We start from the raw sequence: 1153433 nt of genomic DNA, 5'->3' as shown, positions 1-1153433 counted from the left end.
TGCAAACTCAAACTTATTAGGTGCAGCGTTTTAAATGTTTCAAGAAAACATTTCTGGAATTCGTTTTAGATACTTACTTGTATTTCGACAAATAATGCTTCTTAAATGGATTCGGGTCTTATCTCGGTGAAGAGGTCAGAGGGTCAGCTTTTGGCGTCTGGTCACTCTGGGAGTTGATAATCAACTGATTTTAAGATGGTGTGTTGGTCGTATTTATAAGTTTTAGCAAGTGTCATTGTTAATTTTCAGAAATACAGCGTTCGTTATATTTTTTAAAAATCTTTTAATTACTGTGGAAACGTATAATTTTAAAAAGCATGTTAAGATGTGTTGTTTTCACTTTTTAGTTCCGTTTTGGCATCCATTTTGCAAGTAGTGTTGTGGTATTAATTTCATGGAAAGTGTTGTAGGACAATTTTTGGAACTACAATGTTTTAAATGGCGACTATGTGTATGTGAAATGTTTGTTTTTACGAATACTTATTTAGTGAATTAGTAATATATTGAAGGTTTATTATATTTAATAATTCGTTGCATGTGTAAAATTTTCACAAAAGAAAAATTAGTGAGTATTTTTTTAATGCTCGAGTATTAATTTTAATACTCGAGTATTAATTTTAATAAATGCTTTGCATTTCATTAAATTAACGTTCAGTTTTTCTGTACTTTTTAAAACACTTCCCCACCCAAAACCCCTAATTTCCCTGCATCCCGTGCCAGGTTTCATTTTACAAAATAAAAAAAATAAAAAACATCACTATATTTATGCATTGTAAAGGTATGCGTTATATTTGAATTCGTTGTCATAGCACTTTACAACTAATAACACTATATCGCGTTGTAACAGTATTCGTTGTAACAACATGCGTTGTAAAGGTATTTGCGTTGTAAAAAATGCGTTGTAAAGGCATGCGTTGTAATAGTATGCGTTGTAACGTCATACATCCCTTACAAATTACCGTGCTACTTACACATTTTTTAAAAAGATGCACAGTTTCCCCAAACTGCTGTCAAAATATATAGAAAATTATAAATACATTTCTCAACCTATTACCACTTTAATAAACAACAAAACATATTATTTGTTTATATCTAAGATTCAAACCCAGAATGCAGCAAAACACAGAATGCAGCTAAACTGTGCTGAAAATGACATGGCTGCCTTTTATGTTTGGTAAACACAGTCATCAGGCGATCACATACTGCCTTATCATCTGCAAGTACAGTGGTATTCTACAGCACAATATATTACCAAGTATTTAAAAACATAACTTTAACACTACTTACCCTACTCACACATACTCCCCAAAATTACCATTTACACCTCATAATGTATATTACTGCCACATTACATATATATCCGTTCACACACTTTCATGCTGTGTTTCAATTACCACACTTCACTTTACACCAATCCACTATACTCTACGCTACTCCACTCTATGCCACTCCACTCCACATCACTCCACTTCTCACCACTCCACACTACATTAATCCACTGAATGGCACTCCACCCGACCCCACTTCACCCTACACCACTCCACTGCACGCTATTACACTCTACACCACTCCATTTTATGACAATCCAGTGTATGCCCCTTCACTCTATGCTACTTCACTGCATGCTATTCCACTGTACGTAACTCCACTCTACGACACTACACTCTATGCTATTCGACTCTGGGCCACTCCACTGTACGCAACTTCAGTGTACACCACTGCACCATATGCTATTCCACTGTATGCCACTCCACTATACGACAATCCACTGAACGCTATTACATTGTAATCTGTTACTGTCTACCCCACTTCACACCACACTGTACATCACTTCATTCTAGGCCACTCCACTCTACACTACTACATTCTACGCAACTACACTGTACAACACTCCACTTTACTCTATGGTATTCCACTACATGTCACTCCACTATATGTCTCTACATGGTACACCAGTAACAATCAACGTTATTCTACTCTACACCACTCCACTATACTCTACTCCACTGTATGCAACTCCACTCTATGCTACACCAATCTATGCTATTCCATCGTACACCACACTACTGTATGCCACTCTGCAGTACGCTATTACATTGTACTTCATTACAGTCTATCCCACTACAACCAACCCCACTACACTCTACCCTGCTTCACTCTACGGTGTTCTACTGTATGCCACTCCACTCTGTGCCACTTGAGTCCAGCTATTCCACTGTATGCCATTACACTGTACCTCACTCCAGTGTAGGCCACTCCACTGTATACCACTCTACTCTGCGGCACTTCACTCTACCCCACTCCAGTGTACGCTATTCCACTGTATGCCACTCCATTGTATGTCACTCCACTGTACACCACTCTACTCTGCGGCACTTCACTCTACCCCACTCCAGTGTACGCTATTCCACTGTATGCCACTCCAGTGTATGCCACTCCACTCTACTACACGCTACACCACTACATTGTACCTCACTCCACTGTACCCCACTCCACTCTATGCCACTCCACCCAATGCCACTCCACTATACGCTATCCAATCTATGCCACTACACACTATGCCATTCAACTGTATGCTTTTCCACTCTACTCTATTCTACTGTCTGCCACTACACTGTACCTCACTCCACTGTGTGCTGCTCCATTCTATGTCACAAAGTACAAAGGTAGGGGAGTGATTCGATTCAGTAATACAGAGGCTGGAATCAATTACATAATGACAAAACAGGAAGTACCTCTGAAACCATAAATAAAACGTTACTGATGCCACAATAGTCCTTTTTATTAACTCTGGGCTTCATTCATTTGAATTCTTTTTTTGTTTTTAAGCAAAGGTTCTTTTCACATGGTAAATTTAAACATACACCTCTAAGTTTTTCGCAACATTTCACTTAAACAGTGTCAGGAAAACAATATTTAAATGACGCACATACATTTAGACACTAACTGCGACTTTTTACAAACATAAAGATGAAATCAAACATTCCTGTACATTTAGTTCCATTTTCAGCATCACAATATTTGCATTGAAGCTTATTGTCCTACAAACTTGTTTCTAATATCCGGACCTTTTATGTGTGTGTCCTCAATACTTTCTATTTCAGGGGTCCTGAAGAGGTCAGAGGCCTATTTTAAAACTCTATTTCTGAGCTTGTTCAATCAAGCTTAGAGAATCTTTTGTTTGATATGTTATTCTTCTTGGTTGCTCTTGGCCTCATGAACATAAAAGCCAACGCGTTTCGACCTTCCTTTTGGGACCAGACCGATGTATTAAAAGAAGGTCTTCATCAGGGCAGGGCAGTGATCGGGTACAACGTTGAACACTATCGTACTCTCCCCCCATAAGCAGTGAATACCTGGTGGTGCATCTGACATTCAGGACGTGGGGGTGCCGGTTACGTCTGTACCGCACATTACTTTTGGTGAAGCCTTGTGACATGCACGCTAAGCTTGTCAGCGCTTAAGGTTTGTGTGCGCCAACATTACAGGCGGTGCATCTTGCGTACCTCGTTCTTCCTTCTGGGTAAATGCGTGTGCCAGTCCCTCAACGCTCCTGTGTATACTCTTTGGGTTCCCGCTCCTCATTACTACAAGCGTTTTGCTGTTCTTGGCTGTCGGGCATTGTGTTTAAATGCTGGTTTCATTCTTCCTTCTGCCTGTGTGTGACTGCCTATGTCGTACGCATATCCTTTGGTGGACGCGTTGCCTGACATAGCCTGGCTTCCTGTTTTCGCTTCGTCATGGCAATGCGTAGTTCATTGATTACAGTGCGGCGTGTTGTCCTGGGATGCTAATTCTTATGTATAATAATTGCACTCTAAGTGCCTCTGCCTCACGTGATCTTGCGCGCATTTCAGTTATCCACAGTGTGTGATTTCATCCATTTCACTCCACTCTACCCCACTGCAGTCAATGCTACTCCACTATATGCCACTCCACTCTATTCTATTCCGCTCTATGCCTCTTCACTTAACGCAACTTTCACTCTACAGCACTCTACTGCATGCTATTACACTGTACCCCACTCCCCCCTCACTGTATGTTACTTCATTCTTCATCACTCCACCCTACCCAACTACACTCCATGCCGCTCCACTGTGATATGCTCTACTCTATGCCACTCCACTATATGCTATTCAAGTTTACAAAACTACACTATGCCACTCAACTGTGCATTATTTGACTCTATGCCACTCCACTCTACTCCAGGCCACTGTACACCACTCCACTGTATGCTAGTCTATTGTACACTACTCCACTGTACACCACTGCACTCTACGCTATTTGAATCTATGCCACTCTGCTCTTTGGCACTCCAGTGTATGCCACTCTACTGTGTACTCTCCACTCTGCGCTACTCCACTATACGCTATTTCAGTGTATGCTACTTCCCTGTATGCTATTCCACTGTATGCCACTCCACTCTATGCCAAACCAGTGAATGCTTTTTCACTGTATGCCACTCCACTCTATGCTACTGTACACAAGTCTACTCTACTTCACCCCACTGTACACCACTACACTGGATGGTAATCCACAGTATACTACTCTTCTGTATCTAGCAACACTTCACTGCATACCCTCCAGTCTACGCTACTCCACTGCATACTATTTCAGTGAATGCTACTCTACTGTATGCTATTCCACTGTATACCATTCCACGCCACTTCCCTCTAGGCCACTCCACTGTACACTATTCCACTGGATGCCAGTCCACTCTACCCCACACATCGCCACTTCCCTGTATGCCTCTCCACTGTAACCTATTCCACTGTATGCCACTCCACTCTATGCAACTCCTCTCTACTACAACACTCCCCGTACGCTATTGGGAAACAGCCTTTGGATTGCATGCTTTACATCGCATGCTATTACAACATGGTCATTACAACGACCGCGTTGTTACAACGTGAACCATTACATCGCAATTCATTATAACGACTTGCTGTAGGGGCAGAAGGTGTTGGATTTACAATCCAACACCTTCCCTGCTGTTGCAAAAACTGCAGTAGGAATAGTATATCATACTATTCCTAAGTCCAGCGCGCCGCCTACATCAAGTCACTGAAATGACTTGCGATGTAATGGTTTGCGTTGTAACAATGCGGTCATTGTAACGACCGCGTTGTAATAGCATGCGATGTAAAGGATTCGTAGTAAACGCATATATTTATGCTATTCCACTGTACATCATTCCACTGTACGCCACTCCATGACACTGTACTCTACACTATTCCACTGTATGAACCTCCACTCTACCCCACTACAATCTATGCTATTCCACTCTATGTCACTCACTATATCCAACTCTGTGCCACTCTACTGTATGCTACTCCATTCTATAACACTTCACTCTACCCACCTACATTCCACACCACTCCTCTGTGCTCCACTCAGCGACACTGTACTCCACTCAATAACAGTCTATGCACCTCCACTGTATCACACTATACTCCACTGTATAGAGCTACAATGCACAATAAAGAACTCCTGTCAATGCAAGTGTACAGCACTTTACTCTATAGCAGCTTACAACATCATACACAATTCCACGCAACCCCCTCTACTCAATAAGACACTACTCCACTGTACTCTAGTACTGCTCTCTACACCACTCCAGTGTATGCTACTCTATGCCACTCAATTGTATGACAGTCTATCCCACTTCTCTCTGTCATAGTGTACCATACTTTACTTTAAGCCATACCACTTTACTGTACAACACTTTAATCCACCCTCTGACACTCTACTTTATGATTATTTCCAACAGCTTACAACACACCACTCTACAACACTTTACTCCATTGTACCCTACACCATTCCACTCTACTTGACTCCACACCACTGTACTGTAGAACATCCTACTCCACTCTATGCTACACCACTCCACTGGACTCCACTACACTCTACTCCACTACACAACACTTTACCCCACTCTATGGCACTGTACAACACTCCACTCTACACTGCCCCACAGTACCACACTGTACTCCACTCTATGCAACTATACTTTACTACACTTTGTGAAACTATACAACACTGTACTCCACTCTTTGCCCCTATGCTACATTTCACAAACCTCTACTCCACTCTATGCACCTACACCCCAGTGTATGTTATAACAGTTTATATATCGCACTAATACCCTTGGGTGTCTAGGCGCCTTTGGTCCGATGCAGTAAGAGGGAAGCCAATTTTTAAAAAGCCAAGTTTGAAGGTGTTTCCTAATATTCAAACAGGGATGAAATCTTCCTGAGAGAAAGTGGAAGAGAGTTCCATATCCTGATATGGACTATGTCTGAAACTCCTCCCCCCCAATTCATCTTTTTGACTCTGGAGGTGGGCATTGGGAAAGCATTGGCCGACCGTAGTGCTCTGCTAGGAGAGTACCAGCTAAAAGCGTGCCAAAGAAATTGTGGGCCTTCTCTGTAAAGTGCCTTGTGTGCGATACAAAGTGCCTTGAATTTCACGCGCTGGGTGACTGGAAGCCAATGTAACTCTTGAATCCCAGCCCTAATGGACTGGTGTTTGGGAACGTTTAACACTAATCTGGCGGCAGCATTTTGTACCGATTGTAGTCTTCTGAGCTGATTGGACTGCACGTTAATAAATAAGGCGTTACAATAGTCCATCTTTGATAAAACCAGGGAAGTTAAAACTGTTTTTCTGGTCTTTTTAGGGATAAACTGAAGAATTATATGCACGGTTTTGATGGTAAAAACTGCAGAAGACACCATCTTTGAAATCTGAGATCTAAAATTAAGCTTTTCATCTAGTATGACCCTCAAATTTTTAGCCTTTGCTACCGGTGTAGGAAGGGGGCCCAGAGTACTTGGCAACCAAACTGGTGATCATAGAGGAAAAAGTTTTCCAAATAGCACCACCACGGTTTTACTTGAATTTAACTTCAAGCAATGCCTACTCATCCAATTGCTTAGGGAGATCATACAATCATGAAGTTTGATGGAGTCGTTAACATCCTTGTCTATTGTTGAAATAACCAATTGGGTGTCGTCGGCATACGAGGTTGGGATTAGATCGAATCTTCTAATCAAAGGTGCTAGTTCAGACACATAAATATTAAAAAGTGTAGGGCTCAATGAAGAGCCCTGTGGTACCCCACAAGGCAGGGTAAAAGGTGCAGATTTAAAATCGCCTAATTGCACTGTCTGAGTTCTATCTGCTAAAAACTATGTTAAAAGCGAAAGGGCCTTACCTCCCAAACCTATGGTCTTTAGACTTTCTATCAACAAGGTGTGGTCCACGGTATCAAATGCCACGGACAGGTCAAGGAGGATGAGAGCTGACGACTCTCCGCCATCTAATGCTGTACGTATTGCCTCCGTGGTCTTTATCAGAGCTGTCTCAGTGCTGTGACATGACCTGAATCCAAACTGACTGTGGTCTAAAATGTTGTTTTCTAATATGTAAGTAGAAAGTTCCACATTTACAATTTTCTCCAAAATGTTTGCAGGATATGTACAATACTCTACTCCACTCTATGATACTTTCCAAAACTCTACAACACAGCACTCCTCTTTACTATACAAGACTCCACTCCAATTTGTAATACTTTACTAAGCTCTACACTATGCCTGCCCACTTTAGTGCACTCCATCCCACTGTACTATATAAAACACCACTGTAATATATAACAGTTTACCACATTGCATGCTACACCATTCCACTCTACTCCACTGTACCATACTCCACTCTGCGACAATACACCATACAACATTCTCCTCCACTCTGCTGTACCACACTCCACCTAGTGACACTCCACTCAATGACAGTAAACTCTACGATTTGGAACACATTTTTGTTAAAAATAAAACACATTCAAATTCAAAAGGGTAACCCTTTGTTATTACAAGCCAAAGTTACACCACATACACATTTTAAATTGTAACCTTATACTTATACCTTTAATTTATAATTTATGCAACATCTTCAATTTATTATAACTCTTGCACCTCCATAAAGAGTCTATTCAACTTGATAGCCTCAATATATAAACTATAACTTATGATTACTCCATGCACTGCTTATATCCTTTTATATTATATCACTTATACCACATAGAAATATATTATTTTGAATAATAGTAATGACATCGCAAATCATATCTTTTGTGAGACCACAGTGCATGGCAGAGTGGAGAGTTATAGTTAATGAAGTGTGGCTACTGAGTTGCGCGAGTTATGAATGTGTTGCGTAAATCATAAATTAAAGGTATAAGTTTACAATTTAACATTTTTGTTTAGTTTAGGTTTGGTTTGTAGTTAAAGAATACATAAAGTTATAATAACTTAAATGTGGTGTGTAAATTATCAATATAAGGCATGACTGTAATTTTAGAATGTGGCATGGTTCTGTATTTTAATTTTCGTTTATATTCCTACTACTATAACAAAGGTTTAACATTTATCTTTTTCGCTGAACACACACAAATATATATATATATATATATATATTATATATATATATATATATATATATTCACTGAAAAAACCATAGGTTTCAGGGGTGTTATAGTTAGCTGGACTTTTCACTTGTACAAAACCATTGAAATTCCCCCGTTATAGTTAGTTCAGCTAACTATAACTCGCGCGCCCGCAATGCACTGCTGATGACGTCACATATTACATCACTCTTGACATGGTCAGTGACATCACTCATGACATCACTGATGACATCTCAAATGACATCACTGATGACATCACTGATGACATCATCCAGTGAATGTGTGTTATTCTGAAAATTAAATATGTTTTATATATGTATATCTCAAGGTCGATGGAAGAATAAATGGGTATATAAGTGTCTAAATGGATGATTTGTTTATGAAAAATTGATTGTGTAACTGACTGATTAAGTGTATCATAGTGAATACATGGCTTAGTGAGTAATGTTTAAATATGTAAATATCTGTATCAGTCTCTCACTTTGTGTATAAGTGGCTGCATGGGTTGGTGAGTAGCTACATGGGTGTCTATATAGGTTATTAGTTGGTTTTTTGAGTATCAGTCTGAGTGTCTGCATGGTTCGGTGGGGGTATTACGTAGTGCATAGGTGCATGAATGAGTGACTCACTGTTTGTATGTGTTGAACACAGTATGTGTGCAGGACTGTATGGGTGGATGAGTGTGTGTATGGGTGTGTTAGTGAGTGAATGACTGTCTCAATAGTGTCTTTATGAGTAACTACATATGTTTTAAACTAGTATATGTGACTATTGGTGTATATATGTGAGTATATGTGAGAGTGAGAGATTGAAAGAGTTCCTGTATGAATAAGTATGTGTTTCTATAAGTGATTGTTTAAAAGACTAAGTATGTGTAAGTTTCCGTAGAAGTAAGTGTGGTGGTGTGTGTATAACTGTATATGCAAGTAAATGTATGTTTGATTCTTTATTAGCATGAGTGACTATGTGTGTGAGTAACTATGGATGAGTGGCATTGTGTAACAGGATGTATAGGTGTATGAGTACATATGATGAGTGAGTACATGTATGAGTGACTGTATTGGACTGTTGGTGAATGAGTGGATGTGTATGTGGATCTTAGAATTACTGAAGAGGTTGTTGTAACTGGTATTGGTATGTCCATTGTTTTGAAAATTTTAGTCTCTATTTTTGAATGTGTGTATCAAAGGTTATATTAGGGTGAGAGGAGGTCTGCCACTCTATCACAAGGATGATGTCATCAGTGATGTCATCAGTGATGTCATTTGAGATGTCATCAGTGATGTCATGAGTGATGTCACTGACCATGTCATGAGTGATGTAATATGTGACGTCATCAGCAGTGCATTGCGGGCGCGCGAGTTATAGTTAGCTGAACTAACTATAACGGGGGAATTTCAATGGTTTTGTACAAGTGAAAAGTCCAGCTAACTATAACACCCCTGAAACCTATGGTTTTTTCAGTGAATTTCTGAGGTTTTTTAAATGCTAATTCCTAACTATAACGTGCCTGAAACCTATGGTTTTTTCTGTTAATTTCAAAGGTTTTTTAAATGCTAATTTCTAACTATGCCTACAGAGATAGGACATGTGAAGAAAGAAGAAAAAATGCACAGAAAGAAACAAAAGAAGTGCAGAAAGAAGCAACAGAAGTCCTCAAATACGAAGATAAGTGCAGGAAGAAGGATAACGTGCAGAAAGAACAAAAAGAAGAGCAGAAAGAAGCCTTGTTGCAAAATCATCCTGTACCCTCAACTTTTTCAGACGGATACTGGTGGTAACTGAGTCTGACTAACCAGTCTTAGAGCCAGTGCTATGTTAAAAGACACTTAGAATACAGTGAAAACACCTACATACACTAGGGAACATTATGCGTTGGGGTCCCCCTGTGATTAGCCTTATCTCCTCTATAAGCCCCTAGTATATAATAGGGCATGGGGATTAAAACTACCTCTTAAAACAGGCCACAGGGCGTTTTTGCACACGTTAACTCAGGCCCCGTCCCCTCCTTTCACCATTGTGTAAACACGCCCTGTGTCCGTTTTTAGTTGGGAGATTAAGTTCATTTGAGTCCTGAGGGTCCCTAGGGTCCAACTAGCCCACTAGGTACCTCCAGTAAGTGCCACAGAGCTGCGTTGCAGAGAGGTGTAAAAAGTGGCACGGCCTGGACCACCTCTCTGCAATGCAGCTCAGTGGCGCTTACTGGAAGCACTTGGTGGGCTAGTTAGCCCCCAGGGGCCCTCAGTATTGAAGGGAAATTATATCCCCAATTTAAAACGTGCCATGGTGCGTGTTTGCACACGTCACCTCAGGCCCCGTCCCCTCCCTTCACCACTGTGTAAACGCGCCCTGTGGCTGTTCTAAGTTGAGAGATTAAGTCCCCTTGAATCCTAAGGGTCCCTAGGGTCACACTAGACCACTAGGTACCTCCAGTAAGCGCCACAGAGCTGCGTTGCAGAGAGGTGTAAAAAGGGGCTTGGCCTCAGAACACCTGTCTGCAGCGCAGCTCCCTGGCGCATACTGGAGATGCCTGTTGGGGGCGCGTTTGCAGAGTGCTGCATGGAGGGGGCATGGCCTCCGGCACGATGCCAGTCTTTTATTTATTTTATTTTTTTAAGAAGGGGGGCTGTGTGGTTCCCCTTCTTATTCTAATTTATTGGCCCTGATGACCCCATCCCCCAGGGCCTGTCTCCTAATTATATTTTTTTGACCCCAATCCCCAGGGCCGGCCACTGTTTTTTATTATTTTTAAAAAATATATATTTATAGACACACCTAGGACATGCTGGACAAACCGTACGTACCTATCACCATGACGATTTGCGTGATATTCATTAAAAGGCGACTATGCATGCAATTAATCCACGTGGAATGTATTTACACCACTAGTGAAGCTCTGACATGTCTGATGCTCTACCGTGCCTAATCCCGGTAGACACCCTTGTCGTTTATTTATACAAACATGGGTAGCTATTGATGGGCACATTTAATACACATGCACACCAAGCCATTCAAAGGGGATTCGACAAAAATTCGACCAAAACTATGCAAGAAACCCCCCTCACAGTTAATAAAACACACATCCACTGCCGGATGTGTAATACTTTTTATTTTACTCTCTGGAAAGGGGACGAACATCACTTGCGAGTCACAGCGCGCTCCTGACAGAGCCCAATGCTGTGTTACACCCACCATTGCCTGCCGAGTGCCACACACCTCTGTATTGTATTCCACTAGCTAGTGCATATGCTATGACACTCTCTAGCCCATGTGCACTGTAACACCACCCCGTGAAAATGTCATGCCACACTTGTCTTCGCACGGGTTATTTTGCCCCATCTAACGTGCCTTCCTCGATGCCTATGTTATAACGCACAGTGCTATGCCATACATATTACAATTTGGGATCCATATCTTTGTCACAGTGCATATGCAACGTTACACTCCCCAGCACATATTTTATATTACAACTTTAGAGACTAGTTAGGTTACACAACACTGCCCTGTGCATATTACACTCCAAGGCGCTTATCGCATAGCACACGCTAGTGCCTGTGCTATCTCGCGCTCTCCAATGAATCTGTCATTGCGCACAATGTATTGCATATTATATTTCACGCCTGGTTCATCTTATATCACACTTTTTGGTGCATAGTTTATACCATACACTATATCTAGTTTTCATTTTCAATCGTGCTCTCAGGACTATGTTCTATATAACACTGTGTTCACCTACCCTTTTCACGGGCATTACATTTTGCGATAGGGGGTGGAGGGTCAGGGGGTGTTTTTGCCAAGTGAGCCCGGAGTCACAGTCACTAACGTCTTCTTCTTCCTGAATAAAAGTGAGATTATGCTGCATACTTGTTCATATTTTAAGTAGTTTGCACAGACAAAATGTTTTAAAAACAATAAAGTTTCTAATACCGGCCTTCTCTGAACAGTTAGCTTGCTGCCCCATCCCCCTCCTCCCTATCCTCTGTTGTGTGAATCCATGGACTAGCCTCCTCCCTCCTGCCATGCATGGTCTGATGTGCTGCCACTGCCCTCAATTTAGTATGATGTACCAGTCCACTCCTCCTGCCCTCCATTGCCCAATTCTATGCCCCATCATTGACCTCCTGCTTAAACTCTGTACTTAGCTTGCTGCCCCTATTCTCCTTCCCCCTGCCCTCCGATGTCTTTGTGCATGCCCCTGCTCCATCCTTTTTGCCCACCATGTCCCATGGACCTGCCACTCCTATCTACTCTGAGTGTTCTGTTGAGCTGCCACTCCCCTCCCACCTGCCTAGCATTGTCAGATGACTGTAACCTGTCCCTGCCACCTCCACCCTGCCTGTCCACATGCCATGCCTCTATCCTCTTCCTCCTGTCCTACATGGTCCATTGTACTGCCACACCCTTCTGCCCTCCCTGGTCTGTTGTGCTGCAACTGCTCCTCCTGCCTGCCCCGTGTGGTCTGTTGTGAGGCCCCTTCCCCTGAACTTTCTTGTCTGTGCACAGGTCCTGACCCTCCCTTCTATCCTCCATCGTCCTTTGTGCATGCCCCTGCACCCTCCTTCTTGCCCATCATAGCCATTGTGCTGCCACTAACCCTCCCACTTGCCATGCATGGTCTTCTGTGCTGCCATGGCCCCTCCCACCTTCCCTGTGTGGTCAGTTAGCTGCCCCTGACCCCCTCCCACCTTCCCTCCATGGTCTGTGTGTATGCCATCACAGTCTCACTGTTGCTCTTCATGTTGTGTCTTGCTTCTAGTGCCCATCCTGCCTGACCTCCATGGCCATCTTGCTGCTCCTGCCCTGCCCCCTTGCCCCCAGCCCTCTGTTTACATGTGCAGACCCCTACTCCCTCCCTCCTGGCTTGTCTGTTCCATTGTAATGCCCCTGATCCGTCCCTCCTGCCCTTTATGGTCTGTTATGCTGCAGCCTTCTCTCCTGTCTGTCCATTATGGTCAGCTAGCTACCATTGCCTCTTGCCCCTCTGTTCTCTGTTGTCCATGTGCATGGTCCTGTCCCCTCCCTCTTGCTTTCTATGGATTGTTGTGCTGCACTCCCGTCCTGCATGCCCTGTGTGGTGTATTGTGCTGCTGCAAACCCTGATGCCTGCCCTGCAGGGTCAGTTTGGTGCACCTCTCCATGTCTCTCCTGTCCTCTGTTATCCAAGTCCATGTCCCTATCCCATTTCCTTCCATGATCCAATGTACCATACTTGCGAACATTTTGAACTTGGTAAGAGGGAGATTTTGAAAAAAAACTGGGGTATTGATTTTCCCCTTTGAGTTACATTGAAAAAGAGGATATTGTAGACAGGAGACAGATCAAATAAAGCCCATTTGAGCTTAAAAACATTGGACGTTTCCTGGCTGAATCAGGTCTGTTGGCATGTATGGTTGTACTACCATTGCCTCTTCCTTCTGCCCACAATGGTCTATTACATTGCCACAGCCTTGAAGGAGGGTAGATTTTGTATCACAGGGGGCCCCTGGCCCGTTCTGTCCACACCTGAAGTATGAGACCCTTGTCCTTGCCCTGCCAGCCGCATTTGTAGGCCGTATTAAATTGACCAGCGGGTCCTGTGTTGCTATATAATTATCCTGAGACATCCTTACCACTCAGCCAGCATAAAACCCCTGTGTAGGCCCTTCTGTTCAATATGTAGGCCTCTTTGTTAAATTGACCATAGCTCTGCAATTTTAGTGTATAGCAGTCTGAAGGCAGGTCTGCGAGGCCTTCTGCTCCAAACTAGTAGCCCCCACCCTACCCGAGTGCTCCGTGCTCGGTATCAAAGTTCAACATCCCCCTGAAGCTGTCGACATACAGTAGGCTGCATCCTGGACTGGTACTTGCTTCCTGGGCAGGTTTCCCGCTTTTAAGGAAGTGGCAACCGCAGAGCGTCAAGTTAGGAGAACTGAGGAGATTTTATACATGAATATATTGAATTCCTGTACAATACCCATTATTTTCTGCTTGCTCTATGGAACTTACGATAAGCGATTGGCCTGAGAGACTGACCTTTTCACCCAGTCCATTGTCAGCATTAAGTGGGTAAATGACGAAATGTCTGGTAAAATCTGCAGACGAAGCTTTTGGGTAGCATACGTAGGTAGATGTAGCGTGCAAAGGAGCCCACAAAATGATATAAAAAGGGAGCACCCACAGATATCGACGGACAACCTCGCCGTCTGTATGTAGGTTAACAGGCTGTGCAGGTTTTCCCCAAGAACTGGGAGCTCTTGTCTTCCTTTGCTTAAAATGTCTTGCTCGGCTTTGCTTGAAGTATCTTATTCTATTTTACCTATATGAAATGTCATGTTATGTTTAACCATTGTTCTCTTTACTTTTGCATTTAAAAGATGTTGTATTGTAATTGCAGGAATGCTTGCTCTAAGAGTAAATGTGAGTGTCCCTAGGTAACATTTTCCTTGGTGTAACTTGTTTCTCATGATGCATTTATAGATGTGTTTTCTCTCTCTCTCTGTCAGTCCATTAATTGAGATACAGAGAATATCATGATAGCTGTATGATTATCTGGATTCTGTATTTTGTACTTTAGGTCTCTATTCTGCGGTTTCTTTGAAGTTGCATCTTCTCATTAAACTGCCATTGTATTCTGCCTCCAATTCCATGTCTCATATGTCTGTTTTCTTCATTTTTGGAGCAAGCGTTCCTAGGCACCCCGGCTCAAATTAAGGTGCCCCTTTTGTCCCTGACTCACTCTCCTGCTCAGTTCTGTGGTGGCTCCCGGGGCTCTGGGGACCGCCCCTAGCTTCCTTGACCCGTAATAGATCTTCCCTCCAACAGCCTCTCTTGCAAGTCCTGTATTGTTGGTTTGTTGCCCCTGCCCCCCTTTCCACTGCCCTCCATAGTCTGTTGTGCTTCCACGGCCCTTCCTGCCTGCTCAGTGTGGTTAAATTGTTGCCTTTGCACCCTCCTACCTGCCTTCAATTTTCAGAGTCCGTGCCCCTGGCCTCTGCCTCTCAACAGTATCCTAATGAACAACTAGATTGCTAACATTCTATATTTATTACAAAAGTGTGGAGCGCCTGACATCATCTTGATGTAATCAAAACTGTAATACCTAGAGCATTCCTTTAGAAATTACATATATGAGAGGGTCTTATTGGCATCAAAATTATGGTTAGTGCTCTAAAAGACTAAAATAAGGACATATTTTCTGAGTTTTCAAATAGCGACAAAGCACTTTTAAATTATTTGTTATCTTTATGTTTTTTTATCTAGTTGACAACTTGATTAAATGTTGCACTTAGGGGAGAGGATGTGGTGTTACTTCCAGAACTGCAAACTTTGCAACTGGGGAACCAGGTTGAAGTTTCTGCTTCAGCTCGACATTCTGTGATTCTGGTCAAATCACTTAGTCTCCCCATGTCTACAACCAAAATGAATTTGTTCTTGTGTGATGAAACCAATGCTCATGTAAAGCACTCCAATACCTGACAAGTCTGCACTATATAACACTGCAAAAACACAAAATAATAAGTGTTTTGCACACTTCTGTCATTGGGCTATATTTGGGCTATATCTGGGTGATTTTGGGCTACATTTGGGCTCTTTTGTCTCCGGTGGCCATCTTGGGAGATTTATTTGTTATGAAGTTTCCTAATTTCCTCATGTACTGCAGTCTCCTCAGTCGGAAATGCTTTCAGTTTTTTACTTTGATTCCATCATGAAGGTATTCAGATATGTCACACATTTGCCATGAATTCTGAATGTTAGCACTCTAGTTGCTCATTAGATCACTGTAGTAAAACTACTGCTCACCATGGAAGTCTGCTCCTGGTATTAAAAGTGCATGTTTCAGTCTGCATGTCAGAATTTTTTAATGAAATAGAAGAGGATTTGAGAAGTCACTCAAAATGTGCCCTCATTTTCTTTCTTCAGCATTAATCATAATTTCTATGGCAAAATGAACCCCCTCATTGTGTTCCTTTTTAAATTAAATGTTTTAAGTGTTACCAGTTTATTCCAATCAAGATGGCTTCAGGTGTGCCATACTTTTGTCATGATGAAGACAGTAAGTGCTCTAGTTGTTTTTAAGAACATTCTTGGACATTCTGTCATTGGGCTATACTTGGGCTACATCTGGGTGATATTTGGGCTACATTTGGGCTCTTTTGTCTCTGGTGGCCATCTTGGGAGACTTATTTGTTATGAAGTTTCCTAATTTCCTCATTTACTGCAGTCTCCTCAGTAGGAAATACTTTCAGTTTTTTACTTTGATTCCATCAAGAAGGCATTCAAATGTGTCACACATTTGCCATCAAATCAGAATGTTAGCACTCTTTTTGCTCATTAGATCACTGTAGTAAAGCTACTGCTCACCAGGGAAAACTGCTGCTGGTATTGAAAGTGCATGTTTCAGTCTGCATGCCAGGATTTGAGAAGTCACTCAAAATGTGCCCTAATTTTTCTTTATGCAGCACTAATCATACTTTTTATGGAAAAATGAACCACCTCATTTTGTTCCTTTTTAAATTAAATGTTTTAAGAGTTACCACTTTAATCCAAGCAAGATGGCTTCAGGTGTGCCATACATTTATCATAAGTAGGACGGTTAGCGCTCTAGTAGTTCTTTGGAACACTCTGGAAAGCTGCAGTAGAACACAAAGGAATCAACTGACAGTCTCTGCCCTTGTTGGATGTACATGTTTTACTGAGAATGTCAGACTTCATTCTCACATGACTGAGAAAGATAATGTGAATTTACAGAAAATAAGCTCTCAGTTTAGCTTATAGATCACCTTCCAAACCTCTGTGGTAAAAGCATGAGAAAATATTTTTCTCTCAATCATGATATCCCAGCAGAAGGCTTTTTCACATGGTGAAATCACCTTAGAACATACCACAATTCCTAAAATGAGTATGGTACCATCAACAAATGATTTATAATGTAACTAAAGTCTTAAAATCTTCTATTAACTGCAATGCTTTTTAATGAGGTGCTATCATGTATATTGGTCCCAAGATGGCTGCCAACATTTCTTGGATGAAGTGCTGACAGCCAATCAGATCTCAGGATGAGATGTGTGGTTAGGCTCCGCCCACATATATATATTGATTTAAATGCTATTTTCTCAGGAACTACTGAACAGATTTACACCAGACCTACAAAAGGCACTTCCTTGACCTGAGGACTACCTCTCTGCCAAATTTCAAGTAACTCTGTTCAGCCGTTCGGGCTGTAGCTGTGTCTAAAGGTCCTATGGAAAAATGCATGGGAAAAACGCGTTTTGGGACCCCCCTTTTTTCTCAGCCCCCGCTTGACGAATCCCCCCGAGACTTTCAGGGTAGGAGCGGAGCGTAGCGCCCCACCTATTTTGAAAATTTCGCGAGGATTCATCGACCGGCGCCAAAGTTATTCCAAATAGAATGTTGCGGATTTCCTATGGAAACAGGGTCCTAACTATAACTATCTACTGGCGACCGCCAGTAGATAATATATATATATCCAACATCGCAGGTTAGCCCCAAGGAGTGAACCGCCAGAAGATCGTAGTTCACAGCATTTATTGAAAACTTGTAAGCAGGCAGTCAACAGCACACAGGCAAATTACCTGTCCCAGTGGGCGTGGCTTAAATCTAAGCCTTCTGGTAACTGTAGTGCGCTGAGGTTGCCCAGCCGTGGAGTTGAACCCACCGCTTCCGATGTGGCTTAAAACTGACTCTATGCCTACCAATGCAGGGTGTTTGCCCAAGATCCAGCAGTGGCCCACTGCTTAGGTTGAACACGCTGTGTGAAGGAGGGGTCGGGGAAGATGCACTGAGCCATCAAATGCAAAGTGGCCAGCCCTCAGTCCTAGAATTAATCACTGGACCACCTGGATGCATGGCAGTATGTGCTGGACTACTTAGTTATTTCTGTGTTTTGATTGGGGGACTTTGGGGTACTTATTCCTGCCCTTGTATTTGTTTCTTATATGTTTTTTTGGTTGGGAGAAGTTTTCTGTTTGGTAGTACTCAATCCACTATAGATATCACTTGCAAGGCGCTCACATCCACTGCAGACTCTAGCCATGGTATTCTGCCCCCTGAGAAGGAAGAAATGTGCACTTACACCTGCCCTCCTCACGCTGACCTAAAGATCATTAGCCTGAATGTGCGAGGCCTCAATAACCCAGTTAATTGGAAGGTGGTATTGCCCTATGTGGCATGTAGTATGGGATATCTCCTCCTGGAGACCCATCTGCTATCCCGGGACTGTGGTAGCCTGAAAACACATCTCTATCCGCAGCAATACTTTTCCTCTCACTCTATCAAGTCTGGGGGGAGCCATGCTTTTTGCACATTCCTTCAAGGGGACTGTTGGGAGTAAGGTAGCCGAGATATGTGGGAGACTATTAGCATACTGGGTAGAGATAGGATGGGTTTGAATTTACTGTTGAATCTTTTTGTGCCCCTAATGAGAACCAGGAGCAACTTTTGAAACCCCGGTGCGGGAAACGATCAATACCCCAGACCATGCAGTGCTGATGGGAAGGGTCCAAATCTAGTTATGGACAACTATCTTGATAGGTCGGGGCAACAGTTTGGCCAGAATGGAGCTCTTTCTAGGGGAGGTGTGGAGTGACTGAGGGAGACAGGTTTTAGAGACTTATGGAGGATATCCCACTCCCACGTCAGGGACTAAACCTACTATTCCCCATCCCACAAAACATATGCACAGATTGATTACCTTTTAGCACGCAAAGCTTGCTACCAGCAATTAAGGAAGTCGATATTGAAAAACGAGATCTGTCTGACCATGCACCCCTGAGTCTTATGATGCAGATAGATTTGTTACATTGAGCACGTAACTCCTGGAGACTTCAGGACAGCCACGTGCATTGTCTGCATGTGGTCAAAAGGATGACGTCCTATCTCTGATTTCTTTGTGACCAATGACACAGAAGATGTCTCCATCTCAATCCTCTTGGAAACACTAAAATCTAAGGTACAGGGTAATTCATCTCCCGCTCTGATGCCTGAAAATAGACTACATGTAGACAAGAGGAAGGGGTTAGAAATACAGGTACAGGACCTAAAAACTATTCCTAAGAGACCAGGGGCTGCTGTGTTTGGAAACAGCTTGAAGCCGCACAAACCCAGATTCAAGGCTTTGACATAGATAGGGCAGAATATACTCTCTTACATTTAAAGCACACATTCTATGTAGCAAGGTGATAGATACGTTAGCCTTTTGGGCCATAGGCTTAGGGCTATGCAACAGGTTAAGAGGGTAGAGACCCTTCTCGCGCGAGAAGGGGTTAAGGTCTTGAACGATGAGCACATAGCCATGGCATTTAGGGACTTTTATATATCTCTGTATGAGGCACATAACCTAGCTGAGGCAGACATCTAGGCCTACTTACAGGGGCCCAGCATGTCCCGATTGACTCCCCAGCAAGCAGGCTCTCTCGCTAAGCCCATAAAGATCGATGAAGTAGTCTCGGTGATAGCACTGCTGAAGATGAATAAGGCTCCGGGACCCAACGTTTTCTCCACCTCAATGTAAAAGCTCTTCTGTCAGGTCCTTGCTGCAATCCTCAAAAGACTGTTTAATTAATTTGCAGATACTGGTACTCTCCCCCAATCGATGCTGGAGGCTTCCATCTCGGGCAACCTCAAACCCGGTAAGGATAAGCACCTCTGCAGCTCGTACCAGCTAATCTCGCTAATCAATGTGAATGCTAAACGTTTAACTGGCATTCTGGAAGCCCAACTCGGCCCTTTGCTGCCTGGACTGGTAGACCCCGACCAGTCCAGGTTTATTCCTCACAGGCAGTGTGGCGACAATACTAAACTTATCTTGCACATAGTTGACAAAGCCAAGAAGTCACATAGGGAAGTGATGGTTTTGGCCAATGATGCTGAGAAGGCGTTTAACAGAGTGCAGTGCCAGAGGAGATGGGTACAAGAACTTGTACGCATAAAGAATGGGAAGAAATCTATAACAGCCCGCGGCACAGCACATCACATGACCAGTGTAGAAACGGCTACTAAGATTGTGACATATTTGTACTTTACCCCAGGCAGACTGTAAAGAGGCAAACCTGCATGTTCAGAATGCTGCTGGTGGTGCTGCTCAGCAAAAAGCACACTCTTACACTTATTGTGAGATTGACCAAAACTGGCTAGATACTGGGATGCAGTTTTGAAGGAAATTGACACTCACCTGGACACACATCTCCCACACTTCCCAACCTATGTTTTAATCAGGCTTCCCAACCCATTGACCTTTCCCCTGAAATCTAGACATTGCACCCTATCAGTCTGGAGCTAGGGGCAGTATTACAGACATTACTCTCTCACTGGGGGTGAGACGCAGCCCATTATATCGGAATATCTGGGCCCAGTATATATAGTTACCCTCCACAGAGTTTAACAAATTGACATGTCCTAAGTGGCTTGACTGCCCTTGAGGTCAACGCACCAAGGCAGGAGGGGCTATCTAGACCGCAGTCAGAGGTGGGCTGGGAGAGACCCGACCTAGTTAATGTTGGGGGATGTTGAGTACTATTGTGGGGGGAGGAGATGGGTTGGGTTTGAACCTACCATTGTGTTCTTGACATATATATCTGCATGGTCACCTCTCTAGGAGAGAGGCTGTATTGGCTTTGACTCATTTGTTCACTTTCATATTTCATAAACTAATGAAACACATTTAAACAATAAAATGCACAACCTGGTGTGTGTTGGGGAGGAAGAGGTTTGTGAGAAATTTAGAAGCTACAGTAGTTTGTCAGGGCACTGAAGAACTTTGATCAGCTGCTGCCCTGCCCCAGTCTCCCATGTAAATACTAGTTTGGGACAGTGTTTGATTCTGGATGGAGCATTCCATCAGTTGCTCAATGAAATTAGTTGTGAGTTTAGGTGGACAGTAGATTACAGAGATGTATGTGGAGTTAGATTATATCAATCATATCAGTGCAATGCCAACTTTGTTATGAAGATTTGCAGCATGCACTATCATCAGGGACGGTATCCTGGCTGTGAGCAGGTATGAGTCTAGCCAAACCTAGGAGAATGGTCTTATCTGTAGTGACAGGTCGTTCCACACTTTAGGGGCGATATAGGAGGAAACTCAACTGCTAGATCTGGAATTCTGTAGGCATGGGATGAGTGCAAGTAGGAATTCGGATGCACAGAGGTGTCTCAAAGGTTTGCTAAAGAAGATGCAATTTTTTAGGTATGCTGGGCTAGTGTTGAGTAGTGCCATAAATGTGCAGGTAAGGAGTTTGAATTGTGCTTGTTTGGGCATGGGGAGCTAGCATAGTTCTTTTTGGTGTGGTGTGGTGTGGTGTGAGTGGGGAATGGGAGGTTGACAGTGATTCTGGTCAACACGTTCTGAATTGTCTGCAGACTTCTGGTGAGTTTTTTGTTGATCCCTGCATAGAGAATTTTCCTGTAGTCCAGCTTCCTTGTGTCTAGGGCTTGCATGACTGTTTTCCCGGGGCTGATTGGGAGCCATTTGAATTTTCCTCAGGATCTTCTAGGTATGGAAACAAGAGGTAGTGACAACATTGACTTCGGTGGTCATGTCGAGTATGCTGTTGATGACAATCCTGAGGATTTTAGCATGGGTGGTGAGGGTGATTGTCGGTCTTAGATCAGTTGGCCACCAGGTGGAGTCCCACATTGAAGGGCTCTTCCTGAAGATCATGATCTAGTTCTTGTTGGTGTTCAGCTTCAGACAGTTGGCCTTAATCCAGTGGGCAATTTCAGTCATGCAGGTATTGAACTTGATCAGGGTACTGGATGTCTTGTGCGTGTCAGAGAGAATGAGTTGGATGTTGGTATTGTGAAAGCGTATGATGCTGGATTGAGGGAATCACGTATGCATTGAAGAAGGTTAGGTTCAGGGAGGATCGTTGAGGAGCTCCACAGATAAGGTTGTAGGCATCCAAGGTGAACAGTGCCAAGCTGACTAACTGATTCCTTCCAGTCAGGAAGGAACAGAACCATCAGAGTGTGTGTGTCCTTGAATTCCAATGTTCTGGAGACATTGGTTGAGGATTGGGTGAGGTGAGAGACCATGTCAAACTCTGAGGAGTGGCCCAGGGATATGAGGGCTGCCGTCTTTCCTCCATCCAGAATCATGGGGGATGTCAGCTAGTCACTCAATTAACTTTATTTTGGAAAAGTACCATAAAAGTTACATTAAAAGCATAACATTTCAAAATGAAAACACATTCAGCTTATAAATGCAAAAACAATTCATCCAATACTAATAGCACAGACAAAATATTTAATATCGAATCATTTCACATACCAAATCCGGTGATATCCAGATAAATAAATAAATCATGCAAATATTAGTCATAGCACTAATTGAGCAGGGATGGTAAGTTTGGCCTATCGACACAAATGTGTGTCAATCAAGATTCAGGGATATCACCGAAGGGTTTAATATCCAAAGGCCTGACCACCGCTATGTACAGCGAGAACATCCGGGGGTGGTGACATCCTTCGGTGTTGGGAAGTTACGCCTAAATTGACTAAGAACCTCAGATTTGCTATTTTTATCAATTATCTCAGGATTACAGAAATATTCTGGGAAACCAAGCTCTAACATGGACTGTTCACTTGGATCCAGTGAGAAGGTATCAAAATTGATGAAGAAGCCAGATGCTGTTCGGTCTATCTTTGGAAGCTCAGCAATTTTTGTTGAACTGGTAGATGACTCGTTGTGAGAAATATTCACATAGATGTCAGTATTAGGCCGAATTGAAATCTGTGTTTCATTTGTATTTTGTTGTTGTTCAATTTCAATAGGCACAAGTTCCGTTCCATTGCTGGGAACTCTGTTACTTCGTAGAGTAGAATCTTCAAATGTTATAAGTCTTTCTGTGTGAACTTTCTGTATGGTAGCGAGAGGAGATTGGTGGCTATTCAGGAGCCCACGTGGCCTGCTATTCAGTATCAGCCACATAGTGTGATTTGATCAGATAAATGGAGACAAATCTCTTTTCTTTCTTGCCGGCATGGGGCGGAACAAGTACTGTTCCTGTTCCTTCGACAGCCAGGACAGGCCAGGTAAGATGGCCCAAATTCTTTTTTGTCCACAATCTTTTCACTGACCAGGTCCCTAATCTTTGGGACCCAGGCATGTCTTGCTGAAATGTTTTAACTTCCCCAGTGGCAGTGCGTTTTACTTGGATGATGCTTTGTAATGCCCGGAATTCAGTGCGTTTTTCTTGAATGATGCTTTGTAATGCCCGGAATTCATTGAGTTCCTGTGAAACAGCCAAACAATCATTGATGTCAAATGCTTTTTCATCCGCCACTGTGCTGCCACCATCGAGGTCGTGTTCCCACAATCCCGTCCCAAACAGCACCTTGTATGAAGTATGGCTTCCCAGGGAGCTTCCTGGCATGTTATTAAGTGCCCTCTGGACCCATATAGGTGATTGACCCAACTGCCACCCTAGCCTAATACCCTTGCTGTTAAGGATTGCTTTAAGTCCTGGTTTTTCCTTTCCACAATCGAATTCCCCTTGGGATGATAGAGAGACGAGTACCGCAATGCCACACCCAAACTTCCCATGGCTTCTTTGTATGCCCGAGAGCTGAACGTGGGGCCACAGTCAGAATGTAATGTGAAAATTGCGTATGTCCCTAGGAAGACTCGTAAATCCTTTATAACAGTTCGGGCATCAGCCAAGCGTTTAGGCCAAACCCAGAGGAATCTAGAGCATGAATCCACTGGCACCAAGATATACTTGTAAGCTCCATCAGATTGTAAGGGGCCACAGTGGTCCAAATACACACATTACACAAGGTCTGTCTGAAATCAGTAGTGGTGTTTGTGGTGGACGCATTACAGTGGAATCCTTCATCTGCTGACAGATGTCGCACTTAAGGACAAAGCCCTTGGTCTGCTTCATAAAATCTGCCCACCAATAACATTGTTTCAACAATGAAACTGTTGCAGTGATATCTGCGTGTATTGAGCCCAGACCCTCATGTGCAGCTAGTATTAAATCTAATCTGCGGTCCATGTTTGGTATTACTCTATCCCCCACTCTGGAATTTGAGCATACAGTATATTTTGTGCATCTAACTTGTAGGAGTACTAGAGTAGAAAACCTTTTGGCAAGGCTTTGCTGTTTTTGCACAAAGCGATGACAGCTACCATTATCTGTCCATCTACTCTCATGCGAGAACGAGTGATTGCAGCTTCGGCAGCAGTTCTCACTTTTGCCTTCATCAGCCAATGAATTCCCTTCAACGTGCACGCCAACACGTTGATGACTCAGCATATGAATCAAGTATGCCCACAGCAAGCCTTTTTTCAGCTCTGCCACTTGTCCCCAAAGCAGTTTATGCTTTATTTTGCAACCTTTTGAGTCTTTGAATCCATTCTGGCCCCAGTAGTGAAGAAATTCATTGTATGACAGGACACAATAAAATGAATCGCACACTATAAGTTTGGGGAATTCTCGATCCATATTCTTTAGTGCCAGTACAAAGGCTTTTAGTTCTGCCAGCTGAGCCGTTCAACCTCCTAGAGACTGCCTCTGCATATTGCTAGGATGGAACTTACCATCCCGCATACGACCCTTTACAATCGCTCATGCTGCGCTGTATTACTGTTTACTTTCTATGGCTGACTAAGCTGAACCGTCATTGTAAGTTATATATTCATAATGAGCTAGAGGCATTATTTCATTCAGGAGAGGATATTCATGTTTGTATTACAGAAATGCTTGAGTTTTTAATGAAGAATCAAATTTATAGTATACATCTGTTGCAGTGAGAGAATTAGCCCATTATCCATCGTGGATGTAGTGCTTTAGCGTTAGGAATGCTTGCTTTTGCAACAGCCTCTAAGGTTGGTACCGGAGTTCCGACAATTATTCGTTTTCCCTGAGCCAGTGCTCTTTCTCTCACTACAGCAGTCTGTACTGCTGTCAGTATTTTTCAGTTGATGCAAAAAGCATTTCAGCGTTTGTGTACAAATGTGATTTGTATGCAATTAGTACAGTTTCACCAATAATTGGCATAGGGATAGAAAGTCTCCTCACTTAAAGCAGGGATAATCAAATAAAATCACTGTTAGCAATAGCTTAGGGTTAATCGAGCTAGGACCATAAAGTGCTAAGGGGCATGGCTGGGTAGGAGTCCATAGAATGCCTTGACTTTCAAAGCTAGGAACACGTACTACATAGAAGAGCCACTAAACATGTAGCAAAAACAGGCGAATATATCATCAATGTCCAATGGGGGAAGATCTTCCAAGGGTCTGTTGTCTTCGTCCTTGATTCCCGCAGTAAATTAACATGTCATCATGAAGTTACTCTGCTGTGGCTACAGTTCATTACAAAAAGATATATCTACTAAGGTTCTCATGCGAACCTTTTTGCAAGCCTACTCTATTATCTGCTTAGTGTCGTATTGTGTAACATTGAGCTGTTCTATAAAATTAAACATTTAAATCTGGTATGTCCTGGTTGGATCACAAAATTTAAGCTACAGCAAGCATTTTCTTTCATTAATACGCTTGTAAATTATGAGTTTGTGGCAGAGGAACCAATCTAAATATACAGTGAAATCATATGCTATGAAGAATATGAAAAATTAAATTTTCAGCAAACAGCACATTTCACGAAGAAGTCAGGTACTATAGTTCAGTTTTAACGTTAGATCATTTTTGCGAAAGCATTTTTATCCTTTAATATATGCTATTCCACTCTATGTCACTCACTATATGCAACTCTGTGCCACTCCACTGTATGCTATTCCATTCTATACCACTTCACTCTACCCACCTACATTCCACACCACTCCTCTGTGCTCCACTCAACGACACTATACTCCACTCAATAACAGTCTATGCACCTCCACTGTTTCACACTATACTCCACTGTATAGAGCTACAATGCGCAATAAAGTACTCCTGTCAATGCAAGTGTACAGCACTCTACTTTACTCCATAGCAGCTTACAACACCATACACAATTCCACGCAACCCCCTCTACTCCGCTCTACCCCATTTAATATACTCTACTCAATGAGACACTACTCCACTGTACTCTAGTACTGCTCTCTACACCACTCCAGTGCATTCTACTCTATGCCACTCAATTGTATGACAGTCTATCCCACTTCATTCTGTCATATTGTACCATAATTTATTTTAAGCCATGCCACTTTACTGTGCAACACTTTAATCCACCCTCTGACACTCTACTCTATGATTATTTCCAACAGTTTACAACGCACCACTCTACAACACTTTATTCCATTGTACCCTACACCATTCCACTCTACTTGACTCCACACCACTGTACTGTAGAACATGCTACTCCACTCTATGCTACACCACTCCACTGGACTCCCCTACACTCTACTCCACTACACAACACTTTACCCCACTCTATGGCACTGTACAACACTCCACTCTACACTGCCCCCACAGTACCATACTGTACTCCAATCTATGCAACTATACTCTACTACACTTTGTGAAACTATACAACACTGTACTCCACTCTATGCCCCTATGCTACATTTCACAAACCTCTACTCCACTCTATGCACCTACACCCCAGTGTATGTTATAACAGTTTATATATCGCACTAATACCCTTGGGTGTCTAGGCGCCTTTGGTCCGATGCAGTAAGAGGGAAGCCAATTTTTAAAAAGCCAAGTTTGAAGGTGTTTCCTAATACTCAAACAGGGATGAAATCTTCCTGAGAGAAAGTGGAAGAGAGTTCCATATCCTGATAGTACTATGTCTGAAACTCCTTCCCCGCAATTCATCTTTTTGACTCTGGAGGTGGGCATTGGGAAAGCATTGGCCGACCGTAGTGCTCTGCTAGGAGAGTACCAGCTAAAAGCGTGCCAAAGAAATTGTGGGCCTTCTCTGTAAAGTGCCTTGTGTGCGATACAAAGTGCCTTGAATTTCACTCGCTGGGCGACTGGAAGCCAATGTAACTCTTGAATCCCAGCCCTAATGGACTGGTGTTTGGGAACGTCTAACACTAATCTGGCGGCGGTGTTTTGTTCCGATTGTAGTCTTCTGAGCTGATTGGACTGCACGTTAATTTATAAGGTGTTACAATAGTCCAACTTTGATAAAACCAGGGAAGTTAAAACTGTTTTTCTGGTCTTTTTAGGGATAAACGGAAGAATTTTATGCACGGTTTTGACGGTAAAAAATGCAGAAGACACCATCTTTGAAATCTGAGATCTAAAATTAAGCTTTTCATCTATTATGACCCTCAAATTTTTAGCCTTTGCTACCGGTGTAGGAAGGGGGCCCAGAGTACTTGGCCACCAAACTGGTGACCATAGAGGAAAAAGCTTTCCAAATAGCACCACCTCGGTTTAACTGAACTTAACTTCAAGCAATGCCTACTCATCCAATTGCTTAGGGAGACCATACAATCATGAAGTTTGATGGAGTTGTTAACATCCTTGTCTATTATGGAAATAACCAATTGGGTGTCATCGGCACACAAGGCTGGGATTAGATCGAAACTTCTAATCAAAGGTGCTAGTTCAGACACATAAATATTAAAAAGCGTAGGGCTCAATGAAGAGCCCTGTGGTACCCCACAAGGCAGGATAAAAGGTGCAGATTTAAAATCGCCTAATCGCACTGTCTGAGTTCTATCTGCTAAAAACTATGTTAAAAGTAAACAGGCCTTTCCTCCCAAACCTACGGTCTTTAGACTTTCTATCAACAAGGTGTGGTCCATGGTATGAAATGTCACGGACAGGTCAAGGAGGATGAGAGCCGCCGACCCTCCGCCATCTAATGCGGTACGTATTGCCTCCGTGGTCTTTATCAGAGCTGTCTCAGTGCTGTGACATGACCTAAATCCAAACTGACTGCGATCTAAAATTTTGTTTTCTAAGATGTCAGTAGAAAGTTCCACATTTACAATTTTCTCCCAAATTTTTGCAGGATGTGTACAATACTCTACTCCACTCTATGATACTTTCCAAAACTCTACAACACAGCACTCCACTGTACTATACAAGACACCACTCCAATTTGTAACACTACTTAGCTCTACACTTTGCCTGTCCACTTTAGTGCATTCCATCCCACTGTACTATATAAAACACCACTGCAATATAACAGTATACCACATTGCATGCTACACCATTCCACTCTACTCCTCTATACGCCACTCCACTGTACCATACTCCACTCTACGACAATACACCGTACAACATTCGCCTCCACTCTGCTGTACCACACTCAACCTAGTGACACTCCACTCAATGACAGTAAACTCTACGATTTGGAACACAGTTTTGTTAAAAATAAAACACCATTCAAATTCAAAAGGGTAACCCTTTGTTTTTACAAGACAAAGTTACACCACATACACATTTTAAATTGTAACCTTATACTTATACCTTTAATTTATAATTTGTGCAACATCTTCAAGTTATTATAACTCTTGCACCTCCATAAAGAGTTTATTCAACTTGATAGCCTCAATATATAAACTATTACTTATGACTACTCCTCCTTTTATATTATATCACTTATACCATATTGAAAAATATTATTTTGAATAATAGTAATGACATCGCAAATCAAATCTTTTGTGAGACCACAGTGCATGGCAGAGTGGAGAGTTATAGTTAATGTAGTGTGGCTACTGAGTTGCGCGAGTTATGAATGTGGTGCGTAAATCATAAATTAAAGGTATAAGTTTACAATAAAACTTTTTTGTTTAGTTTAGGTTTGGTTTGTAGTTAAAGAATAAATAAAGCTATAAAAACTTAAATGTGGTGTGTAAATTATCAATATAAGGCATGACTGTAATTTTAGAATGTAGCATGGTTCTGTGTTTTAATTTTGGTTTCTATTCCTACTACTATAACAAAGGTTTAACCTTTATCTTTTTCATTGAACACACACAAACATATATATATATATATATATATATATATATATATATATATATATATATATATATATTCACTGAAAATACCATAGGTTTCAGGGGCGTTATAGTTAGCTGGACTTTTCACTCGTACAAAACCATTGAAATTCCCCCGTTATAGTTAGTTCAGCTAACTATAACTTGCGCGCCCGCAATGCACTGCTGATGACGTCACGTATTACATCACTCATGACATGGTCAGTGACATCACTGATGACATCTCAAATGACATCACTGATGACATCACTGATGACAGCCAGTGAATGTGTGTTTTTCTGAAAATTACATATGTTTTATATATGTATATCTCAAGGTCGATGGAAGAATAAATGGGTATATGAGTGTCTAAATGGATGATTTGTTTTTGAAAAATTGATTGTATAACTGACTGATTAAGTGTATCTTAGTGAATACATGGCTTAGTGAGTAATGTTTAAATATGTAAATATCTGTATCAGTCTCTCACTTTGTGTATAAGTGGCTGCGTGGGTTGGTGAGTAGCTACATGAGTGTCTATATAGGTTATTAGTTGGTTTTTTGAGTATCAGTATGAGTGTCTGTATGGTTCGGTGGGGGTATTATGTAGTGCATAGGTGCATGAATGAGTGACTCACTGTTTGTATGTGTTGAAGACAGCATGTGTGAAGGACTGTATGGGTGGATGAGTGTGTGCATGGGTGTGTTAGTGAGTGAATGACTGTCTCAATAGTGTCTTTATGAGTAACTACATATGTTTTAAACTAGTATATGTGACTATTGGTGCATATAAGTGAGTATATATGAGAGTGAGAGATTGAAAGAGTTCCTGTATGAATAATTATGTGTTTCTATAAGTGATTGTTTAAAAGACTAAGTATGTGTAAGTTTCTGTAGAAGTAAATGTGGTGGTGTGTGTATAACTGTATATGCAAGTAAATGGATGTTTGATTCTTTATTAGCATGAGTGACTATGTGTGTGATTAACTCTATGGATGAGTGGTGTTGTGTAACAGGATGTATAGGTGTATGAGTACATAAGATGAGTGAGTACATGTATGAGTGACTGTATAGGACTGTTGGTGAATGAGTGGATGTGTATGTGGATCTTAGAATTACTGAATAGGTTGTTGTAACTGATATTGGTATGTCCATTGTTTTGAAAATTTTAGTTTCTATTTTTGAATGTGTGTATCAAAGGTTATATTAGGGGGAGAGGAGGTCTGCCACTCTATCACAAGGATGATGTCATCAGTGATGTCATTTGAGATGTCATGAGTGATGTCACTGACCATGTCATGAGTGATGTAATATGTGACGTCATCAGGAGTGCATTGCGGGTGCGCGAGTTATATTTAGCTGAACTAACTATAACGGGGGAATTTCAATGGTTTTGTACGAGTGAAAAGTCCAGCTAACTATAACGCCCCTGAAACCTATGGTTTTTTCAGTGAATTTCTAAGGTTTTTTAAATGCTAATTCCTAACTATAACGTGCCTGAAACCTATGGTTTTTTCAGTGAATTTCAAAGGTTTTTTAAATGCTAATTTCTAACTATGCCTACAGAGATAAGACATGTGAACACAGAAGAAAAAGGCACAGAAAGAAAAAAAAGAAATGCAGAAAGAAGCAACAGAAGTCCTCAAAGACGAAGAAAAGAGCAGGAAGAAGGATAACGTGCAGAAAGAACACACAGAAGAGCAGAAAGAAGCCTTGTTGTAAAATCATCCTGTACCCTCAACTTTTTCAGACGGATACTGGTGGTAACTGAGTCTGACTAACCAGTCCTAGAGCCAGTGCTATGTTAAAAGACACTCAGAATACAGTGAAAACACCTACATACACTAGGGAACACTCTGTGTTGGGGTCCCCCTGTGATCAGCATGACCACCTCTGTAAGCCCCTAGTATATAATAGGGCAGGGGATTTAAAATACCTCTTAAAACGCGCCACAGGGCGTGTTTGCACACACCACCTCAGACCCCGTCCCCTCACTTCCCCACTGTGTAAACAAGCCCTGTGGCCGTTTTAAGTTGGGAGATTAAGTCCCCTTGAATCCTGAGGGTCCCTAGGGTCCAACTAGACCACTAGGTACCTCCAGTAAGCGCCACAGAGCTGCGTTGCAGAGAGATGTAAAAAGGGGTACGGCCTAGACCACCTCTCTGCAACGCAGCGCAGTGGCGCTTACTGGAAGCACCTGGTGGGCTAGTTGGCCCCCAGGGTCCCTCAGGATTGAAGGGGAATTATTTCCCAAACTTAAAACGCGCCACAGGGCTTGTTTGCACACGTTAACTCAGGCCCGGTCCCCTCCCTTCACCATTGTGTAAACACGCCCTGTGGCCGTTTTTAGTTGGGAGATTAAGTTCATTTGAATCCTGAGGGCCCCTAGGGTCCAACTAGCCCACTAGGTACCTCCAGTCAGCGCCACAGAGCTGCGTTGCAGAGAGGTGTAAAAAGTGGCACGGCCTGGACCAGCTCTCTGCAACGCAGCTCAGTGGCGCTTACTGGAAGCACCTGGTGGGCTAGTTAGCCCCCAGGGGCCCTCAGGATTGTAGGGGAATTATTTCCCCAACTTAAAAGGCACCATACGGCGTTTTTGCACACGTCACCTCAGGCCCCGTCCCCTCCCTTCCCCACTGTGTAAACACGCCCTGTGGCCATTTTTTAAGTTGGGAGATTAAGTCCCCTTGAATCCCGAGGATCCCTAGGGGCAAAATAGCCCACTATGTACGTCCAGTAAGCGCCATTGCAGAGAGGTGTAAAAAGGGGCACGGCCTGCACCACCGCTCTGCAACGCAGAGCAGTGGCGCTTACTGGAAGCACCTGGTGGGCTAGTTGGCCCCCAGGGTCCCTCAGGATTGAAAGGGAATTATTTCCCCAACTTAAAACGCGCCACAGAGCGTGTTTGCACACATCACCTCAGGCCCCGTCCCCTCCCTTCACCACTGTGTAAACGCGCCCTGTGGCCATTCTAAGTTGAGAGATTAAGTCCCCTTGAATCCTAAGGGTCCCTAGGGTCAAACTAGCCCACTAGGTACCTCCAGTAAGCGCCACAGAGCTGCGTTGTATAAAGGTGTAAAAAGGGGCGTGGCCTCAGAACACCTGTCTGCAACGCAGCTCCCTGGCGCATACTGGAGATACCTGTTGGGCTAGTTGGCCCTCAGGGACCCTCAGTATTGAAGGGGAATTAATTCCCCAACTTACAACTGGCCAGGGGGCGCGTTTGCAGAGTGCTGCAAGGAGGGGGCGTGGCCTCCGGCGCGATGCCGGTCTTTTATTTATTTTATTTTTTTAAGAAGGAGGGCTGTGTGGCCCTCCTTCTTTTTCTAATTTACTGGCCCTGGGGACCCCATCCCCCAGGGCCTGCACCCTAATTTGTTATGTTGAAAAAAATTAATTTGGTCCTCCCAAGGCCTTAATCGGCCCCGGGGACCCCAACCCCCGGGTCATGGCTTTTTTTTTTATTCTTTAGGAGGGGGCTGCGTTGCCCCCCTCCTCAGGCCACTTATGGCCCCGGGGACCCCATCCCCCGGGGCCGGCCTATGTTTTTTATTATTTTAAAAAAAATATATATTTATAGAAACACCTAGGACATGCTGGACAAACCGTATGTACCTATCACCATGACGATTTGCGTGATATTCTTTAAAAGGCGACTATGCATAGAATGAATCCACATGGAATGTATTTACACCGCTAGTGAAGCTCTGACGTGTCTGACGCCCTACCGTGCATAATCCCGGCGCCCACGCCGGTGGGTACTCTCCAAGTAGACACCCTTGTCGTTTATTTATACAAACATGGGTAGCTATTGACGGGCACATTTAATATACACGCACACCAAGCAATTCAAAGGGGATTCGACAAAAATTCGACCAAACTATGCAAGAAACCCCCCTGACAGTTAATAAAATACACATCCACCGCCGGATGTGTAATACTTTTTATTTTACTCTCTGGAAAGGAGACGAACCTCACTTGAGAGTCACAGCGTGCTCCTGGCTGAGCCCAATGCTGTGTTACACCCACCAGTGCCCGCCGAGTGCCTCACACCTCTGTGTTGTATTCCACCAGCTAGTGCGTATGCTATGACACTCTCTAGCCCATGTGCACTGTAACACCACCCCGTGAATATGTCATGCCACACTTGCCTTCGCACGGGTTATATTGCCCCATCTAACGTGCCTTCCTCGATGCCTATGTTATAACGCACAGCGCTATGCCATACATATTACAATCTGGGATCCATATCTTTGTCACAGTGCATATGCAATGTTACACTCCCCAGCACATAATTTATATTACAACTTTAGAGACTAGTTAGGTTACACAACACTGCCCTGTGCACATTACACTCCAAGGCGCATATCGCATAGCACGCGCTAGTGCCTGTGCTATCTCGCGCTCTCCAATGAATCTGTCATTGCGCACAATGTATTGCATATTATATTTCACGCCCCGGTTCATCTTATATCACACTTTTTGGTGCATAGTTTATACCATATACTATATCTAGTTTTAATTTTCAATCGTGCTCTCAGGACTATGTTCTATATAACACTGCGTCCACCTACCCTTTTCACAGGCACTACATTTCGCGATGGGGGGTGGAGAGTCAGGGGGTGTTTCTGCCAAGTGAGCCCGGATTCACAGTCACAAACGTCCTCTTCTTCCTGAATAAAAGTGAGATTATGCTGCATACTTGTTCATATTTTAAGTAGTTCACACAGACACACATTTCAAAAACAATAAAGTTCCTAATACCCACCTTCTCTGAACAGTTAGCTTGCTGCCCCATCCACCTCCTCCCTATCCTCTGTTGTCTGAATCCATGGACTAGCCTCCTCCCTCCTGCCATGCATGGTCTGATGTGCTGCCACTGCCCTCCATTTAGCATGATGTACCAGTCCACTCCTCCTGCCCTCCATTGCCCAATTCTATGACTCATCATTGACCTCCTGCTTAGCCTCTGTGCCTAGCTTGCTGCCCCTATTCTCCTTCCCCCTGCCCTCCGATGTCTTTGTGCATGCCCCTGCTCCATCCTTTTTGCCCACCATGTTCCATGGACCTGCCACTCCTATCTACTCTGAGTGTTCTGTTGAGCTGCCCCTCCCCTCCCACCTGCCTAGCATTGTCAGATGACTGTAACCTGTCCCTGCCACCTCCACCCTGCCTGTCCACATGCCATGCCCCTATACCCTTCCTCCTGTCCTCCATGATCCATTTTACTGCCACACCCTTCTGCCCTCCCTGGTCTGTTGTGCTGCAACTGCTCCTCCTGCCTGCCCCGCGCGGTCTGTTGTGAGGCCCCTTCCCCTGAACTCTCTTGTCGGTGCCCCGGTCCTGACCCTCCCTTCCATCCTCCATGGTCCTTTGTGCATGCCCCTGCACCCTCCTTCTTGCCCATCATAGCCATTGTGCTGCCACTAACCCTCCCGCTTGCCATTCATGGTCTTCTGTGCTGTCATGGCCCCTCCCACCTTCCCTGTGTGGTCAGCTAGCTGCCCCTGACCCCCTCCCACCTTCCCTCCATGGTCTGTGTGTATGCCATCATAATCTCATTGTTGCTCTCCATGGTGTGTCTTGTTTCTAGTGCCCATCCTGCCTGACCTCCATGGTCATCTTGCTGCTCCTGCCCTGCCCCCTTGCCCCCAGCCCTCTGTTTCCATGTGCAGACCCCTATTCCCTCCCTCCTGGCTAGTCTGTTCCATTGTAATGCCCCTGATCCATCCCTCCTGCACTTTATGGTTCGTTATGCTGCAGCTTTCTCTCCTGTTTGTCCATTATGGTCAGCTAGCTACCATTGCCTCTTTCCCCTCTGTTCTCTGTTGTCCATGTGCATGGTCCTGTCCCCTCCCTATTGCTTTCTATGGATTGTTGTGCTGCACTCCCGTCCCGCATGTGCTGTGTGGTGTATTGTGCTGCTGCAAACCCTGATGCCTGCCCTGAAGGGTCAGTTTGGTGCACCTCTCCATGTCCCTCCTGTCCTCTGTTATCCGAGTCCATGTCCCTACCCCAATTCCTCCTGCCTACCATGATCTAATCCCATACTTGCAAACATTTTGAACTTGGTAAGAGGGAGATTTTGAAAAAAAAACTGGGGTATTGATTTTCCCCTTTGAGTTACATTGAAAAAGAGGAGATTGTAGACAGGAGACAGATCAAATAAAGCTCATTTGAGCTTAAAAAGATTGGATGTTTCCTGGCTGAAACGGGTCTGTTGGCATGTATGGGTGTACTAACACTGCCTCTTCCTTCTGCCCACAATGGTCTATTCTATTGCCACAGCCTCTCTTGCCAGTCCTGTATTGTTGGTTTATTGCCCCTGCCCCCCTTTCCACTGCCCTCCGTAGTCTGTTGTGCTGCCACTGCCCTTACTGCCTTCCCAGTGTGGTCAAATTGTTGCCTATGCACTCTCCTACCTGCCTTCAATTTTCAGAGTCCGTGCCCCTGGCCTCTGCCTATCAACAGTATCCCAATGAACAACTAGATTGCTATCATTCTATATTTATTACAAAAGTGTGGAACACCTGACGTCATCTTGATGTAATCAAAACTGTAATACCTAGAGTATTTCCTTTAGAAATTACATATATGAGAGGGTCTTATTTGCATCAAAAGTATGGTTAGTGCTCTAAAAATTAAAATGAGGACATATTTTCTGAGTTTTCAAATAGCGACAAAGAACTTTTAAATTATTTGTAATCTTTATGTTTTTTTATCCAGTTGACCACTTGATTAAATGTTGCACCTAGGGGAGAGGATGTGGTGTTACTTCCAGAGCTGCAGACTTTGCAACTGGGGAACCAGGTTGGAGTTTCTGCTTCAGCTCAACATTCTGTGATTCTGATCAAATCACTTAATCTCCCCATGTCTACAACCAAAATGAATTTGATCTTGTGTGATGTAACCAATGCTCATGTAAAGCACTCCAATACCTGACAAAACTGCACTATATAAAACTGCAAATACACATAAATAAGTGTTTTGCACACTTCTGTCATTGGGCTACATGTGGGCTACATCTGGGTGATATTTGTGCTGCATTTGGGCTCTTTTGTCTCTGGTGGCCATCTTGGGAGATTTATTTGTTATGAAGTTTCCCAAAATCCTCATTTACTGCAGTCTCCTCAGTAGGAAATGCTTTCAGTTTTTTACTTTGATTCCATCAAGAAGGTATTCAGATATCTCACACATTTGCCATAAATTCTGAATGTTAGCACTCTAGTTGCTCATTAGATCACTGTAGTAAAGCTACTGCTCACCACGGAAGTCTGCTGCTGGTATTAAAAGTGCATGTTTCAGTCTGCATATCAGAATTTTTTTATGAAATAGAAGAGGATTTGAGAAGTCACTCAAAACGTGCCCTAATTTTTCTTTCTTCAACACTAATCATAATTTCTATGGCAAAATGAACCCCCTCATTGTGTTCCTTTTTAAATTAAATGTTTTAAGTGTTACCACTTTATTCCAATCAAGATGGCTTCAGGTGTGCCATACGTTTGTCATAAGTAAGACAGAAAGCACTCTAGTTGTTCTTAAGAACACTCTGGGACATTCTGTCATTGGGCTATACTTGGGCTACATCTGGGTGATAGTTGGGCTACATTTGGGCTCTTTTGTCTCTGGTGGCCATCTTGGGAGATTATTTGTTATGAAGTTTCCTAATTTCCTCCTTTACTGCAGTCTCCTCAGTGGGAATACTTTCAGTTTTTTATTTTGGTTCCATCAAGAAGGCATTCAGATGTGTCACACATTTGCCATAAATTCTGAATGTTAGCAATCTAGTTGCTCATTAGATCACTGTAGTAAAACTACTGCTCACCAGGGAAGTCTCCTGCTGGTATTCAAAGTGCATGTTTCAGTCTGCATGTCTCAGAATTTGTTTATGAAATAGAAGAGGATTTGAGTAGTCAAAATGTGCCCTAATTTTTCTTTCTGCAGAACTAATCATAATTTCTATGGCAAAATGAACCCCCTCATTTTGTTCCTTTGTAAATTAAATGTTTTAAGTGTTACCACTTTATTCCAATCAAGATGGCTTCAGGTGTGCCATACTTTTGTCATAAGTAAGACTGTTAGCGCTCTAGTTGTTCGTTAGAACACTCTGGAACATTCTGTCATTGGGCTATACTTGGGCTACATCTGGGTGATATTTGGGCTACATTTGGGCTCTTTTGTCTCTGGTGGCCATCTTGGGAGATTTATTTGTTATGAAGTTTCCTAATTTCCTCATTTACTGCAGTCTCCTCAGTAGGAAATACTTTCAGTTTTTTACTTTGGTTCCATCAAGAAGGCATTCAGATGTGTCACACATTTGCCATAAATTCTGAATGTTAGCACTCTAGTTGCTCATTAGATCACTGTAGTAAAGCTACTGCTCACCAGGGAAGTCTGCTGCTGGTATTCAAAGTGCATATTTCAGTCTGCTTGTCAGAATTTTTTTATGAAATAGGAGAGGATTTGAGAAGTCAAAATATGCCCTAATTTTTATTTCTGCAGCACTAATCATACTTTCTATGGCAAAATGAACCCCCTCATTTTGTTCCTTTTTAAATTAAATGTTTTAAGAGTTACCACTTTATTCCAACCAAGATGGCTTCAGGTGTGCCATACGTTTGTCATAAGTAGGACTTTTAGCGCTCTAGTTGTTCTTTAGAACACTCTGGGAAGCAGCAGTAGAACACAAAGGAATCAACTGACAGTCTCTGCCCTTGTTGGATGTACATGTTTTACTGAGAATGTCAGACTTAATTCTCACATGGCTGAGAAAGATAATGTGGATTTAGAGAAAATATGCTCTCAGTTTAGCTTATAGATCACCTTCCAAACCTCTGTGGGAAAAGCATGAGAAAATAGTTTTCTCTCAAATATGATTCATGATATCACAGCAGAAGTCTTTTTCACATGGTAAAATCACCTTAGAACACACCACAATTCCTAAAATGAGTATGGTACCATCAACAAATGATTTATAATGTAACTAAAGTCTTAAAACCTTCTATTAACTGCAATGTTTTTAATGAGGTGCTATCATGTATATTGGTCCCAAGATGGCTGCCAACACTTCTTGGATGAAGTGCTGACAGCCAATAAGATCTCACGATGAGATGTGTGGTTAGGCTCCGCCCAGATATATATGTGATTTTACTTTTGATTTTCTCAGGAACTACCGAACGGATTTACACCATTTAAGCAAAAGACATGAGTCTGAACTGAGGACTACCTCTTTGCCAAATTTGGTGTGAATCCGTTCAGCACTTCGGGCTGTAGCTGCGTCAACAGGTCCTATGGGAAAATGCATGAGGAAAACGCGTTTTGGGACCCCCCTTTTTTCTCGTCCCCTGCTTGACGAATCACCGTGAAATTTTCAGGATAGGAGCGGAACGGAGCTGGCCAAAAGTTTGGAAACTTTCACGAAGATTCATCAATCGACGCCAACGTTATTCCAAATAGAATGTTGCTGATTTCCTATGGAAAATAGGTCTTAACTAAAACTACCTACTGGCGACTGCCAGTAGGTATATATATATATATATATCTATATATATTCCTAGTCGTTGATCCTGTCTCGGATCATGAATGAGGCGCACTCCATGGGAATATCTTCGTTAAGGTTTATTCGGCAACAGAACACAAAACACCCGACAGACGCGTTTCGGCTACACGCCTTTGTCAATGTCGGTAAGGTTTACATTTCTTCGTCATTTTAAATAAAACAATAAAGTTTCATCGACATCGAGAGAGGGGATCACTCTTTGCATATCATAGAAATAGAGGAGGGAATCTCATTCTACAAGATCTCTTTAAGGGCAGACATCTTGTAACGTGTTATGATATCATATAAAATTCGATGTATTTACATAGTTTGTGATACATATATACATTAGATGTTCATTGTAATTCATGAAATACATCTTAAATATACTTAGAATTTCAGCCCTGAATGGGCATACGCAAACAGAGGTTACTATCATGGCTACTAAATATTCTTTATCTATAACCACTGTAGTCTAAGCACCTCTCTCTGTTAATTAATGTCTCCCCTATTCCATCCCCTTAGTTCCCTGCCAAACCTTTCACAGAGAAGAAGTTAGGGTGATACCGATATGGTAATTGTTTACTGCTTTCTGATTACTTATGTAATGTGTACCCAGAGCTCTTCCTCGTTATTCAAACCAGAGGGGCTTTTAGTTTGCATCTCCAATATGTATCTCGATTCGAGTCTTCTAAGTTTCTTAATTCTGTCCCCACCCCTCTCATCTTTTGGGATATGGTCCAGGCAAAAGAACCTCAAAAGGTTCGGATTGGACTTGTGAAACTCCTTAAAGTGGCGTGCCACAGGATAGTTAACATCATGATTTTTTATAGCACGCATGTGCTCCAAAATTCTCTTTTTGGCGGGATGAATAGTACTCCCTACATACTTTAGTTCACAGGGACAGGACAGGCAGTATACAGCAAATTCGGTGTTACAATTCATTAATTTGTTAATTTTTCTTTTTGTGGTTCTGCCTGGAATCGAGAACTCTTTCACCTTCGTTCCATTTTTGCACGCCTTACAGTTCATGCATGGGAAAAACCCTGTTATTTGATCCTTTCTCTTGGGGTTTTTGGGGAAATGGCTCCTTACGAGGTGATCTTTCAGGGCAGGTCCTTTCCTATAAGTTATCTGTGGGGTCTTCGGGATATGTGTCCCTATAACTACATCTGTTTTTAATATTTTCCAATTTCTCCGGAAAATCTGTACGACTTCTGATGACTGAGCCGAATATTCGGTTATCATCATCACTACATTGCTGTTATCTATGTTCCGGGACTTACGTTCTCCCATTACCAACTCCTGTCTTATCAGATGTTCCCCTTTCTTCTCCGCCCTGTTCAGTATTCTTTCCTTGTACCCTCTTTTCCTCAACCTACTGAATGCTTCGTTTTTAGCTTTGATAAAGTCCTTGTCAATGGTACAATTCCTCCTTATTCTGACAAGTTCCCCATACGGGACCCCCTCTATAACACTACTCGGATGGAAACTCTTTGCATGCAGTGTACTGTTTCCAGCTGTAGGTTTCCGATATAATGTTGTCTGGATCTTATTATCTTCAATATAGACTGTTAAGTCTAGATAGGGTACCTGGGTCTTACTGATGCATTCAGTGAACTTTAAGTTGCAATCATTTTTGTTTAGGGCCGCCACATAGAGATTCACCTCCTCATGTGTCCCCTTCCATACAATGAAGAGGTCATCTATGTAACGGACCCATAATGCAATTTTGTCTAGCCATTTCTCATTCTCCCCTGCCCAGGCCACGTGCTTCTCCCACCAGCCTACGAATAAATTCGCATAGCTGGGGGCGAAGCACGTGCCCATCGCAGTCCCCTGCTGTTGATGGTACAATTCTCCTGCAAACATGAAAATATTATTTTTCAAACAAAATTCTGCAAATTCCATGATCATTGCATTATGCTCATAATACTTTGCATGTCGTTTTTTTAGAAAGAACTCAATTGCCTTCAGTCCCTTATGATGTTCAATACTTGTATACAAGCTAGTGACGTCTAAGGTCACAAGCCACATGTCCTGTTCCCATTGAATGCTCGAGATTGCACGTAGAAAATCCTTTGTATCTTTGATATAAGAACTCAAGTCCCGGACTAGTGGATTTAGAAAGCAGTCAATATAAATGGATACATTTTCCAATAGGCTATTCAGAGAGGATACTATCGGTCTCCCTGGTGGATTCCTGTGACACTTGTGCACCTTTGGCAAGTGATAAAAGGTGGGAATTTCCGGTGCTTCGCACAAAATAAATTTATAATCTGTGTCTCTTAAAATCCCTTTGTCATGCCATTTCTTCAAAATCATATGGAAGTTGGTTATACTCTGCTCATATGTTGACCGAGTCACAATGTTGTAACATTCTTTATCTGAGAGTTGTCGCCATGCTTCCTTTTGATATAGCTTCCTATCCATTAGTACGATGTTGCCTCCCTTATCCGAGGGTTTAATGATTAAATTCTCATCGTTTTTCAAGTCCATGATTATCTTCCATTGGGCTTTCGTGATGTTCTCTTTGCTCAGATTTGGTCCCTTTGTTTGTAGTTTTTTAAGGTCACTGATCATTGAGTCATGGAAGGCATCTATTGTGTCATATGCCATTTGTGGAATAAATCTCGATTTTATTTCTAGATTACTGGAAGCACCTACTTGCGTGATTCCTGCTTCCTGTAATGTCTTCGCAATATCATGCTGACTCAACATTGTGCTTTCACATTCAAGTTCATGTAGGGCTTGTTCCAGATCTATTTCCATACTCGTAATGATCTCTTCTCCTTCCAATTCTCCCTTATCGGCTGCAGGTTGTGGTTTCACTGGGTGTAGGAGATGCATTTTCATCAACTTTAATTTTCTTACATACTTATACAAGTCAATGCGCACATTTGCGTAATCAAATTGGGTCGTGGGGCAGAATGAAAGTCCCAATTCTAATACTTTTTCTTCCTCCATTTTTAGTTTTTTTGATGATAAATGAATGATTGTTTGCTTGTTCATTGTTACTTCCTTTTCCCCCCACGTCTGCTCCTGGTCACCATATATCCTGACGTTCCGGCTTTTCCCTTTCCCACTTCTTCTTGTTCTCCGTCTCCTTTTTCTTTTTGTGGTGGGTGTGTCCTTGCAGCCGGTCTCTGCTTCGCCTGTCTTAGTAATTGATATTCTTGAAAAAAAGAAGGGATTATTTCTTTTTCTTTGCGTATTGGTTGCTCGCCTTCAGATAGCTCAGATTCCGAAGTTTCTCTGGAGGAGGTTATCTGTGATCCTTGTTGCATTAGCAATTTTCTTTGGCCTTCAAATTTCCTTGCAAAGGTCAACACCCTCCCTGATGCATAATCTTCCTCATCCCGGAGGTATTTGGTTTGCTTTCGATGTTTGATTATACTCTCATAGTCAATTAAATGCTTTTTCATCCGTTGTTGCAGCTCTTCCTTTAATTTTTCATCTGTTTCCGCTGCTATCTCGCCTTCAATGTTTTTTATTTCTTCCTGTATTTTCAGCCGATCGCTCCACGCATATTTTATCAGTATTTTAACCATTCCACTAGATGATGCATGTGTATATTCAGACCATTCTTGTAGTAACTGTGGATCAGGGTTTTCGTATGCTGGGGTTGTATAAATTCGTAATCCCCTTGGGATCCGATCGACGTCCAAATATCGCTGCAGGGAGGTGGCCTCCCACCACTTTCTCGTTTCTCGTTCGTAAGCTTTTTCTAGTCTGCCATACAAAGCTCGTAGGTTGCTTGTTTTCGTCGGAACACCCGTGTTCACCTCTGTGTCGGTGTTCGTTTTGTGGGTATTTTTTGCAAATATACTTTCCGCAGCTTCCTCCCTCTCTCTGTCCAAAAACATATTCCGGCACCTTGAATTCTTTGATCCTGTTGCCTTTAATTTATTTTGATTCGCCCCAAACGTGCTTATCACTCTCTAGATAATGAATTGGAAAACGGTTGCAACGCTTACCGGAAAGGTTCCCGTCGATCACCACACGCCCTCCGACCCGCGGCGACCGTTGGTTTTCCTCCCACGGCTCCTCGTTGTTTTCCCGCTCTCCTCCACTTGATTCCAATCTTACTCGCCGTTCAATCGGCGTCTGCTCTTTCCCGCAGAATCATAGAGTGACGGAGCCAGCAGCAAACAGAATTTTCCTATGCGATCACCAGCTGCTTCTCTCACAGCACGGGTGCTCCAACCTCCGCGTTGGTGAGACGCGAAAATTATTCCTAGTCGTTGATCCTGTCTCGGATCATGAATGAGGCGCACTCCATGGGAATATCTTCGTTAAGGTTTATTCGGCAACAGAACACAAAACACCCGACAGACGCGTTTCGGCTACACGCCTTTGTCAATGTCGGTAAGGTTTACATTTCTTCGTCATTTTAAATAAAACAATAAAGTTTCATCGACATCGAGAGAGGGGATCACTCTTTGCATATCATAGAAATAGAGGAGGGAATCTCATTCTACAAGATCTCTTTAAGGGCAGACATCTTGTAACGTGTTATGATATCATATAAAATTCGATGTATTTACATAGTTTGTGATACATATATACATTAGATGTTCATTGTAATTCATGAAATATATCTATATATATATATATATATATATATATATATATATATTTCTCCAAGCGTTTCTTTGTCAGGGACATAAAACGTGGCGCGCACACTTCGATAATCTTTTAAAAAAAAATATATATATATATATATATATATATATATATATATATATATATATATATTTTTTTTTTTTCTTCCAAATGAAGTCCTCCGTTATGGTAGCAATAGACCCTGAATAGCAGCCTTCAGCATGGAACCAGAGCACCAGTGATGGAAACAGAGCACCAGTGATTACATCAAATTAAAGCAAGAAATGCTAGAGGCAAAATCCTTGGTCTTTTTGCTTTATCAGCAATCAAAACGTGGCAGAATTCCATCTCATTGTTCCTGACGTGTTTCAACTCCTTCATGAGCCTTATTCACAGGTAAGATGATCACACCAACTGTAATCACATGCTGTTTCTGCACATTACCAATGCACATACTTTTGTAGAACTACAACATTCAGCATACTGTTTGAATTGCCAAATAAAACTTGTGCCGGCAGCAATTCAACATTAAGGAAAAATGCCACCATCATGTTGCAGTACAATGTTCCCATATTAGCATGCCAACAATAAAGTGCAACGTGCATAAAACAATATGAATATATATATATATATATATTCACTGAAAAAACCATAGGTTTCACACATGTTATAGTTAGCGGAAATTTTACTGATAAAAAACCAATGAAATTCCCCCGTTATAGTTAGTGCAGGCAACTATAACTCACGCGACCGCAATCCTGTAGGTAATATATATATATATATATATATATATATATATATATATATATATGTTTCTTTCAACAAAAATGGAGCACTGACCACAATTAGATGCACAGAATCTAGTTTATTGCCTCCAAACTCTATCGGCCATTACGCATTTCCGCTCCAGGGAGCCTTGATCACATGACACGTAGGTAAGTCACCTGACTGGTTTTATACCACGATTTTTCCAATTTTTTTCTAAACAGTGTTAAAGTGACAGTGCATTTTGTAAACCATACCCCCTTTGAAATACAAAGAAGTATAGGACACCAATATAGTTATAATGGTTGGTTACATGATATGTACAATTTATACAGCCATCAGACACTTGTCCTTTGTCTAAATCATGATATTAATACATCTTGACAATCTGTAAAAATTTGATCTGTGGCATGAGATGTCCATAATCCTGGTATAAATACCGGTTTATATACGCCCGATGCAATACAATATGTTTTTACAAAAATAGACCTTAAAATGCCACAAAATATATCTGAGATAATTAAATATAATCTGTGCAAACTGGCTTTAAATAGCCATATATCCATTTTGAATTAAATACTATTCATCCTTTAGGATATATTGTGCAAATTGATGTTCAATAAATAAATAAATATGTGAACATGCAAATAAATCATTGTTAGACACCAAATTTGATTTAAGAAAATATCTTTGCACTCTAAAAAATAATTCTTTAAAATGCCAATCAACATAAATATTAATTCATCTCATATATTAAATGTAAAATTGTATTGCTAAGCCTGGGTCATTTGCACAAGTTTGTACCTGTTGAAATATAACTGTATATCATAACCATCCTGGTTTGCCCCAAATGCTAGTGCAGTAACCCATACTAAATCGACAGAAGCCTCTGTCGTTAGTGGTGTGTATTAGAGTGAAACAAAAATTTGTAAAAAATAAGTAAGGGGAAATTTAAAACAAGATAAAAGCCTTTATCTTGAAGTGAACTTTTGGGTTTACCATGAGGTGAAACTGTATTATATCAATGCAATATCTATCTTGTGGAATTTATAATGTTGTTTTCATTTCCAATACTACATACATCGTATTGTATATCCAGGAGCCAAGATAAAACATCCCAGATAAAAACAAGGATATGTGAGCGAACAGATATATGAATATATAGAAAACCAGAGCAGACTAAAATGTACTTTTAAGATGATATATTTTTACAGGCATGTGTACAGATCTTCAGTTATATTAAGACCATTGGGGCTCTTGGAATCCAATTCTAGGATGTATTTGTTTTCCATCTTCCGTAGGGTTTTCTCTCTGTTGCCCCCTCTTCTGTTAAAAGGTACACTGTCAATTATATAGTACTTCAAATATTTCGGGTCTCCCTGGTGAAATTCATTAAAATGTCGAGCGACCGGGTTCACTGGGTCTTGATTTTTAATTGCTCTGCTATGTTGAAGAATCCTCTTATGCCCCTGCAGCTTGGTACTTCCCACATACCGAAGCCCACAGGGGCACTCGAGGATATACTCAGTTTTACATGACAGAGAGTTATTGATTTTATGTTCACCACCCCCAAATGCAGTTTTAAAGGCTGTGGTGTTGATGCCATATTGGCAGGCCTTACAGGTTTTACATCTGTAAAAACCCTTCCTTTGGCTTAGCCAGTTTCCCTTTGATTGATCCACTGGGTTGTTTACCACTAACCTGTCTTTCATATTGGGGGCCCGTCTGTTGGTGATCGAAAGTCTAGGTGGCAAAGTATGACCTAATACCGGATAATTTTTTACCATAGGCCAGTTTTTTGGAATGATACGATTAATTTCCTTATGTTGTTTACTATATCCCACAATCATTCTAAAATCATTACTGGATTGATCTGTGGGTCTTACTAGCTGTACAGGAGTATCAGTACTGGTGTCTGGTGCTAACCCTGGTGACCTAGTTTTAACAGTTTCTCTCTGTTGGCTGCATTGCTTTTGGAAATTGCAGCATCTATGCATTTGGCAGTGTACCCCCGTGCAAGAAACCTGCGTTTACGTTCTAGTTGGGCTCTCTGTAATTCACTATCAGTGCTGCAGATACGTTTTAATCTTATCATCTCCCCGTACGGGATGCTCTGGATGAGGTGTTTTGGATGTAGGCTTGTAGCGTGTAGAACTGAATTTACAGCAGTTGGTTTTTATGTGTAGTCTGGTTCCAATCCTGCCCCTTTCTATATACACCTCAACGTCTAAAAAGAAAACCTTTTCTGCGCTGATATCTGAAGTGAACTGTAAATTAATATCATTATGATTTAATTCATCAATAAATGATATAGCTTCTATTTTCGAGCCCTGCCAAATTAAAAACAAATCATCTATACATCTCCACCAACATTTCACATTTTGCCAGAGGGTATTAGCATATTTCCTATGCAGGACCAGTTCCTCCCACCAACCCATGTGGAGACAGGCATAGCTGGGGGAGAAACTGGCTCCCATAGCGGCTCCCCTTAACTGTTGATACAAAACATGTTGGAATAGGAAGATATTTTTGGGAAGGCAGAAATCTATCATATCAATGATAATTTTTTTGTGATTTTTATGTACAGTCGGTCTTTGTCCCAAATAGTATTCAACTGCCCTCAGACCGTCTTTGTGGCTTATGCTCTTATAAAGAGCAGTAATATCCATTGTTATTAATAAATAATTACTTTGCCATTCAAAGTTACGTATCTTGGCAAAAAAATCACTGGTGTCCTTTAGGTATGAGGGGAGTTTCTGGACAAAATCCTGCAAGAAATTGTCTATATATTGCGACGTGTGTTCAGTTAAGCTGTTATTAGCGGAAATGATGGGACGTCCTGGAGGTGTTATGGGGTCCTTGTGTAGCTTGGGTATAAAGTATAGAACAGGTGTCGTCGGCGTGTTGTTCCTCAGAAACAGATATTCATCTTTATTTATCAAGCCCAGACCCTTCCAGGCTATCAATTTCGTGTAATAATTCTCATACGTCGTCTTCAGCACCGATTGATCACATCTACGGTAACATTCATTGTCTGATAACTGATTCAATGCCTCTTTGATGGAGTCGGCTTTGCCCCAAATTACCAGATTACCACTTTTGTCGGCATTCCGTATGATTATGTCCTTGTTATTCGATAGCTTATTCATTAGCTGGTAGTATTTTATTTCCTGCTTGTTTTTCATACCTTTTTTCTTTTTGTTAATCTTGTGATTTAATTGTTTTAATCCTGCAATGACCTGTTCATGATATATATCGATAACATCTCTGGGCATAATTGGGACAAAAGTTGAAAGAGGTTTAAATATCTTTTTTTGCGTGGTACTGTCAGTCTCATTGTTGTTTTGCCATTCTTGGCTCCCACATAGTATTTCCGTTTGTGCCAGTGATTGCAGGTCTCTGAAAAGTGGCATATCTTGGCTTGTGAGATTAAATTGAGGTAGTGAGTCTTCAAGAGGAGGTGAGTTTATAGTGTCTGTATTCACAGGAGGCCCAGCTATATCTATATATTTACTGAAAAAACCAAAGGATGTGTGTGTGTGGCTGTATCAGTGAGTACATGGGTATGTGAGTAGCTGTTTGGGGAGTGAGTGGGTGTGTAAGTGGTATATGGATGAGTGAGAGGGTATGTGAGACACTGTATAGATGAGTGAATGGCTGTGTGAGTTTTTGGGTGAGCGATTGGCTGTCAGTGACTTCTGAGTAAGTGAGTGACTATGTGAGTGGCTGTGTGGGCGAGTGAGTGGGTGTGTAAGTGGCAGTAAATGGTGAATGACAGAGTGCATGTGTGGCTGTATGGGTGAGTGAGTGGCTAAGTGAGTGGCAGTAAATGGTTAATGAGAGGGTACATAAAAGGCTACATGAGTGAGTGAACAGGTTCTTGCATGTCTGTATGGGTAAGTGAAGAGTACATGAGTAACTGTATGGGTGTACAAATGGGTGTGTAAGTGGGTGAATGAGTGGGCATGTGAGTGGCTGTATGGATGAGTGACAGGGTACATGAGTGGCTGTATGGATGAATGAGTATGAGAGAGTATAAGGGAGACTATGTGATTGTCTCAGTGACTGTTTAGGTGACTGAGTATGTGTTAGTATCTATATGAGTAAGTGAGTGGGTTGTGAGTTCTGTATGGGTGAGTGAGTGGTTGTGTGAGTGGCTGTATGAGTAAGTGAGTAGGTGTGTAAGCGGCTATAAATGGAGAATGACAGGGTGCATGAGTGGCTGTATGGGTGGGTGAGCAGATGCATGAGTGTCTGTATGGATAAATGAGAGGGTACATGAGTAGCTGAATGGGTGTGTAAGTGGGTGTGATGGTGAGTGTGTGGGTGTGTGAGTAGCTGTATGAGTGAGTGAGGGGGTATGTGAGTGGCTGTATGGGTGAGTAAGTGAGTATGAGAGAGGCTCTATGGGACACTCTCTGGTTGGCTTAGTGACTGTTTAGGTAACGGAGTACATGCGTTAGTATCTATATGAGTAAGTGAGTGGGTATATGAGTATCTGTATGGGTGCATGAGTGGTTGTGTGAGTGGCTGCATGAGTGAATGTGTGGGTATGTAAAAGGCTATAAATGATGAATGACATGGTGCATGAGTGGTTGTATGGGTGAGTGAGTGGGTGTGTGAGTGGCTGTAAATGGTAAATTAGAGGGTGCATGAGTATCTGTATGGATAAGTGAGTGGGTACATGAGTGGCTGTATGGGTACATGAATTGGTATATAAGTGGATGCATGGGTGAGTGAGTAGATGTATGAGTGGCTGTTTGGCTGAGTGGGTGGGTGTGTGAGTAAAAGTATGGGTGAGTGAGTATCAAAGAGTATAAGGGAGACTATGTGGTTGTCTCAGTGACTATTTAGGTAACTGAGTTCATGTGTTAGTATCTATATGAGTGGGTGTGTGAGTATCTGTATGGGGAGAGTGGTTGAGTGAGTGGCTGTATGAGTGAGTGAGTGGTTGTGTGTGTGACTGTAAATGTAGAATGACAGGATGTATGAGTGGCTGTATGGGTGGGTGAGTAGGTGTATGAGTGGCTGTAAATAGTATAGGAGAGGGTGCATGAGTGGCTGTATGGGTGAGTGAGCAGGTCCATGAGTGTCTGTATGGGTAAGTCAGAGGGTACATGAGTGGCTGAATGGGTATGTAAGTGGGTGTATAGGTGAGTGAGCAGATGTGTGATTAGCTGTATGGGTGAGTGAGTGGGTATATGAGTGAATGTATGGGTGAATCAGTAAGTATGAGAAAGGCTGTATGGGAGACTATGTGATTGTCTTAGTGACTGTATAGGTGACTAGGTACATGTGTTAGTATCTGTATGAGTAAGTGAGTGGGTGTGTGAGTATCTGTATGGGTGAATGAGTGGTTGTGTGAATGGCTGTATGAGTGAGTGAGTGGGTGGGTACAAGAACTTGTACGCATAAAGAATGGGAAGATGTCTATAACAGAGCCCACGGCACAGCACATCACATGCCCAGTGTAGAAACGGCTACTAAGATTGTGACATATTAGTACTTTACCCCAGGCAGACTGTAAAGAGGCAAACCTGCATGTTCAGAATGCTGCTGGCGGTGCTGCTCAGCAAAAGGCACACTCTTACACTTATTGTGAGATTGACCAAAACTGGCTAGATACTGGGATGCAGTTTTGAAGGAAATTGACACTCACCTGAACACACATCTCCCACACTTCCCAACCTATGTTTTAATCAGGCTGCCCAACCCATTGACCCATTGACCTTTCCCCTGAAATCTAGACATGGCACCCTATCAGTCTGGAGCTAGGGGCAGTATTACAGACAATACTCTCTCACAGGGGGTGAGACGCAGCCCATTATACCGGAATATCTGGGCCCAGTATATATAGTTACCCTCCACAGAGTTTAACAAATTTACATGTCCTAAGTGGCCTGACTGCCCCAGAGGTCAGCGCACGAAGGCAAGAGAGGCTATCTAGACCGCAGTCAGAGGTGTGCTGGGAGAGACCCGACCTAGTTAATGTTGGGGGATGTTGAGTACTATTGTGGGGGGAGGAGATCGGTTGGGTTTGAACCTACCATTGTGTTCTTGACATATATATCTGCATGGTCACCTCTCTAGGAGAGAGGTTGTATTGGAGATTTGACTCATTTGTTCACTTTCATATTTCATAACCTAATGAAACACATTTAAACCATAAAAAGCACAACCTGGTGTGTGTTGGGGAGGAAGAGGTTTGTGAGAAATTTAGAAGCTGCAGTAGTTTGTCATGACACTGAAGAACTTTGATCAGCTGCTGCCCTGCCCCAGTCTCCCATGTAAATACTAGTTTGGGACACTGTTTGATTCTGGATGGAGCATTCCATCAGTTGCTCAATGAAATTAGTTGTGAGTTTAGGTGGACAGTAGATTACAGAGATGTATGTGGAGTTAGATTATATCAATCATATCAGTGGAATGCCAACTGCTTGGGCACATGAGTTCCTTGGTGCATGAGGACCAGGCTGGCTTTATCCCCAGGCGTAACACGACCATGAACATTCGCAGGTTGTGCCGCCTGCTTGGGGAACCGCTTGTAGACGCCCCGTGCCCGGTGGTCCTATCAGTGGATTTAGAGAAGGCTTTTGATAGCCTGGAATGGGACTACCTTTGCACTGTGTTGCGGAGGTTCGGCCTCGGGGAGGGTTTCGTCAGATGGACCAGGGTGCTGTACGCCTCGGCGTCGGCCAGGGTCCGGGCGGGACCGCTGATTTCCTCACGATACCCGGTGGAACGGGGCACGAGGCAGGGCTGCTCGCTGTCCCCACTGCTCTTTGCGCTGGCGGTGGAGCCTCTTGCGTTGCATCTCCGGTCGGGGGCCCATTACGCGGGCCTATGGACCCTGTCGGGCCCGCACTACGTCTCACTATACGCAGACGACCTGTTGCTCTTCCTAGAAGACCCGCTTGCTGCTCTACAGGGAGCTGCGACGGCGCTCACGGAGTTTGGGGAGGTCTCGGGCCTCCGAGTGAATTGGACTAAGACTTGTCTTTTCCCGATTCGCAGGGGCACCCCTACACCTGCTTTAAGTAGGGAGATTAGATGGGAACCCGACTGCTTCAAATATCTAGGGGTGTATGTTTATCATGAACCCTCTGGCCTCCTCGATGGGAACATTGCCCGGGGCATCCGGGCACTTCGAGGCAGTATGGGCTTTTGGGCCACGCTGCCGCTCTCGTGGCAGGGCGGATTGCTCTGCTTAAAATGGTGGCGCTCCCCCGGATGTTATATTATTTCCGGACACTACCGATCTGGATCCCACCGACCACGTTTCGACTATTACGGTCACTGATAGTCGGATTCCTTTGGGGCTCGGGCCGCCGGCGGGTGGCCCTCAAGACCCTGATGAGGCCGAAGGAGGAGGGTGGGCTCGCGGTGCCGGACTTCGAAAAGTATTACTTAGCGGCGCAGCTCCAGACCTTCACCCAGGAGATCGCTCGGGAGTTCCGGGGCCCCGAGGATAGGAGGGGTACGGGTATGGCCAGGCATGTTCTCTCCTTCATAGTGATGAGGCAACGATTGGCCTTGCAGGACTTGTCAATGGAGGAGCGGACCGTTCGCCTGTGCTGGAACCGAGCTCACGCCCGGGGACACCAGCGAACACCGTATGCACCCGAAATACCGCTGGGGATGCTAACGGCTTTGCCCCATGGGGGTGATTGGTCGCGCTTGGCGACCTGGGAGGACGCAGGTCTGCAGCTCATCGGTGATCTATATGAGGACGGGACGATCCTGCCATTCCAGGAGCTCATTGATCGCTTCGGGATTCCCCGCGGCGACTTTTTGCTGCACTCGGCCCTTGTTCGAGCGATCCAGGCGCACTGGCGGTCCGGACAGGCGGAACCCCCTTTATCCCAGGTGTGCCAATACGTGATGATGTCCGCGGGCACGGTAAGGGCGGTCACTTGCCTTTACGGTAGACTGCTCAACGAGGGGCTGGCTCCCCTCACCACCCTGAGAAACCGATGGGAGGAGGACATTGGCAGGGAGATCCCAGAGACGACCTGGGCTCAGTTGGTGCGGCGAGCCTGGAAGGGCACACGCCACGCCCGCTTTCAATTAGTCCATTATTATGTGCTCCATAGAGCATATTTGACCCCGGTGAAAATCAGGTGATATTTTGCTACGGCATCGGCGGAGTGCCCCAGGTGCCCGGCCCAGGAGGCGGACCTTCTCCACATGCTGTGGGCCTGCCCGGGACTGTCGGCCTATTGGGAGGAAGTGGGGAAGACCCTGGAGGAGACGACGGGGCGATCCCTTTCGTTGGATGCGGCGGTGGGTCTCCTGCACTGGTTCCCTCATACCCCCAAGAATAAAATATCTAGTAAATTCATTGATTTGGGGCTGCTCCTTGCTAAACGGGAGGTGACCAGGAACTGGAAGGCACGGGCCGGCCCGACAGGGAGCCGGTGGCACAGCGAATTTTTGAAGTGGGCAGCAGGGGAGAGCACGCTTAGATACCAGCTAGCTTGGAGGCAGCGTAACGAGAAGGCCGAGGAGACAGCGCTGGAGTGGGAGATGCTAGTGCAGGCCCTTAGGGATTATTGCGCCCCCGGCGACGCCGAACGTGAGGAAGCGGCGCGCCCCGAGTCCCATTAGATGGTTGCACTTCTCAGCTTTATTGGTTTTCCCTATGGGTCCTCTAGAAGATCCGGTTGCGGTTGATACCGCGCGCTGATGGCGGGGGGGGGAGGGGTTTTCCTGGGATTGGGGTGTTTGGAGGGTGGGGGGTTCTTTTGGAGTTATAGGCTTGTTTAGAAAAGCAGATGAAGGACAATGGATCTTCCGGGCCAACCTCGACATCCTCCGGAGCCCCCATTGAATTTCGCCGCCCGACCCCAGGGTTGTGGGCTGAATGGCTGTGTAAGCAACACCCGGAGGGGGATGGGGGGCTGTGTTTCAATGCTTTGGTTTGAGATATAATGTTGGCCGATCATGTAACGATTTACTGATTCCTGCAATAAAAATAATTAAAAAAAAAAAAAAAAAAAAAAAAAAAAAAATCAGTGGAATGCCAACTTTGTTATGAAGATTTGTAGCATGCACTATTATCAGGGACGGTATCCTGGCTCTGAGCAGGTGTGAGTCTAGCCAAACCTAGGAAGATGGTCTTATCTGTAGTGACAGGTCGTTCCGCACTTTAGGGGCGATATAGGAGAAAACTTAACTGCTAGATCTGGAATTCTGTAGGCATGGGATGAGTGCAAATAGGAATTCGGATGCACAGAGGTGTCTCAAAGGTTTGCTAAAGAAAATGCAATTTTTTAGGTATGCTGGGCTAGTGTTGAGTAGTGCCATAAAAGTGCAGGTAAGGAGTTAGCATGGGGAGCTAGCAGAGTTCTTTTTGGTGTAGTGTGGTGTGGTGTGGTGTGGTGTGATGTGAGTGGGGAATAGGAGGTTGCGAGTGATTCTGGTCAACAAGTTCTGAATTGTCTGCAGACTTCTGGTGAGCTTTTTGTTGATCCCTGCATAGAGAATTTCCCTGTAGTCCAGCTTGCTTGTGTCTAGGGCGTGCATGACTGTTTTCCCGGTGCTGATTGGGAGCCATTTGAATTTTCCTCAGGATCTTCTAGGTATGGAAACAAGAGGTAGTGACAACATTGACTTGGGTGGTCATGTCGAGTATGCTGTTGATGACAATCCTGAGGTTTTTGGCATGGGTGGTGGGGGTGATTGTCGGTCTTAGATCAGTTGGCCACCAGGTGGAGTCCCACATTGAAGGACTCTTCCTGAAGATCATGATTTAGCTCTTGTTGGTGTTCAGCTTCAGACAGTTGGCCTTAATCCAGTGGGCAATTTCAGTCATGCAGGTATTGAACTTGGTCAGGGTATTGGATGTGTTGTGCGTGACAGAGAGAATGAGTTGCATGTTGTTGGACGTTGATATTGTGAAAGCTTATGATGCTGGATTGAGGGAATCACGTATGCATTGAAGAAGATTAGGTTCAGGGAGGATCATTGAGGAGCTCCACAGGTAAGGTTGTAGGCATCCAAGGTGAACAGTGCCAGGCTGACTAACTGATTCCTTCCAGTTAGGAAGGAGCAGAACCATCAGAGTGTGTGTGTCCTTGGATTCCAATGTTCTGGAGACATTGGTTGAGGATGGGGTGAGGTGAGAGACCATGTCAAACTCTGAGGAGTGGCACAGGGGGATGAGGGCTGCCGTCTTTCCTCCATCCATAATCATGGGGATGTCAGCTAGTCACTCAATTAGCTTTATTTTGGAAAAGTACCATAAAAGTTACATTAAAAGCATAACACTTCAAAATCAAAACACATTCAGCTTATAAATGCAAAAACAGTTAATCCAATACTAATAGCACAGACAAAATATTTAAAATCGAATCATTTCACATACCAAATCCGGTGACTTCCAGATAAATAAATAAATCATGCAAATATTAGTCATGGCACTAATTGAGCAGGGATGGTAAGTTTGGCCTATCGACACAAATGTGTGTCAATCAAGATTCAGGGATATCACTGAAGGGTTTAATATCCAAAGGCCTGACCAACGCTATGTACAGCGAGAACATCCGGGGGTGGTGACATCCTATAGTGTTGGGAAGTTACGCCTAAAGTGACTAAGAACCTCAGATTTGCTATTTTTATCAATTATCTCAGGATTACAGAAATATTCTGAGACACCAAGCTCTAACATGGACTGTTCACTTGGATCCAGTGAGAAGGTATCAAAATTGGTGAAGTAGCCAGATGCTGTTCGGTCTATCTTTGGTAGCTCAGCAATTTTTGTTGAACTAGTAGATGACTTGTTGTGAGACATATTCACATAGATGTCAGTATTAGGCCGAATTGAAATCTGTGTTTCATTTGTATTTTGTTGTTGTTCAATTTCAATAGGCACAAGTTCCGTTCCATTGCTGGGAACTCTGTTACTTCGTAGAGTAGAATCTTCAAATGTTATAAGTCTTTCTGTCTGAACTTCTTGTATGGTAGCGAGAGGAGATTGGTGGCTATTCAGGAGCCCACGTGGCCTGCTATTCAGTATCAGCCACATAGTGTGGTTTGATCAGATAAATGAAGACAAATCTCTTTTCTTTCTTGCCGGCTTGGGGCAGAACAAGTACTGTTCTTGTTCCTTTGACAGCCAGGACAGGCCAGGTAAGATGACCCAAATTCTTTTTTGTCCACAATCTTTTCTCTGACCAGGTCCCCGATCTTTGGGACCCAGGCATGTCTTGCTGAAATGTTTTAACTTCCCCAGTGGCAGTGAGTTTTACTTGGATGATGCTTTGTAATGCCCGGAATTCATTTAGTTCCTGTGAAACAGCCAAACAATCATTGATGTCAAATGCTTTTTCATCCGCCACCGTGCTGCCACCATCGAGGTCGGGTACCCACATTCTCGTCCCAAACAAGACCTCGTATGGAGTATGGCCTCCCAGGGAGCTTCCTGGCATGTTATTAAGTGCCCTCTCTACCCATATAGGTGATTGATCCAACTGCCACCCGAGCCTAATACCCTTGCTGTTAAGGATTGCTTTAAGTCCTAGTTTTTCCTTTCCACAATCGAATTCCCCTTGGGATGATAGGGAGAGGAGTACCGCAATGCCACACCCAAACTTCCCATGGCTTCCTTGTATGTCCGGCAGCTGAACGTGGGGCCACAGTCAGAATGTAATGTGAAAATTGCGTATGTCCCTAGGAAGACTCGTAAATCCTTTATAACAGTTCGGGCGTCAGCCGAGCATTGAGGCCAAACCCACAGGGCTTTGGAGCATGAATTCACTGCCACCAAGATATACTTGTAAGCCCCATCAGATTGTAAGGGGCCACAGTGGTCCAAATACACACATGCGAGAGGTCTGTCTGAAATCAGTAGTGGTGTTTGTGGTGGATGCATTACAGTGGAATCCTTCATCTGCTGACAGATGTCACACTTAAGGACAAAGCCCTTGGTCTGCTTCATAAAATCTGCCCACTAATAACATTATTTCAACAATGAAACTGTTGCAGTCATATCTGCGTGTATTGAGCCCAGACCCTCATGTGCAGCTAGTATTAAATCTAATCTGCGATCCATGTTTGTTATTACTCTATCCCCCACTCCTGGAATTTGAGCATACAGTATATTTTGTGCATCTAACTTGTAGGAGTACTAGAGTGGAAAACCTTTTGGCAAGGCTGTTCTGTTTTTGCGCGATGCGATGACAGCTACCATTATCTGTCCATCTACTCTCATGCGAGAACGAGAGATTGCAGCTTCAGCAGCAGTTCTCACTTTTGCCTTCATCAGCCAATGAATTCCCTTCAACGTGAATGCCAACACATTGATGACTCAGCATATGAATCAAGTGCGCCCACAGCAAGCCTTTTTTCAGCTCTGCCACTTGTCCCCAAAGCAGTTTATGCTTTATTTTGCAACCTTTTGAGTCTTTGAATCCATTCTGGCCCCAGTAGTTATAATTCACTGTATGACAGGACACAATAAAATGAATCGCACAATATAAGTATGGGGAATTCTCGATCCATATTCTTTAGTGCCAGTACTAAGGCTTTTAGTTCTGCCAGCTGAGCCATTCAATCTTCTAGAGACTGCATCTGCATATTGCTAGGATGGAACTTACCATCCCGCATATGACCCTTTACAATCCCTCATGCTGCGCTGTATTACTGTTTACTTTCTATGGCTGACTAAGGTGAACCGTCATTGTAAATTATATATTCATAATTAGCTAGAGGCATTATTTCATTCAGGAGAGGATATTCTTGTTTGTATTACAGAAATGCTTGAGTTTTTAATGAAGAATCAAATTTATAGTATACATCTGTTGCAGCGAGAGAATTAGCCCATTGTATCCATCGTGGATGTAGTGCTTTAGCGTTAGGAATGCTTGCTTTTGCAACAGTCTCTAAGGTTGGTACCGGAGTTACGACAATTATTAGTTTTCCCTGAGCCAGTGCTCCTTCTCTCACTACAGCTGTCTGTACTGCTGTCAGTATTTTTTCAGTTGATTCAAAAATCATTTCAGCATTTGTGTACAAATGTGATTTGTATGCAATTGGTACAGTTTCACCAGTGATTGACATAGGGATAGAAAGTCTCCTCACTTAGAGCAGGGATAATCGAAGAAAATCACTGTTAGCAATAGCTTAGTGTTAATCGAGCTAGCACCATAAAGTGCTAAGGGGCATGGCTGGGTAGGAGTGCATAGAACGCCTTGACTCTCAAAGCTAGGAATCCGTACTACATAGAAAAGCCACTAAACATGTTGCAAAAACAGGCGAATATATCATCAATGTCCAATGGGGGAAGATCTTCCAAGGGTCTGTCATCTTCGTCCTTGATTCCCGCGGTAAATTACCATGTCATCATGAAGTCACTCTGCTGTGGCTACAGTTCATTACAAAAAGATATATCTACTAAGGTTCTCATGAGAACCTTTTTGCAAGCCTACTCTATTAGCTGCTTAGTGTCCTATTGTGTAACATTGATCTGTTCTATAAAATTAAACATTTAAATCTGGTATGTCATGGTTGGATCACAAAATTTAAGCTACAGCAAGCATTTTCTTTCATTAATACGCTTGAACATTTTGAGTATGTGGCAGAGAAACCAATCTAAATATACAGTGAAATCATATGCTATTAAGAATATGAAAAATAAAATTTTCAGCAAACAGCACATTTCACGAAGAAGTCCGGTTCTATAGTTCATTTTTAACGTAAGATCATATTTGCGAAAAGCATTTTTATTCTTTAAGAGATAGGGGAGAATAAAAGAACAGTGAGGCCTAGCAGTTTTAAAACAATAGAACTGAGAGCTTTCCTCATAAATAAGCATCATTTTCACTTTTGCAAGTTTAATAAAGGCATATTTTCTTAACGTCTATTTTATTATGCATTTTCATATCAACATTAAGGCACATTTATATATTAATGGGTGGTACATTTTCGTAAAATATTTCAACTTTCTCAACCATGTGGCACCAGATACCGGAGGAGGAAACCTGATTTATATCTTGATTAAAAGAGAACTTAAATAGATGGGGCAGGTTAATTCTACATTACAAGGACTTAATAGTGTGTAAGACAGGTACGTGCTCATCTGATGGACTCTTATTGGCTTCTCTTCACATTTATGTAACTCCTATTATTTGAAGAATTGTTGCCACTATTATTCTTTTAAATATCAATGTGACCAATAGACATGAGCTTAGAAGGGCCTTAGTTGAGGACTATTTGAATAAGATTGCATACTGTGTCCCCCTAATGCATCATCATTCACATTACTCTCCATGAACGGAGCTGGATTCTGATTGGATTGTGGCATCTATCATCCATATGATGTAGTCTTTTCCATTTATTTTGCAATTTATTCACACACATTTACCACCTTTTAGGTCTCGTCTGAGCTATCGCGTAAGCGATGCTCTGCGAGACTTATTGAGAGGGCTCCAAAAAGTGCTACCAGGCCAGCCTAGCGATACAGTGCATGTGCGCGCGCGCGCGCGCTTGACCCGATTACTTTCACTTTGGCGGCCGCACGCGCTTGACCCGATTACTTTCACTTTGGCGGCCGCACGGCCGCTTTGATGTTTGATCGCGATCACTTTCGCGGGCGCACGGCCGAGTGTTTCAATGCCTGCTCCCATTTCCTGTCCCAGTTCGCGGCCCTCATGATAACATTGACTATTTAGTTAGTTTCATTTTTATTTTGTACACTTTGAATATAGACCACATCTTCACAATGTTTTACAAACTCGTGAATTATAAATATTTATGACACTAATAGCATGTCCGATATGTTGTTTTACATTTGAATTTTCTTCGAGTGGCAGTTACGAGGCCTACTCAATAACATCATTCTGGGATGGCCGCCGCTTCTGTTTTTTTATTGAAGGACTTGTGTAATATAGTCCTCCTTTAGTTTCCGCAGCAGTCAAAACATTCTGCCCCCTCCCCGCAGTCCATATAGATAAACAGGGACCGGGGAACTATGGACGGAACATCTGGACTATCGCTTCCGGTTCGGGAAGAATTTTTCTTCCGGGTAGTAAGACTGTCTCGCTCATGGGCGTCACACAATTTGAAGTGACCTATGAAGATACTGGCCTTAGATACCATCTTTTGGGTTGTGAGGATTTCTATATGTTTTTTCCACCTGGGTTGTTAGTTGACAGTGAGTTTACATTTAGACTGCGACGGCAGAGCCTGCTTCCCTCGGGCTGTGTGCAAAAGTGTGTCAGCCAAAGGACATCTTTCAGGTTTGCCCGCCCTCCTCCTCTCCACCCAGCAGGAGCCCTCCTCAGTCAGCTCCCATTTTTGAACTGAGCAAAAAGTAGTTATCGTTGAGCTGTGAATTCTTGACATTCCTGACCCTCCCCCGCCGTCTGCCCGAACCCTCTCTGTATGAGCAGTGCACACACAGAGCAAAAGACCCTTTTAAAATCGAAACTCTGTGCAAATATCCCAAATTCACTACGTTGTTCTCCATGTTTACATCTCAGTCTGCTTACAACTTGAAAGCTGCTTGCTGTACATTGAGCGAGGCCATGATTAGCGTGTGTCTGGGCGGGGTTCGCACAAACTCTACCCTGAAAACATGCTCTAAGGTACATGTTTGCTTCTTTTAGGAAAGGGGTCTGTTGACAAACGTTTAATTGCCAGCTGCATTCACAGCGCATGGCATGACGCTCCTCGCACCACAGAGGGCTCTGTGCATCTCAAGAAAGTGAAACACTTATCAACTTGGTTAACTTGTGAAGTGTTACAAGTTCTATCTTTGTTTACCCCAATGGTCTGCTGAGTCTGTAAAGAGATGTGGCTGTATCCAGCTGGGTTTCCGTTTATTGCTGACACAGGCAGGTCACAACTAGCAAACCAGCATTTGCATTGCAATAGATGGTGCATTACTGAAAATTTGAGCTTACATCATTATATGCAACGCCTATAGCTCAAGCTTTTAGCAATGCAAGACCTATTGCATTGCAACTGCGTGTTTAATTTGGTTTATTTATTGGTGTACAGGACAAGGACAAATGCTTGTAACTAAGACAAATTCCAAACATAGACATGCATGAGTGAATCGAAAATGGAAATATTTCCAAGTGCACGCCACATGCAAGCTGTTTTTTTTTGCTTGTATTCAGATAAAAGTCCAAGGTTATATCAGCAGTGTGCTCCCACTTTGGATTCAAAGCCTTCCACAACAATAGCACTCGCCATAATCACAGCATTACTCAGCACCACAACAGCAACATTCTGCGCGACCACAGCATCACTCAGCGCCACAACAGCATCACTCAGCGCCACCACAGCATCACTCAGCGCCACCACAGCATCACTCAGGGCCACAACAAAATTACTCAGTGACACCACAGCATCACTAAAGGCCAAAAACAGCATCACTCAGGGCCAAAAACAGCATCACTCAGGGCCAATAACTGCACTGACTCACTCTCACTAACTCACTCTCACTGACTCACTCACTCTGACAAACTCTCACTGCGAGACTATCATTTGCCCTGACCACCTGACTAAATGTTCCACTATCTCTCACTAAGTGACTGACTCTCCCACTCTCTTGCACAAACGAATTCACTCACTCTCACTGACTTAGTCTGCCACTCTCTCTCAATAACCAACTGACTCACTCTCACAAACTTACTATCAGTAAATCGCTCTCGCTGACAAACTCTCATTGGCAAACTCACCCACTCAATCTCAATAACTAACTAACTCACTCTCAATGACTGGCTCAATCACTCACTCTCACTGACAGAATCGCACTAACAAACTCTTTCAATCTATCACTAACTGACTGTCCCACTCTCAATCACTAACTGACTGAGTCACTCTCACTGACTAATTAACTCTCTCTGACTAATTCACTAACTCTCAATAAATAACTCTCTCTCACTGGCTCTCTCTCTCTCACTAACTCTCTCTCACTGATTCTCTCTTACTAACTGACTCTCTCACTGACTAAGTGACTATTCTTAAAACACTGACTAACTCTCACTAAAACACTGACTCACTCTCACTAACTTAATATCCCACTAACTCACTCTATTACGCTTAGTAGCTAACTAACTCACTCTCTCACTCTCATTCACTATCACTGACTAACTCTCACTCTCACTAACTGACTCTAACTGACTGACTGAATCTCTCAATAACAATAACTAAATAACGCTCTCAGTCTCACTGAATAACTATCTCACTTTCTTACTGACCCTCACTCTCTCACTAGCGCTCACTCTCTCACTAACTAACTCTCAGTCTCTCACTGACTAACTGACTCTCTCACTCTAACTATCTCACTCTCTCACTAACTGACTCTCTCTCACTGACCTACTCTCGAAAATCACTCTCACTAACTACCTAAAAAACTGACTGAACAACCTTCAGCCTCCTGTTATTTATGCCAGCCCCATAACAGAAAAAACATTGGCATAGCCAATAGGTCTAGCATTTGGGGCCTTATAAGTGGTTGGCCATGCAACAGTTAATGTTGTTACACAAAGGATATTATGCTGCATAACTAAATACTTATAAGGTCCCAAAAGCGAGACCTATTGGCTATGCCAATGCTTGTTTTATCTATGGGCCACCACTTTTTTGGGAAGAAATTAAGCATTCGATCAAGCAATATTTTTTGCTCTGATGAATGCCAATGTATTTATTTTTCACACATCCCTTTATTGGTTTATAAAAGTAGCTGAACCTGCAGGCTGCTTTATCATCCAGCTACATTTAAAGAAGCTTCAGCTCATGCTTCAGTGCATGCGTGTTAGAACTGCTCAGTTGTTGATGTCCTCTGGATGCTCCAAGGCAGTGTGAGTGCCAACTGAGCCACTTGAAAGTAATCTGTTGCTAATATTTCACACACGGTCAAACCATTTATGTTGTTATCTTTGTACTTGTCTTTTAGGTATCATATACCAGTTCATTAGAGATCTCACTCAGCGGGTAAGTCGAGAATCTTTGGTAATTGTTTTATAATTTTACCACCAAACTGAGGTTGTAATGGACTTAATGGCATTAATACTTGTGCTTTCAATTTATGTTTTCAATACATGGTCTCTATAAACAGTTTTTTGTTTCGTTGCCAGCAGCAGTGAATCCATTACTTTGTGGTTAGGTTTTTTATACCCATTCTCACTTACCAATAATGGTGTTATTTCGTATGGAGAGCATCACATGGAAGCAAAAATTAGTTGGATTGCATCTGATCGATCAATTTTAAATGACACCTTTAGGAGGCGTATTCCCTCCTGTATAAGTAGCTGTTTCCTAACTGCGAAGTCATTGGGCCATTGTATTGACATTACCATAAAAGATAAGGATCAGAAAATACCATTGAATATTCAAAAGCGAATTCAAGACCCAGCTTATCCCAAACACTGGCCCCTAAGTGAACCCTATCATAACTGTTGATCCTCACGCTTGCTTGCGATCTTATCCTCTCACACTTTTGCTTACAACACAAGAGTAAATCCCCATGTTGATGCTGCTGCACCAAGTCTGGATCACACCCGGGAAACAGCGTTTACAACGCATTCTTTAGATCGCATGCCATTACAACGCAGTTGTTACAGCGACTGTGTTGTTACAATGTGAACCATTACTTCACAAGTCGTTACAACGACTTGCTGTAGGGGGCAGAATGTGTTGGATTTACAATCCAACACCTTCCCTGCTGTTGCCAAAACTGGAGTAGGTATAGTAAATTATACTATTCCTAAGTCCAGCGCACCCCTACAGCAAGTCGCTGTAACTACTTGTGATGTAATGGTTCGTGTTGTAACAACGCAGTTGTGGTAACAACACTATTGTAATGGCATGCGATCTAAAGCATGCTTTGTAAAGAGATATATTCTCACACGCTCCTGGTCTCACTCACGGCACCAAAACTCAGCACTAGTTGATGTGACTTCTGCCAAAATCCTTCTTCCATCCATCCACCACAGATGTAGTGAATACTCACCCGACTGCCGAAAAACGCTTTGAGGCTGCGTCAAAAGGTAGAAAAGAGCCACAGAAATGCTACAATACAACACAATATCTTGACTCTGAACTGTATATCACACTATGATGCAGTATGGTAACCCTTAAATAGCATTCCTATATTTTTCACTTAATATGAACAGGTCTCTTGGTGCCAAGAGGCCTTTCAAGTGGTGTGAGTCTGATAGGTGCCATTATAGTATTTATTCATTCATTCACCAGGCCGCCACTGCACATTGCTGAGGACTGACACCTATTCCAAACTCATCTGTAATCTTCAAGATCAGCATGACAGCACTTTCAAGTGATGAAAATGAGGAGTCACTGATGCAGGGGTGACTTCTGTGACATAAGCAAAGCTTTCACTCATCACTATAGAGTATCATTCCTGTCTGGCCTGGTCAGTTCTCTAGGCATGACAAGTCACAAGGTCAGCGAGAACAAAAGCAGCTCAAAAGCAGGTGAAAGAAGCGCATTTCACTGCACACATCTTTATGTCTTGCAGCTTTTAAAAGGCTGTTTCTCAGGAAGTGCCATTACAGAGAATGAAGTGCACTAAAGGTTTTCTTATTCTACGTGATGTAGTAAAAAGGGTGAAACCTTTTGTTCTTTGATATAGCTAAATTGCTACTAGACACGATCAATGTAAGGGTCTGTGCCTCCCTTAATAGTGACCCCTTGCTAACATTGGTTTTAGTGGGGAGCTGAACGGTTAGTGCCTGCTGGTTTGTAGGAGCAATCAAAGTGCTTTTAGTGGGCTGCTGAGGAGACTTTCCAGTGACAGCAATGAAAACCCTAAGTACCCTCCTTAACCTTGTCCATGTCATTGTGTCTATTATCACCATTTGTGTAACCTGTAAATAAAGCAAACTCCTTTTGAAGGGTTAAAAGTGATTAAAAATCCCTACTTTTCACTACTTTCCAACGTGTTTTGCCTTACCACCCTGAGAAGGCAAATGGATGTGCAAATTAATGGGAATCAGTGGATGGGTTGTCTTTATCCGCTGGTAAAGAGCACATGCGAAACTGCTCCTTTAGGGAAACCACTTAGATGTCATGGACAATAATGGAAATGGAGAAACGCCTCTATAGCAGTATATAGAATTTACATTAAGATTTCCATGGTGTCAGAGGAACTTTGCACCAATTTCTGCACCACTCCATATACACATAACACAACGGGGAACATTTACTAACATTTTGTTCTGGGTTTGCCCAAAATGTTTCTTTTTAATTCACTTTCCAGCGGAAAATGTGTCTAGGCATAGTATTTTGTTCTGGAAAGGGTACCCTTCGCTGCAAGCCGATAAAGCTCAGTTCAGCAATAACCTAGCACAGCTCTTCATGAAACTGCTCTTGATAGGTTTCAGGACATTTAATAAGTTCAAGTTGATGCATCATTTCATAGGCAACACGATAGACAGGCCATTCAAAAAGTTCTAAGTAAGATATTCTTGGCATGGAATGGAATGGATGAATATGGATTATGAGGAATAAGTGACAAGAGGCACCCACAAAGTAGAGTGACACAAACCCAGATGTGGGGAGTGCATTACGGAACATTTGGCCACTCTGCCATTTTATCGCCGGCCGTCAGGCTAGTAGGCTGCTCCCGGAGGAGGGTGGGTGCTATACCCTACAAAGCCCCAAGTGCACCATTCTAGTCACAGCTTCCTTCAGTGTAAGGCTGGATTTCACTTTATTTTGCCTGGTACGATTTTGGTGTCCAGTGAGACCCTGAATAGAAGCTCTGCCAAGTTGCTTGTTGTCTCATTTACAATTTCCTCAAGTTGGATGTTTCCAATCTTCCGTCATTGATATTTATATTATAAATTAAATATCAATAAGTAGAAAGGAAGCACCGTCTTTCATTTCAACAGATCCATTCAAAACATAAACTTCACCACGCGCATTTATGAAACGTGACTGACGTATTTTCAACCGACGCCGAGAACATTCCAATCGCCATTTGGTTTTGTGACGCGTAAATACTTGCAAACACACCCACTATTGAGTTTTACAGTGTGAAACGCCATCAATAAAACGACCAGCTTTCTGGCAGCAGTCGGTCGCGACCTCTGGTGGAGCCGCTGACCTCTCAGAACAGGGTCTGGACAATGAGCTTCCGGAAGTGCTTCCACGACGCCCCCTGAAGCCTTCTCCGGCTCTTATCCAGGTGGAACGAGGGGATGAGGTGAAGTTTGTTTTGAACACGCACGTCATTTTCAGTCTCGGTTTGTTTGAAGGCAGCGACAGGGATGTTATCGCAGGAGATGTTGTCATGCGCGCCAGCGATGCCGGCTAGACCGGCCCGACGTCTGTCAGCAGTCCGGGCAGGCACCAGCCGACCGGCTGCTTAGCAGATGAATACAGCGCGCGGCGCGGGCAATAAAAACACGCCATCGAACTCCGCGTTAACCTGCTGTCCTCGTGAACTCCTGGTCGCTGGGTGACCTGATCGTATCTGCCCCTTTCCCACTCGACGGGCCGCTGGTTGTAATTACCCCACTTAGGGAGCAGCGTCCCCTGAAAGGGGCCTCAGTGGACGGGATCCCTTCGAGTCTCAGCCGGACAATTATAGAACAGGCGTTTCTACAAAGGGCAAAGCCGAAATCTAGACAGTAATTTAGTAAGTTCGCCAGGAGCCTTCAGATGTGGCACATTGTGCGGCAGGGCCTGCGCCTTCAGTTGTGCGCCCTCTCCCTTGTTACAAAACATAGCGCCAAAAGAAAACACCTGAGAAAAATCCTACCTTTTGGTTTGGTGCTCAAAAGTCATATTTATCAAATAGTAGGGCCTCAAGTCTGCCACTGAAATATTTTCTCACAGCTGTAAAGAAGGCACCCATAACGGAAAGTAGTCACCATGAGGTGACAGGTGTGAATTATCTGTCTGTATTCATTTATTCGATTTGTACCATAATGTACTGAATTAGACTCATGTTAGTCCCCTCAGAACTAATATTGGAGTAAAGATGATAATCTTAAACTCCTGTTATCAGGTGTCAGCTGGTAGAACTGTGATGGATTGGTTTCACGGCGTGAGTGAAGGGGACCAGTCCCTAACAGAAGTGCTGAAGTGGGGGTGGGGGGGGACGTGCTGTTGTGTGGAGTATTTTTTTTGTTTTGTTTTGCAGGTGAGAACAACCAGCACTAACTTTTGGGGATTGGGGCTTACTTTTCATCATCTGACATTGACTCAGAGCAAGATGGAGAAAGGGAGGAAGGAAAAGGTGGCATGAGCAGTGCTTAATTTGTAAAAGAACCAGTGCTGGTGCCCAAAATTTAACTCAGAAGCCCACTGCCAGCACTATCAGATGTCGGGGTGCCGTATACCAAGACTGCATAGTCTTGATTCCACCTAATTTATCTTTAATCCACAACAGGCTCTCCCTACCTCTGTATCCCACTCTTTCAGGATCTTTCTCTCCTTGTCACTGTTTATCCTTCTTTCTCTTCCTCCTTCTTTGCCCTTTTGTGTTTTTCTCTCTTGCTCTGGATCAAAGTATGTTGGAAAAAAATAAGTACAGGTCCACAAAAATAAGTGACCTTTGGCCCCACCTGGGTACCACAAGCTCAAATTAAGCACTGGAGATAGGAAAACATTAAGTTTTTTAATACCCCAAATTGTTAGGCTGTTAGGCTGGAAGTCCTGCTTACCATCATGCTGGGGTTGTGTGAGAGGAAGCAGTAGCCTGAAGTCATCTACACATAGGGCCTTTCAGCTTGAGGTCATTACAGAGTGTGAACTGACTGCATTCAAGCTGCACATGCTTTGGAAATGCGTTGTGCAGCAGAGTAATTGCCATTGTTAGAAATTAGGTTGTTGGTTGACTGGGGTGTGCACCCTGGTCAAGCGGCAACCACATTCCTAGTCAGAGTAAGGCACAAATAAACCCCAAATTAGCCTGTGCTCGATCCCTTAGTAGCTTGGTACAGATCAGTCAGGCTCAACTTATAGGCAATGTGTAAAAACGTGTGCAACACTTTAAACAGTAATACAGTGAAAACACCACACAAAAAGATCACACTAGGTTTGAAAATTAGAGCTTAATTTAATAGATAAAACAAGACCAAAATGACAAAATTCCAATTAGTAGAACCGGAGTCATTGAATTTTAAAGATTTTCGAGTAAATAGCTCCAAAAGGCGTAAAGCGCCAACTGTGGACATCTGGTGGCGCCGGACCAGGAGAAAGTCACAAGTTCAGGCCGACTGTGATGGAGCGTGCCTGGTTACTGGGACCCAATTTTGCTCACTGAACAGAGTGCCTTAAATCCTGGTTTGCAGAGCATTGCGTGGATCCGCATTGAAGATGCATTGCACAGCTGAGGCGATGCATCGGTTCTGAGATGCGGCGAGGCTGTGGTGCAAGGTCCTGTTGTTTTGACATCGACGATCCTGTCGACGGGGCTTGCGATGTGAAGTCCGGCGTTGAGGATGAGGTATGCAGTCAGGGTGATGCGGCTGTTCCAAAGAGCTATAAGGCTGCGATGCAGAGTCAGGCGTCGTTCTCGAGGCTGCCGTACGCGAGGGCCTACACCGAGGATGCTTTGTGCAATGGCAATTCAGAAGGCAATGCGGGCTTCGGTGGTGATGCAAGTCTTTGCGACGAGTCCAATAACTGCTGTAGTGGAGATGCGTTGGTTCTGATCGGGTTTTGCCGCTCAGCAGAGATGATGCATCAGTTTAGCTGGATTCACAGAGGCTGGCAAAGCACCTTAACCCCTTCGATGCGCATGACGGAGCGGTTCCATCATGCGCATCGGTTGCGCTGTGCGGATGACGGAACCGCTCCATCATGGCCCCGCCCGCGCACGAACCCTTCAGCACAGCGCGGTAATCCACGCCACACTGAAGGGGTTAAGCCCACTTCCAAGGGTCCAGGACTGGGATGTTACCACTTGTCAGGGTAGACTCACAGATGGCAGAGTCCAGGTGCATGGTTGTTCGGAGCCTTTATGTACTGAGACTAAAGATCAGGAGACCAGCCAACTAGCCCTTGGAGCCCCTCTGGGTTCTGGGTTCAAGTGATTCAGGTCCAGTCCTTCTCACCCAGGCAAGAAGGCAGCAGGTCAGCACAGAAGGGCAGCAGTTCATTCAGAGCAGCATACCAGCAGTGGCACTCCTTGTAGCAACACAGCAGTCCTTCTTCCTGGTAGAGGATCCACAGGTCCAGAAGCGTACTGAAGTGGTGGTGTCTGAGGTCCTTCTTTTATACACAGTTTGTGCCTTTGAAGTGGAGAGAAGCATTTGAAGTGCACAGATGCCCTGCCTTCCCTACCCTGGCTCCAATTTAACTACAGGGGATATGCAGCCCTGTAGGAAGGTGGAATCTGACTGCATGTTTGCCCCCACTTTTTGCCTGCTGTTTGGATGGTTTTTTACTAGTCTGGCTAGGATCCTGCTATCCAGGGCCCCAGCCTATCTGCTTACTCCCTTAAACAACTTGGAGTGCATATTAGATGCACTAGTGATTGGATACTGTGGTACCTTATGAGCCCCTAGTATATGGTACCTTAGGTACCAAGGGCATAGGTACTTCACAGGCCTACCAGGGGCTGAAGCATGTATTATGCCACCCCTGGGAAGAAGACTAAATCTGACACCACAGGCCTGCTTCTGCAGCCTGGGTGAGGTAGTGTTAGCACTCCTCACTGAGGTATAGGTTCCCTATATCTCACCTTACACACACATATAAACCTATCAGTCACCCCTAAGGCAGTCCCTATCAATCCTGAGGGCAGGGTGCTTGGTTTCCATGTGAGGGGGTGCCTCTGCCTGAGCAGGGCCCCTCTGCAGCTGGCAGAGTCTATTCTCTGTGGCTGTTTGTGGCTGCGGTTAAACCATATACTCTTAAGTGCATTATAACCTAGCGGTAAATGCTAACTTTGGGATGGCTGCATCAAAACATGTCGTGTTTGGTGTCAAACGCCTTGGAATCATACCCTCACACCAGTAACTGGTGTGGAAGTATGATCCCACCCTTCTAGAGGGATAGACATGTATCTACTATGGAAACACAGTAGAATCCTGAAAGAGCCCTGGCATCACAAAATGGATGCCACCAGCACAGACACTGGGCTGCCCTCCTGCTGCTGAACGAAACTCACAGTGGAGGAGGCCCAACAATAGGCATCCTGTCACAGGGAGGTGTACCCACCTTCCAGACAGGATTTAGTGTATTGGGGCTGGGTGGGTGCACTCCTAGGGTGCTTTGAAGTCCTGCACTGGGGGAGCAGTAGGCTCCTCTGTGCATATGCCAGCTCAAACCCACTTCAGGGGCTACCAGCCCCTGCTCTGGAGTGAAACTGGACAAAGGGAAGTGGGTGTAAACACCCACTCCCCTGACCCTCCCATAGGAGTGGTCATAGAGCTAGTCCCTCCCTTTCCTTTATTATAAGATAGGGAACCCTTGCCATTGCAAACTAGATATCCCTGGATGACGCTCTACAAGAAGAATCCTGGACCTTCGATGTTCTACTACCTTTGGAAGACTGAAGAATCTTCCTTGGAGTCAAGGAGTGACTCCCCTGCTTGGCAGGCACCAAAACTTTGAATCAACGGTCGCAAACTTTCCCGCTCCTGCCGGAGTCCGAAGTCCCTGCAGCCACAGAAGTGGATTTCCCGACTTCTCGATGGCCATCATGAGTCCCCAGCAGAGCTGAGGTGAGTGGACCTCACGAGTGATGAGGAACAGCAATACCCGGGTACTGTGCACTATTGTCGAGTGCAACCCCTTCACGATGGTCTATGAACTTGTGCATTGGACCATATATGGTCCAAGCCTCCAGCAGGATTTCCACCAAAAATCAGAGGCCTACCTCGTCCCGAGTGACCGTGGGCTCCTGTGAAGTGAATCCTCCTGAGGAGTCGTTGTGATCCCTTGCTGGTTGGCTTGTGGGTCCCCTGAAGACTTTTTCATCAAACCAATGGGCTTCCCTGGTTGCTCCAGGCCTGCCCTGACTTACCCTTGCTGGGTGAGTCCCTCAGACCTTGCTGGTCTGCACCGCTGACTTTCTTCACATTCCATGAGGCTTGTTGGCTCCAATCCAGTTGCAGACACCTCAGTAAGCTGCAGACTTTGTGGGACACTCTGAATCCAGCTCTTGGTTGTCGTCGATGCCTCCTGGACCTCGTGGCTGAAGAGTCAAAACACCCATGATCACCTGAAATCACCCGACGACTGTGGGCATCCATCTTCCTGGGCCCGGGTCACTGGCAAGTGACTTTGAACACTGTCTCCACTGCTTTTAGGTCTTCTTTCTTCAGAATCCAGTCTTGGATTCCACCGGACACTTCTCCTGTCTTCACAAGCAGCAAGTCTTCTTTGGCTCCCATTGAAAACGATGCCGCGACCCGACACCAAAAGACACCTATGCACCCGGCTTCCCTCGGTGAGGTAACTCGTGCACTCCGGTGCTCCTGTATGTGTTGGCCCTCGAACTACTTACCCTGTAAGTGACTTGCTTGTAGACTCTCCCGAAGTACCCTAAAACTTTAGAATTCCAACCGCGACTTGCTCCATTGAAGTCTATTGGGATCTGCGGCTGTGTTCTCACACTGCATGTGTCTCCCGTGGCTCCTTTACTTACCTGCCTTGGGTGGATTAGTGAGGCCCCAGCGCTTCTGAAGACCTTAGGCCTTCTCCCTTCTCAAGTCGTTCTTCTTATACCTCTTTTTTAGTATATGGTCTGGTACGCCCCTAGGGCCCCAGCCATATAAGTGCTTAATTGGTTGTGAAACACTGATTTGTGCATATGTTCCTGACTTCTAATCTCATAAAGAGATTAGTAGAGTGTGTCTAGAAATAAATACATATATATTTTATATATATACCTGTGTGGTGTCCTTTCATTTGGTAATTCAAGAGATTATAAGGTAAAACAAGCTGCTTTACATTCCTCTGAGACTTAGCCTGAAGGCTGCTCTCCACAGCTACCACTAGGATAGCTTTCTTTAAAAGGTTATCTTAAATCTATCTACCATAAGAGTCAAATTGGACTGGTGCAAGGTGGCCACTTTAACTAGTGACCAGCATATGCCAGGCCAACTTCTCACATTGGTGGCAGCGGTGGGATTACAGCTTGCCATTGTTTTACCAGAAAATCTCTATTTGAATTACTAACTGAAAACCACTAAAGGTACTCAAGGTACATATAAAGTCAAGCTTAGTATCAACAAGTTCTCCTGAACTTAGAGCTGTGTGTGAAGGGATAGCACACCCTTGCTACAGCTCAAGCTAGGATCAGTAGGCCACAAACTAGTGTAGGTAGTACAGCACTACACAACACTAGAATGTCCTTAAGGGTTGGAGCCAGTGGGTCAACCCAGCCTCAGTATAACGACATGACTTTCTTTGACTTGAAAGTCATGTGTGCTGCAAGGCACCTGAGGATAGGACAGAGTCCCTCCACACTACATCTGATAGATCTGCTGACAGCAGATGATCTGAAATTAGCTCTAGGAGCTAAGAAGTCTGAATCAGGGGGCGGGTCAGCTATAGTCTCTGGGTCAGATGATGAAAATCAAGATGACCTGGAATCTGTAGTTGAAGGGCCAGACCCACAAGGGTCTGGAAAGGACAGAGGAATTCTCCCTAAGAGAACTGACAGAGTGGAGGAGAGGCCTAGGTCCCTTTCTAGGGAATCTGACCACTCATATCACTCTGGCAGAGAATCTGTCCAGCAGAGGAATTTATACCTTCCTAGAAGGGAAACCTCCTCTGACAATGTACAAACTGCTGCAGTATGAGGAAGCAAGATTTGCCCTCAAGACTAAGCAGTTGGCATTAGATAGAGAAGCCTTTGAGCTCCAGAGAGCTTCTAGAAAAGAGGGGTTAGAACCCCCTGGTGGCAGCAACAGTGTCCCTAGAGTCAGAGATTACATTCCAGACCATAGGAACCTGTCCAAGGTTGTTCCTTCCTACCAGAGTGGGGATGATATCCACAAATGGATAACTGCTATGGAGAGGGCCTGTAGAGTACAACAGGTCCCCCAAAAGCAGTGGGCAGCAATCTTGTGGCTCTCCTTTTCTGATAAAGGTAGAGACAAGCTCCTCACTGTTAGAGAAGAGGATGCTGATGATTATGAAGTCCTGAAGAGTGCATTGATAGATGGGTTTGGCTTAACCACTGAACAGTACAGGTTGAAGTTTAGAGACACCCAGAAAGCACAGACTCAGGACTGGACTGACTTTGTTGATTGTGCAACCGAGGCTTTGGAGGGTTGGCTGGTTGGTAGTAAAGTTACTGATTTTAAGGGATTGTATAATCTTATGACGAGAGAACAGATCCTTAATAATTGCCAAAACCAGTTGTTGCATTAATACTTGGTGGACTCTGATCTGACCTCTCCCCAAGAATTGGGAAAGAAGGCAGGACCAGGGTGAGGCAGAAAACCCAGACCCAAGGGGGTGACACTAAGAAGCAAGATCATAAAGGCTCTGAGAAAGGTGGGGATAAGTCAAAAGACCAGAAGTCTTCACAAGGGCCACACAAATCTGCATCTGGTGGGGATTCACAGTCTAACAAAGGGAAAGGCCAAAAGAAGCCCTGGTGCAAATTCTGTAAACAGAAAGGGCACTGGACTTCTGACTGTAACAAGTCCAAAGACCAACCCACCACCACCTCTGCCCCTAAGGCAACTGTTCCCCCTAGTACAGCTACTGGTGGAGGTGGTAATCAGAATAAGGGTATAGTAGGGTTGACCCTGGGTTCTGAAGTGGACTCTGGCCTAGTCAGAGCACCCACACAGGTATTGCTGATTTGTGATGGAGACATTGATATGTCCTTCCTAGTGAGCCCCAGTAATCTGGGCAAATACAAACAGCAGCCTGTAATAAATGGCAAACAGGCTTTGGCATTCCGGGACACAGGTGCTAGTATCACCATGGTGGCAGAGGATCTTGTGGACCCTGGGCAGATCATCCTGGGTGAAATGTAACAGGTTACCAATGCAAGCAATGTCAGGACCAACCATAGTCTGGCAGTTGTGAATTTCTCCTGGGGAGGGGTAACTGGCCTCAAGAAGGTAGTAGTCAGTGCAGACCTCTCTGTTGAATATCTATTGGGCAATGATCTAGAGACTTCAGCCTGGTCTGAAGTAGAGTTATGGACTCATGCTGAGATGTTGGGTATACCTGTAGAGGTATTTGCTGTGACCAGGTCACAGACAAAATGCATAAAGCTGAACCAGCTCTGGATTCTGAAACTATGGACCAGATGCTACCCAAGAAGAGGAGCAGTAGGGTTAAGGCAGTGCCTTCCCCTCTGCCTCAGATCACAGATTCCCCTCCTGAGGGAGGAGAAGTAGATCCTGAAGAAAGAACTGCCCCAGAGGGACTTGAGCCTGATCAGGTTGAGTTCTTGGGGGCAGGGGTCCCTTCTAGGGAACATCTGAGCAAAGAGCAACAGTGCTGCCCCTCTCTTGAACCCCTCAGACAGCAGGCTGCTGCTGAGGCTGCTGGGAGTGCTAGTGGGTCCCATAAAGTTTATTGGGATGAGGGACTCCTCTATTCTGAGGCTATAGATCCTACCCCTGGAGCCACCAGGAGGTTGGTAATACCTCAGAAGTTTAGGGGGTTCCTCTTGACCCTAGCACATGACATCCCTTTAGCAGGACACTTGGGCCAAAACAAGACCTGGGATAGTCTTGTTCTACTCTACTACTCTCTACTACTCACTATACTACTCTCTATTACTCTTTACCACTCACTCTCTACTACTCTACTACTCACTCTACTACTCACTCTCTACTACTCTCTCTCTACTACTCACTCTCTACTACTCACTCTACTACTCTCTACTACTCACTCTCTACTACTATCTCTCTACTACTCACTCTCTACTACTCACTCTCTACTACTCGCTCTCTACTACTCTCTACTTCTCACTCTCCACTACTCACTCTCCACTACTCACTCTCTACTACTCGCTCTCAACTACTCTCTACTACTTACTCTATGACTCACTCTCTACTACTCTACTACTCTCTCTACTTCTCACTCTCTACTACTCTCTCTACTACTCACTCTCTACTACTCTCTACTACTCACTATCTACTACACACTCTCTACTACTTGCTCTCTACTACTCGTTCTCTACGACTCTCTACTACTCACTCTACTACTCTCTAATACTCACTCTACTACTCACTCTCCACTACTCTATACTACTCACTCTATACTACTCACTCTCTACTACTCACTCTCTACTACTCTACTACTCTCTACTACTCTCTCTACTACTCACTCTCTACTACTCACTCTCTACTACTCTCTCTCTACTACTCACTCTCTACTACTCACTCACTACTACTCTCTCTACTAATCTCTACTACTCCCTCTCTACTACTCACTCTACTGCTCACTCTACTACTCACTCTCTACTACTCACTCTCTACTACTCTCTTTCTACTACTCTCTACTACTCACTCTCTACTACTCTCTCTCTGCTACTCACTCTCTACTACTCACTCTCTACTACTCACTCTCTACTACTCTCTACTACTCACCCTACAACTCTTTACTACTCACTCTCTACTACTCTCTAAAACTCACTCTCTACTCTCTATTACTCACTCTCCACTCTCTACCTCACTCTACCTCTCTCTCTACTACTCTCTACCTCTCTACCTCTCTACCTCTACACCTCTGCCTCTACACCTGTACCTCTCTCTACCTCTCTCTACACGCACACATATGCACATATATATATGCATATATATGCATATGCATTTATATATATGTATGTGTATATATATATACATACATATATAAACATATATAATCTGCATATCTATATAAATACAAATATAAATGCATGCATACATATACATATATGCATGCATATGCATGTTATGTACATGAAAGTTTGAAAAACACTAATACAAGCAAAGCTAAAAAGCCACCTAATTACAAACAGAATTGCTTTCACTTAAATGAGGGAGAGACCTATTGCATTTTCATAGCTTGTTTACTTTGGTTCCATCAAGAAGGCATTAAAATGTATCACACATTTGCCATCAATTCTGAATGGTAGCACTCTAGTTGCTCATTAGATCGCTGTAGTAAAGCTACTGCTCACCAGGGAAGTCTGCTGCTGGTATTCAAAGTGCATGTTTCAGTCTGCATGTCAGAATTATTTAATGAAATAGAAGAGGATTTGAGAAGTCAAAATGTGCCCTAATTTTTCTTTCTGCAGCATTAATCATAATTTCTATGGCAAAATGAACCCCCTCATTTTGTTCCTTTGCAAATTAAATGTTTTAAGTGTTACCACTTTATTCCAATCAAGATGGCTTCAGGTGTGACATACTTTTGCCATAAGTTAGACTGTTAGCGCTCTAGTTGTTATTTAGAACACTCTGGGACATTTTGTCATTGGGCTATACTTGGGCTACATCTGGGTGATATTTGTGCTACATTTGGGCTCTTTTATCTCTGGTGGCTATTTTGGGAGACTTATTTGTTATGAAGTTTCCTAATTTCCTCATTTACTACAGTCTCCTCAGTAGGAATACTTTCAGTTTTTTACTTTGATTCCATCAAGAAGGCATTCAGATGTGTAACACATTTGCCATAAATTCTGAATGTTAGCACCCTAGTTGCTCATTAGATCACTGTAGTAAAGCTACTGCTCACCAGCGAAGTCTGCTGCTGGTATTCAAAGTGCATGTTTCAGTCTGCATGTCAGAATTTGTTAATGAAATAGAAGAGGATTTGAGAAGTCACTCAAAATGTGCCCTAATTTTTCTTTCTGCAGCACTAATCATAATTTCTATGGCAAAATGAACCCCCTCATTTTGTTCCTTTTTAAATTACATGCTTTAAGAGTTACCACTTTATTCCAATCAAGATGGCTTCAGGTGTGCCATACGTTTGTCATAAGTAGGACTGTTATTGCTCTAGTTGTTCTTTAGAACACTCTGGGAAGCTGCAGTAGAACACAAAGGAATCAACTGACAGTCTCTGCCCTTGTTGGATGTACATATTTTACTGAGAATGTCAGACTTCATTCTCACATGACTGAGAAAGATAATGTGAATTTACAGAAAATGTGCTCTCAGGTTAGCTTATAGATCCCCTTCCAAACCTCTGTGGGAAAAGCATGAGAAAATATTTTTCTCTCAAACATGATTCATGATATCCCAGCAGAAGGCTTTTTCACATGGTAAAATCACCTTAGAACACACCAGAATTCCTAAAATGAGTATGATACCATCAACAATTGATTTATAATGTAACTAAAGTCTTAAAACCTTATATTAACTGCAATGCTTTTTAATGAGGTGCTATCATGTATATCGGTCCCAAGATGGCTGCCAACACTTCTTGGATGAAGTGCTGACAGCCAATCACATCTCACGATGAGATGTGTGGTTAGGCTCCGCCCCTGATATATATGTGATTTTGATTTTGATTTTCTCAGGAACTTCTGAACAGATTGACCCCATTTAAGCAAAAGGCACGAGTCTGAACTGAGGACTACCTCTTTGCCAAATTTGGTGTAATTCCGTTCAGCAGTTCGGGCTGTAGCTGCGGCTAAAGGTCCTATGGGAAATTGCATTGGGAAAACACGTTTTGGGACCCCCCTTTTTTCTCGGCCCCGCTACACAAATCATCCCGAGACTTTCAGGATAGGAGCTGACTGGAGCTGGCCAAAAGTTTTGAAAATTTCGCAAAGATTCGTCATTCGGCGCCAAAGTTATTGGGAATAGAATGTTGCGGATTTCCTATGGAAAATAGGTCCTAACTATAACTACCTACTGGCGACTGCCAGTAGGTAATTCATTCAGAAGATTTACATTGTATTTTCTGGTAGCAGAAAGCGTCGAGGCGATGCTGTACATTCATTTTAGATCAGACAATGTTGAAGTCACAGTGCTGTTTGCTCGGGAGCACAGAGTGCTGAGGTGACCCTCTATATTTGCCTCATCGAAGCCGTTTTGTGCGGTAGCAGAAGGCACCGGGGTGACCTTGCATATTTGGGTCATACAAAGTCATTTGTTCGACAGCAGAGAGCGCTGAGGTGACCCTGTATATTTGTATTGAATCAGATAATGCTAAATTAACAATGCTGGTGATGAGGCGACCCTATATATTAGCCTCATACAAGACATTTTGCCCAGTAGCAGCTCTCTACTACTCTCTACTGCTCTCTACTCACTACTCACTCTCTACTCTCAACTACTCACTCGCTACTACTCACTCTCTACTGCTCACTCTACTACTCACTCTCTACTGCTCTCTACTACTCACTCTCTGCTACTCACTCTCTGCTACTCACTCTCTGCTACTCTCTACTCACTCTCTACTACTCCATACTATTCACTCTCTACTACTCACTCTCTACTACTCTCTATTACTCTCTACTACTCACTCTCTAATACTCTATACTACTCACTCTCTACTACTCACTCTGCTGCTCACTCTCTACTACTCTCTACTCTCTACTCACTCTCTACTACTCTCTACTACGCACTTTCTACTACTCTCTACTACTCTCTATGACTCACTCTCTACTACTCTCTACTACATGATGAAATGACAGTGTAGTTTATTCAAAGAACGTTGAGGTCGCCTGTGTTTTGTGCGTGGTAGTGGCTGAAGGAAAGCCCTATTTTTATTTTGTATCATACAAAGTCGAAATTACAACGTGTACCTTATTAGTCAAAGTAAGCGCGCGCCACAAATGCACGCAAGATAACATAAAAAATTAAATAAATAACGCACCGTGGCAGAGAGTGTTGAGGACATCCCATATTTTCAGTTCGGTAGTAGAGCTCGTTGAAGTGACACTATTTAGATCTGGACAACATACTTCTGAAGTTACAATGTATTTTGCTTGATTGAGAGACCGGCATTAGAAAGCATTCTGCTCTATTTCAGATAATGTTATAATCTATTTTACTTGATAGCCGAGGATGTCGAAGTGGCCCTGTATATCTATTTGGTATCAGAAACTGTTGACGCTGCATTATATTTTGATCAATAGCAGAGCGTGTTGTGTGTATATATGTATATATATATATATATATATATACATATATATATGTATATATATATATATATACATATATATATATATATATATATATATATATATATATATATATATTCATTCAGAAGATTTACATTGTAATTTCTGGTAGCAGAAAGAGTCGAGGCGACGCTGTACATTTCTTTTAGATCAGACAAAGTTGAAGTCACAGTGCTGTTTGCACAGAGTGCTGAGGTGACCCCATATATTTGCCTTATAGAAGCCGTTTTGTGCGATAGCAGAACGCACCGGGGTGACCTTGCTTATTTGTGTCAGGTTCTACAGAGCTCCTCGGAATCCGGGTGGCGAAGAATAGAGTTCCACCTCCAGATCGCCTCGAGCTCCAACCAGTAGGTTACAGAGCCCAGAGGGGATCAGGCGAGGGACAGGGAAAGGGGAAGGGTCAGCAGGGAATAGGTCCTGAAACGAGAAAACAATATAACAACCAAACAATATATAAACCAACAGTCTACTCTCCGTTTGTCTCGCTAATGTCAGTGCTACCAACCAGGTACTTCACAGCCTTCTCTCTGTGAGCATCGACATAAAATAAGCACCAAAATACAAGTAAATCATACAGTCTACTCTCTGTGAGTCTCGCTGAATCGATATGAACTCTGCTGCCTGAACTCGAATCCCTACATAAGGTCTCTCTCCTCCTCCCTCGATGGGTTATGTCCTGGGTGACTTCCCGCACTGAATCGGCTTCCGCGGTGAAAACACCGTCGCCTGGGATTTCTACGTTGTAGCGCTCCTTCCCTGGGGATATCAACGCGCTAATGCTCACTCCTAATGTGCCTGTTTCCCTGTCTAAGTTCAGGCCAAGTCTCGAGCTAGTTTCCAAATCCTGCTATCATTCGCACACTTGTGCGTGTTAATCAAACGTGGTTGCCTAATTCCACACCGCCCTGCTGGGATAGTTTACCATACGCAGCAGTGATTTTACTATGGGTTCTAGGAAAAAGACGAGTCAATGAGATCCGCCCTGAGGGCCGTCCGCGGTATCTCAGCCGAGATACGGGTCTCTCACCTTCCTCCCTTCTTCCCGTTGTAGGCCTGTAAATACTCTCCCCGCCTGGTCGCCAAGCTCCGAGGGACGGGGAAGAGTACTCCGCTGTTCCTCCTTCGGTCGCGCTGTTCCGTACCTGCTTCGCCGTGGACGCCGAGCTCCAACCAACGAACAGGGTGATTACTGGAATTCAAAATAACGCACGCCTCCGTACGTGCGTGCCGGCCTTATGTAGCCGCCCACTTCCTGGTTCTAGGGTGGTTGGGACTTGTAGTCCCGAGACGCTAGGTAGGCGCCTCGGAACCTGAAACCTCACAGTAGGTCCTCTCCCCAAGCGCCTCCTAGAGCCAGGTTTCTCCGGATGTCTGCCGTAAAACCTCCGAACCGCTGCAGGGGCGTGCACCGCGTCAGCAGGTTCCCAGGAATCCTCCTCCTCGGTGTACCCTTTCCAGGAAACTAAAAACCACACCCGACCTTTCCTGTACTTGGCGTCTCTGATGCAAGCCACTTCGTACTCCAGACCCCCATCCACCCACACCGGGGGGGCGGTCTTCTGGCGGTCGTCAAGGCTGGTTTCAGTAAACTGCAATGGAATACCGGGTAAATCCGTAGAGATCCCGGCAACTTAAGCCTGTAGGCCACCGGATTAATCTTTTTCACCACCCGGTAAGGGCCTATGAACCTCGGGTGGAACACACTCCGCAGTTTAAATCGTATATAACGGGTTGAAAGCCACACATGGTCGCCCACTTGATACTCCGGACCCGCTCTCCTCTTCCGGTCTTCCCATGTTTTGTACTGCAGTTTCGCTTTCTTCAACGCCCCCTGCGTGTGCTTGTGAATCCTGCGCAATGCTTGTAGCCTGGAATGAACCGCCGGTTGATCCCTCAGATTCTCCGGCCATGACACAGGTAGGATTTTAGCCTCATAACCGAAATTGGCCTTAAATGGGGACCTTTTTATCGAACTATGCCATGCTCCATTATAAGCTAGTTCGGCCATCCACAGCTTGGATACCCACGAATCCTGGGCGTGAGCCACGTAGCATCGTAAATACTGCTTTAGTGTTTGGTTCAGACGTTCCGTCTGCCCGTCCGACTGAGGGTGAAAGCTAGTAGACGTAGCTGATTCGATCATCAGGGCCTTACACCACGTCTTCCAAAAACTGGCCACGAATTGGGGGCCCCGGTCTGACACAATCACACCTGGTAACCCATGAAGGCGGACCACATGGGACAATAACAGTTGTGCCGTTTGAGCCGCCGTGGGTAGGTTGTGGCAGGGAATGAAATGCCCCATATTTGTCAAGCTGTCTATTACCACTAAGATGGCTGAATGCCCGTCATCCTCCGGTAGTCCAGTGACGAAGTCAACGCTGATTGCTTGCCATGGTTGGTGAGGAGTGGGTAACGGGAGTAATAGTCCTTTTCTCTTCCCTCTTTCACTCTTATTCCTGGCGCACACTTCACATGCAGCCACCCACAGCCGGAGGTCCTTTTGCATGTTGTTCCACCAGAAATGTCTGGCGACTGTCACCCTTGTCTTTTGCAACCCGGGGTGACCTGCCAGTGGGGAATCATGGCACCATTGAAAGGCCTGGCGTCTTAATATCTTCGTCGGGAGGAACAACTGTTGCCCTTGAAAAGGAAGCCCGTCCTTGAGGCTTCGGTTCGGTGCTCCTAGCCTCCAAGCCTCCCACCTTTCCACTGATCTGCTGGCTCTTAGGTTCGTCAAAAAGTCCTCTGCCCTCACCACACAGATGACCTTGTCCGGGTGGATGATCGGCATAGGCGCTGGGGTGATGCATCCCTCCGTTAGGTTCTGGCGGGATAAGGCGTCTGCCTTCCGATTTTCGGTGCCTGGGCGATAGGTGATGATAAAATCGTACTCGGCAAAAAAGAGGGTCCACCTCATTTGCCGTGGAGTTAAGTGGCGTGCTGTCTTCAAATACAGTAGATTCCGATGATCGGAGTAGACCACTACCTGATGTTGTGCCCCCCACAGGTAATGGCGCCATTCTTGAAACGCCCGTTTTATTGCCAAAAGTTCCTTTTCGGCGATCGTATAGTTGCGTTCTGCTTTGTCCAGTTTCTTCGACAGGTACGCCACCGGATGTAGCCGGCCTGTCTCCCGGTCCCTTTGGGACAGAACCGCCCCTAGTGCTTCCTCCGATGCATCCGCCTCAACGACGAACTGTCCATCCGCTTGTGGGTGTCGAAGGATGGGAGCTGTCATGAAGCTGGTCTTTAGTGCCTCAAACGCCTCCGTCGCCTCAGTCGTCCACCGGAAAGGTACTCCTTTCCTTAACAGTCGAGTAATGGGTACCGCTGTTAGGGAAAATTCATGTATGAATCTGCGATAATAGTTCGCAAATCCGAGAAAACACTGGACTTCCCGCACTGAACGGGTAATAGGCCAGTCTCGTATGGCTTGTACCTTCCTCTCCGACATGCTCAGCCCTTCTGGTGTTAGGATGACGCCCAAAAACTCCACTGTGGTGACACCGAACTCGCATTTACTGAGTTTGCAGTATAAGCCATTGGTCCTTAGTTTTTCCAAGACCAGTTTAACATGCGTGGTATGGTCCCGCTTGTCTGCAGAGTATATCAAAATGTCGTCGATATAGACCACTACTATGATATCCATGTACTCTCTCAGTACCTCGTTTAAGAAATACTGGAATGCCGCCGGGGCATTACACAGCCCAAACGGCATAACCAGATATTCGTACAAACCAAACCTGGTTTTAAAAGCGGTCTTCCACTCGTCCCCCTGCCGAACTCTTACCAAATGGTAGGCCCCTCGGAGATCCAAACGTGTGTACACCACTGCACCTCTTACTTGATCTAGCAGGACACTGATCAGTGGCAACGGGTATCTGTTTCTTACGGTGTTTTTGTTTAGGTTTCGATAATCGCAACAGGCTCTCAATTCCCCGTTAGCTTTCGCTATGAAAAAGAGTGGCGAGGCAGCAGGGGAACGAGAAGGCCTGATGAACCCCAAGGACAAATACTTGTCCAGATACTCTCTTAAGTGGCGGGTTTCGGGATCGGACAAGGCATACACCCTACAAGACGGGACCACTGCTTCGTCTATCAGATCTATCCTGCAGTCAAAGGGTCTATGCGGTGGCAACTGTTCCGCCTGTCTTTTATTAAACACTTCAGCATACTCTTCATACGCTGCAGGCAACTCTACATCCTTTTCAGCCGCTGTAGCCAAGCGAAAAGGACCCGCTAGCGCCAGGGCCTGAGAATGTGGCTCCTTTAAACAACTGTCGATACACTTGTGTGAGTCAAAGCGTACGGTTCGTTCCCTCCAGTTAACGGAGGGGTTGTGGCTAACAAACCAAGGCATCCCCAATATCACTTCGTATTGTGGCGCAGCTATGATGTTGAATTCTATGAATTCCTGATGTTGTTGATCTCCTTCATTCATGGTCATTTTTAAATCCCCGGTATGCATGGTGATGTTACCCGACTTGAGAGGTTCGCCATCTACCGCTAAAACCTCCTCCGGGGATTCCCTAGGTACCGCCTTAATGGATAGCAGATCAACCAGTCCTCTATCTATGAAGTTCCCTGTGGCCCCCGAGTCTAACATGACTAGTACCTGGTGCTCCTGCCCCCCTACCTCCAGTCCTGCGGTCAACACTATGTGTGCTTCCGTGGCAGTGGACTTGGTATTGGCTAAGGACGGAATCCTCCATACTGTGGTCTCTGGTGGAGAAGAGGAAACCCGCTCTGGGGTGCTGTCTGCTGTTAGCTGCGAGGACACTGCCGCTTTCTTCCCTCGAAACGGTATCCCCGTATTTTTTGGTTTAGTAGGGCATTCTCGAACAAAGTGCCCTCTTTTACCGCAGTACATGCAGAGCCCTAATGCCCTCCTGCTTTCTCTTTCCGCCTTGGTCAGTGCCGGTCTCAAGGCCCCCACCTCCATAGGTTCCGTATTAGGGGACACGGGGTTCATCTCTCTCCGCGGGGTTTTATTAACCATCCCACTCCCCTTGTACCTGTCACCCCCTCGTTCCGTCAATCGGCCATCTAGTCTTAAAACCAAATTCATCAAGGCCAGGCAGGTTACGGGTTGGGGGTCTATCTGTGCCACTATGTCCTTTAACTCCTCGCTCAGCCCTTGATAAAATAACGACATGCGTTTTTCCTCCGGCCACGCAGCCTCGGCCACCAATCTATTAAAGGTAGTAAGATAGGATACCAAATCGGTCTTCCCCTGTCTTAACGTCAACAGCTCTTTGTCAGCGCTGAACGTCGTCGTGCGTCTATCGAACACCCCTTCAAACGCCAACCTAAAGGCGTCCCAGTCGGAGAGTACTGCGTCATTATTCCTGACTAAGGGAACCGCCCATGATGCGGCGTCCCCTATTAGATAAGAGATGGCGAACGCCACCCTAGAATGGTTGGTGGGAAAAGACGAGGGTCTGCAAGAGAAATGTAATAACACCTGTGTGAGGAAGATCTGTACCTTTTGTGGGTCACCCGCATACCGTTCCGGACTGGCCAAAGGAATGGGAGGGGGTACGGACACATGTATCTGTTGCCCAACAGGCGCGGCTACGTCAAACGGATTGCGCGACAGCCTGTCTACCTTGTCCCGTAATGCCGTTGCCTCTACCCGTGAAGCCACCAGTTCTTGTTGAACCAATGTCAATGCCTGCAACACATCTTCTAATGAGGTCATACTCTATTCTGCCTCCCCCCCGGACCGGGAGGAGCACCGAACTTGGGTGCGTTATTCTGTCAGGTTCTACAGAGCTCCTCGGAATCCGGGTGGCGAAGAATAGAGTTCCACCTCCAGATCGCCTCGAGCTCCAACCAGTAGGTTACAGAGCCCAGAGGGGATCAGGCGAGGGACAGGGAAAGGGGAAGGGTCAGCAGGGAATAGGTCCTGAAACGAGAAAACAATATAACAACCAAACAATATATAAACCAACAGTCTACTCTCCGTTTGTCTCGCTAATGTCAGTGCTACCAACCAGGTACTTCACAGCCTTCTCTCTGTGAGCATCGACATAAAATAAGCACCAAAATACAAGTAAATCATACAGTCTACTCTCTGTGAGTCTCGCTGAATCGATATGAACTCTGCTGCCTGAACTCGAATCCCTACATAAGGTCTCTCTCCTCCTCCCTCGATGGGTTATGTCCTGGGTGACTTCCCGCACTGAATCGGCTTCCGCGGTGAAAACACCGTCGCCTGGGATTTCTACGTTGTAGCGCTCCTTCCCTGGGGATATCAACGCGCTAATGCTCACTCCTAATGTGCCTGTTTCCCTGTCTAAGTTCAGGCCAAGTCTCGAGCTAGTTTCCAAATCCTGCTATCATTCGCACACTTGTGCGTGTTAATCAAACGTGGTTGCCTAATTCCACACCGCCCTGCTGGGATAGTTTACCATACGCAGCAGTGATTTTACTATGGGTTCTAGGAAAAAGACGAGTCAATGAGATCCGCCCTGAGGGCCGTCCGCGGTATCTCAGCCGAGATACGGGTCTCTCACCTTCCTCCCTTCTTCCCGTTGTAGGCCTGTAAATACTCTCCCCGCCTGGTCGCCAAGCTCCGAGGGACGGGGAAGAGTACTCCGCTGTTCCTCCTTCGGTCGCGCTGTTCCGTACCTGCTTCGCCGTGGACGCCGAGCTCCAACCAACGAACAGGGTGATTACTGGAATTCAAAATAACGCACGCCTCCGTACGTGCGTGCCGGCCCTATGTAGCCGCCCACTTCCTGGTTCTAGGGTGGTTGGGACTTGTAGTCCCGAGACGCTAGGTAGGCACCTCGGAACCTGAAACCTCACAATTTGGGTCATACAAAGTCATTTGTTCGACAGCAGAGAGCGCTGAGGTGACCCTGTATATTTGTTTTGAATCAGATAATGCAAAATTGACAATGCTGGTGCTGAGGCGACCCTATATATTAGCCTCATACAAGACATTTTGCCTGGTAGCAGCTCTCTACTACTCTCTATTCACTACTCATGCTCTACTCTCAACTACTTACTCTCTACTACTCACTCTCTACTACTCACTCTACTATTCACTCTCTACTACTCTCTACTACTCACTCTCTGCTACTCACTCTCTGCTACTCTCTACTTACTCTCTACTACTCCGTACTACTCACTCTCTACTACTCTCTATTACTCACTCTCTACTACTCACTCTCTACTACTCACTCTCTACTCACTCTTTACTACTCTCCTCTACTACTCACTCACTACTACTCACTCTCTATTGCTCTATACTACTCACTCTCCACTACTCATTCTCTGCTTCTCACTCTCTACTACTCACTCTCTACTACTCTCTACTACTCACTTTATACTACTCTCTACACTCTACTACTCACTCTCTACTACTCACTCTATACCACTCAATCTACTACAATCTAGTACGCACTCTCTACTACTCACTCTCCACTACTCTCTCTCTGCTACTCACTTTCTGCTACTCTCTACTCACTCTCTACTACTCGCTTCTACTCACTGTCTACTACTCACTCTGTACTACTCTCTATTACTCACTCTCTACTACTCACTCTCGACTCACTCTCTACTACTCACTCTACTACTCATGCTTTACTACTCTCCTCTACTACTCACTCTCTACTACTCACTCTACTACTCTCTACTACTCACTCTACTGCAATCTACTACTCACTCTCTACTACCCTCTACTATTCACTCTACTACAATCTACTACTCACTCTCTACTACTCCCTGCCTATCACTCTATACTACTCACTCTCTACTACTCACTCTCTGCTACTCACTCTCTACTACTCACTCTCTACTACTCACTCTACTACTACTCTCTACTACTCACTCTCTACTAACCACTCTACTACTCTCTACTACTCAGACTCTACTACTCACAACTACTCACTCTCTACTACTCACTCTCTACTGCTCACTCTATACTACTCTCTACTACTCACTCTCTACTAACCACTCTACTACTCTCTACTACTCAGACTCTACTACTCACAACTACTCACTCTCTACTACTCACTCTCTACTGCTCACTATACTACTCACTCTCTTCTCTCTACTCCTCTACCTCTCTCTACTACTCTCTACTCTCTACCTCTACCTCTCATAAACACAAATATATGCAAGCATACATATACATGTATGCATACATATGCATGTTATGTAGGTGAAAGTTTGAAAAACACTAATAAATGCGAAGCTAAAAAGCCGCCTAATTACAAACAGGACTGCTTTAACTTAAACGAGGGCGAGACCTATTGCATTTTCAATGCTTGTTCTATGGAGCATCTGGTAAAGGATTTGTCCAGGAATCTCTTTATTTCATCTCCGGCATGGTCACGGCCGTCGGCTCCTGCAATCGTGTTGGCCTATCTATTGTATAGTATGTCTCTTTTGTCCTAATGTATATAACGTTGAGCATGTCCACTGTGTATAATGTATCATTGAATTGTTCTGTGAGATTTTTATTTGTGTTTTGTCTTGATTAATGTTTTGATTTTGTCCTAACTGTAGTTATGCATGTTGTTTCATTTTGTCGTTTCATCCAAAAGATAAATGTTTGATACAGTCAACCTACCTGTTTTATGAGTAATGATTCTGTTTCAAATATGTGAGCTTTACATATCAATGTGAGGCAGGCCCACTAGTGGCATTTAATTTACAGGCCCTGGGTAAATGTAGTGCACTTTATTAGGGACTTATAAGTACGTTACATATGCCAACTGGGTATAGCCAATGTTACCATGTTTTAGGGAAAGAGAACAAGTGGTTAGCAGTGGTAAAGTGTGCAGAATAACACACCACTGCTAACTACTACTAAGGTCAGTGAAAACGAAGTCAGCAAAAACAAGACGTATAAAGGCAAAAAGTTAGGGGTAAACCAGGCTAAGGATGCCAGGTCTAACAGTTCTTAACAACGTTTTCCTGTGGTCCACTGCCCACAGATGTGTCTAAAGAGGCAGAAACCATCTTGGATTTGCAGTTATAACTTTCCTTGTGGTGCTTCATGTCTTTGCTATGCAATTTGTGCTACAGTGCTTCTCCGCCTCTAGTTCCATAATGATTAGTATGTGGATGCTATGATTCTCAAAAAAGTATCCTGAAGAGTTGTGTGATTTGCAGACAAATTTTGAGCCATTTTATGCCCATGTTTGAACACGTCTACAAATTTCTGTAATGGGACAGGACTGAAACACAAATATTAATGCACACAGTGAATAAGGCATTCAAATTATAGTAAACAAGTTCATTGCTAAATGTAGTGAATCACAGAATGTTAATGAGGTTTTTTATGTTTTTAGTTTACATCATATAAGTAAAAACTATGGGGCTTATTTTGATGTTGGGTGGACTTGCATCATGGAAACAGGACTGACCGACCCCCGGTTCTGTGGTCCCGACCACTTAATCACAATGTAACAGCACATGGTGTGGTCGCATATTCCCATTCCTCCATGGGAGCTCGTGTTATGGCCGTAAATCGACCATAACACAAGCTCCCACAGAGGAATGGGAGTCATTGTTCATCCCTGCATCCCATGGCAACCACCTCAAGGTGCCTGCTGCAAGGTGCAGGGATCAAGAAGGGGGCACTCCCAACCAGAGGCCAAAAACAGAAAGGGGCCCTGCTAGGGGCCCCCAAACACGCTTTCCGACAAGGTCAGTATAGAAACCCTGCTGGAAACCGTACATCATAATCCGGGCGGAAAATTCTTCCATTTGGATTACAGGCCAGTGTCCGACTGGCAGACGGGCTCCTGGAGCCTGTCGGAAGCCAACCGGAATGACCGACTGCCTGTAACATAATCAGCCGGTCGGAAATGAAATCGATGATGAGTGTCTGAAAGCCTCCGACATGAGGTTGGAGGCTATCCAACACTCTTCGTAATCGGCCCCTATATCTTTCAGATGACTGTGACATAGCTTGAGGTAGTTATTTCAACAGAGATGTGCAACTGTATATACGTTCAGCAAGATATTAATGTGTCCTTCGGTTTGGCTTTAAGGAATTCTTAGTAGAATGTCAAAGTATAGAGAGTAGGTACAACAGAGATATCATTAAGGTGTATCATTTCCCAATTACAGTTATGTTCAACATTTAGGTGACAAGTTACTTAAGTTATCTCTCATCTTTGTCCTGACCAGCCTCTGTGGTTATTTCAAAGCGGTACAAAAGGGGGTGGTGATGGACGGAGCATCAGAACCAATCAAACACTCACACCCAGTCAATAGATCTGGGTTTGATGCATCACCGTTCTTTAGCCCACTCTGCCACCCCAGTTCAGACATGGCCATATGCAAATCAGTCTGACCCTGTGCCTCATGGGAACAGTCCAGCCCGAACTGCCAAGCCATGCCTTCCCAGGACCGGAAACAAGCTTCCTAGGACCGGTTTCTGGCATTTCAGCCGTCTTCAGCCAGGCTTGCTTGAATCCAGTGGCAAAGTGAGCAAAGGACTCACGTCTGAGCATACCCTGCCAACTTATGGTGAACAAAGCGGTACAAAAGGGGGTGGTGATGGACGGAGCATCAGAACCAATCAAACACTCACACCCAGTCAACAGATCTGGGTTTGATGCATCACCGTTCTTTAGCCCACTCTGCCACCCCAGTTCAGACATGGCCATATGCAAATCAGTCTGACCCTGTGCCTCATGGGAACAGTCCAGCCCGAACTGCCAAGCCATGTCTTTCCTGGACCGGAAACAAGCTTCCTAGGACCGGTTTCTGGCATTTCAGCCGTCTTTAGCCAGGCTTGCTTGAATCCAGTGGCAAAGTGAGCAAGGGACTCACATCTGAGCATACCCTGCCAACTTATGGCGAACAAAGCGGTACAAAAGGGATAGGACCCAACTGTAGGAGTAAAAGGTGGTAAGGAGAGGGAGAAAGAGAAACACACTCTTGCACACTGGTTGTTGTTAAACTTAGACTGGATGGTTATGGCAGCTTGCTTCTCCACATGGTAGGTATTAATACCATCCCTGTCTCTAATGACCCACAGATGCTAGTATTCGAGGTGCTTCTCATATGGCGGGTGCAGCACAACTGACCTACCAAACTCTTGAAGAACCGACTGTTACTATGTGGGTCTGTATTCTCCAACTTTTACAAGTTTGTAGTCTTTAGGGTTTCCCTCATGTTACCACGCCTGGGGTCCAGACACTCTTGTAGAGATGCACTCTGCCGCCATCCTAGACCCAGAAGTGACAAGGCAGAGTGTGCAGCCCTGTGTCTCTGTCAGTAGTGGCCGACTAGTTAACAGAGTGGTGGGGTGGGGAGGTGTGGAAAGGGGGTGAGGGGAAGCAAATAAAAAAATACACTTATCTGCTCGCCGCATTGGGCTCCTCACTTCTCCAGGCACAGGCTCCCAGAGTGCACTACCTCCAATCTTGATGCTGCTTTTATGCTGCTGAAAGCAGCATCAGGACTGGCCTGAGCGCCAATGATTTGCACTCCCACACAGATTGGGAACCTGTGCCTGCTTTCTCCAACCCAGCAATGCAACTGGGGTTGGAGAGAGCTTCACTGCGCATGTGGGTTTTGCCGGCCTGAGACGGCCGGCCAAACCCATATGTGCAGTGAAGGAAGTGCCCAATACTCCCCCTCCGGCCTGCAACCACCCTGGGCCCGCACACTAGCCGCTGCTCCGAGAGAAAATGAAGCAATAATAAACCAGAGTTTATTATGGTTTTATTTTTCATTTCTTCAGCTGCTGGCAGGTGGGGCGATGCTCCTCTGCCATAGTGGAGGAGCCGCTGCTGGTCTCTGTTTTCTCTCATCACATTTCGCCTTTCCCCCTCTTTTACCATGGGATTTAATGTTCTATATATGTGGTCACTGATGGGAAGGTGAGACACAGAAATGAAAATTTCTTCTGTTGGATACTGCAGGCAAGGTTAGTGCAAACCTGACAGCAATATAGTCAAATTTTAGAGTTCAATTCCCTTTAACAGGCCCAACACACTTTTAGCCTACTCACCAATACCCTTGGTATACCTTGTTTGTAGATCATATGGGAAAATGTTACACTCTTTTGAGGATTGGGTCAATGACTCCTTCCAATAGGCTGAGTTTTACAAAATAGAGTGTGTGTTTCCCAGCATGTGTATTATCCTAATGGGTACATTTATAACAGAACAATTTTAAGTAATTGAGCAAAAAATGTAAAGACATATATGTTAAATATAAGATATAGTAAGGTTTTCATTTTGAATAATATATTTTAAAGTGCCATGGTGGTGCTTTACACAGTTTCCCAGGATGTCAAATTTGGACAGTTCACAAGTATGTTTATGTCAATTCTTGTTAAATCACAGTCATATATCTTGCAACAGATTTCTGAAGTATTGTACACATTGATACTGATGCAGCCAACATGTTTCGCCCCTTTCTTTGGCATGCAAGCTTGGGGCTTTATCGTGGCTAAAATGCTTAGATATGTTATGATAAATTGCCAAATGTTCGATATTTTTTTTATGTTGTACCTTTGTCTAAGGTGCCACTCTCTAGGTGGATCCACAGCACTCATTTGAAAACACTGCATGCGTGCTCCTTAAATTTATCTTTGTGCAGGTGAAACGGAAATTATTGTCTAATTGATAACATTTGAGGATGTCATTAGTGGGTCTTTGTGCTATCATTGGGGTTCTAGTTCTTAAAGAAAATGATCTTGCACTGGCATTTAAAATTGGTATTTAGTTCTATGTACTTTAAAGTTTCTTGATGCTTTAGTTGAATTTTTTATTAGTCGTTTTCAGAAATCCTAAAATTAAGGCATACAATTCTGTTGCGACAATATCAAAAATATCTTTATCAGGACAAATAACGTGTGATCATGCTAATGGTACATTAACTCTTTCTTTCTTTATATGCACTTCGTATTATATGTCTGGAGTGAGATAAAATCAAAGAATGTATGTCTTCATTGATACAGGGCTTTTGAATTAGCTATGAAATATGATAAGAAATGTCCCGATGTGGACATCGCATCTTTTAACATCGTACAGTGAAGCCATATAGATTCCCATATTTCAGAATATTAATATTATTGGTAGTTTGATATTAACAAAAGATAGAATTCGGGTGAGTGTCTTGGTATCTACAGTTTCCGATTTTAGTTAGTTCAGAATAAAAAAAACTTCAAAAGAAGCAAGTTTCGATGGCAATATTAATTATAACTGTCCCGGGAAATGGGACTAATTACTCAACCTCTGTAAAGTGACTTACCAGTTAGTTCATTTAGCCATTGAGCCTTAATTGGTGGTTGTGATTTTTAGACATTAGCACAGTTTGGATTCTTGCTATCATAGCAGCATAAACACAGGTAAAGGTCTCACTCTTGAGCCAAATCACTTACACAAATCAGGCAACCCAGCACTCTCTTTTATACTTCTCAACCAGTCACAAGAGACCCCTTTGGGTGAATGTTGGGGGAAAGGCTGTCCTGGTCCTGTTAGACTTATCAGCAGCCTTTGACACGGTGCCCCATCCCAGGCTGCTTTCTCGCTTACAGGATATAGGGATCAGGGGTGTGACACTGAAGGAGCTGAAGTCCTTTCTAGATGATAGGGGCTAGGAAGTATGGATGCCTACAGATTTCTCAGGCACAAGGAAAGTCACAGAAAAAGTTTCTCAGGGCTCAGCCTTTAGCCCTACGATGTTCAATATCTATATGGCACTGATGACCTCCTTAGTGGAGACTTTTGGGGTCAAAATTATCTCCTACACTGATAATAGTGAGTGAGTGGGTATGTGAGTGGCTATATGGGTGATTGAGTGGGTGTGTGAGTGACTATGGATGAGTGAGTAGGTGTGTGAGTGGTGCTATGGATGTGGGTGTGTGAGTGATTGTGTGGGTGTGTGAGTGGGTGTATGAGAGGTCATATAGGGGTGCAAGTGGGTGGGTGAGTGGCTCTGTGGATGATGTAATCAGTGATGTCAGTTTGAGGGACTGATCAATACCAGTCCTGCCCACTAAATCTGTGGACATAATTCATTTGACCACTTCCATTTCTGCCTTTGGCAGATTTTGGAGAACATATGCAAAAGAAACAATTGATGGACGGAATGCAGGACAATGCAATCATTCTTTTGCTCACCACACCACCCAGTTTGGCCCCAGCAATATGCAAATCAGTCTTGACCCTGTTCCTTGTGAGAACAGTCCAGCCCGAACTGCCAAGCCAGGTCCTCCCTGGACCAGAAACAAGCATCCTGGGACCAGTTTCAGGGCATCACCCTTCATCCGCCAGGTTTGCTTGAATCCAGTGGTGTCGTGAGCACGGGACCCACGTCTGGGCATACCCTTCCCACTTAGGGTGACATATGCAAAAGAAACAATCGATGGACGGAATGCTGGACAATGCAAACATTCACCCCCAGTCACAACTATCTGGGTTACATCCATCATTCTTTTGCTCCCCACACCACCCCAGTTTGGACCCAGCCATATGCAAATAAGTCTTGACCCTGTTCCTTCTGGGAACAGTCCAGCCCGAACTGCCAAGCCAGGTCCTTGCTGAGGCACAGGGTCAAGACTGATTTGTATATAACTGGGTCTGAACTAAGGTGGCGTAGTGAGCTAAAGAACGATGATGGATTCAACCCAGATCTGTGACTGGGGGTGAGTGTCTGAAAAGTGTTAGCGCTCCATCTATCATTTCCTTGTGTTTGCTTGTTCTCCCTAAGTTGGCAGGGTATGCCCAGATGTGGTTCCCTTGCTCAACTTTGCCACTGGATTCAAGCTAGCCTGGCTGAAGAGGGGTGTTACCCCGAAACCAGTCCCAGGATGCTTGTTTCCGGGTTCAGGGAAGACCTGGCTTGGCAGTTCTGGCTGGACTGTTCCCATGAGGCACAGGGTCAAGACTGATTTGCATGTAGCTGGGTGTGAACTGAGGTGGCGAAGTGACCTAATGAACGATGATGGATTCAACCCAGATCTGTGACTGGGGGTGAGTGTCTGAAATGTTTCAGCATTCCGTTCATCATCTCCTTGGGTTTGCTTGTTCACCCTAAGTTGGCAGGGTATGCCCAGACGTGGGTCCCTTGCTCACTTTGCCACTGGATTCAAGCTAGCCTGGCTGAAGAGGAGTGTTACCCCAAAACCGGTCCCAGGATGTTTGTTTCAGTTCAGGAAAGACCTGGCTTGGTAGTTCGGGCTGGACTGTTCCCATGAGGCACAGGGTACAGACTGATTTGCATATAGGTGGGTCTTTGACTGGGGGTGAGTTTCTGAAAAGTTTCAGCGCTCCGTCCATCATCTCCTTGTGTTTGGATGTTGGAGAACACCAAGACAGTATGAGGGAATGATGCCATTAATTGACTAATGATATCCCTTATTAGGATTTCCAGTCCTACCCCAGTAGGTGTGCCTAGGTCAATACCACCACAGTGCACAATCATGAGGTCAAGATGTTGGCAGCTTTTAATCAATTGCAGCAATTGATCCCACTTTAACCCTCTGTGGCCAACCCAACCAAAATTAGCAGAGCAAGCATGAAAAATCTACCACCTTCTGTCTTGTATTTAGGGAAAAACTTCAGTCTTTTAGTGGAACTTTCTTTTTATTATGTGTTACCAAAATGAGGGCGGCAGGTAACGATATATCCGCTTCTCATCTTTAGTTAAGTTCAGATATACAAAGAGAGCAACAACTCTTCGTGGTTAGAGTAGTGAAAGCGTAAAATGTACGTGATAAAAAATAATTTAAAGAATGTGGAGGAGACACAGCCCTAAACAGTTAAATGAAGCTGCAAGAAGCACATACAGGGGTTACTGCAACTAATGAACGTTAAGATAGATATGGAAGTGCACTACACTTACTAAGAAATATGAACAACTGGACAAGCAAGATTCAAAGGTAGAACCTCCAAAAAACAGTACTTAAGGTCACAAGTTTCCTGTTCTTACCAAGGTGTCAATGAAAAGTCAGGATTATCGGTGAGTCCTGGGAAACAGTGCAGCAAAACAAGCTTATGCAAAGCGAAGAGAGGGGGGCAAGATGAGACTCAGGGATGCTCCCATATGATTAAAAATAAGGCATTATCTGTTTAGCTATTAGCTGGCCGATGTGTGCAGGAGCTATATCTGTGAGCCTTAAGTCAGAACCTGTTTGTGATTAGCTTGAGTGCAGTACCTCTTAAAAGTTTATGCTCAAGGGAAAGCAGCTAATAAACAAGCGCGCACAACTTGCGCTGAAACTTTAAAAAAAAACAAGGAATGCGCGTGAGAGAGGGGGGAGCAGGAGGTGTGCCCGGGAGTGGCGCGCGCGCAGTCTGCTCTTTTTTGAAGCACATACTCATGCTTGTGGCGCACCTCTGCGTGCTCCCGCAAGGTGTATGCCACCACAAGCATGAGTATGTGCTTCGAAAAAGAGCAGAACAACAGCTAAAGGTCCTCCCCATGCAGCGCATGTGCGCTACGTAGGCGAGACCTAAAAAGAGCCCAAATGCAGTACAAATATCACCCAAATGTAGCCCAAGTATATCCCAATGACACAGTGTGCAAAACACTTAATTGGTTTGGTTTGTTGCAGTTTTATTTAGCACAGACTTGGCACGAAGGTATTGGAGTGCCTTACATGAACATCAATTAAATTACACAAGGACACATTCATTTGGGTTTTAGGCATGGGGAGAGTAAATGATTTGCCAGAATCACAGGATGTTGAGCTGACGCTGAAACTCAAACCTAGTTCCCCAGTTGTTAAGTCTGCAGCTCTGTCCTTAACGCCACATCCTCTCTACTAAGTGTAACATATAATCAAGTGATTAACTGGATAAATAAAACATAAAGATAGCAAATAATTTAAAGTGCTTTGTAACTATTTGGGAATTCAGAAAATATGTCCTCATTTTAGTTTTTTAGAGTACTAACCATAATTTCTATGGAAATAAGACCCTCTGATTTTTAGGTCTCGGCTAACGTTGCTGCGCACATGCGCAGTTCGCTCTGCGAGATTTAATGATTTTGAGGAGGTTTGGTAAAGGGCTTTAAGCACCGACCCTCTTTTCCATTATCTGGCGTCCCCGTTTATGCTAAACGGTGGACAGCCATTGAAAAAGAGCTTTTTATGACGTGTACTTTTGACTTTTTCAGACGGCCGACTTGGAGGGGCTTGCCTGCTTTCCTTCTGCCGTGAAAGGTTTCTTATCTTTATGGGGCCATGTGTTTAAACACATGGCCCCATAAAGACAAGAGATTGAGGCTTGGTGCACTTCTTTTCTGTATCTGACTGCTTTCGGAACAAACGCCTTGCTCATTATCTCTTAGCCGCACATTTAATTTAACCCGCGTTTAATAAAAAAAAAATGCTTAACCATCATCAGCACGGCACCCACGTAGCGCTTGCATTTTCAAACAAATGGCGCGTGTAACCAAACTTTCTTTTGTGGTACAGCGCCCGCTTCTCGGACCCGTGCCGCGTTTAATGTTTATTTTATTTTTATGATTTACCATCATGAGCACGGCGCCTGCTTAGTGCACTTGCATTTTTAAACAAATAGCATGTGTAATCAATTTGTTTGCGTCCCGTGCCACATTTTGTTAGCTTCTCCTATAGCAGCAGAGTATGAGAGTGTGCCATGCGGGTGCAGAGGGCAGTCAGGTCAAAGCAATCTATCCTAGGATCACACCGTTTGTCACAAGTGCCAGTGTTTGAATTGGTTACCCTCAGCCCTCTGCTTTTTGCTTTTCTATTAGCAACTTCAAGCTACAGTTATTTTTAGGGTAGGGGGCATTTTAAAGTTCCCCTGTGAGTTATGGGATGCTATTTTGGCACATAGAAAAATGTTGCAATCACTCACTGCAAAATGCATTCCCAAGCTGCCCTATGCAGCGAGTAAAGGAAACCACTGTGGGGAATGGGACGGAATTCCACTAACACTCAGCGATGCTCACCATGCAAAGATCAGCAATAAATAAAGTGTAAATTCTTAATTAGCAGCGCCAAAACATTGTGCTTCCTCTTCCAGCACCCCAAAGTGCCTTAACAGACCGCCTCACAGCACTGTACTTGATACCAATAGCCCTGTGGCCTTGTTTGTAGAGGCCCGAAGTTCTATGAGTTTTCTCATGGAAAGCAACCCTCGGTGGCACCCTTTGTCAGATTGGAGCAGTCTGGGTACATTGTACTTTTTCATAACAAACAGCCCTGCAACATCGAGCTTCATCATTGTAAAACCTGGTATTTGCAGTGCCTAGAAAGGGCAATAAACTGTTGCATTAGGCGCAGTATAGACACAAGTTATTATCATTCTGCTAAACTGCCACGGAGCATCAAGTCTGCACGAACTTTCTGACAGTGAAATTTCAAACCGTCAGGCTTCATTGTTTCATAGTACTGAAGATTAAACTCGTTTTATAAATAAATAATAGAGGAAAAAAGACCCGTTAGAAAGGCTCTATCCTGCCAAGTTTCAGCATGGCTCCAGAAATGAACATAAGCAGATAACGTCATGATGACTCAATAGCTACAGTGACGTCCCTCCTGATTTGAGAAATAGTGTTACATTCCCAGCGTTGAATTTAATGTACATTTTGTTTCCTTCTTTTAACATGTTCCTCTTCCATCACTCCACTTTTTTTCCTCTTTGGTACAAGCCACAGTTTCCTTGACTGTCTGTGCCTTTTACATAATAGACTTTTCTGTCTCATTGCACCTGAACCCTGCCCTAAGATCATTTGCGGCAGGTCAGTAACTGCAAGGGCTGGTTGCGGGGGCATTTCTAGGTTCACGCTCACGGGTTTCACACCAGAGCTCACCCCACATGGCCTCTCCATGCACACATCCTTTCAGGCGAGTGCACCACATCCAAACCACAATATACCACTCACATGCACCCAAGCAACACAGACTACCCACATGCATCCCACCAGCACACACCATATAACAGCACACTACTGCAGTCCACACCATGCCACTGCGCCCATATCACTGCACTAAGCACAACTTAGGCACCAAGTTTGCAGTACGCAGCACAGCAGCCACACTGCTTTACAACATAGCTTAACAAGCATTGAAAATGCAATAGGTCTCGCCTTTGATTAAGTTAAAGCCATTTGCTTTGCTAATGGTATTGTATTCTAGCTTTGCATTATTTAGTGTATATTTGTGACATGTGCATATATGTGCTCTCCCCTTGCCCCTTCCATCTGCCTTATGTAATCCTCACTATACGAAATTAACACACATACTATTCTTCTGTTCATTCACCTCCCAAATCTGAAACACTGCTCTTTTCCTACTAACGCTAAGCTTTAAACTACTACAGCGCTAACAAAACAATTCTAACTAGATACAACTACATTTCACAAATATAGAGTAAATAATGCAAAGCTAGAATACAATACCATTATCAAAGCAAATGGCTTTAACTTAATCAAAGGCGAGAACTATTGCATTTTCATTTTTTTTTTTTTTTTTTTTTAAAGACCTTTATTTAAACTTTACGGTACACAGCAGAGAGCCTACAACCCTGCGGGCCGGCCGCGGAGGATACCTTTGCAATTGTCTCAGATCACACAGCCCTGTGCCGTCAACCTGGAGGTACGGCGGCGTTGAAGGATGCAAGCAACTATTGCATTTTCAATGCTTGTTATAATTTCCAAAGGAAATGCTTTAGAATATTACAGTTTTGAGTACATCAAGATGAAGTCATGCATGCCACACTTTTGTAATAAATATAGAATGTTAGCAATCTAGTCAGGGGCACAGACTCAGATTATTGAGGGCAGGTAGGAGGGTGCTGAGGCAACAAGTTGACTACGCTGGGCAGGCAGATGGGGCAGTGGCAGCACAGCCTACGATGGAGGGCAAGGGGAAGGGGGGGCAGGGGCAACAAACTAAGAATGCAGGACAGGCAAGAGAGGCTGTGGCAATATAACTGACCATTGAGTGAAGAAAGAAGAGGCAGTGGCAGTACAACCATACATGTCAACAGACCCAATTCAGGCAGGAGACTCTGGATGTTTTAAAGCCCAAAAGGGCTTTATTTTATCTGTCTTCAGCCTAGTAAAATCTCCTCTTTTTCATATCAAGTTTTTTACATTGGATCATGGGATGGCAGGAGGAATGGGGCAGGGACATGGACTTGGATAACTGAGAGCAGGAGGGAGATGGGCAGGAGCACCAAACTGACCTTACAGGGCAGCCGTCAGGGGTTGCAGCAACACAATAGTCCACATAGGGCACGAGGGATGGCAGTGCAGCACAACGGACCATGGAAAGCAATGGGGGGAAAGAGGCAAGGTCAGCAAGCTGACCATACTGGTCACACAGGAGAAAAAGTCACAGCATAATGGACCACGAAGGGCAGGAGCACGCCAATGGACCTGACAAAGCAGGAGGGAGGAGATAGGGGTCTGCACATGGAAAACAGATGACAGGTGGCAAGGGGGAAGGGCAGGAGCAGCAAGCAAACCACGGAGGGCAGGGAGGATGGGCACTGAAAGCATAACACACCATGGAGGGCAACAGTGATACTATAATGGCATATACACAGACAACAGAGGGAAGGTGGGAGGTGGTCAGTGGCAGCAAGCTGACTACACAGTGCAGGTGGGAGGGGTTGTGACATCACAGAAGACCGTGGATGGCAAACAGGAGGGTTAGTGACAGCACAGTGGCCATAGTGGGTTAGAGGGAGGGGGCAGGGGCATGCACTAAGAACCAAGGAAGACAGAAGGGAGGGGTAAGGGCTATACACAGACAATATATGGCACGGGAATAGGCTTCACAACAGACCACGCAGGGCAGGCAGGAGGAGCAGAAGGAAATGGCAGCAAAATGGACTATGGATGACAGGAGGGAAGAGATAAGAGCATGGAACTCAGACAGGCAGGGTGGAGGTGGCAGGGACAGGTGGCAGCCATCTAATCATGCTAGGCAGCTGGGAGGGGCAGTGGCAGATCAACTGAACACTCAAAGTAGATAGGAGGAGCAGTTACCGGTCCATGGAACATGGTGGGCAAAAAGGAGGGAGCAGGGCATGCAGACAGACATGGGATGGCAGGGGGGAGGAGAGTAGGAGCAGCAAGCTAAGCAAAGAGGCTAAGTAGGCGGCCAATGATGTGGAATAGAATTAGGGCACGAGGAGTGGGCAGGGACATCAAACTAAATGGAGGGCAGTGGGGGTACATCAGATCATGCAGATCATGCAGGGTAGGAGGGAGGGGGCTGGTGCATGGACTCAGACAACAGAGGATACAGAGGAGGTAGATGGGGCAGCAAGCTAACTGTTCAGGGCAGACTGGAAAGGCCGTGTCAGAACAATGGTCACAGAGGGCTGTAATGAGGGAGCTGGGGAATGGACTTGGAAAATGGATCGCAAGGAGGAGGTCAGGCCCTGCATCCTCCACCCCCCCCCCACTGTGCATTGTGATGGGCACCCTACTTAATGTAAAAAAAAAACTAGAAATTTACTGAAAAAAGCAAAGGTTACAGGAACGTTATAGTTCAGAAATAGAATTTAAAAAAACTTCAAAATTCACTGAAGAAGCCAAAGGTTACAGTGATGTTACAGTTGGGCTCAGATTTTACTCAAACAATACCAGTGAAATTCAGCAGTTATAGTTACCTGAGCTAACTATGACTTATGCCCCTGCAATGCACTGCTATGACCTCACATATTACATCACTTGTGACATGGTCAGTGACATCACTGATGACATCTCATATTACATCACAGATAAGTGATTGTTTTTAAACACATATACTAAGGTACTACAAATGTTACATGACTATAATTTGTACTACTAATGCGTGATACTATTTCTATCATATATTAAGTGAGTGGCTGTGTGTTTCCATGTGTGAATGGATGTGTGAGTGGCTGTATTGGTGTGTGAGTGGGTGTGCGAGTGGCTGTATGGGTGAATAAGTGGGTGTGTGAGTAACTGGATGGGTGAATAAGTGGGTGAGTAACTGAATGGGTGTGGGAGTGACTGTGTGACTGGTTGTATTGGTGAGTGAGTGGGTGTGTGAGTGGCTGTATGAGTAAATGAGTAGCTGTATGGTTGCGTGAGTGGGTGTATAAGGGTTTGTATTGGTGAGTGAGTGGGTATATGAGTGGCTGTAGAGGAGAGTGAGTGGCTGTGTAAGTGGTTGTAAGGGTATGTGAGTGGACATGTGTGTGGCTGTATCTAAGTAGATGTATGAGTGACTGTATGGGTGAGTGACTGAGTGGCTGTTTGAGTGGGTGTCAACGGCTATGCAAATGTTGTTCTCAATGTTCTCTTTTATTTACCACACCTTATGAATACAATTCAACAGAAATCACTGAAGAGATTATGTTCTGCACTGTGTGGTTTGCTGCATCATTAACATAGTGATAGGACTGTAATGCATTGTTCTTCAGCCATTCGACAACTAGTAAAACATATGTAGTGGAGCAGTACAATTTACCCAGAACAGTCAAGAAGATGTACAGACACCTCCGGTTACATGTAGCGCTATATAAATTCCTCATTTCATTTAATTTCATGAGTTTATAAGGGTTTCCTTTGGAGGTTAAGAAGAAGAAGAAATAAGTATGGATGATTTATTCGGACTGAGTTACACATTGAACAATGAGTGTGACGATTGCTCTTTCATATCAACTAATCAAATAGATTTAAAGCGATTTCTTTACTTAACACTACCGGATTCCAAAACTGTAACTTTTGACAGACTGATCAAAAAAGCTAAGCAAAATAATACTTGCCTAAATTGTCGATCAGATGTTATGTCAACATTACATATATGAAGAAGTGGAAAATACCTTATATTAAAGCTACAACGATGCAGATAAGATAGAAGTAGATTGGGAACAGCACTTGCAAACTTCAAAGCTGGACAAATATCTCTTATTCTTCCATGGATATCATCTTTTATCAAAGACTTAGTGTAACATCTGGACACTATGTTCTCTATATAAAGAGTGAAACTGGATGGACAGAATGTAATGACAACAACCTTAGATTCAAACAAAAACTGCCTTTCAAGCTTGAAAATTCTTATCTTTTGTTTTTTAAACCAAAGCTCTAAGGAAGATTAATGTTAAAAAAGCGGTATACAGTATTTGTTCTGCGTGGATCATCGCTGTTTATGAAGCCATTTGGCCTAACAGGGGTCTCCGTATCCCAGTGTCCTTTACATCTATTAGTAGTATAATACCACTTTTAATAACAAAGGAGTTATTTTTAAAATATGTTTGTTTAGATTAGTTCAGTAACTATAGGTAAAAGAATTGATTAAATAATTGTAGTGAGTGCAATGTATAATGTCACTTATTTGTAGTGTCATACTGTGTAGTTCTGCTTTTTTTTCTAATATCTATATGTTTGTTTTTTCCCCACTGTCAATGATGAATTTTTATACAGTACATCATTTATGGTGTACAAGTATAAAGGCAGAGAACAGTAAAAAAGGGAAAATAAAATGCTTTAATATAATGTGAAATGCTATTACAGTATAAGAAATGTCTACTGTTTTGTTTATAATATGAACTTATGCATTGCAGAAATTAAACATTTTTTGTATAATTTTGTAAAATGTTATACTAATGTATATTTATGTTCCTTTTCTTTTTATGCAGATGAACGACACCATCTATCGGAGTAAAGTAATTTCCTAAATACTTCTTTCTGTGTAGTTCAATAAACTTACATTGTCAAGGTATATACCAAGGGAAAGTCTCATACAGCCACTGTGACATACAGACAAACACTGATACAGCCACTCGGACACCCACTCACTTACCTGTACAGTCAGTAACACACTGACTCACTTACCAATACAGGTACAACCACAATCACTCCCTTACCCACACAGATACTCACACTCCTAGTCACTTACTCATTCATATACCAACACAGGAACTCATTCACCTATACAGTCACTGACACATGCACTTACTTAACCATACAACCACTCATACACCTATTAATTCAGCTATACAATCACTAACACACTATCTTCTATTTAATCACCGATACACCCAAGCCACTAATGTACCCTCTCATTTACCATTTACAGCCACTCACAGACCCATTCACTCACTCATAACACCACTTGCACACCCATTAGTGGACCCATACACCCACTTCACACAACCAGTCACTCACCCATACAATCACTCAGACAGCCACTCACTCACCCATACAGCCACTCACACAACTACTCACTCATCCAAACAGGCACTCACACACCCACTCACTCACCCATGCCCACTATCACTCAACCATATAAACACTCACACACTCATTCACAAACCCATACAGCCACTGGCACACCCACTCATTCACCCATACATTCTCTTACTCAACCACTTACACGTCCACTTACTCACTCATGCACCAACTCACTTACTAACACAGGAACTTACTCACTCATACTCTTTCTTATACAAACAGACACATACATACATGTTTTTTTAAACCAAGAAAGCTGGCTCCAATGAGAACCTTTGTTGTTTTTAAGTGTCATTAAAAAAAAACACTTGTGGACTTCTGTTGCACCCAGAACTACAGCAACAGATTGTTCCCCTATAGTGAGGAGTTTGTTGCAGTCCAACCACAATTTCCCAAATCATTGCAGTGCTGATGACATCTCAGGGAGATGTTGCTGGACCTCAGTCGGTATAGAGTTCTGTGGTGCAATAGGTGTTGCACTTGAGGTGGATGCATCTTCTTCACTTTTCTCCCTCTTTGCTCTGGCCAAGTGCTTAGAGTGGTACATCTTTAGATGTTTTAGCATGCTTGTTGTGCCACACAAATATTTCTTTGACATACCCATAGAGTAGGTCTTCTCCCATAAGGAGCACTTGACGAACTTTGCCACCCCTTTCTTTTCCCCAGAGATGATGGTGAAAAACTCCCATCCAGTAGATTGCCGTTTTGCCTGGGGTTCCTCCTCCAAAGAACTGTCTACAACGGGGTGTGACTGCTGATCTCCACTGCCACCAGTTGCCATTTTATTTCTAAAATGTTTTCCATAAAAAGTCCAAAATGATTTTGGAACAAGAAAAGAGCAGGTGCTGGAATGACAACGTCCAATCTCAGCATGGGAAGCCTAAAGAAAAGATAACTGGGTGTGGTCTTCCTTTGTAGAATAATGAAAAGTGTTTTATCCAATGAAATCCCTTAATCCCGTAGTCATGTGATATTCGCGAACACCGGTGTATTTGCGAACGCTGACATATTTGCGATTATAGAAAATGGAATAAAACAGTGTTGGAACACAAAATTACTTATGAAAATCTAGGTTTATATGTTACATTAGAAAACTACTGATCACAAACAATAATTGCAATATGTGTACATATGTTTTTTACACTTAGTCAAAATCACGCCGATTTTGTGAATAACTGCTGTACCGGGATACATGTATCGCAACTTTTCACAATAAATTTGCGAATAATAAACAAATTAGAAGAAAAAGCCTTCTGGGCACATCTGTTTCTTCCAAGATAGAAAATGTCAATACAATTTAAATGATTCAAAGTAATTGGTCTTGGCAGTGACAAAGTAAGAAAGTAAGTGTGTTTTCGGTTTTCTGCGACAATGCCACATTAACAATTGTACACAATTGGTAAACAGGAGGTGAATACATCATTCATCTATCACAGTGCAAATTGTAGTGACTGTGACAAGTAGGTTCTTTCTTGTCCTCTTCTGGTGAGAGGAGAATGAGTGGTTCACCTTTTATATGTTTACAAGCATGTAAATATGGAAAATCACCAGAAGGCATTGGCTGTTTGGCCCTGCCCCATTTACCTTACTAGTATTGAAAGTTCTTCCCACTTTTTGCCTTTAGATATTTGTATGCATGTTTGATGCCACCAAACAAACATGCACTTACTTTATGTAGTTATGGGGAATATGGGGAAGTACCCTTTTTTTTAGGACAAAGCACGTCTTTCACATTGTCTCCTTTATAGGAAAATTCATGTTATCACACTGTTATGATCATATGATCAATGTATCCTCAGAGTTGGTTCGATGCTTATTAGGTCCACCTCTTGACCGCGTCAATTCAGAAGTGCTATGAAAGCACAGAAGTTTAAGATGATCAAGCAAGGGAAGGATAGGGAAGGTACAGCATGGAGGGAGATCTGTAAGAAACAAAACAACATGTAACACCATTTAACATATCAATCTCTAGCTGAGTTTTTTTCATTACCTGTAAAGGAAAATAACACCACCCTAGAACAACTTCAAGATATTAACAGGCATATCTGTAAATTAGAAAGCTATGGTGTCTCTCTTTTGGGCTAGGTAAAGCTGAAAAGATGCAAAGGACATATATTATAGTACAACACTTTCCTGGTTACTAACTTCATATATGACTAATCTCTGGAATACCTACTGAAGGATATCATGTGTCCAACCTCACAGGGTATGAAACAATTTTCAGGACTCATGATCCTTGTTAGAAAACATGATTACACATTATGAGTATACAAGAGGAATTGTCTTGTTATGCAAATAAAGACCTTCCCCATCAAAATCAAGGTTATAATTCACTGAAGGGTTTGTTATGATTCATAGACCTCATCAATTTTCCTTGAATTATATAGATTCCAATGTGGTTTTGTACATTGCCACGAAGGCCAACGGATGTCCCCAGAACCAATTGGCAGCCCTAAATGTCACGTAATTACTGTGATTTACCAGCATGAGTAATCCTGTGAAAATCAACTTCGATCAGATGCAAAACATCGGGTGATCCCAGGCTCTACCAGGCTAGGACTTGTACCACCATAGATGCAAGTACTCCAAACACGCATTGTCATAAGAAATGGCCATGCACAGAATAGAGCAAGACACAAGGCAGTAACTCAAAGAAGTAGGCAGAACAACCACCTGCACAAGAAACCAAATAGAACACTGGACATAGAATCAGTGCGTCTGACCCCTACCAAGCTACCTGCTCCGGCCTCCTCCGACGTGAAAACAACAGCTTCATGAAGACGAATAATCTGCCCCTCATTCAACCCTAGCGTTAGTTTTAATCCTTTCCACTTCCTTCGACAAACCCAACGTCAATTAACGAAGGACTCATGGGAATTGTAGTTCCCTGTCCTTCGTTAATTCCACCAACCTTGCAAGGCTTGGAACAGAGCCACCAATGTGTTCTGCACACCAGATCACTGGAGACGTTTCATCCTGGTCCATTGCACAGCTGTACTGTAGAATATGCACTACACATTTACGCAACCAGGTAGCACTTACTAATTAACCAGTAGAAAGTACTCCAGTTAGGTAGAAATGTTGTGCAAAACTGTGGAGCCTTGTTGGATAAAGGAACAGGTATGGTTTTATTCTAGCCCAGTAACTCACACAGCTACTGATACACCCACACAAACACTGAGACAACCACATATACACTCATTCTGCAGCTACCACATCTACTCACAGATCTACACAGATACTCACAAATTCACTCAACCAACTATGCAGCCATTCACACACTCACTCTCAAAAGTTACAGGTTATTGTTAGGAAGTAAAACTTAACTGTCAAAAACACTAAAAAAACAAAGGTTAAAGGGATGTTATAGTTTGTAAATAAAATTTACGAAACCATAGAAATTCACTGACAAAAAAACCTAAGGTTAGAGGGACATTATAGTTAGTACATGGAATTTTAAAAAGCTTAAAAATACCTTGAAAAAACTAAAGGTTAGAGGGACGTTATAGTTAAGAAATAGAATTAAAAAAACATAGAAAATCACTGAAAAACCCAAAGGTAATAGGGACATTATAGCTAGGCTCAGATTTCACTTGTGCAAAACAAGTGAATTCAGCAGTTAGCAGTTACAGCTTCCTGAGCTAACTATAACTTACTCACCCACAATGCACTACCTAAGGCCTCACATATTACATAACTCATGACATGATCAGTGACATCACTGATGACATCATTCACAGAACCACTCACATACCCATTCACACACCATATAACTCTCATGCACCCACTCACACAACCACTCACACATCCATTCCTCAAACCCATGCTCGTACTAACACACACCCATGCACTCACTCATATAGCCAGTCATACAGCCACTCACTCACCTATACAGGTACTCATACAGCCACTCACCCATACAGCTCCTAACTGAGCTACTCACTCACCCATGCAGTCATTCACACATCCATTCACTCATCCACAAAACCACTTACATACCCGTTCACACATCCATCAAGCATTCACACGCCCTTTCATTCACCTATACAGCCACTAACACAGACACTAACTGTGCAATACAGCCACTCACACACCCACTCACTCACCAATACAGCCACTCATACAGCCACTCAATCACTCATACAGCCACTCAATCACCCATACAGCCACTCACACACCCACTTATTCACCCATACAGCCACTCATGCTCCCACTCACTCACCCATACACCCACTCACACACAAATACAGCCATTCACACAGCAACTCAGTCATACAGCTACTCACACACCCACTTATTCACCCAAACGGCCACTCACACACCCACTCACAAACCCATACAGCCACTTAAATAGCCACTCGCACACAGATTCAAACAGTCACTCAGATGACATGTGTTACGAATAGTATCACTCATTAATAATACAGAAAGAATAGTAATGTAACGTAGGCAGTAGCTTACTATATACCTTTAACTCTTAAGAAACATCACTGGATGATGTCATCTGTGATGTCTCCGACCATGTCTTGAGTGATGTAATATGTGAGGTCATAAGCTGTGCATTGTGGGGCGTAAGTTATAGTTAACTCAGGTAACTATAACTGCTGAACTTCACTGGTTTTGTATGAGTTAAATTTGAGGCAAGATATAACGTCCCTGTAACCTTAGGTTTTTTCAGTGAATATATATATATATATATATATACGGTCGCCAGTAGATAGTTATAGTTAGGACCGTGTTTCCATAGGAAATCTGAAAATTCTATTTTGAATAACTTTGGCGCCGGTTGACGAATCTTCGCGAAATTTTCAAAACTAATGGGGCGCTCCGCTCAGCTCCTACCCTGAAAGTCTCGGGGGGATTCGTCAAGGGGAGGCCGAGAAAAAAGGGGGGTCCCAAAACGCATTTTCCCCATGCATTTTCCCATAGGACCTTTAGTCGAAGGTACAGCCCGAACGGCTGAACAGAATTGCTTGAAATTTGGCAGAGAGGTAGTCCTCAGGTCAGGGGTGTGCCTTTTGCATATATGGAGTCAATCTGTTCAGTAGCTCCTGAGAAAATTGCAGTAAAAAGCACATACATATCTATAGCCGCGCACCGTGCGCGCACCTTGCGTGCACCGTGCGCGCACCCTAACGTGCGCGAGCGTAATTCTGATTGGTTGTTACATGTCAGTCAACGTTCGAATCGGTCGAAATCAGGAAGTGTCGCCATTTTGTTTGTTTTCAGTGCGAGAGTGGAAAAGGAAGGTGGCGAACGTTAAAAGGGGGCAGGGTAGAGAGTTCCTGACCCCCTAGCCTTGGTCAGGGGGTCCCTGAAGGACCCCGAAGGCAGAAAAAAATATTAAAATTTGTTTTTTTTTAAACTCGCGGTGAAAAACCATTAAAAAAAAATTATCTCAACTAACTATAACGGGGGAATTTCATTGGTTTTTTATATATAGTTTCAGACTAAGGTGGATACATTGCCATCGCATTGGCTTAATAATATCCTTTTAAAATACCAGCATTGGCAAACGAATATATGAAAACGATTAAAACCAAACCATCTATCTGGATCAGCCTACACTCAGTATAAACACTAATATAGTGAATGAAAAGAGCATTTTAGGCAGATGGAATGATTAGGGATTTATCCTTCATATATAATTTTTGTGCATGCATTTATTTATTTATAATAACATTTTATCATGTAATGCAATGTATTTAAACATCATATAATATTGCTTTTACTGATTTTATGGATGTATTTTAAGCAAAAAAATTGTGTTTCATTTGTATATTATTAAGTATTTAACTATTTATTTATTTTTTATCTATTTATTCAACTGCACATTTGCACACAATGACTTGCACTTTATTGTTATCCACAAAACAAAGTCTGAATCGTAAATTTAAATGATTTAAATCTTGATGACAACAAACAAGTAATTTATGTTGATGTCTTTTACTTGCTTTTAAATGTTGTTATCAACAACTTTAAGATATAAGCACAACCACAACACATAAAGTTAATGTATTAGAGGAAAAAAAACGAAATAGAAAAAAACAAGCTTTGGAAAAAAAGTGTGTATCCTATAAAAAGCATTCCTATTGGCAAATGCGCGTCATGTGATCAAGTCCCCAGGGAGGGACGAAACGCGTAATGGCTGCCGTTCCTGTTGTGTAACTATGAAAATAAACTGAGCGGTATTACGAAAGGATTTTGTGGTCCATGCTCTTTGTATCCAGTATCCAGTATCCAGATGGAAGGAAATGTGGTGAAAGAGTATTAAAGCGATATATATATATATATATATATATATGTATATATATATATATATATAATTTTTCATTGAAACATATATGGTTGTTTTTCACCTTAGGGTTTAAAAAGAAAGAGAACCTAAGCTTATATCTCATTGTCTACAACGTCACTAGAACTCCTCAATAGAAAGCATCCCAATTGTCAATACTTGCCCCCAAAAAGGGCCACACTGGAAAACAAAATCAGCCCTGAAAACATTTTCAAAGCAGTTGCTCGCTGCATGAGACCGAGACTAAACTAGGGTAATTGGGACATAGTTCAGCAATGGCATCTCAACCTGTTTTGAAAGAAATACCTCTCCATAAGCCCATTAGGTAAAAAACAGATAGGCCAGTCTCTCCTTGCTTGCTCACATATCTTCTAAACACTACCTTTGTGGTTGTTGTTCTCATCCTATTCTACAATCCATATTTTGCTGTTGTTGCTTTTGTGGCACAATTGTTCTATTGTTTCGCCTGATGACTCTTGTTGTTGCCTTTGTGAAGAAGTTACTCCTCCCATTCTTCCTGCAATCTCTTCTTGTTCCCTAATTTCCATGGTGTTCGCAGTAGCTGCTGGTGTCAGAGAAAAGTGGAGGGACAGCGTGGGGGAGGAGAGGAATCGTACAATGACAATAACACAAAATTAAACAAACAAAAAAGAACTTACCTACTACCCGTCGCTCTTCTGCTCCTCTGGCTGCACTGCAGCACAGATTGAGGCTCCCAGACTCCCTTATGGTTAATCCAAATGCTGCTTTCATGCTGCTGGCAGCCTGGATGAAGGGCTGAGATTGGTCTGAACGGCATGGATTTGCACTCCCAGAGAGACTGGGAGCCTGTGCCTACTGTCTCCAACCCAACAGTGCAGCTCGGGTTGGAGACATCTTAATTAAGGCTCCCTGTTTTCCGTTTTTACTGATTTGTACAGATAAATACGGACAGTAAACCATTTATTTCCATGTCTTTATTTATTTTTAAAAAACAGAAATTGGGTAGTTTCTGAGTGATTCTAAATGCTGTCAATCATGACTGCCAGACCATTAGCTGTGTGGATTGACAGGCAAGGGGGTTAAAAAAATATAGGGATTTAAGTAAAGAGTCTTAAACAGCAATAGATCTGCACAATTTTGATTCTTAAATGTACATATTTTCTTACAAGTGCATATTTTACCACCTGAGTGTGTGTATATATCATTGAAACTTGTCTGCCGTTCAGGCATGAGTGCACTTTAACTGGTTAAATAAATGCAGAAATATACACATTTCAGCTTTATTTTTTCACAAAACCTAAAATAAATATGGATAAATACAGGTAAAATTAGAAAAAAAGAAATATGGATACCCACCTAACCTCCTCCATGAGTCATCACGATGGTCCCACGTCCAAGACTGTGCCCTGCGAAGAACAATAAAATGATAATAACCCTGCTTTATTATCATTTTATTTTTCAAGTTTTGCATCTGTTGGCAAAGGGGTTGACGCTCCTCCGCCATAACATAACGGAGGAGCCGCTGCTGGGTGTTCTGTCAGCCTTCTTGCACAGCCCCTATTTCTGGTGTCTCATTGCTCCACTCACAAACAGTTCCTGGCAGGTGTAAGCCCATTGAAGAGTAAGGAGATCTCTTTCATAAGTGCAGAGCTTTCCAAACCTGTAAATCCCACTCAAGGGGTGGGAAGATGGGTGAGCCATGGTGCTCCAAGGCATGGTTAGCCTTGGAAGTTTAAAAACACCAAACTGGATGTTTGTGGGCATTAACAAACTCCTCATATTCTCATTTCAGTCCTGAAAACAGTAGGACCTTATCTCCTACACAGTGCTGGCATTAATGTCTATTCAGTGTGGAAAGGAAAATTGATCACCACCAGATTTTAAGGGGTTCCAGGGGAAGGGCTTTCTCCACCGGAAAAAATATTTTCACCTCAGACAAAAAAAGTGTATGTTTGAACAGGGGATTCTATTATGGTTGTCCTCTACCGAAAACTCCATACAAGGAGAATTGGTTAGCACCAACATATCTCCTAGCCCTTTTCATACGACTGCTTTCCACATTTCTGTTCTACTCTACCAATTCCCTCTTTCTAAAGGTGGTATAAGAAAATATATTGATGATACTAACCAAAGCACTGAACTGACCAGATGGGAGGTAAGTAGCACTTTGTAAAGCATCGCAATGGGTTTATAAATTCTGAAAATAAAAAGAAACTGAGCACCTTAAGTTCGATATTCAATATAAGACAAATTCTACTAAAGTACATTTCTGACAAAAGAAGAAACACCACTTTATATTTTACAAACAATTCCAAGCTGGAAAAGAGTGACATTAATTTCAGAATTCAACAATTACTTTTTGTTTTCTGCAGAGTTAGCAGGCTGGATGGTTTCTGAAAAGGGGTCGTTTTAGGGTTTCCTGTTATTCATTGCCTCATGCTTGGTGTGTCAGAAGTTGCTAGACCACGGCCAAAGAGTACAGTGACTTTCCTGGTCAGATTTTAACCTAATTAGGATTTCTACTTATTACCACCTCATTGCTTTAAGAACTTGAGTAAAACAGAGGAAGTTTTTCTCTTACATTTGGGGTCAGCCAGTAATGAACTATGGTCTCAAAGGCAAGGACAGTTGTTTTTTTTATAGCAAAACAGGTTCACTCACAGTTCAGAGCTGCACAGTAATAATTTAAGCAACAAGGAAACTTCTATCCCTGTGCTGTATTCTGCATAAGTATTTCTAACATTTTGACACTTAAGTGCCTCTAGCTAACTCATCTAGAAAAAATATGATATTCTTAAACTGTAAGACGAAACCAACCCAGGGCCAGGAACGCTTGAACAAAGCCAGAAATGCAGTACAGCTTGAGCTATCTATCACTCATCAGAGTAATGCTTTCTCACGGATGTCATAATTTCAGTTCAAATGAAAGTATAATGTTAGTTGTATCTATATTGCGGCAGCACAAACGAAGCTGTCATGTGAAATGTGAATAACAACTAACGCCAGGACACTGGGGCTGGTCGTTCTTAGAGCATAGATTGATGAGGTCACCACAGGCCTTAGTTCATGTGGGTCTTAAAAGGGTGTGTGAAAAGGCTTCGGGATAATTGTTAAAGGCTTTTTTGTACTTATGGCTTATTTTTACTGGTTTATGGGAGTGGTTACACTTCTGCATGAGCTACTCCATAGTTACAATAGTTCAGAAACTATATAGATATATTAATCAGTAAAATATGAGTGAGTAAATTACATGTGTGTAATGTATGCAATGTTAAAATTGCTCTTGGGTGTCCCTTGCGCTTATCCCCAAGGCATTGTCAGTAAGTGATTAGGGAAAATCCATTGAAATGTTGTGCTCAAGTGTAAAAATATTTTTTACAAATAAAACATTTTAAGGACATTTCCCACAGGTATCTGCGGAGTTAAATTACATTTGGAAGGTCCAAATATAACTGCTGGAGAGACTGTGGACCCGAATCTGGTGTATTTTAGTCATGTTTATGAAATACACAGACTTTGGCTTGGTAAACTGTTATAGGTGTTACTTTTTATGGAATTCCATACACGTAGGACTGTGCACTAAAACAGTCAAGTCAAGCTTAATTTGAGACGAAAGATTAATAAAGAACTCCAACCAACCGTAACGTATAACATTGCAACCAAATTATTGGGTTTTCATTTGTATGTTTAAGCCATGAAGAGCCCCATACCTCTTCAGTTGATTGGAATAAAACTTGTGCACCCCTAAACAAAACTCATCCTTTAAATGTTATGTAGTCTACTTATGAAGTTTACATTTATTTTGGGATTAACTAGGAGTAATATTTCTAAATTAGTGGGTCTACATGGATAGATCTCTACATCAAAACCTTTGCATCAAAATTATTACTACAGGGAATGCCACATCAAATTAGGCAAGAAGTATTTAGTGCAATTAGAGAATAAGGCTTAATTTAATATATTTTATATAACATAACAGTTAGGGTTACTTATTCTATTTAGTTTAATTTGTGTTAATTTCAATGTGTTAACCACGGCCAGAAACCACAGTCCTTCATCCACAGGCAGGCGTCAGGACAGGGTAGATTTACTGGAGCCGACACCCAAACATAGACGTGAGTACAACAACGATGGTGATGGCGAAACTCCTCTTGAAGTAAGTGAATGTAACTAGCTGTCCCCATGTTTTACTGGCGTTTCCCCACGCTTTCCAATTACCTGTCTCCTCCCAGTAAGTTGTGGGCACCCTACGCCTCTAGCCTATGGAGTACTGCTAGCTCCACTTTGGGTAAGCACAGCATTTATCATTTAAGGCGCGCACCAAGTTGTAATATCCTGGGCTTTGTGGTTATGCATTGCATCTCTTGCTTTGCCAATGGAATGTTCATCCTATGATGTAGTACAGAATGTTGTGAGCCAGAGATGTCAGTTGAGAAGGGCTGAGCACTACACTGGCTGCTCCTGGTGGGGTCTATGATTGGTCTTGACTATCTTGTATTGGATTGAACTGGATTACCTGTAACTTACTACTAATAAACATCTAAAGATCCTCTACACGTCTGGACTAAGTCACTACAGAATTTTGGCGACGATTTTCTAAAGAACCTGCTACTTCCACCTCTTCAAACTTCAATCAACTTCTGTCACAGACTTATCAGTAACTCAAGCTGGCACCTATCTCAACTCGCACCCTTGACCCCACCAGTGACCTCCCATCGGTCGCCCTCAACACAAAGTGCCAGTTCCAGTCTACGCAGTAGTCTGTTCAACTTAAAGAGCTGATCATCTTCTAAAGGCTGTCTACTCTCCTGACTGCTTCTCTAAGTTTCAGACAAAGCCTTCTTCTAGACACTGTCTGGTGAAGAAGTGTGTTTTCTCATGCGTGTGCCAGTATGAACTGTTCTTCAATCCTGTCTACCAGTTACTGCATCCACTGATTACAGTCTTTTCAGCTACAATTCTCACAGAGACACAGCTGTCTTGATCACCCTGCTGTGTTTTTTTTTGGTATTATTTGTGCCTTAGTGTCATAATTTTTCTACCGACGTATGTGGACAGAAATATTATTTCTGCACCTTTTTATTGTCGTGTGGTACGCAATTACCAACTTTTACACTGTCTTCAAATATACAAAGGAAATAGAGCGCTCACTCTAGGATTTCGGCGGTCACCCTTTGTTTGCCCTTCGTTTACCGGGTGAACATATGCCTGCAATCGGAAGACTATTGCCAGCGTTTTGGGCATTCATGCAAGTACTTTCCATTTTTTTTAACTTTTGCCCATTGCCCCTTTGTGTGTCTTCCCTGTGGCAGTTAAACCGCTTTCTCTCTTTTTAAACCTGGCTTGAGCTGGCACACAGAGCGCGCGCAGCCTTACCTTCATCGTAGTCTTCTCCGATGACTCCATTGTTTCCTGCATGTTCTTTTCTCTCCGATGCCTATGGCTGCTCCTGCACCTCTGCATGCCAAGACATGCCGGGAGCCACCCAGCACAACGTCACCATGCGTGCCGCCATCTTGCGGTTGGCACCGCCGATGTAATATGCCTTGATCTTCTCTGCGCTTCCATTTGCCAACCACGTTTCTGTTTGTGGATTCAAGACTTTCTTAACGAACTTGCCTGTAATTTGAAGCATTACTGGAACGTTTTGCTGAGAGGAGCAGCAACATAAATTAATGGTACTTTCTCCATTTTCTGTTTTCAAACTCAAAATTCATTTCAATTTTTTTTTCCTACATTTCGCATCCTGGCTTTGAACACTGCTCTGCAGTCACCATGACTTTCTTAGTTTCTTTGGATCTACTACCCGGGTGAGTCATTGCTCACAAGTGATAAGAGATGATGATGAGAGCGGAAGAACTTCATGTTTGTTCATGTGGAACTATTTCTGCGTTTTCTTCCACATCCTCGTCAACTAAACATACAGGTACTGTATGTGTGGTTTCGTGCATCTTTTGGACGAAGAACTACACGCACGCAGACTCTATGTGTCTCCCTTCATTCAAATGACTACGGTGACTACTTTATTTATTTTAATTTATTGCTTTTATTCTTTGCAGTGTGTAGCCTATAGTACATTATCTTGTGCTTGCGATGTTTTGGATGGTGGTTAGCTCTTTCGCGCACTGTATAATACTTGACCTTTGAGGTGTCTGTCCAAAGGGTATGTTTTTGCCTTACATAGGGTGTCTTTGGGGTTTTCTCCCATTCTGTGCACAACTCCAGTCTCCAGGTTTTTGGGTTTCGGTCCCACCTCTATGATGCACAACATGTTGCCTCTACGCGAGGTGTGTCATGGGTTACAGTCCCATCTTTACGGTGCATAACATTTTTTTATCCCTCGTTTTCGCACTTGGGTTATTTGGGTTTCAGTCCTGTCTTCTACAGTGCACATTTTACCCTACACAGGGTGTCTAAGTTTTTTGATTCACGCAGTGCACAATCTGTTCCTCATCACGAGGTATCTTGCAGGGGTTTTGAGTCCCGTCATTACAGTGCACAGGGGTTTTTAGTCCCATCATTACTGTACACATTGTTACCTCCACACGGGGTGTCATACAAGGGTTGAGTCCCGTCATTATCGTGCACATTTTCCTTACTTTCACACGTGGTGTTACGTAAGGGTTTTTGCTCTTCTACTGGTGCACAACTATGACCTCTACATGAGGTGTCTCATATGGGTTACATTCCCATTTTTACGGTGCACATCATGTTTGCCTCTTCATGAGGTGTCTCATATGGGTCATATTCCCATCTGCTCAGTGCACAAGAATTTACCTCCAGGGTATTTCTTTCCTTTCAGTGTACACTGTCACGGGTTCCTACCCATGTACTCGGGTTCCTACCTGATAAGCTAACTTTTATGTTGCTTTTGTGCACAGTGTGGAAGCTCCACACTAGTTGTCCATACACGGACACCTCTCGTCTCATTTGGTTACACTACACAAGTTGTATTTGATATTTTATTGAAATTTTCATGTAATGGGAATTTTGTGTGATTTATCTTAATTTGACTCATCATTTCCCTTTACAGCTCAGTTTTCCTCTTGTTATCTTTTAATGATTTCATCTGTGAATTCTGGATTCTATTTTTCTTTGTTTTTCTCTCACTGTGGTGTTTTTATTTGTTCGTTGGAGGTTTTCTTCTCCCACACTTTGTTAGTGTCTTGTATGACTTGTCTCTTTTTATGCTTGCCTGGCCAGTAGGTATATCTGGAGGTAGTAGTTTGGTACTTTCTCTTTTTGTTGTTGTTGTGAGGAAAAAGGGATGGTATTGTCACTTTTTGTCATTCTTATGGCATTCTCACCTTTTCCCTTTCTTCTCTGTTTTCTTCACTTATGTTTTCGTTTCTTCTTTTGGTTGTTCTGTTTTCTCAATGGTTTGCGATGTTTCTGATTTACTTTGTGTTTCTTCTATCTTTTTGTTCTCTTATCTTTCTTCATTGTTTTATATGGAAGAAAAGGGGATATGTAATATCCTGGCTTTGTGGTTATGCATTGCATCTCTTGCTTTGCCAGTGGAATGTTCATCCGATGATGTAGTACAGAATGTTGGGAGCCAGAGATGTCAGTTGAGAAGGGCTGAGCACTACACTGGCTGCTCCTGGTGGGGTCTATGATTGGTCTTGACTATCTTGTATTGGATTGAACTGGATTACCTGTAATTTACTACTAATAAACATCTAAAGATCCTCTACACGTCTGGACTAAGTCACTACACAAGTGTTTGACAAAAATGACAATAGCTGTGCAGGGGCATACATGAGGAGCATTGGTTGGGCCTCTACCTGGCCACCTATTGTACAATGGTACAGAGGCACAGTGGGGTCCAGTATGAGCACGTGAGCTAGCTCCTCTGTACAAACTTGTTTTAACTGTGTATAGCCCCATACTCCAGGCAGGCACCCCGGTGGCATCATGGGGGGGTCTGTGATGGGAAACCGTTTGGTCCGACTGCGTGTTCAATGCTGTTGGCCTACTGCTCTCCTCCTTCCTCTCTTTTGGTGGCAACACCCAGAGCTTGACGCAGATGAAGGGCGTTCTACTACACTAGTCATGTCTCGCGCAGCACTTTCTTCCGCAAGGGATGCCTCCAGGACACACACCGTTTGGTGACGTCATTGCAAGCTTGATACAATTAACTGAGACTTCCGTGTTCTTTCTCTTCTTTTTTGTGGTTTTCTCTCCTTTCAACCCATTCTAGGTCACGATCAAGAGGGCATATGTGGACTATTTAGCCGCAGCGGTCACCTATAGTACTTAAGGGTATGACCCCCTCGGATCGCTTTGAGGGCTAATGTTACCCCTCTACTTTTATACTTTCGTGCACAACATCACTTTCACAGTTTTTTCTGGTCCTGATGAAATGCCAGGGATCTTTTTGACCAAAGAGGTGTGAAACATGTCGACCTTATAGTTACCTGGGCACATTACGCTTCCATTGGTAACCCTTAACCTACGGGTTGTTTTACTCTGCCAAGGGTACCTCTCCATTAAAATTTCTCTTGGTAACCCTTAGGCAGTTTTAACTCATTGCACGCCCGATATCACCCTTCACTTAGGATTTCATCCACACACCCACATGCACCCAACGGCAGTTCTCTAAAAAGGTCCCCGCTAAAGTGACCCTTCGGGGACCCGTAGGGCATTGCACCGCCGGCCCGACGAGGAGCAACTGCCCAATAATGAAGCATGACATCCTTCGGGGTGTGTGAGGGCAACAAGAGACAAGATTTGTCTTTCCACTGAGTCCTAGACCTAGCACCTCACCCTCTCTCTTTCTCCTTTTCTTTCCCCTTCAGCGAGTGCTTGACTTCCGGCATTACTCGCTCTGGAACAGTACCCCCCCTTGTGTTGACACAACAAACATGACTGAGGGGGATAGAACAGCATTATTACACCAAACACAATCATTTGAAACAGATCCTCTTCTTAACAGGGAGCAGGTGTGGTACAGCCAGGGCCAGAGAAATATGATCTCTAGGACAGAGGATCAGAGCCAATCGGCAGCTAACTTCTGTATTAATAACAATAGAAATAATAATACACGTTTTATAGAGTGCATAGCTACTCCTGTGAGGAGTGTCCCAGCTCGGAGCAGTCGGAAACAAGCTGAGGTGATAAACAGTATTAATTGCAATATGTGAATCTGGTAAGCTGGTAATTCAAGATATACATAATTGCAGAATTAAGGATCTTAATTTTATGTGGCAATGAAAATAACTGAAGAACACAATGCAAAAAGCAAAGCAGTAAAAAACGGTATTCAACCACAAAATAAATCTGATCCACCAGAGTCAAAGGTGAACCAAAGGCCAAAAAGAATGATCCCAAAGAGAAGACCCAGATGGGCACAGAATCTTGGTTTTGGCACCATTAAGTTTCATGCTATTCGAATACATCCATTGTTAGTCTCTCAGAAGACAGTCATGAAGTCTCGAGGCAGAGTGGTGAACGTCATCTATAAGTCTGAAGATGATTTGTATTGTTTGCTTAAGAGCACACGCTAAACCCAAAACACTGGATAAGGTGTGCCAATGGAATCATGTACAAATTAAACAGCAACAGTGATAGAATAGAGGCTTGCGGAACCGCACAAAGACAGGGTTTAAAAGATGATTCAAAAGGTGGCACAGAGATTTGAAATTCTCTGTCCAACAAAGTCTGAAAGCCATGTCAGGGCTTGATCTTGAGTCACTAACTCAGACGTTCTGGACAGAAGAATTTTATGGCTCACCACATCAAACACCGACGTGAGGTCTAATAAAATCAAAGCTACTGGAAAATTAGAGCCTACTGAATGACAGAGGTCATTTAAGACAGAAATCCAGCTCTCTACTGCACCCAGGACGCAAACCATCTGAGCAAGGTGCAGAACATTCTTAGCCTCTACAAATTTAGAACTTTTTTTAATTTTTAGTAGGTTTTTATTGAACATATGCAATGACAAAGATAGCAGCACATGTAAGAAACAAAAACAGTTAAAAACCCGTGGCAGTTATGCATATATCAAACAGCAGTAAGGAAGTCACATTCTGTATATTATAGGAAGGTACCATACATGCAAGCAAAGGAGCAGTATACTCAACATTCTGCAATAGTTGGGGGATTCATTATGTTCAACAGATCGTAAGTATTGTAGAAGGGGCTCCCAGATATCATTAGGCCGAGAGGAGATGGGGAGTTCCTCAGCATATAATACTAGATTGTCCCAGCAGTACCCCAAGTCTCTGAGCCATTGTTCGGCTAAGGGCGCAGCTGTGTCGTCCCATGTCATTGCCACTCGTCTCTTAGCCACGAGTAAAGCCACTCTCACCAGTCTATCTGCAGCTCCCTTCAGAGACGGAACCAAGCCTAGCACAAATTTAGAAAGTTGCTGAGAAAAGCCTTCTCCAACAATTTAGCCAAATATGGAAAATGGGAAATAGGCTGATAGTTGATCATATCAACCAGGTTGTTGGAGAGTGTTTTTTAATAGTGGTATAACACTTGCTATCTTTAAGGGTTCGGTAAACCTTGCCAATCGAGAAGAAGCCCTTAATAATAGATATTGTACAACTAGGATCTAATAATACATAGTTCTTGTGTAACATAGGAGTAGTTTATTATTGTGATTAACAGCACCTTAAATAAGAACAGCTTCAACCGTGTGCAGACAGTTTGCTTTACAAAATTACAATTTCATAGTGAGAAATAAAAGCCTTACATTAGTGAACTTTTTCTAGTTACATGGTAAAGATTGACGTCTACATGATTGTACAGAGTTAAAGGATCATCCACAAGTGACCCTGTTCATACTAATTCTTTATTCTCAGCTTCCAAATAGAGTTAATTAAGTTGGTTCCCACCTAACATAGACAAGTGGTTTTCTTGGAAGATAATAATGATTAAGGCATGAGAGGGTTTATCTCATCAGGATTTCTTCGAGGTCATCAATGAAAGATAAGTGCATTCTGCGGATATGATTTATGGCCTCTTTCATCATCATACATGCCATTTCAAATTTTTATGTGGGCCCTGGGTTGGAAGAGATAGGAAGAGAGAAGTGGAGCAGGCTGCAGTATGGAAAAGTGTGGATCTGCTTACTGTCAAATGTATTTCTACTGAGGATCAATGTAATGGTGCCAAATATTTGTAAGCTACAATTAAAACTTGAATAAATATTTTAACTGCTGAGATAGTAGCATTGATGAAGAGGCACCAAGAGGTAGTGAATAATAATAAGGTAGTGAAATGCAACCAACATAGTGCCTAACTGGCACTCTTTCTTCAAGAAGAAATTTAGGGCCTCATTATGAGTTTGGCGGATGGGATACACCATCACAAACATAACAGATATCCCGTTCCGCATTATTACATGTTCCTTAGGATAAAATGGAATTGTAATTTGGCGGCTGGAATATCCGTCACGTTTGTGACGAAGTAACCCTGTCCACCAAACTCGTAATCAGGCCCTTAGTGTTTTAGTGTATCTTGGAAAACTTTCTCCTGAGTGCCATTTGACTTAACTTTAGAGCAGCAGCATTGTAATAGTCAAGTAAATGTTGTTTGTAATGATCACTTACAGTTATAGTGAGGTTCAATTGATCTGCATATGAAGTCCCCTTTCCATTATTGTGATACGTACAGCTTAAACTAATGTCCCTTTTCCTTTTTTCTTGTTTTTGGGAACGTGTTCTTTTTTGGGGCTTGTAACAAAGGAAGTCTTGTGACAACCTGATTGATTCTGGTTGCCTTTGCAAATTTCTTACCAACTCCAGAGGAAACCCTACTTTTACTGAGAATACTTTTGCCCTGGCTGCTAGGGCTTCAGAGATCGCTCCCATTTTATACATGTATTATGAGAGTCTTTACAAAAATTATACAGGGACAAGTGGACCTAGGTAGCATCCCATCATAACTTGCAGAAGGGCCGCTGACCCTTATTTCAGCCATCTAGGCTCACAACCACGTTTGAAAGCCAGTTGAGCTCAAAATCTTCGCTGTTCCACATTTGGACCCATCATTGACCGGGACTGAAGCAAAAAATCCATATCCGCCTCTGTAAAACTTGTATTATAACAACCTGTGTCATATGTATTTTGAAATTGTTCACTGAGAAGCTGTTTTCAATGTAGATCTTACTCTTCCATTGTGTAGGGAGGTTTGCTGTTTCGTAATTCAAAGAATCATGTGTTGATCAATGTAAAGCATGACCTAGTTTAAATCACAGGCCATTTGCAAGTGTTCAGAGAACATGAGTGCTTCAAATCCCAAGTGCGTGCAGTCCAGTTTCCCTATTACATTTAAAAATTCTGGAGCTGCATAAAATGAAGCTTTTTGTGTTTTGAGTGCCAGCGGCTGTGTGGGGAACACAGGGTACTGTGAGATTAATCTGACTAGTCACCAGGACCCGCGCCGTACCTAGCTAAAGGTGGGCTATACCGTGTTATTTAGTGTGCCTAGAAGGGCCTGGAACTCCCTGTTGTAGGAAAATACAGCATGGCTGACTTTATACCAATATTTGGGGGTAATGCATCCCAAATGGCAGTAAACTGGTGTTCAGTGCAGTTCATATCAAGGCAATCTGTGTTCTGGGTGTAGGCCAATATTGCATCCCATTGGAGTTCAGTCCTTCTCCTATAATACTACTGTACTGATGGCCTCTGGCGCTGGGCTGCATCCTTCTGTAGTTGACACTTTAGAGTTTCCAGGTCCTAAAATTGAATTCCATCCAGTACCAAATATGGGTCAGTCAGTCAAAATACTTTATTCGGTATATACATAGCAGTAAAAGACACACAAAAAACATACACATTTGTAAGAGAAAGGGCTAATAAAAAAAATGCAAAATAAAATGTCATTTGTCAAATAGCAGCAATCCCCACCCTGCAAGTAACCCATGCCAATATGCAAATAAAAACATAATCTAGCAGCCAATACTCACTATGAGAGGGTATAGTGCATCCTGTTACCCCTCCATAGGTCTCCTCGATCTTACAGCAGGTTTTAAAATGACACAGACCCTTTGAAACACTTCAGAAGCATTTAACAAAAGTAGGTGAAACAATACATCCTTAATCTTCCTTAAACCTAAATACTTTAAAAGCGGTTTTAAAAATGCTTTAAAGTACAATCTAAAAAAAGGTACAGAAAAACATAAAATGCATCAAGGATTGCCTTGAAGGATCATCACAGGGCAGACCATTCCCGAGAGCGCCACTTGTGTGCCCAACCCCGGGAAACTCAAAAGCTGCACCACAGTGCCAGCCTTAAAACAGAAAAGGAGACAGAAGTAAAGTGAGATACAAGACATCATTCTCACCTTAGTGGAAGTCAAAATACAGTTTAACAGTCCTTGTTCATTTCACTTACAAATCTCTGAGAATGATAGTGGTCGTCTAAAAATAGCTATTTGGTCTTTTCCATCTCCAATTTCATGATTTTGTCTGGTGAGATAAACAGAGTTGATAAATTCAACATGTCACACATTTGACGCACATAGGAGGCTAACCATAATAATCTCCCTGTTTACTTTTGCTTTGCTGTTGGCACAAATACTAATCCAAAGTAAAAGTGGGGCCAGCTTGCCCAGGACACTGATAAATAAGAGTTTGAGTTCTTGTGCAGGATAAAATTTGAACTTGAGGGCAGTAAGTGTATTATCCGCCATCAGATATGGTTCTCCTAAAACTGTAGGGCATCTGTATTGCAAAATCCCCAGATCCTGGCCCCATATAGAGCAGTGGAGACACACTGAACATTATAGTTCTTAAGGATTGGGGAGACTATGCCCCTTCCATCTCCCAAGGGTAGATTTAAAACTGCTCGTTCTTCTCTGCTAAGCTTTAAGCATGCAATTCTGATATATGTATGCCATGTCCTTGCACTACTAAAAGTAACCCCTAAATAGTTAAAACTCTTTATCCCACCCAGGGGATATCCCTTTACCTGTATCTTTGCCAGTGATTTCTTTCCTCGTCCACAGGCCATTATGTGCAACTTGCTGTAATTTGTAACCAGAATCAATTCACTCATAAAGGAGACAAAGGCTTCTACAAGTAAACGAACTGCCCGCGGGGTCCGTTCCATTTCAACTTTATCATCTGCGAAGAGCAATGCAGGAACAAAAGCGGTCTTGATTTTTGATGGTATTGCTGGTAGCTGTACTCAAAGTGGAACACAGATTGTTAATGTAGATCACAAAGAGCAATGGTGACAGGATGCAACCCTGGCGCCCCACCTAACAAGCAGGAATGAGTCTGATAATTCCCCTGCTTTGCCAAACCAAACCCTGGCAGCCAGATTCTTATGAAAGTAATGTAAAAAGTTAACTAGCTCCACCTCTATCACCAAATCCAGCAACATTTGCCAGAGTTTGGTCTTGTTGACACAATCAAAGGCAGTTGACAGGTCCATAAAGGACAGGTACAGTGGACAGTGCTTGCCGATGGTATATTTGCCAATTATCAAATTCAGATTTAAGCACGGTTCAACTGTATCTAAGCCCTTACAGAAACCACATTGATAGAGCTTAAGATGTTATTGTCATTCACCCAGGACTTAAGTTGGTTAATGATCGCCCTCCCAATGATTTTTGCTGAGCTATCGATTAAGGAGATGGGGCGGTAAAGCTTAGGTGAATTCCTATCCCCCTTCTCAAAAATCAGCACAATAGTGGAAAAGTACCAGGATTCGGGTAATATGCCTAACCAGAGAGTTATTAAAGGTGTTCGTTTACAGGGGCCCCCTCAGCTCCATGTTACTCTTGATCAGGTACATAGGTACTCCATCCCGGCCTGGGGCTTTACCACTGGGACTTTGTCTTATTGGCAGATTACTTCCTCCAAAGTGATATGCAAAATTGGTACATCAGCTAATTTGGCTCTTAGCTGCCCCATAGAGCTCCCATCATCATCAAGGTGATAAATACTCCTAAAATGAGAGACCCATTCGGGTCTAGCGACATTGCCACAAAGGAAAGGATTAGATGGAGCATCTCTGAATCGAATCCTATTCACCAGCTCCCAAAAAATCTTAATGTTTTTGGACTGGGAAGCTAGCTAGTCTTTCGGAAGAAGCTCCTTTTTCCTGCTCCTAATGGCACATTTATACGAATGTATGATGTTACAACGCATACATTTACAACGAATGCCTTTACAATACAGTTTTTACATCGCAACATCCTTTACAGCGCATTCTTTTACATCGCATGCCATTACATCGCATTTTTTTAAACCACCTTTACAATGCATTCCATTACATCGCATTATACCATTACAATGCATACCATTACAACGCATACCATTACATCACATTTAAGGTAAGTGTTGGATAGTGTAGGGGTAATAATTACTATTCTATCTCCAGTGAGTGCAACAGTAGGGTAAGTGTTGGATAGTGTAGGGGTAATAATTACTATTCTAACTCCAGTGAGTGCAACAGTATGGTAAGTGTTGGATAGTGTAGGGGTAAAAATTACTATTCTAACTCCAGTGAGTGCAACAGTAGGCTAAGTGTCGGATAGTGTAAGGGTACTATGTGTTGTAATGGTATGCGTTGTAATGACTTGCGATGTAATGCCTGCGTTGTAGTGACATGCGTTGTAATGACATGCGTTGTAGTGACATGCGATATAATGGCTGTGTTGTAATGACTTGCGATGTAAAGGATGTTGCGACGTAATGACTGCGTTGTAAAGGTAGTGCGATGTAATGACTGCATTGTAAAGGTCGTTTCCCCATTTATACACCCTGCAGGCCTCACATACCTCTATGGAGTCCTTGGGTTTCTCAGGTAGGGTTTTCCTGAGCCTCCGGTTGGCTACAGAGTGATTGTCAAACCACCTGTGTCCTTCTGGCCTGTCCTTAACAGGTTGCAACAAGCACTGCCTGATGAACTGATTTAAAGAATGAAATTAACCAGCCATCACATTATCTTGCACATCAGACAAACATAACAAAAAATTCATCAAATGAGATTTCAGAAGCGACCTTAGTGAATCCCTTGGATCTTTCAGGTGCCTCACCAACCTTAGGCCATCCCTTGTGTGTTGATTAATAGGGATTGAGGCCTTGGAGGTACCACCCTATGCGCTGGAAAAAGGCTTTCCAGGTCTAGGGTATTATGGCCACTCTGTTACATTTGCACTTTACAATGCTTGTTATTGTATCTCACTTTACTGTTTCATTGCTTTACTGTGCATTTTACAAAGTGTGTTCCAATTCCACCTGGAACTTTGTGGCTGTTGCCAGCTAGGAGGGTTCAGTTACGCTGGTCCTTCTTGCCGGTCAGTTGTCTCATGTTGCTGTACTGCATCAAGAAATAAATACTTTGAAAACCATCTGTATCATTTATTTTAACAAGTGGCGACAAGCTGAGGAGAGGAACACCCCTGTCAACAGGTTGTGCAGCACAGGAGCGGTGTGTTCCTGAACCCTGCTGGAGCTGTTCATGCTACCTTGAAGATGTATCTAACCGGAAAAGAAACGTACGCACTATCTGGAGTCACCCTGTCGAAACTGCAAGTGCGGGTGAGTTTTATGCTAAAAGTTGGAGAATTTTGGAGTTTGTAAGTGTTTGTGAACATTGATGAAAACGTCAGTGAGGCCACCGAGGAGTGAACGTTGCGCAATTCAAAAGTAAATACCTTACATTGTTGAGCGAGGCACTGAACCGCAGGAGTCTGTGAATGCACAGAACTGATGGAGGATTCCAGTTCGGTTCCTGGTCGCGTTGTTCTATTTACTGTGATCCTGAAGGTACGTACATCACGCACATTACGCGATGACATAATACATAACATTGAGGCTATTTTGATAACACTGTGTGCTTCGGTAACCATAGTAACGAAAATGTACGAAGCAAAAGGTAATTTTCAGCAAAGTTTTACACGCTTGTGGATGAATTAGCATTCAGCTGAGTATCTGTATGGATTCCTGAGTGTCTGTTGAGCCGACAGAAAGTATGCTTGAAATGACGGAGCTCCCAGTCCTCCCTGGCTTGTGGGCAAGTATAGTGTGGTTAAGGCCACCCTATGTCTTCCTCCTCCCCAGATCCATGTGGTCAGGAGCGTGTCTAATTCCCGAAAGAAAGGGCGCGGCGGTATCACAGGCAGGTTGGTGAAATGATAAAGGAGCCTGGGGACCATGATCATTTTTGCAAGGGCTACTCGTCCGATGGGGGCGAGAGGTAGTGTCTTCCAGAAGCCCACCGCTGTGCGTATTCCCACTAGTACCTTGCAGTGGTTCCCTTCATACAAGTCTGTGGGGGAATGAAACAGTCTCACCCCCAGATATCTAGGTAAAGGAGTGCTCCAGGCAAGTGTGTGGGCTCCTACAGATATGTCGAGCAGGGCCAAGTACGGGCTCAGTGGGTAAATCATGGATTTGGCCCAATTGACTTTGAGGCTGGAGACCGCCGCAAAGTCATGCAGCGTCATCCATATTGGAGTGAGATCACTTGTGACATCTCTGACATATACCAGGAGATCATCTGCGTATAATGGTACACAGTGCACCGTATCTGCTATCGGATTACCCCAAGCGTCGCCCTCCTGTCGTAACCTTATTGCTAAGGGTTCCACTGCCAGGGCGAATGAGAGGGGGGGAACAGGGGCATCTTTGTCTAGTTCCTCTTTCGACCGGGAAGGGAGCGGAAATATATTTACCTTACTTGTGACGTTAGGCCTTTGTAGAGGAGCTGTGTGTACTTCATCAGGGTAGGTCCTACATTTAGTCTATGAAGGACGGCGAATAAGTACGGCCACAGCAAGGTATCGAAGGCTTTTTCGAGATCTAGTATCAGACACGCCGTGTTAGGTAAGTGCGTCCTCGCCCTCTCTCGGACATGAAACAATCTGCGTAGGTTCTGTGAGGTGTTACGCCTCGGAATGGATCCACATTGGTCGGGGTGGGCCAACGGCGTAAGAATCTGGGTGTACCGGTCCGCTAGGATTTTCCCTAATATTTTACAGTCTGCCTTTAGCAGCGTTATTGGTCTGTACGAGGCGGGACGAGTTGGGTCCCTGTGGGGTTTGGGAAATGTAACCAGAATGGATTCCCTGAGTGAACCTGGGAGTTCACCTCTGTCTAGCGCTTCCTCGTACATGGCTACCACCCGGGGAATCAGGTGAGCAGAGAAGGAGGTACTGTAATATTCAAGCGGGAAGCCGTCCATTCCTGGAGCTTTGTTTCGTGCTAGCATTTTAATGGCGTGGGTGATGTCTGGGGCTTTGATCTTTGTCTCTAGCTCTTTTTTGTCTACGGGTGGTATGCGGGGGATAGGCAATGGGCGAAGGAACTGGGTGATCGCGTGTTGATTAGTTTGTGCAGGGGCCCGATACACACTTGAATAATAGTCGTGGAAAATGTGCAGAATATCTACTTGCGAATGTCGAGCAGTCCCGGTTTTGTCGAGTAGTTCCCTAATCGGTTTGACGTCTGCGTCTTGCTTGGCTAGCCAAGCCAGAAGTGTCCCCACTCTATTGCCCTCTTTAGTGTACTCTAGAGGCGTAGCCCGGAAATTGTATTTGCGTAGGTCCTTCATTGCTTCCGCGTGGGATGTTTTGGCCGTTGCTATTTGGCTCCAGTAGCACCTGTTTGTTTCATGAGAGCCGCTAGCGACATCTCCGCACTATGTAATGTTCTTTCGAGTGCCCTATGTACTCCCACTATTTGTTATATGCAATGCCCCCTAGCCGCGACTTTGAATGCATCCCATTCTATTAGTCTAGATGTGACCATACCAGAGTTGAGGGTGAAATGCTCCTGAATGTAATCCCTGTGTTCGTGATGAAACACCTGGTCTGTGAGACAGTCAAGTGGCAGTTTCCAGGTGGGCACCCGGGGGTGCGGAGGCCTCCACCTGAGGGTCATTATGTGTACATCATGGTTTAATAGCACACTACCCAGATAGTCTGTATGTTGTACTCCTGGGAGCAATGTTGCGGAGCATAGGAATCTGTCAAGTCGCATTCATAGGTTGTGTGGGGTGGAGTGGAAGGAGTAAATTCTAGTGTCCGGATTCCGCTCCCACCACAGGTCCACCAATGCCCAGTGTTTCACCCATGTTTGATATTGGTTCGTCTGCTTGTGTGCTGGTGAGTGCACCGGAGGGGGATGGGATCTATCGAGAGGGATGTCCAGAGCACAGTTGTAATCACCCCCTAAGAGCCACAGGACCGAGGAGTATTGGGTGAGTGCTCCTGTGAGGCGCCTCCAAAACTGGTCCTGGCCTACATTGGGAGCGTATATGCTCCCCAACAGAATGGACTGGCCCTCTAACATTCCTTCTATTAGGGAATATCGACCTTCTTTATCTACGGTTCGTGACTGTTCTTTAAAGGGGGTCCCAGTCCGAATCCAGACTAGGGGGCCACTCGCAAATGCGGAGTATGTGGTGGTACAGACAATACCCCGCCATTTCTTACGCAGGCGATCCACTTCAATCGCAGACAGGTGTGTCTCCTGTAGGAGAGCTATCTGTGCTTGTTGCCTTTTTATATATGCGTAGACGGCATAGCGCTTGTTTGCTGTGTGCATGCGCCTAACATTTATCGTAATGATTTTTATATCCGTGTTGGGGACTTTAGCAGTCTTGTCGTTCAGTGACTATGATCAGATCGTGATTTTGTGTTGCCCATACGTCCCCTTCCGATCTCCCCCAACCAAATGTCAACTGCCCACTTTCATCTTACAATTTCACTAGTTTGCTCCTCTGAGGGTATTTGGAAAACCTGAAACAAGAGGGAACTAAACCTAAACAACAGGGAGCATTCGCAACTGAGAGGACATGTCGTTGGGGACGATATGTCCACACTGTACTTCATTTACTGTCTTTAGTTTGTTCTTTGTGGGGGGTGGCTGTGCGGCACCTCCAGTCGCTGGCGTCTCAGCCGCCTGCCTTGTGACGCTGAATCAGAGTTGCCTAAAGATTCTCCTTCACCGTTGTCCATTCACAGCGTCCCCGCCTGGCATGTCGTGTTTTGCCATTCTGGATCTCTGGGCGCAGTGTCCTGTGCACTCGTGGCAGTGTCCCTTGTTCGGGAGCTGATGCCGTCATGTATAGTGTACCTTGTGGTCACTTCGCCGTCAATTGAGCCCTATATAATCGTATCCGGCGTTTGATGAGTGACTATTGGAGGTGTGACTGAGCCATCTCGGGAGGTGTGTGCATCGCCGACTTCTTCTTCTGATGTGAACAGGTGGGGGGCTTTCTCTCCATCTGAGCTGTCCCCTGTCGATCGCACCACTGCTGCCGCTTGCAGTGCTCTCCTGTGCTCTGCTATAATTTGCTCCAGGTCAGGAGATCGTTGCGTGAGGGAATCAGAGCGCGGTCTCAGCTGCGTAAGAGTGATTATTTTATGTTGACGTCTTTGGCGGCCAGTGGGCCGATGGCTTTGTGTGTTTCTGTGATCGTCCGGTCCTGATAATCGTTGCTCCACCCAGTCACTTGCCTCCGCTGGGTCGGTGAAGAAGTGTGCAGTTCCGTCATACAAGATTTTCAAACGGGCAGGGAAAAGGGGAGCATATTGTATGTTCTTTTGGCGTAGTGTTCGTTTGACTGCCAGAAAGGTGGCCCTTTGTTGCTGGATGGCGTGGGAGTAATCTGGGAACAGCATTACTTGCTTATCTTCCACTCGGAGCGGCCCTTTCTGTCTAGCAGCTCTAAGAATAGTGGAGCAGTTTCAGGAGGAACAGTCGATGCGGTGATCCCGGCGGTGGTCTACGGGCCGGTACTCAATGTGCCCTCTCTATGGAGAAATACAGGGTCAGGTCTGTTGTTTGAGTGAATGTCTTGATCCACGTCTCGATGTATCGGAGAGGGTTGGATCCTTCTGACCCCTGCGGCAGATTCAGAATGCGGATATTACTTCTGCGAGAGTGGCCTTCCAAATCATCCATCTTGCTTTCCAGGGACTTTACTCTTAATTGGGCGTCTTGGTGTGTCTGTACTTTTGGCTCTATGGTATGGAGTGTCTTCTCGCCCTGTTTAACTTTGTCCGCCGGTTTCCTATGATCATCCCGAAGGAGATTCAGGTCCGTGTCTATTTCCCCGAATTTGTTTTCCATGGTCACCCAGGAATGTTCAATTGCCGCGAGAACCTTGTTTAATTTGTCGGACATGGACTCTGCTCGGGAGGACTCCCCCTCTGGGTGAGTGATCGCGGGGACTGGGGAGGTCTGCCACCGATTCGCCAGCACCTGTGATGTCCCCCTTATGCGTTGGCTTCCCATAGTGCTAGGATATCAGTCAGTCAAAGTTGGCTTTATTTCGATATAAAACATATCTTTAAAAGCAATACAATACATCTATTTTAAAAAAGAAAATAAAAGGCCAATTCATAAGAAAACAATTAAGCAGGTTCAAAATACGAATGGCATAGATAAATTACATAAAAATTCCAATTTTTAAAACCATAATTAAACAACATACAAAAGCCTTTTTGATCTGATCGACCATGCCCAATTTAAGAACTTCGCCATACCACAGGCGAATAAAGGGCGTGTGTCGGATTTTAAAATACGGAGAGCCTCACTACATTGTCTTGTGCCTAGCTCTTTACATAGGGGTTTCTGCCACCTGAGGCGAGGAGCTTTATATGCAGGACATTCAAATAAAAGGTGGGAAACCCACTCAATCCTGGTCTCACAGAAAGGGCAGAAAGGAGTAGTCTGTGCTGGTACCTTCCATCCTGCGGTCAACTCACACACAGGCAGCACACCTATCCTAAATTTAAAATATAAAGCCCTATCTCTAAATTTTGAAATGATATCGAGATAAGGCTCAAGTAGTGCCACCTCCTTTACTAATAGGAATTCAGCAGAACATCTACATAGATTGGGATTAGAGTTTCTGGAATCCATTACCCATTTCCAGTACAGTTTTTTCAGGACAGACTTGGATGGTGCGGTCCTGGACTGCCAGGCCTCTCCAAGACCCAACTCGCCCAGCAACCGCTTAACATCCCTCAACCATCCTATTTTATGCCAACCAGGCATTGATAAAACCTCATTTAGCCCCTAGGATATCTATAGTTGCTGTTCGCGGGGAGTTCAGTGCATTGCGCTCGATCAGCGTGTGGTTGACTGACAATGGATACCTATACGCCATCTTCTCGGAATCTGTTGGCGTCCGCGGCGGTCGGCGGGGGCCCACGTGTCCGAGGCGGTCTTGCTGGTGTGGGCGCACCGTTAGGGCTTGTTCGGCTCAGGACGGTGCTAAGGGGTCTGGGCGCTGCTATGTGGTTCTCTCCATATGGCTCGACTCCACTGGCCTCTGACCGCTGCTCCTTTGTATTTGGTCCCGGCTTCGTATCGCTGGGCTGTTGTGGTGTGGGTTCCAAGTGATCCCCCCGACTCTCTCTTGAGTGGCGGGGTAGTCCGTCCGTAGAGCGCCCACCCCGGTTCACCCGCTACGCACCTTGTAGCCTGGTGCCGTGTAGATAGGGCCAGTTGGGGGGGGCCCCAGGGCACCCGGGAGGGTCAGCTTCTCTCTATATTGGCATGCCCTGTGGATGCGTGGCCGCCTGATCTTCTGTAGTTGGCGAAGCTGTGTGGGTCCTGGCGTCTCAGGGCTATCCCTCTTTATTTAATCGTCTCGGTCACCACGCGCCTCAGGACTGACGCCGTGTGGTCGGGGCCCAGAGGTTCTGGGGGGAAAAGGCGAGAGTACCCAATTCAACTAAAGGGGGAGCCCGTAAGCATATGGCCAGCAGTCGACTTCCGATATTGGAGTTGGATGTGACCTTCGGTTGCGGTGAGCAGTCAACTAATCTTACTGCATCTGCTGGGACAGGCCAGGGAGCCCCGGACTGAGGAGCGTTCTATCGGGGTGCCTTCCATTGTCCCTGACCCCCTGGCCTCACGCCTCGAGTCCTAGCGCCATGAGGGGGGGGAAAGGGTCTCTGTTTCCCGGGTGTGCCGGAAGTATTTTCCCAGTGTTATCCGCCCTGGCCGCCGTCGTCGTGCGCCTCGGGCCTGGTGCCGTGCAGGCGGGGTCTCAGGCCCCTGAGAGAGAATTGGAGCCTATCAACTCCTTCCAGGGTGGCAGACCACTGTCGAGAGGGTTCTCGGTGGCCGCTGAAATGCCTACGGCCGTTCATAGTGTTGCGGTGTTAGGAACACGGTGGGCACCATCTCGTGATCGCAGAGCTCCGATGTAGTCGGCCGCTCCGCAGATGCCCCTGGCGTGTTTGGGCCTCCCACCGCGCACCTCGAGACCTTGCTTCGAGCGGGGGGTGGTCACTGTGTTCGGGTGCAGGCAGGTGGCGAATGCAGTACCTCACGGTGGGGGGTTGGTAACCAGCTGCTAGCCGGATTTCACGCTTCGGGTTGACTCTGGCGTTTGTCACTGTGGCCTTCTGGGGTTGCGCTGTCCCTGAGTCACACTCTCACCTGTTGTCCCCGGGACTGCAGGGGCACCTGGATGGGCACTCGTGATCGCCTTCCCCGCTATCAGGCCAGGAAACGCAAGGAAACGCCATGGGACCCCACAGCGGGTCTCATTATCCCCCTCGTCCCCGCCGCGGGCACCCAGCGCTCGATGAGCACCGCCATTTTGGCCTCGCTGCTGGGTTGTCAGAGAGGCCGCCTACAGGTCGGGGAGCACTGTTCAGTCCCCAATTTCGACATCAGCCGGGGCTAAGGAGGGTGTTGTCAACATGAGCATAGGGTCCAGTGGGTTTGGAGGGGGTTATGGCATTGATGATCGCGGATTGCACGGGCCGCCGGACGGAGCTCTAGAGTGGCACGTCTGCCATCTTAGCCGGCCAGGCCACGCCCCCATGACACCATACCTTTTAAACAAAAACTTAGAGGTGTACCTATTAATGTCAGAGAAGAATTGAAAAACATGCTCAATGAATTGGTTAATGAGGGCATCATTGAACCTATTGACTCAGCGGAATGGGTTTCTCCCATTGTTCTAGTTCGGAAACCAGCCAAACAATTGAGTCTGTGTTGATCTTAGAGCATTGGATGCTGGGATTGTGGTGGATTGTCACCCTCTCCCAAACATTAATGAAGTTGTTTCAATGTTAGAAAGTGCAAAAGTTTTCTCAACTTTGGATTTAAGATCAGCCTATCATCAAATCGCTTTGGCTGAGGAGTCTAAGATGCTAACGGCATTTATTACACCGCAGGGGTTATATCAATATACAAGGATGCCGTTTGGGTTAGCATCAGCTGCCTCCGTTTTTCAAGGAGTCATGTTCAATATTTTTAGAGATGCAGACATGTTTGTGAGATGCTTTCAAGATGACATCTTAATTTTTTCGAACAATGAGGTGGAACATTTGAAACATTTAATGGAGGTATGCGAAAGGTTAAGGAAAAGAGGTTTAACTCGCAAAGCTAATAAGTGTAAAATGTTCAAAAACACGGTAAAATATTTGGGACATACGTTAACAGGTAATGGTGTGGTGCCTAAAAAATCCAATGTAGATGGTATTTTAAATGCACCTGCCCCCACCAACAAGGAACAATTGTCTTTTACAGGTTGTGCGAATACTACAGTAAGTTTGTTAGTAATTTTGCATCAAAAATGGAACCTTTAAGGAAGTGATTGAGACTTAAAACAGCATTTGAATGGAAAGAGGAAGAACAACATCCTTTTGAATCTATCAAACAAGATATTGTTAAGGCTCCCACTCTTAAACCGTTCTGCATGAGCAAAGAGTGTGTGATTACAGTGGATGCAAGTTTGTATGGAATTGGAGGGGTTTTGACGCAGAGGTGTGAAAAATAGGAGTGGAATGTGTGTTTTGCCTTCCCGCACTTTGAATGAAACAGAACGCAGATATGCTGTAATTGAAAAGGAACTATTAGCTTGTGAGTGGGCGATAGAACATTATCGTTAAGTCTGGGGAAGTACATTTATTTTAAGAACGGACCACAAACCTCTTGTCAATATTATATCCACAGGAGGTGGATGGAATTCCACATCACGCATTGTAAGGCTTATTTCCAGGTTGCAGGAGTATTGTTTCAAGAGTTTATCCCTGGACAAAATAATGTCATGGCCGATTTCATGTCACGCCTTCCTTGTCAGTAAAATTTTGTGAGGATTTTGATGATGCTGATGTTGTTACCACCATTCAGGATGTGGTTTCTGGTGAGTTCGAAGGTATTTCTGAAGATTTGTGGAGACTGAGTGAAAAAGAGGACTCCTTATGGCAGACCATCAGGGAGTGCATTCTGAAATGATGGCCGAAGAAAAATTATTTGAGTGCTGAAGTCAAGCCTATGTTTAAGGTTGCTGATGAGTTGCAATTAAAGGGTGAACTCATGTACAAAGATGGTAAATGTGTGCCACCCGCTGGTGTGCAGAAGTTGATTTTGGAATTGGCACATAAATCTCATCCTGGTATGTCTGCCATGAAACGTCTTGTAAGAAATTATTGTTTGGTGGCCAGGTTTGGATCGCATGGTTGATCGCACTGTCAGGGAATGTGAGAAAATTTGGAAACTGAATGCACCTTCTTTAAAAAATTCTAAGTTGCCTGATGAACCGTGAAATTGCCTTTTGACATTTCTGGTCCCTTCATGCATTTACCATACGATTCACCATATGCATTGGTACTTGTGGATTACCATTCTAAGTGGCCAGAAGTGAAATTTGTGTCACATTCTACTACTAACATTGTTATGGAATTTTTAAAAGAAGTTTTTTGCCAAAGGAAGGTTGTCCTTCGCTTCTTGTTACAGATAATGGTGTGCAGCTTACTTCTTTAGAGTTGGAAAATTTTCTTAAATTCCATAATATTAAACATGTAACAACCTCATTATATGAACCACATGAGAATAGTCTGGTTGAATGTTTTAACAGAGTCTTAAAGGGTTATGTTTCTGATGTCATCAAGTTGGGAGGTGATTGGGAAAATTTAATAAGAGAAAGATTGAGGTTATATCGCATCACGCCACATACCATCACTGAGATTAGTCCTTTTCACCTTCTAAAAGGAAGAGATCCTGCTTCTAAGATTTGTCCTTAGTGGTTCAAGGAGAAGTGCAAAAAAATGTTTTTTCTGATAAAATGGTAAATGGTGCTGCAAAAATTTGGTATGACAATAAGTGGAAAACGAAATCCCATGATCTTAAAATTGGTGACTGGGTTAAAATTAGAAAACCAGGTTTACTAGTAAAGATTTTTCAAGGCCATGAAGAATATTAAAGTTTTTGATAATAGTGTTATCACACAGGATGGCAAGTTGTGGAATGTTAAGCGTGTTGCCAAAGGTCCTATTGGATCAAATTTTGTAAATGTTGAGGATGATTCGCCAGAGCATTCCTTAATTAGAATTGGCGATTCTGGTCATAGATTCAATCAAGAATGTATTTCAAGCTCACGCTCTGAAGCACATAATGGTTCTGAAGACACAGTTGCTTCTAGGGTTAAAGATTCAGATCGTATTAGTCGATTTCTCAGAAGGCTGTCTGATTTCGCTTATCAATCACTTGATTTTGGCTATAGATTTGCCTGTAGTGTTCAGGTAGTATTTCATTCAACATGCCCTGTTCCATACAGCGAACACCCGAGACTGGGCACTTCAAAACATGGATCATGTTTCTCTGGTGTTTTTACTTATGAAAATGGTTTAATTTTTGTATTTGATTTTATATGAGCAGGTGGACCTTTCCAGTGGTATGTCCCCCTAATGAAGTACTTTAGCTGTAACTTAACATGGATGTTAAGGCACAGACAATTCTATCCTGTAATAAGAACGTTCAGATCTACAGGGTGCGGTAAAACATATATACCTGATGATGGTGGTGGTTATTTTTTATTATAGAAGGCAGGCAAACTATTTCAGGTCATAGTTAATAAGGACATAACCTGCGTCAACGTTTCCAAAAAGGAATTTCTGCTGGATGATATATGATGAATCGCCACTTGCAGATAGAATATGGACCCTACGGCTCCTGATAAATACAGGGCAAGCAACATAAATAAAACAGAAAGTTGCAATTAAACAATTGCAGAAATACTGCAATGACAATGATAATCGGGCAAAAAGCAAGACAGAAGAATATCTTTGACATGACAGATGATTGACCCATCCTAAAAAGCGCAATTTTTCTGAGCTATGTGGCAACTTAGGTGTTTTCTTTGGCAAAAGTTTTTCAATCACAACATTGGTATCTCAAATTTGGAGGAACACTTTTCAGGAATTAGTTTGAGTCACTCACTAAAAGTCCTTACATTTGCATCCCTCTAGGACTTGTGCCCTGTGAGAGTTTCAGTAAAAATAAATAAATTGATTGTTTCTGGGTGTGTAGTCATGCTTCAGTGGATTCTAGTCATCTCCCAAGCATATTTCAACATGCTGCAGTGATTCCTTAGATAACAATGTCAACTACATATTCAACCATCCCAGTATTTTTTGGCTGACCTTTTATGTGGCAGCAAACATATGACCTGATTCAGAGTTTGTCAGACGGGTTATTCAATCACAAATGTGTCGACAATCCTGTCCACTGTATTACAAGTGGCATTAAATATAATGCACTTGTAATACGGCGGATGGGCTATCTGTCACACTTGTAACAGAGCAACCCGTCCGCCAAATTCTAAATCAGGCTGTTAGATTTTATTTATTGGACAATGACATCTGCATGATTAACAGGTACACTTTTGGTACCAAATAGGTATTGAATGTATTCTGATAGCCATACCGGAAAACGAAAGGCAACAGTACCAGTGCTCTGATTTCCTTAGGTTCTTCTGCAGCGTTTTACCCCGATCACCATGGGATACTGTTGAACAGCATCCGGGCTATCAAAATTAAGGGTGTTGTGTTCTAGTGGTTTATACCAAAGATAGAACTCTGGAAATCTCCATTCCTACCTTCAGTTCTAAAGTGGAAAACATGAACTGTGGAGTGCATCAAGGCTTGTCATTTTATACTAGTAATTTTTGTTTTCAATTGAGCCCTTGCCTGGACTCTTTCAGTCGTATAGTCTGTCATTCTACATGTATGCAGATGATACCACAATTATCTTTCGGTTAGATGGTGGTCATGGAACAATGGTGGAGAAATTTAGAAGCTGGAGGGGAGTCCATAGGATGAAATTAAATTCTGGACACAACTTCTGTTGGTGGTTGGGACAGAAGGATCAATAGACGACACCTTTTTAGCAAACGGAAAAATAATTATGCCCAAAGATGTCTGCAATTAGGGATAACATGTTGACTTCCACCTCTCATTTGCACCTCAGATGTTGGTTCATATATAATCCTACTGTTTCCAGCTCCAAATCTTGAAAGATATCTTGCATTGCCTCACTCTGCAAGGCTATACCAGGGCAATAAAGCACAGCACTCAACCAGTTCAGCTCTGCTTCCAGTTTCCCACTGTCACTGGACTGGGAAAGTGGGACATGCTGTTTCTGTTCTTGCCCTTAAACAGTGGAATTGTCTTTCACTTTGAGTCCAATTCTTTACCTCTCAGTTTCAAAAAAGAAAACTCATGAGACAATTATATGTACATTCTAAACTGTACCAAACATCACTTTGCTCTTATTGATCCTGAACGGCTTCATGCAATATTTTAATGTTGATGTTTGTTGAAAAATGCTTATAAACTGTTCATTCAAAAACGGAAGACTTTTATTATTACTTTAATATCCCCAAATATTTATCTTATGACCAAAGGGGTTTGCAAAATCTAGTACCAGGCAGCCCCAGCGATGTAGAAGCGCTTTATATAAATAATATTAAATAACTGATCTAAGTCCAGAGAAACTGCTACAAAGTGTGTGAAACTGCAACCCAAATCCCCTCAAACCACATTGAATTAACTGGAAGGTGCAATGCCCTGAGACCCTGCTAATCCTCCTCTCATTTCGTTTATCTTGCATCACAATCCTTCTTTTTCTCTTATTACTGTTTTACAAGCTCAATTTTCCTAAAAATATACTTATATTAAAAAGATTAACCCCTCTGCCAAGTCAGTTCAGCTTGCCTCCTCCTTTCAATAGACAATTATTGAAGTAGGCTGCATTTACAGACCTGCCAGTCTTTCTGTTGCCACTGCTTTATCAAGCAAGTTGGATTTTGGACTAAACCGCACTTAACTACATGGCAGAGCAAAGTAAACAACAGCTGTGAGCTATTTCATTGTAAATGTCAAGTTAAACAGTCTGTAGCACCCATGGATTTCAAGTTATTAACGCAGGCTGAGACAAGGACTGCTCAGATATGTGCTATAAATACCTGTGACTGCTTCCTAGGTATGCACTGTTGACAGCCATCACCAGATGTTTATGCACACTTACCAATAAAATCAAACGAGGAGCTGGAAGTGTTTTTACTCCTATTTTATCACGTTGCCCACAATCATGCACACGTTTTATTCGTGTGTAAATAACTGGGATAGACACAGATGGTTTGTAAACATGCTTTACTCATAAACACGATATCAGTTGCTATACCTTGAAATCCACAAACCTCCATGTAAATTTACAATCTTTTCAACTTGCAATTTTGTAGTCTTGATTGACGGGTAACATGAGAGATGCTGAGTTTTTTTCATGTGGTAAAATGTGTTTGGAATTCTATCCAACGCCCTGACGGGAATCTGTGGCATTTTGCAAAATATTACTCCATAGGCAATGTTCTTTTTCGGCAGAGTTTTACAGGAAAGAAATGCCGGAATACATTGTAGAAGAATATTGATTCAGGTTGCTTCTTGTAAGAATGTTTGTAAAGTTATCTCCCACTCAATTTCATTTGTATGTGTTTAGATTCTATTGTGAGTGAAAATTGAGGGGTTTTACAGCTTCTGCTAATTCTTTGTTTGGGCTTCATGGTTTACATGACCCCGGATTTGAGGGTCTTTTGGATCTAGGCTGTGCAATCTATAATTACTATGTGCAGACATAGTTTATAATATGCATTAATTTAAGTTTACAGCAATAACATGTGGCGTTGCACATTCTGTTACCATACAGCTCTTTACCTGAATGGTTCATATCTTAGAGCGTTGAATTTCCCATTTTTGCTTACAAGGCGGATCATTGTCGATGGCAAAGGGAGTAGCCAGAAAATTAAAATACCCCCTACATTGAACCAAACCTCAAATGGCACTGAGCGAGAGTAGAAAGAAAGCCTGTCCATTCCTATATTAGATTGTTTCACCCTTGTTTCCACTCATCTGTCCGTCCATCTTTCCACCCATCCAGCAGCCTTTCACCATGCCATCCACTATTTCGTTATTCTAATCAGCTACTGAAATTACATCCATCTGTTCACATATTCACCAGTCCTTTTACTCATCCACCTTTTGACCTTTTCATCTAATCCATCCAATCCAATGATCATTCACTTAAAACGTAGATCTGTCATCCTTTCACTCTTCCAGCCATTCAACCTTTCACTCTTCTGTCCATCTTTTCATCTCTCATCAATCCTTTCTTACATCCTTTCACCAGCTGATCCTTTCACCCTTCTGTCCAGCGATTCTTCTTTCAATCATCCATCCTTGCACTCAGTCTTCTTTTTTTCTTTTCAACCGCTATTTCTTTCACTTTGCTATCACCTTCCTACTTTGCATCTTTCGTTGCTTTCCCCTTCTCCCGTTGGTCCTTTCCAGTTTCTAACTACCACAACATTTTCTTTTTCTCATATTAATTGTGTCTTATAGGCCTTTCTAAAACACCATTTTCTGCTCTCTTTGTGACTTTTTTCTTTCTTTGTATCATCTATTTTCCTCTCCTAATGCTGGCTAGGTCTAATATAGCAGCATTTAACCCCCCTTAGCTGCTTACGTGGGGGGGGGGGTAGGTTCACAACGCCACTGGTCGATGGATGGCGATGTATGTTGTGATATCACAGACTTTGAGAGCTCCAACAAGACACTGGATAGGCATTCTGTTTGTCACAGAGATATTGCTAATGTCGCTGTCTGTTTCTGCAATGAAACCTCACCCACAAAAGCTAGGCCTTTCTGGCCAACCTCCACAGAAACACAATGCCCTTCTGGACAAACACATCAACATGTGTCACATCGCGCACACTCCTTACCTCACAACTCCCGCCACAAACACTCAACCTTCACCTTTTCTCCAATCCCACAGACCACAACAATTCCTTCACTTAAACATAATATTGAAATGCAGGTAACCTCAAATAGGGAACCATAAAGGAAGCCTACATAGAGCAATCTATACTACTCTTCACTAATTCTCACACTTCACATTAAGAAATACATTCACATTAGAGGCAGCACATGAGACGTCAAGATCTTCCTGTTTTTCCTCTGAACCTTATCTCTAGATTAGTCTGGCCACAATAGAGTCTCCCTTTACATCACTTAATCAAAGATATACAGAGAGATCAACCAAATTCCCAAAAATCTCAATGACGTTCTTCAATAGCATCCCCATAGAATCGCCATAACATGTGCTGAAGGCTTTCCAAAGCTAGGAACCTGAAAATATTGACTCTGCCTCAGACACCATTAGCAAATCACTTCTCATCTGCACCAAAACACTCACCATAGTCAATCGCAATACAATCAAACCCAATCCATCAGTTCCACAAGCCACCAGCGAGCTAAAGGATACTGTAAGAAATCACATTAGCCAATACTCAATGGCACTGATCAAAAAGAGCCCCTCATCCCACAAACCTGAAAACACTACAAAGCAAGTTCAAGCAAGACAAATTCAAGGAGAGCCATTTACCTGAACACCTTGAAACCTTTCAAATGCAAAGTGCTAATCAAGGCAGAACTTTACTACATGAACTTTTTTTAACGCAATTCCAATTCCACAATCCATTGGAACATCATCGTGTATAAATATTTTATCACCAACTAAATTAACTCCATTAGAAAAAACATTTACCTCACCAATAATTCCTTATATTCCATACAGACCATAATCTTTTTTTTTTTTTAATTAGACTTAATCGTCCCATAACTAAACAATATCATATTTAAAGCACCCAGAATATTCAAAGAGTTTCTTGTCATACAGGCATTTAAAGAAAAGAGAGATACAGAGTGCCTGTGAATTACGTGTGCCAGATTATAGGCTGTTGGATTTGCAATTTTTTTTTTTTTTTTTTGCATTTTATGGTTTTGACTTTTACTCAAATTCTCTTGTATTTGAATTTAGGGACAGCATTTCTTCTCTGTGCTGCGATTGACTCCGTAATTGTGTATGTATGAATCATCATAGAGGCATGGCAGCAGCCAACAGACAAATTGTGTCTTTCAGAGAGGGGCATTTGAAGTGTTAATGGGGAAGTTCGAACCAAGAATTAGTCTGACCAGTCTATCTTTCCAAGATCGGTTGAGAGATTATGTAATAAAAACACAGATAAACTGTTATAACTCCTTTAGGTATCTCAGAAGTGGAGTTACAATGCTGACAGCTTGCTGACACATGAGACAGACTGAATGACATGGTGACCAGAGAGTCTAAATCAGCCAAGAAAGGAAGGGAGTAAAAAACATAAGTTTTTAATATGAGATTGCCATTACTGCCACCGGTACCATCAGTTGCTCTTCTATCACTAGGTCAGTAACACCAATATATTTCATGGGGAAAGCCTGTTTGCGCCTCAACGTTCGTTGATTAGTATTAGAGCTGCATCAGCAATTCACCATGAAATCCCTCGAAAACTAGAAAGACACGGGCAGGACTGCTATTCTCTTAAGTCCATCGTTATGGGCATATTGTATTTTCTATCATGGGGCATTCATTGTGTTTTGCCTAATATAAAATGAGGTCCTCTCAGTCTCTCACCTCCTGCTACTTTTAAGTAGGGGTGAGCGGAACTTGTGGAGTTTCCGTAGAGTTCCGCTAAGAGGCAAAAATCGGCATATCGCTCTTCTCGTGCTGATTTTTAGTGCTGAGAGCTTGATCCGTGCTACAAAATCAGCGTGAATGGAACCATGTGGCGTACCAGAGGCCACCGCTTATCTGCTGCAGCTTGTATAGATTTTCTATTTGAGCAGCAGCTTTCTCGCACCCAACGGTCGCGACCACCTGTGTTGAGACTTACCTAAATGTAAGAATTTTCCCAGAACAAGGGGGCATGAAAACAGATAAGCATCAAAAACCATCCAAAAAGAACAATCTTTTAAAATTTGACAGTTTTCACCCAAGAACTTTGAGGGAGAATCCCCCATACAGATAGTATCTGAGACTCAGAAGAATTGTGAAAGCAACAAAGACTTTAAGAGACCAGCGGAAACACTTTCCACAAAACTCAGAGCATTAGACTACCCTAAAGAATAATTTAAAAAACTAAAAGAAAAGAGCAAGCCATACCAATAGGGAAGCCCTCATGGAAACCATACTAAAGGAATCAAATGACAGCAGATTAATTTGTGTGACAACCTTCAACTTTGTATCCAAACAGATCAAAAGATAATTAATAAAAGCTGGAGTTTGTTGAATATAGGAAAACTCTCCCTAGAAAAACCATTGTTTTCACACAAAAGCGGACCGAGTCTCAGGGGTACTTTGGGACACTTGAGAGAGAGAGAGAGAGAGAAAGGAAAGTATGAGCACAGCATCTCTAACCACCTTATGGGGTCTTCAGAAATGATAGACACCACCACTGTGGCAGCTGCAGTTTGTGCCATTTGACAGAGCCACGGAAGACACTAGAGCTGAACTTACCAAAACTATGATTCTTACATAAACATACAATTGCAACTTCGCCCGCGTAGTGTACATGATCACCCGCCCATGTAAACTCGGATATATAGGGATGACCTGTAGAAAGTCTGCATGTGCGAGTATAGCAGTAATGTACGAAGAAACCACAACACTATGAAAATGTCAAAGTATTATATAACTGTGGGTCACACAGCAAATGACTTCAAGTGGATTATAATAGAATAACTGGACGATACAGGCAAAAACCCGGAACAGACATTATATTATAAGGAGCAGCCGTGGACATACAGGTTATCAACCTTTACTGAGAGCATAAATGACAACATACCATGGGTACACATGAATAGATCATGGTAACAGAATGTCAATAACACCAGAGTTATAATGGGGAGTCAGGATCAATAATAATGTGAGTGGGTATTAACATACATACTCCGTACAGAGTGTCATCTATCGATACATCTCCCCTAAAAAATAAAAAAAGAAAGTAATATCCAACCTCTGAGCTTGTAATCTTTTACACATCATCTTATGTTGCCCCATATCAAAATACACCTTTGATTTCATTATATTGCATGCACCTAAGATGTCAATAGTCTAATAATATAGTTTCAATAACAAACACTAGCATTCTACACATAAGGAGCCCAATTCACGTTCTATTGTATGCACTTAGGATGTCAATAGTCTAATAATATAGTTTCAATAACTAATACTAGCATTATAAACATAAGATTCATTCATAAGCATACAAATTGCAATTTTGCACCAGTCCATGTAAACTCAGATATATAGGGATGACATGTAGAACGATCAAAACCCGCATGTTAGAAATGGGGGTCTCTAGTTGACAGAGGTAAGTACCTTTGTCCAAATAGGGACCCTTGCTTCTAGTCAGGGTAGGGGGAAAACACTTCTAAAATAACCCCTGCTCACCCCCTTGGTAGCTTGGCACAAGCAGACAGGCTTATCTCAGAGGCAGTATGTAAAGCATTTGTGAACGCATACAGTAATGCAGTGAAAACACTACAAATGGACAGCACACCAGTTTAGAAAAATAAGTAATCTTTATCTAAACCAACACCAAACGATAAAAATCTACAATACAGTATTAAAAATAAGGCTTTCAAATGGTAGAAATAGTTCAGCTCAATGCAAGTTGTAAATGAAACACTTCTCACAAAGTACCTTAGATGTGTCACAGAAAACAAACAAAATGGCCGCAGGGAAGGTGATGCGTTGGTTCCTTACACACAGGGAAGGTGATGCGTTGGTTCCTTGCTTTGGGAGAGGTGATGCGTCGGTTCCTTACTGCAGCGCAGGGGAGGTGATGCTTCGGTTCCGTACCGGAGTGAGGAGGTGATGCGTCGCTTTCTTACTGCGAGGGGAGTTGATGCGTCTGTTTCTTACTGCATCCCCCAATGATGCGACAGTCTTGGCGCCTCGATGCGACGTGTCGATCCGGTACAATGCAAGGCTTCATGCAGCCGCACAGCATACTTGCGTCAGGACCGGTGCAGTGATCTCGGACTTTGGAGATCGTTGCACCTGATGCGTCGTGCGGCAATTTCTCGAGCCGCAGCAGGCACTGCAATGGTTTCTTCGGCGATGCATCGGAAACAGGGGGAATGCGTCACGCTTCTTTGATGTTGCATTCATTTTTCAGCTCCCAGTCAGAAACAGTCTATAGAGGTCCTACACAGCAGCAGGCACCTCTTTGCAGGTTAAATTCCCAGCAGGGGAGCTGGTGGTGAAGTCTTGTGTCCCTGAGACTTCAGAACAGGAGGCAAGCTCAGTTTCAAGCCCCTGGAGGTCTTTTCTTCAAGCAGGTGACAAAGCAAACAGCAAAGTCCATTTCCTCATTTCCTTGGCAGCAAGCAGCCACTGCAGGCCATCCCCAGACAGCAAATGGCACAGGGGCAGTATTCCCCCTCAGCTTCTCCTTGGCAAAGGTTCCTCTTGATTTCCCAGAAGTGACCTAAAAGTCTGGGGTCTAGGCCCCTCGTTTTATATCCAAAATCCTTTGTTCGCTGAAGGCAGAGAGTGTCTGTACCCAGCCAAAACCAGATCTGTGGGACACTTTGCAAGTGCACAACAACCTACATTGTCAGTGTGAGCCCTGGCTCCAGACACACCACAGGGGGGCGGAGCTGTCATTATGGAAGGCAGGCACAGCCCTATTCAGGTGCAGGTGCTACTCCTCCCACCACTCCAAATGCAGACCATGCCTTTCAGCCCTGCCCTGACTCATCAGACTTCTGGAGCCACTGCCCCTCTCCAACCCCTGTGATCCAAAAGTCAGACATGCAATACACAAACCTAACAGAGGCACACTGGATGGTTAGGCAAGAAACTACCTACTTTCTAGAAGTGGTATTTTCAAACACAGAATGAAAAAATCACCCTCACTAAAAGATGCACTTTAACATTCCGAGTTTAGGCACACTAAACATTACTTTTCATACTATCTTGTTCCCAGGGTCAGTTATGTTTATAAGATGTTATAAACAAACTCCCCATTCTGTCCAATTGGAACAGATAGCCTTGCAATAGTGAAAAAAGAAATTGGCAGTATTTCACTATCTGGACATGCCACACACATCAGGGCATGTCCTACCTTTCACATACAATGCACCCTGCCCACAGGGGTAACTTGGGCCTACCTTAGGGGTGACTAATATGTAGAAAAAGGAAGGTTTAGGGACTGGCAAGTGTGTGCACTTGCCAAGTCGACATGGCAGTCCCAGACTGCACACAGGCTCTGCAATGGCAGGCCTGAGTCACATTTTACAAGCTGCTTCTGTGGGTGGCACAATCAGTGTTGCAAGCCCGCCAGCAGCATTTGATTTACAGGCCCTGGGCACACATAGTGCACTGTACTAGGGTCTGACAAGTAAATAAAATAGCCAATCATGGAAATACAAATACATAACACAATTTACAAAAGACAGCATATGCACTTTAGTACTGATCAGCAGTGGTAAAGTGCCCAGAGTCATAAAACCACCACCAACAGGTCAGAAAAATACAGGAGGAAGGCAAAAAGTTCTGGGATAACCCTGCAAAAAGGGACAAGTCCAACACAACCCCCTTCCAGTCTAAAGCCAGGGTAGACTAATTAATACCTTGATAGGCTTCCCTGCTTGGGGTGATAGAACAGGGACCCTGGCCTGCAACTGGAGGGGCATACACCAGTTCTACGCCAATCTGAACCCATTTGGATCCCTCTGTCCATACTCTCAGGGCCCACTAAGCTAACCCATGGGGAACCCTTCTTCTCACCTGTGGACACCATCTGTGCAGCACCTAACCTTAGCTTGCTCACAGGTGTGTCCCGACAGACAGTACCCACATGGCCAACAAAGTGGTGTGGCCCAGTCCACCCCCGTGGAGTGACTCCTGTCCCCCTCCCAGAGGCAACTCTGTCCACCAGGACAGCAAGCCACAGTGTCCACTGGCAGCTGTCAGTGATGAGAGCCAGGCCCCAGGCCTTTCATGGTTCTCCAACCTCTGTGGCATCAGAGAGTGGGGGCAGTATCTTGTCCACTCTCCCACTGGTCAGGTCAGGGAAGACATCCTGACTCTGACCCTCCAGCTTATGGTCTGTACCCTGAGACTGGGCAGGGGACAGGTGTCCTGCACAATTCGCCCACCAGATCAGGGGTTCTATCCCGCAGCTGGGATCCTGGCCTAGGGTCTGTACCCTTAGACTGGGCAGAGGTCAGGGGTGAGGCTGCCCTCTCCCAGCCCCCCTACTGGGGTCTGGCACCCTCCCACCTGGAGCAGTGCCCCCAGAAGACAAACCAGTAGAGTACTGTTAGCAGTCGCCCCTTCCTCCAGGTCAGGGGGGGACACCCTGAACCTGGCCCTCTAACCCAGGGTCTGTACCATTAGGATGGACCTGTGCCTGGCAACCCAGGACTTCTGGGGGGGGGGGTACAACAACCACCCCAAGGGAAACACACTCCTCTGGAGTTGTGTAAGGGTCTGCCTGGTGTAGGTCTCCAGACTCCTGTCCACCTGACAGAGCATGAAGAACCCCCAGGCCAGAAGTGGCCTCAGCAGGGTCAGTCTGGGGTGCTCTGACCTCAGAGCTGGCAACCCCTGACCCACTGATCCTTCCACTGGGGACTGCATCCCCCTCTCACCCCTCTCTCTGGACTCATGCTCCCTTCCCACTGGAGCGGTGCGGCCAGACACCAGAGCTGGTGGAATGCTAGTCACAGCAGTCTCCCCCAGCTCAACTGACACCTTGGGATCTCCCCCAGGGGGTGCCCTCCCGGTAAAGACTAGGCCCTCCTCCTGGTGTTCACTCATGGAACCAACCAGGCCTTGGGACTGGGTTTCAGGCACCCCGGGACACCGTCCACTCCCACTCCTTCTCCTTTGAGACAGGACATGGGACCCTACACCCTTCCCACTACTCTGGGACCTTTCTGGGCCACCACCACCCTCCCCTACCTCACTTGGTTGGGGAAAACCTGAGCCACCTCCTTTAGGATCACCCTCAGATGCCTCTTCAGACCCTCTGGAATCCACCAAAAGGTCTGCCTCCAGTGTGAGCTCCCTGGGGTCAGAGAACTCACACTAAACCAGGCATTGGCATAGCTCTGGAAAACAGGGACTTAAAATATGCTCTTCACGAATTGAATCGTACAATCCCACACAGGTGTTAACCAAGCTATCCTTTGCCTTACCATCCAGTGCCTCGCACACGTACCCTACACCACTCTCCTGAGATTGGCAAGACAGTGTCTGACCATCTCTGTCACTCAACCCACACTCTGCCGGGGTGGTCTCCAACATCACACACCAGGACTTCTACCATGGGGGAACCGGTCTCCCTGCACCTCCCATCTAGGGTCAGTAGAGTGTCCGGCCCACCACTAGGACTATGAACCCCTGTGCCAATTCCCCAATCCACCTCAAGGACACTGCGCACCACTGGAGCTACCTCATATCCTTGAACACCCTGGTGTATGCTAACCCCCTCCTTCAAGTCAGGCGCCACATCTCTGGTTGTGTGTACTGCTCCCTCAGCACTAGTTAACTCAATTTTGGTTTCACCATCTGAGCTGGACTCCACCTCAAACCCAGCCAAGCTCACTTCCTGACCTACACACATTTCTTTTTCAGCTCGTTCTATATCCTCGCACTCCCGGTCTAGCTATCTCCTCGCACTCCCGGTCTAGCAGCCTCAGCCTCCGGTCACGAGCACGAATCTGATTCCTTTCTTCACGAGCCAATCTTTCCTAAACTGTTTCCTCCTCAGGGCCACTGCTCTCTTGGTATTCCGGCTGGGGATCCTCCCCCTCAGATTTCTCCTCAGAGTCATCTGCTAGTGTTGCTTCCCAGCGTAGCACCTCATAGCTATGCAGGGCTGCCTCAAGATCCTGCCTTGTGGATCTCCTCTTCACAGGTAGCTCCCTCTCCTTGCAAAATACTTTTAGTTCCCTTATCCTGTAGATGTGCAGGTGCCTAAAGTTGACTTCCATTTTGACAAGGCCAAACAGGTGCAACAACTAATCAGAGTTCCAACAACCAAATTCCAAAGGCAAACAGGGAAAAATAGTATGTGGTTCCATAATGGTCTGTACTCTACTAGCAGTGCACACCAATCACTGTATGTAAATCACAAATGCAAGTCCAGGATCCTCACCGCTGACCACCAATGTTAGAAATGGGGGTCTCTAGTTGGCAGAGGTAGGTACCTTTGTCCAAATAGGGACCCTTGCTTCTAGTCATGGAAAGGGGGATACACTTCTAAAATAACCCCTGCCTACCCCCTTGGTAGCTTGGCACGAGCAGACAGGCTTATCTCAGAGGCAGTGTGTAAAGCATTTGTGAACACATACAGTAATACAGTGAAAACACTAGAAATGGACACCACACCAGTTTAGGAAAATATGTAATCTTTATCTAAACCAAAACAAGACCAAACGACAAAAATCCACAATACAGTATTAAAAATAAGGCGTTCAAATGGTAGAAATAGGTCAGTTCAATGCAAGTTGTAAATGCGACACTTTCTCACAAAGTACCTTAGATGCGTCACGCAAAACAAATAAAATGGCCACAGGAAAGGTGATGCATTGGTTTCTTACACACAGGGAAGGTGATGTGTTGGTTCCTTGCTTCGGGGGAGGTGATGCGTCAGTTCTTTACTGCAGCGCAGGGGAGGTGGTGCGTCCTCTCCTTACCGGAGAGGAGGTGATGCGTCGTTTTCTTACTGCGTGGGGAGTTGATGCATCTGTTTCTTACTGTATACCCCAACGATGCGACAGTCTTGGTGCCTCGATGCGATGCGTCGATCCGGTACGATGCGTGGCTTTGTACAGCCACACAGCAGGCTTGTGTCGGGATTGGTGGGGTGATCTCAGACTTCGGAGATCATTGCACCCGATGCATCGTGCGGTGATTTCTCGAGCTGCGGCGGGAGCTGCGATGGTTTCTTCGGCGATGCGTTGGAAACAGGGGCAGATGCGTCACGCTTCTTCGATGTTGCATTGATTTTCCAGCTCCCAACAGTCTCTAGCGGTCCTAAACAGCAGCAGGCACCTCTTTCCAGGTTGCAATTCCCAGCAAGAGAGTTCAGGGGAGCTGGTGGTGAAGTCTTTGTGTCCCTGAGACTTCAGAACAGGAGGCAAGCTCAGTTTCCAGCCCTTGGAGATCTTTTCTTCCAGCAGATGACAAAGCAAACAGCAAAGTCCTTTTCCTCCTTTCCTTGGTAACAAGCAGCCACCGCAGGCCAAGCCCAAACAGCAAACAGCTCAGGGGCAGTATTCCTCCTCAGCTTATCCGGATCTTCTCCTTGGCAAAGGTTCCTTCCTCTTGATTTCCCAGAAGTGATGTAAAAGTCTGGGGTCTGGGTCCCTCTTTTTATACCCCAAAATCCTTTTTTTTCTGAAGACAGAGAGTGTCTGTACCCATCCAAAACCAGTTCTGTGGGGCACTTTGCAAGTGCACAACAACCTCCATTGTCAGTGTGAGCCCTGGCTCCAGACACACCACAGGGGGGCGGAGCCGTCATTGTGAAAGGCAGGCACAGCCCTATTCAGGTACAGGTGCTACTCCTCCCCCCACTCCAAATGCAGACCAGGCCTTTCAGCCCTGCCCTGACTCATCAGACTTCTGGAGCCACTGCCCCTCTCCAGCCCCTGTCATCCAAAAGCCAGACATGCAATACACAAACCTAGCAGAGGCACACTAGATGGTTAGGCAAGAAACAACCTACTTTCTAAAAGTGGTATTTTCAAACACAGAATGTAGAAAACACCCTCACTAAAAGATACACTTTAACATTCTGAGTTCAGGCATGCTAAACATTACTTTTCTATCTTGTTACCAGGGTCAGTTATGTTTATAAGATGGTATAAACAAACTCTCCATTCTGTCCTATGGGAACAGATAGCCTTGCAATAGTGAAAAACAAAACTGGCAGTATTTCACTATCAGGACATGCCACACACATCAGGGCATGTCCTACCTTTCACATACAATGCACCCTGCCCACAGGGGTACCTTGGACCTACCTTAGGGGTGACTAATATGCAGAAATGGCAAGGTTTAGGGACTGGCAAGTGTGTGCACTTGCCAAGTGACATGGCAGTCCCAGACTGCACACAGGCTCTGCCATGGCAGGCCTGAGTCACATTTTGCAAGCTGCTTCTGTGGGTGGCACAATCAGTGCTGCAAGCCCACCAGCAGCATTTGATTTACAGGCCCTGGGCACACATAGTGCACTGTACTAGGGTCTGACAAGTAAATGAAATAGCCAATCAAGGCACATTAATCCATAACACAATTTACAAAGAGAGCAGATGCACTTTAGCACTGATCAGCAGTGGTAAAGTGTCTAGAGTCATAAAACCACCACCAACAGGTCAGAAAAATACAGGAGGACGGCAAAAAGTTCTGGGATGACCCTGCAAAAAGGGCCAAGTCCAACACTGCATATGTGAGTATAGCAGTAATTTGCGAAGAAAACACAAGACTACAAAAATGTTAAACTATTATAGAACTGTGGGTCACACAGCAAATGACTTCAAGTGGGCTATAATAGTACAACTGGACGATGCAGGAAAAACCCAGAACAGAAATGATATTAGAAGGAGCAGCGGTGGATATACAGGTTATCAACCTTCACTGAGGGCATGAGTGGCAACATCCCATGGGTACACATGAATAGATCATGCTACCAGAATGTCACTAACACCAGAGTCATAATAGGGAGTCAGGATCAATGGTGATGTGAGTAGGTATTAAGGTGTATACTCTATACAGTGTCATCTATCGATATATCTCCCCTCCAAAAAAAAATGTGATATCCAACCTCTGATCTTGTAATCTTTTACACATCATCTTATGTGTGCCCCATAACAAAATACACCTCGGATTTCATTCTATTGTATGCACTTAACATGTCAATAGTCTAATAATATAGTTTCAATAACAAACACTAGCATTCTAAACATAAGGGGCCCAATTCACAAATGTAAAATGAGACGAAAGTATAACTTTACAACTTTTGGTATTCACAAAGGGCATTTACTACTCTATGACATGTAGAAAGATCAAAACCTGCATATGCGAGTATAGTAGTAATTTACGAAGAAAACGCAATACTATGAAAATGTCAAGGTATTATATAACTGTGGGTCACTTAGCAAATGACTTCAAGGCACATGCATCAAGCAGTTAACCAGTCGCAAACGGGCAGATTTGCAGAATCGTCCCGTTTTCGACTGGTAAAATGCTATTTACGATGCATCGAGCCCAAAGGCATTCGGAAAACAGGTAATCACAATGTTTGGAATTAACTATTTTGCGAATGCAGTTAGGGAATAATTGCGATGCATTATGCATTTGCAAATTGCGTTTTCGCAAATTGGATTCGCAAATTACCATCAACTTAAAGTTGATGGTAAGTTGTGATTCCTTTGAAAAATGCACAAACATGCATTTTTCAAAGTGCAATGTGGTGCATACACATGCCCTTAGGGCATGTGTGTGCACCACATGTGCATACGTACCTTTGTTGGGGGTGCATCAGGGTGGCCTATTGGCCCCCTTGCACCCTTGAGACTGCATGCGCAATTTGCGATTACCAATTAGGTAATCGCAAATTGCGAATGCAATCCCATTCATTCCTATGGGCCTCTTGGCCAATAGGAATGAATAGGAAGCCATTCCTTAATTGTGAATCACAATTTGTGATTTGCAATTAAGGAATGTGTAGGAATCGCTAATATTTCAGCGAAGCCTACATGCATAGGCAATTGCGATTCCTTAAAAGCGATTGCTTAATAATCGCTAATAAGGAATCACAATTGCCAAGCTTGATGCATGCACCCCCTAAAGTGGGTTATAATAGAACAACTAGACGATACAGACAAAAACCCAGAACAGACATTATATTTGAAGGAGCAGTAGTGGATATACAGGTAATCAACCTTCAATGAGGGCATGAATGGCAACATCCCATGGGTACACCTGAATAGATCATGATACCAGAATGTCACTAACACCAGTGTCATAATAGGGAGTCATGATCAGTGGTGATTTGAGTGGGTATTAACATGCATACTCCATACAGACTGTCATCTATTTATACATCTCCCCTCAAAAATAAAAAAATAAAGTTATATCCAACCTCTGATCTTGTAATCTTTCACACATCATCTTATGTTGCCCCATAGCAAAATACACCTCAGATTTCATTCTATTCTATGCACATAAGATGTCAATAGTCTAAAAATATAGAATCAATAACAAACACTGACATTCTAAACATGATTCATACAGGCATTTTTAGCCATCTGTGTGGTGCGAACCAGCATAATCAGTTGCTTTCACACAGAATGACCATGAGTGAACACACAACATGCGGACAGAGTGCTGCTCCATCATCTGAAGTAATTACGGTGATGCCCACGTATCACATGATGCAGAAATGGTCAGTGAAGCACATACGTAGCACATACGTAGCATCTCCACTCAAAAATCAGGAGCTGAAGTCCATAAGCAGGTGACGTATGGGCAGAATACTTTAATGAAGTAAGTAAAGGGATTAGGGGGACATTCTACATAAACAGGAACATTATAGAAGAGCAAATTATAGAAGAGCAATTCCTAATCACCCTCTGTTTTTTTAATCCTCAGAGTGTGACTGCAAAGTCCGCCTGACTCGTGTGCCCTATGGGGCATAGGTTTTCCAACTGCAATGTATGTCAGCAACATAGAACCCACTGAAATGCATGCATGAAAAATTACTACATTAAAAAATCACAAAGAAAATTAAGTTGCTTTGAATGCAACTCTTATGACCATGTAGTGCGTTTCAACATGTGGCATATTTAAGTTTGCTTTTATGTTTCTAGTGATTATGTGAGGGGTGCAACAGTGTAGATTGCGGCACAAAATGGAGTATGCTACAATCATCATTAATGCTCTACTTTTCTACCCACAGAGAAATCCCAGACTGGTCTGTATGTATGGCATGAGTGTGAAATTCACAATACAATACAAAAGTGAATTGGAGTTAATATAATTTACAGAATGGTGACAAAACATTGATCTAAGGTTGGTCCTGAAGAAAGCCACACAACTCATACAAGCAGTTGTCCTGGCTGAAACAAGTAGACCTGCAGATTCTGGAGTTATTAACTCTTTCCAGAAGCATTGAATGCTGTTTTAGCCTTGCGAGCGGACCTCTCAACTGACAGGCAATAATACAGTTATCCCCTTTCACTAGATTTGCTCCCTTTATGATCAAGGTAGAGCCCGCTCAGATATGGATGATATCTGGTCAAGGATTCGATGATGAGGCTCACCACTAAGAATCTTAATGAGTGGGAGTTCTTTTAAAAAAGCAACAAAAAAAGCCCATCCGAGTTAGGATACAAAGGCATAAAAAAATCATGAGAGGGGGTTTCTTCTTGCCTTGATAATAATGATGCATTAACTGTGACATATATGCAACTTAGTGGCAACAGGCACTCTCTATTGCTGTGCCCTCACACTGCCGAACAATCAAGAGGCAGTTGCTTTTGTACCTTACAGATTGAGTGACTTAGTAAAATCAGTTGCTAAGATGGTAGTTTACTTTTGAGGCACTGTAATGGCACTGCAGGACAGTGCAATACCCAACCTCCCATTCTTTCACAACTTGCGCTTCAATAAAAAGACCTAGAGAGGGTTTCTCACTCTCTTGGCAATGATGTGAATAGTGGATTGTGCTGGTGTATGTCAATTTAGGTTGGCCCATGCTCTGCCAAGCGAGGTTCTTATACCTGTGACTCAACTTGCGCTTTATTCCGAAGCGAGACAGTACAACTACATGGATTGACCTCCATAACAGTGACGGTTGACGGAACACAATTTGCCTTTATTTTGGGAGAACCTTCTGAAACAAACTGGATATTCCTCTGGCTGACATCCTCACATGGACAGCTGGATCTAACCTGTTAATTAATTCTTGGAACAGTTCCAGTCCTTTTAGGTGTAGGACCATTCTTCAAAGTGGTCTGATCTACATTGGTTAGCAGAGTTTGCCTCAAATAATGAGTTGCATTCTTCATTGGGCACATTCTACTTGTATATGTTTGAATGCTCTCCCAAGAAAGTTCCCTTAGCAGTGGATTGTGGAACATGCATTTCAGGTCTTTTGGTTCATTGTTACAATAGTATCCTGTAAAATATATGGACAGGCTCTAAACTACTGTCTCTACTCATTACAAAGGTGTCTGGGTATAGTTGTCAATGTGGAACCTTCTCTTCCATGTCCTCCCCAAATAAAAAGCCTCATTCCATCAGGCTTTAAGCCATTGTAGCTGCAAATCCTGTGGATATGCCACTGGTGTGGAGGCTAAACCTGTGCCTCTATTCAGTGTTTCTTATTTTCATGATGAAGCCAGCTCTGAAGGTTTACAGACTTACAGGACCCTACCTTTGTTGCTCCAGAGTTTTACCGAGTTTGAAATCATCCGCATTCTGGACTCTCTGCATTGTCATAGCAAGATAGAGCACTTGTTGTTCTGGCAGAGTTACACTCCTCAGGAAAAGTGTGGAAAACAGTGGAGTATTGCCTCCTTCAACATCTACTTTGTGCCTTTCAAGGTAGTTATTCTGCTTAATCGTCCAGTGTGTTTTCCCTTAAGAGGGTATGCAACTTATCGTCCTCTACTCAAGTTCTGCTTATTCCAACTCTTATCAAATCTCTTTCCTGTATTACTTACTTATGCATACTGCTCCGCCCCCCCGGGTATAGGCCATCAACCAGAAGTTTCCAGCCATCTCGGTCATTGGCTTTTCTTTCAATCTGACACCAATTGTAATCCATTTCCTTGCAGTCAGCCTTGAGGCATCTGCACTAGGTGTTTCTTATCCTTCCTCTTTTCCTTTTCCCTTGACGGTTCCAGGTCATGGCTAGCCTGGTGGTGTTTGTCGTGGGCTTGAGGAGGATGTGACCTATCCAGCCCCAACGTCTTTTCATGATTTCTTCACAAGTAGGGAGTTAGGAAGTCTGCTGCCATAGGTTGTTGTTGTTGATAGTGTTTTGCCAGTGAATTTGGAAGATTTTCCTCAGACAGGTGTTGATGAAGGTCTGGACTTTGATGGTGGTGGTCACTGTTGTCCTCTAAGTCTCCGCTCCATAAGAGTGGCTGATTTTATGTTGCTGTTAATAAGCCTGAATTTGTATTTTTGCATTAGTTCCTTGGAGCTCCAGAGATTCTTTAGCTGAATAAAGACAGCCCTTGCTTTGCTGATTCTTGCCTTGACGTCAGCATCTGTGCCGCCCTGCTTGTCTATGACACTGCCCAGGTAGGTGAAGGCCTCATCCTCTTTCAGTGCATTGCCTGCAAGAGTGACTGTAACTGTGTTGGCCATGTTAGCCTTCAGGATCTTGGGTTTTCCCCTGTGGATGTTGAGGCCAAGTTGTGCTGATGTATCTGCCACAATGTCGGTCTTCTCTTGCACCTGCTGTATTGTATGGGAGAGTAGGGCCAGGTTGTCTACAAAGCCTAGGTCAGCAAGATGCATCCAAGGTGTCCACTGGATCTCATTTCTTCTCAAGGTTGTAGATGTCTTCATAATCTGGTCCTCAATTCGAAGGGTTCTGTGTGTTGTCCTCCATGGACTATCTTCCAGGACATTCCCTTGTTAGAATTCCTCATGATTCTTAAAAAGTTTATCTGGCGGAGGAGTTTCCAAAAAGTCTCCCTGTCAATGCTGTTGAATACCTGCTCATAATTGATTAAATTGACATAGGGGAGAATTACATTCCATCGACTGCTCAATGATGATGCGCAGTGTTGCAATCTGATATATGCAGGATCTATCTCCGAGGAAGCTAGGTTTCTGGTCTCACAACTGAGTGTCAATGTGTTCCTTTATTCTGTTCAGAATGACTCTGTTGAACGTTTTGCCTGAGGTTGTCAGAAGAGTTAGCTAGGGCTGGCTCCTCCATGTGGGCTGAGGAGCGTCGCCCCACTGCTTTCGCACAGTGCGAGAAGCAGAAACATAAAATTGTGTTATGAATACACTGTGAGAAAGCAGAGCAGAAGGGTTTGGTTGGGGGTGGGAGGTCCTGCTCCAGGCAGGGGAGGAGTGGCTTGCCCACTGTTGTGGGCGCTGACTGTTTGGTCGGCCCCAGAGCTGACCAAACCAGTCATGCACACTTTCCGTTTTCTCTATGTAGGCTGCATGCAGCCTGCATGGAGAAAACGGCATCCCCATAGACACCTGTGCAGTCGGCATCCCAGCCAATCACAACGCTGTCATTGAAGCGTTGTGATTGGCTTAGGGGAGGGGAGGGAGGCTGTCTGCTTCCTGTTCCGCGGGACCCAGCCGGAGCTGAGACGGCGTTGGACCCAGGAAGGTAAGTTTAATTGGTTTTTTTTTTTAAATTAACCTCAGTCCCCCCATGCGAACCCCCGGGAGACCCACGCCACCCGCGAGGCTTGCCGGCCCCTACTGCAACCATGGGCAAGCCAAAAACCACTCCTGCCACCTTCTGAAGGGTGGGGCACCCATGCACCACAAAGGTACTATTGTAATTTTCACATCATTTGGATAGCTCTTCATACTGAGCCCCTGAAGCATTTTCTAGATGGTCAGGTGAAATGGTGCCATGCTAGTTGTGCTTGGCTGTGTGGGGTTATAGTGTGTGTGGCCTCGTTGGAAAGCACTGTGTGCCGCACAAGAGGTTCAGAAGGGTACTCCGATCTTGTTGCATAGCACCCAGCAGTTGGCCAAGCAATTGCAGTTCTTAAAGGCTGCATAATAAATCTCTTACACTGCTTGAAACTTGCACTCTCATCAGCTAAAACTACTATGGATCATGTGCATCACCCAGTATTGTGTCAGCCCGCAGCAATGTATCCACCCATCACCAAGTGAACAAGCATGGAATAACTCAAGAGATCTGCCACATGCCGCTGGCCAATGGAAGACATTAATTTAAACCAGCAGTGCAGGTCCCATCAAGCTACACACTAAACCTGCTTCCTAACACCTCACAATGACAATTAGATCTGGGATGATATTAAAGTCCATCACATCCCTCCAACATTTCTCCCTCCAATCTATCCCTGCTCAGGACCAAAACCTTAAGCAAAATATCTTGGAATGGACAACCCAGTGCAGTGACAAGCTCAGTGGGCTACGATCATAATAAATACCCTAAATTGACCTGCAGAGCTGTCCAAAACTGCCAAATTACTGAAAACATAACCTGCCTGCCCCTCTCTCTCACACTTCTTCATCCATGACACTGCTAAGAGCTGTGCCCTATAACACGATAACCAGTGGTGGTCGCTAGCTGGGAAAATCGGTGAGGGGGTGTGAGAGTATAAAAAAAAAGCGTACCTGCAGCCTGACGTCTGCCGCCTCGCAGCCTCTTCAGACAATGCTCACGCAGACTCCCAGAGTTCCCTGCGCCAATCCAGATGCTACTCTTATGCTGGTATAGCCCAGCATGAGAGAAGCGTAGGGATTGGGAGGAGGGCTGGTTCCACACTCTAACAGGGACTGGAAGCCTGTGCTCCTGAGCCCTGCCGATATCTCAAAGCAATAGCCTTGAAATGTTCAAGTGTGCATGTCGCTTTGGCAGTCCTGAGACGGCCGGCCAAACCGGCCGGCCGGCAGTTTCCTGAGCCCACCACCCCTCTTGATCCTGATGACGCCACCCTCAAGACTCAGCAGCGGCTCTGGAGTAAAATAAAATGATAACAAAGCAGTTTTATTAACTGCTTTATTATTATTTTATTTTACATGCATCTAGCTACTGGTTTTAGCAGTGGGGCGACGTTCCTCCGCCATAACGGAGGAGCCGCCCCTGAATAACCACACCTCGGTGGTCATGTGCGAAATAGAAACACTTCCCACACAGGATCAAAACAAAGACAACACATTCCAGGCATACACCTTCCAAAGTGTAGCAAGTTACCCTTGAAGGCAGATGCTTCCACGTCGCACATAAGAGGAGCAACTGCTATATAAAAGCTACACTGCACTTTAATACAATACAAATCCGTGGTGTGCGTTACAACAGTACCTGTTACATCATCTTGCACAGTGATTTTTCATTGATACCTGAAATTCTTTCGATATTTAACCTCGATAACTAGAGCTAAACGTGGTTTAAATGCGAAGACGTGGGCCAGAGACTCAAAATGGAGGGGCGTCCATGCGGACCATGGGCTCTGTCAAGAACAAGGCCCCCAGGAGAGCCCAGGGATTGACAGCGCCGCTCCATGAAGCAGCGAGGGGGGCATTGACGCCGAATTCACAGCAGTTCGGGGGCTAATTAAGTGCTGATAACTTTCTGGGCCGCCTCAGTTTACGTTTGCGACGGCTTAAAAGCATTCACAGATGTCGGGTAAACGGGCAATTCTCGCTCCCCGTGCGCGAGGATAAGCCATATTTGCATGAAAAAAGTTGCCCTTCAGAGTGACCTCTACAGCTGGAAATAAGCTTTTCGGGCCCCGTTTCTCCATTGTGATGCATTGTTGTATCAGATCAGCGGGGGAGGCCCCCATTCAAATGCAGTCAAGAGGTTTAAGCAGGTAACATTTCAGGATTAGGTGGGACTGCTCGAGTGTGGCGGGTGGGATTACAAAACAAGGGGGGCCACGCTCTGGAAGGAGCGGCAGTGGCAGGGACGCTCGCCCGGTGGGATGAAAGCTGACCAGCACATCTGCTGATTTACAGTTGCAACCATTTTCGAGATCAAAATGAATTTAGGAGGAAAGATTCTAAAAATACATGTGCCACAGCCTTCATATGGCACCTGATATTGATCTAAAGACTCCTTTGGGGAGTAGAACTGGTAATGTTTCTTTAGCCAAAAACATATACTTGTTATATTTAACACAATTAATGTTATTCTAGATTCGAACAGCACTACAGAGAAGGCTTAGCCGTTTTAGGTCTATAACATACAATTTCCTGCAATTCTCGAAACTGGATAGTGCAGACTGAACCTCTCGCATTTTCTTCTCTGATGACGCTGTGCTAAGAGCAGGCTCTTTCAAAAGAATAATAGGTTCACATCTTAAAGTTTTGGAAACGCGATATGACAAATCAATGTAATGACTTTTCAAACCAGCACTGATCAGCTGAGAAAAGAGCAAAGGAAAAATCCGCTCCTTCTCTGAGCTTGCATACAGCTCTTATTACACGAAACTGCACCCCCCCCCCCCCCCCAGCGCCCCCCATTTCATACAGCGGGACTCGACCCGAAGGTACTAGAGTGCTTTACATGAGCACCAGTCGCATTACACAAGGACACAACCATTTTTGTAGGCACGGGGAAATGAGGTGATTTGCCCAGAATCACAGAACGTTGAACCTACGCCGAGACACGTCACCAACCGGGTTCCCCTGTTCCAAAGTAGGCACTAGGCAGCTGTTACGCCACATCCTCTATCGCGACTCAAGGGGAACGCCCTTCTTTCAAATTCCTGTTTTTAAATGATCGCTGTAGAAATAAACGTGGCGCATTTTAAATATGGGTGGGTGGAGGGGTTCTTGGACTGTCGTTGGCAGTAGCATCATGGCCGCGGTCGGGAGACAGGTGAACAGCCTCACTGGGAGTGACAAACCCAGGAAGGTCTTACTTACTGGGTATGGATGGGGCACCCAATAGAATCATGGCTATTTTGACAGGTTTGCTGACAGCATAAGGAAACCACAGAGGAGGCAAAACGCTGCTTTCATTTAGCGCGTTTGGATCGGTAACTCCTAGCTGTAGTGCGAATTAAAGGCTCTCAGTCTTGTCTTGTTTTACAAAAAAACGACAAATCATATTGTCGAACAAGATGTAGTGGCATAATAGTAAAATACACTTAAACACCGAACTGATAAATACAAACATTGAACAGATCTTACAACCACAAATAATGTACACCATTTTTTTTAAAAAAACTCAACACACAAAACTAGCTTCGTAATCTTTATAATTTTTACACCATAAAATACTTCCTTATTTTTAGTAAGTTCGGGGGAAAACAGTCAAAATTGTGAGGTTTCATCACTTAATAAATTATTGTCACATTTCATTAAAAGACATTGTGCATGGTCTGGGGTAGATACTGTTTTTTATAGGACAAATGTATTCGCTTAAAAATATTAATCTTTTTTCCAAACAATTAGAGTATGAAAATAACATGTTTTATTATTTTCGCAGCCATGGACTACAAGGGGGGACCCAGGGGGTGCAGGGCGCGAGCCAGGTCTCCCCCTGGGTGGCTTCGCACAATGGAGCGGCCACCCAGGTGCAGGGTAGGGGGTCTGATTAGGGGCGCGAGGCGCGCCGGAGGTGATAAGTAGAGGGAGGTAGGGGCGGGAAAATCACTGGGCCCTCGGGAGCGGGGAGGAGGGGCTGGTTTACTCTTTTTGTCACATCGCGCTTCCCGTAGTTTGTGCGCAGGCGTCATGGCGTCACAGGAGGCGGTGCGGGAGGCGTTACGGGTGCTGCACGAAGCTGGCAGGAGTGACCTGTTGAAGCCCGGCGTTGCTGGCCAGGCATGGGTGGGCCTGGACCTCGCACCCCGTAAGGCCAGGAGGGGCGTCGCTCGAGCGGTGGCGGCCTGTTTGTCCCCGGGGCCCGACGCGGTGGAGAAGGTCGCAATGTGTCCGGTGGTGGCGCCGGAACCGGCCCAGTTCGTGGACCATGAGGCGCAGGCAGGCCCGTCGGAGGAGGCAGCCGAAGAGGCGCAGGTATGTGCTCCTGCCCGGCTGGTTGTGGGCCCTAGGCGGACTACAGTGGGGGGAAGGAGGGGGCGGTCCCTCTCGAAGGCCGGGCTGCGTGGGAGGAGAGCCGGCTGCAGGGCCGGTTGTCAGGCTGGGCGTGCCAGGAGTGAGGGACGTGGGAGGAGTATGGAGGTTTTGCAGGTCCCCGGGCCGGTTCAGAGGCAAGCCACCACCCCAGTTACAGGGTCCGTTGATTTGTCTTGGCATAACAGCCCACAGCTGGTGCAGTTGAACGGGCAGACGTTTCTGTTGAGCCCCGCGACGGCATTGCCTGATGTTTTTCCCCCGGAGGTGCCTAAAGAATGCCCCTTAAGGGGGAGTTCAGTGGTTGTGACTCCCAGGAGGGTGTCGGGGGCCCTGGGCACAGAGGTGACGGGTCCAGTTCATGTGAGTAAAGGCGCTTTGGGGCGGCAGAGTGCGACGGAGGGGCCGGTTTTTGCGTCATCGACTGCCAGTTCCCCTGAGCTAATTGGCGCTTCCCCCCTTGTTCCCACTGGTGAATCTACTGGCCAGGCAGCTTTTCAGGGCACGAGCTCCACGTTAGGGCGCGCAGCACAGTTTTCCAGCTTAGAAGGGTTTCCCGATAGAGGGTTACAGGCGCCACGGGATGGACGGTGGATCTGGGTGCACGGGGCAGAAGCTTCGGGCGTTGGGAGGGGTGGCAGTTTGGAGGGTCAGGGGTTTGCGTCGCTTGGAAAGGAACGTATTGGTTTGAGCGGCTTCCAGGAAGATATGCCGGTTTTAGCCACACGGTTTGCGGCCGGCAAGCGCACACGGCGGATGGAGCACGCTGTGGCTCTGTCTGGGGGGCCTACTGAGGGGGGGCGATCTGGAGCGGATTGCCTTTCCCAGCGGGGTCACCCCTCCACTAGGGGGACTGATCAGCAGCGTTTGGGGTTTGGGAGAGGGGGTTTATTGGAGGGGATGGGGGACAATGGGGCACCTGTTGGTGATTTTGGTGTCTTGGGACAATTGGATTTGGACAGTGATGAATTGGAGGAAGGGGAATTGAGGGACGGGGATGGGGCTTGTGGGGAACACCGGGGGAAACCTGTGAGGGGGAAGAGGGGTTTTGTGGGGCAACCAAATGTGCTTAGTTTTTTGCAGACGTCTAGTGCGGACAATGCAACGGACCAGGCTCTGGAAGCTACCAGTCGCAAGCAAGCAGCATGGCCCGTCAACACTCTTCGACCAGCTCCTTTGCCTTCAGGTACTACGGGGTGGTGGTCGGTTTGGCAACAAGGGGGTCAACCACCAAAAGCGACCAGGTCTATTGGTACTGGGGGAGATACTTTGGGGGACAAGACAGTGTCTGAGCAGCAAGGTTCCTCCTTGGGTGTGGGGAGGGGGGGGGGTTGCCCCCGTCCCTGGGTCTCAGCCTCTTCTGGATCAAGGTAAAGGGGCCCCGGAGGTAGTGGAGGAAGATAAAAATATACACAAAAAATTGCCTTATATGGGGATTGCCATGCCGTTGGGCTCACATCTATCTGACAAGACAAAAAGCAGGATTTGGCGCCATGAGTTTGTGGATGTTTTCAAATTATTGCACCGTGACATTCAGGCAAAGGAGGGCTCCAAGGAGGAGGAGTGGGAGCTGGCGAGGCGTCCCAGGGTGCCTAAGAATATTGAGAACTGGTCGTCTGCTTTCCTGATATACGCCAGTGTATATTGTGAAAAATACCCAGATAGGGCGGTAGCGATTTTCAAATACATGGATATTATTCGGAAGGCTCAGAGTTACTTTGGGGGTTTTGCGTGGCTGTCATATGACGAGGAGTTTAGAGCCCGTCTGAGTGTGTCTCAGGACAGGCCTTGGGGTGATGTGGATTCCGAACTGTGGCTTCAATGGATGGCGTCTTCTCAGCCGCCTGCTACTACGCACACGGCTAGTGGTTTACCTATATCCTATCGGCCCTTTCCCGCTCGTCCCGCCCAGCCTGGGGCGGGGTTTGGAGGCAGAGGTCAGACCCCTATTTTTGGAGCCTGTTGGAATTTCAACAGGGGTTTCTGCAATAGGCAGTTTTGCCGATATAAGCATGAGTGTTCCCAGTGTGGTGGAAGGCATCCCCTCACGCAATGCTTCGCCGGCCAGCGGTTCGGTGACATGGGTAGGGGACAGAGGGGAAGGGGCAATGCTTTCCAGTTTGCAGGAAAGGGGTCCTACTCCGGTTAATTTGGAGGTTCTGGGGCAATGGTTGCAGGAGTATCCTGATGTTGAGGCCGCCAGTAGGCTTTTTTGGGGTTTCAAAGAAGGCTTCAAGATAGGTTACCAGGGGCCTAGACTGGGTAGGTGGTCCGATAATTTGAAGTCAGCTAAGGAGTTGCCACAGGTGGTTCAGCTTAAGTTGCAGGGTGAAGTAGAAGCCGGAAGAGTTGTTGGTCCTTTTTCCAGCTGTCCCATGCCCAATTTGATTGTATCTCCACTGGGGGTGGTCCCTAAAAAGAAAGCAGGGGAATTTCGGATGATACACCACCTGTCATGGCCTGAGGGCTCCTCCATTAATGATTTCATCTCGCCCGACGATGCCTGTGTGTCCTACGCTTCTGTGGATGATGCCTTGCGTTTGGTTAGATCGGCAGGGAGGGAGGCTCAATTGGCCAAGAGTGATATCCAATCTGCTTTTAGGCTGTTACCCATTCATCCTTCTGACTTTGAACTTTTGGGAATGCAGATGCAGGGAGCTTTTTATGTAGATCGAATGCTTCCTATGGGCTGCTCTATCTCTTGTGCCCTCTTTGAACTTTTCAGCTCATTTCTGCAGTGGCGATTCACTCAGGTTACTGGACATGCCCTCATTTGTCATTATTTAGATGATTTTCTTTTCATTGGAGTTCAGGGTACAGGTCAGTGCCAGGAAGCTCTGCGGGCTTTTCAGACGTTGGCGCAGGAGCTGGGTGTGCCATTGGCCCCGGATAAGACAGAGGGTCCCAACACGACGATGGTGTTTTTGGGTATTGAAATAGACACCATTGCAATGGTAGCAAGGTTGCCAGCGGGGAAAGTTCAGGAAATCACTGCATTTTTGTCCTCTGTGATTGACGAGCGCAAGTTGGAGCTCAAGAAGGTGCAGAAGCTGTTGGGTTATCTTAACTTTGCATGCAGGGTGGTCCGGGCTGGGAGAACATTTTGCAGGAGGTTGGGCATGGCCATGTCTGGGGCTTTTCTTCCTCACCACAGAGTGCGTATTTCAGCGGCTACGCGGGCTGATTTGGCTATATGGTTGACATTTCTAGCAGAGTTTAATGGGGTGTCTTTGTTTTTTGCGGACAAAGACATGATTTGGCAAGTGCAGATCTACTCGGATGCCTCTGGTGCGCATGGATTTGGTGTATTTTGGGAGGGCCGCTGGTGCGCTGAGAGTTGGCCACGTCATTGGATGTCGCAAGGGCGCAGTATTGCTTTTCTTGAGTTTTTTCCACTTTTGGTTGCCCTATATGTCTGGGGCGATGAGTTTCAGAATCGTTCAGTGCTTTTCCACGTTGACAATTTAACGGTGGTTCAGTTGATTAACCAGCAGAAAGCCAGGGATTTGAGAGTTTTACGCTTGCTGCGCGCTTTTATGCTCAAATGTTTACAGCTCAATGTTGTGTTTAAGGCGCGTCATATCCCGGGAGTGCATAACAGTATAGCAGACTCTCTGTCTCGTTTACAGTGGGCGAGATTTCGCAGGCTGGCTCCTGGGGCGGAACACACCAAGACGCCAATCCCGCAGTGTGTCTGGGAGTGGGGGGATTGAGACTTGCCGCTTTTGTGGAAAACTCCATAGCGGCTTCTACACGACGGAGCTATCAGCAGGCGTGGAGAGAGTTCTTGAGCTATGGTAAACTGTGTGCTGAGAATAGGGGGAGTTGGACCGATGCTCATCTGGTGCTAGGTTTTGTGTTACACTTGATTGACAAAGGCCTCTCGCATACTACTATTTCTGGCAAGTTGGCGGGGCTTTCTTTTTACGGGCAATTGTGGTGGGGGAGGGATTTGGTTCAGGGGGTTTTGGTGAAAAGGGTCCTCAAAGGCTTAAGCAGGGTGCAGGCGAGGACGAAACAGTTACGCAGGGCGGTAACTTATGATTTGCTGCAAGGAATGCTGCGGCAGTTACCTTTGGTATGTTATGATGAGTCTGAGTGCAGGCTGTTTAGATTATGTTTCTTATGGTTGTTTTTTGGGGCCTTCAGAGCCTCTGAACTGCTTGGGCTGCGTCATAGGCCAGGTATCCGCAGTGATGAGGTATTTATTGAGGGGCACAGGTTGAGCCTGTGGTTGAGAATGTCAAAGACGGATCAGCTGGGCAGGGGTAAATGGGTTTTCTTAAACAGAAGTGAGGACGGTTTGTGCTGCCCGGTAGGGGAATGGGAAAGTTTCAAGGCTTCTAGTGGTTTTGCTCTGGGTCTTGTGTTTTGCCACGCCTCGGGGCAGCCTATTTTGGTGGCTCAGTTGCTGGCGGTCATGAGGAAGGTACTTCTTCTTTTGGGGGAAAACCCTTTATGTTTTGGGACACACTCTTTCCGGATCGGGGCAGCTACAGAGGCGGCCAGGTTGGGGTGGTCCTGGGCAGACATACGCCGTATTGGGAGATGGAAGTCCAAATGTTGTGAGAAATATGTTCGGAAAGTCTCTGCATAGCTCCTCTTTTTTCTTTGGTTAATCATTGTTTTTCTGTCTAGGTCTGGCACCAGGGCCCGTAAGTTTGAAAAAATCGACATGGATAGTAGGACACTCCTTCGTTAAATGGGCTGCAGTCTATGCCGAACAACAGATGTGTGGGCGTTCCCTTGGACTGCGCAGTGCCAGCCACGAGGTGGTATGGAAAGGAAAAGGGGGAATGCGTTGTGAGGGTTTGTTTCCGGTGCTGGCCACGATGTGCTCTGGAAGGGGACCGCCACATTTGCTCATTATTCATTTGGGTGAAAATGACCTCGTTGATTTGTCAGGGCTGTCGTTAATAAAGTTGATGAAACATGATTTGGAGGTCCTCCAGGCTACCTGGGAGAGCACCCAGTTGATCTGGACAGAGTTCATTACAAGGTTGCACTGGAGAGGAGCACGGCATCATGCAGCAATGGAAAAAGCGAGACGAAAGGTTAACCGCACTATGAGACATTTTTGTGAGGGTCATGGGGTGCGAGTCCTAGCTCATCCCAACATTAAATGCACCGAAGGGTATATGTTTCGTGAGGATGGGGTACATTTATCTGCAATGGGGCAAGCATATTACCTGCTGGAGTTGCGGGATTTGATTGGGCAAATTTGGAAGGAACAAATATGGTGCGCTTGAAAAAGGGGTTTGTGCACTACCACCAAGTTGAGGGGTGGGGCAGGAAAACTCTGTGGGTTTTCCTGGGTGGCGGGGTTTTGCTGGGGGGGTGGGCAGCCTTGAGCGGGTTAGCCTATCCTCCAACGGGGGAGGGGGGGAGCAGTCACGTGATCAGGAAATGAGAAGTAGGGGAAAATGCACACAGGGGTCGGGATTCTGTTTAGGGGTGGGGTTTTACATTGGGGGTTAGGTTTGGGGTGATTTGAAGACAAACTTTGGAAAGTTATTGCATTGCAAAAATTATGATTTGGCACCTGTCTTAATAAAGTGGCCTTTTTTGCTAACAAGTAAGTGGTGGTTGGTGATTTATTGTGCGAGGGGGGACCCAGGGGGTGCAGGGCGCGAGCCAGGTCTCCCCCTGGGTGGCTTCGCACAATGGAGCGGCCACCCAGGTGCAGGGTAGGGGGTCTGATTAGGGGCGCGAGGCGCGCCGGAGGTGATAAGTAGAGGGAGGTAGGGGCGGGAAAATCACTGGGCCCTCGGGAGCGGGGAGGAGGGGCTGGTTTACTCTTTTTGTCCCACCCACCCACCCTCTGTTTCATAGCATTGTTTCTTACCCGTTTTTACTGGTGTTGGCATTACACCGACGTTCTTTTTCCTTTTGCCACGATAAGACAGGTTTTTCTTGTGTTTGTTTTTACGGCTGGATAGTGTCCTGGGTAGGCGGGGTTTTGCTGGGGGGGGTGGGCAGCCTTGAGCGGGTTAGCCTATCCTCCAACGGGGGAGGGGGGGGAGCAGTCACGTGATCAGGAAATGAGAAGTAGGGGAAAATGCACACAGGGGTCGGGATTCTGTTTAGGGGTGGGGTTTTACATTGGGGGTTAGGTTTGGGGTGATTTGAAGACAAACTTTGGAAAGTTATTGCATTGCAAAAATTATGATTTGGCACCTGTCTTAATAAAGTGGCCTTTTTTGCTAACAAGTAAGTGGTGGTTGGTGATTTATTGTGCGAACTCTGCTTATTGACTATATTAAACTCAGAGCAGTTTCAAGCCAGGCTTTGAAGCCAGTGCTTGCACACATCGAGCAACCATCAGGGCCTAAGTGGGGCGGGTCCGTCCGGTTCGGCAGTATTTAAAACTGACTATCCAGCCCTTAACTTTATTTGTAAAGACACTGATCATTTCTGATAAATGAATGTAAAGAAGCTTTAAGGTAATCCATGTCAGCGATGTAGTTCCTGTTTACGTGTTACGTATTACGTAATCTTGCATTCTCTGAGAGTATTATCTATAAATTTAGTTTCCTAAAGTTCGCATAGATCAGTGGTCACATATGCAATCGATCAATCAATCAAATAACTTTATCCGCATTTAGGAAATGCATAAAAGTGCAAGTAATTATCACAGTACAAATTGATCGTGGAATAATTCAAAACAGTTAAAGATTAATTTGATATATTTTCCTTTTAAAATATCAAAGTTCACATATGCGAATTGTAATAGGGATTCTATGCGAGGTTCATAGCTGTTGAAATATTGACAGAGAAAATAAAGTATGAAGTGCTTACAGGTGAGTAGGTGCACTTTGTGTGGGCAGGGAAATGGTAAAGTGAGGGAGATGAAAGAAAGTGAATGTAGGAGAGAGTGAAAAGAGGGTGCTGAAGAGGAAAGAGATGAGGTATGAGAGTGGTAGATGGAGAATTTAAGAAAGATGCGGGAAGAAAAAGATTGTAAATGTCGAACAGCGAGACTGCAGAGGAAAGTGGTGTCAACAGTAGAACAGGTTTCTCTACACACTCCGAAGACTACTATCCCTTGCACAGACCTTAGTAATGTTTAATTCACAGTCTCATAACTTCAGAATTGAAACATTTTCAATTATTCAGAACAGAACCAATTGGTCTGTCATATCTGGCATGGCATGTCTGGATGCAATAACAAAAAGCTCACAGAGAGGCACCAAAATACTGGTCAGGTGGTATGCTATGTGCAGGCAGGATTTTAGTTGGTATGTTTTCAGCCACACCCTTAATTATATAGTAAGTGAGTTTATTCTGCATGATTAATAACAAACATTTCATATACATAACATTATGCACATTCATTAACATAGTTTATAAACATAAAAAAAAAGTAAAAGTCACGTTTTGGTGCAAATCACCAAAAATACAACTATGATCTTCCAAATCATAGGTGAGGATTTCTAATAGTTATTTTCAAATGATTAGACCTTGATGGATTCAGCCACTAATGTCATTGTAGTACCGGGAGAAAGAACATTTAAAAAACATGTATATACAAATTAAGATTTACTCCTGGTGTGTTTAGTTCTGAAAAGGGGGTAATCGGTCAATATGCTGAAATAGATCTTGTTCCCTTATTTATATAGGCCACACCTCTTGGACAGTATTTTTAAATATGCATCTTGGGCCATGCCTCTTTTAGAGAACCTCCAGTTTTTTCATCTCACTTCAAGCGCTGGCTACCGTTTACTATGGGCCTCCAGAGATGGCCTTCCTCTGCGCCTCTTGGGTATCCTCATCCCCATGGGGAAGTTGTGAACTGTGGATGGTACTCTGGTGCTGCGAACCGTTGCCTTGGGTGCCTGCCCACAGGCCTGTGCAGAAGGTGAGGAAAGGATCAGAGAGGGCTGGAGAAATGCAGCAGATATTGAGCAAATTATTTTAGTTATTATTTAGGAAGGGTGTGGAGAAGCTGTTGACTACAGGTAGTTGGGAAGGATAGCAGGATGCCAGGCATTGTTTTAAGGTGTGGCGTTAGCCAAGACCTTTTGATTTTACTAAAATTGTATGTAGAATATACATAGGTATTAGGGCTTTCAGCCAGCCCTCTTCATTCATTGATCTGTTACTATGTCACTCACCCTTTTCTTCCATCTACTACAGCATGGAGCAGTGGTTCAGCCTACTTCAACCATTGGCTAACTTCTTTCTGACTGACAACATTCTTCTGGTTTCTCAAAGGGCACATCCACACCCACATCAGCACTCTCAAGTACTAGGGACTCTCATGAAATGCAATCTTTTTAAGATAAAAAAAAAAGTCAGCTTAGGATCAAAGTTTTTTGGGATTGATGACGACTCAGTAGCTTCCCAAACAATAAAGTTTTGCAAAAACCATGACAATATAAGCATTTATAAAGTCAAAAGGCTGGTGGTCAATCCAGACTAATTAGCTTTGCCAACGCTAGTTTAAAATTTGAGTTAGATCTCAGTAGGGTACTGCCAAGGTTGGTGGTGGAGAATGGCAGGACACTAGGTATTGCTTTTTCTGAAAAGGGAGAAGGGGCAGTGACAGGACATCAACTTCATATATATTTTTTTATTTTGAAGGCCAAATGTGGGTAACTGAGGGACCTAGTAGAGGATAAGGAAGACCATGTTGTGCAGTGCTTCTATCCTTTGACATGCCAGACTTTGAGAGAACATGCTTCAGCTACTCTGAGAGGAACATATTTGGACTGTGTTCTGCAGAATGTGGTCACCTTGATTTCAAAACTATTTCAGCCATTGCCTGAGGTTATGACTTTGGAAATATTGTAGTTTAAAGGGACGGTAAGACTCTTATTCAGTGCCCTCACCACTAGAAAAAACTGAAAGTGACACGAAATTTATAAGATAAAGGCTTGCAAAGGTTGGAACCCCAGGGGAGCCTACCTACAGTTTCAAGTCTGTTCCCAACACCAGTAATTTAAGTCAACAAATTGAGATGTGGCACAAGCTGGAGTTGTGACTTTGCCCTCATAAACAGCATCTTATGACCCCGTCACAGGCCATCACCTTGGCCTCTTTGAATATGTATTGGAATGTTGACTTCTGATCATTTTCTGCGGGCCAACTGGAAATTCTCCTTTTGTGGTTTGGTAATCCCTGATCACGTTTTGGGCAATATCTCAGTAGTCTGGGCCAAAACCCTCCAAGCTTACCCGCGTCACTCAAAATATTGTGTTACCAATTTTAGCTCACATATTTATTTCTTTATTTATACAGTTTTATAAAGCGCAAACATGACCCGAAACGGGTATCAAAGAGCTGTACATCAGAACAGTGTCACTAAGCATGTAAACATCCTAAACATTTATAGAGAAATCAACCCAATACAATAAAAACGAAAACAAAAAAGAAGAAAATATGTAGCGAGAACATAAGTTTCATCCCGCAAGTGTCTCAAACAAAGGAGATAGCCATGATTTCTCTAGGGATAAAAAGATTAGTTATATTGACTTCGGGAGGATTGTTCTAGCTGGTTATTCAAGAGAAGATCTTTGACTTGTTTTTTGAAAGAGGAGGTTGAAGGGTTCGAACAGATATCAGGAGGAAGAGTGTTCCAAATTCTTGGGGCCAGACCCGAGAAGGCGCGGTTGTATGTTCTTTTCTTTTTGAATTTGTGTGGTTTCAGCAGGAGAGTGCTGGAGCTTCTTAGGGACCTAGACATACCAGAGAGTTTGAGCTTATTTGCCAAGGAAGCGGGAGTATTATGGTGAAGCGCTCTGTGCATCAGGGAAGCAATCTTGAACCTAATCTGATCATCGAGTGGTAGCCAGTTGAGCTGAATTAAGTCGGGTGTGATGTGATCATGTTTACGCGAGCATGTGACCAGTCTGGTAGCAGAGTTCAGAGTGGCTCTTAGGGGGGGTCAGACAAGCTTTGGGCAGCCCGGCCAAGGTCACAATTCCATATTCAACACAAGAGATCACTAGTGACTGAACTGCAAGTTGCAGGTCCACCGGAGGTAGGAACGGCTTGATTTTTCTAAGAGTGTTGACATGGTAGTTGGCTTCCGTAGCTGTTGCGCTATGATCTTGCATATTTAGGTGTTTATCTAACGTGATGCCTAAGGATCTAGTGGAATCCTCCACATGAGGATTGCAGTTGAGGGCCGTAAGATGTTTGAGCCAGTCTTGAATGGGTATGGAGTGGGTGGGCGGGGCGATCAGGAGGAATTCAGTCTTGAGAGTATTAAGCAGAAGGTGATTGAGAGTTAGCCATTGTTGAGTGTTCAGAAGAACACAGTTCAGCCTTTTGATGTCTTCCAGAGAGGCCACTTTCATACAGAGTGGCGTATCATCCACGTACATGTGGTATTGTATATTTGAACATTTCAGGAATTCAGTGAGGGGTTCCATGAACAAGTTGAAGAGTGTTGGAGAGAGTGTGGAACCTTGGGGCACTCCAATTGAAACTGATGTACTCTTAGCGAGGGAACGATTCACTGTTATTCTTTAGGGAATTTTGCTTGCACCCAGTCAATACTGCTGGATGTATTTACCCCAAACTTGGCATGAAAGTGAAACTCTACTTAGAAAGTGTGTTTTTATTGGTGTACATCTGTTCACTAGCTTTAAGGAAATAAGGGGACTATTTAAAAGGCCCTATCGCCACAGGAACGTCACTTTTAGCGACGTTCCTGTGGCGATAGGGGCTTTGCTTAATTAAGAAGGCGGCGTTAAGTCACTTACATGGCTTAACGCCACCTTGTAAATAAGGCACCCTTTCACGCTTTACTTAGTGTGAAAGGGGTGGGCCATAGGTGTTGTGGTTCACGTTTCGCCGCGACACCCATTGATTTAAATGTTGCCCCCTATTTACAAGGGTGGCGTAAAACGGAGGCAGCGCCAAAATTAAGACCATGGTAAACCTGGTCTTAACATGGTGAAACAAGGAGAAATGCTTTATTTGTCCTTGTTTTTGCTGTTTCTGTAGAAACAGCAAAACACCATGAATGATTGTTTATGTGCAGGAAGGTGTCTCTTCCTGCACATAAACAATCATTACAAAAATGACGATTTGCAACTTCTATGTGTGCTGTACAATGCAGCACACATAGAAGTTACAAATCGCCATTTGTGATTGTTTATGTGCAGGAAGGTATAAACAATCATTCCCTGAATGCAGGCACCCTTGCACTATTATACAAGGGTGCCTGCGTTGGCACTAGGCAGCTTACTTTAGTGCCAGCGCTAGAGAAAATGCAAGGATGTGCCGTATGTTTGAAAATACGGCTCATCCCTGCGTTTTCGATATGGTGAAGCGTTGTAGCATTTTGTGCTTAATCCCACGCTCCACCATTCCCTTGTACTTATGCCCCTAAGTATTTAAAAAAGTCGCTGAGCGGCATAAAAATGTTAAGAATTTTGGTAATCTATGTTATTTAAAACCACAATTCAGAAAATTGCGATTCCTTTGAATCTTATCTGAATTTTTTTTATTATTTGGCTGATGAAGGGGATTTTTTTTCAGCAGTCTTGAAATTCTTGATTTTAATATTGCAGTGTGGAAAAAAATCCACAGCCATGGGGGGGGGGATACCATAAGAGTTACTAAAGAAAGCGCAGCAAGCTCCCATAGTCATGGAAACATGCACCAAATGCCCCTTACCCCCAAAAATGGGGTTGGGGCTAAAATACACTTTTTTTTTTAAAATGAAAAATATGACCTCACAGCTGCATTTTCATTTGTAAAAAAAAGTATAATTTTATGATAAAAATTGTGATTTGCATTAAACAGTTGGAAATATGGGAAAAAAAAAATTCTCGTCAGGCAGGTCCAGTGACGAACCCCAAAAGGACATGTGCAGTGGAGAGCTGCCCGCAGAGCCTAGATGAAATCTAGGCCCTTGACCAAATAGTGATTTTCGCTGCCCAAAGGCCACTTGCAGGAAGGTTGGCTACCCTCGGTAGGTTGGGCCAGAGCCTGGCCCTGAGCCAAGCTACAATGTGCAAGGCCATAGGCCCTCTGCATGGTGGTAAGTAGCCCATGGTGAGCTGATCATACCAGCCTGAGGCCAGGCCTTGTAACCAGTAACCCATTGTACATGACCGAAGGGCATGCACGACAGGATTTGGAAATAAAATATGCCATTTAAAAAACATGAAATTCTCTGAAAAAACACAAACCGTTAAAAAAGAGTTAGGATTCTGGCTCTGATGCACACAACCATGGCCAGTTATGGTTAGCAATGTAAAACGCACATAATCATAATTGTAGTTGTCCGCCATGTTCTTAATATCAATTTGCCAATGAAGAAACAAAAAATAGAGCGACCTGGTCAACACCATAGAGGGCAGCTAGAGATATGGTGTGTGTTATGTGCATTGCTACCCAAACTAGCTCATTTCAGTGGTTTTGTGTGTTTCAGCCAGAATCATCACTTAATTTTTAATTGTGTCTTTTGCCTGTATATATGTATATGTATTGACTGAAAAAGTTACCTTCTGGCTCAAATGCATAAAACCATTGGAATTCACCAGTTAGGTTTATGAACACTCATGACATAACTCAGGTCATCCGGCATTATGTTCTTCTGTTAACCTTGTTTAGGTATATGTGCTGCTGCTAAATAAGTGTTTTGTGCATGGAGGAAGACCTTTACTTATGTTATATATGTTGTGTATGTTCATAAACAAAACTAGTGAATTTCAATGGTAATACACGTTTGAGCCAGAAACATACCTCTCTTTTAACTATATTTTTTCTGTGAATTTTATTATTTCTTTGTGACGGTCTTAATTTCAAACATCCGTTGCACATGCCCAGGCTTCATGCCCAACCCTTTCTGCACACAGCCATACGAGCATCCAAGCAAAGCCATACACTCACCATAGTGTTAGGCTGTGCTTGTGCCTTTTTTTAAACATTATTTGAAACTTTGACTTATGAGTCTGACACAAAATGGAGTCCAAACCATCATCTAATATGACCCCTGATGAAATTATGTGTTGGGCACTGTGAAATATGCAAATTGAAGCTGGCTTGCGAGTTTTAAGGTGATTGGGAAAAAACATTTCAGCCCTGTTATACAGTCAATCACATTCTATGTCATGATTTGAGAGTTAAAACAGCAGAGGTTATGGAAGTGTTAAACTTTAAAATATTGCTCAGCACTTTCTTTAATGCTCAATATTCTTATACATATATTTTTCTCTAAATACACACTACAAAATTCATTTTTCACTTTTCTTAAACTATAGAATCTATAGTATTGTTAAGAGAAATTTCAAGATCGTACCAAGTTTCTACACATTATTGCACCAACTTTTCTAAATGGGTCATTCTAATAGAAGGCAATAGAAACACAAGGCCACTTAATTAATTGCAACATTTTCATCAGTAAATGTTAATAAACAACATGTTCATAAGAAATTCACTAGTGCAACTCATTTATATGTATTACTTTGTATGCATGTTTTCTTCATCTTGCGTTTTAAAGCACGCTTTTACGGTGCTTCCATTACACTTGTCTTAGTTTCATGTGTTGCTGTGTCCAACGTGTGCAAAGTGCACTTTCAGCTTTTCGCGTCTTTAATCTGTAAATGTGTCATATTTTCTGATTTTTAAAATCTTGCATCATCAGGCCTCAATCTAATAGCGAATCAAGCCATCACCGTATCTACCACATCAGATCTCTTTACAGATTATGGGTGTGTGGTCTTTAACCTTTTCCTTCTACTCTCATCTAAAGTTTTTATTTTATCATAATAGTTACATTGTTCATCCTCCATTTCAAGATAAACTCTTGCTTCTTTTCACTCCATAAAATGTATTATTTCTGTATCTGCAAAATTTGATTGACAATATCATCAACATTATGTTCAAAGAGACTGCCACTAATGGTCTCAAGATGCAAACCACTGATCCATTTCCTAAGTTTCCCAACCAGCTGCTATCATTTGACAATCCCTTACTTATTGGTTACCAGATACCATCTGCGTTTAAGTCTTTCAAGTTCTTGTTTAAGTCAGTAATGTTTTAAATGTAACCTTCTAAGTCTCTACTCCTGTCTGGTATATAAATGCAACAAGGTTGGACTTTTAACAATCCGCAGACTCCGCCCTCCTTCACGAGAACAATATCAAGGGAAAGTTGATTTTAAATCACAATTGATCTTATTGATATAATTTCTTCATCTACAAGAGAAAACCCCCAGTTGTACTGGTGGCAAGTTTGTCAACAATAGTAGATGGCTTTCTAATTTTCTGCGAGTTTAATGCTACTCCTACTGAAGGGATTATACCTCTAAATATATCACCTACTATTTCATTTGCACTCACACTTCTTTTCATGGTCATATTTGGATCCACAAATTCTTCTTTAATTCGCTTAACATGAAACAATTTTTGAGAAACTATTCCCAAATTACAACTTCCAGTAATAAGTACTCTTCCCACAAATATAACACATCCCAGGGAAAATAAGTTCTACACCCTTTAAATAACTTACCCAGTTTTCATACATTTCAAGTTCTACAAAAACAGCATTAGTATTGAATTTCTTTCTATAGATACACAAAGCTTGCCTTTGTGTTGCTAGTCTAAACCTCATGAAACTATTACTTCTATGATTTTATTTTATTCTTGCGTTAAGCTCCAAGGAATTCATTTAGGAAGTGCATTATTATTATTTGCTTCATTATCTCGTCTACTTTCCACAAAATTTATAAAATTCAGCATAATCTATATACAAAGATTGAGTTGGTCTAAATACGTAACCAATAGTTTCAACTGTTAAAGCTTCAGAATGGCGATTTAAATGTTTAAGCACAGGAAGTTCAGAAAATATTTGATCTTGATTCAAGTAATAATAGTGCAATTAATCAGTACCATAAAATAAGCTAGCTAACACACTGCAAAACAATTCCATATGTTAAAGGTAAGTTACACCCTCAGCAACTGGTAATGGTTTTTGCTTACAAACGTAGCAATCACCAACATCCATAGTATTTACATACTCACTAAGCTGAATAGTAAAAACATTTGAGCTAAAATCTATTCCCAAAGCATTGCTGTGTAAAAAGTTGTCATTCAAGTCAATAGAATCGGAATAACTTCATTTAGTAGATCTCGAAGGGCTAGTGAGCTTAGAATCGTTCACAGAAACATAATGTGTCAGGTTTAAGAAAATAAGCATTGTAATTAATATCAAAATGATAATAGAAAGAATCACAGTATATACACATTTGCATTTGGAAGAGGTCACAGACAGTGTCAGATCGCATGGCTTCTCAAATTTCAGACCTTTTACCTAAAGAAAAATCAAAGATAGCAGCAGTGGTTTGAACAAAGTCTTGGCACTAAAAGTTACGGAAAAACTTGAAATTTTCCCAGATAGGTAAAGACTCCGCTGCCTTGATGAGTATGTTCAGGAAAAACTGTCTGTCCATAGATCGGTACATCCAGATTAAAATTCAAATCAACAACAAAGTTTGTTTCAAGGAGGTTCAGGTGGACTCGCATTGTTAAGGCAATGATTGTAGAACTCTCTCTCCCACTCATTGGCAGCCAAATAAGTCCATTCAGGAGATGCGTACCTTTGCCTTGGTACCTTTGTCTTTTTGATCTCCTCACAGCTCTTTGCTCGTCATCTTTATCACTTTGATCTAATTGTTCAAAACTTTCAGAAATAGTTGGTGGTACTTGCCCTGTTATCAGACAACTTCTCAGAATCTCACCTCTTCTGGGGCAATGGTATCCGGGTACAACTCGCTTTCTTACTGCACTAGGCCGTTCATTAGGATCTGTACCTCTCGTAATCAACTTTCTTGGCTGTGACCCTTCTGTACCTACAGTTGACTCTCTCTGACCCCCTCAGGCCAAACGAGTGCTGTCCCAGCAGCTGCTGATCCCCAACAGCTTGACTAACCTGATCCCTCTGTCTCACTGTTACCACCGGCATATTAGGAACAGGTGCTGTTGTATCATCAAGGGGGAATGTGACTCGGCAAGTGTGGCTTGCGTGTACCCAATTTAGGAGACCTCAGCACTTCACAGCAGTATGGGTGACTAGGATCACCTGAAATGGCTCCCTTCAACAAGGTTCCAAATATGTTTTGCGGACGTGTTTCTTCACAATTACCCTGCCACCCGGACTGAGGTCATGACACTGATTCTGTTGGACGACATGGACAGCTTCTCCAACCTGTTCAGAGTATGAACATACCACATCAGTGAGGCCCTTGCAGAAGTCCAAAATCATGTCATCTCTTATGTCGTCTAGATCATTTGCAGGAACAGCTGGCAGCCTCATCACACATCCAATGAAAACCTTGTGGGGCGACAATCTTGTCCTCTTATCTGGAGCACTTCTCAAACTTATCAACACAAAAGGCAATGCACGTGGCCACTTTAGAGATGTAAAAGAGCATATTTTCACCCATATGGATTTCAATGTACCGGTGATCTGCTCCACCAACCCAGAAGCCTCTGGTCAGTAACTGCAATGAATCTTCTGCTTACCCTGTAGAGTTGCACATAACATTTTTAGGACCTCATTATTAAAATGAGTTCCGTGGTCTGACTCAAGGGAAGCTAGAAATCTGAACCTTGGAATCAATTCCCTTAACAGTAATTTTGCCGCTGTCATTCCTAGGAGTAGGATAAGCTTCAACCCAGTTTGAAAACATGCATACAATGACCTAAACATATCTCAATAAAGTCAATATGCATCCTGTTGAAGGAACCTGCAGAAATCTACCAATGTGACTCATGACAACCTGTGTTTTCCTTCCTGGGTTTTGCTGCCGACACACCACATGATGATAACTTATCGTTTATGCAGTTACTCTGAATCCAGGATTTAGCCACACCTGCTGGAAAAGTGCACCATTGCATCTCTTCCAACATGTGCAGGACCATGGTAGTGTCTTGCCATTGGTGACAGTAAGCTGTCAGGTAACACTAGTCTGCCATCAATGTAAACCCACACATCATCTTCTTGTTTGCTGCAACCTGCTCACACCCAGCCCTGCTGTTTCGCTTCTGTCACCTCATCCTACAATTTCTTCACTTCCTCCCAGGGATCTAAAGTTGACAACAACAAATTACAATCTGTGACATCAGATGTGTTAGACCTGTCAGCCCTTTGGGTGGTCCCTCCTCATCATTATTTATTTTGTCCCACTTTTGCCTCAAACCCTGTTGGTAATTTTTCCTTTTTGGGAACCACCAGACCTTTTCGTGTTGCTGCAGATTCAGGGAGCCATTTTAGCTACCCCTGAAACTTCTGTCTGAGGGCCTGGAGCACAAAATGGTGGCCACCTGTGACATCACCAGCATCCACTGGAACCTGCTAGCACCTTCCAGAACATTCCAGAACCCTGTGACAGTTGGAGGCGGTTTAGAATGTTGGGAAGCCAAGACAGAGAGTTGGCAGTTGGAGCTGGCAGTTGGCACCTGACTGGTGAGGAGTGAGCAGCAAAAACTTGAAGGAGGAAGGAGTGAGGCAGCAGGGGTGGAAACTTGTGCCTGGAGTGGGGTCCATAAACCCACCCTTGATACTAGTCCCTGCTGACTGAGCCCAGCCTGGAGCCCTGTGTGGGGAAAAAGCAGGAAAAACCATCCTAAGGACCTGGACAGCAGGAACAGGCCTTAGAAACAGAGAACAGTAAGATCCTGACCTGGAAACTGGTTTCCCTGGAGTCCGGCGTCGAGTAGCCTGAGACCTGGAGCCCGAGGTGGAGAAGCGGCGCTGACTGAAGAAGCAGACGTCGTACCCGGAGCCGCCTGAGGTCGAGAGAGGGCACTGACGGAGGTCGTGAGGAATACCAGAGGTCGAGGAGGAAGTTAACCGAGGTCGAGTGAGCGGCGTCGACGGGGGAGTGAAGTCCGCCCTCCGGAGTCGCCGGAGACCGAGGTGAAGTGTGCCGGAGGTCGGGAGTGGAGATCGCACTCCGGAGTCGCCGGAACCTGAGGAGAAGTGTGCCGGAGGTCGGGAGTGGAGGTCGCACTCCGGAGTCGCCGGAACCCGAGAAGGGGAGCACCGGAGGTCGGGAGTGGAGATCGCACTCCGGAGCCGACGGAAGTCGACATCGAGCCAAGGCCGCCCGACGTCATCGAACCGGAGCCGCCCGAGGTCGACATCGAGCCAAGACTGCCGCCGACATCGAGCCGAGGCCGACGTCGTCGAATCGGAGGTCGACATCGAACCGAGGCACCCGACATCGATCCGGAACCGCCTACCGGCGTCGTCAAGAACTGACATTGTGCCGAGGCCGCCGACACCGATCCGGAACCGCCTGACGGCGTCGACACGACTCCAGCGGCGTCGAAGCTCCATAAAAAGGGCAGTAAGTGGAGTAGAGGGCGCCTAAGGCCCTGTGGAATCCTAAGAGACTACTCTAGGGGTTAGAGAGGTGCTGGAACCAGCTGGACTGTGCCAGGGGTGAGCTGAGACTACTTTAGAGGGGTTGTGTAGAGTGAGAGAGCCAGGTCTCTGGTATCCCCCCCTTGAACTACCTCAGTTTAGGCCTCAGCCTTGTCCTAGCCAGGGAGTAGACACCCTCAAGCCTTCCACATCCCCACAAGCTGTGCCTGGGCCAATTCAGCCCATAGTAATCTCAAATGTGATCTGATTATATGAGTGTCACTGTCAGCTTTTAATTATTTATTGGGGGCACTGTATTTATTGTATTTAACCTATTTATTGCTTCACTGTACTTATTGGTCCACAGTATTTATTGATGCACAATATTTATTGGTTTACAGTATTTATTGCCTCAGAATATTTAATTGCCTGTATTAACTGCACTTATATTTATGTCTTTAATATTTATGATCACCCCTATTTATTGAATCATTAAGCCAGTATTTAGTTGACCTGCACTATTTAAAAAGTTTGTATATTGTGATTGTTATTTATTTTATCCAATCAGCAACTAAGAGAAAAAGAAGATAAAGAAAGATATTTTCATAATTTTTACGGTGTAGAGTCGTTTTTGGAACGGATGCACGCATGGTTATTGTATGGGTATGTCGTATGCTTAGCACGGAGCCTGATTCCTGACCACTCGAGCCAAGCTACCACAGTGTGTCCGGAAGACCACCACCACCCTTTCAGAGTGGGAGTGGGGTTTTTCTAACAAGATGTTTCTTTTATTATATCATCATTAAAAGTATGTGCATTCAAGGCCCATTATCTTGCCTTCTCATAAGCATAAGGGTTGCCAATTGTTACATAGTTGGTTCCTTGCTGATGAGGGACACATTTCAGAACAGCAATTTGGGCAGGGAATTGTAGGGACTGCAAACGGCTCCTCACGCACTCTCCAGTTCTAATGGGACATCCAGAGGACATCATGAGCCCACGCTGTGACTCCAATTGCCCAAAGTCACATACGACTTCAAACCCATGCTGACTATCGGTATAAATTGTAACGCGGAACAGTTCTGAAATTGTACATGCATGTGCCAAAGCTATGAGCTCTGCAACTTGCACAGAAAACACTCCTTACAACCATGACGGTTCCACAACACCTCTAACTGTATACACAGAATAATCAGCTTTCAGATTTCCTTTATTGTTTCTCAAGCATGAACTATCCACAAACAACACATGATCAGATTCAGGCAGTGGAAGTATTAGGTCGGTGCTTGGTACATAATTCAGTCACATTCGAGCAATCATGCAATAGAAAAACTAGGCCACTTTCTTAATAGCAACATTTTCATCAGTAAACATTAATAAGCAACATGTTTATAAGAAATTTATCAGGGCAGTTTTCTTCATCTTGTATTTTAAAGCGCGCTTTTACAGTGCTTCTACTACACTTGTCTCAGTTTCATGTGTCACTGTGCCTAAAGTGAACAAAGTGCACTTTCAGCTTTTCGTATCTTTAAACAGTAAATGTGTAGTGTATAATGATTTTTTAAATCTTGCGTCATCACTATAGGTTTGTGAATCAATGGCATTCTGAATGGTTGGCCATCACAGAAATAATTCTGTTACTCAACACATTGCGTCAAGCTCTGTGTTAGGATTAAAAAAACAAAAAGGGCATAAGAGGCAGGATGAGCCTACCCTGGCCTCTAGACCATGTGACAGGATGCCAACGGGACAACACTTGTAGTTAAAGGAAATGTAAAAAATATATATTTTTGTCACAGGATTTATTAATTCTGGGCTGGATTTGAAAACGCTGGACCATGTCTAGATTCCACAGCCCTACTGGGATCTGAGTTTTTGCGAATCCTGAAAAAAAGTGAATTAGTTCACTCCAACAGCGCTTGGCACAGATCCTTGCCATGAGGCTGCGCACAGCAGGATTTGAATACCTGAAGTTCATTGGTATACTTCGGCCAACCTTGCTGCATATGGTGGGTTGGATGCTGAGTTTGGCTACAAGCCAGGAACTGTGGCCAACTCCCGCTGCACACAGATGGTGATGCTAGGCAGGTGTTAGCTGCATGCGAAAGTTGCATATGATTTAAAAAAAAAAAGGAAAAGTTCACTGATATTTTCTGATGCTTAAAAGCCATGAATGTAGGTAGGGGTGAACAGGTTGGCTGTCCATGCTAGGGGAATGTATGACGGTATTCTACATGCGTTTAGCACGCATGCCTTCTGAACGCCATCATCAGAATGAACGCGCCTTTAGCACACATCCATTCAGCACACAAGTCGTTATAACGACTTGCCTTAGGACGAGCGCTGTATTTTGGAATAGTTTTATTTACTATTCCAACTACAGTCTGCGCAACAGTAGGGTGGGTGTTGGACATTAAAATCCAACACCATTCCACCAATGTGCCCCCCTAAAGCTAGTCGTTGTAATGAACGAATGCATGCTAAAGACACGCTCATTCTATTGCCGGCACTGTGAAGGCCCAGTGTGATTCTTGTGAAGTCCTAAGGACGTTTCCCATGCTGTGCATCGCGAAGGGCATGGTCACAAGTCTGGCCCTGTAGCCAATGCTCAGGGTATTAGATGAAAGGTCACAAACAAGGTGGGTTCAATGCAGGAAACTGTTGCATGTGGTTTATGATCAAAATCCATTAACATATGTTCAAGACCTCAGATACGCCCTGGAAAAAAACACAGTTAGGAATGTTATGATTACTAAATAAAACATATACATGACTGACATTGCCAGTTATGGTTATCTGTACAGATCATTATTCATTCCCAGGGCACTACTCCTGACCGCACACGTCACAGATGACTTCATAAATGTCTTTAATATCATCACATATCAACTTACCATAGACATCATTAATTACTTCACTATAAATTTTCAATTGTTTTTCACGTCTTCCGATTCACCGGTGTTGTTTTATGTCCTGTTTTTTTTTTTGTTATCCTATATTACCTAACCTTTGGCTAAATACTTCAACAGGCCCTATATCTACATAAATTACCGAACATGACATGATCGATGTGTGCATTGTTTGTCTGGATCAATGCTGTATTAAGCCCTTGTGGGAATTATCCATGGTGCACAGCCTTCAGGTGTACACAAGGTAATAACAAATTCAGTTGTCTTGTTACAAATGGTTTCTACAGGATATATGACTGCTATTGAGAGCCGGCCATTTGTGTTTTGTAACTGGTTAATGGCTCCTCGCTGTATTTATCTTCTCATTTTAGGAAGTATCATTTTAACCAGTATATGATTTCCCCTTGTTTCTTTCCTCTGGGCATACTGAGGCCAGTGTCCAAAGCTTCAGAAGCCACAACTGGATTCAGCACAGCTCTGTATTGTGTTTTGGATCAACACAATGCCCTCAACCTCTGCTGCCTACCAGGAAGCTGAATCTTACCTACAATTGCTTCTATGAGATCAAACACCCCTTACTCACGTGTTAGAGTTCTTGCAGTCTTTTCTCAAAAGAAGAAAAACAAACTGCATAAGCTTTTAATGAATACAAAACAGTAAAGTTATTAACACATTCCAATGTCAACCCTGTGCAGTAACAGTCTGCATACTCCAATTTCCTGCAAGACACTATCCTACCTTGAATTAATTTTACTTGTTGATTAGCTGTATTGGGTCCTCAGTCATCTACAGAGAACCATGCTTTTCCACAAGTACATAGTATTATGAAGGCCAACCAACAAAGACATTAGTTTCCCAAATATTAATTCCTCCCTACATTGGATTGTGCCAACACTCACCATGCCCAGACAGTTTCTGATCTATATTTAGGCACCATGAGTACCCCTTACTGCGATGGCTCTCTGGCACAGAATACCACCTTTGGCCAAACATGCCAATTCTTTACTCAATGAAATCTTATTGCTTTCCATCTCAGTAAAAAATTCCTTTTCACATGCAACAATAGAATACATCGAATAAAGTCTTTAAGTTTCACAACACTGTACCATGACGTACACCATTTGTGTGTATTTATGCAATAAACCCCTCAAACATTTTCTAAATACGTTGCGCATTATTAGTAACCTGAAAGCAGACGATAGCCCTACGGGGTAGATCCTTTTTGAGAATTCAGAGGTCAAGATTTGATATTATTGAGTTATTTCAGTGGGTCTCGTCTTAGGCCTCCCAGCCTAAGGTAAGCTTACAGGTGTGGCTGTTCTGGAGGATCACCAGACAAATTGAAGGAGAAATGTTTCTTTCAGTGATCATCAATAAATCCCTGGAACATATATCCAAGGAAGATACGTTAAGACTAAAGGAGACACTAAAAAAGTTACATCGATTTTTGGAAGTTTGACAGAAGCTACCTTGATGTTTATTTACTTCAAAACTTAATACCAACGAAGTTTACATGGTGAGAAAAATTATGTTCTCCAAGATTGGGTTCTAAAGATGCAGTTCTGGTTTCACCGCTCCTGGGAGATTTTCTACATCCGGTATCTAAATCAATAGGTGGCCTTTTGGATAATACATAAGCTTCATTCTACATTTTGTCAGTTAATACAGTCAGGCTACGGGCAGGGGAGTTGCCCTCATGGTCATCAGCAGTGATGGTACCAGTCTTTGAGAAGGGGGATTAGGGATAATCCTTAATGTTCCCATCCCATTTCATTAATAGATGCGGAGGTAAAGGTCATTGGGAGTGCAATTCTTAATAGGTTACTGGAGTGGTCCAATGCCAATTACATCCTTAGTGACATCCACTATGGCTTCAGACCAGGTAGGTCAACATCGGTTCAATGTTTGAACCTCCATATTATAATTATTAAATACACCATTGCCTGACCTTACGTCCGCATTCAACAGGGTCAATGATACTAAACTTTGGGCCCTGTTGTCCGTGTTAGGAGTGGTTTCAAGCATTGTGGCCCTTTTGGCTGATCTGCACTTTGATACCACTGCTTTGGTGTGCTTCTCGCAGGGAATGGCCTGCACAGAGTTGTTCACTATGGGGAGTGTCCTCCGCTAAGCGTGCATTCTCGCGCCATTCGTCTCTCAGCCCAGGCGGACCACAAGTTCTACTCAAGGTATACCAGGCTAAATGTGTGTACCAGATTAGATATGAGAGTGAGGTTTTGGGGTTTATGAATATTGATAAAATTCAGATCGGTGAAAGCAAAGGTCCCGCAATGCATTCCTGCCTTTTTTAGTGGCTGTGGAGTTAGGAATAGGCAACGTAACAAATTTAGGGGACTCAGCCCCTAGTTGTATTGGATCAAGATCTGGACCACAGATGGTTAAAGCTTAATCATTTGATCCTCTCCGACTGCTTGTCTCTTGACTTTGCACGCAGAATCCCCAGGAAAGCGTGTGTAAAGGCAGCTTTTGCCTCCGTTAACAGAGCAAATATCTTCTCTGATCCCTACTTACTGCCTTCCCAAGAATGGAAAAACATCAAGAATCTGTTCCTCAAGCGAGCTTTATCATCTAGGAAAGAGCTTGAGTTGCTGAAACCTTCATTGAGGGGACATAAGCTTTTAAAGACCACTCAGGGCATGGAGCCCTATCTAGCACAGGTATGCAATATGCAAACCAGGTTACTATTGGCCAGGTTTAGATTCAACCAGCTACATCATCTTTTAGTTGTACCTAATGGCTGGTTCAAGGTTGCCCTGTGGCTGCGACAATAGGTCTCCGCAATCTTACACTTTGCTATGCTCTGTGAATATTTTAGCAGGTCCAGGAAGCAATTTTTAGTCCCTCTGTTGGAATCTCTTAATTTTACCCAAGTACTCCCGCTCTTGTTTATCCGCAGATGCTCCCAAATGACCTTGTTTGATTTGTGGTATCCTGTTTCTTACGAACTGCACTAATATCCAGTGGGTCAAGACCTGATTGATTTTGGGAATGTTATTTATGTACTGTACTTGTTTTTCATTAGGTTTGCAAATCTGTTTTTAAACTGCTCTGTAATCTTGTTTGCTAATGTGTTATAAGGGGTACTCTTTTATGGATGTTGTTGTCAACTAAATAAAGATTTTAAAGTGAAGTAAGGGTACCAAAATGAGATGGCATTTTTTAAAGATTTCTTTCAAAGCCTGAACTTCAGAAACGTCATTTAGTTTATTGACATTTCAAGTATATAGTGCTTTTTAGTAAAAGCAGAAACAAAAGGGAGGTGCAGGAGTCAAGACATTGCTGCAATAAAAGGCGGTATTAAGTTAAATGAGTAAGGCATGAGCACATATGCAGTAGGATATTCATACAAACCTATCTTACTTTAGAGCTATTACACCAATGTCGGACTTAATACTTCTTTTGCGAGGCTCTTATTAAAATAAACACAGGTTTCCTGCCAGCATTTGTCTGTTTACTGCTTTCCAAATGGTTCTTTGACAGTGATCCTATATCTGGGAGTAAATACTTCTTACTGTGAGCTAAAGGGGCTTATGTGTACCAATGGTAAAATGGCATCGACCCTACGTGCCTTTGTAGGACTTCGAACTTATTTCAAGCTGGTCTAGATTCTTGCCCATAAACTCTACTCGCAAGAGAGAGAGTTGACGTTAATTGCTCTGTTGCATTAAACTCCAGAAGTTAAGAGGACATTTGGGCTTTGTCACAAAACAGTTCTTTCAGTGTCTGATTACATTTATTACTGCGGCTTTGCGGAGGGAAGGTACAAGTGTTTGCTTGAACTACTGGTGGTGGAGGCTCTGGCGATGCCTTCAAGCTCTTCTGGGGATGGGGAATTAAATGTGGTACTTGTAGAGGCCTGGCTAGGCAATACTGGTGTTCTGGCTAGTGCGCAGTGCGGAGCATTACATATTAGACATGCACACATAAGATGTACTTATAGCGAAGGCATCGAGCAACCTCATACCGGTCTATTTTTCTCCTCGGGCTGCTCCCGACCCAAGGAGTGAAGGTGTAGGTGTGTCATATGGTAGCAACTGAGTGGTTCTCTACATCCCTCCCATTCGTTATAAAGCTTCAGAACAACACATTGTTTAGTGAGGCTGTGCATAGCACAGGTAGTCTCTTAGTCTTTGGCTTGGGCATGGTTTGGCCGGAGCCCATACTTCTAGCTCTGGCAGATATTCCTGGATCCCCACTCCCTGGCTCTCCACCGGATGCCCCCAACAGAGGTGTCCATCATGTTTAGACTATTTTCTGACGAGCAGTGGTGGCTGGCATGGTTTGCGGGTGGCGGGGCAGGCGGTTGGGGGCCATTGTGATTGGTTTTGAGAATCCTGGTTTGACACTCAACCAGGGAATGGGGGTCTGGGCTTGTTCCCATGCAGGCTGAAATGCAGCCTGCATGGAGAACAGGGAAAGTACATGACTGGATTGGGCGGCCCGCGAGGGCCGACCAAACAGTCATTGCGCACTTAGGAGTGGGCAAACCACTCCTACCCTGTCCCGAGCGCAGAGCAGCCCCGCCCACCCACAAAGCAGCAGGAAACATAAAATGATTATTAGTCAAAGTTATAATCATTTTATGTTTCATTTACTTTGCACTGCAATGCTTAAAAATAATGGGGTGACACTCCTCTGGAATAGTGGAGGAGCCACCCCTATAGATGAGTGCCTGTTCTCAGGTGATAGGTCATGTTCTTGACCTCCTCTGAAGGGGGAACTTAGAAGTGAAATGTTTGTTGCACCTGTCATTTCTTCTGCTTCACTGCGTACATCACCAGGCCCCTCGCTTACCTCTTTGAACCATGAGATGTTTCTGGTGACAGTGCAGTGACCCCTCTGTGCCATCACCATGGTGCTTTTCACCCCAGGCACAGTCCAGACCTCAGGTTCATACGGGGTCCGGAACTTCCAGCCAGGATATCTGTCCTTGATGATGACCCAGGACCCCACCGGCTGGTGGGGCTGCGCCCTCACCTATGGAGGCTACCTTTGTGGTTAGTCACCTCACGCTTGGTCTGAGTAGCATCAATATCAACGTCCTCCGATTGCCATGCTGGATCCACTGGGATGCAGTCCCAGGAAGGTCTCTGGAATGAAAAGATGAGTCGGTCACAGTTGGTTGTACTGTGTGGTGTCTGCGGGTAGGCCTTCATGAATTGGTGCATACACATCTATGAATCTTCACCACTCTCCACCCCAATTCAGAGGGCTCGGTTCAGAGTCCTCATGAATCTCTCTACCTCCCCGTTGGCTTGTGGCCACTGCGGGGTGATCTTTCGGGATCTGATGGCAAAGTAGGCAATCTAGTCCTAAAATTCATGCCCCTGGAAGAGGGGACCATTGTTCGACTTCACCTCATCAGGTAACCCCAACATCATGAAGGATTTGTCTAACACAGGCCTGAACATCTGTGAATGCTGTGGATGACACCACCTTGACTATTGAGAACTTGGTGTAGGAGTCAATCATAACCTCGGTGCTCCGGCCATCAGGAAAACTCCCAAAGTCAATGCTAATTTTGGACCAGGGCTACCGACTTGAATCCTCAGTTAGTACTGGTGCAGAGTGTGGATCTCCACTGGTGATGGAACAAGAGTGGAAAGCTCTTACTGCCTCATCCACTAGGGTATCAATTCCTGGAAACCACACCTTGCTGCCCATATGAGCCTTTGTCTTTGCCATTCCCTCGTGTCCTGTGTGTACCAGATCAACGACTCAGCTCCAAAGATTTTTTGGGACGACGATGAGTTGGCACCACAATACGAGGTCTTTCTGACTTTCGCTAAGCTCATTTCTGACTCTCCATAGCAGCTGCCTGGCTGATTGGTCTTCGAAGGTCAGGGACTGAGACTAACCAAGGAAAGGCTGCCACTGTCGCTGAGCTAGAGCTTCTTTGGCTCTCACCAGGCTCGCATCTCGTTCCGTCACTTCATGGATCTCCTGGATAGTCCGTGCCCGGTGACACGCATCTTGGACACACATGCATATGAATGGTTCTATTTTCTCCTCGTCCCTGATGTTCAGGGTGTCTTCAGTGGTGATCCGCCGGGTTGTGCTTGCCTGGGTGGTAGGCCAATTAAAAAGTATATGCTTGCAATTGCACCACCAATCTTTCGATCCTAAGAGGTGCTAGGTGGGTCATGCCATTGAAGAGAAAAGGAGGGGCTTATGATCTGTGATTACCTTGAACCTCTGGCGGCACAGATAAAGGTGGAAATGCTAGCAGACCAATCTGATTGCCAGAGCTTCCCGTTCTAGCTGCGCATAGCACATCTCCGTGCTCTGCTGGCATAGGCCAATGGTACCCACTCTTGGTAGTGCATTCCTGCATGAGCACAACACCTAAACCCATGGGGCTTGCATCTACGCCTTGAAAGCTTTGTCTGCCACCAATGTTCCAGTTCCATGGCACTCCCAATTTGGTGAGGAGACGCAGAGTCTCGGATAGCATGGCCAAGTGAGGAATGAATCTCCCACAGTATGTCTCAATGTCAAGGAAACTGCGGAGCGGCGTGGGATTCTATGGGACTGACGCCTTCCTTATTGCTGTATGTTTCCATGGATCAACACATAGGCCTTCACAGGAAAATGAGTGCCCAAAAAGGTCTATGGAGTCTTTACAGAAAGCAAATTTTTCTTTGTGGTGTGTTAAACCACTGTCGGCCAAGCGCTGTAGGGTGCTTCACAGGTGAACATGGTGTTCTTCCAGGATGTTTGAATAGATCAGTATATCGTCAGTCCAGTTGATAACCCTCAGAAGCCCCAAAAGCACTTCTCTTATCAAGTTCTGGAATACTTCTGCAGTGGAGGAGACACTGAAGCTGAGCCTCTTGTAGTGATGGAGACCAATGTGAGTCGAAAACGTTGGTATTGGCTCTCCGGGTCAAGCTCTAACTGGTGATACCCAGCATTGAGATACAGTTTTGAGAACCACTTGGCTCCATTAAAATCAGCTATTATCTTGTCCATTGTTGGAGTTGTGTGGCATTTTTGTCCGATTGCCTGGTTGGGGAGCCTCATATCCACAGAAAGTCTTAAAGCCCCCGGTTACTTCGGTTTGGGTGCGATCATTAGCGGCGACACCACAAGGTCAGTGACCTTTTTCAATTACCCAGAGATTCTGCAGCTTCCACTCTACTTGAGGTCTCAGGTGAAATAGGAACCTCCGATGTCTCAAGGCAGTTGCCTTGACAGAGCGGTCTATGTGTAGTCTTACTTGTTGATCTTTGAGCTTCCCCAGGCCCTGAAATAGTTGTGGGAATTCCGCCAAGATGGAGTTGGCATGAGAGGTGTGCACCTGGTTAGCAAAGAACACCAGCTCTAGGTCTTCTGCAGTATAGCAGCTCAGCAGCGTGCCTTTCTTTTCCTCCGTGATGTGAAATTTTGGCTTTGTAGTGCGTCCCTCATGAGAGACCATGACTTCTATGACACCACGAAGCGGTACCGGACTAGTGCCCCCATAGGTATAGATTTTTGCCATGGTAGGTTCCAGTTGTGGTCACGGTGGCAGGTTCTCATATTGTTGAGTCTATTACGTTGACAGACACCCCAATGTTAATGAGCGCTTTTACAGTGGTATCGACTATCCGCACGTGCACATTGGGAGTGGTCTCCTTTTATGATCAGCTCTCCCTGTGAATCATGCAACGAAAACTTTTGCAGTTCCTCAGAGTGGGATGGAGGAGGAAAGAGTAATAGCTCCTATAAGGATCAAGGGCCCTCACACAACGCAAGGGGTGTCATGCTGTATCATAGTGTTACAGCAAACAAATGATGGACGGAATGCTGACAATGTAAACATTCTCCCCCAGTCAAAAGATCTGAGTTAAATCTATCGTTCTTTTGCCCAGTACACCACCCCAGTTTGGACCCAGCCATATGCAAATCAATCTTGACCCTGTGCCTCATGGGAACAGTCCAGACCGAACTGCCAGGCCAGGTCCTCCCTGAACCGAAAACAAGCATCCTGGGACCGGTTTCAGGGTATGTCACCATTTTTCAGCCAGGTTAGCTTGAATCCAGTGGCACAGTATTTTATTTATTTATTCAAGCAACTTGTAAAGCACGCAAATACCCTTGAGTGTCTCGGCGCTGCGGACTAAAAGGAAAGGCCATGGGGCGGGTGACTTATTGGTTGAAGAGCCAGGTTTTTACTCATTTCCTGAAGGTTAGCAGGGTAGGACTAGTCTTAATATGAAGGGGAAGCGTGTTCCACAATCTGGCAGTGGCGACTGTGAATCTTCTATTGCCCCATGAGGTTTTCTTGGTTCGAGGGACAGTCAGAAGGTTGACTGCTGATGAGCGCAAGGGTCTACTGGGTGTGTATGAGCTGAGAGCTTTCTTCAGAAACTCAGGTCCTGTGTTGTGGGTTGCCTTGTAGCGATGCATAACACCTGCATTTGGTTCTGAATCTTATGGGCAGCCAGTGGAGCTGTCGCACCACCTTGGATATCGGCTTATACTTGGGGTGCCGGACAGAATCCTGGCGGCTGCGTTCTGCACCAGTTGTAGCTTACTCGGGACCTTTTGCTGGGCATTGATAAGGAGAATGTTACAGTAGTCAATTTTCAACATTACCAGTGTGCTGATAAGAGTTCTACCAGCACTGATTGGGAGAAACGGTAGAAGTTTTTTTATCATCCTGAGGATGTAGAAGGATGAGGAGACAACTGCGTTGATGTGGTGTGTGAAAGACAGCTTGTCATCAAACATAACACCCAGGTTTCTGACCTTTGTGATGGGGGACGGAGGTGATCCCAGCTTGGCTGGCCACCATGTGGGGGACCAGCCAGGGGAGAGATTACCAAAGATCATCACCTCCATCTTGTCTGAGTTTAATTTGAGGCAACTGTTAACCATACAAGCACTGATGGCCATCATTCCTTCTTGAAAGCTTGCTGCAACTGCCCCTCCCTCATTGTGTACTGCTAGCACCAATTGCGTAACATCAGCGTACGATGTTAGACCCATCCTGTAGGATTTGTTTACCCTCGCCAGGTCCGACACATATATGTTAAATGAGGTCGGACTCCTTGTGGCACACCACACGGAGTGCAAATGGTGGGGAGTTGAAATCGCCGAGACTTACTAGCTGAGTCCGATTGGATAGGTAGGAGGACAGGAGGGCTTTGGCCCTGTGTCTGATGCCGATGGCTGAGACACGGTCGATCAGGGTGGCGTGATCGACCATGTCAAAGGCTGCTGATAAATCCAACATCACAGGTACCGCGGCACCACCGTGATCTAGTACCATCCTGATTTCATCAGATGCTTTGATGAGGGCTGTCTCCGTAACATGGCCCTTTCTGAAGCCAAATTGTGTGTCATCCAGTAGGTTGTTATTATCAATGAACTGGGCCAGCTGTGTGTTCATGATTTTTTCAATTGTTTTTGCTGGAAGTGGGAGACATGTAATTGGCCTATAGTTTTTGGTCTCTGTGGGGTCAAGATTCTTCTTCTTTAGCAGAGGCTTGATGATAGCCTTTCTCAAAATGGAAGGATAAGTGCCTGTGCGGAACATCGAGTTACAGAGGTTTCCTAGGTTGGGGCCTATCAGGTCAGGGATCGATTTCAAAATAGATGGAGGGCAAGGGTCGTTAGGGGATCCAGATTTGACAGTGGAAATTAGGTCCATGATCTGTTCCAGTGAGACCTGGCTAAATTCCGAGAAATTAAGAGTGATTTCATTGTCACTGGGGTCATCAGTCTGATTGCCAGCCTTCGTTCGGGCTGAGAAGTTGGCGTAATTATGGCTAACCTTTTCTTGAAAGTGACTGGCCAATGAATTGCAGAGATCTTGGGTGGTCTCTTTGGAGGAATTTGTCGCCAGCCCTGATAGCTTGGCCACTACCTGGAACAAATGCTTAGCAGAATTTTGGGCAGTTTCAATTTGTCTAAGGTAGTAGTTACTTTTCTCAGAGATTATGAGATGTTTGTACTTGGTCATTGCCTCCTTGTAGCGGATTGTTTCTGTGTTATCATAATCTAGACGCCAGCGTCTTTCTTGATTCCTGCATCGTTGTTTCTCGAGTCTCAGCGCATCTGAGAACCAAGGAGCGGAAGGGGCATTCCTATTTTTGGAAGCAGTTTTAAGTGGTACTAGTGCACTGAATGAGTTATGGAGCCATTCTGAGTAATTAGTGGAAGCCAATTCAGGATCTAGCGTGGTATCATGCTGGGTGGATAGCAAGTGTGTTTTGAGGAGAGGATGGTCAATGCTACTCCATGCCTTGAACTCCTTAGGGGGGAAGGAACGACTGTGCAGAGGGGTGTTTCTCCCCGTCTGAATGTCACACAGAACTGCGCAGTGGTCTGTCCAGGTTAAAGGAAGGACTTTCCTTAGAGAAATTTGCTGGATGTTAGAGAACAGACCATCCAGCATGTGGCCGGCTGAGTGTGTGGGGCTCGTCACTAATTGTGAAAGGCCTACCGCCTCTAGTTCTGCTGTTAGGGATGAAGTGTCCTTATCTTCGTGAGCCTCTAAGTGAAAATTGAAGTCTCCCAGGATGGTGAAATTGGGTTCTCCCGCTAAGGGTTCTAATAAACTGCCCATAGCTGAAAGGAATTCAGCCCGAGAACCCGGTGGGCGGTAAAGGAGGGTTCCCTTGAAGGATTGGGATTGAGTGAGCATTATCGAAAAGGTAAGTGCTTTGCAGACCATAGATGGAATTGTCTGTCCTGACTGAGTACTTGTCTCGATAGATGAGCGCCAAGCCTCCTCCTGTTTTAAAAGGTTCTGTTGTGTCTGCGTGCGCAGAAGCCGTCAGGGGTCGCGGTACAGAAGTCTGGTCCAGAAGAGGGGTCACCCCAGGTTTCTGTGATACATAGAAGATCGATTATAGTCCTCTAAGAGATCAGATATTTCGTATTTGTGTTTAGGGAGGGAGTGAGCAAGGGACCCACGTCTGGGCATACCCATCCCACTTAGGGTGAAAAGTGTTACAACAAACAAATGATGGACGGAATGCTGACAATGCAAACATTCTGGGGGTGAATGTTTTGATTTGTTCAGCATTCCGTCCATCAATTGTGTGTCTTTTGCTTTCTCTCCCTAAGTGCGCCAGGTATGCCCAGACCTGGGTCCTGGGCTCACACTGGGGTGGCATGGTGAGCAAAAGAATGATGGATTTAACCCAGATCTCTTGACTGGGGGTTAATGTTTTGATTTGTTCTGCATTCCGTCCATCACTTGTGTGTCTTATGCTTTATCATAGGGCAGCTCCTCGTTTGGCCGGCGCTGCAATGCCCAACGGGTCCCGCAGAGGGGCTCTTTACCGGAGTCTCTTTTTAGAGACTGAGTGGCTCTCCACAGTACTGAGAAGGAAGGGCCATGGAACACATTCTTTCATCATCGCATTTACAGGTATAGGCTAATATGCCAACATTTGGTAAACAATAAGATTTCGACACAAATATGGGGGCAGTTTCCACACTGTCCTGCAGTGAAGGGGATTGTTTTTAAAGGAGTCTGCTAATTAAACCGAAACCTTGACACACATGAGCTAGGCGGCACATGGCTCTCAGACAACCAACAGCATCAGTACATAGAAGAAGCAAGGGTGGGCAAAAGGCTATAAAGCCGCACTGTTTTGGGGAGCCACAATTTTACCACTACTCCACCAAAAATGTTCCATTAAGGAAGGGAAACAAAAATCTGTATAAATAGGCCATAGGTAAGGTTCTACAGTAACATTATTACAGAACAAAAAAGAGCAGGCGGGGTGCTTAAGAAAATAAAAACTCATCAGTGTACAGTATTTTTTTTTTCTTTAAAGGGAAAATATTTGCGTTTCATATTTGATAATTGGATATCCTTTTTTACTCAAAATTAATTTTAAAAAAATTAAAGGAAGCGCCATAACCCATATCAGTTGGGCTTCTGTATGTATAGAAACTAACATCACCAAAAATGTAACTGCTCCACGTTACTCACCTTTGAGTACTTTCTTGCGTTCACATAAAGCTGGGGACTGGCACAACATGAATGCAAAACTAAAGCAGTCTGTACTGACACCTGGTGGAATCCACAGGCAAACTTGACTGATATGTGACGAGAACTTTCAGCGTTGTAATGTTCACAGCGGCTCTGGTTATTAAATATTAACACCTCTCGAGGTGTCTGAGCCTTTTCGTAGTGTTAAAGCGCCAGAAAGTGTAGGGCCACGTTAAAAACCGGATCTATTGGGAAGATGAACCCGGTGAAATATATCCGATTTAGCACTCCTTGACCAGGATGCATGTATTTTCTAGCTTGTGTTCCAAGAAGTCCTACTTCTATTTTAAGTTCGGAGTAGTCCTACTTCTAGCTTATGCTCCCAGTAGTCTTACATCTATTTTATGTTCCGAGTAGACCTACTTTTAGCTAATGCTCCTAGAAGGCCTACCTCAATTTGATGATCTCAGCAGCCTTACTTCCAGATGTTGTTCCAAATAGCCCCACTTCACTTTGATAATCTCTGTTGTCCTGCTTCTCTCTGATGCTCCAAGTTGTGCAATTTATGCCTGGTGAGTAGATTTACGAAGGTTTGCTTACACCTGTGCCGCACACGTTTCTAGTCTAGCAGAAATGCGCGCATGTGTTGGGTGGCTTGTGCTCCTAAATAATGCACATGGAGTAATTTATTCAATGTGCATAAAGAAGATATGGGCGGTACAAAGTTCCAGCATAAAGCACTGGTCACTATGCAGCTGGAATTGTAGAGAACAATTTAATGACAATATAGAGAACTTGTTTGATATATAGAGTTATGTAACTTTGAAGCTGCTAATAACCGGGTTAGAAAAACTCACAAGAGATATGTTGCGAAATGTTAATTTTACCTTTCCGGAAGTCAATCCTGTGATGTCCAATTTGCACACAGAGCTCAACAGCAGCTACATTACACCACTGGACTATCTTGCAGCTTAGAAAGACGATCCTTAAGATATGTTTAAAAGGGGTATGTCTTCAAGTTATTCTGAACATAAAAAAGTAATTAAAAATACAAATCAGAAAGGGTGGGGCCTAGTCTCCAATATGGCCCTGGTAAGAGTGGCATCACAGTTCCGGCTTCATGATGAACACACACTAGTTGCTCTAGATGGCGGTCTCCATTATGGTTTGCTATACTCTAGGTATTGATTTGAGCCTATTTTCGATGCACTATAGTACCACTGTTAGTTCAGTCGGTTACCTGAGGACTGAAAGGCTTAAGTCAAAATGTTGGCCAACTATGCAACTGCATACCGGAAGAGAGGACTTGGTTTCTAATCTCTGCTTTGGCACCTAACCACAAATGGTTTAAAATGTGGGCACATCACTACATCTCACCATAGCTGAAATCATATATGTAAAATAACTCGTCAATGTTTATTGTTGCGATATATTTATTATACTGGTATATTTACTGTTGAATGTACTGTTCCTTTCATCACTAATCACAACGCATTTATCTTGTCTTGTTTTCATCCCAAAACCGTGTGAGACTGCTGATTTTAGCTCTGGGCTTAGCCAATACCTTTTCATTTGATTAAAATTAGATGTATAATATTTGTAATAGAGGATTTTCAGCCACCCCTCTTAAAGCATTTGTCTGGTGTGTCATTCACATTTTTCTTCCACCCACTACAGCATGGGGCAGTGGGTCAGCCCACTTCCCCATTGGCTGGTTTCACTGTGAGTGACCGAGTGCTGCTCTTTCACAAGAACATTCTCACATAAAATAGTTCCCTTCAGTACCAGGAACTACTGTAGCCCAGTGTGCTTTTTGTGACTAAAACTATTTTTGCTTTTAGCAATGTTCCTTTTTGTATCGGTGAGGGCTAGACAGCCAATACAGTTTTACAAAAATCAAAACAAAATAGACTTTGCCAATGCTTATTTGTATCATCTAAGCTGGTTGCTGGTGCCATGCAGCATCACATGCTTGGAGAGAAAACTAGTAGGGCCAAGGCGCAGGATGCACGGAATGACAGATTTGTCTTTGCTCATTTATGCACAGCCTGTGTTTGCACGCGTTGGCACACTAAAGCCAGATCTACTCACTTTGGCAATTTTTTTATGGCTGTCGTTTGTTGTTCTAGAATCCTCAGCTTCTATTAATTAGCCGCCAATGCCAGAATCTTCCTTCTTGAAACACGTTTAGAAGCTTTAAATGTGGCTGATGCTCCTGCATCGGAAAATGTATTTCAAAATACACTTCTCTGGTCCGTATACAAACGACTGGTGGATATGCTGTAGGATCTGCACATCAATATATCAGTTAATCATGTTATTGGCATTCAATTGGTATCTTATCACATTTAAAGGGTGCTCCCATGGTGCTGAAATACCCACCCACCTTGGGTATAAATCCACTAGTCCTACTACGTAGTCTAGATGTAAATATCTACGATATGCACCGAAGCACACCAGAACAATGTCACTTTTATTCTCAATTGATAATTTTTGGCGAAATGCAGTTCTGAAGTCCAGACGGAATTCGGGAACATAATGTTGCGCGGACTTATCATGGTCAAAGCGCCTCTGAACTAACTTTACTCGCGTGTTTGATCATCTTTGGAAACCTTTCGAAAGTTGATCACAGGCAGTGAATTTAACTGTGGCTCATTGAGATCTAACTTCATCGAATAAAGGCAGTTAATTATAGAATCAACCTAGAGTGACATACCGGTCTCTTTAACGTTCTGCTTCCTACATTTGAAATAAACAGCCTGCATACTCTTGAGAGAAGCCTTGAGAAAGTCCGGGAGGACGAAACGCGCGTTGGCTGCCTTTTGCTGTTCTTCAGTGGCATAAAAGTGAATGACTGGACACTTCAACAGCTGTGGCTCACTTATTGGAATTCCATCTTTTAAACTGTATTGTTTTGACTGTGCCTTTTCTTTCGCTACATGATCAATTAAGGATAAAAGTGACATTGTTCTGGTGTGCTTCGGTGCATATGGTAGATACACTTCTCTGGTCCTCCATCTCTGCCATAAGCACTGGATCGGAGAGTATGTTTTCCTCTATTCTACATTTCCAAGATATTTGATCTTTTGAAGTTAGCACATATTCAATGCTTACTGGTGCATGCAATGACTGAACGAGATTTCCAGTTCCAGCCCACAGAACAAATGATCAATTCTTCTACAGGTTTCATGGCCATGGGACGGAAGACTTTTCATTCCTGCCTAATGACCCCTTGAATATCAACCTCTTACATCCACAGGTTATATCTTGGAGATCATCTAGCCCTATTCGATGTTGGTGATGGAGGATGAGGTACACTCCTTACAGCTAGATTGAAGTAATTTCTACATATTGGGCACATAGCCGCTCCCCTTCCTCACTCTGCCTCCGACCCCAGCAATTAAATTCAGTAATTCTGGGGATCCAACCAAGAGGTTATGAATTGCCCTTGGCCCGCGTTAGGTAATGCATTTAAATACCAGTCGTGGGAGGGATTTCATTTTCTTGTATAACCACAATTCTTCCCCTCCCATAACCTTTCTTTTTTTTAACGAAAAAGTGGTTTTAGGAATTGTGCTTCCAGATTTCCTTCGAATCTCTTATGAAATTTCTTAACTATTTAAGATAGTTATTTACTTTAACAACTTTCAGAATTAGCTACTTTTCCTGCAAACATAGTAAAGGTTTACTCACTAGGTCACGTCTACAAATTTGATTTTGGGGTTTTGTACAGCGCCATTTCAAAGAATTAGGCTGTGTAGTAGAGGACATTCAGAGGGGGAGGAAAGTCACAGGAAGTGTAAATCCAGTTGGATTTGAGGATTGATCTTCCATCTGTCACTCCTAACTTAAGGCCATTCACATAAGATCTACTCAGTTGATCTATCTAATATCTTACTGACATGTTGCCCTGCAATATCACAGCTACTGATGCTTGATACAACTGGCTCACTGCTTCATGGTAGCAACAGGAAAGCAGATCCACTCTAGGACTATCCGACAATGCTTGCGGCGGCCCAAAATCTAAGGCATAGTAACACCTCTTGACATTTCACCTCAAGAGCAGCCAGTCCACAACAAACAACATGAGTGGGTTGCTACATAAGCAGTTTGTGATGGGCTGCTAGACTGAACACTTCAGTTTTACGGAGTCACTTGATGGTTCTTAGTGGATCGTGTGAAAACAGGTGAACACGTTTCATCACTGGAAGGTAGTGGGTTGCTAGTTTATGAAGATAGCCTTGGCGGAGTGTTATGCATTTGATATTTGTCTCCCCCAGAAGCCAATAGAGAGCTTTTGTTGCCAGATATTACACAACTGTTTATTTACATGCTCAGGCCTTTTAAGACCACCTTTAACATCTGTTTATAGTATACCTTGCACACAAAAAAGTACAGCTAGGATTAATTGATCACAATTTTAATAATTATAACAGATTGTGGGGAGTGCATAGTATAGAAACATATTGTTGGAAAGTCGATTATTGGTAGGGTAAAGGTAGGTCTGCCACTGGCAATAAGGCCACTAACAGTATAGGGCTCAGAATAGGTCTTAGAAAATTATTCCCATGCTCAATCCTTGGTAGCTTGGCTGCGAGCAGGCAGGCTTAACTTCAAAGGCAGGTATGTAAAGCATTTAAAAACACCAATTCAGTAAATAATTAAGACACAACACATAATAAAAATCCAATACCAATATATAAAAATAGGAAATATTTTTATCTTTAAAATGACATCAAAACGACAAAATCCAATGTAGGGAATCTGAGATAGGAATTTTCAAAGATTTAGCATTATATAGCTCTTAGAAACCTATAGCACCATATGGGGATATTTGGTCGCGATAGACCGGCTCAAAGTCAAAGTTTCAGGCTGACCGCGATGGAACCCTGAGCGACTACCTCTCGAGGTAGGTCCTGGTCACAGATTTTACCTTCGGACTTAGAAACTTTTCTGGTGCTTTTTCTTGCGGGTCCCTCGATGCTCTTCACCAGGCCGAATTTGGTGAGGGTTCACCGGCCTCGGACTTCTGCTACTCCGGTCAAACTCTGGAAGTCGGACCTACGGAGCTTTTAGCGGGATGAACCTGGATGGCTTTGATGGTTCGCGGTTGAAGGCAGGCGGCTTGGCTGGCCAGGTTGAGTCGGTCCCCCAATTGAGCTTTTTTCCCCAAGTAGTTCAAAGTTCTCCAAACTTCTGGAACTTCTTCCTGAAGTTCCCCACAGTGTCTCAAACTCAGTCCAAGGGCCTGGAAGCTCCAAGATGGTACTTGAAAGTTGAGGACTTCAGTTCCCACTTTGACAAAAACCTTACAAATCCACTGGTAGTTTTCCAGATCGAGGATCCTTGGTGGTTATGTACCAGGAGAACTCTGTTAACCTGTAGCTTGCAGGGAGTCCACTCTTTAGTTCTTTTTCAGCAAGGTAATCAATAGGGCTGTAGTTTCAGCTGGCGCAGTCTTCAGAGGGCAGGTCTTAGAATTTCTCAGCATGGCAACGTCTTGCTTTCTTAAGTTTCAAGTAGCAGATCTGAGAGATTTTGCCCCTCTCAGATACTTATTTCAAGTTCTATGGGTCAAGCAGGAGGTCACTCCTGTCCAATGGGAGGAGGGCAACTCCCCAAGGATATGACCACATCCTGTAGAGTGTGGCATTATTTTGTCCCAGAGTGCACCAAATCCTCCAAATTCATAATGGCTGATTTTCCAGCAGGGAGGTAAGAGCTGGCTAAACACACCCCTAGGATGGCTACTTTCCATAGACTCTCCCCTTTGCATCTGTGCTTTCCCTCCATAAGCCTAGCTCTGGCTTTGGGGTCATAAAAGTGAAGCTGTGAATGACACTGGAGGCCTCCCCTTCTCTTTGTATGCCATGGTTTACGACTCCTCCCCCTGCTCTGGCATTCCTGTGTAGCAGCACACTGCCCTCCCAGCAGAGCTGGTTAACCCCAGGGGCTCTTTATCACCTCTTCAAGGCAGCCTGGCTAATCCACTTAACTCTGACCAATCAGGACAGACCACTGGAAGGCTGAATCTGGATTTACAAACAATTAAGTCTTATAACTTCTTGTATGTACATTTTAGGAAAAATTCAACAATATCATATTGTTGGATTTATCACGTCCAATCTGGGAAGTCTTTGAATGGAAATTCTATCATTCTCCTATCAGGAGTTATAAGTTAATAGCCTATTGCCATGTTAACCTATGTGGCATGGGATTTGCAATGGGAAAAACTTACCTGGGCAATTTTTCCAGCAGCAGGACTTACAAAAACATATTTTCTAAGTACTTCACTTAAATCTACGGGACCCCCACCCCATGGAACAACTAGGGGAGACTTTGGGGGTTCAAGATCTGTAGAAATATTGCAGATCCTCCCTCCACAGTGCTCCTAGCATTAAAGTCAGATTTGAGCAGCACTTTATCACAATGTGGTGAGTGAAATGTGAAATTTCACTTAACCCAGGACATATAAAACTCATTTTTATAAGGGGCCTCCTTATAAATACCTGGCCCCCCCACCCCTGGGACACCTAGGAGAGGCCCTGGGGGTTCCTAATATGCCAAAACATTGTAGGTTATCTATTTTTAAGTGCCCCAAACACCAAAGTCGAGTTTGGGCACAATTTACTTTTCAAAAGCAGTCCTGCCACCCAGGGCTACTTTTAAACTGCCCTCAGGCTTCAGCAGTGCACACATGCAAGTGCAGGAAAAGCTTCTGGCCTCTAAACTGCCATTCCCTATTGTAGACTAGGGACTTCTATGTAGTTTTAATCCCCCTGTCCTATTATTTAATGGGGTCTGATAGGGTAGGCCATGCCAATCACATGGGTACCCCTACTATAGTGTACTCTAGTGTATGTAGGTGTTTTCACTGTACTCTAAATGTGCATCTTTCAGCATAGCACTGGGCCTGGTTAGGCAGAGCCCTGGGCCAGTCAGGGTCAGTTATCAGCAGTACCATTCAGCAAAAAGTCGGGGGGTGCCCAGGGCACAGGATGACTTTGCAACACATATACATTGATTAAGCTACTCACAGTTTGTGTACACATTATTGGTGTATAAAATCCATGTTGATTGGAAACTACAATTTGTGTGACCAATTATATTTTTAGCACAGTAATACTTTTGGGTGGGTGTCACAGACTAGCAAGTCTGTCAAGCAGAATTTTGTTAGCTCACCTTTGAAAATAAGAATTCAGTATTTATTCCATATTCATTCAGAGGAAAACTCCTTCCTCCAGCGATAGGTCTGCTGCAGGTTCTTAGCAAAGCCTATTCACTTTTCTGGGACATTCTCTAGTTCAACATCAATTTAAATGTCATTGAAGTACACACCTGGTACTGCTTGAAAACCGGTCTGGGGAAGCATGTTCGTAATGTAGAGCAGAGAGGTGAAGGCGGCCCCTGTGATGCTCCAGATGACAATGTGAGGGACTGATACATCGATTCAATGCATATCTTTATAGTTCCAGGTGAGGATGATCGAATCATCTTTAGGGCTGTAGTTGGTACCGAGCTCAGTTCTCCACTGACTCATAGGCTTCTGAGAGGTCAACCAGAACCAAGCAGCTTGGTGTCCTTTATCATGCAACTAAAAAGTCCCCTCTGATGTTTAACAACGCAAGTTTGGTGGCTCTTATATGTCCGAGCCACACTGTAGGCTCTGTAAGAGAGGTTTTGCTCCAAGTACTGTAGTCGCAGTCTAGCTACCAGTGACATTTCAAGTGGCTATTTGTTGGAGAAATGCAGGTTGATTAAGCCAATTTTTAGAATGGTATTGGGCCTAGGTTTAGATCTTTAATTGCAGAGGACAGATAACTTGACCAGGGATTACTCTTTTGATTAAAGATAGCTTGAATCACCCACTTCTAGAACTCATCAATTGAATCTGAATAAAGCTAGATCTAGCTTTATTTCAGGACAAATAAAAAATAGATGCAATATTAATTGATTTTGCTCCCCAAATGCGGCAACATGTACAAGCAAAAGGCGTTTCATTTCTCCTTCTTAGCCCTTATGTCGACTATTGGCAGCAATAACTCTTGAGTTTCTGCTTCACGAATATTTCATTTGGATTCAATTGATAAAAATGCGGATACAGAGTTCTAGAAGTCTCTGTAACAAAGTGAGCTTGTTCATAAGAAAAAAAACTTATATAGAGCTCATTGAAATGAACATTCTCGGATTCTCTCCTTTACTTAAATCTTTGAATTTTGTTCCTTCCACACGAACCTTCTCCCATTGTTGCACTGTCCTATTTAAATACACAGACCAACTCCTTACATTCCATTTATTTGACATGCATTTCCACAATGTTTTTTTATGGATTATGGCTGACATTGCACCATGCACATTAAATATGGCACCAGGCAAATTTGACTTTAGATACATGGTTAGGTAACCCAATAATGTATTTGAGACTATTGCTAAAAAAACGTATTAGTAAAGTTATTGTCTTTGACCCCAATGAGGCTGTCAAAGAGCTCTCAAAGGGTCTTAGGCTTCTGCCACTGGCATAATTCATAGCTGTGCTGTTGGTACAATTGATTATTCTCTCCGCTGCCGGACAAAATCCAGAGAACGACTTACAGGCGCATTTTTTGCTTACCACAATATTCTGTACGGTTCTTCTAAAACAGGACTTGGAATGTGAGACATTTCTCATTAAATATTCCCATCAAATTATGAATGCGCAACCAGATACACTCAAGTGGGTAATTCAAGCTATCTTTAATCAAGAGAGTAACCCCTGGTCAAGTTATCTGTCCTCTGCAATTAGAGATCTAAATCTTGTGTCGGATTCCTGTTTCTGCACTATACCATAAGTGGCATTGAAAACTATGCTAAACAAACCAGGGTGCCGCCTATCTGGGGAAGCAGATTTAATTAAATTACAAACTATGGCAGGATTTGAACCGATCTGTAAATCGTGAAAATTGATCAAATGCAGCCATTCCTAAAAAAAGACATTGAACAGAAAATGTAGAAGTCAATTGTGCGCGCAAGGCTTATGGTCTTGCCCAATAAGGAGTACAGCTTGACATGGGAAAAAAAAACACAAATGGGCAACCGGGGTTTCAGGTTTAGCAACTACAGGAGAGAATCAATTGCACATATACTTTGTTGCTGTCCAGAATTCATAACTGCATGCCGCACTTAGGCAAATTATTATTATTATTTTTAATTGTATTACAACCTTCAGAAGTGCATTAGCATTTAGTTTTACTACTATCGATCTTGCTGAACTTGCATGGTTCAGAAAATGTATTAATGTTGTAAACAATAAAATAAAGACCGAAACACTTTATTCAGTTCTAAAACTATGGCATAGTAACACAATGCCATATTTAATTACCGGATGGTCATTACCAAGATAAAAAACTGAGGCAGATTATTGGCACACTGTTTTTGTAACTAATGAGAAATGTTAGTTTTTAAATTTAATGTTAATTGTTTTGGCAGTGGACAAACTATATGGTATGTATTTATTTTAACGATTTTAAATAATAGAAAAAATAAAATGTATTCATTCAAATTAATTTAGTTGTTTATGTTCTGAGTTTTGTCAAAGGCATGTCTGTTAAGATTTGGGAGCATGAACGATAAACTATTACAGTTTATTGTGGTTATATATGCATGTATGCTTGTTTATTATCCGACTTGATGGTCTCAGGGATTCTCTTCCATGAGTCAAAATGTAATCTTTTATTTGAATTCTTAGATCAGATACAAATAAGTATTCAGTCTCTCCATTAAAATGAGCTTTTCCTGGGCCTTCTCTGCATACTAATAGATTAGGGCAGGGTCTGAGGAATCAAGGTCATCGCTGTTTGTCATAGATCTGCGATTGACCAGCTGGGATGAACACTGTGTACTTTCACCAAGTGTAGCATGATCTAATACACTGGTTTTGTGACCTGGAGATCAGATTGTGTTTGGTGGGAGTAGATGTCTGAGAGTTGGGTGTCAGGAACGGTGAAGGGAGCAAGCAGACAGCCTGTGGTTTGTGATGGTAAGGCTTTGCCAGATCACCAGGACCCTGCTGTGCATAGCACACCAACTATGGATGTGCACAAAGGGATGATCCTGTGACATTCCTTTGTCTGAGGCAGGAATTCAGGGACTAGGGGTGCATTTGGGTCCCTGCACAACACAAGTGTGCACAGGGATCAGAATTGAGATCTTTCTTCAAAAGCCACTTCACCAGATAAATGTCATCAGGTCAAACCTAATTAAATGTATTGAGGGAGAAATGTGCAGGAAAACTCCTTTCCATACAGAAATCTGTGCAGCAAGAACAGAGTCTACATTCAATGCTCCATTTTTGTATAAAAACTAAGATTATGAAGTATTATAGCAACTTGTTAATATCTCATGCTGGGGTATCGGAATCTACTGGGTGTGGCAGATCTCACCTGTTAACAGCCCACTCATAATCAGGGACTTGAGAACTCACTTCCAGCTTTACTCACGCTTTTCAAATATTATCTTACTAGGCCTGAAATTATCTCCATAAATCTTCAGATGATTAAGCACTAGGTTTCTTGGAGATTTACTAACTCAGTTCTGAATTTAATTTAGGGTCTGATTGTTCAAATGTTTCTCACATCAGGGCTCACTAGTTTACTCGTATCAAGGGCCATCATAAAAGGAAAATGCTGCTTACAAGTATGCATCTGTTCTTTGCATGTATATTGTATACTTGTGCATAGATCGCCATCTGGTGCTGGGCTTGGATGTTTGCACTTTGTTTTTGTCTTGGAAGAAGTCTTTGTATTCACGAGGTAGGTGACTCCTCCTTAGGACGATAGTGTGCATGGGCATGGACTCCATCTCCAGATTGTTTTTGCCATGAAGGGTTATGATGGAGTTAGTAAGAAATAGAAAGATGTTCATATGTAATGTAGCTAAGTAAGATAGTACTGGAACAGATAGAGGTATCCGGGGAAGCGGGTGGGCGTATATGGATCTACAGCTCTACATGCCAAGAACAGATGCATACTGGTAAGTAGCATTTTCTGTTCGAGGCATATGAGCTGTAGATCGTATACTTGTGCATAGACTACACAGCAGTTACCTCCTTAGCGGTGGCTCCCTGTATCTGTTACAGTGTTTGAAAAAGTGTTCTTAATACAGCCTGGCCCACACTAGCTTGTTGTTTTGCTTGCACATCTACACAAGTGTTTTGTGAAAGTGTGCGGTGTAGACCAAGTTGCTGCCTTGCAGATATCATCTAGGGTAATGTTCCCTAACAATGCCATAGAAGCCCCTAGTTTGCGTGTGGAATGAGCTCTAGGGGGAATGGTTAATGTGAGTTTGGCTTTAAGATAGCATATCTGGATGCGTTTAACAATCCACCTTGCAATCCCCGCTTTTGAAATGGGATTGCCCTTATGAGGTGGGGAGAAAGCCACAAAGTTGTTTAGTTTTTCTAAAGGATTTTGTCCTTTCAATGTAATAAAGTATTGCTCTTTTAACGTCTTGCGTGTGACGAGCCCGTTCAGCCACATGGTCTGGTTGAGGGAAAAAACTGGGCGTGCAACCAACTGGTTAAGATGGAAGGCAGAAAGGACTTTAGGTAAAAGGTTTGGGTTAGGTCTAAGAACCACTTTGTTATGATGGATTTGCAAACATGGTTCTTGTATGGTTAATGCCTGGCCTTCACTAACTCTTCTAAGAGATGGGATAGCGACTAGGAAGGTGACTTTCCAAGTTAGGAACTGTAGTTCACATTTGTGCTGAGGTTGGAAGACCCATGAGTCTGGTAAAAACAATATTTAAATTCCATACCGGAGAGGGTGGAGCTCTGGGTGGAATTATTCTTTTAAGTCCTTCGATAAATGCTTTGATGGCAGGTACTCTAAACAAAGACAAGCGTTGTCTGTTTTGGAGGTTAGCTGCTATTGCAGCGAGATGTAGTCTTATGGATGTATATGCTAGGTTACATTGTTGTAGGTGTAAGAGATAACATACAATGTTTTGAATAGAAGCATCTAGTGAATTGATTTTATTTGTACAGTAGATTACAAGTCGTTTCCACTTTGTGGCGTAATATGCTCTGGTGGTAGGACATCTAGCCTCTTTAATGATGCTCATGCAGTCTGGCGCGAGATCGAGGTAGCCAAACTAAGACTTCAGGAGCCAGATCCCAAGGTTGAGTTGATTGGGATCTGGAATTCTTATCTCTCCATGGTCCTGAGTGAGAAGCTTGGGTGAGAGGAGTAGCTTTTGATGAGGAACAACTGATCGTTCCAAGAGGGTTGTGAACCATGGTTGTCAGGCCCATGTTGGAGCAACCAGGATCATTGTGAGCGAATGCTGTTTGAGCTTCTGAATCACTAACCGAATTAGTGGGAGAGGCGGAAAAGTGTAAGCAAATTTGCCTGACCACTTGATCCATAGCACATTGCCTTTGGACAATGGGTGTGGATACCTGGACGCAAAGCTTGGGCATGTTGTGTTTTGATGTGTGGCAAACAGATCTATTTCTGGGTGGCCCCACATATGAAAAAATGGAAGAACTTGAGGATGAAGTTCCCATTAGTGAATCTGCTGTGTTTGACGACTGAGCAGATCTGCAATCGGATTGTGTACCCCTGGGAGGTGTTCCGCAAGAAGATATATGTTTTGCGGAATGGCCCATTTCTATATGCTTTGAGCTTGGTCTGAAAGCTGTAGAGTGTGTGTCCCCCCCTGTTCCTGTATGCAGTACATTGCTGTCATGTTGTCTGTACGGACCAGGACAGCTTTGCCTACCAGATGGAGTTGAAAAGATTTTAATGCCAGAAAAATTGCCCGTATTTCTAGGTAATGTATGTGGTGGTGTCTTTGCTGAGGGGTCCATATGCCCTGAATGGTATGGTTTTGAAGATAAGCTCCCCAGCCGGTGAGCGATGCGTTTGCTGTTAGCACAATCTGTGGAACCGGGTTGAGGAACGGCCGCCCTTTGGAAAGGTTTTGTGTGTTCCACCACTGCAGAGAGCAATGTGTGCGGCTGTAAACCAACACCAGATCTGTTAGCTGACCTTGAGCCTGGTTCCTCAGACGTGCCAAACACTCCTGTAAGGGACGCATTTGGAGTCTTGCATAAGGGACGATGAAAATGCAAGATGCCTTCATCATGATCAACTGCATGAACACTCGAGCTGGTAATGAGTGTGGAGGCTGAAATTTGGATATTAAAGCTTGCATAGTGCTTTTCTGAGAGGGTTGTGGTATGCTAACGCTTTTGAAGTGTTTATTGTATCTCCTAGATATTGTTGTATGTTGGACGGTTGGAGGTGGGATTTGGTGAGATTCACCACGAATCCTAAACCGTGAAGCAGCTGGATTATTTTGTGTGCGTGTGTGTGTGTGTTGCACACAGCTGCGGTGGGATTTGGCTTTTATGAGCCAGTCGTCCAGATAAGGGAACACGTGAATGTGTTGTCTTCGTAAGTGGGCCGCCACTACTGCGAAGCACTTGGTGAAAACTCTGCTTGCTGTAGTCACCCCGAATGGGAGGGCTTTGAATTGGTAGTGTTGACCGTCCACCATGAACCTGAGATATTTCCTGTGAGCAGGGTGAATGGGAATATGAAAGTAGGTGTCCCTTAGATCTAGCGTGGAGAGAGTCGCCTTGTTGAAGCAGTGGGAGCACCTGCTGGAAAGTCACCATGTGGAAGTGGTCTGACTGAATGTAGAGGTTTAACGGTCTGAGGTCAAGTATTGGCCTGATAGAACCGTCCTTTTTTGGGATTAGAAAGTAAAGCGAGTAAACCCCTGTGCCTTGATGAGGTAAGGGGACTGGTTCTATTTCATGTTTTTGTAATAGAGAAAAGAAGAATCAGATGTTCTGAGGACATTGGACGTTGTCTGGGAGGGATATTTGGGGGAGTGGAGGCGAGTTCCAGGCAATAACCATACTGGATAATTTATCTTACCCACGTGTCTGTTGTGATGGAATTCCAGACAGGTAGGAAATGTGAGAGGCATCCCCCAACAGGAGTGGGATGATCGGGGGGAAGTGAAGGGAAGTCACTGGTGGTAGGGGAGTTGCGGGTATTGTTACCGCGACCTCTTCCCTTACCATGGTTGCCTCTGTATTCTCCACATAAGTATCCTCTGGAGAAATTATTTTGATTGGGGCTCTTATAGGAAGAAAAGGGGTGCTCTGAGCTGATAGTTTTGGAGCCAGCCCAGTAAAAAGAGCGACAAAATGAACCTCTAGGGGAAGATAATTGAAAGGCCCCTATAGACTTGGCAGTTTCTGTATCCTTTTTCATCTTCTCTGAAGATGTATTGACTGTGGGCCCAAAAAGATGCTCCTGATCAAAAGGCTGATTAGGAATAGCGGACTGCACTTCCTGTTTGAATCCGGAGATTCAGAGCCAAGCGTGCCTGCGTAGCAAAACACTGGTATTCATAACCCGAGATGCCGTATCAGCTGCATAAAGCGCACATTTACTAGATGTATTTGTAATTAATTTTCCCTCCTGTATTTGGTCATTAGCTTTGTCTTTATATTGCTCAGGAAGATGTTGCATAAGCTTTTCAAGCTCATCATAGTGAGCTCTGTCATATCTGGCCAACAAAGCTTGGGCATTTAAATCTGCCAATGATTTGCAGCCTGTGACGCGATACATTTTCCAGATGCATCTATAAGCTTGGATTCCTTATCAGGAGGAGGGGTGTCGCCTGTGCTTTGTGAATTTGCCCTCTTGCGTGCATTAGACACCACAAGAGAATCTAAAGGGACCTGACCCTTAATGTACACTGGGTCATTGGGAGCTGCTTTATATTTTTTGTCTACCCTGGTGTTAAGAATCCTGGCTCTGACGGGGTCCTTAAAAACTTCTGGTGCATGTTTTTGCATGCCTTTTAACATTGGCAGGGCGTGTGTAGACTTTTGTGCAGGTGCAAAAGTTTCCAATAAAAAGTCTTCCTCTAAAGGATCAGTGTGTAACTGTCCCCCGTGGTATTGAGCAGCTCTATTTATTAGTTGCGCAAACCCAATATTGTCATCTGGTGGTGATGGCCTAGAGGGACAGCGGTCCAGGTCATTGTGTGGGTCGGGATCTGTGTTATAATCATCCCAAGGATATGTATTGTGTGGGATGGTATGTGCATCGCAAAACCAAAGGGGATGATGGACGGAGTGTTGAACATTGCAAGCACTCACCCCCAGTCAACTGATCTGGGTTTAATCCATTATTTTTTAGGTCACTCCGCCACACCAGTTCAGACATGGCCATATGCAAATCAGTCTGACCCTGTGCCTCATGGGAACAGTCCAGCCCGAACTGCCAAGCCATGTCTTCCCTGGACCGGAAACAAGCATCCTGGGACCAGTTTCTGGCTAATCAGCCGTCATCAGCCAGGCTAGCTTGAATCCAGGGGCACAGTGAGCAAGGGACCCACGTCTGGGCATACCCTGCCAACTTAGGGCAAACAAAGTAAAACCAAAGGGGATGATGGACGGAGTGTTGAACATTGCAAGCACTCACCCCCAGTCAACTGATCTGGGTTTAATCCATCATTCTTTAGCTCACTCCGCCACCCCAGTTCAGACATGGCCATATGCAAATCAGTCTGACCCTGTGCCTCATGGGAACAGTCCAGCCCGAACTGCCAAGCCATGTCTTCCCTGGACCGGAAACAAGCATCTTGGGACCGGTTTCTGGCTAATCAGCAGTCATCAGCCAGGCTAGCTTGAATCCAGTGGCAAAGTGAGCAAGGGACCCACGTCTGGGCATACCCTGCCAACTAAGAGCGGACAAAGCAAAACCAAAAGGGGATGATGGTCACTCCGCCACCCCATTTATGGCCATATCCTTTGTTTGTTTCGACACCGAGGGTTTCGGCATCGATGCGGTTTTCAGTGCCAACGAAGAAGGGCGTGGCACCTTTTTGGTTTTGGACTTCGTTCCCAAAGATGATTTTTCGGGACCGGAATGGAATTGGCTCGATCCCGAGCCGGAAAGCTTTGCTTTTGGGTTCAAGGCGGGCCAGAGGGTGGGCCATCTGAAATTTGTTGCCGTGTCGACCTGAGCCAGAGGGCGAAGGTGTTGCCGAAGCCTTAGGTGTGGTTTTAGTTGGGAGATGGGTTTCATTACTCACGGACCGCTGAGCCGGGATGACTTTCTCTTCTTCGACATCGGAGTCGGCTTCGGAGAAGAGATCTCCTTCATCAGCTTGTTGTTCCGGCTGGAGATGTGAATCTGCTCCGAAGATGTCTGGAATCTAGCTGCTTCCGCGAGACATTTTGTGACGAGGAGCCCGACGGTCACGGATAGTTTTCTTCGACCTGAAAGATGAACAGGCCTCGCAGTTCTTGTCTTCATGCTCCGGGGAGAGGCAGAGGTTACAAACCTTGTGTAAGTCCATGTGTGGGAACTTAGCACAACACCCGGGGCATTTTTTGAACGGAGTCCTTTCCATTGACTGCTGGCGTGGTAGACCCGAATAGGCCCAACGGTCTGCATCGAAGATTGAGGATTTTATATTTCCTGAAGATATGTGCAGAAAAGGAAATGCGATCAAGACAATACTGTCGAGTGGTGAGGGATTGTGCGTCACAGGGGGTTCGAAAACGACACCGACCCGCAGCAAATCACATCCGAAACCAATGGCGGAAAAAAACTATTCGGAGATGGAGTCGATGCCCATGCGCACTATCGTACTAAGGAAGAGTCACCTACCTCGTGACTACAAAGACTTCTTCCAAGTCAAAAACAAAGTGCAAACATCTGAGCCCAAAACCAGACGGCGATCTATGCACAAGTATACGATCTACAGCTCATATGCTTCGAACATGTATTTTTTGTTTGATGCTTTTAATGCTTCCCTCCTGTTATTACATGACTTGCTACTAAGTTTGCCGCAGGGCCACATATGTGGCTCAGGTGTAGCAGTGCTTCCTTTTAGGTATTTCTTCTGAGGCTGTGCTTGCAGGATTTTCTTTTGACGTAGCATGGTTTTATGGCTCCTTCTTCCAGTGGCTCTCAGTAGCATCTTTTTTTGCATTAGTGATTGAAAAAAATAATAAAATAAGAAACTCTACCTACTTGTTTCTGGTGTCAATCTCTCTTAGCTTCGAAAAGAGACTTGAATGGCTCTATATTTTCTACTATATGGAAATCTACAAGTCTCTTGTTTTATGCTTTCTCAGTTTCTTCTTTGAACTTGTATGTACTGGTGGGTCTATCATTTTTTAAAAATTATTTCTCGAATTTCTTCATTTCACAGTATTTCTTATATCTATTTATCCCCTTGCACTGTTTGCGTGCACTGACTGAGCAGCCACTGAAGGGAGTGCGAGCAGATCAGTATAGGGAGGCGCAGTTTGTGGTCTGGAATAAGGAGGAAAGTTGACTTTTTTTGTAGGCCTTGATGGAGAAAGCTTGAACGAAGTAAAATGCAAAGCCTGAAGCACGGCAAAAGCTGCCAGGTACTAGCTGAAGGTCTAGAAACTTGGGAGTATAGGGGGTTTGATGAGGTCAATAAAGCTTACCACACTATTTAAGCAATTTTTGTTCTTTGCATTCAGAGAATTGGTTGATCACTTAGCAAATATATGGGACACAGTGCACCCGACTGTTAACCCCCGGTCACTTGGCAAGGAGAAGCCGGCAATGGATATTTTTTTATGTGACTGGAACAAATAATCAAAGTCCACATTCAGCCCTGGGTTCCCTCTCATGGCCTTAGTTACAATAAAAGCACTCGTCAGAGGTATTAACACTATATAAATGCAATTGCAAAACAATGCATGTGCAAACTATACTACATACACATACATAATAAATATTTGTGTGTCCCAGCATCTACACTCTAATTCACACAGACGCTCCTGTGCAGCGGGCTAGTTCAATCAAGGGCTTGGACATGCATCCCTTCACAAATGTGTATTGTTGGATCCTCGCCATCCTGAGTGGAACCAAGAACCTCAGCCAAACACTATTCAGCTTGACATTCACCAGCAGATTAATCAGTTTTCTTTCTTCCCTTGAAATAAACACATTTTTGGAATGTTCAGTGATACATCCCCTCACCTTTCACCTTTAGATATTGTTTATAAGTTGATGATTTCCTAGACTTCAGACAGACAAAAACGACAATGGTCGTGTTTTCCATCAGCGCCCAAATTTCATGCAGTTGGCACTCATGCAATGACCAGGCCTCTAGGGTCATAAAGATGCACGCTTGTCCAAGTACAGGTTTGAGTGGACTGAGGCAGGAAAGTAACTGTGTAGTGCTTATGAAAGTTGTGGTGGTTTCCTATTATTTTTCCATTGTGTTTGTGACCGGTTGTAGGTTACGGTTCCTTTACCATAAGCATGCAGTTGGTGGGACTCAATAAAACAATACAGTCCGATTAAAACACCCTTTGGTGAACACAGGTCTCTAACTTCTAGATCCTCGCCTGCAAACTGATCCATCACTCATCAGAAAGGAGGTCTCTCCTAGTATTCTCACAAAAAGCCCTTTCAACACATACTTTTTACAAATGCATAATCTCAACAACCCTCAGTTTTCAAAACGTAATGCCTGACAGGGCAGCTGCAGTTTTTTGTGAGGTCATGTGATTTAATCCTAAACAAACAAAAATCAAAAACAGCCTTTGAACTGAAGAAAACAATGATAATATTCAAGAAATTCCAAGGAGATTCTCGCCTCCACTGAGAAACTAACCCGATTGATACATAAATAAAATGTGCAGTAATATGTGGAACTTTACCCAGTAATTAAAAGTACTTTTACTAATTATTTACCCGTTTAGAAAAGCACCCACAACTCACACCTGCTGGCGGCTTCTTGTCGCTTTGATTTAGGAGACGACAGAATGGATGGACAAAATTCCACAAAGGTCCCCTATTGTATGATTGGTCATTTGGGGATCAATAAACATCAGATTTAGAATGGAGTACAGGTTTGCAAACAGCATTGAACAAATGTCCAAGGCATAGCTTACTTAACAACATTTCTTGCATTTTTATCAAAAAATACTTTAAGCAATCATGCAATGCGTGTCTATTAATAAGCTAATGCAAATCTGGCAGAAAGATCACAAAATTAACTGAAAAGTTAATGGGCCCTTTTTCTTTGGTTCCACTCTACCCCATTTATTTTCCATACCTGTCATGTGCAAAATGGCACCTTTGGAAATGCACTTCTAGACAAACCCCAGCTCCAGTTATTAGAACAACTGGAGGAAACACATTGGCTAGCATCAACATGAAAAAATAAGTCAGCCACTGTGTTCAGAGCCTGTCAGGCCTGCTCGTATATTATTAAACATGTCTACATCAGTGCCACAAACATTAACTCCTGGGCAGGCTAATTGATTCTAAGTGTTATTTTGTCAATACTGAAGTGACACCCCATCTGGATAGGGATTAGTTCCAGCTTTGGGCTATCATTTATGGGTCAGTGGGCTACATGGCTGCACACACAGGAAAACTATTAACTTTGACATAATGATGGCCAGTGGAAGGTCGAGCTGTGTCTTGGCGCACTGGGCCCGGCCTCCAAAGATCTCATTGAAGACATTTGTGCTCTTGGCTAACGGGAGCCCCAGTGAGGCGGGTGCTGTGTACCAGTAATTACGGTACCCAAGATTGCAAACACGCGGAGTTCCCAGTGACGAAGGCGAGGCATTTGTCCAAAATTTAAGGCTAAGCACAAAAAAAAATATTTATTGAGATATAACAAAAGTGCAAAATGTAGGTTCAGTTTTATTTTGTAATTGGCAATAATAATACGAAACTGCTTTGAAAATAGTGCTTTTTTTATTTTTAGTGACCGTGCTGAAGAGCTTTAACATATACTATAAAACGTACAAAGAGTAACAAATATTCAAGACAATATAATATTTACCAGCACCTGAGTGAACACGTTGCTGTTTTTTTCTTTCTTGTATTGCACATTTAGAGAAATTACAAAAATAGCAATTTTTCAGGAAGCATTGATATATGGCGTCTCTGCATTTTGTGCACACCATGATTTAAAAATGTAAAAAATTCTGAAAAGTGTACATTAAGTAGAAAGGGAAAAGGGGACTGTGCAAAGGCTGATCTCCCGTAACAGACACGGTTCATAGGGCAATGTTTGATACATGAATGGAGGACGTACAGCATACAGGATCGGAAGACATTACTAATGGCAGAAGTATTATGCAGCTGATGTCATCCACCAGTCACGACCCCGTGAACCCTGGCTAACCTTGGATAAAGTCTTAATCCTTGGCGACTGCCCCGGCAGTGCTCAAGGGAGCAAGGTTAAAACCGTCCCGTGAACCTTGCGGCTCCGGCCCGCAGCTGAGGGAGGGTTTCTTCCGTTTGTGGCGGGAACGCTGGGCTGGGAGCTCAGTTCTATCTTGCAGCCGGCCTCACTATCTTCATCGCCACGTAGTTCTGAAAATAAATTAAAATGATAAAAGGTTGGAAAACGTACAGACTTACTTTTTGGTGACGTGGTGCATTCTAACAGATTTCAATCCACATCTCGTGTCAGTTAAGAACAATGACTATTTTAGCAGCAAGGCTCGAACCAGGCGGCTAAAGGCAACTGCGGACCCAATACTTTTTTGGCAGAAATTAATTTAAAAAAGGAGGTCGAGAGAAAGATACTAAAATGAGATGACACGTGTAAAATATAGAGGCAGAAGTACAGCATGACACCTTTGAAGGGAGAATGCCCAAGTCCTGCGATTTACTGCAAATGATTTCAAATGTGCAAATTTATCATAATTCAGAAACATCCAATAATTATATAAGAACTGAAAAAATCACACGTTAAAAAAAGCAGCAAAAGAAGAATGTGACAGAGAGGAAACGCAAAATGTAACAAAACTTGGTTAGGAGTTAGGCCAGCGGAATCTTTACTGGGACGCACTCCATTCCAGAGAGCAGATGCTAGCGGTACCCAAGTATGTAGCAAATAAACCGCCGTGTTACTAATTCATCTAAATGGGGGAAGCAACAGCCAATATGTAACAGGAGGTGGATAATGGTGAATAGTATTTAAAAAAATACTTACGGGCAGCGAGTAAAAGAGTACTGCGAGGAACAACAGGACGAATATGAGCACGATGACACCAATGAAAATCCACTTGAACCGGCGCCACACGATAAATTTGCAGGTCTTGCATGGATTTGTGAACCAAAAGAAGGAGGTTTCTGGGCGGCTGCGTTGGAAAAGGCGCAATATTAATCACACTGACAAACAGTAATGGCGCTCAGGCTATCCTCGCTGGATATAATGCAGTTGAGTTAATAATTAACTGGACATAAGAACCAATGCTGAGAGACTCTCGCCTGCTGCTACAGACATGCACACAAGCGGAAAGAGGACACACTGGGCGAGAATGTAGAGAAAGGAAGTTTGCCATTATATTTTGTGTAGGACAATGGCAGTGCACGCCGGAGATCAGATTACAGAGCTTGCACTAACTTTCTGCTTTACACAACTTTGGAATGAGATATTGACCAAATAACTGGCGCAAAATGCCATTTGTGCCCCAGTCACTAAGTGGAAATCTAGTCTTTTCATCGATATGGGGGTTCAAATGTCAAACCAAAATCGCATCAATAATATTAAAGTGTTGCACTATGGAAATATTAGAGCAAAAATACATCAGAACTGGTTAGTGTTTTTGTGGCATCTCGAGCGCAGGGGCATACTCAGGCAGGAAGAAAAATGTCTTACTTTGGAGGGTCCAACTTGGGGTTCATGTTGGGTTCATCGCGTCCCTTGCCAGCTGGCCTCTCTTCAACGTCTTTTTCATTCAAAACTTCCAGCGTCATCTCAATTTTACCCTTTAGAAAAGTAAGGCCGAGCCATCATTTTACATCACATCATACAGAACACACTTCGCTGCAACCAGATCAGCTTTTGAACAACGAAGTCATATTTGAATAAAGAAAGAAAAATGAGTGCTTTGTTGGAGTTTGCAAAATACTTTCTATGGCAATATCTGACAAATCAGGATACCACGTCAGGACCTAAGAACACTGCTCACATAAATCACTTGGAATTTATATGATCCACCATGATGTCCCCCTTAAAACCTTCAGGTACTTGAACTTTTTTCTTAGGTATTTTCTAAATACGAGGTCTATTTTCTACACACTTATCTATTGTTGTGCAGTTTTGATTACAAAACCATTTTAAAGCTTCATGTGAACATGAAAAAATGACTGCACAAAGTTAAATTACTCCCCTCACCCCAACACTATTTACACTCACATAGTACTCCCTGCGCCTTCTATGGTAATTACATTTTACTGCTCCCTCTAAAGTAATGTAACGTCACTGATCCCTCTCTGTTAATAAGTCAAAGATCATGTGACACACCTAAACCCCTTGTGTTTAATGTGACGTCATGTCTCCTCTGCGGTAATGTGACGTCACTACATCCACCATAGTAATACGACTTCACTTCAACAGTGGACAACTTAACGGACGTGTCAGGGAAAAAGGGTCAAAGTTACATGATGCAATGAGCAGTCACAGTACAACTGTAACTCAGGGTGTCCACTCCTAGGCAATTGGGTACTCACATGCCAGGAGATGACCAGTGCTTACGTGTCCCATCATTCCCTTTCTAACTCTGCCCTCCACCTTCCAATTGCAATAGAACAATAAAAATAACTTAAAGAAAGGGACAGCTGAATCAACTCTTCAAATTAATGTGGAAATAATGTCGACCTCTGGCAATCAACACTTTATAATTTTGCTCGCTCTCAAACATGTAACTCAAACAGTGCGCTACTGCTAAAATGGAGTATGAAAATATGGTTTGGGTCTTTAACGCATTGTATTTCTGCAGTCTCCCTTACAGCATCACCTTTTAAATGGCCAACTTTCTCAGAACTTGGAACGCCCCCACCTGGAGTCCCACCCCGCATCTGCACGAGTCCTTCCTCCTGAATCATTCTGTTCCTTCCTCGCAATAGCCCCCTTCACACGCCACTCACTAGCATCACTATAATCTCACCTTAGCAAAGTATAACGTTCGTGGGCAACCCAGGCACAGTCTGCTGTTGTAGGTGAGAAAAATACATCTAGGGCTGCTTTGAAAACATCAGCATTAATGGCTGGCGGAAATGTGGGTGGTTGCTTTAAAGTGTGAAGACAGCTACTACTACCCTTCAAGTTCCTCCTGCTCATTGTGCCCACTAAATGCCAGTGAGAGATTCTTTGGCAGCTTTCGAAAAATATTGTATCTCTGCTTGGTTAACTAGTTGCAGAAACTGCTTCGCCTCCGACACTGCAAATTCAAGATGCAGATTCCTGCCATATATTCGCATACACGTCAACCCACGTGCACTAGGCAGGTGTTACTCCTTTTACCTCTATTCCCCACCAAACAAAAAGCCTCCATAGCCTTCAATGGGGTTGCATGTTTTTCAATCCTATATTGCCCTCCAAACAAGTGTTCATTTATCATTCACTTCAATGGGATCACTCTCTTAAACACCCGACTTCGGCATTTTTTAATCAACAAGCTGACATAGATGTATTCATGGTACATATGGTGGAAGTGGTGGGGAGTTGCGAATGGTTTTTGCTGACAAAGATCTGGAGCACGCAATATAATTGGCTAATATGAAAATCTGGAACAACTTGAAAAAAGGCCATGCATATATTACTTGACCAGGGTTTTAATGGGATGTATGTATACATTAATATTAATATATGTAAAGACAATATTCAATTGAAGAGTTTTCATGCTACCATACAGATCAAAGAGTGGACGGCTTTTGTTCCAGAAGCCCTGTCTTTTGTCCTTAAGGTATGACTTTAAATGGTCATTCTTCAAGATAATGAAGAACATACTTTGTTCCGACCACTGGCGTAGGCAAATGGGAGTTCTCGTAAGGAAGTATAAAATAGCAAATGCAGGATTTTAATACCTGTGCTTCATAGAAAACCAGTTACAATCTGATGTAGTGCTTCTGCTAAACACCAAAAGCTAGCAGAACCTCCCCCAGGTCTGGTTAGGGCTTAAGTTCTAAAGACGGATGTTCGGAATCCAACTTCAAGTCACAAGGTCAGGATACAACTGTTGCAAAGTGAAATGGAAACTACACAGATTTAAATATTCATAGAACCTCATTGAAAGTCTTGGAAATGGCAGTGCTAAACATCTGGGCAACCGTCTGGAAGGTCATGGTTTTCTTCATGCCGGCTAACAATGTAGTTTTAAACGTTGACGCACTCTGCGTCATGAGGTTTGGAAGACCCACTTTCTCCATCAGATTAATCGTACATGCTTGAGTCAAAACGCCAAACCATGGTTATGGATCGGGCAAAAATGAGAGCGCGCAAATGCCTTGAATAGTGTGTGAAGTGGTTTCCTAAAAAAGGAACTCAAATCTGCAGGCTACTATATTTGTCAGTGGGCATCCTGAAGTGGAACAGTGCATAGGAGAAGCACGTCCGTTTTACCACTCGCATGTTCGTATTCACTGGAAGTAATTGAAGCACGATCGGTGTGGTGGGCTCTTTTTTGAAGCATTCCTTCCTCGAGGAATGAATCGAGGCCCAGCTTGACAAAATATTACACTTTTGTTTTTACCAGATCGGAACTCGAAATCGACTTCCTTGCCTTGGATGTAAGCAAACATCACCTGCTTCCACTCTTTGGCCTTGTGGTAGACCAGGGGTGCCATGTTCATCCCTCACACTTCATAAGATTACTTTGTCCATTGCGATTTAAAATAAGATATTAGTGACAAGAAAATGTAAACTAAATATTGCTATAAAGGAGTTGGTCAAATATGGGTGAAAGGCAATCAAATCAGCTATAAAAAAAGTGCAGCGAACTGCTGACAATGTTAGACACCATGGGCCCAATGTGCCCAGATTTCCGATTTTAGAAAAAAAGAAGCCTGTGAATAAAGTGTACTTAATTTTTTTTACTTATATTTTTATAGAGCATAATTCAGAAAACATAGCAAAAATACCTATAAACCAAAATAACCCAACTTCATCGCTTGGGAAGAAACTGCATGACAGACTGCATTAAAAGGCTTGTATATGAAAGAAAATACATCAAACTAAAAGGACATCAGATAATTCTATATATGTTCGCAAGATTCTTGATCAAAAGCCCAAAAGGACTGTATCACGTCAAGCAAGCACTGGGAGTGCGAAGTTAAAACTCAGCCGCTCCCACAGTGAGGCCGGATCATGAAACAGTTTTGACTGGCACGATCATAGCTGCAGTGAACATGAGGATCACCGGGGACCTCGGGTAAGGACATGTACAAGAAACACTGATCCCACAAGTGAGAACAATACAAATGAACCAATTGGGTCAAGTTGAAAATCCAGAATTGATATTGGGATCACTGAAGGGGTCCATAATGAAGGTGCTGATCGTCGCACACCGTGGATTGCTCAAATCAAATCGGTCCATTCTCCCTGCTGGTGCAGGCTGATCCTCATTGCGTCCATCCTGAGGATCCAATTTATTTGCTCTTTATTGAATAGCTGCTCCCATTGCCCCCTCCTTCAGGTGATTTTACAACAGATCACCTGCCAACAATACATATTCTGATCTTTTGCCCAATTGATAGTTTACTGCTCAGCACTTTATACTGTAGATCACATTAAAGGTATTGCAATCGGAGTGCCCACGCAAGGGCATCTTACTGTTGGCATGCTGGATTGATTTAGAATCTATACAGAGCTGACACACACTACACTGGCCACATGTAAAGTGTCCAGTGACCGGGTGCTATATTATGTCCTTGACGCAAAGTAAGGCTGTGCTTGCTATAAACACATTTTACCACAGAATTTGGAAAACACGATTCTAGTTGTTGCAATGTGTGAGAACAATATTTGAGCATCTTTGAGCTGGGGTATTCTGTGGTGGTGGTGTGTTCTGACTTTTACACTGCTGTGTTTTTGTGCTACAATATTGCAGTGTGAATTTGTTGTATTGTACTTTGTTTATAGTGCTCTGTTATTGTTGAGATGTGTCCCGTTATACTTTGGGTTATATTGCTTACGTCATGTCCAGTTGTTTACTTTGATATGTTGATATGTATAACGCACTAATCACCCCGGCGGGTATCCAGGCGCATAGGCAGGTGTATGGTCCACAAGGTGCTTATATGAAGAGCCAGGAATTCAGCTTTTTGTGGAACTCAAGAAGTGAGGAGGAGGCTCTGATGTGTTGAGAGGTCGTTCCATGTCTAGATAAGTCAACACATGCTGCTATATTTCCAGCCAAAAGCAGCACCTTCAAAAGCGGTAAATGGCTGCCTGTCACAGAAACTGTAAAGGCATGTGCTGCTTTTAGTTGGAAATGTAGCAGCATCTGGTGACAGATCTAAAGCAAAGAACATAACACAGTAACATACAACAAGCAACATAAAGCATAACAGAGCCTAACAAAACAGCCAAAAGAGAACGCAACACAGCATCAAGCACAATCACCACCACAAGAACATGTCAACAACACACATGCACAAATGTTACGACGTCCAGAATCTGTTTCCCACTACTACGTTGACAGGTGTCCTTCCTTGCATAGAACACTGCCTTAACTTACCAAAGGCCGTGCAATAGAACCAGTTATAAATATTTGTGATCTGGTCCTGAATGTCTCGATTAGGCCTGCTCGCTTAGAAGCATCTATTTGCTATAGACGAGCGCCATCTGGTGGTTCCAAAAGTACCAGGATGCATTAACCGTGTTTGCTCTTCAGGAGTTTTCAAAATGATCTTTAAAAGGTATAACGCATATAATGTATAAATACAATTACAGGATATGAAAGCTAGCCGTAACTTGCGTCAGAAGGCAAGTACCAGCATACATTTTAGGAGTGTAATGTCTATCAATTGTGTCAACAGGTGACAAATTACTGAAGTGACTGCTGCTGGGTTAGAAAAACATAGTAATTATCAGGGTTGAATGGGCCCCTCAGGTATCTGGACCCCGGTGCCACTACACCTGCTGCACCAATGGTAGCTAGGTACCTGAGCGAATTTCGAGTTTCCGGTTTACCATTTTCCAATTAATAGGCTCCACAGTGACTAAAAATTAGCGTTTCCAGGCTTTGGCGCAACTTCAATCATTTATTGCTTGTGCTGGTCTGATATTTGGATCTAGAGACCTATTAAGGCAATTTTACTTTGACACAACTCTGCTCACGTACCAGTATTGGAAAAAGGGCATAAAGAGCCGTTTTCTTACGGTTGTGCATAATTGTGCGCGGTATCATCGGCTGTTGGCAATCCCAAAGGGGCGCCAGATAAGAACACCAAGAAACGAGCCTGAGATTTAAGCGTCCGTCCCTGGCTGAATTCCAATCAGTTAAAACCAGCTGTCCGGTGCATTAGATGTCAACCGTTTACGGAAGCAAAAGTTATACTGCTCTGAAGGAACAGTGGTACTACAAGTCTTAGTAGGGCAATGCAGCACCTTCGGCTCATTGAAGTGGCAGGTGGAGAGTTGACATTTGCGTGCCATCCTATTATTAGTGACATTTTGCTGTTCCCAATCTTGTGTAGGCGTCACCTCGCGATTAAAGCTTGGTGCTAGCTAAGCGCTATATCGAGAAGCAGTCAGATTTTAAACCCCCTACGCTTGTTCTGTTTTCATATATACCTTTCAATATTAAAAGTATGATTGAGATAAAAGCTTTTGAATTGGCGATATTTTGTATCATGATTTCTATTACATGTAAGAAATGTTTTTTGATCAGTTGAATTGCTGATGATATAAGGAGAGTGTATAAAATCCAAATAAAAGGCCGATTTAAAAGTTCATCAAAAATTGCATGCAAATTATACACAGTAGTGTAAAAAGCAGGGCTGAGGGTAAATTGTCTTCTACGTTCCGAAATTATTCCATTTAATAAATAAATAAAAATAAGCTTTTACAAATCCCTAAAATCTGGGCAATGGCAAGGACATTTATCTTGGGTTTTTTTGCAGAGTTTTATATAGCGCGAACTAGACCCGAATCCAATCAGGTATCAGAGCGCTTTACATGGCACTAGTTACGTTACATGAGGTCACATTCATTTTTGTTCGGCACGGGGAGATTAAGTGATTTGCCCAGAATCACAGGATGTTCGGCGTTATTACCGAGATTCGAACCCAGTTCCCCAGGTCCGAGGTATAGACTTCTACTCAGACATATGCGTACACGGCCAAGCACACATACATACACACACTTACAGACTTGTACTCAGACATATGCGTTCACAGCCAAGCACACGTACACAGCCAAGCACACATACATACACGCACTTACAGACTTGTACTCAGACATATGCGTTCACAGCCAAGCACACGTACACAGCCAAGCACACATACATACACGCACTTACAGACTTGTACTCAGACATATGCGTACACAGCCAAGCAAAAATACAAACACGCACATCACAGACCAAAGTCGGACAAGGCTATAGGGCAATCTGGCAGTGCCCGAAGGGCCTGCATATTTTAGGGTGGTCTTCCAGTGCTGCCAAGGTGGACAGTGTATGAGGGAACGGTCAGAGCAGTACATTTCCCTAAACAATGCTTGGACAACTCCACAACTGGTCTGATGAAGAAGATAGAGGATTATAAAGGTAATGCTTAATGCTGCTGTGAGTCAGTGTAACAAGGAAGCACATTGCAGCCCCTTTTGAACTTGGCTGGATGTGGTGGAGAGGACTGCAGCAGCCTTGCAGTGAATCATCTGAAAGGGGCAAGCCGTTTAGCTCCAACACTAACACTTAAGGAGTTCCAGTAACAGACCTTAGCACTCATAACTCTTGTCACACGGTGGCGGTCACAGGGACGTTTTAAGGCCTGGACAAAGTGGGCAATCACCAGGGCCCCACCTTCCAATGACCCCCTTGGGAAAGTGAACTTTCTATTTTAGTTCTGCTCATATTTGCATCTTAAATCTCGAAGTATAATTCAATATGATTATGCATCCTAGGGCTTAAATGTGCAAAAAACATAGGTAATGAAATTCAAAGTTGTTCCAAATAGGCCCACAAAATCCGTAAGAGGATGCTGGGTGGACACTTGATTGTCAAAAAGGGTTGGGCCAACTTGCACGGATTTGGAGTACACATTCATGAGTTGCAGGCAGAGATGGATATTAGGAAGCTCAAAGCGTGCACCATGTTTTTCAGCTCAAATGTGAAGATAAACCCATAAATCCAGATGTTGCTGCAGTGAACCAGGGAATTCATTTTGACAGAGTTTTGAGGTTCCATGAGAATCGGAACGACACTTTTTGGGTGTGTTCGAATATGGACGAGTCTGGGGTCTATGAACCGCAAATGACGAGTTTAGTGGGTGTACGCGTTTTCGCTACGCTACTATGTACGGATCGTCTCATTTCTAGGTATGTCCATCCGAACCCTCGGGTTCCATTTTAGATGCGGCATCCATTTTGTTTCTTGCCCTCAAGTAGCCAGCGAACGGACCTTGTCCGCTCTGTGACCCTGGGATTCCCAAGCTTTCACGAAGGACACGTGTTTCTTTGAGGGTGTCTTTTATGATAGGGGAAATGACACGGCGGAGGCAGATGGCCCCGCTCAAGGCTCATCTTGCCGTCCCTGCTTATTGTTTCAGTCATACATGCATTAGGCACGAGGTCTTTGATCCTGCAATCAAGTTTCCGTTATTACTCTCTACACTCTTTTTCAATCTGTTGTGCATCCTTGTTCTTCCTTTGCATCTGTTTCTGTCCCTTCTCCTAATGTGTTTACAGTCAGAATGGAATGTGCTTAATGTGGGGATAATATGTTTTTACAGTTGGGAACCGGCAATGTCGCTGTCATTATGTTCCGGGCTTCTGAAACATGAATGCGACCCTTTTGAAGTTTATTGTGGGAACTGAGTCGTAACCTTTGTCTGCCATGTTGTGCAATGACCAAAATGTGTATAAAAGGAGCGATCCACTTTTGCAATTCGAAGCAGTCTCTCAGAACCTACACGTTGTGTACTTCTTGCGATTTCTGTATCCCTGCAGTAAATAAACGCTGATCTTTGATGCCGCCGGAAGTGTCCCGTGTCTCTGTGTTTTGTACGCCGGAACAGGTAACCCACGAAGGTTTCAGGTGTTGTCCCCTGGCACCGCTGGGCCTTAGAATAGCCCAGTTCTTCAGTTTAGATTTTGCTCCGACCCGAAAATACAGATGACGGAGGACTAACAACGAAATATAGAGCCGTTGAAAATAAGAAGAGAACTTTAAGCCTTATGGTGCAGAAATCCCTAACTAGCACCGAAGGAAGAAACAGATTCAAGAAAACAAGTCCCCTAAACAAATGAATTGATAAGGTGTAACATGCAATTTTAAAAAAACAACGCAAATAACGAAGAAAGTTAAATGAAAGCGGGTCAAATCGAGCATACTATTCAGTGAGCCAGGAGCAAGTATAAAACGCCACCACATTTGAAGGAAAACATTAATTGTGGTGGGAGACAGAATTATGTGGTCTTGACAAAGATGGTAATATCAGTTTAAGCCATCGAAACGCGTCGACGCTGTGGATATGCACGATCAAAGGACCAATACAGATAATAATATACCGATTTATCAATGTATATCAAACTGTTGTTGAGTTCATTTTGATGTGCACGTGTAAAGAAGAGAAATTGGGCTTTACGTTTTTTTGTCTGTCTCCATATTATGCTGGTCTTAATTGTGCTATATTGTTGAATGTAAATGAGAATTGAATTGACATGTATTGTATGATGTTTTTTTTAATAACTTCATTTGAAGTATCATGAAATGTTTTGTGATTTTTATTTGTTTACACAATGAGAAATATGGTTTTCAATAAAAAATAATTTTTCACAAAAAAAACTTTAAGACATAATACCTTATGCTGTTTAAATTGTAGAATCAAGGGAATCCTCTCTCTTTTCAGAGTTTAGACTCAAGCAGCTTCACTCTTTCACCGCTTTGCATTTCAGATGCAGTCTTAGAGTGCAGCGAGTGATCTCCAGCACACCTACAGAAGCTCAGTGTGTTGCTGACTAAGGGAACCCATGGTGGCCAGTCGGATAGTGATTTAAGAGCATTTTAAGAGAAGTGATCAAGGCCCTCAAAATCTTGGGGCATTACACGCAGAGTCAATTACATAATGTCTGATGCATTCTTGGCTCATTCGCAGTGACCTAGGCAGCAGCAAGGATTACGACCACGCTAAGCACTGCCATATTCCTCGGTCTAGAGAAGAGGATGATATGATAAAGGGCATGGAACCTATGGCCCAAAATAACATGCACACATTTGTTCTTAATGGAGGATTTAGGGAGAACACAACACTTAGGATTAAGGGTTTCTACAAATAACACTAAGAAAACGTGGTGTGGTTCCTCACCAGAAATGGGGAATCGGGCTTATGTCTAATGGTTAATTTTTTAAACATTTACTTAATTCACCTTTTCTGAACGTACTTTAAATTTTAACCTGTCCCACTCACCGATTTTTCTCATTTTTCTGTTTTATGTGAAGAACAGTGTTGCTCCTGTGCTACACAAATACCCTAAATAAATTCATAAAATAAATATGGAGAAGTATGGAAAAGAGAACAGTATTTCAGAGCCTTAACTAAAAAGCTATGAGTAGCACCCAGTCTATATATCTCCTTAAATGAATGCCCGAGCTTATAAACAGGGAAAGATGGGCAAGCCGGTCTCTTCAGAGGATGTATCCAAACGGAGCAGGCCCTTCCACAAGGCCTGGCCCAACAGCAGCCATAAGGCACGACCTAGTTACGCCCCAAAAAACACAACCCAAAACGAAAATTGGCCTTTTTGTGTTTAGAGGTGTGCCAGCGGGCAAAATGCTATTTGTTTGTGGTACTGAAAATCCTTGCACTGGTCCATTATCCATCCTTCCAGCCTCCTCGAAATTCCTCATCTGTTGAACTGTAACAGATTACAGACCAATGGTTTAATCCAAGACAGAACATGGAAGAGCCCAGAGTCATCAGATCTCAGGCTCTACTGGGCAAGGGAAGGAAACCATGCAATGCCATTGAACATGCTACTTATTTAAAAGAAGTAATCTACTTAAGAATTGGTAATCGCCATGAGTTCACCATTGAACTTCTATGACACATTGAGGGAACCAGATGCCCAAGGCCGAGGACGTGAACAGGGCAATATTGCTCCTGAATGAAATGAAAAGCGGTATTTGTAAAGCGCTGTCACTCCGAAAGGAGCATCCTGGCGCTGGAGAAAAGGAAACTTTTTCACCAGGTTTGTGAAAGTCTACAAGGTTGAGTTGATTTTCACGTTATACAGAGACTTTGAAGAATATAAAAATAAATTTAAAAGGTAGAAAATATTAGGTTATATTTTTTATTTTTTATTATGGCGACTATGCAGTGTAATAGTCACATGCCAGCAAAAAGAATTTAACAAGCCTGGCCCCAGCCAGATCGTGGAATATTTGAAATGGTCCGCCTTTCTTATCTTTACCAGCTTTTTAATTGTGCTTGAAAAAATGGGGGGGGGGAAAGACATGCTCAAGCACTACAGTTCATATGTACATATCCATAGCAGGATGGCAAAGCATGAAAAAAATCTTCCTTAATTTCTACAAGTAGCCACCACTGGGAGCTGTACAGCTTCAAACAATAACACTCGCTGATCAAGAGGGCTAGGGAAGAAATACTGTTTTTCTGAGACAATCGCCCCTGTAATTGTTGCACAAACAGTTATTTAATTTTCTTTAAATGTTGGGGTCACACACAAAAAAAGAACTAATGTGAACCACTTCTCTCAGCTACAAAAAAAGAATATGGGTCTGTAGACTCAACAACTAAAAGTGAGATAGCAATTATAAGGGAGGACGACTCTGGGATTGATGCCCAGATAGGACGGAGAATGCATAAACTCTTACCGCTAAAATACGTTTGCCATCTTGTTCTGCAAAACACGGCCACCATCCTCTCATTGATTTCTGTTCAAAGAGCGAGGCTGTTTTAGGTGCTTTGGAGTGGTCTGCTGCCTTGTAATCCGGAATCATGTCCAGGGAACACTTCTCTGGAGTTTTTGACGGAATAATAGTGCGATGCAAATCGAGTTCAACAAAACCTAAGGAAAAAAAGAGGAGCAAACAAATCTATATTAAGTACATCGTTTGACTTGAAAGCAATATATCCTGCATCATGTTTTCCCCTAGTTGAACGACCTCAGTAAAGAAGACCTCACTGGTTGACTGCAGCGTAAACTCACCGCAGCAATGTAGAGAGATGACCATCTTTGACTGAATTAAGTGTTGTCTTCTACTTACAAGAATAATGTGTTGACCTAGTTTTCCCACCACGAATAATGTTACCAGTTTCGCTCACAATCTGAGGAACCTGCCCATTGAGAGGACTCGCAGAAGAAAAGCTGAAAGACATTTTTAGCATCCATGAGCACATACGCAACTCTTTGATAAGCCGCAGTAAAGAAGGAGCCACCAAATGTTGGTGCCAAACTAGGAAAAAAGTCCCACAAAACTGACTTTAGGACTTTGTGAGAGCTCCAAAAGGCAAATCACCATTTTACTTTACTGATCTCTCCCCACACCCTTTCTGATTAACCACTCCTCTGCTCACAGGTGGAAAATGTGCAGTTCTTGCATTTTCTGAGAGTACATAAACCTATTGTGGAGTGTATCAGAGCATGAAAACAGTCACTGGAACAGGCAAGCTCCTAGGGCATGACAAAAGAGATCGAGGTGTTAAAAGTATCAGCAGCATGGTGAAGTGGGGATTCTTATCGCTTTCATTTTGTAATGGTCTTCCATACTAGACCTCATATAGCCTGCTGGACCATGTAGTATACAGTTGTTCCTGTTTTGTTATTTTTGTGTTCCCTCGGTACCGCAGTACGTAGCAGCACTTACGTCAGTTGAGCCTCATTATGAAGGGCTGTAGCAGTCGAATGTTTACCTTACTCCCTATGCACCTGCCAGCATCCATGCTTGCGTATTTGTGACGCGACATATTAGAATTTGCACACAATGCTGTAATGGTGATACCTATATGTCAAAACGCAATAAAAACTATTTAAAAAAAAAAAAAAAAAACTGTCTCGAACTGCATTCAGCCCGATGAGCAATTTACTTCGCTTCACAAACTTTTTCTGGCGGGTGTTCTATCTTACTGCGGAATCACCGTGCTTTGAGATATCCTCAGGCACCAGACTGAGTCCATAAGTTCTGCATTTCAGAAATGGGGGCTAGGTGGTACCAGTACCAGTCAGTAGAGAGGACCAGAAGGCTCTACAAAGGCACCGCCTGACACCCATGGAAGCACTTGTATCTTATTTTCCTACAGGACAGGTAGAGAAAGAGCCAGATAATCAAACATGTACCAAAAAAAAAAAAACAAGAACAAAAATCCCATCAGCTCTCAGACTGGAAGGTAATCAGGTGATGAGGAATAGGTCTGTTGGAATATAGGCATGCATCCGAAAAACATGATCAAAGATCAGGAACATGGATTTTTCTTTTTTTACTGCAGATTCCGCGTCTTCTGAAAGACTCATTCAGCAGCTAACCACAGACATGAGACTTGAGTGTCCAATGCACAGATTCGCAGAGACTGCCTATGGTATAAACTGATGCATCACTATTACTCAAATCTGGTATTTATGTGAACACACATATTCAGAAAGTTGTGTTTACTGAAGGAACGGATGGAGGCCAAGGAGGCTGCAAGGCAGATATCCGAGATCACGATTACTGTGAACATGGTGAAAGTAGCTGCTCTTCAACTAGTGGAATCAGGACTCTCATAGCAAGGCTGTTAAAACTGAAATTAGCTTATGATGTTTTACCAATAAAACTTCAAACCGCTAGTTATATAAATAGTCTTTGATTGAGTAGTTCTTAGAGAAACTGAGGACCATATGACAGTTCAAATTGTGGACATGCCCCTCCTCCTTGCAATGGCGAGGGAGAAATCAGAGCAGCACCACCATTTGAGATATATGCTCTAAAATCACTTCAGAAGAAAGGGCAGCTTAACACACCTCAACTATATATACCAAGTGCAATGCAATCTGAATACACACAGTGAGTGTGCAGTATGGACGCTTTGCAAACAAAGATCGAAGGAGCCAAAAATACTATTTTCAGTGTTAAGAGTTTTCAGTCAAAAGAATGCAGGGGCTCAAATGGAGACCTCCACCAGGGTTGACATAGCAAATTAAATGTATAAAGGTATAGGAGATGAAACACTTTGTGGCATTTTGCAGATCTTTTAAGACAAGTGGAACTAGATGTACTTTGAAGAGTGAATCTTGTTCTGAGAAACACTGAAAGGCTGAAATCACAGGCATGTATAATCTTTCACTGAACCTCACTCGAGCCCATCTGAACACAAGGAAAGGGAAAAAAGAAACATAACAAATCCTAATCCTCTTGAGAAGTGGTCATTGTCATTGTCATTCTGCATTAGGCAGAGACAGATTTCTTAGCTGGATGCCTAGCTCCCAGGACTATGTCAACCACTTATCCGAACAAGTATTGGCAAAGCAAATTGACCTAGCTTTTCGTTAGGGGAAGTATTTCTTAGTAGTTGGGTGACTGTGTGAGTTTGGTCCCCTTGGATGTCCCAGAAAGAAAATCCGATAGTGAAGCAACATACTGAGCTACAACAATGTGTAAGCTGCATGCTGGACCCCTTTGCTGAACACAGCACATTTGTAGAGTTAAGTCATTCACTTAAACAAGTGTGCTATGGAAAACAGTTTGATGATTACATTTGCTTTATAAAAGTTATGAACTCAAATGGTATACACAGCTAAGCATCCATTTTTAAGGAAGTCTACTTATGCACACGTCTTTAGTTTGTGAATGAAAGCACTGAAAAAAACTGAAAAGAGCAATACATGAATACAAATGTGGCAAAGGTAACCAAACAGAGGCACCTTCCAACCAAAAATAACAAACCAGCACATAAAAAGGAACTGTATTTGCAAAGTAAATGCATCACAGAGCGCACACTTACTTTAATCTAGTAAAAGAACTACTTTATGCCTGTCACCAAAACATGATGGAAAAATGAGTGAGACAATTTGACCATGCACAAATGACCATGGCCTTAAAAGACAGTATAAGCAAGCACTTGCAAACCATGAAGAACACATGAAAGCCAATGACTGAAGGGGATGAACCCAAATCCCACTGTCACTGTACTTCTTATTGCAGCCAGACCTAAAAATACCACTTTACTAGAGTATGTCTGAACATTCCTGCAAGCACTTCTAAGGTGTCTATGTAAGAATACAGCATTCTCCTCGGCACCACCGGTACAGATGGTCCAGCCTCAATGGATGACGAAACTGTGATGAGAAGCTAAGATCCAAGAGATTTAGGTACCAGGTATTCTTCACTCAATTTGGAACTACTAAGACCATGTCCATATTTGAAACCTTAACTTCCCTGGAAAAGAAATGGAAACTGGTCTGCACAAATAGATAAGGGGGTGAATTCCCAATCCCACAGAAATGGATCCGCTATATACTGAGTGAGCAGAAATTCCTGAGGACAAAACTGCAACTGTTGAAATGCAAGGAAAAAGGCTTGATTGCTGGCGTGCGCCACTGAGAGAAGACATATTCCACTAACTTTTGTTTGGGCTTCCACGGATGAGAAAGCTGGTTAGCTAGCTCATGCAAGAATGTTATAGCTAGCAAAGTTGGCAACAGCCAATGAGCTGTAGTGAGCATGTATCCAGTTCCTCAAGTTTGACTGTTGCAGTAATGCTGAAAGAAGCCTAACTATCCAATCTTGTGGACACATCATTTTTTAGGACCTGCACTTCAAATTATTGCATCAAGGGAAGAAATCACCCAAATCCCAGGGAACTGTTGATCATCTGCTCATCCCAAAAAACGGCAACTCACAATGGCACTGTTTGGGACAAAGGTGATGTGAACAATTCTAGAGGCACTGAACTCAAATCCTGAAGCTCACTCCACACAATTAGCTAGTGAGAAGGTCTATTTGAGGAAACACCCACTTTTGAAAGTAGGGAAGGAGGACTTGCGGGTGGAGTTCCCACTCATGGATCAGTTGCTGCATCCCGCTGAGCAGGTCTGCAAAATCATTGTCGGCTCCCAGCAGATATATCACCAAGAGATGAATGTGGTGGTGAAAAGTCCAGTTGCATATGGTCTGAGACAGTTCTGACAGTTGAGAAGATTGTGTCCCCCGCCCAACCCCACTGTTATTGTAGATAATTCATGGCTGTCATAGTGTCCGTCCAGACTAGGCAACCTAGTGAGATAGGTGAGGAAGGAAAGCCTTTAGTGCTAAAAGATTCTCTGAAACTCCAAGTAGTTGATGTGTAGGGATTGAAGTTTGGCATCTGACAGACCTTGTACTGTGAGGTGTTGCAGATGGGCACCTTAACCCGTCTCGGATGAATCTATGGTAAGCAAAAGTTGAAGAACAGGGTCTAGAAAATGTTGCCCCTGTAGCAGGTCATTAGTGCTCCAGTCTATCAACACTAGTCCTTCGAGGTGACCCTGTGATTGAGACCACTGGCAAGCTAGGCATTGCTGTAGGGGAAGCATGTGAAACCTTGTGTGGGGAACCAATGCAAGAGGCCATCATTCCTGGCAGACACATCACAGTCTGAACTGAGAGAGGTGTGTTCGGTTAGAACGGTGGTCGAGTTACCTGAAAGTTCTGAACTAGAGTGGGATTGGGGTAGGCTAATCCTAACTGTGTGTTGAGGATTGTCCTAAGTAAAGGTTAAATTTGGAAAGGTTGAAAGTGAGACCTGGGGACATTTATTGAAACCCCAGTCTGTGAAGTAAATCCACTGTCAATTGTGTGCACTGTTGACACTCTAGTTAGGTACTGGCTTTGATGAGTCAATTATCCAGGTATGGGAATACATGAATGTTTTTTCTTCTCAGATATGCTGCAACTACTGCAAAACATTTTTGCGAACAATTGAGGTGCTGTGGTCACCCAAGCAGTAGAACTTCAAATTGGTAATGTTTGCCTGCTATGACAAATCTGAGGTATTTGCTGGGTGTATTGTATATGGAAAAAGGCATCTTTTAGGTCTGGTGTTGCCATAAAGTCCCTCTGTTGGAGAAGTGGAATTACATCCTGTAGAGTAACCATATGGAAATGTTCTGATAGGATGGATTGGTTGAAGGGTCGGAGATCCAAGATTGGTGTAAGTGACCCGTCTTTTTTGGGAATCAAAGTAAACCAAATAATCCCCCGAACCCTGCTGTTGAAGTGAGACATGTTCTATAGCCCCTGTGAGAAGGGCTTTGACTTCTTGTTTGAGAAGTGTTAGATGATCCTATGACAACCTGTGAGTGTGAGGTGGGATGTTGGGTGGTGTGGTAATGAGCTCCAGACAATAGTGTTGGATTATGGCTAGTACCCATTGGTCTGAGGGAATAGATTCCTAGACTGGGTGGAAAGATTGTAGTCTGCCCCCAACAGATGTGGAGTGGTCTGTGGGGAGGATTGGGTAGTCGCTGCTTTGCTGTGGGTGTTGCCCCGTGTGTGGACGCACCCTAACCCTTACCTTGTTGTTGCTGCTTCTAAAGGAACCTCTCAAAAAGGTCTTACTGTTGGCAGACTGGCCTTGTTTTTGTTGAGGCGGGATGGAGGTGTCTGTGGTGGTAGATTTATATGCACCCCTGTAGCCTGTGCGATGCAAAGACCCTCTATAAGTTGTGGTCTGTAATGATTACCTTACCTGTGTCCATATCCTTTTTAATTTTTATCAAGGGTAGTGTCTACTTGTGGGCCAGAAAGGTGTTCTTCGTCAAAAGGCATTTTCAGTACTGCCTGCTGGACTTCCGATTTAAACCCAGAATACCTAAGCCATTCATGTTGTGTAAATATCACACTGGTATTGACACCACTAGCAGCTGTATCCACCGCATCTAGTGCATATCGGATGGAGTTTTTGGTAATGTCTTGACCTGTGACTATTTGTTGTCCCCTTTTGCAGTGTTCTTCAGGGAGGTAATGTAAGAGTTCCTCCATCTCATCCCAATGGGCTCTGTCACAGCGGGCCAGAAGACCTTGGGAATTGGCAACTCGCCAACGATTAGCTGACTGTGCTGTGACTCTCTTTCCAGCTGCATCCATTTGCTTACTCTTCTTTTCAGGAGGTGGGGTAGCCCCAGTAGCCTGGCTGTTAGCTCTTACGAGGCATAGTAGCAACTATAGCGTTCAGTGGAACTTGACAGCTGATAAAGAGTGGGCGATAACTCTGGCATGGACTGACTCTAAAAATTCCTCAGCATGTCTCATCATGCCGGGAAGCTTGGGTAAATACTGGGTGTCTCTATGTGTGGAAGAGTGGGTGTCAAACAAAAAGTCCTGTTCTAGGGGCTCTGTGTAGCTCAACATTGTGAAAAGCTGCTGCTCTAGCAATTACTTATTGAAAAGAAGTGGCATCTTCTGGAGGAGTTGGACGTATGCAGAAGCAAGTCGTGTGAAAATACTGATGCCAAATACTTGTTCTTTTGCACTAAAGTACCATTCTATCTATGCGTGTTGTTTTAACTGGGTGTAAATTTTATCTGGTTTTAACTTTAAACTAAATTCTCCAACCCTGTGGCATTGTTGGGTGAGCATTCTTAGCTCGCTCCTACCTTTCTCTCTGCTCTTCGGTCTGCCGCAAGGTCTTTCCTCGATTGTGCGGAAAGAGCTCTATATTGCCTCGCTCTTTTTTTTCCAATCGGGCCACCATCCTAGCAGTTGACGGTCCAGCTCTTCCAAGCATTTCTGGTTCCTCACTCCGGTGCCGGGGGCATATCTCCACAATGCAGTCCCAAGCGCGCAACTGATGCGCCAGTGGGGGCACCAAAGGCGCGCAAATGGCAAGCCCATCTGTGCCCGGAATGCACCATGCCCCAGGACCCCTGCTCGTTTTTTACGTATTGGCTACTTTTCATTATAGTTACAAGCACTTAATAATGGTAAACGTTGTAACCTAGCCAGGTGGCCTGGGGGAAATGATAATCCCAGCTATCAGGGTAATATGTGCTGTTTTTCATTCAATGACATCACACATACCTCCCCCCCAAACCTTGGCGAGTTGACAAGAAACGAGAATTTACCAGTCTCTGGGAAGGATAGTACTAAGGCTACCTCAGCTCAGCACTCCCCGCACAAGTTAGAAAATAAGAAGAAGATTATCCACGGTTTCAAGGTGGGCGGTCTAAATGCCATACTGCTGAATGCAAGATCGGCTATTAAGCACAAATATGAACTAGAACTTTTACTACAGGCCTCAGACCCCGATTTGGTCTTCCTTACCAAAACCCAGGCTACGAACACCTCAGGGCCTGACTGGGCTATTATAATTCCAGCAGGCTACTCCCTGGCAAGTGTAGAAAGATCAGGGAAAAAGGGGGTGGCATAGCAATTATCTATCGATCCACCTTCAAGGCCACTTTCGCGTCCTGTCAGTTACCTGGAGCAGAAGCTATAGACTTCAATATTAAATTCTCTAATACTGCATCCGTCCCAGGCTTGCTCCTATTCCGGCCCCCTTTTTAGAGGGTTTGCAGACATTTATGGAATCACATCTTGACTTTCCAACATTCACTATATTGAGGGATTTTAATTTTCACTTAGAAGCTGAAAACTATTTAGACTCAGCCATACTGGTTGACAACTTAGAAGGTTTTGGGCTTACACAGTTAGTCTCGGAACCCACACAAGGCTCAACACTCTCTTGATGGTATTTTTACCAACAACCCAAATATCTCAGTCGAAAAAGTACTTCCAGTAACCTGGTCGGATTACAAGGCCATATTCAAATTTACCTATAGGGAGAGCGATAGGCTCCAGACAAAGATCCTGCCCCCTGTCAAATCCAGGCCTTGGCATAAAATTAGGAAAGAAGAGTTAACAGAGCTGTTGGATACAAGTCCACCGTCTCTAGGGGCGAATGTTAATGAGGCAGCTGATAATATAGATGGATGGATCCAATCAGCAATTGATCAGTTAACCCCGTTAACATTAAATAAATAACAGCGAAAAAGAGCATCTGCCCCATGGTACGATCCAGACCTTAAAGCCATAAAAATCAGATGTAGGCACTTGGAGAGGGTATGGAGAGCTGACTACAGCGAACAGAGTAAACTGCCTTACAAACTTGCTTTAGAGGAGTATAAGCGAGCCATCATAAATGCGAAAAAGATTTACTTCACTAGTAAAATCGATGGGGCAAAAAACTCCTCAAGAAAGCTTTTTAAGACAGTCACAGCACTATCTAAACTAAACCAAGAAAATCAATTTGTCCTGGACCAGAGTTTGCGGCAAGATGGCTAGCTTCTTCCAGACAAAAATACAACTCATTTATGATGAATTGGTAGGAAAACATCGGAGCCCTTGCAGTACTAGCACGCCGGAGTCAACCAGTCTAGCTAGTCCTGCCACGTCAAATCAGCTGAGTATGTTCACCCCCCTATCCATGGAGAGAAGAAATGATCTGTTACTAGCAGCAAAATCCGGGTCCCCAACAGACCCTTGCCTGCCAGCTATCATACATATGGTCTCGAATAAAATTAGTAACCAACTCGCCCCACTCAAACAATATCATGAGTTCAGGAACCTTCCCTACTTCCTGGAAGAAGGCATGTATCAGGCCAATCTTAAAAAAGCCATTGAAAACTATCGACCCATTTCTTTTCAACCGCTGGCGGCAAAATACTGGAAAAATCTATGAATCTAGACTTAATGGGCTATCTAGACCTTAATAACATCTTAGACCACTCTCAACATGGTTTTAGACAACACCATTCCACCGAATCCTCCTTAATTATGGCCACGGAGGAAATACGCAGACAACTAGATAGTGGAGGAAAGTCCATCCTAATTCTACTTGACCTTTCAGCCGCATTCGATACCGTGAACCATCATATACTGATTCAAAGGCTGAAGGCAATAGGTATTAATGAGATGGCCCTTAGCCTTCTGGCCTCATTCCTTATGGATAGGAAACAAAAGGTGTATTGGGACAACCATCAATCAGATAGGTTTTCCCTCCCCTGTGGAGTTCCCCAGGAATAAGCTCTGTCCCCAACACTTTTCAACATCTATGTGGCACCCCTGCCTAAGCTTGCCAGCGGACATGGGTTTTCTTTGGTGTCATACGCTGATGACACCCGACTGGTCATTTCCATCTCCTCAAATGCGGACACCATCACTGGGAAATTCCATGGCTGTTTAAAACATATCATGGACTGGATGCACCAGAACTATCTCAAGCTAAATATAGGAAAAACTGAAGTGATGGGAGTTTGGGGCTGGGGCACCGCTCTGTAACCAGGTATGGTGGCTGGCATAGGCAGGGAACTGTCCTGTACCCACAGGAAAAGTAAGGAACTTGGGAATCTTGCTGGACGACCAACTTAGTTTCCTAGCCCAAATTAACCAGGTCACATCTGCTTGCTTCTTCCAGCTAAAAGTAATATGGAAAACCTTTCCTTTTATTCCCCCAGAACTACGGATATCGGTTGTGGTCACTGATTCTCTCAAGGACTGACTATTGTAATGCCCTTTATATGGGCATAAACAAACGCCAAATGTCCAAACTACAATCCATACATAATGCAGCAGCGAGAATGTTGTTAAACATTCCAAAGTTTTATCATATGTCTGGCAGCATTAAAACTCTTCACTGGTTGCAGGTGCAACAGCGAATCGAGTTTAAAGCTTTGTGTTTGGTACATAAAACCCAGTTTGGTGGAGGAGCAACTGATTTACAGGAACTATTTCAGCAGTACACTCATAGGCGCCATCTTAGGTCAGCTAACAAAGACCAAGTCCAGGTACCTAGAATACAAAGAGCAAGATGGGGGGGTAGGAGCCCATCATATTGTGCGTCCAGATTATGGAATGAATTACCAGACGAGCTCAGACTTCAACCGTCCAGACCACGATTCAGGAAGCTGCTGAAGATGTGGCTCTTTATTAGGCAGAAGTAAGGTACTACCCCTGTGCTAAACCGGTGTCCTGCTATAGCGCCAAGACGCCTCGGCATTTGTGCGCTCTATAATCATTTTACTTATTTACTTACTTTACTTACGAGCAGGATACAGACCTGGATCGTTGGGGTAAAGGGATCAGTGCCATGCATCCCATGGGTCAGGATCTCCTAATGGCCTGATTAATCACCAATCATCTGTATCTGGTAACCCTGGATGAGTATCATCAAGTGGATCAGGTGGTGGAGATGTAGGCGGGGTGGTGATGAGGCTGGAGGAGGGGAGTCGATGGTGGAGGAGGAGGCTATTGTGTAGGACTGGCAGCTTTGTCCTTCATCTTCCTCTTCTGGGGGACAAGGCTGTCTAATGTCTCCTGGGAAGACAGTTTCCTCTTTGGGGGCGGAGAAACAATTCTAGATGCTGTACCTTTCTGGATCAGAATTTTCCATTGTCGAATGTCCATTTTCTCGAGAATAGGCTCAACCAGAGACATAGAAGCTGATGAATATTCAGAGGCTGTCAGATACGTAATTTTCGGTATGGAGGCTTTTGGTGTAGAACCAAGGTTTGGCTCGGCACAGAGGTAAATGTGGTCGGTTGACGGCTCAATTCCGGAGGTCAGTCTCGGTCTGAAGAGGTCGATGCCAAAGGCCTGTCCTTGGTTTTAGTTTTCGGTGGTGGGCATCTGAAACAGTCTTTCGGATCTGACCATGGCCAGAATGCCTGCTTGGGTAATAGAGCAGGGACCATAGTACTCATGCGCTGACCAGATGGAAGGCTACCCCTCTCCATATCAATCTCTAGGCAAGGGCCCGAGCTTTCATCAGGGGAGAAACCCCCTTGTTCTTCCTCCGAAGTAGACTACTCACCGAAAAAGTTGGGTGTCATATCCGGGAGACATTTCCAATGGACATTCCCTTTGATCCCTAAGGGTTTTTTTGGACCGAAAGGCCTTACACGTGTCGCAGTCAGCTTTCCGATGGTCCGGAAAAAGAGACAAGTTGCACACGAGGTGTTCATCGGTGTGCGGATATTTTGCATAGCAGCGCCGGCAAAATTTGAAGGGTGCGAGTGCCATCAGCAGGCATTTCAGATGGAAATGGGTGCATACAAGAGAAGGCCCGAGATGGGTGGTGCAATGAAGGGTGATCAGTCGAATCCCAAACCAACAAAATTTGAGAGCAGCGTATAAGTGAGAAGCGTGATCAAAATAATACTGTTGAAGACAGTAAAAGAACAGAAGAATCGCACCAAATGGAGTCAAAACAGAGCAGAGGCCACACATCCAAACCCGACAGTGGAGAGAAAACAATCTAACAAAGGAGCCTATGCCCATACCCAGTATCTCCAAGAGGAGGAGTCACTCGGTCTCCTGACTTGAAAGACTTCCAAGAAAAAAAACTTGCACAACGCAGACCCAACACTACATGGCATGAGTATGCAGAACATGTGCATCTACAGCCACCCATGCAATCGAACATACATTTATATGAATGTAGTTTATTAGTGTATAAGAATAATGCATACTCATTGCAAGTTACTTTAGCTGTAGAAAGTAGTAACAGATTCAACAGTCCTCCCTATAAATCGAGGCAGTATCTATATTGTACATTTCTTTTGACAGAAAAAACAACGGATATAGATGACTGCCAATTTATATATGTGAAATTAAATCTAAAATTGTGCAGAATAAAGCAGCTTTCCAAAATATGATTCGATTTATAAGGTGGAGAGCTGAATCCACTTAAACTTTCCCCAATTATTTATTTCATGGGGGTAGCAGGTAATCCCCTGAGGCACCTTGCAGCCCCAAGCAGAAATTGTTTGAGCGCAATAACTTCACGAAGCAGTTGCAGCGCAAGACATGTTCAGAAGCTCTCCTAATTTCTTATTGTTCTTGTTTTAAAATACAGAAAGACACTTAAGATACTTCATTAGATCTAAACACAAAAATCAAATTGTAATTTTAGGTTGTTTCAAAGAAAAGTTAAGAACTTACAACAAATTCACAAGACGCCCAATTCTCAAGACAAAAGTTATTTTGTGTAGGCAAACTTTTAAACAACATTGCTTTTATATGAAAGAAAACTACTCGAATACAAACAAAGGCCCAAAGTTAGCTTTACAAACATGGTTTGGCAACTTATTTAATAAGGTTAAAGTTCATACCCAAGTAGTCATCCAGAGAAAATTTGTCATTGTCCCATATTTGAACTATTAATTTCGGGGGTACTCTAAATTCTGTGTTATCAAGGCTCCAAAAATGCTCCTGTAAAAATAACACATTTGGTTAAATGTTTAACAACCATGTTTTTACAGTCCAAAGAAACTTTACAGTTGCACTTTACATAATTATTACATGCTTACTCAATTCAAAAAATATAAAAACTTTATTCCTGTAACGTCCCTGCGTTATACACCTGCATCCATACAAACACCTTTAAAGGGACAAGAGGAGGAGGTGTAGTGGAAGCAGAGTCATCATACTTAATTCTTTGCATGCACTGTTACAATTAAATAGATGCAAATAAGAGCCTGAATGGGGCGCAAATTGATTTTGTGAATTAGCCTGTGCAATAGGAGTGCAAAGTTTCCGATGGTGAGCTTTTCTCTTATTGTTAAAGTTGGATTTAGAGCATGATGAACTGCTGAGAACCAATAACAAAGATGAGAATTTGGGAGGTAGCAATAGCGTTGACCCAACCAAGGCTCTAAGCGATCAGGTTGTGAGGGCATAATTTCTGAAGAGGGATCCAGACAGCCATGCTTCTCAAGAGTAGGATGGACTGCCCTTCTGACCAGCAGAGGGCAATGGGATTGCTAGAAAACTTTCTGCAGTTTGGAATGTCTACTTGATAAATGTCAGACATTTTATCTAGACAGTGAAGTTAGGAAACCAAGGAGGACAACCTCATGGCTAATATGGGCATTTCACATAAGCAGAATTATAAATTAGGGGCTAATAGTGTGTTTCCTATGGTGATTGTCTCAAGGCTTGAACATCATGTTTATCTGCTCTTTAAAGTGTATCAGCCATTCTAAGAATAAGCTACTGTTAGCAGCCTGTGCTGCTGGGGTAGGTGGGAGGCCTAAGGAGACTGAACAAAATAATTTTCATCATATGCTTTCTCACCAATTTGGGTATGTAAAATAGATAAATCCACAAGTTAGAGTTTCAATTGATGTGCCTCCAGGTGCGACCTGATTAACATATGCGCTGGAGCATTGGTGCTTGTGAATGTGGCAGGTAGAGCGCCCTAAAGGCTTATGTCCTGCATCAGACTCTACTTTAACTCGTATGACCAGTGTGCCTCAAGCCAGCTCAGCTGAGTGAAAAGTTACTGTAATGGGGTGCCCAAGAAAGCTTTAATGGAAGTCCTTATAAACCTCCCTCTGTCCATACTGCCGCCAAGAACATGTTTTTCAAAACAAATTAACGAGAGTGAACTGAAAACTCTTGCATGATGCCAGTCCACAGTTTAAGGCCTAGTTCAAAAGAAACTGAACCAGAGCACCCAACAAGTCCTGCAGGAAGCCCCTATGGATGGATGGACTACTTGGCATCATGTCTCTCCAAGGTTGCCGCTCCACTCATATAAATCACTTGAATAGTCCAGACCTCACTTCCCTCTTCCATGTATTATTTTTTCCTGTATTATTTTTCTGCTAAAATTTGGTCACAGGTGGAACGCAACATAGAAAAGGCTTTTAAATCAGCATACTACGATGACTGCTCTACACAGGACCATCATGAGGATCTGCAAAAATACAAAGAAATCAATAAGAAAAAAAGAAATTCTTCCCCCAGTGATCTGAATAGAATCTTGGTGCATGGAAGATTTCATGCACAACACGCACGACAAACTGAAAATAAACTATTGTCTAAACTCTTCCACATCCATGCATGAAGCTCTGGGTTAAGCTGCACTGCAGTTCGACATGGCTAAAAACCATTGACAAAGCCAAATAGTAAAGCTATTTGGCTTTGTCAATGTTTTAATTTTGCTATGTCATGCATTATCGCAGTTGCTATACAGTAGGACTGAAAGTTAAAAAAAGATTTTATAAAAAAACAAAGCGCTATGACATGGTCAGCATTTACCATGTCATATCGCTTTTTTATTTATTTTCAGCCGCTGTACAACCAAGCTAAAAATACATTTATAGACTCAAAAGATCCAATATGTCTCATTTGTGAGCTTTGCCGATGCTTGCTTTTCTGGTGGGAAGCAACAAGGCAAGAAACAAAGAAGGGGGGTGGGTAAAAAAAGAACACAGGAGGGGAGTGGAGTGAGGGAGGGCCAAGCAAGAAACTAGGAGCAGTGTAACAACGCAGGAGGAGTGAGGGTGTTACAGTGCAAGCAACAATGTGAGGTGGTGTATAGGACAATAATGATGGGGAGACAATGGGACAAGAAGTGACAGAGCTAGCAACAGCAATGGCAAAGTCAGAGCAAGTAAAAATAGAGCAAGCAACTTGGACTATGCTCCAGTGGAGCGACAAACACATGAAGAAAAAGTGAAACTGGAACATGCGGACCAAAAAGAATCAAGGAAATCAGTGACATTGAACCCAACCAATGGTAAGCAATGGGCAGGCTCTAAGCCCTCTGTAGTCTAACAAAATGTCTTGAAAGCTACAGCGCTTGCACTGTCTGAGGCAAGACTTAAAAATGAAGTCGAAGAACACAGTGTACTACTCGACATGAAGAGAATTGACACATGCAACTGAAAAAAAGATGCTTGGCAATGAATGGATAGTCCGGACACTGGAATAAATATAATATGGTGAATAGATCGATGTAGCAGACTTAAGATCATAAGAAAAGCATCATGTAAAAGAAGTCCCAAAGCAGCATACATCCCATGGTGCTAATTCAGAGACAAAGTTTCAGACAAGGAGGGAGGGAAATGGAGACGGTTTTGAAACTCAATCAGAATGGTCAAAATTGAGAGAAACTGGCCCCATGAGAAGAAATGAGGAATGCAAGCAAAGGTGCTACAGCACATGATCAGTCAGATACATATGTTGTGCAAGGCATGAAACAGATTGAGAAGAAACTGTTTTAGTTCCTTTTTGATGGAGGGCAGAGAGAAGGTGGTGCGAATGACAGGTAGGAGTGAGTTCCAAGCCTTGGGCGCACATACAGAGAAACATTGGTTGTTGGTGCATTGCGTGTTGACAACCAGAGTTTCCTGTACTAGTGAGTCAGAACTGTGGAGTTGTCTGGTGCCACTGGATATCTTTAATTTCTTGGCCAGATACCGAGACTGGTCAGAATGGACAATGCACACAATTTTATAGGTAACGTACATTCCATAGGAAGCAACTAAGCAAATGAAGGACTGGGTTAATATGTGCCATACTCCGAGATGAGGCAGGCAGACAGGGCTACTTTCCCTTACTTTGTGGTAATAATGCCTCATCTGGGAGATTCCTCTTCTTATAGATCCCCTAGAGTCTGAAGTAGCCATAGGTGTCAACAAAGCCCAAAAACTATTCTATTACCACAACGAGCACAAGGTAGCACTGACAAAAAAGGGATACCAGTTTGACGGACTTAAATCCTTAATGGGATCTTGCAGGGAAACAGGGTGAAAAGGCTGCTATATAGGACCCACTAGAAAACAAAAGAAGTGACAACAGAAGAAACGCAAAAAATTCCAACTGAGTGTTTCACAACATCAGAACTGCCACAGGGAAACGGACGCTATAATACTCAGAACATAACAAAGGTTGTGATTAAGTTGGATAGCCATATTGGACTCACTGGGACCATGTCAACAAACTATTTATGGAATGCAAATATGCTGCCATGCCCGTTAGCACTCCAATCACACATGGTACCACCTGTTCCTAAATTTAAGATTAATGGCATTTATTCTGTGTTTTCTCTTATTATTTGCAATGCGTTTATTTACATTGCTTGTTTTTAATACCCATGCCTATATAAAGGTCAAGAAGATTACAAATGCAGTAAGGGTTTGAGCATGTGCTCCTCTTTATTAGTTGGCTCCTTGTGTGTTTATACACATTATTTACATGTGTGCTCTGAAGGTGCAACAGCCGACACATGTTTTGCCCCAGGTGGTCAATGAGACCAGGGCTTTCTCAAGGCTTATTGATTTTTCTGAAAACAGAACATTTCTCATATATTGCAGAACATGAATCTTCAATAGTACATATTAAATGCTGATTTTTTGACAGCGGAGTAGCGGTACCTGGTCAATCCCTCATGGAAGTCATCTGGCGAGCTAAACACACAAGGATCAAACTAATAAAGAGGTTCTTGAAGATGACAAATGGCATTGGTTTCTCTCTAAAAAACAACAGATCTAAAAGGAAACCCTTTGCATGTTTGAAACTACTATTACTATCCAAAGAGAAGCACATGCTCAAACCCTTACTGCACAGTTACAGATATAAGGCTGGAAAGGTCCAGCGTCTCGAGCAAAGTTCCTCTAAAAATAATTATTAATTGATGAAGGCAATCTCATCCAGTTCTCGGATTCCTGGACCTTCTTCACACCTTTAAACAAGAAGATTCCAAATACTCATGTAGTACACAAGAGGGTAACAAAATGCAGGAAGAAAATCACAATTTGATACCGGGGGGAAATACTACGGAGGTACCCTGAGGGCAAGTTTTATTCCTGGGTCCCCCTGGTAACCTGTAACTAAACTGTCAATCCCCAGCAATGAGGAAACACAATTTAGTTGTGAGTGCAAGTGGTGTGCACTCACAACTAAATTGTGTTTCCTCATTGCTGGGGATTGACAGTTTAGCTTTTGCTTCTAACCTTACCAGAGGGGCCAGGAATAAAACTCACCCTCAGGGTACCTCTGTGGTATTTTTAACCCACGTTTCACTTATTCCACACACTTGCACTCACCTTTACGGTGCTTTACTTTAAAAGATCCCGCTAAAGAGCCCTCTCGAGGGTCCCATGGGGTATTGCAGCGCCAATCCCATGAAGAACAAAAAGGTCCAATGATGAAACATGACATCTTCGCAGGAATGTGAGGGCATCACTTCATAAGGAAGCCCCCCCCCCCCAAAAGTATCAAGTTGTAATTTCTTTCCTGTATTTTCTTATTTCTTTAGGAACAGCTACCCTCTTGTGTGCTACATGCTTGTACTTGGGAGCAAGGGTACTGGACCTGTTTCGGCTCCCCTTCCCCCTCTTTAGTGGTTTGGATTACAAATACTCACCTTTTTAGAAATAACACAGAGTTGCTCTGCTGGAAGATATTCAAGAGGGAAAACAAATCTCCAGTTGAAATTTCCTTCACCGTCCAGAGACCTATAGTGCACATCAGTTTTTTGCTTGTTTTCCTCATTTCCAGGAATCCACCTAGAGAAAACATATAGCATATTTAGAATTCGACTGCATTGGAGTAGGAAAATGGTTGTTGCATATCTAATTTTTAACCCATGGTTGTCTGATTTGGCGACATCCCAGTAAAATGCGCTCCAGTATAGTTAGAATGAAATTTAGGAGTCATTAATACTGCAAGTAGGCATCAATAGCAAGATCAAGTTCAACAACCACCATATTTGTCATCAAATTAATAAGAAAACAGTAGAAGAAATGTACATTTACAAAGATAATTTGTATTTTGACAATCAAAAACGGCGGTTCGAATAGGTTTTAAAATGATCCACTTTTTCTCATCCACTGAACAGCACTCACCGCAAAGTTTTACAATTATGATGGCTTAAGTTATATGCTCACACACTTGGTATCCGTATTTTGTAAAAAATAGTGTTTAAAATGCAACATAAATTTCATGACCTTCAGTATTTATGGAAATAGAGAAGATGCTACAGATGTTTTATTCCCCTGTGTAAACATAAGCATCCCATAAAAACGTTACAATTTTGCATGCAAGTAGAAACATTTTTGAAGAAATTACTTAAATTAACAATGTTTCAGATACATGTCCAGGTGTGCAGAGTTAAACACATCAATGCTGTATGGATCTCTTCTCTAGGATCAGTACACCTCAAAAACAGATTTGAAGTACCTACTCAACCTTATGTAAAAGGTCCAATCAGTTCTGTGAGAACTGGCGAGAGGGCTAGTTCATAAAACACAAGCAAAACAGGACTGTTAAGAGAGCACGCTCAATAGAGTGTGAATCCTTCCCTTAATAAGCCAAACATACCCACTGTGGACCTAGCGGTCAGCCCTATCTTATTGAAATGTCTGCTATTACTAAGTGTGAATCATGGAATTGAGCATTGAACATTTTCTTTCACTTTGGATTGACAAGTTGGAGAAAAATTCTGTCTTGCAGTTGAATGAGCTAACTTTAGCCGATGCGCAGGTGTAACTTGATCAAATATCTTTTCTTTCAAGAAAGTGTTGTACGAATTTCTAGCTAAAGCATGAAGCTCACTTATCATGTAAAGCAATGCATTACCTGCTATGTAGGCTATAAACTAAACAAAATGTGATAATGTGTGCTTAAAGGATCCAATTCTACAGTAATCAAAACAAGATTACGGTCTCACTGTACGGGAAAGTGATGGGCAATAGGAAACCTTTTCCTCCGGCTCTGTAGGAATGGATTAATTTACAAAACAATGAAATTACACTTATTAGGAAGATGCTTGAAGATAATCCATGAAAAGGAGATCTCTCTCCAATGTGGACAAGCTCTGACTTGGCTGGTTTGGACCCACGCACGAGGATATCTTCACAGGTGGTGGGGGGGGCCGTAGCAGAATCAGGTGCTGTCATTCTTTGCAGAAGGAGTGTGAGAACGCCCACCAATCAGAGCAGATTGCCTGCCACAGCCGCTGAACCCCATGAAGGTAGCGGCCAAATTCATAAAGACACAGCTAGCATTGGAAGTTGTCAGAGTGACCACTACCTTAATAGACAACAAAGTATCCCAAATTATAACGGAGACAAATTAGGTATTCCCAGTTCATGCACAGTTTTGTAGAGTTGGAAGGAAGTAAAAGGAGACTGTACCTCGCCAGATCTTGGCTGCACTTGGATGCGTTTGTCGTGAGCTCCCTTAAGGGTCCACTTAGTTTTCCCTTATTTTAGCCTAATTGCAAGTTGTAGGCTGCTTTGCACACATTAAACACCACATTGTGTTTGTGCAATGATATTATTTTAGAAATACTTTGCACATGTTTTTGTTATTAGGTTCTTTTCTCTGGGACTCTGTCTGAACACTTTGCACAATGTCGAACAACACCGGGGCCCTGTTTTTCAGGGATCAATTAGCAACATAGCTTGGCATTTAGACACAACACAGAAGAACATCTGCTGTTTTCAATGATGGCACTACTTAACATATACACTGAGACTTGCCTTTTGCAACAGAGAGGGGAATTCTTACTGAGGGAAAGCTCCTGAGATGAACGCACCAGTTTGAGATGCAGATTACCTAATTAAAAATGCAAGGTATGGGGGCCAGTTCTAATCCCAGAGATCTAGGATATATCACTAGGCCTACGTAGTGAGGATAGGCTAGGGCAGATGTATCATTCATCATGACAGGGCTTCTCATTTTATATAGTTTACTTGTAATGCTAATTACTTTGCTAGCATGCATGTGTTTTCTACTTGCAGCACAGTTGTTTAGTTGTTTCATAGCATAATCATTTCAACAAATATTCTAAACTTTCCCTCATGTCTTTCTGGTTACTATGAACATTCATGAGTAATGAAATGAAAGGTGACGATCTGTTTCCACGGTCCCTTCTGGGGGAGGAAGAGTTGTGTTCTGGGGTGGTTATTTACCTGTTACTCTGGGAAGGGTAGGAGGGCAGGTAAGGCACTATGAGTTAGTTGGATTTGGGCCCACAGCTACTGATGTGGTATGGTGACTCAGTACCTACATCCTGATGTCTTCTGCTTCCAGGCATAGTTCTGTTTTTAGACAGAATCCCTGCCACACGTTTTTGCTTATAATGTTTGTGTTCCATGTAAAATCCGCATAGAACCATGCAGTAGTACTGACTCTCCTTGTTAATTTTGTCTTTGCCTTCTGCCTTCCCCTTTTTAAATACAGAATTCAGTTGTAGCTTGTGATTAAAATACTTCAGTAAAAATACTAGCTAGCTGGATGATTTCTTAACTATTATATGTCTCATTGAGTTTGGAGCTTCTACCCCAAGCTACCTCCCAAAGTAAGACCTCGACTTCTTAACTTTATTATCCTGAGTGTTATGCGCTATAGGTTTGTACCCTGTGGGTTCTAGAGCATCGTAGTAAAAGGTTCTTTATTTTTGCAGGCACAGCCCAGTAAACCCTGTTGTCCTGGGAAAACATTTCTACAAGTAAACTCAAGAGTCCATGGCTCTACAAATGACAGTTGATTATAAATCTGACAGTATTCTGATTCTTGTTTTGCTTTCTTCATTTTGCCACTAATATAGTTCTAGAAATAACCAAGACACTTTGTTCAGCCCTTGTAAGAAACTGGCTCTATATATACTACACCAAAATGAGGTATAGTGTGTATAGAGTCCAAGAGTCCCCAGAGGTAAGCAGAGGTTATAGTTAGATAGAACCTTACTCTCGGATTGTGGTAGCTTGGTCGAGCAGTAAGGCAGTATCAGAGGACAGTGTTAAGCATTTGATGTACACACTCAGTCAGCAAATGAATTCACACACTCAAGAACTGAACTCTAGGCCAAATGTTTTTGTATAAAAAATTATGCTGTTTTATTTCTATAACCAAGTGAGCCTGACACAGGTAAACATAAAATACGTTGCAGTAATAAGTTACTTGATTGAAATACAGTTCGAAAATGCGGTTGAAATTGTACTTGCTTTGATTTACAGATAATGTAGTAGATTGCAACACTCAGCAAATATAGTACATTGGAATGAATAGACTTTTACAACAAATTGCAGGTAAGTTGCTTTTTCGTTACTTTTTCCAACTCAGTGCTGGATGCCTAGATTCAGCACTTGGACATTTCCTGAAAACAGGTGAGTAAATGCGTTTTAGTTATTTGCACGATTTGCAAGAATATTGTCAGTTTTCAAAATTCCACACTTAAAAACTTTTTGGAGCAAAAGTGTCAATGTTATCCTATGGAAGGTAAACAGGTTAACGGTTCACAGGTAAGTAAACAACTGTGGGAGTTTAGGTTCTGGGGTTAGACTCCGGCATCAGCCAGGGTCAGTGATGCACTGTTGTTGCACCCTCAGCGGCGCTAGGGCGGCTGGGTGCAGTGTGTTGAAGCCCAATGTTATCCTGTGGAGGATAGGGGGTCTCTGGTTGGTGGCTGCTGGCAAGCAGGCCACTAAGTTGTGGGCGTAAAGCTCCTAGGGTTAAGGTCAGGGCAAAAGGGGAAACTAAGCAGAAGAAAAGGTGCACCCTCAGCAGCACTGGGGCAGCCGGGTGCAGAGTGCTGTTTCGACGTTGGGCTCCCTGTTTTCAATGGAGAGCCTCCGGTTTGCAAAAACACTGCAGGCAGGGAGACGAAGAACTTGGAGAGGTAAGTTGGGAAGTTAAGGGTTGGCTAGACACCGTCAGTTTGGGCAAACAAGGCTGTGGAGCGTCGGGTGCAGGGGTGTCTTTTGGGGTCAGATCTTCTTACCAGCTCCTGGTCGCGGTTAAGGGGGCCTTCTGGATTTAGGCTGCAGGCGTCGGCTGGAGGCTTGAGGCAGGTCAGGGGTCGCCAGCTCTCGAGTCAGGGTCACGGGGGGGACCTCCTCGTGGTGTTTGTCCACTCTAGCTCGGGCCGGGTTTGGCAGGTGAAGAGTGCGCTGGATTTGAGGTCTCTGGCTGGCACCAGAAGCTGCGGTTTGAACAAGTCCGGTGTTCATGGGAGATTCAGTCTTTGAAGTGACGGTAGGCAGGTCCTCCTTGGTTTTTGGGGTGGCTGGCAGCCGGACACACCAGGATTTCGCAGGAGCAGGTTCGAGGGGAGACAGGCCTGTAGGGCTGGGGAAAAATCAGTGGGCGTCGTCCTCTTGTTAGCTCTGCACGGCTCTTCACCCTTATCTTCTTTTCTTGTTTCTGGATCTGAGGAAGCAAGGTTCATGGTGCACCCTAAATACTAAATTTAGGGGTGTTACAGGTAGGTAAAGGGCAGAGACCAATGGGTCCCTTCCCTGGGGTGGGTACACCCCCTATTCTGCCACTCTCCAGTGGGAGGGGGGCATCTTCAAGATGGCGGGGACTCGAGGTTGTGCTTCACCTCGCCTCCCCCACCTGAGGGGTGGAGTTGGCAGAGGTGGGCACACCCCTCTTCCTCACTTGTTTTTCCCACCGGTTCTCCCACCCAAATTGTGGGGTAGCACCAGTGGGAACCAGTGGCTGAAAGCAGCAACTGGACTGGAGGGGCTCACAAAGGCGGCATGCCTTTGAAGCTTCCCCTTCGTGAACCCTGCCCATTCTGGGGGAGGAAGCTTGGCACCTCGTCCCAGGATATGCATTGTTTCAGGCCCCCGAGAGCAGCAGCTCTAGGCCCAGGGGTCCAGAAACATGTCTGGTGGTGGCAGCCTAGGCAGCCACTCAGTCAGGTCACTAGAAGTTGGTAGAGTTTCAGGGGGCACCTCTAAGATGCCCTCTGTTGTGCATTTTACATTAAATACCACACTGGCATCAGTGTGGGTTTAACGTGCTGAGAAGTTTGATACCAAACTTCCCAGTCTTTAGTGTAGCCATTATGGTGTTGTGGAGTTCATAATGACAAACTCCCAGCACCATATACTCTTAATGGCAGCACTGCACTTACAGTGCCCAGGAATGGGCTTGGGCACGGTAGGGGTACAGGACTCATGCACCTGTACCCTCACCACTGGCATAGGGCATCCAGCTAGAGGGGTGACTGATGTATGCCAGGGCAAAGGTTTGGGGGCATAGCACACAGAGATGTGTGCCATGTCGACTCTTCACTTTGTTCTGCACCAAGACACGCAGCCTGCAAAGGCACTGTGTGAGTGTCAATGTACAGGGCCTCTAAGGGTGGCACAATAAGTGATGCAGCCCTTAGTGACCTTCTCTGGTCACAGTGCCCTGGGTACCTGTGGTACCATTTACCAGGGGCTGACATGTGGCCAGAGATGCCAATTGGGTTTAGGCTTCAATGCAATGCCAATCAAGGGCACGCTCAGTCAAAGACCATCAGCAATTCAGTAAAAAGTGGGGGCATACCATGCAAGAAAGAGGGCACTTTCTCACAGCCCTTCACAATTATCCCTTTGGTTCGTCTTCTCCTAAGCTGTATAATGATTGATAATTTTGCAGGTAGTTAACGTGGTTACGTTTTAAAACATGAAGTAGGTTAAAAATCATGCAAAAACCTACTCCAGTCAGCGATTCACCTACAGAGGAAACTTTTTCTAAGGAAAATATCCTTGAAAAAATGTATATTGGAATTTCACCCATGGTCAAAGGCAACAAATCTCTGAACTTGATACAGCTGTGAACTTCGCACAAATTTTATAACAGAAATTAAAGTGCATCAGCCATATAGGATTGCCGAAAGCCTTCATAATGTCCACCATGGTGTATTTCCTTGTTCAACACTGCATAACCAAAAACCAAGAGCAGATAATTCTTTCTAGTGTGTCAAACCCCACGTGCCAAATGTTTACACCTTTCGGACAAGAATGTTTTCGCATTGCTAGATAAATTCCAATAGCATAAAATTCTATCCAACAGGCGTGCACATGCACATTTTGTAATAAATTCAATAAGTTTGCATAATTGATATCGGACTTCAAGGACGTCACAAAATCTAGCTTAAGTACAGTTCCTTCCACGAAAGAAAGACCACTGAGGCTTCACATTCGAACTGACATATAGCAAGTGATTTTTTCTAAAAAGAAATTGTGTGTCTGACTTATTGTAATAGTCATTATCCAAAAGCAAATATTGACTCACTCTAGATGGCTTCAAAACATCTGCTGTAGAAATGTCAGGCTTCTAAAGGATATCAGAACCACTATTTTAGCAACTTCTCTTTAGAATATTAAACCTTTACTCACCCTTTCACGTAAATATCACTCATTTCTTCTCCTGTGATACTTTTCTCATCAAGAATAACGTCTTTAGTGTTCCAAATAATGACTCGAAGTTGGTAGCTGTAAGACAAGTGAAATCTCAGTGAGTGTTATCAGTGTTGATAGAATGTTGCTGCCATTTTCCCTGCAAAGCTGTATTCTGAATGCTCACTTTTTAGCTTTGCGGGGTGCAATGTTGAAAGGTGGCCCAGGGGGTCCTTGGCTTTTAGGGAAAATGTCAACCCACATCTGAATCTTTCCCTACAAGAAAAGAATAAACAAACATTACACTTGGACGTTAAAGTGTGGCAGATACAAAATATTTTTCAGCACAGTGTTGTAAGAGCCATTACTAAAACCCACTAACCACTTGATCAGATGTCTTCCATGGGACAAATTGTTATATAGGAAGGGTGGGAACCAACACATTTTAATCATGATACACTGTTTAGGCACCAACTTCCTAAATGACAATTATAAAAACAAGCATTGGCATAGCCATTAGGTCTCGCCTTTGGGACCTTATAAGTATTTAGTTATGCAGCACAATATCATTGGTACAACAGCATCAACTGTTGCATGTCTAAACACTTATAAGGTCCCAAAGGCGAGACCTATTGACTATGCCAATGCTTGTTTATTTAGGGGTGCAAGAGGTATTTACATTCTATACCCCTGGTAGTGTGGCAATTTAAAATAGTCGACATTTATGAGGCCAGCTTTTTCAATTCATTCAGCTCTTGCAATCTTAAGGTCCATGCCATTAGATGGCCCTTCACTTAGCTGTGCTAACATTACTAAGCACATTGGGTCATATAGCGCCATAATCAAACTAAGAAACATAGTCCCAGAATGCTGCAGTGGAGAGTTTAGATCACCATCCTGCCACGAGACAGTTGACAGCTGTGGGTTCTGGGAGAAGATATTGACAAGTAATCATTTGCTGCAAGTTCTAACCACAGTATGGGCCGTTTAAAATCCAAAAGTATAATAATCAAAACAATGAATAAAAGTTTGATTCATAAATACCGGAACATGCCGCCTTCTCTTGCCACCTAAATTCGTTCAAGCCCAGTACCAGTCGCCTAACAGCAGAATACATTAAAACCAAGAATCGCCTCTATACTTGGAAAATGTATCAGCCTATTAATACCCTTCAAAAATATATTGCAACCAGAGCCCAGCACTTTATAACAGACTAATTAGAAAAGGTTCTAAGATCCGCCTCATAAAGATGAAATGCTGAACTACCGTGGGCTGGAACTGAACCGGTGACCTACTGCCTACACAAACAGCGCAGCAGAGCACTCACAGTCAGACTCTTGCCCGGTGCACTATCTCCACAGCCTTTTAAACCAACAACGGCTGAGTGCTTTCTAAAAGTTCACTTCTGGAATGCCCCCACGCTACCCCGCCCCCACTCCCACCCCAGGTTACAAAGAACAGTTTATCTGTGAATTATTAATCGGCCCTGCCAGGTTCTGGCTGTCGCAGATTATTTTGGGGCCTTTCCTTGGAGAGTAGACCCTGTCTTGCAGTAGCTAAAGATGCCCGCATGGGGTAAAAGAGCCGTCCAGACTGCTTGGAGTACAGGTGAAAGGAGGAGCGAGAAAGAAGCCAGAGAAGGCATGTAAAACACGTACATCTGTCCCAATTGGAAACAGGAGCTCGGGAATACAAAGGTAGATGAAAGTCTGCAGCATTTGAATGAAGGCCCGTATTACACCAAAACTCCCTGTCCAGGAAAAGAGGAGGCCAAGTAGGTAAGACAAGCGCGCGCGCCTCATGCTAAAAATGGGAGGGGTGGGGGGGGGGGGTGTGGCTGTACAGCACACCAAGCATTTCCCTTGCGGGAGCGAGCCAGAGGCACCATGTATTTGTAAGTTAATTACAAACATATGGTGTCAAGGGAATCGTCAGACGTGCACGCGTTGCCATTGAAGGCACTGGAACGCGTGACGATTTATATATACCTTTTAATTCTATCAACTTAGGAGTGTTTTGGGTCAAATTATGTATAAAGGAAGACCGTTTTATAATAGAATATCCAACTGTGCTGATATGCAGTATCGATCTGTGTTGTTTTCAGGTAGCTCATCTTCTCTAGGCACAGAACGGATCCACAAAGCTTTGCATACCTGTAGGAAGCTGGCTCTTTCTATAGTATATCAAAAAGAGTTATACTGTGCAAAGAGTCCAGGTATCCCTTATAAGTGGACAGGGGCATGCTCTTGCAATCCCAAGGTGCTTTCTTAGGGGTAGTGAGTTCTACCAGCTTTAGGTTCATCAGTGAGGAGTGTTAGACATTTGTTGCATATACACCTTCGATAAATGATACACACGGCTCAATGAGGAGATCCACACCAATTTATAAGAAGCATTTCCAATAAATTAGGTCTCGCCTTTGGGACCGTATACATTTTTAGCTATGAAGCAGATTATCCTGGGTAACGTTTTTCTGGTATTTTACTGACCTCTGCTGGTCGTTTTCTATCAAGACTGTTAAATAGAGGCAGTTGCAAGTAAAAAAGTAGTCCTGGGGCAATGCTCCAAAGCCCACACAAAGTACATACAACAGATCTTCTATACAGCGCATGCGCTGCTTAGGCTCAACCTAAAAACAACACTTATCTTTATATAACTTTAGGCGCCAAGATCCTCACAATTGGGTAAGCACATTCAAGAATTAGGAATTTTTACAGTTCTTTAAAATCGACAACAATTTCTGGAGCAGTAATGTTATCCTATGGTGAAAGACATACTGCATACAGGTGCTTTACAGCAACTTAACGGACCAATCTTCTGGACTTAAGGTGAGTATGGGGCAAGGTCCAAGGCAGCACCAACAGATCACCCCAGGCAGCACTGGGGCGGCAGGGTACAGAGGTGCTTTTCCGCATCAGGTGCCCTGTGTAAGTCAATGGAGATCGGTGTAGTCACAAAGACGCTGAACCAACAAGAGGGCTCAGGTCTCACGATGCTCGGGGTCGCAGGGACACCTTTAGTCCTCTTCTCCTCGGGCCGGGGCGGCCAGGTGCAGAGGTGTCCTGAGGCAACGAGTTTTGAACACCAGAGACACTTGCTGTACAGGGGGCCTGCACAAAGAGGCTGCAGGCGACGTCGGAGAGTCCACTGTTAGCAAACCCAGGGTAGGCTTTGTCTCTGTAGGGTGTGGGGGCCATGATGGCACTGTTAGCCCACTTCTACTCAAGCTAGGAATCACAGGTGCAGTGACACTTTCTGGTGTCTGGTTTTTAGTTGTCCGGAGTCCTTGCAGTTCTCCTGGGGTGCCTGCAGGGTGTGAGGGAGCAGCTCTGCTATTTCACAGGTGTTCCTGGATCTTGGGTGAAGGGCTGGTTGCCCTCCCAGGCTTTTGGAAACATAGCAGCTGCAGGACAAGTCGTCTTTGGTGCAATTGTGGAAGACAGCAGGCAGGCTAGCAGAGGTGCTGCCAAGTCAGTTGCTACTCCTGTGTTCTTACTTTTGTGGCTCTTCAGTGTTCGTCATCTTTCATATCAGCAGGATCTTATTTCCTGGTGCCAGGGGTTCCACTAAATACTAGATTAAGGAGTGTTAGGCGAGTGTAGGGCAGAGGCCAATGGGATACTTACCCCTGGGGTTACTACACCCCCATATCACCACTTACTGTGGGAAGTGGCATACACCTGTTCCAGAGTTCCTAATTCTGCCATCAGCAAGATTATAAGACTTCATTTTACGATTTCACATCTGGTTGCCCACCTTTGGGATGGAACTAGCTTGAGGTTGAACATGCCTTTGAGTATTAATTTTCCTGCCAGTCCAGGTGGGCTCTTTGAAGCTCCCTGCCTAGGAATGCTAGTTTACAGGTCATCCTGCAGGATGGGGTGTATAACACCCTCTGCCAGAGCAGACTGTTACTGAGCTCCTGAGAGTGTGGGTTTTCACCACTGGGTGTCAGAAACATGTCTGTGGCGGCAGGTTTGTTAGAACCAGTCAGCCAGGACACTAGTAGTTGGTAGGTTTTCAGGGAGCACCTCTAATGTGCTCTCTGGGTGTATGCATTAATACATTAATCACTGGAAAGAGTGTGGGTTCATTAATATAGGCTGTTTGATAACAAAGATCTTTGGTTTCAGTGAAGCCATCATGTATCTTTGAAACTCGTTTTTTGCCAAGTATATATACTTAAAATGGCTTCCCTGGTCATTTGTACTGGCAGTAATTGCACTGCCCAGCACATGGGCATATATGCAACCTGCCTTAGGGCTATAAGGCCTGCTGGAAGGGTGACTTACTTACACTGTATGCAGTGTCTACAGGCATGGCGCACGGCTGTGTGCCATGTTGTGTTTTCACTTTGGTCTGCACTAGGACATGCAGCCTACAATGGCAGTCTGTGCAAGTTAGGTGAGGGGTTCCTGGGGATTGCACAATAAATGCTGCAGCCCTTAGGGACCGTTCTTTAGCCTCCTTGCCCTAGGTACCAGGGGTACCACTTACTAGGGAATTGCAGGGGATGTCAAACATATCACCAATTGGGGAAACAATTGTACAGTGTAGGGAAAGAGATCTGGCACGGAGGACCTGGTTAGCAGGATCCCAGTGCCCTATGAAAATCACCTCAATTACCAGGCAAAAAGTGGGGGTGGTCATTATCAAAAAGGGGCACTTTCCTACAATACACATCCAAGGTGCACGCGCAGCTCCAGTGACCTCACTCCATCGCAATGACAACACCAGAAAGGTAGCCCTCATCTAATACTTGGGACTGTCCATGCCCCCTTTCCTTCTTTTGCTTTTACCCAATTTCTTTGCATCATGAGATTGGTCAAACTTCACAATCTAACAGGAATTTAAGCAAGAAGAATGTTTATCTACATGCAAGAAGGAATTGCCAAATGCTAGTAACTTGCTCTTCTAATTGATACCTTCCTTCTACAAGTTCTCATCATCAGAAAGACTCCTAATACAGTGGTAATGTGCAAAGTTGTGGGAAGATTAGAAAAAAGTAAAAGCTCTAAACCACAGCAGGATTGTTCAACCAAAACAAACCTGAAGTACCAGGTGCATTATGAATGCTCCTTACGAGTGGGGCAAGGTGACACCATTCAGCCCTAGATCCATGAATATATGTGAGATAGGAAAGTGGGAGGGGCCCCACGCCACCTCCTTCAGGTGGGGTCCCTTCATTATGTGTTATACCACTGTGTCGTGCCATGACAAGCCACTGGAACAGGTTTGTTAGGTTGTGCTGTGCAATTCACCTGGTTTTGTCTTGAACCACAGTTCTCGTGTTCCTGTCTCTGGCCTATGATGGCCTAAGTATTTGGATGCGTAGTTTTAGAACACTAACATGATTTCTATTTTTTATATTAATGTGTTTGATAGTTACTGAATGTTTACTGAATGTTTTGATGAATAATGCCCAAAACTGTGTTTGGGCACATTTTAGGATTTGAATTTGGTATTCACATACTGATTGTGCCTCTTTTTGAGCCCATGCACTCATGTGCCTTAGGACCCTTTCCTGCTCTTCCTTCTCACCTTCACGAACAGAGTGACTCGGCGCTGAAGGCATCACTAAATTAAATGTGTTGCTAAATTTAATCTGCATGTCTTCTCTTCCTTCGAAGACAGAAGACTCTTATGAGCATACTGCATTGTTTCAGAGAGAGCTCCGAGCCTTCATGACTCTAGGATGGAGGAGTTCAAAGTGATCAACTCTTGAATTTGGAGGAAGTAGAGTGGGGTAATTTGTAAGCAAGAAAACTGAGATAGATTATGTACATCAACAAGTACAAAATAGCCATTGGAAATTGAGATTCTTCAGTTGTGGAAAAGGCACCCACTAACTCCCAATGATGCCTGTTCTTGCGGAAAACTTCTGAGTTACCATACAAATGATTTACCCCTCTGCCACATGGGTTAGGATAATGGAGATGCTGTAGTTCAGTGCTGCGTGGCCTGAATGAAAGGGAAAAGTTTAGTACACCATTGTATTTGGTAGCAATTGGTATAGGGTAAAGGGTAGAGGCCTTTATCTATGCACTCCTAAAGAGGAGCCTATGGGCCCTCCGTGTAAAATCAGATTAGTCTCCTATCTTTCCTTCCGAGTATTTTTGTGTTTTGTGTGTGTGAAGCACTTAGTAACAGCATCACTAGTGCTATTTTAGGAGGGAAAGTGAACGAACAAAAATGAAGACCTCAAAAAAGTTGGCTTGATTTGCACTACAATATGTCCCAGTCTGGAGCTCTCCCATCTGCATTCGAAGAGATCCTGAGTTTAGGCGTCTAATTGGCAACATCTAAATCAATAACAGCACATGTCCCTCCACTTTATGAACACATAAGCAGACCTTGTGTCTGGTTTTCCTTCCAGCACCCTGTAGGTATATACTGGTACTCATGAGCCAGTACATAAACTCCCCTTTAACTTGTGAATCACATTGCCCTTGCATTGAGAAATATGTGGATCAGTTGCAGGACACTGTTGTGATGCCCCTCAACACCAGAACAACCCCAATATGGTAGTGTTGCTCTGCTATGAGACGTCAAAACAGAGATGGACTACCCTAAGCAGAGAAGAACTGCCTCTGACATAATGGACAGATGACTGAGACCTGTGTTGAGGACAAGCCTGAGGAGAAAAAACCCCCACTCAAGATCAAAGTTGTCTCTGAAGCTGCTCAATGCAACCCAGAAGCAGGAACACTAACAATCAGGGCACAGGTCTGTGGAAGAGACCCCAGCATACAGTATTTGCTATATGAGCTTGCTCCTTGCCTGGTCTTAGGTGTGTACACATGCCTCTCATAGTCTGTTATTTGGAAACTTGTCCCTATTGTATGAAGACATGGATGAAGTGTTCCTTCATAAGGATCCACCCCATTTCGTAGGAGGAGCATAGTTCCATAGACCTAAGTTTCTCAGTGGCCTTGTTGGTTTACAAATTTCAAGATAAAAACCACTATAGTTTTTTTTTTTATTTAACATATGGAAAGGACTATCGAACCCTAATTTTTGACTTCAGATACATTTTATCACACACAACCATAACTCATTAGCAATAATAAAGGAAGACAGTACAGCGATTGCTTTGGTTGGCAGGTTTGTCAGCGGGATATAGGATTTTTTTAATACGTATGGTGCAAAAGTGACCAGGACTGATGTACTACCTAACTAACTTTGTTGGGAACTCCAACAGACACTGTCTAGCAATTCTCTGCTGAAGTTAAAGATTGTTAAGAAGCCCTTTATCTGTGTTTTGAGACCTACCCAGACTTAGGAGACTTCCTAAGGCCTGCCAGTGATGAGCTGAGAGTCAGATACTCTTGTAGTAAATCTCAATACATTCCCATCCCCAGGGTCACAACATAGAAAACACGGGTTATGATCAGAATGTCACCAATAATCAACCTAGGGCATGAGCTCAGTGTTACTGCATTAGCTCAGCACGCAGTTGGTAGAGCTATAATTATATGCAGAACTAACGCTACCCCAGAAAGTGGTGCTTTCTGATTTGCTTACCTGATATTCCATTCATCTGTCGTGTAGATAAAGACCTATGTTCTTAACTATAGCTCTAGATTGAGAGTTACCCCTACTGAATGCCCAGCTGTGGTTCTGACCACAATATGGCACTAATATAGGTCTCTAACATTCTAGAGAATCTGCTGACAATCACACAAGAGGCGATTCAAACACTTCATACTTCCGTATTAGTATTGCAGTGTATGAAGTACCACCAGGTACTAATTCTCCTCATACCTGGAAGGGTAGGTGCAAACTGAAAAGCGAAGGGCTTTCCCCATTTGTTCAGCCTGTCCATGTGGTGCTTTACCATGCATAGTTTATGGGGCACATAAAGCATTTCCCGGATCTGAATCAGGAACACCACCTTTTCTTTCTTTTGTATACCAACAACTTTGAGTTGTTAATAACATTTAATGGAAGTTGGTATGTATGATGGGTATTGAAAATTAGATGGAGCACTGGCTGTACATTGATCTCTAGAAAATGAAAGTGAAAATGTTTCGGACATGCCAAGCAAAAAGGATTTCATAGCACATATCCCTACCTATTTGGGAAGGGAAAGTTAATATATCTCATACTGTTAAACTGGCAATGCTTTTGTTAATGAAACACTATTCTTCTGTGTCCAGGACAAGCAAGAGATCAAAATGATTACACTCCAGTCAAATCCCTTTTTCGTGGACAACAGACTACCTGGGCCTGGTAAAGTAGCATCTCAAGTTATTACAAAATGCACAGAACGCAACGGAGAGCTTAGCAGCAGGGCTATAAAAATGGGGCCATGTCTTCTCTGGTAAGAAATCTCTGAATTGGTTTCTGGTGAATGCCTGAAAGAAATACAGATGTTAAATTGTAACTAACCAAAGTTGTAACATAATGGGACCACAGGACTTGGAGGATAAAATTGGACTATATGCGTTCCCTGTATTTCTTAACCCAACATCTTTGTGTTTGAAATCTGAGCTGACTAGCAGCCTTTGGCTGCTGCCATATGGCCACCATGGAAATCAATTGCTGGAGCAATTTCCTAGTGGCAAGAGAATGGATTCTTCTCCTTTCCAATTCAGATCCTATCTGAACATGTTTCTTTTCCTGTGAACTTTGCTTCACCCCAGTGTCCCACTTACTTATTACAAAAGTGACACTTGTTTTAAGTATTAGCAGTATTAGAAAGCAATGCCATTACTTTCATATGAAACTAGTTTCTTATCTGAAATAATAGTTTTCGGCTTGAAAATGTACTGGAATCACACGCTGTATATAATGCTTTCTGGAATTCGAGTCAGGAAACATTCTTAGAACTAATTAAAAAATGTTTTTTTTGCTTTGGGTGTTAACCATAGTTCAGTATTGGGACAAAATATTAAATTGCAAATATCGAGAGCCAAGTATTGGAAAAAAAAATATTGTGATAAAAAAAATATTGTGATGCAGCAATGTCAAGAATATCGCATTTTTCAGGTAATATAGTTTAAGAATGTCGTTAATATTGATTTCAAAAATATAGTTGTAAAAATAGTTTATTATTTTAATGTGTTTTAGTTCATATATTAATTATGTGTTGCTATTTGTAGAATTGTTATCAATTTTTTAAATAAAGTTTGCCATTTTAAGTGATTGAGAATTTGTAATTTAATTGCTAATAGCAATTTATAGTGTCGTAGCGGGTTGTTGGGTTCGAAGGGAGATAGGGTGGGAAGTTAAATAATTATTATTTCATAATTTTATGTGTTTGATATTAATGAAGTAATACAGATTTATTGTGCTTATATTTTAGGTGTGGGTTGCTACATTTGTAGGGGTATAGAGTGGGAAGTTAATTAGATAATTAACAAATATTTAATTGATTTTTAATTATGTAAATTGAGTAATCATGTTAGTTATATTTTAGGTGCTGGCTGCCGGGTTTGTAGGTGTGTGGAGTGGGAAGTTAAGAAATTAACCATTATTCATTTAGCATTAATTATTGAATTGATTATGTAATACTGATTTATTTTAGTTATATTTTAGTTGAAGGTTGCTAGGTTTGTGGGGGTATAGGGTACGAAGTTAATTAAGTTATAATTAAATAATGTTATTAATGTATAATTCAATATTTAACTGATTAATAAATAAATTGTGAAATAAGTATATATTTTAGTTATATGGGTTTGTAGGGTTATAGGGAGGTCATTCAAATAATTATACATTGTTAATTATGCAGTTGATTATCAATTGTGTAAATTGTTTTATACTTCTTTTTTTAAGAACATTTAGATGTGGGTTGCTAGTTAAGTAACAAATAACCATTTTTTAATTGAAAAATATTACATTTTTTATGAATTGTGTAAATTGGTTGTATTAAGAATTTGTCAATATATGTATCATAAGTATTGTTTATATTAAGAGTTATTTTTTTTCTAAATTAATAGGGTTATTCAAAAATGCAATGATTTCAATGTGAAATAGTTTACTTAGTTGCTTAGACTGAGTGGAAATAGTAAATCTAACCCCTCTGAAGTACAATGCTTTCCCTACTGTTGCACACACTAGAGTGAGAATAGTAAATCTTACTCCTCCGAAGTACAACACTTTCTCAACTGTTGAACAGACGAGTGGGGAATAGTAAATCTTACCCCTCCCAAGTCAAACACTGTTCCGGATATTGTGTTTTGAGAGTGAAAAGTAAATTTAACCCCTCTGAAGTCTAACACTTTCCCTATTGTTGTGCTGTTTGGTGGAGGGGATAGATGTACTATTCCCACTTCAAAGTCCAATGCTTTCTCTTTTGTTGCACTGACTGGAGCGGTAATAGTAAATGTAACCTCTCTAAAATCTCATGCTTTCTCTAATGTTGCTTAAACTGGAGTGGGAATAGTATATCTATTATTCCCATATGCCAATACTTTTCCTAATGTTGGTTAAATATATTTATTATTAATAATTTTTTATAATTTTATATAATTTGTTTACATTTTTATTTGTTTTTACATTAGTATAATATTTTTGGGGGACAAAAATGGGTTTTTTAAATTTGTCATTTTATTTGCTTAGTAAATGATTTAATGTTTTGGATTGAATTAAAAATATATATGCGCTTACTATAGTAAATTTAAAGAATTAAACAAAATTAATTCAATGTAAATTATATATTTTTAACAATTGTGTTATACATGTATATATAAACACAGACATGTGCTTATAGAAGTATATATTTATGAATGCTATTAAATAGTGATATATAATTAACATGATATGGTTGGTATATATAAAAATTTGTAAGATTTACTATATATATATATATATATATATATATATATATACATATACACACATATATATATATATATATACACACACACAAATGAATATAAAACTTACATATAAAACTTTTTTTTAACAATATTAGAGTAAAACTGGATTTTCGTTAGATATTTTTATACTTTCCATTTTAAGGATATGGACACGATATCACTTCACTATAGTACCTTTAGTAACTGGCAATCCTTGCACTTGTTTGCATTTGCAACAAAAAAATAAGTATGCATCTTTTCAGTCTGCTTCATGTAATAAATTATTGCTCTTCTAACATCCAAGGTAGATAAATCCCTACTACTGGTGTAGTGAGCCGCTGAAAGAAAGAACACAACTGTATTTACTGATTAGTTTTATACCATCTCAGTACACATCTAGGATTTGTTCTCCTAGCCACTTTGTCCTTATGAATCTGTAGAAATAGTTCCTAGCTGACTATACAATAATGGGATGGAAATGAAGAAAATAGTCCTTAAAGTTATTCGCTTTAGACTTGTTTTAAAAGTGGCTCGCTAATAGAATATTAAGGTGAACATGGAGGATATATTCCCTCTGTCCCCATTTGACAGTCTCTTAATGGCTGGAATTGAATAAGTGGTTTGTTTTGAGTTATACCCTTTGTCAGTGCTTAATCTAGAATAATAACAACAACAAAATAAATGGGCACCTGCACTTTATTATTCTTCTTCTTAGGAGGCCCACTGCCCACTTCTGTTGTGGTCCACTTCCACCAATGGTGCGGGTCATTAATTCATAAGAACCTTCACATACTTTGATTGTGGATCACTTCAGAAAGTTTAATACAATTAACAACATGCCATTCTGGCCACGTTATAAGAAGTTTCTTTTTTTTTTATTTCAAAGTGTTTTATTAGTTTTTTATAAACAAGTACATTAGCATTTCCGTTACGGGGTACCCGCCAAAACGTGGTTGGTTTTGCAGTAGTTACAGGCATTTGGTATCTGTGTTTAGCTGTGCCCCTTTCCATTGATTTGCTAGGAAGTTAAGGACCGAATGAAAGAAAGAGAGGATTGAAAGGAAAGGGTGGAGATAGACTACAAGAAGTGTTCTATAGCAATGAGCCTATTCTGGGTTTGTAGCCTTTTGTGCCAATCCGACACCCCCGAAGTGGCCTCACAGGGGTTCATAGGTGTCCTGAAATGTGTCGAGCGACTTCCACATCCCCCTAGTGGCTGGTTTCCAGGGTGAGTTTTGCAGGGCCATGCTGTCTGCGCCACTGAGGTACGTCACCCAGTTAAACCAGCCTCTGTATGATGTCTTAGCGGTATCCTTCCAGTTGGACAGGACCATTTTCACTGCCGCGGTCAGCAGGAGGTCTAGCAGGTCCCTGTCATGTTAGTCCTGTGGTCAAAAATGCGGTGGTGAGGGAAGAGAATTCTGGGTTTAGAGTACATCCAAGCGCCTTTTTTTATGAAATCAAAGATTTTTTTCCCCAGAACATTTTGAGTTATGGGCAGAAGAAAAGATGTGCTAGATCCCCCTTTTCGTTGCAGCAGTTCCAGCATAGGTCGTTTTCTCTGAGGCCTAGTGAGGCTAACCGAGCAGGGGTCCAGTATGTCTTGTGGAGTAGCCAACATTTTGTTTGGGATAATACTGGGGAGAAGTTTCATTTGACAGCTGAATGGGCAATGCAGTGCTTCTTCTCTGGCACTACTGGTTGCAGTTAGCAAGTATGCCACAAGATGATGACAGTGGAATAAGAGCCTTATTGTCCAGGCCTGTTTTACCGTAATCTTTTAATCATGGCACGCAGGGAAAATCTGAACTGTTTCGGGACCCTAAAATAAATCCTAATGGTGGCCACTGACTCAAATTAAGGACTAGCCTTAGAGTACGCTTCTATCGCTGACAGATTCCCTAACCGGGGTACATACGAGAGATTGCTATCTAATAAGTACCTTAAATAATGTAGAATGTTTGCTTCATGAGTCAGATGTAATTTTCAACCAATGAGTGCACGTACAGCAGTTGAGAAAACAAAGCATTTAATCCCATAACACCTCCATGTTGCTGGCTTCTTTAATTACATTCATTTTGTTAAGTATATTTAAATGTCTGAATTGTTTGATGTCAAGGGGCATGCTGCCACGTTTAGGTTTCTTTGAGGCCAAATCTTTCCCTTTTCCATTTTAAGCATAATTGCAATATTTGGGAGATGCATTACCTGGGGTTTGGATCTTTTCATGAGATGTTATTGCTATGGCTGCCTGGCCCACTGTGGTGCAGTGAGTAAATATTATTTCTAAAGCTCTGAATTTACCAATGATCACTGATATCAGTGGTACAAGAGGAAAAGTGTCGGCAAATATCCTGTAACAACTGAGTCACGGCTCATTTCCTTGAGACTGGAGTATAAAAATAACGGATGCAAACATATTGTGTTTTGACAGATTGCAAACCGATCTTCAACTGGTGCTCCTTTTCTCTTTAATTTGTTGAGCAACCCTGGTTCTAGTTACCATTCATGAGATAGGCCTGGTTGTTCTTAACACATCAGCTTTTGTATTTTGGTTTCCTCGCAAATGTACTGCCTTAGGAGACCTCCATGAGTGAAAAGTCTTAAGTTCCAACACATTTATGTGTTTGGTGACTTAAATTGCCCAGTGTCTCCTGATATGCAAGTTATGCAAACAGGGCCGGACTGGAAACCAAAACCGGCCCAGGCAAAGTGCCCCCCCCCCCATGCTGCTATGCTGCAAAAACGGCCCTGTAACAAAAGCGGCCCCTGGGGCCAAAACCAGCCCCCACCCGCGCGGCCCACTGGGGGATTGCCCAGTGCCCGCTGCCGCCAGTCCATGTGCACTCCAACCTATGTGTGACGTGACTGCATTCACCGTAGTCACACAGTCACAGTGCTGACTGGCTATTGAATGTTTTACCCTTTGTCTTTTCTTCAGTCCACTTATTGAGATTGTTGTGCAGTTTGTTGTGACAACCACAACATTATCACAGTCCCCCACTGTGGGTAACCACTGGTTTGTTAACTGTTCCTGTAATAGTCTTATGACTATGTGCAGAAAGCATGATTGGAATGCATGATGCCATCATCTCCGTTATTCTCATCACAGTTCACACGGTCAAAGAGGGACCCGTCTCCCAAAGGTGAACTTATTACTGTAAAGCCAATGCTCTCTTTTCTCTTGGGACTGAAGTGGCCATCTTAGTATCTAGACTCACTAAAGAACACATTCTGTTGGTAAGGTATGAGATAAGATTTCTTGATGTAAATTGTGAATCCTAGTGTGTATAGAAGGTGGATGTCCCAATTTATACTAGGCTGATTGTTGGAATGAGTTCCCCTCGACCAGTCAATCATTTAAGTACAGATATAGGGACGGACTGGAAACAGCAATCAGCCCTGGCAGATTGCTGCTCCACCGGCTTGTGAGGAGGATGCTAGTCAAAAGCACTTCCCCCGCTTTTGTTACAGGGGTCCGATATTGCAGCTCTGCTGCATAACCGGCCCCCTGTGACAACAAGCATTTGCAATGCAATAGGTCTCGCATTTGCTAGAGTTTAAGCTATTGGCATTGTAAATGAAAATGCTTTTTATTTATCGGTTTTAAAAACCAACACATAAAAGGCATCATCATATATAATACCTATAGCTCAAACTCTCGCAAATGCTAGACCTACTGCATTGCAAATGCTTGTTGAAATAGGGTTTGTGATTTGCACATGCAAGGTTATTCAGCCTTCTGTGATAACAATATTGTTTCAGTAATTCGCAAAATTGGTTTATCATGTATGAAATGCTAATGGTGTTTGCATTTTAAACAAGACTCAAGAGACTCATTTGGGAGACGAGTGCCAACCTCGATCTCATTACGCACACGCCCGAGGAAGCCAGCAAAAACAAATAGCCTGCAAGAGTTTGAAAACACTCCTTTCTCAAAAAGCACCACTGACCGCACCGAGATTCAGCCACCTTCCCAAAATGACCAGTCTTACACAATACAAATAAGTTAAAATCATGTCAGTAGGGTCATTCTCACTTTAAATTAGGACGAACCTAATAGCAGCGACATACTGGTGCCAAAAATAGTCATCGAGTGAGGAGTTTGGATAGCATATTCTGTTTCAGAGATGGACGCAAGTTTAAAACAAGCTAACGAAAATCGTGTGCGCCATCACCGCCTTCATGCAATAACGCAAATGCGATGTTCTCGAAAGGCGAACCGACAGGACGGATAGCGATCATGACGGAGGACACTTCGGTTCTTCAATACTGTCAATAATTTGGGTTTGGAAAGCGAGCCAAGACCGGTCAAAACAAAGTTGGGCCTTCGGTCTAAAACACACAAGCTTATGCCCCAACACAAATGTTCAGACCCAGATGAAGCATGGAGTTAGGGTGAACAGAGGTCGCGGATTTCATGGGACATTCATGTTTTTTTTCTCTCATCATCGGTCTCAGCAGATTTCACTTTATTCTGCACGTCCCGTTTTTAGAGAGTTGCATAGATGGAAACCAACTGTGTTGAGATACAGGACTATTATGCAGAGGCATTTTCAGCCAATCACTTCCATTAACAGAGATTATACTCTGTAAGAGACACGTTTATGGTATCCCCTTAGTGCTTTGCTGACTGTTCAAAATATTGGCGAGCGTCGTCTTAAATCATTCTGTCTCCTTCGGTAGATGTTATAGTCCTACTTTTATGTCTGCAAAATGTTTAGTTTTTTAAAAACATTCTCTTCAGTTTTATATAGCGCGAACTCGACGTGAATGTGTTAAGCGCTTTAGACGAATTCTAGTTACATTACACAAGGCCCCCCACCCCTCCGGCCCAACGTGGAAAATCCCGCTGCGGCCAGTCCGGCCCTGTACAGATAGACTTGAATGGACAATCTGTGTAGGTGTACAGCCACCACAGCATAATGCTCTGTACATACTCTTGTGACACATTCTCTTGCTAAAGCCAACACCTTGAAGTTTAATGCATGCTTCAGTTACAAACCTTCAATTTTTGTGATGTTTTTAGTTAAGACAAATGGGGAAGTATATATCTTTGACGTCTTGTCACAATAATTCTTCTAATAATGCTATTACATCTTGTAGTGTTGTCATTTGGAATTTATCTATCTTCACAAACTTGTTTGGAAAATGCAAATAGCAGACTGGTCTTAGGGTTAAATCCTGCATTGGGATCAGGAAATACACAGCAGCAACTCGTTCAACTCTTGATGAAGTGACAAGTCTGGTTCTTTGTTAAAATTCGTCTTTTTTACCTTTCTAGTAGGTGGAAGCTTTCCCCAGGCTGATACAGTAACCATTCTGGATCACAATTAGCTTCCAGTTTACAGAGATCACATACTCCTAGTCTGTAACAATATGCAATCATTTACTGGACTAGGAAGTCACTCCAGAGACCTGCCCTTTCCCTCTTCCCAAAAAATGATTCTCTTGCTGGACTTCTTTGTTGCCACTGTGAAATACCATTGGTGTGGTTGCACCTTGGCCTGCCTGGTACGGAGTCATCTGAAACTCGGGGAAACCTTTTCTTCTCTTATAGCTTGGAGAACCAAGTGCTTCATTTGAACCGGTGCAGGGGGTGCCCAGTGGCACTCCTTTTAAAGGTCTGCCACTTATTTGTCCTCATCAGACTTTGATCCAGAGCAAGAGAGAAAATACAAAATGGGGAAAGGAGATTGAGCAAATGGAAAACAGTGACAAAGGCAGAAAGCAGGAACATGCAAGAATGAGATAAAGGAACAGGGACTCTCTTTTAGTGGATCAAAGTTCAAGATGGAATCAAAATTAGTCAGCCGCGGTATGACATACAGTAGCTCCAGCCATGGGTTGTTGGTCAACACCTTGGGCCCGGCACTTTTTTTTTTTTTTTAACAAATTAAGCTCTGGGAGAAGCCAATCAAAACCTACTGCCCCAGCCACCTTATTTGGCTTTTTCATTGTCTCTATGGCTACTACATCCATTGCGGTCCCAATGAAAGGGTTTCCAATGAATGGAGCAGCCGCTTGGCCACCATGCATGTCTGTAAGGCTGTGCCAGTGCATAACTGATATGGGCTAGGTCCGAAGGATCGACGGAGAATAGAAGACATGTATTCTCAACAGTCTTTCCTAAATGAATGACACTTTTGGAGCTCTTCTTCTGCATTATTTCCTCCATTTCATCCCATTTCTGTTGGCTGTGTCTATTAAACGCACTCAATCAATCAATCAGTAACATTTATAGAGCGCGCTACTCACCCGCGAGGGTCTCAAGCGGCTGGGAGGGGGGGGGGGGGTGCCGCTACTGCTCGAAGAGCCAGGTCTTGAGGTGCTTCCTGAAGGAGAGATGGTCCTGGGTCAGTCGTAGGGGTGTGGGGAGGGAGTTCCATGTCTTGGCCGCCAGGTAGGAGAAGGATCTTCCTCCGGCGGTGGATCTGCGAATCCGTGGGACGGTGGCGAGGGCGAGGCTGGCGGAGCGGAGCTGGCGGGTAGGTGTGTAGAACGTAAGGCGGGTGTTGAGGTATTGTCGTGGAGAGCCTTGTGTGCGTGGGTGAGGAGTCTGAAGGTGATCCTCTTGCTGACGGGGAGCCAGTGCAGGTCTCTCAGGTGTGCAGAGATGTGGCTGTGTCTGGGCTCCGTTGGTGAGCTACCTTTCGGAGGGGCTTCCCTTGATGGCCTGCGCCCCACCGCTGAGAGCTCTCAACCGGTTTCATATCTAACCACACCGCATCTATGGGGGCACTGCGCAGTGCAAAAGTCTCCTGAGTAGAAGATCCCGTGCTCACCTTTTTGTTCAATTGCACCATGACTTCACAGTTTTGTTTGTTTTTTAGATGTATTTAAGTTTCCTTTCCATGTTATTCTCTAGGGAGGGTAGATTGACGCTCATAAGTGGTGGACTGATTGCAACATGTTATGATTATGATGCTTTCTTAAGTTTATTCACCACAGACCTCGTAACTAAGCTGTAACCTTCATGTGAGATCTGCAACTCTGGGCTGATTTTTTTTTTTTTTTTTTTTAACACTGTTGCATATGTAATGGTTAATGTTTCAATCTCTAAGGAACATTCTAATAAAAAGAATTGGAAATATAACCACACAATGTTCATTTGTATGATCAGAAATTAGTATATCACCACTGTATCCCTTCCTTAACAATGGTTTTTACTCACAAATTACTGTTAACAGGGTGATCTGTCAAAATCCATAAAGAAAAAATCATTAAAAAGTGTGACTAGAAGTCTCACTTGTGTAATTACTCAAATGCTGTTTATATCACACATGCATGGTGCGATGTGTGACTGACTGCATGTTAAAATGTCTCTATTCGCATAGTCACTTGGAATAAAGAGTTATTTGCACCAGCAGTTCTGGGGTGGGGGGGTTGTATGGGTGGGATTTTTGTGTTTCTGGGCACTTTCTCCATGGAGATGAAGTGTTTTGAACCTGTGTAAAACCCAGTAATTCACAGTCACAAATGTTTTTAAAGGGAATAACCTTTACAGAAGCAATGTAAGCAAAATCAGTAAAATTTACCAATGATCTAAAAGCCTTGACTGAAGTCTGCTTACCTTTTTCAAAATAAGTATGTTTCTCCTTGCTTTCTGCTGGGTTGAAACCCGAAAAGATAATCTAGCTCCACCTGTATTGCCCTATCCACAATACCTGGAAATTCAGCAAAACACTGCATTTTTATATAGTGGTACATTTTATATAGCGCTTAATACTAGGTGGTACTCTGCTTCTAAGGACTAATTTTAAGCACTGAGGATTCGACAAGTTGGTTAAGCAAGGAAATTGGACAAGACTTTAAGTGACTTGTGTGCAAGGCGGATTTATTTATGCTGAAGTCCACATCTCCCAAGATTGACAGAGTTTGCTTGGCATTAAAAGAGTCTAAAATCTTGAGTATGCTTCTCTTAACAGCTCACCATCCTGGGACAGTGCAATAGAACTGGAACATACAATAACCATCTAGGGTCTAAGATGTTATTTCTTTTCTGTGTATAGTTTATCAATGATATCAGCAGACTAGAACAAAGAGCTAAGAACGCTGTTCAGAGACCGTCCTTCAAAACCTTGAGGTAATATGATGTTAGAATAATAAGATATAGAAATTATGCATTTAGTTCTAAGATGTAAAGTGATCATTAGGTCCATAGACTATTCCCACAGGAGTGAAAACGTGAAAGTCCTCCACTTATGAGAAATAGATTGTGCACCTGGATGCACATTACACACCATAGGCATGGGTGCTTTTCTTCAGCAGATTGGGGCCAAATTAACTTTAAAAGTGTCAGGGAATTTTCTGAACCGTTCATTGTCATAGGGTAATACCGATTAAAAAACGTGTTTTACAATTGTTTTTGTTGATGTGTGCAGTAAAAACCAGATAACATTTAACAGAGCTAAATAGACAGCCTGGGCATGTTCAGATTAGCATGCCCAGGATGACGAATCATGTTCACAATACCTGCGAGATGTTGGGCTGGAACGTGCTGTACAACGTCCTGGTCTCCACATGTTCTGGACACAATGCCTGGGTCCTCAAGACATGTAGGGCGAGGCGCTCGTCATCTGGTCCAAGGTGCTGGTGCATTTTTTTGTTAGCCTCTAATGGGTTAAACAAATGACAGCAACATCAGAATAGTTTTTTCAATGCTTTTTGACTCCGACATAACATGTAAGTGATGATCAGACACAATAACAGCAATGGCGTGATTACAATTCTAGTGCCTTACTAGAGCTAGGACCAACTTACTGTCAAAATGTGTTCAACGTCCAAAATTGTAAGGGACCAAAGAGAAATAGATTTTACAATTCTATCATGACAAGATACACTTAATCAAGAAATAGTGATTGGCTTTGAAAGAATAAAATGAAAAATACATTCAGCAAAGGAGGACATTTTCTGCCTCCTTCTGAGCTCCATGTAAATCTCGATGCGGAAGCATACAGGAGTCCGCATTAGAATCAAGAGACTGAGTTTTGCAGTAATTAGCACATACCCACAAATTTCTCCTCAAAATATGGCGAAATGTATCAGAAGATAAAGCAGGTAAAGCATACATTCAATGGGGCAGAACTTGTAATAGTGCCAGTTTCTGTATTTAGCTGGAGCAGTATTCCAGCACCAACAATTAGGGGTGGGCGGAATTTGCGGAATTGCGTTACGCAAATCTCCGCGAAACGGTAAAAAATCTCCGCGAACACGCAGAAATTCCGCGAACACGCGGAATTGCTTGTTCGCGGTGCTTTTTTCCTGTTCACAATTGCTGTTTGCGTGCTCGGGGAGAAATATCTCGCGAACACGCATTTTGAGATCGCGAACAAGCAAAAATTTTGCGAAATCGCGGAAAGCAGACTTGGTAGCAATTTCGCGTTCTCCGCGGAGCGCGAAATTACGCAAATTACGCAAATTCCGCGAGCGGAACGGAATTTACCGCCCAGGCCTACCAACAATCTTTCAGACTGAGCCGCTGCATGCAGCCAAAAAGGCTGAAACAGCAGGGAAACTCAGCAAGTGGGACATTTTTAGGAACAAAATGCATACAAAATGCAGTGTAGGGCTAAGGCATTGTGTCTGTATAAAAACAGGTTAATGTAAAGAAGTTACTAACTGAACATACACATTTTTTCAACAGTACACCATTTTCCTGAAACAACTTCTTAGAAATATTCATATGCACCACATCCAGAAGCTGCAGCAGCAGAACCTATTCAGCGTTGCTTTGCAAATGTGGGAAGGGTCTCACTCTCAACATCATCTCTCTGCAAATCACTTGTACAGACACTGCTTGTAAGAGGGCGATGGAAGGCACACCATTTTTGGTGGAGTGAGCAGTTCGATATTCCGGGATGGGCCTTTGAGCCTTCTTGTTACTCAGGGCAACAGAAGACAATCCACCAAAATATGGGACTTTTCGTGAAAACCTCACGGGTTGAGTTCCAAAGCAACTATTTGCCCAGAATCACAGGATGTTGACCTGAAGGCAGGAATCAAACCTGGGTCCCCATGTTCAACGTCGACAACTCTATCCACTAGGCCACACCTCCTTCCCTGACTGGTCTGGAGAGTAAGAAATCTGCACCTGTGAGCTAATTGGCTCTTATCCACAGGTTCAGAGAAGCAGCACATGTTCCCCCAACTGAATCTTTGCCTTTCCGAAAACTTCACTTGATTGAAACCTATTGTCAAGAGCTATGAAGCACTGGCTGCGCTTCAAGACTCAAGTGACTACAACACACAATGTAAGGACTACCTTACACTACATTTGCCAGAGCTGGTGAGCTTTCTTATGGATGCAAAGAATCCTTAAAAGCATATCAATTTGGAAGAGTTGGCTCCAAAAGAGCCCGGATGTTTGCCAACACATCCATCTTCTTGTAGACTATTCTGGTCTTACAGGGTCTGTTTAGACGAAAAGTATAAGCTCTTAAGAGAAGCTCGCCAAGGGTGTAGAAACAGAAATAATTTGCGTTCAGGCAAGTTCAGATTTCTTGAAACCTGTCAGTTCTGTGTGCGATCTACACACTTTGAGGGCACTCTCCTTCACTGGTATTCAGTCTGCCGTATGATGTGACAAAACATACATATTTTCAATGTATTTCTAAAGAAAAGCACTAAAATGCCACATGGCATGGGAGGCTACTAACAACTCCACGAAGCCCTTGGCAAAAAGCAGCAGTACTGAATGAAAGTGCATCGTGGTGGGGAGGGGGGGAATGAACCAGGATCATAGGGTCAGAGCAGCATTCAAGGAAGTTATTCAGCGATATCCAGGAAGGTCTAGGATACAGAAGTCTCTGGTGCAGGGTGATGCTATTATAGCATTAGTAGAATCTCCATTTCCACTTTTTGTTGCGTGGTGAGAGTATGGATAGCTTAAGCGATAGTAGTGGAGCGGACATTGATGAAAATATTTATTTTTCGTTTATTTTGGTCAGTGCTGGCAAATCGCCTTTTGGCCCCATTATAGTGCCTGTCTCCATACTGGCAGAACACTGGGATGTACTCCAGCTAAGGTGGAAGGGGTGCGGGTCACCGATTCACTGGTGTGTCATGTCTTGTCTCAATCTGTGTGCCATACCATGTTTGATGAGGGCCACATGTTGGCCTGATCCCTAAATTGAAGCTGCAAAGGCTGAAGGGCCTGAGATGCTTGAAAAAACAATACCCCTAAGTGAGCCCTGAGCGAAACCCACAAGGAGAGATCAGTGGATGAAACCCCATGGGTTCACGTAAGTGCCTTTGAAACAAGAAATTAAATAACAATTTCATTTATTGACTAGGTCTTTTAGAAGAATTATTGTATATCCTCCTAGTCAATCAGTTTGTTCAATCTTTGTGTGCGGTGTTATGCCGTTTAAGTTGTGATCTGAAGTGCTGTCCCATCACATTACTGCTTCCCTTAAAACCCTCATTGATTTCAGCTGCTTGCATTTAACACTTTCCTTCATTGGTACATGCTGTTTTATCAAGCAACCAGTAACCAAACATTTTGACTTTCTCAGTTCAACGAAGACACAAGACACCTGCATACATTGTCATTGCATCATTGATCCTAACAGTAACACCAGGCAGGTGAGATATCTATGCTTATGGGGTAAGGTAACCGTGAGCACCTTGCTTAATCCAGAGAAAAAATAATTCTGCCACCAATCCAACTAATAATCCCCAATTTGAAGAAAATGGCAAAGTTGTCATTGACATTTGTATAAATAATAAGTCTACTTTACTAAGAGAGAGACATTTAGCAATGGCTTTGATACACTATGCCATACATTTGTTCATCTATTAATATATCTACAGTTAAGAAGATGCTAACTGAATGCCATGATTTGCATAGATAAACAGACAGGCATATTTATTATATAAATAATACAGCATAAAGACCCAATTAAAATGTTAAACAACTTACCAAATTCATCCAGAGTGTATTCTCGTCCAGCAAATCGGAGTTTGTGTCCATTCTCCGAGATTACAGGGGGCGGAGACCCTTTCAACCGTGCAATGTTTTGTAACAATTGAGTGGGTCGCAGTTGATCCCGCCATTGATTAATGCCTGATCTGTTAAGCAAAATATGCAATTTATTTAAATGAGTTTTAAAACTGAAACAACCATAAGACAAGCTCTGCTGCTGGATTTGCCATGCTATTTCAAGTTGTACAAGAAATGTAATCATCTCAATAAAATTATTTAAAGACAGAATAAATTAATTCAGGAAGGTAAATTGAAATAAAACACCCATGTGAAATTAAGGTCATACAATTCCAAAAGTGAGGTTAACACTTAAAGTGAGTTTAGAACCAGTTTCATTGCTTGCCCTCTTCCTTTCAAATAAGCCAAAGTGCATGTCCCAACCACACTGGGGTGGGGGTTGGATACGATAAACCAAGTAAGAGCCTAAGTGGAGGACCATTCTGTCGGTAGGTAGAATCGAATATGGTGGGGCAATGGCAGCAGAAGCCCCATATTCCTCAGTTACTAATAACTGGCTTTAGTTTGTATCTAGTGGAGTATACGATTTAGTATTGTAGTTGCCATTTTCCCATGCTTGTACTGGACAGGTTCAAGGTTGGTTGAAGTGATCAGGACTTGTTTGGATGAAGAAAGCTAAGGTTTCAGAAGAGGTTGATTATAGATTGGTGGTCCACAGCTCTAGGGCACTGGTGAAGAGGGGATATGTTTTCCTGAAATGTAAAAGAGTAAGTATGGGGTGGTCGTGCAGACTGGGTAGGAATGTAGGTTCAGCTGTTTGGGCAAGGTACAATTGATGCGTTTAGTTACCGCACTTGATAGAAATGCATTAGAATATGTGATTCGGATGAAGATGTTAACTTATTTAAAGGGATGTGTGTGATGATCTGCACTGTGGAATATTCAGTGAGTTATCCCATACGGAATGTTGCATGAGCACTTTGTTGATGACCAGCAAGAAATGTTAGTGTAGGAGCAGCTGCTGGTTCCCCATTCAATCACAAGTGGGATAAAACTTCCCATCTATCCCAAAGTGAGGCGTCCTCCATTACTTCAAGACTCTTCGACAAGAGAGTTGCAAGGATTCTGAGTAGCCGAGTTTCTCACACATCCTATATTTCTCCCCATTAAATAGCACAAACTCCTCACCTACTAGGTGTCCCTCCTCTTTCTAATGAATATATTCTGTATTGATCACGTTAACTGGCAATGAACGGGTGGTTGGCATAGAAAATGTTCCTTATTTGTGAGCAGAGAGAGATCAGCTAGGAGACTGGGTTTTCTGGAATAGGCTCTTCTAATGGAGCCGAGGAAACAAGGGGGAATGGCTTGAAGAGATTTTTCGTATACGCAATAGCAATAGCTCTACAGAGCAAAGACAGTAGAAAATATTACGATATTCTTTTTAACAATCACTCAGAATGATAAAAAAGGCTGACTTACTGGGCAAAAGTGAACTGGTTACATTTGTAAAATAAATAAATGAATAAAAAAAAGGTTAATTAGCAACACTGCTCAGCATCCCCATATTTAGTTGGTGTTATGAATGGGTTAATAAGTACATACTAAAGTAACACAGCAATTCAGCTTATACTCCATTGGTATCAGCACAGTAATACATTTAAATAAGCAAGACAGTGGTAAGGCAGCAGAGAGACATGCAGGGGGATAACCTTATGGCTCGCTCAGAGAACAGTCACACAATCTGTTCATCTTCTCTTTATGTTGTCTGTCTGCATAACCTGTGTTTTTTTGGGAGTCTTTTAAACTTACATGCAATACGACTGTGGTATCCCACAGTAGGCTCCGAAGCGGGAAAGGAAGCGGTTTTCCAGGTCAATAATGGTCTCTCCGACTTTTTCGTCACGGGTCAATGCATCGTAATCATAGACTGCAATTTTGAGATCTTTTTCTTGGGGCAAGAAACAGTTTAGTTCGTACATCCTAAAATAAGAAAGAGATTTAATGGATATGGTCAGTAAAAGTAATAAAATGTCTACATTGATTATTGGCTGATCAAAGGTGGAAAGGAAAGAAGGGTGATATATTGAAACCATGTTCATCCTGTACCACATTTCCATTCTAAAGAAACTATCACAGACAACAGAATCTGTTTTGTGGTTTTCCCATTTATAAAGCACATTACATTGCAGATGTAGAAAATAGCTTGCATTAGATGTGAGTGCTGATTACACTTCAACACAAAATATTAAATACAAATAAGGATACTTTAACATTAAGCTTCATGACAAAATATTCTCAATAAAACACGCTAATAAATTGATCATTTATTTCCTAACAAAGAATTACAGTACATTAAAACTTTGCTGCTTCTAGGTTTATTATGCAGTGTTTCAAAGTGATTGCTTTTCTGCAAAAAAAAGTTATTCCGAATGCCCCTGGTCTATCCATTCTGACTAAGCCGACAAACAACAAGCTTGCTTCTCCTTCTCCCTCTGAAAGTCAATCTTTCCTTCGATTGGCAAACTTCCATTGAGAAAGTTATTTTTCAGCTTGCCCAAGTTTCAATATTGTACTTTTAGGTCAGTATGATGAGAGATATCATTTGAAGTTACATAGCTAGGTTAATACAATCCAAAATGTATTTTAACATTCTCAAAATTCTAATCAATTTAATTTCACTCTTATGCTGCTTTTAAAGTTTTCATAAAAAGATTTATGTTCATATTGAGCATCATGGAGACTTTTAATCAATGAAAGAGATCCTCTCCACATTAGATTTAGGCTATGTGAGATTTAGTTCCGAATTTGAAAATGACCACCATAGTATATTATCTAAAACCTAAAAAGGTTAATCGGTTGTATTTTGACTCAGAACTTCTACCTGATAACAGTTGGAGGACTAAATGGTGTAGGATAATTCAACTGCTGTTTAAGGACATTCATTCACTAAATGTACTGCGTGTGATATATTGCTTTTTCATTTTGCGGTATGCCTGACTTTATTGACTATTTAATGGTCACTCACGATGACCCCAGTCCAGCTTGTATTGCTCTTGGATACACTTTAAAGTTGTTTAAAGTTAGCTTTACAGCGATGGCTTTCACTTAACAATCAAACACATATCTAATCTCAAATCAGTGCTTAATTTGAGCTGGTAATTCCCAGTGTGCGGCACCAGCACTTAATTGTCAACACTTGCACTTCCGATAGCTGCCACAATGTGGCGCAGTTTGTGTAATCTAGAGATAAGCAGAACAAAAGTAGTTTATTAATTCAATATACATTAAAAACAACTAATTCCTGTTGCCCAGGCCATTCTTATCACTTTGGGCGGCTTGAATTGTCACACTTGTAGCAGTGTGATGGTTAGTAGTTGTTTAGGTCCGTTCATTGGCAGCACTCCTAGTGGCAATGGGTAGTGCAAGCTGCGGTGGCCTCCTGACGTGGGCACTGGCATGTATTTTATTTTCAAACTAAGAACTGTAGACTCAAGCCATGGCCCAGGATTGAGCCTATGTGGTTTGACTCAATTGTGACTCACTGTGGTGACTCAGTTGTCCTCTTTCATCAAAGCTCCCGGTTGGATCCCTGACCTCAAAGAAATACCTTTGAAGTGCAGCTCAGAAACTACTCCTAGTTTAGACAATTCAGCCCTAATTTTAGTGATGCGTGTGACTTTTTTTTTTAGCATTACTCACAAGCCTGCAGCCTCTCAGTGGGGTTTGGGAATGACATTTCCCCGTAGGAAGTGGCATTTCCATCCCTAAAATCCCTCAAAAAAAGAGCTCCCTCCTTGAAAGGGATGTTAAAGGTATGGAAGCAGTAGCGGCAGATGTAACCGACTTATAACAGGCAGCAGTAACGTGAAAGGCTTTTCTGAATTGAGTATTCTGCACAAGTATTTTCAATAATTTTGTTCAAAGAGGGGGTAGCTTCTTCTGCACCCATTTTCAACTTGGTGCAAATTGACCATTTCAAAACTCTAAGATCTTCGAAAGAGGTTACACACCTGTTTTAAAGGTTTAATGCAATAACGTCTGTACTGGGACTGCGTCCCAACTGGAACTTTGGTTTGTTAAGTCAAAAGAAGAAGCACGGAAAATGTTGACCGGGTGCACAGCTTCAGATTTACCCCTTGCCGATAAACACTTTTGGCAAGTTCTGCATCTCCTCACGTTGGGGTGTCTTGTTATAAATATGATTTGAATTGACTATTTTGGAGAATCAGCTTAAACACTGAAGCTTTTGGTGTGTTTGGCTGCCTTCACAGCAACTTTCATGTCCTTACCTTTGTGCAGCAAAATGAATAGAGTTGATTTTTACAAGTGAGTAGAGACTAGTGGAAGAGAAAAAAATTACCTTCCAAAAACTGGATTGAGGGTGTTGGGAATATAGTAATCACGGTCTTCAACCACCTTCTTACTCAATGAAATTTTGATGTAAGGGTCACACTGAAAGTACAAAAGTAAGAGTTAAAAGGCATTGTACAGTAACCGGAACATCAGCAGGCGAGAGATCAGAACATTTACTTTAAACAATATTGAATCCAGTGGATGTGGTCAGCTGGGCCTCTTCCAAACATGCCCCAAAAGGCAGGACTGGTGTTACTGTATTAAACTCTCATCTTAAGGGCATCAGTGCTGTTAGTCCCTTAAATATCTTCTCCTTCGACCCTTGTTGAGACCAAGTCCGGGCCAGATAAACTTGCAACAGGAACACATAGGCCATGTTGGATCAACATTTAAACAAAAGAACAGGAGTGGCCAATATGGTGTCAATATTCAGTACAAAGACACTCCAGAAGGGGGTATGTAGGATTAATGATCCATTTGAGAAAATGTTTTGTTAGTCTCAGCTATAAAAATTGTTAAATCGATGAGTTAAGTTTCTTATGGCCCACTTCAATAAATTCTGCAGGTATATTCTCTAAGCGTACGAGGGATGCTAGATGGCTTCTAGTCCTGGACAGAGATCTTCGAGGGCTGGATCTTAAATGTCCGGTTTTAAAACGTCAATTCACAAATTATTTTACACAGAGTGTTGTATAAGATCACAGACAAAATTCGGCCTTGTGAGTCATATGCACAATTTAGTTGTCGAAATTAGGACTCATACCGTATTGCTACTAGTTCTCATGACGCAAACATGTATCCCAAACATATCTAGTTAAAGCAAATGCATAGACTACATATTTGTGGCCACAGACTCATCTGCCATACCAGCCCGTTGCTGTCTTTGGGTTGCAAGTCGAAGCCTCGGACAACATAGATGCGCACGATGCATTCCTGGGGGCCACTGTCTGGAAGCTCCCGGAACTGACGTGGAGGGGCAGGAACCGCAGGATCATCAGACAGTGGATAGATCCGAAAGGAACCCTGAAAAATATGACGAATTACGTAAAACAGCGGGAACTAAAACAACATACCTCGTTCCAACGCATTAAACCGTCAACAGGCCAGTCGATTGTCCGGTTCATTAATATTTTATATTTGCCCAAAACATAAGAGTACATCAACGCATTCCAGAATCAAAGGGGCTGAAAACGGTAAATATATGTAGACGCTCGCGCTCTACAACGCAAAACTATTATTGACAGTCTTAGCTGACGCTTGAGTTTGCAATTCAGAAGCGAAGTGAATAAGGGTGCAGTTTACTATTTTCTTGAGTGCGGGAAGCTTGCTACCTTGTGGTTGATCATGGATATTGTTACCCAATCTAAGAAAAACAGTAGTTCAACTAACGCTAGGTGTCGAGTGGCATAGCAATAATATATAGACAGGGCCGTAAGGCAGGCACCTGCGACGCATGGGGGCCCCCAACCATCCAGGCTTCCCATCCAATCTCTCAGTGGGGCTCCATTCAACCCAAGGCCAATGAATATCAGAGACATGGAGACTCGGGAGCCCTCATCACATTCTGCAGGGGGCCCCATCATTTTGCATTACGCCACTGAGTACTAGTATAGCTGGGTTTTATTACAGAGCCACAAAAAAAACAGTGCTGCAAGTGTCCGCAGTCCTTGTAACAACAAATTACTGTGATGTTACTGTCAGGCAGTGAATACAATTGTAATCTTGAGTTATTCATTATTTTTTATTCTTTCGGTTGTATATAGAGCAAATTTCACCCAAGGGCATTAGAACGCTTTACATGAGAACCAGGCTGTTTACATGAGAGGCAGAAGATCCACTTTTTTTTATTTTTTATAATGAGGCAGGGAGCCTGGCGGTTAAGGGATTTTCCCAAAGCACAGCATTGTGAGCTGAGGCTTGCGCTTTGTTGTGTCCTGCTGGACAGTCTAGTGTTCTACCAGCCTCTCCCACGAGGGCTGGCCCATACACGCACCCATTACCAACCAGGTGACCCTGCCAATAAAAAGGCACAAATGCAAGTGTTCGTGGCGTGTTCTAAGTATAAAGTATGTGGGCTTAGGGCCCACGACATTACATTGACGATGAGGGGGTCTGACCCACATGCTGTGCTGCCTAGCGCCTGAACTACCGTTAAGGAAGGGAAGGTACAAGCACAGGCTCGACTACTATCGCCTGCCCTGAGGAAGAGGTCGCATCGTCCAAGGAAGAGGGTAAACCTTATCCTGCATAGGGAGAAACTGAGACCGTCCAGGACCTCACTGCAGCTACAGCTATCCGCCCAAGGTGAGACCAGGCCATCACCAAAACTGTGGAGCTGCACGTAGCTGAAGCCGTGCGGGCAGGAGAATTACACTCCCCACCCCTTACACAGACTCACCAGCAGCAGCGCAGGAAGCACAGCACTGGCATATGCAGCAACTGTCAAGGCCTGCAGTCGGAGGAAACCACTGCTGTGGATTGTAAATAACAGTGCTTCAGTGCCACCTAGTGGCTAGGTACGGAATTGCACCAAAATCTAACACCATCTGCAAGCAAAGGGCTAATAAGGGAACACTGGTTAATATGTGCAAGCGGTCCCTGTATTATGTAAAACCCTGCACTGCACCCAAGTTTCTAGGCTGTAGCCTACAACATCAGGGAGGCTGTTGCATGAGGAGTGTGGCTCTTGCACCACATGGCAGTCGCTTAAGGCACTGGGAGATAATATTTTGACTTAAAAGACAAGTAGCCCTGCTACACATGAGCCTGCACTGCTTCCGCGACCTCACTCAAGCATCTGGCACCGTAAAAAAGCAAGTGCATTCCCACTGCTCCTCCCCACACTATATACAATGCTGCGAGCAACTATCCAAGGATTTTAGACAGTCATGGGTGAGCAGGGTTTTGTGCGCCCCCTGGTGGCAAGTGGCCACCACTGCAAGAGCAGGAGACACCATACAGCCATAGTCCCATCCTCCTTTCCCCAATGGCTTACTTGGCCTAGGGTGGCTTTGTGGAGCTGATGGACGAACTTGCAGTAATAAGGATTTGGCCGAGTAAGGTATCAGCAAAGTAAGGTATCATGAGACTGTAGTCATCTCATGAAGACTATTAAACCCGGTTCCAACTTTACATTCCTAGCTTAGTGAGAGGAGAAGGAATCCTGCTTGTGTTGTTTAGTACTAGGTGTCTGCCTATGGTAGGTTTTGGAAAGAGTTCGGCAGGGTCTAAGACTCTCAGCCTTGAGAGAACTTGATGTACCGTTTGCATGCTGCCTGGGTCTTATATGTAGCCGATATCTCATTCTTTCACAAGTTCACCTTTGAGCTCAACAGGACATTAAACCGCACACATCTCATATAAAACACAGCCGGAAGTCCCACCTCCGCTGATCAAACATGGCATTTAAGTACAAGGACATCAGGCTTAATAAGAATGGGTTTAACCCTGAGACAGCCAACTCACTGGGCTTTAGTCTACTGACATTTGTTTGGTTAAATTTACTCAATATTTTTGAGGAGGGAGCTTTTCGTCATTTGTGGGGGGAAATTCTCCAAAATGGAGTATTAATAGCCTGGTTTATCCACATTGGTGTTGTCCATTCTAGTGTTATGATGACATTAGAGACACATCTAAGAATCCTAAATACTGAAGGTGTAACAGTAGTGCAGAGATGAAAACTAACATTTTTAGGATCCAGCACAGCTCCCTCTCCAAGGCGGTCTTAGGTGGCAAGAGGTATGAAAAGGGCTGGTGATATGAACCCTCAGGTGGTTGAACCAGTAGGTACAATTTGGTGTCTCAAACCATATCAGCAGCCCTGATTACCTGACTTTCCATATTCCCTAATCTCCCAGGTGATCTAAAGCTCAAGATGCTGCCCACTGTGTCAAGGAGTACAATCATGTAGTTCCACAAGTCGTATTTCACAGTAAACAAGATGTATACACTCTAGAAATAGTGTGTGTTAAGTGTGAATGACTGGCAAGAAACTTCAGACTTCCTTGTATGGTGATGGTGAGTACTTGGAGTGCACTGCTTTGTCCAAAGAATACATTCACATGATCCAGAAAAACAACAAGTTTTACTCCCAAGGTCTATGCCTCAAGCTTCCTTATGAAAAAGTGGAGAAGGGATAGGATCATCAACAGACCAATCCGAGTTAAGGTCAGAATCTACTTCTGGGTTTGCAGAATGAGATTTATTTGTTTATTTATAGAGTTTTATATAGCGCGAACTTGATCCCAAGGGATATCAGAGCGCTTTATAATTTGAGGGAAAGGAAGGTAACAGTTCAGTACATGGGTCAAATGGGAATATAAAACAGACAGTGAATCAAATAGGGCTCACATAACAAGGCCAGTTACAAATCCTAGGGGTCAGCAAAGAATGGGCTAGTAACTAATACATAGTGACATAATAATAATGATCCACATTTGTAAAGCACGAACAATCACCCATAAGGGTCTCTAGGCGCTGGGGGCCGTCGGGAAGATTAAGCAAGCTATTGCCAAGAGTAACATGGTGCTGGGCTAATCTGCCGCCGGCGATCGAACTGTGATCCCCAGATTCCGGCGTCAGTCACCCTGGCCGCGGCGCCACACACACATAGGAGGGGAGCAAATGATTCAACAAGAGAAGAAGAAGAGAAAAGAAAAGAAAAAAAATACACGATTAGCATCCAGTTCTGAGCTTAAAGGAGTAAATCCAATGCATTAGAGCAGACAATCGCACATCCTATTAAGGTAAGAATTTGTTCATGAGGAATCTTTTTACTTCCAATTTGAAAGCAACCTTGGAAGAGATTCTACAAATTTCCGGTGGAAGAGTTCCAGATATTCTGGGCAGAGCCGGAGAAAGTTCGTTGGCATGTTCTCTTTTTGGGAAAGATCTGAGGTTTCAGGAAGAGAGCGTTACCACTCCTAGACGGTCTACCCCCTCCAGATAGTTCTAGATTTTTCACTAGATAGTTGGGGGTTTTGAAGTGGAGGGCTTTGAGAGATAGGCAGGCAATCTTTAGCTGTATTCTTGCTTCGTAGGGCAGCCAGTTTAGGGATTTTAAGACTGGGGAGATGTGGGCATTTCACTTGGTGCCCGTAACCAATCTGGCTGCCACATTCAATGATGCCCTTAGTGGGGCCAAGGTATATTTGGGGTGGCCACAGAGCATAGCACTGCCATAGTCAAGCCTTGGCAAAATAGGTGCTTGGACCACTTGCTTGAAGTCAGCTTGTGATAGGAAAGGTTTGAGATTCCGGAGTATCCTCAGAAGGTGGTTAGCCCCCTTGCACACATTGCTGATATGAGTCTTCATGTTCAAGTCCTTATCCAGGGTGATTCCGAGAGATTTAGCAGAGTCAATAATGCCTGGGGAGCAGTTGAAGACGGCGAGTTGGAGATCTGAAACGCAATACCAATGAGGCAACTTAAATGCAGGGGTGCATTAAAAAGCTGGAATCTGAGATCAAGCACAAAGAACAGTAGGCCCAGTGGTCGTGAGGTAGGTGACAGTGGTGAATCTGAAGGCCAAACTTCAAAGTCAGGGAGAGGATCGGCAGAAAGAGAGCGTCCCCCAAGATTGTGCCTTATCCTCCATATGTTTTACAAGATCACAAAGAGGAAGAGCTTGAGAATGCTGCTAGGGCAGCCAGAATAGGGATCCTTTCAGTTACCCCTATAAAAGATGGATAAGATAGCAAGACACAGCTTCCAGAGGGTTTCAAAAATGACCCTTCAACATGTTTGGAAATTGAAAAAGTCATCAGTGCCCCCCCCCCCCCCCCCCAGGAGTTTGAAATGAATCTTTGAGAAGAAGTTATAATCCTTGTTGAAGCCCCAGTCAACATGAGGTGGTGATACATGCAGTGGTCAGGAAGAGAGATGTACGCTTTTGATAGCGGAAGAGGTTTTTCCTAACCTGAGCTGCACTACGCAGAATTGAACAGGCACTAATGGTATTAATGATTACTCACAGGGAAGACTGAAGCATCACTCTGGTTTCCAGCCTAAGTATCAATTTCAGACAAAGTCCAAGTCTCATGCAAGTCGAACCAGCTTGTGAATTCCTGGCTCTAAAGAGGAGGAAGAACTCTGTGATCCAGACGCTAGCGGCTAGGGACTCCAGATTATCAACTTTCCACAGCGTAAGGCAGTCTTTACCCAGCACGGTCCCCTGCCTGCTTAATGTCAGTGCATGTCTGCCTGGAGTAGGCGATCTGTGGTGTTTTATATTTTATTATCCTTAATGAGTGCATGAAACCTTTTGAGTAGACAAAATAGTGTTGATTATAGACTGGTGATGTTTCTTTAAAACAGCCTTTTATCCTCATTGCCAATATTTTTGTAGCTTTCCATGAAGAAGTGCGCAGTAACAATTACAATGGGGTACATTATTTTCTGGGTGTGAAATTACCAGATTACTATGAGTTTTAATCCATGGAATGTGGGAAAATGTGGATTTCTGTATTTGTGGACATATTAATTCATGTTTTTCCCAATTTTCAGGGCTCTCTTCTCTGCGCCTATTCACCGTATTTGTCCCCAGGCAAAATCTTTTCATGGAAATGCACTCAAACGTATGGTGTTCAACCACTACTAGTAACGGATTCCAATCCAGGAGGAAACGTGGGTGTCGAACTGGATCTAACTTTCAGTTGTAACATGGGTCTAAACCACCAATCCCAACAAATATAGGCTATAGGCGGGTATCTTTCGCTCACCCCAACTGGTTACCAACAACTTGAAACAAAAACTCAAAAGCCTATAGAAATAACTGCTAAAGACCATATTTATTCAATTGGAACCAAGATGCTTGACTACAAACATCATGTTGACCTAGAAACCAAACCCTCCTAGAAATGTTGGCTTGTGCACTCCTACATCATGTTGCTAGTACCGTGATCAACTTCTGATTTAATATAATCAAGTCCAATTCAAACTACGGTTTATGAAATACACATGCACAGTTCCTGGACACTATCCAAGCAAAAGACCCAACAACACTAAACTGGTGGAACAATATCTGTTAGAAATATCAGAAATTGTTCAATAAAGAGAGATATACGTTTCCTGCGAACTAGAAGAAAACAAGATCAGAAAGAAAATTATTAGTTAGTGAATCTACAACTCTGAAAGCTCTGTCCCCAAATCGGTCATTGTGGATATTGGAGTCAGTTTAAAAAAGGCACACAGAGGCGGAGATGGCCAAACATATGTGCCATCATCAACTAAGGAAACTGATAGGTTTTAGTCTATTGGTAGATCGCTCAATGCACATTGCATGTACAATGCCTATGGATTTAAAAAAAATATTTGGAACTGGAAGCCAGTATAGCTTTGCAAGAGCTGGAAAAATTGTCATTTTTTCTAAACTGAGCACAAGACGTGCTTTAGGCACTGAAGTTGCAAAAACATAACCGATTCCATAAACTGGGTGGGCTTGAATGAATGCATTAGTTGCCAATGTCTGATGTGCTGTGTCAAGTTAAAAGATAATAAGCTTTAAACGGTACAGTTGAGGAAAATGCTTCTTGACTACCACATTGTTCTGGTTTTCCATTTAAGGCTGCAATTTCTCCAACTGCCATAACATTTCAACATCTTCCCAAGTTGGTCCAGCTTTTTGGATTCCCTATCTGGTGGAGCGTTAGGGAATGCACCTTTGCAGGTGGAGGCTTGGACCACCAAGCTCTCAGGGATGAGGTGTTGGGAGAGGAAAGTGGAGTCGCAGGGGGGGGCGGTGGCGTTGGGCAATCAACCTATCCACAGGAGCCCCTGGGTTGGGCCTGGACCAGGTGCCCAAAAGGATGTGTGTTGGGGCTTCATTGAACGGCAGCAGGGGCTCTGAAGAGCTAGCTGCCGGTCGAAGCACCTCTGTCAGGAGGTTAGTCGCTTACCGCTTGAGGCTGAGAGTCTCAGCTACCATACGCAACACCACTGCATAAGACGCTCCCTCCTCCGTAGCCATGGTAGGATGAGACAACATGCCAAGGTCTGGTGAGATATCTACACCACTGGCTTTCCCCAGTTCCTCTCTCCAGTCCTGTTCATAACCTAACTGGTCTGTCAAAGGTCTTCAGACCCCTACCAGTCCTCGACATCCTCCTCTGGCAGCCAATCTGGTCTCAAAGAGCCAGTGTAGAACAGGGGCACAGAAGTACCCGTCGGCGCGGATCCAGCTCAGTGTCTACCTCGAGGTGGAGGCCGGTGTCGACGTTGGCTGGGGACACAGCTTACTGGTGCGGAAAAAGAAAGAACTGACGTCAGCGCATGAGGATGGTGTCTAAGTTGCTACCACTACGTCATCCCAGCGACCACAACGCCAAAACGGGAGTCGACCGACACAACCATTTGACACGCAGGGGTACTGCTGATGAAAATTCTCTGGATCCTGTCTGACACCTGGGGATAATTCTAAGGTAAGGAATCTATAAATAACTGTTTATTTCAGATTGGTGGCCTAATTAAAATCATTGTTAATTACAGCTAATCCATTAGCTAGCTATCTTTCAAGTATAAACGAATAGGGTATGCTCCGAAAATGTGAATTTTTCCTACTTTAGCAGAGAACGAATGGGAATAGGCTCTACTCATGAAAAATGAGGTTTTAGAAAAACAGCCACAATACATCTGGACTATGAAATTAAAGAGGTTATATTTTGGAAATATTAACCAGCGTGGCAAAACTTAACTTCTATTCCCAATTTCTTCATAATCAACCAAATTAATTTCTATAAAGTATGAAAAGGAAAAAATACTGTACTGCCCGAGATGCTGAGGCTTGAAAACTCCCAATACATTTTAAAAATGTATATTTTTCTTGACGTGTTTCAATTTTCAACAGTACACATCCTCATGAATGCCACGAGGTATACAGGTGGGCCCATATATACAAGTCCAGGAACTAAGGTAAACCAACGTAACATTGTGTCATGTTTCCATGAATGAGCAATACAGTCTGTGCCAGAAAAGCAAGGGCGCCACCCAAGTAAATGGTAACCTATTGTAGCGACAATAAATTAGGGCTCACAACCCCCACACCCCTATTAAACCAGCTGCAGAAAATGCTGAGTGACATTAGTAATACTGAAACAATATAGGGCTCCTACTAAATAAAATAGGGTGGTAATGATGTAGCTCCTTAGAATTATGAAAGCAAATGTGTATTAATCACCAACCAATGCATAAATTCACATACCACATCCTCTCACTAAAGAACACACCTAACTCCCATTAATTTGATCTACCGCATGAAAACTGCAGTAAAAGTGTAACATGCTTTCCTTAAGAGTGCAAGACTAATTCCAAAAGCCAACTAACCCTGGGATCCGGAGCAGCATGCTGTGTGGTGTAAAGTGTTACAAAACCACTTTATGGGGTAGTAAGTGCAATATAAATGCATTACAATACACATACAATCTATAGCTCACACTAATAGTAATATAATGCTCAGCACTGGGGCAATTGATTGTAGTTCATACAAGTTGCATCATAATCCCCTTTTACTTCTTGACACTCTTACATCCACATAAGAAACTGCTAAGGTGCATGTTCATCACATAGTACTGTACCAGTGTACAGCAAATAAATCACCCATCACCAACTAAACAGGCATTGCATAATTCAAGAGGCCTACCACTGTCCACTTCTGCAGGTCCCAACTAGCTACATACTAGGACTGCCTTTTGACATCTCACAATGACCATAACATTGCGTCACATTTCACGATAATGGCACCTCAGTGGTCATCACAGACCACAAAAAAACACTTTCTACATAGGACCCAAACACAAAGATCACATCTTTCAACTCACACACCTTACACAGTGTAGCATGTTGCCCATGTAGGTAAGCGCTTCAGTGCTGCACATAGGGTAAGCTATATATATATATTACCTACTGGCAGTCGCCAGTAGGTAGTTATAGTTAGGACCAAGTTTCCATAGGAAGAACATTTTATGTTTTGCTTATAACTTTAGCGTCGTTTGATAAATCTTCCTGAAATTTTCCAAACAAATTCTTTGTTCATATCAGCTCCTATGTGGGAAGTTTGGAGGCGATTCGTCAAGGGGGGGCCGAGAAGAAAAAAGGGGGGTCCCAAAACGGGGTTTCTCCATGTTAATTTCCATAGGAAACTTTAGACAAGACTACAGGTCGAACGGGTGAACGGAATTACCCCAAATTTGGCAGGGAGAAGGGTCTTGGTCTAGAAAGCATGCTTTTGTTTATTTGGTGTAAATCCGTTCAGTAGTTTGAGAAATATTGAAATTTACAGATAAATATTTGGGAATTCTGCCATCTGATTGGCTGAGGCATTACGAGCACGAGCTTGCTGATTATTGGTTGTGAGCACTGCGAGCGGTTGCAACTAGGAAGTGTTGTCCGCCATTTTGTGATTCCGTTGAAGCGAGTAAGGGGAAAAAAGGGTGAAAAGAGTAGGAAAGAGGAGGGTTGGAGTGCTGTGAGGTCTGTGGGGTGGTTAGGGTGTGCTACACAGGGAGTGTGAAGTGAAGTATTCACCCCTAGCGGTGTTAAAGTGCTGTTTTGCCCAGAGCGAGATGGTGCTGAGGTGAGGTGCCGGTACACTCTGGGATGAAACCGTGAACTGATTGCTGTAAACTGATGTGCTCTGGGCGCTGTAGCATACTGGCCGCTGTAGCATAGCTGTGCAAGTGGTGTTAGTATGGGTTTAGACTACAGCGGGAGTGGGAAGCAAACTACTCACCCCTACCGGTCTGAAGACTCGAATGGAGTGTTTTAGCAAGCAGGAATGAAGAATATAATGCAGAATGTTGCAATGCCACAGAAGACAAATGGTGAAATCAGGTGCGTTTAAAAAAGTGGTTGTGTGGGATAAAGTGATGGAGTCTGCAAGTTATATAAAAAGTGTCTTTATGTAAGTGCCATGAATGGAACTACTGGTGCAAGAGCTAAGGCATCCAGCTGAGGCAAACTCCAACCGCTTCTGTTGTACTCAAACGTAAGCTCCTACATCAGTCAATTCCACATTATATGTTACAGTTCCATGTGACAAACAATACCTATTAGACATGAATGACTGTAAATTGTGGAATGAAAATAAAGGTAGGATACGATTACCACACTGTGCCAACCAGTTCCTAAACAATGCCGTGTTTTTTTATCTTGATCGCCAGTTCGTGAGCAGAGGCTGAGCTAATTTGTGTGAAAGCGCTTCGTGGATAAGAGGCAGGCAGAGAGATGTGTGTTCAAAGAATAGCTATGGTTTCAAAATGGATGTCGCGTTTAGGCTAATTTAGCAAGTAAATAGCGTATTTGCATAGGCCATACATCATCCATTCCTGGTTAGTGTGGAGAGGTAAGGGCCAATAATGAAAACCGAGTTCAAATGGCTAAGCATACTTAGAAAGTTATATGAAAATAGTTTAATTGAAGTGTATTAAAAAATGTAATAGGAAAAAGTAAAAAAACATTTGAAAAAAAAAAAATCAATCCAAGAATAAAGTGAAGTTCTTACAAGTCTTGGAGATTGAAATCCGGAAGTTCTTCAGCGGCTTGAGATGCCTAATGTTCCAAGAGGCGATTTGTTCCATCGTGTGAGAAGAGCGAAGCGATCCAATTCATATCCTCGAAGGGACAGTAATGTTCCTCGAATGTTGGAGCAGCAATTTGAATTGGCAGGCAATCTGCGATGTTGTCAAAGGTCACACGTTGCAGGAGATCTTTCGCGGCTGCGCAGAAATTCCATTCCGCCAGGATACCTTTTTGTATTGCATCCGTCATTGCTCCACTGCCCGAACAATCAAGTTTCAAGATACTCCATTACCTGCTGGATATTGGGAGCGTTTGCTGGGATGTTGGCAAGGAATAGATCCATTCGCCAGTCGATTGGGCAAGTTTCGCAATAAAAAGATGGTTGCACGCAGATTGTATATGTGTAAATAAATGTCATGTTGTAGCTGGCTCCGATAATAGATAGACGCAGGCAGCCGAAAAGTTGTTCCATTTTTTCACGGTATTGATGTAGTTTTGCGTAGAGGCGCATTCTGTCGGACATGCTTGTTACCACAGGGAGCGTAGCCATTTTTAACAAGCTAAAGTAGTAGTAGGTTGGCCGCAAACAGAGCGAGAATTATGGGCACGGTTGCTGTTATTCCAGGGATGATAGAATGAATGAAGTCTGGTATTAGACTCAAAACAGTTTGAAAGCCTGTGAGAAGGCCGGAGGAGACCATGATTGTGTCAGACCTTAAATGTCAGATGTGTTGAAAATTGTGTAACAATTCACAAAGTGTAATGGGAGGTTCGTATTTAAAAGGGAGTGTATTTTACTTGAAGTTTGTGCTATCTGCAGTCGATAAATTACTTTTGGAGAAGTGAGGGACACTTCTGTTTGAAACAGAAGTGCTTTCAGTTTGCTCCGTTTAATAAAATCTGTTTTCAAAGTAGGTATTGAAGGCCAAGTTGAACTTCGGCAGTTACTTTGTGTGGGTGGGAATAGAGATTGCCAGAGGACGTTATCCGGTTTGAAATAGTAAGGACATACTAGAGCAACTCTAGGTCCCAACGGTGCCTTGATCCCACAATGGACGATGTCCGATATTAGCTGCTGCTTGTGAATTTTAACAGAAGTCCCTGCGTTGACGTGCATCAGACAGTGCTTCTGTAGCTATGTGCTGCACATGATTATTGTGCTTGGTTGACACCAGTCGGTGGAGTACACCGCGGTACAACAGGTCCGAACAGTGGAACGGGGTCTTGATCCGGAAATGGACGATGTTAGAACTGTATCTGAGAGTGGAAATGAAGGTACTTCCTTTGACCAGGTGCAAGCAACTCTAGGTCCCAACAGTGGAGCGGTGTCTTGATCCCAAAATGGACGATGTCTGATATTACTTGCTGCTTGGTTTTGACAGAACTCCCTCCGTTGAGGTGCATCAGACTCTGTGCTTCTGTACCTAACTGCTGCACATGATTATTGGGCTTGGTTGACTGCAGTCGGTGGAGTACACCATGGTACAGCAGGTGGGAACAGTGAAACAGGGTGTTGATTCTGTGATTGAGGATGTCAGAAGTTAAAGTTTGTGATGATTTGTGTGTACCCCCTCCGATCAGGTGCAACCAACTGCGTGCTTCCGAATCCAATGGCACGTGGATGTGAGGCGTTAATGACAACTGCCTCTGGCCTACAGTGCGGTCAGCAGGGCTCACAATTCAGATGGAGTGGCAATTGTTTAATTACAGAATCCAGTAGGCAACTAACTACAACGTCTATTGAAATATACACAATAGCCTTTTAGTATACTTGCTTGAAGAAGTTTTTTAAGATGACTTTTAGGTCTAGTACAATGACCAAATTCTTCTTGGTAGTGTTAAAGAACACTGAATAACAGTGTACACAGTGGACAGCAGAGATCGCAATTGGAATGGTTTTGATTTATTGCAGAGTTTTGTGTAATTTATATTGTTGTATTTTGTGAAGAGGAAGTGAGGAAAAAGTATTCATGGAAGACTGTGCTCACTACTGCCTTCAATTTACACTGCAGAGAGCAGTGTTCACAATTCAGATAGAGTCGCTATTGTAGATGACGCAGTCCTGTAGGCAAAAGACATTGCTCTGGTGTGCTCTGTGCGTACCATGCATACGCATCACCACAGGGTTCGCACATGGTTTGTTGCTTCGCATACGGCAAACAGGACAGCTCAAGTCAACGCCACATGGCTGTGGGCCCTTGCTGACTGCTCTCTGGCCTACACTGCAGACAGCAGTGTTTACAATTCAGATCAAGTCGCTATTGCAGATGATGTAGTGTTGTAGGCAACAGACATTGCTCCTAGTACGGCCTGCCCGCAGCATGCATCACCGCTGGCTGTACACATGCTGAATGGTTTTGATGTGGCTATCTAAGTGCACTAGACCTGATGGACCCTTTATGATACAATCTTTTTGTGTATTAGTTCAGATCTACTGCCTGTATCTTAGTATACCACAAGTTATGGTTGTTTTATGATAGAATCTTTTCTGTATTATTTTACATCTAGTGTCCCTACCTTACTGCAGCACAAACTATTGACCCTTTTATTATTGAATCTGTGTGATCCAATGATTATTGTTGTAGTTGATGCTAGCAGCAACCATTCCCTGAGGGCTTCTTTACACTCACCCCACACGCATCCAGCACAGACGTCACTGGATATGTAACCCTGGTAATAAAAAGGATTTGAGCGCACATGCCCATACCCACTATCTATCTGTGTCTGTGTGTTCATTATGTATGCATGATACTACCTCTGGGCCGTACCACATTACATTGTGCTGTGGACAGCGTATGCAACCATGTTATTCTGGCAGTGGGGAAAAGTTTTGTTATGTAGCTTTTAGATGCATGGCTATCACAGGTGGAAGGCTACTTTACAGAGCATGAATATTGAAGAAGATGATGGTTGCATGTTGTGTGTACTGTCAGATATGTGTACATATCAAAAAGTTTTCAAAAAAGCTCTGTAAGGAGAAGAGGAGTCTCTCAAACGCTGTAGAGAGAATGGCGAAAATGGGTGGGGTCCTCCAACTGTTAAATTGGGAAATGTTATGAACCAATCAAATGCTTTTCTTTAAGGTCACATGGCAATCGTGCAGTGAGCGTGCAAGGAGGCCGCACCCGACGCGATTTTGAGAAAATATTACCATAATGTAAGCTTATTACAGTTAGAATAAATGTTTAAAATATTTTAGATTATCGCTTTTTCTCATATACACTTTAAACTTATTTAGATATAGTTTTGAGACGAAAAAAAAATGAGGGAATTGCATTCCCGGCGCGACACCATAGGTCTATGATGTAACACAGGGCCTGGCAGCGTGCACTCATCGCATACGCAATGCGCAGCGGACTTGACCCCATAGGTACATGACGTAAGGCGCGGCTTGGTAATGGGTACCCGTCGCATACCAAAGTAGCAGCCTGTGCGACCACATACGTATACGATGTTACGCGGGACGCGGTGCCACGAACCCGTCGGATACGAAATGCGCATCCTTTACGAGTTTAGCAATATGGCGGATGGGATTGGTGTGCTGATGGAGCTTGGTACACTACTGGTACGGGACTTCAGTTTTCTTTTTTAAAAAAAAAACGATATGCATACTTTTTTTTGAAGATCTAAAACATTTCATACTTTTCAAATTAAAAACAAAAAAGGTTTATAGAGTCACAAAACATTACAAAAAAAATAGAATATAGGTTTTTTAAAATATTAAAATATGAAATTAACATTTAAAAAACCTTCGAAATTCACTGAAAAAACCATAGGTTTTAAAGATGTCATTGTTTGGAATTAGCATTTAAAAAACCATAGAAATTCATTGAAAAAACCATAGGTTTCAGTGACGGTATAGTTAGTTGGACATTTGACTCATATAAAACCAGAGAAATTCGCCCGTTATAGTTAGTTGAGCTAACTATAAATCGCACGCCCACAATGCACTGGTGATGACGTCACATATTACATCACTCATGACATGGCCAGTGACATCACTGATGACATCACTGATGACATCTCCAATGACATCACTGATGACATCATCCACCTGATAATCTGATGCACATAGTGATGGCCTAATATAAACTTTGATACATGGACTCTAAAATACAGAGTACTATTTTTGAAACCATACACACAATGCCTGATACTACATACCACCCACTATTTCCTAGGTCTACACTCACATCCACTCACTTACACATGCAGTTACCCATCAATACAGTACTATAATATGCACTCATACACCTATACATACAGTCACAGTCCGCCACTCATCCATAGTTACTCACACACCTAGTCAGTCATGCAAAGAATCAATCGCATACCCATTTACTCATGTATACAGTTATACACACCAACTCCGTTATTTATACACACACACCACATCACTTATTTATGCAGATACTAACACATACTTACTGTCTTATACAATCACTGATGCAGACACTTTAATACACCCACTCCTTCAAATAACTTACTCTCACGTATAGTCCTTTATATACTCCAACACTCACATATACTGCCTTAAAACATATGTAGTTACTCACACACATACCAGTGAGACATTCATTCACTCACCAACACACCCATACACACACTAACTCACCCATACAGCCCTTCCCAGATGTACTTTTGAATCAATACAACCAGTGAATCACCCACTTAGACATGTATGCAGAGAGTCAGACACCCCCCCCCACCCACCCACATAGATCGATACTCTGGCACTCATACAGATACTCAGACAACAAATCAATAACCCATATAGACACTCATGTAGCTACTCACCAACCCATGCAGCCGCTTATGCATCAACTGAGACACTAATACAGACTTTCACACAGTTTAGTCACTAACCCATACATTCAGTAACACATGTTCAATCACTCAGTTATACAGTCAGTCACGGACCTACTAAATAATCCCTTCAGGGACTTGTAAATTCACTCTTTCTTCAATACACCTTGGCATAGGTATATATGAAAAATATTTAAACTTTACAGAAATACACATTCACTGGATGATGTCATCCGTGATGTCACCAACCATGTCATGAGTGATGTAATATGGGACATCATCACCAGTGCATAGCGGGCGCGCGAGTTATAGTTAGCTCAACTAACTATAATGGGCGAATTTCTCTGGTTTAATGCGAGTCAAATGTCCAACTAACTATAACGTCCCTGAAACCTATGTTTTTTTCAGTGAATTTCTAAGATTTTTTAAATGCTAATTCCTAACTATAATGTCTGTAAAACCTATGTTTTTTTCAGTGACTATATATATGGGGACCGTTTTGTTGGTTCATTTAAACGTGCACGCCACTTGCAAGTAGGAAGCACCCATCAAAGAAAGAGTTCGGCAAGACTGTGTGGCATTTGTGGGAACCTTAAATTTTCTCTTGCCTGAACCGCCGCAGTCAAGCGTATCAAGTACCTGCCAGCAGAAAGCTGGTTCATGACAACATGGAGGAGCGGAGATTACTATAATTGGCGCTTTCAGGCACAAGATTACCGTCATGGCAGAAAAGCGGCTGACGAAGGGTTGCCAATATGGACATTGAGGCGCCAGAAATCAAAAATCATGCAGAGCATAACAGTGCCATCAGCGAGGTATGATCCCTTTTCCCATTATTAACTGGAAGGTTATGCCAAACTAAGAACATTGTGAATGACTTACTACGAGAGTATATTTATATACAAGAGATGTACACTCTAAGATGGCGGCCAAAATAATTAGGAAGGACTATGGAGAGAGTGTAGTCCTTCCTTGCTGAACGCTGTGCAGGAGGAGCCTAATGAGGTTTTTAAAGACACTAGAATACCTGTATCCACTTTGTTCTCCTAAAGCATTTGAGAAAGTCGATAGACGAAACGCGTCATGCTGGGTGAAATAAAGGATTGTGTAACCCGTGAGTGCTCCGTGTGTGTTCCTGGAAGTGGGGACCGTTGTGTGTGTGTGTGTGTGTGTGTGTGTGTGTGTGTGTGTGTGTGTGTGTGTGTGTGTGTGTGTGTGTGTGTGTGTGTGTGTATATATATATATAATATATAATATATATATATATATATATAAAATATATATATATATATATATATATATATATATATATATATATATATATATATATATATATATATATATATATATATATATATATATATATATATATATATATATATATATATATATATATATATATATATATATATATATATATATATATATATATATATATATATATATATATATATATATATATATATATATATATATATATATATATACTTGAAGATGAAGGATCACAAGAAAACAACAGCCAGCCAGGGCAAAAATCTGGATCCCAAAGGATAGAATGAGTCACAAAGAAATAAAATATCCAAGAAAGAAGTGACTCAAACAGATAGATTCACCAAAGAACAAAAATATATTTCCACTACAACGTTTCAGCTTCCGCCTTCCTCAGGTAGTACAAGATGGTTTGCTCTGTGGCTGCACAGATGACAGCTGAATTTTCAAAAAGCATCATGAGTGAAGATTCCATTTGGAATGTGGAATCAATGCAGTCCAGAGAGCTCTTGAGATATGCAGTAATCAGGTTGTGTTGTCAGTAATGTTCAGCAATACTAAACAGAATCCTCATCTCCCTTTTCTGGATGTGCTACTCACCATTCATGAACACAAAATTACAACTGATCTGTACCACAAGCCTACAGATGCTCATTTGTATCTAAACTGGACTTCATGTCACCCACACCACACTAAACTGAGCATCATCTACAGCCAAGCACTCAGAATAAGACGCATCTGCAGCAATGAGGAAACCTGTAAAGACCATCTACAGGAGCTTGCTACATTATTTAAAAGGCGAGGCTATCCTCTGCATATCATACAGCAACAAATTGACAAGTCTTTGCAGATACCCAGAGAAGCACTTATTTCGAATACCAACGGCAGAAACAAAAGTGACAGAACTCCATTTGTAGTGGACTATCATCCATCAGCTCCTAACTACAGAAATATAATGCAAAAAACATTTCCCTTACTGTCCACTTGTGAAAAATTGCAAAAGGTTTTTCCAAAACCACCAGTCATTGCTTACCGCAGAGCTCCAAATTTACGATCTCTTATTGTGAGAGCTGAACTCAAGCAAGCTGTAACAAATGCAGGGGTTCATTGCTGTGACTCTAAAAGGTGCATCACGTGTGAATATCTTTTACAAACATCATCTGCAACTAGTTCTGTTACGAGAAGGACCTATGCAATAAGGCAGCATCTTACATGTCGCTCAACATGCATTATTTATGTGATTCAGTGCCAACGACAAAGCTGTAAAAAGCAATATGTAGGCCAAACAGTGAATGACCTCCGTACACGATTCAGGAACCACAAATCTGCAATAATTAATAAGAAAATTGACCAGCCTGTAGCCAATCATTTTAACCTTGTGGATCATTCACTATCAGATTTGAAGATTTTCCCCGTGGAACATGTTTCAAAGGAAGAACTACTGGACTCCAGGGAAAACTTCTGGATGTACCGTTTAAAATCACTGCATCCAGATGGACTGAACATTACTGACAACACAACCTGATTACTGCATATCTCAAGAGCTCTCTGGACTGCATTGATTCCACATTCCAAATGGAATCTTCACTCATGATGCTTTTTGAAAATTCAGCTGTCATCTGTGCAGCCACAGAGCAAACCATCTTGTACTACCTGAGGAAGGCGGAAGCTGAAACGTTGTAGTGGAAATATATTTTTGTTCTTTGGTGAATCTATCTGTTTGAGTCACTTCTTTCTTGGATATATATATATATATATATATATATATATATCTTACAATACAAGGTTGAGCGTGAAGATCGAATCTCTAGTTAGTATCACATCCAACAGGCACGAGTATGAAGAAAATATCTTGAAAAATAGAAATTTAATGGAGGATGCTGCAGAGGTGAATATCCCTGTTACTGTTGGGAGTAATATGTTGCAGAGAGACCCTCCTGTAAACTTTAAAGGGTTCTAATGATAGACCCCCCCCCCCCTCTAGCCCATAGTCTGCTGTTTTATCGGTCAAGTTGAATGATATTTCATGTCTTCTATTGTTCTACTAATAAAACACTATTAGATTAAGATGCCTCACCTCAAATGTGGCAAGTCACCTTAGGAACTTTGTACATGAAATGAAAATACTGCACTGTACACGGTTTTGTTCCTTTCAAGTCGAATACTGCATAATTAGCAGAAATAGTTATGTTTGAAGAGTTATCTGCATGTTACACACCAAGTTTAGGAATGCTCATATGTACTTTAAAATATTGTGAAGATACGTAGGGGTTGTGTAGAGACTTTACTACACAAAGCAGCAGCCGTTACTGATATAAAAGAACAAATCACTTGCAGTCTGCCACAGTTCAGTGCGGTCAATTCATGTGTATCCCGCGGTTTTTGGATGGGGGGGGTTTAGAGTGTGGCTTGATCCAAAGGGGTGTGAACAATGGAGACAGTAGCCTACATTACTTTGTGTCCCATTCAGTCTTGGAAAGTGAGGGTTAACTGCTGACGTCAGTTCGAGGACAGCGAATCTGGTTCCCAGTTGTAAGAGTATGCTGCTTGTACGACTCCTAATATAGCATGGTTTCTATCACATTATGCCAGTCCCAGGCACTTTTGCCTGTGATGGAAGTTTTTAATTTACTGTCATAATTGCTATTAAAACTCTGAATAGTCAGAAATAGACACATTCTTCTTGTACTATGGGTTCAATACTTTTCTTAAGAAAATATTGGAAGCAATAAATACACATGGAAATAAAATCTGTTAGTATTAAATGTAATCCTTTCAGTGAAGTCACTGGGAATCGTGCGTTTCAGAATAGTGGGAAGAAAGAACACAGACAAAGTAATCAATTTAACAAAAGTCACCAAGGCTTCAAAAACAACTCTATGCTTCTCAACTAGAGCAGTCCACAACAGTTTGCTACTATGCCTCAAACAACAAAAGGATAACAGGATTCATTGTTGCATTAGGCTTTAAAAACACTCCCTATTCCCTCCCATCTATATCGATTTTGAGAATAAAAATTGTAATTTACCTTAAACTCTCCTACAATGGAGGGGTCTTCACTTTCATCAGCTTTGCCTCTAAAAAGTTTGAAGGTATCACAGAAGTCAGTCAGTCCATCAAAATCTGGGACATTCTCCAGTTCGGTTTCATACACCTGCAAAAAAAATGGTAGATCACTCAGGATCTCCAGAATTAACCCTCATGTATCCCTACGACCCACACATGTATGGCACAGTTCCTCTGCACAACTTCTAAACATACAAGACAGCAATCATGACATCACTCCGTCAATAAAGAAGTACCTTAATCAAAAACTAAGACAGTCTGATTGGTAGAAGAGGAGATTTTTAAAGTTATTACAGTAAGGTTTTTAAAAAATATTATTTATTTATAAAGTTTTATATAGTGCGAACTTAATCCCAAGGGATATCAGAGCACTTTACAATTTGAGGGAAAGGAAGGCAACCATTCAGTACATGAGTCAAATGGGAACATAAAACAGACAGTGAATCAAATAGGGCTCACATAACAAGATCAGTTACAAATCCTAGGGTTCAGCAAAGAGTGGACTAGTAACTGATACATAGCGACATAGGAGAGGAGCAAATGCTTCAACAAGAGAAGAAGAAAAAATAAAATTAAAATAAAATAAAATACATGATTAGCATCCAGCTCTAGGCTTGAAGGAGTAAGTCCAATGCATTAGAGCAGACGATCGCGCATTAAGGTAAAAACTTTTAAACAAGGATTTTTTTTTACTTCCAATTTGAAAGCAATCCGGGAAGAGATTCTACGAATTTCCGGTGGAAGAGAGTTCCAGATTTTCGGTGCAGAGCCAGAGAAAGCTCGTTGGCATGTTCTCTTTTTGTGAAAGATCTGAGGTTTCAGGAGGAGAGAGTTACCACTCCTAGACGGTCTACCCCCTCCGGATAGTTCTAGTTTTTGCGCTAAATAGTGGGGGGTTTTGAAGTGGAGGGCTTTGTGAGATAGGCAGGCAATCTTTAGCTGTATTCTTGCTTCGTAGGGAAGCCAGTTTAGGGATTTTAAGACTGGGGAGATGTGTGCATTTCGCTTGGTGCCCGTAACCAATCTGGCCGCCGCATTCAATGATCTCTTAGTGGGGCCAAGGTATATTTGGGGAGGCCACATAGCGTAGCACAGTCATAGTCAAGCCTCGGAAAAACAAGCGCTTTGACCACTTGCTTGAAGTCAGCTTGTGGTAGGAAAGGTTTGAGATTCCTGAGTATCCTCAGAAGGTGGCTTGCTCCCTTGCACACATTGCTGATATGAGTCTTCATGTTCAAGTCCTTATCCAGGGTGATTGAGAGATTTAGCAGAGTCAATAATGCGGGGGGAGCAGTTGAAGGCGGTGAGTTGGTTCATCCAGAGGTCGAATTTAGGAGTGTCTTTTGGGGGAGAAATGAGGAGGAATTCTGTTTTGGAGGCGTTTAGAAGGAGGTGGTTCTCAGTTAACCAGTTTTGAGTAGTCAATAGGGTGGAGTTGAGTGAAGTGATGTTATCCGGGGAGGAGATTTTCAGATAGAGTTGGGTGTCATCTGCGTACATATGGAAGAGAATGTCCATGGAATTTAGTTCATTAGCTAATGGTTCCAGGAACGGGTTGAAGAGTATGGGAGATAGTGTGGACCCTCGGGGAACCCCCATGGATACTGGTGATGGCTGGAAGAGAGAGTGGTTCGCCTTCACTCTTTGGGATCTGTGCTGGAGGAAGGATGAGAACCATTGCAGCATCTGACCAGAGAGGCCCATCCTGTGCTCCAGAATGGCTATGAGGTTGTCGTGATTGACAGTGTCAAACGCAGAGGAAAGGTCAAGGAGGATAAGGAGGCAAGATTCATTTCGGTCAAGCATTTTTAAAATGTCATCCATCACCTGAGAGAGAGCAGATTCAGTGCTGTGCCCACTATGAAAGCCAGATTGATGTTGGTCCAGGAGATGGACATTTTCCATGTGCACACAGAGTTGCGACTGGATGCATTTTTCTAGGAGCTTGGCTAGTGTGGGGATGCTAGAGATAGGGCGGAAGTTGTTAAGATCAGCGATGTCTGCAGTCGTATATTTTTTAGTATAGGTGTTACCTGTGCAGCTTTTAGGCATTCTGGGATCGTGCCTTGTGACAAAGATGCATTGACGATCTTGGTCCAGAGGGAAGAGATGGCATCCTTAATTTCTTTGAAGATGGAAGGTGGTAACAGGTCGCTGAAGTGATTAGATGGGTTGATATTCCGAAGAACCTTTTTGATGTCACTTTCATTGAGGGGGGGTAAAGATGTCCCAGGATACATCCAGATCCATGTTGAGGAGTCTTGGTTTCTCAAAAAAAAAAAAGCAGCCAGATGACCACATGAAGGAGGGCTGACTTCAGTGTCAGATCGGTTAGGGGCTTCTACCGATTATTGTTTAACCAGTTCAAAAAGTTTCTAGGGGTGATTTGCAGCTTGGTTAAGTTGGGATCTGAAATAGTCTGACTTAGCTCTCTTGATTTGTTTGTTATAAGAGCTTCTTGCCGATCTAAGGATTTTTAGCTGGTAAGCGGATGGAGTGGATCTCCAGGAGCGTTCGATTGCCCTTCGGTTGCGACATACCGAGTTTAGGTTGCCATTGAATCATGGTTTGGATATTTTGTAGATGCATTTTTTGTTGGAGTGGAGCCATGGAATCCATGATGCTAGAGATAGTGGAGTTGTAAAAGTCTGAGTGCATGGACCTCGTACACGTCCACTTGGGAAGAGAGGGCAAATTTACAGTGGGTTGCTAGATCGGCTGTGTTGATATCTCTGAGGTCCCTTTTCCAAATCTTCGGTTTCATTGGTTGAGCCTTCCTCAGACACCCCTCCATGTTGATATGGAAGAAAATGCTGTGACGGTCAGACCAATCACAGGGGATGATGGAATCCATTGTGATGGTGTCCTTTGGTGATGATGAGGTCTAGAGTTTCCCCTTTAATATGGGTTGGCTGGTCACAATGTTGAATCAACTCGTGATCACTCAAGAAAGAATTGAGGCATGTTACTGCTTGGTCATTAGGGTTTGACCAGTGAAGGTTGAAATCACCAAGGTAGATGTGGGAAAGCGCGGAATCCACATTGCCAGAGAGGATTTCCATTAATTGTTCGATGAAGGGGAGGTTGTCCCCAGGGGGGTGATAGAATGTGTGTAGTTTGCACACCAGGTGATTGTGACTAGAGATGTTGAGAGAAAGGTATTTGCATGTTGATGGTGTAGAGGACTCCGAGGGAGACCGTGAGCGTGCTCCGTGGTATATAAGCTAGGCCACCTCCAAGCTTCTAAGCTCGGTCTAGACAAATTATGTCATGGGTAGAGGGCACTAGGAGGTCTAGGATAGGAGTGGACAAGGGATTGAGCCAAGTTTCAGTGAGGATGATGATGTTTATCTCATTGTGTTTACCTTGATGCAACACATCCAAATAGCCCTGTTTGGTAAGAAGTTTCAGTGAGGCACAAAGAACACTGTTTCCTATGATTATCACAAACCCAATCAAGCCATTTCATCTTCCAGACCCGCTACTCATAAAATAGCCAGTAAATTTACAACTTAGCCAAGTCTAGGTCCCCTATTCGGGTTAAGTGACAAACTGCAACAGGTTGAACGGGAGCAATCTAAACCTGGTAGAAAACATCTGAGAAAATGTCAAACTCTATTTTGTTCTCGTTTGGCCACATCACCAATAATCTACTTTTCATGATCAACTTTGCTCTTCTAAATATTACCTTTATTGTGTCATATCCTTTCTGAAGATACTGTCCACATTTCTCATGGTCTCCAGTTGAAGCATAATATTTACTCCACCAGTCCACAATTTCTTCTTCCTACAACAAAGTACATACATCCTTAGCACAGTACCATTGAAATGAAACAGTTCATCCGAAGAGGCTTAGCAAAGATTTATGAAGTAGGATAAGCGAAAACAGCGATTCATCTAAGCAGTTACACTAAAATATGGACAATAATCTGGTAGTGGGACAAGCCAACAAAACCTAGTTAGGCTTTCCAATGGTTTTTCTACCTTAAAATGGTTTCAATGCATTCAAAAGAACATTCAAATTTTCAAGTGTCACTAAAAACATTGGCAAGGCAGTGAGCTTTTACTGATGCTAAAATCCTTCAGCCTGAACTTTCACATGTTCATTACAGGTTGCCGGAGCTGAATGCAGGCATTCCAACTCAGGAGAAGGCAGTGGGGCAAGATGCTTCAGGGGTGTTTTAAATCCATGCTGACCTCCATTGTTGCCATGCAGATTTCCACTCGGCCTCTTCCATCTCCTGCTGTCACACTCTAGCAGTTTGACCTGCATCAATGCATGCCGCAAGGTGTAGGTTCTGCTCAAACGCACGTCACTGTAACTGACCAAGGCAACATGCGAGGGGGAAAGAACACATGAGGCTCATAGGACTGGCCAGGCTGCCTCTCCTCTTTCCTGCAGCGTCAGGTGTTATGTACAGGAAGGGTGAGCTGAAGCAGCACACCCCACCACCTAAACTTCGATCCGTCAGTGTGCCACAACTAGTGCTGTGGGTGGGGCAATTGCAATCATGGTCCTGCCACAAGCATAGTCTAAAAGCATTAGTCAACTACCGCTATGCTGAAGCTAACTGTCCTTCATTAGGGGTATTCGTCCTAGGACCCCTAACTTCGGTGGTAGGAAATCATCTAATGATAGCGCCCACTGCATTGTGGCATTTCTTTCTTAATCACAAAGCTGTCTTCAGAAAGAATTCTCTTTTGTACAAACTATAACATCTTTATTTTATTTTTTTAAGTCCGGGTGAACCAGGCAGGCGTCTACGAATTCCCATTAACAGCAGACAGATAGATAGGTCCAAGGCCAATGTATTTAGGATACTTGTAAAATATATTTTTTTTAAATAATTTAATCAAGTAAAAGTTAAATCTTATTTACATGATAATTGGATGTGGTCATGTCAGGGCGCATACTACAGGTATTTTAGCTAACATTTAAAGACCAAATGAGCAACAAATTAAAATCTAGAGGCTAGATGGCAAATTGTGCCAGTAAAACCAATTCCACCCAGGCGCTGCCTTCAGAACCTTATTACATCTTATAAGAATATAATATTTTGTTAGTTCTGCCCTGCACTGTGGTGTTTTGCCATAGCCTCAATTATTTTGTACCTGTTCCACACGGCCAGTCTAGATGAATCACTCCTAAATGGCCACGGATGCCTGTGGCACAATGCATTTCAGAGTAAAAGTTCAGTCTGTTGTAACATTATTTCATTTCAACGTTAACTACAAAATACACGAAGCAAACTGCTTAAGGATACCAACATTCAATGTATAAAATGTTTACAATATTTAAGGTTTAACCCAGTGATGTTTGACCTAACTCAAGGGCATTCTGGAACACAAGAAGAAGCTCAATGGCCCAGCCTGCTAGAGGCAGCAAACCCTCGCTGTGTAAGACCTTCAGAGCGTGCAGGCGGTGTTGGCCAAAGGACCTGCCGTATAGTCGGGCTCTGCACCAAACACCCGCTGTGTGGATCTTCCGCCACATTCAGCAGGGGTTGACTGAAGGGTCTGGCCTCTGCTGTGTGGGGCCAAAAACTCTGCAGCAAGAGTTGGCTGCACCCCAGCCACCTCCTGATGGCCCTTCGCCATGTGTGGTGGGGGTTGGCTGCAGGGCCTGATCTATTAGTGATTTCCTTTTTTTCAAAGATGTTTAAGAGTTTGCGGATCCCAGAATTAGATTTAAGTCACTAAGATGCCTAACCAGGAACTACCAACCCAGAGCAAGCTTGAGAGCAGATACCACCAACACAGGGCAAACTTTGTGAACGCATGCAGTATCTGCAGTTCTGGTCCACGAGTCCCACAATAGGTTAGAGCAGGAGCCCGATGGGATTAGATTTAAAAACAATCTTTGATACACTGAGCTATGCAAAAACGGGTTCATGGAACGCTTCTTAATTTCTAAAAATGTAACTTCTTCATGCCCAAACAGAGACACTTAGAAATGCTAATTTATTAAAAGCTACCAAAACTGAAACACCAAACCAAGGCACTTTGAGAAAAGTTCTCCCTTTATGCTACATTTGGTTAAATTTCATTCAACCAGTTTTTCCTTTGTTGTGAAGCAAATAATCCTATTGAAATTAAAACAGGAAATTGCATTTTTAGATCCCCCCTCATTTGGCTCCCACTTGATGCATCTGCTCATCACTTGCCATAAAGAACCCAAACTTGATGTACTTTTTTAAAAGAGAATTTCAATTCAGATTCGTCAAAAGACCCCAAAATTATTAGCACAACAAATAATGGCTTTAGGTTTAAAACATTTTTATTGAGACAAAACAAAACATGGGGGAGGGGGATAGGAGGTTAGGGTTACATACAATACAATAAAAGAAAAAGGTGCAACTCAGGAGCGTTGGCGAAGGGTAGTTCGGTGGTCCAGAGGAAAAGCACAGTAAATGAAAGGCAAAAAATGCAATCTGTTGAACCCCTGCGTGCAGATCCAACACCCCAAATCTGAGCAATGAAAGCCATTAGCAACTCAACAAAGCACAATCCAACCCCCCCCATCCCCCATCCCCCCAGTAAAGGAAAAAGGAAAGAAACAATACCCCAACTCCCCCGTCCAGTGGCTCCGCACTAGGTTTATCCGCCCCAAAAAGCCCGCACCCCCCCCCCCCCCCCCCCCAAGGATCCCGTCTCACATTTAGTCTAGTCCGCCGGGATCACCGGTGGCGTCAGCCTAAGAAGCCTAAGATACCTCGGGCAGGTGAGCTCCCGGAATTCGGTGGACAGCAGCGCTAGGAAGGGTTGCCACAGCTCTTCAAATTGGTCTATCTCCCCCGCCACCGTAAGCGACAACTTCTCCATTCCCAGCACATGCCAGAGCCTATGCAACCAACCCGCAATGGAGGGAACAGTGGTGGTGCGCCAGTGGATAAGGATGTTCTGGACCGCAGACCCCAGCGCAATCGCGATCTGCCTACCCCTGCGGGACTTCAGTGGGTACATTAGGTCATTGGGGAGGCCCAGCAAGACATACGCCGGAAAGCGCGGCAGCTCTATCTCAAAGTGCTTATCCACCTCGTCCAAAACTTCCTTCCAGTAAGCGGTCAGCACGGGGCAATCCCAAAGAATGTGTGAGAGGGTACCCTCCTGCCCGCAGCCCCGCCAGCACCCCTTGTCAGTGTGTCTATGCATTTCATACAGTCTCTCCGGGGTGTAGTACCAATAAGTGGACACCTTAGTAAAGGTCTCCGTAAGGCCCGTATGATATGCAGAGTGCCGCGCCCGATACGCAATTTTGTCCCATTCCTTGTGGCCAAGTGTCCTACCCAATTCTCTGTGCCAGCGCTCCCTCCCTGGATTATAATAGTGAAACGGCGGGGGTTGTAGGTACTTGTACAAATCGGTAATTAGCTTAGCATCGGAGGTCCGGGTAACCAACCACCTCTCATACGGTGTAATTTGACGAGCAGCGGCGTCACGCACCTGGGGCTGGAGGGCCCAATGCCGAACCTGCATGTAGCGCAATCTGTCCAGCTCCGTCAGGCCGAATTCCCGCCGAAGTTGCTGAAAAGGAATCACGCCCTCCGGTCCATAGATCTGGAAGAGCACCCTGCAGCCCGCATGCACCCAATGGGAAAAAGCTCCCGGCTCCATCCCCGGGGAGAAGTCCGGGTTACCTACTATGGGTGTGAACGGCGAAGGGAAGGTGGTAAGGCCCCGAACCTCGCAGACTGCATCCCACACCCTCAAGGGGACCCGCGTAACAAAAGAGGCGTAAAGGTTAGGGGGGCGATGCGCGCGGCGCAAGAATGGAACCTCTTGTAAGGTGCGGCCCGCCACTGCCTGGTCTTGAAAAAGCCAGTGCTTGTCGGACTCCCACCTGCTCCACTCCACCAGATATCGCAGCTGCGCCGCCTGAAAGTACTTACGGAGGTCCGGGATACCGAGACCCCCTGCCTCCGGAGCAAGCGTGGAGAGGACCCTCTTCATCCGCGACTTGCGGCCCTGCCAGACAAAGCGGGAGACGTCAGCCTGCGTTTGTCGTATCCAGCCCACCGGGGGCTGGAGAGGTAGGGCCCGAAAAAGATACAGTATCTGGGGCAACACCGTCATCTTAACCGCCGCGATTCGCCCCAGCCAGGACAGTAGGCCCTTGCTCCAGCGGCCAAGCTCCTCCATGATCTTCCTGCTGAGGGAGGTATAATTGGCCGCAACCATCTCCGGTAATGTGGGTGCCAGCAGAATCCCCAGGTATGGCACCGTGGACGAGGACCACTGCATGGGGAAGAGTCGCTGAAGGTCCCTCCTGGTATCCGCAGCCAGGGACCCATCTAACGCCACCGACTTGCTCATATTCATTTTGAAGCCGGCCACACGTGCAAAGGTGTCCAGTTCCTGGATGCAAGCAGGTAGCGACCTCCTAGGGTCGTCCAAGGTCAACAGGGCATCGTCCGCATAAAGGCTAACCGTGTGGACATACTGGCCCATCTGGACCCCAATAGCATCCGGGTTGTTGCGAATCCTCTGAGCAAACGGCTCCATGTAGAGGGCAAACAGAAGCGGCGAGAGGGGGCAGCCCTGCCTCGTGCCGCGTTCGATAGCAAATCCACCGGAGCTACACCCATTGACCCGCACCGACGCTGAAGGATGCTTATAACAGTTGAATACCATGGTGCGGAACTTATCACCGATTCCCAGTTTCCTGAGAACCAGCTCGAGATACGGCCAATGAACTCTGTCGAAGGCCTTCTCCGCATCAACTGACAGCAGCATCCGCTCCCCCGGGATCCGCGAGGCCTTCTCCAGAACATGCGTCACCCGCTTGGTATTGTCAACCGTCTGTCTGCCGGGTACAAAGCCAGCCTGGTCCGCCTCCACCAGTCGGGGGAGGTGCGGGCCCAGCCTGGACGCTAGAATCCCCGTATACAACTTGAGGTCGACATTTAAAAGCGAAATGGGTCGATACGAACCGCAGAGGGCCCGGTCTTTCCCAGGTTTCGGGATTACCGAGACCGTCGCACTCAGGAGATCCGGTGGGATGGCTCCCGGTTCGGAGAAGGAATTAAATAGCCGAGCAAGGACAGGGGCCACAGCCGTGCAAAAAGTCTTATAAAACAGAGCCGTGTACCCGTCTGGGCCCGGGGCCTTACCATGCTTCAGCCGCGCTATAGCGGAAATCACTTCCTCAACATGGATATCCCGCTCCAGATGGTCCGCCTGAGCAGGAGCCAGCACCGGAAGGGCCACTGACTCCAAATAGTCTTCAGCATCCCGCGGCGAGGAGGGCTCCTCAGCATACAGCGCCTCGTAGAAGCTGCGGAAGGAGTCCGCTACCTCTGCGTCCCCAGAAACGACCACCCCGTCCGTACCCACCAGTTCCTTCACGACGCTACGCTGCTGCGTGACCCGGAGCCGGTGTGCCAGGAGCTTACCACATTTGTCCCCCCCAGTGTAGAAGGCATGCTTCAAGCGCAAGGCGGCATACTCCGCCCTATCAAGATCCAGTGCCGACAGGAGTTTCCTCGCAGCCTTCAACTGCCTCCACACCCTTGGAGCCCCCGTGCGGCGGTGGACCTGCTCAAGCTCCCGGACCTGAACGGTCAGCTCGTCCCTTTTCCGTTGCCGCTCCCTATTTTCGGCTGAGGAGATGGAAATAAATTCCCCCCGGAGGACTGCCTTCAATGCCGCCCACTGTGTCGCTTGTGAAGTGTCGGTGTTGCTATTGTGAGTGAAGTAATCCTGTATGACCTCCCCAATGCGTTCCACTACAGACTTTTTGTGTAAAAGGATATCTCGAAGGCGCCACACCCCCCTAGAGGGAGAGGCCGCCGGCCACTTGAAAACGCCGGCAACTGGTGCATGGTCAGACAGGGTCAGGACCCCAATGTCCGCCGCTGTGGCGGCGGCGCGCATCGGTCCACTCACCAGAAGATAGTCCAGCCGTGAGTAGGTGCGGTGTGCGTGTGAAAAGTAAGAGTAGTCCCGATCAGTGGGGTGCATGGAGCGCCAAAGGTCGTGTAAGTCCATTTCCGCAATCCGGGCCTTCACAGCCTGGGACAGTTCCCCCGTCTGCGGGGAGCGCTGCGCCGACCTGTCCATCACGGAATCGAAGACAATATTAAGGTCTCCCCCCAAGATGACATGGCGGTCGGGAGAAGCAGTGACGTCCACCAACACGGAGTCCAAGAAACGCTCTTGGTGGTCATTTGGGCTATAAACGGAGCAGACCGTGAACGCTATGCCTCCTAAGCGCATGCGATACACAAGAAGCCTCCCCTTCTGTTCAGCATACTTATACAAAACCTCCCCCCTAAAGGAGCTCGCTAGAAGAATGGCTACCCCCGCAGTCTTGTTCGCTGCAGAGGAGAAGAACTGGGTGGGGAACCTAGCAGAGCGCAGCCTATGGCAATCCCAGGACAATAAGTGGGTCTCCTGCAAGAGGCAAATGTCCGCCTGCGTCCCCTCCAGCAAAGATAAGATCGCTCTGCGCTTCACAGGGTTATTCAGACCCTTAACATTAAGGGTCACTACCTTTAGGGCCGACATTCCTCCCGGGGATCAGGAACGCTGTGCAATGGGCAAGGGATCAGCGGGTGGGGCGCGCGGGGCAGTTGCGCGGGACAAGCCAAAACAGACCAAGCGTGGGCACGGACGACATCGGACGGGACTTCCCCAACCCCAGAACAACCCCTACACCCACCCAAAACGCAACCATGGCAACTAGCCAAATGCAAACTTAAGCACCCCATTGTCCCAGGCAAGCCCCAAAACGGGCAAGTCCGTAGAAAAAAGCAAAGTGGACGTTCAGCCACTCACCTCCATCCGCTCCCTCCCGACCCCCCCCGCCCCATACCCAGCATTAAAGAAGCTGAGAGCATCTCCCCCCGGAGTGAGTGTTAGGCCGTCATGGCCACGCCGGTGGAGCCGGCCGAGTCCCTGGCCGCCGCCCTCAAAGCGTCGGCCATGTTCGCCCTGATAGTAGGGGAATCAGGACGCCCTGCGCTGGCCGCCGAGTGTCTCCTCGTCGACCTCCGCCGGCTCCGTCTCTGAGCGCCTCCACGACGGTGTAGCTCCTTCCTCCTCCGCCGCCGTAAGCCCCAGGACCCCACAAATGTCCTGCAAGGAGCGTAGCTGATGCAACACCCCATTCCACCGGAAGATCAGGCGGAAGGGATGTCCCCAAGAGTACGGCGTCTCATGTTCGCGCAGAAAGTCAGTGGCAATCCTGAAGGACCTGCGTTTCTGCAGCGTGATGGCGGATCGGTCCTGATAAAGCACTACAGGCTGCTCCCGGAAAGTCAGAGGCTGTTTCCTGCGGGCCTCAGTCATGATGCGTTCCTTCAGCGGGAAGTCGGGCAGGAAAGCCAAAATGTCCGATGGGGGTGCCGATGACTGGCGCTGCCGGCCAACCCTGTGTGCCCTATCAATGCGAAGAGGGAAGTCTGCAGCTTCCCCCAGGATCTCCCAGAATAGGTCTTGCAGATAGCCCACCAAGTCGGTCCCTTCGTCCGTGGACGGCACACCACGCACTCGGATGTTGTTCCTCCGTGACCTGTTCTCAAGGTCCTCAGAGTGGGCCTGGAGCTCAACACACTGCTCCCGGAGGCGGAGAACGTCCTGTTGAAGATGGACCAGCTCCTCGTCCCGGCGATGGGCCGCCGTCTCCACCGTCTCAACTCGCTCGCCAAGGCCCTCCACGTCCCTACGCACTTCCCGGACCTTGCTGGCCACTTCCCGCTTCAGCGTCTGGAAGTCCTCTTTGAGGGAGCTAAACAGTTCTTCCATAAAGGACCTCGTGACCGGTGGCTCCCCCCCGTCACATCCGCCGAGGCCCGGGAAGACCCCGGCGAGGGCTGTGTTCTGTCCCGTAGTTGCTGGGCCCTGCCAAGCATGTCCAGCAGGGTGCGGTCCCCCTTCCTCGAACCGCCTCTTCCAGTCATCGCAAACGCTGCAGTCGATGAGTGGGCACAGGTCCAGCCGCCTCAGAAATGCCCAGCCGCTGGCAAGCGCTCGACGTGGGGATCCCCCTGCAAGCAGAGTCGCTGCGTCACAGGCGACAAGATGGCGGTTCAGTCCGGGCACCGCCAGCCGCAGGCGCCCATCCGAGACAGCAATTGAAAGCTATAGTAGGGGGCTCCTCCTCAGCACGTCCCTCAGAGAGTTAGCCCGGCAGCGGTGGCGGGCACATACATCCGCCAGCAAGGGCTCCAGTGGAGGCCAACAACACCGATCCCTCGGGGACAAAATGGCGGCAGGGCGGGGCAGGGCAGAACGGCCAGGCCCGGCGACACCACCGGGGCCCCCTAGGAACACAGCAATCTGAGAAGTTCCACAGCCGGTTTCACTCTGTCACACACAAGGGCCCAGATGGTCCGACCCCAACAGTGAGTCCGCCGTACTTCGGCCAAGGGACCGGGGCCCACACAGTGCGGGGAGTCGCCGACACAAGTCTGAGGGCCAAAGCGCACGTCCAAAGTCCTCCGCGCCGACGGGTCCCAGCCCGCAAAGCTCCTTTATCCTCCGTCGAGCGACGGGTCAGACTTCCTCCAGATCATCAGCTTTCCGCACCAGGCCCAGCCGAGGCGCCCGGACAGCACTCCGATTCGCTCTGCCTCCCAGGCTCTCCGCCGCTCCTCGAACTTTGATCGGACATTTGGGGTACTTTCCCCGAGGCGATCAGGGCCAAAGCGACATCAACGTGCGCGCCAGGTGCTCCGCCGCACTCCTCTCACACGCTGAGCATCAGCGGGGGGAGAAAAGCGTAAGAAAAGGGCTCGAGCTTAGTCGGGCCGGAGGAGCTGCGGGAGGAAGCGTCCGCTCACCCCGCCATCTTGGCCACGCCCCCAAATAATGGCTTTAAAGGAAAGTCTGGCCTGACCAGAACTACACAGAGTTCATATATATAAAAATCTCTTGATATATCTCAACTGGATTTATTCGTCCATGTCAAAAAGACGACGGCACTCTGGGGCCGATAGAGTGGGAGCATAAAAACATGGCCATACGTGTTTCCGCAAGATGTCTTCTACATGACCGCATTAAATGCAGATCCGGTTTCCTTATAAAAAAAGTATGCAATGGGAATAAAGTAGTCACCATTTTCTGTAGGAATCATTGAGCATACAATACACGGATGACAAAACTAGTTGGCAGCACTCAAAGTATAAAGCATTTGGTCACCATAATTACTTTTCAATAATTTATCAGCTTTATCTTAGTTATACCAAAGAACTAGTACCATATTTTCAAAATTCATCAGTGTCTGCTTCATTTTGGATCACCTTTTCTAAAAACATTAGCACAAAAAACATATACAGTAGCCGACCACCAGTTCTCCGCCAGAACTGCTAATAATCAGGACCTTTCTGGGCATGTATACAATTTGACAACAATTCAAGACAATGAGGTACTTATTCAAATGTGAAATGTGCAACCCCATTTCCCTGGTACACGATAAACTGCCAAACGTCTGTTTATAAAAGGGACATGTGTATCATTCTTAAAGTCTTCTTTTGAAGCACTTTTGTTATACTTGCATTCATATTAGGGAATAATGTCTCGAATATAATATTCAAATACTGTTGCCAGGTGGCATACATATTGGTAAACCACAACCTCAATTTCAGATTCTATAATATGATCCTTTTAATTATGATTAACATATGAATAATCAAACAATAATCCAGAGCGAGGAAGTACCTGTACAAAGTGTTAAATGAAGACATTTTCCAGCTCTCTCAGTTATTAAAGTTTGATTTTAATAACACTCATCACTGAACAACAATAATTCACATTCAACATAATGTGGTTTGAATCCTAATTCAAAGTGATATGTGTGTCAATATTCATCTCCGTTTATTTATTCAAAATGGCGTATATATGGATTCTTCTACTACCAGGTCTCTGAACTATTCAATTATCGACATGCATTTAAATCCTTTTCTCAAAATTGGCATTTGCATCATTACTTCAGAGTTGCAATTCGTATCATTTTGTTGGGGCCATATCTAAAAGTGCACGTGTTTCATTATCAACAGTTATTCTCAATTCATACTACAAACTGCCATGTGCAAAGATACTCCCCCTTTGGGGGTGATAGAGAGCCCAGTCGTAAGTTGGCCTCCCAACTGTGAGGCTCAGCTGACCTGAGCCACTGACCCAGCTTTTATCTTGAGTACACAGGGGCATTGGGACACAAAAAAACCTGGCGGTGCATTCCTGACACCCTGCTGCTTTGGGGACCAAGTTTCCTCCTGGATTGGCCCAGAAAAGACCCTTTTGCAGTGTTGGGTTGCTAGGCCTGGGCGCATGGCCGCACTGCTGACTCTGGGCCATTGAGTGGAGTCAGGGCGCTATGGTGAGAGATGGAAAAATTGCCAACTTTAGGCCGTTGTGGCTGTGGAGCCGCAATCTGGATGGGCCAGCGTGGATTGCTCTGAGGTCTGTTTGCGGTTGCCTCCCCACCACCGCACAGTGCAGTGAATCCTTGCCGCTGGGGGTGGCCAGCAGGACAACCGAGCCAGAGGCTGCTGATTGGGGGCGTGCGGCTACAGTTAGGTCCGGGAGCAGCATTAGCGGCGTGGCAGAGGTCCTGGGCGATCCTCTCAGCTCCGGGGCATGGAGGCATGGACCCTTGTCACCTGCCATTGAAGAGATCCTTGGGTAATGCTTTGGTGAAGCGGGTGGCCTGCCGGCCTTACAAGACACTGCTGTGCAGGCAACCGCATTGTAAACTGGAGCCAGCCAGCAAAGTGAGGCAGCACGTCGGGAGTAAGAGACGCTCCTTGGCTGCAAATGAAATGCCCTGAGGTGGCAGAGGCCCAAATATAGACAAACAAATTGGAGTTGCAGTGCTGCATTAACAGATCATGCAAACCAGGACCGGCCCACTGACAGAGCACTACTAGGTGTGGCAGTGGTGGTTGGTGGGGGCCCCGGTTTCATCTCCCTACAGCTGCCGGCCCATAGGAACCCCATACACAAGTCCTCTCTGCACAATTAGGGGTGGGCGGAATTTGCGAAAGCGACTTTCGCAAATTATCGCGAAAATGTTTAAAATATCCGCAAACACGCGGAAATATCGCGAAGATGCGGAAGTTGTTTTCCCGCCCGTTCGCGGTATTTTCTGCGTGTTCGCGGCTCGCCAACTTACCCATGCGGTTGCTTGCGGGCGCGGCCATCTTGTTTTCACTCTTCTCGCGGTGCATGATCGCGAAAAGAAAGACGTGATCGCGCGACGCATGACGTTACTGCGGGCGCGAACTGTGGCGAGACAGCGCAAATGGCTACCAACAATCCAACATCTCGTGGAGAACGTGACCGGATCGGGAAAACTTGTCGGCGAACGCGGGGATTCAGGTACGGCGATCGCGCGCGCGCGAGAATGTATTATTTTACAGCGCGAGCAAGAACCAAATTATCGCTAAGCTGCGGAATGCGGAAATTGACATTGTCGCGCTCTCCGCGGAACGCGAAAATGTCAAATTATCGCAATTTCCACGAGCGGAACGGAAATTTAGCCCAGGCCTATGCACAATGATGTTACTGGCAGAATTGGCATGTTCTCTGACCCCCATGGCATCTGTTGTCATCCCCAGGCTAAACCCCACACGTTGGCACTGCAGGTGTTAAGAGTGTGTGGCACCTTGGGGCCCATTCGGTGCCCAGGAAAATTTACACCACCGATGTGAGGAGCCTTGGCCTGCTCGTGCCCCCCAAGGAAGTCAGGGTGACGTGGGGCTGTGTGCGTGGGAAGGTGGCTACTCATAGGGTCTTGCAGTTGCAGCTCCAACACACATGCATGCAGGCTCTGCTGAATGGAGGTTGTGTTGAGAGGAAGCAACAGTGGTCTACTCATGCACCCTGCAGACTCAATTGAGGAGAGGCAGGACCTTGGTGGGCACTGGGGCCTAGAAGCTGATCGCAATAGTCATTGGCTTGGCAAAAGCAGACACTGCCTTCACTGCTATGCTGAATGGAAGATGGGCAAAGTGGATGCAAAGCAAGCAAAACTTTCTTTTGAGAACAGATGACAGACCCACATAATGGAACCCCCAGCTAAAGATACCCTGCAAGGTCAGGGAGGCAAGACTGCCCTGGCACCCAAACCAGATATCGGAGCCATGTTCCTGGACTTGAAACAAAGTCTCACAGCCATAGATATGAAAATGGACCTGCTAGCAGACAGGTTGGACCGCCTTAAAGAAAAAGTGGGCAAGCATGATGACCAGATTGATCAGCTTGAATGTTGCACCTCCGATGTGGAGGATGGACAGGTCATGGATAAAGAAAAGCAATTGCACATGGAGAAACTGGGGTGGCATGGTGAGCAAAAGAAAGATGGATTTAACCCAGATCTCTTGACTGGGGGGTGAATGTTTTGATTTGTTCTGCATTCTGTCCATCAATTGTGTCTCTTTTGCTTCCTCGCCCTAAGTGCACCAGGTATGCCCAGACGTGGGTCCCGGGCTCACTGTGCCACTGGATTCAAGCTATCCTGGCTGAGGAGGGGTGAAACCCCGAAACCGGTCCTAGGATGCTTGTTTCCGGTCCAGGGAGGACCTGGCTTGGCAGTTCGGGCTGGACTGTTACCATGAGGCACACATTGAAGACGGATTTGCATATAACCAGGTCCAAACTGGGGTGACATGGTGAGCAAAAGAAAGATGGATTTAACCCAAATCTCTTAACTGGGGTGAATGTTTTGATTTGTTCTTCATTACGTCAATCCGTGTATCTAAAGAAAAAGAGGGCAAGCATGATGACCGGATTGATCAGCTTGAATGTTCCACCTCCGATGTGGATGAAGGACAGACTATGGATAAAGAAAAGCAATTGCGCATGGCGAAAGTACTAGCGGTGAAACTTAATAAAAATGAAGATCTAGGAGAGCGCTCGAGAAGGAACAACCTTCGGAATCCAAGAGTGCCTGAGGCAATAGCCATGAGCAGGATGGAGGATTATGTTTAGGGCATGCTTCCATCGCTCTTTGAGGAGGTGCTTTCTGCTATGCTTTACATGGAGGGAGCCCACAGGGCCCTTGGTCAGAAGCTCCCACCGGAGACACCAGCCTGGCTTATAATAGCTTGCTTTGTTAAATGTAGTGACCGCAATGTGAACTTGCGCCTGGCGAGAGAGACGACAGCTACAATACTAGGGAATGAAGTGTCCATATATCCAGACTTCACAATGGCAGTACAGGCCGGCAGAAGAGTCTTCCTGCCAGTTGAGCGTGCCCTCCAGTGCACAGATGCTAAATACTCTTTAATGTACGCTGCTAAGCTATGGATACTACACCAGGGGAAGACCCACTTCTTCATTGAACCTAAGACTGCATCCTAGGTCTCCAGGTAAATCCAGGCAAAGACAGATGACTCCTTCCCGGCTACTCATGGAGCTGGCGTGGAGCATCTCAGTTACAATGAGTAGCTCTGAAACACCTTTGCTAGATGCAACCGGTCGGAGGCTCGGGATCTGGTCTTGCCCTGTCTATGGCTTTTTCCAATTAAGTTGTGCTGATTGTTTATCATCTGCAGTACGAACAGGAGACACACATTTATAATTTGACCTCCTCACCATGAGGATTGTCGTAAGGGGGAGAAAACTTGGGCAAGTGGTGTAGGAAGCTGGCTCTGTATATACTATACCATAGTAAGGTATAGTGTGCACAGAGTCCAGTGGATCCCCAAAGGCTTACAGAGGTAAAAGTAGATAAAAACTTTCACTATTTGTGGTAGTGTGAGCGAGCATTAAGCCTTTATCAGAGGGAAGCATATATTGTACACACTCAGGCATGAAAATATATCAAACACTCAAAGACTGAACTGAGAGCAATTGTTAGTATCCAAAATATTTATTTGTTTCATTTTATTTATAGAACCAAACAGGACTTGGTACAGGTAACTAGGACTGTACTTCTCAAGACAGATTGTTAAAAACCAAGATGGATGAAGAATTAATTTTGTACAGGTTTGTAAAAATATACAAATACAGTAGTAATTACTTTATATTACTTTCAGGATTACTTTTTCAACTTGGTGTGATATGCCTAGATTTCACACTGGGTCGTTTCCTGGATAAAAGGTAAGTTAGTCAGTTTTTCTCAAAACACAGTTTTAGATCTTCATAGATGTTTCAGCTCCACACTTAGAACTTTTTCCACAGAAAGAGTGTCAATGCAGTCCTACAGGCAAAAATCAGGTTATCGGTTTAAAAGGTGAGTAATCGGTCTTGGGAGTTGATTTTCTGGGGTTAGAACCAGGGTTTCCCCCAGGGTCAAGGATGCACCGTAAGAACACCCTCAGCGACACTAGGGCGGCCGGGTGCAGTGTGCTGAGGCCCAATGTTATTTTTAACAGGGGATGGGGGCCTCCGGTTGGGGAGCAAAGCTCCTAGGGTTTAGCTCAGGGCAAAGAGGGATCCAATTTAGCACACAAGGTGCACCCACAGCATCACAGGGGCACCGGGTGCAGGGTGCTGATTTGGCATCGAGGCCATGTTTTCAAAGGGAGTTGCAGGTTTTTGCTGCAGGCTCGGTCCAGGAAATATTTCAGGAGGAATTAACAGCTTGGCAGGTAAGTTGGGGGGCTCAGGGACATAGGTGCACCCCTGGTCCTCTTCTCCATGGTGCAGGGTATCTGCATGCAAGGGTGCCTTTTGAGGTCGGATTTTACCTTACCGGGCCCATTCGCAGTTTGGGGGGGGGGGGTGTCTGTGCAGAGGCTGCAGAAGACGTCGGGGAGTTCTGCAGGGGTCAACCCACGGTGGACTCAAACTCTGGAGTGATGTGGGACCTCGCTGGGACTGTTGGGCCACTCTGACTCAGGCCGTAGGCGGCATGTGTAGTGGTGGTTCCAGGCATCAGGTTTCTTTGTCTTCAGCAGGCTCAGAGTCTTGCTTTGGAGATTCTTTTGAACAGAGCTGCTGTTCACAGGATATCCGTCTTTGTTAAAGGCAATTAGTCCTCCCAGGGGTTCAGAGGTCGCTGGCTGCAGGCAAGGCAACATTTGGCACAGGACCTCTGGAAACTGCAGACGGGCCAGTAGGGCTGGGGCCAAGTCAGCTCTTCTATGCAGTCTCCTCTGCTGCACATCTTCTTTCGTCCTTCTTCATAGGTTGCAGGAATCTGCCTTCTGGGTTCAGGGCTGTCCCCTAAATACTGTATTTAGGGGGCTTTTTAGGGGTCTCGAGGTCAGTAGCCAATGGGCTACTGATCTTAAGGTACCTACACCCTTGGTGTGCTCACCCCACGTGGGGGAGTGGGCTCAATCCTTAACACTGATTGAAGAGTGCCTGCCATTTGCATGATGGTGGGCACTGCCTCCCCCACCTGAGGGGTGGGGTTGGTAGAGGTGAGCACACCTTCTGGGCTTGTTTACTTTTTCCCACCTGTGCTCCCGCCAAAAGGGGGTGAGACATGAAGGAGCCCTGCTCCTGATAGCAGGAGAGGCTGGAGGTTGCTTTACAAAGGCGGCAAGGCCTTTGAAGCTCCCTTGCCACAAATGGCTCTTCCTAACCTGGGAGAGGTGTGACCACCTCCACACAGGAAGGGCTTTGTTTCTGGGTCCATAGAGCAAAGGCTCCCACCGCAGGGGTCTAGAAACAGGTCTTGTGGTAGCAGGCTGGTGTTTACCATACACCATCAGAGGCTGGTAGTTTTTCAGGGGGCATCTACAAGATGCCCTTTGAGTGCATGGTATAATAAAACCCCCACTGGCATCAGTGTGGGTTTAAAATGCTGAGAAGATTGCTACCTAACTTCCCAGAATTCAGTAAAGCCATTATGGTGCTCTCGAGCTCATAATGACAAACTCCCACACCATATACTCTTTATGGCTTCACTGCACTTACAATGTCTAAGAAAGAAATTAGACACTGTAAGGGTACAGTGCTCATACAACTGTACCCTCACCAGTTGTATAGTGCACCCAGGTAGAGGGGTCTCTTACCTGAGTTGCATGTCAACTCTTCACTTTTCTTTGCACCAAAACACGCAGCCTGCAATGGGGGGGGGGGAGGGGTGTGTGTGTGTGTGTATATATATTATATACATATATATATATATTGGTGTGATCAAGGCCTCCGTGTTGAGGCCGAAACGCGTCATGGTGGTACGAGGTGCACAAATTAAATAAAAATTACACCCTGCACTTTATTTCATTGGGTCTGTGGTCGTCTTTCCTCGTGGATGGGAATTTGAAGACGAAGTTGTCTGTATATTACCTACTGGCGGTCGCCAGTAGGTAGTTATAGTTAGGACCACGTTTCCATAGGAAATCCGCAACATTCTATTTTGAATAACTTTGGCGCCGGTCGACGAATCCTCGCGAATTTTTCAAAATAGGTGGGGCGCTACGCTCCGCTCCTACCCTGAAAGTCTCGGGGGGATTCGTCAAGCGGGGGCTGAGATAAAAGGGGGGTCCCAAAACGCGTTTTTCCCATGCATTTTTCCATAGGACCTTTAGACAGGGCTACAGCCCGAACGGCTGAACAGAATTACTAGAAATTTGGCAGAGAGGTAGTCCTCAGGTCAAGGAAGTGCCTTTTGTAGGTTTGGTGTAAATCTGTTCAGTAGATTCTGAGAAAATAGCCTTTAAATCAATATATATATCTGAGCCAGCTTACGGTGCGCTTACGGTACGCTTACCGTACGCGTACGGTGGCGTGCGCGAGCGCGATTCTAGATCCTAGTAAACATTCGAATCGGCCGAAACCAGGAAGCGGCGGCCGCCATTTTCTCTCTCGCACTGACAGTGATGTTTAAAATATAAAGCCCAAAAACATGTAAAGGGGCTGTTTAGACAGCTCCCACACACATAGCCATGTTGAGGTAGTCCCCAAAGATCCCCCAAGGGCAAAAACGGAATTTTTATTTTTTCGCTAATTTCGCCGATTACGCTTACCGTACGCGTACGGTAAAAAATCATATAAAAAAAAAAATTATCCACACTCTCCCCACCCCGTGTGCAATTGGTGGCCGAAGGCCACCAATAGTGCATGGATTATTACAGCTGAGAAAAACTATAATATTTAAAAAAAAAATAATAAAAAAAAAAAAAATTATCCACACTCTCTCCTCCCCGTGTGCAAATGGTGCCCGAAGGGCACCATTTGTGCATGGCTTATAAAAATTACGAAAAATTAAAATATTACCTTTCAAAACGAAGTGCATCATATGTCCTCCATGTGCGCACGGTGCGCGAAGCGCATCGTGCGTACATGGCCCATCTAGCGTAACGTGGGCACGCGGTGCGCATAGCGCACCGCGTGCCCACCGTGCGTGCACGGCACTAACTGCGTAAAGTGGGCGCGCGGTGCGCGAAGCGCACCGCGTGCTTACTGTGCGCGCACGGTGCGCGAAGCGTGCTTACCGTGCGCGCACGGAACGAACTACGTTAAGTGGGCGCGCACGCCATAAATGGCGTAAAGTAACTTAGCATTTAAAAAACCGTACAAATTCACTGAAAAAACCATAGGTTTCACACACGTTATAGTTAGGAATTAGCATTTAAAAAACCTTGCTAATTCACTGAAAAAACCATAGGTTTCACACATGTTATAGTTAGCTGGACATTTTACTGATAAAAAACCAATGAAATTCCCCCGTTATAGTTACTGTAGGCAACTATAACTCACGCGACCGTAATCCTCTGCTGATTACATATGTGTCTTTATGAAAAAAAAATATTTGTAATATATGTATAGCTAAAATTTAATGGAAGAAGACATGGGCAAATAAGTGTCTAAATACAGTATTAGCATCAGCAGAGGATTACGGTCGCGTGAGTTATAGTTGCCTACAGTAACTATAACGGGGGAATGTCTTTGTTTTTTTATCAGTAAAATGTCCAGCTAACTATAACATGTGTGAAACCTATGGTTTTTTCAGTGAATGTATATATATATATATATATATATATATATATATATATATATATATATATTTCCAACAAACTGCCCTCAGCATCGAGAGGTCACTCTGCCATCCGGCTTTGATATGCAGGCAGCCTTTCACAAACATTATTCTTTCCTTATTTTTGCCGACGCGTTTCAAGGCTAAAAGCCTCTTCTTCTGGGCATGCAATACAGCACATTAGAAGCTCGCATTTTTTCATTCCTGACTTTATTTGTTTCCATGACCCCCACTGGGCGTGAGCTTAGTGCAAAGTCCATAGAGCATTATGGGGCATGGAGTCACAAATGCGAGTTTAATTTTTCACTTTAGTAAGTTCCAATGTGGTGTTTAAAATAAAGCATCTTTTTTCCTTTAGTAGGTAATGTTCGTGAGGTAGGCTCATTGCGCATTTGAATGTTGCACTTTTAAGGTCCCAAACAGTTCAGAACCAGCTTCTCCCAGCCAGCAAGAAATTCCTACCCCAGCTGGTGACGGTGCTCCTCTCCACGGCCGGGCCGGCCGTGTGTAAGTATTTCCAACAAACTGCCCTCAGCATCGAGAGGTCACTCAGCAACACTCTGCCATGCGGCTTTGATATGCAGGCAGCCTTTCACAAACATTATTCTTTCCTTATTTTTGCCGACGCGTTTCAAGGCTAAAAGCCTCTTCTTCTGGGCATGCAATACAGCACATTAGAAGCTCGCATTTTTTCATTCACTGACTTTATTTGTTTCCATGACCCCCACTGGGCGTGAGCTTAGTGCAAAGTCCATAGAGCATTATGGGGCATGGAGTCACAAATGCGAGTTTAATTTTTCACTTTAGTAAGTTCCAACATTCAAATGCGCAATGAGCCTACCTCACGAACATTACCTACTAAAGGAAAAAGATGCTTTATTTTAAACACCACATTGGAACTTACTAAAGTGAAAAATTAAACTCGCATTTGTGACTCCATGCCCCATAATGCTCTATGGACTTTGCACTAAGCTCACGGTCAGGAGCAGCTAGCTGACCCCACAGGGAAGGTGGGAGGGGCCATGGCAGCACAGAAGACCATGCATGGCAAGCGGGAGGGTTAGTGGCAGCACAATGGCTATGATGGGCAAGAAGGAGGGTGCAGGGGCATGCACAAAGGACCATGGAGGATAGAAGGGAGGGTCAGGACCTGGGCACAGACAAGAGAGTTCAGGGGAAGGGGCCTCACAACAGACCGCGCGAGGCAGGCAGGAGGAGCAGTTGCAGCACAACAGACCAGGGAGGGCAGAAGGGTGTGGCAGTAAAATGGACCATGGAGGACAGTAGGAAGGGGATAGGGGCATGGCATGTGGACAGGCAGGGTGGAGGTGGCAGGGACAGGTTACAGTCATCTGACAATGCTAGGCAGGTGGAAGGGGAGTGGCAGCTCAACAGAACACTCAGAGTAGATAGGAGTGGCAGGTCCATGGAACATGGTGGTCAAAAAGGATGGAGCAGGGGCATGCACAAAGACATCGGAGGGCAGGGGGAAGGAGAATAGGGGCAGCAAGCAAAGCACAGAGGCTAAGCAGGAGGTCAATGATGGGCCATAGAATTGGGCAATGGAGGGCAGGATGAGTGGACTGGTACATCATGCTAAATGCAGGGCAGTGGCAGCACATCAGACCATGCATGGCAGGAGGGAGGAGGCTAGTCCATGGATTCAGGCAACAGAGGATAGGGAGGAGGTGGATGGGGCAGCAAGCTAACTGTTCATAGAAGGTGGGTATTAGGAACTTTATTGTTTTTGAAATGTGTGTGTGCGAACTACTTAAAACATGAACAAGTATGCAGCATAATCTCACTTTTATTCAGGAAGAAGAGGACGTTTGGGACTGTGACTCCGGGCTCACTTGGCAGAAACATCCCCTGACCCTCCACCCCCCATCGCAAAATGTAATGCCCGTGAAAAGGGTAGGTGGACGCAGTGTTATATAGAACATAGTCCTGAGAGCACGATTGAAAATGAAAACTAGATATAGTATATGGTATAAACTATGCACCAAAAAGTGTGATACAAGATGAACCGTGGCGTGAAATATAATATGCAATACATTGTGCGCAATGACAGATTCATTGGAGAGCGCGAGATAGCACAGGCACTAGCGCTTGCTATGTGATATGCGCCTTGGAGTGTAATATGCACAGGGCAGTGTTGTGTAACCTAAATAGTCTCTAAAGTTGTAATATAAAATATGTGCTGGGTAGTGTAACATTGCATATGCACTGTGACAAAGATATGGATCCCAGATTGTAATATGTATGGCATAGCGCTGTGCTTTATAACATAGGCATCGAGGAAGGCACGTTAGATGGGGCAATATAACCCGTGCGAAGGCAAGTGTGGCATGACATATTAACGGGTTGGTGTTACAGTGCACATGGGCTAGAGAGTGTCATAGCATACGCACTAGCTGGTGGAATACAACACAGAGGTGTGGCACTCGGCGGGCACTGGTGGGTCTAACACAGCATTGGGCTCAGCCAGGAGCACGCTGTGACTCTCAAGTGAGGTTTGTCTCCTTTCCAGAGTAAAATAAAAAGTATTACACATCCGGCGGTGGATGTGTGTTTTATTAACCGTGAGGGGGTTTCTTGCATAGTTTGGTCGAATTTTTGTCGAATCCCCTTTGAATGGCTTGGTGTGCATGTGTATTAAATGTGCCCGTCAATAGCTACCCATGTTTGTATAAATAAACGACAAGGGTGTCTACTTGGAGAGTACCCACCAGCGGGGGCGCCGGGATTAGGCACGGTAGGGTGTCAGACATGTCAGAGCTTCACTAGCGGTGTGAATACATTCTACGTGGATTCATTGTATGCATAGTCGCCTTTTAATGAATATCACGCAAATCGTCATGGTGATAGGTACATACGGTTTGTCCAGCATGTCCTAGGCGTTTCTATAAATATATTTTTTTAAAACGTGGTGTGCGTGCTGGCTCCTCCAAAAATTCATCCTCAGATGTATGAGGAGATGCAGGTGATGCCTGCTGCCCTGAAGCCATTTTTAGTAGAAAAAAGTTAGAGCTAAGTGTAAACTTAGTCTAAAAAATCTTCTTCTCTGCAAAGAGATGCTCCTCCAAGGAAGGTCAAAGAAGAATGATTGAATTGGGTGGAGTCTTTAAATAGTTAGAACAGGAAGTGTAATGAACCGATCAAATCTCTTTTTTTGCAGGTCACATAAGATCTGCGCACCTTGCGCTTACGCAGCACGCACCCAGAGCGAATCCTCGAAATTGAATTAAAAAGAAATATAGGATTAGATGTAAAAATATATTACTTTTAAGACTAGTTTAGAGTTTGTCTTCAATTAATATTCAAATGAAATACATATATATGTTTTTTTAAATGTTAAATATTTCGCGGGATCTGCGCACCTACCGCGTCATAGACGCAGATGACGCATCGCGGAAGCGCGTAAACGTCGCGTAACGTACATCGAATGTGTCGCGTATAGGCTGGGAGTCGCGAACTAAACACGTACCCAACGCATACCATGCGCGGATGCTATCGCGTAGGGATCGAGAACGGTGCGCATAGGGTGCGCGGATACAAAAACATGGAAAAAATATATAAAATAAAGTTTTGAAAACAGTTAAAAAAATATTTTTAAAAATATAAAAAACTATGTTTGTAAAACCCAATAAAAACAAATATTTTTTAATTTTGAAAAGATTTAAATGAAAAAATAGGTTAAAAATATAGTGTTAAAAAGAATTTCAAAAAAACAATTAATGAAAATGACACTGAATTTGAAAAATATAGAAATCCAATGAAAATCATTAAACATGATATCTTTAGAGACAAGTTATAGATGGGAATTAGCATTTAAAAAACCTTTGAAATTCACTGAAAAAACCATAGGTTTCATGCACGTTATAGTTAGGAATTGGCATTTAAAAAACCTTTGAATTTCACTGAAAAAACCATAGGTTTCAGGGGCGTTATAGTTAGCTGGACATTTTCCTCGTACAAAACCATAGAAATTCCCCCGTTATAGTTAGTTCAGCTAACTATAACTCGCGCCCCCGCAATGCACTGCTGATGACGTCACATATTACATCACTCATGACATGGTCAGTGACATCACTGATGACATCTGAAATGACATCACTGATGACATCACTGATGACATCATCCAGTGAATGTGGTTTAGTATTCAATTTAAATATGTATTATATATATATATATATATATATATATATCAATCTGTATTGAAGATTGAGTGGATATATAACTGTATGGATGGAGGATATAGTAGCTGTCTGTTTAAGTGAGTAATTAAAAGTGTCTCACTTAATACATGGTTTAGTAACTAAACTATGTGAATGTGTGCAGCACTGTCTGTTGTATAACATGCTGCATCAGTTGGTCACTAACTATATGAGTGTGTATATTAGTTATTGATTAGTTGGGTGAGTATTTGTATGGGACACTGAGTTTGTGTGTGGTTGGATGGGATGTGTGTAACGCTATGCATAGATGTGTGAATGGTTGATTGACTAGGTGTATAGGTTTAAGAGTGCATGTGGAAACAGTTGTTTGGGTGACTGAGGATATTTATTTGTGTGTTGGTGAGCGAATATATGTTTTAGTTGTACATCTTCAACAAAGTAAAAAAATAAAAGGCATTGTATGTGAGAGTTGGTGTATATAAATAAGTATTTGTAAGAGTCCGTGATTGTGAGAGTAACTATATGAATGAGTGTATAATTGTAATGGTGATTTTTTAACATATTAACTATGTGTTACCATGTGTTTGAATAAATGAGGCATTGTTGGATAATTGTGTAAGTGAGTAAATGTAAGTGTGAATACATTTTTTCATGAGTGAGTAGGATGACTGCATAACCGACTAAGATGACTGCTGATGTGTCAATGTCTATATATGTGTATAAGTGCATTTTATAGTGTTCTGTTAATTAGTGACTGCATGTATAAATGATTGTTGAATGGGTAGTTTGTGTGTAGACTTAGGAATCAGTGAGTGGGTATGTAGTAACTGGTATTGGTGTGTCAATGTTTTCAAATATGGTACTCTGTATTTTACAGTGAGTGATGAAAGGTTATACTAGTGTATGATGAGGTGTATCAGATTGTCACGTGGATGATGTCATCAGTGATGTCATTTGAGATATCAGTGATGTCACTGACCATGTCATGAATGATGCAATATGTGACATCAGCAGTGCATTGCGGGCGCGCGAGTTATAGTTACCAGAACTAACTATAATGGAGGAATTTCTATGGTTTTGTATGAGTGAAATGGCCAGCTAACTATAACACCCCTGAATTTCTAAGGTTTTATAAATGCTAATTTCTAACTATAACGTCTCTGAAACCTATGTTTTTCTCCAGTGAATTTCATAGGTTTTTTAAAAGCTCATTTTTAAGTGTAATAGTAGTTCTACCTATTTTTTGTACTGATTTTCTACAGTTTAACTGTTTATTTATAAATATTTTATTCATTAAATAACATTTTGAAATATTGATTAATTTTCTTGTTTTCATTTTAATATATTTATATTATTTTCTTAAATAAAATTAATTCCACATCACGGTGGGTGCACGCATTCTAGCTGCCATTTTAGAAAAGTCGTGAAGGATCCGCGTACTGTGTGTGACGGCTGCGTGTTTTTCAGTTACATCATATACATTTAATATTACGTGATGTGCGCGATTGGTATGCCACCAGTCCGCGACTCCTGCTCCTGCATATTCACGAAACTTGCGCATTACGGTAGGAGGTGCTTGCGCGGTTGCGGGTCCCGCAATATGTCATATACGTGCTGGGGCGGCTAGGTGAACGACTCTTGCAAAAAAAAAATATGTTCCAAAATGATATGTATGTTTCTTTAATATATAGATTAGGGCAAAAGATTAGCTAAGATATTCATAAAAATAATATATTTGTACTTATAATAAAGTCGGGTGCGTGCATCGTGAGTGCAGAGAACCAGGTCAGCAGAGCTGCTGTAGAGCCAGAGAAACCAGGTCAGCAGAGCTGTTCTAGAGCCTAAGAAGCAGGTCAGCAGAGCTGCTCTAGAACCAGAGACCCAGGTCACTGACTGACTGACACTGACTGACTGACAGACAGACACACACAGACAGACAGACAGACAGACAGACACAGTCAGTCTGTGTGTGTGTGTGTGTGTCTGTCAGTCTGTGTGTGTGTGTCAGACAGACACACACACACAGAGACACAGATACTCTGCTACACACACTCTGCTACCTGCTCTCTACTACTCATCCTCTGCGCTCTACTACTCATCCTCTGCTCTCTACTACTCACCCTCTACACCTCTACCTCTCTACCTGCACACATATATAAATATATATGTATATATATATATATATATATGTATATATATATATATATACATACATACATACATACATACATATATATATATACACACACATACATATATAAACATATATATAATCTGATTATCTATATAAATACAAATATAAATGCATGCATGCATATACTTATACATATATGCATGCAAATGCATGTTATGTACATGAAAGTTTGAAAAACACTAATAAAAGCAAAGCTAAAAAGCCACCTAATTACAAACAGAATTGCTTTATCTTAAACGAGGGCGAGACCTATTGCATTTTCAGTGCTTGTTTACTTTGGTTCCATCAAGAAGGCATTCAGATGAGTCACACATTTGCCATAAATTCTGAATGGTAGCACTCTAGCGGCTCATTAGATCACTGTAGTAAAGCTACTGCTCACCAGGGAAGTCTGCTGCTGGTATTGAAAGTGCATGTTTCAGCCTGCATGTCAGAATTGTTTTTAATGGAATAGGATTTGAGAAGTCACTCAAAATGTGCCCTAAGTTTTCTTTCTGCAGCACTAATCATACTTTCTATGGCAAAATGAACCCCCTAATTTTGTTCCTTTTTAAATTAAATGTGTTAAGAGTTACCACTTTATTCCAATCAAGATGGCTTCAGGTGCGACATATGTTTGTCATAAGTAGGACTGTTAGCGGTCTAGTTGTTCTTTGGAACACTCTGGGAAGCTGCAGTAGAACACAAAGGAATCAATTGACAGTCTCTGCCCTTGTTGGATGTACATGTTTTACTGAGAATGTCAGACTTCATTCTCACATGACTGAGAAAGATAATGTGAATTTACAGAAAATATGCTCTCAGTTTAGCTTTTGGATCACCTTCCAAACCTCTGTAGGAAAAGCATGAGAAAACTGTTTGCTATCAAACATGATTCATGATATCCCAGCAGAAGGCTTTTTCACATGGGAAAATCACCTTAGAACACACCACAATTCCTAAAATGTGTATGGTACCATCAACAAATGATTTATAATGTAACTAAAATCTTAAAACCTTCCATTAACTGCAATGCTTTTTAATGAGGTACTCTTGACGGGATTTTTACTTCTAATCCCAACATTAAACTCCTAGACATCCTACCGGTTCCCTGGTCGGACCACAAGGTCATAACATTCACTATCAATGTAAGAAAACCCCAAAACACAGCCGCCATTCCTCCTAGAAGTGTATCTTATTTTGACTGGGCCAGACTAGACTCCATTAAACTAAAGGAGCAGCTAACTCTTACCATCCCTGAATTGGTACCCGACAGTAACATCGCCACAAATCAAATCTCAAGCTGGATAAAGGCAGCCATTAATGAACTATTCCCTAAAAAAAAAGTCACTTTTAGGAGAAAAACCCCTTCTCAACCTTGGTTCTCGGACTCACTAAAATCACAAAAGCAATATTGTAGAAGGGCGGAGAGGAGATGGAGGACCAATTATGATCCTCAGCTGAAAGGCGAATACAAAACCTCCTTGGCCTTTTACAAAAAATTAATATTAGAAGAAAAAAGCAAATACTTTGTTCGAAAAATTGACGAGGCAAAGAATTCTAGTAAAGAACTCTTTGCTACTGTTAAAAAATTGACAAAAATTGATCGCGACAAACATAGATAAAGTGACCACAGTTTAAGAATCCTTCAAACTGTCTGATAAGGTCTCTTCCACACAGCCACACACAGTTCCCAAAGACGTTTTACACCTACTAGAGCATAACCCCTGTTTTCATTTTGTGCCACCTTCAGTGGAACAAATTCTCCAAACAGTTAAGACAACTAAGTCCAGGAGCCAACGGACCCTTGCCCTCCGAAGGTTAGGCATCTTTTTACTGAGCTAGTGAGTGAACAACTAGGCTGTCTATTCTCTCATATAGTAAATTCCTGCCACTTCCCAGATATATGGAAAACCACCTCTGTACTGCCACTCTTAAAAAAACCAAATCTGGATCCACAGATTCCGGCGAACTACAGACCCATTGCAAGAATTCCTTTCGCCGCAAAGGTTCTTGAGAAATTACTGAATAAGCAACTGTCCTTGTTTCTCTCTGACACTCATGCCCTAGACCACTCGCAATTTGGCTTCCGAGAGGGACATGGGACGGAAACAGCACTAATCACGGCAGTCGAGGAACTTAGGAATATCTTACATGCCGGAGGAAAGGCCGCCTTGATTCTATTAGATCTCTCGGCGGCCTTCGACACTGTCAACCATGACCCACTTCTTACCCGTCTAGCCGAAGCCGGAGTGCATTCGTCGGCCCGATCACTGTGTGCCTCCTATCTGTCCAACAGAACGTTTACAGTAGAGCCCTCCATGTGGTGTACCTCAGGGGTCATCTCTGAGCCCCACTCTTTTTAATTTGTATGTTGAGCCCCTAGCTGCTGGAATTGTGGGTTTCTGCCAGTCTCTTACGCTGACTACACCGAAATAGTGGTGTCAATTAAAAATAATGTCAGTGAAACGGCTGAAAAATTTCAAAACTCCATGATACAAGTTAATCAATGGATGCAGAGTAACTGTTTAAAGTTAAATGGAGATAAAAGTGAAGTTATGTTGCTAGGTACTGACATGGAAACCTGGTCCCCGGAGTGGTGGCCGCATAGCTTAGGCCATTGCCCACTGCCAGTAAACAAACTGAAAAATCTTGGTTTCATACTAGACAACAAACTGACTTTTGACTAGGCCTGGGCGGTAAATTCCGTTCCGCTCACGGAATTTGCGTAATTTCGCGTTCCAAGGAGAACGCGAAATTGCTCTAAAGTCTGCTTTGCGCGATTTCGCGAAATTTTTGCTTGTTCGCGTTCTCAAAATGCGTGTTCGCGAGATATTTCTCCCCGAGCACTCAAACAGCAATTGTGAACAGGAAAAAAGCATCGCGAACAAGCAATTCCGCGTGTTCGCGGAATTTCTGCGTGTTCGCGGAGATTTTTTACCGTTTCGCGGAGATTTGCGTAACGCAATTACGCAAATTCCGCCCACCCCTACTTTTGACGCCCAGTCCAACAAACTTGCATCAACCATGTAGTCCATTCTGAAAGTAATAAGGAAGCTCCTGCCTTTTATCCCCTTAGATTCTCGTAAAACGGTGGTAACAGCCCTGGCCTTATCAAGGCTTGACTACGGGAATGCTCTGTATGCTGGGATACAGGCTCAGCACCTAGCAAAACTACAACGCCTGCAAAATGCAGCAGCAAGATTGATTCTTGACATTCCCAGGTCTGAGCCGATTACATACAAACTGAGATCCTTACACTGGCTACCAATAGACAAAAGAATAAAGTTTAAATCCGTATGCTTGGCCTATAAGGCCTTGCATGGGAATGGATCCCAGTTTTTAAAAACTCATTTACGACTGTATGAGCCATCCAGGAATCTCCGCTCTAGCCAAGCAAAACTGATCCAGATCCCAAGATACAAGCAGGTCAGGTGGGGGGGGGGGGGGAGAAGCTTTCTGCTGCATGCAGCAAGGGCCTGGAATCTCCTCCCAATCACAATCAAAAACAGTCCCTCTATCCTGTCATTCAGGAAAGAGGTAAAAACCTGGCTGTTCTCCTCCATTTAGACCAAGCCGCGACATTTCTCCGGTAGTTTCTGTTAATGCACAGCGCCAAGACGCCCATGGGCATACGTGCGCTCTATAAATTTTTAATCAAATCATGTATATTGGTCCCAACATGGCTGCCAACACTTCTTGGATGAAGTGCTGACAGCCAATCAGATCTCACGATGAGATGTGTGGTTAGGCTCCACCCAGATATATCTGATTTTACTTTTGATTTTCTCAGGAACTACTGAACGGATTTACACAATTTAAGAAAAAAGGCACGACTCTGAACCAAGGTCTACCTTTCTTTGGTGTAACTCCGTTCAGCAGTTCGGGCTGTAGCTGCGACTAAAGGTCCCTATGGAAAATTGCATGGGGAAAACATGTTTTGGGACCCCCTTTTTTCTCGGCCCCCACTTGACAAATCACCCCGAGACTTCCAGGATAGGAGCAGACCGGAGCGGGCCACGAGTTTTAAAAATTTCGCGAAGATTCGTCAACCGGCGCCAAAGTTATTCTAAATAGAATGTTGCGGCTTTGCTATGGATAATAGATCCTAACTATAACTACCTACTGGCGACCGCCAGTAGGTAAAATATATATTGTATATATATATATATATATATATATACACACACATGTATGGAAAACGAAAGTTGCCGCTTAGTTGCGTCACACTCACTGGGGGTTGCAGCCACAGCAGGGAGGCAGCACTTGATACATTTCCCCACTCTAGAGCTGCTCTGCTGACCTAGTGCTTAGGCTACAGAGCAGCTCTGCTGATCTGGTTCTCTGGCTCTAATGCAGTTCTGCTGACCTGGTCCCTTGGCTCTAAAGCAGCTCTGCTGACCTGGTTCTCTCCCTCTAAAGCAGCTCTACTGACCTGGTTTCTCTAGCTCTAGAGCAGCTCTGTTGACCTGGTTCTCTGGCTCTAGGGCAGCTCTGCTGACCTGGTTCTCTGGCTCTAGGGCAGCTCTGCTGACCTGGTTCTCTGGCTCTAGGGCAGCTCTGCTGACCTGGTTCTCTGGCTCTAGAGCAGCTCTGCTGACCTGGTTCTCTGGCTCTAGAGCAGCTCTGCTGACCTGGTTCTCTGGCTCTAAAGCAGTTCTGCTGACCTGGTTCTCTGCCTCTAGAGCAGCTCTGCTGACCTGGTTCTATGGCTCTAAAGCAGCTCTGCTGACCTGGTTCTATGGCTCTAAAGCAGCTCTGCTGACCTGGTTCTATGGCTCTAAAGCAGCTCTGCTGACCTGGTTCTATGGCTCTAAAGCAGCTCTGCTGACCTGGTTCTATGGCTCTAAAGCAGCTCTGCTGACCTGGTTCTATGGCTCTAAAGCAGCTCTGCTGACCTGGTTCTATGGCTCTAAAGCAGCTCTGCTGACCTGGTTCTATGGCTCTAAAGCAGTTCTGCTGACCTGGTTTCTCTGGCTCTACAGCAGCTCTGCTGACCTGGTTCTCTGCACTCACGATGCACGCACCCGACTTCGCGAAAATATATTTAAAAATATTATAAGTTTATTATAAGTACAAATATATTATTTTTATGAATATCTTAGATAATCTCTTGCCCTAATATGTATATTAAAGGCACATACATATCATTTTGGAACATACATTTTTTTGGGCGGGAGTCGCGCACCTAGCACGCCCCATTATGTATAAGACATCACGCTGGACCCGCAACCGCGCAAGCATCTCGTACCGTAATACGCATGTGTCGCGAATGCGCGGGAGCAGGAGTCACGGACTGGTGGCATACCAATCGCGCACATCACGTGATATTAAATGTATATAATGTAACTGAAAAACACGCAGCCGGCGCACAAAGTACGCGGATCCTTCATGACTTTTCTAAAACGGCGGCTAAAATGCAGGGACCCACCGTGATGTGTACGCTTTGAGTGCGTGACTCCTTTTAAAAGAAAATATAAATATATTAAAATTAAATATGAAAAGAAAATTAATTATTTCAGTTTGATTTTTTTTTGCAATTTCCACAAACATATATGTTATTTAATGAATAAGATATTTATAAATAAACAGTTAAAAAACTGTAGAAAATCAGTACAAAAAAATAGGTATAACTACTATCACACTTAAAAATTAGCATTTAAAAAACCTTTGAAATTCACTGGAAAAAAACATAGGTTTCAGAGAGGTTATAGTTCGAAATTAGCATTTAAAAAAGCTTTGAAATTCACTGAAAAAACCATAGGTTTCAGAGACGTTATAGTAAGAAATTAGCATTTAAAAAAGCTTTGAAATTCACAGAAAAAATCCATAGGTTTCAGGGGTGCTATAGTTAGCTGCCATTTCACTCATACAAAACCATAGAAATTCCTCCGTTCTAGTTAGCTCTGCTAACTATAACTAACGCGCCCGCAATGCACTGCTGATGTCACATATTGCATCATTCATGACATAGTCAGTGACATCACTGATGACATCACTGATATCTCAAATGACATCACTGATGACATCATCCACGTGACAATCTAATACACCTCATCATACACTAGTATAACCTTTCATCACTCACTGTAAAATACAGAGTACCATATTTGAAACCATTGACACACCAATACCAGTTACTACATACCCACTCACTGATTCCTAAGTCTAAACAACAACCCATTCAACAACAGAATCACTTATACATGCAGTCACTAATTAATAGAACACTATCAAATGCACTTCTACACATATATAGACAGTGACACATCAGCAGTCATCTTAGTCGGTTATGCAATCATGCTACTCACTCATGAAAAAAATTAATCACACTTACATTTACTCACTTACACAATTATCCAACAACACCTCATTTATTCAAACACATAGTAACTCATAGTTAATATGTTAAAAAATCACCATTACAATTATACACTCATTCATATAGTTACTCACAATCACAGACTCTTACACATACTTATTTATATACACCAACTCTCACATACGATGCCTTTTATTTTTTTACTTTGTTGAAGATGTACAACTAAAACATATATTCGCTCACCAACACACAAATAAATATACTCAGTCACCCAAACAACTGTTTCCACATGCACTCTTAAACCTATACACCTTGTCAATCAACCATTCACACATCTATGCAGAGTTACACACCCCATCCAACCACACACAAACTCAGTGTCCCATACAAATACTCACCCAACTAATCAATAACTAATATACACACTCATGTAGCTAGTGACCAACTGATGCAGCATGTTATACAACAGAGACAGTGCTGCACCCATTCACATAGTTTAGTTACTAATCCATGTATTAAGTGAGACACTTAATTACTCACTTACACAGACAGCTACTAAATCCTCCATCCAGTTATATATCCACTAAATCTTCAATACAGATTGGTATATATATATATATATAATACATATTTAAATTTAAAACTAAACCACATTCACTGGATGATGTCATTAGTGATGTCATTAGTGATGTCATTTGAGATGTCATCAGTGATGTCACTGACCATGTCATGAATGATGCAGTATGCGACATCATCAGCAGTGCATTGCGGATGCGCGAGTTATAGTTAGCAGAACCAACTATAACAGAGGAATTTCTATGGTTTTGTATAAGTGAAATGGCCAGCTAACTATAACACCCCTGATACCTATTTTTTCTGTAAATTTCTAAGGTTTTTTAAATGCTAATTTCCAACTACAACGTCTCTGAAACCTGTGGTTTTTTCAGTGACATATATATATATATATATATATATATATATATATATATATTATATATATATTCAAGCTCCAGGTCTACCCCTTCGGCAAGAAGCACTCTGACACCCACACTGAGCTGGGAGCTCTTTATTAGGTACAGATGCAATCAGCCTGCCGAAGAAACACTTCTTTTTTTAAAGGCTGGTGGTTGTGAATAGAGAAGCACAGTCCATTTCAAAGCCACTCCTAAATACACGTCATAGCACACCACCTGATGGGTTGTTCTGCATGAGACTGCGCAGAGTGTTCTAGGAGTGGAAGTCCCGGCTGGAAATGTGTTCCATCTTTAAGTGCAAATATCCTGCTGGTGAAATTAAAAGCCAGTGAATCAACCTCGGCAGGCGGGCGCATCTTTATCCTGTGTAGGTGCCCCACAAAGCGTTTGCTGCAGTATCGCAACTCCCGTGGCCCCCCTTTGAGGAAGGTGTGGTGCACTCTTGGCGGCAGGGCCGCCGCCAATATCTTCAAGCTCCAGTTCTACCCCTTCGGTAAGGAGCACTCTCATTCAGAGCAACCCATCAGGTGGTGCGCAATGACGTGTATTTAGGAGTGTCTTTGAAACGGACTGTGCTTCTCTGTTCACAACCACCAGCCTTTGAAAAATAAGTGTATCTTCGAAACGCATCAGGAATTTCGGCAGAGACGCCTTAATCGATGTTTATCGGACAGGCTTTGGCCACCATATTTTAAATAGTCAATGTGGTCTACAATCGTAACACAAACAAGGGAACACCATAGCCCTCACAAATGTGAAAACAAATAGCGAGGCCATTTTAACACCGTGTGGATACAGTTCACCAATGTCCCTTTTTTTCGAGTGGTACATGTTATGTCCTTCCATCATCACGTGCAGTTCATCATGTTAATACATTTAATCAATTTCATAAATCTGCATGATTCTTATTTTTCACATGATTACATCTACAATTTTGAAACGCGTGCAATATTTTTACGTAAATTTGTTTACAGCATTTACATATTATTAATATATCCAGTAATTGCACTTCCTTGTGTGGACAAATTTTAACAATTCATTTTGTTAAATTATACAATATCTCACCCTGTATGCATAACCTCCCCACATATTATGTAACATGTCTTGAACACTACTTCCTCACAGATGGGGAGTGCCTCATTTTATAATGCCCTGAATAGGCCATTGCCAAACTATGAATTGCAGATATTCACATATTGCTATACTCAAATTCCTCCCTCAGGTGGCCAACCTTAGCGACTATCTGAACTTTTGTCCTGTATCTCATGGCTTTCAAAATTAATCACCTCAAAAAAGTGATCACCACAGAAAAAAGAAGAAAGGAGAATAAAGAGAAAGGGAAAGAGAGGAGGTGGGTGGGCACGAAGGAAATGAAGGAAGGGATCTCAAGAAGAGAAAGTGACCATAGGGTCAAACGAGGGTCATACTTCCAAGATGGAAGACCTGTTGAAGGATCCTACTTCCATATTGGAAGATGTGTCAGTATAATTATAGAATGTACACTAGTATGATCTACATCTGTCTGAATGTCTACATACTTATAAGACTCAGTCTCCTAAATGGACTGCCACTTTCTCACTGCTATTCACCCCCAAGGGTGTTTTAAACTGTAATTCTATGATATAACGAGTTTCTAAACGTGGGAGGCGTAAAATTCTGTCCCCTCCCCTGGGGTTTACTGAAACATGATCAATGCAGTAAAAAGTAAGCAGATCTCTGTTGCGTTGGTGTAGTTTGTTAAAGTGTTTTGCTACAGGGTATGTCGCATCCCATTAGTTATAGCCCTCATGTGTTCTAGTATGCGTACCTTAGTTGGGTGGATTGTACTCCCAATATACCTAAGGCTGCACAGCAGTTTAAGCAGTACACTGTATAGGGTGTTGTACAGGTTAAGAATTTCTTGATGTTTTTCGGTTTTTTCACCCCTGGCACGCTGTATGATCGTACCCTTTAGCTTTTGTTACAGGCCTTGCATTTTCCACATGGGAAAAACCCATTCAGAGTTGTCAATCCTGAATCAGGTCATTCCTGAGGGACCTAGCCTTTCTTAAAGTGACTAGGGGATTGGGGGGGGGGGAGGGGGGGGGTAGATCACTCCCGATAACTGTCAGACAACAAAGTATGCCAGTTTTTCCGCAGAATTTTCTTGAGGTGCCCTGCATTCTCGGAAAATGTAGCAATCATCCTAAACATCCCACTTGCTATCCCCCGTGCCAGGGGTGAGAAACCCGAAAAACATCAAGAAATTCTAACTGCATTGATCATATTCCAGTAAACCCCAGGGGAGGGGAAAGAATTTTACGTCTGAGGTTTAGAATCTCATTATATCAAAGATTTACAGACAAAAATGCCGTTGGGGATGAATAGTAGTGAGGAACTGGCAGTCCATTTAGGAGACTGAATCCTATGAGTCTGTAGACATCCAGACAAATGTAGATCATACTAGTGTACATCCTGCCATTATACTGATACGTCTTCCAATATGGAAGTAGGATCCTTCGACATGTCTTCCATCTTGGAAGTAGGACAATTGTTTGACCATATGGTCACTTCTTGAGATTCCCCCGCTTTTTCTTTCTTTTCCTTCTTGCCCACCCACCTCCTCTCTTTCCCTTTCTCTTTCTTCTCTTTTCTGTGGGGATCACTTTTTTTAGGTGATTACTTTTGAAAGTAATGAGATACAGGACAAAAGTTTAGATAGTCTCTACGGTTGGCCACCTGAGGGAGGAATTTGAGTATAGCAATACGTGAATATCTGCAACGCATAGAGTTTGGTCATGGCCCATTCAGGGCATTATAAAAGGAGGCACTCACCATCTGTGAGGAAGTAGTGTTCAAGATATGTTACATAATATGTGGGGATGATACCCATACAGGGTGAGATATTGTATAATTTAACAATATGAATTGTAAGAATTTGCCCACACAAGGAAGTGCAATTACTGGATATATTAATATGTAAATGTTGCAAACGTATTTATGTGAAAAATTGCACGAGTTTCAAAATTGTAGACCATAATCATGTGAAAAATAGGAATCATGCAGATTTATGAAATTGAAGAAATGTATTAACATGATTAACTACACGCGATGGATGGACACAACATGTACCACTCAAAAAGAGGGACATTGGTGAACTGTATCCACACAGTGTTAAAATGGCCTCACTATTTCTTTTCACATTTGGAAGGGCTATGGTGGTCCCTTGTTTGTGTTGCCGATTGTAGACCGCATTGAGTATTTGATAAATGGGGGCCAAAGCGTACCCGACAAACATCGAAAAAGGCATCTGCTGAAATGCGCCTGTTTGGCAGAGTCCGTGCAACAAATCACGGTGAAGTCACTTCGCGAGTGCTGGGTCTCATTATTGAGTACGATTACTCTAGAGATTTGGGAGCTGAAATGTACATGCAGGAGCACCCCCGAACGAGCGCACCCGTCCGAGAGTGCACCGTCTTGGTGATTTGGAAGAGGATATATATATATATATATATATATATATATATATATATATATATATATATATATACACACCCCACACACACACACACACACACACACAATGTGTGGAATCTTCCATTTTGGGAGTTAGCGATTGGAATATGTTGCGGCCATCCCGGGTCGCAAAGATACCCCCGTGCGGGAGAGCGGGTCCTACGCTGCCACGAGTGCGACGTGAATGGAATGGAGTGCATTTTGGCAGGGAACTAAACAGCAGGAGAAACGACTCCGTGAGTTACACAGTGCTCAATTGAGATTTTGAAGCGAATGAAGGAGTGCATACAGCGGCTTGGGACTCTTAATACCACAATGCACTAAGCATAGACACGCCTACGGGCGGGACTTTAAATTCAACATTGCAAGAACATCATCTGAGCTGCTGTTACCCCTCGTGAGCCATTCCCGTGAGAAAGGGCGAGAGGACGCCCGAAACGCGTAGGGAACTGTTGGCAGACTACAACTGTGTCCGCGAAGGTGTTTGAGAATGCTGCCATGCCAATAAAGAAATTGAACACTCCATGTGTGGAATCTTCACTTTTGGGAGTTAGCGATTGCAATATATATATACATAAATATATCAATCATTACCTACATACAGACGCCAGTGGGTAGTTCTAGTTTGGACAATGTTTCCATAGGAAAAGCGTTTTTGACTTGCCTTTATCCTTGGCACCGTTTGACGAATATTTGTGAAATTTTCCAAAAAAATGCCCCTCCGATTCCAATTGTGCTTGAAACGTTTTGGAGTGATCCGTGAATTGTGGGCAAAGAAAGGGGGGGGGGGTTGTCAAAAAGTGTGCTTTGCTTGTTAATTCCCATAAAGATATTAGACACAACTACAGCCTGAACTGCTGGATGGAATTACACCAAATTTGGCAGAATGGTAGCTCTTGGTCCAGAAAGCGTTCATTTTGGTATTTAGAGTAAATACATTCAGTAGTTTTCAAGATAAGGACAGATCTTATGTTGGAATCTGATTGGATGCCAACTCTAATTGCAGGAAGTGTCGGCAGCCATTTTGGGACCAATATACATGATAGCACCTCATTAAAATGCATTGTAGTGAATGGCAGGTTTTGTGGGTCGCGAAAAGGAGAACGTATAAAGGATAATAACAGATTTTATTTACAATATAACTCATCTGTTGATGGTACCATAGTAATTTGTGGTATTTTGGTGTGTTCTAAGGTGATTTTACCCTGTGGAAAAGCCTTCTGCTGGGATTTCATCAATCATGTTTGAAAAAAAACTGTTCTCATGATTTTCTCATAGAGGCTATGGAAGGTGCTTCAGAAGATGAAATGAGAGCATATTTTCTATAAATTCATACTACCTTTCTCAGTCATAGGAGAATGAAGTCCGACATTCTTAGTAAATCATGTACTTCCAACAGGAGCAGCATATCAGTGGATTCCCTTGTTTTCTACTGTATCTTCTAAGAGTGTTCTAACGAACACCTAGAGCGCTGACAGTCTTATGGCACACATGAAGCCATCTTGATTTAATCAAACTAGTAAAACTTAAAACATTTAATTTTGAAAGGAACAAAATGAAGGGTTCAGTTTGTCATAGAAATGGTTAGTGCTGCAGAAAGTAAAATTAGGACACATTTTAATAAGAGTTCTCTAATATCTTCGATTTCATTAAAACCTTCTGACATGCAGACTGAAACATGCACTTTCAACACCAGCAGCAGTCTGCCAGTTAACTCACTGGTGATCAGCAGCTTTACTACAGTCTACTAATAAACAACTAGTGGGCTAACATTCTGAATTTATGCCATAAATGGGGCACATCTGAACACCATCTTAATAGAATCAAAGTGGAGAACTGAAAGCATTTTCTACTAAAGATACTGCAGTAAATGAGAAAATTAGGGCGCTTCATAACAAATAAGTCTCCCAAGATGGTCACCAGAGAAAAAAAAGAGCTCAAATATAGCACAAATACATCCCAAATGTGGCCCAAGTATAACCTAATTACAGACGGGTGTGAAACACTAAATTATTTTGTTTTTTGGGAGATTTATATAGTGCAGACTTGACCCAAAGGTATTGGAGTGCTTTACATGAGCATGAGTTACATTACAAAAGGACACATCATTTTGGTTTTAAGCATGGGGAGATTAAGTGATTTGCCCAGAATAGTAGAATGTTGAGCTGATGCCAAAACTTGAACCAGGTTCCCCAGTTGCAAAGTCTGTAGCTCTGGCCATAACACCACATCTTCTCCCTTAAGTATAAAATACAATCAAGTGATCCACTGGATGAAAAAAAACAGACAATTATTTAAAAGTGATTTGTCGCTATTCGGTATCTCAGAAAATATGTCCTCATTTTAGTTGTTTAGAACACTAACCATAACTTCTATTGGAATAAGACCCTCTCATGGAGGAGGGTGCATAGGCAACAAGTTGACCATGCTAGGCAAGTGGGAGGGGCAGTGGCACCAGAATGGAGGACCATGGAGAGCAGGAGATGGGGTGCAGTGGCAACAAACCAGCCATGAAGGACAGGCAAGAGAGACTGTGGCAATATAAAAGATCACTGAGGGCAGACAAACGAGGCAGTGGCAATACAATCGTACATGCCAACAGACTCCATTCAGGTATGAGACTTTCAATGTTTTTAAGGCCAAAGGGGTTTTCTTTTGTCTGCCACCTGTCTAAAATCTCCTCTTTTCCAATGAAAGTCAATGGGGAAAATCAATTCCCCAGGTTCTTTTTCAAAATCTCCCCGTTTAAAAGTTCAAGATGCTGGCAAGTAAGGTACTTTAGATCACTGAGGGAAGGAATAATGGGGTAGAGACATGGATTCGGATAACAGAGGTCAAGAGGGAGTTATTAGGTGCACCAAAGTGACCTTACAGGGCAGGTGTCAGAGGTTGCAGCAGCACAATACACCACACTGGGCAGTGGGACGGCAATGCAGAACAACAGGCCATGGAAGGCAATAGGGAGGGGACAGGGCCATGCACATCAGAGAGCAGAGGGGAAAGAAGCAAGGGCAGCAAGCTGACCATAGGGGACAGGCAGGAGGGAAAGCTGAAGCATAATGGATCATGAAGGGCATGAGGGAGGGGGCAGGGACACGACAATGGACCAGAAAGGAGGAGATAGGGTTCTGCAAATGGAAAAAGGAAAAAGGAGGGCAAGGGGGCAGGGCGGCAGGAGCAGCAAGCTGACCATTAGTGGCAGGCGGGATGGGCACTGGAAGCACAGCACACCATGGAGGCAACAGTAAGACTGTAATAGCATACACAGAGAAAATGGAAGGAAGGTGGGAGGGGGTCAGGGGCAGCACAGCAGACCATGCATGGCAAGCGGGGGGGTTAGTGGCAGCACAATATCCATGGTGGGCAAGCGGGAGGGGGCATGGACATGCACAAAGGACCATGGAGGACAGAAGAGAGGGGTAGGGGCTGGACACATAAAAAAGAGGGCAGGGGAAGGGACTTCACAACATAACTAACATGGCAGGCAGGAGAGCAGTTGCCATACAACAAAGCATGGAGGGCAGCAAAATGGACCACTGGGGACAGGAGGGATGGGATAGTAGCCTGAAACTTGACCAGGCAGGGTAGAGGTGGCAGGGACAGGCGGCAGCAGTCTGATCATTCCAGGTAGGTGGGAGGGGCAGTGGCGGCTCAACAGAACATGCAAGAGTAGATAGGAGGGGCAGTGGCATGTCCATGGAACATGGTGGGCACACATATATTGGAGGACCGAGCAAAGGTGAGTAGGGGCAGCCAGCAAAGCACAGAGACTAAGCAGGAGGGCAATGATGGGGGCACAGAATTGGGCAACGGAAGTCAGGAGGATATAAAGCTAAAGATGGAGGGCACTGGCAGCACGCTGGACCATGCAAGGTAGGAGGAAGGGGGATGGTGCATGGACTCGAGCAACAGAGGATAAGGATGAGGGGGATGGGGAAGAAAGCTAACTGTTTAGGGCATGCAGGAAGGGCAGTGGCAAAACAATGGCAACACAGAGCTGTAATGAGGAAGCAGGAGCTTTGACTTGGACAATGGATGGCAGGAACAAGAAGCTTGGGTAAGGGTAGCAGAATGCCAGGCCATGTGTCCAACCCCTCCCCACCATGCGTTGCAATGGACATCATACTGGACGTTAAACAAAACCTAGAAATTCACTGAAAAAAATCAAAGGTTGCAAGGACTTATAGTTAGGCTCAGATTTCACTCATACAAAAACAGTGAAATTCAGCAGTTATAGTTAATTGAGCTTACTATAACTTACGACCCCGCAATGCATTGCTTATGACCTCACATATTACATCACTCATGACATGGTCAGTGACATCACTGATGACATCACTGATGGCATCTCAAATGACATGACTGATTTAATCATCCAGCGATTTTGAACATTTTCTAAAGGTTTCGGAGTGTTAAACATATATACTAAGGTACTACAAAAGTTAAATTATACTTTGTGTACTACTGAGTGAAACGTTTTCCAACATTTATTATGTGAGTGGCTCCGTCACTGTGCATTTGTGTGTGAGGTGATGTCTGAGTGGCTGTATAGGTGTGTGAGTGGGGGGTGTATGAGTGCCTGTATAAGTACCTCTATAGGTGGATACATGAGTGTGTGAGGAACGGTGTGGGAGTGGCTGTGTGACTGGCTATATTGGTGAGTGAATGATTGTGAGTGTGGCTGTATGGGCGTATGAGTGGCTGTATGGGCGTATGAGTGGCTGTATGGGTGCACGAGTGGCTGTATGGGTGCACGAGTGGCTGTATGGGTGCACGAGTGGCTGTATGGGTGCACGAGTGGCTGTATGGGTGCACGAGTGGCTGTATGGGTGCACGAGTGGCTGTATGGGTGCACGAGTGGCTGTATGGGTGCACGAGTGGCTGTATGGGTGCACGAGTGGCTGTATGGGTGCACGAGTGGCTGTATGGGTGCACGAGTGGCTGTATGGGTGCACGAGTGGCTGTATGGGTGCACGAGTGGCTGTATGGGTGCACGAGTGGCTGTATGGGTGCACGAGTGGCTGTATGGGTGCACGAGTGGCTGTATGGGTGCACGAGTGGCTGTATGGGTGCACGAGTGGCTGTATGGGTGCACGAGTGGCTGTATGGGTGCACGAGTGGCTGTATGGGTGCACGAGTGGCTGTATGGGTGCACGAGTGGCTGTATGGGTGCACGAGTGGCTGTATGGGTGCACGAGTGGCTGTATGGGTGCACGAGTGGCTGTATGGGTGCACGAGTGGCTGTATGGGTGCACGAGTGGCTGTATGGGTGCACGAGTGGCTGTATGGGTGCACGAGTGGCTGTATGGGTGCACGAGTGGCTGTATGGGTGCACGAGTGGCTGTATGGGTGCACGAGTGGCTGTATGGGTGCACGAGTGGCTGTATGGGTGCACGAGTGGCTGTATGGGTGCACGAGTGGCTGTATGGGTGCACGAGTGGCTGTATGGGTGCACGAGTGGCTGTATGGGTGCACGAGTGGCTGTATGGGTGCACGAGTGGCTGTATGGGTGCACGAGTGGCTGTATGGGTGGCTGCTTGAGTGGCTATATGGGTGAGTGTGTGTTTAAGTGGCTGTATAGGTGTCTGAGTGGCTGTTCGAGTGGGTGTTTGGTTACCTGACTGGTTGTGTGTGAGAAAGTGCCCTCTTTCTGCATGGTAGCCCATACATTTTGCTGAACTGCTGATGTGCTTTGCCCGAGAGTGCCCTGGGCTCCTGCCAATCAGGTAACCGGGGCCTATGTTCTTTCTTTACAACTGCATTGAAAACAAAATCCAATTGGCATCTCTGGCCACAGGTCAGTCCCTGGTAAATGGTACCAAAGGTACCCAGGGCACTGTTACCAGAGAAGACCGCTAAGGGCTGCAGCCCTTATTGTGCCACCCTTAGAGGCCATGTACCACTACACTCACACACTGCCTTTGTAGGCCGCGTGTTTTGGTGCAGAACAAAGTGAAGAGTCAACATGGCACACATCCCTGTGTGCCATGCCTACAACCCACTGCCCTGGCATAGATCAGTCTCCCCTCTAGCTGGGTGCACTATACCAGTGCTGAGGGTACAGGTGCATGAGCCCTGTACCCCTACAGTGTCTAAGTCCATTCCGAGACATTGTAAGTGCAGTGCTCCCATTAAGAGTATATGGTGCTGGAAGTGTGTCATTACGAACTCCACAGCACCATAATGGCTACACTGAAAACTGAGAAGTTTGGTATCAAATTTCTCAGCACATTAAACCCACACTGATGCCAGTGTACGATATAATGAAAAATGCACACAGAGGGCATCTTAGAGATGCCCTCTGAAAAGCGACCTACCACTAGTGTCCAGGCTGAGTGGCTGCTTTCAGCTGCCACCGCCACACATGTTTCTGGACCCCTGGGTCAAGAGTCTGCTGCTCTTGGGGGCCTGAAACAATGCCTGAAACAATGCACATCCTGGGACGAGGTGCCAAGCCTCCTCCCCCAGGATGGGCAGGGTTAACGAAGTGGAAGCTTTAAAGGCCTGTCGCCTTTGTGAGCTTCCCCAGGCCACTTTCTGCTTTCAGCAACTGGTCCCCACTGGTTCTGCCCCCCGCTTTGGGCAGAGAACCGGTGGGAAAATAAGTGAGGAAGAGAGGTGACAATTCTACCCCTCAGGTGGGGGAGGCGAGGTGAACCATATCTCTCGCGCAACGCCATCCTGCAGATGGGGGGACCCAGCCAACCAGAGAAAAGGCTTATGCCCCCTCCCACTGGAGGGTGGCATAATAGGGGGTGTACACACCCTAGGGAAGGGACAAATTAGTCCCAACCTTTTTACCTACCTGTAACACTCCTGAATCTAGTATTTAGGGGCACCCTGAACCTTGCAACCTCAGACAAGAACCTGCAAGAAGAAAAGAAGGACCAAACAGCCGTGCTGAAGCTAACAAGAGGAGGATGCCCACTGACTTGGCCCCAGCCCTACTGGCCGGTCCCCACTTTGAACCTGCTCCAGCGAAATCTCGTTGTGTATGTCAGGCTACAGGTTTCATGATGAACCTATATCCTGACAGATTACACAGGAACAAAGATTTGTTCCCCACACTCCCCGAGAACAGTGTATGGAGGGTTAATGAAAGACTCCTTCCCAGGTAACTGTCTCCGAAGAGTTAGGGGAATGATTCCTAGAGTGACCACCACTCTTCCCCAGCTTGAAGAACTGGTAATGCTTGTGAACGGCAGGACAGAATGAGGGCTGTAAAGAAATAGGAAGTCCTATTAGAACTGACTATAATGTGGCTAATATCCCATAAGGCTGTGATATTGCATGTCAGGTTAAAGAAAGTAAATCCACTTACCAGCCAACATGGCCATGAAGACTTTCTTATAGAAGAAATGGAGGAGTTACCGTCACTCCTCTTGAAGCTGCAAGAGCAGGAGGCTTGGGTCAAACCTCAGCAGTACAAAAGAAATAATAGAAAGGTTGTCCGTTCTCGGACTAACAGGCGGCAGCACCAGTGGATGAAGAAGCAAAAACAGTCTGTCACAAGAAATGATTCATCAGCATTAAACGGGGTTCCTCCAAACATAAGGAAAAGTTCCAGGAATTCGCAGGAGCGAGGAGGGAGTGCTCTTTATTAACAGGGGAGACCCAGCACAAGAGGGGCTAGAGCACAGGAATGTTCTGGAGCTGCAAAAAAACTAAACCGGATTGCTCAGCTGCTGCAAAAAAATGCGGTAGAGAAATGGGTTGTGGACAGCAAAAGCAGAACGGGGCTTTAGGGGAAAAAAACACGTAAACTTGTCAGCATCAGGATCCAGCTGAGCGGAAGTGCGGGTGTAAAGGCGCACACAGAGTACAGGCTAGAAATCCTGGTCGGCAGTCACGGGGATAGTATGTACCTAATGTGCACCATAAACGCGGATAGGATTCTAAAGCAGAAGACAAGCAGGAAACAAAGTATCAAGTTCCTCGGCAGAGGGCCCACAAAGGGAGTGTGGTTAAGGGAACGGAACAGTAAGCCAAATGCTTGTTCCGGACACGTCACTTTAATGCCTGCCTCCGGTCCCAGGATATGAAACAAGAAGCCTGAGACCTGACAGTGTACTGCCGCCAGCAACCTCGTCAAGCCTGGAGGACCTGCCTGCCTTCAATTCCCAAAGGCTCTGTCTCCTGTGACCATCGAATGTGTTTGAACAGACTCCAGTTCCGCGGGTCTGCACCACTCTGTAACCAACGCCCACGGACTGAGTTTGAGTGGCCAACACCAAGAGTAGGTCCCCCTCGGCGATCCTGACCTGAGAACTGGCGACCCCTGATCTGCCTCAAGCCTCAAACCAGAAGGTCCCCCCAAACGCGTCCTGGAGCGGTTAAAAAGATCAGACCCTAAAAAGCACCCCATGCACCCGACGCCCCACGGCCTTGGGTGACCCAACCGACAGTACCTAACCAACCCCCAAGATCCCAATTTACCTCTCCAAGTGGTGGTTGCACCCAGAAGACCTTCGTCCCCAAGCCTGCAGTGCTTTTGCAGACCGGAGACTCCCCTTTGAAAACTACAGGGCTTCAGTTGCCAAAACAGCACTCTGCACCCGGACGCCCCAGTGCCGCTGAGGGTGCATCTTTTGTGCTGGCCTAAACCCCCATTTGCCCTGAGCTTAAGTCCAGGAGCTTAGTTCCCACAACCCAGTGGCCTGCTCATCAGCAGCCACAAACCGAAGGCCCACTATCCCCCATTGGATAACATTGAGCCTCAGCACTCTGCACCCGGCCACCCTGGTGCCACTGAGGGTGTAACAAGAGTGCATCCTTAACCCCGAGGGACCCCGGAGTCTAACCCCAGAGCACCAACTCCTACAACAAAGTACTTAACTTTAAACCAATAACACTATTTTCCTCCATAGATAACATTGACTGTTTTTCTATGAAAAGTTTCTAAGTGTGGAGTTGGAAAACCTAAAGAAATTTTTTAAAATTGGACTAACAAAAACACTGATACTTACCTGTTTACAAGAAATGCCCCAGTGTAGTTTCCAGGTATAATACACTGCGTAAGAAAAGTAATCTGAAAGTAATGTACTGGTCATTTTACTAAAAAGCCCATTCAAAGTATATGTTACAAAGCATTGCATTTCTCAGTAACAATACTGTAAGTAAAAATAAAGTGCATATACAATTACAATCCAAACTGTATTACAACTGTATATTTATTGCAAAGTATTTATCACTTACCTGTGCCAGGCTTGCTTGGTTCTAGGAAATAAATTAACTAAAAGAATATTTTTATACAAAAACAATTGGTCTGAAGTTCAGTCTTTGAGTGTGTGAATTCATTTGCTGACTGAGTGTGTACAACAAATGCTTAACACTGTCCTCTGATAAAGCCTTACTGCTCCACCGCACTACCACAAATAGAGAGTGAAGTGCTATTTACTTTACCTCTGCCTACCTTTTGGGTTCAACTGGACTCTGTGCACACTATACCTCACTTTGGTATAGTATATACAGAGCCAGCTTCCTACATTGTGCGAGCGGCTGTATTGGAGAGTGAGTGTCTATGAGAGCGGCTGTTTGGATGCGTGAGTACTGGCGTGGGTGCTTGGGTCGTTATATGGGTGAGTGAATGGCTCTGTTGAGAAGCTATATGGGTGAGAGGCTGTGTGAGTGGTTGTATGGGTGAATAAGTGGGTGTGTGAGTGGTTGTAGGGGTGTGTCAGTGGATGTATGAGTGGATGTGCAGGTGTGTGTGATTGTGCAGGTGTGTGAGAGTTTGTGTGGAATATGTCATTTGAGAGGTCATGAGTAATGTCACTGATATGTTATGAGTGATGTAACATGTGAGGTCATAAGCAGCGCATTGTGGAGCCAAAAGTTATAGTTCGCTCAGGTAACTGCTGAATTCCAATGCTTTTGTGCATGTAAATCTGAACCTCACTATAACGTCCCTGTAACCTTTGTTTTTTCTAATGAAAAAATAAAATTATATATATATATATATATGTATATATATATATATATATATATATATATATATATATATATATATATATATATATCTCAGGCACTGGTTACCGGCACGCCCACCCAGTTTGGTGCAACACGTCAGCCAGCAGATTTGGAGAAGGTACGACAATACAACGCGTCGCCCCCCCCAGCATTTAACACCACAGTGGAATCACTATCTTTGCATGGTGAGGGAGGAAGCAGTATTCGACTGTAGGGACGCCCAAGTAGGCTCGCCGTAACAATAAACTCCCAGGGACAGGCTGCAGCGGTTGGTGTGCTGTTCGTGAGCCAACATTGTTGGGACACCACTGTGTGTCTGCAAGTTCTCATTACTTATTGGACTTTCGCATCGGCAAAGGCATACCACCACGCAGCGGTCTGAATCAAAGTGCATGGTGTAGTCGTCAGATACATCATAACGCCTTTAAGGCAGAGGCGGGGTCAAGCCATCACTCCAGTGGGAGTGGACTAATCATCAGTGATATGGACCCCAGGTGAGAAGACCTGCAAGTGAGACCAGCACTGAAGAAAGCCATCAGGCTGAATCCCGTCTGCCACTGTGTTTCACTAATCCAGAAACTATGCGCAGAGATAATTTATTGGTAATAAATCCACTTAAGAATTTTCCCTTGCTGTGTCAGACCCGTTTGTATCTGCAAGTTGGGCTTGGACATACATACACACCCACACATATATATATATATATTGAGAGAGTGAGAGAGTGAGAGATACACACTCAGTGTATATAATGTTCTAATGAATACGATTTTATTCTACCACTCTGGATACAAGTTTCATATGTTGGATTACACCTTCTTGTGGAACACTACTTTCCTCCAAGGAGTGGAAGAACATACACCTCTGAATTTAGATGCAGAACAGAGTCTGGCGTATTAATCTATGACAAAAACAACAGTTGATGGACAGAATGCAGAACAATGTCATACATTCACCCCAGTACAGAGATCTGGGCCTAAATCCATCGTTTTTTTGCTCACCATGCCGTTCCAGTTTGAACCCAGCCATATGCAAATCAGTCTTTACCCTGTGCCTCATGGCAACAGTCCAGCCCGAACTGCCAAGCCAGGTCCTCCCTGGACTGGAAACCCCAAAACCGGATGCTTGTTTCCGGTCCAGGGAGGACCTGGCTTGGCAGTTCGGGCTGGACTGTTCCCATGAGGCACAGGGTCAAGACTGATTTGCATATAGCCAGGTCTAAACTGGGGTGGCATGGTAAGCAAAAGAATGATGGATTTAACCCAGATCTTTTGACTGGGGGTGAATGTTTTTGATTTGTTCTGCATTCCGTCCATCAATTGTGTGTCTTTTGTATTAAACTATGAACCTATCAAACCCCTTAATTACAAAATTTCATAGTGTACTTCTTTGTCATGAGGGTGCAGAAGAACAGCTACACCTGGATAAAATTCCATTTTATTGAATTGGAAAAAAGTCAGATTGCGAATTTAGAAAAGAAAGGCCAAGATCATCAGAAGAAGGGGGAGAAAGCAAAGATCTGCATTGTATGTGCTATAGAGCTTCTAGTGCTTCTCCAGACACCTATGCTAATCACTGAATCAATAGACACAGAGCCACCCCTTAGGCCACCCCTTATGAAATGAGATTAGTGCAGATTTAGGTAAATGCTGGTATATTGATAGCATTTTCTATCCTATTTAAACTTAGGATGGCCCTCTTTTGAGGAATGTCTTTTGAAAGGGAGTACTCACCTGAAAGAGGAGCATGGCACTGTATGGATCACTATTTTGAGAGCCCTAGAATTGGAGGGAAAGCTTCCTCTGCCAGTCCTTCACTTACCAGAGAATGGGTCCATGTAGACCCAATACTTGGAACTGTCAAGGCCTCTGTCCCTAGCAGCAAATTCAGCAAGCATGAGAATCCCCACAGCCAGGTGGTCTAAGGTAGAAATGATCCATCTTCAAGCACAAAATCTTAAAATGACAGATGTGGGAAAGGTCGATCTCATGTCCGTCTTTAGCACAAATCAATTCAAGCTCCAAAGACCCCTCATTAGCACTGCCCAATTAATAACTAAAGACCAGGCATCATTAGTTCATCATATATTCAGAATGATGCTATTATTGGCAAAGAAAAGCAGCAGCACTTCAGGTCTGTCTTATGCATTCAACTATGTTCATAATTCCTGAAGGTTCAGTCCGGCAAATATTACGGTTTAATCTTTAGAATGTGCTAGTAGTAAATATCCAGCAGAAATACATTTTCAGAGAGACCTGTGGGAACAGTTGCAGGAAATATGCAAATAATTATAGCTTTAAACTAATTCAAGAAAAATATAAAATGCATTACCTTTTCTTTGAGCTGATTTAATGAATCCATTGTGGAAATATACAGCAAAGGAAAAAAAGCAGGATAAAAAAGTGAGTCAAATTATGAATGTAATAAAAAAGGGCACGAATTAGTAGTATCGGCACAGTGAAAGAAATATCAGTAATTCAAAGTGGAATAGATTTATCATTATTCAAAGTAGAGGAAAAAAGGATTCAAATGCCACCAGAAACTGCTTACCTGCTTCGTTAACAGGAGGCCCCAATTAGAAATGTATGTGTAATTTATTACATACCACAAACTGAAAAGAATGAACATTTGTCGAGCTGCATTTCTTGAAATATTGGATCTGTATTCTATGTAATGGTAACCAGTGCCAAATTTAAAGGCCTTCAAGGTACAGGAGCTAAAGAAAATATTTTATATATAGGCTCCAATGAGTTATTCACAAAATATACTGCATTTGTAAATTCTAGTATAATTTTATATCTTAAAGTCTTTCAAAAAATTTCAAAATACTTTAAGTGTAACTTCCTTTTCTTTTATCTTAACTGCAACTAAGTGCAGCAGAGTTGGTGCGAAGGCAACATGCTGGTCTCTGTTGGAGGAATCTAGGAAATCTTTGCTGTGTGCTTTAGTTACACATCTTCTGTTCAGCATTGGCCCTTCAATTAATGAGCCAATTTGTTAATACAGCTATTTCCATTGGGTTACCAATTTCCTTAAGCAATCTCCCGGTGGAGATATTATAAGCATTGACAGGCTTTTCACTTTCATCTTGCCTCACACATAAGAATGGACTTTTCATTTTAGAACAGGTACTTATTACCTGAAGGTACATTTGGAACACTTATTGGCAGATTAAAGTCCTGGCTTTTATAGAGGCGGCTTGCCGGTGCTAGTCACTGAAAGGTTTTTAATGTCATCCTGGCAAGTAACAAGACTTGGAGAGAACATGGTGGAACTTATCGTTGGCTACTGCATGAGGGAATGGTAATGTTTTCTGTGTGGAATATATTTCAGGGTCTAATTAAAATTACATATGTGATTACAGATAAATAACATTGGTTAATTCTGATATTCGGAAAACATTTTTTTTTATAAGTCGTGCAAGTAATATATTTGATACACGTTGGTATTTCATACAGGTTTCTAAGTCTTTACTGGAGCAAGATTAGTTACATAGTGAGTTCTTTGATCAGGGGTTGCTCATCTTTCAGCTCATGACTGAAAACTGGCACACCATTTAAATTAGAAGAATAAAAGACTTCTTTTAGCTACAACACTGTGTACTGCCTAACAGAAAAAGAGGAGTTTGCATTAAATACTCATGTAAACTTTGTCTGGCCTAGATTTTGGATGGCCTACATGAAAGGGGCATTATTTTATGGGTTACACTACTTGGAAAAGCATATTTTTAATTTTAATTTAATGCTTCTCTGTAGATACATTGCAATATGTGTTTCTTCTGCATCCTTTGGCATAAAACCAAGAAATATTTTATTTCTAAGAATGTTTTTATTATAAATTACGGTTGCAAAATGGATCTTCAAAAATGTGCTGGTTTTTAAGAGAAAGCTTGAACTATTTGCATAAAGTGCTGACATATGTGAACATATGAATTATCTTAAAGGTCCCAATTATCACATTAGTAGAGATTGATTGGCCTGCTAAAAATAAATGTCATCCATTGGTCAAACAGTGGCTATTCATTTTAGAGGCAACACTGTGGATAATAATGATAATCTTGGTTAGGCCTCTTTTCTCTTCTTTCCACAAGGTTTATCTCTTGGACTCTTATTCACAGTCTAAGGGTACCTGAGACCGGACTCTTATTCACAGTCTAAGGGTACCTGAGACCAGTCAAGTACATAGAATTAATTGTGGTAAAGGCCTCACTGCTTGACGGATTTTCTTCATTGCTGGCTTTTCACTTGTATGAACATTCATATACAAATTGTGGAAAATGTTATGCTACTGCACAGTCAGTCTCTCGTTCAACATGTACTAGTACCACATATGAGTCGTAGTGTCGACTCATGTCCCCAGAGTAACATTTCAAACTGGAAGGGTGGAAAGCAGGGTTTTGAATGGAACCAATTCCTCTTTTATGACATTTAGGAAAGAAAAGTAAACCGGAAATTGAGTCTGAAGCAAAACCTGCCTGTAAACTACAGTTTTATTATACGTTTGGTTTAAGGTACTTTGTGAATAGCTCCTGCGAAATGCTGAATTGCATGTATATATGCTTGAACGTTTCGAATCACTGTTTTTAGTACAGGTTTAACTGGATCTCCTACTCTTTTTTTAATTTGTGATTTTGGTAAGATAACCAACAGTTCTTTCATTAAGTCAAAGTAATGGTTTATGCAAGTATGAGCACTTTAAATGCAAGCGGATTTCTCTCTTCCAATACCAAATTGCGCTTTAAAGAATGAGGTATGTAATAAAACTGCAGCTATCAGTTTCCCTACAGTTAGGAAACTCCAGGTGTGTGCATTACTCTAAATCAGCCATCTTTTTTTACAGTTATTTGGAGGTATGGTAAGCAGACACATGCTTTCAATTTCACATTTTATAAAAACCATTGCTTAATAACGGTCTACCATTATATTAAAACATTAATTTCTATTACTATAATAGTTACTTATGATGGAAACCACAGAGTTAAGAATTGTATGTGCTCTATCAATTATTAAATGGAATTGCTACTCAATGACCCATAAGCCAAGTACTGTTGGGTGAGAGCATTAAAAATTACACAAAAATTACAAAGTGAGATTTTGGAGAGACAGAGCTATAAAAGACAAAGGCTAACTAATACTTTTGCAATTCCTTCAAGATATCTCATTTGGCAATATCACCAGAATATATATAACATTCACCTAGTAAGATGTTTTAGGATTTTAAGACCATCATAAAAAATCTGATGTTTTTTGCATTTACCTGACTATCTCCATCTCTATGCATTTTAGTCTTAAACATGCTTACAGGGTAAAGAAAACAGATTTTATATTTAATTTTAAATCCATCGCTATCTTCTGCATATATTACTTTTCCTATGATTTTAAAATGTTTGAGTCATAACATAGCAATAATAAACTGCTATAAAAATAGCCAACCCGATTGTTCAAAGAAAACACTCTGCCAAAGTTTCAGACATGCACTTTTCAGCCAAGTGGTTGAAACCATTGAACAGTTGGTTCAAATGGCTTACAATAGACATAAAGGAAGGTTTTAGAGAAGCTGAGAAGAACTGGAAGAGACGCTGTAGTTTGATAATTTTGACATACCGTACTCATTATAAGAGCATCTTTCTCTCCAAAATCTCTCTACAGAAGAAAAACCAAAAAGAAGTTAAACCTTTACCACGGAAGCACCTAAAGCCCAGATTAGGTCGTCGACATGCAGTCACTTAAATACATACATGCACTGTTGTTGGAGAAGTCATTTTGCTGAGTGCTGTTGACATACCGCCCAAAAACTAGAAATTGGAATGTAATTTGTGAAATTCCTACATTATTGGTATTTATGACTTATGCTATTCAAAATGTAACAATGTCTGTTCTCTTTCCAGTTGAAGAATTTACCACTTCAGTTCTAGAGGACTTACATTTCTCTGAGCAACATACAGTGGTCTTCAAATTGATCTTCCACTATATGAAAGTGGTTGTGAAAAACAGACTGTGTCAAGTGATTTTGTTAGATATTGTCTACAATTGGTGATTAACATCTTTACCAACAGATGGTCTGCATGCATTTCAGTGAAACGGTGATGTGATACTTTGCAAAACGACTGAAAGTGACAAGTGATGTGATAAAGGACATTATATGACACGTGGTTGGAAGACCACATTGAAGACTACTGCAACAACTATTGGTCTAAAAGACCAAATACCACTCCTGACTCCAAGACTCAAATAAGGCACATCTTGCCTAGTGATGAAGAAGCAATATAAAACAATTGCTTTTCAGTTGATCAAAGAAATTGCAGAAATTGGAATTATTTTAACTGCACTCAAGGTTGTAAGAATGCATTTTATGTATGTTCCGATATTTACCTCTACAAACTGCAAGATAATTGCAACATTTTTCATTCAAAATGGAAGGGTCCCAAAATATATTTATTGACATCATTACCAAATACAATAATTAAGATTACATGTTTAAAAATGTATGGGAATGAAAATATTCTTGTCAGCAATTTACAAGTTAGGCATGTTGTGGAAGGCACAAAATGTCCAGTGGAGTTCTGTACTTTCACTGGTGAATTCCATCAAGCTTCATTAAATTCACATACTACTGGTGCCTGAGTAACTTCCTGCACTAATAATACTGCAAAACATTACATAAAGTATGGCCGCATTGCCATTGCATGACACTCCTATTCAACAGATCAGCCCAAATTTATTGCAGACTACAAAGAATAGTTTCCAAGAAGACATACAATTAGTCTACTTAAAGTGAGGAATGAGTACATTATTCTAACAGCCACCAGCACACAGAATATTGGAATGTACTTCTGCGCATTCACCTCCCTAAAGAATTCCACCTGCTTGGCAGAATATGGATGCCTGTTGAAAATATGGAAAAAGGTAAGCTGGGATCTAGGTAAAAATGCTGGTACAATGTATAGAGACTTGACAAGGTGCACTCCATGACTTGCAACATCACAATCTACCCATCAACTAAAATAGACCAGAAACCTACAATCAAAAGATACATTTGGGTTTCCTGTAGCCTGGATAATATGTGATCTGCCATAGGAGGAAGGCAAACGCGCAAGCATCCCTTAGTACAGCTGTGAGACAAAAAAAATGTCTCGAATGTCGCTTCAAGCTTACTGGCTCAAAATGAGATTCCACTGAATTCCATTGACCATGAAACAGTTATTATTTTAGAGTACAGGAATTAAATTAGTTATGTGAAACTGAAACCCAGTATTAAGTTATTAAATACAATATCAAAATACTGAGATGCTATGAAGTTTTTCACCTTCACGCATATAGGTTTAGATACCAAAGGAAGGGAGGAAGAGGTGTTGTTTTGCATGACAATGAATTCTGTTCACAGATAAAACTGATGAATAGCTAGTATTCCTGCAATGGACAAATCATTGGATTGCCCAGTCTTCTTATACACCTTAGAACATGCATCCTTTCCTGCAAAGGTGTCTTTACATTAACAAAGATTTAAAGATCTAGCAATCAGGAAGTTAGGTACCCACGAGATGAACAGGGTATAGGATTTGGCCAACCATCTAAAACCAGTTGACACGCATCCAGGGCATAGTCAAGATATTAAACATATACAGTTGAAAGAGGCTCACAAACAGGCTCAGACTGCAGCAAATGCATGTTTGAATATACGGTAATAAAAGGAAGTAGCTACAAAATATTTATATCTTCATCTATGTATTGGTAAACAAATGCCTTGAATAATTTTCAAACCGAACGTCTAAGCCGTTCAGAGAGGACCTGAATGTGACAGATCATAACTTAGGGTTATGATATTATTGTCAGAGCATCTACTGACAGCATGTGCATGTTATTTAGCACCCAAGTAGAGCAAATTCCTAGCACTTAAAAATATTAAAACAGACTAAAACTGATTTGGTAAATGGTACCCTCCTGGATGTAATACACAATCCTGCTTTAGTCAAAGAGGCTGGGAACAAATCAAGGCTTCTGGTTTATAAAAAAGAAAGCATGCACTGGCTTTGGACTGGGTCTGATCAATTAGAGTTTTTCCTAGTTTGAATGGCTGCGGATGACTTGGATCCTCATATACAATGCTGTGGAAACTACAACCGTGCATGCATTTAGGGCCGCTCAACAGAAACCAGTCTATGAAATACGTACCTTCAATTTTCATGCAGATTGTAGTACTCCCAGAAACTCGCTAGTAAATGATGCACACATTTAAACTGGAAATCTCAAATCAATTAACATGAGATAGCTACCACTCAGATAGTGGGCGAGAAATAACACTCAATAAACAGTTGGAAAAGCAAGAATGGTTATCTGCACTAAGTGACTTTCTTGAAGTAAGGTGTCTGTAGATGGATTGCCACCACATGTTCATGCTTCTGAAAGTTACTTATTTAATGCCTCAAACATGGGTGTACAACAAGCTCCGAGGAGGAACAAAAAATACAACCAGGTTTAATCAAATAAAAAAAAAAAACAGTAGTGGCCTTCAGACCACATTGCCTGTACAAGTCCAGTCGGCATTAGGTGAATCAGCCACTGCAAGTGTTGAAGCAGAAGACTCCTGCTCAAGAAATGAAGAATCAATGGCTTTCATTGTTGTGAGAGTTGCCGCGGGCTTGAGTGCTCAATGCAAGGAATATGGATTTAGAAACTCTTGTATTCAAGGTCTCCATATACTGATCTCATTTTGTATTTGCACAAGAAACTCAAGGCTGTATCTTTTACATATTTCTCTCCCCTATGCCATAGATATGTGGAAAGCATGTCTTCAACAGTCTCCATCTCATAGTCTCTCATTCGCTATGTGGGTTAACATGACTGGCATTTTTGGTACATCAACATTTTAGCATCTTGAAGATACTGCAAGGTGTGTGGTGCTTATTGCCCCTTTCAACAAGTCAATTGCAAAGTATATTATCAGTATACACCAAGAGTCAGCAGACCTACTGTTGCCATCCATTTTTGACAACTTAATGTAGACACTGTAGCAAGTCCAGTCTTTATTTCTCGATTGCCAATTAGTATTAATAAGCTGTTGATTTAATGCATCTATTTTGAAGGCACTGGATTTGAACTTTGAGAGAAAAGATCAAAGGAGCAGATTGCTCAAAACTGTTAGATATGAATGCCCAACCATTCATCCATGATCAAAAAAGTAGTCCATGGCCTGAAACATAGGGGAGTTTCACAGCGGATTTCTTTTTTGATAATACAATACGTTACAAATTAAAACAAAACCAACAGATAATTCTTAAAACACGTACACAGAAATGCTACAGTAGCTTTAGTTGATGGGTTGGGAAAAGCAAATGTTAGTGAATGAATTGCAGAAGCAAAGATGTATCTTCTAAAAATGATACACATTGTGGGTGTAAGTATTAGAGTGCAAGGACAGAAGTAACCAGTGAACATTACCTGAGAGGCAAGTAGTGGCTTTGTGTCTTCAACTTCAATTATTACATCACGAGGTGGTGCTGAGGACAGCATTGCCACTGTAAAGTAACAACAGGTGAAGGTAAATGCATGAAGATCAACCAGGGAACTAGAAATATAAATAAGTAGTTTTACAAAGGAATTTTAAAACAACAAACAAGAGCAATATTAACTAAGAGGGAATAAGACTATTCAGCTGAATTAAGTGATGAAGGTTGAATTGCATTTGTGACAGTGCACATTTAAATGTGGCATTGTGTAAAATGTACAACGGATTGCTTCTTTAACAGTAAACCTCTTTCATAGAACAGTGCACCCTCCCCAGCGAATCCATCTGTACTGCCAAATACATTTTTGCAGATTAGTATGCCAATACAGCATTTTGTGCGAGTGTACAGCTCAGCTAATTTAAAATGGCTCACAAAATACCCCATTACATCTCGCCCTAAAAATATTTTCTATGCTCAGACAGCTCGATATAGGAGCCAGAAGACCAAAGTTTTTTCCCAGAATGTCCGAAACAAGCTTAGAATTCCCTCTTTTATGAACCTTGAAAGAAAAACCTTAGGCGACAACTTCCACAAGCATGAACCAAGAAGTACTCAACATTTCCTATTTCAATTTTGTATTACTAACTTGAAGAAAACAATAGCTTTACCTCAACTTCGCATCCATACATAGAACTGTACAATAAATAGTGAAGACACCAGTAGTAAACAGTGTATCACAAGGTGCAGATGCAGATAAATGAACACTTCAATCAAAATAAGCAACAGAGATTATGGTGAAGGAATTTAAGTAATTTAACACACAACTGAAAGAACTAAGGAATTTTCTGATAAAACATATCTCAAATAATACATTGTATAAATCACAGGATACGTTATGGGGGTAAAGAAAACATGCCACAAGAAAAGTACACAGCCTAAAAGCGGCCATTTATTTAAATAACAAATCCAATTAAAAGATTTCTTAGCTGTCAAGTGTCATTTCTGTGTGATGGCATAGACACATTGAACAGGAAGCAGTTGTACACAGTGAAGCTTCAAATAAGGCTAGCATCCTGTCAATTATCTTAATTTGATGCACACTTTCCCCCTGAAGGGGGCATTGTAGAAATGTGGCAAAGAGTTTTGAAAGTCATGACAAATCCTTAGATACCTCTGGCTGAGTTGTACCTTGCGCTGCTTTTTCATAAAGCTTCTCAGCATTCTGCTCCAATAAGTAATCCCTTATGACAAGCCAAATGTAGTTTGCCCCATCGAGTTAAACATGTCTGGGTATCACTGTGAGACTCCTCTCTCCCATCTTCCTTCCAGTTGTCAGACTCAAACTTGAAGCAAAGTAAAACATGCCTTGCAGGAAGAGGTGAGAATTTCAAATCTATCTCAGGGACAGAGGTTTGAGATTATCAGCCGAAATATGCATCTCATTAGACAACAACCTTGAATGAAGTAGAAGATACAGGACCAGAGTGCGCATCCTACTTCCTAACTCTTAGGGCCTTTCCGTTTCTGGTACTTAAGAGGTGAACATGCTTCTGTGAGGAACAGTGGCTGCGGCTAAGCAGGAGTGAAAAATTCGTAAGAAGTAGGAGTGGCCGGTGTCACCACAGGGCGCTGTTTGGGTCTGGGGGCTGTCCTGCCAGGGGCCCTCTTGGCGTTCATAGCACACCCGAGCCAGGATGTATTTGGAGGCCTGGCATTTCGGGCAAGGTAGTGCTGAAGACTGAGGCTCACATTACTGTGATTTGTCTGTTCCCTGGATAGCTGCCTGGTGATTGCAATTATTGTATGAACAATCACAAGGGGCTATCATGATCCCCAAAACCACCATCGCCACTGAGGTAGAGACCTGAATACTATCATTTGGCTGTTGAAATGCACAGCTTTTGGTGCTTGGTAGCATCAATATGTTTTATGTTTGTAAATTGTATACATGTCTGTCTACTGTAAATATGGTTTTCATGTATTGAATAGGTTTTTCTGTTTACAACTTATATACTAAATAAGGCAAGAAGGTAATTGTCTAGCGAGTCCTGCATAGGGTGAATATGTCTTGGTGAAAAACAAACAAAATACCGTTTCAAGTATTCAGTTACAGTCCAGGGATAAATAAAAAATCTAACTGGTGAAAAAGAAAATTTGGATCTATGGTGTCAGAGGTATCTTGTTTTGCATATAGTTAGGATTCCCACCTCTGTACTCCTGAACAGAATCACTCCCCTGTTTTTTTATCATCTTTAATATAGAAGCACACTAAAGCACAGTACAGGTGATAGAAATGAGTTACCCATTTGGTCAACAAGTATCTCACCGCTGCCAGACCCACTTTGAGTTCATTTTGACAACTAAACGCCACGGGGATTCTGCCTCCTTTTTTAAAAACTGTTTATTTCATTCTTTCAGGTCACAGAACACTGGGTTAATCGGACCTGGTGTTCAATTGCAAAGCTAGTTACTACTGCATTTCGCCACTTCCAGAACCAGCATTGCGGTAGTGTTAGAGTTGAGATAATTTCTCTAAATACTCTTGGTCCAGATGAATTGCCACTAGACCCGCTAGGGGCTACCTCAAGCAAGAAACATGTCGACCTTTTGCACCACACAGACCCTTTAGGACCATTGTATCCAGTTAGGGCTTCCTGCTTTTAGTTAGGTTAGTGCACCCGAGGAATACAATTTAGAAAATTGGGTTGCCCTAGACCTATTTTAAACACCACCTTGCACACACTGCACTACCTAGTCCACACACCCATATGCACCCAACGGTTTCATCAACAAAAGATCTCCACTAACGAACCCCTTCGCGGGTGCCCATCGGGCATTGCAGCGCCAGCCCGACGAGGAGCAGGCCCAATGATGAAGCATGACATCCATCGAGGTCTGTGAGGGAACTTCACAAACCTGAACACTCCCACCCACACTTAGGAACTGCACGCCAGTCTATTAAACAAGTTTACGTTTAGGGAGTAGGGCCTGGTTAAAAAGCTCCTGGTTTCTCTTGTTTAGAGAAAGGTCAAACAGAAAAGTCGGAAGCAACTAAGTAGCCATCACATCGCCTTGAAGTCACTGGGTGGCATAGATTGCAACACGATTAAGGTGGTTGCAAAGACAATCGAAAGTAATAAAATCTAAGGGCTGAAAAAGAAAAGTGCCTTAATAAAGTGGAGACTATACGCAATTTTGCACAAAAATAACTTATGTCTGTATGGGCGGAGAGCAAGAAAGAGATTATCACTAAACTTACTTAAAGGTTGCAGGAAGCCACACACACCAGAATGCCCAATAGGCACGGCAAGCCCTCATAATGGGTCTTATGGTCTGATATCTGTGACTTTTGTTATATTGATATTGCACAAAAGGTTAAATCAATGGATAAGATCAAGGAGGCTGCTGGCTCCACCACAATGGATCATGTGGTGGGGGATCCTACCATACAGAGAGGCTCCCACCTGTTCCAAGGTCCACACATTGAGAGATACAAGTTAAAGTCACGTGACTAAGCCTCTGTTACGGAACAGAAGCATTTGTACAAGAGGCCATCATAACTATTGTAACATGCTTATTAATGTGTTCCACAGTTACTAGCAGTCAAGGAGGAAACCATTGGCCTCCTGCAAGGTCGTTTGGAGGTCCCTTTCACCTATGCAAGGAGGAGATTATTACAGAAGTCCTCAGTGCCTGGTCTGCATAAAGAACATTTATTGACCCAATGACAAAGGTGTGAATAATGACCTTCCGTGGACAAGCAACTAAAAACAGGTTAATAAAAAGAACAGTTTTTAATACTGGTAAAGAACATTTTCTACAGCTTTCAAATGCTAAAAAGGAAAGCATGGTCAGAATATAAAAACCTGCTGGATCCCAAAAATGTACTGAGTTAACCTTTGTAAAGACACATTCAAGTTGTAGATGGTGAAGAAGATGAACACCTGAAAATCGGGTGTATGACATAGAAGCTTGAGTGTGAGCGCAGTACTTTTACTTGCTTTCCGGCTGCTAGTGTTCTATTTCTGTTGCTGCCAGAATGAGGCAGAGATTCCCAAGAGGTAGGCACCAGAGTTCAAATCAATTGCAATAATGCATTCATCTTTATGTGTACACATGGTTGTCACAAAGGTAAACATGTAATTTGAAAGATCATTGTACCATATCAGGGATATGGAAACAAAGGGAACTTGAGAAATAGCCATTAATACAGATTGGCCAAATATATTAAATGTGATAATGGAAGGTGGATGGGAGGCTCCTTACAAGCTTACTTAGAATATTAGATAAAATGAGATGAGGCTTTTGAGTGATGGAAATTGAAAGTCATTTATGAAATGGACATGCCGAGGAACTCTTGAGGTTTATAATTAAAAGCAGGAGAGTTAAAACAACTTAGAAATAATTATGTTATAGGAAAACAAAAAATGGGCAGATTATACGGATTAGTTGCTGAAAACACTTTGAAATGAGGTCACACATAGAAAAAAGTATAACGTTAAAATAACTCCTTTTTTACTATACACAAAATGTGAAAATTATAGATAATTGAATATTTGGAGTAACAGAATAAGTTACACTGCATGGAGTTCTACTCTCCATGAATCTGGAGTAGATGAAGAAGACCCTGGGGTAAGAATACTAAGTAAGCTCACAGGTTTCATATGAGCTCCATGTGTTTAGAGGGACCCGAGCCAGGCTGCCACAGGTAAATTTTCTACAGGGAAAGGGGCAATACCTATTCAAGGTAGTGGGTTTCTGGGGAGAGTGTGCATCAAGCTAACTCAATTTATATATTCCCTTTGTTTAAAAAATATAAATTTCCAGGCCAGATTCCTCATCTGGGAGATGTTTTTTTGCTATTTATTGAAGCTTTTATGTTTCTCAATCTACTGAGGAGTTTGTGAGTGGAAAAGGTGGAATGTACCCACTCAGCACAAACAAGGAAAGGTTGCATTAATTACTAAGTTATAAAAATGCACCTCACAAGTGCTTCACCATCCCAAAGCAGGAAGTACAAGACAGTACTGGTTAAGGCTTTGATTTTCCTGACACAATAGAGTACCAAAGTGATTTCTCCAGTACTGTTCCAAGCTAAGAAATTAAATTAGATTTTCTCCATCAATAAGGTAGCTTACAAACGGGACTCTTGTTTGTATTGGACAAAGCTGTATTGATACTTAATATTCAGAGGTCATGTTGTATAGTTCTATGGTGATGACAAGACCTTGTATTCATATGTTATTAATGGAACAAGTAATATTTATTCTTCACTAATTAACTGAATTGTATTGGTTTCTAGTGATTAGTTAAAATAGAATAGTTGGCACCAAAACAAGACTCGTATAACTGTTATTTCATTGGGATGTTAATTGAAAAAATTCCCTTAAAAGGCCACCTTTATGATGGAGAATCTAGATTAGCCTAATGTTGGGAGAGTAAGCAGGTGTTATAAGCTACTTGAGGGCATCAAGGTGAAAATGAACCACATAATTTGAATCACCAATAACAACTGTGAGAAATTCTCAAACACTGGACAATTTAGGTCAGAATTAGTAGGGATCAAGGGTTCAGGCTGACTACCCTAACTAGAGAGAGAAGTCCAGACCACCATCTTCCCAAGTCTGAAAGACTTTATTGAGATGCCAATAGTCTTGTGCCCTCTTACTCAGGGTGAGGGCAGAAAGCCACTGTTTACAATATACATGCAGGGGCTGCAAGCAGACAGTTTTATCAAGACTGCTGGCATTCAAGATGCTACTCTGACTCGCAACGTTCTTTCGGCAGCCAACATCCAATGGCGATATGATGGCCTTATCTGAACATTATATAATGATCATAAGAGCAAAGCATTACAAAAATCACATAATAAAAAGTAATCCGAATTTGAATAAATTATAGCGTCCTCCCCAGCATGGCGCATGCAGATGACCACGCCACACAAGAAGCTCTGTAGTGCACGTCTTTATTCCTCAGAGTGCAACTGTTAAACTGCACACACTACATCATGAACTTTATGTACCACACCCAGGCACACCCAAACTATTACGTCATTCTCCTACAGAGTCCATTAGGGACCAGAAGGGTCCCGCTATTAATACTCACAAGACACTAAATCTTCCCGTTTGTTAAATAAAAAGTATAAATATTACATATATACATTATAGTTCCTCAATGAGTCATCGAGGTGCTTGAAGCAGCCTTCCAGATCTAGTCGTGTGAGGTTGATGAGGCGGAGGATCAGGGCTGAGGTTGATGAGTCGGAGAAGCAGGGCATACTTCAGGCATATGGGATACAAAGGTAGGTGTATAAGTTGGGCTCTCAGGCGGGCAGGTCTCATTTCAGACATCTGGAGCGGATGAGCATCAAAGCGTGTGCTTGAAGTGCGACAAGTCTCTTGTGATGGAGTTTCTAGGATGTTGAGCAGTCACCATATGTCCTTTGCTCGTCATAACCCTCAGGGGTACAGCATCAAACAGTGCTTCAGGCTTGCAGTTCCATTTTTGCTTGACCAGAACCTGGTCACCTTCCTAGAAAAGCATGTACCAAGCACATCTGTGTTTATCAGCATAAGCCTTTATTCTAGACTTGTGAGAGGAGTCCATTGTACGGATCTAGTCAGCATCTGTCGACCTATTAGTAGTCCAATGCTGCAACTTGGTTCCCATGGCTCTCCCAAACATCAAGGGCAGGGCTTTCACCTGTAGTGGAATGGGGAGTTGATCTGTAAGCACGAAGGGTTGAACAGAGTTGACTTGAAATCACTTACTTCTAGGGCATTACCCGGAACTACACTCTTTAGGGTACCCATGAATAGTTCGACACTACCACTGTCCTGTGGTCAGAGAGGTCTACTTTTCAGATGTTTGACACTTAGGTTAGTGAGAAAATCTTTAAACTCTACTGTTGAATGGCGGGCCATTGTCAAACTTGAAAAGGGAGGGAACACTCCATGTTGCAAAAATGTAATTTCATGTCTTTGACTTGTGTGGTTGACAACCGGTCTTCTGCAAGTTTAAATCAGGAGTATTTATCAATCACTACCAGGAGATGATGTCCATTGTTGAGGGCTCCAAAGAAATCAACTGCAATCCTCTCTCACACCTGCCACTGGAAGTCAAACAAAACTAGTGGATGCTTTGTTGTTTTGGGAGACAAGCAGTTACACAAATGACAAGCTTTCAATTCTCTTTCATCAAGCTGAGGAAACCACACTCAGCCCACCAGAGTCATCGTGGCATTGTTGCCACGAAAAGAGCCCTTCGAGACAAATTCAATGACTTGTTGTCTCAAACTCTCTGGAATGACAATTCTAGACTCTCTTAATGTAATGCCTTGATGAGTGACAGAGTTCTCTCACATTTTTTAATGTCTGATATCCAAAGTCATCCATAAGAGGTCAAGTGTGTTTCTTCCAAGGTTTGCTGGGTAATAATGTATTTGAGAACAAGCATATCTCGATCTGTATTTGTAGCAGAAAGAATTTATTAGAACAAAATAGCTGCAGGCATGCCTGGCTTGCCTATGAAGTTAATATAAGCCTCAGCCACTTTAGACGTTGCACTGCACTGGCACTCGTCAAAAGTAGTCAATGGGGTTTTAATCTTTCCCTGGCCTATGCACAACAGTGTATTCATACTCTTGCAGCCACATCTCCCAGCCTTGCGATGCCAAGACGGCCGGGCCAAGCAGTCAGGTGCCACTAGCCCCGGCCCGCACAAACCGAGCCCTGAACCAGCAAAAAATAAAATAACTACGTTATCATTTTATTTTCCCTGCTCTGAGAGCAGTGGGGCAACGCTCCTACACCTTAGCGGTGAAGCAGCCCCTGGCTAATTTCTTCATTGGCGGTGAGTAGAGGTTTTGTCTCCTGCAAATGATCGTCGCCATTCTCAACCTTCTGTATCGTACCTGAATTTCACTGCCTTTGGCATTTTCTTGGCACCTGGATGCTTCTGGCGCACTTTACACCTGGCTTTCGCTGCCTTCTGCGTTTCTCATTCTATATGCTAGAAAGCTTGGTGTTATATGGTGATGCAGTAACTCTTTTTTAGGCCTTACCAGCAGTTTCAGGGCTGACTGTGATTGAACTTTCCGCAGGGCCTACGACTTCAAAAGCCTTGCACTGTCTGGAGTGGCGCTTTGACTCCACATACACCTACAGTCAACTGCCCCCATCTCGTCGTTTTAGCGTCCTTCCCAGCCTGGTTGCATGCAAATGACCACACCACACAGAGATAACCAAGTACTAGAAAAGGGTATTAGTATATAGGAAGAATTGGCGCTCGGCAAATTTGCGTATTGAGTATGTGAATGTACAAGTGAATACGGTGCTAAACAGGAAGGGGAAACCCTTATAGCCCCCTTAATGTGTGTAGGGAAGACCCTACAACAAAACAATTTTCAAGCAATCCTGTGCACACAAGTTAAAAGTCAGTAAAGACAACAGTAGGAACAACGAAATATACACAATTATTAAGATGAAACAGATTTTTTTTTAATCCTTAGAGAAGCGTAACCAGCCGACACGTGTTTCGTCGGGGAAAGATGAACCCACGACTCTTCAGAGCTGACAGAAGTTGCATGAACGTGGTGGTTGCCCACAGCCGGTGATAATTCCAACCCGGCTGGGTACACGAATCACAAGTGGAAAAGAAAGGAGGGATGAATCAGTCAAGGTTACGACATGAAGGGTAATCTTAATTATCCACACAACAAAAAATAGTGCCGCTAGTAAAGAGTGTGAACGGATCCAGGAAATGTTATGTTTAGTAAGTATAAGTGTGATACACGTGTAGTGGTAATCGATTGAAGCGAAGAGACCAGACACGAGTGTGTGTCCGAGGTCTCGTTTGACAGAGCAGCAACTCGTGCGTCCTAGCGGCGCCCGAGTCGGCAAAAAATGTTTGCCCGACGAAACACGTGTCGGCTGAGAACACCACACAGAGAGCTCTGTAATGCATGTCATTGCATCATGAACTTTATTAACCACACCCAAACGATTAAATCATTGTCCTACGGAGTCCATTAGGGACTGTAAGTGTCCTGCTATTCATACTCGAGACACCACATAAATAAGATAATTATAACAAATACATGACAATAAAATCCAGTAATCATCCTTCTAATTAAAAGACCATTTCATTTAACGCAAAGCATTTTTAATAAAATAACTGACACTATCACAAACTCCAAATACAATGAAGCCACTCTACATTTGATCAGTCACAACCCCCTTTGTATTGGGAATAAAAAATAATATATATTTTTTTTTTTGCAGAGTTTTATATAGCGCGAACATGTCCCGAATCCAATCAGGTATCAGAGCGCTTTACATAGCACCAGTTACGTTACATTAGGACACACATTCATTCTTTGTAAGGCATGGGGAGATTAAGTGATTTGCCCAGAATAGCAGGTTGTACAGCGTCATTACCGAGACTCGAACCCAGTTCCCTAGGTCCGAGGTCGAGCGCCCTAGCCGTTAGGCCAACTCCTCTCCCCAACTTGGTTGAACATGAGAAAAATCTGCAGGAGAATACAATGTGGAGCATACTCTGCAGCGAGCTTTCATCACACAGGCAGAGAAAAATACATAAGTAGTCATACTGCCCAAGAAAAAAGCAAAACTGCCACCTAATAATCCCTATTCTCAATCTAGGGTCCTAACCCAAGAGCGAAATACAAAATCTAAATACATCTCTAACCCTTGTGAAGTTTGTATTAAGATGTATTCCTTATTCTGTGTTTTAACTAACTCCACCATTTCCTGTTCCCATTGTCTAAGGTCTGTGAGAAAGTGCCATCTTTCTTGCATGATATGCCCCCACTTTTTGCTGAATTGCTGAATGTACTTTGACTGAGTGTGCCCTGGACTCCTGCCAATCAGGTGGCCAGGGCCTATGTTCCTTCCCTAAAAACCTCAAACGCAAATTGGCAAACCCTGGCCACATGTCAGCCCCTGGTAAATGGTACCCTAGGTACCCAGGGCCTTGTGACCAGGGAAGGCCTCTAAGGGCTGCAGCACTCATTGTGCCACCCTTAGAGACCCTGTACCCTAACACACACTGCCCTGGCAGGCTGAGTGTCTGGGTACAAGACAAAACAAAGAGTCGACATGGCACACATCCCTGTGTGCCATGCCCACCACCTACACTGCCCTGGCATACATCAGCCACCCCTCTAGCTGGGTGCCCTATGCCAGTGGTGTGGGCACAGGTGCATGAGCCCTGTGCCCCTACAGTACCCAGGTCCATTACTGGGCACTGTAAGTGCAGTGCTGCCATTTAAGAGTATATGGTGTTGAGAGCTCGTCAAACACGAACTCCACAGCACCATGATGGTAACACTGAAGACTGAGAAGTTTGGTATCAAACTTCTCAGCACATTAAACCCACACTGATGCCAGTGTGGGATTTAATGTAGCAAGCACCCCAGAGGGCATCTTGGAGATGCCCCCTGAAACCTAACCTACAATCCACGTCTGGTTTGGGAGGCTGCCTAGGCTGCCACACAGCAGACATGTTGCTGGACCCCTGGGTAGGAGAGCCCTCGCTCTCCTGGGCCTGCAACAATGCACATCCTGGGCGAGGTGCTAGGTCTCCTCCCCCAGGATGGACAGGGGAAAGCTTCAAAGACATGCCGCCTCTGTGAGCTTCCCCAGGCCACTTGCTGCCCCTACTCTGGCGGGAAGCCTGGCCGGAAACCCCAAATAAGGACAGGGGATGTGCCAGCCTGCCAACCACACCACTTAGGCGAGGTGAAGCACATCTCTGGGCGCTCGCCATCTTGAAGATGGGAGGCCCTGCCCAATCAAGACTAGGCTACTGCCCCCCTCCCACAGGAGAGTGGCAGGATAGGGGGTGTACCCACCCCAGGGCAGGGACCCATTGGTCCCTGCTTTTTACCTACCTGTAACGCCCCTAAATCTAGTATTTAGGGGCACCCTGAACCTTCCTTCCTTAGATTCCAGATTCTGAAAAACAAAGAAGAGCAAGAAGAAAGAAGACCCGCCGTGCAGCTGCTAAGAAGAGAAAGACACCAACTGCTTTGGTCCCAGCCCTACTGGCCTGTCGACCCTTGAACCTGCTCCTGCTACATCCCGGCACCTCTTGTGGCCAGCAACCTCACAAACCCCGGAGGACCTGGCTACCTTTTGGCTCTAAGCACCTGGAACTCCCATGAGTAGAGGCTCTACTCAAAACCTACCTCTAATCCCTGGCAGCAGCCCGGAACCGCGAACCCAGGACACTCTGCACCAGCCAAGCCTGGCCAGTGCCGGAGTGAACAAAGACCACAAGGACGACCCCCACGGCGACTGTGACCCCGAGTCCGGCACCCAAGGACCTACCTCGACACTCCTGAAGAAGCCTGCAGCCTCAGAACAAGGTGCCCCACCAACCGCGATCAACAGAGGGCAAGATTTCCCGACACCAAAAGGAACCCCTGCACGCGGCGCCCCGCGGCCCCCTGTGCCCAATCCCGGGGTACCTACCTATCATCCAACTTACCTCTCGAAGTGGTGGTGGCACCTGAAGATTCCTCATCCCAGAGCTTGCAGTATTTTTCTAAACCGGAGATTTCCCATTGAAATCAATTGAGCGCCCGAGGGCTCAAAAGCACCCTGCACCCAGCCGCCCGAGTGGCCCTGGCAGTGCAACCTCTACACCTACCTACTTCCCCCACATGCCCTGAGTAAGTGACCAGGAGCCCAGCTCCCACAGCCGCGTGGCTTGCTAGTCAGCAGCCACCAACCAAGGCCCCCCCTATCCCTCATAGGATAACATTGGGCCTAACTCTCTCTGCACCCGGCCGCCCTAGAGTCGCTGAGGGTACCTACCTGACCCTGGGGGACCCCTGAGTCTATGCCCAGAACCTCAAGTCTGCCAGTCGAGTACTTACCTTTAATCCGATAACTCTATTTTCTTCATACGGTAACATTGACTGGCTTTTTCCTGAAATTTCTTCCAAGTGTGGAATTTTCAAATCTTAAAATATTCACCAAAAATCAGCCGAGTAACGATAACAAAAATACTCACCTGCTCTTAGGTGAGCTCCCAGTGCTGGATCTTGGTGCCCAGCACTGACTCTGAAAAATACTTACAACTGTACTTGCCAGTAACCCAATTTTCTCCCATAGGAAATCATTGACTGTTTTTCTGTGAAATTTCTTCTGTGTCCACTTCTGCAATCTTTAAATATTCTTTAAAAATCATATAATATCTGAAAACGTAATTACTCACCTGTTTTGGATAAAGGTCCCAGTACCGAGTCTAGGCACCCAGTACTGGATTACAAAAGTAACGAGAACATACTGTACCTGCAACTTACATTTTCTTCCATAGGGAATCATTGACTGTTTTCTTTGAAATATTTTCTAAGTGTCAACTTTTAAAATAGCTAAATATTGTTTAAAAATCATCACAGTAATTAAGTCGACTTTCATCACTTGATTCTAAGTACTGACCCAGGACTGAATCTAGGATCCAGTCCTGGAATTCCAAAAGTAATCCTAAAAGTAATCTGTTGCAAATAACTTGAAATTTCCATTGAGCTCAATGCATTGTTGTGTTTAAAATAGAGTTGCCTATTGCAACCACTTGTAACTGTTTACAAAAGTCAATTGCATATTGAAAAAGTATTTATATAAAGCATATCATTCTGAGAAAGTATATTTTAAATCCAATTGTTGGTTCTAAAATAAAACAAGCATATTTTTTATATATAAACCAATGGCCTAGAGTTCAGTTATTGAGTGTGTGAGACCATTTGTTGACTGAGTGTGTACAACAAATGCTTTACACTGTCCTCTGATACTGCCTTACTGCTGGACCAAGCTACCACTTTAGAGAGTAAGGTTATATCTAACTTTAACCTCTGTCAACCCTGGGGGACTGTGGACTCTGTACACCCTGTACCTATTAAGGAACAGTATATACAGAGCCACTTTCTCACAATATGCAAATGCAGATTAACTACATGAAATTGTTTAAGGCATCTAAAATGTACAGCAGTCTTAAATGGGTGGGGCTAAATATAGGTTTCTAATGGTTATTTTGTTACAAGGAGATCAATTAACAGGCAGAATACTACATTCATGTCAGTTTTATTGGACAGATTTTCCCAGTAATAAGATCAGGGTTTTCCAAAGTCGGTCCTGGAGGGCCGGATTCATGCCAGATTTTTAGCATATTTCCATTTAGATAAATGTAGTTATCTTAAAAATCTGGCATTAATCTGGAACTCCAGGACCAGCATTGGAGAACCCTGAATTCACGGCCTGTTCCAGGGCAGTGCAATCAGTGCCACGGCACCGGGCGCTGACTTTGGAGTGGGTGCTGTGTTTCAATTACAATATGGATTTAAAAAGTATCTGCTGCTGCGTTCCGTGCCTCGAGCAATTTTCAGGCAACCATTAAAAAGTCAAGTATCTAGTGAGTGATAAACCTGCTGCAGAGAGATCTGAGTTTTGTCTAATGGAAGTTTTGACTCCTCAAAGTAGCGGAGAAGGCTAAAATGCCTGCTGCAAGTTACATGTACCATGCAGATCACAGAGTGCATACAATGTAAATAGGTCAGTGCGCTACTGCTTCTGTCACAGTCCCTTTTAGGTCTCGCCTGACCCAGCGCATGCGCTGGTCAGGCGAGACTTTTTGTGAGGGCTCAAAAAAGTGCTACCACTGTAGCCTAGAGCTACAGTGCATGGACGCGCACGCGCCTCACTTTCACGGCCGCTTTGGTGTTCTCCCTGAGCCAGGGTTTTTTTTCCTGTTTATTACTTCTATGTAGTAATGGTGGCACCCGTGCGCCGCCATTACTACAGAGCAGTAATAAACAGAAACAAGCATTGGCATAGCCAATAGGTATCGCTTTTGTGACCTTATAAGTATTTAGTTATGCAACTGTTGCATGGCTAAACACTTATAAGGTCCCAAAGCGAGACCTATTGGCTATGCCAATGCTTGTGTTACTTGCAGTTTATACTTTTAAATCCTAATATAGAACAGTGAGCTATTAACTATCATCAAAGAGCTGCATGCAAACTGCAAGGTATAGAACAGACAGTTATGATTTTTCCCAAAGTCTTTTATTTTCCTAATATTGCAAAATTGGTTCACTTGGGTATAAATAAATTCCTATTAGTAAAGCCAACCCCCAACCATGGTGTTACATTTGAATTTTGATTTTGTGCTTCTCCCAACCAAGCACTTAAACTATACTGTCTATCAGTAGGCATGATTTGTGACTCCTACACCTTGTAGTGCTCTGTCTGATGCAACATTTCCTATAGACTGATTTACACACGCATGGTTCATTGTCTCTGTGTAATGTGTATGTGATGTAAAGTGCTCAGACAGCTTACACTGGTATGAGTGGCACTATAAAACAAAAGAAATGCATGAGAGAGAGTGGTTATGGTGACAAGAGGGGCACTGTTTAAGGGTGGTAGTGAGGGAATCCGTGGAGAAGGAGGTCATTGGGGGGCACCAACCAACATTCTCACACCAGGCGCCACCAGTGCTAAAGCTGGCCCTCCTCAATTAGATCTGGCAGTACGGATACATGATACGAAAACAGGAGCTTCCCAGTTACCTCGCATTTCAGGTGCAATATCTTGTCTGGCATCATAGGGATCACAGCGAAACTTTTCCAGGTCCTCAATTGTGCATTGGCCAACCACCGGCTTCCGCCCAAACTGTCTGTGGTCTACGACTTTAATGATTATTGGGGGTGCATACATTTCATCTTTGGGCAGGAGCTATAAATGTAAAATATTTGTTATTGCACCAATCGGATTTTGCCACAGTCCCAGATTTTCAATTACTGGTTAGTATATGTGGGCATGTAACTGCAGATTTCATTTCATATTCCGGCTAGAGTACTAAAATGGCCGATTTACAAATATGATTCATGCAGTCGCAGTATAGACGCTTTACTACATTCTTATACAGTACCACTTTCATGAAGAGGACAGAGCCAGGGAAGTTTGGTGTTTTCTTGATGTTTTTGATCACTGCAGAATGAACAAGTTCCCCTCCGCATTCCACAACCAAGCTTGGTGATGAAACGGAAGCCAGCTGATAACTTTTCATGTTTCTGATGCCCCACGCAAGAATCTATCAAATCAATTGAAACAAAAACACTTCAGAAGGGAAATATCAAAGGGACATTAAACAGTTTCAATGGCTTTAAAAGATAAAACAAAACCACGCATTAGATGAGAAAATGATAAGTCACAGAAATATTCTTCATTCCAACAAGAGAGCAGAACTACATTCTTAGGATTTTTGTGGGCAGAGTACTTTGTATTTCCAGCATGGAGAAATACATTAGGTTAAAACATTTCAAGAATAAATCTGTATCCTACATGCCAATATTTTAGAAGAGAAAAGTGGGAGATTTAATTTTAAAAAAATCAAATCGGGAGAATGCATTTCCCCCATTGACTTCTATTGGGGCCTGAATCGGGATGCGGTCATGTATGGGGCTTTGCAAATCTGCTGCTGCAGGATCAGATATTAGAAACACAAATGTGCGGGTTTTTTCCTCACCTGTCAGAAGCACGGAGAAAGCGCTATGGCAGGCGGAGAGAGCGTAATGCAAGTGTTTTACAATGACCTGCCGGATTAGGTTACTGGAAGTGAATACTCAGAGTTAAAAAATACCAGTTCCGCTCAGCTGAAGCCCATAGTCACCCCCCTCAATCAGGAGGATCGGCATGCATGATCTGTACACTAGTACAAAATTCAGGATTATATTAGATACAGTGTACTGATGCAGTCCACTGTAGTACGTAGTTCTGTGATAGATTAGACTTGTGCTGGTTGATTTGCAGGCATTTCACCCCACGGCAAATTAGGACTTACTCTTGACAATGGTATTTGCCATAAGCTGTGTGCGGTTATATTTTTTTCCTTTTACAGGGAGTGGTAGGCAGTGGTGGGCCACTGTGCACTTGCCCCTTCCCACCTTTCTACAGTTGCAGAGCTGTTCAATTAGGTGCTGCAGTGAAGGCTGCAAAATATCCATTGGCAATAATGATGTGGCACAGCAACCGCATACCATGCTGCTTCCCTGTTGGCTGACTTCACTTTGCCCATTAATCACATCATCCACAGGGAAGAGGAGCATTAAGGTCCGCTTGAATTATCACACGCTCCCACGCCTGGCACAAAACCTGGTGACCACCCATAAACTGAGACAGCCAAGAAACATTTACTACAGCTCACTTTACACAGGATAATGCGGCACTAGCAAGCAAATAGGACTGATTACAAGTGGGCAGTCAATGATGCTAGGGATCTGTTAGAATTGTAATCCCTCTTGAATTACTGTGTGAATGGGCTAGTGGTTGGGTTCATAAAGAGCAATGTACAAGGGGTTTATGACCCTGCCACAAGTCTATAGGGGGATTGTCAGTGAGCAAATCACTAACAGAGGAGCATCCAGGTAGGAAAATAGCATGTACATAAAAGATTATCCAAGTATCACCAAAGATCAGTGAAGTGGTTAGAGAATATCCTGTACCATATCTAATGTGTTGTGCAATTGACCCCAACTGATGAACATGTACATGTCCCAATGAGAGCCCTTTCTATTGGTATGAGAGTCATCATGCAATTTCATGATTTCTGTGTCATAAGGGGTTATTGGGTGTTAAAGGGTTCTGGGATAAAGTGCCAGAGACTTTCTATAAATACACAAGGATACGCAGTTACCTCTGTAACTTTGCTTGCAGGCCGCCAGGAGGATAGTTATGTTGCAAAATAGAAAGAAATTGGACTCAGTAGAGACTTTATTTGAAGGCTTTCAGGTGCAAGCAGCACATTCAGCTTATGTGCAATTTATTACTGGAACATCGCAAGCCACAAAGTATGCCATGCTTGTGAGGAACCTGAAGATCATTTCCCACTTAGACATTTTAGGAATGTGTTAGGGTCAAATTTCCATCACTCCGTCTGAATCCACAGTAGACATTAATAGTCATATTTGTAAAAGTTAGATATTGTAGACAGTGTTGGCACTTACCTCAATAGCAGTCAACTGAACCACTGGCCGAATACCCTGAGGCACCATAAAAAGAGCTCCTCTTTTAGATGGCAGAATTGGCAGATTAGCCCCACCCTAAAGATAACAAAATGGTGGTCAATTGTAGGGCTGTATCACAGAGCAATTTATAACAAATAATATTTCTAGGTTTAGTAAGTTAAATATCTTCAAAAATGTTATAGTATAAACCTTCTGTCGAAGTATAAGCTCAGCTGCAGCAAGGATCTCTCCACAGGGTTTATTTCCACTTATTACTGGATACCAGAGAAGTCTAGGGGAAAAATCTATTCCTGAATCAAGCTTTACTGTGGGAGTGAAAGTACTTCGTCCCATAAATTCATCCTTTCCCTAGATAAAAAAAGGAACAAAAATAAGGTAACTAGCAAAAGTGTTCCATCAAATACTTGAACGATGAGTTTTATAACAGCATTCACGTACCACTTGATCACTGTCGAAAATTTCAATAACAACGTTTGGGGGATTTTGCATCACAGTTTTAGGGTCTCCAAACACTTCCACTTCATCAAATATTATAGTTTGGTCCCAGGTTGGATTCAGAGTTGATCGAACAATTTCTGATGTTTTACTTCGATGGAGAAAGGACACATGAGCATATGGATCTACAAGATGAAAAATCAGTTTATAATGAGAAAGGTTTGAATATCTAATTTTCCTTATATAATGCTTTCAAGAGTTTCGAGGTTGAACCTTTCCTTGACAAATGCAAATGTACTAAACAATATTCGAGAATAATTTAATTTAAAACTATTCACTAGTTTCATGTACACAACCTTCCACATGATACATCACTTTTCATAACAGCCTCATAAAAGGAGGTTGAGAACCTATAAAGACCACATTGTCCTACCATGCTGTCCTCCACGTTTTCATGCAACAAAATGAATTTCAAAGAGTTGATCAATTTCTGGTATGAACAACTAACAGTCCAAATGAAACTTTTAGGAGTCAATGTGAGACGCGGAACTAAGCCCTGTGCGATGAGTGTGCCAGATCTAGTCTCGATTACAGCACATTAAAACACATATCTGAACTCTACACATGTGCAATGTGTACGAAAACTGTGCAAACATTAGGCCAGAATGAGAAAAAATAAATAAATCAATATGTGATGATCTGAGGAGTCTCATAGTTATGCCTTTGTATACTACTACTCACATGCCCATTCCCTGGTGCTCTTGCACCCGACTGCCCATGAGGAGCAAAACACATTTGTGCTTTAGCCAGAATGATGAAATGGTGGGTCACTGTGTGATTGGATTGAGAAATGGGATCAAGAATAAACTGCTTAACAAGTAGAAATTGTTAGACCTGGCATCTTGGCGTGAGTCTCCCTTCCACTTTTTTGTCGCTGTGCCTCATGTGTTTTACTGGTGTTGGCTGCTCAGAGCACTGTGCCACTGCCAACCAGTGCCACAGTGCAAGTGCTCCCTATTTAAAATGTATATGTTGGTTGGATTCCATGATTGGCTTATTTGGTTTACTGTCAGACCCCAGTAAAGTGCACCAGGAGTGCCAGGGCTTGTAAATACAAATGCTGCTGGTGGGCTTGCAGCACTGGTTGTGCCACCCACAAAAGCAGCCTGGTAAAATGTATCTAAGGTCTGCCATTGCAGAACCTGCGTGCAGTCTGGTACTGTCATGCTGACTGGGTAAGTGCACACACTTGCCAGTCCCTAAACATTCCCTTAACTTCATATCAGTAACCCCTATGGTAGGCCCAAGGGCAGGGTGCATTGTAAGCATTAGGTAGGACAAGCCCTGATGTGTGTGGCATGTCCTAATAGTGAGTTACAGCCATTTTCGTTTTTCACTATTGTAAGACTACCTGTTCTCCATAGGCCAGAATGGGCTGTTAGAATTGTTACATCCTATGATCCTAACAGACCCAGGGAACATGGTAGAAATTCGAGTTTAGTATGCCTGAACTCAGAATGATAAAATACATCTTTTAGTAAAGTTTATTTTAATATTCTGTGTTTGCAAATACCACTTTTAGAAAGTTGGTATTTGCTTGCCTGACCATTTCAGCCCGCCTCTGCTATGAGGTGTATCTGCCTGTCTGGTTGTGTGAGTGACAGGGCTGGGGAAACCCAGAGGGGCAGGGCTAGGTAGCCTGGTGGTTAATAGGAAGATTGGCAGTCAGATGGGTGGGAGGAGTACACCTGGGCTCTGAATAGGGTTGTGCTCGGCTACCACAATGCTGGCTCCACCTCCTGCGGAGCGGCTGATGTCTCTGCCCTGCACCCTGAGTAGAAAGGCAGAGTCATGTCAACAGAGTGCTCAAGAACTGGTTTGGACAGGGCAAAGGCCCCTCTACCCCAAAGGAACAAAGGAATTAGGGGTATAAGTATTGGGACCCTGCTCCCAAGAAATCAGATCGTGCTGAAACAAGAAGAACCTCTGCCAGAGGAGAACGAACTGGGAAAGCTGTAGGAGGAGTACTGTCCCTGACCTGGGGGATTGGCCTGCAGTGGTTGCCTTGCTGCTGAAGGAGAGGAGAAAGACTACTAAATACTTTGCTTCAACTTGTGCTTTAAAAAGATCTCCAAGGGCTTGAACTGAGCTTGCCCCCTGAACGAAGTCCCAGGACCAGTGGACTTCACCCCCAGCTCCCCAGAGTCTTTTTGGAAGTGCCTGCTGCTGTTGTTGGGCTTTCTGAGGGACTGCGTGTCGCAAGGAGCTGGAAGCGCGACGCAAGGAAGAGAAGCGTGCCGCTGTCGGAGCTGTTGCCGTCGCATCTCGCAGAGAGTGTCGCCGCTGCAGCATCGCATCGAGCGGAAGCGCATCGCATCATTCCGGAAGTGTCTCAACGCCGAAGAAGCGTGTCGCCATCGCAGCCATCATAGCGGTCGCATTGCACCGCATCAAGAGGAGAGTCTCGCCATCGCAGCCATCGTAGTTGACGCATTGCACCGCATCCAGAAAAGCGCCTCGCATCCACGGAGAAGCGTGCCGCCGTCGGAGCCGCTGTCGTCGCATCTCGCAGAAGGGGTGTCGCTGCTGCAGCATCGCATGGAGCGGAAGAGTCTTGCAACGTCGGAGAAGAGTGCCGCTGCCAAGGCCGCTGTCGTCGCATCTCGTCAAGGGTGACGCCGCTGTAGCTGACGCATGGAGTCGAGCCTTCTCGCAACATCGGAGAAGCGTAACACATCTGTTATGTTATGATATTATAACTTCTAGAGCGCACGATTACCTTTCGGTGTCCTGGCGCTAAGCATTGATAACCTGCGCTAACAAGAAACTAAAACTGAGAGAAGAACCATGTTTTGAGACTTTTCCTAAAGAACCTGAAATCCGAGGAGTTTTAGCACAAAAAGGAGTCCATTCCAGATATTAGACGCACTGTAAACAAAACTTCTACCTCCCCAGTTTACTTTTTTAAAACAAGGTGTTTTCACTAGCTTCGACCCAGTAGATCTAAGAGTTCTACAGGGAATGTACCAGAAGAACTTATTCTTTAGAAACTCAGGACCTGTCCCATTCAAAGCTCTAAACACTATGCACAAGGCCTTGAAGCGAGCTCTCAAGTGGACAGGGAGCCAATGCAGCTTCTTAAGTTCGCCTTTGACTGACACAGTCCTGGGAGTCCGGGTCAACAGTCTGGCCGCAGCATTTTGAATAACCTGCAGCCTATTTTGATGTTGTACTTGCATATTAAAATAAAGACTGTTACAGTAGTCAAGGCGTGATAATATAAGTGCAGTCACCACCGTTCTGACACCCCTCAGATAGATATGACCTGATTTTTCTGATCATTCTAAGTACCATAGAACATCCCAACGTCACCTTGCTCACCTGGTCGCCCATGTTGAGTTTGTCATCTACCACCACACCCAGGTTTTTAGCGTTCCTGCATGGTGTAGGGCAGAGACCAAGCATGTCAGGCCACCAGTCAGGTGTTCACATCAGAGGATTGTAACCGAATCTCAGAACCTCTGTTTTAGCTGAATTTAGCTTAAGGCAATTTGCCGACATCCACCTAGAAATGGATCCCATGCAATCTGAGAAACGTACGCCTGTTTCCTTTTCAGCTCCCTCCGTCACAGACAACACAATTTGTGTGTCGTCTGCGTAGGAGGTGAGCTGAAACCCAAACGATCTAATAATACCAGCCAGGGGTGCCACATAGATATTAAAAAGTGTAGGGCTAAGAGATGAGCCCTGCGGCACCCCACATGGCAAGGAAAAAGTTTCAGAAGTATCGCCATTTAGTCCAACTATTTGTGATCTATCCTTAAGAAAGGAGTAGAGCAAATTCCATGCTCGTCCTCCTATCCCGATCTCTGATAACCGATTGAGCAATACCTTGCGGTGAACGGTATCAAAGGCCGCGGCTAGGTCTAAAAGGATCAGCATCGCGTTCCCTCCCTTGTCCATCACCTCTCTGATCTCCTCGGTGGACTTGAGAAGCGCCAGCTCAGTACTGTGATGGGCTCTAAAGCCATATTGAGTGTGTTCCAACGAGTTATTTGCCTGAAGAAAATCACTAAGTTGTCTATTAATAGCTTTTTCTAGCATTTTGGCTGGTAGGGGAAGTCTGGAGATAGGACAGTAGTTAGTTGGATCCTTAGGGTCCAGACTGTTTTTTTAATAGAGGAAGCACTGAGGCTTTTTTTCCAAGAGCTAGGAACGGTTCCCAAAAGAAATATGTCATTAAACAGAGGTGTCAGAGCCCTACAGGTAATATCTGCAATCTGCTTAATAATGCATGTAGGACAAGGATCACTAGGGTACCTAATTTTATATTATTCATAAGTTTCACAGTGTCCTCTATATCCAAAGGAGAAAAATGATCCAAAGTGCTAACCGGCGGAAGAGAATAATTCTTCCGCCATAGTCTTTCGGCCTGTTTACATAGTAATTTCTTTTCCCTAAGCTCTCCTGAATACCAAGGAGCAGTGGGTGAGGCCCTTTTCGGTATCCATGTTTTGGGAGGTGCTAATTTGAGACACACATCACTTATCCAGCTGTTGTACAAACATGATGCTGTTTTGGGGTCATGTGAAGCTGTGTACATTGAATCAATAAGGGAGGATTCCAGATGTTTGACATCTATTTTATCCCAGGCCCTGGTCGTGATATGCTTTATGTTTGGAGTCAATATGACCTCTCCTAGCACACTTAAGTTCGAAAGTAACTAAGAAGTGGTCAGACCAGATAATCGGGAGGAAGGAGATATTGCCTAAATCACAATTATTAGAAAATATCCCATCTAGGGTATGTCCTTTCGTATGAGTAGGGGAGGAGACCAGTTGTTCAAGGCCTCCTAGAGCCATAATATTATTAAGTCTGGCTGTATCCGGGTCTTCCGATTTTTCCAAATGAAAATTGAAGTCTCCAAGCACAACAAATGTTTGTTGGCTCAATCCTTCTTCTAAAATCATACTCAACGAGTTCAAAAAATCATTCTTCCCTCCAGGAGGACAATAAATTAAAATCCCTTTAAAAGGCTTATAGAGAGCTGAAAAAATCTTAAAAGACAGAGCCTCACATCCTTGATCGTAAACAGGTAGGAAATGTGGGGTCAGTGAGTCATGATACATCACCGCAAGCCCTCCACCCCTTTTATGAGTTTGGTCCAGGGAATAACAGTGGAAGCCAAATGGAGTGGCTTTCACCAAGTCTGGACCCGAAGTGCTGTCCCAACCATGTCTCTGTAATAAATGCCAATTTGATGATGTTGTCCTCCAAAAGAAGAGCACATTCCACCGAATGCTTTACTAGCGATCTAGCAATAAAAAGGATACATTTCAAATGAGTGTCCCTTCCATTGTCCTTGTCCCAGACCTGAGTGGTTTCCCTTTGTTTGATAGGAAGGTTAAGCAACGTTGGTAACGGGGTCAAACACTCCTTACATATTAAGTAATCTGCTCTGTCTACAACATTATTACTTTCGTAGAGAGTGCCCGGAGACAATTTAGGACTATGTGAGCCTTTGTCTACATGATTCCACATATGCATTTCCTTACCAGAGTAGACATATCTTCTAGCCGGTATAGGAAGGCCAGGGGGACTGGCCCTGTGCCCGGCCCGAGCGCGGACGGGCGCAGACAGGCTTGCCTTAGGCACACCTCCGGCGCGCCCGCTGTGCGGGCGCGTCAGCATGCTTCTAAATAAGCCCCCCTGAACCACTAGACCGCTAACCGGCGGAAGTGGTGTCGTCCTCGCCGGAAGCGAGGCTCCGAAAGTGCAAAGTGCCAACAACTCCTATCAAGTTAAACCTTAAAAAGGTGGGTTAAAAACCATTGCGTTTTTTTAAAATAAATAAGAGCAGTATTCACCAGAGTTTCAAAGTTCTAAGTAGCGCCACCAGCGAGCATTTCAACACAGCTTCGCTAGGTGGTCAAATGCCTGGAAGATCCAGTCTTTATTTCTTTTGCACCAAGAACTTCAACGCATCTGCATCGCTGCAAGACTTTCGTTGCCCTGCGTGTCGCATTTAAGGTACATTGACTTAAAGTGTCGCATTTAAGAACTTAAGAGAAACTAAGCAATCTTCTACCAACTAAGCAACTGTATTGTGTATTTTTAATCGTTTAATGGTCTTGTGATAATCCTATATAAAGAATCCTTATTTTTAATATAAATACCTGTGTGGTGTACATTTGTAGTGTTGTCACTTGGTTACTGTATGTGTTCACCAATGCTTAACCTATAACGCTCTGAGATAAGCCTTGTCTGCTCGCGCCAAGCTACCTAGAGGGTGAGCAGGGGTTGTTTTAGTAGTGTAACCCCTTACCCTGACTAGAGGAAAGGTTCCCTGCTTGTCACAAGTACCTACCTGTGCCAACTAGAGAACCCGGATTCTAACAGAAATTATTTATTTACCTGCTATAAATGGGCAGACACTGTACTGAGTCTATCAGCACTTCTCAGTAGCAAGCAGGTACTGGTATAGAGAGTGCAACACACTAACCATGGGAAGTCCCGGGGAGGGAACTAGAGGAACGGGGTATTCAGGGTGAGCTGGCCTCCAACCTTAACCTTACCATGTATACACAAAAGAAGCTACCCTGAATGAAATAAACCAGGGGGTTTTCTAGGTACTTGGTAGAGTACCAGGCATCTCACAAAAAGCAAACAGTGGTTGGGGCCAGTGTTTAGTTATTCCATTGAGGATCTGCCAATTCTTCCGTACGATGTTCTGGACCTTATTTGATATGTGGGTGTACATAGTAACGCACACTAGTCTGTTGTCCTTCTTTTCTTGGTTCTTAAGCAGTGCCTCTCAGTTGTTATTTCCCACTCTTATTCTTGCCTTCTTGATTCATTTTCTTGGGTAGTGATAAGTTATCAATTTGTTACCAGTGTCTCAGCTTGTTCATCAAATGTTGCAAGGGAAGAGCAATTTATGAATTTTAAGGAACTGTCACACCAGAAGGTTTTGCAGGGGGGATTTCGGGTGGAAGCTTTCAAAAAGGAGGAGGCTGTTCCTAGCCATTGTCTTATTGTGGACCGTAGTTGTAATGCCTTCCTGGTTCATTGTTATTCCCAAACCCAGAAAAACTGCCTGTTCTTTGATGATTGGGTGCGTGAACTTATTCCCCCATTCTTCATTTTTAATACCAAGTAGTTGCCTGTCTAAATAAATGTATTTTGGCATTTACATTGGTTTTTAAAGAATCACTCACTTTCACGGGCCCCCACTTAGATTTGGAAGTGCCTCCCTGTCTCCGGGTGTAGGCCCGCTCTCTACCAAACGAAGTTTATAGAGAGCGAGGACTGCCAATGATGAAGCATGACTCCTGGTGGTGTGTGAGGACAGTCCTTCACTTTTTGTGAGATGCCCGGTACTTTACCAAGTACCTAGAAAACCCCCCAGTTTATTTCATTCTGGGTAGCTTCTTTTGTGTATACACTGGTATAAAGAGCACATGCCCCTTCTAGATTTTCTGTTAAAGCAATGCTTACCTATAACCGCAGCACCGCAGCTTGGGGCTATTACTGATTTACATGCTGTATATTAGTCAGCCATCTAGGTATGTTATGTTATAGCAATTTGTTAAGTGCACATCTACCCTGAGGTGTCTAGAGGCTGGGTCTGGAAAAGCATGATCAACTAGGTATATTGTTTTGGGCCTAGAACATTCCAGCTTGTGGGCTCCAGATGAAGCTGACTGTAATCACACATTAGTCCGCTGTGTGACCACAATTTTTAGACTTATCTTTTTGCATTAATGGAAATGAGTGCGATTGATTAAACCCAATTTTATATTTGGAATTTCATCTTAACTTTTGTTTCTTGTACTCTTGTTCTCTGTTCCACCTCTCCTGGAAGGTGAGAGGAGCACAAGTGAATGTAGAATAGCCCAAAGCTGCAAGACTAGATGACTTGTTTCTTTTGTAAATCTATGCTAAATTCCAACGGTGTTCATCTGTAATTAATAAGTTCTCCCTTCACTTGCCGCCAAAAAGTAGGGCAAGGCAAGCATACAGGAGCAAATAAATGATTTTACATTACTTGCCGCACTGTCACTGCTTTTCATGAATGTGTACACACACATAGTGTTTAGTTAACATATGCATTGATGTCCACATTGCTACTGCACAAAGTATGCTAGTAAAATATTACTTAGAAAAGCTCATGTGTGACCATTATTTCCATTAGACTGTGCCCCAGACTTAATTAAAAGTCAGCTGAGCTGTAAGAATCACATAAAATATTCCTTACTCAAAACTCGAGACAATAGGGTTCGTATTGTAGCTCGGCAAAACCAAATGTAAGTATTGTAAATTACAGGATGAAAATCCACCACCCACCCCTATATGGCATGCTTCATTACTGGGCCCCTCCTGGCACCAGTCTTAGTGTTCCTGGGGCGAGCTATTACCTTTATGTAGGGGAGCTCATGAGGTTTTTCAGAGGGTGGTTTCACGATGCGTGCTTTAAGGACAGCACTTGTGGGTATTGATGAGGGACTTTAATTAAGAGGGTATAAGGTAAAACTACCTATTGGTGAAAAAAGATACATTTATTATATTCTCAATGGTGGTTTTAAAAGAGGACAGGGATCAATTCAACCCACTTAGAGAGGCCACCATCTTTCTGGCCAGCAGGCACTCTCAATAGAGGTGTATGGGCATTCGTCAAGACAGAGTAGCCTTCTCTGCTATCAAGACACATCCTGTTCACTCTGTTACTGGTTGCCTGGATAGGCGAGAATTTATGTCAAAATGTCCACACACTTAGAAATGAAAGGAGGAACTACAAGGTGCAAAGAAGGGCTTGTCAAACCGGACTTAAATCCCATAATTAATATCAGGCCATAAAAATGTACTTAATCAGTGAAGGGAAGGCCACCATTGTTGCCCTCTAACATACCTTTACAAATGGAGAACTCCATTGATAACTAACCAAATCATGTAACGAAGAGTAGCTTTAACATACAGTTTGATGCAAAAGGGTCGGGAAGCGACAAATACAGTAATCACAAATGCCATTTTTTCAAGATTAACCTTGGTTTTATTTTTTATTTCAATACAAAATATCTAATGGTTTCAAGAAACTCTGCACTGAATAGGATCTACAATCGGGGCCTTCCCTATCCCACATAAAACCTAGAGAATAAGGATCAGCATGAACACATTAACACTGAATAGTAAGTATATTCCTATCATCATTTTTTAAATTTCTGGTGCAGCATTAGGCATCTATTTGTTTTATTTCACCGCAACATCATGATGATTCAACTAGGGAGGAGATGTGGCATAATGACCCAAGCTTCCGGCTTTGAAACCTAGAGATCCTGGATCGAATCCCAGCCTTGACATTAGACTTGACATTGTGCAATTCTCAGCAAATCACACTCTCTGTGTGCTTAAATATGTGTCAAATGTATGTGTGTAATCCTCACTTGATATACACAGTCTTGTAGATTGTTTCCCGATGCCTCATGTAATGTACAGTGCTCATTGCTTCACAGCTAGGTTTGCTAGGTTTGTGTTATACAAATATTAAAGTATACATACCTGAAAAGCTATCTTTGTCCAGGGCTGTAAGACCCCTTGCTTGGTACAAGTAGCAGCGAAGGTGATAACTGAACATCTCTAGAAGAGTAACAAACAGGTACATAGGGGAAATGATTGAGTTTGCAAAACAACCAACTAAGTCCACATTTATTCCTGTCATAGGAAGCAAACGCAAAGTTACAGCTTGCAAATCTAACGTCCAGAGACACCGTTTATTCAAAATGTATTATCAATTTCTAAAGTAGTATGTTATAAACAGTAAAAGCAGCAAAATCACAATGGCTGCCTGAATCGCTATTTTGATGCTATTTTTCATTTTTCCCCAAACTATTCTTTTCAGATTAGCCGGTGTTCTGCCCTCTCACAGTCAACATCACCATTACAGTTACACTGATCAGGTTGGGTACTTTATCATAGCTCCCTATACAGAGGTACTTTAGATTGTGTGCAGCCCATTTTAACTACTTCATTAAGTCACGTCACATAGCTATCTTCTTTGTATGAATTAGGCGTCAATGTTAAATTGTTACCGAAACTGGTCTACCTGTTTAGGGTACAGGACTTACTCGGGAATTAACAGATTTCTGAGTCTGGTTTAAATTTAGCAAAACCACTAATGTGAGGTTGGTGTGCATGTTTGAAATGCATAGGAATGTCTGAGACTAATGTTTCACAGAGTAGATGGTAAAAAAAGCATTGACTCATTAAAATTGGTCTTATCTGTGGTGGGTAGGGGAAAGTATGCTTCTAGTTCGGTCTTCTAAATTGCAGTGCTTGTACTTTAAGTAATGGGTGCTAATCGACAACATCCTGGCATTTATGGTATGTGCTTTTATGTTGAAAACTCAATAAAGAACAATTTTAAAAAGGAATAGAAGGTAGTTTAGGTATGGTAGGTTGATATTGTACATCGGCATGGTACATTTAGTATGGTTGGTATGATGCAACAATTTTAGTTGATAGTTTCAAGTTTGCCCCATCAAAACATTTTCTAGACATCTTGGTTAAAAATCGAAGCATTCTTAATGACAAGCAGAAGCATGTACTCATTCATAAAGCATACAGTTTGCTTATAGACTAGTTGTTTGTTCTATTTGATGAGATCACTTGCATAGCAGCAATGCTGCTTACGTTTTCCGAGTGCATGTGTCAAATTAGAGCTAGGAACAAAGAGGTTGCACTAGATAAGTTTCCCAAGCTATCTACCAAACTCAATGAAGGGGCTACTTTGTGCTTATCAGAAGACCTCACGCTGGTGGGGCAGGAACATCATGCCTTTGCCCTAGGATCCTGTGAGAAAGTGGGTTGTTGGTTCAGGCGGGTGTGAGCCCTTCTCAAACTGCAGCCACAATTCTTGTCAGGGTGAACCACAAAGTCACTAAATCAACCTGTGCTTAACCCACTGGCAACTTGGCCCAAAAGCAGCCAGGTTTAACTTAAAAGCAATGTGTAAAGTAGTTATGCAGTATTTAAACCATATTAAAGTGAAAACATAACACAAGAAAAATTCCACACTAATGTAGAAAAAGAGGAGAATGTAACACATAATTTGAACCTAAACAACAAAAATCCAATCAGTAGGACCAGAATTATGCAGTTTCAAAGGTTTAAGGCAAGCATTGTGCTTAAGAGCACATAGCGCCACTCAATGTTATCTGGTCATGCGAGACTGGGTGAAAGCCACAAGTTCAGGCTGACCATGGTGGAGCAGGGCCCGGATACAGGGACCAGGTTAGTCCTGCTGAAAAAGTTACCTTCTAAAGTCCAGCACAAAAGGAGTATGTTACTTACCCTGTAAGCGTCTATTTGTAATGTGTAGTGCCGTAGATTCATATGCTTAGCATCATCCTGCCATCAAGTGTTGGGCTCAGATGATTACAAGTTGTTTTTCTTTGAAGAGTCTTCAAGTCATGGGGTATAGTGACTTCTCCTCCGGTGTGCATTGCACATGTTGCTTGGCTCCTTTGTTAGATTATGTTTGGCTCATCGGGTGAGCATTTGAAAAGAAGCAATAAAGTTACAGAATAAAGAAACATGCGTCTAATTGTGGATGTGTAAATTACAGTACTAAATATATTATGAGCTACTTCAACCAAAAGCTTCCAGGGAGGAGATTAGGTGCATATGAATCTACTGCACTACACACTATGAATAGATGCTTACAGGGTAAGTGACATATTCCATTCGTAGCATGTGTTGGCCGTAGATACATATGCTTAGCATCGAATATAAAGCAGTGCTCCTCTTTACAGTGGGTAGCGATTGATTGGAGTACTTGTTTGAAATAGTGTTAAGTACAGCTTGACCCACTCTTGCTGGTTGATGTGTGAATACATCAACACAGTAGTGTTTCATAAATGTATGTGGGTTATTCCATGTTGCTGCTTTATAGATAATTTCTATAGGGACATTTCCTAGAAAAGCCTAGTGGTTCCTTATTTATGTGTGGAATGCCCTTTTGGCTTTTTGATAACATTTGTGAATGCATCTAACTATCAATCAATCAATTCCTGCTTTGGCTATAGGTGCCCCCCTGGTGAAGTTTGTTAAAAGCAACAAAAGGCTGTTGAAGTTTTCTAAAAGATGTTGTTCTATCAATGTAGAACATGATAGGCCTTTTAACATTTAATGTATGTAGGGTTTGCTCTGCTACTGTGTCTGGGTTAGGAAAGACTGGCAGCTCTATAGTCTGACTTGTATGAAAGGCCAAGATCACTTTTGGTACAAATTTTGGATTAGTAAGAACAACTAATTTGTTTGGGAATATTTTAAAGCAAGGTTCTTGGAGAGTAAGTGCCTGTATTTCACTTATCCTTCTGAGAGAAGTGATCGCCACTATAAAGGCAACTTTCCATATTAGAAACTGGAGTTGACATGAATGAAGAGGTTCAATTGGTGGCCCCATAAGCCTGGTAAAGGCAATGTTTAGGTTCCAGGCTGGGGCTGTAACAGTGGAAGGCGGAATAACTCTTTAGTCCGTCCACGACTGCTTTGATTGCTGGTATTTTAAACAAGGACATATATTGCCTGTTTTGCTTGTAGTTAATAGATGTGGCCAAAGAGGAAGTTTCTCGTGGGACACTAAAGATAGTTGCAGTAGGGTTGTGAACCCTGCCTGTCGTGCCCTTGTTGGAATTTGTGGGAGAGGAGGAAAGTCATAGGCAAATACTACTGACAAATTCATCAAGAGGGCATTGCCCCTAGATTGAGGGTTGGAACACCTGGAGGTGAAGCTCTGGCATTTGGCATTGAGGTGAGTGGCAAACAAGTCTATGTTCAGTGTTCCCCAACTTTTGAAGGAAGAGTAGTAGTGGTACATTGATCTCCCACTCATGTACTTGCTTATGTGTTCTGCTGAGCATATCTGCTAAGTCGGTGTCCACCCCAGGTAGGTATTCTGCTAGGTGGTGAATTTGTGATAAATTGGCCAGTGCCAGATGCGCTCTGATAAGAGGGATAGCTGTGAGGAGTACCCCCTTGTTTTTTAATATAATGCATTGCAGTCATGTTGTCTGTTCCTATTAGTACTACTTTTTGGTGTAGGTGATTGTGAAAAGCTTTGAGGGCTAGCTGAATTGATGATTGAGGTGTAGATGTGTCTGAGCTATTGTCCATAGACAGTGGGATCTTGCATACCTGCTCCCTATCCCTGAAGAGTTGCATCTGTGGTAATGGTGACTTGCAGAATGGGGCTTTGAAGGGCCGGCCTTGCAACAAGTTGATGCTGTTCCTCCACTGCAGAGAGCGTGGAGTCGCTGGCCCAACAAACACTAGATCTTGTAGATGCCCCTCCGCTCAGACATTTGAAGGCATGGGCAAAGTGTGGCTGGCCCAGGGTCAAGCCTTGAAGGTGGGCCCCTTAGAGCCAGCTCTGTTCTGCAGAGTCTTGCCCTGATGACCTTTAATTATTCCTAAACAGATTGTTTTAAATACCTTTTTCCTTTAAATAATTTTCAATATGGGTGATGTCCGAGAGTCTATTACAGACATTTCGCACAGAAACGCTGTGTTTAGGTTTATGCAACATCCATAAAAAAGTTAATTTTAGATTAAAACAGGACCTCACATGAGAATTGGGGCGTTGTCACAGAGATTATCTGCAGTAATATTAATGAGCTGCTGCTGTGCTACAATATGAAAACGCACATCAGTATCCCTAAATATGAGATGTAAACACATTTAGAATTTGGATGAGTGTGCCTGCCCACTGTCAGTGAACTGGCTAAAGAGCTGAAATTAGATCAAGAGTTCAAAGCTGTTTTGAACAGGGGCACCAAACATATGTTTGGCCCAGGGCCCCCCGAAATCCTTAAGATGTCCCTGCCACCACTTGAGATTTCTAGAATGCATTGAAGGGGACGCAGAAACATCATGCCTAAAAACCTCAATGCTACTTTTACTGTGAGTTGATCTTGTGGTTGAATAAGAAATCATGTTTCTATGAACTTTTGCCCTCTTTCTGAACTGGGATATGCTTTGGCTGTAACCAAATTGAGAGTTGCACCTAGGAAAGGCTGAATTAGCAATGGTTGCAGATGAGACTTTTGTATGTTTAGGATAAACCCTGTTCACCTGCTGAGTGTCTTGGAGACAATTGGTGGCTTGGACCTTTGATGAGCCAATCATCTAGATAGAGGAAATCCTATGTTCCTTCCCTTCTGAGATGAGCCACCACTACTGCAAGCCATTTGGTGAAAACCTTTGGAGCTGCAGTGACCCCGAAGGGTAGCACCTTGAACTGATCGTGTTGCCCGTTGATTTGAAAGTGATAGAGAACAGCGCTGTGCTGGATGAATGGCAATATGGAAGTATGCATCCGTGAGGTCTAATGCAGTCATGAAATATCCTTGCTGTAGCAGTGGCATCTCTTGCAGTGTGACCATGTGAAAGTGTTCTGAGAAGATTTAACTGCGAGTGGCCGGAGATCTAGGATGGGCCTTAAGGTTCTGTACTTTTTGGGAATAAGAAAGTAAAGGGAGTGTACTACGTGTCCCCGATGTTGTAAGGATACAATTTCTATTGCCCTATTTTGAAGCAGAGATACCTGTAAAAGGGTAAGATGTTCTTGTGCCATATTGTGTGTTCTTGGTGGTATTGTGGGTGGAGTTTGAGTTCTAAACAATACCTGTTTTTGATTATGGGTACTACCCATTGATCTATGTGATGTCCAGCCAGTGTGGATAGAATCTTTAACCTTCCCCAGACTGGTGTTCTATGTGATTGGGGGAGGAGAATGTGGTCACTGTTTTGGAAGGGTGGGAGTTTTGGTAGTGGTTGCATGGCCTCTACCTCTAATTTTAGAATTTGTTTTATACAAATATCCCATGTACATTGACTCTGATTTAAGCCCTGTTTATGTCCTGTTCCAGAGTCAGTGAGGGAACCCCCTCCTCCTGCACCCCTGTATTGACCCCTACGAAAGGAACCACTGTGTTGATTTGTTTGTAGGGCCCCCATTGCTTTAGCGGTTTCAGTGTCATTAACTTTTCAAGCATTTTACCTGTGACCCAAATAGATTTTGTCCATAAAATGGTAAATTGGGCAGGCGCAGTTGTACATCTGGTTTGAAGCCAGAGACTATGAGCCATGCATGACGTCTGTTAAGGACTCTGGTATTAACCTTGCGGGTGCTTGTGTCTGCAGAGTCTAGGGCACATTGTATAGTTGCATTAGATATAACCCTTCCTTCTTCCAGCAATTGTGTACCACATTGTTGGTATTGATCAGGGAAGTGTTGCAGTAGATCCTGCATTTCATCCCATGTGGCATGATTATATCTAGTGAGTAGTCCCACAGAATTTGCAATACGTATGTGGTTGGGCTCCTTATGCTGCAATGAGTTTACCCACAGCATTGTATATCCTACTGTCTATCTGCAGGAGGTGCATCCCCTGTGCCTTGTGAATTTGCTCTTTTTGTGGCTGTGTGTACCACTAATGAATCTGGTGTGATTTGGCCCTTAATATAGTGAGGGTCCAATGGGCATGCTTTATATTTAGGCTATCCTGCTCAGTTTCTATTTTTGGTCAATTCTGGTGGGGTCTTTTCAGTGCTTTGAAGTGATTTCAATACCTTAAAAAACCCAGTGTTTATCAGTGGTTACACATTTTCGTGCCATTAAAAACAACAGAAACAGTGTTGTTCCGGTGTTTATGGAACATTTTGCTTTTATTATTGCTTGCTTTCTGCACTGATAGAGCATGGTGTATAGACCGTGTACGTACAGTGTATAGGAGGTCCAAATAAATTTTTGCAAATCAAACATTGTAGTACACTATACAATACTTCTTCAGTGAGTCTTTGGTCAGGTGCGCTCACTCTTTCCTTCCGATGTAAATGTTTTTCTGTGAAAAGGCCCTCTCAACATTGGCACTTGAGACGGATAATACCATAACAGCCAGTACACAATTTGCTAACTCTGGCCACTGACATAGCTTTCCAGTCCAATACTGGTGCACTTGAAGATTGCAATTCTCTGGGCAGGTTCTGCAACATTTGCGTTGAACTGGGCGGTTATGCCCTCAGAGTTATTGTGGTCACAAATGAGGAGGCACTTTAGAAATTACAGCGAAAATTCTCCTTTACGGAAGGGATCTAGAACTTGTACAGAGTACCACAGTGAGGTTTCATGGACTTCAAATGCCATGGTTGGTGAAGGGACATTTCTATGCATCATTGCAAGCCATTTCTCATACACTGTAAAATGAAAGTTCCTGAATTGCTCTTCAGCATTGCTTTGCTTCCGAAGTGGCAAGCACTCTAACATGGAACATGTTGCTGTGCCAAAGTCATTAAAGGTGTCGCCCAGCCTACTCTCAGGGAAATGTTTCACATCTACACCAATTATGCTGAACACTTGGCAGACAAGGGTGTTTTCAGACTCTAGTTCTTTTATTATGTCCACTAACGCAGTTATGTTTTCCTCTAAAATTCTAAGACTGCAGTAGAACATACTTTTTTTTTCACATCACTATCAATATGCGACCAACGATCCTCCCATTTCTTGCCTTTGGCATCATCACTCAGTAAAACTTCTGTAAACTGTTGCCATATGGATAATATAGCATTCCCAGCCCCTTGGACTGAGAACCATCAGCTAAGTGACACAGTTGGGATGAATCTTTCTTTGATGTCACACAAATCACAAAAAGATAAATATTTGCATTTTAGTTCCAGCGCATAAAAAAAAAACAGTGCACCAGAATGGACTAAAAAGTCAATAGCATTCTTCATTAATTCTGAAGATTGTAAAGTCTTTCAGCATACCATCTAACAAGTGGCAAGGATCTCTTACAGGGAAGCACTTCATCTCCGGTAACGATTTTGACAGGGCATCACACAACTTTTTCATATACATAGATGAATCACTGCAAATACAAACAATATCACTCCAATCTTTGTTTAACTTGGAAATAACCTTTTTGCAGCAGCATTCCAAGTGATACTGCGTTCCATGTTTTCTAAAAGTCTGGTGTCATGTTTTCACCACTATCCCAGATGCTTAGTGATAGCACTCTTTTCACATATACTTGTCACTATACCCTGCATTGAATATTTAAAACCTGAGGTGTTGGCACTTCACCTACCATCAATACTGACTCACTAGAAACTGGGGGCTGATGTATTAAGGGTATTTACGCATTCTCTGTGGGTAAATATGATGGCAAATATTGGGTAGGATTCTTATGAAACCAGCCATTTTACCTATCATTGAAAGTATCAAAACGCAGCCAAAATATCACATATGGTTTTGATATTTCTTGATTCTCTACTGTTTATAAAATTAAGCAGGACCTAACATGCTTCTAAACCCTGCATCTTTAGACCAAAGACCACAAAACTGCAAAAAGCTAAAGAAAGAAGAAACAATATTTTAGTCTCATCCTTAAACAACAAAACTCAAGCAGAATAATGTTAGTCCAGTCTTTCTTGCTGCTAGCTTGTATAACAAAGTTGCATTGTTTTGGCCCCTTCAGGAAAAAAAACCTGACCCTTTCACTTGCCTTTTGCTTTCTTTGAACAGCATTTATTTGTGGTTGTTAAGGTGTTTTTTCAGTGTTCATATGTTTACACTGGTGAGGGCTATTTCCCTTTTGGTGGGGTTTTATCAGTTATTATAGGTTTAAACCTAAAACCGGACGGCCTATTTATATTTCTTTTCAACTCAAGGGGTGACTACCCTAGATTTAACAGGCTGCTTAAATATGTTGTGTGGAAGAGAAATACCTTTAAGCATAGGGAGTGATTGAGCTGTTTTTGTGATCTATTCAGCATTTCGACCAGGAAATCATCCTCTTGTGGGATAGTGTGTAGGGTTACTTTGTGGTGTGCAACAGTCCTACTGGCAAGATCATGGTAAGATGTATTATCTGGCGGTGAAGGTTTGGAAGGATAAACGTTAGGATCTTTATCATCCTGTGAAACGGTATCATAAATAACCCATGGGTCAGGGGCCGTATTGGGATCTCCCTGTGGGTCTGTGAAACAAGGGCTATTATATTCCTCAGGTTGATCATCACCAGCAGATGACTGATCTGGTCAAAAAAGTGGCTGCTCAGAAGGCAAGTGCTCCGGAAAGGGTGTCTGTACTGGCCATGAAGGCAGAGTAGGTGAAGATGGAATAGAAGTGAAGGCTTAGGAGGAGGAGGAGGAAAGGAGGGAAACAAATAGCACTTGTGACTCTGTCCTTCTTTGGTTGATTGGTTGTTCAGGCCCAGCAATGTTCTCCTCAAATGTGTCCATTTTAGGTGGTGGTTTGGTGTGCAGTTTCCCAATGTCCAGGTGTACAAAAAGTATTTTGCCCCTTGTCTAGTTTGTTGTGCAAGCATTCAAGAATGTGCTGCAACTGTTTTTTTTCATAGCGGTTTGCTACTTTTGGTGTTTTTTGGTGAAGATGTGGAAGACATTAAAGAGCTTTTTGAACCAGTTGCAGGCGTTTGAGTATGTGCTTTTGATGCCGCCAGCTTAGATGCTGTTTCGATGCAGAGGTCTTTGACGATGAACCATCTTTCGGTTCTGAGTGGTTTCTTTTTGATCCGCGGTGCACTGCTTCTGCTCAGAGTATTTGCCTGACTTCGGGTGTGACAATGTGGTATATTTAGGTGCCAGCACTGAAGCACACTTTAATGCTCTATATTTTTTTATGCTAGTCAAAGGCTTTCCAGGCAGAGTGGATTTGTATTTGTGCACCTGTTAGTGGAGACCTCCATGGCCTGAGGGCAGTCAGGCTAAGAAAGCCAGTTTAGGTGGTTTGGTAGGGGTTTGGGTGGCTTTCACCAAGGTACTCTCATGCCCCTGTATGGAATCGGGTTCGGAGTCTGAGCTGAGCCCACTGCTAGTCAGCTGTATCTGCACATCTAGTGGCACCATTTGCACCACTGTGTCTGTGGTTTCTTGTTCAGGGTCTGGCCACTGTTTCCTGAAGATATCCAGTGCATCTTCTGTGTGTTGCTGCATGGTGTTGGGGACCCAACAATGCTGCCTTCACCGCCAAAGTGTTTTCTTCGACCGGAACGTCAAACACATCTCACAGGAAGTCTCTTCATCTTCCGGTGACAAACAGATTACACACTTCGAGTGGGTCTTGCCGGTAGTATTTTGCATGGCAATTAGGTCAAAAGCAGAAGGGAGTGTTTTCCATCCCTCTTGGACATTGTCCTGTAGAATGGAAGTGAAGAAGTTTTGGAAGGACGGGCCTGAGCAGGCACCATGAAATGACCAATAACCGCAGCTGATGTCGTTCGGATGGGAAACGTGTTGGATTGGGGGGGAAACCAAGTGCCACAAAGGCCTCCGTGAGGAATTAAGCTTTGGTCCCAGCGCTGCGATACAGACGTCTGAACCCGAGGGAAGAAAAAAACAATCTAACAAAGGAGCCATGCAACATGCGCAATGCACAGCAGAGGAGAAGTCACTATACCACGTGAATCGAAGACTTCTTAGAAGAAAAACAACTTGTAATCGTCCGAGCCAAACACTAGATGGCAGGATAATGCTAAGCATATGTTTCTATGGCCAACACATGCTACGAATATTTCTGTTCGCATTGGAGGCGGCGGTAAGAAACAGGAAAGCATCACAGTTGGTCACCGTTATAGCTCAAAGAGGAGGCCAGTCCCTCCTGTAGAGCAAAGATCCTGTTGGACATTGCGGATGGTTGTTGCTAGAGCTTTGTGTTGGTGGTCACCACAAGATGTCGATGCTGTAGTGAGATGTGCAGATCTTGCGCTGCCAGTGGTCACTGGTGGTCACTGCAGTGCAAAGACTCTGGTTCGCAGGAGCCTCACATTTCTGGTCGGCAAGATCTTGCTGCGAATGGGCACTTTCACAGTCGCAAAGAGGTTAAAACTTTAGACTTTCCCCCTTTCTTCTAGGAGGAGTTCAACTGATACCACAGCAAGGGTTGAGGACCTGGAGGACACATCTTGGGGATCAGGAACTCCCTTCAGCAAAGGCCTGCAGGGCTTAGGCAAGTCCAGCTGCAGGTCCTAGCAGGTCCTGTGCAGCAGGTCAGCTGGGAAGTTGGGAGGCAGGCCTCTGGAGTTTGCTGTGTCCCTGTAGCTCAGGTCAGGACAGGACAGCTAACAGACCCTTAAAGTCACTCCGGTAGCCTGGGTTGAAGGGAAAAGATCCAGTCTTTCTTCTCGGACACCAGGGCAGCCCTCTGGCAGCAGGGTGGTGCTTCTTCTGTAATGCCCACGGGTCAAGGAGTGAACTGAAGAGTCTTCCTCATACAGAAGTATGCCCTTGTCTCAGTATATATGCCGACACAATATGCTAGAGTGAAGTCCTTTGTGTGTGAGGTGAGGCAGATGTGTTTAAATTGTAAAAAGAATAGGAAAAAAAGAAGTGCCAGGGCCATCACCAGGAGGTTACTGCAACTTGCACCACCCATTGCCCCTGGCAGTGCTGCCAAGGACAGTACAAACACGTACTAACCATCACACTCCTACACATGTGACACTCCAGCCTATTCCAGGCCCCCAAAGCTATAAGAATGGCTTGGGTAGTAGCTAAAAGTTATTTTTAATATGTATTGAATTAATAAACAACTGTTATGCTCTTGTCTAAATAAAACCAACAGTGCCACCATGTGGCAGACTGTCTTAAGTAACTGTGTTAAGTGCCGGTGCCCAGCACCGGAAACCATCGGCTCAATTGAAGCACTGTGAGGTGGTGTCTTTCAAGTGCAAGTGTGACAGGTGACAGCTCCATTCCTCTTATCAAGTCAGGATGGCCCACCCAGCCAACAACTGGATCCTCTATTGTGTGGCTGTCTGTGAGGAAAACACAAAGGCTAACTACCAACTACCCCTAGTCATGTGACCCAGGAAACAGGCACCACGTGATTAGGTCCAGAAAACTCTCAAAGTGGCATTTTCAGAATTGGGACTTAAAATCCAACTTTAACATTAAAGAAGTTTTGAAATCACAATTCCTCAGACAACAATCATGACATTTCGACCTACTCCCAAACAAAGTTCTCACATAAACATAATAAGATAACCCAATGGTATCCTATGGGAGAGGTAGGCTTTGCAATAGTAAAAAACACATTTGAGAGTATTTCACTATCAGGATATGTAAAACTTAAAAGCACATGTCAAACTCTTTAAATGCAACAAACCCTGCCTTTTGGGCTAGTTATGAATTAACCCTAGGGTAGGTCCTATGCATTAAAAAAGAAGGTTTAGGTCTGCCCAGGTCGAAATGCAAGTTTAAAATGGCACACGTACGCTGCAATTGCAGGCCTGAGACCGGTTTTAAAGGGCTACTGAAGTGGGAGGCACAATAAGTGTTGCAGGCCCTCTAGTAGCATTTAGTAGCACCTTGGGTATACAACCTTACTAGGGAATTCTAAGCAAACTAAATATGCCACAAAGTGTGTAAGCCAATGTTACCATGTTTACAGGAGTGAGCACAATCACTGATTAGCAGTGTTAAAGTGTGCAGAGTCCTAGAGTCAACAAAAATGAATTCAGCAAAACAGGAGGAGTGAAGGCAAAAAGGTTGGTGGTGGGGGGGCTGGGGGAGGGAAGAGACCAAGAATGTCAGTTCTAACAGATTCTCTTTTACAAAGCTTCATAGCAAGATTAAAATCCTTAGTGCATATTAGTGGAGATAAAGAAAACCTAAAGCCGGAACATGTCACTGCTGGTGACCGAGACTCTTTTAGTGACGTAGGCCACTTGTTTAACCTGGCTCCTGGTCTTAGTTCTTTTTTATGCCCTCCATTGAGACAAGCTTAGCATGGGGGCAGAATCCCATAGTCCACTATTTCGAGGAGGACACCAGACAACATTAACTAGCATACAGTAAATGTATTGTAAGAGACCGAGGATTCACCAGGTAAGCAAGCCATACAAAATGTCTTCTCCACTACAGTGTCATCAGCAGGGTGACAATCTAAAGCCACTATCTGACAATGTGTAGGACCATGAACCTATACAGGAGAACTTGACTGTGGAATTTAAAATCACTGTGACACTGTTATAAAACTAAGAAAAACTAACTTCTATTGCATTTGATCTTCTGCTCAATATCAATGGCGTGGACTGTACAACAGCAGCAAAGTAAGGGGACTTTATGTGGGGCTCTCTTGAGATTTACCTACCAGTCTGACAGGCACTCTTTTAAAGCAGTTCTGGATGCCAAAAGTTGAATTGGTCGTTCGGGATCTAGCTAAGGGCAAGTGAAATTGCCCCTCCAAAAACCGATATTTAAGCCACTATTGTGAGTTCATCTAGCTAACTCCAATGCAATATTAAAAAGACAGGACGGGAGTTCTGTAGTGCCCTGAAATTTATTAGTGGTGGTTTTTAGTAGTGGAAAGCCCATTAACAGGTCTTCTAGCATCTGTGGCATGTGATTCTTACACTGGAGCATATGATGGTCTCTTGGTTTGCGTTTGTTAATACCAAGTTGAATGCAATGTTTTCACCTTCCTTTTGGGACATATGGCTTATGATTATGGAGAAACTCGCACGGAAAATAAGCTTATCGGGTAAAGCTGGACTCGGTGAGCAAAATAAATGAACTCCACTTTTCAGAATATCCACAGTGAAAATGCAGAGAGACTTTTTACATAAAATGAATTTACTTAAAGAAAAACCTGACTCAATATTACTAATAGGCATCCCGATCAACGACTTCTTTTCACTGGCTGTAAGCAGGGGTTCAATGTATAGTTTCTACCAGTAGAAGTCAAGCATTAAATTGAATGCAAAGTGCCACTCAGTAAAGAGGACTTTAACTCCACCTGTAAGGCCCAGGTTACCAACACTCCTATTCTGCTGGTATGGGGGGGCAGAAAGACATCAGTGGTTGTATTACAGAAACTGTCCATCAGTGCTAATTTGGAAAAGGGTGCTAAATGTTAAATATTCATACTACAAAAGTGTGGAACTTCGCACCAAAATGCTACTTTCATGGTCAGTGCTAATAATTTAAGAGCAGAAATAATAGTTAGTAATAACTTATGTAGAGAAATGGAAAAATATATTTTTGAAGTCGCATAACACCACTAACCATCACAAATAAGTATGGAGTAAAATAGCATCAAATGTGCTGTATAGGAACATACTGCACAGTTAGAAAGGTATGATGCTTTAAACCATGTCTTTGAGTCGCCATCAATGCTGGTTCCTGGTTTCAACAATAAGTGCTCGTATTTTATCTAGGGAGACAATTTAGAAACTAAAGTTTTTCCTGCTGCACAGCACTTACTATTGTAAATATAATCAACACAAGATGCCCTACATGTATTTAATGCTGTGTTAAAGAACACCACTCAGGTAGTTTATGTAGGGAGGGAGTACAGAGGAAGATGTAGAGTGGAGTAGTGTGGTAGCGTAGACTGGCGTACAGTAGAATGTTGTAGAGTAGAGGGACAGAGTGTAGTAGAATGGAATGGCATAGAATGGAGTAGAGTGGGTTAGAGTGCCGTAGAGTAAAGTGGAGTGAAGTAGAGTGGGGTGGCATACAGTGGAGTGCTTGGCATAGAGTGCTGTGGCACAGGGCGGAGTGGCACAGAGTGAAGGGGAGTGGCGTAGAGTGCAGTGGCGTAGAGTAGAATTGAGTGGCATAGAGTGCAGTGGTGCAAGGCAGTAATGGTGAAAAGTAGATTATCATGGCATAGAGTGGAGTGGCGCAGAGTAGTGTAGTAGAGTGAATTGTTGTAAAGTGCAGTAGAGTGGCATAGAATTGAGTGGTGCAGATTAGAATGCAGTATTGCAGAGTCGAGTGGCATTGAATTCAGTGGCGGAGAGTGCAGTCTTGCAGAGTAGAGTGTAGTAGAGTGCACTGGTGTGGAGTGCAGTAATTGCATTTGCATTTATATTGCGCTTACTACCCCCAACAAGGCGTCAAAGCGCTTTTTCAGTGAGTAGCACACAAATCCGGAACCCATAAAGGATTAGTTGTGAATTAGTATTGTGAAATATGAGAGCAATTTGAGTGGTAGATATGCAGTCAGTTATTTGGATTCAGAAGCATAGTGGAGGGATAGAAGAGGGAAGAAGGTTTGCATTTATATAGCGCTTGTTACCCCTGATGGGGCGTTGAAGCGCTTTTTTGGCGAGTAGCATGCTACTCCAGAATCCATAAAAGATTAGTGCTGATTTAGTATAGTGAAATATGAAAGTAATTTGAGTGCTGGATATTAGTCAGTTATTTGGATTGAGAAGGATCGCGGAGGGATAGAAGAAGGAAATTGGTTTGCATTTATATAATGCTTGCTACCCCGGATGGGAATTTGAAGCATTTTTTTTCCGCGAGTAGCATGCTACTCTGGAACACAATGGATTAGTGGTGAATTAGTATAGTGAAATATGAAATTAATTTGAGAGGTGGACATGTTAGTCTGTTATTTGGATTGAATGATAGTGGAGGGATAGAAGAGGGAATGATTTAGACTATTTTTTTGTTTTGTTGGTCATCGCACTAGGGGGAGGCTCGGGAAGAGTGAAAGGGATGTGGCGGGGAGGTGTCAGAGGGAAGGCTTTAGAAAAGCTTGCATTTGGGGATCGGTATAGTAAAAGAGGAATGAGATGATGCAAGGAGAGGTAGAGTAGGGAAGAGTCTAGAAAGGGTTATTTTGGGGATCACACTAGTGGTATGGGGTTTTGGGTGAAAGAGTGGAGGTAGAGGATATATTGAGAGGCATAGGGTGAGAAATAGCGTGCTGCATTTTATATGCTGAATTTGAAGAAACGTAATAAATATATAGATACCTAAGTACATGTAAGGTATATAGCTGCATAAAGGAAGTAAGTATATGTAGATTAAAGATGCATTAAATAAACGCTGGCTTCCAATTGTTGTTGTACTGAAAATTACATAGACATATATAGGTACATATCTATAGTACAAATAAATGATTGTATACAGATAGATATGCTGTACACTTCTGTTTGCTTTTGGTGCTTACGTGGGGAAGAGCCAATTCTTGAGGAGCTTTCTGAAGATAAAGGGTTTATACATGGATCTTATGTTGGGGGGGTAAAGAGTTCCATAGTTTAGCTGCTTGAACAGAGAAGGATGTGCCACCCATGTTTTTTTTCTTGTATCTGGGGATTTTGAGGTGAGGTGCTACTCTAGAGTGGAGGTTCCTTTGTTGAATGTGTTTGGTGATTTTATTCCTGATGAAGAGCGGTCCCGTTCCATGTACCGCTTTGTGGGTGATGCAAAGCAGCTTGAAAGTGGATCTTCTGGCACCTGGTAACCAAAGGCAAGGGAATGTGGTCTCGTGGTTTTATATGTAAGAGAAGCTTGGCAGCCGAGTTCTTAATCCGTTGTAGTCTTTTTATGGTCTTTAAAGGTGATCCGTGGTAGAGGCTATTGGCTAGTGCTGTAGAGTACAGTAGTACAGATTAGAATAGAGTGGCGCAGAGTGCAATGTGTAGAGGGACGTAGAGTGCAATGTGTAGAGGGACGTAGAGTGCAATGTGTAGAGGGACGTAGAGTGCAATGTGTAGAGGGACGTAGAGTGCAATGTGTAGAGGGACGTAGAGTGCAATGTGTAGAGGGACGTAGAGTGCAGTGGCAGAGAGTGCAGTGGCAGAGAGTGCAGTGGCAGAGAGTGCAGTGGCAGAGAGTGCAGTGGCAGAGAGTGCAGTGGCAGAGAGTGCAGTGGCAGAGAGTGCAGTGGCAGAGAGTGCAGTGGCAGAGAGTGCAGTGGCAGAGAGTGCAGTGGCAGAGAGTGCAGTGGCAGAGAGTGCAGTGGCAGAGAGTGCAGTGGCAGAGAGTGCAGTGGCAGAGAGTGCAGTGGCAGAGAGTGCAGTGGCAGAGAGTGCAGTGGCAGAGAGTGCAGTGGCAGAGAGTGCAGTGGCAGAGAGTGCAGTGGCAGAGAGTGCAGTGGCAGAGAGTGCAGTGGCAGAGAGTGCAGTGGCAGAGAGTGCAGTGGCAGAGAGTGCAGTGGCAGAGAGTGCAGTGGCAGAGAGTGCAGTGGCAGAGAGTGCAGTGGCAGAGAGTGCAGTGGCAGAGAGTGCAGTGGCAGAGAGTGCAGTGGCAGAGAGTGCAGTGGCAGAGAGTGCAGTGGCAGAGAGTGCAGTGGCAGAGAGTGCAGTGGCAGAGAGTGCAGTGGCAGAGAGTGCAGTGGCAGAGAGTGCAGTGGCAGAGAGTGCAGTGGCAGAGAGTGCAGTGGCAGAGAGTGCAGTGGCAGAGAGTGCAGTGGCAGAGAGTGCAGTGGCAGAGAGTGCAGTGGCAGAGAGTGCAGTGGCAGAGAGTGCAGTGGCAGAGAGTGCAGTGGCAGAGAGTGCAGTGGCAGAGAGTGCAGTGGCAGAGAGTGCAGTGGCAGAGAGTGCAGTGGCAGAGAGTGCAGTGGCAGAGAGTGCAGTGGCAGAGAGTGCAGTGGCAGAGAGTGCAGTGGCAGAGAGTGCAGTGGCAGAGAGTGCAGTGGCAGAGAGTGCAGTGGCAGAGAGTGCAGTGGCAGAGAGTGCAGTGGCAGAGAGTGCAGTGGCAGAGAGTGCAGTGGCAGAGAGTGCAGTGGCAGAGAGTGCAGTGGCAGAGAGTGCAGTGGCAGAGAGTGCAGTGGCAGAGAGTCCAGTGGCAGAGAGTCCAGTGGCAGAGAGTCCAGTGGCAGAGAGTCCAGTGGCAGAGAGTCCAGTGGCAGAGAGTCCAGTGGCAGAGAGTCCAGTGGCAGAGAGTCCAGTGGCAGAGAGTCCAGTGGCAGAGAGTCCAGTGGCAGAGAGTCCAGTGATTTAGAGTCAAATGGCGGAGAGTGCAGTGGTGTACAGTAGACTGGTGCAAAGTAGAGTGGAGCAGCGTAGAATGCAGTGGCATAGAGTTCACTGGTTTTGAGTAAACTGGTTAGAGTTCATTGGCTGAGAGAGCAGTGGTTTAGAGTACAGTGGTGTAGAGAAGAATGGTGCTAAGTAAAGTAGAGGGGAGCAGCGTAGATGCAGTGGCTTAGAGTGAATTGGTTTTGAGTAAAGTGGTGTAAAGTGCATTGGCGGAGAGAGCAGTGGTTTAGAGTGGAGTGGCACAGAGTACAGTAGTGCAGAGTAGCATGGTGCAAAGCAGAGTGGAGGGGTGCAATGTGCAGCGGCGCAGAGTAGATTGTTTCAGAGTGGTGTGGTGCAGGGTAAAGTGGAATGGTGCAGTGGCAGAGTAGTTCCATAGATTGCACTGATGTGCATTGGTACAAAGTAGAGTGCATTTGTGTAGAGTACAGTGGAATAGAGGGAAGGTCTGTAGAGAAAAGTGGTGTAGAGTGTCATTGAGTGGTGTAACAGACTGAAGTGGTGTAGAGTGCAGTGGCGAAGAGTGCAGTGGTACATAGTAGAGTGGGGTAGAGTGCATTGCCGTAGAGTATATAGGTGTAGAGTAAAGTAGAAAGGCATAAATTATAGTAGCGTAGAGTGTAGTGGGCATAGAGTGCAATAGAGTGGTGCAGAACAGAGTGCAGTGACAGTGCAGTGGCACAGAGTAGAAAAGAGTGGCTTAGAGTGCAGAGGCAGAGTGTTGCTGAGTAGAGTATAGTGATGTAGAGTTCAGTAGAGACGGAGAAGACTAGAGAGTGGCGGAGAGTGCAGAGTAGAGAGTGTGGAGAGCAGTGGCGGAGTACAGTGGTGCAGAGTGGCATAGAGTGCAATGATAGAGGGCTATGGCGTAGAGGGCTATGGCGTAGAGGGCTATGGCGTACAGGGCTATGGCGTACAGGGCTATGGCGTACAGGGCTATGGCGTACAGGGCTATGGCGTACAGGGCTATGGCGTACAGGGCTATGGCGTACAGGGCTATGGCGTACAGGGCTATGGCGTACAGGGCTATGGCGTACAGGGCTATGGCGTAGAGGGCTATGGCGTAGAGGGCTATGGCGTAGAGGGCTATGGCGTAGAGGACTATGGCGTAGAGGACTATGGCGTAGAGGACTATGGCGTAGAGGACTATGGCGCAGAGGACTATGGCGTAGAGGACTATAGCGTAGAGGACTATAGCGTAGTGCAGTGGTGCAGCATAGATTGGCGTACTGTGCATTGGTTTTGAGTAAAGTGGTAGAGAGTGCATTGGCATGGAGCTCAGTGGAATACAATGCAGTGGTTATAGTAAAGTGCTGTGGCATTGAGTAGGTTGGTGCAGAGAAGAGTCTAGTGGCCCAGAGTGGAGTTGTGAAGGGTAGATTGCAGCGGCACAGAGTGGAGTGGAGTGTCGCAGTGTAGATTGTTTCAGAGTAGAGTGTGGTGGTGCCCAGTAGAGTGGAGTGGTGCAGGGTAGAGTGCAGTGGTGCACAGTGCATTAGAGTGGCGTAGAATTGATTGGCATAGAGTTGATTGTCATAGAGTGCACTGCGTAGAGTGGGGTGATACATAGTGCATTTGCCTGGAGTGTAGTGGCATAGAGTACAGTATTGCAGAGTAGAGTGACGTAGAGTGCAGTGGTGCATAGTAGAATAGATTAGAGTAGAGTGCATTGGCGTAGAGTGCATTGGCATAGAGTGGAGTGGTGCAGAGTAGAGGGGCATGGAGTGGTGCAGAATAAAGTGCAGTGGCGCAGTGTGGAGAGGCGTAGAGTTAAGTGGCATTGTGCGGAATGGTGCAGAGTAGAGTGCAGTGGTGTGGAGGGGTGCAGAGTGGAGTGGGGTAAAGTGGAATATGCATGGTGTGGTGTGGTAAAACACTGCCATTACCAACAACACATGTTCAATTGATATGACCATTACATTTGCACAGACATACAGTTTTACTGATAAAAGTATACAGCGCACAAACAATGTGTGGAGCTGCCTTCACCAATTGCATTAATTTGTTTTGAATGTATTCAAATATTTGTTTCCACCACACATAAAAATTACAAAAACATTTGCTTAAATTGTGCTCCCCAATTTGGATATATCCTGAAATATCTGGCCAGTTCATTTACAGACAATTACATTTTTTGTGTGCTAGAACAAAAATAACATCAGCAGCGGCTCCTCTGCTATGGCGGAGGAGCGCCGCCCCACCGCCAGCAGCCAAAAAATGAAGAATAAAACAATAATGAACCTGTGTTTATTATTGTTTTATTTTTCTCCTTAGCATCGACTGGGGTTGAGACCATGGGGATAACAGGCATAGGGGGAGTGGTAGAACCACTGGTTGTCACAGTGCATAATGGTTTGGCCGGCCCTCTCAGGCCGGTCAAACTATCATGCGCCACTGAAGCGCTCTCCAACCCCAGCTGTGTTGCTGGGTTGGAGGGAGCAGGCACAGACTGCTAGTCTACCTAGGAGCACAAATCCATGGCGCTTAGGCCAATCCTGATGCTTCATGCAGCTTCAGGATTGGCCCAGGGGATTCTGGGAGCCTGTTCCTACAGTGCACAGTGACAGAGCCAGAGAGGAGCGTCGAACAGGTAAGTTCTTTTATTATTATTTTGTTTTGGTTGTTCGTCCCCTAAATACTGTTCTCATAAATACTCTCTCTTTGAACTCCGAGAAAGAAAAACATTGGTTCTTTATTGATCAAGTGGTGGCAGGCATTCAGATTTGTAAGGTGCCTTAACTGCCAAAATCCCACCGACCCAAGGGAGGTGTATTTCTCCCCAGTATTACATGCCACTGTGAATGTTTGGGACAAGGTTAAGACCAGGCCTGTCCACCCATCTGTCACTATTAAAGATGGTATCTGGGGGGGGATCTGCAAATCCAGATCGTAATGCCCTCACACACCTGTTAGGGTGTCATGCTTCATCATTGGGCGCTCCTCGTCGGACCGGCGCTGCAATGTCCGACGGGCCTGGTGGCATCTTTATCGGAGATCTTTTGATCTGGGAACGCCGTATGGTGAGTGAGGTGTGTGGGGCTATAGGAGAAACATTGTTTGGTGAAGGTGTAGATTGTGATTATTAAAAAAGGCCCCTAACCTTTTTGGTTCACTTTATTAAATGTTCAAGGATGGGACTTTGTTAAAAACAGTGAGGCTACGTGTGATAATTAAAGGTATTCAAGTAGCCATTGGTGGACTAAGTCAGGTCAACATGTTTCGTGTCAGGTGCTCCAAAGTAAAGCGACACTTCTTCAGGACCAGAATGATGTGACCGCTTAGTTAACAGTCACGGGAGGTGAGCTCCCTTTCTGAGAGATAGAATCCTCAATTTGGGGTTCTCATTAAGGCATTCTTCCTGTGTAGATAAGGCCAAAGAAGAAAAGAAAGGGATATGGATACCATCAGAACTCATGAGTGTGACCTATTCAGCTGAGACAAAAGACAGTATATCATCCAGACAAAAAACAGTATATCATCCAGACTGGGCCAAACAAGGCCGGTATCTATTAATAACAAAGGGATAATAAAAGAACTAACGCTAAGAGAACATTAAAAAAACATTAAAAAAAAAACATGGTATGAAAGGGTTCACAGCATGATATGGCTAAAGTGACGCAAATGCAGTGGGACCACCAAACAGTTAGGGGAGGAAACGTGGTCAGGGAGAAGGAATTACTCTTACCTCCTCAAGGTAGGATGTAGAGCCTCAGAGATGAGGGAAGACGACCCGACCAATTGAGCGGGTGTACTACATGACAGGGAGTAAAGGAGACATCAAGCCTACAACATGACACTGTCAGCGGAGAAATTGCCGAATAAAACATATATGTATATACTGAAACAGGAGGGAAAACTGTTAAATAGTTCGTTTCTAGTATGTATCAACATTAAACAATGAACAAAAATTATTTGAACAAAAACTTTATCAACAAGTGCTCCCATCAGGACATACTGATGTGTCGATTCTAGAGGGTTACTTTGGAGATAACGTGCGTGATTGCAATACTTGTTCACCACAGGACAAGTCACGGAATCCCAAATACCCATAGTGCCACGTTCGTGCTTGCGGGAGCGTGAGTGGGAAAACCGAAGCGGAGGTATCTCAAGGTCCAGTGAGGGAGGGGTAATGTGCCGTGAGTGTAATGCGGGTCCCGCTGGGGATCGACTATACGTGTCGTGCCGGCGGGGTGAGATTACTAACCGTCCTGTTGATATAGACGGTCAGCGTATTCGAAATGCGAGAGGGGGGTGGGCGTGATACCGGGGGAGTAATAGCAGACTCGCCGGGGACGGGCTAAAAGTGAAGGCACTGGTGTGCCGTGCCGGGGAAATAGTAAAGGTCTAATTGTGCTCGCAATATCCGAAGCCCGTAAATTAATGTGGGAACAGTGGATCTTGACGGGCTCACGTGATATTAGCAAGGAGAATGCACCGGCAGATGTAAGGTCTCAGGATATGAGGCCGTGAAGTTAAAGAGAAGTGGCGGGCCGACATGCTGCGGCTAAGGCTGCATGCAACTAGTGTCTCGGGGAGTGAAAGTGCGTGGGGGAGTCAGACTTACCCTGAAAAAGACGTGGGCTCGTCTTAGAACCTACTCGTCTCCATCTCACCTTGGTGTTACCGTAGGCGGTAGGGTCCAGGTTATGAAGTTTCACTCGGCGATCTAAATCTCGTGAGACTAGGCCGCCATTTTGTCACAAGACGAGATGCCTGACCCTGAATGATATGTAAGGTTTTGATCACAGAGTTTGTTAACAAGCGGAAACTACTGCTAGAGGGCAGTTAGAGCAACATATTCTTTTGTGCACAGGGGTCCAGAGGGTCCTAATATAACCATGATAAATAGTTTGTAGACACCAAAGGTCTCCTCCCAATGGTTGTGTGGATTAAAAATTATAATCAGAGCAAATGTTCAAATGCACATCGTCGTGGAGTAGGAATTCACAGTTTTGCTGTGGTATTAACTTCTGTCCAAGGGATATCGTCGTTAAGACCTTGTTTGTGTGTAGAAAGGCGGAAAATCCACCTTTGTTCAGTTTCGAAGAGTTTGTGACTGGACCAAGCAGGGTTATTTTCAAGTACTGTCCAGTGCAATTCGTTCGTTCCATGTTGGTTGGCAATGAAGTGGGTACTCATTTTTGTGGTGGTTCTCCCGCATCGTATATTACTCCGATGCTCCATGATCCTTGTTTTTACTGGACGTGTGGTCATGCCTATGTAGCGAAGGTTGCACGGGCACGTGATCATGTAGACACAGTTTCTAGAGTTGCAATTCGTGTGGTTTTTTTGGGTCCAAATTTTGCCTGCCTCTAGGGTGAGTTCTTTTGTTGCCTTAGTCAAGTTACATACTCCGCAATCTCCACATGGGTAGTGGCCCCTAACTGGTGTTGAACTCCAAAGGGTACCTTGAGCTGTTGTTTTAGTGGTTTTTGGGCGTGTGTGTGTACCAAGATGTCTCTGAGGTTACTTGTACGTTTATTAGCAAACCTTGGTTTCGGTAAAGATAAAGTACCTGTGGTCAGAATCTTCCAGTTTTTCGTGATGATTCTTTGTATTTTGTTGGATTCTGGTGTGTAAGTGGTAACACAGGTTATGATGTCATCCGTCTTCTTCATTCTTGGTTCTAACAATGCCTCTCGGTTGTTGTTGAGAGCTCTTTTGTTAGATTTATTGATGATGGTGGTGGGATAGTTGCGTGTCTTCAGATGGTTACTTAGGATGGAAGCCTCCTTTTTATAGTCACTGGTCTTATCACAGTTCCTGCGGAGGCGTAGGAACTGGCCAAAGGGGAGATTATCCCTGAGGGTCTTTGGGTGGTGACTTTCATACTGTAACAGACTATTCCGGTCCGTTGGTTTTCTGTAAGTATGGGTCGATAGGGTGCCATTGTGTAATGTGATTGTCAAGTCCAGGAAATGTATTTCGGTAGGAGAAACGGATCTGGTGAATTTCAAGTAAGGGTCCAAAGAATTCACCCAAGTGAAGAAGTTGTCACAAGTTTCTAGATCCCCTTTCCACATGATCAGGATGTCGTCAATATAACGCCTCCAAAGAATGATGTTGTTGGAATAGGTGTTGGTCTTTTCAACATTGAGGCATTCAAATTCTGCGACGTAGAGGCATGCCAGGCTCGGCGCAAAGGTGCTGCCCATAGAAGTTCCTTGGGTCTGGTGGAAATATTGGTCTTTGAATATGAAGTAGTTCTCACACATGGCGATGGTGGCACATTCCATTATAAAAGAGACAGGGGTGTGTGATGTCCACTCTTCTTTCAGAAGGAGCTCTTCGATAACCCTCAGTGTCTCCATTTGGGGAATATTCGTGTAGAGAGCTTCTACATCCAGTGTCATCATGAGATTGATCTCTTCACTCATGGTAGTATCGGCCAGTAGATTGAGGACGTCCCTGCTGTCTTTCAGATATGAGGGTATCCGTTGGACCAATGGACGGAGGAAATGGTCACAAAATTTGCTGAGGGGTTCCAGTAGTGACCCTATGCCCGAGACTATAGGGCGACCGGGGGGGTGGATTAACTCCCTTATGAATTTTGGGTAAGGTGTAGAAGGCAGGAGTTCTGGGTTGAGTGTTCACCAGAAATTGGGCTTCATTCCTGGTAATCCAGCCTTGTGTTTCGGCTGATTCTACGATGGACTTGATCTTGGTCATCAGCCTTCCTGTCGGATCTCCATCAATCTTTGTATAGTACTTGACTTGGGAGAGTTTTCGTAGGCATTCCTGATCGTAATCTGGTGTGTCCATGATGACGATCGCACCTCCCTTGTCTGCTGCTTTGATAGTAATGGTGGAGTCTTCGTTAAGGGCTTTCACTGCTGTCCTCTCGACTATTGAAAGGTTATTAAACTGTGTTGGTCTGATGACATTCTCCACTTCTTTTGTTACTGCTTGCTCGAAAGTCAAAATCTCATTCGGGGTGATGCCATCATGTGGGGTGAACGTTGAGGGGGGACGCAGGCCTGTATCCGTAGTTTCTTCGGATGGCTTGTCTTGAAAGTACGCTCGCAGTCGTATCTTCCGAAAGAAGTTATGAAGTTCCTTATGTAAAAGGAATCGATCCAGTTGTGGTGTGGGAACAAAACCCAGACCTCTGTTTAGTACTTTCTTTTCCGTCGGAGTGAGTACTCTAGTGGATAGATTGACCACTAGGTCCGGTCGCCCTATAGTCTCGGGCATAGGGTCACTACTGGAACCCCTCAGCAAATTTTGTGACCATTTCCTCCGTCCATTGGTCCAACGGATACCCTCATATCTGAAAGACAGCAGGGACGTCCTCAATCTACTGGCCGATACTACCATGAGTGAAGAGATCGATCTCATGATGACACTGGATGTAGAAGCTCTCTACACGAATATTCCCCAAATGGAGACACTGAGGGTTATCGAAGAGCTCCTTCTGAAAGAAGAGTGGACATCACACACCCCTGTCTCTTTTATAATGGAATGTGCCACCATCGCCATGTGTGAGAACTACTTCATATTCAAAGACCAATATTTCCACCAGACCCAAGGAACTTCTATGGGCAGCACCTTTGCGCCGAGCCTGGCATGCCTCTACGTCGCAGAATTTGAACGCCTCAATGTTGAAAAGACCAACACCTATTCCAACAACATCATTCTTTGGAGGCGTTATATTGACGACATCCTGATCATGTGGAAAGGGGATCTAGAAACTTGTGACAACTTCTTCACTTGGGTGAATTCTTTGGACCCTTACTTGAAATTCACCAGATCCGTTTCTCCTACCGAAATACATTTCCTGGACTTGACAATCACATTACACAATGGCACCCTATCGACCCATACTTACAGAAAACCAACGGACCGGAATAGTCTGTTACAGTATGAAAGTCACCACCCAAAGACCCTCAGGGATAATCTCCCCTTTGGCCAGTTCCTACGCCTCCGCAGGAACTGTGATAAGACCAGTGACTATAAAAAGGAGGCTTCCATCCTAAGTAACCATCTGAAGACACGCAACTATCCCACCACCATCATCAATAAATCTAACAAAAGAGCTCTCAACAACAACCGAGAGGCATTGTTAGAACCAAGAATGAAGAAGACGGATGACATCATAACCTGTGTTACCACTTACACACCAGAATCCAACAAAATACAAAGAATCATCACGAAAAACTGGAAGATTCTGACCACAGGTACTTTATCTTTACCGAAACCAAGGTTTGCTAATAAACGTACAAGTAACCTCAGAGACATCTTGGTACACACACGCCCAAAAACCACTAAAACAACAGCTCAAGGTACCCTTTGGAGTTCAACACCAGTTAGGGGCCACTACCCATGTGGAGATTGCGGAGTATGTAACTTGACTAAGGCAACAAAAGAACTCACCCTAGAGGCAGGCAAAATTTGGACCCAAAAAAACCACACGAATTGCAACTCTAGAAACTGTGTCTACATGATCACGTGCCCGTGCAACCTTCGCTACATAGGCATGACCACACGTCCAGTAAAAACAAGGATCATGGAGCATCGGAGTAATATACGATGCGGGAGAACCACCACAAAAATGAGTACCCACTTCATTGCCAACCAACATGGAACGAACGAATTGCACTGGACAGTACTTGAAAATAACCCTGCTTGGTCCAGTCACAAACTCTTCGAAACTGAACAAAGGTGGATTTTCCGCCTTTCTACACACAAACAATGTCTTAACGACGATATCCCTTGGACAGAAGTTAATACCACAGCAAAACTGTGAATTCCTACTCCACGACGATGTGCATTTGAACATTTGCTCTGATTATAATTTTTAATCCACACAACCATTGGGAGGAGAACTTTGGTGTCTACAAACTATTTATCATGGTTATATTAGGACCCTCTGGACCCCTGTGCACAAAAGAATATGTTGCTCTAACTGCCCTCTAGCAGTAGTTTCCGCTTGTTAACAAACTCTGTGATCAAAACCTTACATATCATTCAGGGTCAGGCATCTCGTATTGTGACAAAATGGCGGCCTAGTCTCACGAGATTTAGATCGCCGAGTGAAACTTCATAACCTGGACCCTACCGCCTACGGTAACACCAAGGTGAGATGGAGACGAGTAGGTTCTAAGACGAGCCCACGTCTTTTTCAGGGTAAGTCTGACTCCCCCACGCACTTTCACTCCCCGAGACACTAGTTGCATGCAGCCTTAGCCGCAGCATGTCGGCCCGCCACTTCTCTAACTTCACGGCCTCATATCCTGAGACCTTACATCTGCCGGTGCATTCTCCTTGCTAATATCACGTGAGCCCGTCAAGATCCACTGTTCCCACATTAATTTACGGGCTTCGGATATTGCGAGCACAATTAGACCTTTACTATTTCCCCGGCACGGCACACCAGTGCCTTCACTTTTAGCCCGTCCCCGGCGAGTCTGCTATTACTCCCCCGGTATCACGCCCACCCCCTCTCGCATTTCGAATACGCTGACCGTCTATATCAACAGGACGGTTAGTAATCTCACCCCGCCGGCACGACACGTATAGTCGATCCCCAGCGGGACCCGCATTACACTCACGGCACATTACCCCTCCCTCACTGGACCTTGAGATACCTCCGCTTCGGTTTTCCCACTCACGCTCCCGCAAGCACGAACGTGGCACTATGGGTATTTGGGATTCCGTGACTTGTCCTGTGGTGAACAAGTATTGCAATCACGCACGTTATCTCCAAAGTAACCCTCTAGAATCGACACATCAGTATGTCCTGATGGGAGCACTTGTTGATAAAGTTTTTGTTCAAATAATTTTTGTTCATTGTTTAATGTTGATACATACTAGAAACGAACTATTTAACAGTTTTCCCTCCTGTTTCAGTATATACATATATGTTTTATTTGGCAATTTCTCCGCTGACAGTGTCATGTTGTAGGCTTGATGTCTCCTTTACTCCCTGTCATGTAGTACACCCGCTCAATTGGTCGGGTCGTCTTCCCTCATCTCTGAGGCTCTACATCCTACCTTGAGGAGGTAAGAGTAATTCCTTCTCCCTGACCACGTTTCCTCCCCTAACTGTTTGGTGGTCCCACTGCATTTGCGTCACTTTAGCCATATCATGCTGTGAACCCTTTCATACCATGTTTTTTTTTAAATGTTTTTTTAATGTTCTCTTAGCGTTAGTTCTTTTATTATCCCTTTGTTATTAATAGATACCGGCCTTGTTTGGCCCAGTCTGGATGATATACTGTTTTTTGTCTGGATGATATACTGTCTTTTGTCTCAGCTGAATAGGTCACACTCATGAGTTCTGATGGTATCCATATCCCTTTCTTTTCTTCTTTGGCCTTATCTACACAGGAAGAATGCCTTAATGAGAACCCCAAATTGAGGATTCTATCTCTCAGAAAGGGAGCTCACCTCCCGTGACTGTTAACTAAGCGGTCACATCATTCTGGTCCTGAAGAAGTGTCGCTTTACTTTGGAGCACCTGACACGAAACATGTTGACCTGACTTAGTCCACCAATGGCTACTTGAATACCTTTAATTATCACACGTAGCCTCACTGTTTTTAACAAAGTCCCATCCTTGAACATTTAATAAAGTGAACCAAAAAGGTTAGGGGCCTTTTTTAATAATCACAATCTACACCTTCACCAAACAATGTTTCTCCTATAGCCCCACACACCTCACTCACCATACGGCGTTCCCAGATCAAAAGATCTCCGATAAAGATGCCACCAGGCCCGTCGGACATTGCAGCGCCGGTCCGACGAGGAGCGCCCAATGATGAAGCATGACACCCTAACAGGTGTGTGAGGGCATTACGATCTGGATTTGCAGATCCCCCCAGATACCATCTTTAATAGTGTAGTAAGTCATTGTAACTCTCTACATAGGCCCATAGAGAGGAACTGTTTCCCCTTTTTGATATTAATATACTTGCCTTGGAGCATGGAAACAGGACCTCGATAAATAACCAGCTCTGATGTCCCCCCTTTGATTATACGCACCCATCTGTCACAGCAGAGGCTAATATTAGGAAATCCAGATTTTCCTCCGGGACAAAGTGGGTCCGCCTTAACAGCTTGGCAAGAGGCTAACTGTAAACACGTGGGCAAACTGTTCGATGCAGATGGCCTCATGGATTTCCCACAGATCCAACCAGCGTTTGGCTTCCCTCCATGGCTTACTGGCAATACATCGCCATCTGCCACTGGCTGACACAGACCTGTTCTTCGGACAAACTGATTCTGACATCTATCTATACCTTCCTCATCACCTCATTGAAGCCATTGGAATCAGCTGCGCAGTATAGGTGAAAGATGAAGTGCGAGTGCACCTTTACAGTCCAGGAGTGGAGCGATAGTCTCCATCGAGCTTGAGCCTCTGCCCTCAGCAGCTCCAGCAAAGAAATGTTCCTGAAGATTACTCACTACTGGTACTTTACCCCAGCCAGGGTTGCTCAATGGAACGTGAATAAAGATAGCACATGCTGGCGGCACTGCAGGCAGACAGGTACACTCATGCACATACTATGGCACTGCTCCAGACTTACTTCCTTTTGGGACTAGGTGCTAGGAGCAATGAACCCCATGTTCAAAACAGATATCCCCAATTTCCCCAGCGATATTCTTTTAGAGCTTCCCAACTCCTTGACTTATCCCCTGAAGTTGTGTAAAAGTCGATCAATTACACTGGCTTTGGGATTCGCAAAACAGGTCTTTATCTCCAAAAGGGGCACTGATATAGTTCTCAAACACCTAGACTGGTTATATAAACTTTGGAAGGATCTTGAAATGGAGAAGCAAGTGGCAGTACACAACCTTCTCCAGGTTGGCAAGATGTGTGAGCCCTGCATTATATACCTCTCGGAGGAGTTTATAGAATTAACATACCCGCTATACTTGCAGATCCTTAGATTGACCCAACTGAAGCAACCTTCTCCTACAGATTTCCGCCCCCCCCCCCAGGGGTCGGCCATTTCTCCATATCTTTCAGCAGATAGGTGCGACCGGTGCCACCGCACCGGGTGCTGACTCTTCCAGGGGGCACCGTATCTGGAAGTATTTTATAATGGTAAAAGCACCTGCTGCTGCATTGCTGGCCTCCGGTAATTGTCAGACAATAAAAATGTCACGTTAAGTGCGGTGATTAATGTTCTTTCTGGAGAGAAAAGGAGTTTTGTCCAGTGGAAGTTTTAACTTATTTTATAGTAGGGCAGAGGGCTAATATGCCTGCTGCAAAGAATGTGTTCCATGCAGATTACAAAGTGCACATAGTTTTAATAGGTCAGTGAGATCCTTTTGTTACTATCAGTGTAAATGTTAAGATCCTAACATGGAACAGTGAGCTAATATTAATTTGTCATCAAAGAACTTCAAAGAATCGACAAGGTATAGATGAGAGCATTATTATTTTTTCCTCACTCTTTAATTATTCAAAAAGTGTTAATTTTGGTTAAAAGAAAAACCATTATTAAATGTAGCTCCCCCCCCCCCCCGGGGTTATGTTTTAAATTCTGAGTCTGTGCTTCTCCAGACTAAGATCTCTTAAAATATACTATTTATCAGTATGGATGACATGTGACTTACCTTGTAGTCTTCTGGCTTAAGTAACATTTCCTATACACTGATATACACACATATGTGTAATGTGTGTGTGATTTAAAGTGCTCTGACACCCTACACTGGTATAGGAGGCGCCATATAACTAAATACATCAGAGAGAGAGTGTTTATGGAGACTTTAGGGGGCACCGTTAAAGGGTGGTAGTAAGGGAGTCCGTGGGGGGCGCCAACAAACATTGTCGCACAGGGCGCCACCAGAGCTAAAGCCGGCCCTGTCAGCAGAGTCCGCATTCCGCAGGGTACCGCCCCCCCCTTCCTTTTTCCATGCTGTTCCCTTGTCCTCTGACCCCACTCCTTTCTCAATTGTTTGACATGTTCTGTTCCTGCCTACCTCACGGATTCTCGTAATGGTTTGCATCACCACTGGCTGGTGGATGTAGATGGGCAGTTCTTCTTCTCCTTTGATTTATTGATATCAATAAAAAGATCGTAAACCTAAAATATTGTGGCAGCAAAGTAAATACATTAAAGAACACACACAGGGTCTCAATTTCAAGCTAAATGTAATGATGCATCTGTAGTTCAACAAAAGGTCTATTTAATCTCAACACCAGAATGTAACGGGAAGACAGATTGAACCTTGTAGTCATCTTCAAAATGACAAGGCCTTGACGGAGAGTCCATCCAAACAATGGCAAATCAAGAAAAAACATGGAAACCATTTACTAAAGAAAATTGACCGATGACCAGTTCTCTCTGTATGCTTATTTTTGATGCACCGATGAGAAGAGCTCTTTAACAGATAAGCTGTAGGTAGTGGGACCTAAAATAGTAGCTGAGTGCAAAATGAAAACACTTACTGTCAAAGGTGCAAGAAACGATTGGAGTATTGGCACCAAACACAGTAGTAGCAGACTCCTTTTCTTGGGTCTTCTCACCCTGATCACCGGAATCTGCTCCCTAAATTTAAATGGAACAATAAAGACATTATGTGCTTCCAGAAGTGAAAATGTAAGCTAAGCATGTGGCTAAAAAAGGAGAGGTGCAGTAGAAAACTTTAAATACGTTTTTATTTGATGAAAATGTCCCAATTTGTAGTTAAATAATTTGTGGAAAATAGGGTACTATTGGGTGGAAAATTAGGGCATCAAGTCTCATGTGCGCTTTTTTTTATGGGGTATTAGCTACTTAATGATCTCACACCTCCTAACGAGAGCATGGAAATGATCATGGAAATGGAGAGGAATAGTACATTCATTCATCACTTGTCAGCATTGAATAGTAGCCTTTATGTGTCCTGTCCTCACTACTCAAGTTCCCATTCCATATTAGAACATTGGAATGTTGTGTGCTCCATTCAAAACAATATAGTGTGCTCCGGTCTTCTAATGGCCAGTAGAAGCCTAGAGCATCAACATTCAAATGTTTGCTCACAGCAACAGCTGTGAACAAAGGCCTCACGGATCCAGGGGTCCGGGAGGCCTTTAACAAAACAGAACATACAGCCCTCTAGGGGTGGAATGTTCCAATACCCTTAGAGCCCTCTGTAGCGGGCTCTACCAGCCATTGAAGGCCAGCTCCCTTGTTGAAGATCCTCACCTTCAGCTTGCGCCTTTAATGCTGGAGCGGGCCTCTAATGCTGGAGCAGGCCTTTAATGGCCGGTAGAGCCCGCTATGACTGGCCCGAAGGCTATAACAGAGAATCTTTGAAGTTCACTCAAAAGAGGAAGATGTGAACCCTAGACTCCACTCAAGCACCACATTTCAGAGAGTAGGATTGTACAGAAGTAGAGGGTCATCTTCAAGGTCACACAGAAGCAGAACTCTTCACAAATATGAACTTGTAAGTGACCAACTTTTACCAAAAAGTCAAGAGTTTCTGCATCAATGGTTCTTGTGCTCCCACACAGTAATTTGATATGTTGAAAGAAACAGGAAGGCTGAATGTACATATTCTGCAAGTTTTTATAGAAGCTGTTAAAAGGAAGAGCAGCCTGACATTTGAAGAAAAGGCCTTGCCCCATCTGCAAATTGCTAGCCCTCAAGGCCCCAGTTAATGAAAAGCAAAAACAGCAGTTTACCTGGTAAACATATGGTGTACAAGTATTTCAGATGAGCCAGCCTCTCATACATTTTCACACTTCCCCGAGTAGGTTTAACTACCCCCCCCCACCCCCCCAACTGATCTCCATTGCTCCAGTTTTGTCATGTCCTTGCAAAGCCTTAGCATACTTTCAACTTTCATTGTTGATCATCCTTCTGTACCAAGATGTTTAGAAGATCTTTCTTCTGCCCTTATACATTTGAACTCAATGACTATCTTCAACTCCTGTGGTGCATTTATCACACGAAAACTAATCTGAACAGACTTCTGCTTATTCTTTGCTGTTAAACTGATTCTTATCCCCTACTGTTCTTCTCAGCTTTCCTACAAAACTATGTATATTTGGTTTTTTGTTTGCGATTTCACACTGCAAATCTGATAAGCCTTTCTATACCAAGTGAATTTAAATCATCTTCCTCAGCACTTTCATTCACAGTTTAGTTTCACTCTGTAGCTGTAGCCAAAGCCAGATTATTTACACATGCTCCACAACAATGTTGGTCACCAGATAATGTAACGGAGAGCAGATTTTCAATGTTAAATGCCTCTGGGTCTAAAAATTCTTTCATCTCTGTTGAAGTCATCGTTAACCATTATCAGGTAACCTGAACCTCTGCTGCAATGTTACACCCAATAGTAGTTCTCAAAACGACTTCAAGGCAGTGCCTTTACAATAGAAGGTAATTTGAGTACACCGTCACAAACTAACTCCATTCCTTAATCACTGCTTAAGAAGTGCTACTCTCTGATGATCTTAATGGTCCAAGGAAACCCTCTCTCTCAAACTAACAGTAGGTACTGACCAATCCCAATCTTTTCAGTGAACCCTTCAACACACACAGCCACTCATTTTTTCTTATCCATATAAACTGCTTTTTAACTCACTTTCATTATCTGTGGTCACACACTCAGAACATCAACATACACATTCATGTTGAGCATTGTTCGGGTACTCCCTGATGTTTTTTATGGATGATTGAGTACAGTAAACGTTTTCAATTTTGCTAGTAGATTTTATTGTGTCCTAACCTCAAAGGAAGTTTTATGACTACATAGTACATACTCATTCCCACCAGAAAAAACATCAAAGGACACAGGATCACTTGCACTCTGTACATGCTGGTTATTCTAGGTAACCTGATTAAGAAGGAATGCCGACCAAAACTTGTTGCAAGTCACTGGTTTCTATTGTCCAAACAACTATATCAGTGTGACCCATTAAAAACTTAATTATTGAGCTGGTCTAACATTCCATAAAAAGCAAATGTGGGGGCCCCTTGGGCAAGAGGATCAGTATTTTGTGCTATACACCTTAATTTATAGAATTCACAAAAGGCTGAGTAGGGATGATTTCTGTATCAGCCATGATACTGTTCTAGATGTCACAAGTCTATGATTTTGTCATACCCACACATCAGACGTATCCCACGCCTATAGGTCTTCTGCTACTTTGGATTTCAAATCCTGTACACTGATGGATAGTAGAAGCTAACCACCTCAGGTCTACTTGATGTTTATTCTGCACACCATGCAAACATCTTTGCTCGATTTCTTGTACAGTAATGCACTTCTAGATAAGGAGTATTTTCTCACAGTCATGAAAGCAGTTTGTTATGCAAGAGCCACTTTTGCTTACACTATTGAGCACTATGTAGGGAGTTCATACTCATCCGATTTTTGGCATGGACTGGAATATGCAAAGTATGTTTTGAAGCGGCTGAATTTCACAAACAAATGTATGTGAGTCTCAAGACCAATGGTTTAATTGTAGCGATAACAGTAAGCAGCACATTTGGTCTTCCATACGACCCAAGCATTGTGATTTGGAATACCATGAATAAAGGGTTTCTCCATAGTACTTACTAGAGCACCTTCCAATTTAAAAATAGCTGCAGAACCAAGGCTTTCAGAAGGAGACATTTTTCTTCGCCACCGTCTGCGGCGGTAATTATCCGAACTGCGCTCTTTCAAATGGAACTTCCAGCCAATCAGAGAGGCATATTCCCATCCTTCACGGTCTTCAAGAGACATGGCTTCCTGCAAGGAAATGATGAAAATCCGTAAATGAGCAAAATCATTCATGATATGGAATCTGTCTCCCTCCACTTTCTTCATAATTCACATACCGCAGATGAGATTTGTAAAATAATCTTGAATGCCTGAAAGCACAATGACGAATCCATGGCAGCACTATTTATAGCAACAGATTTTCCCTTGGCATATTGTTTAAGTCACTCATTGATACCACACAAAAAGGGCAGATCGGTAAGACTCATGCTACATAGGCATCTTTAATGCCATCATGCCCATGCCAGATATTGAGCTTTGAGGAACACTGTTGGATTAACAGCAATTTCAAGACTCCTGCAAAACTCTAAACTGGTTGCTTAACCTCGGGTTCACCACGATAAAGACCAAGCAAAGCTGCCAATAGAATACATTGTGGTAATTTATTAGATTCTTAAAGCACATGTAACCAAGGCACCTAATATAAACCACAAAAGCAGTACATTTTTTCAAGAATAAAACCAATAATGCACAACAAGGTTCCACTCAATTAGCTGTAGCTAAAAGGGGACCTTTCAGCAGTTTCCTAAAGATAGATTATGAGCTCAGCAGAAGGAAATAGCGGATCATTCCAAAGCTGAAGAGCAAGACGTGTGTGTGATTGAAAGTGTGAAGGAGCAGAAGGAGGTTAAGAATCAGAAAGAAAAAAATGATAACCACAGCAAAGGGAAATAGTTGTACCAAGAGATTAAAGAACTGTTACAGTGTAGCAATAGGATGCAGACACCTGAAAATGGTCAAAGATAGTGGAATCTGAAATGGGAATGGGATGAAAGAGGCAGCCAACAAAGGTGAGCAAGATATGGACAGCTATGTTGCAATAATGGAGGGTAAAAAGAGGCAGATGCAGGAATTCAGAGTAATCTGAATTAGTGAGAGACCGATATTTTGGGAGCCCAACATATAAAGCAGAACATCATTTATTTCACACTAAAGGATAAAGCAGAAGTTTAAGAGTACAAAAGATTAGATTTTCAGGATGTTATGAAGCTGTAAATGACAGGACTTCACAACAAAAGAAAGTTGTATGAAAAGTTCAAGGATGAGTCAAAGACAACGCCACAGTTTCTAGCCCTAGATGTCAATATCATAGTGGTGGAACAGAAATACATCGGAGGAGAGGTTCTAGTCACAGAAGCAGGAAATCCTACCTTTGATAAAGGACAGGGTGAGAAGAGAAAACAATTATTTTCCTATAAACTAAAAATAACCAACCAAAAACATAGGACTTAAACCAGATAAGAACAGTACCACAGATCCAAATTTTAAACAGCCTACAAATGAGAACAGTGTGAGTCACCATGTTGAAAGTAGCAGGGGGACCAAGATGAAAAAGAACGGAGGTGTGCAGGTTATGGCAAACATGAAGTAGAACTTCTTAATTTGCAGTGGGATATTTCCTGCGGTGGGCAATAGAATGATAAACATGTGAGCGTCTTGAGATGGCAACGTTCTTAAAGACCTCCCATCTAGAGCTCTCCTATGCCACTTTTTAGTGTTTAATAGGCCTCTTAGGAAGGTGTTTTTAATAATATCGAAAAATTTACCGTTTGTAATAATTTCCAGAATTAATGTGTAAGGTTTAATGAAAATAATGCTTTAAAAAAATGTATATATGCAGTAAGCAGTCACATTTACTAGTACCAGGCCTCAAGTGGCTAAATCAACATTGCTTGATGTGCTCATCTAACTAACACTGACTATGCAAATAAAGTTTAATTCCTGACCTTTCCATGAACACGTTTTTCTAATAAATAACAATTTCAGTAATGTTTTCATATGTTTTCAAAAAAAAAAATCAATTTACACAAAAGATCACTGTTAAGAATGGCTAGAAATTAGTCTTTTAATGGAGAGTTCATATTTGAAGATGCAACATTCTTAAAGGATATTAATGATTTTCTTTTCTAAATGTTTTCTTTTCATTTCATTATAGTGAGGTTTAAACCTCTACATGGACCATTGTTTGAAACTTGATTTTAGAAACTTGACATTTGAAGGTTAGAAATGAAGTTTAAATGTGGGGAAGAGAACATGAATGACACACTGACCCACATGAACTTAAAATCGTTACAAATTAGTTGCCACCCTAACATTGCTGTCTGTGGACTATTGTATTCCTGTGAGAAGAATAGGAGTGATCCTGTTTCCTGGAGAGAATCGAAAGATGATTGGCTAGGTGAAGGATGAAGACTGAAGCCCTTACATTCTCAAAATGTGTTAGTGTTCAAGAGTAGGTTTTTTTATCCACTCTTCCCCACACTCTTTTCCAGACACTTGTTCAGTTCAGACCCTTTTACCCAGACTAGGCCCTTTATGCCATGTTGCTTGAGAGTCTACAGAGTTTCTTTAACATCTCTTTATGGAAGTTCTGCTTTATCGATTTACTTTCTATAACTGACTTTAATGCTGAAGCTTTATGCTTTCCTCTCATTCTCTCTGAAACTAGCACCCTATATGGGTTCCGAATCCTTTGCTCTCCTGAGTCCTACAATACGCATTCTTTCCTTTATGAAACACCCTTTAATCCATTTATTAAATTTGATTAATCAAATTTTGTTTTATATATCTGTGATTTATTGATGTAAGATTAATACGAATTTAACTTGTGATATGCCAAATAAAATTAACTATAAAAAGATTTGATTAACAAAACCATTTAACTCATTATTGAGTGAAAATAGATTAGTGATTGTGATTAATATTTGTGATGTACAGCTCCTAATCTTCTCTGAAAATCACACTAAAGATCCATTACACCCAGGAGACCCAGAAAGTGGGGATTAGCCCGGATGATGGTACAACGCAATACTTTAATTTAAACCAAATCCTCGCTCCAGCACTTTGCTATATACTATTACTCCTTCATCATTGTTTCCTAGATCCATAAGTAGGAATCCTTTTTCATATCTACAGTCTTTGTGTAAAACCAGGGGTGTTTTTTTTAAAATCTGGGGGTCAACTGATTCACAGTAGGTCTGTACTTTCAGGCTTTGCAAGGGGAGGGGTGTCAAACAATGGCAGAAATGGTAAGACCAAAACATTAGCTATTATGTCATTATTCATATTGATAGATGGATTCGAACTGAACCTGTTCCCACATTATTTATTTTCCTATTGGATATCGTATGTTTCTCTGTAATACAAGTGTCCCAGTCAACAAGATGAAAGCTTGAGATGACAGATGGACAACTAACAGATGATGATCCCTTTCTACGCACTATCACCATCATGTCAAAGACTAAGTGCCAGCTAGGACGATCAGTCATGGTGTAGTCTATAATGCTCTGTTGTGGGCCATTGGCAAAGATGTAATGTCTGGTAGCGTCTGAAATGGTTATGCCAATAGACGCCCTTATGCCACCCTCTGCGTGTGCAATACTAAATATCCCTCTCCTGTACACCAAAATACATCTCCTGCCTGATTCTCTTTTTCTGTGACTGATCTATAATCATTTGGAAGTTAAAAGGTAACGTCAAAGTCATCTGCTAAGGCAAGTGCTGTTTTCCCTTTAGTTGTTGGAGCTTCAGGTGAGGATTTGATAATGGTATCAAGGCAGTGCAGAACTATGTGCTCTTCTCCATTCTCTGTTTGTCTACTATAGATGTTAAACATTGGTATCATGTAAGTATTAAAATATATCTGTAATTGCTGAATGTCCATATGGTTCCCTTATAATACAGGTCAGCGTGGTACACACCCAAATGATCTATTTCCCTGAAGGTTTGCCTCAGGTCCCCTTTGAGGAAGGCATTACAAACGTGGTGTAACCTTGAAAGTGAACAGCACTGATAGCCCAGATTTCTTGAAAATAATAAAAAAGGGAAGGCTGATATAAAATTGCACAAGTCAGGAGAACAGAGTTTCTGCGCGGGGCAATTTTCATTCCAGCTCAGCATTTTGAAGCGTGCATCAACAGTCTCACACTTCATGCAAGCGAAGCCTGGCCTGCCAGCAACTCTAGAGTTTAACTGGCCCTAGCCCGTATCTGCCTGGATCTGACCTGAGCAGACAGGAATGAGTACTCTATACCAACACCAGCTAGAGCCTCTATGAAACTTAATGGCGGTGTGACCTTGTCTTGTTTGTGAAGGAAAAGCCAAGAGAGCCTTTTATGTTTTTTGAATGGTGATGCTGGTCCAGATAAAAACAGGGAACACTCTTCCACATTGTTGATTCAATGTTTGTCTCCACAAATATTTGGTATTTTAAAATGTTCTACAGGCTTAAAAGGGGAAGGCTTGTAATTTCTCTAAACCAAACTGAGCATTTGGGTCAGCAGTGACTTAGTTTTCTGCCTTGCACACCTGAAATTTAAATCCACCAAAACAGGACTAAAGTGTAGAACTAATCAACAATAAATTGTATAGGGAGAGAGCATTGGCTGGCTGTCCATTGGTAACTACTGGATTCAAACTACTGCAAAGCCATTGTACAATCCAACTATTCTGACTATTGCTGACAGAAGAACTATTGAGCAAGGTCTTGTAAGCAATCTGGCAATGAAGAAGCAGCTCTGCCTTCCTGGTCTTTAAAAAGACACAAGGAGAAACACAATAAAAGAAAGTGACAGAAAGGGTGTATGAACTTGTGTGTGTTGAGAGAAAGGGAAGACAAGAGGGAGAGATGGAGAAAAAAGGGAGATATGAGTAATGTGCGTGTCTGGAGAGGTAGCGGGTGTGAAAACAGGAGAAAGGGGCAGTGAGAGTGGCTGAGTCAGAGAGGTTGTGGCAATATAGCCTAAAATGCAACTTTGCCATTCCTACTTGCTGTGGACTTTCATCTTTTGCAACAGTAATGTGGATGTAGACTAGTATAGAAGTGTCAGTTTGTTGGCAATTAGTGGCAATTACATTTAATGTAAACACACATAGCTTGTTATAGTAGGGAAAATAAATGCAGAACTGTGATTTTGTGAATGTTACCTAAATTTACTCTGAGTTTGAATGTGCCCTGTGTTGCAAATGACCATCTTTTGCATGGTCTTCCCTCAGATTTGCATTCTATTGTTCAACCAGTTTTTCTTGGCCATATAACACTGTACTTTGCCCCTGCCAACCAATGGTAAAGTGTTTGTGCCCTCCTTTTTAAACATGGTAAAAGTGAAATAAACATAATTTGCACATCTTATTTACTCTTGGTCCCTGGTATAAGGTACTATATGTACACAAGCATGTAAATTATATACTAGAGGGTTGCAGCACTCATTGTACCATTTAGTAAAGTACCACTGTGCAGCATTTCTCCAGGCCTGCCACTTAAGCCTGGGTGTGCAGTCTTAACCTGCATTTCGACATGGAAAAATAAACCTTTTGCCAGACCTAAACCTTAATTTTTAATACTTATAAGTCCCTTCTACGGTAGGCCCTAAATGCCCATACGGCAGGGTACATGGTACTTAAAAAGTAGAAAGTATATATTTATTTTTTACATGTCCAGGCAGTGAAAAATCTCCAGTCATTTTCACAGTGGCACGGCAGGCTCTCCGTGGTTAACACTACTGCATGTTATATGTGCTAAATCCAGTTTGGGAGGAGCCAGAAAAATGGTTCAAGGACTTATTTTAATATCAATTAAAAACTCAACTTGATGATTTTATAATTATTTTGGAAATTACACTTTAAAACATTTGTCAATTTAATTTTAAAAGCCAAAAGGCTTTCCAATCGGTGTCCAGCTGTCATCTGACCCCTGATGGCTTCCCTGTGGTCAGATGGGTATTGCTCCTAGACAGTGGGCAAAGGGTTCTGGGTGTGAGGAGGGGCACTTCCCTTGACAGGCTGGCCTTGGGACTTTGCTCAGCCCCTCACAGAGCTTCAAAAGATGCTTCTCTTATCACTAGCAGATGAAGCTCACACCTAGGCTTGCCCCCCCCTTTGTCTTTCTAGTCGGGCTGGCTCCAAAAACAGAAGGAGGGGCCGAAATGACCAGGGCTGTCTCAGCACATGACTAAGGATTTGCCCTTCACCCTCAGAACACTCCTGGACTTGTGAATAATCAAATGAAGGACTGCCTTGCTGTCTAAAGAACCTGATGGAAGGCTGGCCCTACTTGCTTTGAACCCAGAACCCCAATAGTGACCCCAAGGGTCAGTTGGCTGAAAATCTGTTTGACCTACAGGGATACGGCAAGTTCCAGAGGCCTCTCTGCCAACAACCGCCTCTTTTGGAGTGAGTCTTAACCCCTACATGGTGCCACCAGGTCCTGTAACCTTGGCTGGTGTTAGAGTTTATCATCTCCTGACCTCAAACTGCAAGAAGTGGGACTTAATGGTTTGCCTGGAGAACCACTGAAGACCAGGATCACCATCAAACTTGCCACCGTCGACATTGAGTAGCTGGTCGGCTTCAAGTTGCCAGGTTGCTGCACTGAGGGAAATCCAAACATATAGGACTTCAACGAGACAGATGCCTTCAAGGGTACATACTTTGGAATTTGCCCTATAGGAGCTTTCCTGCCTTAGTCGACGGCCCCAGAGAAAACCCAACCCACGGACATCGAGCTCCGCTTCAGGTCCAGCTTGCCCCGCCAATGACTTATTAATGGGCACATTTTGTTCACAAACGTTTTAAGTCAGTAGGAAAACTTTCCACCTGGATGAACCTGGGCCCTGTATCTGACACCCGCTGAACCTTAACTTTTGACTTTGACCCGTCTAGCCCAACAAGTTAACAGTGGTACCCACTTTGGTTTTTTTGGCCCCATTTTCAATTCAAACTTTCAAAATTAATATCTTCTGTTCAGCTTATTGGATGTGTCATTTTGATAGCATTTTATATATTAAAATATTTTCTGATTTTCTAAACTGGTTTGGGATTTTTCTTGTGTTGCATTTTCACTTTATTACTATTTGACTACTGCATAAATAAGGTACACGTTGCTGCTACTTCGTGCTAAGCTACCGGAAGGCTCAGCACAGGTTTGTTTACGGACATTAGTTGTTCACCCTGACAAGGATTGTGATTATCTGAAGTGGGTTCTTACCTCTTCAACCAATACTCTAATTTATTACACCCCCATAATATGATAAGAGCTAGAGTAGGTCTAGAAGTAGGAACAGCACATAGAATTATAGTTCTTATCTACATAAGATGTTCTGAAGGAACAATCCCATTAGTTACTCTCGTTTGGCATTCCTTCTCACTTACAATTAGTACTTTTTATTTGAATATTCTTAGTTATTTTATTTTTTGCACATTAAGATCCTTCTGTTAGTTGGTGCATAGTAGCTAACCCTGATCAGATGGGCAAGGTAAGTATTGCGCGCCCTAACCTATGGATCGTTAGCACTTCCTGGCGCAAACTTTTAGAAGAACAAAAATTAGAAGTACAAATTCTTTTTGTTTTTAACTTTTCCACCCTTAAGACTTTTGCGCCTGGGGCAATCGCCGCTTTGCCCCCTCCTCCACACTACGCCACTGTCTTTCGCACTCTCACCACTGCTACACAGCTCAATATCAGATGCAGCTCACATCTAAACTCATCTACTGGGCTCCCTGCAATTGGTTGTATCACAACAATTACCTTTGGCCTTCAGCAATCACAGTTCGGCCAGCAGGATTGTATCATAGAATTAGAGATGTTTTGCTGCTGGGAAGAAGTGGCTAGTTTAAGCCTGGGCTATGACTAGTTACTATTTTCTGCAGTGAATTCCTGGGTAACAAAACAGTGCTGCTTGAGCATCGAGGCAAGGTTAAGAGACAAAGATGTGCCCGAACATTGGCGCTATCTCATAGATGAGTCTTTAATGCACTTTTTACCTTACTTGGAAATACATTTTTCATAAGCAATTTTGCCTCTCTCAGTTCACTGCGATTTGCTCAGTTTTTTTCCATTTGAATAGTATGATGGCCATCATACAGTATTGCCATCAAATGCAATACAATGCTGTAGTTTTCTTATAGGTTATACATTTCACACATGCCAGAAGCGTTGATGGGGCTGGAGGCCAAAACCTTTGCAGGGTTTTCTACTGATTTTGCATCAAAGTTGAGACAAGTAATTTTAGGAAACAAATATGCTGAGGAAAGGGAAACTACAGTAGGCAACACATTATTGTTGCAGCATTAGCTGAGCCACAAAGGTCATCAGAGGGCTGCTTTGAATTATGGTAATACATGTAACAGGAGCATGGGCCTGGGGCAAAGAGTCCCGGTTGTCCTTCCCATGTGACGGTCTGGATCCATGCAGTCTTTTGATACTCAATTTTTGACAATTTGTTTAGTTCCATGTCTTTTGCTTGGCCGAGGGGTTAAATAAAAGGGCAGATGACCGCTCGTCGTCTCTCTCACTTGTTAACAAAAGGGATTTGTGAGGGCAGCAACTAGCTCCGGTGCCTGGTGGGCTATAAACGTAATGGAGGAACAAAAATCTAAATATTTACATTATCTGAATTAATAAACAACCAAAGCCCATCTATTATTGGGATATATGTAGCATCAACTCATTTCTGCATGGATTTTTAAAATGTCTATGTAACAGGTTTCCAAGTAAAGGAAAGTAACCAGTAAGAGAGTAACTAGTGGGTTATACATGTATGTAATTAAAATACAACGCTCTCCGGAATTTCAAGAAAAAAGGTGGTAGGAAAAACACTTATGTAACACCACATTGGTATGCATGCTCTTACTTCAAAACCACGATAATCTTGGTTTTATAATTTGCAAAAATGATCTTTAAAATAAATTGAAAAAGTGAAATCTCACGACAACATTACAAGGTAAAAAAGGTCTAAATGCCATTTTTCTACCATACTGTCTCCTATTTCAGAGGTTTGATAGCTACTTTTGCTGCAGGACATTAGGGAGCAAACTGATCACAAATAGTGTATTATTGACATCTTTTCTTCAACAGCTCAACGTAATACCTGTCAAACATGTATGAAACATTCAGACTCCAATCTAACCGGCATTCCTATTTTTTTGCCCTGAGCTGCGCCCTCATATCAGCACTGTCATTCAAAATTATTACTTTTCAACCATTCATAAAAATGCTTCAGGAATGTATAAAGAAGTTGCTATACAAAATAAGCCTCCAAGGACATTTGGGGGACAGTTGCTCTTTCCCCAGATATTCTAAAGCTGGAGGTTAGAATATTAATTTTGACCTTACAGTGTCAGTCACACCTACTTCGACCCTCAGGGTGCATTTCAGGGTAAGAAACACGAACAATCAATATAACCGCACTGCCAAGTTGTGATCAATAGATCACTTGCAGAGCCATCACAAGAGGAATACAGATGTTTGTAACTTGGAAATTGAAAGCAACAGACTTCTTACCTTAGTAGCCTGACCAACTGTGGCGTCCTTTCTTCGTTTTCGGACTAATCTTCTTCGTCTGTGTGTGTGATACATTTTTTCAGCTGCCACCCAAGACTTTGGGTTATTGTCCGGAGGAATAGTTATTCCATATTCCCATCCTATAAAAGACAATTGTACGTTCGTTCTGACTACTTGCCCCCATTTAGAAATGCAAAATGGTTAGGTTAATATATTACAGGGAAGTAATTCAGACCGCTGCAGTCCCTGCAGTTTGGGGTGGAGAGAGGGGGGCAACCATTCAGGCAGTCCCTTTTGAGCCTATGGGCAGTGAATATCTAAGAAATGGAGAACTCAGGGGGCCCAAAACACATTCTACAGGGAACCCCATTAATTTTCATTAAGCCACTGCAATATTCTTAAACTTTTTAGAAACATACCGGTAGCATTGTGGAACAATGCTCGATTTCAAAGTGACCAGATTCCCCCTTTACCATAGGCTTAACACCTAGCAATAGTAGTTAGCCGAAGTTTCACTATGTGATCTTTAATTGTGGAAGTGGATGGACAAATCTGAATTGCATAATCTACGGAAAACATGAGGATTACCCCCACTTTTTTCAGCTCTGAATCTTAAAGGATTGCTTTCTATTATTTGCTTCGATAGGTTTAGACTAAGGTCATTTTCTATGCACAGTTATTGAGGTGGCTATCTGATACAGAATTCAGCTGCTGGTATTTACAAACAGGTCTCATGAAGCTCAATAAATCCCGAACCACATCAGGAGCCTACAGCGTACCCTCCAAACATAAGTGACGGTCTCAGTGAAAAAGTACTAAGCAGTCATGTTGGACAAATGGCACCTTGGCTCATACACCATATAAAAAAAGTAAAAACAAATGTTTGCATAGAGGTACCAGCACTACAAAATAGAAGAATTAGGTACTGATTAAGTCCAGAACTTAGTGTTCAAGTTTGTCTTCACCGGCGAAGAAAAGAAAAAGAAAATTGACTCATGGAAAGACACATTGGGGAGATCGACATTTGCATGGCAGCAGGGACCAAGCATGTGTGGCTCTTTCCCAGGAACACAAGCATTTATTATTGTATGCCTTATTCCTACAGCCTTGACACAAGGGATGTCTTGGGGCTACTAATAAACACCAGAGAACATAGTGAGTTAGAAGTTGTGTTAAGCATGAATTCGGGGAGGAGGAAGGTTGCAAGTGAATCTACAGCACTGCACGCCAGGACTAAATGCTTACAGGGCAAGTTACATTTTCTGTTTGAAGCATGTCTGGCTTTAGATACACATGCTTTACATCAACTACAAAGCAGTTCCCTCCCAGCTATGGCTTGTGGGGGAATAGAGCAGAAGTTTGAAATAAGGCCCTTCGCAATTTTGGCCAACCATAGAATGTTGACCTGCTAGTATGTCCACACAATAATGCTTTCTGAAAGTGTGCGGTGTTAACCGGGTAAGTGCCTAGCAGATATCAGTAATTGGGAGATTTCCATCAAGCTTGTGTTGAAATCTCTTAATCTCAGTGCCTCCTTAGTCACCGCTACCCCTGCCTTTGTTGCCCCTATAGTTTCCCCTCAAGTGTCCCCTTCCGGCCTGGGACTCTTAAAGGCCTGTGTGGTTGGTGCCAATAGGACTGCACTTCACCAGAAGGTGTGGTCTTAGTAACCCCACCAATTTGGCTATTTGACATTGGGCGTGTGTGCCAAACCCCACAGGCTCCCATAGCCCATTTCTTGCTATTGGCAGATGTGCATGTGATTTTAACCCAGATTTAGGTAACCATTGTGGCCTGCCTGACTTGCAATAAGAGTGGGCAAGTGGTTGAAATGTAACTGGGACCTCTAACGCTGATGAGTCATCCAAGAATGTGGGAGTACATATTGATGACCCTGAACAACTGGTTTACTATCTAAAATAAATGTGGATGCCCTGATTTTGTTCACAGTGGTAAACGAAATGCGTTGGCTTTGTTTTTGGCTGTAATGTTTGTCATGAAACTTCATGACAGACTAGAAAGCCAATATAAAGAAAATATGGAACAGTTAACAATTTGATTGGACTTTTGTAGTGCATTTACATTTTTGGTTGGTGCACCTCTAAATTTGTGTTTAAAATAAGATGTTTTCCAAAAATAGCTTCACAATTAAAATATAAAATCTTTTCATTTTTATTTGTTTCTAGATGGTTTCATTTAATCTTTTAGCATGGTTCTCCCATACACTTGAAAAAAGCTCAGCTTCATCCTTTCGAAAGCCGTTACTTACAGTGAATGCCTCTTTACAATTGATCAATAAACTGTATTACCTTTTTCATCCACAGCTCGATTTATATCGTATATCCAGGCATCATCTTCCCAAATCCAACCAAGTGGACAATCAATTTCATTTGGGGGAGCTGCTTTTTCTCCATTCTAGAACCAAGAAAGTAACAAAACATCATATGGTCAGTAACCTAACAGGTCCTGTGTGATTTAAAGGTTACATACTTGAATTTTCTCTTTTATGAAAGCGACTGATGTTGGATGGGAGACGGTGGCAGGCATCCACTGTGAATATGGGCAAAAGAACAGTTTGCTATTCAGTTCAATCACTGAAAGGCAAAGCTCTTCAGCTGGAGATCAAAATCAGAAGCCAAGGCTACTTAACTGTTTCTGCAGCCCGGGGTGCTGGGAAAGGTTTGATGTTTCCTACCATTTCCCAAGATGGTTCACTATCTGAGGCAAGAGCATAATCTGGATAATCATGGTTTTAACAATGCTAGCTTGATATCTAGGCCTAACAGAATTTGTATACAACACATTCTCCTGTTTCTACATCTGAAGGAAATATTATATTATAAGAAAAGAAAATATATTTTAAATGTAGGTATACAACTCACAGCATCAGTGAAAGTTTCATTTGCTTGCTTCCATTCTCCCCCTGGATATCTGCTCTCATTCTGATACACTTCATCTGTAAACTCACTGTGCCCAGCGTCCGCTTCTGTCAGCAAACTGCACAAAATAAAACAGTAAAACATATGAACTTACAAACCACTATAAATGCATTCCGATTGATTTAGCAACGTCCCATCACAATCAACTATATTCATGTGACATAGGTCGAAATCATGGTGCCAGAATATGGGTGCTATTTAAACCAGGGTACTCTACCCGTTTTATTGGTACAGAGGTTTCCTAGAAGTGTTAAAGATAAAACGGCACAGTTATATTCTTAACTCTAAAGATGGGCCAGTAGGATATTAATTCCAATTCGGTCTTTTGCCTTGGTGCACATTATTCCTACAGAAATTAATCATATATGTTTAGAAACATTGGTTAAATAACTAGATTGAGATCACATTAAATTGTTGCAGTGCATAATCACCGAAGTGAGCATAGGGCCTACGGTAGCTAAGAGGATATTAGCACAAGAGACATTTGTAACCACTTTAGAACCTTTAACTGGTTAGTATTTCTGTATAGGGTGCAGGTTTATTGCAATACCACCATTTCTTGCTGTTGACTTACGTGTCTGTCGGTGGCTACTCTGCTAACTGTCCGCCATAAGGAACAAAATTCAATTTTAAAACCTTTTGAATGCGATATGTTCCGATGCACAAGTCTTATGAAATTGATTAAAAGCAGCTTTCTTAGACCGCAATCTTTAAGCAGTGCTAGAAGTAACATTCTACCTTAAAGACCTCACAGTTGGAGATTAGATATGCTGTCATGGTTAATTTGTAGTCATGCTAAAGAGAAAGTTTTGGTGTCTTTATGGTGCTCTGAGGTCCAGGCCATACATGATGTATGCTTCCGGGATCAGGGACGATGGGTCTAAAGAATGGGCCCTAATGTTGATTTAGGTCTCTCTCAAAAGTTGGGCCTCAAAATGAATGGTGCTGTTCCACGGGGAAGGGAGGGCTCAGTTTTCCTGGAAACATGAAGTTCTTTGCCTTAAAATAATAGAGATGTTGGGAACGTGGATTCCAAAATGGAAACATTTTTGAACGGCTCACCAATATAACAATTACATTGCATCAGCTGAACCATGGCTTTAAAAAAAAAAAGTAAGAAAAAAAAGCTTTTGCCCTTGGAGAAAATACTGTACAAACAAACCTAACAATTATCTGAAAATATAACTTATGGAATACCTTTTAACTAAGTTGATTACATTTACTTTGAGTCATGCGGCATTATACATTCCTCTTTTTGTGTATTAACAATGTACACCCTGTAACCTTGAAAAGTGGTGGATAAAAGAATTGGTTCCAGACTGTTTCATCACAGGGATTACAAACCAGTACAGTGTATCCTCTCTTACAACAAAATTACAAATAATTAGAAAACACTTCACAAAGTATACTGTTGGACAGCAAAGGAGCTCCCTGACCTTCTCTGAGGATCTATTGCCCAATCGCCTTCCCATTCCCAGCCCTTCGGTGGCATGAAGCTTTCCTTTTTTAACTTGATTGTTCCAGTCACGTCCGAAAACTTGTGGCGCTTCAGCAGTCCTGTGGTGCCCCATTTTCCAAATATCGCTGCTTGATTTTCATACTAGGGAAAGAAGTAAATGCATAACAAATAATTAAAAAAGATGCCAAATATGTGGAAAACTAAGTCCTAATTGTTATTTATTTTTTAAAGTAGACAATAAAAAATATAAATATGGATTAAAGGTAACAACAAACTTTGTTCCCACGGCAGAGAACCTACTCAACTTAAGAAGAGAAATTGTGATGCACTTGTGGTGACCATCTAGAGCTACTCAAAGGGGAGGAGTGGGCCAGTTTATTTAATATCACTCCAAAATAATTTTGAGATTCCATATTTCATACCTCGTGTTCCCTAGGGTGTTTGTGAACACCCTAAAGCAGAACAAGGCAGAAATCACTCAACATAAATCTGCATCACCAACTAATGCAATGCATAATTGTTACTGACTTACAAAGGGACTGCCAATAATGCAAGAAATTTGCTCTGCCTATCTAAATAATAAAGACACTGAATAGTCGTAATATCAGAAAGTCACTCAGGCTAGACCATATAAAGAACACAAGAAAAATAAACCAACTAGAATTGACAATATTTAATTGTGTCTTTGTTGATATAGACAAAATAATGAAATATCAAAATGTATTAGTATAATGTAAAAAATATATACAAAATCAATAATGACCCCATCCGAATGATCATTTAAATGGACAGCCTAACATATCTCATTCGTACAAACCACGCATACGATAAATCCATTCACAACCTAATTCTGTGCAACACATTCATCTCCAAGGCATACAATCTATGTCAAAAAAATCGTCCCAACAGTAAGTTGGTATACATTGTTAGGGTCGATCTGAAAGACAGAAAAACAAAAGGATAAGCCAACGCGCGTTTCGGTGCAATCACCCTTTGATGCGGGTGCCACCTTCTTCAGGGCGTAAAATATATATGTTTCAGGAGTCCGAGGGGCCTAGACTTGATCGTGGTTTTAGACCGATGAGAATGTACTGGATAACATAACCAATAGTATATGGATCCGATGTGGCTTGAGTAGAATTATATGATGGATAAACTGAAGAGTTGCACGTGTTCGTAAGAGCAGACTGGAAATGGAAAAGGTTCCACACTGTGCGTAAATGGGCTCTAAATATATGGTCAATCCGTTCATATAGCCTTTTGTAGTAATGAGCAATGTCAGAGAACTGGAGTTGGATACAAAGTTTGTGGTTTCGAGTTAACGCGGTAATGAAATATGTTGAAGTTCCGTTACGGTGTTTCCGGTATAGACACACTCGAAAATGCTATGGATAACCGCTCGATAGAAACGTCCTGCTGAGTAGGTAGGAACCCGATGCCAAAGGGACTGCATCGTAGATGTGCTACAAATTTGGGAGATAATATTTCAAGCATCCTCTTTCAATAAAGACATGAACATATTTGCACAAGTAGCAGCTTAGCAGGTGTCAACAGCAGCATCTCAAAGTTATAATGGAGAAAGAATGGATAGTGTACCTTACACATATCTAAATCATTACATAATGTAAATCACAATGGCTTCTAGGGTCAGTGATCGACCATATGGCAAATAAAGTCTACTTTGGAATGCTTTCTGTAAAGCCAAAGACACAGCCACCACCACTGGCTATAAAAATGTGGGCAAACTGTGTTGTGTGCTGTAATTGGTCAGGACTGAGCAAAACCTGAGTACCTGGTACTTTCTACTGACAAACCAAGGGAATATTACACTGAAATAGCATTCTACTAAACAAAACGTCTGAGATGGTGTGATCCTGGACCCCGCATTGCCCATTACACCCAGGTACTAGACTCCTTCTGCATTACAGCAATATCTAAAATCACTAGCAATCCTTTAAAGATACTCCCGACATGTCCTGGTATTAAATAGGATTGCAGCCTCATAGAAGCTTGGCAAGCAAGGGAGAAGCAACCAGGTCAACAGGAGACGGAGACAACCATTACAAAATTGATGCTCAATTCACTCACCAAAATGTGAGCATAACATTATCACTGGCTGACTGTTTTGGTATAATGGATTGCGCTAACGTTTGAGAATTACCTTGAGAGAATTAAACAACTGCAAAGCATCAGAAATGGTTGATTACTGTCTGCAACTTCCTTTGACTTTGTAATAATATTTCAGTTGTTATATTAATTCATAGGCTAGCAAGTGAGAGGCACAAGTGCCTGGATGCTTCATGATAGTCGCTACACAAATTTATCGTAGACTTGATGCACAGTAGTGCTTAAATCATTAAATATTTCCTGAATGTTTGTTAATCTTTTCAACTAAAGAGAAAACAGAATAATAATCATGGTTCACAATGTTCTGCATTCATTAATCTACAGCAGTGAAAAACACCAGAATACTATGGAAAATGCATATATTTCTAAGTAGTGCAAAGGCATAGTTTGTTTGGAAACCACCGTGAAACGTCAAGGAATCTACTAGAAATAAGAATTTGTGATGGTATTACAGAGATAGATATATCGTTGAACAGGGCAAATCAATATTGTTTGTCCTTGTTCTGATGAAGGCTCCCAGGTTGCCATTTTGACTATTTTTTTATTTACAGATAAGTACCAATTCTGTCTTTTTCCCCACTCTGGATTTATTTTAAATATGGATAAAATAGAAAATGAGTATTTTAGGGATTCTTAATGGCATTAGTTTGGACTGTGCATATTGGCAGGTTGAAGAACGAATACAATAATATAATTTTCAATGAAACTGAAATATTTCCAAACTGCAATGGTTGTGTTTTTATAGAAATGGACTGATGTTTCAAGTATGGGCACTTAAAAAAATCTAAATCCATAAGACATTAGAAAGCGAACATTCATTTATATGTTAACGAAATGTGAAACTACACTAGTTGCAGCTCAATTTTTCACAAATCCCCAAACTAGTATGTGTCAACAGAGATGAAATGTGCACAAAGAAATCTAGCTACATCCAGAAGTACATGTCAAAAAACTAAAAGCTCTAATACAGAAAGCCGTAGTTACGATGTGTTAGTTATCCACCAGCTTCTTAAACATTGAAGTAGTTATTGTCAGACTTCTAAATTAGTAGGTTTACTGTATTATAATAACCGGCATACTGAAGGTATCTAGTAGTTTTATGCTTAACACAGTTGATTTAATACGTCTGCCCTTATCTTGGCCGAAGTCCTTCAAATCAATATAGAATTAACAAGTTAAGCTATTGTGTGGAAGCAGTACTGTTGACCCAGAAACATTTTTTTTAAAACATAACTGTGGTGCTTAGATAAACACCTATAGTGGTATAGCCTACCATTCTACCAGAGTAGCACACCAGAGTCAGTAGATATTAATTACTGCGGTCCTGGAGCACATGCCACAAAATCATTGTCAGTTCCATGCTCAGTTTTAAGACCCAAATACACGATCACAACAGTCAGCCAAGCACAATCTATGAAAACCCTTCTTGAAGTCAGTCTACCCCTAAAGAAAGTAAGATGCATTCCCCCAAAAAATTTAAACACTGAATTAAAGGCACCTGAGTTTTTTGCAGCTTTTCACAAGTTGCTCAAAAGTGCAAGGGGCAGACAGAAAGAAGGGAACCATGGTGAAAGTAGCCAGACAGGGAATTTGACAGCTAGCTATATTGCTTGAATTCCATTTCAAACCGGAAAAGTCTAATGTAAAGGGTTTTCTTAATTGATAAGCAATAGTCTTCATGTCCGAATTATGAGCTGTAGATGGCTAACAAATGGATATCGTAGTATGAAAATAATGATATCAAACAGCATCTATTTCACGATCTCATCAACCCTAATACTATAGACCTCAACTTTCTAGTAAGAAGTTGCTCAACTTTACCCTACACCTTTCTTTACTTTGTTTCTAAAGCAGTACATATTTCTATTATGAGTTTAATCAATGAGAAGGAAATCTGCTCCTGAATTGTTACCTTTCAAATTTAAAATGAAAGTGTGTTCTGAATAATATAAGAAAATAATAATTTTGCATGTGTGATACAGCACACAAAACAAATGTATATTTGCAGTCTTACAGGAATAAGAATGAAATCAAAGAGCAGTGCACAGGACTCTGGGTATGGAGTATTTGTGTACCTAGAGTATGGCTATTTCATCTGTTGACTGAAGGGGGGCTTAGTGACAGGTGAGGGAATCAAGAGAGAGAGGAGTAGTGAAAGATTAGGAATTGTGAATGAGAACGTTACACATGAAGCCACATATATATGATGTTCAGATTCCTGTGAAGAAGAGCGAGGAAAATGTTAAATAGAGTTGAAGAGAGTGGTGGAGATGAATATTACAAAAGAGTTTGTCATGTTTAAACTGTGTAACATGGGGAGTCTGAGGTGTGGCCTCTAATTTTTCTTCTATATTTTGATCTTCGGTACTACTATTTTTAATTTTCCATTAACTAAATTTCATTATTACAACTTGTGAGATAGATTTCACATTTCTTTAAGTTTAAGGGTAAACATAGCACTTAAAATACTGATTGGTCATTATTTCAATTGCGAAACAATCTAGTTTGGCTTGAGGGTTTTCATAGAGCGTTCCTAAGAATAAGTTTTGGCAGTCAAAGAAGATTAACTTTAGCATGGAGTAGGTTGGCACCCACTATCATTCAGATCACTCATATCATTCCCAAATGTCTGAACTAGTTGACAACTGGATCAAGAACAAATGGATGAGCCTTGAACCAGTTACAACCAGGTCATTATTCTGAACTCCAACACACTTCATAGAAGCTCCCACTGGAACACAACATTTTCCTTCTCGACGGCATAAACACGCAGAGCCAACACAAATGTTAAAAGACTGAGAATATACTTGAATGATAAAACATCCATGAAAGACCCCCTTAATATAGTCAGATCAGTCATTTCTACCTACAACTCTTTAGGAGAGGTTAACTTTTTGGGGAGGAACATCTTGCCAGTGAATCTTATCATAAAAAGAAAAGATTAGTACGAACTGACTTTTCAAAAGGCAGAGAAGGCAATTGCCAAAACAGCTGCTTATGATATGGGCAAGCGTATCCTACTCCTATTCTCCAAAGTTTGCCCAGGTTCACAGCTGCCACCAGAGTCTAGGTCAAATTATTGACAAAATGGTACTCAGCACCACTTTTTCAAGATATAAACTTTATAGGAACTTGTGTTCTCAACGTTCTTAATGTCGAAGTAATAAATAACCAGGACGCAAGAGGGAGGCATATCAATGCATGAATGCTCAAAAACCTAAAAAAAGCCTCTACTAGATGTCAGAAAAACACCAATTCTGTAAAATAAATTTTGGGTCTTTTAGAGCAACCATCTCTCACAGTCTCAATAGTTCTATCAGCCATGACACGTCAATTCGGTCAGACTGTCTAGAGATTATGAGCTATACAAATTGCCAAATTCAATAACTATCACAGAAGAATGCTTTACGAAACACAATTAAACTAGCTGATCATAACTGGTTGCCTATCTATACCTCATTAGTAAATATTCTTTTCATAGTAATTTGTCTCAAAACAGTGTTCACACAGATTTGGAACACTGAACCTCAACCCCGTGTTATTACTCTGGAACACAATCTAGCTAATTGTTTTGGTTATTGTTCACACAGACAGGGGCCCAACCATATGCAAATGCCTGCAACTCATAATAAACAGCACAGTCAGTGCAGCTTGTCCACATCCACTTTGAACTGAATTATAAGCAACTCAGACATGCCCAAGACTTCTTGGACGCAATTACTAAAATTGAGTTTTACTCAGTGGCACAGCAAGCTACAAGGCCCACGTTTGCGTATGTGCATCACACTTAACATGCATCAAAGGGAAGATGCAATAGTCAAGGATGGACCACTTCCATTAATTTCAGTGCTAGATTGAAAAGTGGCCCACAGTGCTTTGTGTTTTGAGATTCATTCAGGCATCCTATCCATGGATTTCCAGCATCTATAATAGAGTTGGAACCTGGACCACTAGCAGTCCCTTTCAGCCATCAAGAGACACCAACAAGTCAGGTGGAAAAAGGAATCTTGCATTGGGAAACTCCCCTGGGGCTATTCCTTGACTTCTCCTCTGCTCTCAAGGCCCTGGGGCACAACGCAATTCTGAACAGTTTGTACAAAATGGTAAAGTGACAGGTGGCCAAAACCAGGCTGAAAGGCTTGTGTTTACACATCAAAAAATACCCTTAAATGTACAAAGTAGCCATCAACAATCTCAATCTGTCTTCTTTGACAAACAATTCAAGCCCTACAAACTAGTCCCTGTCGTAATTCCCAACTAGCCCAGCGCTCCTTAGCCTTTCTCACAGTTTCCATAAACATTTTGAAAGAATAGAAATAAACAGCTAATTCAATGCTATCCAGAGCGGAAAGATTAACAACTTGCAAAGTTAATCTATTGGTAAAACCAATGGACAGTAAGCACTTGCACATTTTTCTCAACTAGAATGCGGACACCCATTCTGACTACAAACACCCAGTACTGCTACTTTTAATTCTCACTGATCATTAGAAGTCACACAATATATATATTATTAATAAAGCACTTTTTTATATTTTATAAGGATATTGCAAGTCGCTGAGGAGCTCTGCGACCACAAAGAAAGAAAGACTAATGGCAGAGTTCCTTTATAAATTCTTGGTAATTTAAGATGATATGCAATGTTCTTTTAACCTCTTGCAAAGGGTAGTTCATTCATTATAATACATGGTCACACCGTCTCCAAAAAGGCTTAAATTAAAAGGGCCTTGCCCTTTTACATTAGCAAGTACGGTTGCAAATGAGCCCAACAAAAATTCAGAGTCTGAACTGTGAAATTAAACACAAAAAAACAACAATAATGTGCTGCAAACACAAATTATGTCACTATTACAGATGGCAATACATGCAGAGAGATTCCTACTTTTGTGTAGTGACTTGTAGCTGTAAAAATAAACATGCGGCCATAAACATCTTTGATTTCAGAGAAACCGATTAGAAAAGCTAGTTCTTTTTTAATTGTTTAAATCAGCAGTTGTAATTCCGGTCTGTGATGTGCCTTTCACTTTGCCTCTTGCTCTGGCAGCATGCATTGCAATGTCAAAACACAACTCTAATAAATTATTACAGTGAAGCAGCTAGGCAATCCTATTATTGAAGGTACATAGTGGTTGATCTATGAATAAGGAAATTAGAGGTGTTTTTGTATAGGTATTTCAGGCTTCCATGTATGCATCAATCATTACAACTAATAGCTCAAATGGATTCTGCTCTTGCTAGCAATACACCAACTACAACTACTCCACAAACTGTAATTGAATAGAAGTTTGACAATAACTAGACAAATGAATAAGACACCAATACAAAAACCTGTACATTTATAATAAATACTTAACAGCTTCCGCTTACTACTTGATGTACAGAATATTTGGAGAAGCAGTCAAATATGACTTCTGAGAACGCTTCCTTTTAGAAACTGAAGTTTAACTTGGACTGTTGAATTACATGCCATGGTTTGGTCTGAGAACTTAATAAAACCTTTTACAGCACATGACAATACATGAAGGCAGAGGTATGGATCAGAACCAAGATTAGCCTTTCAGGAATCTTAAACCTCTTGACTTCGTTTTGATAGGACCTGTTCTAATCCTTTAGGATGTCCAATTACTGCTCATGATTTAGAGTCTGGAGGAAATCAATGAAAATATATTTCCAGTATCACTTCTGGAAAGGACTTCCTATTAGAAGACATTTAGACAGCTCAGTTTGATCATATGCCCAGACATCCAGTTTGTGCATGTTTCAAGGGATGTACAAAGCTGCTCAGGAGAGTTGAACAACTTGAAATAACTTTTCACAATGGGGCCAGGGAGCACCAATTCCTATGATCTAAACGTAGGACTTATGAGGCATTTTCCTTTAGGGCAAATCTACGGTCCGGGCACCAAAACCTTCAACACAATGTATTAGCTGTAGACAAACTTGAACTCTGTGCATTGTAAATGCAGGCCGGCCACATACTGTGGGAACATAGAGCAATCTAAACGCCACAGTTCATGATTAAAAAAAGAAAATGCAGCTCTCTGATTACAATTTCAACAGGCATTATAGCCTCATATTACATTTCAACCTACATATTATGATGTCGGTGGACCACAAGAGTTTAAAGATCAGTATGCTTAACCCGACAAACTCTGTCCAGGAAGTCAGACCAATGATCTAAATAGTTTGATCCAGCCACAAATGCATGGGTGGGAAAGTCTCTGCGTGCTTTAAGGCAGGCAAAAGAGAAAACAATATTGTGAATGAGAAGCAGGAGTTAATCTGTAACTAGCAATGTGGTTATCACCAGTATAGGCAAACATCAGTTGATCAACAAGTGTGCTTTTATGTCCCTACATTGACAAGATGTCTTGCCATTGAAAGGAGTTTTAGAACAATTCCCATTCAATAATGAAGATCATCTGGAATCATGTGTTTGTGCATCACTCTAGGGCACACACCTGCCACACAACCCAGGGTGCTTTAGGGACAAAATAACGAGTATGTCATTCTGAAGCAACAAAGGCTTTGATACAGAAGTAGGATGCCTAGATTGCTGTGCATTTTAATAAAAAGGATGGTTTCAGGCCCTTTGAGAATTGCTGCCACTTGGTATGCATAATGGGTCCAGCTCACGTTCTTGCATTTGGAAGCTGCTGTTCGCAATCACCCAATTACAAAACCCAATTACAATGACCCACTGAGAAAATTAATTCAAGTGCTCAAGAAAGCTCTTCAAATCATATTCCGATGCAGATGTGCATTGTTAAGAAAGGCACCCAGGTTTGCTAGAAGTGGTCATTGACCTTTTGCTATGTATATTGCCAGGAAGCAGAGCCCCGCAATTATTCAGGTAATCGATGAAATAGGAGCATTTGGGAGGATAAAAGAAAAGACCACCACACTAAGGCAAATTGCAGCTAGTGCAGATGTAGAATAACACATGTTTAGACCAAAGGCAGACACTAAGTTATTGAAGTGCTCAAGATGGTTTCTAAAAATCACATCCGATGAACATGTGCACTGTGCAGTAACGCACCTAAGCTTCCTTGTATTGGTTATTCACTTTTTACAATGTATATTGCCAGGGAAGCAAAGCCCTACTACCACAAACATTCAAGTAACCAGACAGACCAAAGAGCAGGATGTTGGATGACAAAAATGAATAACACTGTCAGAACAAGGCAGACAGAGGCAGTAACCAAAAACAGTTAAACTCATTTCAGCCATTATGTAACACATGGTTAAATAACAGCTTAGTAACACAAAGTCCCAGGGTGAGTTAAGTTTAGAGAGAACAGGTACATCCAACCATAAAACTTCAGACTCCGAATCAGGACACATCTCTGACTAGTTTGTTGATTGTATCATGCCCATCAGAGAGGGACAATGAACAAGACTAGGCTGAATGCATTAGCAGTTTGTAAGCACAGACAATGATCATTCAAGAGTGAAAAGAGTTATTGCCTACATAAGGCTAGCAGCAGCACATCTATCCAACTAAGCTCCGTTGGATCGGTTTTAAGTACATACGTTATTGGGGCGATTCTGAGCAAACTAAAGTCATATGGGGAGCTTACTATGGCTGACCACACAATGAAAACCTAAATCAATTAATATTAAACATTTCAAAAACGATATTTTGTGATGGGATACTGCATCATTACATATAGGAGGTTCTGGAGGTTAAGGCGCTCCAGCATTAACAAAGTGGATTGCAATGTGACAGAAAATTGGAAATGTAAGTTGGATTAATTTTGATTAGCTATTTGACAAACTCACAAAGGAAAAATTGAAATATTAAAGCAAGCTTGGCGCACTACACATGGACGTAACAACCTGGTCTCTGAAGGCTACAACCTCCTCACAGATACCCGACACAACCTCCTCACATAAACATCTAAAAAACAAACATTAATTAATAAATAGTGCTGTACAGATGAAGACAGATCCTTCAGATCAACCCAGCAGAGATTTAGGTTTTAAAACATGGCTTCATGTACACTGGAATTTTGTCACTTTTATACTGTGTTCTAGTTCCTCTTTGTAAGTGTTTCACCCAGCTTTTAAAACCTGGCTCTTCTATGACTAGTGATAGCTAGGTGCATTCCAACAGATGTCTACTTCAACTAAGAAACACTGGTGACTGAAAGCTCAATCAACAGATAAATAACAACATAATATGCTTTAGGTTTGACATAACCATTGATTTAGAGAGGGCACACCCAGTTTAAGGCATTTTTGTGTGGATTCAGATCCATTTCATATACTATACAACGGTGGAAGTCAGACGACAAAACAGGTCTGGAGTTATAGTGGATGCTCTTAGTAGGAGAGTCTGCTGGAAGACCTGGTAATGCCCCATGGAGGTAGAAAGGGTGGCAATGCCACCCTTTCATGATGAGGTAAAAAGTCTTGCTTTGGGCAGGAGGGAAAGGTATGAGGTAAAGAATTACATTTAACGGGGCAAATGTTGATCTAATTGGAGATTTCAGGGTTTTTGCGTTGCATATTATAATACAGTGTCCACAGGATGTTTTTCATACCATATCTTCAAAATGCTAGTACAATACAAGAAACCTTACCATTTCAGCATACACACTGAAAGTTCCTTCGGCAAAGCTGTTGAATTTCTTCTCTTCTGCCGTCAATCCCAGCCAAATGTTCGCTCTCAACTGAGCAGGAACTTTGTTACCGTTGTTCTTATCTAATGGATACTGGAAAAAAAATGGATGAAAAAGCAGTCTGAAATTTGCTGTAGCAGTACGTCTACATCTAGCAGCAATCAAAAAAAAGATACAATTAACAATTTATACCAGTATTACATGTAAATTATCTTAACAGTCTGGAGGTCACTCTATGGAACTAGGACTTCCAGGATTCGGTTTAAGTTGAACACTTTGGAGCTTATTTCGATGTTGGGCGTAGGCATTGTTGCGGAAATGGGACCAACTGACTTCTGGTTGGCGGTCCCGACCGCCTAATCACGATGCGACCGCACATGGTGCGGTCGCATCCTCCCATTGCTCTATAGGACCTCGTGTTACTGCCATAAACTGGCCGTAACACTAGCTCCCATAGAGGAAATGGAGTCTGTATTCATCCCTGCACCCTATGGAGCAGGGATCAACAAGGGGGCACCTTTGGCGTCCCCTTGGCCCCCAACCAGAGGCTGAAAACAGAAGGGGGCCCTACCTAGGGGCCCCCAAACTCGCTTTCAGACAGGGTTTCCATGTCAGAAAGGCCAGCATTGAAGCCCTGCCAGAAACCATGCATCATAATCAATAAGGCGGAAACGCCTTCCATTTCGTTTACGGGCTGGTCTCCGACTGGCAGATGGGCTCCTGGAGCCCGTCTGAAGCCAGCCAGGAATGACAGGCCGGTTTCAATTCCGACCTGCTGCAACATAATCAGCTGGTCAGAATTGAAACAGACGATGAGTGTCGGAAAGCCACCATCCTGAAGTCAGAGGCTTTCCAACACTCATCGTAATCGTGGCCATAGTCTCTGTAAGGTGTGATAAATCTTTTGTTCAAGCAAAAGCAAAAAGAGACATGTCAGTACAAAGCCCCATCTAAAATACAAAACAGGCCAACCATTCTATAATTTCCTGTGCTCACCAGAACAGTTATCAACAAAAGCCAGTAGACCTGGTTGACAGCCAAGTCATGCAAGGAAAGGAATGACTCATTATCTAGAGAATAGACTGGGTGCAGGTTTGTGTCTCTGCAAGCCTTTCAGGTGTGATTTGTGGGCAAGCACGCACACATCAACAGTTATCCTTGATCTACTGCATTCTTTGTCAACAACTCCCCCATGGAGCTTCACAAGATCGGTCAGTGCAGGTTTCTTAAAGCCTAGTCTTCTTTCCTGGTTAAACGTTCCCAAATTTCCAAGCTAAAAATACTAACAGCGCACAAAGGTAGATTAAAAAAAATACAAAATGTTGAATTACGTTTAAGTAGCCTCCACATAGACTAATTTAAAGATAAAATGAATTACTTGTATGACAATCCAGCAGTTTGCAAGGAATATGTACAGTGGGCTAACTTGAGGTAGGTGTTGTAATCATATCTTCTAAAACCATCTCTTTGAGCAATTACTTTAATACCCAAATATAAGAATTAATCCTTCTAGGAATTCTAATTATACCCACATGTATGGCACTGAGTGACACCTTCATCTGACTCACTAATGACATTATGGCAGCACAAGATGACTTGCTAGCTTTTGAACAGTATAACCAAGATTTCACCATCAACAATCAACATGTTTACCTGTAAAAAGATGGTTTGAGTCTTGCCACAGTATTTTCCAGATGCCTTTTCGCTCATTGTTGAAAACAAAACCCGGTGAGCTGGAACCCGAGCATAAGCCAATCTCTTCTCAGCACGGATCATCCATATAATAACATCGGGCATGCTATTTTGGGGCTGGAAAAATAAAATGTAGATATAGCCACAGTACAAACATAAAAAGCTCAGATAGAGTTATCTTTGGGAAAACTATGGTTTACCAAAAATCAAATCATAGTCAGAAAGATTGAATCAGGCCACAAATCCTAGTGTTCTTGGCTTTCCTTTTATATACCGCCCCGTACTCGAAAGGTTCTGTGCTATGGCCACACAAACAACTTGGGGTATTTATGGTGAACCAGGTGTTTTGGATCAGTGAAGGCAACAGAGTGAATTTCAATCCCCATAAAAGCATTTTCAGCACATGAACATTTTTTGCATTTAGTAATGTTTCCCTTTCTCTCACTAAATGTGAGATGGGTCTAAAGGTAAAGATCCTATTAATGATTGTAACAAAATCAAGTTTGGACAGTGGGGAAAATGGCAGGCAATATATTGATTTTCATAAAATAAATAATGGACCATACACTAGTGGCATAATTCCTGCTATAATCTTAAAGAGTGAATTTCTAAAAAGATTACCTCTCCAAGACTTATGTCATTATACCAATAAGGCATGCAGTAATTCTCCACCCAAACAAAAATACAGACCACAAGCTACTATACAACTACCATTCCATCTCAAATCCACTGTGTGTTAGCAGCATTCTAGAAAGGGAAGTGACCAGAATTTGTGGGGTAACGGAAACATCATAACTTACTCAAAGACCACCAGTCAGGAGTCACACCAGCTTGAGGAAAAAAAAGTCTTTCACAAGCAAAGTTTCAATGCATCTTCACAGCTGAGGATCACCATGTGACAGGGGCAGCCTGTCTCCTCTCTGTAACGCATGCCACAGTTCCATTAAAAATATTGTTTATGAGCCAGAGTGGATGAGAGTTGCAGCAACTACCCAAAAGGGGATCATATCCCTCTGACATCAAGGACCGAGTATTCAGAATTAGTTTATTATAATCTTCCATAATGATAGTTCTAAGTGGTTCAGCGAGGAGTCACCCTTCTTCCCTTGTTTAAATACCACCCATACATGTATTCATCACCTACTGCAAAGCCAGATTTACACAGATCACATCCAGATCCATGCTCAACTAGAAAGTAAACGGACAATCCTGTAATATTACAAAACACTAGGATCACATCCTTCATCAGATGATAGGAAAAATGCTCTGCTCTTACCAACGAAAATGTGTTTGTATGTGTGTATATGTATATATATATATATATATATATATATATATATATATATATATATATATATATATATATATATATATATATATATATATATATATATATATACTAATGCACGAAAACATGATACCACTGCTGACCCTTGAGAAAAGCCCTAAAACTGACAAAAAGAACAAAAAAACGGATTGTTCTATTTTTTCCAAAAGTATCCTTCTCCCCCACAAATAGAAGTTGTTAAAGTGGTTTCCAACTATCCATGCTCTTTAAGGATTATGTTACTTACCCAGTAAGTATCTGTTCTTGGCATGTAGAGCTGTAGATCCACATGCTTTGCATACTCCTACCATCTAGTCTTGGGTCCGGATGTTTGGTAGTGGTTTTTATTTGAAGAAGTCTTTCTAGTGACTAGGTAAGGGGACTCCGCCTTTCGGTGATACTGCGCATGGGCATCAACTCCATTGTTATATTGTTTTCCCACAAGAGGGTGAGATTGGAGAAAGTGAGTGTAGAACAGAGATGTCCATTCCTATGTAATGTAAATAATGAGAACTGCAGGTGTCTGGGGAGGTGGGAGGGTGAATGTGAATCTACAGCTCTACATGCCAATAACAGATGCTTACTGGGTAACAATCTGTTCAAGGCATGTGTGCTGTAGAGACACATGCTTTGCATAGACTATAAAACCGTATTCTCCAAAAGCACAGGCCAACCAGTAGATGTTGCAGTTGTCTGAAAAAGGGTCTTTAGCACTGCTTGCCCTACATTGGCTTTTTTGGCATGCTAATACGTCCATACAATAGTGTTTGGTAAATGTGCGTGGTGTAGACCATGTTGCTGCCTTACAGATGTCAGCTATAGGAACGTTAACTTAAAACGCCATAGATGCCCCTATTTTGCGAGCAGAATTCACTCTAGGGGGTATAGATAAAAATTATTTTAGCTTTTGCATGGCAAGTGTGAATGCATTTAACAATCCATCTTGAAATGCCGGATTTAGAGATAGAATTGCCTTTCTGAGGTGGAACAAATGCAAAAGCTTTGTTTTACAAACATCTTTTGTCCTTTCAATATAATACAATAATGCTCTTCTGACATCAAGTGTGCAAAGAGCTCTTTCAGTTACAGAATCAGGTTGAGGGAAGAACACAGGTAAAAACTGATTGGTTAAGATGAAAAGAAGAAACTAATTTAGGGATGAATTTTGGGTTGATGGAAGAACTACCATAACTTTTTGAAGCTGAAAGAAGGGTTCTTCAAAGGTTAATGCCTGTAGCTCACCAACTCTCCTTAATGAAGTGATTGCAATGAGGAAGGCAACCTTCCATGAAAGGAACTGTAAAAGACAATTGTATAATGGTTCAAAGGGTGGACCCATAAGTCTTGTACGTACAAGGTTAAGATTCCGCACTGGTGCCCGAAGTATTCCTGGCGGTATTACTCTCTTTAAGCCCTCCATAAAGGCTTTAATGATAGGAACTTTGAACAAAGATAAATGCTGTCTGTTCTGCAAATACGCAGCTACTGCTGCAAGGTGCAATCGAATAGATGTGTAAGCTAATCCAGATTGCTGTAGGTGCAAAAGGTAACATAGAAGGTTTTGAACAGAAGCATCTAGAGGAATAATTGTTGTTTTTACAATAAACAACACATTGTTTCCATTTTGCTGCATAACAAGCTCTGATAGTAGGCTTTCTTGCTTCTTTCAGAATAGTCATACAGTCTGGTAGCAAATGTAAATATCCAAACTCCAAGACTTCAGGAGCCAAGTCGCCAAGTTGAGCTCCTTGGGATTTGGATGCTTGATTTCTCCATGGTTCTGAGTGAGAAGACTGGAGGGGAGATGCAGTTTTTGATGTGGAACTACTGATACCTTTAACAGGGGGGTGTACCATGGTTGACAGGCCCATGTGGGAGCTACTAAAATCAGTGCAAGTGATGTTTGCCTGAGTTTGCAAACCAGAAACAGAAGGAGTGGAAGAGGTGGAAAAGCGTGGGCAAATATCCCTGACCAATTCATCCACAGGGCATTGCCTTTGGAGAGACAGTGTAGGAACCTGGAGGCACAGTTTGGGTATCGTGCATGGTCTACTGTGGCGAATAGATCTATTTGTGGGTATCCCCATTGTTGAAAGTATGAAAGGAGAACTTGGGGATGAAGTTCCCACTCGTGTATTTGCCGTCTCCTTCTGCTAAGGTCGGCAATTTGATTGTTCACTCCCAGAAGGTTTTCTGCCAGACGATTAATTCTCTGATGGATTGCCCAGTTCCAAATGGTCTGAAAGAGGCATGACAGTTGGAGAGTGTGTGTGTCCCCTGTTTTTGTACATAGTACATAGCTTTCCTCTTGTCCTTGCGGACAAGGCCTTTTTTGTCTTTGAGATGGAACTGAAAAGCTTTTGGCGCTAGAAATACTGCTAGAAACTCTAGATAGTTGATGTGGAGGCGTTTGTGCTTGTTGTCCCAGAGACCCTGGATTGTGTAATGATGGAGATGTGCACCCCAACATGTGAGCTGCATCTGCAGTAAGCACAATCTGTGGAACAGGGCCGATGAAGGTCTTCTCTTTTGATACATTTTGATGGTTCCATCACTGCAGAGAGTGACAGGTGTGGCAGTCTACCAACACTAGATCTGTTAATTGACCCTGTGATTGATTCCACTGACGTGCCAAGTATTCTTGTAGAGGACGCATATGTAGTCTTGCATGAGGCAATATTGTGGTGCATGAGGCCATTATTCCTAGTAGCTGCATGAAAGTCCTTGCTGGTGAGGTTTGGTCGGCCTGGAACTGTAGCAATAGAGTTTGAATATTGTGAATTCTGGCTGCATTGGGAGAGGCTAGAGCTGTGCAAGTGTTGCGAGTGGCTCCTAGATAAGATTGTATTTGTGAAGACTGTAGGTGAGACTTTTGTATGTTGACCGTGAAACCCAATTGGTGAAGTAGGTTTAACGAGGTCTGAGTGTGTTCTAGACACTTCTGATGTGTGCTGGCTTTGATGAGCCAATCGTCTAGATAAGGGAAGACGTGAATTTTTTGTCTTCTGAGATGAGCTGCCACTACTGCTAGATATTTGGTAAACACTCTGGGAGCAGCAGTTACTTCGAATGGGAGTACTTTGAACTGATAGTTTTTGCCTGCTATCACAAACCTGAGATATTTGCGATGAGCTGGATGGACTGGAATGTGAAAGTATACGTCTTAAATCTAGTGGGGACATAAAATCATCTTGCTGTAAAAGTGGAAGAACCTGTTGAAGCGTTACCATATGGAACTGTTGTGAAAGTACTGGTTTAACACTCCGATATCAAATTGGTCTTAAGGAGCCATACTTTTGGGGATTAGATAGAGAGCGTAAACCTCTGAACCTTGGTGCTGTAATGAAACTGGTTCTACGGCTCCCTTTCCTAAGGGAGATTGCACCTCTTGTTTGAGTAACTGTAAGTGGTCTGACAACAGTTTGTGAATGCGAGGTGGAATGTTTGGTGGATTGGTGGTAAGCTCTAGGCAATACCCATGTTGGATAAGGCAGATCGCCCATTTGTTGGTTGGTCTGGATTGTCAAATGAGGAGAAACAGTTTAAGTCTTCACCCGACAGGTGTTAAGTGATCAGGGGAAGTGTGGGCAAATCACAGTTTGTTAGGGGAAGGGGAGTAACCCTGTGTGGTGCCTTTACCCCTACCTTTGGAATGGTTTCCTTCATACCCTCCTCTATAAAAGCCTTTAAAGGGAGAGGACTGTGAGTTGCCTTTATAAGAGAAAACATTTGGGTCTGAAGATGTAGTTTTAGACCCTGCTCTGTGAAAGGAGCCTCTATTTGATGGGGACTCGAGCACTCCCATGGACTTTGCCACTTCTGTGTCTTTTTTCATTTTTTCTAAAGACTGATCGACTTCAGGATCAATCAGATGTTTTTTAGGCCAGGCGGTAAATACTGTTCCGCTCGCGGAATTTGGGTAATTTCGAGTTCCGCTTCGGGGAGACTTTTTACCGTTTGACGGAGCTTTGCGTAGCGGGACTATGCAAATTCCGCCCACCCCTAATGTTTTTGTCAGAAGGGGCATTTAGAATGGACTGTTGAACCTCAGGTTTAAACCCTGAAATCCTAAGCCATGCATGCCTTCTAAGGAGAATTCTGGTATTGATCTCTCTAGCCGCAGCGTCAGCAGCATTTAGACCACATCGGATTGAAGAGTTAGAAATTAGTTTGTCCTCTTGAGCCAACTCTTGTGCCTTTGTGGCTTTGTGTTAGTCTGGGAGATATTGGAGCAGCTGCTCCATCTCATCCCAGTGTGCTCTGTCGTACCTAGCTAGTAGGTCCTGTGTGTTTGCGATGCGCCAGTGGTTAGAGGCTTGAGCAGCCACTCGTTTACCTGAGGCATCTATAAGCATAGATTTGTCTGGGGGAGATGCATCACCAGTGGTTTGCAAATTAGCTCTTTTGCATTCATTGGACACTACTAGATGAGTCGAGAGGTAATTGTCTCAATTGATCAGATGGAAAAGGTTTATATTTTTAATCAACTGAGTTAAAATACATGCTCGCACAGGGTCTTTGAAAAGGTCATCTGCATGCCTCATCATGCCCTTTAGCATAGGGAGTGTTTGATTTGACCTGTGTGTGGACCCAGGTGTTTCAAATAAAAAGTCTTCTTCTAAGGATTCTTTTTGTAAGGCCACCCTGTGATACTCTGCTGCTCCAGCAATGAGTTCTTGATAAGCCACATTATCATCTGATGGTGAGGACTTTGCAGGGTAAAGGTCTGGGTCAGTATACAAGGGAGGGTCAATGGTGAATCATTCCATTGGTCTACAGGCAAAATAGAATCTTCTTCATCAACATCATCCACATTAAGCTGTGTATGAGTGGAGAAGTTGGTGGATGTGGAGTGGATTGTGAGACAGGAAAAGCCTGGATGGTAGCCTTGCCAATTTTCTTCTTCAGAGGGATCTTATAAATTGGGTTCTCTAAAGAAAGTTTGCGTTTGGCTGGTGTTTTAGCAGAAATATGTCCTGTATCAGGATTAATATAAATCTTCTTTTGTTTAGGCTCCAATTTAGCTTTAAGAAGGTCTAAAATGGTTGTGGGAGGCTCCGAGAGGCTGTCCTTCAATTTCAGCACCAAGATAGTTTTGCTTTTAGGAGCAGAGGATTTCGGGTCCGAACCAGATTTGTCTTTGGAACCAGAGGGTTTCAGCTCCGAACGAGATTTGTACTTCGAACCGGATCAGAAGAGGATTTCGCCCGACTCTGTCTTGAACCGGAAGGCTTGATGATTTGTTTTGGTCCCAAGCCAGGAGGCAGGGCGTTGAAAACATTGTCTCGTGCCGACCTTGGCCAGAAGGCAGAGGTGGTGCCGTAGCTTTATGCTTTCTAGAAAAGGTTTTGGGGGTAAAGGCATCTTCGGTTATCATGGCACCCTGTCCCAGAGGCATGTCTTCAGACTCCAAATCGATCTCGAGTTCAGAATGAGACTCTGGAACGGAAAAGGCCTCTACCTCTTCTGCCGCCGATGCTTCGACCTCTTCCTGCTGGGATGCTTTGCTGAAGATATCCGGAGTGCGTTGAATGCTTTGGTGTTGCATTTCTTGTCATTGAGCCCAACGATTGCATAGAGTTTTCTTGGACCAAAATGATTTACAGGCGTCACAGTCTTCCTCCTTGTGCTCCGGGGAGAGGCACAAGTTACTTGATGTAGGCTGGTGTGTGGGTACTTGGCTTGGCACCAAGGACAGAATTGAAACGGAGTTCATTCCATCGGCAGAAGGCTAGCCCAACGCAGTTAGGTCCGAGGGCCGCCCTTGAAGTTTTCGATCAAAGATGGAGAATTTGTTGACCGATTCAATTTGCTGAGAACAGGGAAAGCGTACAGAAATAATACCATCCAGAGTAGTGGATTGCGCACCAAGGGGAACCCAAAGAACAGTTTTGATCCGGAGCACAGCTATACAGGTCCGAACTGGATGGCAAAAAAAAAAACAATCTAACAATGGAGTCGATGCCCATGCGCGCTCTAACCGAAAGGAGTAACCTTACCTCGTGACTAGTAAAGACTTCTTTGAAGAAAAACAACCTGCAAACATCAGGACCCAACACTAGATGGCAGGAGTATGCAAAGCATGTGTATCTCCAACAAACATGCCTCAAACAGGTCCTCTCCATAAAATACAAAGTCCTAATCTTAACCCAATTCACTGCTTTAGATAGGCAGTCATTAGCAATTATGCATTAAAACTGCAGCAACTTTTCAACTCCTTCACCGGACACATCAGCGATGCATGGCAGCCATTTTAACTCTGCATGGGTTGTATGTCTATCTATCTCCAGTTGTTCAGAGACAGAAACAGAGAAAGTCTGTTGCTGCGCTCCCTCATTCACCTTTTGTTAGTGAGTTTCACAGGTAATATTTTATCCCAATCAAGCTTTCACAGGTGTGACACTCCTTGGACACTTAGCCAGATTGTCCTCTATATTTTGCAAATAATTATGGACTAATTATGGACTATAACATATTATCCAAAGACATTCTTTTCATGTCAGGGTTTCGCCTCAAATTGGTTGCCAAGTCCCTTTTCCCATTAATGGTTCCTGCTCATTGACACCCCTGAACTTACGTTTTGCATAAATTTTTAGGACATTAGCTGTCCTTCTCAAACATGAATGAGGTCGACGCAATTCAAGTAAGTTTTTTTTAATGCCTTCTTTGGGATACAATTCATCTTCTCGCTATCTTGCACGTCATAGCTCATTTTGTATGGTATTTTTTATCATTCTCAATACTCTCAGATACCACAAGAATCCCCAAACACTGGTGAGCTCCTGCACATTTGTCCCTTGCCCCAATGCTTGGCAGGCCATTGGTCCGGATCACTTTGAAACTGTGCTCAGCTCCCAGCACCATGCAACTTGTAACAATTATGATCACTTCAACATCACTTTGTTACCATACCAAGAATGGCCCACTAATTCAATGACCAGGTTTACTTCGCTTCACCTCCTTGGCGATGTGGTCCTCACATCTTATCCTTTTTCTTCAGCTTCATGCAGGCTCAGTTTCCATGTCGCCTGTACAAACTTTGCAACATCAGCGGTAAGAACAATCTGGATACACTTTTGTGGGATGCAGCCCTCACCTCAAAAAGCTCCAACATACCCGAAGGAAGCAATGAATTACTAGGATCCAAGGCAGCATCAAGGCAAGAGGTGCTTACTCTAACTATAGCCTGGACCGAACACTAGATGGCGATCTATGAATAAGCATATGATCTACAGCTCATGTGACTCGAACACCTTATTATGTATTTAATAATTGTGCTAGCTATTTTGCTCTCTAAGAGTACAATTTTACCAGGAGTTTTTGGCTCCACAGTTCTGAAACCAACAGTCCCCAACATCTACCTGTCTTCAGGTCTTTTTCTATCATGAAAAGTGTGTCACACTCACCAGTGATATCAGGTAGGGGTACCCTTAAACTCCCATGGAATAACTACATGGTGTAGCAAATCCACCTTTTTTGCATTTTTGCACCAGAATTTTTGCCATTTTCTGGCCCCTGTTGTTGAACTCTGTTCCTTTTACACCTGCTAAACAGGAGCAAAGTGCATGTGCTCTCTTTAAACATGGCTAAATTGGCGCACCCCTGGTGAACATATTTAACTTGCCTATAATACCCTAGAATATGGCATAGGAAATACATCCAGGTTCTACAAGTTAAATGCCACCTAGGCACTGCAGTACTATGGTTCCATTCCCAGGTTTGGCCTGTCAAACATGGTTCAGGACTACCATGTGCACTGTGACTACAGCAGCCTTAAAAAACCCTTTGTCACACTTGCAGGAAACCCTGTTTTTAAATTCTAATAAGTCACCCCTAAGAATAACCTGGTCTCTCACAAGATAGGGTGTCTGATATTTCTAAGTAGAACATGTGTAAAATGAAAGTTTGTATTTTCTTCCAGTGACAACCTTAAAACCTATTTTCATTGGCAGGACTGTAGCTTGATCCCATCAAATGCCAAAGAACAGAGTATAAACTTTAATCTAAGTTTTGACAGGAAAAGGCTAAAATATCCATTCAAAGCCTATTTTATTAAAATTCCAATTCATTAGTGAAGTTAGATTTGAAATGGAACATGCTACTTACCAGTATGCATCTGTTCTTGGCATGTAGAGCTGCAGATCTACACACTTGTGCATAGATCGCCATCTGGTGTTGGGCCCAGAAGTTTGCAGTTTGTTTTTCCTCTTGGAAAGTCTTTGGAAGTCACGAGGTCGGTGGCTCCTCCTCTGGATCGTATTGCGCATGGGCTTCGGCTCCATCCTTAGATTGTTTTTCGCCGGCAGGGAAAGATGGAGCGTAGTAGTAACAGTGAAGATGCCCATGTGTGTACTATCTAAATAAGATGAACTGGAACAGATAAAGGTAGCCGGGAAGGTGGGTGGGCGTGTGTAGATCTGCAGCTCTACATGCCAAGAACAGATGCATACTGGTAAGTAGCATATTCCGTTCGAGGCATATGAGCTGCAGATTACACGCTTGTGCATAGATTATATAGCAGTACCCACCGTTAGCGGCGACCACCCGTATCTGTTGCAGTGGTTTGAAATAAAGTTTTGAGTACAGACTATACCACACTAGCTTGTCGCTTAGTTTGCACATCTACACAATAGTGTTTGGTGAAAGTGTGCGGTGTTGACCATGTAGCTGCTTTGCAGATATCATCTAATGGGATGTTCCCTAAGAATGCCATGGAAGCCCCTATTTTTCATGTAGAATGGGCTTTCGGGGGAATGGATAGCGTTCGCTTTGCTTTATGGTAGCAGATTTGAATGCATTTTACAATCCATCTAGCTATCCCCGATTTTGAGATGGGGTTACCTTTGTGTGGTGGAGAGAAAGAAACAAACAGTTGTTTGGTCTTACGGAAAGGTTGTGTTCTCTGAATGTAGTAGAGTAAGGCTCGTTTGACATCCAGTGTGTGAAGAGCCCTTTCCGCAACGGTCTGTGGTTGCAAGAAAAATACTGGTAGTTCTACCGTTTGGTTTAGGTGAAAGGGAGAAATGACTTTAGGGAGGAATTTTGGGTTGGTACGGAGAACAACCTTATTACGGTGCATTTGAAGAAAGGGTCCTTGAATGGTAAGTGCTTGTATCTCACTGACCCTTCTAAGGGAAGTGATGGCTACAAGAAAAGCGGTTTTCCATGTTAGGAACTGTAGTTCGCATTTATGCAGAGGTTCGAAGGGAGGCCCCATTAGCCTTGTGAGAACGATATTTAAGTTCCACACAGGTGACGGTGGCACTCTGGGGGGAATTATTCTTTTAAGGCCTTCCATGAAGGCTTTAATGGCAGGTACTCTAAAAAGTGAGAGATGTTGCCTGTTTTGTAGGTAAGCTGCAATAGCTGCGAGGTGTAGTCAAATGGACGTAAAGGCTAGATTGCACTTTTGTAGGTGGAGTAAGTAGCCTATGATGTGTTAAATGGACACGTCCAGTGGATTGATGGTATTGTTATGGCAATAAATAACAAAACGTTTCCACTTGGCGGCGTAGCACGCTCTAGTGGTAGGTCTTCTAGCTTCTCTGATGACGTTCATACAGTCAGGGGGAAGATTTAAGTATCCGAATTCTAGGATTTCAGGAGCCAGATCGCAAGGTTGAGCTGCACTGGGTCCGGGTGTTGGATCTCTCCATGGTTCTGGGTTAAGAGGTATGGAGAGAGGTGTAGTTTTTGGTGCAGCACTACAGATAATTCCAGCAGTGTGGTGTACCACGGTTGTCTGGCCCACGTTGGAGCTACTAGAATTAGTGTGAGGGAGTGTTGTTTTAGTTTGCGCACCACTAGTGGAATGAGTGGGAGAGGCGGAAAAGTGTACGCAAATCTGCCTGACCAGTTCATCCATATCGCATTTCCTTTGGACTATGGGTGTGGGTATCTGGCGGCGAAGTTTGGGCATTTGGCGTTTTCGTGGGTGGCGAAGAGGTCTATCTGTGGATGCCCCCACATTCAAATGTACGGGTGAAGAACTTGCGGGTGAAGCTCCCACTTGTGGATCTGTTGTGTCTGCCTGCTGAGCAGATCTGCCACTGTGTTTTGGACTCCTGGAACATGCTGGGCTAGGAGAAAGATTATCTGGGGTATTGCCCATCTCCATATGCTCTGTGCTAGGTGAGAGAGCTGTGGAGAGTGTGTGCCGCCCGGTTTTTGAATATAATACATGGCTGTCATGTTGTCTGTTCGGATCAGGACTGCCTTGCCTGAAATTTGAGTTTGAAAAGATTTTAGGGCTAAGAAAATTGCTAGTAACTCCAGATGGTTGATATGGTTGATAAGGAGTAACTTTTGTTGAGGTGCCCACTTGCCCTGTATGGTGAGGTGTAGTAGATGAGCTCCCCAGCCGGAGAGCGATGTGTCCGTTGTCAGTACTATTTGAGGAACCGGGTCCAGGAACGGTCGACCTTTGGAAAGGTTTGTGATGTTACACCACTGCAGAGAGCGATGGGTGCGACCGTCTACCAACACCAGATCTGTTAATTGACCCTGGGCTGGTTCCATTGTCGCGCTAAGCACTCTTAGAGAGGACGCATCTGGAGTCTTGCGTGAGGCACTATGAAAATGCAAGAGGCCATCATCCCTATTAGTTGCATAAACACTCGAGCTGGAAGGGAGTGTTGTAGTGCGAATTTTGCGCGTAGAGCTTGAATGCTTGCAATCCTGGCAGGATTGGGGTAGGCGAGTGCCCTTGAGGTGTCTATGGTGGCACAGAGGTACTGTTTTATGTGGGATGGTAGGGGGTGGGACTTCTGGTGGTTTACTGTGAAGCACAGCTGGTGGAGTAATTGAATGGTGGTAGATGTGTGTTGAACACACTGATGGTATGACCCGGCCTTTATCAGCCAGTCGTCTAAGTATGGGAAGACGTGGATGTGTTGTCTTCGCAAATGTGCTGCTACCACTGCTAAGCACTTGGTGAATACCCTTGGCGCTGTTGTGACTCCGAACTGGAGCACCTTGAATTGGTGTCCGTCTACTACAAATCTGAGGTACTTGCGGTGAGCTTTGTGCACCGGAATGTGAAAATACGCGTCTTTTAGATCTAAGGTGGTCAAAAAGTCGTTTCGGGATATGAGCGGAAGTACCTGCTGAAGTGTTACCATATGAAAATGGTTGAGTGTATGTATGTGTTTAGGGGTCGGAGATCTAGGATGGGCCGCAGAGTCTCGTCCCTTTTTGGTATGAGAAAATATAGGGAGTAGACTCCCATGTTTTGTTGGTAGGAACCGGTTCTATTGCCTGTTTCTGTAGGAGGGTGATTACCTCCTGCTTTAGGAGTATTAAATGTTCTTGTGACATTGGGCGCTGCCTGGGTGGAATGTTTGGGGGGTAGATATTAGTTCTAGGCAGTAGCCTGACTGAATTATTTGTGCCACCCATTTGTCTGAGGTGATGGTAGCCCAGACGGGAAGGAAATGTTGGAGTCTGCCCTGGACCAGAGTGGAATGGTCTGAGGGGGGGGGGGGGGGGGGGGGGGGGGGAAGAATTGGGTAGGCGTTGTGGCAGAGCGGGCGTTGTTTGTTTTGCCTCTGCCTTTATTATTGTTACCCCTAAAACCGCCTCTTTGATAACCCCTAGTGAAGGTGGACTGAGTGGGGGATTTGTACGATGTGGACGCGGTGTCTGAGGAGTATCCTCTAGATGTACTCCGAAAGGAAGAGCAGCGAAAGGAGCGTCTAGGAGGGTGTGACTGTAAGGCTCCCATGGACTTCGCCGTATCCTTCATTTTTTCTAGGGCCTCATCCACCTTTGGGCCAAATTGATGTTCCTGGTCAAAGGGATGGTTAAGGATGGAGGCTTGTACCTCCGGTTTAAACCCTGATATTCGTAGCAAGGCATGGTGACGGAGGAGGACGCTGGTATTGATGGCCCTGGAAGCTGTGTCTGCCGCATCTAAGGCACAGCGTATAGAGGTGTTAGTGATAGTCTTACCCTCTTGAATTAATTCGTTGGCCCTAGCTTTATATTTTTCAGGGAGGTGGTGCATTATGCTTTCTAATTCATCATAATGTGCCCTGTCATATCTGGCCAATAGCGCTTGAGTATTGGCGATACGCCACATATTGGCTGCTTGTGACGCAGTGTGCTTTCCTGATGCGTCCAGTAGCTTTGACTCGGTCAGGTGGTGGTGCTTCGCCTGACGCCTGGGAATTTGCCCTTTTGCGTGCCGTGGACACCATTGGGGAATCTAGTGGCGCTAGCCCTCTGATGTAGGAGGGATCTGTGGGGGCAGCTTTGTATTTCTTTTCTATGCGCGGGTTAATGACCCTGGCCCTAACTGGGTCCTTAAAAACTTCTGGCGCATGCTTTACCACTCCTTTAAGCATAGGTAATATGGAGGTAGACCTGTGTGTGGTGTCGAATGTGTCTAGGAGGAAATCTTCCTCTACGGGGTCGGTATGCAAGTCTACCCAGTGATAGTGTGCCGCCCTTTGAAGTAGATGGTGGAACCCCAATGAGTCTTCTGGTGGAGATGGCCTGTAGGGGTAAAGGTCATCTTGTGGGACGTTGGGGATATCAGGGATATTGTAGTCATCCCATGGGTCTGGGGATCCTGTAGGAGTGGGGTCCCCTGTGGGTAGGTCCTGGGGGACATCCCCTATGTCATGATATGGGTCCCCGTGATCATCATCATCGTGTGGAGAAGGGGTGGGAGAACGATGAGGTTGGGGTGGAGAAGGCGGAGGGGGTGGAGGTGGAGAAGGTGGAGGAGGTGGGGAAGGTATCCTGAACGGAGAGGTAGCAGAGTCCTTCCTCTTTGGAGGCGGAGGTGGAGCAGGCTTCTCCAAATGTCTTTTTGGAAGAAAGTGTCAAATGTCCAGTTTTTGGATCCTTGGTGAGTGTTTTCTGCAAGGGATCCGGTGTAAATAAGTCCGGTGAGGCTGGTCTGTCCGTCGGCGCCGAAGGCGTCGGGACCGTTGTCTTTTTAGGCTTTTCCGTGCCGGTTCGCTGTTTGAAACCTGGTTTGGGAACCTCTGGACGTTTGGTAGGAGCCGAGATGGATTTCGGCCTCGAAGTATCAGTGCCGGTGGCCTTGTCTGCTTTGGTCGGCACCGAAGGTGGTGTCAATGCCGAAGAGCTGGGTTTCGACCCAGAGTGCTTCGGTGCAGAGCTTGGTGTCGATATGGGGGTCGGCTTCTTTTTTGGTGCCGAAGCGTGTTTATCGGCACCGGGGAGAGGCTGGCTCGAGCCTGAGCCGCCGGAAGGCTTGCTTGACTTCTTCACCGGGCCCGAAGGTGGGGTGTTGGAAGCAGTGTCTTTGGTCTTACCTAGGCCCGGAGGCGAAGGCGTGACCGGAGCCTTTTTCGGTGCCGGCAGAGGTGTGGGGGGGGGGGGGGGATCAGTACTCACGACCCTCTGCGCCGGGGTGATGTCCTCCACATCTGAGTCATCGGCCTCGGAAGCGCTGACGAGGCCCTCTTTGGTGTACCGCTCTGGAGCGTTGATGCCTTCTCCGAAGATGTCGTCTGGAATCGTCGCCGAGGAGTGCACCATAGTTCTTCTGGCTCTTCGGTCCCGAATAGTCTTTTTGGACCGGAAGGACTTACACGCCGGACAGTCTCGAGCCTCGTGTTCAGGGGAGAGGCAGAGATTGCATACCTAGTGGAGATCGGTGTGGGTGAATTTGGACCCACATCGAGGGCACTTTTTAAATGGAGTCCTTTCCATTAGCCAGGACCGAAGCTTGGAGAGGCCCGAAGGCCGCCGTCGACGACTGGAACTGAAGGTCTGTGCCGATGAGAAGGCGCGTCGAGTGGGGGAGATCGCAATCGAAACAATACCGCGGTTTAGGGTGAGGATTGTGCGTCGACCGTCAAACTGGAAGCTGTTCGGAACCGGAGCGCGAAGATCACATCCGAGCCCGATGGCGGAAAAAAACAATATGAGGGTGGAGCCGAAGCCCATGCGCAATACGATCCAGAGGAGGAGTCACCGACCTCTTGACTTCCAAAGACTTTCCAAGAGGAAAAACAAACTGCAACCATCCGGGCCCATCACCAGATGGCGATCTATGCACAAGTGTGTAATCTGCAGCTCATATGCCTCGAACACATATTTAGGAAAAGTAACTTTTCTAATTTGCATTAGCCTGCTATCAGTTGCTCAGCCAGGTCTTGACCTTAACAAGGTGTGAAAACTGATCTCAAAGCAATAAGTTAGCCCTGGTGACAGGATGACTGGGCAAGGGTCATATGATCCCCATAAGCTCAGGAAGGTCAGCTGGCATGGGCCCAGGAACTTTGTTAGCTTGAAAGGAACAGAGGTGAAACCTGCCCAGTCATAGTTTAATGGAGGGAGAGCCCTTAAGAAGGAAAAGCATTTTTCCCTAAGTTCCACACTAGATGGGCTGGCCCCAAACCCAGAGAGGAAACGTACCCCCAAGCTGGTTTGGAGCGAACAAGGGGATGTGACTGCTCATTTACCTGGCCACACCTTTCGGTGGATTCAGAGGCTCAGAACAAGGGAGGAAGGGTTCTCCCTTTATGTATTTTAGGAGTGAGGTGGTCAGTGGAATTTTAAGAAGTAAGGCAAGCAAGATGTGCTGCAAAAGTGGGGAGGGTTGCACCACGGAACATTTCTCCCCAATAGTTAGAGAGTATCCAGGAGTCACCCTCACCCACTAGCTAGTGATTGTTTTGGTACTGCATAAATAATTTACACATTGCCCTAAGTTAAGCCTGTCTGTTCTGTGCTATACCTACTAGGGAGTTAAGCTACAGCTAAATAAGTGCCTTTGGAGCTGACCCCAAGTTAGTGCTATTATTGCCCGAGGTGACCAACCACTAACCCCCCCCCCTCCCCCTCCCCCCCCCCCAAACAAAATCCACTTTCTGACATAGGTAAACTGTTTTGTTCCTGAATTGCACTCAGGACATTGGGTTTGGGAAAAAAACGTGAAGCACACAATAGTGGCCCTGAGGACATCCTCCCACATCATGTCCCATACTCCTTTCTGGCTAGACCACAAATATTTGGAAATCACCTTTTGCACTGCCATTTCCCCTTTCAACGAACTTTGCAATCTCCAGTAATCTAGATCATAAGCTCTAGCCCTGTTTGGCTACTGCACATTTTCATTTCTCCCAGTAGCCAATGTTTCCACCTTTTCCCAGCAGTACAGCATGCTGCCCACTCTGTTGTTGGCTTTGAAGCTTCAGTTCACCCTTCAATATTTATCACCAATACTTGACTTTGTAAATTTACAGAACATTTGAAACCGTGCTCCACCACCACAGAATTCCAAAATACAATTGATATATGGTGTAATTGAATACTTTAAACCTTTCTTCTGGGCATAGTTATGTGATATACATCTATATATAGGTCTAGACATTGTGTTTACTGCATAAGCAAAGGTATATCAAAATGAAGACATCAGATGGAGGCATGCAGATCTAATGAGAATAGGAAGTAGTTCAGTTCAAATACCTCAATAAGTTTCCAAAGCAGTATTAAATAATAGTAAATCTCCAGTCTTAAAATAAGCAGAAACCAAACTCCTGCTTTTCATCATCAGGGCTGATGTTTTCTCTAAACTAAGGGAAATGCACCAGGGGTGGGGCAATGTATGCTCCAGAGCTAAACAACGAACTTTCAATCATCTGTATGAAAATGTAGCAATTTACAGACAACCAATAGTTCTCCAAACTACGCACCTCCTCAGCTAACTGCTCCAACTTATCAAGCCAGTCTTCGATTTCCGGCAGCGTGGCTACTACATCGGTGGCCTCTGCTCTCATAGTCCCAGCTGACTCAAGAATGCGGTTGATTGAGTTGAGACGGAGTTTCGAGATCTGCTTATCGAGCACAGTTATATTGGGTTTTCCATCCAAAGAAGGCAATGGGTGCCTTAAAAGAGAAATAAAATCCACTTGATCATATTGCACTACAATTAGAGATTGTTCACTTCATACACATTTTAAACATTTTCCATCAGAAAAATACAGGCAATCCATTCATATAAATATATATCCATCACAAGTTCTCAAATTCATTCACCACCGTAAAATCTTTAAATTAACAGAACGATATACTCATTGGAAAGACATTAATGAACTGCTTAATCAACTTTATGCTATCTTTATCTATTCAGACTGTGGCTATTAGTTAAATAAGGGAGTTTGTCATTAAATTGGAAGCTTTATGCAGAAATAAGACCCATGATATATTCTATAACACATTCTAAAACAACAAACATTAACTCTTCAAGCTTTGATAGCGGACACCGGCAAGAGCAGAAAACTAAGTAAATTGATTGCGGTCTTCCATTTTATTTAGGAGAGTTCAGGTTAGATAAAGCTCAACAAAATGGTATGTAATATAGTAGTAGTGTTAAATAGGTTTCCACATTCAACTTTGCAACAGCTGCACAGTTAGATCAGAGAATATCTTAAACAGGCCTGGCTTCTGCAACCAACTGATGTATTGTATTTCATTTTCTAAGTCACTGTCATTTGTCAGGATTCCTCTAATCTATAATGCAAAATACCAGGCAAGCCACTGGTAATGGTTAACATCACAGGATTTTTGCTTTAAATAACATCAAACTCCTATTTCAAACTGTACAAGCTAAAAAAATCAAGACAGATGCATTTACAATGGTTAATGAAGACCTGAGATAATATTAGAGGTGTGCAGATCATGGGAGAACCTACCACTGCTCTAAAAGCAAAGAATCACATAAGAGCTGAATGCTAGGAGTAGAGCAGGATGAGCAGCCCATGTTGCAACATACACCCAATGAGAGCATCATACAGCACCATGTTGTTGAAATGGTTTCTCGGAGGTTGCAACAATCCAAAACCCACATTGCAAATCCTGCATGGTCCAAGAGGGTGAGTTTAGGATTTGTTCAATTAAGTTTGACTTTGAATAGATTATTCTGCCCAAGATAAAAACTGATGGGTGGATTGAATATCAGTCCTGTATGCTTTTCGCTGAATATCCCCAGTCTCTCCCCATTAACCCGGTGTGGAAAACACAAAATATATTGTTGGATTGCTGGTACTTACTATGAAGGACAGTCTAGTCAATCTAATTATGCTCACTGAGCCAATGGACTGAGGAGTTGTGGTGTGCAAAACGGACAGCATTGCCACCCAGAGATATCCAGAAGCCGATATTAATTCAAGCAATACAACAATCACGTTTTGTTTTCCACACAGGGCAAATGGGAAGAGACAGTGGAAACCAGTGGAACATATTCTGAAATGAATTCTGGACTGATATTTCCTGTAAAACTATGAAGAAGGATTTCCTGGTTAGCTCCAGCTAACAGAAGAATCGGCCTTGATAGTGCTCAGTGTAACAATCTTTGTTGCCGACCCCTGCCTCACAGGCCACGGTGACATGCTTCACAGATTCACTCACTACCACCCTCAATCAGAGCCCCTCTCATATTTAATTTGCTTTATAGTGTTACTCATACCAATTGAGGGTATCCGAAATCTGTGCATCCCACACAAGCACATATATTATACAGAGACAGTGAATTAATGTGTAAATCAATGTATAGGAAACTTTACATAAGAATGAGGGCTACAAGGTCTTGGAGTCACCCGTCACCCATACTCGTAGGCATTACTTGTTAATAGTGCTTCATGTGGAGAAAAACAGAGGCTGATTTACTGTTTTCACACAACACAACAACTTTGGTTACTGCTCTATGTTGTGTGAAAAAAGTAAATCTGCACAAAAGCACCATTCCTACAACCACATAAGGGTTTTGCTCTTCCCCCTAGTGCTGGCTTACCATAGATTGCCATGCACTAACACACACACGCCCTTGCACCATAAGCATAGGTTTTGTACTGAAAGGGTACCCTTCTACTACACAATTCTATGTTTTGACCAGGTTTAATACTTTACCACTTTGTATATATGCTGAAAAGCTATGCCTACTATGAGGTGGTGTAAATTGTGATGCAAATCCCTTTCTACCAATGATAGTAGTTTGGGATTAAAATACATTGGTGGTAGCATGGGAACGTCCCTGCACCACCCATGGTACATCTCATTGACACAGAATAGCGCAAAGTAGAGCATAATGCTAATTCACGTTGCTGTAGGGCTACTTTACACCACACTCCAAGATTGGTGCTCATACCAAATCCAAAAACAGTTTGCACCAGGTTGTGATGCACGTCTAGCGTGAAGTATTTCGGGTTGTCTATACTAATAACATTTTATTACTTACTACCCTTAGCAATTCTTTTTTTAGCAACCTTAGAATGATTAAATGTTTAGAAAAAAGAAAAACAGTTCTAAATCCATGCCTTTCAGTTTGCATGCAGCACTTTGATGCCAGGTCATAGCTCATTGAGCTATATTAGAAGGATGGCAACTTGCCTCAAGTGCAAGTAACAGAATGATCATTGTGACAAAAGCAATAACCCCCTGAGTGAGCTACAAAAAATATAAACGCGTTTTATTCATGATACACACCTTATGCTTTGCTGAAATAACATTCATCCTTTATGCCTACTTTAGCACGAGTCAAAACCATCTGTAGAAAAATCACAGATCTCTCCATAAAGTACACCAGAGTTAGCATATTGTTGTTATCCCATTTAAAAATGCGGCACACACAAAGATCCCTTCAGGCTGCCCTTATCTCTCCTCAGTCTGTCATTCAAATGATGTCCCCTTAACCATGGTGCCTATTGCGATGGCACCCGTTACACCGCCTTAAAGCCAGCACAGGCCAGTGCAGTACCATCGAGATGTCATCACTAGGGTATGAAGTGCTATAACAATTAGTTATTAATATTCTTATGATATTAGATAATTTTGAGCCTAATGAGCTATGCAGTTCTGAACTATTTCTCATCTTTATATGTGGCACAGTCATAAATTGTGGCATATTTACACCATGCATGCAGGACTGTAATAGCACTGCACTAAAATAGACTGAAATGGGCAAATTCTGCAACACTAAGTTAAGTTCATACAGCAGCACAGTGATTTATGCTGTGAAGTTGCAACTGTACCACCAGTGTATGTGTAATCACCAGTACATGTACCACCACTATACGTGTGTACATCACAATAGAGAAAATGACTTGCCACCTAATGAATAAATGGAGTGTTTATCTTTAAGGTGTCCAAGAGGCTAGTAAAGTAGTATTGGGCCTGTACAATAGTTCAATCCTTTGAGAAGGATGCTTGAACTATTGAGGAATACGAATTTGTTTAAAAGTGGGATTGAAACTTTTAGAGAACTGGGTTGCAGACAAAAAGAAATATGAAATAGTTGACACCTCACGGATAGATGGCCTGTTTACGAGCCAAGTATCTTTACAATCCTCTTCCAAAACCATGATTTTTGAGGAAAATGGACTATTGACCGCCACACCCAAGAAAGACATAACCCCTTTTAGATTGCTGTTAGTAAGAATGCACAACCTCCCACCTAACTGTCTCATAGATCAATATCTGTCAGGTAATTTCACTCTGTGCATTAATGGGATGGATGGCTACTGGTTAGCGGACTGAAATTGCAACCAGAATGACGCATAAGGAAAATGTTACTTACCCAGTAAGCATCTGTTCTTGGCTTGTAGAGCTGTGGATTCACATGCTTTGCATACTCTTGCCATCTATTGTTGAGTCCATATGTTTAAAAGTTGTTTTTCTTCAAAGAAGTTTTTACAGTCACGAGGCAGGTGACTCCTTTTGGTGATATTGCGCATGGGCATCAACGCCTTTGTTAGATTGTTTTCCCGCAGAGGGTGAGAATGGAGATAGTAAAAGTAGAATAAAGATGTCCATACGCATTTATACAAGATAAGAAAGAACTGCAACAGGTATAGATACCTGGGGAGGCAGGTGGGCGCATGTGAATCTACAGCTCTACATGCCAAGAACAGATGCTTACTGGGTAAGTCACATTTTCCGTTCGAGGCATGTGAGCTGTAGATCACATGCTTTGCATAGACTATATAGCACTATCCTCCGAAAGTGGTGGCTAACCTGTAGCTCTTGCAGCTGTTTGAAAAAATGTTTTAAGTACTGCCTGGCCTACATTAGCTTGTTGCCACGCTAACACATCTACACAATAGTGTTTGGTGAATGTGTGCGGTGTAGACCATGTTGCTGCCTTACAGATGTCAGCTAAGGGAATATTCCCTAAGAAGCCCATAGTAGCCCCTATTTTGTGCATGGAATGCGCTCTAGTGGTTATCAAGGTTCTTTTCGCTTTCACATAACCTGTTTGGATACATTTCACGATCCATCTTGCAATGCCTGATTTAGAGATGGAATTGCCTTTGTGTGGTGGCGAAAAAGCAACAAAAAGCTGTTTTGTTTTAAGAAAATCTTTTGTTCTTTCTACATAATATAGTTGAGCTCTTATAACCTCTAGTGTGTGAGGAGCTTGTTGTGCTACATAATCAGGTTAAGGAAAGAACACTGGTAGCTCAACAGATTGATGGATCTGAAAAGCAGAAACCACTTTAGGTAGAAATTTGGGATTGGTTCGAAGAACCACCTTGTCTTTGCTAAGTTGAAAGAAAGGCTCCTGGATAGTTAGGGCCTGGAGTTTGACGAGTCTCCTTAGGGAAGTGATTGCAATAAGTAAGGCAACCTTCCATGAGAGAAATTGTAACTGACACCTGTGCATCGGTTCAAGAGGTGGACCCATTAGCCATGTAAGGACTATGTTCAAGTTCCATACTGGTGCAGGTGGAACTCTTGGTGGTATTACTCTTTAGTCCTTCCATGAAGGCTTTAATCACTGGTACTCTGAATAGATATACGTGTTGTCTGTTTAAGCATGCAGCTACTGCAGCTAAATGCAATCTAATGGCTGTATAAACTAATCCAGATTGCTGCAATTATAAAAGCTAACATATGATGTTTTGTACTGAAGCATCAAGGGAATTGATAGTTACAGTATATAACCAACGTTTCCACTTTGCTGCATATCAATCAAAACATTTATAGAGCATGCTACTCACCCGTGAGGGTCTCACGGCGCAGGTGGAGAGATGAAGTAGCTACTGATTGAACAGCCAGGTCTTAAGAAATCTCCTGAAGGTCAGCAGGTCCTGGGTCTTTCGCAGATGGATGTGGAGGGTGTTCCATGTCTTGGCGGCGAGGTGGGAGAATGATCTGCCTCCGGTGGTCGTTCGTCGGATGCATGGGACGGTGGCGAAGGCGAGGTCAGCGGAGCGGAACTGGCGGTTCGGGTTGTAGAATGTTAGTCGCTCATTGAGGTATGCTGGTCCGGCGCTGTGGAGTGCTTTGTGGGCATAGGTGAGGAGCTTGAAGGTGATCCTCTTGTTGACCGGGAGCCAGTGCAGGTTTCTCAGATGGGCGGTGATGTGGCTGTGCCGAGGGATTCCGAGGATGAGTCGTCCAGATGCGTTTTGAATGCGTTGGGAGTCTTTTCTGGAGCTTGACCGTGGTTCCTGCGTAGAGGGCGTTGCCGTAGTCCAGCCTGCTGCTGACGAGGGCTTGGATGACGGTGACGGCATAACACACCCTAGTAGTAGGTCTCCTAGCCTCCTTTAGGATGTTCATACTGTCTGGTGGTAATTGTAAATAACCAATCTGACTTTAGGAGCCAAATCGCCAAGATTAGTTCCTTGGGATTTGGATACCCGATTTCTCCATGGCTCTGAGTGAGGAGACTGGAGTTGAGATGCAGGAACTACTGAGAGCTCTAAGAGGGTGGTGAACCAATTGACGTCCCCATGTGGGAGCTATGAGAATGAGTTTGAGGGATGATGTCGGAGCTTCCGAACTACCAACGGAATGAGTGGGAGAAGCGGAAAAGCATTGGCAAATATCCCTGACGAGTTCATCCATAGGGCATTGCCTTAGGAGAGCGGGTGTGGGAACCTGGAGGCAAAGCATGGGCATTTTGCGTTTTGATCTGTGTCTATGTGAGGAAACTCCCATTCCTGAAAGTAAGGAAGAAGGATTTGGGGATGAAGGTCCCACTCGTGGATTTGCTGCCTCTGTCTGCTGAGAAGGTCTGCAATTTGATTGTTTACTCCTGGAAGGTGTTCTGCTAGTAGATACATTTTGTGATGTATGTCCCACTTCCAAATGGCTTGTGCTAGGCTTGACAGTTGGATTGAGTGTGTCTACCCCCTGTTTTTGTATGCAATACATAGCGGTCATGTTGTCTGTGCGGACTAGGACAGTTTTGCCTATTAGAGGAGTTTGAAAGGCTTTGAGCGCTAGAAACCCGTCTAGCAGCTCTAGGTGACTGATTTGAAGGCTTCTGTACTTTAGAGTCCATAATCCTTGGATTGTGCGACTTTGTAGGTGAGCGCCCCAACCAGTGAGCTATGCGTCTGCTGTCAGAACCTTCTGCGGAGCAGGGTCGAGAGAGGGCTGCCCTTTGGATACATTTTGAGGGTTCCACCACTGCAGAGAGCGATGGGAGCAGCCGCCTACCAACACTAGATTGGTTAATCGACCCTGCAACTGGTTCCACTGATTTGCTAAGCATTCTTGAAGATGACGCATGTGAAGTCTTGCGTGGGGAACAATTGTAATGCAAGACGCCATCATGTCTAGCAGTTGCATGAAGACTAGCTGGCAATGATTAGTTGGGCTGAAATGGTGGGAGAAGGGACTGAATACTGTGAATCCTGGCTGTATTGGGCAAGGCTAGAGATTTGTGAGCGTCTATTGTGGCTCCTAGATATGTTCGCATGTTGGAAGGCTGTAGATGAGACTTCAACAAAGTCACTGTAAACCCTAGTTTGGTGAAGTAAGTGAATAGTGGTTTGAGTGTGTTAGAGACACATTTGGTAAGTACTGGCTTTGATGAGCCAGTGATCCAGGTATGGGAAGACATGGATGTGTTGTCTTCTGAGATATGCTGCGACTACTGCCAGGCATTTGGTAAATACCACAGGAGTAGTGGTGACTCCAAACGGTAGCACTTTGAATTAGTAATGGTGACCCACTATGATGAATCTGAGGTATTTGTGATGAGCGGGATGAATTGGAATATGGAAATATGTATCTTAAGTCTGAAGTAGACATAAAATCACTCGCTGTTAGAGCGGGAACACTAGTGGAAGAGTTACCATATGGAAATACTCTGACAGTATGTAGAGGTTTAGTTCTCGGAGATCCAGAATAGGTCTCAAGGAGCCGTCCTTTTTGGGGATGAGAAAGTACAGGGAGTACACACCTGTCCTTGATGTTGTAATGGCACAGGTTCTATGGCTCCTTTGGAGAGGAGAGACTGTACTTCTTACTGAAGTAGATGTAAATGTTCTGATGACATTCTGTGAGAATGTGGTGGTATGTTTGGAGGATTGTTGGTATGCTTCAGGTAATAACCATGTTAGATAATTCCTAACACCCATTTGTCTGTGGTGATAGATTGCCAAATGGGGAGGAATTGTAGAAGACGTCCCCCGACAGGTGTTAGATGATCGGGGGAAGTGTAGGGAAGTCATGGCTTGTTGAGTGAGGGAGAATTATGCGGTGCAGAACCCTTGCCTCTGTCTTTTTGCTGTTGTTACCTCTATATCCTCCTCTAAAGAAACCCCTTGTAGAGGAAGATTGATTGTTGCCTTTGTAAGAGGTGGCAGTATTGACTGAGGACATGGTCTAGGACCCCCCACGGTAGAAGGAGCGATGAAAGGAGCCCTGATTAGGGGGAAGATTGCAGAGCTCCTATAGACTTAGCTAACTCTCGGGTCTTTTATAATTTTTTCTAATGATTTATCTACTTCGGGCCGGAACAGATGTTCCTTGTCAAAGGGACTATTTAAAACCGACTGTTGTACTTCTGGTTTGAAACCACAAATCCTCAACCATGCATGTCTTCTTAATAACACACTAGTGTTGATCTCTCTAGCTCTGGTGTCGGCAGCATCTAAAGCACATCTTATAGAGGAATTGGATATGCGCTTCCCTTCCTGGACTAAATTTTGGGCTTTTGCTTTGTGTTTATCCGGGAGGTGTTGTAGCAACGGCTCTATTTCATCCCAGTGTGCCCTATCGTATCTGGCTAGCAGGGTCTGAGTGTTGGCAATGCGCCAATGATTTGCTGCTTGGGCAGCTACTCGTTTACCAGAGGCATCTAGTAGTTTTGACTCTTTGTCTGGAGAGGAAGCATCACCTGTAGTCTGTGAATTGGCCCATTTACGGGCATTAGAGACTATCAAAGAGTCTAGTGGTAGCTTACCTTTAATTAAGACTGGATCTGAAGGAGCAGCTTTATATTTATCAATCCTGGGGGTGAGAATGTGAGCCCGCACTAGTTCTTTAAAGACGTCATCAGCATATCTCATCATGCCTTTAAGCATAGGCAGAGTGTGACCAGCCCTATGTGTGGTACTGAGCGTTTGAAATAGGAAATCTTCCTCTAGCGATTCCTTGTGTAACTGCACCCCATGATATTCTGCAGCTGTAGCAAGTAATTCTAGATGTCCTACATTGTCGTCAGGAGGGGGTGGCTTTGCAGGGTAAAGATCTTGGTCGTTATCTGTAGGTGAATCTATGTGATAATCATTCCAGGGATTCATTGGTACAAAATTGTCCCCCATCTCCATCATCAGGTTTGCGTTTGTGAGGTGACTTAGTAAGAACACGCCCATATCAGGATTGATGTAGAATTCCTTTTGTTTTGGGTCTGATTTGAGTGTTGGGGCGTCGAAAATCGGATCCTGCCGCTTTGGAGGCACAGTTTTAGGTTTTGGTGCCTAGGATTTCAGCGCCGGGGTGCAATCACTTTTGGGCGCCAAAGGTTTCGGTTCCGGAGGAGGCTTTGACTGAGTCACCAAGGATTTCGGCTACGAAGCAGTTTTCTGCTTCAAGCCTGAACGTTTTGGTGCCAGTCTTTGGCCGACTAGATCCCGAGCCGGAAGGCTTAGCGACTTGTTTCGGTGCTGATCCTAAGGGGGGGTGTCGGAAACATTTTGTCGGTGCTGACCGTGGCCCGAAGGCGGGGGTGGGACCGAAGCTTTTGGTTTCAGCCGAGTTGGATTTTGGGTTATGGGGCGTTCGGTACTCACAGTACGTTGACCTTGTGGCAAGTCTTCTTCTGACTGAGTTGGATTATGGGATGGAGACAAGTTCCTCTGGTTCTTCTTCGGCCCCTTGAGCATCAAATTCTTGCTCGGATCCTTCACTGAAGAAGTCCAGCGTGTATTCGACATTTTGGCATCTCGCGACGTCGAGTCCGATGATCACGGAGGATTTTGTTCGATCAGAATGATTTGTACGCATCGCAGTCTTCTTCGCTGTGCCCCGGAGACAAGCAAAAGTTGTACACTTCTTGCAAGTCGGTGTGCATACACAAAGGGCAAATTTTAAATGGAGTCCGTTCCATCAACTGTGAAGTGGACCGACGCGGTTAGGCCAGATGATCTTTCCAAGATCTTCGATTGAAATAGAGGTTTTCCTCTACAGATACTATATGTGGAGAAGTGGGATACGCGTTCAAAACAATACCAACGTGGGTAGATTGGAATGCGCACCAGTTTTGATGCAGAGCGCAGAAATACACGTCCTAACCCGATGGCGGAAAAAAACAATCTAACAATGGAGTTGATGCCCATGCGCAACATCACTGAAAAAAGGAGTCACCGACCTTGGGACTAGAAAGACTTCTTAGTAGAAAAAACACTCGCAAACATCCGGACCCAACACTAGATGAAAGGAGTATGCAAAGTAGGTGATCTACAGCTCACATGCCTAGAACTCCAACATTTCTGAATTTGCACTGTGGAGAGCATGTAATTGGCATGAATGTTTTGGAGATCGTGGAGTGGGACGATAAGAGTTAAACCATAGTCCTTTAATAGATTATTTTTTTGGAACAGTGTATATCAGGTAACCTATAATTTAAAAGAACAGGACATTTATCTTAGGAGATTCTTTGACAGATTTCAGGTTCTAGAAAAAAAATCTAAGTATCTTTTCACTGCTCACACAACGGACAATCCTTATTTTCTGTACAAATGATGACAGAGTGGGAAAAATGTAAGAAAAAAAAGATCATACCTAGCGTCTTCTATTAGTTGATCAATCAATTTCACCCATATCTCTGCCAGGCGGCTTTCAGACATTTTAGCAAGTTGTGCAGATTTTAATGCAGTCACATTTGCTTTCTGGAGAGAATAAAGAAAGGTTATTGCATTAGGTAAAGATACAACTTGCTTAAATTTGGCAAACGTGTACTCATTTTGATGCATATCCTGAAACTATTTTTTCTAAGAACCTCATTTGACACAGTTTGCAATCCTACCATAAACTCTAGGAATGTCTTTTTTTGGAGTAATATGAATGTTAAAATAAGTGCAAGGCAGGCCCTTGGCATTGATCCAATCCCCCCATTGTGACTGTGGAGAATTCTGATGCTATGCCAAGATCCTGAAGTTCGAATGCTTATCCACTTGTTGGTCTTTCTGAAGACAAAGGTAGGACTGAACCCCTTTTTTCTTTATAGAATCTAACCTTGTTAGTGACGCTTTGTTATTTGTTCTATTGCTTTTTCTTGTTGCAATAGGGGAACCTACTGAAAATGCATATGGTGAACATTTGTTGTTGATAGTTGATGGGGAATGATGAGAGACTGTATATTGATTCTCATGGTGCAGCAAGTATTGAAAAATCTACTCCTTCCTGAATGAGGAAAGGGGCAGCAATGTTTAGGGTGGTGTGGGGTAATCATTGCTCTGTAGCTGCTGTTGGTTTTTATCGAGATGCAGCTGTTGCTGCTGCTATAATCAAAGTTGTTGGACTCAGTGCAGCTGGTAATGGCATTCCAATCTATAGTGTCAAAGTATTCCATCTATCTCTCCAAGCACACACTTCTCTAGGCTGTATGGTTCAGCGTCATATAGTGCATTTATTAATCATCATGAGAGCAGAAAAATTGTGTCTGAGAAATGAAGACATGAGTTTGTAGTGGATTTCTGTCTTCAAGACTGTTCTGGATGGTCAAGAAGCTAATTGAAAAACTATGCCATTACAGTATCTCTATGCTGATCGGTATGTTGCATCAGCCAAATGCAGAGGATCTTATTTGAAAATTGGAAGCCTTCTTTCTAGACTGTAATTTTTTCTTTGTGGTCGTTCCTAGCAATCCTCCCGATTCATTTCCATAATGAGTGGTGCCATTGATGCAGAGAAACGGTGCATGCTGCTTTCAATGAGCATGCTTCACCATGGTGTGTAGCACTGAATCATCTACTCGGTTTTCGTTGCAGCCTCAAATAAAATTGCCTCCTCACTACTAGCATCTGAAAAATCTGCATAGATCAGGTCCCTGGAACAATGGAACATAAAGCATGGCAATGTCCCAATGTTTTAAGGTAACATTTACAAAGGCTTTTCTATAGGAATATTGAACTAACTGGGTGGGGCCTCCTGCATGAACCTCCTGGAAAATCATAATTGCATCAGTAGGAGAACTTTTTATATCAAAGATCTGGTAGGTGCGATAGGTGTATAAGCCCCCTAATGAATTCAAACTTGTTTAATGCCTAGGAGTTTACATTCTAGGAAGAGGGATTGTTCCTCTTTCAGAAGAGCAACATGTGGTTTTCCTTTTGTTGGCACTGGCAGTCGTGATGCGATCATACCCCGACTTTCAGAAATCCCATAAGATGGAGACAGTATTCATTTAGGAGGAGGATTCAGAGGTAATGGTCCAGAGAATGGTGTCAATGTCGCCTTGATGGATCAAATAAATATCTCTCCTCTATATGATGCTTTGGGCAGTGATAAGAATAGTTTGGTGTCTAGCTCTAGGTGCTGTATCACTCTAGGTTGAGTGCCTCAGTGACATGTAGACAGAGCTGGTCTTTCTTGATGGTAAGCGCCACTACATCAAATGACTTGACATAAATTAGGCTCTCGTCTCGAATGCGGATGCCTTTGACTCTGCAGGGGAAAAGGTGATCAGATGTACAAGGAATCTCTTAACCAGTGATCCTTCTTTTCCTATCCCATCACAGGTGGAGGTTCTAAAGAGGTCTTGAACATTAATGAGGTACTGACAATAGCACCCGTGGCTTCTTTTTGGTTCAGGACCCCTGAGCAGTTAAGGAAGCTCCTGCGTAATCTTTACCTCTGAAGCAAATTCCCAGTTTGTCTTTAAGAGCTTTTCTACACATTTCCCAGGATAGCAGGCACTTCTCCATGGTGTGGTAATCCGGAGACGAAGCATGAAGAACATGTGAAGCCCTTTACAGATTTCTTGGTTGCCGCACAAAGGGCATTTCACAAATAGCGAAACCTTTCCTAATAGTGGGAAATGAAACAATACATGTTGGGATGGAAATGAGCCCTAGCATTGTGATGGACGTGCATCCCTTTCCCGATTGCTCTAGCTGTAATGATGTCTGGATCTCTAATGCAGATTTCTGTGATCGTGGGCGAGCACAGTTCACATTAGTGCACCATGACATAGGCCTGTCTCATGGATTGCAGCCCTTTTGGACCAGAAGGGGCGCTCCAAGCTATCCTCATAGTGGTGAATGGCTACTGCCTTTGCCAGGAGTTAACACACAAAAGGTGCTGAGAGGATGCTTGCAATAAGTCTAACCACTGCCAGCCGCTCTGGGTAGCATTCCAACCAATCGTTCTTTTGCCCACCATGCCACCTCATATTAGTCCCAGGCACATGCAAATGAGCCTGTACCCTCCTCCGATAGGAACAGACAAGCTTGAACAGCCAAGCCCTCTCCGAACTAAAACACAAGCAACCATAGACCAGTTTCGCCCTAGTTGGGGCTCTTCAGACAGGTGTAGCTTGGTTTCAGTGGCACCAGGAGTTAAGCAGCATGAGCAGTGGTGGCAGCATACTGTGTAGTGATCAGTAGGAGTGAACAGGTCTTAACCTGCATCACTGGAGTAAGACATATATGCTCACTTATTTAAAGTTCCACTGCTGTGTGCTTAACTCACCTGTGGCCTACATCGGTTGGGTGTGTAGTGTTGGGCAGTGCATTTGTGATCTGCATGTGCTTGATGTATGTGTGTCTGTGTGATGTGCAATCGAGAGATATACAGTGTTGTGCAGTATGTGTAGATGCTGGGCTTATGTGTACCTGTTAATTGTACAATACATGATGGATTGCTGTGCAGAGCATGTATGTTATATGCACGTCCTGGATGTATGTGTGTCTGTGAATGGTGCAATATATGAAATACCTTGGGTTCCATTTTGGGAGATCCAGGACTGGAGGAACATGAGGAGAGGATGTACAGTAATCACCTAAACAGATTTGTGGATTCCAGCACTCCTGTAAGCTGGGAGGGACACACTCAAGGAAGGGAGAGCCAGGCTCTTTAGTACACTTTAAAGAGTGCTCTTTGATTTAGACAGAGGTCACAAGGGGCCTATGCACATCCCAGTAAGGAGATGGAGCTGATAAAAGAATTTTAAAGATGAGGGCTGAGGCCCTCTGGTAGCTTTTTATACATATATCACAGTGGTTGAAATCCAGGTGTGAACCTCTAGTCACAACCATGGCCTGTGTTCTGGGGCTATTAGATTTGGAGAGACTCCTGCAGTGAAATAATTTTTCCTTAGAGAGAGCAGCGGAGAGAGAACCTCAAAAGGAAGCAGGCCCCTAAAAATAAGCTTCAAAGACACAGGCTCAACATCACATAGGGTATCTTTAAATGGCCTATAACAAGGGGTGGTTGGGACCCCCAAAATTGTCAACTATCAAGCAGTCAGTTGGGCTGTGAGAGGAGGAGAAGCTCTGCAAGACTTCTGCCTGTGACCAGAACTGGGAGCCATGGCCTGCCAGTGTCCCAGGTGTGTGAAGGGATGTCACCCAGGGAATCTAAGACCACCTGAAGCCTGAAGCACTAGTGCCTGGCAGCTTAACAAGACCACTGTGCCCTGTGTGGGAGAGGAACGTGTTGGAGGTAGCAATGTCCACTGGTGGAGCCAGGCAAATGGATCCCTGTTGCAAGGTGTGAGGAGACAAGTGCAGCACCTATCGAGTAATTGGCCGTGTGCAGTGGAAAGTCAATGACTCCTGTATGCCAGAGGAGGGCGCTGTGAAGTGAGCCGTGAACTTTGCTGCACCGATTGGGTCAACACCCGCATGCAGGTTGTAAGCCGGTGACAGCAGATGCCAGGTGGAACCACCATGAAGATTGTTGCTGTGCCGATCAGGCTAAAGCCCATGTACAGAGGGAGAACGGTGACCCTGTATGTCAAAGGAGGCCCTGGGACAAGGCAAGAAGCGCTGTCTGGTCAAGATAGCCAAAGGAGGAAGGCGGCCACCATGCTGACCCAAATGAGCCCGGTCATGACTGAGGACCAGCATCAGGAGTAGGGCAAACTCCTAATCTGTGGGGAGGATCTCACAAAACGCATCTCCATCGGAGGAGAATTGAGAACCCGCCCCCCCCCCCCGCCCCCGCCAGCTGCAGGACAGCAAATAAGGAACTAGAAGAAACTTGCAAGCTGTCCCTCCCGAGCCACATGTGATAGACACCTATTGTAAGCAGCCACTGCAGCTCCAGCTCCCATGAAGGAAGCACACTCAGACCCTCTGGTCATTAAGATCCTGCTGGTGCAGGTAGAACTGATTTATGGGCCTGATGGCCCCAGAGAAACTGTCCTGCCAGATCGCGCTTAGGTGCTGGAACACATTTGACCTTAATAAGGAGTGGGGCTCCCGAGACTCTGACTACTAGTGAGGCTTAACCTGAACATTGACTATAGTGAATGGGGAATAACCACTACTGCTAGTGAGAGGTCAGTGAGTCTCTGGGACCTGCCTATGAAATACTTCAGGGAATTGTGTGTATTGTTTGTAAATGTCATATTACTTTGTGTTCATAATATTATATATATATTCCTTTTTCCATAAACCCAAGTATTTGACTGGGCAACCATTTGTTGCCGCTGCTGAACATATGTTGAGTTGAGTGTCTGTTCACTCCCCTGGGTCTACACATCCCCCTCTCCCCTGAGAAGCATTATACTGCTTGACCCACACTACCACTGACAGACAAGTGCAGAAGGGGTACTTGGCCCAGTTGCTCAGGATCCATAGGAGGTTGGACCAGCACAACATCAAGATTAAAAGCACTTAACACCCATGGTTGGGCCCAGTAGCTCCTTTACGCCCTGTCGCCCTCTGAATGGGGTTCTGGCAACACATTTCCAAACATTTAATTAAGTTAAGATTGAAAAATATTTAGAAGTGAAAATTGGAAAGAGCCCAGTGTTCAGGAATACAGTGCCTGAGCATCAGAAGCTTCTTCAGAGATCTTAAAGCTGTGCCCTTTTCGATGGCAGGGCGTCAGGTTAATACATTAAAGACGCTGCATTTTCTGTGTTCATATTGACTGATGGACAACAACTTTACAAGTTGCAACACTCCACTTTAGAGTCAAAATCATTTTAAAGTTCTCTCTTACTACAAACGGGATATAATGTTCCTTTAAATAGACATTTACATAGATACAATAGTTGCTTTTATTTTCCTTTATAAGTCCAAATTGTGAGCTTAGATGAGCAAAGTGCATACATTCAGGGAAAAGCCCATGTGGAGAACACAGTCTGTCTTCTTGATTGATCCATCTAATTATTCATAAATCCAACCACTGGGACTGGAAAGAAGGTCACCCAAGGGGCGAAAATATATCCAGAGGAGGAAGGTCTTCATAACAACTAGTACAGGAGTAAAATGAATTTTGGGACTTACCTATGATCACGCAGTTCACCATTTACTAACAGAGAAGGACCCAACGTACCCTGGATAGAGTTGCCAAAGCTGTGGAAAATGCATTCAATGATGCAATCATGGCAACTTCCTCTGCGGTATGAATGGGTAAATGAATGAACATAATGCAAGACCTAGATACTGGAATTCAAAAGCCTGATGAAGTAGATGTCACATCCAAACCCTCCCTTGCATGTACTAGAAAGAGTGCAATCTTCCCCATTGACCACAAGGGAGAAAAGGTAGGTGAGTGAAAAAAAAAATCAAGTGTAGGCACTCTCTCTATTGCTGATTGTGTGTCAGAACTGGAGAAGAACGCTATTCTTGGGGGCGGAAACCTTTTTCAAAGTAGAGTGAGCAGAACATGCAGTGACCATAGATAGGTTGAAACAATCTTACACACTAGTAAATCTACTAATGAGCATTTACCAACTAGAGCTTTGTAGGTCCTTGGGGTTGGGTAAATCAAACTGAGCTTCTTGTAGACAGGCTCTCTCCTAAACAAGTGAATGCATTTTCAGCATGGATTATAAATTGAGGATATTTAAATATATCCTTGGCACATGGGAAGTGTTGCAATCTGCAGCATACAAAAGATCAAACTCTGTGTTAAACAACTCTATCAAACCAATCATAGGTGGCATTCAGTAGAGGTTGACAAGAGAGGGACTGTGACTGAGCAACACATCATCCAGTATCTGCCCAGGTAATGGAGGAGGATAATGATGAATAAAAGTCATTAATTTGTTTGATTTATTTTTTGGAGGCAGACATTTGAATGCACTCACTACAACTTGAAGGCATATCCTTCACAAAGAGTATTCTGAGCAAGTTCAAGCCAGCATACATGAATGTTAATGACCTGAAGCATTGAACAAAGAGAATTAATCAGGTAAAATAAATCTAAGTGGAATGTCGAAGGACATCTGATAATTTTTGAAGTTCAGTCCCCCATCAAACCAGTTCCAGATTATAGCTATAGGCAAAAAAAAAGACTAAATCTTAACACATCCAGAAGTCTTGATGGTAGATAATACACACTATACCTGATGGAGTGTATATTAAGTCGCTGAAAAACATCAGAGTGTTGCCTCTGCATTATTCCAAACAAGCAGGGAACCTTCAGAGTTAAAAGAAAGAACAATGCAAACACCAGTCTGCAGTCATCCACTTCTATGTGGAAGGCAATTGTTTGCTTAGTAGACAATATTTCTACAAGCCTGACATACGTAGTTAGACAAGTGTAACACATGATTTCCCAGTTTGTTAAACAATAAATAAATGAAATCACTCAGAAGTCAATCAGATAGAGAACCATGTTGTGGAATTCTACAAGGAAACCTGTTCAGCAGTACCAACTCACATCTGTGCTATAACGGGTAAAACAGTATACCTAGTAATCTGGGCAATATAAAAGACGAGAAACAATGGCTCCATTGGAGTTTACTTGGATCCAATTCCGGAATACGGTAAAAACAGAATTATTGCCTGCTCCATCGAAGGTGACAGTACGGCAAGTAATTTAAACACCGTACAACCAGATCTTCCAGGATTTTGCAACAACAACAAAACAATTTGGGAGGTTAGTAAAAACCCTGTGATTTGTGTTACTTTAGCCCTCTCTGCCCTCCTCCCTCCTAATTTAAAGTAGAAGTTGGGTGGTAGAGGCTAAAATAACTCTTCTAAACTATGCCCTTGATGCTGGAAAGCCTGACAGCATGTTGGTGACAGAGATCACAGCTTTAAAATATAAATCTGTACTCTCTCTGGCATCACACTTGTCTTCTCAGCTCAGTCATGCTGTGCAGTGCTGGTTTGCTGGGCCCATTTCCGGGCCACTGTATGTTTGTGGCAGGCATGTTTCGTGCCGGTTGCACAACTACTGCTAATTTTCTTTTTTGAGCTGTAAGTTATTTTGAGACCGCTAGAACTGGCAAAACAGACCACAATATCCTTGAGTCTGTAGAACATACATTAATCCAGTAATGCCTATTTTAGAGAAATAAAATGGCATTATAGACAATCAATTCGAATAAATATCAATTAATGCCAACAAAAATCAAGATTAAAGTCACAGGATTTGGCTTGTGGTAAACAATGAGGAACAGCTATGTCCTGGAGCCAAAACTGCATCAGCAAAAAGCGGGGATGTAAACAATAGGAACTGTGTTTTTATCTGGCATCTTTACTCACCTGCACCTCTTGGCTCGCCACGAACAGCGCTACTCGCTGCAACGATCCCCTTATTTCTCCCGCCATTCCCGAGGGCGAGGCGAGACACGCCCCCTCGGCTGGCCACGCCCCCCGCCATACCTATAAATTGAGCGCGTCGCGGCCAGGCTTCGCATTCATGATTGGCTCCTGAGGCGGAAAGCCGGGAGCAGGGGCTATTTACTTTTAAAATTTACTGTGATTGAATACTGTGTTTTTATCTGGCATCTTTACTCACCTGCATCTCTTGGCTCGCCACGAACAGCGCTACTCGCTGCAACGATCCCCTTATTTCTCCCGCCATTCCCGAGGGCGAGGCGAGACACGCCCCCTCGGCTGGCCACGCCCCCCGCCATACCTATAAATTGAGCGCGTCGCGGCCAGGCTTCGCATTCATGATTGGCTCCTGAGGCGGAAAGCCGGGAGCAGGGGCTATTTACTTTTAAAATTTACTGTGATTGAATACTGTGTTTTTATCTGGCATCTTTACTCACCTGCATCTCTTGGCTCGCCACGAACAGCGCTACTCGCTGCAACGATCCCCTTATTTCTCCCGCCATTCCCGAGGGCGAGGCGAGACACGCCCCCTCGCTGGCCACGCCCCTCCAACCTCTTGACCCACCGGCATAAAACATGTGTCTGGCCAGGAAGCGCAGCGGACGAGCGCAGCGGGCGCGACTTTTGCGCGCCGAAGGCGCGCGCGGCCGGACGGGGCTAGGGGCACGATTCCATGCCAAAACAACGTCTTATTCTACCAAGGACCTTATTGCCCTCCAAGGCCATTGGCCACTCCTGGATCCCATCCGCAGTCTGATTTCCTCACTAGGCCTTGCTCCCTCTTCCCCCACTGCACCCTATCCCCTGCAGCTCGTCCCCCCGTCACCTTGCCCCCCCTCCCTTGACCCCCCCCCCCCCCGCTCTCCGGCATGGTCTATTTTCCTACTCAATACCAGGTCAGCGGTCAAGCACCACCACGAGCTGTTTGTCTTACTCGACTCAGAGAAACCTGACATTCTGCTCCTGACCGAAACCTGGTACTGTGATTCTTCCCTCCCTGTTCTCTTGGCCACCCTACCCCCCTCCTATGTGGCCCTGCGGGCCGACCGGCCGACTGGCAAGGCCGGCGGTGGGGTCGCCCTAATCGCTCGGTCGGAGTTGAACTTTCAACCACTCCCTTTTCCCCCTATTCCCCCTGCTGACTTCCTGGCAGTCCGCTCTCTTTCATTTCCCCCCCCCCATAACTTGCCTCCTTATGTACCGCCCTCCTCAGCCCTCGCCCTTATTCTTGCCGGCATTTCAAGACCTGTTGGCTAACCTGGTGGTCAACTACACCTCGGTCTTGGTGCTAGGGGACTTCAATTACTGGCCCTCAGACCCACACGAGTGCTCAGCCTCTAAAGAATTTACAGATTATCTTTCATCCCTCAACTTCGTGTCACACATATCCGTCCCCACTCATTCCCACGGGCACACACTGGACCAGGTCTGGTCCCTTAACCTCCCTGTGGCTTCGGCTGCGGTCTCGCCGTGCCCATGGTCTGACCATACCCTCATCTCCCTCTCCATTCTCCGAAACCTGATGCCCAAAACCCCGCACACCAAAAACACCTGGGCGCGGAATTGGAATAGACTGGATTATCCCTCCTTGACCTCCTCACTCTGCAACTCCACTCCCATTCTCGCGGGCCTATCATCCGCCTCTCAAGCCAAGGCCATTAACACCTGGCTGGCTGGAGGCTGCGACTCAGTGGCGCCCTTACGCCGCATTTCCATCCGCCGACCTAAGGACTCCAATAGATGGTTCAATGACCACCTAAAAGATCTCAAACTGAGCGCCCGTCGGGCGGAGAGGCAATGGAGGAAAAATTACAGTCCCTTATCAAAAACCCACTTCTTATCAACACTGGCTAAATACAAAACAGCAATCCTGGCTGCAAAAACCTCCTACTTTTCTTCAAAAATAACTTCTGCAAAAAACAAACCCAGGGAAATCTTCGGCATAGTGAATGACCTGGCATTCTCAGACCGAACCTCGTCCCAAATTCCTCCTTCTCAGCCTCTTTGCGACCAACTTAATACCTACTTCTTAGAGAAAATTGCTACCATCAAGACCAACATCCCACCACCCTCGTCTGCCTTCGTCGATACCTCCCCCCCTCCCGTCCTACGCCCTTTTACCTCCATCCCCCCTCTCACTCAGGACTCTTTTTTAGAGATACTTCCCAAAGTGAAGTCGGGGTCTCCTGCGGACGTCTGCCCGGCACGAGTCCTGCAGCAAATTTACCTCGGCTGCCCTGACCCCCCCATCGCCTTCCTCAACAGCTCTCTGGCACAGGGCGTAGTGCCCTCTGTGCTAAAGGCAGCTACAATAGTGCCCATCCTGAAAAAACCTGGCGCGGATCCTTCCATCTCGGCCAACTACCGCCCCATCTCCCTGCTACCCTTTCTGGGCAAGGTGATGGAACGCCACGTCACCGCGGCACTTAGCGCCCATGTCGAGGCAAATGGAGGATTGGCATCCCGCCAAGCCGGGTTCCGCCCCAGGCATTCGACCGAATCAGTCGTGGTCGCAGTCTTAGACAAACTCAGAAGGGGCATGGATGATAACAAACACCAGGCACTGGTCCTCCTTGATCTCTCCGCCGCCTTTGACACGGTGGACCATACCATCTTACTTACCCGTGTCAAGGCGGCTGGTATCGGGGGATCAGCTCTGGTCTGGCTCTCCTCCTTTCTGCGGGACCGCACTCAGGCGGTTCGGCTAGGCGACTTCACGGCCACCCCTCTCCCTGTCACTTGCGGTGTTCCTCAGGGTTCCTCTCTCTCCCCGTTGCTTTTCAATCTCTATATCTTTCCTCTCATTTTCGCACTCCAACAGCTGGAGGTCACCGTTTATAATTACGCGGATGACCTCCAGCTCATCTTTGATCTATCCCCCTCTCCTCTTTCTGTCTCTAACTTCCAGTCAACTATGACATTCATCAGGGACTGGATGAACCACAACCACCTTAAGCTGAACCCGGATAAAACCGAGCTGGTTCTCACTGGTGGTTCATCCAGCCCCTGGAACTCTTTCTTTTGGCCCCCCTCTCTCGGTCCCGCACCTACCCCTTCCACCACGGTCAAAACACTCGGTGTCAAAATAAATAACCAGCTCACTCTCCATTCACAAATTAGTTCCGTGGTATCCTCTTGTTTCCTCACTCTCCGCACGATCCGCACTGTTTCCCGTTTTTTTTCCCCCAGGCACTTAAGATCATCATGGCCGCACTAGTGATATCGCGACTGGACTACGCAAACGCTCTTTGCCATGGTATCCCCGCGTACAGCTTGCGTAGACTCTAGATTATCCAGAACCAGGCAGCTCGGCTGGTGTATGGCCTTCCTCGCTATCACCATTCCACCCCCCTTCTCAAGGAGCTTCACTGGCTCCCTGTAAAAGAACGCTCCCTTTTTAAGATCGGCTGCATGGCCTTCCAGGCCCGTCAGGGCACTGCCCCCGCTTTTATCTCTTCATTAATCAATCCGTATGTACCTGCAAGAGTACTTCGGTCTTCCTCCAAGTCCCTTCTTCAGACCCCTCGTTTCACACGTAAAAAGTGGGGCGGGGCCAGCTTTTCCACCCTGGCTCCAACTTTTTGGAACTCACTCCCTGACCATCTCCGCTTTGCCACTCAGTACCTCCCCTTTCGTAGAGATTTGAAAACGTTCCTCTTCAGCCAGGCCTTCCCCTCTTAAACTCTCTTAATATCTCCTCTTATCTTTTCTTCTGGTCTTCTCCCTCAGTTGCCAATTCCCCTAGCGCCAAGAAACCGCAAGGTGTACGCTGCGCTTTAGAAATATTTTTTAATTAAATTAAATTAAAATTTTAAATTAAAACTCATTTCTGAAGAGTCATGGAATCTAGGTATCAAGTGGAGGAACCATTAATTGATTCTCAAAAGCAGTTAGGGTGATAACAGATTAAAAAGCATGACATGTTTCTGCACTACCAGTCACAACCACTGCACGTATTCAAACACTTGAGGCTGTCTATCATCAGGAAGAACATATCAGGACGAATAGCCAAAGCAAAATAAGCTGAATGTTCGGTACTGGTAATAGAAGAGTGTATATTGACATTATCTGGGTGTAATCAGAAATATAGCATTCCTCATGTTTACTCCTAAGTCCCATCCACACAGAAGAGATGACATTGTAGAAGATGGTTGTCTGTAAACAATTTTTACGAGACAGGCAAATTGGCAAGTTGTTAATGATAACTTGACATAGTTGGGCAAATTTCCCGAATGTGTCAACTAAACAATAATGCTTAGAAAGGGTACCCAGAAACACCCACGTCTACTTTAAAAACAATGTTCCTTTGAAGAATCTCCCTGAAGCTGAACAACCCTGCATTCTACGTATGCTCTATTTCTCGAAGTTCACAGGGCTAAAGAGGACTCTTGATATGAAGACAAAGTTCTCATGTGATTTGAATGTTATGAATATTTGTTTGTTTAGGTGAATTTCAGAAGAACCTTAAGAAATAAATGTTACAATCAGAGTACTTCTTTACCCTTGGGAACATTTTTAACGGTAGGAAAGAAACATTTTTGTGGCTACATTAATGCTTTTATAGTCTGTTTCTTGCATGGTACTCTCATCCTAGAAACTACTTTATGTTGCTCGTGAAAGATTGAAGTGAATAAGGGTAGGTATGTGAAGAGAGCAGCATCAGATTTCATCGGTCTGAGGATGAATATCATTTCCACATGGAAAATATTTTTTTGGGTGGCAAATAAAAAACTAAATAAAGTATGTAAATGAACATTTGTCTAACAGAACCCTGGGGAAATCTACAGGGGTCAATATAGGCCAGTGGGAGTACACAAGAAATCAACAACTGTCTGAAACTTACCGGAGATTTGACTTTGGAAATGATGGCTTTGCAGTGCCTAATTTGTGCCAGCGGTTTCCGGTGCTTGGTACCGGCACCCAATTGTCAGCACCAGCTCTAGTAACAGCCCACCACATGGTGGCACTGTATTTCTAATTTTCAGAGGATCACAACATTGGTGTTCATCAAGTCAATATACACCTAAAATGAATAACACCAGCCTCTCACACCCACTATAATAGCTTTGTGTGGCCGAAAATAGTCTGAATTGTCACTTGAAGGAGTTTGATGTTAGGTGTTATGTTGTTATTGTCAATGGCTTCGCTGGCAGGGTACGAGTTGTGCAGGCTGCAGTGTCCTTCCGAGAAGGGCCCAGCACTTAATTTTTTATGAATTAAGCACTGCTTTGTGAATTGTGCACATCAAAATCTGCACAGTATGTAACATACAGCGATAGAGTGACATGAAAGCACTACAGATGATTCAGGAGAGAGAGAGTTGAGTCTTCAGCATGCAATCACATAAATTACACTTACTACGTACACCAAAAACAGTCCAAAGTTAATTTATCTCGAGCGTTAGGCTAAGTTGATTGTGGATGCTGGAGCCTTTGGTGGAACTATGCGGTGGAGGAGAGTTATCCTATAGGATTGTCTTAATGGATTTTAGATTTCATAGGGAAGCAAGTCAATTATGTACCAGCAGACTGCCTGCATTACCATTTTGAAGGTTGTGGTGAAAAGCTGAAGATCAAGTAAAATGTGCATTATATACATATGTAGTTTAGAGGGGTAGACTGCAAACAACACATTCCCTTCATCAGGAAGGGAGGAGACTCTGGATCAAATTGACAAAAGAAAATCAGCCTGATAAAATAGAGTAGGCATGCTATTGTGCAAAATTATGGGAAGTTATTAAACTATATGATTTTTGTGAGCGCACAACCAAATTTCTTTTCAATGGTTTGTGTCCACTTGTATTTATGGTGTGCTCCTGGGGTAACGTACTCCGGTCTAGGTACGTCACACGATACGTATTAAACTGCGTATCCAATCATAGGATGCGTCCCCCTGGGCACTACTGAAACCTAAAGGTTTATTTCATTAATTCGAATTTCTAATATGTCCGGTTTAGTAATAACTCCAGTTGTATTTCCAAAATGATTATGGTCTTCCAACAATTTTTATTCCATGATTCATATAATAATTCAATCCATATATGAACTTTCTCGTGTTAAACAGTTACACGACTATCCCCTATATGTTCCAATGCATTTCGGGTACTATACCCTTCTTCAGGCAACAAGCTGCAAGTTAATTAAAAAAACATATTGAGAAGACTGCGCTATAAGCAAACATTGTGTAGACTAAGATAAGGTTGCGGTGAGTGAGTGAAAAAACTGTCTGTGCAATCCTCATAGTGCGGATTATTAAACGGTCATGCTCGTGTTTTCGTGTGAAATGTGAGTACGAGTGTATTGTGCTCAATTCACAGGGGTGTGCTCAAAAAGAAGTAAATATCATGAATGGAGGTATTGATAACATGCTCCGTTATACCATTCCAACGACTTTCAAATCCAGTCGGTTAGCACTACTGTGATAGATTCATTGTAATGCGCTCGGTTCAGGCAATGTTATTTAAATTGCTTTAGTTAGTAGTGAGGCCGAGTATAGGACTGTGCTTACAAGGTTTAAAAGTGTATCTTTAGAACTTTAGTAAACGTGTGCTCAAAGAAAATATATAAACGTGAAGTTATAAAAAAATATATACATCACGGGTTAAAGATATTGATAGCATGCTCCGCTTTGCGATATGAGCAACTTACAAGTTCAGTCAGCTAGCGCTGCTGTAGCAGGTCCAGTGTTATACGCTCGGTTCATGAAATGTTAGTTAAATGGCTTTTTGTTAGCAATCAAAATAAACATAGGACTGTGTTTACGAACATGGCTGCCATTTTAGTGATGGGTACGTGAATTGGTGATCAAAATGACAGCAGCCATATTGAAACAATGAGAGTACTCAAGAAGACATAACGGTCATAAAATGTTCAAAGAGCACATTTCTAAAAAATAAACGCGTTACAAATTAATTCATAATGAAATCCATAATGAGATTGTCTCCCACAGTGTTAACCAAAATATACAAAATCAAATTGTATGTCTGAAACGAGTGTTCAATCAGTTACAGGTAACATGAGAAATCCATCCTTTCATTCATGCCAAAATGTTTCAAGGTCTCCAATTTTTTTATCCAAATATTTTCTCTATGTAAGAGATATTTATTATTGTCCCGACCCTCCTCTTTGGTAATCAAATCCAAGATTTGGAATTTCAATTAGCTAATTTTGTGGCGATTTTCAAAGAAGTGGTTGGCCATCACGGATTTCATGTTGTTAGTACGTATGTTGGATTTATGTTCATTTATTCTAGTTTAGATTTTTCGTTCAGTTTTTCCAACATATGCTTGTCCGCATGAGCATTTAAGCAAGTAGATCACGTTCATTGTGTCACATGTAGCTGTAACTCTCAATTTAATGTTAATGCCTTTGCGTGGGTGTGTCACCGTTGGGCCTGGAATAATGCAGTTGCAGTTATTACAGTTGTGGCACGGGACTGTGCCTTTGTATATGGCATGGTTATCTTTATTAGCTGATTTTATTCTTTCACCTAGGTTTTTACTTCTGCTGTAGGCGAACATGGGGGGTTCTTTGAATAGGTTACTAAACTCGTGTTCTTGTGATAAGATTGGTCAATGTTTTTTGTAATGCGCTGGTAGGTCTTACTCATGGCGGAGAATCTGGATACTATCATTATTCTTTTGGATTCTTTTCAATTACTTTTGATTAGTAATTCATCCTCAGTTTTTTGGTGACATTGTGTTTTGGCTTGTTCAAGTATGGGAATTGGGTAACCTTGTGCCCTGAATCTTAATTCCATCTCTTCAACTCGTTTGATTGCAGTGGTAGGGTTGGATACAATTCTTTTAACTCTAATCATTTGTGAATAGGGTAGATTGTTTTTCAATGTTTCTTGATGAAAACTTTGGTAATGGAGTGTATTATTGCGATCTGTGCTTTTCCTGTAAATGTCTGTTTCAAACCCATTTGTGGTTTTAGTAATCTTTACATCCAAGAATGTGATGCTTTGCTCTTGTACATCGAACGTAAATTGTATTCTTTCATTGATGGTATTGAGTTGATTTAGTGCTTTCAGTAAGTAGGTTTTGGGCCATTCCACACAACGAAAATATCATCGATGTATTTCAAGAGTAATTTGCTGTATGTGTTCCATGGGTATTTTGTCAGAATATTTTCTTCCTCGAATCTTTTCATGAACAAATTGGCCTACGCCGGTGCGGGGCAATTGCCCATAGAAGTTTCGGACAACTGCAAGAAGCACTGATCTTTCCATTTAAAGTAACTTTGGAAAAGGGTGAATTGCAATAATTCCATAAAAAATGTTTGCATCTCGATATGATATCAGCACTAGGTTATAAAATGAGTGCGGGCATTTAAATAGCACCAATATGTTAACTAATACGGTGTTTTGGACTGTATAGGTAACATGCTCGCAATTGACGTTGGCTCGCAATTCTATCCTCCCTTATTATATTTTTTAGATTTACTTAGAGACATTGGTTTCATTATTGATAATTCGTTTGGTGGAGCATACTTTAGAGAAGAGGGGAACAGACTTGGATCTAGGTAAGTTTAAGAACTCTAGGAAACGCTGTTACCATGAAGAATGTAAAGATATTATGCTTTAGATTATGGATTTGAGACTAATTAAATATTATGTTTTACATATCTAGAAAACTGTAATAATTTTCATTGAAAGGAGAATCGATTGTATTTTGAAAGAGAATGGATACTCAATGAATACTAGCATCCCTCCACGATTGACATTTGCATTGACGCAACATTATTCAGGAGGTATGTGATATATTATTATGTATAGTTGATATTTGTGATAATCAGACTAGATTCTGGCATTTAATAATATTGATGTTTAGAGGAGTTGATTAAATATGTTCTAATGAATGGTAATAGGAGTAATAATACTAGATAAAGAAATGTGAGAATAGCACTAAAATCAGGAATTATGACTGCATGTACACAGCAGATGACTGAATGGGCTATGCCTTTTGTAATAACTGATTTTTTTGTGGTAAATGCTTCGTATTTCAGATTGTTATATAGGCAGGTTTTTTCAATAATATATGTATATAAAAATATCATATTTTATATATATATTTTTTAATATGACTCCTGGTAGTAGAGACTCTGAATGTATAGATTAGTGATATGTTCTTTTTTATTTTTGCAGCCCTGATGAGGTCCTAAGAGTGACGAAACCCGTTGGCTGTGGTTACTTAAAATTTGTTTTATCAACTGATTGGACTTCTGAGAATTTGTTGGAGCAGCATATTTGAAAAATACTTGGAAAAAATAAAGCAATCTAGTTGGAAGAGATTTTTTCTGGATGATAATTTCTTTGGACTGCAATATTTGATTGCTGGATATTGATCATTTCCCCACTCCTTCCACTTATTGACATATCCTTTGTATAGGAGTGGTTACAACGGTGGGCCACTGGAGGTGGAGTGGAACAGTATACTCTTTGTATAAATTGGATTAATTATATACTCATCGGTGCACACTTATTAACCCTCATGGTTTCAGTTAGCAGAATGTATTCAAGGGTGTGTAGCATAAGAGTATTGTGTTATAAATATGGAAGATGATCGTGAAAAATTAGCAGCCAAATTGTTCCAACAGAGTAAGCTATCTAAATCAACAGCACAGAAGGATTTACCCAATAACAGTTTGAGAGAGAGATTTTTTAAATTAGAGAAACTGAAAAAATTGGAACTATCTAAATGGTGGGATGGAGTAACTCTCAAGAATTATTTAGATCAACAAAGAATCCCTAAAGGTCTTAGGATATTAATTTTTCCCACCTTTGATGACCTCGATGAGGATCATCTCAAGGAGTGGGAAGAAAATTTGTACACATAATCGTTCACAATGATGAAAATATTAATAAGAAATGCTGATCGAAAAGTTGAAAAAAAAAAAGTCAGATAGCTGATCTGGAAAGGGAAATTAAGGACATGAATTTACCGGAATTGACGGATAAAAATTATACCATACTGTCATTAATAGACACCAGCTACAAATTAAGGATAAAAAAACTGAGTAAATTACGTAGGGACGAGAGAAACTATAATCAAGGTAGAGTATTTACATTTGCTAAAGGTTATGATGAAATTCCTAAATTAAAACAAATAAGGGGAGCAGCAATTCAGGGTGAATTAAGCTCTGTAAATTGTAGTAGTTCCAGTATTTCATCTACTGATGAACCCACACCATTGGGAGCAGTAGAAGGTGCCTCGATGAAAAGCTCGTCTTTTTTCTTAGGAAATATTGAGAATAAGAAGAGGAAAGAAAAAAGTTTCTGCAGAACAAGAAGGGGGAGGAAACACAGGAAATACCAGAATAGGAACCAGCAGTCAGGACAAAATCAAGAAGTAGGTATCATTTTTGATGAGGATATGATTAACAGTGAGAGTTCAGAAAGTGAATTAGAGGTGATCAATCTTTCTAACAGAATTCTAAACTTAGAGCAATTAAGTGTTTTGAAGAAAGGATTATCATTTTGTCCTAAGAATCATTGTAACTTCACTGAATTAGAGATTGACTTGTTTAAATTTTCTAGAATACTGAAATTGAAGAGTTTCTTTTCAACATTTGATAAGAATGTAAATGTATGTGCACTTATTAAAAGATCTGAAATGACAATTGCAGAGTTATGTGATGTTCAACTACTTATGTCTCTGAGGGGGGAGAGATTTGGAGTGGATGATATTGCTTCATTATTAAATGTGTCAACAGACTATAGTTGTACTAGTGGTCTAAGGCCGAAATCTAAATTTATTCCACAGGGCACCCAATTTGCTACGATAGATATTTTTTTTAAACGAACTAAGGAAGAATTTCACAGATTAGAAGATCATGGTAACCAGGACAATTGGAAATTAAATGTAAAAGATAATTTGACATATGAACAACGAGCAACCCTAAACAGTTTAAGGTCAGATAAAAGTATAATTATTGGGGAAGCTGATAAAGGCGGAAATATTGTCATTATGGATAGAATGGATTACTGCAAAGAAATTTATAGACAGCTGAGTGATACTAGTTATGTAAATCTGCATGCCAATCCTATTGAACAAGCGAACAGACATTATGGAAAGATTATTTGTATGGAAGGAAGGCGGCTTGATAGATGACACAGAATTTAAATATTTATATATAAAAAAAAATTCTAAATCCAGAACTGATCCACCAGGAAGACAGATTGTATCGGGCATTGGAAGCATGACCGAGCACTTTTCAGAATTTGTTGACATGTTTTTAAAACCATTAGTGACCAACCTACCATCTTATATTAGGGACACCATGTGATGTCCTAAATAAATTGTAGGACATCACATGGGAACAGGACAGGAGTCTAGTCACGTTAGATGTGGTTGGACTTTATACTTGTATTGATCATGAGAAAGGTGTACAGGCTTTGAATCATTTTTTGGGAAGCCGCAGTGCCAGTTTGAGGGACCACTCTAAAATGCTAGTGGAAATGAGTCAATTAATTTTGAATAATCATTTCTTCCTATTTGAGGATAAATGGTTTCACCAGATCAGGGGTACAGCGATGGTTTCCAGGTTTGCTCCCTCTTATGCCAACCTATTCATGGGTTGGTTTGAGAGGGAGCATGCCTGGAGTCGAGGTGCCTCAGAATGGACGGATCATATTTTATTTTGGGTCTGTTTTATTGACTATGTTTTAATGATCTGGAGAGGTAGTCTAGGAGAACTGAATGAGTATTTTGAGTATCTTAATTGTAACAATTTCAATATTACTTTTACAATGAATCATAGTACAGAGAAGATGACTTCTTAGATGTGGAACTATTCATTGATGGGGAAGCCATCAATAGTAGATTGTTTAAAAAAAGCACTGCCACCAATTCTATATTAAGAGCTGAGAGTGCTTACCCTACTTTGGTGATCAGAGGGATCCCTTTTGGGGAGATAAGGATACGCCGGAATTGCAGTACACAAAATGATTTTATTAAGGAGTTGGATAATCTCCAACAACGTTTAATGCGGAGAGGATATCATAAAAGCAATCTAAAGAAGGCCAGAGACAAAATAATGAAGGTTAAGAGAAACAACACCTTGGCACAGAAAGATAGAAGTCGCTCTGCTGACCAAATTTTATGTAAGGCCTGGGGTAAAAATTGGGATCTTTTGAAAGGCGTACCGGGTCTAATCAGTGTTATTGGAGACAAACCTGGGGTGGTATTTAAAAGCAGTCCTACCATAAGACAAATGGTAACCAGAAACTATATTGAACCCATAAAAAATGTGGATCTCAATTGGTTGCCTAAGCCGCTTAATGGTTTTTATGTTTGTGGATCCTGTAATGTTTGTAGTTCAGGCATCAATAAAATTAAAGATTTCATGTATAATACCAAGAAAAGATATAGTATCAGGGAATTCATTAACTGTAATAGGGTGGGAGTTATTTACACCATAACTTGTACATGTGGAAAAATTTACATAGGAAGTACAAAGCGTAATTTGAAGCTCAGAATTAAAGAACATAAAAGATCAATAATGAATCTTGACAGTAGATCCCCATTGTATTCACATATCAAGGAGAAGCACCCAAGGGAGGATGATATCAAGTTCCATGGCATACAAAGAATTTTGCCTGGAAAGAGAGGAGGCAATTGGGAGCTCAGGATCAGGCAGAACGAAGCTAGATGGATCAGTCGTTGTAGATCGGTGGAGCTTGGACTTAATAGTGATACCGAGCTTCATTATTTTCTGGAATGATACAATTGTGATAATATTGAGTTCGTGTGTAGGCTCTCTTTTATCATGTCAGTTCAGGACCATTTAATCATTTCCTGAATTAGCGATTTATGTGGTGCTTCGGTCAGGTTACAAGTTACTCCACAACACCAATTGTAGATTTTAAATCATAATATGATAATAACATTCTTCATGCAATAGTGTTTTCATTAATTAATATTATTTTGGTCTTTGGAGGATCACGCAATTTCAATAAATGTTGCCCTGAATTAGAGGTTTTTGATATTTCGAAATGGTCAGTAATTTAAAAAATGACTAGATTATGAGTGAGAGATCTCATTTTTTGGTGTCAAATTTCAGAGACGCTCAATATTTTAGACTTGCCTAAAGGTCTAACATAGTCCTGGTACTTAATTGTATGGGACATCTAGAGTTCATTGCGAGTAGGATGATAACACGTAAGAAAAATAAACATGATATGTCTGATTACATAGGAAACATGTTCTAAATACGACGAAAACACAGCCGTTTATAATGTAAGAATGATAGAATTTGGAATTTGAGGTTGATACTGTGCGCAATCAAAGGGTCAACCAGCAGAGATTTTTTTTGTAGCATAATTAGGATAGCAGCACTAGGTTATAAAAGGAGTGCGAGCATTTAAATAGCACCAATATATTAACTAATACGGTGTTTTGGACTGTATAGGTAACATGCTCGCAATTGACGTTGGCTTGCAATTGGCTGCTTCCATGTGGGCAGCCGGCAGAGCATGTTAATTGGATCGCGCACGGTTTCGGGCGAATGGAAGTTTGTTATAGTAACGACGCCTCTGATAGGTCAATGAGGCGGAAACGTATTCATCTAAACGCAAGGAAAGGTCTGACAATACGCTAAACCCAATAGGCTGATAGCGTGCGGACCAGATCGTAAGCAACCTTAATATATGTAGATTGAATGGTTAGCCAGCGGAGATTGTGATTGGTGAATTATACTTTTAAAACGAAGCGGGGGGAAATACGCATTCAAGCTGAGATACCATACCGGCAGTGGATGCCAGCAGGAACGTATCGATGTGGATAACAAGGTATGCTTATTGGGGCAAGCGCTCGGTTATATTGGACGGTTTCTCAGAATAGGAAGGAATATTGATTCTGTCCTCCCTTATTATATTTTTTAGATTTACTTAGAGACATTGGTTTCATTACTGATGATTCGTTTGGTGGAGGATACATTAGAGAAGAGAGGAACAGACTTGGATCTAGGTAAGGTTAAGTACCCTAGGAAACATTGTTACCATGAAGAATTTAAAGATATTATGCTTTAGATTATGGATTCGAGACTAATTAAATATTATGTTTTATATATCTAGAAAACTAATAATTTTCATTGAAAGGAGAAGCGATTTTATTTTGAAAGAGAATGGATACTCCATGAATACTAGCATCCCTCCACGATTGACATTTGCATTGACGCAATATTATTCAGGAGGTATGTGATATATTATTATGTACAGTTGATATTCATGATAATCAGACTAGATTCTGGCATTTAATAATATTGATGTTTAGAGGAGTTGATTAAATATGTTCTAATGAATGGTGATAGGAGTAATAATACTAGATAAAGAAATGTGAGAATAGCACTAAAATCAGGAATTATGGCTGCATGTACACAGCACATGATTGAATGGGCTATGCCTTTTGTAATAACTATGTGATTTTGTTTTGGGTAAATGCCTCGTATTTCAGATTGTTATATAGGCAGGTTTTTTCAATAATATATCTACATATAAAAATTTTATATATTTTATATTTTGTTTTTTTAATGACTCCTGGTAGTAGAGACTCAATGTATAGATTAGTGATATTTTATTTTTTATTTTTGCAGCCCTGATGAGGTCCTAAGAGGGATGAAACGCGTTGGCTGTAGTTACTTAAAATTTGTTTAATCAACCGATTGGACTTCTGAGAATTTGTTGGAGCAGCATATTTGAAAAATACTTGGAAAAAAATAAAGAAATCTGATTGTTGGATATAGATTATTTCCCCACTCCTTCCACTTATTAACATACTCTTGAGATACATCAATGTTGTTTTCGTTGTGTGGAATGGCCCAAAAACCCACTTACTGAAAGCACTAAATCAACTCAATACCATCAATGAAAGAATACAATTTACGTTCGATGTACAAAAGCAAAGCATCACATTCTTGGATGCAAAGATTACTAAAACCACAAATGGGTTTGAAGCAGACATTTACAGGAAAAGCACAGATCGCAATATTACACTCCATTACCAAAGTTTTCATCAAGAAACATTGAAAAACCATCTACCCTATTCACAAATGATTAGAGTTAAAAGAATGTTATCCAACCCTACCACTGCAATCAAACGAGTTGAAGAGATGGAATTAAGATTCAGGGCACGAGGTTACCCAATTCCCATACTTGAACAAGCCAAAACACTGTCACTAAAAAACTAAAGATGAATTACTAATCAAAAGTAATCAAAAAGAGTCCAAAAGAATGGTGATAGTATCCAGATTCTCCGTCATGAGTAAGGCCTACCAGCGCATTATAAAAATAATTGGCCGATCTTATCCCAAGAACACAAGTTTAACATCCTATTCAAAGAACCCCCCATGTTCGCCTACAGCAGAAGTAAAAACCTAGGTGAAAGAATAAAATTGGCTAATAAAGATAACCATGCCATATACAAAGGCACAGTCCCGTGCCACAACTGTAATAACTGCAACTGCATTATTCCAGGCCCAACGGTGACAAACCCACGCAAAGGCAATAACATTAAATTGAGAGTTACAGCTACATGTGACACAATGAACGTGATCTACTTGCTTAAATGCCCATGCGGACAAGCATATGTTGGAAAAACTGAACGAAAAATCTAAACTAGAATAAATGAACATAAATCCAACATACGTACTAACATAAAATCTGTGGTGGCCAACCACATCTTTGAAAATAACCCCAATGTTAGCTAATTGAAATTCCAAATCTTGGAATTGATTACCAAAGAATATATTTGGATAAAAAAAATTGGAGACCTTGAAACCTTTTGGCCTGAATGAACAGATGGAATTCTCGTGTTACCTGTAACTGATTGAACACTCGTTTCACACATACAATTTGATTTTGGATATTTGTAAACACTGTGGGAGACAGAATTTCATTATGAATTAATTCGCAACGCATTTATTTTTGAGAAATGTGCTCTATGAACATTTTATGACAGTTATGTCTTCTTGAGTACTCTCATTGTTTCAATATGGCTGCTGTTATTTTGATCACCAATTCACGTACCCATCACTAAAATGGCCGCCACATTCGTAAACATAGTCCTATGTTTCTTTTCATTACTAACAAAAAGCCATTTAACTAACATTTAACGAACCGAGCGTATAACACTAGACCTGCTACAGCAGCGCTAGCGGACTTAACTCGTAAGTCGCTCATATCGCAAAGCAAGCATGCTATCAATATCTTTAACCCATGATGTATATATTTTTTTTATAACTTCACGTTTATATATTTTCTTTGAGCACACGTTTGCCAAAGTTCTAAAGATACACTTTTAAACCTTGTAAGCACAGTCCTATTCTCGGCCTCACTACTAATATAAAGCAATTTAACTAACATTGCCCGAACCGAGTGCATAACACTGAATCTATCACAGTAGGGCTAACCGACTGAATTTGAAAGTCGCCGGAATTGTATAACAGAGCAGGTTATCAATACCTCCATTCATGATATATACTTTTTTTAGCACACCCCTGTGAATTGAGCACTATACGCTCATACTCACATTTCACACGAACACACGAGCATGACCGTTTAATAATCTGCACTATGAGAATTGCACAGACAGTTTTTTCACAATTAATCACTCACCGCAACCTTATCTTAGTCTACACAATGTTTGCTTATAGCGCAGTCTCCTCAATTTTTTTGATTAACTTGCAGCTTGTTGCCTGAAGAAGGGTATAGTACCCGAAATGCATTGGAACATATAGGGGATAGTCGAGTAACTGTTTAACACAAGAAAGATCATATATGGATTGAATTAATATATGAATCATGGAATAAAAATTGTTGGAAGACCATAATCATTTTGGAAATACAACTGGTGTTCTTACTAAACCGGACATCTAAGAAATTTGAATTAATGAAATAAACCTCTATAGGTTTCAGTAATGCCCAGGGGGACGCATCCTATGATTGGATACGCAGTTTATTAAGTTATTAAACTAGATATCGAAGCAACTATGTTTTTTTCTTTTCATTGTTATGCACCCATTTCAATATAGTGTAATTCAGTCACATAAAAGCTACTGAATTTACATGCAAGCAAACACTTCACATGTTGGCAAAAAGAAATCATCAACTCATGAAATGTGAACAAATATTTAGCTTACATATGCCATAATGTTGACATTGTTCACCTTCATACAAACTTTTATGTACAAAGAATTATTAGCATTAATACACAATACACTTACCAGTCGTTCTACTATGCCCAGGAGTATATTTACAGTGTCTAGTCTATGGCTTATATCTTCCCAGTACGAAGTCAAAGTTACAACTGGCTTAGTTTGGGACCATGGAAGGTAGTAATAGTTATTGCCTGCAGAACACAAGACATTTTGGAGTCAGATTGTAAATAAAAGCGGAACAGAATAATAGTGCTCTTAAAAAATATCCTGCCACAGTGTCAAGAGGTCTACCCATTAATACCCATGGAACAAGCTGACAGAGTTTCCTATTAGTGACCCAAAAAGATACCCTGTATCTAAGAGAATAAAGTTATCACTTTACCGTTCCCATTAGTGAGGCTTCCAAATGCACATCCAAGTTGTTTTTTTCTTTTCTTTTTTAAATAGAACACGTATTAGAATCAAACAGAACCAAGAACCACTTATCAGAATAAATATAACTAGCTCCTTCAAGCAGTCAGGTCTAAAAACCAGAAATATTCCATATATTACTGTCAACATTACATTCGATAAGTTGATTGTTAATGGCAACTATGCAAACAGATGTATTGATATAATGAGCTGTATAAAAATCCACTCATTATAAGTGGATGGAAAAACCGGTTCACAGTGTTACCATTAGACAAGTCTAAAAAAGTACACTTTTCTGCAGAATCACAATAACATAGAAAACAAGGAGTCAGCCATGAAGCCAGGGCCCCTGAAATAATATATGTTATATGGCAGGTATCTGTGAATGATGTATAACTCTACACATCTTATGATGCACTTATTTGCCATCCAGTATTTCTTATATAATGTATTTATATTAAGCTTACCAGTCATCTTCATACATAATAACACTTCAAATCTTTAACTCAATAGACCTTCACAAGTCTTTCTTTTCCTGATTGGTTACTCAAAAAGGTAACTGCAACTTTATCCAATAACTAATTTGAAGAATCGGACGTTTGGATAATGCCCAATCTTTGGTATTTCCATTTTAGTCAAATCAATTTGACACTTTATCACAACTACAAGCAAATGCAATTTTGAGATTCTATACAAATTTAAATCCGTGATTTATTGGACAGAGGCAGTCTCATTTTATCAAAATATTTCTCATGGTAATTACATTTTCTACCATTTTTGAGCTATTTCAATAAGAATGTTGTGTGTCTTGTGCTAGATTCTGTGCAAGGTTATTAATTGTTCAAGACTTTTACCACCAATGGCTGTCTAAATAGACTGGACCTGCCTATAGAGCAATTTATATGTGACAAGGAGTAAAAGAAAAATACTTTGGATTCGCAGGCTTATTTGCAAAGAGAATATTGACTTTGGCAACAGACAATCAATCCTCTATAACACCATAAGCTATGCATCATCCCAATTCTGTAGTCTGGATATGGGTTTTAAAAATTAAATATATTGTTAGGAAATGAATATGCTACTTACAGTAAGATTCTCTTCGTGGAATGCAGTGCTGTAGATTCACATTCTCTGCATACTCTCCTGTCATGTAGTGATCAAGTGTTGTGCTCAGATGTGTGCAACCTGTTTTTTTCCAAAGAAGTCTTTTGACTCGCAAGTTATAGTGAATGCATGTACATTTAGTAATACGCATGGTCATCTGCTCCAGGGAGGATAGAAATAGAGCATAGAAATGGAAGAAGATGGCCATGCAAATAAAGAAATTAAAGGAAATAATCTGCAAAAGCTTAAGTTTTCCACAGAGGAGGGTGGACGCATGTGAATGTACAGCATTAGATACTACAAACAGATGCTTACAGGGTAACATTTTAAGTTTGTGACAAGTGTAGTTGTAGATACAAATGTTCTGCCTAGACTATAAAGTAGTTCTCCCATAAGCACGAGTTAGACAGAGTATGTGCAGAAGAGTTGTATGCAGTACAGCCTGGCCAACTTGGGCTTGTTGGCATTCCAGAGCATCCTCACAGAAGTGTTTAAAGAACATGCGTGGGGTGGGACAAGTGGCAGTTTTATAGAGATCAGCTGCGGGGATTTTACAGAGAAAGGCCATGGAGGCTGCTTTCTTGTTTGTAGGATGTGACCTAGGTGGAGCACAGAGATAACTTTTGTATTTTGGCATAGAACGTTTGAATCCATTTAGGCAGCCAATGAGCTACAGTTGCTTTTGAAATGGTACAACCTTTGTGTCGTTAAGCGTATGCAACAAAAAGCTGATTTGTCTTACAAAATGATTTTGTCCCATCAACGTAGTACCAGAGGGTCCTTTCACATCTAGTGTGTGTAGGGCCCTTTCGCTACTGAGTCTGGTTGTGGGAAAATCACCGGGAGGTCAATTGACTGGTTGAGGTGGAAAGAAGAAACCACCTTGAGTAGGAACTTTGAGTTACTTCTGCAGACCATTTTTTCAGTATGAACTTGAAAGAAAGGTTCTTATAGAGTAAGGGCTTGAAGCTCACTTACACACCCGAAGAAGTTATTGCAACTAGAAAAGCAATTTTTCAGGATAGAAATTGCAGAGGGCGCACAAGTGAAAGGGCTAAAAAGAGGGGGCCATTAGTCTAGTTAGGACTATACCGAGCTTCCAGACTGGTAGTACCCTAGGTGTCATAACCCTTTTAAGTCATTCCATAAATCCTTTAATGATGATAACTCTGAATATTTAGGAGCGTTCCAGGTTTTGTAAGTAAGCAGTGATAGCAGTCAAATGAAGACAAATAGGCGAGGAAGAAGGTAGCAAACAATATCTTGTACTGCTGTATTCAGTGGATCATAAGTTTAGGGAAGCAATAATAAACTAATCTTCTCTATTTTGCTCCATAGCAGGCCCATGTAGTGGGCTTGCAAGCCTATTTGATGACCAAGGTTGAGGCGCATGGGGATACCCCCCTCCCATCTGTTGAGCGACAGCCTGGCTGGTTGGCAGGCTCGCCTGAGAAAACTACAAGTAACTCGAGGAGGGTTGTGAACAAGCTATCTGGCTGCTTGGGAGCCCCCCGGATGAGGGTGAGGGATGTTTGCTGCAGCTTCCAAACCACATAATGAAGTAGTAGTAGAGAAGGAAAAGCGTGGGCAAATATCCCTGACCAATTCATCCAATTCAATTCAAAAGCATTTCTTAAGCGTATGGCTACCAAACGGGCATATGCCAGACTCCTAGGTAATCATGATTACACAAACAAGTAGGTTTTAAGCTGTTACTTGAAACGGAATAAATTGTCCTTCTGTCTGAGCACTAGAGGAAGGGAATTCCATAATTTGGGAACCAAGTGTGCAAACGAACGCCGCTCATTCCTGGCCTTATTCGCCATCGGAAAAAACAGTAAATTTAGGTGCCTGGATCTTAAATCTCTTGTGGGACAGTAGAGGTGAATCAAATGATGTAGAATTTGTGTCCCCTTCCTATACAGAGCACAGTGAGACAGGTACAAAGCTTTAAACTGAATCCTTTTTTGTATCATCAGCCAATGTAGCAAGGCTAACACAGGCAAAACTGTCTGTTGCTTTAGGATTCACAAGAGAACCTGGGCAGCAGCATTTTGGATCACTTGGAGTTTCTAAATCACAGATTTCGGACAACCTAAATATAGGGAGTATCCATAGTCTAACCATGATCGTACCAAGTCCTGAAAAACCACTTTTTGTACAGGGCCTGTCAACCACCTAAGCATCTTCCTGAGGGTTTTCAGAAGATCATAGCAGGTTTGTGGCAGCTTTCTAGCCTGGGCTTTGATGCTAAGTTTGCTGTCATTAAGAGGGAAACCATGATGATGCCCAGACTTTTTTCTTCCGACTTTGAAGATGCGAGATCACCTATCAGCTATGGACAGCTCAGATCAACCCATAGACAGAATTGAGTTGGTATGATACCGCCTCGGAATTGTGAGAGAGGAAATCAATGATTTATGTGTCATCTGCATGTGGGCGGACATAAAGATAAAAAGTGTGGGGCTCAGTGAAGATCCATGTGGAACCCCATGTTTTAGGTGATGAGGCGTAATAAAAAGGTCCTTCACTGACTTGAAATCTTCTGTCTCTAAGGAAGGAGATGAGCCATTTGTGTGCAAAACCAACAATTCCGACTTCTTCCAGTCTTTTAAGCAAAATTGTATAATTCATGGCATCCATAGTGTATTGCATATACACTGTGGAATCCTGAAGACAAAGCTTGGGCATGTTGGTGTTTTTGGTGGTTGCAAACAGATCTACGTTGGCGAACTCCCAACGAGTGGGAGTTCCCACTCATGAACTTGTTGCTGCATCCTGCTGAGCAGGTATGCAAAATCTCTGTCCGCTCCCGGAAGATACTCTGCCACCAGATTTACTTTTTGGTGAATCATCCATTTCTTTTGGAAGGTGATTTTGCCAACATATGTCCAGTGTCTGTATCGATATAAATTTTCTTCTGCTTAGGGTCTAGCTTTTCCTTCATAAGTTCTAGGATCGGTTCTGGAGGCTTTGAAAGAACAGCATTAGATTTTGGCTCCAAAGGTTTCAGTGCGAACCAGACTTGACTTTCTTGTCCTTCGGAGTTGAAGGTTTCGATTCCGAACCAGACTCATCTTTCGGAGCGGAAGGTTTTGGTTCTGAAGATGGCTTCTCTCGACTCGGTCCCAAGCCGGAAGGCTTGACTGGTTGTTTCAGTGCCGGGCCAGAGGGCGGGGCATTGGAAACCTTGTCTTCCGCTGCCGACGCTTCAACCTCTTCGTGTTCAGATTCTTCTCTGAAGATATCAGTAGTATTTAATATGTTTTGTCACTGCAGGTCTCTTTGTCAAGCCAGACGATCCCGCAGCGCCTTTTTCGATCGGAATGACCGACAAGCCTCACAACCTTCTTCTTTGTGCTCCAGTGAGAGGCACAAGCTGCAGACTTTATGTAAGTCGGTGCGAAGATACTTGGAGTGGCACAGAGGACAATATTGAAACGGAGTCCGTTCCATTGGCAGAAAGCTGGCTAGTACAGTACGGAGTACAAGTCAACCGATGTAGCTAGGCCCGAAGTCCGCCCACGAGGTCTTCGACCGAAGATTGAGTTTCCCCGATCGATTCGATACACAGAGAATAGTTAGAACGCCTACAATAACAATACATTGTGCATGTTGTGTGGATGGTGCACAGAGGGGAACCCGAATGATGTTTTCTAACTGAATTGTGGCAAACCACATCCGAACCCGATGGCAGAAAGAAAACAATCTAACGATGGAGTCGATGCCCATGCACAATATCACCGAAAAGAGGAGTCACCTTACCTTGCGACTGGAAAAGACTTCTTCGAAGAAAAACAACTTGCTAACATCTGGACCCAACGCTAGATTGCAGGGGTATGCAAAGCATGTGTATCTACAGCACCCATGCCGCGAACAATGATTTTTCCTGTAGTTCAAGTGACATTCGCTTGTGCACTGCAAAGATCTGCTATTAACTGAGATGTGGTATTGTGGATAAACGGAGGACTTTTGATCATAATTACACAATATCTAAGCTCAGCTTTTCCAACGTCAGCATATTGGGCAACTGTGGGAGCATTATTTTTGTCTCCTTTAGTCTCCACCTCTGCCAAAAAAGGAAGCTTTTGAAGCGCTATATAAAAATAATACTTTGACATCTTCCACATTTATTTAAAATCAAAGTTTTCCATTTACTTGGCCCTTTTGTGGTTTGCAAGAAGGGTGTCAGTGTATTGACCCCTCACCTAAACCCAAGTCAGTTATGGTTGGTGGAGCCCATCTCTCCGTTTTGTCAATCCTGGGACTGCATGGACTGATTAATGCCTTTCCAAAGCATGTGTTGAAGGCAGTGAAAGCTGCTATAGCTGTAGAGTATTTGATTCTACAGCAGAGCCTAATTTGGCTATGTAGGCAGAGTGATGGTAGCTTTTCTGAGATACAGTATTAATTGTATGTTCTAGTTCAGTAGTGGTAACCAAATTCCGTCTGTGGCTCTGAGTACTGCTCTACCTGGTTCCCATTTTTTACCGGAATCTTGTGTTCTCTCGGTGTTTCCTAAGGCAGGTTTCAGGTACTCTTTCTCAGATGCTAAAGCGTGACCTGATTTAGTTTATTTGTTGGAGGTTTTTTCCATCATATAACTCATAGTATCCTTATTCATCTTCATTTCCCTAACCGTACCCTTATTCCTGGTTGATGAACTAGCCAACAGCATCTTTATACGGCTGAAATTGTGATGCACACAATGTTGGATGGGCCTGTTTACTGGAGAACAGATTGTTTAATGATTCATGATTTGCTGTACTAGGAGTCATGGGTGCAGTCTGGTGCGGTGTGTTGGATGACTTTCTTGATAGATGATTTGTTTTGGAAAGGATTTGTCACATGCTGCAAAGGAGCCAGTTTAGTGTGTAAAATTCCAGCCTGGTATTTTATATACATTGGGCATTTTAGGCGAGTGGGGGGGGCCTACCCAGGATATAGGTTTCCTAAAATAATCCATAAAATATATGCATCTCAGACGGTAATGTGCCCAACATATTGCGGAGAGAATGCAGATTTTGCGTATATGTTCTGATTATGAAGAACTAATGGGAAGATGATAATGCAGAGGGTGGTTGGCGGATTACCAGTGATGTATAATGAACATTGTCTTTTATGAACATGTAAGGTGTCGGAAGCGGCAAAAATAAAACGTTTTTAGTATTAGCTAGAAGTAGAATTGCCATACATTGGTTACAGCCTGCAAAACCACTCCTAGAAAGATGGTGTGGGAATGCCCTCGAATGAGGTGTAGCAAAAGAAGTACACCTAGTAAAAGGCAGGACTGATGAAAACCTGCAGAAGAGATCACCACGTGGAAAGAGTAAATGCTCCATGTTGTCAGAACCGACAACTCTCCTCCATAGCTCACAGGGTGGTAATTGAAGCCATCTGCACCAAGATGTTAACTGTGATCCTTTAGGGAGTGCATGGCCTGATACAAGGATGTGCACACTAATGCTTGGAATGTGTGAGATTTTGGTATTCTGCAAAAGGCACCTGGAGTGGACTTTTCATTGCTTATTGAGATGAAGTGTTGATTAAGTTCTAAGAGATATATATATATATATATATATATATATATATATATATATATATATATATACATATATATATATACACACACACACACACACACACACACACACACACACAGGGTGTTTGGTTTTAAAAAAAGATGGATTCACTAGAGCTAGTGAACATTGTGTTAACACTTTCATTTATATACTGCTTATAGTCTGTCACCCCAGAACACTTCACCCTGAGATGGAGGCACACACAAACGCACAAGAATATTTAAACAATAAAATAGTTCCCAATTAATTCACTTGGCAAGTCAAGGCAATCTTATGTGATCATTAAGTCAAAGTTTTTACATCCATCATGCTCCATATTTACCATCAAACACAGCCCGGCTGTATTGTGTTGTTGATGCCAGTGGCTTGCAGGTAGTATCAAACTTGTTGCCATAATTGCCAATGCTAACTTCAAATTGAATGGCCTCGCCGACATCTTGCAGCATTGTCGCAGAATGAAACACAGCACAAAGGCTGTACTTACGCCTACGTTGGTACTTCTACAGAGATAAAGAAAAACATACAATGGTTGCAAACTGCATAACAGATATTGAACAGCATATAGTCCAACACTAGTCTGTTTTCCCTCGCTCTTCAACTGGTTACTTTTCCTAAAAACACATTACATTACAGCCACTTCAATTTGTGCTCTTTTGGCTGGTACTCCCACCTTGTTAATTCAGAAATGTTTAATTTTGTTTAACGTTAACAATGTAAAATGTATCTGGGATTGAAAGGTATTAGACCGAAACCAAGAGCTTCACAGATTCCAGTGGAGAAGTCTATGCACTGCTGTCCTTGAAAAGCCATTATTACTGGAATTTTACATTTGACACTCAACATTGGGAGAATATTTGTGCGACTGCTTCAAATTCTAACCAAAATGTTTGTAATCTGTGGATAATGAGGCCACATATAGTGGTCACCATACCCTGCCATCAGTTTCGCATTCTTGTTCAGAGTGGGAAACTTCTAAATAAACGTTGTGGAAATGCCCTAGTTTTGGCCCTTGTAAAATACTCAGAGCAAAAATTGAAGCACAGGTGCTGTTAAGTTTGAAAGTAGGAACCACATGCTTAAAAACATTCAATGTTACTGAATAATGATTAAGTTGTGTATATACCAACTTATACAATCAACTTTATTGATACCACTCCATTTGCAGTTGGTGGTGAAAATTGTGATACAACAGCCACAAGATCACTACGTGTTAGGTGAAAACTTTACAAACCCAAATGCAGCCGCATATTTAAAAGCACAAAGATATGGTACAGAAGTAGTTGATGATCTAAATCTTCAATGGTGAAGCCATGTCCACATCTCACAGGTGAATATTGTATTACAAGCGTTTTGGGTGAACCAGGATATGTGCAACTAATCATTACTAGAGATAGTCAAAACAGAGTATTAGGGAGCTGTTAAGATAGAGGATAGTTTAGTGGCTATAACTGCCTTGTCCTACAGTATATGATACTTAAGTAGCAACCAGTTGCACGGCCCTTTTCACATAATTCTTTAAACCTGTATGCTGTAAAATGAAATAAAGTAAGATCTCGACTTTGATGCCTCATTTGCAGAAGATGAGATATTGCATTTTTCTCATTTTCTTTTAGGAAAGGGTAATGTCTAGGAAGAAAGCAATGATTACATTCAAACATACATCTGATGGCAAGATTATTTTATGTGGCCAGTTAACAGAGGAGACTGTTGTCTTGGAGTAAAGCTACAATGTTTATTCTTTCAGCGATGTGGAGTGTAGTTAGTTTTTTTTTTTTTAATTCCGCATTTGCATGTGGTATTATTTTAAAAGAGGAATTGAGTTCTTTGAGGATGAACAATTTTGGTATACTGCTGTTGATCAAGGTACTCATAAGGTAGAGTAGTCTCTTGTTAGCGCACATGCCATCTCTCAAGATTTCTTGCTTTCCCCATGCCCCTCTCAACTCTATCCCCACCTCTCAACCCCCTCTCTCTCTCTCTCGCTCTCCCTTGCATTAAATGCCATCACCTACCTCCACAACAAGTAGGTCATCAGAGGGAATATCCTCAATTTTCTTTCCAGGTGTGGCATCAAGTTTAGTAGTTAGTTCAACTAGAAGTCTGCCTCGGTAAGCACAGCCTTCACCCTAAAACAAAAACATTAGACATACATTTTAGTGATTATGTTGAACACTTTACAAAAAATACATCCCTGACAAACCCAGGGCACTTTGCATTGATGGTCAACACATAAATAACTCAGGATTTGCAGAGTAGGACCTGAACAGACGTTTTTGTCCGGATAACTTGAACCCTTATCCATATATTAGGTAGCAAAGCGCCTGATGTTCTAACACATTGAAGTACTCTGGTAATTCCATTGAGGATGGTTTCATGGGAAGCCTTCTGCATGTCTATGGAGAGAGTGCGTCCCCTGCTTTATGCTAATGTCCAGGCAAGTCACTCAAAAGCTACTGTATGGTTTCTAGATCCCTACCTCAGTGACCATGACAATCATACATGTCCATTGAGGGTCTTACTGTTTACATGGATTGAGACCCTAAAGCTTGGCTCCGAGGTCGAGGGGTCATGCCTAGTGCACCTCTATTTTTTACACAGTGGCTGCTGCCCTCTCCACTCCGGTTCTGCTGGACATCTCAGCTCCCCCTGTAACCCTCCCCTTTTCCTTAGAGAAGCCTGGTGGGCTGGGGTAGACTCAGCTCTTATCTGGGTTTAGCTGCACTAACTCTGCTAAGAGGACCACCGCCCCCCCCCCCCCCCGTCAGTGCCTCCTGGTCTGAAGCTATTTAAAATTCCTCTTTAGGGAATAGCACAGGCTGGTACCATCTGTCTGTGCATGCTTTGGTCAGGCATTGAAAACACCATGAATGGTTTGTGATTGGAGGTGTAATCAGGATGCAAAAGTAGCAGACCCCCTGAATGGATTAGCCTATCAATCCGAGGGGATAAAAGTCTGGCCTGAGTGGTCAGCTGTTGTTCAAGACTGGTCTAGGACTGAAGAGGCAGCTACACCAGGTCCCTCCAAAGGAAGCCAACGCTACCCGCGGTGTGAAGGCGAGATAAAGATACCTGCTCACTGCGTCTGTCATTTGGGGGAAGTTTTCTCTTTGGCTGATGGATTCTGCTGCAAAGGAATGTGCCAAGACCATCTGTTTCTGCATGGCTTGACAAACTGGAGGTTTGAACAAGGAAATTACAGACAGCTGCGCAAGGAGGAAAGGAAGCTTGCAGCACATCAAGGGAGCCAGAGAAGGAGAAGCTCGATCCCAGTCCTTAAAGGTGAGATTGCTTTGCCCAGACCCCCCCCCCTTGTGCTGTTGGAGCCTGTACAAGCAGTAGCTGGGGAATAGAGGCCAGTGGAACAGGCCCCCTCCTTTCTTTTTGTGATATCTAGGGGTATCAGAGTGAACTGGCACTCTGTCCAGCTACTACTCTCCTACAGCTATCCAGTGGCTACTGGACTTGTGGGACTACAGTAAACTGTGCCAAAACATCAGGCACCTGTGATCAGACCCATGACGCCACTAGAACAGTGTCCTCACTCAGGACAGGAGGTGACTCCTGTTGCTTTGGGTGGGTGTTATGGGACTGATCAAGAACCTTTGACTTCACATCATATGCTGAAACTAATTCCTTTCAATCCAAAGATTGGTATCATGGCTCTAGTGCACGAGAGCAGCCCTGTGCAACATGGTCTGTAGTATGCAATGCTGTGTGTTTTCATGTTAACTGTGTTTTTGTAGTGACTATACAGGCAATGGCAGCAAGGGACACCATATGCCACACCTCTACGTGTGTTATGAATGTAATAAATACCAAGTATGTCAAATCTCTGAAAAAATGCCCACCTCTAAAGGCCAGCCACCATCATTGGCCTTTCATAAGACAAGATATATATAAGAAGAAGAGAGACAAATAACAAGAGCTATTTAAACAATGTTCACACTTCGAGTGTTCCGATAGACACCTCTTTTTAGATTTCTTGCTTCCTGTTTGGTAGGAGAAGGGACAATGCACCATTCTGCTACAGAGGTGGGACTCATGCTTGCTCTTCACTGGGCGTATGGATTTGCACCTATTAGTTTTGTAGGTGTGTCTGTCTGGACAGGTCTGAGAATACTCTATGAACCACTCTTTTCAAGAAAGGCAATAATGTATTCAATTCAAAATCATCCTCTCCATCAGAATGGCTTGTTTAAAGGTCATGATGCGGATATTCCGCAATGCTCCCAAAGCATGACATGTTGATGCAAATACGGAATGAAATGGGTGACTGATATACAGTATTAAAAAGAAAATGTACTTGATAGTATTATAAATCTAACAGAAAACTAAATCAATTAAAAAAAAGGAAAGCCTTACTGAATTAAATTGTACTGTAGTCCAGAATTTAAATTAAAAAAACCCAGTATACAGTAAATACAAGAAAACTAAGTGTTTATTTTATATTAGTGAAATATATACCATGTGAATCATCTTTCAAGATGCATCAAACTATCTATTTCCAGAACAAATAGCATACTGTCGTAACTAAATGTGATCGGGTATTATGTCCAGGAAGAATGAGGCCTGCTCACTTCTGCATTTCTCGAATGTTTTAGTTATGTTTGAATAAACCTACTCATAAAATACCCTCTTCCATGTACAGTTTAAGCCCTACAGCCATGCACAGTCTCTTTCTCATCACATTTCCTTATAACAAGTTTTCATAAGGTCATTCCGACCTCCAAGAAGGTACCTGAAATAACTCAATAAGCAAGGATCAATAATGGTTTGAAACATTTCCTGTCAAACATATCCAGAAGTTTGGCCTTGGTATCCAAGCACAGATTTCATCTTGGTTTGGCAGAATACTTCAAATTGTGGACAGAAAAGGTCAACCCACTTAATACACTATTTCTTGCAACAAAGCAAGGTCCAGTTTGCAGTGTATATACCCTTTTCTGAAGCAACTGTTACATGAGGGCATCAAGCTCAAAGAATCTCGAAACAAAACTCAGGGAACTTCATTTTTCAATGTGTGCATATTAATACAAAAGACTGTCAACAACCTTTTTTAATGATACCATCCAAAAACCCTCCTTTAATTGGTTTTGCTGAGATTTGCAAATTTTCTTTTAAGGCATGCGTCCTCCATATTAATCTGTGCTTACTGAAATTGTTCTCATAATGACAACTTATTCCTGTGCAAATATTAGACGTGACAGTTTGACTTCAATCATTTTAATAACATGGTCAAATATCATTTATAGAACTATACCGTAACAAATAAAAAAATATATAATTTACCTCCCATGGAGCAAAATATCACACTACCTGTATATGAAAATCCTTTACAGTTAACTAGTAAGCACCCGTTACTGTAGAAATTATTTTCCTTTCTTTTGTCTCAACCATCCCACACTCTTATTTTAACCACCTTCTCTTCATACCAATACGCTCAAAGCTACTATTTGTAAATAAGTCACATGTTAAAGACATTTCTTGCCAACTACCACCTTTATATTATCTTCTTTGCCATTATGTTGCTGCCACCTTCTATGTACTAGGATCTACGATGCCAAATATGAACCTACCATGGCCCTGCGGCCCTGCCAACTGTAACTTACATCACTTATCTTTCTGTAATGATTATTGTACGGTGCTCCGAAGCATCTGGTCCCAGACTGGTCCGTATAAAACCTTCTACATAAATAAGATATCTTTCTAAAAATGTACTCTTAAAACATTGTACATGCACACAAACGTGAATGGGAATAGAGGAGGCAAAACTTTACAGATCAGTAAACTAATGATATAGGTGCAGTAATGCTACCAGTGGGAGAAAGAGGAGCATAAACCTCAAGATAAAGGGAAAATAAATAAATCACCAACAAGGGTGAATCGAGACCTATTTCCATTTCTAAGTTTAGGTCAACTGAACAGATTGGACTAAAACAGTTGAAAACAATTTGTCAAAGGGAAGTCCAAGACTAGAACACAAGTGTCCCAGCAAAGCCCTAATGATCTTCCACAACTCTTTCGTAACATTCAAATTCAAATGCTGTTCTTGAATTGTAACTTATTTTAGTATGTGTAAAGGAATATTTTGCTTTGTGGACTTGGCCTGTGTGGCACTCTGGTACCTTTGGACCAAGCCTACCAGTAATAGATAAAAGAAAAAAAAACTTTTAACAGACCTTTCCGAGGTTTAAATCATCATAGGGATCTGGGAATCCAGTGTATTCTCGCGGGCTTCCATAAAGGTTCAGATAGCAAGGTCCAAACGTTGGTAGAAAACCAACTTCTGTTTCATTTTCAGTCACTGGTAGTGAAAGAAAACACAATCACTCATTGCTGACAAGATGTTATACAGAAAACATAAATTGAATTAAATCTCATTCCGTAGTAAATAAAAAAGGGAGCAGTTTTTTTTTATTCTGTGGATCTGTCTTCTTAAAACACAAATATTTTCTTTTACGGTTGTAGACTAATTTATCAGAATTGTCCATGTGCCATATCAACCTCACAGAATAAAAAAATAGCTTATACCATCTTCTTGGAGTCAATCGCATTCAGCTTGTATCTACAAGCCATTAACAAAATGAAATTTGAAACCAGTCGTACGTGGTATAAACTGAGATTTTACAAATTAAATCTCAAACCAACACAAAGCTGCTGTTTACATTTAGTAGATGATGCTGGAAGTCATGAACAACCCAAGTTCTAAGTACTAAGGTTTTCATGTTTGCCAGTTGCTATTAGTGGAAAGTCTAGCCAGATCGGTCATGCCTTGGTTTGCTGAGAAGTCGACAAAGCAGCACACCCTCTGGTGCTCCGCTGGCTTCATTGATACATGACCGTTCTGTCCTACACATAGTATGGACAGACTGCGGTTAGTATTTTATTTTTAGAGAAATTATAAGATATATGAATAATCATTCTCACAGTAAAAAACAAATTGCCTATCGATTGGAGGGACAGATGCCACATCTGTCGCTTTGCGCTCAGGCTGGTGGGCTGCAGGGCTGCGAGAGGCACTTGGTGGCATTTTACTCTTATGAATAACACCTAAACTTTCAACTGTTCATAGTTTCCTTGTGAATAACGCTGAACTTTTAATCTGCCCACATTTCCCCCCCTGGTTTTTACCTCGTCTCTCTCCCTGCTGATTCCTCAGCTGACTTAACCGGTCGCTGGGCCCGTCTTCCGGAGGTCAGCGTTCTAGTTGTTTTCCTGGCACCAATATTACCAGCGCGATGGCGCGAACGCGCAGCGGACGCGCCGACAGCGTGCCAAAGGCGCGCTAAAGGCAAGCCCGTCTGCGCCCGTCAGCGTCCGGAATGTGTCCGTGGCCAGGAGCCCTGCTCCTGCACCTTCAGTGTACTACAGCTCTCAGGCACTCTACAAGCTTCGGCCTGCACCCTATGGGGCCAATGTTATGCTAAGTCGCGGGGACGACCATGGTCTGTGTCAGTGTACCCATTGTAAATTTGTACCGTTCAGGAACGGTAATAGCCCTATGCCAAACTATGCTGATGAGGCCTTCCACGCAGAGTTTGGCGGTGGGGATGACCTTCTGCCTCTAGCTGCCCCTCGAACTGGTATATCATCTGCTCGGACTGGGATATTGGGACAGCCCTCATTTAAGAGGTTTAAGGGCTTTCTGCTAAACGTGCGTTCAGTGGTAAAGCACAAACTTGAGCTGGAGATTCTTATAAGTGCACATAATCCGGATTTTGTCTTTTTAACAGAGACCTGGGCGGAGGCTTCTTCTGTTCCCGATTGGAACGTCGCTTTGCCCCCAGGTTATGCGGTCATGTCACAGGATCGCTTAGGTAGCAGAGGTGGGGGTATTGCTATTGTTATAAGCAAATGTTTACCGTGCAGATCATGGAGGTCACAGAGCTTCATGCTGAAGCCCTTCACTTTACCATTAAGTGGAAGGAGGCCACGATATTTCAGGGTTTGCTGATCTATCGACCTCCCGGCCCCAGGGGTCATTTTTCCTTGGCTCCGATGTCATACATGGAATCTTGTACGGATTCAGACTTATTCTCTATTTTAGGTGATTTTAATTATCATCTGGAATCGACCATTTGTCCTGATGCCAACAGACTTTGTGATGTGCTGCCAGCCTTTGGTTTTCAGCAGTTGGTGACTGCTTCAACACACATAGGGGGCCATACTCTTGACTGTTTGTTTTCAAACTACCCAGACATGGAGTATGTCAGGGCTGAGTCGCTCCCTTGGATTGACCACAAAGCAGTCTTCTTTGAGGTCAAGGCCAGCTATGCCGGCACGAGTGCCCCTTATAAACCAGTGAAGGTGGCATTTTGGCGGTGGTCTAAAATCAGTAGTACTGACTTAGGGGCCGCCCTGGATCTTTCCCCCCCTATTCTAGATGCGGACAATGTGGTGGCTGTGGTACAGTTCAATGACTGGGTTAGGGCAGCAATTAATTTAGTTGCCCCCATACAGACAGCCACGCACAATAGGCGGCCGGGGGGGGGGGGGCCCTTGGTATAGCCCGGATCTCAAGCTTTTAAAAATACATTGCAGACGGTTTCAGAGCCGTTGGAGACAGGACTATACCAGGGCTACTAAAGATCTTTACAACATTGCCCTCTATAAATATAAAGAGGCCATCAAGGCAGCTAAGACCTCCTACTTTACGAGGAAAATTCTGGCTGCTCGCAACTCCACAAAAGAGCTTTTTAAATCGGTATCTTATTTGGCCAAACCTCAGCAGGGCTGTGTATTTAGCCCCGACCAGGCTTTTTGTGACCGGCTGGCTTCTTTTTTTCATGTTAAAGTCCAAACCATATATGACGAGCTGTCGAATCTTGCAACTCCAGCCCTTGGACAAGACATTTCTCATCAATTCTACTCGTCCACGGCGATCAGCTAAGATTCTGGAAAAGCATATGAACACCATGCTTGCTGATTTTTTAGACCGTAATGGTCTACTTGATCCAGCTCAGCACGGATTTTGTCACAACTATTCTAAGGACTCTGCTCTCATTGCGGCTGCGGAGGGAATCCGTATGGCGGTCGATGGAGGCGGTAGAGCTATTCTAGTTCTCCTCGATCTGTTGGCTGCCTTTGATATGGTTAACCATACGGTTCTGGTGCAGCGATTAAAGGAGGCTGGTATCAGCCACCGTGCCTTGTCCCTTCTTTCCACCTTTCTGCAGGACAGACAGCAATCTCTTAGCTGGGAGGGCTTGAAATCAGAGAACTTCCACCTGACCTGTGGCGTTCCGCAGGGTTTGGCTTTATTCCCTACTTTGTTTAATCTCTATGTGAGACCCCTGGCGGATGTAGTAAGGAAGCATGGTTTCTCTTTTGTTTCATATGCGGATGATTCGCAATTGGTCATCTCACTAGCAGACTCTCCAGAGCTAACCGCACAGCGGTTTAATTTGTGTCTCAAAGACATTATGGCTTGGATGTCGGCTAGCTTTCTGAAAATTAATTCCGAAAAAATGGAAGTCATGGAATTCGGGGTCGGGCCTCCCATCTGGAACAATCATTGGTGGCCTCCGGAGGCAGGACTGTGCCCTCTACCTGTGCTAAGGGTTAGAAATCTGGGTGTCATATTTGACACCAAGATGAACATGTCAGCACAGGTCAACAGCATAACTTCAGCATGCTTTCTCCTGCTTAAGTCTCTCCGTAACATCTTTCCTTTTATTCCGGCGGCTCTTCAGAAGACGGTCATGGCCGCTCTTTCAATGTCAAGACTTGACTACTGTAATGCCATGTTTCTGGGCATGGACAAGTTTCAGCTCAGTAAACTTCAATCTCTTCAGAACGCCGCTGTCCGTGTTTTGTTGCATATTCCGTGGGGGCATTCCATTTCCTCTGCTAGGCGATCATTGCACGGGCTCCCGATCCAACAGAGTTGACTTTAAGGCACTATGCCTGGTCCACAAGGCATACCACGGGGGTGGGTCCATTTTTTGTCATAACCTGTTCAAGCCCTATGGTCCCCGTCGCGGTCTACGTTCGGCCAACCTTGGCCTTATGTGCATCACTAGACATAAACGTGCTAGATGGGGTGGTCGCACATTTTCCATCTGTGCTGCGCAGCTATGGAACAGGCTTCCTGTCTCTCTTCACCTGGAGCCGGATCTTCTTTCCTTTAGGAAAGCGTTGAAGTCCAGGTTGTTTAATGTCTTTTAGGTCTCTCTGTCTGTTGCCCGGTCCTCCTTCTCACACCTCAGCGCCAAGACGCCGTTGGCATTAGAGCCCTATATAAGCCTTTTTATACTTTTTTTACACTTTTATAAGGGGAATTCTTCATCAGTCCTTAAATACTTACTCCAGAAATATATGGTTCCTTTCCAGAAGAAAACCAGCATCTAGGTTGCTACCCTGCCTTTTCTAGTTAGTACCACTAATTGTGAGCAATTATTTTCAAAGAAGAAAAGTAACATGAAGGACAGCATAAGGAAATGCCACCACTCTACCTATGCAGATACGGACGTTGGACGAGTTGTGTAACATGAGGCCAATAACAGTTAGTTTGATTGACAGGTCAAGTCAGCATAACTACATTAGAAAAATGTAAATCGGATATATTAATCAACTATTGCCATGATGACGTAAGATATTAAATATGGGTATAATATTGGAAGTGTGCCTCTAGTTTAATGCTCAAATGACAGCAAATTCTAGGGTTCACAATCCAGACAGAGTATTGGCTTCTCAGCCATGACAACAACTAAAAGACTTGAAGACTTCTAATCAAACGGTATGGTCACAGATTGGGGGAAGCACTTGCAATTTGACTAGCTCTTTGGGTAGTCTCCTGAGGCTTGAGCCGGGAGGTAGCGTCTACGCTTTATGCATTTGTCGCTCATTTAATTTGCTTTGCGCATTCTGCTCATTTTTGCTCATATGTACTGCTGGTAAAATCAGCTCTTAATCTATTTTAAAATCGTGCGCGGTGAAAGCGCTCCACTTAACTCACTTGTGTTACGTTTCCAGGGTGCTTGGGACCAGGTACGACACCGGATTGGCACTCCAGCTTCATAAGCGGAAGCAGGGGGGACGCCATCTTGGTGGTAACTTTGTCCCTCGCACCAGCTTTTATCTTACATGCCAGCATTTAAGCGGACGCTCACTCGGGCGCGCAGCGGGCACGCCGAAGGCGCGCCTAAGGTCAAGCCCGTCTGTGCCCGTCCGCGCCTGGACGCCGCCAGCCGCCAGTCATGCTGCTGGATGCACTCCCGGGACGCTCAGGTACACTAGGGAGTTTGTTATCTATTGGACATAGCATGTCCTTGTGCAATCTAGGTCCGTGTCTATCGTTGGAGGGACCCTTCTGCTGTAGTAGGTGCAGGTTCAATTCATACCCCTCACCGCTTCCCGCATCCTCGATTCCTATTAAGACTCCTTTTAAAATACTCTATTTGAATGCGCGCTCTTTAGTCAAGCATTACAATGAGATCTACGATCTCATTGAGGCGGAATCCCCGGATGTTTTTTTTTTAATCACTGAAAGAAACGTGGCTCAACGCAGACACAGTCTTTGAACCTGGACTCGCACTCCCTCCGCGATTTAACATTCACACCATCAATAGAGTAACCAGAGGTGGAGGGTTGGCGGTAATCTTTAAAACTCCCCTTCACTGCACGTTCGTCCGTGAGGACATTGCTGGTTGCGAGTGCGCCCGCTTTTCCATCTCACTCAATGCCAATTTCTCTCTTTCTGGCCTCTTGGTCTACCGTCCCCCCGGTCCCTCTACAGAATTCAAAGTAGCTATCATGGAAGCTGTCCATGTTTTGGCTACTAGAACAGCCAATTTCAACCTTATCGGCGACCTAAATATTAATTTCGACCACCCTTCAGACTCGGACGTCAGCTCCCTGCTTGCTGACCTTGAAGCATGTCAATTAAAACCACTGGTACTGGGATCCACTCACTTGGCTGGACATCTATTAGACCCGGTCTTCTCCAATATTCCCTCCCTCCAGGTCAAACCCCCCAGCCCGGTTTGCTGGTCTGACCACTACCTCATTACCATTCTCCTCCCACAGGTGGCGACCACGTCCAGAGTCGCGTCTAGGGCCACGTTTAAACGCAGTTGGCACAAACTTAAGCTGGAGGATTTGCTGGCCCTTCTGTCTTCCTGCCCTCTTACCCTCGACAACTCCGACCCAGAACAAGCCTACAACGCTATCTGTGAGTGGATATATGCGGCACTCTACTTCCTCATTCCGGCAAAATGGTCCAGAGGCCGTGACTCCGGCTCTAATCCCTGGTACACGGATTCTCTTGCCGCTATGCGGAGTGCTTGCAAACACGAATGAGCCTGGCGAAAGGACTACTGTCCCTTAGTGAAAAAACAGTATCAGGCTGCTATCAAAAGCTATCACAAAGCCATACAGCTAGCACGTACTGCTTGCTTTACTAATCAGATTGCATCTAGCAATAATCCTACAAAATGCATATTTAAGATTCTCAGTGACCTGAAAAAGAGGAAAGATCCATCCACCTCTAACATCACTTCCGGAAAACAATGCGAGGAACTTGCCACTTATTTCGTTCAAAAAGTTGAAACCATATAGAAGACCTTCTCCAACTGCCCCTGGGTTTCAGAACGCCTTTCAATCCCTATAACCCATGCCTCTCTGGAGATCATTCCCCCCATCTCACAGGAGGAGTTCCTTGTTCTCAGCACCAAAGTTAAATCGGGGTCTCCTCTTGACCCCATGAGACCAGCTCAATTCAGAGAGTGCCTTTCTGTTCTTCTCACGCCATTACTCTCGACCATTAACTCTTCATTTAGTAAGGCGCGGGTTCCCTCAGCTTGGAAACAGGCCAAGGTGCTTCCACTGCTGACAAAACCGCTTTTGGACCCCACCAAGCCCGAGAACTTCCATCCGATCTCCCTCTTGCCTTGGGTGGCTAAAGTGGTGAAGGCACATGCCAATAAAGTTCTCTCTGACCTCATAATCAAAAATAAGATCTTAGACCGGTCTCAGAATGGATTCCGTGCTGGTCACAGCACTGAAACAGCACTTCTAGCGGTGAGTGAACACCTGCGTTCCATTCTAGACGGAGGTCAAACAGCCGCACTCGTATTGCTTGATCTGAGCGCCGCGTTTGACACAGTCTCCCATCGGATCCTTCTGCGTCGGCTAGAAGAAGCTGGAGTAAAAGATCTAGCCCTTGAATGGTTTCGCTCCTTCCCGTCAGATCTTTTCAGGTTTTTGCTCCCCCTTTTGCTTCCTCCATCAAACCCATTGAGCAGGGGGTTCCACAGGGCTCGGCGTTAAGTCCGGCCTTGTTTAATCTTTATGTTCAACCCTTAGCAGCAGTCGCCCACTACCATGGTCTTTCCATGGTCTCTTACACGTACGACACCCAGCTTATGGTAGCTCTCTCGAACGACCATGCCAACGACGCCTCCCAATTTCGGATAGGTCTGGAGGCTGTCGCGGGCTGGTTGACGGAGAATTGTCTCCAGCTCAACGCCAGCAAATCAGAGGTTCTACTGGTGGGCAGGGACAGGGGGCTCTGGAACACCCAATGGTGGCCCCCGTCCCTGGGTCCAGCCCCTCTCCCCAAATCGGTGGTAAAGAACCTCGGGTTTCTGTTCGATTCGGCCCTGAGTTTAAGAGCACACCAAAAAAATAGCTGGCACTTGCTTCGGTCTTTTACGTGGCTTAAGACCTATTCTTCGGTTCTTCGATCCGACCACACGTCAACTCATAGTCCAGGCCACTATCCTCTCCAGACTAGATTATGCTAACTCTTTGCTGCTAGGCGCCAATAAGGCGGAACTGAACCGTCTTCAGCGCGTCCAGAATTCAGCAGCTCGCGTCATTCTTGGTCTCTCAAGATCATGTTCTGGAGCTGGGGCTGTTCATCGCCTCCATTGGCTTCCTATTTCTAAAAGGGTTGATTTCAAATCCCTCTGTCTCACCTTCAAAATTCTAAAGTTCTCCACACCCGAGATCTTGTCGGGCCTGATTACCCCTTATATCCCCAGCCGCCTGTTGCGCTCTTCTGAATTGATCCTGGCCTCTGTCCCCAGAGTCAAGAGATCCAGAGCTGGGGGCAAGTCTTTTCGTCTCCTTGCGGCCAAGCTGTGGAACTCCCTTCCTTTGAAGATCCGCAGCTTGGAATGTTTGACTTCTTTCCGTAAAGCTATCAAGACTTTTCTTTTTCCCATGGCCTAATCATATCTCTTCTGGAAACTGCTAGGAGCGCCGGGACGCCCCTTAGTTGGGGCAGCTGCGCGCTTTATAAATGGTTTAATAATAATAATTCCTAGCACTACCCTTGCTATGCCTCCTCTCACAGGTCGAGGCAGGGACAGGAAGGAAAAGTAAACAAGTTGAAGAGCCAGGTTCCTCTTCTGTGGGTTCCACTTCATATCCATCCCCTTAATTCGTAAGCAGCAAATAGGAAATTCTTGGAGAGTAACTAAGGCCAGAGTTCAACACTGATGTTCCCACGGGTCAAAGGCTGAACAACATAATTTCTGTTACCCACACAATTATGGTGAGTCAGAGTCAATGGCAAAGGCATTCGAAGGAATCAGGCTGGAAAAGGTCACAGGGCACTTATACTCTTGTGCACGCATAAACCCAATTAGTTTAATTTGTTAAAGAACACGTGCCACAGAGGAAGCCTCAGGGCACTTCAGACTCAAGGTAGTCAAGCCAACTAATAGGAGTGACACATACCAGCAATGAGCAGGAGGAAAAAGCACTGCCACACAGAGATAGCTTTGTAAATCATCAAACAGATGTAACAAGCTGAGGTTTGGTGGGGTCTTAACCTATTTCCTGCAGGCCAAATAGAGGTTGGTCATTCCTGCATACAATGAAATTATGTATATAGTAACCTTATATACACTGTTTCTTTGGCAGTGATACCTCTAGGCATAAATAGAAGCACACAGAGTGAAGCAGTCTATAAATGAATGCAATGTTGTTAGAATCCACTTTGGATTATCATTCGAAAACCCTAGAGAACGTAGAAAATAGAGAATGGCCCAAAGTCACATAGGCCTGAATAAATGAATCTTAGGTTTCCACAACAGACATCTTTCATGACCAGCAGCCAGGCTGAAAAGAGTTTTCTACTTTTCTGGGTGAGTGGATAACTCTTCAGAGCAGAGAAGTTAAAAACCTAGAAAGTGGAATTTCAAATTTCCACAGAGTATAAACAATCCCTTCTCTTATTCCCATGTAAACCTACATATTGTACTTGTATAATTCCCATAAGAGATAAGGTGATTCGGTCAGAAAAGACTGAAAACCACCATTGTCCAAGTAAATGTTGACTCTCTGAAGCTACTGTACAAATGAAACGGGGTATCATTCAATGGGCAATTTACTTTTAAATAAAGAACTCATTTTTAATTCTATTCACCAAGTTAAAGTGTTCACTAGCATTTTTGGATTTTTGGGACAAGAAACAGATAATTATATTGTAAAAACTGGTACATTCACTCAAGAACATGAACATTTAGAACGATGCAATGAAAATGTGGAACTTCTCACACAACTTTAATAAAATGGAGTTACTCCAGCACATGTATGAATGTTGCATGCCTCTTGGCCCTTTTCCATCCCTTATATAATTATGGATCCCTTTTCATGTAAACCGGGATGCAATGGAAATGAAATTAAGAGTACAGAGCAAGCTTGCATGCATTTCATTGTCCCTTCCCTGTAGCACATGAGGGCAAAAGTCTCCAGAAAATGGTATGCATGAAGAGTGTAAAGCATGCACAGGCCAGTGGTAGACGTTGGCACCACTTCTCTCTCCAGCACTGCAAGCCTTCACACCATAAAGAAATGTCTCCTTTGAGGGGCAGAATGAGTCATTTCAGTTTTCGAAACACTGTTGATATTTGATATGTAGATTACTATATTTATAGAAAGCAAACTAACATTGCATCCTATACAGAAATTCAATTTCCAAAAGGAATGCTTTCTTGCAAAAGGACAGTTTTCCAAATGTTGGTGGCTTCAGCAATCAGCAATAGAGCGATGCATTATGAACTTCAGGATGCATCTCTACTCCTTGGAATGGAATGTTTAATTGCAAATAAGGCATGCCCACAATTTAGGCAGTGATATATTGGTGGAAGGCCAGAGGGCTCGAAGTGAGAAACTATGCCAAAAACCTTGACATGCAACTGCCACTCAAATAATTCACACATGCAAAATGCTCCCAGTGCCACAACTGGTTTGAATGATTTGAGATTTTTTTTAAATGCCCCCCCAAAAATCCCTTTATAGGAGTGTTGATATGGATTGAAACTGCTTACATTTATCAAAAGGGCAAATAACACCTAGTTTGGGCAATGGAGAGCAAAAAATAAAATCACAGCACACCAAGATATAAACCTGCGAATGTTGAAGACCCAATTCCCGTTGATTCAGATTCTGAATTATAAAAAAACAGCTGGTTATATGTCAAAAGAATATTTATCTTATAGTTTCCAAGTCACAGTGTTACATTCTAGATTACAAGTCTTATGAAAAAGTGGTCAGACAAATATGGATATTGATGTTCTGTAGCTCAATTCCACGGGTCACAGCCACCTCCTCTGTAAACTTATTCACACAGCCCAGATAAACTCTCTCAACTGCAGCCCTGGCTAATTCAGGAATTATGCAGCATCAGTAAAAACCAAATGAAATCCTGTTTGTTTACTGACCTGTTCCCATTGTCCTCTATTAACCTAAATGCCATGCCCTAAAGCTTGTAAGAATTTAGAGTTTCTCTTTCATTTTTAACATAACATTTAATTTATTTTCCACATATTTGGTCAAATGTATTAAAATTAGCTGAGAACTTCAGTGCTTAAAATTGACATATCAAGCCTTTTCGATTATAAACGGATTATAAACAGTACGTACCTCATAAACCACAGACCAGCTACACATGAGAACTTAAGCATTCAAGCATCTTTTTTCTTTACTTCCAAGGCCCCTCCTCTCCACAAACACTTGTGACAGGGTTTAAATGTTTATGTTAAATAGGACAAATGCAGAAATATAGCAGAAACTTTGTTTTGGCAACATTCACAGAGCAGACACAAACTGTTGCCTAAATGCCTCTCCTAGAGGAACAAGAGAACAGTTTAGTGTCAAAAATCGGACTAGGATTACCAAGGTAAATGAAACTATTTTGATCTTAGACTGATTAGATCTTGGATATCATTGAACATTCACAGCTCTAAAAAGGTTTGGTAGTGATGGAGGTCTGCAGTACTGGTGTCTCAAGAAAAGCCCCTTCAGTGAAATCTCTTTTAAAGCCTGCAACATCAAAGCTGGAAAGCCATGTCATCATCCCAATAAAATGGAACACATTTGTGTCTCTTTAAAAAAATTTTTTTTAGACTTGACAGGGGGAGCAACAGAATTCTTTTCACGACAAAAATTGGAATGCAACAGAATGTCATTTCTCAAGTTGTATAGCATACACAGATAGGCATGTCTTAACAGAAGTAAATATGGCAATTTAGGTATGCACATTAAAGGCTTACCTTCCACCTCACCACCAGGAGCAGCAATTTTTGAGAGACTTAGAGATGTTACTCCAATAGTATCATTTTTTGTAAGACGATCCCTGCATGAAACACCAGGTCAATGTACAGTTTTTAACACAGCAAGAATCTTGATCTGTAAAGCACCTATGCTATACCCCAAAGAGGAGAAAATCTATCACAAGTCATCTTAAAATCAAGACAGAAGATTTTTATCAATGTAAACTTGAGCAAATTGAAAGCAACGGTTTAAGTACATTAGTGGTTGCTGCCATCACTAATCATGTGCTCCTCCAAACCTTTAAACTCCACAAGTGTTTACAAATATGTTTACATGCACATCCTGAATGCAGTGACATGTTAAAAAGAGTTACTGAAACCCAATTGTTTGGGGGAGACAACAGACTGATCAATGATGGAAATCTTCAGGTATCTGAATTGTAGATAACTAAATTTATCTTTCACTGTTAAATATATTTCTTTAGAAAAGCTTGATATATACATTAAAGCACAAAAGTTTGGGCATGTGATGCTAAGAATTGTGAGGCAAGCAGCAGCCACAGAGAGGAACGGAAATGAACTTAGAAGAGCAGGTCAAAATATATTAAAAGGAAATGTCTGTGAAATCGACCACTTTAGGGAGTACTACCACTTTAGGGAGTACTGTGTGACTCTGGCCCATCGGACTCTTCACGGATGCGGGCCTCTGTATCTACAAAGGCGGATCTCCTTCTATGCCCCTGGGCGGGCTCTGCGTTCCGCATCTCTGCATCTGGCTCAAGTGCCACGCTTTAAGCGGCAGAGGATTGGGGCTGGCTCCTTTACAGTGAAGGCAACCACTGCTTGGAACTCTCTTCTGCTGACCCTGCATACCATCCTAGACCCAGTGGTTTTTAGAAAAAATCTGAAAACGTATCTTTTTATCTGAAGTCGAATATAGCACCCCATTAGACTCGCGCCGGGATACTCCTGAGTAACTGTGCGTGTAATAAATGTATTTAACATAACATGAACTTCACCAGCAGAGTTACACCACTCGAGCTGTGGCATGACGTTTTTCTACTACACCTGGCACACCATTATTCAAATATAAGATGCACTATCTTCAATAGGAAAACTGCTTTCAAGCATGTTGGGCAAACAATACGGTACTTTTAGGACGGCATCCATTTCGTGGCATTTCAAAAGTCTATGTAAACACATCAGAGTATGCACACTTAGATGTTTAAGTGACTAAAACCATCAGGTAGTGGTAAATCATTGTATTTGCCTACTGACTTCCAACTTGTGCCATTTAAATACTACATATTTTGTATTTGTCGCATAACTACAATTACCTATGGGCTATAGATTGGTAATTATGATAATGTGAAATGATCAAGAACATTTTAAACATTAGGATACTCAATGGTATCACTGGCTTTTAGCTGTTAATAGATGGATTGTAAAGCGTGCTCTATTTCATAAGAACATTTATAAAACTACTTCAACTTCTCCAAACATTATTCCATTTGAAAGAGAAAATACCCTACACCGAAAAACCCTAAATCAAATCTATCTTGAAGACTAAAACTATTCTCCAGACACTGAAAAGCTTACTCAGTTCAAGATCTCGGATTGCCATTCCGCTGGTAAGAATGCATTTCAGATCAGAGGAAAAGTGGTTTAATATATCAACGATCATAGATGCCGTCCTTTACACAATTCTCCCTCGCCTCTGGAGTAGTTCATAAAAACACAAAAGCACTTCCAAACAGAGGTTTCAAAATGAAACTAAAAATAAGTTTAGTTATGCAGAGCAGCCAACACCAGGATGATCCAGGCATGAGTATGCATAACCTCATGAAAATAATGTTTTTGTTTTTTTAAACTCTACATAAGTCACATTGCAACATTTTGTTTTGAACATATTCAATCTGCAGTACTTTTTGAAAACAGTACCTAAATTACAAATTTGTCGCTTGTCGGTGAATGAGACAAAACAACAAGTGGCCTACAAAATCAAACGCTAAACTCAATATCGCTATCCATTTCCCACAGCCAAAGAACAATGTGTAGTCCTAAGCACAGGACCATTTTAAACACTAAATGTTTTGAAAGCCCTGCGCATGGCCTCGCCACCTTCGAATACGGCACTTTCCCAGACGACTGGAAACTAGCAGCAGTAAAGCCTCTCCTCAAGAAACCCTCTGCAGACCCGATGGATCTAAAAAACTACCGACCCATCTCTCTCCTTCCCTTCGCAGCCTAAGTCACAGAGAAGATCATCAAAGCCCAGATGACAATCTTCATGTAAGAGAACTCCATCCTCAACCCCTTACAATGCAGATTCCACAGCACCGAGACCGCCCTCCTCGCCACCACAGACAACATTTGCGTGCTCCTCGACCAAGGCCACACCGCTGCCCTCATCCTACTCAACCTCGCCGCAGCCTTTGACACCGTCTCCCACTGCACCCTCGCAGACAGACTCCAGGACGCCAGAATACAGGGAACCGCCCTCGACTGGCTCCGCTCCTTCCTCGCCAGCAGAACCCAAAGAATCAGACTCCGGCCTTTCTTCTCTGAACCCACAGAGATATACTGCAGAGTACCTCAAGGACCATCGCTTAGTCCCACGCTCTTCAACAGCTACATGCCCCCCCCCCCGCCACCATCGTGAGACAACATGGACTCCGCATTGTATCCAACGCCGACTACACCCAGCTCATCCTCTCCCTCATGAAGGAACCCAAAACCACTGGACTCCGCTTCCAAGAAGGAATGAAAGACGTCGCAGATTGGATGAGCAGCAGTTGTCTGAAACTCAACTCGGAGAAGACAGAAGTCCTAGTCCTCAGACCCTCCCACTCTACGTGGGACAACTGATGGTCAAACCCCCGTCGAACCCCCCAATGAACCACGACTGAAACCTCACCATCATACTCAACTCCTCCCTCACCATGACCAGACAGATCAACGCCGTCGCCTCCACCTGTTTCAACACCCTTCGCATCCTCTGCAAGAACTTCAAATGGATCCCCCCAAAGCCAGAAAGACCGTCACCCACTCACTCATAACAAGCAGACTGGACTATGGAAATGCCCTCTATGCTGGATTCAATGAATGTCTGCTACACAAACTCGAGACCATCCAGAACACTGCGACCAGACTCTCCCTCAGCATCCCACGACATGAGCACGTTACCCAACACCTGCTAGACCTCCACTGGCTCCACGTCGAGAAGAGAGTAACCTTCAAGCTACTCACCCATGCCTACAAGTCCCTCCACAACATCGGACCCAAATACCTCAACAAAAGAGACTCCTTCCACGTACCCAAAAGGAACCTCCGCTCTACCGACCTCGCCCTGGCAGAAACCCTGCACATCCACAGAACCAGTGCGGGTGGAAGAGCAATCTCCTACATCGTAGCCAAAGCCTGGAACGAGCTCCCAGTCAACATCAGATGCTCCCCTACTCTGCACACCTTCAGGAAGAGCCTCAAGATCTGGCTCTTCGGCTGAACCAGAGCTGCACCACCCCCCGCCCCCCTCCCCCAGCCCCCTGCGCCTTCAGATCCTCACGGGTGAGTAGCGTGCTTTAAACCCCCTGATTGATTGACTTATGAACTAGTGATGTAACCAAGGTTCTGCTCTAGTTAAATATATGGCTGAATACAAGGTGTAATCATGGTCCTCCATGGGCGATCATATATAAAACATGAATGTAACAGACGTTTCTGTGCGAATCCAGGAAACACGTCTAAAAGGTTTTCTGGATTACCTAACTCCGTTAATTCACAATCCCTCTACAATTAGGTCTCTTTCTCCCGGGATGTCCAGCTCTTCCACCAATATTCAGCCCTCTACCCATTTCGAACAATATTTAGATGAATTAGTTCACATCTCAGGGTCAAATGTAATAACCATACTTTGTCAAACCATTGTGTCGACGTGAGCTACTATTCAATCAATAAATCAATCAGGGGTTTTAAAGCACGCTACTCACCCGTGAGGATCTCAAGGCGCAGGGGGCCGTGGGAGGGGGGGCGGTGGTGGGTTCGCAGCTCTGGTTCAGCCGAAGAGCCAGATCTTGAGGCTCTTCCTGAAGGTGTGCAGAGTAGGGGAGCATCTGATGTTGACTGGGAGCTCGTTCCAGGCTTTGGCCACGATGTAGGAGAGGACTCTTCCACCCGCACTGGTTCTGCGGATGCACAGGGTTTCTGCCAGGGCGAGGTCAGTGGAGCGGAGGTTCCTTTTGGTTACGTGGAAGGAGACTCTTTTGTTGAGGTATTTTAGGTCCGATGTTGTGGAGGGACTTGTAGGCATGGGTGAGTAGCTTGAAGGTTACGCTTTTCGACGCGGAGCCAGTGGAGATCTAGCAGGTGTTGGGTAATGTGCTCATGTCGTGGGATGCGGAGGACAAGTCTGGCCACGGTGTTCTGGATGGACAGCGAAGGGTAAATCTTGCATTCAATCGCATATTTGTTTTAGTAGATCTTAGGACCAATCTCAAACCACCACAAACTATACTAAACAGCCTTCTGCCTTGTGATCTCCAAATGCAAAGGGCATATATCAGGATTTTGCAACTATGACGTCTTTCGCAGGACTCATTGAAAGAAACTTTATCAATCAATGCTTTTCATTTTTAAAAAACATTTTTTACCCTCCTTGTTCACAGCTGGCAATTATTGTGGCTTTGAGTTGCGATTGGTTTTCTTGGGATGGCTTTCCAACCGATTTGGGGGATGGTATTGCAGGCAACAGACTGGGTAGGTTTGTGGGATGTGACTTTCAGGAACTGTTCTCAAGAACTAGTTTCATGGCATTAAAGAGAACCTACAGGATATTTCATCACAATTAGTATTGTTGGCCTTTTGCTCACAGGTCAGTTGCAGGCTGCCAAACGTTTTTAGATTAAGCACAAGCTACATTCTTCATTAAGGATGCAAAATTCGACACAGCAATTTTCATAATAAACATCTGTTAAGAGTGCAGTGACAATTTACACCTTCTGTGGGACTTCTAAGCAGAAAACAAACAGATGGAAACATTCTCTAACCCACTGCGGACAGCAGATAGGTGGAAAGAGTTTACCAAAAGAGGCCTCAACATCGCCACGGATTTCAAGGCTGCCTTCATTCAAAAGCATCATGGTGCTTCACTTGTGGGAAACAATTCTGTCACTCCTTATATGGCAGGCTGATAATGCGAGGTTTTGTAGGAAAGATGGAAAACAATATGCAAAATGTAGAAGAGGTCTTTCGGTGAAGCAAATATAAATAAATAAATGCCTAGCTCATCTTCTGAATTGCTACAGTCCATTACTTACCAGTCGAATACAGTCAATCGGATTTGTTCGCACATTGAGGGAAACTAAAAACAAAAAGGAAATATAACATTTATGAAGCAAGCTTTGAATATAGATGTGTAGCGTGTGCCGCTTTGGATCACACGTTCATGTGGACAGATGAAAAGCACCCTAACCTTGATTTGGAGGTTAACAGCTTGGTTCCATTCGGGGTTGGCATTTCTGTCAATTCTGTTGGTGCAAACCTGCAAAGAAACCAACAGAATCAGCTCAAATGAATGTTGAAGCACAGAGTTAATAAATCCTCAGGAAATGGTGGAAGAGGGCCAGAGGCAACAAAACCTTGGCAGCTTTCAAAGGCCAAGTGTCGTAGAAGCATCAACAGCGGCCGGTGGAGCGAATGCCAAGAAATTGAGATCGCAGGCTTGCAACAAACTGGGGTTGCAAGTAAGGCAGTATGGGTGTTAGCACAACCAACCTCTTTGCTCTTTCTGTACTGTTTCTAGCAACACTGACAGATTTGTGATGGGAGGAAGGTAGAAGGAAGAAAAAAAACCAAGTAAAGCAAAGGCCTGGTTTCTTTCCTTATTAGAGAACAAACATAATACCTTTTTCCCAGCGAAGCACACTTCAACAAATGGGTCCACCAGGTTTTTCCTGTCAGAATCGCCTCCAAACATTTCTTTTACTGACTGTGCAAATGCATCATCCACTGTAGAGAGTCGAAGAACTTAATGAGCAGAGAACTATTGCACATAATTTACAAATCAAGCAACCACAAAGTTTGATTAATAGCTTAGTTTTCATTACTGCCCAACTCAGACATTTCATCTACAGGCACATGAGTTATTTTGCAAATCAATACCAAAAATAAGTAGTAAAAGTTAATAAACGTATAGAAAAGGCAATGCAACAATTCAATTTCTTTAAGTACGCATTTATAGTACAAACATATGGAAATAGGTTTTTCCAAAGCAGACTGATAAATGTTGCAACAACATAACGGATGATCATATATAGCTGATAGACAGATGCATACAGCTTTATCCCTAGTCCTAATGCTGCACCAAATGATAAAGATTTTTGCAAATTTATTTTCTCAGCAGAATAACCTACAAAATATATCAGGAAGTGAATTATATTTTTGCTTTGCCTCAGAGAACAGTAGGAGATTGCATCCCTATTCTTCAAACCACAGGAGCGATCACGTAACATAAGGAAATTTAATTGCATCCCGAAGAGCTGTCATTTTATAAACGTTAAATAACCTTACATATACTTAAGATCTCCCTTTTATACACAATATTGGAGCGAGGATCATATATTTGTAGCAGCCAGCATCTTACTGCCTTTAACTTCTTGACCAAGACCCCAAGCACAACAGTATTCAAGAGCTCATGATTACTTGGGGTCCAATTGGCCAGCAGATCCGAAGTAGTTTAAACTCCTGTGAATTTAGTTCTGACTGGTGAATTTATGAATTTCACAACAAACATTCACCATGTGTAGCACTTTGAAGTAAAACTTCCCTTGTGCATATTTTGTTTTGCACGTTTGTACATGGCATCCACGTTTCAGTAGGCGCTAGCTCATGGCTATGAACTCTTCAAATATGGCTCACAGAAGCATCTCCTACTCATGAAAAGATAAGTGCTTGTCTGACCAATAAAAATTACAGTGTTGAAAAAGTGTAAACTAAGGACAAAGCTTCGATGATGCACTGAAAGTAAAGGTAGCCAGAATGGATTCTTTAAAGAAACAAAATAACTAAACATTGACAATGCCAGTAGGTCTGGCTTTATAGGAATGTTGTATGGTAATGTTAAGCAGTACAAGTAGATAGCATGAGGCTGGATATATGTGTGTGTAAGCAAAGACTGCAGAATACTATTGGTGTAGGTAAAAAGGAAGGCATGGATGTCATTTAGGGGTCGTAGCTGCGACCCATGACTTGCTCCTTGTGACCCCTGGCTTCAGAGGTGGCAACATCAGTGCCAGGAACACAGGGGCAAACCGTCCTTATGGACATTAATTGGGGCTCCACTTGCCTTGTTTTCGATCATTTTTTATTACACCAATAGTGAATTATGTTGTATTATTCACTATTTGTGTAATAAAAAAACGGAGTACAATTAGCTGGAGTATGACTCTCCCTGGCCTCTATGGTAAGTGAAAATGCCTTTAAATTAATGTTGAGAGAGAGTGTTTGTGTGAACGTGTGCATATGCGTAAGTGTCTGAGTGAAAGTACAGGTCAAATGGCGTGTGATGTTGCTTTCGCTTCCACTGGCATTTTGGTGAATTTATGCCCATGGGTGACAACTGCACCGTCAAGCCAGACCTAAAGCTCCATGTAGGTTAATGACTTCCCCTCCTCCCATCTGTGCTGCTGCCAGAGAAAAACACCATAAACTATGTAGTTATTTAAGACACTTTAATAGCCTTACAATGTCATGTGTGGGGCCCTGAAAGTTCAAGCTCAGGCTGCTGGATAAATAAACAAAAACGATTACAGCTGTGCGTAGGGCCATTCAAAGCATGTACTCCTCCTGGGTCCCAACATGTGGGCAAAGCCACAGCCCCTCTCCAAGTGATTCTTACAGAACTGTCTGGAGAGAGCTGGGCTGTTAAGCCAGACCATAAAATATGTAACTCTTTTAGTTGGAATTCCCCAAACCTTTGCAGTCCAGAAAGAGAAAGCTAAAAGATGGCGGAGCAGATTCCCTGCATTTCCTAAAATAAGACGCAGCACGCGCTGGAGGCATTTCACGCCAGAAAGGTATTGTGAAAGTTTAGCATATATTTATTGAAGATATTTAAAAGCTACAAACCATAACATATAATCCCAGGCAAAATTCAGGGTCAGGCCCAAAGTCAACGATTTTTGCTGGCAGAAAACGAGCTAGCTGATGAAGTTCAATGCTATGTTTTCATTTCTTCTTTTGGCAACAAACTTTAATGATCGTGTGAAAAAGAAAAGGTTACGGTTTCAGAGCGGCTGCAGTACGCCGTGCAACTTGACTGTCATCACGCACGTACCAAGTTCTTTCTCACAAAAACATTCAACGCCCTTAACCTTCGACCCCGACCGCTGGCAGCCAGCTGCAGGAAAGGAGAACTGTGCCATGGACGGGCCAGGGAGCCAACATGGCCGCACATAATGCAAATAGCCTACAGCCCAATGTACTCTATATAGTAAGCACTTTAGGTTCTTCAAATTCTTGACTCGTTTGTTGGATTTTCAAGGAATAGGAAATCATTTCCCAGTAGAAGAGAACGTGAGGGGGAGACTGTAAACTACAAAGTGCAGCTTTGTTGTATGGTGCAGTGTCACAAGTATTAATGGACAGAGTCATGCAGTGGCACTGATTACCTTGAAGGATGTCTGATGGTACCATCTTTTAAATCCAGCAACAACACTCCAATCTCATGTACACAACATAGCCCAGACATTCAAATGCTCAGGAAGATTTAGCACAACCACCAGCTCATGGTCATCAATGCACATTAGGCATACTTGATTAGCTTCCACAATAAACATGATGCTATTCTTAATACAGAAATCTGCTCACTTCAAACGTCTCAGACATTGATAACCTGGTCCTGCAAGACCGCTGCTTATGAAGCATAGTCAGTTTGAAGACACCAGGAAGGGACCTCCATGTTCTATCGTATGTCATGCCTCTGCTCAGTCCCTTTGAGCTCCTGCTCTGTTAATTCCCACTGATAAAATTCAACACACTGCTGCATGATCACCAACTGAGAGCTAGAACCCGTTGCAGCACAGAAACAGCCACCATCCAAGTGGTTGATGATGCCCTCCGTGTCCTAGATGCCAACACTGATCTTTCATCCTCCCTGTTATTTGTGGCCTTCAATGCCATGGACCACCAAAACCCTGCTAGCACACTGGCTCACTGAATGGGCTTCAATGGCTTTGCCGGTGAATGCATGGGAGACTTACTGCCCAACACAGATGCACAGGTACACAATACTCATGATAATCTAAAAAGTGACATCCTGCTAAGATAATTCCCAAAATAAGACCTCCCGCACCATCATCCAATCATGGATGGTCAAGGTCCCTCTCAAAGTAAAGATGGCCTAAAAAGAGTTTGTGCTTATTGTCCTCAAATTGCTCAGAGAGGAACATACAATATTTCACCCTTGACTGCTGTTGGGTTTCCACATCAATTAAACCCTTAAATACTAAATACCCATCATGCATAAGACCAAAATCATCAGATATTAGCTGTTCCAGAGAAGAACTTCAGACCAGTGAAACAGGCACTGCCCTTTCCTTGCTTTAGGCAATACTCTACTTGCCAAAATCCCAGAAACCCATGTGATTAATCTGAAAAGCATTCTCCAATCAGCGGTGTGACTACTTGTCTTAGAAAATTAAAAAGTAATGAATAACAGTACTCCAGTATTCAAAGTCTATGACATCAGTGTGATGGGCCAGACTCATTGCAGCAGCTTTGTCAGACTAGAGTTCATAAGCGCAAAAAATAAAACCGAAACAGACTTCAGGCCTTTTCCTACTGTACACCATGAGAGTGGACATCTGATGAAACAGACTAGGCATTTTCACTTGTTGTGATCTAAAATCTGGACCCAGAGGGACACCTTTCCTTATGCTAGGCTATTGTTCTCTGCAGATCGTTATCAAGAATTCTCAGAGTCTGAAAAGCAGCACTTAATTATAATGCACCAAACAGCCTAATCTTTGGGGATTGTGGCACTAATTCGGATTAACTTGCAAGCCCGGCTCATTAACTTGCATATACATCAACTGATACATATCAGCTTCCAGTACCGCATAAGTGAAAGTCTTGGAGGAAGAAAACCGAGATGCTATGCCATGGATTGACTCTATGAAACAGCCATTCACCACGATTGAAGTACAATTGTTGATACAGCTGGAAGGTTAGAAATTTGCATAAGAGAAAAAGCAGTACAAACAACTATAATGAATGGCTTCTTACCTTCCCACAGTTACAGAAGAAAGCAGTCACACTAAGCCATGCAAAAGCACACGTCTTGATGGTAATGAATCAAGACTGAATAAGCGATTAGCCCCAAAATGAGATCAGCATTACACTTCAAGAGACTGGAATTCTTAGAACATAGTAAATCTCTTGGAGATGGACATTTCTGGTGAGCATGAAACTAGTGTTTTTTAGGCAAGCTTGCGGGAAGCCCGGCTCATGATCCTCAATACAAAGTATTAGAGAAGGGGTGGCTGGATACAATAAGTTTTAGGTTATATGTAAGGTAGGGAATTGTAGGGTGTGAAAGAAGTTTTGCTCCTTAATTTTTCTTCTAGATGTTCCTTGAACAAAAAATTAAATCAAAAGTTGCAAAACTAATTACGTGAAATGGAATTGGCTATTTGCAAAATTACTACTCCTTTTTATTTTAAATCAGAGGAGAAATCTAGCAACACAAATGGTGAAATATAGTAGTTTTAGCAATCAAGAATATTATCTGAGCAAGTTCCATACTTTGTGGTATATCTTCAGCTCTGTAGATTTTAAGCAGGAAAGTGACCCATCTCAGTGCAACACCAGCTGGCAGTAACAGATTACTCTCTACATCATCCGCTTCACTCTCCTTATCTCTCTTTTCCACCTGTTAGAAGTAAAACATATGAAAATTGAATTCATGCATATGTGCAATTAACACTGTACAACATGCATTCTTTAGATTAAGACCATAGCAATTCTGATAAAAAATGCAATGTCAATTCTAAAAGCAATGCAACATTTGTTGAACATTTTAATACAGAGCTTCCAAAAGTCTAAGCAGTGTGATTTATAGAATACACTTAATAAACAGCAAAACAGTTGATCATTGCCAAAAAAGCACCAAAATGCAGGTAACAACCCTTCATTCCAACTGCCAAAGGTTACTGCTGTATTTTTGCCTTAACTATGCTATTGGGTAAGGTAGAATTCTTTAGTAGGTTAAACCAAAATTATCTAAGCAAGTCTAGAGAGAAAAGATTTTATATTCTTAAAATAATTAGCTTTTGAGAATTTTCCTGAATTAGAGATCAGAGATTTCCAAGTTCACCCCATGAGCAGTGGACTTCATCTGTTTAAGATGTATAAAAGGTGTGGATTGTTGAGAACTTTCACATGGCTGAATCTAGTATTTACGAGTTCCCATAATTGAAGATAATGTTTATTGATATCAGAGGTTCCTTGTACAACTGTTTTGGCAAGGAATCTCTGGCTTAAAGTCTTACCTAAATCAGGAGCCACTAATTTTGTCATGTCCTTATGTGTTCAAATCTACACATACCTACCCCATACTAGTAGCAGCACTCTGAATCAAAGGAGTCCTAATTTATAATCTGGTTTATAATTCCTAATAAAGATCACATCAGCAGTGAACCTGCTGAAATGTGTTTACTTAAAGTGAGACTGGACTGCGGTCAAATAAGTTTAGTAAATGGAGCTCTCACTTGAATTCATATAGTCCTGAAGTAGTTGTAATGGTTTGGTGCAATAGGAACAACTGAGTATTTCGCTATTTCGAATTCAGTGATAGAACCTTTGGGAAAGTGGCAGGAAGTTGGCAAATAACAGATTTCCTGCATGATGTATGTATTTGGCTAGGTGTATTTAGTTTAGGGTGTATTGGTACAACAATTAAAATATAGCATTAGAACCCGCCGTAGCGGGCTCTGCTGGCCATTAAAGGCACGCTCCAGCGTTTAACAAGGGAGCGGGCTACGGACGGCTCGAAGGCTATTAGAACTTTCCGCCCCTAGAGGGCAGAACGTTCTAAGTAGTACAAACAAACACCTCTAGGTGCCTGGGGGGAGGGGGGGGGGGGGGTGGTAAATCCCCTTGGGCTCCGAGAGGCTTTTGTTCACAGCACAGCTGTGAACAAAGTCAAACACTGGAATGTGGAGCTCCCGGCTTCTACCGGCCATTACAAGCCCGGACCACTCCATTGTTTTGCAATGGAGCTCACAACATTCCAATGTCCTAAATATGAATTAATATGTAGCAGTTCATTGAACGAGCATGTTGAGCCCAGGTTTAGTATATTTAGAGCTCCTTAAAGAACAGATAGTCACTTATGTTTTGCCAAAGAAGATCACAACGATGACACCTGGGGAATCAAATACCTTGCACAATGTAATACTGTAAGTGAATGATATGCTGTCCATTTAACTGTTATATCAAGCTAAGAGTAACTGTGTATTTTATTCCTTATTATGTGTTTGTTGGTCATTTATAATGTAGGTAAGTACAGTGATGCCCAAGTCAACATTATTCAAATTTCAAAAGTTAAACATTCTGCACCAGGAAAAATTCTTCATTTTTCCAGAACACAGAGAAGCTAAAGACTATCTTGAAAAAGGAGGTGGAGGGAAAATGAGTCCTCTTAGAGTCTTTACAACCAATTGTATAAGACGACAATAAGGAGCTGAGGCGTCAGCAAAGACAAGTATTTGGGTGGAGGAGGTAAAGAACTGCAAGAAAACATGGAGGAAACCCTTAGTCTATAAAATAAGATGATTTTGATTAATGTATGGGGCAGACCATATCAAGGGGAATGATTAATGCTCTACTGGTGTGGGGGGGGGGGGGGGAGACTGCTTACCTCCCAACTCTTCTCCAAAGACCAGAGATAGTTTAGTGCCTTCTCAAGGGAAATATGGGAGGAGAAGTAGGCAAGCCACAGGTGGTTGAAAACACTCTCTGCAGGGGTTTTAGAATAGAGGGGAATTCGAGGTGGGGGGGGGGCATACCATGGGCTAATAAAAAAAAATATTATATAATTTTTATTTTGGCTTTATGCCATAAAAGACAGAAAACAAATTCAAACATTTTAAGTACAAAATATTATATATAGGAAAAAAATCCACAAATATGACAAAATTAAAAGAAAATGCAAGCATAACGGATAGTTGAAAGAAAACAAAAAGAGTCTGGCATGCCTACTACACTGTTGAGTTTAAACCAGAATCAAGAATGCAGCCAAAGCAAATACGAAATAATTTCTGGTGATGCTATATTAGCAAGACAGAAATGTAATCTAACAGAGTTGGTTGGAGAGTGGGGCATGGATTTTCCTCCTGCAGTAAACCCATTTCACAGCAGGTAAACATAACTGTCACATTATAACTGCATCTAAGAAGTGTATCACTTAATGGACAGTGCTGCCTACAGAGGAGTAGCAATCATTATTAAACAAACAAATTGGGGGCTGAGTGTTACAGTCTATAAAGGATAATGCAGTGAGTTAGCTATTCCGGGTCTGAATTCTCAGCGGTGAATTACTATGGACCTAGTGAATTAAGGTGACCCTGGAGTCATACATTACATCGATTTATGGATAGTGAGTAAGTCCGCTCCCATTAAAATGGGAGTCAGTTTTACTTTTATAATAGATTTGATGTTTATAGTCTAAACAAGAGGGGAACCAGAAGGAGAGGGATACAAGAAGAAAGGTACATCATTTATCTATACAAGGCCTACTTGAAGAATATGGATTGCAAGATATCTGGTGGCAATTTAACATCCAAGCAATTGTTCAGTACCGGTTGAGTGCGAGTTCCCCCTTAAGAAGCCAGATGAGGACAGGTAGCACCTACTGGCATTTGAACAGAACTTTGTTAGCAGAGGAGGTCCTCATTTACCAAATGGAAGAACATTTACTTACATGTATTTTGAGAAATATACAAAGCACTGCTTCTTTAAATATTGTATGGGACACTCGAAGCCTTATTCATGGGGATCATCACACAATATGTTGCTAAAAGAAGAAGCTGGAGTGTAACAGTATTAACAGACTAGAGTGTGAAGTCCAAAAGGCACAGACTATGGTGGATAGTAGTCCCTGCTCTGTGAATATAGCAAACTGAGATTAGCTAGTGTGAGTCTAAAGGAGAAATATTTTGAGGCAGAGACACTCCAATAGATTTAAAGCAGAACATCTAAGAGAATAACATGGTTGGACAGCACCTGGCCTTGCAGGCATGGTGAAGAGAGAATCACATTGATATAGGTGAAATAATCAATTCCCTCACAAGGATAATGGAGATAGAATTGGAAGTGGGGAAAAAGGGGTTTTGAAGGTATTACAATAACTTGTATCGAGAAACACTCTTCCCCATACAATCAATGAACCAGACAGGCTGATGACAGGTAACCGATCAGGAGGTTGGGAGGGGGTCATGGCCTTGCCAAATAGGAAGCAGGGGGCTATAATGGCATCCCAAATTAGCTATGCAAGACCTTTGGAAAAAGCTTAGTCCCCTGACCTTTTCATCTATTTTTAACAACATTGTTAGTGAATTTACAGTAAAAGACTGAAATTTGGTACTTTTTCCGAAACAAGATAAGGCAAGGCACACATTCCATCCGCCAGTTAGTTTGGTTAATTCAGTTTACAAGCAATTGGCAAAAAACCTTGCTAATATGCTGGCACACCTGGTTCCATCTAGATTACAGGAGGAAAATGGATTTATTTAATAACCCCGATTTGCTGCCAATACACACTAGAAGGCGGAGGCTTTTGACTATGCTAAAACAAACAAATCCCCCTCCAGGCCCTTTACTGCTGGATGGGGAGAAGGCTTTTTTACCTGGTTAACTGGGATGAGTTTTTATTTTTCACTCTTACATATATGGGTTTCTCCTGACAGTTCACCATGGAGCTTCCTTCTTTTTATGAAAGTGCCAACTCTAGTGTGGATTTGGAAATCAAGACTGGTGGCAGTATTAATGTACGGAGGCAACAGGCAGGGTTTCCGCCCAGCCTTTTTACTAGCTGCTCTTTATATAGTGTCTCTTGTCAGGAGATTAGGGGACACCCCCTGGTTCGGAGTACTCCTGATTTGGTTGGAGGTTTCAAGATTCACCTCCGGACTGATTATAAAGTGGAAATGTGAGCTAAGATGCCACTATTATTGAATAACACTCAAAGATATCAGGCTATAGGACCAATACATCAAAAACAGCAGTGATCTCTTTGACCTCCAACAAAGATATGTTGCCAAAGTACCTTCACAGGAGAGAATATTCCAAACAAGTGAGGTATCTAGAGGTTATGGTTAATAATTAGCCATGAGGCCTTTGTAAGCTAAACTAGAAGACCCTTTTGGGGAAAAAAATGAAAAGGAATTAACTGTGATACTTCATCATCAGTCTCTAGTGGGTCGGCTCAACCTAATGAAAATGGATATTCTACCTTTGTGCAGTGTTCTTTTCAAGTAATCTCTGTATGCCTTAACTTAGTTTCTTTTCTTCATGAAATGTAATGATAGCAGCGTTCTTTTGGGGTGGGAAATCTAGACATATAAGCAAAAGAAAGCTTGCTAGAGCTTTGGGTAAAGGGAATTTGGCCCTCCTGGAATTTGGGGGTATTTATTTGTTCCAACTGTATATTTAAAATATAAGGCGATCGAGTAAGGAAACTCTTGAGAAATCAGTAATTCTAATGCTGGATATAGAAAGATTTGTGTTTGAGTCATAAAATGTCAATACTAAATTGTTTCGAGTTAATGTGTTGCACAGCCGCTTCTGTAACAGATATTGTAATATCATGCATAATATGTCAGATAAAGCTCATTTGTATAACCCGTTGAAAATCAATAATGATCAATTTAAAAAATAAAAAATAAACCTGTATATTCAAAATAGGATTCTATTACTTAGAATGGCAGCTCCTCAATGCTCTCTCAGACTCGCACATTCTCTCAGAGTGCACTGATTTGAGCGGGCTTCACAGACCCTCTTCTCACCAGTCACGTGCACCAGGCACATTAGCAGCTGGGCCCTGCCCTAGAGGACCATTCAGACTACTATCCCATTGCTGAAACACACTTCCTGGTAACCGGGGGGGGGGGGCAATAACAGCATGCATCAAAATCACTCAATAAGGAGTACACCAACACTAGATAACTATAGACCTCAGGAAAGATCTATCATTTTAATGCATACATAATTGTTCTTGTACACTCAACCCTCCAAAGGGCAATCCTTACACATGTGTATGCTTGGTGCGTCCTTCGATGCCGCTGTCACTCCACCGCAACATGCAGCCATTCATCCAGAGAATCAGGTTTACAGAAAACAGTGAGAATAAACCACATGGCTGCCTGTCACATGTCTGCAATGCATACAAAGCCATAGCTCTGCTAGAACATACTCGCGTCCATCAAGGGAAGGTCTGCCCTGTGAATTTAAAATAGCAAATCAACAACCTGCTAAGCAGGTATTGGAGATTATATATATGTATTCATTTTTTTAATTTAAAAAGTGCCTGGTGAGGTCTGTTTATACATTGTTCATGTTATGCCTGTTTGTAGAGTGCACCATCACCCGGCAGGATATCCTGGCACTGAGCGAGTGTGAAGTTCTTGGTGAGGGTACTCATTGCCTTCAATCGGACTATAAACCATCTTATTATGAGGAGAACACTAAAAATAAAAACTGGGCTCTCATATGCGGCACCACAGAAAACAGTGCATCTAACATCTCCATCAAATGCTGATGTAGGACTGACTGCTCTATCTATAAGTTTATATTTGCATTCCTCTTGTATCCTACTCGGCATCTCATGGATACAAACTCATACACACAAATGTGAAGTCTAACTTGGCAGCATCATCACTGCATCTGAAGTATAGATCAAGTTACATTGTATGAACAGAATCATTTTTAGTCCATCCATTTATGAAGAGGTCAAAATCTGTGCCTTTATATCTAAGTGGCACAATGAAGCACACCCAAAATTACATCAATACTTTCCCCCCTATGCCTTCAACTAATGTGTGCAAACTGCAGTTATAAAGTTCAAAAGCAAAAATACAGTCAGTAAATAGAAGTTCCCAAGCGTAATTTAGGTTGCCCGTTTCTTACATCAGTAATTTGGTATTTGAATTGTGAATGGGCAAGTCGACTGAAAAGGATGTCAAGTTGAGTTCAGTGTGGTGTCATGTCCTAGTATACAATGGCGTAGGACAGTTTCCTGGGGCTCCTGGTGGCCGTCCTTAAACTCTGGTAATCCTGACATGTACAGCTGTCTGTGCCAGGGCAGGGTAGTGAGACTGCAAAATGGTACACCCCCTCAAATGGCACTGCTGCTACCTGAGCCTCCTGTTACAGAGAGAACTCAGTTTCAGCCTGTGGATGAAACCAAAGAATTCGAGCTGGGTGGGTGATCCATGCCCAGGAACTGACCAGTGGGAGCGATGCCTACACAATCCACCAGTGGAAGCCCAGCAGCTGCAGGGAGCTGAGCAGGGAGCAACCAGTTACCCATTCTACACTTGAACCTACCATGCGCCCTTAAATGAAAGAGCCTGTGCCAGTCAGACAGGGGCACTCTGTAAAGATATCGGAGCCGCAGGCCCAGAGGACGAGCGAGGTGGATATAGAGCAGCTGATGCATGGTGAGCAGGAGGAGCCAGGTGTGTGGTTGTAGAGGAAGAGAGCATTGGACCACAACAGACTCCCTTTGTGGTAAAGGTTACCGGGATAGAATTAACCTGAAGCACTGATGGTGGGATGCGAAGTCCCTAACCTCTCCCCGCCCCCTCCCCCCCCAACAACATGCAATGCATGCTACTCTGAACTGAACAATAGGCTGGAGGCGCTCCCGGTTGCCCTCTTCCCCAACCCAGATATAAACCGCCTGAATCTGTGAATTAGCAGCAAGAGGAATGAGAAGATACATAGCTCAGCTAGGCTGACGGTAGGGTGCCTTGGTGGGCTGTGGTCTGACCCTGGATGTCGGTGGTCTCAGTCTGTGACCTTTGGATGTCACAGTCCTAAGCATTAATGACATCATCAAATGGTGAATATATCTGGAGGGCTCTACTGGGTGATTTGGAAACCGCCCTTTCCTTTTGGTGCTGGAGGACAAAAGCCATTAGTCAATTTGCTGTACCACTGCTTGTAGGGCAATACCATATCCTAAAGATGGGAACATCTAAGGCCTTGAAACAGCATCGACGCAGGGAACAAAATGCCTTGCCGAACTGAAAACCACCCTCATATTACCGAACTCCCTGCAGGTTGCAACAAGGTCTAAGAAGCTCTAAGACAACAGAGATAATGATGAACGTGATCCAACACTGCAAAAATAGATGCAATGCAAGGAGATGTTGGACTATTGAAGATGATCAAAGAACAGGGTCAAACAAACGGAAGTAATTTTGGATGAAATACAGCTGTCAACCACAGCACAACAGAAACAAGTAACAGACCTAACCGAAAGAGCCATGCAAAGCTGAAAACTCAGATGAGCATTCCATATGCAGTGATTTCTGCATGGCACGTATCCCAGGGTGCTGAAGGCAACAATATGATCACATTCCTGGAGTTTTGGCTGAAAGTAGAGAGTAGGGCTTTTCTTCGTTATTTTTGCTTTCTTTTTTACTTGGAGACTATCCACAGGGTTCAAGAAAATCTTTCCAACAACCCCCAACCCCCATGGTGATCTCAAGGCCAGTGTTGGCCAAGGTTCTGCACTATAAAGTCAGGGACACCATCCTTTAGAAAGTATAAGCAGCAGGTCAACTCATTTTGTAAAATAGTAAGGGTTATATTTTTCCTGACTACACAGTAGCAACAACAACAATTATCTTTGACAGCTGTGAAGAACCGCCGTGAACTCAATGTACATTACATGTTCCTCTTTCAGGCAAAAACAAAGATCATGGGGGGCAAACCCTTTTTTTCCCCACAGATCCTAAAGAGATCTGGGATGGCTTTAAAATATGGAGCAGAAGAGACACCTATGACATTCTTGAAGTGTAAACAGCCAATGAGGAAACATTGTTAGGGAGGAAACATTAACAAGCCTATATGGTCACAATTCAAGGTAGAAAAATAAGAGCCAATGAGAGCAGTGGAGGCCCTGGAGAGATTGAGGGCCTCCCTGTCCAGCACACTGGACACCATAAACTCTGTGGGCTCAGCCTGGAGGCTCCTCAGCGCATGAATTTGGGCTGCTGAACATAACCCCGAAAACTGCAGATGACATTTGCTGATATGGGTGTGGGAGGGGGACAGTGGGATCTGGGTGGGTGAATGGTAAACGCAAATCAATGCCCTGTTAGGTAACGCATTAATGGTGTAAACATTTGTAAAATAGGAATGACTGGGCTGATGGAAAGGGCAGCTCCTAACCGGTACCTCCAGAATTACATCCCCTACATTCTTCCTACTCTTAAAGAGAAGGGATCTATACGTTTTTGTTCACAAGTAGCCGGAGCACAGTTGCCAGTGAATGTGAAAGGCCCAGCGACAAACATAGCTCCTATTTTGCTATCAGGTGCAGCACTGGCGTGTGACAGCCCTTGCCTATTTCAGATAGCGCCAAGTGTGCTGGAAGAGAAGTATAGTCCTTACGAGGCATATATGCCCTCGGTCTGCTGCTGAAAAGCCTCAACTTCACACGGACTCGTTATGGCTAAGCAGTTAGAACCAGTGCCAAAGAATGGAGTAAAATGTGCTGGGACTACCATCTCTAATCTATGGATTGCTTATCAGAGCAATAAAAATGAAGCAGTACATTGGTATGAAAGACAAAACCATGCCCTGTTACAAGTGGTGCTTACGTATGGGGATAGTAAATACTAGTTAGTTGGTTGTACAAGATTGAAAACCATGATCAAAGTAGAAATGCCCGATGTTGGGTCCAAATGCCAAAGCAGTCTAGCAAAGGACTTAAAGGATAAAGAGTGGAGCAACATACTGCACTACAAACAAAATTGAACATGGCATTTAAAGACTTACAATTCAATTCTATTTTTTAGACAGAACACATCTTCCACCTAAACGGTTAAATAAAATATATATCATATGAACATGCCCCATATGCCTACATCTGAACATGGGTTTCTACTAAATGATTAGGGACTGCCCAATTATCAAGACCCATTGACAACTTACAAATATACTAGAAACAACTATGGGGTGGGATAACCTGCTCAAGCCAATGTATCGCATTTAAAGCCAATTCAAAGGACCCTAACTAAAGAAAGTCCATTGACAAGCCCTCCTTATTGCGACCAGATCAATAGCAATGGCGTTCACTACAAGCCTCGTCTCAGATACAGGCAGAAAGAAGTACATTGATGGGCAGCATTATACAGGGATGAAAGATGTGGTGTCAGGAAAAAGATATGTGAGAAGTGGTCACAATATTTGAAACTAAGGTGAGAGGTGGTCACAAAATTTAATACTACGATGACACCTAGAGTAGCCCCCAACACTAAACAACCCCTTAAATAATTTGTATTATATTCACGATACATACTTTGTACCTAGCCTGCAAACGTCCTGTCAGATTGTAGTACCGGCCTCTAAACTACCCGATAACCACGCACTATACGGTATGTGGAAACAGCGTTAGAACAGTAAATTGTACATAATGATATTACCCTTCCTAAAAGCAGCCTTTAAACTAGTATGATGACCTTGATGACAACCTTGGGCACATATACACTCTACACAACTATTGCGCCTAACTAGCCAGTCCCGGTTATAAAGTTTAGTATGTTCACGAAAATTCCATTAGTGGTTTTAAGACTCTTGTAATAAATGACCCACACATTTGATCGACAACTGCTCTATTACCCTTTTCTAGGCTCTTGTTCTTACTCGCTCAATTGTTTATAGATATGGCAATAGCTAAATGAACTTCTAACAGTGAACATGCTGACAAGGATGCCATGCTGTACCGTACAATTTATTAGCGAATGTTGTTAGGGAAGTATAGAAACGGAAAATGTGTGCAACAATGCATTGCTTTTTTACCCATCGAAGGAAACCAATGAAAGGGTTTAATAAAAATAAAGTCGAGTTGTGTGTGAAAATCATGCATGTTAGTCTCCATCGCCAAAATGGCAAAACATAGGCTTGAATAATTGATACACTCGTTTAAAAGAAATGCGGGTACGTAGGATTGTTTGTTATAGCAGTTTTGGTCACTTTAAAACCTTCATGCATTTAGTAATGCACAATACATCGATAAAGCAGACTGGAGGGATGATGTAACTGCCTTTTACCCACTTGTCAAATGTTATCAAGTCTCCAAGGTAAATAGTTAACAAGGTGCAAAATAAAATAAAAAATAAAACAAATTGTAAGACACTGCAATTTATATTTGTTCCATTGTTTGCTCCCTTTTCTGTATTTGATTTTCGACACAAAATATGAAAATACAAACTTGTGATTAGGCTTAAGCTCTGAGGTTGCAGCATCTTGTGACACAAAAGCATCTTGTGACACAAAAGTCACAGGATCTCTGGTAAAAAGGTGCAGGCTTCTTCCTCCGAAGTTGTACCAGACAAGACACGCAGTGGGAAGGTACACATTTTTTAGCAGGGCGGGGTTGGTGGTTAAGGGAATTAAAGAAGACAGAGACCAAGGGTGTGGCCACATTACTGGAGGTGATTGCTCGTTCTCTATGGAATTTGAGCCTTTCAAGACTTGCATAGCAACCAGCAGAGAACAAACTTTAAAATAATAACTCAACTCGACATTAAGACCTCCTCTTAGTCCAACCTGGCACACATAATTTTACTAGTACTGGTGTCTGTCAGGGTCAGTGCTTAATTTGTAATAAAGTTAAGTGCCAGGGTCCTCATCAGGAGGTCACTGCAGCTTGCACCACCCACTGCCCCTTCCTGCCAATAACAGCACCAACACAACTACTGGCCAATTACACTCCTACAGGTGACAATTCAGACTGTTCCAGGCCCCCAAAGCTACAAGAAATAGTTCTGGCGGCAGGTATTAGTTATATTTAATGTATACTGAATTAGTAAACAACTATTGTTGTGGTCCCCTCTAAATCATACAAACAGCTCTACCATGTGGCAGACTGTCAAAGGTGCCGGTGCTGAGCACCAGAAACCACCGGCTCAAATTAAGCACTGGTCACGGTGGTACCTTATTCTTGACAGTGCTGGGGTGAACAAAGCACAACACATCAGACAACAGGACACATACAGAACTGAGCTAGAGGAGGATTATTGAATAAAGCGAACACCTACTGGTGGCTCGTCTCCTGTTCCAACAACAAAGATGCTGACTTTCAGATAGCCCTTAGCTCCAGAGCTGACATCTTCAGAGTCGAAGAGAAGAACCCATTTTCTCATGACTGCGTGTCCTGGTACAAAAACGAAAAAATTAACATTAATAAAAGCAAAGAGTCCTGGACTTTTTTCCTCACATTAGTGCATTCTAGGATTTGTCGTCTTTCCTTACTTGGATTGCAACAACTTGAGCATCAAACCTGAAAACAAAGACATCTAGAACAAAACAAAGGCCTACAAATGAGGCTGGCCCATGACGTTCAGGCTTACGGCGGGGCTAGCTGGTACCGGTGCTCTGCTGCATCATTAATGTATTTTTCAATACTTTTAAGGCTGTCATAATGTCATCAGTAAGGATGCATGAAAAAAAGCAATGGGTAACGTTTCTGATGGCGCAAAAGTGTAAAGAACAATTATAAAGTGACCCATGCTTCCAATGTTGCTTTATTCATTTATTGTCCTCAATGGGTCTACAGAATTAAATTTGTCATTTTTTCATAAATGTAGACCTTATTTTGTTAAATGCCAAACTAGTGAATCAAGGAGCGAGTGTTCATAAGACACTAGCTTTAATTCCACATCAGTATTACTCAGGTAGGCTTTCGGTCTTAGGTTCTGCACCTGTTAGGAGTAAAGGAAAGGAAGCAGACGGACCTTGTTCTTTGCTTGTGTGCTGGTTGCATCTCTGCTACTACTCAGCCACGGCTAGTGCCACTATAGAGTGGCGGGGAGGGGGGAAGGGGAGCAGGAGCGTCGGAGGGGGAGCAGGGTTGGGGGGAGTGGGTGTTGTAAAAAAAAGTCATTTTATAAAAACTTACCTGTTTCTGTGCCCGTCTCGTGCTTTAGTGATCCACCGTTCTGCTACTCCCAGCAGTCCCTAGGGAAACAGACTCCCATCCAATCCGGACGTTACTCTCATAGTATGAGAGCAGCGTGGGGATTGGCCCGAGCAGGCTGGTGTTACGCTTCGCTCAGGCACAGGGAGTCTGTGCCTTTCTCTAACCCGGCTGTAGAACACAGCCGGGTTAGAGAAATCTAAGTGCACATGTCTGTTTGGCCGGCATAGGAGCGCCGGCCAAACAGACATGCACACTTAGAAGTGCACAAAATTCGTCCTCCCCCCTTCAATGGCCCAGCCCTGCCCCTCCCTACATGCACTGGCTCAGAGCCAGCAGCTGAACACTAACATGATAAAATATTGTTTTGGTTTTCAGCTGCTGGCTCTGAGCCAGTGGGGCGATGCTCCTCCGCCATTGCGGAGGAGTCGTTGCTGCGAATACTGAATAAAAAAATGTAAGCTCCAAATATTCTACACGTGACAGTAACCCTCGATGGGACTTGGGAGCACTAGAGTTGACCTAAATGCAACTAGCCAAGGTTATTTCATAGGCCAGTAACTTTCCCTGCTCACAACCTGTTGGGTTCCATTACAGCGACAAGGGGTCAATTTGCTTTTTGATGGACTATTGTGTATTTGTTTCCACATTTTACTCAACCCTAGGATTGAGCAAGATTTCAGTGGACTCCTGCAGCTACTAAGGGACTACAAATCTGGCTCTCACAGCTCCTACTGTAACAATCGGAAAGATTGTGATAAAGGAGCAAAAAAACAATTAAAATGATATTTTTGTAGCCACTGTTCAAGGGGTAGGTCTAAGGCAATGATCATTAATTCCCAGCACCAAAATATTCGCTATCAATACACGTCACATATGAGATCATGGAGTGTTAATATTCAAGTTCATTCATTAAGAACCTGTCATTTAGGGATGGACCAGCCATAATTCACAACAGTTTGAAACAGGAAGTTGTTCTGCACTTTCACACTCTGCATACAGACTAGACAAGCATCTTGGAAAACCTAATAATTCTAAGGGGGGGCGTACTACCCTATAGAAATGTTGATCAATATCCTCAAAACTAAACAATTAATGGCTTTGTTTTGAGGTACAGAACTTACCAGGCTCATCGTAGATGTATCCAATGTCAATCTAAAAATAAAAAAATAAAAAACCAAAATGATGCTCCTAAAATAATTCATGGGTTGCTCTTCATCACTATTAACAATGATGCACAGTGAAAATGCATACAAACGGAACAATGTATATTGGGGTCATTAAGCAGAACAATTAATCGTTGTTTCACTGAGATGCGACCACAATCTCCTGTCGTGAGGACCAGTACTCCGTTGTGCACGTGGTGGGAAACAAACACTTATGTTTGGCGACCAGGACCTACTTTTTCATTAGCAGACTCTGACCGAGAACAAGATAAAGAAACGCAGAAAAAGGAGAAAGGAAGATATATTGCAAAACAGTGAGAATGGATGAAAGCAGTTATTGCCAACCATTGGTAAAGCTGCAGTGCCTGGTTTGCATTCGGAGTCCTAATTAAAATATTTAAAAAGTCCTGCTGCCATGAAAAAAGAAAATGTCAAACTATTTTATATGCATAATGTGCACTTATGGACTAAAGACTTTATTATGTGAAGATTAAGTGTACTACTGAGATATAAAATGGTCACTTATATTGCAAAGCAAGTTTGTGACAGTAGGTGGAATGACACCTCAAACAACCAATAGCTTCAGAAGACAAAAATACTTCCTGGGCGGAGCCAAAGCCAACTTTTTTGCAAACTTTAAAGAATTAGCAACAGGTTGGGCAGTCAGGTAAACTGTGAAACCGGATCTAAAAATATCCTGCAGGTGTGAGATAAAGAGACAAGTGTATGGTGGTGGAAGAAAGAGGCATGAGATCTAATCAAGCGTAGGCAGTATTAGTATCCAGCAACCGTGGCATTTGGCAACACCTGTAGTGGGCTCCTAAGAAAACCTCTAGGCCTCTTCATTTAATAATTTATTTATTTTTGAACAAATGAAACACTGTTTGAGACCAAATAACCAGTTAGGTCTCAAGCTCTACATAGAAGTTATTGTGTTTAAAATAGTTCACAAACCTACTGTAAAAGGGCACTCTGAGATAACATATCGAATAAACAAACTGAACGTTTCATTATTTGGCGAAAAAACCTCCGACAAACAAACGCTATTCCTGTATCTAGGGTGTGGCCACAGGCAGTTGTAACTGTCCATTGGCAGCGCCGACTAGTTCAATCCTACCAGTGCCCTGGCATATTGCGGATGTTTACAATAGGTCAATTCTTAGGTGAAGCGGTGACGGTCACTTTCTGCTTCACAATTTCAGATGCCTGTAACAATGGCACCACTTTGTTCCTACTTTGAGTAATGTAGAGGAGTCAAATGCTTATTTCTCAATTGATATAGCAGAACCTTAGGAAATCAGATTCAGGGACTGCTTGGCTTGTAAGTGCAGATTCAGTTTTTGATAGTTTCGGGTTACTTCTCTGAACCTAAGTCGATTTAAAGTTGAGGTGTATTTGACCTGCCTCATAAATTCATATAGGACATAGAGGCCTTTAGTGTCAGAAGTAGCGGTGTGTGAACACTAGAGTGACAACATTTTACATTACTACAGGACTGCTCTAGTTTCCTAGATATTCCATGTGCAGAAACAGTGATAATAGTTTGGGGTGTAGCCAAGGCCACAATTGAGCATATGGAGCCAAGGATCAACTCCTTTTCTAAGGCTATGTCAGCCAGCAAGAGGTGGAGAGTATGCCCAGAGACTAGAGTGGATCCTGTTTTCTAGGAAGGAATACACTGGTGTTGCCTTTGGAGCTGTGTGGAATCTCCTAGATTGCACATAAGAGAACCATGTACCCTGTACTTCTGAGGCCATGATGGTGGAAGCCACAACACTGGTTGGATCTGGGGTTGCACCTTCGAGCAAAACAGTGACCTGAGCTACTACTAGAGAGAGGAATTTGAAATTTAGGGACAGTAAGTTACGCATATTTCTGGACTTGAGTATGAACAACTAAGAAAAGGAGGGAAACCACTGCAAGTTTTAATAATGGAACTGGTGTGAAACAATTACAAAGTATTTATCAGGCATTCACTAAAAGTATTCCATGGGAGTATGTGCACATATTTGCCATGCAACCCTTGTTAACCTGTGCACTTTCAAGGGCTAAGATTAAAAGAGGAAATATCGGGACCCACAGGTGTCTTCTATGCTTGAACCGGAGGGTCTTGAGTAATGTTTCTGCTGTGTGATGTGGTATCTCAAATTATGGTTTGGGCTTTGAAGAATAGTTTGCCAGTTCTGTGATGATTGTCTTCTGTTTTTTCTCTTTTCTCACAACTCCTTATTCTCCGTTTCGAAGTTCTGAATCTTGAAATGTATTCATGGGGCATGTTATTACCATAATCCAAGAGCAGTCAGAGCTAAATATTTCCTCCAGGAACTCAACCCTTTCCTGTAATGTTTGTTGATAGAGTTCAAACTTCTGCCTAGCTGTTTACACTAGCTGAAAACGCAAACAAAACACCAAAGGAATGTTGCCATTTACATAGATGCACCTCTTTGTGAGCTTTACAATAAGTCCTTGGGTTATTGATTTGCCTATGGATTAACTTTGTCTAGAGTTGCTGCATTATCCAACAAAGTACACTAGTGATTCTTAAAATATGGCCTGGGGATCCCTGGGGTCTGCGAAGCGTATTCAGGGGGTGTGCAACTGCTTAGAATATTAACAGATTAATAAAGTGCATATAAATAAGCAAGCAAAATGTGAACCTGAATTTTAAAACGTCCTAAAAAATGTGGAGGAATTGGTAATTGGAGACTAAAATTGTATAGTATTATCAGATTGGTTTGTGGAAGCAGTTCAAGGGCATCTAACACACTATAGCATGGATGACAAGGCGCTTATATTTAATTTACGCATTTATTTGCTGAACGCTTATTTCTGTACTTTGTTGTAGTGTTTCGCAACTCAAATCTTCAAAAATGCCTAGGCCGAGGTCCTGGGCTTCTAGTAATGAATCAGTGGGTGTCCCTGTATTCAAATAATGAATCAGTGGGGGGCCCTGTGTTCCAATGCTAATTACGTGGGGGGTCCACAGACATCAAAAGGTTAAGAACCACTGCAACAGACATGTCCTTGATGAACTCATCTCGCTGACAACATAACTTTATTGGGGCAAGAGTTGATTTGGAAAAATGGCAGCTCTAAGGCCTACTGTGTAATGGAAGTTACACAGTAGGTACGGTACAACCGGTAATTTCAAGTTATTTAGAGTTCAACATTATTGATGAGGACATCGGCTCACCTTAAACTCTCCAATCATACTGTCTGCACGGATAGATCCAGAATTAAATAGCTGGAAAGAAAACAACATGTTTTTAAATCATATACGTGGAAAAGTAGAACACTGGCAATTTCTTAAAATATTTGTGAAAATTATTTTATTGATTTTATGTGTTTTCTTACCCGAATTCCCACAGTTTCATCAAACAATTCTGAGGGTGTCATATTTACATTGTAAAAAAAGATCTACAAAATAAAAACAAAAATTGATGGTGAGATCACACTGCTTCGACATTTGGCGAACAATTATGAACACACCTTTCATAATATACCAAGCAGGAAGCTGAAATGCTCAACATAAACAAAAGCATAGTAGCAGGTTCATCACAAACCGAAACAATTCCATTTAAATACTGGTTCTAATCAGGAGCACCAGGCTAAAAGCATCCACTTCAAGGAAACATATTTTGCACAGTAGTGCATTAGAGATGCGGACCTGATTTAGATCTAAAAGTTACTGCCCTCTACTGAGGGCACTAATAGTGGTAAATGTCCTTCAATGTAGTTATTACCTGTTGTTAACTGTCCACCCAGGAAGTACAGACTGAGCTGAAAAAAAACCTCATAATAAATAGAAGGTGCATGTTGTCAGGTTAATATTATCAAAAGGGTTAATGGGACCTGTTATAACCTACTATAGGCAGGTAAACCAATCAAATGCACCTCTATGCTTCACACAGGCTATTGAGAGTTTCACTGAATTTAGACGATCGACATGTTGCGGCGCTATTAATGCCAGAAGTCTAAGACTTCTGATCGGAGGAGGAAGTCTCATCATTCCTTCCAGCAGCTAATGAAGAAAAGGCCCTGAAGATAAAAAAAATTGCTATAATTCGGAATTCCTGCAATCCATTAAAATATGTTGAAAATGTTGCATCAAAAATTGGCACTCGAGACTGAGCAACTTTTTATAAAAGTATGTAAAGCAATCACACAAACATCAGAGATATGGAGGAGCAAAAGAGTCCAGGTGGGTGGGAGAGCGAGACGGGACTCGCAACCTTAATGGGTTGCACCAGCAACCCCGTTTTGAAACGGATATTGTGTATCTCCACTGATCACTATGAACCAATTATTTGTTTAGACATGAGCGACTGATGGCTAGAGGTGTACCGCAACACTAGGCATTATGCACAACACTGGGTCTAACTATGCTTTTGCCTTATTATTATGACTTAAGTTAAGTGATAGATCCCCAACTCAGTAAGAGACCAGGCCTAAAGGCTTTGAAGCAGCTAGCCCACATGGCCTTTGCAGTATTAGTTTAATGGCCAATTGTCCTGGGAGAGCGTTGTAGAGCCGACGGTATCCTCTGCCTTGGAGCCTCCAAGACAGTAACATTCGATAAAATGGATTTTAAAAAAAGTACTCAGCAAGGGTGGAAATTCACACTGAAAATAATGATCCAACTTATGAAGATTTACCTCATCAAAAAATGGATTGTTTCCTCTCTTGATTCGAGTGCGATGTGTCTGATTACCGACATTGACTTTGACGACTGGTTTTATGTTATTGCCAGTCAATTGGCGTCCTTCAATCACTCGAACGCGGATCTGGATAGAAAATAAAAAATAAAATCACAAGATAGCAAATCTGATTCTGAAAATATGGGCGATTTAATATGAGTAGTCTAAACACAATATAGAAGGGGGATGCATAGGAAACACGTATGAAGATCAAGACTAACACCAGTGCAAGCATTACATTCAAATATCAAATCCAACCATGTTGTTGAATAGTAATTCTTGTGTCGGGCATTTCTGTTTTTTTACTGCGACATAACATGCTGTCTTTCTGGTAAACTACCTATAATCTAGCATTAGATAGAAACCCAATCATCTTTATATCTTCCCTATTACATTTGAAATACCCATTCACAGGTATTCCAATTTCCCAACAAATCGTACATGGTTTCTCCCATCATTTTTGGAATCTCACTCCCTCTTTACCTCAATTAACCTTTGTGAGCCCCAAATTAACTAACTGTGCACGTGCCTACAACTTTGAAGGGAGTGCACTTCAAGGGAAATTTGATAATCTGAAGCATATCTGCTGACCACTGTACATACTTACATTATACTGAGTTTAATTAGCACTATTAATGTTTTTACATTTAGAGGTTATTACCAAATTGAGTTCTATATTTCTGGAAGAATTTATAAATTTGATGTGCTGTCTTTTTCAAAGGGAATCTATACATTTGTGGTGGTGTAGTCATTCACACTACGCACCAAGGTGGAGACCACTGCAAATCCCTCATAGGTATGCAATAACACTAAGCTGGCACAGTAAAATGGCCCCTGTGGCTATGTTTTGTTAATGCTTAACAAATGGACGGAAGAGAACAAAATCTGACAGTTTTTTCTATGGTCATTGTGATACTTTCTATCTATATGCCCTTCTCACATCTGTAACATGTCCTTAGTCTTAATTATTTCACCTTTTAGTGTAATTACTACTTTCACATTCTCTTTACTGTTTTCTTTATTTCTTCCACATGTTCGACTACAATCAAATTATATTTTTTGGCTATATTCTACACTTTCCTCAAACAAGGTCATCCTTAAGCCACAATTATTCTCTGACTTAATCTATGCTACAACCCAACATAAATTGATCTTTAATCTTTCTCAATGGTTGTCTCAAAATTTGCAATTTGTCGCTAACTCCCTAGAGGCTGTTACACATCTCTATAGACTCTTCCCTTTGGAGCTCTCTTTAAAAATTAAGCAAGCCGTTAGTAAGAAATGTACATCAAGTTTCTTTTCCACACAAACCTCAAATTTAAACCATTTGATATTTCAGTAGAAAGTTTAGGTAAATGTTCATAGACCCCATGCCTCCCAGAGCCGAAGCAATGCATCAAAAAGTAAGTCTTCCTTTCTGCTCTCAAGCTCATGCCACAAACCAGGGCAGAAGGAGAAAATAACTTTTTCAACAATGAGGACCCTGGGAGACACTAAAAAAACACAACAACAATCGATAATAAAACAGTAGTGGAGTGCCATTCTGTATACTAAAATATTAGGGTAACTTTATAAGTTGCTAAAATTCATTCAGAGATTCTCACCACATTTAATCTGAATTAAACACTCAACACAGCAAGCACACCGCTGACATACACGACACTTACAAAAAATGGGGGGAAAAACCTTGGTATCCAACATGATACGACTGCTAGTTCTTTGTTCCTCACACCATGCAGTGATGAACTAACTTTACTCATTAGTTCTATCACAACCCCTATCCAAGGCCACCCTGGATAAGTCATGTGTCTCAATAAGGTTTATTGTCCCAAAAAAAACCACTAAAATTGGTGAAAATAACATAAATGAAAGCCCTGCTCTGTACTGTTCAAATGTGCAGCCAATATTGACCATTTCTGAAGGCAGATCAATACCTCCCTCACCATTGTTCCAGCTCACACACAGGACTTTGTAGAGAGCATTTGTTACACTAAACTGGATCTCAACGCAGGGAGAGGAGGAATGACACCTTCAACAGGGTCAGTAATTGGGTCTCTACAACAGTAACACATGGACTGAGTGAGTGCCTAAGCCTTTCGTCTTGTGCAGACACCTTGAAAGATGCAGACCCTCGTCCCAAAGCTCAAGACTGGGTCATAGTGATATTGCTCTCATCAGTCATCGGTTTTTCCACAAAGCTTGGTTTCTTTAGATGCATCACTATTGGTGGTGCCGAACAGTAAATCCTTGCATTGATCACAAATAATCCTTCCCAGGCTGGTCCCTGTATGCCAAGTATAGGTAGGTATTGGATGATTCTGTACATCACCTATGTGCAACTTTCCGTTCTATTGGATTTTCTACAGTCGTTTAACAGTGAGGTGACGGATCAGGGGAAAATGAAGTGTATGCTGTAAAGAGGAGATCCCTTCCAACTTTGATCCAAAATGCAACATGCAAAGGGTCCCTCTGTATCTTGTGCTGGGAGCTGGTATCCCTTAAAGATCCTCGTTAGGGTAATAAAGTATATTGTTGAGACAGAAAAACTTTGACGTTTTAGGCTTTGTTTACCAAAGCGCCCCATCCACCAGAAGCCATTTCCTGGATTTACAGTCTTCAATCTGAATGAAGCCTGCAGAGGATTTCACATAGCATCCCCATATTTCACAACCTTCCTATAGCAACAAAGTTACCACAATCTGCTCTAAAGAGAGACGGATATAGAAAATGGACGACCCAATAAACCCTTGAGGGCTTGGGTAATGTTACATGAACTGGTAAAGGGATGCCTTCAAGGGATTAATTTGGATACTTAGTTATATATTTGGCAATTATTTGATATAGGATAATTATTTTCCTATAAAACTGAAGTCCATCAGTATTCACGTATTCTAAATTGTATCTTATACATCAGTCATATAGATCAATAAATGAAGAAAGAAAACAAAGTTCATTGAGAATCAATCAAACTAGAAAAAGCAGAAAAAGCAACGGGTGTGTAAAAACGAAACTTTATATCAATCAATGAAGTCAATGAAGTCAAGGGTACTGAAAATGGACAGTTATACAGATAGTGGAAGGAAATGGTACAATCAATTGTTCCTTCACATGAAATTAATCAAACACTTTTTCACAATAATAGTAAATAATTATAAAGAAAAAAGTGTGATAGTCGACGTTTCGGTCTTTTAAATCTCCATTCATAAGACCATCTTCAGGACAAGTCGATTAAAAGGTGACCCCTAGAGATAAAAATACAAATTAAACTTAACACACACCCGTATGAAATAGTCCGTAATCTCTATTACAGTAGAATGGACAAATCATTATCAATTGCACATTATATAGAGATACAATTCATAAAAAATGCATCAAAGATGCATCAAATTAAAGGAATGCAAAAGGTACAAATTTGTCAATACTAAATTATTTCCATAGAGCCTATAGATGGTCATAGATCCAAATGTGCATCCTAGATTGCAACAAATATTTGTAATGTACTGAATAGTTAACTATATTTAAATTAAAGAACAGCTAGGTTGAATCAGCGCCGATTTGTTTTATCCAAAATGAAACAAACATTTATATTGATTATGACAATTAAATGTCAAATATCCCAGTGATATACTCGACTATACTGTGTTATTAGTCTAGCTTTCTGTATATAACGGTGAATCAAAAGTTGAAAATTGGTCTAATTTTCATAGGAAGTGACTACTAGCGTCAATTCGAATCTGAGAAGTATAGCATTCAATAAGGCAACCTTGGAGAATCAAAGAGTCACCAAATGCTTAGTATAAACAACACACAGTGATCAATAAGTCATATTGGCAAATGTATATATCCCCATTCAGAGATTACGATACAGGATATAGTATGAAGCAGATAATGCAATCTTTTAAGGATGTTAATAAATTGTTGTCTAATTAAATTTATTAACATCCTTAAAAGATTGCATTATCTGCTTCATACTATATCCTGTATCGTAATCTCTGAATGGGGATATATACATTTGCCAATATGACTTATTGATCACTGTGTGTTGTTTATACTAAGCATTTGGTGACTCTTTGATTCTCCAAGGTTGCCTTATTGAATGCTATACTTCTCAGATTCGAATTGACGCTAGTAGTCACTTCCTATGAAAATTAGACCAATTTTCAACTTTTGATTCACCGTTATATACAGAAAGCTAGACTAATAACACAGTATAGTCGAGTATATCACTGGGATATTTGACATTTAATTGTCATAATCAATATAAATGTTTGTTTCATTTTGGATAAAACAAATCGGCGCTGATTCAACCTAGCTGTTCTTTAATTTAAATATAGTTAACTATTCAGTACATTACAAATATTTGTTGCAATCTAGGATGCACATTTGGATCTATGACCATCTATAGGCTCTATGGAAATAATTTAGTATTGACAAATTTGTACCTTTTGCATTCCTTTAATTTGATGCATCTTTGATGCATTTTTTATGAATTGTATCTCTATATAATGTGCAATTGATAATGATTTGTCCATTCTACTGTAATAGAGATTACGGACTATTTCATACGGGTGTGTGTTAAGTTTAATTTGTATTTTTATCTCTAGGGGTCACCTTTTAATCGACTTGTCCTGAAGATGGTCTTATGAATGGAGATTTAAAAGACCGAAACGTCGACTATCACACTTTTTTCTTTATAATTATTTACTATTATTGTGAAAAAGTGTTTGATTAATTTCATGTGAAGGAACAATTGATTGTACCATTTCCTTCCACTATCTGTATAACTGTCCATTTTCAGTACCCTTGACTTCATTGACTTCATTGATTGATATAAAGTTTCGTTTTTACACACCCGTTGCTTTTTCTGCTTTTTCTAGTTTGATTGATTCTCAATGAACTTTGTTTTCTTTCTTCATTTATTGATCTATATGACTGATGTATAAGATACAATTTAGAATACTAAAGAGAGACGGTCAACTTTATTTTTGTAAAGAGAATCAGGCTAAATAGAGCCCAATCAACACACACTTCTGGAGTCCTCAAGCCATTCAGCTTGGAAAAAACTAGCTGTATTGGCAACTGCAGGTACACTCCAGGATTCAAAAAGGGAATCATTTGGTTTTGATGCATAAAGTGACCCTATCACTCGCTCAGATAGGTTAAAGGGATTGAATAAGCTCACATGAGGAACGCTAGTTGGGAAGATGACTGATGGTTTAGTGGAAGGGAGAAATCAAATCGGGCATAAGATGTGAGGCACAATATGGGGACAAGGAATAAGAAATGAGCAAAAGAAGAGGATGAGTGGGGAGAACAAGGAGTGGAGGTCAAAGCAGGTAGAACAAAGGGAGATTTAAGAATGAAGAGAAAGTACTACATGAAGAATGAGGGGTAGAGGAATGAAGGATAAAAAGTGAGAAAAATGAAAAGTGAACAGTGAAGAACAAGGAGTGAGAGATTAGGAGGATTAATGAGTAAGGCATGCAACTGTTGACTGAGGTGAATAAATATACACTGAGGACAAAAACAGGAAATGGATTAAGTCCTAAAATATGAAAAGGGTAGGGAATAGGAATGGAGATTGTAGAGGAATGGGGAGTGAAGAGGACGCTGGGTGGATGAGACAATTTTAAAATGGCTACTGTAAAGTCACATTAAGAAGGTCAAGAAAACATGGCGTTCACAACTTGCCCAGTAACATTAGGGTAGGTTAGTTACTCCATAAAGCTCATGAAGGGCTCAAGAGCAATACAATTAGATATCAACATAAGTTACAAATGGAAAAAGAGGCGGCCTGATCTCCTCCACCTAGATACCATACAAAACCTCAGTTACGAAAGGTGGAAAAAGAGCATTCACAGGTTTATTGCAGCAAGCTCTGTGAAGCTGAATCACTCATTTGTTGAAGGCCCATGCCACATACTTCTAGATATTTCAAGCATGCTGGAAACTAAGTCGGAATTCTAATATAAACCTACAGCAATCTGTTGCTATGGAGAACCTTATTCTAGGCTCATCTCAGTGCTGGAGACTATTGTCTGCTGGCTCTACTGCTTAATGATAGTCTGCTGCCAGCCCCTTGCTGCATGCCGAGCGTTCTTCTGATCTTGCTTCTATAAATTGGCATAGTTTGGGGATCTTAGTTACCCAGAGCTCTGGGCTTCTCTCTACAACCCTGTTTCTCCCCAAGCAGATCTGGTTCCCATAGTGATTGACAGCACTTCATCATCATACAATGTAACAAGGGAAGGGTGTTCTAACCACAGTCATCCAGATACAGTCATGCAGTTAAACAGTAACCAGCTGCTTGGAGCTTAAATCCAACCAGTCACTGGCATTGACCAAAGAGAACAGAAACAACGAAGGATTTGCATATTGTAAATTCCTAGGAACAGAAAACATCAAGCAGCAGGTTCACTGCTGCTCAACTCTGCCCCGCTTTCATCCATCTGCTTACGTCAACTGTTTGTATGTGAAACAAAATTGTTATCAGCTACCCAACACAATAGAAGGCGCGTCTGGGTGAGGTTTGTTTATGGTTACGCTTTTCACTTTTGAAGCCATAAATGCGTATATATCCTTGGTTATATTCAGAGGCAAAAGACCAGGGTTCTCAATTTTTGCAGTATCTATTCTGAAACATTACTGTACAGATCTCGGTGCAGATAGAGGTAGCTTTCAAAACTTGAGCCATTAAGCTCCATCTCCACTCCAGAATAGAGCTAAATGATTACAGGAATTTTCCAAGAGAATATAGTTTGGGTTACATTTACTTAAATTAATACTTACTTGAGCTTTGGAGACTTATAATCTGGCAACAGAACACATAGGCATGCAGAGCAACTTCAAAAAATACAAAAAAATTAAATCCATATGTGTCAGGATCCTGGCTACCCCGATTCACACTCGGTGACTTAACACAGAGCCCTGGTGTGATTGAAATTTGATTTGCCACAGAAAAACACATTTCTGCACAACTGCAAGTCCTCATGGATCAGGTCTAAAATTGCTGAGAACTTTACAACTAACATTCGGCGGAATTCCTACTGCAAAACACCACCAGCAAAGACTCACTTGTGTACAGGTCCCACCATGATTATTGCCTGAAGATTAACAAAGTGCAACTCTCCAATCAATATTTATGATGGACAATCTCCAAGAAAGACTCCATTCAAAACATATTGCTAACTCCCTGCTCTTGATTCAGTCGCCTTAAACATGATAACCCATTAGACATGCCCAACATTCAATTGAAAACTATTGGGCACCTCTGAAGGTAGATTACCTGAAAGTCCTGGGGTTTGTTCGATAGGATTCTCCTATTTTTCTTCCCTCTTGTTAAACGTTGTGCAATCTGATTGTCTCCATGCCCAGGTGATGCTCCTGGCGCAATTCCACCATAGCCGCCGGTATCACCTCCATCGCCATCACCTTCACCATCTGCATCACAATCTAAAAAAAAAAAATATATGACAAGATTACAAAGTGCACATTTCCCGGTCCAGTATTTTCATCACAAGAGTAAAAGAGCCAAAATGTCAATCAGAATGTAGAAAGGAAAGTTTGCATCTCAAGAGGGAGATGCTGAAACTTTACATTACCAAGAAGAACATTATGATCTGTACACAGTTAGGTTTGACGTATGTGAAAATGTAAGTCACACTGCCCATCTGGTGAGGGGTGGAATGGCTGCCTGTCTGAAGAGGGCAGCAGGAGATAGGGGCCCATGAAGAGGCATATAGTGCATAAGCACAATTTTACATGAGTCTTAAGGTATCTCGACAAAGATCTTTCACATATTTAAGGGTAAATGGAGCACCTGTAAGCAAATAGGGCCACTCATAATGGCAAATGTTGGAAGACTTGAAGCCCACTTTAAAAGGGTGCACAAAAACAACAGCTTGCAATCTGCTAAACTGGCAGCGAAACAGGAAGGAATCGGCTCCTTCCACATCTATGGGGACCTAGGATCCAAGATTCGGGAGCCATTATATAACAAGCATTCTGCAAATTACATCAGGAGCAAGCATTGCAGATAAACTCAATTTACCCACAAGTGCAAAAATATACTGTACACAGACTTTTGAAAAGGCAAGGATGAAAATGCCCTGGTCCTTGTTGGTGGGCAGAGTGCACAATTCGCTTCCAGGCACACTACTTACAAATTCAGTGTGAGGTCCACTACTTTAAAAGGGAATAGAGCAACAAAAGAGGAACTGTAGATTATTTATTTTATGGGAATATTTAAACAAATGCCTCAACTAAGCAGGCCAGCACATCCCTAAGGGGTGATGAATAAATGTGAACAAAACTTGCAAAGAGAAAAGAATAGCAATCTCAGATTCTATTTATTGTAATTAAGGACAATGGAAACCTTTGATTTGTGCTCTATCTCTTGTATGCATTTATCATATAAGTTGAATTTGTAAATGGCTGACACCTATCAATATGATAGAGGTGGCAATGTGCTAATTCAATGCCTGCAGCAATGCTGTGCCGGTGTGTACTGCACGTTGCTCAATTTTGTTAATGTCATAAGCTACCAGTGAGAGCCTGGAAAGAGAGCAGACGAGAACACCCCTCAAGGCTCAACTATGCATCCAGGTTGGCAGTGTTTCACATTTCTGGAAGAGATAAATTGGTCCCTAAACACTAGCATGAGATGGGGAGATGCATCCTTCCTCAGACTTTCATATCCCTTTAAGTGTTTGCACGCACACAAACACACACACACACACTATGGAATACTCGGACACAGAAAATGAAAAAAAGCTGGTAGGCTCCTGGACTCAGTTTAAAGGGGTTGCAGCATCCTTTTGCTAACCAAGGCTTGATAATGGTCCCTTTGTGGTAGATATTTTATGCTCCTTTAGCGTAGATTAAAATGTAACCAAGTAAATTTGAGATTAATGACCGTGAAGCCATGAGATAGAAATTCAGTAGAAGTTCAGTAAAATTAGGACCATGCCTCTAAGGTATCTGCAGTCAGAAAACTCATGGCCTCTCCTTCCATCCTACATAATTGCAAAGTTCACAACCTTGCTCCTTAATCCAACTGCCCAGCGCATTGTCCCAGACCCTCAAAGTGACCCTAAAAGTAAGGCATTGTACAGTTAATAGCTGGCGCTTCTAGGTGACTCCAGACCAGACGTCTGCCACAGACCTGCAGGTGTCTGTATTCAACCAGCTGGCCGTGGTTGCCCCTGCCCCAACACAAACTATCAAGGCTAGTCCCCCATCCTCTTAAATGTCTGGATTCTACAGTCATCACAATACATTGAAGTCTATTTAAAGAGCAGTGCGCACAAACACCCATAAATTCAGTCCCTATACAAGCTACAAAATTAAGGTCAACAGGCAGCCAAGAAGATGGAAAAACATCCCATATGATGGGGAAAAAAAAAAAATCAGTCTAATGATTTTATGCTATCATGGCAAAATATACATACCCCACACATATGCCCACCTCTGGGCAGGGTCGGACTGGCCGTAGCGGGCACCGGGTAATCCCCCGGTGCGCCGCACGGGTGGGGGCCGGTTTTGGGCCCCTGGGGGCCCTTTTTGTTACATGGACCTTTTTGCAGCTTAGAGCTCTTTGCCAGGGCCGGTTTTGGTTCCCAGTCCAGCCCTGCCTCTGGGCCTAACTGCTCGGCATCTTGAACACTGCCTCTTAAAAGGGGGTCCCACCAAGCGCAGCTTGGTAACTCCTGAACCATCCACAGACGCTATGGTTTGAAGACCGTAAAAACAAATGTCTCTCAGTGGTGGCATGAAACAATCAGTTTGCCATTTTTGCGTTCCCACGCCACATCCCTCAAACCTAAAACACTATATTATTGACTCTTGAATCACATTAACAAGAAGTATAGATGAGTTAGCAGATTTTGTGTCTCACCACGAGTGCTCCGTTCCATGTTGGCCTCGATTTGGTCCCCGCAGAATTACCACCAGCAGCGTCTGAGGGGCGAAGGAGCACCCCGAGAGCAGGTCGTTGTACCCCGAAGCCACTGAGTCTACTCTGCTCCCAAACCAGCGAGTCCCATGGCAGGACGGGACACAACTTCAAGTTCCCCACGAGTGCTGAACGACTGCTCCAGAATGACTAACCCCCTCGAGGTAATCCGTCTCAGCGATGCAGCCCCAATTTACATTTCACGTGTTCATATCCATCTTGTTCCCGAACGCTATTTGCTTTTACCAAATATTGTGTTTGAGTAGGTTTTTTTTAAAGCGACAGACACTGCATTCTGTGCACCAAGTTATCTAGTCCATGCAGAATGACAAAGTATAAGGACAATCTTCTTCATCATTATGTGTGAGATATGCATAAAAACATTTTCAGAAAGATGTGGGAAGGAAAAGATTGAAAGTGGATAAAACGGAGAAACTACAGATTACTATGAAAGGGACAGCGTGACCGACTGACGCCCTCTGAAGACCACTTCCTTTCCACTGACCGCAGTAATGTTTACACGACAGCCTAATATTTTCAGAATTTAAAAGTTTTTAATTCTAATTCACAGCAAAATCGTTTTTATTGACGAATTCTTTTGATACTGTTAACAAACATTGGTTATCACAACAGGCCTGGCTTGCTTTACGGGTACGTTTATTGTGCTATATGTCTGGCTACAGCAATAGATTGCTCACAAGCATATAAATACTAGTCATTTACCTAATCACGTGGCAGTGTCTCTCGAAGGGTCACTCAATCAGCAGTATAATGGCCCTCATTCACAAACTGAAACCATAGAAATGTTACACATAACATAAGCAACATACTTGCCAGCTGCCTCACACTGTAGCAGAGGAGAGAAGCCTGTTCTAGGCCCAGCCCCTGGAGGAGATGCATCAGCCTTTTGTTACCCTTTGGCAGTGCGAGGCTAGTGCAAAGGCAATGTTACTAGATGACGTTTCAGATAATGCAAACTGTCATGGCTCAGGGCTGGGTGTGTTCAGTGCAGGAACAGGCGACATACTAGGGCATTCCAAGCATCAAGGGATGGGCAAGAGTTTTACAAATGGCTCAGAATCCCAGTTCCTTAAATACATATCTAACATGTATATCCCGGGGATAGAGGCACCCTCATTTCTGGCAGCAACAGGCCATGAACCTACTTGGGCCCGTGCCAATGACGGGCCAGGAAGACTGCATTGAGCATGATGAAAGCAATAGGACAGCTCGGTAGGTCAATGCACCAGCAGCAAAGAACTGTGTGCAGTTTGAAGACCACAGGTCCAAATGTCAGGAGGTTTGGATCAAGCATTTGATCAAGTCAAGGTTAATAAAATAAAAGTAGCATGAAAAAATGGAAATCTCATGTTGCCATTTATTTGAAAACAAATGACAACTGCAAATACAATGGTGCAAAAGCCTCAACAAACCATACATGCTTAAATTCCAGACAGATTTTATCATGAAGGACTTGTAAAGGGCTAAAACGCATCCCTGTACTGTGGTGACTGCCCCGTAGGCACTTCTCTTTTTGTTTGCCAAAAAAGGCTACTTCCTTCACAAACAAGTGTATTTTTATAATGCAGATATACAAATGCAAAACCTGTAAAGTTTTTGGGGTCAATGTGAATTTTTGATTTTTGTTGTTGCTGTAAATAACTAAGGAAAATAAACCACACGCAAGAGGGATCCAGCCAGTGCAGCGTGAACGTGGGCAAAGAATCAGAAAAGTTGACATGGTAAAAGAGTTCAGGCCAAGAAATTGCAGGCTCTTTAGATCAAAAGAAGGGAGGGGGTTATGTAGTTTCATTAGCAGAATCTTTATTTCCAAACACGTTATTTACAGACAGCATATTATTTATACTTTCGTCATTCGTTATTGTAAGAGTACGTTAATTAAGATGGACATTTTCTTATAGGACACCAAAATGAATACCAATCTGCTGGTCATTGTGATGTACAGAATCAGGTTTTAGAGACTTTGGTGTAGCAACAATCAACTAATACCATTTATTAGCACTGTTGTGATTATAAAGTTCAAAGTACTACAGACCGGTATGTCCTACCAGACGACAAAATATTCGGCTTCAGCTGCTCAAGGGAGGACGTTGGCTAAGACTGAAAAGAAACCAAGACTTCCAGCTGTGTGACTGTTCCAAATAAATCCCCTATAGATTTCCCTCAGTGACAACATGGCCGAAAGATTTGTTTTACATGCATTAGACACCATCTCCATCATGAACTCCATCCATTCCGGATCCCCCTTCAAACCCTGCCCACACCACATCTACAGCCTAGGAAGCTTAAACCATTGGACATACCTTTGCTTGACTCCTCAACTCCACCATCACTAGAGCCTCCGTGCCAAATGCCTGGAAGCATGCCATGGTCAAATCCCTCTCTCAAGAAACCCTCAGTCAACCCCAATGAACTCAAGAATTACCGACCCATCTCGCTTCTCCACTTCCCTGCCAAAGTCTTGGAGGAGGCCGTCAATCGCCATCTCACTAACTTGCTCGAGGGGAACAACCTGCTCAACCCCTCCCAGTCAGGATTACGACCACACCACAGCACCAAGACTGCCCGGATCGCAGCCACAGACTATATCAGACGCCTCCTCGACCAGGGCAGCTCAGCCGCCCTTATCCTCTTTGACCTCTCAGCAGCCTTAGACATGGTCTCCCACTACACCCTCATCACCAGACTCCACCAAATCAGCACCGATGGCAAGGCTCTCGAATGGATCGCCTCCTTCCTCTCCGGACAATCTGAGAGTATCCACCTTCCACCCTTCGCCTCCTCACCCAAAAACATCTGTGGTATCTCCCAGGGCTACTCCCTCAGCCCACCCTCTTCAACACCTACATAACTCCTCTGGCCAACATCGCACGCACCCATTTACTTGGCATAGTCTCCTACGCTGGAAACACCCAGCTTATCCTATCCTTCTGAGGAGACCCAGACATCAACAAGACTCAACTTCCAAACCACCATGACTAGCATCACCACCTGGATGAAAACCAACTGCCTTAAGCTCAACTCAGACAAGATGGGGGTCATCATCTTCGGAAACAAGCCCTCCTACGGGACGACACCTGGTGGCCCTCTGCACTCGGTCCAGCACCCACCCAGTCTGATCAAACCCACAACCTCAGAATCATCCTGGTCGCTCACCTCACCATGAAACAACAGATCAACTCCGTCTCTGCCATCTGACACCCTTAACATGATCCGCAATATCTTCTGCTGAATCCCCATCTCAACCAGAAAGGCAGTACCCCAGGCCCTAATCCCCAGAAGACTACTACGGCAACGCTCTCTACGCCGGAACCACAGAACAACTCAACCGCCTCTAAACCATCCAAAATTCAGCAACAAGACTCAGTCTCGACCTTCAAAGAAGATCCAGCATCACCCCTCACTTCAGGGCCCTCCACTGGCTCCCTGGTTAGAAAAGATGCCTCTTCAAGCTCCTCACTCATGCCTACTTATCCATCCGCGAAACCGGACCCACCTACATCAACAACTGTGACTTTCCACCATCCGACTAAAGAGCTCCACTTCTCCTGCCTCGCCTTAGCCCAGGTCCCACTCATCCATCTGAGACGAAGCGGGGGCCGCTCCTTCCTCACTACCAAGTACACCAAGTACTGGAACGACCTCTCCCTCCATTTACGCACTTCCCCCTACCCCTGAGGGAATTCAGGAAGCAGCTAAAGACCTGGCTCTCCGACCGAGGATTGCTCAAACCCCACAGCACCTGGAGACCCCCCCTCAGGGTGACAAGCTGCGATGATTGATTGATGCATTAGGTTATTACCAACATCCACTTGGCACTAAATAAGATTCTAATTCTACGTGATAACAATACAAACACCAAATTAAAATGTATTTAACCAGTTTACATCTTGATGGTACAGTTGAGAAAATAGAAAGAAAAATCCCACATCTGTCTCTAAATCTCAACTAAAATTCAACCTCCCAGCCAGATCAAGCCTTTGTTAAGATAGTGCCCTGGGTAAAGAGAAATTTGGTGCCCTCGCTGGAGCTAGTGAATTAAATGAGACAGCATGGGATCCCTTTTGAGTTAACTGGTCAGTCTCTGGCTGAGCGGTGACTGGCCCCGGAACACAAACGTCTTCGGACCTAACCCCAGCTCACCTATAACACAGATAGCCGAGCTGCCTCATGCATATGATGGTTGTATTGGCTTGTGTCAGTAGGGGTGTGACGGTGAAGGGAGGGCTAGAAAGGGGCAATGATGAGTTAAAAACATTGCCCACAGTGTGATAATGAAGGATTCACACCACATTTTGGCAAATCAGACAGAAACGAGCACGCAAGGACACAGAAATGGCTGGAGCAAGATGACAGGGGCACTGCTGTTGGCATTACCTCAATGCACACAGCTCAGTGCGCCCCTCAGAATATTGGCGCCCTGGGCCCAGCTCGCCTGTGCTAATGGCCGGCCCAGCAGACACATAAGTAAACATTCTGGGACCAGAAAAAAGGAGGTTATTTTCATGCAGGATCAAAAATCTGCAAATATAATAAAGATATTAAAATTGACACCAGGTGAGGCCGGATCATGACATCACATGACGATGGACCTATATTGATCCCATGATCAAAGGTGCGAGTCCAGTTCAGTGAAGGCGACTGTGCCTCGAGGTGTGAGACGATGCTGCTCACCCTCAGGACTGATATTTTGTTTTTCATGATGTGAGACTCAGAAGCAATGAGAAAGGTTCCTACCGCCCAGGTGGGTGGATTGTATTCATTGTGTGAGATTGGTCTTCTCGGTCAGACTCCGTGTGCGAGTCTCCACGCAATAGGACCGAGATGTACTGTATAAACCCTCAAAGACCCTGAGATAAACTGAGTCAAGGGGCTAGTCTCCCTCAGCGATGCATACTGTTCCCTGAGATGGACAAGCCAACAAATTAACAAGGATAGCTGACCCAAGGGTCTGGCTCGGATCATAGTGCTGGAGCAGGAGCCAAGCCCATCCCTGAAAATATTTGCTATGCAAATCATACAACAATTATCACAAATATGATAAAGCTCCTTCAAAATATAAAAAGTTTATTTCTTTAACATGTGGCATTTCTTAAAAGTGGTTGTTTTGCACAACTGGTCTTATTCTGCACTAACATATCTGAATGCGCTTTCACACAAATAATGAAGAAAAAACGAATTGGTGAAATAAAATGTTTGCCTAAGATCACACAATTCAAGAGGGGAAACTGCAAAATATGTATGGTTTCTAGTTTCACTTTGTACAAACCAGCCTGTAAATGAGTATGGATTGGTCTTTCCTTATGTTAATTTTTAAATATAGCGAAAACTCGACCAAAGGCCGAGCGCTTTGCAGGAGCCCCAGAAACATTACGCAAGGTCATATGCATAGTCTATAGGCAAAGAAAGTTGAAATGATTTGCGCAGAATCACAGAATGTTGGCCCAAGAATCTAACCTGGTTCCACAGTTGGCAGCTCTGACCGTATCACATCCCGGGCAGTGGTGTACCGAAACTTGAGGGCCTAGTCCTGCAAAGTACATGAAGATCACCCAGCTGCGGTCACAGTCCGGGACCCACTGCCTGTGTACAGTGTTGGGGGGGGGGGGGGCCTGATGGTTGGGCTCCCCGCACCTCAGGGGCTAATATTACGCCACTGATCCTGGGTAGAGAGAGGTAAGCAGTAGAAGCCACATTAAAGCTCAGCTGGTTATGGGCTTGAGGTACCAACAAAAGGACCCCGAGCAGAGCCAGGTTCAGACTCAAGCTGGGTTCAATCTTTCAGTGGCTCACCCACCTCTAACCACAACCAGTGCATACGTTTTAGTGTGTCTGTGGCAAAGGGGGTGGAAAAATAGCAGTCTCGCCTCATCCTAGCTTGCTGAGCAGCGGCCAAGGATTGCAAGAGTTAATTTGTAAGAGGGCTTTGACTCCAGCGTGGTCTAGTTACAGGCCTCGAGTCAGGGATATTTGCCAGCTCCCCCACTTTTGGTAGAAGGGAGGCCATGAGCTGTGTGCTTTGTCAAGAGGTGGAGGTGAGCAGTGGAGGTGAGCAGTGGCGGGGAGAGATGGTGGTTTACATTTTGGTATACAAGATCAGTCAACAAGAGGCTTTTCTCAACAATGACAATCACAATTCATACTGCAAGTACCACAATGCACTGGGGCAGCTGTAGAGTGGTCTTGTCTCAGACCACGGTTGGAATCTGGGAGAAGCATGGTTTTCTCTACGCAACTCCAGCTACCGGGTCTGTCTTTGGCAGTCTGAGCATAGCAGAGTATTCTGGGAAAAAGAAGGCCAACACCTCGCCTTGGGTATGTAATTAATCAGTCATTTTAAATGCTTCGTGTTCGGTGTATGATCTATGAGAGCAAGCAGAGGAGGGGTTGGGTTGAAACAGGGTGGGATGATAGTTCTCTCTTCCTCTAGCTGCTGTTTATCATGGGCATCAGGGGTGTTTGGGTCATGACACAGCCAAAATAAATGCTTTCTTGGCTTGGTAGTTGTGTCTGTGGGCCCGGAGTCGTGTTTGCTGTGTCTAGGTTAGTTTTTCTTGTGGTCCGGATTTCACTTAGAAGTTTTATCTTGTTCAGATTTTGAACTTAAATACATATACAGAGACACGTTTAGCCACAATGTGGCAAATCTGCTCTCATAGAGGTTCTCCTTAAATGGATGCAAGTTTACTACTGATTGCAATTCTCAAACATTGGCACTGGTTGGCTTGGCTTGGCAAGCTGCACCAGCCTCAGGTTCCCATGCACACTACTGGCAATCAAACACCCGAAAGGGAATGGGACAAATGCTAGCCAACAGCCTAACTACTGGCAATCGCGAGTATTGGTTTTCTCCCATTGTGCCACATTGACAGAGGGCCTGATTTAGGGTTTGGTAGATGGACTAAAAGCCATAAAGGGTGGCGGAGTTGTTTACGTCAGCCACCCTGTCTTTACTCCGCTGGCCAAATGTACAGATCTTTACATAGGTCTCTTTGGGACTGAGAACCACTGGTACCTCTGATTCAAACCACAACCTTTAGAGATTGAGGTAGGTAAAGCTTTATTCGATATAAAATATCATAAAAGCACAACATACAATGATAAAAAAGGATCAAGATAGACATAAAAACAACAACAATAATCGAGAACATCTTAAAAAGTTGTAAAAACGGTTAAGAACAGCATATAGGAAACAGAGACAAAAGTGCTTAGTGACTTAGGGTTCGTTAAAGTGCAAATAGTCGTCGATCACAAAAGTCAATCAGTGCAGTTGGGATGGAATGTTTTTCTTACGCAATAGCCAAGCACAGCCCAAGTACTTGGCAATGCCGCAGACAATAGTAAGGGACGAGGTATCAGTCTGCAGAATGCGTAGCACAGTACAATAGTCACGGCATCCCAACGATCTGCAGATCGGACGCAACCATTTGGCTCTTGGCCTTCGATAATGGTAGCAAGCAAATAAGAAGTGAGGAATAGACTCACTAGGTGCTGTGCAGCTCGGACAACCAGCAAATGAAGGTAGGGATCCCTTCCAGCCAGCAGTCACACAATTAAGGGGGAGGGACCCTAATCTGAATCGTACATACAGGGATCTGTCCAGTGGGGACTGGATGAAGTCAAGATATGCCTCCAGTTTACAAACGGGCTTATGTTCGAAGAAAGCCTCACTCAGCTTCCCCAATTTGGGATTATTCAGATCTCTTGTATTTACCCAACTCCAATAAGCTTCCTTAAGATCCTGTTTCGGAGGGGGTACCTGGGATACCCAGGAGTCTTCATAGCCAATAGATTTCAGTGTTTGCTTTATGTGAGTAATCCATTTTAGCCTCCGCCCAGTGTCTGCTAATAGGAGATCATTTAAACCTGCTGCATATTTAGCAAGTTCAGGGGTCCTCCGCAGTCTTGCCCAGAATAATAAGGGGCGTAGACGTGCAATGTCCTGAATAGAGTGTCTCCCCAGGTCATGCAGCAAAGGTTTTAGGGGGGATGATGTTGGGACAGAGATGAGGTTCCTCATAAATTTGTTCTCTGAGACAACCAGATTGTGAATGTTTTCATGACCCCAGATTTCAGCCCCATACATAGAGCTAGACAGTGCCTGGGCCTCATATACCACAAGAGCCGGTGCCACAGGTCGACTAGTGGAGAGATGTTGTTCTCTTATAATGGCACCGGAAACCCTCTTGTGGCACAGAAGCATCTTGGTCAGATGTGCACTCCACTTCATCCCTTTTGCAATACGTATCCCTAGATAATCAAAAGAATCTACAATGTCTAGGGGAGTGCCATCGAGAGTAAAAGTATAGCTAAAACGTCTCGGAGGGTTTATAACCATTAGTTTGGTTTTTTCGGTATTAATAATGAGCCCATAGGATTTGCAAAAGGAAGCAAATCTGTCTAGGTTTCTTTGTAGACCAGCCGGGGATTTTGAAATCAGGAGAGTGTCGTCGGCGAACAGGAGGGTGGGGATCTTTTCACCAGCCAGGGCTGGCGCATCGGCAGGGACCTCTCGGAGGAAGTCCACCACCCCATTAATGTATAGCGAGAACAGGGTGGGAGCCAGCACACAGCCCTGGCGTACCCCCCTATTCACCGCGACACTCCCTGTAAGCTGGCCCTGGGCCCCCCATCTAATATTGGCATGATTATTTTCATGTAAAAGCTTTAAAAAGGCAAGAATCTCATGGGGAACACCTAGTTGAAATAAAACCTGCCACAAGCGTTGGCGGGGAATTAAGTCGAAAGCCGACTTTAAATCAATAAAAGCTAAATATAGGGTTCCCTTGCCTAGAACTACCGTTTTCCAATATATCATAAAAGATCTAAAAACTTGATCCATGGTGCCTACCTTTTGTCTAAAACCTGCTTGGAAGTGTGATAAAACATCCCCATTCACAATCCAGCATCTCAGTCTCATTAGGAGAACCCTGCCAACCACTTTCTGTATTACGTCAATTAGACTGATAGGTCTATAGTTAGCAGGGTCCTCCTTGTTGCCTTTTTTAAAAATTGGTACCACCACCGCGGCTTTCCAGGACTCAGGTACTATGGAGCCCTTAGTTATGGCGTTCATGACGACAGCAATAAATGAGGCCCAGGGAATTGGGTCGTGTAGGAGAAGATCACCTGGTATGCCATCAGGCCCAGCCGCCTTACCGGGGGCAATACTTTTAATGGCCAAGATAGTTTCGTGGGTCCCAAAGTTAGTCTCCGCTGGGAACTCAACAGTGGGTGGCAAATCGTCCGCCACCAGTGTATCAGAGACAGTCTCACCCTCATATATAGCAGAGAAATGGTCGAACCATTGCAGCTCCGCTATATGATTTGGGATACTTATTGTTTTGGCCCTTTTGGCTCTATTCAGAATGTCCCAGAAGGCTGTAGAATTCCGATTTAAAGCCGCCTCCTTGAGTTCCTGCCAATGATTTTCTTCCCAATCCCGTTTGGCATCTTTCAGGGATCTTGAATAGTCTTGTCTTGCCTTACTGATTAGGTTTCTATCCTGTTTCCTTAGGGCTTGGGACAGGGTAACTCTGGCCCTTTTGCAACCTTTGGAGTACCAAGGGTTCCCGCTCCTCGAGGAGTCCACCTTGGGACGGGCTTTCTCCCCCAGAATAAAGAAGTCCCCTATTTTACTGATGGTGTCAAGATAGACAGAAGCTATGAGGTGGGGATCATCCATTTTGGTGCTAGCATCGTGGAGTTCGGTGTGTTTTCTAGCTAAAAGCTCTTTGATCAAAGCGAGCTTCTCCTCATGTTGGGAGATCCCATGCCATTTAAGGCGTCGACAGCACCCTGCCAATGATACCTCCTTGGTTACCATTAGGGGGGGTTCGTTGGCCACATTGGGTATTGTCATCCAAAGGTCTTTGGTTTGTAAACATAGTGGGTTGTGGTCGCTATCTATTGTGTTTTTGACAACCATATCTATGATGAGCCCCCAGGAATGGATATCGACAAGGATATAATCAATGCGTGATGGCGAGATTAACCTGTTAAAAGTGAAGGCACCACCCTTGTCAGATATAGATCTGCCATTCACTGCACGTAGATTAAATTCTTGGGTAAGTGCATTCAATTGAATGGCCCTTTGTGACCATTTCTTAATCGGAGCGAGCTCCAAGGGCGGAATTCCCCAAGTGAGATCTGAATCACTAAGCCCGAGTAGATCTTCTAAGGCTAGGGGTTCAAAAGTGCAGTTGAAATCTCCACAGATGATAATAGTGGAGTTCCGGTCGATATGGGTCAGTTCATGTTCCAGAGCAGCCACTGTGAGAAATCTGACCACCCATAGAACCTCTGGCGTAAATGTTAAAGAGATCTAGGGTGGGGCCGCCGTGTGGACCTTTTATTGTCAAATGAAGCAGATCGGGGGAAACATTATTATGGCACTGAACCTGCCAGTTGTGCTTAATATTTAGCCACACATGCAGTCCCCCCGAAGGGCGACCTTTCCCTGAGCTTATGGCCGGTAGAAAATATGTGGAATACCCTGATTTATATAGCGGGGTTGTACTCCATGTCTCTTGAAATGCACATACATCGAATGCGCCGATAAAATCATGCCATTCCGGGATCAAAAGCTTTTTGGTGAGCCCCGCAACATTCCATGACACAAGATTAAGAAGGGGCGTAGGCTTTGCAGGTGTAATGGTGGACTGAGTGACAGGGGGCATCTCACAGAACGGGGAAGGCAACAAGAGGGGGGACAAACTTTCAGGGGCTGTGATAATGTCATTAGGAACAACAGTAACCGGCTCCTCAAAACAAACCTTGGGAAAAGGATTTTGGGCCAGTCAGTCCACCCTATTCAAGTTGGAGTCATTACTAAGAATCCTCTGTCTACCCACTGGTAAAGCGATGCTTGGGATCCAAGGCGGAATACGCCTTATCTGGATACCGGAGTGGTCCGGGGCCGAGGTACGATACTCGAGGAGTACCAAGTTCTCGGCCAGGGTGCTGTTGGAGAGAGTAAGCTCAATACAGTCAAATTGGCTAGTGTAATGAGACAGTCTCCTGGCCTTGGTAATGTCTTCTCGAATAATGGACCTGCAGCCCCTGACATGCCTGACCCAGTGTATAGCTTTGTTTGTAAGGGAATCCGCATTTTCGTGAAATTGATTGTTAGTAAGTCTTGGTACCCCAGTCATATAAACTATGGTTGGGTTAGGCAACGAACCAGCGAGAGTAGGATTAAGTGCGGTGTTGTCTCCGGGACATGGCGCAGACCTCTGACTACTGGGTCTCAAGGGTCCAGTTCCTGCAGCTAAGTGTGCAGTAGAGGTGGTAACTTTATCAGTTCTCTGATTATTTACAGTATCCCTGTTTGGTGGTATACTCCTGCTAGAGGGGGGCAGAGTTGGCTTCCTAGTGGAGTTGGTTGTGACATAAGGTAGATCTTTAGCCTTGTGAATGATTGACAAGGGGCCAGTTTGGACGGGGGTTAGAGGTGCAAGTGATGTTGGCACCGCAGGGCTACTAAACGTTGTAGACTGCATAGGAATTAATAAAACCCTCTTGCTCAGTTCCATGACTATGTTCTTCAGGGATACTATCTCGGACAGTAGCTGGTCAATTTTTTGTTCCAACGAGACCCCATACGAAATAGGAGTCTGAGCTACTTTAGAGGGCGAGGAACCAACCACTTGGCATGCAGCTGTATCCTCCTCTAGGTCTTCCAGGAGAGCAAACCTATTAGAGCAAGTGAGGTCGAGCTGGATAATGGAAGAGGGAGGTTCGATGACTGGTGTAAGATCCTGTGTAGCCTGTTTATCTTCCTGATAGGATTCTTGATCATGAACTATGGGTGTAAGGGAAGTCGGTGCATTGGAGGGGGCTTCCCTGGCTTTAGTAAACATACTAGGGATCTTGCGAGTGCAGATACTAGGTGACAAATCTTTTGTCAAGTCCCCAGTGATAGAAGAAACAGAGCTAGAATCCTCTAGTATGACTTGGCAATTGTCAACAATAGCTTCGATCCTATCTAGAATACAGTTACCTGCAGCGTGGTTAACTTGTTTTGCTTTCTTCCCCTTTTTCGAAACATTACCCCCACCTCCTTCCATAGATTTCCTTTTGGCCATGTTACAAACACAAGGGGGATGAAGGATATCAACAAAACCACAAACCTAAGGACAGTGTAAAATCAAGGGGCAATATACTACGACAATACTTAGTTCAGGCTCTCACAGAGGGTGGTGCTGTATAGTATATTATAGGCCCAGTTTTTCTCTGGGGGTGGAAGAGTCTCAACAGTACAGTACCTTGGTGTGCCAACTAGCACGTCAGAGGGGTGGCCCAACCCGGCCTCTTCCGGCCCCGGACGGCCACAGACGGCCCGCCCTCTGCCCGGGCTCAGCCCGGCGCCGCCCGCGCGCGTCCCGCGACGCGAAGGAAGCACTCTCTTTTAAAGCGCCTCCGGGCGCGCTGGAAAGCGGAAGGTGTCAGCCCCCAAAGGATCACGGGAGCTGTAGTCTCCCCCCAACGGCGGCCAAAGGTGAAGTATGGCAGCGGGGGAGACGCGCAGCGTAGGCAGCCCGTCGAAGTTTCACTGCCCTGGCCCCAAATGCTGAAGAATCAGGTAGGATGTTGCTTCCGATGCTGGTGTGTCGAAAATGCAGCCCCCGCTCTACCAAGGAAGCACTCTCTTTTAAAGCGCCTCCGGGCGCGCTGGAAAGCGGAAGGTGTCAGCCCTCAAAGGATCACGGGAGCTGTAGTCTCCCCCAACGGCGGCCAAAGGTGAAGTATGGCAGCGGGGGAGACGCGCAGCGTAGGCAGCCCGTCGAAGTTTCACTGCCCTGGCCCCAAATGCTGAAGAATCAGGTAGGATGTTGCTTCCGATGCTGGTGTGTCGAAAATGCAGCCCCCGCTCTACCAAGGAAGCACTCTCTTTTAAAGCGCCTCCGGGCGCGCTGGAAAGCGGAAGGTGTCAGCCCCCAAAGGATCACGGGAGCTGTAGTCTCCCCCAACGGCGGCCAAAGGTGAAGTATGGCAGCGGGGGAGACGCGCAGCGTAGGCAGCCCGTCGAAGTTTCACTGCCCTGGCCCCAAATGCTGAAGAATCAGGTAGGATGTTGCTTCCGATGCTGGTGTGTCGAAAATGCAGCCCCCCTTCAGAGATTACACTTCCTGTCATTCATCGCCGTATAACCCTAGGACAAAATGCGGAGCTTAAATTTGGCAAGTTTCAATGTCATTTGTGTGTCATTTTCTCTAGAACCTTTTCCACAAGTTAATTTCCTTTTGCAGATACACCTGCAAAGTAGAATACAGTCCTATTAGCGTAGGACAATAGCTAACTTCAAGACACCTGGGGATGATTGGTCTGGTCCTACTTTGTTGAATTGTTTTCTTGCGATATTTCTCAACTACAACTATTCCAGCAATGCTGACTAGAAACGTAGTCCAGTCCAGCCCGGGTCAACATTAACTAAATTCTGCCTGTTAGAAATTAGCCTCTGTGCATCGCTGGACTCACTTCTAATGTACTAACCCCCCCCCCCCCCCAACCTCCCCCAAAAAACGCTTTAAACAAAATCAGTACTAATCTCACGCGCCCTGCTCTCTTCGTTGTTTCGTTTAAAAGACACATGGCCTCTTCTCAGACTGTGCTGGGGTTGCACTAGCTAAACTTTAAAGTGGCAGACTACTGGACGTAGGGGCTAGTCGAATCTAGGTCAAAAACAACCAGCCACACACGCAGTAGGGTTACCAGCATCGCATGAACACCAACCCATACAGAGGAGGATTCCACACCCAACAGAAAGGCGGGTGTTAGTCTTGAATCCGTCATGTGCCTCTGTCCACCAACGGATACTCCCTGGCCCCATTTCACTCTGGCTTCTTTTTCACCACGGATTTCTTCATGTGTCCCTTTTTTCCAGTCTCTCTCTTCCGCCTGCTTTTTCCCTTTTTGTGTTTTTCTCTTTCTTTTTAAAAAAATGTTTTACTGTCCTCATAAATAGGCTCCATTCCAATTGCACCCGTAAATAGTGTACAATGCCCTTTTGAGCTGGAGACAGGGATGGAAAGGATACTGGCTTCAGTACTTTTACGCCCTTGTCTATTTGAAGCACCATTATCCATCCTAAATTCCCTATTGATTGGCTAATTTCCATTTAGTATGTTGCTAACCTGGACATGAAGGCCTTCAAAAAGCATGACTTTTGGTCTCCCTTAATAGAAGGGTGTGAGCAACAAATGAATGTTGAAGTCCGATGATTATGCCTTCCTTGCCTCGTCTGGGTTTTTGGTCCCCCCCTACCTTTGCTTTCCATTCTACGCCCCGGCGTATGAGGGAGAGTAGGGAAGAGACAAATAGGGTGTTTAGGTCTCGCGAGCCAAAGGCTCGAAGAGACATTTTATATGTGGGCTCCCAAAAGTGCTACCAGGCTAGCCTAGAGCTACAGTGCATGTGCGCGGGCGCGCGCACCGCGTTTACTTTCACATTCGCGGCCGCACGGCCGCTTTGATCTTGATCACTTTCACTTTCGCGCGGCCGCTTAGCTGCGTAGATCCAGCCTCCTCTGCCGGCACACCCACTATTTGGCTCGTATGAGCATACAATTATTCATTTTAGCGCAGTATAATTTTCAATTACATTAAAGAATCATTATGAATGCGACATGTTTATTCTATGAATGTTAACATGATTCCATGATTAGTATTTGCAGAGGCTTTAGTCCTATTTCTATCTGTACTTCTAACCTTCCTTACGTTCATGTACGCTTGACGTGATGAATCGGAGACATCCTGGTACTTTAAATATGCCCCATGGAAGTTTTACACCCGGGTTCTTAGAAGATTGTGAGACACCTTTAGTACGCCAATTTGGTAAGTTTATTTTGTCACGGTCTTGCAGAAAATACACTGCAGTAGACAATGTTCTTATGCACGTTTCCTCTTTTCAGTATGCAACGTGATTCACAAGGAGACAAGATATCAAGTTACGGTCTTACGTACTATTAAGCGTTCTCTGGCCAACTTACATTTTCGGTAAGCCTTGAGTTATATTTTTTGCACACATCGGATCATTTTTATTGATTATGGTTATGGTACAGACGGGACTCATGAGTGTTTTCTCCTTGTCCTTTTCAGTATAACGGTCAGCAGGCAAACAGGGGAACGGCCATTAATTTTCACTAGTACTTTGGGTTTACTAGTGCCTACCTAGATTCTGCATACCACTAATTAATTGGTAAGCTTTACATAGTATTTACTCTTGGTTTGTGTTTAAGCAATGGCATGGCGGTAGCTAGTGTGCTTATGAACGTTGTATATTCTTTGTATTATATAGGGTTCCTTGGTTGTACCAGTCGCTCCGAGTTACGGGGCAGTTAACATATGCGCACGGGCAGTGGACCCGACTAGAGTTTTTTCGTACATTGCAGTGGAGGTACAGAGTTTAGTCGTTTCCTGGGGATTTACTAATTGCATTTTTAGGTCTCGCTGCTTAGATCCAGCCTCCTCTGCCGGCACACCCACTATTTTCATTGAATCACCTTCAACGCCACTTGTTGCTTCTTACTTTCCTGCCCTTTCTCCTCTACCTTCCTCTCTTTTTAATCTGCCTTCACCGTATATTCTTTGCTCTCCTCCCTTCCTTCTTTACAACCTTCCTTACTTTTTTCATCCTTCCTTCATCCGCTTTCTCGTCTATGCCTTCCATTCTTAACCTTCCTTATTTTCCCTACTTACCTACTTTACTTCATTCCTTTTTATAACTTACGTATCGACCCTGCCTGCATTTTTTTCTGTGCCATGCTCCTTTTCTTACCTCTTGTCCATGCTGACAAAGTTCCTATGTCTTCTCATTCTCTCTTCTCCCCATTAGTTTCTTAAGCTCTCCTTCCTTCATGCCAATTTATCGTCCTTACTTGCTCCTGTGGTATTTGTTTCTCTATCATTGCCTTTCGTGATCCTCTCTTCCTCGCTTCCTTCCTCCTGTACCCTTTGTGCTTTGTTCTGATTGGGTAAGTTGTGTCCTCTACTACTCCCTGATGCTCCCGGGACTGTTTCTCACCTCACTCCCATTTAGTTATTTAATTATTTGTGCAGCAGGAATGTGCTTTTGGGCAGCTTGAGTCATTGTTTGTGCTTCATGCACTATTATTTTTTAATTTATTGTAATTTCATTTAACCATTCTAATATGGGCATGTGCTCTGTTAGAAATGCAAACTAAAACCGGCCGTTTGCATCGAGACCCATGCACAGGTATTTGCACACTAATGAACACACATCATGAGACACTGACTGCCATCTTGGAATGGGGTTTATTTAATAAAAAACACAATTCCAAGATTGCCAGCCGGGCGTGAGCATGCTTCTTGATGCAGGCAAATAGCGAGCGAACCTATCACGGAGGGAAACACTAATGTTAATCAGAAGCCCCGCAAATGTCACTGTCGTGTTTTCTCATCGTGTAATAAAGAAACGCCAAGAAGAGCCGTAGGGATGAGCAATGTGAGTCTTTGACGATATCTGGCGATGCAAACTGGGGCGAACGTTGAAATATTATCCTTAAAAGGATTGGCTTTAATGTTATGAGATATGATTCACTGCAGACGTTCACGCATATAAAAAGTGATATTTTCAGGCAGCTTATATCAGCGCCGAAATGTCAAGTCAGAGCTTCTTTTGTGTACCTCCTCTGGATCTTTTATGCTCCTATATTTAAATTACTCATTCCTGCGCTCTCTCTTTCTGTTGTCTTTTTTCTCATCTAGCCAGTCCTCCTCTTCACTAGGTTTCCTACTTATGTTCCACTTTCATTTTCATTGACCGCCATTGTCTCTGTGCCACAAAATGACTACTCCCCCATGTTTTCCCACTGCTCCTCTACATATTGTTCTGTTTTGCTCCTGAAGCAGGCATACACCAAGGCTTCTTGGCGCTAAGGGATATTTAACAGTACAACAGACTTTACTCACCCCCTCTAAACATTACTAAAAAGCCAGATTTTCAGAGTGTGCTCACTTCTGCCCGGAATTCCTAATTTCACAGCGGAAACTCAGGGTTTCGTTTTTAATCTTCAGCAACTCCACACCTATCGAGTTACTGGTACACCTGGCACTATCATGGGTGGGGTGGGGAGGGTCAAAGTTACCAGTTATATATATGGGCACTAGTAATGAGAAGACTGCCACCCTATAAGATTTTAGTTTACCGAACTTAAGACCAGGGATGGAAAACATCACCTCATTTTAGAAGGCTAAACTATGGGTTATTCCATATTTAAACCTGTGGCATGTATAACTCTGTGTGCCAAGTTCATGGTTTTCAGGCACACGTATTTTATGAATGGATGCCAGAGGAATTTACGAAGCAAGGCTAATATATTGTCATCGTTTTCAGGCCCACAATCAGGTCGATTGCTGCATCTTTGAACCAACTGTAGTTTTCTTTTAGATCTCGCTCAGACGAAGCCAAGTACATGTTATTTCCATAATCTAACTGTGACTAAACTCAGGCCCTTACGGCCACAGTATGAAATGCAGGTTAAGGCAGGACAGGATTATTTCAAACATTTAGAGATAGAAAAAAAATGTGCTTTTAACATTAATTACCAGCACATCAAAGGAACATGTATGAAAATATGAACAGCCAGATTTTGTACAGATTTAGATGGAGTTTTTGTTTTTTTACATTGACGCGGGTCAAATAGTGATGCATCCTGGTGAATATTCCAGGATAGTCAAGAGAATTTGGTGAGATTTCATTTTCCTGTGTCAAAAATCACCATGCACCACAGAATCAAAGCGACTTCGGGGCAGGTGGGTCATTAAATACAGATCGCGCCACTTGTCCTCATAGCCGCCTACGGCAGCAGCATACCTAAACAAGCATTTGCAATGCAATAGTTCTCGCATTTGCAAAAGTTTAAGCTATTGGCATTGTTCATGACAATGCCTTTTTTATCTATTTTATAAAACAAACACATAAATAAATGCCATTATCATTTACAATGCCAATAGCTAGTGTTGCATTATTATTAGCAATGCGAACTGCTCACACTTTTATAATGCGAGACCTATTGCATTGCAAATGCTTGTTCTCTTTCCTGCTCCGAGACAAAGGTGGACGAGTTAAAATAAGTGGTGACCTCCATTCATGAGTGCTGGTGGGCCCTCCTGCAACCACTGGCTCAAAGCAAGCACTGGCAGGCCCTCACTTAAATCCACAGCATGCAAACATTGCTGGGTCAGGGCGGTGTGAATGTTCCAGCAACCAAAGAAGTTCACTTGCGGCTGTTAGAGGCCAGCAAACTGCCAGTTTTTACGTGTAAGCTGAGCTCCATATATAGAACCATAAAAAGGCACTGCCAGAAGCCATTTGCTTCTATAGCACAGCTTCACAACCGAAGGCGACACCTCCCAAAGCAGACTTGAAGAACAGGTTTTGAAACTTGTGAGCCAAGATTAGTCATCGGACTAAGCATTTCTGTGAAAAGGGCTTGTTGCTCAACAACGACATCTTTGTACGTAGGTTGTATACTTGGCTGTATAGAATAAACCACACGAGTCTGAACACTTGCAGTGGGCAGCTGCGTTGCTGTGGCAGAAAGTACAGCGGCCCATACAAACACCAAACTTCCGCAAGGTACAGTCCTCTGGAGGTAACGTCAGGCAGAAACATGCCTCCAAAACGTGTTCCCCGGAGCAGTTAACATTCTTTCCCACTTCCATTGCTTTTTAAATTGGTTTATATTAATTGTATATTTTTATGAGTATATTCTTTCTTACCAGAAAGAGTTCGCGGAGAAAGGGTAACAGTTTTGATTAAACACATGATTAGGTTAATATTATTATGGTAATCTGCACGTAAATCAATAAGCGGCTGCTCCTGCCTCGAAGGAGGCCGAACACGGAAGAAAACAACCCCATGCTCACCTCTGTGAATGCTGCGTGACGTAGACGGCAGGAGAGAAATGCGTGGGTGCCGAATGCAATCAGCGTTGCTCAAGATGGCGACATGCTGCCTGTAACACTAAAGTGCTTTACTGCATGCCTAAGGGGCTGGTAAATTATAAGAAGGATGTGGATGAGTTCAATCTATTACAGATACGGGCTGGAATGCCAGATCTCTTCCAGGAACAGGAAAGGCTGTTCACCATACCAAGGTGCTGCATATTACATCACAGCGCTGCTCAACCTAATGGGATTCAACAAGTCTCGTCTAAGGGTGCACAGGTGCCATCGCTTGAGAGAGAGATTGCTTACTACAAGGGTCATGGAGCCCGCCCATTGCTTACCATTTATAGGCTTCATTGTCACTCTTATTTGCTGCCTCCTCATTGGCCTGCATGAGCCAGTTTCACTTCCTCTTCATTAGCAAGGAACATGGACTAATCATTGATAGCTTCATTTTGTTTAGTGTACTTCAGCTGCTAGCGCTGTGATTCAAGTACTATTTTTCATTCGTCTTCCTTATTGTTAGCGTTCTCTTCCGTGTTGCTTCTTCCCTCCCACCCCTGTTGTCCATACTGCTTCTTCCCTCCCATCCCCCCTTTGTCCATGTTGCTTCTGTCCTCCCACCTCTCATCCTCAGTGTTGTTTCTGCCCTCCCATCCCCCCCTTGTCTGTGTTTCTTCTTCGCACCCACCTCCCATTGTCTTTGTTGCCCCCCCACCTGCCATGAGAAACAAGCATTAGCATAGCCAATAGGTCTCGCCTTTGGGACCTTATAAGTGTTTAGCCTTGCAAGGATTTTGTGCTGCATAGCTAAAGACGTATACGGTCCCAAAAGCGAGACCTATTGGCTATGCCAATGCTTGTTTTAATTTCCTTTCATAATTCATACACTGTAATAAGAAGCCAGGCTGTAGACCAAAACAGTCAGAGTAAGAGAACCATATGATTAATTAATATGTGATAGACCTTTTCAGGGCTGGGATTAGTTGTGGGTCTTACTGTTGTTCCCCTTAGTTGAGTGGTAAATGAGGTGTTTTGGCCCTGCTTAAATTATAGGGTCTCCTCAGGAGAGCGCATGATTAAAATGTTAGTCTTTGGTATGAATGCTACTTGAACAGTTGCTGTGCCTGCAGGAGTAAGTAATAAATAACATTGTATCTAGCTTTTTTGAATCCATCTTCGTAAAAGCAGATTATGGAGGAGGGCATGACAGATCCAAAAATGGATGGCAACATCAGCTTACTTATGGAAATCCATCTGTCTTGCTAGATCGCCAAAAACTTCCCCTGAAATTAGGTAACTTTCTATGGAAAGGAATTATACCATTTTCAGCACTACCCCTAGAAAGTGAACCCTCATCAAAGGAATTGGGTGAGACTTTTCCCAATTGATGACAAAAATCCAGGGCAGTAGAAGCAAAATTGCCTGAAGAGGATGAATGGCCTCACCTTCTTATGTCATTGATAACAGCCAGAGGTCCAGATAAGGTCACCGTGAATACTCTCCCTTTGGAGATGCAGTCACTACTGTTGAGCACTTTATGAAAATTCTTTGGCTGACTTCAAGCCAAAAGGGGCAATCTTGAATGGAAATATACCCCCCTTCCATAAACCAAAGTTTCTTGCCACGTGCTCTTCTGATAGTAAGGCAATAGTCGCCCAAAAACCACAAACGAGAGAGGGAGCAATGGACGGTCACCATCTTTAGCATTTCTTGAGCAACAAATTAGTTTATTCACCTTAGCTCTAAAATTGGCCTCTTCCATTTCTCTTAGATCTCGTCTACCAGAAAATACCAGCGCTAAACTTAACGTCCTCCACCTCATACTTCTGAAGAAGAGAACCCACCTCTTGCCAAAACAGAGAGAATTATTTTTTTGTACAAATAAACCTTCTAAGAAACTGACAAAATCGGAGGCTGTGCCCCAGAACTATAACCTTGAGCATCCTAAAGTTTAGGGTAACTTTTGCCATTAGTAATAAAGAATTACACCCTGCTTCCCAATAGGGGTGCTATGAGGGCGGGGGCGGGAGGGAGGGGGGGTCACTGATCCCATCATCATCATTTAGGTTGATTGGCTCCCTTAGGATTTAAGACACTGAAGCAGTATATTGTACTTATTCACTTGTAGAAGCCTCGGTGTGGCATGCCGAGAATTCTAATAGGGAGCGTTCTACCAGGAGAGTTCTGTAGTGAAAGTTACTCGGAGGCTGCTGAGGGAGCTCTGTGTTTTCAACTTACAATAAATATACATCGTAACAACTGGAAGTATGAAGGCTTGTACTTCATAATATTGGCGACAAGGAAAGGAAAGAACAGCGAGCACTAAAATGTATCCTGCTTGGATGTCTCCATTGTTAGATGGTGAAAGGGAGACAGTAACAACTCTTGAGAAGACAAGGAGTGGACAAAAAGTGGACGCCAGTGTTGCGAGAGATGGGAAAAGTGAAAGTGGGCTGCGAAAGTGAAAGTGATCGCGGCTGTACATATTGCAAAACTGCCGGCTGTGCACGTGAACGCAAGCTTGTCGCCAGCCAGCAGCACTTTGAAAACTCACCTACTAAATGTCTCTCCGACTGACTCAGCGAGACCTAAAAAAAGCAATGATGCAGCCTGAACTGGCTGCGTCATAGCGCTTTTTCTTTGTCCTCCCATTGTCTGTGTTGCTTGTCCCCCGCCATCCGGTTATCAATTTCCTCCCACCCATTGTCCATGTTGTGCACCCCCACGAGTCATAAGGGGAAAAAAAGCACTATGATGCGACCAGAGCTAACTTTATTAGCAAAGCTACTAACGCTCACATAGGCGAGAGCTATTAGCTTTGCCAAGGTTTGTTTTTATGGAGTGCTTCATACCACACTTCAGCAGTTTCTAAGTGCTGTAAATTAAAGGTGCTACAATTACTCTGTCTAATGATGCTCAATTTATTGACCTTCAAGAGGTTGGAAGGTGGATTCAAACTCAATCGCCTCTTTGAGATACAGATGTTCGGGCTTTGATTAATCGGATCAAGAATGACATCACTTGGAGAATACTGAAGCAGGTCAAGGATAAACCTTAATTTTAAGTCCATAGCAATACACAGGACCCTGAATTATGACTTAAGCAGATGTCCATCAAGTGCATTATCTGTCTAAATGAACTCTCGCCATCTTTCACCCCTTTAGTTCGCTGTGCCTCTGTCCATAGAGATGTTGATGGCTAAATGCTATCTCAGAGTATTTGACTGTAACAGGCATAGATACTCTACTAATGTTGACTAAATGAGAAAATACTAGCCCGACAACAGGTTGGCTGGGTTTGGGGGTGGGCGGGCAGGGAGAGAGGCTCTAGTTGATGGAACATTAAATTATTTCGGATTATGTTACCTTTAAAAATCGCTAAACTAAAAATGCTGTAAACAACTTGTAAAAATGTGTAAATAAGTGTACAAGTCCTTGAGCTATGCCGCGGGTTGAGACATGCCAGAGTCTACAAGCAGTGCACACAGAAATGAGTTCTTCAGTTGATCAAGTGGCAATGTGGCCAATACATTTTTTATTTTTAAATCAGTGACTGAATGGGGCCCAATCAGCTACCTTTTTATGGTAATGATGAATCCATTAATTACCAGACCTCCTTCGAGGACCAATTAAATCATCAAGTACATTAATATGAAGAAAGCAAATATAAAAGTGTGGTACAAGGGGGGCATGGTCGAGCAGGCCAAGATAGCAGACGCATCTCAGGTGTGCTCCAGGACCTCCTCCTCCATCCTCTGTAATCCTTCTGGTTCTGGGGTTACTTTCCACTAGCTTCGGCAGTAGCCGCTCAGTTGTGTGGGCCACCCTCACACTCTGTGCCCATGGGCCTGTCTGATGGCTCTGAATGCGGAGGGTAGATTGCCTCATCCCGGCCGGTGTGGCATGAAGGGAAAAATGGCAGCCCAAGAGACAGAGGCCACAGTGCCCTGCCCTACAGCAGCAGCAGACTGGCTGTCCTGGTGAGGGGCTACCTGACAAGCTGTTGAAAGTCTGTGGGGGCAGAGAGTAGGCCATTCCCCCAGGTGGAGCCGTGGTGAACCAGACACCACGCTGCACGGCAACATGCATCATTGGTCACTCTGACTGGCCCCCGCACGAACCCTGTGCGACGTGGCCCACCTGGACATGGCCCAGTCCCTCGTGCTACCCCGGCCTTATGGGGTGCGGATGTAAGCAGGCCAGGGAATGGAGGCTGTCTGAGGGGCCCTCCCGACAAGCCTGGATTGTCTGAGCAATCAACTATAATCTGCAAGAGCTCCTGGACTTCCTTATGGGATCTTGTGGTACCTGGGCTGTAGCTGAGCACCCCTGCTCTCTCATCACCTCCACCGCCCACACGGGACATGCTATGCCTGTATCAGGGCCTGGGGAACCCTAGAGAAGTGGGCTTTCTGAGCAAAATGGAGTCCCGGCCACTGCCTTCATCCTAAGAGTGGATTCCTTGGAGCTTTGTGATGCCGGGTGTGTACGTCACTTCAAGGACTGGGATTTTACTCGCACTTCAACTGCCAACAAGATATTCTCTCGCAAAGACTTACTTCTCCTTCCAGCCACTGATGTCCTCAATATAGCAGGCACAGCCATCCTTCCTAGAGGCATTTTTGACCACTCTTCCGTTTCGATCGAGTTTGGGCACCCAGGCCACACACAGTGCCTGGTGTGGCGACTTAACATGTTGTGCCTGGTGAAAGTCCGGTACCGCCGGTCCGAAAGCCTGGTATCGTCACCTGGGATCCTCTGGGCAGCAGGTAAAGCTACTATCAGGGCACAAGAGTGGCAAGCTGCCCTTCTGGCTGGTCAGCGGTGAGCTGACCTCTAGCAATGTTTCTGAAATAGTGGACTTGGCTGGTCTTATCCAGCCAACTGCAATGGAAATTGCAGCAATGTTTGCAGCCTGCTTTCGGTAACTCTTTGCCCAAAACCTGCCAACGCAGGGTGAATGTGAACACCGGATCTTCGCCGACATCCCCCTGCTTTGGCTTCCATCTACACTGATCGTGATGGGGAGAATAGCCTAATTTAAGATAATTATCTTTCCTCGGTTCCTCTATACCCTTCAACACTTTCCATTTGATATCCCATTGAGCTGGTTTTGGACACTTGATACCACAATCGTTAATTTCTTGTGGGCAAAATGCCACCCCCGTAGAGCATTCAGTTGGAGCAGGCAATCAACATACGAGGGTGGTCTAAGAATGTCTGATGTCCGGCTCTACTACCGGGCGTCTCAGCTGGTGGTCATTAATGATTGGCTGACAGGTGGGTGGGATGATCTGGCTTAGTTGGAACTCCCTGCTTGGGCCTGGAAACTGTTGTGGTGCTGCTTTACCACTGCCCTGTACCCAATCACCTTCCAAACCAAACCATGGTGTTTATCTAGGTTTGGCAGGCAGCCTTATGCTTTACGGGCTGGGACAAAACACTTAAGCAACTTATTCCTCACAGGCTCTCATTAAGAGAAGAAGGGTTAGACCATCTTGGATTTGGGAACACGGGGTACTGTGAAGTTGTTGTAGGGCACACATGAATTGCTGCAAAAGTGGGAAGGGTTACCCATTTCTGTTATCATTTATCCTACTGGGTAGGGAGGCACCAGGAGTCACTGTCCACCCACAGGCTAATCCCCGGCATAAATGTGGCACCTCAGGGTACCCTCTTCAGAACAGTATTTGTGTGGAAGACAGAAGGAATGTACCTGCTGTTGAATTGTATGAGAAAACCTGAAAATCTGGACCTGCTCTTACTTGGACCTCCGGATTAGCTCCCGGGACAAAAATAAGCAGCAAGAAGCCCCTATTCCTGAAGAGCACAGCTGGACCTGCCATGGACCCTCCTGGTAGCTTCTGTTGAAGTGAGTCCTGACTCCCAAGTCCTGTTCCTGAGTTCCATGGACCCCTTGGCTTTGACAAAGTGTACTTCTCCTAACATCGTGGGAAACCTGGAACTTAGAAACTTTGTGGCTGTAAAGTCCTCCGGAAGACTAGCACAAACCTACCAAGCCAATCCGATGACGAAACGTTGAAGTAGGGCCAAAGGCTTTGTAGATGCTGGTTTCCTTTCAGTGCTTGTTGTTATAGTTTTCAAACAACAATGAAAGAAAATAAGCTTTGGCAAAGTCAATAGCCTGATTACCCTGCTCCTTCAGTAATTCGAGTGAGATAGTGTGCCAATAGTGTTTTTTCCCCAATCTTGCCCATGACTGAAGCTAATTTTTCATCATAATCCATTTTTCAGGCATGTGTACCCCACTTCTTGGGTTGCTCGGGCTTCAACGTATGCACCATCTGTGTACATGAGGGGATTTATTATGAATTACCTGCAGTGGATGCAGAGATGAGGGATAAGGAAGTCAGAGAGGAGCGAGGGATCTGCAGGTCAGAGCGGAGCGAGGGATCTGCAGGTCAGAGCGGAGCGAGGGATCTGCAGGTCAGAGCGGAGCGATGTGGAGGGATCTGCAGGTCAGAGAGGAGAGAGGGATCTGCAGGTCAGAGAGGAGAGAGGGATGTGGAGGTCAGAGCGGAGCGATATGGAGGGATCTGCAGGTCAGAGAGGAGAGAGGGATGTGGAGGTCAGAGCGGAGCGATGTGGAGGGATCTGCAGGTCAGAGCGGAGCGAGGGATGTGGAGGTCAGAGCGGAGCGATGTGGAGGTCAGAGCGGAGGGATGTGGAGGTCAGAGCGGAGGGATGTGGAGGTCAGAGCGGAGGGATGTGGAGGTCAGAGCGGAGGGATGTGGAGGTCAGAGCGGAGGGATGTGGAGGTCAGAGCGGAGGGATGTGGAGGTCAGAGCGGAGGGATGTGGAGGTCAGAGCGGAGGGATGTGGAGGTCAGAGCGGAGGGATGTGGAGGTCAGAGCGGAGGGATGTGGAGGTCAGAGCGGAGGGATGTGGAGGTCAGAGCGGAGGGATGTGGAGGTCAGAGCGGAGGGATGTGGAGGTCAGAGCGGAGGGATGTGGAGGTCAGAGCGGAGGGATGTGGAGGTCAGAGCGGAGGGATATAGAGGTCAGAGAGGAGGGAGGGATATAGAGGTCAGAGAGGAGGGAGGGATATAGAGGTCAGAGAGGAGGGAGGGATATAGAGGTCAGAGAGGAGGGTGGGATATAGAGGTCAGAGAGGAGGGGGGGATATAGAGGTCAGAGGAGGGAGGGATATAGAGGTCAGAGGAAGGAGGGAGGGGATATAGAGGTCCGAGAGGAGGGAGGGGATATAGAGGTCAGAGAGGAGGGAGGGGATATAGAGGTCAGAGAGGAGGGAGGGGATATAGAGGTCAGAGAGGAGGGAGGGAGGGAGGGATATAGAGGTTAGAGAGGAGGGATATGAAGGTGTACTGCTCGATTTTCCCGGCCTTTTTGTGTTAAAGGGCGACTAGTATGACTTCAGTCTCTTTCCATCCAAGTCTAAGGGTTAGAGTAGTGAATGGAGCCTATTTACTAGGCACTTCGACATAATCCTGTGTTCTTCCCCATAGATCAGGGTTTGCACACATATCCTAGGGGATAGATTCGTTAGTATTAGGGGTACCCTGTCCTGTAGTGAGGGCATTTCAGGGAGCCGTGCTGAATTCAGGCCTGGTAGGCCTCAAACGGGAGAGACTCCATCTTTCTTTCTGCTCCGGCAGCTTGGGAAGCTTCTAGGTCGAGGGTGATGTTTTAGTTATGAGGTGTTATTCGCTTGGAGAGAACCGGTTCAGGCCGGCCCTTATCGAAGGATTGTATTTTTCTTCATGCCGAAGACACTACATCAGGCCGGCCGGCTGGGAACGTGTCCTTGGTACGGGGAGGTACAAGAATTTGGTGGGCGGCAGGTTACGGGCCGGAATTTTCCATGAGGAAATGCATCTCTATATTAGTGAAAGTCCGAGGCAGATACTGGCACTTGCTTCAGTCCGTAGGCGGCACCTGGCCGTTAGCAGTAAAGCTACTACTTATTCCAGGGAAGACAGATGACAAACTTGAAGGTGGAGAAAAAAAACTGAGAGACAGATATTCTTCTAACAGAATAGTCAAAGAGAAGAGAGTAGCCGATGAGGAAGAGGTCCCAGTAACTCGGAGGAAAGAGAAGGGAGTAGATCCGTGACTGCGGAGGAGTGACTTCCAGGCGAGCCGAGGCACAGACGAGAAGGGAACCTAGATGACCATTGAGTGCAGGCTACATACGACTAAGGTGATGTCGACCCCTTTTTATTAGAGTGTACAACCTAATCTTTCACTTTTCTTTGCAGGTTATATGTTACAGGGTGATGTTATGTGATCGTGTATGTAATGAATAAATAAAGCATCCAGTTTATAGTGAACCAACATGTGCTATGTGTTCTTGCATGAGAGGGTAGCCTATTCTTCTAGTCAGCTGTGACTTGATATGAACAGATGTTAACCTTAATCAGGTAAGTGGTAACTGAATAAGGGAGGAAGGAGCCCCTCGAACCAGGGGACAAGTTGTGTTCTAACTGGCAGTTCTTGTGTGATCTGATAAATAGTAACACTGATTTCCTTGTTGTATGTCATGGTAGTCATAGGATGAACTCGTGAAGGCTGCCGTCTGGGTAGGAAGTCCTGGGTCCATCTAAGACCGCGAGGCTGAGGCTGCCGTCTGGGTAGGAAGTCCTGGGTCCATCTAGGACCGCGAGGCTGAGGCTGCCGTCAGGGTAGGAAGTCCTGGGTCCATCTAGGACCGCGAGGCTGAGGCTGCCGTCTGGGTAGGAAGTTCTGGGTCCATCTAGGACCGCGAGGCTGAGGCTGCCGTCTGGGTAGGAAGTCCTGGGTCCATCTAGGACCGCGAGGCTGAGGCTGCCGTCTGGGTAGGAAGTCCTGGGTCCATCTAGGACCGCGAGGCTGAGGCTGCCGTCTGGGTAGGAAGTTCTGGGTCCATCTAGGACCGCGAGGCTGAGGCTGCCGTCTGGGTAGGAAGTCCTGGGTCCATCTAGGACCGCGAGGCTGAGGCTGCCGTCTGGGTAGGAAGTCCTGGGTCCATCTAGGACCGCGACGCTGAGGCTGCCGTCTGGGTAGGAAGTCCTGGGTCCATCTAGGACCGCGAGGCTGAGGCTGCCGTCTGGGCAGGAAGTCCTGGGTCCATCTAGGACCGCGAGGCTGAGGCTGCCGTCTGGGTAGGAAGTTCTGGGTCCATCTAGGACCGCGAGGCTGAGGCTGCCGTCTGGGTAGGAAGTCCTGGGTCCGTCAGGGACCGCGAGGCCGCCACTCGTGTATTATAAGATATATATATATATATATATACATATATATATAGTAGGAATTCCCTGTCCTTAGGTGGTATATACATGTGGTTACTTATTGTGAATAGGCCCTAGGGAGGGGGGGGGGTAACGTTCTGGCTGGGTTAGAGAGGCTCTAATGAGCGGGTTCTATCTGATCCGAAAACCCAAGCAGAACAGAAGGTCAGAGAGGAGGGAGGGATATGGAGGTCAGAGAGGAGGAGGGATATGGAGGTCAGAGAGGAGGAGGGATGTGGAGGTCAGAGGGGGGATATGGAGGTCAGAGGGGGGATATGGAGGTCAGAGGGAGGGATATGGAGGTCAGAGGGGGGATATGGAGGTCAGAGAGGAGGGATATGGAGGTCAGAGAGGAGGGAGGGATATAGAGGTCAGAGAGGAGGGAGGGATATAGAGGTCAGAGAGGAGGGATATGAAGGTCAGAGGGGAGGGATATGAAGGTCAGAGGGGAGGGATATGAAGGTCAGAGGGGAGGGATATGAAGGTCAGAGAGGAGGGAGGGATATAGAGGTCAGAGAGGAGGGAGGGATATAGAGGTCAGAGAGGAGGGAGGGATATAGAGGTCAGAGAGGAGGGATATGAAGGTCAGAGAGGAGGGATATGAAGGTCAGAGGGGAGGGATATAGAGGTCAGAGAGGAGGGATATAGAGGTCAGAGAGGAGGGAGGGATATAGAGGTCAGAGAGGAGGGAGGGATATAGAGGTCAGAGAGGAGGGAGGGATATAGAGGTCAGAGAGGAGGGAGGGATATAGAGGTCAGAGAGGAGGGAGGGATATAGAGGTCAGAGAGGAGGGAGGGATATAGAGGTCAGAGAGGAGGGAGGGATATAGAGGTCAGAGAGGAGGGGGGGATATAGAGGTCAGAGAGGAGGGAGGGATATAGAGGTCAGAGAGGAGGGAGGGATATAGAGGTCAGAGAAGAGGGAGGGATATAGAGGTCAGAGAGGAGGGATATGAAGGTCAGAGGGGAGGGATATGAAGGTCAGAGGGGAGGGATATGAAGGTCAGAGGGGAGGGATATGAAGGTCAGAGAGGAGGGAGGGATATAGAGGTCAGAGAGGAGGGAGGGATATAGAGGTCAGAGAGGAGGGAGGGATATAGAGGTCAGAGAGGAGGGATATGAAGGTCAGAGGGGAGGGATATGAAGGTCAGAGGGGAGGGATATGAAGGTCAGAGGGGAGGGATATGAAGGTCAGAGGGGAGGGATATAGAGGTCAGAGAGGAGGGATATAGAGGTCAGAGAGGAGGGAGGGATATAGAGGTCAGAGAGGAGGGAGGGATATAGAGGTCAGAGAGGAGGGAGGGATATAGAGGTCAAAGAGGAGGGGGGGATATAGAGGTCAGAGAGGAGGGAGGGATATAGAGGTCAGAGAGGAGGGATATGAAGGTCAGAGAGGAGGGAGGGATATGGAGGTCAGAGAGGAGGGAGGGATGTGGAGGTCAGAGGGGGGATATGGAGGTCAGAGGGAGGGATATGGAGGTCAGAGAGGAGGGATATGGAGGTCAGAGAGGAGGGATATGGAGGTCAGAGAGGAGGGATATGGAGGTCAGAGAGGAGGGAGGGATATAGAGGTCAGAGAGGAGGGAGGGATATAGAGGTCAGAGAGGAGGGATATGAAGGTCAGAGAGGAGGGATATGGAGGTCAGAGGGGAGGGAGGGATATGGAGGTCAGAGGGGAGGGAGGGATATGGAGGTAAGAGGGAAGGGATATGAAGGTCAGAGAGGAGGGAAGTGGAGGTCAGAGAGGAGGGAAGTGGAGGTCAGAGAGGAGGGGGGATATTGAGGTCAGAGAAGAGGCGGGAAGGACAATCAAGGCTCATAGTTTTAAAAACCTTTTCTTTCGGACCCTCTCTGCTGCACAGGCTCTGTGTTGTGCAATAATCACATCACATGTCAAATTCAAAGGGATACATTTTGTTGATAGAACGGCGGCATGAAGATGCATATTAAAATCATTTAAAGCAGAAATAAATAACGAAGTTGATTTCTTTTTCAATGCCTTATTCACATTTCAAGCATTTTCCGAGTACATAAAACAGAATAACCTTTAACAGGTTGACACAGAAGGAAAGCCAATATTAATATAAAATATACAAAAGATTCTTAAGAGATTACATTCCCCACATCCGGGAGCGGGCTCGTCGAGAGGGGAGCTTTGCTTTGACTGGAGGAAACAGATGAGCAAAATATACGTGTAACCCTCTCACTGCAAATAACAGCTTAACCCGGGCGCCCTCACCCTGGCTCCCACTTGCAACGTCGCCTCACTCCTACGTCTCTACAGCGTTTCACAGCCTCCCCTTAAACAAGAGCCATGTAAACACCAACGGCATACGACGTGCCAAGAGATGGACGAGTTTGTGGGGCAAAAATAGTAAAATATGCAACCCACGCGCACCTCTGAAGAAAAGCGGACACTGTCAGAGAAGCGAACTCGAGTGGGCGACCCGAGGGAGGAACTCGGCCGGGAAATTTATGAGAGCAACAGTGGATGAGACAATGTGTCCCCGTGGAGTAACCAATATTGCGGCAGTAAAAGCTTTTCTCACAGGTTGATAGCCATCTGGATAGGTCATTAATTACTGCTTATTTGGGCACTGATGTGCTGTTACCTTGACAGCCAAGTTAACAGCAGCATTGTCAAAGACAATGGTATGGAAAATGGCAAGTTATTAACCCACGCACGTGTAAAAGAGAAAAACTTTTGAAAAAATTGAAAACCCCCCAGCTCTGGGCAATGAAGGGGGCTGTGTTTTTTGGACAGCAGTGAACACTTCATGCACATGCAGAATGCCAGCACTGACATTGAAGGCAGGCAGCAGCCCCATTGCTCCGTGCTGTTTGCTGGGGTGGGTCTAAGGAACATGTGAATGACAACAGTAGTCCAATGGAAGAGGACTGGCTCGCTCAAAGGCTGCAGTACGAAAAAGAATATATATATATTTTGTTTAAAAAAATTTAAAAAAGGAGAAGCCTTGGGTAACGCCAAACATACAAAAACAAAAAACTCTCCTTTTTAGGTCAGAGACTTTGCTAACTACTTCTTGGGACATTCTGAATGCTTCCTTGGGAATGCATTCCACCCAATGCTTACCATAGGCTGTGTTTTGTAACTCATGTTTGCTTGCTTTCATTTACTGGCTTTTTTGTTATAGGGTGTCCAACTTGTTTGTCCCTCCCGTGGAGCATAGTCCATTTATAGTATTCTTCTACAATTGCTCGCTTTCTGTAAACGGGACATTACATCTTATTCATATATTGTAACATTTGCTGTGCATTCCAAGACCGAGGCCAAATGTCAGGCTCTGTCTTCCGAGGGTGCTTGAGGTTTACTTTTCTTTCTCGGGCTTCAAAGTGAAAGCATTTATGTGATAATCATGCTGTGAAAGGAAAGGGTTTTTTCTAACACACAATACACTTTAAATGCTTGTAAATTGAGCAGGTAATTAAGAATATATCGGAATTCGGAAAGCACAAATGAAGCACTTTTTAAAAACAAATTTTGAAGTGTGGTGGAAAGAAATATTTTAATGCGATCAAAACAAAATCAATACACTAGGTGATATTTCCACACATTGTGTGCGGTTTATTTCTTTCAGTAAAACTAAGTCTGTACACGTTATGGTAATTTCAATTGACAATGTGTTGTCTCCAACACTCTGCATCCATGGCATTTGTATACCCAGCCCTGGACAAAACGCTGTGGCCGATATATAAATGGCAATTCCTGGTATTTTAGGGCAACCTTGATATTTTGGTTCCCCCCTCATGGCATATACATATATGCTATAATAAACGATGGGGCATGTTTAATAGCCTCTTTGGCTTTTTAGACATTTTTTCAAGAGGAATTGTGCCGAAACATCGAACATTTCCACCCTTTTCTCAAAATGATTTGGGAGTGGGGTAGGTAAACCTGTAATCTTTCTCAAGATGATCAGACATAGATGGCACATCATGGTAGTACTTAGATATTTCATGTGTGCCCTTTCAGATCCTATTACTCTTTCACAAATTAATGTGACCAATGTGCTATAAAATTTATTATTTGACCCATTTTTTTTCCAACATTTTCTCTGGGGAGAACCTTTCCAACTGCCCCATGAGACAATGATGCTCTCTTTCGCGGACTACAGTTTGTGGCAAGTATTACACCTGAACACTTTCAAAATCACCAGTCAGCACTGGTCACCTCCCATCATTAGCCTCTATGACAGTGACCCCCCCCCTTTAGCCATTTTTATTGTGCCATCCTCTGGCCACCCCATCCCTGGTAAGTGCCTCCTCTAACATTGCTCTCTTACACCGCCCTCAGCCCTTTTCTCTTTCACGTTCCCTTCTACCCTTCACTCTTTAAGTTCTTGTCAAAGAGGTGCAAGGTCGTTCGTTACAGCTCAGCCCTGTCTCGCCCTCTGGGAACCTCCATTACTAAGAGCATGCTGAGATCTCAAATGCGAGCCTTTATAACACCCTACTACACAAAAAGGTCAGGTCTCATCATTCTTTTTGTAACAATGGTGTTGTTCCATCAGGGTCGGTCTGGGACAAAAACTAGGTCCGGGCACCAAAATAAAAGTGGCCCCTGTTCGTAAACTAGACAGCTAAAAATTTGGCCCTTCCTTGCCTCCTCGGTCTTGGCCCATATCTCTCTAAAAGGTGACCATGATTTACAATCTCCGTATAGTCCACGATTTCTCCCAAAAGAGTGGTCTTCTGTGTTGTGCCCTCCATATGACTGCAAATGATTAGTGGCGTGGTGACCTCAACATGTTTCCACATGGCACACGGTGGACACAGTTGTTTTGATATATGCCTACACAGTCCTGGCTAGAGTAGGTTTCCTGGTCACATCGCAGCCATGATTGCCAAGACGTCTCCAGCTGGCACATGGTAGAACTGCCTACCTTGATAAGTTTGTCTATGTGGCATGGTAGCGAATAACGTTTACTGTCATTTTTTTGATAAGGTGGCAGACTCATCGCACTCAATCTTTCATCAGTTGTCACTGCATGCCTTTGTTAACCTGCACCAGCTTCCCTTCCATGATCTAACTAGGCCCAATGCCACGCAACACGGGTCCTGGCCACACTGCCCCTGCATGGGCCCACTTCCTAAACATTCCTTACACCCAATGCTAACCAACTGTCGAAACAATGGAACCAAGGAAGCCATGAACAGAGGAAGCTATACTGAAATTAAAAAAGAGACACCAGAGGAGGAGCCAAGATGGCGACCGGGACGGCAGCGTAGGCTCCCGGCTCCGTGAACCTCCGCTCCCCGCACAGATATCCTGCACGAGATCCTTAGCCTGCGCTATCTCCCCGTGTTGGTGAACGCGAGCGGCAACCGGCCGTGTGACCCCGAAGTTTCTAGCAGCGGTACCGCCGGAGAAATGTCCGTCTGAAGTTTGCGGCCTGTGGAGCCCTGGAGCCGGGACCTCGAGTGGACGCCGTGGCCGGGCGGCAGTGCAACAACAGCGGCCTTTGGTGACTGGGTGGGGTCGGACTGCCGGAGTGGTCCGAATGTCGGACTGCGCCTCGCCGTGGTCGCTTCTACCACGAAGCGTAACTGAACGAGTGCGTGCCCGAGGTGGCAACCCCAAGACTCGCCGGTGATTGCTTCAGCCTTCGCCGGTGAGCTGCCCGGACGCCGCCCGCAACTTGCCCTGATTCTTGCGGGCTGCTCCCGGATTTTCGCGGGCGCTGGTCCGTGGTGGGGACGACTGTGGCCCGTGACCACACACCGGACACATTGTTTGCTTGCCCTCGGAACCCTGTTACCAGTGCCATGGCACCCGAGGCGCTTGTGTCTGAGTCCCGGTCCCGACCTGGGATGGACCTACCCAGCGGCCATTTTGGTATGCCAGAGTCCACCATCCTGTACACCGGGTTGCAGCGGGATTGGGAGGGTGCGACTCTGAGGAGCGTAGCGGGGCGAGCGCCGGGAGCTGTACTGGGGTACGGTGACCTTCTCGAGGCTCTCGGTGCCCTTCATTCCACTTTGATTTACGGCGCCTGGGTGTTGGGGAGCAGGCTCGATGGAGTGACATCAGCGACGGAACAGTTGCCGCCTGCCTATCCCCAGGTACACTGGGACTACTCACGCCGCGCACGGGGGGATAGTGTCGTGGTCGCCCCTGTGAGTAGTGCACGCCTGGACACTCCGGACAGCATATTAACGTGCGATCAGCTGGCTGTGGATCTGGTCTGTTCCGGAGGTTTCGGACCTGAGTGGGGGGTGGTAGCCTTGTCCCGTGCGCGGCCTCCGACGACCCGGGCAACATCCAGGCAACGTTCGCCCGCCCTGGCTGATTCCGCCTTCCTGGGCCTGGGGTGCAGTGTAAATCCTGGCTCGGCACTGGGAAAGACGATCCTCCATAGAGCTGACTGTGTCGATCTCCAGAGCCCGCTGCCCTACCTGTGTGTGTCGCTTCCTGAGTTTTATTGGACACTTCTCTTCCTGGTAACATTGGACATGGCACTGGGACGAGGGGTATGCATGGGTGGGTTTGTAAAGAGTGGCCAAGGATGATGCTGACCCTTCAGAGGTGGTCACCTACTAGGCGGGCGGGCTCGGGAGTTGTGTGCTCTCACGGCATAACTGTTAGTGTACCGAATGCGTACTGCTCCTTACTCCTTTTTTGACAGGGTCGATTTTGCGTTCTTTATTGTATGCTTTATGGGAAAACGTATGGTGCGGGAGGGAGAAGCCGGGGGCGTGTTTTGCAGGCCCTCCTCCAGTTTATTAATACTCTCTCTACCCCACCGTCTGGTGGGGGCTCCTTTCCTACTTCTTTTCTCTGTTTCTTCTATATTTCGGGTCTGGTTCCGGGGCGACAGGCACACTGCTGGGGGGAGGGGCCGTACTCATCTGCAGAGGTGCAGGGTGGGGGGTTGGGGGGGGGGGGGGATTCTTTAGTCTTTCACCTCCTTTTTCCTATGGCCTCTTTTTCTTCTCTTACTCTTCTTTGTCTTTTCCTGGGATCAGCATGGTAGGACTCCTTTGTTGTTAATCACTGCTGTTTCCGAAGTGCCATAATTTCCGTGGAGTTTCCTGGGTCTTGGGGCAGGGGGTTGCAGGCGCAAATGGCCGTGTCATTCCTCCATATCCTGAACTTCCTGTTTCAGCGCCATTGCTTAGATAGACTGCTGTGTATTGTTTACGTTCATCGTTCTGCCTGCCATTTTTCGCGTCTGGGAAACTGTTTGGCACCTGATCCTTCCATCCTTTTCTATTATAAAATGTAAACCTTTATTATCCTGGGCTCCTACTTGGGCTGTTTATAGACTGAGAGTATGCTAGCGTCAAGATTTTGCTCCCTGAGGCATTGACTGTGATGAACCTGTTTTCTGTTATTCTGACTGTTTAGCAGCCGGCCCCGGGGGTTGTAGGCCCATATGTGTAATTGATTGGAATGTCAATAAAGGTTTTCAAAAAAAAAAAAAAAAAAGAGACACCATTGTGGGCAGTTAATGGCCTCCCAGTGAGCACAAGAATCCAGAGGAACAGAAGAGATTATCCAAGTAAGTGCAGCTATCCAGCTTTCACTGTCCCCACCCATGCTCCGGTTCCCTCTCCTTTGTAAGTGCTACTCATCCACCTATGAAGTGCTATGCCATTTCTTTGTGCCCATCTTTACTGGAGAGAGCTACAAACCTTTCAAGAGGGAAATCAGCCAGGACTCTCCAGGCCATCCTGCTCAGCAGCTCCAGAAACATTTGGTGTGCAAATATCTATAATAAACCTACATGCATCTTAAACCCTCACAGCCAGAATGACTGTGGGAAGGGTTTGAAGAAGAGGTAAGGTCATGGGAAGTCAGCAGACTTGGCTCAGCCAAGGTAGGTTGTAAATGCACCGAGGACCTTCAGACCTTCGTGCAGATCTCCAGATGTTTGGGCATGCATGACTTTCCCTAATTTCTACTGTTGATGCATACTTTTGTCTTCAAGCCCCAACATCTTATATATTTCAGTAATTGTACAAGTTAAGAAACCGGGGGGGGGGGGGGTTGTGACCAAAAAAGGCCTAGCTGTGTAAAACCTTAATATTGCTGGTCATTGCCACTATTATCAATCAAAGACGTTTCTCCTGCTTCAGTATCTTAGCCGCATTGTGGGAATAAAATGTTCTATTCGTGAAGTACACAAACATCTTTGGACTAATTAGGTGAAAAAGATTAGGAATCATGGACATCCAGGGTAAAAGAAAAAGCTCTCCAATAATCAGAGATAAATCAGGTTAGCCAGCCCACCATGTTTATTAATGAAAAGTGACATCACTGCTATGGTGCATGAGCCATCCAGACCTACTCTCAAGGACATTTCAGGCTTAAACTGCCGATTACAATATTTGGACAGTGGTTTCGATTTTTTTTCCTCACCACGAAAAGAGTTGTCACCAGCGAAAGTTCAATTACTGGTTGAGAAAAATAAATTTACTTTAGGAATATTTCCAGACAAAGGCTATATTTCTGCGATGCTTCCAAAGTTAGCACGCGTTTTATACACCAAAGGGAACTTGATTAACAAAAGTTAACATACGAAAGAGGAAGCATTGGGTTCCTTGTTGGTCATAGATGTGCGTATGAAGCACAAAGTAACCCGGAAGCAATTCTCTACAAGCATGTTGAGGCCTAGGCCTGCTCTGTGAAAGTTCTGTCTCTTGTTCTATGTCAGCAGCAGCAGAAAAGCAAGAATGTAGTTATTTTAACCCTCTTTAAAATCCAGAAAATACCCCTGACAGACACACACAGGAGGACTAGATGCAGTTTAGCAAGAGTCCAGTGGGTGGTCTGGTTGGCACAACAATGTAAACAAAATGGGTGCTGCGGTCAATTTAAGTATTTTTTTTTATATTAACAAAAATGCTGTATGGTCCTCCTCATACTGATCTCCACCCAGTGACCATAGATGTACATGTGATCTTTGGTTTAAAATATTAGTCAAAATCCTCTCCGCGTGTGTAGGTGCATAAAGCCACTTAATTGTACCAGTTCTAATCACCCTCTACTTTTCCAGTCCGTAAAATAGCGAATGCATTAAACACTGCTTTACTAAATTTAAGTTGAAATCACCGGAACCTACATATGGGGACCTTAGTTCTTTCTTTGCTCCCCACCACCAGTTACAGAAGGCAAGTCTCCGCAAACAAAAAGTATTATTCAGCTGAGATGATGTATTTGGCCTCCCCAGACCGTAAGCTCCACTTGGATTCACAACTTAAGGTGACTGGCTTTAAGCCATGATGGCATCGCCTATATCAACGCTTTCCACAAAATGGCTCTAATGAATGCTTTGGCAAGGCAGCAACTACTTTTCATTTAGACAAAAGATTTTCAATAGTACACACAAAGAGCTGGAAGGGGCACGTTATATTCAATTGATTGACTAACCCTATTATGTAGCACTGTGTACCAGGAGTAAACAATTCCACTCATGCATATCTTTTATGCTGGTGCTAGATACTCTGTAGAGATTGATGACAGGGTAGGGTTGTGGGTGTGATTTCTCAGGAAGCAGTTGCAGTAGTTTAAAGATAGTGGTGTGGAGGCGAAGGGTTCATAGCAGTTTTCTACATATTGGCTTGTCTTTTGTAGAGGTCCACGGCTGATGATCGGCTATCTGCACAGTGGTGTCAGTGTGTCGGCTCCATGTGGCCTCTACCAATGATACTGATCTGTGGTGGGAGCTACTTAGCAACCAGTGGCTCTGGTGAGTAACAGCTCTGGTACTGGTCAGGAGTCTCGGGTCCCCTACTCACCAGGGACACCTGTGGGACTTGAGGGCGGATTCCAATGGAACCACAAAATGGGGGCTGCAGCACTGAACTCCGGAAGGCTGAGAGCGGCACAGGGGGTGCTTTAGCAATTTATTTGTTTTGAAAGCGGTGCAGAATTATCTTTTTTATTTACACTTGGGGTGAGATGGAGAGGTTGTTGAATAGACAGGGTGACCAAATAGCCCATACAGACCCAGTTTCAAGAGACTGTCCCAGCATACTGATAGTTTATTAAAATAAATGTAAGCCCCATTTTTGAAGAGATGATTGGAGTAGGGTTCAAACTAGTTCCAAAGTAGTGCACTGGCCCCGTCATGCTAAATTACAGTCACTATGGACATTAGTTTGTTGCCTTGACTCCCGTGCTGTGCTTTCACACTGATCGCACAGCAGGTTTTAACAGCGACATGCATGTTCTCCAAACAACCCACATCATCAATGCCTGCGGAGATAGATGGGTAGGTTGCTGAGACATTTTCTGATGATTTGTTGGACATGTTTGCACACTGTAAGCATCTATATTGAATGTGAACGGAGCTCTGAAGTTTTCTTTTTGGCCTCATAATGAGGACATTCATGTGATTCACATTGCAGGTCACCTGCGTCACTCCGCCTAGACGTCTGTGCCTCAGAAACACTATGAAATGTATCCAGTCCTGGTTTTTGCCTTTGATTTCTGGTATTTGTAGTTTCATTTTTTACTAGTGCAAATGCAGGACCCAAAGTCCCAGAATGCAAAGAAAATCAAGCTGAATGAGCTACTCCGGTAGTGCCTGCGACAACTCCAGACAGGTGCCATCTCTTGGGCTACTCAAAGCTTTCTGAAATGCAATAAAGTGCCCAACCTCTAAAAAAGACTTGTCTTTCTTGTATCTAGTTATACTGCTCTGTGGGATGCCCCTGTGTAGTCCTTTGTCATTGGGTGCGTTCATATTGGTCTTTCTGCACCCATGATCTGTGTCAATATTTAGTCTGCTCCTAGGTCTCCAGCCGGTCCTGGTTTTTTGTTTTGAAAAACTGGTCACCCCATGAACCGAGCTTCAGTGCTCGACTAGAGTCCAGCATTTGTGGAAATTGAGAGCAGTTTGATACGGGAATTACTGACGCCTTCTTAGGTGCTTTCCCACCCGCATTTAGGAGGTCCAGGTCCGCTCATTTACTCGAGTTTACTGGCTTCTCGATAACCAGGGGGAATACTATGGATAGTACGTTTACAAGGCTAACATACTTGTCTACTAGATTTCAAGACAATATAGAGGCAGGGAAGAACAATCCAATTACATATTTGAGAGTGGGAAGTCTCGCACCCGGGCATCAAAAGCCCTAGCTACGCCAGTCTGTACCAAGTTTGTTAAAAAACGGAAACGGTGTAACCTCATGCTCCAGTTTGATAACTGGATACCCAATATGAGAATTATGCGCTCAAAATGTCCTAAAAACACAAAACCTGAAAAGCCCATCAAAGCAGTGCAGACGGCAATCGTTTGCCCTTATTCTGCGCTATGGGATAATTTCGGTCATTGCTTGTTCAGTTTCTTTATTAAATGTTATACTCTTTTCCTTTAATTGTATTTTATTCGATTTTGTCCCACGTCCCTTTCTAGAGTTTTAGGGTTTATTTCAATGTTACTTAACTTTTTTTTTTTTTTAATAAAGAATGCTTTAAGGAGGATGAGGAGGAAAGGAGGAAACACTTTTTTTTTTTAAACAAAGTTTATTCTTTTTTTCCCCCTTTCTTAGTATACATCCTTCTGCAATGCAACATGAATATTCTACATAGTACATTAATGCAAATCTTGATAAGGTCCGGCGCTATAAAACTTCTTTGCGTAGGCACACATAATACAGTTCGTGTCATATCCCCTACGACACGTGCCTGCCTTCGCATCATTCCAGTATACATCCTATACCTTTGCTGTACCTTGTATCACTGTCTAGCATCTTTACTTAACCCGTATCATTGCATCATATTAACGAGTAACTAGCCAACCCCTTTCTTAAATACTCCCTCCCCCACCCGCCAGTACTACAATCACATGTGATGGCTGCTTGTACGTACAGGCCCTGCTGCATCCTATCCCAATACATCGTGTAGTAAGGTTACTTCCAGTTCGAGACCGTTCGGGTTATAGTCTCAGCTCTGTAGGTCCTATTGTGTGCTACCAATCTCGTTATTAACAGCTATGTCCAATCATTTACAGGTTTCCATCATGACATCCCATTCCAGTGATATTGGAATTTTCCGCAACCCTCTTGCCTCCTCCCGCCTTATTGCCGCACTCTCCGCTCCACCCAATCGTGTTAATTCTCTGTGCCATGCGGTTAATTCTCTGTGGGTGGTGTTTTAGACTTCCATCTCATAGTGATGGCACGTACTGCCAAGAGGAGCACTAGATTTATGAATCTATATTGTACTTTGTACATGGCCGCTGTTTTTCTCAAGCCCAAAATGCATTCCTCTATAGTATTATGTCTCTCTCTATGTGTAATCTCAGTTGTGAAGTGCCTCACAGAGTTCCAGAACCTCCGTATGGGTGGGCACGACCATATCGTGTGTATAAGGTCTGCGCCTTCCATTTGACACCTGGGGCAATGATGCTGCGTCTGTGGGAACATCTTGTCTAACTTGTGTGGGGTAAGATAAGCCCTATGCAAAATCATGGTTTGTATAAATCTAAACTTCGCATTCCTCTATATTTTTTTGGGATGTTCCACGATTTTCGCCTATTCCTTATCTTCTAGAGCCCGGCCTATGTCCCCCTCCCATGCATTGTGCAGGGAGGTTAAGTCAACCTTCGTGTGGTACCGTATCCCCATGTACAACCACTTAATGAGATGTCTACCTTTACCCATGTAATACAAAGTTTTGACTAGTCCATGCGTTGAGGGTTCCTGCCTCCGTGGGGCCCATTAGGCTTTGATGTATTGTGTCAGCGCCGCGTGTCATAAATATAAGTGGGCGGGTGCTCCCGTCACTCTAACAAAATTATCGTGATCCAGCAGCATCCCGTCGCTGAACAAGTCAGCCACCGTGCTGATCCCTACGTCTAACCATTGTGTTATTCGTCGCTTAGTTATTTGTCCACCCAACAGTGGTATTCCCAGCAAGGGGATATTACCTGCATAAGCTGGAGGCGTGCTTGTATGTTGTAATGCAGCTTTCCAGCACTGTAATGCAATACATAGCAAAGGAGGGAGGTGCTGTGGGGTCTGGCTACGGGGCAGCAAGAGGGCAAGTAGGGCTCCTCGGCCTATATCCTGTTCTGTGAATCCTATCTCTTGTAAATTATGCCCCGCAGTCCAATAGGACAGCCATTGTAGTTGACAGGCATAGAAGTACGCTCTGAGATCGGGTACACCCAAACCCCCTTCAGTTGTGCTGAGTTGCAACTTCTTTAGACTTATCCGCCGTCTGCCGGGCCCCCATATAAGCTCGATTAGTAGTGTATTCATTAGTTTAAATGTGGCGTTTGCTATCACAAGTGGTGAATTTGTAAAATAATAAATCAGGCGCGGAAGGACCACCATTTTAGTTATTGCCGCCCTACACGCTACCGATAATGGTAAGGTAGTCCAGAAAGAAATACTAGCGCGTAATGTTCTGAGCGCTCTGTGTAGATTACCATCCAACATGTCTGCGTGCGTTCGGTAAACCTGGATACCGATGTATTTGAATGTGTGTTGTGCGACTTGGAACTTTGTAGCGCCAAAGTTACTCTGTAGGGTTCAGATTCTCTTTAAAATAGAATACATGCGATTTCACTGGGTTTATAGCAAGGCCAGAAATGTGTTCAAAGTTTTCGAACACTTCGGCCATAGGATCCAGGGAGGACCGCAGATCATGAAGATGCAGGATAATATCTTCAGCGTATGAAGACAATAAATGCGTGGTGTTCCCTATTTTTATGTCCATGTCACTGAGTTCTGTACGCACCTTTATCACCAAGGGTTCAAGGGCCAATATAAATATAAGTGGTGATAGCGGGCAGCCCTGCCTCGTCCCCCTTTGCATCTGGTATTCAGCCGAGATATTCCCTCCTGTGCGTGTCCTAGCCGTAGGGGCATCATATAGTATGCACAGCCATTTTATGTAATCCTCTGGCAGTCCAAATTTCTCTAGCACCCCAAACATTTAGTCCCACTTAATGGTGTCAAACGCTTGATGCATATCCAATGATATACATCCCGCGTGGTCATAGTGGTTTGGGGCCTCTGTCAAGAGGTGGTGTAATTTCCTGGTGTTCAATGACGTACTACGGGTGGGCAGAAAGCCAGTCTGGTCTCTATGGACCAGTTTATGCAGAGTGGGCAACAGTCTGTTAGCTAGTACCTTACTAAGTATTTTATATTCTGTTGCTAATAATGATAGCGGACGGTAACTAGCCATATCAGTGGGATCCCTACCTGGCTTCGGGAGTGTTATCACTAACGCTTGCGCTGTAGTGAGGGGTAGGGAGCCCTTTTCCAGCACCTCATTATATAATATCTCCAATTGGGGTACGAGTATGTCCGCGTATGTAGCATAAAATTCCGCTGGCAGGCCATCTAACCCAGGAGTTTTGTTTCGGGGGAGTCCGTTTATAGCGACCTTAATTTTGGATTTCGTAATGGGTCCTATTAATTCCTTCCGGGCGTCGGCTGTACGTTGTGGTTATGGTATATTGGATAAAAAAGTGTTTATTTGTGCATCTACCCTACTCATAGGTTCACTATACAGTGTAGAATATCATCGGCGGAATGCCACATTAATATCTCCTTGGGTAATGACTTTATGTATTGGGGGGGGATCGTCCCGTATTAATTTGGCTAATAGTGTCCCAGACTTATCCGCCTCAGTGTGTTGCATCTGTGTGCATTTTTGGTGATCTATCACACAAAGGGATTCGAATATTTCCGCATGTCTAATTCTGGCTTCTTTCAGTGGGGCTCTCTTGCCATCACTTGCAGCTTCCTGCTCTAGCCTATCCATTTTCCTTTCAATATCAATAAGGGACTTGTGAACCTCTTGCCGCGCACCCACGATCGCACTAAGTGCCGTCCCACGAATAACCGTCTTAAAGGCATCCCATTCAACCAATCTGTCCGACACTGTATTACTATTTTCTGCAAAATAATGTTGTATAGTGTCGGACATAGTAGCTCGGAATACAGAGTCCTCCAACAATTGTGGCCACAATCTCCAGATGGGTACCGGGGAGGGTATCCTACCCCAATTAAGTACAATTTCCAATGGGTTGTGATCGGAGAAGATATTTGCCAAGTAGGTAGCATGTACTATCTGCATTGCAATCCTATTTGAGCATTTACCACCTGCATTGCAATCCTATTTGAGCAGTATATCCTATCTATTCTTGTGTGCAGCATGTGTACTGGAGAGTAGAAGGAATATTCCCTATATGTTGGGTGTCGCATTCTCCACACATCACACAACTCCCAACCCTCAGCCCAACCGCACAGCGCTTTCGCCTATTTAAGTACTCCTGCCCCGTTAAGGGGAGGGTGAGACCTGACCAATGTTACATCCATAACAGTATTGCAATCACCACCTGTAATCCATGGATGCATCTCCCATCCCACCAGTGCCAGGTTCAGCGTGGTCAGGAATATCTCTTGTTCACAATTTGGGGCGTATATAGTTCCCAGAACTACATGTTGGCCGTCTAGAGTTCCCCGTACAAAAATATATCGCCCTTGCTTGTCCACCCGTTGCTCTAGTGACGTAAAAGGTACCCCGTGTCTGACACAGATTGTGGCGCTTCGTGCGAAACCTGAGCAGGTGGTGGAAAAAAATCTGACCTCACCATTTCCTACGGAGCTTCACTACTTCCTTTTCTACCATGTGGGATTCCTGCAAATATACTATCTGTGCTTTACGTCTCAGCAGCTGAGGATGTATCCTATGCAGTTTCTGCACAGAACCCAGACCCCGAACATTCCACGTTATTATTGTATATGTACTAGGGACATGCATTGTGAAGCAAAGCCTGACCACCTGGCGGTCGACATGGTATGTGATTGGCAGAGCCTATCTGGTGTAGCGCCCAATGCAGGACTGTTAGCCTCCCTTAAACTTCCCAATACTCAGTCCGGTTGAAGAACTATACCTTACCATACAACTAAACACAACATATAAAAAAACTGTTATATTCGTAATGTGCTTTTGCAGTTTGGAGGACATCGCCAGCCCCACCCACCCACGTGGTCCATACTCGTATTTCAGTAAATAGTGGAGTTCCATCGGCTCCCTGGACTATACCATAATGCAGTTAAGCGTCACTTCAACTTATATAGACAAAGGATATAGTTGCAGTTTTCATTGCTGTTCCGGGACCGGCAGCATAGTATGTTCAGTCAGTCGAACAAACCATCCGCCGTATGTGGGGTCAAGGTGGGAAACAGAGTCACACTCCCTTCAGAGTCTGAGCAGTGCGTGTCCGCTTCGGAGGAGGTCATGTTGCCAGTCTGTGTGCTAGTCCGAGAAGAGGAGGCAGTTACTAGTGCCTGTTCCTTGCTTCGTTGCATTTGCCGCAGTGTCGGGTGAGATTGTGTGGTTTTCCTGCGTGTTCGCCTTGTGTTGCGGGGACCAGGTGTACCAGCCCTTCTAATGTTTACTGTGCTTTGGGAGGGAGCATTCGTAAGTTTGTTCGGTTCCGTCACCTCCAACCACTCCTCTACATCCTCTGGGCTCTCAAAGAAGTGTGTTTTCTGTTCATATATAACTTTTAATCAGGCTGGAAAGAGGAGGGCATATTTCAAATTCAATCCTCGTAGCTTCCATTTTACTGCCATGAAGGAAGAACGTAGCCTCTGCACCATGAGCGTATAATCAGGATAAAGCAATACCTTGTTGTTCTCAAAGTCAATCTGGGGCAGTTCCCTTGACTTTTGTAATAGCATTTCCCGATCCCTATAGTTCAGCATTTTGATTATGAGTGGTCAAGGAGGGGCCCCCGGCCTCAGAAGGCCAGAAGGTATCCTATGCACTCCTTCTATGCAGTACTGATCAGAGAGGCCCTCCGAGGTGACATGTTCCCTGAACCATCGTTCCATATAGCGAGTGGCGTCGTTTCCCTCACATCTCTCCGGCATACCAATGACGCGGATGTTGTTCCTTCGCATCCTCTACCCGGTCCATCAGTGTAGCGACTTGGTCCTGCAGTTGTTTGATGTGGGCGGTGTTTTGGGACTGTTGGGGGGACAATTCTTCTAATGCTATCGTGTGGTCTTTCACCTTATCGGTGAGCATGGAATGGTCCGCCCGAAGCAAGAAAAGTCCAGTCGTAACAGCCCCAATCTGCTGTTCAATGGCCTTTCTACAGTCCCGCACTTCTTGTAATATTAAATCCAATTTATATTCGGTTTCAGTCACATTGGTAGGTGGTATACAACTAGGCATCAGTGTGGCATCCATGAATTCCGAAGTATCTGGGGCATGGTCGGTTCCATTATTTGCGTCCTGCTGTTTTCCTTTTGTGCGCCCCATCTCGATGTTACGGTAAATTCCACCTGCAGCGGCTCTATCTTGCATGAAATGGGGGGCGTCAGCGTCGATGAACCATGCATACTTTATTCCTATCTGTTGCCCAGTGACCCACAACTATATGGCTCCGCCGGATTACAGTGCCTTTAAGTACAAAGCGCAATCCCCGTCAGAGATCTTCTTAGTACTGATCTCCCGCTCTGTCGCCTCAGCTCCGCCTGGCGTCAATGTTCCAGCCAGTACACCTCTTCTCCCATTGTGCGAGGCCTTTTGCTCGTACCCCACCAGGGCATCGCACTCCATGCTCCCGCAGGCTGGGGGGGGGGGTTTCTCACAGAGCAGTCCGCACCACGACCGCCTCTCGGGGCAGACACCACTCCCTACAGTATAGTCCTTATGGGGGACCACAGGCCTTATGTAGCGCACCCCCTGCTCCACCACTCCCTCTGCTCCACCACTCCCTCATATGCCCCCACTTCTGGCAGTCTGTCCAGGTGTAGTGCAATCGGCTCTGGCCCATATGCTATCTCTGCGGCCGTACCGCCGCAACACAAGCCCCCGAGCTCCGTCACTCTTCCTGAGCCCCAGAGGCCTCCTCCTTGCTGCAGTAGGTGACGAGCATGACCCCCTTCAGGCGAATTTGCGTCCATGGGCGCCGCTTTCCTCTGCGGCCCACCGCCACTTGAGGCCGCCCCTGTAGGCCTCACGACGCTCTCGGGGCACGTGTAGTCCAGTCCCCCGGTCTTGTAGCTGGCGCTCGCACACGCTCGCCTCCCCCACCTCTGTCAAGTTGTCCGGCGATCCACCACTGCCTCAGCGCGCCTTTTCGGAGGCGATTTTCACCAGCTGTCGCATGCTGCACCACCTCGGAGCAGAGGCCAGCACTCAGGCGCTCTGCATCGGGGATCAGCGTCTCGATACGTATTTGGTAGAAGCAGAAAAGGAGATGTGCATTTTCTATGCAAACACGTCACACAGCAGAAGTGTTACCTGCAATATAACTCAAGCCACAGCAAACAAGCATTTGCAATGCAACAGGTCTCGCATTTGCGAGAGTTAGAGCGATTGGCATTGTAAGCCAATAGAATTGGTCGCACAATGGTCACACAATGTTTACGTGCCAAGACAACACATATGCTAGTTTTAGCACCAATAGAGATTTTACCAGTTATGCTTATGTGCTTTTTTTTAAAGTGTAGCTATCTCCTTTCACAGCAAAAGGACAAAGCTATTCAACATTCTTCTGGCATTGCAGACTCGTGGTCGCATCCTTAACGCTTTAAAAAAAAAAACTAATTCAAAAGTGAGAGCATTACAATATGCTTACATGCCAAATGAAGCCTAAAGTCTTAAAAATGCGCATGTGACCTTTTAAAGCTACCTGAAGAAACATTTTTATCCCATAACATAAAATTAGCAGAACAACAAGTCTACAGTGGTGAAAGACGAGATGGTTAAATCCTTTGTACTCTGTTAAAAAGGAGTCAGCTAAACTCAGTAAAAGAGAGAATTAGCATAGCTGCAGACACTGGGATTATTTCTACCAGAAAATATTGTTATAGGATGCATTCGTCCAGCGGGCTGGCAGTCAAATGCTGTCCAATGAGATATCAGGACTGAATTCATGTACTCCTCCATACAGGAGACCATTTAGCAGCTGCAAAAAATTACTCCTAACAAAAAAAAAAAATTATGGGAACATTGCGTGCCACTTGTTTGTAAATTATGTATTTACAGCTGAAAACATTTTTTTTGGTCCCCAAAGGATATACAAGGACCATTTAGCAAATGTAAGCAAGTTCCTGGTAGTATCAAATAGTTATGGGTATATAGTGTGAGTTTCGGTTTAAATTATTAATTTATAGATGAAAACCTTTGTTTACATCCCAAATGGACCATGTTGGTACATTGTTTTAAATTTTGAACATGGTGCAATATCGCAGTAAAGGCCAGGATCATTGTAATTATGGATCATAGACAACAAACAAATCAGTGCAATGTTAAATTAATTATGCGTACAGAAAAGGTGATAATTCAGCTTGCATCGACAAATAATTAATAGTCAAATTCCACTTTATTCGATTAATTAAAATCATAAAAGCATACTACAGCAAATATCAAAAGTTAATCTATAAAACAATTGATAAATTTAATACAATATTAAACAGTTTATAGGTTAAAAAGCAGATTAAAAGGGCGATAGATACATAAAATAGATTAAAAAGCACTCGACTGGGCGATATAGCTGTGTCCAAATTCCTATTGTTCTTCCAAACTAAGCCTTGTTCTCTTGCATCGCACAGATGCGGCTAAAAAACTAGCAGTGCAATACATAATAAGAGGAGAGAGCAACATTTGTAAATAAAACAGTGCAGGCTTGTACTGGATAAATCCCAAGTCCTTCAGAATAGATTTTAGGTATTTTATACGCGGTTCATGATAGAAGGAACAAAAAAACAAAAAGTGGGCGTTATCCTGAATAGAGAAACCATCACATTTGCATGGGGCCGATTCCTCCAGCTTGCACCAGTCTTTCACATCCCACAGCACTGTATAAATTTGGTTAAACCGAAATTTGGATAAAAGCCATCTATGGAAAGGATTAATTACCATGGTTAAATAAGGGGCCAGCACACAAGATGGGGATATCAGAACGTGAGCCCTCACAGAGGGTTTGCACAAATCGCGGGCTTCACGCTCAGCCGTACGAATTCTCAGAAAATTTATTTTCACCCATTCTAAGTCAGCTCTACATAAGGCTTCAGGGCAACTAAAAATTTCAGGGCGACCCAAAAGAGCTGTCATAGTTTCGATGTATGACAGCCATTGAATATCCCTTCTGTGATCAAGTTGGAGGCAATCTTTGATGATCCGGTGATTTAGGCTAAGGTTTGGGTTAAGCCAAAGCTTTATCCACATCAAAAGTGGAGCTAGATTTAAAATGTCTAAGATGTAACCCATTCCCAGCTCTAAATGTACTGAGAAGGTAGCAGTTGACTGGGGTAACCCCAGCAATGAGCGAAAAAATTTATTTTCCTCTGTCTGGATATCTATGACGTTAACGTAACCCCAGACAGCTGCACCATATCTAGCAATAGCAATTGTCTTGGCTTTATAGATGGCCATAATGGCCTCCATAGGTTTCCCCCCCAATCTCTTCGCAAAACCCAAAATTGCACCGTACGAACTTCTTACCGCATTAATTTTGGATGTTACCTGCGGTATCCAAGATCCCCTCTGATCAAAGATCACACCCAGGTAGGTGAAGACCTTAACACTAGTAATCACCTCTCCGTCACAGAAAAAGGATTTTTCTTTACGCATGCCACGTCCGACAGACATGGTATGCGATTTACTTTTATTAATCACCAGATCGAGACTACTCATAAAATTACAAAAGGCATCTAATAACTTTTGTAGGGCGACTGGGGTCCTAGCTATGAGTACCGCGTCATCGGCGTAGAGGAGCACCGGGATTGGTGCACCCCCCATGCACGGAAAATCTTTTGTAGCAGACGTTAGGTAACCCTCCAAAGAGTTCACGTAGAGCGTGAACAACATTGGAGCCAGGATACACCCCTGGCGGACCCCTCTAGTGGATCTAAAGCTCTCGGTGCACTTTCCATCGGTGGTCATTCTAATGCGGGCCCTCAGATCTTTGTGAAGCTCCGCTAGAAAGTGCACCAGGGAGCTATCGAGGCCCATCTCCAACAACATTGCCCACAGTTTTGATCTATTAACAAGATCAAAAGCTGTGGACAGATCCATAAAACCCATGAATAAGCTGCCCCCTTTTGCTTTAGTGTATTTGGACAATATAAGGTGGAGATTGAGGCATTGGTCCTCAGTACTCCTCCCTGACCTAAAGCCAAATTGAGCCTCGGATAAGATATTCTTTCCCCTGGCCCACGCGGAGATCCTCGCAAAGACAACCTTGCCTAAAATTTTGACCGAGGAGTCCAGGAGCGATATGGGTCGATAACATTTTGGGTCTCCTCTCTGCCCTTTTTTAAAAATAGGGACGATTGTGGCGAGGGACCAGGACTCAGGGAAACCCACTATTGCGGCAGCGTTAAAAACTCTAGTTAAGATATTTGCCCAAAACAGTGGATTTGCCCTGTACATATCTGCAGGTACTCCATCTGGGCCGGGTGCCTTACGCCCAGCTGTCTCCTCTATGGCTCTAAGTACCTCACAGGTTTCAAAACTCACAGGTTCCATTGGACTACCGGTTACAGGAATTATAAAAGGGTCCAGCTCTCTGTGACTGTCATATATTTTTTCAAAGTGAGACAGCCACTCATCTTCTGAGATGTTTAATTCCTGTACTGAGTTTTGGGCGCCTGTAAGAAATGGAGAATTTATTATTGTCCAGAATTCAGCACTATTTTTTAGGGTAGCTTTGTCCCTTAGGTCCTCCCAAGCTTTACTTTTTAATTCTTTTTTACGTAGAGAAATGACCGTATTATAATCCTTCCTCAGTCGTGCCACAAGCTCCTTGTTCCTTGGGCGGGCACTAAGGGCTTTTTTGAGGCGGTTATGGGCTTTACTACAGTTTTTATCAAACCAGCCTTTTGCCTGATATTGTTTGTCCCCCTGCCCTTTGGCTAGAAGACTGCTAGACACAAACCTGCAAATACCTTCAAATGAAGATATAACATCATTGTGCCCGGCTAGAGGAGTAGCACACACCCTTAACTCATCTGCGACTGAATTAGATAGAGTTACAAAAAAAATTTCTGGTACAACCGCCTCCCATTTGAGTCTTCTCCCCTGATCCTTTACTTTTAAAGGCAAAATAGTCTGCTGGAGGACAACCAATTTTGACAGTAAGGCACTATTTGTTAGCACCAGTCCAACAGGGTTGTGATCACTCATGGGCATATCAATAGCATTATAAGTAATCACATAATTAAGAAAGAATCTCGAAATAAAGATAAAGTCAATAATCGAGTCGCTAGCCCTGCCCGTGTAAGTGGCAACCCGTGTGGTAGTATCAGAAAATTCAGATTCGAATAACTCGTTTAGCAGCAATACATTTTCAAGTGCTCGACCATTCAGTGTGTGTTCTAAATGAGGAGGTGACACACTGCCTGGCCCCTCCATATCAACCATAACACATTTAGAACACAAATGAACATTAAAATCTCCCATTAAAATGATTCGAAACAAAGTGGATTGCTTGTCTCCATAGAGAGTTAAAAAATCTAATAACCAATTAAAATGCGAGGATTCTGCATTACTATTGGGGGCATTGTAACAGTTAACCAACAACAATTTACCACCATCCTCAACGGTTAACTCCAGAATGATAAAATTTTTGGAAGCAGTCTAACATAATCAGTTTGCCTTTTATATTCACTGAAACCAACATCATAAGGCCGCCTTTGTTCCGACCAGCTGGGGAAGGCAAGGCAGGGACAAAAAAAGATGTAAAGCCATCTATCCAGTAGTCACATTCCAGGTCCCAAGTCTCTTGCAAGGCAATAACATCATAACTCTTGACAAAGCTTTCCCAGCTGGGGTCTCCCTTCTTGGCCCGCAAACCAGCAATGTTCCAAGATAACAGCCTAACCGTTCCCCCAAAGTCACTAATGACGATCTCAGGTAAATTGTTCTCGACCACCTCAGAAGAGGGTACATGGACCATAGATGTTCGGGCCGCAGCCGCGGCGACCTCTGTACCCTCTCCCTCTTCCCGTCAATCACAAAGGTCGAGACCTGAGAGCACATCAAACCTGTTATGCGTTAAGATGGGGGGACCCCATGAGCTGGCATTTTCACGGCACTGCAAAGAACATTGCTGCGCCCGACTAGGCCCCACCGGGGTAAATGGATAAAGTCTAGGTCTCGATGCGGAGGGAAAATTGGCCTTGTTGTAAAAATACCCCAATGGGCGAACACGGATGCTGTTGCTCTCCTCCAGCAGAGATGCTGCCCGCAGGAGGACAGTGGCCACGTGTTGTGGATATTTAAAATTCACAACCACGCAGTCCCCTCTACAAAATTTCCTTGATGGGCCAATCCAGTTCACTCTCCTTGTCGTGATTATATCTCCAGCAAGTTTGGAAGGAAAACCACATTTAGCGCCTAACCAGGCCACCACTTTGTTTTTGAGGGATTCATGCGCTTCTACTTGCGGTTCTGAGTTGCCTGGATCAAGTAGTGGGACGTCTGCAAGTACGATGACATATGGAGCGCATTCCGGGGGCAAATTAATAGTATTGGCGCGTCTACTTTGTGCAGCATTAATGTTAATGCCAGGTCTCTGCAGACCCCTCGCCTGATCGGAATCCACATCTGTTGATGGGGGATGAGTTACTACGGGGACAGTAAGATTATGGCCAGAACTAACAACAGGACGAATCATAGATAAAGAGTTGGGAGCTTTTATAACACTACATCCCGTCACCTCGGGGTTTGCTAAACTATTATGAGAGGGTAAGGGATTCGCCTGAGAGGATTTAACCAGTTGTCGATCCAGTAAACCTCCAAGTCTTTTAATTTCCGCATTTGCAGTGTCCAGTTTGGCTGTAAGACGGTCAATACAAGCTTTAAGTTTTAGGTCTACCGCAGCCTCAATACGTTCAATTAACAGATCAAACTGTTCTAGGCTCAAAGTAGTCTTGGGATCCTTCGTAGGCTCTACAATTAGGTTGGTTTTGGGGGAACTGTGTCTATCTGGCCGATGAGTTTCCACCCTTCTCCTCTGGGTGGTCTTACCCCCCCTCTTACTTTGAAGCCTTCTGCATGATCTAACTGGTCTCTTGCCCCTAGTTTCTTCCACTATTTCTGAGTCTTCCTCAGAGTCAGGGCGTAACGTATCATTGAATATGGAGACCATTGCTGCGTTATCCTGCTCCTGGACAATAGGCGCTACTGTATTACAAATTAGTTCGGTAACGTTATGATCTTGTGGAAAACAGTCCGTGATTCTATCGCCATCTGAGAAGTCCTCCAATGTAGCGGTTATAGCTAGAGAGGGGGCATGATCCCTATCGTCTATTTTACCCAAGGAAGCTCTTCTATCCTCGTTAATCTTGGTTACCCTCTTCACTAGAAAGTTGTTCATTGAGCCCGCCCCCGAGACTACCTTATTTTTCTTGGGACCTGACATCATGGAATTGGCAGTCCCCGCGACAGGATCCGGACAATAGCCACAAGTCCGTCTCTACTAAACAACACCACAACAGTACACAAGGGGCGCAAGAGTAAGTATAGCGTACAACAGCAATACCTGTGAAGCGGCAGGAGATCTGATGTCCGATGTCAGGGGGCTGGCCCCGCCCTGCCTCCTCCTGCCCCGGACGGCCACAGACGGCCCGCCCTCTGCCCGGGCTCAGCCCGGCGACGCCCGCGCGCGTCCCGCGACGCGGAGGGAGCCGCGATGTTTGTGTCCTCCGATCGCGTTGGCGGCGTCACCGGCCGCAAGGGAGCCTGGGGGCTGTAGTCTCTCCCCGCTCGCGGCCGCGTGATGGTATAGCGGCGGCGCGAGAGACACACAGCGGAAGACGGCCCAAGACCAGCGACAGCAGCGGAGCAATGGCGGTCCACAGACGGTACACCCAGCAGGTAGGCAGGCAAAGGATTAGGCGCTTCCCGCTCCCCAGAGGGAGCCGCGATGTTTTTGTGTCCTCCGATCGCGTTGGCGGCGTCACCGGCCGCAAGGGAGCCTGGGGGCTGTAGTCTCTCCCCGCTCGCGGCCGCGTGATGGTATAGCGGCGGCGCGAGAGACACACAGCGGAAGACGGCCCAAGACCAGCGACAGCAGCGGAGCAATGGCGGTCCACAGACGGTACACCCAGCAGGTAGGCAGGCAAAGGATTAGGCGCTTCCCGCTCCCCAGAGGGAGCCGCGATGTTTGTGTCCTCCGATCGCGTTGGCGGCGTCACCGGCCGCAAGGGAGCCTGGGGGCTGTAGTCTCTCCCCGCTCGCGGCCGCGTGATGGTATAGCGGCGGCGCGAGAGACACACAGCGGAAGACGGCCCAAGACCAGCGACAGCAGCGGAGCAATGGCGGTCCACAGACGGTACACCCAGCAGGTAGGCAGGCAAAGGATTAGGCGCTTCCCGCTCCCCAGAGGGAGCCGCGATGTTTTTGTGTCCTCCGATCGCGTTGGCGGCGTCACCGGCCGCAAGGGAGCCTGGGGGCTGTAGTCTCTCCCCGCTCGCGGCCGCGTGATGGTATAGCGGCGGCGCGAGAGACACACAGCGGAAGACGGCCCAAGACCAGCGACAGCAGCGGAGCAATGGCGGTCCACAGACGGTACACCCAGCAGGTAGGCAGGCAAAGGATTAGGCGCTTTTATTATTAATAATTCATAATACTGCTGCATTGTTTTGTGTTTGTTACATAAATACAATAACCTTAGCCTTTAGTGTAAATTTGCACCATAACAATAACGAATATATTAGTAGCACAGAATGTATTTGAATTTTAAAAATAAGTAAAGGCTGCTTTTAATTGCGCACCAAACGACTCAAATAACCCGATACTATAAGGGACCAGCGCAACATGGAAATTAACAGGTGCTAAGTTGTAGCAGCGAAGAGCTAATTCTCCAAGCAATAGATCAACACGCAGAATTTGGGACATAAACAATAATTAACACCGCTATAAAATTAAATAAAGCACTTTCTTTAATAAGAACAAATAATTAGGAACAAGAGCAGTTTAAACGTTTATTAATCCCACAAAAATGGCCATATAGCTTGCGATCTGACACAAATAGCAAATCGTCTTGGGAACAAGACCCCAGTCTTGTAGGAAGCCTGGAATATTCGGCAATCCACGGAATGGTCACACAATATTAACATGCCAAGAAAACACATATGCTAGTGTTAGCAACGATAATGATCATAACAGTTGTGCTAATGTTTTCTATTATAGGGTAGCTATCTCCTTTCACACAAAAAGGACAAAACTATTCAACAGCCTTTCTTTATGTATGGCTGCCTTTGTTTAAGTGAAAGTGTGGCTTGAGGGCACTTTCAAAGACTAAGGGGCCCGCCACCGCAACGGAGCACGGGACCAACCGCTTAAGTTGCGGCGGTCCTGCCAGGCAAATTAGGATGCGCCCGCCACACTGGCGGACGCATCCTCGACTTTAACATTGCGGCGGGCGGTGCTGTAAGCAACACCTGCCGCAATGTTAAAACCCATGTTGTGCATTGCCATGCACAACGTGACAGGCACCGTGCGGTGCCTGCCACCTTGTGCATGGCACTGGTGCAGGGTACCCACCAGTGCAGCCACCCAACCCCCCCACCACCCGGGGGCCCGCAATGGGCCCCCACAGTGATTTCCCGCAAGCCTTTCCATGGTAGAGTCTCCGCCATGGAAAGGTATGCATCCTAATATGGATGGCAGTGCCTGCAAGGCACCGCCACCATTACCTGTGCCTTTTCCGCCTGGCCGCAATCCAACCGGCGGAAAAGCGGCTGACGGTCTTTCCGTCCGCCGCAGTGTCCCTCGCCATACTAATATGGCGGGGGTGAAAATGGGTCATTTGGCGGGCGGATCACCGCCGGGCTGGGGGTGGCTATCCACCCGTGATCATAATAGGTCCTTTGATGTTTTAATAAGTGAACACGATGACCCGCGCATAAAGAAATGGCAAGCGCGGATAGGGGCTCTTTAAAAAATGAAACTTTTTTTAACATGTAAAAGAAAAATACGGTGCGGCCACTATATTTAAAGAGAAAGTGCAAAATGTGAGCGTTAGCAGATCTAAAGAGCAGCTGTTCATAATCACTAGGAGAATAAAGAGGAGAGGGAGTAAACATGGGCGCGAGTGAGTTCCTGAGCCTGAAAAAACCTAAACGAAAAAGAGTGCTCAGACAGTAATAAATAACCTGATGACTAACACCACATGTGAGAAGGGCAGTCCTCATGGGAGATTAAAAAAAAAAATAAAAAAAAAAATAAAGAGGGACTAGTGACCATATTAACCAATGAAAAGCAGCCATTTACAAGGAGCCAATTAGAAAGATGAAAAAAAAAGGGGGAAATGCAAGTCACATACTGCATAGACATACCTGAAATTCTGCAAAGTATGGCTCAAAAGGCCCCAAAAAATGGTACAAAAAAAAATGTTTTCTGTTTTTAAAAGGAAAAATTGGGCGTATTCTGAAGACAAGTATGATGCAAATCTGTATTAGGCAAGCAAGATCTACTTCCTCAGCTATCACAAGCTCTACTACACATTCTTTAAGTCCCATGGGGATTATGTAGATCAAGTTAGGACACGGAGCTCAAAGCACAGAGTTTCTGGGAGTATCAGGACACAGGCATGAACATGGATTCACCAAAACACTAGGGAAGCGACATTTTGCCCCCGTTGCCCAACAATCACATAACAGACATGACATCCATGTATTCCCAAGGCGTGGTAACTACAGAACTTAAAGCCGGTTTTACTTTCTGTCCCTGTAATAGTCGTTATTACCCATAAAAAGAGCTGTAGGAAATACAGTGCCCAGGGTACTCAAGAGAAAGCCAGGGCAAGGGCTGCTGCCCCCGATTATTCACAATTAATGTTCATGGGTGCCATAAATCTATAATGTTGGTCTCTTGCTCTTTTGAATGAAAGAGTACGGCTGCAGATATGTAGTATAAATGATGATTCTGTAGTGAAGTATTAAATATAACAATATGACGCTAGTAATTTACTGCAAAAAATATTATAAGCAGTTCAATCTAAGTCACTTTCTGAAAAGGCTTTAATTCAGAAAAAAGTGGTAAAATGAAGAAAGATTTGAGTTTTAATGATGCACAGCTGCACAAAAATAATCATGTTCCTATACGTTTCTCCTTCCACTCGATTGTTCTTTCAGGGAAATTGCACAGAAATGCTGAAAATCTAGTTCTCTTTTTCATTGTTTGAGCAGCAGTCGTAATTCTGCTCCATCGCCTGCCTATCTCCTGGCAGGAGGCATTGTGACGTCACAACTCAAATGCAATAACTTATTACAGTTGAACAGCCATGTAATTTTCGTATTACAGGTGACTGGAGCCATCGCAGACTGTTTAAAGTGTATAAAGAAAACAAGAGGTTTTGGTACAAGTATTGCAGACTTGAATTATTATATTCTGATTAACCCTTAATTTCTGAGGCTCCCTCAACTTTGTGTGTTAACCGGAGCCAGCAACTCCGCTACAGTTTATAATATTTAATTGTTTAAAGATCATGTAGCAATTTATACAGTACAATCTGATCAATGAAAATTGGTATATAGGAAACCTATTCATTATTTAAATGTACCGAAGACACTGAGTTTAGCAACAGTGGTTATTTGTACAACTCTAAATTCAAGGTTACCCATACCATCAGGTCATTTAGAAGGCATTATGCAAAATGTGTTTTTTCTTTCACATTGGCTTACATTTGAAAGTCAAAAATGAAGAGAAAGGCAATTAATGATACACTTTTATCGAGCTCAGATGAAAAGGTAGGATAGTGCATTAATTAGTGTTTGTGTACTATGGCTATCAATATTTCTGGTTGTGTTTTGGTACTTAATTCCTGGAATTCTTTGCACAGAAGAATAGTGCAACATTTGTATTTCAAACTTGGTTTTGGGACATTTAAAGAATGCCAAATAAGCACTAATTTCTTCGATAGGTAGAAAGAGGTTGCTCCAGAGTATTGCAGCGGAGTCTAAGGCTACATAAGCTGTAGGACCAATACTATTGTAGGGCTAACTCCAACTGGGAGAAATCCCTTTTCACCACTAGCAAAATCTGCACTTTGGTAACAATTCTAGCCCAAACAATATATACAGGCAATTCAGATGACCTGGACTTGCATGGGATATTAGTCTAGGTTACTGGGCAAGAGACCTTCAGGTAAGTTCTTCTGTGGTTCAGCCACAACTGTAATGTCAATGTTTGGCAAATTTGACTTTAGACTACGCACTCGTACAACTATCTAGCTTTGTTGGGCACTGAGTTAAGTTGCTCTGTGATTATACAGATCTAGTGATCCTCTTTACATCCAGATCTATGTCTAGGAGCATCTGGACAAGCTACATGCAGACTACAAAGTAAACATGTGTTCTGCAAATAGCAACCAGCACCAGTATGGCTCAGGGGCAGTGATTCCACAAGCCCCTCAGTAGGCCCACAAACTAAATGTATATATTCACAGATAGGGCAGCCAATAGGCAGCGGAGCACCAGTAATGACGAGGCTTGCTTCATGGAGTCTGAGTGTGAAGTGAGGCTGCACCACATGTAGCAGACTGCAGAGTCTGAGGAACAGTTCCAATCACAGTGCACTTCCTCCCGGCCCGACTCTTATTTGCGTTTAAAAGGCTGGGGCCAGGCTCTTTAACAAAGCAAGGTAGATGACTCATACCTCTCACGTCACCTCATCTTCTACCGCCCCCAGCACAGATGCCTGTGTGTGTCAGGTTAAAATGTCAGCTCTGCCCTGTGGCATAGGTATGAGTTAGGAAGGCCAACAGGAAGCCTTCAAAGCCCCAATTAGCCAGATATTTCACCTGGGAGGTGGTGTTTTGGGACATGAAAGGAGATCAAAGGTAAAGATAATGTGCAAGGACACAATTTGGTGCTGATAAATTAGTTTTGTTTTCAAGCTATTATTTTTATATTCATGTAATGTTGATTTGTTCTGTGGCGCAGCAATTTGCACTGCTGCCCAGTTTTAAGATTCCTTACAATGCTTCCAGAAGAATTACTATAGCTGTTAGGGAATAGGTCAGTGGTAAAATCACTCATAAGTAATTTGCAACCAGGGGCGTAACTTCAGGGGGGGTGTTTCACCCATCTTAACAAATGTATTATTTAATAAATAGTTGGTATAGGCAGTGCTTAATTTGTAAAATATGAAGACCAGGTGCTCAAATGTTTGTCGGAGGCCACACCCACTTTCCCCGCTCCACCCACTTCTGCCACTGGCCCCGCCCACTTCCTCTATTGGCTCCACCCACATCCTCAACTGGCACTACTGAAAGCCAGATGTAATATCGGATCTGAATTTCAGCAAGGGAGCCTTCCTCAAGAAAGGTTTTGATAGGAGGTTCCCCGACCCCCTAAAAAGTTTGAAAAAGATTTAATCAAAAGTGCATTTAAAGCACAATTTTGGAATAAATTAGCTAAAATGACTAATGCATTGTAAAGGGGCACGTGAAATATTCCAGTGTTCTATGTGACGATTTGGGAAGAGGACAATACTGAGATGTGTGCAAAGGTGCTTTGTGTTGTCATTTTTAGCAGAATCTAATTGTGTGTCATGAGTTCAAATATACAACTTTTACATACCTGCTAATATATAAGAGAGGAATCTTCAGAAGCACTAAGCTGCAGTAGGAAATTGTTCCCACTGTAGCAAGTGGCATAAGTCCCCCACTCATATTGTCCCCTGTGATGTTAAACACATCTCCACACCAGATCCAGTCACAGATTCCCTACCATTACTCGAAATATGCAGCTATTTTCAAGTTACAGGGTATTCTATTCGTCACTACCGTTGAAAGACTAAACAGGAAAATTACACATGTGTGCCTGAATTCATCCAATGCCGCAGACCAGGGTGAAAGCTTTACCCATCATGACTCCTAGTGTGCCCTATAAACAAATGCTGGCCACTCTCGGTCAATTCTACACATGTTCACCATCTGTGAATTTGCACAAGAACCAGCCTGCCTGACCTACCCAAGGATCATGCATTTGCAACTCAACATATTTCTGCTGTTACATCAGTGGTGCAAAAATAAAGTGTTTAAGGTAATGAGGTTATAGCCCCAAAACCAGATGGGACTATGAAATATCCGAGTTAGATCTGGAAATCTCTAAGCTCATTGTGCATATGTAAGAATCTGTTGAAGATGACAGATTTTTCAGGTAGTCTCTGTGGCCAGGGAACAAATAGAAGTGAGTGCAACATCAACACCTAAAGGCCATTCAATATCGTCAGACTGATCTGCAACTCTGGAGTGTACTGCAATCAAGGGGTTGCAGTTTGTCAACTACATCGCTGGAAGGTTGAAGGTAATGGAAGCGCAAACAAAAGCCTTTACAGGATGTCATTCTAATTATTGTACAGATATCACAACAAGAAATAAGTGTGCTGAAAAACATTAAACTGGACACACACGGCACTGCATGGATCTTACCTCCCTGCCGAGAACGAAAAAATAAATAAATCCAACTTTCTACATGCCTCATACCAATTTAGACTGACATGCAATATTGGCCACAAGATTAGTCCCTTTGCAAAATATCAATGGAAGATCCTAATTGCCAAATTGTTGTCTGATTAATTTGTTAGGCCTGTCATGAACCCAAGAACATTTAATAGCAGACAAGCCACGATAGGTGGCTTTGGCATGAGGGTGCAAATATTTCAAGGAACGATAGGCATCGCAGAGCTTGAAATTGTGCTTTTGGTTCTGGTTTAAACAAATAAAGTCAAAGCCAATAGTCTGGCTTTCATAGAGTAGACCAAACACAGAAATGTCAAAATTTTACAGTGATGGTAACAATGACAATAGTAGTGATAAGGGTAGTAGGGAGGTTGGTGGGGACAGTGGAAATGGAGGAGGTGGTGATAATAGTGATGTTCGTAATGGTGGTGGTAGTGAATATGACTCAGTGAAATTGTGACAATCATTTAAAAAACCTACTGCAATAAAAAAAATACTGAAAATAATTTCTTCCTATATAGACTGCATGTGTGAGCTAAAATACTGACTGAGTGATGACTTAGTGTATTTTCAGATGAAAAAGAATCACCTCACATTTGACAATCTAATCACTCCATAGGAGGAGGAATGATATGCCAAGCAGGCAACTTCAAGGGGTGTGAGAGATTCTCATCTGGGCGTAGCAATACCCCATTAGATCCATATTTTAAATAACTAGTAACAATATGTCTGCAGATAGCAGCACTGTCAAGCTAAGCCTAAAATTCTAGAAAAAGGCAAGTTTGTCAAAACAGGCAATTTGTGCGTAGACCTCCCAAAGGACGAAGGTGTGTGTGTTTCAGTAGGAGCAGGCAAGGAAAAATATAAACTCAGAGTGAGTTGTTTCAAATTATTGTTCACTTACATACAAGAAAATAATGAAGTTACCTGCCAGAATTATGCCTTAAATAGTTGCATACTGCAGCACAGAAAAGAGGTCAATGTCAGGCTCAGCTTGACATGTTCATGAGCCGGTCTCGTCCACTGCATTGCCACCTTCAGAGCACTGGCTCTCAAGCGATGTTGCAATTTCCATATAAGGTAACTTTTGGTCAAGGGCCAGATAAGAAAGGGAGTTAGTGCAAACCCTTTCTAAAAAGGCATGGCTTAGAGTGTCAAAGATATCTTCCATGCGACGGACAATACACCTAAATACGCCTGACCATTTGTTAGCTTCTGAGGGCTATTGAAAGACCTTCAAGTTCTACCACAGAATGCATTTGGACCTGAATATATTTTGGTGGCTGAATCCATTCCTAGCTCTCAACTCCTGCTGTTCCACTGCTGCCTCCTAAGGGCTGGATTGGAATATAAAATAGGCCCAGGTGGGCACCAAATTAAAAGTGGTCCACATTAGAAAATCAGGGCAGTTATGAACTTGTACAGACATGCTGTATAAGTGTTTTGCAAGGTAAGCAAGCATGCATCCATTTGTGCTTGCTGCAAGCAGGGTTTGTGTTAATACCAGGAAATCAACTGTAAAAACCGGCCCACCAAACCGTAAAACAGGCCCATAAACTGATAATAAAAAAAAAACAGCCCATTCCCAGACCTGCGAGGCCAGCCCTTCAGGCACTGCCAGATTTCCCTGTAGGCAAGTCCACCCCTGCACCTCTTTCATAGACAACACTGCAGAATGTTATCCTGCTCATGTTGCTCTTGATGCCATGTAGAATGCTCGAGTTGTTAATTGTATGTCGAGTATCATCAATGGCCTTTCCTTTGTACACCCACCACTGGGGCTCTTGGTTTCCTGCACATTCAAACACACTAATGTACTGAGGGTGCCAAGGTGCTGTTAAAATATTAGTAGATTACATCATGCACCCCAAATAGTGCCCATTTCATACACTGAAATGTAAGTCACTGCATTCTCTGTAATTATATCTAAAAAATACAGAATTTCCTCTCCCTACTTCTTACTCCCACGAATGCCTCGTAATTCCCACGGTAACAGGGCAGCAGTTTGTTTACTCACTGCCACATGGCAAGTCCTTCAACCAACCTGCTAATATGGTGAAGATTTCCACTGCCCATTCCAGAGGTGTGGCAGTTGATGGGTAGAGAGAAATCAAACCCTAGCCTAGGAAAATATAGCTTTAGCCCTGCCCCTTTGAGCCGCTAAAAAGCTAACAGCGGCTTTGTTGATATTCAAGACTAATGTTACCTTCTATCACACTTTACATTAAACCTTTAGTGCAGCTAACTCCGGCCAATTCCAGTTCCATCTCTGGTGAAAAGTTAAATCAAAATACATTCCATCAACAAGCAATCACCACATAGTAGTAGGGGGTTTAATACATGGATGTATTTCAAAGACAATGATCTACTAACCAGCCACAACAAATCACCAATACACCCTGATCAGCAGAGAAGCATGTAGCCCATCTGCTCTTGGGTTTCCACTAAAATGAGAATATGTATCCAAATTGTAATGTTCATATACTGTCTAGACCCCAATAAAGTAAGACCATCATCGAGTCCGCTTACCGAACCTGCAAAGATTTCCACAACAGTTTTCCCGATCTCAGGACAATAAAATTTAACCACATCTGATTACTAACAACTGATACATATTAACTGCATCCAACAGCACAAAACAACAGGATTAATTAAAAGTTATCTAGATAATCCTTCCTGATATGTGTGGAAGTGGAACACACTGTACCCCACTATTTAAGGCTGTATTTCCAATAATCCTGACACCTGGACTTCATATACTTACCTGTCCTTTCAGAACTCAAACTTTCACAAGACTTTCGGCTCTCACGAGATCAATACAGCGCAATGTACCACTTTGTGCTGTGGTGGACTCTTAAGTCTGTGTGTCAGGCACGAATTGGGACCATGCACCTGTACTATATAACAACAAATGCGCTGTTCCCAGTGCAGGCACAAACCTGAAACCGACAGTTTCTTTAAACCACCGGTTCGCCTCTTCCTGTGCAGGCAGCTATCTGTCTTTAGGCAGAGACATTGATCCCTCTGTAGCCAGGTGTTGTCTCCGCACTCGCCAGCAGGGAAATGTCTGGGGGTGGGGCTGTCAATTGAACCTCCTTCTCCACTGTAAGGGTGCACTGACTGTGCACCACCTGAAGTGACACACAGTCAGTGAGCTCCCAGACAGGTCCTTTGTCTCTCTAAAAGTGCTTCTGTAATATGGTGCAGGCACAGAGGCAAAGTGTTACCTCATTTGCATGGCAAATGAGGAAACACCCACTTGAGATCGAGCCAGCACACATGCAGAGCTCACACAATCAGTATTACAGAAATGGCCAAGCAAGGATCTGGGGCCACTTCAATAATGCCAAACTGCCCCATGAGGGCAGAAAACAGGCACACATGCCGGCTGTGCCCCAGGGCACTTAATGTAGTATGTCCCAGGTGAACAGGTGCAGCTTCTCACTTTGAAGGGATTATTCTTACATAACTATTTATAGCCTTGCTTTCTCCCTATTTCTCATTTTTCCACTTAGGCTTATTAGTAGATTGTCTAACCCTACCCTAAACCATGCATGGTTATCCCTACAATTGCCTTCCTGTTTGTACGTTCAAGTAGTATCAACTGTTTAGTGGAAGCTGGGTCACGTATGCAATATGGTTTCAAATGTGTCTGCAGCCTGCTCACCCTTGTTAACCCATATAGTTAATATAAACAAAAGCACACAAAGCCAGGGAGAAACTTGCATCATTTTCTTTGAGAAATTATGAAAAATGGCATACAAATATGTGAAAGGACACTGTTGTAGGAAGTGTAAAATATGAACACACCACAGAAAATATAAAACACAAGAACATAGCGCAACAACAAACACGAGTAGAAAACACAGAGCTGTATGTGGTTCAAAACCAGTTTAGGACCACGTCTTGCACTGATCAGAGTAAGGTGAAAGGTTCACTTGTGGACACAACAGGATAAGTAACTTGAAAGGATTTCAGTTAAAGGCCAACTCATATATAGCAAGCATGAAGATATCACTGGCCCACACTCGGTGTTTCCAAACAGATTGTAACACGATTAGACAATGTGTGCAGGAAAATTAAATTAGCTTAGAACACATGGAGGTCTTAGGAGCAAAATGATGAAAGTAAACACACTCCTTTTAAATTACATTTTACCACAAAAGCACAAGCATTTACGAGCAGAAGAATGCTAAGTTTGTTAAGCATTGTTGGAAGTGCAATATAGAATTTGTAGAGGATTAGGTCAGAGTTTGGGGTTATAGGGACACAGGTACTTGAGTATTTTTCCGCCTTCAATCTATAAGCTAGAAGTCAATTATTATTTACTGTCTATAATAAAGTATTGTGAAAGATGTGAATAAAAGAAGCTGCTCGAGAAGCGGCAATTTGAGAGCCAAGCAGCCTGCCTGTGTGGCAGGAGGGTCTTTCTCCATGTCGCGACAGTCAGTAAAGAACCGTCTTTGCATTGCCAAGAGGAGTCTGTGTCGGTTTTTCATTTTGACTGTTTCATGTCACCCTGCTACAACACGTTGTTCTTGGTGTTACATGTCAGTCCAGCATCTCACATCCAAAATTGATGCATGGAGTCATTTCGCACTAAATAAAATTGTGTAAAATCAGGCATGAACTGAACAGCCGCTACTCTGGTTCCAATCTTCACATTGTTTCTATGCTCCAATGATAGGATTTATACCCGAATAAAATCTCGATTACACAACTTGTGCAATGGCGTAATCTCTGGCACAATGGGTAACAATTGCCCATGATTTATATGTAGCTAAGGCGAGCAGTTGCTAACCTTGTCATTGCTCGTATTACTGATGCTCTGAGAAGTCACAAAAGAAGTGAAACAAGCAGACTGGAAATAGTGCCGTGGAAGCCATGTTAACATTTTTCTTTGCACACCTTTCTATCCTCAGGCCACAATTAGCAAATAGGAAGGTAATGATGGGATCCCTATGAAGTCACTGACGAACAAAGGTTGAATGATGTCACTACTGCTACACATGGTATTCTGAATTATGGACATCTAGGGTTTAATCATTTGAATTAGGTTTTCACCGCAATACCTTTATGTCTTAAAGTGCTGCCCCTAATAAAGCCAGCTACATGACTAATTCATCGTAAGAGAGCCAATGATGAGAAACAGTAAAATGTGAGTGGTAACGATCAGTGACCAATAATAATCACCGGCCTCATCTTCCACTTACCTACGGTGCCTTGAGCGTTCATCCCTCCTGGGTCATTCGGATTGCCTCCAGTGCCAGACGGTGGCTCGTAGGATACAACGATATCAATGGTTGCCTGCAACACGCAAACAATAGTTAGTAGACAGTGGAAGACAAGACGGTCACCTTATGAGGAGAAATTAGTTGATGAGTTATTTATACCATAAATATATGAGCATTTAATGCACAGGGTCGGAAAGGGACAGAAAATTGGCACGGGCAACAAAATAAAAGTGCCTCCTACTAGCGAATTAAAAAGCTAAAGTAAAAAAAGAGCCCCATGTTTCCAAATCGGCACAGTTTTTAACAGACACGTTGAATAAATGTTTTGCAATGTACGGAAAACTGCATAGATTTGAGCTTGCAGCAAGCAATGCTTGTTTTAATATAAGGGAAAACAGTAAAAAACGCCTACCAAAAAATAAAACACCCACACCACAGCCCAAAAAATGCCCCACACAGTGACCTGTTAGACCAGCACCTCGGGCACTGCCCGATTACCCTGTAGGCCAGTCCGATTCTGGTTATGTACTTTAGAGGAGATGAAGAAAAGAAATATGAAACGATATGCAAAGCGTTAGGTAATCAAAATACAGATACCCAACTCCCCTTTTCTATTTTTCTGTTTCTTGCACCTCACAAATACCTTATCTGCTCTTCCATCAGATATTTACGGATTCCCTGATCATTAAGGTGATCAAAATGGGATTTTAATGGAAACTGAATAATCATACTACTACATTGTAGGTTTCTTTTGATGGTTTAGATTTAATTGGAAATGTAATAAAAGTATTAAGGCAAGTAAGTAGAATGCAGACCCAAGCACAGTGGATCTACAGGGTGGGTGTGCACTTCTGCAGTATCACACGCAAATAATTCAACAACTACAAACAATATATTATAGGACGTCAGAGTAACATTCGACAAGCTTTATCTGGAAAACGTTTTATTGCGTTTTCAATTCTACGTCACTAAAACGACAATCTCATTTAATGAGCAGCACCAAACAATGGCTCGAGATCCAACGCACTGGGAAAGGAAACCCTGCGGCTGGAGCGGAAGCTTATAATTTGCAGAGGAAAAAGCAAACGCATCAATTCCTCCTAAAGGGCAGCCAGCCAGCAGCGTCTCTGTGGTGTGTACATAAGACGGGGCGATAATCAAATATTGCTGCACTGCCAGCCAATGGATAAGACTTGTGCCGAGCCCATGGAGTCCATTTATGAAGAACTGCTCAGACCTGCTACTAGAGTGTTGACTTTCGTTACTCAAGCCACTGTTGAAAGAGAAAAGCTCTATGTGGGGAAAAGGCAACCACTTGTTCTCTTGCAGCCGGTCATTTTTTGTTTGCACGAGGTGAAAAAGTGATCTGCCCAGAATCACAGGATGTTGAGAGTCCCTACCGAGGCTCGAACCCAGTTCCACAAATTCAAGGTCGACCGCTCTAGCGGTTAGGCTAAATTGTCTCCTCACCCGTTGGGACTCTTTGAAGGCAGTAGAGTGAGGTTGCTGCAGCCAATGATGGTACACGTGCCTACCTTCCATCTCAACACTGCCGGGCTACAGTGGTAAGAACTGCACCAGGAGCAGTAAAAAATATTTTTATACTACTAGTGGCATCACAAGGTGCCAGGGCCTCAATATGGGCAGGTGAAATGGGTCCCCCTACCCTGGAGGTCTTGTAAAAGAGCCATTACTGGGATGCAGCAGACTCCTCGGAATGCTTGGGCAGGACTGTAGATACAGCCTTGAATAAAATCAAGTGGACAAAGGAAATGCAAAAAATGAAAAGCATGGGTGTATAAAAATGAAACGAACACTTGGTGAAAGAAAGTGAAACAAAATAACCCAATTTCACAGCAAAAAATAAAACAAGAAGCCTGTAGAGAAAAAAATGTGAAATAGTTTAGAATTCTTATTTAATAATTGTATATTACCCTCAATTCAAATTTATCATTACGATCCTTGAATCCAAGGGCTAATAAAGCACACATAAATAGAAATAAAATCACATTGGAAGACCACAAAAATCTAAGAGATTACGCAATTGTAGGGTAGAACCTCTTGGCTCCCAGTTCACAATGATTGCCGTAAATCAACCTTCCATACATAAAATACAGCCATCAGCATAACACAAATATTGTTTCAGCTTGAATTCGGGAGTAGGACATAAATAACATATTTCGCATAAGAATATTGTGGTGCTTAAATGGAGTACATATTTTTCTCCTACCCCACTCAATCTCCATTTCCAAAAGTGAGCCTGTGAACAATGGCGGCTCTTACGGAAGTAACTCGAAAACCTGGGATTCATCCAACAGTTTTGGTAAAGAAGTGAGCAGGTAACACAGATCACCAACTTCACCCTAGCTTGTCACTACCAGAGAACATGCTGATCAAATCAACAGATGAAAGAGAAGCAAGAGACACCAAAACTGTATAAAAGCCCAGATCCATCATCTCAGTACTGGTCTTACATAAACGAGGCCTGGACGGTGAGAAGAGACAGAGACATGATCCGAACTGCAGATACAGAGGGAGACCTTCCTGAGAACAGAGTATCTCTTCGGAATAATGGATGTGACTTCAGCTCCAACAGTTGAACGAGGAGCAGGCACTGGCCTGCTTTCCTCCAAGATGTCAAGAATATGCAGCCTTTGGCAGTGTGGTCTACATGGATATACAAAAGTTAAATAAGAGAATGAAGAGGCCCTCAGTCTTGTGAGCAGAGGACCAACCTGGGGCAGTCTTCTTCAGTGAAACACTAGCTGGAACTGTAGAGCTAGGCAGGGGAACGCAAAGGAATTGCTCATTCACCTACAGAGAACCTCCACGATGAAAGGCACTAACATCAGAGAAGCCCAACATCATGCGGTCATGGTGCACTCTTATTTTGAAGGCCTCTAACCAGCCACATTCTTTACCCAAGGAACCTCTCCTGAAATTAAACATTACCTCAATGTTGACTTTTCTGAATTAAATCATGATGGATCATTTAAAGGGTTTGCATTAAACTTTATCTTTACTCTCAATGCGCGTGGCTGCATTCGGGCTATTAGTTCAGTAAAAATAATAGTTCATTAGCTCCACTCTTTCCTGACTGTACTCTGGTGCACAGATCTGAAGTTCAGAGGTCTTAGCATCAGCCTACCGGTTACTGAGGAACAGGCTCCAGGTATCGGAATTTTAGTCGAAAAACGAAAAAGCTGAGAAAGGATAAGCAGCACTGCTAGAGGCTTTAAAAGTATGGCGTAGCCCGGGGAGTAACACAGCCCATGTGCAGTAGCAGCCATGGGTGGCACAGTGAAAACTAGGATGCAGCAGTCACCGGCCAGGCTAAAGCCCAAAGCACAGTGCGGAGCGTGGTCTGCATCTGTACTGGAGATCATCATGAGCCATCGGCTGCTTGGTGTGGAGTCATCGGTTTGGGGCACCTCCTTTCTATTTTTGGTTGGGGCATCCTCAGTTTAAACAGATTAAAGATCCCATTTGTTCTTTGGAATTATTTTAATAAATTCATATCCATTATTAGCGCTTCACATCAAAAACCCTCTTGCGATTTGTGTTTTGACTTATTAAATTTCAGGATAATTTAAACATGCTTTATCAGTACGGTGAACTTTGTCCACTTCTTGCTCAGAGGGAAGTTCTCCATAGTAGTCTTATCCTTAAGCCAAGAATAATTTTACCCTAAGTAGCCATTTACTGCATTGAAAAAATATATACGAACCCCATAATAATCATGACCTTTTTCATAACCTGGTGAGCCTTAAAGACATTGTTAGATTTTTATGTAAGCCTGACAATGTTTTATTGTGCTTTGCTTGTAAAGGGTGGTGTAGGTTTCGAGTTAGAGGCAGGTCATATCTCTTTCACTAGCACAAAAGATAGTAATACAAGCAGGGCTTTAAGTGGGCCGGGTCCTGCTGGTGCTCTGCATCGGCAGTTCTAAAAAGCAGTTGCTGAGACTGGTCCCTATCGGGCTCCCCATTTTTGCCCTCATCCTCAGACTGAAAAATAATTCTTAACTCTGCAGTTTGCCACCATTCACTGCCTTTTGTTGTAACTTCAAAGAGACTCTGTATAGTTCTTTCAAAGTAGGGAATTTTCAAAATTCAATACAACAAAGCCATCGTTGTTGCTTATTTATCTTATGCAACTAACAACCATTGACAAAGCCAATAGTCCTGGCTTGTTGTAGGTGTAATTTTCCTTGTTGTATTATATATCTGGATGCAATGACAGAAGCATCAAATTGCCAGTCGGAGGGCACACTATGCTAAGCGCAGAGTTTTAGCTTACTTATTAAGCTATGCACTAATTACATCAGCCACTCTCCATTGAGAGCCCCCTCAGTTTTTTCATCCCACTTAAAGCCCTGAATACAAGGGTAGTCTGACATCACTTCCACATGTCATGCTAGGGCCAGTCAGAAAGAAAATGAAGTTTATAAATGATGCTTGGGAAACATAGTCCTGCACTGCCTCGGGTGCAAAGCAGTGGCAATAGTAGACTGACAAACTGAACAGAATTTGCTTATTTACTTTGGCGTATCAGCTAAAGCATGGCCTCCAGACCCACCTCGTTAACTAAAAAAGTAAACAAAGCGTTTATGTCTTTAAACTGGTTTGTAAATGCTCGTAAGGCATATTTAACTGTTCACAATATGCACAATACATTTCCACTAAATTCTTGATGCAATTGACATTGACAATTTCTAATTGTCAAACACAGAGGTTTGGTTAGCCTGTTTTCGCCAAGTTGGCTTTCTTCCTTTTAGTAATTCGACCACCTCAGCAGCACAAAGGAAGCTACTGCTGCCTCATGTATGCCTCAGTGCACTATAGTGAGGGGCACCTACTTGAGACCGCGTCCTCCTACAGAACCTGCGAAGAACCTCCCTACCCTCAAATCCACCATATATGGGTATAACATTGTATTGTCCACCAGCATTAAAGCCATCTGTAAAGAATCAATCACAACTTATAAGACCACATCTTTTTGAAGTTTTATATAGTAGCACAAACTCGATCCGAAGGTACTGTAGTGCTTTACATGAGAACTAGTTGCATTACACAAGGTCACATTCATTGTTTAGGCACGGGGAGATAAGTGATTTGTCCAGAATCACAGGATGTTGAGCCAACGCAGAGAGTCGAACATGGTTCCACAGTTTCAAAGTCAGTAACACTGGTCGGAACGCCACATCCTCTTTCATATGGATAAAAGCAGTCCTCACCGCAAAAGATTCTGCCAGCTACCAATCAATCGCAAATGTACAATTCCTACGAAAAGAGTAAGCAAATAGTCTTTTTCCAAACAAAAGAACAAGTTAAAGTCAACTCTATCGTACAAGACCAGCAAAACCTTTATCTGGTATCAGGCAGTGCACCTCGACTGAAACAGAAGGTATTCAACTGATGGATGGCACCCTCTGAATCACACAACAGGACCCCTCACTCCTCGTGGTCCCTGGTCCTGTTTGATATCTCAACAAAATTAGTGATCACTAACCACCATTTCCAGAACAGGAGCCCCTTATTACACATGAAATTGAATAAGAGGGGACTAATTCGCCTGCCTCTACAGCCAGCAAAAGCACATCCTCATAGGTACCTCCAAATCCCATTGCCATAGGCCACCTGAGTATTACCTCAAAGATTACCAGCAGCACCCGCTTCGATCACACTCAAAACAGGCAGCATGGGCAGCAGCAGTGGAACTGCCTTAAGGTGCATGACACAAGCAATGCAAAGAAACAATCTTAGTGGAGAATCCACTCCATCACCTGCAGTGGGGGTTTGCGACTGACAATTTAATCAGAGACGTGGGTCCCAAATAACACTGCCGGAGAATAGCATACAGGTGAAGGGCTGGGGAACAAGAAAGCAGAGGCGCTAAATGGAATGACAAAGAAAAGTTATGAAAGTGAGTCCAAAATGTGGTGAACAAATGAAAGACAACATTTTGAAGGAAAAGGATGAAAGGATAAGAGAACACATTTTTGAATGAAAAGATTTAAGTACTGAAGGACAAAAAAAGAATGGACAGCTGAAGACAGGATGACAAAGAATGGAAAGATTCAGAGTAAAGAGTATAAAAGGAAAAAGATGGAAGAAAAAATGGCATGAGTAAAACAGATGAAAATACAAGGAGTAAATGAAGGATAAAGGGGGGAAGAAAGGTTGGAATGATTGAAAAATATGGAAACAAGGAAAGATGAAGGATGAAAGAAAGAATAATAATAAAGGATAAAAGGAGGAATCTGAAAGTAAAAGAAAAACGAAAAAAGAAGGAAATATGAAAAAGTAATTACGTTAAGTTGAAGAAAAGACATTACTGGGAACATCCTGGGCACAGTGGTGAAGACCCAGGTCAAACGTGTCCAGGACAATGCTCCATTTTGCTACAATTTGTTATTGGGGCCTCAACGGTCTCTGGGGTGAGGCGATATATCTGGCATACCTCAACAGTTTAAGAATAATTCATGATGGGCCCATCAGAACTGCCTGTAAAGCCAACTCCTCTGGGGAATGTCATTGTCAACAGGTAGCTCTTGAAGTTTTAGTTAATTTCCAGGTTGTACACTCAATTTCGTAATGGCTCTACTGAGATATTCTTTGAGAAATGTCCATTTGGCTCAATTGGCTGAAATATTTCCTAGGAGTGATGTGGAGGGGTAACAACTTGCCAAAAACGACTAAAAACTACTAGGCTGTATCGGGCTGCATCTGTGGTCCGGGAACCCCTGGGGTCCACAAAGCCTACTTAGGAGGTGCCCGACAGCTGCAAAAATGAAATAATATTAACAGATTCATAACGTATATATAATTGAAGCAACATTTAAAGTTGTTAAGTTTCAAAACATCCTGTTAATGTTACGGAATTTGAAATTAGAGGCTAAAAATTAAGCTATTATCCTTAGACTGAGTCGTGGGAGCAGTACAAGTGCATCAAACAGAATATAGTATGGACAATGAATGGCCCAAATTGAATTTAGAAAAGTTGTAACCTCATTGAAAATAAAATTCTGAATTTCATTTCAATATTGGGTTGTAAATTAAATAAAATATATCATATATACATTTGTTTGAAGAATGCTGGTTTCTGTATTTGTTACATATTGTTTGGCATTTCTATCATTATAGTAATGACTCAGTGAGGGTCCTCGGATTCGAATAATGATTCAGTGGCGGTTCCAGTAATGATTAAGTGGGAGGTCCACATAAGTCAAAAGGTTAAGAACCACTGGCTTGATCATTCCGCTCGCTCGCCCAGTACAATTCAAGATATAGGTCAAAGTGGTGGTATTTATTTTCTTTGTCTGGCTAGTCCCTTGCACAGCAATCAGCCCTGCAACCACCCATCACACACACACAGGAAAGGCACAATGCACCCAGCAGCAGTGCAAAACAAGCATTGGCATAGCCAATAGGTCTCGCCTTTGGGACCTTATAAGTGTTTACCAATGCAACAGTTGCATAACTAAATACTTATAAGGTCCCAAAAGCGAGACCTATTGGCTATGCCAAGCGGCTGTGCGGCCGCGAAAGTAAAAGTGATCGCGATCAAACATCAAAGCGGCCGTGCGGCCGCGAAACTGAAAGTAATCACGATGAAGCGCAGCACGCATGCCCGCGCACTGTAGCTCTAAGCTGGCCTGGTAGCACTTTTTGGAGCCCTCTCAATAAGTCTCGCCAGACCAGCGCATGCGCTGGGTCAGGCGAGACCTAAACAGGAGAAGCACAGCCCAAACAGCAGCTGACAAAACTCCCCTTGAAAATAATGACAATGTTCAAGTAAACAGTGCAGAAGGGCTGTGCACTCATTTGCAGCCAATTTCCTCAATGGATCGCTCAAGTTGGAGTCTCCTTACAGGAAGGACCTTCTGTAATGCAGGAAGAGGACAAGAAATGATGACGGCAGGAACAAGTAAAGAAACTGCAGTTTTTAGCAGAGCAATGTTTGTTCAAGGAGCTGCTGTAGAGTGAGAGGTGACCACTTTCATAATCTTGATACACAGTGACCTTGAATACATATAAATTGCAAATCACTGGCAGTGGATATGGTAATGGGCAGGTGAACACAGTGCACCCAATTCCAAATTTGACGACTCTAAATGGGGAATGGCTTGCAAATTACATATGAATTTTTTAATGTCAGTGTATGCAAATCGCTATTTTTGAATATTTGCAGGAGTTTTTATATGCCGGAACTCATTGGGCTCAACTTCAGATCAACTTGTACTTCCGTTTCCAGCACAAATAGGATTAACAGCCCATTTGTAATCACGGGTGAAAAACTAAAATCCCTTGAGCGATAATAAGCAAAACACCCATTTAATAAATAAATTTAAAAAGCCCCCCCCCCCCATGTACATATTGAAGTACCTTGTGATCCCTCGGACACTACAAGGGTGCTCAGCCTATAGATTGGTGCCTTAGCACGTCAGGTAACTCCTCTATGGCTTGCAACATCCCAAGAGTGTACTGGTGAGCACACTTCGCCCCACAAAGTATAGCAATGCAAATAAATCCAGAGCGGCATTCTTAACACCATGGCTAAGAAAATTTGCAGGAACCCCGGACGTGTGTTGGCCTTTCACTCTTGAAACAGATTACAAAGTGAAATAAACCAGACAGAAAGGCCATGCGCAAACTGTAAAAACGAGGGAGATAAAATAGGTGGTAATGAAGGCAAAGGAGTAAAGCATAGGTCCAAATACCAACGACAAGACAGTCTTATCGACATGGTAGATGAAGAAAGGGAGGGACGGGGAATGTGGTATTAAATGGAATGAAAGGTACTAGTAAAGGTTAATGGCATCCCACCCCATATAAAGTGGCTATATTTGCTTCTAAAGCAGGATTTTGGAGGGCGATTCTTAAAAACAGTGAGTTTGTTGATTAGTTGAAGGTGCCTGAGGTGGTAGTTTCATAGATTTGCTACTGACTCGGAGTGATCTACCACCACATCTGTATAGGGGCACTGCATTATTTTTTTTTTTATATATATTTGAAAGGAGATTCTTACCCCACATGGTTGTCCTTTCTCGTTCAGAAGTGCCACACCTTTGTATGGAAGAGATCTGCTCTGGCCACCTAAGAGCTCCTTAAGGTAGACTATTGCTGTCCCAATTAATCTGGAAAAAAGGAAAAAACTCATTACAATACAAAAAGGACAGCACAGCTTTCTTAAAGGACAAGTGCATGCATTTTCTCCCAAAACAATAGTGATTGAGCTGCTGGGAGAGTTCATTCTTGTTAGTACTGGTTACCTTGAAATCAGTTGGCGTCATCACACCCTAAGGAGCCCAGAGCTTCGTGTGTGATGTACCAATGGCTCCCAAGTTATGAAGAACTCTGACATTCTCTTATCACATATAATGGGGGATGCAGGTTTTGTTAACCTACGTTATAGCATTATACTACATTATAGTTCATTCTAAGGGGGGGGGAGAATGCGGGGAGGTTGGGAGCACATCAAACAGTTAGGACTGACAAACATACTACACAGGAACTCCCGGATTCTGAAAACTGGAATACATAAGCACCCATCTTAAAAGCCAAATGTAAATCTTCCCTAGGGTCTGTATAAATAAAAATCTGTGAGAAAGGCATACCCTTGAGAACTGTCTAAAATTCAGTATATAATCTTGGAGGTGCAAACGTATGTTTGTGGGCTTCATTACACAATTAAAAAGAATATGTAGCTTTATATTGAAAAGAAATAAATTAGGGAACAAGGACATTTTGTTAAAAATGAAGTGGTGATACAAACTGGTGGGTTTGTCTCCAAGTGACGTTAGCAGTACATGAAATGTAGCGTGATGTGTCTTTTACGAGGCACTTGTACACCCAGAGTATTTCCTGGCACCACTGAAATGGAGTAACAAAAGTGCTGGCACGGATGAATGAATCTGCAACACCAGAAGACATAAATGAAGACTAGAAGGCACAGTGTTCCGATGTGCAGGTGCGCACTCTTCGAATGGTAGATGCCAGGGCCTGGCAATAAGAAAGGAAGAAATGACCAACAGGCCAATGGAGGCAGAAGTCAGCTTAGATGTCAGCTGAGCTTTGAAAAGGTGTGTCATTAATCAAAGGGTAGTGTCAGAGTTTTGAAGGATATTTGGTTCTTAAGCAAGGAGCACAGACCATACGAAAAATTGTCAATCCTTTTTAATTCAAGGGGACTCTGGCTAGGACAGTCTGGATACACTGAAACTAGAAACCTTGAATTAGTTTCCATAACTAAGACATAATGACAGAGGTGTATACAGCTGAAGATCGACGAATGAAAAGTCAGAAATGAAAAATAATTTGTTACTGCTTGAAATGCTAGACTTTGACCACATTTAAGTGCAAACTTTCTTGGTTAGGTCAGAGTGAACTGGGCGCTCTAGCATGTAACGTGCTTAGAAGCTGTTCAACACTGGCCTATGTAGTAGCACCGCAAACCTGTATACTAGACCTGGGAGCCAGCAGCACTGAGCAATATTGTGGGATTTGTTTTCAGGTGGTTGGCCGACATACACTACGCGAGGGCACTCAGAGAAACTTTGATAGGACAAGCAAAATTGTTCATGAGACTGAGAACAAGCTGGGTTTCATTAACATATATAATCTGTACACTGTACCCCATGTGAATGATCAGTTGAGGAAGCAGTCTGAAATCAGCCCTGAGGGACATACATATTAACGAGTTTAACAGATAACTAGTTTGGTACAAAGTAGCGAATCCAACCCAGGAGACAGTCCAGTACGCGTTTTCACTAAGGGCTTGTGCGGTACCTTTCCATTTTATCTGTACGGTATGAATGATGGTTGCTTGAAAGTCAAGTTCGATGATTTGATAGCCAGACGAGACCTAAAAATGGCAATCGCGTAAGCAATCGCTCAGCGAGACTTATGTAGGGGCTAGAGAAAATGCTCCCAAAGGCTTCCCAGGCGGATCGGGTGGCGGTTACGCGCACAACAACGCGCATTCCATTTGCCACCAGCTACTTCCTGCGCCGCCTCACGCATTCAGAGAGATTTAGTGAGGGGCACAAGACCTTAGGAATGCGGTTTATGGCCAGTGCATGTGAGGCATTCAAGCGCGGAGCTGGCATCGGACTTGAAAGCAGCAGACTGCTTTCACCAGTGCGCTCGGCCTCACTTCCTTCATCCCCTCTTACAACAATTAACTTTCGTTATAACTCACACCCCATATGCTCGTTCCCTCACACCCTTCCTTTGATGTCAGCTTTTCTTGTTGTTTACAAACCACGCCGCACACTGCCTCACACTGCCCACACACTGCCGCACGCCACACACTGCCGCACGCCACACACTGCCGCACGCCACACACTGCCGCACGCCACACACTGCCGCACGCCACACACTGCCGCACGCCACACACTGCCGCACGCCACACACTGCCGCACGCCACACACTGCCGCACGCCACACACTGCCGCACGCTGCACGCCACACTACTGCACGCCGCACTACTGCACGCCGCACACTGCTGCACGCCACACACTGCTGCACGCTGCTGCATTACTCACTGCTGCATGCTGCACGACAATGCTGCACGCCGCACACTGCTTTTATGCGAGTTTATGCTACTGACAATGTAAATGACAATGCCTTTTATTTGTTTTAAAACCAAAACATAAATAAAAGGCATTGTAATTTTACAATGCCAATAGCTCAAACTCTTATAAATGCGAGACCTATTGCATTGCAAATGCTTGTTATAACGGGCGAGAGGCTAGGGTCACTATTGTGTCTTGGACTTACAAATACACTAGGACCTAGATATGTATAAGGATACTTGGGTCCCTTGTCAAGGTTTTTTTTAGATATAATATATGTTGATTAGGGGTGTAGACCTGGTCAAGAAACCCTCACCTCCTATTTTGTTTAGGAGGCGATGGTTTCTTATAGAGGGTTTCTTGAAGTTACCAGTAACCAGGAACACGTGAGCAAGCCTTCCCAGTGCACAAGAAGCCAAGCAGCAGGCAGCCATTCTGAGGACTTCAGGAAACTCCATGACAGTAAGCAAACTGACTGATGCTGGATCATTGAACGCGGAATAGAAGCTTGAACATCAAGGATAAAAGATGTAAAAACAGAATGCGAAATATCCACCATGCAAAGACACTGAGAAGCGATACCAAGCACTTGCACCCTACATGTGCTTGGACTAGAGTTAGAATATTAAATGAACAATAAACTAACCCTGTACCACAATAGGGCTTTATGATCTAAAAACAGGTTGAATATTTTGCTTGAAGATATGCTCAATAGATTGTCAGTCTATATTCCGAGTATACTTTTTGCAGTCCAGTGCTTTCATATGAAATTAAAGCATCTTCTACAGCATAAGAAGTGCAAAATGACATTTTCAATTGCTACTGTGGGAGGTGGTGCATCGACATTGAAATCTAAGCGGGTAGAAATGCAGTTCACAACGGTGCTAGCAGCAAGGGAAGCTGACCGCAATGACTGACACAGAGGTATCTACGTGGTTCACAGACAGGAACAAATTGACAAGATTGCAGACAGCACGTGCCACTGTGGGAAAGCCTGCCCACACCACCTACACGGTTTTTAAGCATCTTAAATCCATTTGTGCATTTTTATAAACCTCTTATTCATCATTGTTTTAATGACCACCGCTCAGACTCCAAAACATATGCATTAAAGCATTAACTAAAGCCAACAGATAACATTGAACGTACCGTGCGATGGAACGTCTTTCTAAACTCCTAAAAGAATTAAGCAATTTTATTTGATTAGACAGTTTCATTGCAGAGGAGCAATCCAGAGACCAAGAAGACAGACTAGGTCCTGTTGCTTTCCCCGCTTTCCCGCCTCACCCAAGCCAGTCACAGTCATGCCTGCAGGCACCATGAAATTCATATGTGGACCTCTACCAAATCCTGGCTTTCGCACTGTGCAACCCAGGTCTCGGATATGTATATCTTGTGAAACACGGTTTCAAGAGCCCAACCCAGCAGGTCAGGCAAAGCAGCGAGTAGTCAGGGTGGGGTTTCAGATTGAAAAAGGATCAAGGAGGCATTTGGGATTTGTCATGACATGTTGGTAATTAAATGTGATCAAGCCAGGGTGAGATTGCCTTTCACAAACTGCTGCTTAGTAGTTTTTCATGTTCATCTATGGTGTGATGAGTCTAGCTGCAATGAGGTTCGTGTGATCTCTTGATCTTAAATGACATGAGATGTGATCCAGAAGATGGTGACTCAAAGAGCATGGTAAGGATTATTCAACCACCCAAAAATCATTTACTAGCATTCTTTTTAATGATTTTAAATGTTTCAAAATATGAAACATCAAGTGCAAATAAAGCGCAATGTTTCAATGATGGGAACAAATTATGTAAGCAAAATGAAAGGTCAAGTATCAAACCCTGATTTACCATTGTTCCATTTTTTAACATCTCCATTTTCCTTTGAATTGGACATTATTGCTGACAATCCAATGTAAGAGGTGAGGATGGCCTAATGCTATCTTATGTTAGAATATGTTAATGTGAGGGATTGCCCTTTACTGCTGTTGGTACACTTGGACCTGCCCTGCAGGCACATTAACTTAGTAAACTGATATTGCATTAATTCACACTCTACAGTTAATTACAAATCAATTCCTGGTGCGGAGTACATTTGTGTACCTATACTACAAAGACGTCTTTTAAACTGTTAAGGCGACCTGGGTTGGTTTAAGTTATGTATCAAGAACATATGTCCTGAATTCATTTAACATGTTACACATGTAAGTCTAACTAATGCATGCAATAAGTCGGTCCTGCGCTTACAAATTCCAGATTCACAAAACCAGAATCTGCAAAATTTTAGGTTAATCTAAAGTTGTGGGACGAGGGGCACATACTCTGAAAAGCGTGTGTAACGCAAACAGTGATCTGGTTGCACTTCCAGGCCAGAGGCAGTAGTTCTTGGCAGCACCAAAGTATGTCATTACCTTCGAGCAAACCATTAAGATAAAGTGAAAGAGTATTTCCGCTCTAAATCCTCATATCACATCAGGAGAAAAGATTTAGGAAAGGACATGGCCAGGAGATCTTCCACCACAGGTGTGGTAATTCCACAGTACTAAACTATAACTTGTGGGTGTTCCCCAGACAAAGGGTCAGTTGAAATGGTCCTTGCAAGTATAGTTAATTCCTTTAAAAATACAAAATAAATCAAACAAAAAAAAAAATCACAAGTTAGTTATTCACAAACATTTTCAATCCCTTTCAGAAAGTTTCCACACTTTTCCTTTGAACATTAATGATCCAAAAGTGAATTATGTGGTAAGTGTATGCACCTACATCAAAATTACCTATCACAGGTGGGTAATGGAAATGTTTCACATAAAATCATTTTTCTATGACAGGAAAAAGGTAACTAAACATTTGTTTAAAGATTTTTCAGTTTCTCACTCAGCCTTAGGAAGTTAAAAAAAGTTTTTCCCTACTGATGTAAAACGTTCCATGAAACTACTTTCCTTCCCAAGTATTCCCTTGAAAATGGGGAGTTTTGGTTTATTTTTTTATCTTTGGTATACAAATTCAATGTGGGCCACTGAGGGTAAAATTAATAAATGCAGGAAAGTATGTGATGGCGGAGGAAACACCTCTATATTCAATGAGTGAGGGAGAGAAACTTTGAATAAAAACATTATTTTAATTTGCAGAGAATACATACATTTGTGCACTTCGCAAAGGCAGAACGGGAAAACAGACTGCAAACCATCAACCCTATTACATTAACTACAAAAATACTGACCTTTCCTAAATATCCCCATAAGAACATTTAGACCTGAACTCAAATCCATGGTCAAGTACTAAACTTCCAAATCTATTTAGATTCAAATTAGAACAGTACATTTAGCTGGCATTAAGCATTAAATTCAGGCTGATTTTATTTTCTTGACATGCATTATTGAAGGTCTTGGTTTTGGAAGTTTGTTCTAGCTGCAGTTTTTGTAAGATATTTTTTCAGTTGGACATCAGAACTAAATCAGATTTCCGGAAAATGTACTATGAAGGGATAGTTTCCAGTTGCCTTGCAGGATTATAAAACTTTGAGGAAAAACAGGGCTGTCCAGAAAACATTCAAGGACACTGCAACACAACTTCACCAAACTATCGCAAGGTCAAGCATGGCCTCTTGACAGCCAAGCTTAAAACGATATCATTTATCTGCCTTTACTTCAAGTACTTAGGAGGACGATCTAATCGGACCAGAAAACTTTGGTCAACATTTGTGGTCTTGATTAGGTCCCAATCGTTTGAGGAGAATTGTTCCACGGCATAGGTTTCTCAGCAAAATGTTCTGCTGCACAGGACAAACCTAAGGCATTATCTCTATTTGGGGCAAAGCATTTATGTGTTTTATCCTGGCACATTCTTACTAGGGCTCCCGCTTTTATGGTATTTAATTTTTTGCCATTTCCGTCTGTATTTATCCATATTTATTTTGTGGTAATTTTATTGTCTTTAACCATATTTATTTTGGGTTTTGTGGAAAAATTAAGCTGAAATTCGTATATTTCGACATTTATCTAACCGATAAATATGCACTCATGCTTGAATGTCTGCCAGGTTTCAGTGCTGTGTACACCCGCAGAAGATAAATCAGTGCACCTACATGAAAATATGCAAATTTCAGTATCAGCCTTGTGCATATCTATTGCTGCTAAAGCCTCTTTACTAATATTCCTTTCTTTTTTAACCCTTTATCTATCAATCCACACGTCTAGTGGCCTGGCAGTCATGGCAGGCAGTATTTAGAATTACTCAAAAAGCAACCAAATTTCAGTTTTTAGTCACATTTAAACATACATACAGATAAGAAAATGAATGTTTTTTGTCTGTATTTATCTGTAAAAATAGAAAACAGGGAGCCTTAATTATTACTTATGTGCCTGTCATTATTTCTGGTGTACTACATTTTTAATGAGCAGTACTTCAGCTACAGCACAATATTAGGGGTATTTCCTTTTGAAGTGCTGACTGCTACCTCATTAAAAAGCACAATAATTTACAGGATCCCTGTCACACCGTAGAAAACTGCAAAGAACTGCGGAGGCCTAGCTCTTGCTCACATAATATTCTTAGAAGAGGAACTGGAAATAGTTTGTCATAAATTAGAATGCATATATAATTATGAATGAGAATGTGCTCACTATAAAGACTTTGCCTGGACAAGCTTCCAGCTGATATTCTAAATCGGCCTTAGAGGTCACTTTCCTTGTCCTGAAGTCATCATAAGTTTCCTTATCTGGTTGTGCAAGTTGCTTACACAGTGCCGAGAAAGCCTTTCTCGTCTGACCATATCTAGCCATTTATAATTGGCATGTTACACATCCCTGTTACCCATATTTGGCTTGGTGCCTTATTCTAGTTCCACTGACATGGCATTACTCAATGTATAAGGCACCTAGAAACCTGTCACTCGGGGAAGAAGAAGTCTGAGAGACCCTAAGGAGGCAGATCTGACTTCTTCCTTGCTAATTAGCAATGATGCATGTTTTTGGTACCAATAAATACATTTCACTCGGTTTCTGAGCAAACCTGCTATGTCTGGTGAGTTTCATTCATTTGCTCCTGGGAGAGTGCCAGTATTTCCCCATCAGACATCATAACACGGCTCTACTTAGATATTTAGGAATGTGTGTCAAAAAGCCCTACTAGATATCTATTTACAAGAAAAGGTGTATGGGGGCCCCAAAACTATTCAAAGGGGAGGTGTTTTTTCTTATTTCTTACTAATTTGTTTAGCAATAATTGGATTTTTTCAAAAGCTCTACAATTTTAATGAGTGAGTGCCACTGGCCAACAGCGCCACCCTAAAATAATTCCAACAGCACTATGCTCAAGACTCGGAGCAACCCCAGCTGCACCCAAATGACCATTAAATTCAAACACATTCATATTTCTACAATTTGCCCAACTGGAGTCAGTCTCACAGCACATGCATATTAAACTCTGGGCCCAGTCAATTTTATCAAGTGTGTGAAAGGCATCTATGGCAAGATCTGTAACGAATGACCTCCATTTTCAAGCTTGAAATTTCATCTTGGTAATGTAACGCAATTTCTAATAATCATATAAAATGTAATTAAAAAGGGAAATAAATGTGAAAAGACAGACACAAGAGTGGCCCACCTTCATTACAATGTGCTGGTGTCATCACAAACACGTAGTCCTCTTGCACCTACCTGCAGCATTCAACAGCACTAACAGAACTGCTAGAATGGCCCTAAACTGAACCCGCTGTTTTCTAGGATATTGGTCTCATGGCTCCACCATTCAGCCATTCAACTCTAAACCCTATATACCATCGCCTGAGGACTGGCGACCAAGGAGCCCTTGTGCCCAACCTTTCTATAGTCTATGTCCAGTCGCTGGTTCCTCTTGCCAAACCTCTACATTTTTATTTTAAATCATGTGCAGATGACAACCGCTACACATCCGTCATCTAATTCAAAAAATCTCCACACTGCTTGCTTTGAGGGATGTTTGGCTGTCATCCACTCTTTGTCGAACAACAACTTTTTCAAACAACATGGAGGAGGGAGACAATTTCTATTGTTCTGAGTAGGAGTGTGCAACATTGACATCATAGGCTGACCCCGTAATTAGATTATAAGGACCAGGCTGGATTAGTTTGGTGTTAAACCAAAGCAACACACACAAGAGTGGGTGTTATTGCGATCACACAAATGTGATATTGCGCTAATACATTGATGGGAATGAAGGGATGTTCTACCAACACACATTTTCATTAAAATCAAAGAGATTGAGATTTATTTTATTTTTGTGTCAGTGATTTCCTAAACATTATTCGACAAGGTAGCAACATTTTTGGAAAGGATGTAATCCAATGAAAAAAAATCATAGATGTGGAAACATTGTTCATTAATGAGCATGGATGTATACAAGCGTGGACCGTGGGTATTCTAGTAAACAAATCCCATGTAGGCAATTTGCTTGGCGAGAACTGCATCAGGTGAGATTTATCCTAAGTAGGCCTCTGGCTGCAAACGCTCCTCTTATTGGAGGATTTAGAACGTGCGGAGTTGATCGCAGCCCATGAAGCAATTGCCTTCCGAGATGTAAACAACGAGTTAAACCTGGTGAAGTGGGAGAATGTGCTTCAGGTACCAGCAGCAACGGGGTTCTAACCCCAACTTACTTGACTGAATCCTCACATATATTTAGAGGCTAGGACAATGTTAAGATTGAGTGGCAGAAAAGCAAGCAAAATTGCAATCAAAAGGAAAATCTGCAAGGCTTGCCACCTCACTGGACACCTTTTTTGTGTTTAAAGGGGAAAAGGTTTTACTCTCTTGTGCAAAGGATTAAAATTATGTTTTCATAAATCTCACTTCTACACCTTTTGATGGGTTATGAGAATAATGAGAGAGAGTGGGGTCAGTAATAAAACTCCTCTATCTCCACAAATAATACACTGAAACATCAAAGTACTGGAGTAGCTTATAACGAGGAAGACACTTACTATTCCTACAGTATAGTAATCCACCTTACTCAAGGAACCTTAAATCTGGCCTAGAAATATTTCCACAGTCTGGTCTCTATTTCAGTGCATACATGACTAATGCTCTCCTTCAGAAAAGGAGGACGAGGTCCCTGGCGAACCGCTGCAGGTATGCATAGACTCAAAATATTGGTCAATCTCATTTTTTGTTATAATGGGCCCAAATCTTGTTTAAATTCATGCAAAAGACCAAACATTTAAACAGCACACAGAAAAAAAACCTTGTGCTTAGCTCCCGTAACCACTGTATATAGCTTGAAGGACAGCACTGGTGTGATCATATAAAAGGACCCCTTATTATTCTTTTTGTCAACGATATATACGGATAAGAGTGTGTCGATGAGAGTCTAATTATTCTCTATGGGGTTCAACAATTAGATACTCTGCTACTCACATGTTAAAAATGCGACAGAGAAGAAGCAAAACGGGAGGTGGGATAGTTTCCCATTTCAAGATGTCTGCTTTGTTGGTTAACACTATGGAGGTGGAGCTTAGTGGATAACAGCAGGATCCTTCTTCCATAAGGAAATGTACAACCACTGCAATGGCTCCTCGTTTATGGAGTGCTATGAGTTTGTGGACCAAAGCAGGTAAGTCCACTTACCTTGCTACATTCACTGTCTGAGGAGAGATTGTGGCAGATTGTGAAAGAGAATAATGAATAATAAGAATAGGAATCAAAATATATATAAATATACACACACATACTTTCCCTGCCTGTGCGGACAGGGTAAGTCCTACAGTTCTCCCAACGGGCAGGAGCACAAAGTTTCTCCCGCCTAGTAGGAGAACAAAGCATTTCCCTGCCTGCACTGTCAGGCAGGGAAATGTTTTGATTGCTTTCACCCTGCAGGAGCAAAATAAATCTACTCCCGCGATGGGTGAAAGCAGGGGAACCAGCGGGTCTGTGGGCACCCCACATACAAAAAAAATAACTAGTTGTGGCATGGCATCGGGACACAACACTTTGCTATTTAAAAAGAAATAAATAAAAAATGCTGGAGGGGGCCCTGGGTTCCTCCAGTAGCCCCCAAAATAATAATAGTGTGGGTTGCCTCGGGATGGAAAAAAAAGCAGGCACCTGGTTGGCCTCATTTCATGGGGCTGTTTGCAGGGAGCCGGGGGTCCCACCACAGCCCATTAAAGAAAAAAAAAAGTAAAAAACAACAAGAGGTGTTTCTGGGTAAGGCGGGGCAATCAAACAATTTTTTTTTTTAAATTAACTAGGAAATAGCAGCCACTCCTCTATTATTCACTGATCCTTCAAGGAGCACCCCATAATGCTCTGAGAGGGCCATTTATTAGGTTTATGGTTTTGTCACTCGAAAGGGCAAGAACCTCACAAGTTTTTTTTTTTTTTAATGCGGTGGGAGGCAGCAGGGAGTTTTGCAGCAGCCCAGGAACATTGGGGGAGGGGGGGGGGGTGAACTCCTGGGTCATTGAAACTGTGACCCCGGGAGAACCAAAACAAAAGATATTTTAAGTACTTCCAAGGCTGGAACTGTTGAACTATAACTGGGATTTCAGTTCCACCTAGGGGCATGTTGTATGGTTGCAGTTTATATGATACAGTGTATCCCATAAAATACAAGACCTCTATGTAGTTGTTTTTATGATTGCATGTTTGGGTGTGGTAAATGTTAAAAAGTAGAACTAAGAGATAGGTTTGTTTGGGGTTTTGTTTCTTACAGAATTTGTTTTATTTTTGACTACTTATTTACATATTTTCACCCCAGAAATGTAGTCATAAAACTATGTTAAAAGAGTCAGACATGTAGTTTAATAAAACTTTGTCATATACTTGATTGTCAATAACAAACATTGTATTTTGTGTATTATTGAAATATACATTTGACAAACAGACAAGAAAGCAGATAGATTTACTTCAAGTATAGGGTGTTGGGTGGGGGGTGGAATGGGGAGCTTGGTCACAGGGCCTAGGCGCAGGCCAGGCCCAGCGGCCAACCCCACGCTGCGCACAGCCAAAGGCTGTGGTTGGCAAAGGTTTGGCTTTTTGTATGGTAATAAAATATTACTTTATGCTAAAAGAAAAAAAAAATCATTGAAAAAAACCTAAGGTTAAAGTAACATTATAGTTAGGTGAAATGTTCAGTAATAACGTAACATTTTAAACTCTAATTATAACTGGTGAATTTCTGTGGTTTTTAGAGTTCTCTCAAGTAACTATAAAACTCGCACCCTCGCCATACACTGCTAATTACCCTACATACTACATCACTGACGACATCTTCTATGACATCATTGATCACACTGCAACATCTGACATTATTGATGAGAAAACGGTGCATGTTGGGGGGGGGCGAGTTACAGTTACCTTAGGGCACGAGTTGAGGTCCTTGAGATAACTGGAACTACAATTGATATATATCCATATATACTCACACTCGAGTGCCCTGGGCCAGTGAAAAGGTGGTGCGCTGTGCCGGCGGAGCTTGCCAGTCAAATTATAATGCACCACAGTCTAAGAAAGCGCATACTCAGATTGAATAAACCCAGCACTGCATTGTGACCCCCCCCCCCCCCCCCCGAGTGTGCACTTTCTTGGACTGTTGTGTAGTATATATATATATATATATATATATATATATATATATATATATATATATATCAAAACGCACAGGTTGCCCATGAGGGGAGCCACACACCTCCAGACTCACACCAACACTTGGGTGGAAGTGCACACAACGGGCGTTCCGCATTCCATTCGACATACGCGTTTCAAGCTCAGCAGCTCTTGATCACTGGCATAGAGAGGCAGGAGCCTGGTTTGAAAGAACTCTGCTTTATTGGCTTGATACGAGTCCCGCCCCAGTGGGCGTTGACAATGAGGCATGCTGGTTATGATAATCCCAATTTGCTGCCCAGGACTCTGATGTTCTTTTGCCCAGTGGCCCCAGTCCTGCCACTCGATATGATAAAATTCCCAATCAGGAGGAAGGCTAAAAAATATCCCGCTGATGTGCATCTCCAATATCACCATGTGCGAGGCTCTGTCAGTCCCAAGGAGTGCCGGTAGTTTCCCTGCACTCGGGATCCGCCAAACCGGCGTCGGGGCTCCCCGCGGCCGAGCGAGCCGCCATAAATCAAAACGCACAGGTTGCCCATGAGGGGAGCCACACACCTCCAGACTCACACCAACACTTGGGTGGAAGTGCACACAACGGGCGTTCCGCATTCCATTCGCCATACGCGTTTCGAGCTCAGCAGCTCTTGATCACTGGCATAGAGGGGCAGGAGCCTGGTTTGAAAGAACTCTGCTTTATTGGCTTGATACGAGTCCCGCCCCAGTGGGCGTTGACAATGAGGCATGCTGGTTATGATAATCCCAATTTGCTGCCCAGGACTCTGATGTTCTTTTGCCCAGTGGCCCCAGTCCTGCCACTCGATATGATAAAATTCCCAATCAGGAGGAAGGCTAAAAAATATCCCGCTGATGTGCATCTCCAATATCACCATGTGCGAGGCTCTGTCAGTCCCAAGGAGTGCCGGTAGTTTCCCTGCACTCGGGATCCGCCAAACCGGCGTCGGGGCTCCCCGCGGCCGAGCGAGCCGCCATAAATCAAAACGCACAGGTTGCCCATGAGGAGAGCCACACACCTCCAGACTCACACCAACACTTGGGTGGAAGTGCACACAACGGGCGTTCCGCATTCCATCAGAGTCCTGGGCAGCAAATTGGGACTATCATAACCAGCATGCCTCATTGTCAACGCCCACTGGGGCGTGACTCGTATCAAGCCAATAAAGCAGAGTTCTTTCAAACCAGGCTCCTGCCCCTCTATGCCAGTGATCAAGAGCTGCTGAGCTCGAAACGCGTATGGCGAATGGAATGCGGAACGCCCGTTGTGTGCACTTCCACCCAAGTGTTGGTGTGAGTCTGGAGGTGTGTGGCTCCCCTCATGGGCAACCTGTGCGTTTTGATTTATGGCGGCTCGCTCGGCCGCGGAGAGCCCCGACGCCGGTTTGGCGGATCCCGAGTGCAGGGAAACTACCGGCACTCCTTGGGACTGACAGAGCCTCGCACATGGTGATATTGGAGATGCACATCAGCGGGATATTTTTTAGCCTTCCTCCTGATTGGGAATTTTATCATATCGAGTGGCAGGACTGGGGCCACTGGGCAAAAGAACATCAGAGTCCTGGGCAGCAAATTGGGACTATCATAACCAGCATGCCTCATTGTCAACGCCCACTGGGGCGGGACTCGTATCAAGCCAATAAAGCAGAGTTCTTTCAAACCAGGCTCCTGCCCCTCTATGCCAGTGATCAAGAGCTGCTGAGCTCGAAACGCGTATGGCGAATGGAATGCGGAACGCCCGTTGTGTGCACTTCCACCCAAGTGTTGGTGTGAGTCTGGAGGTGTGTGGCTCCCCTCATGGGCAACCTGTGCGTTTTGATATATATATATATATATATATCTCAGCATGACAAACAGAATGAGGGAATGGGCAGAAGGAAGAAAAGTGAGCGGTGGAGATGGAAAAGAGTGAAGAAATGAGAAGGAGGATTGTGAGAAGGAGAAGCAGAGGGAAAGGAGAGGTGATTCAGTGCTATAGAGGAGCTCTGGGGGAAACGGTGTGAGGTCAAGGGGGATGATGGAGAGGGGGGGGGGGGGGAGCTACAGCGATGGAGGAGCCAAAGAGGAAAGTACAGAGCCAGTGAAAGGAACACCATCAATGTTCTTGAAACTGAGTGAGCTTACATCATGGTGTTCCGCTTCAAAGGGGGGGTTGGAGGTTTCACAAAACAAAGTCTTGTAAAGCAGGGTCAAATGGTGAATTTTAAACATGGCTCGGCCATATTGGTGATTAAAACTGTAAGTTGTACAGATATTTATGTGCATCAAGAAGGGTATGTACCCGATATTTATTTCACCATGTCAAAAATATGAATTATCATGCTTCCAAACACCAGTCATCTACCCATCACTATGAGGTAATAACATTCTGTTACACAAAAGAGGGTTTCTCTTTCATGGTCTTTTCAAACACCGTAGTAGGAACGGAAGTAAAATGGAGATTACTTTCCCTTGAAAAGTAACCTACACAGTCCTGGCCACTTCTGCTTTACCATTTAAGACACTGTTTGTCCTTTTGATTTACACAGATTACTAAACTCATGAATTTTTTGGGGCCCATTAAGGCAAACACTTTGAAGAGTCACTGATGCTTCTAACAAGGCCCATTCATGTATTTACTGTGTAGGAACAGTGAGGCCGTTATTAGGGCCAGTTATGCATGCACAGAGGGTGCCCATTGTTACAAACCACATTGATGCTTGCGCTGCGTGGATCTACCAACGCACATTCTTAGGCCCACTGTTGCATGCACTCTGTGGCGCTGCTGTCAACCATTACTAGAACCACTGATGTGTACAGTCTGTGGGACCACTGACACTCGTTACTAGGCCTACTGACTTGTGCAATGGTTAAAATTTGAAAAAATAAGTGCTGCGAGGCAGCTTGTACCAGACCATTTCTCCGGTTAGCGCCGCCTAAAACTGAACCAACAACTAACCATTAAAGTGGGAAGAGGATGTGGCATAATGGACAAATCTGCAGACTTCAGAGCTGGGGAACCAGGTTTGAGTCTCAGTGAGGCTCAACATCCTGTGATTCTGGGCAAATCACTTTATTCCCCCCCCCCCTGCATTTGGGAATAGTATTTGCTACATAAATGATTGTGTCCTTAACTGTGCTCATGAAAAGTGCCAGGTGTTGATGATTAAGTGCCTGTGCTGAGCACCGGAAACCACCGGCTCAAATTAAGCACTGGACCTGCGTACTCTTCCGTTAGGATTAGTTATAGCTGCATCTTTCATTGAAGCACTTACATCGCATACCGAAAATAAGCCGTATCAGTCGGTCAAGGCAAGGCTCATTTGCATTGCATTCTGGGAATTATATTCCTTGATTTAGAATGCATTATCAAACTATAATAATGTAGTTAATAAAAAAAAGTTCTTGATATACCACGGGAAAATTAGATTGAACAACCAGGGAATATTAACGGAAATGAAAAATTGTAAGAATAATAATAGAATAAACGGACTGATGAGAGCACCTCGGTCTGCAGAGTATTGAAACAAACCGCGTGCAAATCAGTGCTGGGCGTCATATCAAAGACACGTTGACCTTGATGACTCACTGGAAAACTCGCCTTGCTGCATCCCTCCTCCACAGGACAGCGCGGGCGGATCGCCCAGACCCTGCTCTTGAGTCACCAGCAGTGACTTGCTCAGATGTGAAGTATTTTCCTTCCTTCCACGAACGTCCCGTTCTAACAATTTTTATCTGCAATTCACTTGTTTGTTTCTATAATGTTAGCTACTCTTTGATAATGCATTTTCACGTAGCACTGCAGTGTGTTTTGAGGGAGTAAACTATCTTTTTGCTTTACCTTTCAAAAAAATTAGTCGAATTTAAAAAAAAGCAAATTTGTTTGTCAATAGAGGAAGCTCAAACACTAATACGGGGCTGATTTAGATTGCAGTTATTTCCTCTACAAAGTAAGTTTAGAGATAAGATGGCAGAGACAAGGAAGAACAGGGGGTGGTGAGGCAAACCGCCGTCACTGCGGAAGGATACCACATCCGTTGGTGGTGCATGTGGTAGATGGAGAACTGATGATCCATTTTGATCTGACCATTATTATAATAATTTCTATCACCCACCCTATTCTCACCCCCATATACTTTAAAAAAAAAAAAAATCACAAAAATGTAGCTTATTCGCTAATTTTTTTTAAAACACATTTATATAATTTTTCCAGATGTACATACATTTCTACTTTATGTATTAAACATTTTAAGTTTATGCTTATTTACACAGTTGTTTCTCCTTACACCCGTTTACTATTTTCGGTTTTGGACTCGTTATAAAGCTCTTTTAAACCTAGAGTCGGGACAATTTGAAACAATTCCTCTGTGGCAATTTGCCTTGCCCGTCACTCTTTCAGCTGATCAGCAATGAGAGAACAGGTAAACATGCCCAGGTATCCACATCTATTAACGGCTCTCTAATTTGAAGCAGGACGGATTCACAACCTAATCCTCCGCAAATAAAAATTGCACGTAAATTCTTTATTGACCTAAACTGCTACTTCAAAATTAAATTTTCCAAAGAATCTTAGGATGGTCTGGTACCACTACCAGTAGTGGGTGGTCTGCGAGCAGAGTGGCGGGCAGGGTCAGGGGGGTTGGGGTTTAAGATTTTATTTTATTTTTTTAAATAGTGGTGGGGAAAAAAAAAACTTTGCCGCTCGACGCTCTTCTGCTCAGTGTCCTTGCTGCAACACACTGGCTCTCAGTGTTCGGCGGCCAATCCTGATGCTGCGCCTATGCTTGGAAGCAGCATTTGGATTGGTCCGAGTGCTGTGAATTTGAACTCCCAGGGAGACTTGGAGCCTGTGCTTGTGGTCTCCAACTCGGCAACGCAGCTGGGTTGGAGACAGCTCAGTGCACATGTTGGTTTGACCAGCCTGAGACGGACAGCAAAACTGACATGTGCATTGTGTGCAGTGCCCACCACTCCCTCTCGTGACTGCACTACCCCTGCAATGCTCCCGCCCCAAGACTCGCCAGCTCTTAGAACCTGAAAAATAAAACAAATAAAAACCTGTTAACACTACTGCATCCTCTACACAATTGAACCTCAATTAATAAAATTACAACCAACATAAGTCTCACACTAGTGGACCTGTATAGAACACTTCGAAGTGTGCATCGCCTTCAAGAGCTGCTGCACCCTGTAAAAAGCAGTAACAACCTGCAAACACCCCACCAGGAAAAAAGAACCATCTAAGGAGGCCAAAGACAGACAAAAGACACAACCTCATGAAATTCAAAAAGCTCAAGCCCTGAAGACGAGGCTTCAAGCTATACACCTTGGATCTGGAGCAACGCCCTTCCACACATCAGGCTCTCCGCATCACTCCTTAACACTAACAAGCACTGGTACAGCAAACAGGACTTGCCTTTGGGGCCTTTTAGCCATGCTGTACATCATTGACAAGATACTGTGCAGCATAGCAAAAGCTTAGGGAAAAAAAAAAAAAGGTACAACGGCGCATCCATGCTCTGTTACGCGTGCGTGCCTACAGAACAATGTGACCACATTTATTTTTTAACTTATTGATCCAAGGTGGATTTGTAGATTTAAAAAAACTAGACAAAAAATACTAGTCCAAAACTGCTTTTAAGGCAGATAGTTTGGCAGGAGTTTGGAGCCTGGAACTCCCCATGAAAGAGGTTGGGGGAAGCAACAAGGAGCCAGACGGGGCCACAATGGGGAGTGGGAGGGTGAGAGTGAACAACAACAGACACCAGACGTTTGGCACTCTAGGGATGACACACACTAGCAAGGAAGCAACACGGGGGAGAAGCGCACAAGGACAACACAGAGGGGGCTGGGGAGAATCACAGGGATGAGAGAGCAACACAGAGCTAAGAGGAGAGAAAAGCACAATAGGTAGGCAACTGGAAAACATATGCACTCTAATGAAGTGCCTAACTGCTAAACATGGTCTTCTTTGCAGTGACGCTCCCAAACTTTTGCCCAGACCCTTCCTGTTTTCTGAAACAGTTTGCGTTGGCTTTAGGACTATGCACACTTTACAATTGCTAACCAGAGCTAAAGTGCTTTTGATCACTCCTTTAAACATGGTGAAATTGGCTTATACCCAATTGACACGTTTACTTGTAACTCCGTAGTAAAGTAGTACTACTGGTATCCAGGCTGGTAAATTAAACGCTACTAATGGGCTTGCAGCACTAATTGTGTCACATACTTAAGTAGCCTTTTAAAAACGTGCCTGCCATTGCAGCCAGTGTGTGCAGTATTGACCTACAATTTTTACCTGGTAAAATAAACCTTTTGCCAGGCCCAAAATGTATTTTAATACATACAAGTCACCCTTAAATTAGGCCCTAGAGAATCCATATAGCAGGGTGCATTGTAAGTTAAAGTTGGGACAAGTACATTTAAGTTTTACATGTCCTGGTAGTAAAAACTAACAAATGTGTGTTTCACTACAGTGAGGCTACCTCTCCAATAGGATAAGATTGTGCTGCCTTATTACATTCGAAAAAGTGATAACTTTCGATTGGGACCAGGTAGGAAAGTCATGTTAGGTGTCTGATGAATCTCAGTTTAAAATCCTCTTTACTGGCAAAGTTGGATTTTAAGTCACAATCTGAAAAATGCTACTTTTAGAAAGGTGTAATTTGCTTGTCCTAACCATTTGGCACCTGCAGCCTGGTCCTGGGTCACACGACTAGGTGTAGTTGGATGTTGGCCTTTCTGTATTTCTCCTAGACAGCAACACAATAGAGGGTCTGGATGTTGGCAGGATTGCTATCTCTGGCAGGATTGAGTGGGCGGAGCAGTCATCTACCACACTTGCAGTTCTAAGGCACTGGCCCAACTCACACACAAAGGAGACTTTACACTAGCCTATTGCACCCCCAGGCAGACTGGAACCAGGGCAGGTAATTCCAGACGTCTCGGTAGGGGGAAGCTCCATAAGCTTCTCCCACTTCAAAGTGGGCACCAGGTATAAAAGTGGGATCCTCAGACCCACTCTTTAGTACATTCCTGTACCTGTGCATACTACAGAAGGACTATGCAGTTGACCTGCTGCCCTGGACCTGCCCGAGGCTTGCCCTGCTGTCTGAGAAGGAAGAATGGACCTTCCCACTTCATTCCCAAGCTGATGGGACTTCACAGGTCAGATGACTGACCTCCTGTTCCAAGATACAGGGACAAATATCCAGAGGCCTCCCTGCCACTGCCCAGTTGAACCTGCTCCACAGGACCTGGCCAAGCCATGCAAGCCTCAGATGGAGTGGGTTCCAAGTCCCCAAGAGGTTCCTCCCAGGTCCTGGGCCCTTAGTGTGGCTTCTGTTGAGCTACTCCTTGAAAGAAAAGGAAAACAAGGAGAAATCCTTAATTTTTGGGTGCTTCATGACCGAGAATGTGCCTGTTCGTGAAAAGATGTTGCCATCCCCTCCGACTGCCAACATGACACTACAGGGAACCGGACTCTTCGTGCAACAGTGACCAGCAACGTGAGATCTGCACGTCATGTTACAGCATCAACAGCCTGCAGTGACTACCTTGCAAATTTCCAACAACAACCATCCTCGGTGCCAGACAGGATCTTCACGCTACGACGACGACTGTCTGTGACGATATTCCTGCTTGGTGCTACAGTGGTGAGCATCCGTGAAGCCCAGTCCACTGTTCACAACAGGCTCCACCATGGAAGGAACTCTTTGCACTGGACTTTAGAAGGTAACTTTGTCAGAGGAACTAACCTGGTCCGTGTATCCAACCTGGCTCCACCGCGATCAACTTGAACATGGCACTTCCACCCGGTCTCGCAGGACCAGATAACCGTGAGTGGCACTTTGTGCCTTTAGGCGCTATACTAACCTGAAATCTTTTAAATTGCATATTTCCCGTTCTACTGATTGTATTTGCGTTGTTTTGGTGTCAAATGATTTGTTAAATTTTACTGTGTCTAACTAAATTAGCATTTGGTTTTTCTTGTGCTGCATTTTCACTTTATTACTGCTTGTGCACTGCATACATACTTTACACATTGCCTCCAAGTTAAGCCGGACTGCTTGTGTGCCCAGCTACCAGGGGATTAAGCACAGACTGATTTAGTGACTTTTATGGCTCACCCTGACCAGGATTGTGGATGTTACTTGGGAAGGGCCCTCCCACCCCAACCAATAACTCAATTTCTCACACTAACCAAAAGGAAAAAGTACAGCATGTAAAGGAAGCAGACTGGCACAAGTTTATTAGGCTTGGCTCCAGGGGAGGGATAGACACAAGAAGAGGAAGGGAAACCCACACAAGCTAAAGAATAACAAGCATTTGCAATGCAATAGGTCTCGCAGTTATACGAGTTTGAGCTATTGGCATTATAAATGACAGTGCCTTTTATTTATGATTTAAAAAAAAACTTAAATAATAAGCATTGTCATTTACAATGACAATAGCTCAAACTCCTATAAATGCGAGACCTATTGCATTGCAAATGCTTGTTGGAATGGTTTTCTTCATGTCGGAAGTGGTTTCGGAGCTCTCCAGTCACGTTTGTTAGAAAGGAGCTCAGGATTGCTGTTTACCTAGGTGCTCGCCCCATTTGACCACTCTCACTCCCTCTCAGTTTTCAGTTTCGATATGCCGACTCCCGTAGAGGACGTACTGAGGACGCGGTGACGTCATACGCCGTAGGACGCCGGAGAGAGTGCACGAACACGAATTAGTCTTCCGGTGACAGGTAGAGTATAGTAAAGATTTTTACTATAAAGATTCAGTTTTCACAATTACAGCATTATAAATACGCACAGCAGTAAAAAAAAAAAAAAAGACGTTTAAACCAAAAACTAAAAAATATTAAAGGTAGTAAAAAGCCTCAGCGTGTTCAGAAAATATTTGAAAAGCATGTTAGACAAATCGGTCAATTAAACGGTCCATGCTGTATTCCCTCGGAATCCTGGACACTACTGCAAGTTGGCAGCCTCCTTTCCTCCAATAAACTGAGGGCAACTGCTGCACCCACCCCCGCCACCACGCCCCCATAATACACCATCTGCTGCCTGCACTGAGAGGAGGGCAACTGCGGTCCTAAAGACAGGGGAAGGCCACCACATACCCTCTGGTAAGAGCCGAAGCCAGCAACGACAGAGATCCTATAGCCCAGCGCCCGACCCATCAAGCAGCTTTGAGTGCTGCCGAAGTCACCTTTCCGCCTGTTTCAGCACGCAGCTCCAGTGCGCTTTAAGCTTCTGTCTATTTAGAAGAACATGTTTTGTGAAAAAATATTTGAAGTTGACTTAGTCATGGACATCCCTTACTGCACTGTGGTAAAAACATGCCAGAACCAGGAGCTGCTGCAAGTACCTGCCTATGGGGGGTCAGACTGCGTTGAATTGCTCATTTGAGTTGTCAACTTATTTAGTTAGCATCAGACTCATAGGCTGAAGTCGGCGTGTGATCGTGTTCAGAAGCATTTTATCGTTTTATATAAAATATACTGAACAGTTATTCAGCCGTTTTCATAAAATGAGATATGACAACTTCTACAGTACGGAAATGTACTTACATTTTTTTAGCATACATGTGCAAGAACAGTTAAAATGGTCTGTTGGCACGCGTCATTAGAGGCCATTGTTGCAATATTTATGCAAATTTATTAAAGGCAGTAACCAAAAGAAGGCTGATGGATAAGAGTAGAAAATAATGTACATCAATTTGTAGCCATGCAGTAAGAATTTACGAGCATTTAAAATGTGTGATGTAGAAGTCATTCAATTAGACGAGGATGTGCATACTTCCTTAAGGAGTAAGTCTTGGCTCACTTGTTCGGGTGCTACTAGGTAAGGCAAAAAGAAACAGTTTGTGGTGTGCACCATGCAAACAAGCATTAGCCGCACGTGCGCCTGGCGCTTAAAGTTAAAAAAAAATGAAAAACAAGACAAGCCCAGCGGAGCGTGGCGCGCACGCGTTTGGGGGCGGGGGGGCAGACTCTTTGAAGTGCTCCCAAAAGGCGGATTGCATGGCAGCACGATGCGCGTGATTGCAATGCAATCCGCTTTTTGGGAGCACTTTTCAAACCCGCTTTCTATAGTCTCGCTTTGCGATCGCTTACGCGATAGCAAGGTCGAGACCTAAAAAAGCAAGCAAAAGATTGACAAAAAGAGCTAAGCAATGGGCAGGCTGGCTCTGATCCAACTGAAGGAAGGCAATGGGTCTTTTAGTATGCCAGACAACTTGCCCCGAGTAGGGGAGACTAAAGGGGCTTCATACTTAGATCTGCAAGACACGCCTTATCTGCCATGGATTAAAACACCCTGTGCCTCTGGCCTGAAAGTACAACACAGGAGGCTTTCCCACCCTACCCTGAAATTATTCACCAGATCTCAAATTGTTCCCAACTTCCTGCGTCCATTTTAAGCAACTCTCCCAATTGCTGCAAGGTTTGCTCTATGTAAAAACACATACCAGATATCCCAAAATAAGTTTTCGTATGCAGCAGTTTTTTTTTGCCAAATTCTTTTTGCTTCTTCAGCCGTGTAATGACAGGTGATAATATTAACACATTCAGTAAAGACGGTTAACCCGGTCAACTATCTTACTAAGGATAAACACGATTGTGTAATTTAGCATCAATCTTTTGGACGGCGAGGAATCCGAGGAATTAGAAAAATATAAACTAGAAACTAACTTTCTGGCCTCCCAGAGCACTTGCAGACATTCCAGCGTCATCTCTTTTGGGAAATAAGGATTGTGGTGTTTTTAGAGGGAGAAAATAAAATGGTGTCATTGGTAGGTGTTGTGTTACACACGAAGAACAGTATGCGTGCTTCCGTGAAATCATCATTTGGTTTAAAAAAATAAATAAACCCGAAGTAGTGTTTTGCTGAAAGGAACAGACAGGTGGTAAGAGTTCGCTATCTAAAGTAATACAGATTTCTAATACAATCGTTCAGAAGAGCGAGTTCGCTTGTTTTGCACAAGCTGAACATGCTCTGTGTGTGTTTGCAAGTACTATTAGTCTTAGGAAAACTTAAAATAAAATGAAGGAAAACAATTCTATGCAAAACTTAGTATTGCTGAACAGAGAGAAACCAGTAATGTGCAACAGCTGGGGGAGCATGAAACTTCCCAGAGAACGTGGCTGCATTCCTCTGCACAAACGAGGCGTGCCTGGATAACTCTATTGTGTTGCTAGGTTACGGGTAGTTCAGGGACTCTGGAAAATGTGTGCAAACGACAACGTCTACATATGACGTTCATTTTGAACTTTGGTACATCCCAAGGCTTCAGTGGCGTAACGAAACTTGAGGGGGCCCCCCTGCAAAGCACAATGAGGGGGCCCCCCGCCAGCGGCTCGGCCCACCACCTACCACCGACCACCAATTATTTATCACTAATATGCATTCCACATGGGAGTCACGGAGGGCCACGAGAAGGATGTGCAGGGCTTTTTTACGGGGTCTTTATGGCCGTACAAATGAGCTGTGCCCCCCACCCAATAGAATGTGCATGGCATGTGAAATGTCACCCTCTTACAAACAGATGTTAAAAAAATAAAAATAAATCTCGCTCCTTAAACACAAAGAGTGTCTTGTGTGTGAGTGCACGTCAAAATAAGTGCAGGTGGTTTGTTTACACGATCCTCGGCAGACGTGATTATAATGAGTGATTACTTGTGTCTGGCCATGCAGGTTATACGGCGAACATATAGGATCCTCATCAGCTAATTCAGATGCTAATCATTGCTTCTCATGTTTAAACCACTCTATCTGTGATCTTAATCCCAGCGCGAACGTTAGAGTAATTGTGTTATTTTGGGATTGTTTCACTCAGCGCGCACCACACGTGTTGTTTTACAAGGTTATTCAGCTTGCACAATCCCATGGTGCATATGTAGGTCACCTGAGGGGTTGTGTTGGGTGGTTTGTGGTGGCTCTACGCAGTGTAAGAGGGCAGCTGCAGGTACCCACGCGCAATAGAAGGCACCTGATGCAACAGGTGCTCGGCTGACACAAGTACTGTAAATGCAGCGGTGAAAACTGCTCTAAGTGCCACCGCTGCAAGTGCAGGTTGCCCCAAGCTTCCTGATGAAGTGTGCTGCGAAGTACTGACTGGTAGGGCATCTTGTGCAACAAGTTGTGTAAGTGCCTGGAGCAGCGCCCTTGTGCCCACTCTTGCAAGCACAGTCAAGTACTCATGCTGCAGGCTGGTATGAGCGATCCTCCTGCAAGAACCCTGACACTTAATGAAACAGGGGAGGTTGCTGTGAGTGCTGGAGGCAGGCATTCTCTGGGGTTTTGGGGGCGCTCCTTGGTAATTCTGACTTTTAGGCATCCTTTCCACCAAACCTCCCTGCAGGCACTTAATAAAATCTGCATGGCTGCCAGTAAGTCACAGTCAGAAGTTGTGTTTTTAATCCATCTTGGACAGCAGACTGGCACCGCTCCTTTCAAGGGTGACACCCCCTCCAGAGCGCCCACACAGTTTCATGAGAAAGAGGATGCTGAGAGCTGGGAAGACATCTTTATATTCTAAGTTAGAAACAAACGTTTACAACGCTGCAACCCAGCTAAGCTCCTACCTGTGCTAGGGAAAACAGACGACAAATTGTCTCCCATTCTAGTTCATTTAACCTATTATTGGATGTTGTATATACCGACAGCATCTATCGTGTTCTTCTAGAAATACTTGTTTTTATTTCATGTCCATAATTGTACTTGGATATATGAATGCATATAAATCATTTTAACTAAGTGGACTAACACACCTGCAAACAATGACTCGAAACAAGGAGAGCCAAGGGCTGGACCAGTTTGATTCCCAGTGCTAGCAACTCTGCCCAATAGCACCCAGGGCCAGAATACGTTTTTTTTAAATATATCTTAGGGCTGTAAATAGAATAGTGATGGGATGTTTAGGGATAAATCAATTGTATACTACTGAAAATCGAATATCGCCTAGAAACGTGCAGGGAATGTTAGTGCAGCAGCCAGTGCTCTCGAGGGGCAGTCAGGAGAATGTGTCTGCTATGCACAGTGTCTCCGACTCCAACAGCACAGCAAACCCTGTCCCATCCTTCACGCACTGGCTCTACCAAGGACCAGTATTTCGCACATCATTTAGCAGCGCAGCCGACCGTCCATATAATCAGTCACAGTGAGTGCGCTTAGGGGCCCCCTGGAGCTCGGGGCCCCCCGCACCGCGGGGGCCTTTGTTACGCCCCTGCAAGGCTTCCCCGGCTCCTTTTAGCATCTATTTTTTAGGTCTCGCCTGACCCAGCGCATGCGCTGTTGAGAGGGCTCCAAAAAGTGCTACCAGGCCAGCCTAGAGCTACAGTGCATGTGCGCGGGCGCGCGCGCAGCGCTTTACCGCGATTACTTTCATTTTCGCGGCCGCACGGCCTCTTTACATAGCCAATAGGTCTCGCTTTTGGGACCTTATAAGTATTTAGTTATGCAACTGTTGCATGGCTAAACACTTCTAAGATCCCAAAGACGAGACCTATTGGCTATGCCAATGCTGGTTTACCCTGCACGTAATTCTCTGGCCGTGGGATAGAACAATAGTAACATGTCACAAACACGTCTTCATTGGTTGTATCTTAATGGTGCTGGGACAGTTTTGGGAGTGGGGTGCTGGGTAGCAAAAATACACTGAAGACATAGGCGTGTGAAAAATTCAGGTGCTACTTTAAATAAAAGTAATCAGGGGTTCCCGTTTAATGCAGGGGGCAGTAGTGCAAGGTTCAATAATGCATTTTGGAACATATGTTAACAAAATATATGGCTAAAACGTCAAATGTGGCTCACTGTCCCGAAATTTGTGCTTGGATCGGGACTCCAACTTCTACATGAATGCCGCATTTTGTCCCAGCACAAACCTTGCCATGTTAAACTTGGTAGAATTTGTATGTAAATAGTGCAGGTTTGGGGGATCGGAACAGGGGTAAACATGGTAATACCATGTGAGCTCCGAATACGAGTCGCACAACGCAAATAGGTAGGCAAAACCACACCTAGGAAATACAGAACCATAGCTATATTTACTGGGTGTGGAATTACCTCCTTTGCGTCGCGAGTCTCAAAATGAGCCCTATGGTGATTGTGTTATTTTTGTAATACAATAAAAGCTATGGGGCTGATTTACAAGCCCCTTATCCCACCGTTGCAAGACGCACCGGCGGCACAACCTGCTGCGTGATACTTACAAGCATACATAAAGCCAGCCTGCGTAGCTTTACGGGTGCTTGTAAATATCACCCTTTTCATGCAACGCTTTGCGTGCTAGGGGCATGACATGGGTGTTGCTGTGGGTGCTCCCACGCAACATATGTCCACGGATGCATTTCCAGATTTACGAGCAATCGTAAACCTGGAAATGCGTCATGATGCTACGTCACCCCCAACGAGGAGAAACGTTTTCATTTCTCCTCGTTTTTTTCCTCTTTCAATGCTTGCTGCATTCTACAGCACGCATTGGAAGAGGAAATCATCTCAAATGTATTGTTTTTGTGCAGGAAAGGGCATCTTCCTGCACAAAAAACATATCCCCACGACGCAAGCATCAATGCACCATGGTGCAATGGTGCCTACGCTGGTGCATGGCAGCAGTTTGTGCACCAGCACATGGAAAGCACAGAGATGAGACATATTGTTGTAAATATGTTGCATCCCTGTTGCTCGAAACTAACGCAGCACAACAAAGCTAAATGACTTGCGGCACCGCGCTGCATTCATTTCTCGTAAATAGGGCTCCATGTTTGTAAACAAAGCAGATCTTTTTAATGTACATGTGCTATAAAACATGGACTTACTGCAGCGGTCTTTCACACTGCCCTGTACCCCAGCATAACTTATCAGTAGGGTCAAGTTACAAAATGCCTTCGCTTTTGAGTCAGCGAAAGGAAAAGTAAACACTATGTTAAAAGAATTATCAGCAGCTGGTCAAAAGAAGCCATCTGACATTTGACAATTCGTCTTTGAAAAACCATTAAATGCTGCAACACAGACATGCAAAGGCCCCTATATTATTAATTTCCAAAATATGGTTATCCGAGAGTGCTGCAGCACTTCCTGTACCTATGGTTCTAGCACCAGTGTTGTATGTTAAATACCTGGAGGGAGCCCTTCAATATGAGATACTAGCCAGGACTTTTCTTTTTGAGCATTATAAAGCAAATCACAAAAAAGCACTGGCAAAGCCAATGGGTCTTAGCTTCCAAAAGCCGAACAATTGGACATGCCAATGTTTATTGGTACTTCGGTGTGATCGTATGGCAGCACAAGTGACCTCGAATCTGGGGAACTGGGTTAGAGTCTCGGCAAGGACGCTGAACATCCTGTGATTCTGGGAAAATCACTTAATCTCCCTGTGCCTAACAAAAAAATGAATGTGTTCTCATGTAATGCAACTGGTGCTATATAAAGCGCTCTGATACCCGATTGGGGTCAAGTTTGCACTATATAAAAAACTCTGTAAAACAAAAAAACAAAACAAGTATGTGCACACATCGCTGGCAATCTAGGAATGTGTTTTCTATTAAAGGAAACCCATTCCAAGATGGCCATCCATATGAACTTATGCATCGCAATGCAGACACACCCATGACGACGTGTGTTGCCATGCATGCATGCATGCATACATATGGGTCATGACTCATGCGGCCATTTCTAATGTAAAATTCTGACATTGCATATGGCCATGTTAGAACAACTCATATTACCTGTTAACAGCTTAATGCACTTCTCTGCAACTACCAGCTAGTTCCTCTACTATCTCATTCATAAATATGCTGCCCACCTTCCTTGATCAGCTGTCCCAAATCCACACCTCTGAAGTAACTCAATGGAAAGGCAACAAAAACAACAATACAGTCCCTTCACTCCAAGAACACAGGGAGTCCAGGAACCTTTTGAATTTATTCTTTATTCTTCTTCTGATGAGCTGCATAAAAATACAGCAAAGCAGCCAACGCGTTTCGCTGTTAAATCGTAAGCTTCATCAGGGCTGGAAATTCCCTAAAAATATATACAGTTAAACTCATACCAATTACAATGAGTGAATATGCACCCTCACATTGCTATTATTGCAGTCCTAAACAAATGGTTATGGATTATGATGTGTGCTGGATGGATTTGAATAGGTTAGTGTGTATATAGCTATATCTTTATCTATCTATCTATATTATTTTTTTGGTTTATTTTTCGAACTACTGCGGTTGATTCTCATTATGATCTGTTATGAACTGCGTCATATGTTCATTGGATTCTGTGATTATACATTTTTTTTATAGTAGTATATGTCGTTTTTTGACTCAAAACTATGTGTGTTGCGTTGCAAATGTTCTATTGTGCCCGTCTGTACATCAATTTAGATAGGGTACGTGGATTCAATATATATTGGAGTAGGTTGCTACTTATTTTAATAATTTGCATGTAATTGCCAAGATTATTTTAACTGTATATATTGTTTTGGAATTTGCTTGAGATTTAAGAGAGAAACCTGGTGGCTGCTTTGCTGTGTTTTTATGCTGCTCATCCGAAGAAGAATAAAGAATAAATTCCAAAGTTTTCTGGACTTCCTGTGTTCTTAGACTGAAGAGACTTTATTATTGTTTTGTTGCCTCTCCATGCTAGAACAATAACTTAAAATTTAAAAAAAAGAAAAAAATGCTCAAAAAGGAAAGTAAACAAGCAGATGATGAGGCGTTTGCCGAAATAAATAACGTAACTTGGCCAGTGGGCTGGGAAGCATCAGAGATTGTGAGGAGAGGGAGGGTTGGTGGAGGATTGATAAAGAGGATATACAAAGAGAGCAGCAGTAGCAAGCACTCAGTGCTCAATACCAACTAATACCAGTCCCCTTAAATATGCGGTGGAAGGCTACAACTCATCCAAACAGAACTTGGAGACCAACATGCTCAAGGGTTTACACACACATGAACGCCACTTAATGAAGAGCAGACCAGTGAGACAGACATACATCTGATCACAAGCAAGGGGCGGACATAAATCCCTGTGTAAGTATGTTGGAAACAATAGGTCTGCCAAGTTATTTACTGGTCTCTGAATTGTCTCAATTTGATAATTAACCTTTTATAGTAGAATTTCCCCCCAAAAATGTAATGCTCCATTATAAAATCGTGCGAATGGTATGTCCAGTGATAACATACGTTCTGTGTTTAAACCGGACTGGAGCAAGTTTCAGTACTATGTGGCAAAACATTGCTGGTGAAACAAGAAACATTAAAGTAAATGTGCAAATGGCTGCCACGGAGAGTTGTTTATGGGGATCAAATTGGATTCATTCCTGACTGGCGCATGTTTTGCCTGGTTGCATGGTGCATCACTAGTGTAAGAAATGTGATAACTTAGGGTAGGTGACTACCCACCTCAAAGAATAGTCACAACCCTTGTCAGGGTGAACTCAAAATGTCTAAATTAAACTGAGCTCAACCCCATGGTAGCTATGGCACAGAGCAGAGAAGCTTAATTTAGAGCAATGTGGAAAGTATTTATGTAGTATCAAAACAGTAGTTAAGTCAAAATGCAAAATAATGAAAATCACAAAATGAATTATACAAGTAGAGTATAATGTAATAATCAAAATGGCACAAAGATCCAATCAGCAAAACTAGAGATCCACATTTTAAAAGTTAATAGTAGGAACAGCAGCAAGAAGTTTAAAGTGGCAATGATCGTCAATGTTGCGGTAGACTGAGACCTAAGTGCAATCTCATGAAGTCCATGATGGAGCACAGCTCGGATACACCAATCAGGTTCATCTTGGGCAAAGATTTTATCTTCTAATCTTAGTCCTTTAAAACCAAAAGGTACTGCAGGAGTACTCTTCCAAAGCCCCCAGGACCACAGGGGAGGCACTTCGAGACTAACAGGGAGTCAAGTAGAGGCCAGAAGTATGGTCCAGTCAAGGTCCAGTTGCCATTGATCAGCTGGGCAGTTGTGAAAGGCCTCTGGTTGATTGGTGTATTTGCTGTAGCAGGAGTTCATTCTTTTGACCCTTTGAGTCCAGTTCTTTGCCCTGGGTACAAGTCAGAGCAAGTCTAGTCCTTCAGGGCTCTTCTCATATCACAGACAGCAGCCACAGTCCTGCACTAATCTTAATCAGGGACAAGAGTTGCTGAAGTGGGTGCCTGGAGATTCCACATTTATGCCTGGCACCAGCTAGTGAGTGGGAAAGACTCCTGGGCATGCTCTAACCGATGCAGTAAATGTTTCTGGGGCCAACCCTATAGACTTTGGTAATTTTCAAGCTCTCAAAAGCCCTTGGCCACACTAAACATGGGTACTGAGGGCTGGGGAGTGTATTATGGTAATCCTACTGTCCTCTCACATCTAATACTAAAATCCAGTTTGTGGCAGTTACTGTACACATAATACACTAAGAGCCAGAAGTTTGGTAGAACTAAAGTAGGTTTTTCAATCGACCAGACTGTGGACATCCAAGAATTGTTTTGGCATCCTGTTTCCCTTCCTTTCAAGTGTGCCCCCCAGTGTTATATGTAAACCCAGCAGACCTGTCAAGCAGGATTTGACATTGAAGCTGTATTTGACCACAATGGCCAAAAAAATGCTCACCCTACATATTTTTTCAGGTTCAGACAAGTCATTTCCGTCCATCACGGCTAGCCTGTTTATTGCTACTAGGAAGCAAGTTGCACCTTCTCCATGTCTATTCAAATGCTAATTACTGGCCACAGCAGTTAGAGAACAAATGTTAATGTAGCCTCCAGGAACTTCATACACGAAAAAGCCAACTTTCTAAAATTTACTTTTCCTTAATTTTTATTAAAAATCCATAGTTCAATTATTTTCTAGCTAGTCCTATTACCGAGATACATTATTAGGATTTTAATTTGTAGACTTTTTAAAAAAAAAAGTTTTTTTTTTTTTTTTTTTTTTTTTTTTTTTACATAGGGCAGGTAGGCCTTCCACAGTGAAAAATAGCTTTTGGGAGGTTGTACATGTTAACGTTAATTTTCTGCATGTCCTACTTACATACCCTGCACCCTGCCTTGAGGACGACAAGGACTACATGGGAGGTGGCATTAATATTTAAATGGAACATTTGACCTGTCCAAAGGGTTTATTTTGACAATTTGACTGGCAATGTTTACGGTGCTACAGTCATGCTACACCATTCAGCCTGAAGTCATGTTTGCACTGCCACTGTAGTGAATGGCAAAACAGGCACTGAGGTCAACAGCTGGCATTTAAATTCCAGGCTCTTGGTAGGCTTTGTACCATACACTAGGCACTTCTAGGCAAGTTGAATGTACCAATTAGGAGGATTCCAATTTAACCATGTTAAAAAGGGGGACCACTGCCGTTTAAAACTGGTCATGAGGGGGAAAGTTGTAAAATGTTAAATAAAAACAGTAAACAAAAAGTTTGGAAAGAGGGGCAAAGTGCACAGATTTCTAAACCCAGCGAAAATATGAGGTGGAGAAAAAGGTTACAAATCTGGGGTGACCACACAGAAAAGACGGTTTTCCTACAACTAGAGTATGCAATCTCTTTTTCATATATAGTGTGGATATTGTCTTTCCACCTTGATGCCATGAAGAAGCTGCTGATCTGAGTTGAGTATCTAATACTACTCTTATGCCTGCCAGGTGAACAAAGAAACAATGCAGTGGCATTACTGCAAGGTGTAAAAGGCATGTGGGAAGGCTGTTCAGTTTCCTTCATTTTGATTATTAATTCTGTATTGGCAATGCATGGGAAAAGAGATAGCATTAAAGTTACAAGTTCTATAGCCATGCCACTTTGAGAACTAGACAACAACTACTACTATAGTGGAATATGAATACTTGGATGGTCTGAAACAAGTTTGCTTTGGAACAATTGTTCAATAAAGGGGTACCCCTCGAAACAGATATGTTCCTAAGTCAGTACATAAACAACAATTGTGAAAATGAACACTTAAGTTACTATAGAAAATATGGGCTAGCAAAGAAAAGATGTGAAACCCCAGATCAAAGTTCAAATGAAAAACAATGTATTAATCACAACAAAGCTGAGGATACAAAAACAATCAATATATACTGAATAAATACATTATAACATGAAATATATATTTCAATCTTTCTTTAAAAACGGTTTGTGCTTACAACTACAGTACAGTTTCTCTAGCCTCTATGCACATTCATACTCCCACACTCATCTAAATTCAAACTAGTTCGTGTTAGCTCTATTCCACAGGTCAACCCACAGGGAAAGTTTCATATATTCTTTTATGATACAGATATTCCATTACTCTGTATATACAATGTGTTTCGATACAATAAATGATTTGTGAAATCACATAGTTCCTCACTGATCAATGATTCTCAATCATCGTCTTCAATGGGATCTCATAACTTACAAACCGAAACAAAGATCAGTGTGACTGGGAAATTTATGGGCTAGAGTATGTATCTATTTAGTAGGGCTAGTAGAATATATATCATGGCTTATAGATTGCGTCCTACGCGTGTTTCGGCTATGCAGCCTTCATCAGGAAGCCATGGTGAATAAGTACCTAACATACATATAAAAGAATGATTTGGGTTATAGTATAACGACCCTATAACATTTAATTACAATCTATCTATACATGTTTGTGCAGTGTGTCACAAAGAGTACCTTATACACGAAGGTCCAAGAGTGGAAATAAGGATAGGCCAGATTTATAAAGTCCCACATATTTTCATCCAAAAGACAGGGAAGAGACCCTGTTTCTCCGAATTTGTGCATGGAAAGGTAAGGTGGCTGCATATAGATGTGCTCATGCAATTAAAACAAATCATGACAGGTACTCAGTGGAGAAGAGGCTGCCCATCTTCTTAAAGATAGTTAGATAGGGTTACCTTGTGTCTGCACGGTGCACAGAATGTAGTTGAACCGTGGTAGCAAGACCATACCCTATATTGGGAATTCTGCTGAAACCAGAGAGATATTCCATTAACCTATAAGAAATCACAGAAGTTTTCTAACAAGTAGCTAGGTACATATATGGTGCTTACCTGGCAAAATACTAGGCAGCAGGTTAAAAATCTGGGGTGACCACACAAAAAAAGACGGTTTTCCTACAACTAGAATAATCAATCTCTTTTTCATTTCTTTTGTGGAGATTGTCTTTCCACCTTGATGCCATGAAGAAGCTGCTGATCTGAGTTGAGTATCTAATACTACTTTACGATGCCTGCCAGGTGAACAAAGACACAATGTAGTGCCATTACTGCAGGTGTAAAAGGCATGTGGGAAGACTGTTCAGTTCCCTTCATTTTGATTATTAATTCTGTATTGGCAAAGCATGGGAAGAGAGGTAAGATTAAAGTTACAAGTTCTATATCCACACCACTTTGAGAACCAGACAAACTACTACTATAGTGGAATGTGAATACTTGAATGGTCTGAAACGAGTATGCTTTTGTCCACAATGTTCATTCAGGACACTAAATCCCAACTAGATGTAATAGGGTCTAAATACAAAGATCCCAATGACTGGATCAAATAGCCCCCACCGCCGCCCAACATTAATGCATGTTGTAAACCAACGTTTATGATGGACTTAGTCACAAACACAGAGAATAAACGCCCAACGTTATGCCAGAAGGGCTTGCTTTTCTTAGTTCTCAAACCGTGAGCATGCATGTTTTTTCATGGCCACACTTTCATGGATATGTTCTAAACAAACACTAGACATTTCTTCTCCTTTGATTACTAAAGATGTGATCTGTTCACTTAATGTCAAAAGATTGCGAACTCAACTTACCACTAGTGGGGCTATGCATACTCACCACAATATCAATTCTTTGATGTTTTTGGAATGGATCAACTTCTTACATTGAGAGCTCAGTTTCTTAATAATAATGGCGACTTCTTCAAACCACACTCAAACATCAGGAAATCAGAACAAAATCTCCTGTATCGAAGCTGCTTTACCCAATAATGATCGCAATGAGGCACTTCATGTTTATCTTCCCAGCTCCAACGCATATGTCTGCAAGCTGTGCTAGAAAGAGTCAACTTGTATCCAATCAAATGTGACAACTGCCACCTGCTGCAACAAATTCTTCTCCCCTAGTCAGGAACTAAACATATCTGTGTGTCGACTACTGACACTGTAAAGGCACTTGACCGGTGACTTGACAACTGAGCTGGGTAGAGGTAGGGTTCCACAAATTTAACACTTCATAGATGAATTTCCTAATGAGAATGCCTCTAAAGGCTAGAATGAGTGTTAAAGTTCAGAAACAGCAAATAAGATAGTCGATGATACACCGGTTTTATTGGATACAGATCATCTTCAAACCACATATCCGAAATGTGGTCAAGGCCCTCACATCTCAATTACTTCTTAAAACATGAACCCTAAGCATGCATCACGTCGGCATTTAGGTAAACGTCCCATCAGTGATGCATCTAGGGTGCTCCAGTAGGCTTTGATTTCAGAATGAGCCTGCCAATCCAGCACAAGTGGTAAAACACAAGATTCTTTGTCTGATTTAGGATTTTATTTTAACCCTATGGCTTCTGCCTGAAGCTGGTTCTGCCTCCAGGTTAGTTTAGCTATGCTGATGCTTTCTTTAAGGAGTCTTTGAACACTGCTGCACACTCCCTGCCAGGGCAAGCGGTTCTGGTGGTAACTTTAAGAAAAAAATGTCAATGAATTAAAATTAAGTGCATCATTTGTAACTCTGGTTTGGGCAAACTATTGAAAATGTCATAGGGAAACATTTCACCAGGAAAGACGGCCAGCAACAAAACGATTAAAAATACTTCAATTACCAACAAATTTGCCTAATGTAGGCCGAAATGTACATCTACAATGGAATAAACTCATTCAGTAGTTTCTGGGATGTGTTTTACAAAAATGTAGCAGGTCTTAAAAGCGCAGATGTGTATTTGCGGATCCATAGATGATCTGGGAGCAAACATTGAAAATAGTTCAAACCTGTTTGGACAACTGGGCATTTTTCATTATTCCCAATCGTCCATTTCAAAATTGGTTCTGACAATCTATTATGGTGGCTGACATTATGCGATGGAAAGCAATATTTGTGAATCACACATTTTAGAAATAAATTGAAGAACATAAAAGAAAGGGAGCGCAACCCACACCTCGGAAAAAATATGAGGAGGAGGACGGGCTGATTGGATTTAAAAAGGGCTAATCCCACCAGCAAAAAATATATATATATATATTTTAAACTGTTTCACCAGTTTCTGCTCACAGTACTCTGACCCCGCAGATATTTTAGAATGCTTATCAAACAAAGGGGGAGAAAGAGTAGACCGGGTCAGAAGGGCTTAGTTCTCTTATCAAGTGTATCAGAACCAAAAAGAGCACCACTGTTTGTATGGACTAACTGTCCACGGTAAAGAAAACACTGCGTTTTCTTAGATAACCCTCACCCACCAGGGCTGCCCCTTGGTGGCATGCTTCATCAATGACTCCATCCCGTTCCGCTGCAGAATGGGTGCGCTTCAACCTACGTGTTACGTGGGAGCACTTTTTTTTTTAATGATGTGAATCGATGACAAAAGTGGGGGGGTGTATCTTGAGTAGTGAGTGAAAATAAAAAATACCTGCCTAGAAGGTAATATAAGCGCAGCTAATATAAAACAGGAGTGGTATCAGGGAGTTAGCTTCCTTGGTCCTGAAGAAAAGCCTGGGGGTACGGCCTGAAATGTGTTGACCTTTTAGAACGGTAGGCACATTATTGACCCACCCTTTCTTATTGTCCCTGTTTTTTAACCTTACCAAATAGAGGCCCGAATAAAAAGTAATTTACCTACTAGGCAAGTATTTTTAAATCTCACTCTACACAAGACAAACCTCCCCCACCTATTGTTGGTTTTGATTCACATCATTAAAAAAAAAAGTGCTTGCAGCGAAACAGGATGGACCCGATGAAGAAGCATGCCACCAAGGGGCACTCCTGGAGGGTGAGGGTTATCCAAGAAAACCCAGCGTTTTCTTTACCGCAGAGAGTTAGTCAATACAAACAGTAGGTAGGGCTCTTTTTGATTCTGATAATTTAGAAAGTGCAGGATCTGCATATGTCAGCAGATAATGTCACACATAAAAAAATTGTGGAAGGGGATGAGAGTGTTCTAGGGGGAGCAGCCTCCGACCTGAAAGAGCATGTGAGAGTTCTGGGGGAGCTGCCACTGACCCGAAAGAGGATGTGAGAGTTCTGGGGGAGCTGCCACTGACCCGAAAGAGGATGTGAGAGTTCTGGGGGAGCAGCCTCTGACCCGAAAGAGGATGTGAGAGTTCTGGGGGAGCAGCCTCCGACCCGAAAGAGGATGTGAGAGTTCTGGGGGAGCAGCCTCCGACCCGAAAGAGGATGTGAGAGTTCTGGGGGAGCAGCCTCCGACCCGAAAGAGGATGTGAGAGTTCTGGGGGAGCAGCCTCCGACCCGAAAGAGGATGTGAGAGTTCTGGGGGAGCTGCCTCTGACCCGAAAGAGGAAGATTTGGGCAAAACTATACTTCTTAAGATATGTTAATATGTCTCTGTAAAGCATTTGCAACTTCTAGGTTTTGCTGGTGCTAAAACTGCAGTTCTTTATTTCAACCAGTGGTTGCTGGTGGAGCCAACCAGCACTCAATTATGGGGATCAGCAGTTATTTTCACTCAAACAGTCAACTGAGAGCAACAGAGAAAAACACAGAGGAAAGGGGGAAGTAGGAGAAAAACAAAAAATACATTACAAAGGCAGAAAGAAGGTACCTGCCAGAGTGAGATAAAGAGGCAGAAAGTGTGAGGTGAATTCAAGGTTCCACAGTCTCCTATTCAGGGTCACCTCCGAATCTTACAACTGCAAGACCCAGTAAAACCTCTGCTCTTTCACAACATTTTGAGGGTAGGAGGCATTCACCTAGGACTTGCGGCGAGAAAGGGGAGCTACACAGTTCCAACCCCATCCTACTAATATGGTCCTCATAGGGGTGGCCGGCGGGCTGCTTGTCCAGGTCCTGCACTTTTTGAGGCCCCTTGCTCCCGTTTCAACCTATTTTTAATAATCACAAAGGGGCTGATTAGAATAGCAGTGAATCCGCCACCAGCAGCATGTCGGTGGCGGATTCACCTCCATTGTGCGGCCATTCTCCGCCCGCCAGATCAGGATGGCGGGCGGATTCCGCCATGGGTCCGACACAGGAAATCGTTAAGATTGCCTGTCGAACCCACCCTGCATCCACAAACTGGTGGCGGTGCCTAGCAGGCACCGTCCGCCAGATTAGGATGCTGCATTCCTGCCAGCCTGAGTATGGCAGTTCAACCGCCATTCACAGGCTGGTGGGGATGTACTTTGGGGCGCCATAGCGGGCCCCCCTTCTGCATGGGAACTCAAGTTTTGTACTTTTCCCTGCACCATGTGTAATTTTTACCATCACAGCGGGTGCTGCAGCCAGGAGCACCCACTGCAATGGTAAAAATGCACAATGGCGGTTGCATTGTGATTGCACTTCCAGGACCGCTGCCATATAGGCAGCTGGTCCCAATCCCGTGACTTTGGTGGACGAACTTAAGTCCGTCCACCATTGTAATCCAAAGCTGGCTTCTTCCTCCAAAATGCAGCTACTAGCCACTAGGTGGCAGCAAAAGTGCTTTTTCTTTCCATAATGTACAATTTTTTTCTCCACTAGGAACCCTGTCTTAGATCAGAAACCAAAGAGGCCCAGCAAAAAGTGTTTGTTCCCAGGCCTCGCACAACATTCAGACATGCCTGCCTACTACCTAAATCTCAGTTTCACTGCAGCTTGATTTCATCTAAATGGACTTCCATCCACTGCTTGACTAACACCATAAAATATTACACATGCCAACATTTTGAAACAGGAAAGAGGAAGATTGTGAAAAAAAAGGGAATTTATTTTCTCCGTGGATTAACATTGAAAGGGAGGCAATTTTAGGCGAGAGACCGCTAAAATAAAATTTTTGCTTTAAAAAAAAAAATGAAGAGTCCTTGACCTGAATCGGGTCGGTTGGCATGGAAGTAATGATAAGGACTTCTGACCTCACCCCACCCTCAGGAGGACTTGAGTGATGCGGACTGAAAGATCAAGACTGGCGGAACGCCACCATCTCCAAATGGAGGCACTCAACAGATACAGAACAGAGAGAGTAAAGAGCTCAGCTCGATTACTTCAGTTCTTGGTGCTCGACTCAATGGCAGCCATTCTGTTGACCTCAGATAGATGAACGACCAAGGCGACCCAGAAGGACTGGAACCGGTGACCTTGGGGTCAAACAACTTCAGGCAGCGGATGGATACATTAGGCCACTTAGCCACCAGACCCAGACAATACACTTGGCGGTTTGCGACTGTGGCGTCCAAAAGCAGATGTAAATCTTTTTACTAACCAAGCAGACTGACAAAATAACATTCATGGCCCTGGGTTACGATGGGAAAAAATACTTAAGAGTGGCGCAAGGCCTAACTGAAGAACCTATTCCCAAATTAAGGTAATCTTTAAGTAAACAAAGGAAAGGTCTATTCGTTAGAGACAAAAATAGACAGTCAATATTAGGCGAAACTCACATTGAGAACAAACACATACAGCTGCTTTTCGCCCCACCTATGCAAAAACCAGCATAGCAACTTCTCGGTTTGCCTTTTGTTTACTGGATACAGCGGCAATACCAATTCTGGTCTTTCGTGCTTCAACAGGCATTAACAACTGTAGTGTCACAGCTTTTCATGGCAGGATGTCAATGTTGTCAGATCATTCGTTAAAGGTTGTAAGATGCACATCATTCAGTAGCTAGGGAAAGTAGGAAACGCTGAAGGAGTCATTTTCCGTTGATATGCCAAAGGTCGGCGTATTTGTGAACTGGGTGGATCGCATTGGAGGCCATCTTAGGTTTGGATGAATGCTCGTCAGTTTAGCAAAGAACTTTCACCGATGTTAATACTGTGTGCACCATTTCTCTTACAGCCATTACCCACAAAATAGTTTTTGAGTCAAGAGAGGCGTGACAGCTCCACATTATTGGTGGCTGCAGGCAAGGGAGAAGGAGCGGGCTGTGGGCAATCCTGCAGGGTGATGTATGGTGGGTTTGGGATGTAGCAGTCTCAAGCATTTGTAGGACATTTGTATTTAGAGGACAGAATCCAGGCCATGCCCTGCTAGTTGAATAAGGAGCTTTTACTTTGGAAGGCTGGTACAATATTGAGTGCCACCCGCTGCTGTTCCTGGGTGACCCCTTAAGGACATTTATTATGGTGTCTTTTCGGCCATGCGTGCCTAAGGGTTACTCCTCATACATACTGGATGTTTGAAGATCATGTCCTTTGGCTGGTTGTATACATTGCGTGCCTGTAGGTCACTCACCTGTCACACCTGGGTGTAATATATAGAATTATAGAAGGGACACGGAATTATGGAAAGGTCTCTGATGAGGGGTTCGGAGAGAAATCAAATAAACAAGGAGTCAAGCTCGAGAGGTCTAGGATGTCACTCAGAACCCCGAAGTATGTAGGGCCCCTTCAAATGGTGTGCCCCTGCTTTCAACTACTAAGCAGCGGAAGAGGAGTAAGGGGTAAGCCATACATAACATGTCCCGTGTTATGTGTCCAAATGTAAATACAAATTAAAACAAGCATTGGCATAGCCAATAGGTCGCGCCTTTGGGACCTTATAAGTGTTTACCTATGCAACAGTTGCGTAACTAAATACTTATAAGGTCCAAAAAGCGAGACCTATTGGCTATGCAAAGCGGCCGTGCCGCCGCTAAAGTGATTGCCATCGCGATCATGATCAAACATCAAAGCGGCCGCGAAAGTGAAACTGATCGCCGTAAAGCACGGCGCGCGCGCCTGCGCACATGCACTGTAGCTCTAGGCTGGCCTGGTAGCACTTTTTGGAGCCCTCTCAATAAGTCGCGCCAGACCAGCGCATGCGCTGGGTCAGGCGAGACCTAAAAAAGCCTTCTTTGTGCCTTCCTTCTCTTCCCTCTCCTCCAGAAACCGTGCTCTCTGGTTCCCAGCGCTGTTCTAACAGGCTCTCAGAGAGCCCAGCCAGAGCAGCCTGTAATTCCTTTATGACTGTAGGAACAGCGGGGAACAGCTTTCACAATCCACTGTTGCCGTCAGATCAGTGAGCTACTGGATGTGAATCCAGTTATTCACACTAGCGTCTTTCTACCGGAGCCATACATAACATATAGAATTAGAGAGGGGTAAGTGAGTTGCAGCAATATTTTCATGAGGGGTTCAGATGGATATCAAATAGACAAGGAGAGCGAAGCTCGAGTTGTGTATGATGTCGCTCACCACCCTGCAGTGAAAAAAAGATCCTAGTAACTCAGTTAGCCAACTATACTTTTATGTTCGCATGGCTCCAGTAGAGAGCCTCCAGCACGAATAACTTGATTCTTAGACCTTCTACAGCACGCCTCTGCCTTTTGGCTCGGTTTTCACTACAGAAAAAACATACATACATTTAAAACAAGTGCATTTTTATTCAGATGCCCGACTCCAGCGGCGGCTCCTCCACTATGGCAGAGGAGCGTCGCTCCCCCGCCTCAAAACAGCAGCAAAGGAAAAATAAAGCGATAAAAATGTTTTATTGTCGTTTTATTTTACCTTTCCCAACGAGTCTTGCGGGCGGGGCCAGGGGGATGACAAGCACAGGGGGAGAGGTAATACACTTATCAGTGCGCATGATGATTTGAGCGGCCGACTCAGGCCAGCCAAACAGTCAAGTGCACTGAAGCTCCCAAACCCCAGCTGCAGTCGGAGAGAGCAGGCGCAGGCTCGCAGTCTCCGTGGGAGTGCAAATTCAGAGTGCCGAGGCCAAATTCGATGCTGCTCTCATGACATGAGAGCAGCGTCGGGATTGGCCGCAGGGGAGGCTGAGAGGAGCAGAAGAGCGTGAAGCGGCCGGCTGCAGGTAAGTTTTTTTTTGTCCCGTGACCACCCCCCACCTGCCCCGCCACTCCTGCAAAGCACTGCCTGCTACTGCCTGAATTTGCCACCTATTCATCATAAAATACTACTCAATGTGAATGTTCAGAATAAATGCACATGCTTACGTTGTTCTGACCCACTCAACCCCAATATGAACCTGAAGAAGATAATAATCCACTACATTACAGAGAGCAGCAAACATTAAGAAGAAGAGGTATGAAAGCTGGGTCTATCTGAACTGGCTTTGTTATAAATTTCATCATGTGGGTGTTTGAAATTAGCACATTAGTGGCCTGAATTGCTTTCATCTTCCAGTAGGGATTTGGAACAAGTCAAGGTTCATAGAAACTCCAAAAGTCGGCCGAAACATGGTGACATGGAAGGCTGCCACACCTGCTTTGTGCACCATTTAATACTTTCAGATGTTTTGTTTTTAATTTCCTGTTTCCCCAAACAGGTCAGATCATGCGATTTTCAAGCAGGTTAAAGCTTGTTTATCTTTTAAAACACTTTTGCTTCTTCGATTCAAGTGCTTTCTTGCTAATTTTATGGATTTGTTGCAATTGCAGCATTAGGTGTCATCTGCGGCATAATCTGGAAATGTTAAGAAAAAAGGGATTTCTAGCTCAGGCAGCTAAAAAGATAATAAGAACCCTGCACATGGAGTGAAACTCATCACTCAACACTTTGCAATATTTTCCATGGTCAGCGTTTGTCTGTTCAATGTTGTATTCAGGGGAGAATTTTAGACAATGGATGAATTTTGCACTGTTAGTGAAAAATGGTCATGTCTTGAATGCCTATTGCTCATGGTATTTTGTCTCCAGCAAGAAACGCAAACTCTGCACAAAGCAATGCAAGTTAAACAAGGTAAAGAGAACAATCCATTCTTGGTTTTACACAGGTTGTCTTTCACAACTGATGACAAGCTACGTTTTCACCCCAATGTCCTAAATCTGGCAGTTATTGTAAAAGGACATTTTATATTCATCCCTAAATAGTTTGCACCCCTTTTAAAGGGCTGATGCGTTCGGGTGCCCTCTAGGGCAACGCCAGGAAAATGGCTTTATATGCTGAACATTCTCGCTGAAAACAGCTCGACTGACTCAGCCTTTCATCCGTCTGAAGTCAGTACATTGAGCGTCTTCAAACTGGGAAATATTACCACCCGTTATTTATAGTGATTTGAAATGGAAGAGAAGCATTCTCTATATAAAACTAGCAATTATTAATCTACCTCCCTGCAGTGGAATTTACTGTTGGAAAGGGGTGTTTACTGAAACCCCACAGAGAGTAAACCGGGGGGGGATCTGCAAGGGAGACCTCAAAACCTAACTGGGATGCTCAGATTCAAAGAGCCACACCTTTTATAATTAGCAGCGTGTAGTTCCTGAGCGCAACACAACATCTGTTGTGCATAAACTATTTTACTCAGAGGTAAAAAGAACGTGTTAATAAATTGTGCTCTTGTGCAGTCCAGCAGGATAGAATAACCATTATTTATGATTAACAGGTGCATCGATTGTGTAGCTACAGCACTGGAACCCGTTTTGCATCAGCAGCCCTGTGCCTCGCAGCATCAGAACAGCATAAGGCACCAGAATGTGTTTCATAATAGATCTAGATAATGCCTCGCTGTACAATTAATTCAACCCTGCCACACAAGTTGATCCTTTATTGCTGCTTAATTACTGTTCTCCAACTCCAAGGCATATCTCTCAGGATCACATTCCAATGTTCTTAAAAAGCTGCATTATTATTCAGTGGTGCGTCAACACGCCTCATTGCGAATATTATATAGTAGGGAGACCGTGGTCAGATTCCGGGGAACAGAGGAAAGTTGATCTGAGAAGAAGATGTCAATAGACATCCTGTCAAAAAAATGTTATTCTGAAGCTCAAACCAAATGCAGCAGTTGCACAAGGCAAAATAATATACCCCCCCCCCCCCCCCCCCGCCGATTGTGAAGAGCTCCCCCCTGAGTCTCCCGTATCTAAGATGTTAAGTGGCCTTGAGCTGAATAAGGGACCCCTGAAGACTTTGCCCCCTCCCGCACCACTGGGGCCTGTGTTACACCCCTATGCAGCCCAACAAAAGTGCACGGCGTTAGTTTCTCTTACAGCGCAGGCTCGCTAGAAGCCAATTTGCTCTAATCTCTACTGCCAAGGTCGCAGCTCTAGCCTCTTGCAGACAGAGTGAGGGAGGAAACAGCACCGTGTAGCTTGCTCGTGTTCCGCGTGTTCTTTGGCAGCGACCTTCCTTAACAAAAATATTGTTCGGTCTATGTACACTTACTGGCGCAGGGAACTTGTTCCCCTTGGACTAGTGACAAGTCACATACATGTGTATTTGAAAGCGCAAGATTATCTTCCAGTGTAGAGATAAAAAAAAAAAAACACACCAGCTTGAATCAAGAATTCTACTGAATGCCGCTGCCCGCGTCCCACGCAGTGGGACATCCGCAGGGCAGCCCTCTAGTGGCCGCCCGTCGCAGCCTTCCCCCTCCTTCTGCCTCGCGCGCGAGGCCGTGCCCCGGGAGGAGATCTCCCAATGAGTGTGTAGGTGGAGGCGGGCCGTTAGGGGGGGCGAGGCTAGCACCCCCCCCCTACATAGGCGTCCCTCTCGCCCAGTTCCTCCTCTGCTTTGGTGCTTCTAGATTACACGTACTGGAATGGTTGCCTGCTGCCCAACATGCAGAGGCGGGATATGTTGGTGTCTTTAATGTTGCTTTGAAGCACCTGATGCTGCGTTTCTTTCCGCGGCAATTCCAGGCCCCACAAATGTCAGGATAACTCGTGCGATTCGCTACCTTCCTGGAGAAAGATCAAGAATTTGTATAGTGGAGGTTTTGACTTCAGTGTAGTAGTGCAGAAGGTTAAATATGCCCGCTGCAAAGAACGTGTGCCAAGTAGATTTTCAGAGTGTGTATGATGTATAGAGGTCAGCAGGTTACTGTGTTCAAAGGAGGCACCCCTTTGTCACTTGCAATGTAGATCTTACAGCCCTAATAGTCAACCGTGAGCTACGAACGCTCATCCTAGAGCTGCATACACACCACTAAGCAGACATCATTAGAACATTGATTAGTGTTGCAAAGAGGGTTAATTTGGCTGACTCGACCGAGCTGGTGCTTCTCCACTCCAAGCAGCCTTAAACTATACTGCCTGCCAGTGGGGAAGGCCATGAATCGCCTACACTTTGAGTCCTTTGGCTCAGGTCACCTTTCCTATACACTGACTCATATGCATATGATTGCATCTCACACAAAATCCGCCGAGCCAATCAAAGTCGCGGACACCCTACACTGGTAGGAGTGGCGCTATATAACTAATTAAATGCATCCGAGAGTGTGGTCATGGAAACGTCGTCATCAGTAACTTCTGGTATTTCATGCCCTGCGCAATGGAGTTCATTTCTCTCCAGTTCCCTGGGAAAGGTTTGGGAGGGGCCAGGGTGATCTATGACGAGTCTGTACTCATTACGGTTTATGGTAAGCGTTTTGAGAAACATATGGTATAGTTTTTTACTAGATTAGCTCTTGGCCAATGGTAGTTTGTCAGCCAGGTTCGGAATAGCTGGTATTGCAGGACACTAGAGGCGGTTGTGTCTATGCACAAGTTGGGGAATGGCATGCTTTGCAGATTAATTGATTAAATGAATAAAGTCGCAGGTTCTAGCTCGAACAGAGCAACTGTTACTAATCGCAATGACATGGGTTCACACGCACTCGAGAGCCCCCCTTTGCATTTATTCCCTGGTATCTTTGTCCCAAAATGCAGCATTTATTAGGATTATCCGGTACTAGGGGGGAATCTCGTTGGCATTAGTTCCATGCCGGTGGGTACGAATGGACAAAGTTGTGTCCCAAGTGGTGCAACAGGATAAGGGCATGTCTATAGGTAGATATATGTTCCCTGGCAGCAGGTGTACAAATATGTCCAGGTTCAGCCTAAATCCCAGTCTCAACCATGATGCAATGGTCAGCTTGTGGAAAGGTGTAACACAGAAATTGAGCGACCAATGTTATTAATGTAGGTTCAAAGCTTGAGTCAGGAGATGCTGCTGTCTCTCATCTTCGCCTTGCTATTAAAAAACAGCTGGGGTAAGGTTTCTCAAATTAGTCATAGTGACGGCTTAGCGTATATAGAAAAGTCAGCAGCCTGTGCTGTGTTGAGGCAAGTTGTGGGCTTGGGTTTGTGTATCATACATAACATCTTGAAGGTATTGTGTAGTTCCACGCTTAAGTCAAGAGGTGCGGCTGCCTTTCATCTTTAGCCTTGCTATTAGGAAACAGCTGGTGTGATATTTTCTGCAACTCAGTCATAGTGGCAGCTTAGTCTATACAGGAAAGGCAGCAGCATGAGCTGTTTTGAGACAGGCGGAAGGCCTGGGTTTGTCTATCATACTTAACATCTTTGAGGTTATTCTCCCTGTTCCACAGGGAGGCCAGGGAAAGCACGGAGTGACATGGTTGACCGAGACTTAGCCTGGCTTGCCGCTTCTGCGACCTTGTGAGGTTTGTTATGTATTGTATGAAGGTGACGGAGGCTGTCACTGTGGTTTGATAGGCGCCAGGGCCAGATGAAGGTTCAGTGCAAGGCCACATTTGGGGGGGCAATTCCAGGCGAAAGCATTAAGCCAGACAGCCCTGGGAATTAGGCAGGCGTACGATTAGCTAAGATTTTGGTCAAACTGAGGGAGAGCATATTGACCACAAATAATTGGGGAACGAGAAAACGCTTTACAAAGCAATGCTGTAGATTTCCGGTAGAATGCTGTATGGATAGGCTTCAGGGATAAGGCCATGACCTTTCTGGAAGGGGCATTCTTCTTCGACCTGTGTCGAACTGGGAATGGAAGTAAGGAGGGCTGGATAACTCTTTATGCTACCTGCGTTGGCACATCTTGCCAGGAGTGATGGTCAAAGGTTTTGCCTTCAGCCAGCCTAGGTTAACGCCCATCCACTCCAAGCTAATTGTTCATGGTGGTTTTGGGCCGCATTTACACAGCCCAGTATTTGGCCCCTGGGGTTGTCAGTGTCGTGAATTACTAAATTTCACTGAACTGGAGGTGGGCCGGGTTTTACACGAGCAGAAGTTTGGGAGTGCAAGCCTCCACCTAGGGGGTGGCTGGCTGAATCTGATGAACTACTTCAAACGGTTCACAGCACTGCACGTGGGAGAGTGTCAATGACCTGTGCATACTTCAACCAGACACCCGTGTATGGCATGCCCTCAGCTACATAGTAATAATTGAGAGAGCAGAGAGCGACCATGAGCATGACCAGAGACGTGCTGCTCTCCACAGACATTTGTCAGGTTAATGGGCAAAGCTAGCGGAAAAGCCAGATGTAATGTCGTCATTTAAGGCGGACGTGCCCCAGGTATTGGCAAGATAGAGACGCTTTCAACTATGAAGATATGAACGAAATCATAACTGGGGCTCACAACAAATCATTTGAAAAAATAAGACGTTTCATTTTCAAGCCACTATGGCGGCACCACAAATTACCTATAGCACAGCAACACCAGTATAACAAGGACTGTAGGCACACCTATTGACCCTTTCCAGCAGCAATCAAGTCCGAAAGCTAGCTTCTATTCATCGAGCGAGGCAATTGGATACGCTGCCCCAGTGGAGAGCAAGAAAAGATTGAGACAGCGGGACTAGTATAAGACCCTAATCGTCCAATTTAATGTAACTTAATTTGCAAGTAGAAAGGCTAAAACGAGGAGATGTTGCTAAGATATGGGTCAGTTTGCAGTAAACAATAGGATAATACCATGTGAAAGGAAGCAAATTTATATACCCGTGATGTCAGCTTGTGTTTATATACGTAGGTAAAGTGGCTGACTCACACGCTACCTTCACCCTGCTTGTTGTGCTGTAGCTGTTGGGAACACAATTACAAGATTATCAAAAAGGGGAGGAACAGGGGCTGTTAATGACAGGTCCAGCATACATAGCCCAGATACAAATGAGTAGATATGAAAGTATGCTGTTCCTAGAAAGAGCTACTAGTGAGTAAAAAGATGTACGTGTCCCCGAAGTCAGGAGGAGAGTCCTCCTTCAGGAAAAAGACCCTCACACATCCGGCAAATGTCGTCAGCATGTGGCCCAGATGTTAAGTGTCATCATCGGGTCTGCTCCGAATCGGGGCTGCGCTGCAATCCCCGATCGGCGACCCCAGTGGCGCCTTTTGGTGGAGATCTTTATTCCATAGTTGCCGGTGGGTGAATGCAGGTGAGGGCCTTGAAGTGAGGAAGTGTGTGGTGAAAGGAGTGTATTAAAAATAAGTAGTGGGGAACCTAAATAACATTTATTAAATGACGGGGGTCCCACTCTTATCCTAAAAACAATAAAGTGCGTAATATTACAGTTAAAATGACTGTTTTACGCTGTGGTCATAAATGGTCAACATGTTTCTTGCTTTAGTAAAGTAACCGCAATTCTTCAGGACCAGGTGATTCACACACTTATTGGTAGTGGTAGTGGCTACTGTGGCACTTACCACACGTACAGCACCCTAATAAGTGGTGACTAGTGGAGGTGAGGTACAACGCCTGAAAGAGAAAAATACAGGGACACAAACATACATGTAAATAACAATCGCAATGTGACAAATATTGTAGATCTTATCTTTAAAAACTACAACCATCAGTTGTCATGCAATTTCAATATTGCCAGGTGTTCAGCTATATGGTGGTACTAAGTGAGAACACCCTTAAGAAGTGGACTAAAACAAGAGTATTATTTAAAAATGACCAGCCCACACTGTGATTAGTGCTATGGCAGAAACTACAGAGTGCCCGATGCGGGGGGTACACAGTGGCATCAGGACAGAAGTACCAGTTAATTGGGATCAAACCACTCACCCTTAACTGCAGGGCTACGATATCCAACGAGCTGGCGCTGGAGGCAGACACCGGATAGTACAGTGTCCTATCGGTACAAAAAGCGGCGACCAGAGTGGAAAGGCAGAAAGTACAGCCGCGAAAAGATTAGGGTGAGAGCTGTTCCCTTTGTAGCTCAATGGACACTCGTATAACGTGAAAATCCGCACAAGGTGAGGACCCAGGCACTAGGACCTGCACGAGAATACTTACAGAAGTCCGAAGAACAGGACGCCTTCCCACCTACCCTTGATCCACGCCGACTCGGGGGACGTATCTCGGATCTAACAGAGGGATTATCAAGCGTTATCCAGCCAATCGGATCCGCGCACCAATTGGTTCGTCAGAAAGGTACTGGGAGAAAGACTAGTATGCGGAGTCTACTTCCGGTAAAAGTAGGAGAGTGAATGTTGGCGTGTTGCAGGACGTGCCACGTCACTTTCAGGAAGTGATGACAGGGAGTCACGTGCAACAACAACAGTGCTGCGTGAGAAGCCCTTATTGGTTGTAGGAGTTAAGGGTTGTCGTGGTAACCTTATGATGTTAGGGGCGTGTCAGTCCGATATGATTGGAAAGTACGGTACTGCGCGATTCGAGGGAACTAACAAATGCGCGTCGCGGACACGTGGTGCAATGTAACCGTTGCGTCGCCACCTCGCATGTTAGGGAAGTGACATGAAGGTATCGCGGGATACCTATAGACACACAGGCTGTTATACTGTGGTGTCTAAGTGTCACAATCTCAACCAAGTATGGACTCAATCAGGTTCAGAACATCTACTAAAGACAGATAGATGGTGGTATGTTCTGTCATGTCAAATATTAGTGAGGCTACTCCACGGGATGTCTTCATTCAATCCTTCAGTATGGGAAGATAATCTCATCACCCACCTCTGTTCCAGTGTGAATAATTTTGTTTTGGTGACATTAAGGGATTGGAGAACTACCCACTTGAAAGAATCTGGAGAGTGATTATTTTCACAAAAGTGCTTAGTCATCCTAGTATTCATTTTTTTGCAACGGAAATTACTCCGATGCTCAATGATTCTCGTCTTCACTGGTCTCGTCGTCATCCCTATGTAGTGGAGATTACACGGGCAGGTTATCAGGTAAACGCAGTAGGCAGTGTTACAGTTAGTGTGCGTTCTGCATTCCCACGTGGTCCCGTTGGGAAATACGATGTCCTTCGTTATTTTAGTTTGAGGACAAACCACACAGGAACCGCAAGGGTAATGCCCCTGACAGGTGGAAGGTTCCATAAAGTGGACTGAGTGGTGTTCACTGGTAGTTTGGGTCTAGTATGTATCAGTCTCTCCTTCAAATTAGTGGTGCGCTTGAAAGCAAAACGGGGGTTTGGTATTGTAAGTTCCCCGGTGTGGAGGATACCCCAATGTTTGTTAATGATTTTCTTGAGTTGTGATGAGTTAGGAGTGTAGGTAATCACACAGGTGAGGCAGTCATCAGTTTTTTTCTCTCTTGGTTCAAGTAACCCTTCCCTGTTGTTGTTACGGGCACGTTTGTAGGATCTCTTAATGTCCCGGCTCTGATAGCCCCTCTGGAGAAGATTTTTCGTAAGGGTTTTGGACTCCTTTTTAAAGTCAGTGACAGAGCTGCAATTCCTCCTAATACGGAGGAATTGACCAAAGGGTAAATTTTGTTTGAGTGCCCCAGGGTGATAGCTATTGAAATGTAGTAGACTATTTCTGTCAGTGGGTTTGCGATGTAGTGTGGTACTCATTTGATGATCGTCTAGTATGATCAAGAGGTCCAGAAAGGGAAGCTGGTGGTCAGAGATGGTACTCGTAAATTTTAAATATGGATTCAAAGTATTAATCCATTCGCAAAATTACACAATTACAAGCCAGGAAGGCACTTAATTTGGCCAATTGAAAAATCTTAATAGGATTGCAGGTCCATAGTGCCTAATTCACCTATGCCTTGTTACCAATGCCATATTTCCCAGCCTGAGAAACAGATTTAGGTGTTGCTCTTCCCGCTCAGCCTTTCTTGGAGCCAGGGAGTTGGGAATCATTCACAAATTTTGGTCCCCGAGCTGAGAGATGTATTCTTCGGCAGCTCAGTCAGTCATATTGGCTTTATCCGGAGTCATGATAAACGGCGTCCGATTAGCAGTTGCGTTAAAAATGTTTTGCCCAGCCGAGAAATCATGCAATCCTCGCAGTAGCAGCAGCAACTCAGGAACCATGACACTATCTATACATCACCTTTGTAGATAGAGTGGAAATTAAAACCTTCGTGCTAGGATATGAAGGGAATCGATGGATTGAGGAATTCAGCTATGGTTCAGTTCTGGCTCCATATGCAGGTGCTAGATCTTCCCATAAATACGTTAGGATGATCTGCTGTGGCTTCGCTTAGAAGGTTAGGAACACCAGTCACGTCTAAGCTTACGGCAGTGGGGCCAAAAGACATCCTTTGCTCGTCTGCCCTGGGCTTCTGAGTAATGTTGCAAATTAATGCAGTCTTTTACGGGTTACAGAACAGGACCCCTAATTTAGCCCATTATAAGCTGGCTCGCAGGGGCAGGGCACAGATAACAGCAAAGGGAGGAAGGGGGGGCTCTGGCAGCGACGGTAGCCTCCCCAGAGCTGTGGCGGAGTTACAGGGCGATCTGGAGGCAGACGGGTACAGTAAGGGTACCTCTGCGACAGGCGATACAGTAAGGGTACCCCTGTCAGGCACAGTAAGGGTGCCCGAGCCAAGGTCCACGAGCCGAAGGGGGTTCTGGGAAGACCGCGACGGCGCCCCGTTAGTCCTTCGGGCGGTTGGGGGGCCTGACCAACCGGGGGTGTGCCACAACACGCTCCGCCCCTGTCAGAAGGGGCGGGAGTAGGAGACAGATCACGTGACCCAGTGGATGATCTGAAAATAAATATGTGCCGCACTGCCGGGCATCGACCCACTGTGCGTGCTGGCTCACCAGGCGGGCGGAGCAGCGAGGGGCTGCTTGCCCTGGATCGCCCGTAAGATAACCCATTTATCGTCATACTTATGTTGTATGAAATAAACCTGCAGCAGTTCTTCACCCACAATGAAATTGTCAGTGTAATCCTTGGGTGACGTCTGTGCATGCGTGTTGAATGAAGCGGATGACGGTGTGGTCACTATGAATACGGTTTGCGATCGGTATAGGAAAGAGCATAAGACCGCTTCTAGGCATCAGAAGCGGTGGCGAGGGCGCTAGGGGTGCGGGATATGTTTGCAGCACCCCCACAAAACCTGAAGGAGTTCAGATGGAGAACGAACAACAAACGGGGCCTGCGTATGCTTTTCAGATGCCAGCATTTTGGGGTTTTCAAAGAAGCACTATCAAATATCCCTGTGCTGTTCGTGAGGTGACGTTATTGGCCGGAACCCCATTTTAAAAATAGCTCAAGCGCCACTGGGACCAGAACAAACATGGCGAAAGATGTGCTTAGACGGATTCAAACTCTCTCCCCCTGACCAGACAAGAGGGGAGTTACTGCAAGGCGGTGCACAAGAGCGACGCCCCAGGATTAGATGTTACACGGCGCTCATTCCACTGCAATCAAGCACCAGCTAAATGAGGGGCGGTGGGGGGGGGGGGGGGGGGGGGGGGGGAGTCTAGTCTAAACTTTCAGTATTAGGAATATTTTGAAAAACTTGACACCATAAAAGACAAAAAATAACAAGCAGATGCAATTAAAAATTATCATGCCATGCTCTCCAGTACAGGTGGTTATCAGGGGCGGACACTCCCAGACAGGGCTGGCCCTAGCACTGGTCCCACGCGGTGCAACAGTCTTTTTTTGCACCCCTCCCCCATTTCCTCCTTTTTTATGGCTTTCCTTCACTACCACTCAGCAACAATGCCCCTCCTCTCTCTATAGCACCGGACAAGCATTTAATTTTTTTTTTTTTTTTTTTTTTTTTTTTTTTTAATAGCTCTACTTCTAGTTTACTCACACTCAGTTCTGTAATCTGCATGGTACACATTCTTTGTAGTAGACACATTAACCCTCTGTGCTATGTGGGTGGCAGGAGTGCCCATGTGAGTGCACGGTGAGCGATGCAACAGTGTGAGAGTAGGGTAAGAGGTGTGACTTCAGGGTGAAGTGACAATGTGAGTATGGGTGCGGATATAAGTGCAGAGTGGAATGAATGAATGAAAGGTTAATGATGGGCTTGTTTGAGTGAGATTGCAGATTGAGCAGTGAAGGGGACAGGTGAGTGAAATGTCACATGAGTGCAGGGTGAGCAGCTTGTTTGTGCGACTGCAGGGTGAGGTAAAGAGTGAACAGTACAAGTGCATTGTGAGTGCAGAGTGATCACTGAGTGCAGGGTGAGCGGGTGAATGCAGGGCCGGACTGGGAACCAAAACCGGCCCTGGCAAACTGATCGGCCGGCCCCCTTGGGGATGAGGGGGTGTGGCTGAGCTTTTTACTAGGGCCGATTTCGGACGATTTTTTTTTACAGGGGGCCATTACTGCTGGCTCGGGGTAACACAAATGGCCCCCCCAGGGGCCCAAATCAGGCCCAAACCTGGGCAGCCCACCGGGGAAACATCCGGTGCCCGTTACGGCCAGTCCAGCCCTGGGTGAATGGTGTGAGTGCATGGTGATCAGTGTGAGTGCCTTGTGATCGCTGTGAGTGCAGGTTGAGCGTGAAAGTGAAGGACGAGAATGAAGAGTGAGTTGTCTGAATGCATGGTGCATTTCCAGACACTTGAAGTAACTCAGCATGTTATTGACGGCGGCGTAGGGTTTCAGATAGAAGTTAAACAATTGCTATTATGGCATTAATCAGGGATCGAGTGTGGAGGAAATAATGTGTTGATCTTGGAACAAACTTTCAGTCTTAGGATTAGGGTTGCCAGCTCATTATTTTGATGTCCCAGAGGGTACAAAAATAAACAGTCACCTAAAGCCTATTTCAGCACTCATCTGTGCATACTTGGAACAGCAAATATAAATAGAAAGCACTGTTAATTGTGTTCTAGTACTGCCTGAATGATCCATGACCGATAATTAAAAGGGAAGAAAGACCGAAAAGTCACATTGCAAATGAATACATACTTTTTATTTATAACCCTATTTAGTGTCAAAAGGGGTCTTTGCAGGCTCTTTAAACAACATATGGCTGGCATTTTTCTTTTGGCAACCCTACTTTATATTCCTTTTCCTGAAATTCATTCTCACTGTGGCAGTAAATGTAGACTACAAATGTAAAGAATAGGCAGAGTGGGGGTACTGGAACCAGAAAAACCAAGCCTCGGTAACCAGTTTACAAAGGTATGTAAATATGCTAATGGTCTTTAAAGACCTGTGAAAAAACTCGGGCATGCTGGAGATAAGACTCCAGACACTGCCCAGCCGAGCACACAGTAGCTTGAGCTACAGCAGCCCGGGCTGAGACACACGACGTGTGGGCTGAAGCCCTTTTCGCCCTGTGGGCGTTGCCCGCCGGGCCAGTGACTGGATAAAAGCGATGTAGACATTCTCTTAAGAATGGGCACGTTATGAGCAGTGGAGGAGCATTGGTGAAAACAGTCCGCCATGCATGCACAGTAGCAAAGATCTGACGGACGGAGGGGGAAATCATTAGTGCAGCAGGTGCAGTGGCACTGAGGCCCAAAGTTGGAAAGAGTCCTCTAGAACCCAAATATCACTATATTCCACCACTAAACTGAAGCTGCGTGGCCTGGGCGGTGTCATTTCCTGTGTTTGCATGAGGGCCCAATGTCGCCCATCCTATGCCAATGCGGGCGGACGGCTCTTTGCCAGCAGCAACAGTGTGCACAAATAAGGAAGGCCTTCTCAGTTCTCTTAAAATTAAATAGGCAGAGTCCACTTATCAACCGCTCAATCTTTTTATGCGCCTTCACATCACCAGCTTTTATTAATCTAGCATAAGCAAGTTTAGATTTTCTTTTGCACCAAGCTATGTCAATATTAACAGCTTTAATTACTGTTTTCAATAAGTCGTGCACATATACTGATTAGCTACAAATCCCCAGCAAAGTCCATGAGCTGAGGCAGAGCAACAGAAACTGAAACCATAGTGCACACTAGTAACATGTATGCACATTCGGTAAAGCTCACATGTACCGAACCACCAACAATGAGAGATGTTCCTATTCTGCACTCCTGGGCATCCCCACAAGAGCCGAGACTGCGTGCCTTCTTGTATAATGTATGTACCTGTTTTAATTTTTATATCACATGCAGCCTGGACTTTAGACTGCATGCTTTTCCTGTATAATGTATCCCCTACCTTTTCCAATTTGATCCCTCCCGTCCCTACGCTTGTATACTACCCCTTAATTCTGTAAAGCGCTCAGATTCCCTCACGGGTCTGGTTCGCGCTCTATAAAACTATGAAATAAATAAATAAATAGATGTGTCACCAACTACATAAAAGAGCAGTCCCTCGAGGCACAGGCATGGTTAGGGCACACCCAAGCCACAGCAAACCCAGGCACTACACACTGCATGCCAAGAATAACTCAATTAAAAGTTCAAGAACAATGAGCAGCTGAGCAGTTTTTTGGTTTTGTTTAACAAAAGTAAAAGAACACTTACTTGTCTTTGCCAATGGTCTCAAAATCTTTCACGATAATCTCCAAGGATGATGAATAATCCAAGGGTACCCCTTTTAAATCAAATTCAAGAAGCTGTAGATGAGAGAAATATAGAGTTATATTCTAGAAAATAATATTCAAAGCGCAAATCCTATACTAAACTGGTAAACAGATCTTCAAGAGTCCAAATAAAGGCGCAGGAAGGAAGGGGCTCCAGCGTTCTGATCACATCGGGAAATCTGCTAATTAGTTTATAGCATGACTTCCTGTCTTGGGACATTAATTTATCAACTGAGTGCAGTGTTTTAATCATGGCAACAACATCATATGCCGCGCGGCCTGGAACCCAACAAGAATGTCAACAAGCTTTTGCAAAGGCAGGACGTCCCACCCTTTTGGAACCTATTGGCTTTGCCAATGGTTTTTAGTGCTACTGTGCAGCATGACTAAAGAGGAAATAAAAAAAAGTGCTATGATGCTTCTGCTGTGGGCGTGACCTTTTGTAGGTGCTTTTGTTAGCTTATTATTTACTGATCGAAGTTGCCTTAGTAAATAAAAAACAAATTAGTGTAAAATTAATATTTTGTAAAAAAAAGAAGAAGTGGATGGGGAAGCAACAAAGGGCACGGGCTAAGAAACTTCTGGGGGGGGGGGGGGGGCAGGGTCAGAAGCATCACAGAGGGCAGCATTTGAAGCACACCGCATGAGCAAGAGAAAAAAGATGTGCGCAGGTAACCAGAAGCACATGGGTGAGGAAGAACGCAACGTAGAACAAGGGAGAAGCACATGGGCGAGAAAGCAATGTGGGGGGGAGGTAGAACACCAGGGCAAGCACAACACGGAGCGGGTTGGAGAAGCACACAGTTGAGAGCAACATGGAGCACGGCAAAGGGCTGAGGAGAAGTACACGAGGGAGACATCTGAAAAAAATATGTACTCCTGTGGAGTGATTAATCAAAAAGAAAAAAGAAGTGCCTGCAAAGTAAGCAGTGGAAGGACACAAGTAATGAGACCATGCTCCAGGGAGAGGGACAAACAAGAAATGGAAGGAAAGTGCACACTACCAGTTTTCGAAGCAGGATTGACTGCGTCTGTAGGTTGCTTTATTAACCTCTTCAGTGCCCATGACGAGCTGGACTCGTCATGGGCCGCGGTAGCGCTGTGCCCATGACGAGTCCAGCTCGTCATAGACCCCGTCCGCTAATGCAACGGCCGGCACAGGGCGGGGAAAGGGGCGGGCACTGAAGGGGTTAAAAGCATGCCACATAATGTAATGAACACTACGTTTTCTTATTCCTACTGCACAACAATTAAGATGTACTAGCCAATCAAATATGAAGTTTATACAAATATGAATCTATCCAGTGAGCACTTGCCAAGGGTCCAAAGAAACATCCTACCACAGTGTTACTTCTGAACATTCAAATACTGATTTCCATAGACTAGGCCAACAAGATGATAGATAGCTGTAGGCAACATATAGATAGATGTGTCCTAAACTTTGATAAGACTTCACTTTCCTAGATACCTAGATGCATAGTTTCAGGTGAGAACAAGTTACTTAAGAGTAAACAAAACATAGGCCACAACTTTCCATGAAAATAGCAGTTAAGTAATGAGTTGAAAATGGTTGTTAAAATATTAACAGCATATACAAGAATTGAAAGCCATGTAAAGTGAAGAGTGGCGGTGGTTAAGGTAGTGGGGATGGTACTCATGGTGGTGGTCAGAATGGTGGTTAGAGTATGGTGGTGGTGAGTGATGGGTAGGGTAGGGTGGAGGTGGTGGTTAGGGTGGTAGGCCGGTAGTGGTTTGGCGCACCATAGGCTCTCAGTATATGCAGAGGCCGTCTCCGCGGATACAGTCAAAGGCTTTCCCAAAATCAATGAAGTTGATTGTAAAGTTGTCTCTGCCACTCTGTGCACTGCTTTATGATGTTGCGTAGATTAAGCAGCTGAACACCACAACCTCTGCCCTTGGGGAACCCAGCCTGTTCTTTTCATAACCACTTTTCCAGTGCATCAGAAATGGACTGTAAAATGATTATCGCCATGATTTTACGTGGTATTGACAGAAGTGCGAATCTACACCAGTTGTTACAGTTGGTTAATGTACTGTTTTTTTGAAACCTTGAGGATGCCTTGGTTTCAGTCATCTGGTACTTACTTTCCCTCCCAAATCAATGTAAAAAGTGGTTAGAAGATCTTGGCTGATGTTTTAAAGTCTGCTTTGAAAATGTCTGCATTTAGGTTGCCTTGGCCAGGAGCCTTCCTGTTTGAGAGATCAGTTGGCAATGCCAAGTTCTTTCTGTGGTGGGGCTGCGTTCACATCCAAGTGTGTCTTTGCTTCTTGATATCCGCTTCGCTTGTTGGTACTGGTCTGTTGAAGACTTCTTTGAAGTGCTCGGACCAGCATGGTTTCTGCTCTCTCTGTTATGATCAGTCTGACTTGCTAGTACATGATAAAATTGTTCTATGTTGCAGAGGATTTACTGCTGCCTATTCTCATGATCTTGGAGACTCCTATTTTCCTTTATTGGCTGCCTCTTCAGCTTTACTATTAAAGGATAGGGGGATACCCAATACTCACTGCATCACTCGGGCTATCAAAATAGCTGCAAAAAAGCGAATAAGTGCAGGAGGGACTGCTTAACCCCCTTCGCTACCAGGCTTCCCCCGTGCCACAGCTTTTTTTTGCCTATTTGGGGAAGTTCGTGCTTAGGCCCAATACCTTTTTGTCCACATAAGGTATCCACACCAAATTTGCGTCCTTTTCTTCCAACATCCTAAGGATTCTAAAGGTACTCAGGGTTTGTGAATTCCCTGGAGGGGACCAAGAAGTTAGGCATAATGCAGCTACATTTTGTTTTTTTGGGAAAAAGAGAACAAAGTGCTGCAGAAGACCGCGTCTGTCTTTTTTCCCCCTGAAAATTGTATTAACAAAGGGTTTATAGTGCTAAAATCACCATCTTGCCAGCTTTCAGTAACAGGCAGACTTTTGTCAGAAAACTAACATTTTCTACACAGTTTTAGCATTTTACTGGGACATAGCCTATTTTTTCCTATTTTTTGCGCTTTCAACCTCCTTCCAGTTACTGGTAGAAATGGGTGTGAAAACAATAATGGATCCCAGAAAGCTATACATTTCTGTAAAGAGAACAATATTATGAATTCAGCAAGGAGTCATTTGTGTAGATCCTACAAGGTTTTCTTATAGAAAGAAACAGTTGAAAAATGAAAATTATGGAGATGGAGTTGAAAAAAACAGCCATTTCTGCCTACATTCTCACCTGTAACTTCTTCTAACTATGCTCATTTTTTAAAGCAATATACCGTTACATCCACGGGACCCTTCTGGTTTTGGGGATTTATCAAGCTTGAAGGTTCATTAACGACCCTGAGGTACCCACAGCCAATAACTGAGCTGCACCTTGCAATTGTTTTTCATTGTGTACCGGGTATACAGCAATTCATTTAGTAACAGAGTGAAAAAGAAGTATAAAAGGAAACCTATGTATTTCAGAAATGGAGACAAGATATGTAGTTTAGAAGCAGTGATTATTTGCACATTTCTGAAATTGTGGGTGGTCGTACTAGCATGTGAATTTGGGGGCATTTTTCAAATTGTCCTTTTTTTACACACTGTCTTACATTTGGAAGGCAGAAATACATAGAAAGAAAACCGGTAAGAACACTTGTTCTACTCTTCTGTTTTTCCCCAAGTCCCCTAATAAAAATGGTACCTAACTAGTGTGGGTAGGCCTAGCGCCCAGGACAGGAAATGGGTCAAAACGCAACAGGGACTCATCACATTTTTCCACATTAAACGGAACCCTTTTTGTGAAAAGTCCCCACCTGTGGATTTTGGGACCTATCTCAGTCAGCGTATAAGGAAACCTAGCAAACCTGAACATTTTTAAAAACTAGACACCCATGTGAATCCAGGATTGACTGACTTGTGTGTCTCTCGCTAATGTTACGTTACCCAGAATCTCTTGCAAACCTCAACATTAGTAAAAAAATAATAATAATTTCCTCACATTTCTGTTTTGGAATGTTCTGGAATCTGTGGGGAATCACAAACTCCCACCCACCCAGCCAGCATTCCTCCCAAGTCGCTCGATAAAATTTGTACCTCATGTGTGTGGGTAGGCCCCGTGACCGCAACAGGAAACAGCCCAAAACGCAACATAGACATATCAGATTTTTCCACAGAAAACTGACCCTTTCTTTCAATGTGCCTAGCTTTGGATTTTGGGCCCTAGCTCAGACGGGAGCTAAGGAAACCTAGCAAACCTGTACATTTTTAAAAAACTAGATACCCAGGGAATCCAGGATGGGGTATCTTGTGCAGATCTCACCAGGTTCTGTTGCTCAGAATCCCTTCCAAATCTCAAACCTAGTGTAAATTAAAAAAAAAAAAATCTTCACATTTCTATAATGGAAAGTTCTGGAATCTTCAGGGAACCACAAACCTCCAACCACCCAGCATTCACTCAAGTCTCCTGATAAAAATGGTACCTCACTTGTGTGGGTAGACCTAGTGGCTGCGAAAGGAAACGGCTCAAAACACAATGAAGGCACATTTTTCTCAGTCACAGGCCATTGGCCCACCCACACAAGTGAGGTATCATTTTACTCAGGAGACCTGGGTGGTAGAAAATTTGTGCCGGCACGGTGATCTCAGACAGAAATGAGAGAACATTTGATTGTTTTTAACTACATTTGAGGTTTTCAGGGGATTCTGGGTAAGAAAACATCAAGGGTCAACGCAAGCCACACATCCTTGGACTCACCCAGGTGTCTATTTCTCAGAAATGTCTGGGTTTGGTAGGTTTCCCAAGATGGTCGCCGAGCCCGGCACCAAAAACGCAGGTGCCCCCTTTGCAAAACCAGGTCATTTTGAGATGGATAATTTCGAGGTCTCCAAAATATGTTCTTTGCCCTTCCCTGTAGCAGACACTTTGCCCAACCACACAAGTGAGGTACCATTTATATTGGGGGACCTGGGTGGTAGGACATTTGTTACAACCCAGTAATCCCACCACTTTCCCATACAGAAATGCGAGGAAACGCAATTTTGTTAAAGCAAAATGTTAGGTTTGCTGGGGATTCTGAATAAGAAAACATTGGGAGATCCACACAAGCCATATGTCCCTGGACTCTCCAGGGTGTCTAGTTTTCAGAAATGTCTAGGTTTTGGTAATTTTCACTACATGGCCGACAAGCCCGGTACAAAAAATGCAGGTGACCCCCCCTTGCAAAACCAGGTTTTTTGTGATCAATAATTTTTGATGCCTCCACTATACGTTTTGAGCCCTTCCCTATTGTTAAAACTTCCCCCACCCACACAAGTGAGGTAGCATTTTTATTGGTAGACCAGGGGGAACTCTGGGTGGGAGTGAACTTATATCGACCCGGTGATTCCACAACTTTCCAGCACAGAACTATGAGGAAAACGTGGCTTATTTATTTTTAGCTAACATTGAGAATTGCAGGGGGTTCATGAGCTACCTTTCTGCCGAATTTGGCACAATTCCGTCCAGCGGTTCGGGCTGTAGTCGCAACTAAATCTCTATAGTACTTAATATGGTAAAAACACTTTTTGACCCCCCTTTTCTCAGCCCCCGCTTGACAGATCGCTCTGAAACTTCCCATTCACAACAATAATCACTGCACACTCATTTAGGGAAACTTTTGTGAAGATTTGTCAAACGGTGCCAAAGATAAAGGCAAGTCAAAAATCGCTTTTCAGATGGAAACATGATCATAACTATAACTACCTACTGGCGACCTCCAGTAGGCTACATACAAACGATAGGTTTGGATGAGCGGCTGGCATGAAATTCTTTATTATTAAGTCAGTAGGCCCCTTGTTCCAGTCGGGAGGAGGCTCTCCCCCAACATATATTTAAAACCTCACACCCATTTAATGCTCGCAGGCATTTATGAAGAGTTCATTAGAAATAAAAAAGGGCTAAGTGTACTCACCTCATTCCACACAGGGTTGAGTTCACTGTCAATAGTCCTGGTTTTCTTTTTTTCACCTAAGAACGAAAAAAATATTTATAGGGGTTTACATGCAGAACGGCAAGTGTGAAAATATTCTGTACAACAGCCCACCCAATAGTTCTGCTAAGTACTCTCCTTAAGTGGAACAAGTCTTGGTCACAAACCACAGCTTCTTTACATCTCCCTTGATTGAATAGTGCACTGAAAATAAAAAATATTCCACACGTTCAGCAAATTGACCCATTTTGGTCACTTTATCCCTGTGGTCTTCTCCTTTTTAACAATATCCTAGTAATTAAAAGCCCAAGGACTGGGATCCTAAATCTTGTGAAACAGAAAAAACACTGTCACCCCGAGCTAACCACTGGAATGCTGTGATGGGAGTGTTGCAGGTAATCATGGCCTACTGACGACGGTGTTCATTTTGTGCTTTTCATATAAGGTAAATAACACACCATTCAATTTACAAGTGTCACTGAAGCAAAATAATTGCCACAAAGTGTAGAGAGGGGAAATTACTGCCCCTTGTGTCAACCTACTTGGAGAAGGTCAGAAGGTATGTGGCCAATTCATCTCAGGCCTCAAACCTTGAGGGAAATAGTAGGTTAGGGCAAGTTTGTATTTGTACAGATTAAACCCACAATAGGGTATGTTGTTGCTGTATTTAACTTGTTAGTTCTCACCTTGACGCCTGGACTAGGGAACAGTGGTCAGAATGAATCATCTTTGAATGCTCGCACCCTAGTCCTCATATCTGGTCAGTCCTGATTTCACAGACATGTGGAAGGTACTAGCATAAGAGCGAGTAGATCGGAAGTAATAGGCCATGCATGAGCATTAAGGAGTACTTCTAATTTGAAAGGGGATCAACGATTGGGGTGAATTGGAACTGAGTGTTCATTATACCCGCCCATGCATCGGCTCAGAGCTCCAGTGAGAAAAATCTGGACAGACCCCCCAGTGAAAAACGTTCTTCATTGGGAAGGGAAGAAGATAACCAACTCTCCTGGTCTGCGGGCTAATGTTAGTAAATACAAAACTGAAAAGTCACTCTGTTGGTCACATATGGGATGGGTCGTGATTCATGAACCCATCTAGTCTCAATAGCTTAGAATGAACTGCACCCATTCCATTTGTAGGGCAGGATTATGGTCCATCGCAGCGTTTGGCTGCAGGGCAGGTTAAAAGTAAGCATCCTGTAGAACCGGACAGAGTTAACATGAGACGTGGCAGTTGGTGTGGACGCAAAGACAACAGAACAAAAGCGACAGCCGAGGCTTAACTGGGGACCTCAAGCACACACATCCATGACAGCTACTGGCATGCTCTCCACTGCAAATGTCCAAGCGTAAAAAGGTGGGTAATGCATTATCTGACCACAGGGCAGCAGTGAAATCACCAAATCCCAATGCATGAGACTGCATGGAGTTCAACTCATGAGTCTACAAAGCAGTCTCCCTCAGGGTGCGAGCACGCGGCAGCCTTTATGCTAGAGTTTAACAGCATTGGTGAGTTGGAAGCCAAGGCCCGAGAGTCATTACTCCATAGTTGCTATATGTGTTTGATCAGTTTTGTTTCCCCTTTAATCTCGATCTGTGACACGTTGCCACAGTTGAGTTGTTTAATGAGCACGCTACATTCTAAGTGATCTGGATGAATGGAGTCCATGGCTGAAAGACTAAACACACCCACACACACCGGAAACACACACGCCCCAAACACACACACGCATCCCAAACACACCAACAAACACACACCAACACACTTTTTTAAGCAGATAAGACAATACTTCCTGTCCTAGAATAATTGACAGGTTTCTGCTTTTAAGAGATTAAAGGTTTTCCTGTTCCATTGCAGCTGAACAAAGAAACTTACACTTCTTCAAACGTGTTTCCTTATTCAACTTCTTATCTCAGTCACTACACTAGTTAGCAAGTTGGTCTGTTTTGTAGTAAAAGGACCTTTGCAACAAACCTTCATGTGACTCATAAGTGGATATTAGCAATCCGACTAGTTTTGAAAGCAGTTTCTAGAGGGCAGCATAGATATCAAATACAGTTCAACCTCCGTTTTAGCCACTTGAAACCTACAGCCAAGGCATTCTGCACCCTTCACAATATTGTCCGGATTATTTCTGCTTTGCTCGGACTTGGATATCCTTTATATTTTTTCCTATTTTTTAAACAAGTTCTTAAAACGTGATCCTGATTAGAGAGGTCTCACAGAAAGCATTACACACAAAGCCAATCACTGCACATGAAATCAACACATGTATGCAATATTAAATTAAATGTAAAAATGATGAGGCTGTTGAATTCAGACCAATGGATGGGAGTCATCAAATCGCCATAAAGCATCAGACTCACTCTTTTTAAAGAAAACATTTATGTTTTGCGATTGGCTTTGGATGCCTTATGCAAGACCACCAGGTAAGATTTTTAAGAATGCCAATGTTCTTCTTAATAAACTTCTAACAAATTGAATTATTAGGAACCCACTCTGTAGTTATAGTTAGGGTTACCAGAGATGGGAATTCCTTAGATATTTTACCCTTTATAATTTAGCACACATTTGAGAAAACACCCGAGAAAATGAGGCACATCAACTGACCAACCAAGTTTTTAGGTCTTGCCTAGGACAGCACAAGTAATTGTAATGATATAGCACTTACTACCCTGAATGACACGTTGAAGCGCTTTATGGATAGTAGCACGCTACTACGAAACCCAAAAACGATTAGTGGTGGATTAGTAGAAGGAAATAGGAGTTAATTTGAGTGGTGGACATGCAAGTCTGTTTGTTGGATTGAATAGGATAATGGAGGGATAGAAGAGGGAAAAGTAAAGAAAGTGTAATTTGGGAGATCCTAGTAGCACGATGAGGTTTGGGATGAGTAAAAGGAGAGATGGAGGGGAGAATTTAGAAAGGGTTGTTTGTAAGATCGCAGTAGTAAAATGAGTTATGGGGTGAGCAAAGGGGGTTAGAGAAGGAACAGTCTACAAAATGTCATTTTGGAGATCATAATAATAGAATGAGGATTGGGATAAGCCAGAGGGTGGAGGTAGAGGATATATTGGGAGAGGTATAGGGTGAGACAGAGTAGTGCATTGGAGAGAGTTATGTTTTCTTTCTTTCACAGTAGGAGTAAAGTAATAAATATAAAGATGCATAACTACATAGAAAGGGTGTACATGTATAAGGAAGATAACGATTTGAAGCTGTATTTTATAAACTCAGACTTTCAAGTGTTGCTGTCCTTAAAGCTAATTTGTGTTTTTTTTTAAATCTATATTTTGTATGCATTTTTATATTTTTCTCAATAATTCATGTGATGCAAAACAGAATCGGTAAATATGATTAAATAGGTAAATGAGAAGAAATGTTTAACAACCCGATATATAAATTCTTTAGTGCTATTGAAATCCAAAAGTCATAATGGTTCAGTGGACATACGAGGCTTCTTTGTGCTGTCTCTTGTAAGACCGCCATACCCTACAGGTGGCTTAGAGGCCACACACTGCTTGGTATTTGTTGGCTTAGTTGTCACTCATTTGCTTGTTCCCTATTGGTCAGCTTCCGCGGGTTCCCTTCCTCTTCACGCATTTGTCCTTTGCCTAGAATATGAACACATTACTTGTGTCCTTCCCCTGCTCATTGTTTCATTCGTCGCGTTTTATTTTTGTATAAGAACTCAACAGGAGTACTTATTTTTCAGCGGTCTACCCTCAAGTACTTCTTTCCCATTCCCATCCGTTGTCCGTGTCCTTGGCCCGGCCCCTCTTGCCAACCCTCCACTGTCCATGAGCTTGCCCCCAGACCCTGCTGCAGAACATTCAATGTCAGTCAGCTCACCCCACCTACCCTCCCTTGACCGTTACTTCCACATGCCTTCTTGCCTGTCCTCTTGTCCCCACCCGCGTCCTAGTCTCCCAACCTCCCGCCTCTGTGCTGCCTCAGGGTAGCAGTTAAAGAAACAACATAAAACCCCGAAAACCATGGCTGCAACTTACCTTTTTTTTTTTTATTACTTTTTGCCATGCTGCACAACTGCTGTATGATATTGCTAAAAAAAAAAAATATAAGAAGGAAGACTAATCGCTTTTGTAGGGGATATCTTTTGGATTTGTAGATGTTTTTTTTAATTTTTATTTTTGAATATAAACGCTGGCTCCTCCGTTCCCTAGGAAGCACTTGTATAGAGGTGAACAGACAGACCGATGAGGGAAGAATTTCAAAATCATGTGAACAGTATAGATGTATCAGAATTGGTTCATCCCCAGTTGCACACAGTGCTTGTGTGTTGCTAAGGAACTCCCAGCAAAGTGCAACGTTTGTGAGGAAAGCAGGGAACTTTGTACACAAGATAGCGGAACTAAAAAAAGAACACTGGTTCAGAAAGGGAACATTAGAAATATTTCAGAATTTGAATGACGGAATTATATTTTCTAAGCAGGCTAGTTCATGGAAGGTGGCATTTGGAGGCCCTAGAGCAGGCTTAGGCATTCCAACCAGAAGTGCATTTCTACTGTGAATCTGCGTAAACGCAAGTCCGATTTAAGATGGTGGGAGATGAGAAATGTTTAATGCGAAAGAAAAGTCAGAGAGAGCTTTCAGTAAAGCGAAAAGAAGCGGTGACATCAATGAAGAAACTATGAGGTACTAACCAGGTCAATGATAATATGATGTGGAGGCAGTGATTCAGATAACCTATGGCCAGCCATTGTAAAAAGATATGAATCGCTTTGAGACACTAACCGTATATACCTATATAAGCTCAAAGAAAATTAAGCAATTGGTTCATGTACCACTGAGTCAGGTGCTCTCAACAAAAGTAGCCCACCAGTGGCGTAAAGAAACTTGAGGAAGGCCCCCGTGTAAAGTACATGGAGTGGCTCCCCTCCAGACTCACTCTGGATCTCTCAGGCCAGGGTATTGTGCTGAAGGGGCTACCTAGAGCGCAGCCCCCCGCACTGCTGAGGCATTTTGTTATGCCACTGTAGCCCACAAGTGGTTGTCCACTTCTTCCTCATAACAGCACTGAGATGGTTACATGCAGGAAGACCTCAAAATAATGGGCTATAGAGACACAATTTCTCAATAGTTATGCCTGTGAAGGGCAAACTAATATTAACCTGAAAGTCTGCAGGACTAAAGTGTCCAAACCCTCAATTTTGAGCAGGGGTGATGATTTACCTCATCTTCGAATGATTTAGGACACTCCAAGATAGACGTATTCAAGTTGAATCACAGGGCTTTCAATACATCAAAGAACACATTCTGTTGAATGGTATACGAGTATATGAGTAGGCGGTGGGTTTCAGATGTGCTACGTTGATAGATAAGCAATAGGGATGGCTGCAGACTTGGGGATGTGCTGTTTATTTATTTTATTTATTTATTGGGCTTATTGAGCGCGACAGCTACCCAAAAAGGGTTTCCCGGCGCTATAGAACACTAAAGCAAAAGAATGAAGGCAGGAGAAGGTCATAAGAAAGAGACCGGAGCATGTTACTGGTTGAAAAGCCAGGTCTTAATGGCTTTGCGGAAATGAATGTAGCGGGTTTCCAAACGGAGAGATTGTGGGAGGGAGTTCCAAAGCTTAGGGCCTAAAAGGGAGAAAGATCTTCCTCCCATCCTTACTCGGAGAGTTTTGGGAACACAGAAAAGGCCTTGAGTGGAAGACCTCAGGCAGCGAGCAGGCATGTAAGTGTGCACTAGGGTTTGGAGGTATCTAGGGGCATTGCCCCATCTTATTCTATGCATGAGGCTGAGAGCTTTGAATTTGACCCTATTTATAACTTTTAGCCAATGAAGCGCCTTAAGGTGACCGGACATGTGTTCCCTCCTACTGCATTTGCATAGCAGTCTGGCTGCAGCATTTTGAACCAGCTGGAGACGTCGCATGACTGCCTGTGTTACCCCCAGGTAAAGAACATTGCCGTAGTCTAAGCGGGAGGTGATAAGGGCGTTAACCACAGACTTGTGTGTCGTCTGGGAGCATCCAAATGATTTTTCTAAGCCATCTCAGAATTGTAAAACCGGTGGCTGTGAGATTGTTAACTTGTGGCTCCATAGTGAGGCCATTGTCAATGGTAATTCCAAGATTACGGACTTGTCGCGACGGGGTTGGTAGTGGGCCCATTTCAGATGGCCAGTGTCTGGAGTTCCAGAGGTTTTGGTTAGGACCCACTATTAGAACCTCTGTTTTGCTGCCGTTGAGTTTAAGCATATTAGTGCTCATCCAGGTGGCGATGTTCCTAAGGCCTGTCTGCAGGAGGGAGGGGGAGTCATTGTCACAATTAGATAGGGAAAATATAATTTGTGAGTCATCGGCGTATGTGAACATTTTGAGACCAGCTGCTTCAGCGATCTGGGCGAGCGGTGTTACATAAAGGTTAAAAAGCAAGGGACTCAACACCGATCCCTGTGGCACTCCATAGAGGGAAAGATGGACATTAGATGTCGCACTGCCCATGCAAAACTAGGCAACCAGGGGTTTGCAGTATGGTGTGCCTTGCTTGGATCCGCCAAGGTTTTCTTACCCACAACGCCCTGCAAACCTCACCTGAATTCACACATTTTTCTTAAAGGAATGGATCAAACCATGGTCAATTAGAGTCCCATTGTCCTCGGTTTGATCTGTTCCTGTCGCGGGTACTTGGCCCAACTCAACAAGCGACAGTGTTTTTATCTGTGCAAGTAGAGCAATACTGGGTGGTAGGAATGTTGTGGATTCCTGAAGTTTCTATCACAGAAATTTAAGGAAAATGTGTCTCTTTAGTCAAAGTTAGAGGTTTGCAGGGAATGGTGGTAAGAAAATGGTGTGGGATTCATGAGAATCTCACTACCCTGAACTTGAGGATGTTTAGTTTTCAGAATTGTCTGGGTCTGGTAGGTTTTTCCAGTTGGCAGCCTACGTGAGCCCAAAAAGTGCAGTTATTCACCAATGCAAGAGGGACAATATTGGAAGTTAGCCACACGTTACAGCTCCATACATAAAAAGAAAAATACCCTTTCACTTGCAATTGCTTTAGTATGCAGGGGAGCAGAAAGAGTGCCGAGGCTTTAGGGGCGAAGGTGTGGCCTGATGTTAGGATAGGTCAGCCCCACCCCATTATTTTATTAAAAAAATATATATTCCAGCCATACAGTAGGCATTCTGGGGGAAATTAGGGCCATACCTCCTGTCTGCCACTATGGGGGGGGGGAAGACTTGTTTGTCCTATTTGGCGTAAAGGTATCGCCGATGTCAGAGTGCAACACCTGCAGCACTTTTGTTTGCCCCAAAGTCAAAATCACTAGTGTCAGGTTGATTTGGGGGAAGCCTCATTTGCGGAAAGCTTCCCATCGGTCGCCTGGGTGGCAGAACGACACTATTGACCAAACTGGGGCAGGGTTAAGGCCTAATGCCAGGGTAGGCACCCCATCCTTTTGTTTGTTTTGGTGCTATTTTGAAATTTCTGCTATCTAGTGGGCCTTCTATTCCCCAGTGAGGAGGGTGGGCAGATTGAGGGCATTCACCCCATCATGGCTCCCAGGGGGCATAGGGGATGCCTGCTTTTCTTTTTCGGGGGTGGGGGCATAGCCATGCCCACGTTGGGGAGCCCCCATCCCTATATTTTTAGAAACAAATTCCCTTATTTCTTGAGGCCTTTCTGCCCGGGGGGGGGGGGTGGGGGGGGGAGGAGTTAATCACCCCATCTGCCTCCTCACCAGGATGGCAGAAAGAACGTTGGCACATTTTTTCGGGGGGGGTGGGGGCATGGCCATACCCGTTGTGGCTGCCTCGTCGTGTACATATGGAAAAAAAATGGAAGCCGTGGTGAATAGTGTGCTTTTGCTCACCGTCTGGGGTGCAGTAAGACTGTCTGCTCTGGTTTGAGGGGATGTCCATGTACATGGTGGGCAGCCCCAACTCCTTAATTTAAATAGAAAAAAAATGGTGATGTCTAGTGGGCGGGGATTGGGAGTAATCACTCATCATCTGCCCAGCCAGAGGTGGGAGGGGGCGGAGTCAAAGACTGTCTGCTCCAATTTGGGGGTGGAGGCATGGCCATGCCCAAGGTGGGCTGCCCCTCCTATATACACTCCTATATTTAAAACAAATATTTAAAAAAAGCTTTCCTTGGTGTCTAGTGGGATTTCTGCCCCACAGTGGGGTACATTGTGGGTAATTACCCCTATCCATCCCCTGGGGGGGGGGGGGGGCAGAAAGACTAATAATTAGATGAGCCCTTGCCTACCCCCATCCCTGCTGTCTAATGGGTAGATCCCTGATTGGGGAATCACTCTCCTGTGGCAATCCCCAAGCAAGGTAGCATTGGAAAGGCCGATTTCCACTTTCCAGCAATACCACTCCCAAAAGAATCAGTGCTTAGGTGGCTGAGATATGTCCCCTAGCACTGATTCAGTAAAAGTAAAATGAGCCCATCTGCTGGTTTGGCTTTCACTTTGCTGTAATGAAGTCAGTATGCCCTGCGCACTGACATCACAGCACCAGAGGGACCTTTAAATATCTTCCCAGTGTCGGCCAATGGCAACACATGCACTGGGGAGGTAGTGTGGGTTAATACAACGATCATCAATGTATATTGCTATGTTTTCATAATGTTAGCTTCTTCCCCAACTCACACAATGTTTAACGTGTGCTAAAACATTTATGTTTTGCGATTGGCTTTGGATGCCTTATGCAAGACCACCAGGTAAGATTTTTAAGAATGCCAATGTTCTTCTTAATAAACTTCTAACAAATTGAATTATTAGGAACCCACTCTGTAGTTATAGTTAGGGTTACCAGAGATGGGAATTCCTTAGATATTTTACCCTTTATAATTTAGCACACATTTGACAAATCTCCACAAAAATGTACTGACCAATTCTTACTTCGACATTGGCTGATGATGGAACATTTTGCAGTGATTAATTAAGGGTGTGGAAAGAAAAAACGGGGGTGTGGGGAATAGTTCTCAAAACGGTTTGTAATGAAATTTCACAGCAATGTTCATTAGACTAGGTAGATGATCCTTTTTACTCGATAGTGACGTTTTAAGTGATTATGAAGTTCTGAGGGCCAAAAACGTAGTGATGTCTGTAGCACAATACTACTAAGAATGTAGGTCCGGCCCCCATCTGGGAGTAATCTACTTGAACCACCCAATAACATTGCACTAGTACACTACCCAAAAACCATGGACTTGGTTTTGTGGTCTCATAGATAGGACAATAAGTTTGATTAGACGTACTTGTTGAAACTCAAAAGGTTTTATTATTCTTAGACACAAAAATCAACACAGGCCGCTATTTTTCTTTTCTTTTTTTTGTAAAGCACACCACCGACTAAGTGAGTCCAATTTGAAGCACTTTAATATTTCAGCAAATCCAAAGTGTGGGAAGTTCCGGATTTCTGAGGCTGCTTACGTAACATGCACCGGCATTTTATATTTTGGTCTGGAATGTTATTTCTCCATCTCTTCACTCTTTGACATTTAGTGGGAATAATCCCCAAAGAGGGAATTTGCTCATTAATTCCCTTTGAGCCAATATGGATCTTATTGTCCGTTTTATTATTATATTTATGGATACACAATATAATGATTTTAATTAATCAAGCAGTAAAGACTACTTACTACTATTAAAGTCGCAAGGAAACAAAAAATAAACGAGACTGCATATGTAAATTGTTGAATTACTACAGGAACAACTAAAATACATTATGGTCATATAATTAACTAAACCAACAAATAAATAACAATACAACAGATAAAAAGAAAGAAGTCCCATTAAATCTGCGTGCCACTCTGTAGTTAGTTAGGATTCCCAGATTTTTGCTTCCTAATAACTTTCCACCCATATGATGTACATTTTTGTGGTTAATTGTTAGGGTGCAAGGAAAGAAAGGGGCTGCAAAACATGTTTTCAACCAATGCATTTCAATAGACTGTTTTATTCGACTTAGTGTGAAACAGGCTCAACTGATTTAAATTAAAATTGTGCACAGCTAATCCTTTTTTGGGACTGCAGGTAAGCGTTTTTAAAGTTAGAAGGCATTTAACCCTAGTGATATCTGTGACCGCAATACTTTTGCGGACTTCAGTTAAACTAATGTGGTACATGGTGACAAGTCATTTTCTGACTGGATAATGACTGACTTTATAGAGTTTAATGTAGTCATGTTGTTTTAAGGACACTTCCGGTATCAGTCTTCGGGCTTCTATATATTTAAAAAAACGTTACAGGGTACCACCGAACTACCTAGGAAGACCTGCGTATAAACTAAATATCTTTAACAAACTTGAAAAAAAACACAGTACTATGCTATATTTCACAAATATTTCGTGATACAGTGTATTTACCATTTTAACACAATTCTGTTAATAAAAGTGCATGGAGTACAACAGAAATTCCTGAGAAATGCCGTGCAAATACCGCATAACTTGAAAACAAAAATTTTGAAAAAAATATCTATTTCCTTTAAAACAAAAACACTAGGTCCTGGGACAGTACTCCGTAAACTTATTTAAAAATATGTAAAACAAATAAAATATATAAATACATTTCCCTACCTATTACTACTTTAATAAAGTGGTAATAAATAGGTTAATACAATAAAACCTATATCTATGACCCTAACACAGAACACAGCTGAAGTATAGCAAACACAATATGGCCGTCTCTTCATTTTCTAAAAACAGCCATTTCTCAATTATATACAGGCTTGTCATCGCCATGTACCATGGTATACCGCAAAGTTACTGCAGTATACCGTGGCCCAAAATATAATTAAGGCCTAGCTGTGCTATTGTACTGTGGTACTTGGCTGCCTGATATACATGTTAATCTACATTTTTGCATTGTACCCTCATTTTATGCCGGATTGGCCACTTGGAGCTGTAGTTGAAGAGCACATGTTCGGTAACGCTGGCGCATTTTTTGTTTTGCTAATAACGTAGGCAGTGTTCGACAAATCTTCAAGAAATTTTTAAAACTAGTTTACCACTCACTTCAGTTGCTGTCTGGAAATTTCTGGGGTGATTTGTCAAGCGGGGACTGAGAAAAAGGGGGGGGGGGGGCGAAGCCACGTTTTCCCCATGCAATTTCCAATAGGGATTTCATACACTACTACAGCTCGAACCGCTGAACGGAATAACACCAAATTTGCTGGAAAGCTAGATTTTGGTCCAGAAAGAGTGCTTTTTGTAATTTGGTGTAAATCTAGTTTTGGGGTGATGTACATCTAGACCACCACTCTGGATCCGCGGATACACACGCCAACAGCAATGCAGAGAGAGAAGTTGTGGCCGCCATTTTGTCAATCGGGCCATGGTTACCAGGAGGGCAATAATCTGTAAATAGGATTGAAGGGGTCGGGATAGAGACATCCTTCCCCCATGGGACTGATTGAGGAGTCTGAGAGACCCCTCATGGGCAAGAAATTGTCAAAATTATTTTTCATGTGCGAGGATCCACGGATTCCCAGTGGTGCTCTACATGCATATACACCCACTCACAGACCCATAGAACCACTCACACACCTGCTCACAGACCCACACACTCCTACAGACACACAAAACCACTCACACCCACAAGCCACACAAAACCACTCACCCACAAGCCACTCAAACCCACAATACCACTCAGATCCACACAGCCACCCACACACACACACACACACCACCTCACACAACCATATGGCCACTCAAATACACACAAAGGCACACCCACACCCAATTACATACCTGTACAACCACACACACCCAGGTTATAGGGATGTTAGTTTGGAAATGGCATTAAAAACGGTAGAACTTCACTGAAAAAAACCAAAAGTTAGAGACGCTATAGTTGAGTTTTTACACACAAAACCAAATAAATTCAGCAGTTATAGTTATCTCAACTAACTAGAACTTGTGCCCTAAGGTAACCATAACTCGCGACCTTGCCATGCACTACTATTTACCCCACATATTGCATCATTCATGACATCTTCTATGACATCATTGATAATATCATTGCAACATTTGCAGTGAAACTATTGATGAGATAATTGTGCATGGCAGAGGTGAGAGTTATTATTGTCTTAGGACATGAGTTATAGTTACTTGTGTTTATTATAACTGCTGGAGTTCTGTGGCTTTGTGCAAAATCCGAACCCAAATATAAATTCCCAGATATATATATTACCTACTGGCGGTCGCCAGTAGGTAGTTATAGTTAGGACCCTGTTTCCATAGGAAATCCGCAACATTCTATTTTGAATAACTTTGGCGCCGGTCGGCAAATCCTCGCAAATTTCTCAAAATAGGTGGGGCGCTACGCTCCGCTCCTACCCTGAAAGTCTCGGGGGGATTCGTCAAGCGGGGGCTGAGATAAAAGGGGGGTCCCAAAACGCGTTTTTCCCATGCATTTTTCCATAGGACCTTTAGACAGGGCTACAGCCCGAACGGCTGAACAGAATTACTAGAAATTTGGCAGAGAGGTAGTCCTCAGGTCAAGGAAGTGCCTTTTGTAGGTTTGGTGTAAATCTGTTCAGTAGATTCTGAGAAAATAGCCTTTAAATCAATATATATATCTGAGCCAGCTTACGGTACGCTTACCGTAAGCTTACCGTACGCGTACGGTGGCGTGCGCGAGCGCGATTCTGATTGGCTGTTACATCTAAGTAAACATTCGAATCGGTCGAAACCAGGAAGCGGCGGTCGCCATTTTCTCTCTCGCACTCTGAGGGGGGGGGCTGTAAACAAAGGCAAAAAACATATAAAGGGGCTGTTTAGACAGCGCCCATGCACATAGCCATGTTAGTTGAGTCCTCAAAGATCCCCCAAGGCCAAAAACGGTAAATTTTTATTTTTTGAAAATTTCGCCGATTACGCTTACCGTACACGTACGGTGCGCTTACGCTAAAAATTTTAATAAAAAAAAAAAAAAAAACTGTGCATGGCATATTATTGTCATCACTTACAAATTAAATTTAACAGATTACCTATCACAAGGAAGCGCATAATATGTCCTCCATGTGCGCACGGTGCGTAACGTGGGCACGTACGGCACTAACTGCGTAAAGTGGGCGCGCGGTGCGCGAAGCGCACCGCTTGCTCACTGTGCGCGCACGGTGCGCGAAGCGCACCGTGCGCACGGAACGAACTGCGTTAAGTGGGCGTACACGCCACGAATGGCGTAAAGTAACTTAGCATTTAAAAAACCGTACAAATTCACTGAAAAAACCATAGGTTTCACACACGTTATAGTTAGGAATTAGCATTTAAAAAACCTTGCAAATTCACTGAAAAAACCATAGGTTTCAGACATGTTATAGTTAGCGGAAATTTTACTGATAAAAAACCAATGAAATTCTTCCGTTCTAGTTAGTGCAGGCAACTATAACTCACGCGACCGCAATCTTCTGCTGATGACATATGTGTCTTTATGAAAAAAAAATATTTGTAATATATGTATAGCTAAAAATTTATGGAAGAAGACATGGGCAAATAAGTGTCTAAATACAGTATTAGCATCAGCAGAAGATTGCGGTCGCGTGAGTTATAGTTGCCTGCACTAACTAGAACGGAGGAATTTCATTGGTTTTTTATCAGTAAAATTTCCGCTAACTATAACATGTCTGAAACCTATGGTTTTTTCAGTGAATATATATATATACACATACACACATACACACACACACATATACACACCCATATATACACACACACATATATACACAAAAAACCTCCTCCCAAAAGAAAGAGCAGAGGCCACATCGGGGAACAGAGGAAGCTTCTTTATTAAAATTGCTTGGCGAATGCATTTCAGCCTTGTCCGGCCTTCATCAGCAGAATGATGTATCCGGAGGCTTTTGTACGCTGTGCGTTTAAATATATCTTGCCGCACTGCGATTGGTGCATAGTCCGCTCCTCCCCTCTAATGATGTGCTCACCTATCACAGTTCCCAGATTGCTTAAGGACTGCGATTCCCAGGAGGCATCTGTCGGCTCCCAGGTAAGTGGTGCATGGTGTTATGCTCCGAATAGTCGGAGCGTTTGGCGGAAGGCAGGATTTCCACACAACGTTAAAAGTCCCCTGCTCATTAAAGTTCAAGATGCCGCCTCGGGTCCCCATTGACTGCTTCAGCCCTCTTGTTCAGGATTCCAATAGACGGGGGCAGATATGGCAATGCATCCCGCCCAGGCCGAGGTTGATAACCTTGCTGAACCGCCGCATATACACCTAAACTTGAAGGCGGGCCTGGATCCTTCAATACCTTGAAGAGAGAAACTATGCCGAAGCCAAATTCACCAGTTTTCGCAAGTAACTATAACTTGTTCCCTAGTCGGAGTCTCAAAACTCCCTCCTCAAAGATATCAATGATAGATCCAGCAGAGGACATAGGATGGTGGGTTGTATGAAGCCCATTCATATCGGACACTCCCACTGTTCCCGAGAATCTCAGAGCATGTACCATGACTGATAACATAACAATTCTTCCTATGGGCTGCTCTTCTTCCGCCAGGAAATCAACTCGAAAGCTTACACTCCCTGCTAGCTGCATCGCTAAGGTTGCCGTAGACATTTAACAAAGTGTAGGCCACAGACATTCCATTAGAATATAGGTATACATGCATGTGTGCACACTTTTCCACCTAGACCCCTGCATAAAGGCACACTTGGAATGACGCATGCATGGAAGAGCAGCATAGGCCATGCGTGGATGAAACCAAAACTCTTCCCTCTTAGGCCAAATACACTCACACAGATCTTCACACAGCATTGAATGATTAGGTGTTCAATGTTTCACTCCTTTTTGCCCGAGATTCATCCACTGGAACAATAAAAACCGAAGAACAGCACAACTCGGATTCTCACCCAGGCCACAGTACATCAACCTCATATCCAACAATGCTTATACACATCTTCCATCCACAGCAGTCCCATGGATCGGGGTGCTGCCGGTCGGCAAATGTGATACTTCATGGTATGAAGCAAAATATAATGCAGTAACAATCCAATAAATTTTAAAAAAGCAATTTTCCTTGAGTTCATTTAAAAAAAAAAAAAAAAAATCATATCTTGTGCAGTACGAGTATACTTGGAAACCTTCATCAGTCAAATTTCTAGGTCTAATGAGAAGAGTGGTTCTGAATCTTACAAAAGTCAGAAATGCACCCGGAATGTAAAGAGAAATTTACAGCACTAGATTGCTAATGTTTTCAAGCCGACTTTTGCCAAGTGGTATCGAACTCATTTACACTGTCTAGCTATCCTGCCCATGCTCCCCAACTAGGAACACTCTAGAGCTCCAAAGAAGGCCTGCTGAAGTCAGTTGTGTCTCTGGTTTAATATCAAGGCCGATACTGATGCGATTTTATAAGTAGTTTATCATGTACACGTATATTTATCTAGATTTGTAAATAATAATCTTATGCTCACCTATTACTCATTGACTAGGGAGATGTCTGTTATTCCATGTAGTCTCTTTAGATCTGGTTGTGTGTGTTATTTATTTTCTCAGTAGGAAATAAACTAATGTTAAAAAAAAATAAAACTAACAAAAAAAAAAATTTCACAAAGTTAGCTTAAGACATGTTTTGGGTGGAAGAAGGGGGGAGGAGTCACTTGGTCATTTTATACCCAGAGAGAGTGGAGGAACAGATTACAGACACAGATCAGGCATACTCGGGCCAGATTCTGCATGTGCTATTAGATAAGCAGACTCTTGTATATTAAAAGGGGTGGACACTCAACTTTACCTACTTTAGTGCAGTCAGTTCTCATAATGACTGCATATCACCCGCCATCCCGATCTGGAGTCTGATCACTTGTGAAGAGAGTGCAATAGGTGGGCACATCACAAGTGTGCGACAGAAATCAGAGACCCTGTGTCATCAAAACGGACATGGGCAATTTAAATCTCTTCTGTTTTTATCATGAGCTTGTTTGCAAATTCTTATCTTTTTCTAATTGATAGTGTGACGTTTAGACACGTGCAGAGGTGCTAGAATCAAGTCAGTGTCTTATCTAGGCTGACAGTTTTGCTGTTTAGGTTATGGTTGCTGCCATTTTAATATGGATGCTTACAGTGAAGGCTAAAGTGTCAACATGTGAACTGAGAGGACTTATTTATCGCCATACTTATTTTGTCTTGTTGGGACTTTAGTGTCGCCAAACTTCTTAAAAAAAAAAAAAAAAAAAAAGATAAAAATCAATGCCGAGATACTATAACTATGGTATCTGCCTATTAGTTGGAGAGGATTACCGATGCATCTATCAGGCCAGAGGTCACACCGGTTTGCCAAGACAAACCAGCCCCGGTTGTAGGTTGCTCCGAGGGCAAGGAAGTGGCCGGCAGCCCAGCAGTGCTTAGGAAAGTTCATACTATTTTTGGAGGCTGTCATTCATTACTTATTTTTTTCCCGCATTTAGTCTTGTTACCATTCATATTTTATACTTGACTTGGGTTTTAGAAATTAACATTTTAAAGTTTAATCCCATGTTTCTTTGTGCTATTTTGAGTGTATTATTCATTTACAAAATAGGGGTTGGAGTTCTGCTGTGTCAATAAACTCATCTAGATGGACTAATCGGGACCAGAACCCCCCATTCACACAGTATTGCTTAGTGAGTCGTGTATGGGTCGCAGTTCAACTGGTTTCCAATTTATGGTGGTGCATTGAACGAAGTCCTTGAATCATGTGATTAAGAATCAGGCCCCTGCGGCTCAGGGGTGCCCCCCCCCCCCTCAAGATCATGACACCCGTAATGCATGGTCGGGCTTTCCAGTAATAGTAAAGATTGCTACATGCAAGGCAGGCATGAGGTCATTTAATAATAGGAGAAGGCTTGTAATTGGGCTGGTCTTCTAATAATGGGAGACTTGTTTAGAAATAGTCTTCTGCTGCTTTCAGAGTAACTCGCCAATTGTTGCAAGAAGCCCAGGGACCAATTCTAATGTAGAATGTTGCGAGAACCCTAGGAGGCAATTTTAAGGTAGAACGCAATTTCCCGATTCTTCACAGTGCCTGGCACGCTGTTTGAGCGCCCTCAGGATTCTTCGACTCAGCTGTGGGACAAATGTGAAGACTATCTTGGGAGGGGCCCTAATACACAGGGAGTGGGATGGACTGTTCGCTTATCCACAACAGTATCACAAAATCCAGATTTAAACGTATTCAATTATTTTTAATACACCGGGTATACTCTAATTCCAGCAAAATAAAGGAATACTTCTTAGGAGCAGACACCTGCTGTCTCTGATGTAATCTGCTTGGAGCCAACTTACAACACATGCTGTCATTTTACTCCACACATTCAGTACTGGACAACAATCCGCACACTCTTTAGTGATGTTACGGCAACCCTATGATATAAAGCTGGGACGCCATTGCTTTAGTGTGGTTTAAGTGAACCAAGAAAAATAAACGCGTGAAGCGTTTTCTAGACTTCGGGTGCTATTCGCCAAGAGGCAGGTGACTGAACACCAGAAAAGAAACGCACCTCCCCTGGTCCACTATTGGGGCCGATCAGTCGAGGAAGAGGCAGAAAGCATAGCGTTGCGGCAGCAAGAGGTCAGAGGCAGAGGAAGCGCCCCTCACAGGATTGAGCTTCACTATTCGTAGCCTTCCGGAGCACAGCCACTTACAACACACTCCCCTCCTTTGTCGCCATCCATCCAGGCATCATGACTGAGTTGTTACCACTACCACCTCTTAGCATCCCTGGTCATTTTGCATTGTAGGTTCATCCTGAAGACCCCACCATAATAAGTTAATCAGTGGTGTCCCTGCCCCCGACTTGCTTGTTCTCCATCCGAACACTACTCAAGGCACTGAGACCACAACACACAACTGGCACCAGGTGACTTTATAACCACTCAAGAACGAATTAAGCTCAGGAGCGGGCAACTGGCGCTACCCTCAGAATCAACACCATCCACACACCTAGAAAGGCACATCTGCCCTCGCCCAATACTTTATCACAGAGTTTGAATGTTTGCTTTAAGGTTTCAAACCCCTACACACTCCTTTAGCGATGTTATTCCATAGAAAATGGCAGCCAATGTTCGAAATTACATACGGTCTACAATTTAAAATGTAGATATTGTCTGAAATGGCAGAATACCCTTTGTTTTCACTGCCAGATGATTTATGGCATTTTAAAGATGAAAGGAAAATGTGTATAGTATATTTTTTGAAAGCCATAAAAAACTGTATATAGTTGTCAAAGGGCCTAAAATGCAGATTACAAATTCAAATGGAAATACTACCAGTGGGTGCTTGAGCACTATACTTTGTTTAAAAACTCAATCTTTTCTGATATGCTAGAGCTAATAAAGCTTGTGTTGTTACCATTGCTGCAAGGAAAGAAGACCTTGTAGAGAACAGTCTTGGAAGGAAAAAGAAAGAAGTAGCATTAGCTTTTTTAGCATCTGCAAAGGGATATTATTTTCGTCGTTTTGTAGAAAACCATAACCCAAGCATGATGGACTCCTCATTGGTCCACAATACAGAATTAGTGGTAAAGGTATACAAGGTACTGGTGGAAGGTGGTCAGAGTTAGACAGACTGGGTCCGGAGGGAAAATGCTTCACAGCTCAGTTCAGAGCTGCTGACCCGATGACAACGTGAGGTATGTGGCAAAACCACTCATGGCCTGGCAATAAATAAGCTTTACCAAGCTAATACAGCCATATGAGTTAGATGCCTATTAATATATAGATCTTTTGGTGTGGGAATATACTAAAAGGCCAGGGAAGTGGGCTGAAACATGTTCACGCATCATCTTACATTCGCTCTTATTTACATATCTGCTGACTTGCTTAGGATGGTCTTCATCATTCTAATACACATGATTTGTAGGCTAATAATGTGAAATTGGAGCCACTTACAGAATCTACTTGTCACCACAGATGAGAACTGAAAATGTAACAATATAACCATCAAAAATGTAAAGATTTGGTGACAAAGGAATGAGGTAATAGACATCGAGATGTTCTTTCTATATGTGACTCAAATGAAAAAGCCAACAGCGGTCAATGGCCTTGGATTGACACTTCCACCATACACAGTTGGAACGTTCACGTAAGACTTGAGCAAGAAGGCAGAACGTCCACCTGGTAGAACAAAATTCTGGAATAAGTATGGAATCAACATGAGCTAGCATAAACCAGCTATACTGAAAGCTAAAACTGGCATAATTCGACCATTAATGACCATACGGGTCCTGCAGGACAATGCACAATTATTGGCATAATTTGAGAGAAAATCCCTACAATCAAGCCAAGCTGAATCCTGGTAGCGGAGTGTCTCTATCAAGCCGCTAAACATGTAGTCCACAAGGCTTCAGTGCAATAGACATAGATATGCCTCTATTAGAACACGTGATGACAAGTGCTGAAATCATTTCTTAACCTTGCCAAGCAATTGGCATCAGAAGACAAGAAATAGAGGCAGCATGGCAGACACTATGGAGGGACAAATGTGTGTCCAAACACAACATCCAGACAATAAAAAGAAAGAGAAAAAAAACACCAGGATCATACATCTGAAAAAACAACCTCTTATCGAGAAAGAAGCATGTTGGTGGTAGGGTGGCTCCATGCCACACTGCCTAGTCCACATCGAACAATATGGATGAAAGGCACCTAGTCATGATGGCAACACATCACACTGGAAACCAAGCCCCAAGCCAAAAGGGTTCTCTTGATTCAAAATACACCTGCACAGGAAGGTACACAGAAAACACTGTGCAATAATAATCGGTGAATCAATATAAAGAGCCAGGAGATGTATACCTCTGCCATTCTGTACAATTAATTGTGGAGTCATATCCAGTGCTTCTGAGAAGCTTCCTCCACAGTTCCCTCAACTACGAACAGAATAAAACCGCATCAACATGTAAGGCTAGCTGGAAAGGAACAATATAAATATAGATTATATATATTAGACTACGTAGCTTAACATAATACATGGTTTTTGAATGGTGTGTTGTACAGCATTTTGATGCTCTGCTGTGTAATGTACAGCTTGCAGAAATGTACACAACATGTTGGTACTCGATATACACACGTATAATTCATGCACCATTAGCTGGTGTAAGATTGGATTTATGTCCTTGGCAAGATTATTTTATATACCCAGGGGCGCATCGAGGCTATGTTGTGCAATACAGAGCCTGCCAAACAAAACAGTTCATTGGGGCCAGCTAGACCCATGTAATGTATGCAGCAGACAGGGGTGTAACAGCACACTTTATTTTATGAAGGGGGGCGGGACACACACTCACAACCATGCATTCACAGACAAACGCACACACACACACATCCATTCACAGCACCAATTTTTAAATATTCAAACATACATGCACAAAACAATACAAAAAGAAAAGAAAAAAAATAAAATACACACTTACCTACAGCTCTGCCTTGGAGGTCTCAGGAGGCTTGGGACCTCCGGGGCAGGTGAGCCTCATAAGGTCAGTCAATGAGGGAAGGCAGCAGTCCCTTTGTTGTCACAGATTGGGATGGGGTCAGTGAGACTGCTGATCCCACCCCACTCTATGACGAAGATTCACTGATTGACACTCAAGCCTAGGCACTTCAGGGCATAATACTGAAGCACACAGGTGTGAGGCAATGAGTGATGATACCAATCATCACTGACGGCCTCAAGGACCTTTGCTGAACTGAGGAGGTCACGCCCACAGGAGAGGTGACATTCTCAGACCAGCAAAGTTCAGCTCAGGCAGGCAGGATTTAAGCCTATGTTCAGCTCCTGGCTGCCTGACCTGAAAATGAACAGTGTCAGCCAAGCCGACCTTTGCTTAGCCTGACAGATAGTGCTTGTGAGGGACAAAAGGTGAGGGGCATGGCCCATCAGCCCCAATGGACTGGATGCACCTTATGCAGTTTGAAAAAGGCCTATTTTATTAAGTAGGTGTCAATCACATTGTATACAACTCTGGCATATGCCTTAAAAGCTATTTTGGCCATACTAAACATTAGTGAAAACCTGTCCACAAATGCACACTGCATAATTCCACTACACAACACATTTTACCACCTCATAATTCCACACCACACAATTCAACTCCACATTATTCCACAACATACCAGATAATAACAATCCATCAAATTCAAGTCCACAAATTTCCAATCTGCGCCATGCCACATAATTCCACTTCACATTATACCACTCCATGAAACATAATTACATTAGACTCCGTGCAAGACAATTCAACTCTACACATAATTACCCGTATTTACACTTAACGCCACATAATTACACTTCGATGTCAGCCGTCAATACTATCAATGTTCACTTAAACCTTAGAGGTAAAAAGGAGGAGGTGTTGCTGATTAAGGATTATAATTAATACATATTTAAATCCGAAACGGAAGAAACAGGACTCAAAAATCTTAATTGAACACCTGCTTCAATTAATGAGTTTGCACACCACACCGAACCTTATTCTGTCCGTTGACTTAGATCAACAAATCCTAGGCACAACCGCAAATGATGATATTCAGGCCCAGTTCTTTTATTGGAACATTCCAATGCAAACCCAAAGTGAATGAGGAAGATCCTCTAAGAGGTTTAGAGCTGCTAGAAGACCTGGAGCACATTGGCCTAAGGGTACTAAACGGAAGATTTGTCAATGACTCTCCGCCAGCCGTTTCATTTCACACGGAACACGTGACCTCTACTATAGATTACACCTTAGTGCCTCTCTCATTCTTTAAAAACATAATAGGCTTTTGCCTAGGAGATAAAGGGGACTGTGATCATCGGCCCAAGGAAGTTTTAATTCAAGCTCTTCCAGACAAATCAATTCTCAATCCAGCAGGTATGCATGCATCACACCATAAATCTAAAAAGAATGAAATCATCTACAGCGAACACCAGGGAGGTTCTCCGGTCAGTAAAACAGCAGCTAAACAAGCTTAACTATCCCACTGGAAACCCTACTAGTACATGGAAAATCTTTACGGCTTTGCTTGCGAATTCCTATTCATCCGAAGTTCGACACTTTTCTCCCAATGATCCAATGGCCGCAGGGAAGGCCACACACGCACAGTGGTCTACCTTGAAGCTCTTTAAAAAAAATCTATAAATAAGTTGTTGAGATCATTGAAGCACCGTCTGGGGGACATGAACCTACTCCAACAGCTCAGTAACAATAAGGCCGCACTTAGGAAACGTAAGTAGGACAATACCAGGTCCAATGAAAACGAATTCTGGGCAAACTCCGTCAAGATTCCAAAGGAAATAATAGTGCCGATTTTGGTCAACTATAAATAACATTTTACAACCGGCATACAGAGGTCTAACATCGTACATCACAGAAAACATATGAACATCCTTTTTAGAATCTCATTTTGCCCAACAACCACCAGGACCACAAGCATATAGGGATAACCAACCAGCTTCTTCGACTCAAACTGTGACGACTAAAGAGGTCGAGGACAACAGAATCGATGCTATGATCAGGGATCAAATCTCTAAAGGGAGGAAAGAAGGAGCACCAGGGCCACATGGGATTCCACCAGCTCTTTTCAAACAAGATCCGGAATACTGGTCAGAAACTCTGGTTCCACTTTTCATTTCTATCAGACAGTTCAGGTCCTTGCCCGCATCATGGAAAGGCTCCATCCTTTCACCAATTTATAAAGCTGGAGATAAAACCCTACCAAAAGATTATTGCTTGATTGCATTGTTCGATGTAGAGGCAAAATACTTTGCGGGCACTCCACTTACAGTACTGCAGGAATGGACAACAGAGCATAACAATTCCCCCTTGTCAAACAGGGTTTTGTAGAGAGACCGGCACAGCAAACAACCCATTAACAATGTCATTACCCATCGATAAGGCAAAACTAACCAAACAAACACGCCATCTCTGCTTCCTGGACTTTAAGTCGGCGTTTGACAATGTCAACCGAGCTAACCTGTGGAGGAAACTGGCCCTCCCGGGTATTCTTCCATCTCTTTTGAATCTTCTGATACAACTACATTCCAGCACGTGGATATAGGTTAAGCTAGGTAATGGCTCCCACCTCTCGAGGCGCATACCTACAACTAAAGGGCTCAAACAGGGTTGTGTGCTCGCACCAACTCTTTTTAACCTTTTTACAGCAGACATGACATCAGCCCTTAGTGTCTGCAATGCGCACGCCACTCAATTAGGGGGGAAAGCCATCCCCATTAAGTCTTATGCAGACGATGTTGTCTTAGCCACACTCAAGTTGGTCTACAACAGCTACTTAATAAATTGAACGTATATGCAGCTGAAAATTGTCTGGAAGTCAACATCAACAAAACCAGAACCATGACAATCAATGGGAAAAAACAGTCTCATTCTTGGTCCCTGGGGAAAATCCTGATTGCAAATTCATCAGAGAACAAATACTTAGGAGTAATAATTGACAAGGGCGGACAATTCGCGAAACAGCTTGAGGCCATTAAGAGGAAAGGGATGGCGATAGCGTCAACATTAAGGCAACTTAAAACAAAATTGACTGGACCAATATTTTCCCATTGCTTCGTGTTGCGCAAGCAAAAATTCTACATTTAATCACATACGGCAGTGAAGCATTGAGGCGTAGGGACGCCACACTGCTGGATACCACCTTGGCAAAAGCGTACTGAGTTATGCTAAACCTCCCGCCCTACGTCTCGCCAGCACAGATTCAACTTGAGTTTGGCTTAACGAAACAACTCCTTGCAAGGCGAGGCTCTTACATCAAGTGTTGGCACAAAATCAAGAATTCCTCCAGGAACACACTAAACCATCAGCTCTGGCAAGAATTGTACAGCACATCTACCTCACCGGCCAAAACCTACCTGGAGGAATCACTGGCTATCACCGGATTAGTGGACCTATGGGAAACTCCAACAACGCACTCGTACTTTAAACATATTGTAAATAAAGGTCATCAAGAAACTTTCCCTCACAGAAGACAAAGCTGCCTTTGCACGCAGGAGCCATGCATGGATGACTGAGCAGCTACAAATCATCTGAGCCGCAGGCATATTTTAATCTGGGCTATTCAAGGAAGTCCAAAGAATTGTTTTTAAAATACAGGTTAGGGAACCTCCCAGCCATACCGCATCTTCCACCTTGGCTGAGAGAGAATTGCAGGCTATGCGGGGCCGGAACGGAGGACATGGAACACCTAAGTTTATCATGCATCAAGCTAAAAGAGGAAAGGGTAGGCCTCTTAAAAACCCATTTTAACGAACGAGGCAAACGAACACGGAGACATGCAGTTCTTGCCTGCTTCAATCCAAAGGACCCACAACTGAACGGAAAGCTAGTTAAATTCCTGTTATTAGTAACAGCTAAACAGGGCCCAGTGGCACTATGAGGAAACAAAAACAACAAAAGACTCTTCACAATTGTAACATGCGTACAGACTCTGGAGGCCTAGTGTACGAAGTAAACATCGGGACTCTTCAGTTTTTAGAAACAGATTTGTATTTCTTAACACACAAGACTTTTACTAGAGTGCTTTTTGAAAAGGCTTAACTAAAACTTTTTTCTGTGTGCATTTTTGTAATGGTTTTAATTAATCAAAAACAAATCTTTTTACTTACTTACACTCCACACATATAAACTCAACTTGAAAACACAACTACACTCAAAATTCAAATCTGCAACGTGCCCGATATTTACACTCCACATAATTCCACACAATGCCATAGCACACAATTCAACACCACATAATTCCATACCACACAACAATTACACTCCATTCCATACCACATAATTGTACTTCACATAAATCTACTCCATGCCACATACGAACACTCCACATGATACACTCCACTCCATGCCACATAATTCTGCTCAGCATAATTTCACTCAATGCCACACAATTCCACCCAACACAAATCACAATTTATACACAAAATACCCATCCCTCTCAAACTTATTTTCAATCTATTCTATACAACTCTCGCCCTTATCTATTCACCATTCAACATAATTTAAAAATGCTAATACACTACACACCACACAATTCCATCCTGCACGATTCCACAACAAATCAAACCGCATAATTCCACTACAAACATACATCCACTCCAAACAATAAACAGAAGTAAAAAAACAACATTTACAACACCAACAGCTCTAACTTTCACAACTGTGAGACTGATTGCATTGCAAATGCTTGTTTTTAGTGTATTAACCAGTAGAAGGCACACTCCTCTAAATACTGCCATGCTCTCTATTTCTCTGCTCTCCCCTTCCCCGCCATTGCTGTCTATTCTATCCTGCCTAGCTTCCTTTTACAACCCTTCACTAACTCTCCTTTTATTCAACTCTTCCCCAACCCTCCTCCCTTCTTTCTCCCTGCTCTTTTTCTCCTCTTATTTGTCTGTCACTATCTCTGTACACGCTCAAATTCCATGGTTTCGCTCTCTCTCTCCCTCTTTTCCCTCTTTCTGTTTCCTGCCTGTCCCTTCACGAACTGCATGCAGTCCTTCGGCTAGTACAGTCTGGGATTTCCCATCCTCCCCTTCGGGTCCTACCAGCTCCTCCTCTGCAGTGGGCCGCCTGCCACTGGCACAGCATCTGTCCTTGCTCTCTTGGTTGGGGGTTCTTAGTAGATGTGGGTTTTCTCTTATTCCGGGGCCAGCTGAGGAGTTTGTCCTGCCATAACGGGTTTCCAAGCACGCACTTCAGAACTTTATCCATTTATTGAATTATTTTTTTAAACTCCTTTAACCAGATACGAAATTTGCTCTGGGTCACTCACTGCTTGCTTTTGAAAACTTTGTTTTGACAGGTTGTGAGTATGTACCAGATCTGCATGTGCGGTGTTGCTTTATCTCGGCTCACTCCACCCCATGGCACACTAGGGTGGTACTAGGCACTCTGCTCTAATGCTACCTTTCTCTCGCTTTATTTTTTCTCTCCTATTCAACTCCCTTTCCCTACCTTTCACTTCCCTCCTTTTCTTCTCTTTTGGTCTCTCTCGCCTTTTCTTTCTCCCCCTTCATCCTTTTTTCCTGTGCTTTCTCCTCCCATCATCTTCCCCTCTTTCCTCTCCATGATCTCTTTTTTTCACCACACTGTCTACTACTGCTTGTCCCGAATTACTTTTTCTTTTGAAGTAAAATTGTTGATTGCAATGAGAGAGTGCCACTTTTTTATTTATTTTTTAAAACATGACCATTTGAGATACCTTTTGTGCAACTTCCTTCTTTCCTCCTCGTCCTCTCCCAAGTCAATTCTGATTTCCCAGGCAAGCGTGCTGCACGAGATCATCCTGTGCATTAGGGCTTAGCTTTGGCTAAATTAAGCCGGACATGTAGGGTATGACTCGGGACACGTAATAGCCAGGGTTCTTCCCTATTTCATCCAGGCCCTGGAGTCATCGAGGTGACAGGTGACTGGTTCAGGGCATGGTCTGTGTGGGCCTGTCAGAACCTGGTACGGGTCAAAGGTCAGAAACTATGCGTCTTCCTTCAATTCAACAGAGATCGTCTGCTAGGGATTAGTCGATCCTTTGTACATTCCATAGCAGTCTGCTGCAAGGCAGTTCCTCCTGAATACAGCCCATGACTACTTGATGGGGCTAGCTGCTCCTGTGCACAGCCCCTAGACCCATTAGGACTAGGCTTCATTCAGACCTACCATCACCCAAGAAATGGATACTGTGAACCATCATAGAAAGCCAGACAACCCTCAGTAAACTAGTACATCTGAAAGAAACAATTCTAATTAAGAAGAAATACAAAACATTATTTTATAACTTGTGCTCAGTGCTGGACACTGCATGTGAACTCCACCCAAACTATGGTTTGATTACATCACATGCATACATCACATGCATATGTCAACATCTATTAACCTTAACTGGTGTCTGTCTAGATCTCCTCGGCCACATCATTCTAATCTTTTACCGGCTAAACCTTACTGAACGCATCCAGCTAGTTTTAAAGACCCACCATGATTAGCAAGTCCCAGAATGCCAGCATCTATACTACAACACTCAAGAATGTGCAAATGTCCATTAATAACATACCTGCATCAACTAACATTAGGAAGTAACCTCCCCTAGATTTAAATGGCAAGAAATGTAATGTAAGGTGGATATGTAAAGCAGGGCTAGTCACCCGTGACAGTATCCACGCAACTAGTCAGTCAGTCTAGCAATCTCTAGTAGTGTAGTTTAATACGCAAAATACCAAAATACACACAACTAGCACTTGAAACTAACTTTAGGTTCCATGGAGTAGATTCAACCCATTTGCAAAGCTTGTTTACGGCTCCCCAGGGATAGTAAGTGCTAAATAAATACACAATCCAATAAAATCTTAATAAAACAGTAAATATGCTTTCTAGTAGACCGGTGTACTAAGAATATGTATAGAAAACTAAGTTTTAATGTACACCACAGAAAATATGATTCTTACTGGTGTAAAGAAAAGGTATTCCAATATTTAAATTAGTTTTAACCTCAAGACCTAGTATAAACACACAAGGATGACTAAAAATGTGGATTAAAAAAAATGAGCTGTAAAAAAGGCGTGACAACGTTAAGTATTGGCCCTCCGGCCCTGGATTGCGCTTCTTTTTATACATGTGTGCACGCATGATCAGGCAAAATACATAGCTCAGAGTGCAAGAGCGCCAATGGCTGAAGCAGCGGCAGCTCCTCCGCAATGGGGGGGGGGGGGGGGGTAGCGTCGCCCACCCCATCCTCATCACCCCCCAACCCCCCCTTCCACCACCTGCACCCACCCCCCCCTCACCTTCCCCCCCCCCCCATCTGCCCCCCATCTGCACGAACCCCCCCCCCCCCCCGATCCCCTGCTGAGAGCCAGGCATTTGAGGGAAACTGGATAAATAAAAATAAATAAAAAAACATTTTATTACCATTTTATTTTTCTTTCCGCTAAAGGCAGCCAAGAATGGGCGGGGCCATGACGAGAGCAGGGGGAGGAGCTGTGCACATTGTAAGTGCGCAAGACAGTTTTGCCAGCTGTCGAAGGCCGGGAAAACCATAATGTGCACTTTGATCTCTCGTCATCTGAACTGTGTTGTGCAGCCGGGTGAAGTAGAGGCACTGACTCCTAGGATCTGAATGAGCATTAAACAAGCCCGCTCAGGCCAATCACGGTGCTGCTCTCATGCTGTATTACCACCGTGAGAGCCGTGACTTGAATGGCATCTAGGAGCCTGCTCGGTGTGCAAGGACCAGAGCAAAAGAACCCAGAGACAACGGCTGGCAAAGGCAGGTAGGTGCTTTTTAAAAATGATCATTTACTACCCATCGCCCACACCTACCCCTGCCCCTCCACTTGTTATGAAGGGGAGCCGCTACTGGGCTGAAGTGGGCTAACTCACTGAACCATACCGCATGCTGTGGTGGGCAGAAGCAAATTGTGAATGAAAGACCAAAGAATGAAGAGGGCGGAGCAAAAGCCCCCATACCTATGAATGATTTTTTTTTAATTCAGTTTTATTTTGGGGTACATGCAGCGGGCAAGTCAGCTAAAGTGATCGCTTGGCCAGCCCTAAAAAGAATGTGCATGCATGCCTGCTAATAGGATGAATGCACCTGTGAAAATGTGTAACAGGTAAACTGGTGTGCTTGAGGGAAGATGGGACATTAGGACAGTCCCGTTCTGCTCCTCTGCCCCCATATATTATGCCACTGCTAATCGATTAAAGCTCCCTCGTGTGAGGTCTAAGAAATAAGCAAATCAGCTTTTATGAACACGCAACCACAACAGGAGAGTAGGTGTTACTGGTAGGCCAAAGTCATGTCAGATTGCTTAGGACATCCGCATAAGATAAATTTACTCACAATTAGTTTAAAAAGAAACCATTTACAGAGGCAATTACCCTCCTGAAATCTGGCATGAACTTACCCAGCACGCACACCAGACATACAGCGATGGAATCACAATATAACCGTGCTGTATTTTGACATGTCTCCTTTGGATGCGAACACCAAGGGGATACACTAGTTCAGACTATCCTCATGACCTAGTACGTTCAAGGATGTACACACTGACTTGTAGGACTTCTGCCCGGGAGACACATGGACACTTCAGCAAGTAACAATTGAGGCCTGCACAATCCAGTCAATGAAAGCACACCAAAAGGCAGTTGTAAATTAGAGAAACTACTAGAAGCTATTGAATAGAAGATGGTGGGTTGAAACTCTTCTTGGAAGAGAGGTCCGAGGAAATGATGTCAATATGAATAGGCCGTGGCAGCAGTAGAGGAAGGACGCCTCGACTGCCCAACTTCTTGGAAAGGGAGTTCAACTAGGCAGGGGTAGCTCTGATCAATTCTGGTGTCATCAGAAGTTGGTGATCTCTGTGTGTAGCACTGTGTATGAGTGAGGTCCTACTTCATGTCCTACATCTTCTACCACTTTGTGTACCAGTGATGCTTTGGTACATGCTCGGACGGTACTACAGCCCTGCCCAGATTGGGTTTCCAGTTGCCGTGAATCTGGGTCAACTCCATGTTGAGTCAATATCGAATATTTATTTTGTTTCTTGAAGAAAGAGGGTGGGAAATGCAAGTGTGTTCATTTATGAATTGTCCTCAGATCCTTTGCACGCAAATGTAGGGGTTGCCTCTTTATTTGAACCCTCGCTTGACACTTGAGATGTGAACATCTTATGGATCTATACCGCCCGCAGGGTTTTCTCCCAGTGCGCATGTGTTAATGTTGTTTCCAGCTTAACATCCTCTAGAGAAATGAAATCTACTCCTCTCAATGAAGGCCACATTATCATGGCCAAGTCACCCACAAAGACCTTAGTGCATGTAATGCATGCACATCTCAATGCTCTGATCGATGCAACTTAGGTTTAGAAGGAGGAAGATGTTTTGGTGGGTGTAGAGGACGAACATTGGAAGGGTTGCCATGAGTCATGAACGATTACCTGAGTGTGAATATTAACTTGTCAAAGGTACTTTCATCCTCATTCTCTAGTGCATCTAAAGGGATTGGGTAATCTTTTGATATACCTCCAAAATACCCAGTATTCAGTAAAGATGACCTCTGCTGCCCCTTTTTAAAGATGCCAGTACTTTAATCCCACAGAATCTCTCCAGAAAATGTACTTCAACCTTCTGAAGCTTTAGGAAGACTAGAATTGTTTTGTGATTTGGGGGGGGGGGGGGGGGGTCTTTTACAGCATCTTGTAGTCTCCTGCATTTTCCTCACATTTGAAATTACAGGAGAGCGCGAAATGGATCACGCATGGCTTTTGCCAGGTTGTATCACTGAGAATTGAATTTAGGGAAGTATGTCAGATTTAAACAAGCATTTGCAATGCAATGGTCTCGGCATTGTTAAAGTTAGAGCGATTGGCATTGCTCATGACATTATTTTTGTTTATGTTTTTGTTTTTAAAACATTTAAAGAAACGGCATTGTTATTTACAATGTCAATAGCTTAATCACTCTCAAATGCGAGACCTATTGCATTTGCACCCACACACAGCCACACACAAAGCCACCCACACACACAGCCACCCACAGAGCCACTCACAAAGAGCAACCCACACACAAATAGAGCCACCCACAGAGCCACCTGCATCAAGACCCGAACTGAAGCTCCTGAAAAGTATTTTCTCAAAGAAGCTCGCTTTTACCTAATGAACACCTTCTCACTCGCCCTTCTCCTTATTAAACTTATTTCGGACCGAACCTACCCACTGAACCTCACTGGGTGAACCTCCACTTTCTGACCCTCTGCTCTTTCAACCTCTCGTCACTGAACCGTATCATCATAAATGACTTGCACAGTACATAGAATCTGCTCGCTGAATTTATCACTGGACGGACTGACTTTATTGAATCTCTTCCTCACTGAAGTGCCCTCGCTGAAACTCTCCCTCACTGAACCTCACTCTTAATAAACCTCCCTCATTGAACCTCTCCCTCGTTGAACCTTGCTCTCACTAAACCTCCTTCACTGAACCTCTCCCTTGTTGAACCCCTTTCACAGAACCTTGCTCACAGAATCAGATTCACTGAACATACCCTCACTAAGTCACCCTAACTGAACCCCTGCCTCACGAACCCGCACTCATGCAACCTTTCTCAGTAAACCTCCGTCACTGAAAACCCTTCATAAAGCTCCTCTTTAACCTCTACCTCATTTAATATCTCTTGTTGAACCTTTCCCTTGATGACTCTCTCACTCACTGAACCTCTTCCTTTCAAGCTTTGCTTCTCCATGCTTGCCAAATGCCTGTTATCCAGCCCAGTGCTATTAGAAGTCACTGCTTTTTGGGGGACATAATTCAGATCCGAAAATCAAGATTTGAAAAATGATCCATCAACACTGGATGCGTGGTTTTTGAGGTACTTGGATTCATCCGGCCCACGTATTCTCACTAAACCACTCCATGCCCGTTCCTTACCAGGCCGAGTCCTTGCCGAGCGGGACCCTTCTCCGCACTACACACGTCTTTGCTCGGAGAGGTTAGAACATATCCATCCCCCACCCGTCCCTCGCCGAGGCTGCCCGTCGCTGCCTCCCTTTCTCATACTCGGCACTGTACACGGCCCCTCAGAGCGGAACTCTCACCCACACGCTTAGACGTCATGTGGCATTTAAACTGAAGTCCTTGTCCATGCACCGCACCCCATCTACAGATAGATATATGTTTATTGTACGATTAATTGAAATCATTACAGACTTCATATAGTGAAATCAAATGTGCTTACAAAAGTTAAAACAAGCATTTACAATGCAACAGGACTCGCATTTACACGAGTCCAATTACATTGCAAATGATAATCATCACGGACAACGGGAGGGAGGAGGGGAGAAGGGGCGGGCAACGGGAAGGGGAAGATGGCACGGACAATGGGAGGGAGGGCGGGGGGGAAGAAGGCACGGACAATGGGAGGGAGGGCGGGGGAAGAAGGCACGGACAACGGGAGGGAGGGCGGGGGGCAGGAGGCATGGACAATGGGAGTGAGGAAGAGAGAAGGCGCGGACAACGGGAAGTGGAAGAAGGCACGGACAACCCACGGAAGGCACGGACAACCCAACCTTTCCACCCATTGAAGAGCACTTTAGTATTTCCCGGTTTATGTTGCTTAATTTACGACATTGGAAAGGACAGAAAATTAAAGAAGGCTTTCCTAGGATTCGAACTCGTGAACTGCCAATCAGCGCTCTTTTCAAGGAACGAGCATTCAACTGGATGAGCTAGATCGCCAGAATGACGTAATGATTTCGCAAACGGGAGCAGAGTGAAGCACTTTAGAGCCGACAAAGAAAATGAACACTACCCCGTTAAATATGCCAACACGCAACTATACGTAATGTTAAGCCAATGCGCTCGAAACATACCGGCCCAGATAGAAGGCGGACAAGTAAAAGTCACTCTTTGCAAAATAAATCTATTAAACGGGGAGTTTTCTGCTGAAATGGAGATCCTGAGCAGCCACAATTAAATAACAAAGCCCTGTCTTGTCGAGTTTGCTAAACGAAGCGCTGCACAGAATGTGAAACACATTTTAAAACAATGGTACTGGCGAGATCAACAAGTGACCATACAACTGACCTCACGCCGCACTTCGCTGAATCAAACGTATACACATAAGAAGTGCACGAACATTCCTAGTGGCCACGCCATGTTCTGTAATGTTTTTTTTTTAACGAATATACTATTTTTCAATAGAGGCCACAAGGGTTTCACCAGTGCTCCTTTCTGTGCCCACTAGCCCTCTAGTAATAACTTCCTTGGCCGCTGCTGCCTGCCCTCGTCGCAGAGGGCACCGGCCTGGAGGTGTGTACATCAAAACCCCCAGTGAGTCACGGGCACGCGCTGTGTTTACTCTCTCGGCTCATGTCATGTGCAGTCGCTAAGAACTACTTTTAATCTCCTCTGATTTCCTGAAGCCTGGCGATTGAGTCACCGCGCTTCACAGGCCCCTGTGCCCGCGCCAGCCCCGGGAGCGATCTTTGAAAAGATGAAAAAGGCCCAATTGCTTCCTTTATCGCATCCGAGAATGTGTTTCTTTCCGGGCAGGGGATGGGGGAGCGGAGGCTCTTGTATAAATGAGCTGTCCCGGCTGAGCTCAGCGTTAGACAGTGCCCGGAAGCGGGCCTGGAACAGAGCCCCCTCACTTCTCATAGCTCCAGTTTCTGAATCTGCGTGTGTCAGGGCACTGCTAGAGTCTGAAGCGCCGCGCTTCAAAGCGCCCTGAAACCTGTGTACCTGCCCACGAAGAAGAGAGCGTCCTTTGAGAGGACATTCCAGACAGATTTCATGCAGACGCCGGTTGTGCAATCCACGTCTCCATGGCTCATCCGTGCCTCTTCCGCCCCCCTCCTGCCCAGAATGAAAACACGTGCTTTCTAAGTCTAGGGTGTTGTCGTGAAGCAGCTGTCCCCGGCCTCCACGGACCGCGATGCACCCCAAAGAAGCGCTTACGGGCTGCGAGGAGCAGAGGAGCAGCGGCAGATCGGCACAAATGCCTGCAGGGTAAACAAGACACACCACACAACGCGCCAGTCGGCTCTCCGATTGGTTGACAAGGTCCACCAATCACATTGCTTATTTTGGTAATTGCCAACCAATCAGAGAGCCGACTGGCGCGTTTAGGCAGCGTGAAGACATGCTGTCTTGTGGGTGTGTAAGGGGCGGGCTGACAAAAAGCGAAAAGCCTCAAAAAAACAATAAAACAAACGCCCCCGAATCTGAAAAGGATGGGGCCTGTTCGGAGTGACAAACCTCTTCTCCAATGGCTGGCCAGCATTCAAGAGGCCAGCCAATGGAGAAGAGGGGAGAAGAGGGGCGGGTTCAAGCCCCTCTTCTCCAAGTCATTAAATCTCGCGAGCGAGACTGCGCAAGCGCAGCCTTCGCTAGCCGAGACCTAAACACAAATTCAACCAGAAAGCAAGGTGACAGGCCAGGCAAACTTACACTCTTCATCCCAGGAGCCAATTAAGTTGAAAAACACTTCCAGAGAGAGATTGAATGGGTGGCGTACGAGTGATTGTTCCAAATAAATAAAAATACATTAATTAAAACGGAGAAGCAGTGTGGTTTCTCCACAAGAGGGTTTCATTGTAGAACTCCAAGGATCTCTAAATCAGTGGTACGGGGACCACTCGGGGCTGGGAAGCCTACTCAGGGGGTTCCTGGCTGCTTAGACAATTGAATAATATTAACAGATTAATAAAGTGTATATAAATGTAGAAACAAAATTTAAGTTGAAAACTTTTAAAACATCCTGAGAAGGTGAAGGAATCTGAAATTGGAGGCTAAAAATTAAGTTACTATCCTTAGATTGAGTGGTGGGAGCAGTGCAGGTGCAAACAGAATATAGAGTGGACAATAAGTGGTCTAAATTCAATTTAGGAAAGCTCTAACCTCCTTAAAATGGTTTTTCATATCAGTTTGTGAATTAAATTAAATATTTCATGATATATGCATTTGTTTGATGAATGTTTGTTTCTGTATTTTTTTCTGTATTCTTTGGCATTTTAATCATCAAAAATGCTTATGGCAGGGTCCCAGCTTCCATTAATGAGTTAGTCAGGGGTGGCTTCTCCGTTGGAGCATCGCCCCACTTAAATTAACCCAAAGACCCAGGGATGAAAAATAAAATGTTAATTACCATTTTATTTTTCATCCCCAGTCCCGAACAGGCCATCAGGATGGGGCGGGACCTGCTGAATGATAGCAGCAGGGAAGAGGGTGGGCTGTATGAGCACTGTTTAAAAGTGCGCATGTCTTTTCGGCTGGCCGTCTTGTGACGCCCGGCCACACATACACACTTTAAACATCTCTAACCCAGCTGTCTTAAGACAACTGGGTTAGAGCAAGTGCAGGCCCCCAGAGCACTGGGGAGCACCGAGTGAAGGTGCTCCCTTCAATCAGGGCGCTGCTTTCATTCTGCATGAGAGCAGCACCAGGATTGGTCAATGGAGTTTCCTGGTGGCCGGGCGGCAGTTCAAGAAAGTAGAGGTCCGGAGAACTCGGTAAGCATTTAATGTTGTTTATTTAAATGTTCACTTGCCCCCACCCTCCTGCCCATAGATGCCAGCCACCACTGGACTTACGGGGGTCCCCAGTTCCAGTAATGATTAAGTGGGGGAGCCACAGAAGTCAAAAAGGTTAAGAACCACTGCTCTAAATGATCCTTAAGGTTGAAAACATCTGATTGAATCATCGGATACGACCAGTTTGCACCCGCATTACCCAATAGAGTAAGCAACCCCTCTGCTCCAGTCTAGCCAAGTACCACACATCAGCATCAGGCTAACGCATTTCAGTGTGGTGGTCCGCATCACCGCACTGAAATGGAAAGTCACGCATTATAGCGCCTCTCACAGCTGTCAAGCAGAGCACCTATAATGTATGCACCATGCTGAAAGCTGAGCGAGCGTGTGCAATGTTCCTGGTATCATTAGAGTCTGGCTGGGCTCAACTGCGCTAGTGTTGGTAACTGTGCTAAAATCTAACACAACCCAACAATACTGAGCGGCACGATACCTGTGACGTCAGGCGTCACTGTCAGTGCACCCACTGGCTACTGTAGAGACAGCGGAAGAGTCTCATACATTTGTCAGACTCATTTTAATAGGCGTGTTGTCTTGCCACTGCGCGACCGGAGCGGGAGGGTATTTACAAGTTAATCAGCCTGCTGCAGCACTTTGCAGTCACTGCTGCTTGGCCGGAACATTTATCGTTATCCTTGCCTATGAAATAGCCTTTAAAAACCTACTTGACGCCGCAAATTCTTCAGTTGCTCTCAGCAATAACCATTTACACTCATGGGTCACTCTCCTCTGTGTCATGAGGCCAGCAAGGCAGAGCGAGAGGAAAGAGAATCCGCTCAGGCTGTGTGTGGCCTCGATAGGCCCTACCTGGTGAGGGCTCTGGGTGGAAGAAGGTAGGCATGCCCTGGCCAGGACTGCCAGTCCTGGCGGGTGCCCCGGAGACTCCCTATAGACGCAACATGAAGGTAGAAGCAGGGAGACCAGCGATCAGCTCCATCCTGAAGTAAGTAGGACATTCACTGACACCATGCTGCTACATATGCTCTGGGCAATGGCAGCGCAGCTCAGCGGGTCGCTCTCACCACCGTGGCGGTGCTGGTATTTTATTGAGCTGAACTTGACCCCAGCACCACCACTGCCAGTCGTGAGCCAGACCCACCCGGACCAGCTAGATGGCATTAGTTACCCTGCCGGAGTCCAAGTCGCCGTGGGCTGGCCATTCGGGGGGGGGGGGGGGGGGGAGGGGCCACCAGCTGCCACCACGCGGCTCGCCTGAGAACTTCAACCAAAGGAGTAGGTGCCTGAAAGTGTCACTGAGCTGGTTTATTAATCTTAAGTAAACACCTGTGCAGTCACCCAGCAAAAATAATAAAGAATCCAAGTAGCAGTTCGCATGTTAATTTCACAGAATGCTTGTTTCTTGGCTCCAGGTTTTTCTGGGGCTTTGCAATTTATAGAGCTTCTCGTTGCTTGCAAATGGGTGCAGTTTCTGATATTTACATATTTACCTCGTCTTCATTGCTTGATTTAGCACGCGAGAAAATGTCACTCATGATCATTAAAATTTCACTCATTATTACTTTAAAATATGAAAATGTGACCCAGCCCCCTGAAACCTTGGCAGCTATGCGGCACTCGAGAACAGCACAGAAAACTATTCTATCCCAGTCAATATTTCTCATATGGTTAAACAATGGGTCAGATAAAGCAGCCCCGCGGTCCTGTCCAAGGAGACACTGGTCGCAAGTGAAAGTGACTCAAGGAAATAAAATAATACGATGCTCTAAGTGCAGAGGATTCTCAGAGCTAGAATTGGTAAACACACTGAGAGGAAATAGGAGAAATTATCTTGCGGGTACCCCCTTTTATAGTACATTTTATACACAAATCAGGTGTCCCTTTCCCCAAAACGGCAGGGTTTTTTTTTTGTTTGTTTAAGATTTTGCGTCATTCAAAGGCCAACACAGCGGTTATCAATGTCTCTTAACTTAAGATCAAAAGCTCAGAAAGCGTGATGTCAGGGTGCAGGAGTGTTTGTCAAGTTAATTGACATTGGGCGGGTGTGTGTTTTTTTTCCAGATCTGAATTGTCCGAAAGGCAAACAAACACTTCCTGGTGGTGAAGAAAACCATCATTGAAGTAAACCGAAGTGAACGCTTCCAAAGAACGTATGTGTACACCAAAGCATCAGGCAAAGATGCATAAAGGGCGAGCCAGCCATATACTCTGTTTAAACACATGGCACCGACTCAGCCAGAGTGTAAACATGGGAAAGTCAGCTGACACGGGTTTAGACCAGGCCTGGGACTAGTGAATGAGAGTAAGCAGGTTCTTAACCAAACAAAGTCGTCTCGACAGGTTCGTGAGTAGCCGCAGGTCACCTGGAGAACAAAGCTGATGCAGCCCTGTAAAGTCTCCCCCTGTAGCCCCCCTCTCCCCCGAGCATCTTAAACATGTAAAAAAGGGGGCTGGGCTTACTACTGGCAACATCAGGTCTGTTCATGACCCAGAGTGTTCAGTTCAGATTCACCCACAGAAGAAATGGTGTATGTCTGCCCTTCTCACCTATACTTCCTGGTTACCCCTTCAGCTGGCACACATAGGAAGCAATGACCACAGAACTCAGGCTCAATACATCTTAGCACCCACAAGAGCGATGGAAAGTTAAAAGGGTCTACTGACCAAAACTAATATGTAGGATCTTTTTAGATCAAAGCCTACCAGACAGCGCACCTGTCTGGTTTGCTAAGGAGATCTAGGGGACATTCAGAAAGGTTCCCTGGGAATGCATTCTGCCCATTGCTTACCACTGGCTTTGTCATTTGTAACTCACATTGTCTGGCTTTCTATTTGCTGGCTTTGTTTTAGGCTGTCCAGAGTGAGTTCGTCCATCTCAAGGAGTAAAGCCTTTTCACCCAACGCTCCTTGTATTTTTCCACGAGTGTGCTTTCTGTAAACAGGCCAGCAAATCTTGTTCTCATCTGATCACATTTGCTGTGCATTCAAAGACCGTTGTCAAATGTTAGGCTCTGCCTTCCAGGGATCTTGTTATTTGCTTTTCTTTCTCATACTTCAAAGTGAGAGGATTTGACAATCGTGCTGGATACTGGGGTAGAATAGGGTATTTTTCGAGCACAACACATTTAAATGAACTGTGCATGTATTTAAGAATTGGAAAAGCACAAATGAAGCTCCTTTTTAGGTCTCGCCTATGCAGTGTGCATGCGCTGCTTAGGCAAAAAAGACCTTTAGCAATCGCTTTGGCTTTTCAGGCAAAAAATGTGCACGCGTTCCATTGCCTTCAATGGCAACACGTTCACGTGTGGTGATTCACTTGCGGGAGCGCGTGGCATCATATGGTAGCAATTATCGCTCCTGGCGCTGCTCGCAAGTGAAACGCTTTCACATTTGCTGACACTTTATCCAGCACTCGCCCCCTCCTCTCGCCCCTCCCCCCTGCTGCCTCCTTTTAGCGCGAGGAATGCGCTTGTTTTTACTCTGGGCACAGTGTTAAGTGTTCACTGCGGACATGCACTGTAGAGTTTGCGGGGTCGGGGCGCTGCTCTCTCCCGTAGTAGCTGCAATTGAACCTGCTGTGCCCTCCCTCGATTTTTAATCGGAACAAGCATTTGCTTGGCTCAGCGCTGCACTTGGCTTTATCTCGATCCCTCACACACCCAGTCACTGCTTCATCTCGCTCTCCCACCCACCACCCAACCAGTCCATGCCGGCCATTGGGAACATGAGGTGGGACTGTAGGCACACGTGTCATTTTTCTTGTTTTTATTGTAATCCTCCCTCCACCGCTGCTGCCCTGTCACTGTATATTGGCAGCAGCTGTGACTGTTCATGGTATAGTCTGCAGTCTCTGGGATGCCCTACAAGTCGCCACATGGTCAGTAGAAGGTGCAGTTAGCACCAGACTCCAGTTCTCTGTACTGAAAGGCAGAAGGGGAGAGGGGGTGATTTCTCTGTACAGGCAGCCAGAGTCTGGCATTTTTTTAGATGTGAGCAAGTGATCTGTTGAGCATCCAGGGACCACTGTGACCCTGGCTCTCGGTGCCCAGATCAGACGCTGGATACGAGGAGGGAGGGCTTTTTCGAACTAGGTGCAGCAAAGCTGCCAAGGTTTGCATGTGCCTATGAGTGCCATTTCCATGTTTTTGGTGTGCTTATGTGTGACACTGTAATGTCAAATATGTGACATTATGAGTGAAAATTCATCACGAACAGAATAAAACAGTTATTGACATGTAATAAGCTAACTACCACAAATGGCATAGTTGTATATAATATAATCATTATGCAATTACCATAAAACAGTACAAAATGCAAAGTGATCTCGGGTTTAGAGTCGTAACTGGTGAATGGTGTCAGTCATAGAACCCTTTGGGCCACTTGACAACTACGTCATGAGCTTGACACTCCTTACGACCCCGCCCCCACTTCTAGAGAGGAATGGACACACACAGAATTTCAAATATTGCTAATTGATCTGTGTGCCATGTTTTTGAAAACTGTGTGGCCTGCAAACATTACCTTATCAGTGAAACCATTTTATTCGGATAACATAATTCTATTGAAATAAAAGAAAGCTACATGTTGCAGAATTCATATTAACGTTGGATGAATGCTCAGCACTAGGCCATTCATTTCACAAGAACATCAGCAGGTAGCTCCTTCTTAATCATATTAAGTGCTGTAGAAATGCTATAATACAGTAACAATAATAATATCGCGCTCAGACGGCTGAAGGTCAGAGTGGGCCCTACCAGGATTTTATCCCGTGACCTCCAGATTATGGACAGGTCTTGCCAGCAGTGGCTACTAAGCCAGCATGTCATAAATGGACGCCAGGACACTACATCTCAAAGACTACACCATCAAACCAAATATCACTCAAGCAACACGAACTTCAACCAATCTCGATGAAACAGAGTCTTGGATATTAAGAAGAAATGCAACACGCCTTCAAAGCAAAGCTATAAAGCACATGACGTAAGTTCTGCTTAAAGTTACCTGGTTTCATGGATAGTTGCACCTTTCTCTTGGAAGATTCTGCTTCCTTGTACTCAGTCATTCTCGTTTCTCCATTGCATTATTGTTTTGTTTTATTCCACCTCTCTTCGTGGTCTCTATTCCCTCCTTCATGTCTAGTGCCACTCTCATTCGCACACTCCCTCCTTGCTCCAGAATCTCACTACAGACACACTCTAAAGAGATGAAACTAATAGTGTCTATGTTCTGGCGTCTTTCCTCCCACCTCACTCCTAACTTGTGTCTCACTCTTTTTCGTCGCGATCCTGTCTCCAAACATTTCCACATGGCTCTTTCAACTTCCCATTCTTTCTTATAAGCCCCTCTTCTCCTGCATGCATCTTTCTTCCCCTTCCCAAGTGCCTGTGTCCGTCTCTTCCTTCGCCCTCTCAGTACGGCCCATAACTCTTACTTCCTGTACCCTGCACTTTTCTTAAAACAAAGGAAGGTGGTAAGAGACTCTACAACGGCGAGGAGCTAAAGAGCCCTGCGGGTGGTGACACTTAATCCCCCATAGAGAAACACTTGCGAAATACAGGTCATTTTCTTCTGCTTACTGGTATGGCACTGTGTACTAAAATGCGTAGTGTCTCATGTGATGCGTGACCCTTGGCATGCCGGCAGTGCCACGCTACATGGGGACTGGCGGTGCATGTGGGGTGGAGATTGGAGATGCTCTGGGTCACTGGGCTCAGGGGGAAGGAGTGGTCTGTACAGGCCTCCTGGCCGTAGGCACAGTGTGTGGAAGGTCAAGAGACCCGATGACCCCCTCTGCCTGTCCAGACGGATGAGGGTTGGGGGGGGGGGGGGGGGGCAAGTTAGAGAGTGTCCGAAAGGGCATCTCACTTCACAGTACCAAGGTAGTTACTAACCAGCCTTCACTTTCTCCAGTTGCGGGCAGCGCCACGAGGCCACATCACTGGCGTTAGTGCGCTTGTTATATTTAGTACAGTTACTTTCCGGGAGTCTTCTTAAAGAAACACTTGCAGAGTGAAGCCAAGATAGACGTTGTGTGACGCACGGACGACCAAAACACAGGGAACAGAATACAAAGCATTCCTCCCCTTCCTCCGCGTTCCCTCCTTCTCTGCTCTTGCCACATTCACCCGCATGTGCCTCGCGCTCTGCTCTTTACCCAGTGGCATATCTTCCATAGTTGCAGCAGGGCCCAGAGATCAGAGGTGCCCACTAAAACCTGATCGTTGCTTTTCTTTGCTTGCACTAGGGCTCCAGGAACACTGGTTACGCTCCTCTCTCTTCACCTCTTTCCCCTTTCCCTCAATTCCCCCCAGGCTCACCCTCTCGCGCTTCCCTTCTTTGCTCCCATTTAGCAGTGTGTCCCTCCTGCATGCCTCGTGTTCGTGCTCCACAGTGCTGCAGGAGCTGGGGGGGGGGGGGGGGGGGTGGTTGGGGGAGTTCAGTCCCAATACACACCTTGGCGGTAGAGAGGTGGAGAATCCAAGTTCAGTAAACAAAGGTGCCAGGTTATGGGCTGAAGCCCTCAGACGGTCTCTTTGGGACCCAATATTGCATGCTTGTTCTTCAGAGTGCTATGAAACTGTACACACAATGGGAACAAGTGCTACATAAACACAAGTGCTACATAAACATGCATTTGCAATAGGTCTCGCATTTGCAAGAGTTGGAGCTATTGGCATTGTAAATGACAATGCCTTTTATTCATTTGTTTTGAAAACCTGCAAGTGGTGCATAAACACACACTTTGTGCGTATAGTCCTCGCTTATGAGAAGCAAGGCTGGCAGTAAAAGACTGCCAGCCTTGCTTCTCATAAGCAAGGACTATAAGTACAAAGTTCTTGTTTACGCACAGCTTGCAGGTTTTCAAACGCATAAATAAAAGGCATTGTCATTTACAATGCCAATAGCTCAAACTCTGGCAAATGCAAGACCTACTGCATTGCAAATGCTTGTTCTGTTTGCTGCGGTTACATTGAAACGGCAAATGGCATTTTCGTTTTTGCTAATGCTGCACAATATCAGCAAAAACATTGTTATGCAAGAACTATTGTGTTTACCAGTGCTTGTTGTGGATGTGCTTCACACGCAGACAACTAGCACCTTTCTCATGCAGGTGTGCATCCCAGATACTTTTTTGTGCCAAGTGCTGCAGATCAGAACCTGCTCGGAGCTCATCCCCATTTATTCTCCAAATGTGTTGTTTTTAAGTCGCGCCTGAGCCAGTGCACAAGCGCTGCTCTGGCAATAATCTGTTGTAGTTTAGTACCAGTGAGAAGCCCAGCCCACTCCCCGCCCATTTTTTTAATTAGCTTGTGTCTTTGTCCTTAGTAAATGTTTGGTTTCTGATTTTGTAATTAGTTTGTTAGTACATCCTTAGTACCGCCGTGTCGTCATTTGTAACCTACAATGGCTAGTGGCCCCTTTACTTGGTTGTTACATGGTAGTAGTACTCTTTGCTTTAATGAGTTTCTCCTACTGCAGGCACAAGGACGTGCTTTGCTTACATTCAGCGCACTGTGCGCACTTTCACTTTTAAAACAGCCAGGACAATGGCGGCCACTTCGAATCCAGTGCCATAGGTCTCGCATTTAAATGCAAGACCTATTGCATTCCAAATATTTTTTCCAAAACGCGCCTCACGGCGCTTTATCTTTAACATAGCGCCCTAGCGCCTTTTTCTTGTTATACAGGGGCGCACACAGTTGTCAATGGCACCCGCAGTTTAAACAACTTCATTGCCCCCCGCCGCGCTTTACCTTTCAGCAAGACGCCCGCTTTTAAATTAACAACATTGTCTCAAGCAGAAGCAACTTCTGCGCATGTTCCAACTTGCACGTTTTAAAGGGCTCAACTCTTTTCTACAAAAAAAGGTTACAAGCAGTACGAGTCTGGTACAAGATGTCAGGATTTAATAACACAGCCTTGGTGATGGGGTGAAATAATAGCAGAAAACATCGATTCGACAAATATTTCAAAGAAGGTTATCCTGGCAGAATAAGTTTGTTAGCAAACATTTAAAAGAAAATACGAGCCTCGAATTTATGCATCAAATGAATTTGAAAACAATGGCGAATTTTGTTTGAAAAACATTTCACACGTAACAGGAAGCACAGCGTTAGTGCTAACCGTTTTACAGGAGGAAAAGATATTGTTAGCGGAAAAGTCGATTAATACGAATGGTTTTCGTACATAAACCGCGAGCGAGGAAGTTGGATCGCCTAGGAGGAAAAGCTGGGGAGATAAATATTTGCATTTCCCCCTACAGCAACCTGAACACATGCTATGTCGTGGCACTAGAATGCCATGCCAGTTGCATCACTAAGAAACTGGCATAATAGATGTTAGTTGCCAATAAGAAATACCGAACAGAGTATGATTAGGAAAAACTGCTGAATTTGCACCCATAACTCATAAAGCCATCACGAAACCATGCACAGTCGTGGTCTAGGCCAATCTAGTCTTTCTTAGTTCCGAGGTGAAAATATTATAAGTACAGTGTCAGTTGATGAATGGCAACACACTAGCTGATATACGAAATGAGGGACAGAGGGCTTTTGGCAAGGTCCAGCATATGCGCCCAGAATCATGGAAAAAGACAAGTAATATGCTGTTCCTAATAGTTAAAAAGACAGTCAGTTGAAGGGAAAAAGTGCTTGCCTAAGAGTGAATCCAAGGATGGGAATCCATTTTATTGGAATTAAGGGCCCTCACACACCCAAATGGGTGTCATGCTTTATCATCGGGCTGCTCCTCGTCGGGTCGGCGCTGCAATACCAGACGGGCACCCGATGTGGGACACTTTGGCGGACATCTTTTTTCCAATAGACGTTTGGTGCCGTGGGGGTGAGGGGCCTTGTGTGTGAAGATGTCAAAAAATATGTTAAGTGAGTGAATTTAAAACAGGGTTGGGGGTACCTTCAAAAACAATTTTAGTAAGTGGGTCTCCTACCCTGAGTAAAAACAAAATAAAAGGCGCAAGGCTGAGATTTATGTCTCAGTTGAGGCGCTCTTTCATGTGGCCCACATCGGGTGCCTGTCAGGTATTGCAGCGCCGACCCGACGAGGAGCAGCCCGATGATGAAGCATGACACCCATTTGGGTGTGTGAAGGCCCTCAATTCCAATAAAATAGATTCCCATCCTTTGATTCACTCTTAGGCAAGCACTTTTTCCCTTAAACTGACTCAGCCTTTTTAACAATGAGGAACAGCATATTGCTTGTTTTTCCTAACACACAGGAGCTGCCACAATGTTTTAAAAACGCTACACACGACAAGTTATATTAACAGCTATAACGAAATAAATAATCATAGCAACAATAAAAATAATACCATTTTGTAAGAATAGCAATAATACTATCGATTTTATTGATAGTGATAATACAGCCACCACTATACGTAAATATAGGAAAACACATTAAGCACTGCAAGCGTGACGTCGGTACTTGCTCACGCACTTCGACTGAGATAGGAACAGATGCACGCTCACACACCTGCCTACATAACAGATAGGGACGAGTGCAAGCCCGTTCTTCCGTTGCAGCTCTCTTCGTGCGCTCAGCACAGATTTCGCCCTAACCACTTTTACTAGTTGTCAAAAAGACTGGGTCCAAGCAGTTTTTTTTTTTTGCAGAATTCCTTTTTTCAACACGGTATTTACATTTCATTGTGCTCGTGCGCCTGCAACCTTTTTTTTTTTTTTTTTTAAACATTTTTCAAAATAAATACGGCCGACTCCTTTTGTGCAAGAGGCTGCACAGTCCTGTACAAGGAGGCACTGTAATGTCAGACGATTGCTGTGAAGAGGGACAACAGCCCTTCGGGTTATTTCTGCATAAGTGGTCAGAAAAAGCTCAGCTTTCCAAGATAAACGTGCAATCTATAATCAAGGGCGCATCTACTGAAAAGAAAAAAAAAGCATTTGCAATGCAATAGGTCTCGCATTTCCACGAGTTTAAGCTATTGGCATTGTAAATGACAATGACTTTAATTTATGTTTTAAAAACCAAAACATAAATAAAAGGCAGTCAATTATAATGCCAATAGCTCAAACTCGTGTAAATGCGAGACCTATTGCATTGCAAATGTTTGTTTTAAATTTTGAACAGTGTTGGAAACATACTTTAATATGATCAAAACAAATCCATACACTAGGTGATCCCAGGTCTACACGTTATCATTTGTGCACTGTAAAGTTTTTAGTGAAACCGTAGGTCTGTTTAAATGTAATGGTCATTTCAATTGAAAATGTCTTGTCTGTAATGGCACTGTACTACCTAACAATGTATACTCCACTCTATGCCACTCCACTGTACTCTACCCTGCACCATTCCATGCCTCTCCACTCTACCCTGCACCATTCCATGCCACTCCACTCTACCCTGCACCATTCAATGCCACTCCACCCTGTACCATTCCATGCCACTCCACCCTGCACCATTCCATGGCACTGCACTTCACTAGGTACCATCCTACACCACTCTACTCTGCACCACTGTACTTTGCACCACTGTACGTCATTACACTCAACGCCTCTCTACATCATTACACTATGCCAATATGCTACGTCATTACACTCTACGCCACCTCAGTCTACTCTGAAACAAGCTACTCTATGCCACTGCACTATGCCACACCTCAAATCTCTATTCTATGCTATGCTATGCCAATGCACTCTACGCCAATACACCCTAAGCCATTCGACTCTGCAGTACTGCATCCTCTGCCATTGAACTCTACACCACTCTACTCTGCACTCTAAGCCACTGCACTCTCTGGCATTTTACACCACGTCTCTCCGCACAGCTACACTATACACCATTTACTCTATGTGTCTGCACTCTATGCCAATCTACTCTGCACTACTCATCTATGCCTCTGCATTCTGCAATGCTGAATTGTATGCCTGAATGTTATGCTTCTGCACTCTATGCCACTATACTCTGCAACAATCTATACCAATTCAATCTACAGCAGCCCACTCTACGCTACTCTTAGTCACTGAGCTCTACTTTACTCGGCACCGCTCTACTTTACTCGGCACCACTCTACTCTATGCCACTCTACTCAACACCCCTCTATGCCCCTTTGCGCCACTTCATGCTACACCACAATACTCGGCACCACTCTACGCCACAGCACTCTACTATGCAACACTTTAATCTATGACACTGAATTATATGCTGCTGCACTATGCCACGACACTATGGTTTTTTACTCTGCAACACTATGCCAATGTACTCTACACTGGTTCTCTCTAAGCCACTCCACTGTATGCCACTCTATGTGACTCCACTCTACCCCACTCCATTCTACGACACTCTTCTCGTCCCCACTAACTTTAAGCCAGGGTGTACAACATGGCTAAAACCTTTTGCCAATGGCTCTTGCATAAGCTAAAACTTTTGGCTTTCCCAATGCTTGTTTAACCTCCAAGTAACCAAAGTCGAAGGAATTTCCTCTCCAAGACAACTAAACCCACCTTCTTTCAATGGAGACCTAACTATCGAAGATTATGCGTTGATCACGAAGCTTACAACGTGGGCCATTACTATGCTGTGCAGAGAACATTTTAATCACTTCAAATTATGGCACCGTGTATTCATGATTACTTTGGCCTTGGTGTTTTAATTTATCACCAAATAAAGTTAAAACGGACCCGTGAAGCACATTCAAGACATATGCTATTTACACATCTATTAGTGAATTTTGAAACTGGGAATTTGTCAGACCGTGGCTTCGGACTACAGGGCAGGCTTCTGAACTTCAAATGTGGGGGGTTCAAGTAGTTTGCCACATACATATCGTGGTCTGTTCTTCTATGACTCTCCAAACTGGGCCAAGTGCTTCTCCTTCTGCACTTCGCTCTCAGGGTGGCGAGCGCGAGCAGTCATGGCCTTCTCAGGTGCGTAGTGTGGGGTGCTCAGACTCAGCACTCAACAATCAACCAACAGACGCAATCTCCATGACCAGCTGGTGCATGCCTTTTCAAGAAAGATCTTCCAGCACAAAGTTGCATTATATACTACACAAATCCAATGATCATACAAGTCAGTGTCACACCTGTCCAGTGCCTCGGCTAATCCCTCCTTGGTGCTTCTGGCCGCATCATTCCAGCCCCATCTTTTAGGAGTCCGAAATTAGCATGAATCAAGCTCAGGTACAATAGAATGCTCACAGTCTTTTATACTCTTATCCACTTCCCTGGACTCCTCGTTTGCCACTTGCGATCATCGGCAGGTCTAACACCTATCCTGCAGGGGCAAAGGCAAGCCAAAATGGAGTGATTTGGAGGCCAGAAACAGACTCCCAGTCCGCGCCCTCGCCCAGACTCAGTGTAAGTCCATGTGCTGCGGCACCCGTATAGACTGATCTGGCTGCAGTGTTTTTCTTATGTTGCGGTGATGTGGCCACGCCTGGGCCGAGGACAGATGCGGCCCAGGTCGAGCAGTGAGTGGTCACAGCTGCCATTGCTGTGATCAGACGGAAGTTAGGTGCAACCCTGGTTGGGTCTTGGGCATTCAGGCAGTAGCAGCCCTGGTCCAGGGCGAAGGCCGACTCTCAGATATAATCCTATTCCAGGTCTGCGGCTATCATGCAGGTGAAGTTGTCAAACTAGACATACAGAAAAAACGCAGTTGCAGCCCAGACTTAGTCAATGACGAGCCCAGAATTGTGGTTTCTGCCAGGAACCAACATGAGGGAGCAAGGGGTGGTGGCAGTCCACAGGACACACGTGACCTGCCTAGTTCACTCTTGTGCAGTCAGCTCTCGGGGCTTTAGTTGATGCAATGGCCCCTCAAATCCCCGATTCCATTGCATCGTTAACTTCGCCCCAGCCACCAATTTTTTGCCCACTTATTGCCCTAGTATTCTTTTTTAGAGGTAAAATTCACTATATAACACTCACAACAAATTACACTTAGAATTGGAGCTCGATAATTTGTGTCATTATTACGCTACCCAATTGTACTTATTTGTATTAACATTGGAATGATAAAAGGCCAAGGGGATCAGGAGGCCTTTGAACCTGTAACTGCAAGCTACACTCAGAAATCAGGGGGTCGGTGCTGAGATCGCATTGCAGTCATGCCAACACCACTTCGACCGTGGCAAGAATAACAGTCTAAGGAGCAAAGCCTCTGTAGCTGTATGTTGGTCCTTGTGCCATATGTACTCCAGATGCATCCCAAGCAAGCAAGGGAGGGCCAAATAGAGGTCTTGTGGAGCTAGTAAGGGGCCTCCAACCTTCAACAGTAAGAGCGCCTTTTGATCAATGAAATCCATTCTGATTCGGAGCTACTGCCTAACAACTTAAGCACTCTTGAAGAAAGAAAGGAAGGGGAGAAAAACAAAAGGAGAAGGAAAGAAAAGGAAGGTCAAGGAAGAGGACGAATAAATGGCATAGGGAGGCAATAAAAGGAACAAGGAGAATGAGAGAAAGAAAAGAGAATGATTGAAACGGAAACAAATGAAGAAAGAAGGAAACAATCAGGAAAATGAACAGTAACAAAGAAAGTCGTTTGTGAAAAGAGGAGACCTAAACGGAAAATAGAAGCAGAGAGAAAAAATAAACAGTAAGAGAGCAAGAAGGGGAGACCAAAACAGAAATAAGGTGAAAAAAGTGTCTAAAGAAAGAGAAGAGAATGGAAGGACACATGAAAGGAGCAGATAAATGGGAAAGCAAAGAAACAAGAGAAAGGAAGGACTAGATGATAAAAGGTGGAAAGAAAGGATGAGAGAAAGAAGAAAGGAGAGCATGGGAAAGATGATAAAGAAAGAGGTAAAGAAAAGAAAGACAGGAATGAGAAAAAGAAAATTCTATAATGTAGTGCAACTCTGAAAATACAGCTTTGGATGTAATCTAATGACCCTCCAAATGTTTTATATTGAGCTTCATGAACCAGAATTTCTGGAGGTAATCGGTTTCAAGATGAAGGCTTTCAAAACAGTGTGCTCTTTTCTGAGATTTCTTTATGGTCAACCTTCTTCCCGGGAAGCATCAGCATGGCTTTGTTTATTCAAGAAGCGGGGGTGTGTGCTGCCCCCGTCACCTTTCACTCCCTCACAGAATGGTGCTCAAAGTTTTTAAATGCAGCGTTGGCAGGGAGGCAGCACCATACTTCCAAACTCGGTTGACATGCAGAGAGCTACTCAAAGACAGTCAGTCAGTGAGCTAATGGCAGCTCACAATCGACGCGCTGGTGACTCCCGAGATAGATACTCCTGCCTCACAGTTGACAACAGATGAGACAGTTACACAGCACGGAGAAATGTATGAGAGGTCGCCCGAGGCGGAGGAAACCCAAAATTAATCTGACAGGCATGCGAATCTCTTGCACACCAAGCAGGCAACTAAGGGAGGCATTATTGGAGCTCGCATGCTTAATAGATGAGCTGGTTGATTAATAATATTCAGGTGCAGGTTTCTATCAAGAGCACTAAATGATGTAATTGGCAGCAGGTAAGTCAGCCATAGAATTAGCCATCTCTAAATTCGTCCACTTTCCTCACTGTGGAGGTTCCGTGGACTGTGGCTGGCCCATTTAAACTCTTGCGTAGATGGTCAAGACCTTCCATCAAGACTGGCCGGTCAACTGCACTCATCGACATTTCACATCCACTTGGAGCCCAGAGGGATTTGTCTGCACTCTGCATTTCTTACGATGTTCTTTGTCCTGTGGCCCACAACTAAGTTGTCCAATGCTCTTCGACAACACAATCCTGATTTCCGTCACTATCTTGTTACCAACTCAACCATCTTACGAGGGGCTCACACTTTATGAAAAGTTCATGATGTCCACCTTCAACCGTGGAACATCCCATGAAATCAGCTCTCCAACCTTTGTCATTTTGGGAACAGGTCACCAAACCAACCATTAGGACTATTGTGAGGAAACCGGATTTATGGTAAACTTATCCGAGATCAGCCATCAGAGTACCATCTCCCTGCACTGCCAGCAATACACAGAAATTGACATGGAGGTAGTACTACAAAAAAAAAAAAAGTGTAGCGCCAGAGGTTAATTTACTAACCCATCTAAAGAAACTGCAAATTGGTAAGTGAGGTTTAACATTACAAATTTGCGAATACTACTACGAAGGCTGGCGGACTCAAACACTACATGTATGACAGCATTCACCGGAGGCACCAACCAGCTGGCGGCAAAGGCGTTATCAAAGTCAGAATACTTGTAATCCTGTGGCTTACTTCATCTTCCAAATAGGTTTTTGACATTGCCTCAGTCACTAAAATACCATTCATGCCTATAACACATAAAGCTTATATAAAAATAAAGAAAATATGTGTCATCAACCTGTTAAAATTAGAGACAATATAAAAAATAACCTATTACAATCGATGTACTCACATTATCATAACCATTCAGCTCAAACACAAATTATAAAATGAATCACTGCAGGCTATGACTTTATTTGTATTACCAAGATTCCGTTTTTAGTATGTTTACTAAGATTTTTATCACCTCTAAAAATTAACAAGTATGAAGCAAAAATCATCATGGAAGCCTAACTGGACAGCATCTTTCACAGACCCAATTCCATTAGCCTAAAAAATATCAAAAGAATAAGGTTTCCTATGTTTTTCCAGTCCGGTCATGATGTAATCAAATAAGACATACTCTCAAGGTCTAATTGACATGACATATCTTACGTGCTAGATCACTCCTTTCTTGATCCCTTGACATGACATATGCATCTCTACATGTGACTCATTCCTGTTCTGTCCGACTGCGTTACGACGGTATCTCTGGGGTGAGGGCCTAGCATGGCTGCAATGGACGGAGCTGCCAACACACGCCATGTGTCACAAAATATTGTAAATCTTCACACGGTCTGCTGGTGAGGAACCACTGACATACTGTAGGAGAAACGGTGAACTGGAAGTTCCTAAACAAAGAGAGTTTCCAGCTCATGAAAGCCATCTCTGCACAGCTGATGCTCATCCGGCTTTTGCAAACTCCTCAGGACATGGAGGTCGGTGAGGAAGCCCTTGAAGTGTTTTGGCGGAAGGTAAACTGCTCAGGTGAGCACCTTCATCCCCTCTTCTTGGTCCCACCCCTTCTAAGGCTGTTAAGGCAGCAACAGGGTCAAAATCATGCGTCTTAAGTCCAGAGTAGAAATCAGTGATTGCATTTACATAATGCTTACTACTCCCGACGAGGCACTGTAGTACTTTTCGGTGAGTAGCATGCTACTCCAGAAGACAAGTTTGAGTGGTGGTGGATTAGTATAGGGAAATCTAAGTTGTTAATTGGAGCGGTGGACACAGGAGTCTGTTAGGTGGATTGAACACGATACATGGAGACAATATATCTGCAAGGCCGATTCCCAGTTGGGCAAAATGGAGGACATGTCAGTTTACTGCTCCTAGGAGGCCAGTGAGGCTGGAGTGATAGCAGTCGCAAGCCAGCTCAGTACCTCTAAAAAGGTAGGTTGGACTGGTGCCAGGGCAGTCTCATGTAGGGCAAGTGTCTAAGAGCGGACAGTGGAGGTTTTCAGACCAGACCGCCGCAGCCTTCACATGTTGCGAGTGGAGGGGGAGATTAAAGTTAGTCAGTCGGGTAGCGAGTCATGAAGCCGCAATGCTTGTTCGAACCATCTCTTGGTATACTGAATAGGGGGATAGTCTCCTGTTCACGAGCCTGCCTCACCCTTTGTGCCTTAATGGTTCTTTTGAATACAGCATGCTTAAGCTCTTTAATGCTAGAGGTAGGTCGGAAAAATGTTGAAATACCAGTCTGTCGTTTGTGGTTTTCTTGTTGTTGTATCCGTGGAGATTTGATAACTCATGCGGTTCCTGGCTGGCATTCCACATAGAGCCGGCCAGCAACAATCGCAGCTGCGCCGCATCACTCTGTCAGGTTTTTTTTAAATATAGCGCTTCCTGTGGCAGGTTTGATGTGTTGTAGTGCTGTGAATAGCAGGTGTCCCCCACTATCACACTGATGGGCAATTATTGCGGCTCAGGTAATCGCCCATGGAAGGATGCAGACCTTTCTGGAATTGTATCCTTTGACCTTTAGATCCTGTACGTGCAGGGGCGGCTGCTTAACTCCCTGGGTAAACACGTCAGTGGGAGAGCGACAAAAGTCTGACACAAACTGCTTGAAAAGCTACGACATTAAAGTGTTCTAAATGATTGTGGACGACCTCGAACATCACATCTCCCACGCGCCCTGAAATAACATATGCGATATAGAATCAGCAGTGACGGCACACTCAGGCCTCTCCAAGAATTTTTTATTTATTTCTGTATTTATAGTTTCAGAACTGTGGAGTACAGTCCCAGTATAAGGCGTATACATGTGTAACAATAACAACAATTGTGAGGGGTCGGCCCCTAATGCCTTAATCTAGTAACATGCGACAGTCACATGAAGGGGGGTGGGCGTCATGTCCAGTAAGGGGGGGGGGGGGGGGTGTTCGAGTTTTGAATTGGCGCCCATTGTCCATTTAGAAGACGATGCATAGCCAACCCGAGCTATTCCACACGGAGAAGTGACGGACAGGCGCGTGCAGAAGCCCAGTCAGGGGTGTGACCCTGCGTGACTGTTTTTCCCCACTCTTGTTCGGTATTAATGAGATCAGACACAAAGAAATGGGAACTGGAGAAGTGAGGCTTGCGAAAACCAATCCTGCGGCCACGGCGGAGAAGCAAATAGTAACTCATCTTTGTAGGATGACTCCCGCCCACCTTCCTGTTTCGAAAACACACATCCCCGTCTCATCAGTGAATCACCACCGCAAACACTGCGTTGTCAATGAACATCTCCAGTGCACCCCTCTGGAGTAAGAGGGAGTGGATCATTCCGCGCGAGGAACGGTCCGATTACATGCACACTGCATGATCTTTTCTGTAATGGTTTTTTATTAACAAAACAAACGAGTCTTCACCGCTTTGTCACAAGCTGGGCACCTGTCAGTGGAGCTCCGGGGATATATTGGCAACTCCAATGGTCTCGTGCACCTCAACCACCGAGGACAATTAATCCTTTCCTCGGATGACAGGACCATGCCTAAAACAATAGCTGGATCAAAAAACTTTATAACCCTCTCAAATTGTATCATTTGCTTATATTTAATTTTTTAAACGAAGAAAAAAAAATAAGATAAAATGCTAATCAAAAAGGACAAAAAAGATCGAACACTGGATGAAACTCTTGTCATCCGAGGGTCACAACTCATTTTGACATTTACTTTGTGCATACCAGGTAACAATGAATTCCCACCGACGGGTGTTCACACCTGGACATGGCACTAAAGCCAATGCGCTGACAGTTGCAGTCCATGGCAGCCCAGCCACTCCTAGCTGTATACAAAGCCAAATGCCAAAGAACACATTCTATAGTTCAGAGGTAAGTAAGCACTGACAAAGCCAAAGGACTTTGCCTTTCTAGTGCATTAACATAGGAACACAGCATCAGTGCTCACATTTTCAAAGATGATTCACCTTCAAGCATGCAGACAGGCAGACATACACGTAAGCAAGCATGGTCAGACAGATTTAACCAATTTAAGACTGATGCGCATGGATCGAAAGTGTAAGCAAGGAGGGACAGGCCCAATAAACCTAAGAACTTAGGCAGAATCCACATCCTAAATAATATGGGCTGTCCCAAATGATGTGCGTTTCATATGAAGTCTGTAACCTATTTCTGTTGCTCCTCCTGAGTATTTTGTTTTGTTATAGATTTTTTCACCTTATTTCACAAGAGCACTGGGATGTTTTACAGCATAATTTTTTTGTTTACTTAACAGTTGTTCTGTTTGTGGACTAATCTCAAATACAAATGATTCATAAGGATCTTCCATGAGTTGGATCATATTTTGATTGGATGGCTTCCCTGCAATTATAATTTTGTGTTCATTTCAGAGATTCAACCATAGGCCTGCTATGGATTTTTTTTTACCTCAAGTACTTGGTCATTCACCCTGAATAAATGAGTGTTTTGATATGGTCGCGCAGATGGAAAGAAAGTCACACACCCATACACATAGACGGCCGCACATGAAGTCACCCATGCACATAGACCGCTGTACACGAAGTCACCCATGCACATAGACCGCCGTACATAAAGTCACCCATGCACATAGAAAAGTCGTAGCGGTGAGATACCCATTAATGCAGAAAGAAAACAGAAAGCAAAAAACTGTTCCTACATATCCAATTAGACAACACACATGTAGGCTTGCGTAGATGGCCACGGGTATGGACTGACCTATAGAGGGACTGAAAAACAGATGGATGCAGGCTTCATGAGCACTTATACAGCCAATATGGAGAGGAAATACAAGTAAGAGTGGAGAAGAAAAGAGTGATGTGACATTAGCAATTCAATCCTTGCCTCTCCCTTTTTGACAAGTAATGAAATACCACCTTCGCAATACGCATCCGATGGCGGAGGTAGAAAACAGGGAAACCATGGAGAAAAAAAAAACACGTCAAAGTGCACGTGGCTGGGTGATGTAACATATAGCTCGAGCCCAGGTATGGACAACATCTCTTGAACAATCAGGAAATGGGCAAACCATTGGGGGACTAACAAAATTTATATTAAATTCATTTACCAAATCACCTCTATAAAGAGGAAGAACAATCATGGGAAAGTATATAGTAAAGTTTGAGGAGCGGTCTCTATGCAATGAATCAGCAGGAAATGGGGCATTCGATGAGGAGTAGTCCTCACCAGCTGTTCTGTGCTATATTTCTAGGAGTAATCCTGCACTCCTGCAGGACTTCACAGAGCGGTCTTTCACTCTTGCAGACCAAAGCATTAACTGAAAGAGCAGCCGGCTGGACGGGTGAATGGATGTTTAACTGGTGCACAAGCTGGCGAGATTCAGGTTTGTATATTCTGTTAATATTTAACCCTTCTGGCAAGGAATTGACATACGAAGTGAAGAGAGCACTGGAGCGGCAATGCCCATTCATTCAATGGCCCAGATTTAAATAAATCACTTCTACAAGGCGACTGAAGACTTCATTCTCCACGTCCATCCAGTTCTTGCCTGCTTCAAGATAGATGATCTATTTAGACCAGCAATACTGTGCACTGAGCTTGCCCATTCTATCCTACAAAACACGGGTACCTCCACAATTCAGAATGTGCATCTCTCTAGAACGGAGGGTTCAGGATCACTCTACGCCCACTGAAAGTGTATCCTGTCCTGGACCATGTTTCTCAAGAGTGTTAATGAAATTGTGCAAAATGAGGAGACCAAAGAAAAAAACTGCAAGACCGGCCCAGCTGAAGCTGCGGTATAGTAATACCTTTGTGGCACTGGTCTGTTTTTTCAAAGAGTTTTAATGTTGGCCCACTAGCCGGTAGCAGCGGCATCTGAGATACTATCTCTGCTCTTCCACCCGCTGGCTGTTTAAATCAGGGTTCGAAACTATGACATATGATGCGGTCATACTCATCCAACAGCATGTTGCATTGTGGGGCATGTAGTTTTGCTTTCAACACTCATTATGGACCCAAAACCCCAGCATAGTGGGTAATACATGACTTCAATTCACCAAAATGCCAGGGGGGGCAGAAGGAATATGTACCCTTTGACCCACAAATGACATCACAGGAAGTGACAGTACATGACCATTGTCATGATTAGGTCATGGGAGACAAACCCATGTGACCTTTTACCACGACGGTACAAAAGGGGGTGGTGATGGACGGAGCTTCAGAACCAATCAAACACTCACACCCAGTCAACAGATCTGGGTTTAATCCATCACCATTCTTTAGCCCAGTCTGCCACCCCAGTTCAGACATGGCCATATGCAAATCAGACTGACCCTGTGCCTCATGGGAACAGTCCAGCCCGAACTGCCAAGCTATGCCTTCCCTGGGCCGGAAACAAGCTTCCTAGGACCGGATTCTGGCATTTCAGTACCGCTTTTACCACGAGGCAATCACAGCAAATTATGTCAGACAGAATGATGGAAAATTACTAATAAAGCATCTTAATGTACCAGGGAACTCTACATCACACTAAACCCGGCCCTACATATGCTGTGAGTGCACGACAATGCACTCAGGTGTCGTGTTGCAGTTAAACATCCCTTATTGTTTGCACAGTTTACATGGCATGATGGCTTATCAAATATCTAACAATGAGGCTTAACGGAGGTGTGCAATGGCATATTACTTAAAAATTATACCATCTTTGCCAGCTCATTGCATGCAGTGGTCAAAATTCAGGCATGACCACGGCCACCTGTAGGAACCGTTGCCAATTATCAAGAAGCAAAGAAACAGAACAAGTCTATATTGTCCATGGCAGCACGCGGGTGTTATTTTTGTGTTGCCCCTTTGTTAAACTTCCAGACCCATATTACAATTGAGTACGGGGGTAGTTAAAACTGCTTTTTTACTGGTGCCTCCCTACGAAAAGATTGGAAACAGGAGAGCAAAGTAACTGACCCCGCTTCTCTTCTGTCCTCCTCTTGCGGTACTCTAATATTGCCCCTACAGGGTCAGATGCCTTCCTCTGGACTATAGGTCTCGGCATCTCACATCCAACATAGTAAAACACTCCCTGCTTCATAGGGCATGTGATGCAAGAGCGATTGATGTAGAATGTGTTTTTATAATCAGATGGGGCAACAGCAGTGGAAACACCCCTTCTCCATAGAACAGTTACACCTCAGGCAATAACAGTGCAAGCTTCCCTCCTTCGGAGGATAGGTACAGCCGAAGCAGCAGCAGTGCAAGCTTCCCTCCTTTGGAGGATAGGTACAGCCGAAGCAGCAGCAGTGCAAGCTTCCCCTCCTTCAGAGGATAGGTACAGCCGAAGCAGCAGCAGTGCAAGCTTCCCTCCTTCAGAGGATAGGTACAGCCGAAGCAGCAGCAGTGCAAGCTTCCCTCCTTCAGAGGATAGGTACAGCCGAAGCAGCAGCACACTCTTGCCTCAAAGGACAGGTACAATCCAGGCAGCAGCAGTGCAGGCTTGGCTTCCTCACAGAACAGATACTGAATGGCAGTAGCAAAGCGCGCTTCCCTCTCACACAAGGCCGCAAGTACAATCCACTCCCTCCAGAACATATTCAGCGGGATGGACTAAGAAGCTTTCATCACTCACAGAACATTTGCAGTTAAGGCATGAGTGACAGGCAGGACTCTGAAGCGGGTGCTTACCTCAGAGGAATGTATGAGTGGACGAGAGTGAATGTTCAAGTTCTGAAACCATTCTCACTCGGGTGATGGACATCTTGAAAGTCCTGCTAGTGTCATTCAGTGACCCGCTGTGTGTGTCGATTCCTTGCTTTTTCACATAGTGAGAAGTAGCGGTTATCTAGTCCATCATTGTTATGTGGAGAAGCACCACCACAGGTTAAGTCAGTGTGTTCTAGACAGGCAGACATGTGCCAACCTCTTCAAAAGGTATTGACTGCAAGCAGACTTGGCTCTGTGCAATCCCAGCCTCGGGGCTGCACCGGTTCAAAATATTGAGGGCGGTCACCGAATTCCACATACCAGGCCCTAGTTCCTTATTCTCATTTTATCTCCCACAAAATCAGGCAAGCATTCTCGAAGCAGAGTCTAAAAATAGCACCTTGAATGTAACCATTGAGGACTTTTTTTAGCAGAGCTTTTGGATTTGAAGCTAGATTCCTAGACTTGCGAAGAATCTTCTCCAATGTCAAAGCACACAGCCCGCTTCCACAAGTAGTTCACTCTTCCAAGAGAGTCTGATGCTCACATAGTAATTGTCAGAAGAAGCAGATGTCCCATGACTATACCTTCCACAGAGGTCCGCCACACGAATACACAACACAATGCAGAGGCAGAAAGGCTAACACAACGAAGAAACTGCAACAAAAAGAATCATTGATTAAGAACAGACAGGACTATCCTTTGGAGCCTGGGGACCCCGGTTCGAATCCTGGGCTCGGCACTAGACTCACTGTGTGATTGTGGACAAATCACCCAATCCCTAAATGTGGGAAGTACACAAATACATTTTCCACACTTGGTGTACACTGGCTCATATCATCTCAGCGCTCCTGTTGCTTCACAGCTAGGTTTGTACTACATTCATAGCAATATATACATACACATACTCGTACATATTTAAATGTGTTGAAACCAGACGCATGATTACTCTGGACCAGCAAGCCCACGTTACGCTGACGCGAAACGTAGAGAACATTGTATATAACAAACGTCAGACATTCTGTGCTGCACTCTGGATAGATTACACTTTGAATAAAACAACAACTTGTTTCAACCATGTCTGAAGTTAATTGGCACGGGCCTTCACCACCATTTAGCATCTGGGTGGAAATCCCCATTTAAATAAGTGAACCGTTCCTTGAAAGAAGCAGCCATGATTTGAAACCAAACGCACCACAGAACGGGCCCCTCTGCTATATACTGGACAGTCATCAGAAAGGACAGCAGATCGGTTCAGAAAAGGAAGGGTTAAAAGACGGAGAACGTTGTTCATTAAATGGAAAATTGAAGTTTGTCACCCATAATCGCCACGGTCAACAGAAAGCCATACATTAACCCAGAGTTTAATGAATGCACTGCAACAAATAGGAGCAGAAAAGGAATGTAATCTCATGACACTCGTAGCACGAGTCCGCAGCGCTCTAAATTATCACAGAGAGAAAAGAAAAACAAGCATTTGCAATGCAAAGAGGAGTTTGAGCTATTGGCATTGTTAAGGACATTAACTTCAATTCTCACAAATGCGAGACCTATTGCATTGCAAATATTTTTTGTTGTTTACAAGTGCCCCATGCCGCGCTTTCACGTTAATGGAGGCCGTGCCCCCTTCTTGAGACGAGCCTAGTCTAAAGAAAGGAAATTAAAGCGAAAGCGTGGCATGGGGCACTTTTATATAAAAAAAAGAAAAAGCATTTGTTTGTCAAGTTGTAAAACAAATCTTTTTTTTGTAAAAGCACCCCATGCAGAGGTTTTACTTCAATGGCGGCCGCGCCCCTTTCTTTAGACGCAGCTCTTCTAAAGAAGGGGACGTGGCCTCTATTAACGTGAAAGCATGGCATGGGGCATTTGGAAACAAAGTAAATAAATAGTTAAAAATAAACAAAAAAACGCGCCCATGTTCAGAGCCGCAAATGAACCAAAGGCGCAGCCACCACGGTGGCGTGCCGTGCTATAATTATTTTTTTTAAAAGCGATAGGAGAGAGCGTGTCATGCCTACAACAGTAGGCAGGTGAAAACAATTTAAAGAAATGGTGCTCCGAGGCTGTAATTCAAGTCTACTGAGTAACCAGGCACGTAAAAGGGCCAGTCCTTATGGGAGGTTACAAGATGAGACAAGGCGTTACTAAGGAGGGACTACTAGTGACCAATGAAAAGCTACAGTTTACAAAGGAAAATGCCAAGCCAATGAAAAATATGGGCCGAGAGTGGGCGGAGCTTCAAGTCCCTACCTGAATGCACCATGCCTCACAGAGCAGCACGTGCTGCCAAGGCTCGAAGTGCAGGATGGTAAGCAGCTAAGTTCATACTAAAAATCGTAAAAACATTCACTTAAGGTTTTGACTTCTCAAATGCAAATAAATAGTGTGCATGATCACTATTAATGCAAACCATGATGAAAAGCATGCATGGCAGCCAAATCAGAAGGTTTAATGACCTCGCAGTGATCTCAGGGAAAGGTGGCGGGAAATGAGGGCCATGGCCACAGCTCATCTCTAGTTTGGTTGCGCTGCCCTGCTTGAAAGGTTCCCCCTCGCTCATTCCTCAGATTCCTCCTTTCCAGGTCCTGTGGCAGGGACCAGAGGCCGCACCTTGAGCCATTGTCCATTCCTTCATGTAGGCATATCCAAATGCAACATCCTAGCCCCCATATTCGGTCTCATTCTGGCTGTGGAGCAGGTAGCTTCTCTTAACTCTTGCACCCTACCTCAAATCCAGATCTTTATCGAACCAGATGACCGCATGGAGACGAGTGTTATATTCGCTGATACACCTATCTACACCATGAGCCTTTTGAACTGACAGGATACCTATACTTGAATATACGTAGTTTTCAAATTTTTTTGGGGTGTATACTTTGACAACTTTCTGAACGAGTACCTGTTTACATTTCAAGCCCTGAAGAAGTCAGATTGAGGACGAAATGCATTGGCGGTTTCGAAATTTAAAAAGAAAAATGAATAAAAAATGAACTTTAACAACAAGACCTTTCTGATTTTTTCTCTTGGGAAAACAATTACTGAATGTAAATTTACTTCATTATGAACATGGTCTAATAATGACATATGTATCTAACACATAGTAGTGTGCGGGGCTATTCTGTTTTCCCTACCTCAAATCCACCTTATATCACAGATACCTTACACTTCACAAACAGCACCTCAACTGTGACCACCACTAAACGTGAACAGAAAGGAGGGGGCGTGCTGCCAGGGAGGGACATTAATATCTGTAGCCCCAATGTGAGCTTGTGCATGGTTTACTGCACTCTCACACTAACCTTTCCCACCCCTAAAGCAGGAGGCAATAAATCCTACTTGTTTACAACGTAAGCATTTTCTCCGTTTGGTTGTGTTATTTTCCTCATACTGAAGGTTTGTTCCAGCAGCGTGGTCAGTGTTATTTTCCCTTTTGAAGAGTCTGAAGATTAATTCCCTCTCTCTCCCCCCCCCCCCCCCCCCCCCACAGACCATTCCCTTGTAGGAACATGGTCTTCGGCAATGTGGCACTCTGTCTGCACTCCTCCGCCACGAGGCGGAGGAGCCCTAGACTAACCCTTCTGGATACGCCATTCATTCGCTTTCCTCCATGGCTCTAAATGCTGATTTTTTTGAGCCCAATGTATCCGCAGGACAGCGTGAAGGACACCTTTGTTAGCCTTTAATGCACAAAAAACTACAAATCCCTGCTGCGCACAAAAAAAACACATCGCAACAGCAGTGCAAGCATGTAATAAATATAACACAAATGTGCACAGCATGTGCAGAAGCAATACAGACTCCCTCACACACAGTAGGGCTAGTCCTCAGACTTCCATGGTGAAAGCTTCCGCAACACTAACCGCAGATGACAGACAGCAAGAGTACAAAACACTCCTTTCTGTCCAAACTGCCGTAAAACAGTATCAACCTACCACACCAGCACTGGGTACCATGTCCTACAGAACACCATAATGTGTCACTCATTCTCCTATTCAAAATTCAGAGGTGACAATGTTTTCTGTCTAAAATCATTGGCAGAAATAGAGGTATCCCCAGAAAATATCATGTTCTTAAAGCAAGCTATAAACAGTAAAAAAAAAAATATATAACAAAATGCAGTCAGTAAAATGTGCATCAAAGGTGCAATACATATCCCCACCCATGGGCAAGTGAGAGTGTTGACCACAAATACCTACCTCAGCTCTTCATAAGATGGAGGGAGAAAGTGAGGCAACACATATCCCTTATATACAACAAGAAGGGACGGGGGGGCATTTTACCACTCGGCAAGGAGTGGGGAGGTCCAGCATAAAAGGGAGGCCCAAGGACTGAAAATAGAAAATGGATTAATGCTGTTCCTCAGTGATAGGTTTTAACAGAGTCCCGATTCACTTAGTCCCACTAATTCCCTGGAAGGGTCATCGGTGGGAATCCACATGTTGGATTCAAATGCCCTCACACACCCTTTCATGTGTCATGCTTCATCATATGGGCTGCTCCTCGTGGGGTCGGCGGTGCAATACCCCACAGGCTCCCTATAATAGGGGCACTTTGTCGGAGATCTTTTATCCAACGGCTGTATGGTGAAGTGCGGGTGTGGGGACAGAACTATTTAGATGTAGTGTAGTGATTAAAATAGGGTTGGGAGTACCTAGAAGGACAATTTTTTTTATTCTGGGGGTAAAAACAGTGAACATGGCACTTGCCCGAGTATTATGTCTCGTGTGGTAGTGTCCTTGTTAAAATGTGTGGGTCAACATGTTTCTTCGCTGTGAGTTTAATCAACTATGCGATTCGTCAGGACCAAAGTAAATAAACTATCTACAACAAAGGATTTGTGGCATAAATTAATGCTCACCACATTAGTGTCTATTGCCAAATGTACCTGAATACAACCTGGAACTACCTGTTGTGGGAGACAAAATTGTAAAGGTTTCATTCATGGTGATGTGGTGCATCACAGGCATAGACATATTTGCATCGTGACTGAAAAACCTAATGTTATATGTGGAGTGAACGCAACAGCATTAGGAGGACATCTAAAAGACAGTAGGTATAAAAACAAGTGGTGCATCCCCACAGTGAGCTATAGTGACTACTGGCCCCTGTGGAAATACATTTTGTTATAGCAGAAATACATAATCCTCGCCACCCAATTTGGTATGGTCCCCAAGCATCAACAGTACCCGATGGAATTCACGCACAAGGCATAGCTCCTGTGTGTGACGGACTAATAGAGGGAAAGAAAACAATGTATGCATTGCATAGAACTAACTTTGTATTACTGTGCTCCAAGATTCATCCTTTTAACATCGTCAGGCATCCGATCTACACAGGACCCGTTAACCAACAGGAAGAGTCCCTAGCCTATCAGTGACTAAATGGTGGTCTTATCCGAAGCATTCCGCTACGCATGAAATCTAAATTAAAAGCAGAGTTATTTGTCATGGTGTAATGGTGGTTTGAGCAATGTAGTTAAGCAAAGGAGTGGGTAAATTGTTCAAGCTTCACTAATATAACCGTTGTGGTTAAGCGAGTGCGATGGGTCATCATCTATTTTAAAGCGTCCGATTCACCCCGGTATGTGGTTAATGCCCACTGAATGTTGTTAAAGCTAAAAAGCTGTGATAGCGGGGTCTCGAGGGGATAGGTGGAGAAATCCCGCGTAGCCGCTCAAATATAGGGCTTGTGTGGAGCCTATAGAGAGAGTAAGCACAAATGGTAATGGTGGTGAAAGTTATTGTATCTTGATAGTGCCCGTGTGAAGGTGTAGTCATTCTAAGATATATAACATCCATACCCTACTTGGTGTGGAAAGTAAAAGGAGTTAGGCGAAGGTTAATTTAATACCCACGCTCTGTTGTTGATCTTATAATCATGATGTGTGGAAATGCTCACTACCGGTGCGGGAACATGATGCCTTACTCACGTAGCCGAATATCGAGAGGGAGCGGTAGGGATTTTACCCTGGGTAATCAAAACTGTGATGTCTGCTTAACGTAAAGGAATCACATAAGCAGTAACGGTGGAAACCCCAACCCTGTCGCTACTTGGTACTCACGGTGAAAGCGTTGTGCGCATTACTCTCGACCTGCCCAATCCACCGGGTCCGGGAGGTGGCTAGGTAACCATTCACTCGGGTTTTTAACCCATCGCGGCTATTGCATAGCCAATCGAGTGAGGCCCCGATCACGTGACTCCCAATGTGTATTTCCGGTATGGGGACGGCAGCCATTAGTAAGTGGTGTACACGAGTGGCTCACAAATGGGGGAGGAAGGTGGATAATTAAAATGATGTCACAACCATTCGTATTGAGTAAGTGTTGTTAGAATAATGTCTAAGCGGTGTAATATTACATGGTTGTCGCCCATTAAAATAGGCTTCAATGCTATATTGCGCAATTGTAGTTGTGGAATGATCATTCGGGGCAACATTAATGTTGGGGATGTTCGTAGGCGTGCATTGCGAGGAGTAGTGCGAGTCTCCTATTGGCGCTGATGGTTCGATAATTATCGGCTATCAATCCTGATGGGTACACGAGGTCGTGTGTGTTGTTCAGGGGGCAAAGAATGCACGTGTCTGGTGTCATCCAATGTACTAACTCAGAGTACATATCAATGTTTAGGTTTGTATGGCACTCCATGGTATATCTTCATTGAGCCCTTTATCATATGTAAACAAACGGTGTATTCATCTTTGTTCTTTGGCAAAAAGATTGCTCTTTGAAATTTTGGGGGTTGCTTCAAGGATTACCCATTTTATGGAATCTGGTGAGTGCGATTTTTCGAGGTAGTGTGCACACATCTTGGTGTTGGTTTTATGGCAGCGAAAGTTACTACGGTGTTCTGAAACTCGCAATTTGATTGGGCGGGTTGTCATGCCCACATAGTAGAGGTCACAGGGGCATGTGAGTAAGTATATGCAGTTGGCAGTATTGCAATTAGTGTGGGAACGCATTTCCCACACGAAGGTTTCATTGAGTGTGATGGTCTTATGGACAGAGGTGAAAGTGCACGCAGTGCATGAGCCACAGGGATAGTGGCCAGTGATTGCTGGCAATTGCCACAGTGTGCCCTGTTTGTTGGTGAGTTTTGTTTTAGGTCTCGTGTGAATGAGCATGTCTTTGAGGTTTCTTGAACGCTTAAAAGTAAAGCGTGGTTGGTCGAGGTTCAGGGACACTGTATAAAGCATGCCCCAATGTTTTTTTAGTACTCTGGTTAGTTGGTTTGAAGCTGGAGTAAATGTTGTGACACAGGTAAGTATGTTAGTTTCATTCTTCTCTTTGTGCTCTAGCAAGCTTTCCCTGTTGTTACGTGCTCTTTTTCTGGCGAGAGCAATGCTCCTAGGGGGGTAGTTCCTTGCAGCGAGGTTCTTTGCAAGGGCCGCAGATTCAGTTTTGTAATCAACTACTGAACTACAATTTCTCCGTAGTCTTAAAAACTGACCAAATGGTAAGTTTTTCTTCAATGATTTGGGATGATGGCTACTGAAGAGTAGGAGGCTGTTGCGGTCAGTACTTTTTTTTTTAAATACATGGTTTTAGTCAGTTGGCCCCCCTCAATTTTGACGGTGAGGTCTAGAAATGGTATCTGGGTGGAAGATGAAGAAATGGTGAAATTCACGTAAGGATTAAGATTGTTAATCCAGCTGAAAATGTTATTGTAACTCTCACTGTTCCCCTTCCAGAAGATCAAGATGGCAATGAAACGTTTCCATAACAGTATGTTATTTCGATATGGGTTGGACTCATGATGGCAGCTTTCGAACAACAATATAGCCATGTAGAGGCAGGCCAGACTCGGTGCAAAGGTACTTCCCATGGAAGTACCCTGTGTCTGGTGATACAATAGGCCTTTAAACTCGAAAAAGTTTACCGTTAAGGCCAGAGTTGCGCACTCCATGATGAAGCTTGGGGGTGTGGGTGACTCCCATGTGATTGCATTGAGATCCTCCTCAATCACATCTAGAGTGGCCCTTTGTGGGATGTTGGTGTATAGGGCTTCCACATCTAGAGTGATGAGGAAGTTTATTTCATCAGATTGTGGGAACTGGGCAAGTAGGCGTAGTACATCCGCTGTGTCCTGAAGGTACAAGGGTATCAGTTTTACCAACGGTTGTAAGAAGTGATCACAAAATTGTGATAGTGGTTCCAGAACAGAATCAATTCGAGAATTGGTTTACCAGGCACTGGACTTAATCCTTTGTGGATTTTGGGTAGATTGTAGAAGTAGGGAGTCTTGGGGTCTTTTTTAATAAGGAAGGAAGCTTCCTTCTTACTCAGCCAACGTTGGCTTACTGCAGAGTCCACTAACCCCGTGATGGTTGTAGTAAGCAATAATTTATGCCACAAATCCTTTGTTGTAGACAGTTTATTTACTTTGGTCCTGACGAATCGCATAGTTGATTAAACTCACAGCGAAGAAACATGTTGACCCACACATTTTAACAAGGACACTACCACGCGAGACATAATACTGGGGCAAGTGCCTTGTTCACTGTTTTTACTTAGGGTAGGAGACCCCCAGAATAAAAAAATAAAAAAAAAAAAGTCCTTCTAGGTACTCCCAACCCTATTTTAATCACTACACTACATCTACATAGTTCTGTCCCCACACCCGCACTTCACCATACGGCCGTTGAATAAAAGATCTCCGACAAAGTGCCCCTATTATAGGGAGCCCGTGGGGTATTGCACCACCGACCCCACGAGGAGCAGCCCATATGATGAAGCAGGACACCTGAAAGGGTGTGTGAGGGCATTTGAATCCAACATATGGATTCCCACCCATGACCCTTTCAGGGAATTAGTGGGACTAAGTGAATCGGGACTCTGTTAAAACCTATCGCTGAGGAACAGCATTAATCCATTTTCTATTTTCAACACATATCCCTTCCCACCGCCCTTGGGCAAGACAGGAGGCTCAATTTACTAAGCCCAATCTGTGTATATTTAAAGGATTTTGTAACAGGTCTTTCAGAGTGCTGTCAAGTCAGGCCTACAAAAATAATTTAAGAGATTTGCTGAGAAATGGACTGCCTTTCTCTACCTGGTGCCTTCTAATTCAAGTTGGGCTAAATTGGGATTGGATAGTTTTCTCTCCGTTTCATTCCGTTCCCACATTGATGTATTATTTTAAAATAATGGAATCACTGCATCACACCCACACCAAAATACTCTGCAGGATGCATAGCAATGCAAATGCATCAGTCTTTTGCAGCAAGCAAGAAACGGTGAAGCTATGGTACGATTTGTCATTGTCTATAGGTACAGGACAATCTTTTTTGGAACATCACTGCAATACTGCGGCCCTACTCTAACTTGCTATCACGCACAAAAAAACGCACTGGCAAAGCCAATAGGACTAGTGTTGGCTCCCAGCTTTTAGCTTTCTTGGAAAGCTGCCTGGCACGCCTCAATATTAAAAAAAACAAATAATAATCTGCTAAAAGCAAAACTATTTTTGGGTTCCAAAAAGCACACGTTTCCAGAGTGCACCCTGGCAGTGAAGAGAACTCCTTCATGTGGATGTGCTCCTCACCAAAATGCAGAATGCAGTCACTCACAGTGAAGCTCAGTGAAGTTAGCCAATTGCTGAAGTGGGCTGCCCCATGCTGTAGGTGACAGAAGGTGGAAGACAAATGTGAATGACACAATAACAGACCAATGGATGAAGAGGGTAGTATAAACAAGCATGATTAACACAACTTTAGGAAGACCAAAAGGTCTTTGCTATTGCCAGACCTAAACCAAAAAAACACAACAACAAAAAAGCTATGTAGTGCTAGGCTAACCTGAACAAGCCATACAGAAACAAAAACACACCCCAAACTACATACTGGTATCAATTTTACATGCAAATGCAATAATAAATCTGGAAAGCTTTCTGCATTGTGGCGATAACCTTTTTGGAATGGAATACAGTTAGTTTCCTGTCACAGAAATCACAAGGCAGTAAAATATAAAAACACCCGACGTAAGTACATATCTACAGGGCAATGAAAACATGTCCCATGGACATGATTAGGTTTACACCCAGCTCACTCCCAGGAAAGAGGACGCTGTGACAAAGATGGGTAAACAGATTGTGAGTCAGCTGTTAGCAAACTCTAAACGTACAGGTGGACTGGCGGTGAACAAACAATGCTTGTAAGTCACTGGGCTGCAGAAGGAAAGGAGGCTATGCATGAGAACACAGCATTAGCTTTTCGGTATAAAGGCGGAGAAGTCTCGAGTCTATGCAGTTCTTACCCTACAAAGATCTTACAATAAATCCCTGCCGCCCTCCGGAGTCAATGCAGTTCCAGGCAGAAAGGTCTGAAATGAGGCTCCTAATAGTGGGAATATTGGAGACCGAGAGAACCAGAGCATGGTCCTTTCTTAGTTTCACTATCACCCAGCTGGCTCCAGTTCCCTTGGCTAAACCCTGCATGATCTTCCAATGCAACCCAGCTGCACTCCTACTTCATGATGAATGAATATTCCTATGAGAGCGACCTCTGCTGGAGTACTAGGGTTGAAGCGGGTATATTTGGACTTTGGTGTCCTCCATCTTTGTGACAAACTTTTTCTACTTAAGCACATGCTCTGCCATCCTCTTCCTCAAACAGAGAGACTCATACGTGTACCAAGGACTCCTCATTGTCCCTCTTTCTCTCCACGTCTTCCTTTTTGGTGACTATTTCTTCTTAAGTTTCTACTTATCCTTGAAGTGATACAAGTCAAGGCACAGGCCACTACCGACTTCAGAATGGAGGTCAGAAAAGTATTTTAGGAGATTTCAAGCATAAATCAAACTATGAGACGTAAGAATCAGCAACCGTCAACTAGCAAGTTATAACAATATGGCCTTACACACCCTTAACTTCAGCCATACTAAAGAACAGTTACTCAACTCATTCGTTTTCCGGATCACGCCAACCCCGGGAGCATATCTGAAATACAATTTAGGAGTTCACCCCCCTTCCCCTTTCAAGACTCTCCTGCTCTCCCCATCCATTCCACTCAGTGTCCTTTTATATATTCCCTTCGGGCTTTCTTAATTGCTCATGCATTCATTCTCGTAGGGCCAACTCCGCGGTCCCTATTGATGGACCCTATATATGCTATTTCAAGGTCCTCTGTCTCTTTCCCTAATTCTCATTTGTCATGACTGAATCCCTCGCCATAAAAACAAGCATTTACAATGCAATGGTCTCGGCATTGGTAAAGTTAGAGCTATTGGCATTGCTCATGACATTATTTTTATTTATGTTTTTGTTTTCAAAACATTTAAAGAAACGGCATTGTCATGAGCAATGCCAATAGCTCTAACTTTAACAATGCCGAGACCGTAGCATTGTAAATGCTTGTTTGAAATGACCATGTGTTTTTTATAGACCCCTTGATTACACAATTCACGGAGCCTGCAGGTCATTTACTTTTAGCATGCACAGTGAATACAAATCGGCACTTGGTGTTTTCATGCAGCATTTTGACTTATTGCACACACTGCAGTGTCATTTTTAAAAGCCAATTCAGTGCGCAAAGTCATTGAATAAAACCACAATTCACCAGATTTGCAGGCATGCACCACATGATAGTCCATATCGTATCTGACTTCATTTGGAATCCGTGAGTTTGAAGGGTATTCCAGCTCACACCCTTGCCTCGTGTTCTTTGGTAATATTATTGGGAAATCCCCTCTTTTTCCAAAGCATAATAAGAGTGAGTAGGGCCTCTTTTGACCAAAAAACCACCTCCCAAAGTTGCTCCGTGAAAGGGGCCTATACTCAAATAAGGCGGCATCAATGTAGCAGACACAGAGCTTCCTGCTGTTAAATCATGGTCATTTCAAAAAAGCAAGTGATTATTTCCCCGTGAACGAGGCTCTAGAACCGAGTTGAAACGCGTTGGGACAGAGAATATTTGCAGGCAACTTATGAACTGTATCTGTTTTAATAAAGCACGTGAACTCCATGGAATAGGTCTCAATGGCTTTTTTCTGCGCAAGAGAAAATGTTTTGTTGTGTGTGTGTGTCTATATGTCATGTGATCAAGGCAGGCAGCTGCCGAAACGCGTAATGGCGTGGCTGTTTTGAGCGGTAAATAAATCCAAATTGCACATATTTGGGTCCACTCGTTTGTTGGCGAAAAGAAGCAACGAAGCAAAAGCGAGCAACTGATATATATATTGGTTTTTTGAGTTGCCTGATATAAACTTATCATTTTTGTTGTAGAGGCAATGTGTACTAAAGGCATGCATGGTAATGACATACATCAGTACATGTGTGCACAATCATGATGATACATTGTCTGCTGTCTTGGAATGGGTTTTCTTAAACAAAAAAGTACCTGCAGATAAGTGAGAGTTGACGATTCTAAAAGAGTAGGCTCTGGAAGCAAATTTGTGAAACAACCAAATGCAAGACTTTACATTTATAGCTGCGAGCGCTGTGCGTCGCGTCAGGTTGTAGTTTGCAGACAAAATATTTACAACAGGAGCAGCAACGAGCACGCAGAAAGAACACATGCAGAATCCCTCAAATGTATCAACATCAGCAATCTTCTGGTTTACCACATTTATGTGGGGCCTGGTAATTGCCGGGAGAAAGAAACGCTGCAGCAGGTGCTCAAAAGCATAATAAACTTTCAAACACGGCGCCCCCAGGAAGCCAGCACCCGGTGCGGTGGCACCGGTCGCACCGCCCTAAAGCCGGCCCTGTTTTGGAGCTTGTAGCTTCATTATCAATCGGAAGCTAGCATTTACCAAGCACAATGACACCAGCCAATTAAAAATATGGGCAGAGAGAAGGCAAAGCCTCCACAGCATACTCGACTACAGCATGTGCGCTGCCGCTAGGCTCGACCTAAAAAAGGAGACATACCGTGTAACAACCAAGTAAAGGGGCCAGCTATGGGGGGGGATACAAATGACGACATGGCCACATGGCCATACTAAGGAGAGACTAACAATCCTATTACGGAATCAGATGACAGCAGTTTCGAAGGACAAAAACACAAGCCAATGACAAATGTGGGCAGGTCTTCTCTTCCTTGCAGTACCTACAACAAATCCTCAGGCTCGACCTAAAAATAGGGATGAGCTTGTGAATAGCAAAAACAAATAGTACACAAAACGGGTAATTTTACTTTTCTGAATCAGTCTCATAATTGCACACACTCTAAAGACATGCTGATCATGCAGGCTGCCTTGTATCCACTGCAAACAGAGTGAGAGCCAATCCAGAAAACTACAAGAACTTTTAAGCTACGTAATAGCCCCCCTCCCCCCTTCCATCGGCTACGGCTAGGCAGTGCGCATGGCAAGCAAGAATGCAGATAAGCAGATACAGTCAGTAGGGTTTCAATCGCTACCCTATATGACGATTTAAGACCGTTTGCTGCTGCAATCAACAAATTGTGCGTTCAACGCTTTACCTGTTTCACACGGTAAGTGCAGTGAAGTTTCACTTCTGTCCTAGGAAAAAGTGACTAGCAATTCTGAGATGAGATGCGGAGGTAGGAAATTCCATATAATCTGCCTCGTGTGTTTCCTGTACGCCCGTGCACGAATGGCGTGTCCTACTACTGGTGATTTGGACTTCTAATACATGGAGATCTACTACCGTTTCAAGATGGCTGCTCTATTTACCCGTGCAGCAGTTCCGCACCTTGTGTTGTTTCACTTTTACCTTTACTTTTACTTTACTTTTTGCAAGTTTCCCAATTAGTTCAGAAACTAAATACATTTACAGTGACTTGAAAAAAAATGTAGCACAAGCCTGCATCTCCCATCTTGTTCAATTACTTCTAGAAGATAGTAAGGGGTTTCAACGACTGCAGAGGCCATATTGAAACGCAATGCGATACAATACTTTCTGATGTCCGCAGCGCCCTTTAGCAGGACTGAGGTCGGCGCCAGGCACGTGATGCGGCTCAGCACAAGCGAGCGCTCCCAAAATCCATTTACGGGCTTTTAACATTTAAACTTTTACAATAAACGTGTTCATGCATTAGCAATATGATTTCCCTACTATAATACCGACGATCTCCGAGTACGTCATCAATGCACGGACACAGTAAACGATAATACGCGAAGCATTCACCTGAGCAGAGAGAGTCATCGTCCTCAGAAATGACAGAGTATAACCACAAACTGACCCAGCTGATGCCTACAAGCCGAGGGCACCGGAAGACACCACCGCCTTTCTCTGAGGCACAGCAAAAATGCCTCGGAGAAAGGGAGCCTCATTTTCGGATTTGGGGGCGTGTTTTGCTGTTGTCTCCTCCCTGAGACTTCTCGCAAAAAACACGCCCCCCGATCCGAAAAGGACGGGGCTTCAACGGAGTGACTGGACCTCTTCTCCAGTGGCTGGCCAGCATTTAAGAGGCCAGCCAATGGAGAACAGGAGAGAAGAGGGGCGGGTGCAAGCCCCTCTTCTCAAAGTCACTCCATCTCATTAAATCTCGGAGCGAGACTGCGCAAGCGCAGCCTTTCGCAGCCGAGACCTAAAAAGGACTGACAGGACATGGGTGGTGTATGTCTTGCTGTCTGTCTCTGCTTTGTGAGACAGTTGCTCTGCTGGGAGGATGCATCGGTCTCCCATTTCAAGACAGACAGACAGACAGACAGACAAAGAAAGAGAAAGAGAGAAAAAGACAGAGAAAGAGAAAGGGAAAGAAAAAGAGAAAGAGAAAGAAAAAGAGATCAGAGTGGGAGAATAGGAGAGAGTTAGACAAGAGGTGGATGGAATGAGAGAACGAGAGGGGAGGAAAAAGTGGGCACGTTTGGACATTTTTGAGAGCTGCTTATTAATTTGAGCTCAGCCCTGGCAGGGAGCGTAAACAGTTCTTAGCGGACGCAGGAAATGGTCAAGACAGACAGACATTTTTATGCCAAGCAATGTACAATTACTTCGGTTGATGCTGCTGTGAAAGTCCGATTCGAACCAATCACAAGGCAAGTAACATAGAACTTCATACACCAGTCCCTCTCATCACGACAAGACCCTGGTACCCATGTAATGTCCCAGACAATCTCAACCATATGATGACAAAATCAATAACAGAAGAAGAGGTCAAGTGTTCATCTTAACATCTTGAACGGTTACAGGCCAAGAACCATGGTATGTACTCTTCGCTTGCCTGGAACCCAATAAATTGCTAGGTGGCCAAGAGTCAAGGTTCAGATTGTGATGTGGAACCAAAACAGCTCTACTTAACATGAGCAAGACTCTCACGCCTTTGTGACCAAGTTGACCCTTCAGCTGGATCCAAGTCTGGTTGCCCTGGGAGGAAAGGCTAAGAGGTTCTCAGACATGAGAAGTCGGAGCAGTCACAACAGGAGACAGCCAGACTACAACAGACAATGGACTTCCTATAGATCCAGTGGGAGGGCGTAGCGCAGGCCTGGTGGGGGTATATACAGTTATAAACTACAGAGGTCAACATAGCAATAGCAAATGAGTTTCAGAAGACTGGAGCACAGCCAAACTCATTTTCGTGCAAACAAAACCAGCATTGATTCAGTAGCCCTGATGTGTATAAATCACTTCTTATATCTTGTAAATCTTAGGACTGGTGCATCACTTAATGAGACACAGACTAGAGTTTCGACAGTAGACATACGCAGCTACAGGCTATTACGATACGCCACTTCTCAGAAACCAGTCACTCTTTTGGGTTGCCTCCACCTCTGCATACGGTTTAGGGGACACGGGCGGTATGGGTTTTTGGGATTGGTTGGTAGACTCAACGATGAGATTACCACTCCTAGGATGAGCTTCTACTCTAGACCTTCATCAGCTTGTACAATCACTCATTCCACTGTCATTGCCCGCACTCATTGCCTAGCATCCAGCGGTGGCACTTTGCTCCTTCTGGCGCATCGGTGCTCTGCCTTTATCCTCAAAAACAGCACGTGCCAGGTGTTTGGGAGGATAACAACGGAGCACCAATTGTTGAATAAGGTACCAAGAAGCACGAATGATAGAAGTGCACCTATAACACATCAGGGCCCAGGACATTAACCCCACTCCCTCAAGGTCGCCCGTAGTAGGTTTGTACCAAGAAGGTTAGTGCAACACTGGAGGTATACACAACAGAACAAACATTTTAATATCAAAAACTGGCAAAACCCATCATTTTCACCAATGCCCTTTTATGCGGTGCTTGAAAAATCGACTTGTTCTTTGCCCTACCGAGTCTAGCAATAGAGGCGACTCATTACTGTTTGCAATAGGCTCTCTTTCTAAAGACGGTTTTCTTCAGTATATCACATTTGCACCGATTTTAAGTATTTTTTCTCACCAATAGCGAGATACATTGATGTGATTTTATCATGAAGAGATGCAATAACCTTACCCAGGTCGCCCAACTCCATCCTAAGCGGCTTTACTCTGTGTCTTTTTGCTCTATATTGGTTGCAAAATCAAAACTATTTCTAAAGTGGAAGCATAAACTCGAACAATGATCCAGGATTCTAAAACACATTTAATGTTCATATATCCAATATATTTCACCTTGCCTCTGCCAGTGTTTCTGAAGGAGGTTAAGCCTCGCTCCTTTCCTCCTAGACACCAAAGCAGGTCCTTGTAGGATGGTCACAGTAACCATGAAGAGGACCCTAAATTTTAACAGCTTTTTCGAGGGCCCTTAGATCACATCTTCTAAACAAATGGGCCGGACTAGGAACTTAAAAGAGCCCAGGCAAAAATGAGAAATTCAGCCCCCATGTGCAGACATGCGAATGCGTGCTAGAACCAGACCAAAGCTTTCAAGTTCCTGCCGGGATTGCACAATGTGCACCATCACTCCTGGAGACCAAAACCGGCCTCCAAGTGTCAAAACCAGCCTCTTGGGGATCCAGCCTCCCAGAGATTGCCAGTCTGCCCAGTCCGGCCATGTCCTAAGGGTCCTCATATCAACTGACATCCCAGTTAATAACCAAATGCTTCAGTGGGCACTTGGCCTAAGATGCCATGCTGCCGACGTTGCCCATATAATCTGTACCTAAAAAAACAGAGCAAAAAGGAGGTCTACCGCCACATCAAGCACTGGTTTTCAATGATCTATTGTTCGCAAGGTCCGATACCTACCTCAACGTAATACAACTTCGAATGACGTACAAAGATGGGATTTGCTCAGAAAGTGGAGTGATAAAGAGTGCTTCGCCTACAATTGAGTTTTGTCTCATGGTGCCAGATACAGAAGAGGATGCAGTCCGAGGCATCAGTCACCACGGTAAACCTACTGTTCATCCAGCATTCAAGTGTGAAGCATTAAAGGGATCCATGGACAACCCTAGCACCATTACAACCAGAGGTTTCAAACTGAAGAATGTGAGGGGACAGGGTTTGAAAACTAGGTACAGTTTCTCTGCGCTTATACCTGCATTCACCTGCCATTAATTGTTGACACTCCCTCCTGCTGCTTCTTTGCATGGCAATGGTTTTCAGGAAACTAGCCTTTTCGGTCGCACACACTAGGAAACTACTATGAGGTTGAGCGTGATGCACAAATACAAGACATATCAAATATGCCTACATGTGATTACTTGATCTTACGAAAACTGCATTGAGCGAGCCAAACAAGCAAGCGCATGTCGAGAGTGAGCAATAGAGTCTATCGCCCACACAGAATCACAAGACCACAGCCAACAGGCTGCGTCCCAAGACTCCAGACAAGGGGCCACAGGCCGCAGACATGCAGTTGGGGGAACAGCAGCACAGACAACCAGACAGATACGTGGAGGCAGAATAATTACTAACCAGGGACCCCAGTGCCAAATCTTTGACCCTCACTGGTTGTTAGCCAGCAAGAGAAGGCAGCAGCACGGACATGTGAATAACTGTGCAGTGGGTGAGGACATTATGTATCAGCTGCCTTTGTCCTTTTCTCTCCTACAACAGGATGGATTGAGATTGACAAGTCAGTGTAGCCTTGGCCCACAGGTATGCAGTGTGCCTGAAATTCCAGGTATCTAAGCTTAGAATGAGATCCACAGCGCACATCCCAATGGGCCAGCCACCACTTATGCTAATACGTATTCATGTTCACAAACTGAAACAGGCATGTTGCCCTGACTCCACACTAACCAGGAGCAGGCAACCTCTGCTTCAGAAGGTGGAGAACCACGTCACACTAACGTTTTATGAGAGATATGTAAAATGTGGCCTGTGACGATAGCTTAGGGCAAACTGGGCTTAATCAATCCTAGGAGAAATACAAAGTTGTCTGTCATTAATCACAGTGCTATTGGAAACAATACCTTATATGGGGTGGAGTTGCATGTGGGTCCCAAGCCGGTCCCATTTTTTTTTCCCACCCTTATGTGCCTCTAGTAAATGCTTTGAAAGGTAGTGTTAACTCGGTGTTTGTTGTAGTAACTGAATTCTTGGAGCTCAGTAGGTGCTTTTTAGCACCAGACACTAGTGTTTCATCTCCGGAAAGGCAAAATTCAGTTGGAAGGGTCACACCAGGAGCTGCTGCTCAGTGTCGATGGATAAGTGCTATCCTGTGGCCGGGGGCAGAACTCTTGCTCTGGAAACCAATCCGGGACGAGATGGGTCCCCTGGGTAGAGCTGGTGACTTTGGAATACTGGAATCAGGTTTGATCTTGGCCTCCACTCAACATCCTGTGATTCTTAGCAAACCACTTACTCTCCCTGTGCCTAAAAAGGAAACAAATGTGCAACATAATCTGGTACTGTAGTTAAGTGCTCAAATACCCTTAAGCCCAGTTCATGAAATAAAAAAAAAAAGTTTAAAAAAAGCAAAATAAATATATTCTGGGGAGGATTGGGACAAACTTGTGACCAGTATGAAACTATCCACTACCTCCTAATATAGGTTTACACAAACTCCTGCTTCATGGGAGAAGCTGGTGACTGCTTTCAGGTACCAGGAAGTCTGCACCTAGGAGATGGTTGGCACCCATCCAAATATACTCTGCAGCAGGCCAGGTTCCCCTCAGACGGAATGCCCTTCAGGAGAGTGAAACACTAGTGTCAAGGGCTACAAAGCATGGTATGTGCCTCAAAACGTATGCGAGTACAACAAACACTGCAAGAAAGATCTTGAACTGCATTTACCGCAGTTGAGTGGGGATAACTGAACCAGGCTTGTGGACAGTGTGGGACTCCATCCGCTACTGGAAGTCATAGAAGAGTTATTGTTCTTCCAACGGTGCGCCTTTGCTCTTTCGAAACATATATGCACTTGACTGAAGTAATTAAATAAAACAAATGTGCCTGCAGTCTGAACTGCCTCATTGTGGCCATTCAGTGCCAGTAGAGTTTCTAACAATGAACTTTGCAGCAGAAGCCCGTCTAAAATCTATTTCCAAGAACACTCATGCCCCGCGAGGACAATGGATTCTGTAGAGATGAGAACGAAATGTGCATAGACCCAGCAAATAAAATGTTGTGTGATCATACGTGCTGAAGCAGAATTCCAAATATTCGCATATGGTCATCTGGAGAGGTCCAACATTTCCAGGATTAATCAAAGTAGCGGCAAGTAAAAGAAATAGATTTGACTGCAGACTTGCACTGCCCTGCCTCTTGTGAAGGACCCAATAATCACTCTAACATACAATCAGCGCTTCAACACAAGGAACAACCACGGCCAGACTTTGGACGTGATGTCAAAAAAGATAAACGTCCAGCAGTCATACCAAAGTCAAATACAGAAATATTCAGATACAGCCCTAAAAGATTCAACATGTACCCATAGTCTCATATTCAAGAAAAGAAATACAAACAAAAGGTGATATTCCCAGATGAGAAGGTCTGAGGAGGCTTGGACCAACAATTGTCTGATCAGAGTAAGGAAAGACCTATAGTGCTGTAACTTTACAACACAATTAGATAATTAAACGGATCACATTTCCTGTGAGGAGAGTGCTGCAAAGCACAATCTTAGCTGGTGGTACAGATGCCTGGAGGCATGCGGGTACATATAGAGGCATATTTATAGTAGCAGCAGACATGCAGTAGACGCACAGGCTAGGCAACGCATGAACAAGGGTTAGTGCCACAACAGGAGCTTCATAAGTCTCCAGGATGCTTCTGCTAGATCCCGACACCTTACAGAATCATGAGATGCAACCTTATGACAACCCTGGTAGAATGATGTCAGTATAGCACAGGGGCGAAAGGACAACAGCCCTTGAAGCAAACGCAGGTCACTAAACCACCGCTACAGATTCACCATCACGGACTCCGTAATATGTAAATAGAGAAGAAAAAAAAAAAAAAAAAAGATCAACTTAACATTAGGTCCAGCCATTAGATAGAACATTGTGACCATGGTCATTCTGCTTAGAAACTTTGTCCCACATCCCAATTTAAAGAACAAATGCCCAGAACTTGAAGTCTTGCGAGTATGTACCTGGCTTTCTAGATGCTCATATTTTGGCCCCATAACCAGCAGACCCCCAGGCTCAAATACAGAATGCTGGCTTGCTGCAATTCTAGCCTCATGAAAGCTCACCTACTCTTCAGAGAAAGAGAGCGCGCCATCTAGGATTCAAAGACAAATGCAAATCAATCATTGGGCTTTTCCCAATTAGTCGGTAAGATGGATCAGGAAGTCCAATGCCTTCCATTGACAGTGTGGTGCGCTGCAAATTACACAAATTGAAGTCCATTGCGGCCCATCATTCTTACAGTTCTTTTCTAAATAGGATAACAGCAGTGCCCGTTATTTACAGCCCACATACTGAAGGTGAAGTATGACATACTATATAAAGGTCATTCGGTCTTTTTCTCTGAACTTCCAACACTCGTATCACTTTTCCTCCTCCCACCATATGTCCTGTACCTATATCCAGGTGCTCTTAAATTACTCTAGGGAGCAGGCTTTCATGGCTTATTGAAGGATCGGAAATACATTGATTTTTTGGGGGATGAGCATTATCAAAAAACTTTAGACTAGAGATCTGTTTAGGTATTGGGAACTAAGAGGTTGATGGGTGCTAGACTTCCGCTTGGAGAAATATGCCCTAATCCCACAGTCGTTGCTGCTAGAAAGAGGTTCATAAAGCCAATCCAAACAAAGTGCAACTGTGCAAATGTACAGAGTTTGACTTCTCTTTTAAAATCACCTCCTAATGAATTTACCTGTTATAACCTGTTCACATTTTTAAAACTTTTTATAAATTTATATTAGGATGAATGTTACAAAGTCTTTAGTCACAGATGTAATTTTGTTGATTTTAAACTTATTTGTTGTTCTCAGTAGAGAACTAAATCAAATTTAAAAAAATTGAATTTGAATTGGAGAAAGGGAGTGGAAGTAAGAGGCAGGTGGGAGAGGAAGTGGGACTTCTACCCCACCACCACATTTTATGGGAAATCATCATTGCAGTATTTTAGAAATTATTAAATCATTTACTCTCTAATGGCAGATAGTGCTAGACACAACCATAAACTGAATAATGTATATGACTTAACTAACACACTCTTCCCAGAGTCCCAAGTGACTCCCAAACTGAACTACATTCTTAAGTTGGTTCAAGGAACCAACACCTTGGTCATTCATCGGGACAACATGTAGTGGTCACCAATAAGGCAGCTGTAAGCTCTGGCCAATCCTTCTCTACTCTGGGAACTGGCTCATCGGGTTCAGGGCTCACAAGGTCCGTGCCAGGAACAAGAAGGCAACAAATACGAGGCAACAAACTCCGGCTTGGTTTTGGCTGACACTCTTTGACTCAACAGTAGCCCATTAATATCAAGTAGGAAGCAGTTTATTTATGTTATTTATTGGTTTAGCGAGACTGTCACCAGAAACTTTTGAGTAAATGAGAAAAACAATTTAATAGAAAGACGAAGTACATTAAAAAAAACAAAAAAAACACGAGGATGGTGGAGAAAAGTAATCGTTCTAGAGGAAGGGCTTGCAACAGATTTTAGGGCGCTTCTTAAAAACGAAAGTTGGTTAATTCCATAAGCTGGGAATTTATTGCAAAAAGTGGTTAGAAATGGTTTCCATCACTCCGTGCTTAGGAACACCATGCATCCAGCCTAGGATTTGGAATTGCAAATCAATGTCAACATGAATATGGGCTCAATAGGTTCAACTTGCAATGCTATTGGGTATCGCTTATAGATAAAATGTCTTGGGTGTCATTGATGGGTTTAGGCTCTCGAGAAGGCATTATACATGTTTCTCACATTTGCACTCATGCATCCATTCACCCAGCCACTGACTTCAATTCACCCTCTGGCACAACCACAATGAAACACACACAAACTCAACAACATACGCAAAACAAATACAAGTAGAAAAAAGAAAACTTATTGCCATCTATACACGGTGAGAATATATTTGTACTGCTGACACTAAATACAGCAAAGAGTGTCTGTTTTGCAGAGGTTTTGAACGATAGTTTTCCTTGCTTTAAAGTTCCATCATGGCCACCACATTTAGAAACAATGTGTTGGCCATTTCAGAATGGTAAAACCATAATACAATAGGGACAACAGTATTCCAAAATGGTCGCCTAGTTTAGAGGTAGTTCCCATGTGGGATGTGGTGCACTGTAGATCAAATCAACCGAAAGCAAGGGACCCGTTCGCACTGCTTACAAAGCTTTGGTATCCTCTTAAGAAAAATTTAAAAAAGGAAAAGGAGAAGCTAAGAAATAAAAGAGGAACTATAAAAAGTGAATATTGAAAACTAAAAGGACTGGTCAACCTGCCGACACTGAAGTACATTACTTTTTCAGGTAGATATGCGCATGTGATTGCCATAGTTGATAGTGCAAGAGAGCCAATGACTGATGTGGATGAGCCATTACCACAAGCAATACACTGCCATGGATAGAAGCAGAGTGTAAATGGTTGAAGGTGGCTCATCCAAAGGCCCTTTATCCATCTGTATGATTGTACATCCAATAAAAAAAAAAATATATATATATATATATATATATATATATATATATATATATATATATATATATATATACACACACACATATAGATATACATTTACATATACATATACATATACACACACATATATACATATAATACATACCCACATACATTATTTAATGATTTTTAGGAGTAGATCCTGACAGACTTCTAAGCCTGTCAGGCCTTCAGGAGCGGTTCTAACAAGAATAATTACAGTGGAAATCTTTAACCCCTAGGGTTTGTCAGAGGGTGTAACCCACACCAAACTCCTTCCCTACATAACTAATCTGAGATTTCATGTAAAAAAATACCCAGCTATAGGCTTTAAAGCAGTGTGATAACAATCTACTCTTAAATTCCTAGTGACTAACATGCATTTCACAATCAAAATTTCAGAAATACAGCCTTTATTTTTAATGTATATCTTCAATATAAACAATCAACCCTATAATGTTTACAACTGGCTTGTCACCATAACCACTTCTACCTGTGTTGGTCATAAGCTTTCCTACAAGGGATCCATCATGTAAACTGTAATACAATTACTAATTTGTATAAAATGACAGTATTCAACGCAATATAATATCCCTAATAATAAAAGGTTAAAAGATCGGTATTTTGTTACATGGAATCGCTGTAGTAGGCAAGGGGTTTGGTGTTAGTCCCTCCCACAAACCATATAGAAGACTTGCACAGTGAGAATCTTTATGTGGTCAATGGTGCTTGCATTGAAATGGACTTTGAAGAATAATGTTTCTAGGATGAAGTTCCTACTGCAAATAACTGTGCAATGGGGATTCTAGCAGGTCGATTGGGCTTCACATACCGGGGTACTGTGCTGGCTTGATATGCATTGGGACCACACCTGTCAGACAAACATAGAATTTGACGTGGCAGTGTTGCTTGATTACGGCTTATGATATTATGCTGAGCAGGTTATTAGACCTAACATGAGGAGAATGGGACCCTGCGTTAGTGTTTTATTTAGAAATTTATTTTCTTTTGGATTCCTGTTGCTCTTCGGGCCTTGGTGGTCGTTTGTTGATTGGCATAGCCATTTGGAGAAAAAAATAAATGGTTATGCAAATATGTCAATCACCTTTTAAAGTCCCAATGTTTAAAAAACAACTACAAAATTGCCAGACAGCTATCACAGTAGACCTCTGTGGGACGTGTAGAAGAAACACTCCAGGTTCTGGTCTGGAATATTTCTACCGGGGCTTGCATCACGGCCATACTCGCCAGCATAAGGCGGTCACAGATTGTGGATTTAAAAGGGTAGAAAGGCACTGTACCTCCTCATGCCCACAATGCCCAGCTTTGCTTCCTTGTCTTTAGGCTCCCATCTGCCACTATGTTCTGTGCTCCAATCCTTGCCAAATTGTCTCGACCATAGGCAACTCTTTCCTTGCCACAATGCTCCTTGAGTTCACTGTTCTGCCAGCTCAGTGATCCAACATACAGCCATTGGCTCAAAGTAGTATACTATACAGCAGGAACTAATTTGCTTAATTTCTCTGTGCCAACAATCAGCTCCCTCCGCTAAGTATAATAGAAACCACTCGTTCGTCTAGTAGCTCTACGTGCACATCGCAAGATCGCTCCTCAGCCCACCATATGCTCAGCTTCCCTGCTTTCCCCTCACTCTGTTGGCTAATGTGAACACATGGGAGGAGTCGCAGCCAGACCATACGAAATGCCTCCAGCAAGATGCATGCCTATGCACAGCTGGTAGCAGGGCCGTAGCTTGGTCAGTAAGATTGGTGGGAGAGGGGAGGGTCAGATTTTCCAACAATCATGACGGCATAGAATGTTAAACATTAAATGACAAGCAGGGGGCATGAGAGGGGCGTAAGGGACAGTGATATGGGAGACAAATGTGGATTGATGGGATTACTAAACAAGAGAAAACACACTATTTTAAAAAACAACAAATATTTCTGAGGACTTTAAAAACAAAGGGCTATTATCTACATGTAACGCAGTGCAGAAAGTCACTATGCTGCGATGCGTTCCCCCCCCCCCCCCCCCCCAAAAAAAAGGGCACAAATGTGCTGTATTTATCACAATGTGGCACATTCCTGCCTTTTCTCCCTGCACTGGCGCACAATGGTCTGCCTAGCGCTAATGCAGGCACTCTTGCACCAGGGTGCCTGCTTGCATGCTGAATTGTTTTTTGTGCAGGAGTGGGCACCTACCTGCACAAAAACAATTGCCGGAGGCATTTTCCTCCATCTATATGTGAGGCAGAATGAAGTACACATAAAAATAGGTAGTAACAAGGAGAAATAAAGATATCTTTGTTACGCATCCCCTGGGAAGGCATAGCATTTTGGCGTATTCCCAGGTCTACCAGTAATGGTAAACCTGGGAATGGCTCAAAAACCATGGGAGTGGCATGGGAACACTCACGCAATGCCCATGGAACGACCAAGAAATGCCTCCATTGGGCAGAGAAACACAATGCAGCTATTTGCACTGCGTTGCATTACTCCCGATTTATCAAGCCACTTGCGTGGCTTGATAAATCGCATTTTGGGGCTGCATCGCACATGCCCCACATGGTGTGGTGCAAAAGCGATACAATTCCTTGATAAATAGGGCACAGAGAAAGGAAGAAAGTGGGTGTGTGTTTGCGTCTGTATGTATGTAAAAATTTCTGGTAAAACTCGAGAGATTCCCAATTATTAACCCAACTGAGAGCACCTGTACCTAACTATTTATTAGAAAATACATGAGGGGGTGTACACCCCAAACACCCCCCTGAAGCTATGCCTCTGCCTGGCAGTACTCCCTCCAGTGAAGAAACTGAGCCTGTCTTTAGGATGGTGTAATACTGGAGAGCAAGCTGGTCTTCAATATTTGAATGTCCTTGGGCTAGGAGCTTTCAGAGTGGGTCCACTGGTTCATACTTGCTACAATGTTTGTTTTTTCTGTTTCATTTTTACACCCAAAACCAAACATGTGACATACTGTACCATCCTGCTCCCATCAAACGCCTTCCAGCATTCTAAAGCTACCTGTCAAACCTTAGAGCAGATTACAAATATTCAGGTGGGCAAACCCCAGATTAGCTGCTGAAACGGTTTCCAAACGTGGCCTACATTAAGGAAGTAGACATTACGCCGCCCGGAGGCGGTCATCCAAACCTACCTCACATGTAGAAGACCCTCTGGTGGCAAAGTAAACAAAAGAATGAGCCACTCTTTCTGGTCTTAAACATGCAGATAAATTAATGCTGATCTAAATCAGGGACTATTTCCTTTATTTCTAGAAATGGGAAAATACCAAGTCAGAACTCTGAAAAACCCTTGAACCCAAGCCAATTTCTAAATTGCCATTCCTTGGAAAATTGAATGAGAATTTTAGTAGCTAACCAGCTAAAAAAAAAAAGAAGATAATAAAATGTTACGTACAACACATGTCAATATGGTCCTAGACCAGAATGAAGTGCAGAAGCAGGCACCCTGATGGTACTGAATTAAGCTCTACATAAACAAAGGTGGAGTCTGCCTGCCTTCTGGTGTTGCTGGATCTTCCAGCATTTGATGCAGTTAATCATGAGACCCCATTAGACCTCCCCTCCATGCAACTGGTGATTAATGGAACTGCCTTGCCAGGGTTTTCAAGGCTGGCACTCTCTAACACACCATGCAACTCCTAAAAGGCAATCTGAGGGCTGGGAAATTGATAGATCTGTTCACCAATATGCAGAGGGACACCCACTTATACCCAATAGTGAAGCTGCCTGAAGAAATTACTAAGGTGGAATCTTAAGCAGATCTTTGAAAAGTATCCATGATCTCTTTAGATTGAAAATCAGGATTTTACTACCCACAGCCTGAAAAGAAACCTTGTGAAATCCAAAAGAATGCTAGAAACCGGATTCCTGGAAATCGAATATAAAATGAATAGCAGTAGCAAAATCCCTTAAAAGCTTCCCAGACATCCAACAGAACCAAAGGACCACAAAATGGACCAATTAATCAATCACAGTACCAAACATTCCTACTAAAGAAGCTAAAAGCTGCGACTCCTGACAATGAGGAGATGAAGAACCACGTTTTCATGTTGGTTTAACCAACATTGTTCCTGGATTGCTACATTTAATCATTAAGTCGAGTTTAACAGACAGCACATCTCTAATCTGCATACACGATAGCGCAGGCGAGGCTACTGAACTGCAGAAGAACCTATTCCGGAAAGACTACAAAAAAACCTATTTGGAGGCTGAAAAGAGCCAGAATAATTGAGATAGATTTGTTGCGGTGGGAAAAAAAAAAAAAAAGAAAAAAAAGAAAATTCTGGATAATAATAAAAAGACTGAAAAGAGTTACAAGTCAGATGATCAACAATAACATAACACATAATGCATGGATGAAGCATGTTGGCAGTCTATAGGAGGCCTCTGTTAACTCAATAATGGTGCCTCCCATAGCCTTCACACTATCTCCCGGTTTTATGAACACGCCACAGAACAAATGAAGGCATGCATAATGAAACAGAGCAGGTAGCGCTCCTGGACCGAATGGCTTACTAGCCGCCTTAATCAAACAGGATCTGGAAACATGGGTGTCAATCTTTTTTGCCTTTTCTCAAACTGCAAGAAGTCTGTCCCAGTCTCTTGTCACAGTTCCACACTGCAGCCTACTTACACAATAGGCCCAATCTCAAGCCTCAGTAGCTACAGCCTGATGCCTCTGCTTGATGTGGAGTCTAAATTTTTTATTGCAACCTTTTGTTTCAAGATCTAAAGATTTGGACACGGAGTCATAAGCGGATACCATTCAAGCAAACGAGCTTTCAAGCCATGGCAGGTACCACCGACGACTTGGTTGCTCTTTCTATAATGATCGAGCAGTCAATACAAAAAAAGGAGGCTTCTGTAAGGCCGCTTTGTAGAGGTCAGCAAGGCTTTCAACCACGGTTAAAGAAATCTCCACTGGAAAAAGGCTGGACAACTGCCACATTCCTCCACACCTTTTACATGCAACCCAGCTACGCTATAAAGATACTAGGGTCAAGGTGAAATTAAGCACAAGCCAAACCATCTTTGCCACAGTTTAAACACACAGAGCACCTAAACAATGGCTGGGTCCTCATTCCGCTTCTCCTCACTTTATACATTGCTAATCCGAGCACTCTACTTGACGCGGTCAATTCTCATGCCGGTGATCAACTCTAGGAGGATATCACCTCATTGCAATTTTCTGGTAACATAGTTCTATTAAATCTCACCAGTATCAGTCTTCGGAATGTATTAAATGTGCTCACCTCCTTCTGTAAAGTACATTAAATGACAGTAAATCTAGGCAAAACGAACACTTATTTTTGGGGGGAGAAAGTCCACAAAACGCGTATAGGTTATTTAGACAAGAGACAACCTGAGAGGTGCGGGGTCTGAATCTCAAAATATATATAACTGGTTTGAAGCTCGCGGGGGTCATCAACATCTAAATTCTCTCAAACTAAAAGTATCCTGTTTCAATGCTTTGATGCGAAGAACCAGAAACCGTGAGCCTTTATTTTGACACCAAGTGTGGAATCGGTTATTTCCTACACTTGCTTACGGAGCAAACCGGTCTTGATAAATTTGGATCTTTATTAAACACATCACGATGTAAAATATATAGACTTCTGTTCGAATTGCTGCATAACTTAGCGCAGGCTCAGATCAGGATGCAGCTTGACCCGATAGACCAACAAGTGGCTTTGAAAACTGCGCCCTTTAAATATACATATCAATTGAAACACACTCACGGGCCTTCATTCAAATATTACATTTGGGAAGACACGAAGCCATAGTCTACTAATTGAATCTTAATGAACGCTTGGATGATCTTCCTGAACGTTGGCCAACAATTTTAAGGGCAGAATGTCCACGGGAAGCGAACACCCCCCATTCCTCTGATTTAAAAGGATATGAATTAACTTTCAGGAAAAAGAGCCCCACGCATGGAGGGCTCCCTGCCCAGAGAAATATCTAGATGGAACTTAACAAGTGTGTTACAAAACAAGATTAATGCATGTACATTTTGGACTTTTCCCTCCACTTTGTTTTTTTGGACCAAATAGGCTCAGCTTTCATCTCCCCAGGAATGCCCGCTCTGCAAGAGGCAACAGGAAACTCTGGCCCATATGGTATGCACTTGACACTCTCTGCTCTTGGAGCACAGGACACAGTCAAGCCTTTCCTTTAGTTGGTTTGGCATCCGCACTTGTCGCCATGTCATTTTTTTCTGCACGCCATGCGATCAGCCTCAAGTGCTGACCAGATGTACAAAATTCATGAACTGTGGAGACCGGGTGTTAGCAAGATCACCAAAGCAACATTTACTGCCGCCAACCGTACCCCAGTCTGGCACAAAGAGTTGACAAATCGACGAAGCCACTTTGAGGGAAATCACATTAGCACTTCAAATACAATATGAATTGTTAAGTGTCACCTTTCATACAGGTTTTTGCATGTTTATCAAGCCCGACCAGTGTTCTAATATTCTTGTATTAATAGATGGGCTTTTAGAAATATCAACCAAGCAATTGATATAACCGGACACCATATGCCACTTTTGTACAAAGAGCAGATTCCACTTAAGATCACTTTTTTCGTAGATTACTGTTCGGAATATAAAACAAACTGTCATTTGGCACCTTACTCAGAGGTCTTCGCGCTTTCACGTTTTAATTACACTCATATCATTAATGAATAGGGCAGATCGAGTCTCTGAAAGATCATTTGAATAACTCCATTCATTGCATATTGCACACCAGTCTGGAACTAAGTTAATCGTTATACGAACCCTCTTCAAGGGTAATTACAAATGTAGATCAGCCTCTCAAACAAATGGAATTGCTGTTGAGCGCTTTATTCTTAGTGTCTGTACTCTGAAAGCACCTTAGTGACAAGTTTTGCGCTTCATGTATCTTGACCCAAGGATAGGTCATGTCAATTTACTTCACTAGTTTTATCATGAGATAAACTAGTATCGATGAGATGTGCATTTTATTCGTTTATATGAAAATATTTTAATTAACTGAAATTAATATGATTGATTATTTGACTAACATCGTTTGGGCTGTAAAAGACCTATAGTGAGCTTACAGGGTTTCTAGCCACCAATTGCTCACCAATGATTAGCTTTATTGTCACTCTGGTTTGCTGGTTTCTTATTCAATGGCTTTCCTTGTACCAGATTATCCAACTTGTGTTTGTCCCTCCACTGGAGCATAGCTCATTTACCATCTATCTGCTCGGCTTGCCTCTACATCTCCAATGCTCACTTTTAGGGAACTGCGTATTTCTTCTTGCTTAAACACACCATGAGAGAATACGTGTTTTCCAGCTGTCTCCAATAATTTGTTTCTCCTCTCCCCCCAAAGAAATACCCACAATCTCTGCACTCCATGTAACTAATTTGTGTGCTGCAATCTCTGCCACATGTGCATCTCCAAGACCCTTACGTGACATCGTTGCGGAGTTGTGATAGAATGGAGGTGTAACGGGAAACTGATTACGGATTAGCTGTGACAAGTTTGAGACTATTTGTTGTTTCTGTGATGCATCCCGACTTAAAAAGAGTGTGTATTCAGTGCCTGGGTTTCATAAACAATCGAATCAGCAGACACAAAAGCTCCAAAGTATGGTTTTAGTGTCCAAATATACTCATAGGCTTCCTACAAGGAGCCATTCTGAAGGAGAGTCCATGAGAACTGGGGGGCATCACAACTAGAATTTGGCCAGGGAAAAGGCTGGGGATAACATGGAGAGGGTTTCAGGCCTCAGAGTCCTGGACACACTCTTCAGCTGCTGTCCGGGGATAAACAAGGAAGAGGCACCAGCGCCTGGAAGCCCTTACAGTATGAGAAAGAGCAGCAAGTAAATAGTATAGATCTTTTTCGTTTACATGACACTTTTCAGACTTCGATTGAATTCAAATCAAATGTAATTTCTGTGCACTTTAAGCTTGCTCATCAATAAAAAACCAAATGTTACATGCAAAAGGAGACCTTGCAGTTTTGCCGTCAACCAAATGGCTATGGAAAAGGGGAGTTAAGGATTTGCCTAAAGATGTATTACCTTTAAAAAGAATGGTCATTCCCGTGACAAATGAATCGATTCCCCCAATGGATTGTTTTAACTTGTATATAATATATCCTGTAGCCTACAGTGCAATCATTGTGCCGACATTAACATGATGCAGGTCAGGCACACTCTCGGATCAGCAACATACATGCCTACCAATGTTAGAAATGTTAACAAGGAGGACTTGATATGTTCTAGCTTGCCAGTGCAGCTGAGCGGTCACCAGACAATTATGTGAGAATCACTAGGAGACGGGCTTTGGCTCTGCCCACATGGTGGGCGCCAGGAGTCCATGTTTTGGTTCGGCAGAAGTTGAGTTCCTCTACAAAAAAAAAAGTGTTTGCTTTCCATACAGCTGTGATCATTTTGTTTATTTAGCAAGCTGCCTGATTGTGTACTCTCAGGAGCACACAAATGCCAGTGTAAGGTTATTACAGTGTCTTAGATCATTTATGGTGTTTTCTCAGGCAGCAGATGGATGGGAGGAGGGCAGCCATAACATACATGGCTTTTTAAGTTTGGCTTGACAGTGCATTCATAAGCCAGACCTATTGGCATTGCCAGTGATTGTTTAATAAGGAGTCTGGCCAAGTAGCTCAGGGGGCTAATGTGCCTATTGCAGTGATCATTTTGTAATGTAACATTTCATGCCTTATGTTTAGGGTGAATAGAAGGCCCAGATTTCCCAGGGCAGTTCCAGTTTTAAGAGGGCTGTCCAGGAATTTTTAAAATATACATCACCATTTTTGGGACAAAAGGAACGTCTTCGTGCAAAGCACAGTTGAACTGTATGCTCGTTTCCACACATGCCTCCAAAGACTGATATAGCTCAAGTAATTTATATTTCGCCTTCAGGCGGTGCAGAAGGAGTTCAGCTGCATGCTCCCTGCATAGGGGAGGCAAAAGGGAGTGAGGAAGGGGGGGCAGAGGCCACAGAGTGGTGGCCCTGATAAAGGGGGTATGTAAATGTAGCTTTGTAAATGAAAAGTACACTATATATATTTCCACCGGCAACTGTTTTTCCATTGCCCAACAAAACGCACACTCGGGAACATGAAGATTTTCAACATTTATGCAAAAGCCACACAGCAGGACTGACAGACACGTTTCAGCATGACGCCTTCCTCAATGTCAGCCTTGGAAACTCTTGACTTTACCAATGCCCTTTATCGAGGTTGTCATTTTGTAGACATGTGCATCCATGATGACCCATACACAGCATGCATCCTTATGCAAGCGCGTGCATCTCTTCTTTATTTTTTCAACAACTCCAATTTAATTCTTTTATTCATGAATTCAACTCGAAGTGACCTCGATGTACATTTATAAGGCAGAAGAACTGCCAACAATTTGCTGCCGGACCTCAAAAAAAAAAAAGATCTAAAAAGACCACGGAGTTAGTGGCGTAGGAGCGAGTGAGGGGAATAAAATTAAAATAAAGCCAGGCGGAGGCGAAGAAGGAAAAGAAGCACCCGGGAGAGAGCCACACAGAGCTCTGGGGAGAAGCACATGAGCGAGAGAATAGAGAAAACTCATATTTTCATGGAGTACCAAACAAAGGAAAAAAAAGGTCCCTAAAAGAGAGCAAAGGCAGGATACAAATTGCTAATCAAAAGATGCTAAAGAGGTTATGCTCCAGAGGAGGGACAAACACAAAAAGAGGAAGTCAAGCCAACGCAAATAAAAAGCAAGCAAATGAGAGGGCCAATAAGACCAACCAATGGTAAGCAAGAGCCCACAATAGGTATTTCACAACCAAACAGCTTGTACAGTCTGGCAGACAAGACCTAAACATGGGCCAGATGCTGCATAATGTAGCCATTTAAATTGCACATAGTTTTAAATGCCAACTAATAAAATGCTGCAATACTTCAGAATATATCACAGTACCTAAGGAGCAATATTTTTTCAAAGCATAAACTCACATATATGCATATTAAAAAAAAAAAGTGTGCCAGGTGTAAAGAAACTGTATGCAAAGCAAGCAAACATTTGTGTCAAAAGATGCAGTACCTGTGTTATCCTGTAAGCCCCACTGAGAAAATGTCCATTCAGAATCCAATGCCAAGACAAATATCACTAGATTGCTACTTTGTTACAACATATAATGCCTGTCACAAACTGTTCTTGTGCCACTTAAGTCTTTGAAGAAATGTGTGCCACTAATAATGTAATGCTAAATAGGACAGCTTGCCAGAAGTGATGCTCGTGTGTAGCAGAGTACGGTTACTGATGCTCAAAAAGACCATGGCTGCTCAGGTTTCTTGTGCTAGAAGGTAGTCCATTGTACGAAGGACCAGAGAAGTATCCAAGAGACACGGTTTGTGATTCTAGGACTGACGCAACCTCCTTGTTATACAGGCACATCAGTGATATCATTAGGTTACCAGTACGTTGTGATGATCTGGTATACATTGTCCAGCAACACGAAGCAAAGAATACTATGGCAGCTTCCACATCCTCGCTAGATCACGCAACACCAATATGCGATAAACCACACAGAGGATAGATGTTAAACAACCCCGTCATGCCAGAAAACGTTTGGTCATAACGTAAAGCACCACTGACGTGACAAAATACAGGATTACCCTTAATGTACAGCACCACTACCACACCAAAATCCAAATTTCTCTGGTATGGGAAGCACCACTGCATTTTAGGTAAACTCATCATTTTCTAGAAGTTGATCTTTTCTGCACGCACTTTTGTACTTTATCCCTCACTAGCCTAGTTTCAGTGTCCTGAAAACTTTGCGGTCTCAACTGCTTCTTCATTGAGACACTCCGCTTCAATGAAGGAGCAGCTGGGGCTGCAAAGCTTGTAGGTTCACAAATGCTCAGTGAACAATAGCTCTGTATCTGTCCAACCTTCCAAGTTCCTTAATGGAAACAACCTTTTTCTTTTTTAAAGGTGGACGGTACTCTTATTCCGTGTTTATTATACGTGGATGATTTAGTAATCATGGATTGAATACATTGGTCTGCAGAGAAACTTAGCAACTTTTACCAAGTATTGGGCTAAAAACACTCTAAACCTAAATATGGATAAAATTAAAATAACTGCATGTTCTCCTGGTTGGTAGGTGAGACTAAAGTCTAGGAGGATGAACACTAGATCTGTGGATGACTATCCACAAACCTGTGGTAGTGGGTACGCATTTTGAGCAATCCACACTGTGGGCTCTAATGTCCATTGGAGGCTTGCTTAAATTTAATAAAGACTTTGATGGAAACTCAACAGTGCCTTTGATTTGTGCCTTTCTTTTTTTTTTTTTATATAAATTTTTATTAGGCAACTTCATTACGTACAACATATACAAACCAAGGCTTCAATAAGAATCATATGCAATAATACAATACTACAAATAATAGTCTAAGTTTTTAGGTACCTCCCAAAGATAATGGTAAAAGAAAAAAGATGCAAAAGAATATATTTCAAGTAAGATCAGCAACAGAGACAACCCAAAATAATATAAACAAACTAAACTAAACTAAAATCTGTTTTTCCAAGTGGTGATTGGCATCCAAATCAGAGCGCCCCGTTGTCTAGCCTTTTTGCCTTTAACTGTATATATTGCCATTTCTTGGTTTGCTATACCCAAAAAGCGAGTCATCCAAACTTGGAAATTAGGAGGATCTATGTCTTTCCATCTAGTGGCTAATATCAGTCTATATACTGCCATACCCAGAAAAAGACACATCTCTTCCTCCTTAGTATGATTCAAAGTATTGTCATGCCCGATCACAAATAAAGTAGGAGACATCTGTACTTTATGGCAAAAAACCTCTTCCCAAAAATCTGACATTTTAGTTTTAAGTATTGTCAATTTACTACACTCGGAAAACATGTGTATTAAATGTGCCGGGCCGATCCCACACCGCGGGCATTTATCGTCTGTTCGTTTGCCCCATGTGTACAGTTTTGCGGGTGTAAAATATAAATTATATACAGTCTTATAGAATTGTGCTTTAAGAGTTGTTGTAAGGAAAATCTTATCAGCGAGGGAAAGAATCTTATCTAAATCTACATTTGGATTATTCAATTTAGAAGCCCGGCATGTTTCAGTACTTTCCATGTCATCTTGACATTGTTCCATCAATAGCCTATATATTGTACTTATACTGGAATTTTCCCCCCCTCTGTCAATATTTTCAAGAAGAGGAACAGACTTCAGCGAGATTTGTGCGGCCTTTGCGGATAGAATAGAGTTTATTTGGATATATTTAAAGAGATCAGAGGTCGGAATATTAAATTTAAGTTGAAGATTGAGGAATCTCGAGCTAGATGAGTCATCTAAGAAATCCCCCACTGATAATACCCCAAGAGCCTCCCATCTTTTAGCTATATCGTCATTGATTTGTGCAGAGAAAAGGGAAGAGTGCCATAAGGGTGTATATCTATTTAGTTTTGTAATACCACAATGTTTACAGATTTTTTTCCAAACAGTCCAAGCACTAACTATAATTTTAAATTTCACCTTCTTAAAGTAAGATGGTTCAATTTGTCGTAATAATAATCCTTTTGCGTTCTCACCAACAGCCAACTCATATATAGGTGGGATAAATATAGTTGCTGTACTATAGGGCCGAGGGCTAGCACTGAGTAGCGAGAACATCCCTTGGAGAAGGGATGTCCAGAGGTATAGAGTTATATTAGGGAGTCCTAGGCCCCCTCTTTGCTGTGGGAGAGATATAAATTTTGAGGATCTTCTGATCTTGCCATATCCCCAGATAAATTTAGAAATTAGGGTTTCAAAGATTTTAATGGTTTTATCCTCAGCTAAGATGGGTATCGCCCGAAATAAGTACAAGATCTTTGGAAAAATGTTCATTTTAACAAAATTAGTTCTTCCTATAATTGAAAGGTTAAGACTATTAACCCTCAGTAGCTCCTTTTTAATATTGGCTAACAAGGGGTCATAGTTGAGTTTGTTGATATTCTCCATCTGTGGGGATATGCAAACACCCAAGTATGTAGCGCTAGGTGTCTTTCGAGGGTCATTAAAAATTGTGTTTTTTGTGCATATGACAGCAGTTTTCCCAGTATTCAGAGAATATCCTGACATATCTCCAAAAGACCGAGTTGTTTTCTCGATTTCTACTAAAGCCTCATAGGGATCAGGTGTCACAATCGCCACATCATCAGCATAGGCCAATACCTTGGTTTCATAAATGCCTGTTTTAATTGGTGTTATAGCCACATTTGCAAGTAGTTTCTCAATCAAGGGGTTTATATATAGGGCAAATAGTATTGGGGAACAAGGACAACCCTGTCTTGTGCCCCTTTGAATTTTAAATTGTCTCGATTCTAAGCCCATCGTCTGAACTTTTGCTACCGGATCTCGATACATGGCTTGTATTGCTTTAATAAGCCCTGGCCCAAAATTATTAGAATCCATTATTGCCCAAAGATATCTCCAAGATACTCGATCAAAGGCCTTCTCAGCATCGAGGAGGATCATGGACATCTGGCCCCCCGTCACTGTCATGATATCAAATAATGAAATCACCCTGCGGGTATGATCCGTGGTTCCCTTATGAGGGATAAATCCATGTTGCCACGGGGAGACCAGATGTTCAACCACCCCCCTAAGCCGATTGGCCAAGACTTTTGCATAGATTTTTGTATCTGAGTTTATTAGCGAAATAGGACGATATGATGTAGGATGTATTGGCGCCTTGCCCTTCTTAAGAAATATCAATATATTAGTCTCTCTCCAAGACTCCGGGGTGGTTCCATTCGTCTGTATCCCTATACAGAGATCCAGAATATAAGGTAGAATTATTGATCCCAAGCTTTTATACAGATCTATAGGGATCTTATCGGGGCCCGCTGCCTTGCCGGGTGCAAGATCTTTTATCGCCATTTGTACCTCCTCCTGGGTAATGTCCTTTTCTAATTCTGCTCTGCTATTTGCATCGAGAATGTAGCTCGAGCCCCAATCACCTAGTCCCGCTTGTAATTTATCTGTCTCAAGAGAATCTTCATTTTTATACAGATCTTGGTAATATCTCTTGAAGACATCTAATATTTTATCAGATTCCGTATAGGACGTGCCATTTGCGTGAATAATGTTAATTTTGTTAGATGAATGGTTTTGGCGGGTGCGAAGGGCCAGTTGTTTTCCAACCCTCTCCCCATCTTCGTATAGTTTATTTCGATTAGATTGAAAAATTTCAGCGGCTTTTTGATTAAGTTTGCTATTAATCTCTGTTTTTAGAATTATTAGCTTACGCAGTGATTCTTGACTATTGTCTCCATTATTTAAAGTATTTATATGTTCCTGCTCTGCTTTTGCTAAGTCCGACATTAGTTGCTGATCAACCAGGGCTGCCTTTTTCCTCAATTTGGCGACGTAACTCATAGTTTCGCCCCTGAGAGATGCCTTAAAGCCGTCCCAAACCATATTCCTTGTTGTACTGTATCGGTTACAATCGAAATATCCCTGTACCCAAATCTTGATATGTTCAATATATTCTTTACTTAGCAAGAGTTTTCTATCAAAGGTCCAATTAAATGGGGGTCTATAAATTTTATTCGAGTTAATAGTTAAAATGAGCATACTATGATCAGACAGTAGTTTAGGGCTTTTGTCAATTTCTACTCCAAGTGACAGCTCGCTGGCTAACCACATATAATCAATCCGCACATATTTGTTATGAGGACATGAAAAATAGGTGTAACCAGGATCTAGTTGATGTTTTAGAGCCCAAATATCTATTAAACCAAAACTTCTTTTGAGTTGAGAAAGCGCCCTGAAGACATTAGGTTTCCTACCTGTATAGGTTGTCATGTATTGATTATATGGTATTCCTTGGTGATTAAAAGAAATATTAAAATCCCCACAAAATATCAACATCTTGGGCCATGTGGCCAGCTCAAGCTCTAATTCTTCAAATATTCGTGAATCGTCTAAATTAGGAGCATAGATCGAGCAAATTGTTATTCCCAAATCTAATTCAATTATAGCCCACCTCCCGAAATCGTCCACTAATTTACGTTTAGCCTGACCCAAAAACCCTCTAGCAAAAATCGCCACCCCGCCAGTTTTATTAGTCTGAGTAGTATTTGCAAGCAGATTATATCCAGGTATTCTTAATAGATCCCTATCTTTCCATGTAATATGAGTCTCCTGAAAGCATAAGATATCGTAGGGTTTTTGTCTAACAAATTGGTATATGGTGGCTCTTTTACCCCTATCATTCAGCCCTGCCACATTCCAGGTACATATCCTTAACTTCCCCATAATGAACAAAGCTTATTTACAGAGGTACATTCTTCATAGCAATAAAAAAATATCAAGACCTTTATAACTTTGACAAAACATTGTACGTATGAGGTTGTCTTTTTTCTCCCTGCATATTCCCCCTTGACAGGCCCCATGCCGGCTCCCACCCCAAGAGCCGAACCCCACCCCCCCACCTCCCACCCCACACCCACAGATAGGCAATTAGACTCCATGAGAGTCTGTATGATGAAGTGCATTGTGAGACCAGTGCTGAAGTTTTGCCTTCGTATAAACCTTAGTATAAGCCATTGGCCAGTATAGAATTAAACATTTCTAATCTTAGTAATCAATATGACCAATTACACATCAATTTACTCAGATTATTATGAGAATCTTGAATAGTGAATAGTGAACAAGGACCAAAATCATAACTACTTTGATCATATACCATCCAAATATTCCTTGGCCTTGATTTCGGATGTGAAAAATTTAACTTCCCCCTTATTAATTATTTTGAGACGAGCAGGGTTGTTTAAGTAGGCCATCGCTTTTTTGTCCTGAAACGGTTTAATCATTTGACGTAGGCGCCACCTCCTTTCCACCGTAGCATGGCAGAAGTCTGGGCGCACAAAGTAGGAGAAATTACCACTAGTGCGTTTAGCCTCTGGTCTTGCTTTATCAGAGATAGCCTGTCTCAGGAGGAAATTACCAAAATAGACCAAGATTGCTCGAGGATAACCCCCTGGACGTACAGGTTCCTTTTGGTACATGGGGACCCTATGTGCCCGCTGTATTTCGATATCCCAGTTCCAAGAAGAGAGTTCTGGCAGGGAGTCGCGAAATAGTCTAATGATAAAGGAACGTACATCTTCTCCTTCTGACTTTTCCGGAACCCCCAGCACGCGGAGGTTGTTTCTGCGTAAGCGATTTTCGAAATCCTCTAGCTTCCATCTGACGTCAGAGAGCTCTGCTTCATGTGCCATCGTTATTTCATGATTACTAGCAATCGCTGTTTCATTTGCTACAGTGCGAGACTCTAACTCAGTTAAGCGGTTCCCAAATGTGGTTACTGTTTTGTTTAGTCTCCGTACAACCCCTTGCACTTTACGGAGAGTATTCTGTACCTTACGCCCATCGTTTGCTGTCTCTTCTCTGTGTGCTGCGATGGCTTGCAGAACAGTCTCCATTACTGTGTTTAGTGTCGCCGTTGATCCTGGAGGGATTTCCGTAGAGCTTGAGGGAGCCATTTGGAAAGGAGAGGGAGAGGGCACTGCGCCATCTGAAATATGATCTGTCCGTTGCAGGGTAGGGTCCGTGGTAGGGGTATAATCCCATGCCAGATCGGCCGCCCCATGATGGCCTTTTTTTTTCCTTACAGTTTTCTGAGCTCCGTAGTCATCCTCGATGTCACTGCCAGTAGATATAGTACTTGTCGCAGATGAAGTTTGATAGTCGTCGGAGAATGAAAAAAAATCGCTGGGCTCCCTTTCTGCGTCCGTTTCAATAGCTCTTTTGTTAACCTCCCCTGCAGTAGGGCCCATTTTAACCTTTAGGTTTCCGATAATATGGCCAGAGCTACCCGCCAGGGTGAGTGCACAAACTTGGGCTTGTTCCGTCGCAGTACTCCCTTCCACAAACCAATCTGTGTCTGATGACGCTAGCCCGCCTTCCCCACTTTCCCCCTTACTCTTGATTACTACTGAGCTCAGGTATTGCAGGGTAGGTACAACAGAAACCTTTTGTGCCTGTTTTGTAGTGCTTGGGTTCAAATTAGTGAGTGATTCTGGAGCTATAATAATGGGGGGATCCTGAGAGAGTATATTTGTTTTAGGTAGATCCGTGGTGCCAGTATTAGCCTTTTTAGTGAGAACAGTAAGGGCAAGGCTGTCTGCACACGGGTCATTACCTGTATCTTGAAGCGCTTCACTAGCGTTCTGAGATGCTGCCTGGACGCTTCCAGCTATGTTCTGCGTCAGTTGACCTGGAAGCGGACCCGAAGCCCGGCGAAGGAGGAGGTCAGCCACGGACGGGACGCTCGTGATTCCTTTCCCCATCGGAGCTGCTCGTGATTGCTTCGTTTGAGCTTTCCCGGGAGCGCTGGGGTCCACCTCTGTCTCTCTTACGGATCGTCTTGCAGTCGAAGCTTCCTCGCGCTGTGTGCGTCTCGCAGCAGCCACCGCAGCGGCCCTGGCCCTGGCTGTAGCGGACGCGGCATTTTTGGGAGGCATAGTTGGATTCACTCGTCCGTCGGTGTCACTACCCACAAAGCGCTGCGAAGGCTGTCCCACGGCTGCTACGACTGCTACGGTTGCTCCGCTCTCCTCCTTCAGCGTCTTACCCTTCAAGAGCCAGCCGCGACAGAAGAGACGTACCACACACAGACCGATGAGTGTAGCATACGGCCTTAGGTAAGTTCCTGTACTCTTGGTTAGGCTGTGGTCTTGTAACGCATCTGATTCTGGTACCATTGGGGAATACTCGTCAGTGTACCGCCAATTCTGTAGTGGTTTAATTCAGTCGATCGCCTCTTGTTTAGGCAATAATGTTTCCATGTAACATCGCGCCTTCCTCCATACAGGGACTTTCTTTAGCAGATCTCAAATCGAAATCTGAGTCCAAGTCGGTAGAATTCGGCTCCTCTCCAGCACCGGTACTGATCTCTGCACTGCGGTCAGTCAGCCGCCATCTTGCCAGTCAAAGATTACATATGTGTAGCAGAGTACGGTTACTGATGCTCAAAAAGACCATGGCTGCTCAGGTTTCTTGTGCTAGAAGGTAGTCCATTGTACGAAGGACCAGAGAAGTATCCAAGAGACACGGTTTGTGATTCTAGGACTGACGCAACCTCCTTGTTATACAGGCACATCAGTGATATCATTAGGTTACCAGTACGTTGTGATGATCTGGTATACATTGTCCAGCAACACGAAGCAAAGAATACTATGGCAGCTTCCACATCCTCGCTAGATCACGCAACACCAATATGCGATAAACCACACAGAGGATAGATGTTAAACAACCCCGTCATGCCAGAAAACGTTTGGTCATAACGTAAAGCACCACTGACGTGACAAAATACAGGATTACCCTTAATGTACAGCACCACTACCACACCAAAATCCAAATTTCTCTGGTATGGGAAGCACCACTGCATTTTAGGTAAACTCATCATTTTCTAGAAGTTGATCTTTTCTGCACGCACTTTTGTACTTTATCCCTCACTAGCCTAGTTTCAGTGTCCTGAAAACTTTGCGGTCTCAACTGCTTCTTCATTGAGACACTCCGCTTCAATGAAGGAGCAGCTGGGGCTGCAAAGCTTGTAGGTTCACAAATGCTCAGTGAACAATAGCTCTGTATCTGTCCAACCTTCCAAGTTCCTTAATGGAAACAACCTTTTTCTTTTTTAAAGGTGGACGGTACTCTTATTCCGTGTTTATTATACGTGGATGATTTAGTAATCATGGATTGAATACATTGGTCTGCAGAGAAACTTAGCAACTTTTACCAAGTATTGGGCTAAAAACACTCTAAACCTAAATATGGATAAAATTAAAATAACTGCATGTTCTCCTGGTTGGTAGGTGAGACTAAAGTCTAGGAGGATGAACACTAGATCTGTGGATGACTATCCACAAACCTGTGGTAGTGGGTACGCATTTTGAGCAATCCACACTGTGGGCTCTAATGTCCATTGGAGGCTTGCTTAAATTTAATAAAGACTTTGATGGAAACTCAACAGTGCCTTTGATTTGTGCCTTTCAATCAAAAGTTCCTCCCCAAATACTATATGGGGCAGACCTTTTAAAAGTATAACTTAAGATTTTTAATCTTGTTCCTTAAAGGAAAAAGATTTTTACAGTTTACAATAAAAGATAAATAGAAAAAGTTACTGTGGTGAAGCCTCATCACAAGGATGACAACAGATGAAATCAGAGCTGTATTCCCCCTTAGGGAAAGAAAGCATGCCGCGAACAGATTCCAACCCGAAGCAACAAAGGCGAAGGTTCTCCCATGGGTGAATTACAGCTGGTCAGTAGAACTCCAGGCAAAATGACTGCTGCAACAAAACATTCGACTAAACTGATAGCTTAAGAAGCTCATAAGCCTCTTGAGATCTTCTATAATTTGGGTAAGTGCTGCCTCACCCTGTTTTTATCTACCTTAATGTTCTCATGGCTAGAAAGCAGAGACTCGTGTCTTTCCAATTGGCTAGGACCATTTTTACTGCCACGGTCAGCGAGCAGGTCTAGAAGGTCTTTGTCTTGCTCTGATCTTAGTTCTGCAGTCATAAATGCGGTGACGAGGGGGGAAAATTCAGTTGTTAGCGTGCAGCCCAGTACCCTATTTATGAAACCAAAATTAGTCTCATTACTACAGAACCTTTCTTGTGTCCTCCTTTCACCCCTTTCTCTCCTGCTTCTTTCTATCACCCTTTTCCTAATTTTGAGCAAGTCAAGTCAGATAGGGTTAGCTAAACATATATTTCAAAGTGCCTGTAAACACTGCTCTACAAACTACGTATGGCTAACCTTGTAACAGAAATGCTAATGTCTTTGCTTATAAAATTAATAAAAATACTTTGGAAAAAAAAAAAAAAGAAAGCAGAGACTTAGCGGTGGTTGCTGAAAGAAGATTTAATAAATTTCAGCCAAGGAATTCTGGGTGCATCAGAGAAGCTAAGACAAACCAATTGTAATGACCCTGTTAGGATAGGCTTCAGAGTTAGACCAAATTGAAAGTCGCAATAATAAAAGAACCAGCAAGCTTCGATCCTCGACATATGGCAGACCAGGCTCTATATGGCAAAGATAATGATAAATTTTAGGAGGCAGATCCAATAATCTGTGGCAAAAGCACTTAACTACTGGTTGTAATTTGGCACTGGAAGAATAAACCCAAACACCAGCACCATAGCACAAAATGGGCACACACTTCATTTTTTAAGTCATCAACTTGGGATCAAAAGGTTTTTGTCCAAGTATAGTGGCAAAATTAAAAACAGCCCCTATAGATTTCAAATAGGCAAAGAGACCAGATGTAGCTCCCGCATAAGAGAAGTGATCAACACGTTCAATTATTTTGGTTTTAACACACTGTGACCTGGATTTAGTTATTTTTTGCAGACAAATCATCACATAGATTTTAGAAAGATTAGCACCCACATCTGGGATATACATAAAGGTGACAAAATTGTCTAGAATTTATTTCAGGCTGTTTGCAGTAGGTGAAAGTAAAATGAAGTTATCTGCATATAAAAAGCCAGATTAGCCTCATGACCAACGCATGGCATATCTTGTCCCTTGGAGAAAAATAAGGATTAAGATTATTGAACTACAAAATGAATAATATTGGGGTCAAAACATAACCATGCCAAACCCCACTGTTTAACCTAAAAGATTCGGAGCATTCACCACAAACTCCAAATCTAACAGAAGCAGATAAGTCTGTATGTAAACAGTGGGGAATGCGAATAAAGGAGGAGTCGAGACCCACAGAGAGTATAATCTGCCATCATTTTGATTTATTAACACGATCGAAAGCACTGCAGATGACTAAACTCAAATAGAAGTGCACTACATGGTCCAGAGTACCTCCCTAAAGCCACACTGGATGTCAACAAGTATATGATCATTAGATGACCAGGCTAATTCTTTTTTTCCTCTAACATTACCTTTCCAGCTAATTTAACTATAGAATAAATTAAAGACATGGGCCTAAAGCATTTTGGATCATCTTGATAACCCTTTTTAAATACAAGAACAATAACTGAATTGGTCCAGGAGCACGGTAATCTCAAATGAGTGACAGAGTTCAAGATGTTGTTCAAAGGGGGAAGGTGGGGGGGTCAGAGCTATAGGTTAGATTTAGAGAACAGGTCCATGGTAACGCCATCTTGTCTGGCAGCTTTACCAGACGGATGTTCTGGAAGGGCAGCTTTTGCATTCTCATAATCACAGTTAAAGCGAGTGCTAATGTTTTAGGTCAAAGGTAAAATCGAGGAACTGGAGCAGCCAATGTCATTATAAACAAGCTTAAACTGAGTAGCCCACTATTCCAGAGCCTTCAGCAAAGGAGGGGAGTTAACCACTTTCCAAAAAAGTGAAACATCTTTCAATTTGGTAGTAGGTTCCATCTGTTTCCAAGGATCTCTGACCTAATAACACCCCTTCTTCATTTTAAGGAAGACTTATTAACTGCTCTGCAGAAACCAATCTTAACTCTACATCTATTGTGTCTAGAAGGAGCAGCCGAAAGACAGCTACTGGCCACTGAACAATCAGAGTCAAACCATTTATTTGTAGGCTGCCGAGTAGAACTGACAGACCTGGTTAGCAACTTTGAAATAACCGAACAAAGGGACTTAAAAGAAACAGAATTGTGACCTAAACAAGACTAAAGTTAAACATCCAAAAGATCAAAAGTAGAACCCAACAAAATTGATAGGATTGTGTGATCAATGACTCCTAGCCGATTCTCAACCCATAATCCTTAACAGTCTAATGAATGATCAAAGATGTGGAGAATTGTGTGTCTAGGCAGACAAATGGAAACAAAAAGGGGGTTATGGTCGCTATGAACAGCTCACCTGTACAGAATAATCAGGAACAAAGTTCATCAGACCCCTATATAGAAAAATGTAAACTATAATAAAAGAATTGCCTCTCCCCCGTCGATGTTGGGCTTCTCCCATGATCAGAATTAAACAACTCATGTACATTAACAAGATCACGTTCAATATCAAGGCCATAAAATAATGCTCTGTGTAAATGGTCAGGTAAGGAAAAAGAACCCTTATTATCAAGCAGAGAGAAAAGATAAGGAAGAGTTAAATTAGAGTCAATCTTAGCATTGAAATCACCGCCCAAATTCACATTCTTGCAGGTGAGGGGCAGTCAACAAGAGGCAAAAGGCAAGTTGACCACCATATTAAAAAGCATATAAAAATGATTTAAGTTGAGTAGTGAAAATAATCGCTGTAAAAATTGAACAAATTGAACTGAAAACCATTTTCCAAAGAAAAAGAGGAAATTGTTGACTGGTGGCGGGTCCTAAAAACACGGACTCAGAATTTAAAAGCTACCCGAAACCAGGTTTAAAATTCCCAGCGGTTGATGGGGAAGCGGGCAAGCAATAACAGAAAACCCCCTCACATACGTAATATGATATGGCCCATGTTTCTTGAAACAAAACAATGTCAAAGTTTCTCACGGGATCAACAATCGACCAGACTCAGCACAGATGATAATCCAGCTGTGTTCCAATTAACAAGATGCACCAGGCCAGAAGATGTGGCAGAAAAATTAAGAACAAGGACGATGGAAAGACGCAGGAACAGATAATTGAAGCAGAATTTATGTTATTGCATATGCTTGGAAGTTAGTTGTCATGGTCTAAGCAATCAAGAGCCACAAAGCGGTTGTAAGTAAGTACAATGGAAAAAAAGAAGTGAAAAGCTGAGAAAAAGATGTTACATATTGTAAGCAATTAGGTTATTATTTGAGGGGGGTAATTACCCACCTCAAGTAATAATCACAACCCTTGTCAGAATGAATGCTCTGAATCACTAAATTAACCTGAGCTCAACCCCCTGGTAGTTATGGCAGAGAGCAGACAGGCTTAATTTAGGGTAAAGTATTTATGCAGTACCAAAACAGTAATAATGTCAAAATGTAAAAACCGTAATAATGTCAAAATGTAAAACAATAAAAGTCCAGCCCAAATTTTAAAAGTAAATTGAGTTAAACTTAATAAACCAAGGGACGTGAAAATGACAAATCCAATAATGGGAAAATGAGCTATGAGAAGAAATAGTACCAGGAAGCACTAAATGACAAGGATGGCCAATGTTCACAGTAGACTGTAATATAGGTGCAATTAAAAGCTGGATGGGATGGAGCGCAGGTCTGATACACCAAAAGGTTTGTCCTGCTATAGGATATTAGGCTCCAACGTAATCCTTCAAGCTCCAATCGACCACAGGAGTACATTTCTAAAGCCCTCAGGGCCTCAGGAGAGGCACTTAGAGATTCACCGGGTGTCAGGCAGAAGCAAACAGCAAGGTCCAATCCAGGTCCAATTGCCACTGGTCAGTTGCAGGAAAGTCCTCTTGTAGCTTGTTGAATCGCTGTAGCTTGACTGGAAGGTAAGCCTTATGACCCTCGAAGTCCTCTTTTTTTTGTCCTGGGTACAAGAGGTAGCAGGTCCAGTACTTCAGGATTTGCCTCAAATCAGACTGCAGGCCCAGTCCACTTCTGTTTTTCTACAGATCCAGGAGGGTTCTGAAGTGGATGTCTAGAGATGCCACATTTATGTCTGGCACTAGCTAGTGAGGATGGCGACTACGAGGTATGCCCCAACCAACGGGGTAAAAGTTCCTGGGGCCAACCTTATCTCCTTTGGTCATTTACAAGATGGCGAAAGTCTTCGGACACACTAAGCTTGGGCTCTGAGGGCTGGCGATGTGTGGAGAGTGTACGATGGTAATCTTAGTGTCCTACCACATCTAACACTAAAACCCAGCTTGGGAAAGCCACTGTACCCACAAACTCAGAGAAAGTCTGGTAGAACGAAATCAGAGTTCCTCAGCAACCAGACTGTGAATACACAAGAATGGTCTTACCATCCTGTTCACTGCCTTTCATGTACAACCCAAAATATAATATGCAAACCCAGCAGACCGGTCAAGCAAGATTTGATATTCAAGTAGGATTTGACACTAATGTCAAGAAAGGTGCTCACAGGCCCCACCTTGTATATTCTGGCAGGGGTAGGCGAGTCATATCTGCCCATTCAGGTCAGCCTCCTGGGAGGCATTTCATGCCTTTTCACACCTATTCAGACACTAATTAGTTGATGTGAGAGGTTTGAGAGTAAATAGAAATTAGCCTTCAGGAATTCCAGGCAGGGAAAAGATACCTTAACAAAATTTACTTTTCCTTAATATTTATTAAAAACCTAACTTCCCTATTATATTGGATTTTTATAACTATTAAAAATAATACTTTAAATATTTTTCTAGTAAGTCCCATTCCTGAGATTCAGCAATGGGATTTGGATTCTGGTTTTCTACATAGGACAGCTAGGCCTGCCACAGCGAAAATACGTTTTGGGTACTACTCACTGTAAGGACGTAATAACACTAAATTTCTACAGGTCCTAATTTTAAAATAACATGCACCCTTACTTGCGCCTGACCATATCTACATAGGGGTGACTTGATATTTAATAAGGAGGTTTGAGCGGTCTGTCAAAAGGGTTTATTTTGACAGGTTGAATTGCAGTTCTACTGCTACAGTCAGGCTACACTAGCAGGCCTTAAGCCATGTTGTACTGCCACTGTAGTAAATGGCAGAAAAGGTGATGCAGTCCACTAGTGGAATTTAACTTCCATGGTGCGGGTTCATATTGTGCCTTATACTATGGACTCATAGGTAAATCAAATATATCAATTAAGAATACGCCAATTCATTCATGTTTAAAGCGGGGCACAGATACTTAACAGCTGGTTAGCATGGGTAAAGTGCACAGAGTTCTAAATCCAGCAAAACTATAAGGACAAGAAGGCGGCAAAAAAAATCAGGGGTGACCATGCAGAAAAGGCAGATTTCCTACATGTATACTCAAAGACTCAAGCATTTTAGGTGAGGGGGTTATTAAAGAAGGCCAATGTAAAAACCTTAACTTGATCATTAAGAGTATCATGAAAAGAGACTATTGCAGAGAAATAAACACAATGGATGGACAAGTGATATGACCAGTAGAAATAATAAAAAAAGAGATAGTTTGTTGGCTACCATACCCAGAAGATTCAATGGGGTGGATTTTTAGGTAGGTGGAACCAGTGGCGTAACCAAAGTTGAGGGGGCTCCCCTGCAAGGTACATGGAGGGGCCCTACTCCGGAGCTCTCAGGCCTGAGCACCTTGCTGAGGGGTCCCCTACAGCTCAGACCCCCCCCCCCCCGCATTGCGGGTGTTGCAGGGGCCTGTGTTACGCGCCTGGTTGGAACAATTGCCAATAACAAAGCATCGGCCAAAGACGCACCAGTATTAGGAGCTTGAGAGCCTAGTAAAACACTGCTGCATGAGAGGAATTAAGCACAACATTAGTTGACCTGATTGAGAAACTAAAGTAGTAGCAAGACAGTAACCGTTTGTCTTAAGTACATTCAATACCAGACAGCCGATCTTCAACTATCTTAAATCGTGATAAACCTTTAACTATAGGAACAAACAGTGACTCATCTCAGGTCTTGCAATGGCACACAAGCGCTTTGGAACACGAGTTAAATTATTTTTCCCTGCATTTCGCAGAAGAGCTGCATAGATAGGAAGAAATAACGCTATTGCATTTAGGAGGTGGCACTGAGCCAGAGGCCGTGGCACAAAGGAACAGGTTTCAAGAAGTAGAAGGCCCAGTAGATGCAATGGAGGATGAAGAGGAAGAACGGGAAAATGTTGTATGACCCTCCACCGACTGGCATCTCTCCGACAATTCAATTTCTTAGAAAATTGCACCAACAGCATGATCATGAAAACTGTTAATTGTGAAATGAGGTGAATCATTATTGACCAACCTAGAGTGACCTGGACTCTTACACTTCCCCAATGAGCAGGACATTGCAGAGTGAGGAGGAAAGACAAAGGGGGGTAGCCCAGCCACTGATGGGCCCACTCTTGAACCGGTGCACCCGGGTGCATCCCACGCTGAAGAGCGGAGCACACCATGTGAAGCCGAGCTCCTCATTATCTTGTTCATCACCTTCTGAGTGCACAGCAGCGGGTAGTCTGGGAAGTGTAGTTCTTCGCTCCTTCCCAGGCAAACACTAAAGGCGTCCCACCTAAGGTCACCTGTATTCACACCTCTTGGGTAACTGCAGCTCAACCCGCAGTGAGACAACAGTGGTGTTTATTGTCTGGGTCACACCACTATCATCATACAACATCTTAAAACCTGCTAAATCACTGAAAATTGGAAATCATTAGATATTCATTTAAGAGGAGTAAAGTTGCTAACATGAACTATTAAGCCAGGTCTACTTTGATTTCAGAAACCCCAGAGTACTGGACACTCCAGCGGAATGGGGGCCCTCACGGGCCGATACAGGACAAGCAATCCGTAAATTTACAGTTTACCAAACCATAGCCATTATGGTAGCCCACATGTTTGATTGCAAGTTCAGATACCATAGGGACCCAGTTAAAAAATCCCACTACCAAGATGATCTATCCAGTCACGGGCAAACAGGAAGTGAGGTAACCAATCACCAGGTAAGCAGTTTTTTTTTTTAGACGAACATGCTTTCAGCCGCCATTTCAGCGTAATTATACGGTTCATACAACGCGCCCCGCGGCTACCAACTAAAATAAAGAAACTCCGAAGTACATTTTCATTGTTTCAACACAACTGAAATGTTTTTTTCTGCCTCCCATTTCCTGCTGGAGCCACAATCGCGAGGCGCAGGAGTGTGGGCTGATGGAAAAAAATCATCTCTGGAAGGAAGTGAAGTGCTGAAGTCATGCTCCGTTTTCAGAAATTCCAATCTAAGCATGAGTAAAACTAATTTAAAAAAAAAAAAAAAAAAACACGGAATGGCGCAGTGGCAACAGCTCAGCGACATTAACCAGTTTCATTTTATTCCCCGTTTAGAGGCATTGAGCTGTATAATTTGCCTACTGGTAGAGTGTCATTTTTCTCAAAGTTTACTCTGACAATGAATAGGTTGTTTGAGGAGCAATTCTGTCCAACTGAGTACGGGAAGGGCAGAGATCCCAGCCCGAAAGAGTGTTTGCCTAGAAGGATGGGTCTGCACATGCAACGGGCCTGTGATTCAATACAAAGCTATGCAGCACCGGCCTTGCAAGAGGCTGTAATTGGAGATCATAAAGCCTGTAGTATGGATTTGTTAAGCAACCGCCTTCTTTGCTCATACGATCTCTGTGTAGCTTGTCGGAAAATAATATAGGATGAATCACATTTACCACAGAAAACTTTGGCATACTGTGTGTAGAGAATGTTCTATATACCTGTCCCTCATAGCTGGTAACGTAAGACAGCAAATGTTTCTCTCCCTACTCCAGCAGGACAAATATGGGGTAGAGGGGAGGACTTCCTCTTCACTGCCCCTCGGGCGCGTTGTGGTTTAGAGGCGAGAGAACAAAGACGGAACAGCAATCGCGCCATCTGGCGGCCAACACGAAGTCAGACGCAGTGCACAAGCACCTCAGTCCCACAATCTGAAAAGAAACACATTTACAGGTAGGGGCAGGCCCCGCATTCGAAAATTTGGATTTCAAAATGGTTATTGTCCTAGTATCTTGGCTAGTCTCGGTTAACTCCACTACTCGCTACTGTGCAGGGATTGGATTTATCAACATCAACCGGGATAGTGTGACGGCCTGTGCACGGGATCTGGCCCATCGTAAGAACATATTATCAAGCCAGGCGATAAAACTATCGCCGCTTTAGCGGCAGAAAACTGCCGCTAAAACGGCGATGATGGGCTTGATAATATGCTCTATGGAATTCCAATTGAAGCCCATGTTAGATGTGAAGGAGTCTAACATGGGCTTCAATAGGAATTCCATAGAGCATATTATCAAGCCCATCATCGTCGTTTTAGCGGCCGTTTTCTGCCGCTAAAGGGGCGATAATTTTATCGCCTGGCCTGATAATGCCCCTTGGTCTTTAGTCAATATAACATTTAGTTGCCTCCCACTAAAATAAGAACCCTTGGTAGCACCATTCGTAATTCTGGGGGCGGGTTCTTCCTACGACTGACAAGACCACCAATTCTGGGGGTGGGAGGGGGATGACTCCCTGTGACTGTCAAGACCACCGTATTCTCTCAAAGGGGCGAGGCGTATGTAATTAGGTCGCTTAAAATGGAAAGGTTAAAACCTGTGTTTAGAATAGTGGCCGCATACCCTCCCTCTTTCTGTTGTTGCTTCCAGATATACAGTACAACCACTGGCATTACATCTGAAGGATGTCTGTCACTGGTTGATAGTTGCATAAGATAAGCACGCAGCATCAGTGAATAGGTTGTATACAATATTGACAATCCTTCAATTCTGAAATGATGAAACTGAAATAACTAGAACGGGCATCTTTCACTGTACATCATAGGCGAGTCGGTAAAGGGCGGTGCCGCTCCAGAGTTAATCTATTGTTTTCACTTGGAGTGCGAGGGCACACAGAGCGCATAGGGACCTGTCTCAGCCCCGGGTTGTAGAACTGCCGGTGCAGCGACCGCACCCGGCTCACTTACGGCTCTGGATACCTCTTGGATATTAATTGGCCTTGGATGGAGTTGCAGCACCTTGGAGGGGGCTACACTGCAAGGGACTGCGTTAAATCCCAGCCTAATCCTAATACCTGTAGCAAACTGACGCGCTTCACTTGCTAGACCAAGGGGAGAGTCTTTTATGTGAGGTGGAGGAAGAGAAGGTTAAGCGCGGGCCACGCCTTTGACTTGCCAGGTGAGGGTTTCATCCAGCGCCTTAGTGACCAAGGTGTGGCCCACAGGCACTAATGCGCCCAATAGTATGCGCGACTAGAAACCTGTCGCCCCTTTATCTTCACTTTAAGCATTGTAGGTCGCGTGAGCAGAGATGAAATCATGAAAAAAGCGTTGGTTAAAGGCTAGAGCGGACTGAACGTGTCACAGGGGGGGGGGGGGAATATAGGGGTGCTTAGCCACACAGGAATCCCCCCCAATTATAGCATTCGACTATTCCGAATTAGTTAGTAGGGGGATGGGGGGGGGGGGAGGACGGGAAACTCACAACATACACATTTACCTTACAAAAAAGATAGTTAGTCCTTTATGGGTCACTCAAAGGATTCCACGTCAGGTGTGATGAGTTTACCCCGCTCTGACATCTTAATAGAATTGTGGTACTTGTAGTCCTACGATTGTAAAGGGCAAATGCACTGGAAGTAACTAGATTTTAAAGGAAAATGACAGGAATAGGTGGGGGGCTTGCGTCCGGCACGAGACAACCCATATGTGTTCGAGGGCTCCGGTTACTGGACACAGTTTCCATTAGCCATTTCGCTACTTAAACATTAAAAATAGTCTAAAATCTGGAGCCTAAAGCCTCCTCAATGAGCCTTTGGTCGAGACAACCCAGAACTCGACAGCCGCAGGCAGCCTGGAAAGAAAGAAAAGTCTGCCAGCATCTGGCTTTAATTCGGGGAATAGTTTAGTTTCTGTGGAGTCCGTTTAAAGACATGGAGACACTTGTAAGGAGTGAAGTCGCGAAACAAACATAGCTTGGAATATCGAACTATTTGTTTCAGCTCTCTAACCATAGTTTAGGGCTGTCTAGGCGACTGAGTGTCTAACAGGTAGCAGCAGGGCAGCTGCAGAGGAGCACACCACGCGTCACGGTAACAGCGCCGAGAAGGAGCCGGGAGTCCTAGCCAGAGGGAATACAGATAACCGGATGCGGGAGTGAGGGGAAGCCCTCCGGAACCTCCTTACCTTTGAAGACGATGCTGGTGACGGGGTCCGGCTTCCCCAGTTTGGTCTTGGGGATGTTGCTGGCGCTTTCCACGATGACCTTCAGCATGGTGCCGGAGGAGCGGGGCGAGGGCGCCGGGGTGCAGTAAAGGATGAAGGGAGCTGGGCTCGGAGTTTCCTGCGGGCTCTCCGAGATTCTGCTCCAGACCTACCCCAGCGGCGAAGACAGGGGAGGAGGCGCCGGGAGTCAGGGGGGAGGTCCCTTTCAGGACTGGCCCACGCCCTTCCCTCCGCGCTTTATAAACACTCGCATACCTGCAGTCCCGGCTCACCGAGCGCGCGGCGGCAGGCCCCGGCGTGTGGGGCACCCGGGGCCCTGGCAGGCGCAACTCAAAGACTGCAGCAACTCCGGCCGGCCTTCACAACTCTATACAACTATCCAGGATGACACACCTCCGCAACACTGCAGAAACTGGATCCATGGCTGACACAACTTCACAGCTCTACACAACTCCCACCCCGGAAGACACCTCTCCCAAACACTACAGCACCGGGGCCCTGGCAGGCACAGCTCAAACTGCAGCAACTCCGGCCTTCACAACTCTATACAACTATCCAGGATGACACACCTCCACAACACTGCAGAAACTGGATCCATGGCTGACGCAACTTCACAGCTCTACACAACTCCCACCCAGGAAGACACCTCTCCCAAACACTACAGCACCGGGGGCCCTGGCAGGCACAGCTCAAACTGCAGCAACTCCGGCCTTCACAACTCTATACAACTATCCAGGATGACACACCTCCACAACACTGCAGAAACTGGATCCCTGGCTTACACAGCTACACAGCTCTACACAACTCCTACCCAGGAAGACACCTCTCCCCAACACTGCAGCAACCAGGACCCTGGCTTACACAGCTACACAGCTCTACACAACTCCCACCCCGGAAGACACCTCTCCCCAACACTGCAGCACCCGGGGGCCCTGGCAGGCACAGCTCAAACTGCAGTAACTCCGGCCTTCACAACTCTATACAACTATCCAGGATGACACACCTCCACAACACTGCAGAAACTGGATCCATGGCTGACACAACTTCACAGCTCTACACAACTCCCACCCCGGAAGACACCTCTCCCCAACACTGCAGCACCGGGGGCCCTGGCAGGCACAGCTCAAACTGCAGCAACTCCGGCCTTCACAACTCTATACAACTATCCAGGATGGCACACCTCCACAACACTGCAGAAACTGGATCAATGGCTGACACAACTTCACAGCTCTACACAACTCCCACCCCGGAAGACACCTCTCCCAAACACTACAGCACCGGGGGCCCTGGCAGGCACAGCTCAAACTGCAGCAACTCCGGCCCGTGCAAACACAGCTGCACAACTCTATACAACTCCTATCCAGAATGAAACATCTCCCCAACACTGCTGCAACTAGAGCCCAAGCTGACACAACTCCTATCCAGGAAGACACCTCTCCCCTACACTGCAGCAGCCAGGACCCTGGCTTACACAACTACACAGCTCTACACAACTCCTACCCAGGAAGACACCTCTCCCCAACACTGCAGCAACCAGGACCCTGGCTTACACAACTACACAGCTCTACACAACTCCTACCCAGGAAGACACCTCTCCCCAACACTGCAGCAACCAGGACCCTGGCTTACACAACTCTACACAACTCCTACCCAGGAAGGCACTTCTCCCCAACACTACAGCAACCAGAGCCCAAGCTGACGCAACTTCACAACTCCTATCCAGGAAGACGCATCTCCCCAACACTGCTGCAACCAGGACCCTGGCTTACACAACTACACAGCTCTACACAACTCCTACCCAGGAAGACACTTCTCCCCAACACTACAGCAACCAGAGCCCAAGCTGACGCAACTTCACAACTCCTATCCAGGAAGACGCATCTCCCCAACACTGCTGCAACCAAGGCCCTGGCAGACACAACTTCACAACTATACACAACCCCTATCCCAGAAAACTCCTCTCCCCAAAACTGAAGCAGCTAGAGCCCTCGCAGACACAACTTCACAAATCTACACAGCTGCTGTCCAGGGAGACACATCTCTCCAATACTGCAGCAGTTCCAGCCGTGGCAGACTTCTTCACAACTCTATGCAGCTCATGTCCGGGCCAACACAATCTTGCAGCACCTAGAGCTCTGGCAGACACTGCACCACACTACTCCTGTCTGGGCGGACACAACCCTGCAGGAACTAGAGCCCCGGCAGACGCAACTCTACAGCACTTCGAGCCCTGGCTGACACATTATAACCCTACAGCAACCCCAGTCTGGCAGTCACAACTCTTCAACCCTGCAGCAGCTCGCGGCCTGGCAAACACAACTTCACAACTCTACACAACCCTAGTCTGGCAATCAAAACCTCACCATCTTACAGTAACTCCAGCCCTGTCACACACAACTCCACTACCCTACACCGACTACAGCACTGGAAGGCAGAACTTCACAAACCTAAAGCGGCACCAGCAATGGCAGACACAATTTCAATACCCTGCAGTGACCCCAGACAGGAACACACAACTTCATAAGTTTACAGCAACCCCAGCCCTGGCAGGCACAACTCTACAGCAACCCCAGCCCTGGCAGGCACAACTCTACAGCAACCCCAGCCCTGGCAGGCACAACTCTACAGCAACGTAACCCTGGCAGACACAACTCTACAGCAACCCCAGCCCTGGCAGGCACAACTCTACAGCAACTTAGCCCTGGCAGACACAACTCTACAGCAACGTAACCCTGGCAGACACAACTCTACAGCGACCACAGGCCTGGCAGACACAACTCTACAGCGACCCCACCCCTGGCAGACACAACTCTACAGCGACCCCAGCCTTGGAAGACACAACTCTACAGCAACTTAGCCCTGGCAGACACAACTCTACAGCGACCCCAGGCCTTGGCAGACACAACTCTACAGCGACCCCACCCCTGGCAGACACAACTCTACAGCGACCCCAGCCTTGGAAGACACAACTCTGCAGCAACTTAGCCCTGGCAGACACAACTCTACAGCAACTTAGCCCTGGCAGACACAACTCTACAGCGACCCCAGGCCTTGGCAGACACAACTCTACAGCGACCCCACCCCTGGCAGACAAAACTCTACAGCGACCCCACCCCTGGCAGACACAACTCTACAGCGACCCCAGCCTTGGAAGACACAACTCTACAGCAACTTAGCCCTGGCAGACACAACTCTTCAGGGACCCCAGCCTTGGAAGACACCACTCTACAGAGACTCCAGCCTTGGAAGACACAACTCTACAGCCACCCCAGCCTTGGAAGACACAACTCAACAGCAACGTAGCCCTGGCAGACACAACTCTACAGCAACTTAGCCCTGGCAGACACAACTCTACAGCGACCCCAGCCCTGAAAGACACAACTCTACAGCAACTTAGCCCTGGCAGACACAACTCTACAGCAACCCCAGCCCTGGCAGACACAACGCTACAGCAACCCCAGCCCTGGCAGACACAACTCTACAGCAACCCCAGCCCTGGCAGACACAACTCTACAGTGACCCCATCCCTGGCAGACAACTCTACAGCGACCCCACCCCTGGCAGACACAACTCTACAGCAACCCCAGCCCTGGCAGGCACAACTCTATAGCAACTTAGCCCTGGCAGACACAACTCTACAGCAACGTAACCCTGGCAGACACAACTCTACAGCGACCCCAGGCCTGGCAGACACAACTCTACAGTGACCCCACCCCTGGCAGACACAACTCTACAGCGACCCCAGCCTTGGAAGACACAACTCTACAGCAACTTAGCCCTGGCAGACACAACTCTTCAGGGACCCCAGCCTTGGCAGACACAACTATACAGGGACCCCAGCCTTGGCAGACACAACTCTACAGGGACCCCAGCCTTGGCAGACACAACTCTACAGGGACCCCAGCCTTGGCAGACACAACTCTACAGCGACCCCAGCCTTGGAAGACACAACTCTACAGGGACCCCAGCCTTGGCAGACACAACTCTACAGCGACCCCAGCCTTGGAAGACACAACTCTACAGCGACCCCACCCTTGGAAGACACAACTCTACAGCGACCCCACCCTTGGAAGACACAACTCTACAGCGACCCCACCCTTGGAAGACACAACTCTACAGCGACCCCAGCCTTGGAAGACACAACTCTACAGCAACGTAGCCCTGGCAGACACAACTCTACAGCAACGTAGCCCTGGCAGACACAACTCTACAGCAACGTAGCCCTGGCAGACACAACTCTACAGCAACGTAGCCCTGGCAGACACAACTCTACAGCAACCGCAGCCCTGGCAGACACAACGCTACAGCAACCCCAGCCCTAGCAGACACAACTCTACAGCAACCCCAGCCCTGGCAGACACAACTCTACAGCAACCCCAGCCCTGGCAGACACAACTCTACAGCAACCCCAGCCCTGGCAGACACAACTCTACAGCAACCCCAGCCCTGGCAGACACAACTCTACAGCGACCCCATCCCTGGCAGACAACTCTACAGCGACCCCAGCCCTGGCAGACACAACTCTACAGCAACCCCAGCCCTGGCAGGCACAACTCTACAGCAACCCCAGCCCTGGCAGACACAACTCTACAGCAACCCCAGCCCTGGCAGACACAACTCTACAGCAACCCCAGCCCTGGCAGACACAACTCTACAGCAACGTAGCCCTGGCAGACACAACTCTACAGCAACGTAGCCCTGGCAGACACAACTCTTAAGCAACTTAGCCCTGGCAGACACAACTCTACAGCGACCCCAGCCCTGAAAGACACAACTCTACAGCAACTTAGCCCTGGCAGACACAACTTTACAGCAACCCCAGCCCTGGCAGACACAACTCTACAGCGACTCCATCTCTGGCAGACACAACTTCACAGCGACCCCATCCCTGGCAGACGCAACTTCACAGCGACCCCCAGCCCTGGCAGACACAACTCTACAGCGACCCCAGCCTTGGAAGACACAACTCTACAGCAACTTAGCCCTGGCAGACACAACTCTACAGGGACCCCAGCTTTGGCAGACACAACTCTACAGCGACCCCAGCTTTGGAAGACACAACTCTACAGCGACCCCAGCCTTGGAAGACACAACTCTACAGCAACTTAGCCCTGGCAGACACAACTCTACAGGGACCCCAGCCTTGGCAGACACAACTCTACAGCGACCCCAGCTTTGGAAGACACAACTCTACAGCGACCCCACCCTTGGAAGACACAACTCTACAGCGACCCCACACTTGGAAGACACAACTCTACAGCGACCCCAGCCTTGGAAGACACAACTCTACAGCAACGTAGCCCTGGCAGACACAACTCTACAGCAACCCCTGCCCTGGCAGGCACAACTCTACAGCGACCCCAGCCTTGGAAGACACAACTCTACAGCAACTTAGCCCTGGCAGACACAACTCTACAGGGACCCCAGCCTTGGCAGACACAACTCTACAGCGACCCCAGCTTTGGAAGACACAACTCTACAGCGACCCCAGCCTTGGAAGACACAACTCTACAGCAACTTAGCCCTGGCAGACACAACTCTACAGGGACCCCAGCCTTGGCAGACACAACTCTACAGCGACCCCAGCTTTGGAAGACACAACTCTACAGCGACCCCACCCTTGGAAGACACAACTCTACAGCGACCCCACACTTGGAAGACACAACTCTACAGCGACCCCAGCCTTGGAAGACACAACTCTACAGCAACGTAGCCCTGGCAGACACAACTCTACAGCAACCCCTGCCCTGGCAGGCACAACTCTAAAGCAACTTAGCCCTAGCAGACACAACTCTACAGCGACCCCAGCCCTGAAAGACACAACTCTACAGCAACCCCAGCCCTGGCAGACACAACTCTACAGCAACCCCAGCCCTGGCAGACACAACTTCACAGCGACCCCATCCCTGGCAGACACAACTTCACAGCGACCCCATCCCTGGCAGACACAACTTCACAGCGAACCCCAGCCCTGGCAGACACAACTCTACAGCAACGTAACCCTGGCAGACACAACTCTACAGCGACCCCAGCCTTGGAAGACACAACTCTACAGCAACTTAGCCCTGGCAGACACAACTCTACAGGGACCCCAGCCTTGGCAGACACAACTCTACAGCGACCCCAGCTTTGGAAGACACAACTCTACAGCGACCCCAGCCTTGGAAGACACAACTCTACAGCAACTTAGCCCTGGCAGACACAACTCTACAGGGACCCCAGCCTTGGCAGACACAACTCTACAGCGACCCCAGCTTTGGAAGACACAACTCTACAGCGACCCCACCCTTGGAAGACACAACTCTACAGCGACCCCACACTTGGAAGACACAACTCTACAGCGACCCCAGCCTTGGAAGACACAACTCTACAGCAACGTAGCCCTGGCAGACACAACTCTACAGCAACCCCTGCCCTGGCAGGCACAACTCTACAGCGACCCCAGCCTTGGAAGACACAACTCTACAGCAACTTAGCCCTGGCAGACACAACTCTACAGGGACCCCAGCCTTGGCAGACACAACTCTACAGCGACCCCAGCTTTGGAAGACACAACTCTACAGCGACCCCAGCCTTGGAAGACACAACTCTACAGCAACTTAGCCCTGGCAGACACAACTCTACAGGGACCCCAGCCTTGGCAGACACAACTCTACAGCGACCCCAGCTTTGGAAGACACAACTCTACAGCGACCCCACCCTTGGAAGACACAACTCTACAGCGACCCCACACTTGGAAGACACAACTCTACAGCGACCCCAGCCTTGGAAGACACAACTCTACAGCAACGTAGCCCTGGCAGACACAACTCTACAGCAACCCCTGCCCTGGCAGGCACAACTCTAAAGCAACTTAGCCCTAGCAGACACAACTCTACAGCGACCCCAGCCCTGAAAGACACAACTCTACAGCAACCCCAGCCCTGGCAGACACAACTCTACAGCAACCCCAGCCCTGGCAGACACAACTTCACAGCGACCCCATCCCTGGCAGACACAACTTCACAGCGACCCCATCCCTGGCAGACACAACTTCACAGCGAACCCCAGCCCTGGCAGACACAACTCTACAGCAACGTAACCCTGGCAGACACAGCTCTACAGCGACCCCAGGCCTGGCAGACAACTCTACAGCGACCCCACCCCTGGCAGACACAACTCTAAAGCAACTTAGCCCTGGCAGACACAACTCTACAGCGACCCCAGGCCTGGCAGACACAACTCTACAGCGACCCCACCCCTGGCAGACACAACTTCACAGCGACCCCATCCCTGGAAGACACAACTTCACAGCGACCCCATCCCTGGCAGACACAACTCTACAGCGACCCCAACCCTGGCAGGTGCAACTCTACAGCGACCCCAGTCCTGGCAGACGCGACCCCAGCCCTGGCAGGCACAACTCTACAGCGACACAACTCTACAGCGACCCCAGCCCTGGTTGACACAACTCTACAGCAACCTAAGTCTGACGGTCACAATTTTAGATTTGGCATTCTTCCAGTTCATGGCTCCTCATCAAGATGGCAGATTTCTGAGCATCAGAGCAGTGCTTGGCTGATTTGCAAGACTGCTGTTGAAATAGTGGCTCACCTGATGCTTTTTTTGTTGCACAGCCTACACAATTCTGAGGAGAAGGTGGTTAATTCCGGTTAGCAAGATATTAAGAGTAAGCAAGTATGTGTGGCCCTAAGGCTTCTGAGGTCAGACATGCGGGAATCCACTGTGTGTACTGTGGCAACACATTTATAGAGTGCACGGGGCATTAGGAAAATGTATGTTAAGGAGTAGACAGCACTGAAGTAGATATACTGTGAGCATTCACAGGATTGAAAATAAAGAGGATGTCCCGTCCTTCTAATTAACTGCAAGGATTGTAGCAGATATCCATGGGGAATATTGCATATGGGATCTTATTGGTGATATCAATGATACTTAGGAATTGTATTTCAAAGTCATTTTAGAGCGAGTTTGAAATTTTTTTTTTACCACTTTTAGGATGTTTTAGAAGTATGTTTGCAGGGTATATGTGTTTACATCTTCCTATTGCACCTTGCATTCCATGAGTTGTAAATGAGTGTATATATATATATTTCTTTAACTATATTTCACACTACAGGGGTGCAGGTGGAAGTGAGAGAATGTGCAATTAGTTCAAAACCCATTTCACTTTCGTCTAAAAACCGGGACATATTTAAAATTGCTAAAAGTGTCAGACACCGGGACAGAACTCTGAAAAAAGGGACTGTCCAGGGAAATGCCACAACCCTACTGTGATTCGAGCCAGTGCTTGAAAAGGAAAAATAGAAGTGTAGGTACTCAGTGACAGAGTACTTGCTTGTTTCTGAGAAGTGCCGGTACTCTCCAATTAAAAGTATAGCATTTCTCTTGAGAAGAGCTGGTACTCTCCCTCTCAAAATAAAAAAGTGCCGGTACTCCGTACCGGACAGTACCGGCCCATTTAAAGCACTGATTCGAGCCCAGAGCGACACAAACCCGAGACGCAGCCGAGACCGCTGCAAGAGAGTGACCTATTGAAGGATAATCACTCCCAGATGAGGGAACCAATTCTCCCTCGAGGACAGCGGCCAGTGCTTGTAGTGTTTTTGTCCTATCGTGGAACTCAGTAGAAAGCCCAGCCTCCCCTTCAGTCACTTTATTCTGTTTACAAACTCCAACCTCTATTTATATACTGCTTAGTTTTGCTGTTCCTGGCACTGCATAAAAAGTGATCATTCGACCTCTGAAGGATGAGAGGCCGAGTTGACCCTGCCAGGACCTGGCAACGGCCTGAAAATCACACCCAGATAAATAGTAAGCGCCTAACTAATACATCAAAGGAATAGCATAGAAAAGTTAAGACATAATCTTCCAGTTTAAAATATACATCACACTCTTTTACATTTCTCTCACATAGAGACTAGTCCGCTCAAGTACTTTCCACGGAGAACGCGCTACATGGAACTACCTGAGCTGTAGTAAACTGCAGAGCAGGTCCATCGTTTAATAGAGGAAGTGATCACAATATTCCTGTACTTCTGGCATAGGAGAGGGTAATGGTATCACAATGCAGGGTATAGCGATTAATAGTGCTGCAGGTGCAGTGCCACCAGGGCGCAGCGGTATTTGACCCCAAATATGGCTATGTTTTAAAACTAAATAATGGGGTGTAGAAACCCATTTGCTTAAATGTATTAGAGTCTCTGGCACCCTTCCTACGCCGCGTTGGGTGCAGGTGCTACTTTTACTACTTATGGGACTATTTTACAACGATTACTCTTGTCATACATTGTCCTAACATCTTGTGTCCAATACTACCATCACCCTATTTCCATGCCTTTATTAGAAAGCATTGCCGCTGTTGCTCTGTTTTTTAATTTATTTTTAAACCTTTGACATCCCTACGCTTAGTTGCTGCTGTGACACTCCTGTATGGCAGATGCATGTCACAACATTGCTGTCACATGCTTCTTCAGGCCGCACTGCTCCTATCTCACCTTGGTACCCCCTGGACACGCATTTCTTCTACTGTCTGTACAGATAGGTTAGGAGAGGTTTCTGTAGCCACACTGCATAGCTTCATCTGTACCGGTGGGGCTAATGCAGCCACACGTTCTGTGCACCTGGGCGGGTAGTGCTGCCATTGTCACTATGCTTGCATTTCCAGTGTGACTCTTTTTCTCTGTACCCTTGGTAGAAGTAGTACTGGTGTTTTCAGTTTCTGTACTCCTAGTGCAGGTAGTGCTGACTGACGTTCAGAGTATGTTTTTGTGAAGCTGGTGAGGGTCGCACTTGTTCTACATTGTTACTATATTCAGGAGATGCAGAGGCTGTTACAGAATTACCTTGCCCAGGTGTTTACAGTTGTTGGTGTTTCTTTTATAACGTGGGACGTGTAGAAGCTGTTACACGGTTTCAAGCTATCTCAATGTAGCTTTTTATAGGCTGCTCCACTGTTTCAGTACACCTTGAAAATGTTGTAACACTGTTGCAGTACATCTTGCACAGCTAGCGCCAGTGCTGAAACACCTTGTTTGGGAGCTATAGATGCTGTAACATTGTTTCATTTCATCTTACACGTGTTGCGACCCCTGGCTTGCACATAGCACTGCGCTTGCAACCCCAGGCCCCTGAAGAAAGTAACAAGCTTGCAAAATAAATAAATATTTATTGTTGGAGCGGGACCAAGTAAAAAGCCGTCTCTGTGTCTTCAGACACCCCTGAGCATATGAAGGGAGCAAGAAGTACCGCGGGGGGACCACAGGAGAAAAAACAAAAAGACGAGCAGGTTGTTGTGAAAACTACATAGAGATGGGTGAGAGGTCGAGTGACAAAGACACGGGCTGTGTGTGTGTGTGAGAGAGGGACAGTGATAGGGATTAAAGAAACAGAGAGAGGTGACAGATATGAGAAAGACAGACGTGAAAGAAAGTGAGACAGGTGAGAGCAATAGGTGATGATGTAGATTGGTGAGAAAGAGACAGTCGAGTGTAGGAGAGAGGGCAAGAACAGTGACAGTACGATATAGCTATAGATAGATGAGAAAGAGGTAGCTAAGAGCGACAGGAAGGTGTGAGAAAAGTGATACTTAGACAGATGGTGATGTACAACAGTGAGGCTCGGCAGCGGCCCCTTCGCGGTGGCGGAGGAGCGTCGTTCCACTGGCTCAGCCAGCAGCTGAAGAATAAAACGATATTGTTTTATTTTTCAGCTGTTGGCGGAGCCAGCATCAGCGGGGATGGGCGAGCGGCCGGGCAATAGAAAGGCGGCAGAGTGATGTGCACTGCAAACTGCGCATGTCTTCGGCCGGCCAAACAGACATGCATAGTTAGGTTTCTCCAACCCAGCTGTATTGCACAGACGGGTCGGAGAAACAGCACAGACTCCCTGTGCCTGAGCGAGCGTTGAATAAGCCACTCGGGCCAATCCACGCACTGCTCGCATGCAGCATGAGAGCAGCGTGGCAATTGTAGAGGGAGTCTCTGATGCTGTCTCAGGGACTGCTGGGACCAGGAAGCAAAGGAGCTCTCAGGTGTGAGGTGGCAGAAGCAGCATCAGGTTACATTATTCCACCCCCACCGCTCTCACCTCACACCCCCTTCACGTGCCGCACCACTGTTTATATGCATCGGCCGCCACTGATGAGACTACTTAAAAAGACAGCTCAGAGGAGGACTTGTAGGACAAGTAATAAAGAGCTAACTGAGAAAGAGTGGGGAGCAGGGCTGGACTGGGAACCCAAATCGGCCCTGACAATTTTGTAAGACCAGCCCTGGGCGAGGGGGAGCGTGGGGTTGCAAGTGCGAAGCACAGCTTCTTTTGTTACTGGGGCTGATATTGCAGCACCGCTGCAAAACCAGCCCCAAGTAACACAACCAGCCCCTGCAAAACTGGCCCCCACACTTCCATCCCCCTGGGAAAATGCCCCGATGCCCGCTACGGCTTGCCCCGCCTCGGTGGGGAGAGAGGAAATAGAATACAGTGAGTATGTTCCGAGAGAAGGAGAGGTAGAGGGTAGGGGGACAGTTCAACGTGGAAATATGGGGCCAGATTACGAGTTGAGGTGCTACTTATCGCACCTGATAAATAACGATACCGCAGGGTTGTTTATTTATTTGGTGCAATAAATAGTGCTATTATCAGTTTCGGGAACTAATTTTGCAGATTTTGGTGTTTATTGTAAAAAGTATGGATGATATGGTCGTTACCATATGTAGTTCCTTGTTTAAATTTCAGCTGGTTTGACCTGCCGAAATTTAAAGAAGGTTGCAGTATTCAAGGCATCCGATAATTATTGGATGGGTTAAATAGCTTCAAAATCATAATTTCGGCCCAATGCGTACTCATGGGTCGGAATATGATGGCCCACTTGTAAACAGGCCCACAGATAATGCACAGCAAGAAAGCGCAGAGAAAAGGGAAGACGGGTGTGAGAAAGAGCCCTGAGAAAGACACAGGTTATAAAGACAGTTGAGAGAGGTTGGTAGGTAAGACACATGGGAAAGTGATAGCTGAATTAAGGGTGACAATTGAGAATGATGATAAAGTTACAGAATAGAATGGGATATGGAGGGGTTAGAGAGACACAGATAAAGATAGGTTAGAAAACCAGCTGAGGGAGAGGCAGATAGTCAAGATATGGGGATGAAATTTAGGTAGACGTGAGAAAAAGACAGACAAGGAAGTAAGAGAGGTGGATACAGGTAAAATAGAGATGAAAAAGAGACAGAATGTAGGAAAGTGCCCCTTTTTGACATGGTCACTCCCACTTTTTTCCTGGTATTTTTTTCCTGGTATTCAATGTGATTTTGACTGGAAGTGCACTGGGTTCCTGCTAACCAGGTCCCCTGTGCCAGATCTCTTTGCCAAAACTGTGTAATTGTACCCCGATTGGCAATACCTTTAGCACCCTGTGTAATTCTCTAGTAAATGGTACACCTGGTACCAAGGGTCTGAAGAGGGTCCCTAAGGGCTGCAACACATATTGTGCCACCCTAAGGGTCCCCTCACCTAAGTCATGCAGACAGCTTTTGCAGGCTGTGTGTCTTGGTGCAGACAAAAGTGGAAACACGACATGGCACACAGCCTGTGTGTCATGCCTGCAGACACTGCATGCGGTATAGGTAGGTCACCCCTACAGCAGGCCTTACTGTCCTAAGGCAGGGTGCACTATACTGCATGTGTGGGCATAACTGCATGAGCAGATATGCACCTGTGCTGGTCAGCTCCACTACTGACAGTACAAGTGATCAGGGAAGCCATTTTAAAACACGTGCTGGACACTGGTAAAAACGAATTCCTCAGATTAATGGTGAATTCACTGAAACCGAGAACGTTTGGTATCAAACCTCTCTTATTAATAAACCCACACTGATTCCACTGTTGGATTTATTAAAACATGCACCCAGAGGGCACCTTAGAGCAGCTCCTCCGCTAAGCCGGAGGAGCACCGCCCTACTTCTTTTCAGCAGTGAAAGGAAAAATATAATGATAATCACTGAAAGGTATTATAATTTTATATTTTCCTGTTGCAGGCGCGGCAGCTTTGCCAGGCGGGGTGGGGAGGGGCTACTCTGCTGACAGAGCAGGGGAGGGGAATCATGGTTGCACGCCAAACATTCATGCACACTTAGCATGTTCTCCACCCTGTCTGCATTACAGCCTGGCTGGAGAACATGCCCAGGCTCGCCGTCCCTGTCTGAGCATCGTGGTTTGGCGATCAGACCAATCCCAACGCTGCAATGCAGCCTTGTGATTATCTCAGGGGAGCCTCAGCCTGGGTGCTTCCAGTGTCTTGTTCCGGCCAGAGGAGAGACGCAGCGAGGGAGGACGCAGCAAGGGAGGAAGCAGTGAGGAGGTAAGTTGAATTAAAAAAATAATCTTTTTAATGTACACCCCATCCCCGTCCTGAAGCATCCCCGCCTCACCACCACCGATCCATAGCAACCGCCAGGGCCAGACTGGCCATTGTGGACACCGAGCAATTACCCGGTGGGCCGCATGGGTGGAGGCCGGTTTTGGGCCCCTGGGGGCCGTTTCTGTTACAGGGCGGTTAAAAATTGGCCCTGTAACAAAATCGGCTGAAAACCGGCCCAGGCAAAGAGCTCGGCGGCACCCCCAACCCCCTGGGGGGGGCCTGCAGAGCACTTTGCCAGGGCCGGTTTTGGTTCCCAGTCCGGCCCTGCCAGCAGCCACTGCCTTTAAGGTGCCCCCTGAAAGTCTACCAACTATTGGTGTGCTCACTGATTGGTCTTAGCCAGCCTGCCACCCCAGACGAGTTTCTAACACCCAAGGGTGAAGGCAGAAACAAAGCCTGCTCTGGCAAAGGGTGTTTACACCCCCTCCCACAGGTGGACCTATGAATTCGCATTCTAAGGCAGGGAGCTTCAAAGAGCCCACCACCTTTGGTATGCAAATCTGGCTTCCCTCACAACAGAGGATGCCGACCCCCTCTGTCCAGGGTCCCTTTGGCGCCTGGACAGGCTGGAAAATTAGTATTCAGAGAGGCGTGTTCACCTTCAGGCAAGTGCCATCCTTAAGGTGGGCTACCTGAAGTAAAAATGTAATTTAGTGTGCCATCTTTGTGATGGCAAACTAAGGAACACTAGGTCAAGGTTACACCCACTTCCCACAGAAACTGGTCATATATGGGGCGTAGTGACCCCAGGGGTAAGCAGCCCATTGGCTACTACCCTACACTCCCCTAACACCCCTAAATCTAGCATTAGGGGAGTTCCTGGCACCAGGAAAAATCAGATACTGCTGACCTGAAAGAAGAAGACAGTCGTGAAGAGTCAAAAGAATAGAAGACAAGCAACTGACATTGTGCCAACCCTGCCGGCCTGTCTGCTGATTTTGACATTTGTGCCAAAGACAACTTGTCCTGCAGCTGCTGTGTCTCTAAAGCCGAGGAGACCTGCCAGCACTTTACCCAAGAACCAGGAACTCCTGTGGAGCAATGGAGCTGCTTCCCTGCATCCTGCAGGCACCCCAAAGAGACCCAACACTAGAAAGCAGCACTGCACACGTGCCTCATGTCCCAAGATAAAGTCGGCTGACAGTGCCAGCCAAATACGTTTTAAGGCATGGGCAAAGTGGGCTCTGGCCAGGGCCCCAGCCTTTCAGGTGGCCCCATGATAGAGCCAGCTCTGTTCTGCAGGGCAGGCTTATCCTAATGACCTTGAATAATTCTTAAACAGATTGTCTTAAATACAGTTTTCCTTAAATACAGTTTTCCTTTAATTTATTTTTAAAATAGGTGTTGTGTGAGAGGTTTTTACAGACATTTTGCAGAGAACTGCTGTGTTTCTGGTTCATACAACAGCCCTAAAAACGTTTCTTTTAGATCAGAACTAGACCCGACATATGAGAAATCAGAGGGTGTCACAGGGTGCAGTAATATTAGTGAGCTGCTGCTGTGTTAAAATATTGAAAACACATCACTATCCCTGAACATCAGATGTAAATTTGGATAAGTGTGCCTGTGCACTGTTAGTGACCTGGCAGACTAGGGGATGAGAGAGCTGAAATTGGACCAAATAAATTCAAAGTTCTTCCAAACAGGGGCCCCCAAATACCTTTGGCCCATGGCCCCCAAAATTCTTAAGATGTCCCTGGTGCCAGCGTGGTCCCTCGGCCCTCCAGAGGCAAACCCCACCTCGGATGTGCCCATTGTAGACTCACTGACGCAGCCTGCAGCCTCTGTTGGCTCGCACCCTTAACTGTGAGTGCTCCAGGTGACAAAAACCCGAAGCTTATGGACACCTCTGCACCCGTCGCCCCTAGCCCATGGATAAGAGGACCTAGGTGTCCCAATGTCGCAAGATCTGAGCCCACCTGTTGGTTCAGACTGGTCCCAGTCCAAACCTGCAGCCTCTTTTCATAAAGACCGACCCCCATAGACTAGCATTGGGCACCCAACCCTGTATTGCACCACTACACCCGGTCATCCTAATGCTGCTGGAGATGACCTGCTAGTGCTGCCTTTGACCTTGCCCCATACTCACCTTAACTCCAGGAGAATTCATCTTGATAGTCGTTGTACTCTACCTGTATGCAGTATTTATTTTTCCTCCCATAGGTTTACATTACAGCCTCTGAAAACAGCACTGTGTCGACTTCAGAAAACTTAAAGTATTTCTATCTTGAAAGGTACCTGAGCGTATTGATTGTGGTCCCTAAATATATATAAAGATATGTGTCATTTTTTGTATAAATTGGTGTGGATCTCCTTAGTGAGTCATGTGCATCATTTATTGACTGTGTGTATTTTTCAGATGTCTAACACTCCTCTCTGATAAGCCTAAGGCTGCTCGACCAGTCTACCCCCTAGAAGAACACCTTGGGATTGCAAGAGCAAGCCCCTGTCCACTCATAAGAGAATATTTGGGCTTTTTTCACGGTATACTTCTTTTTGGTATACCATATAAACAGCAAGCTTCCTACACAGAACAAGTAAGAAAGTCAGTTGAGAGAGGGGACAACATTTTTTGTGAGATCCTTCCTACCATGCACTTGGTGGATCTACTCTTTCTTGCAAGTGACTGGAAGTTCTCCTCCTTCACAGAATAAATTGGGTATATTTAATTTCTCTCAGGAATTCACTATTCTGTTTCTTCACAGATTTGGGATTAGCAGTGCGATTCATTTCTATGAGGGAGAGCCTTAGTTCCCTTCTGTTCGATTAGTTCAAACGTTATCAGCTGCTCTATTGTACAAACAAGTTGCAGACTGTTCCTACAGAGGTCTAGCAAGACTCTTTTGAAATCTAGTTGCATCATTAGTTCCCTGTGGTCAGTTTTCACTTAAGCACTACAGACTTATTGGTGTATACAAAATTACTGCAACTTTCACCTTTCCTTTTCTTTCAGTCTTACTACCAATCTGATTATTGTGAAATAAATTGACTTTAGGTTCACTCCTGATGCGACTGGCATTGACTTATGAAATCCTGGTACCTCTATGACATCTGAACACAGAAAGTATTAAAGATAAGTTACCGGGGACAACGCCAAGCAACATGGCTGAAAGGATGTAAGCCCCTGAGCTTCCGGCCAGTCCGTGATCATCCTAAACCATCCGGACTTCACTGCTGCGGTAAACTCCAGCGGCCATATGACAGAGGCTGGGTGAGTGGAGAGGCTCGCCAACAAGCACACACATAGCTGCCCGAGTGCAGTGCAGGACTCCGGTGGTTACCGGGACCACGGTTCACCCTGCATTGGTCCAGTCTGCAACAAATGGAGCAGGGCCTGTGGTTCCCAGGTGTCTCAGGTGCTAAAACAGGTGAGAGCAGCCAACCACCTTTGGGGGAAAGCATGTAATGGCAGCCGCACAGGAGTCTGGGAGGGTCCCCAGAGAGAGACCAGGAGCCCACACGAGTGGAGCTATTGATGGCCATACATATGGCTCTCAAACAGCACTCAAGGATAAAATAGAGACAGTCTCTATAGATGTGAATTTCCTCCATGTGCACCTCAGGAAAGTAGCTGATAAAGTCACAGCTGTTGATGGCAATATTGAGGGGCTACAAGGAGAGGTCAAAACTCTAAAACGCCTAATGGCCCGAATGTTAACGGTCTCTAGCAAGCTCGAGCACCATGTGGAAGATGCTGAGGGTCACACCTGGCGCAGTAACATTTGCCTGCTGGGGTTCCCGGAAAAGGCAGAGGGCGCTCTGGCCACAAGGACTGTCAGACATCTTTGTCGTGGGACAGGCTCACAGGGCTCTAGTACTCGCCTCCCTCAGCCAGGGGCCTGCCAAGCATGTGTGCTGGATCGGGCTCTGGATGGGGCACTCCCCAAGAATGGCACAAAACCTCACTTGATTACAACACTACTGGAGGTCATGGACAATATGGGTCTGGTAGACATTTGGTGTGCACACCGCCCCACATGGTGGGCATACACGTCTCACTCCCTGAATCATGGCGCATACAGCAGATTGGACAGGGTCATGGTGGGTGGACTCCCAAAAACTGATGGAATGGTGGTGTTGCACGTAGCATGGTACCTCTCGAATCACTCTCCAGAATGCTGTACAGTGGGGGACCTTAGCACGTAACAGGGGGTTGTGTCAGAACTCTGGAAGGACATTTGTCACCTCCCTGTGATTCAAGGCAGCTCAGAGAAAGGGGTACGTAGGAAACATCAATCATATATAATAGTAGTTAAGGAGGTATAACTTTCGTAACTGTTGGTATTTTTCCTCTGTTTTATAGCTGTGCATACCAACACATTATTGTTGTAAAACGGTCTTACCAATTGGCTTATTTATACAGAATGTGCCTTTCTTTTTTCTTTTACGGGTATTGCAATATTAACACAGAGGGTGATTAAGGGGATAGAGTAGAGAGAGCGAAAAGAGGGTGCTCACTAATTTTGTCCTCTCTTTTACAGATCGCCCTCCCGGCTGAGCCCTACCTTTCCTTCCCCAGTTTAATCACTTCAATAGTCTGTGCTAGTATAGCTTTCAGACTTGAAGCTATTGAGAGGTGGACCCATACTAGCATCACTCCAACCCTGAGGATACGGATCATCGGACACAGAGTATAGTGATGTACAGTGCAGTGGTGCAGAGTAGATTAGCGTAGAGTGCCATGCCTTGGAGTGTATTGGATTTGAACAAAGTGGTATAGAGTGCATTGGCTCAGTGGCGTAGAGTGCAGTGCCATAGAGTGCAGCGGGGTAGCATGGCATAGAGTCCAGTGGGGTAGAGTGGAGTGGCACAGGATAGATAGCAGTGGTGTAGAGCGCAGTAGCGTATAGTGGAATGGCATGGCAGGGAATAGAGTGTTGTAGAGTAGATTGTTTCCGAGTAGAGTGAAGTGGCATAGAGTGCAGTGGCACAGAGTAGAGTGTCGTAGAGTGCAGTGTCGTGGAGTGCCGTGGTGCAAAGTAGATTAGAGTGGCTTTGAGAGGATTGGCTTAGAGCGGTGTCAGATAGTGTAGTGGTGCATAGTAGAGTATTGTGAGGTAGAGTGCATTGGCATAGAGTAGAGTTGTGTAGACAGGCGTTGAATGAAGTGACATAGAGTGGGGGTTACAGAGTAGAGTGGAGTGACGCAGAGTGGAGTGGAGTGACATAGTGTGGAGTGGCACAAAGTAGAGTTCAGTGTCATGGAGCGGTACAGAGTAGAGTGGAGTGGGGTAAAGTGGAGTATGCATGGTGTGGTAGTTTATTGCCATTACAGAAAACACATCTTCATACAGTTTTATTGATAACGGTATACAGCACACAAACGATAACGCGTGGAAATGTCATCACTTAGTGTTTTGATTTGTTTTGTCTGTATTAAAATATTTATTTCCATCACACTTGAGAATTTCCAAAAAATGTGCTTCATTTGTGCTTTCAATATTCTGAAACATCTGCACAGTTCATTTACAGACAATTAAATGTTGTTTTATGCTAGAAAACAAAATAACATCCTACAGCACACCCAGATTAACCAGCTACAAAAAATAACATCCTACAGCCTTTCTGTCTCACATAGGTACCCAGTAGGATTGTCACATAAATCCTGTTTTTTTTTAAGTCAGAGAAAGAAAAGGAAACACCAAGCTCCCTGGAAGACAGAGCCTTACATTTGACCTCTGCTTTTGAATGCACAGCAAATGTGAAAAGATAATCACAAGATTTAAAGGCCTGTTCACAGAATATCAGTACTGGTGGAAGCATACAGTAAATAGGGTTTGGTAAAGGGAAAGCACAAACTCACGCTGGACGGCCTAAAACACATAAAGCCAGCAAATAGAGAGCAACCAAATGTAAGTTACAAACTGCAATGCCAATGGTAAGCAAAGGGCAGAATGCACTCCCAGGGAAACTTTCTTAATGTCCGCAAGATGTTGTTTGTAAATCAGATAGCTGTGTTGTCTGGTGGACTTGGACCTAAAAGTGAGTATGAGGGAGAAAGGTTATAAGGATAATAAACAAAAGATGAATAGAAAGAAAAAGGAAAGAAAGACTGGAACGGTGAAAAACAATCAGGAAGAAAAGCTGAAAGGCAGAATGGAAGGGTGAAAGATCAAATGGATGAAAGGGTTAACGCTGTGGTTCCCAAACTGTGCGCCGCGGCACCCTGGTGCGCCATTAAAACTAGCCTGGGGCGCCGCGAGCACTAATGGGAATTCAGCGCTTTGAAGGGGATATTGAGGCGCGTGCATGACTGAAATGAAATGGCGCAGCAACAGTTCTGAGATGGCTGTAACTTAAAACTCCTAATAAGACCACAGGAAAGGACTGGGTGCCTGGAGCCGGCAAACACACTCTGTATTCCAGGACAAAGAAAATCGCTCAATCGTCTGCTCATCCAACGAGGCCACACGCATAGAAGCTGCTCATACACTTGCGGAGACACTGCAGTGCAGCAGATACCACAGCAGTGGTGGCAAAGCACAGGCGGTATCTCATCTCACGGCGCCAGTTGAAAGGGAGACCTTCACCCTTGCCACATGCACTTCAGGCATCAGTGTAAGTAAGAAATTAATCAGCCGGTGAACATAGCCGCATTCTCCACAGCTGTAAAGTAGTTGCTTCGATAGCGGGAAGAGCTGCTCAGTTTCAGCCTTTAGGAGTAATTTTGATGTCAAAAGGCACGAGTCACTCGTCTAACAAGGTCATTTAAATCCTGGTAATAAATATTTGTAAGATAAAAGGGCAACATAGGACACTGAAGCTTTGCTTCATTAACAAAAATAAGAAAGTGCGAGGTCTTTGAAGTGTGCACACGTGGTAGAGTTCAGGGGAAGGCAGAGTATAAATGCCTTTGAAGTGGGGCCAAGCAGAGAGCAGGCGCGCAACACCCATTGGACTCAAAGGGCTTCAGCCCCCCCCCCCCCCTCGTGTGCGGCAGCCCGGGATGAGACACCTTTCCGGGCAAAAAAGCAGCCGCTCCCGAGCACTTCACAGGTCTTTAAAAGACCATTTGCATGTTAATGAGGCCTCGCTGTTGTGTCACCCCTTCTAAGAGCCCCTGCAGCTCCACTCTGCCTATTGCTTAAAGTTCAGCCCCCCCCCCCCCCGAAATTTTTCCTCAGAGCCCCCCCCCCCCCCCCCCCCCCCGAAATGTGGCTCTAGTTGCGCCTCTGGCAGAGAGTGGCCATAATTTACTCAAAGGCTACAAGCCTGTCTGGCACACAGTAAGTACAAGAAACCTTTTTTTTCCAGTTTTATTTTTTCTTTTATATAGCGCGAACTCGAACCGAAGGTATTGCAGTGCTTTACATGAGCACCAGTTACGCTAAACAAGGATACATACATTTTTTGATAGGCACGGGGATATTACGTGATTTGCCCAGTTAAGGAATGGAATATATACAAGACCACTTACAGATGGGCCACACGCTGAGTCAAGGTATGTGTGCAGCCACCTTTTACCTTCCAACTACTACTTGCTACATCACCCAGCGCTCATCTACCCAGAGTATGTAGCCTGTGCAAGAGCACTTTGTAATACATGCCACGAATAGGAACTTTTTGTTCCCTCAATGTGCCCATAACCACCAGGCTTCGCACGTTTTGATTTTTGAGCATCCAGTAATTAGTTATCTTTGCCTTGAAAGAGGCACTGTTTGTGCTCTGGTGCTCCACGAGCGAACTGTACTTAACATATTTGTCATTGTCTAACACTCTTTGCCTGGAAGCAACGGTGTGCACTGATGCATCAGATGACGAACACTGTACATGCCTCTTACCGGTATCTCCGAGTCTAGATAAATCACACTCTGGAGTTCCCACCTTGCTGTCCCACTATTCCTGTGGCATTTGATTGCCCCTCCAGACAGAGTCATGGATAGCACCACATCAGCTATCTTAGGCTGTTGGAAGGACTTTTCAAATGTACAAATACAAATGTTAGACTCGCCGAATCCAAAGAAAACACATGTAAATGTTCAAACAAAATCTTTGTAATTCCCACACCGAGCACAAATCCATCTATCAATCTATCTAACCCACCCTCCCTTTCAGACACTACGGCTAATAAAATGACATCCACGATTATAATCCCTTCATCCACTTCGTCTCAATAATTTTCAGAGATAAAAATTGAAGTCTCTGGAGGCCGGGCTTACACCCCCCCTTCCACCGAAAAAAAAAAGTTACGTAATGGGGAGCCACGGCCAACGGCCAATGAGTCAGGGGAGCCGCTGGTCTAAAAAGTTTGGGAACCACTGGGTTAACGAATGGATAGGTGGAAGGACTTATGGATAGGTGAAAGAGTGAAAGGATCAATAGATTAAAGACTGGATGAATGGACAGATGGGAAAGAGTGAAAAGATGGCCAGATGAATATTTGAATATATTGATGGGTGGATGTGTGAAAGGATGAATGTATATCTTAAAGGATCGATGGATGGATAGAGATGGGTGGGTGGCTGGAAATGTAAAGTTAATGACAGATTAATAGATGAATACATAGAAGGGTGACCGGATGGATGGATAGATGGATGGAAGGAGGAAGAACCTGTGAATGGAACTCTCCTAAGCAGGGTCGAGTTTACTAATCTCCTGTGCTCAGTGTGATTAGAGGTATGGTTCTAGTTAGGGGTACTTTTATTTTCTGGCTACTCGCTTGACTCACAATCTGTACCAAAATTCACACTGAGCTCAGGACACCATCCTGATTCGTTCACTGGAAGATCTGTTAAACAGATCGATCTAGTTAGAGTGTTAGGGTCTTCCAAAGATCTGCAAATGAAAATGAGCTTCTTAAGAGCTTCCTAGGTGATGTTACTCACACTCACACTCATATCAACCAGAGCCCCAGGCTTAATAAAATCCAGAATCACTCATCACTCTGGTCATGTTAATAGAATAGTCACTCAGAGGTCTGCTCTGGCTCACACCAAGGGTCACTCAGAGTTCTTCTTTTGATAATAAAGACTCTCTCCAACTTTTAGTGGTAACAATATTTAGAGGACCTTGAAGATCATCTTTTGAAAATACACTGTTACTCTGCGATCTGCTCTTGATAACACCAAGGGTCATTAAGAGCCAGGATTACAGATGCTACGTGCTGTGCCTTTGTAGCATTGAGAAGCCAGTGTCAGGTGAGCATAGTTCTGTGACCCAGAGCCTATAACATCAGACACCTAAATGTTGAGAAAGCCTTTGCCATGCAGAGCCCCATAGTAGTGTCTTCACTCTGCTAATCCCTTGCCTGTCTGTCACATAGCCAGTGTTGGTACCTATGGAAGCAGCAGTGAGTCAAAAGGCTACTCAACCAGTCTGGGAAGAAATAATCCGAGCTTGTCCCTTATCAACCAAAGGAGCTACACCATTTCTCCCCTTACAGAATCAAATCAAAAAGAGTTGGGATAAATGAATACTAATTGCTTCATGTAATTTTGCAAGACATCTACTTTTTAATGCAAGCTATTATTTAGGTACTAGTGGTAGGTGCCCATTTGTGCCCAATTTATACTCCTTGCAGGAAAACATTCTTTTAAATAGTATATTTTAAAAGGTACACCTGAAACCTCCTTAAGTGCATTTTAGATTTGTGGTATTGACTTAATTGTAGCAGTTTTATATATCTTGCATTTCACTCTGTGGGTGGCAGAGCACCTTACATAGAGTCAAGCTGTTTGATAAGGTTAACAGGTTTCAAGAGTAGTCCATGAATATAATACATTACCAGAGGACAAAACACAAAGGTACACCATTTTAATCAACAAAGATTTAGGGGATCTGGATAGCGTGAAATATTATTAATGAAGATACATATAAATTGACACAAAGACATCTAAGAGTGTAAGTAACTATATTAAAAGGCATAAAGCCCAATGCCAAACAGGGAGGTGTCTTGTGACTTATTTATAACAGTGAGTGTAATGGTCTGAAGATTCCATGCCACTGATTTCCGGGGGTATGTGGCTGGCATATTCTATTCCTAACATGACCACCTCGGGGTCTCGTTCGATGTAGATGGAACCTAAAGACGCTGTCTAAATTTTCTTTAGTGTTTGGTAACAAGCATGGCCACCACCAGTTTTGGTTTATCAGATGGTTTCTGCCCTGGGCACCATCTCTGTGGACTCTAGTGCTTCGCCCCCGAGCACCACCACTACTTTTCCAGACTGGTGTCCAGACGATTCTCCCCAGCAGCTCAGATGAACCACGGGAACCCTGCCATATTGGTGAGGCTGGCTGCACTGGGGCTGCAGCTGCTACTAAGACGGCTACTATGCCTGAGCCTGGGGGTGCTTGATACATCTTATTCTTGGAACATAAGGGCATTGGGAGCACGCATCTTGTTTACAACACACAATGGGCACCAGGACTGCATGGTTTGACCTCTGATTTTTCCACTCAATGTGTCGCTGATGGCTTCTTGTCTTTTTTCAAAGACAACACGTTGGCAAAGCCTAAAGATTTCTGTTTCTTCCCACTTCCAGCCAGCTGGCTATCAATAGGCAGGTAAGCAGATAGGTTGAAAACCGAGTTTGAACCACGTTGCAGATAGTTTTCATGGGGGTTTCATGCAGTTCTTCATTTGAGTCTGTGGTTTCCGGTGCTCGGCACCAGCACTTAATTGTCAACACCGGCACTTATGACAGTTTATCACATGGTGGTGCTGTCTGTTTAATTTAGAGATGAACACAAAAACAGTTGTTTATTAATTGAATATACTTTAAAAAAATTGATACCTGCTGCCCAAGCCATTCTTAGAGCTTTGATGGTCCAGAATGGTCTGAATGTCACACTTGTGAGAGTGTGGCAGTTGGTAGTTGTGCTGGTGCTGTCATTGGCAGCTCTGGCAATGTGTGGTGCAATCTGCAGTGGCCTGCCGATGTGTGCCCCGGCACTTACTTTATTACAAATTAAGCATTGCTTTCATATAGTTGCATGTGGTTTGTTGTGGGGCGAATATAGTCTTTTGACTAGAAGTGATCCTGGTTTGAAGACTTCTACTCATAGCTCACTACCTGTCGGCCGAGAAGCGTGATGAAATAGATATGCACTACATTCCTGACAGCCTCCCAATACCAGCTGAGGCTGTCTAACCAAAGTAAAGAGTACTCCTTTTGAAGTATACACTGTACAGATATAAATGGACAGTCATTCAGTGCGTAGCAATGAAAGGATAAGAAGGGGACTCCAAACCAGCAATTGCGCGCTCATTATTGGTTTTGCAATTTGGTTGGTTTTTTGCTCCTTCTGGACAGACTCCACACGAATTTCAACTGAGGAAAAGAACAATACCACAAATAATCTCACCAAATGTTATATATGATATTATAATATATTTTATATTTGTTGCTCATGAAAGTTTGAGGAGAATGTTAAGCCTCATTCACAAAACAATCACACTTGTGAGTATGAGAAGCCTTGTGCCTGTTCATGTTAAGATTTGCACCTCCTAAACCTGACTCACAAAGGCCACATGCATACTCCATTCATAGGTACTTTGCGGCCGATTCACAGAACTAACTTAAGACAAAATCCTAAACTTACTACCATTTTGGTATTCACAGAGGGCACTTACTCATTTTGGCATTCACTGAAGGCACTTACTCATTGATGAGTAAGTGCCTTCTGTGAATACCAAAATGAGTAAGTGCCTTCTGTGAATACCAAAATGAGTAAATGGTAGTAAGTTTAGGATTTTGGCTTAAGTTAGTTCTGTGATTCGGACCCTCTATCATTAACTTTACTTGCCTACCCCTTTGTGGATTATCCCTATAACCAGAGGATGCCGACATTGTTTAAATGCTGCAATTGAAGTGTTAAGGTATTTGGGTAAGATTCCATCTTAAAAGAGGCTGCAAAACACCTCCAGCCAAAAATAAAATCTAGAATACAGCCTTTCGAAATCTTAGCCTTTGGGGAATATATCTACACAAATGTCAACTGAATTTGGTTTGTAATGTTGTCAAAGTAATTTACCACATATTTTTAAATGGGATTAAACACATAGGTGCCGATCACGATCCGGCAAAAACCGGGTACGAACCGTCGGACGGAGCATAATCTCCGCCCGACGCGTACCCGGTCGTCAAATTTTACAAACAAGGAATTACGATTCGCACGGGTACACCATTACCGTACGATTCGTAAAAAAGCCCGACCGAACAAAAAACACCTACCAATGCGATCCGGGAAAGCGCCGACCTGACGTCGGGACGCACGCAGCCAGCCATTCACGACCCAGGAATCACGATTCGCACCGACGTCACCCCGCACGGTGAATATTTTGCGGCAGCCAAAAACTGCCGGGAAATCAGGACGACGCGAACAAGGACCACCAGTACGCGACGGACAGACGACGCCGCGAACAAGGAGGACCAGTACGCGACGGACAGACATGGACCCGAACCTACGAGTCATCCCTGCCCTCATAGCAGTCCACCTCCTCTACAGGTTACGACGCAGACGCCGCAGAAGGTCAGAATAACTAAGGGAGGGGGGAAAGTGGGGTGGGGTGGGGGTGGCACGACCAGGGCAGGCCACAAAACAACCACATGAGTCACACACCACACATGGCCTGGACATACCTGACTCCCATGCCCTGGTCACCACGAGGGGGTGGGGGCGTGTCCTGATAAGCCAGCGACCGCCACAACGGAAGTCCGTCACCACGCGAACCGGCAACACAACCAGACAGGTACGTCCCGTACCCACGCCTGAAGAGCGTGGGTACGAGTCGGACCACGCCCACACACGTCACCCCAACAATGGCGGGACGGATCGCACCCACGTGGCAAAGGCCTGGGTACGGGCCGCACAAACATCACATAGCGTGGGGACGGATATGTATGGACCCTACCCCCACCCCGTATGCAAGGAGCGTACCCCCCACCCCAACAGTGTAAGTACGACCCGTACCCCCACCCGCGTATGCATGCAGCGTACCCCCCATGCCAACAGTGTAAGTACGACTCGAACCCCCACCCACGAATGCAAGGAGCGTACCCCCCAGCCCAACAGTGTAAGAACGACCCGTACCCCCACCCGCGGACGTACGGAGCGTACCCCCCATGCCAACAGTGTAAGAACGACCCGTACCCCCACCCGCGGACGTACGGAGCGTACCCCCCATGCCAACAGTGTAAGTACGACTCGAACCCCCACCCACGAATGCAAGGAGCGTACCCCCCAGCCCAACAGTGCAAGTACGACCCGTACCCCCACCCGCGTATGCAAGGAGCGTACCCCCCATGCCAACAGTGTAAGAACGACCCGTACCCCCACCCGCGGACGTACGGAGCGTACCCCCCATGCCAACAGTGTAAGTACGACTCGAACCCCCACCCACGAATGCAAGGAGCGTACCCCCCAGCCCAACAGTGTAAGAACGACCCGTACCCCCACCCGCGGACGTACGGAGCGTACCCCCCATGCCAACAGTGTAAGTACGACTCGAACCCCCACCCACGAATGCAAGGAGCATACCCCCCAGCCCAACAGTGCAAGTACGACCCGTACCCCCACCCGCGTATGCAAGGAGCGTACCCCCCATGCCAACAGTGTAAGAACGACCCGTACCCCCACCCGCGGACGTACGGAGCGTACCCCCCATGCCAACAGTGTAAGTACGACCCGTACCCCCACCCGCGTATGCAAGGAGCGTACCCCCCATGCCAACAGTGTAAGAACGACCCGTACCCCCACCCGCGGACGTACGGAGCGTACCCCCCATGCCAACAGTGTAAGTACGACTCGAACCCCCACCCACGAATGCAAGGAGCGTACCCCCCATGCCAACAGTGTAAGAACGACCCGTACCCCCACCCGCGGACGTACGGAGCGTACCCCCCATGCCAACAGTGTAAGTACGACTCGAACCCCCACCCACGAATGCAAGGAGCGTACCCCCCAGCCCAACAGTGCAAGTACGACCCGTACCCCCACCCGCGTATGCAAGGAGCGTACCCCCCATGCCAACAGTGTAAGAACGACCCGTACCCCCACCCGCGGACGTACGGAGCGTACCCCCCATGCCAACAGTGTAAGTACGACTCGAACCCCCACCCACGAATGCAAGGAGCGTACCCCCCAGCCCAACAGTGTAAGAACGACCCGTACCCCCACCCGCGGACGTACGGAGCGTACCCCCCATGCCAACAGTGTAAGTACGACTCGAACCCCCACCCACGAATGCAAGGAGCGTACCCCCCAGCCCAACAGTGCAAGTACGACCCGTACCCCCACCCGCGTATGCAAGGAGCGTACCCCCCATGCCAACAGTGTAAGAACGACCCGTACCCCCACCCGCGGACGTACGGAGCGTACCCCCCATGCCAACAGTGTAAGTACGACTCGAACCCCCACCCACGAATGCAAGGAGCGTACCCCCCAGCCCAACAGTGTAAGAACGACCCGTACCCCCACCCGCGGACGTACGGAGCGTACCCCCCATGCCAACAGTGTAAGTACGACTCGAACCCCCACCCACGAATGCAAGGAGCGTACCCCCCAGCCCAACAGTGTAAGAACGACCCGTACCCACACCCGCGGACGTACGGAGCGTACCCCCACCACACCAGTGTCAGTAGACTCGTACCCTCACCTCGAATGCATTGTGCGTACCCCCACCGTGTATGTGCCAAGCGCACATATCCAGAAATCGGAGGTGTGTGTGCAGAGTCCACCCAGCAGTGCCCTGAGAAAGGAGTGGTGGGTGTGGAGTCCTCCCAGCAGTGCCCTGAGACAGGAGGGGTGGGTGCAGAGTCCTCCCAGCAGTGCCCTGAGACAGGAGGGGTGGGTGCCTATCACTCCCAGCAGTGCTCAGAGACAGGAGGGGTGTGTGCAGAGTCCTCCCAGCAGTGCCCTGAGACAGGAGGGGTGGGTGCCTATCACTCCCAGCAGTGCCCAGAGACAGGAGGGGTGTGTGCAGAGTCCTCCCAGCAGTGCCCTGAGACAGGAGGGGTGGGTGCCCATCACTCCCAGCAGTGCCCTGAGACTGGAGGGGTGTAACACATGTGTGTGAGGCCAGAATTATCCACATGCATACTGGCTACAAGGGAACATGTCCCCATGAACTCATGTCAACAGACTCCACACACAAGTACAGTGATCACCAAGGATGCCACGATTGTCGCAGGTGGAGACATGGCCCTGCATGCATGGCCAAAGTAGAAGGGCTCCGTCACACACACAGCTCATGTAGACACAGCTCTGCGCTAAACATTGGGAACACCCTGCAGGGAAGAAAGCTGGGTACACAGAGGAAGGAATACACCCTTGGACAAGTGCACCATGCAGTAACTGCCTACATGAACAAAGAAAGTTAGCCAACACCTTGTGATGGCACACAGATCACAGGGTCCCACCAATGAGCAGTACACTACTACATATCCCACACACCCAAACCCTTACACACCACCCAAAACCATGTAGCAGCCCCACCAACACCAATACCAGCATAGCAGTAGTGTGATAATGAAAACAAAATTAAGCTTTATTCAGCAGGAGCACAATGTCCGTGGATCGCAGGCAGTTCAATCTTCACAAAGCCCATAGGGCAGTCAATGATTCTCAGCTGGATGGGGGACACAGTGGGATGCGTGTCCCCTACCTTGCCTGCACAGTCAAATGGCATCGTCTTCCACACTGGTGAGGGCATCAGGGGGGGGGGGAGCAACAGGCACCGCAGGGACATCAGGGCAAAGGGGCGGCGTTGTGGGTGCAGGGATGGAGGACTCCACCACAGGGGGTGGGTCAGTGCCAAAGGCGGAGGCCAGGATGGCACTACACACCTTTGCAAGGTCCTCCAGGGAGTCCCCTGCACCCGAAGGGACCTCAGGCCCCAAGGAGGGGGGGGGGGTCAGAGGGATGGGTCGCAGCGCCACCGGGGGAGGGTGGAGACAGGGGGGGAGACTCAACCACCCTGACCGGGGACCTCCTTGACCGCTTGCGTGGTGGTGTAACTGTGGGGCTCAGGGACAGAGCGGCCATGAAGGAGTCCTTGGGGGAGATGTGGCCAGGAGAGCTGAGGGGAGGGGATTTGGAGGGAGTGGACTGGGTGGAATGCGGACTCCCACTATGGCTGCGTGTCACACGTTTGCCCCCCGACCCAGTGGGTGTGCCTACCTCACCCTGTGTGTGCGTGTCAGGAGGAGTGCGGTGGACCTTCCCTGCTGGTGTGGTGCCCGTGTCCGTTGATGTGGGTGCATGCCGACGTCTGGGTGTACGTGTGACAGGCATGGGAGTGGGAAGTGTGGATGGGGCAGGGGTAGGTGGGGGGAGGTCGCGCTGCAGGAGACCCACTGCTGCAGTCAGTGTGGAGTCGATGGACCTCAGCAAGTTGCGTTGGTCAGCCTGCGATGAATGAATGCCCTCCAAGAAAGCCTCGATGTTGGTGAGGGTTTTGCCGTGGGCATGGAGGACATTAAGGATCGCAGCCTGACCAACCTGCAGTTGCCGCTGGATGTCCACAGACTCAGCATTGGCGGCAGCAGTGGAGACAGGGGCAGGGGGTGCGGTGCCTGGCAGGAAGGAGACATGCTGTGACCGGGCACGCTGGGAAGGGACACGAGCAAGTGGGAGGCGGCTGGTGGAAACTGAGGGGGCGGTGTGAGGTGTTGTTCCGCTGTCAGCTGCTGGTGCAGCCTCCGCCCACTCGGAGACATCGTCCCCGGACCTGTCAGCTTCGTAGTCTGATGTGCCAGTCGACAGGTCCTCGGCCACACTCTCCTCCGCCTCTGTCCCACTCGATGTGCCAGACCCGATGTCACGGCTGGCACTGGTGCTCGGTCCCTCCGCCTGGTCTGTGTCCATGTCTCCCTCTGTGTCCCCCGACGATGCTGTGGGCAGGGTGGAGAGACAGAAATTATTCAGACACCTGTACACATCTGTCACATGAGTCCAATCTACATAGGTAACATTACATGGCCTGAAAAGGAAGATCCCTAACATCTACTGAACAGGGTACCGATGTAGGGCATGAAACACACAGTTGGTTGAGCCACCATGCCACTGAAATACCATGGAGAGCATGAGACAATAGCTAAACACAGGAAAAGGAGTCTGACATAGCACCCAGGCCCTGGGGACAATCCAGCACTGCATCTGCACCATACAGCGTTTGCGAAAATACCGATGACCAGGGACCATATCCATGAACTTGAGACACATGCTGCATAGGTAATGCTGAAAACATGCACAACATGACTCGGTCACTGCACATTGCGTGTGTGTCCAGGCACATCACACACTGCCCAGACCCAGCAAGTGGTAATCAGGATTTAACACATAGGCATTGCCCGCCCCAACAAGACCCTACACGAGGCAAATTGTGGAGACACAGGTGGCACCAACATCTCATGGTCTGGGTGATACACACAGGGGCAGGCAAAAAGCAAGATTGGACGCCAAACAGCCAAGGTGCGCCTGTACAAATAATGAGGTACCAGTGCCCATCCTCAGATGAGTATAACAAGACACACAGGCACTGGCAACTGTGAGTATGAAGAAGGACAATCAGGTCAGGCTGCACAGTGGACACCTGTACAAATTAGCACGTCTATATACATGGTGACAGGGGACAATGGCACAGAGCACAACTTACGCTGTAGACACTGACAGTGGCCACGTTTATGATGACACATACACCACTGAGGAAAAGGTGCCCCAGGGGACAGTAGTGGGCACGCAACTACATGCTACTGAATGGTAATGACTGCAACACACGTCACCATCCCTGCACTATGTGTATCGCACACTCATGCACATCATGTCACAGGCCACTACATAGGACATGCGCGCTGTAAGGCATGACACATGAGAGACCAACTCCCATGTCTGGAGTCAGCATCAGTGCCAACTGACATGGAACCCACATGCAGTGAACTTGACAGTGCACAGGCAAGGTCCCACAACCTGTTACACACCACCCCCACACATGATGCTACAGACATTGTTCCCGTGGACAAAGCGCCAGCCTACATTACCCTGTGAAGGAGTGACTACACACAGACCAGGGAACACATTGCAAGGAGGGGAAGGGTGGCAGGGGCACAGCGCTATACTGGGGCAAACAGGATCTGCACAGCACCTTTAAACCCTGCCAGTGGATTCATGCTACTGTGCCCTTACAAATGCCGGTGACACACAACAAACACACATGTACCTACCCCCTTCCGGCTGCTGCATCGCCTGTAAGCGCCTCTCAAGGTCTGGAAAGACCACCGGCAGCACACGCCTGTGGAGGTGGCTCAGACGGCGGCGGCCGCGGTTCTTGTGGCTCTCAGGTGAGTCCCCCAGCAGGAGCCGTGCAATCCTCCGCGTCCAGCACCGGATATCCTGCCAGCGTTTCCTCACCTGGGCCAGGCGCCGCCTCCGACCATCCACACCCCTCACGGCACTGACGGCGGTCAGCCAGATCTGCTCCTTGGCAGTGGCGCCTACCTGTGAGGAGGAACAAGTGACACCACATCAATACACCAGCCACATGTCACAGAGAGACATATGGGTACAAATTAGCTGGTAACAACAAGGCATGTCATGCAGCCAACGCATTGCACCTTTGTCATAGGGACATCATCCCCTGGTGAGGGGAAAAGCACTACGTGCCACAGTGGGTACACAGGTGGAATGATGGCAATGTCACAATCAATGATCTAGGCTCACACTGTGCATCACACCCACCCCTCCTGGCTCAGGGCACTGCTGGGAGGACTCCACACCCACCCCTCCTGTCTCAGGGCACTGCTGGGAGGACTCTGCACCCACCCCTCCTGTGTCAGGGCACTGCTGGGAGGACTCCACACCCACCCCTCCTGTCTCAGGGCAATGCTGGGAGGACTCTGCACCCACCCCTCCTGTCTCAGGGCACTGCTGGGAGGACTCCACACCCACCCCTCCTGTCTCAGGGCACTGCTGGGAGTGATGGGCACCCACCCCTCCTGTCTCAGGGCACTGCTGGGAGTGATGGGCACCCACCCCACCTGTCTCAGGGCACTGCTGGGAGGACTCCACACCCACCCCTCCTGTCTCAGGGCAATGCTGGGAGGACTCTGCACCCACCCCTCCTGTCTCAGGGCACTGCTGGGAGGACTCCACACCCACCCCTCCTGTCTCAGGGCACTGCTGGGAGACATCAGGCACCCCCCCCCTGGGACCCCCCCGACAGTACATGGCATGTGTGTTACACCTGGACGCAATGGCAGAAGTCACAGTCACCACATAGGGACAGTCTGTGGCAGTGGCCTATGCACTCACCTGATAACCTGGTCGCCCATACAGCATGGAGTACTGTGGGAGGATCACATCCAGCAGAGCCATGTTCTCCTCCAGGGTGAATGGCTGTGTCCTCTCCACAGCCCTTGACATGGTTCCAGGGAATCAGTAGCAGCAGCTGGGTCGACGAATGCAAAGATGTGCAGGCAAGTGCTCCCTCATGGGACCTGGCTGCCTTATATGTGCCCTTCTGCCCAGTCTCATGCACAGGAGTACAGAGAGATTGGTCACTCACATTTGCATCCTATGTTTCCACCAATCCCTTCAAACCTAGCAGTCTGTGGGTTCTCGATCGGTTTCATTCTCCTGCATGATGTCAGCCCCACAAACACATTGCAACAAAGTAGACAAATCCCAACTGACTTCTGCTGTGCACCTTCCAGAACAATTTCGAATTTTGAACTTGGTCTCCATGACAACCAGCATGCATGTAGGCCTTAATACTTGTCCCCTATGTAATTTGGAGCATCACACACAGGTACGGTGCGTGTGGGGGCCCTAGGGCACCCCAAATGCATGGCAACGGCCCGTACATGCATGCCTACGCTCTCCATCACTTTTGGTCTGCACGCGTATGCGTACCCGTAGTGGTACGGACCGTACACTCGCATCTACGCTCTCCATCACTATGGGTCTGCACGCGTATGCGTACTCGTAGTGATAGTGAGCGTAGATGTGAGTGTACGGTCCGTACCACTACGGGTACGCATACGCGTGCAGACCCATAGTGATGGTGAGCGTAGATGCGAGTGTTCGGTCCGTACCACTACGGGTACGCATACGCGTGCAGACCCATAGTGATAGTGAGCGTAGATGCGAGTGTACGGTCCGTACCACTACGGGTACGCATACGCGTGCAGACCCATAGTGATGGTGAGCGTAGATGCGAGTGTTCGGTCCGTACCACTACGGGTACGCATACGCGTGCAGACCCATAGTGATGGTGAGCGTAGATGCGAGTGTTCGGTTTGTACCACTACGGGTACGCATACGCGTGCAGACCCATAGTGATAGAGAGCGTAGATGCGAGTGTACGGTCCGTACCACTACGGGTACGCATACGCGTGCAGACCCATAGTGATAGAGAGCGTAGATGCGAGTGTACGGTCCGTACCACTACTGGTACGCATACGCGTGCAGACCCATAGTGATAGGGCCGTACACTCGCATCTACGCTCTCTATCACTATGGGTCTGCACGCGTATGCGTACTCGTAGTGGTACGGACCGTACACTCGCATCTACGCTCGCCATCACGATGGGTACACATACGGCAGCACTCCCACAGTGATTTGGGAACATGCACAGGCCCTCTCAGCAGCAGTACGGCGGATTTTACACATCACTGTGGTGATAGGCGACACACATGTAGGAATAGGGCGGACATACTTGTCCATGGATGGACATACTTGTCCAGGAATGGACATCAAGGCATCGTCTGTGCATTACCACATGTGTGGGGCACAGGTGTCACAGGCTGTGATGTGGAACATGCCTCCTGAGTGGAGAAGGCACCAGATGTATGATGAGATGTGTACATGTGTACTGTGTGAGGGTGCAATGTGTGCCAGGCATGCCCTTGACTCCTTTGACATGTGTGCATGTGGGACTGCGCACTTGGGGTGAGCGTCACTGGCATGGCACGGACACCAACACACGGAAGTGTCCCATGATGCCCGGTACAGGGGTCATGACACATGACTCATCACTACCCACAGTGCACAATGTGACTATGCCATATATGTGTCCGGGATTTACATCGGGTTGATGTTGTAGCACCCTCAAAAGCTGCAGCCGTTGCAGCAACCAACATGTGGCTGTGTGTAGATTGTCATTGCACACTGTTCCCAACACCATGCCACATGTGTTATCGGATGTGAGGTGCACATGTATGCAAGGGACACGGAGTAGCGTGACAAGGCCATGTCAGCAAACTCACAAGGAATGTGTGGGGAGTCATGACATGTGCACCTTCATGGCAAGGTGTGTGGGCTGGACTAGTGTAATGTCATGTGACCTGTGGCTCAAGTGTTCCGCTGCCAGTCTCTGCAATCGGCATCACACTTCTGCTGATGTGTGGGTGTATGTCACTCCTGTCTTGCGTCGGGCAGTGCACTTGCACTGGGACACAGCTATTTTCATGGCGTGGCATGGGGAGGTTCTCAATCACCGTGTGTAGCTGGGTCTTGGAAGGAGTGTCACCTTGCATCCATACGTGTCCTGGGCATGTAGCACATGCCTGACTCCCTATGTGGCATGTGTGTATTGCCAGATTTACATGTGCTCAGTAGACATGAGTTGTTCTCGTAGTGCACTCACTCTTCCTTGTCACTTCCAAATTACTGCAGAGCGCCTCCTGTTGCCCGAAGAATTCCAGACTTGGCCACCATGCAGGAGAATGACAGGATCCGGCTCTACCGCTTCACCCAACCGTTGATTCTGGAGCTGACGGCGAGACTGGCACCACACCTGCAACCGCAGCACAGGTATCCTACGGCACTGACACCCCAGCTGAAGGTAATGGCTGCCCTACATTTCCTTGCCACGGGTACCTTCCAATATACCATAGCTCATGTTGGTGGCATGTCCCAGAGCATGTTCAGCGGTGTGCTGCATGATTTCTTGGAGGCCATGTTGATTCACCTGGATGACTTCATCAAGTTCCCAACCCCTGAACAGATGACTGAGGTCAAGCGTGGTTTCTATGCCCTGGGAGGGATGCCCCATGTCATTGGGTCCATAGATGGGACACATGTAGGTTTGGTACCACCACACGCACGGGAGGTGGCGTACCGCAATCGGAAGCACTACCACTCCATCAATGCCCTTGTGGTGTGTCTGTCCAACATGGTGATTTCACATGTCTGTGCTCGTTTTCCAGGATCAGCACACGATGCCTACATCATGAGGCGTAGCGGGATGCCTGATATGATGATGCAGCTGCGCAACGAACGGGCATGTGTTGTTGGTGGGTACAGTCTGTCTGTCCTGTATTCTGTTTGGCCGAGCAGCACTACCGCTTCGCCAGTTCTAACGATATCCATGTGCTTTCCATTTAGGGGACGCTGGCTATCCCAACATGCCTTGGCTGCTGACACCTCTCCGCAACCCCATCACGCCGGCCCAGCTCCGCTACAACACCGCCCATGGCCGGACAAGGCGAGTGATAGAGAGGACGTTTGGCATGCTGAAGAGCCGATTCAGGTGCCTCCACAAGACCGGCGGCGCACTCCCATATGCCCCGGCGAAGGTCTGCAAGATCTTCATGGTCTGCTGCATGCTGCACAACATGGCAGTTGAAAGAGCTGTGCCACTCATCCTGAATCAACATGACGAGGACCATCCACCCGTGGAGGACGAAGGGCTTGGCAATGGGGCTAGTGATGTGGAGGATGTGGAGCCGCAAGAGAACATCCGGACTCGGCTCATACGCGACTTCTTTGCTTAGTGGTGAGTACCAGTGTCTGAGTGTGCACGCCTTGGTCCCCGTGTGGCATGTGTTGTGATGCGTGTCTCCACCTGCATGTATGGCACGTGAGTCAGAGGTGTGTGTGGGTGTGTCACTGGAGTGATGGTGGCAGTGATGGTAGTATTTCCCCACTCATAATTGTGACCTAGCATGTTGTCATCCATACATGTGTCGAGTCAATGCACATGCAAGTGGCTGTGCTTTTTGTGGCTGACTTCTTGTGTGTCTCTCTTCCCCAGGTACCTGCGCATGCCGTCTTCTGGTTGCATTGTTGTGGCACTGCTATTCCTCATGGACATGGCATCGTGGGCTGACTCAGCGTTACAGGCACGGACACGTTTGGAAGTCTCCATGGGGTAAGGGATGCATCTGGGGTGTATTGGGTGTGGCAGTTGTTCACGATGTGTGCACACTGCCCCGGTCGGGGTTTGGTTCCTCTGCAGACATGTGGCATCCCCATGGGACACGACATGCAGCTGGGTACACCTGAATAGATGGGCTGCCTGGTTGTCAGTCATCAGTGATGGGATAGTGGATTGTGATGAAGGCATCAATGTGTGTGACACTGCCCTCGGACACATACGGTTAACATTGTCTTGACATGGCGTGGGACTTCCACATCAGCGGATGTATGGTGTATGGCAGTCTCTCCGTGAGCAGCTGTGGGTATTTAGCTGTTAGCCGACACTTGTGTGCCAGTTCCATGGCTATCACGCATTTGTGCTGCAGAAGGGGGGTGCCAGTGTTGGAGCCACATGTTACTCCACATGATGTGTTCATGTGTACTTCAAGTTGCCTCTGCAATCCCAAACACATGACTATTAAAGGTGTCCCTATGCCTCCAAGGTGCCTCTTCTCAGTCAATGCTGGTGTGTTGGCACGGTGCATCCTGCATGTCTGGCATGGTATTCCCTGATTGTGGCTATGTGTCAATGTGTCGAGTGGCAAGATGCAAGCTGTGTGTGTGTGCTGAGACTGTGTAATGGGCATGATGTCCATGACTGTGTGGGTATTGTGACATGTGCCATCCCCATGCATCCAACGTTGTCCATGACCCCATTCTCTGCATCCACCGGACTCAAGCTTGCAGGACATGGTTCTGCCACCTGTCTACACGTACCTGGGTGCCCCCCAGGACACGGGCCAGGATCCCTGACCTCTGCGCATGACTGTTGCTGTACTCAATGTGTCTGTCAGCACGGTTGTTCGGCCACCCCCTCAGCTGGTTCTGACCATCACGGGTGTGTATGGTGCTCCATGTCTGTCTTGCCTAGAAAACTGTGACCCATGTGTCCTGTGCCAGACTCAGGCCCCAGGGTGTGGATGGTTGAAGTGAACAGATGACTCAGGCATGTTTAGACTGTACAAGACACATGTTAGGTAATAATGCTACCAGCAGGCATCTACTCTTAATAGTGTGATTTATTATTGGGGGGGGGGGGGGGCAAAGTGAGGGCCTTTCCGGGATTAGGGAATCCAAAGTTCAGTAGGGGAGTTGGTGTCCTTGCCATTGGAAATCCTCAGAGTCCATGCCACAGTCTTTGTCAACATTGGTCAGCCAGTGACCAGCAGGGCCATGTGGCAGAGAATGTCTCTTGATGCTGTGATGCTGTTGCTCCAGTGGGCCAGGTGCCAGGCCAGGTGTCCTGGGAGATGGTGATGTAGCAGCCACCCTCACGGTCCTTTCCGTGGACGACCCGGCTTCCTGCGGGGAACCTCAGCAGCAGGCCGTGACGACGTCTGGGATGCTCCGTCGGATGTTTCCTCCTCCTCCTCATGATCCCTCCCTGTGGGTGGTGATGTTCTCCGCCTTCTGGCACAGGGAGGGTCGGCCATGGTGTCGGCCATCCGACGGAGTTCAGCGTGAATCCCCTGGGACGCCGTCACTTGCTGAGCCTGTCTGTCCTCCATCCTCCGTTGGTGTAGCTGTAGACAGGCTATTAGCTCCGCATGTTGCTGGGCCTGCTGGACCTTGATCCCCTCGAGGACGGACACAACCTGGGCCATGCCCGTGGTGTCCTGCCGGTATGAGTCCAGGATGTTACGGACATGGGAAAATACCGGATCCCCAGCCAACTGGTCAGGCTCGCGCCTCCGCCGTCCTCCACTCCCACCACCCCTGCCCACTTGCGTCTGGCCTGCACTTGTGGGCACATCGGGTCTCCGGGACCCCTGAGGGGTGGCATTGGCGTTGTCGCCTGCCTCCTCCTGGGTGCCCGGGACACCGTGTCCCTCCTGGCGAGCCTGGCTGCATTGTGGTGTTGGGGCAGGGATCCTGGGTGTCTCCTGGGATGTGGCAGGAGTGGGGGTGGTGGTTGGCACGGTTGTACCTGACGCAGGTGCTGCAGGTGGTTGGACACCAGAGGGGCCAGGTCGGTCGGGGTCGTCCGCAGAGTGGTGAGAGTGGTCGCTGCCGGTGGGATCGGTCTCCTGCAGATCCGGGTCCTGTGAGTGTTCCCCCCCAGTGTTGGGGGGTGCAGCACGACGTTGATCTGTGTGTGAGAGAGACAATGTTAATTTTGATCCATGCAACATCCATGTTTCATCCGTTACAAAGTTGGCACATTTCCTCTTGGAATTAGGATCTGTCTTGCATTCCACTCACAGTGCACTTGTGCATGTGTGTGTCCCTTGGGCACCAATTTGGCCCCTTTAACTATGTGTGGCACAGTCTTACTTGCTGCGTCAAGTGTGACTGCAGTCAGCAGTGGAGTGTGCATGTGTGCCGAGCTATGCATTTGCGCCTTCCTTGTAGCACTGTACATGTGCACATGGAGTGGATCCACACACTTATATGATGCAGGTGGCTGTCCTTGTGCTCGTGTACAGGTTGTAACATGGCCCTGCGTTTTGCCATGATGAAGAGGGGGGGTTCTGGCACTGGCCACCCTTGTCTACATGCACGCAGTCCACCTGCTGACGAGCAGACATTCCCACACACCAAAGGACTGATTTGCTCTCCCTGTGTCTCCCTCCTTCTCTGTCCCCCTCTCCCTCCCTCTCTGTCCCCCTCTCCCTCCCTCTGTGTGTCAGCCTCCTCCCTGTGTCCATCTTCCTGTGTCTCCCTCTCTCTCTGTCCCCCTCTCCCTCCCTCTCTGTCCCCCTCTCCCTCCCTCTGTGTGTCAGCCTCCTCCCTCTGTCCGTCTCCCTCCCTCTCAGTCCCCCTCTCCCTCCCTCTCTGTCCCCCTCTCCCACCCTCTGTGTCCCCCTCTCCCTCCCTCCGTGTGTCAGCCTCCTCCCTCTGTCCGTCTCCCTCCCTCTCAGTCCCCCTCTCCCTCCCTCCCTGTCCCCCTCTCCCACCCTCTGTGTCCCCCTCTCCCTCCCTCCGTGTGTCAGCCTCCTCCCTCTGTCCGTCTCCCTCACTCTAAGTCCCCCTCTCCCTCCCTCTCTGTCCCCCTCTCCCTCCCTCTCTGTCCCCCTCTCCCTCCCTCCGTGTGTCACCCTCTGTCACCTTGGCCCAGCTTCCTGGGCACACACTGTTAGCAGATCTTTGAGTGGCCCTTGGCCTGTTGATGTGAGTTTGTTTCTGATCTCCAGGCACCCATTTTGTCTGCTGTGTGTCTGTGCGCTGCTGCTGTGGTGGTGTGTGCTGCCACTCTTTCACACTGTTGGCTGTTCATTAGCTGCTGGCATGTGCAAAACAGTGCCTTCACCCCCATGTGTTGATGCAAGGCGTCCGCCATTTGCTGGCAAGTCATTCCTGTGTTGGGACACAGTGTTTGTCTGGCTGTGACCTAGGCCATATGGGCAGAGGGCATTGTTGTCTGCTTTGGAGTCGCACTATGTGATTCTTGTTGCCCAGCCTCCCGCCATCCGGGTTACCGTGTCATGTGTTGTTGTCTTCTGTGGCCTGTGACTTGACATTGTCCAGCTGGGTGCATGGGGCATGGTGGCAGCAGTGGCATGTGCCTGCTCATGGAGTGTGGTTGAGTAATGCGATGGCTTGTGGTGGTTGCGTGCCTGTTATTAATTTTGGTTGTGGTTGCAGTTCCCCCCATGTGAGGTGCGTTGTTTGTGTACTCACCCGGGTCTCGGAGTCCTTCTACTCCTTCAACTGCCTCCACCGGCAGTATGGCCATCACCCTCTCCTCCCAGGGATGGTACTGTACGGCTCTGCGGGAGGGCCCTCCTCCGGTGGCGTTGGCCTGGTCGTGTTCCTCCTGCCTCTTGGCTCTGACCCTCCTCCGCAGATCGTACCACCTGTTCTGGCAATCCTGCTTGGTCCTCCTGGTGTCCGCAACAGCATTCACAGCATCGACGATGGTCTGCCACATGGCTGTTTTGGCTGCCTGGCTGGTGCTTCTGACCAATGTTCCAAAGATCTGTGGCTCGACTCTGAGGATTTGATCAACAAGGACCTCCAACTCTCGGTGACTGAACTTTGGATTCTTGGTAGTGGGCATGGTGAGGGGTGTGGGTGGGGATGGTGTGGGTGTGGGGGGGGGTGTGGATGTTGGGGGGGGGGGTGTGGATGGTTGTGTGTGTGTGTGAATGTGATGAGAGGGTGTTTGTGAGGGTGGTCGTGTGAAGGTGTGCAAGTGTAAGGTGTGGTGTAGCTTGTAGTCTGGTTCTGTGGTGTCTGGCAGCAGTGAGTCTGTTGCAAAGGCTCATGGTTTGTGTGTGTGGGCCCTTTTTATTGGTCCATGGGTGGGTGTGGCAGTTTTTGAATTTTGGGTGGGTGTGTTATAAGGAGTGGTGGTGTATTGGGCCTCTGTTTGTTTTTGGCATTTGCAGGTCAGTGATTGTGTTATTTTAGTGGTTGTTGGCCATGTTTAGTGGCTGTGTGCCTTTCGAATGGTGTATTCTTGTGTTGTTTTATTTTGTCCTGGTTGTGTACGTGCGTTTTGAGCGTGTGTACGGTGTGTACATGGGCCATTTGGTTGTACGATTTTGTCCTTGTGTGTGGCTTTGTAAGACTCGTACATGCGGTTGTGATGTTGGGGCATGGGGTGCGCTCCGTACTTAGGAGGTTGTGTTGGGGGTGCGCCAGGAACGTACTGGGGTGGGGGTACGACTGGAACGTACTGGGGTGTGGGTAGACGGGGCTATGACACGTCCTGGGGTGGGGGTACGACTCGAACGTACTGGGGTGTAGGTTCACGGTGGTACGACACGTACTGGGGTGGGGGTACGACTGGAACGTACTGGGGTGTAGGTACAGGGGGGTACGACACGTCCAGGGGTGGGGGTACGACTGGAACGTACTGGGGTGTAGGTACAGGGGGGTACGACACGTCCAGGGGTGGGGGTACGACTGGAACGTACTGGGGTGTAGGTACAGGGGGGTACGACACGTCCAGGGGTGGGGGGTGTACATTGACGGTGGTACGACACGTACTGGGGTGGGGGGGTGTACATTGACGGTGGTACGACACGTACTGGGGTGGGGGTACGACTGGAACGTACTGGGGTGTAGGTACAGGGGGGTACGACACGTCCAGGGGTGGGGGGTGTACATTGACGGTGGTACGACACGTACTGGGGTGGGGGGGTGTACATTGACGGTGGTACGACACGTACTGGGGTGGGGGTACGACTCGAACGTACTGGGGTGTAGGTACAGGGGGGTACGACACGTCCAGGGGTGGGGGGTGTACATTGACGGTGGTACGACACGTACTGGGGTGGGGGGGTGTACATTGACGGTGGTACGACGCGTACTGGGGTGGGGGTACGACTCGAACGTACTGGGGTGTAGGTTCACGGTGGTACGACACGTCCAGGGGTGGGGGTACGACTGGAACGTACTGGGGTGTAGGTACACGGGGGGTACGACACGTACAGGGGTGGGGGGTGTACATTGACGGTGGTACGACACGTACTGGGGTGGGGGTACGACTCGAACGTACTGGGGTGTAGGTTCACGGTGGTACGACACGTCCAGGGGTGGGGGTACGACTGGAATGTACTGGGGTGTAGGTACACGGGGGGTACGACACGTACTGGGGTGGGGGTACGACTGGAACGTACTGGGGTGTACATGGACGGTGGTACGACACGTCCAGGGGTGGGGGGTGTACATTGACGGTGGTACGACACGTACTGGGGTGGGGGGGTGTACATTGACGGTGGTACGACACGTACTGGGGTGGAGGTACGACTCGAACGTACTGGGGTGTAGGTTCACGGTGGTACGACACGTCCAGGGGTGGGGGTACGACTGGAACGTACTGGGGTGTAGGTACACGGGGGGTACGACACGTACAGGGGTGGGGGGGGTGTACATTGACGGTGGTACGACACGTACTGGGGTGGGGGTACGACTGGAACGTACTGGGGTGTACATGGACGGTGGTACGACACGTCCAGGGGTGGGGGGTGTACATTGACGGTGGTACGACACGTACTGGGGTGGGGGTACGACTGGGACGTACTGGGGTGTAGGTAGACGGGGCTATGACACGTACTGGGGTGGGGGTTCGACTGGAACGTACTGGGGTGTACCTAGACGGGTGGGGGTATACATATACGGGGGGTACGTGTCGGACGTACGGGGGCTGGGGGGAGTGTTGGGCGCGTATGCGGGCACATGTCTCCATGGTTGCTGTAGGAGTTCAGTGCGGACGGTGTTTTTTCCATACGGTTGTAACCTCGGACGCACGGGATGGATCGTGATTCCTCGGTCGGACTTGGATTTTCACGTTTGTACGGTAAATCGTCCGAGGACGTGTCGGACACATTTTCCGACACGAGGACGTGTGGGGAATGATTCCCAGTGCGGTTCGTATGGACTTTTTACCATGCGAATCGTGATTGCCAGTTCGTACGCCACTTGTACGATTCGTACGGTAAAAAGACCCGATACGAGTCGCACGGGGGAATTTTTTACCGGATCGTGATCGGCACCATATTCTGACTCCCGTCCTAACATATTTGAGAGCACGTGTTTTGTAATGGAACTAGGTGCAGTTCAGAATGTTTGTGAGGCGATAGTTAAGCAAGCTTCAGATGTAATTCGTATTTTCGAGTCAATCTGAATTAAAAAAAGATATTTGTGCAGTATGTTTATACATGCCACCTTTGGTCAATGCACAAATATAGTTTCTATATTTTCTTCCAATGAAAATAATTTTGTCACTTGAACTCTCATTTCCTCCACACCTTCGTGAAATATGGGAGTGTCTGTGCACTTTAACACACTTGCCTGCACATTTGAACTCTCCTCTGAATGACCCAGATGTAACCGGCGTATTAAGTGTGGCAAAGTGCATTCCAGTATTCGATATAATATTTGGGAAGTAGAGATTTTAATGGCTCTTCTAGGAGAAATCATTTTGGCAGCTAATAACAAAAGAATTGGCAAGGATGAAAAATTGTTTCAATTATATCCATCCATATGGTGTGAACTATATAAGTACTAGTTTAATGCAACAAAAGTGAAGGGTGAGCATTTGAGGCGCATGATGGTCAAAACAGGCGGAGGATCTGATGTTGCTAATTTCCTGAAATTTTAGAGAAAACCATCAGATTTCATGAAATTATTTAATTCTATATATTTGCAGGGCTAAATAGGTTTGTGCAGGAAAAATGCAACTAAACTGTATTTTATTGCGTTTTTTTCACTAAAAAAACAAAATGTTATCAGAAGTGTTGTCACTTGATTTGCTGGAAAAAACATACAGAGTTAGTTTTGGCAGGAGTATTGTGGCATAGGCATCCTACAAAAAAAGTCATAATTTTGTAAAATTGCAACTTCATTTATTGTCCAATATGGATGGCACAGTCGCAATTTTACCGACCCCTACATAAAACACTACATTTCCAAAATGCAGGAAGTGTTCTGAGCCGTATTTGATAGAGCATTTCTTTGATGTACAAAACTGAGACTTAAAATCAAATTTTCATGACCTCACATTATTGGCATTTTTTAAGACTAATTCTGTGGCATTTTGCAAATTATTAAAAAATATCTGACCTTCATATTGATGTTGTTTATCTCTCAGCAATCAAAGCAGGGATGGAAATCGTCAACTGTCTTTGTTTAGTATTGTATCTACATTTATATATAAGCCTGTGCTTCGGGTGAGGACGAGGAAGTATCCACCCCATTTCTGAGGGACAGTCGCAAAGGTGTTGCTCATGGAAGACAAGTTCAGGTATTGTGCGTAAGAACCAGTCGTGTTGCAGTAGGCATGGGCAGTGCCACGTAACAAGAGAATTGCAATCAACGAAAATTCAATCCCTCTTCTGAAATCAATTTCTCATCCGTTTGTTAGAGTAGAGGTTGTTTGGTTTGTGGAAACTGGAGATTGAGGAGAAAGATGGCCTTTTGAATGAGCTTCCTTACGAATAGTCCATTTTCTATTGACTGGTAGTTGGGTGATTGATCAAATCCAGGCTTCTTAAGATTTAGTTCAATGAAGGATGTTTTTACTTTGGGAGGGAAATCTCCCTTATAAGGGATGAGAGAATGATTGCTCTGAGTGGTACAGCAGAAGGCCATTCTAGGATTACAATGTTGGACCTATCTGTTAGGTGGTGATGCGACTATATAGAATTGATAAATTTAGTAGTTTCTATAATAGAAATTACAATTAAATCATCGAGTTTTTGTTGATTAGTGTTGGTGGTAGGGTTCTGCTTGAAATGTATGTCAGCAAAAGAGTTGTCAGGCTATTAGCCTTTTCAGTGAAAAGATCTGTTGGCGCCATCGGGTTGTGGAGCTGCTTGAACTAGCTCTCACAGGTTAAGAAGCAGTTCAGGTTAGGGAGCTCCGGGGTGATTAGGAAAAGTTTTTTGTTTGGCAGCATGCATCCGAGATACGCCATGAGTAGTGATCTCTGGTCATATTCAGAGCTCTTTTGTCTTTCTTTATGGCTGCTTTACATATTCATATTATGATGTAGTTGATTTTTCACATTCATGTTGTGAGCTTTTCACCACTGTCTTTCACAGGTTCCAGATATGTTTTTTCGAAATAATTTTGCATCACTGTTGAGTATGCCAGCCTTTCAATGTGCTGTCTGCTTCCTGGTGTTTTGAGGGCAACTATTTTGTCAAAGTCTCTATGTTTGCAAAGTAGGAGACGTTGAATATTGTATGAATAATTTTCCAGAGATTGCCTTCATTTTTCCTTCCTTAATACTTCCTGACCTATATTAACAAGTGTGAAAAATCTCTCATATGAAATACTCCCTCTGGAAATCCTGTCAATCTTAAAAAACACTCTGGTGGCAGCTTTTCTGCAGTAGTGAAACTAAATAAATCATGAGTTCCTGATGCTCCACAGCTATTAGGTTATCCTCCTTCCTGAGTAACCGCACCCAGGCTGTCCGCCTGTGTGAATTCACAGCGGACGTCCGGAAAGTTCAGTGCGGGGTCCCCCAAGGTTCCTCTCTCTCTCCCCTGCTGTTTAATTTGTATATTGCCCCTTTAATTTTTTCTCTTCAACAGATGGAGGTCACCGTTTTCAATTATGCGGATGACCTCCAGCTGGTCTTTAATCTTTCTTCTCCTTCTGCTGCTCTTAACTTCCAAACTGTCATGCTTCATATCAGGGACTGGATGAACCACAACCACCTGAAACTCAACCCTGATAAAACCGAGTTGGTGCTGACGGGCGGTTCATCCAGTCCCTGGTCCCCTCTCTTTTGACCCCCCGCCCTCGGTCCCTCTCCTGCTCCCTCTTCCTCAGTCAAAACTTTAGGCATAAAACTTAACTCTCAACTCACCCTTCACTCCCAGGTCAGCTCTGTGGTTTCCTCTTCTTTCCTCTCACTGCGCACTATACGCAGGGTGTCCCGTTTCTTCACTTTTTCTGCCCTCAAACTCATTATCCTGGCCATGGTGATGTCCTGCCTGGACTATGGGAACGCCCTGTATGCCGGTATCCCCGCATACAGCCTGCGCCGCCTACAACAAATACAAAACCAGGCGGCTCGCCTGGTCTTCAATCTCCCTAAATTTCACCACTCCACCCCACTTTTGTATTCACTACATTGGCTCCCTGTGCGAGCTAGAATTCAATTCAAGCTCGCATCCATTACCTTTTTGGCCCGATCGGGCTTGGCACCTGCTTTCATTTCTTCTGAAATTGCCTCATATATCCCCACCAGGTCTTTGCGTTCCTCCTCCCAGTTCCTCCTCACCATCCCACGCTTTCGGAGAAAGAAGTGGGGAGGATCTAAATTTGCTATCCTTGCCCCTACCCTCTGGAATTCCCTCCCCCTCGAACTTCGTTCCATCACCCTCTATTCACAGTTCCGCAAATGCCTTAAAACCCACTTATTCACAAAATCCCTTGTATAAACGCTTCCCCTTCCCTCCCTGTTTCTAACCTCAGTTTCCGTCAGCCACAGCGCCAAGAAACCGCTGGTATACGTGCGCTCTATAAATACTTTCAAATTCAAATTCAATTCAATTCAATTCCTATTCTCAGGGCCTCCTACACAGATCACTGAGGATCACTCTTCTCTGCAACTACACAATATTTGACCTTCATAAAAAGCCAAACACAATGTAAAGAATTTACCTGCAATGAGCTATTTGTCCAATAAATATATGTGTGATGAACTATTAACCAATGAATGCCCAACATGAAAGGGTTTTCCCTATCTAAAATAACCACACTTCCGGTCATGCCTTAAAGACTAGCGTCTGTGAAGGTCGTTAACCAGCTAGCCTTGTACCTCAACATTGCTAGAATTTCATTCACTTTGAAGAATATTTCTCCTTTGCCTAGTTTTTAATAACCTAACAAACTAGTTACTTATTTCTTCGCATTTTTGTACAATTCTGGACGGTCTAGATGCAATAATATCCTCTTGTTATGCTTCCCCAAAAGCTCAGAGGATCCTATTGTGGAACTATTCCTTGAACAATAACTGATAAAGACGGTCCTCGGCGATAAGATGCCAAAATTCTTCTCCATTCAATGAGCACATCGGACACCAGGTTGGCCCCACCTCCCCACTGCCCCACTGCAGCCCATCATAACTCGTCTTCTCAACTATTGGGATCTTGACCTGCTGCTGCAGCAGGTCCATTCCAAGGACTCTTGGCGATATGAAAATGCAACAATCACAGTGTATCCTGACTTTACGATGGAGGTACAGTGCTGCCAGAGTTCTTATTGTAACGTCAAACAGCGGCTTGGTGAACTGGAATTTAAATATGCTCTTCTGTTCCCTTTGAAGCTGAGAGTGATCGATGGTCAAACCACCCACATATTCCACTCACCGGAAGAAGTATGGACCTGGCTCCATGCTAAGGACATGGTGCGCCCTTCACCCAAGGACTCGAGTGCTGAAGACTGGTTGGTGCCTAAAACCAAGACAGTGCAAACGTAGATCCCCTCAAGCAAAGCCAACCAAGGATCAGGTGGCAGCTGAGCAGGCATGAAGGGTGTCACAGGCCTCCCTCCACAGTATAAACTCTTTCGCTCTTCTATACTCTGAGCACTTGTCCGAAGAGCAGACATCAGATGCGCCCCCTCCCTGAACATCTTCAAGAAGATCCTCAAGACCTGGCTCTTCAGCTAAACAGACCTGCGGACCCCCCCCCATGCCCCTCAGTGCCTTGAGACCCTCACGGGTGAGTAGCGCACTTACAATTCCCTGATTGATTGATTGATTGATTGAGGAGGGATCGGGCTCAGGTAGCTCGCTCCTATCAGCTGCTAAGGTCCATTGGGTCCCAAAAGCCACCCCATGATCAGTGGATGACTTGTGAATTAGATCCTTCTGTCTGTGGGGTGGATGACCTGGTGAGGTTGGATTCCTCTTCGGTTTGTTACCCCCCTGAAAGTAAGACACACCGACTGGGGGAGCTGGATGGCACATCATCTGACATGGGCCCACACCATGGAAACATCTAACCCTGACACTTTCACGCTCCATTCGGCCTCATTTGGCTCTTTCCTGACAGAACATTCCGCAAGTACATGATTCTGTTGCAGGCATCTGTACATGCCAGTTGCACTGTTTGGGGGGTTGTGACATGGAGCCGGAAGGGGATGTATGACGTTACAACGCACACTATTACAACGCATGCACTTACAACGCATTTTTTACAACGCATAATCCATTACAACGCATGACATTACAACGCATGACACTACAACGCATTTTTAAAAAATACCTTTACAACGCACTACCATTACAACGCATACTACCTTTACAACGCATACCATTACAACGCATAATATTAAATTACATTTAAGGTAAGTATTAGATAGTATAGGGGTAAAAATTACTATTCTAACTCCAGGGGGTGCAACAGTAGGGTAAGTGTTGGATAGTGTAGGGGTAAAAATTACTATTCTAACTCCAGGGGGTGCAACAGTAGGGTAAGTGTTGGATAGTGTAGGGGTAAAAATTACTATTCTAACTCCAGGGGGTGCAACAGTAGGGTAAGTGTTGGATAGTATAGGGGTAAAAATTACTATTCTAACTCCAGGGGGTGCATCAGTAGGGTAAGTGTTGGATAGTATAGGGGTAAAAATTACTATTCTAACTCCAGGGGGTGCATCAGTAGGGTAAGTGTTGGATAGTATAGGGGTAAAAATTACTATTCTAACTCCAGGGGGTGCATCAGTAGTGTAAGTGTTGGATAGTATAGGGGTAAAAATTACTATTCTAACTCCAGGGGGTGCATCAGTAGTGTAAGTGTTGGATAGTATAGGGGTAAAAATTACTATTCTAACTCCAGGGGGTGCATCAGTAGTGTAAGTGTTGGATAGTATAGGGGTAAAAATTACTATTCTAACTCCAGGGGGTGCATCAGTAGTGTAAGTGTTGGATAGTATAGGGGTAAAAATTACTATTCTAACTCCAGGGGGTGCATCAGTAGTGTAAGTGTTGGATAGTATAGGGGTAAAAATTACTATTCTAACTCCAGGGGGTGCATCAGTAGTGTAAGTGTTGGATAGTATAGGGGTAAAAATTACTATTCTAACTCCAGGGGGTGCATCAGTAGTGTAAGTGTTGGATAGTATAGGGGTAAAAATTACTATTCTAACTCCAGGGGGTGCATCAGTAGGGTAAGTGTTGGATAGTATAGTGTAATATTATGCGTTGTAATGGTATGCGTTGTAATGGTAGTATGCGTTGTAATGGAATGCGTTGTAAAGGTAGTTTTTAAAAATGCGTTGTAGTGTCCTGCGTTGTAATATCATGCGTTGTAATGGATTATGCGTTGTAAAAAATGCGTTGTAATGGTAGTGCGTTGTAAAAGTTGCGTTGTAAAGGTTGTTCTCCGCCGGAAGGTGCTCAGACCTGGTTTAGGGAAGATGTTTCTCAGTATTGTTTGATTATTCTTTATTTTTTGGCTGGTTGGACGGGTGGCCAGAGGTGTGGGAGGATTGCGGGCAGACATGAAAAGGGGTCATGGGTCTTGGGGATGTCTAGTTGCACAGTTTCGGATGGCTGTTACCTTTAGTGCTTTAACTTGGAACATCCGTGTTATTGCGACCCCTGCCAGGAGTCACAGGAAATATGCATACCTTCGATGCAGGCATATTCATTTTGCCTGTCTCCAGGGGACCCACCTGACCATAGGAGAGCTTAACAAAGTTGCTAGGTGATGGAGTGCGCAAGTTTACGATACTGGATATTCAGCTTTCTTGGAGCTCTGGACACCCTATTAGTAAATGTATTTAGGAGTGCCATGGTGATAGGGCCACCAAGGTCATGGTCGCATTCACTTTGCAGAGTTTTGTTAGATCAACTGGAAAATGGGCAACTAAAAAAAGGATATTATGTGATGCTCAGTATGGATTCAGACAAGGCCTGGGGACCACAGAACAATGTTTGAATCTCCATCTTATAATTAAGAAGTACACGAATGGGAAGAACAGCTGTTTACATTTAGGTTTCATGGATCTCAGGTCAGCATATGATTGTGTGAATCGGGTCAAGTTGTAAGACAGAATGATAGAAATGGGGGTCGAGCGTCCACTGGTGCATTTTTTAATTCAACTACACACCTATTTGTCTCAGTGGATTAGGGATGTGCCTAACAGAGAGTGTATTCCCCCTTTTGAAATTGGACAGGCGTTAGGAAAGGGGGTGTGCTTGCTCCCTTAATATTCCATGACTGATGTATGTTAAAGAGCAATTTGCTCTAATAGTGAAGCCTGAACTTTTTGAGAACCCTGAGGTTATTAGCCCTGCTATTAAAGCGTCTGTCAAATGCAGATATCTTGCACTGTTACAAAAGGGACAGGGAGGTGGCAGAGTGCATGAAGCAGAGGGTGGCTGCCAATCAACTCTTATCAGCTACAATTCACATGTATACTTACCTTTATGTTCTCCCTAGTCACAGTCATAGATTCTATATGGTGAGATTTTGTTTCTACACAGCTCAGTTTTTAGTTTCTTATCCTAAAGCTGTGTTCAGAGACTCGGACCTTGTATCTTCACAATCCATGCTGCATTTCCTGTTCTTTCGTAGCCTCTAAATAGCTCCGATGAAAATGTTTTTAGTACCCTTATTGAAGACTCTTAATCTAAGGAAATGTAGAACTGCGCTGCTGTACCTACAACTTTTGCAAACCGAATCTGTCTGTTTAATGGTACACAAGTATATTTTGGCTGCGGTCAGTCTAAGAAACGGTGAGCAGCCAAAATATCGAAACTAAAATATATACCTACACTAATATTGAGTTTTAAATATCGAAGGGACAGAATATCGATGTCAATAATATCTATGGACAGAATATTGATCCTAAGGTAAGTATTTTAATATCGATGTTAGTAATATCGAAGTTAGTAATATCGACATCAAATATATCGATTTTACTAATATTGATGTTACTAATATCGATATTTATATTATTGTTATGTATTTTATTATGTATTTAATATGTATGTGTTATATGTTTTTAGTTAAGTGTTCTACTGGTTTTAACATATATGTATACAATTTTTATATGTTAACAATGGTTTTTTAAGTCAATTTTGTGTTTTAGTACCGTAGCGGGTTGTGGGTTTATAGGGGAATAGGGTGGGAAGTAATTTAATTATATGGAATTAATTATACATTTTTAGCAATTATAAATTAATTTTAATTAATTTTTGCGTTTAAGTTCTGTAGCGGGTTGTGGGTTTATAGGGGAATAGGGTGGGAAGTAATTTAATTGTAATTAATTAATAATTTATTTTCATTTATTGGTATTGATAATTATATTATTGTTAATTAAGTATTAATTGGTAATTAATTTTTATTAATTGGCAATTAGTTTTAATTAGTTGATTAATTGATAATTATGTTAAGTGTATTATTTTATTAGTGGAGTGTGTCGTGCGTTTATAGGGGAATAGTGTTGGAAGTAATTGAAATCTAATAAAGTAATTATTAAATTAGTTGTTGGGTATTGATAATTAATTATTGGACAATAATTATTAATTGGTAAATATTTTAAATTATAATATTTTGGTTATGAAAAATAATTAATTGTTGATTAATCATTAATTGTGAATTAAATATAATTAAATATTATGCATTGATATTTCTAATTAATATATTATTAATTAATGATTAATTGGTAATTAATGTGTAATATTTATTATTTTGGCGTATGAAAAATATTTAATAGTTCAATATTTTTTAATTGGTAATTAATGTTTCATAATTATTATTTTGCGGTATATATTTTTTAAAATTGTTAAATATATTTTAATTGGTATTTACTTTTTAATAATTCATATGTTTTTGGTTATGAAAAATATTTTATCGTTTAATATTTATTATTTGGTAATTAATATTTATTAATTATTATTTATTGGTATTTATTATTAATGTATTGTTAATTAATTATTCTTTGGTAGTTATGTTTGTAATAATTATTTATTGGTATTTGTAAATAATTTTGAGTTATTTAATAATTAAATCACTAATTATTTTAAATAATTATTTTATTTATAACTATGTTATTTTTAACTTCTACGCTATCCAACACTTACCCTACTGTTGCACCCTCTGGAGTTGGAATAGTAAATTTTATCCCTACGCTATCCAACACTTTCCGTACTGTTGCATTCTCTGGAGTTGGAATAGTAATTTTTACCCCTACGCTATCCAACACTTTCCCTACTGTTGCACTCTCTGGAGTGGGAATAGTAATTTTTACCCCTACGCTATCCAACACTTTCCCTTCTGTTGCACTCTCTGGAGTTGGAATAGTAATTTTTACCCCTTCGCTATCCAACACTTTCCCTACTGTTGCACTCTGTGGAGTTGGAATAGTAATTGTTACCCCTACACTATCCAACACTTTCCCTACTGTTGCACTCTCTGGAGTGGGAATGGTACTTTTTACCCCTACGCTATCCAACACTTTCCCTACTGTTGCACTCTCTGGAGTTGGAATAGTAATTTTTACCCCTACGCTATCCAACACTTTTCCTACTGTTGCACTCTCTGGAGTTGGAAGAGTAATTTTTACCCCTACGCTATCCAACACTTTCCCTACTGTTGCACTCTCTGGAGTTGGAATAGTAATTTTTACCCTTACGCTATCCAACACTTTCCCTACTGTTGCACTCTCTGGAGTTGGAATAGTAATTTGTACCCTTACGCTATCCAACACTTTCCCTACTGTTGCACTCTCTGGAGTGGGAATAGTAATTTTTTCCCCTTCGCTATCCAACATTTTCCCTACTGTTGCACTCTCTGGAGTTGGAATAGTAATTTTTACCCCTACACTATCCAACACTTTCCCTACTGTTGCACTCTCTGGAGTGGGAATAGTAATTTTTACCCCTACGCTATCCAACACTTTCCCTACTGTTGCACTCTGTGGAGTTGGAATAGTAATTTTTACCCCTACGCTATCCAACACTTTCCCTACTGTTGCACTCTCTGGAGTGGGAATAGTAATTTTTACCCCTACGCTATCCTACACTTTCCCTACTGTTGCACTCTCTGGAGTGGGAATAGTAATTTTTACCCCTACGCTATCCAACACTTTCCCTACTGTTGCACTCTTTGGAGTTGGAATAGTCATGTTTACCCCTACGCTATCCAACACTTTCCTTACTGTTGCACTCCCTGCAGTGGGTATAGTAATTTATACCTGTACGTTATCCAACACTTTCCCTATTGTTACACTCCCTGGAGTGGAAATAGTAATTTTTAGCTCTACGCTATCCAACATTTTCTTTACTGTTTTTTTTTGGAGCTGGAGTAGTAGTTTTATTGTCGGTGCTATTTAATATTGTTTGTATTATTTTAGCTAGTGTAATATATAATTAATTTTAACAATATTCAAATTAAATGTAATTTTTTAAATGTGTTATATATAATTATTTAATTTTTATTCATGTTATTGTTTTATGTGTATGATGTATTTGTAATTTATAATAATTTTTAACAAGTTATAAGTTATTAAAACAATTATTAAAATTTATTATTAAGTATATATATTATATATTATATGTATATGTTTAATTAATGTTTTATTACATTATATATATTAATTATTAATTTGAAACATTATAAAATATATTTAAGTATGTTTAATTTTTTATAAGTATTATTTGATTTATTTTACATATTTTTTTTTTAACTAAAAAATACTTTATATTTTTAATAATGATATTTTTGACATTCTATATTTTATTTTCGATATTTTTTTACTTACCATGTTGTAGATAGGATCTCGATATTCTTGTCATCGATATTTTTGTGTCGATATTTTTGTAGGTCGATTTTCTGTCCGTCGATATTCTGTCAGACATTCCTAAGAAACATGGTTGAGAAATAATTCATCTCAGAGCATGTCATTTTAGAGTATGTAATTTTGATCAATAATTTGAGCACGTGACACTTGAAAATATGCACTAGGGCACTTTAGGATCAGCTCCAGGTGTTAATGATTTTCTCTATCTCATTTTCTTTTAAACATTTTAAAATTTTGCAATTTTTTTACTGCTTAATATACATAGATGAATTGTTGATGTGAATACTGGATTCAGGACATGTGCTTATGTTTAATTCGCTGTTTTTAGCTGTGTATGAAGTTGGCTCTTCACATACTGTATTTATTGTGACATATGTGTTGACATTTATTGAAATTGTAATGTATTTTAATTGCTGGTGTACTTTTATGGCTCAATCTAGCCTAATAAAGTATTATTTGACTTGAATTGAATTGACAGAGTTTTTGCGAAGATTTGGCCTGGGGGGCGCCTTGTGCAATTATTGTTGTTCGGATATCAGAGACCTAGGGCCGTATTATGGAAGTGCCTATGAAGCACAACAGGCGTTTGTAATACCGATAGCGCTGGCGCACATAAAACGCTAGAGCTATCTTCAGAGGACGGTCCCTCAGTTGCATGGGGGCATGGCCCCATGCAAATGAGGGAATCCTTTTGACTCTGCACCCGTGCCGATTCAAAGATGCGAGCACAGAGGCAAAGGATCTGTCAGGAGGCACACTGTCAGAGCGCCCCCTGATAGCAGCCTTCTGGAGGGAGTGAAGGGGGTCCCATGGACGCCCGGACATCCCCTTGCAGGCGGGTGCAGTCTGTCACTGCACCCGCCTACAAAGGGATCTCAAATCCCTTTTAAAAGTGCAGGCGGGTAGCCGTCTGCACTGTGAAACACGGAGTGGCTTCAAAGCAGCCTCTTCATTTTTCACAGTTCGCAGCTGCCCTGGGTGCAGCGCATTCATCCTAATACAGCGCATTTTCCTTGATTGCACCGGGCACACCTTTTAAAAGGTGCACCCGGCTCAATCAACGAAAATGCGCTGTTTGTATAATACAGCCCCTAGTGACTACGATTTTCTTGAACCAACTCAACTGCACAGAGGCACCAGTCAGGTCTGTCCCTTCTGCCTCTCTTCTATGTTGTCTCAATAAAAACCCTTGGCCACAATGGCGAGACAGACAACAGGAGTACAAGTTGGGGGCCACAACACAAAATATCACTCTTTGGCGATGACATCATGATGTCTTTATCAATCCCTGCCCCACCAGTTAAACTGGCTGAATTCAAGAAAACAACAGCGTTGAAAGATAACTGGTGATGCCTTTGAATCTTTCCAACCTAAAGTTTCAGAGGCTAGAGGGTTCAATACCCTTCCACCTCAGAGAGGAATCAGAAACATATTTAGATGTTCAAAAGTGAGCAGGCTCTATATCGCTAACATTACTTGAGATTATACAAAAAATAGTTTTCAAAAATAAGGTCCAAATTCATAAAACTGAGAAACTCAAAAAAAATATTTTTAAATGTTATGTATTGTACATCAACATTTGGAATTTAAGACACGAGTAAGAACTTGTTTTGCAGTTAGTACCTTATTAAGAACAAACATTCTTTTCAAACACCGCCCCCTCAAATATAATAATGCTGGGCACACAAAACATGTTTAAGGTCTTGAATGGATAACTTCCATAGAGGACAAGTGCACATGACTAACCTACAAAGAGGGCAGTGTGTACAGCAATTATTATTGCATACCACTTATACTATAAAGGAAGCTTGTACATTATAAGATCATAAACAAATCTATGTAACTTATTGTAAATAAGAAAAAATAGCTATAGTTGCATAAATACTGGTTGAGCTGTTTCACGAAGTCTTTATGAACAATATATTTACAAAAATCAATGTAATTTGTATATCTCAACTTTATTGTCAATCTTTTTATTAAAATAGAATAAGAGTTTAATAGCACTGAAATACAATTACAACCCACTTTTAAACCTATTTTGTCAAGCACAACTGAGAGGTTTCTAAGTAATGTGAACTCTTTTTATTGCCCCCCTCAACCCCCAAAGTTCATCCCTAGTAACATCACAAAATAAATTTGGTTCAGCATTTCTCACCTTATAGCCCCATCTCAGAGTTGTGCCACATGCTTCATACTCACAGGGTGTTATTCCCAGTTCAAGATGGATGGCTTGTATAGACTTTTTTCTAAAATTCATCAATGACCTAAAGATTCTTCCTTTCTCTCTATTTAAGCATGAATATTTAAAATATGATTTACATTCGGTTCCATATAAAATAGTTGGATAGATCTCTGCGTTACTTACCTTGAAAACATGGCTCAATTGTGTCTTTATGAGTCCTAAAAACAGGTTTGAGGAAGGTAAATTTCCTTTTGCAATGATATTGTGATTGTTGGTTTGACCACTTAATGGGGGCCTTTATCAAACGTAATGCATTTACATTTGATACTTAGCTATACAAGAAATTTAGAGAACTAGCCAGATAGAAAGGCCTATAAGTGTCCTTTGTTGGTAGGGGTAAATGCTATAAAAACTAACCTAATCCCCACACTACAGGATGTGTTCCAGACACTCACAGTCAGAATTGGGAGAATGGCACTTGAAGGATTACAAAGAGATCTGCTACATGTCATATGGCAAGAGAACCCCCACAGTTTGTTTGCAAAGCTTTAAAGAGCACCAGGCGCAGAGGGAGGTCTGAGTTTTTCAGATGTTAGGAACTGCTATAGGGCAGCAAAGTTGTTCATTCTAAAATAATGGTACATCAGGGAAACTAGTATGCACTGGGCACACAAGCATCAAGCATTCGCTGGTAACTCCTTTTGGAAATTGGTATGACCTCCCCAGAGACTCAGGCTGCAGAAGATCTATTACTATGAAACAACAAGCGCTCTTATGTATATATGGTACTCTCTAACCCTTAAGTGAATATTGATGACTTTCCCATCCCCCCTGACCACCATATATGACAAACTAAACTTCAAGCCACGGGCAGAAAAGTCTTCCAGAAATGTAGAGCGGGCAACTGTAGAGCCGTTGAGGAAATGTTTCATGGTTCAGATGTAAGAACGATTGAGGACTGTAAGTCACAGTTTGGCCTTCAGGAAGGGGAGATATTGAGATATCATCAGCTTTGTTAATGTGTATCACAGTGTTAGAAAAATCTGTTTAGAAGCAACCAAAGTCTGAAAGGTTTAATTAACAAAAGAAAAATGAATAATCCATGAATCACAGATTGAGTCAGCCAGAGCGCGAACCAACAAACTGTGTTGCAGCATGCTCCACACACAGGTGAGCACACCTGATAGGTTCAAACAAGGGAGCATACAGATGCGTGAAGGCTAGGACTTTGAGGAAGGAAAAGGACAATTTTCAAGTTGCATCAAATATGTAAACATTTTGGCTGAGAAAAGGTATCCACACTTTCTTGTCTCTGGAGTCAAGATATGAGGAAGAGACTTGGAAATTTAGAGACAGGCACTTCCTTTAAACATTTTACTTAACTAGTCAAGAACTTAAGTAAATTAATATCCTTTCTGATTGTAGGACTATATTGAGGTCATTAATATTGGCCTCAAATATTACCACATCCACTACATCGACCTATCACTTCTTTGTAAGGTAGGTATATGTGTTCTAGTCTTAATTCCATCCCTAAATGTTATGGGAGGTAAACGTGCGTAGATTTAGGAATAGTAACTATATACTTGTAGTGGTATTTTGATGTAGTGGATACAGTATTAGTGTCATACGATTTATAGCATGAGATTTAGTGATCCCCACTTCCTATTTTTCCCATAAAGCAATAGAGGTGACTGGAGATTTATTGTTCCATTTTTATGTCTTAACCATTCCTGAGATTCTAAACCTGCAACACCCGTCTTGACTGATCCTTGGCTGCTCCCCCTTGGAAAGTATCTAGGGTTCCAGAGGCAATCGCTTGTAGAAAGCATTGTACAGTTGCCCCAGACTGCCATAGGTGCAGGAGATACTGTCCAAATATATACCTTGTTGAGCTGAATATCTGGAACTGTTTAACAAAAGGATCCTAGGCATTATTCTAAAACAAAAGTCAGCCTGTGACCTCTGATTTAGGAGAAGAGCCTCCTTGTGATACGAACAGCCAAGCGGCACCCAGCAATGCATTATGGGGTTGCTTGAGAACTTAACCAATTTAGCAAACATCCATCAGAACTGTTGGACATGTGACTTCCTTTGAAAATAATGTGGAGGTGAGTGAAGAAAAGAGACCACTGCTGCCAAAATGTAAGTCCATTCATTCCTCTCAGTCTTAAGAGACTGTCTATCTCACTGCCAATAACTACCGCATTAGGAGGATGGTTCCTCACTCTCCTTCACCCCCCTGAACCGCGCACCCTCCCAATTCCATTAAGATCCTTCCAACATCTTGTGTACCCCAGTACTATGAAATGTATCCTTGTCAGTGCAGCCCTTTTGCTGTGCAGATCTGCTCCAATGCTACCTAATACGCATTCCACTCAAGGGATTGAAATAGTCATCATTGACTCACTCTTGCTTTTCAATGTACCCATCCAACTAGCACCATTCTGTGTTTGCCATTTTCATGATAGTTTTCTCGACTCAATTAAACAAATAATTAAATAAGCAATGCTTTGTAGACCCGCTGGGTGCAGCTGGATACCTCCTCTGCAATTGTGCAGGCCCATTTCTGTGTACCTATGCATGCACAGGTCATCTATCTATCCGTGCATCACATGTGTCCTCCTGTGTACCCGTACAAGAAAAGGAGACTTGCCACATATAAGCTGCTAGCAGAAGGATGTTAATCAGGCATTTTACCAACTGGTCAAACAGCAATCTAGCAGTTCTGTGTATTATTGCTGTATGGATCGCCTCAATGTGGTATGAAAGTGTGTATGGAGTGTGCACTCTAAATTAGTCTAACGAATGGTGTGTTTGCAAGGGAACGCAGGTCTATGCCATTTTCCATGAGCGACGATCATTACGGTGCTAAGGAAGTTGGAAACTACATATCTTCACTGTCCGGAAGGATGTCACCAGGTCCAGATGGGTGGAGTCTGGATGAGTCACAGAGCCAGCAGGCCTGTGATTGGGTGTCTGACTGCAAGGCAAGGCCTGAGAGTGGGGAGAGTGTGAATGTACTAGAGGTTTCCAGTCAGAATGGTGTGTTCTAGAAAGGAAGGGCCTTTAGGTGATCGCCTAGCAGGTAGCCCTACAGAGTCTGGCCATGCCGCACCGATGCATGCGGGGAAGAAGATTAAGATCTCCTTCAGGGAAGTCTGAGCAGAGATGTGTCTCTGATGAAGAATACCCCGGATTCTTAGGGATCGAAGGTGTAGCACAAGTCTAGTGTTTATCCACGGTGGGCAGAGCCACTACGACCACCTTGGTCTGAAGACCTTCTCTATTCGATACCATAATTTGGGAGACAAAGAGGAGTTAAAGGAAGCCCCAACCTAATGACTTCCACTGGTTGTAAGTGGCCAGACAACCTGAGGAGAACACCTTGCTAGAGTTAATAATCGCAGTGAGTAAGATAGTGAACCTTGTGGCACCGAGCTCCATTATCAAAGGGTTTGGTCCTGTTCCACACTTGACCATCAACTGATTTACAAGCTTTCTAAACAGGGAATCTAGGCACACACATCTGACATACATTGGATACTTAGGGTGCTCTGAAGGAATAGACCCTCTAATTGGCTGAGCCGGTCATCTTTTGTCTAGCTGTTTATTGTCTGCTATCCACAGGAAAAGTGGGAGACACTGTAGGGTTCCTACAAGGGATGACGTCAGTTTCAATTCAATTCAAAGTTTATTGTTTCCCCAGTGATTTGACTGCTCTGCTAACAAATTTAGTGAACCGGATTTTCAACTTTGTGTTTTCTGAGTTCATAGCAGCTATTATGGCCTGACGACATGTGCGGGCCCTAGTTTGTTCCACTCCTGCTGCAATAAAATCCTTCTGTCGTTGAGCAGAGCGAGGCATGTGCAGGCAATATGCTCCATGCTTTCAGAGTGGTAGCTGCACTCCCTGCATTCGATACTGACACGGGGCAGCGCCATTCTGGCAGGTGCTTTAAAAAAGGCCATTTGCGCAACCTTAGGGCCAAAAACTTTAGTTTCCAAAAAAGTGAAAATGTGATGGATAAGTAAGATGACTCAACCCCCAGTTTGAGGTCGGAAATAACAGCCCAGGCATGTTTCCTTCTAGATAGGTTTGCCCTGTCCGAATGAAAAGACCAAAGCCGGACACTTCGCTTGATTATGATCTTTAGCGCCTGTTGTGATGGGTTTGTTCCCCAATATTCCGTAACTCCAAATAGCTGTAGGGAGTGGGCCAGGTGGTGCCGATATTTTTGATCGGATGTACTTGTCGATATTTCGTTCCAAAGTTTGGCCTCCAGACCGCCTTCCCGGAAGTTGCGCAGTCTGTTACAGAGCTTAATAAACGCACCTGCCTCGACGCCATTATAATCTAATAGGCCGAGTTCTAGCCTAACTTGTGCTGGGGATGAGGACCTTGGCAGACTCCATGCTCTTTTAAAGATTCTAGTGGTTAATTTGTTTAATAAGATGCTTGTTGTGCCCATCATAATCTTTTGTCCATATGCTAGAGAGTTGGTGATCTTAGCCTTCATCACCTTGACCAGTGGAGTTAGACTTGGTCCAAGTAGCAAGTTTTGCAGAGGCGACCTCAAGCGACAGTGCTTTAGCCTTAACAGCGTCTTTTTGCTTGGTGAAGGAGTCAAGGAAAATTCCCAGGTATTTATAGTGTGGCACTGTGTCGATGCTTTTACTGTTAAAAAACCACCCACCTTTCTTCTGCTTCCGTTTGCCAAAATGAATTATTTTTGTTTTTGACAGATTCAGTTCAAGGGCATTGTTTAGTGTGTAGGGGAGAAGTTTGTCGAGTAGCCTCTGCAGGCCTACCTTTTTGTGGCTAAGTAACACGAGATCATCAGCGTATAAAAGGTTGCTGATGAGGGTTCCATCTAGGTGCGGCGGGTGGGAATCAACCTTGTCAAGTGTGGAGGGTAGATCCGAGCTGAACAGGTTAAAAAGAAGGGGCGCCAACACGCAACCTTGTTTAACACCGCTTCCTGTTTGGATCTTTTTTGAGACATGAGAGCCTTCTCCCAACTTTTTTCTAATCCAAGTTCGTGAGTGAAGTTGGATTATGGTTTTTAAGAGAGCGGGGGGTATGCCCCAGCTCTCTAATTTTTGCCATAGGCGGCCGCGTGGCACCCGGTCAAAAGCCGCCTTGAAGTCAACGAAGCAGCAGTAAAGTTGGATATGATGGACTGCTGCCTTCTCCATCAAAACGGTTAGTGTCAGTAGATTGCTGGTTGTGCCTGAATTGGCCACGAAGCCGGTCTGATTGAAGGGGAGGCGCTGTGTTTATTCTGCCCAGGCTGACAGCTCTTCCAGTAAAATGCTGGCATAGTATTTAGGTTCGATGTCAAGGAGAGCTATCATTCTATAGTTTTTCAGGTCATTTCTTCTACCACTTTTATAGATGGGATGGATGATGGCGCCTTTCCAGGAATCCGGGATGTTATGGTTGAGCCTGCAATGTAAAAACAGGGGTGCCAGGTGGCCTGACCATAACGTTACATCTGACTTGAACAAGGCCTGGGGTAGTCCGTTGGGGCCAGGAGCTCCGTCTGACCTACCTTTCCAGATTATCCGAGTGAGGTATTGCTTAATACTCCTGGTGTCGTCAGCATCTCTATTGTTGGATCTTTTCACGCCATCATTCTCTCGATTATTGATTCATCCAGAGCGTCTTTGACTAAGATGATGAGCCCGGTGTTACCTGCGCAACAGGCTTCAATGGGTGCTGACCCAGATTTAGAAGTTGGATGGGGGCTGGGATGGTCAATCCTGCTTGAATGTTCACTGAAGTGATTTGTTAGAAACTGGGTCCAGTCATCAGCACTTATATTTGCACTGCTGTGTCCTCTGCCTCCTAGTGGGCCTCTATTCACGAGAGATCAGAATAACTTTGTGTTGGACTTCTTGCTAGCATGGACTAACTTCAGCCAGAACTGGTCTGACGCTGTTTGTTTGTCTCTGTGTACAGATGACTTGAAAGCTTTTTGAGCTTGCTGATAGAGGTTGAATAAGAATGCATTTCCTGGGCTTTTCCTGGCCGAATTTCTTTGGGATTTTAGCTTTTTTGTCGCAGGTGAAATGCGAGGTTGTGGTGTGTCTTGCCAGGTGCAAGATGTGGACGGAAATTCATTAATGAATCTGTTTACAGGTGCCTCCCAGCCGTCGATGATGGGTACGATGGGTACGTCTTTTTCACTTCGTAAACGTAGAAAAGCATTGCATTTCTCCATAATGGGGGAGGCGGCGCTGGACATCCATTTCATTCTCCTTAGGTTCTCTGAGTGGCAGTCTGATAGCGTGTGTGCGATTGCCTGATGGTGGGGAATGTTGGGTGATAAAGTTATTATTTGGGGACGATGGTCACTCTCCCCTTGTACTGCGATGTAATGGCACTCAATTAAGGAGAGCATTTCACTGCTTCCTAATGTAAAGTCCAGAAATGAGTGGGTTCGGCTGTTAGTTCTAGTCCAGGCCGGAGGAGTGTCTGTGGATGAGTGACCGTTTATTACAATGTATCCTATTCTGCTGAATTGGAGGACAGCGTATTCGCCCAGTTTGGAAGGTCTGAGTCCTGATGGTAATGTTTGTGTGGCAAGTGTGGGGGAACCGCTGGAAGGATGATCCCTAGGTCCTCGAACAGGTTGTGGAAGAGGTTTGTTTTAAAATCTCCAGAAATTAAACAAGGTGAACTGCTGTGTGTGCTTAAGATGTTGCATAAAATTCCGATCAGGCGGTCCAGTTGGAATTTTTTCTCAGTGGGGCACGGGGAAATGTAAACATTTAGTAGTAGTAGCTGGCTATCTGAAGTAGGATTTTCAACCACAATGCCAGCGACCCAGTCAACTTCAAATTTTAACTGTTTGATGCGTGCAGACAGTCTAGTAGATGCATAGATTAAAAATCCACCACGCAGTCTACCGTACTTACTCTGTCTTATAGCGGGTGACGTGAATTCTAGGTACCCTTCGATTGGGATGCTAGTTGCTAACCAAGTTTCCTGGAGAAGAATAATGTCATGTTTTTTTAAAAATCCAAGTGTGTCTGAAGATTGGGATTTCGACAAAAGACCGATAATATTCCATGAGCAAATTATTAAACCATGTTCGGAGTTATTTCAATTGATCCAATTCCGGGATAGGGCTGCTGGCAGCCATGACCAGTCTGAACTTCGGGTGGCTTGCCGATCTTCACTGCGCTCAACGTTGCCGACTAAAGAGCGGCTTCTGGCTGACATTAATTCGGAGAAAGGAGCAGGACTTATACTGAAAGCTGGAGCCTGGATGGGTGCGAGTATTGAGGGGTAGCGGGGAACTCAAAGCGTTGCTATAATTATTCCCCAGTTTTTAAATTGGTCGGCTTTTGATTGAACCAGTTTCCTTATGGCGATGGTCGCTAATGTAATTAGGGTCGATTCTCCTGTTTGGGTGCCGTTACTAGGTTTGAATTCAATGGCGATTATGTCTTTTGATTCCAGCGTGCATAGATCCGAGTTCGATTTGAAGAGCCTGATTATGTTCCCGCGATTTAATATGTCATGCGGGCCTTGTGAGACATACTCAGTTGTTAACAGCAATTTAGTCTTGTTGCTGTCGGTGGCTGGATTGCGGATTTCGGCAGTTGAGGACCTAGTTGGCTTAAACTCAACATCTGATGTTCGTTGAGGAATGGATATAACGGGCAAGAGGGGGGACTTGCTCGCTGACTTGATTAGTTGATGCTGAAGTAGGAACTGTTTTGCGCATGAGCGCCAGGGGAGGGTGACTCGATGGGATTGCTGAATACTGTAAAACCAAGTCTTTGCTGGAGTTAATTACTCGATGTCAGCCTAAACTGTTGATCGTCACATGAGGTGGGGAAGAAGCTTTAGTGGCGAGGGAACGCTTTTGCGGAGGCATAGTTGTGGCTAACGTATTACCAATTGTTGGCTCCTCATAGGCTTGTAGTTTCCAGTGTTTCCCTGGGTAATTAGATGCGGAGTAAGCCTTGAAGCTTGAGGTGACTCTATTTCTGATGGACTTTTAACTTTTAGGGGTGCTTTTTGAGGCGTTGGAGACTGGGCTACTTGCAAAAGGCTGTTAGAGACACTGAGCGCTGTGCTCGAGCCCTGTGCTGTCACAGGTTTCTTATTTGTGAAATAGTTGCAGATTGTTTTTTTGGGCACATCTATGTGCCTATTACGGGATTTCCGGAGTCTTTTTTCCCCGTTTTGATAGCCGATGGGTGAGTTGCTCAGGTGGTGGGGCGTCAGTAGTTGCATTAAAGACTGCTGTCACCTTAGTTGATGGTGAGAAAAAGACTGATAATTTATTGGTTGTGTGCTCAATCTCCGAGTGTTCGCCCTGTGCGGGGGCCAGGGGCAAGGGGGTTGGGGTGCCTGGATGCTGGAATCTTCTTCATTTCTGTTAGTACTAATGAGAGGAATTGGGCAATGAGGATAGAGAGTCAATAATAGGAGAGCAACAGCATACTGATTGAACTAGTTGTACTTGTGATTGGGCTTTTGTTATCAGTGAATTAAGCGCCTCCAGTTTTCGATCGATCCCGGCGGTATACACAGCAAGTGTGTTTAAGAGGTCCACCTGCTGGTCCATTTTGTCTGAGTGGTAAGTCAATGCTGACACCGTAGATTGAAGATTTTGAAGGAGTTGTGACCAGAGCTTGTTTAAGCCTGGTGAAGGGGGGCTAAGAGTTGACCTTTTGAATTCTTTAGTGAGCAGGGTGTTGGGCATGATGTTGTGGCCTCCGCCTGAGTTGATCTTTTGTTGGCAACCGTTGACAGTTAATGATGAAAAGATTGGGGATGACATTGTGAGGTTGCTTAGATGAGCGTTTGCCTGGTTTGCAACTTGTGGGGTAAGGACTTTAATAGTTGCTACTGGATGGTCCTTAAGAGTTAGAAACTTAGTTGCTAGGGTAGAAAACTGGCTGGGGATCTGAACAGAGTGAAGGTTTGGCGAGGTCACCTTACAGTCAATGAAAGTTGGTGGGGAAGCCAGTACGTGAGAGTTGTCGTCTTGCAGGTCAAAGGAGAACTGGTCGAGAGCCTGGTCGAGTGCCTGAGACGATGGAAGGGCCTCAGGAGCTTCTTTTATTTGGAGGTCGGCCCTTGTTGGGAAGGCTGGTAGCGATAAACTGAGGCCTGTCTCGCCGGCGGGGACGTGGATCATGGGCTGAACCAATGTTTGGTGCGAGGCTGGGGCTGAGGTAGTTGAAGCAGAGGTCAAAGGGATGTCAAGCGAGCTTGATATGGATGTCAAAGCGGGCGCAGAGCTTCTAAAATAATTTCTCTGTGACAGTTATTTCGACGAGGAAGCTGCGATAGTTGAAGGTCTCGATTTCGATTCATTGCGGATTAGGCTTTCCTGGAGCACACCAGCACCCCGAGTTGTTTGTTGGGTGAGGGCGCCATGGGGTAACTGAGCTTGAGATGAAGACTGCTGGGGTTGAAGCTCAGGGGCTGAGTCTGAGACGTTGTGGTTTCGATAATTTTGCTAGGTTTACAATTGGGGTTGGGGCACTCTGCAATGCCAGAAGCCCTCATCTTGAGGCTTTTTTTAGACGGATTAGGTGGAGCTTTCCTGGTTCTCCCTGATCTCATCGCTGGAAGACGTTGTTGGTGGAGGGTGGGGAATAGACCGGTGAGCCGTTGACCCCCTCACAGAGACCCCTCCAGAGCCTCCCACTGACCGAGCAGCTCAGAATGCTCAGAAAGCTCACCCAGGGGTCGTGGCTCCACAGTGCAGTGAAAGGCAGAGGAGGCTAGAGGAGGCTGATTGACTAGCCCCTTCGGGCAGCTCCTTGGTGCAGTAGCTGCAGTGGCGGTGGCGGTAGCGGTGATTGCTGGGAGGTTGGGGTGGGCAGCAGCTGAGGAGGCAGCTCCTTGGCTCCTTACTGATGGCAATAGTAGCAGCGGAGGCGGTAGCGGTAGCTGCAGTGATGGCAGTGGGTGAAGTGAACAGTTGCTGGTGAAAGTGGCAGGAGCGGGCAAGCAAGCCTAGGGAAGATGCAGGGAAAGGCGGATGGCAGGTGGAAGGCAAGCAGGGCACGCGTCAGAATCGCAGGCTGCACCCGATCTAATCGGGCCACCTCCGCGATCTGCCAAGGGCACGCACTTGCTGCGGCCGCCGACTTAAGGCGTCGGTGCTTGCCGCGGGATCTCGGGTCCCTTCTCCGGCTAATCTCTGGCGGATTCCACGCTCTCCGCAAACTCTCAAGCACCCAACCCCCGCTGTCAAGGGGGTCTCCAAGATACTAGGAGCGTAACGGTAGCACCGCTACTCGCTCGCTACTCGCTCCTTGCTCCGCCACTCGGCTCCGTTCCGCTCCGCTAACCAAACGCTGACAAGGGATGACGTAAGTTGCAGTAGTCCCAAGTGAAACAAGCATTGGCATAGCCAATAGGTCTCGCCTTTGGGACCTTATAAGTGTTTAGCCATGCAACAGTTGCATAACTAAATACTTATAAGGTCCCAAAAGCGAGACCTATTGGCTATGCTAGGCTATGATCACGATCAAACATCAAAGCGGCCGTGCGGCCGCAAAAGTGGAAGTAATTGCGGTCAAGCGCGCGCACCCACGCACATGCACTGTAGCTTTAGGCTGGCCTGGTAGCACTTTTTGAAGCCCTCTCAATAAGTCTCGCAGACCAGCGCATGCGCTGGGTCAGGCGAGACCTAAAAATAAGATCAGTAAGATACTTCAGCGTGCACGAGAGCCACAAGGGCCTTTATTGGTGAGATTGGATATTTATGTTTTACCTGTATGACTGACATTTGCAACGTTTGCCCAAGTTTCCAGACAGCCATGGCGAGTGTACATTATATAGCTGAACCAACTGTTCCTGCATCCAGAGACACAACATGCAGCCCTCCTCTCTATTGGTGTAGTCTTTATTCTTAAATAACTGAATTTATTCCAAGCTTCTAGAGCAACTATTAGCTATATCCACTTCCATTGAAAGCCATAACAGTTCTCCTTTCACACTCCAGTTCCCTCATCACATACTGTGGTATCCAGCACATATGGAAGCATACCATAAATGAGAAGAGTCAATCAGGGCTGCTTGCTTGCTCCTATATTATTAGCAATCTACATAAATGAATTGCACCAAGTGGTGTGAATTACTACGCAGGACGTGTCTGCACCTGAAGGATTACAGTTGTTGTATACAGACGAATCGAGTCTGCTAGCTCAAATGGCAAACAGGCTGCTAGGGCAATTGTGAGCCATCGACGGCTGCTGCAGAGTGAACAGCTCATTTGATACTCACCACAATTGAAGATGATGGTACTTGAACCACAGAAGATATTAGGCAGAGGCTACTAACTGGGAGAGGCTAAACTAGAAAAAGCAAACCAATACTCATTTCTGCGCCTGATATTTTTGAAAACTTGTTCTAGAAAAAAAGATGTGGCCCAAGCGATATAGAAATCCGAAGCATCCCAGTATATAATTCATCGCTTCATAAAGGCGCATGGTGGTACATTTTCCACTGGTATTACCAAGGTGGTCCAGGCAAAGGGGCGCAGCCAAACAGCGTATGGGGCAGGGAATTGGGCAACGAAAATGTGGATAAAATAGGCCCTCGAATAAGAAGATTTTGGAAGAAGCTACTCTACCTTCAGAAGGGATTTCCAACACAGCCATAGAACTGGATGTCAGTTATAATCTGGATGGCGATCCATTAAAAGAAGGCCCAAAATGGCTCCTCTAAAGTAAGCTGCAAAATGCTCATCATCCACTTTGAACCTCTTAATGGACAGAGCCTGTAAAGAACATGAGGGGATGAGCCTGTAAAGAACATGAGGGGATGAGGAAGCCATCCTACCTCTTTGCTGGCTTGAAAGCTAGTGCAAAGCAGCTAGGTTTGTAATCCGCTTTCCAAGAAAGAGTGTGCAAATATGGGAAACCTGATAAAAAGCACTCTGAGGCTGTAAGACACTTGTGGTGATGCACCGATCTCCATGGAATAGTCAACATTTAACCCCACCCACAGCCATACCTTTGACATTGGACAACATGCCAGAATGTAGACTCTTACCCTAGCAAGGAATGGTGCCTGGCAACTGAGGCGATCAGGAACAAAATACAAGCAGATGGGAACTCATGCACTGGAGGTCGTGAAGACTTGCTATAGTGTATCATGTACAGACCCATATTTGATACGTTAAGGAACAAGACAATTTCCAGGTAAATAGCAAGTGAGGTCCTGGACCCAGGTATAAAACCCTTTTCAAAGCCCTGTTCTTTTTGCTGAGGGGCGTCTCTGATCCATCTGCCAGAGCAATGGTTAGGGATTTGAAAAAAAGCTGTGCATAAAGAGAAAGCTGCATGCTTCTAACCGAGGACGGTGGCAAATAACAATTGCTGACATTGAAGGCCAATCAATAGCATGAGTACGCCTGAAGGGGGCGGTGTTGCCTCAGAGGCTGGATGTAGACTTAAAAGGACTAGAAAAGTGAAAACCTGCATGCAAAGGACTCTTAACAAACCCCTCCTCATATCACTGCTTCGCATAAGCCCTAGATTTAGGCCAACTGATGCAGGTATTTCACGATTGCATTTACTTTTACAGATGTATTAATGTTTTTCTTACTATGCTTTTATAATTGTATATTATTGTCTTTCTTGAGTGAAAGCTTTAAAGGTCTAAAATAACCTTCTATACCTCTACTGCATTTATATTTGATATACAGCTCTAGTTGTTTATGTTTTACAACATAAATCTCATTGAGCAACCAGCATCTACTGACACTACAACCTCAATTAGTTTTTAAAACGACTGAGTAAAAGCACCATCATTCACTTAACTAGAGCTTCACAGAAACCTCTCTGCCAATTTCGAGCACACATTTATCAAGTTACCCTTTAGAGCTTTACATAACGTCATAAACGAAACTTAACTATTGAAAGTATTGGGCTATCATATCATTGGGCTGAGATCAAACTGGAAAAACTCAGAATGGACAGAAGCAGGAACATTGAGACAGGAGAGAGGAGTTCGCCCCTCACCCTCTGGGCTGCACCTTGCCCTGAGTGGCAACCGTGTCCCTCCTGCTACCATTTGGAATACTGAGGATGTGTTCCCACATCCCACAAGCTCTGTTTCAGGCAAGGCCGTCTTACTCTGTGCTTAGGAGAAGATAAACAATCTTACTCTAAAGCTATAAGGAGACATGAAATAAAATTTCAAATAATAAATGTAAAATAGCTCTTAAAAGCAATAAGCGCTTAAATTGATTTCTGGTTGTGCTGGACTAGGGCAAAGTCAAAAGTTCAGGCCGACCACTATGGAGCGTGGGTCGGATACCGGGGCCCACTGAACCAAAGTATCTTTATCTGGCATGTGTTGTGATTGACGAAGATGCGAGGTGCAGCCGAAGCAATGTGTTGGTGTCGAGCCACGTAGTGGACGAGATGCATCGGTTTTCTCCACGCAATTGCGGTGATGATTCAGATCCGAGTGCGAGGCGTTGATTTCAAATGCAATGTGGAGCTGCTGCTCCTGTAGAAGGCATGTGATTGATCCGAGGCAGACACGGGAAAATGTCCTGACAACCCCAACATGGCAGCCGCTCTGCCCTGGCCAGGAAGTGAGCTTTGCGCTCTAGCAGAACAAGTAGAGCCCAGAGGTCTCTTGCCGTCAACCCAGGGTCCAATGAGCGGAGCCTGGGACGCAGTAAAGCCAGCATCAACAGGAAGACTGAGAGAAGGCGAAGCGACGGAGGAAAAAGCGGAGGCGGAGGACCAAGACGAGAAGGAGGAGACTAGCACACTTCGAGAGGAACTGGAGGCACCAGGATCGACGAGGCATTGTGTTGTGATCTCTGTAGGAAGACACCTGGAGCCAGGAGGTATTCTTAAGCCATCTTTATTCAGTCTCCAGTTCAGGTTACATCTGTCTCTACTCCAGCCAGCCTAGTGTGGTACCAGCCCCAGCAGGAGCAGCCTCCCTAGCTGCTCAGCCCATCTCTAACTGCCAACACTCATCCACTCAGACACCCAGGCATTCCATGCATCACAGGCACACCAGCATTCCATGACCATCTCACGCTCTGGCTGAGCAGCTAGAGGCAGCAGGGCTAGAGTACATGTTATACAATTAAGTAGGGTATAACATTATCCCTTTTTCTTCAAAGAAAACGACAAATGTACGTATTACACATCAAGTAAAAACTATAAACAAGAAAAATTAATAATGGTACAAGTCTCTAGGATGCAGCAGTAAATACAAAACATCGCAGAAGAAAGAACCATTAAAGCAAAGAAAGGATGGTAAAGATACATACAATTGAACAGCAATATCTCCCATCCCCTCCTAAAAAGAGATTTTAAAAGATTTAGAAGCGTAATCAAAAACGTAACATTACAAGACATATTTTTCGTAGCATTTTGTAGCATACTCTGTTACGTAATGATCTACAATGCAAAGGGTACAAGACCCCACAACACCAATGCCCAAAAGCATAACCTAGAGTAGCGCTAAAGATAGCATACCCTGCAACTACAATCCCAAGAGAAAGAGAAACAAACATGTATATGGGTCATCACCCATAAACAAACATGTATATGGGTCGTCACCCATGAAAACACACGTGAAAGGATGTACATTAGTACTGCGCGCAACTATTTATGGACTAAGCCATATCCTAACCCAGAGCAAGGGTTAACCTAGGTACTATGTACATATGGGAACTGAACCCCAGTTCCAAACCCCCTTGTGGAGATTACATACCCCCATGTAGGAGTAACAAAACGTAACTAAGAAAAGAGCTCCTAACCCCCTTGTGGAGGTTACATACCCCCATGTAGGAGTAATAACCAATTAAACGTAAGTGGAAAACTAGCCCACAACCATCCCACGTGTATGGAAACAATGTGATGACCACCCACAGGACATGATGGAAGAACCATCCCAAAATGTCAAACTGTGGCATCACGACATCAAATGTGCTGTAGAAGAAACACATATTAACTCAAACTCCAAGTAATGCGAACTATATTGCTTTTGAATACCAATACCACACTTTAGGCAAAACATCTAAACATGCCCCACGAACACAAACAAATATGCCACTATACAACCACCGGTGAGTGACTCCTCACCCGAATCTTGCCGGACAAAGACTTCCCTTGCGTAAAAGGGTACGAAGGTTACTGCACACTTACACCCAAGTCGCATAAACTGTTACAAAGATAAACCATGCCAAATCTTTGTCATGAGATATAGACCACTCTGTTGGTAAAGATAATGTAGCATGTTCATGTGTGCGGAATAACCCATCAATTTATGATTGCATACTCAATACACAGTCAGGTTGTCGAGACTTGCCAGATAAGGCTCTGAATAAACACAGGCAGCTGGTCATAAACAGCACATGTTGCAAACGCTGTCACAATGTGTATGTTGAAGTCACTACCAAAGTACAAAATTGGGTCACCTTCAAGACAACTTCGCTCCGACATCCATGAAACGGAGGATCAATACAAGAAGATTCCAGAGTCGACAGTTGCAGTAGAAGTCGTGAAGGCACCGCGTTGTCCCTGGCCCTCATGCCGACTTGCAGTAAACTTTATTGAGGAGAAACGCAAACACCGGGGTTGGCAGGAAGATTTAGGTCCGCAACTCTGCACCAATCAGGAACCACCAAAGGGAAAAGCAACAGCGGGTGCCAGCCACAAGATGGCGGCACGCTGTCGACGTCGCTGCAGGGTGGCTCACGGTGAGTCAGTGCACACAAAACGTCCAAAGGCAGCTAGGAACTTCACAACAGAAGATGCCACCATCGTCATGGAAGGACGTCAGCGAACAAACAGCGCGAACCCCAAGTAGAAGGTAAGCGTCCACGCGCCGATTGTAGCGTACGCCTCATCTTTTTTAAATTTTTCAAATAAATGTTGTGATCTCTGTAGGAAGACACCTGGAGCCAGGAGGTATTCTTAAGCCATCTTTATTCAGTCTCCAGTTCAGGTTACATCTGTCTCTACTCCAGCCAGCCTAGTGTGGTACCAGCCCCAGCAGGAGCAGCCTCCCTAGCTGCTCAGCCCATCTCTAACTGCCAGCACTCATCCACTCAGACACCCAGGCATTCCATGCATCACAGGCACACCAGCATTCCATGACCATCTCACGCTCTGGCTGAGCAGCTAGAGGCAGCAGGGCTAGAGTACATGTTATACAATTAAGTAGGGTATAACACATTGCCATGGGCGAAGGAGGATCCCGCTACAAGGGACCGCTCAGGGAGCAACGCGCCAGAGTCCAGTGCTCCAACAAGGGAAACAGAGGCTGAGACTCCCCTACCCATGGCCCCAGAGGGTCGTGGGTTCAAGCAAGTGCCCAGATCGCATTTGTTTTCTTTTAAAGGCTGATGGGCGGGTTTACGGGCCACAGCATCCTAATTCACATTACCCCTGCACTTAGGCACATCACGGAGATATGGCACTGGTGAAGGGTGCACACTCCCCATTATACACCGTTAGGACAGTAGCTTGACCCTGACTTTTGTTTCTTTCCGGTTCCCTCCTGTGGAGACAACCCCAACGCTGCATAAGCCGGGAACAAGGCAAAGGACAACAACGATGGCCGTTCTATCTTCTACTTCTCCCTCCCTCTTTTCCTTTGTTTAAGATTGGCTTCGTTCGTCCACAAGAGAGACTGTAGCCAAAGCCCCCACCTTAGAGCATCTCTCAAGAAGTATTGAGACCCTAAAAATGGGAAGAGGAATATTTCAATAAATTACCCTTCTCAGAGCCCAGAGTCCTGTATCATTGAGGAAGGGAAGGGTTTGGGACACCTGGCATGGCCACATCATTACAGTGGTGTCAGAAGAGGGATCTAAGTGTCTAGCCAGACATGACACAACCCCTAACAATGGAATCCATGATTACCCAGCTAGCTGAAGGCCAATGCCATTAACAGTTGATCCTTGAGCAACAAACAAAGATGGCCCCAGAAGAGCGTGAAGCCTTACATTCAGCCCTGAAGAATCAAGCCTCCCTTATGGTCACCAACCAGCAGGTGCAGGACACGGCTAACCTGCAGCTGACAGACGCCTTTTCAAGTGCACGGGTTCACCCCAACGTACCGGGGAGTGTGCTACAAAAGTTTCAGGATGGCAATGACCCCAATTACTTTTTTGTGAACTTCGAGCAGGTCGCCACCACATCCGCCTGGCCACAAGAAAGATGGGGACAATACATAGCCCCCTTGTTGTCAGGTGAACTGCAAGCCGCATAGCAAGCCGCTAACCCCGTGAGGACAACCTCCTACACGGACATAAAAAGGGTAGGAATGGACCTCGTAGGCCCTCTGCTCCCCTCTGCCCTTGGACACCAGTATATATTGGTGTTGGTGGGATATGCTACCCAGTATCTGGAAGCGATACCCTTAGCAAGCCCAATCACCTTAGCCGTAGCACAAGCCATGTGTGGCTCTCAAGAAATGACAGTGGAGACTCTTTCTCTTTGGAACTGGATGTTTTTTATTTATCAATAGGGTGCCCAAACAAGGTTCTTCTTCCAGCTTTCAAATAATGATCCTCGGGGGTTGGTCCTCTGGACGTCTCCCGGCACGGGTGACGCTCAGGGAAAAGAAGAGAAAGACCTCATGAGGATTATGTCCTATGAACTTGGACACTACAGGGAGTACGGGTGTGAAGGGAGTTTAACAAAACACCCATTTCTAACAACCACTAGTGACGCGGTCGTTGTGAGGGTTATAGGGGCCCCACAGAGATATACGTGCGCCTTCTTCATTACAGCGTTGTTGCGTGCCCTCTCTTTTCTTAACTGGAGAGGTGTTGTTGCCCCTAAAGGCGGCCCAAAATATGCTGTTGAAGCAGGCACGTACCTGGGATAGCCACGCTCCTCCTGGAGTGTGGCGGGACAGCTGGTGTTGCCGAACGGGGTCCGGCTCCCTTCTTGGCTGTATGCTGCTGAAGTCCACTCCGTAGACGGGCTTCCATTAATCTTCTTGTCGGTTCTCTGGGACTTCTTCTGCTGAGGAACCGGTCTCGCTGCTCTTCTGGGCCTCCGTCTCGGAGTCTTTCTTCTCTCTCTAATCGTTGCCGACGTCCGTCAGGGACAGACCACCTATCAAGGTGGCTGCGGTGTCTCCAGGAGTCCTGATTGGTTCACGTGTCCAGGTCACATGGGTCGTTCGCGTATCCAGGAAGCTTTGTTCCTCTTTCTCGTCAGGTGGGGACTGCAAGTAAAGAAGAGGAGACACGTAAGAGGGGAAAAGGCCATCTTCGCCCCGTCTGTCACAGGGGTTCCAGGTACATCATGACACCATGGTCTCTTCCTTTTCCCATGTGGGGTTCCCCCATGAATTATTAACTGACCAAGGTACCCCTTTTGTGTTTCGACTAATGAAACAGATATGCAATCTCCTAGGCATCAAATAGATACGCACGGCAGTATATCATCAACACACAGATGGCTTAGTCGAAACGTATAATAAGACAATCAAGATGATGCTTAAAAAAATCTATAGACAAGGCAGGGAGAGACTGGGATCGCCAACTACCTCTAGTATTGTTTGCCATTCAAACACACGAACAAAGGTGTATCGGGCTTTCACCTGTTCAGGAGAACACCCAGCCAGCCGAGCAGTGGGTCGAGGAGGAGGACAAGAGTAAACCTTTGTAACAGTACAGCATGACCTTTAAAAGAAACCCTAGTCAAGCTCTGGGAGGAAGTTCACACAAATATGGAAAGGGCCCAAGCCCAACAAAAGCGACTATATGATCACAACACTAAGCTACGGGAGTTTAAGGTGGGAGACCACGTACTGATACTCCTAACCAGTACAGAAAAAAAACTTCTAGCTACATGGCAAGGCTCCTACCAAGTTATGGATAAAATCCCCCCGGTCACTTATTGCATAGACGTCCCCCACAAAAACCAGACAGGCCAGGCCTATCATATTAACCTTCTGAAAGCCTGGGAAGGCCCTTCACCCGTGTCTCTATGTAGGGACGTTCAAGTACATCAGGTGTCTCTCAACAAACCCCTGGAGATTTCTCTGGCCCACGAATACCCTACAAAGAGCGAATCTATTCGCTTAGGGGAGCAGTTAACAAGGGAACAGAAACATCAATTGCTTACTCTGTGTAACTCCTACTCCACGGTATTGTCCGGAATACCAGGACGCACAACCCTGGTCGAACACAAGATTGTCACAGAGGGGGCAGGTCCAGTAAAGTTAAGACCATAATGCATTCCAGCTGCAAGGAGACAGGCAGTAGACCAAGACGTAAAATCCACGCTAGAAGCAGACATCATAGAACCCTCCCACTGTGCCTGGTCCTGCCCAGTCATACTTGTCCCCAAACCCGATGGGAGTATAAGGTTATTGCAGTGACTTCTGTCACTGAACACCATTTCTAAGTTTGATGCGTACCCCCTTCCCCGGGTCGATGAACTTATGGAACGATTGGGGGACGTTAGGATAATGTCCACAATCGACCTCACAAAAGGGTACTGGCAAATCCCCCATTCGCCTGATGCCCAACAAAAGACAGCCTTTTCCACTCCCTCTGGCCTATTCCACTTCAAATTCCTTCCCTTCGGCCTTCATGGCGCTCCAGCTACGTTTCAGAGATTGATGGTTTTTTTTTGCGTACCCATCAGACATATGCCATCGCTTACCTGGACAACACAGTCGTTCACAGTCTAGACTGGAAGACACATCTCTTTCACCTGGAGGAAATCCTACACACATTTCAACAAGCAGGTCTCACTATTAATCCCCCAAAAACTACTTTTGGTACAGACCACATTGAGTATCTATGGTATGACATTCAGGGAGGGAACATCAGGCCCAGTTAAACAAACTAGAGGTCATCACGAAAATCTCTCGGTGATGACCAGAAAGCACGTCTCCTCACAGAGTTCCTGGGTAAATCAATGTGAGGAAAACACATTCAGTGGTCCACTTCTTATGAACGGAGTTTCTGTCAACTGAAAAAGTCCTTATGTAGCGCTCCAATCCTCTAATACCCTGATTACCAGAAAACCTTCATTCTCCAAACCGATGCCTCTGGTAGGGGCCTTGGTGCGGTCTTATCCCAACCTGACTGCAAAGGGGATCTGCGTCCCATTTTCTTCCTTAGCAGGAAGCTATTCCCTAGAAAAATACGATATGCCACGATAGAGAAGGAATGTCTGGCCATTAAATGGGCTATGGAGGCCCTTCAGTATTACCTCTTGGGACGACCTTTCCTTTTGCTTACTGATCATGCCCCTTGACCTGGCTTTCCCTACATAAGGACGCCAGTCCTAAAGTACTTCGTGGGTTCCTTGCCTTACAGCCCTTTCCCTTTCGAACCATACATGTTCCGGGGAAGTTGCAGACGAATGTGGACTTTCTGTCTCGCTACCCTGCTTCTGAATGGCCCACCCATCCATTCCTGGGGGGAAGGAAGTGTGATCGATCCGAGGCGGACAGAGGAAAATGTCCCGACAACCCCAACATGGCGGCCGCTCTGCCCTGGCCAGTAAGTGAAATTGCGCTCTAGCAGAACAAGTAGAGCCCGGAGGTCTCTTGCCATCAACCCAGGGTCAAGAGGGCAGAGCCTGGTACGCAGTAAAGCCAGCGTCAACATGAAGACTGAGGAAAGGAAGAGCGATGGAGCTTCTCCCTCACATGACCCCGGATGGTCCATCAAGACACACCTAAGTTTACCTTGTGTGTGGCTGTTAAGAAGGAATACACAAAGCCCATCTGTCACCCAGCCCATACTAAACAGAGACAGGCAGCAGGTACCAAATGTATGTAAATGCCAATTTTCTGAAAGTGACATTTGCTAAACTGTAACTTAAAATTCAACTTCACCATAAGTTATGACTTTAGGTTGTTAGTCCAGTGACACCAAACTTGAAACGCCTATCTCTTTGCAATTAGGAATTACACCTAAATGATGTCAAAGGGTAATCCCAATCTTATTCTATGGGAGGGATAGGCCTTGCAGTAGAGAAACATGAAATTGGGAGTTTTTCACTACAAAGACATGTAAAACTTAAGAGTACATGTCCTGCCTTTTAAATACACGTTAGTTCAAATCCCAGTTAGGATTTTATTTGTGCAAAGAAACTCAAAACAGACGCGTTTCAGCCGTAGCTTTCGTCAGTGTCGGCTGGCGTCTTGAGGCGGAAGTTTATATTTATAACAATTAGTCAAACTAGAGGAAGGACTCACATGATAGTTTATGTTTATTTTTTTATTTGCAGCGTTACTTAAAACCAATGCAATACATACAAAATTAAAAACCATATATATAATATAATATACGACCACCGTAAAATATCATCACTCTGTTAATAAAAGCGCTTCTATTGACTTTACAAGTTAAAATACAAATTTAAACGTGCAGTGGCCACCTTTACAAGTGTCTCAGATGCCTACATCAATTGGATCACCCCCAACAAAAAGCTGATGGGCCTAAGGCTGTGGTGCCCGAAGATCTTGATGTCAGTTTGGTATTTTTGCCCGGGCTGCTTCAAGAAATTTGACTAGTTGGATGTTCAATTGTGGGGATGCTGGGTCAAAGCAGGCCAATACTACCTGCCCCCTTGACCGAATCCCCCTTTGATTAAAGGGAATTTTTAACAGTTGCCTCCTTTCTTGAAGTGTTTCCGTGCAAGAACAAATGGTATGGGTAACGTCCCCCTGTCCTTTTTTACATAAACTGCATACTGTGAAGGTCGGGTCCCTTTTCCATGGGGGGAGATGCTGTGTGCATGGCATCACTCCAAGTCGTAGCATTAAAATGTTTAGTTTCAGTGCTTTTGAATAGCCCAAGTTAAAATATTGTTGCGGGGCTAAAGTCCTGTACGAATTCAAAGTCATCCATGCATGCGCTCTGGCAGAAAAGGCAGCTTTGTCCTCCACCAATGACTGTATTTTCAATGCCTTCCACACTAATTTTTTGAAAATTGAGTGGTGACTGTGTGTGACCCATAGCGGCAGTAAACCAGTGTTGGCCAGAGCCTCCTGCAAGTAATGTTTAGCTAGTGAGTTCTCCCTCTGTTGTAATTCTTGCCACAGCAGGTGGTTTAAGGTTTTAGGGTTAGATGTTCTAATTTTGTTCCAACAGTTAATATATGCTCCGTAGCTGGCCCAAGTTTGCTTTATAAGGCCGAACTCCAATCAAATTTGTGCCGGGGAGGTATAAGTCGGGAGGCTGAACATAGATCTATAGGCTTTTACAAGCGTTTTGTCCAAAAGGTTGGTGACTCTCCCGCGCAATGCTTCACTACCATAGGTAATGGTGGGAAGGATTTTTGCCCGCGCTACCACCAAGAGAGGACTCAGCGTAGGGCCCAGGAGTTTGGCTGATAGGCCTTTCATGGTTAGAGCAAGAATCATCTATTTCCTTTTAATCTCTTCCTGTTGACGCCTGAATGATCCTTCTTTGTCAAAGTAGACTCCCAAGTACTTATAAACCTCCGCTGATTCAATGTGATTGTCACCCAGGTACCATAGATGGTTCTTTTTTCATTTACTGTTGAATGTCATGGTCCTAATTTTGTTTAGGTTTATTGAGAGGCTGTTCTCTTCTGCGTAGACCTGCAGACCATTAAGAAGATTTTGCAAGCCAACTGCCGTATGGCTAAGTAGGACTACATCATCCGCGTAGAGTAGATTGCACAAAGCATAGCCCCCTATTCTAGGCGCATGAATATTGCAATTGTTCAGTGTCGGTGTTAAATCTGACATGAATAAATTGAATAAGATGGGGGCCAGCACGCAGCCCTGTTTCAGTCCTTTCGTTGACTTTTCTTGAGAGGTGGGAACCTGAGCCTAATTTAACCTGTACCCAAGTGTCGGTGTGTAAAAGCATTATCATTGATAAGAGGGTGTTTGGAATCCCCATCAGGCTAGCTTTAACCACAAGTTGGACCTCTCCACGTTGTCATATGAGGCGCTGAAATCGATGAAACAGATGTGCAGCTTTGTTTTCCTTAGTTTTATTGCATCCATTATCAGTGATAATGCCATAATGTTAGATGTTGTACCAGCATTTTTTCGGAAACCTGTCTGGTTCAGCGGAATTATTTCATTCTTTTCAGCCCAAATTGTCAGTTCCACCAACAATGTTCCCGCAAAGTATTTGGCCTCATTATCGATCAGTGCAACCAACCGATAATTGGCTGGCAGGAGCTTACTGCCGCTTTTATGAATTGGAATGATAGTTGACCCTTTCCACGAGTCTGGGATTATGCCCAATCGTCTTACTTCCAGGAAAAGTGGATGGAGTATGTCTGCCCAATCTTCTGGCCTTTCTTTAAACACTGCTCTTGAGATGCCATTCGGGCCTGGTGCTCCTTCCCTTCTTCCCCTCCTGATCTGTTTCCTAATTGTTAGTTGATCGGTGGCGGTTGGCCTTTCCTCCTTATCTTGACTTGTATCAAGAGAATTTAGATTGACATTTGCCTTGGAGCTTCTATCGGCAGCGGTGCTGACAGGGAAGTGGTTGTTACCTCTTTCCCTTCTTCCTGTGTTGTTATTTTGTACAAGCGTAGCTGCTCTACTCTGCTCCTGTGTCGGCTGATGGATGCTTTGGCTATTAAAGTGGGAGTTTAGATGGCTTGCCCAAGTATATAGGAAGTAAGACCCCCCTGATGCGGGTGTATAATGGTGTTTACTGTTTTCCAAAAACGATTACTAGCATTGTGCTTTATATTATGGAGGAGTTTTGCCCAAAAGACCTGTTCGTTGTTGTTGTTAATGTTCCATTTCAGCCTCTTTAGTTGGGTTCTTTGTAGCCGCAGAGAGCAAAGGAGCAGCGTGTTGCCTGGTTCATGGCGTAGAGAACGTATGGAGCCGTTTATCAGTCTCTTGATTGCCTTTATTTGTTTTCTTTGGTCCTTAGCTAGCTTTTTCTCTTGTGTCTGCGCCGGATCGCTTCCTATTTTTGTGGCTGTTGCCTTCAAGTTACTGAGGTTGGTTGTGAAGCGTTCCCAGGTTTGTATCAGGTTCTTTCCGAGTGCTTGTGCGAATAAAAGCTTGATTGCAATGTCTGTTAGGGACTCTATGCTTTCTGTTGTAAACTTGATCCTCTTATAGTTCGTTGTGTAGCTTGAGCCTAGTTGTGGGGCAGGGTAAATAGTAATCGCATCTGTTATTGCAAGAGTGATCTCTTGTGGACGGTGATCACTGTCCCCTATGTCTCCCATTTTAAAGCCTGTTACGTATTGAAACAACGAGAGGCTGACAAACGTGCAATCTAGGAGTGAGCTTGTTGTTTCAGTATAGTAGCTTGCCACTGGGGGGGAATCACCGTCAGTTCTACCATTGAGGGCCCTGAGGTTTAGGTGTTCTAGTTCTTCCTGCAGAAGTCTATTTACCCTATTCGGCCTCCCATGCGTAAAGGAATCCTGCATTGGTACATTGTAATTTAACGATTGGAGGGAGACCTAATGATAGAATTCAGTCGCCATATTGGAATGTGCAAAAAGAACTTCGTAACAGTACATTTACGGGTTTTTTTCCGTTTTTTTCATGAACAATACAATTCTTAGTTCATTATAATGCGATTCCTACAAAATTAATAATAAACCTAAAATGATTTCAATCAAAATAGCCCGATTGCAAAGAACCAACATGATTTTTGATATTACACCCTGGGTGGGTTGACGATTCAGTTTGCATAATAAATGAAATTCAATTAAATCTCCTCATTTGTGCTTCAATCACATTCCCTTACTCATAACTCATATATCATCTGGTTCATGAGCATATCGTATTTAGGACCTCCTCAATTTCATAACAAATATTGACAAAACTAAAGGAAGGACTAAAATAATCAATTTCTATTATCATATCAGAGTGTGCCAAAGACATCGTGACAGTGCCTTTCCGTTTTTGTCATAGTTCATTAATAAGTGATTCCTAAAGAAATATATAATAATCCCCAATTGATTTTACTACTATACATAGTTTCAATATTTTCAATCAAAGGAACCAACATGAATATATATATATATTTTTAACATGTCTTGGTAGTGAAAAACTCCTAAGAGTGTGTGTGTTAAATTATATACAAAGGTGTATCGGTGAATCAGTGGGTGTATGAGTGCCTTCATTGGATGATTTAGTGGGTGTGTAACTAACTGTATAAGTGAGTGATTATGTGTCTCAGTGGATGTATGGGTGAGTGACTGGTTGTGTGAATGTCTATCTGTCTTTCAGTTGGTGTCTAAGTGGCTGTATGTGTGTGTGAGTAGGTATATGAATTTCTGTATGCGTGAGTGACTGGTTGTCTGAGTACCTCTATGGGTGTCTGAGTGTCTCTGTGGATGGGTGATGAGTGAGTGGGTGAGTCAGTGGCTGTATGGGTTAGTGAGTGCATGTGTGTGAGGGGCTGTATGGGTGACTGAGTAGAAGTATGGCTGTGCCAGTGAATGAGTGCCTGTGTCAGTGGTATATGGGTGAGTAACTGGGTATGTGAAAGGCAGTATAGGTGAATGATGGAGTATATGAGTGACTGCATGGGTGAGTGAGTGAATGTAAGCAGGGCTGTATGGGGTGAGTGTGCTTGTGTCAGTGGCTGTATAGGTGAGTGAGGACACGTTAGTGTGTATAACTGTATGGATGAGTAAGTGCCTTTGTGATTGACTATGGGTGAGTAAGTAGGTGTGTAAGTAGCTCTATGGGACACTGACTCAGTGTGCTGGGTGTCTGAATGGGTGTATATGTGGATCTATCAGTGGCTGTATTAGTGAGTGAGTGGGTGTATGAGGGACTGTATGGGTGAGGGAGTAACTGTGTGTTGATCTATGAATCAGTGACGTGCTGTGTAAGTACTGATATGTGTGTGTGGGTTTGAGAATGGCAGTGTGGTAGTTTGAGTGGGTGTATGAACGGGTATATGGGGAGTGAGTGGGTGCATCAGAAGATTCACTATAATGGCGGAATTTCTCTGGGTTTGTACGAGTGACACCTGAGGCTAACTACATCGTTTCTGTAGCCTTCGTTTTTTCAGTGAATTTCTACATTTTTTAAATTCCATTTTCTAACTATAACATCCCTCTAACCTTTGTTTTTTTCAGTGAATTTCTATGGTTTTTAACTAGTCGTCGCATTTGCAGAGTGGTGGAGAAAGGGGCCGTAGCCTCTGACAACTTCTCAGCATTCCATCTGTGTGGGTCTTACTGGAGGCGACAGGAGGGTTAGTTGGCCCCCAATGACCCTCAAGAGCCAGGGGCGTGTTTGCAGAGTAGTGGAGAAAGGGTCCATGGCCACCAAACATTTCTCAGCAAACCCACAAAGACAGCAGCTGAAGAGACTGGCGAATTAGTTTTGAAAATGTTTCGAGGATTTGTCAAACTACGCCAAAGTTATTGGCAAATTTAAAAAAACGCTCTTCCTATGGAAACTATATCCTAACTATAACTACCTACTGGCGATATATATGCTACTGGAGGGTTTAGATCTGGCAAGAGGTTTCTCTTGGCAGGTTGAAGTGGGAATGTAAAAGTGCACGAACAGGTTCTGCAATGGCAGGCGTAAATTTGAGGGCTACTTAAGGGAATGGGACAATGGTTGCTGCAGGCCCACCAGTAGCATTTAATTTACTGTCCCTGGGCACATGTAGTGCACTTTACTAGGGATTTATAAGTAAATTAAATATGTCAATTGGGGTTAAGCCAATATTACCATGTTTAGGGGACAGAACACAAGCCTTTTATCATTGGTCAGCAGTGGTAAAGTGCACAGAGTCCTAAAGCCAGCAAAAGTGAGGCCTTAAAATGGAAGACGGCAGGCAAAAATTTGAGGGAAGACCACCCTAAGGCTATCAGGTCAAACACCTCCCCACACAAAAGGAGCACTCAACAGTGTTCACTCAATTAGCAGTGTTCACTCACCTTCCAAAGACGAAGGAGTGGGGAAGAAAATCTGCATCGGTTAATTAGCTGTCACACTGTACCAGGGTTGGGACAGCCCAGCCCACTGAATAAAGGAGGAAACCAGGGCAACTGACGCCAACACAGGTGGGGGTTCCCTTTGGAGATTTTGGTGGGAAAGTCCCTGACAGGTTTTCAGGGGGTGGAGATGAGGCCCCCAGAGGAGATGAGAAGGGAAACGTCTTAACAATGTGATTTTGAATTGTCCCAGTATGCTGTGCAGGAGGGTTGGGACAGAGGTGGAAGTGTGATGTAACACCCTAGGATTGGACAGTGGTGCCTGGTCTCCAGAACTTTTCACCCCCCATTTAAAAATTCTTGCACAAGGGAGAAATGTTGTAACTGTTGTTGGACCCTGGATCAGTATTGTGAAAGCAGCAAAACCACGGAGAGCTGGAAGAACAAGCCCCCTGATGGATTAACAGATTACTCCAGGACCAGTGAATATCTCCAAGACAAGTGAGGCTAGTTTCTTTACACCCCTGATGACCAGTTGGGGAATTTCTAGACTTCTGTGCCCCAGAAGGAGAAGAGGAGCACCAATAACAAAGACCAGAAGAAAAGCTGGTGCAAGGAGCTGGTGGAACCAGTTCCTTGCAAAGTGTGCTGCTTACAAGGCCAGGCAGCCGGTTGAAACTGATCCTGGTGGGTAGAGCTCACCACCAGGAGTAAAATGAGCCCACAATTATCACAATCATTCTAAATAGGCCAGAGTTATAGTGGTTTAAATATTTGACCTTTGACCCCCTTATGCAGGGAATTAGCATGTGGTGCTTTGTTGTATTTCCTGAAATTACCCCTGGGATGGGCGAGGGCCCAGCGCAAGGATGTTTTGGTAATTTTGAGAGGGGTGTGAATGGGCCCCACCTCCTCTGAGGTTCCTTCTGCTCAGTGCACTATCTTCCAGGGCCCGACACAATCATGAAGTCCTGGGGGACCCCATCCCCCCAGGACAGAGGAGACAAAGGGCCATGCAGGGGCCAGGAGAAACTCATCATACCGCCCAGGCAACAAGTAGTGCAGGTTGGGACAGAGAAGCATACTCACAGTGCAGGCAGTGAGGAGAGAGAGAGAGGTAAAGAAGGTGACGGTTTCTATGTGCTGGAAGGCAGTGCGCATGGGGAGGTGACAGAACCACAGGGGCTTTGGGGCTCCCCGCAGTGGCCCCCGATGTGAAACCTGCCATGGGAGTGACTGGTGGAAAGGAGCACCCTGAAAAAATAACAAGGGGAAAGGGAAAACAAAACCAATGCATCTCTCCTAAACACAGTGAGGGAGCCGCTAATATAATATTCACTGCTCCCCAACTGGAAGTGCCGTATAATGCCCTGTGGGGCTTATTTACATACATTTTTTATTCTTTCGGTGAGACCAGCAGGGCAGGGGTAGGTCCAACCTGAATTTTGAGTAATTGGTCTCACCGGCTGATAGTATGTGGTGATTTTAATATACATCAGGATGTGAGTGTAGTCCAGAAACAAAAGTATGTAGGAAGGAAACCGAAGGTATATAGGGCAATTAGAGCATTCAAGGATTCTCATGGTCTATGTGATGTCTGGGTCAAAAAACATCAAGAAGACCCTGGCTTTACTTATTCCTCCCATCCGCACAGGAAATTCGTACGGTTGGATTATTTTCTTGTCTCCCATTTATTGATAGGAAGTTCAGACATCATTAAACTGCCCCAATTATATTCTGATCACAACCCCTTGATATTAGAGCTAAGGGAGGTCACGAAAGGTAGACAAAGGGCTCTATGGACTTTTGACAAGAAACTGCTCTTAGAGGAGGAATTCTATATTTATATTAAACAGTGGGCACAGGAATTGTTTGATTGCAACAGGTACAGCGCACCCCGTGAGATAGTCTGGGATACTTTTAAAGCTGCCCTGAGATGCCAGGTAATCGGTTATGTAGCGCGTACCCAGAAACAGCGTAAAATGCAAATCGATCAATTAATTAATAAGTTATCTAAATTAGAGCTAGAACATATCCAGATAATAAATAAGGGGGATTCGGAGTGCTTAATTGCTGAACAAATGACAAAATTAGCTATAGCTAAATCAGAAATAAATGCATATTTTCAGCATAAAGTCGCCCAGATGTTTCAAGCTTATCGTGGGGAGCTGTATGAATATGGGGAGGCTATGGGGCGACGCTTAGCATTTAGGACAAGGCAGAAAGCCACTCGAAATATTATAGGCAAAATGAGGGACAGAAATAACCAGTTAGTGTCTGGACCACAATAAATTATTGGGGTATTTGAGGAATTTTATACTAAGCTCTATTGCTCAGAGGAAAGTCATGAATATGACGAAACGGCAGATGAATACCCTCTCCCACTAAGATTAGATCCCGAGACTGCCATAGAACTAGAAAGGGAGATAACTACAGAGGAAGTGCAGGAGGCACTGGCATCCCTTTCTTTGGGAAAAGCAACAGGTCCTGATAAAATTCCGTTAGAGCTCTATAGATTATTACTGCCACAAATACTTCCTATTATGCAAGATTTATTTGTTAGCATTCAATATAGAGGGATCCCACCTGTATCGTGGCAGGATACGGACGTGGTTGTCTTTCTTAAAAAAGATAAATCTCCTGAAGTACCATCGTCTTATCGACCAATATCCCTTATGAATGCGGATGCAAAAATGTATTAAAAAATAATGGCCACTCGACTACAAAAGACCATTGTTGCTCTTATATCACCATGGCAACATGGCTTTGTTCCAGGCAGGGGGACCACAGACCATATAAGGTGGGTTATCTCAATTCTAGATATCGCAGAGGTGGACGAGGTGGAAATGGCTGTGGTCCTCCTGGATGCGGAGAAGGCCTTTGATCGAGTGGCCTGGCGCTATTTATGGAGGAGTCTGGTAGATAGAGGATTCCGTCCAGAAATTATAAAGGCTCTCCAGGCAATGTATTTCAAACCACAAGCCCAGATTCAAATTATGGGGCATACGTCTAGGAGGATAGAGATAGCTAGGGGTACCCGTCAAGGCTGCCCCTGCTCTCCTATTCTGTTTGCATATTATTTAGATCCTTTTATTGTCCGTATTTTACATAATCAGTTGATCAAACCAGTTAGAATTCGTGACTATGAGACAAAGATTTTAGCATATGCAGACGATATTGCGATTATCACAGCCGAACCTCGAACTGCTATTAAAGAAATTGAAAGTATGGCAGCCGAATTTGGGGAGAAGTCGGGTATCTTTTAAATAAAACTAAAACGCAAATTATTTGTTCCTCGAAGTGTGTCTTTCAAGATTCTCGCGTAGCTAGGACAGCAATGTATTTAGGGGTCAAAATTACAGCAGATATTGACCCAGTATTACAAATAATAAATAATGACCGTAGACGTATAAACAATTTACATCTCACAATCATTGGTCGAATAAATGTAATTAAGATGAAGATTTTTCCTAAAATTTTGTATCTTATTCGGGCAATACCACTGGAGCTTACTGCTACTAAAATACACAGAATTGAGACAATGTTCTCTAAATTTGTCTGGGGGTATCGAAAGGTACGCCGAGCCTATAAATACCTGACGTTACCTAGAGACCGGGGAGGGTGGGGAGCCCCCAGCGTACAGCTGTATTACTGGGCTACGGCCCTGCAACAACTTGGGACACTATTTTACTTTTTGGATGAAGGGGAGCGATCTCAAATACCTACTATATACCAATTGGCTGTGGGCAATGATGTTATGGGATTGCTGCAACGGAAAACAGACCCAATACATAAAAATCCTTGCTATAAATGTATCCAGACGGTATTAAAGATTTGGGAAAAGGTGAGAAAAAACTGTAAGATCAGCAGGTATAACAAATATACTTCACTCTGGCACTCTGATTTTTTGACCTCAGCACTGTATGATGGAATGGCAAAAAAATGGGAACGGGAGGGGGTAATACTATTAGCAGACTAAATTCAAACAGGGAAAGGAAATCTTTTTTGGAAATAGTTCAAAAATTTGGTATACACGAAAACTCCTGTTTTAAATATTTACAAATTCAAAATCGAATTAGAGGGCTATCTATAGGCCTTATCAATATGGACCCGGTCCCTTTATTGAAAATGATGAAAAATCCAGACAGTAAGATTAAGGGTTTTTTATCAGGAATTAATAGCAAAAGTACCAGATGATATAGGTAAAATAGAATCTAAATGGGCGTGTAAGCTTGAGGATCGGGAAATAGACATAGATAAGGTATTAGAGATTGGGAACAAAGTACTTATGGCAGCCAATCTTCAAGCCCAGCAATATAAAACAGTATATGATCTTTATTACACACCGGCTAAACTATTTGGGTGGGGGAAGAGGCAAAATGATAAATGCCCAAGATGTCAGGTGGGCCCGGCGGATAGCATTCACATGTTTTTTTCATGTGAGAAGCTGAACCTGTTAAAAGAGGGTATCGAAAAATTCTGGTTTCAGGTATTCAATAAAGCGATTAAAATTACCCCAACAGTGATGCTCTTAGGCTTTGATTCTCGATTAAATTTAATTTTCACGGAGCGGGATTTTGTGTTTTTAATAATGGTGATAGCACGTTTATTGATTGCCACAGCCTGGAAGGATAGTAAGCTACCTACATATTCCCAATGGCTCTATAGACTATTATATCTCGGCCGCCAGGAAATTGCATAGTATAAGTGTAAAGGGGTAAGGGCCAGGAGGAAAGGCGAGAGTATATGGGAACCTCTTACAACATGGATGGAAAAAAAGGTGCGGTCAGGGATTGGGTAGATATGTTTAATCATAGAAGGAATATGCACTGAATTTTTGGCCAAAAATAAAAAAGAATTATGTATAAATATGGAAACTTAAAAGAACATTTTGGTATTCTGACCTGCAGAAATATTTTCTTTGTCAACTGAATGTAAAAGATGTGATAATATCTGTATGATATCTCTGATTGCAAATAAAAATAATTTTTTTTTTTTTAAAATGGAAATGCATTGGTGGAAAAATGTGTTTTGGGACCCCCGTTTTTTCTAGGGGCGGGACGAACTTGCTGAGGTCTGCTCCATGGAATTCTGCAGAGTTACATAACAAGCATTTACAATGCAATGGTCTCGGCATTGGTAAAGTTAGAGCTATTGGCATTGCTCATGACATTATTTTTGTTTATGTTTTTGTTTTTAAAACATTTAAAGAAACGGCATTGTTATTTACAATGTCAATAGCTTAATCACTCTCAAATGCGAGACCTATTGCATTTGCACCCACACACAGAGCCACCTACACACACTCTGATTAAGCTATTGACATTGTAAATAACAATGCCGTTTCTTTACATGTTTTAAAAACAAAAACATAAACAAAAATAATGTCATGAGCAATGCCAATAGCTCTAACTTTACCAATGCCGAGACCGTTGCATTGTAAATGCTTGTTGACCTTGCCGTAGGCTCTAACAGGGATACGAAGAAAGAGAATATGTTCATTGCTTAGTTTATGATAGGAACCGATATGTATTAGAAACATGTTAAGGTTAGCCAATTGACAGCTTGTACCTATCAATGTATTGGACTTTATGCGTATTGTGTGCATAATGTAAATAATAATACATTTTAATGTTTGTTTATTTTATGTAATAAAATACGGCCGTGGGTTTCCGACCCCTAATCCAAAGCAGTGTGGTGCTTGAATTGTTTGCCTTGGGGTAAAAGGGGGAGGGGAGCCCCATGAGAGCCGGGAGCGTGCCCACCCCAAGGGTTGAGGGTGAAGAGGCGGGGACTTTAGGCAACTACCAGGCCATAGGTATTGATAGTGATAGCTCAAGCTCAGGAGACAGATATACGACCAGTACATATGCAGGAAGCGAATACTGAGGCCCTGCTTATAAATAAGGAGCTAAATTCTGATTTCATTTTGCATGGAGATTGGAATTACCAGTTGTCGAATAATGATCGCAACCTCAGTCTACTACTGATGGATTCCGGCGTGTCAAGTTGCAAAGATTCATCAGCAGAAAAGACCTGGAAAAAGGCAAACATGCAGACTTTTGGTGTGCGTAATATCGAGTATGCAAGCGGTGCTTCATTCAGAATCTGAAAACTCAGCATTAGAGGTAGTTAACACAACCAGTAAATATCTGAACCCACAGAAACAGCATTTTAGTGGAAGCGGTAAATATCAAACTTTATTCCGCACAACATCTAATTGTTTAAGTTGCATGCTGAGATCTGTAGTCACGTTTAACCCATTTTAAAATAAAGACTACAAGCTCCAGCATTCAAAGGAAATACCGGGAATAAGTGGCTGCTCGAGCACGGACTGGAAAACTTGAGAACCCTAAGGCACAGGAGCAGCAGCGATGACAAACGGGTACAAGGCCAGCGTGCTCAAGGCTCCCTAAATCAAGCCTTATGGTGAGCTCTGCAAAAGAACCGGGAATAGGAACACCGCAAACACCTGTACACGTCCATTAAGGTACTGAGCCTCACAGATCTATGGGTGGCGAGCAGGTCAAATGACGCGTTCAAAGGGGACCAACAGGGCCACAAATCTGATATCCTCGCTCGAGGACAAAGGGAAATGTACCTTCCGTTCGCAGGCATGGCTGATAATGAAGCATTATAACACTCTGGACTCCGCCCCATACAGGTCTACTCCATTCTCAGCAGCAGTGGCGGCTGGTGACATTTGAAAGTGGTGGGGCGAAAAATTATTGCCGGACTGCACTATGGCAAGCGAGCGTAGCGAGCAATTCTGAACAACTTAAGGAGGGTTCGGGAGGGTTGAGGCACAGACTCAGCGGCATTCAAAGAAAGATTCACAGGCTGAACAAGTCACAGAATCAGGGCTAGCTGGGTTTATCACTCACAAATGTCAAATCCACCAGTACGATGTCTGTTGTAGTAAACATGCGACTTAGGGTGCGATAAAGGGAGTTTCAGGGGAGTTACGGACAGTACTGGTTACGGATCCTTGCACTAGGTGCTCTCTTGTGCACACGCCGGCAGAGATTGAGTGACTCAAAGACGAGGAGTGAGTGGTGTGTTTTTCATACAAAGGCCTGCGCTAGGCACTCTTCTGCTCACACTCAGGCAGAGATTTAAAACCTTTAACACGTGTTTAGTCTGTTTTTTCAATATCATATTTAATAGGCACGCAATTTTTGGCTACAACTATAGTAGTGTACAATGTGATGCCCTACGCAGCACAGTAGCCACAGCCTTTGATTAATACTCCAGAGTCCTGCCTTGTGTGCCAGAGGCCATCCTGGGCACGATACATGCTATATTTGAACGTACGCCTCTTTGAATGACACGTTTAAACAGAAGTGACACACTAGTATGCAGTGCCTCCTGAAGTGTCGATTCCTTTTCCACTAAATACATCAGCTAAGCCATATCCAAAAGAGCTCTCTGCCTCCCGAAAAAAACTGATGTGGTGTCCCGTCTTTCTGGAGACATTAAATAACAGGCTGCCCTCAAACTACTGCACGGGATCTGCCCAGCAGCCACCTTTTCCTGCTGCTTATGGTGCAATAGAAAAAGGACGACATGCGATAAATAAAAGTTGCCAGACTGTAAAGGTTGACATTTTTAAACACAGATGAGCAGAGCCTCGAAGACTGTCAATGCTCTAGTGATGACACAGGGGTGGGAGCGATGCTCCCCACAACACGATGTTTATGCTCTCGACCAAAAGGAAGTAAATCAGCGTGACAAAAATGTGTGGTTCTGGGGTTTGACTCAACTAGCCTTCCAGTTGAGATGTATACATCCTCTTCAAACCTGAGTGATCATGCCCGGATGCCGACGGCCCGACACCACACTCTGGCAGATCTAGCTTGGTCTATCTAGATGCTCTGGTGGATGAGACAAACAACCATCGCTCCACTGAGCACTTCACCCCCATCATGCCTGTGCTTCGACAGGGCATAAAACTGTTCAACCCCTTTCTAGCTGCGAGGCGCCCAAAATACATCGCAACTCTCCTTGAGAGCGATACTGTACTGTACAAGCTTGAACCTTCCCTCCACGCCTTTCCTTCTATCAATTATTTAACAAGTACAGCGCGGGCTGAGTTACATTAAAGAACACGTTTCTTCTCATGCACTTTGATTTTAAACCTCTTTGCGCAAATGGAGCCTCTTAAGAATGCAAACAGTGCCGTCGCCTGTGGGAGGCTGCACCCACCGAGGGACGGCTCCTTGAGGTAAATTAAACAGACTGGATAAAGTATGCGCACTTGCAGGGGACACGGGGCACAACAACGCTGTAAACAGATGGAGCCTCCTATTAGCAAAGATATTTATGTGAGCGCTGCGAGAGTTCACCTTTTCTTACCAGGCGTCGGTCTGTTTTGAGAGAGGCACGCCTACGTGAACGCGATGGCTGCGGGCATTTTGGGACATCCGGGCCTTCTTAAATCCGGCCGAAATTTTATATATGCAGACCACAAAATTCATGTATTTCGTGTGACATGCAGGTTTCATGACATTTTTTTTTCAATTTGCATTTTGTGAACCCAAATATCAAACACTCGCACACAAGGGACGTCAGTTCCCTTTCGAAACATCTACAGCCACCACATATGACGCATATTTATGTTAATCCAACAAACAGCCTCAACCAGCACCAGTGTATTCACCGTGGACCCCACAAACGACCAGTCTCTGGAGCACGGCTAATTTGCAGCGGGAGACTGAACTATAGAGTAACCGCCTTTCTGGCGGGATACCGCGGCAGTCGCGGCTTGCGAGGGGAGAAGAGGGGGTGTCGCGCGGGGGAGGGAGTTTTAAAATAATTCAAGTTAATCCTACCTGACCAGGTCTGCGCCGCCGGCCTCGGGTCCGTTCTGGCGCCAACAGTGGAACAGCCGCATCACTGCTGGGAAGTTGAACTAAGTAGCAATTCAAACCCTTCTAAGCCAATCAGAGCAGGCGTAGGGCAATGTTACGCTTTGCCCGCCTGCCCATTAGGAGACCGAGGTTCGCTCTCCTAATGGGCATGCGCCAGCCTGAGCAGGCACCAGTGCGCATGACTGGGCACGGTGCAAAAATTCGCCACCATCCCCACTCATGCGCACTTGTGCTTGTGCTTGCCTGCTGCCTGCCCCTGACAATCATGACTGTCAGTCAACATGACGCCAGACCAGAGACCGCCCACCCCCTTCAGACTCTGAAGGAGGTGGGCGGTCCGACGTCTGACTCATGCTGACTGACAGTCATGATTTGTCAATGTCAGTTCTCCCTCGGAGCCGCTGCGGGCTGCGGCTGAACTTCAATAAGAGTTACGTGCGGGTGCAGGTGCGGGCGCGGGCGGGGGGGCAACGCCCCAACGCCCACAATGGACGCACCGCCACTGCTCAGCAGGCATAAAACACGGATTCTGGTCTTCAGGCATGGGTAACATTCCAGCCCTAGCGGCCAGACCAGCATGGAAACACACCGGCCTGGCAGTGTGCAGGCGCTGCGGTGATGGAGGAGAGAATGTTAATCTCCTGGTTTGCATCTGTCCTCGCCTGCATAGGCCCAGGCTACTATACTCAAAGAACAGAAACATACCAACATTCAAGGAAGCCATAATCACATGTTTTTACACCGGCGGCCCACAATTAATTTGCAAATGTGTTACATTCCTGGAAATAGCCTGTTGTGAAGAACCAGATGTCAGATAACTCCGCCATAGTACTTCACTTTCGAGCTGTGGCAAGTAGAGGGCGGAGCGAAGCCATACTCACCAGGCCTTATGAACACACTGTGAATGCACTAAATCTTGCACTATGTCATGTATAGTTGCTATAACGAGAAATACTTTATAATGCACCGCAACCAGTATTTAACAAAAATCAACCCTCTATCCTTTAATCCTTCAGAGACAGGATGTACGATCTTCCTCTACTATCCGCTACCAGCCAGCTTATGAATGTATTCACAATGCAATCTAAGCTGCATTTTTATCACAGATAGCGAAACGATGTATAAAAACCACAACTCGCCTCGTGATAGGAAACTTACAAAAGACAAATCAGGTGGACTGATTGGTGGATGGCAGCTTTCACAAATTATAATGCTCGCTTACTTTGCACAAATGTGATACATTGAACTCACCGCTTTGTTTAAAGCATCTGCCGAGTTGGCAACAAGTTCTAATCCTGTTGCATCTCGTACATCTGTTTATTTTAAAATCTTAGCCTAATAAGAATAAGCTGCGTGTTCTGGCGAAAGTGGCTGGAAGTGTCCACAAAGTAGAACGCTTGCCTACTCAGCATAAACATGTGATAAATTGGACCCAATACTTTGTTTTAAGCACCTCCCGGGTTGGCAAAAAGTCTTAACCCCATTTCTCTACTACATCTGTTTTTAAAATTTTAGCCTAATAAGAAATAGCTGTGTGATCAGTCGAAAGCTCTTTTTTAGAGTTATTATAAAATTACATTAGTCAATTGTGATGTTATGTCCCGGTATTATTTCTGTAAAATTGTTATGGTTTTAATGAACTAAAACAATAAAATTAACTTGAACTCCTAACAGCTGAATGCCTATATTAATGCTGCTCAGGGATGACACCCGGTGCGGCCCCCCCCCTTCCTACGCCACTGGTCATCGTTAATATCGAAGGCTCATCAATGATCATTACATGTTCTCGTACGGAAAGCAGTGTGTCTAGACATTGAAACCGATTGTAATCAATGAATATTAACGCAGATGTGCAGGACGCTCCGCCCCTTCATGAATAATAAAGCAGGCTAAACCATGAATAGTTCTGGCTCTTCAGGCTGCACGGGGGGGGGGGGGGCTCCCCATCGTAAATATTCGATTGACCAATGAGGATTAATGCTGCAGTGGGGCGGTATGCCCATTCAATATTAATAAAATCAGATGAGTTAATCGATATTAATTATTATCTGATGGCTGCACCGGGAGAGTATTATCAATGAATATCAAAACAATGCATATTAAATCATCTTTTCGGGATGCGATGGGACTGTGGTGCGCCCAGACAGTAAAAGAAAAGCTGTGCTAATCAATGGCTGCCAATGCTGCCCTGCAGGGCACACACAAGGACGCTGTGCCCTTTCATTCATAATATTTTAGAGAGAACAATGAATTTGTATTCTGCTGCTCAGGCTGCCTACAGAGGACATTGCGCCCAACGCAGATATTAAAGGTAGACTCGCCAATGGATAATGCTGCCGCTCTGCAACTGCCTTAAAGGACGCCTCCGCCCAAGCACTACTATTAAAGCCAGACACATGAATGAATGGATTTTCATTCATTCATCCAAGGCTGCACAGGGATAAAACTAAGTGAAAAGTAAAACAATGTATATTAAATCTCCTCTTCAGGCTGTGAAGGGACAGTATAGACACTAGAATAAAAGTTACACTAAGCAGTGAACATTAGCAGGGACGGCTTTAGCACTGGTGGCGCCCGGTGCGACAATCCCTTTTGGCTCCCCCCCACGCCCCGCGACTGCTTCCTCGGATTCTCTGCGGGATTGTCGAGAGATCTGTGGCTGCTGGGAGCACAGGGGTGTGAGAAACGGTAATCTCAGTGTAAGGCGCCCTCTGCACGTTGACTCACAACGCACTTCCACACCCAGCACACAAATACACGGAAGCACTTCATTTTACTGAGACGGGGGCGCGTGCGACAATCTGCCTACACGCAGTACGTGTGAAGGCAAGCGCATGCGTCTTCCGTAGTTTTGTGTATGCAACTCTAGCTTCAACTAAAGCAAGGAATCCCGGAATATGCATAGGCCAAAATACCACAAAATACCTCTCAGGCGCCCCCCTTCGAACACACGCCCGTGACCCCACTCTACACACACGCTTACTGCTCAATCATTTTACACAACCACCACGCCTCACTGTGTTCAACATGTATAGTGACTGAACCTGAACCGCATACAGCCTACGCGATCATCTCTATGCTCAGGGGGCGAAAGCACATCAAGGGGCAGGTGAGGAGAGGCGCTGGCTCGGTCGAGTCGAGGGGTCCAAGGTTCGATCCTCGGTCGGGGTAGATGCGCGTCATTGTGTGTGCATTAAATAACAAGCACACCACTGCCTTTCTCCGAGGCAAAGCAGAAATGCCTCGGAGAAAGACAGCGGCGCTTTCGGATTCGGGGGCGTGTTCTCCTCCTGCCATTGGCTGGAGGAGATAATTAGAAAAGTTGCTAAAAACACGCCCCCGAATCCGAAAAGGACGGGGCCTGTTCGGAGTGACGGACCTCTTCTCCAATGGCTGGCCAGCATTCAAGAGGTCAGCCAATGGAGAAGAGGGGAGAAGAGGGGCGGGTTCAAGCCCCTCTTCTCCAAAACATTATGTCTCGCGAGCGAGACTGCGCAAGCGCAGCCTTCGCTAGCCGAGACCTAAAAACTCAACGAGATTCCATGGAGTTCAGCGCATCCCTAATTTTATTTTTAATGAGTACCTGCGCTTATTTTTCCATATTTAAAGCACTTGCTTTTCTAAAATCATCGAAATGTCACGAACAAAAGCGACACATCTTACACAACGGAATGTGGTTAATGTAATCAACAGGGAAAAATCGGACTTTTACAATTTAAAAAAAAGAAATATAGTGTGCTAGTTTAAAAAAGTAATACATCATCAATCTTCATGCCTTTTGAGCAATGGAGTCATTTTCCAGCACAAGAATAATAGGCGCCATCCCTAACTAGATCCCCAGTCTGCTAAAAAGTCGACATGACCTCACTTTGTAGGTACTCGGGGTACTTCGTATTCTAAAAAGTCCTTACCTCTCCCGATGTGGTGGCACTCGTACAGCTAGGGCTACCCCATCCATGCAAAATTCACCCAGCTGAATTATAAAAACTAGAGGATTTCCTTCTTTTGTGTGTTGCTAATTGGATGGATCCTTTAAAGCATTTCATATGTGCTTGTAATGCAATGCTCGCATATAAGGTGGAGGATGATAGCACTACGGACAGATGACACCCACCGCGCACTGCTGCTTGCTTTAAGTTGGCTCTAAAGGCAGAATGCCCATTGAGACTCAGTGTTCATTCAATCAATGGCTGCTCTGCTGTTAATACAAAAGATAGTAAAAATTGGAGACAAACGTTACCTGACACGCTGTGTTATTAGGTGGTATAGAGGACGCGGCCACACTTAGTTGGGCAGCCAGCAAAAAAACTATTTTTAATGTGCGTCAGGACATGATGCTGTGGCCAGATGTCAGAGAAGCGAACTTTAAATTGTAATCACAAATACTGCTGATTGCCGGGCAACTAGCGTGCAAAGCCTGCAGTGCCCCCGCCCACCTGGAACAGGCAGGGCGATCCATTATCTTCCTACTCTCCCCTGCAGCATGGAAGCTGGTGTTGCAGAGAGTAGCCTGGCCTGGCTGCTGTAGCCCGTGCCCTCAGCCCCGTAGAATGAAGGCCATTCACTGCCAATGCCTTACCTGTGGACCCTATGCATCCTCCTCCCAGCCTAGCGCTCAAAGCACAATAGCTCTATCTATTACGTCCTCTTCCTGGCTGCTCTGCGTGCACACTGCAGGTAATATCCTCGTCTTCCAGCCTGATAGGGTGAGCTTCAAACATCCACAATGCATGCACGAGAGGGAAGAGATCTAGTTTCCTGGGAATTGTAGAACTCATGTCATATCAATACTGTAACAATGACGACCTTGGCTTCTCTAGGGACTACATTTCCCATGAAGCCCAGCCCAACACAGCAGCTGTTCGCAAGCTATCTCTACACAGTAATGCTCTATTGGTTGCAAAGATGCTCTTGTCTTATCTTAGACCTTGTGCACTTCTTCTGCTTTCTGGGAGAGTTGTGCTAATTAGGGGTGGAATACGGGAAAACTCCGCCACTCAGCAGTTGGCAGAGTTTTTGCTGAATTTGCGTTTCAAGTGTTGTGCAGAGTGGCAAAACTCCACTAATTTTGCCTGCGGAACGGAGTTTACCGCCCACCCCTACTTTTTTCTTTACATCCTCTTAACCAATCACCACAAAACTTTGCATCATCAGCCAATGTAGAAAAATGAATACGTCTGCCAAGTTTTGTGGAGATTCAGAAAATGGTGGCAAAGTTATTACCAACCAAAAATCAAAGGAATTTCTATTTCTTGGAAATATATATATACACACACATATATATATATATATATATATGGGTAGTTATAGGTAGGAGCTAGTTTCCATAGGAATAGCAATTTTTGTTTTGCTAATAACTTTGGTGCAATTTGACGTATCTTGACAGAAATTTCAAAACTAGTTTGCCACTCACTTCATCTGCTGTCTGGAAAGTTTTGGGGTGTTTTGTTAAATGGGAACCAAGAAAAAGGGGGTCCCAAAACGCTTTTTCTTTATGCAATTTCCCATAGAGATTTTAGACATGACTACAGCCAGAACCGTTAAACGGGAGTACACCACTTTTTGCAGAAAGCTAGATCTTGGTTCAGAAAGAGTGCTTTCTGTAATTTGGTGTAAATCTGTTCAGTAGTTTTGGAGTTAATAAAGAAAAAAGATTTATGTATATCTAGAGATGAGGATCAATCGTGGATCCAGATCCCGCAGATCCACTCACCAACAGCAATGCTGTGATTGGCTGACCGGAACCAGAGGGAAAAGTTGCTGCCACCATTTTGGGAATCGGGACACTGTTCCCAGGGGGAAATAAAGTAGAAATAGGATAGAGGTATCCTGACCCCATGGGACTGATGGAGAGGTCTGGGAGGGACTCTCATGGGCAAGAAATTGCTCTTTAGTTTGGCACACGTGGATCCGCGGATCCACCGTGGCGCTCAATGCATCCCCGCCTCAATCCACAGCAGATCCTCAAGTCCAGACCCCCATTAAAAAGTACATACACCCACTCACAGACCCACTCACACACTGCTTCACATCCCCACACACCCACTCACACATCCATACACCCACTCACACACCAATACTGCCACTCACACACCCACTCACAGACCCACACAGCCATTCAAACAACCATACATACACTTACACACCCACTCATGGACCTACAAAACCACTCACTCACCCACTCACAGACCCACACAGCCACTCACACCTCCTCACACACGCACTCAAACAGCCAATTACACACCCACATAACTCGCACACCTGTGAATCCACTCACACACACACCCATACTGCCAATCACACACCCACTCACAGACCCATACAGCCACTTACACCTACTCACACACCCACTAAACCAGCCATTTACACACCCACATAACTCACACACCCATGCAGCCACTCACAGACCTACAACACCACTCATACACACACTCACAGACCCACACACCACTCACATACATGTCCCTTACCCCACAAAATGTGCTGGGCCCTGAGGGATGGGGTCCCCAGGGCCAAAAGTGCCATGGGAAAAGGGCCCGCAACTTGGCTGCCTTTGGGGGGTTGGTCAGAGGGCCGGGCCACAGGTCAGGTCTTGATGCCAACACCCCACTGCACAAGACCAAAGGCCAAGGGCCGTGCGCAGCAGTGGGTTGGATGCATGCGGACAGGTGGGAGCAGGCCAGTGCCTGTGGCCTACCCCCATTGTGCATGGTGGAAGGCCTTGAGCAGCGGTGGGTGGAGTAACGTATGGTAATTAAATATTACTTTATATTTAAAAAAACCCTGGAAATTCATTGACAAAAACAAAGGTTACACAGACATTATAGTATGCAAACAGCATTAAGAAATAGTAGAAATTCACTGAAAAAAACAGGTTAAAAGGACGTTATAGTTAGGGAATAGAATTCAAAACACTTTAGAAATTCACTAAAACAACAAGGATTACAGGGATGTTATAGTTAGGTTCATATTTTACACACATATAAAACCATAGAAATTCAGCAGTTATACTTGTTATAGTTATGTCAAGAAGTTATACATTGTGCCCTAAGGTAACTATCTTTTCAGATCTTCAATACGGATTTTGCTCTGGCATAGGGACAATTGAGCAGGGATTGAATTTAAGCATCTTAATTCGGATATACACTAAGATCTATAATGGAATATATACCTGGCTTTTGTATACTTATCGTCTGCATTTGATTGTATCAGTCTTGAGAAACTGTGAAGTATCTTGGCAGACTTTGGGGAGGAGATATTTATTATCTACTTTTTAAGGGAGTTATACTCTGGAAGCAGGGCCAGGGTTCGCTATGGTGCCAGGGGTGAGTGTATGCAATTCTTCAGCGTAGAGAGAGAGGGGTAAGGCAAGGTTGTGTACTTGCTCCATTTTTATTATCACCATAAATAGTTTAGTGAGTAAGTCAGAAAATGTAAGGACCTCCCACAAATTGGACACCGACCCTCCTTTATGCAGATGATGCAGTCCTCATGGCTTGAACTCCTCTGGGTATTCAGGGTCTAATCATCAACTTTGTTACCTACATGCAGGACCTCTGGTTAATCAATCTAAAACATCTATTATGAAATGTGAGAGAAGGTCAGCAAAGTGCTGTGATCTAAAAATTAATGGCACAAATATCTGTACTACTGCAACCTTCTCGTATCTGGGCGTACTCTTTGACAAGGAGGGTTTATAGGCCCATTCAATCAATATTAGGAATGGTTAGATTATTGTTAGATTATGCTCGTTGATGCTCTCGTAGTGCCATGTATAAGTTAGCATTTGCTGCGCCATTTTCTTCTTCAGGCTCCATTTTGTGTGAGGTTCGAAACGAATACTCCCCTGTTCCGAGAAATACCCTTTGCTAATTTCAGTTTCTGTAACGAAGAACTGCTTGTGCCAATGCATAGCTTTCCCTAGATAAAGAACCTCTCTCACCTGTCTGGCAGTTTGATCGCAGCACAGAATGGAACGGCCTTGATAGTGTCCTGAACTGTGCAAGATATGTTATGTTATGTTATGTTATTATAACTTATAGAGCGCACGATTACCTTGCGGTGACCTGGCGCTAAGCACTGCCAACCTAACTATAACAGAAAAAACAAGTTTTAAGATGTTTTCTGAAGAAACCAAACTCAGAAGAGCTTCTTAGCATCAACGGGAGTTCATTCCAGATCGTGGAAGTACTGTATACAAAACTTCTGCCTCCCCAATTGGCTTTCCTAAACCGGGGTGTTTGTACTAGTTTGGCCTCAGTGGATCTGAGCGTTCTACTAGGGACGTACCAGAAAAACTTTTGTCTTAAAAACTCCGGACCAATGCCATTCAAAGCCTTAAACACTATGCACGCAGCCTTGAAACGTGCTCTCAAACGAATAGGGAGCCAGTGCAACTTCTGTAGTTCGCCCTTGACTGACACCGTCCTAGGAGTCCGCGTCAGCAATCTTGCGGCAGCGTTTTGAATGACCTGCAGACGATTTTGATGTTGCATCTGCATATTAACATACAGACTGTTGCAATAATCAAGACAGATATGGTCTAATTTTCCTGATCATTTTAAGGACCAGGGAGCATCCCGATGTCACCTTGCTTACCTGGTCCCCCAAAATAAGTTTGTCCTCCATCATCACACCCAAGTTTTTAACTTTCCTGCAGGGTGAGGGACATGGACAAAGCATGTCCAGCCACCAATCGGGTGTCCACATCAGAGGGTTATTGCCAAATCTCATAACCTCTGTTTTGGCCGAGTTTAACTTGAGGCAATTTGCCGACATCCACCTAGAAATGGATCCCATACAGTCTGAAAAACGAACCCCAGTTTCCTTTTCAGTTCCCTCCATCACGGACAGCACGATTTGAGTGTCGTCTGCGTAGGAGGTAAGCTGAAACCCAAAGGATCTGATGATGCCAGCCAGGGGTGCCACATAGATATTAAATAGAGTTGGGCTGAGGGAGGAGCCCTGCGGCACCCCGCATGGTAGGGAGAAGGGTTCGGAAGTTTCTCCATTTAGTGAGACTGTTTGAGATCTGTCCTTCAAAAAGGAGTGTAGTAGATTCCATGCCTGACCACCTATCCCAATCTCCGAAAGCCTATTCATCAATACCTTATGGTGAACGGTATCAAAGGCCGCAGATAGATCTAATAAAATCAGCATCGCACACCCTCCTTTGTCCATCGCTTCTCTTATCTCCTCTGTGGATTTGAGAAGTGCCAGCTCCGTGCTGTGATGAACTCTGAAACCATATTGAGAATGGTCAAGAGAGTTTTTGTCCTGAAGAAACTCACTAAGTTGCCTGTTCATGGCTTTTTCTACCATTTTGGCAGGGAGGGGGAGTCTAGAGATAGGGCGATAGTTGGTTGGATCCTTAGGATCCAAGGACTGTTTTTTTAGAAGTGGAAGTACTGACGCCTTTTTCCAGGAGCTAGGAAAAGTTCCAGTACAAAACATGTTGTTAAACAAGGGAGTCAAAACACTGCAGATGGTATCCGAGATCTGCTTGATAATCCAGGCGGGTGAGGGATCAGTAGGAGCGCCTGATTTAATGTTAGTCATAAGTTTGTTAGTGTCCTCAGAATTCAGATGTAAGAAATGATCAAAAGTACTATGTTACGAAGGAGAGATATTGGAACTTGAGTTGTTAAAAGTTTTGTCAATCTGTTCTGAGAGTGAAAGAAAGATAGATTCCACTTTTGCCTGGAAACAAGTAGCGATGGTATTGCAGAAATCTGGGGCGACAGGAACATTAGGCGTCCTGGGGTTAGACAGTTTGATTACTGTTTTAAAAAGCTCCTTAGTGTCTGATTTAGCTTTCGTGATTTGCGACGAAAAATATTCCTTCTTAGCTAACAGGAGGGATTGTTTGTAGCTGGAAATGGTAAGTTTGTATTCTAATCTGTCGGTCGAATCATAGTTCTTCCTCCAAATTTTTTCGGCCCGTTTACATGATAATTTTTTGTCCCTAAGTTCACCTGAATACCAAGGGGCAGTAGGTAGTGCCCTTTTCGGTATCCATATTTTAGGGGGAACTAATTTAAGACAGGCGTCATTTATCCAGCTGTTGTAAAAGCAGGTTGCTGCATCAGGATCCTGTGGGACTTCATACATTGAGTCAATGAGCATAGATTCCAGGTGTTTAACATCTAGCTTTCCCCAAGCCCTAGTAGTGATTTCCTTCTTTTGTTCTGAGCCCCTCCTCACATGGTTTAGCTCGAAGGTGACTACAAAATGGTCAGACCAGGTGATCGGGAAAACAGAGATGTTGGTCAGATCACAGTTATTAGAAAATATCCCATCTAAAGTATGTCCCTTCGAGTGGGTGGGAGAAGAGACCAGTTGTTTAAGGCCGTCTAAGGCCATAATTATGTTCAATCTAGCTGTGTCTGGGTCTTCAGATTTGTCCAAGTGGAAATGAAAATCTCCAAGTACCACAAATGTTTCTTGACTCAATCCATCTTCAAGCATCAAGCTTAGTGAGTTTAAAAAGACGTTCTTCCCACCGGGAGGACGATAGATAAGAGTCCCTTTCAAAGGTTTATAAGAAGCTGAGAAAACCTTAAAGGACAAAGCTTCACATCCCAGGTCATGAACAGGTACGAAATGAGGGGTCAGTGAGTCATGGTATATCACTGCTAGCCCTCCACCCCTTTTATGAGTTCGATCCAGTGAATAACACCGGTAGCCAAAAGGAGTAGCTTTCACAAGGTCAGGACCTGACGATGTATCCAGCCACGTCTCCGTAATAAATGCCAGCTTGATATTCTTTTCCTCCAACAAGAGAGCGCATTCTTCTGAATGTTTAACTAGCGATCTAGCATTAAATAATGAGCATTTTAGAGTGTCCCCTCCATTACCCTTATCTGATGCCTGAGAGTAGACCTTATGTTTAATAGGAAGGTTTAACAACCTAGGCAACTGAGTAAAACAACCCTTGCATATGTGGTTCCCATCATATCTGTCTAAGACATTTCCAGTTCCGTAAAGAGAAGCTGGAGACAGTTTATGACAGTGTGAGTCCTTAGCAGCTTAGTCCCAGCTAAGCATATCCTTACCAGAGTAGACAATTCTCCTCGTTAGCATTAGCGTGGAGGAGCTAGGGGGACAGGCCCTGGGCCCGGCCAGAGCGCGGACGGGCGCAGACGGGCTTGCCTTGGGCGCGCCTTTGGCGCGGGCGCGACAGCATGCTCCTTATGAATGCCCCCTGAAACCACTAGACCGGTAACTGGCGGAAGTGGTTACCTCGTTTCAGGAAGTACGATTTTTACAAAAAGTGCAAGTGCCTAATGATTCCCCAAGCACCAGTTAAAATTAAATGATAAAAAGCTAAGCGTTATTTTAAAAAACAAGTCAGCTAAAATCTCACAATATCCAAGTTTCTCTAGTCAAATTCCGGGTAGCGCCACCAGCGTTAAGAGTAGAAACCTTTTTTTGTCTTCTGCCTTCCGGTCACATATCAAGTGGAGGGGAAAGCCTAGCAGCTAACTGGTTAGAAAAATGTGCGCTGCTCCAACCTCCAAAAACTCTGAAAAATGCACAATCCATATTGGGATTCCTATATTTTGGCAGAACATACATTTTGGATATGCAGAAAAAGTAAAACCTTTTTATGATTTAATCAGACCTGATTTTTTTATTAGATATTGGACACAGGAACACACAGATTTACTTGGTTCCGTACAAGCTGACATGATAGCTTCAAAACACCTACACACATGTGTAAATATCACAAATTTGGTGATCCGTGTAATAGCGGGTCAATCAGGGTACACTACCTAACCTTCAATTCATGCGAAAGTGTACCCAAAAGCTGAAATGCGTTTTGCTTCAACAGAGAAAATTATGACAACAGTACAGATTGCTGTAGTGTGAGAAAGAGCACTGGCTCAGGGGAAACAAATAATTATCGTACCTCCGGTACAGACCTTAGAGGCTGTTACAAAAGCTAGCGTTCTGAACGCAAAAGCGCTACATTCCCGATGTATATGTATATAATGGGCTAATTCTCTCACTGCAACAGATGTAGACTACAAATTTGAGTCTACACTAAAAACGCAAGCATTTCTGCAATATGAACAAGAATATCCTCTCCCACATTAAATAATGCCTCTAAATCAGTATGAATACATCATTTACATTGATGGGTCTACTCAACCTGCCATAGGAAAGAAACAGCAATACAGCACAGCTTGTGCGATTGTAAAAGGACGTCTGCAGGACAGCAAGTTCCATCCTAGCAGCACGAAGACGCAGTCTCTAGGAGATTGCATGGCACAGCTGGCAAAATTAAAAGCACTATTACTAACCCTGGGTGGAGCTGGTGTAGTGAGGCTACGCAGAGGTCTACGGAGTTGGGAAAAAACTCTGTGGAACTCCGCTCCGCCACCTGCCTCCACCCCCCAACAAAAAACATTTACAAATTAATTTCATAAGAAATAAAAAACACACTTACCTATACTGCGGCGTCCTTGGGCTGCCCTCCACCTCCTCACCATCTCTCTCCTACTTGGGACGTACATCTTGAGAGAACTGCGCATGCGAGCGCGCATGCGCAGTTCTCACAAGACATCTTGCGAGAAATGCGCGCGAGCATGCGCAGGTCTCTCAGGATGTACATCCTACGTAAGAGAGAGACGGTGAGGAGGAGGACAGCCCGGGGACGCCACAGTACAGGTAAGTGTGCTTATTATTTCATTTTAAATTAGTTTGTAAGTATTTTTTATTAGGGCGGGTGGAGGCGTGGAGTCTATTGCAGGGGGGACTGGCTAACTCCGCTCCGGAGCGGGCGAATCTCCGCACACTCCGCTGGCGGAGCGAAGTTCTCGGCCCTCCCTTAAATATTACTGGCACTAATACAAACTGATGGAAAATTCCCCATACTTACAGTGTGCGATTCATTTTACTGTGTCCAGTCTTACAATGAATATCATATCTTCATTACTGGGGTGAGAATGGGTTTAAAGACTCAAAAGGTTGCATAATAAAGCAAAAAATGCTTTGAGAACAAGTGGCAGAGCTGAAAAAAGACTTGCCGAGAGCTCACGTGATACACACGCTGAGTCATCAACGTGATGGCGTTCACGTTGAAGGGAATTCATTGGCTGATGAAGCCACAAAAGGGGAAGTACGAACTGCTGCCGTAGATGCAATCACTCGTTCTAGCAAGAGAATAGACAGAAGCACAATGGTAGCTGCCATTACTTCACGCACAAACAGCACAGTCATGCCGAAAGGTTTTCCACCCAAGTACTCCTACAAGTTAGATGTAAAAAATATTACATATGCTCAAATTCCAGGAGTGGGGGATAGAGTAATATCAAACATGGATTGCACGTTAGGTTTAATTCTAGCTGCACACAAGGATCTAGGTTCTGCGCACACAGGGATTTCTGCAACGGTTTAATTGCTGAAACAACACTATTAGTGGCTAGGTCTGACCAGACAAACAAAAGCATTTGTACTTAAGTGCGACATCTGTCAGCAGATTAAGGGTTTGACCGTAGCACGCCCACCACAAACACCATTACTAATATCAGACAGACCTTTTGCATGTGTCTATTTAGACCACTGTGGCCCCCTACAATCCAATGGGGCTTACAAGTACATCTTGGTGGCAGCGGATTCATGCTCTAGATTCCTGTGGGTTTGGCCTTAGTGCTCGGCTGATGCTCAAGCTGTTATAAAAGATTTGCGAGCCTTTATAGGGACTTATGCAGTTGGCACATTATATCCTGACCGTGGCCCCAAGTTTAGCTCTAGAGCTTACAAGGAAGCTATGGGAAGCTTGGGTGTTGCATTGTGGTACTCTTCTCCATACCATCCAAAGGGAAATTCGGTTGTGGAGAGGAAAAACCGTGACTTAAAGCAATCTTTAACAGCAAGGGTATTAGGTTTGGGTGGTAATTGGGTCAATCACCTATATGGGTTCCAGAGGGCACTAAATAATATGCCAAGAAGTTCCCTAGGAGGTGTCACCCCTTACGGAGTCCTATTTGGAATGAGAATGTGGGTACCTGATCTTGATTATTAAAGCACAGTGGTGGATGAACAACCTTTAGATCTCGATAAACGTTTGGCTGTTTTACAGGATCTTAATGAATTCCGGGCATTACAAAGCAACGTGCATGTAAAACGCACTGCCACTGGGGAAGTGAAATTAGTAATGGCAAGACCTGCCTGGATCCCAAAAGTCGGGTATCTGGTCAGAGAAAAAATTGTGGACAAGAAAGAAATTGGGCCATCATAGAGTAAGCCTGTACCTGTCCTGGCTGTTGTAGGAACATGAACAGTACTGCTTCTGCCTCTTGCTGGCAAAAAAGAGAAGAGATTTGTCTCAATTGATCTGATCATACCACACTATATGGCTGATCCTGAATAGCAGGCCACGTGGGCTTCTGGGTAGCGGCTGCTCTCCTCTCGCTACCATATAGGACGTTGAGACAGAAAGAATTATAACATTCGAAGAATCTAAAATTTGAAGCAATGAAGATTCCAACAATGAAATGAAACTTGTTGCTATTAAAATTGAACAACAACAAAATTCAAGTGAAACACAAATATCAATTCGGCCTACCGCCGACATCTACATCAATATACCTCTACAGGAGACATCTGCCAGTTCATCAAAATCTGCTGAGCTACCAAAGATAGATCGAGCTACATCTGGCTACTTCATCGATTTCTACACATTTTCTCTGGATCCAAGTGAACCTGATACACAACCAGCTCCAGTTTCTCTCAAAAAAACAACTTTGTGATTTCTACATTTTGTTGAAAAAGACATATCTAGTTTCACCATGGCTACAGTGTAAAGTCACTGATATACTGTTTCTACTTTTATGGATAGGTTTAGTGACCGTCTTTTTCTTGATCATGAATGGATACTATCTCCCAGAACGTTCTGCAGTATCAAAAGTGAACTTGGTATTGAAACCTCATATGTCATCTCATCATGAACAAAAAGACCTGTCCTATGTGAACATTACAGCAGTTCCAGTTCCTGATGGAATAGTTTGGGGTAGAGTTTCATATGATGTATTTGGTCCCACTGAACTTATAAAAATACCACTTGTTAAAAATGTATTTAAATGATATCATCACCTCAAGTACATATTCTGACAATTAGGATTTTGAAACTGTTAATAATATGTTATCTGATTTAGAACTGTCTGCAGCATTTTCAACAAATGAAACATTTGACTCTTATGATTTTACCACAATGTACTGTTATCAATACTTTGGTCATCACTTTTTGCATGAAACAAGCGCACCACGTAATGTTTGCTCATACCACCAATGGTAACATTGCCAAACACCACCGAAAGGTTGTTCACAAACATTTGCACAAAGGTTTGCTTATTTTTCTGGTTTCAATACTTCAGATCCACGCTCATATTATTATAAGCTTGAACCTACATCTGCACAGAAAACCATGCTCACTAACACACAACAAATATACTCTGCGTCCTTTATTGCCCAACTGTCTCAACAGGGTTTCGGGTTTTAGAAAGACACTATAGACATTAAATCAGTCTGGGGGACTAAAGAATGGCAGGTTCAGGGAACCGAGGCACAATTTAGAGCATGCCTTATACCACAACAGATGATTTTAGTGAACAACACTGTGCAACAGACTTCCTGTCTTGGGTTAGCCAAGATTAAGGACTTAGACACAACTCGTATTCCCTTGCTTTCACACTTGGAGTGATGGCAAAATTATACAGAAAATAGTGGGGGCACAATAGACATCATGCATGGGGTTTCATATAATTTAACAGACCCCAGTTGGAAGGGGTAGTTAATCTGGACTATCCACACAAATAGCTGTCAGTCAAGATACCAGGGTACTGCCGAAGGGTTTAGTATCCATTGACCTGACTTACGCTATGTACAACAAGAACATCTGGGGCTGGGGACATCATACAGTGTTGGGAAGTTATGCCTAGATTAGCTAAGAACCTCGACAATGTCTAAGGTGAAACAACACTTGTACCTACTGTCAGATGACATGGATCTCAGGTTTTTTTTACTAGGTCCTCGAAAGCCACGTAAGAAACACTTCTTATACGCTGTTTATAATGAAATTTGAAAAATCTCCCAACAGGAAGCTGCAGAGAGATTGCTTGGAATTTACAGAATTAACTTGGAAAAGGCTTTGGCCATGGTTGACAATGGCATGACCACACTAACAGCCAGAATTTATTCACTGGACAACATTGTATCTTCTGCTATAGATATAATGGAACAAGACGTGTCCATCTTACAACACGGACAATCAAAGTTACGTTCTAATATGTTATTAATTTGGGTAGCTACAATCACTGCGCTCTGGTTATGTGCCCTGGTGATATATCAACAGCATGCCTCTGTCTCTGCATATAATTTAACTGAAACGCAGGTAACAATGGCACAAAGGGATGTACAATATACAATGCTGCGTATTGAAAAATTAGACCACTTAACTTTTACTGTGGCAGAATCACCGTCCTCAGAATGGTTAATTCATGGCCATATCACATTACCAGTAAAAACTTTCCAGTTTCAATATTGCCTAGAACACCACCAGGTAGGCAGGTACAAAGCAATGGGTAGGGAATTCATCCATGAATCTTGGGAATTACCGTATAGATTTCGATGCAGGAACAACGACACTGAATTGTTTCTCAGCGGTACAGACTGCAAGACTTTTTTGAGTGGATCTCCTATTTGCCAGGATATTATACTACACTGGGCCTGTAACGGTTCAGTAGCTATCTTATTGTGTCATTTGAAAGGTTCCCCAGCTGCTGTGATTAATCCAGAGTTCAGGCAGCTCTTGAATGGGAGTTACTCAATGCTGAATGATCAAGGTTGTTGCGGGATGCTTCCAGGCATCGAGTATCTTGTCACTGTAAGTTCCAGGGTTACGTGTTGTATGCAAGTATTGTTTCCATGACCCACACAGTCAGGGAGGCTTCATTATGGCCTTTGTTGAATGTTTCCTTTATACGGTTTGATAATATGAGCCGAATGAAAGCCATGCTTTTACAGAATGATGTGCCCTTATCCTCAGCCCGAGAGACTTTTGATCTCCAGGTTGCAAGGTCTTTAGCTGAGTACAGGCACTAATACAAACTAACTATTATTGTTATTGTCACTTATAAAGCGCACTATATTGAAAAATTAGACCACTTAACTTTTACTGTGGCAGAATCACCGTCCTCGGAATGGTTAATTCATGGCCATATCACATTACAAGTAAAAACTTTCCAGTTTCAATATTGCCTAGAACACCACCAGGTAGGCAGGTACGAAGCAATGGGTAGGGAATTCATCCATGAATCTTGGGAATTACCGTATAGATTTCGATGCAGGAACAACGACACTGAATTGTTTCTCAGCGGTACAGACTGCAAGACTTTTTTGAGTGGATCTCTTATTTGCCAGGATATTATGCTACACTGGGCCTGTAACGGTTCAGTAGCTATCTTATTGTGTCATTTGAAAGGTTCCGCAGCTGCTGTGATTAATCCAGAGTTCAGGCAGCTCTTGAATGGGAGTTACTCAATGCTGAATGATCAAGGTTGTTGCGGGATGCTTCCAGGCATCGAGTATCTTGTCACTGTAAGTTCCAGGGTTACGTGTTGTATGCAAGTATTGTTTCCATGACCCACACAGTCAGGGAGGCTTCATTATGGCCTTTGTTGAATGTTTCCTTTATACGGTTTGATAATATGAGCCGAATGAAAGCCATGCTTTTACAGAAAGATGTGCCCTTATCCTCAGCCCGAGAGACTTTTGATCTCCAGGTTGCAGGGTCTTTAGCTGAGATACAGGCACTAATACGAACTAACTATTATTGTTATTGTCACTTATAAAGCGCACTATCGCCCTACAGGATCCTGGCGCTATCATACGTGTGCCCAACTGAGCTCATGGTATGTGGGGGGGTCTAACCGATTGAGTGAAGTCATGCTCTAGGATAGAGCCATGTCTTCAGATTCTTCCTAAACTGAAAAAGATCTTCCAGCTGTCTCATCTCGGGTGGAAGATTATTCCAAAGTTGTGCAGTAGCGGTGCTGAAAGCCCTACCTCCCGATTTTGTTTTTTTGAATCTTGGTACCTTCACCAACTTGGCAGAGGAAGAGCGGAGACTCCTAGCAGGAGCATACCAGACAAATTTATTCTGCATTGGTTTAGGTCCAGATCCATGCAGAGCCTTGAATACTATGCAACGAGACTTAAATTGAACTCTTTGCAATATAAGAAGCCATTGCAACTCCGACAGAGTCAAGGAGGCAGATGAGCATCTCAGCCTTCTCAAGGCTAACTTAGCTACTATCGTTTGGATTCTCTGGAGTCTCTCAATCAAATATCTTGGGGACTCCAGCCTGCTTAAAATGGTACTTCTTACTATCAGTGCTCGGGCTTGGGCTGGCAGTAACGGAAGAACCTTACGAAGGGCTCTAATAATGGAGAAGCAACTCCCCACTGTTTTATTTACTTGTGTTTCAAGGGTCAATCTGTTATTGAACATTCTTCCTAAGTTACGCACTTTCTCAAAGGGTGGCAGTGGAGTGGCTGGGGGTAGGGGCCAAAAGTTGATGGGAAGTGGCAGGGGAGTCTTCCCTGCTGCACAATAAAGGACCTTGGTCTTATCAGCATTAAATTGTAGCAAGTTCTCTCTCAACCAGTGTGCCGTATCCTGCATACAAGCATGAAAGTCTTCCATGGATATAGACTGGTCCCCCTCTAAAGATAGAATAAGTTAGGTATCATCTGCGTAATTTACAATATTGACATTATGAGCCCTTATAACAGCAATCAAAGGGCTCATATAGATGTTAAACAATATTGGACTAATTGCAGATCCCTGAGGGACACCATGCAGGATGTTTGTAAATTCAGATTGATGGGGGAGGGCCACTGCCTGTCTCCTATTCGATAGGTAAGATTGAAACCACTTCAGAGCTGTGCCCACAACACCCACCTCTTTGAGTCTGGCCAGAAGAACCTCATGGTTGACTGTGTCAAATGCGGCAGACAGGTCAAGCTAAATCAGTTTAGCTGACTGACCCCTGTCTGCTTGCATTCGAAGATCGTCCATCACGGTCACCATAGTGGTCTCCGTTCCATGTCCGGGACGGAAGCAAATTGCACATCCTCCAGAATGTTATTGGTTTCCAAGTGCTTAGGAAGTGTCCTACCAACCAATCGTTCTACGATCTTTACTGGGTAAGGTAGCAGAGAGATAGGTCTATAGTTTTTTGGGCTGGTCGGATCAAGCGTTGTTTTTTTCAAAAGAGGTGTCACCAACGCTTGTTTCCAGCAAGTCGGTACTGATTCGCTAGATAGAGACTGATTACAAATCTGCTGAAGTATTGGGAACAATTCTGTTCCCAATTCCTTCCAAATTTTGTGTGGTAAAGGGTCCATAGGTGATCCTGAGGAGACACCTAAAGCCACTCTGTTAAAATCCTCCACCGATGGTATCTAAGGTGGTTTAAGAAACTCACGTTCTCCACCCCTGCCTTTCTCAGCTTTTTTATATCTAGTGAGCCTCTATTATTATTACCACTGTGGTCTTCTACCCCCCCCCCCCCACCAGGCATATTACCCCTTTTAAGTCCATCAATGATAGTTCTAATTTTATCCTTGAAAAAGGTCGCTAGACTGTCACAGAGGTCCTGAGTGGGATGAATCTTATTTTTGGAGCAGTCTGGACTAATCATACCATTCATTATTTTAAAAATATTTCTTGTACTATTGGGAGCTTTCAGAATAGTATCGGCGAAGTACTCAGCCTTCGCAATAATGATTTCCTTTTTAGGTCTTGGCTAGCGAAGGCTGCGCTTGCGCAGTCTCGCTCGCGAGATTTAATGATTTTCAGAAGTGGGGCTTGAACCCGCCCCTCTTCTTCCCTCTTCTCCATTGGCTGGCCTCTTAAATGCTGGTCAGCCATTGGAGAAGAGCTTTGTCACTCCAAACAAGCCCCGTCTTTTTCGGATTCGGGAGCGTGTTTTTTCACTTCTTTCGCGTTTTTAAGCCCCGCCCCTTTCCGCTCCTTTTACTCGTGGTGGGCGTGTGTTTTTTTTTTTTTACCGTCAGAAGGTTCCTCCATTTTGTGCGCGGTCGGAACGGAGCGGGACATGGGGTCGCCTCTTCCTTGCTGCAAGGCTGATCTCGGCGTTTCCTGGATCGGCGTTTCAAGTCCGGTGAGTAAAAGCGTTAAGGTAACAATGTTGTTCCTTGGGAGTCAGGAGCCTGCCTGCTGCCTGCCTCGAGGAGAGAAGGATCAAGGAGGACATCATGCTAGAGAAAAGGCAAGTTTTGTTTTTTAGCTTGTTCATGTGCCCCCTCTCTTCACCCACCACCCTCGGAACATGGCAGCCGCCACTGTATCTTTGCAGACTGAAGCCATAAAATTGGGCTGACCAGTCTCCTTGCTGTAGAAACTTCATGGTCTGATAAAAAAAAATACATCAGAATTTGATCCACTCAAGAGAATGGAAGTTTACGGAAGGAGTGAGAGGATGTTTTCTCTATCCTTGGGGAGGAAGATGTGAGTATATTCACTGAGGTCTGATGTCATTCTGAAAACATGGCAGCAGCTGGAAGTAAAAAACCGCACTGAATTTTTTATTCCATAAATCAATCAAAGGCAGGGCGAGCACGCTTTAGGAAGGGAATCAGGCGTCCGTCTGTGACCCCAAACAACTTTATGTGAGATGCCCATTCACATGTGCATGAACCCCTTACTTCACATCGGGACCACAGAAGCCCGTGTTCATTAAAAAAAGCTTTGTTAAAAAAAATGCAGAATTGTAACATAATCGGACATTATTTATTGGCTTCCTAAACCCTATGTATGAGCTAATAAATACCCTTGCCAAAGATTCCCTTTCAACTATAGAAAATTACATACATTTATCCATCTGAAGGCCCTGCACAGACTTGCATTGTAGCTCAGAAATACGTGTTATCTGATGGGGTGGTGCGGGATAGTCGCCACGTGTTTTATAGCTGGTGCAAAGAAACTATAGACATTAAAGCAGAGCTCTGCACCCAGGAAAGACAAACAAGACTATGAATTTACCACCGTTTCTCCTCCTTGCTTAATGATGAATGGAGTAAACAGGTTTTGCTTCAAACAAAGGGGCATATTATCAAGACAGGCGATACAATTATTGCCGCTTTAGCGGCAGAAAACTGCAGCTAAAACGGCGATAATGGGCTTGATAATATGCTCTATAGAATTCCAATTGAAGCCCATGTTAGATGCCCACAGCAGTTTTCTGCTGCTAAAGCGGCGATAATTGTATCGCCTGTCTTGATAATATGCCCCTTAGTCGTAAAATGGCCATATCAATTCCGGTTTTACTCCATGGAGCGGGGTGATTTTACGCAAATGATATTTCCATAGCGTACTATAGCAAACTAAAGCCAAGCTCAGTTTGCTCTCTTTTACCTTCCTTATGTCATTCAGCCCATTAGCAAACACCGTTTGCACTGTACACGGGGGCTTAATGAACTCTGCGGTGTCTTTGACAACAGAGGAAACAGGGGCCTTTCCTGAAGTCCAGAACAGGAGAGAGTTCTGAATCAGACCGCCTGCCAAAGGGGTGTGTTTATATCGTTAGGGAAAAGTCCCTGCTTAGCTAGTGGAAAAGTTGAGAACTCTAACCTGGTGAATCATATTTCAGTCATCTCGGTACGAGAACAGGGCCCCCCATTTCTAGACTGAGGCATGGTTTCTTTCATCCTGCTATAACTTTGTGAGGCTTTCTTAATGACTCTGAAGGGAGTCGAGGTCTGCTATCGCCATATTCTGTACTCTATGGTCTTCTTTTTTCTATGATGAGCAACAATGACGCCATTGAGCTAGGCTTCTGGAAGGTCACGCGGTTCAAAGGGCTTGTTTGATTTCTTAGTCATGCTCTGCTGCGGAACTACAAGACATGTGGACTCAATGACACTATTAAGAAACGGATGGGAATGTGTGTCATTTAAATTATGGAATTTTTCAAAGGTGGGCAGGCTGGGGTAGAGCACGGGTCAAGGGTCGCATGGCTTAAATGCAAGGGCAAGCACACCACATTTTTAACGGGATGAACATACTGGTGAGAACAATTAATAATTCTTATACACTGTTATTACTCTCCATTTTCTTACAGGAAGCTGAATATAAGGAGAAAGTGTTATATACCTATCCATATTGTCTATAATTATGAGCATACAATAGTGTGTAAAAGGCCAACACCCGAGTAAATCAAATGAAGGACATGCTTTTCACAATTTGTGTTTCAGATTCGGATGTAGTCATTGGATTCATGGCTGCTGAATCCAACGCATAAAGGCCGAGTGATTTCACAAATGCCCGCCACTGCCTGCCAGTTGTACATTTTGAACTCAGACTGCATATTGGCATCCGATGTTTGCTACCAAATCCAAACCATATGTCTTCGGACAAATACACATTCGGGTCTTGAGCAATTCCAAAATGGGCTCTTTCTGCACATTTTTAGTTCAAGGGAGTGTCCATACTAATTTGAGAGTGATTAAGCTATTGACATTGTAAATAACAATGCAGTTTCTTTAAATGTTTTAAAAACAAAAACATAAACAAAAATAATGTCATGAGCAATACCAATAGCTCTAACTTTAACAATGCCGAGACCGTTGCATTGTAAATGCTTGTTATAGTTGGTAATTGCTGCCTTCCTGATGGTTTTATCCGCATCTTTGTAAGCCTTTTCTCCACTTCCTCTCTGCCTGCTTACATCCCAGTTTCACATTTTTGTATTTCTCATTAAACCATGGGGCCGAGGATCTGCCCACTTTTTTATGATTTTTTAAAGGGTAATCTGATCCAGCCTAAAGGTTATCAGTGCACATGTGCCCTTTCCATTTTGGAGAAATGGTACAGCATATCTTTAACATGTCTAATATGAAGTACACCTATTTAAGACCATAGGTTCTGGACTGTTAAGTATTTTTCAGACAGTCTTCGGAGTAATTCCAGCCTTCATAAACTCCGTATTCTAAAGCGTTTTTTGAGGACTTCCGTTAATCCTTCTACTGGTAGTGGAATCCTGATTAAAAATGTTCTGCTATGCAATAGACGTCCCAGTCATCAAGGAAATGGAAAAAAGGCTCCTGGAGTGACGTTACCGTGATCGCATGGTACTCTATCTTTGCACACCTCGACTTCGGGAGCTAAGTGAGTCTTGGTTCCTATCGTATCGACCAGTCTAGATTGACTGTGTTCTGCCTGTCCTCCGCTGCTTGTTCTGCAGTTATGAATGCATGTTGGACCTCTGTTTAACACTTCCATTGGTTGCGACACCGGACGTGGATGCATTGCTTGACCTGTTACTGCAGTGTCCCCAGCATATTCCAATGTTGATGTCGGCATTCTTAGAGCCACCACGGGACGCTTCAGCTCCTGTTGGCCTGGATACTGTCTATACTACAGGCACACAGGCTGTGGATGTTACAAATACTTCCCCAGCATCTGCTGTGGGAACTGAGGAAGATCATCTTTGCTCAATTGACCTCATCTGTGAGGTGTTAGAGGGACCGTCGTCTGCAAAGGCAAGCATAAGTGTTGTTGGGTCTCCCACACAGGACACATAAATATTTGGCTCTCCATGTGGTGGGAAGAATTCAGCCTTTTTTTAAAAACAAACAAAAAGTGGAATTTTAAACAAAAGGCGCTTTCTTTCTATGCTATTACTGAGCTCCGTGGCTTTCAGACGTACTCTGTGGCTCAATATGCTCAGAAGCGTGGCTAGGTTGCACTTTGCACAAAAACAATACGTAAGTAACAAGAATTCTCTCAAAAGGTGCTCTAGGGAACTAAATGGGAATGGCCACCCAAGTCCCAAACAACCTTTGTGATCAAAGGGCACAGAGTATACACAATATACAAGATTATCGCTCCCAAGCAAAAGACCATTCAGCATTCACAAGTAAACCATATCTGGTCAGTCTAATAAATTCTCAAATGCAAAGTGTACTCAAGATAGATTTTCTTCTTTACTTTCTTCTTTTCTTTTTTGGTTCTTGTCAGAGCCGTAGTTACATTGTACAAGCATTCACAGTAAGTAGTTTGTTGTAGGTAACATCGCCAAAAATAGCCAGTAGCATGTGAATGCTTGTACAATGTAACTACGGTTCTGACAAGAACCAAAAAAGAAAAGAAGAAAGTAAAGAAGAAAATCTATCTTGAGTACACTTTGCATTTGGGAATTTATTGGACTGACCAGATATGGTTTACTTGTGAATGCTGAATGGTCTTTTGCTCGGGAGCGATAATCTTGTATACTCTGTGGCTCAGGCTATATATATGAACATATTTTAAAGGACTTATAGAGTTTACATTTTTTAGAGATTTTATGAATTTTTAGAAGCTTTTTAACAGCTTTTTTAAATGTTTGATGCTTGATTGGGAGGGCATTGCCTTTTTAGTATGTCGTCCGGTCCGATGAGGAGTGAGTGTTATGTTTCATAGGGTTTCCAATATAGGCTTGAGTAGTCCCCTAACCCTTCACCTACATTTACCGTACCATTACACTACGTAATGGGTTTTGGTATTGACCTTTTACCTAGTTAAGCGCTGCATAAATGTCATGTGGCTTTCCCCAAAAACTAGCCTCATTAATTATGCATAAGGATTCTCAGAATGACAGCAGGATTACCATCTTCTTTATAATAACTATGTAAAAGGGTCATCCCTTTCGTCATCCTCGGCCGACATGACACAGCAAGGTAGAATACCCTGAGGGTAACTTTTGGGTATATATACACCATATCTTTGCCAAAGCAGGCAGAGAAAGACTTCCATGCTGACACACTGATGCGAGACGCTGAGGTTCCTGCATGCAGACACTTGTTAGATTATGCTCGTTGATGCTCTCGTAATGCTATGTAAAAGTTAGGATTCGCTGCGCCGTTTTCTTCTTCAGACTCCATTTTGTGTGAAGTTTGAAACTAATCCTTCCCTGTTCCGAGAAATACCCTTTGCTAATTTTAGTTTCTGTAACGAAGAACTGCTTGTGCCAGTGCATAGTTTTCCCTAGATAAAGAACCTCTCCCACCTGTCTGGCAGTTTGATCGCAGCACAGGATGGAAGGGCCTTGAGAGTGTCCTGAACTGTGCAAGATATGAGAGTACAAACCTTTTTTTGTCTTTCGCCGTCCGGACCCATCTGTTTGGAAATTCCACTGTGGGTGTGTTCTTAGCTAAGCATGCAATGTACATAATGTATCTTTATGCTTACTGTTCCTCAGTTCCCTCTGTAGTACTCTTACGAGACTGTGCAGACGGAGCCTCGCTCTGAGCGTATACTAATAAACGATTATTGGTGTATATTCGCCACTGTTTCTCTGACTCTTCATTCGGTATAGAAGGCTGAGAGGGGGTCTGTGGTGACCCGCATGGCCCTAAGCGGGTCACTTCCTTCATTTGGTGCCCGAACAGGGACTCCATCGTGGCATGACCCATCCATTTTCCACAAAAGGAGGGGAGCATGAGAACACCATCAGGTCGGACTGACAGCTTGGGGACCCCCTGCACGAAGAGATACGTTTCTCGCAGCTGCTACCTCAGTCCCACCGGAGGGTGCTTCGCCCAGCGGTCATCCCAACTGGAGTCCTGAATGGCGAGCCTGTGATCTGACTGTTTGGTACGAAGAGTCTGCAGAGGAGAACTGGACTATCTGGTCCCCTGACACCAGCTGAGTCTGTTTCAGTTTATGTGGATGTGGTACCACTGTAAATTGGTTTTGTTTCAGTCTAAGAGCTGTATGGGTGAAAAGTGTTTGCAAATACTTTGTCAGGTAAAATAACCATTTGTTTTTTTCTGTTCTTTTCTTTGCGATGCCTGGTTTTAGAAAAATTCAGAGTTTGTGTTGTAGTCGTTGTTCTACAGATACAAGGTTGGCAGAATCCCAGACTGCACCTCCTGAGGGCAGTCCTAATTTTGATATGTATATAAAACATGGCCTTGGCCCTATTATGTTTAGTATGTTATGGCACAAATATACGAGGGGCAATGCAGAGTTACAGTGGCCTTTGACAGGCTCCTTAGATGAACAAAAAATGGGATTTCTTCAAGAACAGTTGTTTAAAAGATGCAGTAGATAGTCCATGTTTGAGGCCCTCCATACTTGGCTGAAGGAGGCCAAACAGAGGCGATTAAAAATGGAAAAGGATGCTAGAAAGCGAGGAATGCATACCCTTACACAGGAGGCTGTCACTTATGATAAGAGGAAGCAGGAAACAGGTGTCTGGAATCAGTCTGGGCACCAATCCCAATGTCTATGTTGTCTAAAACGCCCAGATCCTATATAGGTTTATAGGAACTACATGACAACAGTTCAGAATATCAACTATGGCCTTGTCGAATTTTCAGGAGACTAGGTATGACCCCCCAAATAAAATTATAGAGATCTATAAAGCCAAATGTGTGCCCATTGCTACATATGGGGCAGGTGAATGGGGACACACTACTTCTATGGTGCTACAGGCAGTGGAAAAGCAGTTTTTGAAGCATCTCCTTGAGGTTTCCAAGAGCTTTTTGACTGTTGTTTGCCATGCGGGATTGGGGGTACTGTTTCTAGTAGATGTATTCATTCATGTTACAGCCCATTTTATTATGACAAAAAATGTGGGCATTAGAGTTTAATGGCCTAAACCGTGGTATTATTGGGGACTGTCTTGATCTGAGCTCCTCCTTGTGTATTCCATAGCTGCCCTATATCAAATTTTTTTTGTGATTTGGGGCACCCAGACTTCTTTCAGTGGCCTGAATCTATGGAAATTATTATCAGAAAAGACTTGAAAACTGAATGTTTAGTGCATCTTGAGGAACTCAGACTGTTCACTGAACGGTTGAAGCATAGTGTATTAAAGAACATATCCATGTTGACTATGTATGATATGCAGCCCTATCTTAAATTCGTAATGAGTCCTAGAAATCAGTTTGTGCTTACTCGTCTTAGAATGGATATTTTCCATTGGCTAATTATTCTCCGTAATGAATGACTAGTCCATGACATTAGCAAACTGCCCATGTGATCATGTGTCAATTCAGAGTACTATGCATGTAGTGCTCCTCTCGAAAAATGTATACCAACCAAAGGAAGCGTTATATCATTGCAGTGTCATGGTCTCTTAATTTTTCACAATATCGACCTGCATATCTCTTTCTAAAAACCTTGCCCACCATGTCATGCTAGCTATGGGCAGTGTTTAGTGCCAGAAAGCAATTGTAAACATGTGAAATCGTGTTCTCCTGGCTAGGATAGTGATCAATGCTAGAAAGAAACTCCAACTTTGTGCAATAATGTTTTTATGGCTTATTTTTTTTAAACTGTGTGGTTTTATTTATCTGTACAAAACTTTTAGGGTATTGCGATATATTGTTTTGCCCTTTTATGATTTTAATTGAAATCAAATAATGTATTTAAATGAAATGACATTGTACTCATAGGTGTGCGTGTCACTGCAACGCCATGCACGCTAAAAATTAAAATGCCGACGATCAGCACCCATTCATCGGCGCAGGGCTTCGGAGAAACTGGGCAACTAGGTTACAAATGCCTCCGGTAGTTAATATGGCAAAGTCTGAGGCAAACATGAGCAAGCAATCATGTGATTACCCGGCACAAGTGCTGCAACAGAACACTTAGAGAACAACAGAGCACTCCCAAAATGGCCGCTGGCATTGACGTGATAACGCATGGTGCAAATGCTGAAACATTACACTTGGGAAACAGCAGAGTACTCCTACAGTGGCCGCTTATGTTGATATATCGAAAGACACTTAGAGGTATTTCCCCAAGATGGCAATTGCGCTGCAGCAGATTAGACAAAGTGACAATGATATGCCACTATTTACCTCAAGATGGCTACAGCGTTGTTGCAATCTAAGCAATGAGACCGTGACGGCGCTATTGAAATACACGCAGAGGGGTTCTCCCAAGGTGGCGTTGACATCGTCACAGTCTATAAAGTAAGAGTGTTATAGTCTATGCCATGAGACCCATCATCGTTGACAAGTGAATTTGCCAAAACATCGTGCAACTCGCCCCTCATTAAGGGCTCACCAGAACCATGCCACTGTGAAGCTGTGTGTATGTTGGCATGCCAGCAGTGATCAATTGACTGCCGGTAGATGGCATCCCTCGGTGCTCAATGAAGATACAACAAACATCACCCGCAGAACGGTCCCACTGTGCAGTTCAGCTCGTTGCCAATTATTTTGTAGTAAATCTCTCGAGACAGCGGAAGTCCACAGGTAAGTTTATTCACTCCATACACAGCTACAGGGTAGCGGACAACAAACTCACAGGAGCTCCTCCCTGCCAGCACCAGTTCAACTGACAAATCTCATATACATTCTAACCCCACATCACAGCATTCTAACAAAGGAATCTTAGTTTCACTCGGTTCCAATGCAAGATAAACAGTACAAGCTAATCAGTAAGATATAACGCACCCTCTGCCAAGCTTACATTGCCAGCCTTCTTACAAGCTACAGCTCCTAGCTACCCCCAATATCTTCCACTCCTATTCCTCCTACCACCACCACTTCAACCCTAGACAACTCCAGCCAGCAGAGAATCCCAACTATCTCCCTCACCCGATGCAAGCACAAGTCACGTCCAAAGAGGACGTATGATATCAGGAACAATATCTCTATCATAACCAAATCCCTTGCCACCCCTCACACCAAATCCATTACTTCTTCCCTATGCACATGCTTCCCAATTGTAAATCTGCTATGAAGCACAAACTGGAGATCTCCAACTCTGCCTCTAAATACAATCTTGATCTCTTAATCCTGACTGAGACCTGGTTCAATGACACATCCCATAACACCGTTGATCTTCTGCTTTCCCCTAAACTATCCCATCATCAGAAAGGACCAAGTAGGCAGAGTCAGGGTGGTATCATAGTCATCTACGGAGACTCACTGCAATGTAGGGAGGTACCAATTGGCCCCTTTGCCACGTTTCAATGCCTCAATTTAGACCTATGCGCTCAACACAACTCTCCCGTTAGAACAAATACAATATCTACCACCCACCAGGTAATAACACTGCCTTTGTTGAGGAATGTGCTGACCTCATACCTGACCAAACTACCCCATGAGACATGGTGATCTATCTGGGAGGCTTTAACCTTCAATAAGGCATCACTGAAGACTCTACAGTGAGCCACTTTGCCTCCACTCTCTTCAAGGGGAACAACCTTTACAACGCAACTTTTACAACGCACTACCATTACAACGCATTTTTTACAACGCATAATCCATTACAACGCATGACATTACAACGCATGACACTACAACGCATTTTTAAAAACTACCTTTACAACGCATTCCATTACAACGCATACTACCATTACAACGCATACCATTACAACGCATAATATTACACTATACCATCCAACACTTACCCTACTGATGCACCCCCTGGAGTTAGAATAGTAATTTTTACCCCTATATTATCCAACACTTACCCTACTGTTGCACCCCCTGGAGTTAGAATAGTAATTTTTACCCCTATACTATCCAACACTTACCCTACTGTTGCACCCCCTGGAGTTAGAATAGTAATTTTTACCCCTATACTATCCAACACTTACCCTACTGATGCACCCCCTGGAGTTAGAATAGTAATTTTTACCCCTATACTATCCAACACTTACCCTACTGATGCACCCCCTGGAGTTAGAATAGTAATTTTTACCCCTATACTATCCAACACTTACCCTACTGATGCACCCCCTGGAGTTAGAATAGTAATTTTTACCCCTATACTATCCAACACTTACCCTACTGATGCACCCCCTGGAGTTAGAATAGTAATTTTTACCCCTATACTATCCAACACTTACCCTACTGATGCACCCCCTGGAGTTAGAATAGTAATTTTTACCCCTATACTATCCAACACTTACCCTACTGTTGCACCCCCTGGAGTTAGAATAGTAATTTTTACCCCTATACTATCCAACACTTACTCTACTGTTGCACCCCCTGGAGTTAGAATAGTAATGTTTACCCCTATACTATCCAACACTTACCCTACTGTTGCACCCCCTGGAGTTAGAATAGTAATTTTTACCCCTATACTATCCAACACTTACCCTACTGTTGCACCCCCTGGAGTTAGAATAGTAATTTTTACCCCTACACTATCCAACACTTACCCTACTGTTGCACCCCCTGGAGTTAGAATAGTAATTTTTACCCCTATACTATCCAACACTTACCCTACTGTTGCACCCCCTGGAGTTAGAATAGTAATTTTTACCCCTATACTATCTAATACTTACCTTAAATGTAATTTAATATTATGCGTTGTAATGGTATGCGTTGTAAAGGTAGTATGCGTTGTAATGGTAATGCGTTGTAAAGGTATTTTTTAAAAATGCGTTGTAGTGTCATGCGTTGTAATGTCATGCGTTGTAATGGATTATGCGTTGTAAAAAATGCGTTGTAAGTGCATGCGTTGTAAAAGTGTGCGTTGTAACGTCATACATCCCTCTTCAAAAATGATTCAATCTAACATAACCTCAAGCCCACATACACTACAGGCTCCATCCTAGACCTAATAATCTCTAAAGAGAATATGCTCCCAGTGAATGATCTAATCCCAGTAGGCTGGTATGATCACTCCCTCATTCCCTTCACTCTTCTATCTCTCTCACACAGTGGCACTGGGTCAAATAAAAGCAACCATGTGGTTTAGAGACACCAGAAACATAGATATCGCTACTCTTAGCAACACTCTTCGAAAGATACATCCTCCATTGGCCCGCCAGAATTGTGAATGACGCTACATCTCACAGCTCTGCATGCCTCTGATGTACTTGACATTGCTGCTCCACTCCAAAGAAAAAAGAACATTTCTAAACCATCATCGCCATGGTTCAACAAGGCCCTTCATGAGGAAAGGAAAGCCTTGGGGTTCTTGGAAAAGAAATGAAGACGGTTGCCCTCCACCACCAACCTTACTTGCCTCAGAAATGCTAGGTCTCAATATAAAAAAACATATCTTCTGGGAGGAAGCTAACCACTCTAGGTCCCTGCTGGACTCAGCCAAGAACTGACTGAATCAACTCATTGATCTGGTCAGAAACACCAACAGCCCACCCACGCCAAAATCCAGCAAATTTGAAGACCCACCATCAAAAGCAACAGAGTTTCTCCTATTCTTTTGACACCCCACCCCAACGGCTACTATGGCATCCTATCCACCCTATGTTTATGCCGCCATTCTGTTACAGAGAAAGACTTACTCAAGTTTATCATGCAAACAAAATCCTCAAACCAGTTTGTAGACCTAATCCCTGGTGACATTGCAAAAGACCTCTATACTCACATGCTTCCCCATTGGACAAAACTGGTGAATCTCTCTCTCTCAGCCAAGGAACATTTCCTGACCGCCTCAAAACTGGACACGTCACCCCTCTCTTAAAAAACCCTCTGCACAAATCAACGACCTCAACAACTATCACATGATCTCCAACCTACCTTCCCTCTCACAAATCATTGAAAGACGTGAAGCAGAGCCACTCACCCAACACATCAAAATGAATGACCTCCTATTTCAATCTGGTTTCTATCTGGGCTTCGGAACAGAAACCGCTCTGCTACAGGTGGTCAGTGATTCTCTTCGAAATTTCGACCCAGACAACCCTTGCCCCCTGATTCTTCTCGACCTATTATTAGATCAGCCTTCAACACGGTCAACCAACACAACTCCTAGATACACTGAAAAGTGTAAAGTGCATTGAAGGCATGTCCCTGAAATGGTTTGCTTCATTCCTCATCAGCAGTTTGCAGTGAGTAAAAACTAATGACCATCTCTCTTCACTGACTGCGGTGGGTCAAGGAGTCCTCCAGGGGTCCATCCTTGCCCCAACCCTATTCAACCTATACATCGAGCCACACGGAGTCCCTCTTAAGAAGTCAGGTATCGTCTATCACCAATGTGCAGATGACACATAACTGTATCTAAAGGTCTTCTCACAAAATTATATCTCGCAGCTCACCACCACCCCTAAACTCTGTTCATGCATGGATGCCCTCTCATAACTGACAGCAAAACCCTTCTAAAATTGAATTTCTCCTTATGTTCCCTTCAAAATCATCATCTCTGCTGAAATCCTGGATGGACGCACACAACACCCTCAAGAGAAACCCACCATTGTTGACAGTGCCAAGTCTATAAAAGACTGAACCTACATTCACAAATCAGCCCCATTGCCAAAAGTTATCGCTACCAACTATGTATTCTGTGGGAAATCCACCGCTACGAGGTCTAACATCTCTTGCTCAAACATTGGTGCTCTCCAGAATAGACTATTGTAATTCTCTCCTGACTGGTCTCCCCAAAATCCCATTTCACACCGCTGAAAATGATTCTACACTCTGCAGCATGATTCATCAATGGGGCCAAAAGAAATGACCACATTACCCCCAGGCTGATTACTCTCCGATGGTTGCCAATTGAAGCAAGGGACATCCACAAGACTGCCTGCATCACGTATAATACCCTGCACACAACCACACCCCATTACCTGGCAGACAAACTCAAGCTATCGGGAAGTTCCAGCCGTCATAAAACGCTGGAACAATGCTCCTTGAACACTCATCCTTATAAAAGGGAACGACTGATGGCACAATCCTTCTCAGGAAGAGCAGCCAGAATCTGGAATTAATTACCTCCAAACCTGTGCACAACTACCTCGCTTTCAAAATGGACCTGAAAGCCCTTCTCTTCCAACGGTATTTCAGCTAAAACACTGTAATCAACTCTTGGCACAGACCTCAACACTACCTCAATCTTTTTAAGGCTGTATACTACCTCAACATGTTTATGGACGTACATGAGACGTTCTCTGCAGCACACCAGTGGGACACAGGCACAGGAGTCTGTCAATACTTTTCAACTGGCCCGCCTTGCCGTCTGGCCCCTTTTATTATCTCTCTACATCATCATGCGCAGCTGGACCACAGCTCAGACGTACTCAGGTAGAGCCTGCCGATCCTCCCTCCAAGGTGTTATATGGTGGGAAGCCCTGGCAGGCCCCCAGAAACCACTAAATACCTCATTTAGCTAACCAAAAATGAACATAACGAATCTTTTCTAACCCCTGTTTTAACCTGGATGACAGAAACTAGAAACACCACAGAACTTTAACCCATAGTTTGCCAATGTGACTGTATGTGTGCAAGACATCAGAAAAAATGCTAACAATATACAGCACCAGTTCTCTTGATGAAGTTTCTCCTTCAGCACCTCCACTGCTCCCTATGTGAGGATTGAAACCCCCACTCAGTCATTCCTGCACATAGTCCTTGCACTGATGAAACACTGTTGGATTTGCCCTTAGGTGGTACCTCTGCATCCCGTTTCGTGGAGCTGGTTCTGGGCTAGTTTAGGTTTCAGCCGGCTCTCCTTTGGCTGACTGGCTTCTTATCAAGGTGTTGGCGGTAACAGGTGGTCCTCCTCGTTGGCCCCTGCTGGGCTCTACTCTCCGTTCCCTTAATTCAGACTTCCAGTCTCGCTGTTACCGGGCTATTCTTCGGCAGTCAGGAACCGTTTAAAGTTAGATATGTTCCGTGATACATGTTCTCCCTCTCTCTGGGTGGTCACCTTCATGCCCCTTTTTATGATTACTGTCCACGGTCGAGGCTCAAATGGTAGCCTGAGCTTGCCACCGGGGTAGCGGTCTTTGACTAGAACCTCTCCTCCTGGCTGAAAGATCCAATGTCTGTCTCGCCTTTTCCTGCTGGTATGGTCAGTACGGAGCTGCCGGCAGCTGAACTCTTGCTGTTGTGGTTCATGTCTCTCCACCCAATGATGATGGTGTGGTTTGGTGTCTATAACAGACCGCCTCATGCAAAGCCGGCTGGGGGAAACCCCAGTGATAGAGTGAGGCGTGGCACAGTATTCCCGCAGAAACATGTATATCGCATTCTCTATACTTTCCTGTCCCGCTTCTGCAATGCGGATCGCCTTTTTCAGAGTTCTCACAAAAAGTTCTGCCTCCCCATTGGCTTGGGGCCATCTTGGTATGATGCATCTATGTTGGCGGTTTTGGGACCGGAGGTACTCTGCCCATTCACTGCTGTTGAACTGGGGTCCACTGTCAGTTTAGATTTTTTCTGTTAGTCTATGAGCCGCCATGTTCTTTTCCATCTTGGGAATTACTTTTGTGGCAGAGGTAGAGGGTATTATTTCTACTTTGGGATATTTGGAGAAATCATTGATAACAATGAGCACAGAGGTCCCATTTGATAGGCTGTTCAAATCGGTGCTCGTTCTTTGCCATTGTGACTTTGAGCCTTCCTCCATACTTACCAGGGCTGGGATCTCCGGGAGGCTGGCAGCTTGGCATGCAGTGCACGTTTGCACCATTGTCTACAACAGATAGCCTAGTTGTGGGAACCAGATCTTGGCCCAGAGTAGGATTTTCTTTTTCACTGCCACTTGATGGAATCCATGAGTGAGTTGGACTGCTCATTGTCTTAGCCTCTGGGGCAGTACCAGCCTTGTGCCATGCATGAGGAAGTCTCAGCGGTGATCAACAGCTCCTAATGCACATTGTGAAGGGAGTGAAGTGTCTGCCTTGCTTCTTCAGTCTAGTGGGTGGACTTGTCTGTATGAATCTTCCAATCTGAGGTTCTGAGTGCGGTGATGGCGAGCTAAAGGCAGTCATTGTTTTCCGTGGTATTGGATACCTGCTGTAACAACATCAGGAGGGGTCTAGCTCTCTCAAGAACAAGTCTCACGTATTCTTCAGTCTCCTGTGCCAGTGCTTTTTCACCCGGGGTGGCAGGCAGGCGTGCTTCAACAGGAAGTCATCTTGAATGCAGGAGCCTGGTCTGTACACAATTTTGAAATTGTACTCATGAAGCTGCAGAATCAATTTTTCGATTAGCACTGGTAGTTTGGACATGGATGCTTGATATAGTGGAATCAGTGGCTTATGGTCCATGTGGACTGTGAAAGGTTGTCCATATAAATACAGATGGAAGTAACGGCACCCCCAGTGCACCGCAATGTCTTCTTTTTCTACCTGCGAGTACCTTTGTTCAGTGGGAGTCATCACGCATCTGACGAAGGCGCCCGGGGTCCATTTTCCTCCTTCCTGACTCTGGGATAGCACTGCTCTTATTCCTGATGGGAGTGCATCCACCACTAGCTCAGACATCTTTTTAGGGTCAAAGCATGGATTCAGCGAACAGCACCGCTTTAGTGTTCTTGAATGCAGTTTCTTGAGCTTCACCCCAGACCCACGATGTCGAGCTCTTGGTGAGCTCCCCGAGTGGTGTTGTGAGGTCAGTGAGGTCCTGGATAAACCAACCGCAATGTAACCATACCCAGGAAGCTCCTGACACCGGAGACCAATGTGGGGGATGGCGCCTCTTGAATGCCTTTCACTTTTTGTGGGGGGGGGGTTGTACCAGCATGTCATCTCTGACGTTCAATACACCAGGGAGCCCTGAGAGCAGTTCTTGTATTATGTTTTGGAAACCCTCTGCCACACTGGACATACTGAAACTCGGTCTCTTGTAGTGATGCAGCCCCACAGCTCTCTGATGATGTCATCAATGGTGGGAGTCAAGCGTCTCTCCCTTTTGAGAGATTATGTTGACACATATCCTCACGGCATCTGGTTGTTTTTGCTTTTTGGCCACTGCTATCGAAAAGACCCACGAAGTGGTGTCAGATGCGTCCGATCGTGTGTGCAGATGGGGCGGAATAAGTCAGAAACAAAATCGGCTGACAGGAAGGGAAGAGAACTTTGCCTTCTAGTGTAGGGGTGCGTGTCTTCCGTCCCTGCCCTCAAACTCACCTGTTTACTTCCTGGTCACTTTGCGGTCGATGATGGCATTCAGCGTCGTGCTGGAATCTGGCGGTTTTCCTCCTCCTTTGTGATTCGGCTGCGTCGAGTCTGGCCTCGCAGTGTATATACAACAATATCCTACAAAAGAAAAACAGAATAAAAAACTAAAGAATCTACGTCTTCTACAATATCGATAAAGTGCGCTGTGCATGATAATGTAAAGTGCTTTACTTATCTAATGTGTTCTCCACAGTGGTTGCAGATTCTGGTTTCTGTTGTACAAGGTGTAAGAGAGATAAAAGATATAATTAGCCATACCTGAAGTCAAGGGACTAATTATTAAATTAAGTTCAGCCCTACCTATTTATTGAGTATTTATTTTTATTTTCCTTTTTAATTCTGTCCCGATGGGAAATATGTTTTTACGTTTTTCCTTTTGGCTTGATTATCTTTTTTTTTTTTTCTGATTCTATGTTTTCTCACATGAGATGGTGAGAACATCATATATCTTCTCTTACATATCATGCTTTAATTATTAAAATACTTAATTATCATATCTTTTTCTTAGATAAATATTTTGATCCAGCTTCTACTACTTCCTCAACCTAGCGGAAGAGGGGAAATTCACAAGTAGTTATGTGCTGAGTGTTACTACAGTAAAACTAAAGGGGGAACCTGGGATTACATCTATACATTAGATACATCTAATGACACATATACATTTGTCACCCCTGCAGGAATCCTATCAGATCTCGATGATCCCTGTTCATCCCTGAGAAAATTCTGGACGTGTGTCTTTTCTTCCCTTATTTTCCCTCTTCCCCCTCATGTTGCATGAGCTCCTTTTTCACCTTGGGTTGTGTTAGACCTGACATCCTTAGTGTGGTTTCCCTGACGTTTTTTGCTTTCGGACCTCCTATTTTGCTTACTTCATTTTTGCTGACTTTAGGATTCTGGGCACCTTACCACTGCTGGCCAGTGCTAAAGTGCAGGTGTTTTTTTCCCTAACACATGGTAACACTGGCATATTTAATGTACTTATAAGTCCCTAGTAAAGTGCACTACATTTGCCCAGGGCCTGTAATTGAAATGCTACTAGTGGGACTACAGAACTGATTGTGCCACCCACTTCAGTAGCCCATTAAACAAGTCTCAGGCCTGCCATTGCCCAGACTGTGTGTGCAGTTTAAACTGCAATGTCGACCTGGCAAGTTAACCTACTTGCCAGGCCCAAACCTTCCTTTTTAGGTCGAGCCTAGCGCAGCGCGCATGCGCTGCCCTGCTCGACTTTATGTAAGGGGCTTCAGAAAGCTCACCAGACGCTCATGCGTGTGGTCAGCTTTCGTTACAGGCTATTCGGATTTGCGTTCGTCTTTCTAAGAAAGACAGCAAGCAATTGGGCAAAGTCGGACGCATGTCCCGTCTTTGCTCCTCCCATGCCCTATTGCATGCGGTTACCCGCACAGGCACCATCTGGTTTGAATTATCGTGCCCAGACGCGGGCGCGATAATTGAAACCAGATGTCTCGCTGTGGCGCGCGCACCACTCGCGGGCTTGTTTGCTTACTATTGTGCCACAATGCTTTTCCCCGTCGCCGCGAGCATGGATAGCAGGTAATGGGCACCAGAGACAACATGGGATACATGTGAAAAGTTACTCGCGTGGGATACTACTCTCTCTTTTCCTCTTCTCTTTTACCACTTTATTTCCTCTCTTACCCTCCATCACTCTTTCCGTGTCTTGCTCCCTCTCTCTTTTTATTTTCACCATCGTACACTCTGCTACCACCGGATAACACAATGCGGGCCTCCTCCCACCGTGCTTCTGGACAGCACAATGCGGGACTCCAACCGCCATGCTTTAATTAAACAGCAAACAGGCGATGAGCCTCGTAACATCTCTGTGTCGGTGATAAAAGTCACAGGGTGTTTTTATTTTCACCGTCGTAGACTCTGAGCGTCGCAACATTTCTGTGTACGGTGATACTCTGTGTACGGTGATAGAAGTCACAGGGTGTTTTTATTTTCATCAACGTAGACTCTGCTACCACCGGACAGCACAATGCGGGCCTCCTCTCGCCGTGCTTTAATTAAACAGAAAACAGGCGACCAGCATCACAACATCTCTGTGTACGGTGATAGAAGTCACAAGCTGTTTTTATTTTCATCATGGTAGACTCTGCTACCACTGTACAGCACAATGCGGGCCTCCTCCCGCCGTGCTTTAATTAAACAGCAAACAGGTGACGAGCCTGGCAACATATCTCTCTACGGTGATAGAAGTGAGAGGGTGTTTTTATTTTCACCATTGTAGACACTGCTAGCACCAGACAGCACAATGCGAGCCAGCTAAAAGATACACGGCCCTTTAAAAATGGTCCTGTGCAGTGTGCTACCTGGGTAAACTGCTATCACTACTGTACTTTTCAATGCCCATGTTAGAAGGTGGTTCTGACACTATGGGCCGGCCGGATGTTTTGCTTTTTGAGCACCTAATTGTTGAGCTTTTACTGTGGGGGAGCCTCATAAGTTGGGGCTCACCGACAGTGAACTCAGGATGTAAGAGACTGCATGGGGATTTTACTGGTGTCCCCCTGGCTTGACCAGGCCACTGCGCAGCAGCTGGAGTAAGGAACACCGGGCTGGTTACATGCAGACACATGTGTACATGCATGTGCACATGTGTACGGGCTGCGCAGGGGAGATTCCTAGCGTGCGTAGTCCAGGAGCAGCTACAAAGTGAATGGTGTGGCAGGACTTATGCCGTATTGGGTGGTGACATGGAATAGGCTTTATACCCTGGAAAGAAACATGCCAGGGAAAGTCAGTGTGTTTTACTGTGTTTTCACTTCATTATTCCCCTATGGGGATGTGGGGCCCATGGCTAGATTAACTTCCATTAGACCTACAGATTTCAGACACGCACTTAAGTCCAATGTAGCGAATGTGAAAAGAAGTATTCTGCAGAGTCCAAAGTCATATTTGTACTGCTTTTGGGTCATCCAGAACCGTCATATTTCTCTGAGCCAGCCATGACCAGACCCAGGCTGAGGACTGACCTCAGCTGGATGGATTGATAACCTTCCTTCCCCAAGCTAGGGCCTCCTCTCCACGAAGAGAAGATGGGTGGGGCTGCAGGCCAATCCATCAACCGCTGTCGCTGGGTGCCAGGCACCAGGCTGCACCGAGGAGGGAAGGCAGCTTGGGCGGAAGCGGCTTCAGAGACATGTGGCCAGAGACCTTGGACGACGCCATTTTGAACAAGCCCAGAGGCTGGACAAGAAGGAGGGAGCAGGGGCAGGGACATGATGTGTCGCTGTTTGATAGGACCAACAGAGACTTGTGCGCAGGAGCAGTGGCCTCTGCAGGGAGAAGAGAGGCCAAGGAGGAGAGCCAGGCGAAAGGCTGGCGCAGGAAGCCAGTGAAGACAGCTCCCTGCTAAATCCACCCTCTCAGAGACCCCGAGGGCAGAGGAGAAGAAGAGCCCAGGACCAGTGCGCAGGAGCAGTGGTCTCTGTGCAGGGACTAGAGAGGCCGAGGAGGAGAGCCAGGCGAAAGGCTGGCGCAGGGAGCCTGTGAAGACAGCTCCCTGCTGAATCCACCCTCTCAGAGACCCCGAGGGCGGAGGAGAAGAAGAGCCCAGGACCGGTGTGCAGGAGCAGTGGCCTCTGCGCTGGGAGAAGAGAGGCCAAGGAGGAGAGCCAGGTGAAAGGCTGGCGCAGGGAGCCAGTGAAGACAGCTCCCTGCTGAATCCACCTTCTCAGAGACCCCGAGGGCGGAGGAGAGTGTTCCCAGTATCTGGGGCTGGTAAAGAGGGGCATGAAGCGCCCCATAATGCCTCGCCAGGCATTTGGAAATCTGCCGTTTTGGTGCTTTGTGGCCCCCAGAGGAGGGGGTCACCCTCACTTGTGAAAAGGTGCTGGGGGAGCTGCTGGAGAAGCGCAGTCTTCCCCCCCCAGCACGAAGAAAAGTCCCACCCTCAGTGTCATGGGGACCTAAAGGAAACTACCCCTCAAGGGCTCAGCTAGCATTTAAACACCTTCTAGGCTGGAACGTTTGTTCTACAGCTGATGGTGTGTGGAGAAGTGCATCATGAAGTGAAGGGCTGAGTTGGGGATGTGAGGAGAAGTGCATCCCCTGGAGGTGAAGTGGTGTTATTGCACCGAAATGAATTTACTAGGGGTTATTTCTTATTAGGTGGACTGAAAGTCACATGTGTAAAGTGAAGTACCTGTGTAAGGTGCTGTTAAGCTAAATGGAGTTATGTTGTTGGACCTTCCTGCTAGGGGGTCTGGCTGTATTTACGTAATCCCATGCTTTTACCTGTGATTCCTTTTAAAGTGAAGAGGCGCACTGCAGGAGAAGTGTAGTTGCCAGGAGTACTTCTTTTGAAGGGACTGTAAGTCACAGTGATGTCATGTTGCCAGACAGTCCTGCTAGGGTGTCTGGCTGTATATCCGTATTCCTGTGATTTCCGCTGTGATGCCTTTAGGGGCTGTAATCGCAATGCATTCAAATGATCAACCAAGGTGATGAGTACTGTCATTCTAAAGTGCGCGTAAACATGGATTCTTGCTGATGCGCTTACGTAAAGACCCCAGACTGCTAGCCCTTAAGATATAGAGGTGCATACTTTATGGTCAGTAGGAGATGCTCAGTCAGGGTCATGTGTCACCAAGGCAGGTTTACCCCTTTTTAATGCTTGTTGAGGTAATGGGGTGGGTCGCCACTGAGATGGTGCCAGTGCGCAGAGCCCTCGCTCCAGGTTATGTTCAACTATCTGCATTGGGGGCAGGTTGATGTGCATAAATGGGAGTGGTGGTACTAGACCCCAGCCCCCCTGCGGGAGGGGTGAAGATGTTATGCAATGTCACAAAGTAATTCCAACAGCTTATGTATATTTGTAAATTGGTGCATAGTATTGAATAGCGTGTGTGTTTAATAAATGTACTCTTACTTTTATAAAGCAAAGTACAGACTGGACACTTAATTATTGAGTGTTATTTTTGTGCACCTGCAAATGGTGATTACTAGCCCTCACCACCTCCCTTGAGTAAGCCTCAGACTGCTCTGCAACGCTACCCTCTGAGAGTCAGGCGCTACAATTGGGTGTTTGGTTCCCAGTGAAGGACAAATGTAGTCATGTTATTTGTGCGGCCTCACAGATGCTGCCTCGTTTTCCAACAGCCCAGTACAGGCAAATATATCTGGGGGCAAGTATTAAACACGTAAACAGTGGGTTTATTAAAAAAAACATTACGTTGCTTTAAATTACTGTGCCACCTGGGTAACCTGCTATCATTACTATAATTTACAATATCCAGTACAAGCAAATATATCTGGGGGCAACTATTATGCACGCAAACGGTGTTTTTTTTCACTGAAAACATTACATTGTTTTAAGTTACAAAATAAATACAATTATTTAAGCAACTAAAAGATACACTGCTGTTTAAAAACCAGAGCAGCCAGCAGGAGATCCACGTCTGGCAGCATTTCATGTTGTTATTCCCCAAGTGAATTGTTTACCCTGCAACCCTTAAAGGCAGCTTTACCACCAGGGTTCTATGTTTCACTGCGGCGCAATGTCTCAGTATGGTTTAAACAACAGAACACTTGCTTTTAGCTGATAATTGATCACTAACAAAAGGTGATAATATAGATAACATTCAAAGACATGCATAACAAGACCGTAAACAAATGCTGGAGGGCATGTATCTGTCCCGTTAGATGTATCTCCTGGGAGAGGCAGCAGGGGAGTGTTAGGAAGTGTAAAAGTTTGCTTGACACAGGGGAAACAACATCACATTATTTAAAGTTACAAAATATATAGAATTATTTAAGCACCACACTGCTATCACTACTGTAATGTATAATATTATAAAAACAAAGGAAGCCAGACTGCAAAGCAACAGGCGACGAGCCTGGCAACATCGCTGTGTACAGTCATAGGAGTGACAGGGTTTTTTTATTTGCACTATGGGAGACTCTCCTAACACGAGACAGCACAATCCGGGCCTCGTCCCATGGTGCTTTAATTAAACAGCATATATTTTGTTGTTGCATACATCAAAGCAGCACCCGTTTACATCTTAGAATAAGAACAAAGGAAGCCGTGCTGCATAGAAATAGGCGACGAGCCAGGTAACATCTCTGTGTACGGTGATAGGAGTGACAGGGTGTTTCTGTTTAACATCGTAGACTCTGCTACTGCTGTATAGCACAATTTCGACCTCCTCCCGCCCTGCTTTAATTAAACAGCATATATTTTGGTGTGTATTATGCACGTAAGATTTTTATTTTTGTGAAAACATTATGTTGTATTAAGTTACAAGATCTATAAAATTATTTAAGCAGCAAACAAATACACTGCCCTTTTAAAACCAGAGCAGTCCGCGGGAGCTCCTCCTTTAGCAGCGTTTTGCGTTAACCCTTCACCTACTGACATTATAAATAACAAACCTTTTATCTATTTGTTGGTTTTAAAAACAAATACATAAAAGACATTGCTATTTACAATACCAATAACTTTAAACTTTGCAAATGCGAGACCTATTGCATTGCAAATACTTGTTTAATATATTTTTAGGTCTCGTCTGAGACAGCGCATGCGCTGTCTCTTTGAGACATTTAGTAAGTGGCTTTTAAAAGTGCCACCAGAGGCTTTTGCTGGCCTCCAGCTTGCGTTCACGAGCGCATGCACGTGCACAGCTGCCATCTGTGTTTTTATTGCTGTAATCAGGCTCCTCTGCACGCACTCCCCCCTCCCTTCTACCCCTCCCTCTTTGTCAGTTTCATTTGTGTCTTCTATCGCTGTGAATGCTCCTCTGCTCGCACTCCCCCCTCCCTTCTTCCCCTCCCTTTTCGGATAGTCTGTCTGAACTCATTCTTCGCCCATACTAGATTTTATGAAGTTACTGGTTCCCACCCATTTATTTGTTTTTTTCTTAAATTTGGAGGTTCTCGCATTTGGAAGTGGTTTAGAAACGGAGCTTCTTGAAATTACGTTCCTGCATGAACTGTCACACCATTAGGGCTCTAGAAAACACTGTAAAAGACCACAAGAACTCTAGCTCATCTGTCTGCTCTGACGTAGCCTGCCTGCCGCTGGGTAGCTTATGACCCTCTTTCATAGCACACCCACTGAAAGGCTCTTAACAGGGAGGTTTATACCTGGTGCTATTTTGACATTTTTTGCTAAATTGCTCTGTGTTCTGCTTAGAGTTGCCCCCTGGTTTTGTTCTCTCCTATTTTACTAGCAAGCTTGAATTCGAGTTTGTGAGCTGCTTCACCAAAAGTTTGCATGAAACTAAACAGACCTGATCTGCTAAAGCTGCCCTGGCAACAAGGTGTAAATATTCATGATGGAAATGCTCTTCAAAGGACTGTTTAGTTTTGGGTGTCTCGCGGGGGTACCATGGCACAGCTCTTTGCTTGGGTACGGTATTCAGTGGAAGGCCATAGCTTCATTTATGGAGCGTGGCCAGCTATATGCATATTACTCTGCAGCAGAAACCTAGAGTAAATCTGTAGCTGTCAGTGTGAGATCGCCACACACCTAAGGCACTCGTTTGGATTCTCGTGGACTTCAGTTACGGGAATTCTGCACCAGAAAATAATGACACTGGAGCAAGGTGGCATTCTTTGAATGAAACATTAACGCACTATTCAGTTCCACGTTTCCGCTCTGATTTCAGCAGTTTTCCCCCCACATTTTGCGCTGTTTTCTGCTGACATATTCAATTACGATTTACGTGGTGAAATGTGTCCGTAGAAAACCTTGGAATCCCGATTTGGGAAGAAACTCCCATTTCTACCCATCTTTCACTGGAGGGCCCCTTTAATTCGGATTTGGGTTAGACTACATCGTCCCTTGCACGAAGATAAGACGATTTTGGATTGAGGACTGTCACATTTATATGTGATACTTGCTGTTATATAGTGTTATACACCTGGAGCTTTGCTACAGTGGAAGTTATGTTGCTTGTAGCTTTATGTTAGATATGCCAGTGGAAGGTTCAAGTCTCGGCGTCGGCTCAACAACCTGTGATTCTAGGCAAATCACATAATCTCCCCGCAACTACCAACAAGCATTGGCATAGCCAATAGGTCTCGCGTTTGGGACCTTATAAGTGTTTAGCCATGCAACAGTTGATGTTGTTGCACCAAGGATATTGTGCTGGATAACTAAACACTTATAAGGTCCCAAAGGCGAGACCTATTGGCTATGCCAATGCTTGTTTATATAAGTCACCCCTAAGGTAGTCCCTAGATAGCCCCCAGGGCAGGATATGCAGGTGTATTTAAAAAGTAGGACATGTACTTTTAAGTGTTACAAGTGCTGGTAGTGGAAAACTAGTAAATTTGATTGTCACTACTGCAAGGCTTATCTTTCCTATTGGTTAACATTGAGATTACCTTATTACATTTTACAAGTGTAATTTCCAATTCGTACAAGATGGATATTTTGAGTTTGCTGTCTCTGGACTCACAATTTAAAATCATAATTTATGGTGAAATTGGATTATAAATTGTAAGTCTGAAAATGGTACATTTAGAAAGTTGGTATTTTCCTCCTTTAACCATTCAGTGCCTCTGCCTACCTGCCTCTGAATACACCTCTGGGGTGGGTGACAGCTGGGATTTGTGCATTACCTCTAGACAGTCACACACAAAGGGAGCTGAGGTACGCCTGATGGGCCATTTACTTCCTGATGGGCCCATCACCAGGCTGACGGGTTTTTCTGGGATGGAGGGGAGGGAGGAGCTGACACTTGCACCTTAATTGGGCTGTGCCTGCCTGTTGGACCTAACATCCTTGGGGTAGCTTGGCTCAGGCAGAAAGGCTTTTACTCCAAAATTGAATGTCATGCTTGCATCACACCCAATTCACACTTCAGCGTTACACCACTCAAAAATGACGCTACACCGAATAAGTAGAATGGTTGAGAAAAAGTTTTATCTTTCCTTTTTAAATGCGCTCAATTAATTTTATCCATCACATTTCAGGATCAAACATTTCATTGTATGCAAATCAACAGTACAATTCCTTCCTTTATTTCAGTATAGCACATACCTAAACACCATCGGATGTATCAATCCAGCGCCTAGACTCTCGAGCGACAAATTAATTCCCCACCTGTAGCGCTCCCCGTAACATTTTCATAGTACGGAATTTCAGAGGGTCAACAAGCCCACACGTTGCCCTTCAGTCAGATGTCTACACTACACGATTTACTTCCTGAATCTTAGATTGTCGCATATGATCACTCTTTTACAATTAGGCGCTATACTGGAAATCTATTCTGTTGCTGGGAATCAAGCTGTTACATTTGAGCATTGCACATGAAACTTCCTCTGTTACTGGTAATCCAGCTATTTCATTTGAACATTACACATGAAACTTTCTCTGTTACTGGCAATCAAGCTATTACATTTGAGCATTACACATGAACGTTCTCTGTTACTGGCAATCAAGCTATTACATTTGAGCATTACACATGAAACTTTCTCTGTTACTGACAATATTGACTCAGAACCTGGCTTCCCATGGGACCAGCAGCCGGGTCTATCAGGCCATCACCTGGCCTTAAATTCGTAATCACCTGCGCTTTCCCCCCTTCTTATTAAGCCCAGCTTACTGTTCAACCTCGGTGTCCTTCTCTCGGGAAGTTCGGCGGAGATTGGAGTCGAGTTCCCACTTCTCACGGGACAGTCGGGGCTCACTGCGCTGGCAAAAGGAGATCTCTTAAGGGGGGCGAACACGGGGCACACCCACCGACCACCTCCCCCAAGGACTTCCCTGCTGACGGGTCTCCTCACGGGAGGAAGCGTCGCTCTTCCGTTTCCCACAACACTGGCGCAGAGTCGTCCCCGGACCGTACTCGGCTCCGTAGGCCAGGCGCTGTCCCGTTCCCATTCCGCAGCTGCTGGGAGGCGCGCCCGCAGCCGCCTGAGGCAACGCGGCTTGCGGGAGCGCGGCCTCCTCCTTCTACCGGCAACAGTGGGGCGGCGCTACTGCGTCTGCCCCCGTCACGTGACACCAGGAAGGCTGCTTCAAGGCCTGTCCCGACCCTCACTTCCTGGATGCAATTCTCCTCAGCTTCTCAGGCGCGTTGCCTGCTCGCCGGCCCTCACCAAGGAGTCCCGATTCTCCTCACAGACCTCCCGGTGACCACAGACAACCCCCTGGTGATAGCAGGCAACCTCCTAATCTCTGGGTTGCGGCGGTGAGTACTCCAGGCAGGGACTCGTGCCAGGGGGGGCTGAAATTAAGGGTGCGAGTAAGTCAACCAATTGCTTGTTTCTTGGGCACGGTCACCTTCCAAACAGTCAGGAACGGTGGTCAGTCGTTAAGCCCTGTTTGATTCAAAATCCCAAGCAACAATAGGGGTGAGGGAGGTGTAGTCCAGGACGGTGGCTCCTCACCTAGTCTTCCTTCAGGAATTCTGACTAAACAGGAGTCTCTAAGGTAAAGATGACCCCCAAAGTCAGTGGCTGGGGTCAGGGACAGGTCAAGAGGTCGAGGGTGGTATCAGCTGATGAGGGAAGTCCCGCAGACCCTAAGACCTGTCAATTCCCTCTCTAGCACAGCCACCTCCCCACTCAGGTGCCTTACTCCTGACTACCTCTCAGCTCATCTACCTTCTAAAATGGCCGACCCCCCCCTCACCTCTATTTATAACCTGGGGCCTGACTGACTAGAGTGGTCCAGAAGGTTCCGGAACCCCTCATGGCAGTCTATGGCCCAGGTTCTGAGGCGACAGTTGGGACCACCATTTTGTGAAACCACTCTTCCCCTTCCTCCATTTTTAGTGAAGCACCTTGCGCCTCTCCCTCAGATAGTGAGAAAGGGGCGCCCAGAGCCTCTACACCAACACCAAAGAGAAGTTAGTGGACAGAAAAAAAAATGAGGGGGGATAAAGGGAAAAAAAATTAAATGAGGAGGGAACAGCCAAAGGCTGGCAGGTCTAACACGCGTCCCCCCCAGCTGAAAGTGGGGAGAGCTACCCAATCCCTTGAGAGTTCTCTTCACTAAGGCGGAAATACCTGGAGAGACCGTCAGCATTGGCGTGGTCCACTCCTGGGCGATGTTCCACCCTAAAGTCCATTCCCTGTAGGGAGATGGACCACCTCAATAACTTGGGATTCTCGCCCCTCATTTGCATCAGCCACCTGAGGGGCCGGTGGTCGGTCTGAACCAGGAAGTGCGAGCCAAACAGGTATGGCCGCAGCTTCTTCAGAGCCCACACCACCGCAAAAGCCTCCCTCTCAATCGCACTCCACCTCTGTTCCCGGGGGAGTAGTCTCCTAGACAGGAAAACCACAGGTTGATCCAGACCCTCTTCATTGAGCTCCGACAGCACTTCCCCTATGCCATGCTCCGACGCATCTGTTTGGACTATGAACTCCTTAGAGAAGTCAGGGGCCCTGAGGACAGGTGCCGCACACATTGCCTGTTTCAAGGTGTCAAAGGCCCGTTGACACCCCTCGGTCCAGATTACCCGTCGAGGGTGCTTTTTAGATGTGAGCTCAGTCAAGGGAGCCACGATAGTACCATATCCCTTGACGAAGCGTCGGTAGTAGCCAGTGAGGCCCAGAAAGGCTCGGACCTCCGTCTGAGTCTTGGGGGGTTCCCAGGCCATGATAGTTTCAATCTTGGCCTGGAGGGGTTGTACCTTACCCCGACCCACCAAGTGACCGAGGTACACTACCGACCCCTGCCCGATCTGGCACTTACTGGCCTTGATCGTCAGACCCGCTTGCGGCAAAGCCTCAAGGACAGCCTGAAGGTGACACAAATGGTCCTCCCAGCTGCTGCTGAAGACAGCGATGTCATCCAGGTAAGCAACCGAGAAAGCCTCCATCCCGGAGAGGACCTGGTTCACCAGCCGCTGAAAAGTGGCAGGGGCGTTCTTGAGCCCAAAGGGCATCACACAGAACTGGTAGTGACCCTCAGGTGTGGAGAAGGCTGACCTTTCCTTTGCTCCATCTGTCAGGGAGATCTGCCAGTACCCAGATGTAAGGTCAAAGGTACTCAGAAATTGGGCAGCTCCCAACCGGTCAATGAGCTCATCCGTCCTTGGGATAGGATGAGCATCCGTCTTTGTCACAGAGTTCAGTCCCCTGTAATCCACACAGAACCGGAGTTCTGATGTAGTGCCCGGCGGGCAAGCTTTGGGTACCAGTACCACAGGACTGGACCAGGGACTGCTCGAAGGTTCAATTACTCCCAACTCTAGCATCTTGGTGACCTCTCCATGGATGCTAGCCTTCACTTTATCCGATAAACGGTAGGACTTGGACTTCACAGGTGGGCTGTCCCCTATGTCCACATCATGGGTACACAGATGAGTCCTTCCCGGGATAAGTGAGAACAAGGAAGCATACTGCTCCAGAACCTGGCGGCAGTCTCTCTGCTGTTCGGGAGTTAGGGATGGTGAGAGGATCACTCCCTCCACCGACCCATCCTTTTCCTGGGACGCAAAAAGATCAGGGAGAGGTTCACTTTCCTCTTCCTCTGATCCATCAGTCACCATCATCAAAGTGACCACTGCTCTCTCTTGGTGGGGTTTGAGGCGGTTGACATGGAGCACTCGATGGGGCTGCCTGGGGGTCTTAAGGTCCACCACATATGTGACCTTGCCCTTCTTCTCAATCACCTCAAAGGGGCCTGACCAGCGATCCTGGAGGGCGCTAAGCTCTCCAGGCTCCATAACCCACACCTTCTGGCCAGGCTCCAGCTCCACCGGGTGAGCATTTCGGTCATACCATTCCTTCATGACCGTCTGGCTGGCTTCTAGGTTTTCGGAAGCTGGCTTCCACAACCTAGCCATTTGGCTTCGAAAGGCCAGCATGTAGCTCACTACATCCGGGGGAAGTTTTCTGGGAGTCTTTTCCCATCCATCCTTCACCAGGCCGAGGGGTCCACGAACAGGGTGTCCGTACAACAGCTCGAAGGGGCTGAAGCCCACTCCCTTCTGTGGTACCTCCCTATAAGAAAACAGCAAACAAGGTAGGAGGACGTCCCATTTCCTCCGCAGGCTTTCGGGCAGACTCCTGATCATGCCTTTTAAGGTCTTGTTAAACCTTTCCACCAGTCCATTGGTCTGGGGGTGATAAGGGGTGGAGAACCGGTAAGTGACTCCACACTCTTTCCACATAGCCCGTATGTATGCGGACATGAAGTTGGTACCTCTGTCCGACACAACTTCCTTGGGGAACCCCATCCGGGTGAAAATCCCCATCAGAGCCCGTGCCACCGCAGGTTCAGTAATGGTCCTCAGAGGGATAGCCTCTGGATACCGGGTGGCATGATCCACCAGAACCAGGATGAACCTGTGACCGGCAGACGTTGGTGGATCTAATGGCCCAACAATGTCAATGCCCACCCTTTCAAAGGGGATACCAACGACAGGCAGTGGTTCCAGGGGAGCCATCAGTTTCACCCCTGTTTTCCCACTAGCTTGGCAGGTTACACACGTCCTACAAAAAGTGTCGGACGTAATCCTCATCTGAGGCCAGTAGAAATGAGGGACAAGCCGAGCAAAAGTCTTGTCTTGTCCTGTCCCAAGTGTCCTGCCAAGGGTATTTCGTGAGCCAATCCCAACAGGAAGGCTCGGTAACGCTGGGGAACCACCAAGGCCCGGGATGACCCATGCACCGGAGCCTTGGGTTTGCTATAGAGGAGACCATCTTCCCAATATATGTGGAAGTTCCCCGAATCATTACCTGCTGCCTGGGCTTCGGCCTGTCGCCGCAAACCCTCAAGGGTAGGACACTCCTTCTGGGCCCGACAAAACTCCTCCCTAGTAGGTCCTCCCTCCACCTGCCATTCTGCAGGGGTAGGTAAGCCCTCCAGGGAAGTCACATCCCCCTCTGTAGACTCCGGGACCACTTCAGTCGCCCCATCCACCTTCTGAGGTGCAGATGCCAGGGCAGGCTTCCCCTGTCCCCGTTTTCCCTTTTTGGCAGCTGGTTGGGTCTTTGTCCCAGGCTCCAACCTCTGTGAACTCCCTCTTCGGGCAGTCACGGACCGCGTGTTGGCACAAGTCCACTCGGGTATCCCCAACATCTCCATGTGAGCCTTGAACTCGACCTCCTTCCATGCTGTATGTTCAAGGTCATTTCCCAACAGACAGTCGACCGGCATGGCAGGGCTTACCGCAACTCGTAGAGAACCTGCAACCCCTCCCCACTCAAAGGGAATCTGGGCCACCGGATAGTGACCCTCTCGGTTGTCAGCCATCACAACCGGGTGGACTACGTTGGGAACCACCTGCTCTGGGGACACCAGCTGACTCCTTACCATAGTCATGCTGGCTCCTGTGTCCCTCAGAGCCTCCACCCTCTGGGCATTGATGGTGACCCATTGCCTGTACTTAGTAGTATTCGAGGGCACATGGGTCTTAGGAACCATCTCACAATCCCCTAGGGACACTAATTTTAGCCCTGCCCACTCACCTCCCTTATCTAGGGGCAACTCCTCCCCGAGCACTACGCTCGCCACCCCAGGGGTCTTTCCTCCAATGGGAGGGTGTGGTCGCTTGGGATACTTGGAATCCCGCTTATAGTGCCCAATCTCGCCACACTCATAACAACGGACAACCCTAGGCTGCTGACCACGGTCAGGATAAGGGGGTTTGTGGGGGCCAACCTTAGGAGGGAATCCTAATCCCTTTCCTTGCGAACTCTTTTGGGGGCCTTTAGGGAACTCCTTCTTTTTGTCTCCCCCCTCTTTTTTCTGGGGGGCGCCCTGACCAGTCCCTTGGAAATTCCCCCCAGTCCCTTTTGAGGATACCCGGGTACTTGCCCAGATGTCTGCCTCCTCTGCAAGCTTCCTAGGATTAGTTAGCTTGCTGTCCACCAGGTGTTGACGCAGCTCCGGAAACTTCTCGAGGAGGCGCTCCCTTAACATCAGGTTATACAACCCCTCGTAGTCTTTCACCTCACTGCCCTGTACCCAGCCCTCCAAGGCCTTTTTGGCGTAGTCCAAGAAGTCCACCCAATTTTGGGTGGCCAGCTTTTGGCTACCCCGGAATCTCTGCCTGTATTTCTCAGGGGTCAGCCCAAACTTTCTAATCAATGCGACCTTCATGGTGGGGTAATTGGTCTGCTCTCGTTGTTCCAGAGCTAAAAGGGCATCCCTCCCCACCGGAGGCATATACCTATATAGACCACCCCCCCACTGAACTTCGGGGATCCCATGGGCTCGTAAGGAGACCTCATAGGCAGCCAACCACTTAGCAATGTCATCCCAGACACCGTAGCTGGCGACTACGTCCTTTGGTAGATAGGGTCTGGGCTCCCTGGTGATCTCTCTATGTATGCTGCCACCAACGGGACTACTGGGGGTTCCAAACTGTAGGGCCTTGAGATCCAATTCCTTCAAATGGAGCTCATGGAGGAACCTCCGCTCCTCCCTCTCTTTCTCCAAGCGGGCTAAATCCATTTTGAATTGTCTCTCCTCCCTCCTGTCGACTAAATCAGCTGAAGACAGGCTTCCCCCCGAAGCGCTACTACCAGCTCTTGAAGGGGCACTAGGTCCTACATCCATATTGCCGCTCTCAGGGGGGAAAAATGATTCTGTCCCTTCCATGGTGTCCGGTCCTGGCCCCTCCTCCTCCCGTTTCCCGCTAGGGTGGGCCATAACCCAGGCTCTCAAGCTAGTTTGGAGTTCTATTTTCTTCGCTCCCTGCTTGAAATATTCCCCTCTCTCCTGGCAGAATTCCTTTAGCTGGGTTACAGTATACTCTTCCAGCCTACCCAGCTCAAACTCCATCCTGCCAGGTGGGCCTCAACTCTGCGGAAAAGAACTTCACGTAGGAGACCCTTCCTTTTTAAGGAAATCACACCACAGGACAGAAACAATTTCGAAAAAATTCCAATCAGGGAGACAACCTGGAGAAAACTCCAATAAAAAACAAAAATCAGGTGTAGGTTGTGGCTCACACTAAACTGCTAATGAGTGGATGCAAGCACAAGCTCAGTATCCCACCGCTGAACACCAACTTGTTGGACCTAACATCCTTGGGGTAGCTTGGCTCAGGCAGAAAGGCTTTTACTCCAAAATTGCATGTCGTGCTTGCATCACACCCAATTCACACTTCAGCGTTACACCACTCAAAAATGACGCTACACCGAATAAGTAGAATGGTTGAGAAAAAGTTTTATCTTTCCTTTTTAAATGCGCTCAATCAATTTTATCCATCACATTTCAGGATCAAACATTTCATTGTATGCAAATCAACAGTACAATTCCTTCCTTTATTTCAGTATAGCACATACCTAAACACCATCGGATGTATCAATCCAGCGCCTAGACTCTCGAGCGACAAATTAATTCCCCACCTGTAGCGCTCCCCGTAACATTTTCATAGTACGGAATTTCAGAGGGTCAACAAGCCCACACATTGCCCTTCAGTCAGATGTCTACACTACACGCTTTACTTCCTGAATCTTAGACTGTCGCATATGATCACTCTTTTACAATTAGGCGCTATACTGGAAATCTATTCTGTTGCTGGGAATCAAGCTGTTACATTTGAGCATTGCACATGAAACTTCCTCTGTTACTGGTAATCCAGCTATTTCATTTGAGCATTACACATGAAACTTTCTCTGTTACTGGCAATCAAGCTATTACATTTGAGCATTACACATGAACTTTCTCTGTTACTGGCAATCAAGCTATTACATTTGAGCATTACACATGAAACTTTCTCTGTTACTGACAATATTGACTCAGAACCTGGCTTCCCATGGGACCAGCAGCCGGGTCTATCAGGTCATCACCTGGCCTTAAATTCGTAATCACCTGCGCTTTTCCCTCCTTCTTATTAAGCCCAGCTTACTGTTCAACCTCAGTGTCCTCCTCTCGGGAAGTTCGGCGGAGATTGGAGTCGAGTTACCACTTCTCACGGGACAGTCGGGGCTCACTGCGCTGGCAAAGGGAGATCTCTTAAGGGGGGCGAACACGGGGCACACCCACCAACCACCTCCCCCAAGAACTTCCCTGCTGACGGGTCTCCTCACGGGAGGAAGCCTCGCTCTTCCGTTCCCCACAACACTGGCGCAGAGTCGTCCCCGGACCCTACTCGGCTCCGTAGGCCATGCGCTGTCCCGTTCCCACTCCGCGGCTGCTGGGAGGCGCGCCCGCAGCCGCCTGAGGCAACGCAGCTTGCGGGGGCGCGGCCTCCTCCTTCTACCGGCAACAGTGGGGCGGCGCTACTGCGTCTGCCACCGTCACGTGACACCAGGAAGGCTGTTTCAAGGCCTGTCCCGACCCTCACTTCCTGGATGCAATTCTCCTCAGCTTCTCAGGCGCGTCGCCTGCTCGCCGGCCCTCACCAAGGAGTCCCGATTCTCCTCACAGACCTCCCGGTGACCACAGACAACCCCCTGGTGATAGCAGGCAACCTCCTAATCTCTGGGTTGCGGCGGTGAGTACTCCAGGCAGGGACTCGTGACAGGGGGGGCTGAAATTAAGGGTGCAGGGTTCACACCGAAGCGGATGAGTAAGTCAACCAATTGCTTGTTTCTTGGGCACGGTCACCTTCCAGACAGTCAGGAACGGTGGTCAGTCATTAAGCCCTGTTTGATTCAAAATCCCAGGCAACAATAGGGGTGAAGGAGGTGTAGTCCAGGACGGTGGCTCCTCACCTAGTCTTCCTTCAGGAATTCTGACTAAACAGGAGTCTCTAAGGTAAAGATGACCCCCAAAGTCAGTGGCTGGGGTCAGGGACAGGTCAAGAGGTCGAGGGTGGTATCAGCTGATGAGGGAAGTCCCGCAGACACTAAGACCTGTCAATTCCCTCTCTAGCGCAGCCACCTCCCCACTCAGGTGCCTTACTCCTGACTACCTCTCAGCTCATCTACCTTCTAAAATGGCCGACCCCCCCCTCACCTCTATTTATAACCTGGGGCCTGACTGACTAGAGTGGTCCAGAAGGTTCCGGAACCCCTCATGGCAGTCTATGGCCCAGGTTCTGAGGCGACAGTTGGGACCACCATTTTGTGAAACCACTCTCCCCCTTCCTCCATTTTTAGTGAAGCACCTTGCGCCTCTCCCTCAGATAGTGAGAAAGGGGCGCCCAGAGCCTCTACACCAACACCAAAAAGAAGTTAGTGGACAGAAAAAAAATGAGGGGGGGTAAAGGGAAAAAAAATTAAATGAGGAGGGAACAGCCAAAGGCTGGCAGGTCTAACACTGCCCCACACAAAGAGCTGCATACCCCTGTATTAAGTCTGGAGCCAGAGAACGGTGCTTGTGTACTTCAAAGGCCTCTCTTTGAAGTCTCCCCACTTCAGAGGCACAACTGGGTAAAAGTACTGGACCCCTGACATCACCAACTCAGTGCACTTCTGGACCTGAGCACATTGCCAAAAAGGAGGACTGCTGTGCTGCTGAAAGGACTGTCACTCTACTAGACTCCTGCTCTGCTGTGCCTGCCCTGCTGCCCTCCTTGCTTGGTGGTGAGAAGGACAGAGCCTGAATCTCTACATCCCCAGAACCAAGTGACTCCAAGGGCTTGCTGGCTAGCCTCCTATTCTGAAGTCTCAGAGGCATCAAAGACTTTAATCCACTCTGCTACAGCCTCTGGACTCTAGCAACTGTGAATCTTGCTCTGCCAAGTGGTCCCAATCCAGTCCTGGTCCCTTGGAAGTGGGTTTACTAGCTGTTTCTGCAAGAATCCACGCAGTGCTGCCTTTGCGCCATTTGGAACCAATGCATTTGCCTTCGATGTCGATGCTTTGCCGCTTCGAGGTCTCTACAGCACCGAAAGCGCAGCTTGACAACAATGCAAGATCTTCATCAACAGGGGTTCGATACTGACGCATCCCCACACTGCGCTACTCAGAACTGATGCATTGCCTACCATCTTTAGGGTCAATGCCGAAGCCGCGCCTCCAATCGCTCCTCGCAGCTGCTCCTCTATGCTGATGCTTCCTCCGTGAAAGTACTGTTTTCAGCGGGGCCTGTGTGGCTCCTGTATTCGGCCTGCGCTCCATCGCGGCCAACTTGACTTTTCAGAATTGACCCAGTCCAGTGCAACCAGATAGCCCCGGTTGGCGCTTTATGACTCTAAGCAGTATATTTCACAATATTCTTTAAAAATTCATAACTCGAGTTCTACTGATTATTTTGTCTGTTAAATTATATGATCTTTTCACAGTTTTAGGTATTGCACAAATACTTTACACATTGCCTCTTAAGTTAAGCCTGACTGCTCTTTGCCAAGCTACCAGGGGGTGAATACAGATAATTTAGGGTATGTATCAGACTTACCCTGACTAGGATTGTGGTTCCTGCATTGACAGGGTGCACACCTCTGCCAACCAGAAAACCAATTTCTAACAGGTCGCATTTGAAAAGCCACTCTCCTATGGTGGAGTGCGACAGTTTCATCAACTTGTCAATGTGGAGGCAAACTGGTCTGTTCTTGAGGCATCCAATGCCGCTGAAGAGTGTGGAGAACTCCTGCAGCAGCATGTATAATTCTGCAACATGAAAGGAAAAAGCAAACTAGACAAGGCCGAGATCATGCACTGTCTAATAGCCAAGGAGGAATCATTTCCCTTACTGGGATACATACACTGTGCCATGGGCGCTGGAGTGGCGGTAGCTGAGGTTTGCTTAAAATACACCATATATGCACAGTAGACGGTCGCTTCCAAACATGTGGACCTTAATGCATGTGGGCTGTGGATTTAGTGGCTTAGGCAGAGATTCATAGATGTCTGTGGCCATCATTTTGATGAAGGCCCTTGTGTGGATGAGTGCTGTGATAGCGGCATCCTGGATTCAGAGTTGGCTCCAAGGGGTGGCACGGGCTGCTTGACTCCTGGGTGGACCGCGTGGATGATGTGTACTGTCCCTTGTTCATCATCATCTATATCACTGTCCTCCAGTGTATCAGGTCCAACATCCACTATGTGCACCTGCTTGTGCTGAGCCTTTACTGACTTGTGGGTGGAACTCTACACCCTTGAAAAATGGTTTAACTTGACTCAGACCAGGCACTTCTATCCTACTGCTGGGCTCTCCCCTGTGAGTGTGTATTTACCACCACACCACTCACATGGGCGCACAGGTGTTAGGGCTTTGTTAGAAATTTGCCTGGTCTGTGGGCCATTTTTTCAAAGAATGTTAACTGGTTCGGTCTGATATTGATTTTTGCAGGGCTGTCTCCATGTAGTGAGGTATGGCTTTGGACAGCTCTGTGGATCGACCTAACGCAAATATGTCTTCATTGGCATGTTGGGAACCTGGAGGATCTGCTCTCAGAGCTTGAAGGAAGTGCACTGTTGTATAAATTGAGCCTTGATCTCATCGCCTGCAACGGGCAGGCTGCAGGTGCTGGCCAGCTACATGATGGGCACAAAGAAGACATAAACTGATTCACCTGGGCTTTGCCGAGCTTGTCGAAGAAGAAATAATTTGTAATCTGAATTGACAAATGGTTCAAAGTAGGCGGTGATGGTATCCCTGAGGGTGATGTACATATTCAGGGGGGCCCAGCTTCACTGACGATTTTTGCAATTTTGTGTCTGTCCGCCCCTGCCAGATTCAGAAACAGAAGCCGTTACTGCTCTTCTGTGACCCAAACGGCTGCAAAGTAGTTTTTAGCTGGGCCACCCAGTGTTTCCAGTGAGCAGCTTGGCTGGGAGGGGGGCATTGACTGCAAATTGATCCAGAGCTGCGATCGAGGTCATAAAAGTACGGCACAGTCACTGACGTCAACTGATGATGGTAGGGGCGTTGGCCCGGGTGACTAGGTGGAAGTGTCCTTGCCACCTGGCATATGTTTCTGCCGGTGTGTCCTGAGCTCAGGAGCGAGCGAGGCCAGATGGTCACATGTGAGCAGTCATCTAAAGAGGCCCACGTGTCCTCTTCCACTGCGGCCTGCCAGGCGATGGCGTCAATACTCACAAAAGTTGTCTAAGCATGTGTTCCCAGGTGCCTAGCCATAAGGGCGGGTGGGGACTGTAACGGCTCACCTGGATTTACTGCAGGGACAAAATGCTAGATCCCAACTTCCCTCACCTACCTCCTTCGCCCAACATAGTCAAAGCAAAAGAGGGAAGGTGGGTAAGGAGGGAAACAGAACAAGAGAAGGAAGAAGGGGTAGACGTCCACTGGATCTTCAATGGGGGTGGTCTTCTAGAATCCTGAAGAAGAAAGCACAAGGTAAGTACTAAAGATGGGTAAAAGAGCGGGCTGTAAGTTACCCCCATTATTTCTAATGAGGTACGGTGAAAGAAGATATCCAGTATGTGTGAGGAAACAACTCCCATGGGCGATAGAAAACTCCCAGTGTCTAAAAGGAAGAACAATGTTCAGAATGTGGAAGGACTGCGGAAGTTTGATATGTAAACAACAGATGAACAATAATATACCAACCTAGGTTAGAAGCACCATAGGCGTATATAAGACCCTTGTAAAAAATAAATAAAAAGGCCGGGGTCACGATAAACAAAAACAAGCATTTGCAATGCAATAGGTCTCGCATTACTAAAAGTCTGAGCTATTGCATTGCTATTTGCAACGCCAATTGGTCAAACTTTCAGTAATGCGAGACCCATTGCATTACAAATGCTTCTTATTGTTTGCAATTGTCAACAAAAAATAGAAATGTCGGAACCTTACATAAAATTTACGTTGCACTTCTTTAACACGCAGAGAGCAGAGCTGGATATTTCTTTACGTGCAGTCACCTAAATGCTGGGAGAAGCTTTAGTGTGATGGTTGTTCTTTGAGTTTCTGTGTATCTCTTGGTTTACGATATTACTTTAACCCGGTTTCATTGTACTTGAGGAAAGGTTAATTCCTTTGGTGTTTTGCGCAAACATGTCAATTGACCTGGCAAAAGCCTGGCTTGATTTCAAGCTTCAGAACCTGCTTCTGCTGGTAAAAGGCAAAAATTACACACCGTGGAATGAACTGAAAATCGATAATCCGCTGGGCTCCGCTGGGCTCCGCTGGCTGCCCCAGTCAGTTTCATTCAGTGAATGCTCTGAAATGTGCTTTCCCTCGGTCATTAGTGGATCTCCTTCGGCGTGTCTCGGGAAATCAAGCACTGGAGCAAAATAAGCACATGCATCGACAAAAAGCATTTTTTGTAGTTATTTCTTAAAAACAATCAAAAGCAAAGCCATTAAGGCTCTTAGGAAATGAGCAAAGGAGACGGAAGCTACAGTACGGGAGCGAGTGCAACAGGAGAGAAGGATAACTTCAGTGAAACACTTCAGAGAGTAAATCACACAGGCACGTAAAAAGAATGTGTGTGAGAGAAACTGCAATGCATCAGTGGCGTACAACTTGCAAGAAATGCTGGTGGTATAAAACGGACATTGTTAGTAGAGGCGTCTATTCATGGCAGTGACCACTAGATGGCAGCGAGTCAAAGGGAAATCCACCACATTAAAGAACAATCAGTCTTCACTTTTCAAGCACTGCACTCGTGCTTGTGGCGTGCCGCTGCTCGCTCCCGCAAGGTGGATGCCGCCACAAGCACGAGTGCAGTGCTTGAAAAGTGAAGACCGATGGCTAAAGGCCCTCCTAGGCGCTTTTTTGTCTTGAATATTGTACCTTATGTAGATTACATTGTATTGTGCAATTTTTCATTCTATTTTTTTGTTTGTTGTTGGCTTTATATGTATGAATTTACTTTATGCATTGTTTGTCTGACTAATTTCATTTTGGTGTTTGTTTCTTCCTATTTCATATCACTCATTGTGTCATAGTTCATTCTACAATGTATTTGGTTTTATATGTAACAACTGAACATTATTAGTGATTTCACTACAGCATTCATAACATAATGTATAGCATCATTTTAGATAAATAAATGAAGATGAAAGAAAATATAATTTAAATTTCTTTGTTTGGTCTGTGGACACAGCTTAATTTATGGACGTATTGCCTGTATATACTGTGCTAGTGGGGGGAATGTGTTCCTGTTTTTTGTACTAAAGGCCCTCCTAGTGCAACGCATCCGCGTTGCCTAGGCGAGACCTAAAAAATACACACAAGTGGGGTTTCTGTTATTAGTAATAGCGTTTTTCTTTCTCTTATGCAGCAAAAGGAGTTTCACCAAACATAAAGAAGACCTCGAGAAGCACCCGTCAAGATCACATGACCATCAGATAAGTACTTTCTCTATATTCCAAAAATCAGCTCTAAATGCACAAAAAACAAAGAAACTGCGATTCTTTACAGCCCTTGCTTTGTTCTTGTCTTTCATAGACATGTTACCAGGAAGCGAACGGTTAAGGAGCAGAAGTTCCTTGGATACACTGTTGCCAGACAGAAAGGAGCAGCGAGATGACAAGCCCAGGAAGAAAACCACAGGACCCAGGAAGAAACAGGAACACATGATAAGCCCATCAAACACGAGCGAGAGACTGCCCAGAAAACAGCAGTCAACAGGATTGCAGATACGCCGTGACAAAACGTTGGGAGGCCTGGCGGGGATCCGTCCTGGAACGCAAAGCGTGTTGCCAGCGTGGACCCCTCCTTTAAATACTTGTCAAGCGCCGCCCTCGTTTGCTGATAGAAAACAGCAGGCAGGGCTTCCGTCTCCGTTCTCAAGCGCGGGAACAGGTGCCGCTGCCACCAGCGCGTCCCGAAGAGCCCGACAGGGACGCGCTGCTGAACCTGCAGGCTGCTGCAAAGTAGGTAGGCCGTAGGCCCTTCCTTGCTCCCAGAGTTGTTGCAGCTCTCTGTGTAAGTGGGCATCAGTCGCCGCTTGCCAGGATAAGCAGGGTGCCAGGGTAAGCAGGGTGAATGGAATCAGCGTTGTCCCATCTGCAGTAGGAGGTGGCAGCGCGTGCAGGCAGCTGCAGCACCACATGGGGTGATATCGAAGGCGCGCCCCACCTGATAGAGGAGCGCGCTCGGGCACAATACGCCCAGCATGTGGTGATGCTGCCAAAGCCCTGTCCGCCGTCTAGTCCCGGTCTCTGGTACACAGCGGGGGTGCCGGCACGTGTAGCGGAGGCAGCCCGTGAGTGTGGGTTCGGGTCGCCTCGTCACCAGTGTGATGATCTCTGCAGCACACCAGTCGGACACAAACACAGGAGCCTTGCGATATTTTTCAACTGGCCAGCCAGCCCCTTTTATTATGTCTCTACATCATCTTATCACACCAGGTTGCCCATGGCTCAGACGCACATATGTGTAGCCTGCCGATCCCCCTCCAAAGCGTTGCATAGTGGGGCAGACCGGTGGGCACACCGCAAAGCTACAATACATACCTTCTGGACACTGTATTCTACCTCAACCTTCTTACAGCTTTTGTAAATTCTGTTTCATGTAATGATCTACCTGTATTATATTCAACTTTGTAATAACTTAAATCTGTATCCCACATGTCAACATTTTAGAAGAGGTAAGTGGGAGTTTTTGTACAAATTATTCGGGAGTGTATTTACTCCACTCACTTCTATTAAAACAGAGTCAATTTTGCCTGAATCAGGACTCTGGCATGTATGCTGTATTGTTTATCTTAAATCACCTGTAACTTCGATGTGACTAAATATTTCTTCGGTAAAGCGCTCTAGCATCTTTGAATAAAGTCTGCGCTATATAAATATACAAAAATACATAAATCAATCAGGTTTCCCTCATGTTTATTTATTCCTATTTCTTTACCCTCATGTGTTTCTTTCACGTTCCAGATCTCCGTTTATTTATTTCGTTTACTTTTACATGCATCTATTTTGGCAAGACTCTGTCATTTATTTAATTTTGAATCCACTAAAGACGGCTGCCCCTAAAATGTGTTCCTAAGGGTGTCTACAGAGTTAGGGGGAGATGCGTTACAATTGGGGGTATCTCATAAAAAGTTACGGACTGACCTCACACACCGCCCCGTATCATGCTTCATCATCGGCAGTCCTCGCCCTCTAAAAACTTGGTTTGATAGAGGGCAGACATACACCTGGAGACAGGGATGCACTTCTAAATCTAAGTGATGGCCGTGGGGGAGTGAAAAAGTGTATTAAAAACCATTACCCTTGTCCATATCTAAAGTTTATTCAGGGATCAAAAGTTTTAATACACTTTTTCACGAAGCATGACACCGGGCGGTGTGTGAGGCCAGTCCGTAACTTTTTATGAGATGCCCCCAATGGTAACGCATCTCCCCCTAACTCTGTAGACACCCTTAGGAACACATTTTGGGGCAGCCCTCTTTTGTGGATTCATAGTAGAGTGGAGGCTGGCTTGCCCCTAAGCCCCGTGCCTCCGGTTCCCACCCTTGGCGAACGCTAAGGTTAGTGTGTATGTATTTATTTAATTTTGCCATTTTTTTACATAGCGCAGATATGACTCGAATTTATCAGAACGCTTTACAGACCCTTCAGGATTTTGCGATTTGTAAAAAGGCCGAACTTTTTACAAAGGTGCCCACGAAATTTGTTATTGCAGTGGCACTATCCTGGAAGGGTCTGCCAATTGGCTCGGGGCAGGGTGTTTCCTGCACTGACATGCCTCGGTGGCTCTCACCTCTGCAATGCCACTCGGGTTATATTAGCTTTCAGGAAATACCCGTAATGTTAAAATGTACTGCTTCTGCACTTTTTATGCACAAGGCAGGCGGGGCAGAGAAAAATACACATTCACAGGCTCCGAAACCCTCAAACGTTTCTGAGCAGGTAAGAAATAGTGAATTGAGCCTCCAAAATAAGTCAAGGGAAAAATGAAGTACTAATTATAAAGCTGGGGCTTTATGCAAATGCCTTTCTGCACCGAAGACGGTCTAATGAATGTGACCCGAGTCGATGTGTGTGCGTTTTCGCCAGACGCCAATCTGACTCGGAGGAAGGAATATAAGATAAAGGTTCTTATTGGTCATCTCTTATCATGATCTCTCAGTATCTTGAGTTTGTGACAAGGAATCGTTCTCGACATGGAGCCATCGGTGCTTGTAGTCAGTGCGGAGGGCTATGTAATGAAACCGAGCCCGGTTCAGCGTTTTAATGATATTCATCTTGGGTGTCACATTCAGGGCAGTCATAGGGGTCATGATAGCAGCACCGTATCTCCAAGCGATACTGCTTCTGCGTGCCCATGCCGAGGGCAACAGCTTCGAGGTTCGTCTGTACTAAGATGGGTGGGGGCTTTAGTGCAGTCGTCGGAGGTGTCCAATAGGGTTGACTGCCGAAGGGCAAGGGATGCACGCTCCCAAAATATACCGCATTTTTGTACACCCCACCGGTTTACTACCTCGTTGAAAACATCAATCCGCTCCAAAATGGCTGCGTAAGAGGCGCCACAGTCCTCTTTCTATTGTCCTACGTGATACTGCCTGATTTCTGCTAGTTTCGGTCTAGACGTAAGAGAATCGGAAGTGACGTCTGAACACACAGCCGCGATATTCAAACTGAAGAAGCAGGAAAAGGTGTAAGCTTCGCAAGTGCTCTGTGTGAAGGGACTTTCTGCGGAACACTAGCCTGGGGATCGAACCATTTGCCTGCACCCTCTTCTTTCACAATTTCCTGTTCGCAATTACCCTTCCAAGACTGATTAAAGGAAAAGGTAAGAATGCCTACAAACAACATAGGGTAGTATTCTGAGCATGCACCTGCACCGCAACCCAAGTTCATAGTGAGAGCTGAGACAGAGCCGAACAAAAGATAAGGTCATAAACTAGGAGCTAAAGCTTCAGCTGCAGCATCGAAATATCTGTCAAGTAAAATATTCAAATAAGGGCATTTAATGAACTGTTTAAAATTCCAAATGGCTTATTTCTTTATAATTATGGATACAAAAGTAGGATTCAAAGTGATGGCACTACATAAATATTGAGTCCGTTTATATCTCACTCGCATTCTCTTTCTGAAACTGAGATATAAACCCAAGCACGTTTGTTTCCGCTCAGTCTCACCTGTAAGTGAACTTTACACAAGACAGGGTGCGGTGTGTGTAATTAAACATACTTATCCAATTTCGTTGGTTTTCAAGTTTCGTTTCGTACCCACAACATCGTTTAGCTGTGTTTCCTGGGAATTTGATTAATTTTTTTATTATAATAACACATGTAATGTCTCATGACCAAAAGAAACAATAATTCAGCCGTAAAGTTGTTTTTAGAGTCCTTCTTTTTTTTTTTTTTTTTTTTTTTTTTTTAAGTTGGCTATAGTATATCCAGCTCCCTAGTTTCTCATTCCAGTCTTCCCAACCTCCTGTGTGGTCAGCAATGGGTTCATGTTTCTTTGGCTGTTCGCAACCGGGATTACCTTGAGGACATGGTCTTCAGCCAGATCCTGCACCCAACACACAACATGGTAACCCCTGCTTCACACAACGTCGACCATGTACTCAGGCTGGATGCCACCAGGTGTCCAACCATCTCCCCTGCTTTGGAAATTGATGATATCTACTTTTTTTGCCCTTTAATCTGAAGGCAAACATCCATGTTGGCCAGTCTATGCTAAAACATTACTCATTGCACCCAAAGATCTTTTTAGCTTATTCTTCTTTGAGTCTAGAGTAAGATTTGATTTTTTAATATGGTAAACGGCTTATGACAGCCTTTATATAGCATGGATCGACCCGTGCATTCCTACTTGAATTTACTTATTTCTCTGCTCCGTAGATTCTAACTTTCTTTGTATGAATCTGGATGTGAAACGTCTGCAGAAAGTTTTTGGTTCTTATGTTTATCTTTCTGTTGGCTAGAAACCACAAATGGGAGCAAAGGTAGTTTGCATATACTCTTCTCCATTCTTTTGTGCAAAACCACTATTTTGGTGCACAAACACCCATAACCCCACTAAGTATACTTTGTGAGGATTATTCTTTTACACCCATTAATGCCCGCTGGCATAAATGAAGTTGTTAAGATACCATGCAGTAGCCGGACCTGCTGGGCAACTGAAACAAATACAAGAAATCAAAACCGAATGCAGAAGTTCCACGATGTAGCGTCAAACAGGGAATTGGTAGGCTCAATGTTGGGAAAACAAAACAAGATCTGAGCTTCAAGTTACTACGCCCCAGCTCCTTGCTGACCCTTAGGCCGATTACTAGTCCTATGGTACTTGTAAGCGGCGCAATAGCCCGGGATGTAGAAGGGAAGGACGGACAGGCGCTGTAGGGTTTTGTTCTAGGCTCTTTATTATTATACAAGGCACTCATTGTCGGAAGTTATGTTTTATCAGTCCCGTAAGACTCTAGACGCAGTGTATCAAGCACTGAGGTATCTCCAGTCACCACAAAAACAACAAAAGAAAGAAGAAGGGAAAAACAGCCGGGGGTCCTCTTCTCCCGCTTGAACGTCTTATTGTTTTGGCCTTCCGAGGTTTGGTTTAGGGATGTCCTTTGGCGTTGTTTTGTTCCCCAGCCCGGACAGTCCACATAAATAAAAGGAAGGAAAAACAAGTCTGGGATTAGTTAGGAGTCCTCTCCTCTCTATGTAAGTGCTACCACCACCGGGATCTTTGTGCAAGGAAAACAGGGGGGTGAGGGGGGGTAAGGAGGATGGCGGGCAGGAGCCTCGTTGCGGGGAGGTGCACAAGAAAAACAAAAACATGCGTGCCTTAACTCCCCGTGTTGCCCCACCACCACCAAAACGACCCCTTCACTGCTACTTGCCTTGGGCCACGTCCCAGGATCAGGGCCGCGGGGTTGGGACCCGGGGCGTCCTCTCCCTTCTCTGGGCCGCCGGGTTTAACCGCACTGTATACCACTCCAGGTTTCTCGGCTCTCTCCTTGGGACTGCTGCTGGGCTCCTCTTCCGTCTTGTCACGCTCTCCTCTCTTCTCTCTCGTCTCCGCCGCTCTTCTCCACTTCCTCCTCAACGCCTCCTTTCATGCACGTCTCTCCGCCCTCTTGTTGATCGGCCTCGGATGATATCAGGACGTAGTCGTTGAGTCGACCCAGCGCCACTAGACTGCTGGGCACTTCCGGTGGGTTTTCCGTGTCCGGCCCCGACTTACTCCACTTCCGGTCCGTCGGAAGCTCGTAGTTCTCACAGTACTGATGCAGTAGAAACTTTCCACCTATAAACTCTGGTACATTGCTTGAAAACTTCTTCAGTACCATGTAATTACAAATGAAACCAAACAGAATGAGGAATAACGACATGGAACCTGATGTACCAGCCTGAATACTACACAGAATTTACAATGCACATCTATACCACCTAAGTGTGTGCTGAGAGTCCGGTACAACATGGGGAGTGGGGTGAAAGAGGAGAATGATATTCTTCAAGGGGAGGTATTACATGCTCCATAGTACCTTGCCTGAGGGTGGTGCTGGTTCTAAATAATGACCATTATAGCTAAAGGGGTAACCCAAAGTAATCAAGGACCTGGGTAATTATATGATTCAAAAAACAGTGGTCCTGAACCTATACTTCAAATAGATCAATCAAAGATTATGATTCAGCGTATTATAGAATAGAACAATCAACATAAAGTGCAACAACCGACCCTAAATCTGGGTCACCATATATTTATTTCAAGCAATTTTGGTGAAAACCAGACAGTATATAATACAAATAGTACTTTCAAAAAGGTTGCTCCAGAAGGAGACGTGCAGTGAAACAGAGTGCTCAAAGGTGAAGTGAAGAAGAGGATTACTTCAACAGAAACTATATAGAGAGTTCAGTGTGTCAAAGCAACAAACGGGAGGATCAGTTGTAAATCACCGTCCTTAAATAACCTGGCCCAGTTATATTCACACCAGATTGTTTTGTCAGTTCTCACTAGAAATCAATTCTAGGGTGGCACAGGAAAAAACCAGAAGAGGGGTCCAGGTTGGATTAATGGGGCGTCAACGTTTCGATCCGACTTGTGGCCAAAAGGGCGTTTGATTCCTTGGCCTGGCGGATCTTATCAGGACTGGGCTGGGCAACCTAAGAATGGCGACCAAGAGTCAGGTCGTTGCACTAGGAGGTTAAAAACTAAAGTCATCACACGATTTGTATATGACAGAGTAGTCTCACCCATCAATTACAAGTGAGGACAGGCGTCCATGGTTCCTTTAATGAATCCAACATGGGGGTGCGTCTTCAACGTAATCTTAAAAGAATTAATCAGGCTTGTATTAATGTGCTTAACAAAAAACACATGGATTAATTAATAACCACTAAAATAAGTGAGATAATTACCTTTAAACTTAGTCACAATCAATGTGCCCCGGTGACCCAAATGCGAAGAAAGCAGTTCCACCCAACCTGAAGGGAGATAAGAGGATGTTTGATTGACATCTCTCCTCATGGAGGAAGTTAGCGTTCAATTATTCAGAAACACCACAACTCTAATTAGTATGTGTCACTTCTCAAGGGGATTCCGCTCAACTAACGCGACTCTAATTAGTATGCAACACTTCTCAATGGGATTATACTAGAGAAAAGGTAGCGTCTGTCATGTAAAAATATTGAGAGGCGCGAAGAGACTCGGCCTTGACAATGTCAAAGTTGTAAGGATACACGGCTGTGTGCAGGCTGAAAATGTTTCCGTGAGCGTTCTCGGAGGATTTATCTAAAGAAGTAACGATTGCGTGAGCATTCATTCGCGTTTAAAAGGGGCATATACTAGGTACGGGAAAAACTAGAGTTGGATTGTTCCGCGCCCGCAGCCAGGGTAATAATCACTTACTGGCAAAGGGCGTGAGATCAGTTCACTCCGGGGATTTTAGCAAGCGCGTCTTCACTCCGCGGCTGTCTCCAGGCTCGTAAACATGCCTAATGGAGGCGGTCGACGCGCGAGCCTATTAAATGAGTTACCGACAACGTAATCGGTAAGCAGAGAGAGAAAGGGAGGAAGACTCTCACGGTGTCATGGACAAGGAATTATTTAGAGGAGGCATAGATGCAAAAACATTACAATAATGAATAATAATGAATATTTGCATTTTAAAAGGTTATTTTAACACAATGTAAAAACTAAACATATACAATACTTTATATACATATTGACAAAAAAACAAACATCTCAAAACATTTAGACTAAAACATTTAGACAGAAATGACAGTCAGAGGCATCACATATCATTGTCAAGAGTTATACCCCATGTCATCACGCACTAGATCCCTAGTGAACTGTCTAGTTGGGACACATATAAAAATAAATGTTCCATAGCACCTAACCAGATTCCTGGTGTAGTCAGAGGCATCACATATCATTGTCAAGAATTATACCCCATGTCATCACGCACTAGATCCCTAGTGAACTGTCTAGTTGGGACACATATAAAAATAAATGTTCCATAGCACCTAACCAGATCCCTGGTGTAGTCTGATGGCTTACTGTCTCAAGCCTACTTTCATGTATTGGTGAGTACAGACACTTGTCTGCTAATCTCTTCAAATTCATTTAGACCCTGGTTCACAGTGTTCAAAGAGTGTATCCATTTGCACTCACGTTTGCTAAGCACAATGCTGAAGTCCCCCCCTCTAGGGTTGGGTTTGTCCTTTTCTATGACCCACAATCTAAGGCTATCAGCTGTGTGGTCAAACAAAGTGAAGTGTTCAACTAATGGGGCACCATCTACCTTACAACGTATACGGCTACAGTGCTGCAAAATACGGCACTTAACTCGTTGGACGGTTTGTCCAACGTACATGAAGCCACAAGGGCAGGTAATGGCGTAGATGACACCGCTGGTGTTGCAGTTACTGTGTTCATTTAATGTATAAGTACGGTCAATGTGTACAAAATCTGTCATTTCCTTGGACATGGGACAGGCTTTACATGAGCCGCACTTATGGTGACCCTTGACCGGTGGAATCCCCCATAGGGTGGTCTGTGCTGGGGTCCTTGGTACATCTAATAAAGACTTAACCACAGAATCCCTAATGTTACTACCTTTCTTGAATGCATATAGAGGGGTGGGTATGTTTCCCAATTCATCAGACACCAGGTGCCAGTGTTGATTAATGGCCTTCTTTATAGCGTTGCTTTTCGTATTAAAAGTGGTTACACACACCAGACGTTCATCCTTGTCATCAGTTCTAACCCTGGGGGTTAATAGGGAGTCCCCTATGGTTATGCCAGGCACGTTTACGTGCTCTCTTTAAAAGTCTAGTGGGGTAACCACGTTCAATAAGTCTGGCTAGGAGACCAGCTGACTCCTCAAAATAGTCCTCCTTTTTGGAACAATTCCTTCTTAGCCTCAAAAATTGCCCAAAAGGCAGATTGTCCCTTAGATTACGAGGGTGATGGCTAGTATATCTCAGCAAGGTGTTGCGTTCACTACTTTTCCTATATAGACTAGTGTATAGTTGTCCTGCCTGTGCATTTATAGTGATGTCCAGAAAGTTAATTGTCTGTCTATTGGAGTCAAGGGTAAACTGAATGTCAGAGGAACAGGTGTTGAGCCACTGATGGAAAACAGTCAGATGTTCCTCGTCCCCCTTCCAGATCATTAGCACGTCATCGATATAACGTCGCCATAACATAATGCAGTTTCTATATGGATTGTATTCATTCAAGACAAAACGTTGTTCATATTCATTCATAAATATGATTGCCAGATTCGGTGCGAAGCTCGCCCCCATGGCCACGCCCTTCGTTTGTACGTAGTATTCACCCAAGAATGTAAAATAATTACGGGTCATGGCAATCCGTAAGAGCTAGATAATAAATTCAGTCGGGACTCTATGTGGTGTAGGTCGTTTATTTAATACCGACTCAATACATGTTAGGGCCATACACTGCGGGATGTTGGTGTACAGTGACGTAATATCCATAGTCACCAAAATGTTAGTAGTGGGGTCATGTGGACGTTCATCAACTAGTTGGATCGTCTGCATAGTATCTTTTAAGTAAGTAGGGGTACTTACAGCAATGGGTTTTAAAAACACATCAATATACTTGCAGAGTGGTTCCAAAATTGATCCACAGCCTGAGATTATAGGTCTACCAGGTGGACACTCCATACGTTTATGTATTTTGGGGAGGGTGTAGATCGTGGGTATCCTAGGGTGTTTATTATTGAGGTACTCATTTTCAAGTTTGCTAAGAATGCCTGATTCAAAGGCCTCACGTGTGACAACCCTTATCATGTTGGTAATTTCTTGGGTGGGATCCCTTCTCAATTTCTCATAATTACCAATAATCGATAACTGGTCAAGGATTTCTTTCTTATAGTCTTCCACATTTTGTATCACAATAGCACCCCCCTTATCAGCTGGTTTTATCACTATGTTGGTATTAGTTTTTAGAGACTCCAGGCCTTCCCGTTCGGATTTACTTACATTATATTTCACATATTGCCTGTTAGCTAGTATTTTGTCCACGTCCCTTAGTACCACCTGTTCAAAGGCCACCAATTTATGAGGTAGTAAGTGAGTAGGGGGATTGAATCTAGAGGGTGGTCTCAAACCACTACCGGAGAAAGTTGGGTTATTCGGGATTTTTGAAAAGTAGTGTTTCAGCCAAATTTTCCGGAAGAATTGATGGAGTTCTACCTTGAGATTGAAATTGTTGGGCATATTAGTGGGGACAAAAGACAAGCCCTTCTCCAGAATTTGTTGTTCATTAGATTTTAAAGTATAATTGGAGAGGTTAACTACTGGGTTTATGGGTTCATAGGTCACCATCTGTAGTGTTGCCAAATTGTTTGTATATGGTGGGGACAACGAGGTCGAGGACGCCCCTGGGGCAGACCCAGGGGGACCAGGGGCCAAATGTGGAACCAAGGCAGAGGGAGATCGAACAAACAAATACACTTCCAGCAAGAGACACATGGGGACATACAAACAAGACGGCAACACAAATTCTGGAGAAGGGTTTGTCTTTTGTCCCCACTAATATGCCCAACAATTTCAATCTCAAGGTAGAACTCCATCAATTCTTCCGGAAAATTCGGCTGAAACACAACTTTTCAAAAATCCCGAATAACCCAACTTTCTCTGGTAGTGGTTTGAGACCACCCTCTAGATTCAATCCCCCTACTCACTTACTACCTCATAAATTGGTGGCCTTTGAACAGGTGGTACTAAGGGACGTGGACAAAATACTAGCTAACAGGCAATATGTGAAATATAATGTAAGTAAATCTGAACGGGAAGGCCTGGAGTCTCTAAAAACTAATACCAACATAGTGATAAAACCAGCTGATAAGGGGAGTGCTATTGCGATTCAAAATGTGGAAGACTATAAGAAAGAAATCCTTGACCAGTTATCGATTATTGGTAATTATGAGAAATTGAGAAGGGATCCCACCCAAGAAATTACCAACATAAGGTTTGTCACACGTGAGGCCTTTGAATCAGGCATTCTTAGCAAACTTGAAAATGAGTACCTCAATAATAAACACCCTAGGATACCCACGATCTACACCCTCCCAAAAATACATAAACGTATGGAGTGTCCACCTGGTAGACCTATAATCTCAGGCTGTGGATCAATTTTGGAACCACTCTGCAAGTATATTGATGTGTTTTTAAAACCCATTGCTGTAAGTACCCCTACTTACTTAAAAGATACTATGCAGACGATCCAACTAGTTGATGAACGTCCACATGACCCCACTACTGACATTTTGGTGACTATGGATATTACGTCACTGTACACCAACATCCCGCAGTGTATGGCTCTAACATGTATTGAGTCGGTATTAAATAAACGACCTACACCACATAGAGTCCCGACTGAATTTATATTATCGAGCTCTTACGGATTGCCATGACCCGTAATTATTTTACATTCTTGGGTGAGTACTACGTACAAACGAAGGGCGTGGCCATGGGGGCGAGCTTCGCACCGAATCTGGCAATCATTTATGAATGAATATGAACAACGTTTTGTCTTGAATGAATACAATCCATATAGAAACTGCATTATGTTATGGCGACGTTATATCGATGACGTGCTAATGATCTGGAAGGGGGACGAGGAACATCTGACTGTTTTCCATCAGTGGGTCAACACCTGTTCCTCTGACATTCAGTTCACCCTTGACTCCAATAGACAGACAATTAACTTTCTGGACATCACTATAAATGCACAGGCAGGACAAATATACACTAGTCTATATAGGAAAAGTAGTGAACGCAACACCTTGCTGAGATATACTAGCCATCACCCTCGTAATCTAAGGGACAATCTGCCTTTTGGGCAATTTTTGAGGGTAAGGAGGAATTGTTCCAAAAAGGACTATTTTGAGGAGTCAGCTGGTCTCCTAGCCAGACTAATTGAACGTGGTTACCCCACTAGACTTTTAAAGAGAGCACGTAAACGTGCCTGGCATAACCATAGGGACTCCCTATTAACCCCCAGTGTTAGAACTGATGACAAGGATGAACGTCTGGTGTGTGTAACCACTTTTAATACGAAAAGCAACGCTATAAAGAAGGCCATTAATCAACACTGGCACCTGGTGTCTGATGAATTGGGAAACATACCCACCCCTCTATATGCATTCAAGAAAGGTAGTAACATTAGGGATTCTGTGGTTAAGTCTTTATTAGACGTACCAAGGACCCCAGCACAGACCACCCTATGGGGGATTCCACCGGTCAAGGGTCACCATAAGTGCGGCTCATGTAAAGCCTGTCCCATGTCCAAGGAAATGACAGATTTTGTACACATTGACCGTACTTATACATTAAATGAACACAGTAACTGCAACACCAGCGGCGTCATCTACGCCATTACCTGCCCTTGTGGCTTCATGTACGTTGGACAAACCGTCCAACGAGTTAAGTGCCGTATTTTGCAGCACTGTAGCCGTATACGTTGTAAGGTAGATGGTGCCCCATTACTTGAACACTTCACTTTGTTTGACCGCACAGCTGATAGCCTTAGATGGTGGGTCATAGAAAAGGTCAAACCCAACCCTAGAGGGGGGGACTTCAGCATTGTGCTTAGCAAACGTGAGTGCAAATGGATACACTCTTTGAACACTGTGAACCAGGGTCTAAATGAATTTGAAGAGATTAGCAGACAAGTGTCTGTACTCACCAATACATGAAAGTAGGCTTGAGACAGTAAGCCATCAGACTACACCAGGGATCTGGTTAGGTGCTATGGAACATTTATTTTTATATGTGTCCCAACTAGACAGTTCACTAGGGATCTAGTGCGTGATGACATGGGGTATAATTCTTGACAATGATATGTGATGCCTCTGACTGTCATTTCTGTCTAAATGTTTTTGTCTAAATGTTTTGAGATGTTTGTTTTTTTGTCAATATGTATATAAAGTATTGTATATGTTTAGTTTTTACATTGTGTTAAAATAACCTTTTAAAATGCAAATATTCATTATTGTAATGTTTTTGCATCTATGCCTCCTCTAAATAATTCCTTGTCCATGACACCGTGAGAGTCTTTCCTCCGTTTCTCTCCCTGCTTACCGATTACGTTGTCGGTAACTCATTTAATAGGCTCGCGCGTCGACCGCCTCCATTAGGCATGTTTACGAGCCTGGAGACAGCCGCGGAGTGAAGACGCGCTTGCTAAAATCCCCAGAGTGAACTGATCTCACGCCCTTTGCCAGTAAGTGATTATTACCCTGGCTGCGGGCGCGGAACAATCCAACTCTAGTTTTTCCCGTACCTAGTATATGCCCCTTTTAAACGCGAATGAATGCTCACGCAATCGTTACTTCTTTAGATAAACCCTCCGAGAACGCTCACGGAAACATTATCAGCCTGCACACAGCCGTGTATCCTAAAAACTTTGACATTGTCAAGGCCGAGTCTCTTCGCGCCTCTCAATATTTTTACATGACAGACGCTACCTTTTCTCTAGTATAATCCCATTGAGAAGTGTTGCATACTAATTAGAGTAGCGTTAGTTGAGCGGAATCCCCTTGAGAAGTGACACATATTAATTAGAGTTGTGGTGTTTGTGAATAATTGAACGCTAACTTCCTCCATGAGGAGAGATGTCAATCAAACATCCTCTTATCTCCCTTCAGGTTGGGTGGAACTGCTTTCTTCGCATTTGGGTCACCGGGGCACATTGATTGTGACTAAGTTTAAAGGTAATTATCTCACTTATTTTAGTGGTTATTAATTAATCCATGTGTTTTTTGTTAAGCACATTAATACAAGCCTGATTAATTCTTTTAAGATTACGTTGAAGACGCACCCCCATGTTGGATTCATTAAAGGAACCATGGACGCCTGTCCTCACTTGTAATTGATGGGTGAGACTACTCTGTCATATACAAATCGTGTGATGACTTTAGTTTTTAACCTCCTAGTGCAACGACCTGACTCTTGGTCGCCATTCTTAGGTTGCCCAGCCCAGTCCTGATGAAGATCCGCCAGGCCGAGTAATCAAACGCCCTTTTGGCCACAAGTCGGATCGAAACGTCGACGCCCCATTAATCCAACCTGGAACCCTCTTCTGGTTTTTTCACGTGCCACCCTAGAATTGATTTCTAGTGAGAACTAACAAAACAATCTGGTGTGAATATAACTGGGCCAGGTTATTTAAGGACTGTGATTTACAACTGATCCTCCCGTTTGTTGCTTTGACGCACTGAACTCTCTATATAGTTTCTGTTGAAGTAATCCTCTTCTTCACTTCACCTTTGAGCACTCTGTTTCACTGCACGTCTCCTTCTGGAGCAACCTTTTTGAAAGTACTATTTGTATTATATACTGTCTGGTTTTCACCAAAATTGTTTGAAATAAATATATGGTGACCCAGATTTGGGGTCGGTTGTTGCACTTTTTTATGTTGATTGTTCTATTCTACAATACGCTGAATCATTATCTTTGATTGATCTATTTGAAGTATAGGTTCTAAATAATGGGTCCGGGCTACAATACAGCCCTTTCCAGTGTCATTTTGCCAGCTAGATTTCCCAGTAAGTAAAACTGGGCTGTGTATTCCGGCACCTGGAAAAATCTGGGAATGGGAACACTGCCAATTTATGACTGAGCAGAGAGAAATTCCAAACAAGAATTCTGCTCAACTCTTAACCATCTTGTTAATTTGATCGTACCTTACATGGCAGATCTATATTTCTGATTAGTTATGTACTAGTAATAAAATGAGATAGTGTGGATGATTGTCAAATCTGCGTGACAGAGCTATAGCTTTGCTGTCTGAGACTTGATCCTTGTAATGTCTGTGTAACTAGAGGGATAGCTCTGTTGTCCAAAGCAAATATGTTCTGTGGTAATGGCGGATAGCCCAGCTGCTAAAGCTAGAGTCTGTGAGGTTTGTGAAACTGTATATATAGTTTTGCCATTTAAAAGCTGCCACCTCCTGAGGTATAGCTCTGCTTTCCAAACCGTATGCTTGTAGGTTCTGTGTTGCATGAAGGAGAGCTCTTCTGTATTATGCACAAGTCTGTGAATTCCGAGTCGCCTGAGAATAGCTCTCCGGAGTGGAGAGTGGGCAGGCAATACAGGAGCATGCACTAAAATGACAAGTACCATCTTGCTGATGCCTGGTGCGATTCTGTTATGTTTGACCAGTCAGGTAATGGAGTAGTGTAATGTTATGGATTAGCTACCTGTGTAAGTCCACAGACTGTTACATTAGGTGGTGACTTGAGGGATAGCTTTCCTATATCAACCCTGAAACTGCAAGCTCGGTATAACCTGATGATTGGCTCTGCAGTCTAAAGAAAGAAAACATGTGTAAGCTCTGTTTAGTTTGAGAACTGGTATTGTTAGCTAAAGCACGAGAATAACAAAACGTGATGAATGGAATGCTTGAATTAATCTCAAACTCTGGTAATTGTCCTATCTGAAGCTAAAGAATGTTCTGTATAACACAATGTGTACTTCTCATGTGTATTTCCTAATCTTGTGACTTCTGTGTCTCTGGGGAATAACACTGTTGCCTAAAGCCAGATCCTGTTTGTCTGTGTATCCTCAGATATTGCCCTCCAGGCAATGTTTCTGGGTGTAAGGTCTGTTGCAGCTATACAATGGCACGGCTCACAGTGGCTCTGATGTATGCTCTCCGAGTTGCTTGTTACATATCAGCTGCTATCTTGACCAGAACTCTAAGTTCTGTGTAGCCAGCAATGACCTGCCATCTAAATCCTATTTAGCCATATCTGTGTGTATTAAAGATTGTTCTGCAGTAAGAAGACCAGAGTTCTAGAATAATTGGTGTGGTAAAATTAAATCGCTATTTCCTGTATTCACCGGCTGCGTTTCTGCGAGGCGGAAGTCGTTTTTGTGAAAAAGCACTTTCTTGAAACAAATTAAAATGACCTAAAATAATATTAAAATGGCTTCAATTACAAACCTTACAGATTTTAGTTTACATGCATTAAGGGCGAGAACGTGAGCCAATGTTACACATTTTCACAGCAGGAGTGGTGATGTTATTATAAAAGGCTTTACGTTGTGAAAATTTGTTTACGAAAAGAATGAAGGAACAAAATGAACGATCCAAAGCGCCAAACCATTAGTGCAAGCATGAGAATGTGTTTGGCTGGTCAGTTCTAAAGGAAATATTTGGTTAAAAAAAGGCAAAAAGACAATAATAATTAGAAGAAAACCAGCAGGCAAAATAATAATAATGGAAGAAAACCAGCTAATTTATGACCTCAAAAGGTTGGGCAAAGCCTAAGGCCATATATGTACTTGGTAAGGGTCGTAAAACAAAAAAATGCTCCCTTGGTGTGTCTTGTTTCTATTTCAACAATTTGTGTTGTGGGTTAAAATGCATATTTCATTTACTAAGTAAAAATCTCTGATTAAAAACCTATAATAGTTATTTGAGTTCTGACCCCAGAAAGCTACACTAAGGAGACTAGATGGAGTTTTGAGTTCTGACCCCAGAAAGCTACACTAAGGAGACTAGATGGAGTAGCAACGTGTCATAATTGAAAAAGAGTTAAAGGAAGATATTTCTGTTTTCTTCTGTCTCATTTGGAGTGTGCATCATTTGTTTGGTGGGTTTAAAAGCAAACACAAAGAGATGATGGACGGAGTGCTGAAACTTTTCAAACACTCACCCCAGTCACAGATCTGGGTTGAATCCATCATTATTCTTTAGTTCACTTTGCCACCCCAGTTAAGATACAGCTATATGCAAATCAGTATTGACCCTGTGCCTCATGGGAACAGTCCAGCCTGAACTGCAAAGCCATGTCTTCCTTGGACCAGAAACAAGCATCCTGGGACCGGTTTCGGGCTAACAGCCCTCATCAGCCAGGCAAGTTTGAATCCAGTGGCAAAGTGAGCAATAGACCCACGTCTGGGCATACCCTGCCAACTCAGGGCGAACAAAGCAAACACAAAGAGATGATGGTCGGGGTACTGAAACTTTTCAAACACTCACCCCCAGTTACAGAGCTGGGTTGATTTAAAAGCACCTTCTCTCAAAGTAAATACTGGGTCTAGCAATTCACCCTCCAAACAATGGCATGTCTTGAGTTAAATTGATTTGAACAGTTATTTTAATGAATTAAACTGTGAATATATTGGTGCTCTGCTTAGTGGTCTGTTTCTCAGCTAGTATGCTACCACTTAACTGATAGCTCATATTTTGAAAACAGGTCTTGTAGCTGTAACCTTAGACTTGCTGGCGTTCGAGAAAATTGAGAACACAGGAAAAGATGACAATGCCAGGAATGCAAGAAAAGGCCTGATCTGCAACACCATAGCATACTTTCAAAGGTCTCCAACTATCACTAGGGCCCACTGCGTCCCTTTTGCTCTTCAGAAGTTTAAATGCATGCCACAGAACTATTTTAAATTGTCCTGACAGTCCCATTGAACAATACATTTGTATCTAAAGCAATTGAAGCAAAATTGATCAAGACTGATAGTGAAGAAACATGCTTTTTCTGTGTGGTCACCCTGTGTTTTTCGGCTTTTGCTGAACCCTATGTTTTTGCTGGCTTTAGAACTCTGTTCACTTTAATCTTGCTCACCAGTGGTAAAGCCCCCATGCCTCCCCCTTTTTAAACATGACTGAATTTTCATAATAGTAATTGGTATATTTAACTTACATAGAGGACCCTCCTGCTACATGGCACAAGATGTACCCAGGGCCTGGAAGTTAAATGCCAATTGTGGACTGCAGCACCTATTGTGCCATCCACATTACAGTGGCTGTGCAAGCATGGCTTCAGACCTACCCTGTGTAACCTGGCTGTATGTTGTATTGACTATGGCCTTTTGTCTTTTTTGGATATGTTTAATCCGAATAAAGCTATGAAATGAAATGGACTATAGCAGTCAATACTGAAAATTCAACCTGTCAAAATAAACCCATAATACCTTTTGACAGGTCAAAACCTACCCTTTAAATATTAAAAAGTAATTTGTATGTAGGCCATGTAGTCCACAAGCCAGGGTGCATGGTATTTAAAAGTAGGCAATGTAGAAATTAAATGTTACCATGTCCTTACAGTGACTAGCAACCAAAAGCTATTCCTCATCATGTCGGGCTGAGTTGTCCTATCTGGAATGTTACATGTAAACAGATCACAAAATAAGCTACACAGCAATAGCTTTGAGGGCAGTTACTGAGGTATTGAAAGTAAACATGGACATGAAATATTTATTTGTGTATCGGCTAGTGAGAAGACTACATTGTTGTTATGTTATTTTATGGTAAATCCAACCCTGTCCATTAAAATGGAGCTTTTCACTGCTTCTTTCTCTGACCTTGTAGAAGTTTCCCTATTTGTTAAACACTGTCCTTCATTTGCTGCCAGTCAACCTCAGTGAAAGCTGGATCAGCTGCAGTTAAATTCTGAGGCGTATCTTCATAAAATATTCGTTACAATCTGTTCTTTTTTTGAGAAAATTCAGAGTCTTCTAAGCTAATCCTCTTTTGAGACTCATTCAAAGCAACAATCAAGAGGGGAAAATTCGCCACCAGGACTGGAGTGAAAACTGGAAAAACAGTGGCCATTTTGCCCAGAAAGGCAACTACACCGCAGACGAGACAAAGAATCTTAAACGCACAATAAGCCAAACACTAAGCAGCTACACAAAACTACCTAAAACCTAGCCTTGCATTGCGATCTGCAGAAATTGAATGTATTATTAACAAGCATTGGCATAGGCAATAGGTCTCGCCTTTGGGACCTTGTGTTTAGCTAGACCTACTGATTTGGCAATTTTTGTAAGCTATGTTGTAAAGTATTGTAGCTGATGCACAGCAGGCTTATAAGTTATAATAAAAAAATATTATAAGCATTTTAGTTACTTTATGTATCCCCTATAAGGCATTGTGTACAACTAAAGACCTTATTAAAAAAATTATTTATCATAAATAATGTTTGCATATTTTTTGCCCTTGCATTAGTGGCAACTTCTTTCTGCATGTTGTTATGCTTGTTTGTTAAGGTGGGGGTGCTGCACTGATGCTTGGGTGGCGCAGCTTAAATACAGCAGCCCTGCACATAAGTGACCCTTGCTCTCTGTTGTGAAGCCAAGGATTGGATTTTCATTTAGTATTAACACCTTTATCACCCACTGCTCTGTAAGAAATTCACACTCCCTGATAGCTGTATAAACAATAAAATGACAGAAACATCTGGAAAAAGCTAATACGTTTAGGGGCTGTTTAATGGAACTGAATGCATTACAGATATGGATTATATTAAGGGGATTTACCGTTACTGTTGAGAAACAAAACTGCATTTTTGTCTGTATATAGGTTTTCATATTGCACTTGAATGCCTTTTAATTACGGGTTCTACTACTCAGATTTCACTCTCCCAACATGAGAAGGATGAAAAGTCAAATCTGCCTCGCCAGATTCAATTTGTTACCTGAGTGCATTAAATATTTCTCATAGTGTTTTCAAGGCGCTGTGACATCCATGCAATCACCTCCGCTACTGACAACTAGAATAGCTGTAAATCAAATGACTGTATGTTCAAACATAAATACAGCTTATTAACTAATCTCTATTCTGGGACAATTTGGCACTGAAACTGTTCTGAGGGGACTCTGGCCCCTTCCAGCACCCTATTGAACGTAAATGAGCTCTCCTAAACAACTGATCAGCTCATCAGCAGCAGAGTTAATGCTTTGACTTTAAAAGTGCTGCGATATGCACTTTATTCTGACAACACATTTATCTCCCCTTTGCACGGAGAAGTTTCAGTTCTTAAGAGGAGAAAATGTATAAGTGCTGGTACTTAGTAGATGTGAGTGCTGGGACCTTTAAGGCACTGTTCACTACTGATAAGGTAAACAAAGATAGTAAAGCCATGTTAAAAATGATCTAAGACGGTTTAAAAGATACTGTCAATATAATTCCTGCCTTTCACAGAACCTTTAAACAATCAATCCCATTCCAACCCTTGATGGAGCGCGGCTCACCAGCTCTGGTCACTCATACACTTAATACTCACCTGGGCCCAACCCACATTCATACAATAAGCTAGTAAAACCCCGCTGGCATCAATTTTGAGTAATACTTGTAACTTTTTTATTTACCTTTACCAAGTCTTACTGATTTTAATACATTTTGTTTCATTTCCTCGACGAATCGGGTTGCTGAGTTAGTTTAAGGTAGAATGACATTTACCTATTTACTCTAAATAACCACAGACTCAAGAAAGTTTGAAAACCTTTATCTAAGTTAATTTGTGAGTCAAAATTCAATTACAGTAACCACCTTCATTTCAAGAGGCAAAACTATTCTAAATAATTTCAATATTAAAACAAGAATGATCAATGATGACGGTACCTGAAAAGGGAGAAAAAGGGGGGGGGAATGGAAAATAGGCATACAAGACAGATTTGCTGATTATATTTACCTATTTTCATGATGAACCCAACTCCGTAATGGGTGCCAGATAGAATCTCCAGGACAGGTTACAGGTAGAAGAATGGGCAGATTCAGGTCTGGAAGGGTAGTTTCTTCTAAAGTACAACACCAGCGTTGCACCCCTCTCTGGCACTACTCTCCTCGGATGTCCCTTTTCCGCAGTCCCTCTAGATGAATAGATTATCGATCAGTATTTCGAACTATTGGACAGAGTTTCTGGCAGCAGCAGGGTCAGAGACAGCGTCTCGGACACGAACTGGAGCAGCATACGCGTTGGGTCAGTGACGAGTCGGAATGACAGATCTGACAAGTCGGACAAGGTCTCTAGCTATCTTACCTCAATTATACTGTTCTTGATTCGTGTACCACCCCCTCAAGTATCAATTCTTATGTTTTCCCTTATTCTGATTGGTCAGAATGAGGAGGTGAATTCATCACACCACTTAGAATTTAACATTTTCTCCATGAACCATTGTTTATGTGCCCGCCCCATAATTCTCTTTTCCCATAGCTTTATTCCCACACGCATTTCAAATTACTCTGTAAGTTAAACAATTTTATCCCACATTGTTGCTCTTGCAGGGGTCATCAGTTGAGCTTCTCAGCCTTCTTCATGCAAGATAACCTTGGCTGAGTGACACGGGAGCCATCTTTGCTTCTGGCCAGTCTCCATGCGCGCAGGTTATACAAGATAGGGATTTCAGTCACCCTCCGAGGCCCAAATAAGAACTAATAATAAAGTCAGAAAAAGACACGTTGGAACACAAAACCAAATAATTTCACTGTATACCACTTATCTCTACTCTATCCCCATTTACTTATTTAAATCCTTTACATTAGTGTTTAATAGAGCGTACGAGTTTTAGTTTAGCAGTAGCAGGTGGATTAGCATGCGAGTTTGAAGCGGCCATTTTTAGTGCCATTGCACAGCTGCAAAAGTTTCCCACCAAAAGCGACAGTCATACTATGTAGATGCATTAGACGCATGCGCAATAGAAATCCCGCGTTTTGTCGGCCATTTTAGAACATTCATGTTACGGGTTAGTAATGCACATAGAAAAGCTTCCCTTAGATACATTTTTTTGTGGTGTATTGCGGTTTTAGTATTCACAAAACAAGTTGGTTACATTATTACACATTATTTGAGAGGACTGAATCCAAGCAAGTTTCTTTCACAAATCCTTGCTCCATCACCCTGCCACCTACCATTGATCTTTAAAAGTACTGGCATTGGGAGGGTTGGGCAGGTCACGATAGCAGCAAGGAGGATTTGGACAAATAAATGTATTTTCTCTGACAATTGGAGCGAGGTGCTGTTTCTCCTGGGTCCTGTAGAGGTAGGGGCAGGCGCACGCTGCAGCAGCCTGGGCCGAGAGGGAACGTTTGTTGTTCTCCATGATGGATGACTTCTCTGGCTTGGTGTATGGGGGAGGGCTCCTGTCTTCCTGCAGGTTTGTTGGTGCTTCAGTCCATCTGTGTCAATCAAGTCGCAGTTGTGTTGGTAAGAAAAGGAACACCCCGAGTTAACGTTAGTTTATAAAGGGATTTCCCTTCGTAGCACACCACTGCGCCATTGATTCATTGTGCACGTCACAACCTCCAAGGTGCTTCATTCGTATCTAGATTACTACATGAATAAACCAGCGTGATTAACATCAAAACGCCGCACGGAGCTTACGGCAACTTTTTTTGTATAATGAATTCAATAACTCACTGAGCCATATAGCATTCACTAAGCTGGTTTAAAGCATCTGAAGGAGGCAGGTGTGCTGGAAAGGGGCTTCTTGAGCACAAAACAGAGGTCAGTGCTGCAGTTGGTGTAGGATTCTCGACCGTTTCCATTGTTAAGCAGAGGATAGTACAGGCATTTTGAGTTGTAGGGTTACGCTGGCAGACAGCGAGCAGATGAGTGGGAGAGGAGGATTCCATTTGATTTGAGACCCTGTTGTTTTTAATTCCTAATAGACACACTGAGCCTGCATGTCCGACACAACCCCTGAAAGACCCGTGGGGCTGGGGAATCTGCAGTCACACTCTAACAGAGCCCTTTGAAATGCCAATATGGCTGAAATAGTGGCAGTCACAGGTTGGGGGACTTCCCGAAAGGCCAGTAGGGCTGGAGTCGCAGCAGTCACTAGCCAGGAGAGTCCTCTGAAAGGCCATTGGGACTGGCTAGGATTTTGTACATGCCTGGTGAAGGTCTCTGGAAGGAGGGAACGGGGCCAGTGAGGGCCTGGTAGAGGAGCAGTGACTGTCCGTTACGTGACAAGTTTCCACCGAAAATGTAAATGATTCTACCCCTACATTTATTGTCTCGCGGAGCTGCTTCTTGTTGGTAACTGTGACGGTCTCCATTTCTCCACAGATCTCCCCGCCTCCGAATGTCTGTGCGGGCTGTAGACTGCTAATATCAGTAGTACTGAAGAGCTGTTGATTGTGTAGGGTGGCACTGAAAATGGCAATCGGCATTCCATTGTGAAAGCCCCATGTAAAAACTTTAACTAACTTTAAAACAAATATTATTAAATAGTTATTCCGTTGCCATAGCAAACTTTGGCTGATACCCGCAACCCTGTCAAAGCAGAAGCAAAGAAGCAGAAACCAACACTTAACATGCACAAAACAAACGGGGGGGGGGGGGGTGGCTGCAGAAAAGGAGCGCGTTTTGGATTTACGATTAACAGCATCAGGCTTGAACTGCGGACACGGTTTACATAGGGTACACAGAGGGTTCGCTAGGCTAAGCCACACTGCTCTGCATTCACCCCTCTGATCATGACAAGTTACAAGTGGAGATATAATGTACTGCTTCGGAGAAATATTGCTCCTCATTACTGGTCAAATGTACTTTAACATTTAATGAGCTTCTCTTAACAGCTGCCTAGAAAACCTATGATTGTTCACAATATATCTAAAACATTTCCCACCTAAATGAATTAGCTGTCCCAATTAATAATGCAGCAATGGAGTCGGCCATCAAACGCCCATGACTGTGGTAAAGCGGGCCTGACTTGCACGCTAGGTGAAAAAAACAGTAAGTGGACTTGTATGAAAACATGTACTAGGACTTCTATTAGTCCACAGACCAGCTCTGAACATCGGCTCCGTCAAAACTCCAAACACAATGCATTTACGAGCAAGCCGACGCTCGAAGCGCGATGCTGGTTTACCTCAAAAGCCGCGGGGTTGCAGATGCACGCCAACTCCAGTGTGTCGTCCTCCCCTTGTGCGTTTGCGGAGGAAGTCCTCCTCAGGGCCGCAAGTGAAAACCGCCGCTCTGACAGGAGGGGAAGGAGAGAGAGAAAAGATTTAAAGTAAACTGAGGGGCAGCGTATGCAGTTCAGTACCTTTCGTAAACTTTGTAGGAAAAAAAAGAGATACGAATATTAAATTTGCTAGGCGCGGCAGAAATAATTGCTTGTACTAAGATCAATCTCTCCCCATCAGCTTGTGTTTGTCATGTGCACAACTGTTAATTAAGTTGTGTAAAGTCCGCTTGGGAAACAGTGTCTGTCTGTCTTTAACGTGAATGAATCCGTGAAACACGCAACCCCTAAATGAGTTTCTTACTGAAAAGTAAACGTGCAATGCAGCCGTTTATTTTTTATTTAATAAAATGTTGACATTGACGTGCTCGTTTGAAGAGGCTCCTCTCTAGTTTCACTAATTAGCAGCTTTGCCGGACACACTGAAGGGCAGACGGGGTGGATGTGCTGATAGAAGTTAGCTAAGTAGCAGCAGTAAACTAACTCCCATAGGGTGACCACAACATTTAACAAGCAGCAAACAAAGAAATGAAGTGTGTGCCTGTAAACTTAAGCCATCTGCTGAGCGAGAGCCGATCCAAGCACAAATGTGGAGGTGGGTGTGTCCCTTGCCCGGGTGGAGGGCACAAGCCTTGTAATGAAAGCGCCAAGGAAGTCTGACACAGAACAGATGGCCCCGCATGCCCCTGTGGGCTCCCGAGAGCAAAACGCTGTGGGAGTAAACATTTCAGGAAAAGCTGGGACCTCCACATGCCTTTGGCCAATTGCGTGCCTAAGACAGACTCAAAGTCCAATAACGTGTGACCACCACACGCACAAGCTTGTCTAAAGCTGAAGTGATTACAAGAGGACGATTTCCTAGAGCAGTGCATGTGCTGCGCTAGAGCAGTGCATGTGCTGCGCTAGGCTCGACCTAAAAAAGAAGAAATGGGATAACAAAAGGCAAGAGAATGAAAGACTTTGGGCAAGGATACTGCATAACTCTAAACTTAAGAACAGTGCCATGTTCTGGCAGATGATCAACAGTTTCCAACGACTAGCTCACCAAGGAATGAACTCCAACATAACAGAGGCCAGTTGGGCAAAATACCTATACAACCACTTTAACAACACGCAAGAGGAGAACTTGGCTGACGAGGAATCTTGGACCATCCAAAACGACAGAGGCGGCACGTCCATAGAAAAGACAACACAAAAGGCCAGCGAAAGCACGTACAACGATCCCTCCCCGAGTAGACAAAAACACCCTGGAGTTGAAGTGGCAGCAGGCCCAGAAACACCACTGAACGGAATTCCTCCATTGCTGTTTAAGCACGAAGCAAAACAAAATACTGGTCCCAGTCTTCAAGGACATACAGGACACACAAACAATTCCGGAGTCCTGGAAAGGATCGACGATTAGCCCAATCTACAAACAGGGCGACAGGAGTACTCCGAACAACTACCGACTTGTCGCTCTAATTGTTATAGAATCGAAGTATTATGCGGAAATAATCCTGGAAAACTAACATCCTGGGCATCATCAAAATCCATCATCCCTATAAACCAAACCGGGTTTTGTAGAGGACAGGGAGCCACTACCAACATTATGGAGCTAGCTCTGTTGACAAATGCGGCCAAAGTGGCAAAGTACCCCCTATTCTTATGCTCAATAGACTATGGCGCAGCATTTCATCAAGTAGACCGCGCTAAACTATGGCAGAAATTAGAATAATGGGAGTTACCGAAACCCCTTTTAAACCAGCTGATATTGCTTCACACGACACCTGGGTTAACATCAAACTAGGAGCTGTGTTGCATCTCTCAAAGTGAATCATCACTTCTAAAGGGCTAAAGCAAGGGTGCATTCTAGCACCCTTGCTTTTTTTTTTTTTTTTACAACCAATTTTATTGGGTTATTCTTCGAAAGGAGGGGCAATAGCCCCACAATGACCTGTAGGAGGGAAAGGATGATGTTCACACAAATAACCACCTTTCTACCGTTAATCAACACCTGCCAAACATGCAGGTGAAACAATAACAATATGCAGACAGTTCTCGATCTCCATACTACTACATACAGCATCAATATTCACATACAAGCGGGGCTGCATTACTTTTTAATCTTATTTTTTTTTTGGCTGACCTCCCCACGGAATTGGACAAGAGTAAATCGCATGCCCCAAGATTGGGGAAAACCTTGCTATCCAACCTGTTATATGCAGATGACCTGGTGCGGACTCCAATTGGCCTGCAACATCTCCTGAATACCATTAATAGTTTCTCACAATGTAAAGCATTAAATATAAACCTAAAGAAAACACACAAATTATGACAGTAAATTATCATAAGAGAAAAAAAAATCAATTGGTACTTGGACGGGCGCTTGTACAAACCCCAACTGGAGGCCCTGTGCAGGAAGGGCACCATGAGCTATCTAGCAATGAAGCCTCTGAGAAAAGTGCTGATAGATCTAACCCTTGACGCCTTATTACAGGTGATTCGAGCAAAATTACAACCAACGCTAACATACGGTAGTGAATCAATACAAGCGAGAGATGCAATGGCCCTGGATAAAACAATTGCCTACAGAGCTATTTTTCATCTACCAAACTATGTGTCACCCACCCAAATACGCTTACAATTTGGGCTACGAAAACAATCGGTGGAAAGGAGGGGTGCATATATTAAAAGCTGGCATAAGATCAGAGGTGCTGAGGCAGGTTCCCCAAACTCGCACCTTTGGAATTAGCTGTCATGCCGTGTAAAATCACCCGCCAGGGAGTACTTGCTTGACTCTCTTAAACCACTGGGACAGACCAACCTTTGGGCAACAGATCACCAGAGTTTTAAAAAGTGTGTAACAAAAGTAACAAGAATGGTATCTATTACAGAAGATAAGGAAACATTAGATAAAAGGGCACATGGCTGCACAGTGCTTAATGATTTGTAAAGAAACATAAATTTAGGAAACAATATTATCATTAATGGACCTGGACAACATAAATAAGTAAAACATGAATGGGACTAATAAAGTACAGAGTATTCAAAGATGGTTATTTATATAATCAATCTTTAATTTTTATACTTTCTTTGAGATAAATAGATATCAAAATCGACCACACATTATCTATGTATGTACAAAAATGGGAATTAGCATTGTATCATTCATGTGGCTATAATGATCATAATTCATAAATTGTACAAAATAACACAGCAATGACGCGGCTTAGAATTTTATTGAAATCAACACGATAACGCAACAAAAGCACGGCTTAGAGTTCTGTAGAAATCCTACGCGCGTTTCGGCTATGTGCCTTCATCAGGAAGCCATGAAAGTGGTTCATCAAAACCTAAATAGGGTACAGATAACCATCATGAACAAACTATGTTGTACAACGGTCCTGATCACATAGTTCATGCCCATTGGGAACAAAAAATATAGGGCATCTAAGATATTAAGAACAATTAAAATCACTAGTCACCAGATATGATAATACCTGATCCTTATACCAAAAAAAATTATTTTTATATATGAAGAAAAAAAGGAGAATTGTGACTCTTTATATATATATATCACCTTAAAAACCTTCACCATGGTGACATAGGAAAAACACATTTATTTTTATATATATATATATATATATATATATATATATCATAATTTTGAAAAGGAATTCCACAGATTGTCTAACAATGAGTGAAAGAAAGAACAAAGGATGAAAAGTAGAAAGAAAGAAAATTAATAAATAAATGAATATTCATTTCATCTAGCTATATAGGGGTAGGTATGAGGTAGTTTACCTTATCAGAGATGGTGCTCTGATTTGTGGGTGAAGCAAATATATAATGTTTAGATATGACAGCAATGTATCCTATCTAAGGAAGCAAAAGAGAAGAGCACAATAAACGGATATTTTCGTAATGGCTCACATTGAGAACAGCTAATTTGCTAGCCTAATTAACAGAAGTATACCTGTGTAAAGCATGGACTCTAAACGAGGGGTCAGCAGTTCAAAAGATGGTGCTTGGAGTTTCAACTCTCTCTGTGGTCTGCAACTACATAAAAATTTCAAAGCGAGAGAAGAACAAGAGTTTGAGCAATGATAACGTTGTATCTGAATGTGTGAAAAAAAAAAGATCTCACGATGTTATGTGGTGAGGTATGTCACAAAAATGATGACATCTCAAATGAACTGCTATAGCCTGATTAATGAAAATGAATGTTGAAAACAATTTTAGAACCAAGTTTACTAATTCAAGAAGGACCCGTTTTAGAGTTACATCTATCCAATTTGTTTAGTATGGTAGACCTTTTTACAAGTGTACTCGCTTCTGATAGCTGCAGCGATGTCTACAGTATCCAGATTGTAGAGGCGATAAACATTCAACGGAAACCACTTTTAGGTGCACAGTGCTTAATGACTACAACGTACCTACCCCTCAATTTTATTTAAAAACAAGTTAAAATGAGGATAAAAGAAAAATTCCTAAAGCTATATTTTGGCATTTAACCAATTCTTCCGCACCAGCCGCCCTGGAAAAGGAGAACAGGAGAGGAGACCTGCCGCCTTTGTGAAAAAGGAAACGGAGATCTAGTGCATGTCATTTGTATCTGCCCTAACCTAAAGGACATAAGACGCACTTTACTCGACCAATGCTCAAACAGAGCGGCATTAGGACTTGCAGGCAGGCAGTAAAACTGTGCTTTAATCCGGGCAAGCACAGCTAAACTGCAGACTTACAATATTCTTTGCCACAGTGGCAGAGAGACTCAAATGCATATCGCAGGTGAACATTGAATAGCAACACAGTTGGGCCATTTTTATTTATTTAACTCGACAAGGCTACTGTTGGCCAGATCGTGCAGCCCATGTCTACCTCCCGAAGCGTAGGCACTTTAAATCTGATGAGTTGTTTAAAAGCCTTAAATTGTCATCAGAACTGAGAACTGGGAGTAGCCCCCATTTATACCGTATTGCCAGCAAGCTCAATATAAAAGACTGTAAATCTTGATATTAATTAGTTGCTGTATAAATTGAAGGAAGGAATGTTTTTGTGGATTTTAACATGTTGAATTTTATGACAGTTTTAATTGTTTTTTTAATCTTGCTTCGCATTATGTAAATAATTGGTAAAATGATACGTGTATGCAATGGTTTTTATAAATCATGCAAAATAAACTTCTCTCTCTCCTCCCGAAGAGACCAACTGAACTACTATTCACCGAAAATCAAAACATTAAGAAGCATTAGCCAATAAGTTTGGCCTTTCTTTAAATGAAATTGCTTATTTGTAATTATAATATTATGTGTGTATGGTTACGCAGATTAGTTATGGGTGAATAAGGAAGAGTTAACTGGTGAATTAAAGAGCTAGTGCATGGATAGATTAATAAAACGGGTCTGAGTAATGGCATGAATGACCAGGTGAATGATGCATTAGGATGAATGAATGCATGGATGAGTTGATAAAGAGACCGGAAAGAACTACAAACAAATAATACAAACAAAATATAGCCCGAAATGTAAAAATACTACGTGACATTAGGTTTCTGCAGCACCCGTTGTGGATTGTAGGTGTTTTTGGCCTGGACTATGTACGCAAACCGTTTGAAAAGAAATTGTTTTAGTTATATAACATACCCACGGAAGTCAATATACCTTTTCACCATCGATCAAAAGGTGTGAGATGGAGCTACCTTTTTTTTTAGGTAATGCTGTCTTGTAGAAATTGAATAAACGCTCACAAAGCAGTTCAAAATCAGTTGGGTCTTATAGAAAGACTTTGTAACTGGTCAACTGAAGTTTCCACCAGCAGTCAGGACAGCTTATTCTGGCACCCTCACCGTTGAATCTGGATGGATAGGTGACCTGGGTTGCAGGTGCTAAACTGCAAAAAAAAAAAAATCTGGAGCATCTCAAATATTCCAACTAATATGTTTTCCCCCTCCTTTGCTCACTAAAGGATAGACCGCTCTTTTAAGGAGAATTTAAGGAGCAGTTTCTTTTCCCTTCCTGCTGTCATAATTAGTCTCAATTAAAATTGAGTGAAGATGACAATAGTAAATACATTTAAGACAGTCATGAGTAAAATTTGACTCTAAGGGAGAGCTATGCAATGAAGCGATGAGGCATGTGGGAGGAATTAGGCATGGGGTAACTCAGCCGCCCACCTTAAAATTACATATAAGTGAAATTGGCAACCTGTCTTCCACTTTTGGTATCTTCCTATACTCTTAAACATTGCAAGACCAATTTGTCTTTCTGTCCCTTTGCTGATGGTTGTTTAGGCACTTTAAAACAAATTACTCCTACTTAGCTACAAATACAAGTTGACCAATTATAATAAGTTTATTTAGGCATTGGACTTTTTATGGCCACAGGTTAAAAAAAAAAAAGTAGAAACTCTAGTGGTAAATAACATACCTTTTAGAAATCAATACATACTTTAAACCATGATCAAAATGCGCGAAAAATTATTCCCAGCAACACCAAATAGCACCATGTACCAATTTTATTAAATACACAAAAATATTTCGTAGCGGATCAAGTAGAGTCTCCAAAAGGAAATTCAGGACACGTTTGTTGTAAAGGTTGCAGATGAGTTTATCTACATGTAATTTATTTCTGCACTGGTGTCAATTCTTGCTTTTAGAAGCACCATACCCCATTTAATCACACTGCTCAGTGACCCCATTTAATCACACTGCTCAGTGAAATGAAAAGGAGGCAACTTTCTCTATGATCGCCAAAGACCTGGATCCTTTAAGGTGTGTGTTTATACTTTGAGCCAGTAATGAAACTGTTTCGGATAGAAACTGAAACCAAACATTTAGAGTCCATGCTGGGCACAGGAAGCATTTCTTCAACCATCATACAAACGTAAAGAGAGGCAAATGCGTGCTCCATAATGATAAGCATTAACTAACACCAGTAGCACCCACAGTCGTTGGTAATATTGAGGAATAAAATGACACACGTACAGGAAAAGGGAACAAAACGAGACAAAGTGCAAGGCAGAGGTGAAAGTCGGGTAAGGGGTGTGGTTGAAGAGATTTCTATGGACCCTTCTGTTAGCCTCTTGGCCTCTTTTGGATCTGGCCTCTTTCTGTCCTATTCTTGGTACAATAAAATCTGGTTCCCCTAATGATCCCCTACCTATTTCCATTATAAAACAACTCGATCCCATTCATCTTCAGGTTATTGTGAAAGCCCTTAAATTTTCGCTGCAAGAGTCCAGAGTTCTGTCTGCCTGGAAACACTCAATGGTTGTCCCGTTGCTAAAAAAGCCTACTGCAGACCCCAAAGTTCTTGCTATCGACCCATTTCCCTTTTGCCTATTTTTTTCTAAGATTTTGGAAAGGCACATTCATCTACACCTTTCCAAGTTTGTTGAAGCAAACAAAATACTTCATTCCTCACAATCTGGTTTTCGACCTGGCTTCTCGACTGAGACCACTCTCTTGGGTGTCACGGAAAGACTACGACTCCTTTTGGATGCTGGAGATGCAGTCGTGCTCATATTATTGGATCTGAGCGCGGCGTTCGACACTATCTCCCACCCTATATTAATGAATACACTGAAATCTTTTGGCATCTGCGGTTATGCTCTGGATTGGTTGACTTCTTTCCTAGCTGACCGCACTTTTCAGGTCTTTTCCGCTTCTGACAGCTCTAATGTCTTTCCATCGCCTTTTGGAGTTCCTCAGGGCTCTATCTTGAGTCCTTTGCTTTTTAATCTTTGTCAGGCCGCTAGCAGATATTGCTGACAGTGTTGGACTGTCCCTTTTTACAAATGCTGATGATTCTCAAATCATCTTCTCGCTTTCCAACTCTGACCCTTGCTCCATCTCTAACTTCCAGTTGGGCTTACGCCAAATTGCTATTTGGATGAGTAAAAACTATTTGAAACTCAATGCCAATAAAACTGAGATCCTTATTTTAGGTAAACAGAAAGATCTCTGGGGCTCCTCTCATTGGCCGGACGAGATGGGCTCTCTTCCGCGGCCAGTTGATCATGTCCGCAACCTGGGTTTTTATATTGATGACTCTTTGACAATGCATCACCAAGCAGTCAAGGTTGCTGCTACTTGTTTCACTATTTTAAAATGGTTGCACAAAATCCTTTGGTTGTTGCCCAGCGATACCCAGAAAACCGTAGTCCATGCTCTTATTACATCACGGCTGGACTACGGGAATGTTCTTTTTCTGGTTGCATATAAGGCTGTGTCCCGCAGGCTGCAACTTGTACAAAACTCCGCTGCAAGACTCCTCTGTAAGGTTCCTAGATGTTCTTCTATCTCTGGACATCTTCGGGATCTACATTGGCTTAGAATTGAAAAGTCTGTTGAGTTTAAAGCATTGAGCTTTATGTTTAAAATCAAATGGGGTTTAGCACCTGACTGTTTACAGACACTTTTCTGTCCCTATGTTCCGACCCGTCATCTTGCAAAATTTCTAGTTCCTATATTTAATCTATCCAGAATGGGTGGTAGATCTTTTTCGGTTCTAGGCCCCACTCTTTGGAACTCCATTCCTCTTGCCATATGTAAGGAAACTTTGTACTCCCAGTTTTGTCGCTCATTAAAAACCTGGCTATTTAATCAATAATCTTTCAATATTCCAGCACTGTCCAGGCGCCGGGAAACCCTTGTTGGGTAGCTGTTGCGCCATATAAATTAAATAAATAAGGGGTGTGGTTGAAGAGATGCTGAAGAGGAGAGCAACCGGTTTGTGCCCCTTTTGTCTATGGCTCTTGGAAGTACCTGTATTTCTATCCCTGCCGAGGAACTCCAACGAGAGGTCTAGAAATATTCAAGAAGAGAATTATTTACTATTAGCGTTCCTGACGTCAAATATTTATGAAAAGTGTGTGTTTGTGTGCAGGGCCATACTGTCTGCAACCAGGTAGACATTACAGCTGCCAGTTCAAATGAATAAGCATATACTGGTGTGCGCACCAGCGGCCATAGGTCATTGACGTTGGGGGGTGTGCAAAATTAATTATGCCTGTTGACTTGTGACACTTTGTGTACCTAAAGAAAATCCACATGGCTTACGGGTGGGACAAAGAGTGTGAACAATCATAATTGTCCATTGTATGCATCTCAGTTGAGAATGCAACATCTCTGGTGACCTTTTAGCCAAACGTGATCTAAAGCTGACAGGTACATGCCTTTAAACTTTGCAAACCTTGGGGGCTTTGAGACCCTACCCTCGTGGGCTGGTGAGACTCTCGCCTGGGTAAGTAAGGTAGCTTTGGCCAGTGCCTGGAGCCCTGGCCTTTGCCAATTCTGGAAATATAGTCGAAGACACGTATACCATGTATTTCTGTGGTGTATGCAAATAGGTAACTTAGCATGCTTCCCAACATGATATGCTGCTTACCTTTCGAGCGCAACAACAAGCTGATGGATGTAATGTTTGAAATAATCTCAGCCACTGGTAATCTCTCGGGTCACATTTTAGTTTGTTGTTTTATGGCCACCATACCATTCTAGACAAAGCCCCGCCATATGCACATCAGTATTGCTCCTGCTGCTTAGGAGCACAGTCTGTTCCAAATTGCCAGACGATGATGCCACTTCCAGAAAGGACAACACACCTGCTTGTTTTAACCTTCTTGGGGCTCATCAGTAGGGTGTAGCTTGAGTCCTAAGGCATAGGACCCAGGTCATACCCGACACACTTAGGGCTCCAGCTGCAACAACAATACGGTGGTGGATGGAAAGTTTTGAACTAAATTCAGCCACAGGAAATCCCTACCGTATTCCAGTCCATTCGTTTTTACCCACCATGGCACTCTAGACAAATGCCCCCCCCCCCCCCCCGCCAGCAGGGGTGCCGTCATCTTGGAGAAATTGTTGAGGGAGCCTTTATGTACATGTATACGTATTAGACATCTTAGAATGGTGTAATCGGAAGACCCCATTCAGTGAAAACACGGACTCGGAACGTTTAATGTAACAATCGTAGCAGAATAATTTTCTTTTTTTTTTGTTTTGTTTAACATCATTGTTTTTCAATATATATATAAAAAAATACAAACTATTTTGTAAATGTTTACATTGATCTATGAACTACACAGCAGCATTTTTAATATGTATGCAATAAAGAAAGAGAAAACATTGCTGTTTTATGTGTTTACATTGATCCAGAAGCTGCAAACTTGACTGACACTTCTGCCAGTCGCTTCGGGCGAGATACACATAAATGTGAGCATGGCCAGATTGTCTGCTACACTGGCTCCTGTCTCTGTTGAAGTGATTGCTTGCAGCCCGGTGCAGGTGCACTTGTTCTCCCTGAGATCAGCTGCTGGGACTGTTCATGTAACATTAATGGGGCTATTCCCAATCCAGCTATGGAGCAGACCACTGGATCAAGAAAAGCACATTTTATGTTAGCGCAATTGCACAGCAGAAAGTAAGCAATGCACCTGCCCACCAAGGTGGACTCTTTTGCTTGTCAACTCCTTTGTAAAGGGGCTAAATGGCATCACTCCCAACGCTGACACCAGTGACTGTCCTAGAGTTGAGCCAAGTGTGAATAAGATGTGGCTACCGAGCCAATGGCTGAACTGGGCTGATCCGTTGTATGCGTGCTGAACCAACATGTGACTGATGCTTTAGTTATCCAAAGATTAAAGTAGGCTAACCTAAAACCCATTTCTGTAAGTAAGATTATTATGTGTGGTTTTTTTGTGTGAACATGAGACTGGTGATACATCTGGGTGCAATGCGAGTGCATCCAGAAAAATATGTATAAGCCAGATCATGACCCTTAATTTAGCAGACATTCGTTAGAACTCTTCAACCAACTTGAGTCTGCTTGTTCTGCAGTACAGGATTTATTTCCCCAACAGGAGCTAACAAACTCGGGGGTTATTGTCCAGAAGCTTATGAGGAGAATGAAATAACCGACTGTTTCTTGGCACATGCCTCCTGGGGATAAACCAGCAAGAAATATGTTGAGTAATCTTTTCGAATCTGAGATGAAGGAAACACTTGCAATCAATCCTATTTTCAGACATCAATACTCTGATGTGATAATCTGCTGATTCTGAAGAAAACACAGGGAAAGAAATTCAATAATTTCTGTCTAATGCTCCAATAACGAGATGAAAACAGAATGCTCAATAAATTATTTTGCCTCAAACTACTGATCAGGAAGTAGCCAAATCAACTATATCTCCAAGGCTTTGGTGAAAATGTCTTTCCTATAGACCGGTATACCACTATAATACTATCACTTTCACATCATGTGTTACCATTATTGTTTAACTGTATATTTCATTGTGGAATTGTTCCACAATCTTTTCAATTTAGCATCCTTATCAGTGTCCTAAAACCAAACGCGTCTCTTTTCGAACCAGGATCGTATCACCCTTTCACATTGATAAATTTGCGTTTCAAGGTATTGGTAAAAATCATAAAAAATCATATTATGGCCTATTCTTCCATTATAGAGACTAGACAGGGTTTGCCATGGGTAACACTTGTCATCCAATACCTTCTACTAGGCAGAGGCTAGATTTAGTCACAACTTTAAAGAAACGGGCAGCAAACATTTTTGATGCGGAAAAGGCCTTTGACCTCGCCAACCTAATATGCTGAATACCCCAAGGCTCAGCCTTATGCTATTCAGTGTCTACATGGCACCGCTTGCCAATATTATCTGGGCACACTGAATCAACAACATCTAATAAGCCTATCCAGCTCATCCTCTCCCTCTCTTATGGAACACTCCCAACAGCTGTATGAAATTCACCACCTGCATCTCTGAAGTTGCCAACTGGATGAAGACCATCTACTTAAGGCTCAACTCCGACAAGACAGAGTTAGTACTCTTTAGAAAAGGGCACCTCGCTGTGGACCTATGCCTGATGGCCTGCTGAACTAGGACCAACACCCAACCCATCTAATCAAGCCAGGAACCTTGAGGTTATAGTGGACGTCTCACTGTCGGCGACCAGCCAGTTCAACACGTTCGTTTACTGCTACTTTAGCCTCAAGCTTCTCAGAAAAATCTTTAGATGTCTCCTGCTCAACACCTGTAGACCTGTCACGCAGGCCCTTGTCTCCGGCTAGCTAGACAACAGGCACATCCTGTATGTTGGCATCACTACACATCTCAACAGAACTCCAGGTCATGCAAAAAGCTGCAAACAGTCTCAGGCACTAATTCCCACCCTGCACTCGCATCTCCACACACCTAAAAGACCTCCCCTAGCGCCCATTTCACAAATGCACACTCTTCAAGCCCTTACACACCCATACAAAGCCCTACACAATCTTGGACCCACTTACCTGAACAGCTGCACCATATCCCGCACTCTGACCAGAAACCTCCGTTCCGCCGAATTCCTACTCTGTCACGTCCTCTGCACCCGAAGAACCAGTGCTGGGGTGCGATTCTTGTACCTGGCTCTCAAAGCCTGGTACAACGTCCTCCTGCACATCAGAGCCGCTATTCAGTCCTTGAATTCCAGAAGAAACTGAAAACTTTACTATTCCATTAGACCCCAGCCATGGCGGCATAGTCCTTCACTAGGCGCACAGGTACCCTCCCGGTGATATGCGTGCCATACAAATACACATAATATAACAAACCACCATGTGAGCTGGTGATTCCTAATCTTAGTACTCTTGGCCTTTGACTTTTCTTACAAGCTAACAATGTTGATTGCCTCTTTATATACAGATTCCAAGACTATCATTCTCTTAAATAACAATAAAGTGAACAAAATATTAGTTACTAGGGCAAGCATCAAGGTTTTCCGATTTCACCAGTATTACGTACATTAATAATGGAGCCTCTTTCATTATTGATTTGCAATTCGGGGTGGATATTAACTCAAATAACCAATATTAGACCAATCAAAGTATATGTGTGACATAGCTCTTTTTCTGAAAGGCGAATGTCAAGTTATGCAAGTGACTTTCAGTATCAGAGAACAGTTAACCAATTTTGGAGGTTTAAGGTCATCTCTCTGCTATTAATACTAAAACCCAATGCACTTCATATAAGATATTTGCGAGTACAGTTCTCTGAAAAATCAGAAGACTCTATGCTCTGCATTATATTTCCTTGGTATACAAAATAAATAATTTGTTGATTCGGTGGAATCCTATTCCACTCACCTTGATAGGACAAATCACGCTTATCAAGATGTCAATTCTATAGCTTTTTTGTGTTTTTCTTTTGTGGTGCCTATTATCTACCAACTACTTTCTACCGAAAGATGAAAAATAGGCTAACTAGGTTGATACGTGCATACAGAATAACAAGACTCAGTCTACTTGCGTTTACAATGTATGTTTGAGAGGGAAGTAAATTTTCCAGGTAGATTTTTCAACCTTTTGTATTATGTGCACATTTTTTGTTACACCTTGCATGTTTTATAGATTGAGAAATATCAAGTCCTTTGTTAATACTTTTATTAATCACACATTAAAATATATCGAGAGAAAAGGATTTGGCCCAACTTCCAGTATCTAATCAGAAAGACAAACTCTGGTTATTGGGTTCATTTCTTTTGGTTAAGATGAGCTCTTCATACATTAGCTGGCTTGAATATAGGTCATACAGATGCCATGGTCGGTGAGCTCTGTAAATCGGACTACAGTAAATTTGGGTTACCTTTCTGATATTTTTGGTTGCAGAAGCACAGCATCAATTTAGAGGTTGGAATTCTGCTGAAATGTAAAAAAGAATGTGGGATATAGTTTACTCAAAATGAATGGTGCAGGTTATGTTCCCTTAACACAACATCCGTTCGAGGATGTATACTGCACAGTATTTAGTTTTTTGGAATACAACATATATAATACATTTTAATTTATATTAATAGAAAAAACAAATATCTTTGATGCCTGGTCCAGGTGCTCTAACAAGTTTGCATGGGCCCTGGTCGCTCACGTTTTGGTCCTGCAGTTTTTTATTTAACTACTAGAATGAGATTTTGATTTTTGTTTTTTTCCTGTTTATGAAGCTCCATGGAATTATTGATGTCCTCAGTGAAAATCGCATCACTGAGTCTAGATGAGCGTCAAACAGCAAGATCTTGTCTTTATAAAGCAAATTTGGAGTCAAGTGAACCCCTGGCGGTATACGCTTCCCAAAGTGCGTGCTCTGGAGCATTGCTGTCAGTCTTGGAATTTGGCATTAAAGAAGTTATCAAAAATATGGGCAGCATTTCATGGTTTCTGCTGAGTAGAAATAGAATCTTTCATTGCATAAAAAATATTGGTATTTAACTGTTTTTCTCATAGGAAACCGTTATTGTGATATCACAATCTAAAAAAGAAAATATTTTCTTTGTTTAGCACTTAAAGCCATGCATATGTTAAACCCTTGATCATGGATGACATTGTACTTTGCTTTTGCATCATAAAAGAATAAGTGCAAATTTGAAAGGAAACCGTTTACCTCTACTTTACGTGGATCTGCTTGGAATTTTGCTTCTTGCTTGGCATGATATAATGCACTGAAGTACAATTTTAATATAGACACGAGCATTAACCGCACACATTTGAACATAGTGAGCTGTATCAGTAAATGAAAGCCCCACACTACACTTGTAAATGAACATAAGTGGAAAGACATTGAAGCAAATTGCTAAATGTCTGTGGAACAGACACTCGTGAAGTGCGTAATCATTTACTTTTGGAGTTTTAAGTAACACCACTTTATTCTGGGACTTTTCTTAGCTTTTTCATATTTTTCTTTGTGTTCCGGCACTTGCATTTGATTTTTGCATTACACATACTGGCCTACATGCCCCAGAAGGCAAACAAAAACAAGCTTTTTCAAAGTCAGTAGGTCAAGTCTTTTGGATCTATTGTCTTTTTGCCAGTGTCTTTTGCCCATGCCTTTGGAAGCACACGAGGGAGATAGCAGGAAAACACATGCGCTCTCATACAGGGCTTGTGCAGAAAAGAAAAAAATAGTTCCCTAAAATTGAGGAATGAAAGCACTGAAGACACCCAACTAGAGAGATGGTTGAGAGGCTTTGCTCCAGGGGAGGGAAAACGCAAGAAGGAAAAGCTGGAACAAGCAGAGACCTAAAAAAGGAAGCTAATGAGAGAGACCATATATTCAACCAATGGTAATCAAAGAGCAGGATGTAAGCCCCTGTTAGTTCTTGGTATGTCCACAGTAGGTATTTTGCAACCATACAGCTTGCACTGTCTGGTAGGTTCTACCTATAAACAAGACTACATTAGCATCTTACTTAAGGTTCCTAAAATCTACACAGCATAGCAGTTGATGCTAATGAAATTATTTCACCAAATTGATGATACATTTTAAACATTTACTCCCTAGAACACTGCAGGCAAAACATACATGTTGAGCCATCTTGCATAAAAAAGAAAACACTGTTGTGAAGCAGTATCTTCCCCTCAGCAAAATCGTGTACTTCAGTACCCAGTCAGATTCACTTCAAATTCTCACCTTCTGCCCAACACAAGGGGCACATTGTGCTACCATCACCGACGTTTGGCCATGAGAACACAATGTTAACAGAAGGTTCCCTCCCAGCTGCGAGCCAGCAGAGGAAATAAACTTATGTGCGAGTAATGGCTTGAATTTTAAGCTGGTATACACGTCGGTGTTTTAGTCTTACAAAAAGCAATGTCTGTCGAGTACGAGGAGACTGAGTTTGCAGTCAACGAATGATCTTCTAATTTATTAGCAATATGTGATGTCCTAAAGTGCCCAAAACACATGTATATTAGTGTTTTATTCCAAGTTGAGAACCCGTTTTTACAGAATCAAGGGGTTCTATTATGGTCATGTGAAATGATCTCATGTAGTTCTGTCTTCATGTACTGGCAAGTCATTTGCACATTGATCTGTAACCATTTGAGTTTCTAGGTTAACTAAAGGTACATATATGCTACTTTCTAAGAATATTTGAATAAATGTGTGCTAAGATTCCTTGTCAGTAATATATCATGCCTTTATGCCCACTTCCCTCATACCCCTTGTATAAGATTCTTTAACAACACAGGTAGCTAACATGAAGGTGTTTTGCAGATCTCAGACCTTGACCACATGGATTGTTCAGGAGACTTTTCCACCCTCAGTCCGATAATGTCACCCTAGTAAACGTACGACATGGATTTCGGTGTGCATAGCCCTAGGTCAGTAAGATTCATTTTCATTGTATTCTTTAGCTAGTAAGCAACCCTTGTATGATGTAGTCCAAAACGGTAATGATGTCAAAGTGATTTGTGTCATTGCTTTCCAGTTTGCGTTGGATAAGAAGTAAAACTGCGCCTAAATTCTGCCACAAAATTTATTTTTAGATATGGTCGAAGACAGTGCAGCTCTGATAGCAGAGCAAAAATATATCATATGGATGTTTGAAAATGGCATGAGAAATAGTAAATGCTGTCAATCCTACGATTACATGGATTGGCAGAGGTGCAACTGTGCTGTCTGTCATTACTGTGACCTTTAATATAATGTTTGCTGCCTACAGGACTGCAAATAATTTAGTAAATTGAAGGGCGGGAGGGAGACGATAAAAAATAGCTGTGCCCTTGCTTTCAATTTTCATGCCTATCCTGGTAACATTTTCCAAAGTTAGTAACTGTACATACTTTTATAGATTTTTCTGAGGAACCAGAGTGGATTTTCAAACAAGCTGGGATTTGTTTAATTCACTCAGAATTAGTAGTATTCATGGTTTTGGAATTGCCCGATCTTCAATGGAAAAGTGGAACCACTTCATAATAGTATATTAAGCACCCCACACAGAAAAGAACAGGGCATGTAGGTTAAGCTCAAACTGACGCCACTTGGCCAATTGGGGAAGGTTGGTCACATTGCCAAATGTCTTGTTGTTTTTGTTAATGGCATTTGTTTTGCACAATCTGTCATTGGTATGTCATGGCTGTGTTTTGGGTCGTTCAGGAGTGACTTATCGAATGGTTCTGAGGTTTCAGTCAGCACCGAAATTTGAACCAGCTTGAGAAGAATGTGCTTCTCAAGAAATTAGTGGCAATGGGTGTGTTCCCATTTTGGGGAAGGCATCCATTTTAATAGGTTTTGGGTTCATATTTTTTGTATTTGAGACCAGACGGTAATACCAAATTGCTTATGCATTTTCTATATTCATTGCCATGTCCACTGCCTGTGGAAGTGTATGCTAGTGAGACAGTTGGTGGTAGTAAAAAGTGCTGTTGGCTGCTGTAGTAGCCAAGTAAAGGCATATTTAGGCTCTATTTGATGTGTTAGGATGATGTTATGTTAGTGCTTGGTATGTTCTGATTGAGAGTGCTGTGAGCTCAGTAATGTCTAACTATATGATTAGAATGTTCTGTTATCAGTGTTTATTTTTGTGAATTTCAGTGGTTTTTCAAATTTTTTCCAAATGTTTTGAAATTTTTACATATCCGTATTAATTCACTTGTCTAACTCCCCAAATAGTCAAAAACCTTTTTCCTGTGTTTCCAAAACTTTTTTGCTTGCAGTTATTATTTATAAGTCACATATGTCAGGACCCTGTCTGGTTTACAGGACTATTAATGGATTAAAAAAGAAAGAATGCTATATTCATGTTTTAGTACACAAATTCCTGGAGTAGTGGGGGTAATTCACCTACTCCTTACTGAATATTGTGACACCTTTTGAGATTCTAAATTACACCAGATTAATTTGTCACTCTGCATTCTAATGCACCTTAAATTTGAAGCTTTAAGTATGCTTGTAAGTGCTTTTCCGCCCTCTTTGACTACCTTAAAGTGGTGCTACTTTTTTGTGGACATAGCTGCTAAGTGTCTCCATTTCAAATGTTTCCCTTTTAAGTCAGTCTTGTCCTTTTAACAGACATCACATTGTTTTTATTGTTAACACTGTAACTATGGGCTCAGAAACACCAGCACTCCAGTGCAGTGGCGTAAAGATGGTTTAGATGAAGGTATGGCATATAACCATACGACACTTGCCACTATGAATTTTGCTGGGATGTGAGAAGTCTTGTCATGTTTTTACTATCCCATGTGCATTGTGACAACACTCTTTTCACAGGTCCCTGTCTCTGCACCTTGTGTTGAAACTATAAAGCCTGTGGGAGTTTGACAGTTGACCTGCTATTAATACTGACTTGGTAGAAAAGGGAACAAACGATGAGAACCAGGAGTGGGCCCATAAATCCCAGGTTGCTAGGCCACTCTAAATTGTAAACAAAAAGAAAGAACCCCCTGTGTGAATGTTTCAGAGGATCATTTCATAGAAAGGTACTAAAACAATTGATCCTTCGATTATTTAATTCAAAGCTATCTTATAGAAATAGTTCATATGGTTAGACGTGGATTCAATACTCACAACATAGTACACGGAATAGGAGAACACATGATAATGAACTTTTATGTACAGGACATACGTTTACACAATATATTTTGGGTGATACAAAAAACAATATGTATATGCAAAAAAGATATGTGCCAGCACCTTCTTTTTGTGAGAATAGACTCCACACGTATGTTTTTAAAGTATCGTAATAAACCGAAGTGGCAGTTAACGCGTTTTTTGAAAAGCGAGTATGGGTAGAATGTTCGAAAGAATTGACCATCTGCCCTTCTGGATAGGGGATGAATCGTGTGTGAGTGAGGAGAGCCCATTGGTGTCCTATAGGCTTTCTCAAAATAGTTTACCCAATGATCCTTATCGCCATTTGATAGATGTGTCAATGTGTTTCAACTCAGGATGATTAGAGGGTCTCCTTTGGAGAATGAACTGGAATGGCCTGTAGCAAAAGAGTGAATGAGGGACAATATTTGAGATTCTAAAAAGCAGACCAACAAGGTGCAATGAAAAAAAAAATGTTTTTGTACCTTAAACGCATACAAAGTGACTAAGTCTTATAGATTATTGAGGAATTTTTCACCATGAATTAATCGCAATGTGGGAATAGGGATATCGTATACAGACAATTGGAGAAAGCAGAGTTCAGAAAAACCTACCTCAATGAATGAACGTACACCCAAGACCGTAAGATCAGGGTCCTAAGGTTTGAACAAATTGTTGTTCAGGAATTGATCACAACATTGTAATTGCAATGTTTGTGGAAAAAAAGAATTCTGAATGAGTGGAGATGGGCTTTCAATCCATTTGAATTCCCTTTTTCTGTCAGCAATCCTTGGAATTCTGCACAAAGGAGGAGGAAGAGTGGCTTCTCATGTTTGACCCCTAAAGGCCTCTGAATTTCTATTTTTGTGCGTCTAAAGATTTTTGTAAGAAAGATAACTTGTTTGTATTCTCTCAGGGTGAAATGTTAGGACAGCTGTTCAGAAACAGACTTTGTCACTTCGTCTCTGAGACTGCAAGCATCGCTATAAGTTGACTGGTAAGCCCCCCTCATGAAGAGTTCAGATCTCGTTTCTCAATATGACTGCTGTGACTTTGGCATTGTTAAGAAATGCTTCTGGGCAGAGAATTGGTAATGCTGCTTGTTCTTCTCTTCAGTCATTTTCAAGTCATTAATGCCAGAAAATTGTGAGCCAAAGTCAGTTTAAATGTGTTGGGGCCGAATTACAGTCATTTCCGGTTTGAGGGGGGAGAATATCCTCCAATATCATCTTGTTTAAGGTATTGCTCTGAAAGTGTTAAAGGAATGAATCTGCTGGAATTAATAACCATTAGAAGAACAGGTTACTGACCTTCAGCAAAGTTCATTCCATTTGTTGAAATGCATATTATTATTGTTTTGGCACTATCTTTATGTTCTTCAGTTTGGTTTGGGGGTGGAAAATGGATGGAAAAGATATCAATTTCAATTTCAATTCAGCTTTATTCGGTACAAATTAATGTCCATAAAAGCATACATAATCACAATTACAAAATATGAACAGCTTATAGCAGACATGATTACACATCGTTAAACAGTATTAATAATTAATAAAAACCAATAATTTACACCTTAAAATGACATAACCACATCTAAAAACACATGCTTTTCCTAACATTGATGCATTTGTTTAAAAAAGTAGCAGTATAAAAACAAATATCAGCCGATTGTAAATTAAAAATCAGTTTCATAGCTTGCTCGACCGTACGTGTACCATATTTAACAAACATGGGTTTTAGCAAAATAATACGAAAGTTAGAGTAGAGCTTGCAGAATAATATAAAGTGCATTGTGCTCTGCTTGGAAATCCCGTCACAACTACAAGGACCTACAGGGTATTTCCTCATTACAGGTTGTGCCACCAGATGATGCACTGTTCCAAATCTCAATCTGGTCAGCACAAATTTATGTGTCGGCCTGGTGACAAGAGTTAAATAGACAGGGAATCCATCTATGGACAAATATCTGTTATAAAACATTACCGTGGACAGAGTACCAGCAATAACAGTTCTTTTCCTCTCCACAAAGGCAAGAAACACCCTTTTTAACTCGATCTTAGGGATTAATAGGACAGCGTTCGGATCAGTTACAATATTCAGGTTAAAAATGTCCGAAAAACACATAATAATGTATTTAATCCAGGGTATTGCTAAAGCGTTATCTAATCGCATACAATCCTGGATAATAACCCTACTAAAAGATTTTTCTTCATTCAACCAAATAGACCGCCAAACCATCAAAGGTCTAAGTGACAAAAGATCGGATAGATAGTTCATATTTAACTCTTGGTGACATAATGCATTAGAGGCCGAAGTGGGTAAACACAAAACTTTTTTAAGGAAAGAATTCTGTTCCAGTTGTAATTCACATACATCACTGTAACCCCAAATTCCTGCCCCATATAATGCAATCGAAACACATCTTGCCTGATAAATTTTTGTCATATCTCTGGTCCTACGATCCCCAATTTTCTGGGCAAATCTAAAAATTCCATGTGCATTTCTAGCCATTTTATTGCGTATATTATTAAATTCATGTTTCCACTTTTTATCTTCAGCAAAAGTTATGCCTAAATAACAGAATTTGTCCACCTGCTGTACTTTTACTTTGTCAATAAAAAACCCTTTCGCTGTATGTTTACGTTTCTTTGGGCCACATATCATTGTATAAGTTTTGCTTTTGTTGATAACAAGTTTTTTATCATTAATAAAAGAAGCAAAACTATCCATTAGTCGTTGTAACCCTATCGGGGTTCTTGATAACAATACAGCGTCGTCAGCATATAGTAACACTGGTACTGGGACACCGTTAATCATAGGAGCATCCGCAGGTACTTCTTTTAAAATTGCATCAATGTTATTTATAAATAAAATAAATAAAAGTGGTGCTAAAACACAACCCTGCCTTATACCTCGTTTTACGCTAAAGTTCCGGGTACATTCGCCCTTCTTACCAAAACGTACACATGTTTTTAATCTCTCATACATCCTGGCGAGAAAATAGATTATGCCCTTTGGCGCCCCTAATTCCAACAAGGTTGACCACAGAATAGAGTGGTCAACCATGTCGAAAGCGCTACTTAAATCTGCAAAGCACATATAAATATGGCCAGATTTGGCTTCGCTATATTTCCCGATCAATAGTTCTAGATTAATGCATTGATCGAGTGTACCCCTGCCTTTCCTAAAGCCATATTGGCTATCTGACAGAATACAATCCTGTTCTACCCATTCTTCGAGCCTAACTAGCATAATCCTACTCATAATTTTTACCGAGGCATCCAGTAATGAAACTGGTCTATAATTTTTTGCATCTGACCTGGAACCTTTCTTATATATTGGTACAATTATAGACTCCTCCCATGTTAACGGAGGGTCTATACAAACCGCGGCATTAAAAACAACAGCCAACAAAGGGCCCCATACATCTGGGGCATCCTTATATACATCACTAGGGACCCCGTCTGGGCCTTGGGCCTTCCCTCCTTTACTTGCCCTAATCCCCATTTCCACTTCTTCCACACTAATCTCCAATGGTATAATCGGCCAGCTATCTGTCCCGACATTAGTGTTTTTATCTGAGTCAAAAATATTTGAGAAGTGGGTAATCCAGCCTTCACAGGAAACATTTGATGTTAACTCAGGCATATTTGTTTCCTTAAGGAATGGGGAGTTGACTGTTGCCCAAAATAATACGGAATTAGAAAGTTCTGCCGCCTGGTTAAGAGAGTCCCAGGCCTGAAGCTGTAGAACCTTCTTCCTTGCTTTAATAGCACTTTTATATTCTAGCCTCAGAGTAGTTACTAGTTTTTTATCTCTAGGTCTAATTGCAAGGGCCTGTTTAAGATCAGTCAGGGCAGTAGAACAGGTTTTGTCAAACCAGACCAAACCAGGTTTTTTACCACCCCTACCACTGCTTGTAAACTTAGCGTTAATGGCATTGTTGATTTCTTTAAAACTAGATAAGACCCGCTCATGATCTAATCTATTCTCTAAAATAAAAACCATGTCTGCTAAATTCTTTGTAATAATAGATTCCCTTAGTTCTGATGCTTTTGCACCTATCCACCTCAACCTTACCCCATTAACCCGGTGTGCCTCAATGTTTCCAATCGTAGATCCTGTCTCTCTATCATTCCCTTCCCACAAGGACATGGGCACAATAATACAATTATGGTCACTAGTGCCCATTGTTTCCATTTCCAATGGGGCAAAACAGTCAGCAATAGTGGAGGATACCAACACATGATCGATTACAGAGTTGGCACGCCAATTCCTGAATGTAGGGAAGGGTGAACCATTACTATCCCTGCAGCAATCCAAAATTTCCAGGTCAAGGCACCCCATTAATGCATTCAAGTTTTCCCCATACATATCATGCTTAAAGTGTGGGGCCTCCCAACCAGCATTATTTGTGACCCCACACGCTTTTGTGGATAGTAATTCACATAATGAGACATTGAAATCCCCACACCAGATAATATCAAATACCTCATTAGAGTTCAAACTTAGATTCTCAATTGCATTGGCCAATTCAGTTACGATTCTTCCCCTGGTGCTATCAAAAATATTGTTATAATAATTGATCAGAAGGATATTACGGCTTTTGCCTTCTCGGATCCAAACCATCTGTATTAGATCACCTACCGGCACATACTTTATAACCATCATCTGTCGATGGACCGATACAAGCGTGAGTAAACCCCCCTTAGCTCTTCCCGGTCCGTCTCCATATGCTGGTAGGTTATATGAAACAAACCCCTCAAAATCAATATTATCTTTGCACCAGGTTTCCTGAAAACATAGGATATCGTACCTATTAATAAAGGAGTTCCAACCCGGGTCTCTGCTTTTGGATTTCAGACCAGCTACATTCCAGCACACCAGCCTGGAGCATATACCTGTTCTGATACTAATCCCACCAGTAGGACCTCGAGCGTTTCCCTCCGTTATGCTTTCCTCATAGGTTTGGCCCGGTTCACCTGTATTCGTACTACCCTCTTGTGTGATCTCCGCCTCATTCAGTTTAGACACAAATCCAGGAACCAAGGTTGTTACTACAGAAATTACAGATCGACATTCCTCTCTACAGTTCTCCAAATTGGGTCCTTCTTTCCAGCTTGCACATATCCCCGTCTCTTTTGTGCGTCAATCATTAGAGTCCAAGGTACTAAGTGCAAGAAATCTGTTCTGTGTAGGAATATCATTATGGGGTTTACTAGTGAGTGGATAAGTACTTCTAGTATTGCTCCTAGCATTGTCCCTCCAATTATCATTAAGGTGATTATAAAAGTATCCTAGTGCTCGGGCGCATACATTGCCATCTGAGAGTGGGAGAGATGCCGCTCTCAGTAGGACTGTAGTAACATGCTGTGGGTATTTAAAATTAATAATTACACAGTCCCCCTTTAATCTTTTCCTATCGCTCCCAATCCAGTTGGCTCTCCTTACTGTCAGAATATTATCTGAGAAATTCAATGGAAAGCCACATTGTCTATTTAGCCATGACAGGCATTTATTTTTTAGGGAATCATGGCTTTCTTGAAAACCCCTGTTATCTAGCGGTGGCACATTAGTAAGTACCACCACATAAGGGGCACACTCAGGTGGGAGATTTACAGCGCCCTTAGCGTTCTTTTCCTTCCACTCATTTATGTTATCCTTAACAGGCAGAGTATTGCTAATTGAAGGCGTGCTCATTTGGGGCGTTATCAGAATAGCACTGTCATTCCCTTTATTCCCTGTGCCTTCCTTAGCAGTGCCTCCCTGTGCTTGGATCTTATCTTGATTGTTAGTGGTGTCAGTTACAACAGTTGTAGCAGTAGTAGCAACAGACACGTCTCTTTGTTTGTCTAAGACCCTATTTAGCAAACCACCCAATCTCCCTACTTCCTTTGTTAACTCCTCTATTTTTGAGACCAATGGGTTTATGATATCCCTAATCTTGATACCGATAATCTTCTCAATGTTAATAGTAGTACTATCCTCAGTCATCCCCTCATAAATTTCCCTCAGGTCCGTACTTTCCGTATCTGGTGAGTCAGCCGGTTTCTGCCTTTTACGCAGTGTCCCCTTTTTAATCGGGAGTTTTCTACATTTTCTGACTACCCGTCCCTTTGCGGAAGATATACATTGCTCCACCGTGTCAGGGCCGTCATCTATTATAGACTCATTGGGGATGGTTTGTACGTTCTCGGGGTGTCCCCTCTCTGTTGACTCTGCCACTTCCCAGGTACTAGTGTCGGAGTGATTATTCGCACCCTCCGTACTAGGTGTTGATAGACCTCCTAGAGGACTCTCTAGATGCGGGGTACTACTTTTCCCCAGCGATTGTCGTCTTTCTGAGTTAATTTTACTGACCTTTTGGACCAGGTAATTATCCATTGTACGTGGCCCCATGGAGGGTTTAGATCTAGACATATTGTATATTATAAATCGTACCACCCCCGTCTGAAACTAGCTGAATTGAAATGACGTGCAATCCTTTACTCTTTCACTTGAATTTTAAAATAATTAAAAATAACACAACATTGGCTGCTGTTAGCAGGTATTTCTATATCACCCCCGCAGCTTTGTGCCACTTATCCTCGCAGAACCAGCGTCCCTGGCCCAGTCCAGTCTCCTCAGGCCTCTGAGGGCCACAGAGGGCCCGCCCTTTGCCCGGGCTTAGCCCGGCGCCGCCCGCGCGCGTCCGCGACGCGGAGGGAGCCTCGCAGCTTTAAGCGCCTCCGGGCGCGCAGGGGCTCTCAAACAGGAAGTGCCGCTAGGGCTTCTGGGGGCTGTAGTCCCCACGCGGCGTCCAGCAAGGTCTTGGCGGCAAATGTGGAGAGCAGAACACCACCGGACCCCCGGGCTATGCAGAGTGCGCAGCGGAGCGTCCACCAGCCAGGTAAGCTCTTTGTTGTGCCCCCGCTCCACCGAGGGAGCCTCGCAGCTTTAAGCGCCTCCGGGCGCGCAGGGGCTCTCAAACAGGAAGTGCCGCTAGGGCTTCTGGGGGCTGTAGTCCCCACGCGGCGTCCAGCAAGGTCTTGGCGGCAAATGTGGAGAGCAGAACACCACCGGACCCCCGGGCTATGCAGAGTGCGCAGCGGAGCGTCCACCAGCCAGGTAAGCTCTTTGTTGTGCCCCCGCTCCACCGAGGGAGCCTCGCAGCTTTAAGCGCCTCCGGGCGCGCAGGGGCTCTCAAACAGGAAGTGCCGCTAGGGCTTCTGGGGGCTGTAGTCCCCACGCGGCGTCCAGCAAGGTCTTGGCGGCAAATGTGGAGAGCAGAACACCACCGGACCCCCGGGCTATGCAGAGTGCGCAGCGGAGCGTCCACCAGCCAGGTAAGCTCTTTGTTGTGCCCCCGCTCCACCGAGGGAGCCTCGCAGCTTTAAGCGCCTCCGGGCGCGCAGGGGCTCTCAAACAGGAAGTGCCGCTAGGGCTTCTGGGGGCTGTAGTCCCCACGCGGCGTCCAGCAAGGTCTTGGCGGCAAATGTGGAGAGCAGAACACCACCGGACCCCCGGGCTATGCAGAGTGCGCAGCGGAGCGTCCACCAGCCAGGTAAGCTCTTTGTTGTGCCCCCTTATGCACATGGCGCCCGGTCAGCATGTCCTTTCATTTGGAGCCACAAGATGCTGTTGCCTATGGTAACACAATCCTTTTAATGGTCAACGGTTGTAGGAAAACGTATTGTCTGGATACATCTGGCACCATGGAAGATGGTAAAGTAATGATCTGCAGCAGTCATCATAGCCATCAGAAAATATGCTACCAAAGGTAAATATTTTTATGACCCAGTAATAATAGGTGGTTCTCACTCAAGATGCTACACACAAGATAAACTGTTGTATATGCAGAAATAGCATCTTTACCCTTTATAACGTTTCTCGGATATCACTGCTGCAGATTGAGACTAAATTTACCATGCTGGGTGCCTAGCCGTGTTGGAGAACTTCATAACTCGCACAATGATGAGTTGCTGTATTCCACAATCTGTTGAAATCTCAATGGGCATTATTATTGTGCTGTGCATTGTCCACCACGATTAGTGCTGCACTAGAGACTTATCATCCCTAAGAAGCTGCATGTGCTCACATCTTTATAGCAATGCTACACCTAGTCCTTCGTGAATATGAGGGCCTTTGAAAACTTCCAATAACAATACAATGCATGTGCCACAAATGACAGTGACACTCTTGTGGATAAACTGTTTTTATTACTTTAACAGTCATTACCATCTGTGCAATGCAATAGAGTATTCCTGTTCATGGACAAAATGTCTTAATTGCTTTGTGTGTGGAAGGAAGGTGCACACATTACAGGCTACTCTTTTCTAAATGCCTCTGGTGATTGCTTTGACCCACCTTCCTGGGCACAAAATGAAATGCTGATGTGTAGAGACTTGGCTTGATTTGAAGTTTTGCGGGTTCTAGACATGCATCAAATAGTGTCAGATATCCTGTCCTCCCTATTTGGAGTGTCTATGATCTCTATTCACTCTACGTAAAGACATTCAAGGTAGGCATGTCCAAGCACACAGGACATTTTCCACTTTTAATAGACGTCCTGCGTCCACCAAACTCTAAGACTGTTCATCTTTTGCTTCCTACAAGTGAGCACTTCATCTAGAGATGATGGAATGCCTATTTACTGAATGGGGTATCTTCCGGTTAAGTTGCTTTTCTCCCAGAGACAGTTGTAAGTGTCCTTATCATACTTTATATATGGAAATTTGCCTTTTGATTCCCTTTTCGAGGGAGCTCCTCCATGCCTTTCTTTAAGTATCTTTTCTACACAAAATGTCAAGGAAATGCAGGGATCTCTCCTTGCAGCATAGATATCATCATAACATGACCAAACAGAAGATGATTCTCCAACTTGATCCGTTTCGGAATGGATCCATTGTAAAGCCCTTTAAGTCGAAGAAGACTAGCTGCTGCAGAGTGCTTTTGTCAGCTTCTCACTCCACCATCAACGATTAGCTGGTTCATGAGCATTTTATCAACTGGTTAAAAAGTTGGGAATAATATACAAATTCAGCCATCCAGATAAAATGCTTGTAGATTTCATTCAATTGGGCTGTAGAAATTCACATTCACCAGTTACTTTACCATGTTGATCATGTTCTTTCTTTTGGATATTATTATCCAGGTTAGCTGCACATATATTTATGCAGTTGGAAATTCTGACCAGGCCCAGGTTTTATACATGGTTGTGATTGTTTGAGGTTATACCCCTTTGCCTCCATTGATGCATGGTTGGCGATATGTGGTCTTCTCTTTCAAGAAATAGTACTTGATTTGACACATGAACTAATCCCTGTTTGCCGCTAAAATAATTAACTGGTTTTCATTTGAAGCATTAAATATCTGTTTATATACTTCCTTGCACTAGCTATGTGCAGTATCTCACTGGAAATATCTGTCTATATACTACTTTGCAGATGAAGGTGGACATTCTCCTGCATTGCCTGGATTCAGCGCTTGCTTTAGTCTGTTGGGCCGTTTATTACTTTTAGTGGCCAGCCATCGAGGCATCTAAACACCCCTCAACCTCAAGAATGCAGTTGTTGGTAGTCCCTCACTAATGGTTGGTGAATGCCAGTACAACCTTGAGATGTGCTCACTTCAGTCTATCTTCTCGAAGGTGTATGATCCTCATGTGATTAGTACCAAGTCAGCTTTAGGATCTTTCAGTTCTGCCCCTACTCAGTGTCCAGAATGACCAAAACTAAGTAATTTTACAGAAGTGAGTTGTGTGAAATCATTAAACCAGAAAGTGGCAGTCACACTGCAGTTACTTCAAAACCTTACCAGGTACTCATTACCAGGCTAGATTTCCAAGTCTCTTAATCTCAGCGTTGTTGAGAAGAAACAGCTACCACGTGGCCCTGTGTCATGTTAGGCCTTATGCCAGCCCTGGGTTTTGCTGGTGCTCAAAGTTTTGACTTCAACATTGCATGCTGGGATACTTGAAACAGTACAAAGTGCTGCTAGGTAGAAGTCGGATCTTGCTAAAGGTGTCACAGATGAGATGGAACTCTGTCCACGTTGGGAATAAACACAAAATTATTAGTCAGAAGTGAAACTTTAACAAAAACATTGTTTAAAATCCTGACATTTGAGTACTAGGGGAAAAAAACAGATACTTGGTAGAGGTCAGATATGGCTAACACATATTTAATGCAAAAATGTAGCTAGCAGCAAAAGATTCTAAGTGCTAATGTTAATATGGAAATCAATTAGTTCATCTGTAAAAATGAAATCTCATCCTTATTAATATAATCATCCGTTCTGAACTCCATATCAACCTCGACTCGCAACTATGTAGTCAAGCAGGCCCAGAGACCTATGCCCGGGATTACTGTTTGATAGGTCCCAGGTGGGAGGGTGTGTAGCTGGCAGGCAAACACTCTGGCAGGAAACTCTTGATAAATCCCACTGACAGGTGCAGCAACATTACAATACTCAGGGGAGATTGCCCCAGTCTAGCGCACATGGGCAGAGGGGGTACGTGCGCTCCCAAAAGCACCATAAAGTCAGATGCCACATGAGTTAGGAACACATAGCCAATCAGGATCTAGCACACGAAATGATCACGCGCTTCCCGTGCCAGATATCTGGACACCATATCCGCCGTCCACACTGTGCCCAAGCGAGGTCGAGATCCACCTGTAGGAACCATATGACCATTCATTTATTGCTCCAAAGGCAGCAACCAACATCCCTAACCATATATAGTGCACCTGAAACTTTTATAACCTGTTGTGTTTCGTATGAAAGGAGGCCATATACTGATTATAAATTGTGACAGTCCTCAGACCTCGTGCCTGCAACTGTTCTCCCAGCTGTAACGTTTAATTAAACAAACTGTTCCTGTTTTGCCAAATGCATCTTGTATGCTGTTTTCCTAAGGATTTTAAACTCAATAAACACTATTTGCAATGTCAACAGACCAGCGCTTCGCCATCTATATCGTTGGAGCACAAAGTGCTAAATTCAGTACATGTTTGCTCTTCTTTTATACACTCTCTTCACTGCAGCAATTGGAGAAATAACATTGGATTCAACCAAAACACAAGATAGACACTAACTGACAGGGGCCTGCCCCCTTCCACGGAAGAATGCAAGAAGAACATACAGTGGGATATGGTGGAAAGCTGACTTTACTAAATCTACAGTTGTTGCTTGTCTATGCCAACTTCAAAATAGACTATGTATAACTAAACAGCCAGGCTAAATGTGCATTGTCGCGCTGAAATACAAAATGGCTGTATGTTTAAAATGTTTGCTAGTGTGCAATAATGCAAAGACATGGGTAATACTGTTAAGCAGGAATAAAAATTATTTTGCATGTGTTAATATAAACGGATATTTAATACATTCTCAATAGTTATTCGCTCTAGAATTCCTCTGTGGGCGGGGTGCCCTTAATTTTTTAAGGCATTCCTGCCCTTTATAGGCAAGCTAAGCTGAACAGCATACAGTTGGGCAACTTATCCCCAATATTTCCCTGGAGGGGCAGAAACCGCACTGGATGCCAGAGATACATTTAGAAAACCGTGTAGTGTTGCCCGTCCTGGCATCTGGCCACACCTTCACATCTCCAATAGTCATTCTTCGCCCCCTTTACCCAGAGGCAGATTGGGGGTTTTATCGCCTCCTGATGGCAGAAGGAGTGCCTAGGTGTGGGGGCTAGTGTGCAGTGCCAGTTTGGGCAACTGTGCTCCCCATACTGTTTCTCACTTTTTCCCTGGTAATCTGGTTGGCTTTTGACTGATAGGTGGTTAACACCCCAATCTGGCCACCCAAGTAGTCCGAAAGCCCACCATATCAGCAACGGGAATAAAGTGAGAAAAGGAATAGAGTGGTGCACTGGACCATCTCTATACCAGACAGTATTTCAGCCCTTGGAGAAGGCAGAATGTAGGCTTACCCCTTCTTTGCCGGCCCATTTGTCAAAAATGGACGCAAAGAAATTCAAAATTCATCTCAGTTGCTGTGGCAAATAGCTTCACTAATCAGACTGTGGGTCAGCTGGCATCCAAGCAATCCTTATTATTCTTGGCATTTCTGAAATGTATCTAGGAGAATCTAGGGCGATTTGGCTTGCGTGGATCTCAGTCACACAAGTGAGGTTATGTTTTTATCAGAAGTGTGAACACTGGATGTAGGACTTTTGTCATTTTCCAGATTCTGGAACTTTCCCTCACAAGTGCCAAAGAGTAATTTAATGGGTGCAGGGCATTTAGAATTAGAAAATGGAGCAGGATCCATGCAAGTCGCAATACCCTGGGCACTCTTTGGATCCCTCATATGGGGTTGGTCGGCTTCCCTTCGGGTGCTGGCTGAGTACAGACCCAAATACCACAGCAACCCATATCTCTAGAAAGAATGAAATTCGAAGGAAAAAACGTGATGTTTGCATCTTGTGGCCTTTTCTATCCATTCTCTTTATCGGGAGAAGTGTGGGAGCACAGAATCGTAAAAAGAAGTATCCATTGAACTTCTCTCCATTTGTGGCTTACAAATCTAGCACTCTGTTCAAGAAGCGCCTACATTTTGCTAAATGTCCACGATTCACATGATAACATGGTTAGCCCCAAATTCATAGTTTAAATATTCACTATCCCTAAACTTATTATTTTCTATGCACATTTAAAAAATGCATGGGTTTCCTCTATACCCGTTTTTAATTTATTCGATTTCACTGTATGAATTGATACATAGCACCAATGTTCCCTTTAATTTTTTTCCTCTGTGTGCGGCAGTGTGCGCTGCAGCCTAGGCTATGTGCTTCAAGGACCGGACCGCCCGTGGGGGTGCAGCGACAGGGGTTCTGCCATGGGGATTCCTGCTTGATTGTGAGTAGCACTCTACTCCGGAACCCAAACAGGATTAGTGGGGAATTAGTATAGGGAAATATGAAATTAATTTGAGTGGTGGACAAAGCGCAAAGAGTCCGACACCTAAAAACACTCAGTCAACATTAGGGTAGAGACTGATCATGGAAAAGAAGCTGCCAGTTCTGCCTCTGGGAACAATCTGGGCCAGTCTGACTGGAAGAGTAAAATGCAAGCCAGGGAGAGGGGTTGAGAACCCCCCTTGTTGTGGAGAAATAACATTGGTACAGACCTGGAGGAGGAGAGGCCCAGTTCACACCCGGGATGGTGGAGGCATGAGCATACCTTCCACAATTCCCAGCTACTTGTGTCACGAGTAGTGATGATAGATGTATCCCTTGCATTCTGGGATTTGTGGTCCTGGTTTTACAGAATGCTAAGTAAGCCCTATACTGGATAAAAGTGGTCTTAATTATTTCCGAAGTTTGTCTGCACACAGTACTTTTGACATAATCAAAAGAAGCACTATATATCAATAAAGATCGGGCTTTTATGGTGCATAAACTGAATTACGTGCTAATGTAGGAAACTTCTCTCCTGCTATAGTAGTACCTTTTTAATAGAGGGGCCAACAGTGCACATAAAGGGGTCATTCGTGAAATGCATTCACTTACATTGGCAGGACCGGTTTGCGCCACTCGAAATAAAATGTCACTCAAAGGGTCAAACTTTAGTGTTGTGTTGTAAGTACACGTTTGAATGTCATGTATTTTGTATGCTCGGAGGGGTGCCGTGGTATTGGGGTGTCATACGCGGCGGTAGACCGCTGGATGAAGGCTTCCCACGGAGTGGATGCCTCTGGTGAGTCCCAGGGTATTTCTGAATAAAATAGGACGTACTTAATTTGAATATTCATGACCCATCTGTACAATAGCGTCACATAATCACAGCAAACATTGGAAACGCCACACTTAAGTCCAATGAATACTCAGCGTATGGAATGACTCGCCCTCTGTTTGAAACACTCCTTTAACCCTTCTGTTCGGGCTAGGGGAAACGGGGGGGGGGGGAGAAGGATTAGGGGTTTGCGCTTGGGGTGTTGTTAAAACAAAAATGTGAATCATATCGGAGGAGAAATGCAGATATTTGTGACTGGTCTGAGGCATGCAGCAAGTCCAGAAGCACCACGTGTGCTTTCACACTCACTAACATATATTAGTGATTGTGAAAGCATACGTCGTCCTTTTAGGCTTGCTGCATACCTTTTGGTAAAAGAGTGCAGCAGACTGCGTGCCTTTTTGAAAGTTTTCTGTTAATTGCAGCGCCCGAAATGCTAATACACGGGCTGCAATTAACAAGAAAACTTTCAAAAAGGCACGCTATCTATATTAGTTACTGATATATATTAGTGATTGTGAAAGCACAGGTCGTGCTTTTAGGCTTGCTGCATGCCTTTTGTTAATAGCAAGCATGCCCTTTCTTAATACAGCGCAGCTGGGGGCAGATTGTCTGCTTTTGTTAAAGTATTCCTGTTGATTGCCGCACCCATCATGCTTCTACAGGGGGCGGCGATCATCATGAATACTTGCCTCTAGGGGGGATGGGTGTGCTGTGTGTGCGCACTTCAAAGCCACTGCGCGCTGGGAGTGAAAGAGGTGCGCGCACGTTGCTGGGAACAGTGGTCAGCACACAATTAACAAGCATTGGCATAGCCAATAGGCCTCGCCTTTGGGACCTTATAAGTGTTTAGCCATGCAACAGTTGCATAACTAAATACTTATAAGGTCCCAAAAGCGAGACCTATTGGCTATGCACAGCGGCCGTGCGGCCGCAAAAGTAATTGCGGTAAAGTGTGGCGCGCGTGCCCGCGCACATGCACTGTAGCTCTAGGCTGGCCTGGTAGCACTTTTTGGAGCCCTCTCAATAAGTCTCGCCAGACCAGCGCATGCGCTGGGTGAGGCGAGACCTAAAAACCCTTATAAGCTGCAGCTTAGTTGATAGCTCTGGGTACCACGTGTTTCTGTACAGCCACCAACTCTATATAGCTCTGCCACTAGGACAGTTTTACTTTACTTTTGTAGAATGGCCATCAGGACAAAATTACAGGTGAAAACATTGTTACCTATTTCTATTTTTGCCTAGTGGTTTTCTTACTTTTTGATTGCAATGATAGTTTAGTTTAAAAAACCATGAGCGATCTTCACAGATGAAACCTTGCTGAATTCAAAATTGTCTACTTTGAGAAGTTTATAGGTTTCCTGGTTCACTCCTGGCTTTCATGCTTGTTTCCACCAAAAACTGTAATTGGGTAGAAAATTAGACAAAATGAACTGCCACCTAGAAAACTGCATGCATTCTGCATGCATTCTTGCACCGCAAATGTTTCTCTTTCCCCCCCCCCCGAAAAATCCACATATTTCTACATTTTGACTATTTTCTCGATAATTTTCAGGCTAACCACAAACAATGTGCATCTCAACATGCGGAGAAACTGGGGGCATATTTGGCCTGGATACGTTTTGTGGAGAAAGTTATTAAGGCTTAAGAGCAAACTGCTGAAACATCAAACAAGCAAGTCTCCCCTTCTAGATCTATTGTCTCTGCCAATGCTTTTTGATACAGTTGTACATCATTAGCAAAACAAAAAAGAGGAGGAAAAAAGCTCAATGAAGCAGCTGCTGTTGCCAGTCGTGTAATTCTGTATGTCCACATGTGTCACCATATTTAGGCATGCTAACCCAATGATGCAGGCGTCCATTTTTTGGGGTGGGGTATTGATCTAAGATGCCTGAAGCCACTTAGAAGGTAAATTAAAACGTTATATTTTAAGTATGCAAAAACTCTTTTCTTGTAGTGGGGCACCGAGCAGCAAATGGCAACTGCTGGGTCTTCCAAAAATTGCAACATTAAAGAAAATGTAAATACCTGCCTGGGGTGGGAAGGGTGGGAAAGCAACAGACAGGCAAGTGAGGGAGGTATCTGATACAAATAAAGCAGAGGAGGTAAAAAAAAAAAAACAGCACACCTGTGTGAGTGCAACACGGAGTGCTTAATAGAAGTGTATTGAGGGAGTTCTAGAAAACACAATCACTCTCATGGAGTGCTTAATGAAAAATAAAGTAGTTCCCTAAAAGAGAGGTGCTGAATGATACAAGTCAGCCAATCAAAACGATGGTAAAGAGGGTATACTACAGGGGAGGGAGAAACCCGTGGAAGTAAAGCCATCGACTAAGTAGCCAGCAAATGAGTGAGAAAAGCCATCCAATGGAAGCAGTGAGAGGGCTCTAAACCCGGTGTAAGTTATTTGTTAAAAGCTGACTGATAGGCGAGATGTAAAAGGATATCTCTACTGGGCCTGGGAAAGGACCAGCATTTAACGGGTGGAACTCGCCTTTCACATGAAGAGCGGACTATATAATATCTGTATTGGGAATCGAAAGTAAATTAATTCGGTTATTTTCTTGTTGATGGGTTTTTGTGTTTTCTTCAACATGCACTATTTGGAAAAAAAGACAAATATTTGATATGCAGCCTAATGTGCGTGCGTTCACTTGCCAATCGAGTGTTCACTGCCTATTCTACTTTTTACAATTCTTTAAAACTGATCTTGTATTTCAATAAATGTGATCAAATTTAATGTTTTCCTAATCCTTTAGTAGCTAGGCTGTTTAATCATATTTAAATGGGTTATTATGTGTTCTTTTTGTTATCAAACTTGATGGATGACGAGTAGGTTACAATCGATGCCTCAATGTAACTTATTGTGCAGTGCCAACTGTCTTCCAAACCAGTGGCAACATATTTTGGCCTCCTTGGCGCAGTGGCTGCTATGAGTGCGTATACACTATAAACAAACAGGGGAAAGATTCTGTTGAGGAGTACAGAGGTTGGCATCTAATACTAAAGTAAAGAAAAAAAGAAGGTACCTCTGACACCATGGATAAGACGTACTTATATTGGCCAGTTGGATTTTTTATTTATCCCTGGACAGCAATTAAATGCAAAGCAAAAATGTCTATCTTTTTCTTCAAGACTTGTTGTTCCTATGCAAGGGCTGCTTGAACATTACGCCGCTGCAAACAAATCAACATATATCTGTAACAATAAATTCAGCACAAGAACAAATACACAATAACTTACATCTATACAAACTAACAATTAGACACAATATAGAAAAACAATTGGACATTACTTGTACATTTATACAGAAATAGCTCAGTGAATTCATTATACATAAAAAGAACAGTCCTACGTTTTCTTCAAGTAGAGGTACGGGGACTCTAAACATAAAGTCCTCACAATACAAAAAATCTTTTATGGGTGCCACAAAGGAGGGGGAGGTCGCTTAGGTGTCGAAGATGGCCGATGTCGGCAAGTTTCTCGAGTCATTCTCAGCGGTTATCGGCCCCTCAGATGCAGGCTCTGGCGAAGACTGAGTCGATGCGAGTGCTGGCGTCAGGCATGGCCGATTACTCCCAGCGTCGGCGGGTGTCGGAGCTGCGGAGCAGGCCGGACGCTGCGTCGTTCACTTCACGAGCGGCTCCCCGGGCCTTGGTGCAGGTCGCGGCTAGAGACATCCTCCAGAGGCCCAACACAGTAACAGGCACCTCCTGGCAGGTCAGAAATCCCAGCAAGGAAGTTCAGGGGGGCTGGGGATGAGGTCTTTTTGCCCCTGAGACGTCAAACAGGAGGCAAGCTCTTCTTCAAGCCCTTGGAGACTTTCCTCAAGCAGGGGACACAGCACACAGCAAAGTCCTTCTCCTTTCTTTGGCAGAAACAGTAACTGTAGGCCAACCCCAGACACACAGCAAGGGCAGTACTTCTCCTCAGTTTCTTCAGCTCTTCTCCTCAGCAAAGGTTCCTCTTGATTCCAGAAGTAGTCTAAAGCTCAGGGGTTTTAGGTCTGATACTTATACCCCAAAATGTCTTTGATCCCTTTGTGCAGGGGGCTCTGAGCCCAGCCCAAACGAGTTCTGGGACAACTTCTGCCAGTGCACAACAACTTCCTTTGTCAGTGTGGGCCTTGGTCCCAGATGCACCTCATGGGGGGCGGAACCAGCATTGTGGAAGGGAGGCACAGTACTATTCAGGTACAGGCACTACTCCTCCCACCACTCCAAATGCAGATCAGGCCTATTCAGCTCAGGGCTGGCTCATCCAGGAAGGGCCAGGCACACCAGAGGCTGTCTCCAGGGAATGCACATCCCCTGTCTCTGTCACACTGAAACCAGACAGTCTATCCACAAACAGTCAGAGGCACACAAAGGTTGAACATGAAAATAGCAACTTTCTAAAAGTGCTATTTTCAAACACATAATTTAAAAATCATCCTTACTAAAAGATGTTATTAAATTCTGAGTTCAGGGATACCAGACTCCAATTCTCCATCTTACTCCTATGGAAAGATATACTTGTAAAATGTTACAAAGCATTCCCCGTTCTGTCCTATGGGAAAGATAGCCTTTCAATAGTGAAAAACGGACATGTTACACACACCAGTACATGTCCTACCTTTCACATACACGGCTCACTGCCCAGGGGGTACCTTGGGCCTACATAGGGGTGTCCTATGTGTAAGAAAAGGGAAGGGTAAGGCCTGGAAAGTGGGTGCACTTGCCAAGTCGACATGGCAGTTAAAAACTGCGTGGAGGCACTGCGGTGGCAGGCCTCAGACCACTTTTCAGGGCTACTCATGTGGGGGGCACAATCAGTGCTGCAAGCCCACTAGTAGCATTTGAGTTACCAGCCCTGGCACACTCAGTGCACTTTACTAGGGACCTACTGGTAAAACAAATATGCCAATCAGGGAGAACCAATCACAATATCAATTTACACAGGGAGCACTTACACTTGGACACTGATCAGCAGTGGCAAAGAGCCCAAAGCATCGAAGACCGCAAAAACAAAATCCAGCACAGCATCAAAAACACAGGAGGTAGAGGCAAAAAGTCAAGGAAAACCACGCCATGGATGCCAGGTCTAACAGTCACTAAGTGGCGCGAACAGAAAAACTACCTTTATAGTGGTTGAAACAGAGTTGCACATATTGCAGTGCATGCACACAAGCGTCATATGTGACATGCGCCCATCCATGTGCTTATGCATACCCTTGCCATTTCTTTTGTAGGTCGAGCCAGGGCAGCGCACGCACTGCTCTGTGCGGCATGCTGTATTGGAGTATGAAATAGAAGCCCACCCACTCCCCATCACCCCCATATTTGTCATTGTTTTTCGTAAATGCTGGCTTATGATTTAGTTAATAGGATTGTGTTCAAGATTGGTTGCTATATTTTTCTGTGCTCAGCAGCAGTATAAATTTGTGTTCAACCTGGACAAACAAGCTGCAAAAGAAAAGATACCATTGTCCCAGGGTCTTGTTGACCCTGCCATCCGGGTCATGACCAATGATCTGTAAATGCTGTGACAATCATGTCTCAGTATTCTGATCTTAAACCAGACGCCCAGATAAAGTATTCAACTTTCATTTTAACGAGTGCCTCAATGGATGAGGTCCATAAGCAATACAAGACGGAGCAAAATTGATAACTGCCTTAAACAATATATCAGGGGGACCTCCCTTTTTTTCCTGCCTCAAAATAACTTCAAGGCTTCCATTAAAGAATATGTTCTTTTAAGGCCATGGCTGAAGCCTCTTCTTCCTCAGGAAACAGTCAGTTGTAGGGGAAAGAAGAAGCCCACTCCTTTGGCATCAACAAAGGCCAAAGATGTTTCATTGCCTACCCTGCGGACCAGCTGCTGTCCTCAGCAGAGCTGCAGGAAGAGCACTCCACCCCAATGGAGGATGAAAAGTTTTGTATCCCCTACTGCCATTGGACCAAGATAACCACAGATGCATAGGTCATCTCAGTGCTAAAGTAAGGATGTGCTTCACATTTTCTAATGGCCACCTCTAGCTAGACCACATCTGCCTCATTTAGCAATTGGAGAGCCGTTTGGAAGTAGAGAGGCTTCTTATTTTAGGGGCAATCGAACCGTTCATGTTCCCAGAAAAGGGGTAGAGATCTTCGTCCACTATTTCATTGCAATATATAAAGAAGTGTGCCACTGTATCCTAGAACTATATGATCTAAACCAGTTTATCCCCCTGTAGTCTGTACATATGCTGATGCAGGAAGCCAGAACAAGTACAGGACAGTGCCATTTAGTTCCTGGGTGTCCTACTCTGATCTTTACCAGAATCCTTTTCTGACAGCCTTTTGCAGCAGCAAGACTACTGCTTTCTGCACCTTGAGGATTGCCTCATCCCAGAAGCTTCAGTGGAGGAAGCAGCGTCCAGTATAGTCCGGATATTCAGATTCGTAAGCGATCTTGTGTTTTTGATGAATTGCAGAAAAAATCCTGTCAGGTACCAGCCATAATAATTCAGTTTATGCGTCCTTTCTATATTGCAGCCTAGCAAACACATACCTCCTGAGAGGGCAATTGTCTTTTGCTAAACTTTTACTTCTTGGTCAAGAGGACCTGACCAGATGGTGGTATCAGAGGCTTCTAGGACTGTAGGTATCTTGTGGCTGGACCGCCCCCCAGTGCAAGTTTATATGTATTTTGCCTGGAACCAGCTACAGGACAACCACTCGGGGCACACTCTAGCCTAGCCATCCCTGGTTCCAGCCTTTATAAGGTGGTACATGCTTGTAAACTCTTTGTTGGGATGCTCGTTTAAATTAATTATTAAATATAAAATGGATGCTGTACGTGTTAGTTGAGTGCTACATGATTCAATAGGTTGTATTCGAATTTAAGTGTGTGTTTCTTTTTGCAGAAGCTTCCAGAAATGACGGCGAAGACAGCTAAAGATCTAATTACCCACAAGCTTGGTTTCAAAGCTGCAGTCTCTAAATCGGATACAGACTTGGAGAAACTTAGAAAAGAAAATTCAGTCCTAAAAAAGGCTGTGGAGGAAATTTCTAAAGGCAAAGGCAAATTGACCGATATGGAAAGAAGCCAGCTTCTGGAGGTGAGGATGCTTAACTAGATTTGTAGGATAATACAAAGCTCTGACGGGAATTATTGTTTGCTCTGTCTTACATTATTTTCTCATGCACTTATGGCCATTTCATATTTTTGCTGTCTTTCTTGGCTTATAAAACCCTTCTGCTTTAAAACAGCATTTTCTTCAAATATTTTAAATTATGAGCATACTCTTCACTGCCGCCTTAAATGGTTCCGGTGAATCTTCACTGAAATTGGTCCCTCTGATCAACACACATACTCTTCACACATTAGTTATTTGTGTGTTTGGTAATCGATGGGGTGAGTGTTATGACTTAATTCTTCTGACTCCTTTCTTGTTACAAGTACTTGCAGAAAGTGCCATTATCAGCCAATTATACCAACAGAATCTTGGTTTCACAAATGCAGAGCAATATTATCTGGTGCTTGGGAGAGTGAGGAAAATTGGTGCTGGCAATCAGCACTACCTGGTATCCTCCTTCACCAAGACACAGAGAAAAGGCCTGATATATTGCTCTTCTGTCTGTAGTTCTCTTCTCCTCGCCATTTTTAGGTCGAGCCTAGAGCAGCGCTTGCGCTGCTTGCTCAACTTTAGTAAGGGGCTTTTCAAAGTGCTACCCGCCGGCCACCAGCTTGCGGTTACGTGCACAAGCACGCGCGCCTCGCTCCACCTCTCCAATCATTGCTGCGCGCGCATCCCTCGCGTGCTTAGCACATCAACGCGATCACTTTCGTTTTCATCGCGATGACGTGCTAAGCACGCGAGGGATGCGCGCGCAGCAATGTGCCCTGAAAAGTACCGTCCCTCGTAGCTTATATCCAGTGTCATTGTTAGGCGCGAGCAGCTGTGGTGCTTTTTGGGGGGTGGGAGGGGGCTTGTGTTTGTAAGAAGGGGCAAAGCTCTTCTTGTCCATCGGAAGATCGGTTGCAGCCCTGGCGCTGCCACCAGCTACAGGGCTGAGACAATCTCTGCTGCAGCAGCGTGAACCAGGCATGTCTTTCTCGCTGCACATCATCCATATCCCCTGTACCCTTGGTGTGGCCACATCCACGCTCTGAGTCCGTATAGGGTTCCATGGGTCCATCATCCCTACCGATAACCCCAATCTGGGCCCCCTTCATAGTTCGTCTACCGGCTTCCCAGACGTTGCTTCGTCCCTTCTTTCATTTGTTTACAACTTAACAGTTCCATTTTCTGGTGGTTGCTAGTTGCTGAAACTATTCCCATCAAGCAAGCCCAATGTGTTTTTCTCATCCGTTTCCTTCATAATGTTGCTGCGGCTTCTTCAAAACCTTAACCGCACTCAGAAGAAAACTATTGTTTTAAGAACAGCATGCTTGAAAAGATTAATTGGCCAAAAAGCTGGAGGCAACAACAGATTTCCGTATTAGAATGTGTTATATGACATGCACTTTCCACATGCAGCATTTCTCATGGTAATACACACGGGCATACCCACCTCTGGGTTTCACAGACCCTTTACTCCTGTGGATAGACACTGCCGTAAATGGAATGAGGCATCAGAGTGGGTTGCGCAGCTGTGGCTGACATCTGTGAGCAACTCGAATATCGCATGCTTGAATCCTTGACTTTTCATCTTTCTATTGTTTCTCTATTTACAGTGGGAGATATCTTACGCCAAATAAGGGAATATTGGTAGCATAACTTTAACATTTTTCGGACTCTCTGTGAAACAATTATTTAATCCTACCCTGGATCCGATCGAGCTCTCAAAGTCCCCATTGCAAAACGCGTCACGTTTGTCCACTCTCCAGGATTTTTAATTTGCATCAGCTGGCATTCTGATATGTGTAATCGTTCTGATGTACTCCTTCATATCTAATGGGAAATGCAAAAACCAAAGTTCACAGCGGAGTGAGCAGAAGTAGCTGAACATCTGACACCAGGCATGGAATCACATTAGTGTCGTTTCAGGCACTCTGACATGTGACAGGCGTGTTGCATGTCGCAGGCAGCACGTGTGAGTCCATGCTCTGCTACACCTGCAGTATCTTCCAGAAGCAGGCGGCAGAAGGTGAACAGCCAGTGTCACCCTTAAGCAGCTTCAAGCACTTGTGAGGTGCTGTCTCAGCAAATTCTTAATAAGCCAACCTCGCGCATGTAGGCCGCAGGAGCTGCTGTAAGGGAGAATACACGCGGTGTTTGGCTGTATTCATTTGTGCCCACTCTCGATATCTGCCCGCAAATGGCAAAACATGTTTTGTGTTTTTTTGTTTTTTTTTTAATTTAGAAGCAATCCACAAATATTTTCCTTGCTGCCTAAAAAGAAACCTGGTAAGATGTGTGTACATTTCTTAAGATCATCCATGAAAATGGCGCTTTACTGTAGCTCATCAGGTGCCGTGTCATCCTTGTCCCACTCCCTGCTTCATAAGGTGTCTACACCCTGAAGAGAGACAACCTAGTGCCTACCTGAACAGGGGACACATGTAAAGTCATCACCTCTCCCTGCCTACAAGCATTGGCATAGCCAATAGTTCTCTCTTTTGGGACCTTATAAGTATTTAGTTATGCAGCACAATATCCTTGGTGCAACAACATCAACTGTTGCATGGCTAACACTTGTAAGGTTCCCAAATGCGAGACCTATTGGCTATGCCAATGCTAGTTCATTCTTGTTATTCAGCCACAGAAGTGCTTGATGCCACCCATGGGTGTTGTCCTTCAAACTCCAGTAAAGGTCTCCTTCATAATGGACGTACTAGCTTCCTTCATGCATATCATCAAATAGCAGCCCAGATAATTTGGCCCATGGTTCCTGCTTCTGTGCCCAATGCTACGCTTCAAAGTTTTTTTTAATGCGTTTTGTCAATCAATGGGATCAGTTATTCAAGTTCTAGAACACGTTAGTTTAAATTTCCCTTCTCCGATTTCCCACGTAAAGCAGTACTATCTCAAACCTACTGATTAGCTGAACGCGGATAGTCATTGCAGTAAAAAAAAAAAAATAATGCTCGGGAACCTTTTTCCTAGCGGCCTGATGTAAACAAATAAATAATCAACTCCCTCTGGTGAAGTGCACCAGAGGGGCTTTTATTTACCTCCTCAGTATCGGCCTATGGCTGACACAAGAACTGGGGAGGTAGTGTGGGTGTCGGTCATTGGCTAACATCCACACTTAGAAGGTTAAAGGTGATTATCCTGAGTTCTAATTAGATCCAGAATTACCTCTGTTACACCTCAGTGACTCTGGTTTTCTTCCTGCGTCAATGAGATGAGTGCCTAGTAGATTTAATTGTATGCAGATAAGCTGCTCGAAATGCGGGTTAGTGGAGGACCAGGATATGGTCAGATTCGCATGATGTTAACTATAAAGAGCTTAGTTACCAGATTGCTATTTTGTCTGTTGTAGTTGTACTTTTATAACTCTTCATACCACTGACTAAGTGCTGAATTGCTGAACAGCATGCTACTCGTTAGGTTGTGCTAGATTAGAAGGGTGTTGGCCTAGAGTGTGGCCTATGTGGGAAGTTTTGGTGACCCTCGCTATGGTCAGAGTTGTGCTCTTAATGTGTATTGTTGTAGTGCTTAGGTTTGTAGTTAACGAAGAACAGTGAGCGATAGCACGCTTAAGCTCATAAGGCATTGTACTTGGTTGAAAGATTGTGGGTTGTATGCCTTGCCTATATGGGAGGAGTGTCGTGCTGTGATTGATGAGCAATGGGTGCTTTTACTTTGTTGCAGTTGTGTAGCTCTTTTTATGTGGGATAGAGTCCAGAAGAGTGAGATAGTTGTGCCTGTGGTTGTATTTACCCTGAGTGGCAGATTGTCGTTTGCAGTAGGAGGGTGACTACCAGAGGGAGGAAGCGGCTTGGGGGTGGGTGGGAGCCCATCTCTTAGTGTATGATATGCTTGCGGTGGTGATGGACGTCTTCCTTGAGAGAACATTTTCTAACTGGAGAAGTCACTCTAAAGGAGTCTGGGAACAGTAGAACTGCAAGACCGCAGCAGCTGCTGCACACACATACATGCCCATGGGGTTTTGATCTGAGAGACCCACATCTGCATGCGCTCACCTCCTAAGGTAGATGGGCGTGCCAGGGCAGCCAAGATTTGGACAGGGAAGCCATAGACATGCCTGAACCACTGTGGATTTGGCCTTGCAAGACATGGTCGCACCACGCAGTTAGGACTGGAGTGGGTTTGAATTCAGGTGTCATCACAGGACCGTGGCCTCGAGAGGACTGTAAGTGGGCAGTATGTTTGGGCTACCTCACGGATCAATAAGTCTTCTCTCTTTGTCAGTAATGGCACCCAATGCTGCCACCTAGAGAAGCTCAGCAGTGGCTAATGGCAAGAAGGTCTTGCCGCCTAAAGTCCTCCAACTGAGGCACCTGGCAGCCCATATTAGATTTTTACCCCCAATAATGGGTCTGGGAAGGAACCCTCCAGGTTAACTCACTGGTCCTGGCTGATGTTGACAAACTTTCTTCAACCTTATCCTTATAGTTGAGGAGAGTGGGGACTTTAAGGGCATGTGAGATCTTGCGGCACGAGTGGGTTGCAGAGTGAGAGAGTGGCAGCATTCACGTTGGTGTGATGCACTGCAGGGCTGTTAGTCAAACCCAGTGTTTCCCAATCTATGGGTTGAAACCCACTGGTGAGTCCCATGATGATTTTTGGTGAGTCGTGAAAGTCCAAGCAATGAATAAAGAGGTCTTTAGATTCAGTAATTATCTTCACACATTCGCTGCGCTTCAAAGACGGGGGTTAAACGTCAGGCTATGTCTTTTGACAAATCGCTGCTTACTTTTTTAACATAGTGATTGGTGTTTACGAACTCCTCTTTGCAGTCAAAGAAAAAACTTAAGTGAATTATGTGGCAATCTTGCTGGCGAACAGTGAGTGTGAAAAGAAAGGCTGTATGTAGGGTGTTATTTGTTTTTTGTAATGCGCAACAAAATGTAAATACCTGTAAATGAACTGTACACATTCAGCACTTAGGTAAGTAAAAATGGAGGAAATTTTTTTGTAATTCTGAAGTGTGATGGAAACAAAAATTTTAATAGGATCAAAACAATTTACTTGGTGATACGCAAATGATAAATATTTGCTGAAATCCAATTTCCACACTATCATTTGTGTGCAATAGATTTTTCAGTTAAATTGTATGCCTGTGCAAATTTAGTGGCCATTACATTTGAAAATGTGCTGTCTATACATGACAGCATACTACCACACGATGTCGTTACATAAAAAAATTGCCAACCTTATGTCCATTAAATGTAGGTGGGTCGCGAAAGTTTGTCGTTCTGTAATTTGGGTAGTGGTTCTGAAACATTTAAGAAGCACTGGTCTAACCACTCTTGTGCAAGACCTGAATGGACTGAATTGGAGAGATGGCTGTATGAAATCCTGTGTATTTTATATGCAATGGTTTGCATGGTGTGTGAGTAGACTGCAGTCTCTTTTTTTTTTTTTTTTTTTGTATAGCGTGGAATCAAATATTTCTGATGCATACATCTGCATGTGGATTCCTCACCTTTTGATTCCTCGCCCTTTGAATTATCCCAATGCGCATCATTCCACGGAAAAGTGGAATGCTGCGCACTGTGATAATTCAAAAGGTGAGGAATCCAAAAGGTGAGGAATCCACAGGCAGATACTGTATCCACCAGAAAAAGTGTTACCGAAGTTAAGTAACTTGTTTATATGTGCCGCATGGCGTTAGCTAGAAGACCGGAATAATACTGTCTATGCGTTCTACCCGATCTATTAAATTTCCAATACGGTTTTAACCGCTGGCTACATTTTAGCGAATGTATACAACTACTTTAATGGTACGTTCTTCATTTGTTAAATACAGAAAATACTTGCACTGGAAACTGAAAAGGAAAAGAACAGCCAGGAGCTTTCGGAGAAGAGGAAAGAAATCCTACATTTAAAAGAGAAGCTGAAGTCGAAAGATGGCGACGCCGTAAACTCTCAGGTTAAAGCGAAGGAAGCCGAGAGGCGGGAACAACTGTACAAGTCCCTTTCTGAAGAGACCGACAACCTGAAGAAACAACTATACACGGTCACCGCCAGATGTGTGGAGCTTGAAAACCGAGCCATTGCCAGCCAGGTTTCCCAGGTAATTAAGAATACCAGATTCTCTTCGATGTTGATGTGAAACACGTGCACGTACAGTTTATGCAAACGTGCAGTGATCTCACTTTGGTTGATCTTGTGATCACACAAGGTACTCAGGATGACACCACTTTACGGAAAATCTCCTTCTTCTATAAGAATTGAATTCATTAAATAAAAATGTGCAAAGCTTAAATCCGCCTCCAAATTATTGAAAAAAAGGTCAAAGTTAATTGAAAGGACATTTGAACCATTGCAAATTCACATATAGGTTTAACAAAATGTATAAGGTTGGGATTATATGTTTTTAGGTCCGATGTCAGCCGAGATTTTAATTTTAGTAAAGTTGCCTCTTCTGGTTACCGATACCGTGCTTGCTGTTTTTTTCACCTTTTGAGTGCTTGGGTATTAAAGCACCGAATCTAGTGGTTCTTATTTTTGTGCTGCACTTTTCCCAGCAGATGGCACTGTTGCCTTACAATGTACAGTGCTATCACTTACTCGCCATAGCAATTTATTTGACGAATGCGGCTAGGAAAAAAAGCTCGTTAAGTAACTCTAGTTCTCGAATATTTTGGTGAGAGTTTTTGGGTGTGTCTTTCAGTACTCTTGGTAAGTAAGCATGGAGACTGGAAAAAAACGGGCGCGGCAGTGCGTATTATCTGAAGAGGTAGAGGGACATGATGCACAGACTTACGAATTTAAAATATCTTTACAGAGTGAGAGAATTGTCCGAGATCTAGACAGGTGGGGCCATGAGCCCGGTCATCACCATCTGACCCACAGTCGAGGAGGAGCCTTCCTGGGTAGCCTTTCACTCTCCCAAAAATAAACAAAAGCTTCTGGGGGTGTCTTCAACATACATGGGTAGGGGGGGGGGGGCGAGGGAGTGTGGGGGGTTCATATTCCCTGATGGTCGTCTGCTGCTTAGAGCCGTGGCACGCGAACTGGGAAGCCTGCTCTGTGCAGGGGTTTTCATTTCATTTTGTGCACCCTGTGTGACATCTGCTCTTTACTGGAAGACCATGTGCAGAGCAGATATCGAGCAGTGTGGTGGCGCCTTGGCACACGGGTGCAAATCTCATCTGACAGACCCTTATGGGTGACTGAGGAAAAATGGAGTTAGCTTTCAACAATACAATTCAAATTCGTGTAGCCCACTTGACCACACAATAAGGACTGGGAATCAATGGCTAACGTAAGTGGGTTTATTACAAATTAGTAATCAATTCAAATCGATGAAATTAAGCATCTCTGATATAGAATTCAAAACGGAAGTGTTAGTCAGCAAAGAATCCAGTTGACGCATTAATATGCGCCTAGCGCAGTCGCATAAGTACAAATGGCGAAAATTTGAAAGTCATCTAATCGGAGCTCTAAGGATTGAGGATGGTTCTAATGGAAAAATCTCAAAGGAATTTAAGGAGTAGGAACGTTAAGCAGGAAGGTGCCAGCTTAGTGAGGATTTAAGTAGCACACCTCTAAAAGGGAGCAAGTGTTTAGCATATAGTTTACACTCAAGAATAGGGCAAGCAGAGCGGTCTGTACCTCTCGAAGTCAAAAGGGATCTGCTCTACATTCTAACACTGTTTACATTATTTAACACACAGATACATTATCATAGCTGGAAGCTCACACCATCATTCCAGGAAACAATAGAATTGCACTTCACATGCCCAATGGCAACAATTCAACATTTTCCCATCGCACAAAACCTGGACATCTAGACGACCTTGGATAGAACACTGTTGCTGATACACGATGAATAGTCACTTTTCTCTAACTCATCAATTGTTCACATTTCTGCCAAGATTTTCTTCTTGGGTCTCACGATCTCTAATACGTAACTCTCCTTTCTCTAAATGGAAACCTCGAAACTGCATCTGCAGGTGAGAGAGCATGCAAGGCAACCAAAAGCATTTCAAATTCAGGCCTAGTTAAATTAGCACTTGTATACATGAGCATATGTGCACATATAATTTCAAAATAAATAAAGCAATATAAATGTAACTTAGGTAAATGAGTTCATGTTTACACATGAATGTACTTGCAAATAAATGCAACATAACGTGAATCATATCTGTAATATGTATGAAAACTACATTTCGTTCGTGGTTAGGCTAAACCTTAATGTGCACACGTGTGGTTCTCTAGTTTCTAAAGTGAATTCATTTCAGTAATCTAGTTGAGTACTTCACATCTCATTAACTTAGGCAAACAGACTATATGGTGCTAAGTGCATGTATACATTGCGTTTCTGTGACATGTTAGGGTGGGGTCCAAATTATGCTGCTCCAAATACATGGCTGCATCATCAGAGTTGGAAAGGCCTTGCTTGAATAGCTGGCTCTTGGGGGCATCACAGCAAGCAAATTAGCCTATTTGAAATGTCTTGTTGAGTGGTCTACCTGGAAAGGCAGCTCAGTGTGATCACCCTGAGGGATGCTCCCGTCTGCTGCATTCCTGTGGCATACATTTAGGTCTATTGTCTACAATAAACCAGCACTTTACTGCTAACGGCACCTGTTCTTTACGCTGGCATGCCTAGAGTTTTCATTACAAATTTACACTTTCAGTCAGCAAACTTTTCTTCACCTTCTGCAGCCTATGGCAGGGCATACTACTTTTGGTTACTACTTCAGGACTGAGCTCGTGCTCTCAGTTCCCTTTTCTCTCTCTCTCACTCTCACACTCTCTCACTCTCTCACACTCTCTCACTCTCTCACACTCTCTCACTCTCTCACACTCTCACACTCTCTCACTCTCTCACTCTCTCACTCTCTCACTCTCTCTCCGTTCAGCTAGTTACAGAAAACCGTATCAAATTACAGACTGTCTTTCCGAACCAGTATTCACCAGGCAGACTATCAGTCTCTGAGACATCTGGGCTTGAGGCCTCAGATGTAATATTGTGTGAGAAGTTGGCCTGGCATATGCTGTTCCTAGTTATAGGGACACCTTGCACCAGTCCAATTCGACTCCTATTGATGATAGGTTTAAGACAACCTTTAAAGAAAGCTATCCTAGTGGTAGCTGTGGAGAGCAGCCTTCAGGCTAAGTCTTGAAGGAGTGTTAAGCTTATTGTTTTACCATAATAACCTCTTGAATAACCAAATGAAAGAGTAGCCCACACAGGTATATATATAAAATATATGTATTTATTCTAGACAGAATCCCACAGTCACTTTATGTGGCTAGTGGCAAAGTTACACTTCAAACAAGCATTTATAAACACAATAAATAGCACAGAAATCAATGGGCCCCAGGGGGGGACCAAACCATATACTAAAATAGTGGTATAAGAACCACGACAATTCTACAGGCAATGCCTAGGGCATTCAGGATCGCTGGCCCCTTAAGAATCCACCCACAGTTAAGAGGAAGGGGACCCACGGGAGGCGTGTGCAGTGCGAGAAGTTGCTATCGGGATCGCACTGTTAGCCTATGGAGAATGTCGCGGTTGAATAATTAAGGTTTAAGGACACTTCTAACAACAGTACAAAGTTAAGGCTTGAGACTTAAGGCTTTGGAGAGCCCACCACCACGGAAGTACCGAAGTACCACTGTTACCTGCCCCAGGGAAGCCGGGTGCATAGGTCGATTCTGGTGTCGGGTCGCGGGCTGATTTTCTATGGAAAAGGAGTCCAAACTGCTGCTATCTGGAAGTGTCGATGAAGTCGTGAAGATTAAAGTTGAAGAAAAGACAAAGATGAACCTGAAAGCAGAGGGGACAGAGTCTGGGTCACAGCACAGTGACCAGGGAGCTCACAGGAAGGAACTCGTGGATGTCGGGTGCTTCAGGTGTGGAAGGTACAGCTGGGCTCTGCAGTCACGAACTCCGGGAGGCTTCAAGGAAGGCCAGCTTCTGGAGGGCGACTGTCCCACGTCGGCTGAGGGTCGCTGCGGTGTTAGTGTCCCGATTGGATCCACTAAGCATTGGCAACCGCAACCCACGCAAGATGAACAAAGCAGCTGCTGGTGCAGACCCACGAGGTCTGAGGGTGCTCTCCTTTGCAGGGAGCGTAGAGCAGGCCTGGAGCAACCAGGGGAACTCTTGGAGAAGAAGATTGTCCTCCGTCAGGGCCCACAAGTCGAGAGACAAGGGACCGCGGAAGGCAGCAAAATGGAGTGCGTAAAAGGGCTCCCACGGGCCACCGGAGCGGGCCAGGGAGCTGAGAGTCGGCACAAATGCTGCTTGATGGTTGGCTCAAAAATGGGCCAAAGCACAACTTCCCCACTGGTCGGGGTCGTGTGCTGGACAAGAGGTGGCCGGTGTCTCGGGGTATGCGGGGATCTCGACACCCACGTGGTCCAGGGTGCTCAGACTTGCTGGGCACACTCGCAGGACGCTGGGATGCACTGGAGACCCACCTCGAGGTTGCTGGAAGGCGTCGAAGGTCGTGAGAGCAACGAAGTTCCAACTGGGTATCTTGTAGTCTTTTAGGTGCCTGCCAAGCAGGGGGATAACTCCTTTATCACAAGGGAGATTTCTTCAGTCAGCTGGGCAGCAGCTCGTCGAAGGTCAGTTCTGTGAAGTCCTGTACGAATCTAAGGCTCTAGGGCAAAGTTATTCCCATATATCCCCAAGATTAGGGGATGGTCCAAAAGAGAGCCTACCAATCAGAGTAGAGGCGGGAAAGGGTGGCTACACCCACTCCCCTTTGTGTGTTTCCCGCCTGGGCGAGGGGCAGGACGCCCCTGAACCGGTTCCAGGCGGTGTATGCAGAATTGGGGCTCTGCAGCTGCCTACGTGCAACTCTGAAAGGACATTTGGTGCACCCACCCTGTTCCAATCCACATATCCTGTCTGGAGAGGTGCTGGCACCTCCCTGCCACAGGAGCCCTATTGTCCAGATGGCGAGGCTGGGGTTTTCCCCAGCAACAGCCAGCCAGAGTCGTGTAGGTGGCGAACAGTAGCCATTTTGTGGTACATGTGCACTTTTAAATTGGTGTCCAAATTCTACCGCTTTTCCCATATCACCCTCCTAGCAAGGGGGAATCGTGCCCCCATGCCCATGGCTGGACTGGGGGTATGATTCCTTCATGTTTGACACCAAACACGATATGGTTCTGTGTAGCCATTCCTAAGTTACAGCGATGACGCAATAACTTATAATGCGGTTAAGAGTATATGGTATGGCTACACTACAAACAACCCAGTAACGATTTTACGAAGGTTGCAGAGAGGTCCTACTCACGTAGGGGTCCCCCCTCACACATACCTCAGCACCCAGCCCTGTAGGATTACCAGGGCCTGCCATAGGGGTGACCTATGAGAGTATATGTGTTGTAATGGTATGGGACATAGGGTACCTACATCCCTGTAAGGGGTGCTAGCACCACCTTACCCAGGCTACAGTAGTGGCCTGGTGGTGTCAGTTTGGGTGGCTGTCCCAGGGTGGCACAATAAGTGCTGCAGCCCTGGTAGGCCTACTGGGGGACCCATGCCCTGGGTACCTAGGGTACCATCTACAAGGGACTGGTAGGGCATGCCCAGCATCCAATTATGTTTGTACCTAGAGTACTCACAACAGTTTTAGGGAGAAAGCAGATAGGCTGGGGTCCTGGATAGCAGGATCCCAGCAAGACTAGTCAAAAACCACTTAAATACCAGGCAAAAAGTTGGGGGCAACCATTAGTCAGATTCCACTCTCCTACATATTGACTCTCTTGTTCACTGGTTGTTGGACCTCTCACTGTCTGCCTCGGTTTCTCCGGAGGTGCTGTTGTCATTGGCTTTTGTGTGTTTCTTGTATTCCGTTAAATTGGATCCTCCTCTACATCTTTTGTTGCATTTTCTTTTGTCTGATCAGATGTTCTCAGCCACTTAAACACTGACACATTTTTAGTTATATTTGTATACGTGTGTTACTGTTATCATGGTGCCTTTAACCTTTGTCACTGTGCATGAGCCGCACACTAATCCGATCCTTTATTTTCATCTTGGTGAGTCTTCATTAGAACTCGATCTCCTTTCACAACACTGGTTGGCCTTCCACCTCTCCTCAACCATATCCTTGTTGTATCGTCACCGAGCGTCCATTACAGGGATCTTGGGATGCAGGAATGCATTCTCTGTGGTTCAGGGATTGTTTCTTTTAATCCGCAGGAAATTGTAGATGGTCCATTCAATATTGATAGTTTGTTCAGTGCTGACTGGTTTTCATGAATCTCTCTACTTCCCTGTTGTCTTGAGCGCAGCAGAGTGTGAGCTTGTCATGTTGTATTCACAGATATATGTATTGTTAAAATTCACTCCTTCTAATTGGTGGACTGTTGACAGCCTTGAAGGTGAAAGGTAGACCACATGCAGATAATGTTTTCTCTCGTTGATTTCACATTTTCAAATGCTGTTGATTTGCACTATTTCAAAAACGAGATACTTCAGTACGCGTCTATGAAGACCATTGGATATTTTTAAACACAGTTGGCCATATTCTTTTACGGTTCACACCAGAACAGGAGTGCCTCCTCCACTAGTGGCTTGGGACAGTTGGCATTTGTGGAAGGTTTCTTTTACTAAGGTGCTCATGCTTAAAGTGTATTATGACGGTGTGCTGTGGTGTCTTCGATGGGAGAGCTATATAACTTTCATATGTAAATTAGCCGGAATAACTCTCTTAAGCCTACTCAGAACCAGGCTATCTGCGATGACTCTAGCTTGCCACACTCTCAACATGGCCTTCAGTGTGTGTTGCCTTGCCTATCTTCGTTCTTCTCGCCTGCTAGGAATAATATCCATGAATATGTTCTTATTCTGTCAATGGCTGCAGACATACCATTCTTGATGCCTTCCAAGTCCCAATCTGACTTTTTCCACATGTGTTGATGAGTGTGTTTTAGAGGATATTGACAATAAGGCTTCATAGAGTCTGAGATACTGACCCACCTCTTCAAATCATTGTGTGTTTTTACTTGCTGTAAAGGGACATACCTCTGTATTTTATTTACCCAAAATGTCCGTAAGTGAACTAACCAAGCTGTCCAGTTTAAGCTGGCACTAGGCATCACTCGCTCACACCCTTTCCTGCTCTCTTAGCTTTCCATAATATAGCTGAGGGCGAACATGCAGTGCACAAAGGGTATTATGAGTCTGATAGATATGACAAATGCCCCTGACCTGTATTACGGAGCTACAACAACTAAAAGGGCTCCAATAGCCTATACGTCTTATTTTTAATCTTGTACCACGGAGGTTACAATATCTCAACCCACCACTAGAAAATGTAATTTCCCCTGAGATCCCTGCTAGGTAAAATTTGACTTGCCTAGGATGCTGGGAGTGTAATCCATAATTAATTGTCCTAACATTCAAAACAACAAAAATAGAACTAGTGGAGAGCCCACCCATCAACAATTGTTGCTGGTGAGGAGCGGAACCCTGGGATGAAGGTTTGCGACTCTTAGTGGGCGAGTGGTTTGCCTCCTTTTTTATATAGATCCAAGAAGACCTGTACAGGAAGTGCTTCAACCTCTCTTGTATGTTAACATTTACAGATAAATGCAAGGTTGCAGTACTTTGTCTGAATTTCTGTGTCAGGACAAGGAGGGAGATTTGTATACCTTATACCACCGACTCACTCTCCATTGTTAGTTACACAGGAGACATGTTGGCCTTCTAAACTGCAGAGCCCACATCAACTCAACCAGGACAGAAGGATTCTGCAAAACGAGATTCGGTTCCTTGGAATGTAGCGCCAAAACAGCTAAAATGAATGCAAAGCCATTTTCAGTCGAGTAAAGGTCTAAATGTACAGCTTTTCATATAGTCTGCGCCGGGAAACCCTGCAAAGGGTAGCTGTGCGCAATATAAATTAAATTTAATAATAATAATACACGACCAATACCTCAATGAGTATCTCTACAGTTTACAAGCGGGATCTATGGGGAATGTTGACATGGGCTGTCAATGAATAATGAATAAAGCACTGCCAAAACGGGGGTCCACACAGTCTAGCTGGTTTCAACAAGGATAGCTGTGGCTCACCTTTAATAGTTTACCTTGAGGAGCAAGACAGCCCTCAAAGAAATAAATGAGTTGTGTATAACAAGTCAACTAAAGGGCGATACATTTGCGGACATTAAAAACAAATAGTCCCAAAACAAGTTTAATTACAAAATACAAATGTAATAAAGTAAGAAGCATAAGAGGATGGGAGGTGCGGAAGAAGCAACCGATGAGCTGAAAGGGAGATGGGGGAGCAACACAGGCCAAAGGGGAGCAGGTTGGGATGGGAGAAGCAACGGCTGAGTTGGGTTGTAACACAGCATAGGGATGTCAGTGGGGAGGCAGCACATGAGTGAGAGAGCAAAAAAAAGTACTCGCTGGAAGTGCTGCAACAAAAAAAAGTAGTCCCCTGAATGGAGGGATACTAGGAAAGAAGTCATAGAATCGAAAGAATGGTAAAAAAAAAAAAAAAACTATACTTAAGGGAAACATAAGAGGAAGGAAAGGCATTGGCCAAAACGCCAGTCATTGGTAAGTAATGCACTGACCCAAAGGCAGTTGTAAGTATTGGTATTTTTCACAAAAGGTCTTCGACAACAGACAAGCCTACAGTATAGCTGGCAAGACCTAAAAATGGAGCACGCATTTGTGAACTCTAATGCCATAAGCTAGGAAAGGATGAGCAGGCCAAATTGAGTGATTATGATGTGCAATTTCTATTAGATTCATGTAATTATTATGACTTCATGTCTATTGATCATCCCCATAGTTGCATGATTTGCTAGTTTAAACAGTTTTTTTTTTTTTTTTTTTTTTTTTTTAGGAAAGCAGTGCAGGCCAAAGTGGGGCGGCAGTGGAACAAAATGTAATTGAAAGCCAGCTAAAAGATGTAAGTATTAAAAGGGCTAACATTTAGAAGACTACCATTTTCTTGAAGTAATTTTTTGAGTCCTACCTTTTCTGCTTCAATGTGTTTTATATGTTCTAATTCAAGTCAGTCACTTCCTTGTTTGAAGTAGAAATCTGTGGTAACATTGGTTTATGGAAACCACACCCTGCTCTCTATTTCATTAATAATTTTGTTGAACACCATATTTGTTGTTACTAAAAAAAATATATATATTATAGATGCTAAATATAATGCATTACCCATGGCATTTCACATACCAGATTGTTTGTATTTTCCTATATTCATTTGTACTTCTAAATTAAAAGTACTACACAGAACCTGATCTAATGCAAATGCCTTCACAATAACAGTTGCTTCATACATATAGTGTATATCATGGTATTGCATGTCAGCACGTTTTAAATATCACTATTACCTAGGCAGTTGTACTCCCACTACCAATCTTTAGAGGATCGATGGCAGAGTCTGGCCATGCTGTCATTTTAACTCTATGCCTAATGATCACTGTCTGCTGCAACATCGATCATTCATCTCGCTGAGCTAACAAATTGGCTGGTAATTGAGGCTATTGGCTGCTTCCCAATCCTTTGAAGGGTTGTTCTAAATTAGTGAGGGAAGTGCTACATAGGAAGAGCAGTTTTATATAGTTAGGGACAGGACAGTGAAATATTCGCATGAGAGAATGTGAAGCAGTGACATGGTGTTTTCCAACATCAGTAAAAGTGTCCTGTATGAACCTATTTGTTCTCCAGATGTTCCTACCCCCAATAAATCTCATGGCATCGTCGTCAAATATATTTGATGATGCTATGCCAGAAGGGCAGGCCTGCTTTACATGTGGATGAGGTTGGTGGAGACTTGCACTGTTTGATCATCAGGTTACCTATGGCTTTTTTAGGTTGTATTTATTGAGAACATCGCGTTCAAAACCTGGTTATTCCCCTCTGATGTCCGAACAATGAAAAAACTAATTTTGTTTTTACTGCTTTGGTGTCAGAGCAGTGAAAAAAAAGGGCCCTCCAAACCTGTGTCTGCGCGCTCTCTCTCTTAGGGAGATCGCATGGCATGGAGGCAAATTCTGGAAAGGATTGTAAAAATTCAGAACTCAGGACAAATTCAGGACAAAAGGTCTATTTTAGGGACACATCCGAGGAGAGGCCATTCCCATACTTTATTAGTGCATTTATTTATTATATTGTACTATTTAGTCCCTATTCTCTGTATGTGATAGTCTCTGGATATGCGGCATTAAATTGGTACGTTATGTCCTTGTTCAATAGTGAATTTAATCCTGTGAGCACGGTATCGAGGGCATCCCCCAGTCTAAATTTACCCAATCTTTCTTGGAGATGAAGCCACAGCGAAATGTCAATTATGTTTCTAAACATTTTAAAGCCCATGGCAAATAGTTTGGGAAACATTAAGGTGAGGGACTTTTTCACCTTCTGCTAGTTTGGACAAGTTGAAAAAAAAACATCTGGCTCACCTCGCCCGCCACTGGAAGTTAAACCTAAAAGAATTAATGAAGCAGAACAAATGTGGGTGACCCTCTTAAACCTAATGTCAGATGTGAGGTACCCACAGCTTGTTTGTACCCTCACAGCACTAGAGTGCGCATCTGGGAATCTACATTTATCTCAGAATTCAGAGAACGAACTACCAGCCAAAGAGAACAGAATGTCCTTCCCATCGAATCAGACTGTCATGGTTGTTGTGCATTGTGAACAAGAGCACTCATGCCCCTGTTGATGTATGACAAATATCCAGGACAGGGACTCTGTGTGCTACAGCATATGCTAATTGCCCTGGCCCCCTGTGAAATGGGACAATGATCAATTTGTTATGGTCTATGTTGCTGTAAAGAAGGGGGAAAGAGTGACAGTCATTCAGTTAAGACTCATCCGGCATCTCAGAGGATAACAAATTGATCTAGGAACTTGATATAAATACCTGTTGAACTAAGGTTTATTAATTGATGGTTCAAATGAGAATACACTGTCTATGAAAGCCCTGAAGAAGTGAAAAACATTCCCTTTCTTCACAGAAATCGATCTACAAGTTTATGCCATGTATGCCCCGTGACCCTTTCCCCTGCTCAGATAAGGGGACATGGGGGAGCGAATGTATAATCTGTTATCCTGAGAACCCCACACAAATATTATATAATTTTTTTTATTTTTTTTATATCACCTGGAGTCCTGCCAATCACCACACCACTCGTCCATATTACCGTCCCCATCACCACCCAAATATCTAAAACTTGCCCGGTGTCTCACCACACACCTCCATCAGATTCATTGTTATCCATCTGTCCCCAAACCAAATATAACCCCCAGTGGTACCTAGTGTCCTGTCACCCTAGGTATCCACCCTCAGAAATAGGATGCCCTCACGTACAAAAATAACGACATGCCGTCATGCCACCTCCAGCACCCCCTTTGCTCATTTCCTCTCCTCACCCCATGCCAAAACACAAAATATCCTAACATCCTAACATGGTGTGCTCGCGCCACCCTACATCTCCGCCCCCCCCAGCCCCCCCCATCCAACCCGGCGCTCTATGCTCTCACACTGAAAGCAAACAGCCAGTGCTGTGCTTCCAATGGCTCCATGACAGCAACTTGTCAGCTCAGGGTACATTTCCTTGTCACAGCAGGTCTGCAGATACTCACCCTGACAGGGGAGATGGTGTTTGGTGGTACAGGAGTGACACCCCTATTCCCCGGGCCTTTGGGGACCCGGGCAGCTTCAGGTCACCAAACAAAAAGCACGCGAGTAGAGTGATCACCCATCCATTATTTAACCCTAATGTCCATGATTTATGTTATAACGCACAGTATTTGTTTGTAATTTTAGCCTTTCAGGTAACCAATAAATGCTAATTCCAATGGTTGAGACATCCTAGAAGAAGTGAAAGGGAGGGAGTCTCCTGTGCTGTGATCCCAGGGAGAGGCAGAAATCTAAACAAGAAACGTGCCTTCTTGCCAGGGTGCGACACAAACAAATGCAAATGTGTGCAATTTGTTTATCTGCAAATGTCAAAGCTGCTTGTACGCCGCTATAAGTGTGAACTAATGGAGTCATTTGAAACTTCCGAATGACAAAGATATTTACTTTATATTAGATATTGTAAGGGTGTTCCAAGCTGACCTGCGGAGTGTGTGTTTGAATAGGCAGTTATAAAAAATGCTTGCATCAGGTATAACGTAACACACCTGAAATGAAAAGTAAATGAAAGTTAAACTAATCAGTGGGAAATGCACTATTTTAAGTTACAAAACCTCTATTAGTTTATGCAATCACTGCAGATGACTATTTATACAACCAGAGGCTCATAGAATCAAATCTCGTTTGGTGTAGCAGGCAAAAGTGACTTTTGTATTTTTAGTGCTAGGGGGTCCCGGCATGTCCCAGAAAGCATTGTGAATGTGCAAGCCATTATTTTAAACTTGAAACACACAATATAATATAAGCTGCCACAAAATGATCAAAATATTTTAGGTTAAAGGTAAAAAAAAGAAAAAAAGTGCTTCAAAAGTATAGATTTTAGTAGTAAGCAGATTACCTTATGGCGAAAAATCAACAAAATAGTTACAGAATATTTTGCTATTTTTAGCCATTAATTTGATTCTCCCTCTGTGCTCACTGACCCCTTCCCCATTGCACCAGATCACAGTATCCATACTTTATTTTATGTACTTAGACAGCTGCATTGAAAAGCTATGTAATATATGAAAAGGGCAGTGATATTAGCATATGATGTCCTGCCTTACCTTACTTTCACTATGTACTTTATTTTTTATATTTTATCAAATTAACCTGTGATTATATTTATTTAACACAGTATACCCATCATCTGACAGAATGGTAAAAAAAAACACTATCCACTCGTGTTAAAGGGGATTGAGAAAAATGAATTAATCTAGCCAGTTGCTTAATTGCACTAAGTGTGACTGGAAAGCCTGGGCTCAAATCACGGATTCCCTGCATGACTAAGTTGTGTGATCCTTGTCAAATCAATTTACTTAATGTGTCTAATTTACCTGATAGTGACATTTGAGAGCACTTTCAAACAATTCAGTTCAAGATGGATTCTTTACAAAGAACTCACTTGTATATATTTTAATAGCCGTAATGTTCCACCGTCCATAACAGTAATATTGCCCATGATGTTCGAGACACCAGACAATTGGATCACTTTGTTCGTTCATAGCGAGGTCAGGAAGAAGGGTTAATAAATGTTTTAAAGTTTGTTTAGAAAGTTTCACTTCAAATGTCAATGCAATGTTGTCATCTAGTGTATTAATTGAAGCAATGCCATATGTTAAACAATTCTTACATTTTAAAATCTTTATCAGTCTTACATTTTGTTTGTTGTGCAATTTACGTCCCTAATATTTTGAAGACTCTGCATGTTCTTTGGCACTTAGGAATGAGCCAGATCACTGGCTTGGGTCTACTGCAGAACCATTTTAAGACATGGACAGAGTGGGAACTGCCCAGGGCATAACCTTCCAAGGTATCGGCCACTGCTTGCCCTTGACAAACACGTCTAGACCATTACACCGGCAGAGTTTCCAGGGTGGGTGAGTGCTGCTTGCTCAACCACTTAACAGGGTCTCTTCTGTGCCAGGCCTCTGTGCGGAGACTACTGTCCAGATATGCAATACTTTCCAATACTCATGAAGGACCCATCTTGGTTGATTTAAGGAATTGTCCCACCTTGTTCTTCTCTTCATTACTTGTCCGGTTCTTAACAAAAAACCTTTGAATCAGTTGCTCTGGATCCCTCTTCTGATCTCAGTTTCATCCTGTTCTTCAGTTCTCTTTGGCTGGTAGTTCGTTCTCTGAATTCTGAGATAAATGTAGATTCCCAGATGCGCACTCTAGTGCTGTGAGGGTACAAACAAGCTGTGGGTACCTCGCATCTGAAAATTAGGTTTAAGACGGTCACCCACATTTGTTCTGCCTCATTAATTATTTTAGGTTTAACTTCCAGTGGCACGCGAGGTGAGCCAGATGTTTTTTTTTTTTCAACTTGTCCAAACTAGCAGAAGGTGAAAAAGTCCCTCACCTTAATGTTTCCCAAACTATTTGCCATGGGCTTTAAAATGTTTAGAAACATAATTGACATTTCGCTGTGGCTTCATCTCCAAGAAAGATTGGGTAAATTTAGACTGGGGGATGCCCTCGATACCGTGCTCACAGGATTATATTCACTATTGAATAAGGACATAACGTACCAATTTAATGCCGCATATCCAGAGACTATCACATACAGAGAATAGTGACTAAATAGTACAATATAATAAATAAATGCACTAATAAAGTATGGGAATGGCCTCTCCTCGGATGTGTCCCTAAAATAGACCTTTTGTCCTGAGTTTTGACCCAGAGTTCTGAATTTTTACAATCCTTTCCAGAATTTGCCTCCATGCCATGCGATCTCCCTAAGAGAGAGAGCGTGCAGACAGGTTTGGAGGGCCCTTTTTTTCACTGCTCTGACACCAAAGCAGTAAAAACAAAATTAGTTTTTTCATTGTTCGGATATCAAAGGGGAATAACCAGGTTTTGAACGCGATGTTCTCAATAAATACAACTTAAAGAAGCCATAGATAACCTGATGATCAAACAGTGCAAGTCTCCACCAACCTCATCCACATGTAAAGCAGGCCTGCTCTTCTGGCATAGCATCATCAAATATATTTGACGACGATGCCATGAGATTTATAGGGGGTAGGAACATCTGGAGAACAAATAGGTTCATACAAGACACTTTTACTGATGATGAAAAACACCATGTCACTGCTTCACATTCTCTCATGCGAATATTTCACTGTCCTGTCCCTAACTATATAAAACTGCTCTTCTTATGTAGCACTTCCCTCACTAATTTAGAACAACCCTTTGAAAATAATGTTAACGGCGTTTCGACCCTGTAAGTTGTATATGGGTCTCATCAGGATGGAGAATGACCTGGGGGAACTTATGCCTTGACTTAAAATAAAATTGATGGCAGAGATAAATTCCTCTGTGAAGTGCTAAAGACCACCAAGTGAAAGCATCAATGATAACACAAGATTTAATGGTATACTCTCAGGTTTTTACCAGTGAGACAATAGGCTGATAAACAACTGAGTTGGACAGTGACATTCCTTCGAGACCGCTACAATTCTGCATCGCTTAGATCGTAGAGGCTACGTGGGCTCACTAATAGTACCCTGTTTATTATCAGCCTATTGTCTCACGGGTAAAGACCATTTAACAAAAACCTTCCAAATACTCGGTTGTCTGGGTAATGCTTTTCTATCTAATCTCCGAAAATAGTCCTCGGAGATAACCCCCTTAAAACCCATTTGCAAGGTTGTGTTTAAAATCGTTCTGACTCTAGATGATGGCACATTCTGCTATCAGGTGAATCACTTTTCCAAGATTTCAACCATGGAGCACCAGTCCCATCTGCCGGCTTTAGACCGGGCCAATGAGTGGTTTTCACAAGAAAAGCACTCTTATTTAGCCTCATAAAGTAGACTGGTATGCAGTGCAAAGTGTGTGTGGTAAGCATCTTTCAGTGACCTCTTGTGGCCACTTTGTAATACAGAAGCATTTGGGTGCCACCTATTGGCCCTTCTAGCGCATTTAAAATAATATCTATCACATCTGTGACTGGAGATACATGCACAGTAGACAACTCTGCAGAAAGAGAGAGCATTGTTATGAATGATTAGAAACTCAGTCTGGTTAGAGCTTATTGCAGTCCCCAACTCGTCAAATTTTACCTAGCTACACATTTTATATAATTGGAAACGACCTTTAACAAAATTAATGCTGTTTTAAATGAGGAGTAAGTGTATTTGTTTGCCAGAGCGCCACTGTCTGCCTCTTCTGTGCAGACAGGCAAAGACAACATGTTGCCTTTCCTGACCTGCTCACAGCATACTTTTGTTTCTCTGATGTTGTGCTAACACAAGTACAGGGAATGACTCTTCAATTTGAAATGTTTAATAGGAAGCTGAAGCCAGCTGCTGCTGCAGATGGCATGTGGAGGTTCTTGTTTTATAAGGTTTTTACCACTTGAAACTTCTATTAATTGAACTGTTGAGCAAGAAATATAAAGCTCAAAGAAATGCACACCTCTGTGTAAACATTCCTTGTGGTGTTTTACTTTAGTCTCATGACTTCCTTTAGTCTCCCTCGCCTTCTGGAGTAGAGCCATGTCTCCTTTAGGGTATCTGAGCGCTTAGAATGTAGTGTGTGACACAGACACTTTACATTTGAAAACGCTTTCTTTATGTATATTATATTTGCATAGCACAAACCTATCCAAAAGGCAGCGGGCTGCTCGCTTTACTCTGCCCAAGGTAAAGTTGAAGTCAACAAGGGATTGGAGAAATAGCTGTGGTCCTGGGGCAGAAGTGGACTGTTATTGCATTGTGACGAAGTGTTCTTTAAAGAGGTGCCTTCTTCAGTTCTTTTTGAAATTGGGACAGGACTGCAGCAGTTCTGATGCGCTGAAAATGTTGTTTCAGAACCTGGATGTATAGATAGTGAAGGCCTGTAATGATTTAGGGCTGGATTTAGAATTTGGGTGACGGGTACCCTGTCAAAATCATCATGGATATACCTTGTGCCTTATTACAAGTGAGTTATATCTTAATGCACTTGTAATAAGGCAGACTGGATATCAGTCAGATTTGTGATGTAGTACCTGTCCACCAAACTCTGAATCAGGCTGATAGTATTTAATGGACTTTGGAAGAAATTGGGGTATTTGTTGAGAGGGGTGGAAGCCGCACTCTCATAATAAACACAATCCATGCCAGGATGAACCACAAAAGTCACTAAATAAACCTTCCCTTTACCCTCTGGTAGCTTGGCACAAAGCAGTCGTGCTTAAACTAGAGCTCAATTATTAAAGTATTTCTGCTCACTGAAACAGTAATAAAGTGAAAACCCAATGCAATAAAAATCCCAAATCAATTTATAAAAATAGAGCACACCTGACTGGTTAATGTAATTTACTTTTAAGTCCCAGTATATGGTACTACATGGACCCGGAGCCGGTAAATTAAATGCTTCTAGTGGGCTGCAGCATTCATTGTGCCTCCCACTAAAGTAGCCCTTTAAATATGTCTCAGGCCATTCACTTCAGCATGCAGTGCAATGCTAAACTGCCATTTTGACCTGGCAAAAAAAACCTTTTACTGAGCCCAAAGCTTCCTTTTTTACACTTACAAGTGACCCCTAAGGTAGGTCCTAAAGGTTCATAGAGCAAGGTGCATGGTGTTTAAAAATAGGACATGTGTTTAAAGATTGCATGTCCTGGCACTGAAAAACTCCCACACCTGGACCTACCTCCCCTTTGTTACTCTAGACAGTTTGGAGGCAGACACATGGGAAGGGAAAGAACGGACCAGAACCAGTTTAGTGGTAGCTAAAGAGAGTGACCCCCACACGCAGGCTTGCACTGGGTATAAAAGTGGTACCATCCCAATGTTCCAGTAGAACACTCCTGGACCTGTGGAAGATTCAGAATTCTGAAGAAGGAAGACTGTACCTGCTTACCTAGAAGTGACTCCAATGGTCAGTTGGCTGACCTCCTGTTTGAGCTACGGGGCTACAGCAAACTTCCAGATGTCTTCCCTGCAAATGACCAGGACCAACTGAACCTGTATGTGCCCTGCTGCTAACCTCTGCCTGAGTGAGTTCTGACTCCCAAGAGGTGCCAGACATGGATAATGTTTATTAAGTGAGTGGAGCCCTTAACCCTCTCAACTAATAAACCAATTTCTTACACTCGAGAGCCCCTTGTGTACCTCTCATATTATAATATTTATTTATCCAAGTGGCGTCTCCCATTCTGGTCCAGTAAATAAAAAAAGCAAATGTCACCACTAAATTGTGCTGGCTCATGATGCCTGAGGACGCATGCATGTGCATATATCAACACATGACTGCTGGCCGTGGACGAGTCCTCATCACTTTTTTCTTTTTCCAATGCGGCACAGCAGTGATGTAAAGATAAAACATTGTCAAGCCCAGTAGATGACCAGGACAAGACCTATTGGCGTGGACAATGTTCCTTTCACAACTTATGTACATACAGGAGTTATGCCTTTTCTGCAAGTTTTCGTGGTTGGTGCCCGTTCTATGCTTTAAAAAGCCTGCTGGCCATTGTTCAGATGACCACCCCATTCTAGGTCATTGCGGACATTGTTTCCGATCCTGGCCTGTTCATCTACAGATCATTGCTTTAAGGTTTATTAGTCTAATTAGTGTAGCAACCGTTCAACAAGACTACAGCTCACAGAATGCATTAGGCTATTACACAAAGTCCAAGACTTGAAACAGTGTTCAAAATTACCTGGAGGGAGGTGGTCACCCTAGCCAGTGTCTGCCCCTTATGGGATAGAGAGTTTGTTCTTGTGGCATGATAGCAGTGTTGCTGCCTTCATCCTAATAGATCGTTCTGTGATCCTTTACACAGTCAGCTGTAGCAGATTTATTTTCAGGTTCTCCCTAAATGGGCATCTACGGCTCCATAGAGCAAATCATTATGAGGAATTGTCTTTGAAGATAATTTCTTTTCATGTCTATTCATAGAACTCTAACACTCCAATATTATGTCAAATATTTTCTATTTCACTCAGCAGGTCGTAGCTGGGTAGGAAAGGTGGGTATTCATGGCTTTGGGGGATTACTTGAGCCCTCGGAAACAGCAATCCGTCAAATTCGAGAACACTCCTAAATGCCGCTCTTCCAAATTAATTCAGACATTCGTTAGCCAGAAATATAGAGCTCGTGGGTAAAAACATGAGATGCATTGTCTGTTGCTCGAATAAACTGACCTTGTAAACTTCAGCACTGTTCTTTGTCATTTATCGGGCGATCAGAGCGATGGCGCTGATAACATCTTCACTATTTAGGACCCTATTTGGTGTTTCCTAGGAAGAGCGTCGATGGTCCACCCTGTTTTAATCCACATCAATTCAAATGCCACTTTGATACATAGAGAAAGGAACAGTAATAAAAACTGGCGTTTCCTGTTACTCTGTTGTGCCGTTTTGAATTTTGCATAATTTATGCAAAACATTACTCTGGCATTCCTGTTTGTTTGCCTTTTACTAGTTTGGGGTGCACTGTTCATGTCTCGGCTGAGCTTTACTTCTACAGCGAGCTCTGGATTAAATTTACAGAGGGTTCTTTTTGCTATTCCCTGCTTGCTTTAATGGTGCCCAATTGAAATGCAGAAATAATGCTTTACCTGCATTGCCGACTTCACATTTCGTCTTCTGGTAAGGCGTGGATGGTGCTTTTACGAATCCAATTCTTAAGAACATTTTCAGGGACAAACGTTTGTGCAAGCAAAGCAGGGCGTTGCTGAGGGATTGTTGTTTACCCGAGATGCTTTCCACTGCAAACGATCCCTTCCCAGAACTCCAAGCATGCATTGCATTTCCGGGAGAATAAGCAAACCCGCCTCAAACAGGCTGGTTAACTTCTGCTAAATGCAGTCACAAATGCAGCATTTTAACCATATGTTTTACATCTGTCCTTAGAAAAAGTGTGAAAAGTTGTATTTCTTAAGAAGGGTTTCTGACTATTAAGTTAACACATTTATAATAACCTTGTTGGTATATATAGATAAAAAAACGCTGCATTTAACATCGTATGCTTATTATATGTCCAATTATTTAATCTACCAAAGGATGTGTGGCCTAAAATATTGAATCTTGCCTACTGCAAGCATGTTGTTAAGGCTGAGTAATTGTCAGTACATTTTAAACGTTTGGGCACCACATATGTTACTGAGATATAGCTGAACTTCTTTCTTTATAATGGTACTCTTTCCCCCTGGTTCCCAAGATTGCCTCCATCATGATCTGGACCAGCGTTCCAGGATCCAAAGTGTTGCACGTCCCTTCCTGGGCCAGCCTCGAGCTAAGGGTAGCGCTTTGGTGAAAGTTAGGAGCACACTATGCAAGCTCATCTGCTGCCCAGCAGAAGGCCAGGCTCCTTTACGCTCAGCAGTGCCAATGAGGCAGCTTAGCTTTACACAACTCTCCTAGACTATCTCCAGGGAATTGCACCAAAATCTGTTCAATCTTGCAGGTTCAGCAACATAATACTACTGATCGCCACACGTTTGCAAGGTGTTTCCTTTCGGCCATCTGTGCGGTGATTGATCCCAGATTGTGGGACCAGGCCATCAGCAGCCAAGAGTAGAGAGACCTTCTCAAGGCATCCAGAGAACCAAAAATAGGGGAGTTGTGTGTGAACACGGGAGGAAATAGACAGTTAGGTCTTCAAATCAATCGCAGGCGAGAAGAGGAAATCATCTTTGGGAGAAGGGGCATTCGAAAACACATAAGTGAGGCCGGAACATGAGGCAATGAGGATATCAAACAAACAAGGACAGAGGCTTCATTTGGGCCCTCCTGGTTTCATTATAGATAACCACCACGGTTGTCACAGAAGCAAGATGTGGACTTTTGAGAAGTTTGGGTAAGAGCCCTCTGCCTTGACCGTTTCATAGATCTACCCTGTAACGGCAAGTCTTACCACATTCCCAGTGTAATAGTCCCTAGCTACTACGACATTATAAGAGCTAACAGGAAAGTCAAAAGCAGACGTGATATTGCACTTGTTTTAATTAAACCCTAAAAGCATCCCTACTATGAAGCATTCATATGTCTTAAATATCTCAACCTTTCCCCCAGTGACGCAGTCATGATACATACACACCAAAACATAATAAATTTGAAAAGCATCTGATAAGACTGCATAACTGAGAGCCGCATGTACTCAACCCGCAATATGTTTCTAGAGGATTTTAGTTTCGAATGGGAAAATGATTCGCAAACAATTCATGGCAATCAAAAACTAGGGCAACGCACACAACCTGAGGCAACTAACTAGTTGCCTGCTCACACACTATAGGGCATAACTCTCAATCTCTCGTTCAATTACACTAATCTTGTCACTTGTCTTCCTTCATTCCTCATCTGGCCATATCATTTTCGAATTTACCATCCTCGTGTAAATTGCAACACTCCCACCAAAACAAAAAGATGAGTTTGCTGTCTGTAAAGAATCCTGGATTCATGACCTCTAATAGCGTATTTCCTGCATCCTCAACGAGATAGACCCAAATGACAACGTTGACCGAACAACTAACTACATAAACAAAAATATAGCAAAAATGGCATAACTGTCCCCTTGTCAACTGACATGAAGTTGTGCAAAACCTAAGCAGCCTGTACTAGAACGATATAGCTAAGAATAGAAAGACAGAAATTGACAGTAGAAAATCTAAATCCCCTAGACTAATCCCAAAGCTACGAAAACTTGAAAGGGAATACAAACAAATCATGTCTAATGTTTAGACCTGCTACATTAAAGAGCAAATAGTTTCCTCACCAATAGAAACCATTTTTGGAATCCTGCCTGCTTCCTCTGGCATGCCTTCACAACCCACGGATCCGCAGAGGCCTCCAGTCGGGTTACCACCAACTCCGCGGATCCATCCTTGGTGTGGTCTGTGTCTCCTGAACCACTTTTGGGTTCAGCTACAATTCTCAGTTGATTCCACATCAAGTACCATGACCCATGCCAGTGCCTGCTAATTCGATGCCAGCCCCATCGTCTTCGGAGGGCCCGATCCTTTAGCCCTGTCTGACACCAATCAGAATCAGTCTCGACTTTGACTGAAGTCATGTCCTGTATCCGTTCTGATATGACCAGCCTCAGCTCACTCTGAGAGACCAGCTCCTCTGCCTAGGACCCACCCTCCAGCATTCCAACTTTTCAGATCGGATTCTGACCAGAGCCAGCAAGCCTTTGGTGACAATGGAGATGAAGGAGAGGAATTTCCTCCACAATATGACAATTGGCCATTTCTATTTGACCTACAAGAGGCCAGTTGACTGAACACTCTGACAAGGAATGGGTTCTTCCCCTGTTCCTTCAGGGGAAGAGACTTTCTCATTTGCTGTGGTCATTAGACAAGCAGCTAAACTCCTGCTCTTACAATTGCTCTCTTGAGGTGAAACTAATGTCCTCAGTGAAGCTTTACAGCCTGGGCAGACCTTGCCTGAGCTCTTCCCTGTCATTCAACGAAACTCTGACTGACCCTCTCATGGGCACCTGGGCTAAACCTTGTTCATAGAACCCTGGCTCGATCTATTCGCCCCCTTTGAGAATGTGCAATGTCAGCACTTTTGCAAGCTGGAGTTCCTAAGAAGGCTATTTCTTGGAGAGACAGTCCACCAAGAGTGAAGTATCGGACTCCTGTATGCCTTCCCACCGCTACCGCTCGCGCTCAGAGTTTTGAAGATCAGGAACGACTGGGCCCAAGTCATCCTAGTGGCTCCAGGTTGAGCCGGTAGTGTGTGGTACCTGAAACTTCTGGGCATGAGCATCTGTCTATTGATCATGTCGGCGATTTGGGAGGATCTTCTGTCACAGTAGCAGGGCAGAGTTTTGCACAAGAGTTTTTACATCGCTCATTCCAAAGGCCATCGGGTGGACAATCCGCTCTTTGTGGGGTTCTCTGTAATGAAAAAAGGCGAAGCCGTACAGAAAAAGGCTTTGTACTGTGCATTAAGGATCTGCTACGCCCTGACCAAAAAGCAGCCTCTAGAAGGTCTGTGGGCTTATTCCACCAGGGCTAAGGCTAATACCACTGCGTTGGCATTTGTAGTTCCTGTTCTGGATATTTGTCATGCCGCAACTTGGGCTTCAGTGCACACATCATGAATAGGGCTCCCGGTTTTATGGTATATATATATTTTTTTTTTTACATTTGTCTGTATTTATCCATATTTATTTTTCAGCCATCTTATTGGTATTTATCCATATTTATTTTGTGTTTTGAGAATAAATGGTGCTGTAAAATAGTATATTTCCATTTTTATTTAACTCTTGGACATGCACTCGTACATGGATGCCTTCACATTTTAGCAAATTAAGCAGCCACGTGTAACTAAAGACTATACTCAAAGGTACAAATTACCATTATACTACAAATATACGTTAACGTGCCTGTATTTTAGGAAATGTAATTTTTTTTTAACTACTATGGTTACTATTTGCTCAGCTTTTGCCTGGAATTCATGAAATACAGCATGGAGTGTCACTCGCCAAAAGCATAATTTTAAGTATTTTGCCGCTTTTAAAAATAAATACAGACAGGAAACGCATTGTTTTCTGTCTGTATTTATCTGTAAAAAATAAGTAGAGGCGGAAAACCAGAAGCCTTAATCATGAAGCACTACTGACTTGACAGCCCGGTCTAACGGGAAGTGCATTTTGGCCATTTGATCCTGCAGGAATCTTTGGTCTGAACCATCCCACTGGCCCACCGCCTGGGGAGATATAGTTTTGGTATCTATTGTAAACGTGAGGAATCTGCAGGGTTGAAGTATCCATCAGAAAACCAAGTTACTTACCTTCTGTAACTCTTTTTGGTGGTTACCCTATCTGACCACAGGTTTCTCGCCACCCTCCCACCTCCCCATAAATGCTGGAGGTAGGGGTTGACCCGTCAAAAATCACTGTGTTTAATATTACTACTCCTTGTACTCAATTGCTACTTTAGAAATGTTGTAAAGCTCTCTGAAACCCTCTGGTCTGGCCAGCGCTATATAAAACTCCTAAAATAAAAATAAATAAAATCAGGGGTTCTGGAGTTCAGAAGGTGAAAGTGCAATAAAGATGCCTGTTGGATGCCAGTTTTTTATAATACACCTTTAAATATCAGTAAATAAACGATACACATGTCAAATTATATCAGCATTTAGGAAAGCACAAATGAGGCACTTTTTGTAATTCTGAAGAGAGATTGAGACAAAGATTTTAGTAGGATCAAAACAAATCAAGACTCTTTACTTGGTCATGCACAAATGATAAATATTCACTGAAACTCTATTTTCACACTATAGTTTTTGCTCTATGTAGATTTACCAGTGAAGCTGTAGGTCTATGCAATTTTAGTTGCCATTTCAAGGGAAATGTACTGCCTGTAAATGCTAGTGCCCTATCTCACCACTGCTTCAAGATGCGCCATCAGCTACATACCACATCCTTACCACTCTCCTGCTGAATGGTCAGGACACATTTGCTACACTTGTTTTTGTGTTGTTGTTGTTTTGGTACGACCTTTGGATTGTTCACAATCCCTTTGTCTTTAGTGATGTAACATTGTAAGCAGCACCCCACTCTGAAAATTGTTCTAGCACCATAGCCCTCCCTGTTATGTGGAATTGCATATTTTCCATCTAAATAGGTCCCAAATTAGAGATCTGCACATTGGCACAGTTGATTTATTTTTGGGCTCTGCATTAAAGGGGTGACGGTGTCAAAGACCTGATGTAAGTGCGCCTGGGTAAAGCTTCTAAGCTTTTCAGCCATTAATTATTTGACGGAACGGATATGATGGAGAATCGCAAAACACCACTTACCAGCAACGCAGGGGCTGTGCTGAAAAATCTTAACCCCTTCAGCGCTCATGACGGAACCACTCCGTCATGAGCCACGGGTGCCGTGTGCTCATGACGGAGTGGTTTCGTCATGCTGCGGCCGTTGGCCGCCGCTCCTCCCACGCTGCGCTGATTCCCTGCCTGTGCGGGCGATTAGCGCAGTGGGCGGAGTCATGACGGAACCACTCCGTCATGGGCACAGCTCAACCGTGGCTCATGACGGAGTGGCTCCGTCATGAGCACAGCGCCACCGCGCTGCCCCCAAACCCCCCCCCCCAGAGCTGCGGCGGAATTCCTACCGCAGCCAAGGGGTTAAGGATATAGTCTAACGCCTTGGGATCTTGTCAAGGTGAGGAATTTGTACTTTCTGTATCCACCAGAAAGAGCATTACCAGAAGTAAGTAACGTTTTCTTCAGGGTGCAAAGGGGGGGATGGTAAGGCTGCGCTCTTGCCATGTTTATTTTTCATATAACTAAACAGTTTGTTAATGCACGCAAGGAGGGCCAGTTACATGATCGCAAATTTGGGTGGGTAAGGGGTACGAATTTTATTAAAAGCAGACAAAGCAATTCTTATTTCCAAAGCCTCCTTGAATATTCTTTGATCAAACAAGAAACTCGTTTTTAATGGTTCCAAATGATAAATTGCTGCTTGTTGGAGAAGGCTATTGTAGTTGATGAACTAAAACACGAAAATGTAACATATTGAATACAAATTTTTTCGAGGAAACATTCTTTTAAAAGTATCGCCAATGCGCCTGGGTCTTTGGAGGCCTTGCATGCTAAAGCATTCTGTGGTTAATTAGGACACTAATAAGTGTATTCTTTATTTTAAGGCCTTGGAAAAAAACCAACAGTGGCTTGTATATGACCAACAGCGCGAGGCTTACGTTAAGGGATTGGTGTCCAGAATATATGACTTGGAGCAGCAGCTTGAGACGGCGAACCAAACACTCCAACATAAATCCAAAGAAAGCAGTTCAGACGGTAGGAATATTTAAATATTTTCAATGTAATGCATTTCTCTCTGCAACTTTCTTATTATAGACCACTTAATCAGTAAAACGTGGACGCTATTTAGGGGTTACGTGGCCATTCCCATTGAATTTCCCCAGGACACTTCTTTGCAAGCACTGACTCGGAGGTCGCAGGGGTTAAAGTGTGCAAGGGTTCGGAGAGCCATGTTTACCTTTCGTAGTTCTCATCGCTTGGTCCCTCCCTATCACCTCTACAACCAGTAGAAGACAGTTGAGGGGCGAAGGGTGGGGCATAGGATGGGAACTCCCACCACCTCAGCGTCCCTTAATTGGTGCTTATGGTGATGGGGCCAAGAGTGAGATTTTCCTACCTTGGACACAGGGAGCCATCAAGTATGCTGTGGTCCCACAATAATGCTGCTACAGCGCCAGATGTGCCTCCACCCAGGGCAACAATGGGTGTGTATTATTTGAACCAAACTGTAGGGAAGAGTACCTCTCCTAATATGAAACACTCATGAAGTGACCAGAAGAGTCTGTGCCACAGCAGCCGCTAAAGCTGGCCGAACCATCACAATTAAGTAATCCAACAGTCAATATTGAACTTAACCGATTAAAGTGTAGTTATGCTGAGGTTTGTAGAATTCAGTTTGTTAGTCTAAAGCCGACTATGTTTTCGTTCAATAAATTGGCAGCGAGAATACTAGAAAAACGTATTGTAAAGAGGTGTTAACCTATATACAGATGCGCTTCACTTATTTATTGCTTAGTAGAGTACCTCAGCACCCTTGATGTTTTTGATCCAATACGTTATGTTTACATAGGAAGGAGTCAATTGCTGACCAATTAAATAAGCAAGTGGCAAAGCCAATAGATCTGGCCTTAGCAAGCCAGTGATTTCGATTTTGTTTTTGCAAACATATGCACTAGGAGTTGTGCAATGTTTGCAACAAAATATTTTTTTGCAAAAATAAATAAACACGTGATTTGAAGGCTGAGATTGGCTCAGCAGCCCTGCAGTGAAATGGACTACCGTTTTAGTCAGACCTGACGAGCCAGAGTGCCATAACATACAGAAAAGAGCCTGTGGCTGATGTGGGCTGACCCACTGCACCATTCGGTGGCGGGAGGAAGCCAAATAGGGCTGTGACCAGACCAATGGATGAAGAGAACGGACCTAAAGCCTACAGGAAACCAAAGGTTAAAGTACATTTATGTTTACATTTGCTTATAAGAACTTAACTTATGTTGAAAATACCTCTCTGAAATTCACTAAAAAATAACCACAGTTAAAGTGCAGTCACGGTGTAAACCAAAATCTAAACAAGCATTTGCAATGCAATAGGTCTTGAATTATTAATGTTTGAGCTATTGGTGTTGCATTATTTAGCAATGTCAATAGCTCAAACTTAAATAATGCGAGACCTATTGCATTGCAAATGCTTGTTTAATTAGCCATGATCTGTACAAGAACGAATGTGATTTGGAGAATTGTTCCATTATGTGAGCGCAAGGTAGAACAAGCACCACGGTAACTGTTAAACTCTAGACAAACTTTATTTTTCACAATTTCGGGATGACAAATTTTCTTCAAATTAAGCTTCCAATACCAGTTTTTGCACGGGCAGGTCCGTCCTGTTAAAAACTTTTCTTTGCCTTTCCTTTACCCTTTCCTGTGCCTGTCCTGTCTATCAGCCACCAATGGGTGCTGGGTTAGGCCCGTGGTAACCATTAAGGGTACCATCCTCACGTGATACATGTAAAATCTTGCCTGGGATAACATTGCGTACACTGCTATACACTTTTTGTTTACCTTGTTAAAAAACCAATAAAGTATTTTTTTTTAAAACAAACTTGAATTTGAACTGGCCAGACAGTGTGGAAATAGAAATATCGGCCCTAATGTATCAAAGGATTGTACCCATTCTGTGTCTATAGGGAAATGTGTTAGCACATATGAGTCACTGCTTGGTAATGAACCACAGAAAGGACCGTCCCTAGTTGTGTCTTAAGAGATGCCCAATTTAGTGGGGGCAAATCACAAAAATTGACGGACTGGCATCACACACCACCAGGTGTCATGCTTCATCATCTGCCAGTCCTCGCCCTCTAAAAACCGCGTTTGATAGAGGGCGGGCATACACCTGAAGACAGGGATGCACTTCTAAACTAAGTGGGGGCCCAAACAAAAAAAGGAGTGAGTGAATTTAAAAACCATCATAGTATACCTGAACAATTTTTATTCTGTGGGGTTACTATGTGGCATTAAAATATATAAGTGCGGTGAGTGGGGACCTTCTCATCCCGTCGCCGCTGTGAATCAGTGATTGTTAATAGGGGGGTCAACATGTTTCTGCCTGTATTGTCCACTTGGGTACGTGGCATTCGTCAGGACCTTAAATATTGGGCTCCAATCTTACCACTGGGGGCGTAGGCCTATAGCCAGCTGCCACCTGTTTAGAGAAACCTTTAAGAGAGAGGGGGTGAGACAAACATAAAATACTCAAAAATGGTTGTCATTCGGTAGACCTTGATGTGTCACAGTCACGCTCCATACTTACTGCTCTCTCCTAAAGTGAAAAAGGTGAAAAATGTATATGAGTGTCAGGCATCTGTGTTCACTCTGACATTCATGTGAAACAAATATAGAAGTCTTACCCTATTGGAAAAACCTATTTGCCCCATGGGAGGGCTAGGAGGGAAATCCTTGTGGCCACATTCTGGTGGGAGACGATAAAGGATGAAGACAAAAAGGTTAAAAACCAGACTGGTTGGGAAGGTATATCAAAGATACTGAATTAGTTAGCAGAAAAAACCGTCAGGGCGTGCTTGGTCTACTATAGTTTCAACCTGTTGGAAGAAAAACAGAACAACGACTTACAGTTCAAGGCGTACTCCCCGCTAGAAAACCTAGTGCTGCATGCGTCCAGCCTCCTCCCCGGTGACAATAAGTGTAGTGCGCAGCAAGCTTTTATACTGTTGGGTGGGGTCGTGGCATGCGATATGGGTTTCAGGTGAGCGTGGCGCACAGTGATGATGCTGCATTTCCTGTGTCCTGAGCGAAGCATGCAGAAAGGACTGCACGTTGCCTGTTTGTTGCCTGACCCTCGTTGGGGTGTGTCAGCACATGGCGCTGCTCTATGACACGCCGCTTCCTGTGTCCCGTCATTACCTCAGATGATTGCCTGGGGTGGGGCGGGACCAGCTGTGGTCCAATGAAAGCGCCTGCCATAGTTTCTGGAGATACAAGGGAGTGATTTAATGTGTGTAGACACGTTGTATAGAAATATGGGGAACATGTGCCCTGCTCATGAGTATTATTTCATGACGGGAGCAGTTACGAGTATTTGCACAGAAGAAAGGAAGAGAAAACCAACCCAGATTGTTTACAGTCAGGGTGACGGTGTGGTTAAACCTACAATTAGTGCACAAGTTGATTTTACAGCTACCGCATGATTGCTGATCAAGATGATTCTAGGTTTTAGGGAGTAAGGGAAACAACGTATAGCTCTATTCACATGTATTACTGTGTCTATTGTTTGTGTTTTTGTCTTTATAATGGGTACTGTTAAAGTGTATGTTTTAGTGAGCGATAAGGGAAGTTACTTCATTTGTAGCCACGGGATATCATCGTTCAATCCATTTTTCCATGTCCCAAGGCGAAACAGCTAATGCTGTTCTCTAACATGTAAGACATGTGAGAGGCAGCCATTGCGCTTCTGTACTACTTCCAGTACCGTCCATCTTAGATCTTTATCAGAGTGTTCTTTCTCAAGGAAGTGTTTTGTTAATTTGGTGTTATCTTTCTTCCTTCTGATAGTGCTCCGGTGCTCACTAATTCTGATCTTTACACGCCTAGTAGTCATGCCAACATACATGAGTTGGCAAGGGCATTTGAGTAGGTACACTACATTTTCTGTGTTGCAGTTAGAGAAGTTCTTCTGAGTCCATGGCCGCTCGGTTCCTATGTCCACTTCTTTTGTGGTGGCCGTGAATTGGCATGATACGCAATCGCCACAGGGGTAATGTCCAGTTGGTCGTTGGTGGCCCCATAGTGTCAGTTGGTTGTCATCTGTAGCGGCTGGTGGTTTTGTATGGACTAGTTCATCCTTGATGTTCCTACTGCGTTTGTACGCAAATAGGGGTTGGGTCCAGACTTTGTCGCTGGTGTTTAATATGCGCCATTTCTTTTGAATAATGTTCTGAATTTTGTTGGACGCTGGGGTAAAGGTGGTGACACACACCATCCGGTTGGCCGGCTCCTTTGGCGTATTTTCTAAAAGAGCTGCCCGGTTGTTGTTTCGAGCTCTTTTTTTTGGCATTCTTGACCAATTGTCTGGGGTAATTTCTTGCTCTGAGTTTCATTTCCAGGGTGTCTGCTTGTTCATGAAAGTCTAGAATTTCTGAACAATTTCTGCGGATGCGCAGAAATTGCCCTACCGGGAGGTTTTGTCTTACGGCTTTGGGATGGAAGCTTTCAAAAAGCAGAAGGCTGTTTTTGTCGGTTGCTTTGTTGTGAACTCTTGTGCGTAGGCCTTCTGAAGATAGGTTGATTTCAAGGTCCAGGAATATTGCTCTTTCTTTGTCGATGGTATGTGTGAATCTCAAATGTGGATCAATGCTATTTACCCATTCCACGAATGATTGTGCTTCTTCATTGGTACCCCTCCAGACGATCAGAACGTCGTCGATGTACCTCTTCCACATTTTGATTTGATCAAGGTAGGGGTTGGTTTCCTTAAAGAATAGGGCCTCCTCAAATTGGTGTACGTAGAGGCATGCCAGACTGGGAGCGAATGTGCTCCCCATTGAAGTACCTTTGATCTGGTGGTATATCACGTCCTTGAATTCAAAAATGTTCTCACATAGTGCCAGTTCTGCGCATTCCATTATGAAGTGTTGTGGTGTGACATAGTTCCAATCTTGGTTTAGAATTATTTGCTCTACCACTTGTAAAGTGCGCTCCTGTGGTATACTGGTATATAGCGCTTCAATATCCATGGTGACCAGGGTGTCTTCCATATGATTGATAGGCATGTCACGTAGGAGACAGAGAACATCCTTGGTGTCCCGTAGGTAGGTTCTTGAATTTTGGACAATAGGTCTCAGGAACCAGTCACAGAACTGGGATAGGGGTTCTAGTACGGAACCGATCCCTGAGACTATGGGTCTTCCTGGTGGTGGGACCCTGTTTTTATGTATCTTCGGCAGGGTATAGAACCTGGGCATCCTAGGGTTCTCATTAATGAGGAAGTCTGCTTCATGTTGTGTAATCCAGTTGGCAGTGGCTTCTACCACGATGGACTTTATTTTGGTCATTAGGCGTCCAGTAGGGTCCGTCTGATAAACCTCATAGCTGGTTGCATCGGCTAATAGTCTCAGGCACTCTTGATCGTATGCGTTTGTGTCCAGGATCACTGTGGCCCCACCTTTAACCGCTGGTTTAATCGTGATGTCTCTGTTGGTTTTGAGATTTGACATCGCGGATTTTTCTTCCCGGGTTAGGTTTTGGAAGCCTTTTAGATTGTGAAAATCGATATTTTCAATTTCTGCCAATACTGCCTGTCCAAAAGCCAGAACCTGGCATGGAATTGATTGTATAGGTGGGCAAAAGGTAGATTTATTTCTTAGATCAGTATGTCCATCGTCCTTCGGTTTGTTTATTTCAGAGTCTCCAAAGAAGGCCCTGAGTCTGATTTTTCCGAAAAAAATGTGCCATTTCGGTATGTAGGGTAAATGGATCATTTTGGGGAGTGGGTACAAAGCCTAAACCTTTCTGTAGTACTGCTTGTTCAGGTCCTGATAGTTGGTAATTACTCAGGTTCACTATGTTCGTGTCTGTTTGCTCGTTGAGGCTGTGGTGCCTTTGCCCCTGCTCCTTGTTACTGCGCCTAGTTGGTCTTCCGCGGTTTCCTCCCAGTGTACTCTTGGTCCTCTCCATTGTTTCTGGTTTCCTCTGCCTCGTCTCCTGCCCCTGGATAAAAAAGGTTGTGGGCCGGGATAATAGCCAAATGTTTGGCGGATAGAACGGTGGTTGCTGCCAAAATCCATACGGATTCATTGGAGGGGCGTACATCTGTTGGTTATGGTGCGGTCTTTGTTGTTGACCTTGGTTGGTAGTACCTCCATTGTCTTCTTCGCCGCTTTCTGATGTACTGCGCTCATCTTCTGAACTGAAAGTCCAGTTCAGGGGAGTTGGACGGGGGCGTTGTTGCTGCTGTCGTCTCCTTGTAGGTTGGCACTACACTTATTGTCACCGGGGAGCAGGCTGGACGCATGCAGCACTAGGTTTTCTAGCGGGGAGTACGCCTTGAACTGTAAGTCGTTTTTCTGTTTTTCTTCCAACAGGTTGAAACTATAGTAGACCAAGCACGCCCTGACGGTTTTTTCTGCTAACTAATTCAGTATCTTTGATATACCTTCCCAACCAGTCTGGTTTTTAACCTTTTTGTCTTCATCCTTTATCGTCTCCCACCAGAATGTGGCCACAAGGATTTCCCCCCTAACCCTCCCATGGGGCAAATAGGTTTTTCCAATAGGGTAAGACTTCTATATTTGTTTCACATGAATGTCAGAGTGAACACAGATGCCTGACACTCATATAAATTTTTCACCTTTTTCACTTTAGGAGAGAGCAGTAAGTATGGAGCGTGACTGTGACACATCAAGGTCTACCGAATGACAACCATTTTTGAGTATTTTATGTTTGTCTCACCCCCTCTCTCTTACAGGTTTCTCTAAACAGGTGGCAGCTGGCTATAGGCCTACGCCCCCAGTGTTAAGATTGGAGCCCAATATTTAAGGTCCTGACGAATGCCACGTACCCAAGTGGACAATACAGGCAGAAACATGTTGACCCCCTATTAACAATCACTGATTCACAGCGGCGACGGGATGAGAAGGTCCCCACTCACCGCACTTATATATTTTAATGCCACATAGTAACCCCACAGAATAAAAATTGTTCAGGTATACTATGATGGTTTTTAAATTCACTCACTCCTTTTTTTGTTTGGGCCCCCACTTAGTTTAGAAGTGCATCCCTGTCTTCAGGTGTATGCCCGCCCTCTATCAAACGTGGTTTTTAGAGGGCGAGGACTGGCAGATGATGAAGCATGACACCTGGTGGTGTGTGATACCAGTCCGTCAATTTTTGTGATTTGCCCCCACTAAATTGGGCATCTCTTAAGACTCAACTAGGGACGGTCCTTTCTGTGGTTCATAGCTTTGGTTGGAGGCTGACCGTTCTCTAGTGCCCTAACGCCTCTAGTTCCCTCCCCGGGCCAGACCCTGGGTGTAACTGTGGTTCTTCACTGCTTGGTAATACCAGTCACAGAGGCCATTTCTCTGTTATTCCCCATTTCCATTGGGAGAACATAGAAATGGGTGCACGAATTGCCCGTAGAAATAAAGCCATCAGGCAGTAAGGGTATTTCTTCTAGGTGGGGTTTTTAACAGATTCTAGCAGCACACTTGTAATATGGGGGCTCCCAAGTCTCAAGCCTTCTATAGCAGGCCCTAGAGGAGCAGGGTCACCATCCATGTCATCACAGACACTGTTACCAGCCCTGGACTCTCAACCTTAGACATCAGTGCTACCAGGTTAGTCTAACCTGCACAGTTGAAGCAAACCAAGACTACAACACCCAGAATGCTTTAGGTTAACCATGAAAGCCCTGGACAGGAAACACAGTCGTTGGTGAAATATATGGAGTTGCACGCTGGACTGACGGGTGCTGCTGTTGAAATATCGGGTTTAAAAGTGGTTTTGCCAATACAAACCAGCATTTTATTTTCTCCGAATGAGATATGAGCAGGCCGTTTGTTTGCCATTCCGTTGGAGGATGTTTAAAAAGTGCTCTGTGCTGGTGCAACTTAATGAATTGTTAGACTCCTTTTTAGCGTAACCTGTTTTCTGATGGCTAGGATATGTTATGCTTGTGCATAGCTGTGTATGGATGTTTAATGATTTTATGACGCGTCTTATTACTGCTGTTCTTTTATGATTATTGTTGAATATCAAATAGAGATATGATGATGAAGGTATTCGTCAGATTCACTACTGCAACAATATCTATTTTCTTTCTTTATTTAAAGTTGTACATAGTCAGTACTTTAAGCAGGCAGGTAGTCTCCAGTCCGGAGTACCTGCACTTCTTCAATTTGAAATGGAGAGTTCCTGCGCTTCTCAGCACTGCAGGAATACAGTAATGGGAGACACTCTTCAGGAGTACACAGGTATTCTGATGGATACATCTGCCAGTGGATTCCTCACCTTGTGAATATCCCCTGCGCCAGCATTCCACGGAATTTTTCTTCCCCAGCACTCCACGTCGACGACGTCATAATACATCGGCTCCGCTCGCGACTCCGTATGACGTCACCGGAGCCATAAGAGGCCCACGTCGGCGTGATGACGTCAGTTCCCTTTTTTCCGCGCCGTCAACGCGCTACGGTTTTTTCCAGTACTCCTGCTACTTTGTAGTTGTAAGGTGTTTCTGTTGCAAAATTCTGTAATGTCTGCGACGAGGAAGTCGGGCTTTAAGCCCTGTAGGGAATGTGGCGGACATATGTCCATGACGGACCCACATGAGGACTGTTTGTGGTGCCTTTCGTCGGACCACGATGTCGAAGACTGTGCATGCTGTAGGAGGATGAATCCTAAAGCATTAAAGGAAAGAAAGGCCAAGCTGTTTATGGCGAAGATCAGTAAGGAGAAGAGAGGGAGAAAGAAAGAGAAATCGAGGGCGGAGTCGTCGACTTCGAGGTCGTCGACGTCAAGGAGACATCATAAAAAAAGAAAACACTCTTCACGACGCCGGTCCTCGAAGAGCAGGAAGTAGAGGTCGACTTCACCTCGGCGTCATCGGAGTAAGGACATTTCACCTTCTCCTTCTCCCTCGAAGACTCCGGGAGGTTCTCCGTCTCCGAAGCGTGCTCCAGAGCGTTCACCGGCGCAGTCCCCGGCGCCGTCGTCTCCGGATCGGGTGGAGTCGCATGTTTCGGATCAGGAACGGGAGGAAGAACCGACTCCGGCGCTTGAAGAATCTATGGCTCCGGTGGAGGACACTACGGCGCCGCAGCCAAATACTCCGCAGAGGGATGCAGGTTCAGTGCCTTATCCTCAGTTTCCTGCTCCAGGTACTGATTCTACTCGGTTCTTAAATGCCATGTATGGTATTTTTAATAGGGCGGCCTTCCCATCCGGAGCACCAACTGGTCCCGTGGGTCCCATGGCTTATACGTTGGGGGTGCCTCAGCATTATGCTCAGGCCCCCTTCATGCCCTTTCTGCCGATGGTGCCTTTGTGGCAGTTTCCGGCGCCGTCTGGGGATCCGTCACGACTTCGGATGGATCGACCTGCTTCAGAGCCCTCCTCGACGCCGCGTCCGGCGCCGCCGACTCAGTCTATGGTGCCGCCGACTCCAACACCTCTGGCTCCACCGACGCCGCGTACGACGTAGTCGACGCCGGCTCCCCGGATTCGATCGAGAAGGGAGGCCCAAAGGGTATTGGAAGAAGGAAGGTACAGAGAAGAGGTAGAGGAAGGTGAGGTGGACACATCCTCTGATGATTTTGAGGGCATACAAGAGGCTAGTGGCCTAGACACCACCCCAGAATGGGAGCACACATCGGCAAGATCCTCTCCACCACAAGAACTGGCTCCCTACCATACTGTTGTCAAAAAGGCTGCAGAGCTGTTAGATTTACAGTTGCCCTCAGCAGAGTATAAATCGAACTTGTTGACAGAGGTTCTGCACTATCCTACTTCCACTTCAGAGCCTTTACTGCCCTTTAATGAGGCCATCTTGGAGCCTGTTTTGGAGGTATGGCGGAAACCACTTTCTTCTCCGGCAGTTTCCAGACAGGTGGCAAGAAGGTATAGGGTGGCGCCTGGGGATCCGGATTTTCTATCTATACACCCGTCTCCAGAGAGCCTAGTTGTGCAGGCATCCTGCTCGAAGCATGCTTCGGGGGCTTTCCCTCAGTCTCCCGCAGATAGGGAGTCTAAGAAGGTGGACCAGGCTGCTAAAAAGACTTTCTCTTCGGGGAGTATGGCATTAAAGTCTTCCAATGCCACGTGCTTGCTGGGGTGTTACGTGCACGCATTGATGGACTCAATGAAGACTTTGGCCCCTAAGCTGCCGGAGGGCGATAAGGCGTCCTCCTTGGCGGTGCTTACAGACACTCAGGCCGCTGCCAGACAGGTGATCCAGTCGGGATTGGATACGGCGGATTCGGTGGCAAGGATTATGGGCTTGTCCATAGCTGCAAGACGGCAGGCATGGCTCCGTTCGTCGGGATTCTCCACGGATGTTCAAGCCACATTAGTGGATTTGCCATTTGATGGGCAGAAGTTGTTTGGTGAAAAGGCAAATTCTGCTCTACAAAGATTTAAAGACAGCAGATTAACAGCAAAGTCTTTGGGTCTGCAAGCTCCTGCAAAGGGTTCTGTTTTTAGGAAATTTAGGGGCTTTGGAAGGTCATCTTTTCGCTCCTTCCGACAGCCTCAGCAGCAACAGCAGAATCCCCTCTATAAATCCTATAGAGGGAGACAAAGGGGTCGGAGAGGTTCTGGACGCAACCCCTCTTCTTCTTCTTCCTCCTCCTCCTCTGCTCCCAATGAGGCTTCAGGGAAGCAGCCCTAGATCCCCCATCCCGGATCATGTAAGACCTGTGGGGGGTCGGGTGTCCTACTTTCTACGGGGTTGGAAATCTGTTACGACAGACCTTTGGGTTTTGAACCTCGTAGAGACTTGGTACGCTCTTCCCTTTCGGCAGTTTCCTTCCCCTTACCCTCCTTGCCAAGGTTACTGCTCAGAGGACCATCTGCTTCTCCTTCAGAAAGAGGTTCTAGCCTTGCTTCAAAAGGGTGCAATAGAGGTGGTTCCGGAGCAGGAAAGGGGTCAGGGATGCTACTCCAGGTATTTCCTGATTCCCAAAAAGGACGGCAGATTGCGTCCAATCCTGGACCTCAGAATCTTGAACTTTTACCTGAAACAGGAGAAATTCAAGATGCTGACCCTTGCGCAGGTTCTTCAAGCGTTGCAGCAAGGAGACTGGATGGTGTCGCTCGACTTGCAGGACGCGTACTTCCATGTCCCAATCCTGAAGTCGCACAGGAAGTATCTCCGTTTTACGGTTGGGTCGCAGCATTACCAGTTTGCGGTCCTCCCGTTTGGTCTTACTACCGCACCTCGAGTCTTCACAAAGGTGATGGCAGTAGTGGCTGCTCATCTCAGGAGGTCGGGGATTCCAGTTTTCCCCTACCTGGACGACTGGCTTCTGAAGGCAGAGTCCCCAGAGATGGTGCAGCATCATCTGCAGGTAACATCTCAGCTGTTATTCGACGGGTTTTTCGATCAATGTGCCCAAATCTCACCTGGTGCCCTCTCAACGTAACCTGTTTATAGGGGCGGTACTGGACACTACTGTGTGTCGAGCATTTCCTCCTCCACAAAGAATTCTCGACATTCAGGAGATGGTCCCTTTATTCCACAATGGAGCGGTTGTTCCAGTTCTGAAGGTCCTTCGCCTGCTCGGTCTGTTCGCTTCCTGCATTCTGTTGGTCAACCATGCACGCTGGCACATGAGGGCGCTCCAGTGGTGCCTCCGCAAGCAGTGGTATCAGCACAACGGGGATCTCAGGGAGTCGATCAAGATCTCCAGAGAAGCTGCAGCGGATCTATCTTGGTGGAGCGTGGAGGGCAATCTGTCGCAAGGAAAGCCCTTCCATCTGCCTCCATCGGTGGCCACAGTGATAACGGATGCCTCCACTTTAGGGTGGGGTGCTCATCTGGGGGATCTGGAGATCAAAGGTATTTGGTCTCCAGAGGAAAGGTTGCTTCACATCAACCTTTTGGTGTTGCGGGCGATTCGTTTAGCACTCCAGGCCTTCCTCCCTTCCCTTCACGGCAGTCGGTTCAAGTCAGACAACACTACCGCGATGTGGTATGTCTACAAGCAGGGAGGAGTGGGGTCTCTTGGTCTATGCAGAGAAGCCTTACGTCTATGGTCCTGGGCTCAGGACCATCAGATTTGTCTGATGGCAAATCATCTGGCCGGGGTGTTGAACGTACGTACGGACCGTCTCAGTCGGCAGTTCTCCGCCGACCACGAGTGGAGGCTCCATCCGGAGGTGGTTTGTCACGTCTTTCGGACGTGGGGGACACCTCGGGTGGACCTGTTTGCCACCCGCGATAACGCGCACTGCCCGTCATTCTGCAGTCTCCAGTTTCCGATGCAGGGGGCGTTGGGTGGACGCGTTTCAGTTGAATTGGGGCTCACAACTCCTTTACGCGTTTCCTCCCATACCCTTGATTCCTGGGGTTCTGAGGAAGATTCGCCAAGACCGGGCCCAAGTCATATTGGTCGCCCCGGATTGGCCAAGAAGGGTGTGGTATACAGATCTCCACCACCTCTCCTCGTGCCCTCCGCTCCGTCTCCCTCTGAGGGCAGACCTCCTCTCGCAGTCGGAGGGGCAGGTTCTACACCCCCACCTCCAGAGCTTACACCTTCATGCCTGGAGATTGAACGGGGCAACCTGAGTTCTTTCTCTCTCCCACCTGATGTGGCAGACGTTATTTTATCTGCCAGGCGACACTCCACCAAGTCCATTTACTCCTACAGATGGTCTAAATTTGTAAAGTGGTGTGGAGAGCGGTCCATTGACCCTTTAAAAGCCCATCTTTCTAATGTGCTCCAGTTTGCTCTTTCCTTGGCTCAGCAGGGCAGTGCTGTGGCCACGGTCAAGGGCTATCTTTCGGCCTTATCGGCTTTTCTATGCCTTCCGGATCAGCCGTCACTGTTTAAATCTCCGGTTGTACTGAGGTTTATCAAGGGCCTTACAAACATGTTTCCTCCCACTCCTTTTGTAATGCCACAGTGGGACCTTAATCTTGTTTTAACCTTTCTGATGGGGTCCCCATTTGAGCCTCTACATAGCTGTCCTTTGAGGCTGTTGTCCTTTAAGGTGGTTTTTCTTGTAGCCATAACTTCGGCAAGGAGGGTGAGTGAGCTCCAAGCTCTTAGTTCTAGACCCCCTTTACTTACATTACATGCTGAAAGGATGGTTCTTAGGACCAGGGCTGCCTTTCTGCCAAAAGTTGTTACTCCGTTCCATTTGGGGCAGTCTATTACTCTCCCTGTTTTTTATCCACCTCCTCATCCTTCCAAAGAGGAGGAAAGACTCCATCGCCTGGACCCGAAGAGGGCTGTGAGTTTTTATCTGGACAGGACTAAAGACTTTCGTCTAGATAATCAACTCTTCATTGGCTACGTTGGTCATTCGAAGGGTAGAGCGGTGCACAAGCGCACACTATCGAGATGGATCATCCTTGCCATCAAGATCTGCTACGCCCTGGCTGGTAAGACTCCTCCTGAGGGCATTAGAGCTCATTCGACTAGAGCAAAATCATCTACATCTGCTTTGGCCCGGGGTGTTCCTGTGGCAGATATTTGTAAAGCTGCGACTTGGGCCTCCCTCCATACTTTCGCAAAGCATTATTGCTTGGACTCCGAGATGAGGAGAGAGGGCCACTTTGCGCGCTCTGTGTTGCAAGACTTTCTGGTATAGAAAGGTGGACACCCTCCTCCAGGAGTGGGGACTGCTGTGGGAATCTATTCACAAGGTGAGGAATCCACTGGCAGATGTATCCATCAGAAGAACAAGTTACTTACCTTCGATAACGCTTTTTCTGGTGGATACAGTATCTACCTGTGGATTCCTCACTGGCCCACCCGCCTCCCCGTTGTCCACCTTTGTATACCATGAAATAGGTCTTGTTTGAAATGCTTGTGCATTTGTTGGAAATGCTTGTTTATTTAGCATCCTTTTCCTTTGTATACTGTGTATATGTGTTGGTATACTGTATACTGTGTATACTTTGAGTTTGTCGTTGGTTCACCTGTTCGCCTCGAAGGCACGGAAAAAATGAGTGGAACTGACGTCATCACGCCGACGTGGGCCTCTTATGGCTCCGGTGACGTCATACGGAGTCGCGAGCGGAGCCGATGTATTATGACGTCGCCCACGTCGACGTGGAGTGCTGGGGAAGAAAAATTCCGTGGAATGCTGGCGCAGGGGATATTCGCAAGGTGAGGAATCCACAGGCAGATACTGTATCCACCAGAAAAAGCGTTACCGAAGGTAAGTAACTTGTTCTTCTAGATAGTGAGTACCTTCACTTCTATATTTCCATTTGACCCACTGTATATAGTACACACCACATTCGGGTGACACCAGAGGCTTTTTTCAGGTTGCCAGAATGAAAAACTCACTATAGACACAGCGCACCTTGTTATGAGTCGATATTATGAGATTACATTATGCGAGTGTACATAAAGACAGCATATACACTAGCGCGAGGACACAGGTATGCAAGAGACGGGTGTAACTCGTCATAAAAGTCAGGACTGCAGCCATTAGACGCAGCATAGTAAAACTTGCGCTCACTGGAAGAAATGTTAAGATAACCCCATGACTGCAGTCAGAGAGCCTGAAAATATTTCACCAGGGGGTGGGGGGGGGTCACATGAAGGGGGTCCAAGAGGGAAGCTGCCAAGCCAGGTTTTCAGGATAACCGCTGCATGTGAATTTGTGTCGTGTGATACGCTGAACATCTGGCACGGACCCAGCCCTCCCGGACCAACGCTGAACTCCATGACAGTTATAAGAGAGATGAAGTAATGGCGGTGGCGGTGGGTGCGCGCACATGGCTCTGCGGCTGCTTCACTTCTGGAGAAACCAAAAGCCCCACTGACATCCCGAGCGCCTAGAGACTCTTGGGTAGCAAGCGCTAATCAATCAGTCAATATAACCTCCCTATCATTACTGCAGAGGCCCAGGTGTTCATTTTAAACATCCTGGAACAATCCTGAACACATCATCTTCTGTAATGAGGTGTGGTACGGTAAGGAGTACTTTATTTAGACAATCAAGTCCACTAAAGTGCCAAGTGCAAGTGAAAGGTACACCAAGAGAAAGTCAGCAAGACAATACAGAAATGTAGCCAAGTTTGTTAAAAAGTAAAAAAGCATATAATGTTAGAAAGGTGTCTTTAAAAATGTACCCTTTAATGGTTAATTGCAGCACCTTTAAATGTGGGGGTATTAATAGCAGAACATGATGGTCAAGCAATAGCGTGATCTCCTTCAATGAGTTACAGCCCACTGACTCTGGAATACATGTGGTTAGGAAAAGCATGTAATATTCTTCAAACCTCCACAGTGGCTGCCTGTCACGCACAACACCTTTAGCCCGACCTGTGTCTTTTTTGTTTTGTACTTGCAGCACTTTGCATTCTGGAACTTTTAGTTTTGCTTTTGCCATTAAAAAATGGAGGCGCAGCAAGGAAAGTGCTGTTCGGTAAAAAGCCAGGACTGGAGAAAGGTGTTACAAGTAACATGGAAGCACTTGGCAGCCAGGCCCGTATTATATCTGTATCATCAATGAAGTGGGTGTAACTCAGACCTTCACAGCTAAAGCAAAGCCAGTAGTGTCTTTATGGAGCTATCGAGCGCACACCCACTGCTTTCTCAAGGTCTCACTGCCTGGAACACTTGCAGCCCACCTCTGGCACAACCTAGAGGCAGCGCACAGAGTAAGGAAGCGCACTGACACTCGGCCTTCATTGCCACCTCCATCCTCAAGCAGCAGGCTCTGCTGGCCAACACACAAACCCTGCGGTGTGGGGGAAGGGTGCACCTCCTCTCGCACAGACACAGCGCCGTGAACCGTCTTTGTATCTACACAGGCCCACCGACAGCCAATCACCTGTGCTGCACTGGTACGGAATGTGTGCACTGGCTCCAGGTAGCCATCAAAGCAGGAGACGAGATCAGAGTAAAATAGGCCTGCCCACGCTACGTCATAGCACAAAATGATAGACGTGGGTATGATGGCCCAGACACTCAGGCCACTGAACACACGTGCTTAGTGCCTGGAAGCTATCATACGTGTAAACTGCCGACCCGTCGTTCTAAGGCAGATAGACCTATACTGCACTGAGAGATCTCTGCCTTGGTGGCCGTGAACAGCGTGATTGCCTTCCCTGTCTAATTGTGCACTCTTCACCTACATTCCCTGTCTGAGGCACCACTCTACTGTGCTCTTACCAATGTGCATTTCGGTCAATGGCAAGTACACAGGACTAGGCAGTGCATCACCCATCCTGTAAGATGGGCCACCCTACCGTGAATTCGCCGTCAATATAACAAGGCAACATAATTACACTTCGGTACACAGCGATACTGTTAGACCTGTCAGCCCTTTGGGTGGTCCCTCCTCATCATTATTTATTTTGTCTCACTTTTGCCTCAAACCCTGTTAGTATTTTTTCCATTTTGGGAACCACCAGACTTTTTAGTATTGATGCAGATTCAGGGAGCCATTTTATCTACCCCTGGAACTTCTGTCTGAGGGCCTGGAGCACAAAATGGTGGCCACCTGTGACATCATCAGAACCCACTGGAACCTACTAGAACCTTCTGCAACATTCTGGAACCCTGTGACAGTTGGAGGCGGTTTGGAATGTTGAGAAGCTAAGCCAGAGTTGACCGTTGGAGCTGGCAGTTGGCACCTGACTGGTGAAGAGAGAGGAGCAGAAACCTGAAGGAGGAAGGAGTGAGGCAGCAGGGGTGGAAACTTGTGCCTGGAGTAGGGTCCATAAACCCACCCTTGATACTAGTCCCTACTGACTGAGCCCAGCCTGGAGCCCTGTGTGGGGGAAAGCAAGAAAAACCATCTTAAGGACCTGGACAGCAGGAACAGGCCTTAAAAGTAAAGAGCAGCAAGTTCCTGACCTGGTTACTGGTAACTTCTTGAAGTCCGACGTCGAGAAGCCTGGAGCCCGAGGTGGAGAAGCGGCGCTGACTGGAAAGCAGACGTCGTACCCAGAGCCGCCAGAGGTCGAGAGAGGGCGCCGACGGAGGTCGTGGAGAGTACCAGAGGTCGAGGAGGAAGTCACCCGAGGTCGAGTGTGCGGCGTCGACGGGGGAGTGAAGTCCGCCCTCCGGAGTCGCCGGAGACCGAGGTGAAGTGTGCCGGAGGTCGGGAGTGGAGATCGCACTCCGGAGTCGCCGGAACCTGAAGGGAATCGTGCCGGAGGTCGGGAGTGGAGGTCGCACTCCGGAGCAGCCGGAAGTCGACATCGAGCCAAGGCCGCCCGACGTCATCGAACCGGAGCCGCCCGAAGTCGACATCGAGCCAAGACTGCCCGACGTCATTGAACTGGAGCCGACATCGAACCGAGGCCGCCGACAACGAACCGGAACCGCCTACCGGCGTCAACAAGAACTGTCATTGAGCCGAGGCCGTCGACATCGAACCGGAACCGCCTCACGGCGTCGACACGACTCCAGCGGCGTCGGAACTTCATAAAAAGGGCAGTAAGTGGAATAGAGGGCGCCTAAGGCCCTGTGAAGCCCTAAGAGACCATCCTAGAGGCTAGAGAGGTGCTGGAACCAGCTTGATTGTGCCAGGGGTGAGCTGAGACTAATACAGAGGGGTTGTGTAGTGTGGGAGAGCCAGATCTCTAGATTCCCCCTTGATCTACCTCAGTTTAGGCCTCAGCCTTGTCCAAGCCAGGGAGTATACCCCTCAGGCCATCCACCTAACCACAAGCTGTGACTGGGCCAAATCAGCCCATAGTATTTTAAATGTGATCTGATTTTACAAATGTCATTGTTGGCTGATATTATTTATTGAGGGTACTGTATTTATTGTATTTATCTAAGTTATTCCTGTGATGTATTTATTGTCCTGAGCTAACTTATTCCTGCACAGTATTTATTGCCTCACAGTATTTATTTGACCTGAACCTATTTATCGCACCTGTAAAGTGTTACTATTTATTTGACCTGCACTTTTTAAGAAGAAGCCTTGTGTACTGTGATTGTATTATTATTTATTTAATCAGCAACTAAGAGAAAAGAAGATAAAGAGATATATTTTCAGTATAATTTTTAAGGTGTAGTGTCATTTTTGGAACGGATGCACGCATGGTTATTGTGTGGGTATGTCGTATGCTTAACACGGTGCCTGACCCCTGACCACTCGAGCCAAGCTACCACAGTGTATGTCGGGAAAAATCCCATTACCACCACCCTTCCGGTGTGGGAGTGGGGTTTTTCTAACAGATACACTGTACTATGTCACTCGCAGCATGTGGCGAACATCCCTGAGAGATGGAACAGCAGAACACTGTAGTATACACTCCCCCTTTCTATAGGAGGGCCACTGTGATTTCGACTCGCCCTCTCAATGACAGAGCTGTGTAACTCACCATTGGTACACAGCAGGGCACTGTACTCTGCACTCACGTAACACGTAGCAGAGCGCAGTGTACTGTGAACGCGCGTCCCTAAGACATGGAGCGGCAGACACCGTAGCATACGCTCACTCTGGACAGGACGCTGTACCCTGAACTTACCCTCACATTATCAGAGCAGGGTAACTCCTCATTGGTACACAGCAGGACCCTGTGCAGCTCACCCTCCGCTATATTGGGGCACTGTGCTACATAAGTGGGCAGCGTACGGGGCTCCACTGCTCGGCACCATACCCTCACAGTTGGGCACCATACCCTCACAGATGGGCACCATACCCTTTGCAGACATATGCGCTCACAGGTTCCCGATGTCTGCCCTTGAACAGACGCTGTAAACACATCGATATTTGCGGAATGTGTTGTGCTCTAAAGCTGCACGTCCGGACTGCCAGGCCTCGCTGCCGGGATCTTGTGCTCTGCAGCTGGGCACAGATCTCTGCACATAAATCCACTACCTGACAGGACCCGAACTCTAGAACACACTGACCCGCTAAGATGGCTGGCAATAAAACCGCGTCCTGGACTGGGCACGGCCCTTTGTGCCATGCCAGCTTTTGGGCGCTACGTAGTGCACTCACCACAGGCTCTGTGGTCCACACTGCCTTAGGCAGCGCACCCAGTTCAAGCGCTGTGAAGCCGGGCTATTCCACCTGTGCCTTGATTTTTCACCCGTGCACACAGAGTTCGCTGGCACAGATCTGATGCTAACGAGATATCCCAGACCCCCTACCACCGCACCTACCTCCGCATACAGCAACCAGCCATGAAACGCGTTTATTTCATGCGTACGCCCCAGAAGTCCGTCGCCTTTCCAGGCAGCCAGTCCTACCGTCACTGCGATGCATCCCAAACCATTGTGTTCCCTCTGCCTGATGTCACCAGAGTACAGCCTCTTGCGCTCTGTCACTACAAAAGACACAGGCCCCTGTGCTACGGCCCCACAAACAGTAGGGTTCCGTGTGCTAGATGCAGGGCACAAGTCCTAAACAAGTCGTCAGCGCTTCTTTCCTTCCGTTGCTTCCATGAGAAATGGATCCAAAAATGAACAATCCTGCGAGTGGTGCGCGTGCGCCACAGCCAAGCACGTGATTTCAATTATCGCGCCCGTGTCTGGGCACGACAATTGAAACCACATGGCCTATTGGTGTCTATTACGCGCACCAAGCGCGTAATAGACACCAATAGGCCGTGGGCGGAGCAACGCGCCCGCCTTTGGCCAATTGCGTGCAGTCTTTTATAAAAAGACGCACGTAAAGGCCAATGGAGTAGCACAAAAGGAATCGCACACGCACAAGCGTGTGTGATTCCTAGGTCAGTGCTAAAACCCCGTTTTTCACTCACTAAAGGTCTCGCGCTGCGCGAGCACTTCTGCGCAGTGCAACGCAGGCGCGAGACCTAAAAACAGTTAAACATCACTCATGCCATGTTTAATAATATCTCCGATAATATTACTGATGTCATCAATTATGCCATTTAACATGTCATGAGTGAAGTCACATGACCTCATATGCAGTGCATGACATGAGTGATAGCATCTGGCTAACTTTTGTTTTTTCAGTGAATTTCTGGAGTGTTTTAAAAAAAATTCATATAAAAGATACTGTAATTCAGGCCTGACCTGCAACAAGTGTCTTGTGCTCAACCCACCAGGTGTGACCCACCCACCAGCGTACAGTATTCAGCCCCGGGCATCAGGGGTTGGCTCAGGGCCTGGTCACCAACCAACTGTCAACGGTGGCCAATCTCTGGTGTACATGACCTACCATGCACAGTTGTGGTTGGCCATAGGGCCATGCACCAACCCACCGCTGGCAGTCAGCCTTGGCTGTGAGCAGCTATCACCTGCATGCATCTGGGTTTTCCATCACCTAATCTGCCGCAGATGGCTAACACACACGCTGCACAAACCTTCAGCCATGCGCAGAGGGGTTGGCTGCAGATTCTGTGCCCCACCTGCCACAGTCGGCCAACCCCTGTTGTGCACAGCATTCTAACTTGCAAAGCAAGTTGGCCTCCAGCGAGGCCCAGCACCTTACCGGCAGCTGGCAGCCAACCCAAGCTGCACAAGTTCACCGTTCACATCAGGCAGACCCTCCATCCACCCCCCACTGAGCACGGCCTTTGGTCAGATTCTTCTTGGCTGCAGGACATGGCCTTTAGCTAGACCATGTGCCCAACCTGCCACTGGCAGCCATCCCCTTCTGCACACTGCCTTCTGCAGCACACAACAGATTCCCTGCAGGAACTAGCGTGTGCCTAGACCCTCCACCCAACCCATAGCAGGTTGACAAACCTCTGTTCATAGCATTCTACCATCTGCAGTGTGGGTTTCCTACAGAGCTTAGGCTCTGGCCAAACCCTGTGCCAAACCTTCCACTGCAGCCACCTCCTACTATGCATGTGTGGCCAAACCCTGAGCTAAACCCTGCATGGGCAGCCAATCCCTGCAGCACACTACATTTTGCTGTGTAGGAAGGGGTGGGGGTTCCCACCGGGCCTGGCCTGGCCACAGGCTAGATCACCCACTGTGGAATGGGAAAGGCCAAGTGGGTGATCTGTGGAATAGGGGTTGACCGAATGGCCTGGCTTTTGGCCAAGCTCTGCACCTAATCCCTGTTGCGCAGTACCTTCTGCTGTGCACAGTGGGTCTTCCCGCAGGACCTACCCTGAGGCCAGGCCCTTAACCTAATCTGCCACCTGTGCATAGCTTTCGGCCTCCTGCAGTTGGGTATGACCTTGGGGCTGGCCTCGAGCCATGCTCTGTGCCCAGCCTTCCACGGGCAGCAAACCCCCTTTGTTTTGTCTTTTGTTGGGTCTGCGGATCGGTATTCAGGTTCATGGTACCTGTCAGTTGGCCCAAATGAGCCTGAAAGCTTTCCTTGGGTTCTCAGTCCCATGCCGTTAAATTTGCACCCAGTACAGTCTCCACCCATGATCCGTGGATCTGGGGGACTGTGAATCCAGCTTCTTGCAAAATCGGTCTTTTTTTAAATAATGTAATCATTAGGGGATATGCCTTCATAGGCCAGGGTGTCAGTGTGTGCCCATTCTGCCCCCTTATATGGCTTTTACTTTTATTTTTCATGACGTAAAAATGGAGCCCCCCCCCCCCCCATCCTGATATGGTGTCCATAATCTATTTTTCTGATGTTGCCGCAAGCCTATCAGAGGGCTTTGGTTGTGCGAACCCCACTCCTGGTTTGGGGTTCCAAAATGGACGAAGAGAGGGGAAGCTCTCCGGTCCAGTCAGAGTATGTTTTTTTAATGTTTGGGTTTGCAGAGATTCGCAAAACTGGGTTTGAGGAATTCTGGAAATTAGCAGTTCCACGATTTGTAGCTCAAGAGTCTTCAAGTTCACCGCTGACAGATCCTCCCCGGGAGCAGTGAAAACATTGAATGAACACTTTTTGAAACTACCAGTTGTATTGGCGCGTGCATATTGAAAAGCTGTTCGCTAGCTTGAATATTTGTGTTGAGGAGATAGCACATGGGGCACTGGCGGCCGCTCGTTTCGCACACACAGGGAATCTTGCAATACCTCATCATGGGGGGGGGGGAGGGGGGGAGGGGAGGAGGAGGGGTGTGTGTGTATGTATACTTGTGTACTTCATATGCCAGGTGTACGTGTGTACTTCATATGCCAGGTATTTCAACCTGTAGTCTTCTTTATGCGATTCCTTTGCCGCACGTGAGCCACTGCAATGCGTGCTTCTGTAGGCAAATGTGTAGAATTCTGCTCTGCTGCCACCCGCCCAGTAACCGTTTGTTGTGATGGGCAATTTGCATTCTCAGGTCCACGCCGCTCACCCCCCACATCCTGCAGTGCTCAAGTAACCCTCTCCTTACCAGCCCCACAGTTCAACCTGAAAGGCCGTGCGGTGCACCTTTCGGCACAGGACGACGCAGGCTTGCATATATTTTGGTGCTCCAGCCTTCAAGTTGCATATACAAATATTACCCCCTCCTAAATACTTGTTTCTGCACGAACAGTGTGCGTGACTCGATGAGAGACATTTATTATTCTTAAATTCGGCATACCTCTGACATTTCTCCGTTTTAAAGCGCCTCTGCGTGACATTTAGGGTGCCTCTTTATTGCAAGCTGTTGAGAAAATGGGTGGACTGAAGATCTCTCCTGTCTTGAATTTGGGGTACCTGAAGTTCTGCCTTTATATTGAAGTGCCATGTAGCGTGCACAGGCCCTTAAGGCATGTGTGCACTTTACGTGTGCACCAATTTTTTTGGGGTGCTTTAAGAGGGGAGGGGCCTTAGGCCCATAGACACCCTTGGTTTTGCATTTGCTAATTTGGGATTTCACAAATTTTTGGAAATGTAAACCATTCGTACCTACATAGGAACGAGCGGTTTGACATTTCCTAAATAGCAATTTCCTAATGGTGCTTCTTATTCTGTAGGAATTCGCGATTAGGAAATCTTTATTTTTGTACATTCCATTTTGCATATCCTAAATAGTGATTTTTAGGGATTCACAATTTAAAAATGCAAAATGGAGATTTCATAAATATGGCCCTTCATGTGCAAAATATGAGCCACCCCAACAGATTCTTCAAGAATATTTGCATTTAATAATATATAGATTAATAGTTAAGATGGTGTATGCATTACTGGCCCCAGACATCATATGCATCAATGGCTTCCAGTAAGCACAGGAATTCATGACCAAGTACATAATTTAGCTTAAAAGACCATGGCAGGAAATGTTTGAATAGCCTTAGTCAGAACTGTGTATCAGGGATTATGATGGCAAAGTTCATCAGTGGCATCTTAAATTCTATTTTTGATGGATACTTCTAATCGCAGATTTCTCACCTTTTGAAAACCCCCTGGCGCCATACTAGATCTGGAGATTTTCACAGTATTGCTCCCTTGTGCCATCAGGTGGTGTCATGCGACTGCATCTGCTTCGTCCCACCCCGGAAGTAACATCAGAGTCACAGATAAGCGCCAGCCCTGCACATTAACATCCGTTCCTTGTTTTTTTTTCTGCGTCTTTGGATGCAGACTATGAGCGCTCTCTCAAACTTTTTCCTCATCCATGATGAGCCTTTTTGCTTCAAATTATTTTACAGTGTGCAAAGGAACATGTCTCAACCTAAAGTCATAGGCTTAAGTTTTGCAGGAGCTGTTGCAAATGGATGTCAGAGAAAGATCCCCACGAGGTATGCCTTTGGTGTTGAGGGTCGCCGCATGAGTCTTATGAGTACTGCTCCCAGATAAACCCCTAGCTGATCCGAGACTGAAAAGCCAAACTCCACATCCACCTGAAGAGTTTCACTCCTGGTCGAAGTCGAGGGTGCAAACTGCTCCTACTCCCTAGCTGTTCCTGCAAAAGTACTTTCTCGCACGTTAAAACCTTGTGTAAGTCGAAGAAAAAGAAAAGCAAGAACACGAACGGGATTCCTCCTGATCATGCCACTCTCGACCAAAGAAGTCTCACCGCATCAAGATGCTTTTTGGTCTCCTACTAAGGAACAGATTCCTCATTTATATAGATGCACCCTGAATTCCCAGGTTCATCTGCAACGTTGTAGCAGATAGAGGCTTTCAAAGAAGCCATGTTGTGAAAATGTGGCACCCTACTGGCTCCCAGTGGTGCACCTTTGGGCTCCATGGACCAAGGAGGCCTCCAGTCGGATTAGTGTTCGCGGATCGCTCCCTAAGGCATTTTGTGCCTCTTGACCCCCTGGGAGGTCTAACTCAACTCTGGGGCTGACACCGATCCAGACTTTATTTCATGCTCCGCGATCTACGTCCGTTCCTGGTTCCTGCCATGTCATTACTGGTCCAACTCCAGAGGAAGACCCGATTGTTTTGTCTGACTCTGAACCAAATCCAAAATGATCTCAACTGAAGTATTGCTCTGCGCAAGTCCTTACCAGTCCTCATTCATACTCAAACTGGATGTTGCCATTACCTAGGGGTTTCCACAAGCACTCCACAAACTTTGTGGATTGAATTCTGAGCATAGCCAACATGCCCTGGTCAATGACAATGGAGATGAGTATGAGGATGCATCCCACTACTATGATGACGACAATCTCCTTGGGATTTGCAAGAGGCCAGTCGTTTAAGCACTTTCCCTGACTGTTGTGTTCCAGCCCCACACAGTTCCTCTACAGAAGCATCACTTGCTGTAGTGATCACGTGTGTGGCCAAACCTTTTAGGCTTGGAGCTGTCATCTACTGAAGTAAAAACAAATGCTGGTTCTGCAGCCTGACCGGGCTAAGGCAGCCACTTTTTAGGTCTCGCCTGGCGTTAGCAGCACGCAAGCCATGCGAGGGCCTTTTGGAATCAATATGGATTCCAGATGTGCATGCGGAGAGACAGAAGATGTGCACGCTGGGACTAGTTGCTTTACTGGCGGCGTGACACTCTGGGGACGTTTTTTTTTTTTCCGCCGCCAGTAAAGCATCCAATCCCTGCATGCACATCAAGAGTCATCAAACTTTGATTGTGCTCATTGGAGCGACTGTTTTTTGCTTTCCCTGCCAGCCCCGGCAGCAGCCCACAGCCTTCTGTTTGCGCACAGCCCCTGGGTAAGCGCACCCTCCTGTATTTATTTACTTTAGAGCGCGGTCCGCTTCAACAATAGCAACCGTGTTTTATTTATTTTACGGCGGCGTGTTATCGCCACAAGCATTCCGCAGATATTCACAGAATTACATTTAATGAATTGAAAACACACATGTAGTTAGTATTATATCGCAAGCATCCGAAACAATAAACTAACATCAACATGTTGTACATTGTAGTGTTGTTTCAATGTATTATAGCAGACATGATTACATCAGCTCGATGGGTGTTTGCATGTTATACCGGTTATATTAACGTGTGTTTTTGGTTTTGATTAACGGTTTGAAAAAATGGCTTATTCTAAACAGTGGACACAAACAGTGGGAACAACGAAGACCTACAGGACATTTCCCATGTGGGAGTTGCGTGGCTTGCGCACTCACATACACCGCCAAAGAAGTAAACATAGGTACAAACAACCCGTGGAAGCTGAAGGACTTCAGCAATTGTAACAACGAGAACGTGGTTTACCTATTAAAGTGTCTGCGCAACCTCATATAAGTGGGAATGACGAGTTAAGTAAAGACCCGTATCAATGAACACCGGAGCATGATCCGATGTAAAAAAATCTAACACCAAACTTACGAAACACGTTTTGGAACATAACCATAAAGACTCTGAATTAAAATGGGTTGTTTTAGAAGTGATGAGGACACAGAAGACTGATATCTAAAAAAACATGCATATTGGGGAACAACGCTGGATGTTCCGCATGCGCACATGGGATACTGGCTTGAACGATGAAATCCCATGGCTGCAGATGGGCCGATAATGCTTACCATATAGCCCATCTGTTACCACAGGGTCTATTAATCGCTGTGATTCCTACAATGTGTGAAAATACCTCATAGACACCAATACTGAATCGAGGATCAAAGATCTATCCTACACTATATATAAACCATGTTGGGTAACTGCATGTAAAATTGATCGGGAATTGGTTTTCATAGTGATTCCTATACATGTTGAGCTTCCCCTACTAATAATGTTAGGGCATTATGAGACTGAGATAGCGTTGCTTCTCTGCTTATAAACATAATTGCCAAGTACGACTTTAAATAGACCAATGCAGATTACACCTCTCCACTAAGCCGGATCATTCTTTTCTAATTTTGTTTCACCTTCCATTATAAATATTTAGCACATTGTGCCAGCAATTTCCTTTCCCATTTAGGACATGGTTACTGACATAAACTCTTCAAAGTCCCAATGGTTAAATAGGACCAGGCAATGCCTGACCCCTGCAGGTGGAACAATGCGCATGACGTGACTACCAAGTCCGGTCCTTTGGCCGCGGTTCCGCCTCCAATCACACCTTTAAACAGAGAAATGCCTGTTCTGCGAACGGGTAGTCAAGGTATCACCGGATGCAGGCGGGATCGGGAATTTATTTTTTCCTACTTCCTTTATACTAATTAAGTCAGGTGACCAGGCACATCCTTATCATGGGCAAAAGAAAACCAGCTAGTTACGCACACCCATACTCAATAGAGAAAGGTCCTATTCCAAAGTTCCACAGGATAGAATGAATAATCGTCAAAGCTTCAATATAAAACTTTCTTTTTATTGGTTTTCAGACCCATATCCAATATCCAAAACAGCCAACACGTGTTTCATCCGTACTTTGGATTACTCTTCTTTTATATTTGCCCTCTCTCTATGTTCAATCTGGTGGACATACTTCTGCCTACACGGATCTGTACTCGAGCACTATTCATCTTTTGGGTGACTTCTGCTATTGGTGAGATCTTCGTTTCATTTGTGTATGATGTTAGTGGTCAATTTGTTAATGGGAAATATTGTTTTTCTAATTTCATTGCATTGATTATGCACACATTTTTAGGTCTACAGCCTTGAGAAAGTCATAGTACTTATCAAGTACGGACGAACCACGTGTTGGCTGTTTTGGATATTGGATATGGGTCTGAAAACCAATAAAAAGAACGTTTTATATTGAAGCTTTGACGATTATTCATCCTATCCTGTGGAACTTTGGAATACCTCACATTCTCTGAGGACTCTCGTAAATTGTTCATCCACTTATCACTAACATTGGTCCTTATATAATGAGTTGTGTTTAGGACCTTTCTATATTGAGTATGGGTGTGCGTAACTAGCTAGTTTTCTTTTGGTAATTGTACTGGCAGGTTGATTCGTCAACTTGCCAGCGGCACTTCTGGGTAGTGAGTGCTCACAGCTGTCTCAGCACCCCGCTATACTTGTAGCAATTATATATTTATCACGCCATTGACTGGATCTTTATGATATTTGTTGTTCTTTGTGCGGTTCTTTCCCATTTTGGGAACACTACTACCTTTTTGTGTAATGCTTATGATGGGCCCAGCAGGGACACTGGATCCCGCTAGTGGGAAAACAATCACGGCAGCATAATTACCAATTATCCACCTTGGAAACACTATATAAACCCAGCGTACTCCATGACCATTCATTGACGGGGAAGAGAGCTGGACGCAGCTAGGTTCTAAGGCAGAAGGCGCACCTTGACACAGTAAGAGTATGAATGGAGTGTGTGGCGTGAAGGTAGATGCGCTAAATATACATTATGAGACCCCTTTTGTTAAAAACTCAATGTGACTTTCAACCTGACAAACACATTTTGGTTTTGTCTTTTACCCTTCAGAGTGTGACTAGAGGGGCCTCCCCCCCCCCACACACACACACTTCTCCCATGGAGAACGTAGTTTAGGATTCTTGAGTAAGATATGGGAGAGACCTTCTCTCAAACCTTTTAATTGCGTGCGCACGTATGAATGACACGTGTCATGCACTTTTTACCACACGCGCTAAGCAGTGTGGTTTTGGATGAGTTTATGTAAGTGACCAAGGAATACTTTCAATTTCCTGTTGTGCTTTCTTCTATTTTTCCCACAGGCTAACTTGGAGCCCTCTCAAAGAGTGGAGTGACAATAGTCACCCCACCAAGTGGTTTATCTTTATCACCAGGTTGGTAAAGACAGAGCCCGCTTTAGAACAAGTCCTGAAGAATGCCTCGCACCCCTATGGGACACCAGGCAGAAACATGTTGACTCCATATATCACGGTGATGGGACAATAATTTCTCCAGGTCACCGAACACCTTTTTTAACACCATACAGTTGCCCACCTAATTAAAATTGATTTGACAACTGTAATGGTTTTTAAATCACACTCACGGGCCCCCACTTAGTTTAGAAGTGCATCCCTGTCGTCAGGTGTATGCCCGCCCTCTATCAAACCATGTTTTTCGAGGGCGAGGACGGCCGATGATGAAGTATGACACCAGGTGGTGTGTGAGGCCAGCCCTTCACTTTTTGTGAGATGTCCACACTCACAATTTTAGTTTCAATCACTTTTAGGGCACTTCTCTAGGAGCAGCCCCACTTGTGTTTAACACTATATGTAGGAGGCTGGCTAGCTTCTGGCGCCCTATGCCTCGAGTTCCCTCCTCCGGTTATGCACTGGGATTAGTGTGGTTTATATCATTAATGGATATGCCATTTGATGGTATCTGTCTCTTTGGAGACAAAGCAGACTCTGCGGTGGAGCTCTATAAAAAAATAGCAGGGCCACAGTCCGCTCCTTTGCCTTTCTGTGCCCATGCGGCAGTATCCCAAACAATTCTGCCCCTTTCAAGGCTTCGGAAGGGGTATGGCTCACAGACCACTCCAAGGGCTACCACCACAGCAGCAGGACCCCAGTCCTAAGGCAAAACTGGGCTTCCAGCTGACCACATCCTGATCAGCAGATACAAGGTATTACCCAGTTCCCCCACCCGCTTCAGCTTCCAAGCCACTTTAGTTTGCCCTTGTTGGCACCTGACGACCCTATAGGAGGCAGGATAAGTTATTACCTCCATAGGTGGCAGAGCATTATATCAGATAAGTGTGTCCTCTTGCGGTTTAGAGGCTGAGAAACTTGCGCTTAATACAGTAAATACCAACAAAGCAGAAAAAGCCCTACTTCTGCTTCAATGGCGTCATTATGAAAGGAGGTAAGGTGAGTCGTATGTTGACATACCTTCATAAAGAAAAAAGAGAGGCCCCAGTTGTTATACTGGCAATTTGACCTGGTGGGGGTCAGATACTAGCACACCGTATTTATATATCGGAGACTTTTGCAACATATTACTTTCTTCCTCAAGTGAAATCATTTCTTTTATGTGATAACAGTAGAATGTCCTAATTAGTTACTGCAGTACACCTGCAGAGTACAGGCTGGTCGAGTATATCTTGTTTGTAGAATATGACTGTAAGTTTGGACGTTTAGAGAAGCTGCAGTGCGAAGGATCCTAAGAAACTAATGAGGCCTAGATTGTGGAACTGCATGCTGTAACTTGACAGGAGCATTTTATGGGAACCACGTGTAGGTGTAGCAAATGTTAGAATTGGGTGATTTTAAACTGGTGCAATCTTCCAAGAATGCTTGCAGAACTTTTCAAGACATTGCTTTTGTCCACCTTCGAGACAACTTAGAGCAGAGTAGGGTGCTTTCTTTATGAGAGAACTGACTTACTTAACCTTTTTCTTTGAGATCACTTCATACTAAATTGTCCACTTACTGATGACTTTTATTGATTTGAACTTCATAATTGCTAAATGATTTCATGTTGTGCTTTTATTGACACTATTTTGATGATTTTGAATTTGTAAAACTTAACTTTTCATAAACCTTTAATTTATGGTTTGAAAACATAACTTCTGTCCTTCCTAGTAGAGCGAAATATGCTTCACACTATTTAAATGCGTTGAATTGATAACTAGTCTCAGTAGTATTCTACTATTGTTGTTGAACCATGGACACGCTGAACGATTTCATTCAGATTGTTGTGGATGCTGTCAACAGAAATATGACCTGCTCTGTGTTGTGGTGCTACCTTTTGAATTCTGTTGGCAACTACTGAGGACATTACGCTAACACCCTCTGTAACCTGGCCATTCATGATATTGTGGGGGAGGGGGTGCATTGTCCCTTCCAGTCATAGGTGCAGATGGCTGACCGCCTTCATAGCCATAGCAAAAATGTGTATATTACACCACAGGAGGTGCCCCTCAGGATTGCGGCTTGCAACCGAGTGATGATGGATAATCAATTTGGCCAACTTTAAGCCAACTTTGGAACCTTTCAACAGCCCCATGCAGGGCTTCCTCTATGGGGGATTAGCAGTGAACTAGAAACAATCAGAGCTGACTATCTAGCGGAAGATGCAACCTCCCACAGAAAGTGTATGTATGGATCCAGATAGCCACAGGGGATTGATTCCTAAAACAGTCAAGATGTGTAATGTTCTCCGTTTGTGTCCTACACCGTAGGTTGTGTGGAGACTTGGCCAGAATAAGATTGCGTTTGTTCTTTCTTTTTGGGTACCTGATTTGCCTACTGTGAAAGTAGGGAGATTTCCGTATGAACTCAAATTATGTGGGTATTACTTGCAGTATGGTTCATCGAGGCTAGGAGCAGAATTGCTATGCCAGGGTATCCTCATTTGTTACTGAACAATGTTTTATCCTTGGAGTGATACCTATACCACTCCAATGTGGGAACCTTTTGAATCTCATATTGGTTCTTTACCACTAATTCGTCTTCATGGACTTGATGTTGCATAGAGATAAGAATGATCATGTTAGATGTATTTCATTCTTTTGTTATTCAGTGTTGGAAACCGGGCAACCGGGTTAGCAGTCACCAGGTTCCCAGCACAATGGTAGCTTGGCTCGAGCGGTTGGGGGTCAGGCACCGTGTGAAGCGTACGTCACACCCTCACAATAACCATGCGTTCATCCGTTCCAAAAACGACACTACACCGTAAAAATTATGAAAGAAAGAAGTTTGTCTTTATCTTATTTTCTCTTAGTTGCAGGTTTCAAAACATACATACAATACCATAAGACTTTTCTTGAAAATAGCAGGTCAAATAAATAATACCACAGTGGGGTTTCAATAAATAGGATCAGGTCATAAATAAACACGGAATAAATATAGGTGCAGTAAATACAGATGGCAAATAAATACAGTCAGGAATAAATACAGTGGAAGTCAATAAATTAAGCACCCTCAATAACTTAAATAACACAATCAATGACAATTACAGTTCACAACCCTTTCACGAGGTAGTTTGGTTTCACTTTGCCCAAGTACAGCTTCTGGTCATTTGGATGACATGGGGGTTGTCCCACCTAGATTGGTCAAGGCTGGGCCTGAACTGAGGTAGAATAAGGGTAACCTAAGGATCTGGCTCTCCCAAAATACACAACCCCTCACAGAGGTCACTGCACCAGTCTCAGTTCACCCCTGGCACTCCCTGGCTGGTTCTAACACCCCTCTAGCCCCTAGAATGGTCTTTTAGGGCTCCACGGGGCCTCAGACGCCCCCTCTACCACTTACTGCCCTTTTCACGATGATCGGCTCCGCTCGGCGCCGGGTCGACGTCGCTGGACGGCGCCGGTTCGATGTCGCTAGGCGGCTTCGGATCGATGTCGCTAGGCGGCTTCGGATCGATGTCGCTGGGCGGCTTCGGATCGATGTCGCTGGGCGGCTTCGGATCGATGTCGCTGGGCGGCTTCGGATCGATGTCGCTGGGCGGCTTCGGATCGATGTCGCTGGGCGGCTTCGGATCGATGTCGCTGGGCGGCTTCGGATCGATGTCGCTGGGCGGCTTCGGATCGATGTCGCTGGGCGGCTTCGGATCGATGTCGCTGGGCGGCTTCGGATCGATGTCGCTGGGCGGCTTCGGATCGATGTCGCTGGGCGGCTTCGGATCGATGTCGCTGGGCGGCTTCGGATCGATGTCGCTGGGCGGCTTCGGATCGATGTCGCTGGGCGGCCTCGGATCGATGTCGCTGGGCGGCCTCGGATCGATGTCTCCTTCCGGCCTCGGATCGATGTCTCCTTCCGGCGTCGCAGGGTCACAGCCTCCCCGCTTCCGGGTGTCTCCGGAGTGCGACCTCCACTCCCGACCTCCGGCGCGCTTCACCTCGACCTCTGACGGCTCCGGGTACGACGTCTGCTTTCTGTCAGCGCCGCTTCTCCACCTCAGGCCTCAGGTCTCCAGGCTTCTCGACGTCAGGACTCCAGGAGGACACCGCTAAACAGGTCAGGAGCTTGCTGGTCTTCTTCTTTAAGGCCTCTTCACAATATGTAGGTCCTTAAGATGGTTTTTCTGGTCTTGGTCCCACACAGGGCTCTAGGCTGGGCTTGGTCAGTAGGGACTAGCATCAAGGGTGGGTTTCTGGACCCCACTCCAAGCACTGGTTTCCACCCCTGCTGCCTTACTCCGACCTCCTTCTGAACTGGTCCTCTCTCCTCTCTAGTCAGATGCCAATTGCCACTCTGAGATGGCCTCCCAACATTCTAAACTGCCTCTCACTGTCACAGGGTTCTAGAATGTTACGGAAGGTTCTAGAAATCTCCAGTGGGTTCTGATGATGTCACAGGTGACAATGGGTGGCCACCATTTTGTGTCTCAGGCCCTCAGACAGAAGTTCCAGGGGTAGGGAAAATGGCTCCCTGACCCTGCATCAACACTAAAGTCTGGTGGTTCCCAAAAAGGAAAAATTATAACAGGGTTTGAGGCAAAAGTGGGACAAAATAAATAAATAATGATGAGGAGGGACCACCCAAAGGGCTGACAGGTCTAACACGCGTCCCCCCCAGCTGAAAGTGGGGAGAGCTACCCAACCCCTTGGGAGTTCTCATCACTAAGGCGGAAATACCTTGAGAGACCGTCTGCATTGGCGTGGTCCACTCCAGGCCGATGTTCCACCTGAAAGTCCATTCCCTGTAGGGAGATAGACCACCTTAGCAACTTGGGATTCTCCCCCTTCATCTGCATCAGCCAACGAAGGGGTCTGTGGTCGGTCTGAACTAGGAAGTGCGAGCCAAACAGGTATGGCCGCAACTTCTTCAGAGCCCATACCACTGCAAAGGCTTCACGCTCTATTGCACTCCACTTCTGTTCCCTGGGAAGTAGTCTCCGGGATAGGAAGACCACGGGTTGATCCAGACCCTCTTCATTGAGTTGCGATAACACTGCCCCAATGCCATGTTCCGATGCATCCGTCTGGACAATGAACTCCTTGGAAAAGTCTGGGGCCCTTAAGACCGGGGCCTCGCACATGGCTTGCTTCAGTTTCACGAAGGCCTGCTGACAAGCCTCCGTCCAGACTAACCGTCGAGGTTGTTTCTTGGACGTAAGCTCCGTGAGGGGGGCCACAATGGTCCCGTACCCCTTCACGAAGCGGCAGTAATATCCTGTGAGGCCCAGAAAAGCTCTGACCTCAGTCTGAGTCTTGGGGGGGGTTCCCAGGCCAGCCATGATAGCCTCGATTTTCGCCTGGAGGGGTTGCACCGCTCCCCTACCCACCAAGTGTCCAAGGTACACTACCGACCCCTGCCCGATCTGGCATTTACTGGCCTTGATCGTTAAACCAGCGTGTTTCAGGGCCTGGAGAACCGCTTGCAGGTGACGCAAGTGATCCTCCCAGCTGTTACTGAAGACGGCGATGTCGTCCAGATAAGCAGCAGAGAAACTCTCCATTCCGGCGAGGATCTGGTTCACCAGACGCTGAAACGTGGCAGGTGCGTTCTTGAGCCCAAAGGGCATCACGCAGAACTGGTAGTGGCCCTTGGGCGTGGAGAAGGCTGACCTTTCCTTAGCTCCATCAGTCATAGAGATCTGCCAGTACCCGGAAGTAAGGTCAAAGGTACTCAGATATTGGGCACCTCCCAGCCGGTCAATCAATTCATCCGCCCTTGGAATCGGATGAGCATCAGTCTTGGTTACTGAGTTCAGTCCCCGGTAGTCCACACAGAACCTCAGTTCCGGTTGGGCCCCCGGTGGTGCAGCTTTTGGTACTAGTACCACCGGACTGGACCAGGGGCTGCTGGAACGTTCAATCACTCCTAGCTCCAGCATTTTAGTGACTTCACTGTGAATGCTGGCCTTCACCTTGTCTGTCATCCGGTAGATCTTTGACTTCACAGGTGGGCTGTCTCCTGTGTCCACGTCATGGACGCACAGGTGAGTCCTACCCGGAACAAGGGAGAACAACGAAGAGTACTGCCCCAGGACCTGGCGGCAGTCCTCCTGCTGTTCAGGAGTTAGGGACGGGGAGAGAATCACTCCCTCCACCTACCCATCCTTCTCTTGAGACGCAAATAAGTCGGGGAGAGGCTCGCTTTCCACGTCCACTGCTCCGTCAGTCACCATTAACAATATGACTTCGGGCCTCTCATGGTGGGGTTTGAGGCGTTTGGCATGCAGCACCCGTAGGGGCTGACGAGGGGTCTTCAGGTCCACCAAGTAGGTAGCCTTACCCTTCTTCTCCAACACCTCAAAGGGTCCTGACCAGCGATCCTGGAGGGCGCTAAGCTCTCCTGGTTCGATCACCCACACCTTCTGGCCAGGCTCCAACTCCACCGGGTGAGCATTGTGGTCATACCACGCCTTCATCACTGCTTGGCTGGCTTCCAAGTTGTCAGAAGCTTGCTTCCACAACTTAGCCATTTGGCTCCGGAAGGCCAGCATGTAGCTCACCACGTCCTGGGGAAGCTTTCTGGGAGTTCTTTCCCATACGTCTCTCACCAGGTTGAGAGGTCCACGCACAGGGTGCCCATACAAAAGTTCGAAGGGGCTGAAGCCCACTCCCTTTTGTGGCACTTCCCTGTAAGAGAACAATAGACAGGGTAGGAGGACGTCCCATTTCCTCCGCAGGCTTTCAGGCAGACTTCTGATCATGCCTTTCAAGGTTTTGTTGAACCTCTCCACCAGACCATTGGTCTGGGGGTGGTAAGGAGTGGTGAACCGGTATGTCACTCCACACTCCTTCCACATCGCCCGCATGTATGCTGACATGAAGTTGGTCCCCCTGTCGGACACAACTTCCTTGGGAAAACCCACTTGGGTAAAGATTCCCATCAGGGCCCTAGCCACAACAGGTGCAGTAATGGTCCTCAGAGGTATGGCCTCTGGGTACCGTGTGGCATGATCCACCAGAACCAGGATAAACCTGTGACCAGCTGTAGTAGGCGGATCTAACGGACCCACAATGTCGATGCCCACCCTTTCAAAGGGGGTGCTAACGACCGGAAGTGGTTCCAGGGGAGCTTTCAGCTTCACCCCTGTTTTCCCACTGGCTTGACAAGACACATACGTCCGGCAGTAGGTGTCGGACGACACTTTCATCTGAGGCCAATAAAAGTGTGGGACAAGACGGGCAAAGGTCTTGTCTTGCCCCAGGTGTCCTGCCAAGGGGATCTCATGAGCCAACTCCAGAAGGAAGGCTCGGTAACGTTGAGGGACAACCAAGGCCCGTGACGATCCGTGCATGGGTGCCTTGGGTTCACTGTAGAGGAGGCCATCCTCCCAGTAAATATTATAGTTCCCCTCAACGTTCCCTGCTGCCTGGGCTTCGGCCTGTCGCCTCAGTCCCTCAAGGGTAGGACACTCCTTCTGGCCCTTGCAGAATTCCTCCCTGGTCGGCCCTCCCTCCATGTGCCACTCGGCCGGGATGGGTAGGTCCTCCAGTTCAGTAACATCCCCCCCGCCCCCCCCCCCCCCGCGGACTCCTGGTCCACCACCTCCGGTGGCCTATCCGTCACACGGGGCGCGGATGCCGAGGCAGGCTTCTCCTGTCCTCGGTTCTTCCCTTGATTGGCAGCCAGCGGTGCCTTTGTTCCAGGCTCCCGCCTAAACGAACTCCCCCTCCGGGTAGTCGCAGACCTTGTGCTGACACAGGCCCAGTCAGGTGTACCCAGCATCTCAGCATGAGTCCGGTATTCCACCTCCTTCCAAGCATTATGCTCCATGTCATTCCCCAGCAGACAATCGACTGGCACGGCAGGGCTTACGGCAACTCGAAGTAACCCTGCAACCCCTTCCCATTCAAATGGAACCTCGGCCACCGGATAGTGGCCCATTCTGCCGTCAGCCATCGCGGCAGGGTGGAGTACATGGGGAATCACCTGCTCTGGAGACACCAGTTGGCTACGTACCATAGTCATACTGGCTCCTGTGTCTCTCAGAGCCTCCCCTCTTTGGCCGTTGATGGTGACCCACTGCCCATACTTTGTGGTATTTGCGGGCACCGGGATCTTAGGAACCATCTCCCGTTCTCCCAGGGACACTAAAGTGACACCCGCCCACTCCCTTCCCTTACCTAAGGGCATCTCCTCCCCGAGCACTACACTAGCTACTCCGGGGGTCTTTCCTCCGATGGGAGGGGGTGGTCTCTTCGGGCACTTCACATCTCCCTTATAGTGTCCGACACCACCGCACTCGTAGCAATGGACAACCCTTGGCTGCTGACTCTGGCCAGGATTAGGGTTTCTGGGTGGGGTAGCCCTAGGGGTGAATCCTGTTCCCTTCCCTTGGGAACTATTTTGGGGGCCTTTAGAGAACTCCGTTTTCTTTTCCCCTCCCTCTTTCTTCTGGGGGGCGCCCTGTCCGGTCTTTTGAGAGTCCCCTCCAGTCCCCCTTGTGGACACCCGGGTACTAGCCCAAATGTCCGCCTCCTCAGCAAGCTTCCGGGGATTGGTCAGCTTGCTATCCACCAGGTGTTGACGCAGTTCAGGGAAACATTTTTCGAGCAGGTGTTCCTTCAACATCAAATCAAACAACCCCTCGTAGTCCCTCACCTCACTGCCTTGTATCCAACCCTCTAATGCCTTCTTTGCATAGTCCAGGAAATCCACCCAATTCTGTGTGCCCAGTTTGTGGCTACCCCGGAACTTCTGTCTATACTTCTCGGGTGTTAGTCCAAACTTCCTTACGAGCGCCACTTTCATGGTGGGGTAGTGGGTCTGCTCATCCTGCTCCAGGGCCAATAATGTATCCCTACCAGCTGGAGGCATGTATTTATACAATCCCCCTCCCCAATACTTCTCTGGAACCCCATGGACTCTTAATGAGATCTCATAGGCCGCTAGCCACTTGGCGATATCATCACCCGCACTATAACTAGCTACTATGTCTTTTGGCAAATAGGGTTTGGATTCCCTGGTGATTTCTCTTTCTTCGCTGCCACCACTAGGAACAGGGTGTGCCCCGACCCGTAGGATCTGGAGATCTATCTCCCTGAGCCTCAACTCGTGAGCCATCCTCCGTTCCTCTTTTTCATTCTCCAGCTTCGCCAAATCCCATGTGAGTTGTCTTTTCTCCCTCCGGTCAGTGAATTCTGCTTCTAATAAGCCATTGCTAGAGACACTGCTGCCCTTCCTTGAAAGTGTTCTGGTCCCCGCTACTAGGTCCCCCACCTCAGGTTGGTACAAACCAGCCCCCTCGCTGACAGGCTCTCCATCCCTATCTTCCTTCTCCACCTTACTTTCTCGTTGTGCCTCCCCCCAAGCCCTTAAGCTGGTCTGGAGCTCACCCTTCTTTGCACCTTGGGGACAAAACACCCCCTCTCGCTCACAAAACTCTCTGAGTTGGGCCACAGTATAAGTTTCCACATTCTCTAATACAAACTCCATTTTGCCCACTCAGGATAGAAGACAGTTGCTTACAGAATCGGAATTTGCCTAGTGCTATGACGGTAAGTTCCAATTCTATTAAGGACACGGAGGCGAGGATTATGCTTATCTCTCTTCGCTTTATTATTTATCCAAAACAACAGCAGCCAGAGAAATTTGTGAATGTCAAAGTAAAAACCATACAAAAAACTACAACTCCCTACAACCAGGGAGATAACCTAGTAATTAGTCCATCAACTATCTCTGTGACACTGTCTCAAAGTCCTCTGTCAGCTCTCTCTCCTCCTCTTTCTTCGCGCAAGTCACGCCACTTCCTCATTGGTCTGGTTTGGATCCATCATTTCCTGAAAGAAGCCAAACAGGGAGGTGAGAACTGAACGAACCATCCGGAGCGCAAGCAACGGTCATAGAACCAAATACAGCAAGCAAAGCAAGCATTTCTGTCAATAAACATCCAGGAAAAAAACGTACTTACCCCTATACGGGGGGGTTCGCACCAAGGGTGCCCCGGGCGGGATAATCCTCGCCTCCGTGTCCTTAATAGAATTGGAACTTACCGTCATAGCACTAGGCAAATTCCGATTCTATGTCAGGACCGGAGGCTTCGGATTATGCTAGTTCAAAGCTTACTTACCACTAACTGTGCCACGTTAAGAATCGGCTTAAAATAAAACCTCTTAAAGGTGGAGTCGGACGACCAGTCCGCTGCACGCATTAAATCCTCCAAACGCGCTCCAAGCGCAAAAGCCTTCGAGGCCATAGCGCCCCTGGCTGAATGTGCACCAAACTGTTTAGTATCAATGCCAGCCTCTTGCATAACCCAACGCACCCACCTAGCAATGGTGGGAGAAGAGACTGCTTTGTGTGGCTTCTTGAGAGCTATCAAGAGTTGTCGTTCGCCTGGCGGGCGGAGTTCCTGCGTCAAATCCTCATAAGTCTTCAAACAGTCTACCACACAAAGTTTGGGAGAATCCCGGAAAGCCGGATATGTTATTGTTCGCGAGTTGGACTTGGTTCTGCGTCCAATCGTAAAAACTACCCCTTCCGGGGAAAAAACCCGCGCCGAGACATCAAGCGCACGAACATCGGAAACTCTCCTGCAGGAAATCAAGCAGAGAAGCATAGCAAGCTTAGAAGACAACTCTTTCAGAGAAAGATACCGATTAGGTTGCCAGGAAAGAAACAAATTCAGTACCCTGTTAACGTCCCAAAGGACGGAGTAGCGAGGCTCCGGGGGCAGCGACAATCGCACGCCCCGCAGAAGTCTGCAGACCATTGGATGTTCTCCGACAGGTGCTCCGTTTAGAGGCTCGTGGCCGGCGGAAATCGCCGATCTGATAGCATTAATGGAGCGATAAGCCAAACCCTCCGACGCCAAATCGGCGAAAAAATTTAAGAGGGGAACGATTCCTGCGACCACGGGATCCAGACGTCGTCGAAGACACCAACGAACCCAACGTGACCACGAGGATCTATAACGTTTCGTGGTACTGTCCGCCCATGCCTTTGACAGGAGGGCCTCAGCCTGACCCGAAAGTCCCGGCAACGACCATCGTCGCCTGAAAGACGCCACGCCATGAGTCGGAGTGTCCCCCGAGAGATCAGGTGATGAGGGTTCCCTTCCGGATTCTGAAGAAGTTGAGGATATAGGGGGAGTAGGATTGGAGAATCCCAGGAAAGTTCCAGAAGAACTGGAAACCAGACTTGAGACCTCCAAAGGGGGGTTATCAGGACCACCTGCGCACATTGACGCCGGATCTGGGCCGTTGTCCTCATGATCATCGAGAACGGTGGAAACACATATCCGTTCTCCTGACTCCAATCCTGGAGGAAGGCATCCGTGGCAAGAGCCAGTGGATCCGGTCTCCAACTGAAGAACCTGGGCACTTGATTGTCTAGACGTGAGGCAAAAAGATCCGCTGAGAACGGACCCCAGAGGTTGTACAACCACTGGAAGATCGGAACATCCAGCTTCCAAAGGCTGGAGTCGTAGAGATGACGAGAGTGCCAATCCGCTACTTGATTGTGCTGGCCCGGGAGATATTCCGCCGTCACCGAAATATGATGTTCGAGGCAGTAGCTCCAAAAATCCTTTGCCAGATTGGCCAGCGCCCGAGAACGGGGACCCCCTAATCGATTGACATAATGGACCGCGGAAATGTTGTCCATCTTCAGGAGGACACAAGACTGCACCCTGTCCTTGGTCCAACAACGCACCGCGAAAGAGCCAGCGAGCAGTTCCAAGCAATTGATGTGAAAATCCCGCTCGTTTGCTGACCAAACACCTCCGGTGGAAAAATCTCCGCATCGAGTGCCCCACCCCAATTTGCTGGCGTCGGACTCGATGACCAAGTCTGGAACGGATCCGAAAATCGCCCGACCGTTCCATGCCTCCATATGATTGAGCCACCAGAGGATCTCCTCTTTGGCTTCCGCCGACAGGGGCACCACATAATCGTAAGAGTGACCCCGTCGGAGGTGGTAGGCCTTTTGACGCTGTAGAGCGCGATAGTGCAAGGGGCCCGGAAAAATCGCTTGGATCGAGGACGACAAGAGGCCTACGATCCTGGCGAGCTGACGCAAGGAAATGGTGGGCTTGGACACCGTACGGCGTAGTTCGTGTCGAATTTTCGCCATCTTGCGAGACAGAAGACTCAGAGTCGCTTGAACGGAGTCCACCACAAACCCCAGGAAGGTGACTGCCTGAGAGGGGTGAAGTATCGATTTCTTTGTGTTGATAACAAACCCCAGGCCTTGGAGCAGGGAAACGGTTTGTTGGAGCTGCATCACCAGGAGTTGGGGAGACTGAGCCATCAGAAGGATGTCGTCCAAATAGACGATCATGCGTATACCCCGCGCCCGGAGAAACTCTACCACGGGACGAAGCAGCTTGGTGAAACACCAAGGTGCCGAGGAAAGCCCGAATGGAAGGGCCGTGAATTCGTATACCAAACCCCCCCAACGAAACTGAAGGAATCGTCGATGGGGCGAATGCACGGGAACCACAAGGTAAGCGTCTTTTAAATCTAGACGCGCCATCCAATCGGAAGGGCGCAGGAGATCTCTTAAGAGGTGGATTCCCTCCATTTTGAAATGGCGGTACACCAACCACGCATTGAAGTCCTTGAGGTTGATTACTGGACGACGACCTCCGTCCGCTTTGTCCACAAGGAATATATTGCTGAGGAAACCGTGAGGATGCAAAGTTGTGCGACAAATTGCGCCTTTGCAAAGCAATTCGGCGACCTCCTCGTCGATCAACCGTGCATCCTGAAGGGTGAACTGCAATGGACACGGTCGCGTGGCCTGATGAGGGTTGCCCAGAAGTTCCACATGAAAGCCTCGAATTGTCTGCCGGATCCATGCATCGGACGTTAGTTCTTCCCAAGCCTGAGTGAAGCTTGCCAATCGTCCCCCTATCTTCAGCTGACATGCGGGGAGGACACTTACCGTTAGAAGCTCCGCCTCCAGCATTGGATTTGTATCCTCCACGGCCCCTGAAACGCTGTCCTCGCGTTGGATAGAAATTGGTATAGTTTGCAGTGGAGTTGTATTTACCACGGCCAGAGCCTTGTCCCCTTTGAGGATTTTGCTGGAATCCGCGGCCGGACGAGCGGCCCCTGCCTCGACCGGCCCCGCGGAAAACCCGCTGGGTAAACACCCTCTTAATACCCGACTGGGCCTTGTCTAAGGAGGTAAATGTAGAGACAAACTTCCCCAGTTCCTTCACGAAAGGTTCTCCAAACAGGCCCCCTTGAGCAACCGCTCCTGCCTCTGAGGAAGCTAAATCCCCAAGTTTGGGGTCCAACTTAATCAACAAAGAGCGGCGACGCTCCGTTGAAAGAGCACAATTTGCATTGCTCAAAAATATAATGGCTCGTTGGGCCCAATTCGACAAGACTTCCGGCGAAATAGTTGAGCCCGTTACTTTAGCCTCCTCCGCCATGTCCAGGATTTTTGCCATAGGACCGACGGCATCAAGGAGTTTATCTTGACAAGACCGCCAAGATCTGTCAATACCCTTACGGGGATCCTTTACAAATTTCGCCAGGAACGTAGCCATTTTGGAATCTAATTCCGGCGTAAGCGCGATTTTGTCTGGCAAGGAGGGACGCGGGCATTCCGCCCTCAAACAACTCTGTGCCTCTTTTTCCAGTGGCTTACGCAAACGGTTGGCAAGGAACCTAACAACTTTATCCCCTGGGACCCAAGCGGAAGACCGGGGATGCATTATCTCATCTGGGTTTAGCATATCTGCATCTTCCTCAAGCGCCGCCGAAGTGGACGCCGAGGCCGGTCGCCAAGGACGGGAAGAACCCGCCTCATCATCTGTATCCCCTTGAGTGTCATTATCTGTCGCCGGGGATGGGGGTTCTGGGGTATCCTGAAGTGGATCGGTCGTTGGGAGAAGGGGGGCCACCGGTGCCGTCTTTGCTAGAAACGCCGTCTTAAGGCGTGCAAAGGCGTCCGCATCTACTCCATCAGGGCGTTGCTTTTTAGGGGGGGGAGGGGTCCCATCGGGAACCTTCCCAGGGGTCTGCGCTACACTGCCACGTGCCGACGCTAATCTATTGCATTCTTGGACTATCCTGTCCGAGAGACGCTGCTCCATCGGACCCACTACTTCATTAACCACCCGGTAGATTGAATCATCAACCGCGTCAAAGAAGTCGTCGCTATAAGGTAAGTATTCCTGCACCTCCTCTTCATAGTATTCAGACTGAGTGGCCATGCTCAAAAGTTAAGTACGTAACCCCTACAACCTTAGCAGGATAAAGGATTAAGCGCAGTCCAAAGGCTGCAAGATAGGGTAGCCCAGAGGGTTACAATAGGGCTGCACCAGACCCTCAACGCGGAAAAAACCCTCAGAAAGAACCTGACCGGGTGGCTGCCTCCCTACCGCGTTGTGAATATTTATTTAAGCCAAATAAATTTGGAGAAAAATGCCCAGAATCTAAAAATAACATCCCTCCGCGAGATGCGTGGTGTTTAGCAGGTGCTTACAGCGCTGGGTATTAAGCGCGTTCAACGCGGATAAATCCGCAATACAGACCCCCACTGGGGCGTAGTAATTAATTAATGCGGGAAAAGCCTCCAATCCGCGATGCGGACGTCAAGGTGAGGCAGCAGGGGATGGCTGTGACCGTTGGTCTCGCTTCGCGCTCCTCCTCTGAGGAGACGCGACGCGAGAACGACAAGGCGGTCAAGCGCCCCTAGCGGCGCATAACAATGCCGCAACAACAGGGGAGCCGGCCGCGTAAGGAGCGAGAACGCTCCCGCGGCCGGAGAGGCCTCTGAAATTGATCAAACCTGACAACGTGTTAGGAAATGTCACTGAGAGCCCACAAATATAACGTGAAACGCGTAATTAACCTGAAATATATACAAATAATCACTCGTTAATACCGGAAATAAACAAGAGCACTTAACTGGCTGCGCAGCAGCGAAGAAAGAGGGGGAGAGAGAGCTGACAGAGGACTTTGAGACAGTGTCACAGAGATAGTTGATGGACTAATTACTAGGTTATCTCCCTGGTTGTAGGGAGTTGTAGTTTTTTGTATGGTTTTTACTTTGACATTCACAAACCTCTCTGGCTGCTGTTGTTTTGGATAAATAATAAAGCGAAGAGAGATAAGCATAATCCGAAGCCTCCGGTCCTGACATAGAATCTATGCAGGGGGGTACCTTTTGTAATACCTCCTCCCACCACCAGAAGTAAATTTGGAAAAACAAAACTCAAAATTAGGAAGTCCGCTTGGAGAAAACTCCCGGTGTAGGCCTATGGACTACCCACAGTTATTGTCGAGTAGACGCAAGCACAGCTCAATCCCACCACTGAACACCAATTTTATGTTGGAAACCGGGCAACCGGGTTAGCAGTCACCAGGTTCCCAGCACAATGGTAGCTTGGCTCGAGCGGTTGGGGGTCAAACACCGTGTGAAGCGTACGTCACACCCTCACAATAACCATGCGTTCATCAGTTCCAAAAACGACACTACACCGTAAAAATTATGAAAGAAAGAAGTTTGTCTTTATCTTATTTTCTCTTAGTTGCAGGTTTCAAAACATACATACAATACCATAAGACTTTTCTTGAAAATAGCAGGTCAAATAAATAATACCACAGTGGGGTTTCAATAAATAGGATCAGGTCATAAATAAACACGGAATAAATATAGGTGCAGTAAATACAGATGGCAAATAAATACAGTCAGGAATAAATACAGTGGAAGTCAATAAATTAAGCACCCTCAATAACTTAAATAACACAATCAATGACAATTACAGTTCACAACCCTTTCACGAGGTAGTTTGGTTTCACTTTGCCAAAGTACAGCTTCTGGTCATTTGGATGACATGGGGGTTGTCCCACCTAGATTGGTCAAGGCTGGGCCTGAACTGAGGTAGAATAAGGGTAACCTAAGGATCTGGCTCTCCCAAAATACACAACCCCTCACAGAGGTCACTGCACCAGTCTCAGTTCACCCCTGGCACTCCCTGGCTGGTTCTAACACCCCTCTAGCCCCTAGAATGGTCTTTTAGGGCTCCACGGGGCCTCAGACGCCCCCTCTACCACTTACTGCCCTTTTCACGATGATCGGCTCCGCTCGGCGCCGGGTCGACGTCGCTGGGCGGCTTCGGATCGATGTCGCTGGGCGGCTTCGGATCGATGTCGCTGGGCGGCTTCGGATCGATGTCGCCTTCCGGCGTCGCAGGGTCACGGCCTCCCCGCTTCCGGGTGTCTCCGGAGTGCGACCTCCACTCCCGACCTCCGGCGACTCCTTACTCGACCTCCGGTGCCTCTCCACGACCTCTGACGGCTCCGGGTACGACGTCTGCTTTCTGTCAGCGCCGCTTCTCCACCTCAGGCCTCAGGTCTCCAGGCTTCTCGACGTCAGGACTCCAGGAGGACACCGCTAAACAGGTCAGGAGCTTGCTGGTCTTCTTCTTTAAGGCCTCTTCACAATATGTAGGTCCTTAAGATGGTTTTTCTGGTCTTGGTCCCACACAGGGCTCTAGGCTGGGCTTGGTCAGTAGGGACTAGCATCAAGGGTGGGTTTCTGGACCCCACTCCAAGCACTGGTTTCCACCCCTGCTGCCTTACTCCGACCTCCTTCTGAACTGGTCCTCTCTCCTCTCTAGTCAGATGCCAACTGCCACTCTGAGATGGCCTCCCAACATTCTAAACTGCCTCTCACTGTCACAGGGTTCTAGAATGTTACGGAAGGTTCTAGAAATCTCCAGTGGGTTCTGATGATGTCACAGGTGACAATGGGTGGCCACCATTTTGTGTCTCAGGCCCTCAGACAGAAGTTCCAGGGGTAGGGAAAATGGCTCCCTGACCCTGCATCAACACTAAAAAGTCTGGTGGTTCCCAAAAAGTAAAAATTATAACAGGGTTTGAGGCAAAAGTGGGACAAAATAAATAATGATGAGGAGGGACCACCCAAAGGGCTGACAGGTCTAACATTCAGCATATATATGCTGAACGTGTATGAATATGCTGAACATACGGAGGGCTACGCCTCGATATTTTATGTTGAACATGTGTTTAAAGAAGAAAGATTTCATTTAAAAAAGAACCTGGCACAGAGAGAGAGAGAATATGAATGAATATAGGTCTTCAACACTGTCAACAGGCTAGACCTAGAATAGATCAGATGACTCCTGCTTCAGAGGAAAGTTGCTCTTTACTTCTGTTTATCGAAGTCACAATAAGATCATTTTAATCACATTAGCTTGTTTGCCCACCTTCTTCCCTATTTGAATTCTGCCATTTGCTTTGTTTGTACTGTGACTGCGCTGTCTGCTAATAAGAACATTAATACAAAGGCAGGGTGTCTGGTACTGCAACCTGTTTTCGTGACTCATGTGTTTATGGGCATTGCTCAATGTACATTTTAAATGTGTATTGATATAGAACTGTGCAAATATGCAGTACAGTGCCCTGTATCTCACACCTAACCTGGCGGATATTGCATTTGACCAATGCACAGAAGGTGTTTCATGTGATTACTGTGACCACATGGTGTGGTACACAGGCCTGTGTGTTATCACTTACAACCAGCTTTTGGAGTATTTGTGCCTTTTAGCTTAGATTCGTTGTTTTGTTCACCAAATATGTAGCCGGTACTATGTTGTGCCTCATCAAGGCCTCTTGCGCCTACATTGTGCCTATAGTTTTGTTCAACAAAAAAACAAGTGTCCATCATATCGAAATGCCATTTGTCCAAATTCATGATAAAAAATATATGTCTTGAATGATTCTAATATTCAGCGGTGTCCTATGTGGCTATCTTGGTTTACTGCAAGGCTGTTATGTTTGTATTGTTTGTACAAAATGATGATAAAGAAATGTGCAGAAATGAAAATAAACTTCGATTGGAAGATAATACCTCACATGCTAATCTGTAGGGACTTTCCAGCCTCTTCCTACCCTGCACTAGGCAGAGACGTGTCCTTGTATAGGTGTTTTCATATTGCTAGCCCGGTTTCAGCTGCTTTGATATATTAGCTGGAAGGTTGGACCGTATGGTCTTGATAAGAGAATATTAAGGGCAGTTTGCCAGCAAAGCATATTTCCACCATCAGTGTGCATTGTGTTTATATAAAGCAAAGTGTTATCAAATTGCCATATTAATGTATATTTACACCACAATCCGCATTGTAGCCTTCGCAAGGTAAATGTTGTGTGCATGATACTTTGGTATGGAGATGAAAGTGTCTTATCGAGACACTTATGCTCTGTGATAGCGAGATTGACTAGTGTACTCATTCCACATAAAAACCAGGATGCCAGTACATGGCGCATTAGCATGTGCGCACAGCAGCCCTCTACCAATGCGTGAGCTGTCCATAATATATCTAATAATGTTTCCATGCATGTGATTATCTTTAGGTCTTAAGTACATATGTGGTATACCCACTCAGGCCTTGCACACAAGGTATGTTAAAGGTATGCACAAGTGAGCGTGGACGTCGATTCACCAAAAGGTTAGGGGTAGCGGAAGTGATACAATGTGCCCCTTGAGCCTCAACTGATGTCTCTGGGGCCAAAGCTCACTTGATAACACCGGAAATTATGTCACTTGGCTTTTGACCATTTTGTTCAGTTCATAAAGTCTTTATTTCGATTATAAAACCATAAAAGACATTGCATCAATTAAAATGTAGCAGTTAAAAAATAATTCTTAGTTAAAATAATTGAGTCATAGCATAGTAGCATTAATGTAGCAGACACGATAATACAATTAAAATAAGTATTAAACCGCGATTCATCTTACTCTTATATTATAAAACAATTATTATAAAAAGAATGTAGGATATAAAATAGGGTAAGGCATACGACATCTACCCCTTTCATACAAAAATATATCAGAATCCAGCTACCCCACATCCCACAGACGATTTAAGCAAGTCAGGTCAGTGTGCCTTAAGTTTGTTAGCCCGAGTTACCCATACCCAACTCAGGAATTTTGCAATAACAATAGATTCCTCGGTACATGTCTGTAGAATTCTCAAGGCCTCGAAGGCAGCTCTTGTGCCAAGATTAGTACAGATAGGTTTGAGCCATTTCTTCCTTGATGATCTATAGGCCGGGCAACCAAATAGTATATGGGGGATGGATTCTGACCATTTTGTAATTATCGGAAAGGACTTCACTGAAATAAAAAAAAAAAAAAAAAAAAATCTTACAATAATTGATTAAAAAAAAAAAGGAGCTTAATTAGATGAGAGCGCATTTTTTTTCACCCATTTACGGAGTAGGCTGATGTCACGATATCTCAGGTGTGCATCCGTGAAAAGCCAGAATCACAATCCAGAGAAAAGCATTCATAGGTCGGCTAGAGACATCATGGTCCTAAATATATCTTCAAATGCCTTTAACGCCCAAGCAGAGCCATACTTTGCAAAACATTACCAGTATTTGCCTCTGCCAACCACAGTCTGCCTAGACAGTACCTCCAATGTACACAAACCGCCACTTAAGCCCAGAGAGAATCTCCACATGCAAAGACCAAACGAATACACGCCTAGGCATAACCCCATATGATCAGTGCTGTTCCAGAAGAGCGAAATCATCAAACGCAGGCTAGCGAAGATGTGTCTGCTCTCCTTATCAGACCCAATCTGCACACAGATGCCACAGACCGAACTCTGGGTGCAAATCTGCCCATCAAAATATGCAAACACTTACTTCATTTTCGGTTTCAAATCCTTTGCACTTCTGGTGGCGCTACTGCCTGCACGTACAGGAAACATGGGTGATTATTCTCTCTAGGTTATTACCCGATTTGTGACATTTACCTAACCTATGAATGCTAATATTTCTTTGTTTTATACATACACCAAGAATATCCAACATAGGTCTTGGAGGGTCTAGATCTGACAAATGTTCAGGATAACCACTGACTCTAAATAAACTGCATTTACAATAAATGTATGCAAACCTATTGTATGTGGCTATCACAAGAATGTGGCATGGATTCAGCCTTCCTGGATCTGTGTTTGACACTCTTGTAATACACTAGTTGTGTTAGTCTTATATGTTGAGCAAGTCGCAAACCAAATTGGAACGTTTAACTTTAGTGATAGGTGTCATGTGACAGCATAATTCGTATGTGCATCTAGCTCTAGCACCTGCTTCTATAATTCCAAATATCACACACATCTCTATTTTATATGTACTGTCTCCTTTTCATGGGTGTGACTGCATGTCCTGCTTGCATCTGTGTGCACCTAGCCTCATCTCACAGGTGTGTACACATAGAATCCTCTCACCTGGGTATGCCTAGCATTTAGAACTGTCTTTCTTACACTCCCCTGTATGCACCTAGCCTCATTTCCTCTGTGTGTTCCTCGCTTTCTCTCACTTGCGTGTAACTATTGTCATCGGCATCCACTTGAGTCTATCTGCTCCCATGTCTGCACACAGAATTCCCTCACCTGGGGCATGATTTGCCCTTAACAGTGTATTCTGCTTTCTCTGATTTGTGTGCACTTAGTATTTTTCACTTTTTTGCACAGAACGTCCCCTCAACCAACTCAGATATAAATAAGACATACTGAGGTTTTTGGCGGTCACCTAGTCTCAGTCAAATGCCCCATCTATCTTGTGTGCACTTAACACCTTCTTACCTGCATATAACTCCCGCTAACCTGTAAGCACCAATGACGCTGTGCCCCATTTGCAGCTAGCCTCGGTCTTATGCAGGCTCCATTGGGTTCTTTTTGAGGTCATGGTACCGTTCTGAAAATTGCCTACATTCTCTCTGAAACTATGACTTCTGCATGGTACGCCATCTTCTGCGTCTTATCTGTTATCTGTTCACCAACATGGCGGCGGCCCAGACCAGTGCAAACTGAGCCTGCTCTGCGACATTCTGGCAGCTTTCTCCATCCACCCCCTCCAGTCTGCAGAGCAGTCACATAAGCAGAGCTTTAAGTGGTATATGAAAACTTGGGGGGGGGGGGGGGGGGGGGGCTCTCAAAAGGGCGTGGCTTAAAAACAGTACGTTATAAATCTGTGCTCAGCATAGTGTGCCGCTCGACTTGTATTTTGCTGTTTCTGTCATTGCATCCAGATTTGTGATACAAGTAAAATCATACCTACAACAAGTCAGGACTATTGGCTTTGTCAATGGTTGTTAGTTGCATAAGATAAATAAGCAGCAACTATGGCTTGTATGGAATATTGAAAAAGCTTCCACTTAAAGCCCTGGTGACACCACGACAATGTTGCTGCCCTTGCGTTTCAAAAAGAGAAGGGAAATCCAGAGAGAAAATGACAATCTTTAAAGGATTTCCCTTCCCCTACAACCCTCACCTGGCGTGACGTCATGCCGCAACTTCTCTACTTGTGAGAAGTGAGCAGTGTGAGCACGCGCACATCGATGTGCCTGCTGTCTCGAAACGGGCTTTCTTTTGTGCCCTGGCACTTTTTTCCAGACTACAGTGTCAGCAGACTGCTGTCACTGCAGTCCGGGGAAAAACGGACCGCCTGTGCCAGCGCACAAAACAGAGCCCCATATAGACCCGTTTTGAGGCCCCCTTTAAAGAAACTGCCGGTACTCCGCACCGGTGAGACCCGGCCCATTTAAAGCCCTGCACATAAGTATTTGATAAAAAGAAGTGCCCCAGATAAATCCATGCATCTCTTAAGTTTTAAACGAAAATAATATCCTTTGCTAAGTTTTAGAATGGTATTTAACGTGTTGTGTGTATTGTGCTCACTGTATCAAGTGTCCTAAAAGAGTAGGGCGGCCGGTCATTCCGAAAAAGTCCAACAGGGCCATCAACTGATAATGCTGATGCCACTTTTCGCTTAACTATGTCCTTATTCCTTCTTTCATAACTCATTGTTTTATGCCTGATTGCTTATCGCCTAAACACGCCAATTCTGGCATAAATATGTCGTTTTTCACAGTTCAGCATCCACCATGGTGTGGTGTAGAAAAGGGGGCGCAGGAACAAGTGAAGTGGGGCGAGGCTGCTCTTAGTAATTGACAAACCGTGTAAAAGATGCGAGTCAACAGATACATATTTCAAAGAAAGATTGTACAAATCAGCTTTTGCTTTCTTTTTATTTGCTGAATAAAAATAGCTGCCAATGGTTGATCTTGCATCCAAAACTAATATAGCAGTTTTACAATTGTTTACGCAGGTCAGAAACTGGACGAAAAACAAAAGTACTATGACCAGCGCTTGATGACCGCAAAAAAAGATCTCGAAGAGGAAAGGAAGAAGACTGCTCACCTGCAATTTGATATTGCCGAATTAAAAAAGAAATACGATGAGAAAAGTCGAGAAACCGTGCATTTAAATAATACACTGCAATCGCAGCTGGCAGAAGAACGTCAGCAAAGAGAAAATGAAACAAAGCGGATGGCAGAAAAAGTGCAGCGGTTAAAGACCGAAATTGATATAACCAAACAAAAACTTGACGAGGAAAAGGAAAGATATGATGCCCTTTCATCACAGGTAACATTTACATTGCGTGTTTACTCATCACAGTCATTTTGAATTATATTTGTATGTAAACAGGTCATATTTTGTGTCTGACCATGAGCTTCACTACCTGTTCGTGTCAAGTCCTGAGGTATACCCGTCAGGCTTGCCTTCTGAGCTCTCACCAGACATGCTTCCAAATCCTGTTCCCCCTTTTCCGTATGTGGTTAGTTTGTTCCTCTTTGGCTACTTTGATTACGAGAACAGCATCTATCTTGTCTCTTGAAAAAACTCAAAGTCCTTCCCCTACCTCCGTGTGGAGTGTGCTGTGGCTAGTCTCCTCCTGCTCATGCACCTCGGATAGGGCCTTGGTGGTTACTCGTGGCAACCTGTGCAAAGTTGAAGCTCGTGTGTATTGTTTACTGACCCTAATACTCTACAGGGCCTGCCACTCCAACCCAATGTTTCCGCTAGTCATGTTGGTTCTCTGTGCTCCTTCTGGCTTTCCGTGTTTCAGATGGCTCTTAACCCAGCGCCCTGTTATGTGCTTCCAGACCAGGAGGGGAGGAAATGTGAGGTGGCCTGACAGCCAGAGCTGCCAACTCTGGAACTAGCAAATAGGGTCGAGTTCTGGCGTCGACTCAATGTGCTGTCATTCTGGTCAACTCACTTCTCATCGCCGTGCCTAAAACAGGAAAAACATTGGGGGGGGGAAATATTAGAACCTTGTGTAATGTAAACTGGTGCTCATTTAAAGTGCTCTAATGCCTTTTGGCCAAGTTCACCCTATATAAAAGTGCAAAAATATAAGCGGCCTACCTGCGGAACTCTACATTTACAGGTTCTCTATGTACACAAGACCATAAAGACTTGTCTGGTCAGTCTATCGCGCCCCTCTCTCTGAGTTGCTCGTTTCCTTCCTCGTGTCATGAGTCATGTAGTCTAAAAATTCTCAGTTGCAGACAACCTCTGTTTCCGCTTCCATGAAGACGTAACATCCTCCTCTTATCTTTCTGGCTGCGCTTTATACAGTTAAGGCGCGATGGATGTTTTAACAAAATTACGTAAATCCTAAATCATCTAACGATTTTACAGGTTCACTACTTCCACTATAAAAGCCAGCAATGAACGAGGGGCCACCAAACCAAAAATAACGCACAGACTTTGCTGCCAGTGCACCCCCGTGAGATTAACTGAAGCATCGCTTAATCATTTTAGTTGAGGTATACTGCTGCAGAGCCAGGGCTTTTTTCCCAAAGTTTTGCTCCCAAAGCCTCGAAACTAGGGCCGGCCACCCCCATGAGAGCAACATGCGGCAGGACTAAATATTTTACTTTTTTCCTAGGATACTTGGTTGTATTACTCAGGCATCCTATTACAAATTAAAGTTAATTATGCTGCTTAAGGTGCATCGCCCTACTCAAATTGTTGATATGATTTTTTAAATCTTTATTTAATAATGATCCCAGACATGAATGTGTGACTATACGTTCTGTTTTTTTTCAAGCACCACCAACATTTTTGAATTTCTTTGCAAAATTTGAGGTTTTTATTAAGTTAATTGCAATATTGTTTATCCTGAACTTGCTAGGTGGACAGTTTATAGAACACGGTAGAACTAGGAGTGTGGTGTCTAGGACATTACTGAACGTCGGTCTTCTACAATTGAGGTGGAAAAAAAGAATTTATCCTTCAAGCAACCAAACATGCTGCAAGGCAAACGTTAAAGTGTGTGGGGTGTCCTGGAGTGAGCTTCCAGAACATTCAGGCTATGATCTCTTACCCCTTCCGCCTCGACCCCTGATCTCAGTGAGGATGACTGAGGCTTCCTGCATCCTGCTGGTTAAGCAAACCAAGTGGCATACCCTGGCTCTGCAGTGGGACCTGAAATCCCTGTGGGCACAGCAGCAGGGGAACCTCTACGCAGACTAAGTCCAGATTTCAGAGGAGACTACAAAGGATCTGCACTGGTGGCTACCTGACTGTGATTCTGTTAGTGGCAGACGTCTCTCCCTACCCCACCCAGGCAGGCAGTGGTGACCTGCATCAAGTCTGGCATAAGGCAGCCATTTGGGAGTGGTGGAGATCAGAGACCTCTGTTCTGCTGCGGACGCTTGGCTCCACATCAACCTGCTAGAGTTGAAAACAATCTGTTTCACATGGAAATTCTTCCTGCCATCTATAAAAATTAGGCTGGTTCAGGCCATCCATCAAAGATGAGGCTGATTAAGGTGTTGTCATTTTGGGAGTAGGATGCACACCTCGTATGTCATACTTTAATGCTAGGTCACTTATCCAGTTTTTTCACAGAATGCGTGCAGATTGCTATTTAGTGCCATGCCCGAGTCGCACTAGGGTAATCAACTAAAATGAGATGGGGCGTCATTTCGCCCCAAGCAAATGCACAGCTAATTTCGCCTCATTGGCAGTAATATATCCATCCATAGTAATCAATTCAAATCAAAGTACTCCTTGTCTTCCAATTTGTATCACTTTTCTCCGACTTTGTTTATACAAATCCACACGCAAAGTGTATATGCCATTTTCAAGTTTCTACTCTTCCAACTGTGTCATCAGACCTTTTGCAAGAACATGACTGAAGCATAATTCATTTCAGGCAGCGTTTATTCGATAACAAATACCCAATGCATTTCGGGCTCAGTGCCCTTCTTCAGGGGTCGCTATAAATAATCATAAAAAGAACATAGTCACGAGAAATAATCTTCACTCTAATTCATCATCATCAGTATACGACTATTTAAGAAACAACAGTTTAAGGAAAGTGCTACATGAAATTATCCCCGAGAAATGTATTACCCTTTATGAACATATTTAGTGCTATTACGAAAATATTCACAATAAACCACTCATTCCCACTCGAAAGATGGGTTCCCCCTTTCCACGTACTGCTTCCCAGTTTTATATATGAAAACCCACTTTCAATATCATTCTTTGTACTAAGTGCTCATCGCACCTCCAATCATCCCTGCTTTCTGACAGTATACAAATAATTATGCCCTCCTTCCCTTCATCAACAACCCACTGTTTTATATGCCTTACAAATTACAAACAATATGAAACCTTGATCTCAAAACTTTGTCTCTAGCTTACTTTCCAAGTTTCATTCTATTGCTTGCCATTCCTCTATGCTTTCCCGTTTGACTACTCCTCCCATGCATTTTTGGTTAAATCAAACACTCAAACTTTACCCTTCAACGACAAACTACCCTTTGTTAGGCGAGTTCGTTTGAACTGCACTATGGGAAATGGAGTTGCTTTAGGAACAAACACCTGGTGTAAATGAATGAGGCACCGGGATGGCGGGAAATTTCAAACAGTAATCCAATCAGGTGGTCAGAAGCAGGGGTTAAGGGAGAGAGGGATTGTGGGGCATATACTGTTGAGACGACAGACAGCGATGTCGGTTGGTTTTTAACATCAAATGGCAGGTACATGGATGAGAGGGTAGTTTGTCGTTGCAGGGTATAGTTTGAGTGTTTGATTTAACCAAAAATGCATGGGAGGAGTAGTCAAACGTGAAAGCATAGAGGAATGGCAAGCAATAGAATGAAACTTGGAAAGTAAGCTAGAGACAAAGTTTTGAGATCAAGGTTTCATATTGTTTGTAATTTGTAAGGCATATAAAACAGTGGGTTGTTGATGAAGGGAAGGAGGGCATAATTATTTGTATACTGTCAGAAAGCAGGGATGATTGGAGGTGCGATGAGCACTTAGTACAAAGAATGATATTGAAAGTGGGTTTTCATATATAAAAATGGGAAGCAGTACGTGGAAAGGGGGAACCCATCTTTCGAGTGGGAATGAGTGGTTTATTGTGAATATTTTCGTAATAGCACTAAATATGTTCATAAAGGGTAATACATTTCTCGGGGATAATTTCATGTAGCACTTTCCTTAAACTGTTGTTTCTTAAATAGTCGTATACTGATGATGATGATGAATTAGAGTGAAGATTATTTCTCGTGACTATGTTCTTTTTATGATTATTTATAGCGACCCCTGAAGAAGGGCACTGAGCCCGAAATGCATTGGGTATTTGTTATCGAATAAACGCTGCCTGAAATGAATTATGCTTCAGTCATGTTCTTGCAAAAGGTCTGATGACACAGTTGGAACAGTAGAAACTTGAAAATGGCATATACACTTTGCGTGTGGATTTGTATAAACAAAGTCGGAGAAAAGTGATACAAATTGGAAGACAAGGAGTACTTTGATTTGAATTGATTACTATGGATGGATATATTACTGCCAATGAGGCGAAATTAGCTGTGCATTTGCTTGGGGCGAAATGACGCCCCATCTCATTTTAGCTGATTGAGGTGTTCACGTACAACACCACCGCCATGTTGTACTGTAAAGCAGGGCAGGGTGGGATCACAGACCCTGTGCCAGGAGGCCCTGCACCTCTGGACAGGGCTGGAGTGCAGGGGATTTCACGAGTGGCGCAGCACCTGTTGGGAACTTCGAACGCCATGGCGGGCAAACTCAGCTGTTGATGCCTAGCAGATCGCGAATGGCAGTTACACCTAGAGGTGGTACAAGGTCTCCTCTGCGACTAGGGAGAACCTCGACTTGATGTGTTTGCCACCGTCAAGAACACGCAATGTCGTTCTGCGTGTTGGAGTTTCCAAAGCAGTTCTCGCTCACACTCATTCCACTTAGAGTGGAACTCAAGGCTCCTGTATGCCTTCCATCCAGAATAACGGGTAAAGACAAACCTGGCCACGGTGGATTACAAAAGAAAGCGGGCAAGATAATACTTAAGTACTAATATTATAACTATAAGTATCAAAACAAATAGTCAATCAGTGTATATTTAATTCATTTTATTTTTTACCTTTTTTTTTAAAAAACAAAAACGGCGTGTTTTTAGAATGGCGTGATCACACATACAAACGAGTGGAGTGGGACTACACTGCGAGACCACTGCAATTATACTCATTTCATGCAGCAAGGACAACTATCAACAGCCACGATCACAAAAATAAATGTTTAATTTACTGGGCATTATATCCTTTAAGAGAAGATAAAGCCATCTGTCGCGTACAATAAATTCTCTTGGTTGTGTTCGGGCCAACCAATGACAGAGAAACACCCGCATTTATCAGCCTTTTACCTCGTGGCATGAAAGAAACAACAGAGATCCCCTCTCTGAATAAACGCATCTGGTATTTGAAAAGTGACAAAGCTGAAATCTTCATCAGCAAGACTAAGTAGCCGGACAGCCTCTTGCAGAATTTCGAATATTAAATACAGAATAGTGATCACTGTGACGGAGTCCTGACGAAGGCCTAGCCGAAACGTGCGTAGTTTGACAACATGCCGCCTGTCTCTGCACATCATCATCTCATTGTTCTCTTTTGAGCACTAATCATAGATAAACAGTTGTTTGGAAACAAAGGATTTTGTAATAATGATGTGAACCAAGACAACTAAAAATGAATGTAGACAATGTTTCATGAATTTGTATCATCCCTTTTCATGTATATGTATAAGATGTGCATATTTAAAGATGTATAAAAAGTTTTATGGAAACAATTTGAATATGATTTTTAAAAAAAAGGTTAAAAATAAAATTAAGTAAATATACACTGGCTGACTATTTGTCTTGATACTTATAGTTATAATATTAGTACTCAAGTATTATCTTGCCCATTTTATTTTGTAATCCACCGTGGCCAGGTTTGTCTTTACCCGTTATTGTTTATTCCCTGTCAGGGCTGGTTTATCCATGACACAGGGGCCCCAGCTCTTTTCAAGACATGCCTTCCATCCAGAACCACTCCTGCCCAGATTGTGATGAATATAAGGAACGGCCGGGCCCAAGTCATCCTAGTGGCTCCAGATTGGGCTTGGAGAGTATGGTATTCCAAACTCCTGGGCATGAAATTGTGCCCTCCAATCAGGCTGCCCCTTCAGAAGGATCCACTTTTGCAGCAGCAAGTCCGAGTCCTGCACCGAACCTGTGCACCGTCCACTGTCCTGCTTGGAGACTGCTTGGAGACCGAATGGTGACAGTTAAACGCTTTTGATCTCCCTCCTGAGGTTGTGGATGTTATCCTAGCAGCCAGGTGTCTCTCTACCAAATCTGTATAAGCCAACCGTTGAGGCAAGTTAGTGGTCTGATGCGTGACAAAAAAATGTAACCCACTTCATGCCAAGCTGTCCTAAGTTTTGTTGTTTGTGTTGTTCCTACCCCAGCAAGGCCTTGCCTTAGGCACTGTTAAAGCATACCTTTCTGGTATTTCAATGTTTTTACCAGTTGTGATGTGTTTCCTTAAAGGGCTATGCCTTTCATTATGCAACAGTGGAGCTTATGTTTATTTTTTACTTTTCTTATGTGTTTCCATTCAAACCTCTGCATAGCTGTCCTCTCAGGTTGCTTAATCTTTAGACAGTGCCATAGCAACGGTATGGAGGGTGAGCAATCTTCAGGCCCATCTCCGTTAACCCTCCATGTACCAATTTCTAGCCAGATAAGCTGGCTTTTCTGCCTCCTGCCTCCTTTTAGTCAAAGGTAGTGACTTTCTTTCACATCAGGCAAACTTTCACTCTTCTGACGTTCTTTGCACCACTTCACTCCTCCAAGGAGGAGAAGAGAGTACATCGGCTGGATCCAAAAAGGGCTCTCAGTTTCTACATCAATAGTCTTAGAGCACCCCGAGTGGATAATCAGCTCTTGGTTGGGTTCACAGGAGCAAAGAAAGGAAAAGCAGAGCGGAAAAATACCTCTCTGGATCATATTCTGCATCAAGATCGGCTACGCATTAGTGAAGGCGTAGCCTCCTGAAAGTTTGCAGGCTCATTCGACTGGTGTCAAGGCTGCTACTACTGCATTGGCAAGCAGACTACTTGTGCTGGATATTTGTCAGGCATCTATGTGTACATCACTCCATACATTCATGAAGCACCACTGTCTGGAGAGCATGGCCGATGAGAGGGCCACTTTGTCCATTCAGTCAGTCATGCAGCACTTTTTGGTTTGAACCAGTTCACATACCCAGCTCCTGGGAGGCACTGCTCTGGTACCTATTCTGAAGTGAGGAATCTGTAATTTGAAGTTTCTTTTAGAAGAGCAAGTTACTTACCTTTGGTATCCCTCTTTGTTGTAGAGAGACTATCTAACAGAAGATTCCTCACCGACCCTCCCCATTCTGTAAACTGGTCTTTCTTTCCAAAAAAGATCTCAATCTAGGATCCTTACATACTGGCCACAACCTGTTTGTCTTCGGGTCCTTGTCTGTGGGAGCAGAAGGCTCCAGAAAGTAACTGATGTCTGCACGCCTAGGTGGTGACTATATAGGCATATGCATGTTACATCTGTCACGGATGATATTGACATGGAGTCGCAGTACATTTCAGTGCGAATGTGGAATGCTTTAAAGGTGAGAAATCTGCAACTAGATAACTTGTTCTTCTGATGAATAATTGTAATAATAGATTCCTCACCTTAGTATACCTTTTGCAGCGTGAATCTTTCTGGATTCACTATGCTGTGCATTATTCCGCGATCTTGTGGTTGGGTCCGGATTCGTAGTCTTTTCTTTGTTTTTTTTTTTTTTGTAGCCCAGGTGGGCGTCGACGTCCACCATTTGGTGCACCTCCCGTGACGTCGTCGTGCTTCCTGCGGAAGTCCCACCTTTGGGGCGCCATCTTCAGATTCTTTTTTCCGCCGTTGGGTCTGGATCGTCATCGGGAAGCTCCAGAAATTCACTCGGAGGAAGAAGGAAGAAAAGCGAGTTTCATCGATAGAATCAAGAGAAGACATCGGGAATAGAACAGATTTCATCAGGAGCGCGAAGAAAGAGGACCAGCGAACCTTTTTCTTCGACAGCCTTGGAGAATGCACGCTCAGAGACCCTGAGCGAAATGGACAAGACGCCATTCAAGTTCTGCCCAAACTGCCACCACAAGTTCGCGCAGAAAGACCAGCATCCGGTCTGCAACCTCTGCCTACCGGTGGATCACCAGAGTATCGACTGCAACGCCTGCTCAGCCTTCGCGCCGAAGACACTCAGGGTGAGAGAGAGGCAGAGAAGAGCCAACGCCAACATGGATGGCAAAGGGAAACCCCCGACACTACGAGCTGGGCCTCGACACGGACGACGAGGACAACGTCGCTGAGACAGCCGAAAACTTCACGGTCGTAGAGACCGACAAGAAAAAAGAAGACGAGGTAAGAGAATCGTCGAGCGCAAATCAAAAAACACCTCAAACACGAGGGTGACTCGAGAAAAACTGAGTCAAGGTCCACGAAGGGAGCCCCGGCGCCGAAAACTTCGACGTCCAAAGGGGGAACTTCGGACAAAAGGCCCAGCGGATCCTTACAAAAGGACTCCCTGGTGCAGAAAGACGCCGAAAGGCAAGGGTCGTCGAAATCATCCCATGAAACTGGCCGATCGACGCAGAAAGAACGTTCGACGTCGACGCAAGTTTCATCGAAAAGACCCGCGGTCGACGCCGAAAGCATCTCCGAAATGGAGAAAAAGAAGAGGCGGCTCGAGGCCGAAATGGAGAACATCCTTCAAAGGAAGAAGGAGTTCGACGCCAGGATGAAGGAATTCAAGATTCCAACGGTTTCATCGGCGGACGTCGTCGAGGTCGAAGACGAGTTCGACGCCGAAGGGCTGACAAGGGATCTCGAGGAAGAAGAGGAGCCCTATTATGAGGAAGAAGCCGAGGAAGAAGACCAACAGTCGTTCTACGAATCGGCGGCATCTACCAGCAACGACGTCGAATGGCACGATCTCGACACCGAAAACCCGGAGGAGGCCGTGGACACGTACCCCTCGAGGCCTTCGCCACCCGACGACATCGGGGTGTACAATATGGTGGTGAAGAGCGCAGCAATGGCCTTCGGCGTCAAACTCGACGAGGAGAGGCCGAAAGCCGATTTTCTCGTCGAAACACTGCTCCCCATCCAGACTAGGAGTCAGTTCCTCCCCATGCTACAAAGCGTGATGAACCAGGGGAGAGAAGCCTTCAAGGAGCCTGCCACCTGCCGGTCGATCACGCCCAGGACAGAGAAGAAATATAAGCACTCCTCCCTGGACCCACCTTACATCAAGGGTAGCGTCACCGCAGACTCCATCATAGCCTCCACGGCCAGGAGAAGGGCCAACGTTCCAGCAACTTCGGGCCCACCTCCGGATAAAGAGAGCAGGAGGATCGACCTCACAGGCAGAAAGGTCGAGAGGAACGCCGCAATGCACTGGCGCATGGCGAATTCGAATGCACTCCTCAATAGACACCAATACCAACACTGGGATGAGATGGGGGAGCTAGTAAAGCACCTCCCCGAAGAATACCGCCAGAGAGCCTCTCACCTGGTGGATGAAGGCAAGAACATCGCCAACTCCTGTATAAAGACGGCGTTGGATGGGGCAGAGACTTCAGCAAGACTCATGGCCATAGGGGTCACAGAGAGGAGGCATGCATGGCTAAGAATCTCGGGATTCAAACCGGAAGTGCAGAACAACATCCTTGGCACCCCCTTCAACGGAGAGACACTGTTCGGAGCAACGGTGGACGAAAAGCTCACCCAGCTCAAGAAGGAAAACGAGACAGCGAGGTCCATGGGGGCCCTACAGCTGAGGGGAATGAGACGAGGAAATCCCTCGAGGAGACCCTACGGTAGGGGTGGAAGCCAACAGGGGACGTCGCACCAGGCGTTCCAACAAGGTCAGCAGGGCGAAGGTCACGGACAAAGTCAGCAGAAGCAAAGCTGACAATATCAACCTCGGGGCCAGTCCTTTCGCGGGAGAGGGAACGGACGTGGCCAAAGGAGGAGAGGGGGCGATCAGCCCTCCTCGAAGTGACTCAGCACGCAAGAAGACGCCTACCCTCGTAAGGTCCCCAAGGGTGAGGCGCAAAAAAGTGTCATCAGGGGGAAGAGAAGATTCAAGAGCCTACGAGCATACGTCACCAGTAGGCGGAAGGCTGAGGTTCTACCTTCAGGAGTGGCGGCGTATAACCACAGACAAGTGGATACGGAACATCGTGCAGTACGGATACTGCGTAGACTTGGAGAAAAGACCTCCAAACAGGAAGCCGAAGGGAAGACAGAGATCGGCCCAAGAACTGGCAATACTCAGAGAAGAAACGCGGAAACTCCTACAAAAGGGAGCCATAGAGACAGTGCCGTTCAGGGAACGCAACAAAGGGGTCTACTCAAACTACTTCGTGGTTCCGAAGGTAGATGGAGACCTCAGACCCATACTGGACCTCCGTTACCTAAACAAGTTCATCAGAACGCAAAGGTTCAAAATGACTTCACTGCAGGAGGTACTGCCACAGATAAGAGAAGGGGACTTCATGGTCACCGTGGACCTCAAGGATGCCTACCTTCACATCCCAATAAACAGAAGGCACAAGGGCCTTCTAAGATTCAACATCGAACAGGAACACTACCAGTTCACAACCCTGGCCTTCGGATTAAAATCAGTGCCAAGGGTCTTTACAAAATGCCTGTCGGCGGTAGCGGCACACCTACGAAAGCAGGGAATACACGTATACCCCTACTTGGACGACTGGCTGGTCAAGGCAAACTCACGCGAGAAGTGCGAGAGGCACGCAAAACGCGTAACAGACACCCTCACAAATCTGGGATTTTCCATCCACTGGGGAAAATCATCGCTGGAACCGGAACAGGTAAAGATTTTCCTGGGGGCAAAGATCAACTCCCTCAACAGTACAGTAGTGCCCAGCGACAGGAGGACAGATGCTCTACTGAAGGAGACGCAGCTCTACCAGAAGGGGCGAGCTCTGACAGTGAGGGCGGTGAGCAAGATGATGGGGATGATGGCGTCCTGTATCCAGCTGGTGCCGAATGTACGCCTGCACATGAGACCATTCCAGGAATGGCTGCAACAGCAATGGTCACAAGCAAACGGAAGTTGGGAGGATCTAGTGGTTGTTACGCACGCAGTGCAGGAGGAGATAACTTGGTGGAACAGAGACAACATAACAACGGGGAGAAGCCTGACACCACCAAGCCCAACAATGACCATTACCACGGACGCATCGCAGAAGGGATGGGGAGCGCACATGGACAACCTCAGAGTGAGGGGTCTATGGGCTCCAGCAGACGCGGTCCGCCACATCAACTACCTCGAGTTGAAAACGATACTGCTAGCCCTGAAGGCATTCCAGAGACACCTGTTCGGCCAGAGGGTGTTGGTACAGACAGACAACACCACGGCGATGTTCTACATCAACAAACAAGGGGGGACACAGTCGTTTCCCCTCTCATCCCTAGCTCAGGAGATTTGGAGATGGGCCATACCTCTCAAGATAGATCTACTGGCAATTCACCTACCAGGGAAGGACAATGTGGAGGCAGACTGGCTGAGCAGACAGACCTCAGCATCGCACGAGTGGGAGCTCAATGGCCAGGAAACAGAGAAAATCTTCCAGAGATGGGGGACTCCCACAATAGACCTATTTGCAACACGCCACAATGCAAAATGCCAAAGCTTCGCGTCCAGGCAACCAGGTCAGCAATCCAAGGGAAATGCCCTATGGATAAGCTGGTGGAGGACATTTGCCTACGCCTTTCCACCGATACCCCTGTTGCACAGAGTGCTCGACAAGTGCAGAACCAGCAACATGACTCTGATCCTGGTGGCTCCACAGTGGGCGAGGCAGACATGGTTCTCACAGATTCAAGAAATGGCGCAAGGCAATCCGTACAGGTTCGAGAGGAGAAAAGACCTGCTCTCAATGCAAAACGGGGAGGTCCTGCACCCAGAGCCAGAGACACTCAACCTAGCAGCATGGCTCCTGAAGACCTAGAGTTCGCACACCTAAGGTTACCTCAGAGCACTATGCAAGTGCTACGGGAGGCAAGGAAACCTACTACAAGAAAGTGCTACAGCGCAAAGTGGAAGAGATTCACGGTGTGGTGCAGGAAAAAGGGCCTGCAAAACAGAATGACAAGAGACTCAACTGTGCTGAGGTACCTCACACACCTTCTAAAGAGTAACCTCTGCTCGAGCTCCCTAAGGGTACACCTAGCAGCGATCTTTGCCTACACCAGAGGTGAGAAGGGTGGAAGTTTCTTCACCTCGCAGGTGGTGAAGAGATTCATGGAGGGAGCCAAAAGAATGGCACCCCCGAAAAGGTTGCCGCCGCCGGCATGGAATTTAAACGTGGTTCTGACGGAGCTCATGAAGGCGCCGTTTGAACCCATTCACAAGGCCACTCTACAAATGTTGACGATGAAAACTGCCTTTCTAGTGGCCATAACCTCACTACGCAGGGTGAGCGAGCTCCAAGCACTAACGCTACAGGAGCCCTACATTCAAATTCACAAAGACAGGGTAGTCCTGAGGACGGACCCACACTTCATGCCCAAGGTAGTGTCGGCGTTCCACATGAATCAGAGTATCCAGATACCGAGTTTCTTCCAAAACCCGACTACAAACGCAGAAAAGGCCCTGCACACCCTCGATGCCAGAAGAGCGGTGATGCACTACATTGAAAGAACCAAGGAACTCAGGAAGTCGAAGCAGCTGTTTGTGTCCTTTGCTACTAGCTTCATGGGTAAACCAGTGACCAAGGGCACCATCGCTAGGTGGATTGCCCTCACTATTCAATTCTGTCACAAACAGGCTGGACAGGAGCTAACGGAGGGGCCCCAAGCTCACTCCACAAGGAAGAAGGGGGCCACAGTTGCCTTCCTGGCAAACACGCCCATCCAAGACATTTGTCTCGCAGCAACTTGGGCATCTGTGCACACGTTCACAAAGCACTACTGCGTGGACATTCAAATGAATAAGGAAGCACAGGTCGGACAGAAGGTGCTACAACACATTTTCAACGACCAGCGATCATCTTCCACCCAGCCACCACAAAAATAGGAAAACCGCTACAAAGTCTATGCACAGCATAGTGAATCCAGAAAGATTCACGCTGCAAAACGGAAAGTTTCTTACCTGTCGGTGTAGTTTTGCAGCTTGAAGATCTTTCTGGATTCACTAGCGAACCCACCCACCTCCGCCAGGAAGATGAGGCTGGAGGAAGAGGGGGTGAAATGGATAGGATCAAAGAAGTGGAAACGTACAGAAATATGGACAAAAGGATTAATCAATCGCCTAGGGTTAAAAAAAAAAAAAAAAAAAACAGGGAAAAAAGAACCCGAAGATGGCGCCCCAAAGGTGGGACTTCCGCAGGAAGCACGACGACATCACGGGAGGTGCACCAAATGGTGGACGTCGACGCCCACCTGGGCTACAAAAAAAAAAAAAAAAAAAACAAAGAAAAGACTACGAATCCGGACCCAACCACAAGATCGCGGAATAATGCACAGCATAGTGAATCCAGAAAGATCTTCAAGCTGCAAAACTACACCGACAGGTAAGAAACTTTCCGTTTTCTATCAATGCTCCTGTACATCACTAGCTGGTGCCACGTGGCTCAGTGCTCGCACCATACCACTGCAGAAGTAACGGAATGGAGCTGTATATGAGTGGCACCCCTGACTGGCGATATCAGTTCCTTTAGTTCCGCAACTTCTAATGAGGATCCAGAGCTTCGCTCCCAAATTTGTTGGCCTATTGACAACATCTAAATTTAAATGCATTCTGCTATGGAACATTGTCCCTTCCTAAATTACAGGTTTGAAATCGTGCTGTGACAATAGAAAACAGATGTCAATTACTAACACGTATGATGTATGTATCTGGTGTTTGGGACAAGACGTGATGTAGTGCGGGAAGTGTGCCGTCAGGCATCCTTAGGCAATCCAGGTATGAGAAGCGAAGTTGTATTTAAGTTGCGGCCCTTGCATAAGTCCCACTCCCGGTCATAGGTGCAGGCTCAGCCATACTTCCGAAGCCCTTCTTTGAAAGGTCTACTTTGGGTTGAAGTCCTCCGGTAAGTCCAAATGAAGTCCAAAAACAAAAAGCGAAGGACTCGACCCCTACCATCCACTCCATGTTCAAGGAGGATGCGTGAGGGCATCACAATGTCACTCAATATCCCTCTCGGTCCCAGAGCTGATTCCCCAACTGACTTGGACCATTAGCGATGCTGTAGCAGACCAATGCCTTCAAAGAGGTTTTGCTGCAAAAAATAATTCAGCACACTTCTGGGTACCTTTGGCACACCTTTAGGCTTGGAACCACAGGAGCCTCTACTGGGGTTTCTGCCGGTTGGACTGTTCCCTTATTACCTGTTGCGACTCTTAAACATATATCTACTCTGCCACCAGGACAAGCGCTGGACCATTCCTTGTCCACCTCTGTACAGGCAGGGGATCTGGTGCTGCTTCAGATGTCTGGCCCCCGAACTGATTTGAATCTGATCTCAACTGATGTTGCGCTATGAAATCACTAAAGCTCAGCCAGTCGTCATTCAGCGTGACTCTGTACCAATGCTTCTGACAGCGAGGCTCCATTATCTTTTTGGCTCGGACTCTGAACAAGGTACTATTCAAAGCAAGAGTGGAACCTGAGGGAAATGTCTCTAGTAACTGTCTCAAAAGAATTTCATTGAGACCCTCATCCACTAGGGTCCACTAGCAGACACCACCAGCGATCATCAGTGGTATGCTTCATCATTGGGTCGTCATTCCAGGAACCCAGTGTTCCATAATGGGCTCAGCCTTCCTGGGGATAGAGTGTACCTTGATATTCTCAAGTTGGGGATGGGGTCTGATGTAAAAATAACTAACGTTTCCTCCAGCTCCTATTTGATTTTATTATTCACTGGAGTCGGAATAAGGTTATAAACAAAACAAAGATGTACACACAGGAATCAGTCAATGATTCCTTACATCTAACCAGGTCAATGGTCTACATGTTTCAGCCAATTACTCCCATAAGGATCTTAAGGCTTTCTTCAGGACCTATATCAAACAGATCCCCAGTATAGATATTAGGACAGTACTCTATAATCATAGCTGTATAGATATAATCATAGAAAACTTTTCCGGAGCCAGTCTGGCTCCTCGCAGTATTCTAAGGTAAGAAATCTACGGCTACAGTATCCACAGGAAAGAGCATTACTAACTGTAAGTAACTTGTTCATTTGGTTTGTTTCATGAGAGCCAGTTCCTCTATGACAATGTTCATTTATTTCTTATCCCTTTCAGGCTGAAGTTGTTCGAAAATGTTTACTGAAACAACAAGAAGAAAATAAGAGGATCACCTTTCTGGAGCAGCAGGTAATTACTGAATCTAAGAGTATAACAGAGTGTAACATGGAAATAATTTTGTTACAAGTGAAGTACCACCCTTGAATCGTGTACATTTCGATAGGTATATGAAGATCATAGAAAATGAAATATTAAGCATCAGTTAAAAATTTGACAATTCCCCTGAATAGAACTGTTGTCACTATTGCTTTTGTAATGACCAAACTCGTTATCACATCAAAGAGAAATATTTAACACCCGAGAACATGCTCTGCTCCTAGACCAGTCCTGCCACTTTCTTTTTAGTGCTGACACAATGGTCGGCATGGCACACTGCTTCTGGTCTCCATGTAATGGTATTTTTATTTAAGTTGCAGGATGACTGTTCCTCTTGTCTGCCAGCTTTCTGGTCTGCTTCATACTGTATAGATATGGATTTAAACATACTGTTTTTGCAGGATGCTCCTTCTTCTGCATGTCACCCTTGAGACATAGCTTTTGGAGTCCACCTACCAATCATATAATCAAGAAGCGTACCCTTTGGACCTGATTTTTAGCAGGGGTTTTAAAGACGAAACTTCCTTGCTGTTAGGACCCCTTTTGGGGTCTCCTCAGTACCCTGCAGTGCTGGATCATCACATGTTGCAACAAACAAGTAACCATGTTGTTTAATTGGCCCTCTGTACGTGACCTGGTCTTTCCAGACAGGCTCTTTGTAAGAGCAGGGAAAGATCACTTGGGACTGATAATATGCTGTATGTTGCTGCACCAGAATCCAGATAGCCAAGCATAACATGAAGATTCTTTTGAAGGAAAAGATCCCCAGTAAGTACACTTCATAAATTAAAATCAATAGTAATTAGAGCTGTACAACAAAAAATGAATTCATTGAGGCAAAAGCAAGTTGCATGTGAAGAGTCAACAAGTCCTTTCAATGGTGCCAGTTTGGCATCTAATTGATTGATTTAAAATGGAGGCTGAAATGATCTTATTGTAAACCATTTTTACCTCCTCCACTGTTGACCTGATGGTGACGCTGGACATTTCCACAAATGAGCAGTCTGTTTATGGTTTTCTTATGTGGGTTATCAGTGCCCCAGCAAAAGACTGAATGGAGTAAATTTTGTCAGGGCCTCCATAGTCCAAAAGACATATAGTTGGTTCATACAGTACTGAAACCCAGATATTTCTTTAAGCCAAGAGAACGCCTGTTGATCATAGGCAGTTCCACCATTTGTGGTACATCGTTCCAATTTTGTTTAAGTTTTCCCAACACTTCGGGGAAGCTGAGGGCAGGCGCGCAACACCCGTAGGGCTAAAAGGGCATTATCCCCACCTGTTGTGTGTCTCAGCCCAGGCTGCTGTATTTTGGGTTGCTGTGAGCTCAGCTGGCCAGTGTCTGGAGTCTAATCTCTGCCACATACAAGTTTTTCAAAGGTCTTTAAAATATCATTTACATTCCTTTGTGAGCTGGTTAACGAGCCGTTCTGTTTTTTCACTGGTTCCAGAACCCCCTGGGTCCTCACTCTGCCGATTCCTTACATTTGTATTTTATTTTTACTGCCACGGTGGGAGAATGCATTTCGTGAAAAGGCATCCCCGGAGTTGAGATGCCACCTTTCCAAGAGAAAAATACTGCCCATTTGTTGTTGTTGTGTAAGGAGTCTACAAAGGCCTCACCTTGACACTAAATAGGGCTGTAAATAAAATAGTATGTATACATTTGTAACATGACTTTTTCAGTATTTGTTTCCTTTAAATATTAGTCATGGATCATTTATGCAACCATATAACACATTTAAAAGTGCTATTTATATTTGCTGTTTGAAGAATGCACACGTGCTAAAAATACTGGCTTTAGGTGATTTTGCTGATTTTTGTACTGGCTGGGACAACAGAATACCAGTGCCGTCGATAAAAATCTGATCAGCTGGCAACCCTAATCAGGAGACTGAAAGTTTGTTGCAAGATCAGTAAATTATTTATTTCCTCCACCCCTGATTGATGCCATAATAGCAATAGTTTTAACTTGTATCTGAAACCCTACGCCAGCCATTAATGCAATTCTGAGTTACTCCAGGTGTCTGGGAATACATCCTGCATTCAGACAATTCCCTCCCCATTCTCCATATTCACCCTTAACTTTCATGTTCACCCTGCACTCACAGCGATCACATTTTGCTCACATGCACTCACTCCATTCACCCTCCTCATACCCTGCTCAAACACCAGCACACTGCTCACCCTGCATGCACATGACACTCCACTCCCTTATCACTTTCACTCTACACTCACAGCGATCACACTGCACTCGCACTGTTCACCATCACCCAGCACTTACATGAGCACACCTCTTACACTGCACATAGAAAAATTACACAACTCATGAATATGGCCATATTTCTACAAAGGCACCCACAGAATAGCTGCTCTCTCCGGAGCTCTAGATTCCTACTTAATTCCCTCTGCAACAAAGGGGGCTGGTGCAAGAGGTGAGAGTAGACTGAGAATGTGGGATGGGACGAGGAGGGAAACTAGGGCTTAGGCTTTGGGGTAATTGATGGATTAAGGATCGTATGACACCTTCAGCCATCCTGGCTTTCCATTCATCACAATGCTTCATTCCAGGACTTGTACTTTTTTTTATTTTTACATTGTAAGTTGAGTCTCAAAAACCCCAAAATACAAAGTGTTACTGGATAAAATCCATGGTTGCCGAAGAAGTCAAGCATTTCATAGGATCAGTTGGCTGCTGTGATATATATTAAAACATGGATTAGTTAATTTCCAATACTGTAACTTCTTGATCCACATGTGAAACCAGATATAAGCCCTGAACAGATATTTTAAGGAAGTGTATTTGCATTCACATCCGGCCCCGGCCCATGCAGGTACGAGCGCGGGGGACGGGGGGGCAACGGGGGGGCATTTAGAGTGACAATGACAAAGGAAAATTAAATAAATAATTACTTTACCATCATCCGTCGAAATCCCCCCTCACCCGGCCCCACCACTCTTACTTATACGGGCCGCGGCTGTTCACCTCATACTTGTAACAAACATTAACAAGGCAATATATTAAAATAGCATATAGAGAGTGTTTTTATTAAGCTTCACTAAAAGGCAAGGCAGGTATAGCAGAAGCAGCAGGGCAAGCTTTCTCTAACACAATAAAAGCAGATTGACTAAAGGAAGTGTGAGTGGCAGTGTGTGTGTGAGTGTGATAGAGTACAAATGTACGAAAGATTGCATGAGATATAGTGAGAGTGTGTGTCAGTGTATGTGTTATGCATACAAGTGTGCTGCTGGTCTGGCATACTGAAGGTTATCCTTGCCTTATGGACAAGGGCACTAATAGAATATGGATGAGAGGTGTTGACTATGGCAAACTGCAGACCCTGACATGCTTTTATTAAGACACCATCATTGGCTCTGGGGGCTCGAACTGTTTAACTGAGAACTGCTAGCCCAATCATATCCAGCTGCAGGGACACAGAACACGTGCCACCACACCTAGCCAAAGGCCCTGACATGATACACGGGATTCATAGCATATTGGGTGGATACCTAGGAAAAGGTTGGAACTGATATTTGAGGTAACTCTAGGCGTAAGATTTCCTGTACTCATTTTATAGGAGGTTTCAATGGCAAAATGCTGACCCATGTATAGTGGAGGGAATCTTTAGAGGTACCCATGGCTGCGGCTGACGTATCCATGGTAAATTTCTGGCACTGTCATATTGAATGTACTCCTTTGCATACGGGGTTCACCCTTGGAAAAAATACTGACCTTGGTATAGTGGAAGTAATTTCTGACTTAAGACATTTGGAAAAAAAACTGGAATATTTTATGAATGCCCATAAGGGTCTGCGGCGTTTTAGCAAATATTATCCCCAAAGTTTCAAAATATTAACAGGGGAGAAGTCTACTTTCCCTTAAATCATGTACAAGAAATCTGTTAACTTGTTTTGCTTGCTGGAATTTAGGGAAGTATCACACCCCACCACTTAGAGAAATCTGTTTCCACATATAATTGGTATGAGTTTAGTTCTTCCACCATTTCTGGAAATGCTTGTCCTGCCCCATTACTAGCAGCAGGATTTGCTTTCTTTAGGTTGGTGCCACTGGCGCTGATGCACCTGGCGTTGACTTTGGTGGGGGTCGCTATGTTTCAAAATTATCTTTAGTTTAAAAGCATATGAACTTCCTTATGCATAGGGTAGCTTTCGAGAAACAATAACAATATCCAGATAACTCTGGTGATCAATGTTCCTTGTAGTGAGAGTTCAGAATTTTGTCTAGTTACAGTATTGGCTCTTCGTAAAGTTGTTTGAGGGTTAGTGTCCCTTCTGCGAAGATCTGTACCATGCATTTCACAGAACTGGGTGCGAGTGTACTATGAGTGGCACTAAAAAAAAAATTAAAGGTATGTCAGAGAGAGGCTATGGAGAGATGAGCTTCACTGTTTGAGATTGGTATTGAGATAATTAATGGAGAAGGATATAGGGGAGGAGAGCGCCAAAAAAGAGTGTTGCCACCAGCGCTCGAGCATCCCCTCCCTCCTGAAGTTCGGGACTAGTTGCGCCTCTGGCTGAGGGGCAATTATAGATGCTATTCCACATGAGGTAAAATGCTGCCTAACATAGCTTTTACAATTACCTATTTGTACAAAGTGAAATATGTAGTCATCTTGGCCTGTATATTTATCCGTGAATGTTCTACTATCGTCTTGTTCATTTGTGTTTGCTAAGCTATCCTACAGTGTCATTTTTAAGTTTCGCCTGCACAGCGCTTGTGCTGTGCTCAAGAAATCTATTGTTTTTCATGTGAACTTAAAAGGGGCCTACATCCCGCCTCCTCTCTTTCCTAGCTTCTCATTGGTTCCTGTAGGTACCACTTACCCTTCCTCCATTTCTATTGGCTGTAGCATATTTTCCTGAATTTATCAATGCTTGTTCCTCGTCTGCTTCTCTTATCACTTTCCACCCGCTGAAATACTGTTAATATCCGCTTTGGTGGAATTGTGTTTTCATAAAGTTTTGCCTTTTACTATTGCAGCATATGTGCATAACAATTTATCATGCGGAGAGATTAAGTGATTTGCATAGAATCACAGGATGTTGCGCGGTGCCACCGAGACTCGAATCAGAATTCCCAGCTCTCGAGTCATCAGCTCTGGTCGCTGCGCCCCATTCGCTCCACTCCCGTGTCATCTGTCAGGGAGCTCTTTCCTTCTCCCAGACCATGATTGATGAAAACAGTTCTTTATTCATTACATAAGCGAAACTGATACATTGCCAATGCTTATTGTGATTTTCTTTTTCATGCAGTAAGAAATCGTATACAGCAAGGAAACGCCATTCCCACAGCCACCCTGCAATAATACTTGCTCAGCCAATGTCATGTTCATTTTTTTTTTTCCTTAGCCACAAATTAGCTTTTCTGTGACTGATCTGTGTGCCTTGAAATCTATTTACTTCAGGTAACCCGTAGTCAGTCGTGCATTGCTAAAACAACTTGGGCAGTCCACCTGCAACAAAGCGCTCTTCTGAAATGGTGGCGCTTGTGGGCCTGGAACTGTGGAAATTCCGAACTTACTGGCGGCCCTGCCCAATATTTAACTACATTCTGCTCTGCAGAGAGTGTTTCAACATGATTTTCCTTAATCCTTCCTGGTAGCCACAGCATTTTCGTGGAGAGATCTATGTCTGAGGCAAGTGCTATTTGTCACCCTTTGTTGATAAAGAGTTTGAGTCATGTCAGAGTAGTGGCTGACTACAGTGTATCAAACCCAGTTTTTAACGTCTGGAACACCCTGGACTTTTTACTCTGCGATGTGCGTTAAGCAAGTTTGGACACCCTAGTTTTTGCATGCTGTCACAAAAGAAGTTTGGTCTTGCAGATGACACATGGTAGACCTTGTAGGCTCTGCAGTACATAAATTAATCCCTGGTGGAAGTTCATTGTAACAATGGTGTACCTTAAGGCCATACAATTTTTAAGTTAATTTACCTTGCTTAGTCTGAAAACAGTGTGTCTACCAAATACAGAAAATTGTCCTGAAACATACATTTAATGTCATTTTGTGACGAGTATCCTTGAGTATTTAATACTGACTCACCTTCTTTGAAATATGGTTGAGCTGTTAAAATGATGTAACTCGTACAATTCACCTTTTAGATTTGATTTCACAGGGCCTGAAACTTCTTGAAATTTGGCAGGTTCTTAAGTTATAATTTTCATCGTTATGAAGGTTTCTCTGAAGTGGGGGAAATATCATCAGTGTAAAATGCAGGTTTAGGCACTCACTGACCCAGAACTCATTTCATTGATTGCGGAAAGATCAAAGACTAATTTGACTTTGTGACTTATACAAATGTCCTTGTGAGCACTCCACTCACTGACCCTCCCGTATCATGCAGTGCCAACTGCATGGATGGGGAGGTTCACGGAACGGCAACACATCTCCTGGGAAGTCAATTTTGTATCCGATCCACAACCCTTCCCAAATTTGTGATTCATCTGTCGCGTAGCAGCAACGCAGAAACTGTGATACTGATGTTTTTCTTATGCTGTGATATGTGGTGTGCTGCTCCCAACATGTCTTGTGAATGGCCATGCCGGAGTCTTCTGTAGCCACTGTCATTCAGGTCTTGCATCTCATCTACTGAGATCAGGGGTGCCAGACTTCTCCTATCTTGACAACTGGCTGTTGAAGACTGGTCCGCTCCAGGCAGTCTTCTCCCACTTCCAGACAGAGCTGGGCCTCCTGCATTCACAGGGGTTCACTATTAACGTGCTGAAGTCACACATGACTTTCTCTCTCATTTGCTCCCTTTTATTGGAGCTGTTCTGGACACTGTGCACCTCAGGCCTATCCTCCCGAACAGCAAGTCCAGGATATTCAGGCTATTCCGATGTTTCAGACTCTATCCTGGATTTCGGTGAGACTGACTCTGAGGCGGCTGGGCCTTATGGCTCCTGCAACATGCTTGTGACACATGCCTGCATATGCAGACTCTGCAGTGGGACCTGAAGTTCAGTGTGCGCAGCATCAGTGGAATCTCTCTGACATCGACCAGATTCTGGAGGGAACGGAAAAGGACCTGCAATCTGACGGTAGTGATGGATGCATCAAACCTGGGATGGGCTACACTTCTGGGAGAGGTGGAGAACAGAGAACTCTGGTCTCCGGCTGAATACAGACTCTACATTAACTTGTTGGAGCTCCGAGGAATCAGATTGGCATTGAAAGCCTTTCTACTCTTAATCCATGGAAGGCTAGTGTAAGTATTCATGGACAACACCACCGCCATGTGGTACTGCAACAAGCAGGGTGGGGTCGTGAACCCTTTGTCAAGAGGCCCTGAGTCTCTGGACATGGCTTGGACAGCAGGGAATATCTCTGGTGGTTCAACTTCTGGTGGGCTCTCTGAATGCCAGAGAGAACAAACTCAGCTACAGATGTCTCATGGATCATGAATGGCGTCTCCATCCGGAGTGGGGGGAGCATTGGTTAAATATGTTTGCCGCTGATGAGAACGTGAAATGGCAGCAGTTCTACGCACTGGAGTTTCCAGGGCAGCTCTGGTTTGGAGACACTTTTCGTCTCGAGTGGAGCTCAGGTCTCCTGTGCGCTTTTCCTCCCATACCACTCCTACCCAGAGTTCTGAAGACGATCAGGAAGTCATCGTTGTGACTCCGGACTAGGCATGGAGAGTCTGGTATCCTGGGCTGTTGTGCATAGCCAGCGGCACTGCAATCAGGCGGTCCCTTGGGATGGATCCTCTGTCACAGCAGAGAAGGGTTCTCCACCCGAACCTGTCAACGCTCTGCCTTCTTGCATGGAGATTGAGCAGTGACAGTTGACAGCTTTCGATGTTCTTCCCCAAGTCTGTGATGTTATCTTGGCAGCCAGGTGTCCCTCGACCAAGACGGTTTACGCCTGCCGTTGAGCCATAATGTGTGGCATGGTGTACAGAAAGACAAATTGATCCCCTTTCGGTCCCCCTTTTCCCAGGATTTCCTGTTCATCCTTACCCTTGCCGAGCAGGGCTCTGCTCTTGGCACTCTGAAGTGCTATCTCATTATGAATTGAGTGCTATGTAGAAATGTAGCTGAGGATACATTTTGACCTCTTGTCTTACCCTTATGGTCCATATCACTTTCCAAAGGGGTGGGGAGTTGATTTTTGTTTTAATTACTAGCTCCCAAAATCCACAGATCTCTCCTGCCATTTAAGATAGCTCTTTCAACTCTGTTTAATTTGAGGTTTCCGGTATGGTATCAGCAACCCTGGTAAATGACTCTTGTACTCGTTCTATCTCTTTAGATTTTCCAATCTGAAAATGTAGAAAGTTCACAGAGTTTTCTTACAAGATAATTGCTATAGTCCCTGTCGATCCACTCATAAAAACCCTCATGCAGTATGGACATTATGCTACACCTCCAGATCCTGCTTGACAGCCTTTCTGTCCAAAGATGGTGGAGAAGCAGCAAGGCCAAATTTAGCCTCTTCACTATAGACTTCTGTGCAAATGACACAATCATTGTTTCCAAAACTGAGTATGCCTGCATTCAAAGAACCAGAGCCTCAAAACCACCACATTCTTCCACTTTCTAGCCAATATTCTAAACATTTACACCCTTGAGCTGGGCCAAGAAAAGTGGTAAAAATAAAGCCAGTTATACGTTTGATTTAGAGTTCAATAAAATGTTGGTATAGTGGAATAAACTATAGTAACTAACGTTTTTGTTGCTATACATCGTATAACATTGAATATTTTATCCAAGCCATGTGTAAGAAAAGGGAAATGGTTGAATAGGGTTCAAAGGTTTACTTATTTGGTAGGAATATTTCCTATAATTATTTAAATACTGAATAAACTTGCATGCCCTTCTATAAATGCTTTACATGCTTGTTAGTGTATGGATTGTCTCATGTGAGACTCTGCTTTATAGACTGGATGAACATTCCTGATTTGCTGCCAATGTACATCTCCAGAAGCAGTTTCGAGACCGTAATGAAAGGTGCCAGTGTTTTGTTCTTAAGCCTGACCCCTTGTTATGTCATCATTTGCATTATAGCCTCAGTCCCTTTTTCCATATTTGATGTTTGGGTGATAATTATTCCGCTGCTATAATAATTCTGAATAAAGGAGATTCCTTTTATCTGTGCCAGTGAACACAATTGATTTTGGTAAATTGTTAAATTTGGTTCAGGTCAGACTGGTCCGAGTGGTCAATTAAGGCCTCCTCTTAGAGGTCACCCTACAAAGCAGTAATCCTTTTACAAGTCTCCTCCTACATTAGTGTGAAGTTATCCATGTCATATCCACATTTTCAGCATTCCCCAGATTTCTGGAGACTGTTACACTTCCTTAGAGGAGTTTAATTGATTTTTCCAGCCGATCCTTTTGCAAACTGACAGTTTTTAGATAAAATGTGTACTATTTTTCCATACTACATAGTGTTTTATTCCTTACGTGTAATATATCCCACAGTATATTCCTTTAAATCACTAAATGTAGGGATGAGTGTTTTAAACTACTCGCACATATTATCTTATAAATGGTTCAGGCCTTATTTGTAATAGCATCTGATGTCACTGTTGTGATTATATCCTCTTGCAAAGAGAGAATTTGGTTGCAGAATCAATAGAATACAAACACCAGCAACGTTCTATTTGTTTTACCTTAGGGCATGGAGTCCGGCGTTGTATCATTTTATTACGACTTCGGATTTTACTTTTAAAAGTATTCACTTCCAATTGGAACAGTACTGAAAACACCACTAGTATCTGTGATTTATGTGACCGAGGAGTGCAAGATTTACCGCATGTTCTCTTTAAATGTTCAAATCCGACACTATTCGAGGCCAGACGTCGGCATTTAAACCCTATCCAAACTAGATATAATATAGTTTCAGTTCAAGGCCTTATCTCGCTTTTTTATGTCGCCACTTGATGAATTTGTATGTCATAATCTGTTTACATTGATCAAGAGCTTTTTAAAATTTTAAATTGTTGTTTTCAGCTGAGGACTAAATCAAATACAAATCTTGAATCTTGGTTGGCAGTTTGAGAGTGAATCAAACGCATGGCAAGGGTGTTTAGACATGTTAAGCAGTCTGTCGAAAAGCCCTAACCTACTTTTTGTATCACAGGAATTTGCTTAATTTTTGTAGGATCCACATTCGGCTAATTGACAAATTTTTTTTTCTCTATGAAAGACAGCCAAAAGTATTATCATTTTCTGTTAGGTGAGGACTTTTCAAATGCGAATCATCTCTATAAGAGAGAAATTTATTGGCTTGTTTCGTCAAGTGTCCTTCAGTATTTTGTGCCAAATGTGCAGCCGCAAAGCTAAGTCCATATGTATTCAACGACCACTATCCAAAGTGAAATCAATGGCTTTTACCCTTGCTCAGTTAGTCTTTCAATACTAGTCTGTTGCTCATTTGGTGCAGTTATTGTGCACCACAATTTTCAATACCATGATGGAAATTACTTTACCACTCCCCACCCTCCTGCACGAATCTAGGTTTCAGCATTAGGATTGGTGGATAAAGCAGTATTTCTGAAGTGCACAAATACTCTACGTCCACTATTTGCTTACACAACCTGCTCTGGCTTCTATTTTACCAAACAATTACCAAACTTTTGGAAGCAGAAACTCTGACTGAGCGAGGTCAAAATCATGGTTCCAGGCTATCGACCCCTTCTCCCCTGCTTCTACACACAAAAGTTATGCATATCTATTTCATGATGTTGTTGTTAGGGTTGTGATTGAGATGTCATTGGTGACCTATAACATATTTGTGAAAAATGGTATTATGACCACTTTTATTGTGGCCCCAAGTTGTAGGTTCAGGAATTCCCACCTCTAAATGTCCTGTTGTCTCTGTAACATTCGACCCATGTTCAAGTGTAGCAGATTATTTCCACTCCTTGAGAGTGTGGTGCCTAAAGACTTAATCTTGTCTGTCGCTCATCAAGTTTCATTTAGCTAAGTCCTCTTGAAACCGCTTGTTCATATTGTATAACCTGGGGCTATTCCCAAAACTCCTTCTGTAGCTGGTAAATTCGGAGAATCTCTAGATCTGAAGGAGTATTGGACTATTGATACTGAAGTTACATGGACTTCAATAAAATCCCAGATGCTGTCTGCATAAAAGTAGCATCATGTTGAGTGGTTATCTGCACTGCTTCAAACCAGAAAAGACGCACTGAGGCGATATAACGAAAGGGTTTCCACTACCAGTCATGTTGTTGGGCTCTAAAGTGAACTACTACGTCCTAAAGAGGATAATACTCTTACCTCTATTAAATTAATCATATGCTAACCACGTAGAAGGCATGAAAACATAGCAAAAGTCTTCTTCTTAATTGGCCTAGCAAATTTGTCTTTTCAAAATTCCAACTATATGGTGCCACACGTATGGCATGTTCTTTTCTTCCATGTTCATTTAATATATTCATGCCAGGGAAGCTGTTGAAAAAGATGTTTGGTTTACTTTATGAAATGTATGGCAACTATAGAAGTTGAGATTAGTATTTGTTTCAACTTGAGATTTTTAGTAATTGTGGAGTTATCTCCAAGTGAAATGTAAATGGCTTCTAATTTAACTTGTTTAGCCTAGTGCTCTATGATAATACATTGCGTTGTAAGTACCTTTTCTTCAGTAACTGAATATTTCTTTTCTTTGCATCTGTTGCAAGATTCAGATATGTACGTCGGAGCTGGAAAACGAAAAGTTGGATAACCAGAATACACAACACCAGATATACAAAGTTCGGAAAGAGTTGCACAAGGCAAAAGAGCAAATGCGGTTGCAGCCAGTGGTATGAGTACTAATCTTTATTATTTCTAGGAAAATCAAATTATATTAGTTATTGTCATGGATCTATGAATAACAATTCCCCATCCACTGATCTGTTTTAGTTGACGAGTTTCAGCATAACTTTAAAAAAAAAAAAAATTGTCAGCAAGGTTGAAATTTTGTTTTTTAATTAGTGGTGTGCTTGCTTTTAAGAACCTTTGAATTCTTACTTTCAATTGTGTTGCCCGTTAAACTCCTTAGAATTTCCTTATACAGAACTTTAATACATGACTAACTTTAAATAAGTAAACTTTGTACTGATGGGTCCAGAGCCACACTTCATGTCCTTCTACATCTTATCAACTCTCCCTGCCCCATAAATTTGTACTGTTCCACCTAACGTACTCCCTTTTTAGGTCTCGCCTGAGACAGCGCTTTAGCGCTGCTCTGGCGAGACTTATAGTAAGCGAGTTTTGGAAGTGCAAACGAGTGCTTTCAGGCCTCCAAATACAGTGCATGTGCGCCGGGCGCGCGCACCATTTGGCAGCCTGAAAGCACTCGTTTGCTTTCACTTTCGCGGCCGCTTTGATGTGATCGCGATGTAAATAAAGCTTTTCACCAGCCGGGCCTGCATGACAATGCCTTCCGGTTTCCAATCTCCTGACGCTCGCACAGAACATAATATCAACTTCCTCATGCTTAACTACGGCAAAAGGAGGCAATTTGTTAAAATATCAAAGCCCCCGAGCCAGCAACAAAGCCTCCTTTAACTGGGTATTAAGCGTGAGCAGACTTTTCAGCGAGGCGTAGACAAAGCAGACACTCGACATCTTCAAACAGCAACCTGCACGCCCGGTTCCCTGACAGTAAAACTGAGTGTTTTCTTACCTCAGAGAACAAAGCGCCAAGTTGGCGTGGAAAGCAGCTTCGATGTAATATTGTTTAAATGTTTTTACTTTGAAGTTCACTGTGGTCTATGCAAACTAGACTTGCATACATCGATCACATTTTCCTAAAACGCCCCTTGTTCTAAGATGTTTTAGTTAGGATTCAAAATGCCAGGCCGACGTATTGGCTTCGGCAATGCTTGCTTGAAACAGAGTTCCACCCCAGTGTCTGTGACGTCACCATGCCCCTGTGTGCTTAAGCCAGTCACTTCAAAGACGGGGGCGCTTTCTGTATTTGATCACATGCTACCACCAGTCAGGCCCCTTTCTCATTGTCTTCACGCTGAGTGAATAACCCACGTGTGATTAACAAAAGTAGTACCACAGGGGGCCTCACTTCACCCACATTGCCTCCGCCCCAACACCAAAAGAAAGGAGGCGCAGGCATTTTGAACAATAATTGAGAAGGAACATTCGCGCCTAAACTCAAGACATTAGATTACACAGTTGGTGCATTTACGACTATCCACAATAAGCAGACACAATGACAGACACTCAGAGAGCCAGACACACACTCATACACAGATACAGACTCGCATCTAGACACGCAGACACACAAGCAGACACATTTACAGACACTCAGAGAGGCAGACACACGCACCACGCATACACCCAAACACAATTACACACTCGCACCTAGACACACAGACACACGTACAGACACATACAAACACACATACAGACACGCACGGAGGTACACACACAGACGCACTCACACAGTTACCAGGGCCCGTATTACATAATGGGTGCACTGTTCCACTCTGTCCCAGGGCACAGCTTTCAACAGGTGTCCTGGACTCACGCAAGGTCAGTGCAGCCTATTACAAGTAATGTGCTGCCCCCAAGGCAGCAGCAAACTCGCGCTGGTAATAGTAAACGAACGATCTGTGTTGTTGCTGAGGACTCCCTGCTCTGTTCTGCTTGTCTTGAAGAATGTGCTTCCTTGAGATAAGCACAAGTTTTATGGGGTCCCTTTGCTCGAATTCCTTGTCTTTGCTTTTGAAGTGTAGTGGGGGGCGGGGGGTTTATGACCCCTCTATCCCTTTGCTTAGCAAACTTTTTGCAGGCATGAGCTGCATCTGGTGTCGCGTTAGAAGTTCTAGAGCCCAGATATTTACTCTTTGCGATAAAAAAACAAGCATTTGCAATGCAATAGGTCTCGCATTTATACGAGTTTGAGCTATTGGCATTGTACATGACAATGCTTTTTATTTAAGTTTGGGTTTTTTAAAACATAAATAAAAGGCACTGTCATTTACAATGCCAATAGCTCAAACTCGAATAAATGCGAGACCTATTGCATTGCAAATGCTTGTTTAGCTTGTGCCTACCAGACAGGGTAAGCTGTGTGGTTGCAAAATAACTACTGTGGGTTTGCCATAATTTACATTAGCTTCCATTCCACCCACTGCTTACCATTGGTTGGCTTTATTGTCACTCATTTGATTGCTTCTTATTCCATGGCTTTTCTTGCCCCTGCTTGTCCATCTTGTTTGTGTCCCTCAAGTTTCTGTGACATCTTGCTGGTTAGTTGCTTACTAAGAGCTACTTTTTTCTTTTTACTCAAGCCTTCCATTTGAATACATCTTTGCCAGCTCACTTCTTTGTGTGCTTTTCCCCTTCAAATATCTGCCCCAACACTCCCCTGCCACTTTCTCCCTCACGTTGTAAGCTTTTTCTCGCATGTTCTTCTCCACACGCCAAACTCCTTGCATTCTCTGTGCTCCATGTTGCTTTTTTGTTTATGGTTTTATCTCCTGTTCTGTATTGCTCTCCTGTGTACTGCTTTTTACCTCCATGCCCACTCACCATTGCTCTCTTCCATCCCCCCATATTTGCTGAAATATGTAGATAATATGCTCACTGTTACACCGTATTAGCAATTTTGCATACTATTTCATCCTGCAATATAATGCTGCATGGTCACACCTTCAGGCCCCAACAGTAGATATCCTTGTAATTAAAGGGGCTCCCTGAACCCTCCACATGGTCTTCAAGATATCTGCAAGTGTTGCAGTAGTTCAACTTGCCCTTTCTGTAATGACTTGTCATGACACTGCCTGCCATGTACAGTTGACCACTGAATAAATGACCCATAAAAGTAAACTGGAAGACGATGGGGTTTAGAGTATGGCATGCAGTGGGACACTCATTGCAAAACAAGTGCTGTCACTATCTACTAATGTGAGTAGTAGGTAGTAGCCAGGCTTCTTAACCATACCATGGCTAAACAGGCAAGGCAGTGCGCTGCACCACAGGCACACATTGGCTACAGAATTCACCTTTTGTTCACTTTATCCGCTTCAAGAATGTAGACCATAATTTACCATTGATCCATCTGTGTGGAATACAAGCCATAGTGTGGGATGTGGAATGCGGTACAGTCCCCATAGTTAGGTCCAAAGGTGGAGTGACTGCTGTTGGCTAACAGGAGAGCTTCCGATGCTTGAGAGTTGCAGACACTGGTGTTTTGCATTCTCGTGTATGGTGTCCTCTAGCATCCCTCAGGGCCATAGCCATAGTTCATTCACCAGGATTTATGGAGCTGTGGAAAGGAAGCCTTTCCTTCTTCCAACCATGCAGAAATCACAAACGCTCCAGGTCTATTGCCAGTCCTCCTATTTGCAGCTAAACATCTACATGAGTATTTTGAGGGGACGTCACTGGGGATCTTGTTTAGTGGCTTTGGAGGTTACTCCATCTCACGACATATTAATATGTTTAAGGGATCGCCATGATACAGACGCTACTAACTACTCAAATGTACCTTGAGTTTTACAACTGTGGCATTACCTCTTATTTCTCACCCTATGCCTTCTGAGATACTCCTCTCTTTAGTCTCAATAGATTCTCGAATGGGTTATTCTTAGCCTTAGGGGAAACAGGATGGTCCCACTATGAGGTTGCTCCATTTCTCATCACCTCCAACCAGTGTTGCTAGTTTAATAAGCAACCAAGGTGTTGGCCTTGGAATTACCAAGGTCAACACCCAGCCATCTGTTTGAGCCTGTTGTGCAGCATTGCCTTGCCCCAGCCACAGCACTGGTGGACATATCTGGTGATCAGCCATGTTAACTGCACTGTACACTAGTTACGCCATGGTGCTACTTAGAACAAGTCTTTTCTAGATTTTGGATTATCCTGATAGTCCCCACCCGAGAGAACCCCCACCATGACTAGGCTCTTTCATGCAACATCACTGCAGGTGCTAAGCATGCTTCCTCCTCTCACAGACACAATGCTTTTGACTGAATCACATCGGAGCATTATCAACCAGGAAGACTTCAGTCACAACCTTCCATCCACCTAACCAATCACACATTCACCCTATGCACAGTGTCAGCCAGGCTCTGCTCACCCAAATTGCTGTCTTCACTGTCAAGGCAGCTTCTGACATCAACAGGTAAGGAGGCTAATAGAAGCATGCACACACGTCATAATTTGCCAGCCTCATAACATTTCACTTTTGCAGCAATCACAATAGAACTCGCTTTTTGGGGAAGGACCCACAACTTGCCTTTTGAGTGCATGCCAGTCCAATGTATCGAAACCATGGCCCAGTTTTCAATCCAATGTATAATTATTCATCCTTCCCTTAGCAGTCATGTTTTGTCAGGGCTGAAACAGAAACCCACTGTTTGCATCCCAAGGTTTAATCCGTAAGGGAGCAACTGAGTATCACGGAGCACCATACCATACCATTCCTTATAGCACATGCCAGTTCTCCTGTGGGAAGTAACTTTGTAAGTGTCCGACATATGGGACCTGGGCCGATAACGCGAAGTACCCTGTATGTGACATCTGCAACAATTAACAATGTTGTTGTTATAAAATCATCAGAGTGAACCACCATGGAGAAGCAGCAGGGGGATTGCTTACCGTAAATGGGGAGCATTATTGCTGCATCTCAATGCACAGCTATGAGCAAAGCCTCCCTGGTGCCAGGACTGGATGATTTTTTAAATAAAATGGCAGACACAATGGAAGACTGGGAGAGGCAGCAAACCACTGTGGTTTCTGACGTTCTGTGAGGCCTGTAGATCAGCGGGAGCTTAGCTCAGCGCTCGCATCTGCCATTTTGACACAAATTCCAACCCTGCTCTGCTGGCAGTGCTGCCTCAGCTCCCGGTGCCAGGAGGCATCTGCATAGCGCTGAAGAGAGGGAGTGCCATAGCTTTTTGATTTGTTTTCAAGAATGCCTTCAAATAATAAGCAAGCTTCAAATAACAAGCAGGGGGGAAGAGGAGGCAGCCACTTCCAGAGGAGAAGGGAGCAAGTGGCAGTATCAGGGTAGCACGAGAAAGCAGGGGGAGGAGAGAGGGGAGCCAGTGTGGGCGAGTCCCTGAGCCTAATCGGATAAAAATAAAAAGAGTGCTTGTAAAGTAATAAATACCAGGAACAGTAAGAGCACATGTAAAAGTAGCAGTCCACATGGGAGGTTACAAAGTAGAGAATGAGGGCCTACTGAGCATATTAACCAAAGAAAAGCAGCCATTTGCAAAGGACAGTCAAAGGAGCCAATTAAAAAGATGGGCGGAGCTTCAAGCCCATAGTCTGGATACAGCATGTCTTGAAATGGCAGCACATGAGCCTGCCTAGGCGAGACCTAAATAACTGTGAGGCCTACAAGCAGCTTCTCCTCCTGTTTTATATGGTCTGTTTCCTACAGAGCAAAGATTAGGAAAACTAAAGGCAGAGTCTCCGGCCCACTCCTCATCCCACTCTGAAAGTGCAGCCATAAATACTCTAAAGAAGGTATGAAAAACGACTCATGGGACATTCACAAGTGGACACAAGAAACAGCAAGTCACCAAGAAAAACATGCTTGTCACAACTTATTCCAGCAAGAGGTGGGACTGGACAGGGATTTGTGACAGTGTTTATGGGTATGTGTATGCAGGGGTAAGTATGGATGCAGAGATATGAGTAAGCAGACATTGTAAATGTGTATTTAAACCAACAGTGCTTCAGGGTTCACTGCTGAAACAGTGTGATCTGAAAATCATATGCAAAAGAAAAAATTAATGGACGGAATGCTGGCCAATGCAAACATTCGCCCCCAGTCACAAGGATCTGGGTTTAATCCTTCATTCTTTTACTCACCACACCACCCCAATTTGGACCCAGCCATATGCAAATCAGTCTTGACCCTGTTCCTTGTGGGAACAGTCCAGCCCGATCTGCCCAGCCAGGTCCTCCCTGGACAGGAAACGAGCATCCTGGGACCGGTTTCAGGGCATCACCCTTCATCAGCCAGGATAGCTTGAATCCAGTGGTGTAGTGAGCACGGGACCCACGTCTGGGCATACCCTTCCCACTTAGGGCGACATATTCACAAGAAACAAACATGAGTTGAAATCCCTGCAATGCTGGCTCAACCTTCCATCCCTTTAAAATCAGTAAATTCGGTACCACTGAAATAGTAACATCTGATACATAAGAGTTCTTAGAAACTGCAGATATGTGGCACCAAGTGCTACATAAAAACTCAAGTTATTATTTATGTACAAACACAACAGATTTTTTTTACTCTGAATATTAGTAACCAACTCAATGTCATGTCTTTTATCCAGCCTGAACAATAATCCATTTCTTCAAATGAGAGTAAAGCAGGCCACATATAAAACACTAAAACATAACCCCTGGACCATTTCACAGGATAGGAATTTGTAACTGCCTTGTTATAAAAAATAACTGTACCAATTGCATGAGCCAACTGAGCAATTGTTCTAGCATTTGAACCTATGCTGCACAAATGGCATATTTACATTGCTACTAAACAGCAAGACTGGGGAAACAAGTTGCATGTAAAAATAAATGCAAAGGTGTAGACTAGACTTTTTTAAGTATACAAAGAGATATATCACTTTATCATGGGTAGAGGTGGGAATAAACAAATTTGAAGACCACTGGTCTAGTCTATGTTAGAGGGATATGTAAAGAAAGAGGACATCGAGGAAAGCAAAGGATATGCTGTGGTAAGAAAACTTTTAAGGAGGTGCCAGGCAAAAATAACCTATATTACAAACGTAACAGATAATGGCTCACAATGGCATGGCTGAACCCTGTAGCAACATAACTTGGGTCGATATTCAAGATGTACATCCAGGAGACATACAATTGTTTGACAAATCCTGAAAGTGGTAATGAAGCAACTTAAGGCAACAGCAGCCATTTTCATTGCTGATCAGCATCTGGCAGTCTGTAAAGCTGTTGAAATCTCCCTAGAGAAAATGATAAGACAAATACTAAAAGTGAATGGCCTTAGTGAGCTAAAGTAGTGTCAAATCATACCTCAAAGTTTGTGAATAGAAAAAGGGAATTAGGAGATGGGAGTTGGATAAACACTGTAGGAGGAAAAGTAGACACTCAAATGAAGAGTGGTATGGAGTCAAAGAATTGAAAGGAAATAGGCAAGAAACAAAAGGCAGAGAAGCATAATTGATTCTATCATTATTGTTCACAGATCTTTTCACTAGTCTTTACCGTTGTAGGGACCACCAAGCCGAATTCAAGATGACACTACATGTGTTTCATATTGATTAGGAAGTTGAGCCTCCTTAGTGTCTTTGAAGTGTGATTATTTGGGCAAGCAATTAGGGCCTGCCTCAGAGGGCGTGATGGGAAGTTTGAAGCTAGATGCAGTATAACACAATTACCTTTTTTGATTGTTACATTGCAGTCACTGTGCTTATTTGTGATCCTATTTTCTGAAACTGCATGTATCGGAACACTCTCATAGGAAAACAAGACTGGTATTATCCTATGTTGGGCGGATTTGTCTAGTGAACATACGGCCAAACATTTTGATTCCCATTTGGCTGTTCACAAAAGCCTCAGTAATTGTAAATCCTGTTCAAAATATGCAGTTCTGATGTATAACTCGAACTGCAGATTCTCACCTTTGGAATATTCCCAGGCACTAGTCCGGATCTGAAAGATTTTTCACCATAGCCCCATGTGCCATTTGGCCACGCGTCGACCCAACTCTTCCTCAGAAGTAACTACTGGAGCAGCACTAGGTACCACTAAAGCGCATGGGAATCCGTTTTCTTTCCATGCCTTCGTAGGCGAGGAACCAGCTCCTCCTTTTTCTCATCCTCTGACAAGCGTTTTCCTCTTCAAAATGTATTTCCGGTGTGCAAGGAAACATTTCACTGCCTAAAACTACAGGGTTTATGCATTGTAGGGACGGTCTCAAACTGCGACAGATCCCCATGAGGTGTGTGTCTGGGTTCGGACCATGACTCCAAGTCGTGTTGTGAGTGTGCCCTGATGAACCCAAAGGTCATCTGCAACCACAAAGGAAAGGTGTACGTCGCCAAGCACCACAGGAAGCCACATATGGCACACTGGAAGTCAAGGACACGGACTCGTTCCCGCTCTCGAGGCCAGTCCCACAATAGCTCCTCACCGCTGTCCCAGCCTTCAGGTAAGTCCATATCAAAAAGAAATATGAGAAGTCAAAGCTGACGACATCGCCACTCTCCATCTGAAAAGTCGTAAAGATTCCAAGGATTCCCACGGTCTCCCTCCTGGTCCCCTACTTAGGAGCCAGTTCAGCAGCCAATACCGACACACCCGGATTCAGAGGTATGTTGGCAACACCACAACAAATTGATGCATTTAAGGGGGCCATGTTCTACATCTTCAGCACCTATGGCTCCTTCTGGTGCACCTTTGGGCCCCATGGGTTACCGCTGGCAGGTCGGCTCTCTGAACCATCTGTGCCTCCTGACCCATATAGATGTAATCTCTAGCTTCGGATCCAGCTCCTCACCGAGCACCATGATTCATGCCAGTTTCTGCTGCCTAAATTCCATCAGCAGCGTCAAAAGGGGAACATCGATCTCTTTGTTTTGTCTGACTCTGAACCGAATCTGTTTCAACCTCGGCCAAAGCTGCATTCTTGCACAGTTCCGACGTGCCCAACCCAAATACATTCTTACTCCATAACACAGTGACCTTTGTCCAGTGCTTTAACTCTGTTAAGAGGCAAGAAGCTTTTGGTTATGATGGTGGGAATTACTTCTTTCTGCAATAGGATGATTGTAAGAAATAGTATTTTTTGGGGTGGGTAACTACCCACTACAAGGAATAATCATAACCCTTGTCAGGGTGGCCTCTCTCTGTTATTCAGTAAAGCTGAGCTCAAACTCCTGTTAGTAATGGCACAGAGCAGACAGGCTTAACGTGGGGTAATGTGTAAAGTATTCATTCTCTACCAAAAGAGCAAGGCACTGAGTACACTTTGCACAGTGTTCTAGGGACTTGTAGGCAAGTCAAATATGCCAGTTGGGAGTATGCCAATTCAACCATGTTTAACAGGGTACCACAGGCACTTCAGTACAGGTTATCAGGCGTAAAGTGCACAGAGTTCTACAGCCAATAAAAATAGAGGACACAGCAAAAGGTGCAAAATCTGGGTTGACCACATAGAAAAGGCTAATTTCCTACAATGATGACCATTTTTTATTAGACCTACAAGAGACCAGTGGGCTGCATACTTTCCCTGACATGGGGTTGGGTTCTTCCCCCTTCTTTGGAAGAGTCAGCCTCATTCGCTGTGGTCATTGAACTAGACATACAGGTACACATTGCAGGCGAAACTGTTGGATGTGTTCATGTGTGGTCTGTGGTTAAGCCAGCAAGGACTTGCAGTGGATGCTGTTAGAGGTTATCTGTCTGTCCTTTTGGCCGTTTTGCATTTACCGGACCAACCGTCCTTGTTAAAATCACCTGTTCTAATGCAGTTTCTCCAAGGATCGGTCCACATGTCTCCTCCTAAATCCTTCATGATGCCACAGTGGGACTTTAATTTGGTCCTTTCCATACGTATACTCCTTTTTAGCCATTGCACGGTTTTTCCATATGCCTTCTAACCTTGAATACATTCTTTCTCATCACAGTCACCTCTTCCAATTGTGTAAAAAAGCGTCAAGCTGTCAGGTCAGCTGCCATGCACCACATTCTTTTTGGACAAACTGGTGCAGAGCACTAGCCCAGCCTTTCTTCCAAACGTTGCGACTTTCATTCATATTGGGTAGCTTATCACTTATCCAACATTCTTTGCCATATTTCACCCCTCAAGGAGGAGAGACTTCATCATTTGGATCTTTAAATGGCACTCCGCTTCTACATTGATTACACCTAAGACCATCAGGTGGACGTCCAGCTCTTTGTGGGTTTCTCTGGGTTAAAGAAAGGCAAAGCAATGCAGAAACTAACTGTTCTGGAGGATTATCATCCGAATTAAGGTCTGTTACGTGATGGCCAAGAACAGCCACCAGAAGGGTTGAGGGTTCATTCCACCAGGGACTAGGCTGCTACCACTGCATTGGTATGCCGAGTGCCTATCCTGGATGTCTGTCCGGCTGCAATAGTGCACATGTTCGCAAAGCACTAATGCCATGACAGCGAGGTCTGAAGGGAAGAGCATTACGGTCATTCGATGGTGCAGGATTTTTTGATCTGAGTCATTCCACAGACCCACCACAGGTTATGGAAATACGGGTTATGGGAATTCTTTAGTATATATTCTATAGGTGAAGAATATGCGCTTGAATGTATCCATAAGCAGAACAGGCTACTTACCATCAGTAACGCTCTTTCTCAATCAGTAGATGTGTAGAGCACAGCTGTCACCCATGAGGGTATCCCGGCGCTGGTTTCTTGTGAATACTCGAACTTCAGAGCCCTCCTCACCTTTCGACCATCTCCATTCTATGGAATTTACTTTTTCCCTTCTGAAAGGTCCCAGGTTAAAGATCTGTACAATGATCGAGCAATTAGTTTTTGGCTCCACGTCCGACAGCGCATGGTGTCCAGAAATGTAACTGACAGCGCATTTCGGTGACTCCTACATGCAGCTCCAGGAGTCACCGATCTGCCCACCAAAAGTGATTCTGTTTTGTTAGCGATCAATAATCGATTGCTACTAAAATAATAGCAGTCTCATGTTACAGTTGATGAGACCTATAGAAAGCTTTGAAATATTCAGATCTCAATTCCCATTGCAAATGTTACATTTTCCACAGCAGCATTTTGTGTTGAGAGGTTTGCTTATCCCCCAGTTTAGGATGTTCCTGAAATGCAAAAGTCAAATATTTTGTGGTGCCTGGGTGGTATTTGAAAGAGTCAATAGATGCAACTCTAGGAAGGGAATATCTTGACCTAGAAGAGCTCAGATTGGGGTCAGGTTCTATGGAGAATTGTGACAGATGCCAACAAGGGCAAAGGCACAGACCAAGGACTATCAGGAACCTCTTTGAGTTAAAGATCCACCTAACTTCATATGTTCCCTCCAGAATATACCATACTGGGTACTGATAGAGTTCTTCAGGCAGATAGAAGTTGAAATAAGGACATTGCATTGGGACGAGAAGTCATCTAGATTTGCCTTTGGGAAACTTGTTAGGGGAGCTGAGGGAGGATAGCCCTTCTGGGCATTCAGGTTTACAACTGCACCTCTCAACTGTTTAATATTGAGTGGACCTTTGCTGGATTGGGAAACCCTCCCTAAGGATAGACAGACATGCATTAAGTTCTCTGGGCCTTCTGGCAGTGCCATAGAGACGTGGTAGCTGGCATACACTTTCACGACACATTTTACATTAGTAATGACGTGGGACTAAGCATTACGACATTTAAAGTAGAATTAGTTATTCACACAAGAAACCCTCTTAAGTAATAGCAACATGCTACGGAACCTAGGAGCCATGCGAGGTTTTAGAAAATGGGATCGAATTGGCTTAAGCAGGTTGGGGGATGTATGGGGAGCCAGGAAGCCTAGCCCTCTAGAACAACTTAAAATGTAGTTCAAACTGTCAGACTCTGAGACATTCAAGTAGCTACAAATCTCATTCTTTGGCAGCCCATATACCGAGTGGGGCAAACATTCTAGAACCTTCAGCACTGTCTGAGGAGATCCAACAGAAAGCCATGTCTCGGATATATCAGAAAATTACAAACAATATGCATGATCTCTCTCGTTGATCTGAAGGCAAGTTGGTATGAAGGCCAGGGCACCCTTATGCATGGGGAAAGAGGGGACGCAATCGGGGGTACCTAGAGAGGTAGCTAGATGATTGTGCTTTTGGTATGTACTAGGAATTATATTTCTTATAGCGAAGTTATATCATAGTTATAAATATATTTTGTTACATTTTCTTATCACCTTGTTCATCCCTTCACATTGGTACATCCTACCATCCCCACCCCTTCTTCCTGTCCATTTGTTACCCTCCTTTGGAATATTGGAATGCTTCTCTAGATGACGGTGCCTTTTTGGCTTGAGTTCACCACAGCAACTGGCAGCTGCGCCGAAGGCAGGCCTCTTTCTGAAGGACAAGAGCATGTTGATTTTCTAGTCACCAGCCCACACTGTTGTAAAGAGGCATTCTTCTCTGGTATTAATTTCTTTGGCATTGCCAGCATGATGTGAGAAGAAGAGCTTCCTGGTTTCACAAATGATGAGAACTCCAGCTCAGGGATATTCATTTTCCTTGTTCAGGAGACGAAATTGTGTCTCCTTGTTTTTACATCTCTTCGGTTAAACTGTTCTGTGGTGAAGCTGTAAAAGGTCACCGAATCATATGTTGGCATTCTGAAGTGTACTTTAGTTCTTAAGGAAACTAATCACATTGTTAATTATTCACTGTGTCCATCTTGTTATTAACCTTATTTTTCCCTTTAGGTTATACCACTGTACGAAGCATCTTGTACATTAATTCAATTATTCTGTAGTACATATAGGCTATTTCATCTCTATATATGTTTATTGTTCATAGTGGGTAATATTCTTTCCTACCTTCTGTGCTACTATGGCTGCAGTAAGTATGACTCCACTACCTCAATTAATCAGGGGTGAATTCTCCATTAGGGCTTAGGGGCTGCGCCTCACTGAAATTATTTCCTTCACATTCCTATATAAATATTAAATAGTTTTATTTAGAGATCTGATCCCATCTCTAAACAAATCGATGTATTTAAGTCTGGGCTGTCTGTCCCAGGCTGCCTGCACCGCCTCGCTCTGAATCAGGAGACAGAAGCCGGTCAGTACATAAACTTTCTGAACTGGGACGCACGACGCAGGGCTTACTGTTCTAAAGCCCTTCATAATGAATCATTGCCATTGTAGTCTATGGCAGTATTCTCTATATGCAAAAACAACAGTTGACGGACAGAATGCAGAACAATGTCATACATTCACCCCAGTATAGAGATCTGGGCCTAAACCCATTGTTTTTTTGCTCACCATGCCGTTCCAGTTTGAACCCAGCCATATGCAAATCAGTCTTGACCCTGTGCCTCATGGTAACAGTCCAGCCCGAACTGCCAAGCCAGGTCCTCCCTGGACTGGAACCAAGCATCCTAGGACCGGTTTCGGGGTTTCACCCCTCTTCAGCCAGGATAGCTTGATTCCAGTGGCATGGAGAGCACGGGACTCACGTCTGAGCATACCCGTCCCACTCGAGGTGACAAATGCAAAAACAACAGTTGATGGACAGAATGCAGAACAATGTCATACATTCACCCCAGTACAGAGATCTGGGCCTAAATCCATCGTTTTTTTGCTCACCATGCCATTCCAGTTTGAACCCAGCCATATGCAAATCGGTCTTGACCCTGTGCCTCATGGGAACAGTCCAGCCCGAACTGCCAAAACCGATCTGTGACTGGGGGTGAATGTTTTGCCAATGTGCAACGTTCCGTCCATCATCTTGTGTGTTTTGCTGTTCGCCCTACGTGGGAAGGGTGTGCCCAGACGTGGGTCCCGTGCTCACTACGCCACTGGAGTTAAGCTATCCTGGCTGAAGAGGGGTAAACCCCGAAACCGGTCCTAGGATGCTTGATTCCGGTCCAGGGAAGACATGGCTTGGTCCCTTGGTGCCTTGTCCTAGCTAATGGTAAGTGTTAGAAGAATGCTAATCTTCTATTATGTATTTTGTTCTGAGGCCCCTCCCTAACCTCCCCCTCTGTGACACCCCATTCCCTGGCTGCACATCGCTGGCACCGTTAGAAGTGGAGCTGCAGCATTTGTTCCCCCGTGAAATATATGCAAAAGACAAACAGGCCAGTGTTTTTGTTCCCTTGGAAGTTGATACAAATATCCGGGTCAAGTGCAAAAATGAGATATGTGCTCCATATAGACCGTTATCTGCTGTATGACATTACAAGTGAACCGATCTTCATGCCCTTAACAACATCAATGCCAAAAACATGGATTGATTGATGAACAATAAGTGTTAAAAATGTTAAGGCAATGCATGTCAGCGATTTAGTTTCTCTCTTATTTAAAGTTTTACTTAATCTTTTCTTCCTCGAGAGTTAGCTATTTAATCATGTTGTGTTTCTGTCTATATTTCTTTTCCAAGCATACTTTGAGCTGTGCAGGTGTTTATGAAGAGCTTTGACTGAGCGCTCTGATGCTGAAGCCAAAGCAAAGTCCCTGTCAGTGGGTTGGCCTCTCTGCAGAGCGCACAGAGCAATGGTCATGTATTCCAGTTGTAATTGCAATTGTGTGAAAATGTGTGTGAAGGGGTGCACAGATGGCAAAATATTTACAGGGCAAAAGTAAAATAAATTGCTTAAATGTGAGTGCAATGTATGTTTGCATGTAGTGAAGTGAGGGAGATGCAAGGTAGTGCATTCGGCGAAGAGTGAAAAGAGGGTGCTGAAGAGGAAAGAGATGGTTAAAGGTGTGCAGATCTTTTTTTTCTTCTGGAGCAGGATCCAGCCTGGACCCCACGTTTAGCTATTAAGATTGCCCGAATCGCTCACTTCGTAAGTCATACCAAACGTTTACGCCCCACACTTTTGAATGTCACAAGCCACCATTGCTCAATTTAAATCGGATGCAGGCAAACGATCACTACCATGGAAAGAGTGGATAACGTTATTTGAGTCTTATTTACTATTGGGGGATACATTTTCCCCTATTAGAAGACAGAACATACTTTTGCATAATTTAGGAATTTAAGGCAGGAAAGTATTTCAAAACCTTCCTGATGTGGAAGAAAATGAATATGGCTCTGGTGATGGCTATATATATATTTAACTACACTCTATAAATTTCAAGACTATTTTGGAGAAAAAATAAATGTAGTATTGGAGAGATGCTTTCCAGCAGGAGCCAAGGAAAGGACAAGAAAGTAGCAAATTATATTGCGGTATTAGGAAGATTGACTAATACGTGTGAAGTTGGTGGATTGTCGGATTTACAAGTTTTGTAGAATGCCCTTTGGGCTTGCATCTGCTGCAGCAGTTTTCTCGTGCAAAAACAACAGTTGATGGACAGAAAGCAGAACAATGTCATACATTTACCCCAGTACAAAGATCTGGGCCTCAATCCATCGTTTTTTTCTGCTCACCATGCCATTCCAGTTTGGACCCAGCCATATGCATATCAGTTTTGACCCTGCGCCCAATGGGAACAGTCCAGCCCGAACTGCCAGGCCAGAGCATCCCTGGACTGGAAACAAGCATCCTAGGACCAGTTTCGGGCTTTCAGCCCTCATCAGCCAGGATAGTTTGACTCCAGTGGCATGGAGAGCACGGGACCCACGTCTGGGCATACCCGTCCCACTCGGGGTGACCAATGCAAAAACAACATTTGATGGACAGCATGCAGAACAAAGTCATACATTCACCCCAGTAAAAAGATCTAGGCCTAAATCCATCGTTTTTTTTCTCTCCATGCCATTCCAGTGTGGACCCAGCCATATGCAAATCATTCTTGACCCTGCGCCCAGTGGGAACAGTCAAGCCCGAACTGCCAGGCCAGGTCCTCTCTGGACTAGAAACAAGCTTGGTCTAAAATGGGGTGGTGTTATGAGCAAAAGAATGAAGTATTAAACCCAGATCCTTGTGACTGGGTGTGAATGTTTGCATTGTCCAGCATTCGGTCCATCAATTGTTCCATCAATTGTTCCTTTGCATATGTTGACCTAAGTGGGGAGGGTATGCCCAGACGTGGGTCCCTTGCTCACTACACCACTGGATTCAAGCTAGCCTGGCAGATGAAGGGTGATGCCCTGAAACAAGTCCCAGGGTGCTTGTTTTGGGTCCAGGGAGGACCTGGCTTGGCAGTTCGGGCTGGACTGTTCCCACAAGGAACAGGGTCAAGACTGATTTGCATATAGCTTGGTCCAATCTGGGGGTGGTGTGGTGAGCAAAAGAATGAAGGATTAAACCCAGATCCTTGTGACTGGGGGTGAATGTTTGCATTGTCCAGCATTCCGTCCATCGATTGTTTCTTTTGCAGCAGTTTTCTCAGCGGATGATGCAACTTCTTTTATGGAGATTGATAAGGTTTTGTATTTCCAAGATGACCTTTTAATTTATGGCATACAGAGAAATAACATATAAGGTATTGGAGAAATGTAAAGATGCTTGCCTAACCCTTAAGAAAGAAAAATACTTAGTTGGGGCTGGATCTGTCACTTACCTATGCATCGTTATTTCAAAGGATGGTATAAAGCTCAAATATGTTTTGGTGGAAGCTACTTATAAAGCTCCAACAGCAATGATTAACTTTAATCTATTTTGAGACTATCAGAGTTTTACTCCAATTTTTTTTGACATTTTTTCAGAGCTTACTCATCCCTTAAGGAACCTTTTAAAAAGAAATGAGAAATATGTTTGGGTTTAGTCCCATCAAGAAGCATTTTTATCATTAAAAAAAGCAAATTGTCAAGGAGATTGAGGGCCTGCAGAGGGACCTACTATGGGGCGGCAAACCACAAATCGCCTTGAGTAAGTTAACGCTAAATTGGTACGACGGAGGTATTAGCCTCCCGTATATCAAAAAATACTACTGGGCATACCATCTTGCAGCCGTCAACCATGGCACATATGGTCGTGCTGATGATCCCGGCTATTCCATGGATAGATGGCTGCTTCCAGGTGGCAACTACAATAGAGCATTGTATTCCCGACCTAAACGATTACTCTTAACAGGCCCCACTAAGCACTACGTCCAAATTTGGCACGATGCCACCAATTCGCTGGGATGGAGACATAGACTGACTTTGGCCACCCCACTTTGGGATTCTGAAAAACTGGGCGACTTGTGGAAAACGAAAGGGTTAGACAGGTGGGACCTCATTGGTATCTCGTATATCAGGGACGTCTGGGGAGATGAAGGGATTAAGTCCTTCAGCAGGCTTGAATATGAGCTGGCTGATTCAGAACACTTTCGCTACATACAAGTCCTGCATTCTCTCCAGTCCTCTTTGCCGAAAGGGACTGTCCCTCCGGAGGCTTCTCCCCTGGAGGACAGAATTTTAGACGGTCACCTTCCCGATAAAACTATCTCCTTAATTTACAAGAAGTTAATCAACTACATGGCGGACCCCCTTCAAATATTACGGGATAAGTGGGTGCAAGACGGGGTTAAGCTAGATGATGAGGACTGGTAGATAGCAGTGTCTTCTCCCAGAGTGGTGGCTATCCCTGCACGCCTGCGGTTGGTACAGCTTAAGATCCTTCACAGGATATACATTACGGGGCCTCGATTAGTACACATGGGGTGGTCAGACACTGGAGAATGCAGACGGCGCTGTGGCCACAGGGGAATGTTCATGCACATTATCTGAGAATGTGAACATATTGGGTCCTTCTGGCTCAAGATACATGTCACAATCAATGGCGTGTTGCATGTATGTCTCCACCCGGATGCAAGGCGGTGCCTCTTAAATATTTGGAAGCCCACAGATCTAAACACTCACCAGACACAATGGGTCACACTAGAGTTCATGCTGGCGAATAGAAACATTGGCCAACTATGGGGGGGGCAACTCACACACCCACACTAGAAGCCTGGGAAAGGAACATTTATCGGTGCATGTTTAGAGAAAAGACAGTACACCTGGCAAGGGGATGCCCTAAAAAGTGGTCCCGTATATGGGGCCCATGGAATACTTACCGAGGAGAGATCTGTACACCACCTCGATGTAATGAGCAAGATGGCCTGTCCTCCCCGTGACGTTCCTCGTAATGATTGTATACCTTTCCCTCCGTAGGTACTGTAATGCATTAGTTGTCCGATCCTCTGTATTGACTTAACTACACCGATGTCTGTTTTAATAAAAAGATTTATTTATTTAAAAAAAAAAAAGGAAATTGTCAATTCTCCATTCCTTGGCAATTTTGATGACAAAAGACATACTATACTCGCAATGGATTGCAGCAACAAAGGAATTGATGCCATTTTCAGTCAAATTGTAGAAGGCAAAGAAAGAATTGGGACATTTCCCTGTTGAGCATTTTCAAATGCTGAATCCAAACATTCAATTAATAAAGCAAAACAGTGGTCCCCTCAAAGGGGTAGTGTAAACCTCTGCTTCCTAGGAGAGAGTATATTTGACCTTCAACAGATTGGGTACATTTCTCAATAAGACAGTTTTATTTCTGTTTCTTAAACAATTGGAAAAAAATATCGCAATTGTATATTTAATTCAATTTTCAAGTAAGCAGATGATCCCAAATGGTGCAATGATGCAGTGCAAGTGAAATAAGTGAGTGTTGAGTGTGTTAGTGCTATACAATCTATGTACATATAATAGTGGCTGATCTAGAATGCGCAAGTGGTGGGTACGCACTCTGTCACGGAGTGAATTTCTGCAGAATCATTAAAAACAATACACTAATATTGTCATGTCACCATTTCGACCCTAAGCATACAATTTAGACAGCGTCATCAGTGGTACATAGGTTTCGGAAGCCCCTGCCTAATGTATAGGATGAATGCAGAGATATTTCAAAGCACTACTGATGTATGGAATGCCTCAGAGGGGTACTGTTGCATGGGGTGGCTCAGGAGTGGCTGGGATTAGAGCCCAGTCTGTTGTGTGGTCTCCTGTTAGAGCATTCATGCAACAGTGTAGGATTCCGTGTCAGAACTGTGCAGTAAGCAGTAAATAGCCCTTCGCGGTTAGGTTACTCAAGAAGAGAAAATGGAGAAAAAAGCTACCTGTGGCAAGTAGTTGCCTTAAAGCGCTGTGCTGTATTGTCCCAGACTGTTGATCCTCAAATGAGGGCTAAGATAAATTAAATTATCTAGGGAGAATGTGGCCACTTGAAAATTAACTAAGCAAAGATTTCTCCAACCACAATTATCACTCAACTGCAGAGTCGATCGTTTCGAGTCAATAAAGCGAAGTTCTCAGGCCTGCATGTCTGACTCCTGTGCTATAAAAATATAAAATTGTAATAATCTTTTTCTGTTTATTGGGGAATTGAACTAATCTCTTGATGGTAAAAGTTACCCTCTCCTAGGAAGTAGAGGTTCAAACTTCCCCCTTGTGGGACCATTGTTTTGCTTTATTACTTGATTATCCAGGTCCCAGGACTACTGGGTTGCCCCTTTTCTTATACATACACAATTCTAAACATTCAGTAGCATAAAGAGAAGCTGTGCCGTGCTACTGGGCAATATGCCAATTTAGATTTCTCCTATGGAGTATACCTTTTGTGTTAAGAACAGAATATAAACCATTAGTCTCAGTATTTACTGTGATACGAGTACAAAGAACCACACCCAGAATATCATGATTGTTCCTGGGATTAGAGTGTTTTAACTTCAGAATATCATATGTTCCTGGAGCAAAAAAAACTTAGCTGCAAATTCTTTTCAGAATGCCTATGGCACATTAAAGGATAGTAGAAGATAATTTGCATCAAATTGTGGTAGCTATAGTTATAGAAGGATGGAATCCAGAGAAATGGAAAGAGAACATGGCAATTGATCACACATTTGCCAAAGTTAGGCGGAGAATAATACAGAGGTTGACCAGGAACTGTTCTGAACTGAAGGATTCAGTAAAGGATTTTTGGGAGGTCCGAGAAGAATTGTATGTAAAAAAGGAAATTGTATGTAAAGTAAATAAGCTGGTACCCCCAGAAGGTCTTTAGGATAAACTAATTAAACTGCCATACGAAGGTCACTTAGGATAGTCTTACTAAAAGCAAAGTGAGGCATCACTACTGGTGGCCTCGCATGGATTCTATAACTAAAAGCAGTACAAGAAAATGTGTAAGCCTTGTGATAAAAATAAAACCGGTCAGGAAATCAACTGTTTCTCCTATAGAGATACTTTCCACTTCTCGGAATAAGGTTGTGTTGAATATTATTTTATCAGTCATTCAATCATGGTTCTTGTAACGTGCAACTTATTATTTATTTATTTTTTTGCAGAGTTTTATATAGCGCGAACTTGACCCGAATCCAATCCGATATCAGAGCACTTTACATAGCACCAGTTACGTTACATGAGGACACACATTCATTCTTTGTTAGGCACGGGGAGATTAAGTGATTTGCCCAGAATCACAGGATGTTCAGCATCATTACCGTGATTCGAACCCAGTTCCCCAGGTCCGAGGTCGAGCGCCCTAGCCGTTAGGCCAACTCCTCTCACCCGTTGGGTCTCAAAGCGCTGACTGTGGGGGGGGGGGGGGGGGGGGGTGGATCTGCGGCTCAGTCGAAGAGCCATGTATTGAGGTTCTTCCTGAATTCGGCCAGTAGATTGTAATGGCCTTTGTGAGAAGTGTATTTTATGCTTGATGGGCTGTAGTTCAAAGTGGATCGTGATACATGTAGTACAAAATACGAGCACTGCTGTGATCTTTAACTTACTGAGTGAAGTTTTTTATGAGTAAGTTATACCTCATACTATCATTACTGATAATGGTTGAATTTATTTAATCACTGATGGAAGAGTTTCTCTATAGCTTGTCTATAAAACTCTTGCAGACAGCATTATATTGTCCCAGGGCTAAGGGGCTTGTTGAGCGTATTAACAGAATGATTAAGGAGAGTGCAACATGAGTAATGGTGCAAATATGAGAAAGGTATTGTATGGAATGGTAGGTTCTTACCTTATTACACCTTATACTCTCACTGGCATTTCTCCATTTTATCAAAGGAAACCATCTGGGATTGAAATTAGCCCACAGTGGCTATGTAAAAACTATTCTGTACTGATTGATTAGAAATGTATAATGAATAAAGTTTATAATCGTCAGAGAATGTATATAGCAAGACATAATAGCCACATTGGCAAATAGAAAGTAATGTGGAAGGTGAGTGATACGGCAAGAATCAAATTACCTAGCTAGACTCAAGCAGGGAATTTGAAGTTTTCTTCATCTGTGAAAAGAGGCAAAATAAATAAAAAACGTTGTTACATTAGATAATAGGCACACGTGGCGCATGGAGAGGATAGTCTGTGTTAAAATTCCTGAAGTGTCTAGAATTCAATGATTAGAAAAAATGATAATTTTTGCAGCATGAACAGTAGGGTACAAAGGCATAGTAAAATACCTGTGTAGCATAAGTATTAAGTACTAGGGTAATACTAGAAATTGCTCTGTTTACATGGAGCCCTTATTTATTTAGCATTACTTCATCCTTTGTTAAAGTCTAGATACTTTAATTCCTACGTTACGTTATTACTGCTGTTTCTTTTCCATCATAAGTAAGAGATGTATTATATACTGGGAACATTTTTTCTTACAGCTGTTACATTGTAGTTATAAAAGAATTTGCTACACTGTCATATCACCTTGTTACTCCCTTCACATTGGTCCATCCTACCTCCCCCTTCTTCCTGGCCCTTTGTTACCTTCCTTTGGAATGTTGGAATGCTTCGCTAGACGATAGTCAAATTGTGAAGGTGAGGAGAATTTGGGCATGGATATTGTTTGAAATAAACTCTCCTTTACCACTAAGAGTTTGCTGCTTCATCTTTATAATTTAAAATCGAACTGCTTCTGTTTGGTACAACTTGGAGGAATTTTGTCCAGCCATGGGGCACAAGGTCTTCGCCTGACCTGAACCAAGGGAAAATGGATATAGACTGATGCTCACTGGCTAAAAAACAAACCCATGAAAGCAGACTGCGCCACACAAATGGGAAAAGATCTGGCAAACGGGGTCATCAACGCTGGAGGTGCTGTGTACATATGGGGCAATAAGTAGGCCCGAGAGCTCTGTGGTGAACGAGGGAGGAGGCGGCGAGGTTTCCGCTAGAGCGTGACTCTTTTCAATTGCTACGTGTATGGGGCACAACATGTCCCACTGTAATAATGTGATGCAAGGTGGCACTTTGTACTAATATTTGTTGAACACTACAATAAAATGGGGGGGGTGGTCAAAGAAAAAGACCAAGTAAGCCAGCCAACTGGGTGCAGCTCCCCTACACAGCTTTGCAGTGTAAAGGAACCCTTACAGTGCGCCTCTGAGACTATTTCTAGCACACAGGCAACTAATATTAGTGAAAAGCCTGTGAGATCTCCATCCCTAATGGGGGCTAGTGGATAAAGGAGAAAATACCTGGGGAAGGGTATTTAGGAGGGGGACAACAGGTGATACAGGGATTGTGCTCACTGAGCACAATACCCTAAAATCTGACCGATACTTACAGTGTAGGTTCTTGGACATCCCTCCTCGGGTTGATGGTGAGGGTAGAAAGCGTTTCTCAGGTTTGAGACTGCCTTGGTGGTTTCTTCAGTCTCACAATCAGAGAGACACATGATACATGCAGGTTTGGTCTTGGTGAAGGTCTTCTGAGTGCTAGGTAGGGACTCCAGTTTATACCTTCAGTCCTGGGCAGCAAGGCAGCAGCCCACTGATCTCATGCAGATCATGATTCGATGCATCTCTAGAATTTGTAAATACAACTATTACCTTGAGCCAGCATTTCTTGCATCTGGAGAGGTGCAGGTTCTACTGGACAGATGAGGAGTTGACCTGTTTCATAGGAGGGTGATCCAATGAGGGCAGGGTTGATGGTAATTCTTGTATTTTCCAGATAGATAGTACCTTGGAAAAATGTGATCACGGGCTGACCCTTGTTATTGTCTGCAGCCTCGTATATGCAGCATTTACTCCAAAAGATGTTCACAATCTGTTATGGGTCTCCCTCACAACAGCTGTTCTACTGCCAGCCTTAAGTATTACGTTCTCAGTCACACTAAGGATCACAAACCTTACTAATTTTAACAAAAAACACCACCATCTTGATTTACCAGGGTGTATTTCAAAAGCCATTGTTGTTGCTATGGCTTCCAAATCTCATGATTTGAGGCACCAGCGTAAACCTACGGTAATGCTTTAAGGAGGGTATTAAATGCCAGTAAATAAGAGGTCTTTTGTAAGCTTCATTCCTTAGACCTCTGGCAACCACAAACAGGTCTCTTTAGCAGCTCGTTCATGGAAGGAATGCCACATAACAATCTATGAGGTCCCTACATTCCATAGCTCGAGCTAGTAGATTACAACGCATCCTCTTTACCAAAACAAAATAAGCACATTACCTGCATAGGTGAACAAGGTAAAAACAACAATAACAAAAAGGAAAACAGTGTGCTAATAAAGAACATAGTCATTAAAGTCGTGAGAAGGTTCAGCAATAATTGTACAAGTCTGGACATACTCCAGGTACAGCTATTGTCCACAGTCACAACATTCTTCCCAATAGCAGTGATGGTAAAAGGGGCTAGGAAATTAGACGAACCTTTGTAACCATGTTTAACCTTTTTCACCAGTACACGGTCTCCTAGGTTCCATTTCTTTCTCCTGACAGACATCTTTTTGTCATACCTCAACTTGTACTTTTGTTGATAATCTGAAAGCCTTGTTCTTCTCAGCTCATAGGAAATACCCTCTCTCTTACAATCAGGAAGCCATACAGGATTCAACTTGGAGCTGGAAATTCTACCTCTCAAAGCCTCTAAGGAAGATTTTGGCAAATGGCTTTGGGAGCAGTGTGATGTGCCCACCAGGTTTCTCTTAACACGCTGCTGAAGGGCATCCTAGAATCTAATGCTTGTTGCGTGCAACTCTTAACCACCCTATTCATCTTTTCTGTAAGACCATTGGCCTGTGTTGCATATAAGGCCGTCTTCTGATGAATAATTCTGAGGTCTTTAAGAAAAGCATGCACCTCATGAGAGGTAAATTGCACCCCATTATCAGTGACCATGTATTTGGGAATCCCTTCGGGTTCCATTAAGGCTGGGGGGAGAACAGTGTATGGTCTCTCAGACAATAGCAGATCATTAATACTGGACCTGGGAAACACCAGATTAGAAAAATTGTAACTTAATGGAGCAGAAGAAAAGGTTGATACTTAAAGCAGAATCCTTCCCAACGCCATTCAGTCCCTCGTTTTAAAGCACTCTGCTAGCTCTTCCCGTTAACCAAATCACACCCATCTAGCTTCACCTCCACCCCATGCATAATCCATTTCCTAATACAGAAATGTCCATTTAATGGCATTTTGACATTTGTATATGTGCCTTGTTCGGTCATTGGCTGGATCGCACTTCTAAATTACATGCGTCTCCCTCTCTCTGGCCTATTTTAAGTTCACAGCGCTGCACAAAAAAGGCAGCTAGCTGGTTGTGAAATAAACCTGAACTGATGTACTTTAATGGATGGCCAGTCGATTGAGCTGATCTCTAGACCATGGAGGAGAATCTAGATATGAAAATCCTTCAAAACAAGAAAAGCCTTGGAGGGGCCATCAAGTGAACAAGGTCACAATATCTCCATCCCTCTCTGGATGGCTGCTTTAAATAAAATCCATCATCCTTGACAATGTGTAGGGTACGATTGGTCACTGTATACCATAGAAATATTTTTCCACTGCAAAGAGGTAGATCCTTTAGAAAAGTTTACCGTACACCAGCCGACCAACTGTGTCTCTCAGGATGCAATACCAATGTCTCCTCTCGGTGCTAGCCAGGTTACATACGTGGGTTGTCAAGTATGGTAATAAGTTAGCTTGAAGACTTTTCAGTTACCTTTGATTTATTTGTATTCCAAATTTTCATAATGCGTAATTTGGATTACTCTGCAAGTCAATTCAATATCAAACAGCAGCAGCTGGGCAAACAATTACCCCCCCTTCCCCCTCCCCAAACAAACTTTGAACAGATAATAAGCCAGCATACTGGCAGCAAACAACTGAATGTTTTTTTCTCAAGGCCTTGCTTCTCATGGTTGCTTTGTTAGCCGTTTATTCTTCATCAACTCCTACTTTCAAACATTGCTTCATATTTTTCTTAATTCGTCCTAGATTGAAGATTTTATATATTAAGGTCACTTGTTTTTCTTTTCAGAAGCACCATCATGAGTTTCATTACACAGAATCGCCTAATAATCTCCACGCCGATTTTGATGACCGGTTGAGGATCGGTACCCCGAATCCATCACCCAGGCGGTCAAACCTGCTGGACGAGAGCTTCCTGGAGTGCCCGAAGTGCAAGGCTCAGTATCCCACCAGCCAGCACAGAGAGCTCCTGGCACACATTGATTTCTGTGCTGACAATTAAGCCAAAAGGTCTTAAACTCGTACATGCACTCCGAAACTTTTCTACATGTGTTTTAAAACTATTTTTTAAAGTTTTGTGTATATAGGCCATCATTGGCGTTGAATTTTCATCTTTTTTCTGATGCAGCTTTCTATGAACCCTGTGTAAAACTGGGTGCATCTTCACGACTGGTTAACTGTTCATGAAGTAAGTTTCTTCCTAAATTGGTCTTCTAACCTACTCGCAGGTGGAACAGCAGTCTTTTAAATTGTTTTATATCTGTTTTTTTTAATTGCCGTGAACTACTGAATTATGCTTGTTGCACTGTGTATAGTATTGCAGTCCATGTAATCGCATGGAAGGCATCGGTAAAACTATAAGGGAAGCTATTTCTTTGAGTTCTTAAAATATACTTGTATACTTTGATTTAACCATGCACAAGGGGAGCGGAACAAATAAGTAACTGTTTGCACATATCTGTAAAATCCTTTATATTTAAGTGAATAATCATCGTGCGGATAAAAAATCCAGTAGTGCATTTCTCTTAGAGACTGGTACTTGCAAAATCTAACTGTACCTGACAAAAGCAAGTTCTTATATTTATTTAGTTATGCTTTCAGTCTTTTTACAATTGCTCATTTGTGTGCCTGTATCTCTCAACCCAGTTTTGTGTGTTCTTATTTCTGAGGAATTATCATTTGTCCTCGGCCCTCTGGAGCTATTTTGAAACTTGTATTCGCATGAGGCTAATCTGTGCATTTTTTTTCTGGTTTCTTTGGAAATAAATATTTGATTTATATGACGATATGACTTTTCTCTGTATGTATATATTGTGGCATCAACAAAATAAATTAATTACGTGATTGACCATTTGCATGTATTTATTGATGATATTGGTATTCATATTACATCAAGATTGTGTCTTTGTGTCTTTGTACATGGCATATTTCACTTGATTGCAGTCCTGAGTCTCAAATGAGACCGGAGGGGGGGGGGGGTGTTTGAAAGTGGGCTGTCTATCTATTTTTTCACACCAACCACAGTTGCTGCTTTTGATCCAATATCCAATCCTATATACACCTGTAAAGTGCTGAAGATCCATCCATGGGGCATACAAGAAAAACAATGTGGCGGCCCTGTTGTAGCCACTGGCCTTGCTGATTACCCATAATGGCCGATTAAACCATCCCCCCGCTTTGATAGTTAACCCATAAACTCTGATTGGTTTAAGTGATCGGCTGATATATTTTCAGTACTGATATTTTTAACCTTGTAAGTATTGTAAATCACCCACTTGCTATCAACTTACATTCCTGCCTTCTTATTCCTTCAAACATGAGTTTGAAGCTCTAACAAGGCTTGTCTGTCCCATCTTGTAACTTTTATTTCAAAACAGATTCATTTATCTAAAGTAAATGAGGGGGTGGCGGTAT

The 1153433-nt window shown here is 44.1% G+C and overlaps 3 protein-coding genes across 8 annotated transcripts; 1 reads left to right on the top strand and 2 right to left on the bottom strand.

The window, feature by feature from the left end:
• Positions 1-213571: 213571 nt before the first annotated feature.
• MYOF (myoferlin) lies at positions 213572-804576 on the bottom strand. 5 transcript variants are annotated; one of them, XM_085606131.1, is made up of 56 exons: positions 804355-804576; positions 694453-694508; positions 688464-688555; positions 633967-634075; positions 624916-625009; positions 557430-557596; positions 550103-550231; positions 548802-548864; positions 548641-548691; positions 545406-545436; positions 543404-543519; positions 531876-532002; positions 526978-527081; positions 526546-526614; positions 526391-526434; positions 521076-521158; positions 519931-519969; positions 509751-509875; positions 505584-505697; positions 503894-504071; positions 496541-496665; positions 471355-471461; positions 461031-461223; positions 443991-444146; positions 442299-442430; positions 431564-431727; positions 430071-430185; positions 429498-429603; positions 427189-427328; positions 417705-417878; positions 414598-414697; positions 383959-384036; positions 374407-374588; positions 374158-374316; positions 373948-374043; positions 371874-372035; positions 371512-371677; positions 356911-356987; positions 353211-353267; positions 353077-353115; positions 349805-349816; positions 302183-302281; positions 298457-298582; positions 278710-278865; positions 277850-277941; positions 275299-275469; positions 273466-273614; positions 270018-270157; positions 250928-251016; positions 250741-250836; positions 243981-244122; positions 238936-239035; positions 226688-226881; positions 215509-215618; positions 214840-214987; positions 213572-214214 (listed from the first exon to the last, which is right to left on the bottom strand). In XM_085606131.1, exons 1-56 carry the CDS (start codon positions 804440-804442, stop codon positions 214173-214175), a joined length of 6273 nt encoding a protein of 2090 aa, XP_085462257.1. In that variant the 5' UTR covers positions 804443-804576; the 3' UTR covers positions 213572-214172. The 5 variants fall into 5 exon arrangements, with proteins under 5 accessions (XP_085462257.1, XP_085462253.1, XP_085462254.1 ...); XM_085606127.1 differs by lacking the exons at positions 349805-349816; positions 353211-353267; XM_085606128.1 differs by lacking the exons at positions 353077-353115; positions 353211-353267.
• A 153267-nt stretch (positions 804577-957843) lies between these two features.
• On the top strand, positions 957844-1152868 carry CEP55 (centrosomal protein 55). 2 transcript variants are annotated; one of them, XM_085606125.1, is made up of 10 exons: positions 958350-958478; positions 994899-995005; positions 1017822-1018016; positions 1023841-1024107; positions 1032875-1032940; positions 1049277-1049427; positions 1099471-1099787; positions 1114870-1114941; positions 1126632-1126754; positions 1151809-1152868. In XM_085606125.1, the coding sequence occupies exons 3-10, from the start codon at positions 1017834-1017836 to the stop codon at positions 1152019-1152021; spliced, it is 1392 nt and encodes a 463-aa protein (XP_085462251.1). In that variant the 5' UTR covers positions 958350-958478; positions 994899-995005; positions 1017822-1017833; the 3' UTR covers positions 1152022-1152868. The 2 variants fall into 2 exon arrangements, with proteins under 2 accessions (XP_085462250.1, XP_085462251.1); XM_085606124.1 differs by lacking the exon at positions 994899-995005 and having other exon boundaries at positions 957844-958478.
• Positions 975401-1043349, bottom strand: LOC146867463 (uncharacterized). Its single transcript, XM_085606126.1, has 3 exons — positions 1043226-1043349; positions 978784-978890; positions 975401-976342 (listed from the first exon to the last, which is right to left on the bottom strand). Exons 1-3 carry the CDS (start codon positions 1043299-1043301, stop codon positions 976202-976204), a joined length of 324 nt encoding a protein of 107 aa, XP_085462252.1. The 5' UTR covers positions 1043302-1043349; the 3' UTR covers positions 975401-976201.
• Positions 1152869-1153433: the final 565 nt, after the last annotated feature.

Source organism: Triturus cristatus, chromosome 1_2 (assembly GCF_964204655.1).
Source record: "Triturus cristatus chromosome 1_2, aTriCri1.1, whole genome shotgun sequence".
Taxonomy (NCBI): domain Eukaryota; kingdom Metazoa; phylum Chordata; class Amphibia; order Caudata; family Salamandridae; genus Triturus; species Triturus cristatus.
The sequence above is the reverse complement of the archived record's forward strand: the minus strand, read 5'-3'. Positions and strand labels throughout refer to the sequence as shown.

Bases quoted from the DNA above. Each gene is read 5' to 3' on its own strand.
- MYOF (XM_085606131.1), bottom strand. From the start codon at position 804,442: ATGCTGAAGGTCATCGTGGAAAGCGCCAGCAACATCCCCAAGACCAAA. The intron at 461,224-471,354 runs GTATGATCTTTT...TTCTCTTTTAAG, and splicing joins CAACTAATAGAAGACGCTAG to GCACCCATTGCCTTCTTTGG. The intron at 353,116-353,210 runs GTATGTATTTAA...TTTCTTCTGTAG, and splicing joins CTTCTCCAACAACAGTGCAT to AGAGATTTTGGAGAGAAAGA.
- LOC146867463 (XM_085606126.1), bottom strand. From the start codon at position 1,043,301: ATGTTCTTAAGAATTGGATTCGTAAAAGCACCATCCACGCCTTACCAG. The intron at 978,891-1,043,225 runs GTAAAGCATTAT...CCCTCCTGTCAG, and splicing joins ATGTGAAGTCGGCAATGCAG to AGCGGCGGTTTTCACTTGCG. The intron at 976,343-978,783 runs GTAAACCAGCAT...CTTTATTATTAG, and splicing joins GCAACCCCGCGGCTTTTGAG to TTCTTATTTGGGCCTCGGAG.
- CEP55 (XM_085606124.1), top strand. From the start codon at position 1,017,834: ATGACGGCGAAGACAGCTAAAGATCTAATTACCCACAAGCTTGGTTTC. The intron at 1,018,017-1,023,840 runs GTGAGGATGCTT...TGTTAAATACAG, and splicing joins AAAGAAGCCAGCTTCTGGAG to AAAATACTTGCACTGGAAAC. The intron at 1,114,942-1,126,631 runs GTAATTACTGAA...ATCTGTTGCAAG, and splicing joins TCACCTTTCTGGAGCAGCAG to ATTCAGATATGTACGTCGGA.